This window comes from Rhineura floridana, chromosome 6 (assembly GCF_030035675.1).
Source record: "Rhineura floridana isolate rRhiFlo1 chromosome 6, rRhiFlo1.hap2, whole genome shotgun sequence".
Lineage (NCBI taxonomy): Eukaryota > Metazoa > Chordata > Lepidosauria > Squamata > Rhineuridae > Rhineura > Rhineura floridana.
Genome location: NC_084485.1, coordinates 101,567,281 through 102,522,102, shown reverse-complemented (window position 1 = coordinate 102,522,102; position 954,822 = coordinate 101,567,281). Strand labels below are relative to the sequence as shown.

The 954,822-nt window shown below is 41.2% G+C and overlaps 8 protein-coding genes, 2 long non-coding RNA genes and 1 pseudogene across 36 annotated transcripts; 2 read left to right on the top strand and 9 right to left on the bottom strand.

The window, feature by feature from the left end:
• Positions 1-73,914: 73,914 nt before the first annotated feature.
• Positions 73,915-167,270, bottom strand: LEPR (leptin receptor). The gene is made up of 19 exons (XM_061633350.1): positions 167,175-167,270; positions 144,583-144,641; positions 142,814-143,122; positions 140,763-140,886; positions 128,426-128,631; positions 118,582-118,727; positions 117,394-117,538; positions 112,995-113,288; positions 112,792-112,909; positions 99,545-99,744; positions 95,552-95,700; positions 95,129-95,288; positions 94,941-95,023; positions 88,277-88,493; positions 84,828-85,010; positions 82,200-82,295; positions 81,367-81,469; positions 79,825-79,900; positions 73,915-78,276 (listed from the first exon to the last, which is right to left on the bottom strand). The coding sequence occupies exons 2-19, from the start codon at positions 144,620-144,622 to the stop codon at positions 78,259-78,261; spliced, it is 2,667 nt and encodes an 888-aa protein (XP_061489334.1). The 5' UTR covers positions 144,623-144,641; positions 167,175-167,270; the 3' UTR covers positions 73,915-78,258.
• LOC133388166 (5S ribosomal RNA) lies at positions 161,910-162,028 on the bottom strand (annotated as a pseudogene).
• Positions 167,271-231,532: 64,262 nt separating the features above from the next.
• Positions 231,533-249,881, bottom strand: LEPROT (leptin receptor overlapping transcript). The gene is made up of 4 exons (XM_061633349.1): positions 249,651-249,881; positions 245,600-245,675; positions 244,769-244,955; positions 231,533-233,278 (listed from the first exon to the last, which is right to left on the bottom strand). The coding sequence occupies exons 1-4, from the start codon at positions 249,664-249,666 to the stop codon at positions 233,162-233,164; spliced, it is 396 nt and encodes a 131-aa protein (XP_061489333.1). The 5' UTR covers positions 249,667-249,881; the 3' UTR covers positions 231,533-233,161.
• LOC133387789 (uncharacterized) lies at positions 249,047-284,022 on the top strand. Of its 2 annotated transcripts, XR_009763569.1 has the most exons (4): positions 249,047-249,351; positions 249,987-250,246; positions 281,967-282,014; positions 282,521-284,022. It is a non-coding gene; the product is annotated as an uncharacterized LOC133387789 (long non-coding RNA). The 2 variants fall into 2 exon arrangements; XR_009763568.1 differs by having other exon boundaries at positions 249,047-250,246.
• On the bottom strand, positions 253,259-349,530 carry DNAJC6 (DnaJ heat shock protein family (Hsp40) member C6). Of its 7 annotated transcripts, XM_061633345.1 has the most exons (20): positions 349,326-349,530; positions 310,784-310,961; positions 300,898-301,048; positions 299,153-299,202; positions 298,888-299,036; positions 290,316-290,450; positions 288,696-288,829; positions 287,412-287,606; positions 283,246-283,363; positions 280,392-280,471; positions 276,999-277,192; positions 276,802-276,882; positions 275,852-276,298; positions 273,123-273,275; positions 272,229-272,300; positions 269,036-269,170; positions 261,189-261,455; positions 260,071-260,216; positions 256,529-256,705; positions 253,259-255,579 (listed from the first exon to the last, which is right to left on the bottom strand). In XM_061633345.1, the coding sequence occupies exons 2-20, from the start codon at positions 310,794-310,796 to the stop codon at positions 255,478-255,480; spliced, it is 2,799 nt and encodes a 932-aa protein (XP_061489329.1). In that variant the 5' UTR covers positions 310,797-310,961; positions 349,326-349,530; the 3' UTR covers positions 253,259-255,477. The 7 variants fall into 7 exon arrangements, with proteins under 7 accessions (XP_061489329.1, XP_061489328.1, XP_061489325.1 ...); XM_061633344.1 differs by lacking the exon at positions 310,784-310,961; XM_061633341.1 differs by lacking the exon at positions 349,326-349,530 and having other exon boundaries at positions 290,328-290,450; positions 310,784-311,036.
• Positions 349,531-362,712: 13,182 nt separating this feature from the next.
• On the bottom strand, positions 362,713-413,000 carry AK4 (adenylate kinase 4). Of its 3 annotated transcripts, none has more exons than XM_061633338.1 (6): positions 412,617-413,000; positions 411,635-411,789; positions 378,596-378,715; positions 371,792-371,964; positions 369,850-369,968; positions 362,713-363,340 (listed from the first exon to the last, which is right to left on the bottom strand). In XM_061633338.1, exons 2-6 carry the CDS (start codon positions 411,777-411,779, stop codon positions 363,226-363,228), a joined length of 672 nt encoding a protein of 223 aa, XP_061489322.1. In that variant the 5' UTR covers positions 411,780-411,789; positions 412,617-413,000; the 3' UTR covers positions 362,713-363,225. The 3 variants fall into 3 exon arrangements, with proteins under 3 accessions (XP_061489322.1, XP_061489323.1, XP_061489324.1); XM_061633339.1 differs by lacking the exon at positions 412,617-413,000 and adding an exon at positions 412,374-412,539; XM_061633340.1 differs by lacking the exon at positions 412,617-413,000 and adding an exon at positions 412,374-412,539 and having other exon boundaries at positions 411,635-411,785.
• Positions 413,001-413,048: 48 nt separating this feature from the next.
• On the top strand, positions 413,049-566,073 carry JAK1 (Janus kinase 1). 15 transcript variants are annotated; one of them, XM_061633329.1, is made up of 32 exons: positions 422,727-422,860; positions 423,391-423,524; positions 432,546-432,624; positions 433,678-433,742; positions 446,147-446,235; positions 446,627-446,699; positions 482,692-482,814; positions 491,023-491,166; positions 492,321-492,407; positions 519,652-519,850; positions 521,773-521,896; positions 531,944-532,097; positions 532,660-532,823; positions 534,851-535,184; positions 537,479-537,661; positions 539,003-539,160; positions 540,327-540,450; positions 541,135-541,324; positions 541,593-541,699; positions 543,078-543,218; positions 544,808-544,895; positions 545,134-545,261; positions 545,548-545,683; positions 549,108-549,259; positions 549,610-549,760; positions 552,540-552,634; positions 553,187-553,379; positions 559,678-559,802; positions 560,515-560,687; positions 561,006-561,123; positions 562,634-562,744; positions 564,105-566,073. In XM_061633329.1, the coding sequence occupies exons 10-32, from the start codon at positions 519,682-519,684 to the stop codon at positions 564,204-564,206; spliced, it is 3,420 nt and encodes a 1,139-aa protein (XP_061489313.1). In that variant the 5' UTR covers positions 422,727-422,860; positions 423,391-423,524; positions 432,546-432,624; positions 433,678-433,742; positions 446,147-446,235; positions 446,627-446,699; positions 482,692-482,814; positions 491,023-491,166; positions 492,321-492,407; positions 519,652-519,681; the 3' UTR covers positions 564,207-566,073. The 15 variants fall into 15 exon arrangements, with proteins under 15 accessions (XP_061489309.1, XP_061489310.1, XP_061489312.1 ...); XM_061633325.1 differs by lacking the exons at positions 422,727-422,860; positions 446,147-446,235; positions 446,627-446,699 and adding exons at positions 413,049-413,129; positions 413,394-413,500; XM_061633326.1 differs by lacking the exons at positions 446,147-446,235; positions 446,627-446,699 and adding an exon at positions 422,568-422,684 and having other exon boundaries at positions 422,780-422,860.
• Positions 566,074-572,666: 6,593 nt separating this feature from the next.
• RAVER2 (ribonucleoprotein, PTB binding 2) lies at positions 572,667-651,006 on the bottom strand. Of its 3 annotated transcripts, none has more exons than XM_061633318.1 (14): positions 650,217-651,005; positions 617,970-618,036; positions 614,865-615,334; positions 603,217-603,408; positions 598,640-598,766; positions 596,594-596,679; positions 593,963-594,061; positions 593,081-593,192; positions 587,813-588,078; positions 586,404-586,515; positions 585,502-585,647; positions 584,362-584,451; positions 575,333-575,458; positions 572,667-574,301 (listed from the first exon to the last, which is right to left on the bottom strand). In XM_061633318.1, the coding sequence occupies exons 1-14, from the start codon at positions 650,403-650,405 to the stop codon at positions 574,155-574,157; spliced, it is 2,229 nt and encodes a 742-aa protein (XP_061489302.1). In that variant the 5' UTR covers positions 650,406-651,005; the 3' UTR covers positions 572,667-574,154. The 3 variants fall into 3 exon arrangements, with proteins under 3 accessions (XP_061489302.1, XP_061489303.1, XP_061489304.1); XM_061633319.1 differs by having other exon boundaries at positions 596,594-596,676; XM_061633320.1 differs by lacking the exon at positions 593,963-594,061 and having other exon boundaries at positions 650,217-651,006.
• Positions 651,007-654,867: 3,861 nt separating this feature from the next.
• On the bottom strand, positions 654,868-833,205 carry CACHD1 (cache domain containing 1). The gene is made up of 27 exons (XM_061633316.1): positions 832,607-833,205; positions 761,058-761,120; positions 741,225-741,373; positions 729,859-729,965; positions 713,555-713,681; positions 710,805-710,949; positions 709,463-709,679; positions 706,160-706,309; positions 705,338-705,571; positions 698,357-698,506; positions 696,769-696,892; positions 693,643-693,760; positions 688,079-688,247; positions 684,783-684,925; positions 683,874-684,055; positions 682,355-682,465; positions 674,886-675,008; positions 672,492-672,591; positions 672,261-672,377; positions 670,551-670,711; positions 667,985-668,071; positions 666,257-666,373; positions 665,754-665,905; positions 665,144-665,305; positions 663,634-663,711; positions 662,932-663,033; positions 654,868-656,793 (listed from the first exon to the last, which is right to left on the bottom strand). The coding sequence occupies exons 1-27, from the start codon at positions 832,847-832,849 to the stop codon at positions 656,555-656,557; spliced, it is 3,870 nt and encodes a 1,289-aa protein (XP_061489300.1). The 5' UTR covers positions 832,850-833,205; the 3' UTR covers positions 654,868-656,554.
• Positions 833,206-891,528: 58,323 nt separating this feature from the next.
• On the bottom strand, positions 891,529-897,167 carry LOC133386744 (uncharacterized). The gene is made up of 3 exons (XR_009763261.1): positions 897,078-897,167; positions 895,148-895,258; positions 891,529-891,719 (listed from the first exon to the last, which is right to left on the bottom strand). It is a non-coding gene; the product is annotated as an uncharacterized LOC133386744 (long non-coding RNA).
• A 15,719-nt stretch (positions 897,168-912,886) lies between these two features.
• UBE2U (ubiquitin conjugating enzyme E2 U) lies at positions 912,887-944,294 on the bottom strand. 2 transcript variants are annotated; one of them, XM_061630502.1, is made up of 11 exons: positions 943,995-944,294; positions 943,766-943,903; positions 941,653-941,764; positions 939,167-939,259; positions 938,104-938,201; positions 936,377-936,503; positions 934,442-934,523; positions 928,657-928,745; positions 926,899-926,980; positions 918,597-918,694; positions 912,887-914,177 (listed from the first exon to the last, which is right to left on the bottom strand). In XM_061630502.1, the coding sequence occupies exons 2-11, from the start codon at positions 943,829-943,831 to the stop codon at positions 914,050-914,052; spliced, it is 975 nt and encodes a 324-aa protein (XP_061486486.1). In that variant the 5' UTR covers positions 943,832-943,903; positions 943,995-944,294; the 3' UTR covers positions 912,887-914,049. The 2 variants fall into 2 exon arrangements, with proteins under 2 accessions (XP_061486486.1, XP_061486487.1); XM_061630503.1 differs by having other exon boundaries at positions 912,889-914,177; positions 941,683-941,764.
• Positions 944,295-954,822: the final 10,528 nt, after the last annotated feature.

Below are 954,822 nucleotides of genomic sequence, written 5' to 3'. Positions count from 1 at the left end.
CACCACTTCTCGATACTGCTCTGGAACAGACAGCTCCAAGCGTAGATAGATCCCACACCGTACGTCCTGGCCAACAGGAACCGAAGAGAGCTTGAGAGGGGGAGGGATACTGAAAAGGCTGAAAGATTAGCCTCAGGGATCCATGGGGGCAGAAATAATCCTTTACTCACCTCACTCCAGCCCTGCTTAATGAGCAGCGGTGTACGGCTAAGGCAAAGGAAGTTATAAAATGGGGCCTACATGATAAGACATCATGATGCATTTTACACTGCTTTGAGAGATGTTTGTCTTAAAAAGTGGTATAGGAATGTCTTAAATAAATAATCAAATGTTTATATGTGTCCAAACTGATTTTTTGATTTAAATACAAATAAATAAAAGTATTGTCCAACACTTGAAACTCAAAGTTTCTTATTTACCCAAATAACTGCAGCAGCTTGGATTTGTTCAGCAGGCTTAACATATGGAGGCACATTGGCACGGCCATTTTTTGTCACAGGGAAATTGTTTTATGTGCACAAATGGTTTTAAACCAGATTAGCTGCCTGATATTGTCCCAAAAGGTCCTGTAGTTTTGTGTAGCGTGTGAAGATTCTTAATTGGATATTCTTTGTCCCATCATGCAGCTACAATTCCCAGGACTCCTTGGTGAGAAATCATGAAAGTTAAACTAATATGAGACTGAAACAGTAAATATATATTCCAGCTAACCATAAAAGGAGATGGGGCAAACTAACACTTGACCATAAAACAGAGAAATCCAACTTCCACCCACCCCGTAAACACTACTCTTATAAACCATTTCAGCAGTGGCAGGTAAAGAAAGAAAAAGAGGCCCTTTACACAACTGACAGGGCTTGAGTGGGCCTTCTGCATAGTACCACCAATGCCACCAGCACTTGGCTGCTTGGTAGTGCTGCAGCTGCCAATTACTTAACCCCTTCATCCTAGTTGGACTTACCTAGTGGAATGGGTGCCAGGGGCTGCCATGTTATATCTCCCAAAATGAGGCTGGAGCTGAGTAAGCACTCAGTACATAACTAAAAAGCTCTGACACTGCCAGGGAAGCTTGTTTGGGGAGAAGTAAGTGAGTGACTGTGGCTGCAGCACTGCTGGGATGGGAGTGGTGGTGGGCTCTGATAGCAATACTGTTTGGAGACCCAATAGTGGTGGTGACTGATGTAGGGTAAGCATCAATGGAGGCTGGTCCACTAGCATGAACATGACACTGCCCCACCAAGCTCACTCTGCCCTTAACCAGATACCACCTGTCTATCTTCCTACTTGCAACCAGTCCAGGGGGTAGAACTGCCTATCAGCTTCCTCTTCCTTTGTCTCAGTGTTGTGCCCTCAGCAGGGAGATGGCCAAAGCTACAATTAGTTGGTTCCACTTGTCATTGGTTCTGGTTCCACCTACTGCTGGCCTCCTTGCTTTCTGCCCTACCAGTACCAATGATCACCAGCCACCACTAATAAGCATCAGTCCTGTGGACCCTACTGGGGTGCACAGACACCTGGAAAATATTTTAAGAGGTCTGTGGATTGAGTATACTTGAGTATACAATGATGTAAGTAAAGCAAGGCAATGAAGGAAGGCAGGAGATCCTACAAAGGACTAGTGGTGGGGCTGGGGCTGTCGGTTTGTAACCTTGGTCCAAGAGGCAGTGGTGGCTACTGTCAGAGACCATTTTATTTCCTTGGCTTTTCAAAAGAGCTCAGTTTACCCGATTTTCACTTTTCAGGAGAAGGCTATGTAAACGAGCATAGAAATGGAAATAATACTAAAGATCCTTTCCCAGGCAGCAAAAAAAGTCATTACAATCATGGAATTCTTCAACATTTCCAAGTGTAACCTCTAAATCTTTCAAAAGACTAACAGTGCAATCCTATACACCTACCCAGAAGGAAGTCCCATTGAGTTTAACGGGGCTTACTCTAACTTAATGGGTATTGAACTGCAACTTAAACATTACCTTTTTGTTTTACTCATAATAATGCTCTGAACAGGAACAGATTTGTGAGACATATATGTGTTTATATGGAAAATGCATTTTATTTTCATAAACAGCTAACCATAAACCATTTATTTGTTAATTTTTTAATTAGGCTGTCTTTCATTCAGCAAACCTGCAGCCACAAGCCTTTTCAGCTTATACTGGCATGTTAGCTGAACGTCTTTTGGAAGTGGTATAAGTTTGGCCATCTTGATCACTGTAAAAATCAGTGCAAATGAACAATGGATAAATGCCAGAGATTCTAACATAAGAACCATCCAAGGATGAACTGCATCTGTTTCCTTGCCAAAGAAGCAATGCAGAGAGGTTAAAGTAACTTGCTGGGCCTACTGACAAGTGATGACATGTTTCCTTGCCAAAAAAGCCATCTGAATGTCAGTGTGAAATGGGAGACTCTTATGTATCCATAACTAATCAAATACAGAATACCTCCTAAAAGGTATTGAAATACCTGACATTTTGATGTGTTTTACTTCAGTCAATCCTTTTAACTGCTAATTAATTAATTAAATGTATATCCTGCCTTTCCTCTCAAAGTAGCTCAGGGCAGTGAACAATTCAAATTTAATTTCATAGGGCAGCATCACAAAATCCTTAATTGCTGGAAGCAAGTCCTTAATTGCTGGAAAGAAGAGGGAACTCAATCTACTATATGTTTTGGAAAGTTGTTTAATTGCAATGCATTTGCACAGCTCTTGAAATATTGTAACCAAACTTTGCATGATGGTTCCTGAGATCAAGGAGCAGAATTTAGTTTGTATTTAGATACAATTGGACACCATTCTGAATCTTATCAGGAGGTCCATTCCACACAACATAGGAAGCCGGTCTTTAGTTTAGTGGCATCTACCCTTTGGAATTCCCTCCCCTTAAATATCAGACAAGTGCCATCTCTGTTACCTTTTAGGTGCCTACTGAAGACCTTCCTCTTTCAACAAGCCTTTTAGGTAGAGACCTTATCCCAGTCTGCATCTGTGTTAGAATTGCTTTTTAATATGTTTTCAAAGCTTTTTTAAAAAGATGTTTTTAAAGTTTTTTTTTAAAAAAGATGTTTTGTTTTAATATGTTTTTAAGGATGTAATATGTTTTAAAGACTGTTTTTATGATGTTTTAGAGCTTTTTAGTGCTTTTGTTTGCTGCCCTGGGCTTCTACTGGGAGGAGGGTCGGGATATAAATATACTAAATAAATAAATAGTGTAATTGGACACCATTTTGAATCAAAATGGCAGATGGAACCTTTCAAAACAACACTAATTTTAACCACTGATTTCAAAACTACACTGATTTTTTTTGTTTCTTAGAATTCCCATGCAAAATCAGGTGTAAGGCTGCTAGTTTTGGGGGAAGAGGAGGGAGCCATTTGCATGCTTTCTTCCTTTTTTTGCTAACTTTTGCGGGTCCTCTGTCTTTGCCTCCCTAATTGTAGGAGCATAGTAGGGTTTGGTGTTACCATGTCGTCATCATCTCCATGACCCCACAATGTCATCTCCATGACATCATTGCAACATCACCAGGTTGTGATTGATGGGCACCATTGTCTGTAGTACAGAGCTCCTTAAGCTGTATGTTGTTGGCAGCACACCTTTTAGCCTTTCACTCATCCTAGAAACAGGCACCTAGTTTCTCTCATAAACCATGGATCAAATAAGAAAGACAGGGCAATGGACAGTGAAGTTTAACAAATAAAGTAGCAGGTCCCAAGTTCACGTTTTATAAATCTCTAAATTAAGCTGATAAGGAATACCCTGATGAAGACTGAAAAAGTTATGTCCATGTACATTGTCATAGATTCAGAAACACCAAGCAGGTAGGGTGATGACAATACCACTGCAGTAACTTGTCATCAAGGCACACAACACCTTTTCTTCCCCCAGTAAAGTTTAATTGGAAGCTATGAAGCAGACTATTGCTAATTTTTCCAAATTAATTAGGAACCCTGCTGTGGATTTTCAGATTATGCACATTAGTGAATAAACATGAATCATAATTACAATCCAGGAAGTCATGCTACCGAGAGCATGTTGTGCTCATCTGGGTTAGTGTCAATTAGTGTTGTTTATTGGAAAATGTGTGTATATTTTGATAAAGAGGCTACAGAGATTTTTATTTGTACAAATACTGGTTCTTTAATTTCTGGATTTTACTTGGTATCTTTTTTGTAGCATTTTTGCAACTAGTAACATGATTTTATTCTAATAAATATATAATATATCCTAGGGATGGAAAAATCTGTCAGTTTCGTTTTCTCAGTTTTTTTCTTAAATTCTGTTCACTTTTCTGTAGCAATCTGTGGATTTTTTTATCCTCATGAAAATTCATCAGCATTTTAGTCCAAATTTCTGCCAATAAACATGTTTTTGTATGCAGTTTTGACTAATGTACACATTTGCATGCAATCTCTCCTAACAGAATGCATTTTGGTATGTTATTTTCACTAATATATTTTTATGCATACTTCCCCCTAATATTTGTATTTTTGTAAACATTGCTTGGTTGGAGAACTGCATTCAGATAAGTGCGAATTTCAAAGAATTGCTGTTTTTCAGTTCTCATATTGTTTTGGAAAGTACAAATTTGCTTAATTCAGCTTTAAAAATGAACTGTTTAAATTTCTCCCCTGTCTCTGATATATCCATAAAGCCCAAGTAGGCTGAGTCCATTAAATCAGGCAGTACTGTGTACATTCCACCACACAATCTAGTAGTGGTGCAGAATCCTGAATCCTGACAATTCTGGCTTTCATAATAATACAAAAGTAAAATCCTAGCCATGAAGAAAAGCTTAAATACGTGTGGGCAATGCTAAGTGAGTCTCCAAAGCTAGATTGGAGTTCAACAGAATTTCTAGGGGATATAAGAACAAACAGCCAGTGATGCCGTTAGATAGTTTTTGACTCTGGACTTAATGGTCTTATGAGGAGGGTGGCCAGATGGGATTGCCACCACACAGGGAAATAGTGGTGATTTGAGACACAAAGATTGGGTAAACTGGACCACAATTATTCATTTATTCCAAAACAGATCTGCATAGGGGAACCAGATTTAACTATTAACCAAACTGTGGGTGAGCCAGCCCTACCATGGGTCAAGTATAGCCTCACTTCTACTACTTCCCTTAAGCCTGACCCTTGCAGTTGAATAGGGAGGCATTCCTGTTCCACCCCCTCCTGGGGTCACACAGTTCCAGGCCGGTCTTACAGGTTGGTGCCAAAGGTGCTTCCCATCCATGCCAACAAGTCCCATGGCCCTGAAGGCAAGTCTTGGGACTACACCCTTCCCCTTTAAAGATGCCTAAGTGTGCTTGCCAAACCTTAATTACCTCATAACTTGCTGTACCTGCCTGCCAATGTAGCCAAGTAACTTCTTTAATTACTATCCCCACTAAGTACACCCACAACCACCTCAGTACAGAGTAGGTGAAAAAACTGGCCAGCAAGGACAATCAACTATTGAGCAAAAAAACTCCTACTCGATCCCAAAATGTCAACCAGCAATGAAGCCAGAGGATGGACAGGGTGAGCTTATACAGCTCTGATGTCAGCCCCTCCCCTTCCTGGTGTTGTGTGCAGCCACATGCTGAAGACACTGCCAGGCCTCCCTCCATCCTCTGAGTGGCCACAAAAGCCACTCACTGCTGCAGCCATTTGGTTGAAGAAATGTGTGTTAGTTTGCTTACACAAAAATGTAATAAGCCAGCCATACTGTGTTTGCCCCCCCCCCGCGCTCATTCTGCTAAGTAGTGTGCTGGACCTTTAGCCCAAAGTCCTGTTCTGATGGCAGCACCGCAAACAACCCTGCTGGATCAAACCAGGAGTCCATCTAGACCAACATCCTGTTTCTGACAGAAACAGCACTTTGATCATTTTCATTGCCCTCTGCTGTGATTTTCTTGCTCTGTGATAGAGATGGGGGGGGGGCAGGCCTGCAAATATTCTAAATGTGACCACACCATAGATTTAAGGTATAATGATACTGGTTGTTTTATTTTAACTCCTTTTCTTAACAACCCCTTGCATGGAGTTTTCCTTTTTTACAGCTGCAATATGTGAGTGATATGGACGTCTTCAATTAGTCATCCACAATGACCAGAAAATCTATTTCCTAGTTAGTCACTGTCAGTTCAAACCCTCATTAGTTTATATATGTTATTAGAATGTTTTGCCCAAATATGCATTTCTTTCAACTTACTCATCTAAGACTGCAGTCCTAACCCACTTATGTGAGAATAAGACCCATTGAAATAAATTACTTATATGTAGACATGGTTAGGATTGCAGCTAAAATCCTTGAACCTCATTTTGTTGCCCATATATCCAGGTTATAATGATTATTTTGGAGCTCTTTGCATTCTTCTTGGGATTTCACCATCCTGACTAACTTGGGGATACCTTACTACTTTTTCCTGTTTCTGGATCATTTGTGAAAAAATTAAATATCACTGATCCCAGTACAGATGCTCAGAGAATTTCCATTACTCAGGAGTCTTTGGTAAGGAGCTTTGCCAATGTAATATCGACTACATCTCCTCCACCTACGTACGTGCTAATATTCTCAAAGGATTAGCAGAAAGTGTTTTTAAAGCAGGAATGATGAAACATGTGATAGAGCGAGTCTTGCTGAGAAAGAATCTTTATTGCTTCTGCATTCTGCATCACTACCAAAAAGTAGACATCAAATACACTGTCAAAAGAGGGGACACCCCAGAAAAGCGCTTCTGTTGAAGATCTTCATGTATAAAGCACATTGGGAGAAAGGAAACCCTCCAGGCAAGGGTGTTATTAAGCAGTAGCCCAGTGAGCCTGAGTTCTAGGCTACATCCACACCATAAATTTGAAGCACATGTCTCTCTCCACCAAAACATGGAAACTGTAGTTTGTTAAGGGTGCTGGGAATTGTAGCTCTGTGAGGGGCAACCTGCAATCCCAAGGATTATTTGGGGGACACCAAGTGTTTTAAATGTATGGTGTGGCTGTGACCCCAGGTCTTCTGTGCTGGGCCCTGGAGCATTTCCCCCTTTTCCTCTTTTTTAAACTTAATTTTTATGTATAAATATATTTCTATTTGAAATCAATTTGCTGTCAAGTACTCTAGGAAAATTAAGATGGGAGATGACTGGGACCTTATCAACACAGCTGTGCTGTAAGCAAAGTACAAAAGAAGAAAGAAGAAGAAAATGGTTCACTACTATCCCCTTTCTAGCTTCATAAATTGTTTTCTCTTTAAGACTTTTTATTGAAAAACTTTTTATTAAAAAACTACATTTCTATTTAACTAAGCTTTTAAATTAGTTGTGAGTCGTAGTGTAGTGACATATTCAGAAGTGCAGGGTCCCTTCATGTTAGTCATAGCCATGCCCCCCCCTTTTTTTTGCTGCTAGGTTGTGAATGAAATCCTTGTTAATGTATTTACCCACAACAAGAGACATCTCTAGGAGCCAATAAGCATGAAAGGAGAGTTAGCTACTGAGAAAAGTCTTGTCAGTGGCTGACTCACCTCCTTTCACCCTGATTTGCTCCAATTAGCAGGAAAGGACAAAGAAGCATGTTAGAAGACTCTTCTCAGTGGCTAATATGCTCCCCTTTCATGTTGATTGGCTCGTAGGATACTGGAAACATAGGGACCCTGCTGGGACACTGCTCTCAAAAAAGTAAGATGATTACACCCATGGTTGTGACTAGCATGTCTTTAAATTTAATGTATCGAGAGTCCCATTTTTCATCTTAATGCAATACACTTGTAAGAGCCCCTACCCCCTGCCATACGTATTGTGGCCAATAAGGATAAGAATTCTTCTTCCTCCTCCCCCATCTGTCTAGCCTCCAGTCTCAGTTAATTCAAGCTAAAAGGAATGCAGACCTCATCATATGTATGCTAATTTCACCTATAAATGGGATTATAGTTTACAGCAGAGAAGCTGAGATCTGCATCAAGTAAAGCCTGTTTGAGATTATAAAAGCCAAGATTGGAATTAACACTGATCCACTTTAAACTTGGTTACACCTATACTTTTTTTAAAAGTGTTAAACCTTCTCTAGCTTCAGTCCCCAAGGTACTTCAACTACAGCTTTTTCAACTACTTAGTGATAGCTGTTTTTAAGTCCTTCACAATTCCTTTTCAAGGTTAGCTTGAGTCTAGGTTTAACTGCAGTCCTACCCTTACTGAAAGGTAAATCCTCTTGATTACAGATTTATTCCAAGTAAACATGCATGGGATTGTGTTCTGTTAATTGGTCTTAATAGCTGCAGCAGAGGTGAAAGGCTGTAGGTCATTACAGAATGGTTCCAGGATCAGGTTTCAGTGTCCTCTGCATAGCACATTGTCCATCCAGTTGATGAGCAGAAGAATAAACTATAACAATACATGTGACTTAATTTACATCTGTCATATAGGTTACAGAATTTCAGCTTTTTGGGGACAGAATTTGAATTATCATTGCAGGATTTTGATTTTTTTAATTTAAATGGATTTAGAAATATCCATTTCTAATATGACACTCTCTTTGCTTTGTAATACTGTGTCTCTACCCACTACCCCCTCAGCAAAGCGACCTCAACTGCAGGATAATTGTAATGTTCCAGTGACAATTGTCATCAAATGTATGCATATAACAATCTTTGAGCAGATCAAAGAGGAAAAGGTAAAGGACTAGAATCCAGAATGGTACATAGATTTGCAGAAAAGCTGATGGAAGATGCAAAATTCTCTTGACGGTGGCAAGAACTGGAGCTGGCTACAGAGCTACAATTGGAACTGGCAAACAATTGTAAAGTAGAAGCAGAAATCTATGTGCAAACATATAGCTCAGTTTACAGATTTAGGTGAAAAGACTGCAGGATAGATAGTGATGGATTGTGTGAACAGATAAGACAGCTTCCTGTGGGGAAATCCTAAGAAAAGTCCAGGACCTTACTACTGAAAATTTACAGCCACATCCTACACATGATTACTTGAAAGTAAAAGTACAACTGTGTTCAACAAAGTTTACTCCTAAGTAAGGAAGGGTGAGAAATTCAACTAAATCAAACTGCATATTGGACTACCCCACAGTTCACAAGCTCATTATCTTTGTGGGCTGATTTTCTTTACTATGAGCTTCTGTGGCTTTTCCTGATACCAGATTTTAAAAAAACCAGTGGTGAATATAATGACATTATTATTGATGGAATCTTCAGTCTGAATTGTTGAAATGTGTATTCCTTTTAAATTCTTTGTCACTGAGTTGATGTTGGTAGCCATTAACATTCATTGTTTGATTCTTAACCTATTTCACCTTTGTATCCATTTTTTTAAAATCTCTGTGACTTTAGTCAGACTCACTGTTCTTTACAAGTCTGTTGCCTCAGGCAGGCAAAGGGCATCTTGCCACCAGCACATGAAAAAACTGACCAAGGTGTGGGGAGGGGAACAGGGAAGGAAGCAAAATAAGTTGGTTAACTTCAAACAGGCTAACCTTAAGGTCAAGAACTCAGTAGACAGCAGCATTCAAAGCTGGAAGATAAATTGGGTTCAATTTTCAACTTTCAAAATTACATCACATAGCTGAGCTGGAAAAAATCCAACTGTACATGCCTCATTTAATCGCGTGGGAGGGACTTTAGTTTCCTGTCCTTGGACAGACAATAATTCTAAAGCAAGATGCTTGCCTGATGGGCAATTACCTAGTTCATTTACTTTTGAATGTAAAAAAATTGCAGGCCATTATTGGGAAAAACAAAAACAATAACATTGTATTTCAGCAATGGACAAGGTTGAAACATGAAAAGCAGAAGATAACGAAGTGCTAATTACAACCGTCTGTAACCAGATGCCAGCTTGTCAAAATGACAATGAAACTGCAGACTACATCCCTATTTCTGAGTAAATTGCACATATTGCAATCTTAGGAAATTTGAGAAGCTTGGGCACCTTTCTATGTCATAGTGTTTCAGGGATTAGAATTGAAATTTGATAAACTTCTCATTCTATGCAATTATTAAAAATAATGAAGTGCTACCTTATATTACACCTGACCACCCCATGTGATTTATTGCTTATACGGCTGTTACTCCCCTAAATGTATACATCACTGTGGCACACTTAATGTGGCAAGAAGGACATGAAATTCTGGCTAAATTACATAAGAATAATTTAAGATTAGAGTTGGAAAGTGTACATGTTACACCTACAAATGTAGTTTAAAATACCATTCCATGTTCAGTTTTTCACTCCTAGCTATAATAGGAAGCTGGAACAACAGTCTCTGTATGAATTTAAGCATCATACAGTGAGCTTGCCTGTTTCTGCTCTATGTCATATCAGAATGTATTAATTTACACAGATATCTGTAAGTTCACCATGTGGCTTGATGTAAGTACATAAACTGAAAGACCTGGTTCAGATGATCATATCTTGGCTTAATAAACTATTTATTTGTTTGTTTGTTTGTTTTATATCCTGCCCTTTCTCCCAGTAGAAATATGAACTAGTCTAGTGCCCACTCAAACAGATATTTTTCTCCTCAGCATACCTTGGAAGTCTTCAGTTAACCATAGTTTCCTGCTATGCCCAAATTGGAAAACTATGGTTACCAGCTTCAAACTGTGGTTGAAGATCCTGGTAATTATAGTTTCCCAGTTCAGAAATAGTGAGAAACTATGGTTAACCAAAAACTTTCTGGCCTATTACAGGAAGGTGCAGTGCAAGGAAGAGCATGCAGGAAAAATCCTCACACATAAATCAGTTTGTTAAGTTGAGCTATGATCACCTGAACAGGGCCACAATGTCTTTTTTATTACCTAAAAGATGAAGGCAAGTCTGGTTCAAAAGAGCTAATTTCTTTTCTCAGATGTCTAAAAGGTTTCCAACATTTCAACTGGCCACTATAGGTAAACCTTTAACAAGTGCTGACTTGCACATATTAGCATGTACTAAAGGTTGCCTCCATGCTGTGAAAAGATTTACTAATTTCTGTAAACCATGATTTTTAAAGGCACAATAACAGGGCAGGATTTTTTCTGGTTAGCTGGCAACTCTGGCTGTGCTCCTTAAACTATATACACCAGAATGCTCCAATGGACTTCAAAAGGAAACTTCATATTGGCACTAGCAAGCTATTCCAAGGACTATACATTACTAGCAACCTTGAAACCAGTGTTGCTCGGGAATTTTAAGAAATCAGATTTGAAATCAGTGCAGTTTTGAAAGGTTCAATCTGCCATCTTGATTCAAAATGAAATCCAGTTGTATCCAAACATACACTAAACTATGTGCATTGATCTCAGAACCCCACACAAAATTTGGTTACAATATCTTAAGAGCTGTCCAAATACATAATGAAAGACAAACAACTTTGCAAACTATATAGCAGAAATTGGTAAATAGAATCACTGTTAGAGAGGAACCTTCGCACAGAAGATATTATGGAATATGAGCATACCCACCTCTAAATGATAGGGTAAAACTGCTTTAAAATAAGCGGTGCTGTTAGCAAGACTCTTCTGTAGACATGTGTTTCACATTCACATATTCTATTTGTGAGTTAGGATCTTTAGACATTGGCAATAGTGTGTTTTGGCAGTAACTTAGACACACACAGATCTTAAACATGGGGATATTTATCGAGCATATACACACAGAATCAAAATATATACATTTAACACTTCAGTGGGGAATAGCTCAGTACCATTAGATATCTATTGACATCAATGGGGATAGCTCAGTAACAATATGTGTGACGGAATTAGCTACATAAACCTAATCATAATTAAACTCACATACACACTTAGGGTTGCTAGTTCAGAAGCATCCCAAAACCTGAGCAGGCCCTACCGATGTCACAGGGGCAGGCCCTAGTGAAGTCATGGGGCGGGCCCTAGTGAAGTCATTAAGCATGATACATTAAGCATCAATCACAGTTGCTTGGAGCATACAATTTGTTAAAAATTCTTTGATTGGAATTAAGATAGCAATCTTAGCTAAAAGATGGAGTCTGGGTAGGGAACATTTAATCTAGCCTACTTGCTTTTGGCAAGAAGGGTTTAAGTGCCTTCAGGCCAGGCCAGTCACCAGAAGGCCATTGTAGGAAGAAAGGAGCCTAGTGTTATGGAGATGTTAGATGGGAGCATTCGGGAGTAAAGTTGGATGCCCTTGAAGGCTGCAATTCTAAACACACTTACTAAGGGACTAAGCCCCATGGAACTCAACAGGACTTACTTCTGAGCAGATATAGTTTGGATTGTGCTGTTGGCAAAGCTTGACTAGGGATCCTCTGCAAAGACACCCATATCAAAGCAGGGTTGGCAACCCCCTGCCTGGAATGCCCTGCCCTTATCATTTAATGTGACTGCTCCAAACGTCTTTACAGATTTGACCCTTCACTTCAGAAAGAGGTTTGAGAAATGAGTAAGAAGATTCTCTACCCTTTCTGTCTACCCTGTGTACTGCTATATACTCACTTTGACAGCCAACCCAAAGAGGTTTGAGAAATGACTAAGAGTAAGAAGATCCTCTATCCTTTTCTGTCTACCTTGTGGGCTGCTATAAACTCACTTGGACAGCCAACCCAATTCCAGTGAGTAATAATTGACAGAGAGAAAACACACATGGTTTGATCTACTTTCATAGGCAGCAGCTTGGGAACAATTGAAGCCACACTTCCAAATATGTGAATTCTCTTTTACCACTATTGGGCAAGAAACAAACTGTCATGCAACCAACAAGGTGCATCAGCAATGGGTTTTAGGGAGTTGAGCTGAGCGCATGCAACCGCTGCTGTTGCTTCTATGGATGTAAGGGAGTGAGGTTAAAGGTAAATGAAATGCAAATAGAAAAGAAAAAGAAAAGACAGTGATGATTTCCTAAATGCAATACCATACCAACCACAACAAGATTCCTATGAGTATGGCAGATTACTCAGCATCCCACAACCAGCCAGGATTCATAACTGAAAACCAAAACTAAAAAAATCCTAGCAGCCAGTCAGTTAATGCAGAATGCTGCAGCATGATTGCTGACATGAGTGAGATCCTATCACCACATAATACCTCTGCTCTCAAATCTGCATTGGTTGCTGATTTGCTACCAGGCCAAGTTCTTGGTGTGATTTCCAAGTTATGGGTGCCATATACCATCTACTCTTGTAAGAAATGAGTCCTGTAATGTGGCAGCACCTATTCTTTGGAACTCCTTGCCTATTGACATTAGGCAGACGCCTCTTTTCAGCACCTGCTAAAATCATTTTTGTTTAGGCAAGCATATCCAGGCATGTAGAAGCTATTGTGTTTTTAAATCTGTTTTTAACTCATTGTTGGTTTTATTATTTTGAATGTTTTTAAATACCTGTCTTTAACTGTTTTTGCCAATAATTTTGTTTTAATTCTTTCTGTAAACTGCTTTGAGATTTTTTACAATAAAGCAGTATATAACTGTTATAAATAAAATACATAAATAAATTTTGGAGTCACTGTGGACCTTGAGTCTCTTCCCACTTTTAGGAACAAAGGAATCTGCCTACTGAGGCCATTTGGTACCATCTAGCTCAGTACTGATGACATGGACTAGCATTGGCACTCCAGGATTCCAGGCAATAGTCTTTTCTAGAAATTGAATTCTGGACCTTTGCATGCAAAGCATATGTCCTACCAATGGGCTACAACCCTTCCCCTGTTTAAAAAAGTATCTTTTAACATTGTTCTTTTCAATTCACTCTTGAATGCACATCATACCTAGGGCAGATCCACACCATTCATTTAAAGCACATTCAACACCCATTTGCACATGAATCCCACCACAGAATCATGGGAATTGCAGTTTGTTAAGAGTGGTGAGAACTATAACTGTGAGGGGGAAACTACACTTCCCAGGATTCTTTAGAGGAAGGCATGTGCTTTAAGTGCGAGTTGGATGTGCTTTAAATTTATTGTGTGGATCTACTTAATAAATTTTGCCTGCATGTAAATTGTTTTAATTAATTCTTTCAAAATTGAAATGAGCTATAAGGTTTATTGGGTGGCCATGGGCTACTCACCATCTCTCAGCTGATCTGCCCCTCAGGGTGAAAACCATGGAGAACCATGACCACCCCAAGGAAGAAGGGCACACTTAAAATATAGAGGAAATATTGTACAACCATAGTGTGAAATCAGATACAGTATGAAGAAATATTTATATATGTTTATTATTTATACAACCTGTAAAGATATTTATAGTACAGTCCTGTTTCTTTACTCAGAAGCAAGTCCTAGTGTATTCAGTGGGGCTTACTCAAACAGGGAAATGTCCAGAGAACTGCAGCCCCAACTGATAAGGAACTCGTTCTTTTAACAAGCCTTTTAAGTTGAGACTTTATCCCAGTCTGTGTCTGTGTTGGAACTGCTTTTTAATATGTTTTTAAACCTTTTCTTTTTTTTTAAAAAAGTATGTTTTTAAAGCTTTTAAAAAATGTTTTTAAAGATATTTTGTTTAAATATATTTTAAAGTCTGTTTTTATGATTTTTAAAGTGTTTTTAATGTTTTGTTTGTTGCCCTGGGTTCCTACTGGAACGGCGAGATATAAATCAAATAATAAATAAATAAATAAATAATACACTTCATTCACCCAACCCAAAATTCAGAATCATGCCACTTTAAGCTGTTTTGTAACTGTGTATTCTTGTTTTATGGTTATTGGGTTTTAAAGGGATTTATTTCTTATTGTGAGCTGCCTTGGTTTCCAATCACCAACCCTACCTCACAGGGTTGTTGGAAAGAGTCCATACACACACCTGCAGGTGTAAAAACATACCCCATATAATAGTTTATTGTCAAACCAGTTGGTCATTGCAGAACATTTTTTTAAATCACAATTAGTTTCCTACATAATAAAAACTGTGATACCTAAGTAAGCCCTGCCTAACTGCTTTAAAAATAGGATTGGAGAGGAGGAGAAAGATTTACAACACAAACACAATTCTTTGCTATGTTCACTCAAAAGTCCCATTAATTTACAGCACAATCCTAACCATGTCTACTCAAAAGTAAGTCCTATTGAATTCAACGGGGTTTACTCCAGGGATGGGATTTACATGGGATGAGCATTGCTTTACTCCCAGAAAAGCAAGTATTGGATTTAATACTTTCATATTGCAAAGGTTTTCAAAGTACTGCCCTCTTCAACAGCCCAGGGTCTGACTCTTGCACACAAGAGGGGGAAAAACTGAAAGCCATATACTTACTTACTCAAACTGAAAATCTCATAACCACCATTTCTGACGTTGCAATAAGGTCTAGGCACTGCCTGGGTCAACAAATCACAACCCTGGCTTCACTTATTGGCTACAGTCCTGAAAGGGCGGGGTTAGAGTTACGAGCTGCTATAACAGATCTGTTAAACATAACAAAAACACAAAATAGGAACAAACATAAAACAAGTCAGTGTGTGGTATAAAAATCCAGCATAAAACAAAAAGCTAGCAAAACATCAATTAAAACCGCTACCACAGAGAAATCAAGATTTCAATATTATCAGTTTAGTGAGTCAATCATTTTATCTAAAGAGAGGAGTATCTGAGCATGTAAGAAATGTTTTTAGTACACTGATTCTCACATACCAGATCAGGGAAAGAGGAAACAGCCTTCTGTCATAAAGGCTTGAACTTGATGGAGATTTGAGTGCTGGCACCTTTTTTTAAAATAAATAAATAAATGCAGTGAATTTTAGAGACACGGCAAGCTGTGCTACTATTAGACAGGGCAGCTGCTCTAGTCCTATTGGTCTTAAGGGGAGGGATATGTTACATCCCCCCTGCATTGAATAGATAGATTGTCTTTGTGTATGTACGTGTGTGTGTGTGTGTGTGTCTATGTATACTCACACCACACACATCCATCCCTGGGAAGGAAATGAAGTAGGGTGCTTTTTGGCAGAAAGATGTCTGCCAGTCATTTTGAAGAGGAATATGTATTAAAAATACTTTTTACCCTTTTTTGAATTGCTGAACAGGAGCTCTGCCGGGCAACAGGGTGAGTAAGGCTGCATTCCAATGCAACTTTACATGGGAGTAAGCATCATTTAACAGGGTGGGAGCAGGGCCAAAAAATGCAAATACAGTAGGGCCCTGCTTTACGGTGCTTCGCTAATACAGTGGTCTCAATTAGACGCAATTAGACTAAAGCCCCACTCATACGGTGCTTGTTCCACTTCTACGGTGGTTTTCGGGCATCAATCACCAGTCTATTCAATTAGTTCCACTTTACAGCGGTTTTCACTTTACAGCGGGGGGGGCGGAATGTAACCCACCGTATGAGTGGGGCCCTACTGTACTAATACCTCAGTCTTTTCTACAGGGAGGTTTGCTTTTATATTTTGTATTTATTCAAGGGAGGGAGAGTTTGGTGGACTCAAACCTCTTTATTCCATCCTCCCATTGCAGACACTCCCACTGCATTCACCACTTAAGACACATACCCTGAGACACAGAGGGAAATGAGATGAAGGGCTGATTCTCCTTGCTGACTCAACCAGAAAGTATCTAGGTAAGGAGCAGAGCTCTATGTGTTGGTCAAGTGAGCACGTGCAGTTTTCTAAACTGCCTAGATTCTACATATGCACCAGACAGGCAGACTAAAATTCTTGATTTTCCTGGGACAGCTGCAGTGCACTGCATTGTCTAAGAACAATGGAAGGCAGGAGTAGGCTGATTTCTCACAAAACGGGCAGAAAACCGCCTCCACATTTTGCCTTGTATCTCTGGATCCACATGGGCTAGAGACTTGCTTTTTGTTTTAAATGAAAGTTGGGAATCCAGGCCACCTTATGGGCTACACAGGCACCAGGTGGCATGGCTATATTCCTGGTAAAACCTGACTAACCGAGCAATATCACAACCTTAGGATGGAGTGTCTCTCAGGTTTATAGGCTCATAGCCAGCCTGCCAACACTGCACTGGTAAACTTTGGCTCTTGATTACTTGGAAGATGCAGTGACTGCCGGTGTTTGCATAGCCTCTGCTCTGTGCCCTACACCAGAGAAATCATTCAAAAGGGGGGGACAGTGGGACAAATAGTTTTTGTTGTTTAATTCTAGTATTGCAATGGAGTTGGTGGGAAACACGGCTATTTAAATAAATAGACAAGCACACACAGGTCAAAATCCTCAACTGTAGAAAATGGAAATTAAAATTAGAAACTGAATGTTTCATTTCAGGCCTAATTTTAATTATTTGTTTTGGCAACATAAAAATATCATACAACACAAACTTTCTGTTCTCTTATATGCCAATGCATTTTCCTTAATAGGAAAAGACGTGAATATTTATAGTTTTACTGATGATATTTTCCTTTGTGGCACCATGAAATGGCAAGCCTGAGCCAGGAATTCCTTGTCATGCTCAGTCTGTAGTAATTTGAATTGAGTAAAATGCTATGATTTGAACTGTTTGTCTAAAATAAAAAAGATGGAAGTAGATGTCTGAAATGAACACAATGAGTCAGTACAAGTGGTGCCCTGCAGCAAAATCTTGCAGTGTATCCCTACTCCATATAAGGAGTGCGCCTGTTTAGGGCCCCAGATGGTCTCAAACAGGAGTCTTTAGGCTTCTCCAGAGGATGGGAAGTTTCCCTGCCAGCCTGGACTTTCAGATTGACTGGATGGCTTGTGGTATTGATGGCAAGTCTTGTGCATTCTGTTGGGATGAGAGATTGCACTCCAACTGTGGAATTTCCTCCCAGTAGAGGCATGGAGACATTGTTGTTGCTCTTCCCCTGACTAGTTAAGGCCTATCTTTTCTTCCTGACTTTAGGATGTGCAAATATATTGATTTCAATTTCTTTCCATTTCTCATTTTTCCAATATTAAATTGAATTCTCCACATTTCCACATCAGTTTGTGATTTTATCTTTTTTAAAGTCGTGAAAATACATTTTAGTGCAAATTTCTCCCAATATACTCATTTTTGCATGCAATTTCCCCTAATATAATGAATTTTTGTATGTATGTTATTTTCATTAATATATGCATTTATATGCACACTTTAGCCTAGTATATGCATTTTTGTACACATTACTTGGATGGAGATCTGTATTGCAAAATTTGGAGATGTGCAAATTTTGAAGGATTGCTATGTTTTAGTTCGCATAGTTTCAAAAAGGGAGAATTCAGTAAGTTTGCCTTTCAAATTTCTCAACCATCTCTACTTTAGGCTAGGCTGTTGTGTACTATATTGTTTTATTGCTCTAATGTATGGAACTGATTTTAATTTACCTTGGTCTATTGGTTATAGTATTTTACTATTGTTGTGCACTACTGTGGGGCCTCTGGTGAAAAGTGATTTATAAATTAAATACAAGTATGAGTTTTTTCCTTTCCCACTGCACCCTAGGAATATAGGAACATAGGAAGTTGTCTTATACTGAGTCAGACCACTGGTCTATCTAGTTCAGTATCATCTACACACACTGACGTGGCAGAGGCTTTCCAGAATTTCAGACAGGGAGTTTCTCCCAGCCCTACCTGGCGATGCTGGTGATTGAACCTGGGACCTTCTGCATGCAAGACAGATGCTCTATCACTGAGCTAAGGCCCTTCCCCCAACTGACATCCTGACATCTTCACCTGCTGCACTATATAGCTCTAGAGGACTCAGATGTCCAATAGGTATATAGTGGGGCTCTGTGTCTGGAGAATGGAAATGAGAGAAAGTGTTGCTCGCACTTCTCTCCTGCAAATAATGCAAACAGGGCAATTTTTTAAACATCACAGCATATGTATCCCTAGTCCCAACCCCCATTCCTGGATACTCATAATAGGTTGTTAGGGGCATGAGCAGCTCAATTCTTTCTATTCCATTGTCCTCCATTTTCCTTTGCGCAGCCCCTCATTCCTTCAACTGATACTGGTCATAATCATACATTTAAAGCACTCTTATACCACTTTAACAACCATGTTATTATTCCCCCAAAGTATTAACAACCATGTCAGTATTCCCCCAAAGAATACTGGGAATGTAGTTTGTTAAGGTTGCTAAATGCTGCTAGGAGGTCCCTCTGAGAATGTAGTGTTTTGTGCCTCACTTTCACCTGCTTTCAACCATCGTGTTGTATTCAACGTAGCGCTAAGGTTTGCAAGGTTTTTCCTTGCACAATGGAATGTTCTCCTGCTTCCCCCCCCATCTGTTCTGGGGGTTTCCGTAACCTTCTGGAGCAGATTTAGGATAGTGCTGGCTGAATGAGGGGAGGGGGGAGAGGGGAAGCACACTTATTTAATTGAATACCACCCATAGACTTAACTGATAGACTCACATAGTCTGCCCAACTTCTGGTCACTTTCGGCCCCCTTTTTCCCTCCCTGGGATAGAAGTTAGAACTGCTGCTTATAGAAAACAATGGAGAAATCCAGGGGGGTTTTCATATCTGTTAAGACACGTGTCTATTGGGAATCTGAGTAGTGTGTGAACCTGTCACCCAAGTGCCGCATTAAACACACCTCCTTGAGAGGAGGAGGATCTTTTGCTAGGGATAAAACAAGTGCTTTGCCCTAAAATATGCCTAAATAGTGTGTGTACAACCCCCCAAAATGCTGGTCCAAACCAGACTAAAGCAAAGCTTCTTTTATTGAGAGAAAAGAATAGCATTACAAAATTACTTGGTGTATGGCAGCATTAATCATTAATATCCTAACCCATTCATAACTTTAAACTAAGGAAATAAAAGGTCTCTATTGCTATAAGGAATGACAGGTAGCAGAAATTACCTATCCTAGGCCCAGGAGCTGGCAGTGATATACAGCTGAAGTGATGTGAAGGAGCTCTGTCCAAAAAGCAGGAAGGAATCTCTTTGCCTCAAGGTTTGCACCGAAACATAGACTCCCTTCCCGATCTTTGGCCTGCAGTCCTGCACTGTGTTCCTTGAGAGCGTGGTTACACATCTTGGAGCTCAGATTGCTGCCTTATGTCTCAAGCCCTGCTCTTAAATACACATTCCCTCTTACAAATCAACATTGAAAGGAGGGGTCTGGGTATGAGGTGATCTCATATTGTGTGTGTGTGTGTCTCTTGCTGACACTCAAAAAAACTATTTCTGCTTTCTAATGCTGTCTTTGAACAATGGGATTGTTCTGCTGAGCATGAGGGAAGCCTGCCAAGGAAGAAGATAACGTTTACTTCAGTTTCTCTTTGTTCTGTTAGTTGCCCACAGAATGGCCTTGTGTCTGTCCTCTTTCACAGTACTTCAGGAATGCACGAGTCAGAAAATGGGGTGTGGGGTGGGAATTATAGCACAGAACACTCCAGGTCCTTGCCGCCCCTTTGTCTCAAATGAACCAAAGTGGGGTCTAGCACGAGCACACATAACATATCTGTGAATAGGCAGCAATGTGTCTGTCTGTCCCCCTGCCACAAACAAAAAGTAGCTTCCCGTCTTCAGCATTCAATATGAACCTGGACAATAACTCCAGACAATGAAGTGAGGTACTCTGTATTTCTTATGTCTGTAAGCTCAGCTGGCTTCTATATTCCACAAGTTCTGGAAAGTCACAGGTCCTTGTCACGCCATTTTTGGTCTTGTAAAAATATAATTTTCTTTACAAACTTATATATAACTGCATACCTGCAGACTCCCTGGAGTATTTAGAAACTGTGTTACATAGTGGTAACGAGACAGGAAGTATAGTGGTAACGAGAGAGGAAGTTCTAGGCTTAATAGACAATATAAAAACTGACAAATCACCGGGCCCGGATGGCATCCACCCAAGAATTCTCAAAGAACTCAAATGTGAAATTGCTGATCTGTTAACTAAAATATGTAACTTGTCCCTCAGGTCCTCCTCCATGCCTGAGGACAGGAAAGTGGCAAATGTAACGCCAATCTTCAAAAAGGGATCCAGGGGGGATCCCGGAAATTACAGGCCAGTTTGCTTAACTTCTGTCCCTGGAAAACTGGTAGAAAGTATTATTAAAGCTAGATTAACTAAGCACATAGAAGAACAAGCCTTGCTGAAGCAGAGCTTCTGCAAGGGAAAGTCCTGTCTCAGTAACCTATTAGAATTCTTTGAGGGTGTCAACAAGCATATAGATAGAGGTGATCCAGTGGACATAGTGTACTTAGACTTTCAAAAACCTTTTGACAAGGTACCTCACCATAGACTTCTGGGAAGCTTAGCAGTCATGGAATAAGAGGAGAGGTCCTCTTGTGGATAAGGAATTGGTTAAGAAGCAGAAAGCAGAGAGTAGGAATAAACGGACAGTTCTCCCAATGGAGGGCTGTAGAAAGTGGAGTCCCTCAAGGATCGGTATTGGGACCTGTACTTTTCAACTTGTTCATTAACGACCTAGAGTTAGGAGTGAGCAGTGAAGTGGCCAGGTTTGCTGACGATACTAAATTGTTCAGGGTTGTTAAAACAAAAAGGGATTGCGAAGAGCTCCAAAAAGACCTCTCCAAACTGAGTGAATGGGCAGAAAAATGGCAAATGCAATTCAATATAAACAAGTGTAAAATTATGCATATTGGAGCAAAAAATCTTAATTTCACATATACGCTCATGGGGTCTGAACTGGCGGTGACCGACCAGGACAGAGACCTCGGGGTTGTAGTGGACAGCATGATGAAAATGTCAACCCAGTGTGCAGCAGCTGTGAAAAAGGCAAATTCCATACTAGGGATAATTAGGAAAGATATTGAAAATAAAACAGCCGATATCATAATGCCGTTGTATAAATCTATGGTGCGGCCGCATTTGGAATACTGTGTACAGTTCTGGTCGCCTCATCTCAAAAAGGATATTATAGAGTTGGAAAAGGTTCAGAAGAGGGCAACCAGAATGATCAAAGGGATGGACCAACTCCCTTATAAGGAAAGGTTGCAGCATTTGGGGCTTTTTAGTTTAGAGAAAAGGCGGGTCAGAGGAGACATGATAGAAGTGTATAAAATTATGCATGGCATTGAGAAAGTGGATAGAGAAAAGTTTTTCTCCCTGTCTCATAATACTAGAACTCGTGGACATTCAAAGAAGCTGAATGTTGGAAGATTCAGGACAGACAAAAGGAAGTACTTATATACTCAGCGCATAGTTAAACTATAGAATTTGCTCCCACAAGACGCAGTAATGGCCACCAGCTTGGACGGCTTTAAAAGAAGATTAGACAAATTCATGGAGGACAGGGCTATCAATGGCTACTAGCCATGATGGCTGTGCTCTGCCACTCTAGTCAGAGGCAGCATGCTTCTGAAAACCAGTTGCCGGAAGCCTCAGGAGGGGAGAGTGTTCTTGCACTCAGGTCCTGCTTGTGGGCTTCCCCCAGGCAACTGGTTGGCCACTGTGAGAACAGGATGCTGGACTAGATGGGCCACTGGCCTGATCCAGCAGGCTCTTCTTATGTTCTTATGATAGGCACTCAGTCACCTGTTAATTATTAGAGAGAATGATGCTAAGGATGTGGTATTTGACTGCAATCTACCTGCATCTTGTCTTATCTACATGGCAACTTTTTATGTTTGTGGGATGTAGTTATGGTGTAACCAATCAAGAGCATGGAAAGTACCTGTGAAAAATATCACTATTTTTAGTATGTCAGTCCTACACACATTTATCTGAGAGTCCCATTAAATGCTATGGAACTTACTTCTGAGTAAATATGCATTGCAACAGCATTAAATTTGTAATTAGTGCTGCTTGTGTATAAATAAGGTATCTTTCAATCTTACATTACAATGAGACTGATTTTAATTGTAATTTTTAAAAAAGTCATACTTAAAACTGAGAGGTTCTTAAAATTCTGGCTTCCATTTTGCTTCTATTTTGCAATATTTTTGATGGTAATGAATTCCAGAGGAGCAGCCATGTTACTCCACTGCAGCACAAATAGGTGTCCTTTGGCACCTTAAAGACCATCAATAAATTTGTTTTGTGCCTCAGAAGTCTTGATTGTTTTTGCAATACTTTTGGTATCTCATGCATGAAAGACATTGATTGTAGCCTAGGTAATTTCTTTTCTTTTTTAAAAACTGTTGATTTTGTTAACTGATTTCACCCCCACTAGAAGGAACACTTATACCAACTCTATTGAATTTGTAGCTCCACTGTAATGCAGTTATGGCCCTGCTAATGCAGCCTTGCAAGAACAGATGCTTGGACCAGGATAGCTTCAAGGGATTTTTAGAATGTTCTTTTAGACAGGCTCCAGCTATTGATGAAGTCTGAAAAATGTTAGTTGTCAGAGACTGAGCTACCAAAACAGGACATATCATATATTTGTAACCCTTAGGGTCTCTGTGTGTGGTTGTTGAGGGTGCAAAATTGGGGGAATCTGCAAGGTTGCTTAGGATCTCTGTCCACAGGCAAAACCCCTCGCCTTTTTCAGAAAAATAGGCTGGTAGGCTCCCGCAAACAAACAATACCCTGAAGGTGACATCGTGTCACATGCATAAGTCCATTGAGACATTGGACTTCCTAGCAGCACAGGGGAACAACCAAATGCTAATCCCAATTATGTGAGAAAGGAAAGCATTCTGACAGAAAAAGCACACACTTGGGATTTGGTCAGAAGAGAAAGAGCTAAGCCGTGAAAGGCTAGTGACTTGGACAAGTGGTGCTGGCAGGTCAAAACTTGGGGGCAGGAGTCCAGGGCCCTGCTCAGCAGAAAGAATAAAATGCAGCAGGGCCAACTTGACCACATTTTTGAAGCAAGTGAAGTACTACACATACAGGAGCCCCTGTAAGACCATAAAGTCTGCAATGAAAAATTACCTAACTACACCACTGAGTTGAGCACAAGAGGACTAGTCAACAAGCATCCAAACTAGGAAATGTGGTAGTAATGGGTAACTTCAACTACCCGGACATAGACTGGTTGCATATGTGTTCCAGTCATGACAAAGAAGCAAAATTTCTAGATATTCTAAATGACTATGCCCTAGACCAGTTGGTCATGGAACCGACCAGTGGGACGGCAACCCTGGACTTAATCCTCAGTGGGGACTGGGACCTGGTGCGAGATGTAAGTGTTGTCGAACCGATTGGGAGCAGTGACCATAGTGCTATTAAATTAAACATACATGTAAATGGCCAATTGCCAAGAAAATCCAACACGGTCACATTTGACTTCAAAAGAGGAAACTTTACAAAAATGAGGGGATTGGTAAAAAGAAAGCTGAAAAACAAAGTCCAGAGGGTTACATCATTTGAAAATGCTTGGAGGTTGTTTAAAAACACTATATTAGAAGCGCAAGTGGAGTGCATACCACAGATCAGAAAAGGTACCGCCAGGGCCAAGAAGATGCCAGCATGGTTAACGAGCAAAATCAAGGAAGCTCTTAGAGGCAAAAAGTCTTCCTTCAGAAAATGGAAGTCTTGTCCGAATGAGGAAAATAAAAAGGAACACAAACTCTGGCAAAAGAAATGCAAGAAGACAATAAGGGATACTAAAAAAGAATTTGAGGAGCACATTGCTAAGAACTTAAAAACCAACAACAAAAAAATCTATAAATACATTCAAAGCAGGAGACCCTCTAGGGAGGCAATTGAACCCTTGGATGATAAGGGAGTCAAAGGTGTACTAAAGAACGATAAGGAGATTGCAGAGAAGCTAAATGAATTCTTTGCATCTGTCTTCACAGTGGAAGATATAGGGCAGATCCCTGAACCTGAACTAACATTTGCAGGAAGGGATTCTGAGGAACTGAGACAAATAGTGGTAACGAGAGAGGAAGTTCTAGGCTTAATAGACAATATAAAAACTGACAAATCACCGGGCCCGGATGGCATCCACCCGAGATTCTCAAAGAACTCAAATGTGAAATTGCTGATCTGCTAACTAAAATATGTAACTTGTCCCTTGGGTCCTCCTCCGTGCCTGAGGACAGGAAAGTGGCAAATGTAACGCCAATCTTCAAAAAGGGACCCAGGGGGGATCCCGGAAATTACAGGCCAGTTTGCTTAACTTCTGTCCCTGGAAAACTGGTAGAAAGTATTATTAAAGCTAGATTAACTAAGCACATAGAAGAACAAGCCTTGCTGAAGCAGAGCCAGCATGGCTTCTGCAAGGGAAAGTCCTGTCTCAGTAACCTATTAGAATTCTTTGAGGGTATCAACAAGCATATAGATAGAGGTGATCCAGTGGACATAGTGTACTTAGACTTTCAAAAACCTTTTGACAAGGTACCTCACCAAAGACTTCTGGGGAGCTTAGCAGTCATGGAATAAGAGGAGAGGTCCTCTTGTGGATAAGGAATTGGTTAAGAAGCAGAAAGCAGAGAGGAGGAATAAACGGACAGTTCTCCCAATGGAGGGCTGTAGAAAGTGGAGTCCCTCAAGGATCGGTATTGGGACCTGTACTTTTCAACTTGTTCATTAATGACCTAGAATTAGGAGTGAGCAGTGAAGTGGCCAGGTTTGCTGACGATACTAAATTGTTCAGGGTTGTTAAAACAAAAAGGGATCGCAAAGAGCTCCAAAAAGACCTCTCCAAACTGAGTGAATGGGCGGAAAAATGGCAAATGCAATTCAATATAAACAAGTGTAAAATTATGCATATTGGAGCAAAAAATCTTAATTTCACATATACGCTCATGGGGTCTGAACTGGCGGTGACGACCAGGAGAGAGACCTCGGGGTTGTAGTGGACAGCACGATGAAAATGTCAACCCAGTGTGCGGCAGCTGTGAAAAAGGCAAATTCCATACTAGGGATAATTAGGAAAGATATTGAAAATAAAACAGCCGATATCATAATGCCGTTGTATAAATCTATGGTGCGGCCGCATTTGGAATACTGTGTACAGTTCTGGTCGCCTCATCTCAGAAAGGATATTATAGAGTTGGAAAAGGTTCAGAAGAGGGCAACCAGAATGATCAAGGGGATGGAGCGACTCCCGTACGAGGAAAGGTTGCAGCATTTGGGGCTTTTTAGTTTAGAGAAAAGGCGGGTCAGAGGAGACATGATAGAAGTGTATAAAATTATGCATGGCATTGAGAAAGTGGATAGAGAAAAGTTTTTCTCCCTCTCTCATAATAATAATAATAATAAATAATAATAAATTTTATTTGTTGGTCGCCTATCTGTCCAGGTTAGTGGACACTCTAGGCGACTTACAATAATAGAGAGCAGTACATAATACAAAATAAAATACAAGCAAACACAATCATAATCAATTTAAAACCAATTTCTATTTAAAACCTTATAAAATTAATCCTCCCCAATCCCATAGGCCCGCCTGAATAGCCAGGTTTTTAAGGCTTGGCGAAAACCCATCAGGGAGGGAGCATGTCGGAGATCAAAAGGAAGGGAATTCCAGAGGGTGGGGGCCACAATCGAAAATGCCCTCCCTCTGGTCTGCACCAGCCTAGCTGTTTTAACCGGTGGGACCGAGAGAAGGTCTTGTGAGGCTGATCTTGTCAGGTGGCATAATTGGTGATTCTGTAGGCGCTCCTTCAGATAGACTGGGCCGAAACTGTATAGGGTTTTAAAGGTCAGCACCAACACCTTGAATTGGGCCCGGTAAACAACTGGTAACCAGTGAAGATCTATTAACACTGGCGTGATATGGTCACGGCGACAGCTGTGCTTAATCAAGCGTGCCGCCGCATTCTGTACCAGCTGTAACTTCTGGACCGTGTTCAAGGGTAACCCCACGTAGAGCGCATTACAGTAGTCTAAGCGAGAGGAGACCAGGGCATGTATCACCCGTGGGAGCAGATGAACAGGAAGGTAGGGTCGCAGCCTCCGTATCAGATGTAACTGATACCAAGCTGCCCGACTCACTGCCAAGACCTGAGCCTCCATGGACAGCCTGGAGTCAAGAATGACCCTGAGGCTGCGGACCTGGTCCTTCAGGGGTAATCTCACCCCATTAAGCATCAGGTCCGTAATACCCAGCCTTCCTCTGTCTCCCACAAGCAACACCTCGGTCTTGTCGGGATTCAGCTTCAGCCTGTTCTCTCCCATCTATCCACTTACGGATTCCAGGCACTTGGACATGGTATCCGCAGCCAACTCTGGTGAGGACTTAAATGAAAGATAGAGCTGAGTGTCATCCGCATATTGGTGACACTTCAGCCCAAAACTCCTGATGATGGCCCCCAGCGGTTTCACATAGATGTTAAACAGCATGGGAGAGAGGATAGAGCCCTGTGGCACCCCACAATTAAGAGGCCAAGGGTCTGATACCTCATCTCCCAAAGCTACCCGTTGGTGCCTATCTGAGAGATAGGAATGGAACCACTGTAAAACAGTGCCCCCTATTCCTAATCCCCCTAGGCGATCCAACAGGATACCATGGTCAACGGTATCGAAAGCCGCTGAGAGATCTAGGAGGACGAGGAAGGTATATTCTCCCCTATCCAACGCCCTCCTCATATCATCCACCAGAGCGACCAAGGCTGTTTCAGTTCCATGTCCAGTCCTGAAACCCGATTGGAATGGATCTAAATAATCCGTTTCCTCCAAGTGTGTCTGTAACTGTCTGGCCACCACTCGCTCAATTACCTTGCCTAAGAATGGTAAATTAGAAACTGGGCGGAAGTTATTCAGCTCTTGGGGATCCAAGGAGGGTTTTTTTAAGATGGGCTTTATCACCGCCTCCTTGAGGGCTGATGGCATTGCACCCTCTTTCAAGGATGCATTTACCACTGCCTTGATCCCTTCGCTCAGTCTCTCTTTGCAACTCGTGACGAGCCACGAAGGGCAAGGATCAAGCAGACAGGTGGTTGGCTTCACAGTACTGAGCACCTTGTCCACTTCCTCAGAGGGAAGAGGCTGAAACTGATCCCACCGGACCGGACTGCAACTGGCCGACCCTGGCCTACTACCTGTATCCACGGCGAACGGAATCATGCTCTTCAGGTGCTCGATTTTACCAGCAAAGTGTTTAGCAAAAATGTCACAGGAAATTTTAGATTGCTCCATGGGTTCCTGAGCAACTGGACCGACCAGGCTTCGGACCACCTGGAACAATCTCCTGGGACAACACTCTGCTGACGCAATAGAGGCAGCAAAGAATTCCCTCTTTGTTGCCTTTGTTGCCACCTGGTAGGCAGCTATTGCCACTCTAACCAGTGTCTGATCGTCTTCAGTGCGAGATTTCCACCACCAGCGCTCAAGTCGTCTCACCTCCTGTCTCAGACCCCGCAACCGTGGTGTATACCAGGGTGCTGTCTGAGTTCTATTCAGGGGGAGAGGACGTTTCGGAGCCACCCTATCCAAAGCCCCAGTGATCTCCCTGTTCCACTCCATCACCAGGGCTTCGGCCGGGCATCCTTCAGTCAGCTCCAAATCACCCAGCGCATTCAGGAATCCCTGCGGTTCCGTCAGGCGTCTGGGGTGGACCATCCTAATAGGTCCTTGTCCCCTGCGGAGGGTGTGAGGCATCAAGAGATCTATATTCACCAGATAGTGATCTGACCATGACACAGGGTTAGAAGAAACAGCCCCCATTTTCAGAACACTTCCCTCCCCTCCCGAGACAAACACAAGGTCAATAGCATGACCGGCTACATGGGTTGGCCCAGTATTACTAAGGTGCAGATCCCAAGAAGTCATGGTTTCAATGAAATCCCGAGGGGCTCCCGTAAGGGCAGTCTTGGTGTGTACGTTGAAATCCCCTACAACCAATAGGTTGGGGGAAAGCAACCGCACGCTCGAGATTACCTCGAGCACCTCGGTCAGGGAGTCTGCTGTGCAGCGGGGTGGGCGGTACACAAGTAGAATCCCTAAACTGCCCTTTGGGCCCAACCTCCAGTGCATGTAATCAACAAACTTGGTCTCATGGAGAGGGGGTCTGGCGAAAACCAGAGATTCCCGATAGATGACTGCCGCTCCCCCTCCCCGCCTACCAATTCTCGGCTGCTGTGCGTATCGGAAACCGGCTGGACACATGACCTCAAGTATAGGAGCTGAGGCCTCATCCAGCCAGGTCTCCGTAATACATACCAGCTCTGCGTTCTCATCCAAGATCATGTCATGGATGAGTGCTGTTTTTTGTACCACAGACCTGGCATTACACAGCAGCAGTCGAAGATTGGATGGAGTACTGCATCCCCCAGTTATCTTCTGGTTGTGGACAGGTCCGGAACAAGGGATGGATATTATGCATCTATCCCTTGTTCCCCTATGCTGGCGTGGCCTGCCACTTGCGCCTCTCCAGGATCTGCCGCCCAGCCTTTCAATATCATGGCTCCCCACCCTTCTCACAGTATCCCCTCCCGGTCTACACATATCTCCCTCCCTGTTCGCCAGTCAGGCAGGCCCTTGCCCCTACCTCTCACCTCCCACTAGAACTCGTGGGCATTCAAAGAAGCAGAATGTTGGAAGATTCAGGACAGACAAAAGGAAGTACTTCTTTACTCAGCGCATAGTTAAACAATGGAATTTGCTCCCACAAAACGCAGTAATGGCCACCAGCCTGAAGATTAGACAAATTTATGGAGGACAGGGCTATCAATGGCTACTAGCCATGAAGGCTGTGCTCTGCCACCCTAGTCAGAGGCAGCATGCTTCTGAAAACCAGTTGCCGGAAGCCTCAGGAGGGGAGAGTGTTCTTGCACTCGGGTCCTGCTTGCGGGCTTCCCCCAGGCACCTGGTTGGCCACTGTGAGAACAGGATGCTGGACTAGATGGGCCACTGGCCTGATCCAGCAGGCTCTTCTTATGTTCTGAAGAGGAGGATGGTAGAAGTGTTCCTCTCCTTTTCTTAAGAAAGCTTCAGTGATTCCTGTTTATCAATTTAGAATCCTTATTTTAGTGCCTCAAAAGTCTTATGGTTGGTTCAGAACTCTCATGGTGGTGGTGGTCACTGACTACAGGCCTCCTTCCCCCCCCAGGCAGCAACAATTCCTTATTTACTGCCTTCATATGTAACATAGTTTTAAGGGATGTGGGATTCCCCCTTCTCTGCTTTCTCAGGTTTTCCCATTTTACATAAACAAATTGAGAAGGTAGAGAGAGGAAATATGGACCCTCCCTTGGATTCTGCTGTTATAGGACCTACAGGAGGCAGCAGGGTGGATGGGAACCATCAGCAGAATCCCCATTTGTCCTGGGTTGGGGTGACAAGAATGGTAAAGCAGTGGGAGGGAGCAAAAATGTAACCTTCTAGAACATTCTCCCATCCATGTGCTGGCTACATTGAGGAATTGCTACTGAATTAGTCCAAGCTAGTGCGGTACCACTGAAGACCTTTCTCTTTCAACATCCTTTGTAAGTCTTCATCTGTGTTGGAATTGTTTTAAATATGTTTTTAAGATTTTTTAAAATCTTGTTTAAATATGTTTTAAAGATTTAAAGATTTTTTTGAAAGATGTTTTGTTTTTAAGATGTTTTCTAGATGTCTGCTGCCCTGGGATCCTTCTGGGAGGATGTGCAGGATATGAATTTAATAAAGAAGAAGAAGAAACCCTGAATTCTCATATATTTGCCTATTTAATAAGGATACTGTACCTTGTATAAACAATTTTAGTTCTTGCACACATATGAAAATGATCTCCTATAGCCATATCCTGTAGGTTTTGGAGCCAGGGCTTTACTGAGCTCCTAGGAAAACTCCGAGTCTGAGTCAAGGCAAGAGAGCTGGGGCGAGGAGCAGAGGAACAAATCCCATCCCCCAAGCAATCTTTTGCAGGTTCCCACTTGTATTTTTAATGGCAACATTAAGCCAATATATAATTGCTTCAGTTGAAAAGAAGGTGAAAATACTTTCAAGGCAGCCATGGCTATTCAAATAAAGGGAGGAGGGAGGAGGAGGTTAGCAACAAACTGAATCCATGGTAGTGTTTGCTCCACATTTATCCATTATTTTCTGAAGTCATGACATATGGATAACTATGGTTTACAATTCTAGCTCAGTCAGATAAATCTGGATTTAAGATTTATATTCGTCCCCCATTCAGGCAAAATATCAAGCGCTGCTTACTTTAAAATGGACATCATTGCTTCCAATCTGCTCCTTGCAGCTGCAGTGGAAGAGGAGAAGGAAGCAGGGAGCAGCCATGTGCATGTAACACTAAGCCATGGGCTGGAGCAGGCCATTTTTACAGGTGGGAAGGGCTGGTCGTAACTTCAATCTATAGCTGCAAATGGAAGTCTCAAGTGTGCCTTATTTGTTGTGCAGGAGACATAAAAAGGCGCCAAATTTTGCCTCCAATGAAGATTTAGAGTACACTCTTAATTCTTCATTTGTAGCAGCCACACCCTGAACTTTCCCATGCCTGACTTTATAGTTGATGTTAGACACAGTAAAGGTGGATATGATATGGTAAAAATGGCTTTGTGGACCCACAGGCCAGAAGTCCCCCACCATTATGTTCAAACAAGAAAATAATGTGGTCTCACATTCCATCAGTGACAGGATGCAAGGAATCATCCTGGATGCAAACAGGAATCACATGGACTAAATGGCTGATCTTGTTTCTTCCCACTGCCAGTATTGCCAAATCAAACTGAACCCCGTGGAAGTTGCCCTTGTCCTAATGCAATGGTGACATAAGAATTAAAACTCTCTTTTACCCAAGGGGCTGTGAGGTGCTTCCAGATCGAACCTTTGTAGTGATGGACATGCTGATTCTTGGCAAGTATCAAGAAGAAGTATATGCTGGTCATGAATTCATATAGGCTCATTCTCTTTGAGAACCTTGGTTTGCATTAATGAACAATAGCTGTTTTATAGCTTGAGATTAATCATAACATAAATAATAATAATAATAAATAATGAAATTTAATTTATGTGTCGCCTATCTGGCCAATGGCCACTCTAGGCAACGTACATATAGTAAAATACAGCAAAATACAATACAATAAAATACAATATAACAATATAAATTATAAATTATAATAACAACAATACAGAGTAGGAGGCATTTTGATCATAAGAACATTAAGCCTCCCCAGACGTCCCAAAGGCCTGTTGAAAAAGCCAGGTCTTTAAGGCCTTGCGGAACATATTCAGGGAAGAGACGTGCCGAAGATCTTGTGGGAGGGAGTTCCAGAGGGTGGGGGCCGCCACTGAAAAGGCCCTCTCTCTAGTTCCCGCCAACTTAGCTGATTTGGTTGGCGGGACTGAGAGAAGGCCTTGTGTGGCTGATCTTGTCAGGTGGCATAATTGGTGGCGTTGTAGGCGCTCCTTTAGATAAACTGGGCTGAGACCGTATAGGGATTTAAAGGTTGATACCAACACCTTGAATAGGGCCCGGAAAACAACTGGAAGCCAGTGTAGATCGAACAACACTGGCGTGATGTGGTCCCGGCGACAACTGTTTGTAAGTAGTCGAGCCGCCGCATTTTGAATAAGTTGTAGTTTCCAGACCGTTTTCAAGGGTAACCCCACGTAGAGCGCATTACAGTAATCTAATCGAGAGGTGACCAGGGCATGTACTACCAGTGGGAGCTGATGAACAGGAAGGTAGGGTTGCAGCCTACGTATAAGGTGTAGTTGATACCAAGCTGCCCGGCTCACTGCCAAAATCTGACCCTCCATGGACAGCTTGGAATCAAGTACAACCCCGAGGCTGTGGACCTGGTCCTTCAGGGGTAAACTCACCCCATTGAACTTCAGGTCAACAGTTCCCAACCTTCTCTTGTCCCCCACGAGTAGTACCTCGGTCTTGTCGGGGTTCAGTTTCAGCCTATTCCTTCCCATCCATCCACTCACGGACTCCAGGCACTTGGACAAGGTCTCCACAGCCAACTCTGGTGAAGATTTAAACGAGAGATAGAGCTGAGTGTCATCTGCATATTGGTGACACTGCAACCCAAATCTCCTGATGATTGTCCCCAGCAGCTTCATATAGATGTTAAATAGCATGGGAGAGAGGATAGAACCCTGTGGCACACCACAATGTAGAGGCCAAGGGTCTGAAACCTCGTCCCCCAATGCCACCTGTTGGTACCTGTCAGAGAGAAAGGAACAGAACCACTGTAATACAGTGCCTCCTATTCCTAATCCCTCCAGGCGATATAAAAGGATACTGTGGTCAACAGTATCAAAAGCCGCTGAAAGGTCAAGGAGGACAAGAAAGGTGAATTCTCCCCTATCTAATGCCCTCCTCATATCATCTACCAGAGCGACCAAGGCTGTTTCAGTTCCATGTCCAGTCCTGAAGCCCGATTGGTATGGATCTAAGTAATCCATTTCATCCAAGTGTGTCGACAACTGATTAGCCACCACTTGCTCAATGACCTCTGTCGCTCAAGGACACACTGATTCTTATAACAAGTACATAAGACATATACCAGTAATTTTGTTCTGTCCTTTCCAAACCTCTCTTACAGAGTCCTTTTGTCGTGCATATTTGAAAAATAAACCAAGCTATTTAGCTCTTCTGTTGCCAACAACCACTAAAGTCTAGCAAAACAGTACAATCAACTATTTTGCCTTCAAAAGGTAAAGCATCTGTACTCAATGCAGAAGGGCCCAGGTGCAAACCCCACCATCTGCAGGTTGGGTTTGAAATGTCCCAATCTGAAACCCTGAAGAGCTGCTGCTAGTCAGTGTAGACAGTACTGAGCTAGGTGGATCAGTGGCCTGACTCAGCATAAGGCAGCTTTCCCTATTCCTAAATGTCTTCACAAAGGCATTCTGATGCCTTTTGAATAGCAGAGTACTTGAACTTGGCTGGTCTTTTGTAATAGCGTCTTGATATGGAAATTGAAAGCAGGTTAATGAGTCAGGCAGATCAAGGTACCCCAAGGAGCTGTTTTCTGCTCTAGGAAGACCATTACGGCAGTTGATGCAGAGGAGGCTGGGTAGGTGTTGATACGAAGCCGTTTACATTATAAGTGTGTGGGTTACAAAGCAAATGACTAATACAGACTGAGACTTCACAGGGCTGGTTATTAAAGAAATGCTACAGCTTTCTTTGTGTGCGTGTGTGCGCTTGCATGTGTGTATGTTTAGCAGCTCTCTTTCATATGACAGAGCAGAAGGTCTCAGGTTCAGCTCCCAGCATCTCCAAGTAGCGCTGGAGAAGTCCCCTGCCTGGAACTCTGAAGAGCCGCTGCCAATCAGTGTCAACAGCACTGAGATAGGTGGACCAAAGGCCTGACTCAGTAGAAGACAGATTTCTAGATTCCTAATAAGTTTCACAGACTATATTAATATTTCTCTACAGATGGGTGAAGGGCAAACATATGAGTGAATATGTATGAACCCTGGCCCAATTTGGAAGGTTCTTCACTCCATATTCAGCCAATTAAAGTTTGGCATGCCCACTACTTGCAACATGCTTCATACCTAATATTTACACTATTCTGATGAAGGGAACAGAATTGTCATACCCTAATAGCATGAGTTCTTCTTCTCTCTGTATTCTGTCTTTCTGTCACGCACATATTTTGTGCGAGCTTTACTTAACCATGTAAATATGAAATGCCAAATATACTACATTAAATAAACAGACCCGGGATGGAGAGTCTCTTGTTCATTACCATGCAAGGAACAACTTAGTTGTTTAGGCATGCGTTAGGGTAGTTATGTGTTGCCCCCACACCCGCCAAAGAAGACTCGTGAGACGTGGCATTGGTTTAAATGTTATATTTATTAAATATAACATAATCTGAATCCAAATTCAAACATACCCAATCATAATTAATAACTGCTTATAACCCCCGGGCAGGTGAGGAATCGCACTATTCTGGTAGGGATTGAATCCCCCCAGTCTCCTGGGCATGTATCACAGCTGGTAGCTGTGGGCTCTGATGCAAGGATATGGGCCAAGACTCCCTCCTTGCCCAGTGAACCTTGGGAGTGGTCTGCCATGCGCATCCTGGCCCTGCTGTACCCGCGTTCACCCCAATGCACATGACAATCCACAGGGACACCCACCAGTTATCTGCAGACCGAAGTCCTGCAAGATTCCTGAGGGGTGTCCTTACCCAAAATTGCCTCAGGATACCTCCCTCTCTCTCCATCAAATTCCTCACCTGCCCGAACTCAATGCCAAAACTGGCCATCACTGTCATGCCCGCCCGACCCTCAGGGTCCCGGGATCATGCATCAGGCTCAGACCCCCACCCTTAGGGAAATGAGACTGGAACCAAAAAGCTATTACTTCACCCTTACCAAGGCTGTGTACGCTCACCACAACCCTGCAAGGTAGAAGGTAGGCTGCCACCACCCCTGTATACTGGTCCACTCAGAGCCAGGGGATCTCTGAGCCCAGAAGGTATATAAAACCAAGGTCCTAACAGGCAAGAGTCACAGTTACACTCCTTGCCAGGCACCTCTGGTTTAACACTTAAAATCCAAGCTTTTAACTTCTTAACCCGCTTTGGTAGTGAGTGACTGAGATTGGGTCAAAACACTGAATTCAGAACCACCCCTTCTCTCAAATGAACACACCAGGTTAAATAGAAGTAGCTTTATTAAAATATATAAGTGCACATATCATATAGCAGCAAGTAATCCTTTAAGACCATTCACCCAACAGGGGTTTAGGTTCTTACAAGAGAATTCATACACACAACAAGAAAATAACAAACTAACTCACCTAACTACTTACATACGAGGTAGTTGGTTGCGTGGCACCTCTCCTAAGAGAGATGGATGTTCAACATAAAGCAATGGAACCAGACATAGGTTGCCTTCCCATAAGCAACCCCAGGAACCATAAGGCAGAAAAGGTTTGGAACTCTGGTGCCAGTCAGCATAAGCAGAGAACAGAGAACAAAGGCTATGGGTCCCTAGCCCTATACTTAAGGGAAAAGGATCCTAACGGTCCAAGATTAATTGACCAATCAGGAATTGACTGATGTAACTTTCTTCTCGATGTTTCTCACATTTTCGCGCCTTCAGGCCCCCCTCCCAACGGTGTTTTCCAACTGCATAGGCCAAGGATGACCTTGGGTGCCAGGCACTTGCTAATCAGCAAAGATAAACAGGTGCAGCTTGTTAAGGCTTCTTCTAACCGTCCTCAGCTGGAAAATGAAACTTAACTTTACAAATTGGCAAAGCTTGTCTTTTTCTAACTGTAACCATCTCCCAGAGTCCCTTACTGGAGCCAAAGTGTTGTCATCAGATTTTTAATAACTCATGACCATTACAGGTTCATGACAGTCACCACACCACTCCCGAAAGCCAAACGAATTATCCCCACAGTATGAAGTAGGCAAAATGTGAAGGGCTCCTAAAAGCGGGGCCCAACCAAAAAATTCCTACTTGGCCACACTGGCGACCGGCAAAGCCCATACTGCCATAGGGAGGGAGGGTGGGTGCGAACGAACACGAGGAGAAGTGTTAGGGAGGGGGAGCAGCATTAAATACTACCGCTCCCCTCCCCCTCCCATTGAGGCGTGACGTGGCCTCACCCTACTCCCTCACCCAATCGGGAGTAGACCTCCCGAGCCTTCTCACTCATATGGGGTGAAAGCAAACACGCCCCCACCTTAAGGTGGGAACGTCATTCTGCTTTGTAGAGGACAGCCCTCCATCCGAAGAGCTGTCCAGTCTAAATCCAGTTTAAAGATAAGGAACTCTAAGAAAGGAGACCAGAGGCCTTGAAGGTGCCCATCAACAGTTAGCATCAGGACAGCAAACTGAGCAGGTATACAAATCTTGTTGTATTTCTGTTTAAATTATAGAAATTATTTCTAAATTGGCATTTACACATTTACATTAGCACATGTAAATTTTATGCAGGTCTGTGTCCTCTTTTGCCCCCCCTTTTGATGATGCATTTCCTTTTCTTTCATAATGCATAAGTGCATGTGTACAGTTTTCCACTACAAAAATAACATAAAATACAACCTATTAAAAAAAGATTAATACTGAAATTCAACACACAATTTAGCATGCCTACCATTGATTTTAATCGGCTAAGGGAATACTTAACTCTGTGTTGGATTGTGCCTTACAGCGGCCTGACAGTTTTACTTACAATTCATTCAATAGCCCTTTTTTGAACAAATGAAAACTTTGAAAATGTATGAACAATTCCATAAAACATCACAGACTAACAATCTGTTCATACCATATCTAATCTTAAATTAGCTACATGATTGTAAAAAAAACAAAAAACTTCCAAGTAAGCACTCTTAGCACTGTAGCCCAAGAGGCACTGCCAACAGCATAACCACAGAAGGAAAGGATAGACTATGTATTCCATGGAAGATAACTTTTTAATGAAAACAGACCATTAAGGCTGTGCCCTGTACATACTTACTGGGAGTAAGCCACATTGGATTCTGAGCAGAAATGCATAGGATTGCGACATAACGTATTTACATATTCATGAGAAATATAAAGCTTAGTTTTCTCCAAGTGGTAAGCCTGTATTTCAACTCTACCAGTTCCATGGGGCTCCCATTCTCAAAAAGACCTCTAAAAAGAAAAGCAGCATGTTAGAAAGAAAGCTAGCTAAAAACCTTCACTCTGCCATTTTGTGTGTGCGTATATGTAGATATATGCAGGGATTTTCAAAAGATACAATTTGTTTGTGTGAAGGAACACTACGATATGTAAGGTCCCTACTGTAGTCTACAACCAAGGCATGTGTTTGTGATTTCGCTGATCAAGAAAAGCTGTGGTTATCCTTTGACCTCTCTCACACCAAGGCAGCAGGATTCCTAACATTGCAATCCAATATACATCTACTCAGAAATAAGTTAAATTTAATTTAATTGGGTTTATCCCCAGGTAAGTAGGTAGACCAGGAGCAGACTGCAGTACAGATCATGAACTGGTCATATAGAAAATCAGTGTAAAGCTAAAGAAGAAGAACAAAGTAATCATAATGCCTAAATGCTCCACGAGCTAGAGGGAGCCCCAGCTGACAAAGCGTCAAGGCGAGTTAAGCAGCAGAGCGAGTTCGGCAGCAGGGTGAGGAGGCCAGGGCCCCCCACTCTGCCCGTCTGTTCCCTGACCTCAACTGAACCGCAGTCTCCAACCCATTGACGTAATAAACCTTAAACAAAACTATGCAGGTAAGAAGCCAGCAGGGGTGTGAGGGCTTTCCAGTGTTTTGCACCGCCTGCAACATGTATGACTATCTGCCTGTTGGACAGAAGTCGTGGGTGTGCTCTCGGTGCAATGAGCTCCTGGCTCTCCGGGAACGACTTCATTTCCTTGAGGCCAAGGTGGCGGACCTGGAAAAGCTGAGAGAGGCAGAGAGGCGTGTGGAGGAGGCCTTCAGGGACGTTATAGCTGTGTCCCACTCCAACGATGATAGCTCTCCTGCTATCATGGACAACGATGGTCTCGGGGAAGGAGAGCATCCAGCTGAGGAAGAGGGAAACGATCCCTTAGAAGGGACCCATTCCTTGGGGGATGAGCAGCTATCCTCTCGTGCCGAGGATATATCTCCAGGGGGTGGAGGGATCCTTGTAGTGGGTGATTCAATCATTAGGAACATAGACAGTGGGGTGTGGGATGGGCGTGTAGACCGCAAGGTGTTTTGCCTGCCTGGTGCGAAGGTTGCGGATATCGCCCGTCGTTTAGATAGTTTGGTAGACAGTGCTGGGAAGGAGTCAGTGGTCGTGGTGCACGTTGGCACCAACGACATGGGGAAATGCAGCCGTGAGGTCCTGGAAGCAAAATTTAGGTTGCTAGGTAGGATGCTGAAAGCCAGGACCTCCAAGGTGGCTTTCTCTGAAATGCTACCAGTTCCACGCGCAGGACCAGCCAGACAGGCCCAGCTTCGCAGTCTCAATGCGTGGATGAGACGATGGTGTCGGGTGGAAGGATTTGGATTTGTTAGGCACTGGGGAACATTTTGGGACAAGCCGGGCCTGTACAAAAGGGACGGGCTCCACTTGAACCAGAATGGAACCAGACTGCTGGCACTTAAAATTAAAAAGGTGGCAGAGCAGCTTTTAAACTGACTGAGGGGGGAAACCCGACAGGAGCTGAGAAAGGTCCGGTTCGGAATAAACCTCCCCCCTGGGATAAAAACCAAAGAAATGATGAAATTTTAAAAGGGGTAGGCCTAGAAGTAGGCATTGTGAGAGCAGGGGCACAGGATATAAATTCAGAAGAGCAAAATTACTACAGGCCTAACCACAAGTGCCAAAGACACTTGAAGAGAGACACTGCTTACAAGTGCCTGTACGCTAATGCTAGGAGCCTCCGGACCAAGATGGGAGAACTGGAGTGCTTGGTCTTAGAGGAGAGCATTGATATATTGAGCATAACGGAGACCTGGTGGAATGGAGAAAACCAGTGGGATACGGGTATCCCTGGATATAAACTATATCGGAAAGACAGGGAAGGACGTATTGGTGGCGGAGTCGCTCTATACGTGAAAGAAGGCATTGAATCCAGCAAGCTCGAAACCCCAAAAGAGGCAGACTCCTCCACAGAATCGTTGTGGGTGGTGATACCATGCCCCAGGAGGGACTTAATACTGGGAACGATCTATCGTCCCCCTGATCAAAATGCTCAGGGAGACCTTGAGATGAGATATGAAATTGAGGAAGCATCCAAACTAGGAAATGTGGTAGTAATGGGTGACTTCAACTACCCGGACATAGACTGGCTGCATATGTGTTCCAGTCATGACAAAGAAGCAAAGTTTCTACATATTCTAAATGACTATTCCCTAGACCAGTTGGTCATGGAACCGACCAGAGGGACGGCAACCCTGGACTTAATCCTCAGTGGGGACTGGGACCTGGTGCGAGATGTAAGTGTTGTTGAACCGATTGGGAGCAGTGACCACAGTGCTACTAAATAAAACATACATGTAACTGGCCAATTGCCAAGAAAATCCAACATGGTCACATTTGACTTCAAAAGAGGAAACTTCACAAAAATGAGGGGATTGGTAAAAAGAAAGCTGAAAAACAAAGTCCAGAGGGTCGCATCACTCGAAAATGCTTGGAAGTTGTTTAAAAACACTATATTAGAAGCTCAACTGGAGTGCATACCGCAGATCAGAAAAGGTACCGCCAGGGCCAAGAAGATGCCAGCATTGTTAACGAGCAAAGTCAAGGAAGCTCTTAGAGGCAAAAAGTCTTCCTTCAGAAAATGGAAGTCTTGTCCGAATGAAGAAAATAAAAAAGAACACAAACTCTGGCAAAAGAAATGCAAGAAGACAATAAGGGATGCTAAAAAAGAATTTGAGGAGCACATCGCTAAGAACATATAAACCAACAACAAAAAATTCTATAAATACATTCAAAGCAGGAGACCATCTAGGGAGACGATTGGACCCTTGGATGATAAGGGAGTCAAAGGTGTACTAAAGAACGATAAGGAGATTGCAGAGAAGCTAAATGAATTCTTTGCATCTGTCTTCACAGTGGAAGATATAGGGCAGATCCCTGAACCTGAACTAACATTTGCAGGAAGGGATTCTGAGGAACTGAGACAAATAGTGGTAACGAGAGAGGAAGTTCTAAGCTTAATGGACAATATAAAAACTGACAAATCACCAGGCCCGGATGGCATCCACCCGAGAGTTCTCAAAGAACTCAAATGTGAAATTGCTGATCTGCTAACTAAAATATGTAACTTGTCCCTTGGGTCCTCCTCCGTGCCTGAGGACAGGAAAGTGGCAAATGTAACGCCAATCTTCAAAAAGGGATCCAGAGGGGATCCCGGAAATTACAGGCCAGTTAGCTTAACTTCTGTCCCTAGAAAACTGGTAGAAAGTATTATTAAAGCTAGTTTAACTAAGCACATAGAAGAACAAGCCTTGCTGAAGCAGAGCCAGCATGGCTTCTGCAAGGGAAAGTCCTGTCTCAGTAACCTATTAGAATTCTTTGAGGGTATCAACAAGCATATAGATAGAGGTGATCCAGTGGACATAGTGTACTTAGACTTTCAAAAAGCGTTTGACAAGGTACCTCACCAAAGGCTTCTGAGGAAGCTTAGCAGTCATGGAATAAGAGGAGAGGTCCTCTTGTGGATAAGGAATTGGTTAAGAAGCAGAAAGCAGAGAGTAGGAATAAACGGACAGTTCTCCCAATGGAGGGCTGTAGAAAGTGGAGTCCCTCAAGGATCGGTATTGGGACCTGTACTTTTCAACTTGTTCATTAATGACCTAGAATTAGGATTGACCAGTGAAGTGGCCAAGTTTGCTGATGACACTAAATTGTTCAGGGTTGTTAAAACAAAAAGGGATTGTGAAGAGCTCCAAAAAGACCTCTCCAAACTGAGTGAATGGGCGGAAAAATGGCAAATGCAATTCAATATAAACAAGTGTAAAATTATGTATATTGGAGCAAAAAATCTGAATTTCACATATACGCTCATGGGGTCTGAACTGGCGGTGACCGACCAGGAGAGAGACCTCGGGGCTGTAGTGGACAGCACGATGAAAATGTCGACCCAGTGTGCGGCAGCTGTGAAAAAGGCAAATTCCATGCTAGCGATAATTAGTAAAGGTATTGAAAATAAAACAGCCGATATCATAATGCCGTTGTATAAATCTATGGTGCGGCCGCATTTGGAATACTGTGTACAGTTCTGGTCGCCTCATCTCAAAAAGGATATTATAGAGTTGGAAAAGGTTCAGAAGAGGGCAACCAGAATGATCAAGGGGATGGAGCAACTCCCTTACGAGGAAAGGTTGCAGCATTTGGGGCTTTTTAGTTTAGAGAAAAGGTGGGTCAGAGGAGACATGATAGAAGTATATAAAATTATGCATGGCATTGAGAAAGTGGATAGAGAAAAGTTCTTCTCCCTCTCTCATAATACTAGAACTCGTGGACATTCAAAGAAGCTGAATGTTGGAAGATTCAGGACAGACAAAAGGAAGTACTTCTTTACTCAGCGCATAGTCAAACTATGGAATTTGCTCCCACAAGATGCAGTAATGGCCACCAGCTTGGATGGCTTTAAAAGAAGATTAGACAAATTCATGGAGGACAGGGCTATCAATGGCTACTAGCTGTGATGGCTGTGCTCTGCCACCCTAGTCAGAGGCAGCATGCTTCTGAAAACCAGTTGCTGGAAGCCTCAGGAGGGGAGAGTGTTCTTGCACTCGGGTCCTGCTTGCGGGCTTCCCCCAGGCACCTGGTTGGCCACTGTGAGAACAGGATGCTGGACTAGATGGGCCACTGGCCTGATCCAGCAGGCTCTTCTTATGTTCTTATGTTCTTATGTTCTAAATACAATTTAAATAACATCCCGGAAGAACATAAAGATCAAATAAGAATCAGGTTTGAGGCTTTAAACTTAGTTGACAGAGAACCAGAAGAATTATGGAGTGAAGTCAGAAACATTATCAGGGAAGAATGCAAAAAGACAATAGCTCTACTTAAAAAGAGAGAAAGACCTCAATGGATGACTGAAGAAACTCTTAAAATGGTTAAAGACAGAAGGACAGCAAAAGGAGACTTAGAAGACGGCTAGAACCCTAAATGCAACAATAGGGACAAACAGAACTATTAAAATAATTATCTAGTAATAGGACAGCAAAAAGGGAAGAACAAGAGCCCTGTTCCAAAAGATTAGAGAGAATAAAGGGAAATTTAAACCAAGAGTAGGGATATTGAATAAGCAACAGGGGAACACACTGACTGACCGAGATGAAATAAAAGGAAGATGATGATAGATTCATTCATGGAAGATGATAGATTCATTCATGGAGGAACTGTACGATGAAGAACCAGAAATTTTAGAATGTGAGGTGAAAGCTGCTCTTAAAATACTTGGAAGAAACAACCAGGAACAGATGGCATACCAATAGAGTTGCTACAAGCTACTGAGACTGAATCTGTCCAAATTTTCACAAAAAACTGTCAAGAAATATGGAAAACTAAACAATGGCCCACAGACTGGAAGCATTCAATATACATCCCAATTCCAAAGAAAGGGGATCCCAGGGAATGCAGTAATTATCAAACTATTGCCTTAATATCCTATGCAAGTAAAATAATGGTCAAGATTCTACAACAAAGGCTCTTACTATATATGGAGCAAAAAATGCCAGAGGTCCAAGCTGGATTTAGAAAAGGAAGAGGCATCAGAGATCATATGGCAAACATACGTTGGATAATGGAACGGAGCAATGAATTTCTGAAGAAAATCACCCTGTGCTTTATAGATTACAGCAAAGCCTTTGACTGTAGATCATGAAAACCTATGGAATGCTTTAAAAGAAATGGGGTGCCACAGCATCTGATTTTCCTGATGTGCAACCTATACTCTGGACAAAAGGCTACTATAAGGACAGAATATGGAGAAACCAACTAGTTCCCAATCAGAAAGGGTGTGAGACAGGGGTGTATTTTATCACCCTATTTATTTAATCTATATGCAGAACATATCATATGGAAAGTAGGATTGGACTAAGATGAAGGAGGTGGGAAAATTGGAGGGAGAAATATCAATAATTTAAGATATGCAGATGATACCATACTATTAGCGGAAACCAGTAATGATTTGAAACGAATGCTGATGAAAGTTAAAGAGGAAAGCACAAAAGCAGGACTACAGCTGAATGTCAAAAAGACTAAAATAATATCAACAGAAGATTTATGTAACTTTAAAGTTGGCAATGAGGACATTGAACTTGTCAAGGATTATATTGGTATTCCCAATCTCTATGTTTGGATGTGAAAGTTGGACAGTGAAAAAAGCGGATAAGAGAAAAATCAACTCATTTGAAATATGGTGTTGGAGGAGAGCTTTGCGCATACCATGGACTGCGAAAAAGTCAAATAATTGGGTGTTAGGACAAATTAAACCAGAACCGTCACTAGAAGCTAAAATGATGAAACTGAGGTTATAATACTTTGGACACATCATGAGAAGACCTGATTCACTAGAAAAGACAATAATGCTTGGAAAAACAGAAGGGAGTAGAAAAAGAGGAAGACCAAGCAAGAGATGGATTGATCCCATAAAGGAAGCCACAGACCTGAATTTATAAGATCTGAACAGGGTGGTTCATGACAGATGCTATTGGAGGTCACTGATTTATAGGGTCGTCAGTCATAATCGACTTGAAGGCACATAGAAACGACAACAAGTGGGTATAGGACTGCAGCCTTAATCAAGCAGTGCACATAGTTTCACACAGAGGCTGACTCTGTATTTATGTGCCGTATGTAAAAAAACCCAGATATTTCCATTAGCATCTAAATGTAATGGCTCTCCTGCCTCACTGAAGGCAAGCAGGAATTCAAACTCAGTTTAGCGTCCAGTAGATGGCAGGCTATGCCTTTGAGCATAGTCTGGGGAGGAGGGCGGGGAGAGATCCTTTTTTATTTGAAATTCAGAGGTGAGATGAATGCTATGGCAGATCAAAATTTTGCTTAAGTGACTCTCATATTGGAAACTTCCTATCATGCTTATTTAAAAAGAACAGTAAGCTCCAACTGAGATATAAAACATAGTATGCTTTTTGTCCTGACTGAGTAATGTGTCTGATGTCTGCTATTAATATGAGTCATGTCACGCAATTATGAAAATATCATAACTGCCTTAAATAACTTTAGAACAAATAAAAAAATGCCCCAAAGGCACAGCACATATGTCAAAGGTGAAAGTTAAAAAAAAACCACCATCAGCTTAGTACTTTTGTAGCCTTTGCAGTTGAACATAAGAACACAAGGGTCTTGCTGGATTGGACCAAAGGCCCATCTAGTCCAGATTCTGTTTACACTGTGGGCAAACAGATGCCCATGGGAAGTCCACAAGCAAGACATGAGCGCAAAAGCTCTCTCCTGTTTGTGTTCCTCAGCCGCTGGTATTCAGAGGCCAACATACAGCCCTTATAGTCCCTGATATTCTCCATGAATTTATCTGATCCCCTCTTAAAGCCATATAAATTGGTGGCTATCACTACATTATTGTAGAGGCAAATTCCATAATTTAACTATGTACTAAATCTGAACGATGTTCAGAGAATGCATTGAATCTAGCATGAGGCTAACTTCCTCAGTCAGATACTCACAATTGGCCTTCTGTTTTCTAGAGAGTGACATGTAAGTGCATCGCTGAAAAGACTGCGTGGAAATGTAAGGTACAACTTCATTGTATTTTCTTCCGGAGTTACAAAGAATCTCATTCAGTGAAACTGATCCCAACAAATTACAAGTGCAGGGCTAAAATGTATGATACAAATAGAAATGGTTGTGGAGGGTTTTCCCTTGCCACATTCTCTCTTGTTTTTTATTCATAGAGAATTGCTTCTATATTCCCACTTGGGCACTAAAGTGGCCAATGGGTGGAATAAGTTTCCATGCAGACACACTTTTTAAGGAACTTCCAAGACTCTAGGTAGGTAGTGTAGGTTAGTTTGAGCATGAATGATCATTTTGACCACAGATCCATAAATCATCCATTAATCACCCCAGTGTATCAACATGTACAATAGTTACCCAACAAGTCACAGTACAGACCCAAAACATGACTCTGTTGGCTCACTCATGCTATGCAATAAGATCCTTTGTTGAGACATCAGAGTGGAGCGAATGACTTGAGAGTTTGCTAACACAAAATTCTGGAGTTATTTCTCAGGATTTTTATCCTAGCAATCACTGCCTATACAAATTAAGAATCCTAGGCTGTTTTTGGAAAGAAGTCAGACACTCTACAGAGCTGGTTGTAAGCACATCTACAGCATTAATGTATCCTCATGCAAGTTTCATTTCAAACCTTACAAATAAGCATTGCCAGTCAATGTCTGAGTAATTGTGCATCTAACTGCACATCTTACCATTCCATGGTGGGATGAGAGCCTCAACAGGATCACCTTCTCTACCCAAAGCATGTGCAACATGTGTCTGGGGGAAGTTACACAGGGCTGGAATGCTGTAGTATCATATATCTCTGTGATTGAGAGGAGAAGTAGGCATAGCCAGGGATGGGATGGGCAGAGATGAAACAACAGATGCTTGCATTTGACCCCTATATTCAACTCCCCATGCCCCTTTGGTACTGTTGGGTGCTCTTCCATTGTCCCCAATAGTTTGCTAAATGCCGGGTTGATAATGTAGTAAGACCATGATTTAATTGTGGTTGAGGGTGCCAACCTAGCATGAATTACCAAGACCTGGGTGGGAGAGACGGATGGCCAGATCTTATCTAGCTCTGCCCCACTGAGTACTTGGTGCAGCACCAACCCAAGCTAGAAGGTCTGGGAACTGGGGTCCATGTGGTTCACCAGAGTTTGTTCTCTCTCACTGGGAAACTTCTCTGCCTTGGAGCAGGTCTAGAGGGCCTGTATCTGATGCTGGGTCTTAGAGACATACTCCAGATGCTGCTGGTATACCACCTATCCAGCTCCCCAACAGCCTCCCTGACCAAGCTGGCTAAGTTAGTCTTGAGCATGGTGTGGAGGGATCCCAGACAATAATTCTGGGGGACTTCAACATTCATACCAAGGCTGCTATTGGACTGGCTTGGGATTTCATAGCCTCCATGGCAACGTTAGGACAGAGCAGAACATACCCTTGACTTGGTCTTTGCTCCAGGTGGGGAGAGGTGTGTTCTAGATAGACTGGGGAGGCGTCTCTGTTGTCATGGTTGGACCACTTCCTGGTGATGTTTGGACTCAGCTATCCCTCTTTGCAAGGTGGGGAGCCAATTAAGTTTGCCCTCCCTCAGAGACTTACGGATCCTGATGGATTCCTGAATGCTCTGGGGGACTTTCCAGTGGACAGAGCATGTGATGCTGTTGGGGCTCTCATTTCACTATGGAATGGTTAGATGTGGACACCTATTTACACTCCTGAATGCTCTCGCCTGTGCAATGGAGCTCACAATGCCCCCTGGTATTCTAGGGAGTTGCATGCGATGAAACAAGCTGGACAACAGCTAGATCACTACTGAAAAAATCAGCTCTGGACCCAATAGATTGCAACAACTACCGCAAATCCTTCCTTTCTGAGGAAGGTGATTGAGAGGATCATGGCAGAGCAACTGCAGACATTCCTAGATGAGACTAATTATCTAGATCCATTGCAGTCTGGGTTCAGGCCTGCTTCAGGACTGAATCAGCCTTTGGCACCCTGATGGATGACATTTATAGAGAGAGGGATAGGGTGTGCAACCCTGCTCCTGCAGCTCGATCTCTCAGTGGCTTTCAATACCACTGAACATGGTATCCTTCTGGACCTACTCTGAAGGATTGGTATCAGTGGCACTGTGTTAATGGTGGTGCTGTTCCTATCTTCAGAGTTGTGTCAAGAGAGTAGCATGGAGAAAATGTTCTTCAGCCCCTTAGGGTTTATGCTCCTGGGGTGCCTCGGGGCACGACTCTGTCCCCAATACTATTCAATATCTGTATGAAACCATTGGGAGCAGTCATTAGGAGTTTTGGAGCAAGGTGTTATCAGCATACTGATGATATCCAACTCTATTTCTCTATTATATCTGAATCAGGAGGGGATGTGCAAGCCCTGGACCGGTGCCTGGATGCAATGGTGGACTGGATGAGGGTCAATAAACTGAGCCTGAATCCTGGAAAGATAGAGGCCTTGTAGGTGGGTGGTTCCTGTGTCTGGGAGATAGGTCAATTGCTTGTTGTAGATGGGTTTGCACTCTCTCTGAACTAGCAGGCATGCAAGTCTGGAAGTACTCCTTGATCCATTTCTGTCACTAGAGGTCCAAGTGAGCTCTGTGGCAGGAGTGCTTTTTACCAGCTCCGACTGGTGTGCCAGTTACAACAGTTCTTGGACCACAACAGCCTGACCACAGTGATCTATGCATTGGTAACCTCGATTACTGTAACACACTTTAAGTGGGGCCACTCTTGTAACTGGTCTGGAGAGTTCAAGTAGTGCAGAATGCAGGGGCCACGCTACTCATTAAAGCAGATTACTGGCAGCATGTCATTCCACTGCTGAAAGAGCTGCAATGTTTGCCAATTTGCTACTGAAAAAAAGCAGGGGGTGGCTAGCATCCAAAAGAGAAACCAAAAAAGGGGTCAAAGACCAAGATGCTGGAAAATAGGAACTTTTATTATAGATAAAACCCAACACGTTTCAGCCTATTATCTGCAGGCTTTCATCAGGGGCTATGGTAAATCAAACAAAAGGGACAAGTTAACTACACACATATAAAATCATACACACATACATAGTACATATAAGTCTTTAGGACAATCTGATACTCGCATAATGGCTTATAAGATTATAAGACCAGCAAATCGCTTTCTGTACTGTGTCAAAGTCAAATGTCTCAATGAGTAATGCAATTGGATTGTCTGTATATATACACAAGCAGTCCAAAGTGAAGTACAGGTGAATACAATAATGTTCCCTTATAAGCCATTATGTGAGTATCAGATTGTCCTAAAGACTTATATGTACTATGTATGTGTGTATGATTTTATATGTGTGTAGAGTTAACTTGTCCCTTTTGTTTGATTTACCATAGCCCCTGATGAAAGCCTGCAGATAATAGGCTGAAACGCGTTGGGTTTTATCTATAATAAAAGTTCCTATTTTCCAGCATCTTGGTCTTTGACCCCTTTTTTGGTTTCAATTTGCTACTGAGCCAGGTTCAAGGTACTTGTGCTACTTTACAAAGCCCTAAACAACTTGGGCCCAAAGTACTTTAAGGACCATCAGATTCATTATGCTCCACTTTGATCACTGAGATCTCCTGATGGGTAGGGTTGCCATATTGCCTAGTTAACCGGATTTTACCTGGATTCTAGCCATGCTAACCAGTGCCCATTTAGCCCATTAGTGGCCCAGATTTCCAGCTTTCTTTCTTTTCTTTTTTAAAAAAAGCAAGTCTATATCCCTTATGGATCCAGTGATACAAGGCAAAATGGGGTAGCAGTTTTCTGCCCATTTTGTGAGAAATCAGCCTATTCCCGCCTTCCATTGTTCTTAACCAATGAGTGACACCAAAGCTGCCCTGGGAAAATCAAGAATTTTAGTCTGCCTGTTTGCTGCATATGCAGAATCTAGTTTAGAAAACTCCACATGCTCACTTGATTAACGCATGCAGCTCCACCCCTTACCCATAGACTTTCTGGTTGAGTCAGCAAGGAGAAGCAGCCTTCATCTCAAATGCCTCTGTGTCTCTGGGTATGTGTCTTAAGTGGTGAATGCAATGGGAGAGTCTGCCTGCCATCATGGAGGATGGAATAAAGGGGTTTGAATCCACAAGATGCTCCTTCCTCTGAACAAATACAAGATATAAAAGCAAACCTCTCTGTAGAAAAGGCTGCGGTATTAGCCTTTGCATTTTTCAGCTCTGCCCCCATCCTGTTAAATGGTGCTTATTCCCAAGTAAAGTTGCATTGCAATGCAGCCTCGCTTACCCTGTTGCCCGGCAGAGCCTCTGTTCAGCAATTCAGAAAAGGCTAAAAAGTAATTTTTGATAGATATCCTTCTTCAAAATGACTGGCAGGCATCTCCCCACCAAAGATCACCCTATTTAATTTCCTCTCCAGGGATGGGTATGTGTGTATGTATGTGTGTTCATGTGTGTGTGTATATATATGTACACACATGTAAATATATACATATACACAGAGACTATATATATAAGACGACGGCTAAAGCACAAGTGGCAAAAGACATGCTGTGAGGCTGATCGGGCACAAGTAAAACATCATAACCATGCCTACTGTGTGGCGGTGAGGGCGGCAAAGAAGGCCCACTTCTCTGCCTCCATCGCATCCTCAAGCAGCCGTCTAGTGGAGCTTTTCCGTATTGTCAGGAGTCCGTTGACATCAACTTCAGGAAATGGAGACTTAGACCCTTCGGAGGTCCACAGAATTGTTTGCAAGGCACTTTGAGGGTAAAGTTGCTCCCTCCGTAGCAGTCTTGATGCCCCATCCACATCTACTGTAGTCCCCGATGAGGTGTCCAGTGCAATGTCTGCTGCAACTTCTTGGGAATGGTTTCCGTTGATGCGGCCTGATGATGTGGACAAGGTGCTTGTGATGATGCGGCCAGCAATGTGTCCTCTCGACCCTTGCCCTTCTTGGCTTATTAAAGCTTGCCAAGGGGGTCTGACTGAGTGGATCCAAGGTGTGGTCAATGCATCATTGCGGGAGGGAGTGGTTCCAGCCACCTTGAAAGAGGCTGTGATCCGAGCACTCCTGAAAAAGCCCACCCTGGACCCATTGGTTTGTGACAACTACTGACAGGTTGCAAATAGCCCCTTCTTAGGGAAGGTGATTGAGAGGGTTGTATCGCAGCAACTGCAAGTAATCTTGGATGAAACAGATTATCTTGACCCGTCCCAGTCTGGGTTCAGGCCTGGTTATGGGACTGAATCGGCCTTGGTCGCCCTGATGGATGACCTTTATCGGGAGAAGGACAGGGAAGTGCAACCCTGTTATTCTTACTTGATCTTTCAGTGGCTTTTGATACCATTAACCATGGTATCCTTCTGGGCCCACTTGGGGAGATGAGTATTGGAGGCACTGTTTTACAGTGGTTCCAATCCTATCTTCAAGGTCGCTCTCAGAGAATAGCATTGGGTGTTTGTATTTCGGGCCCCTGGCAGCTGTGCTGTGGGGTGCCGCAGGGTACCATCTTGTACTCCATGCTGTTTAACATCTATATGAAGCCCTTGGGAGCAGTCATCAGGAGCTTTGGGGAGAGGTGTCAGCAGTATGCTGATGATACCCAGCTCTATTTCTCCGTAACATTTGAATCGGGAGAGGCCGTGCAAGCCCTGGACTGCTGCCTGGACTCAGTGGTGGGCTGGATGAGGGACAATGAACTGACTGAATCCTAGCAAGATGGAGGCACTGTGGGTTGGTGGTTCCCAAGTTCGGATAATTGGTCAGTTGCCTGCTTTGGATGGGGTCGTACTCCCTCAGAAAAAGCAGGTCCGTAGTCTAGGAGTGCTCCTGGATCCATCTTTGTTGCTAGAGGCCCAGGTGACCTCAGTGGCTAGGAGTGCCTTTTACCAGCTTTGGCTGGTGAGACAGCTGCGGCCATTTCTGGACCAGGATAACCTGACCACTGTTGTCCACGCACTGGTAATCTCCAGGCTGGATTACTGTAATGCGCTCTATGTGGGGCTGCCCTTGAGGTTGGTCCGGAAGCTGCAGCTGGTGCAAAATGTGGCGGTGAGACTGCTCATTTGGATAGGGTATCACCAACATGTTACCCCCCGCTGCTGAAAGAATTGCACTGGCTGCCCATTTGCTACTGGGCCAAGTTCAAGGTTCTAGTTTTGGTGTATAAAGCCCTATACAGCTCGGGACCAGGATACCTGAAGGACCGTCTTACCCCTTATATACCCAGTCGATCACTGCGCTCTGCAGGTGAGGGCCTCCTGCAGATACCATCTTATCAGGAGGTTCGTTCTGCACAACATAGGAAACGGACCTTTAGTGTGGCGGCACCTACCCTGTGGAATTCCCTCCCCTTGAATATTAGGCAGGCGCCATCTCTGCTATCTTTTTGGCGCATTTTGAAGACTTTTCTCTTTCAACAGGCCTTTTGAGACCTATCCCAGTCTGCATCTGTGTTAGAATTGCTTAATATGTTTTTTAATAATGTTTTTAACCCTTTTTAAAAGTTGTTGTTTTTTTTAAATGTTTTTAACACTGTTTTGTTTTAATGTATTTTAAGATCTGTTTTTATGATGTTTTAAAGTGTTTTTAGTGCTTTGTTTGCTGCCCTGGGCTCCTGCTGGGAGGAAGGGCGGGATACAAATTAAATAATAAATAATATATATAAGAGCAATAAGAATGAAACACCTGCCCTGTTTAATGCCACCACAGCTTGCCAGGTCTCTAAAATGCACTGCCTTTAAAAAAAAAAAAAGAGGTGCCGGCACTCAAGTCGCCATCAAGTTCCAGCCTTTATCACAGAAAGCTGTGTTTCCCATCTCCCTGATCTAGTATGTGAGAATCAGTGTGCTAAAGACACTTCTCACATGCTCAGACACTACTGTTTTTAGATAAGATGATTGACTGAACTGTGATAATATTAAAATATGTATTTCTATCTGTCTTACATGTTGTAGTGGTGTGTTCATTTCACATTTCCTAATTGTTGGTACAGATAACCTCTCGGTCACAATATTGCTTTTAATTGATGCTTTGGTGCTTTTTGTTTTATGCTGGATTTTTATATTATTGCATTGACTTGCTTTGTTTGTTTCTATTTTGTGTTTTATTATGTTTTTATATTGATTGTGTGTTTTTATTGTTTTTGTTATGTTTGTAAGCTGCCCTGAGCACTGTTTTTAACAGTGGAAGGGCAGGATATAAATCCTCTTAATAAATAAATATTCCATAGTGCTGGAAACCAAAGTCTAGGCATTTAAGGCTGAAAATGTAAGCTTTTTAAAAAAAGATTCCTCACATTTTTATGGGGTTTTTAAACTGATTTATTTTTATATGTTGATATATTCTTATGAGTGTGTGGAATATATTTATTTAAATAAATAAATAACATTGCTTCTGAAATGTCTGAAGCTGATCTTAAACCACACTCCTTTTCACTGTTGTGTCATACATGAGTCACTGTGAACTCTGCCCTTTAGAACTAACCAGAGCTTGGAAAAGTTACTTTTTTAAACTACAACTCCCATCAGCCCCAGCCAACATGGCCACTGGATTGGGCTGATGGGAGTTGTAGTTCAAAAAAAGTAACTTTTCCAAGCTCTGGAACTAACCACGCTGCTATTGTTTAACATATATTTTTTGCCAAGAATTGATAAAGGGTCATGTCAAGAATCACTGATCTTGGCAGGGACTGACAATTCCCTCATGGCTCCTTTGAAATATCTCCTCACTCCTGGAAAATGTAAACAAACTAGAGATTAAAATGAGTTTGAGCTTAGTGTTCCAGGATAACCCAACTGCAGGCCCAGCACCAGAGGGCAGCCAGGTTGGACACTGGCCAAGGGCCCCTGTGCTAAGAGGGACCCTGCTGCTGGGGATGGGTAGATGTGGTTCCCACTCTGCGATCCATGCTAGCATTAGGTCATGGACCATACACCCTGCAACATGATGCAGGCATGGACTGCAGAACAGGAGCCACCCTCCCAGGTGACACCCTCCCCCTTGCCAGCATGGGCTTTAAATAGGCCGGGCCGCACCACTTCCTATACTGCCGCATTAGTGTGCCAACGTGCAGTGCTGCCACTGCCAATGGTCCACTGCAGTCTGGTGCGCAAGGGCTTTCTACAGTTTGGTGCTAGCCCTGCCCAACTGGGTCAATAGGCCTTCGAATCAATTCAAAATCTGGGTGTATCCGAGGGCAGAGAGGACATGTGCATACATACCACTACTAAGTGTACATTGTGATGGGAGTGGGAAAGAAACATGCACATACGCATAGACCCCTGCAATCCTTCCATCTCAAAAAAGCATGAAACAATCTCAGGAACTGTCCGTAATATACATATAAATGTACACTTGCCCCACTTCACACGTTACATCATAAACAGGGAGGTGGGCACACACACATTTGACTCCTGCCCTATTATTGCTCATGGCAAGATAATAAAAGACCTAATAGGGGACTTCTGATATGGGAGTCAGTGGAGCCAAATTTTAGCTGAGCTAACAGACTCTGTAAAGGGGTTCATACATGTTTATTGACTGATTAGCTTGATTTAGAAGTGTTTTTGTACTAGGACATGCATTTCTAGTAACAGGGTAAGAGACAATCACCTAGTTCTTTGTTAAGCATACCCAGAGAGAAAATAAAATACTTGCTGCTCACATAAATGTTTTAATGTTTTTAAAGCTTTTTAAAAAAAAAATTAAAGATGATTGCTTTAATATGTTTTTAATGGTTGTTGTGTTTTAATATATTTTGAAGTCTGTTTTTTTATGATTTTTAAAGTGTTTTTAGTGCTTTTGTTTGCTGCCCTGGGCTCCTACTGTGAGAAAGGGGGGGATATAAATAAAATCAAATAAATAAATAAACATTTCATTCCAGTGGCGTACCAAGGGCAGATGGTCCTGGGTGCAGGCAATAAGGGGGTGGCGGTGGCACACAACGGAGCGGCTCCCTTGGGGCTCTGGCGGCTCTTTTCAGCAGCAGAGCCGGGAACGCCTCCATGGTGGCCCCATGGCTGGCGGGCTATGTGGAAGGGGGCCAGTGGCACAGCTCACATCCTGCACCTGTGGTGCTGCGCTAGAGGCTCCTCCATGGCACCCCTCACCAAGCACAGCTCTGCGCTCCCTCTGGCAGCAGCACTTGCTGTTGCCCTCCTCCACCGCCTCCTTTTCTCCTTCCCTGCCTGCCCCAAGAGAGGCAGCCCACAGGCCAGCAGAGTGAGGTGAGGGCCGGGCTCCGTGCTGGGGCAGGGAGAGCGGGAACATGCCAGAGCCCTCCCTCCAGCCAGGCAGGTGCTTCGGCGGCCAGACTCATTCACCTCCTGCCTGTCTGCTCAGCAGTGCCCCCCGTCTGCCAGACAAGAGGGCTGTTGTGCTGCTCCCTGGCCCTGCTTGTGAGCATCCCTATGGGCATCTGGTTGGCCATGAGACAACAGCGGGGTAGGCTAGGTGGTGCTGCTGGCCTGATCTGGCTGCGGGACTCTTTCCCGCTCCCTGTAAGCAAGCGGGGTGACCTCAACAATGCGGCCACCACTCGCTGCCCTGCCCTCATCACCGTTTCCCTGGCACACCCCTAGCCTTGCCTGCTCGCAGCCGCTCCTCAGAGGGCTCCTCCTGCAGCTGCTGCAGCCTGCCTATACCAGCAGATACAGCGAGGGCCTCCCTCTCAGCTTCTGTGGAGCCCCCACAGCCAGCGGCAGTCTACTTCTGTGTCACATCTTGCCCAGGGGGAGGGGCTGGGGCCATTATTATTATTAGTTTCATTTCATGATTATTACTGAAAATAATTTTGTCGTATAGAGGAGGGAGTGTTAAAAAATGATCTGCTCCGGGTGTCAAATATGCTAGGTGCACCACTGTTTCATTCATAACAAAGCTCTGGGAAATTAAGACACTGCCAAACTAGAGTCCTCCTTCAAAGTGCCTATCGTTTGCTTTAGAACCAATTTTTTATTTCAAAGGCAATGGGTAATTTTAAGTGTAAATTCATTTCAGTGTCTTACCGGGGGAAAATATGGCTTAACCTTGGCCAGGGTTAATTCACAGGAATTGTTTTCAATGTCCAAGGCTTAGCATTAGAACTTACAAGGACAAAATATGTAGTCATCTGCACCTTGTTTTTGCTCACCTTTGAATGATCCAGAAAACCTTCACTCATATGAATTTAGATGACAGGACGCATAATGGCCAGGCAAAGTTGAGCTCTGTCACCTCTCAGTGTTACTAATTAAGCATTGTGGAAGATTCCATCGGGAGAGTTAAAAGTACACACTGAAGGAGATGGTTGAAGTAACCATGCCAACTAGTCTATCAACTGAGCTGGTGAGATACAGTTGTTTCTGACCCCAAAACATATAAATTGATTTTGCCTGGAGCCTGAAGCAAAACTCAGAAGCCTTTTGAGAAGGGCAAGGGCTGCCACAAATGCCTTCTACTAGGGTTGCCATATTTCAGTCCCACAAATATGGGCATGCTAATTTGCATATTATGCAAATTATTTGCCAATTATTCAAATGAAGTGTATTAATAGTTGCATTATCCAGGGTTTTTTTTACCTAGTAACTATCAACAAGAACTGAAGGAATATGTGAGAAATCTTTTTTAAAATGTACATTTTCAGCCTTGAATGCCTAGGCTCTAGTTTCCAACACTATGGAATATTTATTTATGTATTGAGAAGATTTATATCCTGCCCTTCCACTGTTAAAAACAGAGCTCAGGGCAGCTTACAAATGTAATAAAATCAATAAAAGTGTAACTTTTCAAGAAACGTTTGGGAACCTTTGGTATAAGGCATCTGCCTATGTTCCTATGCTGCTCTCACCCCTCATTTAGATGCCTGGGATGCACGCATGTGGACATACCTCTTTACAGCTGTGGACAGTGATTCTTAATTATTATTTATTTATTTATTCGACTTATTAGTCGCTTATCTGGCTGAATTGTCAGCCACTCTAAGCGATGTACAAAGCAGAACATGTAAACATCAAAACATTAAGCGACTAACAATAAAAACTAACAATAACGTAAAAGCAACAAGTTCCAAAAATAATAGGGCTTCTCTCTTGTATAGTCTGGAGGTGTAACTACCGATGGAGGTTCCTGGTGTAAGCATCGAACCAGTGTGGCAATAGTTCTTGTAAAGCAACATCCTCCCCGATCTTAACATCCAGCAACTCCAAGAAAGAGAGGGGCGGGATAACAGGCCCCTCGAAATCAAAACCAACAGGGCAGTTCTCAAGAAAGCCAAGGCAGAGGAGCCAGGGTGTAAACGCGACTGATAGCAGGCAAAACAAACAGAGGCCACATGGCAAAACGACAGCTGCCACAGGGGCACCTCCCACTCCTCAGAAGCCGAAAGATTATCACAGCAATGTCGTCTTCCAAGGTCAGGCCGCAACACCCGACCCGCCAGTCTCCGGCTCCCGCCTGCCTCTGCGTCCAGCCCAGCTCGGGGCTCTCCACCGTGAGAGGCGGCGGCTGATGTAGGTAAAGTCTCTGGGACATGCCGGTAGCTAGTGTCCAATTCAGGTCAAATAACAAGGGAGGCAGTATAGAAAGTATGGAAAGAAGGGAGGGGGGCTCCCCCATCTTTCCCATGCACTCCCAAACGTTGCAGCTTCCAGTGGGGGGGGGGAGAATTACTCCGTAAAAGCCATCTGTAGAAGAGCTCCGTTGACCATAGCTCCCTCGCCTGTAGCCATCTTCCACCTCAGGTCTAGGTCTCCAGATACAAGGTTGCATAGGTGTTTATGGGCGTGACCGTAAAATATTTTGTGAAGTTCAAGTTCTGTATGACATCATTTAGAAAATGTGCTTAGGATCCCACCAATGGCATTTCCAAATATGTACTTTCACACAGACTTTGGTTTTCTATAACACAGTGTTTGTCCAAACCTTCACACTTGGGGGTGCACTACTTGCACACCCCTTCCACAAGCACATCAAGGTTGGATACACATCTTAACCAAGACACAGACAATACGGCACTCAAAACAAAAACAAAAAAAGTGTGTTTTTGTTTTCTGAGGAGGAAGGTCTTCCTTGGGAAAGTCTTTTTATTATTATTATTATTTTATTTTATTATTATTTTATTTTATTATTAGTATTAGCATTATTTTTTATTAGCATTAGCATTAAAATACCACCTTTTCTCCAAGGAGCTCAAGGTGGAGTACACAGTTCTAGCCCTTCTCATTTAATGGCCACAACAACCCTGTGACAGGTTAGGCAGAAGGGCAACAACTGGCCCAGGATCACCCAGCAAACGTCATGGCTGAGTAGGGATTCAAACCCTAGTCTTCCAGGTCTTTGTCCAACACACACACACACACAATTTCAAAGAAAGCAAGACCTGCAGACAACAGGTGATCCGCTTACAGGTCTGAGCTCGCCAATTCCCTCCCCCCTCAATGATTGCTCTTTTGGAGAGGCAGGTGAACAGGCAGCAGCAGCAGCAAGAACCAACAGCAGGCTGAGGAGTCTCTAGGGTCTAGAATCTAAGGATTAGCAGTTGGAGGCCTCCCTTCTAGGATGTAGATCTTGGCAGGTGCCCAGCAATAGCAACCTCTGCTACCATCTCCACTGCTTGCCATGACCATGTAACCCAGGCCCATCCGAAGACATTTTGTTGCCTAAGGCAGAAGGGCAAATGGCACCCCCTCTTCTGCAACTCAAGGTGCACAATATCCAAGGGCAGCCGTGCCATTTTAGCACCTGAGGCACAAAATCCCAATAATACCTTTCTCAGTTTCCAGGCCTACTTTTAATTATTTGCAGGATTCAAGCATTAAAGAAAGAAGACTCTGCCTTCTTCAAAAGATAATCTGAACATCTTTTAAGTACAGACCTTATCCCAGTCTGCATCTGTGTCGAATTGCTTTTTAATATGTTTTTAAACCTTTTTTAAAAAAGATGTTTTTAAAGCTTTTAAAAATATTTTTAAAGATGTTTTAATATATTTTAAAGTCTGCTTTTATGGTGTTTTAAAGTGTTTTTAGTGCTTTTGTTTGCAGCCCTGGGCTGGGAGGAAGGGCAGGATATTAATCAAATAAAGTAATAAAAATACATAAAATAAACATCAAGGCCAAATGATTATTAACCAATACAGTTAGACTTTATTTGTTTTCTGTGCAATCTAAGAGTGCTGAAGATATTTGTAGTTTCTTATACAGAGAATGGTCTGTTGCTATAAAGCAATAGCAATCAGATTGTTAAAAAAAAATACTGGAAGTTAGTACCATCACTTAAATTTGTGTGTGTGTGTGTTATATATTAAAGCATTTAAGGTTTATATTTGTTGTTATTCTCTTTCTTTTCATTGCAATTCGAACCGTGAGTGGGAGATTTGCTGTTAAGACAGTCTGAACCCACCCACTCTTCCTGCAGATATAAGGATGATAGTTTAACCTTTAAAACTAGGTTGCCAGGTGACTTTGTTTGAAAAGAGGCAGTTTTTCTGTTTGTTTTAACTAGAGTACTAAAAAAAGGCTCACATTCCTCAAGCATGCAGCTTCTCATGCCACAGCTCTGCCTAGTAGGCAATGCCTGCCTGGCTTCTGTGAGCCCTAAAAGAGACAGAAGCTGTCCCTTTCCCTTTGGGAAGAAATTTTTAACTGAAGAGTACACAAAATATGACACTAATGCTTTGTGAGGTTGCATTTACTTCACTGTGCTGAAAACAAGTGGAGTGAATGTGATCTAATGAAAAACAAGGGCATTCTAATTCTATTGGAAAGCAAGGGGATGTCAGCACTCAATTAAGGACTTGAGAGGATTGGTATGGGGAGCTATTTTCTGTCTGAGGGATGCATTCCTTTGGGGGGCAACATTCCAGAGGCCACATGCCAGTGGGGCGAGAGCCAAAGAGGGCAGAGCAAGTAATGTGAATTTTACCTTTGTACACACTCACATCTCCATCTCCATGAAGCATTACCAGAATTAAAGGACACATTGCAGCCAGGCAAAAACACTCAAGGAGGGTACAAAGCAGAGCTGATGAGGGATGTGGCCTGGGGACAGTCTGAGGGCCAAATGGTGAGGGATGGAGGGCCGCATTAGCCTGAGGTTCTCCCACCCCGGCTCTAGAGTCAGGAATTTCATTGGCATTTAAGAAGATGTCAATGTTCTCTGGATTGCGCCCAATGTCTGATCTGTTGCCAGTGTGGTGTAGTGGTTAGAGTGTTGGACTATGGCCTGAGAGACTAGGGTTCAAATCCCCACTCAGCCATGAAGCTCACTTGGTATGCTTGGACCAGTCACGGCCTCTCAGGCTAACCTACCTCACAGGGTTGTTGCGGGGATTAAATGACAACCATGCACACCACCTTGAGCTCCTTGGAGAAAAGGTGGGATATAAAGGCAATAATAAGCAAAAAAAAATATAACTATTAGTCTATACTACCACAGGACTTTCTCATGGTACCAGTTAGAATAGGCAAATGTTTATTTTATCTTCTAGTCCTGCCCATCAATTTTGCTGGTAGCAAACAGCCTATCTTAGACGTGTCCGATAACTGCCACAAGAAAGACCCAGGGCCTGCAGGAGGAAGAGACCATCGCCCAAGGGAAGGAGAGGCTGCTGCTCTTGCTGCTGCTCTGCTGCTGCTGCTGCTGCTGCTGCCGCCGCCGTGGGACCACCACCTCCACCACCCTTCCCAGAGGGACTTCTGCCTGGCAGGACCAGGCCCCAGGTACCCAGCCAGCCAGGTCTGATTCTTACCACCTGTCCCTCTTTGGAGGGATACATAAGCCGGCTGGCTGAGGTGGCCTGGGAGACCCAGGGCCTGCAGGAGGAAGAGACCATCGCCCAAGGGAAGGAGAGGCTGCTGCTGCTGTGCTGCTCTTGCTGCTCTTGCTGCTGTGCTGCTCTTGCTGCTGTGCTGCTGTGCTGCTCTTGCTGCTGTGCTGCTCTTGCTGCTGTGCTGCTCTTGCTGCTGTGCTGCTCTTGCTGCTGTGCTGCTGTGCTGCTGTGCTGCTCTGCTGCTCTGCTGCTGTGCTGCTGTGCTGCTGTGCTGCTCTTGCTGCTGTGCTGCTGTGCTGCTGTGCTGCTGTGCTGCTGTGCTGCTGTGCTGCTGCTGCTGCTGCTGCTGCCGCCGCTGCCGCCGCTGCCGCCGTGGGACCACCACTTCCACCACCCTTCCCAGAGGGACTTCTGCCTGGCAAGACCAGGCCCCAGGCCTGATCCTGATCAGGGCGTGGACGTTTCTGTTGCTGCCGTTGGGCTGTCCTGGAATGCGAGACTGAAGTGCTGCTGTTGCCTCTTCTGAGGTGTATGCCACTGTTGCTGCTGTCATTATCACCAGGTTGGGGGTCATTGCTGTCTATCGTTCTTGGGTCCCATTACATCCGCTACTACGGATTATCGGCTGCTGAAGCTCCTCGGATGCTGCTGTGTTGTCTGAATGTATGAGTGGGTTGTATGAGTGAGTGTGTGATTGTGTGTATATGCCATGAGTTTTATTATTTATTTTATTTTTATTATGTGCCTGGGTGAGAGGACAGTGTTGTGGGAGGGAGGACCAAAGGGGGCCCCTATTAGTGTAGTGACGGGTAATGGGAGGTATGGCGCTGTGAGTAGGACATGCCAGTTAAGGGGAACTCGCCCCAGACAACTGGTGGCTGTGACGTGTTCTGGTCCTCCTCACACCCACAGGATTGCTGGTAGTTCTATCAGCCAACCCTCGGATCTCCAGTTGCTGCTTTTTAATGCCAGATCGGTAAATAATAAAACCTCCCTCATCCATGACCTAATTGTGGATGAGGTGGCCGATCTGGCATGTATTACCGAGACCTGGGTGAGCGATCTGGGAGGTATTAATCTCTCCCAGTTGTGCCCACCTGGGTATTCGGTTCAGCATCTGGGTAGATCCGAGGGTCGGGGAGGGGGAATCGCTGTGGTCTATAGAAGTTCCATCTCTCTTGTTAGGCACCCTATCCAGATGGCTAATGGTCTAGAGTGTCTGCACATAACGTTGGGTCAGCGAGACAGACTGGGAATTCTGTTGGTGTACCATCCACCCTGCTGCCCAACAGCCTCCCTAACTGAGCTGACAGAGGTGGTCTCGGATCTATTGTTGCGTTCCCCCCAACTTTTGGTATTGGGGGATCTCAACATTCATGCTGAGGCCGCTTTATCTGGAGCAGCTCAGGACTTCATGACCTCCATGACAGCCATGGGGCTGTCTCAATTTGTTACTGGCCCTACGCATGTGTTGGGGCACACTCTGGACTTGATTTTTGCCACTGGATTAGGGGATGGTGATCTGAGAGTGAGGGATTTTTCATCTATTCCTTTGTCATGGTCAGATCACCGCCTATTAAGGTTTAGACTCACACTGTTTTCTCCCCTCTGCAAGGGTGGAGGACCAATTAAGATGGTCCGTCCCCAGAGACTAATGAATCCTGAGGGTTTTCTGATGGCTCTAGGGAATTTTCCGGCTGATAGAATTGACGGTCCTGTCGAAACCCTGGCCATGCTGTGGAATACGGAAATGGCCCGGGCAGTTGACACGATCGCCCCGGTGCGCCCTCTCCGTTGCAGAGCTCAATTGGCTCCCTGGTTTACTCCGGAGCTAAGAGTGATGAAGCAAGAAAGGAGACGGCTTGAGTGCAAATGGAGGCGAACTCCCGACGGCTGTAATCATGCACTTGTGAGGGTCTCTACCAAACTCTATGTGAAGGCAGTGAGAGCAGCAAAGAAGCAATACTTTGCTGTCTCTATTCAGTCATCCCTTAACCGCCCAGCGGAACTTTATAAAGTTGTCCGGGGACTTTTACACTCTGGTCCCCAGGACGCAATAACACCATCAATTGCCCGCTGTAATGAGTTTGCGCGACACTTTCGTGATAAGATCATGAACATCCGCCGGGACCTTGACTCCATTATTGTAGCAGTTGATCCTAATGAGGTGTCCAGAGCACAGTCTTGTCCTGTTTTATTGGATGAGTTTCAGTTGGTACAGCTCGAGGATGTGGACAAGGTGCTTGGACAGGTGCGGGCGACCACTTCTGCTCTGGATCCTTGCCCCTCATGGCTAATAAAAGCTAGCAGGAATGGAACAGCCGGCTGGGCCAAGGAGGTGATTAATGCCTCTTTACGAGAGGGAGTGGTCCCACCCTGCCTGAAACAGGCGGTGGTGAGACCGCTCCTAAAAAAATCCTCCTTGGACCCTGATAATTTGGACAACTATAGGCCAATAGCAAATGTCCCATTCCCGGGCAAGGTTCTAGAGCGTGTGGTCGCTCGCCAACTCCAGGCTCTCTTGGATGAAACTGATTATCTAGACCCATTTCAATCGGGCTTTCGGCCGGGGTTTGGTACAGAAACGGCCTTGGTCACCCTGTATGATGACCTCTGTCGGGAGAAAGACAGAGGGAGTGTAACTCTGTTGGTTCTCCTTGATCTCTCAGCGGCGTTTGATACCATCGACCATGGTATCCTTCTGGAGCGACTTACGGATTTAGGAGTGGGAGGCACTGCTTGGCGGTGGCTCTGCTCCTATCTCGGGAATCGTCTCCAGAAGGTGATGCTGGGGGAACATTACTCGAGTCCCTGGGTACTCCAATATGGGGTCCCGCAGGGTTCAGTTCTGTCCCCCATGCTTTTTAATATCTATATGAAGCCGCTGGGTGAGGTCATCAGGAGTTTTGGAGTGCGTTTCCAGCAATATGCTGATGATACGCAGCTCTACTACTCCTTTTCATCTTCCTCAGGTGAGGCTGTTGATGTACTAGACCGCTGCCTGGCCGCGATAATGGGCTGGATGAGAGCTAATAAACTGAAACTCAATCCTAACAAGACTGAGATGCTGTTGGTGGGAGGACCCTCTGCCCAGATGGTTGACGTTCGACCTGTCCTAGATGGGGTTACACTCCCCCTAAAGGAACAGGTACATAGTTTGGGGGTCTTATTAGATCCGCTCCTGTCACTTGAGGCTCAGGTAGCCTCGGTGGCACGGAATGCATTCTACCAGCTCCGGCTGGTAGCCCAACTACGACCCTATCTGAGCAAGGAGCATCTTGCCTCAGTTATCCATGCTATGGTAACCTCTAGATTGGACTACTGTAATGCACTCTACGTGGGGCTACCTATGAAGACGGTTCGGAAACTTCAGCTAGTGCAAAATGCTGCGGCCAGAGTTCTCACTGGGACAAAGAAATTTGACCATATAACACCTGTCCTGGCGCAGCTGCACTGGCTACCGATATGTTTCCGGGCCAGATTCAAAGTGTTGGTTCTTACCTATAAAGCCCTAAACGGCATCGGACCGCAATACCTGATGGAGCGCCTCTCTCGCTATGTACCTACCCGTTCACTACGCTCGACGTCGAAGGCCCTTCTCCGGGTCCCAACCCATAAAGAGGCCCGGAGATCAACAACTAGATCTAGGGCCTTCTCGGTGGTGGCCCCCGAACTATGGAATGCCCTCCCAGACGAGATACGCCTGGCGCCTTATCTGTTATCTTTTCGGCGCCAGGTAAAAACTTACCTTTTCGCCCAGGCTTTTTAAATTTTGTAAATTTTTAAATATTTTAATCTAACATTTTAAACTTAATATGATCTTAATTTAAATCTCAATGGCAATTTTATTAATGTTTTATAATTGTACTATATATTTTTTTTCCCACACTTGCTCATATTTTAATTGTGATTTTATTTGTTGTACACCGCCCTGAGAGCTTTCTGCTATAGGGCGGTCTAGAAATGTAATTAAATAAATAAATAAAGTATAATCACAATGCCATTGGTGGACAGGGGATTAACCAGAAGGCATTTTGTCAGATGACAATATTCCTAGCAGACAACAGCAGTCTTAATATCATGGGAAAGGTCCTAGGTGACAGCTGTCAGTCTGAAAGAGAGGAACACATGGCAAGTATATGTAAATACATTCCACCCTATTCATAAGGTCACACATACTGTATGTAGCACTTCAAACCCTTTCTGTTGCACCCCCCTCCCCTGACATTGTGCCTCTTACCCTCATATTGTGGCCACTGAATTCCTTCACTGGCTCTCTTTCCCTTTTGCAACTCCCCGGGTGCTTTTTGTTCCAAAAGTTAAACAAAGATTCCACACAAAGAAGGGTACAAGGATGTTATAAAAATACAGCCTCAACAGTAAACATTTTATTCACAAAAATAAATACAAAAGTACTCTGGCAACTAATTTTGAGCATGACCTAACCGATACCCCAAAAACTAAGAAATCATAGTACAAAGCCCAGTTCAAGTCACAGTTTTGGCAGGAACAAAACCAAAAACATTTTCTACATACAAATACTGAGAATAGTCAGACAGAATGGTGTGAGAGGTTAAAAGACCATAATTCTACAGACATATGACATATAAAAAGCAACGTGGTACTTGTTACTTACACCACTCACAAGTGACAATTTGGAAAATAGAATGTATTAAATTAATCTATAGTATTCAGCTGCAAATGATCCGTAACTGTGAATAGGACATGTGAATTCAATATAACTTAGTTATCTTCTTGAAGATTAAGCAAGATTACTCATGGGTGTATGGTCCACCTGGATGCGTATTCAAGTGAAATCTGGATAAATAATTTAACACTCAACAAGACTTACAACCGTACTGCCAAAATGATAAGAATCAACCCTGTTTTGCACTTAGCAGTGGCTGAGGTATATTGATAGGAAGGCATTTCCTGAACAAAACTATAAACTCAGGTTTTTATGCACTTTAGACACAACTACCCAAAAGCATATGTAGAGCCTGTGAGCATGAGCCACTAATTCTGATGGGATGTTCTTTGTCAGACAGTCCATAGTAGCTCTGTAGCTAGCCTTCCTTGTTAGGTGGGGCAGACACATTCCTAAGTGGGGCATTTTGGGGGGGAGGTACATAGTGCCATTCAGTTCCCCTCACTGGTGGAGAAGATGTGAGGGCCAGGCCAAAGGGAGGGAAAAGCAGTGGCCTTCCCCCTCCTCCTCCATTGTTCTAACTTACACAATGGGCTATATAAAGGTAAAGTTAACAGAAAATTTAGTATGAACACCAGAACTGAATGACCAGCATATTTTTTTGTTTCATAAAAAAAAAAAGATGTTAAGGATACAGTGAAAAAGGAGATAGCAAAAGGTGTCAGCTTTCCTTAAAGGTCCCTCCTTCTAGGCTTGTTCCTGACATTTAGATTTTCCTTCTTGTTGGACAATCACGTGAAACTTTTTAATTGGTTGCTATGTAAAGAACTAACTAAACAATTGGAAACTAATTGTGGAAAGTCATTGGATTTTTTTAAACTGTTGCTGGGTTGATGTTTCTGCCTAAAAACCCTGAAAAGGCCTCATGCTGAGCTGCACATTTTGGGAAAATCAGAAATTAGGCCTGTGTTGCAGCCCAGGTGTCCAGCTAGCTAGCCAGCCAATTGTAGCATTCATAGCAGATTTTCTATTCCTCTAGGGCTGTTTTCATCTTTTACCATCAAGTACTCAAAACAAAGAAGAAAAAATAGCCACTGATTGTGAAGATAGTGAGTGCTTTAAAGAAGTAAAGGGTAACTTATGGCAGGTGTTTTTTTTTTAGATCACTTTAAGTTACCTCTTTATTTAACCCTATAGCAATATGCACCCAACCCTGCTCTACTCATCATAGTACTGCAGAATAAAGAAAGTCTTACTTCTTACTGCAGGCAAACAAACATGCTTCTTTAATTGCTGGTTTGGTAAAGAACATAATTAAAAATGAAAATGAAAAGCAGAGCAAAGGAAAGTCCAAGGGGTGGAGTCTTAACTCTAGCTCACAATACCAAGTTCTAATATTTAACTCTTAATTGGTCATGTTACTATACAGGCTGTTTTTTCCAGCATCACTTAAGTAATTATAGGGTGATTTTGATAATGAAAATCTATCTTCAGTCAGGGAAAGTCTTGAGTGAGCAGACATAGGGGGTCTCTTCCAGATGAGGCTTTTGTTGTGCACTTGCCCTGCCTCATTTACTGAATGTTTCAGATAGCCCTATCCTTACATTGCTCCTGTTGTTAAAACAAGCTATCATTCTTTGAATGGAGGTTCTCATTGTCTGTCATGTCACAAATTAAAAATATAATTTTCCTCCAAAAAATTCTAGGGGGCGGTGCACCCATTTGCCCCACCCTGGGTACAAGGCTGGTCCATATGTTACTCCTCCTTTACATCCCTCTTTTCCTTGAGTTTTTACACCATTGTATGGTAGCAAAAGGTTCTGCTAATTCAAGTTGTATAAGTTACATCACCCAGAATTAGTTAATACAGCTTGCTACATGACACCATAACCAGGATTGGGATTTACCTGGACAAATGTTGCAAGCTATGCACCATGTTCGTATAAATTGATTACTCCTCTTCTCTTATATATGTCTGATATGCAAAGTGAAGAATACATCTACAGCTGCAGGAGAGATCTATGTGATGTTGAAAGTACTGAAAAACTATTAACATACCCGTCTCCAAGTCCAGTTCTGAATGAAGTTAAATGAGCAGACTAAGAATCAAAGGGTAAACACAATCATTTCTAAGTTGCACAATCCGTAAACACCTGAATAGATGGAGTCAGGAGAGCCATGCTCACTGCATTTAGCACAGTGAGGCATTTAGCAAATTATAGAGTTAAGAGCTGGAAGAGACCATTTTGACAGCAACCGTTCTTCCCTCTAAGAAATGTAAGAAACACCACCCTATCAACTCTGCCACCAGAGCAATCCACAGTGTACCATAAGGAACAGTGATGTGCACAGTATAGGTGCTTGATGAGGAAATAGCTGCCATTGACTAAAACAAAAAACTTAAGCTATTAGCTATAGGTGAAGAAGGCACTCCTTCCCAAGACTATCACTGTGGCCTGTGTGAAAATTCCTTCCAAGCATAAATATGGTGATTAGCCAATCTTTGGGCATGGCCAAAACCCATGCTCTGAATCTTTCCAGATCCCTGATACTACTGTGTCAACTAGGGTTGCCAGATTCCTGGCCTGAGACTGATCCTGTACCTTTAGGAGAAGAGAAAGTCAGCCAAGTGCAGGTGTTCTTGCAACACTGTGATGGGAAAAACCACAAGGTGGAATTCATCCTTCCCCCTGCACAACTTTTAAAGATACAGAAGACCTCTTGGTTGCCAGGCCCGGGCTCCAAGAGGTCTTCAGTATCTTTCAAAGTTGTGCAGGGAGAAGGGAGAATTCCACCTTGTGGTTTTTCCCATTACAGTGTTGCAAGAACACCTGCACTTGGCTGACTTTCTCTTCTCCTAAAGATACAGGATCAGTCTCAGGACAGGAACCTGGCAACCCTAGTGTCAACTGAAGCATTGAGCTGTGTGATGAGTCCTGCAACTAGGAAATGCCAAAGCATGCTAAGACCATTGTGATTTAATTACTCAGGATTATGTTGGGGAGCAGGCCAATTTTGGTCACCTGAACACCTGCAATTGACATTATGGCATCATGATGCAACATGTGCTGCATATAAGAGAAATAAATACCAAAAACATGAGAGTATTGTGGAAGAAGGCAGCACACAAAGAGTGCAAATGACTGTTTTTGGGTCAGGGTGTTCTGAAAATCCTCTGCCTTTTTGGGCTGGGTCCTTATTATTATCTCTCATTCTTCCTGATTACCTAGATCTCAAACATTTTCCCTAACCTTAGCCAGAGAAAGTGGTGCTGTGGAGAAAATATCAGTAAAATTCTATTTAAAATTAGGACTGCAATTCAGGGTTGGGAGCATATATAAGGCCTCATATTCTATTCCTAGCATACCCTAGCTAAAAGAGTTTAATGTAACAGGCCAACAAAGGCTTTTGCTCAAAACCTAGAAAGTCACTGCCAGCCAGAATGGAAGATCCTGGCCTAGATGTATGAATGATTTGAAAGTATAAAGTGGACACTTCCATCATGATAGACTAGTGTAGAGACAACATTACTGTAATGCTTTAAATTACACACACACACACACACACACACAGTTTCTTCTATGTACAGATAAATACCACTCCCAGTGCAACTTGCTCAGTTATAGAGCTTCGGCACCTTTAACATTTTGTTCAGTCCAATATATTGCATTTTTCTATTAAATTGCCCCCCCTACAAAACTACTGTAAACCTTTCTAATTAATGAAGTTAAGAATAATCCAGAAGCACATCAATAGAGGACCTGCTCACAGATACACGTCTACACATACACCATTTAGAGTTCTTTTATAACAGTAAAGAATTTGGACAAAAAGTTGTGTACCTTACAGAAGACTAGACCAAATTTACCATAAGCATCAATAGCTGCACTTTACAAAGTAAATTTGGCTCTAACTACCTCATCTTAACTTTTACTTGGGACCTAGGAGAGGTTTTTATTGGTGACTTACATAAATTCTAGTTCTTACTGCAAATTTCCAGATATTATAGCTGTCTTTTCATATTGGTCCATGAAAGTAAGATGTATTCACCTATATTTGAACTGTTTATTAACCTGTCCTCTTGAATGCCCTGGGGCAAATCAGACTATTGAGGCTATATTCTTATTCACCCCTCCCTCACCCAGTTCTCCAAGCAATTTGAACACCAAGATCTTACAAGTCTCATGATAGTTCTCTGAAATGGAAATGGACTGCCTTCAAGTCAATCCCGACTTATGGCGACCCTATGAATAGGGTTTTCATGGTGAGCGGTATTCAGAGGTGACTTACCATTGCCTTTCTCTGAGAGGCAGTGACTGGCCCAAGGTCACCCAGAGAGCTTCATGGCTGCGTGGGGATTCAAACCCTGGTCTCCCAGGTCGTAGTCCAACATCTTAACCACTACATAAAGTCATGGAAATACCAGTTTTTTTCTAAGACAGCATCCCATGAATTGAAGAACCACAAAAGCAATTTTAAAATGTAAGAGTTGCCTAGGCTTCTAATCTTCAACAGTGAAGATTATTCCTAGCCATTGTTAGTGTTAGCTACGGTAATTACTAACAATTAGGGTGGGGCATAGATAGTGGATCTGGAATATGCAGATAGTGCCTCTTTTATAGAAGGTTTAGACAGATGAAATGCAAGACTGAATTTGTCCATTCTGAGATTTTAATAGTAATTCTAGATAGTATAGTATGCATGTACTTTGCCTGACTATGCACAATAAAACTAACAATAAAGTACTGAGAATGTAGGACATTTCTAATTGTTGGTTGCAGTTAAAAACATGAAGCTATTTTAAAAATGTGGTGAGTAAATACTAGTAGTTTAAAGCTATTTAAAGAGCAACAACTACCCTTTATTTTATATAGAATTTAGAAGCTGGACCTACATCCTCCTGATTTGGGTTTCAAAGTACCATAATTAGCTAAGCAGTATGAAAACACTGTAAGGCACAGAATTCAGAGGCACAGCAACGAGAAAAGTTAAGGTGCTAATAACGAGTAGGGCTATGGTAAAAAGAGCTGGGTGTTTCATGTTTTGCCATGCTTTTTCATAGTTGTAATCCTTCTGCTTACAAAACCAGTAGGAGATTTGCCATATGTTCAAATACTTGAAACTGACCACTGATAAATCCAATACACAGTTCCTTCAGGACTAATTTTGTTCCTTGTGCATTCATCAGACAGGTACCAATATGTGTTCAGCTTCAGAAACTATGCAAGAGCTTTTTGCAGTGCCTTGGAAAGATAAAGTTAAGCTGGATAGGGAAATGGTCAATTATTGCTTGTTTTTACTATAAATGGTATGTTTGCAGTGTGGCTTAATCCTATTACTAGAATCTTTGGAATGGACTGAATTAGCATTAAGTACAAATGGTGACTGGGTGGGGTAGCTAGTGTAAAAGCCAACTAATTTACTGAGTGTATTTTCATAGTGCTGTTATTTAAATGAGTTTCTCAGCTGTTTTGCTAAGTGAGAACACTCTTGTAGATGTGGAAAAACTGTGTTGTGCCACAACCAATGAAAGCTTTGAAAACCGCTGTTGATCTGGGATATTGTCTGGAGATCTGGACATTCATTAGACCAATTCATTCCACCAGAATCTATGGAAGGTCAACTTTGTTGACTCTGCCACATATAACATCATCTGAATACATAATGCACACCACACAATTAGCTCTAGATGTCTAAAAGTGCCCTTAGGAGGCATCCTAAACACTCTTGTTGGGAGTAAGCCCAAATGAACACAGGAGGTTGTATAAACAAGCATAGGCTCCAGCAGCACATTATTGATTTAGGATGGGATCCAAAAGAGCTAGAGAATCCCAGTCCAAATGCTCTCCCATGTTCATCTTTTTCTCTACAACTTTATGCTGTGTTAAAAGCTATTCCCAAATGTCCTTCAAGTTTCAGCAGTAGGTTATCAAGCAATACAGAGGTTGGAGGGGCCTGTGGAAGGGAAACATTTGAAATCGTTTCCATGGCTCTTTTGAGCTTGATTTTGCACTCTGAAGTCACTCCAAAATAGTTACAGTGACTTTCATAGATAAGGAATGGGTTTTAATGGCTCTTAAGTATACTATTTACTTTGTCCATAGCACCAGAGTTGAGTGATTCAAACCTGGATTCAAATCTCTTGTCAGCTGTGAAGCTCTGTGGGTGGCCTTGGGCAAGTCACAAAACTAATACACTTTTGGATTATGGGATTAGTTCTTTGGGAAAGAGCAGTGAATTATTTATTTGAAAGTTAGGAATCTAAGATTGTGATTTTGAGGTTGTTTTGATCTCACATTGGTTTAATGACAACTATAGTGCCTATCAAAAACCAAAGCTTACACTGGGGGAGAAATCCAGTTGACTTTTTATTCACTTTTTTCCATTTTATTTATTTATTTAAGTTATACCCCACCTTTCTTCCCAGAAGGAGCCCAGGGTTTGCATCGCTTGTATGATTTACACTAAGCTGTTCAAGGTTGTTGGTATTGCTTTAACATACTGGGTTGGATCAGTATGTTAAAGCTTTAGTGGTGCTTTAGTTCTATTGAAATCAATGGGATAAATTGGGAATAATTTTATTCCCATTGATTTCAACAGGACTAAAACATGACCAGCTTTCTTAATTCAACCCCAAGTGTTGCTTGTGTATTAATGTTATTTTGACATCAAATGCCTGTTTAGTGCATAATTATAACCTTTTGAATCTGAATACAACTTAGTTTTCAAAAACTGTAGTATTTAAAAATATAATAGAAAAATACTTCCGTAATTATAGAGTAGAAAAATGGATTTTGACTTTGAAATGGGTTTGTAATTTCATACTGTTGGCTGTAGTAACAGCTGAGCAAAATCCTGCTTTTTACATGTGCTTTTTTGAGGGGATACTTGAGGTGTAAGATGAAGAAGTAAACTTGCTTGTGATCACACAGAGAGTCCATTTTAGCTAGGAATAAATCACAGCATGCATTTAGCCTCTAGCTCTCTTCATCTTACAGTGTGACCACACTAACGTTTTCATATTGAACTTTTAAAAAGAGAGTTTTACTTTTAAGCAATGCTTCTTCACAATTTATGTACCAGTGTAATTGATTCTTTAGAAATATATTTTCAAGTTTATCAACTTACATGGACAAAATAGGTATGCATTAATGGTTTTAACAAGCCTCTAAGTCAATTCCATTGTTCCATTCCACCAAGTAATATCTAAATGCTGTAACAATTAATTTTGCCCGCCCTTTCTTAAGCAGATATGCCACTTTCCTACAATTATTTGCTGAACAGCTATACTGTAATTTGAACAAAACATCTGCCACTCATGTATCTGAAAATCTTGTACTATCTAAGGCTCCAATCCTAAACTCATTTACTAGGGAGTAAGTCCCATTGAACACATGGAGACTTACCTCTGAGCAAACATGCTTAGGCTTGCTTTGTCAATTTTCTATTGAATGTTTAAAGAAGGCATGCTGATGTTTTAAAACCAAGCGCTGAAGTTAGCAATGTCTACTCATTGTCACACCCACTTTAAAAAATGTGGATTGGAAACACTGTCCCTAGTAAACTAGTTGAATAGATGGAAAGCAGATTTGGAGAGCTTAGTCAGAGACTGTGCAGATACAAAAAGAGTATGGGTGATCATATATTCTTCAAGGGTCCCCTTCATGCAATATGGTCCCTATTGCATGAGTACAGGTATTGCACAAGCATATCCATGTCAATAGACTGGCTCTGATTCCTATGACAGAACAATTTTTGATACTGGTGTATAGGGTGGAGAGGTTAGATGACGGGCAGATGTCTGCACAATGCCAAATGTAGCTGTTTCAAGGCAGCACAACACACACACATAGCATTTTGTTTGTACTTTCTATTAAACTGTGGCTAGAAAATTATTGCCAGGTATGCTTTTGGAGGAGAGCTATCACTAGATGCTTTGTAGATACTGGATGGCAGAAAACAGCATTTTATTCATAAAAAGCTGCAACAATATGAGCACCAAGTACAAGTTCACTATGGAGGAAAGTACTTATTTTGGCACTCAAACCCATTTTTAAAATATCCCTACACTCAGTCCAATCAATAGAAGTCTGATATAGGTGGAAGTTTTAAGGGTCTCTCCACAAGATCAAGAAGTATCCAGCTCTCTTTTTATTCTCAATATTCCCACAAATCACCCATCCAGTGTCAATAACTCACTATTTATCCCCACATAATGAATGCTGTGTGTATGTACCTTATAGACAATAGATGAGTTTGCTGCTATCCCCTCCGAGTTTCTTAAAATAGGACTAAGGGAAAGCACACAACTCTAAGAAGCTTCTTAAAAATGGTAGGGAGAGCATGGGGTCATCTTGCTTTTTACATATTTAAATATAGCTCAATGAGCACTTTTGCACTAGCTTTGTATAGCAAGAGAGTCCATTCATGATTTTTTTTTAAAAAAAAAAGTTCTCTGAGTGACAGAGTCATGGAAGGGATGGAGAGGGGGGTTATTTCTTCTGAATTCAATACCACTGATAGCATCTAATAAATGGCCATGGCTTACCTTCAGCTACATTTCACACAAAGATAATAAGAGTTATCTGATGGGGTGGGGGACACATTTTACCAGGTACCAAATGTTGGTTAGAGGTTGTACCTGGGACAAATGCCATACCCTTGCAACAGAGATGCAGCATTGAGGAAAATATATGGACTGAGTTAAAAAATCAATAATGTCCTTTACTGTGCAAAATACAAATCTTGAAGAGAGAGAAAATAAGCCTCAATCAAGAATATATGTTGGCCGTAACACTTCAATTTTATCCTTAAGATGTGTAGCTGGAATGTGTCAGTAGGTAGTAGCTTAGGCTTTACCACTGGCTGTCTCATGCAGTTTAATTGTCATTGCCTGAAACTGTGGCATGTATGGCATGAATGCTTGGACAGGTGCTTCACACTTGTTGATGAAGGGATTTAGGTCAGAAGTTATCTCTTGAGGAAACCTCAGGCCTCGAACTAGAGCATTGGTGTGAAAGTGACAAGCCACATTTGAACTTTCTGTTAAAAATATATCATTTTCCCTTCTTTGGGGTGAGCTCATCCCTAAATAGAACATGCTTTTCTTTGGACTGTCTTCCTCAGTGAAAGTTCTATCCTGCTCTAATGGCTCTGAGAAGCCCTCAGATGAAACAACAGAGAGAGTTTTTCTGGGCAAGTCTTCATGGCAATCAGGCAATATCAGAAATGCTTGATTTCTCAATGCCCAAGAGCTGCTAGAGAAAGATGTTGGAACAAAAGACTCATTACCCAGAAAACCTTTTACAAACGAACTGCTTAGTTCATTTGGTGGCTCATAAAGCCCACTTGAGATGGAGCTGCTTACAATAGTTGCATATTTTATATTAGATTGTCCTGTCATTCCTCCACAGGTTTCAACATCATCAACATTCTCAGAGAGACTATTACTATTGAAATGGCCACTGGAGCAAGCTGAGTCATGCTCAAAGTCTTGAATGGTTGCAAGTGAGTCAACAGATAGTAAGTCTTGTTTGTCTTCATTTTTCATTGCTTTCTCAATACTGATATCTTCCAACACTATTTCTGACTCCAGCAGAAGAGGACCAAATGACAGTGCTTCAGGATGCTTGAGAAAGAGATGCTGAAAGGTTTCAGGCTAGAAGACAAGATACATTTTAATTCTCATTTATTAATTCATAGCTTATATCCAATAGAAAAGGGTAGGGAAAAGGAAACACAAACACTTTGCTTTCATTTTATTATTCTTAATTTGGCACCACTTTAAAAGCCTGAGCAATGTCACATTTTTTGAAACAAAATGAACTCATTTTTTGGGGGGGGGGAGCCAACTGACTGTATAGTATTCACATCTCATGAAGTTGTATGCTTTAAGTAGGATGAATATGCACAATAAAAGACAGAGATAATATGATTAAGGAGGTTTTGTGAGGAAATGTTTATACATTTAAATTTATGATACCATAGCAGTCTGTATAATACTGAAGTTCTTATTTTTCAGTTCAGCCTCTGATGAGCTTATATAATAAAGGAAAGAACAATTGTTCTGAGCCAGAGCTTTATATATATAACATTCTTGTCAATGAGGGCAAAATATGCATGCATCACATCAGCAACATAAATGTTGAAATCCTGGGTCTGGCTCCATATTTATTCTCTTGGAATAGATTAGATAGATTATTAGGAAAAGATAGATTATTAGGAAAAGGTTCCCATTCATGCCCACTCTGCAGTTGGGCAGCAAACCAGTTCAGCTGCCAGCCACAAAAGGGGAAGATCCCTTCACTTGCCCACCCACCTCCATAACACTGGCACAATAAGAACCTCCCCCCAACCCTGGTAACAAGGGGCTCAGAGTTTGTTAAAGCAATCGCTCTGAACCAGAGCTTTTCATACATAGGTTTTCATTCTTGTCAATTAGATTGAATTATGAAAATAGGTGAAAACAGGGAGTGCAAAGTACAACGGCACTTAAAATCCAACTGTTGACGAGTGAAATTGGCTGTGGGCAACAATTCCAGTCTCTGCAAATCAAAGACCATCCAAAGCCACCCAGCCTGGGGTAATTAAGGTTCACAAGTTTTGTAGCCCATGGTACACAGAAGAAACAATGCAGCCATATGTGCACCACTTACCTCTCCATTCCAACAGAAATAATTGATATACACATAATTGGTACAAACATTTGTCAAGAGTAGCCAACCTCCATCAACTTCAAGAATGTAGGCAAGTGCCCTACCAGATATCAATGATATCTGGTCAAGTTGCTATCTACTTTGATGAGAAGTTTTCTAATGTCTGTAATTCTGAAAGTCAGAATATTTTGACTTCTTGAAAAATCAAAACTCTTCCTGTAGATTTATATAACTGGTGGTACTAAGCTCCTCTCCGATCAGATTTTAGTAAAAATGTGGTGCCACTTTGCCTCCTTCCTGGCTACCCAGACTAAGGGCTAGTTCTAACATTGTGGGATAAAAATATGTATTTCAAATACATTGCTTTCTCCCTTACCCTGCTCCAGGAGGCAGTTCCATAAACTCAGTTAAGAGTATGATGCTGTTAAAGCATGACAGAAAAGAAACTAGCTTATAAATATATACAGCTATCAAATTGCAAATAATGATACCTGGAACAGGAGAAGAGAGAGTGCCTGTATATTACAGGGGACCCTTGGGAGCCATGGGGGCTCTCTGTGTTCTAGAGACACACTGGGGTCCTACGGAGTTCCTTTTAGAGGAAACAGGATGACCTAGTGTCAGGGACGGTTTGACTTTGCCACAACAGCTTTCTAATGCTGCTGTCTGATACTTAACCTACAGGATCAAATCAAGAATATAGCTTGCACAAATCAAGTAAGTCACACATTAACATGAATAAATATGAGTTAGAATATGAATGAATATGAGTTAGATGTTTAATTGGATTTGTTGCAAGTACTATTTCTTGGGAAAACATAACATTATGATTATAAAACAGTTAAATGCACAGGGTAAAATGAGTGTTTGCTGTAAATCATTTGCTCTTAGTTATATGCATATCATAGGAGTACCACGTAAATATTTTTTTTACAGCAATTTGTTTATGCCTGTGAAAAAGAACACAAATGGAGCATTCATAACTTCAGGGGCTGTCATATCAAATTTAATTTGGATTCAACTGCAAGATAATGAGAGATAGAAAATTATAGGCAAAATATAGTCTTAGATATAATTTTATTTGTATCTGCTATTTAAAAAAGTAATCCCACTGAATGATTCCAATAGACTCAATAGAATCTTGTTTCTCTCTCCTTTCCCTCTTCCTGTCTGCTCCCCCATCATGGTCTCCAAAACCCTAGTAATTAAGAATGGCTAAATGATAGGTGTGCAAAGACCTCCTACCCTCTGTAATACCCTGGGTGTGCTGCCTACATTCTTGCCTCTGCCTGCATTCCAAGAGGTGAGAATAGAAAGAGGCCTCCATTGAGTCCTATGTGCATCACTCTGGTGACAAGTGCTACACCTACACTAGGAGGGAGAACCCTGTTAGAGCGTCCAGTAATAAACTTTTTGTTCAGACATGTTCAATACATTTAGATGTTTCTTCTAAAACTACAATTCTATACTAGGTGCACTGAAATAAACAGAAATGGTGGAAAGATATGGAAAATCCTGTTGATTTTGGATCTCCCCCTTTGTTGTCAAGATGATATTGCTTTTTATATGATAATACCCTATTGATGTGGTTGAGTTAAAACATCAAAGAAAAAAGTGAATATATTGGACTAAGGAGCTAAATAGTAGTATCCCTAATCAGATATCATACAGTCAAGGAAATCAGAAGGTTTTAGCAATTATTTTTCATTTCAAAGACAATTTGGAAACAAATCTATCTATGAAATTAAATTAAAATGAATAGAGTAGATGTACACAGCTGAACAAGAATGTGGACCTTTACATATATCTTGTGTGACATTCAGTACTCTTGTGGACATGAACAGGGCACACTGCTGTCACAAAAAATATGTACTTCCATAATAGGGTTGCCAGATATCTCTCCTTCCTTTTTTAAAAGAAATGTCTCTTTATATTAAGACCACAGGCCCAACAGATTCTTATTAGCATACAGCTCCAGAGTGTGTTAATTTGTGAGATTTTGATTTGGAAGTTCTGTTCCTGTGGAAGTTCCTTTGCCATTCCTGGTGACAATCTCAAAGGTAGTAGAAAATTTAAGAGCCGTGATGTCAGAGGAACTGGGTAGTTTCTCACCAAGCAAACCAAAGAGAGAGTTTCTTCCTCAAAATAATTCCTTCAGATGTGGTTGCTTACTCCAAAGCTCATGACAATCTCTCCTTGCTTCTGGTTGCAATTTATATGAGATATGAATGGAACTAGGAAGATGGCAAAGTTGCACTCTAATTGACTGTGTGCTACTCATCCATCTATAACTCTATTGAGTATTTGCTTGCAAAACATCAGAATAATCATGTTCTAAGTGATCAGTACACTCCATTGTGAGCACCATGAAGTGCCCGTTCAACTACCAAAACACTTTTAAAAACCTTTATAAATCAATGGAAACTAGGCAAACATGGCAAAAAGAAAACCTTCTAGAAATTGATGTTTTTAAAACTATGACATCCTGGGCTTCTTTTGCTATTGTAGTAAACCAGGGATGGGAAATATCTGTCTTATGTTCAATATCCCATTAACCCCCATTAAGCCAGCTCTATACTACTGGTGCTCAGCCCATTCTCTAAGGTTCATGTCAGTGAAGGTTAATTAACACAAGCTTTCCAAGGTAAGTGATATAATGTGGCATACAGTGGCTGCATTCAGACATTACGCTCAACTATGGTTTACTAAGACACGAACAAGTTTAGCATCCTCTTGGACTCACATGCTAACCTAGTCCCCTCCTGGGTTTGCATTCTCCTGTGCGGCAGGAAGAAGTCTGGAAGTTTTCACTTTTGTTTAACCACAGGTTGTCATGTCTTTCAGATATGGAACTCAGGTGAACGCTAACTGTGGTTAGTTTAAGCAAGCCTGCTTCAGAAACCACCATTTGAAGTTAGCTTGTTTGAAGCTAAACTTAGTGTAACAAAAGTTGTTGGTCTGGCCAACATGACAAACTGTGATTAACCAAAAGTAGAAGTAAACGTTTCCGAACTTGTCTGCCCAGCCAGGTAAAAGGAAGAAAGATTAGGCTTGTTCCCATTTTATTAAGCCATGGTTTAGCATGATGTCCCAACACAGCTACTGTCTTCCTAACTTCTATTCTGATATGCTCCTTTTACACACAGCAACCCTCACCTGGTCTGAAATATGAATAGTGTTGTCAAAATTGTATACCATTAATTTAACTTTTGAATAAAATTATTTCCACCACTATTATGTATGAACAAGATCAGCAAATAATGAAATGATATGTAAGTAATTCTGTCTTCAGAATTCAAATAGATAATTCTTCTAACAACTCTGTATAGGAAGTCTGGGAGCTGTCACATTGGTTCAGCGGGCAGTGATCATGATTAGACTTCAAAGAATGTCCATTCTCTGTTTAAATGAAATGAAATAAAATTAAAAATAAAGATGAGAAAATAAATATTTCACTGGGAATGAAAACTAAAATAACTTATAATTTTTTAGAAAATAAGCAAAGCATTCTCCCTAGTCACTAGTAGGTTAATTGTGCCCATGTTAATCTTTAATGTTACATTTGTGATTCCAAGGTCAAATTATCGAATGGTAATGGACTGCCTTCAAGTCGATCCTGACTTATGGCTACCCTATGAATAGGATTTTCATGGTAAGCGGTATTCAGAGGGGGGTTACCATTGCCTCCCTCTGAGGCTAGTCCTCCCCAGCTGGCTAGGGCCTGCTCAGCTTGCCACAGCTGCACAAGCCAGCCCCTTCCTTGTCCACAATTGCCAGCTGAGGGGCAACTGTGCTCCTTGGGACTATGCAGCTTGCCCACGGCTAACCCTAACCCCTGAGCCACTCACTGTGGGGATGATCTTTACCTGGTCCTTTATACCCAGGAGACATGAGCAGGGATTTGAACTCACAGACTCTGGACTCTCAGCCAGGCTCTCCTCTATACCAGCTGTTTATCCAATGGTAAACATTGTCATTTAAGCTACAGGAGCTGCACTAGCTTGTGCCACCACAGAATTAGAGTGCAATTTACCAAGAAATGCACCAAAGTCCTACTGAAATTAATGAAATTGTGATTTGTGGAATGTATCTTTTCACTATGGGAAGGGTCATAGCTGAATCATAAGCACTTCCTTCATATTCAGAAGGTCCCAGGTTCAATCTTTGCATTTCCAGGTAGGAGTTGGAAAGATTCCAGTCTACAACCCTGGAGAGCTGCTGCCAATTAGTGTAGACCAGCCTTTCCCAAAATGGTTCTCTCCAGATGTTGCTAGACTACAACTCCTATCATCCCTGGCCATTGCCTATGATGGTTGGGTCTGATGAAGCCAAACAACATTTGGAAGGCACCAGGCTGGGGAAGGTTGGTGCAGACAGTACTGATCTAGAGGGACCAATGGTCTGACTCCCTCTGCTACAGCTTCCTATGCGCCAAGTGTCCAGTGCATGTAGAATGCTCTGTGCATGTGGGTACTTCATTATCTTCAAAGGAACAAGAAGTGCCATGCATATATTACTTTGAGCATAGGAGGTTGCTTCCTGTGATGAAGTGAAGGGGTCTATAAGGCCATCGAGTCCAACCCCCTGTGCAATGGATTCCTGCATTGAGCAGGGGGTTGGATTCGATAGCCTTATAGGTCCCGTCCAATTCTACTATTCTATTATTCTACGAAGACCTTAAAGGAGAATTGCTTTGCATGCACTGGAGTCTCCACCTCCCATAAAAGATCCCATTTTTCTTTGGATGTGTACCATTAGAACCCACTGGCACTATCTCACCAATTTAATGGTAGGCATTGGTTTTACTTTCCAGAACTCCACTTCATTCTAGTATTTAAAAGGTGCTTGCATGAGGGTAGGGGGCACATGCTAAAGTTTATTTTCAAACCAAATAAAGACCATAAAAACATTGAAAATATTAAAATGTATTAAAGTGAGCGTCCATACCTTTTGGAAGTTAACTTCTTGTGCCCAGGAACAATTCTTGGGGTTTGGAACATCATCCCAGAATAATTTCTTCATTCTGAAATTTCAGATAAGGTGTTGGTTTGGCACAATGAGTGCATAAAGAATATAATAGCATTTTACTCTGAAGACATATTTCACATTTGGGAATTTATTCTTATTTAACTGAAACCAGTTGCACAGTTGCTTTAAAAAATCTAATTGTAAAGACTACCTGCTTAAAATACTTGATTTAAGTATGTTGTCTAACAATCCGTGCTGCTACTTTCTGACCTTCACACTATTTGTCAGGCACTGAACTTACACTACAATTCACATACATAGGAGAGAGTGTCTTCTACTGTGTTTAAAAGAGTTGACTTACCATATAAATCTAACAAAAATTCAACAGGAACAGCAAGATTACCTATCTTTAGTGTAATAGAATAGCCCTTTTTGTTTGCAAAGCTAAACCCATAAATGTGCATGTATGTGCATGAGTATCAGTGAGCCTTGGACTTGCACATTCTCCCTCCGTTCTTCTCCTGCATACACATACGATTCTATAAAGCCTGAACTATCACATCCAGTCAAAGCTCATTCAGTCCAAATGGAATAGCTGCTTTGCCTGATCATGCCCATCAACCTGCATTGCAATAATGTCATCATGTTATATAATGCGGAATATACAGCTTATTGCTAAATTTACATTTATGGCTTTTCTGTTCTCAAATCTGAGCACATTTTATAACATCAATTTGTGAAACCATGACAGGCTGACCTCCAATTCTATGATGGGCATGCCTATATGCATCCATTCCTTAACAGTGGGTAATATCCAACGTAGTGCTATGTGAACATTCCATCAGCACTATGATTTCTGCTTGCACAACAGAATGTTCTCCCCCTCTCCTCCCCCTGCAAGTCTCCTAAAGTTGCTCTAGGGATTCCCCCAATCTTCTGGAGCAGATTTGGACAGGGTGAAGGGCATATGCGGGGGAAAGAGAAGGAGGAAAGTCCCACTGTGCTAGCAGAAATCCTTGTGCTGATGGGATGCATTAGCTGAATACTGCCCATACCACTAAAATGTAAGAGAAATTGCCAGTAGCAGATGCTAGGGGATTGCTTACTTGACATCCCCGCAGGTAGAGATATCAATGCTGCATACCAGGAGGAAAAGTGGGAGGGACAAGGTGATGGGAAGGTTGGCTCTATGCAAATGCACCGGTGAGCCAATACAGCCCTCCTGCCAATACATTTGCACAGTGTATCTTCCCACCACCTTGCCCCTCCCACTCTCCTTCCTGGTAAGCAGCAGCAACCCACCTGCCAGGAAGTCAGGTAAGCACCACAGTCCCACTCCGATGTCTGCTACTGGAAATTTCCTGTCCCTGGATTAATCTACAGTGCCTTATCTACAATTATTCTTCTCAAGCTAAAATTACTTCCTACATAAGAATCTTATAGATATAAATGATTACATTTGAGTTCAAAAGCTTTATCCATTTGATAAAAGATTCAATAAATCATATAAGAAAGCCTTACCTTTGGTGCAAGATCAGCAGACCACCAAGCAGCAAAAGAGAGCATGAAATAACTAGGGGTAGAATAACATAGAAGTTCACATAATTCTGTTTTTCAATTCCACCTGAAAAAAGAGTCAACAGTTTAAAAGTTATCACTATCACGACAAATACACAGACTTCAGAGAATCTTGCAATCTTTAACACACTTTCCTGGTGCCAGGCCTCATTTAACACAGAGAGACTTTCTTCTGATTAACCATGCACAGAATTGTACTGCATAAAAATTAAATATTTACAGTGTGATCAAAACACACATTGACTAGGAAGAAAGTGCCATTAAATTCAATGAGCCTTACTCCAAATTAAGTGAACGTAAGATTGCAGGCTTGGCTGTTTGTATCAATTCATCTGCCTAAATTTGATCCGTTATTCTAAAAGGTAAAACAAGACTTGTATTTAAGGAGTGGCATTCTGCTCATGCAGCAAGACTTCCCCTCCCTATTCTTTCTGTGACAGAATCTGTCTTTTTGCAAAATACAACTAGATAATCAACTGCTAATTATTTGAAACTATGCAATTCAGCAAAAATAATGAAATGCTCTTGTGTGCTTTAAATATAGAGATGGGTATGAGCTACTGATGATTAACATTATTTACTAAAAATTATTGTTTTTTCCTGGCATAATCAATATTCAAGATGGTCTGAATGCGATAAACCACAGGTGACTTGATGTCAATATGTTACATAGAATAAGATTCCCAATATATTTTCTACATTTTTCTGATTAAAAGTTAAGAGCAAGAATTTTCTATTTGAAGGCAAAGTGTAGTAAAAACACCAGAGTTGATCACCTTTGGAGAATCCATATGTCACTGAGGGCTTTGTCACTCCTTCAGGAATTATTGGATACAAACTAAATCTGTATTTCTCAATAAGAATGAAATTATCTGGAACAAAAATAATATATTTTTAATTCACACATACTAGTACTACCAAACAATTCCTAATCTATAAGATCAATACAGCAGCTTGGGCCAACTCTGAAAGTCTGGCACCTCCCCATCTTCTATCATTACCTTTAAGGCAAGGATGGGAACCTGTGGCCCTCCAGACACTTTTGGAGTCCAGCTTCCATCCAGCATGGCCAATGGTTTAGGGATGGTAGGACCAGTCATCCAGTAAGAACTGAAGGGCTAGCTTCCTCATCCCTGGTTTACTGTCACCCCAAAACAGTTATTAGAAATAATAAAAGCATAAAAAGTCACTATACATAATTCTCTGTAACCTCACATATCTCATAGAAAATTCAATTTCTGTTTATCAGTCTTTTCTTAAGAGTGATAATCTACAGTACACTTCAAAGATAAGTTGGGAAACTCCATTTCATACTTTTAATAGATTAAAATTATGTAATAAAACAAACTGGATTTAAAATTTTTTTTTATGTATTTGAAAGGACAGCTTTTCTTTACAAGCATAGGTAAGTACCTTCAGTCATACTTTGTTAATACCCAAATGCAAGGAACAGCTGGATTCAATTTGTTTTGAACAACAACCTTCATTTGGAATATAAATTTATTGAAGTATTTTCTTTCTCTAAAACGCACAACAGACTTTGTAATTTATTTATTTATTTTATTTATTTATTAAATTTATATACCGCTCGACTAGCAATAGCTCTCTGGGCGGTGAACATAAAATAGCATAAAAATACAATGAATAACAAAATAATACTAAAATACAATCAACAATCCAATACAATAAACATTTTTAAAATTAATTAATTATACTGGATTTATCCAGTATAAGGTCCTCCTTTCTCACACTTCAACCCCCAAGTCTTCCCCTCCTTTGCCCCACATCCTCTATCCATGTTGCACTCTTGTAACATTATAGAAACCCAGAAAGAACATAAAGAGAAATATAAAGAAAACTTACATTATAATTATAATTATAATTATATCCTCTTCAATAATATATGTAATTATATTTGCTTTGACAACAAAAATGCAGGTTCAAACTAGAAAGCAAGTGAGTTTTTCTGCAGCAGGGGTCCTTACTGGGATTAGAAACCACAATCATATACATGTCTAATCAGAAGTAAGTCCCACTGAATTCAGTACAACTTACTATTTGGTAAGTTGTGTTAGAACTGGGGGAGGGGAGGAAGAAGACTAGAAAAAGTAATCATTGAGACTGCAATTCTTTACTTCTGAGTAGACATGCATAAGATGGTACTATAACAGAATCTACCATTTAGCACAAGGATAGGCAAGGCAACCAGTATTCCACAGCTACATGAAAGCTCATTTGGACTCGTTTTGGAATCCTGGGAAAAAGAGTTTTCAATTAAATGCATGATAGTCGTTAGTCTTTATAGTTTTTCAGTAAATCTTTATGCATACTCATTATACCTCCCCTTTCTGAGCACTTTAATTCCTCATCCTTCCACCTGTTGTTTCAGCTTTGTTGAGTCTGTCAGATCTTGATTCTTTTTATAATTACATTATTTAATATTGTTGTAAAGCATCAATGTCAGGATGCAGGATTGGGGCCCTGAAGTTTCAGACAATGAGGAGAGGGAGGGGGTCATTTGGACAGAGTCGTGTGAAGGAGAAGCAGAAGAGGGGGAGGGAATCTCAGAGATAGAACTGTCTGGGACCAAGGACCTTAAATGTCCAACAGACACAGATACTTACCGTGAGCTTCCCACGCCTCCTCCCCCTCCGAGCTTGGAGGAGTTGGAGAAGGAGGGAGGGCAAGGAGGAATCCAACCCCCTCCTGATCCAGGAAAAAGCAAGGAGAAACAGCCAGATGGTTTAAGCACTGCCCCCCGCTTTCCCCCATACCTGAGTCAGATTTCTCAGAAGGGGAGGGGGCGGTGGCATCCCCTTCACCACGTACAAGGAGACAGCAAAAGAGGCGGCAAAAGAAGGGGGAGAGGCGGGGTGTGGATGAGGGCACTTTGAGGCGGAGTGAGAGAATTCGCGCTCGTTTGCCCCCTTCTTAAGGGACAGGGGGAGTAGTGGTTCCTTGTTCTGTCAACTCTCTTCTCTGTCGCAGGTTATGTTTAGTAGTTAAAGTTCATGAGACAACGTAGTCTTTGTCTGGATATCACTTTAATAAAAACTGATTTGCTTTCACCAACTGGTCTGGTTCCTGAGCCTCAACCTGGACACGACAATCAAATCCAAGACAGCAAATGTGATGTAGTGGTTAAAGTGTTGGACTGGGATCCGGGATACCAGGGTTCATTTCCCATTTGCCCATGAAGCTCACTTGGTGACCTTAGATCAGTCACTGTCTTTCAGGCTAACCTACCTTGCAGGGTTGTTATGAGGATAAAATTGGGAGGGAGAGAACCATGTTTGTAAGCCACCTTAAGCTCCTTGGAGGAAAGGTAGGATGTAAATGCAGCAAGCAAGCAAGCAAATAAATAAATAAATGGAATAGAAACACATCCTTCCAAATACACTCACCAAAAATGTGGTACTTTCTAACATTTGCAGGAGCCATAATCCATTTAATTTGCTTTTCTTCATTTAGGTTTGTCCATTCTACTACAAATGATGTAACTGTATAAGCCACAGGTGAAAGTGTCCAGGACACAATTACACAATTGCTGTTCACTGGGTAGGCACTGAGAGATTTCACAATGTTTACTGACAAAACAGTAAAAAATAAGATAACCATTATGTTGGTGATCACATATATTATCCCCTACAAGCTAGAAGAGAACTCATGAGATCCCACAGAAAAGGGGGGAGTACATTTCAGTTGTTTTTAGTTTGTAGATTAGAAATTTGTAAAGCTCCTAAGAAATGAAATTGGGACCATAGGCACTCACCATGAAGGTCCCTTCTTGTTTGGCATGGGGAGGCATCCATTGTGGGTTGCATCTCCCTCCCCATATTGCCCAGATGACAGAAAGCATGTGACCTAGGTTTTTTCCTTATCCTCTCCCCCTACTGGCTTCTCCTTCAGTGGTCCAGCTAATAGCACAAACTCATATGATTAAATAGGTAGAAGAGAAGGAAACAAAAACAGCAGAAAAAGGAACAGTGACCTGGCTCAAGTTTCGGTATATTTGATTTGAGCCTGATGTATATATAGTGTTGAGCATTCACCTGTGTGACTAGGATGTTATCTTGGATGCCTCTGCATGCCAAAAAAGAAGTAACCTTCTCGGTATGTACCCAATGTTCTGTTCTCCTGTTTGGCATGGGTGGCATCTGATGTGGGATGTGTAAGAACTGTGTAAAACCTTGGGTGTGTTAGGTGGTTGCCCTAGGAAGTAGGACATGCTGTCACACCCTCCTTAGAGGCATGGGTATCCACTTTTGTAGCTGAGGACCATGTGGACCATGTATCACCAAGATGGCACATTCGTGGACAGAGCAGCTGAAATAGCAAAGGAGACTGTAGATGTTGTGACTTGAAAGCTGGGATGAAACAGGCTATTATCCATTGCACCAGTGTAGAATTGGAGACTTTCTTCCCTCATAATGTAGGGCAGAAAGAAGCAAATAAGTTATCTGATAGTCTGAATCAATCTATTCTCTGTATGTAGGTTTTTAGTGCCCTTCTGACTATCTTGTGCTAAGTGTACTCCTGCAGGGATTTAGGTTTAGGACAAAGGTAGAAGAAAATTAACTCCTGAGACCAGTTGAAAACAGATTTGACTTTGGGTTATAATGGTGGGGTCTGTTCTTATCACCACTCTGTCCTTGAGGAACACAAATAGATGTTTTCTGAGACTCTCCTGGCTGAGTTAATAACTGGAAGGAAAGCCACTCTGAGAGATCGACAATATACTGGCACTGTTTTCTGTAGTTCAGAGGGACATTTCAGCAACACCCAGAGAACAATGTGAAACTGCCAGGAGGGAAACCACTGGGCCAGTGCTAGGCTTTTCAGGGATGCCCAAGGACTGTTTAAAGTGGAGGGTGAAATCCCAATAGTATGAAGCCTGATTTGGACAGAACCAGTGGCATTAGACTTGAGCTCTACTTGGAGAAGTCCAACAGTTGTTCTATGACCAGCCTCTTGTGATCTATCTTCTCCCTCCTATTCTATCTGAGGAAGGTCTTCCAGGATGTCTCATAGATTGTATTGGTAGACTTTGGGGGTGCCAATTTACAGTTTCTTTCAGGCAGTGCAACAAGAATCTCTGCTCAGTTTCCAGGTGGCCAACTAGAGCCACATTGTATCCGAGTGTCAGAACAGGGACTTTAAATAAGCCTTTGTGGTGATGTTGTCAGTTTATACAAGCAAAGCAACAGTCTGATGAGGGGCTGGAAGGTCTGAGGGCTAGACAGACATCATGAAGCTCCAGGTCGGGCCCGCTAGGTGGGCCCCTGGCCACAGGAATTCTATAGGCACAGATTCTGTTCCCAAACCTTGTGACAGTGGTGCTTCAGCTTTAGGAACAGCCACTCCCTTAGTTGGTAGAATGTAAGGTTCAGGGATTCAGAATCAGACTCCTCCAAGGAGTGGCCCTGGGATGGTAAAGGGCATTTTGACTTTGTTTGGGGCCTGTGAGATTTTCCCCTTTTACTTCTCTGAGAAGATGATGATGAACAAAAGCCTGTTCTGCTTTTGAAGATGTCTGGATTTTCTCTTAAATTGGAGTTCTTATGTACCAGAATAATTACCTCCTTAACTTTTTGTACTAAGTTCTTCTGGAAAAAGGAAGGACAGAACATCCAGAAGAAGGCAAGAAAACACAGGTAAAAACATTTTAGGAGGATTTGCAGGCAAAGAAAATGCCTGAAAAGGAGAAAAAAGGAGGAATCTAAATTCTGTTCTGGGCAAAGGCAGTGGCAAATTGAAGGAGGAGCCAGAGGTGGAGAGGATAAGGAAAAAACCTAGGATGCTTTCTTCTGGGCAGTGAGAGAAATACAGCCTACATAGTTTTACATTACAAGTTGAATGCTTCTAAGGAGCTACTCAGTTATCTAGAATGTATCAATATAAGAACATTTTATTTGATATGGAGATTATCAAATGTATTCTTCTTAAGAATCCATGTACATTAACCATTTCCTTTTTATGGACTAATATTAACTAATATTAACTCCATTTGATTTTACTTATCTGTTTGTCAGCAGTTTTCTATTGCAATTTTAAATTTGGCTAATTTTCACTATTAGGCGAAATATGCGATAAGCTTTTTTCTTTCATTAACTGGGGATGTTTATGTAAACTTGACTATAACATGTATTACTCCATCACCAAACAATGGTGAAAACATGTATGTATTCAAGGCTATTAAATGTTTTATTTAAGTGGAGGTAAGTCCCACTGAGATCAATGAAATATGCTTCCACGTGAATGACTAATGAGCCCTATTCATGCATTACTCACGTGTCGGGCATCGCTGTGATTACTTTGGAGTGAGGCCATGTTTCTAGACCCACCTCCAATCTCGCATTTCCTTCTTCAAATAAGTGTGTGTTGCCTGTAGCTGTCTGAAGTTAAAGCCCAACATACTGACGTCATGTGATTGGCAGCTGGGTTGCCCCACCTATCTGCCAAAATTGGCTCACAGAGTGGCCCTGAAGACAAAAAGATTCCCCACCCTGATATAGAGGCTTTGCAGGTGTCTTGATTGCATAGATCCCTTACATAGGAATAGGGTCTTGTGCATTGAGCAACAGAAATGCATGGTTGTTTGAGGAAGGAGACACGTCAGGGACAGGGCTAAAAGTGTAGTCCCACTCCAAGTAAACACACATGAACAGTCCCATATTCATGTTTCAATCAGAAAAAGAAGTATGAAATAAGAACATAATTGCCTCGTCACTTAAATTACTTATCTAAACACTGATACATTATATGAAATGAAAACACTTTTTTATTGTAAACTAGACCACTGAGTTACCAGATGTTAACAATTCTTGGAGCTATCTAAAAATGTTTCTCTTACCTGCACTCATTTGTTGTGACAGAGTTAAAATGAAATTCACAGAGGAAACTCCAATTGAGTTGACGGCTAGAACTCTAATGGCATGCACATCCTCTGTCCATGAAAATGTATAGGTAGTGTCATTTTCTACATAGTCAGACCAAGTAATGTTTTCTGAAGTATTATGCTCTACCACATAGTTTAGAACACTGCATAAGGAAAGATTCTTCATCAATGGCTGTAAGAAAAATCAGCATATATTGCATTTCATTGGGAGTTTGCACATTTTTTTAAAAAAAGAGTACTGAAGGGCAGGTATCCCATTTTTATGTTAGCAGGACTAAAAGCTAGATATGATAATGAATTACCGTATATTCCGGCGTATAAGATGACTTTTTAACCCTGGAAAATCTTCTCCAAAGTCGGGGGTCGTCTTATACGCTGGGTGTCGTCTTATTAGGGTTGCCATATTGCCTGGATAGCCGGGTTTTACCCGGATTCTAAGCATGCCACCCAGCACCCGGCTAACCCGTTAGGTGGCCCTGATTCTCAGCTTTCATTTAAAAAAAAAATTAAGTTTCTAGGTGGTGCGGTTCTCGAGATATATATAAAAACGTCAGGCACCCCCCCCCCGGTTAAATCTTTTTTTAAACTACTGTATAGCACTTCGTAGCTTTAACCCCGCCCGTTCAGGATTTCAGCCAATCAGTGAAGTGTTTGTTTGGTGGCAGTGTCTGCAAAACCTCATTCGAGGCCAGAAAATGGTGGTTTCCCCTCCTGTTTATCTGAAAATCTCATAAATTGGGTAGGTATATACATTTCAGTTTTTCCCCGTTGTGTGTAGGAGTCAGATCCTGGGCAGTGTTTTGAAAACCTTCCCAATAGTTGCTTTTGGGGGTAAAAACAGTGCTAATCCCATATGTCCACAGTAAATCCTATTGAATTCAGTAGGAATTACTTTTGAGTAGACATGATTATGAATGTGCTGAAAATCAATGGGACTTTGGAGTGAATGTAAAAAAGAATTGTGTTTGTGTTCTCTTTCTGCCCCCCCCCCCAGTCCTATTTTAAAGCAAGTAGGCAGGGCTTACTTAGGTATTGCAGTTTTTATTCTGTAGGAAACTAATACTGATTTTTTTAAAACTAATACTGATTTTTCTGCAATGACCAACTGGTTTGACAATAAACTGTTATATGGGCTGTATGTATTTATACATAAGAACATAAGAAAAGCCTGCTGGATCAGGCCAGTGGCCCATCTAGTCCAGCATCCTGTTCTCACAGTGGCCAACCAGGTGCCTGGGGGAAGCCCGCAAGCACGACCCGGGTGCAAGAACACTCTCCCCTCCTGAGGCTTCCGGCAACTGGTTTTCAGAAGCATGCTGCCTCTGACTAGGGTGGCAGAGCACAGCCATCATGGCTAGTAGCCATTGATAGCCCTGTCCTCCATGAATTTGTCTAATCTTCTTTTAAAGCCATCCAAGCTGGTGGCCATTACTGCATCTTGTGGGAGCAAATTCCATAGTTTAACTATGCGCTGAGTAAAGAAGTACTTCCCTTTGTCTGTCCTGAATCTTCCAACATTCAGCTTCTTTGAATGTCCACGAGTTCTAGTATTATGAGAGAGGGAGAAGAACTTTTCTCTATCCACTTTCTCAATGCCATGCATAATTTTATACACTTCTATCATGTCTCCTCTGACCCGCCTTTTCTCTAAACTAAAAAGCCCCAAATGCTGCAACCTTTCCTCGTAAGGGAGTCGCTCCATCCCCTTGATCATTCTGGTTGCCCTCTTCTGAACCTTTTCCAACTCTATAATATCCTTTTTGAGATGAGGCGACCAGAACTGTACACAGTATTCCAAATGCGGCCGCACCATAGATTTATACAACGGCATTATGATATCGGCTGTTTTATTTTCAATACCTTTCCTAATTATTGCTGGCATGGAATTTGCCTTTTTCACAGCTGCCGCACACTGGGTCGACATTTTCATCGTGCTGTCCACTACAACCCCGAGGTCTCTCTCCTGGTCGGTCACCGCCAGTTCAGACCCCATGAGCGTATATGTGAAATTCAGATTTTTTGCTCCAATATGCATAATTTTACACTTGTTTATATTGAATTGCATTTGCCATTTTTCCGCCCATTCACTCAGTTTGGAGAGGTCTTTTTGGAGCTCTTCACAATCCCTTTTTGTTTTAACAACCCTGAACAATTTAGTGTCGTCAGCAAACTTGGCCACTTCACTGCTCACTCCTAATTCTAGGTCATTAATGAACAAGTTGAAAAGTACAGGTCCCAATACCGATCCTTGAGGGACTCCACTTTCTACAGCCCTCCATTGGGAGAACTGTCCGTTGATTCCTACTCTCTGCTTTCTGCTTCTTAACCAATTCCTTATCCACAAGAGGACCTCTCCTCTTGTTCCATGACTGCTAAGCTTCCTCAGAAGCCTTTGGTGAGGTACCTTGTCAAACGCTTTTTGGAAGTCTAAGTACACTATGTCCACTGGATCACCTCTATCTATATGCTTGTTGACACTCTCAAAGAATTCTAATAGGTTACTGAGACAGGACTTTCCCTTGCAGAAGCCATGCTGGCTCTGCTTCAGCAAGGCTTGTTCTTCTATGTGCTTAGTTAATCTAGCTTTAATAATACTTTCTTTCTGAGCCCAGGACTTGGTCTTTCATGATGCCCGGTGTGTGTGTGTGGGGGGGAGCAGGAGAGTAGTCGATAAGACAGACATCCTGGCATTGATAATCGAATTAGCAAGGTATGTGTGGGGTTGTTGTACACTTCCAGGCTCAGTTTCATTTTGAGTATGGAGGTGGAACCTGTGTAGATGTGGTTATCAAAGGGAGAAGAAATACATCTGCAGTGTGTGCATGTGCGTGTATGGAGTCTTATGACTCAGAATTTTGGGTTGTGTGAATGAAGTTGCTTATCACTTGAGGTTGCATTTCTGTCCCTGTTTGAGTAAGCCCCACTGAATACACTGGGACTTGCTTCTGAATAAATAAACCTAGGATTGCACTATAAATATCTTTACAGTTTGTGTAAATAATAAATATATTTGATAGTTATGCTTATATAAATATTTCTTCATTTATCATATTTTTGGTTTTTGGTTAGGAATCCTGACTGGTTGTGAGATGCTTAGTTTTTTGCCTTATAGGAATCTTGTTGTGGTTGGTATGGTATTACATTTAGGAAAGTGTTACTGCCTTCTGTATTTTTTTTTCCTATTTGCATTTCACTTATCTTTAACCTCACTCCGTTACAGCCATAGAAGCAACAGCAGCATATGCAAGATAATTAACTCCCATTAGTGATAAGAACAAGAATTTATAATTATTATTTCAATTAAAACAAGAGGCTTATCAATACTTTGAAGAGGACCAGATATTTATTTTCTTTCTGAGCCCAGGACTGGGTCTTTCATGATGCCCGGTGTGTGTGTGTGTGGAGGGGGGAGCAGGAGAGTAGTCGATAAGACAGACATCCTGGCATTGATAATCGAATTAGCAAGGTATGTGTGGGGTTGTTGTACACTTCCAGGCTCAGTTTCATTTTGAGTATGGAGGTGGAACCTGTGTAGATGTGGTTATCAAAGGGAGAAGAAATTTTGAGTTAAGCAAAGCTCTGCTTTTATAAAACCTAAGAAACATACAGTACTTTGAATGTCTGAGTGCCTGCACCAGTGGAATACTAGAGGAACTTGTAAAACTTGCTGCAACAGTATTTAGAACTGAGCATGTGGTGTGAAAGACTCCTTTTCCTAACATTTTAGCTTGTTTTTCTCTGATTGTGTATTTTTATTGTTTTTACTATATTTGTAAGCTGTGCTGAGCTCTGTTTTTAACAGCAAAAGGGCAGGATATAAATTCTCTTAATCAATCAATAAATACTCCATAGTGTTGGAAACTAGAGTCTAGGCATTTAATGTTGCTTTAAAAAAAAAGATTTCTCACATCTTTCCCCAGTTTTTGGTGGTAATTCCTAGGCACAAAAACAAAACAACTGGACAATCCAAATATTAATATTTATCAGTTTATAAGTGACAGTTTTCCTGCTAAGTACCTGCATGTCATAAGCAGGGGTAGTCTTATACGGCGAGTATATCCCAAACTCTATATTTTAACTGGAAAAGTTGGGGGTCGTCTTATACGCCCAGTCGTCTTATACGCCGGAATATACGGTACTGTGAATCTGCCTATAACTATTGTGGACCATAACTTCTATTGCCTTCTATTGGAGCAACTCCCCTATGACGAAAGATTGCAGCATCTGGGGCTTTTTAGTGTAGAGAAAAGGCGAGTAAGCAGTGACATGATGGAAGTGTATAAAATTATGCATAGTGTGGAGAAAATGGATTGAAAAAAGTTTTTCTCTATCTCTCATAACGCTAGAACTTGTGTACATCCAATGAAGTTGAATGTTGGAAGATTCAGGATAAAATATTTCTTCACACAGCACGTAGTTAAACTACGGAATTTGCTCTCACAAGAGGCAGTGATGGCCACCAACTTGGATGGCTTTAAAAGAGGACTAGACAAAATCATGGAGGATAAGGCTATCAATGGCTACTAGCTATGATGTCTATGCTCTGCCTCCATAGCTGAAGGTGATATGCTTCTGAATACCAGTTGCTGGAAACTGCAGGAGGGGACAGTGCTCTCGTCTCCAGGTCCTGCACGCTGGCTGCATTGTGAAAAATGGTTGGCCATTGTGAAAAACTAGATGGGTCACTGCCCTGATCCACCAGGCTCTTCTTATGTTCTTATTACTTTTACATCCCAATATTATAAATTAAAAAATTGTCAACAGTTTGCTGGTTAAGCAATTTTGGGTTTTGAATTGCCAAACTTAGGTTTTGTAGTGTGAAATGTAGTGTAGTGTGAAGAAAATGTTAACGTGTTGAAGGAAATTTTACCAGTTCCATTGCTGAGGCCTAAGAAACCTCATTATAAATAGCCTGTGTGTACATCCCATTTACTTTGTGAATTAATATTTGTTATTCAGACACACCTAAATCATCCTCCCTTTTCATCTCGTTTGAAGATGATATTGACAAATGTAAGTAACCTGTGAATTGTCAAAGAAATGCCTGACATCCTGGCAGAGCATGCTGTAAGGGTGCTTGAAATGCTAATAATTCAATTTCCCCCTTTTAATAATAATTTATGAATAGCTGGTACATGCCAGGCCCTTGCTAGTTTTGTCCAATAGAGATTGGACCACGTCAAAAAGTAGATTCTCATTCTTGATGAGAAAATGTTTCTGTTTATTAAAAAGAGGGAGCCTGGAGATTTAAAAAAGGGCTCCTATTTGTAAGAGATCATTTTCCTGTGCCTGACTGAAAGCTTTCTCTTAGCCTGGGGGTAGGATGTGATCATCATGGGTTGATTTTCTTCTTCATGGCAACCTCTGGCCCACAGGCCTAATTAGGGCAGGCAAGGGTCCTAATCTGGCTCATGGGGCGGGCCATTTTCTCCAAGCCATGCCCATCTCCTCCAACCTATGCCCACCTCCTCCAACCTGATGTCATATATGCAAAGGAACAGTTGGGAACCTTAATTAATGTGCTGTCAATTGCTCCTTGGCAAGCAGGGCTTACAGTATATTCAGTACCTTTTAGATTTGGTGAAAAACACAAGCCTTGCTGGGATTGATTCCCAATTGGAAGTCCCAAGTGGAGCTGATGCTTGATGAAAGTGGGGCTTGCAGTCAGCACTGAACAGTTGATCACTGATGACTTCAAGCCCTGTTTGGATCAGCTGGGATTTTCCTTTGCAGCACAGCTTGAACTCAAGAAAAATGACCAGCCTGACCAGTCGAGGATGGGAGAGTTAACAATTTAGATAGTTGGGTTGAAAAGGATCTCCACCTGTGCTTGCATCCATCTTTAACGGGCTAAACATCTGCAATCAAGTGTGCTGGGACCTCCAAGTCAGACTATATCACAAGTCCAGTAGTGCAAACACTTGCACTGTTATTTCTAATCTTTCCTCATTCTTTTTGTACTTCTTCCTTTTCACTTTTAATGCCATTTAAACTCTGACGATGATATCCAATAGTGGCTGTCTGCTGATGGAAGATAATCTATTAGAGAATGGGGAGGGAGGCAATTGTTGGCATTCCCCACCTCTCAAGTACCATCTCCACCTCCCCCCCAAAAAAAATCTGCTCCAGAGGGTCTCTCATTCTTCTGCAGCAGACTTAGAAGGGAAGTGGGGAACTGCAGGGCAGAAAGCTGAAAACTTCCTCCCTCCCATCCTGTTGATGGATTCCTTTCTGTCAGTTGACTGTCACCTGATTTCCTTATAGAAATTCATTTTTTTAATTACTGTGTTTTGGAAGCATTCTCTCTAATATATTCACACTACTACTTTGGCCAATACTACCAGATATTATTCAGCTTTTTCCTTTTGGCTTTATTTAAAAGGTGTAGTGGCAGTTGTTTATGGGTTAAAAAGTTCTGGGGGGTGGGGGTGGTTGGTCCATCACAGAGCCCTATTGTAAACCTATGATTCACTGGCTTTGCTAAAAGAAATTACTTTACGAATGTGTTCTTCAAAATCAGCCAATATCTGCAACAGTCCTATCTTAAGACACATCCTGAACATTACAAAAATCTGAAATAGGTTTCAAATATCTCAGTCACCCTCTTCCATTTATTTACCTTCCAAAACAGAGTAACATTTTTTTGGTTCCTTATTGGATCTTCATTAATAGCTCTCCAGAATTCAGGTCCTCTTAAAGGAGCTGGGGGGAAAAATATCTTAAGAAGCTTTACATACATTCAGTAAAAACAAAAACAAAAAATAAAAAGCTGAAAATGTATAGCTAGTATGCTGGTAATACACTGACCTTTGATATCCTTAATAACCGTGTAGGCAGGTCTGCTCCAATCACTCCAGTAGCCTATTCCATCAATCACACAGCAGCGCACCTGAATAATGTATACTGCACAGGGATCCTGCACATCTATACTGGCAGAACTAACTGATACAGTGGAAACCTCTTGCATCTGTAACAAAATATTAAAAAAACAAAGATGTCTAAGTTAATAACAAATGAAATTATTTCTGAGTGAGAGATTGAGATTTTAAATAATATGCTAAGTGTTATTTAATCTAGTGAAAAGGGGCACATCACAAATGTTTATTTTGCCCCACAGACCAAATGCTACTAATATTAATGGAATCCACACACTTTTATGAACTAGTAGCAGAACACCAGTGTGTAAACTCTAGCGAAGCATGTGATAATTTGGATTAAGTCTGACCATACCTCCCAAGCAATTTCTGTTCCATTGACAGCATAACGAATCTGAAACTGAAGATCATTCTTTGGAAGTTCTGGGTTATTCCAGCTCATGTTCAGCAGCCCCACTTCCCTTGTGATTTCTGCTTTGACACTGGAGGGAGAAAACGGCTTCACTAGAAAGTTAAACAAAAGAAGTTTGCTGTTAAACAAAAACAAAAAACTAAATAAGGAGGGGCTGGTTGGCACCATCCTGGCTCATGTCTAGTCTGCTCTCCCAGCCAACGAGAGAGAGAGAGTGTGTTTTGCCTCCATCAGTTTGTTTGTACTGTTAAGATATCTGCCTACAAGCAAGAGAGTTTTTTGGGTTGATTGCAGTGAGTAGAATTGCTTGATTGCTGTATGAGGCACATAGCTGGGCTGTAAGTGTGGTCCAGAACCTGCCTTGCTATAAGAACAGGCTCTGCTGTTTGCAGCAGGGTTGACATCAAAGGGGGGTTACCTTCAGGGAGTTACAAGGGCAGGACCACTCCCATAGTAAGCTGGGATATGCAATTGTAGCCCAAGCACTGTAGGCAATGGGCCTATGACCCTTACCCAGAGTGAGATCCTGGGGAGCGCAAGTTTGGTTTGGTGGTATCCTTCCTAAGTCACAGAGAGGAGGAGGATTGTTGCAGTGGTATTACTATCTTTCATTGACAGTGTAGGATGCACCTACCACTGGGCCTTAGTTTGTTATCTGTATATAGTGATATTGGATTATGGTGCAAGGATGTGTCTGGGTGGGCAGCTAGCAAGAAGTGTGAAGATGTTGGTCTAATATAAGTGGTGATGGACAGGGGAAGAGTGGAGAGGGTGACCACAATCTGGGGTAGAAGCCTAGATGTTTGGTCCCTATTCCTTGTTTCAGCCCTTTCACTCCTCCAGAAGTTACTAGTGGCTTTTCTGTTGAGCTGTTTGGTACCGCTGTTATTGAATGTCAGGTCACTCCATAATAAGACTGTGCTTATTCACAACTTGATTGTGGATGAAGGGACTGACCTGGCATGTATTACCAAGACTTGGATGGGTGAGCTGGCTGGACTTGACCTAACTCAGCTGCTTCACCACCAGGCTAGTGATGGTGTAAGGGGGGTATTGCCATTGTCCATAGAAGCAACATCTCCTTCACCAGAAAACCTCTTGGTCATGGGATGGGTTTAGGGGGGGGTTACACCTGGTGTTGGGACAGAGAGACAGATTAGGGATGCTTCTGGTCTATCAACCAGCTTGCTACCCAGGGGGATCCCTGCCGAGGTGGTCTCTGGCACGGTGTTGGAAGACCCGAGGACAATCATCTTGGATGACTTCAATATCCATATGGAGGCTGCTGTTGGGTTGGCTTGAGACTTTATGGCCTTCATGATAACCATGGGGCAGTCTCAAATGGGCATCAGTCCAATACATCAGGCAGGGTAAACCCTTGATGTTGTCTATCCTTAGTGATGTGAGGGACAGTCTGAATGTAGGGGGGTGCAATACACTCCCTTCTCATGGTCAAACCATTATCTGGTGAAGTTTGCATTGGGGTCAGCAATTTCTCCCTGTAAGGGTGATGTGCCCATTTGGATTGACCACCCTCAGAGACCGATGGAACCTGGTGTGTTCCTAAATGCTCTGCAGGATTCTTCAAGCGAAGAAAGCTGATGATCACGTTGAAGCCCTAGTTTCACTATGGAATGGTGAGATGAAACAGGCAGTTAACTCAATCACTCTCAAGCATCCTCTCCGGTGCTGTGGAGCCCAAGAGGCTCCTTGGTATTCTGGGGGGTCTTCTGGCTATGAAGCAAGCTGGATGAAGACTAGAGCACAAGTGGTGGAAGCCCCTTGTTAGTGCACATAATTGTGCCTACCATGCAGCAGTGCAGGCTGCGAAGGTGGCTCATTTTGCAGCTTGCATTGCATTTTAAACTGTTGTTAATAATATTGTATTTTATATTGTAGTGACCTGCCCTGAGCAGGTACTACTAATAATAATAATAATAATAATAATAATAATAGTAGTAGTAATAATAATAATAATCCTCTAGTAGCCAGTTGGTGGTTATTTTGAATGGCCCAGAAGTTACTGACTCCTATTGTGGGGGACAGATCTCTGGAGCATTCGAGGACCTAGTGTGACCAATGGGCTACACATTCTGAGGATAAAGTCACTCAACTTCAGAGTGACCTTGACTCTGTGGTTATTGCAGTTCCAGATGAGTATCCAATGCCAGAGTCAGTGATATATTGTGGGACTGGTTTCAGCTTATGCAGTCAGCTAATATGGATCAGGTGTTAGCAGCTATATGCATTGGGAGAGTGTTTTTTGCCCCTATGGCAGTTACATTATGGGGTGCCACAGAGCACTATTTTATCCCCTATTTAATATTGATATGAAGCTGATGAGAGCAGTCAGGAGTTTGGGGGCAAGGTACCATCAGTAAGACATATAAACAAACTGGGACAGTGAAATCAGCAGGGCTTGACAAACAAAACTATAAAATGCCTGGATGAATAAATATGTTTTAACCAGGCACCAGAATGATTGCAGCACTGGCAATACTTCTATGAGGAGAGCATTCCACAAACATGGTGCCACCACAGAAGAGGCTCTCTCTTTTATCACCACATAAAGAACTCCCACTGGCAACTGAACCTGGAGAAGAACCTCTTCTGAAGATCTTAGGGCAGGTGATGTAGCGAGAGCCACTCCTTCATGCATATCATATCTATTTAGTAATTATGTTTTTCAATATCAGTTTAAAAAATCAAGAACAAGAATGGGAAAAATAGAACAGGAACAGCAGCTAGCTATTAATGAAGAGGAAAATAAAAAGGACTTCATTTGGTACCAGAAAAATCTTAGGCACCAGGTAAGCTTCACTGTGGAGGACATTCTATAACCAGGGTGCCATTTCAGAGTTATGAAAAATCTTTCTTTTCAATATGTTTGTAATTCTGAAATTTTAATCCACATGCGATCAGAAACACTTATTACACTAAGGTTGCTATAATCAAAGAATCAATAATCCATATTGTGTACAAATTATATATGGTGCTCCCTACTTATGTATATATTCAGCTGGAGACAAGATATAACAAGGAAAAGAAAAAAGGAAATGGTGGAAAATGGAAAGGGAGATGAGGAGTATTGAAAATGTAAGCCCTTATTTGAAATATCTGGTTATTGCATGCCCTGGCGATTCCTAATAGTTCAACATACACTTAATTTTCATTCAGTTTTAATAAAACCAGCTATCACTGGCTGTCACACAAAGTCACTAATGCGGACTGAATAATTTAAGTATCAAAAGGGGGAAAATGCTTGGAGAAGGGAAGGGGGGAGGAGAGAGAGATAAGAAGTTGGAGAGGGAGGCACAAAAGCATTTATGCATGAAGGCAACAAATTACATTTCCATAATTTACAGATTAAAGTCTGAATTACAGGAGAAAAACTGTGGGGTAGCTGGGATTCATCATACTGTATGCACCATGAAAGTGTAGGTAGGGTCCAGACTGTTTATTCTCCTTTTATGTTATATTACAGACACGAAAAGCTATTTACAAACTATTCTTCCTTGGCAATGTCATTTAGAACAAGCTGCTAATAAACTGGTTAGCATGTCCAAGTCTCTTGAGGAAGGCAATATACTTTAACCTGGAAGTACTAAAGCACTGTGGGGAATAGCTGTAGCTCAGTGGTAAAGCATCTGCTTTGCATACAGAAGGTCCCAGGTCCAATCACTGGCATCTCCAGGTAGGGCTGAAATATACCCCTGCCTGAAACCCTGGAGAGCCACTGCCGATCAGTACAGACAAAACTGAACTAGATGAACCAATGGTCTGACTCAGTATAAGGCAGCTTCCTATGTTCAAGTGTTCACTAACCGAGGGAAAAATATTGATCAGTAAAGGCAGCTATTTTTCTGAAATAGTTTTTTATACCCATGAAGTGTAAAATTAGTCAAGGATCTGTTCTCAGAAAATATTTTCACTTACCTACATCTTTTGGAAGGATGCACACTGGTGGAGACGTAACTGTCCCCAAAGAGTGCTTTATCTCTATCCACATTGTATATCCAGACAGAAGGTAAAAAGGTTGAAATATGCATTCGTAAGAATTATTCCTCTGTGATGGACATTCTTTTACCTCTGAATCTGAAGGCATACTAGGAGACTCTGAACAATACACATCACTCCTAAAAAAGACATCAAAGCACTATTTTCATTTTAGCAATGAGAATATACGCATCCTGAAAAGTATCATGAAGGAAGAGGCCACACAGATGATCTAAACAAGAACTTTACTATAACTAATTATACAGCCACGAGAGTGGCTGTATACTATAGTCAGTAGGGATTTTTTGCGTTCTACCATGTTAAATTAAAATACCCCCCACACCCCTTTCTGGTGCTTTGTATAGTCCCAACTCAAAACAAAAACTTACATGTCTTATACTGTTGGATTCAGAATCGCTTGCTCTACAACTCTGGAAGTTTTCTTGGTGATACACAACCCGCCCCACACAGAGAATCCACAGGTTAAAGTGAAAAACGGGAGAGAGAAAAACTAGAAGCCGTTTGGACTTTTTTCTTGAGAAATTGTCATAATCTGTTGTCGTTGATTATAATTGAGATGACTGTAAGGTATCCCTAATCAAATCCCTGAGCTTGCCCCAAACACAGTACTTCATCTGTAGTAGGTTTAAATTAAAAAAATGGCATGGTTTATTTTAATTAATTTATTAAAGAATGCATTACAGTGGATCATAACGTACCGCATGTGCAGAAGAGTTATTTCGTTTCACTCTCCCTTCCCCTTCCCCCCTCCCCTTCCCCTTCCAGTTACGTGGAGGAAGCAGGGGAAGTCTGCTCCTGTGATTGGTGGGCAACAGACATGTGACTCACACTGGCCTTCTGCTGAGCTTGCTCTGTGTGAGGAAGCATGCAAGAGACAGAGGGAGAGAAAATGGCCGATGGAGGGAGAAAGCAGCAGCAGAATGGAGGTGAGTGGGAAAGAGTCAAAAAATGGGGGGGGGGAGCTTTGAAGGACTCTGCAATTTTTTAAAAGTCTACTCAGAAGTAAGTCCCATTGAATGCAGTGGGGCTTACTCCCAGGTAAGTGGAGTGGAGGTTCTGTGTGCTAGCAATGAGCTTGAGGGAAGGAAGGAGGGAAATTGTCTACTTAGAAGTAAATCCCATTGAGTTCAGTGGGGCTTACTCCCAGGTAAGTGGAGCAGAGCTTCTGCATCCTTGCAATGATTTTGAAGGGAAGGAGGAAAATGTCTACTCAGAAGTAAATCACAATGAGTTCAGTGGGGCTTACTCCCAGGTAAGTAGAGTGCTACTTTGATTAAACCCTCCCCGTCCTCTTCCTTTCCCTGCCTCTTCCCTGGGTCAGTGTTGGACTATGACCTGGGAGAGCAGGGTTCGAATCCCCACACAGCCATGAAGCTGACTGGGTGACCTTGGGCCAGTCACTGTCTGTCAGCCTCAGAGGAAGGCAATGGTGAAACCACCTCTGAATACCTTTTACCATGAAAACCCTATTCAAAGGGTTGCCATAGGTGGGGATTGACTTGAAGGCAGTCCATTTCCATTTCCAAACATGATTGCATAGAAATAAATCCCATTGAACTCAAAAAGTATGCAAATGATCAAACCCACCCTCCCGTCTCCTCCCTCCTATCCCCTCCCTTTGCCCCTCCCTCCCCATCCCCTCCCAATCCCCTCCTTCCCCTTCCTCCTCCCCCTCCCCTTTTTAAATTTTTATTGTTATTTTTGTTACAAATATGTACATGTACCCATCTGTTCATGGAAAATAAATAAAAAGAATTAAAAAAAATAAAATGGCTACTCATGAAAAGTCAATGATTAAAAATACTGGAAGAGGTTCTGCATCACAAGACAGATGTGAATGCACAAACCTGGTGACAGATTCCTGCAGTATCCATATCTGTCTCACCAACAGACATGTGTACAAGCTTTTCCTACATTACTATTTTACATCACATACGTGATATGCCCCTCTTGACCCAGCCAAAGGTTTGGAGTCTGTTTGTAAATAGGTAGATGTGTCCAGCTCCCATTCAGTTTCACATTTGTAGTTCATCAATGCGCAGCTTTCTGACAATTTTGTCAGAAAAAAAGAATATGTTTTACAGTTTGATTTGTTGTTGTTATGTGCCTTCAAGTAGATTACGACTTATGGCGACCCTATGAATCAGCGACCTCCAAGACCATCTGTCATGAACCACCCTGTTCAGATCTTGTAAGGTCAGCTCTGTGGCTTCCTTTACAGAATCAATCCATCTCTTGTTTGGCCTTCCTCTTTTTCTACTCCCTGCTGTGCTTCCCAGCATTATTGGCTTTTCTAATGAATCAGGTCTTCTCATTATGTGTCCAAAGTATGATAACCTCCGTTTCTTCATTTTAGCTTCTAGTGATAGTTCTGGTTTAATTATTGGCCTTTTTAGCAGTCCATGGTATGCACAAAGCTTTCCTCCAGCACCACATTCAAATGAATTTATCTTATCCGCCTTTTTCACTGTCTACCTTTCACATCCATACACAGAGATCGGGAATATCATGGTCTGAATGATCCTGACTTTGGTGTTCAGTGATACATCTTTGCATTTGAGGACCTTTTCTAGTTCTCTCACAGCTGCCCTCCCCAGTCCTAGCCTTCTTCTGATTTCTTGACTATTGTCTCCATTTTGGTTAATGACTGTGCCGAGGTATTGATAATCCTTGACAAGTTCAATGTCCTCATTGTCCACTTTAAAGTTACATAATCTTCTGTTGTCATTACTTTAGTCTTTTTGACGTTCAGCTGTAGTCCTGCTTTTGTGCTTTCCTCTTTAACTTTCATCAGCATTCGTTTCAAATCATTACTGGTTTCTGCTAAGAGTATGGTATTGTCTGCATATCTTAGGTGTTTCTCCCTCCACTTTTCACACTTCCTTCATCTTGGTCCAATCCTGCTTTCTGTATGATATGTTCTGCATACAGATTAAACAAACAGAGTGATAAAATACACCCCTGTCTCACACCCTTTTCTATTGGGAACCAATCGGTTTCTCCATATTCTGTCCTTACAGTAGCCTCTTGTCCAGAGTATAGGTTGCGCATCAGGACAATCAGATGCTGTGGCACTCCATTTCTTGTAAAGCATTCCACAGTTTTTCATGATTTACACAGTCAAAGGCTTTGCTGTAGTCTATAAAGCACAGGGTGATTTTCTTCTGAAATTCCTTGCTACGTTCCATTATCCAACGTATGTTTGCGATATGATCTCTGGTGCCTCTTCCTTTTCTAAATCCAGCTTGGACATGTGGCATTTCTCGCTCCATATATAGTAAGAGCCTTTGTTGTAGAATCTTGAGCATTACTTTACTTGCATGGGATATTAAGGCAATAGTTTGATAATTATTGCATTCTCTGGGATCCCCTTTCTTTGGAATTGGGATATATATGGAATGCTTCCAGTCTGTGAGCCATTGTTTAGTTTTCTATATTTCTTGACAATTTTCTGTCAAAATTTGGACAGATTCAGTCTCAGTAGCTTGTAGCAATTCTATCGGTATGCCATCCGTTCCTGGTGATTTGTTTCTTCCAAGAATTTTAACAGCAGCTTTCACCTCATATTCTAAAATTTCTGGTTCTTTATCATATGGTTCTTCCGTGAATGAATCTGTCATCCTTGCATATCTTTTATAGAGTTCTTCAGTGTATTGATTCCATCTTCCTTTTATTTCATCTCGGTCAGTCAGTGTGTTCCCCTGTTGATTATTCAACATCCCTACTCGTGGTTTAAATTTCCCTTTCATTTTTCTAATCTTTTGGAATAGGGCTCCTGTTCTTCCCATTTTGTTGTCCTTTTCTATTTCTATACAATGATTATTGTAATAGTTTTCTTTGTCCCTACGTACTAGTCATTGTATAGTTGGATTTAGGGTTCTGACCGTGTTTCTATCGCCTTTTGCTTTTGCTTTCCTTCTCTCTTTAACCATTTTAAGAGTTTCTTCAGTCATCCATTGAGGTCTTTCTCTCTTTTTAACTAGAGGTACTATCTTTTTGCATTCTTCCCTGATCATGTCCCTGACTTCAGTCCATAGTTCTTCTGGTTCTCTGTCAACTAAATTTAAAGCCTCAAATCTGTTCCTTATTTGATCTTTATATTCTTCTGGGATGTTACTTAAATTGTATTTTGGCATTATGATTGCTTTGTTGTTGTTCTTTAGCTTTACTCTGATTTTCGATACGACCAGTTCCTGATCTGTACCGCAGTCTGCTCCTAGTCTTGTTTTTGCAGAAAGTATGGAACTTCTCCATCTTCTGTTTCCAATTATATAATCAATTTGATTCCAATATTGACCATCTGGTGATGTCTTTGTGTACAGTCGTCTTTTTGGTTGCTGAAAAAATGTGTTGGCAAGAAACAAATAATTGGCTTCACAGAATTCAATAAGTCTTTCTCCTGCTTCATTTCTGTCTCCTAAGCCCCATTTCCCCACAATTCCTAGTTCTTCTCTGTTCCCTACTTTTGCATTCCAGGCCCCCATGATTATCATCATATCTTGTTTTGATGTGTCATCAATTTCCTCCTGTACTTCTGCGTAAAATCTCTCCAATTCTTCTTCTGCGTTTGACGTTGGAGCGTAGACTTGGATGATGGTTATGTTAATATGTTTCCTGTTTAATCTCATTGATATCACTCACTCAGACCTTGCATTGTAGCTCCTAATTGCTTTTGCTACATCACTTCTCACTATTAAAGCAACCCCGTTTTTTCTTGATTTCTCATTTCCTGCGTAAAATATTTTGTAGCTGCCTGATTGAAAATGTCCCCTTCCTGTCCATTTTAATTCACTCACGCCAAGTATTGTAATGTTGATACACTCCATTTCTTGCTTGACAATTTCTAACTTTCCCTGGTTCATGCTTCTCACGTTCCATGTTCCTATTGTGTGCTTCGTACAACTCCGGACTCTCCTTTCGCATCTGTGCACATCAGCCTTTCGGCTTTGACCCAGATGCGTCATTAGTCACAGCGCTACTCGTACTTGTCCTTTGTTTTTCCCCAGTAGCTCAGTGAGTGCTTTCTGACCTGGGGATCTCATCTTCCAGCACTATTTCATGTTGCATTTTGGATACTCTGTTTGTAGGGTTTTCATAGTAAGACGTATTCAGAGGTGGTTTACCATTGCCCTCCTCTGAGTTTGGATGCATCTTAGTCTGGTGTCTCAGCTTTGACCATTCCACCATGGGTGCCCCTACTAGGAGTCTAGCCTCTTGGTCTAGACTCCTGATGGCATTGCTCTCAGCTTCTTCAACACTCTCAAACCCCCTCACCACGTAGATGAAGTCACTGGAATTCTTCCACTGAAAATGCACTGGATCTAAATTACATCCTGTTGGGGATATGAATGAATTCTTCTAGAAGCAGAGGCCCCAGACCATGTTAGAAAAATACTGTAAAGTAGGGATGGGCAATGTGAAGCCTTCCTGATGTTGTTGGACTTCAGTCCCATCAGCCTGAGCTAGCATCGTCAATGATATATATTTTTTATAAAATACAAATCAGCTTTACTATTCTCTCTCCCCTTGATTTTTTATAGAGTCTGGGGGCAGGGGAGACACTAGCTTTACCAATTCCACCACTCTGACTGGTGGTATAATCTTTTCATATGTGTGGGCAAATATTGAAAGAAGTCATTATTAATCTCATTTTGGAGGTGGGGAGCTAAGATTCAGAGAGGGAGAGTGATTTGCCCAACACTACCCAATCAGCCCATAGCTGAGCTCCACTTGAGCGTAGGAGCCTTGAGCAAAATCTAATACTCCTTTCCTCAGCAGAAAACCTTGATTAATTGAATATGAATCCCTCCTGTTCTATAATTTATTTATTTATTTATTTAATTACATTTCTAGACCGCCCTATAGCAGAAAGCTCTCAGGGCGGTGTACAACAAATAAAATCACAATTAAAATATGAGCAAGTGTGGAAAAAATATATATATATAGTACAATTATAAAACATTAATAAAATTGCCATTGAGATTTAAATTAAGATCATATTAAGTTTAAAATGTTAAATTAAAATATTTAAAAATTTACAAAATTTAAAAAGCCTGGGCGAAAAGGTAAGTTTTTACCTGGCGCCGAAAAGATAACAGAGAAGGCGCCAGGCGTATCTCGTCTGGGAGGGCATTCCATAGTTCAGGGGCCACCACCGAGAAGGCCCTAGATCTAGTTGTTGATCTCCGGGCCTCTTTATGGGTTGGGACCCGGAGAAGGGCCTTCGACGTCGAGCGTAGTGAACGGGTAGGTACATAGCGAGAGAGGCGCTCCATCAGGTATTGCGGTCCGATGCCGTTTAGGGCTTTATAGGTAAGAACCAACACTTTGAATCTGGCCCGGAAACATATCGGTAGCCAGTGCAGCTGCGCCAGGACAGGTGTTACATGGTCAAATTTCTTTGTCCCAGTGAGAACTCTGGCCGCAGCATTTTGCACTAGCTGAAGTTTCCGAACCGTCTTCATAGGTAGCCCCACGTAGAGTGCATTACAGTAGTCCAATCTAGAGGTTACCATAGCATGGATAACTGAGGCAAGATGCTCCTTGCTCAAATAGGGTCGTAGTTGGGCTACCAGCCGGAGCTGGTAGAATGCATTCCGTGCCACCGAGGCTACCTGAGCCTCAAGTGACAGGAGCGGATCTAATAAGACCCCCAAACTACGTACCTGTTCCTTTAGGGAGAGTGTAACCCCATCTAGGACAGGTCGAACATCAACCATCTGGGCAGAGGGTCCTCCCACCAACAGCATCTCAGTCTTGTTAGGATTGAGTTTCAGTTTATTAGCTCTCATAATGTGCTCAGAACTAGTTTTTCAGCCACTGAATAAACCTGAGAGTAGGTTAGACTGAGAGACCTGTCAAGAATGCTCAATGTGTTTCATAGCTAAATAAGGATTTGAACTGGGTTTCTCACATACAAGTCCAATACTATATAGGCACTGCACTGTACGCATTCATTTGTCATATCATGAGATTGTAAAACATGGTAACAGTATGCTGGTTGCAATGGATCTTTGTGAAAGTTTTGCAACCTGTGTTATAGTGAACTTCCTTAAATCAATGAAAATCAGTGAAACAGCATTCAAGAGCAACAGGGCTGCTTCTCACGTGCTTCCCAGCATGTGTTCTTGGGATGTAATATCATTGTAATTTGGATAAAGCCAGATGAGTGCATGACTGGGAGATACAGACACATCTGACAATATCAGACCTGCATTCTGATAATGCTTCAAGGCAGATATGCCAACACTGCCAGGTTTGTATTTTGATTGGCAGATTTACCTGGTGGCTTCCCAGCTAACTATGGCATAGAGCAGGCTGCATGCCTAAGAACTGAATGTGTAAGGACTGTCACTGTTAAACTCCATAATCTATTTCTAAATGTGCCACTATTTAAAACATGTTGACTCATGGGTAAGGATCCAAAGCCCTGTAAATTGTGTTCCACATCTTCTATCAGCATTCTCCTTCTGGTCTCAAAAGGTCATGGGCCATCCCTAGCATCACTCCAAGAGGCATGAGAGGTTGGTGCTGGACCCCCCCCCATGTACTTTATGTTTTGTACATGCACATAAACTTCTCTGGATGTGACCCTTCCATACCAAGCTTCATATTGGCCCTTGCTATTATGAAAGCACAGTTCCTCACTTCCTCAGAAGCAGGTTAGTAGTTGTCTAGACCTCCTTTGTCTCATACCCACATGCCTCTTTGTGAGCTCCTGGTTTAATCACCCCACTTTGGTAGCAAGTATACATTCTCCCTTAGAATGACCAACCTCATGCTTTGATAAACAGTAGTCTATTTCATACTGCTTGACTCTGGGTCAAAATATGCCCACTGTGCCCTGCAAGTGTTTTCATTCTACACAGCATGTTCACCCACATCTGATCAAATAACGACTATTACTCTGAAGGGCTGTGGCCACATTCCAACTAAAACTTCATGGCAAACCCATGCTCAGTGGCAAGTAGCAGATACAACCAAGCCCTGAGCTAGTATCAAAGAGAACTTGGCATTCAGTGAAATAACCTATACAACAAGGAACACAGCAGATAAATTGATATGGGTCTCTGGAATCCTGTTGTACACAGAGTTTGGCTTGCCATGAGAACCAAACCCAAATTCTCTTCCAAAAAGCCATGCTCTGTAACAAAAATTTGTTCTCATGGAAAACAAAGCATGAGCCCTGGTTCAGATGTCACGTCAAGCCAGACTCTGGCTTGTTTCTTACTGGCATAGCATAAACAAGGGAGGAGTGGAGTGAGATGAGTGTACACCAGCTTGCTGCTCATTCACATTATGTCATAGTTAAAACAAACTATGGTTTGATGTGATATCTTCTGAACCTTTTACCCACTAATGCCCATCAAGTATGCACCATTACTAATGAATGCCCCCAAGCCCCAAGTAAAAAAATTAGGACACACAAGCAGAACTCCAGGCAAGGCAATTTTATTCTGATATGTAGGCATTTTTTGTTTAATGCTTGGATACAATACACAGATCTTAAGCATATAGTTCAATGTAGTCCTTGTGCCTGATAGCTATCAGGCAACTCCTTAATGTTAGGTTTGATAATAGTAAATAGCTTGAGAAGATCAGCAACATCAAACTGCCATCCACCCATTTATCTCCACTTTAGAACCTAGGCAATAGTAGTCTTGGGATTGGGAGAGGAAAGAAGTGTGGGGAGTGGTTATTGTCTTCAAGGTGGAGTAATGCAACTGGGGAAGGGGGTTCAGACAGAGCATGGAGGAGAGTGTGGCAGGAAATAAGGCTCGGTGGGTGGGCATGTAGTTGTTCTCAGGTGGTGGAATGGAGAGATAGTACAGGAGGGGAAAGATGGAATATGAAATGGTCCATTCTGGAAGCTCATGCACACAAGAGAGAAACAGGAATGCCCCTTTTTATTTGAGCCCATTTGGCATTTTTGAGAACCTGTTTCTTCCTTCTGTTTGTTGCCATTGCAGCTCAAACACTCCACTGCTTTCTTTTTGGAAGCTCATCACACATACTTAGCCTCATTGAAAATGGATTGTTGCTGTTGTTTTGCCCCAAGTATGGTATTGGATTTTGTTTTCAGGGTGGTATGAGCAGTATACAACAACAAGAACAAGTCTCCTTTGCTGGATACCAGAAGTCAGTGCAAGAGGGGAGAAGGGGCTACCTGAAATTCTAAGAGCTCCAGATTGCTCCCTGATCCACTTAAGAATCACTGGTATAGTTATGACTGAGTAACTACATTAACTGTTTTGCCTACTAGTATAAATGCGCAAATGCCATATAATCTGCCTAGTGGCACAAAAGAATCTATGGGATTGCTCAGACTTGCGATTTATTCCTAAATATTCTATTTCACCAGCAAACTATAGTCGTGCAAGTGTGATAAAATTTGCCACTAGAGTTGCCTGATCAAACAGAGCATTATAGCAATACTCTGTCAGAAATATTCTATGTGGACAAATGAGTCTTCAGGTAACTTTGGGGGGCTGATTGATAAAAAGAAATGCACTGGAAGCATCTTCTAGCAGATTAGAATGACCCGCCTGTGGAGCATACAACTATCAAACAGGCAACCAGAAAAGGAAACTGCTTATTTAATTGGCCCCTCAGTGGCACATTTAGCTGTATTTCTCCTAGTAATGTCAGATAAAAGAATGCAGATTAAATCAGTACAATTTTCTCTGAACACTTAGCACACAATATACTATTTTTTTAAAAAAATGTTTTTTAAAAAAGATTCAACTTCCAGCTTCAACAGAATATCCAGTCAAGACTGACCTCATGTTGGAAAAGTATTATAGAATTTCAGCTGCAAAATTTCAAACAATTGATCAAAATTTCAAACAACTGATGCAAAGTGTAAAGAGCAAGTGATTTGCTTCACTTGCTGTATTGTCTCTTTCTGGACCACGTGCAGAGTTACAGTGATACAACATTATGGATATTAAAAGGCTATAGGCCAGTTCAGGCATAATCATAGAATCACAGTTGGAAGGGGCCTATAAGGCTATTGAGTCCAACCCCCTGCTCAATGCAGGGATCCAAATTAAAGCATACACGACAGGTGGCTGTCCAGGTGCCTCCTGAATGCCCCTAGTGTTGGAAAGCCCACCACCTCCCTAGGCAATTGGTTCCACTGTCGTACCACTCTAACAGTTAGGAAGTTTTTCCTGATGTTAGTCAAAATCTGGCTTCCTGTAACTTGAGTCCATTATTCTGTGTCCTGTACTCTAGGACAATTAAGAAGAGATCTTGGTCCTCCTCTGTGTGGCAACCTTTCAAGCACTTGAAGAGTGCTATCATATCTCCCCTCAGTTTTCTCTTCTCAAGGCTAAACATCCCCAGTTGTTTCAGTCTCTCCTCATAAAGCTTTGTTTCCAGCCCCCAAATCACCCTTGTTGCTCTCCTCTGAACCCATTCCATGGCTTAGCATTACATGAACAAGCCTAGATGAGCCTTTGGCTTACAGGAACATTTGAAGATGCCTTTTACTAAATAGGACCATTGGTCCATTTAACGCAGTATTGTCTACACCAACCTTCTTTGACCTTGAATTCCCAGATTTTGTTGGACTACAATTCTCATCATCTTTGACCATTGGCTAAGATGTCTGGGAATTATGTAGTTGTAGTCCAACAACATATAGGGACCCAAAGATGAAGAACTGATTGGCAGTGGTTCTCCAGAGTTTCAGTCAGGGGACATTGCCACCCTTCTGCATGCAAAGCCCCTCTCTTATCCGAGCATGGCTGTGAGAAACTCAGTATTAAACTAACCACAGGTCCGTGTTATGTCCAAGCTTGGATGATTGTGGTTAGTTTACACTATGGTTAGTGAAGAAGCCAGAATCATAAGCCTTCTTTCAACTACTCATAGTTTACATTTGTTCTCACTGATGAGATCAATTAGATTGGTGGGCATAATGGATAAGGCTTCTCAGTGATGGAGCCACGCTTCACAAATTCTATCTAACTAAAGTAGATATGGCCCCATCTAGGGTTGCCAGGTTCATGGCTTGAGACTTGGAGGCCGGGCCTGGCAACCAAGAGGTCTTCTGTATCTTTAAAAGTTGTGCAGGGGGAAGGGAGAATTCCACCTTGTGGTTTTTCTCATTACAGTGTTGCAAGAACACATGCACTTGGCTGACTTTCTCTTCTTCTAAAGATACAGGATCAGTCTCAGGCCATGAACCTGGCAACCCTAGCCCCATCACTTGTTTAGAACTGCCTTGAAGGTCAATATTATGTTGCTAGCATGATTTGGTGCTGAAATAATTTTAACCATTGTTATTCTGCTGGGTTGCATGTTATTGTTACTAGATACTGCTGTTTTTATTGATCTTTTGTTGTTAATTCCACCATGGTTTTATGTTGTCTTATGGGTAATGTTAAGTATTGATTACATTTATATGATGGAAATTGCCCTGTGAGGGTTTGACCTGAAAAGGCAGCATAAAAATGTTAAATAAATAAGCTAGTTTTCCCAAGTTCAGATGGAATGGTTAGGTATAGTTAGTTTAAAAGAATAAGTGAAAGCTTCCAGTCTTTTTCTCATGGCTTCGCAAGAAGTTCATGCAGGCTTGTTCATACAATGCTAAGTCATAGTTTTAGTATTATGCCAAATCTGGACGATTGTTTTTATCTCAAACATTTTTTCATATATATTTAAATAAGCAAACAATCTCAAAACGGAAGAAGGCATAAAATAAAATAAAAAATTTACCTTCCAGAGACAGCAGTCTTCAGCCTGATTTTTTTTGCACACAGAAACTGAATATGAAAATGCTCTTATAAAAAGCATGGCCATTAAAGGAGTCATAGGATATAATCATAAACAAATGCCAGCATGCAACTGATCATTAAAAATATATCAGGTTATAGCCCCAATCTAGCTAAAGTTCATTACATTCATATCCTGCTTTTTAACCTAAGTCCCTCAAATGGCTAACAAAATTACAAAAATACAATAAAACATAAAACTAGCTTTAAAATAAATCAGAAGTAGCAACAGCAGTAGCCATCATGTCCTTTAGCACTCTCAAAATAACTATTGTAATTTTTTTGCCTGTGAGGAGAGACAACTACTTACACATCACCTTCCATAGAGAATTCCAGAGGCATGCTATTAAGAGAAGGGCCAGAATATTGTTACCTGTAACGAGAGCTTGGAAAAGTTACTTTTTTTGAACTACAACTCCCATCAGCCCCAGCCAGCAAGGCCACTGGATTGGGCTGATGGGAGTTGCAGTTCAAAAAAGTAACTTTTCCAAGCTCTGCGGCTGTAACTGTGCTTCCTGAAAAGATAAGACAATAAACCAGGCCTCCTCATGGCACAAGGGGGAGAGTATATAGGTGGAGGTGTCCCTGTAAATAGCTGGGCCCAAGTCATTTTGGACTTTAAAGCTGAATGTCATCATTTTGAAGTGAACCCAAAACAAAATCAGTAACCAGTTCAACTCCTTCAGAATGAGTATTGTTGAAGACCTTCTGTCAGATTTCTTTAGGAGTCTAGCTGCTGCATTCTGGACCATGCAGGTTTCTGCACACTCTTCAAAAGACAAATCTATATGACTTAAGTCCCACTGAAAGCAATGAAAGAAGTTATTTGTGACTCACTTAAGTCTCATTGCTTTCAATAGGACTTAGTTACAAATAGTTTTAGCTGGATTAAACCCTTTGAGCAACCTCTGAACACAGAGCCAGAAATGCTCTATTAGGGAGCTGATCACTTGATATGGAGGGAAAGGGCATGGGAATGCCTGGACTCAGTCCCCTAATCCAAGCAGTGTCCAACTGGATAACGCCAATATACATTTAGAGTGGGTAAATTTGTTCATTAGCATCAGGAATGAAATCTTAAGTGATTCCCAAACCTAGGACCTTTGTGACATTAGGTGGGCATTCAGCCTGTACACTGTCAGAAAGGGAGCATAAGGGAAGAAAACAGCCAGACCTATAAGCCAATCTTCCTGACTCCATAAGACTTTCTAGCTCAGGCTTACTTCTTTAGTCTGAAAAAAAAGGGGCAGTCTCAATTCACTTAGGTCATGCCTCATGTTCAATTGAGGTTCTAGGTTCAACTGTATTTATTTCGTTTATACTTATCCATCTCCATTTTGAAAGTAGCATCTTTTCACAAAACATTAGATTAAAATGAACATATACCTGTAGTATCTTAACAGCAAACTGCTCTCCAAAAGCAGTGGGTCTGTGTTGGTGGACCATCTACAAGTCATTTTTTGCAAGTTGCCATATGTTTCACATGTGATGCTGATATTAACATCTATTTGAAAGATAACATTAATTAATATAAAATTTAAACAAAAAGGATTTACCAACATTTATTTAAAAACAAGCAGAAATCTTACCTATTATATATAATTCAGCATAACGATGATTACATTCCTTGTTTTCATTACAACAATATAAGGCATTAAAGAGGAAATTCCCTCCAGGTTTCATTGCATTTAAGTTGACAAGTGTAACTTTGCCAATGTAGTCATTCACAAGTGTGTATTGACTTCTAGGGATTTCTTTTGCTAAATTTAACCACCAGACTATCTTCTTGGATGAAATTACTTTATCTTTGGTTTTATAAATACAGTAAAAGGAAACATTTGTTCCAACACTTGCTAGGAATTTTGAAGGGAAATACATGACATCTGTTACAAAAACACAATAGAGACAAACATTATAAACCAGCAGAAAACAATTACACAGCAAAATATATACAGTGCAATAAACGTTCAAAAAATACACTTATTACAAATGATTTTCATTTACAATAGATAAAATGAGTATCCTTTTCTTATTAATTGCAGTGTTTAAAGTTATTATTTATACTACCTGTCGCTTACATTAAATCTAAATTATTTATACCAGCTTGATTATATTTTTTTAAAATGTATTTCAATGCCATCATGCATTTAAAAATGTCATGCTTTCATTTCAAAGATAATTCTAACCTTCTATAGACATTCTATAGAATTCTAACCTTCTAGAGATACAATGGACAAGTTCATCACAACTTGTTCATCTATTTCAATGGGTTACTCTGAGTAGGATTTAGTCAGATGCCACCCACATAACTGTAGCTTTTAGATTAAAATCAAGTATCTCAAGTGGCTTTCATGAATATGTATATAATATAAACTCTCAATTTGTGACTATAACAGAAACATGAGAAAATTGCAGTCAGTCATCCATTATGTGCATAGGTGTTTCCTGTTTAAAAATGTCAGGAACAATAGCTGCACTTATTTCAACACCACAGAGAGATTAAATAAACTTTTGCATTTGAGTTCAAAGTTGTGATGTCCAAGTCATGCAAGACTTTATAAAAACACACAAAACAAATAAATAAAATGTAAAAGAAACGTTTAGCTACAAGTGGAAAGTTCAGTCAATTTACGTATTCATTGAAAGCATAGGTTGTATAATAGGGACAAGATACAAGGAATAGCATATAAGTAACAGCATGTACTTGTACTGGAACAAGAGTCATACACGCAAGAAGGGCCTGGAGTGTTCCAGTAATGTATACTATGCTATAAATTAGAAACGATTATACCAGGTTAAGATATTCATAATACAGTACTGCTTTGCTGCCCACAAGCATGTACAGATAATTCTCCAAAAGGGGAAAATATCTCCTCCCAAATTGGAACTATGTTTTTGAAAAACAACATATAAACACAATGCAGATATAGGACATCACAGTATGGAAGCAAATGTGACAAATACCCACACACATTTTCAGGGAGCACATCACACTAAAAATAATTAATTGTAATGAGGCACAGGTGTCATTATTATCCTAATTCTTCAGTGGGTGACAAAGCCAAACCAAAGAATATCACAGATTGATCACTAATTGACAAAATACTATAATGAAGAATATTACTATAAAGAATGAGTTTGCTGTCCACTGCATGTGTAGTAACTCTCTACTAAAAGAAACAGACGTCCAGTGTAGTTCAGAGGGAGTTCCCATAACACAGGCTCTCTTCTAAAGCAACATATGCAGCTTTATCATTTTGTGGTAAGTACAGACTTCCTGGTTAAATATACGTCTGAACATAATACTAATTAAATGCATAAATAGATATCTATCTAATTCCAGCATTTTGTACTTCTGGTGTTAATGTACTGGGCTGAATACAAAACAGCCTCTTTGTTACCACTAACCAATAATGGCTTTATTGTTCTTCTATTGGTTTAACATGAACATAAACTATTGAGGAAATAGACCTATTTGAGTTCCCTGCAGGGAACTGAAATAGACCTATTTGAGTTCCCTGCAGGGAAAAAATTATCCCTACTAAAGTTGTTGTCATGCTCATCACAACATGATATGTGACCAGTAAAGCACCAGTACTATTGCTGAATATTAATATTTCATCTTATATATTAGAGATATAGCTATCATATATATTAGAGATATAGCTATCATTGACTACATTCAGTATCCCATCCATCCTGTATGCATAATCAGCAAGTGTTTCTTATAATCTACTGGCAAAGGCGTGTCAAGTGTTGAGATGTGGAAAGCCAATTGCTATAGGCAGAGCAAGAAGTGTGCCCAGGCCTACTTTTCAGTTCCTTGGTCTACCCCTGAACATCCAAATTGAACATAGCCTGAAGACCCTGAAAAGAAATTGAAAAATGTTTTCCCACTCTCAACACAGGAACTGTGTGGTCTTCTTCATCATACTTGAACCTGATGCCTAGTTTAGAGCAGGGGTTCTTAACCTGTGGTCCATGAATGCGCTTCAGGGAGTCTGTGAACCTGGTACAAAAAGAAAAATCAATTTCCAATGCAATTAAAAATATTTGTTTGTTTATTTATGGGAGTCCATAGCTTTCATTAGATTCTCAAAGGGGTCCACAGCCCAAAAAAGGTTAAGTACCACTGTTTTAGAGGATGGAAGCCTTCCTCAACCCTAAATATTTTCCTTTCCCTACAGAAAAAAGAAAAGAAAAATGACTTTCACACAAAACACACACACTGGTGTCTCTGTCAGTGAAAGTTGGACTATCCACTATCTGAGGAGTTAAACTGTCTCTGTTTCCATCACAATGTCTTCTCCAAAGACAGTGCTGTATTTTCACTATAGTAATGGATGGCAACTATTTGCCCATAGAAGGGAAAGTGAGTTTGCCCTCCTTCTGCTGAGTAGATCCTTCTGAAGCATCAGACTTGTGGGAGTCAGTCTATCTATAGGGAGGGGAGCCCCTTCCCATCTCCACAAAGAAAGTCTCCTTGTATCATTCTCCCAGTCCATATGGCCCTGTCTTGGGAGAAGTAGAATCAAAGTTTGGAGAGGAAAAAAACGGCAATACTTTCTGTACTTGTGCATAAAGCAGCTTTGAGATTTGCTGCAACCCTCTGGCTTGGACCTGTGGTGCCCCTTCCTCTTATGAGACCATTATCTGCACTTCCTAAATGATGACTTGCTCTCTCAGAGCCACTTCTTCAATTCTTTTATCCTCTGCAGGAACTCTTTCTTTGCATACTGCCTGAATAAGTTTAGGAACAAATGGGGAAGGAATGTCCAGGGCGTCTTTAAATCACTTTGCTCCTTGAACATAGATTGTTCTGTGGTCTCCTGATCCAGCAGGACCATGCAGTCCAGTCTGGTCTGATCAGGAAAATCCTAACCAGGAGCCACTGGGTTCACCAACAGCATCATTATGTTTTGAGTGATTTTCTACCACAGAAAGCAAACCTTTGTTGGCTTCTAACCGGCTTTCTTAACTTCCAGCTAGGAGTGATGAGACCAGCATGAAAACAAAGCTTCTCAGTGGACTCCTCGGAGCTTATGGTGTCTCAGCTTTCCTATTCATTAGACTCTAAGCACCAGCAATTCCCTAATTAGAGTGACAATGCAGTGAAAAGGGAAGTGTAATAAAAAGTCAAAACTGAAGAAAGCTTGACAATACTCCACATAACTGGCTTCTTCCCTCCAAAATAAGACCCACTCCTTGGTGAAGTTAAACAGCCCTGTTTTCTGATTAGAAGAAAGTCCTAACCCAGAAGTGGGCACTGCCCTCTGTAGGCCCAGGGAGAATATGTAACCATATTTACCATAGATATTATAGAAGAATGCCACTTGTAATGTTCATTATAGTTTCACATGTCCAATATATATATATATATGTTTAATTACTTCTGCTTGGAAAGAGCTCCTCACATTTCCCTATCTAAACTAAAATGCAACCATTGAAAGGCATGTTATTAGCAAGTCAGTGTGGGGTAGTGGTTAAGGTGTTGGACTATGACCTGGGAGATCAGGGTTCAAATGGCCACATAGCCATGAAGCTCACTGGGTGACCTTGGGCCAGTCACTGCCACTCAGCCTCATGAAAACCCTATTCATAGGGTCACCACAAGTCGGAATCGACTTGAAGGCAGTACATTTACATTTAAAGTATTATTAGAGAAATGATATTCTATGGAATCACAATTTCCTCCAGATCAAGCATCATGAAACTGTAATTGTACAGATCACACATTTTAGTACCTCATATTGTAATACCACTTGAAATTATTTCTTTTTAATGGCAAGTTCTTATATATATTCATTATATATATATATATATATATATATATATGTTTCATTATTATTTATTATACACATTATTCCTTATAAACACATATTCATGCATTATTAATAGAGATATATATTTCAAAACAGATAATTATCACATGCTAACATTCTTTGCCTTCCACACTGCTGAAGAATCAGATTTCCACTAAGGACAAACCTTGTAGATTCATTTTATAAGGTGTGCTCCAGTCGCTCCAAAGGCCTGGTCCATTACGTTTTTTGCATCGAACTTGAACTACATATGATGAATCAAATACCATATTGCTTATGATCAATGAAGTTTCCACCGTCATCTCAACCACCTATTGAATGTTAAAAACAACCATTAATGTCCCAAGATATAAATTAGAGTGTGGAAAGTTTTTTCTGGGTTTTCACAGCCAGATATAATGTGGACTTATTATGGCCAGAATACAAAGGAGTGTGTGCAGAGTCCTATACACACACCTACGGACTTTTCCAGACCTTTCAATTCAGCCCTCAAAGTAGCTTTTGGATTGATGTGCATGGGAAAATGTAGCTAGGATGGAATTGCCAGTTCTATTGTTTTCACATAGAAGTGGTTTCTGCTTGCACACATACCGTATCTATTTGATTTCTGCCCAAACTATGTTTTCTTCGCACAAGGGTTCAAAATGCATTTAGAGAGTGGGTTTTTATAAGCAGCTTGAACTGGGCCTGTGGTGTGTGGTCACATCAAAGATGACTTTTGCCTGAATCTCACTTTTAAAATAAATCTCATGCTTCAGTGTCCCTACAGCAGAAACCATTTTGGTGTAATCCAGCAAAAATTAGTTATGATTAAATTCCAGTGAAAGCAAATTTGTTTACTTTAATCACATTGATTTCAACAGCACTTTGGCCAGAGTGTTTACTTGACCATGCTGTAGTGTGGAACATTATTGTTTGTATTAATAAATAAAAAGTCTGTATCATTTTATTAGTATTCAGAAATATTTTTATATCTCGTCCTTTCCCTTTGCTTTATTTCTTCACTGACATACTCCCCGTCCCTTGGTTAAAATTATATCTGTAAATTCACTTTTTGCTTTCACATTATGGAACTGCCACCCCCTTTTTTCTCCTTCCTCTCTTTTTTTGTGTTGTATTAGTTGATTGTTAATACTTATGATTGTTGGAATTGTTTTCACTTTTCTTGTGAAAATGAAAAAGTTAAACATTTTTTAAGAGAAACCTTTTTATAGCATTACTGATTTTTTCAAAACTTCTCACAAATGAAATGTTCAGGGCTGTTTGATATTAAGAATTTCCCAGATCAGAGCTTAAAATTCATCTTAGACTTAATTACTTCATAAAAAGAACTTAAAAACAAGAAAACCCTCACCTGCCAGACATTCTTAGTGGAATTTGCAAAGCATTTTACTTCATACTGAAGTGGATATGAAACTGATGATGCAGTAGACCAAGAGATCTTTAAATGTCCTTTGTCTGTCAATTCCATATGCAGATGTAACGGAGGTTCAGGCTTTACTGTAAAACATTATAATCAACAATATTCTTTAAGCACGTTGGTTACTGTCAATAGCCACTGATGCTTGTGTTTTTATTGTATGCTCATTTTTCATGATATATGCATATTATATATTAGCATGCATACACACAACAATGCAAAACATCTTTTAAAATGGCACAATAACTGGAGCATGCTTTTCAACCTTACACAGCCTTGAGCTGTAAAGAATAACCTACTGTCCCAGTTCACTGAAATAATTTCAACATATTCATAAATGTTTTGCAGAACTGTGGTTGTGGTCTGGAAAAGCTGTGGAAGCAGATTGTTCAGTTTCCAGAAGAAGAAAAATAATAATTACAAATCCCTCTCATTCAGCATTTGAAGGTTTTAAAGAGAGAGTCCATAGTTGGGACGTAGCAATGAAAGGGAGCCCCAGCCTGGGATTGTGGTCGTGAGGTAACAAAAGCAAGGAGTTTCTTTCATAAGGAAGAGGGCAGTGCAATTGGATGACTAAACAATGTATATTTGTATGTGGTATTTCTAATTCTCTGGGGGATTAACAGAATTCCCTTAATCACATAACAACCCCTTTACTCCTAATTTTATAAGGAGAAGCAATGTGTTCAAAATCATCCAGTGATTGTACGGCTAGACTGAAATATGAATCTGGATATATCAGTTATTATTACATTTTTGTATACTGCCTTTCTGCCAAGGCATCCAAGGCAATGTAGATTTTTAAAATGTTAAAAGAAATAAATGTTGTAAAATGTAAAGTTAGCCCTGTGCATATGCAGGGGCTGAACAGTCTAACTGAATTAGACCCTGATGTTACCTTCACCTGCCTCGCTTACTCACTTCTTTACTACAGGGCAACTGGTGTCTGTTGGCCCTGGGGTGGGGTGGGGTAGGGAGGAGATATTCTGACTGGAGTAGGCCCTGATGTTATATGTTCAACATACTTGGCCACAATGGGATTTCCTAATCACCATTAAACAGTTTGAAATTTTTCTTTAGCTCACATGTAGTTAAAATAATTTAAATCTATTTCTATATAAAGAAATATTCATACTGAAATTCCTTCATCTACACTCAGTTGATCTACATGGGGTCAATCTTACTTATCTGCCATTAATACAATGCTCATTATCTGAAGACAAGAATAGTTTAACATTACAAGAATGAGCCAAGCCCCTCTCTTTGGCCACGGGGAGCTTTTGTTTCCATTTTGTTTCCAACCTGCTGTGTCAAACCAGGGTTAGGAAACAGGCTTATTTTCACTAACCTTAGTTAACAGTAACCACAGGTCAGCGTTTGGACAGCATACTAAACTGTAGTAAATCTAAAATGGAAAATGAAGTGTCCAATATCCTCTTAGTGGCCTCACCAGAGCAGAGAATTTTTTAGGTGGCTCTGGGCATCATGCCCTTGGGAGGGGGCATCATCACCACACCCCTTTTTCTGTCCCCCAACAACACACATAACTCAGCAAAGGGGGGGCAGACAAGGGTTGCCCTAAGTTGTAATCAACTTGAAGGCACATAACAACAACAAAACACAGACTTAGCAGAGGGTGCAAAGGGAAACAGACAAAGCCTGCATACATGACACAATCAGCGGGGGGACGACGACACACACATACACTCAGCAGCATTTTTGCTTCCCAAGACAGCACTGAGGTGTAGGGGTGTCCTCCTATACCTGTGCTGGCTTGAGGAGCAAAAATGCATCTTCCCTCCTCCCCCTCCCCCTCCTCCTCTTTCTCACCAGTTGCAACCAGTATATTTCTTTTTCTTCTTCTACAGTCTTTTTACAGTGAACCCCCTTTCTCCAGTGCTCAGACTTCCTTGGGACCAATGTGGAGCCCAGAGGTGCTCTGGGAAATTAAAGATGGCAGGTGCAACTGTTGCTTTCATTGCAACATCATGCTCATTGTAAAAAGTATTTTACCATCACTCGGGCCTCTGGGCCTTCTTGAGAGTGTTGCCAGATTAGGCTCAAGAGAATTTGCTGTGTAGAATGGTCTATGGGACTGTTTCTTTGCTGCTGTCTTAAGGCTGGTTTTTTTTTGTCTCTGTGTTGGTTAGCTTTATTTTGCTCAGTTATGTATTTGACAATGTGGTTTGTGAACTGCTCTGAGATTTTAAAAAAAATTACTCCTGGTATATAAATTGATTTAATAAATTAATAAATAATAAGCGAGACACTGGAGACTGCTAGGTATTGAAGATTGTCATTTGAGGGTCCCAGAACTGCACCCCAAGGTCCAGTACTATCAGAGGCTCTGCACCGGAAGAGAAGAGGGGATAGTACACAAGCCTTGGGGAGGCTAGGTTCATTCTCATAACACTAAAGCACGCACTAGCAGTGCTTCTGAATGCAGCGAATGTCACAGGATTTAAGTATCAGATATAATCCATTTGGAGTCAAGCCCACATGGTGCTACCTCCTCAGTGTCCACTATGGCTAATTTAACAAGCCAGGTTACACTCCTAATAAGCTAGTTGAAGACTCAAACATTTCAGAACTATGGAAAGAGCCATAAAGTCGAGTGCATTCATGTACTTTTTCAATGCCAATTATTTCTAAATCCAAAACAAACAAAAGAGCCACACATACAGTAAAATATACTTGATGGCAATATATTGCAATTTCTTATCTAGTATGATGAAAAGATTATGTAATTAAATGTTTTCCTTATCTGCTTTCCTAGCTTATCGCAAACGGTATGAGCTCCATAAATAAATACTTCCTTGGAATTTATTTTCCAACTTTCTACAAAATATTTAAGGCAGCTTACAGTTATGTATGCATGTATATATATATATATATATATATATATATATATATATACATACACACACACACACACACACAAACACATGCACAATAATTAACAGAGGGCATAAATCCAGTAAGAATCTTAAAAAACTGAAATAATTTTAAAAAGCAGTAGCAGCAAAATTTGCCTTATATGTAATTTCAAAACTCAGTAGATATTGCTTTTTAAGGTCCAAACTACACGTTAAGTTAAATGTGTGGTCATAACTTAATGCTTCTGTTAATTCTTTTTTAAAAAGTAACTGCCATACGGAAGCCATTTAAGACTGGAACCACAACAACTGATGAAAGGGGGCTTAACCCTTTCTGTACTGTGGTCCTGAAAAAAAATTGGCCCCCAGGAACTAATATCATCAATAGCAGATTACCCGCAAGGAACAGTAGCGGGTCCCACGGCTATGTTTTCATTAGGATCACGGCATGAGGGGGGTTAAATTCCTCTCCACGCTGTCTCAATTGTCCCTCCCCCAACTTTTTTTTTTAAACTCAAATCCGGATATGCAATCATGCATTTAACATAAGGTGCAGTTTGGCCCTTAGTCAATCTGACCTTGAATGAAAATTTCACAAGCAGGGTTTCTTAGGGCAAATCAACTCAGCCTATAAACTGAGTCTGAATCCTGACAAGATGGAGGTGGTGAGAGTGTTTATTATCATATTCTGGAAATAGCTCAGTTGCCTCTTCTGCATGGGCTTGCACTCCCTCTGAAGAAACATGTGCATATTCTGGGATACTGGACCTGTAAGTTGCCTCAGTGGCTAGGGGTGCCTTTTACCAGCTGTTGCAGTTACAACAGCTACAGCCATTCCTAGATAGGAAAAGCTTGGATATGGTGGCCCAGGCACTTGTGACCTCAAGATTAGATCACTGCAATGGACTCTATGTGGGTCTGCCCTTAAGGTAGGTCTGGAAGCTGCAGCTGGTGCAGAATTCAACAAAGGGCAGAGCAATCCAACTCAGGGGGAGGCAGCATAAGTTGTGCTGGAGTAAGAAAGCCGGGGTAAAGTTCCACTACATCCAATTGCCATTCAGGAGTCTGTGGGTTGGCTGAACGCCAGCTCAGCTGGGAGCTACATGCAGGGACCAGAAAGTAAAAGCCTGCTGTCCCAAATACCCCTACTGTGGAGTAACCCTCTGCATTGATTTCTATAGCAATTATTTTCTTAGACCAGCCTTTTTCCTGGCGTACCTTTTGCCTGGATTGGGACATGCAGGAGCACTCTGAACATGAGTTGGATATGGCCTAAGTCCCCTCACTTGGCCCCTCCCCTGACACTCCCCCAACATGCCTCTTTTTGGGTCTTATGCCTGCTGCACTTGCACCAGTCTGAGCTGAGCTGGCTGGGTCCTGGCTGAGCCATGCTGAGGGACTTACACCAGCAGAGCCCAGCCAGCTCAGCTGGAGATCCACTGCATCCAATTCCCCTCAGCCCAGTGTAAATGGAAGTTGGATTGTGCCCTAGGTTACTGACTTACCAACAGCATGTTAGACATCTGCTGCAGGAACTGCACTGGCTGCTAATATGCTACCAGGCTAAGTCCTGAAACAATCTGGGACCTGGTTACCTGAGGAACCACCTTACCTGCCCAATCTCTACAATCATCAGCAGAAACCCTCCTAGTGGTGTCATATGCTCCTGAGATCTGTTGATGGTTAACCTGGCCTCTGGAACACCAGCCCTCTGGAACTCCCTCCCTTTTTATATCAGAGCAATGCTTACAAGATTAGGCTTCTAATGCTTGCTCAGTATGTTTTTGTTCAGGCAGGCCTTTTCAGATGAGTGATTCCAACCTTAAGTACATTTCTTTTCTGATTTTTAGCTTTGTTTTATTTATTTTATGGTTCTAACCTTGTATATCACGTATTGTGAAATGATAAGCAGTTTGTAAACAGATCTAATAAATAATAATAAAATAAGAAGCTGCTATTAGGACTAAAGTGCAATTCAAACACTGACAACGCAATTCTGTACATGTCTATTCAAAACTAAGGCTGCGATCTTTACTTTAGAATAAGTCTCACTGAACCCAATGGAGCTTATGTCTGAGTAGACATGTGTTGGATTGCAGCCTTAGTCTCTTTGACTTCAATGGGAGTTACTCCCAGGAAGGGACAGAAAGGTCTGTTAATTTCAGTTCTCTCATTTTTCCAATCTTAAATTTAGTTTTCCACATTTCTCAGCAATTTGCTTTTGCCTCATAAAATTCATCAGCACTTAAGAGTGAATTTCTCCTAATAAATATATGTTAGTATGTAGTTTTGACTAATGTCTACATTTTTGCAAGCACATCTTCCTAATATAGTGCATTTTTGTATGCTATTTTCACTAATATATCAATTTTTATGCACACTTTCCCCTAATATATGCATTTTTGTAAACATTGGTTGGTTGGAGAATTGCATCACAAAATTCAGATGTGTGGAATTCAAAGGACAGCTGTGTTTCAGTTCTCTTATTGTTTCAGAAAGTGCAAATTTGATAGATTCACCTTTAAATGCAAACTGAATCAAATTTCTCCTCCATGCCTACTTTCAGTTAAGAGGATATAGGACTGCAGCCTTAACTGGATGCAGTCAATGGCTATGGTCCAGAGAACATATTGTGTATACCAGGGTCCAGGCCTTACACAGTATTTAATGTGAAATTAACTCCACCGAATGATATTTTTAATTCTGCTAGCTATACAGAGCAGTTTTAAAACAGGAGACCACTCAATGACATGATTTAAGTGAATCACTGTGTTTATATTCCTATAATCCCATCTCCTTTCAAAGCATTAACCTAATTTGTAACCAACATGAAATGCTTATTCTAAAAGGTTTCAATTAATTTACAAAAAATATACTAAGAAAAATGGGCTACTGAAATGTCCTTTTCATTATTGTAAGAATGTTAAAACACTAAACACTTCACAAAATGGTCAAATGTTTATAAGTAGCTACTTACTCATCTGGAAAGCAACAAAATATTAAATGCATCCGTCATCTGATTGTACCAATTGTCATGGCTGGACTGAACAGCAGAGGTAAAGCTTTCACATTTTAAAATGCTACAGTTCTAATTGAATTGGAACAATTAGGAGCCATGGGCTCCTACTGGGGAGAAAGGTGGGATATAAATCAAATAAATAAATAAAGTATCATGATGAAAAAACTATTAATAAGTAACCTTTTAGAACTACCTTGAGTCTCAACATCTTATGGATGTATTGGAAAACTTTTTTCTCTTTTCACTGAATGTTGGTAGCTAGAATTAAAACAGGTGCCAGGGACAGGAATTATCTTTTATATCTGTTTTTGATAAGGATTTTCCTCTCTATAATCCAGACAATTCATTAGAATCAGTTAATGCATATTGGACTTCCGGGAAGGGTGACTTAGCCTGTGCCTGCTTTTGAGACGGGCTCCTGCCTCAAAAGAAGCTTATTCAGATATATCAGTCAGTTTTTTCTTTTTTTTTTGACTGATTAAACTTCTCCCGGGTAGGGAGAAACGAAGAGATTAACCTCAAAGCCTATTTTTGTTGGGACGACCAGATCTCATTAATTTATGGGACGAGGTCCAGCCGACGAAGGTGGGACGGATTTTTAACAGCAAGCTCTATCTGATAAAGCGAACGTTCACCTTATCTTCTAAGAGAGAACGCACTAACAGGCAAGCACCCTTCTTTCTATATTTTTCTTTTACTTGACTTAAATTGTTGCTGTTTAAAAGAGATTTGCCAGATTGATCAGTTTTTGACATCTCACTGGGGAGCCATAACTTCTCTCTGCTACGCACTAATTAATAGCTTATCTCTGTTTTTGTTGCAAAAAGCTGTCCTGGATTTGCATTCTAAAGATATACACAGAAGAGGGATTTCTATTCCAGATTTTTATTTTGAAAAATATTATACTGTTTTGAGACTACTCTCTTTTTGGTCTATTTTATTTTGACGAATCTGTTTCTTGACGATTGCCATTAATTGTTTCGATCCTGGGAACTGCATTTTGTTTACTTAACTATTGGAGAGATAAGGCTGTCTGCTCTGTTTATACTGTGATGTCACCAAGTTTGGAGTATTAACCCAATTGTTGCTGAAATAAGAAGTGGTTTTCCTATATTTTTCTTTTAAAATGGCAATTAAGAAAGTGGCTGAAAATCTGGAAATAACTATGTTTCAGAAAATAATGGATGAGATTGAGATAATGAAAATTGAATTGAGTAAAATGAAGCAGGAGATTAAAGATATAAGGGTCCCTGTGAGAGAGGTGACCCTGGAAGGGGTCCCTGTGAGAGAGGAGACCCCGGAGATTGGAACAGGGGTCCCTGTGAGAGAGGTGACCCAGGAGACTGGAATAGGGGTCCCTGTGAGAGAGGAGATCCCGGAGATTGGAACCAACGTGGAACAGGAACAAGATTTGGAGTCTATGGACTTTAGAAATAAAATCTATTGTTTGGAACTCAATGTTATCTCTGAAGAAATGAATGAAGATTCTAGAGATAAAGTTATCAATGGCATGGATAATCTTCTGGACTGGAATGATGTGATGGAGCCCAATATAGAGAAAATCTATGGAATTAACTGCAGCCATGTGACAATGGAAAAACTTTTAAGAGATGACCCAGTGTATTTTGAAAAAAAGAACAGAGATATGATTTTACAGCAGTATTTCAGCAACCTATTCAGAATGGATGGCAAGAAAATATTTGGGATAGAGGTAATCCCCATCAGACTCTTACTATATGACTATGGCTTTGACAGCAAGATTATTATGGAATACTGATAATGGAAGATTGGATATTGAAATTACTGGACTTAACAAGACTACTCAAGATGGAAGATGGAAAATGGAACTAATAGAGATAATAGAACAATGGCTACTGAAATTATTGAACCTAACAGATTCTGATGTGATGGATTAATTGAAATGTTTATTTTGACTATGGTTATGACAATAAGATTATCATAATTAGTAATGAGATGGATTAATCGATATGCTTATCTGGAAAAAAAAATTGATAGATATATTTCTTAAAGAATTGAAACCTCTCTTTGACTTTTTGTGGAAAGAATAAAGTAATGTTTATGAGATTTGATGATTAAGTAAGATAACTACTGGAGGAAAGTGATTTTATAATATGACTTAAGAGACAGGATTGTTATATATTATAGACTTATAACTGATTTGATCTTTGACAAATGGGAAGTCAATATTTTACTCTTTATTTTTTATTTTTGTTTTTTTTTTTCTTTTTTTCTTTTTGTTTAACTATTTTTGATTTTGTTTTTTGTCTTTGAATGTTTTATGATTTTGTCTTGTATGTTTTATGAAAATCTGAATAAAAATTATTGAAAAAAAAAGAATCAGTTAATGCATATTGTGCTGTTAAGATGTGACAGTTCAACAATACCAATAAATAAATATGTCTTTGCATACAGTATGCATGATGGAATTTCATTGATTTCAAGCAGGGGGGAAATGCTGTTGAAGAAAAAATAATCAAATGACTGTTTTCTTCAACACAGTAATTTTGGCAATTTTCACCTGCTTTCAGATCAGAGCTTGGAAAAGTTACTTTTTTAAACTACAACTCCCATCAGCACCAGCCACCATGGCCACTGGATTGGGCTGATGGGAGTTGTAGTTCAAAAAAGTAACTTTTCCAAGCTCTGTTTCAGATCAATATTTACATGGGGGGAGCATTCAAAGCCCATTCTTAAATCTACACTGGCACGTTTCACGTTTAGGAAACAACTGCTTTTTTATGTGAAGCAGGTTCTGGGACCATTAGCTTTGACAGTGGCAGTTCTATGTGATTACAGTAAATTGCCGCAATCATGTAGAAAGAAAGGGATGGGATCCATCCAATTCTAAGAGAAAAAAGGCCCATATGTGAGGAACACAAGTGGGACTCTCTCTCTACTTGCAGATTCCCTGCACTTCCTCTCCCCCATGCATTCTTCTCCTCAGCTGAGCTCCAATACCAGAAATGACAGGAAATGTCATAAAAGCACTTGGGAAGGGGAGCTGAGGGGAGATAAGTGTGGGGAGGGTTCTGCACTATTTATCCACATGACCTCTTGCTTTTGAAATTGGGTCCCTGCTCCCCTTTTCTATGTGTTTGATACTTAAACACACAGAACTGCCATTGTCATATATAGTTTGGTCCAATACCACTCACAATCATGTTTTTAAAAAAAGATTAAGAAAGATTTTGCTAGCATGGTTAAAAACTACACAGGACAGCCCTTTTATACATCTTCCAAATTAATTTGTTATTTAAATTAGAAGCCCATGTAATTCATTCTTTCCATGGCAACCATACCACTAGCAAAACAGGCCTGCCAAAGGGATAAAAGTTCCTGTGCAAGAACTTCCTTACATCAGAAATGAGTATATGAATAAAGCATGCCATGACGTAATCATATCACATTGCTCTTCATTTCCTTTGTAGAGAAAATGGTGCCTTAACAAAAGTTGAAAATACTAAAATTCTGACTACTAAAAAACTTCCAGCACCAATTCTGCATGGTAAAAAAATTATGGTGTTATTGTTATGAATTACATCAACTTCAATAAAAATGTTGTTGGAATTACAACTGAGGATAGGATTTCAAGTATTTTAGGAAATTATATCACTTAATTGAATGACTGTATTTTGCTATATATCTAAAGTATGCTGGGAAATACAAAAAAACCTTGTAATATACAAATATTTCATACTACACTAGCTTACGTGTTTGTGTGTTGTCTTGAGGGTAGACATTTTGGTTGGAATTAAGTTCTAATATAGCCACAGTATATAGGATTGGACTCACGAATGTGGAAGCTCCCTCAGATTCCATGATTATTCTGATTTTACATTCAGGCCAATAAAATGAAACTTACCAATATCTATGGGCTTGACTGACATTAGTGGTGACCGAAGCAAGATTATCCCATTTGTGATCTTGAGCCACATAATGTAAATATGGTTGAGTTTTGCTGATGTTATCTGACATTCATATCTTTGGTCTTTTACAGCATTACAGTGAATGACTGTCACATTGTCCTTTAGTGAATTTGTTGAGGTACTTTCCAATGAGAAATCTGTTCTGAATTGGAATAGAAAATGAAATCCATCAATTGTTAATGGTTTTTAAAACAGCATGTCCACAGCACTTTACTAGATGTTCTTTTAAAATAGATTAATTATTTTAGATAGAAGCCAGGAAGGGGGGGGGAGAGAGAGAGACTGTGATGAAAATGTCAGAGCCCTACTTTCACCTCTGCAAAGATAAAACAGAAAGGCTGTGATCGTTTTCTTTAAAAATTGCAGTGCCTAGTCATATTATTCAAGCAAAAAAGCAATAGTCCTGGAATTAATGTCATTGTGACTTGAGTGAGTAGTTTTTACTTATGCAAACTTCTGAGGAGATAATTTAGCATTTTCTTAGAAGCAACCTTCAACTTGCATATAAATGTAACATTTTCTGAGTGTTCTGAGTGATTTCTCCATCCCCTTCTGGGTATGGCTCCACCCATAATCCAGCCTTAAAAGCTGGATATTCAGACAAATTTTACAGAGTTGGAGCCTTCAGCAGCATTACTACAGGGATGAAGGGATAGTCTTCCTGCACGAAAAAGGCTTGTTTGCTCATTTTACAAAGATTTTAAAATATACCAGAAAATGTTAACTTCAGTGTTGCAAAACAAGAACACATAAATGAAATATGCATTGAAAGGTAGTAAGAAAATAATTTTGAAACTGTGAGATTATACTCTGGAGCAAGTAGGTAAACTTGCACAATGTTGTTTTTTTAAAAAAATTAAGGCACATAAATACATTAATCCCCCATCTTATTAAAAAGTCAAAAACTTTTTAACACAATTACAAAACAAATGCTGGGGGTAGGGTTGGGAAATGGAGGAAACAGATGGGAGGATCTTATATCACAAGCTCTGGGCAAAAGGTACCCATAGCTACCATGTGAATAACAGCTTTTGTCTCCTTTCTTGGGAGGAGGATTTGTATTTTCCCAGTTTAGCCTGAATCACACACAGAACCCACAGAACAAGTCTGAACAAAGTACACAACAGGGTAAGGGACGAGTAAGTCTGCATTACAAGTATCAAAATGCCTCATCAATCTTAAAATGTTGCATCTGTTTTTAGCAGAAATTAGTTTCTACCCATTTATATTGAGACAACAGTATAGTTTCTATACAAACATACTTCAAAATTAGTCTCAAATATTCCCGTAACATTAATTTCACATTATTGACTTTGAAAATATGGTTCATGACTTGTTTTTGGATAATTTGCTTCCCCAATTCCATGGAGGAAGAGGAGGAGGAGAAAGCTAATTTAAACGCAATCACTGCTGCTATTGCTTTGGATCGGACTATGGAAAGTATTTGTTTTCTGGCTTTTTAGCATTCTGTTTTGTTCCTTCCGCAAAACTCAAGTAAGCCCAAAATATCTTCTTTGGCTGACCTCTCCAAACAAAAATTTTTAAGCATTTTTTAAAATATTGGAAAGCTCCCTTAAGGTGAAACAAAAATCTTCTTGAAATATGTACTATTTAACTGAGATACCCAAAACACTACAAGATGAAGTATGCACGTTTAATGAGTATTAAGGACATACCATAGAAAAATCAATCCTTAATTCAGTTATCAATAATAGTTATACAAGTGTGGCATCAATCTAACGTTAGACTAGCCGCCATCCAGAGAACTGCGTAATTAACTCCACAAACCAATAGTGTGGTTTTAACTTGCTTCACAAACAGCAGCCCAGCCCCACCACCCCATTTTTTGAAACACAGGTTTTATATCTAAATTAATTCATTAGCAAAGCTGAACACAATTTGAAATTTAAGCACATATGTGGCCTTAATAGGCTTTCTAGTTTAAACTTATGTCACCTGTGCTGAGCATTGGTGATAGAATAGCTACAAGCTGAAATAAAGAATCTCCCAATCTGCAGCAAACGTTGTAGGTATGCTTAATTACTGTGGCTAGGATCAGACCGTTTGTTGTTGTTTTGCTTTAGCAGTACCCACTAACAAGGGGACAGTCTGCTTCTGATTGATTGATTGAATTTATTTATATGCCACCCTTCCACAGTGAGCTGTCCCCAAAGCAGATTGCAACAAACATCCAAAATATCAAAATACAAATCATCGGGATAGGGGAGAGAAGTCAATTTACAAAATATAATTAATTCAAATAGGGCAAAAACAATTTAGCAAACAGAAAAAAATCAGTATGACAAAGGAAATAATCTCAACTTAAATAAGTAAGTACAAATATTGAACAGTTCAACTTTGGCTCTGGAAGTGTCAGGCCCAGGATGTGACTCAGGAACCAGACCAACGATTGTAGTTAATTCGTATTTTATTAGGGTAATGTCCAAACAAAGACTGCGTTTTCTCATGAATCAATACAGGGATACAGGTCCTGCGGCACTGGGAGAAAGTTGACAGAGCAAGGGACTTCTTCCCGCCTGTTCTTTAAGAAGGGGCCAAACGGGCGCGCAATCTTTCGCTCCTCCTTAACTGCCCCTCAGGTACTGCCCGCCTTCCCCCCCTTCTCTCCTGTCTTTTCAGCTGTCTGCGTGTGCGTGGTGAGGGGGGAAGCATCACCCCCTCCTCTTCTGAAGTTTCCGATTCCAGGATGGGGGATAGGGGAGGGGCTGATGGTAAACTGCCTCCCCGCTTTTCGGCTGTGAGCAGCCCTCCCTCTTTCCCCTCTTGCTCTGAGCCTGAAAGAGGGGGAGGCGTGAGAATGTCCAGGGAGGGCTCAGGCTCCCCGTTGCTAAGCGACCTTATCACTGGCAGTTCCTCTGTTTCGTCTTCGCTCCAAAGGGGGGAAGTTCCTCCCCCTTCCCTCTGCCATCCATCCGAATACTCTTCTCCCAACTCTCCGGGATCCAGCTCCCCGGGATTGGGACCCCAGCTCTGCCTTCCGACAGGAAGCTACCAAAGTGAAAACAAAGTTCCAGCTGCAGGCTCATTTTTGCTGCACATGTGGAACACTTCTTTGGATGCTGACCCATGAATCTAAGTGAAACAGAACATTCTGAAATTGGTGGAAAGGAAAGATAAGTAAATCTGAGTGAGAGCAAATACGAGACCTGCTCTTAAGCATAAGAGCCCTAACTAGGTATGATCAAAAACATGTTTCCGACAGTGGCCAACCAGATGCTTCTAGGGAGCCCACAGGCAGATTCTTGCATCATGGAACCTAAGGCAACGTGCATGCCATTCCCAGCCCTCTCCCACTGTCATTACTGAACAAATAGTATTCAGAGAAATGTTTTATCTAATCCTGGAAGTAGCATGCCGCTATCATGGCCAGCAATCCTCCAAGAATTTGTCTAATCACCTAAATGCAGAGAGACCCCATGAAAGCCCTATGCAAATACCCTTAGTTGGATCAGAGTGCTTGCCTACCTAAAACTGGCTATAGCAAACCTTCTATTCACCAGGGATTTTGGAGGCTTGAGAAGAAGAGCTGCAATAGTTCTCCATATGGTTGGCTCAATAGATCATACACTGGGGACAGCCACCACTACTGCTACCTCTGTTCTGCAGCCAGGGAGCACCAGCTCAAGTAGAGGGGTAGCTGTCCCTCTCTTCAGGTTGCAGCCTTTCAGAGCTGAAGGAAAGCTGTGTGCAAGTTCTTCCCTGCATTCTCCAGCTCTGAAACCATTACATGGGCTTATCGTGGAACCAGGAGATGAATGCACCAAGCTGTACTCAGCCCTTCTCTCTCTTTCCTCTTTGGCCCATGAAGCCATGGTAAAAGGCTTGTGCTAGGCTGAGAAAGGGAAAGCACTGATCTCAGAATGCTTCCTAGGACAATTTTGCTTCATGGTTGAAGGATCTGGAGAGGACTGTGCTAAAAGAACATGCAGTTCCCTCTTCTTTGAACCACAGGAGGTTTGAATGCTTTCACAGCCAAACTCCCAAGTCCAGTAGATGAGGTCTCAATATGGAAAATCACAAAGGCAGTGCATCCCCACCTAATATTATTTTGCTATAATTATATCCCACCTTTTGCCCCCACACCCGCAAATAAGACTCATGAGACAGAACTTGGTTTAAATATTATATTTATTAAAATATAACATGAGGAAGAATTATATAAAACCAATTAACCAAATCAGAAACTACAGGCAGGTGAGGAATCCAACTAATTCTGCTAGGGAAACATCCCTCCAGACAATTTGCATGTAACAGCAAATAGCAGTGGCTCCCCAGCCAAGGATATGGAATAACTCACTCACTCCTTGCTAGATGAGCCTTAGGTGTCGATCCCTCATGTGCAACGTGGCCGTGCTCTATTCGCGTTCATCCCAATGCATCTGGCAGTCCACAAGGGGCACCCTCCCAGTTCCCACCCAGAACCAAAGGCCTGGGAGCAAGAAAGAAATGAGGAGGATAGAGCGGTGGGGCACCCCCTTTTAAACCCTGCTCAAGCCTCTTCCTATAGACTGTGGGGTATCCTGTGGCCCTCCCTTACCCTTCCCTATCTGGAGCCACTTTCCTGAGTCATCTTTACAACAGGGAGGGGTGAGGGCAAACCCACCCCCACTTAAAAGTGAGAACTTTATTCTCAAAGTGGCATACATTTTTATTTTACCTCACATTGTTGTGTGGTAAAACATAAGATTACTGTGAGGGTTAGGCTGAAAGATAGTGAGCTTTATAGCCAAGTCTCCCAGTTCCACTCCAACATTCTAATCACTGAATCACACAGGTATTGGTTTTCTGAGGGAAACCAGGATTGGTTTTTAAAAAATAAAATCTAATATTTGATACTCAGCATATCTGCACATAGCAATCCATTTTAAACAAGAAATATAATAGTAGCATTAGCGTTCATAAGAAGACCAGTTCATAAATGATCTCCCTGTATAGAGTATGTATCTCTATGGAGAATGACCACTATCTTTATATTTGAAATATATGAATCTGACAAGTCCAAGAAAACATCAATAAAACAACTCTATAGCCTATCACAGAACAATGAACATTCCCAAAGATGAAGCCATTGATTTAGCATAGCCACATGGTGCTAATATAGAAACTGGTGAAGTAAAGTATCTTGTGCATTCACTTTCTGCCTGAAACTATGAACAGCAAAATCAAAATGTTGTGAAAGATTGATTGTTTGCAATATGTGAAGAAGAATTTACATTAAACCAATCAAGGCATGAAACATCTTAGAAATTAAGTCCAGTACTGCAATTTACTCATTTTTATTATTTATTTAGAAGATTATAAACCTCTTAATCAAAGAGCTCTGCAGATGGTGTACATCTACAATGTTGTAGATAAAACACAGCTAAAATCCACAAAACAATGGAAAACAAATATACACAAAACCATCATAATTAAAACACAGATAAACATCAGCAAAACTGTTTTAAAAATATAGGTAACTATATCTATACCTGGATAGGCTTGCTGAAATAGATGTGATTAATCTGGTGCAAATGTCATTCATTTTAGAACAGGGGAACCTATAGCCCTGCAGATGTTGTTGGACGACAACTTCCATCTTTCCTGACCTCTGGTCATACTGGTTGGTTGGGGCTGATGGGAGTTGGAGCCAAATCCGAACAACATTGAGGGCCAACGGTTCCCCACCCATTTTAAAACAATGCTCATGTTTAGGGTAGTTGTTATGTGCCTTCAAGTTGATTACGACTTATGGTGACCCTATGAATCAGCTACCCCCAATAGCATCTGTCATGAACCACCCTGTTCAGATCTTGTAAGTTTAGGTCTGTGGCTTCCTTTATGGAATCAATCCATCTCTTGTTTGGTCTTTCTCTTTTTCTACTCCCTTCTGTTTCTCCCAGCATTATTGTCTTTTCTAGTGAATCATGTCTTCTCATGATGTGTCCAAAGTATGATAACCTCAATTTCATCATTTTAGCTTCTAATTTTACTTTTGGTTTAATTTGTTCTAACACCCAATTATTTGTCTTTTTCGCAGTCCATGGTATGCACAAAGCTCTCATCCAACACCACATTTCAAACGAGTTGATTTTTCTCATATCCACCTTTTTTACTGTCTAACTTTCACATCCATACACAGAGATCAGGAATACCATGGTCTGAATGATCCTGACTTTAGTGTTCAGTGATACATCTTTGCATTTGAGGACCTTTTCTAGTTCTCTCATAGCTGCCCTCCCCCTTCCTAGCCTAATTTCTGGCTTTGCTGTAATCTATAAAGCACAGGGTGATTTTCTTCTGAAATTCCTTGGTCCGTTCCATTATCTAACATATGTTTGCGATATGATCTCTGGTACCTCTTCCTTTTCGAAATCCAGCTTGGACACCTGGCATTTCTCGCTCCATATATGGTAACAGCCTTTGTTATAGAATCTTGAGCATTACTTTACTTGCATGGGATATTAAGGCAATAGTTCCATAATTACTGCATTCCCTGTGATCCCTTTTCTTTGGAATTGGGATATATATTGAACGCTTCCAGTCTGTGGGCCATTGTTTAGTTTTCCATATTTCTTGACAAATATTTGTCTAAATTTGGACAGATTTAGTCTCAGTAACTTGTAGCAACTCTATTGGTATGCCATCTGTTCCTGGTGGTTTGTTTCTTCCGAGTATTTTAAGAGCAGATTTCACTTCACATTCTAAAATTTCTGGTCCTTCATCATACAGTTTCTCTGTGAATGAATCTGTCATCCTGGCATCCCTTTTATAGAGTTCTTCAGTGTATTGCTTCCATCTTCCTTTTATTTCATCTCGGTCAGTCAGTGTGTTCCCCTTTTGATTAATCAACATCCCTACTCTTGCTTTAAATTTCCCTTTCATTTCTCTTATCTTTTGGAATAGGACTCTTGTTCTACCTTTTTTTTGTCCTCTTCTATTTCTATACAGTAACTATTGTAATAGTTCTCTTTGTCCCTATGTACTAGTCGCTGGATTGTTGCATTCAGGCAGAGCTTGGAAAAGTTACTTTTTTGAACTACAACTCCCATCAGCCCCAGCAGCATGGCCACTGGATTGGGCTGATGGGAGTTATAGTTCAAAAAAGTAACTTTTCCAAGCTCTGCATTTAGGATTTTAACTGTGTTTCTATCTCCTTTTGCTTTTGCTTTCCTTCTTTCTTTAACCATTTTAAGAGTTTCGTCTGTCATCCATTGAGGACTCTCTCTCTTTTTAACTAGAGGTATTGCCTTTTTGCATTCTTCCCTGGTGTCCCTGACTTCACTCCATAGTTTTTCTGGTTTTCTATCAACTAAATTTAAAGCCTCAAATCTGTTCCTTATTAGATCTTTATATTTTTCTTGGATGCTATTTAAATTATATTTTAGCATTATGCTTGCTTTGTTGTTCTTCTTTAGCTTTACCCTGACTTTTTATATTACCAGTTCATGATCTGAACCACAGTCTGCTCCTGGTCTTGTTTCCGCAGAAAGTATGGAACTTCTCCCTCTTCTGTTACCAATTATATAATCAATTTGATTCCAATATTGACCATTTGGTGATGTCTTCGTGTACAGTCATCTTTTTGGTTGCTGAAAAAATGTGTTGGCAAGAAACAAATTACTGGCTTCACAGAATTCAGTAAGTCTTTCTCCTGCTTCATTTCTATCTCCTAAGCCCCATTTCACCACAATTTCTAGTTCTTCTCTATTCCCTACTTTTGCATTCCAGTTCCCCATGATTATCAGAACATATTGTTTTGGTGTGTAATCAATTTCTTCCTGTAAAATCTCTCCAATTCCTCTTCTTCTGTGTTTGCCGTTGGAGCGCAGACTTGGATGATGGTTATGTTAATATGTTTCCTGTTAAATCTCATTGATATCACTCACTCAGACCTTGTGTTGTAGCTCCTAATTGCTTTTGCTACATCACCTCACTATTAAAGCAACCCCATTTCTTCTTAATTTCTCATTTCCTGCATAAAATATTTTGTAGTTGCCTGATTCAAAATGTCCCATTCCCATCCATTTTAATTCACTCACACCAAGTATTGTAATGTTGATGCATTCCATTTCTTGCTTGACAATTTCTAACTTTCTCTGGTTCATGCTTCTCACATTCCATGTTCCTATTGTGTATGTCGTACAACTCCAGATTCTCCTTTTGCATCTGTGCGCATCAGCCTCCGGGCTTCCATTCGTCTTTGATGCTATGGTGTCATTAGTCACAGCACTACTCATACTTGTCATTTGTTCTTCCCCAGTAGCTCACTGAGTGCCATCTGACCTGGGGGTCTCATCTTCCAGCACTATCTCATGTTTCATTTTGGATACTCTGTTCATAGGGTATTCATAGTAAGAGGTATTCAGAGGTGGTTTACCGTTGCCTTCCTCTGAGTTTGGATGCATCTTAGTCTGGTGTCTCAGCTTTGACCATTCCACATTGGGTGACCCTCCTAGGAGTCTAGCCTCTTGGTCTAGACTCCTGATGGCATTGCTGTCAACTTCTTCAACACTCTCAAACCCCCTCACCACATTAAGGTGTGCATCCTAGAGGAGAGGTGTGCATTCTAGAGGGTAGTTAGCTTTTTATTTATTTTTATTTTTGCTACCTGCTATAACAAAATTGTACTGAAGAGAAATACATTTTTATTATATATTTTTTTAAAAAACGTAAGTAGGTTTTTCTGGTCATCCATGTCAGGTCCTTATTCTACACAAAATTTCCCAGTCCTCTCTGATCAAGGATTCTTCTAGTCATAAGGCATAACATAAACCACTTTCAAGTTCACTGTGCTGCAGTGTTGCAGCCCTGAACAGAAATACATGTGGGTGGGTGAATGAATGAACCAAAATGCCTTTGTGATTGTTGGAGAATTTCACCTGTTGATTATCTCATGTAAGCCATTTTATTTTATATATAAGATTATTCAAGAACATTTTTTACCTGCTTAGAAAGCAAGACACTAATTTGAAAATCATGAAGCATACTCTTACATGGAGAATTTCCTAGCTGAAACAAGTTCCATAAAGGCACTTAAAAAAAAACTACAACTAAGCTTCTTTCCATGGTGCTTTGGTTCAGTAAAGAACGTATCAGTAAATCAAGCAAATACCCTTACTGGAACAAACAAACCAGGTCCCCCTCTAAGAATGATATACTAACACTACTAATAATACTATTACCTCCCCTACTCTACTACTGTCAAAATCAGAGCAGCTATGTGTGCAGTAACACTAATATACAGGCGCTTTTGACACAGGTCAGCTGTGTGCCAGTGTGCTGTGAGATAGTCATATACAGCATGTATGACCACTTACAATTAAAGCAAACATGCCCTACATGACAGATGGCCTTCATCAATGGTACAGTCAGCAAGGTGCCAGAAGTACCTTCAACCCTGGGTTGGCCCATCTTAACCATTCCCAATTGAAAACTCAGACTTCTCTCTCGGTTCCTGCTACAAGGAATGTGATGTTATAGAGTAGACACAAGTGAAGTATTGCTGCCTTTTCTCCACTCTTGAGGGGGGGAAATCAAAATAAGGATAAGGGAATTCATTTTTTAAAAACTTCCACAAATATGCATTATGCAGATAAGTTCAGGCAATATAATAAAAGACTAGCATTTAGAATCCTCCAAATAATTCATTGAGTGTCCACAATATAGTGCAAAGAAGCCAAGGGCAATCTGGAGAAAAGGAACACAAGCTCACTAAGGGACAATCACAAACGTTATTGGTCTTTTTAAGCTATGCTTACAATTCACATACCATGAAGAACTAAAACCAGATACTGCAATGACAAATGCTCATAGCAATAAAGAATACTTTGCTTAGTTTTTCAACATGAATGGTTAGTTCCTGAAACTGGCATGAAACTGTAGAACTTTATTTTTAAAGTTGGAAAATCCATGTTTTTCTGGAGCAGACTTTGGATAAACAAAATGAAAAAAAAAATACTCCAAGAATTTGGCTTCCATTTACACTACACTACTTGGAAGTGGAAAGAGTGCATTGTTCCACTTGCCACTGTTTCCTTCTAGAATCATAAGAGAAACCAGCTGTGGTATTAATTGGTCATGGCTGCATTTTTAAAAAATTGAAACATGTGGTAGTATTTCATTATTGCCTATTTGTTTTAGACCGTTGCAAAAATATTGTAGTCCAGTATCCCAGCACAATATATGTGTGTGGGGGGGGGGGGTTAAGGGAAATTTTGAAATAACTAGGTAAAATGGACATCTAAATATCAGCCTTTCAATAGTTTATTCTCAACTACCTTAGAGAACAGGACAAGAAGAAATGTGTTCATATCACATAAAGGTAGACTGAGAGATGTGAAATCTTTTCTTAAGAAAAGGTCACCATCTGAATTGGTTGTTCAGGGATCTGTTCCACTGGAGGGACTTTGCAGAACAGTATCAACTTCCTCCCCCCACCCCCATGATCTTATCATATCAAACAAGAAAGGGAGAAGTTCATGAGCAGAGTTAGGAACTGCCTGGTGCTGCCTGATGGAAGACATTTTTAATGTTTCTGAGGGTACTTGTATAGCTGCATCCTGGCTATATGTGGCTGATTTGTAAACATTTCAGAGAGTAGATAGCAGAAATTATGAACAATTATTGAGCTCTTTGACCAGAGTGAATGCAACCATTCTGTTCAGTAGACTAATATCCCAACAAATTCTTGTACCAGAGCCAAATACTGGACTCATGACAGGCAACATTCAAGTACCAAAAAGAATTTTGAGAAGGAACTCTTACTATGTATTATTATTGTTGTTGTTGTTGTTGTTTATTCATCACTTTCCCCCCCAAATTTAAACTCATAGTGACTTACAACTGCAGCCTAATTCTACTACCAAACCCCAGGAAATAACCTTTGGCTTCCCTTGGTTTTGACAGTCTGATTTTAGAACCTTTGTTGGGGCATAAGAAAGTTGCTCTGTTTTCCTTTGTGTAGGTGTGTGCACCTAACTACAGCAACAAAGGGCATGCTGCATTCTATAGATGGGATACATGAGGTTCCAATCTTCTTGCTAATACTTTTGCAACCCAATTCTCTGCATGTTTACTCAAAAATAAGTTCCACTGACTTCACTGGGTCTAGGATTGCAGCCTTTGATAGAAAAAATCAGCCCACAAAAGTGTTCCCCAATAAAGTGATTGACAAGGCTGTAAAATATATTCCATATTTACAGAGAAGCCAATGCCTTCATAAAATATGATATCAGCCCAGAGCAACTAATATGGTTTTCTTATGATAGAAGACTGGGAAAGATGGGAATGTGCCAGATCCTCTGTTAAATGCTTTTCTCACTTCTTCAGTATAATGGGTTTATGTTAGAGGAGACTTGCTATACACTGTAACTATCATGAGTGACTTTTTTCCCCATATCCCCAGGCCTGAATTATCACAAAGTTGGAAGATCTTCAGGCTCTTCTTCATCTTAAGCCCTGTTGGTGCAAACAGTTTAAACCAGTACATGAAGTGGAACCATGGACTTGTACAAGTGTAAAAATTTGAAGATTCTGGAGGCTGTGTTAGTGTAACAAGAGATACTAATGCAGCATGGGTGTGCCAGTACAGGATTAGGAAGCAAAAAGGCTGTCTGATGTTGTGCTTGCAGCTGGGAAGAATGTGTTCCTTATACGAGTCCTAACAGAACTCATAAGGAAGTAATGCCATTCAGATTATAAGCAACATGCAGAGATCAATGCTATCATAAAAGTTAACCAAACACACATTTTATGGCTAAATTCTATATTTAACTCACTAGACACCAAGACATTTGAGCAAAACATCTATTCAAAAGGCAATAAAATTTTTAAACATCTCCAAAGAGATTGCTTAATGGGTGCCACTTCAAAACATGCCAATAATAACTGAGGAAATATACAGTATCTGATGTCAACATGATAAGGCAGGCTAAGTTCATATTTTATGGCCAAAAAGTGAAGTATTGCACAATAAGTATATTGACAGAAGAGATCTCTGACCTAAAGTAAAATGCACAGTTCCATAAAAGGACAAAGATAGAACAGGGGGAAATCCCAGTGTTAACCATTTACTTTTAAAGTTTGGAATATAGGCCCAATTGATAATCTACCATGCTCCCACACTTCACCTTCACAATTAGACAAAGACAGACAAAGGCTTGAAGGAAACTAAAACCTGTTACTATCTTAAATAATAGAAACATTTTGTTTGATAAAATCTTGTAATTCATAAGCCTTATAAATTGCACATTTGACATGCATTATACTTACAATACATATAACAGATTAGCAGAAAAGTCTTCATTCAGGTATGGTGACTTAGTAGACAATTCCACAATGCAAAAGAGCTCCTCTGTGTTTTCTTTAGACCAAAACTGGAGATTCCATATTGAATCTAAATGGAAAGTTTACACATTTTTCAAAACTTCCTTGTAAGCCAGGTGCCTCCAGACGTTGCTGAACTACAGTTCCCATCAGTTCCAGCAATGTGGCCAATGACCAGGGGGGATGGGAGCTGTAGTTTAGCAACATCTGTAGAGCCAAAGGTCCCCCACACCTGGTGTAAGCCAAAATAATTGAAACACTATATCACACTGCACTGGAGAGAATACATTTCCAAGGGAAATTCCAAAGTCAAGTGCTTTTAAATTATGGGGTTCTTAATTTTCTTACTGGTACTAATATTATACTCAAGCATCCACTTACATTTTCTGAGGTTGAAATTTATATGATCACTTTTATCCGACTAAAATATTTAATATAAAGTAAAATATTTAATATAAAGTTGGACAGAAGTGACATAATGTAAAAATCTGCTTTCTACATGAGCTTATACAGCTTTTTAAGTCACAATATATCAGGAACAATTAACTATGTAGGCCAGGGTTGGGCTTGAACTGGCACCCATGGTGCCTCAGAGCCAATTCACACAACTTTCTGAGCAAACTGTGCTGTAGAAAAAATGAAACCATAACAGCTCAAACATGTGGCAAGACATTCCTATGAAACACTCATTGAGCTCTCTCTGTGTTTATCAGCTTTTGATACCCTATTGTAATTCCCCAGGACAGAAACAGCAATTGGATCAGTGGGTGTCACTATCCTGACACCTCACTCCCAAAACAGCTACCATAGTTGTGACTGCGTGAATGGGCCTCTAACAGAAGCTTATTTAGTGGGTTATTCCCATATTTCCTACCCCTTTGATCATGGACTAATACTTTTTTTCATCTTAATTGCTCTGTGTTTCCTGCAACTCCTTTGAATTGCCTTTGTCCCCAGCAGAAGCTTGTGCTTGCTTACACCACCTTGTTTCTATTCTGCCGCTGTTTCCTATGACCTCCTAAACTAGATTTTAAACCAACTGTGGCTTGTCTTTGACAGCTTCTCTGGCCTATAACCTTGGCTGCCTTGCAAGACTCTGGTTCTGTGTGTGTGTGTTAAGATGATTTTGACTTTACAGGGAAAATAGTATTCAGATTGGTTCACATACTCCCCACTGTCTATGTCACCTGATGCTGGACATGATTTTGTTGATTTTGAGCCCAATTCAAAGTGCTATTTTTGTCCTTTAAGGCCCTTCACAACTTAGGATGAAAGTACCCCAAGGATCAACACTCTCTATTTCTACTGCTCACTTTGAGATTTGGTGGGTCACTACTTGGGAAAGAATCTTTTCAATGGTGACACCCTTGCTATATTAATGCCCTCACCACAGAAATCTACGTATCAGTACCAGGCAAAGGCCTTTTTTATTTTCCCAAGCCTTTTAGTCTAATTTATCTTTTCCATTAGCAACTACTGCTACTGCTGCTGCTGCTGCTGCTGCTACTACTACTACTACTACTATTATTATTATTATTATTATTTCTGCCCATCCTTCACTAGGTCCCAGAGCAGATTCCAGCAGTCTAAAATTCAGCATTAAATGCAATTAAAACAAATTACATTCACAAGAATAGGGTGGATCCTGAAAACATACCTCTCAAGTGCCAAAGGCCAGGATAAAGAGGTGTATCTTTAGCATTTGCCGAAAACTGTACAGTGAAGGTGCCAGGCGCACCTGAGCAAATTCCACAACTTAGGAGCTGCCACAGAAAATGCACTCTCCTGACCCTCCCCCAAACTTCTGAGGGCGGTGGAACTATCAAGAAGGCCCCTCTGTTGAACTTAACATCCGGGAGGGTCTGTTGATGTTGCATGCATTTTTAATTTTTTTCTTATTGTAAGCTGCCTTGAGAATGTAGGATATAGGGAAGCATATATTAATAAATATTATTAATGGTGGCAACAATAATAATTGTACCCTTTCCCAAACATACCTATTTCCTGAGATGTAAAGGCACCAGTTTTTGAATAAGCAAATGCCTTGGCTTCAATTTCTGCAATATATATAAAACAGTTAATATGTGTATCATTCCACTGGCAGCACAGGTAATGATCTTCAGTCACCAGTGTTGTGGCATTGGCTTCAATTGTCCCATATTCTTCATCTAAACCAGGACCATTTTGTGCAATTCCAGCAGGCAAATAAAAGTTAGAAGTTTTCTCTGTTGATACACATGGTAGCTGAAAGCTCTGTGGGGGAATCTGATATACCATGCAATAGGAAATTACCATTCGAAGAAAATCTGAAGGTACAGGGGGAAAAAAAAGATTAGTCTGAATAATTCCTATAAGGGAGAGCTACAGCATTTATCATCATAAGATAAAAAATACTGGCAAGATTATTGAACAAATACTTCCAAGGACATGAGTAAAATCAAATTTTACTCAAATAAAAAATATGCTTTGGGCCATCATTTTGGGCCATCATTTCACTTTTGGGTTTTGTTTTTTTTTCATTATTTTATTACTTGTCATTGTTTTTATCATTACATATATATAAAAAATTAGTCTTAGACCAAAACTTCATGACCTAGATTCACATGAATATAACAGAACCTCTATACACTGATATGAAGTAATTTTACAGCAGTTCCAGTCCCTCACAAACATTCCAAAGGCCTTATCTTTCATTGACAAATATATATTATAAAATATGGAACAGCACATTCATATTTCCCTATAAAATTTGTGACTAAATTCAGGAGTACAAAAATATGCAAAACTATACATAAGTGTCAATAACATAGTAGCCCTGTGCACATGAATGCCTCATGAAGGCTATCAATATATGAGGAAAGAACACTAATTAGCCCCAACCCCTACATTCCAGGCAATGAGTTGCTCCTCCCCTGGAGTCCAAATGTGCAACACTAACATCTACAGAAAGGGGGCCTTAACACACAGCTTCCATGTGATCTGGAACCTCCTGCACTATGAAATTACCTTCCCTCTGCTGTACATGAAGCATCATCCGTCTGCTTCAGACATCTTGTAAAGACATATCTTTTTGTGTAGGCTTTCCCTGACCCATAAGATTGGACCCTGTTATTACTGAATTTCTGTTTTAATCTGTTTTTATATTAGTTCTTTTTTTGTATCTGTTTTAGTATACCATTTTTATTATTTTTATGTTGCATTTTTACACACAGCTATGACATGTTTAATACAAAGCAGTGTAGAAATACTTTTAAACAAATAAATAACCATCACCACCCAATTTTCAGGATTCCAAATCATGTGGAAGCCTTCACACATATAGCTGAACACACAAAGGCTCCCTTTCCTGCAGGTGTGTCCATGGATAACATCATGAGGTTCTATTTGGTGCACACAACATTGGTGGTAGTTAACCAGCACAGTCCTACTTCCTTCTCACACACTGGTCAAATGCATGAGAGAAATGTATGAAAGGGCTAGTGGCTGTTAACATTAATATGGAAATGTTTAGAATTTAAATGTTGTTTTTATGTATGTTTTATAACTCCCTCCAACAAACAGTATCATGTTGTGAATGACAATATATTATATATTGTTCCCTGTTTTTTGAACATGCACCCATATATGTAATGATGTCATCTTCTGACACAGTGTGCACATGGAATATGGGGGAGGGGGTATATCTTGAAGCCACAGCTGTGATGGACTTGCTATACTGCTATAATGCCTGGAGCAATTTTATCACAAAGAATAACAGAAAACTTACTCAACTGCAGAAATCCAATCAAAACATTAGACCAGTTCATCTTGATCTAAACAGCAGATCTGGGGGGGAAACAATGAAAACAATACTGTCACACTTACATTTATATAAGAACAAAGAAGCTTCACAACACAGCAACCCTAGCTCCTACTGAAGGCTGTCTGAATGGAGCAGCCTTGGATGAGCTGGAACCAAATGCCCATTCCTTCCCCAACATTGCCCTGGATTGGAGACTGTACCCTTGCCAGTCTTGAGCTTCTGTAGGTAGTCCCCCCTACACACACTGAAAACAATGGAATGAATTTTAAAAAGGAAAAAAATTAATGTATCTCCCATGGAAAGTGAACCAGCAGTCCTTTGAAAGTGGCAGATTACCTGCCCCTGAACTCCTCCCCCACTCCACTGCCCATTTAGGATTGCTCTGTTTCTAAAAAATCACTTTGTTTCTAAAATTCACTTAGAAATCACTTTGTGGAAAAATAAACAAAACTATTTATTATTAATAATTATTTGATTTATATCCCGCCTTTCCTCCTAGCAGGAGCCCAGGGCGGCAAACAGAAATGCTAAAAACACTTTAAAACATCATAAAAAGACCTTAAAATACATTAAAACAAAACAATGTTAAAAACATTTTTTTAAAGCTTTAAAAACATCTTTAAAAACATTCTCAACAGGACTGCAGCATAAACTGAGAGGTTCTCATCCCACATCATGGTCCTGATCTGGCTCCCCATCTACCCACTATTTGTTTTTAAAAATCTGCCATATAAAAGCCAAACTATGTTTGGCTCAGGGTTCTATGGTTCAGCAGGCAGAATACTCATGTTACTTGACAAATTAGCTTTCTTCATGAACACTAGATATTAAGGTTTCTGGAAATTTTACTATTTTGGAAAATTTTGTGTCATAAAATTGCATAGACTTGTAATATCTAAATGTGCATCACAGGTTGAAGAGAAAGGTATATTTTGAATTTAAATGTCAAAAATTCTTTAGCCAAACATGCTGCCATGATCTACTCATTTGGCTTATTTTTGTGAGCCATAGTAGCATTTTTAACTAAAATTTAACAATTATACCTTTGCTTTCACTTAGTTTAAAACTATAGCATTATGCATGGTGTGCAGAAAGTGGACAGATACTATTTTTTCTCTCTCTCCTACACTAGTAAAAGTTTGGATCACCCAGTGAAATTAAATGACAGTTGACTGAAGAAAGTTAAAAGAAACTACTTCTTCCAGTGCTCTTCAACATTTTTATTAATGACTTGGATGAGGAGGTGCAGGGAATGATTATCAAATTTGCAGATGATACAAAATAGGGAGGGATAGCTAATACTCTGAAGGAAATAAACAAAATTCAAAGTGATCTTGATAGGCTGGAGCATTGGGCTAAAAACAACAGAATGAAATTTAACAGGGATGAGTGCACAGTTCTACATCCAGAAAAAAGAAACCAAGTGAACAGTTATAAGAGGGGGGATACTTGGCTCAGCAATATTACATGTGAGAAGGATCTTGGGATTGTTGTTGATCATAAGCTGTGTATGAGGCAACAGTGGGGTGCAGCTGCAAAAAAGGCAAATACTGCATTAACAGAAGTATAGTTTCTAAATCGTGTGAAGTGCTTGTTCCCCTCTATTCAGCCCTGGTTAGGCCTCATCTTGAATACTGTGTCCAGTTCTGGAAACTGCACTTTTAAAAAGATGCATACAATCTGGAGCAGGTTCAGAGGAAGGCAACAAGGATGATCAGGGGACAGGAAACAAAGCCCTAAGATGAGAGACTGAAAGAACTGAGCATATTTAGCCTTAAGAAGAGAAGACAATGGGGAAATATGATAGTACTCGTTAAGTACTTGAAAGGTTGCACACAGAGAAGGGCCAGGATCTCATCTCGGTCATCCCAAAGTGCAGGATATGGAATAATGGGTTCAAGTTGCAGGAAGCCAGATTTCGACTGAACATTAGGAAAAACCTCCTAACTGTTAGAGCAGTATGACAATGGAACCAATTACCTAGGGAGGTGGCGAGCTCTCCAACACTAGAAGTATTCAAGAGGCAGCTGGACAGCCACCTGTTGGGTATACTTTAAGTTGGATTCCTGCATTGAGCAAGGGGTTGGACTCGATGGGTTTATAGGCTCCTTCCAACTCTACTATTCTATGATTCTATTATTCACATACTACATAATTATTTTATGGAATTCACTGGCTTAGATGACTTTAAAAGGAATTATACAAATATTCACAGAGAAGAGTTCTACCAATGCTGAACTGCCATAATAGCTAACACAAATTCAGTGTTCTGTTTATTAAACTATGACCTCAGGGCAGGGTACAATAAAATAGAATACAATTTAAGCAATGACTCATTAAAATAGTTGAAATACAACAACAATGAATGCAGCAGACTACAAACCATCAGCTATCAGATCACACTCAAAAATCAAATCCCCCATAAAAGCTTGAGTGAATAGGAATGTTTTCAGCCAGCACCAAAAGATTTCCAATGTCAGTACCAACAGTACCTCAGGAGGAAAGGAGTTCTACAACCAAGACAAATAACATAAAACACACACACTGGGCAGGAACTAGATATGGCATCAGCAGAAGAAATTCTTGCAATGGCACTGTTCTGCAAACGGTTGTGCAAGAGCTGGTAGAAGACTTCACACAATGTGGACTTTCAGATTGCTTATCTCATACAAGGAACTTGTGCTTAGGCAAGAAAAGCCCTTCTGCTTGTGGAAAAGACTCACTTGCAGGAGGGCATTTCTGAATCTAACCCACTATATCTTAGGCTGTTTACTTCATTGTCTGGCAAGTAATTAATCAAGACGGTATCCTTTAAATTTACTTGGTTCCAAAAGTTCATTTGTTGCTCAAGGCAAATTGGAGACAAACCCCTTGTGTCTCTCACACAAGAACTCACCTCATGCTGGAAACTCTCTGGTCAATGCAGAAGCTTCCTTCTAAGTTTCTAGTCAACCTTAAGTAGGCAGAAGCAATCTCATAGGAAGGTGACTTGAGCCAGAGAAGATTTCTCACTACCCTTCATGCTGACCAAAGTCAGAAGTTTAAAGAAAGTACTGAATAATTAAGTGCATGTCACACATGATCTCACAGGAAGAAAATTTCCTTTCAAACACTCCAAATTGAATTAGCATTATGTCACTGACAGGGGATGGCCAGAATGGGGGAATGCACAGGTCAGAAGCAGACTTCAATTCACAAAGGGCATATGGATACACACATAGTCCCATTGTAATATTTTAGGATTATATGGGGAAGGCAGCCATTATTTTTCATGCATCATCACCCCCATCCCCACTTCACCTCTCTGCCAACTGCAGGTGGCAATAGGGATGCTCACAATGTGTTGTCTTTCATCCATAAAGGAAGCTCTGCTAACTTTAAAGTGGTATGTGTAGAAATCACAACCTGAATACCATTTTCAGCAGCATTTGAATAATGAATGCAAGAAGATCAGTCTTAATCAGATCCTGCCCCAACTGGGTGAACATAGAGGTCTGTAACATTATTTATGAAGGAATTTAAATTTAATATGATTCAGCCTCAGCATCATGAAGTCCAACACTTGAAATTAGGAAATTAAGCTGAAATTCATTATTAATATTCACAACAATTAAGCTAAAAATAAAATGAAAAGGGCTGTCCACTGTGCATTTTATTGTTTATAACATTAAAAAATTGAGAGAAAGGGGTTCTTTTCAGTTTTCTGGAGTTTCACTTGGACGTGGCAAGTCACAAACCTCTCATCAATCATGGCTGTCACTGACATATTGAAGACATTAGCACCAAGAGACCAAACAGGAAGCCAAGACACAGGCCAAAGAGATGTGTATTCTGTTATTTCTCTGAATCTGAGGAATGTCATTTGGTTACCAAACCAGATTTAATGTTTACTACTTTGAAGAAATGGAATCACTCAAAATACTTTATGGAATCAGCCATGCAATTTGAAAGAACAGGTAAAATCTGCAAAAACCTAACTGCACTGATCTACAGTGTATTATGTACAATCTCCACTTGATAATATGAATTACATAGCACATATTTCAAACTAGCCAGTTAGAATTTTGTATGTGCAAAATTCAGAACACTTTAATGTTGGGGTTCTCAGAAGGGGTAAGAAGTAAACAGTCAAAATCTGCACATTGCCAAACCTAAAGCAAACATATTGCAAGCATCTGTTTTGGTAGAATTAATAAAGCAGATGCCCTCTTTTTTCTCATTCATTGCTAGAATAAAAAATAGAGGACACAGAGATACAGAAAGTACCAGAAAATGAAAAGTACTATGCATAGTATACGTAAGATTCAGTGGATGAGATGTTCTCTTAAAAGTCACCATGAAACTTCTTGCTTCAAGGATATTGCAGTCAGAGTCTTCAAGGTCAATTTCAATTCAGTTGATTTGCTTAAAGTTGTCACAAAAACATAAAATAATACATTGTGAGTGGTGTTGATGATGTTTTGCAAAGTTTTAAGGTAACTTGAAGTATATGGCCTCTAGCACAAGACAAAGTATCCAACTATATTGGATTAGCTAATTTTATTTGCAAGTACCACATACATAGTTACTTAGTTTGACATGTAGCAGCAGGTTTTGTCGGTTACTCCTGCCAATAAACCTCCCAAGGATGTTAGCCAGAAATCAATTCCTTGGGGCTACATAAAGTACACAATACAATACATCATGTATAACATCCGTCACAGTTTCCTATCTACAACTGCAGAGGTGATGATCCACTTATTTTCATAAATGAGGATAAAAATGAAGTTCTATACAAGTGTTCCTCAGGTAACAGTCTGTAACATTTTGATTATGTCTGGAGAAGATCAATTTTACTAAAACAATACCTTTAAAACAAAATGCAGTGTTCTGGTTGTGTTCCATATTTGCTTATATAGCAACTACATAGAGCAGGGATGGACAATCTTTTTTCTGTTGAATGCCACATTCCTTCAATGATAATCTATCAGAGGCCATGTGTTGGTGGTGAATGATGGATGGAACCAGAGACATAAGTGTTCTGGATTTACCACTCTAGAATAATTAAGCCCCCTGCCTTGGAATGTTGAAGTTTCCCAGAACAATTGTCCTTGAGTTTTCCAGTGCTGGAGACCACCTTGGCCAACTCAGGCAGTGAGGCAGCTGGATAACAGGGTGGACAGTCCACCAACTGCATCCTTGTTCTGACCCAGCACCAGGTACAAGCATTCAAATCTGGCATCTGAATGGACAGGTGTCCTGGTGAGGAAGATAGTGGCAACACACACACAGAGCCCTCAAGCCTATGTTGATACTGTACGGAATACCCAGATGGGCACATCTATGTAACATCTATGTAACATCTATGCCACCCAATTCACCCACCAAGATCTTGATAATACACACAAGGTCAGCCCCCATCATTCACACATGGATGAGTGATATACTGGCATTTAAAAGCAAGACTCAAAGAATGATTGACAGAGCCTCTTAAATCTTGTTGAACAAGGAGGAGGACAGACAGCAGCTCTTAATTATTCAACTCTGGCCCATTTTTAATACAATAGGGCAATATAACTACTGTTCTGGGAAAACAAGTGAAACTGATTCCTTTCTGACTTTAGTGTGCTATGCACACACAATCCAAAAATGCAAGAAAGGGAGAGCTATCAAACAGGTGTTGTTCAGAACAGAAATCTGATCATGCTGTCTTCAGTGTTTTGGTGAAGGCTGGGAAAATATCTATGGACATTGCTGCCAGGGAGATGAATGATCCATCCCTATGTGTACTAATATTTGGAAGTAGGCTCCACTCCATTCATTCGGGCTTACTCTCAGGTAAACGTGCAAAGGATTACAGCCTTAATCATAGTCCTGAGCTAGAGAGAGGGGAGACTGCCTTCTGTGTCCAGCTACTTTCATACCCAAATAATTTAGATTTTATTAGAGATATGAATAATGTTCCAAAAAGTTTCCTGTGAGAGCTATGAAATATTCAAGAAACTAGCATTAGATTTCCTTATGCCTGCCAGAAGCAATCCTATACTCACATTATATAGTATATCTCAATCTGGATATATACCACTACTACACCAGCAGAACAGCCACCATAACCAGTGTATGCTTAGCTTTGGAAGCACAGGGAAAAAACAACCAGAAAATATAAAACAGTGTGGAAACAGCCGCCAAACTCACAGCATCCCCAGAAACACTATCAGATACACCAAGTCACACCCACACATAGCAGCAGCCAATGAAAAATAACACAATGGGAACACATCCCCAGCACACACACCTTGCACCACCATCTTCATAACATGCAAGATGACTGTGCAGTGCTCCCACTCCATCAGGTTGTGGCATAGCCAGCAACATCCCTGCTACTGTCAGTCCCCATGCATCCCTATAGCCAGGAGTTCAGATCTGCTTGTGATCCTGACAATCACTATTGTATGATCACATTGCATACAAAGATGAGGAAGAAGACACACAACACAATCCACACATAGCTCCCTGGATAGGGGGCCTATGAAGAGTACACAGAGCCCCCCTGAGATAAGGTTTCAAGACCTACCCACACTTTTCCCAAGCAGCCAAGGAGAGGTGGTCATGAAACCTAAGACGAACCACAGACAAACATACATGGGCAGCCTCCAGCAGCTCACTGCATAGGAAATATGGGTGGGAAGCAGGAGAGGTCATGTCTCCACTCAGCTTTTGCTATTACATACATGTTGGGACAAAAGAGAGGGATCTTCCAGGACTCAAACCCACGCTGCCAGCTCCACCAAGCAGCTCATCTAATCAAAGGGGAGCAACAATCAGACACATCACAGGGCATTTGTCTTTGTTCTAATGCAGTTCCTTTCAATCTGCTTATGAAGTGTTCTGTAATGAGAAAGATCACTAATGGTGAATAAATTGTTGGAAAGAGTTAGTTCACTAGTACCACTAGTTCCTCAGAGGGGACAGTTGGACACATTATCAGGTGCATTTTTATTTCACTTTTGGGTGAAATAATCAACAGCTATCATGCTTTTCTACAATTTTCTACAAATCTCACCAGTGCCACAACTTAGCCTCCATGTGCCCCCAGTTTCCTGTGGTCTTTCAGCTGCAGTGCTCTTCCTCAACAGGCTAGGGGCAGCTTTAATAGTGCTATTACCATGCTTCATGACCGGTCTTTGTTGGCAGTGTTGCCAAGGATACTGGGACAGAGGCTGTCAAAAATGTTACATTCTCTTCCATTATTTATGTGCTGAATAATTTTCCCTTAGTTAAATGACTGATTAAGAACAGGGACTTTGAAACCTCCTAATTTCAGGGACATGCAGCATTTTTTTCCAAACAAATCAGAAGAGAGAGACCCTCTGTAAAACCCCTGAATTTGACACAATCTAAGAGTAAAAAAAATTAAGATCTGTTTTGGGCTGGCACAAAAATATGTTGAGACTCACAAGGAAACCCACTCAAGAAGACAGGACCTTGGACAGCTCCAAGGGGCCCAGGTAAACCATTCACAGGAGATGCCATATCTGCAGGGAGCTAGAGCCAACTGAAGCCTTACGTAGGCTGACTAGACCTACAGTGTGAAAGGCTCTGCCTCAGGAGGAGCTAGCTGGCAGGTTAAAAGGTCCTTGCCCTTGGAAGTGGATGTCCTGTCAGTCTCATGGCTCCGAGGCCTCTTCTACATCTTCTCTCCTCTGCCACTCCTCCCCAAATTTCTCTGGAGGGTGAGGGTTCTTGTAGCACACACAGTAATAGTGGCGTTCTACTGGTCACTCAGACCATCGTTCTTGGGTCTGGTCAAGTTCAGCATGAGTCCTCCATGCCACCTCCCTACTCACCTGGTGTTTCTCTCCCAAGGGCTCTTTCTCCACTTTGACCCGGTCTGGTTCTAGCTTCATGCATGGAGACTAAGCAGGGCTAAAGGGAAGGGGCTTTTGAATAAGGTCATAGCCACCCTCTAGCCTCCAGTAATATTTCCACCAATAGGATCTACAAGCTTATGTAGAGAGTCTTCCAGAGATGGCACCAATATAAAGGGCTCATGGAAGGGGAATGTCCCATTCAGAGCGGGATCCATGAGGCTGACACACAGGTGCAATTAACTCTTGTTTTATTAAAGTAATGGATACATCAAAAGCAGTGTGCTTCATAAGAATCTCTACGCTAGCTCACTAGAATTCCCTAACTACACTCTAGACATGCTCTGCAACATGTGAAGGAAGTTCACTGAGCAGCTTAAACCGGAAAGCTGCAGTCTTAAGTAGGGAAAGTCTTTGATCATAATCTCTGACTCCTGCGCAAGTCCGACCTCTGTCCTGTCCGTTTCTCATAGTGCCGTGAGCGGGATGATGGGGGGCGTGCCTCCAGTGGCTCACCCGAAAGAACTGGCTCCTTAGCACCAGGCTCTAGGTCAGGGGGCGGAGACGCACTTGGAGGCTCCCTCAAGCCGGTCGATGAAGAGGGAGTTAATGCACACTCAGAGGCAACCTCCGACGGCTCCTCTGATATGTCTGGGGTGGCATGCTCTCTTCTTCGGATATCGCGCCATCTGTGGGAATTGACCCAAACTCAGCCCCACACTCCCTCCCAAGGTCTTGTTGAGACTCCACCACTCCTGCGTCTTCCGCGCCTTCTGGCAGCTGGGGAGTCTGAAGCTCATGTCTTCCCTCTCCCAAGCCCTCGTGGGTGAACAGAGGCTCAACAGGGAAGCAGACATCCCTGTGGTCCTAGAATTCCTGCAGGAGGGCCTAGTCTGGCCCTGGCCCCTATCACCTTAAATAGGCAAGCAGTGGCCTTGGGTAGTGTGCTTCCCCTGTAGAAGGTCACCATCTGAAAGGGCATCCCAAACCTAGGTGCTTTCTCCAGGTCTCCTCCACCATGTTATCTCCCCCAGTCACTCACAATTTCCCCTTCTAGGATCTTCCCCTGATCTTGAGGGCCCTGTCATATGCTCCCTTTGAATGCTTCCATTCTGTTCCCTTCAGGGATCTCGTCCTTAAGACCACCTTCCTGTCCTCCTCCATTTGTCTCCAACATGACAAAAAATCTTATAAAATAAAAGTATCAATAGTTGACAAGAAATGAGAACATGTCAGCACCCAAACTATCTTTAAAAATAAATATTCTATCAAGTATTGGAATGGAAATACTGAGGACAAATTCCAACAGGTCTTCATCACAATGCAAAGATGGGGGGGGGGGATATTTTTTAAAATAACAGATCAGCACATAGCATTTCATTAAACACCACCTGGAATTGGAAACTTGAGATTATAACATTTTAAAATCCAATCAATTCCTATGTTGAATTCCAAGATTAAAGGTGGTATCTCAGTTAAGTCATACTCAGAGTAGACCCACTGAAATCAATGGCCTTAAGAAACTTAAGCCCATTTATTTCAATAGTTCGACTCTGAGTATGTATGGCTAATGCTGTATTTTCCCTTATATCCTTAGTTTGTCAGAAATAAGCATTGGTTAAAATATGAAAAAATCTGCCAAGGATGAGTAAAGTAGTTCCACTCTATTTCAGAACCATCATGGAAGAAACAGCACTAACTGGATCTTTCAGCGATAGTATTTATTTCCCCCTTTAGGATGCACACCTTAACGTGGTGAGGGGGTTTGACAGTGTTGAAGAAGCTGAGAGCAATGCCATCAGGAGTCTAGACCAAGAGGCTAGACTCCTAGCAGAGGCACCCAAGGCAGAATGGTCAAACCTGAGACACCAGACTAAGATGCATCTGTTGAAATTCATTAAAAAATTATTTATTTATTTATTCATTTGAGTGTATTTATATGCCGCCTTTCCACAATGAGCTGTGCCCAAAGCGGCTTACAACAAACATTCAAAATACAAAACATTGATGCAGGGGAAAGAAGTCAGTTTACAAAGCAACCAATGCATTCAAAAAGGACAAAAACAATTTAGCAAACATTCAGTATTACGAAAGAAATAACCTAGACTTTAAAACATAAGTACAAAGCAAACAGAAAGCTAACAGACAATAGAGCTTCAGGTGCTCATCTTGCTGCACTTGAAGGAGCCTCAGCAGCCTGTCTTGAATACAGTTCAGAGCGGAAGGGTCCTCTCACCAGCTAGATGACTTACAGTTGGCTGCCTTTTATCTCCTCCAGAAGAGACCAACAGCAGCAATAGGGAAATGCTGAGGAGGGCAGTGATGACAAGCCCTCTTTCCCAGCCTCCTGGAAATTCCAACTGCTAGTGCAGATTTTATTGCTCCACAGTTCTTCATGTCCATTCTGCCGCTGCCTCTGTGTCCTCCAGCTCCTTTCTCCCTCCATTCTTCTCCAATACCATCCCATAGTTGACTCCATGCTGTTATCACCACAGGGGCATCTCTTTACTCCGGGCTCGCTCCTCGGCAGTGGCGGTGGCAGCTTCCCCTCCGGCTCCTGTTCCTCCTCTGCTTCCTCCAGCTGCGGCAGCGGCGGCAGCTTGGGCGGGCCCGGCGTGGGCCTCGAAGACCTCGCAGAACTGCTCGAGGCTGATGGCCTCCAGTCCAGCCTCCAGGGCAGCGTGGCACCGGGAGAGGAGCAGAAATTCTTATGGCCTTTTCCCATTCATGCAGCTCTGTTGAATATAATAAGTAAATTCCCTTACAGGTGATGTTATTTTTATCTAGTTATTTGGCAGCATCAGTTGAGGTCCCAACCTCTCCACGAACTTCCATCTGTGTAAGATGCAACATTTTGTACATTTAATTCACTCTAGAGGTGCTGTTATGCCTGAAAGTTTCATCCACTTATTCATCTTTCTGTGCCCAAAGTACAAAGCTTGTGGATTCAAAAGGAAAGGAAAAATCAATCCATTTTCAGCAAACTTGGACAGGATCCCATTTCTTACCTCCCGGATTAAAAAGCAGGGAAATTCACTCATAGGCAAAAAACTTTGCGGTTTAAGAATGTACCTATAGCCCACAGATATTTCTATCAAACTTTTAAAAGCAGGGAAATTGGGCAGCTATAGTGTACTGCCCTACAAATTGGTCAAAATGCAAACACCATTTGGGTTGGTCTTTCACAGTCCAATCCACTTGCTGTGTAGCTTGGAAGAATTTGGTAACATGTGCCTCTGAGCATATGGTGAGTGGTAGCAACACCTGAAATCAGCCCAAATAATAGAAAGAAGACATGTGCTGTGCTGATCTTGTTTTAGCAGGGAGGAAGCAACATTATTAAGACACTTGATATAGTTCAGATGGTCACTTTAAATATGTCTGATTTCCTTTGCATTTTAGTGAACTTTCCTATAGGAAATCATTTTCTTTTGTTTCTGTTTCTGTGAATATGTGAAGTACAGCAACAGTTTGCAAAAATGTACACTAAAAAAACTCCAAACATAATTGTGGAATTATGGCACTGACTTCTGCAGAATAGTCTCCAGTGGACCTCAGGAGAGTCTCAATTTGCACAAGATAAAACAGTGGGAGGTGAAATGTATTCTAGCAAAATTTTAGGTGTGCCAAATGTTTTAATTGACCGTGCCCACCTTGCCTTAAATAAAGTGGTTTAAACATAGCAGGCTGAAAACATGCATCCTCTTTTTTCCAACAGCTAGAGTAATTACTAAGGTAGCAACATATTGTAATCAGTCTGATTTTACATCAAACTGCAATTTCAGATTCAACTGTTAATGCACCAAAAATAGAAACAGAACATAACCTCCAATTTCAAACACAAAAGGCTGTCTTCACCATCATATGACATTGACCAATAAAAAGGTGTTGAGATTAATAAAAAGGGGAAATTGGAGTAAACAATTCTCATTTTTCACTCATATATGATTACACAGTTGCCACAACTTTACCAAGAGACAACTACTTTCATATAACGTTGTTATGTGCCTCCAAGTCGACTGCGACTTATGGCGACCCTATGAATCAGTGACCTCCAACAGCATCTGTCATGAACCACCCTGTTCAGATCTTGTAAGTTCAGGTCTGTGGCTTCCTTTATGGAATCAATCCATCTCTTCTTTGGCCTTCCTCTTTTTCTACTCCCTTCTGTTTTTCCAAGCATTATTATCTTTTCTAATGAATCATGTCTTCTCATTATGTGTCCAAAGTATGATAACCTCAGTTTCATCATTTTAGCTTCTAGTGATAGTTCTGGTTTAATTTGTTCTAACACCCAATTATTTGTCTTTTTCACAGTCCATGGTATCCGCAAAACTTTTCTCCAACACCACATTTCAAATGAGTTGATTTTTCTCTTATCCGCTTTTTTTCACTGTCCAACTTTCACATCCATACAAGTGGCCTCAAAACTTCCATAGTTGCTTCCTGTTGTCCAGTTTATTGAGCATTCATCTGGATTTGTTTCTACAATTTTGCGAGAGGTTATATGATGTCCATTCTTTTTTGAGCATTCATTTTTATTTGTTTGCAAGGTAAGTTTTACAGCACCAGGTCAAACAATGGTTACTCCACACTTTCCAGTGCATTCTCCATCACTTTCCTTACTGCAAAAAGTTCAGGTTTTGTTTTTTACTATTTTGAACTGGGTTCATTGCACAAGAGCATTAATTTCACGACCTGAATGTACTGATATGCACTTGAATCCCACCCACAAAATAGCAACTGTCTGGAAGTGCCCCACCTTATAGTAATTTGGAGAGTTGGTTCACATTTAACATCCAACTATGTTAGCATCAATGGGCCTTGTGCTCGGGGGGGCAGGGAAGACAGAAGACTTGAGCACTTCCTCTCCCACCTGGATGCTATGTCTTAATCTGTTACTTGGGCTTTTGTGTAAAGCACAGTTTATCATTACAGTAGGGCCCCACTTATACGGCAGGTTAGGGACCAGACCCCCGCCGTAAAGCGAAAACCGCTGAAAAGTAGAACATCGATCAGCTGTAGTGCGGGTAGCTCCAGCTGACAGCACTTGGACCCTGAAGCTCCCCCCGCAACAGCTGATCAATGGTCCGCTTTTCCATGCATCGCTCTACCCCTCCCACTTGCTCACCCTCGTTATGGTGGGGGAGTAGTGCTCCCTTCCGCAGCAATCTCCCTGCCATGGATCGCAGGGAGGGAGCTGCCCGCCCACCCATGCCTGTTCGCTCGCCCTCTGCCGCCTGCCTGGCTCATCCCCTCTTGTCCGCTTGCTTGCGAGCTCATCCTCCGCTGACTCCCTCGCTCGTCCCCCCTTTCCTGCTCGCCCTCCCCCTTGTCTGCTCGCTCACTCAGTAACACCACCTCCCTGGCTTGTGTCCTCCTTGCCCACTGGCTCACTTGCTCGCCCTCCGCTGGCTCCGTCGCTTGTCCCCCCTTGCCTGCTCACCCTCCCCCTGCCTGTTCACGCACTCGCTCGCTCTCTGCTGCCTCCCTTGCTCGTCCCCAGCTTGCCTGCTCACTCTCTCCCCTGCCTGTTCACATGCTCGCTCGCCCTCCAACGCCTCCCTCACTCATCCCCTCTTGCCCGCTTGCCCTCCCCCTACCTGTTCGAGCACTCGCTGGCTCTCCACCGCCTCCCTCACTCGTCCTCCCTTGCTGGCTCACTCTCCCCCTGCCTGTCTGCATGCTCGCTCACCCTCCACCACCTCCCTCGACAATAAAATGGCGCTGGACGCCCTTCTCAGACTCAGCTGCTGAGCGCATTGTCAGAGCTTGGAAACATTTCTTTTTTGAACTACAACTCCCATCAGCCCAACTGTAGTTTAAAAAAGGTACATTTCCAAGCTCTGACAATGCTCTCAGGGCGTCGGGCACCATCAATTTGTGCACTCAGCATCTCTCTTTTCCAAGCTCTTCGCATCATACCACAAAATCACCGCAAAAACGGAACAAGCACCAAACATATGGGACATGGACACAATTCAAAACCGCCACATTAGCAAAGCACCTAGAAGCGAAGCACCAGAATGTGGGACCCTACTGTACATATAACTACACAAGAAAACTGTGGTTTGTGTGATTCCTCCAAAATATGAGTAGAAATCATAGTTTGATCCTGATTTGCAATCCTGGTTTTGAGGGATTTTGCAGTCCACAGTTCATGCTAATAGCTGGTTGAGTGCAACATGTCTGGAATGATTTGGATTTCACATGGCCATCTTTGCATGTAGCGATAACCTTGGCTGAAAAAACCATACTGTGAATCAGCTGTATGCTGGTGCTCGCTTTGCTCCTCCCTTTGTGGGAGGGGAATAGATTAATAAACCTGGGATTACATCCAAACCCACGATTGTGATTTGTTTCTCCCTAACAAGACAGGATCACTACCCAGCTTTCAACAAAGATTTCTTGTTTGCTGACAAATCCAGTCTTGTGAGGAAGTATGTTTTTAATTTTTTATAGCAATAAGTTAGTACTTAAGCTTGTCAGGAAACATATAGATTACAAAATGAGAAATTTGATTCAAATAACTTATTTAAATTGATTTTTTTCTTAATGATTCAAATTCTGATTTGAATCAATGGGTGGTATTCAACTAAATAGTTGTGCTAGTGCAAGAATTAGTACTAGCACAATGAGATTTTCCCGCTCTCCTTGTCCTGCCTAGGCACTGCACCATTCCCAAATCTGTTTTAGAGCTGGAGTTCCCAAACTGTGGTCCACCAGCTTCATTCAGGTGGTCCATGGCATGTTTGTAAAAATACAATTAAAAATCATATAGCATCTAGCATAGTACATTACAACTGTTATAAGAAGGAGAAAAATAATCAAGTGATCCACCAAGACCCTCAGCAATTTCCAAGTGGTCTGTGGGGGAAAACTTTTGGGAACCACTGTTCTAGAGGGATGGGGAAAAGCCCAGAACAAATTTAGAAGGGTGCGGGGTAGGAGAGGGGAGAATGTTCCATTGCAGAAGCAGACTTCCTTGTAAAGATAGAATGATCTTCTTAATGCTACATTGAGTAAGTGAAGCCACCTGAACACATATCAATAATCAGCATATTAACTCTTACCAAGTGCTATTTTGATACTATTGGGTGATATTGAGTGAAGTAGTTCCACTAGCACAAGGACTGTTGACTGTGCAATGGAACTTCCCCTCCTTCCCCATTTCCCTCCTAAATCTGTTCTGGGGTTCCCCCAACCTTCCAGAGCAGATTTTGGGAGGGTACAGAAGGCACACAGGGAGAGAGAATAGAAGTTCAATTGCACAAGCAGAACTCCTTGCAGTAGCAGAAATATTTCATTGGTTCATTGGATACCATCCTATATATCTGGCAGCTCCTTACAGATTGTACTGGTGCCTAACAAAGACAATGAGTCATAGAGTAGAAGACTGTGTATCACATTTAAATATAAATATTTTAATTAGTTAGATTTTATGCAAAAAAAAAGCCCTCTGACAATATGGGCAAAGCCCTGTGACATCAGGGTTGCTATTTCAGATGGTCTAAAAAGAGCAGAGGTCAACCTCATTGCGAAACATATATATATAACTCCACAGATTGAAAAAGTAGGGCTGCCTGATTATCTAATTTCAGTATTATACAACCATGAGAGTGGCTGTACACTATAGCCAGCATGGATTTTTTGCATTCTGCAATGTTAAATGGAAAATACCCTCCCATGCCATTCTGCTGCTTTCCATAAGTTCATTTCAAAACAAAACCTTACAAAACCTATAGTCCTGAACTCAGAAACGCTTGCTTAACAACCCAAGTTTTCATGGCGATCCACAAAACAGTCAGAGAGAATCGAGAGTTTAAAGCGTAAAACAAGAGGAAAAAATCCAGACCCCTGTTGGACTTTTTTCTGTGAGTGGTCTCATAATTTGTTGAAATTAATTAAAAATCAGCCATGTTCACAGAGTGCCTGTAATCCTATTACTGTTTAAAAAATGCCTGGCTGATTTTTAATTAATTTTAAGAAATTTATCATTGAAGTCTATTATAATGTTGGGCATGCTCAGTAAGAACCAACCCTCAGTGTTCTAAAAGCCAGACTCACAGCTGTTTGGCTTGGCTAATCAAGGGGCCACACCCAAGCCAAACCATTCTTTCACTTTAGACAGTCATCACTTCCCCCAAACAAAATGTAGAAATGCTTAGAGGCACATGTTAATGCATTCTCTCAAGCTACACAGCAAGTGGATTGGACTGTGAAAGGCCAACCCAAATTGTGTTTGCACTTTTACAAATTTGTAGAGCGGTACAATATCTCAGAGAGGACATCAGGTCACCTGCTTTCCTGGTGCATTCACTATAGTTGCCCATTTCCCTGCTGTTTAAAGTTTCATGGAAATTTATGTTGGCTATAGATACATTCTTAAACCACAAGGGGTTTTTTTGCCTATTAGTGAATAGAAATTTCTGTTTCCAAGAAGTCAATGGAGCATGTAAAGGTTCCATTTTGGCATGCTTCTAGAATTGGTCTGACAACTATGAAAAAGCTCCTCACTTTCAGGTCATTTGCTTCCTTAACAAGCATCTTCTTTGGCTGAACAGAGAATACACAAAGTACAAAAAAAAAAAAAATCCCCTCACTATGTCATTCAACCACTACCCCTAAAGATACCACCTCCATTAAATTTCATTTAAATACAAAGAAATACAAATCACAGCTTTCAAGAAAGTATGCTTTTTAGAAAATAAAAATGTCTTATATTTGAATATATATAGCAAAGGGATTGCATATAAGGTAAGTTATATTTAGTTATTGTTGGAATAATTTGTCAAACACAGTCCTTCCCCAATTTTTGTTCACTCTGATATTGCAGATAGTCTGTCCCCAAGAAATAAGGATTTGTTTGCTGAAGATTCTATCACGAAGATAACTTTTTTTCTTTGAATTGCAGACCTCCATGTCATATAGAAAACTGCTTTGCAACTCCCCTTATTTTCGTAAGTGGTTTGGTATGTGACATAGGACAGGATTCTGTTATTTGAGAAACACAACTCAAAGCCTCCTTGTGTGTGCAGAACTAGCTACACTGTTCTTTAGCCAAATCTTGGTTTAACTCAAATTCAGTTTTGGTCCTGTCTGTAGCCCTCTTCAGGCATTCAAAGTGAACATGTAAAGAGGAGAGCAGTACTGCACATGCAAGCTCCACCCTCAACATCCTCTTGTGTGAATGTCTAAAGGAGGCTTCTAATTCTGTTCAGCTGAAAGTAGCCAGAAGCCACACAGAGACCTCCAATGTTATTATGTGATGCACTTAGAAGCCCCCTGAATATATTCCTGCTCAATTTACATGGATGTATTCTGTTGTTATATGCCTTCAAGTTGATAACGACTTATGGTGACCCTATGAATCTTTTTTGGATATATTTATAGGGTTTTCATTGTAAGAGGTATTCAGAGGTAGTTTACCACTGCCTTCCTCTAAGCCTACGGCACCCAATATTTCCAGGCGGTCTCCCATCCAAGAATTAACCAGGCCTGACCCTGCTTTGCTTCCGAGATCAGACGAGATTGGGCGTGTTTAGGGTAGTATGGCCATAATGGATGTATTTATGGTCATTATATTATTGATGTGAGCTTATGCTTGCTTTGTTGTTGTTGTTGTCGCTGGTAAAGTTGCTATAAAAATAATTTTTAAAAACATGGGACGGGGCACATGGGAAAGAAACAAATCCATGCACGCCTGCCTCCTCCCCACACATGTTGCCTGTTGTCTGGTAATATTTGTTAATATCACTTCCTCATTTTTATCCTAATTTTCTTAAATATTTACCCAAATGTTTACAAATTAACTCCCTACTGTAGAGAATTGCTACAGGAAGAAATCTTGTCTAGTCTTAATTTGTACTTGTAGGTACAGCAATCAGGATCCAAAGAGATATGAAACTAATGGAATAAAGCTTTAAAGATATTTTCTTATATAGCAGCCCCCCCATCATAATGCATGACAAAGTGCTTTGAAACTTAAGATTGTGATTGTATGAACACTTACCGTATATTCCGGCGTATAAGACGACTTTTTAACCCTGGAAAATCTTCTCCAAAGTCAGGGGTCGTCTTATACGCCGGGTGTCGTCTTATTAGGGTTGCCATATTGCCTGGATAGCCGGGTTTTACCTGGATTCTAAGCATGCCACCCGGCGCCCGGCTAGCCCCTTAGGTGGCCCGGATTCTCAGCTTTCATTTTAAAAAAAATTAAGTTTCTAGGTGGTGCGGTTCTCAGGATATATATAAAAACATCAGGCACCCCCCCCCGGTTAAATCTTTTTTTAAACTACTGTATAGCACTTCGTAGCTTTAACCCCGCCCGTTCAAGATTTCAGCCAATCAGTGAAGTGTTTGTTTGGTGGCAGTGTCTGCAAAACCTCATTGCGAGGCCAGAAAATGGTGGTTTCCCCTCCTGTTTATCTGAAAATCTCATAAATTGGGTAGGTATATACATTTCAGTTTTTCCCCCTGTTGTGTGTAGGAGTCAGATCCTGGGCAGTGTTTTGAAAACCTTCCCAATAGTTGCTTTTGGGGGTAAAAACAGTGCTAATCCCATATGTCCAGAGTAAATCCTATTGAATTCAGTAGGAATTACTTTTGAGTAGACATGATTATGAATGTGCTGAAAATCAATGGGACTTTGGAGTGAATGTAAAAAAGAATTGTGTTTGTGTTCTCTTTCTGCCCCCCCCCCAGTCCTATTTTAAAGCAAGTAGGCAGGGCTTACTTAGGTATTGCCGTTTTTATTCTGTAGGAAACTAATACTGATTTTTCTGCAATGACCAATTGGTTTGACAATAAACTATTATATGGGCTGTATGTATTTATACATCTGCAGTGTGTGCGTGTGTGTATGGAGTCTTTCCAACACCCCTGTGAGGTAGGGTTGGAAACCAAGGCAGCTCACAACAAGAAATAAAGCCATTTAAAATCCAATAACCATAAAAACAAGTATAAACAGTTGCAAAACAGTTGCAAAACAGTGTAAAGTGGCATGATTCGGAATTTTGGGTTGTGTGAATGAAGTTGCTTATCACTTGAGGTTGCATTTCTGTCCCTGTTTGAGTAAGCCCCATTGAATACGCTGGGACTTGCTTCTGAATAAATAAACCTAGGATTGCACTATAAATATCTTTACAGTTTGTGTAAATAATAAACATATTTGATAGTTATGCTTATATAAATATTTCTTCATTTATCATATTTTTGGTTTTTGGTTAGGAATCCTGACTGGTTGTGAGATGCTTAGTTTTTTGCCTTATAGGAATCTTGTTGTGGTTGGTATGGTATTACATTTAGGAAAGTGTTACTGCCTTCTGTATTTTTTTTTCCTATTTGCATTTCACTTATCTTTAACCTCACTCCGTTACAGCCATAGAAGCAACAGCAGCATATGCAAGATAATTAACTCCCATTAGTGATAAGAACAAGAATTTATAATTATTATTTCAATTAAAACAAGAGGCTTATCAATACTTTGAAGAGGACCAGATATTTATTTTCTTTCTGAGCCCAGGACTGGGTCTTTCATGATGCCCGGTGTGTGGGGGGGGGGGAGCAGGAGAGTAGTCGATAAGACAGACATCCTGGCATTGATAATCGAATTAGCAAGGTATGTGTGGGGTTGTTGTACACTTCCAGGCTCAGTTTCATTTTGAGTATGGAGGTGGAACCTGTGTAGATGTGGTTATCAAAGGGAGAAGAAATTTTGAGTTAAGCAAAGCTCTGCCTTTATAAAACCTAAGAAACATACAGTACTTTGAATGTCTGAGTGCCTGCACCAGTGGAATACTGGAGGAACTTGTAAAACCTGCTGCAACAGTATTTAGAACTGAGCATGTGGTGTGAAAGACTCCTTTTCCTAACATTTTGGCTTGTTTTTCTCTGATTGTGTATTTTTATTGTTTTTACTATATTTATAAGCTGTGCTGAGCTCTGTTTTTAACAGCAAAAGGGCAGGATATAAATTCTCTTAATCAATCAATAAATACTCCATAGTGTTGGAAACTAGAGTCTAGGCATTTAATGTTGCTTTTAAAAAAAAGATTTCTCACATCTTTCCCCAGTTTTTGGTGGTAATTCCTAGGCACAAAAACAACTGGACAATCCAAATATTAATATTTATAAGTTTATAAGTGACAGTTTTCCTGCTAAGTACCTGCATGTCATAAGCAGGGGTAGTCTTATACGGCGAGTATATCCCAAACTCTATATTTTAACTGGAAAAGTTGAGGGTCGTCTTATACGCCCAGTCGTCTTATACGCCGGAATATACGGTACCTGTAAATAAGCTGTTTTGGGCACAGTGGGACTTACTTCTGAGTAAACCTACATAACAGGACTTTCAATGGCAGTTTGTGATGTGGCATGGGGATAAGATATCCAAAGAAAATGAATTTTAAAAATCCACTGGACTAGCAGAAACCCCATGCATGACCTTTAGGAAGCTGCTTCGATCACAGGCTATATAAATAAGAATAAATACAAATGGCCAGATGAAAAGAGTGTTCTCTCTTCCTCTCATTACATGCACATATACACAAATCATGGTGCAATTTGCATTAAATTTCCAAAAGTAATTTTTGAACATTCAATATCTGAAATTGTGTTTGTTTATTATGCAAACCAAAGATCTTTATAACACGACTCTTTACTCTGTTCTGCGGTGCGCAAATCCCAAAAGGTTTAAAGATGAGCTAAACATTATTATATCAGGAAACAAAACAAATGCCAATGAAAACTAAATAGTCTCATTGCATAGCCCTTAATTATGCTAGTTTGAAATTCTTTCAACAGCCACTGCATCTTTACAAGACTATTAAAAAGTTAATACCAGCAACACAATGCTTGCATAATTATCTACACAATCTCAAGCAGGAGAATAGATAAATAGAAATACACTTCAAAACACTGTTCATATATTTTTTTAAAAGACAAAGAGATACATGTTAGTTTGTAAGGAACCCCCCCCTCTCGAATCTACCGTTGGACAACACCTTTATTAGGACCAACCAGTAGATTTTGACTGTACATATATCTCTTTAACATTTCCACCATTTTTAACCAACTTCCAGATCCAATTCCAATTGATGCAAAGACATTGACCACATCTGTTTATTACGTTTATATCCCATTCCCCCCCCCAATGAGCTCAAAGTGGCATACAATTATGGTTCTCCCCTTCCTGATTTTATCCTTACAACAACCCTGTAAAGTAGGTTAGGCTGAGAGACAGTGACTGGCCCAAGGTCACCCAAAGAGCTTCATGGCCAAGTGGGGATTTGAACCCTGGTCTCCCAGTCTGACATTCTAACCACTACACCACACTTCATGGTAAGCAATATGCCATGGCTTACTGTGAATGAACACTGTTGCCTTGCTCCTGTTTTGCTCTACCCTCCCTGGAGCCAGGAGGAAGAAACCATGAGCCTTGGCTTACCAGGATATATGGACCTTCTGGCTTGTTTCTCTCCAAAGAAATCACAATAGTAAGTCAAGGTTTGTTTTAAAGTGTTGTCCACATCTTAACATTATCAGTTTGGGACAGAAAGACAACCTGACACCAATTGTATGCTGCAGCCACTGCCAATGTGGTGCTTACTGGAATTTGGACTTGGACCAAGAATGCCTGGATGCAAATCCCCACTGAGCCATGATCAAACTTGCAGCAATGGCCTTGGACATGCTACTCCTATGTCCACCTTCCCTTGAAGCTTGTTGTGATGATAAAAATGAGATAGCCACACCTATGCCAGCAGGAGCTCCTTGGAGAAAGGCTAGAATGGAAACATGACAGATTAATATGTGTTTAGGTCTTCCAACCCCATTACAGAAACTAGGATAAGCATGATGTATTAAAATTCCGTTAGTGCCAGATTACTGGCCAAACTAAGAGAGTCCTCTGTTACAGCTCTAGTGAGCTTTTCAAAGGAAAATCTACCAGTGTTCATCACTAGGTTTTCTCTCATTTATTTTTCCAGGCCTTTTTGTTTTGTTTACCTATCAACCACTTTGTAGTCCTTGCCATTAAAACTTTTGAGCCACAAGACAAATAAGTCATTTAAAATGGCCAAACTGTGAAAGAGCTGAAAGCATCCTAGTCCTCCCTTGTCCAAACAACAAAAGGCACTTCTCTGATGTAGACTGAAGAGATCTAAAACATAACCTAGGAAACTGCAGGTTGATTATACTTGGAGCTGTTAAATGTCAGCTTAGAGCTGGGTCCTCCTGCACGATTTCCCTAAAACTGCTGTGCGTCCCATTTGATCGATGAGGACAGGGCTGAATGAAACAGGAATTTTCCTTCAGGATCTACAGTTTCCTCTGCTTCCATGCGCAAACTTCAGCAGGTTCTTTCTGAAGCATCATTCATGCAGTGCATTCTAACCCTGTTCACTCAGGAGTAAGTCTCCCTGGCTTCAACGAAAATTACTCTCTGGCAAGGCTGCAACCCCAAGCACCACTTACGCACCCGAAGCGAACTGAAACAGCCACCCCATCTACCCGACCAAAACACCAACACAATACTACTACAAGTAATAACTGAAGCTCCTGGGCGCTGGTGAGGGCTGTGGGGACGCTGGTGTGGCGCAAATTTGCGCCAACGAACGCTCGTACTCGCAGACGTAGTCCCTGCCAAAAGATCTTAGCCAGCCCGGACTCCGTCAGCCCGAAGGGAGCAGAAGAAAGGACATCACGTACCTTTGCTGTGGCGGTCAGCGGGACTCACGGCCGCTCTTTCCACGCCGGGGAGGGAAGTCGTAGACGGAGCTGACCCCTCCTCCTGCTCCTCTGTGGCGCGTCCTTTCCCCCAAAGCCCCACGCTCTTCACCCGGCTGGCAGTGAACCCATCGCTCCCCTTCCCCAGCCCCCCTCCGGCCTTTATCCCAGCCTGTCGGCTGGTCAGCTCAGCGTCGCTGTCGTCTCCAGAGAGAGCCTCGAGGCCGGCAGGCGCACGACACTTGCGAGGGCAACCAGCAGGCGGGAAATGCTGCAGCGCCTTGCTACCTGTGCGGCTACCAGCACTCGCTGCTGGGGGCGCGGGAAGCGCCGGCTGGCCGACGGCTGGCGCGAGCGTCACGTGGCGCTGGAGTCTCTTACCCGCGGCTCTGGGGCTATTCCGATTGGGTGACTTAGGAGCTCCTCCAACCCTTTTGCGTGCTGCCAGGTCCAGGAACCCAACTTACCCCTGCACCTGCCACCAGCCCTGACAGTCGCTTCAGTCCCTGACATCCCAGGCACAAAGGTCGCTGACCTTTCCTGCCCCCTGCGCCTTATGTACAAACTTGTATTAGTGGCCAAAGTTTATTAGTTGGAGAGCCGCCAGGGATCTGCCTTTAGCTTTTTTAAAATAGTTGTTTTTCAGCGATTAAATTAAGCAATACATATAACAAAAAGTTAACTCACAATACTTATTAGCATAAGAAAACGTGCATTGGCAGTCTGGTATTATTGTTGGGACCTGACAATTTCTTTTCTTAAAAATTTACCACTGGAGACAGCTATTCACTATAGATTCTCTACAGAAACACAGAGAGCCCCCCTTCTGTCCTCATGTTACCCCACACTACCTGTTCCATCGAAAAAACAATACCTGTGGTGAAAGTTTTTCCAGTTATAATGGACGTTGGTCAGCAATGTGTTGTTGTGATACAAAAGTCCTGAGTCATTTTAGATGTTTTCAAAACTAGGGAAGAATTAGTCATTATATGTATCATTCAAGGCATAGAGGACACATGATTCAGGAAGCTAGACAAGAACTTTATTGACTCTCTCCAGCAAGCATACAACAGGAAAGTTCTTGACTCCATGCAGATACAACTAAGTCGACTGTCATCTAGTGACTGAACTATATAATGACATTATCCACACAGTATGCTCAGCATTAGTAATCAGGCATGTTATTTCAGAATGATGGGCAACATTCAACAAGGTCTGAAGATCCCACTCTTAGCTGCATTGAAGGTGAATAAAAATTAATTTAAGATTAATTTTAAGCTTTTAAAATCCATAACTATAAGCAGTGTTACTAATACAGTTATAACATTCATAAATCCTCACACTGCAACTTGCTAGGAATGTGGAATAGAGGCATAGGGACATTATGGTGTCAAAAGAAGTGATAAATGTTACATTGTGAGGTATATGTATGGCTTGCATTTAGAAATTTGGAGATATTCCTTTACTATAGACTTTAATAATTTTGAAATGACCCCTTAGGGCAGGAGTGGGGAATTTCCCCCAAATCACACCCTCCTGTCCTCCTGCTGATGTCACTGGGTGGTGTCAGCAGGAGATGGGGTTTAATTCTGCTGGAATTACACCAATGCATTCCCTGTGGGGAAAGTGCTGGTGAAGCTGGTCCCTGCAGGCTGCAGCTAGCAGGACTGAATTCTCTGCTCATCAGCTGGTGAGCCAGCAGGACTGTACTCTACACTCAGTATCTGGTGAGCAGACAGTTCAGTTCTGTGGGGTGCTACTTTGCCAGCACGTTCTGTATGGGGAATGCATTGAGGAAGCAGACCCCTGCAGCCAGCAAGACTGCACTCACAGCTCACCCCTCCCCGATCCCACCGGTCAGCTTTGATAGGTGGGTGGGACCAGAGCTTGAAAGTAATTCATTACAAGTAATGTTACTTGTGATTCATTACTTTTTTGAGGAACGACTGGGTAATTCCTTTACATTTTGATTGTAATAGAACTAGGAGTAATTTTATTACTTTTGTGGAGTAATTGTAATGTTTCGAGCATTATTTTTGGGTATTACTTTGAGGGGGAGCAGGGGAAGTCTTCTGTTCCTCTGATTTGTGAATGAAAATCATGTGCCTCAAACTGGGCTTCTGTGCAGCGGCGCTTTCCCCTCAAGCTCTGTGGGTGGGCAGGAGGCGACGAGTGTGGAGGTGGACAGTGAGACAGGGTGGAGTGGAGAAAACAATTGTATAAAAAATTGGACTGTGGTGTAGAAGAATGAAGGGAAAAAGGAGCCGGAGGGCAAGAACATGGATAAAGGAGGAGAAGGAGGCAGCAGCAGAATGGAGATAAAGAATTGTGGAGATGAAAGATGACAACGTGTGTGTGTGTGTGTGTGTGTGAGAGAGAGAGAGAGAGAGAGAGAGAGAGAGAGAGAGAGAGAGAGAGAGAGAGAGAGAGTACTGTGTTTGCATTTGGCACACAAAGAGGCCTCCACCACCCTCTCTGGCTACTGTGTTGCATTTGCAGTATTTTAACTTTTTTGCATCTCAGGGGAAAATGTTTGCTTGGGTGAGTGTCCCTTAGTTGGTGGCAGGGCAGGGTCCTGGAGGTGATTAAGTGAGAGAGATCATGCTTGCTGGCTGGGGGGGGTGCACTTGGTTTGACGTGCAAAGATCTGAGTAGTGGCCTCTGCCTCCCTCTCCACCTCCCTTACCAGTGGAGAGACCACCATTGTTATCTTATGGATAAAAAGAATGATTCTACTACCTCTGTATGTGTGTGTTTATTTTTAATGTTGTTTTAGGCTACTTAGATGTGCAGCAGCCAAGGCCAGCACCTTGTAGGCATTTTTTAAAGTAACTGAAATGTAATTGTAATGATTACTTTTGAGAAAAAGTAAAGTAATCAGTTACTTTCAAAGCTATTATAATTGTAAAGGTAATTACTACTATTTTGGGCCATATAATTGTAACTGTAATTTATTTCTTTTTTAAAGTAATCTTCCAAGCTCTGGGTGGGACATCACATGATTGACATGTGGGTGTCTCCCACCCACATGTCAAAGTTGGCCCATGAGGTGGGTGAGACAAAGATCTGGCCCACTGGGCCTAAAAGTTCCCTACCCCTGTCTTGGAGGTAAAGCAGTTGCCTTAAGCTTAGTTTCACTGACCACTCTGTTACATTAGTGTAGTTTCACTTTCCATGCCCAGGCACAAACCAGAAAGTTATTTGCACTGGCTCTGATAAAATTCTCAACCATGGGCATCCACAGGATTTTTTGTAAGGGAGGACAAAGTAAATACTCCAAATAAATAAAAAAGTAAACAAGCATAACTGGCATCAACACACCCCTGCCACCATCTTGAGTAGTGGCAGTCATGTACACTGACAGTCTGGTGCCACCCTGACAACACTGGATTATTTTGCAGGACCTGTGTAACCACAATCTCTCAGCCACAGCCCTACCCCTGCAATACAGGTATAATAATGATGGTTCATCGGAACTGGAATTGCCAGGGTATTTTTTTTTAAGTGTTTAGAAACAGAAAACACCCTTTGGTGTGAAACAAGCAAGTGAGTTTGGGTGAGAAAGATAATGCTGCTACTTTTCTTTTTAGGCTGACACAGCTAAATTAAAATCCTGGGGATCTGTTTTTTTCCCCTTTGGACCAGCAATTGCTTCTCCAGGAAGGAAGACCAAAATAAAAGGTTTAAAAATGAACCAAGAACTTCCTTTTCTAACTTTCTCTTTGTGGTTGCCATGGTGCATGGGGCGAGGGGAGGTGACAATCTGGCCAACAAGATGACAGGTCACCCACTTATCAATCACTTGATGGAATCATGACTTCAAGTGAAACACAGAATTGGAGAACACTAAAAGCTTGTTGAGAGCCAGTGTGGTGTAGTGGTTAAGGTGTTGGACTATGACCTGGGAGACCAGGGTTCGAATCCCCACACAGCTATGATGCACACTGGGTGACCTTGGGCCAGTCACTGACTCTCAGCCTCAGAGAAAGGCAATGGTAAGCCACCTCTGAGTACCACTTACCATGAAAACCCTATTGACAGGGTCACCATAAGTCAGGATTGATTTGAAGGCAATCCATTTCCATTTTTCAGAAGCTTGTCAAACCCCAGCACCACCCATACTAGCTCCCTAAATCTAGACCACAAATTTAGATCGTGATGTTTTCCAGCTGTGTTTTTAGCCTTTCTCCCACAACTGTTTTCCAGATATTATTATGTAATTTTAGAGCTCTAATAGTTAAAAGTTTTGTAATTTTTTTTAGTTGCCAGTTTATAGCTGCTAGTCTTCTTTCACTCTCTCTGTGTCCTTTCTTTCTCAGAACTTTGTTATATCCTTTCAAGCTCAGTCATCTTCCTTTGTTTTCTTGTTTTAAGGTATGCAGGTCAGTTTGGGCTGCCATTGTTCAAGAAGGGTGTTAATAGAGAAGATCTATTCTATGAAGGTGGATAAAGAGTGAACACAAATCCTCTAGTAAAGACATACAGGTTGACAAGTTTCAACTATATAAATGCACTTCAGAAAGAAAAGAGAGAACAATAGTTTATTCTTTCCACTGAGGAGAGGCCAGAAACAATGGCTGCAATCGAAGCAAAACATTTTATACATGTGGAAATCATAGAATCATAGAATCATAGAATAGTAGAGTCGGAAGGGGCCTATAAGGCCATGGAGTCCAACCCCCTGCTCAATGCAGGAATCCAAATCAAAGCATTCCCGACAGATGGCTGTTCAGCTGCCTCTTCAATGCCTCCAGTGTCGGACAGCCCACTACCTCTCTAGGTAATTGGTTCCATTGTCATATGGCTCTAACAGTTAGGAGGTTTTTCCTGATGTCCAGTCAAAATCTGGGTTCCTGCAGCTTGAGCCCATTATTCCATATCCTGCACTCTGGGACGATCAAGAAGAGATCCCAGCCCTCCTCTATGTGACAACCTTTCATGTACTTGAAGAGTGCTATCATATCTCCCATCTTGGCAAATCTGTTTACTCAGATTAATGAATCGGGCATTATGCCCGAGGGATGGAAACAGAGCATTGTCATCCCCATATTTAAAAAAGGAGAGAGACAAGATCCTAAAAATTATCGGCCCATTAGTCTACTCAATGTAGGTGCCAAATTATATAGCAAATTTCTCCTGCTCAAGCTAGAGGAGTGGGAAGCTGACAACCTACTCATTCATCCAGAACAAGCGGGATTTCGGAAAGGGCAGAGCACTATCGATCATTGCGCCACTCTTCATTTTATAGCGAGACAGTCAATGATAGGCCCAACAAAACATCTTTATGCCGCCTTTATTGACCTGGCGGCAGCTTTTGACTCTATTGACAGAGACCGTTTATGGGCCAAGCTCGCTAACACCAATATAGACAAACGTCTTTTACACCTAATCAGAGAAATCTACTCTGACAATTTTCTCCGAATTAGAATGGGTAATAATTTGACGGAACCAATTAAGGCAAACAAGGCCCTATTTAATCTATACCTAAATGACATAGTTGTTGAACTGATGGGCCCAAAATTTTTTCCACCATCAATAGGTGGGAGAAAACTCTCAATCCTATTATTTGCGGATGACATGATCTCATGTCTCTTACTCCCATAGGCCTAAGGAGGCTTTTGTCTAAGCTCGACGATTTCTGTAAAAAAGAATCTCTACAGATCAACTACCATAAAACAAAGACAATGGTCTTTGGGAAAAGATCTACCAAACATAGGTGGGCCATAGGGGAGCATCCAATAACCCAATGTCGCTCGTTTAAGTATCTAGGGATTTTATTCCAAGATTCTCTCTCTTGGAAAGAACACATTGCAGCCGTTAAACTTACTGCTCTAAAATCCCTTGGGGCAATTCTTAGATTCTACAGAACTGAGGGGGGTCACCTGATTGCTCCTGCCCTAAAAATATTCCAGAATAAGGTTTTTTCACAGACTACTTATGGGGCTGCTATTTGGGGTTGGTCGATCCCCTTTTTTTCTTCATTAGAAGCTGTCCAAAACAACTTTTTAAGACGGCTCTTGAATTTACCTCCTGGCACCCCATCAGCACTGATGAGAGCAGAAGTGGGTTTACTTCCTGTCAGCGCCCGTATCCACGAATCTCTGCTAACATACTGGTCCTCCTTAACTAACGCAACTCCCAGGATAATAGTGAAGGCGTGCCATGAAATTGCTGTTAAGGACAGGTTTTAGAGCTCAAAACTGCGAATGATACAGCTCCATTATCATATCTCAAATCAGTCAAACTCCCTACCAGATAAGATCGAACTTTGTAATCAGATTCAAAAACATTGTATATGGATGGATAACCTAGCAATTTTGAATTCCAACTTTTCGCCATGGTTTGGATTATATAAAAAAGACCATTCCATTGCAAACTATCTTTTACTCCCCCTCCCGGTCCACTTACGACATGCCTTTACGTCTTTGAGATTTCAGACGATGCCAAATGCCTTTATGACTGGCCGTTATCTCCAGATTCCGAGAGATCAGAGGCTATGTGTATGCCATTCTCAAATGGTGGAAGATATCCTACATTATTTACTGGATTGCCCCCTTTATGCCCACCCAAGATCCCAGTTTCTCAACCCCCTTCCCAATCTCCAAGGGCCTGACTGGGTATCCCAAATTGTTTTTTATCTTTTGTCCGATACTGATTATAGGGTTACCTACAGGGTGGCTCACTTTGCCCTTGCGGCACAAAAATTGAGGGCTAAATATATTATTGATCAAGGCTTTTAAACATTATATAGACTCTTTCCATGTATGTATATTCAGTTTTACTATAGTTTTACTGTCTAAGGCTCTAAATTTTGTATAGGCTATTTTGATGAATGTTTTATTCTCCCTCTTCTTAACCTCCGATTAACTTGGTTTTACATGATTTTATGCTTATCTAATTTATATTTGTATGTTGTGATGGCCTATGGCCTGGCAATAAACTTTGACTATCTCCCCTCAGTCTTCTCTTCTCCAGGCTAAGCATGCCCAGTTCTTTCAGTCTCTCCTCATAGGCCTTTGTTTCCAGTCCCCTGATCATCTTTGTTGCTGTCCTCTGAACCCGTTCCAATTTGTCTGCATCCTTCTTGAAGTGCGGAGACCAGAACTGGACGCAGTATTCAAGATGAGGCCTAACCAGTGCTGAATAGAGGGGAACTAGTACTTCACACAATTTGGAAACTATACTTCTGTTAATGCAGCCTAATATAGCATTTGCCTTTTTTGTAGCCACATCACACTGTTGGCTCATATTCAGCTTGTGTTCAACGACAATTCCAAGATCCTTCTCACATGTCGTACTGCTGAGCCAAGTATCTCCCATCTTAGAACTGTGCATTTGGTTTCTTTTTCCTAAGTGTAGAACTTTGCATTTATCCCTGTTGAATTTCATTCTGTTGTTTTCAGCCCAATGCTCCAGCCTATCAAGGTCCCTTTGAATTTTGTTTCTGTCTTCCACGGTATTAGCTATGCCCCCCAATTTTGTATCATCTGCAAATCTGATAACATGCTTTGTATGTCCTCATCCAAGTCGTTAATAAAAATGTTAAAGAGCACTGGGCCCAGGACCGAGCCCTGTGGTACCCCACTCATTACTTCTGCCCAGTTTGAGATGGAATCATTGATAAGCACTCTTTGAGTACAATTCTGGAGCCAACTGTGGATCCATCTAATAGTTGTTCCATCCAGCCCACATTTAGCTAGCTTGCTAATCAGAATATCATGGGGCACTTTGTCAAAAGCTTCGCTGAAATCGTGATATATTATGTCCACAGCATTCCCACAGTCTACAAGGGAGGTTATCTGATCAAAAAATGAGATGAGATTAGTTTGGCAGGATTTGTCCTTCATAAATCCATGTTGGCTCCTAGTAATCACTACATTGCTTTCAAGGTGCTTACAGATTCACTGCTTTATAATCTGCTCCAGAATTTTTCCAGGGATTGATGTTAGGCTGACTGGTCTGTAGTTCCCCAGTTCCTCCTTCTTGCCCTTTTTGAAGATAGGGACAACATTAGCTCTCCTCCAGTCATCCGGCACTTCACCAGTCCTCCATGATTTCGCAAAGATAATAGAGAGCAGTTCTGAGAGTTCTTCAGCCAGTTCCTTCAATACTCTAGGATGCAGTTTATCAGGCCCTGCCGATTTGAACTCGTTCAAAGTGATTAGGTATTCCTTGACCATTTATCTATTAATCTCAAGCTCCAATCCTGACCCTTCTACTTTATGTTTCCCGGGAGGCTCATAGGCCCTTTTTTGGGAGAAGACTGAGCCAAAGTAGGAATTGAGCACTTCTGCCTTTTCTTTGTCATCTGTTATCATTTTGCCATCCTCATTGAGTAGCTGTGCCACCATTTCTTTTCTCTGTCTGTTACTATGGACATACCTGAAGAAAGCTTTTTTGTTGCTTTTAGCATCCCTCGCTAGCCTCAGCTCATTCTCAGCTTTAGCCTTCCTGACACCATCCCAGCAATTCTGTGATACCTGCCTGTACTCTTCCTTTGTGGCCTGGCCTTATTTCCACTTCCTGTATGTGTCCTTTTTTTGTTTTTGGGACATGTCTAAACTTTTTGTGAAGCCACATTTGCTTCTTCTGCTGTTCCCCCCGCCCCTTTTTTTCCTTATTGGAATTGCTTGCCTTTGCGCTTTTAGAATTTCCTTTTTTAGAAACTCCCACCCATCTTCGACTCCTTTTCTCACTAGGGTAGCTTGCCATGGAACTGTACTTACAATTCTTCTGAGTTTATTAAAATAAGCTTTCCTGAAGTCCAGGGTGCACATATGGCTACTCTCAGCTTTTGCTTCTGTTAAAATCAAGAATTCAAGTATGGTGTGGTCACTTTCTCCCAGAGTTCCCATAACTGCCACTTCATCCACCAAATCATCTCTATTGGTTAGAATCAATGATTGTGAATGTGTAGCAAGGCTTTTATTCTCTCTCTCTCCCCACCCCCAAATACCAACACTAACTCTAATCATCATCATCATCATCATTTTATTTGTATGCCGCCTTTCCACATAAAATTGTGCTCAAGGCGGCTTACAACAAGGTGAACAAAAATACATGTCAAAAACAATTGCAAAAACAATTTCCTAATAACAAAAAATAATAAAACAGTGACATAACAAATATAATAACCAAAAACAACTTTTCAACATTATGAACATAATAAAACAATTATTTAAAAACAAAAAAGTAACCATTAACACCCCAAACCCCTAAAGAAAACCATTTACTGTATCTCCTACAAAACTTCATTATTCAGAGGGGAGGCTTGTTTTGTATCAGCACATGTCTACTCAGAAGTACTTCTCACTGAGTTCACTGGGGCTTACTCCCAATAAATTGGTGATAGGATTGCAGTAATCCTATCCCTTTATTTGAGAGTAAGCCCCATTAAACTCAATGAGACTTATTGTTGAGTAGACAGCATATAGGATTGCACTGTAACTCTTCTATTTGGCCAACAGTTACAGCATTTTCTTTGAAGGCGCACTTCATGTTGCAATCACATTTGAAATATACAATGTACAATATGTACTACTGCAGATTTGCTGCTTTCCATAAGAGATGGTCAGGATTTTCTCCCTTTTCGTTTCTCTTCATTACAATGTCTTAGGTTGGGTTTCTGATTTCTCTTCTATTAGGTCTTTAAATCCCAACTTTTCCAGCGGTTCTTTGGACATAAGTTGCCTCTCCATTCTGCATTCTAAATATTCTTTTGATTCCTGTCTGCACAAAGCATTCTCAAACCTATTTTCCTTCAGACACTTCATGAATTTTTCTTTGAATGCTGTACATTCACCGAAATGATCCAAAGGGAAAGAGCCTTTGTCTAATTGCTGTGTCACATCACATAATTTATTCAAGTTTAAAAGCTGGTTGTAACATAATATATTGTGAGGTGGACCAGGGCAGGTTTGTTAAGTAATAACAGAAAAATAGGAGGAAAACTTGTATACATGCAACTAATGGCATGCTTCAAGCAAGCAGATTTGTAACTTCCTGACAGCTGAGATGGACAAGGAGCTGTGGAATTTTCTTTAATGAGAAAATGAATTGCATAACCAGAACTCTCCATCTACTATAAATCAGCAAAATTAGAATTCAGAAAGCAGACTCAAGGTCTTGTTGACAACATGGACACATAGAAGAATTTGATTATGTGAGGCCAGTGGGTAATACCTCTTGCCAGTGCCAGACACACATCCCTAGCTACCACATGTACAAGTTCTGTGCAGCCTGACCCTATTTATGTTCATTCAGAAGTAAGTCCCATTTATTTTAATGGAATTTTCTCCCAAGTAATCTTGCTTAGGATGCAGACCTCACATCTGATTTTTAATTATTCTCCAGCAACCAGAAACCAGCAATTACTAAATATTCCTAAAGAAGAAATTTGGTTCCACATTCTCAATATAAAATAAAAATCAGCCATGTTTGTAGAGTACCTGTAATCCTATTACTGACCTTGCCCCATATGCTGACCTTCATCTTCTGCAGTTTAAAAGTAAAAAATAAATAAATGCATGGCTGATGTTTAATTAAATTAAGAAATTTAACATTGGAATCTATGATAGTGCAGGAATGCTCAGTAAGAACCAACTGTCAGTGTTCTAAAAGCCTGACTAACAGCTGTTCGGCTTGGCTAATCGGGGCCATACCCACACCAGACATTTTTTCCACTTTAAGCAGTCATGGCTTCCCCCAAAGAATCCTGGGAAATGTAGATTGTGAAGAGTGGTGAGAGTTCTTAGGAGACTCCTATTCCCCTGACAGAGCTCCAGTGGCCAGAGTGGTTTAACAATCAACCTCTCTTCTGGTGATTTACTCCCATGCAATCATGCTTAGGATAGGTGAAACTGACCTAGTGAGGAAGAGAAGGTGGAGGGAGGGAGCAAGCATACAAATGACCTGTCTTTCCCCTCCCTCTCTCCCTTCCCTCCCTCTCTCCTCTCCATCTCTCCCCTCCTTTTCCCTCCCTCCCCTCCTTTTCCCTCCCTCCTTCCCCTCTCCTCCTCTTCCCCTCCTCCTCCCTTCTTCCTCCCCTCCCCACTCCAGCCTTCCCCCTCCCTCACATTAAATTTCAGCTATCCTAAGTATGATTGCACAGGAGTAAATCCCACTGAACTCGATTAGCATGCAAATGATCAAACCTGCCCTCTTCCTTCCCTGCCCCTCCCACCTGTTCCCATCCCCACCTTCTCTTCTCTACCCTTCCTCCTCCCTTCTCTCCTCTTCCCCTCCCTCCCCCTCCTCCACGGTCAGTTTCACCTATCTTAAGTATGATCCCATTGAACGCAATAAGTATGCAAATGATCAATCCATTCTCAGAAAATTTGCACAGGATCCCATTTATTTCTTCCCAGATTAAAAAGCAGATAAATTCACTAATAGGCAAAACCCTTGTGGTTTAAAGATTCTATCAAACTTTAAAAAGTAGAGAAATTGGACAGCTATAGCAAATGCACCAGGGGAGCAGGAGAACTGACCTCCTCTCTGAGATATTGTACTGCCCTACAAATTTGTAAAAATGCAAACACAATTTGGGTTGGTCTTTCACAGTCCAATCCACTTCCTGTATAGCTTGGAAGAATTTGGTAACATATGCCTCTGACAAACACACATTGACAAATATCTGTGCAGTAGGTTGTTGATATAGTAAGTGAATCCACTTCTGAAATTGTAAACCAAAATGAAAACATTTAATCACTTTCACTAAATAGACCCATTCCACTCTGTCAAGTGCCTGTTCTGCATCTAAATATAACTTGCACATTTTGCTTCATATATTTCTTCCTAGGAGAGCTAGAGATTAAAAAAAAAAATCACCAAAGCCACAGCCATTTGGGAAGTTACTGCTGGTGGCAGCTAGTATATGGCCCTGAAATAGTGTATTAGTGGAGCCGGGCAGGGACAAAGAGGGTGACATCATGGATTCGCTAGAACGGGACAACAGTGGTGTTTATCTTAAATAAACTCATTTTATTAAGAAAGTACATGTGGATAAGAAAACCTAATCATCTACACTAGCTGGATTCAAAAGGTGGGGGGAGAGAGAGTTGTGGAAAGAAGGAGGAGGAAGTGATTATAGCCCTGAGAATATCAGTCTAACCAATCAGAGGCATGCTTAAATTTGAGGAAAGTAAGAAGAGAATTAAAGCAGGGGCCCTTTCAACTCACTAACTATATCTATTGACCCTAATGGTCAATAGATTAAGAGGACACAGCAAGACAATGTATTGATTGAAATTAAATTTCTAACACCCCTTCTCATTGTTTGACACTTCAACTCATGACTCCCATCACTTCACAAATATCCTGAAAACACTCTCTGGGCAGTGGCTTGGTAAGAACATCTGCTACCATTTCTTCTGTTGGGCAGTACTTCAGCTCAATGAGCCCTTTCTGTTGCCAGTGGTACTAGGTATCAATGAGCTTTGTTTGTGGTGTTACCCTTTTTGAATGGGAGAGCAAAATAGAGTTTTTGTTGTCTTCATGCATTCTAGTTGTCAACCAAAGGCACCTTACTAAAACGAACATAAGTATAAAATGTTGAGCCTTTAGTCCTTTGTTGCTTACCTTCTTCCATCAAAATATGTTCTATGTTGTTTTTGCTTTTGTGATTACCCTATGTGAGCAATGGACTACCGCAATCAATTTTCCATAGAGTAGTTCAGGGATGGGGAACCTTTGGCCTTCCCTATGTTGCTGAAACACAACTCCCATCAGCCCCAGCAAGCATGGCAAATGGTGGGCCGAAGTTTTCCCACATCTGGGTTAGCTAGATCTTTTACATTTGTTTATTTTCTTAAAAGTTCCAGTCTCTTTTTTCCTTTGGCCTTTTAATTTTATTCTTAACAAAACCTTCTTAAATTTGGCCTTGGAGTTGAAGTGTATTGTGTGACCGGTTAAAGGGACTGTACCTTCTACACACCTAAACCAAGCAGCTTCTCCCTGCCTATCAAAACTACAAGGAAAATGAAAGCAAACAGTTCTTGTTCCTGTGGAGATAGGAGGGGCATGGAGGTTGCTATCTTGCCAAGGTTAAGAACTGGCTCATAGCTCTGGGCTTTCCCTTCCAGCCAGAGTCAGAGGTAAAAAGGAGGAGGGTGGTGGCAGACCACCGGACATGTTTCTTACACAACTGGCTTCATTCCTAAGGCAGTTATAGCAAGGGCAGAAGCAGAAGTACTAAAGACGCTGCTTTTTCCATTGTGATAGATTTGCAAGGTCCACACTTGTAGCTTCAAATCCACTGTTTTCCATTTACACTAATAGGCATTCTTCTGGTGTTGGTGTTCCTTGTGGCTCTGCCCTCTAATTTTACATGTTTATTCCCTCCAATTCAAGGATGAAGCCAGAAGAGTGCCTCGGTTTGAAATTGACAAGAAAAAATTAAACTGACTAGACCCCCTTCCCTGTCTCCACTGTCCCAGCCTGAGTGAAAGGTGGACGGGGGGGGGAGTGAGTGAAAAGGCAAAGGAGGCAGTGGCTGCGGCAGCTTTTGCAGGCAGCAGAAAGAGAGGGAGCAGGTGATAGGACATTAAAAGACAGCCCGCCCACTAAAAAAACATTGAAGCAAAATGCCTACAAGAAGGAGAACTGCGCAGCTGAGACAGTTTTTCCTTTCCTTTCAACATTATATTTGGATTGGGTTAATAGATTTAAAGGGGAAAACTGCATGATAGCTTCTGCTTGTCTGCAATGTCATGTGAACCATGCGAATTACAAGGGGATGCAAGTAGCACCAGACACACACTAAATCTCCTTGTGGATGAGCCCTATGTTTCACTGTTTGTTAAGGTACCATTTAATGTGACTGGAAGATGCCTGGTAGTTGCTAGGATCCAGACTGTTACTTTAGGAATCTGATGCTGAATCAGAGGTTTTGTTGCGTTCTGTGAAAGTGTATCAGCTTTTATGCAGTGCTTGCGTATTGGTAAAGAAACATGTTACAAGCAACCTAAGTCTTTACTCACTCACTTTTTTAAAGGAAATGGAACAGCATAGCACTGCTCCTAGACTTTTAAACATTAGAGGAAGTGGGAAGTGCTTAGATAATGTTTTCATAGCTTCTTTGAGACATGCACTATCAAATTAGTAACACCATACTCATTCATATTTCACATTAATTTTCCATTATATTTAAAAATGTATTTAATTAAAATACAGCTTAATTTACTGGCCAGACATATTCATAGTTCCATCTGCACAGCCAATAGACTTTCATTTTCTCAGCAATGACTTCAATTACTGCAGAAATACAACAAAGGTGCTTGGTTTCCAGTAAATCTAAGTACATATTAAAATGTACTTTTAATATCAGGGTAAAAGGTTTTCATACATTTCTTCCCCAGGGCAGTACAAATAAAATAAACAATTGCATTCTGAGATCTCCATTCCCCCTTCACACATTTTTCTCCCAACATTTAGTCATGAACTTGTTATCTTGAAAGAGCTGAAGCTTCTTCAGCTCAAGCACTGCTCCAAGCAGTCGCAAAACAAATAATCACCACGTATTAAAAGATGTTAGGCATCACTGCAATGCAATTGAGAAGTCTTCAATATATGACACTTATGGTTCATAACAGCCTGAAAACAAGAAATGCTTGGCTCTAAGTAAATGTTTGTTGGTGGAACAAGGTCACAGAGCACTTTGCATGACTTGGATCTAAAAATGTAGGATAAACATACTTGCATGCACTGAAATGATCAATTTTTTGCTGCAGTTTGAAGACTATTCAAATTCTTTAAGGAGTAGAGGTTCAAGATGCCTTTAATAATACTGAGACATGCTGAAATGATGCTGATGAAACTTTTTGCATCACTATAATTCCATGACAGGAAAAGCTTCATTTGTTAAATTTTCATAGGTCATTATAATACAATGTACAAGACAAGGGATCCAGAAAAAAAAGTTAGCAGTCCCAGTGTACATATATGATGTTATACCCCACCTTTTTCAGCAGAACATAAGGCAGCTAGAACTCCCAAGCAATCTCCCATTCAAGACTTGCTTAATATCACCAAGATTACTGCATTATGTGACTTCATAGCATAGTCCTAACTTATTGTGGCATATAACTGTATCTGTATTGAATTTGAAATTGTTTTTACATATGAAATTGTTTTCAATTGTTCGAATATATGAATTTTTTTAATATATGGCATTGCTTTTTAATTGTTTATTATTGATGTTTTTACTGTGAAATCACTTCAAGGTATTTTATGGGAAGTGATTAATACATGGCATCAAATAAATAAAGTGTTGACAGTTTTAACAGCAGAATTTCGGCCTCTCAGAGAGGTGTTATAGGAACAGGGCCAGAAAAAAAAAATTGGTAGCCCAAAACCATATTCCCTTCATGGCTCAGCAATGTGCACAGTTGGAAAAGTTTTAAAGTTTTAACGCCCTTTTCTATTATTCAGTGATTTAAATTGAATATTGAATGAGTATTTATTCAGATTTGTTTGCAGGAAGGTTTGATGTTGTGTGAAAGCAAGCGTTATTCCACATATTCCAGTGCATTTTCCTGTCACTTTCCTAATCACAGAAAATTTGATGGAAGGATGTTGGTTTGTTACACAAAACCTCCCAATCATCTATAATTGTGTGACCTGAATTTGCCAGTCTGTGATTGAATCTCAGCTGAAAAAAGTGACAGTCTGAAAGCCCCATGTCAACATTATCTAATCTCTATCTTTGAAAATGGTTTAACACCTTTCCAAAAAATGGTTTTACCATTTTAAAAGCTTTAGTCTCTTTAAAAATAAATTTAATGTCATGTAAACTCATATTTCCATAGATAAATCTTACTTTTTATTATAACACACTACTTTGGGTCTTTTCACACTCAGACTACCCATGGCTAAAATGCTTCTAGGCTACTGCCGGGAGGACGGGCAGGATATAAATAAAATAAAATAATAAATAAATAAATAAATTTGGCTCCCCATAAATATTGGTAGTCTTTAATAAGAGGATGTTAATTTCTAACAGCTCAGGCTGCATTCCTAGCCATGCCTACTCAGCAGCAAATCTCACTTAATTCGATGGGGCTTACTCCCAGTTAAATGGCATAAACTGTGGCAGCTGAGATTTTTAAATATGGGTACATGGGGTCTCTCTTGACAGTCAATAAAACGATCCAGGGTTGGGCTGGAGCTATGGAACCCTGCATTACAGTATATTTTCTTCCCTGTCTCAGTAGCTTGTAGCAATTCTACTGGTATGCCATCTACTCCTGGTGATTTGTTTCTTCCAAGTATTTTAAGAGCAGCTTTCACCTCACATTCTAAAATTTCTGGTTCTTCATCATATGGTTCCTCCATGAATGAATCTGTCATCCTGGCATCTCTTTTATAGAGTTCTTCAGTGTATTGCTTCCATCTTCCTTTTATTTCATCTCAGTCAGTCAGTGTGTTCCCCTGTTGATTATTCAACATCCCTACTCTTGGTTTAAATTTCCCTTTAATTTCTCTAATCTTTTGGAATAGGGCTCTTGTTCTACCCTTTTTGTTGTCCTCTTCTATTTCTATACAGTAACTATTGTAATAGTTCTGTTTGTCCCTATGTCTCTGTATTGTTGCATTTAGGGTTCTAACCGTCTTTCTATCTTCTTTTGCTTTTGCTTTCCTTTGTTCTTTAAGCATTTTAAGAGTTTCTTCAGTCATTCATTGAGGTCTTTTTCTCTTTTTAAGTAGAGGTATTGTTTTTTTGCATTCTTCCCTGATAATTCCCTGATAATTCTGCCTCCATCGCATCCTCAAGTAGTGGTCCAGTAGAGCTTTTCTGTATTGTCAGGAGTCTGTTGACATCAACTCCAGGAAATGGAGTTTTAGACCCTTTGGAGGCCCACTATGAATTGTCTGCAAGGCACTTTGAGGGTAAAGTTGCTCGCCTCCATAGCAGTCTTGATGCCCCATCCACATCTACTGTAGTCCCCAATGAGGTGTCTAGTGCCACGTCTGCTGCAACTTCTTGGGAACGGTTTCAGTTGATGCGGCCTGATGACGTAGACAAGGTGCTTGCAATAATGCTGCCAGCAACGTGTCTTCGGGACCCTTGCCCTTCTTGGCTTATTAAAGCTTGCCCAGGGGGTTTGACCAAGTGGATCCAGGGTGTGGTCAATGCATCATTGTGGGAGGGAGTGGTTCCAGGCGCCTTGAAAGAGGTGGTGATCTGAGCACTCCTGAAAAAGCCCACCCTGGACCCATTGGTTTGTGACAACTACCAACCGGTTGCAAAGACCCCCTTTTTAGGGAAGGTGATTGAGAGGGTTGTATCGCAGCAATTGCAAGTACTCCTGGATGCAACAGATTATCTTGACCCATCCCAGTCTGGGTTCAGGCCTGGTTATGGGACTGAATTGGCCTTGGTTGCCCTGATGGATGATCTTTATCGGGAGAAGAACAGGGGGAGTGTGACCCTGTTATTCTTATTTATTTATTTATTTTATTACATTTTTAGACCGCCCTATAGCAACAAGCTCTCAGGGCGGTGTTATTCTTATGTGATCTCTCAGCAGCTTTGATACCATTGACCATGGTATCCTTCTGGGCTGACTTGGTGAGATGGGTATTGGAGGCACTGTTTTACCGTGGTTCCGATCCTATCTCCAAGGTCATTCTCAGAGAATAGCACTTTCAGCCCCCTGGCAGTTGTGCTGTGGGGTGCTGCAGGGTACCATCTTGTCCCCCATGCTGTTTAACATCTATATGAAGCCCTTGGGAGTGGTCATCAGGAGATTTGGGGTGAGGTGTCAGTGGTATGCTGACAACACCCAGCTCTATTTCTCTGTAACATCTGAATTGGGATAGGCCGTGCAAGCACTGGAACGGTGCCAGGACTCAGTGGTGGGCTGGATGAAGGACAATAAACTGAATCTGAATCCTAGCAAGATGGAGGCACTGTGGGTTGGTTTGGATAATTGGTAGTTGCTTGCTTTGGATGGGGTCATACTCCCTCTGAAAGAGCATGTCCGTAGTCTGGGGGTGCTCCTGGATCCATCTTTGTCGATAGAGGCCCAGGTGACCTCCATGACTAGGAGTGCTTTTTACCAGCTTTGGCTGATAAGACAGCTGCAGCCGTTTCTGGACCGGGATAGCCTGACCACTGTTGTCCACGCACTGGTAGCCTCCAGGCTGGATTACCGTAATGCACTCTATGTGGGGCTGCCCTTGAGGTTGGTCCGGAAGTTGCTGCTGGTGCAAAATGTGGCAGCAAGACTACTCACTGGAGTAGGGTATCGCCAGCATGTCACCCCACTGCTGAAAGAATTGCACTGGCTGCCCATTTGCAACCAGGCCAAGTTCAAGGTTCTAGTTTTGGTGTACAAAGCCCTATACAGCTTGGGACCAGGATACCTGAAAGACCATCTTATCCCTTATATACCCAGTTGATCACTGCGCTCTGCAGGTGAGGTCCTCCTGCAGATACCATCTTATCAGGAGGTCCATTCCACACAACATAGGAAACGGACCTTTAGTGTAGCAGCACCTACCCTGTGGAATTCCCTCCCCTTAAATACTAGGCAGGCGCAATCTCTGTTATATTTTTGGCGCCTATTGAAGACTTTACTCTTTCAACAAGCCTTTTAAGTTCAGAACTATCCCAGTCTGTGTCTGTGTTGGAATAGCATTTTAATGTTTTTTTAAAAACTTCCCCCCCTAAACAATATATTTTTAACACTTTTTATTTAAGATGTTTTAAAAGCTTTTTTAAAAAAATGTTTTTAAAGTTGTTTTGTTTTAATGTATTTTAAAGTCTGTTTTTATGATATTTTAAAGTGTTTTTGGTGCTTTTGTTTGCCACCCTGGGCTCCTGCTCGGAGGAAGGGCAGGATATAGATAGATAGATGATAGATAGATGATAGATAGATAGATAGATAGATAGATAGATAGATAGATAGATAGATAGATAGATAGATAGATAGATAGATAGATAGATAGATAGATACATACATACATACATACATACATACATACATACATACATACATACATACATACATACATACATACATACATAATGTCTCTGACTTCACACCATAGTCGTTCTGGTTGTCTGTCAACTAAGTTTAAAGCCTCAAATCTGTTCCTTATTTGATCTTTATATTCTTCTGAGATGTTATAGATCTTTATAGATTAGAGCAAAGCCTTTGTGTAGATCATGAAAAACTATGGAATGCTTTAAAAGAAATGGGGGTGCCACAGCATTCGATTGTCCTGATGTGCAACCTATACTCTGGACAAGAGGCTACTGTAAGGACAGCATATGGAGAAACCGATTGATTCCCAATCGGAAAGGGTGTGAGACGGGTGTGTATTTTATCACCCTACCTGTTTAATCTATACACAGAACATATCATACGGAAAGCAGGAGTGGACCAAGATGAAGGAGGTGTGAAAACTGGAGGAAGAAATATCAATAATTTAAGATATGCAGATGATACCATACTACTAGCAGAAACCAGTAATGATTTGAAATGAATGCTGATGAAAGTTAAAGAGGAAAGCACAAAAGCAGGACTACAGCTGAACGTCAAGAAGACTAAAGTAATGATAACAGAAGATTTATGTAACTTTAAAGTTGACACCGAGGACATTGAACTTGTCAAGGATTATCAATACCGTCATTAACCAAAATGGAGACAATAGTCAAGAAATCATAAAGAGGCTAGGACTGGGGAAGGCAGCTATGAGAGAACTAGAAAAGGTCCTCAAATGCAAAGATGTATCACTGAACCCTAAAGTCAGGATCATTCAGACCATGGTATTCCCAATCTCTATGTATGGATGTGAAAGTTGGACAGAAAAATCAACTCATTTGAAATGTGGTGTTGGAGGAGCGTTTTGCGCATACCATGGACTGAGAAAAAGACAAATAATTGGGTGTTAGAACAAATTAAATCAGAACTATCACTAGAAGCTAAAATGATGAAACTGAGGTTATCAAACTTTGGACACATAATGAGAAGACATGATTCACTAGAAAAGACAATAATGCTGGGAAAAACAGAAGGGAGTAGAAAAAGAGGAAGGCCAAACAAGAGATGGATTGATTCCATAAAGGAAGCCACAGACCTGAACTTACAAGATCTGAACAAGGTGGTTCACGACAGGTGCTATTGGAGGTCACTGATTCATAGAGTTGCCGTACATCTTAATTGACTTGAAGGCACATAACAACAACAAAGACCCTGTAATTTGCACAACTGTGGTAGGTGAACATAACCATTTCTGAGCTGCCACAATTCAACTTTTTTCCACATGGCAAAACACTTTCCAAGAAGAAAGGGGGCAGGTCCATCTGGGCTCCTTACACCTCTGGGCTTAATCTCTTAGGGCCAAACTAGCCATAAGATTTATGACATCATTTGTCCTTACATGGCTAATTTTCATTTAACAAATAGCTGACATGGTGGAGACGGAGAGATCTGGACCATGCTATTGGAGGAGAGGCTTTAACCCTTTGCCTGTGCTGCTGTCCCAGTCAGAATCAGCCACACTGAAGGGTTGGGAGCTCCTTGTCCCCACCTCCACAAATCCCTTGGGAACAGAGCGGGATATGGTGTGGGGGGCTACAGATACAGGGATAGGTTGGTGGAAACTGATTCTCCCTCCCTTACTGAGCTGAAGAGCAATTTAGGCTTTAAGACATAATCTGTGTTTGCACATAATGCTAAACTGTGGTTGTTCAACAAACCATTAGTCATCTCACAGATGAGCAAAAAGCCACAATTTGTTTCTCCAAAGCTTGGTTTGTTTTCTAGCTGCTCTTGCCTCTGTAGCTTGGCAAGGGACTGCAGTACGGTGGCCAAACAAATATGGTTAAGGAAGACTGTTGGGTTTGGACATAACACCAAACCACAGTTAAATCACAGTCCATAAGGGAGGATTATTAAGACTGACCAGAAATTGTCTAGTACGCTGTGGTTAAAGGAGGTGTGTGGGGGAGTGTTCCAGTAGAGGTTTCACTACAGCATCTTTTAAACCAGCAGGGAGAGGCATTTATCATATGTCATGCCCGCCCGACCCTCAGGGTCCCGGGAACATGCATCAGGCTCAGACCCCCACCCTTAGGGAAATGAGACTGGAACCGAAAAGCTCTTACTTCACCCTTGCCAAGGCTGTGTACGCTCACAACAACCCTGCAAGGTAGAAGGTAGGCTGCCACCACCCCTGTATACTGGTCCACTCAGAGCCAGGGGATCTCTGAGCCCAGAAGGTATATAAAACCAAGGTCCTAAAAGGCAAGAGTCACAGTTACACTCCTTGCCAGGCACCTCTGGTTTAACACTTAAAATCCAAGCTTTTAACTTCTTAACCCTCTTTGGTAGTGAGTGACTGAGGTTGGGTCAAAACACTGAATTTAGAACCACCCCTTCTCTCAAATGAACACACCAGGTTAAATAGAAGTAGCTTTATTAAAATATATAAGTGCACATATCATATAGCAGCAAGTAATCCTTTAAGACCATTCACCCAACAGGGGTTTAGGTTCTTACAGAGAATTCATACACACAACAAGAAAATAATAAACTAGCTCACCTAACTACTTACATACGAGGTAGTTGGTTGCGTGGCACCTCTCCTAAGAGAGATGGATGTTCAACATAAAGCAATGGAACCAGACATAGGTTGCCTTCCCATAAGCAACCCCAGGAACCATAAGGCAGAAAAGGTTTGGAACTCTGGTGCCAGTCAGCATAGGCAGAAAACAGAGAACAAAGGCTGTGGGTCCCTAGCCCTATACTTAAGGGAAAAAGATCCTAACGGTCCAAGATTAATTGACCAATCAGGAATTGACTGATGTAACTTTCTTCTCGATGTTTCTCACATTTTCGCGCCTTCAGGCCCCCCTCCCAACGGTGTTTTCCAACTGCATAGGCCAAGGATGACCTTGGGTGCCAGGCACTGGCTAATCAACAAAGATAAACAGGTGCAGCTTGTTAAGGCTTCTTCTAACCGTCTTCAGCTGGGAAAATGAAACTTAACTTTGCAAAGTGGCAAGGCCTGTCCTTTCTGACTATAACCATCTCCCAGAGTCCCTTACTGGAACCAAAGTGTTGTCATCAGATTTCTAATAACTCATGACCATTACAGGTTCATGACACGCCCCTTTTTGGGAAGATGATGTCAGAACTCTAAATAGTTCTGCGTCATCGCCACAGCAACCAGGAATAAGGGAACAATCAGAAAAAAAAATTCCATCAACATTACAATACAGCATATAAAAAAGAAAAGAAAAAACAATTTAATACATTTTAAGCAAGTGAGCTACTTCTTGTCTTATGCCTTCTAATTAAGTTCAAAGTTACAACATAACAAACAATAAAGGAGAAAAAAAAAAGAAATAAGGGACCCCTAAAACACCCAAAAAAAAAAAGAAAACTTTATTATCAAAAAAAAAATAATAATAATAAAAAAAAATAGAATAAAAAATGGGGTGATCCAAAACTGGTCCAAGTTCAAAAAAGGTCATAAGCCGTAAAATCTTTAAAAAGTCCATAAAACATGTTAAAAGCGTAAAAGAGTAAAACAAGGTCTAAAAACGGTCCAGAGGTCATCAGAGCCAGAAAATCAGTCCGTGGAATAGGCATGAATCAAATGTCAGTCAACTGGAACAGGTAACCGAGATAAAGCATCTTCAGCAACCTCCACAGCAGGAGTGCAAGTCAAAACCAGGTATTTCCTAGAAATCGGGGACACTTGTAAGGGTGCCTTGGGGTGATCACGTGCATCCCCAAGCCGTTGACAAATATCACAGGACTTTACATATTCTTTAACAGTCTTAGCCACTAAGGGCCAATAAAATTGTTGGGTAACAAAAAACAAAGTCCGTTCCACACCTAGGTGCCCCGCAGTCACAGCATCATGGGCCAGCTGCAATACATCCCGGCGAAAAGATTTTGGCACGACTAATTGTCTGACTGGTTGCCAGTCCGTGAAATTCCCCCCAGGAACATGTTCTCGATAAAGCAAGCCTTTGTCCCAATAAAATCTCACTTTCACAGTCTCTGATAAGGCAGGAGGGCTTCTCCCGGCTTCTTCCCTGCAGTTTTGCAAACTCTCATCCTTCAATAAAGCTGCCCTAAAGGCTTGAGAGCTGGCTGCCGGTAATTTACATTCCTCTGTCTCCCCCACACTGGGTTGCAAGGAGTTTTTTTCCTGTTGTTCGGGCAGGCTCTCAGCTCTCCCCTCTGCAAAGTCACACACTTTAGCACAAGCCATAATTAAATGTTCATTAAGAGAATCAGATTTCTCCGCTTGTAACAAAACGGCCAAATTGGCTTCCTTTTTGCTTTTACAACTGTGGAGGCTTCCCTTCTTTATTAGAGCTGTCTTAGTTCTCTGAGAGCCAACAGGCGGCACTTTGCATTCCATCAGCCCCCCTCTCTGGGCTGCAAAGGCAAACTTTTTTTCCTGTGGTTCAGACAAGCGCACGGCCCGTTCCTTTGAAGCCTTGGCTTCTCTCCCACTACATTTCAAGGTGTCTAACAAAACTTGAGACTTAGCAAGGGCATCCCTCTCCGCCCTACGTTCAGTCTCTCTATGGTGCAGGAAGAGCAGGTCTGTTCCTATCAAAACGTCCCACAAACTATTGGTTGAATGAACTAGAACTCTATGGCGCCCAGTCCAATTCTTGTATGAAAGCACTAGCTCGGCCACACGAGCTTGCACGGCCCTGGGTCCATAAGCCGTGACAGTCACTTGTAAGTCAGGGACATATTGCTCTGGTTTCACCAAGTGTTCAGCAACACTGGAGAGCTCTGCGCCCGAATCTACCCGTCCCATGACCTGAATACAGTTAACATATATGGGTTCTGAAAACTGCGTTTGAACCCATTCCTTGCATTCCAATGAAAGAGGTTCTGGACAGTCCCTCCCTTGCAGCAAACCATCCTTTTCTTCTCCCTCTTGGCCCCCGGATATATTTTGTACAACACTCACCGACAGGGCTTTAACAACTGGTCCACGAGGGGTCTCAGGACGGTCTTGTGAATTTGGGGCAGAAAATACAAAATCCGATTCTGCTCCTTCATTCTCCTCGGCTGACGACCATGAAGAAAGTTCAGGAGGTTCCGCTCCAGGGGACGTTAAATCTCTCACGCGTGCAACTGGAGCAACCTTTGGGTTCTTCCTTCCAGCAGGATTGGGCTTAGACAAGGTTTTAGAACAGGAATTAGCCTTATGACCAATTTGCCCACATTTAAAGCAGATTATTTCTCCACGGGGCTTCTCTTGCAATGCAGCCTCGGGCCGGGCGGAAGGCACTTTGAAGTAGCCAGCAGGCCCCCCTTTCTCTTCCTTCGCCAGTTGCCCTGGTTTCTGCATACCTGCGGTCTCTCGCCTCAGCGGTTTCACAGGAACGTACTCCGGTCTCCGAAACAAAGTATACTTTTCTTCAGCTCTGTTTTTAAACATACGATCGGCTAGCATGCCTGCTTCAGTCAGAGAACGGGGCTGCTGGTCTCTGACCAGAGCCATCAAATCTCGAGGGAGGCGTCTGTAAAACAGTTCTTTTGCAAACAGATCTAAAACCTCCTCTCGGGTTACAGCCTCGGCAGTGTCAGCCCAACGTTCCACATTTCTGCCCATCCGTGCAGCAAAGGCTGAGAAGCTTTCCCGAGACTTCTTCTGGTCTGTTTCTAAATGCCGAAAACAATCCTCTGAAGTTAGCGCAAAGTGAGACTTGGCTACAGCATAAAAGTAGTCAAAATCATCGGCATACTCCAGTGGCAAGGAGTTCAACAGTTCTCTCAACTCGCCTTCAGCATTAATGCGTAAAGCACTCATCCAGTACTTTTTAGGCACACCTTGATCCCTACAAGAGTGAGCAAAAACTTGGAAGAAGGTAAAAATGTCATCTGTCTCACGAAAAGTCGGAAAGGATTTTTTATGGAGGTCTGGTCTTCCTCCTCGCGGTTGTTGCATCTCACGAGCAAAGCTTTCCCTACTCCGGCGATCTTCCTCCATAGCCTTGAACTGCAGGGACAACAGCTTCATTTGCTTAGCCAGGTAGCGCTGCATGCTCCTAGGCAGCTCTTCCTCATCCAAATCTGATTCCTCCTCATCTTCGCTATCCTCAGTTTGCTTAGACACGAACTCCTTTTCATCTACAGAAGGCTGAGGTATAAACGACAGAGCAGCAGCGCCTTCTTCCAGCTGAACAAGCTGACTAGGCAACGCAGTGTCTGCCAGGAGCACATCCTCGGCTCCATTCTTTTGAGATCTGGTTTTTATCTTTTGCGACATTCTGCACTAACCTTACTACCCAAAGTAACAAACAATTGTGTCAGAAGTCTCTTTAAAATTTACAACTTGCTGCAATGCACTTATCTCACACAGCGTGTTCACTTAAGAGCAGGAATGGCTTCGATCCCACCGCTGCCACCATGTCATGCCCGCCCGACCCTCAGGGTCCCGGGAACATGCATCAGGCTCAGACCCCCACCCTTAGGGAAATGAGACTGGAACCGAAAAGCTCTTACTTCACCCTTGCCAAGGCTGTGTACGCTCACAACAACCCTGCAAGGTAGAAGGTAGGCTGCCACCACCCCTGTATACTGGTCCACTCAGAGCCAGGGGATCTCTGAGCCCAGAAGGTATATAAAACCAAGGTCCTAAAAGGCAAGAGTCACAGTTACACTCCTTGCCAGGCACCTCTGGTTTAACACTTAAAATCCAAGCTTTTAACTTCTTAACCCTCTTTGGTAGTGAGTGACTGAGGTTGGGTCAAAACACTGAATTTAGAACCACCCCTTCTCTCAAATGAACACACCAGGTTAAATAGAAGTAGCTTTATTAAAATATATAAGTGCACATATCATATAGCAGCAAGTAATCCTTTAAGACCATTCACCCAACAGGGGTTTAGGTTCTTACAGAGAATTCATACACACAACAAGAAAATAATAAACTAGCTCACCTAACTACTTACATACGAGGTAGTTGGTTGCGTGGCACCTCTCCTAAGAGAGATGGATGTTCAACATAAAGCAATGGAACCAGACATAGGTTGCCTTCCCATAAGCAACCCCAGGAACCATAAGGCAGAAAAGGTTTGGAACTCTGGTGCCAGTCAGCATAGGCAGAAAACAGAGAACAAAGGCTGTGGGTCCCTAGCCCTATACTTAAGGGAAAAAGATCCTAACGGTCCAAGATTAATTGACCAATCAGGAATTGACTGATGTAACTTTCTTCTCGATGTTTCTCACATTTTCGCGCCTTCAGGCCCCCCTCCCAACGGTGTTTTCCAACTGCATAGGCCAAGGATGACCTTGGGTGCCAGGCACTGGCTAATCAACAAAGATAAACAGGTGCAGCTTGTTAAGGCTTCTTCTAACCGTCTTCAGCTGGGAAAATGAAACTTAACTTTGCAAAGTGGCAAGGCCTGTCCTTTCTGACTATAACCATCTCCCAGAGTCCCTTACTGGAACCAAAGTGTTGTCATCAGATTTCTAATAACTCATGACCATTACAGGTTCATGACACCCAACACCCACTGATATAAGCATATTTACTGAATCTCATTTTTTTGACACACAACACTCCCAGATTTAGAAGTGTATAGAAATAGTAGTTTAATACCTTTAATGGGACCAACTGAAACATCACAAAGTAGGGAGAAAATATTCAAGTTCGTTTGGCCATTGTTGAGGGGGGAAAGGAGGATGGAAAAAGCCCAGTATGCAGGTTGGATCTGCCCATTGTCATGTAGCCCAGTCCTATGCGTGTCCACTTGGGATTAAGTCCCATTTTGTTCCATGATATTTACTCCTGGGTAAGTGTACATACAATTATAGCCATTTTAGAAGAATTTGTTTGAAAATATAATCTGAAATCACACATAATATTAAATCAGGTCACAGCTTCCTGGTTGGCTATGTTTGTGGGACATATTCTGTAGACCCACTTTACTGGCTTTACAAAATATGGAGAAACAAATGCAAAAATATGAGCCACCAGAAATTAAAAGGAAACAGCCACACTTCCTCTCATCAATAAACATGATCTCTAAAATCATGAAGTGGATTACACTGCCTTTAAATATATTCTCTGTCTCTCTGCAGCTTCTGCTTTGAATGCACAATCAGCTCCTTTTGTTCCCTTGGCATCTTCTTAGGGTTTTAGGAACCAACATACATATCCTCAGGTATGCCACTATAGAATTCCAAGTTTGGTTTATTCAGTACTGGATATGACCACTAACAGAGCCAGAAGTAGGTTTTGACAGACATATCTAGCAGTGTGTTAATGAAGGCTGGATGGAAAACAACAAGGAAAATGAAACTTCTGGCAGAATAGATAAAAAATGTCAGCAGGACAATGATGAACTATAAAGCCACCAAGGAGCTTAACTGTGTGCAACCACTCTGCCCTATATGTGAAAATGGCCAAAAGCTTCAGTTGCTGAATGATATGAACATGCTGCAAAAATACATATTTAAAAATGAATTCATGCATTACATTTGCATTACATAGATATGATGCAAAAACCTCTAGGAATGATCAGTGCTAACAGAATTAGCCAATTGTCTGTGGCTCAAGTACAAAATAGGTTGACTTATAAACTGCAATATTTTCTCAGGTTTGTCTCATGTTTGTGTGTTATGAAAGAATAAATAATTGTGAGGGGAGGGGAAAGGGTATGTCTTGTCTTCAAGGAAAGAAATAATAGTAGTTGTAAGAACAGCAGTATCACACCCACAAAAAAAAAAAGAATATTGGTGCTTCTACTTGAAGGCACATAACAACAAAAATATGTGTATATTTGTTTCCGTTAGAATTGTAATGGGTATTGCTAGCAGATCAAATAAATACAGCATTTCATCACACCCTTTCCACTAGCCTCCCATCAACTGCAGCAATGGAAAACCAGTAAAAGCAGGCTATTAATTAACTAATTATATTTGTAAATAAAGTTGTAGAACTTAAGAGTGGTCTAACCTGGCTATGCAATGATTTTATCTGCCCTGGGCTATAAATAAAATAAATGGAATATAAATCAAATAATAAATAAATAAATCTGTGTACAATGTGACAGTGGTCGGATCCACTTTTTCAGAAAAATCCGCAGTTAGAGGATGGCAGTGATGGCTGGAAGAGCTGGAGGAACAGGTGAAGGCATTTGAATGTTTGTCCCTATAGGCACAAACCTCTGTGGCTCAGAGTGCTGTTATCCTCATAGGCTGCTTCACCAAATACAACCCTACTTGTTTACCGAGTTTAGTGATCCATGCCCTGGTAACCTCCCTTTACACAGCCATGAAGCCCACTGGGTGACCTTGGGCCAGTCATTGCCTCTCAGCCTCAGAGGAAGGCAATGGTAAACCACCTCTGAATAACACTTACCATGAAAACCCTATTCATAGGGTCGCCATAAGTCAGAATTGACTTGGAGGCAGTCCATTTTCCATTTTCAATGCATTGTATGTAGGAGATGCCTTTGAAAATAGTCCGGAAACTGCAGTTAGTACAGAATATGGTGAACTACAATAGAACTACCATACAGTAGGGCCCTGCTTTACGGCGTTCCGTGTTCTGGCGTTCCGCTGATGCGGCAGCTTTCAGTTAGGGGAAATTCCCCGTTTTAAAGCCGATTTTGAGCTTTTGCGGCATTTTGGCGTCATTTTCGCACAGCGCAACCCATTATAGTCAATGGGTTCCGCTTTATGGCAATTTCCGCTTTAGGGCGGGGGCCTGGTCCCTAACCCACCATATAAGCGGGGCCCTACTAAAAATACATATGGAAAAGGACTGTTATGTGCCACCCCAATCTCTGAGCCGTGCAAGACTTTCAGAGGTTCCTGCACTTACCCAAGGTTTGGTTTCCTTGCAAAGAAGGTAAGCGGAGACTGTAGTATCTTTTAGGAAAAATGACTTTTATTTACTCACATTCCAACCTGAGCTTGAGATGGAGGGGTTCAAAGCATTAGCAGTCCAATAGATCTTGCTTCTCCGTCAGGCTTGTAGGGAGACATCCCAAAGCCATGGTGCACGGAACAGGCCTCTATGTATCTCTCCAGTTCCCAGCTTCTCCAGACTAGCCTAAAAATACAAGCCTCTCTTTTGCCCCCGGAGGGGGGGGGTCTCCTGAAGAATTTCAATAACAATATAATCTCCCTGGCCCATTTGCCAGTTAATGGGCACTTGGAAGACCCATTAGCCCACCTGGCCACTCTATTAGATTAACAAAGAAAACTCATCTGACGAGTGGAGCACATTTTCAGCTGCAGAGCCCACCTCCAGGTGCAGGGTTCCAAATCAGAGGCTAGAAGGGGACTCATAGAAATCATCTATCTCATCCCCCAAACCCATAACAGTACAATACAATAATGAATATAAGAACATAAGAAGAGCCTGCTGTATCAGGCCAGTGGCCCATCTAGTCCAGCATCCTGTTCGCATAGTGGCCAACCAGATGCTTATGGGAAGCCTGCAAGCAGGATATGAGTGCAAGAGCACTCTACCCTCCTGTGGTTTCCAGCAACTGGTATTCAGAAACATACTGTCTCCAACCATGGAAGCAAAACATAGTCATCATGACTAGCAGCCATTGATAGCCTTATCCTCCATGAATTTGTCTAATCTTTTTTCAAAGCCATCCAAGTTGGTGGCCATCACTGGCTCTTGTTTAACTACATGCTCTATGAAGAGGTACTTTCTTTTGTCTGTCCTGAATCTTCCAACATTCAGCTTCATTGTATGTCCATGAATTCTAGTGTTATGAGAGAGGAAGAAAACATTTTCTCTATCCACTTTTTCTATGCCATGCATAATTTTACATACTTCCATCATGTCACCTCTGACTCACCTTTTCTCTAAAATAAAAGGGCCCCAATATTGTAATCTTTCCTTGTATAGGAGCCACTCCATTCCCTTGATCATTCTGGTTGTCCTTTTCTGAACCTCTTCCAACTCTACAATACCCTTTTTGAGGTGAGTGACACAATGAGAACTGCACACAGTATTCTAAATGCGGCCACGCTATAGATTTATACAATGGCATTATGATATCAGCAGTTTTATTTTCAATACCTTTCCTAATGATCCCTGTCATTAAATTTGCCATTTTTACAGCTGTTGCACACTGAATCAACATCTTAATTGAGCTATCCAGTACAACCCCAAGGTCTCATTCCTTAGCCTGGGGCTACAGTATCTGAAGGATGGTCTCTTCCTGTATCTACTGCCTGTGCTCTTAAGTCATCAACAGAGATCCTTCTCCAAGTATCCCACAAGCAGAGATACAGCAGAAGGCTGCAAGGGGAAGGCTCTTCTTAGTGGAACCCCCATGTCTATGGAATGACTTTCATAGAGAGGCCCACCTGGCAGTACTTTAATATTTTTCTAACTCTGAGCAAACTCCTTAAAAACTCGAAGACTTTTTAACTCTGTAGCTTTTAGAAATCAGCTGCTTTTAAATTCCTCCTTTTAAATCTCAATTTCTACAGTTTTTCAATGTGTTTTTGGCTTGTATTTTAAGGTTTTCTTGCTGATTGAAATGGTTTTTAGCTCCATTTTATACTTTTTAATGCAGTTTTTATATATGTTTTAAGGAATCTTTCAAAATGGAAGTCCATTATACGTTTCTTATATATTTTATATTTTTATATTAAAAAAAGAATTAATTGACTGCCTCTCTGTTCACCCCCACCCCTCATAGAACACCCAAACTACCTTGGAATTGTTGATAGAATCCTACATGAGTCACTGAGATCCCTCCTCTTGTCCTGAAAGGTGATCAAGAGAAACTAGCCAATGAATGAAAGGTTTGAATCATACCAATCAAAAAAGAGCAAATTGATACTACAATACTAACCCCACTTACCTTGGAGAAAGTGCCATTGAATTCAATAGGACTTCTGTGTAGATCTCATGAGGATTGCACTGTAAATAATGTTTTAAAAAACTTATACACGTGAGAGGAAATCTACTTTCTGCCTGTCTGCATGACAGACCGTCTACATTCTGCTTTCATTATTATACAGCCACGAGAGTGGCTGTATACTATAGCCAGCATGGATTTTTCACATTCCGCAATGTTAAATTGAAAATACCCCCTGCACGCCATTCTGATGCTTCCCATAAGCTCATTTCAAAACAAAACCTTACAAAACCTATAGTCCTGAACTCAGAAATGGTTGCTTAACAACCCTGTAAATTTTCATGGCAATACACAAAACAGTCAGAGAGAATAGAGATTTCAAAGTCCAAAAAGAGAGGGAAAAAACCCAGAGCCCTTTTGAACTTTTTTCTCTCAGAGTTCTCATAATCTGTTGAAATTCATTAAAAATCAGCCATGTTCACAGAGTACCTGTAATCCTGTTACCGACCCTGCCCCATACTCTGACCTTCATCTTCTGCAGTTTAAAAGTTTAAAAAATCCCTGGGTGATTTTTAATTAATTTAAGAAATTTTGGCTTGAACCGAATTATGTCAGGCATACTCAGTAAGAACCAACTGTCAGTGTTCTAAAAGCCAGACTCACAGCTTCTGGACTTGGCTAATTGGGGCTTCTATTCCCCTGAGAGAGCTCCAGTGGCCAGAGTGGTTTAACAGTCAGCCACTCTGACTGAAGGTCTGTGAGGTGAACAGGGCATCTCCTAGCAACTCTCAGCACCATTCACTAACTACACTTCCCAGGATTCTTTGAGAGAAGCCATGACTGTCCAAAGTGAAATAAAGGCCTGGTGTGGTTGTGGCCAGGGACAGCTTTGGTTTAAATTTCAATGGGAGGCTACATGTGTCTGCTGTAGAATAAAAAGGTGGGAGAAACGCTGGAAAGCAATGATACTGTTCACAGTGTTTTTCTTTTGGAAAGGAAAAGGGCTTCCCCTCCGCCCAGTACCTGCCCATCCAACCTGCTCCCCTCCCTCCCCTCCCCCAGGTCAGTGTTGGACTAGGACCTGGTAGACCAGGGTTCAAATCCCCACACAGCCATGAAGCTGACTGGGTGACCTTGGGGCAGTCACTGCCTCTCAGCCTCAGAGAAAGGCAATGGTAAAACCACCTCTGAATACCATTTACCATGAAAACCCTATTCAAAGGGTCGCCATAAGTTGGGATCAACTTGAAGGCAGCCCATTTCCATTTTCAAACATGATTGCACAGAAATAAATCCCACTGAACTCAAAAAGTATGCAAATGATCAAACCCACTCTCCCTTCTCCTCCCTCCTATCCCCTCCCTCTTGCCCCTTCCCTCCCACTTCCTTTGCCCCTCCCCCTTCCCCATCCCCTTCCAATCCCCTCCCCCTTCCCCTCCCCCTCCTCCTCCCCATGGTCAGTTTTACCTATCTTAAGCAAGATTGCACAGAAGTAAATACCATTGAACTCTATAAGCATGGAAATGATCAAACCTGCCCTCCCCTCCTCTCCCCCTTCCTTTCCCCCCCTCCAATATGCTCCTTCCCTCTCCCCCTCCTCCTCCCCCATGGTCAGTTTTTCCTATCCTAACCATGATTGCATAGGAGTAAATCTCATTGAACTCAATAAGCATGCAAATGTTCAGACCTGCTTTTCCCCTCCCCTCTTCCTTCTTCCTCCTCCCCTGCCCACTCCAGCCCTCCCACCCTAGTCAGTTTTACCTATCCTAAGCATGATTGCATGGGAGTAAATCACACTGAACTCAATAAACATGCAAATGATCAAACCCGTCCTTCTCCCCTCCCCCTCCTGCCTGCTCCCATCCCAGTCATCCCCTCTGCCTTTCCTACCCTCTTTCCTCCTCCTCCTTCCCCTCCCCATCCCCTGTGGTCAGTTTCACCTATCCTAAGCATGATTGCAGGGGAGTGAATCCCATTGATCTCAATAAGCATGCAAATGATCAATCCATTCTCAGCAAACTTGCACAGGATCCCATTTCTTACTTCCCGGTTTAAAAAGCAGAGAAATTCACTAATAGGCAAAAAACCTTTCGGTTTAAGAACGTATGTATAGCCAACAGATATTTCTATCAAACTTTAAAAAGCAGGGAAATTGGGCAGCTATAGTGAATGCACCAGGGGAGCAGGACACCTGACCTCCTCTCTGAGATATTGGACTGCCCTAGAAATTGGTCAAAATGCAAACACAATTTGGGTTGGTCTTTCACAGTCTAATCCACTTGCTGTGTTGCTTGGAAGAATTTGTCAACATGTGCCTCTGAGCATATGGTAAGTGGTGGCAACACCTGCAATCAGCCCAAATAATAGAAAGAAGACGTGCTGTGCTGATCTTCTTTTAGCAGGGAGAAAGCAACAACACTGACAGTTGATATAGTTCAAATGGTCACATTAAATATGTCTGATTTACTTTGCAATTTTAGTGAAGTTTCCTATAGGAAATCATTTTCTTTTGCTTCTATATGTGAAGTACAGCAACACTTTGCAAAATTTACACTAAAAAACACCAAACATAATTGTGCAATAATAGCACTGACTTCTGCAGAATAGTCTCCAGTGGACCTCAGGAGTGTCTCAATTTGCACAAGATAAAACAGTGGGAGGTGAAATATATTCTAGCAAAATGCTAGGTGTGCTCTATGTGTTTAATTGACCATGCCCACCTTGCCTTAAAAAAAGTGGTTTAAACATAGCAGGCTGAAAACATGCATCCTCTTTTTTCGAACAGCTAGAGTCGTTGCTGAAGTAGCAACATATTGGAATCAGTCTGATTTTACATCAAACTGCAGTTTCAGATTCAACTGTTAATGCACCCAAAATAGAAATAAGACATAACCTCCTATGTGAAACACAAAAGGCTGTCTTCACCATCATATGACAGTGACCAATAAAAAGGCTTTGAAATAAATAAAAATAAATTTGACACAGATTTCTAGGATGAATAATGAGGGAAATAACATTTTCTGGTTTAGATTCTCTGTAGAAACATTAGTAACACATGAAAGAAGCAAAGTAAGAACACCAACAAACATACAAAAATATAATTCTCCATCTTTGGAGATGGCAGGTGTTGCCACCACTCACCATATGCTCAGAGGCACATGTTACCAAATTATTCCAAGCTACACAGCAAGTGGATTGGACTGTGAAAGACCAACCCAAATGGTGTTTGCATTTTGACCAATTTGTAGGACAGTACAATATCTCAGAGAGGTCAGGTGTCCTCCTCCCCTGGTGCATTCATTATAGCTGCCCATTTTCTCTGCTTTTTAAAGTTTGATAGAAATATCTGTGGGCTATAGGTACATTCTTAAACCGCAAGGTTTTTTGCCTATTAGTGAATATATACATGATTACTATACAGGAAACTGAAGACTCTTGCATACCAGTGAAAGGAGATGGGTTGAAGCTGGATTAGTCAATATATGTCATTTTCATCACAATATATGCCATTTTCATCACAAAATTGATTCCCAGATTAGCATTTCCACTGACCTCTTGTCTATATTAAGGTTCAGTTTATGAGCAGCAATTCAGGACCTCCACAGCTTACCTGGGATCTGATGGAAAGACAAGGTAATGCTGGGTGTCATCAGCATATTGGTGGCAGCATACCCCACCATCTCTGGGCAACTTAGACCCTTCTTGCTTAAACAATTTTCGCCCAGTCTCCATTGAATCATTGAACGAGTAGTTGCCACTGAACTCCAGCGTTTTCTGGAGGAAATAGATCATTATGATCCATTCCAGTCTCGTTTCAGGCCCGGCCACGGGACTGAAACGGCCTTGGTTGCCCTGGTTGATGACCTTTGCAGAGAACTAGACAGGGGGAGTGTGTCCCTGTTGGTTCTTCTTGATCTCTCAGCGGCTTTTGATACCATTGGCCATGGTATCCTCTTGGACCGTCTCTCCAGGATGGGACTACGAGGCACTGTTTTGCAGTGGCTCCGCTCCTTCCTGGAGGGTAGGACACAGACAGTTTTACTCAGTGACTTCTGCTCGGACCCTTGGCCCCTAATGTGTGGGGTCCCACAGGGTTCGGTGCTGTCCCCGATGTTATTTAACATCTATATGAAGCTGCTGGGGGAGGTCATCCGGAGGTTTGGAGTTCGATATCACCAATATGCTGATGATACTCAGCTTCATTTCTCCTTTCCCCCGGACACTAAGGAAGCCGTCCGGCCCCTGAACCAATGCCTGACATCAGTGATGGACTGGATGAAGGTGAATAAGCTGAAATTAAATCCAGACAAAACAGAAGTGCTTCTAGTTAGTCGTGGGACAGATCTGGAAATTGGGAATGTACCAATGTTGGATGGGGTTACACTCCCCCTGAAGACTCAGGTTCGCAGTTTGGGTGTGCTTCTGGACTCGGCTTTCAACCTGGAGGCCCAGGTTTCGGCGGTCTCCAGGAGCGCTTTTGCCCAGCTAAGACTGGTTCGCCAACTGCGCCCGTTTCTGGAGATTTCCGACCTGACGAAGGTAACACATGCCTTAGTTACATCCCGGTTGGACTACTGCAACGCGCTCTATGTGGGATTACCTTTGAAAACAGCTCGGAAGCTTAAACTGGTTCAAAGAGCAGCAGCTAGAATGCTAACAGGAGCTAGCCTACGGGCCCATACAACGCCACTTCTACAACAATTGCACTGGCTGCCAGTTTGCTTCTGGGCTCAATTCAAGGTGCTGGTTTTAACTTTTAAAGCCTTACACGGCTTGGGCCCCCTCTATTTATCTAATCGCTTATCTTTTTATATACCTTCCCAACCCCTGAGATCCTCTGTGGATCCTCTTCTTATGATTCCTCCATTCTCCCAAGTTCATCAGATGGGAACCAGAACTAAAGCCTTTTCGGTGATTGCCCCTAAACTTTGGAATACTCTTCCGGTAGAGGTGCGACTGTCTCCCTCTCTTGTAGTATTTCGTCGTCAGGTTAAGACGTTTTTATTCCGTCAAGCATTTCATTTGTGATACATAGGTTGACTTTTAATTTTTGATTTATGCTTGGTATTAATTGTGTTTTTTAATTAATTATGTTTTTATTATGTTAATTTTTCTAACTTTTATATGTGATTGTTTCTTCTTTTCTTGTTTGCCGCTCTGAGTTCTTCGGAAATAGAGCGGGATATAAAAATATTAAATAAATAAATAAATAAACTTCTCAGAGCAGTTAAACATAGATGCTAAACAGCAAGGGAGAAAAGATGGGTCCTTGTGGAGCTATGCAATCTAAGGGCACATGGTAGAACAGTCATCTCCCAACATCACCTGCTGGGAATTGTAACAGAATAACTGGGAAATTAACTCCTAATCCTATCCCAGCAAAGCAGTTCAGAAATTTATTGAATGATTCTCAAAGGTCTATGAGAATAAATATGGACATACTTCCCCACCATTTCCCAGCACAAGTAGTATTCCAGGTTGTCTAAATCATTTTCAGTCCCAGCAGACTGAAATTATATAGATAATCATTCATTCTGAAATACCTGGAGCTAGGCCTCCAGTACCTGCTACTTTACCCAGAAATTTTATATTCTGGACTGTTTGATAGTTAAATGTATTAATATTATTTATTAAATGTATATCCCACTGTTCCTTCCAAAGGAGCACAGGGCAGCAATTGAATACTTTTATAAATAATTGTCTCACACCAACCTACAAAACTATAGGTAACATACCTTCATTTACTGAGTCATTTATAGCTTCCTCCTCCACCAAATAAGTGAATCCCCCACCCCATTCCACTGAACTTCACCCAACCCCCTGGCTAATCTAAAAACCCAGAAAGAAGGAAAACATGCAGTATCTGTGGTATATTTCTCCAATGATTCGATTTGTCTATGTCTCAAGGATATCCCTTTCATTCGGTTTTTCCAAAAAAGTTGGCAACCACCAACTTTCCTAAAATGATTGGTTTGGGCTATCCCTTTGGATGAAATCAAAATCAAATATCCTTTATGTAGTTTGCTACAATAGCCTGGACAATGATATGGAGACTGAAATTTGACAAGCATCTGAGTTTACTCTCTTTATCAAAGGACAACCTAGAGAAAGGACAGTTGCCAAAACATATGGAGGCACTAAAGTAGCTAATTAAGCTGCACAACATTGTGTAATAGAGGGACTGTGTGTGACACCAGCAGCACAGGGATCATTTTTCATGGATTTATCCCACAGTGCTGCAGAACTTTTGTAAGCCCAGAACCACATGCTGGCCTGCATCAACTGGCCACTTGCAGGCCTTTGCCCCCACACCCGCCAAAGAAGACTCGTGAGACGTGGCAATGGTTTAAATGTTATATTTATTAAATATAACATAATCTGAATCCAAATTCAAACATATCCAATCATAATTAATAACTGCTTATAACCCCCGGGCAGGTGAGGAATCGCACTATTCTGGCGGGGATTGAATCCCCCCAGTCTCCTGGGCATGTATCACAGCTGGTAGCTGTGGGCTCTGATGCAAGGATATGGGCCAAGACTCCCTCCTTGCCCAGTGAACCTTGGGAGTGGTCTGCCATGCGCATCCTGGCCCCGCTGTACCCACGTTCACCCCAATGCACATGACAATCCACAGGGGCACCCACCAGTTATCTGCAGACTGAAGTCCTGCAAGATTCCTGAGGGGTGTCCTTACCCAAAATTGCCTCAGGATACCTACCTCTCTCTCCATCAAATTCCTTATCTGCCCGAACTCAATGCCAAAACTAGCCGTCACCACACCACTCCCTGAAAGCCGAAAGAATTATCCCCACAGTATAAAGTAGGCAAAACGTGAAGGGCTCCTAAAAGCGGGGCCCAACCAAAAAATTCCTACTCGGCCCCACTGGCGACCGGCAAAGCCCATACTGCCATAGGGAGGGAGGGCAGGTGCGAACGAACACGAGGAGAAGAGTTAGGGAGGGGGAGCAGCATTAAATACTACCGCTCCCCTCCCCCTCCCATTGAGGCGTGACGTGGCCTCACCCTACTCCCTCACCCAATCGGGAGTAGACCTCCCGAGCCTTCTCACTCATATGGGGTGAAAGCAAACACACCCCCACCTTAAGGTGGGAACGTCATTCTTGGGAACTTCTGAATTGGCAGGATTCCCATGACTCCAGACTGCACCAGGGCCTTTGAAATGTGATGGACTCTGCAATCTGCATTTGTAGCTGGAGCTGATGCACTGTGTTGTCTGAGCTGCTTGAATGTCATGGTGATCCAATTTAGCTATCAGTTTGTAATATGATTTATTCTACATCAACAAAAATTGTTGATTTTTGTCTTATTTGAATTTATTGTTGGCTTTTGTAAACTTGCTTCTCTCTGCACCCCCAGCTTTGTATTTTGATATTTTGAATGCTCGTTGTGAGCCACTTTGGGCACAGCATGCTGTAGAAAGGTGGCATATAAATAAACTAAATCAATCAATCAATCACATGTATGTGTGTGTATCGGGGATGGGAAGGGAGTGTGTAGGTGTTTCCCAACTGATTAGCACCAAATGATTAGCCCTACCCACAAGGTGCCAGGTCTTTAAAACGTTACCATTGTATCGTGGGAGGAAACCATAGAAAAGCAGCTTCTGCAATGCTGTTGTAACATATGAAGGGCCCTTATTGTTCATTCTTAATGTGGAATTATCCCTTTTGCTAACCCTTATTCTGACTAATGTATTGTCCTGGTTTTTGTAGGAAAGTAAGTATGGTTCATATGCCACTTGATACAAATTTTAATGCAATAACGATATAAAAAACTGATTTAAGATATCCATGCTATACACAAAATGTGCTTAATGCTTAATGGGATGTACGTGCTGAATAGCAAGATGTCTCAGAGGGTGGAAAAGTGGAAGAGGAACAAATAAGCATGTAGTTATTTCATATATAATATGAAGAAATTACTCGTGTTTTAGCTTTGCCAATAAAAAAGTCTCTAGAACCTGACATTAATTAGTTGCTGGACCATTTAACAGAGTAGCAAATATAATTCAATTAAAGAGAATAAATGGCATTAGAAACTCCAGACAAAAAAGCCTGAGAACACTCCAATGCACTACTTTGCATTTTCCGTTCCTTTTTCCTCTAAATATATAACTTGTTCAGACCATATGGAAGATGTAAACAGACTTAGCGATGGCACAGAAAGAACGTGCTGGTCACAAAATGGCGATGGTGTAAAATGTGAGAGATGAAATAAAAAATTGACTCTCAACAGGTGCACCTAAAAATATTATCAGCTTTGGTGGAGATCAATGGCAATTCATAATACGCAAGGCAGCTGAAAGGAGGGAACTCACATGTATACATTAATGAGAGAGAGAGAGAGAGGGAGAGAGATTCACACACATATATGCAAAGATTTTCTCACATGCAGGCATGTACTCATAGGAACATAGGATGCTGTCTTAAACTGAGTCAGGCCATTGGTTCATCTAGCTCAGTATTATCTACACTGACTGACAAAGCTCAGCAGATTTTCCGCCCTACCTGGAGACCAAGCTAGAGATGTCAGGTACTTTTTAAATGTAAAGCATGTGGTCTACCAACTGAGCAAGGGCCAATTCCCACTTCCCACAGTGCCAGTGGCAGGTATGAGGGGCCCTAGGCAGGCTGCCTCCAGGGGCCCAGGGGGAAGGGGACAGGCAACAGAACTCAGCATGATGCTCAGGAAAGCAGAGAAGCAGCTAGCAAAGCAACTGCAGTAGCTGCTGTCATCTTTACTATCCCAGAATATCTCTGGGTTCCGAAGTACACTACACTGGGGCTCCGAGGCATTCTCGGATAATAAAGATTGTGGTGGCTGCAGAAGCTTCATGCATTCCTTCCGGACAGAGTCCCAGGAAAAAACTGTGGGGTTTTTTTGAGGGGGAGGAGTTGTTGTCAACCTTGATGGATCATTGAGGCCTGGGAACCACAGCATTTGCCTCACTGATTTCCCCAGAAGACATGCATTTCCACAAAATTTAAAGGGACAAAAAATGATGATATATGAACACTTGGCATTTGCAGCCAACATTTTGCATTTGGGTATCTATATCCAAAGATGAAACATGAGAAACAGCATACAGTTCTACACAGCCCGTTACAATATCACAATTGATGTAATACCCACTATGAACAACCTGATTTCTCTTGTATTGATCAGTTTTCTTAACCAAAAGGCCTTGCCACAAACATGTCAAACATAAGTCTGATTTGGCAATTTAGACAGACAGCAGTTCTCCTTGTAAATGTCACATGTAACATTACTCTAAACTCCATTTTGTCACATCTTATAAGATTTGGATTTATTTTGTTTATACATCACATAGTAATGAATCAAGTTGAACGTTAAACCTGCATACAAAATATGTTTTCTGTAATTAAAAAAAAGAAAAACCAGCTTTAAAATTACTAATTAAAAAACAGGGCTAGTGTCAGGTCAAGGGGATACTGGGCAAACTGCCCTAACCCATATAAATGAAGACAGTAGCAGCTGCTTCATCTACTTTGCTTAGCAGTTCTCTGCTAAGTGCTGGGTTGAGTGCAGAGACAAATGGTGACAGTAAAGCAGAGAAGCACTAAGCAAAGTGTCTACCATCATCTTATTACCCCAGAATGCCTCTGGGCACCAATGTAGTATACACTGCAAGGGGAAGTCAGAGGCATTCTGGGACAATAGATATGATGCCAACTGCTGTGGCCAATTCACTTGGGGCATCTCATCAAAATGTTGGGCAAAGTTGATGGCATCAGCCTAAATAAGTCCTCCAGGTATGAGGGTCAATAGCAGCTCATGAGAAAGGGTGGAGCCATGGAGCAACTATTTCTTGTGAATAAAAAAAATAAAAACTAACAGACAAAATGGCACTGTTACCAGGATTCTATTCATGCTAGGATTCATCAAGGATAAGCTACGGCACCTGTTTTCAAGGCCAAGCCCTGATATACACAACACAATGTGCCTCTTGAACATGTGGAAAGAGTATGTTGTCCTCCTTTGTCAGCTACAACTTATCCATCTATGCCTGCAACCCTCTTTGACTTTTGCAGTCTTTACAGGGCATATGATATGACTGTCACTCAGGGCTAAACCCTAACACCTACACCTCTCTTCATAGATACAAACCCCTTTGTCAGAAAGCTTTGCCAGAACAACATAGAGAACCCAGGATTTTCCCGTAAATATCCAATCAACCCCTTTTGAGTCGTTTCTCAGAAAGGTGCTTTCAAGTCACAACCCCCTGCTCTCCCAACAGACTACAGCTCCGTTCATAGTTCCCATATACATCTATATTGTGCCAGGGTTCAGCCTACAATGTGCTTTTAATAACAGGATTGAACCCAGAACGCTCTTCCACCGAAAAGCCTGATCTAGTTCTCTCCATCTCTCTTCTTTCCAGATGTTTCTGTCTTTCTCCCCAACACATGCATGGCCAAGGGTGGGCTTAATTTTTTTTAAAAATTAAAAGATAAAATTTTAAATACTGTCAGCTTCTGTGGTTATGTTCTTTTTTAATATTATGGATGTTTTATTGTATTTTATTGTTTCTATTTCCAGATTGGTTAAATTGGTTAAATTTTATCATTTACTCTGTGGGCGATGAATGTATCCTGTCAGTGCCAGGGTTACCACTAGGGCAAGAGGACTTCCCCCTCTCCTCCCCACGCATGTGCTGCTCTGACCAAATCTGCTTAGGAGAATTGGGGGAACCTCTAGAACAGATGTAGGGGGTATGCAGGGGGAGGAAAGGGGAGAGAGTCCTCTTGCATTAGCAGTAATCCTTGTGCTGACAGTAATTTTACTTAGCATTACGATGGATACAATCCATAGGGTGTTTGTTAGTATATTGTGATAGCTCTCTTGACAAAAAGCAGCATACAAATACTTGAATAAAATAAATCGCACATGAACATTACAAGATAAACTTCTAGCTAAGTGGCAATCCTGATGCATAGCCTAAAATTAATGCCAGTATTTTTCCGCTGTATGACCACAGCAGATCATTTTTAAAAACTGAACAGAAAAACAATTCATGGATGTTAAGTATACAATGCAGTTTAAAAGAGGGGATAAATTGATAATAATATATAAAAAGGGAGAGGGGGTAACAGTACCGGCAACACCAATTACAGTTATATATTACCAATGTTTACATAACTCTATAAAAATGCAAAGTTATTAAGAACTTCAATTAGTGACTAGTTTGACCAGGCCAGAAGTGTAACTGAGAGGCTGGTGGCTTCTGGGTACAAACATCCTTACTAAAGAAATTTAGGAATGGCCACCACATTTTATCAAATTTGTCAACTTTAATTATTCCTCGACTAAGTTTACTTTGTTGAATAAGCTTCTGTAATAAAGCCAACTCCCAAACCTTATGCCACCGCCTGTCCATAGTAAATAAAGAGTTATATTTCCAGTGGTGAGCAATTTCAATTCTTGCTGCGGCGAGAAGGAACAGAACTAGAGATTTATTGGACAATTGTCACATATTTTCAGGAAAGATAGAAAGCAACACTAGCTGGGGGTCTGGAGGTATAATCTGCATAAGTATATTAGAAATTTCCTGAAAGACCCTCTGCCAAAAAGCCTTTATCACAAGACACCCCCACCACATATGAAAGAAAGAGCCTACTTGGTGACATCCTCTCCAACTTGCCATAGTTTTGGTCAAGTTCATTCTGCAAAGTTTTATAGGAGTGAAGTACCACCGCATAATCACCTTTAGCATGGATTCACAAACTCTAGCTGAAATGGTACAAAAAGGAGGCTTCCACCACATTGCTGCTCAATCCTCCTCTTCAGTAATTACCCCGAGGTCCCCTTCCCACAGAGCTTTCAGGTTGTCTGTAGATCCCATAGAACCTGAGAGAAGGCCTATATATATAACTGAGATTGAACCTTTTAAGTTTCCAAGTGTCCCTTATGCAGAGACTTTCATAGAATGTAAGCTTATGTAATGGCCTTGATCGAGTAATAGTCTTATAGAATTGCTGTATCGGCATAATCTGAAACCAATTAGTTTTTACTTCCCCCAACTTTGTTTTAATTTGATCCATTCTCAGTGGATTGCCGTATTCAAATAAATCCACAAACCAGTATAATCCCTCCTCTTTCCATCCTCTAAACTGACCATATTTCAGTGGATCTCAAAACTGTGGATTTCCAAAAGGGGAGGTTCAGTGAGATCACTGGAGCTATCAATTGAACTAATCTCTTCCATATTCATAGAGATGTTAACAAAAACAGGTATTCAGTTCCCAACAGTAGCTTATTGGAAATAGTACAAAAAGGTAATTCTCTCCCATGAGGTGTACTCTCATCCACCTCCATTGTAACCCATTCCACTGATGTGCTGCCCCAAATTACATAGATTAGCTCCTTTAGATTGCAAGCATCATAGTAAAATCGCAGGTTGGGAATACCCAGGTCTCCCATACTTTGATGTCTATAACAGGTATTACTATTTGGCTTTGCTTTTTTTCCTCCAGGGATGAAATTATCTAGTAGCTTTTGCTAGTGTTTAAATTCCTTCAGGCTAATCCAAATAGGATGGGTCTGAAATAGATATAGGAATTTAGGCAGCAGCATCATTTTCACCACAGTGATTCGATCAAGCCATGAGAAGTTTAAGCTTTTCCATTTTTGTAAATCCTGTTTTGCTTGTTTCAGAAATGGAAAGAAGTTATGTTCTTTGACAAGGGTCTTTAGTAAGAACCATGCCAAGATAGACAATACTGCCATGTTGGAGAGCTCAGCCCACTTTTTGAGCAATCTCCTGTTGCAAGTCCAATGACATCATAATACACAATAATGCTGACTTAGAGAAGTTAACTTCTAGTCCAGAAATTTTCACAAAGCATTGTAGTAATTATGGAATGATCTGCCTGACGAGGTGCACCTGGCACCGTTATCTTTTTGGCATCAGGTCAAGACTTTCCTCTTCTCCCAGGCATTTTAGCATGTGCTTTTAAATTGCTTTTTTAAAAAATGTGTTTTTAAATTTGCATATTTGTTTTTAATGTTTTTAATTGTTGTAAACCGCCCAGAGAGCTTCCGCTATGGGGCAGTATACAAATGCAATAAATAAATAAATAATAGTAAGTGTTTTAATTCTAAAACTGCAACCAAGGGGTTACAGAAGGACATCATCTGAAAAAAGGCCAATAGTGTGGATCTGTCCCCTCACCTTCACACCTGTAATCATTGGATCATCTCTGATTGTATTGGCCAGAGTTTCAATTGCCAGAATAAACAACAGAAGAGACAAGGGGCAACCTTGTCGTGTGCCTCTGCTTAGAGCAAAGGAAGGGGAATCCACACCGACCCATATCACAGCTGAGGCTTCAGAATATATTTCTCAAGTCACATTCAGAAATCTGTTCCCAAATTGCATAAACTCTAACACTTTTGACATAAAAATCCATTCTACATGGTCAAATGCTTTGAGGATATCTAATGAAAATAGGGCGATTGGAACCTTCTTACTACTACCAAAGTGTATAACATCAAGTGCCCTATGTACTGCATGCACTATTTGTTGTTTAGGGACAAAACCTTTCTGATTTGCTTTCACATAGTCCCCCACCACCCTGCCCAGTCTCAATGCTAGTATTGCTGTTGAGATCTTTGCATCTTGATTAATCAGGGCGATAAGATTCAAGCATAGTATGACCTCTTCCCAGTTTTGCAATCACCACTAGCCTTGCAGTTTTCCATGAGGGACGCTGTCTCTCCCCTTCCATAATCAGATTAAATAGATTTGTGAGATGAGGAGCAAGGGTCTCTGCAAAGCTGTTATAAAACTATTATAAAAACTTTTTATAAAGCTTTTATAAAACTTCCAAGTCCATCTAGACCTGGAGCCTTTCCTCTTGAGGGATTTAATTATATCCAAAACCTCTTCCACTGAGATTCGGCTATTCATAAGGTTTTGGTGATCCTCCGATAATGGTTTAAGTTTAGCCTGTGACAGATAGTTGTGAATCTCTTGCAGATCTGGATTGTCTGAGCGGTATAATTGTTGGTAAAACTCCATAAATATCTGATTTATGTCTCTAGTAGAAAAACATAAACAGCCCTTCACATTAATCTCTTCCTTTACATGACAGATTCTGTTACAATCAACTTTTTACGTAATGCCCTTGCCAGCAACTTGAGCTTTTATTTTCAAACTCATAGTATGCTCTGTTCAGATAAGTCAATTGAACATTAATCTGATCTAAGTCTAGAGCAGAAAGCTTGCTGCGCTTTTGCACCAGTAGTCTATATAGATGAGTTTCCCCTCAAAGGTTATGTGCCTGTTCCAGTTCAGTTTTATCTTTAAACAGCTTCTTTCTAGCAAGATCTCTACAACATTTCAAGCGAGATGCGTTCTGGATACAGTGGCCCCCGACCACTGGCTTCAGAGCATCTCAAACTACTGTGGGATGGACCCCAACATCTGTATTATCAGCAAAGTATTGTATAATTGTCTCATGTAAACTATCTTTAATTTCTTGTTTCAACAACAGAGAAGAGGGCAATCTCCATGAGAAAGAAGGCGGAGGCACAGAACCTAAACAGATAACTGCCACAACAGGGGCATGGTCTGAAGCAGTAATATTGCTTATATAAGCATCTGCTATATTATCAGCTATCCCCTGAGTGATTAAAATATGATCTACACAGGAAAATGATTTATGCCTACTTGAAAAGAAGGTATAGTCCCTTACATTTGGGTGTAAGGAAAATGATTTATGCCTACTTGAAAAGAAGGTGTAGTCCCTTACATTGGGGTGTTTGTATCTCCCTACACAGGAAAATGATTTATGCCTACTTGAAAAGAAGGTGTAGTCCCTTACATTTGGGTGTTTGTGTCTCCACACATCCAGCAGATCAAAATCATCTAAAAGATCCTTAACCGTTGTGGTATTTCCAGGATCTTGTCTGGATCTATCACTATGATCTAACTGAGAGTCCAGCACATCATTTAAATCTCCACCCAGTATGATAGTTCCCTAGCTAAAGCTTTCCAGGGATTTTAATGTGTCTCATAAAAATTCTACTTGATGTAAATTAGGTCCATAAATTGAGCCTAAGCTAACATATTCCCCATCCAGAAGTCCTTTAATAAACACATAGCACCCCCTTGTATCTGCTAGTGTCCCATCCAGAGCCGGAAGGATGAGGCTGAAGCGTGGGTGCAAGTAAATCTCGTTTTATTATATTTATTATTTTATTTATTTATTATTTCAATTTATATACCGCCCTTAGCAGAATAGCTCTCAGGGCGGTGAACAAACAAGATAAAATACAATATATCATAATAAAAATCATAAAAACATATACAAACAAACAACAAAAAAACACTACAAAAACACAATACAATATTAGAGTAATGGATACATCAAAGGCATTGCGCTTCATAGAAAACCCTGCGATAACTCACTAGTATCCCTAACTACACTCTAGACATGCTCTGCAGCGTGTGAAGGAAGTTGACTCAACGACTCCCCACTGTAAGCGGCAAGCTTAAGAAGGGAACATTTTCGAACGTAATCTCTGACTCCTTCGTAATTCCTGTCTTTGCCCTGTCCGTTTCTCGCGGCGGCGGGAGCGAGGGGACAAGGGGCGTGTTTCCAACGGCTCATTGGAAAACACCTGCTCCTGAGCAACAGGCTCAAGATCAGGGGGCTGTGCCACACTGGTGTCCTCCTGGGAACTGCTTGGCAAGGGAGGAGCCGGCACTGTCTCTGGAGCTTCCCCCAACAAGTCTTCTGCATCAGCTGGGGGCAGCGCGCTCTGTTCTTCAGAGAGTGCGGTACCCGTGGGAACGGGCTGGTGTGCAGGCTGACCCCCTCCCACAAGGTCCTGCTGAGACTCAACAATTCCCAACTCTGCTTCCTCTGGCAGCAGAGGCGCCTGAAACTCATGACTGCAGTGGAGGGGCGCAGCGAGAGAACGTTGCAGAGAGCGGCCGGAGAGCAGAGAACGGCCACCCGGATTCGAGTTTGGTGCAAGCTGCCGGCGTTCTCTGGCCTGGCGCTGTGACGCTGCGTGGGCCGCTGCCGGGATGGCATTTTCCTGGCAGCCTTAGGACGTTTCTGCCTGGATAAGAACAGAGCTGCGGGCGTCGGACGGCAGGATTGCGGGTCACTGGCGGTAAGTGGCGGTGAGAGCGCCACAAGAGCCAGCCCCGACAGCGGTCCCGGCGGCAGTGGGAGGACGCCGAGGAGATTTGGCTTAGCGGCGACGAGGAGGTGCCGAGAAAGAGTAGAAGGAGCGGCTTGGTGGCGACGCGAGAGCTGCGGAGGTGCGGCGTCTAGGCCGAGAGGCCCTGGAGAGCTGGCAGTGAGCGGCGGTGAGAGCGCCACGAAAGCCAGGCCGAAAGCGGCCATGGTGGAGGGAAGACGCCGAGGAAGATTGGCCCAGCGGCGGCGAGGAGGTGACGAGGGAGATCGGCTTGGCGGCGCGGGAGACGCGGAGGTGCGGCGGCGAGGCCGAGAGGCCGTGATGAGCCTTAGAACGCCGGGAAGCGGCTGTGAGAGCGCTGCAAAGAAGGACTAACGGTCGGCGGCGGTGCTGTGTATGGATGAATGAATGTGAATGGGGTGATTTTATTTTGATTTAGTTTAGTTTTATTTAATTTAATTTAATTAAACTACAGCTGCTTTAGGGACGGAGGCAGGTCTCCGGACTAATACTATTTTATATTGTACTGTGTGTGGACTAATGTGGTATGAATGTTGTGTGATTGATTAAATTGTGGTATGAATGTCTTGAATGAATTATGCATATGCAGTCTTATGATTGGAAGAACTGACTAACCCTAGGGTTGTATACTGGACCTGATTTACCCATCTCTTAATATTTTTTACAACATCCTTGACCTTTATCATCTGGGCCTGTTGACTGGCAGAGGAGATAGGGGCATGTGTAAATCAAGGAGGGAAGAGGAGGGAAGGGTTGGGGGCCAAAGTATAACGAGATTGGGCGGCAGGCGCTGGAAGGGTGCTGGGGGCAGACCATGTCAACGCAGAGAAACAAGGGATAGATACATAATACCCATCCCTTGTTCCAGGTCTGTCCAGAACCAGAAGGAAGCTGGGGGACGCAGGATTCCTACTGACCTCCGGCTGCTGATGTGTAATGCCAGGTCTGTAGCACAAAAAACATATACCATCCATGATCTGATCCTGGATGAATGTGCAGACCTGGCATGTATTACGGAGACCTGGTTGGATGCAGCCTCAGCTCCTATTCTTGAGGCTATGTGCCCACCGGGTTTCTGTTACGCACAGCAGCCGAGGGTCGGAAGGCGGGGAGGGGGAGTGGCAGTTATTTATCGAGAGTTGCTGCTCTTTGCCAGACCTCCCCTTCGTGGGACTAGCTTTGTTGATTGTATGTACTGGAGGCTGGGCTCGAAGGGCAGTTTAGGGATTCTGCTCGTGTACCGCCCGCCCCGCTGCACGGCAGACTCCCCGGCCGAGGTGCTTGAGGTGATCTCAGACGTGCGAATGTTGTCCCCGGAGCTGTTAGTTCTGGGTGATTTTAACATACACGCTGAGACCACTCTCACCGGAGCTCCTCGGGATTTCCTGGAAACCATGGCTTCCTGGGAACTGCGCCTTAGTAATATTGAGCCCACCCATGTAGCCGGTCATACTCTTGACCTTATATTTGTCCCGGGGGGGGGAGGGTAGTGTGCTGAAGTTAGGGGCCAATTCTTTTACCCCTGTGTCATGGTCAGACCACTAACTGGTAAAGATGGATCTCTCGATGCCGCACGCCCTCCGCAGGGGAAAAGGTCCTATTAGAATGGTCCGTCCCAGGCGCCTGATGGATCCATATGGTTTCCTGACGGCGCTTGGGGAATTGGAACCTGCTGAAGGTCGCCCGGTTGAAGCCCTGGTGATGGAGTGGAACGAGAGGATCGCCGGGACGTTAGACCAAGTGGCTCCGAAATGTCCTCTCCCCCTGAACAGAACTCAAGTATCACCATGGTACACACCACGGTTGCGTACTTTGAGACAGGAGGTGAGACGACTTGAGCGTCGGTGGCGGAAGTCTCACTCCGAAGATGCTCGGACACAGGTTAGAGCAGCAATAGCTGCCTACCAAGTGGCAGTGAGCGCGGCAAAGAGGGAATTCTTTGCCGCCTCCATTGCATCAGCGGAGTGCTGTCCCAGGAGGTTGTTCCAAGTGGTCCGAAGCCTGGTCGGTCCAGTTGCTCAGGAACCCTTGGAACAGTCTAAGGCCTCCTGTGACAAATTGGCAAAGCACTTTGCTGACAAAATCGAGCACCTGAGGAGCTCGATTCCATGCGCCGTGGATACAGTGAGTGAGCTAGAGTTGACCAGTTGCAAACCGGTCAAATGGGATCGATTTCGGCCTCTCCCTTCTGAGGATGTGGACAAGGTGCTCTCATCTGTAAGGCCCACCACTTGTCTAAATGACCCTTGCCCATTGTGGCTCCTTATGAGCTGCAAAGAGAGATTGGGTGAGGGGATCAAGGCAATGGTTAATGCATCCCTCCAAGAGGGTGTTATGCCACTAGCCCTCAAGGAGGCTATTATTAAACCCATCTTAAAGAAGTCCTCCTTGGATCCCCAGATTCTAACCAACTTTCGCCCAATCTCGAACTTACCATTCTTGGGCAAGGTCATTGAGAGAGTGGTGGCAAATCAGTTGCAGACACACTTGGATGAAACGGATTATCTAGATCCATACCAATCGGGTTTCAGGACTGGACATGGAACTGAAACAGCCTTGGTCGCTCTGGTCGATGATATGAGGAGGGCATTGGATAGGGGAGAATTCACCTTCCTTGTCCTCCTGGATCTCTCAGCGGCTTTTGATACCATAGACCACGGTATCCTGTTAGATCGCCTGGAGAGTATGGGATTGGGAGGCACAGTCTTACAGTGGTTCCACTCCTTTCTCTCTGATAGGCGCCAACAGGTAGCATTGGGTGAGGAGGTTTCAGACCCTTGGCCTCTCAATTGCGGTGTGCCACAGGGCTCTATCCTCTCACCCATGCTATTTAACATCTATGTAAAGCCGCTGGGAGAGATCATCAGGAGATTTGGGCTGCAGTGTCACCAATATGCGGATGACACTCAGCTCTATCTCTCATTTAAATCTTCACCGGAGAGGGCTGTGGAGACCATGTCCAAGTGCCTGGAATCCGTGAGTGGATGGATGGGCAGGAACAGGCTGAAGCTGAACCCTGATAAGACCGAGGTACTACTTGTGGGAGACAAGGGAGGGTTAGGAGATGTTGACCTGGTGTTTGATGGAGTGAAGTTGCCCCTACAGGACCAGGTCCGCAGCCTCGGGGTTGTTCTTGATTCCAAGCTGTCCATGGAGGCTCAGATTTCGGCTGTGAGCCGGGCAGCTTGGTATCAATTACACCTTATACGTAGGCTGCAACCCTACCTCCCTGTTCAACAGCTCCCACTCGTGGTGCATGCCCTGGTCACCTCTCGATTGGACTACTGTAATGCGCTCTACGTGGGGTTACCCTTGAAAACGACCCGGAAATTACAACTTATACAGAATGCAGCGGCGCGCTTACTTACCAACAGCCGCCGCCGAGACCACATTACGCCAGTATTATTTGATCTACACTGGCTGCCGGTTATTTTCCGGGCCCGATTCAAGGTGTTGGTATTAACCTTTAAAACCCTATATGGTTTCGGCCCAGCTTACCTGAAAGAGCGCCTCCACCGCCACCAATTATGCCGCCCAACTAGATCAGCCACTCAAGGCCTTCTCGCAATCCCGCCAACCAAAACAGCTAGGTTGGTGGGTACTAGGGAAAGAGCCTTTTCTGTGGTGGCCCCCACTCTCTGGAACTCCCTCCCATGTGACCTTCGACATGCTCCTTCCCTAGAGGTATTCCGCAAGGCCCTGAAGATGTGGCTTTTCCAACAGGCCTTTGAGGTCCTTGGGAAGGGTAAATCTTTATGATTTTACCATCTATCATATGCTGCTAATATAAGTGCTTTTATATGTATTGATGACTGTCCAGTATTTTTATCTACTGTTATTAATATGACTGCATTTGATATCGTTGTATTGTTGTATTTTATCTCATTTTAATGTACGTCGCCTAGAGTGGCTAATTGCCAGATAGGCGACAAACAAATTAAATATTATTATTATTTATTATTATTATGCCTCCCCCCTCCCTGTCCATTCTGGGTTAGCTGAGGCTCAACAGCTAGGGAATCTTCACCCACTATAGGGCAATGTTTTGCCAATAAAATAGAAACATCCCTTGATTTTGATGAATCATAAGAACTATAAACATCACTCAACCAATTTCATCTAATTACATTTATGTGTGCTGCCCTCTGATGTGTCTCTTGCAAGAAAATTACATCAGGGTTTTCACCTTTCAAAACAGATGCCACACAAGCCTGCTTGTGCATCATGCCCAATCCTTTAACATTGTAAGCTAAAAATCTCAAATTAACCATTAGAGCTATAGGAAGAAGGCACATACTAGAATACTGCCCCTTAAGCTGCCATCTGTCGGAAGGCAGAGCTGGGGTCCCAATCCCAGGGAGCTGGATCCCGGAGAGTTGGGAGAAGAGTATTCGGATGGATGGCAGAGGGAAGGGGGAGGAACTTCCCCCCTTTGGAGCGAAGACGAAACAGAGGAACTGCCAGTGATAAGGTCGCTTAGCAACGGGGAGCCTGAGCCCTCCCTGGACATTCTCATGCTCCCCCTCTTTCAGGCTCAGAGCAAGAGGGGGAAGAGGGAGGGCTGCTCACAGCCAAAAAGCGGGGAGGCAGTTTACCATCAGCCCCTTCCCTATCCCCCATCCTGGAATCGGAAACTTCAGAAGAGGAGGGGGTGATGCTTCCCCCCTCACCGCGCACACGCAGACAGCTGAAAAGACAGGAGAGAAGGGGGGAAGGCGGGCAGTACCTGAGGGGCAGTTAAGGAGGAGCGAAAGATTGCGCGCCCGTTTGGCCCCTTCTTAAAGAACAGGCGGGAAGAAGTCCCTTGCTCTGTCAACTTTCTCCCAATGCCGCAGGACCTGTATCCCTGTATTGCTTCATGAGAAAACGCAGTCTTTGTTTGGACATTACCCTAATAAAACACGAATTAACTACAACCGCTGGTCTGGTTCCTGAGTCACATCCTGGGCCTGACACCATCTGTGAAAATACTGCATCCATGAGAAGAAAAAAACAAACTGTATCAAACTGTTGAGGAACAAAGGATAGTGAAGGTAATAAGAGAGAAGGGAGGGAAAACATAACAAATCTCTCCCCCTCCACACCAGCGGGTATAAAGACTTTCAAAAATGGCCTCAATAAAGGGGTAGTGTAATGCCCCCCTACCCACAGTGAAACTCCAGGGCTAGGCTGCATTGGAGTCAGAAAAAGTGATACCATTGCTAGAAAACACCTACACACCCCTCCTGATCCAAGTGAAACATACCAACTTCAATAAATAAAAACATCAGGATGGACTTCTATAATGCTCAGGTATTAAACGTAACACAAACGTTCAGGTACAACATTTGAATAAACCAAGAGATGCTTAAAGCAGGTTATAGGTAAGTTGTTTTCGCTGATGGGGTCAGGACTGGATGTTCTTTCTGCACCACATTGTCCCATTCTTTCTTCTCTTTGATGTTCTTAGCTTTCGCCTTGCCCTTTTAGGTTTCCCATTCTGATTGTCTATCCTTCCCATCTCCTCCTGCTATTTCCTTTGTCAACAGCTCCTCAGGGACTTCAAGATATAAATCAGATAATGACAATTTTGCCTCCTTCAACGAAGTCACTGAGAAGAATTTACTCTGATACCTGACCACTAACATGAAGGGGAACCCTCATCGGTACTGGATATTCGCCTTATGCAAAACCTCAATAACAATTTTAAAGCTTCATAGCCTTATCAGGGTGTCCATGCAAACATCTTGAAAGACTTGTATATCTGCAGCCCCGTATTTCAGCACTCTGTAATTTCTCAGGGCTTTATAGATTGCATCTTTAACAAATCTAACAACAAGGTCCAGTTCATTAATGCCAGTTTGAGAACTTGGGTCTGGGACCCAGTATACTTGTTCTGTATCTTGTGGGGACACCTCCACAGGTAGTTGCAGGTCTTTAAACCATTGAACTATAAAGTCCACAGTAACAGCCCCCTCCTCAGAAATAGGGATTCCTCTCATTCCAATATTTACTCTCAGGCTTTGTTCTCCTCTTCCACATTAATTGCAGCTCCTCAGTAGCCATTTTTAACTGCCTCAGCTTAGATTCCTGTTTCAAACTAAGATCCATAGCTTTATTAGCGGTGGTTGCCACATTTATCATCTGAGACTGTATATCCATTAGTTTATCATCTATTGGAGCAAGTGCCACTTACCAATCTAGTGCCAGCTCTTTTCACATGATTTTAAAGGATTCAGCCACTTCCCTTGAGTTTGACATATCAGTTGTTAATTTTTGCCCTTTCTAGGGTGAAGGCCACTATACGCCATGTCAATTTCTTCTGCACTGGAGCCCCCCAATTCTTCAGAAGGCTCTGCTTCAACCTGGATTGCTTTAGAAGCTTTTTTCTACTTTTTACTAGAACCAGATTGCATTCCCTTACCCATATCGATGAGTTATTTAAACCGCAGAAGTCTACGTCATCCTTTTGCAAACAATTATTTCCACTTGGGTACAGGAGTAACATATCTAAGCAGCCATTTTGCCAGATGGCAAGCCACGCCCCCCAGATCATTTGTTTTTATTTAAAATACAGATGCTCTTTTCTGCTTCAGTTACTTATGACTAGATTAATAAAAACACAATTAAAATAATAATTAAACCAAGCCTGTAGCTGGGGGTGAATAGGGGCACAGTCCTCCCAGAGCTGTGCTCCCCCACTCCAGATTTTTTTGGGAAACTGTCTCCTTTTTAATTTGTGACATGACAGACAATGACAACCTCCATTTAAAGCATAATAGCTTGTTTGAAGACCAGGAGCAATTTAAGAATAGGACCCCATAAAAAATTCAATGAAAAAAGCACGGTGACTGTACAACAAAAGCCTCAACTAGAAGAGTCCCACAAAATCTCCCAACTCAACACTTTCCCTGATGGAGGGTGGGTTTTTCATGATCACATATGATCCTATAATTACTTAAGCAATTCTGAAAAAACTGCCTGTATAGTAACACAATCCTTGAAGAGTTAAATATTACTTTGTATTATACAGCTATGAGAGTGGCTGTATACTATAGACAGCATGGATTTTTCACATTCTGCAGTGTTAAATTGAAAATACACCCCATGCCATTCTGCTGCTTCCCATAAGCACATTTCAAAACAAAACCTTACAAAAAAACTCAGAAACACTTGCTTAACAACCCTCTAAGTTTTCGTGGCAATACACAAAACCCTCAGAGAATCAAGAGTTCAAAGGAAAAAAATCCAGACCACTATTGGGTTTTTAATTTGTTGAAATTAATTAAAAATCAGCTATGCTCACAGAGTACCTGTAATCCTATTACTGACCTTTCCCCATGCTCTGACCTTCGTCTTCTGCAGTTTAAAAGTTTAAAAAATGCCTGGCTGATTTTTTAATTAATTTATTATAGTGTTGGGCATGCTCAGTAAGAGCTGTCAGCGTTCTAAAAGCCAGACTCATAGCTGTTTGGCTTGGCTAATCACGGGGCCACACCCAGGTCAGACCTTTATTTCACTTTAGACAGTCATGACTTCCCCCAGAGAATCCTAGGAAGTGTAGTTTGTGAAGGGTGCTGAGAGTTCTTAGGAGACTCCTATTCCCCTGACAAAGCTCCAGTGGCCAGAGTGGTTTAACAGTCAGCTCCTCTTCTGGGGATTGTAGCTCCTAGCAGTTTAAGAACGTACCTATGAAAAATAGAAATGGACTAACTTCAAGTCAATCCCAACTTACCACGACCCTATGGATAGAGTTTTCATGGTAAGCGTATTCAGAGGGGATTTACCATTGCCTCCCTCTGAGGCTAGTCCTCCCCAGCTGCCTAGGTCCTGCTCAGCTTGCCACAGCTGCACAAGCCAGCCCCTTCCTTGTCCCCAACTTGTCAGCTGGGGGGCAACTGGGCTCCTTGCGACTATGCAGCTTGCCCACGGCTGCACAGATGGCACAGCATGTAACCCCTGAGACACTCACCGTGGGGGTGATCTTTAGGTGGACCTTGACACCCAGGAGAAACGAGCAGGGATTTGAAATTGCAGACTCTGGACTCCCAGCCAGGCTCTCCTCCCCACAGCCAACAGATATTTCTATAGAACTTTTAAAAGCTGGGAAATTGGGCAGCTATGGGGAATGCATCAGAGGAGCAGGAGACCTGACCTTCTCTCTGAGATATTGTACTGCCCTACAAATTTGTAAAAATGCAAACACAATTTGGGTTGGTTTTTCATAGTCCAATCCACTTCCTGTGTAGCTTGGAAGAATTTGGTAACGTGCCTCTGAGCATATGGTGAGTACTGGCAACACCTGCTATCAGCCCAAATAACAGAAACAAGACGTGTGCTGTGCTGATCTTGTTTTATCAGGTAGGAAGCAACAATATTAAGACAGATGACATAGTTCAGATGGTCACTTTGAATATGTCTTTTACATTGCACTTTTTGTGAAGTTTCCTATGGTAAATCATTTTATTTTGCTTCTGTTTCTGGGAATATGTGAAGTACAGCAATACTTGGCAAATTTACACTAAAAAACTCCAAAAACAATTGTGGAATAATAACACTGACTATTCTGCAAAATAGTCTCCAGTGGACATGAGGAATGTCTCAGTTTGCACAAGATAAAACAGTGGGAGGTAAAATATATACTAGCAAATTTCTAGGTGTGCTCTATGTTTTTAATTGACCATGCCCACCTTTCCTTAAGTCAGCCTTTCCCAACTAGTAGGCCACCAGATGTTTTTGGACCACAACTCCCATCAGCCTCAGCCAGCATTGCCAATGGTCAGGAAAGATGGGAATTGTGGTCCAACAACATCTGGTGGCCCACTAGTTGGGAAAGGCTGCCTTAAGTGGTTTAGCCATAGGAGGCTGAAAACATGCATTTTAGGCAGGCCAAGTTTGCTTTTTCCAACAGTTAGTTTCATTGCTCAAGTAGTGACATATTCTAATCAGTCTAATTTTACATCAAAGTGCAGTCTCAGATTCAACTGTTAATGCGGCCAAAATAGAAATAGAGCATAGCCTCCAGTTTGAAACACAAAAGGCTGTCTTCACCATCATATGACATTGACCTATAAAAAGGCTTTGAAATTAATTAAAATAAATTTGACACAGATTTCTAGGATGAATAATGAGATAAATTTTTATCTGTGATTTTGTTCATTTATTGTATTATTGTATGTTGTACACCGCCCAGGGAGCCATTGGCTATGGGCGGTTTATAAATGAAATTAAATAAATAAATAATATAATTTTCTAGGTTAAATTCTCTGTAGAAACAGTAGTAACACAGAAAAGAAGCAAAGTAAGAAGAACATCAACAAACATAAAAAAATGTAATTCTCCATCTTTGGAGATGGCAGGTTGCCACCACTCACCATAAGCTTAGAGGCACATGTTACCAAATCCTTCCAAGCTATACAGGAAGTGGATTGGACTGTTAAAGACCAACCCAAATTGTGTTTGCATTTTTACAAATTTGTAGGGCAGTACAATATCTCAGAGAGGAGGTCAGGTCTCCTGTGCCCCTGGTGCGTTCACTATAGCTGCCCAATTTCCCTGCTTTTAAAAGTTCTATAGAAATATCTGTTGGCTGTGGGGAGGAGAGCCTGGCTGGGAGTCCAGAGTCTGCAATTTCAAATGTCTACTATGTTTTAATGAATGTATTCTAAAACGTTCCTTCAGTTATTATTTTAGGTTCAATCACATGCACACTTATCTGGAAAAAAGCCCCACTGACTACCATAGGACATCCTCCTGAGTAAACATGCATAGGATAGGGCTGTAAGGTTTTAAGAAGACAGTATAAATGAATGAATGATCCCTCTTGCTGAAACTTAAAAGTTTACAAAAAGCTGAGGAAAATGCTACAGAGTTAATGAAATTACCAAAAGTGCTACAGGGAAACACATATTGACTGTTCCTAATAATGAATTTAACTAGAGGGCTTCCTTATTATCTACACATTGCAAAAAAGATTTAGAGAAGAGAATAAAATTAGTTTCAGCAACTTATAATACCTCACCTTTCCTTAGTGGAGATGTGTACAACAAAATGTTCATTTTGCTATCAGAAGAACAAAACTAAAGCATGATTGTTGGTCTTTGTCCTTTATTTGCTTTAACAGTTTTTTTACAAAAAATAGACAACTTCCTGTTGGAGAACTAATCTGCAGACAACATTTGCTCTTCCCTCCATAGTAAGCAATTTGCTCTTGATATTAAAGTAAACATGAGACAACAAAAGTCAGAAACCATTGTTTATCATCTGCCAATACGTAGTAATAGATTATTTATGTGATATAGGAAACAAGGAGGTCCCTACGACTGATTCACCACATAAAATGCATCCTAAGGCCATGTCCCCTCACACCAATGCCCTCGCTCTGTCGTCTCCACACTCATCAGTCCTTCCCACATGTGCCTTCTTCCACAACATTCCTCAGAGCCAATCAGCATGAAAGGGGAGGGTGTTAGCTATGAGAAGAGTCTTCTCAGTGGCTAACTTACCTCCTTTCCCTTTGGTTGGCTCCAATCAGCAGGAAAGGACAAGAAAGCATATTAGAAGATTCTTCTCAGCGGACTTCCGGGAAGGGTGACTTAGCCTGTGCCTGCTTTTGAGACGGGCTCCTGCCTCAAAAGAAGCTTATTCAGATATATCAGTCAGATTTTTTCTTTTTTTGACTGATTAAACTTCTCCCGGGTAGGGAGAAACGAAGAGATTAACCTCAAAGCCTATTTTTGTTGGGACGACCAGATCTCATTAATTTATGGGACGAGGTCCAGCCGACGAAGGTGGGACGGATTTTTAACAACAAGCTCTATCTGATAAAGCGAACGTTCATCTTATCTTCTAAGAGAGAACGCACTAACAGGCAAGCACCCTTCTTTCTATATTTTTCTTTTACTTGACTTAAATTGTTGCTGTTTAAAAGAGATTTGCCAGATTGATCGGTTTTTGACATCTCACTGGGGAGCCATAACTTCTCTCTGCTACTCACTAATTAATAGCTTATCTCTGTTTTTGTTGCAAAAAGCTGTCCTGGATTTGCATTCTAAAGATATACACAGAAGAGGGATTTCTATTCCAGATTTTTATTTTGAAGAATATTATATTGTCTGAGACTACTCTCTTTTTGGTCTATTTTATTTTGACGAATCTGTTTCCTGACGACCGCCATTAATTGTTTCGATCCTGGGAACTGCATTTTGTTTACTTAAGCATGGAGAGATAAGGCTGTCTGCTCTGTTTATACTGTGATGTCACTAAGTTTGGAGTATTAACCCAATTGTTGCTGAAATAAGAAGTGGTTTTCCTATATTTTTCTTTTAAAATGGCAATTAAGAAAGTGGCTGAGAAGCTGGAAATAACTATGTTTCAGAAAATAATGGATGAGATTGAGATAACGAAACAAAACCTGCGACAGGGTTGTAAGGAGCTGAAAATTGAATTGAGTAAAATGAAGCAGGAGATTAAAGATATAGGGGTCCCTGTGAGAGAGGTGACCCTGGAAGGGGTCCCTGTGAGAGAGGAGACCCCGGAGATTGGAACAAACGTGGAACAGGAAAAAGATTTGGAGTCTATGGACTTTAGAAACAAAATCTATTGTTTGGAGACACAGGAGATTAAAGACATAGGGGTCCTTGTGAGAGAGGAGACCCTGGAGACTGGAACAGGGGTCCCTGTGAGAGAGGAGATCCCGGAGATTGGAACAAACGTGGAACAGGAACAAGATTTGGAGTCTATGGACTTTAGAAATAAAATCTATTGTTTGGAACTCAATGTTATCTCTGAAGAAATTAATGAAGATTCTAGAGATAAAGTTATCAATGGCATGGATAATCTTCTGGACTGGAATGATGTGATGGAGCCCAATATAGAGAAAATCTATGGAATTAACTGCAGCCATGTGACAATGGAAAAACTTTCAAGAGATGATCCAGTGTATTTTGAAAAAAAGAACAGAGATATGATTTTACAGCAGTATTTCAGCAACCTATTCAGAATGGATGGCAAGAAAATATTTGGGATAGAGGTAATTCCCATCAGACTCTTACTATATGACTATGGCTTTGACAGCAAGATTATTATGGAATACTGATAATGGAAGATTGGATACTGAAATTACTGGACTTAACAAGACTACTGAAGATGGAAGATGGAAAATGGAACTAATAGGGATAATAGAACAATGGCTACTGAAATTACTGAACCTAACAGATTCTGATGTGATGGATTAATTGAAATGTTTATTTTGACTATGGTTATGACAATAAGATTATCATAATTAGTAATGAGATGGATTAATCGATATGCTTATCTGGAAAAAAAAAATTGATAGATATATTTCTTAAAGAATTGAAACCTCTCTTTGACTTTTTGTGGAAAGAATAAAGTAATGTTTATGAGATTTGATGATTAAGTAAGATAACTACTGGAGGAAAGTGATTTTATAATATGACTTAAGAGACAGGATTGTTATATATTATAGACTTATAACTGATTTGATCTTTGACAAATGGGAAGTCAATATTTTACTCTTTATTTTTTATTTTTGTTTTTTTTTTCTTTTTTTCTTTTTGTTTAACTATTTTTGATTTTGTTTTTTGTCTTTGAATGTTTTATGATTTTGTCTTGTATGTTTTATGAAAATCTGAATAAAAATTATTGAAAAAAAAAAAAAAAAGATTCTTCTCAGCGGCCAACACACCCCTTTCATGCTGATTGGCTCATAGGACTCTGGAGACATAGGGACCCACTGGGGACCCTGCTCCCAGAAAAGTAAGGTGTCTAACACTCCCCGCAGGACACTGGATGACTATACTCCTGCTCATATGTCCCAAGCCGATCACTGAGATCATCTGGGGGAGTATTATTAGTGATCATCCATGAACCAGAAGCATGACTTATGTTAACACGAAGTTGTGCTTTCAGTTGTTGTGGGCCCAACTCTGTGGGATTCCCTCCTACTAGAAGTCAGACAGGCACCATCCCTGCTGAGTTCCGGACACCTGATTAAAACCATTTTATTTCAGGAGGCCTTTGCACCATGAATGCTTCTCAGATGTGTTTTTTTCTTTTACAAAAATTGACAAAACACCAATTTGCTGTTTTAAATTTCAGAGATTTTAATGTTTTGTGGTTTAATTTGTGCTTTAAATTTTGTACATTATATATTTTTATGGTTATAAACCACTTTGAGACCTATGTAGTGAAAAGTGGGATATAAACCTTTAAAATAAAATTATGTTTTCCTTGAGATGTCAGCTGTATCTTGCTAGGCTGATGGTGAAGATCACACAATATTGTTAATTCTCTCACACACAGACACAAACACATAATGATGATGCTGTTGTCTAATAATAGCAAGTATTCCCCAGAACCAAGAAAAATATACAAGTTGGCCACCTCTCTCTCTCTCACACACACACAGACAGACACACACACACACAGAGAGAGAGAGAGAGAGAGAGAGAGAGAGAGAGAGAGAGAGAGAGAACACAGACACACATATATTTCTTTCTCCCATACACAAACACTTTACATATACACAGCCACACATACCTCTGCCCCTCTGGCTAGCTCATTCAATGATTTCCTAGGCAATCTTTCTGTAGATTCTTTAAAATTTTCTCATTTATTATGTTAACTTCTTATTTAATATAAGGCAAGGCAGGCTTTTTAGATCCAGAACAAGAGGCTGTTTATTGATGAACAGGCCAATGCGTAACTACATAGGGAAATGAAAGTAACCACAAGAACAAGCTGAAGGATGGAATCCTAGCTCCAAACCATAACTGGAGATAGTGTTTAACTCTATCATCATTACCTATTAATACCTTTTTTCCTTCTCATGGTACATAATTTGGGTGAGGGGGCTTTGGTGCAGTAGTGTTGCCACATTTCAGATTTTACTTCACCAATGACCTAATAAAGTTTAAAGAGAGAACATGCCCAGAACCTCGATGCATAGTGCAAACATTTCCCAGAAACACTCTCTTTAGAAAAACAACAAATTGCGTGCCTATATAAACCCAATTGCTCACTGCATGCACTACCCTTCACTTTTTCTTCCTAACAAGAAATAGACTGCAATGAAAGAAGACATAATGCATATTGCATAGATCAAATAACATGTATAGCATTTGGTATTCCAGTAAATGGCCTCAGTTTGAAAACAAACTGGCATTTGACTACCTTTTTAAATGTTGTTCAATACAATCTGACTTTCATTTCTCAGTCTTGAAAACCTTGACCCCAAAACTAGCCACTCACATCTGATTTGATACACTGCTCTGTATCCATCAGGTAAACACATTTTTATAGCTACATCAACTTCAATAGTGCACTGTACTAAAACTGTTGATCCAGATTACAGATGCTATGGTGAAACCACAACAGACATTGACTCATTTTTCAGGTCAAGACAAAATTTAAAGTATTAATTCTTTCAAGATTATTTCTTCTGAAACATACTGAATTGAAGTATTATTTCAAGAATGATTTGCATTCAGCTGTCTTAGTTCTGACACTTAATAAGGCAATAGAAGGCAAATACTTTAGTGCAGTCTTTGCTACCCTTCTGCCCTCCAGCTGTTTTATGCTGGTTGGGAATTATGGAGGTTGTAATCCAAACCATCTGGAGGGCACTAGGTTGGCAAAGTCTGCATTAGTACAATCACAATCTACAACTGAATGTTCCAGACTATTTAGATCTTTAAGTAATTGTTACTCAAACATTTTTGAAGCTTTGCAATAATCAATTTCTGCATGACCATGACATTTTACAGGGAAAATATTTAGTGTATCTTGTGATATTTCTGTCTCCTTTTGCTCTACACCACCTGGAAATAGTCTTAACAACTGCTGATTCTCCTTCCTCTCAGACAGGAAATGCATATCCAAGGTTTAAGTCAAGTTACTTTTCTTGCTCTCTAGCATTTATGTCACAAAGGACATTTTAAAATAAGACATTCAGCTCAACTGATGTGTGCCCTCTCCAATGCTGTTACCATGTCCTGAAATGATGTATCTATGACATTCTATGAGGTTGCAGTTTTCTGGAATAGAGAACATTCCCTTACCAGAAAGGAGTAAACCTTCTGAGAGTGTGCAAATGTTATGTGTACAGGGTATGGAGAATTAGTAGCTGAGTCATATGAAGGGAAATTGTACTGGCTGTCATTGGCAACACAGCAGTAAGAGAAGAGCTTGATAGACTGGAACCCTCCACTACTCTAGGACTTTTTGCGGCACAAGGACCTAGTATATGTAGGTTCTAAACTATGATCAATGCCATATGTTCACATAATTCCAATTACTGAATGTTTTAATGTATTCAATAGAAATAATTTAACCAGTATCATTCTAAGTAGATCTTACCTAGCTAATGAGCAAGATAAAAATGGATTTTTGCATCAAGAGATGGGCATTAAAATATGTACCCTTTAAATGGGAAACTAGGTTTTTCAGAATGCTCTTACATAAGTGCTGTGGTTAAGATGAAATAACACAATCTTCATTTTGGTTTAAGGTTGTAAAGATTCTATTCAATGTGCACATACTTGTATATGTATCAGTGTGCAGCAGAATAATGCACTGCACAAATATTGCCTGAATCGACAGCCATACAGTACCTACATTATAACATTTTCAACATACCCTGTAATATTAATCTTCTCATCCTGTTCATTTCAGGAAACACTTGCACCATTTAAACAATCTTCCTACAAACAAGGTTTTTTTTAAAAAGGTATTTAATAGCACATTGATGATTAATTACAGTAACACATAGACAATGCTAACACGGAGTTTATTAAGGAGTCCCACATTTGTTCATCTCATTGCTTGTTGACTTGCATGAACGAAACCATCACAGATTAAATACCAAACAGAGAACTTTGACATTACTACTTATGCAAACACAATACTCAAACAAAATACTTTTCTATGAAAGGAGTTGAGAACATTCAACTGTGACCCAGCCAAGTGGTAAGCTATTGAGTGATGGTTTACTGAATGATATAAATGCAAGTGTGAATCAGTCTTAAGCAGCAGTGGATTGTGTGGTGGGAAGGTGAAACTCACCAGTCCTTCCAACAACTGAGTCAATGTTGGTTACTGGGGGAAAAGCGGGAGGGACAGTGTGGTGATTGGCATGGTGAAAATGCACCAGCAAGTGTGCTGGATTGGCTCTGCTGATGCATTTGCACTGTGTCAACCTCCCCACTGCTACTGGCCCTAGGAAACAGAGAAGTAATGGGGAAACAGTAAGATCTGAAAGCAGAATTCTACTTACCAATATCAGAAGAGAATCAAAGCTGCTTATAGTAGGAATTTATGGCCTAGCACAGTAGAGAACGTCAGGGTTAGGGTCAAACATGACCCACCAAGCCTATTTGGCCATCAGGATTCTCCCTAGACTGCACCTGTTCCTGTTCTGCAACCTCCTGGAGTGCTTTGCTTAGCTCCTAAATCCTTCAACTGTGGTAATGCTCTTGCATGGCGAGATGTGTTTGCAGGGTGGACGTATAGAAATTTCTGACTGTGAGTGGCTGGAATGTAGCCTACTTACTGTACAGAGGTCAGAGTCACATCTATTGCTCCATCCACTTTTGCCTCTGGCTCTGTCCACCACTGGTTGGGGGACCCTCTGGAACAGCAGGGGAGTTGATGCAGGGTGAGAGAAAAATCAGCAAAAATCATGCATGTGTTCCCACACTTTCTGTTGGCAGGAACCTCCACAGAATGAATTTACAGAAAGATCCCTTCTGTGAATGGAAGGACATCACTGGATCAAACCCAGAAGCAGTGCAGATTTAGGCAAACCAGTGAGACAGGAATTTTTTAGAATCACTATCATTTGGAAATGCTATAAGGAGCAACTTATTTTGTAAGCCCACATGACTGTATTAAGTGATGAAAGAAACTATGTACATTAAAAAAAGATAATGCCTATTTGGTAACTTCTTAACCTGGAGGAAACAAAGAAACCTTAAGTTACACCTTCACTTCATCTTAGAACAAAACTTCTTGTTGAGTCTAACTAGAACCTCTGTTGTGTTAAATGAACAGTTCTCAGGTTTCTCTTGTCAGAGTTGATAAGTGCCAAAGATTATATAAAGGGAACAACAAATACTTAAAATTTAAGCTTGTATCGTTTACTAGGCAACAATTGCTGTCCACATTCATAAAGCAATTATTCTGGCTTTTGATCTACTGTGCTTTAAACAAGTTTACCATATATAAGGTTAGTGCAATCCTCACTTTTAATTTGCTGTAAAATGAAAAGGGACAGAATAATTCAGAATACATAGCACAAAAAGTATAATTTTATTAAGCTTAAAAAATGTTACCATTCCCAAACGTATTCCAATACTGCACAATTTCAGTTCTGCAAATGACATAGATTACAAAGGTTACAAAAGTTCATATATGTTGTATATGAAACACAGAAAAGGCTAGTCAAGAAGGAACACAAAGCAACTGTTTTTCCAAATGAAATACATGTAGCATTGTTTTCATGCATTCTAGAATCCATAGTAATTTTAGAGTAAGGGCACCTTAGAGTGTTTACTGGCAAGTAATTTGTTAAATTTTTATGGTGCCACAAGACTCTGCTGTTTTTTCCATACAATGAGAATCACTAAAGTATTTATTTAGTTAGTTAGTTACTGAATTTATGTCCTGCCCTTCCTCCTGAAGAAGCCCAGGGCAGCAAAGTAAATGAATGGTCACCAACACTGTCAGGATGACAAGCTTGGAGCATATCAATATCAGGCTCATGGTAATTGTTACAGCCCTAGTAGTAAGTCATTTTCACACAGGAGTAATTTGAGTTTATACCTTAAAAAATATGAAATGAATCTTTATTGCTAAGAGCCATAGGCTACCACAACTGAAAAATAAAAAGTTTCATCAGTTTATTTCAGCTATAAAAGAATGTGTGTGTCCATTTTAAATAGAAAAGCAATGGTTTGATACCTGCTAGAACAGAGGTAGCAAAACATTTCCCCCCAGTTTTGGAGGGCCCTCTTCTTGTGTCTCTTGTCATGAGACATGAAATAAGACCAGAGGCTATAGATTGCCCATCCCTATGCTAGAAAGTTAACATTATCAGTTACCATTACAATTAATCCTAGTAAAATATCAGATTGAAAGGGCACCAGTGTGGTATTGAGAGTGAAAGTGAAAGACAGGCTTTCAAAATATTAGAAAAGAGATCAAAGCTAAATTTCTATTCCTTTCCAGTGCAGCATAATTTATAAGGCAACTTTACAGCACGTGTCTATCAGAGGTAAATCCCACTGTCTTCAATTGAGTAAACTGATGTTTGGTGTACTGCCAGGCAAATGTGCATAGGATTGCAGCTTTAATCTTTTTACCTCCAATTTTATCATATCTTAAACCACTTTTAAAATGAATTCTCCCAAACTTTAGGCAAAATAGTATAAAACTGTCAATGTGTGAGAGACATTTGCAGGATTATGTCCCATTTTCTCAATCATGCAGAGGGTCAAGAACAGGTTTTTTCTAAATCTAGGCATCCCACAACGAACTTTTTTAAACACTGTATTTTGAAGTACTATAAACACTGAGTAATTTAAGAGTCCAGTATTCTGGGTACTTTACAAACATCATTATTAAAATGTCTTTGTGTTATTTTCATGAAGAAAAGCTTACTACAGGCAATTATTTCAGCACTTTGGCAAAATGAAACTTTTTGTATTTTGTGTGCCCTCAATAACTTTTTTCTACACCTCAGTTAAAAAAAAAAGGAACAAATGTTAAGTGCTGAAAAGTAACTTCAAACCACTACAACTCCATCCAACTTGCAAGATAGTCCCAATTTGCAAATATGTAGGTTATATATACATATACAAGAACAATATTAAGCTATTTGTAAGCTATAAAGTGCAGATCCATATTATAGTGATGTCTACCACTGCTCCCAGGTAAAATCATCTCCTCTTCCAAAGAGAACAAAAAACCCTAAAACTGTAAGGAAAATTACTGCATTGCCAGCCAGCACAAGGCAACAAGCTCCCCACTTGATCTGAAATACAAAATTAAAAAGAAAGAAAAAAAGATTAACCATCTATCCACTGATAGAACATGCATGTTATTTTGAGCATTAGAGAGGTACAAAGAAATACAACATCAGGATGCTAAAAGCGCTTAAGATGAAATAGTAAATTTTGAGTACCAAGCAAACTAACGCATTCAAAATCATTACATAGCTAGTAGTCATTACAGAACTCATTAAATATTTTGCTAAAATGCAGTGACATACAAATACTTGATAAACATAGTAAAATTGCTCAAGAGAGCAATTAATGAAAAGCTTGTAAGATGTTCTTTGAGAATTTTTCAAACTCATCAACAATGGAAGGGAATAATCATTTAGAATAATTTATGGCAGTCAGCCCTGGTCTTCTCACAACAACAAATTAAGTCTCCAGCTATCAGTAGAGATATGAAGACCTGGAACCACCACCTCCACACACATATAAGGCATGGTATTTAACTAACTCTTTCCACTAGCACAAGGACTAGTGCTACTGCAACTAGTTCACCCCCTTTTCTCCCCCCTGCATGCCCTGTGCCATCCCCAAATCTGCTCTGGAAGGTTGCCCAGGACAGATTTTTTCTTTTGGGGGGGGGGAGCAGGGGGGGAGAGATCATCCCATCGCACAATGAAAAATCCTTGCACTGTCAGAACAATCTACTTAGCGCTATGTTGAATACAACCCAAGGTTTCTCTCTCCCACCCAGAATGGACTGAAATGTGGGGAAAGCTGAAAATATAAATATGAGATATTTTATCTTTTTAGATGAGTGAAATGCTTTAAAAAAAAACTCTCAAAATAGTATTTTACATAGAATTTATGTTGTTTAAATCCCTTAGAGCCAAAAAATAAAAATGTTAAGGGATTATTCCATTGTACTGCTCTGGATTACTAGCACTGCAACCCTACATATGTCTACTCAAAAGTAAGTCCTACAAGTTCAATAGCGCTTCCTCCCAGATAAGTGGGCCTAGGATTACAGCCTGAACCAGCAACACTCTGAGGACCTGGAACTGGAAAGCTACTTTCAAATGTTGGAAGTTGACACAACATATTTGGTCAACCTGGGAACATCGTGGCTCTGTAACATCAAAGGAAGGTAGAAAGGCCTTTGCACAACACAGCTACTAATCTCTGTTGCTTCTCACTTGCCTCAGATTTCTCACCTTGTGCATCAAGTGAAACAAGCTGATGCTGTTTGAAAACATACATGCTATTAAAGAAAAAGCAGACATGGGGCATTGAGAAGCATGTTTCATAAAGCAGTCCATTTTCTAAAGTCCATGAGAGTCCAAGTGAAAGTTCAGAATCAGAAGTTCTAAATCTTTCATACACCAGTTGTTGTTACAAAAACAAACAGATTATGCTAGCATGGTCAATGATACATTGGTTTGGTTCAAACATAATTCTCCCCTTCCGACTGTGGCATTTTGAGCCAGGAACAAGCTGTGTGTGCACTCTCCTTGTTTTATGCTTCACTTCAATATTTTCAAGTTTTATTAAACTAATGTTTCTAAGTGTGAGGGACACAGAAAACTGTAAAAGCCAGACATATTGAATTAAGGTATAGTAGGAAAGCACTTATGATTTAATCCCATTCCCACAAACCAGTTGGTTAGACTGGTATCACCACATTACAGTGTGATAATGCTTAGAGGGCTGGACTAGGACCTGGGAAATCCCGATTCAGCCATGAAGCTTGCTGGGTGAACTTGAGCCAGTCACAGTCTTTCAGCCTAACCTACCTGAAAAGGGTTGCTGTGAGGAAAATAAGCCACTTTGAGCTCCTTAGAAGAAAAGTGGAATATAAATGTAATAGTAAAATAAAATAAAGTAAACTAAATAACAGCCATTTATCTCCTGGGATGGAGCAGGATTAGATAAATAATGTAAATATTCTTCTTATTATTATTATTATTTGATTTATATCCTGCCCTCCCTCCCAGCAGGAGCCCAGGGCGGCAAACAAAAGCAGTAAAAACATTCAAACATCATAAAAACAAACTTTAAAACACATTAAAACAAAACATCTTCAAAAACTTTACTTAAAAAAAGCTATCAAAACATCTTCTAAGATTAAAAACATTTTTTAAAAGAAAGTTTAAGAACATATTAAAAAGTAATTCCAACACAGATGCAGACTGGGATAGGTCTCAACTTAAAAGGCTTGTTGAAAGAGGAAAGTCTTCAATAGGCGCCAAAAAGATAACACAGATGGCGCCTGCCTAATATTTAAGGGGAGGGAATTCCATAATGTAGGTGCCGCCACACTAAAGGTCTGTTTCCTATGTTGTGCGGAATGGACCTCCTGATAAGATGGTATCTGCAGGAGGCCCTCACCTGCAGAGCAAAGTGATCGACTGGGTATATAAGGGATAAGATGGTCTTTCGGGTATCCTTGTCCCAAGCTGTATAGGGCATTGTATGCCAAAACTAGAACCTTGAACTTGGCCCGGTAGCAAATGGGCAGCCAGTGCAATTCTTTAAGCAGCAGAGTGACATGTTGGCGATACCCTGCCCCAGCGAGCAGTCTCGTCGCCGCATTTTGCACCAGCTGCAGCTTCCAGACCAACCTCAAGGGCAGCCCCACATAGAGAGCATTACAGTAATCCAGCCTGGAGGTTACCAGTGTGTGGACAACAGTGATCAGGCTATCCCGGTCCAGAAACGGCTGCAGCTGTCTTACCAGCCAAAGCTGGTGAAAGGCACTCCTAGCTACTGAGGTCACCTGGGCCTCTAGCGACAAAGATGAATCCAGGAGCACCCCCAGACTACGGACCAGCTCTTTCAGAGGGAGTACGACCCTATCCAAAGCAGGCAACTGACCAATTATCCAAACTCGGGAACCACCAACCCACAGTGCCTCTGTCTTGCTAGGATTCAGACTCAGTTTATTGGCCCTCATCCAGCCCACCACCGAGTCCAGGCAGTGGTCCAGGGCTCACACGGCCGCTCCTGATTCAGATGTTACGGAGAAATAGAGCTGGGTATCATCAGCATACTGCTGACACCTCACCCCAAAGCTCCTGATGACTGCTCCCAAGGGCTTCATATAGATGTTAAACAGCATGGGGGACAAGATGGTACCCTGCAGCACCCCACAGCACAACTGCTAGGGGGCTGAAAGACAGTTACCCAATGCTATTATCTGAGAACGACCTTGGAGACAGGATCGGAACCACAGTAAAACAGAGCCTCCAATACCCATCTCAACAAGTTGGCCCAGAAGGATACCATGGTCAAAGGTATCAAAAGCCGCTGAGAGATCAAGTAAGAATAACAGGGTCGCACTCCCCCTGTCCTTCTTCCGATAAAGGTCATCTATCAGGGCGACCAAGGCCAATTCAGTCCCATAACCAGGACTGAACCCAGACTGGGATGGGTCAAGATAATCTGTTGCATCCAAGAGTACCTGCAATTGCTGCGCCACAACCCTCTCAATCACCATCCCTTAAAAGGAGATATTTGCGACCCGTTGGTAGTTGTCACAAACCAATGGGTCCAGGGTGGGTTTTTTAGGAGTGCTCGGATCACCACCTCTTTCAAGGCGCCTGGAACCACTCCCTCCCACAATGATGCATTGACCACACCCTGGATCCACTTGGTCAAACCCCCTGGGCAAGCTTTAATAAGCCAAGAAGGGCAAGGGTCCCGAAGACACGTTGCTGGCAGCATTATTGCAAGCACCTTGTCTACGTCATCAGGCCACATCAACTGAAACCGTTTCCAAGAAGTTGCAGTAGATGTTGTACTGGACACCTCACTGGGGACTACATTAGATGTGGATGGGGCATTAAGACTGCTACGGAGGCGAGCAACTTTACCCTCAAAGTGCCTTGCAGACAATTCATAGTGGGCCTCCAAAGGGTCTAAAACTCCATTTCCTGGAGTTGATGTCAACAGACTCCTGACAATACAGAAAAGCTCTACTGGACGGCTACTTGAGGATGCGATGGAGGCAGAGGAGTGGGCCTTCTTCACCGCCCTCACCACCACACAGTAGGCACAATTATGATGTTTTACTCGTGCCCGATCAGCCTCACAGCACATCTTTCGCCACTTGCGCTCTATATGTGCTAAATATGAGGTCAAGATAGCTAGTTCTGTCTACGGTTGCACTTGTAGTCTGATCTTCTGCTTCTTTATTGAGAAGCACATCCCAGTGAGTTCAATGAGGATGAGTCCCAGGAAAATGCACATAGGACTGCAGCATTACAGTGAATGATGAAGTGCTAATGATACAAACTTGATAGTAACATTCTTTAGCTCAGTATATAGATTTATTGCTACTTCTTAATTATTATATTATATGTGTTTATTTTCTGAGCTTTCTAAATATTCAAAGTTTTAATTTTTTTTAGAATGGTATTACTCCTACTGGTAGTAATGTTTTTATAGAAGCACCTCAAAAAGCTATAAACTGTATAGTGATTGCAGTAAACAAAATGAAGGTGTTAATATATGGGTTTATTCTTTGTTTCAGTTATAAGCCTGTTCTTAGCACAAAGTTGATTCTTTCCTTTTATTTATTAATATTTTCCCAATTAGTAAAAACTAAGATATACCTAAATATCCTGCACAGCAGTAACTTGCAACGCCATTTCTTACTTTGGCAATATTTGGAAATATTGGCTGCATTTAGACAGCAGTTTATTCCATTTTCCCGAAATTGCTTTACCTGATAATTTCTGCATTTTAGTTATCTTTTACACAACATAAAAGCCACTTCCGGAAATCTAGCAGAATATAGTGGATGCTTAGGGCTCATTTTCATATTAATTGCTTCCAGAAAAAAGCCATTAACCCAGAAAATCACTGGAGTAAATTGACAAAATTTGGGGTGGTATACCAGGATACAGTTCTTTTCTGTAGTTTTCATGGGGTAACCATGTGGGACAGAATTGTGCATGTGCGGAAAGGGAAACTCCCATGCCCAGCACTTCCAAGGATGCAGTTCCTGTCCCTCCTGCGAGTCCAACGCCAGAGCAGTTGGGAAGCAACTCCCTGATTGTGCCATCCATGGCTGCGCAGGAATCCCTGCCGGACACTTCAAATGCTTCTGAGTTCAGGACTATAGGTTTTCTAAGGTTTTGTTTTGAAAGGAGCTTATGGGAAGTAGCAGAATGTCATGGGGGGGGTTTCAATTTAACATTGCAGAATGCGAAAAATCCATGCTGGCTATAGTATACAGCAGCCACACTTGTGGTTGTATAAAAATGAACACAATATACCCTTTGTATAAATGCAGCCATTGTTTCAATGCAACTGAGGCTGCAAACCTATGCAGATCTGCTTGGGGGTAATGCTGAAATCTAAACACCTTTACTGCAGAGTAAGTCCCACTGAACTTAGGGCAGCTTATTTCAAAGGACTGCCCTGCACATCTCAGTTAATTCAGTGGGACAAAGCCAAGTAAACAAGCTTAAAGTCAAGCTGCATGACATTCATACTTTTACATTTCATATATAAGACATATAAATTATCACATAGAATTGTATTAGCTTATCCATTATTCGTTTTAGGTTCTATGAGTAATATTTCATTTTTATAAGAATTGTACAGATTTTATGTATTTCACTAAAAAACAAAAACCTATAGAAATGTTTTCCCCCATGATGTATTTACAGATTTTACATCTCCAGCCTTTCGCAAAACATCTGTTCATACGAGAAGGAATTAGAGCTCTCTCTAGTGGTAGGACTGTATTATTTATTCTTGTTTCATATTCTTCACAAAGAGAAATAGGCTAAACAGCAGAAGAAAGATGTAAAGTGCTACTACTGGAACATAAATGAATCAAAATCTTGGAAAGGAGAATTTTAGAGACAACAAATTTCATGAATCTCTACTAAGGCTTTGGAGTAAGGGAATCAGAAATAATATTGGTAATACAGAAATATGAGAAATACATAAATATTTATTTTATGTGGTCCTGTTCTGGTAACAAAATACAATGGCTTAATTGTTAAGGCAAAACTCAAGCTCACCAGCAACATAAAAGTATATTTCATTTAACCCACCCTATTGTGTTCTCAAAGTGAAAAAACAAACAGAACTATAATCAAGGGAGAAATGTAAATAGGGTGAAAAAAACATCATGAGTAGAAAGGAAGTTTTAAGTAGAGCAAGCAGGAGACTAGACTTAAAGAGGATTTCTCAGTGGATATAAGAAGCAAGACAGCCATCATGTCTGTGAGAAAAGGGAATGCTACATCATCAGGCATTCTCCTACCCAGTGCTGTTGCACTTATCCCATCCCCTCTCGCCACCGGCAACCACCATGAGGAGGAGAGAAAACACAGTCACTTGCTAGGGCAGCAATTCTAGTCAATTGATGCTGCAGTCAGTTACTGCTGCTGGCTGAGGTGACAAAGCAACAGACCTGAATACAGCAAAGACAACATCTGCACTATCTAATACAAGCACTGAGAAATAATTCAGAGGAGCCAAACATTAACGCATGTTAGAGTTCATATTCTTACAATAGTAATTGTTGTTATCAGTCATCTAAGCACATAGTAGTTCCTTCTGCCCTCCTACTCTCACTGGATTTAGAAAATTGGCAGGGCAGATAATTAAAAGCAGTATTATGTCTTACCATGCACATGCAAACACATATGTGCATGTAAAGGAGCTCTCTTCATCAAAGTCAAGTAATGCAATCCAGAAAGTGAGTGTTAACTATACCCATTATTGCCAGCTGTGCATTTCAACCCTTCTGGATTGCAGTTAGATAACATTTAGTGCAGAGATTATTGGGGGGGGGTATTCATCTGAAAAATCTTATTTTGAAATTTTTTTATAAAAAAAGACAATGATAAAGAATTCACACATTACAAGAAGATCACTAGAAAAGGCAACCAAAATTATTAAGAAGATGAAACAACTCCCCTATGAGGAAAGGTTGCAACATTTGGGGGTGACATAAAGAAGCGTATGAAATTATACATGGCATGGAGAAAGAAGTTAGAGAAAAAGTTCTCTCTCTCTCTCTCTCTCTCTCTCTCATAACACTAGAACTTGTGGACATCCAATGAAGCTGAAATGCTTCAACAGAAAGAAGAAGGTGCTTCTTCACACTTCACATGGTTAAATTATGGAATTTGCTTCCACAGGAGGCAGTGATGGCCAGCAACTTGGATGGCTTTAAAAAAAAGGATTACACAAATACATGGAGGATAAGGCCAACAATGGCTACTAGCCACAATGGCTATGCTTTGGCCCCATGGTTGGAGGCAGTATGCTTCTGAATACCAGTTGCTGGAAACTGCAGGAGGGGAGAGTGTTCTTTCATAGAACCGTACAGTTGAAAGGCCATCAAGTCCAACCCCCACTCACTCAGACCCTTCTTGTGGCTTCCCACAGCTTGAAGTCCCAAGGCAAAACATGTGCTATCCCCAACCTTCTGAATGGGGTTTCGCTAAATGCACTTAGAAGCTGTCTTCAGATCTTGGTGGTGAAGTCAGGAGCAGAGGGTTGGCAAGAGATGGGCTGCACCTCACGAGGACTGGGAAGAATCTCTTTGGCAGAAGTATGGCAGAAGTATGGCAAAACTCATCAAGAGGGCTTTAAACTAAAGCCTCTGGGGGATGGAGATGATAGCTTAACTACCGATCCAAAGACAGCGGGTTGTAAATGCAATGATTTGAAGGGTACAGCAGACACTGTGAGAGAGAAAGGGATGCACGGCAAAGCTCACGGTATATTAATGGAGGAATCCAATCGGGACAAAAGAGACTTCTGGTGTCTATATACCAACGCGCGGAGCTTGGGAAACAAGCAAGGGGAGCTTGAAGTCTTAGTGCATCAAGGCAAATATGACATCATAGGGATAACAGAAACTTGGTGGGATGACTCCCATGATTGGAATATAGCCATTCAAGGATATAAACTCTACAGAAAGAATAGAAGCAACAGAAAAGGAGGGGGAGTAGTGTTATACGTCAAAGACAAATACACCTCTATGGAAATCCAAGAGAGCGAACAAAGGGGTCTGGTAGAGACCATTTGGGTAAAAATAAATGGAGAAACAAATGAAACCGACATGGTAGTAGGTGTCTACTACAGACCCCCTGGCCAAGAAGAGGTGGTAGACGAGGCCTTTCTCAAACAAATCTCTGAAATCTCAAGGAGGCAAGAAGTAGTAGTGATGGGGGACTTCAACTACCCGGATATCTGCTGGGAGACAAACTCTGTGAAGCACAAAGCCTCCAACAAATTCCTGATGGGCCTTGCTGATAATTTCCTCTTTCAAAAAGTAGAAGAAGGAACAAGGGGATCGGCAATCCTGGACCTTATCTTAACTAACACGGATGAATTGGTCACGGGAATTAAAGCGGTCGGTACCTTGGGGGAAAGTGACCACGTAATGCTGGAATTCGGGATTCTGGGGAAAGCCAAAGAAGAATATAGTCAAACATGGACCTTGGATTTCAGGAAAACCGATTTTAGCAAGCTCAGGGAAATGATGGGTAGGATCCCGTGGCTAGATAGACTAAAGAAAAAAGGAGCCCAAGAAGTGTGGGAGTTCATGAAGAACGTATTACAAAAAGCGCAATCGCAAACAATTCCAAAGAGGAAGAAAAATGGAAGACATCGGAAAAAGCCAATGTGGCTACACGGAAGACTGGTGGAGGAGGTAAAAGTAAAAAAGAGCATGTATAAAGAATGGAAGGAAGGACGCATCACCAAGTACCGACGAGTGGCTCGGGCTTGCAGGAATAGCGTAAGGAAAGCTAAAACCCAGAATGAGCTGAGGCTGGCGAGGGAAGCGAGGAACAACAAAAAGGGTTTTTTCAGATATGATCCAAGCAAGAGAAAGACCAAGGAAACGGTGGGACTGCTGCTCAATGAGGATGGCAAAATGTTAACAGATAACAAGGAAAAAGCAGAACTGCTCAACGCCTATTTTGCCTCCGTTTTCTCCCAAAAAGGGAACAGTGTGCAACCTTGCATCGGTAGCAATCTCAGGAAGGGGTCGGGATTGCAGTTCAAGATTGATAAGGAGATAGTCAGGAAATACCTAGTTAACCTAAATGAGTTCAAATCTCCAGGGCCTGATGAACTGCATCCCAGAGTATTGAAGGAACTTGCAGATGTACTCTCAGAACCTCTTGCCATCATCTTTGAGAAATCATGGAGAACGGGAGAGGTGCCGGAGGATTGGAGACGGGCAAACGTCGTCCCGCTCTTTAAAAAGGGTAAAAAAGAAGATCCGGGGAATTACAGGCCGGTCAGTCTGACTTCAATACCGGGAAAGATATTAGAATGGATAATAAAAGAGTCCATTGGCAACTATCTAGATGACAATGCTGTGATTAGAAGGAGCCAGCATGGGTTTGTCAAGAAAAAATCCTGTCAAACTAATCTCATCTCTTTTTTTGATCGGGTCACTTGCTTAGTAGATGGTGGAAATGCTGTAGATGTCATCTATCTAGATTTCAGCAAGGCGTTTGACAAAGTCCCCCACGACCTTTTGATTAGCAAACTAGTCAAATGCGGACTACATGGAAATACTCTCAGGTGGATTCACAACTGGTTGGAAAACCGTACTTGAAGAATGGTCGTCGGTGGCTCTGCTTTGGACTGGAAGGAGGTCTCAAGTGGAGTGCCACAGGGTTCTGTCCTGGGGCCGATACTCTTCAACATTTTTATCAATGACTTAGATGATGGAGTGGAGGGAAGCCTTATGAAGTTTGCGGATGATACGAAACTGGGAGGGATAGCTAACACAATGGAAGACAGGAATAAAATCCAAAGGGACCTGGATAGACTAGAAAATTGGGCTGAAATTAATAAAATGACATTCAATAAAGACAAATGCAGGATTCTGCATTTAGGCCACAAAAACAAAATGCATGGGTACAGGATGGGAAATACCCGGCTTAGCAGTAGTGCGTGTGAGAAGGACCTTGGAATTGTAGTGGATCGCAAGTTGAACATGACCCAGCAGTGTGATGCTGCGGCAAAAAAGGCAAACGCGGTTTTGGGCTGCATAAACAGAGCTATAGTTTCCAGGTTGAGGGAAGTAATAGTCCCACTATATTCTGCATTAGTCAGGCCTCATTTGGAATACTGCGTTCAGTTCTGGGCGCCTCATCTTAAGAAAGATATAGACAAGTTAGAGTGGGTTCAGAAGAGGGCGACGAGGATGATAGCCGGTATGGAGAACAAGTCTTATGAGGAAAGGTTGAAGGAACTTGGCATGTTCAGTCTGGTGAAGAGAAGGCTGAGGGGTGACATGATTGCACTCTTTAAGTACCTGAAGGGCTGTCACATAGAGGAGGGTACAGATTTGTTCACTGCTGCCCCAAAGGGTAGGACTAGGTCTAATGGTTTTAAGTTGCAGGAGCGTAGATTCAGATTGGACATTAGAAGGAACTTCTTGACAGTAAGGGCAGTTCGGCAATGGAACCGACTGCCTAGGGAGGTGGTGGGATCCCCTTCGCTGGATGTCTTCAAGCAGAGGCTGGACAGCTATCTGCGGGAGATGCTCTAGCTGTGGATTTCCTGCTATGAGCAGGGGGTTGGACTCGATGGCCTACAAGGCCCCTTCCAACTCTATGATTCTATGATTCTATGACCTGCACACATGGGGATATTGAGAATGGGAGTGGGGGCATGCACACACACTCCCAGAGCCATCACAAATAAGGAAGTTAGCCATGGTGGTGTGTGGCTCACACTCAGCACTTCTCTTTATAACAATGTCTGAGGCAGCTACAGCCACAGCAATCACCCTTATTCCCAAAATCCCTGGGCCCTATCCCCAATGCATATATCAGGGTCTAAGCCCAAAGGTACTGAGATTAAGGAAGTCAGTGTTGGCAGCAGTTGTCTCACCCTGAGTTGTAATGGGAAGTGCAGAGCCAACTGGGGGGGCATTTGGCCTGGGTCTCAAGCTCAAAGGGAGCCTCATATTTAGACACTTGTTAATTTGGGGGCATTTGATAAGTTTAGCAACTGGTTTTATGCGCTTCGGGCTAAAATGTGACACATTCCCTCAACTTAGAGCAGCAAATTTACGCAAGTAAGAGATGTGATTTGGTAAAAGACAAAGGGTAGAAAAGCATTTGTTAAACAAAAATATATTTAAATTATGGGTCACTCTGTTTTGGTGCCTCCAGCAAGTGTTGGAGTAAAGCAGCTGCAGCTAACTTCTTTATTCTCAGTGCTACTGGGTCCAATTCCCCCAACTGAGAGGTTAGCAGTGGCACCCTCATCCAGTACTTCTGTTTACAGCAATGAACAATTTGTAAAAATGTAAACTTTTCTTTTCTTTTCGTTAAAGTGGACAGTGTCCCATTATGCCAGGTGCTGGTGCCAGGCCTGATCTATTGTGTACAAGTTAACTAGAAATTATTAGATCACCCATTTGTCAAGTGTCTATTTGCATGGTGATGTAGCATACACCAGAAAAACAGGACTTTGAAAGAGATAGACAAATCAACGTTTATTTTCTTGCAATAAAATCTTACCACTTCAACACGTGCAAGAATGATAGGAAATCCAAAGGCAGAAACGACAATTCCAGTTGTGAAGAAATATGCCAACTCCCTGCAGGCGCTACTTGCAGCATCTGTATCGTCGTTTATTCTTTTTGCAATGAAGTGAGGAATAGGACTTATAAAGTAAAATATCAAGACAAATAATGGCCAATAGACTCTGTAGAATGATAAACACAAAGGAAGAGAGAAGTTAAGGCAGTTTAAAATTAACTTTATGCACAGCCTATTATCTTCCTTTCAAATCATGACAGATAAGCACAGAACCATACACTCAATTATGTACATGGCAGCAATTCACTGAAACGTAAATAAGGTCCTAAACGTTTGTTCTTTGATCCACTTCAAGGTACCCAGTCTTGCATCCCAACTGCATTTTACTCTTCATTCTTTCTCCACTCCTTGCTTTCTGCAGTTTCATCTACTATCCCCATATGGCTTAGATTGTAATCTCTGAATCTTCTGCCAGTCTACTGCCCTGCATCGTCTCCATGTGACAAGGCAATTTCTTTTCCTCAACCCCTACTTGCGTAGCAAGGATTTGCCAAACTACCATAGCTTCATTTTCCTTCTCCACCGTCAGACTGCTCTCCCATACACTAACCCCATTGAAGTCTCTGATGTCGCTCATCCCACTCATCTCTCCCTTAGCCTTCTAATGTAGACTCAATTCAAACTAAAAAAATTAAAGCATGCAAGTTGCATTCCTAAACCGCTTGCTTAGAAATTTCATTCCAAATAAACATGCTTGCAACAAACAAGCGAATGGAATACTGACAAATCTCAAAATTAATACATTCTTACCCGTAACGTTCTAGGGCACACCCCAACATAAGAAACGTCAGGCCAATGACTCCAGTGAATGATAAGCCAACCAGGCCTACAGAAGCAGAAATAAAAAAAATGACATCACTAATCTTTTTAAAATTAATTTGTACAATCACTTTCGAATTACTATCATGTAATAAATTCTGTGTAGTTAAATTCTCAACTCACAATACATAGCCTCCATCTGTACTATACATTTAAAGCAGTGTCATAACACTTTAAACAGTCATGGCTTCCCCCCAAGCATACTGGAAACTGTAGTTTGTTACGGGTGCTGAGAGTTATTAGGAGACCCCTATTTCCCTCACAGAGCGAAGGTTCACACAGTGATTTACAATCAATCCCTCTTCCCAGGGAACTCTGGGAACTGTAACTCTGTGAGGAGAATAGGAGTCTTATAACCACTATTAGTACCCTTAACAAACTACAGTTCTCAGGATTCTTTGGGGGAAGACATGACTGTTTAAAGTGGTATGATACTTCTTTAAATAAATAGTGCAAAAGGGGCTTAAAGTAATCCAATATTGCAGTGAAATGCCTCCTAATGTGGAAGTTGTCCTATCTCAGAGGTGGGCCTAATTCAGGCTTGTTGGATTCACTTTATTTTTCCAAGACCCCCAAGATCTACCAATCAGTGCCAAGTTCAAAAGACATACAGTTGGAATTAAAGAACAAGGAGACCCTGAGCATATTCTAAAACTAGGAATTTGTTTCCAGTACCAGAACTGAATTGAGCTCCCAGTCATTTCAAATAAAAGTCCACTCCTGGCTAGTTTTCCTCATTTCAGCCAACAAATTTTGGTGGAAAAATCATTTTGTTGCTGCCAGGGCCGGTGCCAGAGGGTGGCCAGGTTGGGCCCTGGCCAAGGTCCCCTGTGGACCAAAGGAGCCCCTGAAGGGCCCCTCCTTAGGGTGGTGCTCCCATCTGTGATCTGCAGCAGCATCAGGTCCTGCAAACTGACCCTGCCGCGGATCGCAGAAAAGGAGCTCCCAGGCACCCCGCCAATACAGACAGCGCAGGCCTTTTTTCTTTCTTTTAAAGATGTTTTGCTTTAATATATTTTAAAGTCTGTTTTTATGATGTTTTAAAGTGTTTTAGCGCTTTTGTTTGCCACCCTGGGCTCCTATTGGGAGGAAGGGCAGGATATAAATCAAATAATAAATAAATGAAATAAATAAATAAATAACCCCACCTGCCCCACTACCTCTCCCATCAGTGTGAATGCCATGTGCACATGCCTGTCATCATCCAAGATGGTGGTGGGGGTTTCCCTAAGGGGATAATGCCCCCCACTGCATGCATGTCATTCACACAATACGAGAGGTAGGTGGGGTACATGGGTGGGCTTATTAGCTCCGTGCTGCCTGTATTCAGGAGAGTGTTGGGTAAGGTTGCCATATTCCATTTCCAAAAATCCAGGCAGGCTAATTTGCTAATTATGCAAATTAAGCGTATTAATGGTTGCATTGTCCAGTTGTTTTGGTTTTGGGCCTAGAAATTATCACCAAAAACTGGGAGAGGATGTGAGGAATCTTTTTTTTTTAACTTAAATGTTCAACCTTAAATGCCTACACTCTAGTTTCCAATACTTTAGAATATTTATTATTTATTGGATTTATAACCTGCCCTCAGGGCAGCTTACAAAAACAGTAAAAATACACAATCAGTCAATTAAAAGCAATATTGTGACTGAGAGATTGTCTTAGCAACAATTAAGAAATGTGAAATGAATGCTACAACCTGTAACAGATAGAAATCAAGATTTCAGTATGATCACTTCAGTCAATAATCTTATCTAATTAGTTTCAAAGCAATAATAATAATAATAATAAATTTAATTTCTTCGTCGCCTATCTGGCCAATGGCCACTCTAGGCGACTTACAAAATTGTTAAAATACAATAGAAAAATACAGTAATACAATATAAAACAATATATCTGCAGCAACAATATTAAAACTGGGCAGGAGGCATTACAGTTATAACAATTAACTCTCCCCGGATACCCCGAAGGCCTGCTGAAAGAGCCAGGTCTTTAAGGCTTTCCGAAACACATTTAGGGAAGAGGCGTGCCGGAGATCTTGTGGGAGGGAGTTCCAAAGAGTGGGGGCTTTCCAACACCAGACTATACTCCTGCATAAATTTGAAGTATCTGAAGACACTCAAGCTTATGCTTATGCTGAGCAGTAAATTGAAGATCAGCAAGTAAATAGAAATGATATATTCTATCTTCTATTTAATATACCACTAAAAAGAACAGAACCTTGGTGTGCAGCAAGGTTTGCCTGAACTTCAGACTATTTTGAGCGTACAATGTATATGGAGTCCAGCCAAAAATAGTAGGAGTAAAAATATTTATATACTGCTTTTTAAGAAAAAGTTCCCAAAGTGGTTTACATAGCAAAATATATGATGTTTGAAATTTGGCTGTATGCAAGAAGATAGCTACAAACCAATCTTTTCATTTCGAATTTTAAATAAAGGAAATTATCCCCAGTCCTTGTAAAAACAATAATTGGGCTTTGCATATAAGAAATAGTAATAAAGAAAATGGATCCTGTAAATATGTGCTGAGTGCATACTACAGCACTAAATTCTAAGCTTGCCTCTGTTAATTTGGCATTAGGAATAAGGGATTTTAGCCCTGCCAGGAGGCAGACATGTAGCACCAAAATATACCACATAGTAAGCAAATAACTTTTCCCAAGCTGGTGAGTATGGGGTGGATTGTTCCTTTCCTACTGGTCTTAAGGGGAGGGGGAAGGTTCCATCCCCCATTGCACTCAATATATATAGTGTGTGTGTGTATGTGTATGCGTGTGTGTGTATACATACATACACCCACACACACATCCATCCATCCCTAGGGAGGAAATGAAGTACATGATCTTTGGTGGGGAGATGCCTGCTAGTCATTATGAAGAATATATGTAAAAAATACTATTTAACCTTTTCTGAATTGCTGAACAGAGGCTCTGCCGGGCAACTGGATGAACGAGGCTGCATTCCAATGCAACTTTACTTGGGAGTAAGCACCTGGTGGGGGAAGGGCTGAAAAATTCAAATATGAATACTTCCGCCTTTTCTACAGAGAGGCTTGCTTTTCTATCTTGTATTTGTTCAGGGGAGGAAGCATTTGGATTCAAACCCCTTTATTCCATCCTCCATGATGGCAGGCAGACCCTCCCATTGCATTCACCACTTAAGACATACCCTGAGAGACAGAGACAATTGAGATGAAGGCAGCTTCTCTTTGCGGTGCACTTATTTTCTTGGTGACAAGAAACAGAGGTATAAGTCAAAAAGTTGATAAGAACTACATAATTTTGCTTTTGGTCCAATCAGAACACAGAAGAACAGAAGACGAGCCTGCTGGACCAGGTCAATCTAGCCCAGCATCCTGTTCTCACAGTGGCCAACCAGATGCCTATGGAAAGCCCACAAGCAGGACCTGAGTCTAAGAGCACTCTCTCCTCCTGCGGTTTCCAGGGTCGGCAATCAGGGGCATATCCCAAAGAAAGTCTGGTTTGGGTTGAAGGTGACCAAATACAAAGGAGGCCAGCGCTCCTGACCTTTTAATAGGTTTCAAGGAAAAGGAATATTCAGCAAAATCCGGTTTGCTCGTCTGCATATGACCTGGCAAAAGTTCCTGTTCTATGCAGTTGCTACAGAGAAAGGCGCCCTGCCCTCTTCGGCGCCTGGAAGCCTTGAGCTTCCGCACTTCCCCGGGTACGTCAGAGCAACTCAGAAAAGGCGTAGGGAAAGACACCGATACTAGCAAAGACAGAACGCAAACGTTTGCTTTCCAACAGATTGGCGGAAGGGAGGGACTTCAGATTCGGCTCCCTAGCCATGAAGCCTAAACATTTATAGGGCAACCGGTTGATGGCTAAGATGAGACGCTGGACTTTCGAGGAGAGGGGCGGGAATGCAGTAGCCATAGCGACGGCGGGACAAGGCAGAGAAAGGGCGACGGGAGGAAGAGAAGAGAAAGACCGTCCGTCGGAGGGAGAAAAACGGTCCAATACCTTTAATCCCCGCCATGTCCCCCTTCCTTTGTGGGGTGATTTTCGCTCTCCGGACTACGAAGCAGAGGAGGAGGAGAATGTGCTGCCTTCTTCCGCCTTCTGTTCACGTGGCCTTATCATAACCCTTCCCCTTCCCATAGGAAAAAAAGAAGCTGCCGTACACACTTTTTCAAAAAGACTCTTGTCACGTCAATGAAGCGCGTAGCTGGGCTCCAAAGTATTTGTGGCAGCCCCTCTCCGATGCTTCAGCGACCTGTTGTGATAATTAGGGTCAGTGAGGTGCTTTTTCCTGAGAAATTCCCCTCAAAATGTTGACTGTTCCGTTGCTTCTTTCAGCTGTTCAAACATCTGCTTGTAATTCATCTACCCGAATCACCCGTTCGGGTGGGTGCACAATTCCCAGCTCAGCGCAGGATTGTGAATTGGACAGTCTTGGGCGAATAACAGAGCACTTCTACATGCACCTCAGCGGATATAGCCCACTTTCGCTATCAAGCAAGAATAACTAACAGGTTGGACACACGTTCATTAATATGGCGCAAGCTCCGCGTGTTGCCCGTAAACTATCATGCCAGCGCCAACTAGGATATTACCAGGTAGGCCTGTAAATGGGGGGATGGGGTGCTGCCCCCTCAGGATTTTTTGTGTGTGTGACATTGTCTTTTTCATTTGTGACATGACAATAGCAACCTCCATTTAAAGCAGGATAGCTTGTGTTAAGAACAGGAGCAATGTAAGAATAGGACCCTTTGAAAAATTGAGTGAATAAGGAAGGGCAAGTGCACAACACAACAAAAGGCTTATCTGGAAGAGTCTCCAAAAGTCTGCTCACTCAAGACTTTTCCCTGCGGGAGGGTGGATGTTTCATGATCACAGTTGGCCTACAGTTACTTAAATGATACTGGGGGTGGGGGGAACAGCTTTTTTAGTAATATATGACCCTTAGCAGAGAGTTAAATATTAGACCTTTGTATTAGAGACTAGAGTTAGATTCCACCCCTTGGACTTTGTTTTGCTCTGCTTTTCATTTTCATCACCAAGCCAGCAATAAACATTTTTGTTTGCCTGCAGTAAGAAGTGTTGCTGGCTTGTTTATTCTGTAGTTATTAAAGTGAGTAGAGAGCAGGATTGGGTGCTTACTGCTAAAGGGTGAGATAAAGAGATAACTTAAAGTGATCTGAAAAAAATGGCTACCCTTTATTCTTTTAAAGCACTGACTATACTCACAATCGTAATGGCTATTTTCTTTTTCTTGATGGCAAAGGATGAAAACAGCCCTAGAGCAATAGAAATACTGTTGTGTATACTAGATAGGTAGCTGGCTGGACACCAAAAATGTAACTCAGGCCTAATGTCTGGTTTGTTTGTTTGTTTGTTTATTGCATTTATATACCACCCCATAGCCAAAGCTCTCTGGGTGGTTTACAACAATTAAGAACATTAAAAACAAACAATTTAAACCATTAAAACCCATAAAAACCAATAAGCAAGTTAAAAACGCATGTTATTCAAATGCTGTTAAAATTGCCTGGGAGAAGAGGAAAGTCGACCTGGCACCAAAAAGATAACAGGGTTGGCGCCAGGCGCACCTCGTCAGACAAATCATAATTTGGGGGCCACCACTGAGAAGGCCCTCTCCCTTGTTGCCAGCTTCCCTCCGAGTAGGCACCCGGAGGAGGACCTTTGATGTTGAGGGTAGTGTATGGGTAGGTTCATGTCAGGAGAGATGTTCCATCCAATATTGTGGTCCCAAGCTGTGTAAGGTTATAGGTTACAGGGCTTGAAGGGTGCTGCATTGCTATTGTCTAATTGCGTTATTTTTAACTGAGTTTGAATTATTTTAACTATGAATGGTTTTAATACTGTAAATAGATTAATTCTATTTTAATCTAGACTTTTGTATGTTTTTAATTATATGTGTTCTTTTATCTGGAAGCCGCTGTGAGTTCCAGTTTTGGAAAAAGGGCAGGGTAAAAATAATGATAATAAAAATAAATAATATAATATAGGTTAAAAACCAGCACCTTGAATCGGGCTTGGAAACATACAGGCAGCCAGTGCAAGCGGGCCAGAATCGGTTTTATATATTTTATATGTTCGAACTGTCTGGTCCCTGTTACCAATCTGACTGCTGCATTTTGCACAAGCTGCAGTTTCCGAACCGTCTTCAAAGGCAGCCCGACGTAGAGTGCATTGCAGTAATCTAGCTTGGAGGTTACCAGATCATGGACAACTGAAGCCAGGTTATTCCTGTCCAGATAGGGGCATAGGTGGGCCACCAACCGGAGTTGGTAGAAGGCACTCCATGCCACTGAGGCTACCTGAGCCTCAAGTGACAGAGATGATTCTAGGAGAACCCCCAATTTTCCCAATATGTACAGCGCAGCATGAGGCCTTTTCAGGGTTTCTGGACAGAATAATCAACCCAGCAACCAGTCAAAAAAAATCCAATTGCTTTTTCTTTGGTTTATGACTGTAATACATTTTATCGTATCGTAATCCAATTGCTTTCTACAATTAGTTTGTTTCCAATTGTTTAGTTAGTCCTTTATACAGGAGCCAATTAAAAAGCTTTCCCTTGATTGTCCAACAGAAAGGAAAATCTAAAGGCCAGGAACAAGACTAGAACAAGGGACTGTCAAAGAGGAGTTAACACATCCTATAGTATTTATTTTATCTTTGCCCTTCCCTAAATTTTCCCTTCCCCTGGCGTGGCCCTCACATCCTCTGCATTGGGGGAGGAACTGGCAAGCACTATGCGTCTGTCCCCCCAAATGCCCCACCTAGAAATCTGGCTGCCTCACTTAACAAGGAAGCCTGGTTACGGAGCTGTTACCAGCTTCTCCATCTTAAAAACTTAAAACTTCTATTTAATTTAGGCTGCAATCCTATACACATTACCTAGAGTTAAGTCAAATTGAAGTCAATAGGCCTTCTTTCACAGTAGACATGTATTAGTCTGGCCCTATTAATAAATCATCTTATTACTTTTCTGTTGAGTCCCCATGAACTCGACAAGTGCCAAAATGTTCATATGCACATACTATTACTTTAAGAACAGTGTGTTTGGTGGATATGCTGCTTTTTTGCTTGAGAAAGTCACGCATATATGGATTTGTGTAGATTGAGTTACCAGAAATGGAAATACTTTGTCTTCTTCCCCCACGCTTCTTCCTCCCTTTGATATTTAGAAGTAGTCTTCCACATTTAGAATATAGCTATGTGGCTGTTTTTAATCTCTGATAGTGCAACAGGCAGGGGTTTCCATTACTTAAATGTTAGTGTTAGCCTTGTCTGAATACCACTTCTTAGGGCCCTTCCCACAGAATTCAGTGGACTCACACCCTTGTAAGTAGTGTCTTTTACTTCAAGTCTGCAGCCTCAATATCATCAACATACTCTGTAATGTCATCCTTGAGGACTTCTCTCTCTGTGCAAAGGATAAAATACAACTAAAGTGGACTGAATTCTTTGAGATTTTTAATATATACAAATGTTTTTGACCAGTCAGTTCGTTGAATATACTGTCTATTTACAAAAAAAAAATTACAATAGGGTTTTTAGTCAAAACAGTAAACCTGAACATTGATAAGTTCTGTAATTACCAGGTATAACAAAAAAGAAAAGAAAAAAGTTTTGAGTTCAGTAGTTTTGATATATAGCAGGTCTCACTTTCACGCACCATAAAAACACTGCAGTTAGAGGTGGTTTTTAAGTTGAGTAAGGTTTCTTTTTACTGAACTAGATGAAGTTTAAATGGTATATTTTATTTTGTTAAAATTTGAGTTATCCAGGGCTTTTTAAAAACAATGTTTGATGTACAAAGCTAATGTCATTTTTGTAATTTCAAAAAATGATGCTACATTAATTGAATCCATTCATAAGCATAATTCACACTATATCTACAGAAGTGAATGTGGTATTAAAACAAGTCACAGGAACATGATTCACATTTCAAAATGTTTTTAATAGACAAGCACATACTTGATCAAAACATTTCATAATATGTTAATAAATAACATCCAGTTTGTTATAATTGTTCAAACATCTTAATGTCTTGTACATATAAAAAAGGAGAGCTTGGTGTTTTGTTTCACATTGGCAGTAAAATGGCAATAAATAATGGATGAACACAACAAAAAGATGCCCTTTTAATATAAAAATAAATGTAGGCTGGTTGACATGCTGTATCTGCAGAAAAGGGTTTCCCACTAGAAAGAAAACAAGAACAGAAAAATAGATTGTCTTAAAACACCAATATGACCAAGATTTTCACGTCACCTAGAAATCTTTCCTTGCATGTGGAAAACTTTCTGCCCAGCCTCTGCCAATCTACTAAGCAGATACAGATGACCTTTTTTTTTCTTCAGTGCAGTGACTTTTATAGCTACCTTGCAACATCTCCAGGAAATGGGCTATATAACAGGATCCAATGAGTGATGGACTCAAGTGCCACTATTCATTCAACGAACTGCAGATATTTAGTTTTCAAGAGAGATGTCTCATCAGAATTTATCAACATGATGGACCTGTGTAAACAACCCAGTTTCAAATGGCTGTTGCAAGTTGGCTTAATTATCAACTGTTTGGAGGGGAAGAGATTGCATAATATTCATCTACCCCATGCATGGCAGAGACTGGATTTCACTCAGGAAATGTCAATAAATGAAACTGCCATTACAAGTTTCTCTGCAAAAGGAGAAACTTTTCAAAGTGCTATATAAAATCAGTTTTGTAAGAAGATGGAGAGTACATATTTTTACCATCATAGATACCACCATGTGAATATAACATTATTGCTTACTGGGCCAATATAACTTTTGTAAGCACGTTTCCAATTTTTTTGCTTACCTCAGATCTGATAAAACTACATGAATTTATCAATTACCTACAGAGGTTCAGACGGTGAAGCTACATTGCAGTATCAGCTTGTGTTCATAAATGCTCTGGGAAAACTTTAGATATTTGATTGGGTTTAAATAATACAATTTGAATTGAGAATGTAACTTCACAATGCTGAAGAAGGCAAAGATTCACCTTTGTTTTAGAAGCAGGGTTTTAAGAATTTTCTTCAAATGGGAATTTTTAAAAAGCTTTTTCAAGCTATTAATTCACACCCTTACTTTTATATTAGTGAACCGCAATCAACCTTAGTGCTCTGGTGATTTGGGTGTTATCTTTAACTGGCTTCTGCGTGCATAAAAAATTAATAATAATGTAAAGACACTTCCCAAATTCTATGTTGGTGTAGAATGTCTAGTTATCTGCTTCTCTGAAACATGAAATACAGTACTATTCTTAAGGCAGCAGTAAGTTGCCAAAGACATAATCCAGTTTCCTAGCTGTCAGATTCAGAAAATGTACTACAAGAAATAACTGAAGGGACAAATTATCATAATAGTTCAGTGTATAGCAAATAACCACGTATGAACATTGTTGTTTTGTTTTGACAAAGTTTGTCCTCGATACAATCTTTCAAGACTAAGCCACATCCCTAGTGGCACAGGATCTATTTGGTTAATAGTGAGAGAGACCATTAGTTTCACCTCACTTGTTCCAAGACAAACAATCCCAATTTTCTAGAATGCATCTTCACCTACCCTGTTTATACCTGAAACAACACTATAAGATTACTCTCTAGAACTCCTCTCTTTGTATCTGTAATTCATGGCATACACAAGGAGCAGCCTCCATAAAGGTTTTAGTATTAGGACTAGTCTTATTATTTCCAAATTTCTAGCCAGATACCAATTCAGCTGTGAAAATCTTGTGGCAAGGAACTATATGAGCACTAGCACAGGTCTACAGCAATGTCTGAAGAAGTACACTAATACAAGGGCTTTTGGCCTTGGTTTTCAAATTCTGACCAGGCATCATTGAGCTCCATAAAAATCATCTTTGCATATTGTTCATATGGCTGCCCTGTAGCCTAGAAGAAAAAAAACAAGATACATCACAAACATATGAAAAGCTGCTTAAAGATGATACTGTTCACATAGAAGGTGGCTAAGAGTGTAGGTGTAATGTACACTTCTGACTTCTCGTAGAATAGCATGTGTGTTGGAAGGTTGGCATAATCCTTGAGTAAACCAACAATAGTTACTAGTCCTCAAATCATTGCTAGCCTACATCTCCATATCAACCTATTAGTTATTTGTGGGCTAAAAGAAACAGAGCCAACTTACTACAAAGCTTCTTTACCTAGTTGCTTAGAGACAATTCTTATTTATCCAAAGCAACAAGGCAAATGGCTATAAGCTTGATCTGTGCACACATATGTTTTGCAGTATTTACCCTGGGTAACTGGCTATGTTTTTATCATACAATTAATTGCTTCTAGTACATATTCACATATTTCTAGTAAATTATTTGTACTGTAATCTGCAGATAAGCTTACAACTACTACTAGGTCAACATAGTAGTTACCTATTGATATAGCTCTTAGGAACAATAAAGTAATGTTGCTCATCATGACTTCAAGCTTTATCCACACAATCTAAAACATGTTCACTTGTTAAAAGCTTTTTCTTATTTGACCCATCAGACTTTTATTCTTGGTCTGAGCATATCAATTTTATGAAGCACAGCTTTTATCTTAAAACTGTGTTGTGAAACTCAAATCAGAAACAATTAGCAAACATGCAAGGTCTTATTTTTTCATTCACTTGATTGAACCATATTGGAATTTTCAGACTATTTTTGAAATCCAGCTATGATCAACTTTCTCCCTTGCAAACTGCTATGCCAAAGGGTTCCCATATAATATAGTGACTATTCAGTGCATATCATTTTAAATTAGTAATGGTGAAAGTAATCAGGACTGGATCCAGCAGGAATCCATTAGGTAGGAGATTAATCTACAGTAAGCCATTACTTACTTTATCAGGATGAACAACAAGCACTGCTCTCCGGTAAACTTTCTTTACTTGCTCCGGAGTAACAAGATCTGCCATGCTCACAGGTTTCCATTTTGTTTCTCCTTCCCATAACACCGTGTGCATTGTGGACAACAAGGCTCTTATGTTTCTCTCCTTCCCTTCAATCCATTCAAGGATCTGTGAAAACAGATATAGTACTGAACCAAACTGAAAGATAACCTCTATGCTAGTTTGAATACACAAGTGTTCTTATTTGACTGGAACAGCTTATATGTTGCTTCTCCCTGATTTGCTTCAGATCTCAAAAACTAGAAGAGATATTATCAAATGGAAATGTCAAATGGTTATCTCCAGAAACATATATATAAAATTGCTTCTGGAAGTGGACAGTCAGCTAGTATTGATCTATTGTTCTCCAAATTAGAATCATACAGTTGGAGGGCTGAAATAAAGACTCAGGCAATACAACACACATAATAGAAGAATATTGCTTGGAACCTGGGTGAATCATAGGTCAAAGGGCCTAAAGATGCATATAGAATACACTTAGAAAAATATATATGCAGCTTTCCCCAACATTTGGGTCCCCCAGATGTTGCTAGACTACAACTCCCATCAGCCCCAGCCAGCATAGCCAATGATCAGGAATTTTGGGAACACCTAGGGACCCAAAGGTTGGGAAAGGCTGATATATTGGGTGACTACACACACATACACACACACACAAAATTTCCAAATTAACTTGTATAGTTACTGGGACATACCCTATTTAGTCCTTCATAAAGTTTTTAATGCTGCTAGCTGCTTACAAGAGAATTTATTTAATTCCAGTAGTTATCACAAAAACATATGAATGATTATCTGAGTATGGTGATAGTTGGAACCCATAGGGCACAGGAACAGAGTAGGAACTTCCTTCATTTGCCTTAGTGAGCTCAGCCTCCATCATCCCTAAAACAGCCATTTTGAAGGGAGGAAACTGGGTTTAGAGGCCCCTATTTGATCAAAGCCATTACTGGGAGAAGCAGGGCTAAGTGTTTCAGGTATGGAAAGAGACTGTGAAGGAATCCTGTTTGACTTAAGTTTTAATGGGTATTGTGTAACGTGTTCTGATGTTTGTATTGCAATGTATTTGATGTGGGAAGTTTTCTTAGTTTGTCGCATGGGGCCTTAACTGACAGATGTCAGTTTGAATTCTCCATGTGAAAAAGAAGGATAGAAGGTATGCGTATGTCAGTTGTGGGTGCAGGTTTAGAATTTTCAGTTAGACAGGATGATTCCAGTCCAAATGGAAAGAGATGATAAATGCCAAATTACTAAGGCTAGGGTTCTCCATGCCCATGATTCTTAATCTGGGACATGCAAAAGCCAAAGAGAACATTCTCCAATGGATCCGGGATGTTGATTTTCAAGGCCATCTGATGTTAGTCACCAAATTTAGATACAATGCAAGACCATTCTTACCTGCCCCTTACTTAAACACTCTGACTGTACCTAAATTCCAAAGAGCCTTTACATTGGCCAGGTTTAACACCTTGCCCTCGGCACTTCTGGAGGGCAGATATAAAAAAAACCCTATAATGAGAGACTATGCCCTTGTGGTGGTGGGGTGGTAGAAACGGTGGAACATGTGCTACTACATTGTCTATTCTATCGAGATCTTAGACTCCAGTTAATCATTCCAATCTTACAAAACATCCCCGGCAGTTATAAGGGTGTTGGTGAAGCGAAGGGACTTGGCTCTATAATTATATAGATCTTATATGGCTGGAGCTTATAAGACATGGGGTTCAGTGTCAGAATGGACATGCCTGAGTGGAATAAAAAGTGAGGAACATCTTGTAGTTAGAACATCAGCGGACCTCTAACAGCTCTGAGATTCAAAACAACAAGACAATGGGGGAAGGAAAGCAGTAACAACTGGTTCTGTGGTGAAAACCAGTTGAGACATTCTGGAACTTTTGTAATAAACACACACATCATTAGTGGTCGGGTTTACTGGAAGAAGGGGAGGATTTTTATTAAAATCAAGAGGTTGTACTTCAGGAGGTCTTAAATTGTAGCCAATCCGTTTATAATACCCAGTTTGAAACTTGATGAATATTGATAAATTTGATGGTTATTGAATATTATAAAAGTTCCCCGGAGGAAGTTCAGGGCCACTTATGTCTGTGTCTCCACACTGTTCTGCTGGGTGAACCAGGACTGGCAAACTGCTTCAGGAGTTGCAATTATATTTTTATTCAGCTTTGATGAAAAGAGTGAGTGACTTTTGTATGTGCTATTTGTCTTCAATATTACAATAAAAGCATCCTTGTTGTATGTTATTGTCTGGCTCTTTTCCATAGTTAAGTGTTAAAGGCTGTTAAGGAGGGAGGGAGGAATGAGTGACTCTTGGTGAAGTGGAGGCCAAGGTTGCTGGGGCCTCTGCGTCACCAAGTGGATTAAGGTCTAAAACACCTGTTAATTTGTGTCTGCCAAGTGCTCAAACTGTTCTAGAAAGCGTATCTGCCAACTTCTAACACTTGCATCCAAAACTGGAGGTGCTGGTTATTTGAGGGTCTACTCCTCTCATGTTCCTGAGTGACCAGCACTCTTTAGCACCCTTTCAACTGGCAGTGGCTGTCAAGGATTTCCTGCAGGGTTCTCTCCCAGCCCTACCTGGAGACGCTGGGGTTAAACCTGGGACCTTCCACACAAAACAGATGGTCTACCACTGAGTTATGGTCCTTCCCCATAGAACAAGTAATGCTTTTCTCTTCAGATAAGCTTGTGCGATTAATAATCTTGTAATAAACATAAATACCTTTGTTAAATATAACATCTTTATCTGACTGGCTTTGTACCACATCTGAACTCAGTTACCAGGTTATGAGTAAATTAAGGGTTCAGAGGGGATTAGTGAGACGGAGTGGTGGCAGCAGCATAGGTTTAGGAGAACCATTGGAGTGGGACATGGATTTTATTATAGCGTAAGTAAATACCCCCTTCCCTCCATAGAGGCTAACTGTGAGAATTGATGAGGGGAAGGAATTGGGGTCTAAGAAAGCATGCCTACACTTTTTTCCTAGTCCAGTCCTTGCTCCCCACCTACCCCCCTGCCACGATCAAACAGGCCAAGGGCTAGTGTTTGCATGCTGTCCTCTAGTGCCAGGGATGTATCCTAGGAGGCACAAGGAAAGAATGCATGTCAGCTTTCAACTGCACTGGGCATAGGAGAAGGAAGGCGAGGGAGTTGTTCCAATCCTTCTCTCACACTATTTTTCTGCGACATAAGGGAGTCCCTACCGTCAAAAGAGAATTCTCACCTACACCCCTATCCCCACCTTCTCAGATTTGTACCATCAGTGCCTTTGTGGGGATGCTGAAGTTTTCTAGAAAAAAAATACAGGCATGTAAAACACAAATCCAGACTAGGTCCTATTGGAGATCTTGATATCATGCTTACACCCTAAAACACCTCTGAAGTTTTAGATATTAAACTATTTCCCAAGCCAAAGTCCTCAGCAATTTGATAATTAAATCTGAAGCATGCCACTTACTTTTAACTTTTCAGGGTCCATCTCCTTGGCCATTTCTTCTTTCCTCATTTCTGCTATTGTTCTCGGTCCCTTTTTGTCTTTGTGAGCATTAAAGCCTTGGCCAGATAAGAGGTCCTCAAAATCAGCAGACGCTTTGGGTTTGGTGTCTTAATGACAAAGAAAAAGGGGGAAGAGAAATCCAAAGTGTTACAAGGAAGTGTTCTTATTTTCCAAATATATAAATGTCACACTACCCCAAAAACTTTATCAAAAGGTTATTATTCCATACAGTGCCCAAAACTATGTATTACGGACATGCCTGTATTTTTCCTCTGGCACAAACCACATGGAGAGGAAAGAGATTAACTATTCTCTTTCCCACACCATTGTTGTGAGCAAGATGACAGCCCTCCCCTCCCCCACACACACATTCACACACAGCTGCAGGTCACTCCAAAAACAGGCTCCAGTTGTGGGTTTCCCACATAATGCGCAGTTTGACACTTAACATGTAGCCCTTTCTAAAGCATCCATGGAGAAGCAGGATTCTCCATGTAAATTTCAGACATTTTGCTTGTCCATTTGGAGCTTGAAGGCACCCAGGAATTCAAAGTGAATACAATAGCATGGGAAGTAAGAGCTAGATGCCTTCTAATTATTTGCTCACAACATGTTAAGTTTGACTCCCATTAAGTTGAAGCAGAAAATGCTGCTGCTAAGATGTTCGTTGCAAACATTTTAGGATGAAGCTAAATATTATGACAGATATGGGACCACCACCAAATATGGCAGCCGTAGGTCTATTTCTCCTTCTCTTCCCAACAGCATCTAGTGCTTATGGTAGGATACAGTGTCTTCATGCTGTGGATTTACCCATCCTCATTCCACTCTGGCAGGAAAGATCAGAACATGACATCATATTTGAGAACAGTATTTTGCTGAACCTATTATTTTCAGCAGCAGCTCCATGTCCGCATCCACTCTTTGATTTAGAATGTCTAGATTAATTTCAGCCCACATAGCCTGTATTATAATTGACTGAATATATATTCAGCTTGGAAATACTCCACCTCTAGGCCTTCAAAACTATAGTATAACATCTGTTTTAGAAGATTCAAGAGATCAAAAATTTAATTTACCGGAACTGCCTGATCCTTTTCCACGGTCATTTTGGCCACCAGGCACTGCAGAAAAACTCACATTATAATTAGGCCTGTTCTGTGGAGAGGAATGTGACATGTTTTGTTGGGGTTTGGTCTGCGATTGTGGCCAGGAATACCCAGTGCCCTGTTGCCAGCTGTTGCCTCCCATTGGCTGGGGAGATGGTTTCTGCGGTGATCCCATAGGAGGAAATACTCCACCTATTCCTGTAGGTGTGCTGGGCTTGCTAGCGAAGGAAGGACAACCTGAAACATGAAGCAAAACAATGTTAATACTGCTATCTGTTTAACAGGACATCAGAATGGTAACTGGATGCTGTTCTGACCTCTAACATCATTAAGTGACCTTGCAAAAATTTACCTTTTAATACTGGAAGAATTATTTATGTGGTATTCAACTAAATTCTTGTACTGTTGCAAGGATTAATACTATTTTAATATTGTATTTTAGATTTGTAAGCTGTCTTGGAACCAATTGGTGAAGGGCAACAGCAGCAGCACAATGAGATTCTGCCCCCACACCATTCCCAAATTTGCTTCAGAGAACAGATTTAGAGGACACACATGGGGAGGAGAGGGGAGAACATTCCACTGTGCAAGGAGAAATCCTTTCGCTGATTAAATACTCACCTTAGTGTTATGATGAATACAATTCCATATATGAACTTTCTCTTCATTTCTCATTATATTCTTTATTATTATTAAAATAGCAACTTAAATAAGACTATAAGCTATCTGGTAATTTTCTTAGAATGATTCAAAGGACTGCATATCAACTTTGACCTGAGCATTGAGGCTTCCACCCATCCCTTCTATTCCTGAAGGTTGAAGAAGTGTTGCCAGTGCTTTTCTTTTTTTATTAAAAAAAGTGAAATACCAGGACTTAAGCCTTGATAAAAGTGCTGTGCCAGCAAAAAATGGTTGCCATGGGTAGCCAAAAAAGAGGTGCCAGCACTCCATACCAGTGAGTGCCATAATAAAAAGTACCTTGAGTGTTGAATGCTCCCAAAAAGCTCCCCCAAAACAACAAAAAATCTTGTCAATAATACCTCCAGATAAACTTGATGCACCATAGGTGAGCAGACAGAACTATATACAGTAGGGCCCCACTCATACGGCAGGTTACGTTCCAAACCCCCGCCAAAAAGCGAAACCCGCCTAAAAGCGGAACTCTGTCAACAAAATGGTGCCCAATGCCCAAAAACTGCTGTAAAAGTGGAACAAGCACCGTATGAGTGGGGCCTTACTCTAATTGAAAACCACTGTATTAGTAGAATGCCGAAAAGCGGGACCCTACTGTATGTATTATACAGCCACAAGAGTGGCTGTGTACTATAGCCAGCATGGATTTTTCACATTCTGCAATGTGAAATTGAAAATACCCCCCATGCCATTCTGATGCTTCCCATAACCTCATTTCAAAACAAAACCTTACAAAACGTATAGTCCTGAACTCAGAAACGCTTGCTTAACAACCCTCTCAATTTTCATGGTGATAAACAAAAAAGTTAGAAAGAATTGACAGTTCAAAGTCTAAAAAGAGAGAGAAAAAACCCAGACCCCTTTTGGACTTTTTTGGACAGTTTAAAAGTTTAAAAAATGCCTGGCTGATTTTTAATTAATTTAATACAGTTTGCATTGAACTGAATAATAATGTCAGGCATGCTCAGTAAGAACCAACTGTCAGGGTTCTAAAAGCCAGACACACAGCTGCTTGGCTTGCCTAATCAGGGGGCCACACCCGCACCAGATTTTGATATCATGTGAAACAGTCATGGCTTCCCTCAGAAAATCCTGGGAAATGTAGTTTGTGAAGGGTGCTGAGAGGAGACTGCTGTTCTCCTGACAGACGTCCAGTGGCCAGACTGGTTTAACAGTCAGCTGCTCTGATTGAAGGTCTGTGAGGGGAACAGGGCGTCTCCTAGCAACTCTCAGCACCCTTCACTAACTATACTTCTCAGGATTCTTTGGGAGAAGCTATGACTGTCTAAACTGAAATAAAGGTCTGGTGTGGATGTGGCCAGGGACAGCTTTGGTTTAAATTTGGGTGGGAGGCTACATGTGCCTGCTGTAGAATAAAAAGTTGGGGGAAACCCTGAAAAAATGATACTGTTCACAATGAACTTTGGAAAGGAAAAGGGCTTCCCCTCTGCCCAGTGTCCACCCACCCAATCTCCTCCCCTCCCCCTCCTCCTACCCTCCCTGCCTCTCCCCTAGTTCAGCATTGGACTACGACCTGGTAGACCAGGGTTCAACTCCCCACGCAGCCCTGAAGCTCACTGGGTGACCTTGGGCCAGTTACTGCCTCTCAGCCTCAGAGGAAGGCAATGGTAAAACCAACTCTGAATACCGTTTACCATGAAAACCCTATTCATATAGTTGCCTTAAGTCGGGATCAACTTGAAGGCAGTCCATTTCCACTTTCAAACATGATTGCACAGAAATAAATCCCATTGAACTCAAAAAGTATGCAACTGGTCAAACCCACCCTCCCTTCTCCTCCCTCCTATTCCCTCCCTCTTGCCCCTTCCCTCCCTCCCTCCCTCCCCCCTCCAATCCCCCCCTTTCCCATCCCCCTCCCCTTCCCCATGGTCAGTTTTACCTATCTTAAGCATGATTGCACAGGAGTAAATACCATTGAACTCAATACGCATGCAAATGATCAAACCTGCCCTCCCCTGCCCCTTACTTTGCCCCTCCCCCTCCAATCCCCTCCTTCCCCCTCCCTCGCTTTCTCCTTCCCTCTCCTCTCCCCTCCCCCTGCTCCTCCTCCATGGTCAGTTTTACCTATCCTAACCATGATTACATAGGAGTAAATCCCATTGAAATCAGTAAGCATGCCTGCCCACTCCAGCCATCCCTCCCTCCTCCCCCGTTCAGTTTTACCTATCCTAAGCATGTAAATCCCACTGAACTCAATAAACATGTAAATGATCAAACCTCTCCTTCTACTCCCCTCCCCCTCCCCACCATATATATGCTCAGAGGCACATGCTATCAAATTCTAGACAAATTCTTCCAAGCTACACAGGAAGTGGATTGGACTGTGAAAGACCAACCCAAATTGTGTTTGCATTTTGACAAATTTGTAGGGCGGTACAATATCTCACGAGGTCAGGTCTCCTGCTCCCCTGGTGTATTCACTATAGCTGCCCAATTTCCCTGCTTTTTAAAGTTTGATAGAAATATCTGTGGGCTATAGGTACATTCTTAAACTACAAGGTTTTTTGCCTATTAGTGAATATATTCTATACTGACTGAAGTTTTCTAATAAAATAAAATAAAAATAAAAATATTTAACAATTGTAATAGCATTGAATTTTATTTATATATTCCAATGAAGCAGAGGGGAACTAGAAAGGACACTGCTTATGTTGAAATTGCTGCACAGTAAATATGAAGTTCCTGGATGATTTGCTATGTGCCAGATTAAAGTTCATCTAGAATGTAAATACTGAATATCATTGCAAAATTCAAAACTTCACATTTCTGTATAAGTAAGATGAGACCATTCCCTGCACATCACATAAATACAGTAGAAAATTAGACTATTAAAGATTGCCCTAGTTTTTACTGTTTGTTCTTTTTCACTCAGGTCTTTATATCCTGCATATTCCAATTCTTTTCCTTAAAATTATGCCACCCCTTTGGTATTACATAATTTACAAAAGAAAAAAAATAGCCACAAGTTATTGCGCTGCATCACATCATGCATATTTCTGGTTTGATCCTGCAGAGCAGCAGAAAACCAGCAGAGGGGAGTGGGATACCTAATTTCAGAACCAATGTGACATTTAAGTACATGAAGCAGTAAATGGCAGGGGGGTAAAATTCAAGCTGTTATTGGTATGGTAGGAATTTGGGGCCAAGAAATGAAAAAGGGATGGGAAATCCATTTACAAAAAGGAGGAAGAAGAAGAAGCATTCCTTGAAAAAGGCACAGCAAACAAGGCAACTGGCTACATGTTACTCTCAGTTTTAATACATTTTCATCCTCCTCCCCAGCATTAACTACTTTGTTCCACAACTGTATTAAAATTGATTAACTTTTCACATAGTTGCAATGTTGTCAGTAACGAGAAGGAGGTTTATGGCTTTTAGGGTTCTGTCCTACATTTAGAGAATGTTCTGTGCAAGATCACGCATTGCATTATTCACATGACAGCCTGAATGTGTGAAAACATCTGTCTTGGACCTCGTGATCAAACAACTATAGACTGTTTGAAACTGGTAAAAAAAGGAAAATACTAGATTCCTTGGGAAAGTTCCTGCTGTGATCAATCTTACTAGATATCAGAGCATAAAGCTTGAATACCAAACTTTCACATGCATCGGCAGGCATGTACAAACTGGTGCAATAGCTCTCTTTAGCTTCCTATCCCATATTAAATGAGTCACATGTGCTCAAGTAGCACAAGAGATCTTCAAAACTGCTTTTCATGTTTTCTTTAACAAACTTCCTATTTTACTTACTGTTACTTGAAAATATGTGACTTTCTCCTGACAAACAGTAAGTGGTGAAATAAGAAAAATACAAATCAGTTCTGCACTTTCACTACCTGCCTTTTTAGTAGAAACAGCAAGATTCAGAAGTATCAGAGGGAAAAAAGGCTTACTGTAAAAATGAAAGGACAAGAACTATAGCCTTCAAGGGGTTAGAAGACATTATTTCTCACAGTTATATTGCTATACTGTTAGGGCCTGCTTGCAAGGCTGTATTGTATTCCTGTCTTATACTGGTGAGTATGGATTTTTACTATACTGCAGAGCTCTTCTTCCTATAAATGTTTACAGTCATGAAGAAGGATTATAGCTCAGTGGTAGAGCACTTGCTTTGCATGCAGAAGGACCCTAGTCCCCAGCATGTCCAGACAGGACTGGAAATCAGGTCCGGTGCCAACGGGTGGCCAGGTTGGGCACTGGCTGAGGGGCCCTGGGGCTAGGGCTGGACAGGTGTAGCTCCTGCTCCGCATGGATCACAGAATGGGAGCCACCGTCCCAGGCAATACCCCCACCACCAGCAGCTTCCCACATCACTGCCATGCCACCTTTGAGGGCCTGCCGCAGTCTGGTGCCAGCCTTGCTAGGAATGTTGCCTGCCTGAAACCCTGGAGAATTGCTGCCAGTCAGTGTAGACAATAGTGAGACAGATGGACCAACAATCTGATTTGGATCACATCCACACCATACGTTTAAAACACATGGCTTCCTCCAAAGAATCCTGTGGACTGTAGATCAGAGGTCAGCATTTGAAGGCATAGCTATACATCCTTCATTCCATTCCAAAATACAGTTCTTTCATCTGAACTGTGGTGGGATCAGGTACAGACAGATAGGTCCTTTTTAGACTTCATATTAAATGCAATATTTTTATTTATTTATTTCATTCCATTTCTATACCGCCCTTAGCCTATGGCTCTCTGGGCAGTTCACAGCAAGGAATAAAATACAATACAGTAAAATAAAAATCAGATAAAATCACTAAAAAACATACAGCTTGAGCATTTAACCACTTGGTATAAAATTAACTTAACAATAAACATTAAACATTGAGCATTAAAATGCCTGGGAGAATAAAAAGGTTTTAACCTGGCGCCGAAAAGATAGAAGAGTAGGCGCCAGGCGCACCTCATCAGAGAGACTGTTCCATAATTCGGGGGCCACCACTGAAAAGGCCCTGGATCTAGTAACAGCCCTCCGAGCTACCCTATGGGATGGGACTCGGAGGAGGGCCTTAGATGTTGAACGTAGTGAGCGGGTAGGTTCATAGCGGGAGAGTCGTTCCGCAAGGTATTGTGGTCCCGCACCGTGTAAGGCTTTATAAGTCAAAACTAGCACTTTGAATCTAGCCCGGAAACAAATAGGTAGCCAGTGCAAACGCGCCAGAACAGGTGTTATATGTGCGGACCGTCTGGTCCTCGTCAGCAGTCTGGCTGCTGCGTTTTGCACTAGCTGTAGTTTCCGAATTGTCTTCAAAGGCAGCCCCACGTAGAGTGCATTGCAGTAGTCCAATCTCAAGGTTACCAGAGCATGGACGACTGAGGCGAGGTCATCATTATCCAGATAGGGGCGTAGCTGGGCTACCAACCGAAGATGGTAGAACGCATTCCGTGCCACCGAGGCCACCTGAGCCTCAAGCGACAGGAATGGATCGAAAAGGACCCCCAAGCTACGAACCTGTTCCTTCAGGGGAGTGTAACCCCATCCAGAACAGGTTGAACATCCACCACCTGGGTCGAGAAGGCACCCACCAACAGCGTCTCAGTCTTGTCAGGATTGAGCTTCAGTTTGTTAGCTCTCATCCAGTCCATTATCGTGGCTAGGCAACGGTTCAGCACATTAACAGCCTCACCTGAAGAAGATGAAAAGGAGAAATAGAGTTGCATGTCATCAGCATACTGGTGACAACGCACTCCAAAGCTCCTGATGACCGCTCCCAGCGGCTTCATATAGATGTTAAAGAGCATAGGGGACAGGACCGATCCCTACGGGACTCCACAATGGAGAGTCCAGGGCATCGAGTAATGTTCCCCAAGCCCTACCTTCTGGAGACGATCCACCAAGTAGGAGCGGAGCCACCGCCAAGCGGTACCTCCAACTCCCAATTCCGAGAGTCTCTCCAGAAGGATACCATGGTCAATGGTATCAAAAGCAGCTGAGAGGTCAAGCAGAATCAACAGGGTTACACTCCCCCCGTTCCTCTCCCGACATAGGTCATCATACAGGACGACCAAGGCTGTTTCAGTGCCGAAACTGGGCCTAAAACCGGATTGAAATGGATCAAGATAATCGGTTTCATCCAAGAGTACCTGGAGCTGGTTGGCAACCACACGCTCTAGAACCTTGCCCAAAAATGGGATATTCGCAACCGGTCTGTAGTTGTTCAGATTATCTGGGTCCAAGGAAGGTTTCTTCAGGAGTGGTCTCACCACCGCCTCTTTCAGACAGCAGGGGACCACTCCCTCTCTCAAGGAGGCATTTATCACTTCCCTGGCCCAGCCGGCAGTTCCAACCCTGGCAGCTTTCACTAGCCAAGAGGGGCAAGGATCCAGTACGGAAGTGGTTGCACGCACCAGTCCAAGTACCTTATTGGCAGTCTAATCGACAGATGCTCTTGGAGGTCATTGATTCATAGGGTCGCCATAAATTGTAATGGACTTGAAGGCACATAACAAAAAATCAAACCACCAATCTATATTAATTTACCCACATAGACCTGGCATATCTTACTTTCTGGATCTTGTTGCAAACACATTTTAAAGCCCTTCTCTGCCTAATATACCCATCCTTACAATCTTTTTCAGACTACCTTCCCATTGCCCATAAAAAGATAAAACAAAAGTTGAGTAAAAGTTGAATGCAAGAAGCCAGATTTCAACTGAACATCAGAAAAAACGTCCTAACTGTTAGAGCCATATGACAATGGAACCAATTACCTAGAGAGATAGTGGGCTCTTCAACACTGGAGGTATTCAAGAGGCAGCTGGACAGCCATCTGTCAAGAATGCTTTGATTTGGATTCCTGCATTGAGCAGGGTATTGGACCTGATGGCCTTATAAGCCCCTTCCAACTCTACTATTCTATTATTCTATTTTTAATACAGCAACAACAATACTCTACAGGGCCAGCACATGCAGTTCCAACAGTATTTGCTTGCCTGCCATGCATGGGTTTGCAATGGCTATAGATTCTGTAGAAGCACAAAAGAAGTTAATTGAACCACAGAGCAATTCACTGATCCCCTTTCATTACCCTGTGTAAAATGCACATCTCATTATCCATGTTTTTGGCTACCCATACTAGTCAATTTTCATTTTAATCTAACCTGCTAGATTTGCACCAAGTGCCCCCAAGTCAGCAAAAGGATCCAGTGTTTGTGGCTTGACTTGATGTGTAGGAGTACTATGTAGTGACCCCGTAGGGCTGGTGGCAGCTGATTTGCTCCCCACATGTTGACCACCTAAGAAAAACAGAAAGCTTATAAAATGTCATTTAATAACCTCAGATCTAAAATAAATATAAATCTGCTGTATGTTATTAATTGGTCAGCTCAAAAAAAAAGACATCCCAGTAACATACTTGTAAAGTCTGTTTTTATGATATTTTAAAGTGTTTTTAGTGCCACCCTGGGCTCCTTCAAGGTGGGAGGGTGGGATATAAATCAAATAATAAATAATAAATAAGACAGAAATGATTTTACCATGTATAGGTTGCGCATCAGGACAATCAGATGCTGTAGCATCCCCATTTCTTTTAAAGCATTCCATAGTTTTTCATGATCTACACAATCAAAGACTTTGCTGTGCTCTATAAACACCAGGTGATTTCCTTCTGAAATTCCTTGGTCCATTCCATTATCCAACGTATGTTTGCCATATGATCTCTGGTGCCTCTGCCCTTTCTAAATCCAGCTTGGACCTCTGGCATTTCTCGCTCCACATATGGTAAAAGCCTTTGTTGTAGAATCTTGAGCATTACTTTACTTGCATGGGATATTAAGGCAATAGTTCAATAATTACTGCATTCCCTGGGATCCCCTTTCTGTGGAATTGGGATGTATATTGAACACTTCCAGTCTGTGGGCCATTGTTTAGTTTTCCATATTTGTTGACAATTTTTTGTCAAAATTTGGACAGATTCAGTCTCAATAGCTTGCAGCAACTCTATTGGTATGCCATCTGTTCCTGATGATTTGTTTCTTCCAAGTATTTTAAGAGGAGCTTTCACCTCACATTCTAAAATTTCTAGTTCTTCATCATACGGTTCCTCCATGAATCTGTCATCCTTGCATCTCTTTTATAGAGTTCTTAAGTGTATTGCTTCCATCTTCCTTCTATTTCATCTCGGTCAGTCAGTGTGTCCCCTGTTGATTATTCAACATCCCTACTCACGGTTTAAATTTACCTTTAATTTCTCTAATCTTTTGGAATAGGGCTCTTGTTCTACCCTTTTTGTTGTCCTCTTGTATTTCTATACAATAACTATTGTAATAGTTCTCCTTGTCCCTACATACTGGTCGCTGTATTGTTGCATTTAGAGTTCTAACCGTGTTTCTGTCTCCTTTTGCTTTCCTTCTCTCTTTAACCATTTTAAGAGTTTCTTCAGTCATCCATTGAGGTCTTTCTTTTTAAGGAGAGGTATTGTCTTTTTGCATCCTTCCCTCTGACTTCACTTCATAGTTCCTCTGGTTCTCTGTCAACTATGTTTAAAGCCTCAAATCTGTTCCTTATATTCTTCTGGGATGTTATTTAAATTGTATTTTGGCATTATGAGTGCTTTGTTGTTCTTCTTTAGCTTTACTCTGATTTTCGATATTACCAGTTCATGATCCGTACAGCAGTCTGCTCCTGGTCTTGTTTTTGCAGAAAGTATGGAACTTCTCCATCTTCTGCTTCCAATTATATAATCGATTTGATTCCCATATTGACCATTTGATGATGTCCACATGTACAGTTGTCTTTTCGGTTGCTCAAAGGATGTATTTGAAAGGAACAAATCATTGGCTTCACAGAATTCAATTAGTCTCCTGCTTCATTTCTATCTCCTAAGCCCCATTTCACCACAATTCCTAGTTCTGTGTTCCCTGCTTTTGCATTCCAGTCCCCCATGATTATCAGCACATCTTGTTTTGGTGTGTGATCAATTTCTTCCAGTACTTCTGCATAAAATCTCTCCAATTCCTCTTCTGCGTTTGCCATTGGACCGTAGACTTGGATGATGGTTATGTTAATAGGTTTCTCGTTAAATCTCATTGATATAACTCACTCAGACCTTGCCTTATAGCTCTGATTGCTTTTGCTACATCAGTTCTCACTATTAAAGCAACCCCGTTTCTTCTTAATTTCTCATTTCCTGCATAAAATATTTTGTAGTTGCCTGATTGAAAATGTCCTATTCCCGTCCATTTTAATTCACTCACGCCAAGTATTGTAATGTTGATACATTCCATTTCTTGCTTGACAATTTCTAACTTTCCCTGGTTAATGCTTCTCACATTCCATGTTCCTATTGTGTGCGTCGTACAACTCCGGACTCTCCTTTCGCATCTGTGTGCATCAGCCTCTAGGCTTCCTTTCGGCTTTGACCCAGCTGTGTCATTGGTCACAGTGCTTCTCATGCTTGTCCTTTGTTCTACCCCAGTAGCTCAGTGAGTGCCTTCTGACCTGGGGGGTCTCATCTTCCTACACTATCTTGGATTCTCTGTTCATAGGGTTTTTGTGGTAAGAGGTATTCAGAGGTGGTTTACCATTGCCTTCCTCTGAGTTTAGATGCATCTTAGTCTGGTGTCTCAGCTTTGACCATTCCGCCTTGGGTGCCCCTGCTAGGCACCCTATTTAGGCATGCACTATTTAGGCATGCACAAAGATAGTTGGAAATTTGGAATCTCTGTGTGCAATAATATTACATTTTGTTCAGACTTTTGAAACATCTTTGAGGAATTTTTGCTTAAAGCTTAGGCTTCTTTTTGCCTGCGTGTGAGATTTTGTTTCAGGAGGCCAAGCTAAATGTGGTATTAAACGCATCTTTGCATTGAATGTGCCTATTTTAAATGTAAATAGCAGCTTCTAGGGGAATGTGATGATTATCAGGATCACAATAGGTACAAGAAGGGGGAAGTTTAATCCACAGGGGAATTTCCTCCCAATGCAAACAGCAGCTACAGAGGATAGATGTTCATCAGGACAGCAGTAGGTGAGGAAAAGGTTAAATCACCCATTCCCCCAATGTGATTCCAATAATCATCAGTCACATTGGCTATTTGCATTTCTTAAAATGCATGTTAAATGCACAGACACAGCTAGTTTGGACTGAGTAGAGGTACAGTCTTCTTGGTAACTTTGATTAGCATGTTTTATGTTCAGATAAAAACAAATGAATTCGATCGGTTCATTTTAAATAACCATTAGAGGTATTTATTTGTGCAATTATCATCACACAGTCTACTTTATATTAAAATAAATCTATGTGAATACAGTTCATATAATCTTCAACAAGTTAAAAACTAGTTTCAGACAAACCTGATTTGCTAGGCCATTCCCAATCATCTGAAACATCTGGTTGAATGGAAACAGATGGTGTACTAGAAGAAGCTAAACAAGGAGACAATAGCCTATTAACACACATTGGTTTTCAAAATTAAAGGGAAAATCTTCCAATAATTGTTTTTATCTTCTGTTTTTCTATTTAACATCATCACTTAATGGACAGTGTTTTCGAGAAGATAAGCAAATATATGCACTTTTCACTATATTCATACTTTTGACAGAACACTGTGTACATTGGTTACTCATTTTATTAGAAATTTGTACAAGCAATTTTTTCAAGCCAGTTATCCAGAAATTAAGTATAGATGAAGCTTGAAGCCTGGGGGGAAATTCATATCCACTTATACTTCACTATACAGTTGGGGAAAGTTCTCATGCAGCCCTCAGAGAAACCTGTAGATAACTTCTTCCAGCATATTCCAAGCTTCTTTTGTAAGATAAAACCTACAATTCAAAATAGTATGGTTTTTGATGCCATATAACCTTATTCTATGTAGTTTGTTCAGAAGTAAGCACCACAGAGTTCAGGTGTTTGCTCCTATATACGTGTATATAAGACTGTAGAGTTAATTCTCTTTTTGTGGAGAAGTACACAGTCTGTACAGTCCAAGACATATCTGGATATCAAACAATTTCATATTATGTGAACTATTAGGAGCCTGTGGCTTGTTCCTGTTAACTTCAAAACATGAAAACCACATCTTACTACTCAACATCTGTGGCCTACAAACCATAGAAGAAACTGGAAGAGAAACTATTTTACTTTATTCTGTTTACAAATAATCTGCAAGTCTTGGAAGAGTTGGTTTCCACCATTAAATGTTTGTATTCAAAAACAAAAAGGCAGGCATTTGAAATCTTTCCTACCCATGTTAAAAGGGTCTCCTTGCACTGTAGGTGAAGGACTCCGTGCTCCTTGAAGGAATGGATCAGTGGTGGCACTTGATGAACCAAGAAAAGAGCCTAGAAGATCTGGTGCAGTTGTCTTAGGACTACTCCCAAATGGGTCAAAGGCAGTTGCTGCAAGAACATCATGTTTGTTTTATTAAACATGCATCCCATTTACCCCCAAATTCCACTCTTAGGCTATATTCTTTTTCTCCAGAGCAATCCCATATTGCTCCTAACTTTTCTGTACATAAAAATAGGATATATAGGGAGGAGATTACAGGCATGCTGTCAATTCAATAACTATGGATGACAAAGGCTCATATTGCCACTTCTGCATTTATCTTCCCTCTTTGGGGTGGGGAAGCAGGAAGGGGATGTAAACCGAGTGACAACCTCCTTTCACACATGCTTGAAACTGGGACTTTATAGGAGGATGTTTTAATTGTGACTCACCCACCCAAACAATCAAAACAAGAAACAACTCTTCATAATAACCAGAAGGCTTGCAACATCTAAGCTGGGCATGCCACCAAGATTATGCAACTTTTACAACTTTTACCCTCGCTTTGCATTAGGATCCCACCCCACTTCTGTTTTGCAGCTCTCATTTCTTTTGATTGTTTTATCCAGAATGTACATAAATTTCACTAGCTACACAACTTCTAGGAGTTTGTTCACATTTAGCTCCTTAGCATTTCAGTACTTTCTTCTCCTGTCTGCTTTCTGTGTTCACTTTTAACTAGGCTGTTTTCTAATATCTTCTAACTTTAGTTAAGAGGCTAGAAGATTTAAGGAACAATAATCTTGACAGAGAGAAAAAAAGCCTTTTAAAAGGATGTTGCCGGCTATGCACCTGCAAGGTGTTGTGGTGTCATGTTCGGATGTTCCATCAGCTCAAGGTGAACATGTCAACAATACTGGTACAAAGCAGTTTTTGTAAAGTATGTTAAGAGTCAGATTGAGTGGAAGAAAGCTTCACATAGGACCAAGAAATAGGAGGAGCTTTGCATCACCAGAAAATTAGGGATATGCACAATGGTACTGAACAAGCCCTAAAGGGCAGGGTAGCTGAAGGAAGAGAAACAGCGCAGGGGCAGGATAAGAAATGGGTAAAAATGTGGAAGATAACAGAGGCCTGGGGAAATGGTGGCTGGACACAGCAGAGAGTAAAGAAGAAAGGAAAAATGTCAAAAGGACAGAAGCGAGTCAGGGATGCTGGCCAAGACAATTTGAAAAAAGTCTGGGCAGGGTCTGAATTTCATGCATTGGATTAGGATTATGCAGGCATTATCTTTAATGGCATATCAGTAGCTGTTTAACCAGTTTTGGGGTTTGTTTTGTTTTTAAAGAAAGGACAGAATGATGTGATGAGTTTAATACAAATAATGATTCTTGTTGCAAACTTTTACATGGAAAAAAGAACCACATGACCTCCCCCCCCCCTGCCCAGTTGCCACTTGAGTGAAACAATAACAATCAATGATGCAGGCTGGTGGTGGTGGTGGTGAGGGGGAGTCACATGACTGCTGCCAGCATGTGCTAAACAAGAATAGCCATTTAGCATGCTGTCACAATCAAAGGTAAACTGGCAGTTGTGATTGCACGCTAAAAGCTCAGCATGTTCCAGTAGCAGTCACAACATGCCTTATCTCCTTGGCATACATTATGTGGCTGACACTGAATCAGGTAAACAATAGCAGGGCTGTTTGTCTGGTTAGGGGAATTCCACAGTTTTACACAAACCAAGTGACCAGAATGACTTCAGATAATCAAGGGTTTATAACTGACAGTACAAGGAATTCCTTGTTTCCATAAACAAAGGCTTGAGTTCTAGGCAGAATTATAGAATCATAGAATCATAGAGTTGGAAGGGGCCTTTCAGGCCATTGAGGTACTGCGATTGGAAGGAGGCTTACGGAAGGGAACTGTCTCATCCTCCCATTACCCCTACAGCTGTGTGCACCTACCAAAAAGGTTCTCTGGAGGGTAAGGAGACCTTCCTGAATAGTGTGGGATGGGACATCACCAGGGCTGCAAGGGAAGGGGGAATTGTCCCAAATCTGATAAGGAACGTTTCCTTTCAATCACATTTCTCAGAGCCGAGGCTTTGGTTGTTACACCAACTTAACAGTTATCGTCTCTGAATCTTGATTGCTCAGAAAAGCCCTTAAACAACCACAGAATCCTAATAAAGACAAATGCTCTTTTAGGAAAACTAAACTGTTTATTAGGTTTCTCATTTCTCCAGTCTTAAGTTCAGTTTCCTACTTTTCCACATCAGTTTCCCATTTGAAAAAAAGTCCTCATGAAAACTTGCCAGCATTTCTAACATACACATTTTTGCAAGCAATTCCCCCTGATATAATGTATTGCTGGGGGCTCCTAGTGGGAAAAAGGATGGGATATAAATTTAATTATGAAGAAGAAGAATATGCATTTTATGCACTTTCCTCTAATATACAGATTTTTGTACACATTTTGTCATCAGAACTGTATTGCAAAATTCAATGGAGTGCAAGTTTCAAAGGACATATTCCTTTCTATATTGTTTTCGGAAGTGTAAGTTGTTTACATTAAAATGTGAACTGAACTGTATTTCACACACACCCCATTCCTAGTCCACAGAGAATCCTATTTAGCAGTGACTGCTGAGAAATAAATTGGAAGTAACGAAAAAACCAAGGGCCACAATTAGGAGTTTTTACCTTCTCCAACTCTTGGGGACAAAGATGGTGATGCTGAAGCTGCAGACCGTCGTGGGGTGGATTGTGAAGATCCAGTGGCACTCACATGAAAGACATCCTCAACAGTTGTTTGTCCACCTTGGCTTGGTCCTCCAGAGTTACCAACTCCAAAGAGATCACTCAGCAAGTCTGAATTAGATGGGGGTGCTGCAGATGCTGCTTGGAAGTTCTTGCTCATAGGACTGCCATCCAAGCCTAAAAGGTCGACATCCTCTGGGGGTTGTGGGCCTGGTGGATCTTGATGCTTCTTACTGTGCTTTGGTGCCCCATGGATTTTGTCAGTGCTGGTGTTACTGTGCTGACTGGAGAGGGATAAGAGTTCATCATCTGACTGTTCACTTTCTTCATGTACCAGTGCCGCCCGATCCTCAGAACTGGGATGAGAGCTGCTTCTCTCTAGTTTTTGATCTAAGTGGTCCAAAATAGCTCAAGATTAGCTAGTAGTTCTGTTGATCCCCCAGTACAGGAATTATATACATATTTTTACACAAGCCACATGTGGAACCAAACACTCATCAGCAATTGCAACATTTACACTGAATCCAAGTTCTTTTAGTTAAACATACAGTGAAATATACAAAACTGAAAAAACACTGGTAGCACATTGATTTTCCAACGGACATATTATAGCCAACTGTAACAATGAGAACAAAATGAGCCTGGCATCAGAACTTAGCCACATCCCAAAAGTTCTGTAAAGTGTGATGAGCCCATTGAATACTATGCATGTGCACGCACTAGCCAATCATTCCTGTGAGTCAGGAAAATGCTTATATGCTGCCATGGGACTATGTGAACGCAATGTTCCCAAGCTCCTTGGAATCAGGCAATGAGATAAGGAATGAAAGAAAACTAATATGTGGATTATGAATTCTGAAACATATGTTACCCAAGCAGAAATCTTAATATACCTTGCCAGCTGAGGGATGACAAAAATGCACCTTGTCCAGCATTCTTAAGGTTATCTTGTGATGCATCTACAGAGCCTCTACCTATAACGTACAAAGAGTCAAAACATATGAAAGATGAGTGAAAGTGAAACTGAAACCTTGAAAGTGAAACCTTGGCATTTTCATTAAAGCCAAGACTGCTACACAAAACCTCTTACCTGCCAGGGCAAGGGTGTCCTGGTGTTCCTGATGCGATGAGAAAAGAATGCTTGGGTTGATATCTTTTGTTGTGAAGTTCTCCCATGGAGGAGTCAGGTCAGTCTGTCTGTCAGTAGAATCTATTTCTATCTCCAGTATGACATGAAAGAGCTGAGGATATTTATCTGACGAGTCACAGGCATCCAACTCAGGTCTAAACATTGACAGAAAGTTCTTCAAATTAAAATAAAACAGTCTGAAGATGACCTGTTAAAATCAAATCTTGAGCCTGAATGTGATAAACACAAAGAAGTTACTTGATATAACTGAAATAATAAAACTGACTTTGCATTACATATATAGAGTGTTGTATCCTAGTGGACAGGAACACCAATAAAAACTTCCCTTGGAGAAATTCAGTTAATGTTTTGGCTTCGTACTCAATATCTAAGTATCTGAAATCTCAGAAGAATTTTCTGGTCACAAAAGAGGAGGATGGCTTGGATTTGTAGTACCAGAAAACAGTTCAATTGGGTTCAAGAATTATTTCATAGTGATCCACAGAGAAAGGAGATATAATGTTCCTCTGTGAACATATAAAAGGAGAGTTAATTCACTTTTAACATTCTCCCCGATTAAAAGCTCAAGACATGTTGTGATGCAATAAATAGATTACAGAAAAAGGCTCCTTTCTGCAACTTCAGAAACCTTGAACCTGTCCCAACATGCTTAGAAGCCTTGGGCTAGGTGCAGCAGATGAAGTTCTGGCAATTACCACAGCTATCCCTGTTCTAGCCCATTTAGCAGCCCTGCTGCCATTGCCACCAACACTTACTTACTCATTCACCTGGGCAGTGTCTGCCTTCTTCAGACACAAGGCGAAACAAGAGAGTCATGGCTGAAAGGACTGGAATGGGGTTCTGTGGAAGCTTGACAACGGACAGAGCAGATCTCTGCTATAGCTATCACAAGCTTCTCTACATGCAAGAATTGCTTCACATGTTCCTGTATCAGTATGTAGTCATTAGTCACTGTAGTTTGTGTCTGGCTGGCTTACTTGAATCATCTAACCTACCTTCTTTGCAGGCACCTGGAGTAGTGCACTTTGGCTAGTCTCACTAACCACTTGCTTCTTAAACATTCAAGGTGATATGCATGACTTGTATGGATGATCCTGCCTTAGGACAGAAGTATAACCTTAGAGCTTGAGGGCCTCTTGGGTTACAGTTAAGTCCAGGGGAGAAAAAAATAAGAATTTCCCATAAGTGTTTTATCACAGCCCTAACTTCAAAAGCCCCTCTCTAGGATGCACACCTTAACGTGGTGAGGGGGTTTGAGTGTGTTGAAGAAGCTGAGAGCAAAGCAAAGCAAAGCTAGACTCCTAGCAGGGGCACCCAAGGCAGAATGGTCAAAGCTGAGACACCAGACTAAGATGCATCCAAACTCAGAGGAAGGCAATGGTAAACCACCTCTGAATATCTCTTACCACGAAAACCCTATGAACAGAGTATCCAAAATGCAACACGAGATAGTGCTGGAAAATGAGACCCCCAGGTCAGAAGGCACTCACCGAGCTACTGGGGAAGAACAAAGGACAAGTACGAGTAGCGCTGTGACCAATGACACAGCTGGGTCAAAGCCAAAAGGAAGCCCAGAGGCTGATGCACACAGATGCGAAAGGAGAGTCCGAAGTTGTACAATGCACACAATAGGAACATGGAATGTGAGAGATCATATCGCAAACATACGTTGGATAATGGAACGGACAAAGGAATTTCAGAAGAAAATCATCCTGTGCTTTATAGATTACACCAAAGCCTTTGACTGTGTAGATCATGAAAAACTATGGAATGCTTTAAAAGAAATGGGGGTGCCACAGCATCTGATTGTCCTGATGCGCAACCTATGCTCTGCAGAAGAGGCTACTGTTAGGACAGAATGTGGAGAAACCGATTGGTTCCCCATCGGAAAGGGTGTGAGACAGGGATGTACTTTATCACCCTATTTATTTAATCTGTACGCAGAACATATCATACGGAAAGCAGGATTGTACCAAGATGAAGGAGGTGTGAAAATTGGAGGGAGAAATATCAATAATTTAAGATATGCAGACCATACCATACTACTAGCAGAAACCAGTAATGATTTGAAACGAATGCTGATGAAAGTTAAAGAGGAAAGCACAAAAGCAGGACTACAGCTAAACATCAAAAAGACTAAAGTAATGACAACAGAAGATTTATGCAACTTTACAGTTGACAATGAGGGCACTGAACTTGTCAAGGATTATCAATACCTTGGCACAATCATTAACCAAAATGGAGACAATAATCAAGAAATCAGAAGAAGGCTAGGACTGGGGAGGGCAGCTGTGAGAGAACTAGAAAAGGTTCTCAAATGTAAAGATGTATCACTGAACACTAAAGTCAGGATCATTCAGACCATGGTATTTCCGATCTCTATGTATGGATGTGAAAGTTGGACAGTGAAAAAAGCGGATAAGACAAAAATCAACTCATTTGAAATCTGGTGTTGGAGAAGAGCTTTGCGCATACCATGGACTGCGAAAAAGACAAATAATTGGGTGTTAGAACAAATTAAACCAGAACTATCACTAGAAGCTAAAATGATGAAACTGAGGTTATCATACTTTGGACACATAATGAGAAGACATGATTCACTAGAAAAGACAATAATGCTGGGAAAAACAGAAGGCAGTAGAAAAAGAGGAAGAACAAACAAGAGATGGATTGATTCCATAAAGGAACCCGCAGACCTGAACTTACAAGATCTGAACAGGGTGGTTCATGACAGATGCTCTTGGAGGTCACTGATTCATAGGGTTGCCATAAGTCGTAGTAGACTTGGAGGCACATAACAACAACAACAACAACTTCAAAAGCATCCAATTTACTATTGGGAGAATTGAAGCATTTTCATGTGTGGAACGCATTTTCATGTATGGAACATTCACCAGCAAAAGTACACTATCTAGAAGGCAAGAATTTCCCAATTTATTTTAGAATATTCATTCATTAAGGAACATGATCTTGAGGCATTATAAGGTGGATCTATGACAACCAGGAAAGTATACACACTTCTCTGTGGATTGTGTTTCTGTGCCTTTGCAGGCCTTCAAAAGGAACTCGAATATAGCTGAAGTCATGGGATGAAATGGGAAACTTCTCTGTCTACGGTCCACACCTTTAGTGGAAGGGGTCTTAAAAGCAAGCATTGCTTTTGCACTGAATTGTATTAAGATAAATAGAAAGCTATATGTACTTCATTCAGCCAGACCCCTTAGATGTCTGTTAAAATAGGCATCTCTTCCTTATGTTCTCACAATCCATAAGCAGCTATGTACTTTACTAATCAGCACACAGTATCATCTCTAGTTGTTGCAGGATACTTACTTAGTAAATTTTAACATCGTTGTTCCCAGGGCTATGAATCCAGTGTGAAACTGAATCTGGAATATTTGTGTATTTGTCATCTAAAAGAAAATGTTAAAACCAAAATTTTGATATTAAAGAGCAAACAAACCACAAAACTAATCTTAGATTTATAGGATGCAGGAACTAGCCATTTAGTTCTACTTCACTAATGTTATTGCTATAGACAGTAAAAACAAGCCTTAAATTAGTTCTAATATTTTCTTGGCAGTTCAGAATTCCATACTAGCAAAATTTTCAGTGCAATACAATAAAATGTATTTTCTTTAAATTTGCTGCTAGAAGTGTCATCAGTTCTGAGTGCCGGAGCATCACTAGATGCATGAAATGCACAAAATGCACACCTGACACTATTCCATGTGTGCCTTGATTGTGTCAGGCTAGCAGGCATTGCCAACATGGCACCAGTGTGCCTGTCAGTACCTCTTATGTTTTAGTAAATATCCCCTCAAAAATCCACATTTGACAAGAGACTGTTTGTTCTTCCTGCTCTATTCATGTTTGCACTGGTTCGGTCTCTCCTACACTGAACACATCCCCTTAAATATAGTTACATTTTCTTGGACTCCAGGACTGGACACTCACCCTCCCATCCCTCCTGAACAGAGAAGATGTGCAAAGAGCTTCTCTCTGTGAGCAGCCATAGCTGTGGCTGATGTAGGTGCCTTTTTCACATTGATGGGGTGGACATGCTTGCACCATTTTGTGGTTGTGTCTCTTTTTCTGCTTTTTAAGATGCAACAAACATTTTGTGTTATGCCATGTCTCCATGGCAGACACAGTGTGACTGGCACCCATGGCACACTATCAAAAATCCAAATGTTCCCACCGACCCTAAAATTTGACAGCCCCTGGACTGAAAAACAATCCAACTCCCAATGCATCTCTCTGTATTGAACGGAAATGCTGAAATGGTACCCTTATTTTCTACCAACTTTTTTCCATTCCTCTGGACATGTTTTCAGAAACAGGAAGAACACAAAGTGCTGAATGGAGATATCCATGAATAAAGGATCCACTCACAAAACATGACTTTCCCTCCTCTTTATCACTGCATACCACCCAAAAAAACTGCTGGGAGGATGGGGAAACCCTCGGGAATGACACGGAATGTGATACTGCAGCTAGAGGGAGAAATTTGCAAAACTGGGCATGCCTCTTTGTGTCGGGATGAGTTTCTCTCAGTTTGTGATTTTATTTAAAAAAGCCTGCATGAAAATTCATCAGAATTTTAGTACTAATTTCTCCTAATACACACATGTTAATATGCAATTTCCCCATGTACACATTTTTGCAAAGCAATCTTCCATATAATAATGCATTTTTGTATATTATTTTCACTAATATATATGCACACTATGCCCCATATATGCATACTTGTACATTACTTGGCTGGATAACTGCATTGCAATATTCAGAAAAGTGTAAATTTCAAAGGGTGACTGTGTTTTAGTTCAAGTATTGTTCCCAGAAGTGTGAATTTTGTCTTTAAATACAAATGGAATCTAATTTCTCCCCATTCCTTCTTGTGTGTAGGTGTCTTCTGCTTGCAGAAACTTCCAATTCGACCCATGATCAGCCTATGTAAGCCATATTTTTGCCTCTCTTTTCTTTCAACTAGCTGACTTGCATTTCAAGGACAACAGAGGGTTTTTAAAAATTGCATATAAAAAGATCTACAAAAAAAGTGTCATGAGCATTTTTTTTGTCAGACCAGCACATCTGTTATTATGAGGCTTAAACAGTTATTTTGCCAATTCAGAATGATTCATTATAACAAAGTGTGAAAATGCTGCATTAAGATGAAGACATTCCACTTCAGACCAATGTTAGGAATATACAGTATGTATATATATATATATATATATATATATATATATACACACACGCACACTATGGATGCTAGAATCCTAAGGCTTCAGTGATTCTCACAGTGAAATGTTTTAGGAAGTGGAGGAAAGAAATAGGAACCCAGGAATTCCTCTTGCCCTGTTTGACTTATTGCTTACAGTGGTTACATATAAGGTAACAGCTGTTTTGTACAATAAGATATGTGAATGAGTCATAAAATATTCCCCTCTAATTTGCAGGTTGGCAAGCAGAAACCAGACATGAATGAAAGATATTGTTCATGGGATAGAATTATTTACAATACTGATTTACTATCTCTCCTCTTACAAGCAATGAAATGAATTCTGACTTAGTTCTGCATGATCCTTCCAGCCCTTTTGAAAAGGCATGGATCATACATAGTAATAATTTGTGTGTGAATACAGAAGGAAATAGCTTTGTGAAGATTCCAGTTTGTCCAATGAGAATGTTACAGAAAGGCCAACCCAAATGTCTGAACCACACTGCAGTCTAAAGTAGGATCAATACTCCTTCAGCTCTATTATTAGACAAAAACAAATTACCAAGCAGATTTCAGTAAGCAGCATTATTGCATCTCTTTGATTTCACTTCTATATCTCCTAGATTTTAAAGTTTTGGGGGTAGAACGCTTATTTACTGCAGAGAGGTGTGCTTAGATGAGGTGAAACAGGAGCAGCCCCAAGCAGTTTTTTTCAAGAAAAAATGAGAACTGTTTCCCTTGATAAAAAGACAATAATTTGAAACACATCAGGAACCTATTGTTCAGCTGGCTTTTCTTTTCTTTTCTTTTTTTTGGCTTCAACAGCTGTTTTTGATCCGCTCATAGTGCCTTAAGATTTTTACATCCCATTGTTATCTCGCTACAGTATTAAAGTATTTGGGGTCAGTCAGCTAACCTTCCCACATATTTAGCTTTACATTCAACAGACAGATCAAATCATACTTTAGCCTGAAGCCGTCCCCCAATGGTTGATCGCATATGGTAAACAGAAACCACCACATCACCATGGACAGTGACTCCTAATGGAATTACAACTTTTCCTTCTTGAACGCGGAATTCCCTAAAGAGAAGTAAAATAAAATAACACATGAGAAATCTCAAAGCAAAATTCACATTGAGCAAAACAATGTTGTGGAACCCAAATGTGGAACTCCGTCCAATAGAGTTACGGTTGTCCTACACACTATCTATTTTTAGCAGCCATATTAAAGTCACATTCACACCAGACATTTAATCCACCATTATTCCATTTTAAGCAGTCATGGCTTCCCCCAAAGAATTCTGGGAAGTGTAGTTTGTGAAGGATGCCGAGAGGTGACTCCCATTCTGCTCCCAGAGCTACAATTGCCAGAGTAGTTTAACAGTCAGTCCGTCTTCCCAGAGAACTCTGGAAATTTTAGCTCTGTGAAGGGAACAGGGCTCTCCTAACAACTCTCAGCACACTTCACAAACTACACTTTCCAAGATTCTTTTGGGAAAGCCATGATGCTGTGAAGTGGAATAACAGTAGAATAAATGTATGGTCTGAATGTAGTCTAAGATGCATTTATTTTCCCAGGCTTTTGGTTTTGACTAATGTAAGAGGATGGCTGCTGGATTGTCTCATTTTGGACTTCTTGGTATGTTGATGTTTTGTTCTGATATTTGTCGGCTTTGTAGCTCTTGTACTGATTTGTGAATTTTAATATATTGTTATGTACTGCCCTGGGAACCTTTGGATTTAAGGCTGGAATAAAAAATAAATAAAAAATAAATTTTAATAAACTCAAACGTTTCTCTTTATATTATGGGCCAGAATAAACATTGGAGTTCAGTATACTTTTTGCAATCCAAAAAGTTTTGTGCCAGTATTAGAATACAAATGCCATCCCGTTTAGACTACTGTAACGCGCTCTACATGGGGCTGCCTTTGAAGACTGTTCGGAAACTTAAACTGGTACAAAGAGCTGCAGCCAGAGTGTTAACAGGGGCTGGTTACAGGGACCATATAACTCCCTTGTTACAACAGCTCCACTGGCTGCCAGTTTGTTTCCGGTCACAATTCAAAGCTGGTTTTGACCTTTAAAGCCTTATACGGCCCAGGTCCAGGCTATTTGTCAGACTGTATCTCCCTATACGAGCCTGCCCGGGCCCTGAGATCTTCAGGAGAGGCCCTTCTCTCAGTCCCAACACCCTCGCAAGTGAGACTGGTGGGGACACGAGATAGGGCCTTCTCGGTGGCTGCTCCTAGGTTCTGGAACTCCCTTCCTAGGGAGGCACGAATGGCCCCCTCCTTGCCATCCTTCCATCAGCAAGTAAAGACTTTTTTATTCCGACAGGCTTTTGGGATAGAAGGTGTTTAGGATTGGGCTTTACAAGGCTTGTTTTATTGTTTTATATTATTATTTGTATTATTTTAAATTGTTTTTAGATTTTTAAGTGCCTTTTAAGGTTTTAAGGTTGTGCATAGTTTAATTGTATTTTAATTGTATGTTTTTCTATGTTTTTAACTACATGTAGTTCTATTTGTAAGCCGCCCTGAGTTCCAGTTTGGAAAAAGGGCAGGGTAAAAATAAAGTTTCAATCAATATAAAAAAAAATTCAGTTTTAATATCTATCCTAAATGGCAGAATAACATTCCATCTGAAACAGCAGAGGTTCTAGATGCGTTGGACCAATGTCTGGAGGCTTTGACAGGCTGGATGAGGACCAATAAACTATTGACTGAATCTTAATAAGTTGAAGGTACTGTGGGGAGGCAGTTCTCATGTCCAGAAGTTGGGGGACAACTTGTTCTAGAATGGGGTAGCACTCCCTTTGAAGGGGTAGGTCCTTAGCTTGTGGGTACTCTTTGACCTGCTGTTGTCATTAGAGGCCTAGGTGGACTCAGTAGCTAGGAATGCCTATTTCCAGCTCTGATCAGTTCACCAGTTACAGCCATTCCTGGACCAAGATAGTCTGGTATCAGTAACTCATGCTCTGGTGACTTCTCATTCGGATTAATGCAATGCACAGTATATAGAGCCACCCTTGAAAATTGTACAGAAGCTGCAGTCAGTGAAGAAAGCAGTTATCATGTTATTAACTAGGACAGGAAGATGGGAGAATGTACACAACCCCTTAAAGTAATGCACTGGCTGTCTGCATGTTACCAAACCTGATTCAAGATTTTGGTAATGGTCTATAAAGCCCCAAATGAGTCAGGGCCCGAGTATCTGCAGAAGAGCTTCCAGATGACTTGATCATTAAGATCATTCAGAGGATTCACGGCTATAGTACTCACAAATGGGCATTCAACTTTGGAACAATAACCTCTGAGAGTTATATCTATTCCCTTCCTTTTTGGGATTCAGACATCTGCTACAGCCATTTCTGTACCCAGGCCTTCTCAGTCTGATATGGTAATGGTGGCCCTGGATAGAATGTGTGGGTTTGTGTTTTAATTAATTACTTTATGAATATTTTTGTTCTGTATTTGTTTAATCATTGATGTAAATGAGTTATTTATACTTATTTATTTTTATTAAATTTATATCTTGCCTTTCCTTCCAGAAGGAGCCCAGGGTGGCAAACAAAAACACTTCAAAACATCTTAAAAACAAAAGACTTTAAAATATATTAAAACAAAACATCTTAAAAACATCTTTTAAAAAGCAACTTTAAAAACATCTTAAAAAGCAATTCCAGCACAGATGCAGACTGGGCTAAAGTTTCTACTTAAAAGGCTTGAAAGAGGAAAGTTGTACATCACCTTGAGCTTTGTTGGAGAAAGGGTGGTTCATAAACATAACCACCAACATGCTAAACTCACACAATTATTTTGTTACATTTCACACAGCAAATTCTGTGTAAGCCATATATGCCACTCATGTATTTCAGTCCATCTACATGTATGATGCTACATATAGTTTGAACATTATTCTATACACAGTGTGAAATAACAGGATTTTCAGCCATTTTGCTTTGAGTTTTCGCTGTAAAACATGGGTTGTAAAGTGGCTGCTTTTTGTTGCAAAGCAGGGATGGGGAATATGTGGCCCTCCAGAGGTTGCTGGACTATAATTCCCATTATCCCTCAAATTGTCTAAACTGGCTGGGGCTGATGGGAATTTGAGTCCAACAACACCTAGAAGGCCACAGGTTCTCCATTCCTGTTTTAAAGGGTCTTGGGCATAAGAGGGTGAAATGTTAGGATCTCCACACCTAACAGTGCTCTCAGTTGGGTGCTGCAGGAGGAAGGAGCTGGGAGAAGACCACAAAAGGGACTTAGAAGCTCACTGAAAAATACAAATGGATAAGTACAGGACTGGAGAGGGAAAGTCTAGAATAGGTATAGCTGGATTCATTTATCCCTGCTAATTTTTTATTTACTCTTCTGGGGAACTACTAACACTGTAAAGTTAGCTTTTCCCCTAGGTTTCCTCAAAAACTGTTTAACGTGTTGCCTTACTAAATCATAAAGTAAAAGCATAATTTGTTTTGGAAAATGTCAGTCTGAGGCCTTGTTATTCATCCCATGCATAAGTGCCATTCCACTCTACCCAATATAGGGAGTAGGTTGGGCCAGTTAGCAAGGAGGTGTTGGTTTGGCTGGATTGCTTGTCTTCCTTCCCTCTTGAAAAGTGCAGGCTACAACCCATGCCATCACACACAGATACACTATCTGAAAAAAGGCATCACATTTGAAGCAATCCATTCTCAACATCAAAATGTAAGGGGCAAAACACTATTCCTATTTAGGCATTCTGTCCCTGCAGATATCCAACATATGAAGGAGCTATCGAGAACATGGCCAACATGTATGCTGGCCACACTTACCAGCTGGTGTGTGATGATGATCATCAGTGTGAAGGGAGGGTGGCCCTACACACATACAGTTGTAAACGTGTTGGGCTCCCTTCATGGAGATGGGAATTCTGACTCACATCCAAGTGGTCACAGCTGTGTGGGTAAAGAGCTCCTTTAGACTGATGTTAATCACACATCAGCCAGAACGTGCAACTACCATGTTCACTGGCACTGGGGGCATCATTAACTTGTATGCCCTAGACAACTTATTCATGGGTACTGAAAGCATGACTAGGACTTTTGTTCCTGGAATATTCTTAAGTTAACACAGTGGCACTCACTTCATTCTTTCATATTCCTGGGAGGTTGTGAAGATTCTAGTTTCTCCAATAAGAATGTCACAGAAAGGCCGACAGCCATTTCTCTGCTTGTTGAAACAGGGCACTGGACTGAGGAGGACCGATTTGATAGTTAGCGGTTTGCAGTGAGGTTGAATAGGCTTGTCTGCAATTAAGTCACAAATATATCCTATGTACCTGCAATAAAAAATAATTAAGAAGAATCCATTTTAATTACTGCTTTGCATCCTTTAGCTCTATAAAGACAAACGTTAGGTTCTCAAGTTGCTACAAACTAATTTTTCAATAGCATGAAACAGGAATGCTAGGACTGTAATTTTTAAATGTAATCTTATTAGAGATCTCGAGGGTGGAAATCCTGTGAGGAGAAGGAAAGCATAAACAAAAGCATCTTCACAGACTTGATGCAGTTCCATCTGAAAGCTACAGAAGCATTTGGTTCCTATTCCCTGCCAACAGGACTACTTCCAAATCCAATGTTGTACCAACAGGCTATAAATTAATATAGTCTTAGGGCAGTATTCAACTAACATGTCCTGTTAGCACAAGAGTTTCCACTTGTGCAACTGGACTTCCTTCTGCTTCCCTCCCCTTGCATACACCCCATTCTTTCTCCAAATCTGCTCCAGAGAGTTGGGGAAACCCCAGAATAGATTTAGGGGGCATGTAGGGGGGAGAGGGGGAAGTTCCATTGTGCAAGCAAAAATCCTTGAGCTGATGGACCCTGCCTTAGCACTGTGTGGGATAAAAAAACCCTTAAGAATTTAGACTAGGGATCAAGACCTGTGGTCTTCCAGATGCTGCTGGACTACAACTCCCCATCTCTGGTATATATTCCACTGTTTCAAGATTTTAAACTCTTGTGGTTCTCAAAAATCTGGGCTTGAGATTACTAGAGACTGAACAGAAAACAGTGAGTAAATGTTTTTATTTCTAGTCATTCTGGAACAGTAACTTTCATGGGACCAAAATAACTCAGGAGTACATGGAATAGTTTTGGAATGCAGCCTTTGGAATCAAGGGGCCAAAGGCAATTATTAAAGTGGGATTGTTGAAGCTCTAGTTGAAAGTACTTATGCCAATCTGCCTTGAGCCAGTTATGCATTTTAATTACTTGATAACATGTATTCCCACTGATTTCAATGCATACCTAGCTTTGTGGGGAAGGGTGGAATTTACTAAAATCTGACTCCTGTATAAAGGAAATGGACAGTCACACTGCACACAATGAGACATTTGATCAGTCAGGAAACCAGTGTGCCATACCTTCTGTGGGATGGCCAGAGTACTATCCCAGGTCTCTTTGAATTTAACAACTGAATGGCATGAGCTGGATTAGAGAAGAGATGACAGAAACAGAACATTGCACTGACCAGGACTGCTGACGCTACACGACCATCCTGTCAAATAAAATGCAAGAGCATCTATCAGGAAAATTTTACCCTCTAATTAGACTTTTTCTACCTAATGCATGCAACACCATTTGAGCAAGATTATTTCAAGGTAGAAGCTTCATGGCTAAAAAGGAAGTATCGAGTACATATCGCGTAAATGTGTGCAGGATTAGATTATCAGTAATAAATGTATAGTGATGGTTGAAATATTTTTGAAAAGATGAGGAGTGTCAAAGGAATGTTATTTTTATATGGACTGAGTGTTTTGCAAACTCTCCATTTTTAAAAAAAACACAACCTAAACGTTTAATGCTAAATACAATAGCAATTGAGTGCAAATGCCACTAATGCCCCAAAGCACTATACAGATATAACCTATACTCAATCAATGACATCCATGCCATTTGTATGGCCATTCTTAGGCCTAATGCAGAGGCCATGAAAAACTGTTTCCATTATACCACTACTAAGATTTGCCAGTCTTACTGCATATTCCAGCCTCCATACCAGCACTGCATCTCCCTTGCAACTAGACTCTCCATGCAATTGAGCAGGCAGATGTGGCAAGAAGCTTCTCAACATTACAGATCCTGCATGCAGCAATGCCACAAGGAAATTGTTTTCATCAATCTCCACACAAGCTCTGCAACATTAATTAGCTTCCTGTTCAGTTGAGGTGTACTCAGAAAGATACTTCTATGTCACTGACAGGCTGAATTGGATCTTCCTTTTTCTTGCTCTTAGCTTTGTTGTTGGGGTACACAGAAGCAGAACATCAAGCATATTAATAAGACTGCAACTTTTAATCATTTAGATTTACTATTAAATAACCCCTAATTCATTGGGTCACACACACTTTATTGTACACCACTATGATATTTTGTGAGTGAGTTGGCGGTTTAGAAATACTCTTATAAATAAATATACAGATATATGCACACATGTAGATTGGTGGGTGTCAAGGTAGAAAAAGCATCTCCCCCTTTCTAAAAATAAAGTTTGCTGTTTTCTTCAAATCCATGCTTCAGTCAGTTAAGCACACATTCAGTTAATAAACTATGATTTATTTACGCTGGTGATAGCCCTACTTTTATTAGGGTTAGGTATGGCTGGGATGGAAGAAAGCAGTATGACTGCCCAATCCAGTCACTCCCCGCCCCCCGCACTTTTCATCACCGTCAGCATCTACAGCCAAAAGAACCCACAACAGCATTCAGAGACAAAGCTGAGGCTGTTACCAAGTTAGGTACATGGTGTTCTACAATTCTGCAGTTACAAAGGTTATCATTATACAAATCTGTATAAATACAGATTTAAATCAAACATCTCAATTTTAACTTGAGTTCCTTTTATATGTTGGTTGGTTGACACCTTCTCTCATCAAACAATTTATATCAAGGATGGATTTGTTTTTAAGTGTATTTTTCTCATTTCTCTATTCTAAAAGCAAGCTGTTTTGCGGTAAGACATTTCTGAAGAAGTGGTTACTTACTGCCTGACTTACCATACAGTGGATGACACAAACATTTTTGGGATTCTGCTGCAACCAGTTGTGCATGTTCTTGCATACAGCATAGAGGTTATGGAGACTGGGTGCTTGTCTAACTGGCCAACTACATTCAGATACCTAAAGTAGAGAGAACACAGAGAACACAGAGAACAAAAATTTGAAGTTTCATACTGATGATGATTTTCAATTCATCTTTTGTGGAAGAGAACAACAGTAATTAAACGATGCTATACCATTGCCACACTGGTGGACAAGCTTGCCCTTTAAGCATGTTTCTCAATCATTTAATCAAAGAGCTGCTAGCCAAACAAGTGAAATTCATTGCTTAGAAAGAAAGTCAAGTCAGGCTTGAGAAAACAAGGATTTAGAATTTCAGTTATGTATTTTTTCAACCCCATATGTTCTTTTCTGAACATTGCCTTAATCAATTTCTACAAAGTGTTAGGTGAATTTGACTAATAAAAACTATTTAAAATTCCAGTTTTTTCAGCTTCCTCTATGCAAACTCTTCTTAGGTCCATCATGTTAGAGCATGTTTAAGGCATATAATGTGGTTTTAAGGCTGCAGTATTTTAAACCACTTACAGCTTTAAAAGAAAAAGGGTTGTATCCAAGTCAGGGACATGGAACCTTTTAGTTACTAAGTCATACTCAGAATAGACTTACTTAAATCAATAGACTTGACTAACTTATTTCAAAGGTTTTTTTATACCTCGCCCATCCTCCAGAGCGGAGCACAGTTTGGCTTACAACACAAGATATAACATAAACAGTAAATATAAAATAAAATCATACATCGATTATGAAAACAGCAGCACTAAGCCTCAAGTTTATTTATTTCAATGTGTCTGCTATAACTATGACACCACTGGATACAGCCCTAAAAATATGTTGATTGATAAGTATATCATAAGACTAAAGAACTGAATCAAGCATATACAAGAAAAACAATCCTGATTTCCATTGTAGCTCTACACTGATGGCAATATTATGCACACACACACACCCCTCCATAATATGATGGATAGTAATTCCAAAGAACTATCAGAAACTGACAATTCGCATAAGGGGGATAGCCTCCTTTTCAAAAAGGCAAACCAGGAAAGGAGGAAAAGTTAAGATGGTCTAATCAGCTTCTAGGAGTGTTGGGCTAATTTAAGATGTTAATTTGGGATCAGCCAATGTTAACTTGATTTCCATAATCAGGTGGGCAGTGATAGTACTTTCTTTGAAGTTAAAGTTCACTTAACAAATAAGCAACAGGTACATAGGAAACTCTACTTAAGTTACATATAAGATACAGATGATAATCCTAAATGCACTACAGAGTAAGCTCTCTTTAACACAGCGGAACTCCCCACCCCCCGCCCCAAGTAAACATATACAGAATTACACAGAAGAGAGGCCTCACCAGTATTGTAGGCCAATAAAATAAGAGGAGGGTTAAATGTTTTGGCAACACAAATACAAGTGATAACCAGAGTAAAGTAAAGTATTTGTAATTATTTTAAAACCTTCATTCCTTAGGATTGCCATTGAGCTGGCCCCTGAAACAAGAATCCCTGTATATATGATTTGTCACTTTTTTAATTGGGCCACTGGTTGGATGTACACATTGCACTGGGTGGCATTCAATGCTAGTCCTACACAGAGTAGACTAGGGATGGAATCCTCTCCTTTTTTACATTTTGTTTTTAAGTGTGGCCCCCTAGTGGTTGTTAACAATCCAATTCCTTTTTCCTCCAATATAATTTCATTTTCTTTATCCATCCATCATCCATCCATCCATCCATCCATCTATCCATCTGCACTTTGCAGAGAATTATCGATATTATAATTGCTATTTATTCCCAAGTCTCTACTGGTATTGATCTGTAATAATAATCATCAAATCAAATTTTATTATGCGGTCATAGACCCAATATACAATTGATTTTACAGATAATAAAAACCATAGTTATAAAATATATATATATCAAACAGAGCTCATAGGTGTTAAACAAAAGATTGATTAGCTAAGAGGAGGGGATCTTCATACGAATCAGTTGGGCAGTGGAGATCAACTTGACAACAGATAGAGTTGTTGGTTTATCTAGGCCAGCCAAAAGGTGTTGCAGTAATACGGTTTTGGGCCTGCCGGGAAGGTTTTTAAAATAGGGTTTAAATATCTGAAGCATTCAGCGCAATAATAGGAGCAGACGAAGAAGACATGGGACAAAGATTCGATGTCTGCATTCTTGCAGGAGCATAAATGGAGTTCTAGGGGTGTGCCCTGGTAGCGGCCTACTAAGAGTATTGATCTGTATTCTGAACTCTGTAATTATTTCCTATCTACATTCCTTTTCAAGTGCATTGCAGAGCAAATTGAGCAGATAATCAAGTCAGTGTCTTCCCTCCTGCTGCTTACAATCAACACCCAGAGCTTGGAAAAGTTACTTTTTTGAACTACAACTCCCATCAGCCCAATCCAGTGGCTATGTTGGCTGGGGCTGATGGGAGTTGTAGTTCAAAAAAGTAACTTTTCCAAGCTCTGCCATTCCCCCTTACTGCTTTCTGTATGTCAGTTACAATCAATGTCAGTTGACATCAGTGAAAGGGAATACACATTTGAAGAGCTCACATAGAAAGTAGCTTGATAGAAGTATCACTCACACTATCGATTTCAAAACAATTTTTAAAAAAATGAATAGCGAAAAAAGAATGAATGAATTGGAAACCAGGCATAGAGAGTTACTACTTCAAAATTCTCTCCACAAAGATAGAGAATATCAGAAATAATAATTAATCTGATGGCAAATCCAATTATAGCAGAAATGGCGCCCATCAGACCATGGTATTCTCGATTTCTATGTATGGATGTGAAAGTTGGACAGTAAAAAAAGCGGGTAAGAGAAAAATCAACTCATTTGAAATGTGTTGGAGGAAAGCTTTGCGCATACCATGGACTGCGAAAAAGACAAATAATTGGGTGTTAGAACAAATTAAACCACAACTGTCACTAGAAGCTAAAATGATGAAACTGAGGTTATCATACTTTGGACACATCGTGAGAAGACCTGATTCACTAGAAAAGACAATAATGCTTGGAAAAACAGAAGGGAGTAGAAAAAGAGGAAGGCCAAACAAGAGATGGATTGATTCCATAAAGGAAGCCACAGACCTGAACTTACAAGATCTGAACAGGGTGGTTCATGACAGATGCTCTTGGAGGTTACTGATTCATAGGATCGCCGTAAGTCGTAATCGACTTGAAGGCACATAACAACAACAACAACTTAGGTTCATTAAGGTCTACTTAGCTGAATACAATCCATTGATTAAAAATGGATGAAGAAAGGGTTTTTCCATCACAATGCTATAGGATACAAAAAGCCAGGCCTCAAAGGAAGAGTTACTCTCCGTGCCTTTTCCTTCTACTGTGTTAAAATTAATGAGATTATATATGCTATTCACCTAAATTTTGGCCAGTCCTGCCATCTTAAGCTCTGCAATTACTATCAATGACCAATGAGCTGTAAACTAAATGCTTTACTGTAAGCTACCATCTGGCTATTAAGAAACCACCACATTTGGAAAAAGTTTCTATAGTTATGCACACAGCGACAGGCTTTAGGAGAAAACCATCTGCATCCATTTTTTCTACAGTAATGTAGAAAAAAACATACTGGCTTGGATCCTAAGTTTTGCTCCATTAATAGAAAGAGCTTCCATTCACAAGAGGAAAGTTCAGCTCATGAAGAATCCCTTATGTGAATGGAACTATCTGTATAGAGCAGGCTGTTTTGCTATAGAGCAGAAACTAAGCTGGTAAGCATTTGAGTATCTACAGCCTGTGCTTGCATTGCATTCAACAATTATTTGGAGATATAGTTGATTCAGCAGCCAACCCAGACAACAGGAACATTTTTTTAACAGAACGAAGGAATTAAAACCTATTTTAATCATGTTTTAACAATCCTACCACTTTAAAAAATACAATATATTTAACAAAAGTAAAGAGGTCTGCTAACCAAATAATGATATAATAGCAAAGAAACCTTTGGTGGCTAAGGACAATGGTTGCAATTTTATTTACATCCTACTGAAAGCCACAAGATTGAAGCAGCTTAATCTAATGCATGGGTTTAGATGATCAAGAACTGTCTTCTGTTATTTAGACACCACAGTGCAGGGGCCAACCATTCTGAAGCATTGCAGCAAAAGAACTGCTGTGATAACACTGCAGTAAAGCACATGCATTGAATGGGCACTTATCCAGAAAAAATGTTTTTTTAATAATTATAACACATGCACATACTTAAATTAACTCATTCTGCTGCTGAAATTCACATTACATTTCCTATATGCTTGGCCTTATAAGTATACACAAGTCCATAGCGTTTTGCCCAAAATATGTGACAAAATTTCATTCTGCACATGCTTAATTGCATGGTAGTACATCTCACTGATCTCAATGGAAGTTGTTGCCTTGGGCAACAACCTATTTTTTCCCTATGTTCCTATTTAAGATACCATATACACCAATGGCACTGTATAAAGAAGTTATAACAGCTTGTCTGGCAGACTATGCCGTTCTTTGGTTACAATAGTTCACATGTACTTCAATCTTGAAAGTACTATTACAGAGATTTCCATCTCTATATATTGTGCTTGGGGGTAAAATAGGTACAATTTCATGAGAACTTGGGGCACAGAATAAAAGGGTCTTGTTAATGACAACTACCCCAAAACAATACTGTCACTTTTGGGGGGGGCGAGGAGAAGGCTGATCAGCCCAGACCTGCAGCAGTGGGATTAACAGAGACAGATAAGAAATTAACCAAAAGAGGTAGTCAGGTCAACCTGCAGCAACTAGTTGACTCGGTGTTTTCTCCCCACCTGCCTCGGGAGTAGTTCAACATTCCAACTTCAAATTTTCTGACCATCCTCTGCAGTAGTGTGCACAGCTCCACAGATGGGAAAATATAACTAGCCTCAAGTTTTGCCATGGTCCCTTATATGGAAAGTTGAAAGGCAGGGCATGGAGCAGGAAACAAAGAGAGACAGACAAGAGCAGTCTACCATAGAGAAAGGAACCTTGGGGTACCCTCTTTCTGAACATGTTGCTCAGGCTCTACATACACTCTGAAGAAAGCTCAGTTACCTTGCACTCCATTTTTATGTATTTTCATTTACATACTTATTTCCCACTTTACTATGATAAACAATTTTCAAGGCATCTTACATTATGAGCATATAGAAAACTAAACCAAGCAGACAGCATCATATAAATATCAGCAAATGCAAAACATATCATGACAGACTGCAGCTAAAAAAATACCCGTCAGAATAAAACGGCTTAAAAGCAGACAAAGAAGAGGCTATCTGGGCCTCTTAAGGGGCTATTCCATAATTTAGGCACATTTTTCTTCCTGCCAACGTGGGTGAGCATAGTTCACCAATAGAGTATCTGTTTTGTAGGCAAGTTCAATCCCTGGCATCTACACATAGGGCTGAGAGTGTCCCCTGTCAAACCCTGGACAGCCGCTGCCTACCAGTATAGATAATACTGAACTAGATGGACCAATGGTCTGATTTTGAATAAGGCAGATTCCTATGATTCTATTGTAACAGAAGGGGAAGGCTAAGAGAGCCTGCTTATACCCTTCCTGGCTCCACTGCCTTTCAAGGTAGGCTAAGCATGTCCCAACGCTATCTGGTAACCTGCCACCACACCTCTTTTATGTTTCCTCTAACCTGTGGCAGGAGAGCTTTCTGGGGCTCTAGAGCAAATACTTAAATGGGGACTCTGAGATAGCATCCAGTTTACTTGTCACTCTCCAGTGAAAGAAACTTGCTTTTCTCCACCAAGATCCCACTCAGCTTACAAGGGGTGGAGAGCCAGCACCCAGTTCCCTGTCGCTCCCAGATATCATAGCAACCTGCTTTTCTCTGTCAACCCCAATCCTTTATCTCTATAGCATGAACCAAGTGACTGAGGCTTGGGATGGGGTGTTTAACAGCAGTCTCATGAGTTTGGCAATAATGTACACAAGATCACAACAGCCATAATATATAACATTTATGAATAATAAAGAAGATAAGGGAGGAGACAGAAAGATAAAAGAGAATATTGAAAATAAAGGAACCTGTTGGTTCAAATCTATTCTGATTTTACTACGTACAAAGAGGCATCTGGTCTCCTCATGAGTAATGCAGCATAGATGGTCAGTTGCAGGACTCTGATGGGCAGTGAGGGATAATGACTACATCACAGCAGTCATCTTTTAAAAAATATTTGACCAAGGGGCGTCTTGGCTATAGCCATTCAATCAGGAGTCATGCCACATTCCTCAGGTACAGGTTTGATACCTTTTGGGAGCAGAGAAAGATGGCTGCTCTGGTGTAAATTACTACCAGTTTTCCCTATCTGCTGAACAGTCTAATCAGTAAACTGTGGATTGGGAGACAGTGAAGTGCCTTCCTCCCCCAGAGATCAGGTCCTTTTGTCACACCTATGAGTGGTGTTGGAGAGGGCTACAAGGAGGGTATCAGAAACCAAATGTGTAACTGGATGCAGTCTAGAATGCATACTCTTAAGAGTATTTTAGTGATATGCTGTTAGTGTCTGTGAGGTAAAATTGCTTCAAACGTGCATATGAGGGAAAGCTCTTAGAAGGCAAAGACGACTTATCAAGCGAGTTTGAAAAATACAGCTGGTATCACAATTTCAGCCAATTTTTATCAGTATTATTTACTGACAAATATTGAAATGTTGGAAATAGTACGCTTACTACATTATTGTTTCATGCAGTGATACTAAAGATTCCATGGAATCACTTTAATGGGTCTGAAAGTCACTTTGACTATCAAACAAGTTCACAGTGAATGGATTCGTGGACTTTACTAGCCCTGTGAAAGTTCATTAAAATCTATCTCAGCCAAGTTTGCTTGCTGGCAGTCAGCAGAATGGATCCACTGGATGTTTGCCTCTTCTCTTTGTTTTCAGTTTACAAACCCAGGATAACAACTCGCATATTAGACTGATGTGATCATAACTTTCCTCTTCTGCACACAATAGGCTCATTGGCACTGAAATAGTAATTAAAGCATGTGAGCACATTGACTAACACACCTTAGGCCACAAACACGGACAAGTAATGAAGGAGAGATCATTGTACAGGAATACCCCACATTAACATACGCAATGGGTCCAGAGCGAGTACATAAACTGAAAATGTACTTAAAGTGAAGCACTACCTTTTTTCACTTGTGCCGCCACTGTGCCACCTCTCCTTCACAAGGAGTCTCAAAGCCCTGTGCTAAAGCCTCTGCTGCTGCGCTGCTGTGCCTCTCAACTGATCGCGATCGCGCCTCCCAGCTGATTCGCAGTCGTGAGGTTGCGTCTCTTTCCACCACCCCCCACTGAAAGAACAGGCCACAACCAAAGGTTAAGTGTCTGTTCTTGCGTATGTAAACAGGGGAATGGTGCTACTGTAAGTATGTCCGTACTCGTGAGTGTCCGTAAAGTGAAGGTCCGTATAGTGGGGTATTCCTGTATGTGACAGTCAGCAGCTTTCAGTGAAGAGAAACAGTGGCAGAAGCATCCTAATCCTTTAAAGAGTTTGACATTTGTGGGATCTCATAAGGCCTAAATGAAAATTCTATGCATGGAACTAACAACATAATTATATATTGTCCACAGGCATACACTCCTATCATCTTCAGACACAAAAATGGCTTTTACAAGATCTGATGCTAACTAGCCAAAATGGCAGTTTAGATTTCTCAAGATGGAATTTATATCCATCTCCGTCTTATTAGCTACCAGGCTAAGTTCAAGGATCTGGTTTTGGTGTTCAAAGCCCTATACGGCTTGGGACCAGGATACCTGAAAGATCATCTTACCCCTTATATACCCAATAGATAACTGCACTCTGCAAGTGAGGGCCTCCTGCAGATACCATCTTATCAGGATGTCTATTCCACACAACATAGGAAGCTGACCGTTAGTGTAGTGTAGTGGCACCTACCCTGTGGAATTCCCTCCCCTTAAATATTAGACAAGAGCCATCTCTGTTATCTTTTTGGTGCCTACTGAAGACCTTTCTCTTTCAACAAGCCTTTTAAGTGGAGACCTTATCCCAGTGTGCATCTGAATTGCTTTTCAAGAAGTTTTAAAAGCTTTTTTTTAAAGACTTTTTAAAGATTTTTGTTTTAATATGTTTATAAAGATGTTTTGTTTTAATATATTTTAATGTCTGTTTTATGTTTTATAGTGTTTTTCATGTTTTTGTTTGCTGCCTTGGGCTCCTACTGGAAGGAAGGGCAGGATATCAATTTAATAAATAGTAATAATAAATAATACTGTATGGCCTTCTCCATCCACCAAATGCTAACCTGGGTACCTATTTCACTGAGCTTCCTCTTTCAAAAGGCAACTGGACATGGAACTAGCTAGATCATTCCTTTTTATTCCATCAGTCATAAAAAATGACAGGGCTAGTGTTACAAACAGGACTGAATACCTTGCAATAGTCTAGGACACATCATTACACCAGCAAAAGTCACTTACTCTATTATGAAATCTGGTAGTACGATAAGACTTCGGTGACAAATTGAAAACTGTGTAGCGGTCAGGATGACTTGAATCCAAGAACGTTCGTACATTGTCAATATGATTCCTAAATCCCAGTTCAACTCCTTCACCAGGAAATGACATCACTATCAAGAAATGAAAAAGGTAAGTTTATATTCTAAACCGGAAGAGAGACAAGATAGGCATACTGCATTGCTACATGGAGCACTGTATTATTGTGTGAAGCAACTGACAAACTTACCAATAATTCTTGAGGTAATGTAAGAAATATCTAGTTCTCCCTTGGTGTAGCTATTTCAAGACGACAACAAGAACAGACAAGAAAATAGATGCTGGTTAATATATACATACATATATATATATTACATATACACCCCAAAATCTGAACAATGTTGTTGGGCTCCAGCTCCCATCATCCCCAGTCAGCATGTACAGTGGTCAGAGATTATGGAAGTTGTAGTCCAATAACATCTGGGGGGGGGCGCAGTTTCCCCATTCCTGAACTACACTTCAGGATTCAGTGTCTTTCACTCCCATGACTGTTAGAAATATTTAGAATGTCAAACTAATTCGTAATATCAGAAAGTACATAGTAAAAAAAAAGGCTCCAAATCTCATACTGTGTCCTTCTTTGCAGACAGCTCTCTATATAATGGCTGCTAAATAATTCCACTGTGTCTACTCAGCTAATAGTGAAGAGACTTCAGCTGATAGAAAGACCAGTAAGAGCAAGAAAATGATAGCTGCAGTGGCCACTTTGAACGTCAGGAAAGAAGCCAGCTCCTGAATTCAATATGGTCACCACTAGCTTGTATACTGAAGATATCACCCTTCAGAAAGATCCCATAATTTTCTTTTACACACTTCCAAGTTCTCCTACCCTTTCCAGGAAATGATAACTGTATGCATATACATTTTTCTTCCCTGTCTACAACTCACGGCCATCTAATGGAACTGGCAAACAGAAAGTTCAGGACAAACAAGAGGAAATACATCTTCACCCAGCACATGTATGTGTATGGTATGGAATTCACTTTCAAAAATGTTGCAGCAGCTGCTGTTTTATTTTAAAATGTTTTTAAAGGAGGATTAGACAAATTCATGGAGGATAAGTCTATCAGTGATTAGCCATGATGGCTAAATAGAACTGTTTGAAGTTCAGAAGCAGTGTACCACTGAATATCAGCAGATGGACAACCAAAGGGGAAAGCTATTCCCTTTGTGTCTTGCCTTTTTGGTTCCTGGAGTTTGGAAAACAAAATTGCTGAACTTCACGAGCCTTTGTGATGATCCAGCAGGGCTCTTCATATGTTATTAATTGAGGAAAGTACCTTAAGTCCAGAATAAATATTCATGGTTCCAGAAAACTGCAGGGAGCAGATACACTCTTAGAACTTCATGCTTCTACCAGGGGTGGGGAACATTTTTCAATCCAAGGGCCACATTCCATAGCATGCAACCTCCTGGGAGCTGAATGCCAGTGGTGGGCAGGGCAACAAATGTGACTCTTCCCTTTGTATAGTAGTCTACATTCCAGCCTCAGAAAAGCTAGAGGTTTCTACACACATACACACACACACCTATCTCCCCACTCAGGCAAGAAATAGGCATCAATTCAGTTCAAGAACACATTCAACTTTGGCAAAATCACTCAAGAAGTTTGTGGAGCAGAGCATGGGGAGAGTCCTAAGGGCCAGACAGACAGGGATGGAGGGCCATATTTGCCCTATAAACCAGAAGTTCTTCACCCTTACTGTACTATAATCATAATATTATTCAAACTTCAGGCTTCAATGTTTTGCTTTAGTGAATTTAGTCTAATTCATCTCAACCTTTTCCATTTCACTACTAAGATCTTACCAGGCTGCTAAATAATCCCTTTCTCCAAAGTCTACTAAAACCTGTTTGTTTCCATGTGACAGGGAAATAATTACTAAGATTACTATTTTGCTAGCACAGCTCTCCAGGGCTTTTGGTTCATAGTACCTTGCAACAGATTGCATAACTTTAGTGGAAGTGTCTTTTAGAGTGTCCTTCAAGTTATCCTTTAAGTTGCTGAAGAGTCTCCCTGCTCCTCCTTTCATCATGTCTAACAGGCCGCCCCCATAGTTAGACTCTACGTCAGGAGACGAGGCACCTTGAAAACAGAAAGCCAGACATAAGATCTCTCTCTCTCTCTCTCTCTCTCACACACACACACACACACACACACACACCACACACACACACAGAGAGAGAGAGCTTGGCAAGAAGCTTACCAAACACCAAAAGCACCAGATTTTAGGTCAACAGTAACAATGCAGCTGCTAATCAGAAGTAAACAAGCAAAGGTATAAATACCAACCATTTTGATTCCACTGACATTGTAAAAAACATGTATTCATCAGGAACACCAATCCTGCAACACATATCTATCAGGAAACACTGTATGGTTCTCTGTTCTATTACAGCTAGGCTGAGAACTGATGTAGTGGCTTGACAGGATCAGAGGTGAACATACCCGGAACAGATAGTGACCAGCAACAGGAAACAGGATGTCATAGCAAGGAACAGGTTTTGGAGAGCAACATCTATTACAGTTTGCTGCTCAGCATCAGGTACTGAGTTGAGAGAAAACCCTCATAGGCAGACACTGATGTGACAAAGTCTATCTGAATCATTATATCCCCAATGCATGGCTTGCTATCTACAGGGCTATCTGACTCAAGTGAAATTGCAAGGTATTTAAAGGAGTGGCTCTGTAGATCTGTAGCCATGGTACTTTTGAATGGCTTAGAATCTTAAGCAGATGATTATTATTTTAAATAAATAATCACATGGAAGAATAAAGACATACTATCAATTATGTCCATCTCTGACAAATGCTAACAGATTTTTATGTTTCCGTGTTTATTAGTCCATACTCCCTGGACAGACTAAGCCTGTGGCATCTTATATTTCCAGTATTTGAATATATTACCCATTTAAAGTGTTAGTGATAATGTTTAATGGAATTTCATTTTGAAATTCATACTCCCAGATGTATCCAGACATTGGATTCTTATCCTCTAAAACCCAGGGGTAGGTGAGTTCTGATGGCAAACACTGTGAAATCCAGACACACACATACAAAGAGAAAGCAAAACAATCTGAAGCTTTCTTTTAGCATTCTCACATAAGAATTCCATAGCTCTCTTCCACACTACTATGTCAATCTGCAGTTAGTTCTAGGGGAGCTATATAGTACATATCAAGTGACTGACCCCATCAGTATCCCCATTCATTCCAAGGGAGGAAAGAGATCCATATAAGTGAATGGACATGGATGCCTGGACTGGGGCATACGTGCATGCAGAAGCAGATAAAACTGTCTGTAACAATGCAGCTGCTAATTATGAATTAGCAAATAAGGTGCACATGTATGGAGCCTATTGGCATCAGCAGAGTATTCTCTCCTCTACTGGGCCACCCCTGTGCAGCCAGGTGTGCATGCCATTCATTCCAAGACAGGTTCTTCCACACTTCTTCTACAAGAACCCAAAAGCTAATAGTTGCTGCATTTCTGAACAGTAGCCTCTGCGTCAATGGTATGGGGAGCACAAGCCTATGAATGGTTGCAGGGAAGGTATGGAAATCCTGCCTTGGAATTAACATACTGGCCACAATACTGATCCTGGCAGCACAATGGCAATCTGGTAGGGGAATGAAGAGCTCTACTGACTCTAATAGGTCAAGTCTGCACAACACTGTATGCACTTGGTATTGCAGCTAAAGAAAACAAGAAAATTCCAAAGTGTTTTATGAACTAGTCAAGGGTATACTCGTCTGGGGTCCTGGGGGCGGGGGTTTAGACCCCTTATGTATTTGGGAACCAGGTCCCAGCAGGATCCCTATGTGTCCAGCACGCTATAAGCCAATCATCATGAAAGGGGAGTTAGCCACTGAGAACAGTCCCAAGGACTGTCAATTACAAGCAAGCCTTTATTCATTCCTACTTCAAAAAGCCAAGATAAGTTGTGGAGAGAGAGAATTCTGTAAATGCAGAAGAAGAGACAGCGAATCCTGATGACAGCATCCCATCTATATCATCAAGCAGTTTGGTAGCAGCAAGAGATAAACATAGACACTGAATTCAGTAATTCAAGCAATATCTCTGACAGTGAGAAAGGTCCAGTCAAATGGTGACAGTGACAGAGAGGCAGAAAGCAGTATTCAAGCCTGGCTCAACTATTCTATAGTTTCAGAAGGTTATATAATCTGGGGGGGGGCTGTGACATGAAGGGACCCTGCACTTCTGAATTTGCCCCTAAACTACTGGCTAGCAAAAAATACAAAGAGCCACTTAGGCATGCCTAGTGCAATTTGATCTTCTTTTCTCCCTTTGAACACAGCCCACAAACAATTATGTAGTACATCTATTCCAAACAATCAACTTAACTCTAACTTTTATGGCAAACTACTGCTAGTTTAGTTGTGAAAAAAGACTGGGATGTTTGGTATCAGGAATGCTTTATTAATTCAGTTGTCATCTTTGGAAGGATTTTTTAAAAAATGAAATGCAGCTGATTGTAATAACTGCTCCTGTTAATACCCTTATTGGCAGAATAAGTTATAATCCTACAGGATTTCACCAAATTTTTACCATAAAAATATGAAAGAAATTTTCCCTCTATCTCTTTCCCTTGACATCCTACTCACTGATCATCTACGGTTTCTGTGGACTAAAATATTTTCCTTATTTACATTTTCAAAGCATTATCTCACTAGCAAAAAGGAATGAAATGTATGCTTTAAACTGCCATTTAAACAACCATGATACAAAACAGTCAAAGACAATATAAAAACAGCTGATAATGTTGCAATTACAAAAGATGTGTGAGCGATCTGGTCATGCTTTTCAGTCCTCAGAAACAAAGAGGCTTATGACATGGACCCTTCTGTTTTTAAAAACGGGAGAAAAAGACAGAGCAGACATTGTCCAAGAGTTTGTTTTGTTCTGTTTTCACTAATGCAGAGATATCTCTTGGCTTATTGAATAATATAAAAAGAAAAAAGATTTTAACTTCTAGAAAAGCGAAGTTTTTGAAAAGTTAAACATACTTGAGACTACTTTGCTTACTTCAGCTGATCACTGCTAGCTTTTAAGTTTAGCATAACTAAGACAGAAATCCAGCTCCAAGGGTCTTATCTTCATTGACTTTTCCTGATCTGAAGGTATTTTGGACTAACTGAATAGTCAGTGTTTTATAAATGAATTTAGTGCTTCAGATCAAATAAAGGATGATTGTTCTCATAGTCTATCCTATGAAGGTGCACAAAGCAAACTTAAGTGATATTCTGCATTTCAAGGAGTCCCTCTTGTAAGGCTGGTGCTTAGCATCAGTAAAACAGGCGCAGAACTAACTACAGCCATTTGTTGGGTATGCTTTAAGTTGGAATCCTGCACTGAGAAGGGGGTTGGACTTGATGGCCTTATAAGCCCCTTCCAATTCTATTCTATGATTCTACAAGCTGGATGTCTCAGTTATTCTTCCTGAACTATGATCAAGCCCACAATTTTATGCAACTTTTCTTGAGAGCAAGTCACACTGGAAGGCAATGAAGTGCATGAGTAAACACACATCAGATCAGCCTGTACAGCATTCAATAGGGGTTGTTACATCATTCTAATTTTTTTATTCATCTAACCCAATTGATCAGGACCTCATCTAGTAATTATATTGAAATCATCACTGTCACCACACACAAAAACAAAACACACCATGGCAAAAAAAAAAAATCTGTTTATGATCATTATTGGAATCAATGGAAATGCTCAGTTTTCATATCTATTCAGAATGAGGAAAGTACTGCTGGTAAACACTGTATAATCTTGTACATATTGTCATTTGTCCTGTTATTCTAACTGAATTATTAATTTCTACTGAATTTTTAGTAAGGCCTGTAGAAGGCTTATTGCTAGAAGTAATAAACTAGTGTCTGGAAATATGTGTATATCTTTATCATAAGAAGAAAGATTATTGAATTTATATTAAGTACTAGAACTGGCATGCAATGCCTATAAATTTCACAGAGGAGCCCACAACAGACATTTCCAAAATGAGAATAGCTAAATGAATGAAAATAATGAAAATGTAGATAATCTCACATAATTGTTTAAGCATTAATGTTTGCAAGAACAAAACAAAATGCTTGAATGATGTGACAGTTTACAAGTCCTGCAAATGTTCCTTATTCACTGGCATGTATTAAGTATAAAGGGTCCTGGAGTTCATAATTGTAAAATCTTGATTTGGGAGCAGGAAAAAATTATTATCCCGGAGCAGGTTTTTCGTTTTTCTTATTTGTAGTTACAAGCATTAAGCTTTGTTACTGAGCAAGGACAGATGGAAACTGAACAATATGCACACACACACATACAATACAGAAGTGGTGTACAAGCTATCTCAGAACAAATGCAGCAACTTAAGCAACAACACCACACGGCTTCTATATTCAAGCATACATAGCTATCAGTTTTATGTAATACGCATCTTTTCATTACCCTGGCACACTGAATTTGATTATTTTGAAACATTCTAGCTGTGCAGCATATGTACAATAAATTCAAGGAGGCAAACACAACCATTCTTTGTTGATCCTATTAGATTTTTCAAAAGTCCCTTAATACCCATTGTTCATTAGCTAATGACCAGGCAGCTATAGGATCTGGTAAACGCTCATTGAACTGGTCTCCAGTTATTCTTTCCATTCTGGGCAGAGTTCCCATCTTGCCTTTCTGCTGTTTAACCTATAGCAGGGAGGGTAGATGAAGATACAAGACACCTGAAGGGAACAAACTTCCAGGTACTGGAAGGATCCTGCAGCAGACAAAGTCAGGGATGCTTTCCTCTTAGTAGGATCAAAATAGTTAAGACCATGGAAGCTACACAGGGGGAGTGGATATATGGGAATTTCTAGCCACAGCTGTTCCTCCCCTTTCTGCCTCGTACCTCAGCTGGTTAGTTCTAGGAAGAAATCAGGAAGCACCAAATTACACATAATGCTAGAATACATTTTAAAAATCCAACCCATCTGTGATTGGCTTTAGGTGTCAGTAGACCAGTGATGGGAAGGGGCTAGTTAAAACTCCCCCCATCTGCATTTTCATAAATAAAGCAAATGAGAAAAAGAAAACAGATGTGGGAAACGTTTGGCTCTCTGGATGTTGCTGAGCTAACAACTCCCATAATCCTTGGCCATTGGTCATGCTTGCAGGGGCTGATGAAGCTATAATCCAACATCTGAAGGACCAAAGGTTCCCCACACCTGCTGTGTACTATTAAAAACTATTTTATTTGCTGCTGTATTTTAATATTCTTAATTGTTTTGCCAATTGTTTTACCAACCAATACAGTATGTCAAGGATCAGAGGCAATGTGTCTCTGAATTCCAGTTGCTGGGGAACAACAACAGGAGTAGGTTATTGCCCTCATGTCCTGGTTGTGGGCTTCCTACAGTCGTCTGGTTGTCTACTGTGGGAAACAAGATGCTGGACCAGATAAGTCTTTGGTCTGATCCAGCAGGGCTCTTCTTCTGTTCATTATTAACAGCACTTGAATTTGCCATTTAGGATTTTGTAGTATTCGGGCAAACATATATTGAAAGAGATTTCTGTCATGTTTTCCATCATTACTCAGCCATGTCAAGAATGTGAAATACAGAAAATTTAATTAGCAACCGTGCACAATATTCAATGCCAGTCCTACTCAGAGTAGACTGTGGTTATTACACATGACTAACGTAGGTTCATTAATTGCAATGGGTCTATTCTGAGTAGGACTACAGATATTCTCCGAGGGCTAGTCTGGAATTGCTTTTTCTCAGAGGTCCAACAAAATCTGAACCTGGTCATCTTCTCTACAAAATACTGAAGATTTAAAAATAAAAGGAAACGCCTGTAAGCAGATATCCAGCAATGTAGAATAAATATGGGGTCATTTTAGGAGCATGTACACATTTTCATTTTTAAAGTCTCATTACCTGCCTTGGGTTCACAGGACATGTTAGAAGTCTTTAGACAAATCTATATTCAATTTCTTTTCATTCCCCTCTCCCCATTTATCAAGCTCCAACATCCTTGATTCCTATATTCTTTGCAAGCTTGGAATTTATAAATCTGAAGAATATGATTACACCAAGCCAAGACTGAGACATACATTCAATAATCAAAAACATTCTACCTTACAGACATATGTTTCCATAGATTTTGATACCCATGTGCAAAGCCCAGGAAGATAGTGGGCTGAGGGGAGGTAGTTAGGGTGGAGAAAGACTCTATCTTCCTTAATGCAGGAAACAAACTAATTTGTGGTTTTATACTTTTAGCCTTAGAACCGAAAGCATCAGATTTCAAACCTACAGATTCAGCATTTGAAGACTTTGCCCCTTGTGGGTTCCCTCTTTACCACTTAATTTCAATGGCAAGTGGTCTTGATCAAAATGAAGGCAGCTTGCCCACTTATTTCTGTTAAGTTTGCTAGGAGTCATTCAAGATAGTGCAGTCTCTAGCCAATCATCTTCTGTACAAAATTATTTTGCCATCTCATAAGAAGAGAGAATAAGACATTCAAAACCATGAGCTAGCTTTGTTGCATTTCTAATTATCACCATTAAACTGGAATTACTTGTTCTATATTGCACATTGAATAAAGACTACTGATCTTCCTTTTTATCTTTTTTCAGTGAAAACTTAATATGAACCAAATTTAGCAATGCATATTAATAACAACCATAAATATCAAAATAAACACAGAGTCTGTAACAGTGCTACCCTTTTTGGGTCATAGACTCCTTTGAGAAGCTGATGGAAGCTATGGAACCCATAAATAAATAAAGCTTATTTTTATTGCATTTTATTTTTATTTTTATTTTGCACCTGATTCACAGAGCCTCCTATGGCTGGTCTATAACAAGTCTTCAAACACCTTAAAAGCTGTTACAGAAGAGGACAAAGGCTCGTTCTCTGTTGCCCATGTGGGCAGGGTAAGATCTAATGAAATAAAGTTACAGGAGGGGAGATTTCTGTTGAATATTAGGAGAAATACCTTGGTGGTGAGAGCAGTCGGAGAATGAAATAACCTAGAGGGATTGTGGTCTCTTCTTCACTAGAGGTTTTCAAGCAGAGGCTGGACAATTATCTGCTGGTGATGCTCTAGCTCTGGAAATTGTGCATCAAATAAAGCCTTGGATTAAATGGCCTACAGCCCAGGTGTGGGGAACCTTTGGCCTTCTGGATGTTGCTGAACCACCACTCCCTTCATCCCTGGCCATTGCCAATGCTTGCTGGGGTTGATGGAAGCTGTAGTTCAGCAATATCTGGAGGGCCAAAGGTTCCTCAGCCCTGCTGTAGGCCCATTCCATAGGATTCTATGCATTCAGATTTCATGTGTTACTTTATTAATAGCTATAATCTCAATTGCAAACAGCCATATGCATATCAGTCCTGTTGACCTTTTTAATTTTTGGTGTATAAAATGGGCACACCTAAATATAAAAATGTGGACTTCAAGAGAAATTAAGTATTATTATTATTTCTTCCTTACTGAAGCAGCAGACCAATTCAAGACCTATACCTGGAAAGTTCAGAACAACTTATGACTCTGTATAGCCCTCACTTGTCCTCCCTTCTAATCGAAGGCAGCTAAAAGAGGAAAAAATAGAACCCAAAAGGGAAAGCCAGTGGGACAAACCAAAACACCTTTAAATACTGCTCTGATCAATAAAAGTTAGAAGAAAAGCCCCCTTTCCTCTGCAAGACCAAGTCATAATGTTCTTCGATCAAAGCTATTCAATTGTGGAATGGAATAGCTACAGACATCTGTTTGTAAAAACAAACAAATGCAGGAAAGATGGAATTTAGCCTTCCATGTATTACTCAATATAGATAAAAGATCATGTATGACTACACCAGCCTTCCCCAACCAGGCGTCTTCCAGATGTTTTGGACTACAGCTCGTATCAGCCCAAGCCAGCACAGACCACCATTAATGTCTTCTCAGTTCTTTGTGAAGAAAAAGCTTCTATGTGTTTTTGAAAAACAGCATTATTTCTTCTTCCCCCATTTTGAAATCTATATGGTATTTTATTTTTAAAAATGAAACAACTAAAATAAATTAAATAATTAGTATTGTTTGGACTCCCAAATGCATTTGTTGTTGTTATGTGCCTTCAAGTCGATTATGACTTATTGCAACCCTATGAATCAGTGACCTCCAACAGCATCTGTCATGAACCACCCTGTTCAGATCTTGTAAGGTCAGGTCTGCAGCTTCCTTTATGGAATCAATCCATCTCTTGTTTGGCCTTCCTCTTTTTCTACTCCCTGCTGTTTTTCCAAGCATTATTGTCTTTTCTAGTGAATCAGGTCTTCTCATTATGTGTCCAAAGTATGATAACCTCCGTTTCATCATTTTAGCTTCTAGTGACTTCTGATTTAATTTGTTCTAACACCCAATTATTTGTCTTTTTCGCAGTCCATGGTATGCGCAAAGCTCTTGTCCAGCACCACATTTCAAATGAGTTGATTTTTCTCTTATCTGCCTTTTTCACTGTCCAACTTTCACATCTATACATAGAGACTGCGAATACCATGGTCTGAATGATCCTGACTTTGGTGTACAGTGATACATCATTGCATTTGATGACCTTTTCATACCCTAAGGTTAAGAATGTTGATTATGTCTTATTCTCTTATATCATGTAAAGCATCTGGAATCCTCCTACTCTGAGTAAGCCAACTCTCGTAAGTGATGACCAACTCTCATGCACATAAATTGGGTGTGTGCTTATAGACTATCAGATTGTCAGTCTTACAGCTGTGCTTTGGGATTCAACTTAACTGGATATGAGAGTATTTTTTAAAAAACCGAGTGGTAGTGCATCACTTTGCGGAAACTGCTTATACATTTAAAAAAATGGACTCTCGAGGGAAAAGGAAACCAGCATCAGAACGAAGCAGAGCTATGGATAAAATTATTAGCAAACACTGCTAGTATCAATGACATTGCAAGACAAGTTTTTTTTTTAAAAAAAGAATACTTTATTCACGGTGTAAATAAAGTATTGTATCCTAATTTCTTTTTTTTAATGCCCCATATTAATAGATGTAGAGACAGTAAGTGCATGCTTAGTAGCTTTTACAGATAACAAAAGAACTCTTTTAGCTAAACCAGTCATGATAGTTATTTGTAGAAATAAATGAACAATTGTTTACTGGTCCATTTCCAAGACAACATCACCAATGATTCTATATTTAATTCTCAGATTATTTTGCCTGTTGTACAATAGCCCAGTGCACTTTTTCATTAAGACAATGGGGCCCTTAAGAATGTTCGTAAGCATGTTCACCATAAACTATACTAGCTACAAACCCTATACTTTCTGAAAAATACATTTTATTTTACCAGGGATTTCCCTTAGTCGATGATCATTTCTTTGTGTATCCTAATATGGCACGCCAGCAAAATAAACCTAAACAATCTCCCCCTTCATCTCTCTCCTACCCACTGCACACACCTCCTCAGAACAATACACAGACCTCAGCAGCTCCTCTGCATCTCTCCTCACGCCTTTCCCATCAATTAACCGAAAAGAGTGACAGCTGGGATACAAATGCTCATTAAGCGGCCATAAAAGCTCTTTAAATTTGCAACACAGGGCCCTCTAAGGTTTCCTCCCTTAGAAACTGGAGGATCTCCTGGACCACGTCCAGCCCTGCCTTCCCCACCACAAGAGCCCGCCTGGGCCTCTCGGATCTTGCCGGGAGAAAGGTGGGGCTGTAACAGGATCTCCCATCACCCGCAGCGCCTCCGTTCCCTCCCCGGCAAATCGCCAAAGAAGTTAGAGCCGCTACCTGAGCTGTCCATGGTGCTGCAGTCGAGCGGCTGGTGCTGCTGTCGTACTGGGCTCCTCGCCGCTGCCGCTGCTGCCACCACCGCGGGGATCACCCCTTGTTTGCTGCCGCTGCTGCTGCCGCCGCCGCTGACGGTTCGCTCCCGGCTGCCGCAGAAGTCACCGTTGCTGTCCACGAGCTGCAAAGATTCATAGCCATCATTGTTGGTCTTTTTCCGGTAGCTCCCGAGGAGGCTCATGGGCTAGTCAAACGCGGACTGGCATAAGAAGGAAGGAGGAGGGGAAAGAAAGGGAATCGCAAGTGCATAACCTTCCGCGAGAGGCGGAGACAGCCACACACCCAGAGAGGGGCTGCAGCCCCAGCAGGGCCTTCCTTGCGCGCTGGGTGTGTATGTGGGTGTATGCGCACGCGGCGGCAGCGGCACCACCAGCAGCAGCGGCCTCCCCGCCTCTCTGCCAGAAAGCGATTGGCGCAGCCTTTGCCAGGCACGCCTCGCCGGCTACAGACAAGAGCCGGGGCCTTTCGACGGGGAGCCCGGCGCTTTCTGGAGACGATGCCCGGAAGGAATCGAGGAGGCGCCTTAGCCTTGCCTCCTCCGTTGCCATGCGGCTTCTCCATCCTGTACAGAGCGGAGCGGTGGGACGTCACCCGCCATGGAAGGGGCATTCGAAATGGGGACGCAGGAAGAGGACATCATAGCCAACCCTACTGAACACACTCAGGATTAAAGCTTGAGAGCCTCACTTCCCAGAACGGTGGCGGAGTGAAGAAAGCAACTCCTCTGCTTTCAGTCGGTCGGCAGAAGTCATAGTACCAGCTATGACTGTCGTGGTCCACAAAACTGACGTTTCGCCAACTCTCTCCCACATCCACACACTGTCTCCAGTGGCGGCTGGTGGCTCCGATATCAGTGGGGCAGTGAATCCACTCCAGGTTTTCGTCCGAACTTTCAAGGAGCTGTGCAGGGTGCTGAAAGCACCGTGAAAGTTTGAACTATGACCCAGAATGGATTCACTGCCCCACTGACATCTAAGCTACCAGTCTCCACCGACTGTCTCTCCCAACCCCTCTCCATGCTGCATCCCCAACCCTTGACTCCAGCATTTTCTCAAGTACCAGTTCTCCCAGATTTTTGTTCGCTTCTTTTCACTGTTTTAGGAATGGACCCAAAAAAGAGAGATGAAAGGAAAGGAAGGAAAGAGCATATGCCACCCTTAGCATTTATAAGCAAGATAACTTAAGTTTAAAGCAAGATCAAAGTAGACAGGGACTTATCCAGCAATAGTATGGAGGGAGATGTGGGTGTTAAAACGCTGGAGGTCATGCATGGTTACTTAAAAGTAAGTTCCATTTAGTCCCATTTTTAAAATTATTTTCTGTATTTGGATAACTAGAGTATGTGTAGTTGAAGTCCTTGCTTTGGCCTCTGTTTCCGCTCCCTTCTTCTGTTGACCGCATTTTATTTTATTAGATTGTACACCTTTGGGGGCAGGGACTTGTTTTTGTTGTTTTATTTTATATACAGTGCCATGTGCATCTGATGGTAGTTTACTATTATTGTTGTTGTTATTATTGTTGTTGTTGTTGTTAATAATAATAATAAATTGGGGCTTACTCCCATGGAAGTGGGCATAGATTGCAGTCTAAAATGTGGCAATAAGTGGCCCATCTGCCATAAGAGAAAAGCAACAAAAACTTTGTACTAGTAGGAAGAGGTCCTACTTTGCAAAGAGTGAGAAGTTCTTTTGCATGCAATGATGTCATCTATCAAGAAACCTTTTCTGATAGCTGTAGGTACAGGCTGTCTGCTGACCATGCTACCTATGTCTGGGGCCAGTTTGATTATATCTTCACTACAGTTTTGTCAAACTACAAAGGCTGCAGTCCTAACCATATCTCCCTGAATCAGCATTTCCCAAGATTCAGTGCCAAGATGGTGGCTGATATAATGGAATCACTACAGGAAGAATTGTGTTGGGCATGACAGCTAGGGAGTTTACATGACATGGAGGTGGATAATTATGATCAGCCAGCACAACTGTGGCACATCAAAACATTCAAACAGCAACTGGTCACCAAGTCCACAATCACTAGGTTTATCATAACCTTAATGGTTCACCTGTTACTGCAGCAAATAAGAAGAATCAGCAGAAAAGTAATTATTTGAAGAAAAGCAAGAAGTGTTTGGCTCCACCTTGCCTGGCAGTATGCTCTGTCACTGAGAAGTTTTCTTCCTCTAACCCACAAAAATCCCAGCACCTGAAGCTGATCATGATTATTCAGTGATGTGAAAAAGGAATGGTGATGCTTTTCCGGCCAACGCAGAAACACAGTCATAGCCAGTATATGTAATATGAAGTATAGTTTCATATTTCTTACAGTTTCTCTAACTTGTGTTGTCCTAGTTGCATTATGCCCTCCACACAAATGGAGGGTAATCTTAATCTGTAGAACAAGGGAAGACAGCAGCGAAAACCAGTTATTTCAGTGCAAATTCATTAGAATCCCAATTAATCCTTTCTGGACTGCTGAACAAATCATGTCAGCCAGGGTATAGCACACAAGAAGTGCAATGAATATTATTAGCTGGTTAGAATGGATTAACAGTTACAGATTGATAGTATCATACAAAAAAGTCCTACTCAATTGCTACTCCCCATAGGTTTATTTTCAAAATTCTGTTTCTATACTCCACATAAGTTGCTAGATCAGTAACTGTGGTACTATGTATAATATTCATACATATTGTTATTATAGTCTACAGCAAAGACCCCCCCCCAAAAAAAACTATTGAAATGGACAATATTCTTACCAATATCTATGCAAACATATATAAGTTTAGGAAGTCAGTAAACATGGAAAAAGCATTCTGCCATGTGCCACCTTCAATGAATGCACATTGTTTGGTACAAGATGAGGCTGCACTTTCATCTAAATGCAACATTCTAAGTCTATACAAGAAATACAACTAAGAACTTTTTTCAGATAGTGTGGGTAACTGTAACACTATCTTTTTATGAGTGCAGCTCATTGAAGTACTTCAAGATCTGTATACATTACTAGGGCTTGTGTTCATTCTTAGGGCTTTCAATGAGTGACCTATATTTTACTGATTTATTTTGTTATGCTCTCTCTGCTTGTCTGAGCAGTAACAAGCTCTAGAGGTGCTGCATTCATCCAGGTTTCTTTTTCTTTTTTTGAAAGGAGAGATCACTGGAGACTTATTGGCATTTTGTGATTGAGCACAAGTGGAGGCACATCTTAACTGGCACCCCAAAATACTGTTGCTTACAAAGCTCTGCTCTCTGACTTGCTTAACAACTGCAATTTGTCCTTTGTTCCCTTCCAGATGCTTTCATCAGGGGTAGAGAACTGGACCTCGCCAGTGAGCTAGCTCCTTCCTTCCCCCATAGGCCAACTTTGACAGATGGGTGGCCCCACGCATTATTATGTCAAGTAACCAGTTCCAAGGGCTTGTTCTTTACACCCATCAGCTGACTGGTGCAAAGAGCCATCTCCTCTGAAATCCATTCGGAAGCAGTTTGTACTAAAACTGCTTACAAACAGACTTCAAAAGGAATGGCCCTCCCTGCCAATCAACTAGCCCTTTGAACTCCATTTGCAGGCCATTTATCTATTTATTTATTTACTGTATTTGTATACCGCCCCATAGCTGAAGCTCTCTGGGTGGTTTACAGTAACTAAAAACATTAAAAACAAATATACAAATTGAAAACACATTTTTTAAAAACAATTTAAAACACAATTTAAAAAATTTAAAACAATTTAAAAACACATGCTAAAATGCCTGGGAGAAGAGGAAAGTCTTGACCTGGCGCCAAATTAATAATAATGATGGTGCCAGGCGCACCTCATCAGGAAGATCATTCCATAATTTGGGGGCCACCACTGAGAAGGCCCTCTCCCTTGTTGCCACCCTCCGAGCTTCCCTTGGAGTAGGCACCCGGAGAAGGGCCTTAGATGTTCAGCGTAGTGTATGGGTGGGTTCATATCGGGAGAGGCGTTCCATCAGGTATTGTGGTCCCAAGCCGTGTAAGGCTTTATAGGTTAAAACCAGCACCTTAAATCGAGCTCGGAAACATACAGGCAGTCAATGCAAGCAGGCCAGAATTGGTTTTATATGGTCGGACCGTCTGGTCCCTGTTACCAGTCTTTGTATTTACACCACTTACAAACAACCCCACCCTGATGGAGAAACTCCCTAATGCAACCAATTGCAGTAGGGCTCCCTGTTAATGCTGATCAGCACTTAGAGGGAGCCCCACTTGCCAAAGAACAATCAGGAGTGCACTTTAAGGTCCCAACAATTTATCTGCAGCCACGTCTTTACTGGCCCTGCACCTGATGTCATATACGACATCAGGCATGGGGCAGATTGACATGGTTTGAGGGAAATAGCCTTCTGGCTAAAATTAGGACACCTGCTTGGACCAATGAGGGCCATGGGCTGAAGGTTCCCCACTGCTGATGAATGTATCATCCGCAGCTAGGGTCAGATAAAGGTCTGCTTTCACCCTATTCAGAAGAGTAAAGGAACATCCAGCTATCAAGAGCAATCAGCCAGGAATCTCCCTAGTAAAAGATTACCTGGCAGCTTTACCATCAGCTATTATGGGGGTCTCCAACATAAGGTGGTCAGATGGAAGACAGGAGAGGTTTCCTATACCTTGAACAGCTGCATGACAAGCTACTCCTGCTGAAATTCCTTCTTCCACAGAACTATTAAAGGTGCAGGAGTTCTACTTCTGGCCACCCTATTGCACTAGTCGTTCCGGATGCACAAACTTTTGTCCAGACCTGTCTCAGTCTTACAACAATACTTTCAGTAAAGGAGTTGGTTTTTCTTCTTTGGGGGAAAAAGGGGGATAAAACTATCCAAAGTTGCTTACAATTGTTTTAACATTCCTAAGGTTCTAATGAACTCGCTTAACTGAAGTGTAAATGAAATGCAGCCATATGATGTTCAAACAGGGAGATGCATGAGAACACTGGGCTCCTGCATCACTAACAGTCAGTTGAAAAACAGAATTTCAACAGATGTAGCTTTGTCATGCAAACTGCACTTGCTGAAATTCACTCTTCTATACATCTTCAATGCTTACGTAAAAATAACAATTCAGTTGCAGAGCAATGGCAAAACCAAAAACAGTTTAATCTGAGCCAGGACTCAGGCTAAAATCAAAGCACTTTCCTAGGAGTAACTCCCATTCAGTCCAGTGGGCCATACAGGGTTGTGCTCCACAACTCAAGACTCCATTTTCAGTCTGCACAGCATGTGATATAATAAGGGAGTGCCTTCAAGTGTGTGCATAGTAGCTTTCCTTGGTCACTGAACACCTGCTATCACACTTCCAGAATTAGGGTTTCCAGGCATGGTTCTCATTTAAAAAGAAATGAAACATCTACTCAGAGTTGAGTTTTGGGCTTCTTGTATATTCATTCAGTAATGAATAACAACTTATGACCAGATTACCTGAAAGACCGCCTGCCCCTGTACAAATCTGTACAATCGGATAGATCAACTAGGGAAATTCTACTCATGGCTCCACACCCTACAGACTATCAGAGGCAGAGACCCACAAACAGACATTGTCGTTGTTGTCCCTAAGAACGCTCTTCCCCCTCCCATGCGTGACACAGCAACCATCAGTTGCTTCAGACATCCTCTAAAGACTTACTTTTTTACCCAGGTTTTCACAGACAAATAAGATCTGACCCTAATATATGTACTCAAATCCCCAGAAGTTTTGCTTTATTTGCTTTTATATGCTTTTATGTGTTTTTAGTTCTGTTTTTATTGTTTATACTGTTTTGTATACTGGTTTAGTGATTCCAAAATTGATTGCATTTTTGTTTTTTTATATTGTATATTAAACAGCTTGTACAGGCTTATAAATAAATACAGTTAGATTCTATAAATGAGGCCTCTTCAAAGGATTTTGAATGGTTTAGGCTATGATTCCACACTGGCCTCAGTTTACTTCCATCAAGGATAAGGAATATCCCATTTTATATCAGTGATGTTGCCATGGCTCTGGGTAATCACCAACCATAACCACCCCAGCAAAATAGCCAGTCCAGAATAGTAGCAATCTCATCACTAGGAACAACAGCAGTAAATCCCGATATGAAGGCCTCTTCTTGTAAGACTGTTTAGCAGGTGGGCTCTTTGTCCTTGTAAAAACTTAACCCTTTCTGCCATCTTTTGTATTTAATGTGCAGTCAAAAAACTAGTTAAATGTGAAAAACTACTAGAGTTTTCCCATCATAAGCCATTCAGATACCCTCTAAGTAACACGCCCTCTGAAACGTATTGCTGGTGGAAAGTTCTAGGCCACCTACTCTTGGCATCCAGCAGACTATTATTCAGTCCCTCAAAATGTCAAGGGTTTCTTCACAAACTCTGTTTCTAATATTATCTGCATCCTGTCCAGTTTTGCTTCCCTTGTATTTTTCTTCATTGATTCACTGAATAAAGCAGTCTTTCCCTCTTTATTGATTATTCTCCCAAGCCTTTCATTTCAGCAGTAGCTATCAAGCAAGTCTGCATGCCGCTCTGTTATTCCTCTCCTCATTCAAGAGAATGTATGTGATTTCATAAAGAATGTATGAAGTGGGAGGGCAGGAGGAAAGATGGCAGGAGGAAATCAATGAGTTCTTCAACAATTGTTCAATGGAGCAATTTCTGGTTTACTGCAGAATTGTCAAGGTGTTTGGAAGATTGTACTAGTGTTAGACCTTCCCATAGAAATGAAATAAAAGACATAAACTTCCCAAGAGTTCTTGTCATGTGGAGCTGCTTTATAAAGAGTTTCCAGAGCCAAATTATTTTTACCCAACTTTTAAAGTGATCAGTATGAAACTATTACAATATGTAAAACATCAAAAACTAAGGCAGAGACGCTAAAACTGCATTATTATTTGGCCTTATTAGAATTCCAAGATAAATATGAAGGGGAAAATATGACAAAAACTGAACTGTTTTGTATACCTAAAGAAGAGTGGGGGGAATCATAACTCTTCTCAAGAGCCAGGGTAAATATCCAGGGCCCTCACCCCTATGCACTGTGGGTGTCAATAATAAGAAAAGATATGGTAATACCAATATAGATAGAAAATGCAACATAAAGCTACACATTACCTAAACCATGGTACCTTTACTATTGGCAGTCCATCAGTAGGCAAAACATCCTCTTAAGCACATTTTTGGAACCTGACTGTGAAGAAGAAACTGTTTGCTCATGAGGAGCCTGTGATGTTCCTGTATTAATGTATATATGGTAAGTGCTGTTTGTATAGAAGATACATGGTAAGTGGAATGAAAGAGGAGGGGGAGTAAATGAGCAGTAGAATGCTGGATGATTGGCTGAGTGTTTGGATGGCTGAGAGTATAAATGGAAGGATGACAGTTGAATCTGGGTGGACGTTGGTGGGTTTGAGAGGTGTTTGGTGGACGTTAGTGGGTTGTTTTGGTGGAGTTGGGAGGTGGGTGTGAGTTGGTGTATGTCAGGAGAGTGTGGAGAAAGAGGGAGGTGGAGTTCGGATTAGTAATAAGTCAAATATCACAGTAATAGATGAAACCATAAGCTTGTAGATCATTATCAAAGTTATCTTGTTATTAATGTTATTTAATAAATACTATTTTGGTTTACCGAAGGCCTGATCCTTGGCTGGGGTTTCACAGACCAGAAGGGAGGGTAAGGTAATGACCAAGGCTGAAGGGAAACAGTAACAAATGGTGGCAACGGTGAAGAGGAGAAGATAACATTATAAGTATCCAGAGCAACCCCAAGTTATGAGTTATCTGCATTGATACAAGGGGGTTGGGAACAGCATAGGCACGCAGTCACGAATGTAACCAGATAGAGAGACTCAGGCAAGGTCTCTGGGAACATTGGTTGTAGAACGTGACTGGTGGTGCTGCCTAGCAGGGGGATCTATTGAGATCTGTGCTAGAGCGGAGAGAGAAACCATAAAAAAGGACAGTCCGGACTGGTGGAGTCCCTGGTGGTGCCTAGTGAAAGGCAGTAGCCATGAGCAGGTAGGAACCTGACAGGGAGAGCCAGGGAAGGGCGTCACAGAGCCCAACAAATAATCAGCTGGTATGGCCTGCAGGTGGATAAGGCTGGAACTGATAAGACACCAAGATAGAGAGGCAGAATTCAAGCCTGGCTGGATTATTCTATGGTCTCAGAAGGGGGAATTGCTGTAACTGTTATGAAGGGACCCTGAACTTCTGAATTTGCCACTATACTACTGCTCCAATGTTAGTGGGTTAGTGAATCTATTCCCAGTTTTAGTCTGAAAGCACCTTGGACATATCCTTGAAAGGTCAGACTAAAACCTGGACCCCATTGACTTACATTTATTTATTTATTTGTTTATTTTATTTATATCTCTTCCTTCCAGTTAGGACCTCAGCGAGGCAACTAGAACCAGCAGCCTTCGCTGTTCAGGGTTCTTCCCATGCCACACTCCCTCTGCACAGGCCAAACTCTTCACCAGTCTTGCTTCACACCCTGCATGAGTGTTTTTGCCTTATTTATTTATTTATTTATTATATTTCTATACCGCCCAATAGCCGAAGCTCTCTGGGCGGTTTACAGCATAAAAACATCCAGTATACAATTAAAAACATATATCAAACACATTGAAACAATGTAACAAAATAACTAAACATAGTTAAACACATGGACACGACAGACACAATCCTAAAATGTTAAGTATAAAAATGTATTAAATCAGTTAAAATATGAAGCTGTTTAAGATGTTAATGTTAAAATTACTAAAATTAAGATTGTGAGTGATAGATGTAGGTGTTAAAAGTAGATATTAAAATATTAAAATACCTGGGAGAACAAGAAGGTTTTTACCTGGCGCCAAAAGGATAACAATGTTTGCGCCAGCCGTACCTCATCAGGGAGAGAATTCCATAATTCGGGGGCAACCACAGAGAAAGCCTGTTTCCTTGTTGTCACCTTCCGGGCTTCTCTCTGGGTGGGTCCCCGAAGGAGAGCCTTTGATGTTGAACGTAGTGTACAGGTAGGTTCATATCAGGAGAGGCGCTCCATCAGGTATTGTGGTCCCAAGCCGTGTAAGGCTTTATAAGTCAAAACCAGCACTTTGAATTGAGCCCGGAAGCGTATAGGCAGCCAGTGCAAGCGGGCCGGAATTGGTGTTATATGTTCACATCTCCGAGTTCCTGTTAACAATCTGGCCGCCGCGTTTTGCACGAGCTGCAGCTTCCGAACCGTCTTCAAAGGCAGCCCCACGTAGAGAGCATTGCAGTAGTCCAATTTTGAGGTTACCAGTGCATGGACAACTGAAGCAAGGTTTTTCCTGTCCAGATAGGGGCGTAGTTGGGCCACCAACTGAAGTTGATAGAAAGCACTCCGTGCCACCGAGGCAACCTGTTCCTCCAGTGACAGGGATGGTTCTAAAAGAACTCCCAAACTACGAACCTGCTCCTTCAGGGGGAGTGCAACCCCATCCAGGACAGGTTCTCCCATCTGGTCAGGAGAACCACCCACCAACAGCATCTCAGTCTTATCTGGATTGAGCTGAAATGTGTCCTTGAACTCTGATAATGCCTCTTCCTTCTCTGGATGGAGGATAGAGAGGGGTGTGTGAGTGTATGTAGAAACTAGCCTACGGTAGAAAAGAAAAATTTTGATTCATTGCTCTGTCTGCTTTTGCTTCTGGGCCCATCCTCCACTAGCATGTGGTCTCCAGAAGGTTGCCCATAAAAGTATGTGGCCCATGGCTGAAAAACGTTCCCTACCCCTGGCTTAATTGGCTCCTTTTCTTAACTCTCCCCTCACCTAGGTTTTGCCTTTATCTTCAAGCATTTTTACAACTGGTACAGCAAAGTCCACCAAGGACTCTTGTTCTTACAAAAATGACAAAGAATTATGTGCTATGTCAAAGAGTAACACATTCGTTATGGCATGAGCATACATAAGCTCATTCTTGCCAACTGGTTAGCCTTGGCAGTGTCATAGTTAAGCAACTACCAGCCACATTCTTCAACTGTATTCAGCTTATGTAATTGTTCAGTTACTTCAAGGGAATTGATTCTGGAACAGCTGGTTGTAGCTGAAGCATAGGGCAGCAATAGGTTGGTAAGATGCAAAGAGCAGGTGCTCTTATGCACAGCTGTGCAGCAAAAGATGCTATTGCAGCAGATCTGCTTTGGGCAAATGCATGAATAACAATGTGGGCCACAATTGCTGCTTCTATACTACTATGAAAGTACAGGAGCTCTGGCTTCATTTGCATTGGCCCACCCTAAGAAGGGGGAGCCTGCAAGCTTGTCATCCCCAAACATAAATGCAAGTGGCAGACTTGATAAATTTGGTACCAGACAGATGTACTAAATTTGCTGTCTGGTCTGAACAACATATTAGGTAGAGTTCACTACTGGATGAAAAATCTTACGCCATTAAAACTGTGGTATGCATTTTTTTCCAGAGAAGTGATGCCTCTGAAATTGATAGCAAAAGTGTTCTGGTGTTCTGCCCACAATATAGTCTCTCCATCATTATGGCCACTGTCTGTGATAATAAAAATGAAACACTGAGACAGTTTGAAAGGTAATTTGTACTGTAGTGCTCTATGGTATATCTATGTACTTGAATTTTCTTTTTTCTTAAATTGTTGAGATTGTGTCTGTTGTATACCTATGTATGTGGAATGTATAGGAACTATCCTGTGGTGTTCCACAGGGTTCCATCTTGTCCCCCATGCTATTTACATCTGTATGAAGACACTTGGAGTGGTCATCAGGAGATTAGGAGTGAGGTGACACCAACGTGCAGATGACATCCAGCTCTGCCTCTCTGTTCCATCTGAATCTGGACAGGCAGCTGAGGTGTCAGAGGCAGTTATGGGCTGGATGTGGGCCAATAAATTGAAGCTGAATCCTGAAAAGACAGACGTGTTATGTGTTCAGAGTTCTCATGGCTGGGAGGTGGCGAGTTGGCCTGTTCTAGATGGGGTTGCACTCCCCTGGAAGGAGCAGGTCTGTAGCTTGGAGGTACTTTTCACTGGAGGCTCAGGTGGCCTCAGTGGTTAGAAGTGCCTTTTCCCAGCTCTGGCTGTTTATCAGCTTCGGCCCTATTTGGCCACAGTACTGCATGCTCTGGAAACTTCCAGATTGGATTATTGCAATGCACTGCCCAAGGAGCTGCCCTTGAAGATGACTTGGAAACTTCAACTGTTCTAAAATGCAGGAGTCAGATTACTGGCTGGTGTTCCCTTTAGAATTCATATAACTCCTGTTTTAAAATGTGCATTTAAAATGTACACCTAATAAGCTTTTTAGTTTTCCCTTATTACCTCATTCTACTTTTCAGTGAAAATCTAAAGCTACATGTACAGCCCACAACTCTGGGGCTCTTGTAGTGGCTTTAATGGGACTAATCTACAATAAGCAAGTTATGTGGATTGCAATTAAACCAAAACATACTTGTTGATATATTTGAGAATTAGGGCACAATCCAACTGCTGTTTATGCCAGACTGAGGGGAACTGGATATGGTAGACCCCTGGCTGATCCAGCTGGGTCCTGCCTCAGCCAGGCTATGCTGGCTTAAGTCCCTCATCCCGCCTCAGCTGGAGATCCTCTGGAGAAGCCCAGCGCAGCATAAGGGGAGTGGGCGAAAGGCCTGAAAAAGAGGTGTTCCAGGGTTGTGTTGGGGGAGGGTCTGGGGGAGGGACTTACCCCATATCCAGGTTCCATTTAGTTCCTGGCACACCAGAAGGAAACATGTATTTTGTTTCCTTCCGCTGTGCCCTGCCTGCACAGCCACCATCCTGTGCTGTTCCACACTTGTAGGTTAAAATGTTATATGCATTTGTATTATGTTGTATATGGTGAGTTAGTATATCAGGATGATTAAGGTAAGTGGTGAGTGTAGGGGAATGAGTGAGAAGGAAGGTTGGTGCAAGCTGGTTTGTGATTGGCTGAGTGAATGGGGGTTGAGAGTTTTGTATTTGAGTATGTAGCAGTTGAACAGAAGTTGACTTGGAACGAAGAAGGTGGGAAGAGTGGTTGTAGTGGGTAGTTAGGCAGGACATTATTATTGTTGTTAATAGAGCAATTTAATGAGTGTACTTGTCGTGCCCGGGTTGGGACTCAAGAACAGAATCACTTGATGAAAGCAAATCAGTTTTTATTAGAGTAATTTCCAGACATAGGCTTCTCCGCCTCATGAACTCTTAACATGAACCAAAACCCACGACATGGAAGACAGTTGATAGAACAGAGTATCAAACATTCCCTGTCCCTTATCAAGGGGGTTTTCGGGTCCGGATTCTCTCGCTCCGCCTCAAACTGCCCACATCTATGCCCCTTCCCTCCTCTTTTCTTTGGCGCCTTTTTAATTGTCTTCAGGTGCGGGGTGATGGGGGGGCGACTGCCTCCTCCCCTTCTGATTCGGAAAGGATGGTAGGGAGTGGGGGGGTTGGCCCAACACTTCAGGCGATTTCTCTCTGCCCTTCTCTGCAAACGAAGGGCCTTGATCTCCCTCCTCCTCCCCCTCTGTCTGTAACTGCCTCACATTCCTAGGGGGGGAGTGCGTGGGAAACGAGTCTGTTGCCTGTTCAAGGTTTTCCCCCTCTATCTGGGAAGCCTCCTCCTCCCCTCCAGATGACTCAGCCCAGCTGCCCCCCTCTCCTAGCTCATTCTCAGAAGCATCAGAATCCCAACCATACATCCTGACATCATCCCCTTCTCCATGCCGTGCTCCCTCCCACCCTGTTGGTTTGGGGCGATGAGGGAATTTCTCATGAAAGTCTCTCACTAAAATGGGGGCGTGAACGTCTTCTGCTTTTTCCCAGGATCTGTCGGCTGGCCCATAATTCTTCCAATGAATTAGATATTGCAGCTGATTTCTCCTTCTCCTGGAGTCCAGGATCTGCTCCACTTCAAACTCTGTTTGTTCCCCCACCAATATCGGTGCCCCTGGAGATTCTATCGGCCTCAACTCACTGGGGGGGCGGCCTTCGTTAGCAAGGAACGATGGAATACTGGGTGCATTTTAAAAGTCTCTGGCAACTTTAAATGAAAAGCCACTGGATTTATCTGAGCCTGGATCTCGAAGGGTCCCACTCTCCTATCCTGCAGCTTCCTGCACTTACCCAGCATGTTAAAAAAGCGGGTTGACAGCCATACTTGATCGCCCACCTGGAGGGGGGCCCCCTCACACCGACGTTGATCAGCAACTCTTTTGTAATCCCTTTTGGCTTCGTCTAATTGTTGTTTCAACACTTGCTGTGCTGCCTGTAATTCCTGGAGGAAGTCCTCGGCCGCTGGCACAGGCCCGCCGCCTGAGCGGCTGGGAAAAGCTTTGGGATGAAATCCATAATTAGCAAAGAAGGGTGTTTGCCCAGTGCTGGTGTGCACGGAATTATTGTAGGCGAATTCTGCAACATGTAAATAGGAAATCCAGTCCGTTTGCTGGTAAGAGACGTAACAACGCAGGTACCTCTCTAAAACTGCGTTAAGTTTCTCAGTTTGCCCATCAGTCTGAGGGTGGTGAGAGGAGGAGAGCCTTAGCTCCGTTTTCAACTGCTTCCAAACAGCCTTCCAAAACTTAGCTGTGAACTGGGTGCCTCGATCCGAGACGAGGCTGTCTGGCAACCCATGCAATCTGTAAATCTCTTTGATGAACACCTTTGCCGTTTCTTTTGCGTCCAAGGCACCAGAGCAAGGGAGGAAGTGGGCCATTTTAGTTAATGAATCCACGATAACCAAAATAGCAGTCATTCCTTGTGATCGGTTATAAAATTCATGCAGAGGTCCTGCCACGGCCCCTTTGGAGTGGCTAAAGGTTCCAACAGCCCTGCAGGCCTTCCTGTGCTTGCCTTCGCCCTTAAGCACACGGTGCAGGATTTTACATAGTTCTCAACATGTCTGCGCATTTGAGGCCACCAAAAATCATTAGCTACATTTTGAATGGTTTTAAAAATGCCGAAGTGCCCAGCTGTGACATTGTCATGGCATTGACGCAATACTCTGAGTCTGAAGTCCCCTTTTGGCACATATCTGGCAGTTTTAAACCACAACAACCCATCCCTCCAGTGGAAACTTACTTCTGAGTCTGTGCTCTGCTCCATTTCCTGGATGTAATGTTGTATGTCTGGATCCCCCTGCTGGGCCCTCTTGAGCTCTTCTTCCCAGGACGGCTGACAGGCTCCTAACGTGAGTTTTTCCGGTGGGATGATGTGTTGGAGGGAGGTGTCAGACTTTTCGTCTTTGTATTGGGGTTGTCTGGATAGGGCATCCGCCCTCTGATTTTTGGTATGGGAGTGGTACGTTATTTTGAAGTTAAACCTGGTGAAAAACTGCGACCAGCGTATCCGTCTCTGGTTCAATTTCCGAGCGGTCTGCAGGCTCTCAAGGTTCTTATGATTGGATCGTACTTCTATCTGATGTCGAGCCCCCTCTAAATATTGCCTCCAGTTTTCGAATGCATCTTTAATAGCTAAAAGTTCCTTTTCCCACACAGTATAGTGTTTTTCAGCATCTTTGAGCTTTCGAGAGTAGTATGCACACAGGAGTAGTTCCTTCCCACCCCTGTCAGGCTGCAAGAGAAACCCCCCCCCCGATCGCCCGGTCCGAGGTGTCAGCTTCCACGACGAAAGGCCGGGTCGGGTCAGCAAAGCGTAGGATAGGTTCGGAGGCAAATTTCTCTTTCAGGTCTTCAAACGCTCTTGTTGCCTGGTCTGTCCATTGAAACTTCCTTTTTCCCCTTAAACAGTCTGTGAGGGGGGCGGTTAGTTTGGAGAAGTCCGGGATGAATTTCCTGTAGTAGTTGGCGAAGCCCAAGAAACGTTGCACGTCTTTCTTGGTGGTCGGTTGGCCCCAATCCAACACACAGCTCACCTTTCCGGGGTCCATCTCCACTCCCCCTGTATCCAAGGAAGTCCAGGGAAGACAGGTCAAAGCCACACTTTTCCAGCTTGGCATATAGGTGATTCTCTCTCAGCCTTCTCAGCACAGTTCTCACGTGTTGGTCATGCTCTGACTGGCTCCTTGAAAATATCAGGATGTCATCCAGATAACAAACCACGTACTGGTCCAAAAGGTCCCTAAACACTTCGTTCATGAACTTCTGGAACACTCCTGGGCTACCACTTAATCCAAATGGCATGACCAGGTACTCAAATTGACCATAAGAGGTGTTGAAACTCGTCTTCCATTCATGTCCCTCCTTCATTCGGACCAAATTATATGCCCCCCGCAAATCCAACTTCGTGAAAATCGTGGCCGAACGCAGTCGATCTAATAACTCTGGAATCAGGAGCAGGGGGTAGCTGTTCGGAATGGTAATTTGGTTGAGGGCGCGATAATCATTGCAAGGCCGTAATTCACCCCCCTTCTTTTTCACGAAGAGTAGGGGGGCTCCTGCAGGCGACTGCGAGGGACGAATAAATCCCCGCTTCAAGTTCTTTTCCAAAAATTCTTTTAGAGCTACTCTCTCTTGTTCTGTAAGGGAGTAGATTTTGCCTGCTGGAATGCTCGCTCCTGGCACCAAATCGATAGCGCAGTCATACGGCCGATGGGGGGGTAAAGTCTCAGCTTCAGTTTCACTAAACACATCCTCAAAGTCCAGGTATTTCGAGGGGAGGGTCACCTCCTTGACCTCCTGCACAGCTCCTGCTCGGTCTTTTATTGCTTTCTCTGGCTGACAATTTTCGTGGCAATACTGGGACGTAAACCACACAACTGCTTCTCTCCAGGCTATTTTTGGGTCATGCTTTATCAACCATGGCATTCCCAGAATCACCTCAAAATTAGACAGGTCCGATACACACAAGGAAATGAACTCTTCGTGCCCCGGGATTTCTAGCTTCAAATCCTCAGTGGCTCTAGTGACCCCCCCGGACTTTAGTGGTCTGCCATCTATCGTCTCCACTGATAAGGGGGCTTCTAGTTTCTGATGCGGGATGTGGTGGCGTTTGACTAGGGCGGTATCGATGAAGTTTGTAGAGGCTCCACTGTCGATCAATGCTGTTGAGTTGAACTGCACTCCTGTGGAAGTTGTAATCCTAATGGGTAATACCAGAACCCCTTTTAGGGGGGGATGAGTTAACGGAGGCCCTTTGCACAGCGCTGCCCCCAGTCCTCCGGCCTGCACTAGGACTGGGTGCTTCCGTTTCCCGACGACCCTGTTCTGTCTCATTTCAGTTCACAGTCCCTAGCTAGATGGCCTGGCTTGGAACAAATAAAGCAGAGACGTTCTCTGTGACGTCTGTCTCTTTCCTCCTCCGACAGCTTCGTCCGCGCCCCTCCAGAGCCATCCCCCGCGTTGCCTGACGTCCCGGGGGTCTAAGGGATTTTACTGTGGGATACTGAGGCTGAATATTTTTGCACCTCTTGTTTTCTCTCTAAACGTCTTCCTTCTAGTCAGTGATCAATTTGTAGGCACAGCTGGATTAGTCCAGACAAATCAGTTGGAGGTGCGACCCTGGCCAGCTCATCCAATATCTCAGCATTCAGTCCACTTCGGTACATAAACATCAGTGCTCAGTCATTGTATCCAGTCTCTTGAGATAAGATCTTAAAGGCATTGGTATATTCCAGCACAGCTCCTTTTCCCTGCTTCAGGGCACTCAATTGCCTAGCCACCGTCTCGGCTCTTTGGGGATCCTGAAACATTTTGGTCAGGGCTTGTATAAATCCTCCATACCTGCCCAGGATGGCATCCTTTCTGATTAGATAGGGGGTGACCCACTTGGCAGCTTCCCCTTCCAATAGACTGATCACAAAGGCCACTTTGGCAGCATCATTGGGGAATTCTGCATCCTTAATGTCCAGGTACATCTCACATTGGGCCACGAAAGTGGAGAGCTGGTCGCTCTGTCCCGCATACTTGGGTGGTAGTCCAATTGGGATCTTGGCCACGGCGGCTGCAGGGGCTGCCCGCATTCGATCTATTGTGGATTTCAGGCTCTGATTGTCCAATTTCAAGGTTCTCACCGTTGCTAACAGGCATTGAACGTCCGACTGTAGGTCTGCCACGCTCGACCTCAGCAGCTTCACTTCTTCCGTCTCAGAAGTGGGGTTTATCCCCCCAGCAACTTCCTTTTCTATCTTGTCACGTTCAAGTGGCAGGAGCAAGGAGGGTTGAGTAGTTGGTTCTATCAAACTGTCGTGCCCGGGTTGGGACTCAAGAACAGAATCACTTGATGAAAGCAAATCAGTTTTTATTAGAGTAATTTCCAGACATAGGCTTCTCCGCCTCATGAACTCTTAACATGAACCAAAACCCGCGACATGGAAGACAGTTGATAGAACAGAGTATCAAACATTCCCTGTCCCTTATCAAGGGGGCTTTCGGGCCCAGATTCTCTCGCTCCACCTCAAACTGCCCACATCTATGCCGCTTCCCTCCTCTTTTCTTTGGAGCCTTTTTAACTGTCTTCGGGTGCGGGGCGATGGGGGGGCGGCTACCTCCTCCCCTTCTGATTCGGAAAGGATGGTAGGGAGTGGGGGGGTTGGCCCAACACTTCAGGCGATTTCTCTCTGCCCTTCTCTGCAAACGAAGGGCCTTGGTCTCCCTCCTCCTCCCCCTCTGTCTGTAACTGCCTCACATTCCTAGGGGGGGAGTGTGTGGGAAACGAGTCTGTTGCCTGTTCAAGGTTTCCCCCCTCTATCTGAGAAGCCTCCTCCCCCCCTCCAGACGGCTCAGCCCAGCTGCCCCCCTCTCCTAGCTCATTCTCAGAAGCATCAGAATCCCAACCATACATCCTGACAGTACTTCATCCAGAAGTAAAGAAAGTTTATGTGTAACCACATGCTTAAGAACCTGAACACTAAGTATTTTTATTCATATTTAAATCTGTTATTCAATAAATCACTTTGGTTTAAAACACGTCTGGTTATTTAGCCAGCTGCTATAATAGATACAAGGATTGATATAAATATAAGCAAGGGTTGTGAAACTGTATCAAATGGTAGCAGCGAAATTACCTCAGAATACAGTAGCAGGTTGCAAACCCAGAGCCATGATCTTAAGAAAGGATATAAAGAGGCACAAGAGGTGAGGCTTGCCTGTAAAACCTGGTGGATATAGCAAGGGCTGAGGAAATAAAACAGAATTGCTATATAAAATTATTTTGGGGAGAAATAAATAATGTGCCCTCTCATCTGCTGCTACAGACAGGGAGGAGGTGATGGTGGGTGAACAAAGAGGTGAAGGCATGAGATTTTGCCCGCCAAGATGCCTCTGAGCAGCAGCTGGTTGTGGCACCCCCTTCCACCAGCTTCTCTCCCACTGGCCTCCAGCAAGATGGATTGCTCTGCCTGTTGATTTCAGTTAAATTTCATGGATTTAGTGAGATTTTTATTACACTGCTACAGCCCAATTAAAGTGGTTAGAGTGCTGGACTACGACCTGGGAGACCAGGGTTCAAATCTCCACACACTCATGAAGCTCACTGGGTGACCTTGGGCCAGTCACTGCCTCTCAGCCTCAGAGGAAGGCAGTGGTAAACCCCCTCTGAATACTGCTTACTGAATACTGCTATTCATAGGATTTCCAAGAGTCAGAATTGACTTAAAGGCAGTCCATTTCCATTTTCATACTCAGAATACATTTTTACATTGAATTTACTTAAACTTACACTAAGATAAGAGGCATATGATTAATCCAACTGAACATGATACAGCTTACATCTGAGTAAACATACTTAGGATTATATTGCAAACATATCTTTGTTAAAAGGCTTATTTATTTATGCTTGTAGTATTTTGCATCACATTTCCCTATTTTATTTATAAGGCACATAGTGAACTTAGCAAAAAAAGAAATTTCAGTCCACAACCTTCTAGATAATTTTTAGAGTGAAGCTGTGAGCTAGAACTTGGTTCTGAGAACCAAATGCAATTGTCACTTTAGAACAATAATCATGAGTTTCTATGAATATGAAGTGCTTCCTTGACAGCAAAATATTTGGTGCTCCAACATTAAAAGAATCCCAATGAAAGTTACACTGACAATCCATATGGTAAATTGGCTGAACAGGAGATGATGGCATATATGCAAAATGTTTGTCTTTGTTTCAAAATATATAAGTTAGTTTGTTGTATGTTCTTCATGATTACCCTTTTTACTTTTAATCTTCTCCTTGATGGCTTTGTTTTATAATTTATATATTCATATTCTAAATGTAAGGTATGGTCATGCACAATTCACCAAACTACTCTTGAATATATTTGTAGTGCACATCTTTAACTTCTTCCTTATTATTCCATGTATCCAATGAAAGGGAGAGAAGGGCTGCCAGTACAAGCATTTCATAAAATCAAAACGAATAAAGAATTTTTGAACCCACAAAAAGGCAAAACTCAAACAAGATAAACAATAGAAATGTTTTTACACGTTACAAGTATTAGCCTCAAAGAGGGGGAAAATGGAAGTAAGCATATTTATTATTATTATTATTATTATTAGCAGCAGCAGCAGCAGCAGCAGCATTTATTACCCACACTTCACCTAGAGCGGGTTACAACAATTTTGGACTTCCGGGAAGGGTGACTTTGCTTGTGCCTGCTTTTGAGACGGGCTCCCGCCTCAAAAGAAGCTTATTCAGATATAAATCAGTCAGAACATTTTTTTTTGACTGATGAAATTTCTCCCGGGCAGGGAGAAACGTAGAGATCAACCTCAAAAGCCTGTTTTTGTTGGGAGGACTGGATTTCATTAATTTATGAGAAAAGGTCCAGCCAGCAATGCCGGACGGACTTCCGAACAAGCTCTATCTGATTAATGTGATACGTTTATCTTTTCTTCAAAGAGAAAACAGACTAACAGGCAAGCACCCTTCTTTCTATTATTTTTTTTACTTGGTTTAAATTGTTGCAGCAAAAAGAGATTTGTCAAATGAATCAGCTTTAAAGAACTTCTGGGTGAGCTATAACTCTTCTCTGTTATTCACGAAATTAACAGCTTATCTCTGTTTCTATTGCAAAAAGCTGTCCTGGAAGTGCATTCTAAAGATATAAACAGAAGAGGGATTTCTATTCCGAGGAACATTATATTGTCTGGGACTATTCTCTTTTTGGTCTATTTTATTTTGACGAATCTGCTTCTTCACGACGCCACTAACTGTTTTGATGCTGGGAACTAAATTTGTTTTGTGTTCTTGAACATAGAGAGATAAGGCAGGCTGCTCTGTTTATACTGTGATGTCATCAAGCCTGGAATATTAACCCAATTGTTGCTGAAATAAGAAGTGGTTCTTCTTTATTTTTGTTTTGTTTTGTTTTCGTGGTTTTAAAAATGGCAACCAAGAAAGTGGCTGAGATTCTGGAAGTAATTATGTTTCAGAAAATAATGGATGAGATTGAGATAACGAAACAAACCCTGTGACGGGGCAGTAAGGAGCTGAAAATTGAACTGAGCAAAATGACGCAGGAACTTAAAGAAATAGGGGATCCTGTGAGAGAGGAGAATGAGATCAGAGATGAGAAAAGAAAAAATAAAGGGAAGATACAAGCCCTGGAGATTGGAACAAATGTGGAATTGGAAAAAGATCTGGAGTTTATGGATATTAGAAATAAAATCTACTGTTTGGAATTTAACGTTATCTCTGAAGAAATTAATGAAGATATTAGAGATAAAGTTATCAATGGCTTGGATAATCTTCTGGACTGGAATGACGTGATGGAGCTTGATATAGAGAAAATCTATGGAATTAACTGCAGCCATGTGACAATGGAAAAACTCTCAAGAGATGAGCCAGTGCATTTTGTAAAAAAGAAGAACAGAGATATGACTTTACAACAATATTTCAGCAACTTATTCAGAATGGATGGCAAGAAAATATTTGGGATAGAGGAAATTCCCATCAGACTCTTATTATATGACTATGGCTATGACAGCAAGATTATGATGGAATACTGATAATGGAAGATTGGACACTGAAATTACTGGACTTAACAGGACTATTGAAGATGGAAGATGGAATTAATAGGGATAATGGAATAATGGCTATTGAAATTATTGGACCTAACAGATTTTGATGAGATGGATTAATCGATATGTTTATTTGGACTATGGTTATGACAATAAGATTATTATTATTATTAACGAGATGGATTAATCGACATGTTTATTTGGAGAAAAATTGATAGATATATTTCTTAAAGAATTGAAACCTCTCTTTGACTTTTTGTGGAAAGAATAAAGTAATGTTTATGAGATTTGATGATTAATTAAGATAACTACTGGAGGAAAGTGATTTTATAATATAATTTAAGAGACAGGATTGTTATATATTGTAGACCTACAACTGATTTGATCTGCGACAAATGGGAAGTCAACATTTTATTTTTTTGTTTAATCATTTTTGTTTTGTTTTTTGTCTTTGAATGTTTTATGATTTTGTTTTGTATGTTTTATGAAAATTTGAATAAAAATTATTGTAAAAAAAAAAGAGCGGGTTACAACAATTTTGAAATATAGGTTTAAAAACAAAAACAACCTAACATCACAAAATAGGGTGGGTCCTGAAAGAATACATCTCAGGTATCAAAGGCCAGGGTAGAGAGTGCATCTTTAGGATTCTCCTATGTAAGACGCACCTTGATAGGGAGGGAGTTGCACAACTTAGAAGCTACAACTGAGAATGCCCTCTCCCAGGCCACCGTCCCCCAAGTATCCAAGGATGACAGAACCACCAAAAAGGGGCCCCTCTGGTGATCTCAACACCCGAAAGAGTCTGTAGGAAAGGAAGTGGTTTTTCAGATTTTTGAGACCTAAATACACTGAGATAATCAGCTTATGGAATGAATAAAGTTCATGACTGAAATACACTAATCATGAATTCCATTCAGAAACTAATATCTATGAGAGAATGAGGGGAAATTTGTTCAGTTCATTTTTTAATACAATCCTACCTAATTTGCACTCCCAGAAACAATGCATGAACTGAAAAACAGGTATCTGAAATTTGGATTAGTCCCAATTTTGCAATGTGGTTCACCAAATAAAAATCATATAAAAAGTGTATATTATTGAAAGCTGCAGACAAAAATACATTATATTAGGGGCAATTGCTGGGAGAAATGCATATATTGTGGGAAATTGTGTACAAAAATGTGTACACATTTACATGCAGCTTTTTAAAAAATGTAAACTTGTATGGAAATGTGGAAAACTGAAGATTTGAAACATGAGAAACAGAAACCAAAAGTGACAGATTTGCTCCAAGCTGATGTTAAACTGTTGTGTGGATATGCCCTAAAACAGTAGACACAGGATATACAGTAATTTGTAATGGAGATATATTGATGTATCACTAGCACTCTTGTAAGTGAACTGCTGGTTCTGATCAGGCCTCATTAAGTGAAACATATACTGGTAAATTACTTTGAAGATCAGCCTAATTTGACTTTCATAGAATGAAAAACATCATTAACACTTTTGCAGATATTCCTGCTTATGGCAACATAGAAATTGAAATAAACTGTACTTAACAAATCACTTAAGCTGACTTAGGCTGCAACACACTTACCTGGGATTCCCATTGAACTACTCAAGACTTATTTCTGAATAGAAATGTGTAGGATTGCACATGAGTTGCATATACGGCAATTCTAAACACTTTCTTAAATTAGGTTTCACTTATCAGTGTGGATTATAACACTCACATCATTCTAGTAATAATCCACACTGATAAGTGAAACCTTTACTCAGAAGCAAGTCCCACAGAGTTCAGTGGAATTAAGTCCCAAGTAAATGTGCAGAGAATTACAAGCTTGCTTCCCAAGCCTATGCAGAATTAGGCATGCCTAAACCCAATGATTTGATGCATTTGAGCACCCTTAACTCTGCAAAGGATCAGGTTATTTGGAGGATCAAGGCAATCACTGATTTGTAAAAAGGCTTTGTGGCACAACTGGATTCCTAAGTAAGGAATAATATGTTCCTGAAATACATATTTTAAAAGTGCTCTAAGTGATAGCCTTTGCCAGCAGTATACCAGTGTGACCACCACAGTCCTGAAACTATTCACTCCATGAATGTCAGTTTAACAAATAAGAGTTTTTAAGGACAATAGCCTCTGAACATAAGATAGAGAAAATGAATACTATATAACTAACCATCTACATTCAAATAACTTTGCTCAGTATATGGTATAACTGTGAAAAACTCACTGCATACCTGCAAACATTTCCTCTTCTGCCCAACTATTAAAGGTCAGAACCCCTTTCCAATTGGGCTTCCATTTGAAGAGTCCTAATTGTGCTACCTAAAAAAGCTACCAATGTCCTACATCTTAAATCTGAGTGAGACTGCACTCATGGATGATAACTTTACTATACTAGGCTCATGCATATTAATATTTTTCATATCAACATTACATTTTACTGTCTCCACTCTTGAATTCTTTCTTTCCAATTGCAGGAGATGTGACCGATTGCTTTTTTATCTAGGATGACCAGATGCAAAGGAGAATGCAGAAAAAATAATGGTGTAGAAATAGGAATAGTAACAGATCTAGCAGGATATTACCAGGATTCATCTTCAGCCAGTAGACTGAAGCTAAATCCTGCTAAGACAGAGACACTGTGTGTAAGTGGTTCCCAGGTCCAAAAACTGGGGAGTTTGCCTGTTACAGATGCCTGCTATTTTGAAGGAATAGGTACATGGCTCTTGGAACCATTTTTGCCCATGAAGGCCCAGGTGGCCTCTGTGGCAAAGAGTGCCTATCACCAGCTTTGTCTGGTGCATCAACAATATCATTTCCCGAAAAAGAGCTAATTTGGTCTCTGTGACACATGCACTGGTAACATCACATTTGAACTCTTGTAATGTGCTCTACATGTAGCTTCCCTGCAGCTGGTCTGGAGACTGCAGCTAGTGCAGAATGCCACAGCCTGGGTGATGAGTGGTGCTCCTTATCAGGCATATATTGCCATAGTACTGAAGAATCTGCACTGGCTATGTATTATCCACTAAACCAGTTTTAAGGTCCTGCTACTTACATATAAAGCTCTAAATAATTCTGGACAAGGTTAACTGACAAACCAACTTTCACTTCATTGCCTGGTAAGGGCATTAAGATCAGCAAATGGAACCCAGCTAGTTTTGCCACAGCTTAATGATTATGGGCTTGTGGTAACATCGAGGTGGGCTTTTCAGTGGTGGCACCAGTGTTATGGAATGCTCTCCCTGCTGAAGAGAGGCTCCATCAGCACTGACATTCTGCCAACGCTTGCAGACACATCTGTTTAGGCAAGCACCCTCCTAACTTGAGTTTCCTGTTGTAACTGTTTTGACTGTTACCATTTTTAACTGTACATTTTAATTATAGATGTTTCCAATGATCTGATGGAATTGTTTTATTGTGTATTTTAACCATGCATAGATTTTATAATTGCTTTTACATTTGTGAACCCCTTAGAGGCCATTTTGGTATATTTGTAATGTGCCTTCAAGTTGATTACGACATGGCAATTTATGAATCAGTGACCTCCAAGAGCATCTGTCATGAACCACCCTGTTCAGATCTTGTAAGTTCAGGTCTGTGGCTTCCTTTATGGAATCAATCCCTCTCTTGTTTGGCCTTCCTCTTTTTCTACTCCCCTCTGTAAGCACTATATAAATTAATAAATAATAATCTAGCCCATCACAGATGTAAAAATTAATGAGAGGAGCTGCACCAAACAAAATTCTCCTTTTCTATATAGCTACTAATGGCATTATTCCTTTCAACCTTGTGTGTGTGTTTATTGTACAAACATTGTTGGGAAGTAATCAATATTATTTTCAAATCTTTCTTATTACACTATTTATTTTTTAAAAAACAAGTTTCTAGACCACAATACTAAAACATTTTCACAATAGTGCCTTCCTACTCCTGTGTTGATCAAATCACTACATGCTAATGCATGTACACTTCTCTGAGAGTTATGGAGGAAAACAGATTAAATGAATTAAGAGGATGCTGTGTGCTGGACCTGACTGTAGTTTTCATGTAGTTAATTACTTTGATAGTTTACATCTAAATATACATCTCTAGTAAGAGAGACTAAGGAAGATAATCGTATTTTCAAGCGGGTGCTAGCATAATAATAATTACCAATCTATATTAGTACTATTTAGCTTGAACAAGAAAAGTTTTGGCCAATGGTGTCAAAAATCACTTTCAGATCAACATATCCTGCAAATAATTGCCCTTTCCTAAGACACACATATTTGTAAATTATATGGTTCAGCACAAACTAGTGAAGTTGCTTCCTTTTTTGTGCAGCCTGATTTTATGCATGTTTACAGAAGTACCATTTACTTCAATGACATTAAAGAAGTGTGACTAGGAGGTCAGCCTTATATCACAATCCTATTTAACTCAGAAGTAAACCCTACTGTGTCCATTGGGACTTACTCCCAGATAAATGAATGTCAGATTGCAGCCTTAAAAGTCAGTGAGGCTTATTTCCTTAAACATGCCCTATTTAGCCCTTATTTGAAGCACAGTGTCCAGTTCAGGGCACCACACTTTAACAGGGATATAGCAAATTGAAACAGATTAAGAGGACAACAATAAAGATCATCAGCAACATAGAAAACAAGTCCTATAAAGGAAAGACTGGAGGAATTAGATATATTTAGCCTGGAGAAGAAAAAACTGAATGAGAACATGATAGCAGCACTCCTCCAATACTTGAAGTTCACATAGGAGGGCAAAGAATTGCTCTCTGTTGCCCCAGATCTAAAATTATAGGAGAGTATATTCAGTCAGGAGAAGCTTCTTAAATGGTGAAATCAGTTAATCAACAAAATCAATTATTTAGGTCAGTCCACCCCACCTCAGTGCCAACACATGCTGGCTGGGGCTAATGAGATTTGTAGTCCCATAAGAATTTAGAACATAAGAAAAGCCTGCTGGATCAGGCCAATGGCCCATCTAATCCAGCATCCTGTTCACACAGTGGCCATCCAGTTGCCCATGGGAAACCCTCAAGCAAGACCTGAGTGCAAAGAGCACTGTCCCCTCCTGCAGTTTCCAGCAACTGGTATTTGGAAGCCTATGGAGCAGAGCAGAGCCATCAAGGCTAGTAGCCATTGATAGCCTTTTCCTCCCAAACGTCTGGAGGGCATGAGGTTGGGGCAAGCTGGCATAGGGGGTGGTAGGCTCTCCCTTACTGGAGGTTTTTAGTAGTTGGGGATGCCCTAGGTCTGGATTTCCTGCATCTTAGTAGTGTAGTGGCAAATTCAGAAGTGCAGAGTCCCTTCATGATAGTCAAGCCATGTCCCCTCCCAGTCATGCCCCTGCACAGCCACACCCCCTTCTAAGATTATACAACCATTTGAGCAGAGCTTATGCATTTTAGATGGAAACTAACCTAACCTCTGGTGTTGGCTGCTACACACACCACAGACACTCAGGTATATTCATTTGCATTTCACCTTACCATGCATGACACATACTGTATATACAGAGCCTCATTAAAATTTGAAACACCATCTTTCTCTCTCACACACACAGCCACACAATTTCTCCCCCACCCTTGAATGTGCATTTTCTCTTCCTTTCCTCTTACCCCTAACTACTCCTGGCTTTGGGCTGCAACAAAACCTGGAGGTTGGGCAGCAGAGTGAGAGATTCTTCAGCCCAAATTCTCCCCTCCCATACTTCCTTTTCAACTTTCCCTTGCTTGCTTACTCTCTGTCATCATTTCCACACTCCTCAGTCCTTCCTACAACAGACATTCGTAGGAGCCAATCAGCACGAAAGGGGAGTGTATTAGCTACTGAAAAGAGTCTTCTCAGTGGCTGACTCATCTCCTGTCACTCTTATTAACTCCAGTAAGCAGGAAAGGGTGTTGGAAATATAGGGATCTTGCTGGGACCCTGCTTCCAAAAGGGATCTAAGAAACCCCAGGACCCTGGAGAATTACACCCCTGCTGCATCGAGAAGGGGGTTGGATCAGATGGCCTATAAGGCCTCCTCACCAACTCTACGATTCTAAGCGTGTGCTGTTTGAGTGCTAATTCAGGCTTGCCTGGGATGTGGGAAATATCTTCCCTGCTGTATTTTGATCAGCACTATTCACATCACAAGTGGCCTTCTTATATAGTGTAAGTGTATTAGGTTCACTTATTTGGGGTAATATTATATAAAAACTTTGCAGGAATAAAAAAAATCCCTTCCAGAGACTCACACATCTTTGGAGTCCTTTTAGCAAAAGAAAACTCTATGCAAAAGGAGAAATAACATCTTCTTTATATATATATATATAAAACCATTACTTTCTATATAGCAGCCTGACTGAACTAATTGAGCACTCTGGTACTTCTCTTTAAGTGATTTTTTTTGTTCACATATACCACCCTCCTAAGAAGCAGGCGCATGAACTTTAGGCTGAATGTGATCTACAAATACACATGGGCACATACCCTTCAACATACTTTGCTCCCATCACTTCAATGAAATTTGTATCTCAGTCTTGTCAACACAACCATTTCTTATGTTGCTGCAACACAACCATCTCTTGGAAGTAAAAAATGTGAATGCCCTGTTGTTTTAGGGCAGCTGTTAGTGTGTGTAGGAATTGCATGTCCGGCTCTTTACAGGTGAACAGCGAGAGGAGTAAGAGATCCAAGCACAAACAGATAACTTGAATAAGAGTCCTTTACTATGGACATTAGGGACAGCAAAAACACAGAGCTCACAAGACTTTTCTCTTCAAAGCTACAAAACAGTCGTACAAGAACTTCTCCCCCCACAGAGCCTCTTTCGGTTTCTCTCCAGCCTTTTGTAGATAAGGATGGCCTCGCTGGGCACAGCTGCCTGCCAACGTCCTTGGTGCTCACCCTGGCTGGATTAACCCCATAATTACAGTTTGGCTCATCTACGCATGTGAGGCACACACACACATATCCAACAGCAGCTTCCCACGTTTATGTGTTATATCTGGATACAAACTATGTATGTATTGTATCTGTCAAGAATAGCAAATGTGCATTTGCACTGCCACTTTCCATGTCACAATACAGAGAAGTGTAGAAATACCTGTTGTTTTCCTGGCCACTGCTACCATCCATGTCACTAAATGGCAAATTAAATATATGTGTGCTCTTTTCATCTTGTGCAAGATATGTATATTTTGTACTTTAGTGACCATATTTGAATAAAAATATGGCCACCAAAAGGTCCAAGCTACCTTTCAGTGAATTTCACCACTTCTCATTGGCTTGTGCTGGCTGTGACTACCTATAAATACTTCCGAGTCACCTTCCAGTTCATGCCTGAGCACAGTGTTAAGTAAGAAAGGAGGCAACATGAAGGGACCACAGAGCCCCATCCACAGAGGATACAATGCTGCTGTCCCGCTTGCACAGTAGAGTTCTGCTTGTGTGATGGAACTTCTCTCTCCTCTCCTTTTCCCTGCATTCCCCCCACCTCAAAATCTGCTCCAGAGAGTTGGGGGACCTCTCTGCAGCAGATGTTAGGGGTACATGAGGAAAAGAGAGGAAGCAGAAGTCTCGTTGCATGAGTGGAACGCCACTCCTACAGTGTCAGATACAACCCTTTGAGACATGGAGTTTAGCAGCAACCAATTTATCTTTTAAGATGGAATTGGAATACCAACTTGGCTTCCAGATTTCTAACATGCTGTAGCCAAGTGGCACTCCCCATTCACCCTGCCCCAAATGTTGGAAAGGTGTGTGATTTTCATTGGGACTGGTGGGAGGGAGGAAGTGGTTACTGTTTCTCTCCTCACAACAACTCCCAATCAAGATAACCTTCCCCTGCAATTTAAAAGAATGAAACGAAGAAAAAGCAGATAGAAAGGCAATGCTATTTGGAAAAGGAAGGGTCAAAAAAATAGAGTTGATTTCTAGAGAGGAGATGCAGCCAATGTCCTTATCTACATGTAATTATAACATGAATATTTTAACAACTGCTGATCTTACTAAAATTTTGATACATTTTTAGGTTAACTTGTTTTTAACATTAGATTTTAATGAATACTTTTAATGAACACTTTATATTCAACGTAAACTGCTTAGAGATTATGGATGATTAAGCAGTATATAAAACCTGTTAAACAACAATAAACAAACAACACAAATCATTACAGCAATCTAAGAAATTTCTAGAGCAATCCATACTAGGGAAATTGTGCAGCTATTCCTTTGAGTTTTTTCCATTGTGCCCTTGTGGTTCGGGAGAGGTGGAGACAATTGCCCATGTGTAATTCTATTGTTCTTTTTATCATAATTTTAGAGCTATTGTTATTACTGTGATACTAACAAAAACTCCTGGCAGTTCCGACTTATTTTATCTGGAGTACTTGTTGTCTGACCGGAACCCCTGGGTCACAATGAAAGTGGCCAGCTTCCTTGCAGATTCTATTGAGTGTCGGAGAGTAAGGATTAAATATTTTTGTAATTTTAACCTCTAATATTTTTATGTTTTACAAGGAAATCTTTTATTGTGGTCTGCTTGCTTTTATTATGTAAAAGAGTTATATTGTTTTCCTTTTTTTCAATTTTGCACTTGTAGAATTCTGCATGGACTGGTCTTTCACCGTAATAAAATCAACCAACCAACAGTTCAATCAAGCTATTCCTTTGAGGTTTTTTCCTTTAAGTCATATCTTCTGAGTTCTCAAAAGAAGCAGCAGCTAAACAAGGAAAACATGAGAGGGATATGTGTTTTGTTCATGACATCAAGCAGATATCCTGTAAATGTGAGTAGAAGAACCTCTTCCACCATTTTTCCCCTTTCAGTGCCCCTCACTTCTCACTCCCATGCCATGCCACTGCTGTTGTGAAACCTGCCTTCTCTTTTGCTGCCTACTCCCACCCTGATGGTATGCAAATAAAGGATTGTGATGTGGTACTACAACTCCTCCAATGGGGGCTACATGATGACGCTTCTACATTTTTATTATATGTAGGCCATGACATCAGAAGCTCAGTAATGTAGGAGCCATCTGCCCCTCTGGGGTAGGGGCAGAGTTCTATAGGCAGGGAGCCACCACAGAGAAGTTCACCACATTGCATCACCACATAACTTATATCTCTGAAGGCATAATGTTTTTTATTTATTGAATTTATTTATTGAATTTATATCGCTCCCTTCATCCCAGAAGGAACCAAGAGCGGCAAACAAATGATAAAACACTAAAAACATCCTAAAAACAAAAATCTCTAAAACAGATTTAAAAATATATCTAAAAAAACCTTTACAAACAATTCCAGCACAGATGCAGACTGGGATAAGTTCTCTATTTAAAAGGCTTGTTGAAGGAGGTCTTCAGTAGGCGCCAAAAAGACATCAGAGATGGTGCCTTTAAGGGGAGGGAACAATTGTGTTATAAACAATTTGAGAATTGTGGCTTGCATCAATAGCCTTGTGCAGATGATGATACAGGGAGAATAAATGCACTGGGGATGAGGAAGTTGGGACCACAGGCATAGGCACCCATTCTCATGCCCATGAGCTTCGGCACAGAGCCTATGCAAATATAATTTGTGCACATGTAAGCTCTGTGTGCATGTTTGGATAAATGTGTGGAATTACAGTCCTGTACCCAAGGTGGAACAAATGGATGCACTGCCCCCTAGAGCTGTCCTTTGTTCTCCCTTGCGTTTTTTGGAAAATTATCTTAATTTGTGACATGACAGACAATGACAACCCCCATTTAAAGAATGGCAGCTTGTTTTAAAAACAGTAGTAATTTAAGAATAGGACCGTCTGAAAAATTCAATGAGTATGACGGGGGGGTGCACAACAAAAGCCTCATCTGGAAAAGCTCCCAAAGTCTGCTCACTCAAATCTTTCCCTGGGTGGGTTTTTCATGATCACGATCACATTATAATTACTTATGTGATCCTGAAAAAGCCAGTATAAGTAACATGTCCCATGAAGAATTAAATATTAGAACTTTGTAATATGGGCTGTGAGAGCCAGTGTGGCGTAGTGGTTAGTGTTGGACTAGGACCTGAGAGACCAGGGTTCGAATCCCCACACAGCCATGAAGCTCACTGGGTGACCTTGGGCCAGTCACTGTCTCTCAGCCTCAGAGGAAGGCAATGGTAAACCACCTCTGCATACCGTTTACCATGAAAACCCTATTCATAGGGTCACCATAAGTCGGAATCGACTTGAAGGCAGTACAGCTGTAATATGGGCTAAAGCTAGACTCCACCCTTGGACTTTCATTTGCTCTGCTTTTCCGTTTCAGTTGTGTTCTCTACACAGTTAGCAATAAAGAAGCATGGTTATTTGCCTACAGTAAGAAGTGTTTATTCTGCAGTTATTATTATGAGTAGAGGAGGACTGTGTACTTATTGGTGAAGGGTGAAATAACAAGATAACTTAAAACGATCTGGAAAAAAATATCTACTCTACGTTACTCTTTACTCTTTTAAAGCACTTGCTATATTCACAATCATAGTGGCTATTTTTTCTTCATTTTCTTTGAGAAAACAAGCTCCATACTAGTTTTTAAGTTCTTAGTTATAACAAACTATTTTGTTTGTTTTACACCTTTTGGTAATCCCTTTTTTATGAAACAAAAAATATGCCAGTCATTTAATTCCTTTACATAGCTTTACATAGGAGTGAGGGGAAAGGTTACTGCTTTCCCTTCCCGTGGTCTAGCTCTGCCCTCACATCCTCTCCACCAGTGAGGGGGCGGAGGGAAATTGGCTGGCATTATGTATCTCCCCCACCTTCCCAAATGCCCCACCTAGAAATGTGTCTGTCCCACCCAACAAGGAAGGCTGGCTGCAGGGCTAAGTGGAAGCCATGCATTCATTTCTCTAGATTGTTGCCTGCAGAGGGCTAATATGTATCTAGTCTACTATTGGATTAAGTCTGAAAACATTTTATTCATACAGTTTGGACTCATAGTTTGGACACAAGCCCAAACAAGACATGATGGCAGAAGATCAGTGTGTTTAAACCCAGATCTGCTGCCATCTCATAGAAAGCACAGGTGTGGGGAGGAACTGAATTCTTGTCTTTTACCACCCTACAATTATAACCCATCTCTCCCCAAGTACTGCAAAATCCAAAAGCTGGATTCACTTTTGATATTGGAACCTGGTTGTGGAAAAAAGTGATGTTGGGGGAATGGCTGTGTGCTTGTTTGTTTATTAAAGTATTGTATATACGTTTCATAAGGTACATCAAGGTGGCTTACAACATTCAAAGACATTATAACATTAAAAACAATAATAAAAGTTTAGAAGTAAACCTCAGGTCAACCATGAACAAAATTTGCTTTTAGAACTGGGTGTGCACCCATCTCTATCCACATAATTGTTGTGGCAGATGCAGTTTTGAGCACATGCATTTGCTGCCGTCAGTTTGTCTTTAAGAAGAGTATTTCTGCTGGGAGGAAGGGAGGGGTATAAATCAAATAATAAATAAATCAATTTGATATGATTGTTGATATGTTGATAATTTATTTTTAACATGAATCACCTCACATCACATGTGCTAGGATCCATTCTGAGATTACCTTAAAAGATATGGGATTCACTGCAGAGTGTGTTTCTCCCACATTCCATCAGTACACGAGGGCAACCATCCTTTTGTTCATAAAATGCCCTTTGTTTATACAGTGTATACCCTGTGCCAGCTAATGATTTTAAGCAAGCTGTTATAGCCTTAAGTTAATCAATATATATTCAATATGTATTTGTTAGCAAAGCCTGGAGGCTTGTATTCCCCTTTCAGGCCCCAGCATCTTTGGGTATGTCAGATCACCTCATAGCCACCTGCAGTCTAATCTAGGTGTTTTAATGAGAATATGAAGGCTTGCCCAGTATGATGCTGGGAATGTATCTTGTTAAGTGTAAAGGCATCAAAGGAGCCCAATTAGGCATAGGTTCAAGTATATGTTTATTAGTAGGCAGTTTATAGTTGGCTTGCCTAGTATGGTGTTGGAAAGCACCTTGTTAGATTTCAGAGAGTCCTGATAGGCATAGATTCAATGGATGGGTCGAAGGACGGTCAATGACACGAGTCAAGTAACGGTCAAAGAGAACTTTGCTTGTTAGTAAAGATGAAGATAAAGATGGTAGCCATATAGTTTGCCAAAAGAAGATGTCAAGGTGCTCCAAGAAAGATATTATAGTTTTTAGCAATTAGTCTGCTTTGAAGGTGTTCTGTGAAAAGGTCAGAACTGCCAATTATATGCAACATATGTTACTTCAAAGTGTATAATCTCATTAATCATGTATGTAACTCCATGTGTATGCCAATGATATGTGCCAAGATTTATACTATATAAGCATGATCTGTGCCCAGCATGAGTGTTCAGTCTCTGACGTCCGCTACTGCAGAACGGTGGGACTGATCCACTTTTATTGGGAATACTTGGCTGAATGCTGTAAGTTACTCAATAAATTTTAACTCTTTGTAAGCAAACCTCTTGTCTGCATTTCATCTCTGGTAATCCAAAACAACCCTGAAGGTATACATACAGTTACAGAGGAAATGGCATGCAGTCACTTCCTGCATAATTTTTAAAGTGTTTAAAGTGCATGACAGGCATGCAATGTAATGAAGCTGCTCCAAGTAACTTTACAGTGTTAAAATAAGAAAAAACAAGAAAAAAAGAGGCTACATTACACCAAACATTTAAAGCACATGACTGCCCCCAAAGAATCCTGGGAACTGTAGCTTAAGGGTAGTAGGAATTGCAGCTCCATGAGGGGGAAAATACAATTTCCAGGATTTGGGGGTGGGGGGAGGCATGTGCTTTAAAAGTATGGTATATACACAGCCAGGGTAGGCCCTCAGGTCACCTTGTAAGTACTTCCATGTGTGTGTTGTAAAGGTTAAATTGCACAGATTTTTTAGGATTTCCCCAGAATTTTCCTAAAAAATCCACACAGGAATGGGGTGTGATGTACTTTAAGATATTCACTTGTAAAACCACCAGGACAATACAGACTGGGATAGAGCTGTTTATTCCTAGGCTAAAAAGACTAATGGTCTACCTTGGCATAAGACAGTTCTTATGTTGCTAAGATTACAGCTCACCACTTCCTACAAAAAGTCAGTTTTGCAATGGCACATTGGACTCTGACATGGAGCGCTGAAGACACCAGTCACCATGTAAAAAATAATCACCTTGTAGAAGCTTCACTATGTTGGGCATCACTCCAAAACATATCTTTCTCACAATACATTATTCACTCTGGTAATTAATTTAAAACTGCACAGTGTTTTTTCATCCAAATATATTAAAATATGAAACAATATCTAGTGATGTATTTTAAATATAATGGCATTATTTTATATATTAATTAGATTCATATAACCACTGTACATCACTTTGGTGATCTCAGAAGGGTAACAGCCAACTTAAAACTATAACAAAATTAAAACAATTTACAATGAAACACAATATAAAACAATAGCCAGCAACAATTAGCAAACCTTACCCCAACAAAATACTAAAACATTTTTATAGTCACAGTTTCAACTCCTGGATTTGCTAAAGAGTTACAGAACTATACCCAACTTGAAGAAAAGCTAGGTTCGCACACTGATAGTGGAATCCTGTGCCTGTGTTACACAGAAATAAGTCACACTATGCTGAATGGAACTTACTCCCAAATAATATACTTGGATAGCAGCCTGAATTAGGACCTTCTGCATAGCTAGCCCAATTATTTGTTACCATAGCACATCATAGACATTGCAATGTGTAGCCCAAACAACCTGTAGCAATGAAAAAAAGTCTACCATGCCAGAGGTATCTTTAAAACAAGAAATGAGTTTATGTAATACAGCCAGATGGCTTGAAAATGTGAGTCATAGAATCCAGGGAAAGTGCCCCTTTGACACTATCCAGACAAATGAGTCATATGCAGGCATGGGGAAGAAACTCAATGCAGTTCATATTTAAAGGCAAATCTACAAAATTTGCACTTTCTGAAATAATATGTGAACCAAAACACAAGCATCCTTAAAAGGTTGTACTTCTGAGAATTTTGGAATGCAGTTCTCCAGCTAAGTAACCTGTACAAACAATGCATATATTACTTAAAATAACATTAAAAAGCATTATATTATGGGTAATTGATTTGCAAAAATATGTATATGAGGCAGAATTGCGTATAAAAGTCTATATTCTGAGAAATTCACACTAAAATGCTGATGAAGTTTCATGAGCACTTTAAAAAATCACAAACTGTGGAGAACTGAATTTAAGATTGGAAAAAAGAGAAACCTAGAGAAACCAAAATTGACAGATTTGCCCATCCCCAGCAGGAGAGTAGCTGTACAGGGTCTCGGGTGTGTGTGTGTTAGACCCTTTACTTTTTTGGGAGCAGGGTCCCAGTGTCTCCAGCATCCTGTGAGCCAATCAGCATGAAAGTGGAGTGTCTTAGCCACTGAGAATAATCCTCTAACATGCGTCCTTGACCTTTCCTGCTGATTGGAACCAATCAGAGTGAAAGGAAATGAGCCAGCCACTGAGAAGAGTTTTTCAGTAGTTCACACTCTCCCCTTTCATGCTTACTGGCTCCTGGGAACGTCTATTGTGGGAGAAGGCATTAACAAGGATCTCATTCTCAACCCCTCAGCAAAAAAAGGGGAGGGGTGTGGCTATGACTAACATGAAGGAACCCTGTACTTGAATTTGCCACTATACTACTGATCCCTAGTCACATGCTAGGTAGGGAGGTGAGTGACCCACCCACATGCCAACCAGTTTGGCCTAGAGTCAGAACATTTTCCTTTGTGTCCCCAAATAGAGCATTAAGGCCAGTTTATTCATTCAGTAGAAACAAGTAAGAAAGCTTTCCTGGGCTATACCACCATAGGAAGGAGAGCACATTTAAAAACAAAAACAAAATGTTTTTGCATGTTCAAAAGCTAACATGTAACAGAGAAAGATTCAAAACCTAACATTTTCCCTGATATGCTATTTTTCTGTATGTTCAGGGACGCTTTATTTCTTTGTTGGGGAGCCTTCAAATATGCCACTCCATCAGCGGCAAGAAGTAGTACAGTCCCAGAAAAACTTTACCATTTGATTCAGCTGAATGTACAAACTGTTCCTCATCTGTTCATTGGCCATGTTAATAATGTAATATTATGCAATATGTAATTTTATGGTACAAAGCTGCTGCCTCGAATGCATACGAGTAAACATATGCTGCAGTGTTTATAGAATTCAACTACGGCTGGAATTCAGTATATGTCTACTCAGACGTAAGCTCCATTGGGTTCAATGTGACTTACTCCCAGGTAAGTGTGTATTGGCTTAATACATTTAAATTTATTTATAAAGGTCTGGTTTGCCTTATATTCAAAACCATCTCTATAGTAGTCCTCAATACAATTACCTCTTCTATAATACTTAGTCACGCATTTAAAAATGAACTACGCCTTGGGTCCTAGTCTAAGAATAGATTTTGTCAGGGCCGGTTCTAAAAGGTGGCCAGGTGGGGCACTGGCCCAAGGGCCCTGGAGCTACAGGAGCCCCTGAGGGGCCCTCCACTCCCCTTCCATGATCTGCGGCACCAACCACCTGCCTGCCATTATCTTGCCTCACCTACCTGTCTCCTGTCTTTTACCATTGCCCTTAATTATTTTTTTTATTTTTTTTATTATTTAATTCAGTTTTTATACCGCCCATAGCAAGGCTCTCTGGGCGGTGTACATCAAATAAAAATATATATACATTCAATTTAAAACCACCTAATCACCAAATCAACAATTTAAACATGTAACAAAAGCAAGATTAACATAATAAACCCATATTAAATTCAAATCAAAAGTAATTCAAAGAAAAAGATGGAACATATAACTATCTTTACAACATTAAATTTAGTTGATGGCAGAGATGCGTGCACATAGCACGCACACGTGCCATCAACAAAGATGGAGGCGGAGGCTTCATCCCCTTAGGGAAACCGCAGCCGCCATCTTCATTAAGGGCAATGGTAAAAGACAGGAGACAGGTAGGTGGGGGCGTGGGGGCCCCCACACCTGCACTCGTACGCACACACCAAGGCCCAGGGCAAGCTGATGCCCAAGGGCCCCGGCATGCCTGGAGCCGGCCCTGGATTTTGTGATGGGTTAGAAAATCCATGGTGGTTTTTTTTTTTAATATGCCCAACTCCACTCAGAAAAGGGGGGTTGGTAGAGCTGACAAAATATAGGCTTGAAGCTTAGGCTGTCTCTAAGGATTAATCTGCAGCTGGGTGAAAGCCATATGTAGAACAGTTAGTTCAATCCGCAATTAAATGAGAGTGATTATGCTAGCATTGGCATGCAGTAAATAAAAAAAAAATACAGCCATGTGTTTCAAAGGCAAAACATGGTTCCTCTTTAAAGATTAAATAAATTCATAAATGCTGTGTATATCAGTTTAACATTTCTTGGATCAGAAAATAAACAGACACAGTCACAGCCAGCTAAATATAGCGTATCTTTACATTGAATTCAAGTTGCTATTGGTAGCAATAGCATCTAGACTGCATGAACTGACAGAAAGAGGCTGCATCTCTCAAATGAAGCTGCGACTGAAATACACAGCCCCCTCCCACCCTAAGGAGTATCGGAAGATGGAGGCCTCAACCCAGATTCAGCATTTAAAGCCGAAATGTTCACATCATTTTTGCTAGCTTAAGGAGATTTGTACATAACACTATAAATCAGAAACATTGTAAGAAAGGCCAAATACATCCAAAATTTGGGAATAACCTACCTATAACATCGAATACCAGTGGTAAAGTCATGCCACTGCATCAGCAACGTTTCTTCAAGCACTGGGTTTAACCAATCTCTTCACTCCTTTGAGCAGTCTTAGTTTTAATCATTCAGATATCAAAGCACAAATAATTTAACATAAATTTGAGATGATTTGTTGCTGAGATTTAATTTTTTTTCCCCCAAAGGAGAGAACTGTGTTCATTTTTAGGGTATCACTCTGATACAATTATGAAGGTCAACTTGATGTATATATCCTGAAATACAGGATGCTTTTAATATTTGTCTCCTCTTTTAAAATGAAACAGAGGTCTATTTACATGTTCTTGTTAATGTTTTAATTTGCAGCCATCCTATTATTCTTTACTTATATTAGTATCATCACATAACACTACATTAAATATTAAGGCTGTAATCCCATACACACTTACCTGGGAGTAAGCCCATTGAGTTGAATGGGGCTTGCTTTTGAGTAGACATGATTAAGATTGCACTAAATATAAATATTATATTGGTATTTGAAGAAAGCCTTGATAACAGTCATTGAGACATGCTACATTCACAAGTATGAACTAATGAATTTGGCATCCTAATTTGTGCTTCAATCAGCAAATGTTTTGACATAAGAGGGAGATTTCATGCAAAGTCTATCTCTCAGCATATTATACAACTGCATTCATTTTTAAACAAAGCTTGTTTGTATTCAAGATGCAGGGTGCAATTTTAATATGGTTACTCAGCAGAATAGATATGACTCAAGCATCATCTCTTTGTCATACTGTACATGTTCCTAGTTACAGGTTTTCCTTACCTTTATTTTCAGATTCTTTCATCCTCCCTTTTCTCTCCTTGCTGCAGCTCAGCAGGGAAAAAAATCTCAGCTGATTGCTGAAAGGCTGACTTTTGATTTGTCATTCACAGCCAGTCATAGGTCACTAAGGCTCCATACCTCAGTCCCGGAGACGTGATGTGGTGATTTGTATGAAAACGGTGTATAATGCTGGGCTATAGTTCAGATTATACAAAATCAGATGCAAGAAGACACAAAATATTTTATAAAATCTGGCATGGATCAGGATCTGGAGTCAAAAGCTTTTTTCCTCATTTCATTTGTGAGGCAAAGTTTGTTGTTAATCATCATAATCATCCAGACATATTTTTTTTGAAGAAGAAAACAGGGTGAAAGGAAAACTAAAAGGTGTTCTTTGTAGAACTATTATTTTTAATTCACACATCGTGCTGAGTTCTATCATGAAACCTGAAACCAGTGCAGTTCAGTAATCTGGATACTTTATTTCAATTTTTAGGCATTTCCTCCTGAGAATGTTACTATAACTTCCAGAGCATATTAAAATGCAATTTCTTCCTTGCAATAAATATCCAAACTATAAAAGAATACAAAATACAAAATAAACACAGAATAAAGTATACTGGGAGTAGAATAAATTATACTGATCTGGATTGTGTAAATCTGTAAGTAGTTTTGATGTTTTCTAGTATACAGATTGTTCATTTCTAAAATCCTATTATTCTTACCATAGTTTATTATGCTTTATATTATTTTTATGGAGCAATTTCTCCTGGCCTCCTATTTTAAAATTATGCTTTATATTATTTTTATGGAGTAATTTCTCCTGGCCTCCTATTTTGGTATAAGTTCCAATACAGCATTAGTTGTTTGATTGGTTGTTTTGAGAAAGCCAGTCATCACTTTTCACTCGGTTTTAATTTTATTTATTTATTTAGGTTTTAATATTATTGTTTGAGATATTTAATGCTCTAATGTAATTTGTATGTTTTTATGTTGTTCATCGCCCAGAGTGGCTGGATAACCAGCCAGATGGGCGACTAATAAATTAAACAAATAAATAAATACATAAAAATTTACAAACTTACATACCACTAGACTGTAAAAAAAAAAACCTTCTAAGCAGCTTGGAAAAAAATATCAATAAAAACAGTTTAGAACAATTAACAATTAAATGGTAATTGCAATCAATAGTGAGCTAAAGAGATTAAAACATGTCAGCATCTACATGTCTAGATATGCTTGCCTAAACAAGTGTTTTAAACAAGTGCAGAAAATAGTATAGCGAAAGCACTTGCCTGATGTCAATGGGCAAGGAGTTTGAAAGTGTAGGTGCTAACAGATTGATTTCTTGCAAGTGCAGAATGAATATTATATGACACCTGTAACAGTACCAGCTCTGGAGACTGAAGTGGTCAAGTGGTCATATAGGGTAGAATGATCCTGCAAGTATACTGGTCCCAAGCTGTTAAGGGCTTTATATACCAGTAGTAACACTTTGAACTTGGCCCAGTAACAAATCAGCAACCAGTACAAACCTCTGAGCAGAGGTGTTGTATATGCTGACAGGGTCTCACTCCCATCAGCAGTCTGGCTGCAGCATTCTGCATTAATTGCAGTTTCCAGATCAAGTATGAGGGAAGCCCCACATAGATTGCAACACAGTAATCCAATCTTTAAGTCACCAGTGCCTGAACCACTGTGGTCAACCTCTCCCAAACCAAGAACAGCTATTCTACTAGGTTCAGCTGGCAAAAGGCATTTCTAGACCCTGAGACTACCTGAGCCTTCAGTGACAAAGATGGACCAAGAATGTGTATCTGATCCTTCAGTGCAGATGGGCTCCATAAAATGTGAGTGAAAGAAGCATTTCATCCCACATTAAATGCCTAGTGTGGAAGCATCCATTTTTTATATAAATAGCATCATCTACATACCCAATGCTTTACAGAACTTACAGTCTAAAACACATTACATCTTTGAACACACAGGTCTAGCCTCATTTTACAGTGTATGAATACTTGCACGGATGTCATGTGTTGTTGTTCCAACAAAGTGTTTAAAACAGGAGGATGCACATTATGGTGAGCCCCAGTTTTTATTGATTTGTATCTCACCCACTTCTGTCAAGTAAGTCAGAGAGGCATGTATGTTCCATTGTCTCTTAAGTATGCTAACAACCACTGAAGTTCTGGGCTATGTTTGTGTGCCTGACCGAGATCAATCCATGGCTTGGAGAGGATTTGAACCAAAGTCTTGCTGGTCAGAGTCTGACACAATTGCCTGCAGCACACTATGGTTCTATGATAGACATATTGTGAGTTACTCTGAAGCCAGAGATTTTAGTAAATGGCTCTATGGATTTCATGTCAAAGCCAATGCATATGGGTCAAATCAACTGAACCTTTTGGGGACATAACAGTAGGACAGAGGGGTATAATGGCATAAGGAACAGGGATTCTTGACCCACCAGACAAAATGTACTATGGTGGGGTCTCCTACAGAGAATAAAATCTGGTATTCAGTGTCATATAGTGTTAGACATTTAGAATTAATAATCTAACCAAGATCTGTTTTACATAATAGCTGTGCAGAAATGTCTTTCCTCTAATCTATCACTTAGGACATATATAATCCTCTTCTTAAATGCCAGTTTCCAGCACATTACTTTGATTCCTTTTTTTTTGTATTTGTTGATTTGGATCCATGACTATAATGTATATCTCTTAGAACTAATAATTTGTTTTTCAACTCCCCCCCCCCCAAGTTTCACTCCCAGTGATTTAGGTCATAGGGCACAATCCAACATTGCAACAGGACTTCCTCTTCCTCTTCTCTGCCCATGCCCCCCAAATTTGCTCCAAAGGGTCTCCCCCTCCTGTGCTTAGGTCACAGGATTGGAAGGAGACGCAAGTTCAAGACCCAAAAACAGAATTGGGGGAATCCCTCCATTTGCCTTAGCTCAGTGGTAGTGCATGTAAATCAGTCCTGGCACTTCCAGTTAGAACTGGGGGAAGACTCTCGACTGAAACCCTGAAGAGCTCCTCCCAGTCAACATAGACCAGGGGTGAGCAGACAGCAGATTGGAATCTATTTGTAGATCTTTGCGGTAGATCAGCTAGAGTTCAACTACCAGCTGTTTAACAATAGCAAAAGCAAAAATTATTTATTCTACCTAAATAAAGCTGTTGAAATGAACAAAGCTAACCAAGAATTGTCTTGAGGTGAAAGACTAAGAGCTCAGTGCAGTTCTGGCACTGAATAAACTAATTACTAAGCTCAGAACATGATCAAGGACACCCAGGGTTTTGGGCTGTGGCGTTCTAGTACAAGCCTGAAATTTTCCCACCCTTGGGCAGACCTGTGTACTGCCTGCCCCTCCTTCCCTCTCACCTAGAAATGAATGCAGATTATAATTTTATCTTATATCTGAAATAATTTATGGGTGCTAATACCACGTGGCAAAAGGTCTATATATACCCATAGTTTCTTTTTTTTACATGTGCACATCATATGCACATTGAGTAAATTTCTTATGAAGATGTTAGGATTGCATATATTTCTCATCTTGAATGATATGAGATGTGAAAACACATTTGCCAACAAACCTGGTATTGCACTCTCCCACGTCTCCTCTCTAACAATAGTAATGCGTCAATGAAGGGAAAATATGTTTCACTCCTTGGCTACCTTATGCAAATAGAAATGCAACATCATGCCATATATGTCCATTAGTGCATACTACAGGAAAGAAAAGTATGAACTCAACATAGGACTGTAACCTAATGAAGAGTGGTACAGTCAAAGTTAGACAGATGTCCAGATGGAGAAGTTAACACAACAAGACAGATATAATTCAACAGCAACAAAAAGAGACACTTTTCAGGATATATGGTTTTGCTTCATAGCCTATGTAGCTCAAAAGGAACATGATTCAAGCCCACCAGTGACTCACACTTCCTTGTGGAAAGATGTTTTGAGATTACCTTTGACACCTTTATAGTTTTGCCAACTTATAGGACTATGTTTGTAACTGTGACTCTTATTTTTAAGTGTGAGAAGTAACACTTGAGAATGTAAATGTTTTTATTAACTTATGTGCTCTTTAAAGGAAATACAAGATTTTTAAGTTATAATCACCATCTTCTCTTTCTCTTCCTTTTTTTTACATATATACATAAAATTACAGTATTTTTTTTAAAAACACAGGACAGCTCTGTGTATTTTATTCTGCTTATTTCCTTCCTTATAGCAATGAGAAGTTTACAGTTTCTCTTACATTCTGAGATACCAAAAGTGTAGAAAACTGGACTTGGCTTTCATAATGCAGAGAAAAATGAAAGCCATCTTTACCATTTGCAAAACTGGGGTTCATCAACAAATATGGCTAATGGGATTGTCCACATTTGAGAAGCCACAAAATAAGTTGAAAATAACTTTATTTACAAATATCAAATGATAATACAGCTGTAGATTTGGGGGGGGAGGCTATCCAAAACAAAACAAAAGCCCACTTCCCTCAATTATGTTACATACAAAGACTGTTCCCTAGAACAATTGGCTAAGTGGGGAGACACACCCCACTCCCAACATGCCATCATTACAAAAACAGAACCATAACTTTAGAAAATACATCAGATTCACAGTAAAGTGCCAACATTATGAGGTGAAAATTGTGGTGCATTACAGAAGATGGGGATTCTGAGGAAAAATTAAAACTAAAACAACAGAGAACATAGTATCAGGGTAGCTTTTGAATGGAGTGCTTTTTAAAGTGTACCCAGAGCAGCAAAGAGAATGTATTTTGATCCTGAAATAATTTCTAAAGATGAATTCTAGAAAATTTATCTAGAAATATATAGTGCCTTGCGAAAGTAATTGGACCCCTGATTCTCTCATATTACTGAATTACAAATGGTACATTGTAATTTTGTTCTGTATGATATTTTATTTTAAAACACTGAAACTCAAATAAATTATTGTAAGGCGACATTGGTTTTATGTTGGGAAATGTAAGAAACATAAAAAACTGAAACATGTTGCTTGCATAAGTATCGAAACCCCACACATTATTCTTTGGTAGAGCCACCTTTTGCTGCAATAACAGCTTTAAGTCTTTTGGGGTAGGTATGTACCAGCTTTACACACAGTGTCAGAGGGATTTTGGCCCATTTTTCTTGGCAGATTCGCTCCAGGTCATTCACGTTGGTTGGATGTAGCTTGTGGACCACAATTTTCAAAGAGTGCCACAGGTTCTCAATGGGATTGAGATCAGAACTTTGACTGGGCCACTGTAGGACATTCACCTTTTTCTTGAGCCACTCGTGTTGCTTTGGCCTTGTGCTTGGGATGATTGTCTTGCTGAAAAGTGAATTTCCTCCCAAGCATCAGTTTTTTAGTAGACTGAAGCAAGTTCTCTTGCAGTATTTCCATGTATTCCTCCATCCATTTTTTCTTTAATTTTACCAAGATGTCCAGTCGCTGCTGCTAAGAAGCCTTTCCACAGCATGCTGCTGCCACCACCATACTTCACTGTAGGGATGGTTGTCTTGTTAGGTTTGCACCACACAGTGCTTTTGAGTTTTGCCCAGAAAGCGCTATCTTGGTCTCATCTGACCACAAAACCTTTTCCCACATGGCAGCTGGGCACTCTCATGCTTTCTGACAAACTCCAGACATGCTTCCAGATGGTACTTTTTGAGTAATGGCTTCTTTCTTGCCACCCTCCTACACGGACCAGTGTTACACATAGCTCTTGATATGGTTGCCTGGTGCACCATTACTCCACTCCCATCCACTGACCTTTGTAGCTCCTTTAAAGTGATTGTTGGCCTCTATGTGACTTCTCTCACAAGTCTCCTTCTTGTTTTGAGGGATGGCCTTTTCTTGGCAGTGCCTGGGTGGTGTGATACAGCTTCCACTTCCTGATTATTGATCCAACTGTGCTCACTGGGATATCCAAACACTTGGATATTATTTTGTACCCTTTCTCTAATCTATGCATTTGTATTACATTATCTCTCACTTCTGTAGAATGCTCTTTGGTCTTCATTTTCCTTCAGATCCACAGCCCGACCAATGATCCTTCAACAGTGGGGGTTTTATCCTGACAATATGACAGCAACTTTAATGGCTCACAGATGGGAGGCCAATGGTAAGGTAACTGTGTCCTCAATAGGGCAATTTCTTTCATCTGTGTAAACTGGGAGGTTCCACAGCACAGGGGTTGAATACTTATGCAAGCAACATGTTTCAGTTTTTTATGTTTCTTACAAACATTTCCCAACATAAAACCAATGTCACCTTACAATAATTTATTTTGAGTTTCAGTGTTTTAAAATAAAATATACAGAACGAAATTACAATGTACCATTTGTAATTCAGTAGTATGAGAGAATCAGGGGTCTGATTACTTTTGCAAGGCACTGCATTTTCATAGTTAGACCACTTTTCTTGCTATATGAATTTTGTTTTTAAAGCCCGTTAATTGGTTTTGCAAGTCAAATACTTCAGACGTGTGGGTCAAAAGAGCATTTCTGAGTTCCTCTGTCCACACATTGGGCTTCCCCAGTTTCATTTTCCAGCTGCAGCTCATCGTGCTGCCTTGTGGATGGTCCCCTGGCTTATTTATATAGGACTTTTAAAAATACACCTTACTAAACAAAAAAGGTATAAAAGCACAAACTAGTCCCTGCCCAAAGTGGCTTACAATTTTGTAATAAGCACAGAGAAAAGAAGGGAAAGGGGAGGAAAATCTATAATAGATTTCTACTGACAAATAGACTTTAAAAACAGAAGTGGAAGATCTCTCTACAGTGCTCTCCCATCACTCTAAAGTCATATAGCAAAATTGATTAAATATATAGTTATAAGCCTAAAATGGGAACACAGAAATAGATTAAATTAATAACCTAGACCAGAATTATATGCCTTTCTCTAGAGGTTCAGAAAAAATGGCACTATCTAAACTCAGTTTTCATTCTCTGCTTAGCTTATGGCATAGAAGAGTTCTAGAAACCCAGGTCACTTCCCAAAAACCTGTTTATTAAATATTAATTCCCATTTTGTTTTCAGGGAGGTTACAAGCATGGCAAGCAATTGTTATCACACACTTTCCAGTGCATTCCCCAGTCACTTTCCTTACTGCAAAAAGTCAGTTTTGTGTGTGGAAGAGGGCCAAATCCACTTTAATTAAGCAACCTGAATTTGCCAGTATATGATTAAATCCCACCCACAAAATAGGAACAATCTAGAAGTAGGTCCAGTCTCATGCTTAAGATCTTCTGCTCACATAGGCCAATTGCCATTAACAAGTAGGTGCACAAGCTGATGGCAGAGCAAGTAACCAAGGCTATGCTGCACTAAAATCCAGTGCTGCATGAGGGGAAGACAGCAGAGTGCAAGATTTCTTGGCCAATTTAAGGTGATTCCCCCCCTTCCACTGCAACCCAAAATGACACAATCAACAATGTTTGGTAGACCCTCCCAACTTTTTTTTAGGGGTACATGGGGCTGCAGAGGGAGAAGGGGAAGGTAAGGATCCATTGAACAAGCTTGTCTTCTGCTTGCACAATGCTGGATACTGCCCATGGTGAAGAAAAACATGAGAAAAATATAAGCTAGTCAAGGCATAAAGAAAGCTTTTTCAAAAAGCCCTTTTAAAGAAACAGACTTGCAATATAAATGGGGATGAATGTTCTCCCACCTGCCACAGGCTGAACCAGCAAAGAAGCTTTCCAGGCTCCTATACCCATCTGTCATCCTGTGACTGGGGTGCTTGGGGCTTGGGTGAAGAAAAGTCCACTCCATTGCCTGAGACACCTGCATGAGATGGTTTCCTGAAACAGCTTCTCCTAATCAGAGATCCTGGAAGCTAAGGTAGGAGAGGGCATTTGGCGACTCCTCCCTGTGGTTGCACCAGACTAAAAATGGATCTTCCTTTTATATGAAAAACAAAAATATAGCAGAAGTGCATTCCCATCACTGATGTTAAATTATTTGTTTAAACATACATTCATCACACAATTATGTACATCACATGGAAAACTATTTTTTAAAACCTCAGTGGGTTTTAAATCTTTTAACATTATGATAAAGTGTGACCACCTGAACTTTCCCTATATGGCGGATGGTCTCATCTATATCTGTCCCCCACCCCCGGTAGCTATAGTGAGAGATAATGGGATTTTTGTTAAAAACAAACTGTTTGGCCATACACTACATTAGCTTAAAATATTGCTCATCATAATAGCCAACTACAAGGAGTCTGAAACCCTTCTCAAACTTTTTGGAGGCTACCTGCATTAGATATTATGGAACTGTGGTGTTGGGGCTCCTCAGCACATGTGAAATGAAAGCCACAACACCTTTGGAAGGCCCGCCTTGATTTGCTGCACTTGGGGATGGGGGAGAAATTCAATTCAATTCACATTTAAAGGCAAACTTACCTAATGTGCACTTTCCAAAACAACATGCAAAACAAATCACGGCCATCCTTCAAAATTCACACATCTGAATTTTGCAATGCGGTTAGTTCTCCAGCTAAATAACATGTACAGAAATGCACACACTAAGGTAAGGCATGCATATATTAGTGAAAACATTCAAAAACACATTATTTTACAGAAAACTGCTTTGCAAGAATGTTTATATTAGGAAAACCTACATATAAATATGTTTATTAGGAGAAATTCTCACTAAAATTCTGATGAATTTTCATGAGAATTTTAATTTTAAAAAATTGCCAAATGATGTGCAAATGTGGAGAACCTAACCGAAGGCTGTAAATACAAGAAACTAATATTATTCAATCTCTACTTGCACTAAAATTTAACCTGATAAGTTTTTATGTCTGTAAGCTGTTTTGATGGCTTAGACTGCAATCCAATACACACATACCTGGGTGTAAGTCCCATTGAACCCAATGCAGCTTACTTCTGAGCAGACATGTAATGGATTGCACAATTAGTCTGTAAAGCAGGATAAAAAAATCAATCATACACTAGAGATAGAGTCCCCAATGTGGCATCAGTAAGCATCATAGCACCCTCAAACCATCCCTTGTTGCCTGCCCCTCCCAATATTTCATTTTTTAAAAAGTGAAAACTTTCTTGGTTGAACGTTGCCTCTTTTGTGGTAGGTAGCCTGCTTTTTTAACTGTGTTATACGTAGGTGTTTTGCCTGTTTGGAGAGATGGGTTCTGAATATCGTTAATATATCTTCTGAAAAATGGCTACTCAGTGGTAGCCACAACAGCTTATTCCCAAAAGTGCCCCAGGCCTAGAAAGGTTGGGGACTCCTGCATTAGAGAGTTATATGTATGATTTTATATAGTACAAAGGTCATAATAGTAGAGTAGTATGTCCAACAACCAACATGGTTGCAATATGCCTCCATCATAGTTGTGTGCATTACAGTTCTGGCATCTGCAGGATCAGTGGCTCTGGTGGCACTGAATGAACATACATAGCTCTGTATGAGCAGAGGTTTTCCTGTTCACTTTAACATTTGGGGACATTCCACTCTGATGGAGATATCAATGGACCATAACTCAACTGGTACAAAAGGATGGAAGGGACAACTGTGGCAGTGACTTGCTAGCCTGCCTTTGTATTCCTACCCACACACAAATGATAAGGAGTAGTTCACTAAATGGGGTAAAATGCTCAGACAAAGACAGCAAAATAGTGTCCTATGCATATCTGCTCAGAAGACAGACCCACGAAGTTCCCAGGTATGTATAGGAATGCAACCTAGTTCTCTCTGTAAATGCTGCTCTTGGGGAAAAAAAACAGAAAAAACAAGACTCTTGCTAAAGTGAAAACCAGCCTGCCTCTATGCTTAAGTGTACAGAAGAGAAATGAGAGCAAACAACAATTCCTGATGTTTTTACCGTGGTTAAGACATTGGAAAATATTATGCTTAGGCTGGGGCTTAGTGAGTTCACTTAGACAAACAGTTATTGAATTGCCAGTTTTTTCTGTGTAGCAAAAATTATATATCATACATGCATAAAATGGCATTAAGCTCTAATCTTGCACTGTTAAATTTGTGTTTAGTAGTTAATGCAGTAGCCCATTTTTAAGCACTGCTAAAGTTTTTTGTACAATAAACTAGCAAGTTAGTAAAAAAAGCTTGATCAGCATAATTTTATCATTAAACCAGCATGATTTAATGGGGGGGGATGATTAAGTACAATTCAGAATAATTTCCCCCCTAAATGCATTCCCCTCCTCTTTTATATAAAGTGAGGCAACCTGAGGACACACAGATCAAGTTACAGCTCCTTTCAAATATTACACATCACAATTACAGTTTTACTTCCAGTTTAGGGAAGCCATTGGATAAACTCTGGCTATTGCAAAACAAACAAAAAAAAAGGCTTCTAGACATATACAAAATGGGTTTTGTACTTTTAAGTAGTATGGGCAACTCACAAATATTTTTATTTCATCCATTTAAAAAGAAACTCATTTTTTAATTCAGGGGTAGGGCTGGATGCGACCTGCTACAGGACCTCGTCTAGCCTTCCGGTCTCTTCCAATCTTTGTTTTCCCCATTTTTGTGCTGCGTAGTGTGTAAAAGAAGCCCATTTTCACACCCTAAAGCATAAATGGGCAGCTCCTTGGGTTTCTGTACTGCACGCATTAAGGGGAACCCCTTCTTAACCAACTGTAAGCCTTTGTACTAGAGCAGGAGTAGCAAGCATGGTGCTCTCCAGATGATATTTGAGTACAACTGCATCAGCACCAGTCAGCATGGCTGAAGGCTATTCCTGTACTACAAAATGTGCTAGAGGAAAGGAAACTGAAAATTGGGGGTGGGAATCAGTGGATTGGATTCAGAGCAAGTTAAAGGTAAAGGTGTCCCCGCACTTACAGTGCGAGTCGTTTCCGACTCTTAGGGTGACGTCTTGCGACGTTTACTAGGCAGACCATATATATGGGGTGGGTTTGCCAGTTCCTTCCCCGGCCTTTCTTTACCCCCCAGCATATGCCGGGTACTCATTTTACCGACCACGGATGGATGGAAGGCTGAGTGGACCTCGACCCCTTTTACCGGAAATTCAACTTCCTCCTTCTGTTGGAATTGAGCTCCGGCCGTGAGCAGAGCTTCGGCTGCGTTACCGCTGCTTACCACTCTGCGCCACAGAGGATCAAGGACAGCAAGGAAGATCAAAGAGAGCAAGTTGAACTACACTTAAGTTCTATTGGTTTCAGTGGGGTACAAGTCAGTCATTATTAACTTGTCACACTGATTTCAATGGGACTTAAGTACTACTCAACTTGTTCTGGATCCAACCCAACAAGGAGGAGAATGAGGAAAAAAACCCATGTCTTCTTATAACTGAAGCACATTTGATTTGGATGGTTTGATCTATAACAGTTCTGGGGAACTTTGGGGTTCCTTGCCAGAGGTTCTATGGTGAGATCTATCATGGCAGACAGGCTTGTCTATCACTACTGATCTTCCCATGAAATGCTCTGTCTGAGGGAGGTATAAGGTATATTCTAGGGAGAAACCTCAATTTTGCATGAGACAACACCATGGCTCATGAGTGATGGCTGGCACCTGCATGTACTACAAGTACTGATCTATACCCTGAAAGCTTATAACCTAGACTCTTATGTTACGTCCAGGAAATCCTGCATCAAAGATGCAGGAATTCTTCAGCAGCAAAATCCATGAAGGAACTGGTTCTTTGAGGAAAGAAAAACAATTGCTCTAGAAAATGGAATGTTACTGTTGAGGTTTTGGTCCAAATTATTTGGCAGGAATCTCGTCGATGCTCAAGTCAGTTGCACACTTAGAAGTACATTTCAAGAGCAGTCCAACTGACCAGCCATCAAAGAACAGAGGCACAGTATACAATTTTGCTTCTATTCAGACCAGAGTGTTTGCCTAGCTTCAGTTTCGTAATAAACAGTATGAAGCAATGCACAAGAAAAGAGTACATTAGAACTGCAAGATGACATCTTAATTATTAAAACTGATAACTATGTGGACAAAGACAGACCAGACCTTACAACCTAGACACTGTTCTTCAACATTGTAGTCCAACAGCATCTAGGGACCCAACTCCCATCGTCCTTGGCCTTGGCTAAGATGGCTGGAGTTTATGGGAGTTGTAGTCCGACAACATTTGGGGACCCAAAGTTGAAAAAACAGTAACCTAGAGGAGAGGGGAGAACTGTGCTATAAAATATGCCAAACTCAGAGAGAGAAAGATCCTCAGTTAAAAACATTGAAAGTCAGACAATTAATCCATCTAGCTCAATACTGTCTACACTGACTGGCAGCAACTGTCCACAGTCTAAGACAGAGGTCTTTCCCATCCCTACTTGAGGAGATACCAGGAACTGAACCTGGAAAGTTTTGCACGCAAAGCTGATGCTCTAGCACTGAGGCTTTCCCCAAATATATATCACCCTCTAGAGAGGTGCTTAAAAAAAGATAGACTCACCAGTGAAACTAATAGTGTTTTTGAGTTTTGCACATGTAAACAAATATTTCCAACTAACTGTGCTTACATGAACAAGCCGAATATACAAATCATGGATATATGTCAGCAGCACTTTCTACAAAAGCGTTTTTCCTAACTTCTGTGGTTGTGGTAATTTGATGCTTACTGTGCTGCATACTGTCCTGGTTCATGTCACAATAAACTATAGTCTAAACAATGAAATGATATAGTTTATTTTATGTGAACACACAGGGTGCTAAGTGCATGCTGCTCAAATTCCAGGCATTTGACTCCTCCTTGCCACTGCTGCGAAACAAGCCATGGTCTGCCTTGTCATTATGTCTGAACTTGGGTTTATGGTTTGTTTCTGTGCAAACCAACTTCAAACCGTAACCAAGTTTTTTTCTTGGCTTACCACTTGTGGTCTGAAGGGACAAAAACATAAGCCTGAGTGTGGACAACACAACTAGCAGCAGAAACACCTGCTATTTCAGTGGTGTGCACCAATAAACTGCTCATTCATATTAAGCCATAGTTTGTTTTAACCACAGTTTAATGTGACTTCCAAACTGGGTGACTTTTGAAGCTATCGGTGATCACCTGGACAGGACATTATGTCTGACTGTACAGTCACTTGTCTGGGAGATAACTGGGACAATTATGAATATTAAAAAAGAGAATAGAATCTCACTGGCTTTTAACAGGTTGCAATATTGTATAATATGAAAGCTATAAAACTACTATCCAAGTAGTGCAACTTTTCTTAGATAAAAAATGGACCACCTTCATATCCTAGTCTACAGGATGGCCTAAATCCACATCATGAGTTAAAAACTAGTTCCACAAATATCACAGCAGCATTTTTATAATACATATTCTTAAATGTTGGTTTTCTCTGTGAACCAACATGTTTAAAAACAAACTTAATTTCCATTCTCCATTTATTAATATTCAAACACACATTTCATTATTTGACCTCTAAAAAATACATGTATATTCCACAGTGCTTGTTGCATTGCAGATGCATTTAGAGTAGTGCCTGTTTTTAAAATGTCACGGGGTGTTAGATCAAGGAAAACATTTCCCAACATTCATTAATTGGTACTTTGTATATATAGAAGAACTAGTTGTCACTGGATGGAACAGACAGCAAATTCTATAAACCTGCTAAGGCATATCTGGCTGTGCATAACCAGTTACGATTACTTGGAAGTCCATGCACAAGTACTTAATATGCTGAGAACTAGGATTCCATAGATAGTATTTTTCAAATATGATGATGTTCGTTATAGCTGTATTTCCACAGCTGTTCTCCAGTAAAATCAGGGAGAACAACTGCTTCCTAAAAAAGGCAGAGCACAGATACAGCACAACACACCACAAACTTTAACAAAAACCCAAAATTGACTATATTAACTGTTGTTGCTGTTTTGGAAATGGTTAGTTTGCTTCTTCTGCTTGGAGTGGAGGAATCTTGCAGGACACCAGAGAGTATACATAAGGCCATATTTTGTTCGTCTCTGTCCCAGAGAATGAGTGTAGGATCCCTCTGTTTCTGAAACACAGAGTTAAAAAAATTGTGTTAAGTAAATGAAGACTCTTAAAGAAAACCTGGTATTGCCATTTTAATTACAATGCAATTATCTCATTAAATAGTGTGGATTCATATTACCTTTTTTTAAAAGTCTGCATACTTGTTCACAAGTATTTATACTTGTGACCAAGAAAGGCAATATGTGAAGTATTCCACAAGGCATGGGCACTGATGGAATAAAAGATTAATAGGAGGTTTCTGTACAAGGTCATTTGAAATGGTTTTATTGAGCCAAGATCTTAGAAGTCGATTGTCCAGTGTAAACAAAAGACTTAGCACAAGCATAAGCATAAGCATACCTTACTGTTACATACAACAGTACTGTGGGGACAGACAGCTACTTACACCAATAGGATCTTTTTGAAAGCCATTGTGGCTAAACCATTGTAAAGTTATCACAAAGTCTCTCTCCACCTTACTTCATTTCTGTTCTCATGCTGGATAAGGACTTGGGAAACATTATTTGTATCACATTTCAGCCACAGGTTGAGATGTCTTTTAGACATCACAGCACCATAAGTCGTAGTCGACTTGAAGGCACATAACAACAACAAATAAGGCCATCGAGTCCAACTCCCTGCTCAATGCAGGAATCCAAGTTAAAGCATAACTGACAGGTGGCTGTCCAGCTGCCTTCTGAATTCCTCCAGTGTTGGAGAGCCTACCACTTCCCTAGGTAATTGGTTCCATTGCCATACCGCTCTAACAGTTAGAAAGTTTTTCCTGATGTTCAGCCAAAATCTGATTTCCTGCAGCTTGAGCCTATCATTCCGTGTCCTGCACTCTGGAATGATTGAGAAGAGATCCTGGCCTTCCCCTGTGTGACAACCTTTCAAGTACTTGAAGAGTGCTATCATATCTCCCCTGTCTTCTCTTCTCAAGGTTCCCAGGGACCTTGTCCTCTTCTGACTCCTCTCCCTGAGCTAACTCCTCTTGTGCCTGTGGTGCAACATGTAGTCCCAAGCATCTGGGGCCAAACAGAGTTGGGGAATGCTAGTCTAAGGAGAACCTCAGTGGCAAATCTGGGACAAATATTCTCTGCCTCCATGCTCCATCTGCAACATGTAATGGTTGTGAAGGAAGACAAAAGGAAGACTGCAAAGCACCAGGCATCTTAGAAGTCCCATATAAACACCCCCCATCAATAATATACCAAAAGCCAGTTACAAACAATATTATTTATCCTGCCCTTCCTCTTGAAGGAGCCCACCCCATTAAAATTGTATTTCCCCCTTATGTTTAACTCTATTAGTTTATTATACAGCCATGAGAATGGCTGTTGTATATACTATAGCCAGCATGGATTTTTTGCATTCTGCAAAATAAATTGAAAATATCCCCCATGCCATTCTGTTGCTTCCCATAAGCTCATTTCAAAACAAAATCTTGCAAAACTTATAGCCCTGAACTCAGAAACACTTGCTTAACAACCCTCTAAGTTTTCATGGCGATACACAAAACATTCAGAGAGAATTGAGAATTCTAAGTGTAAAATGAGGAAAAAGTCCAGACCCCTATTGGACTTTTTTCTGTCAGAGTTCTCATAATCTGTTGAAATTAATTAAAAATCAGCCATGTTCACAGAGTACCTGTAATCCTATTACTGAGCTTGCCCCATACTCTGACTTTCATTTTCTGCAGTTTAAAACTTTAAAAAATGCCTAGGTGATTTTTAATTAATTTAAGAAATTTTGGCTGGAACTCAATGATAATGTCGGGCATGCTCAGTAAGAACCAACTGTCAGTGTTCTAAAAGTCAGACTCACAGTTGTTTGGCTTGGTTAATCAGGGGGCCACACCCAGGCCAGACCTTTATTTCACTTTAGACAGTCATGGCTTCCCCCAAAGACTCCTGGGAAGTGTAGTTTGTGAAGGATGCTAAGTGGAGACTCCAGAGGTCAGGGTGGTCGAACACTCAGCCTCTCTTCTGGGGATTGTATCTTTGTACAGGGAATAGGTAAACTATGACTGCCTAAAATGAAATAAAAGTCTGGTGTGGATGTGGCCAAGGAACAGCTTTGGGTGGGAGACTGCATGTGCCTGCTATAGAATAAAAAGGCAGAGGAGACCCTGAAAAACAATGATACTATTCACAACGTTTTCCTTTTGGAAAGGAAAGGTGTTTTCCCTCTGCCCTGTGCCCGCCCACCCAATCTCCTCACCTCCCTCCCTACCCCTACTGTTCCTCCCCTTCTCTCCCCCTTCCCCCTCCTTCCTGCACCTCTCCCAGGTCAGTTTCACCTAACCTAAGCATGATTGTACAGGCGTAAATCCCACTGAACTCAAAAAGCATGCATATGATCAAACCTGCCCTTTCCTCCTCCTGCCTCTTCTTTCCTGCTTCCTTTGCCCCTCCTGCCCCTCCCCCTCCAATCCCCTCCCTCTTCTCCTCCTCCCCCATGGTCAATTTTACCTATTCTAAGCATGATTGCATGGGAGTAAATCCCATTGAACTCAGTAAGCATGCAAATGGTCAGACCTCCCTTTCCCCTCCCCCAGCTTCCTCTCTCCTCTCCTTCCACTCCCCTCCTTCCCCTCTCCTCTCTTCCTCTCTTCCTTCTTCCTCCTCCCCTGCTCACTCCAGCCCTCCCTTTTTCTTCTCATCCTCCCGTGGTCAGTTTCACCTATCCTAGGCATGATTGCACAGGAGTAAATCCCAATGAACTAAATAAGCATGCAAATGATCAAACCTGTTCCCCTCCTCCTCCTCCCCTCCCCCTGCTCCCCTTCCCCCTCCTTCCCTCCCCCTGCACTTCCCCCCCCTCTTCCCCATCCCTCCATGGCGAGTTTCATCTATCATTTGCATCAATGCAGGAGAGTAAATCTCATTGAACTTAGTAAGCATGCAAATGATCAATCCATTCTCAGCAAGCTTGCACAGGATCCCATTTCTTACCTCCCAGATTAAAAAGCAGAGAAAATCACTATTAGGCAAAAAAAAAATCTTGCGGTTTAAGAACGTACCTATAACCAACATTTAATATTTTTATCAAACTTTAAAAAGCATGGAAATTGGGCAGCTATAGTGAATGCACCAGGGGAGCAGGAGACCTGATCTCCTCTCTGAGATATTGTACTGCCCTACAAATTTGTAAAACTACAAACACAATTTGCGTTGGTTTTTCACAGTCCAATCCATTTACTGTGTAGCTTGGAAGAATTTGGTAACATTCCTCTGAGCATATGGTGAGTGGTGGCAACACCTGCAATCAGCCCAAATAATAGAAACAAGACATGTGCTGTGCTGATCATGTTGTAGCAGTGAAGAAGCAACAATATTATTATTATTATTTATTATTATTATTATTATTATTTATTAAATTTATATCTTGCCCTTCCTCCCAGAAGGAGCCCAGGGCGGCAATAAATATTAAAACAGTTGATAGAGTTCAGATAGTCACTTTAAATATGTTTGATTTACTTTGCAATTTTAGTGAAGTTTCCTATAGTAAATCATTTTCTTTTGCTTCTGTTTCTGTGAATATGTGAAGTGCAGCAACACTTTTCAACACTAAAAAAAAGCTCCAAAAACAATTGTGGAATAATGGTACTGACTGTTCTTCAGAATAGTTTCCAATGGACATGAGGAGTGTCTCAGTTTGCACAAGATAAAACAGTGGGAGGTGAAATATATTCTAGCAAAATTCTAGGTGTGCTCTATGTTTTTAATTGACCATGCCCACCTTTCCTTAAATGGAGTAGTTTAAGCATAGCAGGCTGAAAGCATGCATGTTGGGCAGGCCAAGTTTGTTTTTTCCAACAGCTAGAGTCATTGCTTAAGTAGTAACATATTCTAATACCCCACGGTTGCGAATTCTGAGGCGGGAGGTGAGACGGCTAGAGCGCCGGTGGCGGAAGTCTCGCTCTGATGACGATCGAACACATGTTAGAGCTGCGGCGGCAACCTATCATGTGGCAATAAGGGTAGCAAAAAGAGATTTTTATGCTGCCTCTATTGCATCTGCAGAGTGCTGTCCCAGGAGACTGTTCCAAGTGGTCCGGAGCCTGGTCGGTCCAGTTGCTCCGGAACCAATGGAACATGATAAGGTCACCTGTGACGAATTTGCAAAGCACTTCACGGAGAAAATCGATTGTATCAAAAGTGTTATTCCGTACGCTGTGGACACAGTGAGTGAGCCAGAGGTGACCAGTGCTGCTCTGGTGGTGTGGGATAGGTTCCAGCTTCTTCCTTCTGATGAAGTGGACAAGGTGCTTTCAACCTTAAAGCCAACCACCTGCTTACTTGATCCTTGCCCATCATGGCTCATTATGAGCTGTAAAGATAAACTGGGCGAGGGGATCAAGCTGGTGGTAAATGCTTCACTTGAACAGGGAGTAATGCCATCAGTGCTCAAGGAGGCAATAATAAAACCACTCTTAAAGAAGTCCTCCTTGGACCCTCGAGATTTGAATAACTTCCGCCCAGTTTCAAACTTGCCATTCTTAGGCAAGGCAATTGAGCGGGTGGTAGCAAAGCAGTTGCAAGCGCACTTGGAGGAAGCAGATTATCTGGATCCATTTCAATTGGGTTTCAGGCCTGGACATGGGACTGAAACAGCATTGGTCACCTTGGTAAATGATATGAGGAGGGCATGGGATAGGTGCGAAGGCACCTTCCTTGTCCTCCTCGATCTCTCAGCGGCTTTTGATACCGTTGACCACGGTATCCTCTTGGACCGCCTGGAGAGGTTAGGCGTGGGAGGCACTGTATTGCAGTGGTTCCACTCCTTCCTCTCTGGTAGGTACCAAAGAGTAGCATTGGAGGAGGAGGTTTCGGACCCTTGGCCTCTCACTTGTGGGGTGCCACAGGGTTCCATCCTCTCTCCGATGTTGTTTAACATCTATATTAAGCCACTGGGGGCGATCATCAGGAGATTTGGGCTGCAGTGTCATCAGTATGCGGATGACACACAGCTCTATCTCTCATTTAAATCTTCACCGAGGCTGGCTGTAGAAACCCTGTCCAAGTGCCTGGAGTCGGTGAGTGGCTGGATGGGGAGGAATAAGCTGAAACTGAATCCAGACAAAACCGAGGTACTGTTTGTGGGAGACAAGAGAAGGTTAGGGGATATAGACCTGGTGCTTAATGGGGTTTGTTTGCCCCTAAAAGACCAGGTCTGCAGCCTGGGGGTCATCCTTGATTCCCAGCTATCCATGGAGGCTCAGGTTTCGGCTGTGAGCCGGGCGGCGCTGTATCAACTCCATCTGATACGGAAGCTGCGCCCCTACCTTCCCAACCATCTGCTCCCACCAGTAGTACATGCCCTGGTCACCTCTCGCCTAGACTACTGTAATGCGCTCTACATGGGGTTACCCTTGAAAACGGTCCGGAAGTTGCAACTGGTACAGAATGCAGCGGCTCGTATGATCAAAGGCAGCCGCCGGCAGGATCATATCACTCCAGTGTTAAAGGAGTTGCACTGGATACCGGTTGCTTACCGAGCCCAATTGAAGGTGTTGGTTTTAACCTTTAAATCCCTCTACGGTTTTGGACCAGTCTATCTGAAGGAGCGCCTCCAGCATCGGCAGGGATGCCGCTCAACAAGATCAGCCTCAGAAGACCTTCTCTCGATCCCACCGGTTAAAACAGCTAGGCTGGTGAGGACCAGAGGGGGGGCCTTTTCAATAGTGGCCCCCACCCTATGGAATTCTCTCCCAAATGATCTCCGCCATGCCCCTTCTATGATGAGCTTCCGCCGGACTTTGAAGACTCGGCTTTTCCGGCAGGCCTTTGGAATGGGTTAAGTTTTACTGTTGGGTTCTTAAATTTTAATTTTTTAATGTTCAATGTATTTTATCTTGTACGTCGCCCAGAGTGGCTGGTCAACCAGCCAGATGGGCGACTAATAAATATAATATAATAATAATAATAATAAAAGAACAAGCCCAGGTGTTTTTCAGGGAATGTGTGCATGAAAAGGCCATGCCAGCTGTTATTTTCTTGCCTGCATATACAAAGCAACACACACATATATGCAGGTCTATAACATGTAGGTGGCATGTTATATATCCTGCATGGAAGTGCCTTGTATGTTGGGACTTTGTAAAAGGCATAGTGGTGGAAAAGGCTGTTGCTGCCCTTGGCTCCTTCTGGGAGGAAAGGCAGGAAATAAATGTAATAAATAAATAAATAATAATCCTCTACAGTGGCTTTGCAGGTTACAACAGGATTTTTTAAAAAAACTTAGCCATAGTACATATGAAATGTTAAAAGGTGGTGATCATCTTCCTAAACCAAAGGGTTTGGTTTCTTGTTTTGAACTTTCAGTCAGCACATCCAACTATAAACTGCACTGTTCAATTAGCCAAAGTTTAAAAATGTAATGGACTAATTAACACAGTTAATTAGATATTAACAGTTGGACAAATAAATTGCTTCCAAGTTAAATTTGAAAATTCTACTGCCATGCCACATACATTTTTGTACCACTTTAATTTAGTTTTATATAGAGTTTAGACTTTCAACTCACTTGTACAATTCAATTACCGGCTTTGCAGCATCTTTGTATTTTCTAAGCCTGGCAGCAACAGCTTCAGGTTTATCATCTTCCCGTTGAATTAATGGCTCACCAGTAACATCATCAACTCCCTGTTTAACAAGAGTGGGGTTATTTAGCATTACCATGAGGTGTGATTACTCTGCACCAAAGCAATAACTACAACAATGCCAGATGTTTTGCAAGTCTTCACAGCCATGGGTGGGGAAAGGAACTAGGGGCACAATCTAGCCAAACTCAAGCACTTTCAAGTCCAATTAATTTCAAAAGGGTGAATTAAGTACAGGCATAAATCTTCCACTGAAATCAGTAGGACTTCAGTTTGATGAGATCATGCCCTTGCTTCAGGGGAAAAAGTTACAAGCAGAGATTTTCAGAATGCTGTTTGTACCCAACACCACATTCCCAAGCTTGTACAGAAATCAAGCGATTCTAGACTATACACTGGGTAGAGCAGGGGTAGAGAAGCTTTTTGGCTCCACAGGCCAGATCCTTATCAGAATCTGCCTTGTGGGCCAAATGTGGCAGGTGGGAGGGGCTGCTCACCTTTCAATTACATGACATCATTATCATGTTGCATGATTGACTGTCAAAATCCCTTGTGCTTCACTTTCTAGTCTCTGAGATCAGGGACTTAAAAGGAAAGGGGGGAGACTTACAGAACCCTTTTTCATGTCTCCCTATGCTTTCCTTTTAAGTCCCTGAGATCAGCGACTTAAAGGGGGAAGGAGAAAAAACTTGCAAAAGCCACTGCAATGTCAGAGCTGCTGAGCAGGGATAAAATCCTGCTGCCTTGGCTGCATGATGTTGATCCCTGCTGGGAACAGGATTGCACAGCAAATGCAGGATTAAACCCTGTCCCTTCCTGCCCATCAGCTGATGTCATTAGTGTGGTTTGTGGCAAATGGCCTTGGAGGCCAAATGGGAGCCCTTGAAGGGTCATGATTGGCCTAGAGGCCAGAGGTTCCCCAACCCTGGCTAGAGTATATTTAACATACTGAGCCAGCAATGTTACTCTGATTGTCTAGGAAAATCTGAGTATCTGATCAGTTTGTCTGTTTTAAAGAAGCCACCGCCACCTCCTCCTTTGGGAGGAATGGTGGGATATAAATTTTAAAAATAAACAAATATAGTCATATGTTGCCAGATGACAACATTAAAATAAGTAGCCTGCAGCAGTCTTCTAGTTACATCTTTATGCCTTACATATTTATTTTCAGTATATTTATGTAAAATATTGTAATAGATTACATTTTTGGCTTTTGTATCACAACTTTCACCAAAAGATTAATACCAAATTTACCTCATGTTCTTAACCATTCTAAGAATTTCAGACTGCCAAATGTTCTACTGGTGTGCCAGAATATACACAGCCCTCCTTCAAAAAAAGCCACATCCAATGTAAGAAAAAAATGGGAACAAATGCCAAGCCAATGGATGGGTACTCAAAATACTTAATACTATTCAGTAGCTCCCAATATTATAGGCTAGTTGTCAATATGATTGAGTGTTACCACTGGGTTTGGTGTTGTCTTTTGTCAGGGAAGACCTCCCACGCACTGCTTCTCAAATACATAAATTCACATTCTATTTACCATTTGGCAAGCCAAGCTGTAGCTACAGCTTACTTGACACTCCGCTTGCCAAATGATGAATGGAAGGAATCATTTACATGTATGAGAAGCAGTGCACAGAACTATTTAATAATACTAAATAATTTTTGTGTGTGTACCCATTGGCTTGGCCTTTTCTTCCCCATTGGTTCAAAATATGCGACTTTTCTCCAACCATTTTGACAAAGGCTTTAGCCAGAAAACAAAAGCATTACGATAATTCATCATCTTTACTGATGGTGAAATTTTATTCCCCATGCTTTCCCTTGTCAAGTCGCATTGTCCTAGCAGGACTATCTTACATGTACATGAGGAGGGTTGAATTCCATATTATAAACTCTCCCGCTAGCTGGGTGAATCCAACGAGCACTTAGGCGGTCTTTTAGGGTCTCAAAAGGGATGTTCAAGCTTATCACTAAATCCAATTCACATATCATGTCAAGTGCTTCAGCTTGGCCCAATGTCCTCGGAAAACCTGTGAGTGAAAAGAATACAAAAAATAAATAAAGAACTCCATCACAAAAGTTTGCAGTGAGTTTTGAATTTATTATCACCACCGCACACTCATTTATAACTACAGACTTGAAAGAGCATTAGGATCTATTTAGGGAAACAACTACAATAGTCTGTATTCAGAACATCAGCTCTGGATGGACTGATATGACGGCTGCTTCCAATATCATAATATACTAGTATCAGGCTACTTAAACCACCACATGAGCTATTGCTGCTAAGTCAGTATAACACAATACTGAGTTAGATGGACCAGTGGTCCAACTCAGTAGATTAGTCAGAGTCTGACTAATCACCATAATTTTTCCCAGATCGGCCCCTCCCCCCAAGTGGCATTTTACTTTACTTTCCATCATAACGGTCAACTTATGTCAAATGGAAAGCACTGAGGTTGCAACAGAACAAATGGGTTTTTCTCTTTTTATAAATGCATAGTGCTGTCTCCTTCTACCAATAGCCCTGACTAGATCTATACATTTTCTTTTCAACAGTGAGAATCACTGTAAAAGAGAGAGAGATGTGTAAAGCTTTAGTTCATAAAGGAAACAACATGATCTTTCACAGAAGTACTGAAACCCATGTGCATCAGCTCCTGGGATTTTAAGCCCACACTGGTTTCTTTATATAGGAGAACAAGAACACTTCAGAATCTGCAACAACTTATTTCTCTCTCCAACTGCAGTATTTTAGCAAGGATACATTATTCAAGCAAGTAGCTATTTAAGTCTCATGCAAGCCACCTCTTTCCTATTACAGAGATATAGATCTGGAATGTTGTTCAAAAAAAGAAAAGGGAAGCGATACTGAATAAATCATAAGCATATTAAAATGAGAAAAACAGTGTTGGAATAAATTGTGGGTAAATTCCTGCTGAGAGCCTTCTCCGAGTTACAAGCAACTTTCCTGCACTTTAAACCAGATGTCTCGAAGCACCCATCCTGAATCCTGTTAGCCCAGCATTCCCCAACCTTCTGTTCCAAGATTTGTGGCCACACATCCCATCATCCTTTACCAATGGCCACGCTGGCTGGGGAAAATGGGAGCTGGTGTCCAACATCATCTGAAAAACCAAGGTTTAGGGATTACAGTAGCCTCACTTGTACTCAATGGTCTCTGCTGGTGTTCCATTAACCACCAATCAGAGACGTATGAACATCTGGCTTTATTAATAAAGGACCAGTATTCCTACTAATGGAAGGATCATGCTTTTCTAATGTCATAGTGTAAAATAATAGAAAGGGGGTGGGTTGAATGACAAAGATTCAAACTGTTCTATTAATGGCTGTACATCTTTGATATTGAACAAATTACATAACTGGATTCTGTTAAGATTAAAACAACAGGCAAAGATTAAAACAATACAGGTGTTGAAAAGTGTATTAAGTAAACATATGAGGGGGCTGCCAGAAGGGATGGGCAAGAATGTATATTCAGTTTGCATTTCAAAGCTAACTTATCAAATTGGCACTTTCCGACACAATATGAGAACCAAAACACAGCCGGCCTTCAAAATTCACACTTATTCAAATTTTGCGATGCAGTCCACCAACCAATGCTTACAAAAAATATAATGGGATAAAGGTGCATAAAAATGAATATTTGAGTGAAAATAATATGTAAAAATGCATTATGACAAGAAACAACTTGCAAAAATATGTATATGTGAACTGCCTACAAAATATGTCTATTGGAAGAATTCACACTAAAATGCTGGAGAATTTTAACTGTTGTTTTAAAAAATCACAGATTGTTGCAGAAATGTGAAAAACTGAATTTAAGATTGGAAAAAATGAGAAACAGAGAATTGAAACTCATAGATCTTTCCATCCCTAGCGGCAGGCATGAATGCTGTAGTTCCACCCCACCCAACAACTGCCATTCCAGGCATCTTTCAACTTGTCAAAAGGCCTTCTGAAGTGGGGAGCCTTCTGTACTAGTGAAGGTTTAAAAACCATGGGAGAGTTATTAGAGTTGGAATGGTGATGCCACATATACACCCCATCTCATGTTCAGGTAACCCACTCTTGAATGCCTGCATAGTCGTTTTTCTACTGCACCAAAGTGCACAGTAGCTATTTCCAGAATCTCTGATTTCAACCATTCTCCAGGTTAAAGAAATAAAATCTGAAATCTGTTAAACATATAGAACTCATGTTTCTTTTATCAGTTCCTGATGGCTAAAGGGGGGGGGAATGTTATGAACCTAGAGAGAGATTAAAAGTATTAGATTTTATAACCAAACATATTAATCACGTGTATTATATTGATAAGGGCATGTTGTTATTTTTCCATTCTACAAGACATGACCAGGTATTCTGTGCAATTTGGGGTCATGAATACAGAGCAATAGAGCTACGATTTGGAACAGGCCCTGCAGTTCAAAGGCAGGGAAGAGGCCCTTTCCACAATCTTTCCTATAAAGGAGTTTTCTTTTTTCCTACTTCCCCAAATACCTTTTCCTTTTATGTCATGTCTTTTAGATTATAAACCTCAGGGAAGGAACTGTCTTAACATTGACATTTCTAAGCCACTATGGGAGTCTCTCTTGGCTGAAGAGTGGAATAAAATGTTTTAAATAAACACAAGTACCTGAGGTGCCTTATTCCACCTCCAGCTAATGCAGTCTTTGCACTAGCTTTCCCCAACCTGTACCTCCAGATGTTTTAAAAGTAAAACTCCCAACATCCCTGATCATTGGCCATGCTGTTGCGGCTAAAGGAAACATCTGGGGGACATCTGATTGGGGGAAGTTCATTTACCTCAAATAGCAGCTGCCACAATTGCTATTGCTCTGCCTCTGTGGTCGGAAGCAGTATGCTTCTGTACACTAGGTGCTGTAGCCCACAGGAGGGGGGAGTGCTCTTGTGCTCCGGTCCTGTTCGTGGGCTTTCCAGAGGCATCTGGTTGGCTACTGTGAGAACAGGATGCTGGGCTACATGGGCCACTGGCCTGATTAAGCAGGGTCTTTTTATCGTTCCAAGGCAGAAAAGCCTTTCTGACTTTGCTACCCAAGATTCTTTAGTCAATGGCCCCTGGCCAGAAAAAAAGAGGCCCTCTTATCTGATCTGCCTACTTAGTTAGAAATCTCATTCCCCTTCTGTCCAGTTTACCCAGGACCATCATAGGGAACAGAGAATGTTGACTTGGGGCTGGGCTGAATAGAAAAAAGTGCAACATTTAATTTACAGGCCTAGTTGTTAATTTAGAAGGGATGGACAATCAAACTCCAAAGAACAGTTAATTCAGTTTTCATTTCTTGACAGATACACTCAGCAGGGAGGATGAGAAAACATTTCTTCCTGGCTGCCACTAACTACACACACCAGAGTAGGTCCACACCAACCCCATGCCCTACAGCTGTAATTTGTCAGATTGGCTGTATGCAACCAAGTTCTCAAACTCAAGCCTTTCCATGAAATGCCCATCTTAGGTGCTGTTCTCACTGAACAGCTCTTAAATATACATGGCAAAGGAATAGCTGTGTTCTCCTCTTCTCCAAGGAAGAACACTGCAATATGTAAGATTTTCCATGTGATGTCTCATACAGATGAAACCCCAATTCACACAATCAGCCACCCTTTTTTTCCTGGGAGGTGGGGAGGATCAACAGAGCATCTGCTTTGCATGCAGAAGGTCCCAGGCTCAATCTCTGGCATCTCCAAGTGAGGCTGGGAATGACCTCTGCCTGAAACCCTGAATAACTGCTGCCAGTCAGTGAAGACAATACTGATCTAGATGGGTCAGTATAAGGCAGTTTCCTATGCTTAGATAGCATACTTGTCTCATACTTATTACACAATGTGAAGAAGGGGGGCAACCCCCCCATTTTATACACCACAGATACTAGAGAGCTGCACAGGTAAATGTGTGAACTGTACCTCAAGAATTTCTGTTGCCTTCAGTTTGGGATATCTGACCAAGCAGATTTGTGAAATCCCTTAATAACTAGTATTTTGGGCCAAATACTTGCAACACTTGGGTGATTCAGGATGCTCTGAGCTACAGCCTCAAAATACCTAGAACGTGTTTTACTACAGTGCATGGCTATAGCAGAGTTGGAGGGTGGACTGAAGATGTTGGACAGCCTCATGTTAACTGAATGAAGCATGCACAAACATTCCCTACCATTATTTTCATTATTCCAAGGTATTCACCCGATTATTTCAAAAACTGGATGGTATTTGAGGAACAAAACAGCCTAGGACTGTGGCAATGCCCAAGGGAACTGAGCGTTTCCCCTGAACACACATGGAAGAAATCTCTCATGAGCAATGTTATAGTATTTATATTTACAGAAAATTAAATTCAAGCATGTATGGGCAAATGTTGGATCCCCCCCAAAGGATTTCTTATATCTTTAATTTCATTCTTTCTGCTTCAGTAGGAAGGTTGGGTTCAGAAATCAATCTAGTCATTTCACCCCGTCGTAACTTGTCATAGGCTCAAGTTTCATGAACGCACAGAAACTTGCCTTTTTAAAAGAAGGTCATCTTTGGATGAAGTATCTATTTTTAAAAAACAGTCTGCAAATTACCATAAATGAGGCATGGCTAGCAGTTGTTCATAGCACACGGATGAAATTGCTATAAGCAATTTATCTTGGTTCTGCACCATCCCTCCCACATACCAGTTGCTACTTGTCACACATCAGCAACACAGAGAGAGCACACTGTTTCCTATAACAGAAGGCAGACCGAGGACTCTCACAGCTTAGTTATATCCCTAAGCACTGGAGGGAGGCTGAAGGCAAGCAAGACGCCTATGTGCCATTTCTCACTGGGAAGGATGATGAAGCTATAATAATAATAATAAAATAAAATTTTATTTCTGAGTCGCCTATCTGGCCGAACCAACGACCACTCTAGGCGACGTACACCAATACAATAAAATACAATATAAAATAGATAAGACCATCATCATCTAACCCACTCTTCCAGTTAATAACACGTTAACAACTAACCCATCCCAGAAATCCCATAGGCCTGCCTGAATAGCCAGGTCTTCAAGGCTCGGCGGAAACCAATTAAGGAGGGGGCATGACGAAGATCAAACGGGAGGGAATTCCAGAGGGTGGGGGCCACAACTGAAAATGCCCTCTCTCTGGTCCATACCAACCTTGCTGTTTTAGTTGGTGGAACCGAGAGAAGGTCTTGTGTGGCTGATCTTGTCAGGCGGCATAATTGGTGATGCTGGAGGTGCTCCTTCAGATAAACTGGGCCGAAACCATATAGGGCTTTAAAGGTCAAGACCAACACCTTGAATTGGGCCCAGTAAACAATTTTGGGCCGGTAAACAAGCTAAAACTTGTATTTTTCAACCACTGCACAATTTCATGCCAGAAGGTCAAGACCATATTGAAACAACACAGAAAGCGCTACTGCTTTCCAGGCACAACGTGTTGGCACTTGCCTTTAAATTCCTTAATGGCTTGGGGCAGAGTTTCCTGAAAGACCATGTTCTCGAACGTAAGCCTGCCCAAACCTGTGCAGGAGGCTGCAGGGACAAAAGAGAACCCCTGCTACACCCCCTTATGCTAGTGGGCGATCCTACCCATTAAATATTAATAAAATCCCCACCTTATATGTTATAAAATATGTGCCTAGTGCTTTTGCACTCATTGGCCAGAGAACTGGAAGGTGAGAAATAATCTAACACAGGATGCTGACATAGCAGGGGTTGCCAACTTTTTTTGGCTAGTGGGCACATTTGGAATTTTGAGAATGTGCCGCAAGTGCCAGTCACAAAATGGCTCCCATGGGGGTGTGGCATAAGTACAAAATGGCTGCTGCATCTGAAAGAGCAGAAAAACACATCAAGCAATGTCCATTGTAGGAGAGGCTGAGCCAATACAAACAGGAGCAGAGCAGGAAAAGAAAACTGCCTCTCATGCACTGTGGATTTTTAAGGAGATATTTACCAAGATCTTTTGCGGGTACCTACTGGTGGGAGCAATGAGTCCTGTGGGCAACACACTAATATAGGATATCAAGTAGAAGGCATTATGTACCTCCCACAGTATTATCATCATCTTTCTTTTTCTGAAAGACTATTCCAGTCTTCTTGTATTAATATTTTTTGGGGGAAGGGAGAACCAGTTTTCTTTATGGAAAACAATTTGTGCTGACCTTGAACCAATATTAGTCAATTGCAGGATGCACTGCTCTAGGCACAGTCAATAATCTCCCAATTCCTTCACCAAAGGAACAGTTGAAGCAAGTAACTATACTTAGCCAAGCCACGATGGCTTGGACTGTAGTCACCTTTCTTCAGTCTCAATAATAAATGCATCATTGTGAGAGGAACCCATGTATTTTTCACCCTTTCAATTCAGGGTTCCGAATCATAGTTGCCAAAGGTTGAACTATGAATTCTCTGTCCTTAGAAGCTCTCAACATGTTTTCACTTGCCTGCCCATTCCACCACCAGTTGCTAAAAATATTGGAAAGGCTCAGTATAGTCTCTTGACTGTTTACATGTTGCATTACTTTTCCACAAATAGCATGTTATTTAAATCAAATTTAAAAGAGGCCGTAGAAGGAGAAGAGTACAAAATTGTTTCTCCAACTTAAAATAAATAAGTAAAAAGAACTTACCATCAAGTAACCAAGGCTGGGTCTGCATCTTTTCCAGTTCTGTTATCATTACACGTGTGAACACATGATCTGGCACCAAAAGGCCTCTCTCCAGAAACTGCTTTGCCAATATACCGACATCTGTTGGGGGCGGGGGAGGAGAAAGACACAAAAAATCCGTGATCATTCTGCTAGGATAGATATTATTTATTTATTAGATTTATATCCCGCCCTTCCTCCCAGTAGGAGCCCAGGATGGCAAACAAAAGCACTAAAAACACTCTTAAAACGTCATAAAAACAGGATTTAAAATATATCAAAACAAAACATCCTTACAAACATATTAAAACAAAGCATCTTTAAAAACATTTTTAAAAGTTTTAAAAACATATTAAAAAGCAATTCCAACACAGACACAGACTGGGATAAGGTCTCCACTTGAAAGGTTTGTTGAAAGAGGAAGGTCTTCAGTAGGCACAGAAAAGATAACAAAGATGGCGCCTGTCTAATATTTAAGGGAAGGAAATTCCAAAGGGGTGGTACCACAACACTAAAGGTCCTTTTCCTATGTTGTGCAGAACAGACCTTCTGATAAGATAAGGTAGAACCAGGGAAGGACGTCACAGCCCTCGCCTGCAGAGTGCAGTGATCGATTGGGTATATAAGCAATATATAAAGAGAGAGATAATGTTCTGTGTGGATTCTGATGGACTCATTTCCTTCTCCCTGAAGTGCTTCATCAATTCAGAAAAGAGAGGTACAAAACAGAATGCCTAAGGGAAGAGAAGAGAGACAAAGAAATCTATAATGTTTGGAACCCCCATTATCAGCTACCCCAAGCAATAGCCCCCAAACGTCTCTGCCCCTATTAACAACAAGGGAGAAAGCCAAAGGATGACTGACTGGGCACTCAGGTTTCCATGCCTTTTGAAATTGCCAGTCAGATAGCACTACACCTCTCATCTCATTAGCATAATGCCAAATCCCAATACTATCTGCCAAGTTAGAGGAATCATTAAGTTGCTAACGTCAAAATGGCATGGACTTCAGCTTCGCCATCTGACATCTGGCAGGCCAAAGGTCAATTCTGCAGCCTTAAGGGTGCTAACGGAGGTTCCCCATGTCCAATCTATCTTTCATATATATCTGCAGCCGTAAGGGAGGCAATTGCATGGATGCCAGGTTGAGAAGAGTGGCATTACAAGCATCATCAGAATATACCCTGGAATAAGAACCTAATGCTCAGCAAATAAACAGGAAAGGCATAATGCAGAAGTGGCTGTGGAAAGAAGATCCCAGGGAAGTATGGGTCGGGAACTGAAGGTCTAGGATGGGGAGTCCAACCTGTGGCCCTCCAGATGTTGTTGCATTACAAGTCCCATCATCCTTGACCATTGGCCATCCTGACTGAGGCTGATGAAAGCTAGAGTCCAACAACATCTGGAGGGCCACAGGTTGGCCACCCTGGTCTAGGAAGAGGAAGCAGGGGGACATAGAATACGGGCCACTTTCCTTGACAACCTCTTCCAGGATAAGATCTACAACCTCTAACTATACATCATAATTATTTCTTTGTTTATTAACATACCGAGCTATATTTCAAGTACAATCCAAGGCATGTTTAAGTAGAAGTATATCCCACAGCATTGAATGGGAATTACTCCTAGTAAATGCACTCAGAATTACAGCCTTCATTTCTAGGAGATGGGTTGCTATCTTTCCCCACAATTCTGATAAGGAAGATTCCAGTTAGAAGCTTTAGAGTGATGTTAACAAAAATAGAGGGGGGAGGGAGAAAAAAGGAAACAATGAGCAACAGGAAGCTTATCTGGTGGGGCAACTTACAAAACAAAATAAACGAAGCTTTTTTAAAAAAAACCAGGCATTCAGTAGTCTGAGTGTGTAACAACATGTATCTTTCATTTCATTTTTATTTTGAGCAAAAATGTGAACTAAACTTGAAAGAGTTGAGAACACTGATTTTTTCCTTTAAAATAAAAGCAAATTGAACACCAAACACTTTCCCCCTCATTTTGTACAAATGAAACAAACTGCTACTAGTACTCTAAAGAGCTTTTCAGTAAGCTATTCCTATCTGAACATTACTAAAGTAAAATTTGGAAGTTTTCTAGATCCTTGGCAGTACACAGAATGCATTTAAAAAGTTGCATTTTGATAGCTTATGTGGTGGTGACATCACAAGCTTTGCTTTTAATTGAAAAGCAATATTTAAAGCAAGATACAATTATAGTACATCTCTGAGTAGTTTTCCACAAAAGCAAGTATCCTGATTTATCCAAGACCCAAAGCAAGTATGTTATCATCTCAACTGCCTGTCAGAGGAATAGCAGCAGTCGGGCAGCTGGTAAAATGAGATTAGAGTTCAGAGAAGGAAACAAAACCAACAGATGCCCAGCCATCATTCTTGAGGACCTTTATTTTATTTTGCCTCAGTCTTCCATGCCAGGGCTTTTCAATGGAATATCTTTTCCCCATGACACTAAAACCTGTTATGTAACACATTATTAAGTAGGAGGCTACAAGAACCCCCCCCCCCAATCTCAGATCCACTTTTCCTTCCCTACCAGAAACTCTCTACTTATGGTGGGGCCCTTCCTTCTTAGGCAGGCCATTGGTCGCTCTAACTCAACATTATCTACATTAACTGGCAGTGGTTCCCTTGTTCCAGACAGGTGACACTTCCAGCCCTACCCGGAGATACCAGGGATTGAACCTGAGACTTCCGCATGCAAAGCAGAGGCTCTGCCATTGAGCTATGGTCCTGTCATCACATGTATGACAGGCTAAAATTCAACAGATATGTTCCTCCACTACAAGGTCTGTTGTATCTTTGCCTGTCATGCGGCTGTCAGAAAGAGCTGGTAAGTTTCTGTCCTTTCAAGAGCAAAGAATCCTACCTCCTGCTATTCTGGATGCATCTGTTAAGCATCTCCTGCTACATACTGGTCTCCTGAATTCCTATTAACAGTCACATACAATAGCAGTGCCAGTGGCTGACAGTTAAAAGGGGCTAGAGCTCCAAATGGAGAACATTAATAAATAAGGATGATAGGTAGAGTAGCGTGTACCCTAATCTCCTAGTGCTCTCGTTCATCTGACATATAGGTCACTAGAGCAGAAGCTACCTAGTTGCTTGAACCAGAACCAAGAGCAAGAGTGGGGGAGGTCCAGCACTCAAATGGGGCCCTTCATGCCCATCGCTCTGGCTCTTAGCGCACACACACACACATACTTTTGCCTAGCTGTAATGTGTCCTTGAACTCTGATAATGCCTTTTCTTGCCTGGATGGAGATAGAGGGGAGTATGTAAGTGTGCACAGAAACTAGCCTACTGTGCAAGTTTACATTTGTTGCTCTGCCCACTTTTGCCTCTGGCCCCACCCACCACTGGTATGTGGCCCTCAGAAGGTTGCCTGAAAGGGATGTGGCCCTAGGGCTGATAAAGCTTTCCTTTCCCCTGACGTAGAGATTACAAAGGTGGGATATGTTTATTTTATTTATTTATAAGCATATTTGTATATTGTTATTCATTTTAAAAAAAACACCAAAGTGGTTTACAACAAATAAAAACTGTCCAATAAAGACTATTAAAAATACAGTTTTTCAAAAAGGCCAACTATTGCCTCTGTTGCCTCTACTGAGCAACCATCTACCTTTTCCGCTAAGTGACAGCTGGGGAGAAACAGCTATTTTATCAGGCTGCAGAGCAGAGGAAGAGAAACCTTCTGCTAGGAGACCAGCTTCCTTTGGCCCTCCATCAACTATCACCTAGAACACTGTTCTTCAGTCTTGGGTCCTAGATGTTGTTCAACTAGAACTTCCATCATCCTTTGGCCATCGGCGAAGCTAAGGATGATGGGAGAGGTCCTACCAGCAACCATTCCAGGCTACCTGAACTGTTTCCATCCCATCTGGTCGTTATAAGGAAGGTAACTTAAGAACCCGTGTCTGAGCTTGACCTTTTCTTCCTTACTCCCTGCCCCTCTTTCCTTGTGTTACGCCTTGTAGAGTGTAAGCCTGAGAACAGGAACTGTCTCACCACTGATCCTTCTAAGCCATTCTGGAACTTCAATTAAAGAGGAGGTGAAAACGCTTTAAATAAATCATCTTATGTTCTGGAGTCTTCAGGTTTCCTGACTAGTTTCTCTCTTTATGGAAGGCTAACACAGAAACAGGTATAAGTTGACGGAGACTTCAGATAATATAGAAGGCGCTTTGTGAGTTGGGTCATTTTTGCAAGGAAAGCTATTAAATAAATACTAATAATAATAATCTTCATTAGTTTATTCAGAAGATTTCAATTCCAGAGAAATTAGCTATATATTTTTTTACAGTCCAAGCACATTTATCCCATGGTATTAAAATACAACTCAAGTAAGTTTTCAACAAGTTACATTTTAGCCATTCCATATACATTACAAGCCATTCAGTAATGTATACAGCATGTTCCATCTGTATTCAGATGCCTAAAGATGAAGTAACCTTTAAGTCAATTCAAAGTTCCTTTAGCAGACCCTATTTTACAAAGTTCAGGAAACAAATGTCATACCTACTGAGCAACACACCTTGACAACGCTTTTTGCTGTACAGTATCTTTAAATATTAACCCAAGAATGTAGTGGAAAAGTCCTCAGTTCTTTTAGTAGGTGAAAGACTACTTTTAGGGGAACAATTCTACGTTTTTCCTATATATTCTTTTATTAGTATATGACACAAGGAACGCTTTTCGGTTTCTTTACAACAATCGTTTCTACAACAGCAGCTAGAACAAACTCTAGCTAGCATTGCTGTTTGCTAAAGAACATAAGCTTTGATGTCAGAGACAATACATGCTATATGCTAGCCAGAAAAACTGAATTCAGCAGCTGTAAGCAGAGAAAGCTGTCAAGGGAAGTAGTTCAAACTCAAAACAGACAGGGCAGGAGACCGCAGGCTTTTTACTATGAATACATAGCACAAGGATATGAATCCAGCTCTATAGCCCTATATGGTTAATAGGAGAAAATCTCCATCAAGGCAGCTCTGAGGTTTGCTTGCCTGAACCTATAAAGTATTGGACGGTTATCAATTCCAATTACTATTCATCATAGCAACATTCAGAACTATAAAAGGAGAGAATATCATTGCTTAATTCAGCCTTTCCCAACCGGTGTGCCTCCAGATGTTGTTGGACCACAACTCCCATCAGCCTCAGCCATTGGCAATGCTGGCTGAGGCTGATGGGAGTTGTGGTCCAACAACATCTGGAAGCACACTGGTTGAGAAAAGCTGGAGCCTTAATGCATATACATAGAACACATTCACCATCTCCACTGAAAAGCATTGGCTTAGAGGTGGTATGCATGCTATCAGATCTCTAATGTCCGTTTCATACATGCAAACCTTCATTTGACACAGCTGTCAGCAAGTGGTATGCATACATCATGTGGTGATGCGCTAGTGAGACAAACTGGAGAGTCTGCTGGTGTACCATCTACTGTGGTGTTCAGATATCTTCCTCCTTGAGCTGGTAGAGGTGGTTTCTGGATGATGTTGGATAATCCCAGGATGTTAGTTCTAGAAAATTTCATTTTACCAGCCAAATAGCCTTGGCTGGGCTAACTTGGAACTTCATGACTACCACTGATAGCCACTGGGCTGTCTCAACACATCACTGGCCTAGCATATGAGGCAGGTCATACTCTAGATCTGTTTTTTTCCTCCTATCAAGTAGCTGGTTAATGATTCAGAGGAAGGATGATAGCTACCCTGCCTGTTTATTATTATTATTAGTATTAGTAGTAGTAGTAGTAGTATACCGCCCCATAGCTGAAGCTCTCTGGGTGGTTTACAACAATTAAAAACATTAAAAACAAATATACAGATTTAAAAACACTTAAAAAAAACAATTTAAAAACACATGCTAAAATGCCTGGGAGAAGAGGAAAGTCTTGACCTGGCACCAAAAAATAACAGTGTTGGCGCCAGATGCAACTTGTCAAAAAGATCATTCCATAATTTGGGAGCCACCACTGAGAAGGCCCTCTCCCTTGTTGCCACACTCCCAGCTTCCCTCAGAGTAGGCACCTGGAGGAGGACCTTTGATGTTGAGCGTAGTGTACAGGTGGGTTTGTGTCAGGAGAGGCGTTCCATCAGATATTGTGGTCCCAAGCCGCGTAAGGCTTTAGAGGTTAAAACCAGCACTTTGACTCGAGCTCAGAAACATACAGGCAGCCAATGCAAGTGGGCCAGAATCGGTTTTATATGTTTGAACTGTCTGGTCCCTGTTACCAATCTCGCCGCTGCATTTTGCACAAGCTGCAGTTTCCAAACCATCTTCAAAGGCAACCCCAGGACCGGTTCTAAAGGGCAGCCAGGTGGAGCACTGGCCCGAGGGCCCCTGGAGTTACAGGGTAAGAGGGGGCCCCTCAGTGGCCCCTCCGCTCCCCTTCTGCGGTCCATGGCGATCCGCGGCCTCCCCACACCCCCTACTTACCTGTCTCCTGCCTTTTAGTATTGCCCTTAATGAAGATGGCGGCCGCGGTTTTCCTCAGGTACTGAAGCCCCTGCCGCCATCTTAGTTGATGGCAAAGATGTGCATGCATAGCATGCACGCGTGCCATCAACAAAGATGGTGGCGGAGGCTTCATCCCCTTAGGGAAACCGCAGCCACCATCTTGGTTAATGGCAATAGTAAAAGACAGAAAACAGGTAGGTGGGGGTGTGGGAGGCCACGCTAGGAGAACCCCTAAGCTACGAACCTGCTCCTTCAGGGGGAGTGCAACCCCAGCCAGGCCAGGTTGAACATCCACCATCCGGTCAGAAAAACCACCCACTAGCAGCATCTCAGTCTTGTCTGGATTGAGCCTCAGTTTATTAGCCCTCATCCAGTCCATTGTCGCAGCCAGACACCGGTTCAGCACATTGACAGCCTCACCTGAAGAAGATGAAAAGGAGAAATAGAGCTGTGTGTCATCAGCATACTGATGGAAGCGCACTCCAAAGCTCCGGATGACCGCACCCAACGGTTTCATGTAGATGCTGAACAGCATGGGGGACAGAACTGACCCCTGTGGAACCCCATACTGGAGAGTCCAGGGTGCCAAGCAATGCTCCCCAAGCACCACCTTCTGGAGCCGACCCGCCAAGTAGGAGCAGAACCACTGCCATGCGGTACCTCCCACTCCCAACTCAGCCAGTCATCCCAGAAGGATACCACGGTTGATGGCATCGAAAGCCGCTGAGAGATCAAGGAGAATCAACAGAGTCACACTCCCCCTGTCTCTCTCCCAACAGAGGTCATCATACAGGGCAATCAAAGCTGTTTCCGTGCGAAAACCAGGCCTGAAACCCGACTGAAATGGATCAATCAGTCTCATCCAAGAATGTCTGGAGCTGACCTGCCACCACTCATTCAAGGACCTTGCCCAGGAATGGAAGATTTGCTACCAGCCTATAGTTAAGATTTTCTGGGTCCAAGGAGGGTCTCTTTAGGAGTGGTCTCACTACCGCCTCTTTCAGGCAGCCAGAGACCACCCCCTCTTGCAGAGAGGCATTAATCACTTCCCTGGCCCAGCCCGCTGTTCCATCCCTGCTAGCTTTTATTAGCCAAGAAGGGCAAGGATCCAGCACAGAAGTGGTTGCACAAACCTGTCCAAGCACCTTATCAATGTCTTCAAGCTGTACCAACTGAAACTCATCCAAGAAATTGGGACAAGGCTGTGCTCTGGATACCTTGATTGATTCACCTGCTATAACACTGGAGTCTAAGTCCTGGCGGATGCTAAAGATTTTATCCTGGAAGTGCCTAGCAAATTCATGACAGCAGGCCTCAGATGGGTCTACCATGTCCTTGGGGCCAGCATGTAATAGTCCCTGGACAATTCTGAAGAGCTCCACTGGGCGGCAGATTGATAACTTGAAAGTGGCAGCAAATTTTATTTTATTTTTGCTGCCCTCACTGCCCCTAAATACAGCTTACCATAGGCACTTACCAGTGACTAGGACTGGGTAGGGTAGCTGTGAGAGAACTAGAAAAGGTCCTCAAATGCAATGATGTATCACCGAACACTAAGTCAGGATCATTAATAATAATAATAATAATAATAATAAATTTAATTTTTGTGTCGCCTATCTGGCCGAAGCCACTCTAGGCGACGTACATATTAAAATTCAATAAAATACAATATAATTACAGAATAAAATACAATGCAGTCAACACTAATGCAGGCATAAAACTATGTAGGGCAATCAGTAAATAATTTTCACAGAAACAATAAACAATCACAGAAAAATTAGCCCACCCCGGAGATCCCAAAGGCCTGTCCAAAGAGCCAAGTTTTTAAGGCTCGGCGAAATGTATCCGGGGAAGGGGCATGGCGAAGATCAAATGGGAGGGAGTTCCAGAGAGTGGGGGCCGCCACTGAAAATGCCCTCTCTCTAGTCCCCACCAACCTAGCTGTTTTCGTTGGTGGGACGGAGAGAAGGCCCTGTGTGGCTGATCTAGTCGGGCGGCTTAATTGGTGGTACTGGAGGTGCTCCTTCAGGTAAACTGGGCCGAGACCGTATAGGGATTTAAAGGTTAACACCAAAACCTTGAATTGGGCCCGGAAAACAACTGGAAGCCAATGTAGATGAAATAACACTGGTGTGATGTGATCGCGGCGGCGGCTGTTTGTAAGCAACCGAGCCGCCGCATTCTGCACCAATTGTAGTTTCCGGACCGTTTTCAAGGGTAACCCCACGTAGAGCGCATTGCAGTAGTCTAATCGAGAGGTGACCAGGGCATGTACTACCAGTGGGAGCTGATGAATAGGGAGGTAGGGTTGCAGCCTCCGTATGAGGTGTAGTTTATACCAGGCTGCCCGGCTCACTGCCGAAATCTGCGCCTCCATGGACAGCTTGGAATCAAGAACAACCCCAAGGCTGTGGACCTGATCCTTCAGGGGTAAACTCACCCCATTAAGCCTCAGGTCAACAACACCCAACCTTCCCCTGTCACCCACAAGCAGCACCTCGGTCTTATCAGGATTAAGCTTCAGACCATGGTATTCCCAATCTCTATGTATGGATGTGAAAGTTGGACAGTGAAAAAGGCGGATAAGAGAAAAATCAACTCATTTGAAATGTAGTGCTGGAGCAGAGCTTTGCACATACCATGGACTGCGAAAAAGACAAATAATTGGGTGTTAGAACAAATCAAACCAGAACTGTCACTAGAAGCTACAATGATGAAACTGAGGTTATCATACTTTGGACACATAACGAGAAGACAGGATTCACTAGAAAAGCCCATAATGTTGGGGAAAACAGCAGGGAGTAGAAAAAGAGGAAGGCCAAACAAGAGATGGATTGATTCCATAAAGGAAGCCACAGACCTGAACTTACAAGATCTGAACAGGGTGGTTCATGACAGATGCTCTTGGAAGTCGCTGATTCATAGGGTCACCATAAGTCGTAATCGACTTGAAGGCACATAACAACAACAACAACAACAATTGCATCCACCAGGAGTTCGTCTCCATCTGCACTCAAGCCGTCTCCTATGTTGTTTCATCACTCTCAGCTCTGGGGTATACCATGGAGCCGTATGAGTTCTATACAGGAGAGGGTGCTCAGGAGCAATTGTGTCAACCGCCCGGGTCATTTCTGTATTCCACAGTTCAACCAGGGTTTCGACAGGAGTGCCAGCCCTATCAGCCGGAAAACTCCCCAGAGCCCTTTGGAAACCATCCAGATCCATTAGTCTCTGGGGGCGGGCCAACTTAATAGGTCCCCCACCCTTGCAAAAGGGAAAAGCTGCTGTAAGTCTAAACTTCAGTAAGCAATGGTCTGTCCATGACAAAGGGACTGATGTAAGGCCCCCCACATTCAGATCACCAACTCCATGTCCAGTTGCAAAAACCAAGTCTAGAGTATGCCCTGCTACATGTGTTGGGCCAATGGCATATTGGGACAGTCCCATGGCTGTCATGAAGACCATGAAATCCTGAACTGCCTCAGATAAGGTGGCCTCGGCATGGATGTTGATATCCCCCAGAACCAACAGTCTGGGGGATTTCAACAGTACACCCAAGACCACCTCAGTCAGCTCAGCTAGGGCATTTGTTGGGCAGCAGGGTGGGCAGTATACCAACAGAATCCCCAGTCTGTCCCTCTGACCCAACACAAGGTGCAAACACTCCAGACCAGTCGTCACATGGACAGGATGCTTGCAGAGGGAGATCAAGCTCCTATAGACCACAGCAACCTCCCTCCCCGACCCTCAGGTCTACCCGGATGCTGAACCAGGTACCCTGGCGGGCATAGCTGTGAGAGACTAACTCCTCCCTGCTCACCCACCCAGGTCTCCGTTATACATGCCAGATTGGCTGCCTCATCCACAATTAAATTGTGAATGAGGGATACCTTATCTATTGGTAAGGTCTGGACTGACAACAGCTGCATCTCCCTGCAGGAATAGAGGACCAGTTAGGATGCGCTATACACAGAGACTTATGGAATCTAGGGGATTCCTGAATGCTCCTGGGTATGGTGTTCATATTCCAGGTCCCATGGCTGGTGCCCCCATCTTGGAATGGTGCAGTGAAAAAGGCTATTAACACGGCCACTCCAGCACGGTGAACCCTGAATACCTCTATGCTATACCATTGAGCTGCCAGGGACAGATCAGTTTATGGTTAAAGTATATGCAGTGTAAGCCGTATATCAACTCTTCCAAGTGGCCATCATTTTTCATAGACACTGCTTTTTAACCAATACTTGTGCATCTGCAAAATGTAATTCTATGTACTAAACGAATGGAAGTTATTAATGATGTCTTTCTAAAAAAATTCAACCACATTTTTCTGCTGCAGAACAAAGCTGCTGGAAGTTAAACTGGTACCGTTCATTTGGATCACAGCTTGCCAAGTATTAGAAGAACTGCTGCCTGTTCATTTCTAAAACCAAGTTTACTGCTGGTGTTTGCCTTCAAAGCCTTAAATGGCTTGGGAGCCAGGTAACTGAAGGAGCAATGATTTCCACATCAGCCTGTCTGCACTTTAAGATTATCTGCCGATGCCCTTCTCCAAATGCCTTTTCCTTTGGAGATGAGGTGGCTATCAACTAGGGAGGAGGCTTTTTGGATGTGTTGCCCCAGTTTGCCCCCCCAAAGGATGCTCACCTGGCACCTTTTAGGAACCAGGTGGAAACTTTTAAAAATATGACACACCTGTGAGCTTGCATCTGCTGCTCATATCTCTGTTATTATTTTCAATTGCTATATTACTGTGAATCAGAATCAATTTTTTTGTGAAGATCACTCTTATAAGTATAAGCAAAATAAAATTTAGTCCAAGATCTGCCACCAACAAGGGTTGATATTCAGGACAATTTTGCGACATATGAAGCAGTTTCAAAATAGATCTGGGGCAAAAGCAGCTAAAAACCACTATGAACTAGTGATATAGGAAAGTTCCCTTTTTAATATGGAACTTAACACCAAGCCCTTTAGATGGAACAAGTAACTATGCCAAGCAAATGGAGAAAAGAGATCCACAAATCATTAACATTGCTAGTGATGAAAAGTATGCCAAAGTTTAGGAACTGAGAAATCATATCTTCATTGCTAGGACTGCTCTTAAATATACCTAATGGATATTTCTTTTCATGAGGTATCCTGAAAACATTTTTTTTCAAGAGAGCATAAAGTTGGATATAGCACATTCCAGGCCATCAGATTTATGACAAAAATGACACATCACGCTCATTTCACTGAGCTGCAAACGATGACTCACTGGTTAAAATAAATAGGATATTTTACTAAAGTCAGTTTAGATCAGATGAAGTGATTTGTGTGCACACAATTGTCACTGAAGAACAACTGTGATTTTTACTGAAGAGATTACTGCATATATACACATTGACAACCTCCTCACTTTTCATTGACAACCTCCATACGACCTTGATTAAGATTCTTGAATTTAACTAGAAAAACAGGTTATGCAACAAACTGTTGCAGATGACCTGTAATAACACCTTTCCATTTGCTTTTTAAAAAAAAAAAAAAAGCTTAACTAAAAGCTGATGCACTGTTGCTAGGACGAGCCTCTCCCCAATACAGTTGCTAGTGTTAGCTGGTTTGTACAACTCTGCATACACAGACTCAGGATTGGTTTTGAAACGTCAGTGTCTTTATTTGGGGTGGGATCTGTCTGCTTAGTTAAAGCATCCAAATGGTACCTTCATGCATGCGCACACGTACACACACATGAAAAGCCACGCAACAAAAATAAAGGATTCACAAATTATCATGCACCTTTTATTGTCATTAAAAAGGCACCTACTCCTTTTCATCATTGCCTAAAAGTAGCATAAAATGGAAACCATTCAATTCCATGCGAGAGAAGCCAAATGCACATTTTAAGAACTGACTTTGGGATCAAAGCACTCAGGAGCTGCAGGGTGGAGGAAGTGAACTATTCCTTAGCTGCTTTCTGGGCTTGATGGCAACAGACACTGTGCAGAAGCAGAGGACAGGAACAGGCATAAAAAAGCAGTTCTGGTCTCATCCATGGCTTGAATAGTAATTCATTAATAGACAAAAAACCTTGTGGTTTAAGAACATACCTATAGCCAACAGATATTTCTGTCAAACTTTAAAAAGCAGGGAAATTGGGCAGCCATAATCAATGCACCAGGAGAGCAAGAGACCCGACCTCCTCTCTGAGATATTGTACTGCCCTACAAATTTGTAAAAATGCAAACAGTTTGGGTTGGTGTTTCACAGTCCAATCCACTTCCTGTGTAGCTTGGAAGAATTTGGTAACTGAGGGTAACTCTCAGGGTGCTGAGAGTTGCTAGGAGATGCTCTGTTCCCCTCACAGAGCTTCAATCAGAGCAGCTGACTATAAAACCACTCTGGCCACTGGAACTCTGTCAGGGGAAAAGGAGTCTCAGTACCCTTCACAAACTGCACTTCCCAAGATTCTTTGGGGGAAGCCATGACTGTCTAAAGTGAAATAAAAATCTGGCTCCCTGATTGGGTAAGCCCAGCAGCTGCGAGTCTGGCTTTTAGAACACTGACAGATTATTCTTACTGAGCATGTCCGGGCTTATAATTGAGTTCAATGCTAAAATTCTTAAATTAATTAAAAATCAGCCAGGCATTTAAAAAAAACTTTTAATCTGCAGAAGATGAAGGTCAGAGTATGGGTCAAGGTCAGTAAAAGGATTATAGGTACTCTGTGAACATGCCTGATTTTTAATTAATTTCAACAAATTATGAGAACTCCTGACAGAAAAAAGTCCAAAAGGGTCTGGTTTTTCTCTTTTTATACTTTGAACTCTCAATTCTCTCTGACTGTTTTGTGTATCGCCATGAAAATTTAGAGAGTTGTTAAGCAAGTGTTTCTGAGGTCAGGACAATCAGTTTTCTAAGGTTTTGTTCTGAAACGAGTTTATGGGAATCATCAGAATGGCACAGGAGATATTTTTAATTTAACATTGTGGAAAGCGAAAAATCCATGCTGACTATAGTATACAGCCACTCTTGTGGCTGTATAATAGGAAGGTGAAAAATGAACACACTTCCTGCATGATTCAGCCACTTGTGTTGTGTGGCCAGAGTAAGGGTGGCATTAATGTCCACCCCCTGCCATTGGCTCAGCTGAGGGACCTAGCAATACCAACATGGTATTGGGTAAAGAAGGTATAATGATCAGAACTAATTTCACCATCCTAAGATTAAGAGTTACATACTTCAAAAGTTACATTCTATAAAATGGAAAATACAACATATCTGCTCTCCACCCATAAGGCCTTGAATCAAGGCTTCATATTCAAAGAGTATGCCTCTACAATTAACACGATAGCCGTGAATTAAAGCAATTTGTGGATGCACAATTCTTGGCGTTTCCCAGGCATGCTGGCACAGAGCAAGAGAGTCTTTCATCTAATCTAACCCCATACAAGGCCAACCCATGTTTTCTTGACCACTATGCCAAATAAATCTGAAATTCAGATAAGTAACATGAGTTATTTCTGCTGGTTATAAAAAGCAAGAGTTCTCATTTTATCAGCAATATGGGATTTCAAGAAAATTTTCCTATATAAATTAGGGTTATTACCTAATTTATAGCATTTTTTTTTACTTGTTATTTAGGTAACATGTTTATTTTACTTGTATTTAACACTTTTTAAAAAATAGCAATTGGTATTTATTCTTTCTTACTAATGAAGAGCCAGTGTGGTGTAGTGGTTAGAGCAGCCTTTCCCAACCAGTGAGCCTCCAGATGTTGTTGGACCACAACTCCGATCAGCCTCAACCAGCATTGCCAATGGTCAGGAAAGATAGGAGTTGTGGTCCAACAACATCTGGAGGCACACTGGTTGGGAAAGGCTGGGTTAGAGTGTTGGACTATGACCTGGGAGAGCAGGGTTCAAATCCCCACACAGCCATGAAGCTCACTGGGTGACCTTGGGCCAGTCACTGTCTCTCAGCCTCGGAGGAAGGCAATGGTAAACCCCCTCTGAATACCGCTTACCATGAAAACCCTATTCATAGGGTCGCCGTAAGTCGGATTTGAAGGCCGTCCATTTCCATTTTCACTAATGAACTTAGTGTTGTGTTTACACGGTTGAGTAAAGGAATGATCTATATACCTTTATTGTTATGGAATGAAGGATAATCCTTTAGCATAAGCAAATTTCTAGCAATCCTAAATCTCCCCTCAAAAATGTAACAGTTTTCTTCAGTAGGCATTAATAAGATTGTTTTTGTCCTTTTTTGTTTTCACCAACACATCTTACAGCTCAGTTCTATAAATGCCTCTTCAGAAATCCCTACGAGTTCAATGAGACCAACTGTTAGGTATACATAGGATTATAGCCCATGTATGTGTGTGATATGGCCCTTAAAATCACTACTACATGAGTTTAGAGGAACACCTACAAGGTTACCAAGGCTGCAATTTTACTTGTACATCCCATTCAACTTAAAAGTGGTACTTACTTCCAAGTACATGTACATAGGATTTCACCATAAAGCACAATTTAACAAGCCTTCTGCTCAAACAATCTGAGGGATTTTATATTAGAATCAGAATAAAAATACCATTTAATCTTGGACATTCTCAATCATTAATATGGATTAGAATTACCTCCATGGTTTGAATACTCTTTGAAGAATAATAAAGGATTTAGTTGTATCCATTCTTCCGAACGTTCTTAAATGAAATGGTCAGGATGTATTAAAGACTTACTATCTCATATTAAGGAAGTATTCCCATAGCATGAACATCTTTTCTCATCACTGGATTCAAACATGCAAACTGCCTCCATTGCAAATATGTTGCACCCAAGGTTATTAGCAAATTGTCCTCCTGGTTTTACTGCACTGCTCTTATTTTGGCCATTGAACCTAGTTCTAATTCTACAGACGTTTTTGCCTTATCTTTACATTCATGCAACTTTCCCAGATCTCTATTGTCATAGTGCAATACAGACAACCTTGAGCTCTTTTTAGCTGTTTTTATACACATATAATGAATGTTTGTGGGAAGGTCAGAAATGTAAAAAAAAATTGTGGCAGAGTGGAGGAGCTTTATTACATATACTAATGAAGCAGACAATGAAAACAAGGTTCCCAAGGCTTTCCCAAATTTATGGAATTTATAAAAGTGATCAAATAGTAACACCTGATTTATTTGCTTGTATATTAAGTGCAGGAAATTTTATTTTACATATCTGTTGTTTACCCCTTACTCTCAATGGATGTATGATTTATTTTTTCTGAAAATTAATACAATTATTTAAATTATAAATGTTTGTGGGTGGATTGCATTGGGGTGGCAGGATCAGCCACCAATGAATGTGCATTTGTTGTACTGACTAAGAAGCTCTCTCTCACACACACAAACACAAAACTGTACATGCAGAGAACCCTTGGGAAGCATGGAAAAGCTGAGGGTCTGAACACAGTGTTCAGAAGAGCCCACCACACATACAGATGCACGCTCGGGTTTTTACAGTCACTACAATGAATAGTACCCAAGTGTGTGGTTCATTGTACATGCATAAGATACCTGAAAGGGGGCTTTCCATCATATAGCTCTTGTACACTCTGTGGAGGAACAGAGGCAATTCTTCTACCAATAAAAGAAACGTTTTCACTTGCCAACTGCACTCTGCCCATTGTGCTCAAGGCCAAAATCCTCAAGATAAAACCCTCTAGTTTTCCTTGAAGGCGGCAAGAGCAGGCTACTGATTCAGCCATATGCTTCATTAACAAGGAAGCATGCATGTGTGCTGTAGTTAATTCAGCACTAACCACAGTAAATTATGCACCAAGATGGTTAGAGTTCAACTACCAAGACTAGCTTCTTCCAAAGCCCAAAGCTATGACAACAATCCTCTGTGCAATTCTGAAGCCATATGAACTTTAATGAGGCAAGAGCTCATTGCTTTTATCATGGCATTTTACATTTCATTGCCCTGAAGACACTTGCTAATGGTCCAGAACCAGATGGGATGGGGGAGAGGGGTCCCGGGCGTAAAAGACAAAATGTCATAGACGTAGCATACAGTGCTATAATTGTTTTATAAAACCATGTCTATTGTTATAACAGTGATCAGAACATATTTTAGTTTTTAAAATGCAGCTGTTTCTAAACTTGAAATTAAGCATCAACTTCCTAATGTGCCACGGTCTCCAGTAGCGTAGTGGCAAATTCAGAAGTGCAGGGTCCCTTCTAGTCACAGCAACACCACTTCCCACACCACACACACACACACACATTATTTTGCTGCATAGTTGAGAATGAGATCCTTGTAATGCCTTCTTCCGCAACAACAGACATCCTAATGAGCCAATAAGCATATAAGAAGGGAGTGTTAGCTACTGAAAAGAGTCCTCTCAGCAGCTAACTCACCTCTTTTCACTCCAATTGGCTCCAATCTGCAAGAAAAGACAAGGAAACATGTTAGGAGACTCTTATCAGTGGCCATCACAGTCCCCTTCCATGCTGACCGGCTCATAGGATGATGGAAGCTCCCAGAAAGGTAAGGGGTCTAAGACCCCCTGAGACTCTGGATGACTATACCCCTGAAGGTCTCGCAAGTAAAGACATGATGGCAGCCTGCCTAAATTAGTGAAAAGCGTTTAATATACATTTTTCAAAATTTACAGTCCCAAGTTGGAGCATTTAGTTGAAGTAGTGGGACATCTTTCCTACATCACATTTTCCCACAAAATACATAAATTGCTTCCCAAACCCTAAAAACAAGAGCCGGCAAAAGAGCAACATTTACTGAATTTCAGTTTACATTGAACTACAGAAATGCAACCATGTATACCGTATTGACACAGGTGACATTGTGAATGTTTTTAGATTACCCAGTTTACCTGGTCCCTGAAAGAACTCTATAGGGCTATAGCAAAGGAGTGTTGCATTAACCACAGATTTCCAACAGGACACACATACAGAAAAAAAGAAATACCGTACATTGGTTAAACCCTGACATTTTTGTTTGGTGAATCAGTTGCTATTAGCAAGGTGTTATTTTTACTGGATTTTAACTGAAGATAGGTGGCATACTTACAGTTACCATCACCTCTTCCAGTTTAAGAGCCAAAATGAGCATTAAGCAACCAAAGGAAGATATCTCTTTTCTTGAATGACAAAGAGATTATGGATAATCTGTGATAACGAAGGATTTGGGCTAATGAATTCAACATCAGGAGAAAGAAGGGTCTTCAACTTGTTCTCAATGTACAGGGCCGTGAGTGCCCTCATAAAATAAGTAAGAAAAAGAAGAAATGTTTTGAATGTGTAGGCCCAGCTAAAGTGTGAATCCATTTGTTTGACAGGTTTGTTAGGGACAGCACAGGAAAAATATCATTGAAAAAAAGAACCACCTTAACTGGATACATTTTGAAATACTACAACTGTCTGTGTATTAGATCTAGCCCTAGAGGTTTCAATGAAAAGCATGTTGGTGAGTTGTATTCCAGGAAGCCACCTGTGTGCCCCAGGAAGTTCATTTCATACCCATCTTCTCTTCTAAAACTGTACACATCCTAGCTGCCTGACAAATAATGATACTGATGGGATATTTCTATCTTGATATTTTCTCCTTGTAAGGAGTTTTCTTTGTGAATTTGAATACAAACTGACCTGATCCACACCTCCTGGACCAATATACAAGGTCAAAACACAGTTATCCTTGAGATTTCATAGTTCTTTGCAATTTGCAATGCTGAACAAAATACATATTTTAAAGTACGTACCTTCAGAAAAAGAAACTTTAAATGTGTATGTTGTGAGAAAACATATTCAAAAATAAAATTTCAGTGTGTATTTATAAATGAATTGTGCAGATTTTTGTGTGTGTTATATTTTATGGTTTTAATTTTTCTCATAGTTTAATTCTTTATTAATAATATACTCTGTATGTTTTAATGGTGTTGTTTTTAGTTGTAAGCTGCTCTGAGTCCTATTGGAAAAAGGGCGGGGTAGAAATAAAGTTTATTTTTATTTTTATTATTATTATAAATAATTCACAGATTAATGTGGAATAAAATGGATTTATGAATAAATGCATGTGAAAGTGACACAGACTGGAAATAGACTGAGCCATTCCTAACTAAACTTGAGAATATGTCTGGCTATGGAGTCCAGCGCAAAATGTGCCCAAAAGTTTTCGTTAGAAAAAGAGAATGAAACCATTCTCTTACAAAGGCCAGCTCAGCTATAACATTGTATGTTTAGATTCTTGTTTAATGTTACTGATCTGAAGAGGAGGGAATACTTGGGAATTGGAAAGAGTGTTGCACAAAATGGGGTGGGAGATTGATCAAACACTTGCCATTACAAGTATATCTTCCGAAGCCATCTCTTTAGGGTGGCCAGAGGAAACTATACTGGATATGAACTCTGAGATAAGTCCCAGAAATGGAATTTATAAATCAGAAGAACAAAAGAAGATCCTTCATGACCAAGGTGGTCAATCTCATTCAGCTAATCAGTTTATGACAAGACCCTCAGCTATAATGGATGCAATAAAAACATTTCAGGGCTGCTTTAAAAATAGTGATATAACATACATTCTTATATGCCAATATTTTGATTCCACCTTTCAGAGCTCTGTCTAATATAAATCAAGGCTACAGAAACTGTATTTATTTATTTATTTATTGTTTGATTTATATCCCGCCCTTCCTCCCAGCAGGGGCTCAGGGCAGCTCTCGCTCGCTCGCTCTCGCTCGCTCGCTCTCTCAAGTTAGAGCTAACAAAGGTTCATCCAAGTTTAGGGATAAAATTGCAAACAACAAAGCAGATGGAAAGGCAATAAAATACAGTAGGATTGGTTTTATAGAGAATCTCCGTTTGTTACATCAGGTGAATTACTGTTATAAAACCTACAGTTGGCTTAAGTTACAATTGTTTGGGTTTTGAAAGATCTCCATGATTAACAAGGATTTCATGCTTGGATTATGTTTCTTGTTTAATTAACTATTGCTGTTTATAGTGAGAGAGACTTGAAAGCATGGCAGATGATGAAAAATGTATATGGGCTGGAAAGAAATCAAGTGTAAGTTTAGTAGCATTGCAAAAGAGCAAGTAAAAAAGAAGGGAACTCTCTTAGAATATACACATATGCCTAGAAGCCTACACAGCAAGCGTTGTTTGGTCATTTGTTTCATATCTATGTTGTTTCATAAGTATGTTTCATATCTCTATGACATGATGCAGAGCAGCACTATATGCTTACAACCTTGGCTCATTGAAAAGGATTACAGAAAGCTATTAAATACAGTAGTAATCCCTGAAACAAGTTCTGAAGACATAGATACAAGATAAAATTAAGTCCTGATTTATCACCTGTAATTCAAGTGAAACAATTTGATCTTAGTAAGTAATAAGAGGATTTTGACTTATGGAAAATCCATACACAAGTTTATAAACCCATAGATCTGTTCCAGGATAGTAAGAAAAAAAGACTTTGATGAAGTAGTCTCAAGGAGATGAAAACTGTGGCAGCATCAGTCTGGTTTGTGGCCCCTTTCCCACCATGAATTATGGGACAAATTAGGATGTGGGAGAGCCTCAGACAAATCAAGAAGGTGGGAGAAGTGGGCATAGGAGCAGATAACACTATAAATCCAGTCAGTCAGTTTTATTGCCTAGCCATAGGCCATTGCAACATACAGAATCGCTGATCATTATATAAAACTACAGTTAAAACATTCTTTGGTAAATTTCAAGAGGTGTACAGGGCAAAACTTATCCCCTATGAATTACTCGACAATTGAGCCAGCTGTGCTGCACGGATCTTATGTGCAGCACAGGCAAAGAGAGCGACCCTGTGTGTGACCGCAGAATCTTTGTCTGCTAAAAGGAAGATGAAGATATCCTGCACAGACCTCCCCCGTATTAGAAATTCACCCAGAATTTTGGACCTCGGATGTGCATAAAGGGGGCATTCTAATAAGTAATGCGGGAGGTCCTCAACTGCCTTGGTCCCACAAATGCAAAATTGCTGGCTCCATGGGGTCTGGTTATAAGGGCCCTCCAGTACAGCATTCGGCATTGACTGGAACCGGAGTGCCGTGAAAGCTTGTCTAAGCATTGGTGACATGGAATGGGCCAGATAGTTTGCCCTTCGGTGGTCCTTTTTTATAGCCCCAAACCATCTAAAGGGTTTGGAGTTATTGATTGCTAGCCTATCTAACCAGTGACAGTGGGAAAAAATTGCCTCTTTCAGCCTTGTTCTATCATGGATACCAGAGGCCGGAGGTGAAATGTGGTACAAATGGTATATACCAAGGATTTTTCCACCCCAGAATTTGTCTCTGGAGGCCCGCTCGACGCATAATTTCAAAATGAGCTTAGACTGAGAGTTTTGGATTAACTCCCAAAAACTAAGCAATGCGCAATGGATATGAGCACTGACAGGAGAAGTGCCCGTCTCAGCTCGCAACAATGCCGCCGGCATGCCTATGGGCAAACGCAAAAGTTTTTTTAAAAAGCTGTTCTGGACCACCTCAAGACTGCGTAGAAGGGGACCCTCCAGGCCCCAAACCGGGGCGTCGTACAAGATCTGCGGTAAAACTTTGCTGTTATAAATTTTCAGTGCTGGGGGGATGAGATTACCACCTGTGGACCTGTAAAAGCTCAGGATGGCACCGCATGTTCTAAGAGCAGTAACTTTGGTGTGGTCAATATGTTTTTTCCATGCAAGATTATCCTGGAAAATTATGCCTAGGTATTTAAAGGAGCGGCATTGCTCAATTCGTTGGCCATCCATAGACCAAGTAAAATTTCTGTGCCTTTTACCGAAAACCATGACTTTAGTTTTGGCATGGTTTATCTGTAATTTTTCCTTTAAGCAAAAGGCACTGCATTTTGAAAGTAGTCTCTTTAACCCCATGCGTGTAATAGAAAGCAGGATCATGTCATCTGCGTACAGGAGGACCGAAACCTTCCTGTTCCCAACTGCTGGGGGGAGAAATTCTGGCCCCGTCAGCTCAGTGACTATATCATTAAGATAAAAATTAAAAAGTAAAGGGGCTAACAAGCATCCTTGTTTTACTCCCCTATTTGAGGCGATGGGATCTGAAAGCGAACCCGAGTAACCCACCCTCACTCTTGCTTTATTATCTGTGTACAATTCCCTAATAAAGAATAGAAGTCGTTTGTCGATGTTTGTGCTAGCTAACTTAGACCACAGCATTGATCTGTCGATGGAATCAAATGCCGCTGCCAAATCTATAAATGCAGCGTAGAGGTGTTTCGTGGGGCCTAGCACACATTGCCTTGCAATAGTGTAAAGAGTTAGGCAATGGTCAATCGTGCTTTGTCCTTTGCGGAAACCCGCTTGTTCAGGAAAGATGACATTATTGGCTGTCTCCCTCTCTTCCAATTTCACTAGGAGAAATTTAGCATATAGTTTGGCGGTGATGTCAAGGAGAGTGATGGGGGCGGTAGTTATTCAGGTCCTGCCTGTTCCCTTTCTTGTATATAGGGACAACGACACTCTGTTTCCAGCCCTCTGGGAAAATGCCAGTGTTGTTCAATTGTGTGAACAGCCGGGCTAGAATGGGGGCCCACCAAGCAGGAAAGTTTTTAAAAAGTTCGGGAGGCAGCATATCTTCCCCAGGTGCCTTGCTGTCCCGCAGAGTGGATATAAGTATTTTAACCTGCTCTACAGTTACTGGAGGCCAGGCAGGTAAAAAGGGCTCCAAAGAGCAGCAGGGAATTATAGTGGCTTCATTTGGGGGCGCATAAAGTTTGGTAAAATGGGCATGCCAAAGATCAGCCGAGATCAAATTAGGACTGAGGGGTCTTGACGTTCGCATCCCCCTGGCCACTATTTCCCAGAGCAAGCGCTCGTTTTTCCCTATGGCCGCCTGTGCTAGTTGCTGCCATTGAGATACAGCGTACTGTGCTTTTTTCTTTTTTAGCAAAAGCTTATAAGAAGCGTGCAGTGCCACTAGATGAGCTCGCGCAAAGTTATCAGGGTCTCTGATCGCGCGTCGTGCATAATTTGCAAGCTGTTTCCTGAAGCTTTTGCATTCAAGATCAAACCAAGTAGATCTTGAACGCCACAAAGCCACAGCTTGTCTACCCTGGGTCAGCATGGGTCTGAAAAAGGATGCGATAGACTGGTACAGCTCCAGTGCATCTAGTGCTGGGTCTGCCAAAGCACTATTAATGGAGAGAGGAAGATTAGAAGTCAGAAGGCTAGAGATGGAGGACTGCACAGAAGTGGACCAATGGACTCTCCGTTCTGATACTAGCGTTCCCTCTAAATTCGTGTGAACAACAGAGGGAATGGGGTGCTGGAGCTTTAAAAGCATTAAAAGGGGGAAATGATCATTGTAAATCCTACAGCATGGGTTCCCTAACTGTGCTCCATAAGCTTCACTCAGGAGGTCTGCAACATTTGTGGGTAAAGATGGTAGAGAGTATATCCATCACATTCAGTGTTCATATTGATTTATAATTGTATTTTTATTGCTTTGTTATTTTCTATATTATATTTTATTGTATTACCATTTGCGTTCTATGGAATTACAATCGCTACAACAAGCAGAAAAATTATTAAGTGGTCTGCCAAGACACTCGGCAATTGTGGTCCATGGGGGGTAAGTTTGGGAACCATTGCCCTATAGTATATGGACTGTGCCGTTTGGTTGTATAAAATTTCTCTATGTGATTCACTTGATTACCCATGTACTACTTATGTACTAGAATACATAATAGGTTTGGTAAGTAAAGAATGAAATTATTATGTATTCTGTTACATGGGTAGTACATGGTAATTCCTAATTCAGCTAGCTTTTGGTAGGTAGGTTTTACTTAGGTAGGCTTTGCTATCAGCAAGAAACATGGCTTTAGCAAGCCCATCATAGTCTGAAGTCAAGGATGTCTCTCGCCTGTCTGTCTAGTTGGGAATAGGAACATGGATGTTAGTTGAACAAGTTAAGTGCTTAGCCGCTTTACCAAGACTGGAGAGTGGCTACTTTGTTTCACAATACTGCTCTCATCCAATACTGAAAAAGAGATGTAATTATGCAAATCCTAACAGCCAAGTTTTTTAAAATGTTTTTTAAAAAGTTTTCTTTTAATATATTTTAAAGTCTGTTTTTATGATGTTTTAAAGTGTTTTTAGTACTTTTGTTTGCCTGGGCTCCTAGTTGGAGGAAGGGTGGGATATAAATCAAATAATAAATAAAATAAATCAAAATCTGGCCTTGCACAATGTTTTTGCCTGAGAGAGGACCACTCAGAACAAATAAACAAAACACAGTCAGATGCAACTGTATAATCAAGTCTTTTCATTAAGAAGCAAACCAAAATCTTTTTCTAGGTCATTGGCCTTTAGCCAAGGAAGGATTATCCTTGTGGCATAATACTTTGTCCTACAACTTTAAGCATTTTCTTTCCTATCCCAGTTTCAAGGTATTTAGACTAATGTCCTGTAAAAATAGCTGTCACTTTCTACTCCAAAAGAGCATAGAACTGTTAACAACCCAAGTTCTCCTGTTGGACACTGAATCTCTCGCGAATGTGAACAACACTTCTCTTTCAGTTAAAATACTGAATTACAGCGTTTTCCAATGTTTACCCAACTAGCAAAGGAGGACACAGTAATGGAGCAACACTGATACTGTGTCCATGCAAAGAGACAAACGCACATTCAAACTTGGTAAGAAAGTGACCATAAATCTATGACCCCCCCACACCTGTTACACTAGTAGCATTCTATCCCTTAATGTTAAGCAAGGGCGCAAAAGCCAATCTTTCAGCCACAAAAAATTCCATTCAAAACTTCACCAGAAACATTTCAACATTCATTTAAAAAATAAGAAAAACCCTGCAACTCAATATGAACATGCCACAGATACTCTTCAAACAGGATGGTGGATGCCTCAAACTAGGAGGGCTTCAAGCACTTACCAGGAAATTATTTGTGCAGTTTAATTCACTTTAGGTGCTCCATCACCCTAGCGCAGGAGTCGTCAACCTTTTTGGACCAGAGGGCACATTTCAAAATTTGAGAGGGTGCTGGGGGTACCAGTCACAAAATGACTGCCATGGGAGGCATAGCATAACAAAAATTTAGAGAGTAGTCATTGTATTTCCATACTAGAAAAAGCTTGACCTGTTGAATATCTGCCAGCCATGCAGCTGATGAAGGCATAAGAACCCTGTTCCCCCCCATGCCAACCCTACACCAAAGCCTAGGCTGCTCTCCTGTACCCATTTACCTGGATGTAAGGACCATTAAACGCAAATCAACTTACTTCTGAGTAAACATATATACCATTATACTATAAGTTAACTATACAGTGAATTCTTAATTCACTGGACTTTAGTTCCTGCAATGCAGGAGACATGCCTAAGCCTCTTTGCAAAGTTTTCACATTTGCCTTTTGCAGCAGGGGGATTATGTAACTTTCACCCACATACTGTATGGTAGTATTTGGAGAAAATAATTTCTAGGCACTACCTGATCTCAAGTGAACCCAGTATAGGAACATTCTGATTGCAAGGAAAAAAAGGCAAATTATGGAGATTCCAAGGACTAGGGAAAAAGATGGAAACAGGAAAACTATATTAAGAGGGAGGGGAAAACAGTAGCACTTTAGGACCCCAGGGGTTGCTACTGCCTGATGTCCAAACAACTCACTTATCAGTCACAGCACTGACTTCACTCGTTGGCTAACGTTGATGGGCAGGAGCAGCAAGGCTAGCTCATTTCACAGAAATTGCTTACAAGGGTACCTCCATGTTTTGTTCCATAACTTTCTTTCAAGGGTAGCTAGAAGCTTACTTTTTTAAAAAAAAAATTAAAGCTCAGATTCTGGCTACCTGCTGGGGGCACCACTGAAGGGCTTTGCTGGTGCCATGGGTGACAGGTTGGCGATCCCTAACCTTGTGCAACAAATCCACTTCAAGTAAGAAATGGACTTTTTGCAGTTAGGAAAGCGATAGGGAAATGCCTTAAAAATGTGGAATGAATGAATGAATAATAGAAGACATAAGCACCCCACAAGCAAATACAGGATGAATGCTCATTAGCAATATAACCGCCCCACAAACAAATCAGAACGAATGTTCAATAAAGACTAGATAGAATCTAACCTTCGTGTAAGCTTTGTACAAGCAAATCAAGATGAATGCTCAGTAAACAGGACACCTAAAGGATCCCAGTCTATAAATTAAACTATGGTGCCAGTTTATTATCATAACCCATTCTCCTTATGTATCAACTTTAAGCACTGTGTATATGCTCATCAAAGCAATGACAGTAACTAATTTAGGATAATAATAATAAATAAAATTTTATTTGTTAGTCGCCTATCTGTCCGAATTAACAGACACTCTAGGCGACTTACAGCAGGATAATAAAATACAATACACAATACAATAAAATACAATACACAATACAATAAAATACAACCACATTCATCAATTAAAACTAACATCAAAAACATCAGTTAATACATTACAAACTAATCTAGCTCGAAGTTCCTGTAGACCTGGCTATTCCTGTAGACCTGGCTCGGCGAAAACTCATCAGGGAGGAGGCATGTCGAAGATCGTAGGGGAGAGAATTCCAGAGGGTGGGAGCCACTACCGAGAACGCCCTCTCTCTGGTCCTCACCAGCCGAGCTGTTTTGGCCGGTGGGACCGAGAGGAGATCCTGCGTGGCTGATCTTGTGAGGCGGCTTAATTGGTGATACTGGAGGCGGTCCTTTAGATAAACCGGGCCGAAACCGTATAGGGTTTTAAAGGTCAATACCAACACCTTGAATTGGGCCCGGTAAACCACTGGTAGCCAGTGAAGATCTATCAACACCGGGGTGATATGTTCCCGGCGACGGCTATGCGTAATCAAGCGTGCCGCCGCATTCTGTACCAGCTGGAGTTTCCGGACCGTCTTCAAGGGTAACCCCACGTAGAGCGCATTACAATAGTCTAAGCGAGAGGAGACCAGGGCATGTATCACTCGTGGGAGTAGCTGTACAGGAAGGTAGGGTCGCAGCCTCTGTATCAGATGTAGTTGATACCAAGCTGCCCAGCTCACTGCCGAAACTTGAGCCTCCATGGACAGCTGGGAGTCAAGAATGACCCCTAGGCTGCAGACCTGGTCCTTCAGGGGTAATCTCACCCTGTTAAACACCAAGTCGATGTCTCCCAACCTTCTCTTATCACCCACGAGTAACACCTCGGTCTTATCGGGATTTAGCTTCAGCCTGTTCTCGCCCATCCATCCACTAACAGACTCCAGGCACTTGGACATGGTCTCCACACCCAACTCTGGTGAGGACTTAAATGAGAGATAGAGCTGAGTGTCATCCGCATATTGGTGACACTGCAGCCCAAAACTCCTGATGATGGCCCCCAGCGGCTTCACATAGATGTTAAACAGCATGGGGGATAAGATAGAACCCTGTGGCACTCCACAAGTAAGAGGCCAAGGGTCTGAAACCTCATCCCCCAATGCTACCCGTTGGTACCTGCCTGAGAGATAGGAATGGAACCACCGTAAAACAGTGCCCCCCATCCCCAATCCCTGTAGGCGGTTTAACAAGATACCGTGGTCAACGGTATCAAAAGCCGCTGAGAGATCCAGGAGGACGAAGAAGGTATATTCTCCCCTATCCAATGCCCTCCTCATATCATCTACCAGGGCGACCAAGGCTGTTTCAGTTCCATGTCCAGTCCTGAAGCCCGATTGGAATGGATCTAAAAAATCTGCTTCATCCAAATGCGTCTGTAGTTGTTTAGCCACCACTCGCTCTATCACCTTGCCTAAGAATGGTAAATTAGAAACTGGGCGAAAGTTCTTCAACTCTTGGGGATCCAAGGAGGGCTTTTTCAAGATGGGCCTTATCACTGCCTCCTTGAGGGCTGATGGCATTGCACCCTCTTCCAAGGATGCATTTACCACTGCCTTGATCCCTTCGCCCAGTTTCTCCTTGCAGCTCACAATGAGCCACGAGGGGCAAGGATCGAGCAGACAAGCGGTTGGCTTCACAGTAGAGAACACCTTGTCCACTTCCTCAGCGAGAAGAGGCTGAAACCGCTCCCATCGGACCGGAATGCAACTGGCCGATTCTGGCCCACTTCTTGTACCCATGGCGTGCGGAATCGTGCACTTCAGACGCTCGATTTTATCGGCAAAGTGCTTAGCAAATATGTCACAGGAGGCTTTAGAATGTTCCATGGGTTCCTGCGCAACTGGACCGACCAGGCTTCGGACCACTTGGAACAACCTCCTGGGACAACATTCTGCCGACGCAATAGAGACAGCAAAGAAATCCCTCTTTGCTGCCTTTGTTGCCACATGGTAGGCCGCTATTGCTACTCTAACCAGTGTCCGATTGTCTTCAGTGCGAGACTTCCGCCACCGGCGCTCTAGTCGTCTCGCCTCCTGTCTCAGACCTCGCAACCGAGGTGTGTACCAAGGTGCTGTCTGAGTTCTATTCAGGGGGAGAGGACGTTTCAGAGCCACTTGGTCTACCGCCCTGGTAATCTCCCTATTCCAATCCACTACCAGGGTTTCAACCGAGTGACCTTCCGACAGCTCCACATCTCCCAGCGCGTTCAGGAATCCCTTAGATTCCATCAGGCGTCTGGGGCGGACCATCTTAATAGGTCCTCGACCCCTGCGGAGGGTGAGTGGCATTGAGAGGCCTATATTTACCAGATAGTGGTCTGACCATGACACGGGGTTAGAAGAAACAGCCCCCATTTTCAGAGCACTACCCTCCCCTCCCGAGACAAACACAAGGTCAAGAGCATGACCGGCTACATGGGTGGGCCCTATATTACTAAGGTGCAGTTCCCAAGAAGTCATGGTTTCAATGAAATCCCGAGGATGAATTCAGAGGACAAAGCCACATACAATAGCTGCTTAGATGTTTGTAGTGTATCACTTGTAATAGCTATGCAGACGTGGTCACCTGCAGCCTCCAAATCACACAACTAAAACATGGTTCTTAACCTTTCACAGCTAACCAGATGATGAGCGACTACTTCTCCACTTTGTTATCAGTGCCACAGCATGACTCCCTGTCACCTTTATCCAGGCAGCTCCCCCAGAAAACAGGCTGGAAGAGATGGCAAATTACAGTCCTCTACAGGGAGGATTTTCTATGCTGAAATACTCTCAACATTTAAAATACAGTAGGATTATAAATGCACTACATGTATGAAGTTGCAGGCCACACTATTCCTGAGGTAGTTGCAGAAGGATCCAAGGTGTTGTAGTGAAACTCAAAAATATTTTACCCACTCTGTAAGATTCTGTCAGCAAGATGGTGGTCTGGAATCCACTGACATTATCTGCAGTCGATAGCCAATATTCACTAACAAAGTCCTGCAGAGCATGACCTCCTATCTATCATGAATGTACAATGGCCATATTCAGACAATCAAAGTTTGGCTTAATTTTATTTATTTATTTCTGCGATTTATTTATCGCCCATCTGGCTGGAAACCGAGCCACTCTGAGCGATGTACAAAGTCATAATATATAAGTGTCACAACATACCGGGCCCAATTCAAGGTGTTGGTATTGACCTTTAAAACCCTATACGGTTTCGGCCCGGTTTATCTAAAGGACCGCCTCCAGTATCACCAATTAAGCCACCTCACAAGATCAGCCACGCAGGATCTCCACTTGGTCCCACCGGCCAAAACAGCTCGGCAGGTGAGGACCAGAGAGAGGGCGTTCTTGGTAGTGGCTCCCACCCTCTGGAATAATAAGTTACACTTATTAAACCAATTAGTAAGTTAAAATATGAAAAAAGTCTTAGGTCTACACATACAGCCTCTTCATGCAATTGAGCACACAAGTCAGGAAGTTTTCCACAAACTATAGTTTACCATTTAATCTGAACCATGAAACTATGGTTCATGGTTCAGAACAAGTCACACATCATTGTACAAATGAAGCTAAATATGGAGACAAGGGGTAGGCATATATTTCTTATACATTTGATATATTATTTTTTTGACATAAATGTGGCCTTATTTTATATATGCTATGCTTTGTCACATTTATTATTCTGCTATGTTGTGCCCATTGAGTTGTTTATTGTTTGTTGATCGCCTCTTTGGGCTTCCCTCACAAAGGGTCATAATCAGTAAATGAAATCATGTAAGTTCTTCCTTGCTGCTGAATGATAGGGCACATCAGACCTTAAACTATTGCCATTATTGAATGAGGGTGGATCAGACTTCATACTGCAATTAGTGAATGACCAAAGATTCAAAGTTTCAAATGTGCATTTTTTTTCTCTCACAGTGGTGTCATAGCACACTGATCCAGGCCAGCAGTGGGGAACCTGTGGTCCTCCAAGATGTTCCTGAACTCCCATCAGCTCCAGCTTGCATGTCCAATGGGCAAGGATGATGGAAGTTGTAGGTAACAACATCTGGACGGCCACACGCTTCCCATCCCTGAGCTAGACAGTACATCTTTTTTTCCTGCAAACCTTTGTCTTGTTATAATTATAAGGCATGTATATATTGCTTCCTAAAGTAAATAAACAATTCACTTCAATATGAGACACTAGATATATTCCTGTATAAACTGGAAATTGTGGTTGGAATGCAGTGGTACAATTTGATCAGTAGAATAGCTAGTTGCGTCTCTTTTGGTTCATCTGCAATAACAATGTGCGGCAGGGAGGATGCCACTCTTGGTTCACTGTATATCCATAATGCCTCTGTATAAACAGCATGAGCCTTGCCAGTAACATTAATGTAAGAGGAGGGGAGCCAATTTTCTCAAATTTGCCTTTCCCCTCCAGGCTCCCATGTCACCTTGCACATTGTTCTGAACAGTTTCCCAAACCTATGGAACAGAATGCTGGGGATGCAAGATGAATTAGATAAGATCTCCTCCCCACCTCTTAACTGGGGGCATGGGGACAGGGACAAAGGATGTTGTCTTATACTGAGTCAGACCATTGGTCCGCCTAGCTCAGTAGTGCTGATACTAAGTGGTGGCAACTCTCCAGGATTTCAGACAGGGCCTCTCCCAGCTCTACTTGAAGTTGGCAAGGACTGAACCAGGGACCTTCTACATGCAAAGCAGATGCCCTGCTGCTGAGTTACAGCCCTGCCCGCTCTTACATTTGTGCAAGTGTCCACTGGATCAAAAGTCATTTCACAAGGGAAACAGCAGCACTGGATTCTACCCATATATTCATCACTAAAGTAAAACAGTAAAATAAAGTTACACTAAATTTAAGAGAACTATTTCTTCTTAACATAAAAAATAAGAAAAGATATCAGCTTGCTACTGTTTATTTCTTGCAAGAAACAATGAATATAAAGAAAAGCAGCTTCATGATTTTCCCTTTTGCTTTTCAGCCATATAGCAATTTATGTATAAGAGGACAAAATATTTTCAGCATTTAACAAATGTAAGACTACAAGGCTTAAAGAAGCAGCTGAGAGATATGTTGAACTAATTTCTTCAGTCCAATGGGCTTCAAGCCACCTATACCACAAAAACTCTGCTAGCTGAAATGCCCCATACACAGTAAGATATACTAAGTCCCATTGAAATAAATGGGAACTCAGCACATTAAATAGAGCACATACCAGGTGCAACTATGATTAGCAAGCCTGTCAAAATTGCTTATTCAGATCCAATATGAAGGCTATAAGCCTAAGCCCATTTACTCTGATATCAATGCAACTTGTTCCCAAGGATTGTTTTAGCATCAGGTTATATAATGACATACTTCTTTGATACAGCAAGATCTGTGGTATGATCCAGCCAAAGCTAAGCAAGCAGGTGTGCCACTCGTTTTAATGGGCATATTAAATGAGAGAGCTCATTTTTGTCCAACAAAAAAGGGGGAATATGGGGAAACGTTTACCCCAATTGCGAATAATTACTTATTCTTTCTCCAGTTTAAGCAGATGTGCACAGTTAGTGTAGCACAATGTGTGGATTGCATGCATCTGTCCACAATTTTCCAGAAAGTCATGCAATTGCACACCCACAGGACACATGCTTTACCTCCTCTCTTGATCGCCCCAACACATTCTTAGAAAATCCACAGGATTCAACTCCCTACACCGCCCAGATATACAGTATACAGAAGTTGAAATTCCACTGCACATTATATTCTATGAAACATAATGAGAAAGCAATCCAGGGCAAGGATCTTACAGGACAGCAGTAAACTATATTTTCTGTAAGTTCTTTATGCCATCTTCATAATATGCCATACAAATTAACAGCTGGCAGATATTTACATGTTTACTCACACGCCATTCCTCTGCACAATACAGGTAAATAATAAATATAATACATAAGCCCAAACAAAGTTGATAGTTGACATTTGAGCACAATTATTAATTCTGGATTCCACTGAAAAATGACATTTCAGCAGAGTGAAAGAAAAGAGAGAATTTTATAATATATTCCTGCACCAGGTCAGAAGCAGAAATGCAGATGGTTGCCATTGCTTCAGCACAAGGGTGGTGCCAGCATCTGATCTTATACTCTGCCCTGTGTGGCATGCTTTCTAAATCCTACAGTTTAAAGAGAACACTTCACATTTAGAAAGCTGTGCAAAATTATATTTCCACTTATCAGGACATTTGGCAAGATGCATTATTAACAAGGATCATCTGCACTATGTTTTTAAATAATCACTGATCAAATGGCAGCAATGGATAATGAAAAGGATAACTAAGAATTCCTATGACTAGGAAAGCCAAAAGTGTGCAATACTGACTGACACTTATACCACAGGACCAGAAAGACAGCACATGCATTAAGTTACAAACCACTAGGAACCTAAGTGCTTAAGAGTGTAATGCTGTCTAACAAGGCTGATTGCAACATGCACATTTTTGGAAACACATGTCACTATCCCTATTGGGTGCTATTGTGGAAACCTAACATAGCTTTAATTGCACAGCAGTCCCTAAAATAACAGCTCCCCACAAGCTTTGCATTTGGCTTGCCTTATGACTAACATAATAGGACTGATTATCAATTCCAATTATTTTCAGCAGGGGAGGATGAAACAGTGGTGTTGAAAACTTTCAGTCTTAACACTTTATGCATATGTATGAGTGAGTATAGATATAGGATTTAAGGCTTAATTAGATTAAAGGCAGGGCTTCCCCATAAACTCTCACAATACTGGGCAAAAGCTGCTCTCCCACACAACTGATTCTTAACTTTGCCCTGTGTTGCTATTGCAGTTTTTGCAGGACTCCATATGAGTGTGGAAATCAAGCTGCAATGTTCAACCATGGAGTAGTCCTCTCTAACTCAAAGTCAGTACTCCACAGCAAGGTGGTTGAAGAACGCAAGTTCAGATACACACACTCCCACCCCCACCGAAACAACATGCCAATCTGTTCCTTTCCTAGATGAACTGTATATGCAGTCGTTTTGCCCAAAGCTCAAAGAGCTGGAAGATACCTGCTGCAACTGATCTATTCCATTCCAGATGTACGTTTGCATGCAAGGAAACACATACTAGATCTCAAATAGAAGAGGTCTCTTTTGCTCTCTCCCACTTACCATTGTTTGCTCTGATGTTCTCCCTTAAGAACTGCCCACTGGAAAGATGCTGGAGACCAAAGCTCTTAGCAATCCTCTCGCACACTGTTCCTTTGCCAGAGCCTGGGGGGCCCAAGACGACAGCTCGCAGAAACTTGGAAGCCATTGTGTTCTATCTATGGAAAGAAGCATATTGTTAAAACCATTGTGTCCAGTAAAACCTGCAAAGCAAGCAGCCGCCCCCAGTAACACTCCACTTTAACAGAGACGTGCATGCTCTCCCACTTTTCCCGACTGCCCCTTATTTCACGTCGTAGCCCCGTATGGAAAAAAAGGACAGCCCAGATTTCAAATCGTTCCCACAGAAGCCCCGAGGAAGTTCCACAGCAATAATTTCTAATCACGTTGAGCTAGCAAAACTCTATTCCTCCCCACCCATCACTTCTGGAGACGAAGAAGGAATGTTCTCGGCACGACTGGGGCACACAGGGTCGGTGGGTGGGGAGCGAAGAACTGAATGGTGGTTTGCCAATGCCACTTTAGAATTCCTTCCTCGCAAAACGAGTTCAATGCCTCTGCAAAGTACAGGAAGGCATGAAATACTGCAAAAGATTGAAGCAGAGCTATGCTCGTGCACATTTCCTTTCGCACGGGGACAAGTCTCCCCAAATGCCTCTTAGTGCCAGAACTCAGCTCCGATTCCATGGAAATCAGAAACATAACTTCCTTTGGGCGGTTCAGAGTAAGATTTTAGACCTACCGTTCACCAAAGTACCAGGCAACCAGATATCCGCAAACACTAATTAGGCTTACAGAGATCCCTAGAAAAGTCCCAGAAAACTTTTAATGACTGATCAGAGAAGGGGGAGGGTAGAGATGCAACACGGTCCATTCTTCTATCTTAGTAGAAAAAACTGTTCACAAGAGTGACACACGCCCAGACTTAAACGACAACCCCTGCTGGGGAGGGGGTGGAAAGGAAAAATAAGAGAAGTCAACTCACCACTTCTTAGGAGTGTTATAACAGATGGGGCGGGAACACACACAAAAAAAGAAAATAAGCCCGCAAAATGGCGTTTTCAAAATGTTCAACTGATTGTTTCACATCCTATCTATCTATCCTTGCATCCAATGAAAAATAAAATATTACAATAATTCCCGTTTTCTGTCTCACAGCTCCGCCTGCGCCTTTAAGGGAAGAGAGCGAGACTCTTTGCGAATGCAAACTGCTGTTTTCAATTACTCAGCCCGTTCGCGCAAGCAGCAGCAGCAACAGCTACAGCACATCATTAGAGGAAAGAAATACCAGTTGTAGACAACAGTGAAGCAAGCTCTGCCTTCGCAGGAAGTACGGAATGTTGGGATTCGTAGTCCTGAATTGTATTTTGCCGCACTCCTTTTTGTGAATTCTGCATCTCAATTGGACTACGTATCCCGGCAGCCCAATAAAAATAGACTGTGTCCCACCCTCCTCCACCCACCTTACTGCCATAGGACTAGATGAATACGCTGGAATGTAGGTGCAGCTGGGCAATGTGTGATTTTTAAGATGTGGATTTTGATACGTAGGCGCTGTTTCATAATATTGCAAAGTGTTGGGAGGGAACTGTTAGCGTTGGAAATGTTCTTAATCGACAGCGAGTGGTCTACATGTTAATCATTTGGGTTGTAATGGATGTATGAAAACCATAGCAACTTTTCCTTTTTAAAAACTATTTGAAACCTGGAAATGTGTTCTACAGATACCGAGATATTTTTTTCCTTTGCTAATTTTTTTAAGGGTGGAAAACAGCAAACAAAATTGAAGGAAGCGGGTCCCTCTACTGGCGTCTAAATGAGAATGAGTAGGGACGAAAGATTTGCAGCAGGAATCGTGTTTACCCGGAAGTAAGTTCCCTTGATTTCTGATTGAGACTTGCTCCTAACCTATCATCGTGTGGTTTACATGGTATTTTTTTAAAAACAATCTGAGAAACAGACTTCTAACAAGACCGCTAATTCATAGTTTTGTAGCCTTTAAGGAGGAGACCGTACACGTAAAAAACAAGGTGGAGATTTTTAGGAACAGCTATAGTTTAAGAGGCGGACTCAGACATTTCTAGAAGTTCTCCCCCCTTTCCCGAAAATACGATGTCGCCCAGAGATCCTTAAAACAGATTTTTGTTTTACTTCGGTGGATAGAAACGTTACTTTTCTACAGCAACATTTTTTACATAAATGTCACTACTGATTTAACAGATATTATTCAGCGTTCAAAGTTTCTGCTGGAAACCAGAAGACTGTATCCTTCTGAGGGCGAACACCTCTATGATTTCCATTTTCTCTCCACTACCTCAGGGTACAGTCTGATACACACAATATACCAGGGTCCTTTCTTAAAGAAAAGTACAAACCCCAAGCACCGATGCAGCCATAATCTACCAACTTGGAGAAGTTCTGTCGGTCATTTTTACACCTGCTTTACCAGGGCCCTCACCTCCCAAATCAGGAAATACATGCAACCCGCTCCTCCCATGATAGATGCACTGCCCCTAAAATGACATCAAAAGTATGAACACAGCACCCCCTTATGCTAGATATATAAGAGCAGATATAATGTATTGCCTAGATGCATCTTTATACAGTCATTGGAGTACCACAAACTAGAAATCACTAATAATGGGGGAAATGCAAATCAAAAGTTTTAACCCTGGTAATATTTTAGATGCCGCATCAACAAAATTATTAAAGGCCGGAGTAAATAGAAACATTTAAGCAGTTTGCACAAACATCTACAAATTCCATATTAAGTGTCGCTCATAATAATTTACTTATCTTGAAGAAAGAAATTTAAGCTCATTTTATGTGGGAAACGTAACTATGCAGTCTGCAAGGCATTTAATTATATTGTTTCATTTAAAATGTAATTCTGTACCTATCTACTCAGAAGTAAGTCCCACTGAATTCAGAGGTGTTCACCTAGTAACTACACTTACTAGGGAGTAAGCTGCATTAGGTTCAGTGGTACTTGCTTCTCGGTAAACATGTTTAAAATTGCATTGATAGTTGATAATGGAAAAATACCAACAACCTAGCTGTAGTACTACATCTGTATGGGTGTGTGAAAGTTCATTCTACATTCTGTGACTATTACTGAGCATACTCAGTCCTCATTGGGCCGTTTGTCTTGGGGTTTGTTTTGTTGTGTTTTTGTTTTTTTTCCATTAGGTTGGTTCAGAGTGAGCAAGTTTGCTTTTTCAGTGGCCCAATTTTAACACAATCCTGTCAGTACTCACTAGCTGAGTTAACTATTAGAAAGTGTAATAAATTCCTGCATTAGGTGTAAAACTGCTGTTGATATCAAATGCTGAAGGTGTGCAGAGCAATCCTTTGGAGATCAGACGGAGATTCTTTTGCAGAGAAACCACTAATTCCTAAATCCTGTTTAGTTCACAGTGGCTAGCAAAGAAGTGGCGGACAGCATCTTGTTCCCTCTTCTTTTCCTGCTTTGGGGTGTATGTGACCAATCTCTCTTTGACCACAATGTGGCAGGGAAAATTAAGTATGCCAGGTCCAAGATTGGAATAGATTTTTACCAATTTGTGGGCATGTTTTGGAGGAAGGGAGGAAGGAGAGAGCTTTAGATCTAAGGCTCCTTCACTACATCTTAATAACCCTTTTTCTGCATCTGCCGCCATAAAATTGAGGGTGGCAGAGATTTCCACTGCTACAACAAGGAGTCTTCCAACTCTGGACCTCCTTCTCCAACTGTGGGCCTCCAACAATGGATAGGGAATTCAGTGGCATCCTACAGCCCCTCATCCACTCTTCCAGGGAGTATAGGATTAATCCCTAAATGGCACAAGAGTGGAATGAAGAATAATCTATCGTTGTAAATATATATAAATATATATATATCAACCTACCTAGAGAAAAAATGGTACCTAGATAAGTTTACCAGTTGTGACTTTGCTTCATTTTCTTCCTTTTTAAACAATAAATATCATTTTGTATATTAAATTCAAACACAGTACTTCTATTCTTAAATTCAAGCCTTTCTAAATTGATAATTTTAGTTCCAGTATTAGCCTTAATTTTTTTACTATTATTTCATCTTACTGCAAAGCTATTGTGGCTTCCTTTTTACCCCCTTAAATCTAATCACAAAACTATCATATCTCTGTTTGGCCATTGTACCAAAAGATTTTCTATCCATTCTTTCATGGATTAGATGGTATACTAGTCAATCTCCACATTTTTGTGAATGATAATCTGACAGCAGCCAACACATAAAAGACTTTTTCTGTATATTCTGGTTTCACCAATCCTTCATAATTTAGGAGGAAAAACACTAGGTAGAAGGTGATTTCATACCTAAAATGTTTTTTTCAATTTGCCCTTTAATTTTGTCAATACATTTGTTTCCAGCATGTATGAAAGAAATGTGCTCATTGTTTTTGACACTTCCAACATGTAGCTGAACCTTGTCTAAGGTGATATACCACCTATTCATCTTGAAGCAGTTTCCCCTTATGCCTATATTTAAAGAAAATCTTTTTTTTATATAATTTTTATTCAAATTTTTCCAAAAACAAACAAAACAAAGTCAAAAAAACATAACAATACAACAACAAAAAATGAAAATAAAATAGTTGACTTCCGATTTGTCACAGATCAGCTATAAGTATATAATATACATCAAACCTGTCCCTTAATATATACATACAGAATCCCTTTTCTCCATAGGCTGTCTTAATTAATCATCAAATCCCAGTATCATCATTTTATTTTGATCTTTCAACAAAAAGTCCAAGAGAGGCTTCCATTCCTTAAGAAATGTATCCGTCGATTTTTCTCTAAGTAAACATGTCAATTTATCCATTTCTACTAAGTCCATTAATTTCAATAGCCATTCTTCCATTGTTGGTGTTGATTCCATTTTCCACTTTTGTGCATATAATAATCTTGCTGCCGTAATCATATATAATATTATTCTTCCATATTTCTTTTCTATTTGCTTATCCATAAAACCCAATAAAAAAAATTCTGGTTTTGACTGAATATTTATCTTTAGAATTTTTTGCATCTTCCTACCTATCTGTGCCCAAAACAATTTTGCCTTTTTACATAACCACCACATATGATAAAATGATCCTTCTTGTTGTTTACATTTCCAACAAACATTAGAAACATTACTATACATTTTTGACAACTTTTCTGGAGTCATGTACCAACGGTACATCATTTTATAAAAAATTTCTTTAAGATTATAGCATAGTGTAAATTTCAAACCTTTTTTCCACATATTTTCCCATTGATCCATTTGTATATTATAACCAAAATTTTTTGCCCACTTTACCATACACTCTTTTACTTGTTCTTCCTCCATATCCATTTTCAATAAGAGTTTATACATTTTCGCAATTATATTTTCATCATTTGTACACAGTCCTATTTCAAAATCAGATTTACTTATTTCAAACCCATACATTTTCTTGTCCATTTTATATCTTTCTAACAATTGTAAATAGGCAAACCATTGAAAACTATATCCTTCCTTTGTCAGTTGTTCTCTCTCTTTCATTGTATATTCTCCATGTACATTTTCTAATAGTTCTTGATAAGTTAACCATTTCTCTTTTCCAGCCATTTCTCTTCTATAAAACGCTTCTTGACTTGAGACACATAATGGTATTTTCGAAAAAAACCTTGGTTTATATCTATTCCATATTTTCAACAGAGGACGTCTTATAAAATGATTGTTAAAGTCTACATTTACTTTTACTTTGTCATACCATAGATATCCATGCCATCCCCACTTCAAATTATGGCCCTCCAAATCCAATAGTCTTTTATTCCTCAATAAGATCCATTCCTTTATCCAGACTAGACAGCAGGCAGCAAAATAAAGTCTCAGATTTGGTAATCCCAGTCCTCCTCTTTCTTTGGCATCTTGTAGTAATTTAAATTTGACTCTTGGTTTTTTTCCTTGCCATACAAATTTAGAGATATCTTTTTGCCATTGTTTAAAAGGTAAATCAGAGGATATTACAGGTATTGTTTGAAACAAAAACATCATTCTCGGTAATACATTCATTTTTATCACAGATATTCTACCCATTAATGACAGTTGTAGTTTATCCCATTTTAGCAAGTCTTTCTTAATCTCTGTCCATAATTTTTCATAATTATTATGAAACAACTTTGATTTTTTATTTGTCATAATGATACCTAAATATTTCAACTTTTTCTCTATTGTAAAATCTGTCTTGTCCATTAACTCTTTCTGTTCCCTTAAAGTTAAATTTTTCACCAACATCTTTGGTTTTTGATTGTTGATCTTAAATCCTGCTAACGGTCCAAATTCTTTTAATTTGTCCATCAATACATTAATTCCTTCCAAAGGATTTTCTAGTACAATTATCAAATCATCAGCAAATGCTCTCAATTTATATTCTTCTTTTTTTATCTTTAATCCCGAAATTCTTTTATCTTGCCTTATATCTCTAAGCAGCACTTCTAAGACCAGAATAAATAAAAGAGGAGATAAAGGACATCCCTGTCTTGTACCCTTTTGTATTTCACATGAATCCGTTAAATCTCCGTTAACAATTATCTGAGCCTTCTGAGATGTATAAATCGATCTAATCCATTTTATAAAATTGTCTCCAAAATCCATTTGCTCCAAAACCTGAAACATAAATTTCCAATTCAAATTATCAAATGCTTTTTCAGCATCTAAAAAAATCAAAGCTGCTCGTTTATCATTTCGTTGTTCTAAATATTCCAAGACATTCAAGACATTCCTGATGTTGTCACGTAATTGTCTTTTAGGTAAAAACCCTGATTGATCTTCCTGAATAAATTGTTGCAATATTATTTTCAATCTTTCTGCCAAGATCATTGTAAAAATTTTATAGTCATTATTCAATAGAGATATTGGTCGATAATTTTTTGTTTTAGTTAAATCTTGCTCCTCTTTAGGTATTAATGTTATATTAGCATTTTTCCAACTATCCGGTATCTTTCCCTCTTGCAGAATAAGATTCATTGTAGACTGTAAAGGTAGTAAGAGTTCTTCCTCCAAACATTTATAATACATTGCAGATAACCCATCTGGTCCTGGTGCCTTTCCTAATTTAATTTTGTTTATAGCTTCAGATATCTCTCTTAACGTAATAGGGCCATTAATAGCTTGTCTCTGAAAGTCTGTAATTTTAGGCAAATTCTGTTTAGATATATACTCTTCTATTTTTTCAGATGGAATTTCCTGACATTTGTACAATGTTGAATAATATTGATGAAAAATCTTTTTAATTTTTACATTATCTGTCAACGTCTCATCTCCTTCTTGTATCTTTAAAATGATATTTTTTTGACGTTCTTTTCTTAATTTATATGCTAACCATTTCCCAGGTTTATTTGCAAATTCAAAAGTCCTTTGTTTAGCAAAATTTAGTTTTCTTTCAATTTCTCTAACTGTCAGCATTGATACTTGCTTCTGTAACATTTTGATTTGATTTACAATAGAAACTTTAGTTGGATTCTTTTTCAATTCTTCCTCTTTTTGTTTTATTTCTTTATTGCATTTTCTGTTGTTTCTTTTTTTTTAATTCAGAGTTACATTTAATAAGATATCCCCTCATAAATGCCTTACTTGTATCCCAAACGATATTTTCACTTGTTCCTTTATGTAAATTATGTTCAAAAAACTGCCTATATTTAAAGAAAATCTATGAACATTAGTTTTTTTCCCTGAGGTTAACCACAGGAACTGGGGCTGAGAACCTGTTTAGGATTTTCTATAAGATTTTTTTTGAAACTGTTTGGGTTTTACTTTGCATTACTGCTTAGGGAATCAAACTGACCTTGTCATAACTATGTTATTTATGTATGTATTTTTTGAAAGGCATTATGGGAGAACACTAGTGTCACAGGTTAGCAGCCTTTACTAAATCTTATTAGTAGTCATTGTAGTAGCTTGATACCCGAGAGTCCCCAAGCGACTTACACAAACTTTCCTGTGGCTGTGTGGGGGTGGTATTGTTATTGTTTTGTTTATTATGTTTTCTAGTGTGTTATTTCTTTTGTTTTAACATTGTGTAAGTTGCTAAGGGACCTTTGGGTATCAAGCAACATATAAATCTACTAATAGTAATAGATTTGGTGAAGGCTGATAACCCATGACACTACAGTGTTCTCCCATAATGCCTTTCAACAAATACATGCATAAATAACATTATTATTACAAGGACAGTTTGATTCCCAAAAACTGTTTCCCCCCGTTATTTATTTTACGTTCTTTATTTTGTTGATTTATTTATGGAAATACACAAAGCTTAAGGGAGAATATTAAAATGATATTTTATGTGTATATATGTATGTATGTACATGCACAGAGAGAGATTCCAGCACTTTCTCTACAAAAGGATGCCTCATAAAAAGGAAAGTTAATGTGAAGGCTGCTTTGAACATCCTATCACTTGAGCAGTGTATTTCTGCAGCACAACAAACCTGGCAAAAATCATATATGCTGTGAGATACTGAGAGGTCTGAGTGTCCTGTGGGTTATGCTGGTAGAATTTTGTGATTGCATGGAGTTGGGAACAGGTAAGGCAGTCTTTCACTAATGCAGGAATGGGGGGGCTTTTTCCACTTGAGGGCCGGATTTTCTTCTGGACAACCTTCTGGAGGCTGTCCGTGGGGGCATGGGGCCTTGGACAAAAGTGGCAGAGTAACTAATGTGAATTTTAGCTTTGTACTGTAGGCTAGTTTCTCTACACGTTTGCATTCTATGGCCTCCAGGCAAGCAAGAACCTTGAGGGCAGGGTCAATCAGGGGTGTGGCCTGGGAAAAGGAGTGTATGACCTTGCGAGAAGGGTATGCAGCTTGGAGAGAATCCTGAGGGCCGGATAGAAACCTAAAGGGCTTCATTGGGCCATTGGACCAGGGGTTGCTCATCCCTGCTTTAATGGAAAGTTTCCATTTTAAAAGTGCTGTTGACAGACACTGATACTGTATGCTGCCTGAAGTTTTGCCATTTTATTTATCTATGCTGCCTGAAGTTTTGTATTTTGTTTTATATAATATAAACATATTTTATATATTATTGTTCATTATTACTGTTAACAACTGTACCAATATCTAATGGTACCCCTAGATTTCACCTTCCCCTATATTTACCATGTTTTACAGGTAGAACTTAAAGCAATTTCTTACTCTTTTCTTGAAGCACTTTTTTGTTGTCTATTAACTTAACCACAACATTAAAGTAGATTGCTTATTAGGAGATAAGAAACTGATAAATCGGGATGGCCACCCTTTAGTTATTAGGACCCCTTTAGTTCTGCATATGAGGATGTTCGTAAGTGTTCTATTTCTGAAACCCCTGTAGAATTCTGCTATTAGCATCAGCGTATTTTTAAAATTTATAATATTTGTTGATCATCCCTCATATAAAATATCAGGGTAGTGTACAACAAAAGTTAAAGTTCAAAAAGCATAAAATACCATCAAAACAATACAGAATTATCACAAAAATGACTGACTCATTTGTAAAAAGTTTAAACAAGTGAATAGCCTGATTACTTACCTTGTCAGCACACTAGTTGCCTACAACAAAGTGTTTCTATTGGCCACACCTAGAAGGGCAATGGGTTGATCTGCCGATCAGTTGTGAAATCTTTCTGAAGCATTTTTTTAAAAAACACGCTCAAGCTGATCCCACCAGGTTTTACAGTAAAAAGGGGCAGAGTTTGACTAGGGTTGTGGGCACCCATTTTCAGAAAAGAGAGGTGGAGGTGCACTGGAAGCAGCAGAATAGCAAGTGTGTCTCTACCCTTAAAGTCTTCAAGAGATGTCTGAAGGTTGGCAGCAAGGATGCCTGTTGAATCTGTGCTGGAAATTCCATGCTAGTATTCCACAGCATGCACCCAGCAACACTAAGTCCCCGAGTCCTGTTAATCACACAGGATTGCTAAAATTAAGCTAGGTAATGATTTTTATCTGTTAGTTCATCTAGCACCATCAGTGTGCATGGTGCTTTACAGAATATAGGAGGACAGGTCCCTGCTTTAGGGGTTTACAGTAAAATTGTATGAATTGTCAAGGGTCCAAACAAGGTATGCCATTATGTTCTTTGGCATGATTATGGAAGAGATGCCTACCTATAAAAGTTCATGCCAAGTTAGTGCTGGCTTCACACATGCCTGGTTCACTAGTAGATGACTGCAGCATTGGTTGTTGATTTGCATCAAAAATTAAGCAACTACTGAGATAACCTTATCACTGCATCTGAATGCTTTCTCAATGGAGTTAATTCACACATTCAGCTCTGAGCATGAAAGAGTGATAATCAAATGAGAAGGTGCCACCCCCGTGTGTGTATATATGTGTGTGTGAAGTGGCCCTTTATCTCTAAAATGCCACAATAGTCTTGGTATCTTCAAATAAAGAGCATCTGCCAACCAGCGAGTGTTTATTACTGTACTCGAAATAGCAGCCGTTTTCTAAATCAAACAAAACCCAAGGGATGGCATTTAGAATCCTTAATACATTTTGGGGTAAAATTAAATGTCTCAGTGGTTCTTCAAGATGTCAAGTTACAGAAAGCCCTCCAGGGTGCGAACGATCAAGCAAAACCAGTTTTGTTTTGATACCATCTTAACTGTCAGTGACTCTATCATAATAAACGAGGGATGCGTGCCTGTGATGCTGTTATTAGGATACTTTCACCATCAGCTGATAAGTTGTGCAGGACAGCAGTAGTGCGCAACGCGTTTGCTGCCGCTCTGTCACCTGAGACTCTGGCTCGGATAAAAGGATCAAGACACTTTGTGTACACGTTCCTCAGAAGTTGTCTCCCTCCTTTTTGTTTTGCTCTTTTCTGGTCACGAGACCCGGAAGTTTGTATATCGTTCGCTCTCTGTGGTGCTTTTTTTAAAAAAAAATCACATGGCAGCGTGTGAGAGATATAATAAAAACAGAAAAATGGCGACAGTCACGTTGTGCCGAGTCTGCTGCGTCATTAGATAATCATGTAAAGATCGCTAAGAACAAAGAAAAAAAGGGGATAGAAAACGCGGCTGGAAAGGTGGGTGGGCAGAAGGCAGTGGCTTGCAGGAGCGCGGGGGGGGGGAGGCTGGGCTGAACTGAACGTTCACGGGCGGGTGTATGTTTATTCCCAAGCATTGCGACCAGGCATCCCAACTCGCGAGCCGCCCGCTGTCTCCATTCACCTTTAGGCAGTCCTGGCAAGCCCAGCTTGAGGTTGGTTGTTGGTGATTGTATTTTTCCGGGGGCCCGAGATGTTTCTCGAGGGTGGAGGTGGCGAAGGGGAGGAGTGGCGAGTGCGATTTGGGTCCCCTCCTTTCCCCCCTTTTTTTCTTAACATATGCGATCACCCGTAGCGGCACGCCGCTGGAGACGCTGGGTTTTGTTTACAAGCGTTGTGTCCTAACAGCTGGCTGCTGTGCTCTAACCATCGTGCGTTCCGATGGCAGGAGCACTTTCGCGATGGGAGTTAACGTTGTGGGTTTTTTCCCCGTTTTGTTTTTCCGAGGGAAGGGGAGATGAGAACTGGGAAGGGTTGGGTTAACCTGCTCCGTCGCTGCCCGATCCCTTTTACAGACTGGATGTTTATAATGAAGCAGGTTTGATCGGGGAGGGAGATCTCCTGCGTAGTGATTTTGGAGGTGGTGGAGGGGCGGGGGACGCTGAGAATGGGAGGCTTCTGCTCTGGAGGGCGTGTGTGTGCCTGTACGGCTTTTAAAACGTTGCGCACTATTATTTCCCTTCAGAATCCTGGCGCTGCTCCCTTCTAGTCAAGTGATTGTAAATATAGCCTCGATGTTGTTTACATGAAACATCCAGAGGGAGGAGCCTTGGAAGTAGAAGGAAGAGGAAGACGGAGGAGTCTCCAAGGCTGGCTGGGGTGAGTATCCCAAAAGGAGGAGCTATGGCTGGGGCTGTTGGAGGCTGTCAAGCTGCTGGGAAGCTGCTTGGTGGGCGCGCTGGTCAGTTTTGAGGCTCGCTCCTTATATAGTGCCTGACGGCTATCGCCTGGCTCACCGGCGTCCCCGTTGCTGTTAGGATACTCCAAACCTGCCCTGCTGGAGATTCCTGGGAGGCAAGGGCAAGCGAGCAGATTAAAATACCAGGACTCTGGCCTGCTCTATTGCAAACGGAACCTCCCTGCTTTTCATTCAGGGGAAGGGCTGTAGCTCAGCTGTAGGGCCCTTTGCATGGAGGAGGTCCCAGGTTCGAGCCCACAATCTCCCAGTAAGGCTTGGAGAGACCCCTGTCTGAAACCCTGGAGAGCACCTGCCAGTCAGGGGAGACAATACTGAGCTGGATGGACCAATGGCCTGATTTGGTATAAGGCAGCCCAGCACATTGATTGTTAATCTTTGTATTTTCAGCTGGTAAGGTAGGGACGGCCAGGACTGCCCTCCATCACAAGGCAAATCGCACTGGGCTGAAGATGCCCTGAAAGGGCAGCCGATGGTCAGTTACTCAGCGTAGTGTGTTTTGTTCTGTTTGTTTTATTGCAGGGCTTTGATTTTACACCAAAATGTCTAGGAAGGGGGCGGGCTTGGGAAGGTCATCTTTCCAATTATAGGGAGGGTTTCCAGTCCCTTTAAAAGTGAAAGAAGGTGCTGTTCTGCACCACATGCCCTACTCTGCCACTAGCCCCTTTGCACACCTTTCTCATCTGCCTGCTGGAGGGCTAAATGAATTCCTGCTTTTTAAGGCAGCCAGGATAGGAAATGGTGACAGAATGGAAAGGGCAGCATGGTTGTATCCTTGATAGCTTGTTGCTCCAGTTGCTTCAAAGGGCCATGCACAATCTCCTGCTTATCAGCTGACAACCCTAACTTTAGCGATCTTGTATTCTCTGACAAAGGGATTTGGCAAGGTGGAGCTTAACTCCATCAGTACTTTAGGGAGAAGTTGAAAGTTGCATCAGCCAAAATTCCCTCATCTACACAACTAGACCCCTTAATGTTTACCAGGCTGTGCCTAATGTAAGCGACTTATGCATGCATACGATATTTATCGTGATAAACAATAATCTGAGAGGGAGAAAGTGACTTGCCCAAGGCCATCTAGTGTTTTCATGGCTGAGCAGTTATCAAGACTTGTATATCTCCTGCCCCAAACCAGTGATGTATTACTGTGTTACATTGGCCCTGGAAGACTTGCCTTTTTATAAAAACAAAGGTATGCAGACTGATCCTAGTCATGTTTGTTCAGAAATAAATCTAATTGAGTTCATTGGGGCTTACCCCCTATTAAACATACAGGATTGTAACCTTAACCCCCATCTTGTTTTCAGTTCCTAGCAACCCATGTAAGCCCTGATAGCAAGACTAGAGTGCCTCTGAGCGTGAACAGAGTGCCTTTCCATCACCCACTGAGTGGTTACTATCACCAACTCTCACGTGGGAGTTTTTATTTCAAGGCTCAAACCCTCATATCCTTCATCCTAGAAATCTTTAAAATTAATGATACCTACTAGCTTTGGACATAGCCCCTCCCTAGGAAACTATTCTCACAAGAATCCAATGGGCATTTATTATTATTACTCTTTATTTTTCCTTTCTCTTGTTTGTTTGCTTATCTATCTATCTATTGATTGATTTGATGTATTAGTCGCTTGTTACCCGAAGGTCTCCAAGCAACTTACAACACTGTTAAAAACAAAAGTAAATATACCATACCATAAAAACAAAACAATAAAACAACCACCTCCACCTCCATACAGCTACATAAAGCTTTGGCATCACAACATCATCTCAGTCTGTCGTATGCCTGAGGGGCGGGGGAAGAGTCTTGGCAACAAAAATATGTAAAAGTGCCAGGCAGACCTTACTGGAGAGGGCATTTCATAGATGAGGAGCCACCACTGAAAAGGTCCTCTCCCTTGTCACCACCCTTTGAACCTCCCTCAGAGGGGGGAACTGGAGAAAGGCCTCATTTATTTTCTGTGTTGGAGTTTGTTTGGCTGTTCCTGAGCACTCGCATCACATGTCAACTGGCTTCTCGCCAGCCTAGCTTCAAGGTCTTCCTACTCACTCACCTATAATATTTGTTTATTTATTATTCTGTGCTGCTCCAGAGTTCAGGACTAGAACTGCTGGATAGAAATTGCAGGGAAACAGACCTCAGCTAAAGATTGGGAGTGGTAAGAGCTGTTTGGCAGTGGAACAGGCTGCCTCTGGAGGTGGTGGGCTCCCATGTATAAGCAAAGGCTGGGCAGCTATCTTGTGAGGAATGCTATAGTTGGATCTTGCATTGAACAGGGGACTGGACTTGATGATTCCAAAGGTCCCTTGCAATTCTGTGAGTTGAAACATTTTATATTGCCCAACATCTTTTTTATTTCAGAGCACTTTACAATAAATAATCATAAAAAGATGCAATAACAAAACTGAGTAAAAGCCTTGAAAAAAATAACTTCCTGCAGATTAAAATACCAGGATAAACAAAAACGTTTCTGCCTAGCACAAAAATGATTGTAAAGTTGCTGCCAGGCGGACTTCTCTAGGAAGGATGTTCTGTAACTGGGGTGCCACTACTGAAAATGCCCTGTCGCTGGCTGAAACACCTCTGATAAAGGAAGTTCCTGAGTGAGGGCTTCAGTGGAGGTTCTCAATACACCAATTGATAATGGGAAGGAGTGAAGATACTACCATCCCCATCTGTTTTTAAGTCCCACCTGCAGTTGGATCCTAGTTGGATCTTTTCTTTTATCATTTTTTATTATTATTATTATTATTATTATTATTATTATTAGTTTATTTATACCCCGCCTTTCAGCCAAAGGCCCTCAAGGCGGCTTACAAGAAAAATAAACACAGGTATAAAAATACAATAATGTACAATATAAACAATACAATATACAAGAATTAAATTAAACAGAAACAACATTATCATTATCGGCACCGCCAAGAAAGAGGAGGTGGTGTTAGCGGGGGTGGCAGTTCTCAGGAGGCAGAAGGGCAACAGGCATTTATTACAGCGAAGCTGTTTGCTGGTTCATTTATCATTTAAATTTATTAGTAAATGGGGCAGTTGTCTAGGACTAAGTTGATAAGAGCAAACAGAATACCTAGATAAACCATTTCCTTCTTGGTGACTGACTAGGGTTATATTTTAACAAAATATAGGGATGTTTGCTCTCTTTGGCCAATAAGTGACAAAGGTCCAGGTCTGTGACCTTGGTTCCATGATTGCAGCATATCTGAATTTTGATAGAACATAGGAAGCTGCCTTATACCAGGTCAGACAAACGGTCCATCTAGTTCAGTATTGTCTACCCTGACTGGCAGCAGCTCTCCAGGGTTTCAGGCAGGAGTCCTTCCCAGCCTTACGTGGAGAAGCAAAGGGTTGAACCTGCATGTAAAACAGATGTTCTACCGCGGAGCTACAGCACATCTGTATAAAACAGACATGACAGCTACTTTCTATAAATACAGGTAGCACTTCTCCTTCCCTTATTTTTAAGCACTAATAACAGTTTCAAAAGTGAATGTATCTTAAACTTCTCTGTGAACAAAATGTATCTCCCTTTCACTTGATAATGAGAAGAGGTGAGGATACTAACCTCACAATGCTAAGTGGGTCTACTCCATTGTAAGTCCTATTGAATTCAATGGTGCTTACTTCCAGGTAAGTGGGGCTAGGATTGCAACCTTAGTCTATTCCTTATCTCTCTGCCCTGCATAGGAGTTGTAAGATGAATACATCCATGATGTCAAGAAGATCTCTTCCATGGTCCTTATACAAGGGGACTGTTTAGAATGTTGCTGGTCTTACTTTTATTTGGGATTTTGTGTCTGAGGATTTTTGAAAGAAGTTGACTGGGCCATGGGGCTTCTAGGTTAAAAAGAAAAAAAGACAGGATTACATGCCTGTGAATCACGGCTAATGCATAACTAATATGGCATTTTGGGTCTGTGACCGCAGAAGTTTTCATTCAGGGTGAGTGAGGATTCTGCTGTCATATGCAGGGCTCCTGACCAACAGATGTCTAAAGAAAGGGTTGGTAGAAGGGCAAAAGAAGAATGGACTAAAAAAAGGCAGCCACAAACAAACCCTATTGAAAACCTACAAGAAGCCTTTTGCCAATTGATGGCACAGCTGAGATTTTATTTATGTTGTTCGTATGATTTGTGTGGACTGTCAGTGTTCATTTCCTCTCAAGACATAGGCAACAGTCATTTTAAGGCTGCAGTTCTATGAATGCATGGCTTGGACTGGCCTATGCCACATTGGTCTTCATCTGATAGAATGTAAGCCACAGCTGGGGCACAGCCTTACCTACAATGGGTTTCTCCAGTAACCATCCTCTAGGGAGAGAATGGGGGAAAGAAAATGAGAAAAAGGTGGTTCTAAATAAATAGAGCCACATAGACAGATAATAATAAATTAAAAACACTATATAAGTTAAAAATAAATAAAAATGGACCCATTGTTGAAGAGTGGGCCTAAAGATGAGCCCTAAGTCCAAAAGGTTTGGAGGCTGGTGCTTTAAAATATTCAAGTAAAGAAAACTTGGAAAGATAATATAGTGCAGAAGTCTGGCTCATTAAAGTTATTGGGCAATTGATTGGCTTTAATGACACTTAGGTTCTCAGCACTATGGCTTCTCTGTAGATATGCCTGTATTTCCATTCCTTTAGTAATTCATCAATTTCAAATATATAGATTTTCTTCTTTGTAGCACCTACAGCACTTCTGAGTTCTGCTCTTGTTCTGCTCTTGTTGTAATTACATACAGTGTGCACAGTCCCCTGGGAGCTTCTCCTGCTCAGACCTCATTGAAACACTCCACTAATTTCAATAGGCCTTGCACACAAGTTTCAAAGTGGATTGCACTTAACAGTCATGTTGATTAAAAATATTATTGCTAATCATGGTTGTGATGCAGCTCTTTCTAATAAATGTAAAAGGTGGGTAGTGTGAAGGCTGAGCAAACAGAGTGTTATGGGAAAAGGGGGGGAAATTAGCCATAAGCTGAACTTTGATTGTGGTTACAGGTTATACAATGAAAAACCCAGTATCTATCCAAAGCCATAGGTACTATCAATGGTACACTGTATAGTTTAAATCAGCCTCCTAAATAGTACCACAAGAGCTGGTATAGCCCAGTGGGGAGGACAGCCTGGCTGGGAGTCCAGAGTCTGTGAGTTCAAATCCCCGCTCGTGTCTCCTGGGTGTAAAGGGCCAGCTAAAGATCACCCCACAGTGAGTTGGCTCAGGGATTACGTCCCCTGCCACCTGTGCAGCTGTGGGCAAGCTGCATAGTCCCAAAGAGCCCAGTTGCCCCCCAGTTGACAATTGGGGACAAGGAAGGGGCTGGCTTGTGCAGCTGTGGCAAGCTGAGCAGGCCCTAGCCAGCTGGGGAGGACTAACCTCAGAGGGAGGCAATGGTAAACCCCCTCTGAATACCGCTTACCATGAACATCCTATTCATAGGGTAGCCATAAGTCAAGATCGACTTGAAGGCAGTCCATTTCCATTTTCAAATAGAACCACAAAAGTTTATAGTTTGCAAAACCAATTTTCTAGTCTGCTAAGAGGCTGGTAGCATGGAAATGCGGGCTACCAGCTTCTTAGCAGGCTAGTAAAATTGCTTTCTACCAAATGACCAAGAAATGGAATAATCTGTTTCCTCCTCTGCCAGCCTGCAGTTCCTGGTCACTTATTACTACTAAGTGAAAAGATAATATAAGGTTGCTTAAAGTTCAGCCAGAGGTGCATGCCAGTTGCTCAGAATCACAAATGGGGAGAGTGCTGTCGTGCTCAGGTTCTGCCTTTGGGCTTCCCATGGGCATCTGGTTGGTCACTCTTAAGAACAGGTTGTTAGACTTGATGGTTTGATCTGATCTAGCAGGGCTCTTCTTCTGATGTTATTTAAATTTCGTTAGGGAGGGACAAAGAAATTTAGATGAAGGAAGAAGTAAGATTCGCATCAAGATTTAGAAACTGGAAATTCAAATTAAATTGCAAAAAAACCCCAGGTTAAACAATTTGTTGTGGTTTACTTTTTAATACTTCATCAAAACTATAGCAGTGTTATCAACACTAATCAAACACTTGTGTTTAATTGGGAGCAAATGGTTTTGTTTTTGGCATACATGCCTTGTACATTAGCCCTTTTTAATTGTTTATCAAAATATTGTGTGGAACCAGTGATTTGGCTAGAAATGTAGGTGCTCCTGGTGACTTACACATGTGGTCTGCAACCTGAGAGGAAGGGAGGAATGAGCCCATCCCTAAATTAAATGTCTGACACATCTAGTTTAAAGGATCCCAGGAGGTAAGGAGTAGAAACATTTTTGCATGAGATTTAGAGAGCCAAAACTAGTCAGAGTAGGCACCTCTTAAGCTAAATGGATTGGTGATGTGACTAAGCATAAAGACAGCTCCCTATATCTCAATAGCTTTTTTAAAAAGCACCATTAACAATAGAAGTGTTTAAAGCTTACAAGAGAAAGTCAGATGTAAAGCTAAACTGTGGTTTAGCATTACATAAATGAGCCTTGGCCTCATGAGCTTCATTTTGCCCTCTGGTATGGCCAGAAGCCTTTTTTCCCCTTTCCACTTTGCTTAACTAACCACAGTTCAGGATTATTTTGAAATCCAGACAAACTGTAGTTAGCCTTAACACAGGAGTGGGAAACCTTTGCTGGCTGGGGTTGGTGGGAGGTGTGGTTCAGCAACATCTGGAGGGCCAGAGATTCCTGACTCCTGTCTTAAGTCAAATTAAAATAGTGGTTTATGAAGTCAGCTTGTTTCAATAAACTAGGCGTGGGGAGAGACTTCAAGGAAAGCTGGATGGATTTCAGGCCTGGGAGCTAAATGCAGCTTTCCAGGTTTCCCTATGCAGCCTCTCCCTGGCCATATCTCTCACAGACTCTGTTCTGTGCCCTCCTTGAACATGTTTGCATGATTGGAATGTGTTCTTGAACTGTAATAATGCCTCTTGCTTGCCTGGATGTGGGCAGGGGAGAGTGTAGAAACCTTGTATAGCTGGAATGGAGCCTTCTGCATGAAAGTAAGAGTCACATTTGTTGCCCGACCCACTTTTTGACTCCAACCCTGTTCACCACTGGCATGTGGCTCCCAGAAGTTTGCCCAGTAGGGAATGCATCACTTGGGTGGAAAAGGTTCCTCACCCTTGCAAATCACAGTTTAGGGTGTAGAGATAGCACTAATTATTTTATATAATTGTTTAACTATTAGTAGTTAGCTGCCCTGAGCTCCAGATTGGAGGAAGGGTGGGATATACGAATATAAGAATATAAACTGTGGTTAATTGAAAACAAACGTGAAAGTTTCCTTCTCATGGCAATGGCAGAGGAAGGGGGGGCAGTGCGTGGACTTGAGGCTCAGCCCATAATACTAATCCATAGTTTAACTGAATGACTCCATTGAAACTGAAGTACAAATAGCATCTTGGTGTCTGTTTGACTATCACATTTATAAGAACACATGAAGCAGCCTTATACCAAGTCAGGTTCTGAATGCATATCGTGTGCTACCAGTGAGCTGTAGCCCAAAGCTATAGTTCTCCCTCTAAAGAACTTAGGAGCATATATAGAGGTTACATCCCACATTGCTGGCACATTTGTGCTGTGAGGTACATTACCTCACCTCTTTGGCTGAAAATGAGCTTCATGGCTGAATGAAACTTTTATACTGGGCCTCCCATTTCCAATCCTTACTGCCCTATTGGGCATGTGTGGCCCTCCAGATGTTGTTGGACTACAAGTCCAGTCGGCCCTGACCATTGCTCATCCTAACTGAGGCTGATGGGAGTTGGAGTCCAACAACACCTGGAGGGCCACACATACCCGTCTTCTACCCAATTTAAAAGCCAGAGTTCCATTTCTAAGCTATGACTTGATAGCGATAATCTGATATTATGATTTTCAGATATAATTTTCAGTGATAAGTCAGTATCTTTTGAAGGTTCTTACATTCCAAAAGTATATCCTTTTCCAGAGAATCGTTTGCATGAATATGGTCACATTATTTTTTTTAAGAAATTGCACTTCTTTATATAATGCGGGAAGGGGAGAAGGTGACTCTTGCTGATTCTCCATTTCCCTGATGCCCCTTGTGCCTCCCCTCAAAATCGGTTCCCAGAGAGTTGGGGCCCCCTCTAGATCAGCATGAGATGTAGTGCAGAGAGCTGGGGAAGGAGAAAATGGCATAAGTGTACTCTGCCCCCCTTACTCTGGTGGGATTCTCCATTGGATCTTGGTCCCATCCGTGAATGGAAAGATTTCTTCCTTTTGTAGAAGTTTTAGTTTTGAGCCCAGCTATGGCTTCTTACAATTTTTCATCTGTAGCTGTTTTCTCCCGAACTTGTAAACCACCCTGTTCAAATTTTATAACAGATGCTACTGGAGGCCACTGATTAATAGGGTTGCCATAAGTCGTAATCAACTTGAAGGCACATAGCGCGGACATGCACACGAGCTGTTTTCTGGAGAAACTGTGTTGTTTTGGTTTGCCTCTTTACAGTTTCAGATCCTATTGTTTAGTTTGTTCTATAGAGTTAGTTGCACTTTGATTTTCCTTTTGAAAGAACAATGAAATGAACAATAAGGTTTTCCATTCCATTCTAAAAGGCTTTAAATAGCAAGATTCAGGACATTCACTTCTTCCCTTTAGTTGTATTGCTGGAACAAGAATATGATTTATTCACAGCAGTACTTTATATACGACAAGTACATATGCGTACTAGAAAATACGAAGCAGGGAAAGCAAGATGAAATCAATTGCCTAGCTCAGTTCAGTTTCAGAGCCTGTATTTCTTCACTTGAGGAAATTGATTAGCAGAGTACCGTGTTGTGAATTAAACCTTTCTGTGGACTCATTCAGATGTTAGTCTCACTCCCCTACCCTACTCTCAATGGCAATATTTTTTCCCCTATAGGTCTCAAGTAAGAATGCCTCTCTCCATCCTATTACTGAGCTTCTCCACCTTTTGGCAGCATCATATCTGAAAGTAACAGGTTTGTGTTAAGAGATTTGGATAAAATGTTGAGTGCCAATTATATTTACATATATCCTGCTTCAGCAAGGACAATCTGTACTTGGAAATTGCCTTCCTTGTACAACCTGCTCTTCCAGATGCTGGTCAGCAGAAACCCAAGGGTGCTGCACAAGAGGAGAAAACCCATACCCAACACCTGGAAAGTGTGCATTCAGTGCTGACCTTGGGGGGGTGGGGGACTGATTCCAGGCACTGCCTCTTTTCCCCAACAGGTGATCACTGTCTGAACTGAATATATTACCCATCTGTTTCGTGGTGAGGAGTACAGGAAATCCTCATGCCTAACATCTAGCAACTCATGCACAGATGTTAATACACACAAGGTTCTCTGGAAAAGGGCTGTGGTGTGTTACATGTCTGTCTTTTATACTGTCGTGGGGCTGTGTGAGAGGTACTCAGAAAATTTGGGTAACAAATCACTCCAGGTCCCAAATAACCAAGATCAAGTAGTTGGGTAGATGGAGCTTCATATTCCATTGTGTAAATATCTGTCTATTATTATGTAACATTTGTTTGTTATTTATTTTTAAAATGTTAAAAGTATTTTTCCAATAAGTTTTTCTGTCTCTTTATTGCCCTCTTGTGTTTAAAAAAGAAGCAGCAAGGGGTTTTTTTTAGCAATAATTCAGTATAGCAATTTCTCTGTACAATTGGTTGATGATTTGATAACTAGTTAAAACATAACTAGTATTAAAACTCAGGCATACCTGTGTGCAAGTGGTGGAGCAAGCAAGGTGGGGTTCATGTATCTTCTTTCAGGAACCACCCATTCTGGGTTCCAAAATGGTTTTTTAAATTTTATATTGTGTAAATCATGGCTTCATGTGAAAAGCTGCTTGAGAGAAGTGACATAATGAAGCCTAGCATGTGTACTTATCTAAGTGCACATTACTGCATCATGACCAACATTGTAGCTGGTTTCAGCAGAGCTGTGAGAGACAAACCAGGCCATCTTGTCCCTCTGTGTGAATGGCTCTTCAGTCACAGTGATGTTTTGCTTTTGTATCGGTAGGTGCCTTTTGATCGCAGTGAATCTCACCAGAACAACGTGGCTACCATTTTATCAATAAACGCTAAGTAAGCAAGTTGTTGTTTATATAAAAATACATTTAGTCATACAATGAACAATTAACTAGAGTGCCTGCAGCGTGGTGGATGAGTTACCAAATAAGTCAGATTCAGCAGTGACAATCCTGTTATAGCATTCAAGAGCCAAGCGTCAATGTTCACTGTGATCTTCATCTTTTTGAACATGCAGCTGGGGAGATGTGAAGCCTTTGACACTTGGAGTCATCTGCATCCAGTAAATGGAAGTATAGTTATTCCTAAGAATATGGATAGGCAATGACCGACAGGCTGCCCTGGCTCAGTTATCACTGTGCTGATGCTGTCTATACTAAAGGTACAGTACTGTGATAACTGAAGGATGGCAGCCATCTTAGCTTCACAGGAACTCAACAAGCAAAGATCAAAGAAGACTTTATTCTGTCCTGAAAAACTGGCTGCATTGTATTGATGAAAACCAAAGCCAGCATGTACCAAAGCTGGAAAACACATGTTAAAAACTTCTGATGCTTAAAATTTCACTTCAAGAAAAGATACTGCTCATGGATTGAGGGCATAATAAAATTTGAAACGAAAAATACACTTTTCTGTTGTAACTCATTTTTACTGTTTGGTGGTTCTATAAGTTATAGACATTAAAGTAAAAGTTGACAAATGTGTATGAAGATACTTGGCTGGGATGGATCTCTCTGAAATAAGAACATCTAACTTACCTGCACAGTTATCTTTTTTTTTTTCTTTTTTTTCTTTTCAATTAATTTTTATTCTAATTTTCAAAACCAAAATAATACAAAAAGAAAACAACACAAATCAATAACTAATACAATACAAAAAAAAACATATATATAAAAATGTTGACTTCCGATTTGTCATAGTTCAGCTATAAATCTATAATATATAACAAACCTATCTCTTAATAGATTATAAAATCACCTTCCTCCAGCGGTTATCTTAGTTGGTTTCAAATCTCATTAACATCATATCATTTTAATATTCCACAAAAAGTCAAAGAGAAGTTTCCAATCCTTGAGATATATGTCAATCAATTTTTTTTCTAAATAAACATGACAATTAATCCAACTCATCAAATCTACTGAGTCCAGTAGTTTCAAATCGCTCTTCTGTCATTATCCATATTGGGTCCATCTTCCATCTTTACGCACCCAAAATCTTGCTGTCATAGTCATATAATAAAAGTCTGATAGGAATTTCCTCCATCACAGATATTTTCTTACCATCAAATCCAAACGTAACACTGAAGTATTGTTTCAAAGCCGCATCTCTGCTCCTCTTTTCCACATGATACACTAGTACATTTCTTGAAGGTTTTTCCATTGACACAAAACAGGGATTAATTCTATTAACTTTCTCCATTTCAAGTTCCATCAAATCCTTCCAGTCCAGGAATTTTTTTGAACCGATAATATCTTTATCTCCAATCTCTTCAATTCCTTCAGAGACAGCGCTGTATTCCAAACTGTAATATTTTTCTCCAGGATCCGTCACAACCAGGAAATCCAAATCTTTTTTCATGTCCATATTTAAGCCAATCTCCATAGATTGAACCTTGCCTTTAATTTCTCTTTCATCCTTTTTTTGTTTTCCAGATCTATCTTTATTCTCCTTTCTCATAGAATCCTGAGTTTCTTTCAGCTCCTGTCTCATTTCATGAAATTCAGTTCTCCACGCTTGTCTATTATTTCTCAGTTCTTGTTTTATTGAGTTAATCCCATCCATTATTTTCTGAAGCATGTCTAGAAATAAAGTCCCTTCTTGTACATCCATGATCTTCTTAATTGCCATTCTTAAAACCAAAAGAACAAAACTCCTTCAATTTTCAATGTCCCAAGCAAAGAGCAGTTTATTTCTTTACCCAGTTACAAAGGAGTTAATCTTTCCAACCAACTAACGTCACACGCTAGACGGTCCTTATCTCTTAAATGTCCAGAAGTGCAAAAACAGCTTTTAGTTCACAGCGTTCAAATAACTAGTAGCAGAGAGAATGAGCAGATTCGTCAACAACAAAAAAAAAAGTAGATCAGAAAAAATAGTCCCTTATATATATTACACAAAAATCTTGTAAATCAAAAAGATTTCTTATCTCTCCCAATCAGAAAGCTCTCATCCGTTGTAATCTTTAAAACACAATTTTCCATGTCAGCTTTTTGCAATTAAAAAAAAAAAAGATAAGCTATTTATATTTTCTTCCCCCTTAGTTCCGTAAATAAAGAAGGAAAGTCTTAACCTAGATGAGGTATCTTAATTGCTGTTACTTTGACAAATCTCTTTAGCTATATAGATAAGAAAATGATAAATGTAGACTGGAGGTTTGCCTGCTAGTCCGTTAAAAAAAAACGGGTCACTTATCCAGCTGAGCTAGCATAAAATCCTCGCTCTGTCTGAACTGCTGGAAGACAGACAATTCTGACGAATTCCAGGCTCCAACAATCAAAACAAAACTATGTGGCAGATCTCACGCTTCTTCCTTATCCGGAAGAAATCATCCCCAGTCAGAAAAAACCCTTCTGACTGAATTTAAAACTGGATAAGTTTCATCCAAGATGGGAGCCCGTCTCAGAGGCAGCACAGGCGGAGGGATCCTCCTGGAAAGTCCACAGTTACCTTTTTAACAGTAAGGCACTTTTACTTTTAAGATGTTAGTGGTTTAACCACCTGAATCTGCTGAAATCCCCTCATCTATGCACAGGGTTAAGGACCCTAGTAAAATGCAACTGTGTCTTACAGCGTGGTTCTATTACACATTTTAAATTGTCTTTCAAAGATGATGGCTGCTTTTTGAAAGTTGTGACAACAAAGGGCCAGTGTGGTGTAGTGGTTAGAGTGTTGGACTGGGACCTGGGAGATAAGGGTTCAAATCTCCACTTGGCCATGAAACTTACTGGGTGACTTTGAGCCAGTCATTGGCTCCTAGCCTGACCAACCTCACAGGGCTGTTGTAACGATGGGAGGGGGGAGGACCATGTTTGTATCGCACCTTGAGCTGCTTGGGGGAAAGATGGGATACAAATGAAATAAATAAAAATAGCAATATGGTCTCTAGATATTTCATTGGAAAACTCAGACAATGTTACCAGTTGCGCAGTCACTGTTGGATAGTTTGTGGGGAGGGTGCATAAGATAATGTTTCCCAGCAAAATTGTCTAGAGCTATAAATTTCCTCTGACTGACTTAAGCATGGTTAGCTATTAAGTCAGCAGTAACATTAACCATGTGTAGGACTGCCTTAGATTCTACTTAACACAGGATGTGAAACCTTAGTTTAACGCTAGTTTCAGATCCTAAATTAAGCAGGAGACCTTACTTGCTTTTGCCGCCAATTTAATTTGTTAGTCATGGTTAAACCTGGTTGAAGGAATTTGTGCTTCTGAGCAAGGGGAAGGGAAAGTAGGATTACATGACCTGATCCTGACTATTTTAAGCAATTCTACATTCTCCAAGTTCCCAGAGTGGCTTACATTAGGTCAGTAACACAGAAGATTGTTTCTCCCTACAGGCTTATAATTTGAAAGACATGCCATAATAGGAAAAAGGAGTAAGGTATGGGGAGGAAAATGCTGGATTATTTTTTTTAAGCAAGCATGTGGGCACCAGTCCTTGAAATTACAAAATTATTATGATGACCAGATTTAAGGGACACTGTTCAGGGAAGGGAGGAGCCAAATGGAGCTGGCCTCAGCTGAGCCAATGGAATGGGCCCTGCTTCCCCTCCCGTATGCTGGAAGTGAAAACCATGATAAAGCAATTAGCTGTTGATGCCATTATATCCACACCAGCTGTTGGATATGCTGCTGCTGCTGGTGGTGCAATCCTATAAAAGCTTACTTGGAAGTTCCATTTTGTAGGATAAGTGTTTTCAGATGCAGCCTAAGCTTATTTAGTTGAGTAGGTAAATGATTCAGACAACATTGGTTATTATTAACAATCCCATATATTGATCTTTTATATTTCTAATTAAGCATATTGTTCATGGATGTTGAAGGAGGTCTGATTTTAAAGAACCTAGACAATTTTCACTAATGGTGTGGGATGATCAAAAAAACTTGTCACTGATATGCAGCTTAGCTGGCCTCCTTCCAGCAGAGAGGGAGCTAAATAAATAAATAAATCTCTCTTTGATTTAAGCATCACTTGTGAAAAGTTCAGTGCTTAGGGTTGCTGCAGTCTGCCAGAGCTTTACATCTCAAGGTAGGACAAAAGAAGTGGGAATAACTCCCTAAAAGTCATTTCTATCTCTGACATTTTTTATGTGTGTATTGTACCTGGCTTGCAAATACAACAGAAAACCAAAGATCAAGACTGTGGCATTTTGGTCATTAGCCTCACATCTGACTTTTATCAATAATTTTAATCCATATTTTATGTAAACTGCTTAGAGGTTTTTGTGATTAAGTGATATACAAACTCTGTTAACTAAATAAGTAAGCCTCAGATTTGGGAGGTTTCAGAGAGGTTTCCAATTATTACATGGAAGTTTTAAGCTATACAATGAATTACTATGTAAACTCTAGTCCATGTACACATAACCTGTCAAGTACTACCCAGTGCTGAGAAGTCAAGAGTTGCATAGAAGGGACAATGTTATTACAGGTGGGGGTTGCATCACAGAGCAGTAGCATCAGGAAAAAGTTGAATGTTTCGTAAGTGTCTAAGGCTGGAATGGGGAACCTGTGGGCCTCCAGAGGCCCTCCAGAGGTTATTGGACTCCAATTCCCATCAGATCCATCCAAAATGGCAAATAGTCAAGGAGTTGTAGTATGTGGAGAGTACCAGGTTGTGGAAGACTAATCTAACATTGTGTGTTTTATGGCTCGTTTAAGTCTTAAAAACACTCTGCATGGCTTTGGTTTTGGTTCACAATTAAACAGTAAAAAGTCCCTTATTGGTCTCAAGCTATTTGTCACTTACTGTTCACCCTCACCTGATAGACGTAGCATCCATTTTCAGAAAATTGAGTAGCTACTCAATTGATCAAGGAGCAAGTGTGTTCACACAGCAAGACAACCCAAAGCCATTCTATAATAGCAAGCAAGCAACAAGTATATTTGTCTTGTGATGCATGTAGAATGCACATTGTATTAAATTCCCTTACTTGAGTTTTGAAAATAGGTGTATGGAAGAAGTCAGAAGGTGACTTCATAATATTAATAATGGTCAGAAATGTTGACTGTTACAGTATTAAAGGATATGGGCATTGAGAACCAATTTACAGATGTGGGTTCCACTGCCAAATTCTTTGAGCAGTATGAACTTCAAAGAAGGTGTGGGGAGCTTTGCTTGGTAAGCAGTTCCTGATGAATAACTTTGAAAAGTGCCCAATTTGGGCAATAAAGCAGCCACTGAAGCAGGAAGCGTTTAATGCACTGTGCTTCCTGTTGCTGCTTCTCTTTGAAAACAAAACATGCGTATCTTGCCTTTGGGGATAATTATGTTCTGTTGCTGTTGGTTGAGTGAAATATAGTTTGTGCGTCCTACATGTCTAAACTCCCTTTTGAACACTGAAGAATAAGTATGAAAACAGCAAGTACTGCTTGCTCGCATTCCCTTCAGCATTTGTTAGAAGATCTGAAACTGCTCTTAAACTTTCTAAAATTGAAGCAATGTTGGAAGCAGCCCTTTAAAGTGCCTTGTTTGTTTCTGAAGCGACAGTGTTGAAAACTTAACACTAGAGGGTGCCAAAGTGTCTTGATTTTGAGGTTTGGCAAAATTTATAAACCTATGTTTTCTGTACAGGGAGAAATCTCAAGAATGCTTAACTTCAGCTTGGCTCCAGAGCTATACAGCTTCAGAAGGGGGGGGGAACCTGGTAGACTCCAGATGTTGCTGAACTCCCAGCTTCCATGATCCCTGACTGTTAGCTGTGTTGACTGGGGCTGATAGGAATTAGGGTCCCACAATATTTGGAGAGACACAGGTTCCCATCCCCTGGACTACAGTCTTCATTCCATGCACAGCTGAGGATTGAAAACAAATTACAGCATATCAATTTGGTGCACATTTTATAAAGATCACTGAAAAGAAAAAAATTGCTTGGGCAAATCACCCTAAATTTGCCTGAATCAGCCATGAGCACTGCTTCATAGGGGATAAAACCATTTGCAATCTAGTTTTAAAATGCATATTTGAACCTGTAATGAATGGATTTATTTGAAACAATAGCTATTCTGGTTAGTTCTTTGACTAGTGGTGCTGCCAACAAGTGACGCCCATCAGATAGTGGTTTGGTGTAGGGTCTCAGTGGCAGCTCCTTGATTATAAGAACATAAGAGCCATAAGACCCAGTGCCTGCAGGAAGAAGGAGAACATCGCCACCCAGGGAAGGAGAGCCTGCTGTTGCTGCTGCTGTTGGAACACCACCTCCACCACCCTTCCCAGTGGGACTGCTGCCTGGCAGACGTGCCTCCTGCAGGACCAGGTCCCAGGTACCCAGCCAGCTGTGACTAATTTCCATCACCTGTCCCTCTTTGGAGGGATACATAAGCCGGCTGGCTGAGGTGGCCTGGGTTGTTGTCTTTTGTTTTGTTTTTGTTTTGCTGCTTTTTTTTTCTTTTTCTTTTGGGTGCCATTGGTTTTAGCTATGGGTGGGTTCGGTTTAGTTTTATATTGTAGTTCTTGGGTTTTTATGTAGTTTGTATGTTGTATTTTACTTTATCTTGTACGCCGCCTAGAGTGGCCGCTTGTGCGGCCAGATAGGCGGCCTAGAAATAAAATTTATTATTATTATTATTACTGCATCAGGCCTGTCTAGTCCAGCATCCTGTTCTCACAGTGGCCAACCAGATGCCTATGGGAAGCCCACAAGCAGCACCTGAGTGCAATATTTCCGGAACTTCCAACTGATATTCAGTTGTTTCCCACATTGGTGGAGTTTAGACACTGCCTTAAGAGTTGTTATTTCACCAGTTGCTCCTGCTGAGAAAGTATATATATTATTTGCTGCTGCTTTTAAAAGCTGGCATGAATTTGTTGTAATTTTTATTGTTTTCGGTATAATTATATATGGCTTTAAGGAGTGTTGTTAGCTGCCTTAGATGCTGATGAGGAAGAGAGGGAGGACATTAAGAATAAATAGACAGATACTGTAGATAGCATGGGTGGACTTACAAGGACTATACTTCGAGAGAGTACCCGTTCCTTTTGTAGCTATTGTAGGTAAAGAAGAGACAAGAAGGAAGTATGTGGGGTTGAATTAGGCCACATTTTATTCATTACAGATCTGAGCAGAGCGTAGCCAAACATGGGAGCAACCATAACTCAACCTGACTTGGACAAGCCACCCTGCCCAGGGCAAGTGCACGATTTCATCATAATTCCTTACCTGAGCCCTGAGTAAGGAGACTTCCCAACCCCACTCCTAGCCCAGGGCCACACAACTCCTGGTGGGTGGCCCCAAATGTGTTCTGTTTCTTGCCCCTAAGCCTGCACAGCCTAGAGGGGCTGGCCTCTGGATACACCCCTCACCTCCAAAAATATTTAAGGGTGCTCACCTGCTCAGCTTACAACCCTTCCACCTCCCACAGTGTGACCAAATGAACCTTTTTAGCGACACCCACCACCTATGTCCTTACTCCCCCCCCATCATGCAGTACAGAGTAGCGGGGGGGGGGAGGATTGCCTGTAGAAGCCAATTTAAAGGCAAGCCAAAAAGGAAAAAAATCATGCTCAGCCCTTCAGCAACTGGCATCAAGCTAGGATAGCTGGGCAAGTCCCAGAACACAAAATGAGAGATGGGGCAGTGGACACATGCTTAAATAGCCAGCCAAGCCAGAAACACACACACAGGCTAGCAATAGCATGTGAGTAAATGCCACATCTTTCACGAGTGGCTTAGCATTATACAGGAAGAGGATTCTCTTAGGTACACCTTTTCTCACCATATTGCTACAGTCAAAGAAGAACACACACCTGCAGAATATCTGCTAACTATTCTAAAAGGTCTTTTAAGTTTGGTCATTTATATGGAGAGAGGAGGGATAATAAAGTTATGGAAAAAAGAGATGCTAAGTATTAATTAAAATGGGTCAGTGTAACAAGGGAGGGAGCTTTCAAAGTTATATTTTATGACTGGTCCAATGCTGATCTCCACAGCAGAAAAGTTATCTGATGAGATCAATAGGACTCACATGCTTAAAGGTGTACTACCATTCCATTGATTTCAATAGAGCCTTGGGAGCATAAGATACTTAATTATCTTTGCACGGGAAGAAAATAAGATCTAGGCCTACTGAATGGACAGACATAGGCTTCCAGAAAGTTTTCAAGCAGGATCAGAGAATCACAAAGTTGGAGTGGATTTGTAGGCTGTTTAGCCTGACCCTCTGCTCAATGTAGGGAACCCAGAGCTAGATCAGCCCCAATAATTGGCTACCCAGGATCTGTTGGAGAGTCAACTCACTCACCACCATCCCATAGACACCCAATGGTTCCATTTCAAATACCCTTACGTTTCTTCTAATGTTCAACCAAAATCTATTCACCTGTAACAGTCCTGTCCTCCTGGGCAGCAGAGAACAAGTCTTTGCCCTTTTCTCTCTGAGAGCTCTTCAGAGTGCTGTCATGTCCCCCTCCCCTTTAGTCTTCTCTTCCACAGGCTTCTGGTAGGAAGGGCAGGATATACATTTAATAAATACCCATTTCATTCAACCTTTCCTTACAGAACTTATTTCCCGTATTCCCAGCCATCTTTGTTGCCATCTTCTGAACTGTTCCAAATTATCTGTATCCTTTAAGTATGGTGCCCAGAACTGGACACAGTACTCCAGATGAAGTTTTGCTACTGTGGAAGCGGAACTTATTGACATGATTTGGGAATGTTCTATTAATGCAGTCTAAAATTGAATTAGCTTTTCTTTCTTTTTTGCCAGCTTCATCATGTTACTGCTCATTTTCAGCTTGTGATTCACTACACTCTCAAGATCCTTTTCATCTGTATATTTCAGTATCATTTTCCAACCAGCCATTCCACCCAATGGAATCATATAACCTGCATTTCACTAGCTTACTAACCAAAATATCATGGGGATCTTTGTCAAATTACATTCACAGCATTCCCACAGTCCACTTATTTAGTAACCCAATAATATTCTTGACAAATACTGCTTCTACCAATCACTGCTTACAAACTGACTCATAAGAACATATGAAAAGCCTGCTGGATTAGGTCAATGATCCATCTAGTCCAGCATCCTGTTTTCACAGAGGCCAACCTGTTTATGATCCTTTATGATCAGTTATGGTATCATTCTTGGTATCAAAGTCAGACTGACTAGGCTATAGTTTTCTAAATCCTTCTCCCCACCACCACATACACCTTTTGTGTGTGTGTGTGTGTGGAAGATCAGGACTTTTGTCAATTTCTGGTCCTATGGCACCTCACCCATTCTCCAGAATTTCTCAGTGATTATAGACAAAGATACCGAGAGTATACCAGCAACTTCCTTTAGTGCCCTGGGATGCAATTCATCTGGTCCTGACTCATTTAAGATAGGTATTTCCTGATCATATCAATCCTGAGCTGCAATCCTGATTCCTCATCAGTCATGTTACTTTTGCGATGTTGCCCATATTTCCATTTTTGGCAGAAGAAAGGAGCCCAAATAAGAGTTGAACATTTCAGATTTCTCTTTATCACCTCTTAACATTTCACCATCCTTACAATTTTCTTCCGCTTCCTTTAAATATACCTGAAAAGGCCCTTTTTGTTGCCCTTTCTCTCTCTCCCCAGCTGGCTTTGAGCTTTAAATTCCATGACACCGTTACTATATATATATATATATATATATATTAAGGCTACTCATCTGTACTCCTACCATTTCTTATACTTGGCCTTTTCTATTGTAGGCTGCAGCCACATTGGCTTTTTTTTAGCTGTGTCCCATTTTTTTTTTGTCAGAAATGTTTGGGATTGTGCCTTTCGTAACACCTGTTTTAGGAACTCCTGCCCATCTCAGGCTCCTTTCCCTGTTAGTATATCTAGCCATGGAATCTTACTTAGCATTTCTCGGACCTTATTAAAATCAGATCTCCTCATCCTTCCTCCTGCTTCTGCAAGAGGATGTTGTTCTGTAGTGCATATGAGGAATGTGTTGAGAGATTCCATGCTTAGCAGAGTTTGTCTACCAACAAAACATCAGGGCAGTTGAAGCCCCCCGTTACTTCTAACTTGCTTCGCTGAAACATCTGTAATTTGTTTCAGGAAGACTTTATCCACATCCTCTCTTTGGTGTGGCAGTGTGTAGTAGTAGACTCTGACCACAATGTTGTTTTATTTCTTGCTCTATTTATTTTTATCCAGCAACTGTCCACAGGCTACAGCACTCAGTCTCTTGATTTCTGTTCAGGTGTATGCACTTTTGACATAAAATGTTACTCCCCTCTCTTTCTGTTGCATGAAGGCAGTAGCTTCCAGTAACTGAAATTACTGTCTATTTTAGGTGGTTTTATTAAAGCAAAACCAAGATTTAGATCTGGACTTTGATCCATAGTGCAGTTAGTTGCTGCTTTGGGTGGATTTGTCTGTTGATTTCTGTTGTAAAATATACATCACACAAAAGTGACTCAGCCAAGTGTTCTTGGCTGAAGTTGCATGCTTACTTCTGGTTCTTGTCCCATCAAGAGAGACAAAAGGAACTATGAATGTGTGACAAAAATCCCTTTCTGGATTGAAAAGACTCTGAACATCTAATATTACAAACCATCTTCTTCATAGAAGACAGGCCACTTCTGTACAGCACCTTTAAGTATACACAATAAACCAAAAATCAATTTACAATCATTTATGCAGCCATAGAAATACCCTATTGCATGTTTTTTTTCTTTTTCAGCAGCTGAACACTTCCTTCCTGCTTCATATCCTGTGGAGTAAATAACTCAAGACAAGTTAGCTTGTTTCGGTGCTGAATTAAGACTTCTAGCTGCCATAAAAAGAGTTCTTCCTATTTCCCTCACTCCAGTATGACTGGAAAGAGTTTTGCCTTCATTTTGCTAGCAAGGCTCCTGTGCCTTTGACAGCTTCACAATAGGCAGATATGTCTCCTGTGTCTGGTTGCTTTTAAGCACATGGGCTTGTCCACATTTGAGCATTATTTAGCTGTTAACCTACTTTCCCCCCATTTGATCTATACCAGAGTAGTCCAGACCGGCAAATTGGAATTTGTATATGAGGAGCAACTTTGGTCTTTCCTGTTCATACCAGTAGGTGATACCTTTTTTATTTGTTGATTCTGTTATGCCAATTAAGTATCGACGGGGCACTCCTGCAGGTAGCTGGGCACACAATGTTTTTTAAAAAAAATTCCACCCAGGAAGTGCACAAAAGCACACAGTCAGGCAATTGCAATTTTACTTGTGCAGTTTTCTGGTTTTGTGCAAATCTGAGGTATCAGAATAATTTTTATATATACACGACTACACTCCTCTGTTCAGTTAGGAACACCGCTGGAAAACAAATTGAAACAACTAAATTCTCAGGACACACTTTTCAGATTGCTGCACAATATCTGTTTTTTAACATGGTTTAAGGTGGTTTGCTTGTGCAGTTTCCTAGTTTTGTGCAAATGTGTGAGAAAAAATAAGGCTATGCTCCTCCCTTCAGGAGTGCGCTTGAAATAGTTACGAGCACTGCTGGAAAAGAAATGAATGCATGGAGGATGTAGTGGGCATGGAAAGGGGCATAGCAGAAAGTGACAATCCACTCATCCAGAACATTGAAGCAAATCTTTGTGACCCTGACTGAATTTATTTATTTATTTATTTAATATATTTATAACCCACTCTATTTCAGAAGAATTCAGAGCGGCGAACAGAAACTACCGTATATACATACAATTAAAATAACATCATAAAAACATAGTTATATAATTAGTACAACAACAAATTAAAATTTCTAAAACAATCTAAACATTACAATTAAAAGCGTGACAAAATAAAAACATTTTGACCTGGCGGCGAAAAACTGCAAGACAGGAGGAGAAGCGTACCTCCATCGGTAGGGCATTCCAAAGTGTAGGGGCAACCACCGAAAAAGCTTTGTTTCTAGTACCCATCTGATGGATTTGGGAGAATGGAGGGATCATAAGACCAGGGTCCGCAGAGGATCTCAGGAGCCGAGAGGGTTCATAAAAGGAAATACGATTCGACAGATAAAGAGGGCCCAAGCCGTGTAAGGCTTTAAAAGTTAAAACTAGTACCTTGAAGTGAGCCCGGTAGCAGATTGGTAGCCAGTGTAGCTGTTGTAAGAGTGGGGTTGTATGGGCTCGTAGGTCAGCTCCTGTTAGCATTCTGGCAACTGCCCTTTGAACCAATTTAAGCTGACGGGCTGTTCTCAAGGGAAGTCCTGTATAGAGCGCATTGCAATAATCCCACCGGGATGTAACCAAGGCATGCGTTACTTTCGTTAGATCAGAAATCTCCAGAAATGGGCGCAGTTGGCGGACTGAAGCAGTTTGGAGCCTGATTTTCCCCAATTTATCAGATTATCTCATATCAGGTAAAACAGAATTTACACGGGAAACTTGTTGAGGTTGGTGTTGTTTGAGGGTAACATTATGTGGACTCTGCAAATTAAATGGGAATGGAAACAGCTGCAAACACACAGTAAACTCTGGTGTGGGCAAGCTCCATGGTGAAAATGTTTGTTCCAGTTGGCATTTTTAAATTGAGGCTTTCTAAATAATGTTTTTATTGTTACAGAAAACTGTTCTACATCTGTATTTTTGGTTGATTTAGTATTGTATTGTTTTAATCTATATTTTTCCACTGCCTTGAGTGTGCTTATGTGCAGAAAGGCAGGATATACATTTTGAAATAAATGCATTTATCAGGTATAGCTTTTCTCAGCCGTCACAATTTAATTGGGTGAAGCTTTTCCTTTCATGCAGCTCTTGAAAATGGAAATGGACTGCCTTCAAGTCGACCCCAACTTATGGCTACCCTATGAATAGGTATTTCATGGTAAGCGGTATTCAGAGGGGGTTTACCATTGCCTCCCTCTGAGGTTAGACCTCCCCAGCTGGCTAAGGCCTGCTCAGCTTGCCACAGCTGCACAAGCCAGCCCCTTCCTTGTCCGCAACTGCCAGCTGGGGGGCAACTGGACTGCTTGGGACTATGCAGCTTGCCCACAGCTGCACAGGTGGCAGGGGAAGTAACCCCTGAGCCACTCACTGTGGGGGTGATCTTTAGCTGGCCCTTTACACCCAGGAGACATGAGTGGGGATTTGAACTCACAGATTTTGGACTCCCAGCCAGGCTTTCCTCCCCACTGTGCTATACCAGCTGCTCTTAAAGGCACAGAAATTCTGCTGTCAGAAAGGTAATGCTGATTCTATCTGGAGTCAAACTATATTTGGGTCTATTAGTACAGCTTTATTTCTGCTAGAACACATCAGGACCAGCTAGGGTTGCCATTTCAGAAGCATTCCAAACCCTGAGATTTTGGGGGTGGGCCCTAGTGATGTCATAGGGGCAAGCCTGAGTGATGTCATTAAGCATAATATATTAAGAATCAACCACAGTTGCTTGAAGCATACAATTCAAACAAAAACATTTCTCTGATTGTAAATTAAGAAATCCTAGCGATAAAATGGAGGATTTAATCTAGCCTACCTGCTTCTGGCAAGAAGGGTTTAAGTGCCCTCAGGCCAGTCACCAGAAGGCTATTGAAGGAAGAAAGGAGCCTAGTGTTGTGGAGGTGTTAGATGGGAGCACTCAAGAGTAAATATGGATGCCCCGAAGGCTGCAATTCTATACACACTAAGCCCCATAGGATTTACTTCTGAGTAGATATGGTTTGGATTGTGCTGTTGGTAAAGCTTGACTAGGGATCCTCTGCAGATATATCCATATCCAAGCTGGGTTGGCAACCCCCTGCCTAGAACGCCTTGCCCTACCTTGTAACATGGCTGCTCCAAACTTCTTTACAGATTTGACCCTTCAGTTCAGAAAGAAGTCTGAGAAATTAGTAAGATTAAGAAGATTCTCTACCCTTTCTGTCTACCCTGTGGGCTGCTATAAATTCGCTTTGACAGCCAACCCAATTCCAGTGAGTAATAACTAGGGTTGCCAGGTTCAGAGCCTGAGACTGATCCTGTATCTTTAGGTGAAGAGAAAGCCAGCCAAGTGCAGGTGTTCTTGCAACAAGAACACCTGCACTTGGCTGACTTTCTCTTCTCCTAAAGATACAGGATTAGTCTCAGGCCCTGAACCTGGCAACCCTAGTAATAATTGACAGACAGAAAACACACACGGTTTGGTCTACCTTCACATACAGCAGCTTGGGAACAAAAATAATTACACATGAATTGTATGTGAATTCTCTTTTACCACTATTGGGCAAGAAACAAACTGTCATGCAACCAACAAGATACATCATCAGTGGGTTTAAGGGGGCTGAGCTGAGTGCATGGAACCACTGTTGTTACTTCTGTGGATGTAAGGGAGTGAGGTTAAAGGTAAATGAAATGCAAACAAAAAGAAAAAGACAGTGATTTCCTAAATGCAATACCATAACCAACCACAAAAAAATTCTATGAGTAAGGCAGAACACTCAGCATCCCACAACCAGTCAGGATTCCTAACCAAAAACCAAAACTAAAAAAATCCTGGCAGCCAGTCAGCCAAGGTCACAGAAATCCCCATGCAGCACAATCTGACCCAGGGGCTGCAGTTAGAGCAAAATGCTGTGGCACGATTGCTGACATGAGTGAGACCCTATCAGCACATAACTCTGCTCTGAAATCTGCTACCAGGCCAAGTTCAAGGTGTGTTTTCCATGTTACGGGTGCCACATAGTACTTGTTCTGCCCTTGTAAGAAATCAGTCCTTTAGCATGGCAGCAACTATACTTTGGAACGCTGTGCCTATTGACATTAGGCAGATGCCTTCATTGTACTCTTTTCACAGAATCATGTTAAGGGTGGTGGGAACTATAACTGAGAAACTACACTTCCCAGGATTCGTTAGGAGAAGTCATGTGCTTTAAATGAAGAAATATTTATATAAGCATGACTGTCAAATACGTTTATTATTTACACAAACTGTAAAGATATTTGTAGTGCAATCCTATGTTTGTTTACTCAGAAGCAAGTCCCACTGTATTCAATGGGGCTTACTCAAACAGGGAAGCATGCACAGAACTGCAACCTCAAGTAATAAGAAACTTCACTTACCCAACCCAAAATTCAGAATCATGCCACTTTAAGCTGTTTTGCAACTGTTTATACTTGTTTTTAAGGTTACTGGATTTTAAAGGGATTTATTTCTTCTTGTAAGCTCCCTTGGTTTCCAGTCACAAACCCTACCTTACAGAGGTTTTGGGAAAACACCCACCCACCTACACACGAGATGTAAAAATACATACACCCCTACTATAGTTTATTGTCAAAACCAGTTGGTCATTGCAGAACATTTAAAAAATAAAATAAAATCAGTATTTAGTTTCCTACATAGCAAAGCAGTGATACCTATGTAAGCCCTGCCTAATTGCTTTAAAAATAGAATTGGAGGGGAAGAGAGAGAATTACAACACAAAAACAATTATTTGTTATGTTCACTCAAAAGTCCCATTAATTTACAGCACAACCCTAACCATGTCTACACAAAAGTAAGTCCTATTGAATTCAATGGGGTTTGCTCCACTTATGTGGTATTAGCATTGCAGCTTTACTCCCAGAAAAGTGAGAATTGGGTTAAAGCTTCATATTGGGAAGGTTTCCAAAACCCTGCTCTCTTTAACAGCCCAGGAAAATTTAAACTTGTTTGATTCGTGCGCACAAGAGAGAAAAAGACTGAAAGCTATATACTTACTCAATTTATGAAACAACAGTTTTCACATCTTGTAATGTGGTCTTGGTACTGCCTGGAGATCAATACTTAATTGGTTACAAACCTGAAAGTGTGGGGTTAGAGCAGCCAGCTATGAGCTCATTTTACAGAAGTTGCTCGGGGGGCAGCAGCTGGTATATATCTTGAGAACCAGACCACCTAGAAACTTAATTTAAAAAAAATTGAAGCTGAGAGTCTGGCAATTAAGGTGACTTACCCAGTGACCCAGAGAAGACCCCAAAAACCCAGAGTCTCCAGGTAAAAAACTGAGGCCTGTCAACTCTAGGAGATAAAGAGTGGTGAACATCCAATTCGATATGTAGAAAAAGGGGGTCAACGACCAGAATGCTGAAGTACTTTATAGAAAACTGGTTTTATTGCGAGATTTTTTTCAAAAAAGCCCAAACTGGTTTTATTGCAGAATATTTTTCAAAGAAGCCCAACGTGTTTCAGCCTGTAATCACAGGCCTTCATCAGGGGATAATAAACTTTTTCAATGGTTAACCGAACAATTTTGGTCCTGTATTGCACCCTCCTCTATACAGGACCAAAATTGCTCGGTTAACCATTGAAAAAGTTTATTATCCCCTGATGAAGGCCTGTGATTACAGGCTGAAACACGTTGGGCTTCTTTGAAAAATATTCTGCAATAAAACCAGTTTGGGCTTTTTTGAAAAAAAATCTCGCAATAAAACCAGTTTTCTATAAAATACTTCAGCATTCTGGTCGTTGACCCCCTTTTTCTGACAACTCTAGGACCAACCCCTGGGACTTGGTTTGGATGCCAAGACTCAGCCCTGAAATATGCAAACTAAAGAAAGGAGGAGGATTTTTAGCAATAAGGTCCAGCACACCTGGGACTAGACAGTCATTCTGCTTTGTTCAAATTTGATGCAAGCTTGTCTCTTGGAGCAGGTGACAAAAATGTTGTTGGCAGATGAGGAAGAGGAAGAAGGAAGAACCCTGGCGTGAAGGACATCTGGGGGAGCTTTCACTCAAGCTCCTTATTGTATCTCAGAATTAATGCAGATGATCTGTTTTGAGGGTGATAAATTGTAACATCCTGAGCAGCAAGCTCAACACTTCAGGTGTGGACAATTTTTCCATTAGTACCCCTAGACTGTAGTCCTATGTATACTTCCCTAAAATCACCTGACTGACATCTGAGCGCACATGCATTGGATCAAGCTGTAGAATAGAATGGAATAGAATAGGTTTATTACGGTCATGGACCAGCATGAAAGTAAAAAATCACAAATCATCTTAAAAGCATTAATACAGCGTAAACATTTTACATAGTAAAATAAGCTCAGTTAAAAATAAATTCTCAAGTTTGTGTAGGTTGTTGGGTTAACAGTGCTCTTCTACATATAATAGCTGCAGCACAAAAACTCGCAACCTTGGATGAGACTTGGGGGGTTAAGTCAGATAGGAGATAGCTGACATAAAATGAGGCATCCCTGCCAGGGATTTTTTGTAAAATCAGACGAATAAGTGAATAACGAAGGTCGGAATAGAAGACACAATCCAGTAGGACATGGTTCACGGATTCAACTGCACCCGCCTCGCAGGGGCATACACACTCAGCAAATGGGATTTTTTGATATCTGCCGTCTAAGAGTGCAGACGGCAATACATTAAACTTGGCCAGTGTGAATGCTTTTCTAAATCTGGGGGTAGAAAGAGAAGCTAAGTAATGTGCAGGTGTAAAAGCCACTGTGTTGAATCTGAGATTGGGCTTAGCGGCAGCTAGGGCAAGATGGTTCTGGTAATCAATGTCTAAGATTCGTTGACGAATGGTCGTCTGCGCTTTTGAAAAGCCTAGCATAACCATAGCGGAGTAGGAGAATCCCAGACTTGTAAACTTAGTGGATAGGGCTTTCTTCCAACTTGACTGGAAAATGTCTGACAATACGAGTGGGGCCAGACCCACAGGTGAAAATAGTATTTTTAACCAGTATTTAGTCTTGAGGATCCATACACGGGCCTCTATTGAGGGGAGTCCTGCTTCAAGTCGTAAGAGAGTGTTGGGGACACAGGAAGGAGTGCCCAAGATAGACCTTAGGAATTTGGTTTGGATGGTTTCAAACGGTGTATATTTGCCATAGACACTTATCTGAGAGCCATATAGCAGTTGGGAGATAATTTTGGCCTCAAATACCTGTATTGCAGAAGGGACATGTTGGTCTCCTTTGGTGTGAAAAAAGGAAAGGAGAGCCTTTGAGTTCCTTTGCACATTGTCAACAGCAGTTTTTGTTTGAGGATGCCATGAGCCAGAAGAGTGAAAAATTATCCCTAGATACCTGTACGATGTTATTTGTGCTATTGGGAATTCATTTAAGTGCCAACGGTGCTTATTCTTCTTCCTGGAAAACGCTACTACCTTCGATTTATCGTGATTGGTAACTAACAACTCTTTATTGCAATAGTTGGCGAGCGCCCTCAAGAGACGTCGCAGACCAGTGGTTGATAGAGATACAAGTACTGTGTCGTCCGCGTAAAGAAGGATGGGCACGGGCCTGTTTGACAAAGTGGGTTGATGAGAAGGCACCATCACCAAACTATTGACTAGGGAGTTAATATAAAAATTTAACAAGGTGGGAGCTAGAATACATCCCTGTTTGACTCCCCTGAGAGTGGTAATGGGTCTAGACAGATTGCTGACATTGTTGTACCTTATACGTAGTTGGGTGTTATCATATAAACATCATATGAGAGTTAGCAAACGTCTGTCTATGTTGGTAGCCTCACATTTTTCCCAGAGCCTGGCTCTGGGTATGAGGTCGAAAGCTGACTTAAAGTCAATGAAGGTGGTATAAAGCGCCCCCCCAGGTTTAGCTGTATATTTTTTGATTAGATGTTGAAGAACAAGACTGTGGTCTATGGTTGAGCGTTCCGCTCTGAATCCGGCTTGTACCTCCGCCAGGATGTTTTCCTGTTCCAGCCAGTCATGTAGTTTTTCAAGTAGATGGTTATCATAGAGCTTACTAACGATGTTTAATAGGCTGATAAGTCTGTAATTGGCGGGATCTGCTCGGTTGCCTTTTTTGTAGAGTGGGATGATGATGGCTGGGCCCCAGTCCTCTGGGATACAAGCAGTACGATCGATGCTCGTAAATAGAGCTGCCAGAACCAGAGCCCACCACTCTATGTTAGTTTTGAAAGCTTCAGGGGGGATGTTGTCAGGCCCGGGGGCCTTACCTGGTCTCAGTTTTGCAATTAGATTGATAACTTCGCTAGCCAAAACTGGGGTCCAAACAGGGAGATCCTCCATGGCGTTGTCAGCAGGTTGAACTCGATTCTGTCCCTTTGCATAAATGTTATAGAAATGCAACTCCTATGCGTGCACCGGTATATGATAGACCAAGGAGGAAGAGGTTTTAGGCCATCCCCTGGCCACCAACCTCCAAAAGGTGGCTGAGTCTTTCGCCCTTGAGGCTTGAATTAGGGACTGCCAGAGTTGCGTCTGCACTAATCTCCCCCCCCCTTAATTAGTTGTTTGTATCTTTTCTTCAGCTCTAGACATTCAGTGGGTAGTACAGGTAGATTCATGTCTCTGTACGCCCTGTATTTCTGAATTAAGAGTCTTTTCAAGTCAATACATTCCTGGTCGAACCAGGGTTTAGATTTGTAAGGACCAGAATAAGGCCTTATCGAGCGCTTAAAAAACAAGCGCTTTTGTAAATCCTGGATCAGTTCTTGGAAGGCAGTGACCATGGGTTCCCCGGAAGTCGCTGTTATCAGGGTCTCCCGTTGTTGGATACAGCTAGCTAAACAATACGAACTATGGAATGGTCCCCCCGAGGAGGTGCGCCTGGCGCCGACACTATCATCTTTTCGGCGCCAGGTTAAAACCTTTCTCTTCTCTGAGGCATTTTAATTCCTGTTAATTGTAAATTATTATATTTTGATTTTAGACTGTACAGTTTTGTGTACAGTTTTGTGTTATTTTTATTGTATTTTTAATGTTCACCGCCCAGAGAGCTGTTGCTAGTTGGGCGGTATATAAGCTTAAATAAATAAATAAATAAATAAAATAGCTGAGAGTAGTATCCCATTTAGATCCTGCTCTATTTTGGGTGACCATCTGACATGTGTGGCTATGATAAAAGAGCTTTGAAAGGCAAACTTTTATTCCATATTTGCTCCCATCCCCCACCAAACAATTTCAGATTTAATACACCTTTAGGGTCGATTCTTTCGCAAACATAGGTGGGTTTTTCTTCTTTGTATCAACAGTGATCATCTGTGGTTTTTCTGTATATCTTTGGAATTCTGCTTGATCTTAAAATTGCTATATTAAGATGTTGCACTAGGTATGTGTCATGTTGATTAATTTAGGACATTATATTTATTTTATGGGCTTGTGGCTTCTAACGTTCTGATGCCCTTTGTTGATGGCTGCAGTGTTTTAAGAGTGTGGGCACTGAAAGATTTCAACTATATTCCAAGCGTATTTGGAACTCACATTTTTCCTTTTTTTTTATTAAAGATATTTGTATTTTTGAACCAAATGAAACCATAAAAACAAAGAAGGCTAGAAAGGGATGGCCCGTAGCTCAGTGATAAAGCATCGGCTTTGCATGCAAGAGGTCCCAAGTTCAGTCTTCACTATCTTCAGGTTGGGCTAAGACTCCTGCCTAAAATCCTGGAGGGCTGCTGCCAATCAGTGTAGAAAACACTGAGTTAGATGGACCAATTATCTGACTTCGTGTAAGGCAGCTTCCTATATTTCTATAGCACAATACATATCAAAACCAAGGCCGAACATTGTTATCAGATCTGAATGGTATGTGTGTAAGGTCCTTCCAGAAGTCTTTTTTTATTGTGCATTCTTGATTATTTGTGCTCATGATGGTGCTGAGGTCATAATATGTGATCCTGTTTTCAATAGTGTTTGCACCTGCAAAAATGGGGGGGGCAATCATACTGCTTTGTTTCTGCTTATGATGCCCCATAGTTTCCTGTTGAAATCCTACAACTTTTCATACCAAAAATGTTCCAAGGTTTGTTTGTTTTTGTCCTGCTTTTGTTGCACTGTAGTGCAAGAATGCCCTTCCAGACAGCAATAACACCATAACATTGGGTAAGCGTTGCAGAACAACTAATAAAGTAGAATGCTGTGTGTGGATGGTCCAGTATAAATCTACTATAATCATGTCAAGGGCATGTTGCAGAATACACCTGCAAAAAAACCCCACCTATCTGTAGGATAGAAAAATCTTCAGAAATCTTCAAAGGATTACAAGTTGTGAAAGGTATTGAACATGTTCAGCACTGGATTTTTGCTATCCTTTTTGAAATCCAAAGAATTCTATATTCATGTAGCATGTGAGTTACCTTAATCCCTGGCACAAATGCTACTGAACAAGCAATACCTTTGAATGCCAACAAGATTCATATAACCACAACAAGCACCATTCTATATTTAAATTACTTAGTTTCAATTATTGTATTTTAGGATGCTAATCCTTCCAAAGAGGCTTACAAGTAACATCAAAGTTCATTTTAAAAACCCACAATAAACAAAATCAACATATAATAAGCCATCAGGATTCTTCTCATGGAGCAGCTGGTGGTAGGTGGGGGAGGGGGAGAGTCCACCTGGAAGTGGAGTAAGTATCTGAGATCTTTACTTTTTTTGCATGCCTGCCTGCCTCGCTCTCCTGGGATCTTTCTCCGTGGGCAATTGATGGTAGTGGCCCTGTGAGGAGAGAACAAGGGGGACGATGGGTGATCCTGAACAACAGAAGCTCCCTATCAATAGCAAGTGATCCATGTTAAGTCATGGAGATAATGAATTAAATTATTGGTTTGCACAAATAATCTCTTAAGGAAAGAAGGTGTTTACATTTATTTCATATTCAGGTCTTTAGTTTACCATAAGCTGAGCATTCTTCAGAATGTATATTTCGACTGGAATCACATGTATAGATTAGGTCAGGCTTGGGAACTTAATGTTTCATGATGGAAGAAAGGTAGGATAAAAAAAAGCTGTAAATAATACTGTGACTCTCTGAACTGAGGCCATTTAGTGGTTGCTTTTTCAAACACTCTTGCTTCTAGTTTCTTTTTCCATGCACCTAAATAGCAGTTGGCCTTGTAAAATCATGTTGTCTTAAACAAGGCATCTTTTTGCTAGAGATGAAGGCTGCCATTATTATTTTTACCAGCTCCTCTTCTTTGCCTTTTAACTAACTGTAGCTTGATCTTCATACAGAAGCAAGTGATATGGCTTAACCCCCACTGCAAAAATCTTCAACTGATTTCTCTGATGATCACGCTGCTGTTAAAGGCATAGGGGCAGCTCAGGGCTGTTCTCTTCTCTCCCTCCCCCCCTTCCCCATTAGCAACCCTGTAACAGGGCCACTCTGCTGGATTTGTTCAAGCCTTCTCTGCTTTTTTTAGTTACTTAGTAGAGAGACTTCATGTTTCCTGAGAGGACCCTTGTTATATGGCTTGCTGTGTATTACATATGAGCTGCATTGCTGTGCTGCCCGCAGGCCTTTTTGCATTAAGACACACTTGCTGTGACCCCTATGTTTGCTCAGGGCTTGTCAGTACCACTAAGAGTCTGTCCATTACAGTGCATCCCACTTACAGCATTTCTGGAAGGATAAAGGAAGGTCAAGTGGTTTTCAATTGTCTTCTTCCCAGTGACCCTCTTGCTTTGCATGAAAACCCCATATTTCCTGCTTTCTGCCTTGAATGGAAATGGACTGCCTTCAAGTCAATTCCGACTTATGGCGACTCTATGAATAGGGTTTTCATGGTAAGCGGCATTCAGAGGGCGGTTACCATTGCCTTCCTCTGAGGCTGAGAGGCAGTGACTGGCCCAAGATCACCCAGTGAGCTTCATGGCTGTGTGGGGATGTGAACCCTGGTCTCCCAGGTCGTAGTACAACACCTTAACCACTTCACCATACTGGCTCTCCTTTCTGCCTTAATTAACTCTATAAGTAGACAGGAGGTGCTAAATAATTCAAAATGGGCAGAAGGGATGGAGGTGTTTAAACATTACGTTCTTTTAGCTTAAAAAACAAAATACAACAAGTCTATGTCCAGAACAGACTGTCTCACCTATGCCACAGACTTATATTATAACGAAAGTGGAACTCTTTTAATAATTCAGAATAGAGATTTAAATGAGCCACTGACAAGAGGAGATTAGACAGATTTTGTAAGAACTGTGCTAATGTCATTGGCCTGTACCTTACCTCACTTTTACCACAGGACTCTGCCAATTTGCAACTCACGTAATTTGCCTGGGAGGGGCCAGAGTAATCTGAAGTGCAAGCTTCTGGGGAGATGTGTAGGCATGGTATTGACATGTGCTAAAATGTTAACAATGCAGCCACTTTCCTGAGAGAGCTCAGATGAGTTGACTTGGCACTTCAGCACTCATGCAGTTCCCAGAGCTCAGCCTGTAATGATACCCCGGCCATCTCTATGATAGGAGGAGAGTACAGTATAATAGGCTGTTATGCACAACACAAAATAAAATCAGTTTTGTAGACTTTGGTATTCAGAGCAAAAAGAAAAGAAAAATACCGCCCAAGTGGCGGTAACGCAGCCGAAGCTCTGCTCACGGCCGGAGTTCGATTCCAACGGAAGGAGGAAGTCGAATCTCCGGTAAAAGTGGTCAAGGTCCACTCAGCCTTCCATCCATCCGTGGTCGGTAAAATGAGTACCCGGCATATGCTGGGGGGTAAAGAAAGGCTGGGGAAGGAACTGGCAATCCCACCCCATATATACAGTCTGCCTAGTAAACGTCGCAAGACGTCACCCTAAGAGTCGGAAACGACTTGCACTTAGAGTTGCCAGGTTGGAACCATCCAAAAACCTGAGAAAATGGGGGCGGGCCCTAGTGACATCATGGGGCAGGCCCTAGTGACATCATTAAGTGTGATACATTAAGTATCAACCACATTTGCTTGGAGCATACCATTAAAAAAAAATTCTCTGATTGGAGATTAAAATAGAAATCTTACCTAAAATAGGGTGTTCCTAGGTCCATCTGAAGTGACAAGGTCATTCTTTCTCACAAGCTTAGGGTGATGCAAAATGGAAATGGACTGCCTTCAAGTTGATCCCAGATAGGGTCTTCATGGTAAGCAGTATTCAGACAGAGGTGGTTTACTATTGCCTTCCTCTGAGTCTGAGAGGCAGTGACTGGCCCAAGGTCACCCAGGGAGCTTCATGGCTGTGTGAGGATTCATCATCATCATTTATTACTGTCTGGCCATAGGCCTCAAACAGGTCATACACTTAATGAGGTGAATCATTTTAAAATTCCAGTTGGGATCTTAAATATTATTGCTATAAAATAAATGGTACATTTTCTATCAGGTAAACATTTTTAAAATACAATTAAAATCATTGTTATTATGACAATCAGTATAGCAGCATGTATTATCTAGACAGTAAGTCCTAGTTCCTCTATACATTTCTTCCGTAATTTCTGTGCTGCTAGGACAAATAAAGCCACCCTGTATGTAATGCCTGGGTCCCTGTCTGAGAGAAGGAAGGAAATACGCGAGAGTAGGTCTACGGGCGCATGTGTCAGCGCCTCGTCCAGGAATTTTGACCGGGGGTGTTTGTATAGGGAGCATTCTAGCAAGTAGTGTGGAAGATCTTCCACCTCGGGAGCGTCACAGATGCACAGTCTTTGGGCACGGGGGGTCCCGTTATATCTGCCAGTCAAGTATGCCGAAGGCATTGATTGGTATCTCAAAGCTGTGAAGGCGTGACAAAGATTTACTGCTGTAAGAAAATATAAATAGTTCGCTTTGGTTTGATCTGATTTGAAAAGACTATACCATCGTGTGAAATTGGAATTTATTATAGTTAGCCTATCATGCCGGAGAAGAACCTCTGTGAAGCTGGTTTTGTTAGAAGGGTCTTGTAGGGCTTTAGGGTCTATGTGGTAAAGTTGGCAAATTTTTGTTAGTTGGGCAGACCAGAATTTGTCCGACCATACACTTACTGAGCTGATTTTCAAAATTTGCCTTGGGGAAGATTGCTTTATTCCGCTCATTATGTCTGAAAGGTGTTCCCACGCTGATTTCATTCGAGCTATTTTAGGTGGGAAGTAGATGTTTATGCATATAAGTGAACCAAACTTCTCATCAAATAGTCTTACAGGTAAGGCATATTGTGAATCACCGCAAGGTAGTATCTCGGACTCCAGCAGTAAATCCACCGAGATTAATGTAGTAAGGCCCCCGCTTGCTCTCCCTTTGTTTTTGTTTTTTGTTGCCGGTATGTTAAAAACTCGGTAGCCTCGGAGAAATGGTGCATCTTCTGCGGGAAGCCATGTTCCTTGTAAACATATGATCTTAAATTTTTGTAGGTATAATGACCATTCAGCGTCATGGGATTTGTTGTTCCATCCCATGATGTTCCATGAAAGAATCTGAAAGGGTCAATTGCTATTTGTTCCAGAGGTACTATCAAAACTAATATTTGAACCCACTTTCTGTTTCTTGGGCGACTTAAGGGGCGGCAGATTTGTTATCTCTTTATGCACATAGTTGGATGACGGTGGAGATATTCTCTCTGATTGGACTAAGTTCCACTCATTTCCGGCTCCAGTGGTACTGGATAACGGAGAGGGAACATTTGGCATTGGGAGCTGAATATGTGCATTCACCAGGCAAAATTTCATGAGGTCCAGTCTGGCGAGAATTGTAATTCTTTCATTGAACGGAAGTGCAGCAAAAGCTTCCAGGAGTGATATTTCATCCTCATCGAGAGGTTCCTGAGACCAGTATAGAGTTTGGTTCAACTCTTGTGCGGGTGAAGTCCTCGAGGTATCCAAATCTGATGTAATCGTTTTTGGAACCGTGGATTGCTCTGCGTGGTCCAAGAAAGTTGAATTCTCTGGTGTTTTGGATCTCATGTTATATGTCGGTAATGAGTAAATGAGTAAAGAGGACCTTACATCAGTGGTACATGCTCTGGTAACCTCACGTTTGGATTACTGTAATGCGCTTTACGTAGGGCTACCTTTGAAGACAGTTCGGAAGCTACAACTAGTGCAAAATGCGGCGGCCAGATTGCTGACAAGGACCAAGCGGTCCGAGCATATAACACCTGTTCTGGCCAGCTTGCACTGGTTGCCAATATGTTTCCGGGCTAGATTCAAAGTGTTGGTATTAACCTATAAAGCCTTATATGGTGCGGGACCACGATACCTTGCGGAACGCCTCTTCCGATATGAACCGGCCCGTGCACTACGTTCTGCTATGAAGGCCCTCCTCCGGGTTCCAACTCACAGGGAGGCCTGGAGGGTGATGACAAGATCTAGGGCCTTCTCAGTGGTGGCCCCCGAACTATGGAACAGGCTCCCCGAGGAAGTACGCCTGGCGCCGACTCTGCTCTCCTTCCGGCGCCAGGTCAAAACCTTCCTATTCTCTGAAGCATTTTAAGTTACACTGATTTACTTTTAAAAATGTTTATTGTATTGGATTGTTGATTGTATTTTAGTATTATTTTGTTATTCATTGTATTTTTATGCTATTTTATGTTCACCGCCCAGAGAGCTATTGCTAGTCGGGCGGTATATAAATTTAATAAATAAATAAATAAATTCTCTGGTGTTTTGGATCTCATGTTATATGTCGGGGATGGTAGAGAATTGAAAGTCTTTTTAACAAGCAAAGGTTGAGGAGTTGCCTTATTTTCAAAGTAACATTGAGCATAAACCCCCTGTCGAGCAAGTGAGGATCTTTTTTGCCAGAAATTTTTTGCCTTCCACAGTGTAGCAAACGAAATCACTGCCCTGGCATTAATTCCATTGTAATATAGGTATTTGACCCTTTTTATATCTTTCATGTGGAAATCGAATTGGTAACATTGTTGTAAAAACATTAGGAGGTGTTGTTTCCTTGCCGTTTGAAATTGCAAACCAGTTGGTTTAGGATAGTTGACAAGGACTATTTTACGTTGAATCCATCTCAGGTTCCATGTTTCTTGTTGGTATGCATGGTCATCAATTGGATGGTCATTTGAGGACTGCGGGCTTGTTCTTAGATTATTCGTCTCCTGAATGTCCATGTTGCCCTTTGTTAGAGTGGCTTTCTTTCTCTTGCCTGTTTTTCCTTTCGTATGTGATGTATTCTGATCCAGACTCTTGAATAACTTGTGAAAATTTAGTTTGTTCCCTTTCGCTGGCTTTATGTTTTTTATGTTCTTTGTTTTTTTCCTTTTTGGTGGGATTTTTGTTTTCATCCTTTTTCCTTTCAGTTGTTTTTTAGGAGCTAGTACTTTGTCTTCAGGAAGATGAACGTTCTTTGAGCTAATTACTGGTTTTTGCTGATGAGGAGCCAGAAGTTTTAAATGAAATTCCACTAGATCTGTTAATAGGCGATTACACTCAGTAAGGAATACTCTTATCTGTCCTAACTCGACATTTAACTTAGACAGGCTTGAGGGGTGTAAGTACTGTTGATCGTGTCTTTGTGCTGTGTGTTCTATGAAGGTCATGTTGCCATAGTCTTCGACTGAAGGTAATACATTAGCAGTCTTTTCAATGGGAGTGTCCCCCTCGAGGGATTTATTACCTTGAGCAGATAATTTGGCAAACTCCCAATCCTTTTGTTCGGCCATCTCCAGCTGTAACGCCAGGTTAGGAGTTGTTGGAGAGGCATCTTCCCATTCAATTAGATTTTTAGAGTCTATTGACCATTCATTTGGGCATAGGGGGATCCACCTCTTTGAGTGTTCCTTTTGGATGTTTAGAGTTGGCTGGAAGAATTGGGTTATTTTTTGCTGACTCCTTTCCTCTTTATTATCCTTAACTACAAGAGTTATAGTAGAGGGCTGCGGCTGTTCTGTTCCCTGAACATTTTGAGATGTTTGTGCTGCTTTAAATGGTGAGCTTGCTTCAAGCGCTTGTCGTGCCCTCCTTGTCAGTACCATTTGAGGTTTATTAGGTAGGTAAATAAGTAACTCTTCCGGAGTACGAAGTGTTCCCTTTGCTCTGATAAAGGAATTTCCTGGGCTCTGCTTCGTTTGTTTCTACTGTTTTCAACGAAGTATCGGCGACCAGGGGCTTAATCTGTTTTCCTGCTTGCTGTTATCTGCCGTTTAGCTGTTAACCTCCCTTTATTGATAGCATTCCTGCTGTACAGCTAGCTTTGAGGGAGTTTGGTCTTTGAAGTTTATGTTATTATAGCTTAGTTTTGTTAGTTTTGCTGGTAAATGAGGGAACACAGATGAGAAAAGGCAACTCACCCTTCGCCGGAACCGGAACTATCCGTGTGAGGATTCGAACTCTGGTCTGCCAGGTCACAGTTCAATGCCTTTAGGGAACATTTAATCTAGCTTACTTGCTTCTGGCAAGAAGGGTTTACGTGCCCTCAGGCCAGGCCATTATTAGAAGAAAGGAGCTTAGTGTTGCAGAAAAGAAGTGTCTCAGTCTTTCCTGGCCCATGGAGGGTTCTTGCCGTCTTGGGCACCGCAGAGGAAGAGGAAATTTTAAGAGAACGGCGAAAGATGTTATCTGGAAGTAGGGACTGAATCAACCAACCTTGGCTTCCTCTGCGTCATTCAGCTTTCCTCCACTTGCTAAGACTCAGGCCACATTCACACCAGACATTTAATCCACTATTATTCCACTTTAAACAGCCATGGCTTCCCTCAACAAATCCTGGGAAGTGTAGTTTGCAAAGGGTGCTGAAAGCTGTTAGAGGACTCCTGTTGCCCTAACAGAGCTACAATCACAGAAATCTCTGGGAAGAGAGGCTGTCTGTTGAATCACTATGGCAAACTGTAGCTCTGTGAGAACAGGGGTCTCCTACGTTGCTGTAACTTGAGCCCATTATTCCGTGTCCTGCACTCTGGGATAACCGAGAAGAGATCATGTACTGAGAATGCTTCATGGCTATCTTGGCTTGTGCTCCTCTATTGTAATCTGTGATTTTGCTAACAACAACAGCTGCAAAGTGAGTTTTTAATCTACATTTACTTAAGACATATGTTGTTCATTGGGTCAAGGCTGAGTAAACTGCTACATCAGACAATAATTTGCATTAATTAACTTATTTTGTAGAACCCAACCTTTCTTGTAGGCCTGTAGGAGTTTCATAGGCACTAATGCAGGGGCCTAGTGGGTAATCCAGCCCTGCACACAAGTATGCCACAATGCTGCTGGAGGAGCCCTGTTGGATCAGAGTAAAGGCCCTTCATATCAGAAGCTATATGGCTCTGTGTACCATTTGCTGGGAATCACAAGTGGGGACAGCGCTGCTGCACTCGGGTCCTGCTTGTGGGCTTCCCACAGGCATCTAGGTGGTCACTGTGCAAACAAGACACTGGACTAAATGGGCCTTGGCTGATCCAGCAGGGCTGTCCTTATGTTCTTCAAACCCAGCATCCAACCCTGGCCAGTCAAACGCATCCTGTAAGCTCACAACAGCAAGGCGATAGACCAGGGATTTCCAAACTCACCACCACCACTACTTGAACATTACTGTGGGTCTTGGCAGACCACTTAATGACTTTTTTGCCTGCTGAAGCAATTGAATGGTTTTTAATTGCATCAAGATGAAACATCTTATCAAAGATTATACAAAATAATAATAATCTTTTATAAAAGATAATAATGCTCGGGAAAATAGCAGGGAGTAGAAAAAGAGGAAGGCCAAACAAGACATGGATTGATTCCATAAAGGAAGCCATATGATTCCATAAAGGCATGCCTACCAAGTTCCTGCTGTGCGTGCTTCTTGGATGTTCTGGACCTCATCCCGGCTATCTACAGCAAGATAAAGGTGGAGGGACAGGCACATCAGCTCTGAGAATTGTTCAGCCCACAGCCGCCGCCCCTCTCTCTGAGGTTATTCAGCCCATCTCTCTCTCTCTGACTCCCCCTCTCTTTGAGTTTATTCAGCCCATCTCTCTCTCTGCCCCCCCTCTCTCTGAGGTTACTCAGCCCTCTCCCTGAGGTTGTTCAGCCCATATATATATATGGATGGCCTCTCCTATTGTCTTCACACAGAACGCCCAGCTCTACATTTCATTAACAAAAGAGCTGCTGTCTTTCTGGTCTTTCAAAAACAAACAAACATGGACTGGATTCTGAGATGTATGGATCCAGGGAAGATGAAGATGATGAAGATGGAAGTAGGTGTGCCTATCCTGAAGGGGATTAGTCTGCCTGTGAAAGAAGGGGTTGGTGTTAAACTGAGGGGTTGGTGTTAAACTGTCTCCTCCTGCAATCCAGGCATTTCAGAGAAGGAGTCTTTCCCAACCCTATCTGGTTATGCTAAGGATTGAACCTGGGACTGTCTACATGCAAAGTGGGTGCTCCACCAGGGAGCTATAGACCTTTCTGCTCCCTGCTGGGGGCTAGCAAAAGTGAGATGTTATGCCTGTACTCCGTGCTGTGCTGGGTGCAGAGAAAGGAATGGGTATAGTGTTTTGCGCATTGAATTTCATGCACTCCTCTGAGGTACCAGTCTCTCTCTCTTTCTCTCTCTGCGCGACGGCGTCCCACCGGCTCCTCCGTCCGAGAGGCCTCCCAGCCTTCTTACCCTGGGGCCGATTCCCCTCCTCCAGAACGGACGGGGTGCTCTGGTCGCCACTGGCCGGCAGTGACCGCGATGGGGCCCCCCAGGCAGACTGCTCAGCCCCATCGCGCCCGCTCCTGCCCAGCGGCGCCCACAGCATAAGGGGTGAAGCGGACACCCGGCCCACCCAGCGGCACCCACAGCATGAGCGGTGAAGCGGATGCCCGGCCTTTCCGGAGCACAGCATGAGGGGTGAAGCAGACGCCCGGCCTTTCCGGAGCATGGGAACTGGCTCCGGCCTGGGGCTAAGAAGGAGCCCACCCAGCCTCGCCTCCACTGACGCCACCTCTTCATGGCCAGGCGGCTCCACTCCAGCACCCTCACCTGATTCAGGCAGGGGCTGCTGCTCGGGGGGGCTGCAGGGGCGGTGGCTAGACCTTGCTCAACCACAGGAACAACTACGGCGGCGGCTCAAGTCCTCCTCCTGTCTCTCCAGTCCCTGCCTGCCTCACTGACAAAGGGCGAGAAGGCGGCCAGCCACAGCCTTCACGCATGCGTAAGTAAGTAAGTAAAATTTAATTTTTGTGTCGCCTATCTGGCCGAAGCCACTCTAGGCGACGTACACCTTGAAATTCAAAAAAATACAATATAAATACAGAATAAAATACAATGCAGTCAACAATATCCATTCTAAATAGCAGCAGTATAGAACAATGTAGGGCAATCAATAAACAATTTTAAACAATCATAAAAAAATTAGCCCACTCCGGAGATCCCGAAGGCCTGTCCAAAGAGCCAAGTTTTTAAGGCTCGGCGGAATGTATCCAGGGAAGGGGCATGGCGAAGATCAAACGGGAGGGAGTTCCAGAGAGTGGGGGCCGCCACTGAGAATGCCCTCTCTCTAGTCCCCGCCAACCTAGCTGTTTTTGTTGGTGGGACTGAGAGAAGGCCCTGCTTGGCTGATCTAGTCGGGCGGCTTAATTGGTGGTACTGGAGGTGCTCCTTCAGGTAAACTGGGCCGAGACCGTATAGGGATTTAAACGTTAACACCAACACCTTGAATTGGGCCCGGAAAACAACTGGAAGCCAATGTAGGTGAAATAACACTGGCGTGATGTGATCACGGCGGCGGCTGTTTGTAAGCAAACGAGCCGCCGCATTCTGCACCAGTTGTAGTTTCCGGACTGTTTTCAAGGGTAACCCCACGTAGAGCGCATTGCAGTAGTCTAATCGAGATTGGGGCATGTACCACCAGTGGGAGCTGATGAATGGGGAGGTAGGGTTGCAGCCTCCGTATGAGGTGTAGTTGATACCAAGCTGCCCGGCTCACTGCCGAAATCTGAGCCTCCATGGTCAGCTTGGAATCAAGAACAGCCCCGAGGCTGCGGACCTGATCTTTCAGGGGTAATCTCACCCCATTAAGCTTCAGGTCAACAACACCCAACCTTCCCCTGTCACCCACAAGCAGCACCTCGGTCTTATCAGGATTGAGCTTCAGCATGCATGCGTGGCTGAGGGGGACACTCAAAAGCCGGAGATCAACATCTTCAACGAAACTATGGCTGGAGACTGGAGATGGCCCCCTTTTGCCGGAGACTCCGGCAGAAAACTGGAGATGTGGCAACCCTACTCGCACTATAAGTGCGGGGACACCTTTACCTTTACTTTAAAGTTTTGACATAAGGGAAAAATGAATGCACATCAGGTAGAGGGGGTATTATAATTCAGTACAAAAGTGCTGTGGGTGCCAGTCATGAAATGGCTGCCACGTGGATGTGGCATAACACAAAATGTATGCGACATCTAACAGAGCAGAAAAAAAGAGAGGACCACAACATTGCGTAGACATATTCCCTCCCCCCTCAACAGAAAAACAGGCATCATCAGCCACCACCATGCTCTTTCACAAAGATAAACTTTTTGCACCTCTGCTCTGCTCAGAACAGAAGGGAGGGAGGGTGTCCAAAGTCCTAGCATCTAAGGAAATGTGGGCATGTTCAAGGGGAAAAGTTCAATGTAGGAGAGGCTGAGCCAGTACAAAACAGGAAATGAGCAGGAAGAGCAAACAATCTCTTGTGTGTTTCAATTTTTGAGGAGCTATTTACTGAGACCTTTCTTGGGCCCCACAGGAGGTACTGGAGGCACACTGTAATCTGCTCTGAGCGAGTGTGGTGGTGGCTGATGTAGGTGCCTTTTCTCCTCTACTGACGGGGGCCACGAGCTAGAGGGAGCCCCAGCTGACGAAGCGTCAAGGCCCCAGCTGACACAGCGTCAAGGCGAGTTAAGCAGCAGAGCGAGTTCGGCAGCAGGGTGAGGAGGCCAGGGCCCCCCACTCTGCCCGTCTGTTCCCTGACCTCAACTAAACCGCAGTCTCCAACCCATTGACGTAATAAACCTTAAACAAAACTATGCAGGTAAGAAGCCAGCAGGGGTGTGGGGACTTTCCAGTGTTTTGCACCGCCTGCAGCATGTACGACTATCTGCCTGTTGGACAGAAGTCGTGGGTGTGCTCTCGGTGCAATGAGCTCCTGGCTCTCCGGGAACGACTTCATTTCCTTGAGGCCAAGGTGGCGGACCTGGAAAAGCTGAGAGAGGCAGAGAGGTGTGTGGAGGAGGCCTTCAGGGACATTATAGCTGTGACCCACTCCAACGATGATAGCTCTCCTGCTATCATGGAGAACGATGGTCTCGGGGAAGGAGAGCATCCAGCTGAGGAAGAGGGAAACGATCCCTTAGAAGGGACCCATTCCTTGGGGGATGAGCAGCTATCCTCTCGTGCCGAGGATATATCTCCAGGGGGTGGAGGGATCCTTGTAGTGGGTGATTCGATCATTAGGAACATAGACAGTGGGGTGTGTGATGGGCGTGTAGACCGCAAGGTGTTTTGCCTGCCTGGTGCGAAGGTTGCGGATATCGCCCATCGTTTAGATAGTTTGGTAGACAGTGCTGGGAAGGAGTCAGTGGTCGTGGTGCACGTTGGCACCAACGACATGGGGAAATGCAGCCGTGAGGTCCTGGAAGCAAAATTTAGGTTGCTAGGTAGGATGCTGAAAGCCAGGACCTCCAAGGTGGCTTTCTCTGAAATGCTACCAGTTCCACGCGCAGGACCAGCCAGACAGGCCCAGCTTCGCAGTCTCAATGCGTGGATGAGACGATGGTGTCGGGTGGAAGGGTTCGGATTTGTTAGGCACTGGGGAACATTTTGGGACAAGCCGGGCCTGTACAAAAGGGACGGGCTCCACTTGAACCAGAATGGAACCAGACTGCTGGCACTTAAAATTAAAAAGGTAGCAGAGCAGCTTTTAAACTGACTGAGGGGGGAAACCCGACAGCAGCTGAGAAAGGTCCGGTTCGGAATAAACCTCCCCCCTGGGATAAAAACCAAAGAAATGATGAAATTTTAAAAGGGGTAGGCCTAGAAGTAGGCATTGTGAGAGCAGGGGCACAGGATATAAATTCAGAAGAGCAAAATTACCACAGGCCTAACCACAAGTGCCAAAGACACTTGAAGAGAGACACTGCTTACAAGTGCCTGTACGCTAATGCTAGGAGCCTGCGAACCAAGATGGGAGAACTGGAGTGCTTGGTCTTAGAGGAGAGCATAGATATAGTGAGCATAACGGAGACCTGGTGGAATGGAGAAAACCAGTGGGATACGGTTATCCCTGGATATAAACTATATCGGAAGGACAGGGAAGGACGTATTGGTGGCGGAGTCGCTCTATACGTGAAAGAAGGCATTGAATCCAGCAAGCTCGAAACCCCAAAAGAGGCAGACTCCTCCACAGAATCGTTGTGGGTGGTGATACCGTGCCCCAGGAGGGACTTAATACTGGGAACGATCTATCGTCCCCCTGATCAAAATGCTCAGGGAGACCTTGAGATGAGATATGAAATTGAGGAAGCATCCAAACTAGGAAATGTGGTAGTAATGGGTGACTTCAACTACCCGGACATAGACTGGCTGCATATGTGTTCCAGTCATGACAAAGAAGCAAAGTTTCTAGATATTCTAAATGACTATTCCCTAGACCAGTTGGTCATGGAACCCACCAGAGGGACGGCAACCCTGGACTTAATCCTCAGTGGGGACCGGGACCTGGTGCGAGATGTAAGTGTTGTTGAACCGATTGGGAGCAGTGACCACAGTGCTATTAAATTAAACATACATGTAACTGGCCAATTGCCAAGAAAATCCAACACGGTCACATTTGACTTCAAAAGAGGAAACGTCACAAAAATGAGGGGATTGGTAAAAAAGAAAGCTGAAAAACAAAGTCCAGAGGGTCACATCACTCGAAAATGCTTGGAAGTTGTTTAAAAACACTATATTAGAAGCTCAACTGGAGTGCATACTGCAGATCAGAAAAGGTACCACCAGGGCCAAGAAGATGCCAGCATGGTTAACGAGCAAAGTCAAGGAAGCTCTTAGAGGCAAAAAGTCTTCCTTCAGAAAATGGAAGTCTTGTCCGAATGAAGAAAATAAAAAAGAACACAAACTCTGGCAAAAGAAATGCAAGAAGACAATAAGGGATGCTAAAAAAGAATTTGAGGAGCACATTGCTAAGAACATAAAAACCAACAACAAAAAATTCTATAAATACATTCAAAGCAGGAGACCATCTAGGGAGACAATTGGACCCTTGGATGATAAGGGAGTCAAAGGTGTACTAAAGAACGATAAGGAGATTGCAGAGAAGCTAAATGAATTCTTTGCATCTGTCTTCACAGTGGAAGATATAGGGCAGATCCCTGAACCTGAACTAACATTTGCAGGAAGGGATTCTGAGGAACTGAGACAAATAGTGGTAACGAGAGAGGAAGTTCTAAGCTTAATGGACAATATAAAAACTGACAAATCACCGGGCCCGGATGGCATCCACCCGAGAGTTCTCAAAGAACTCAAAGGTGAAATTGCTGATCTGCTAACTAAAATATGTAACTTGTCCCTTGGGTCCTCCTCCATGCCTGAGGACTGGAAAGTGGCAAATGTAACGCCAATCTTCAAAAAGGGATCCAGAGGGGATCCCGGAAATTACAGGCCAGTTAGCTTAACTTCTGTCCCTGGAAAACTGGTAGAAAGTATAATTAAAGCTAGATTAACTAAGCACATAGAAGAACAAGCCTTGCTGAAGCAGAGCCAGCATGGCTTCTGCAAGGGAAAGTCCTGTCTCAGTAACCTATTAGAATTCTTTGAGAGTGTCAACAAGCATATAGATAGAGGTGATCCAGTGGACATAGTGTACTTAGACTTTCAAAAAGCGTTTGACAAGGTACCTCACCAAAGGCTTCTGAGGAAGCTTAGCAGTCATGGAATAAGAGGAGAGGTCCTCTTGTGGATAAGGAATTGGTTAAGAAGCAGAAAGCAGAGAGTAGGAATCAACGGACAGTTCTCCCAATGGAGGGCTGTAGAAAGTGGAGTCCCTCAAGGATCGGTATTGGGACCTGTACTTTTCAACTTGTTCATTAATGACCTAGAATTAGGAGTGAGCAGTGAAGTGGCCAAGTTTGCTGACGACACTAACTTGTTCAGGGTTGTTAAAACAAAAAGGGATTGTGAAGAGCTCCAAAAAGACCTCTCCAAACTGAGTGAATGGGCGGAAAAATGGCAAATGCAATTCAATATAAACAAGTGTAAAATTATGCATATTGGAGCAAAAAATCTTAATTTCACATATACGCTCATGGGGTCTGAACTGGCGGTGACCGACCAGGAGAGAGACCTTGGGGTTGTAGTGGACAGCACGATGAAAATGTCGACCCAGTGTGCGGCAGCTGTGAAAAAGGCAAATTCCATGCTAGCGATAATTAGGAAAGGTATTGAAAATAAAACAGCCGATATCATAATGCCGTTGTATAAATCTATGGTGCGGCCGCATTTGGAATACTGTGTACAGTTCTGGTCGCCTCATCTCAAAAAGGATATTATAGAGTTGGAAAAGGTTCAGAAGAGGGCAACCAGAATGATCAAGGGGATGGAGCGACTCCCTTACGAGGAAAGGTTGCAGCATTTGGGGCTTTTTAGTTTAGAGAAAAGGCGGGTCAGAGGAGACATGATAGAAGTGTATAAAATTATGCATGGCATTGAGAAAGTGGATAGAGAAAAGTTCTTCTCCCTCTCTCATAATACTAGAACTCGTGGACATTCAAAGAAGCTGAATGTTGGAAGATTCAGGACAGACAAAAGGAAGTACTACTTTACTCAGCGCATAGTTAAACTATGGAATTTGCTCCTACAAGATGCAGTAATGGCCACCAGCTTGGATGGCTTTAAAAGAAGATTAGACAAATTCATGGAGGACAGGGCTATCAATGGCTACTAGCCATGATGGCTGTGCTCTGCCACCCTAGTCAGAGGCAGCATGCTTCTGAAAACCAGTTGCTGGAAGCCTCAGGAGGGGAGAGTGTTCTTACACTCGGGTCCTGCTTGTGGGCTTCCCCCAGGCACCTGGTTGGCCACTGTGAGAACAGGATGCTGGACTAGATGGGCCACTGGCCTGATCCAGCAGGCTCTTCTTATGTTCTTATGTTCTTATGCCTCTCCTATTTTGTGGTCTTGTATCTTTTTCTACTCTTTTAGATATGGTAGCCATTTTGTGTTATGTCACACACCCCACTACAGCCATTTTGTGACTTGCATCCATGATACTTTCTCAAAATTTCAAAGGTGGACACTGGCCCCAAAAAGGTTGGGAATCCCAAGTCTACACTTTTCTGAATACTAAGGCAACCTGGCAATTGACAACCCTGTGACCTAGCCTCATTTAGGTCCATAGCTAAGAGTAGGCAGTACTCTTCTGTTTGCTCCAGATTCTCTCCATTAATATTTTCTTTGATAAGTGGAAATGATGGATTATATACAGCTAAGCTACACTCAGAGGAAAACCACAGAAATTAATGGACCCAAGTTAGTCATGTCCATTAATTGAAGTAGATCTCCACTGAATATGACTGTTGGCTACAATCCAGGCCACATTCACACCATCCATTTATTCCACTATTATTCTGGGAAGTGTAGTATGTGAAGGGTGCTGAGAGTTGTTAGGAGACTCCTATTCTCCTTAGAGATCTACAGCTGCCAGATTGGTTTAACGGTCAGTCCCTCTACCCAGAGATCTCTGAGAATTGGAGCTCTGTGAGGGGAATAGGGTCTCCTAACCAGTGGCATACAAAGGGCGAAATGGTGGGAGCGATCTGCCCCGGGTGCAGGCAATAAGGGGGTGGCAGCAAACAACAGAGCGGCTCCCTCCGGGCTCTGGTGGCTCTTTTCAGCAGCAGAGGCAGGAACACCTCTGTGGTGGCCCCATGGCTGGCTGGCTGGCTACAAGGAAGGGGGCCGGCAGCGCAGCTCACATCCCACACCTGTGGGGCTGCGCCAGAGGCTCCTCCATGGCGCCCCTCGCCAAGCGCAGCTCTGCGCTCCCTCCGTCAGCCACCAGCAGTGGCGCTTGCTGTTGCCCTCCGCCGTCTCCTCCTCCTCCCCTTCCCTGCCTGCCCCAAGAGAGGCAGCCCTCGGGCCAGCAGAGCGAGGCAAGCGCCGGGCACTGTGCCAGGGTGGGGAGAGTGGGAATGCACCAGGCCCCTCCCTCCGGCCAGGCAGGTCCTTCTGTGGCCAGACTCATTCACTGCCTGCCCACCTGTCTGCTCAGCAGTGCCCCCAGCTGCCAGATGAGAGGGCCGTTATGCTACTCCCCGGCCCTGCTTGTGAGTGTCCCTGTGGGCATCTGGTTGGCCATAAGACAACAACAGGGCAGGCTAGGTGGTGCCGCTGGCCTGATCCGGCTGCAGGGCTCTTTCATGCTCCCCTCAAGCAAGCAGGGCGACCTCGGCGGCACAGCCACCACTCGCCGCCCTGCCCTTGTCACCGTTTCCCCGGCAAAACCCTAGCCTCACCCGCTCACAGCTGCTCCTCAGAGGGCTCCTCCTGCACCCACTGCAGCCTGCCTGTACCAGCAGATACGGTGAGGGCCTCCCACTCTGCTTCTGTGGAGCCCCAACAGCCAGTGGCTGTCTACTTCTGTGTCACATGTGGCCTGGGGGGAGGAGCTGGGGCAATTATTATTATTCGTTTCATTTCATGATTATTACTGAAAATAATTTTGTCATATAGAGGATTCTGTCATTCCCCATAGACCAAGGGTACCTGACCTTTCTCTTAGAGAATACTACTACTTTAGATTTGGAGTAATTAATTGCAAGGAAGTTTTCTTTACAGTATTCCACAAAGCCACTCAGCAGTCTCTTAAGGCCCAGCCGTATTTGGGAAATTAAAACCGTATCATCTGCATAAAGCAGAATAAATACCTTTATATGCTCAATCTTAGGTGGATGGGATTGTGTTGTCCCCAAAACAGAGGGAAGATCAGCCAAATATAAATTAAATAGGGTAGGGGCAAGGACACTGTGATGCCCCTGTATTTTGATAACTGTAAATATGGTATGTGCAGGTTTATTAAAGTATACATGGTAAGTGGAATGAGTGAGAGGGGGGAGTACATGGGCTAGAATGCTGGAAAATGCTGGATGATGATTGGCTGAGCATTTGAGTGGCTGAAGGTATAAATGAGAGGGTGATGGTTGGTGGTCGGTTGGCTGTTGTGGGTTGGAGTTGGTTGTGGGTTGGATTATATTTGGCTGGTATTGAGGCAGATTATATATGACTAGAAACATAAAGAGGAACACAATATATGAAACCATATGCTTGTTAAATATACTTTAAGTAATCTTGTTATTTCCTAGTGTTTATAAATAAATATTATTCTTGGTTTACCAAAAGCCTGATCCTTGGCTGGGGCTTGCACAGATCAGAAGGGTGGGCAGGGTACAAGCAGGCCCCACTTATACGGCAGGTTCCATTCCAGACTGCCGCCATAAAGTGGAAATCGCCGTAAAGCGGAACCCATTGAGTATAATGGGGCGCGTCACACAAAAATAATGTGCAAAAATGCCGCAAAATGCCGCAAAAGCGCAAAAACGGCTTTAAAATGGGGAATTTCCCCTAATTGAAAGCCACCGCATTAGCGGAACGCCGGAATGCAAAGCGTCAGTAAGCAGGGCCCTACTGTATTTACCAAGGCGGAGAAACAGTATCAAATGGTGGCAGCGGTGAAGAGATAGTGTATCATCAAGTATCCAGGGCAACCCAGGGCTGTATGCTTTATTGGCACAAAGATACAGGGGGGGTGGCCTGCAAGTGCACCCAGACACAAAGTAACAATAAGCCAGAAGGGGACTAAGGCAAAGTCCTAAGGCAATATTGTGAAACAGGGAGTGGCTGGTGGTGCTGCCTAGCAGATGTATCTTGCGAGATCTGTGCTAGAGCCGGTGAGAGAACAAATAAAACCCAGGATCCTGACTGGAGAGACCTGACAGGTGGTGGTCTGAGGTGGGATCCTCACAGACACAACCTTGTCTGACACTACGTGAGGAGGTAATCTCCTTAGAGAAGTGACCTCGATAACTACAAAGTACCTGCACAGATGTCTTTTGGTACAGTAGGTGGATCAGGAACAGTAGCCTTTTCTCAATAGAAAGCTGTTCTAATTTACTCCACAGACGGTCACGAGAGATGGAATCGAAAGCAGATTTTAAGTCTGTGAAAAGTTTACCTCCTCTTGATTTAGAGTGTTTATACGCTAAGTGGGCCAGTACCAAACAATGGTCAAGGGTAGAGCATCCAGGTTTGAATCCTATCTGCTGTTCCTCCAAGATGTTATTATCACTTATCCACATTTTCAGTTTAAGGCCTAAAAAGCTGACGTACACCTTCCCTACTATAGATAGCAAGCTGATAGGTCAATAATTACTCGGATCGTCTTTGGGTCCCTTCTTATAGATAGGAACAATGAAGGCTTTCAGCCAAGCTGTGGGAATTATGCCAGATTTGTTTATTAAAGTAAAAAGGGAGGCCAACAATGGGGCCCACCACCTGATATTACTTTTCAACAGCTCCGAGGGAATGCCATCTGGTCCAGGAGCCTTGCCTGACTTTAGCTGAAGTAATAGTTCCTCAATAGTGTTAATATCGACAGGGGGCCAGTCGGGGATACCAGAGTGCAAATAGGGGGAAAGATTAGAATTAGATATATTAGTTTAGAGAAAAGGCGGGTCAGAGGAGACATGATAGAAGTGTATACAATTATGCACGGCATTGAGAAAGTGGATAGAGAAAAGTTCTTCTCCCTCTCTCATAATACGAGAACTCGTAGACATTCAAAGAAGCTGAATGTTGGAAGATTCAGGACAGACAAAAGGAAGTACTTCTTTACTCAGTGCATAGTTAAACTATGGAATTTGCTCCCACAAGATGCAGTAATGGCCACCAGCTTGGATGGCTTTAAAAGAAGATTAGACAAATTCATGGAGGACAGGGCTATCAATGGCTACTAGCCATGATGGCTGGGCTCTGCCACCCTAGTCAGAGGCAGCATGCTTCTGAAAACCAGTTGCCGGAAGCCTCAGGAGGGGAGAGTGTTCTTGCACTCGGGTCCTGCTTGCGGGCTTCCCTCAGGCACCTGGTTGGCCACTGTGAGAACAGGATGCTGGACTAGAGGGGCCACTGGCCTGATCCAGCAGGCTCTTCTTATGTTCTTATATTTGGATCATGGAAAACTGTACAAAAATAATCTTCCCAGATATTTGCTGGGATATGACAATCTGGACTTCCAATGTTGTCAGTTAAAGCTCTGGAGACAAGCTTCCAGAAAGATTTAGTGCTACGTGTAATAGATATTGCAATCAACATTTGCCATGAGTCTCTAATTGCCTCACTTTTTCCCCGATATAGAAGCTTCTTATATTCTTTCCTTAATGCATAATATGAGTTGGCACTCATTATTTGCTCGGTAACTGTGGTAGGCAGAGTGAATTCTTTTTCTGAGATTAACACATTCTCTGTCAAACCACTTATTTGTTCTGTCTGTAGGATGTTTTGTAGTGCCATCTGAAGTTTGGAGAGTAAGATACATATTCTGCATCACCTCCTCAAAAGCCATTATACCCTTTTTGGCAAACTGTCTGCTGTTATTTGTTCTAAAGCGTTTATTATATGGGGAAGATGAACAAAACTATTAAAGGCCTGTCCTGTTTTATTGGACCATTTGATCTTCTTAGAACTAACCATGGTGGATGGGCTGGAGGGTAAATGATGTGGCATGTTCAGCTCTAGCATACCTAGTATAGCAAGAGAAAGTTCCAGTGGCAGATGGTCGCTGTCAGAGTAATCTGCTACTCTGAAATTATAGCCCAGGGTTTTCAGGGCCTTGTGGATAAGAATATAATCAACCACACTCAAGCCCCTAGAAGAAACATAAGTAAACTCCCCCCAATCATCACCAGCACTGGAGCAATTTAGAATGCACAAGTCAGTATTAGAAACAAACTGGAACAAGCCTACTCCTGCAGGGTTTAAAAAGGTATCTTTTGAGTGGCGTAAATTGCCCTTAAGTTGACCCTTGCCTGCAGAGGGATGGGCACCAGAGGTGGAAACATCCACCAAATAGGTTCCTGTCCTTGCATTAAAATCACGATTATAGGGAGTGCATAAGAAAATTTGGCCATCCAATGTGCATAATGGCATTTGGCTTTTTGGCCAATTTAACATGGCGTTCTCCCTCCGGGCCATTGGGGGAAAATAGACATTGGGTAAGAGCAGGGTCAGCTGAACAGTCCTCATCTCCAAAATCAATGCCAACAAAGTAGAATCACAATTAGGGAGCTCAGTTATCTTGGCATCCAGGGAGGAAGAAACCAAGATACTCAGTCCCTGACTGGCCCTACCCTTGCCCTTATTAGGGAGTGCAGGCATACAGAAGGTCACAAACCCATTAGCGTAAATATGGTTGCAACACCATGTCTCTTGGAGCAGGATTCTGTCAAATTTGTTCAAATAAGCAAGGAAATTTAAATTGCTGCATTTAGATTTCCACCCAGCAATATTCCAAGAAAGAAGTTTTAGAGGAGTGGTGCCTCTCCCCTGTCGTGGTCAGTCTAGCTCTTCAATTATGTCCAGGCTGCCTCCAAAGTTCCCCAAAACACACCAGTTGGAAGATGGTGCACAGGGGATAGATGTTGAAGAGATAGGTCTGTATGTATTATTATTAGCATCTTGTAAGCCACTCTCATGTGGTTCCAAGCAGAGCTTGGAAAAGTTACTTTTTTGAACTACAACTCCCATCAGCCCCAGCCAGCATGGCCACTGGATTGGGCTGATGGGAGTTGTAGTTCAAACAAGTAACTTTTCCAAGCTCTGGTTCCAAGTATTGCAAAGCTATCCAGTCAGAGGTTTTTGCATTTTGATTTTTATAGTCTGCAGAGGCAGATTTTTTTCGTGCACTGTCACATTTGGTAGGTACCGGTGACTTGGGAAAAATCCCCAGATCTCCAGGCTTAAAAGAAATGCTGTTTTGGGACAGTTTAGATGGTTGCAATACCACAATTTCGGGGCTTAAAGCCATCCCTCCCTTTGTATTAAAATGTTGTAACTTGTATGTTGAGGGCATTCCCTGAAGTGTGTTGCAATCTGTTGTCTGGTTGGAGGCCTTTAAGGGGCTCAGAGAGATCTGTACAGATCTTTTCCAAGCTGAAGTGGTTTTTTCTCCATTTTTAGTGTTGGAAACAAGCGGGCAGGTATCATTTAATTTAGACTCAGTGTCCTGGTTGCACATATTTAGGAGTAGTTCTTTTAAGGAAGAGAGTTGCAACAAGATATCCTGCTGTTCCTGCCCTGGGAGGGCACCAAAGCTTCTAATTAACATTAGTTCTTCTAGTGCAAAGTTCCCAGGAGTGATACTATCATTACTCTCTGGGACCTCCCCAGCACTATTTATACCCCTAAAACTTCCTGAACCTGGAATTACTTCACCTGAGCAATGAGTTGGAATGAGAGTAGGGTCATTTAGCTCAATTAGCTTCCCAGTCAGTAGCTCCTTGTGCGTTGAGGTAGAGGTACATCTCTTTTCCTCCCTTAGGGTTCCCAGAGATGTAACGGGGGAATTATCCTTAAAGTGTCTCCTAACATCCATGCCTTTTCTTTTAAACACTTCTTTGGCAGAGTATATTTTAGCAGCTATGTTAGCTGATGCAAAAGTTACCATTGCTCGTGCTGATTTGTAATTATAATAAAGATATTCTATCTTCCGGATAGATTCTAAATCTGGGGAAATTGCAAGTGATGCTGATATAAACTTCACCAGGTGTGCTTTGCAGTAATGTTGTGCCAGCCAACCAATTGGTTTTGGATAGTTAATAAAAACCAAATTCTGTTTCATTAGCTGTAAGTGCCATTTTTTTGTTTATCAGAGTAGGTTTCTGTGAACGCTCTTGCTCCATATATTCCTTGGTAAGAGATGTTATCTTACTTGAAAGTTGGGAGATTGACCAAGGATCTTGTATTTCACCAGGCTCATCTACGATGTCATGTTGAAGGGGATCTTTTGACTGCTGAGTTAGGCATGCCCTTTTGTGTATACCCTTGTTCATTTTATTATCTTGCCTCTCAGGGTCAGGTACTTTCTGTCTCTTATACTCTGCTTCCAATAGCTTAAATTTATTAAAATTCATTTTGGAGCAGTTTTTAGTGCTAGCTATAGTTTTTATATTTTTGGTTTTCTTTTTAGGACTCATAGGGGCCTTAGTGTTTTTGCGCTTGATTTTCTTAGTGGCCATACCTGTGATATTTTTGCCACTCTTCCTACTACTGAGATTTTTTACTATTCTTTCCATGTTGGATTACTTGAGAAGAGGGCTCACTTACAGTTCTAGCACCATGGTCTATCTTGAGCTTTAACATCAAGTCCTTAATTTCTAATGAAGTTAAGGTTGGCTGACCTCCCCCCCTTAATTTATCTAGTATTAGATCTGTTAAGGTGGTCAATAACCCCTTACACTCTGAGAGGAAATTCTTAATCTGAGATATATCTTCTGTCCACCTCAAAGACTCCTAATCAGCTCAAGTTGGTTGTTGAATAAATTTGTTACCGTGTGGGAAACAGTATTCTTATCACCAGAGGGAAGTGGAAGCGTGCTTGGCTGTGAAGAGGGAGGGTCACAATCCTCCCTCATAAAGCCTCCAGAAGAAATTGGCATTTTGGGGCTCTGAAAAGTCACTTATAATGATTCATGTCAGCTATCCTGCTGTCTAAATATTGTGGGAGCATCAGCAGGAGCTAATTCTGCAGCCAAGCTATGCTTGCCTTCCCCCTGGGTTTCCCAATCCATAGTTTTCATTTTACATTGGGGGCCCAGAGACCAATCTAATATCTCTTCATCAGGTATTTCATCAGATGCCCTTGCCTGAGCACTTTCTTCTGAGTTAGAACAGAAAAAAGCTGTGATTTTGAGCTGATCGTGGGCTTTGGGTAACCCTTTCAGAGGGGGTCTGAGCAACCAATAGCTCTGCTGAGCCCTGCCTCGATATTAGTGGGATACAGGGGCAACCATATAGAGCATTAACCTCATAAAAGCCTTGAGCAGCCGTACATTAAAATCATACGTTAAAACCAAATGAACTAAGTGAAGCAGAAGAACAGCAAACAGGTAAATAGAAAACTTCAGGGAACTCAAAGGACTTCAGCAGAAATAAAATAAAAATAAAATAAATAAGATAATAATAATAAAAATAATAATAATAAGCACCCTACATCATTTGTAGGTCGTTACAGCGATAGAAAGCTGAACGACATTTAGTTGTCCTGTTCCCTCTAAGTAGCTCTGTGCTGCTCAATAAGGAATAAAACAGTTAAAGTGGCAGCACTTAGTTTCATATTTAAAATTTTATTTAAAATCTTCACCTGATAGACATTAAACAGAGACTAATTCCAGGCATGTCTTTCACTTGGTACTAGAAGGTTACCAACTAGAAGGTTTTGCACACAAGGCAGACAAGGCAATTCCCTGTTCCATGCACTCAAAACTCAGCATCCTCAGCATGCCTTGTATTATCAGTCTCAGCGTTCCAGCGTTCCAGGAAACTCCCTCCACACTCGGCTCTCTTCTTCTCCTTGTTTATGTTAGTGGCTTTATACTCTTATCAAGTTCTGCAGAGGCTGCTGTTGTTGCAACGATACCAGTATTCCTCCTCTTGTTTCCATTCCCCCAGGGAGGCTATCTGTTTGTGAAATCTCCAATGCCTCGACCTTTGCTGGAGCTCCTCACGTCACAGGGGGCGGTGCCTCATATTAAACCATGTTAAACCATTTCAAAGGCAAGGCAGAAGGTACAACGAGTCCCTTCAGCTTCTAAGCTGCAGATGCAGTAATGGCCACCAGCTTGGATGGCTTTAAAAGAAGATTAGACAAATTCATGGAGGACAGGGCTATCAATGGCTACTAGCCGTGATGGCTGTGCTCTACCACCCTAGTCAGAGGCAGCATGCTTCTGAAAACCAGTTGCCGGAAGCCTCAGGAGGGGAGAGTGTTCTTGCACTCGGGTCCTGCTTGCGGGCTTCCTCCAGGCATCTGGTTGGCCACTGTGAGAACAGGATGCTGGACTAGAAGGGCCACTGGCCTGATCCAGCAGGCTCTTCTTATGTTCTTAAGATTATTTAGAAATGCTGCTTCTCAGCTTCTCGTCCCAGTCTTATTAAGGGATATTTACATGTCCAGAGTCTCAGGCTGGTGGATTTGCTGCCGAGCAGGAAACGCCATCCGTGCTTCCACCCTTCCTAGTCGCAAATACTAATCATTCACCCCCTGCCCCTTAAATAAAAACTATGGTTTTAAAGAAAGTTTCTGGATCACACTTTATTTAATTTTTGCACGTACATATCTTCCCCTCATAACTCCATAACTACATTTTTAGCTGTAGATATGATTTGGTTCAGTGGCGTCACTAGCAGGGTGCGGGGAGTGCGGACCGTACCCGGGTGACACCATGAGGGGGGTGACACCCAGAGCCGCCCTGTCGCGGGGCAGGGCGCCTGCGCCGTTGCCCGGTGAAGGAGCCAAGAAGTGCTCCGGGTTGGCGTCGGAGCAGCCAACTCCTCCTCGGAGGCAGGCGGGCAGGCGGGCGAGACCGGGAGCAGCGTCGGCAGGGCGAGGGAGGCACACCGGCATCCCAGGCCTGCTTCTCCGGCTGGGTGCCCCTCCGGTGCGTGCCCTCCCAGGGGCATGGGTGGCTGGCCTTGTGCGCATGCACACTCAGCAGGACATTTGGGGGCTCGCCAAGGAGTTACCGCACCGGGTGACACCAACCCTAGTGACGTCACTGGTTTGGTTCTTCTACTGCTGAAGCTGTGACACAGGGGGGAAAGGACAGAGCCAAGGGGACCAGATATCCCCTCAAATATTTTTCATTGCCCCATCCTCAACAAGCATAGAAGGCAAATAATAATTGAATTACACTTTTCAATAGAATGGAAATAAAACAATTAAATCTTCACTGCCATTGAATAGGCCTTCAATACTCTTTGGTTTCCTGGAACAAATTATTTCAGCAGTGTCTGCTCCAATGGGGAATATCTTCTCTGGAGGCATAAAAATTGCAAGCAACTGTCATCCCAGCGTATACATCAGAGAGACTCCATTTTGGTCAGTTCTCTCAAAAGCTTCACATTCCTTACGGAATAGAAACTTCTGAGTAGCCATGTATTGCACCTTTAGGAACACTTTTTACCGGAACATTCTCATCTGGTCCTAAATGAACTTTATATATAAAAATTGGCCTGATGCTTCTGGTCTATTTACTAAGCCATTAAAGCAGGTTTTTCTCCTTTTAGGTAAAGCTGATTTACATCCTACTTGACTCGAGATGAATATTATTTCTGTACAGTTCTTCACTTAGCAGAATAAATTTGCACAAGTGAAATTACTAATAGTACTTAACATTTATTGGCAACTAATGGCCAACTAGGGACTGTATGGAACACGAAAACAACATGAAAAGCATAAAAAGCAAAGGTAGCTAAGGGGAGGAAATCCAAAATCCACAACTGAGCAGTATTAGGACCAACAAAGAAGTCACAAAAATTGTGACATGCTCTTGAGTTCTACAGAACTCTTTCTCAGGCAAGATGCTACAGAAAAGTAGGTGAAATGAAAAAACAAAAAAGAACAAAAATAGGCTGGATGTTGTAGCCAAGACGTCAGCTTGTAGATTCAGTTCCAAGATGGAGATTGCTGGCTGAATAAATTCCTCCCATTATGTTTTTTTTTAATTATTGTAGAGAAAAGAAACAGAAAATGTAACCAGAGAATATAGTCTCCCATGCTGTTTTTATGTTCCTAAAGGATCCCAACTACCAGAAAAGTCTGAAAAGCAGACATTTTGACACTAAGTGGTGGGCAGAGCAATCCTGTACTCCCATTATGCACACCAGACAGATGTCATTACGATGCCAGTGGAGCAGCTGCTGCATCCAATGTGTAGTCAGCACAGGTTGAGGAACAAAATGCAAAAATGATATAAAAGACACACACTCCAAGCAAAATTCTATCAAACAGGGATTGTGTCAGCCATAACACCCACATGCTACTCAGACGGAGCCACTGAGTTCACAATTATGGGGACTTGCCCTCAGATTACACTCCTGCCTGCATCATCCCCACAAGCCAGTGCCCCTTCTCCATCAGCCTGTGGCATAGCCTGCTTCAGCCAGTCCTGTCATCCCTACTGGCAGGGGTTCAGATCTCCCTTATGTTCCTCACAAGCACCAGTTTTGAGCAAAGTACACCAAGTAATACCAGAGCTTGGAAAAGTTACTTTTTTAAACTACAACTCCCATCAGCCCCAGCCAGCATGGCTACTGGATTGGGCTGATGGGAGTTGTAGTTCAAAAAAGTAACTTTTCCAAGCTCTGAAATACAAAGAGAGCATACACACAACACAGATAGTATTCACCTAACTCCCTAGGGCGGTACTCCTGTGGACAACCCATACAGCCCTCCTGGGATAAAGTTCAAGATCCTTTGAGATTTACCCAGGTTCAAGACTCTTTTGCCAAGCAGCCAAGAGTCAGGATATGCAAAAAGGGCATCCACAGGTATCCACTGATAGCATCAGCCTCCAATGGCTGGAAGAAGAACATGGCCCCTTCCCAGGGCAAGTAGGCAGCCGGGAGGGGGGGGCAGAGAAAATGGGATTTTTCCTTTCAATACAGTGCTCATAAAAGAAAAAAAAACGTTTTGTCAGTGTTGCCTCATTTTCCTTCCCAAAATGCCCTTGTGTCGGAAGGGCACAATATAAATCAAATAGTAAATAAATAAATAAATAAAATAACACCCACATGCCACTGAGACCTCCTGGCAATCCAGACACAACTTTTTTTGTGAGGGAAGCACCAGGTCAGGCAGTTATAGCAATCCCTCCCTGCCCCTTGTTTCTGCCACTGCTGTCCCCCACCATCTGCTACATTTGCTGAGGATGTGTGTGGCATATAATAGTGGGGAGGGGGAGAAGCTGTCAGGGTGGTGTTTGAGAGTTGGGAGGGCACCATGCTCAGGCTCTCCTCTAACCTGATGCTGGGCCTTTGACCAGCCACTGCAGTTTCCTGTCCACAATGGTACATATAATTGCTCTCATGTCTGAAGTTTACACTGTTATCTACCTGCCTCCAGCTACACTCCAAACTGCAACACTGGTCTTGACCTTTGTTTTCATTTCTAATTATATATAAGGCAGCAGCCATTCCATCAGGCTATAGGAGAGGGAAAGATGGGAATGCAAGTCCTCTCCATTGGCTCTGCTGAATGATCAGCAACTGTTTGGCTCCTCTGCTCCAAATCTTTCCATTCCAGTTGGTAAGTACTAGAACTCTATAACTAAGATCTGGTGCCTGAGCTTGCTTTTTTTCCTGGTCCCCCAGTCCATTTTCCTTCTGAGTTGTGTTTTCTGTTGTCTTAGATTAGGAGCCTGAGGCAGGGACTGTCCCTTTCATTTGATACTTGTAAGCTGCTTTGGGAGCCTTTTTTGGCTGATGACTGGGATAAAATGCCTAATGATGATGATTATGATAGCACAATACAACAGGGTGACTCAGGAAACAATGGCAGCGGCAGCATGCCCATGCGGAGTTGAAAGTCTCCTCTCTCTCTCTCTCTCTGTCTGTCTGTCTGTGTGTGTGTGTGTACACATATTCATATACACACCTACACACACAGATGCATTGCCACCCATCCAAAAGATGAAAAAGCCAATTGTTCATTTATTTCTGGGTAAATAAATACAGGCAAAGCAACTGTATTCCCTGGCCACATACAATGAAACAGAATAAAGAGTGATGGTACAACTAGATGCCGGTGGCTTTTCTTTTTTTAAACCTCTAACATGACTTTTTAAAGGAACAGATATAAAAAGTAAACATGATAACTTGTCTTTCTCTCAGAGAAAAAGCCAGAACATGGAGGGTCTCTCAAAATTAGGAATACAGGAAGCTGCCTCATACTGAGTCAGACCTCTGGTCCATCTAATTCAGTATTGTGTGCACTGACTGGCTCTTCAGGGTTTTAAGCAGGAGTCTTTTCCATTCCCAGCAGGAGATGCTAACAATTGAACTTGGGATATTTTGCATGCAACGTTACAGCATTTCCTCCAAATACAAATAATTTCAACCTCAAAGATACCAAATTATGTTTCTGCGGTACTGTAACCCACTCACTCGTTTAACTTCCTTCTTGCCAAGGACCAGTGTTAAAGTTCAAAGCAAAGACATTGTTTATGTTCAAAAAATCTTCAGGTGTTCTATGGTTCTTTTTGATTGACATAAAAATTATTCAGTTGAAAAGAAAAATCAAAGCAAACTTTACTTTTTGTGTCCCTTCCTCAGTTCACCGATCATCCCACACAGAAGGGCCTAAATCCAGCCCCACTGGTTTGACTTATGCAAGACTTGGAGCTCTGAAGTAATGCAATAATACAGAAGAAAGTAGTGTTAGCTCCAGGTTTCTTTGGGGGAGGGGATGTCTTGAGCCCCTTTCTTCCCACCTGCAATCACCCACTTCTTCTCCCTCTGGGCATAATTCCCATCATTTTCCAGAATGAAAAGGACAGTAAGTGAATAGGAGGCAGCAGACACTGCTCCTTCTGATCACTCCCATTGCTTGATAGCACCCTTACTTTCTCTTTCACCCTTACTCTTGGTCACAAAAGCAGAGCAGGCAGGCAAGTGAAAATGGTAAGAGGAGCAGCAATGGGGTTATTTATTTATTAATTAAATTTATTAGTCGCCCATGTGGCTGGCTGTCCAGCCACTCTGGGCGATGTACAAAATAAAAACATACAAATACATTAAAACATTAAAAATCTCAACAATAATAATAAAACCTAACCCACCCCAAAAGCCTGCCTGAAGAACCAAGTCTTCAAGGTCCGGTGGAAGCTCATCATAGAGGGGGCATGGCGGAGATCATTTGGTTATGGGATTTTGGCAGTCAGTCCCCTACTAAGGTGAGGGCTTTGGCAGATGACTGAGGATGGTTATCCTCAGTTCTGCCTCTACTGTTGGAGGCAGTATGTTCTGGACACCAGTTGCCGGGAATCCAAAGTGGGTAGCATGCTGTTGCATTCAGGATCTGCTTGTGAACTTCCCATGGGCATCTGATGGCCACTGGAAGCTGAACTATATGGGTCTCTGGCCTATCCAGCAAGTCTCTTCCTATGACAGCCAACAGGTAATCTGTCTACTTCTGTTTGGCTGGCACACTACCTACACTGCAATCTCTCTCCTTCTCACACGAGCACACATGTTCATGGATACCTGCCTCTAAGGTGCATTTGTTCCTATCATTTTTTCTTAAAAGAAGTTGCAATATGCAAGATGGGGTGTTGCTCCAGGCTGCAGCAGTGGTGTCACTTGTTAAGACCAAGATGGAGTGTGGTGGGGCAGTGGCAAGGATGGGGGTGTAGTGGATTGGCCATGGTGCTGGGCACAGAGGCACCCACATTTGTGCCTCCTGCCATCACCAACCTGGTGCTTCCTTCACCCTGCCCCGCCCTGCCCCGCCCCATCCTAGTTCCTTTGAGCAGCAACATCACCGCAGCCAGGAGGGCAGAGGAGCTGTGGTGCCCTGCTTCAAGCAACTCATATGCTTAAAAACATTTCCTTTAAGATAAAAGCATATAGATTTTAATATGTTCAACATGTAACTTACTTGATTGCATCAATAAACGTCAGAGTAGGTGAAGTCCGCCTCAAGAGAGAAAAATAATGTTTTTTTAAAAAAAACACATAATTTCCTAGATAGGTTCAAAGCCTGATTCAGTGGAACAGCTAACAGAAGCAACAGACTGGTAAAAGTTTAAAGGTGCTAAAAAGAGTTTGAGAAAGACATTGGGTTGTATTCAACTAAGTCCTACTCAGAGTAGATCAACTGAAATTAGTGAACCAAGTTAATCATGTCCATTAACTTCAATAGGTCTAGCATTGAATACCACCCACAGCTTTCTTTTATATGAAGTATACACCCATTGCCTCCTAGGTTCAAACAGGTTTTTCAACAATACAGAAATGTGCAAGCCTGTTTGTTAGAGGCAAATGTGAGGTACACACACTTCACAAGCAGCATTCTTTTAAAAATTCCCCTCAGCTTTTTGGGGAAAGCCAACAATCATCTGACTAAATCTTGGAATTAAAGACCAAGCATCAACTTACAGCACCTTTCTAGAGACACAACTTCAATGACATAATTTCCTTTGATGTAGACAAGACTGTTGAACGTTAGGTCAGAGAAATCTGTTACAAGTCAGTGACAAATTCTAATTACATTAATATCAAATTAAATCTTTATTATTACAGTCAAAAGACCAGCTACACATAAAATAACAACAACCAAGAAAAATCAAACTACACAGAGTTTGATATACAGAGATTGAATTTTTAAAATGTTTAAAAATATTTCTTTAAAAAGAACACTTAATGGACTATCACGTCACACATAACTTTCTCCAATGAATTGCAGCAGTTGTATATTTGGCAACTGCAAGAGTAACCTTGGGAGAAAAGTCCCCTAGCAAGTAATCTATATAAAATCTTTCTGATCTATCAGGTATTGACTTTAAAATGGGCACAAGTATTTGCTGTCTTAATTCATAATAAAAAGAACAACGAAAAAGGACATGTTCATTGGTCTCAATCTCATCAACTCCGCATGGGCATAGTCTTTCGGAATAAGGTATTTTGTTATATCTACCCATTAACAAAGCAGAGGGAAGTATATTTAACCTAACTAGCGTAAAGGCTCTCCTATATTTGGGTAATTCCAAAGTCGATAAATAAGTCATTAAAGTACAAAACTTAGAATTATGTCTTTGGTTTTTAATTTGCATTAAATGATGTTGAAAATCATTGTCACTAATACACTGTTTAATTGCTGTACTTGCTAAATCTAGGCCCATGTGTAAAATAGTGGAAAGAGAAAATCCTAATTTAGATACTTTATCAAGAACAGATTTAACCCAAAGGGAATGAAAGGAATCTAATAAACCATGCGGGGCCAATCCATTCGGATTGAATAACAATTTCAGCCACAGTAATATTTTCATTTTCCAAGCAAGAGATTCAATAGACTGAAGGCCAACTTCTAACCTCAATATAAAGCTAGGCACACAGGTGGGTACTCCAAGGATAGCTCTAAGAAATGAATTCTGAATGGATTCTAAGCTTGAAATATTCTCGCTTATGAATAGTTGAGCACCATAAAGTAGTTGTGGAATAACTTTTGCTACAAAAACTTTTATAATGGGTGAGACAAGTTGGCCTCCCTTGTTATAAAAAAATGATAGTAAAGCCTTAGTTGTTCGCTTTGCATTTAGCATTGAATATTTAAAGTGCATTTGCTGGGAACCAACTGATTGAAAAACGATTCCTAAGTATCTAAAGGTTTTAACCTGATCTATACAATAATTATTAATTCTCCAAACATGGTGTATTCTTCTCCTTGTAAATACAAGGACCTTTGTTTTCTCATAGTTTATTACAAGTTCTTCCTTCAAACAAAAAGAAGCAAATGCCTTCAGGAGTCTTTTCAATCCAATCGATGTTAGGGATAGGAGAACTATATCATCAGCATAAAGGAGACAGAATCTCGAAGAGCCAGCCAATTTCGGAGGATGAGAGGGAATAGCGGCAAGGCTTTCTACTACTGCATTAATATAAATATTAAACAATAGGGGCGCCAATATACAGCCTTGCTTTAGTCCTTTAAATGTAGGAATTGGATTTGTTAAATGCCCCTTATTATCACAACGAATTTGCAAATATGTGTTATCATAAAGGCCCTGTATGAGTAATAGTTGGCGCCTATCTATATTCAAGTCTGACAATTTCACCCATAATCTTGTTCTTGATATCAAATCGAATGCCGATTTGAGATCGATAAAGGCCGCATACATGACTCCTCTTTTTGCAACTATACTTGGTTACCAAGTGTTGCAAAACAAGGGCATGATCAAGAGTTGAACGTCCTAGACGAAACCCGGCTTGTTCTGGGGCCAAAATTTCATTTTGATTTATCCAATGTAATAATTTTTTATGAAGATAACTTGTATATAGTTTGCTTATTATATTAAGCAAACTTATTGGCCTATAATTAGCTGGGTCTAGAAGAGAGCCTTTCTTATAGAAGGGTACAATAATTGTATTAAAATCACATTTAAGCCAGAGGCCCAATGTGTCCTTATCTGATGACCCCAGTGATTTACAGCTTTTTATGGTAAGAACTACTCATTCTGATTTGAAAAATGATTAAAAAAAAAAGCTTTCCAAACTGCATAACATCATGAGTTTGACACAGTGTGCACCGAAGATGCTATTTGATTTGTGACAGCCTGAATTATGATTTTTTATAAACAGTGTATCTCCTCCACCCCACCCATTCCTGTTTTTTTTAAAAAAAGGAAGGTGGGAAATGAAAGTCTATCCCTTTTTTTCATATTTGAGAAATATGTGGAACATCTACCTTTTTCTTCATATCTCCAAGATCTAAAGCAGCATTGTGGCTAAGAGTATATGTGTTATAACCCATGAAGCCTCTGGCTCAAATTTTATTTCAAATGGAATATACAAATAATCCAAAGCTTCAAACAAAAACTTCCTCTGAACATCAGTGTGCAAGATTATTGCAATGGAATTAAACCTCAGTGACAAACTTCCCTCATTCTTCAAATTGTATTGCAAATGCCACCCCTCAAGACACATCCAATCTGTAATATTACACAAATCTATAGCAGAAAACCAACCATTTATGTAATGTTCTATAATAGTCTCTTCAGTGGTTCTATCAAAGATCAAAAGCAGTTCTGCAACTGCAGACCATACTTGAGGCTAGGCAAGTCTCCCTAAGAGAGCATTTCAAAGCTGGGATGCCAAAACAGGAAAGGCCCTTTGCAGGTGTCAACACTCAATTTACCTCAAATGGTGAAAGACCTCTGAGAAAGATTTTAATAAGTGAGCAGTCTTACTTATGAGAACCAGGAAAGCATTTCCCCTCTAGTAACGGAGTTTGATGGCAAAGGGACATCCTTGTCGCTGGGTAGCAGATTAGCCATGTTAGTCTGTTGCAGTAAAAAGAGTCTCATGGCACCTTAAAGACTAACAAATTTATTCCAGCATAAGCGATCATGGATGACAGTCCACTTCATGGTGTTATCCCGAGCATCTGATGAATGGATGAATTTTAGTCTTTAAGGGAAAGGGCTGTAGCTAAGTGGTAGAACATCTGCTTTGCATGTAGGTCACAGGTTCAATCCCTGGCTTCTGCAGGTCAGGCTGAGACTCCTGCCTGAAACCCTGGAGAGCTTCTATCAATACTGAGCTAGATGGACCAGTGGCCTGACTCAGTATTATGGCAGCTTCCTATGTTCCTAAGGTGCCCAGGACTCTGTCGATTTTTGCCGTTTGTACCGCAGAAGCTAACACTTTGTCTTCAGGACTATGCTACCCATCTCCAGACATTGTTGTAATAGGTATCTCTTGAGCAAGAGCTTACAGAGATTTCATCTCATTGTACCTTAGTATGCAACCTTTCTAGCCCAGATTTTGTCAGAAGTCAATTTTCTGTTTAGCACTTTTTTACATACCTTCAGGGTTCACTGTAGCTAATGCTATTTCCAGCTTTAATTACTGTGTGCTGGAAAACACATATTTGGACCAAACTCAAGAGTGTACTTAGTCAAAGTGCAAATCTTATAGCTGCCTTTCTTATTATGGAGGAAAGTGTGACTGGAAAGGCTTGAATCATGGAAAAACATTCAGTTCCATCAAGACCCCAGAACTGTTAGATTAGAAAGTCTTACACTAATCACAGGTACTTAAACTTCTGCCTTTGGATTCTGCTATGGTTCTCACTGTATTTTGAAGGAGGGAAGGCTGGCTATGGGTGTCAGCTGGAAAGTTATGTGACAGATATTAGGCTTTTGTTGAATTCCTTTACCATAATGTTCTGCCATAATGTACATATTGGGACCGTACTATAGCAATCTTGTGGAGCTGAACGAGTATGGATCTTATCGGTGCCTGAAGAGGAGACTGCCAGATATGTTGCCTTGAATTCCATAGGAAAAAGTGGAATAAAAATGAAGTTCAAGACAAACAATATATAAATGTATGAACCAAAGATTTTTTTTAAAAAAATATGAAGTATAATCCTGTCCATGCTGAGAAGTCTTATTGTATTCAATGGGTTTTATTCCTAGATAAGTACACAGCCTAAATCCACTCATGTCATAAAACTAGAGATTTATGATTCCAAGACAGGTTATAAAGTACAGCGAGTGAGAGAAGTTCACTTTATGTACAATGAAAATCAGCTTTCCCTGGGTTGCAGCAGGGATTGGTGTGCAATCACCCCAAAATTCTTGTATTGTTATATTAAATCCATTCTGTTTTCAGACCTGTTTTTCATTGAAATGTGAGAACATTTTATTATGGTTTTCATTTTGGTTTCTGCTTAAAAGTGATGCATGTTTAGGCAAGATGCTACCAGATGGAGGACTTAAACAGAAAACAGATTGTTCAGATATTATTTTTTGTGTGTGCATGTTTTACATGTTAGTTTTCACATATTCCCATTTTTTCTAATCATGGATAGCCCACCATTTGCTATCCACATCAGTGGAAGCTTGACAGAATGTATCTGGAGTGGGTTTTCCTTCCCGCCCTTCCCTCCCCTGCCTTCCACTGCCTTGTTCTGTTCTAGGCATGTGCACAGATATTTCTGTACCTATGCACAATCACCTTAAAAAAAATCCAGCTTGTATCAGGAAAATCCAGGAAATGTGCACGAGCAAATGTTGCCACCCATAGTTATGTTTCACAATGGGCTAAATGGAGGCTTGCACTTTTTGGGGGGGCAGGAGCAATATCTATTTCAATTTATTTGTGGGGGGTGGTGGAAGAAAATATACTATGGTCTTGTGCAAGAGTGAAAATTAACAATATAAAAGCCTAATGAACATACTGCAATTACAGTCTCTGAGGTAACCTCTTACATGAACTGTGTAAAAATCTTGAGAGAGCAGCTCCTCCTAACCTGGTTGTTGAAAGTGCAGTTTGCCTTTAGGAAGCACAATTGATTAAAAGAGGCGCGCTCATACTGTTTGGGCTGCCAGAACCAAAATGGCTAGTGGTGTGCTATTCAGTGGGTGGCCTCTAAATCACTACACCAAGCAAACCAGTCTCCCCCCCTCAAAAAAATTGTGATAATGAGCTCCCACATCTGCAGTGGCTGCAGATATATAATGGGTTGTTTCTATTTTCCGCAGTAGGAAAAAATCTGGATTCAATGTAAAGAAAAAAGAAAGAAAAAGAAGAATCGACTGGCATTTTGAGGAAGATGTTGTGTGGACACCTGAAAAAACCTTCCGTGCACTAGCAGCACCGATTCCACACTCTTTCTGAAATAATTCTTTTTGAAACTCTTTCTGAAATAATTAAATAAATAAGACTGCAATTCTGGGTCTTATCGTAGAAGTTCTTTCCTGCATAATTATTGCTATAACCTTTTTTTTTCCAGGAAGAGCCATGAGTAATGCTTCCCCTCCCCCGCCGTGGCGAGAATACGGCAGGCTTAGGTCTTCGTGAAAGGTCACCAGTAGCAGTGGATTGATCTTCTATCACGCTGCTGAAAAAGAGCAAAAGACTCAAAAGGAGGAAGAAAGTTAGTAGCACGCATGAAACCTGATCTATTCATCTCAAAACCAAATCGATACTTGATGGGAATTCCAGTATATTATATCCGAACCCAGCCAAGAGGATTCCATTTTCGGTAAAGCGCATTCCTCCCCCAGCCGTTCCCACCCACCTTCCACTTCCCGGCAGTTACGTGTCTCTGTATACGTAGCACTGGGAGCTGTAAAACTCCACCCCCTTCCTCATTGGGTTGCTGTGACTGCTGGGTCCTAGGATGCATCGAGTTTCCTTCCCTTGAGTTTTCATTGCTATCAGGCTTCACTTGTTTGCTGTGTTTAACAGCAAGAGAGAAGCGATCCGGCCGACTTTTCAGTCACACTCCGGCGGAACAAAGAGCTTGTAAGTGATGCACCAGCGCTGGCTAGCTGGTAAAGCCAAAATGCTGAGACAGACAAATACACACATTTCCCCAAATCTGAGGGGTTACTAGCAATAAACACGCATCCTGCATAACTAGCCCTATGAAACTGACTGAACCTTTCTTTTTAGCAAATATTAGACGACTCTTGAGGGCTATGTAACCTAGGTCAAAAAACGAGGAAGGCAAGAGAACAATTTGACAGGTATACAGCAGGTTCACGTTTGCTTTGCTAGGCTGTCCTTCAAGATGCAGACAGTGGATTAGTCAGGTTTAGCATGTCTGTCAATGGATGACTAGGGCAGGGGTTGCCAAACCAAGGCTTTCAGTTGTGCCCCTAGAATCTGAGCTTTCATTTAAAAAAAAAATCTCCAGCCCTTCTGCAAAGAAAGTGATGGAGCAAAACTTGCAGGCACCCTTGTAAGTGATTTCTGTAAAATGCACCTGCCTGGCTGCTCCTGCCCCTCAGTGTTATTAGCCAATGAGTGAAGTCAGAGCTGTGATTGATAAGTGAGTTGTTTGAACATCAGGCAATAGCAACCCCTGGGTCCTAAAGAGCTACTTCTTTCCCCTCACTTTTAGTGCATTTTTCCTGCTTCTGTCTTTTCCACCCTAGTTTGCCAGTCCTTTTCCATAGCAACTAGGATGCATCTTTCCTGTGCTGGGTCCCCATGAGATCAGGTAGTGCCTAGAAGTTATCTTCTGTAAATACGACTATACAATAAGTGTGGGTGAACGTGAAATAATCCTCTTATCTCCAAAAGGCAAATGTTGGCCATGTCTGCAGGATCTAAAGCCAGGAATTCTACTCAGAAGGAAGTCTCCTTGTGTTTAATGGGACTTGGTTCCAGGTAAGTGGGTTCCTGATGACAGTCTAGGCTTTGGTCTAGGGTTGCACTGGGGAAAAACAGGGTTCTTCTGCCTTTGACAGGTGCAGGGTAGCTGGCAGAAATTCAACAGGTCAAGCCTTTTCTTGTATGGAAATACAATTCTAGGAAAAGCTTCACCATGACTACTCACTAATTTTGTGTTATGTCACATCCCCATGACAGCCATTTAGTGACGGTGCCCAGCCCTGTCTTAAAATTTGAAACGTTCCCTCTGGTCCAAACAAGCTGGCAACCCCTGGTATAGAGCAGCCTGCCCCAATTTGGTGCCCTTCAGATATTGTTGGACCGACTCCCCTGAACCCCAGCCAGCATCGTCAATAGTCAGGGACAATGGGATTTGCAGTCCAGCAAACACCTGGAGGGCACCAGGATGGTGGAGGCTGAAATCAGGGAATTACAGGATTCCTAAACCACTCTCAAGGCCTGAACCTAGGCCTGGGCAGGACTAGGTAACATTCCTAATCCTCTCCTGCACATTCACCATAATGGTTGCTGTCTTTGGTTTGTAAAAGGTCTTTTATTCCATTTTGCATCTGTCAAGTTTCTGCCAGTCGTGTGCAGGAAAAGGAGGCCATCCAACACTGCTAAACAATTTCCCTGCTTCTTGTAGCTGGCTGCTGCTCAGTTTTCCCCTTCTTCCATCTCCAGCAAATCTCCCTCTCCCAGATCTCTCTCTCTCTCCCTCCCTCCCTCCCTTTGCTTTCACAGTTAAGATGTTAGACAGTGTAACATCTGAAACAAAAAAAATAACCATTAGCTGCATCTTCTCTGCTGTTTGTTCAATGAGGAGCTTGGAACCAGGAACCAAATTCAGTCTTGTGATTGAAACACAAAATGACCCTTGCTCTGGATCTGTAGACTGGGATTATTGTTGGACAGGGATAGAGATAGGAGGCAGCAAAAGGTTAGCTCTCATCTGTAATTTGGTGACAATGTTTTTGGTGAGATCAGCCCCATCCGTAACTCCCTCAACATCCATTCTTTATTTTACTCTAGCCTCTCAGTTCATTATCCTTTGGGACCCACTGCTAGGTGGAAAAGCAGAACATAAATATTAAAAATATATAAATACATAAAAATATAGACTGGCTTGTGCAATCCATATTACTCCATAATTTAGTTGCACATTTGGCTGCATGTGAGCTGGCTAAATTGGGTTCATTTTAGTGCATCCAGTATGAGATGTATCACTTCTGAAAGCAGTATGGTACTCCATAAATTTCTTACAGTGTGCATCAATGCTTAAATTTTTTACCTGGCAATATTAATCTTCTTTTTGCATTTTGCTTTTGAGTGACTTCTGCATGAAGTGATAGGTAGATGCTGCATCACTTTTTGTGTGTAATATAATCTAATATTATCTCATTATACCTTTATATTGTTCTCTCTCATTTCTTTGGGAACCTTCAGCTAATTAAGTATATAATCCTAATCCCACTTACCTGGGAGTAAACCCCATTAAATTGAGCAGGATTTACTTCTAGACATAAAGAATTTTGATATTTTGCTGCTTGAAATCTCTTCTTAAAAAATGTGCCTCCATATTTGTTGAAGAGTCTACAACTATCTCAGTTGACAGGATGATGAAATTATGAGCAATTCGTTTTTAGTCAGTTAACCTCTAGGGTTGTCTATTCTAGATCTGCTTTCTAGTTTTTTGCCACTCAAATGATGATTGATTTTGGAACAGTTCTATTAACTACACTGGGCCTAGGATTATTAGATAATTTCTCAAGATATGCCACATTGATAAGAATCTTTACAAATCTTTAACTCACCCATATAACAAAGGACCCCTCGCTGGTTCGTCACCTTGTAGTGGTGAGTGGGCTTGCATGTTCCAATGAACCCTGAGAGCGATGCCGCTGGGAGTCATGTACTCCCAGCAGGGTCACCCATGGCGGTAAGGTCAAGGGAGAGAAACCAGACAAAGAACGATCCAAGAAAGTCCTCAACGGCAGAACAGGCAGAGGATAACAATGTGTACATTACAATGGCTGTGAAGATGGATGAAGGATGCAGCAGATAAAAGACTTCCAATTGTCATGGTATCCCACGCCATTGGATCAAAGCCTTTTTCTGTCAAGATTGTGTGTTGATCGTCATGTGCCAATCTCCCCACATAAAACAAATTCATACACAGGCGTCTTCCAAGCAAATCCATCTGGAAACCTATGTCCTCACTGTGGGAGGCTGTGTGGATCCAGAATTGGCCTCCACAGTCACTTACAGACCCACTGTTAAAGACCTGATCTTGGAAGACAATCTTACTCGGCCACGAGTGATTGCCAATGAATGAATATTTATTTATTTATTGTATTTGTATACCGCCCCATAGCCGAAGCTCTCTGGGTGGTTTACAGCAACTAAAAACATCAAAAACAAACATACAAATTTAAAACACATCTTTTAAAAACAATTTAAAACACAATTTAAAAAATTTAAAACAATTAAAAAACACATGCTAAAATGCCTGGGAGAAGAGGAAAGTCTTGACCTGGCGCCAAAAAGATAACAGTGATGGCACCAGGCACACCTCTTCAGAAAGATCATTCCATAATTTGGGGACCACCAATGAGAAGGCCCTCTCCCTTGTTGCCACCCTCCAAGCTTCCCTCTGAGTAGGCACCCGGAGGAGGGCCTTAGATGTTGAGCGTAGTGTATGGGTGGATTCGTATCAGGAGAGGCGTTCCATCAGGTATTGTGGTCCCAAGCCGTGTAAGGCTTTATAGGTTAAAACCAGCACCTTGAATTGAGCTCGGAAACATACAGGCAGCCAACGCAAGCAGGCCAGAATTGGTTTTATATGTTTGAACCGTCTGGTCCCTTGTTACCAATCTGGCTGCTGCATTTTGCACAAGCTGCATTTTCCGAATAACAAAGTGGTGATATGTAACAGTAGGCGAACATGCTAACTATTTAAGATATGTAAGCAGTTAGTAATAAAGCAGAACAATCACTAGTTGCTCACTGTATTCCCAATAAACTGCACACAGTAAGGTTGCTTAACAGTACTATAATGTGTACTCAGAAGTAAATACAACTGACATACTCCCAAGTACATAGGTAATAGGACTGCAGGCTAAATGCCATTGAAATTAAAGGGCTTTAAGCACTCTGTGTGCAGTATTGCAGTTATTATTATTATATAAATTTATATGCCGCTTTTCTATATAAACATGCTCAAGGCAGCTCACAAGAGAACAAAAATGCAAACCACTCCATCAATAACAATCAAATACAAAATCATTTCAAAACATAACAATCCAACAAATAACTAATTTTGATTACATTGAATTTATAACATTTAATGTCAATACCTCATAAGAGCTATCTACAATTTCAGTGCTTGGCTCTTCTCCCCAAATGTTTGGCCCTCTGGGGCATGTGGCACTCAGCAGTCCATCACATGAGGACTGCAGTTGCTGGACAGGGATATGTGGGGCAAGGTGGGCCTTTAAATCTTGTATTTGACTTCTTTTCTATTCTTTGCCTCACCTTTTGCACAGGAGTCAGAGTTTATATATACATGTTCTTACATTCAGGTGTATCATAAGTCAAATATTTGATAGAGACAATCATATCATGGTCAAAGGGAAAGTTATACTTTTCCACAAGTTAAGGAGGATTGGGGATTTAGCAAGAAACAAGGGGAACTTAAATCTCATGATGCATTTTCCTAATATGAAAGAAATAATTAAATGAGTTAGGTTGTTTCCACTTATCTATAATGCCTAAAATGCTGTGTGTGCATGCATGCACATGCACCTGTGTGTCACATGCATGCAAACCATTGCCCTTACCTTTTTTCTTTTAAATATTAAATCCTGTACAGGGTTTTGCAAAAGGAACAGTTTCACAAAAGGAATTTACTCAGCAGAGAAATTATTGAGTTTATATGTCCATAATTATATCTATTCCCACAGAATACAAGGAAACTATGATTCATCAACAAGATTTGTGTTTTCTGCCTTCTTGTGATTTTCACATTCATGCATTTTGTTATACATTCTGTTATCTATGCACTGGCAATTTCCACTTTTTGGTTGAGGCTAAGAGGTTAAACTCATTTTGTGGCAACTAATATTTTTTGCAGCTGAGATGGCTAATGACTGGCCCACTTGAGGCTTTTGGAAGTCCAAAATAACTTGCTATGTGTTACATAGATATTTGTTCTGCAGGGACTTTGTGATCCGGTTAGCTCAGTTACTCTTTGGTGGCTGGGTGGTTCCGCATTTTTAGCAGGGAGTTGTACTACAGCTGGAATCCTATATATACTTGCTATTTTAGCTAATAATCGTCCAATGAATTGGGCTGCACACAACCTTTTGTCTTCAAATTCGTTGTTTCTATAAGGGTCTAGTTTGAGGACGCTTGCTATGTTAGAGCCACCTTGCTCAAATTGTTCAAATCTGGGTGGCAGGTCGCTGTTCGGACGTGCGAGACTCCCGCGAACCTTTATGTATACCACCTTGCATTTGAAGGGTGAATGTAAATAAAACAAATAGTCTCCATCTATACAAAAAGACGCTGTATGACTACAACTTACATAGTGATTGTGTAGCCGAGGACCATAAATATTAAAGATAACATTAAATGGTGATAATAGACATTGCAGTTCCCCACTATCGTAGTAGTCTGCCACCAGAAGATGAAGGGGGAAAAGAAGAACTCTGGTGACAACGCCACGCACATACACCCCTTTTGCGGAACGATACGTCACTTCAAAAACAAGAGCTGGATGTACGAAAGTGTAGCGAAGGCGGAGTAAAGTTTATCGTATTTAGTGCGCATGCGCCAGGTAATCCCCGGCGCATGCGTACTGGCTCAGTAGAACTGGCGTCTTCCTCAGACAGGTTTTGGCAAGAGGAGCGAAGGGGTTCGGGTGGCGCTTTGGTTGGGGGTGAGAGGCCGGCGGGTTCGTCAGCATCCTGCGTGGGTGGAAGCGGATCTGGAGCTGGGTTTACTCCAGTTCTGGGTCAGAGCCAGCGGCTGGAAAGTCCCTGTTCCCCCTTTCTCTCACTCGCCTCAGCCGCGACCCCCCCCCCCACGCTTTGACTGAAGTTGGAGAGGAAAGTATGCGGGACAAGGAGTGAAAGCGGGTTGGACTGAAGCCGTTTCTCCCCGCGAGGCGTCCATGGAGGCGGTGAGTGTGGGGGCGTCGAGGGCGGAGGACAAAAAATGGGCACTCTTCTTCCGTCGGGTGGTTCGCCTTAGACGCTGGGGTTTAATGGCGCTACTGGGGGGTGGAAGCACACTTTCAGATGGTGTCTTGTGTTATGTTCCTTACTTAAAACTGTGGCAGGCCAGCCCTACTGAATTTGGAGGCTCTCCTCTTTCCGCTGAGTGAGCTCCTGGACTTTCTGTCCCAAAGCCCTTCCCTGACAGTGCCTTTTTAAGGGAGGAGGGAGAGTGGCAGAAGGGGGAGGCTAGGTTAGGCTGGATTATTTTGGAAAAGGGAATATTTTAATCTTTCCTTCCTCTGGCAATTTGGGCAATGCCTTTGGTTCTCTCGTAGTGCATCTGCTTTGCATGAAGAAAGTCGCAGGTTCAAACCTTGGCTTCCTCCAGGTAGGATTGGCAAAGGCCCCTGTCTGAAACACTGGAGAGCTGCTGCCAGTCAGTGTAGACATCACTGAGCTAGATGGACCAACGGACTGACTAATTAGAAGACAGCTTCCTATGTTCCTTCAGAAGCCAAGAACGAACGTTGGCTGATCCTCTTCCCCCCCCCCCTGCACCTCAGGATAAGATATGGGGGAAGGAAAGGCCAGGTGTTTGATCAACTTGGTTCTGGGGATGTGTGCTAGATCAGAGTTTAGCAGAAAAAGGGAGGAAATAAAGCCGCTTCCTTCCCTTGTGTGTACCAAGTCAGTTCAAGTGTACAAATTGTCGTTGCACTTAAGTTACAAAAAGCCCGACCAGAAGTGGCTGTGGCTGACATCCTGTTTAAAATCGCACCAGGGGTGGTGTGTGTTCTACACACAGCTTGGTTTTAAAGACTTTTTTTTTAAAGAGTGAGTGTTAAATTCTTGTAGGTATCCAAATTGCATAAATGACCCTGTTGAAAGATGATCATTCCTTTAAAGCCAGAGGAATATAACTTGTAAAGTCATTGCATTTTGTTTGCTGTACAATTCAAAGATAAGGACTAATAATAATCTTGAATCATGGATGAAATGGCTTCTGAAGAAAGCTGTCACATTTAGGAAGTTCCCTGTTTACAGTTATGTGTTTGCTGGGGGGAGCGAGGAGAGAAAGGAAGCTGCCGTTCTAGGACAAATGGGGTGGGGAGGAAAGAGGAACAGATACAGGCACAATTTGTGTAGAAGCTGTTCTCTGCAGTACAGAAAAATCAGCTATGTAATAGTAGGCAAAATTCTAGATTTGGAAAACTTATCTAGGGTGGACTCAATCTGCAGTGTTGTATTTATATATCTTAGTCTTCAGACTGTAAATGGTAATAATATAAGTATAGAACATGGGACATTATTGCATACATGCTAAATTTGTGTAAAACATTGTGCATCAGATGAAATATGTATGGATGTTAATTAATGCTGATATTAGATAAAAATAGAATTGTTTTATGTGACCAAAACAGATTGAAACAAACTGTTAGGGTTTATGGTGGAACTATTCCAGCTCTTTAGGGTGATATAACCAGTTGTTACAATGTTAATGTCTGTAATGTTGACAGTTACATTTTGACAGACCCACATGTGCAGAGATGCCTCTTCTCTGTCAATATGAACAGCAACACCTACAGATGAAGTTATAATCATCTTCATCCTTTATTACCTGCCCTTCACCCAGAGGTCCCAAGGCGTGTTACAACAATTTTAAAATACGACATTAAAACCATTTTAAAACAACCTAAAATCCCAAAATAGCATGGGTCCTAAAAATACATGTCTTGAGTATCAAAGGCCAAGATAAAGAAGTGTGTCTTCAGTATTAGCCTAAAGCTGTACAGTGAAGTTGCCAGGCACACCTCAGTGGGGAGGGAGTTCCACAACTTAGGGGCCACTACAGAGAATTCCCTCTCCCAGGCCACCACTCCTGAACGTCTGAGGGTGGTGGAACTACCAAATGGACCCCCTCTGCAGATCTCAACATCCAAGGGGGTCTGTAGGGAAGGAGGTAGTCTTCCGGGTATTGGGACCTTAGTCATTTAAAGCTTTAAATGCTAGTGTGAGCAACTTGAATTGGGCCTGGAAACAAACTGGCAACCAATGTTTTAAAATGGGTTATATGAGATCTAAGGGGAACCCCAGCCAGTAATCTGCCTGCTGCATTTTGGACCAGTTGAAGTTTGCAAGTCATCTTCAAGGGCAGCCCCACGTAGAGGACATTGCAGTAATCCAGTCTGGAAGTTACCAGAGCATGGAGTACTGTGGCCAATTCATCTCTGTCCGAAAGGGGTTGAAGCTGGTGAACAAGCTGGAGCTGCAAAAAGACATTCCTAGCCACAGAGGCTATCTAAGCCTCCACTGACAATGTTGGATACCAACACTGTATCCCCAAGCTGCAAACCTGCAAAGTTGGGTAGTGCCACTTCATGCTGGATTTAAGTTCATCCATGATTGTTTTTGTGGCTTCACTATTATCATTTTAAAAATACCTGATATTGGCTTTTAATTTCCATGTATTAGGTTGTTTTAAAATTGTTTTAAAGTCATATTTTTAAATTGTTGTAACCTGCCCTGGGATATTTGGGTGAAGGGTGGGTAATAAATAATAACAATATGCATGTAACTTGGCATTTAAGATACTACTGAGTAAACTTTCATAGGATTATGTTTGTAAGTCCCACTGAGCAATAGGACTTCTTCCTGAGTATGTAGTTATGTTTGTGTATATATAGGATTAGGGGCTCCAGTCTAATCAGAATGTTTGGCTTGCCAGGTACAGGGAAGAGGAGTTAAAAAGGAACTATATTATGTTTTGTGTTGGCTATTGTGTATTTAAAATATTCTTATCCATCCCTAAATTTTGGAGGTGAGGTGGATAAAGATTCTAAATCAGTTTACAATAAGATTCATGGGATAAGAAATCAGGCTCTTTCTTTTTAAATTGAATTACTTGACAATTATTAGAGTTGTTAATTACCAAGATCATAGTTCTATACATATCTACCTCTAAGTCCTGTGCATATTTACTTGGAATTTGCTGTAAAAGTACTTTTTGTGTTTAATGTTTTAGATGGTTGTTATAATGTCTTGTGAATTGCCAATTATTAAAGTGTCTGTAATCTTTCACCAGTTGAAAAATGACTGTTAATTTTAATATATGAAATGCAGTGTGGGCATAAGTGAATTCACTTTGCCAGCATATGGAGAAAGGCTATGCATTTCTTTACCTTTAATGGGTACAGGAAATAGCACCTCTCTCGTTGAAGCTGTTGTGGATGTTATAACAATGCAGGAGATTCAGTAGATCTCTGGTATTGTGTGTCTGCTGGACCTTGGTCTACATTATGTGAATTTGTGTGTGAAAGACTGTATATAAAATATTCTGTCTTAAGAGTTTGGGTCATGTTTTAAGAGGAGCACAAGGTAATGAACAATTTTACAGTGGTAGACCAGAATATGGCTACATGTGAAATGTGAAACCCTATATTAGCTTAGCTTCTGTGCATTTTTATAGCAGTTCAGCCTTCTCAGGACTGTGCATGCATTTTTCTTCTATGTAATACACCAGTTGGTATTAACTGGACCTTCTACACTAGAATCTCTATTAGTAATTGGCTATCCATTAACGTGAAGGTATTACCACTCCCACCTCATATCCATATTACTACTTTGTTAGCTAAAAAATAAGCTGCTTCATTGGATACTTGAAATAACATTTGTACTGGTGAGGCAAGCAGAAGAAGATGCACTGAGTACACATGTACCCCAAATGCTTCTGTTCATAGGTCTTTTTCTGAATTGCATCCTATTATATATGTGCTTGTGTGAGGCTATACTTGTACCCAGAATTCCACTAGCTGTTTGGGATTTCTATATTGGTGAGTGTCTGTGGGGAGAAAAATGAACCAAAGCTCACAATTCAAAAGGGAAGTCATAGTATAAAAGAAACTGATGAAAACTAGCAGGATGATGAGAAGCAAAACTTAAACAAAATAAAATGGATCATAGAATACTGGTCTAGAGATGTACCTTAAGTTTAGAAGATATCTGCTGAATTTGAGTGGTTCTGACTCCTGTGTTTCCTGAAGAGAATACCCCATAAGATTGGACCCTATTATTAATATATTGTGTTACTGGTTTTTATGCTGTATCTCTCTTTTTATGATACTAGTTTATTTTTATGTTGTGTTTCTGTATACTGTGTAGAGGCTCTTAAATATTCAGCAGTGTAAAAATGCTTATATACTGTATAAATGCAGTAAACAAACATCAGAGTGAAAAAGACAATGGTCCTGAGAGACCATAGGTTAAAACAAGTAGTTTTTAGACTGGGTGCTGCAGGATTCCATCTTCTCTTCAAATCTAAATCACTTTTCCGCAGTCTGGTGCCTTCCACATGTTTGGACTACAACTCCTATAGCCCCTGACCATTGATTATGCTGGCTAAGGCTGATGGGAGTTGTAATCCATCAACATGTGGTTGGCACCTGGTTGGGGAAGGCTGATCCAGTAAAACTGCTGGGAGAAATCTTCTGAAGTTTAGGGCTGATGTATCACCAGTGTGTGGATGACACTCAGCTCTGCCCCTCACTTTCAGTTTGCATTTCTAGGGAGGCAGCAGCAATTGCAAATCAATGTCTGGCATCAGTTCAGAAGTGAATGAGTGATGAACAGGCTGAAACTTAATCAAGATGAGCCAGAGAAAGGATTGGGTGTGAAATCTGGGGGCATTCTTTGACATATTCTCCTTGGATATTCTGCTGCGAGAACCTCTTGTCAACTTGTTCCAGCTCTTTGAGAAAGGCAAGTTTGGCAGTTATCCCTGCCTATATTTTCAGGCCAGGAAACGACAGTTCTTACTAAATGGGACTTAGGGACAGACTGAGAACTTCACTTGGTTCAGATTGCTTTCTAGGGCTCAAAGATGCAGTCATATTGCTCTAATGTTGGCTCATCTACACTGCCTGACAATTTCTTACATCGATTTAAAGCTCCAAATGACTTGAGAGCAGGTTATCTTGGAGTCATCTGCCCAACAGAAAATCTTGGCATCTACTCTAAAAGCACTTCCAGGTTTTAGGGGCTATTCTCCTTCCCTTGGTGAAATCTTCAGAGAAGGCCAGGGGCTGCCATTTACCTAATAATAATAATAATAATTTAATTTGTGGGTCGCCTATCTGGCCAATGGCCACTCTAGGCGACGTACAATTTAACAACAATACATTACATCATAATAAAATACATCATAAAATACAATATAACAATAAAACAATAAAACAGTTCCAGTACAGAGTAGTAGGCTATTGGTCGTAAAAATTTAACCCTCCCTGTAAGTCCCAAAGGCCTGTCTGAAGAGCCAGGTCTTCAAAGCTTGGTGGAATACATTCAGGGAAGGGGCATGTCGAAGGTCATATGGGAGGGAGTTCCAGAGAGTGGGGGCCGCCACTGAAAATGCCCTCTCTCTTGTCCCCGCCAACCTAGCTGTTTTAGTTGGCGGGATTGAGAGAAGGTCCTGTGTGGCTGATCTTGTTGGGCGGCATGGTTGGTGGCGCTGGAGGCGCTCCATCAGATAAACTGGGCTGAGACCGTATAGGGATTTAAAGGTTAATACCAACACCTTGAATTGGGCCCGGAAAATAACTGGGAGCCAGTGTAGGTTGAACAACACTGGGGTGATGTGTTCCCGGCGGCGACAGTTTGTAAGTAGTCGAGCCGCAGCATTTTGTATAAGTTGTAATTTCCGGACCGTTTTCAAGGGTAACCCCACGTAGAGCGCATTACAGTAATCCAACCGAGAGGTGACCAGGGCATGTACCACCAGTGGGAGCTGATGAGCAGGAAGGTAGGGCTGCAGTCTACGAATGAGGTGTAATTGATACCAAACTGCCTGGCTCACTGCCGAAATCTGAGCCTCCGTGGACAGCTTGGAATCAAGAACAACCCCAAGGCTGCGGACCTGGTCCTTCAGGGGCAATTTCACCCCGTCGAACACCAGGTCAACATCTCCCAGCCTTCCCTTGTCTCCCACGAGTAGCACCTCAGTCTTAAATATAACTCTCAGCTATCTGATAAATTTATTTCTTTTTATCTTTAAAAGAAGGGTCTTGTGCCACTGAGAGTGGTGCAAGCCCCTCTCTGCCTATTCCATGTGCCTACACTTCCTTGAAGAGCTTCAGGACAACTCAACACTGTTGTGTCACTCCAAAAGCATTCCAGGAAGTGTGACTGGAGGTTTGGAAATCTGGGGTTGGGAACCTGTGGATCTCCAGATGTTGCTGGATTGCAACTGCTTCGTGCCTGACTATTGGCCTTGCCTGACTACTGGGGTCAATGTCCAACAACATCCAGAGGGCCTGAGGTTCTCCATTGCTGGTTTAAATTATAGTTATTTTAACAAACCAGGATAAAACCACTGTAATTGTAGTGCTGTATTAAGGCTTATGTTCTATAGTTAAATCGAATATTTTTTACATAAAACTAAAGTTGGTCAAATACATGTCTTAAAACTATATAGAGGTGAGACGACTAGAGCGCCGGTGGCGGAAATCGCGCTCTGAAGACGATCGGACACTGGTTAGAGCAGCAATAGCTGCCTACCAGGTGGTAACAGGGGCAACAAAGAAGGAATTCTTTGCTGCCTCTATTGCGTCTCCAGAGTGTTGTCCCAGGAGGTTGTTCCAAGTGGTCCGAAAGCTGGTCGGTCCAGTTGTTCAGGAACCCATGGAGCATTCTAAAGCCTCCTGTGACATATTTGCTAAACACTTTGCCGATAAAATTGAGCGCCTGAAGAGCATGATTCCGTGCGCCGTGGATACAGGAAGTGAGCCAGAGACGGCCAATTGAATTCCGGTATGCTGGGATCGGTTTCAGCCTGTCCCCTCTGAGGAAGTGGACAAGGTGCTTTCTACTGTGAAGCCAGCCACCTGCTTGTTGGATCCTTGCCCCTCGTGGCTCATTATGAGCTGCAAAGAGAGACTGAGCGGAGGGATCGAGGCAATAGTAAATGCATCCTTGGAAGAGGGTGCAATGCCATTGGCCTTCAAGGAGGCAGTCATAAAGCCCATCTTGAAAAAGCCCTCCTTGGATCCCCAAGAGTTGAATAACTTCCGCCCAGTCTCTAATTTACCATTCCTGGGCAAGGTGATTGAACGAGTGGTGGCCAAACAGTTACAAACACACTTGGATGAAGCAGATTATCTAGATCCATTCCAATCGGGCTTCAGGACTGAATATGGAACTGAAACAGCCTTGGTCGCCCTGGTGGATTATATGAGGAGGGTGCTGGATAGGGGAGAATCCACCTTCCTCGTCCTCCTGGATCTCTCAGCGGCTTTCGATACCGTTGACCACGGTATCCTTTTAGATCGCTTGGAGGGATTAGGAATAGGGGGCACTGTTTTACGGTGGTTCCGTTCCTATCTCCCAGAAAGGCACCAACGGGTGGCTTTAGGGGATGAGGTTTTAGACCCTTGGCCTCTCAATTGTGGAGTGCCACAGGGTTCTATCCTCTCCCCCATGCTATTCAACATCTATGTAAAGCCGCTGGGGGCCATCATCAGGAGATTCGGGCTGCGGTGTCACCAATATGCGGATGACACTCAGCTCTAAGTCCTCACCAGAGTTGGCTGTGGATACCATTTGCAAGTGCCTGGAATCCGTAAGTGGATGGATGGGAAGGAATAGGCTGAAGCTAAATCCCGACAAGACCGAGGTGTTGCTTGTGGGAGACAGGGGCAGGCTGGGGGACATAGACCTGGTGTTCATTGGGGTAAAATTGCCCCTAAAAGACCAGGTCCGCAGCCTCGGGGTCATTCTTGACTCCCAGCTGTCCATGGAGGCTCAGATCTCGGCAGTCAGCTGGGCAGCTTGGTATCAATTACATCTGATAAGGAGACTGCAACCCTACCTTCCTGCCTATCTGCTCCCACGGGTGATACATGCCCTGGTCTCCTCTCGCTTAGAATACTGTAATGCGCTCTACGTGGGGTTACCCTTGAAAACGGTCCGGAAATTATAACTGATACAGAATGTGGCGGCACGCTTAATTAAGAACAGCCGTCGCCGTGATCATATCACTCCGGTGTTAGTAGATCTACACTGGTTACCAGTTGTTTACCGGGCCCAATTCATGGTGTTGGTATTGACCTTCAAAGCCCTATACGGTTTCGGCCCAGTTTATCTGAAGGAGCGCCTCCAGCATCACCAATTATGCCGCCTGACAAGATCAGCCACGCAAGACCTTCTCTCGGTCCCACCAGTTAAGATAGCGAGGCTGGTGCGGACCAGAGAGCGGACATTTTTGATTGTGGCCCCCACCCTCTGGAATTCCCTTCCTTTTGACCTTCGCCATGCCCCTTCCCTGATAGGTTTCCGCCGGGCCTTGAAGACCTGGCTGTTCAGGCAGGCCTATGGGATCTCTGGGATGGGTTGCTTTTAATATTGGTATATTAATTATTGTTGGTGGTTTTCATTGGTTTTTATTGTATTTTATCATGTACATGTACGTCGCCTAGAGTGGCCGTTAATTCGGCCAGATAGGCGACTCACAAATAAAATTTTATTATTTTATTATTATACTTTAATATCTGATCAGTAAAGTGCTCTTTCAAACAAGCACTGAACATATTGGACCCTTTTGTACTATATCTGTGACTGAATAAATTCTGAGAGCAGTCTGGATAAAGCAATGTTTTCTTGATACCTATTGGATGCTCTGGCTGTCTTTTATTATTGGTATATTGTGCTAGGTATCACAACAGATCATAAAATGAGCCCCTGGTTGTGCTGCCAACGATGGAGCTACTTCAGATTTCACTTGTTGCTCACCTGTACTATGCTATGACAAGTGGAAATGAAAATACAAGGTTGCATACCAAATGTCATGTATATGTTAGGATAAATTGTGAAAATTATGTGACATGTGGTAGTTTCTCTACTCAAGGTAATTCTGTTCAGGAATTTTGCTCTCCTGAAACTGAAATGACTTACTCCAATTAGTTGCTGCTGGGGTTTGTTGCACTTCAATAGGATATTAATATGTAAAATATTTTCATTCACTTTTAGGAAAAGGTCAAATTCGTAGGGTACCAGGAGTAAATAAAATGTGCTTGCTGTCTGTCTGTATTTGAAAAGTTCACTCAGACTTGTGTTAACCAGGATGTTGTCCCTCCTAATTTGTCTCTTCCAGCAATTAATTGTACTGTAAGGAAGATAAACCTACAGGGATCCTCAACCTTTTTTGCGACGTGGACATTTTTGCAAATGGAAAACGGTTATGGCTATCACACACACAGCAACCAATTCTATTGGCTACATTAGAATGCATATTTTTATCTTAATTCATTGAGGAAGGGTGTGGGGGTGGCACTCTGTGGATGCATGTGTATCTATGGGCTCCACATGTGCAACCTCTGGTCTACATGTATAATACAGCTGCTATTCTCCTTTTTGCAGGAGGTAGGTTAAATTGAATTGAATCCTGGGGGTTATGAGATCCAGCACTTTGGATGGTTGGTGCACAGAAGTCATTTTTGGAGGTTACTCAGGAAGGATCCAGTGGAGGCCATACCTTGTTGTGCAAAATACATAATTTAGTTTGGTTATATAGCGCTATGCAGTTGCATAATTTCTGACTGGAGATGAACCGCTATGATAAGAAATTTAACTAAACATTAAGTACATACCTTCAGAATGTGTATAAATTATAGATACGTCTTTATTATACATGTATACTAAATTTTCATGGTGATACACAAAAAAGCCAGAGAGAATAGAGAGTTCAAAGTCTGAAAAGAGTGGAAAAAAACCCTGAGCCCTTTTGGACTTTTTTCTGTCAGAGTTCTCATAATCTGTTGAAATTCATTAAAAATCAGCCATATTCACAGAGTACCTGTAATCCTAATACTGACCTTGCCTCATCTTCTGACCTTCATTTTCTGCAGTTTAAAAGTTAAAAAAATGCCTGGCTGGTTTTTAATTTAAGAAAGTTTGGCTGCAACTCAATGATAATGTCGGGCATGCTAACTAAGAACCAACTGTCAGTGTTCTAAAAGCCAGTCTCACAGCTGCTTGGCTTGCCTAATCGGGGCCACACCCACACCAGACTTTGATTTCACTTGAGACAGTCATGGCTTCCCCCAAAGAATCCTGGGAAGTGTAGTTTGTGAAGGGTGCTGAGAGGAGACTCCTATTCTACTGACAGAGCTCCAGTGGCCAGACTAGTTTAACAGTCAGCCACTCTAATTGAAGGTCTGTGAGGGGAACAGGGCGTCTCCTAGCAACTCTCAGCACCCTTCACTAGCTACACATCCCAGGATTCTTTGAGAGAAGCCATGACTTTCTAAAGAGAAATAAAGGCCTGACGTGGATGTGGCCAGGAACAGCTTTGATTTAAATTTTGGGTGAGAGGCTACATGTGCCTGCTGTAGAAAAAAAAGGTGGGGAAAATGCTGAAAAGCAATGATACTGTTCACAATGTTTTCCTTTTAGAAATGAAAGGGGCTTCCCCTCTGCCCGGTGCTCACCCACCCAATCTCCTCCCCTCCTTGCCCCTCCCCCGGGTCAGTGTTGGACTACAACCTGGGAGACCAGGGTTCGAATCCCCACACAGCTATGAAGCTCACTGGGTGACCTTGGGCCAGTCACTGCCTCTCAGCCTCAGAGGAAGGCAATGGTGAACCCACCTCTAAATACTGTTTACCTTTCCTTCTCTACCCTCCTATCCTCTCCCTCTTGTCCCTTCCCTCCCCCTTCCTTTGTCCCTCCCTCCCAATCCCCATCCCCCTCTCCCTCGTCCCCCTCCCTTTCCTCCTCCCCATGGTCAGTTTTACCTATCTTAAGCATGATTGCACGGGAATAAATACCATTGAACTCTATAAGCATGCAAATGATCAAACATACCCTCCCCTCCCCCTTCCTTTGCCCCTCTCCAATCCACTCCTTCCCCTTCCCCCTCCTCCTCCCCCATGGTCAGTTTTACCTATCCTAACCATGATTGCATAGGAGTAAATCCCATTGAATGCAATAAGCATGCAAATTATCAGACCTGCCTTTCCCCTCCTTCCCTTCTCTCTCTTCCTCCTCCTCTCCCCTCTTCCTTCTTCCTCCTCCCCTGCCCACTCTAATCCTACCTCCTTCCCCCCCCAGGTCAGTTTTACCTATCGTAAGCATGATTGCACGGGAGTAAATCCCCCTGAACTCATTAAACATGCATGTTCTTCTCCCCTCCTGCTCCCATCTCCCTTCTCCCCTCTGCCCGTCCTCCCCTCCCTCCTCCTCCTCCTCTACTCCCCATCCCCTGTGGTCAGTTTCACCTATCCTAAGCATGATTGCAGGGGAGTGAACCCCACTGAACTCAATAAGCATGCAAATGATCAAACCATTCTCAGCAAATTTGCACAGGATCCCATTTCTTACCTCCCGGATTGAGTCAGTAGACTGAAGCTGAGTCCTGACAAAACAGAGGCACTATGGGAAGGTGGTTTTCAGGTCTTGGTAACTGGTATTCATTCTGTTCTGGATGAGTTCCACTCCCCCTGAAAGAGCAGGTAACAGTAGCCTAGAGAGTGCCTTTTTCCAGCTTTGGCTGGTTCACCAACTGTGATAATTCCTAGATAGGGATAGCCTAACACAGTGATCTGAGGTCTAGTAATCTTCCAGTTGGAATACTGTAATGTGCTATATGTAGAGCTGTCCTTAAAGAGAACCCAGAAGCTTCAGTCAGTGCAGAAATTGACAGCTAAAATTCTGATGGGTGGAGACATATTAAACTTATTTTGAAATGTCTTTTTTGTCTGCCTGTTTGCTCCGAGCACAATTTAAGGTGCTAATAGGAGAGAGGGCCTTCTCAATAGTGGCCCCCACCCTGTGGAATTCTCTCCCAAATGATCTACGCCATGCCCCGTCTATGATGAGCTTCCGCCGGACCTGGAAGACCTGGCTTTTCAGGCAGGCTTTTGGGGCGGGTTAGGTTCTTACAGTTTTTAAAAAATTTTAACTGTTTTATGTACTGTTTTTACCTTGTACGTCGCCCAGAGTGGCTGGACAACCAGCCAGATGGGCGACTAATAAATTTAAAAATAAATAAATAAATAAATAAATAATACTTACCTTAACGCCTTAAATGGCTTGGGGTGAAAATACCTGAAGCAGTGCCTCTTCTCTTATCAACCTGTCTTAAGATCTTCCACAGAGACCCTGCTCCAGAAACCCTCTTAATAGACATATGTTATGGTTCCTTTTCTGTTATGGTGCTCCAACATTGGAATGCCTTTGCCATGGAAGGACACCTCATGTCAACATTTCAAGCTTTTCAGTACAAGATGAAGATCTTTCTATTTGCCCAGGATGCATTTTAGGCTCTTAAAATTTAGACCTTTCCGTGTCTGTATTGTGAGTTTTATTTGCCACTTTTTTATTTGTTATGTATGTTAGTTTTAAATTGTATTTATATATTGTGTGAATTAGTTTTATTCACACTTTTGTACACTGTCTTGAAATCTTTTGGTGAGTGCCTGTGGAGAAAGATTTTAAATAAGCAGATCTCAGTCACCTTGCCCTTGTAGAAATAGAGCTTTTAGGAGATGTAATATTCTGGAGAGTTAGAGCTTTGGGCTTTCATCACAAAGTGACAGTAAAGTTGTTATTCTCCCTGTCCAAAATGAGTGCTTCAGAAATCATCAATTTCTTGCCCCTATATGACCTGCCTTACAGTTTTTATACCTTGATGTGGTACTTGAACCAAAAAGTTTGCCTACTCCTGCCCTTGCAGAAGGCTGCAGTTACATGATGAAGTGTATGGATAACTGGAATTTGATAGTGGTTTATTCTGAGTTTGAATATCTGGATCTTATCTTCATACCACTTCCCCCATCCCCAATGCTTTATAGGGCCTGCACCACTGTTCCCACTACCCAAGTTTATCCAAGACAGATGTGGTGAGATATCCAACTATTTTTGTTCCAAAATAGACATGTGGGCAGCTTCAATTTTCATAAAAGAAAGTGAGTGTTTAATCTACCTCCCACGCTATTTTTGTGATCCCATCCCATTAGAAAACCTGTAGGTATATTTTTATACCTGTATGATGTCTATATAGTGACACCCCCCCCCGTGCAATTAATACCACTGTGGGCAATGGTGGCTAGAGATTTAGAGCAGGGGGGAAAAACTTCAGGGAAAGGGTTAGACATTATTTTCCTTCACTGCTTTAATCAAAGAGATGTAAAGAGATGCACCATACAACTTCTTTAATATTTTTTTAGAGATGACATTGAAACATGGATTTTCTGTGTCACTTCTGTTTTTAATCGTGTTTCTATGTCCATACCTACCTTTTTTCTGTGATATCCTTGCAAGACATAGCATTGTTCATCCAAATGGCTACTGTGGGATAGCTTATCTCTTTCCAGGGTGCAGGGAGACAAAGGCTAAGATGGACTGAAGTTTGGGTTGTTTTTCTGGCTGTGTTCTCTTCTCTGGATCTTTGCACACTAGTACTTAAATGGGAAAGAATTTTTAAGTTTGTCTCAAAGTGAAATAGGAGACATGGAACTGCTGTGTGGGAGGAGAAGGAGTTCACTAAATTATGGAGAACATACCCTCTGTAATTATACAATGCTAAGAATGGCAGGTATAGGAGCCCCTTTTTCTTATCCTTTTGGCAGGGTTATGAAATGTTGTATAATTCTTTCAGTTGTTCATCTTATTCTTACTCTCCTGGAAGGCAAATTATCTTATTAGTCTTTATCCTCATATTTGTTAGTCCATACCATGTTCATTTTATTAGTTGCATTATTTTACATGGCGTCTCAACACAGCATTATTCTAATGAAATGCCTCCTCGCATTCCATTTTCTCTTCACTTCCTGAGTAAATTGCTATAACTTTCCCAAGCTTTCTTCTAATCTAGAAGAAAAGGAACTTGAGCCAGTATCTCTAGAATGATGCAACTTGTCTTGTGAGTGTAAGCTGTAAATCTTAAGAGAATGTATTAAGAGCTATTTTTCTTGAAAAGAAACCCCTTGCACCTGCCATGCTATGTAAAAATTTTTTGAAAATGAGGGGTGTCTAAAAACAGGTTGTTATGGCATTAATGTCAGCTGTTTCGCGGAGAGAGCCAGCATTTCGCTGAACCAGTTTAACGTCTTGTGAGGGAGCCCAAGTGTCTTTTGGATTCTGGCCATGAGTTGCCAGTTATCCTGGTAAGGAAAGAGAGGGGCTGTCCTGCCCAGAGCCTGAAACCCGAGATGGAGATGAGGCTTGATTTAATTCTCTTTTTATTAGAGTGATGCTTATGTCCAAAGCAGTGCGCTTCATGAACCTGTCTACTCTAGCTCACTACTTTCCCTAACTAAGCTACCTGGATAGTCTGTGCAGAGTGTGGGGAGAGTTGAATCAGCACTGGAGCCTGGGCGGGCACCTGCTTAACTAAGTAAGGTCTTCTCCTGTAACCAATGGCTCCTCCGAAGTTCTACCCTCTCAAAGACCCTTTTCTCACGCCGTCTCGCATGGGGTGAGGGGGGGAGCTTCCGCTGGCCCATTTGACAGCGGGGCTTTGATAGGCGATGGCTCAACCTCAGGAAGTGGGAAGCTGGTTGGCTGGGAAGCATTTGAAGTGCCAGGTGGGGATTCCTGTGGGGGCGTGGTTGGCGTGCGTGAGGGCTTGCTTCCCAATGGCTCAGGCAGGGGTTCACAGGCAGAGCGGGAACTGCCTCAGTGGGGGGCTGGCTGATGGAGTCTGCGGGCTGACTGTGCTCTCCCTTCCTTCAGTGCTCCCAGGGACCTTGTCCTCATCTAACTCCTCTCCCTGAGCTAACTCCTGGAGCGCCTGGGACGCAACAGGGGCTCTCAAAATTTATTCTGACCTGGGGATATTGTTGGGGAACATTGAATTTGAGTATATCCTAGCACACGAATCATGCACTTAAATACTTGAATGGCTATTGATTTAAGCCAGGGATGTGGAACCAGTGACCTGCCAGATGTTGTTGGACTACAGCTCTCATCATGCTTGGACCATTAGCCATTGTGCCTAGAGCTGATGGCAGCTTGTAGTCCAACTTCTGGAGGGTCACAGATTCCTCATCCACCATCTGAGCAAAAGACCCGAGACTGCTCTACACTAAAAAATAATAATATCTAACATAAGAAGTCACTTCCATGCTGGCAATTATTAATATTTTATTTATAGGATTTCATACCCACCCTTTACCATAAGGTCTCACGGTGAGTTACAGCAATACTGTATAATGAATTAACATAAGAACAGACTGTTGGATCAGGCTAGTAGGACCTGAGTATAAGAGTACTGTCCCATCCTGCAGTCTCCAGCAAGCATACTGCCTCTTACTGTGATGGCAGAGCATAGCCATCACGAATGGCTAGTAGCTTTATCCTCTATGAATTTGTATAATCCTCTTCTAAAACCATCCAAGTTGGTGGCCATTACTGCTTCCTGATGGAGCAAATTCTATAACTGTGTGCTGCGTGAAGAAGTACTTTCTTTTGTCTGACCTGAATCTTCCAACATTTAGCTTCATTGGATATCCCAAGTTGAAGTGTTGGGAGACGGAAAAAACAAATTTCTCCGTCATCTTTCTCCATTAAAACAAGCAAATCAAGTAAAACAGTTCCTTCAGTTATAAAAACAAGTAAAGCAATTCGAAATAAAAGCAGCACAGTATGAGTTAAGCAAAACAGAAGAGATGGGTCACACAAGAATACATTAACTGTCAAAGACTGGGTAAAGAGGTGCTGCTTCAGCATACAGCACCTCTGTGGGAAGTTGCACAATTTAGAGCTACCACAGAGATAACCCTTTCCTGGACTGCCATTCCGGGGCACTTCCGAGGGTGGTGGAACTTCCAAGAGAGCACCATTTCTTGGTATAATATTTCATTTTGTTACACATGGCTTCTGCAGTCAAATTTCTTATAACATCCATTTGAAATTGTGGCTTGGTTGTTTTAACTAGGATATATTAAGAGTCACTGGTGAATATATTTCACCTGGAAACCAACGTTACTGAAGATCAGAAAAATACTTCCAAATTTTCATTAGTTGTGTTCCTTTGGGCTGAAGATTAAAAATAAATTCCAATAGATTGGACCCGTATGGATCAGGACTTATTTTTCTCCCTCAGGCTGTAGTAGCAAATGATTTGCCTTCATGGACCTTGATAACCCCCTAAACATCTTCAGTCAGGCTGTTGCACAAAGAAAACCAATACTTAGAGAGATCTCACCCACTTGCGGGTGTTGAATTTATTCTTCCAGTGCTAGCATTAGACATTTTGCTCTGCACATCCTTTAAGTAGCTATTCATGAAAAGGCCAACAAGCACGAGAACCCAGCAAGTTCTGAGGGGTGAAAACGTGCCCATTCTCTGAAAAACTGATTCTTGCAGCGAGCCAGTGAGAGAGGGTAGATGAAGTGGAAGGCAATGAGCAGCAGCTTTGATGCTCAGCTATTCAGAATCTTGTTGGGTGTTGTGGAATCTGTTGCCTCCCAATCTGCTTGCTGCTCATGATTAATCTCTGTGTATACTTACATAGAGGGAGACTGGGCAGAGCAGTAACAGGAAATTGCTTAATACCCCATCCTTTCCTAGAATTGCTATTTGTGGCACATTAGAAACCCAGGTGCCACTGGTGTCAAGGAGTGCCTGTTTCAAGCTATGGCCATTCCTGGACCATGATAGCTTAGCCAATAGTTAACCATGCTCTAGTAACCTCACATTTAATTTATTATAATGCACACTACATGAGTCTACCTGTGACAGTCCAGAAGTTACAACTAGTGTTGAACACAGCTGCCACAGCTGCAATCAGTGATTCTGTTCAGATTTATATATAACACTGGTCTTGCACGAACTGCAGTGGCTGTCAGTATGCTAGCAGGCCCAGTTCAGCGTTTTGTTTCTAATTATAAAGCCCTGAGCAACTTAGGTCTCTAATACTTGAAGGAGTCCCTCTACCACAGCCTTTCCCAACCAGTGTGCCTCCAGATGTTGTTGGACCACAATTCCCATCAGCCTCAGCCAGCATTGCCAATGTCAAGTTAAGAACATAAGAATTCTGCTGGATCGAGCCAAAGGCCCATCTAGTCCAGCACTCTGTTCTCACAGTGGCCATCCAGATGCCCATTGGAAGCCTGCAAGCAGAACCTGAGTGTAGCAGTACTCACCAACTTGTGATTCCTAGCAACTAGTATTCAGAGGCCTAGTGCCTCCAACAGTGGAGATCTGCTGGAGAGGCCTTCCTTGCAGTCCTGATTTTTGGAGTATGAGTCAGTGGTATAGAGAAGGGCCTTCTTATTTGTGGTGTCCTGCCTGTGGAATTTCCTCTTCCTGGAGCAGCCTTTCCCAACTAGTGGGCCACCAGATGTTGGACCATAGTTCCCATCTTTCCTGACCATTGGCAATGCTGGCTGAGGCTGATGGGAGTTGTAGTTCAACAACATCCAGTGGCCCACCCGTTGGGAAAGGCTGCCCTAGAGGTATGGTTGTCTCCCTCCTTACTGAATTTTAGATGGGATGTGTAAAACACCTTTTCAATGAGGCATATAAGGCAGAACAATGCTGTCTGGCTTTTGATGATTTCTGTCTTTATCATTTTTTTAGCTTTTTAAAAATGTGGTTTTAAGGTGTGTATTGATAAAGTGGTGTTGGCTTTTATTATCTTGATTGTGATTGTGAGCTGCTCAGTCCTGAAAAGTGGGATAAACATGTTTTAAAATAAGCACTTTGGTTAGAGCAGGGTAGACATGATAAATTGGTTGATAACGCTTGCTCCCCATCCACAAATCTGGACACTGGGAAGTCAGGTTGTTACTATTCTGATTTACTAAGAAATATTTAGGTAACAGGATTCTCAGAGTTGTAAAGGAACTTGTTCCTCTTCTTGTCCATAGAAGTTAACAAAGGAATCCATTAATGTTTTCCTTCCCAATACATAAATAACCATAAAAGAATTTGTGATTTTAGTGGCTATCCTTGCAGACTTCTTCCAATAGCGAAATAGCTCCATTTGCCTTATATAGATATTATAAGGCTGTAAATTTTTCATGTTGGCCATAGATTTCTGTAAACCCTATCTAGTGCCCTAAAGCTGCCTTCCCACATTAATATTTTAAGATTAATATTAAATTCTGGATTACATATCATATTCTTTTCAGTAGCTAAATTAAGCTACCGCTTACTGGGAAACAATTACCATTAGAATATAAAGTTCTTGGATGTTTCTAACACACCTACTGCTTCAAGTAGAGGAAGATTTATTCTGTGGTGAAATGGAAATGGACTGCCTTCAAGTTGATCCCGACTCATGGCAACCCTATGAATAGGGTTTTCATGGTAAGCGGTACACAGAGGTGGTTTACCATTGCCTTCCTCTGTATTCTGTGGTATATCAAGTATATTCTGGGCTATTGTCACATCTTCCAAGGTGGTTGGACTTGTTTGAGGAAATGTGCCATTTACATTACGTGGAACCAACCCTAATATTTTAGAGCTGTGTTTTGATGTCAAGAAATCTTAGTCAATGGATTAAGCTTGTATATTTGTAAACCAATAACATTATAAATATTATAATCAGTGAACACAGGTGGTAAAATAGCTCTCTCCATGTTATGAGAGCCCTTAGCCTTGGGCCATCTGAGAGGAAGCTGCTTTTATTGCTGTGCCCTGGATGTATCAGAAAGGAACAGTGGCCTTGAAGAAAGATAACATAAAATTGTTCTCCCCAGACCACTCATGTAAAGGGTTGTAACTTGTTAACACATAGTACAAGATTTTGGACAAAGAACAGCAATGAGAACAAACAATGACAGACCAAGGGATACAGTAAGGTTTACACATATCCTAGCAGCAGATAGTAGAAAGAGCTGCTGTCTGCACTCCAATATTGGCAAAATGCCCCAGAGCAGTAGGGATGCTTAACTGCATATAAGCTCTTTTTTGTGGATCTTAAGGGTAAGTTTCAATTCCTTTCCTCTTCCATGATAAAGCAATATTTAGAAAAATTGTGGCCTTTATTTCATATGGAATAGCCAGGAACTTTAATTATTCAACACAGTTAACATGATGAAGACCTATTTTGGAAGATTTTGTCCCACTGACTAGATTCTGAAAGGCTGCTTTAAACAAACAAACAAAAATTCATCTACTGAATGCAAGTATACCAGGGCAGCTCTACAATAAGTACTTATCGACTGAACATTGATCTGTTTTGGCCCCCAGAAGATTATTGTAAAAGAATTGCATTCACTACTTTCTGTATTCCTGGAATAGTTACTATAATTGGAAACTAGAGTTAAGGGTTAAGTGTTGCATGAAAGCAGTTCTCAAAAGCAATAGTTTTGACTTAGGTTGAGGTTTTCGGGAAAGCTGTTACGTTTTACTTTTCCAATTTAAATTGGCGTTCCTTTTTGATAGTGTACTCAAATGTGTGTTTGTGGCATAATCAATTTTCAATTGTGTTGTTTCTTCATTAAATTCTTATTAAAGAGAAGTCTTCCTGTACTCTTCAGGAAAAATTCTTTTTGCCACGACACTACAGAATAATATAGTAATCTGCTAGTGTTATGTTTGAATGGTAATTGTGTAATAAAAGGAAAGATCCTGTAGCATGTTCTCAGTTTTATACTGTACAATTTATGGGTAGCTGGCAGGAGGAGTCACCATGTTATGTGTTTGTAAAGCAGGGGTAGATCGGATTGCAGCCCTCCAGGTCTCTATATCTGTCTCATGGGACTGTCCTTAAGCTACACTCCCTTTCCCAGGCCACACCCCTCATGATGTGGCTCCCACCCTCAAGTGCTTTTGCCTATGGCTGAAATGTAGCCTACAAAGATAAGACCATTACTCCACACACTCTTTCCTTTGACTCCACCAACTATTTGACGGCATTTGTTCATGAGCGAATGTGGCCCTTTGGCTGAAAAAGGTTCTTCATCCTTGTTGTAAAATGATAATATGACAGCTTTGGAACATCAGTAGACTTAGAGTTTTTGTAAAGCTGCTTTCAGCTCTGCATTTTAGCCATATTATACAGTAAGGCACTGCTTTTCGGCGGCCTGCTTTTCGGTGTTCCGCTAATACGGCGGTTTTCAATTAGAGTAAAGCCCCACTCATACTGCGCTTGTTCCGCCTTTACGGCATTTTTCAGGCATTGGGCACCATTTTATTAACAGAGTTCTGCTTTTTGGCGCGTTTCACTTTTAGGTGGGGGTCTGGAACGTAACCTGCCATATGAGTGGGGCCCTACTGTAGACAGAACAGAGATCTCCCCCCAAAATATAGCCATTCTAGTTTAGAACATTTACATATTTACAACATTTAGTTTTAGAACACTTATAAAACCCTGGTCTGGTAAACAGAAAAGTATCTTTGCCATTGTTTTTCGGTAGCAAATAATTTAGTGGATTGATACTATTTTTTTTCTTTGCTTTCATTCAGGGTTGAATAAATTCTGAATTGTTTTGAAGACACATCTTGGTATACATCCATATAAATTTTTGTCCATGTGTTAGTTTTAATGTAATTACAGCGTAGCAAATTAAAACTAAATCACACACGAGAAAAAATAATTTACGAGTCTAGTTTACTCCTTGCTTCCTTTTGGTCAACAGCATGTAGCATTGTGGTGTCTTAAAGACACAATGTGTTATAGCATAAGAATTTGTGAGCCAGAACTCACTTTGTCAGCTGCGTGAAATGGCACTTAGGTGTCCACTTATGTGCCACTTCATACAACCAACAAAGTGGACTCTGGCCAAGAGAAATATACTATGAGTACAGAGAGGGTTTTTTATTTTTTATAAAGTGAGATCACAAGGTCAAGCAAGAGAGAACAGTATGTATCACAGTACTATGCAGACTACAAATGAATACAGAATCTGGTCAAATGAATGCAAGAACTAATCTGCGTGGGTGACCCCCTCTAAACTAGAGATCACTGGTAATAAATAGGTGGAGCATTATAAGTTAATTTCTGTAGCGAGTTAGACAGTTCCAGTACTTGTTGAGTCCAAATTCAACAGTGTCAGGTTTGTGGTGCAGTATTCCCATTACTACTGGATTACTAGTTTGGTATTTATATCGACATGGCAGTGTCTTATTAATACCAGCTTGCACCATATTGTAGAACATCTAGGTGGATGGTTCAACAAACATAGACAAGAATCAGAGCATGAAGGGATAGACCAGGGGATACCATTTGACTGCTCACTAGCAACATGCTGAAATTGGTTGCTGCCCCTTCAGCAAGATCCTTGCATGGGTGTTGGGTCAAACAATAGCTAGAGGCACCTGTTCAGCTTTCAGCCCAATCATACATCCCCGTATTGCCTATAAAAGATTGGTGCAATGAGATGTCAGATATGTGACACCCACCTTTGGAGGACAGCACTATTTAATTTATTAAAATACTTTATAAAGAGCCATGTAGTGTCCCAGGCTATGGTCTGAAGGCACATGAGGCCAGCACCCTGCTGAAGCTAAGCGGGGTCAGGTCTGGTCAGTGCCTGGATGGGAGACCTCCTGGGAACCATATGTAAGCCGCCTTAGGTTTCTATCATGAAAAGAAAGGTGGGGTATAAATGTAATTAATAATAATGATGATGATGGTGGTGATGTCGTCTACTCATAGGAGACTGCATTAAACCATGCACTTGATTAAGCAAGTGTAGAGAGAGCAAGTGCTGAAGCTGTTTCAGATGATTATCTATGAAGTACACTAAAACCTTTTATCCCAGCTCCAAAATGGAATAGCTGATATTCATTACTATTAAAATCAAGGACGTAACTATGCACGTCAGCCCCAGGCAAAAATTTTCAAGTCTCCAAGTTGGACTGGATTCTTTGACAGTGTCTGCTTGGATACAAGATTTTCTTGCAACAAAGTTGACCTTTGTTTTGTTATCAGCGTCTTCACTTTTAGTGGTATTTTCTATGTTCCATTTTTCTCTCTGGAAATATTACACACCCCTGCACTTCAGCTGTAATATGAGAACAAAGCCAAAATGTAACTGTTTTGTGTGATGTTTTCTAATTGTCCCCTTCCATGTATGCAGTATATCAGTGTAAAAGAGGACTGTAAAGCTATGGCTTTCTGTGCAAAAATGAGAAGCTCCAAGAAAAATGAAGTGAATGCAGAAGCTCAAGAACAAGGACTGGAAATAGCATTCTATTTACAAGAGAAGCCTTCTCTTAGGTATACATGTGGCAAGTATACAGCAGAAGACATTTGCATTGAAGCTGCCCAGAAGTGCTGTGAGTTTTAGTAGTCTTCTGTATTTCTGTTTAACCTGAATGTCATTGCAAACAGTTTAGTGTGCTACAGGCTAGTCTCTGCAGAGGTATATGAGGCATAGACAGGAGAAAACCCTCAAATGAGTGTGTATTTCTCTTAAATCATAAGTTTTGGCTGTCAGAACACTGTATCTGTATAGGTGATTCTTTTGTGATAGCTTGGGTTGGTCTTCCCATATCTTGAGTTGGTCAGGAATTAATGATTTCACTATGTTATCCAGCTCTACAGGTGTAGGACAAGGCCCTTTTAGGATACTGCCATTATCATTAATAACTATGAATTGTGTCCAAAGTAGTACTTAGTCAGGGTCCTGCCTGCACAAGGATTTCTCCTTGTGGAATGGGATGTCTCCCTTGCGTCCCACTGCATCCCCTTAAATTTGTTGTAGGGGTTCTTCTAACCGTCCAGAGCAGATTTGGGGAGGGTGCAGGATGTGCACAGAGGGAGAAGAGTGGAGAAAGTCCCATTGCAGAAGCAGAAATTCTTGTACTGACAGGACGTTTCAGTTGGATACCTTTCAATATTTTAGCTTGGTCACTTTACACAAGCATCTCAAAGGGACTTATAGATATATGCAATACAACATATACAAAAACAAAACTATTAAAAGCAAAGCACAATATTAGGCAATCAAACCACAAAAGCAATATGTCCATCCTCTAACTTAGATCAAACCACTGTAGATAGCCCCCAGAGGGGGAAAAGAAAATACCACCAATTGCTGCAAATAAAACACTCAAATGCCTGCCATTCCATTCTCCTGGTTAAATAGAATAATAATTTTCTGAGGATTTTTTATATATGCTTCCTGACCTTAGACATCATTTTAGTTCTTTCCCTTTTCTGTTATAACTATTTATTTAATTTAATAGATATAATTCTCAGTTTTGTCTGAGCTTGTGTGGGTTCCATGTATAAATGTGATCCATTTCCCTGCATCCTTCCAAGAAGTTTTATTTAATATGTCCTGTTCCGTTTTACTAGGGGTTTGCACTGGCCATAAGATTTGGTTTGGACCATGCTTTAGAAAAGAAAAACATTTGATCTGAAGTTATTTCAAGGCTGTCCAATTTGGTTCAGGTTTGAAACCTGAATCCTGAAGCAGAAAAACAAAGCATCTTGAGTCCCCTGTTAACTATTGTGGAGAAATAAAAAAGACTTTTTTCCTTTTGACAGAAGTGTATGAAATTTGCAGACATATTAGTCTTTCCTAAGTGGAAAAAAGCCTTTCAAAATATAGACAAACACTAGGTTTTCTTGTGCTGGACATATTAACCCCCCTTCCAAAGAAACAGTTTATAACTTTGCTACTTATTTTTGCTGAAATGAGTGGAATTTATAGGCATGGCAGTTAATTTTGAGGGGATGAATCTTGCCAAATTTCAGAAGAATAGCTGCAGTGGTTTTTCTGCAAGGGCAATATTTACAATTTGAAATGATTAAAAGATTCATATCCCTTTTTTCTGTGGACAATTTATATGAAAACAGTTTCCACCTCTTTCTTATATGCTGACATGCAAACAGGGTTGAAGCATTTGATCTTTTCCAAACCTGTCCTTGCATGTCTCTAGTGCTGTGTATTTTTTTATATCAGACTGGCACACAATACTGGCTACTATTTGCATGCAAAGTATGATTAGTCCCATTTAGATCTAGGTGTCTTGTGCCCTGCTCAGTCCCCTATCACCTCCTACAGCCAAAACTGGACTTAACATTTTATTTAACAAATGTAAACAATAAACATTTCTTGTACACATTTACTGTTAAATAGAGCCACTTTTTAATGTTAAATAATTTGTTTAATGTTTTTAGACTTGTGCAAATATTTTGTATGCTTTTCCCCAAGATCTCTACTGAGTTGATCATCATTTTCTTTTAACAGCTATATCTCCATTGTGCCACAATCTGTTTGCACTCTTTGATGAAAACACAAAGCTGTGGTATGCACCAAATCATGTCTTCCAAATAGATGACAAAACTGTACTCCGAGTTCATTATCGCATGAGGTACATGGAATGTTATTTAGTAAGATTTTTATTGCAGTTTAAGTAATATCAAATAATTGTGTCTTTCTGTAGAATGTGATTTTTAATTTAGTTTACTTTAAAATGTAACCAGTCCTCATACTGTAGGCTTGGATATAGCTCTTTTCAAGAATCTGTCTGGAAGGCTTGAAAAAGGTTTCAGTTTTTACTGCTTATGATGCAAATGTGTATAATTTGCTGCTGTTTTCTGCTTTGAGTTTCCAGTGGCAGGGTTGAGAAAGAAGGTTGGCTATAAACTGAATGACTAAATAATGCATGTATATAAAGTCATAATTAAACATTTCATTGTAGTGTTACTAAAGAAGGGCCTGATTGGTTAAATTCCTATACACATACAGACTATAAGAAGTTAAATCTATATGACTAGTGGGTTTCTTAAAATGTGGTCTTCAGTGTAAAGTTAATTTTGGGTTTGCTTAACATATTTTTGAGCACTAAAACAATTATTCAATTTTACAGCATTTTTATAGCATGCAACATTATATTCTTTGAGCCTTGGTAGGGTGTTCCATTTAGCACAAAGAGACGTTAGCTACAGTCGAACAACAATAAAGTAAAAACAGATGTGAAAAAGAGGCCATTAATTTGGGTGCATGTTATTTCAGGGTTTTTTAAATGTCATTTAGAAAGGGTCTTATTTTCTGGCGATATTGAGAAGATAAATGGATAAGAAAGTAGTGGGTATATATCTGGTGACCTGAAGGAGATGTGGCCAGTCTTATCATTCCAAGACTCATGTGACATATTTTACCATAATCCTAAAATGCTGAGATTTTCCTGTTTTCTTTTGCAAATATAATGTTTCAGGGGTTTTCAGATACACAAATAGTTGTTAGTAAACTTTAGAGAGAGTACATGTGTGGGTTTTTTAAAAAAAGCAAGGAGTGGGAGGGTCTTATTTTATATTTTTAATTACTAAGCATATGTATTATACAGCCCATTCTAATTCAGTTAATCTATCATCAGAATCCTAGTTTATTTCATGTCATATTTCACAAAGCTTATGGCCGCCTAGTAAGTTCATGGTGCAGAGGTGAGGATTTGAACCATGAATTCCTGGTACACAATCCAATCTTATCTGTCATGCTCCAGTATATCTCCTTAGTTCTGCCAGAGGTTCATCTGAACGGGATGACACCACTTCTTTATCAGGGTGCTATTTTAAACTTATGTTACTTTCAGCATATTAGTGATGGTATTGTTACAGGAAAAGCTAAGAGAAGACTTCCTGTATGTTCTGTACGTAATATTTTTATAGTGTGTAGAATTTGACTCGCTATATTAAAATGTGAGTGAGTATATTTAATGACTATGTAAAAAGGGAAAGTGGCACAAGAATGATTGAGCTAAGCTAAATAGTATTATGCCAGGTATTAATTATCGTAAACTGGATTTTTTCAAGGTCAAAGATATGTCACTTAGGGTGCAATCTAACTTGATTTTCACTGGGCCGGGAGGAGTTGCATGAGGCAGATCCCCAGCTGAGTCGGCAGGGTCCTGTCGTCATAGGGCTCTGCCACCAGAAGCTCCCCATCCTGGCTGAGCCGTGGTGGGACCAGGATCCTGCCAGCACCGCTGAGGGTCTGCTAGGGACATGAGCCCGGTGGACAGAGAGCCAGTCAAAGCTGCTGGTAACCCCAAAAATGGGGCATTCTGGGGGGGCTGACATGAGATGCTAGTCCCCCTCAGAGAGCCCCCTGCATCCTGCTCCACACAAGAATTCTGGTGGCAGAAAGACCAGCGGAGAAAAATAATTACAATGATGGTCTATGGGGAGTGCTTACTCCCCAGTAGGCCTATTTGTGGGAGCCAGCTCTTCCCATCCAGCTCCCGCACACAACTACTGACAGAGCTTGTGTTCAGCTGCACCGGCAGTTCCCAAATGGCAAGTGGATGCCATGGAGCTGTCTGCCAGCTCTTCCTCCTCTGCTCCTCCTCCTGCCAGCTACCCATAAATTGGATTGCGCTGTTAGTTAAATGACTGGATGTCTATAGCAAGTGAAATACCTCCCTCTTTATTGGAAAAATTATCAATTTCAACTATCAAAAGTGTCAATCATACTTTTTAGAGCAGCAAAAATAAAATACTTATGTATCAGACTGATTGAACCCTACAATGAAATATGAGTTTAGAGCAAATTATGGTAGGTTCTTAAGTAGGCTGCTCAGAGGGAGCACAATGCCATATTCAAAAAAATTTAATAATTTAATTGGAATTGACAGTTTGGAAATTAAGCAGAAACTTTTACAATAAAACTACAAAGGTTCTCTATCAGATTACATAGGGATATGGTAAAATCTAAGTTTCTGAAGGCCTTTAAGAACAAATTACACAAGCATTTGGTCAACTGAATTTAAATGGATTCAATACCTGAGAAAGGGAAGACTGGCTGGAGGATCACTTAATGTCACTGTTTCTGACTTTGTTAAGCATGCCCATGGGTGGCTTAGTGTGCCTAGTCCTTTGAAATAATACAGTAGGGCCGCGCTTACCGGCGCTTCGCATTCCGGCGTTCTGCTATTGCGGCGGCGGGAAATTCCCAATTTTAAAGCCGTTTTTGCGATTTTGCGTCATTTTCACATCATTTTCGTGCGATGCGCCCCATTATAATCAATAGGGTTCTGCTTTACGGTGATTTCCGCTATACGGCGGGGGCCTGGTCCCTAACCCGCTGTGTAAGCAGGGCCCTACTGTAGCTTTGGGTAGGATTTCTTCTATCTGTTCTGTGGTCATATTGATTTTTTTTTTTTACAATAATTTTTATTCAGATTTTCATAAAACATACATAACAAAACCATAAAACATTCAAAGACAAAAAACAAAATCAAAAATAGTTAGACAAAAAAAAATAAAAAGTAAAATATTGACTTCCCATTTGTCACAGATCAAATCAGTTATAGGTCTACAATGTATAACAATCCTGTCTCTTAAATCATATTATAAAATCACTTTCCTCCAGTAGTTATCTTACTTAATCATCAAATCTCATAAACATTACTTTATTCTTTCCACAAAAAGTCAAAGAGAGGTTTCAATTCTTTAAGAAATATATCTATCAATTTTTCTCCAGAAAAGCATGTCGATTAATCCATCTCATTAATAATTATAATAATCTTATTGTCATAACCATAGTCAAAATAAACATTTCGATTAATCCATCTCATCAGAATCTGTTAGGTTCAATAATTTCAATAGCCATTATTCTATTATCCCTATTAGTTCCATCTTCCATCTTCCATCTTCAATAGTCTTGTTAAGTCCAGTAATTTCAGTGTCCAATCTTCCATTATCAGTATTCCGTAATAATCTTGCTGTCATAACCATAGAAATATTAACTTCCCATTTGTCACAGATCAAATCAGTTATAGGTCTACAATGTATAACAATCCTGTCTCTTAAATCATATTATAAAATCACTTTCCTCCAGTAGTTATCTTACTTAATCATCAAATCTCATAAACATTACTTTATTCTTTCCACAAAAAGTCAAAGAGAGGTTTCAATTCTTTAAGAAATATATCTATCAATTTTTCTCCAGATAAGCATGTCGATTAATCCATCTCATTAATAATTATAATAATCTTATTGTCATAACCATAGTCAAAATAAACATTTCGATTAATCCATCTCATCAGAATCTGTTAGGTTCAATAATTTCAATAGCCATTATTCTATTATCCCTATTAGTTCCATCTTCCATCTTCCATCTTCAATAGTCTTGTTAACTCCAGTAATTTCAGTGTCCAATCTTCCATTATCAGTATTCCGTAATAATCTTGCTGTCATAACCATAGTCATATAGTAAGAGTCTAATGGGAATTTCCTCTATCCCAAATATTTTCTTGCCATCCATTCTGAATAGGTTGCTGGAATACTGCAGTAAAATCATATCTCTGTTCTTTTTTACAAAATGTACTGGCTCATCTCTTGAAAGTTTTTCCCTTGTCACATGGCTGCAGTTAATTCCATAGGTTTTCTCTATATTAGGCTCCATCACATCATTCCAGTCCAGAAGATTGTCCATGCCATTGATAACTTTATCTCTAATATCTTCATTAATTTCTTCAGAGATAACATTGAATTCCAAACAGTAGATTTTATTTCTAAAATCCATAAATTCCAAATCTTTTTCCTGTTCCACGTTTGTTCCAGGCTCCAGGGTCTCCTCTCTCACAGGGACCCCTATTTCTTTAAACTCCTGGATCATTTTGCACAATTCAATTTTCAGCTCCTTACAACCCTGTCGCAGGGTTCGTTTCGTTATCTCAATCTCATCCATTATTTTCTGAAACCTAGTTACTTCCAGATTCTCAGCCACTTTCTTGATTGCCATTTTAAAAGAAAAATATAAGAGAACCACTTCTTATTTCAGCAACAATTGGGTTAATACTCCAAACTTGATGACATCACAGTATAAACAGAGCAGCCAGCCTTATCTCACTATGCTTAGGAAAACAAAATGTAGTTCCCAGGATCGAAACAATTAATGGCGTCGTCAGGAAACAGATTCGTCAAAATAAAATAAACCAAAAAGAGAGTAGTCTCAGACAATATAATATTCTTCAGAATAGAAATCAGGAATAGAAATCTCTCTTCTGTGTATATCTTTAGAATGCAAATCCAGGACAGCTTTTTGCAACAAAAACAGAGATAAGCTGTTAATTAGTGCATAGCAGAGAAGAGTTATAGCTCACCGGAAAGATGTCCAAAGCCGATCAATCTGGCAAATCTCCTTTTACTGCAACAGTTTAAGTCAAGTAAAAAAATATAGAAAGAAGGGTGCTTGCCTGTTAGTCCGTTCTCTCTCTAAAGAAAAGATGAACGTGTCGCTTTATCAGATAGAGCTTGTTGAAAATCCGTCCTCCTTTGTCGGCTGGACCACGTCTCATAAATCAATGAAATCTAGTCCTCCCAACAAAAATAGGCTTTGAGGTTAATCTCTTCGTTTCTCCCTGCCCGGGAGAAGTTTCATCAGTCAAAAAAAAAAGTTTTGACTGATTTATATCTGAATAAGCTTCTTTTGCGGCGGGAGCCCGTCCCAAAAGCAGGCACAGGCTAAGTCACCCTTCCCGGAAGTCCTGTTCTGTGGTCATATTGAGATGATCATATTTTAGCGTAATAATTAAGATATGAGTGAGTGTTGTGTCCCTGTATGTAGCTGCTTTACTCCTTTCACACAAATGAAGAGACTGGGAAGCTTTTTGTTAGTCGTAACTTATTGTTTTGGCTGACTGGAAAACTATGGTTAATAGCTTTGGAACAAACCAGGGTTTCAAGCCAACTTCAGACCGTGGCTTCATACTCTGGTTTGTTCCAAAGCTGTTAACCATAGCTTCCTGGTTCAGGCAAAATTATAAGTTATAGTAAATTAACCGAAGACTTCTCAATTTGTTCATTCTTGTACTGCACATGGGGGTAAAAGGCTCTTTCATATCTTGGATTACTAAACTGATTTATGATCAGCCAAATGCACTCTATCTCCATCTGCTATGCTTTGCAAGATTGGCAGTTTCCTGGAAATCTAATGTGAGACACGGAAATGCTTTGCAACAATTCAGCCCAATGTTGGACCTTTCAAATACTTTCGACATTTGAATGGTAACAAGTTAAAATAATAATAATAATAATAATAATAATTTAATTTGTGGGTCGCCTATCTGGCCAATGACCACTCTAGGCGACGTACAATTTAACAACAATACATTACATCATAATAAAATACATCATAAAATACAATATAACAATAAAACAATAAAACAGTTCCAGTACAGAGTAGTAGGCTATTGGTCGTAAAAATTTAACCCTCCCCGTAAGTCCCAAAGGCCTGTCTGAAGAGCCAGGTCTTCAAAGCTTGGCGGAATACATTCAGGGAAGGGGCATGTCGAAGGTCATACGGGAGGGAGTTCCAGAGAGTGGGGGCCGCCACTGAAAATGCCCTCTCTCTTGTCCCCACCAACCTAGCTGTTTTAGTTGGTGGGATTGAGAGAAGGTCCTGTGTGGCTGATCTTGTTGGGCGGCATGGTTGGTGGCGCTGGAGGCGCTCCATCAGATAAACTGGGCTGAGACCGTATAGGGATTTAAATGTTAATACCAACACCTTGAATTGGGCCCGGAAAATAACTGGGAGCCAGTGTAGGTCGAACAACACTGGGGTGATGTGTTCCCGGCGGCGACAGTTTGTAAGCAGTCGAGCCGCAGCATTCTGTATAAGTTGTAATTTCCGGACCGTTTTCAAGGGTAACCCCACGTAGAGCGCATTACAGTAATCCAACCGAGAGGTGACCAGGGCATGTACCACCAGTGGGAGCTGATGAGCAGGAAGGTAGGGCTGCAGTCTACGAATGAGGTGCAATTGATACCAAGCTGCCCAGCTCACTGCCGAAATCTGAGCCTCCATGGACAGCTTGGAATCAAGAACAACCCCAAGGCTGCGGACCTGGTCCTTCAGGGGCAGTTTCACCCCGTCGAACACCAGGTCAACATCTCCCAGCCTTCCCTTGTCTCCCACGAGTAGCACCTCAGTCTTATCAGGATTCAACTTCAGCCTGTTCCTTCCCATCCATCCACTCACGGATTCCAGGCACTTGGACATGGTCTCCACAGCAGACTCTGGTGAAGATTTAAATGAGAGATAGAGCTGAGTGTCATCCGCATATTGGTGACACTGCAGCCCAAATCTCCTGATGATTGTCCCCAGCGGCTTCATATAGATATTAAATAGCATGGGAGAGAGGATAGAGCCCTGTGGCACACCACAATTGAGAGGCCAAGGGTCTGAAACCTCCTCCCCCAATGCTACGTGTTGATGCCTGTCGGGAAGAAAGGAATGGAACCACCGTAGTACAGTGCCTCCTATTCCCGATTCCTCCAGGCGATGTAAAAGGATACTGTGGTCGACAGTATCAAAAGCCGCTGAGAGATTGAGGAGGACAAGAAAGGTGAATTCTCCCCTATCTAATACCCTCCTCATATCATCAACCAGAGCGACCAATGCTGTTTCAGTTCCATGTCCAGTCCTGAAACCCGATTGGTATGGATCCAAATAATCTGTTTCATCCAAGTGTGTCAACAACTGATTAGCCACCACTCGCTCAGTGATCTTGCCCAGGAATGGTAGATTCGAAATTGGGCGAAAGTTATTCAAAACTTGGGGATCCAAGGAGGACTTCTTTAAGATGGGCTTTACAATTGCCTCCTTGAGTGCTAATGGCATTACACCCTCCTCCAAGGATGCATTGACCACCGCCTTAATCCCCTCGCCCAATTTCTCTTTGCAGCTCACAAGGAGCCACGATGGGCAAGGATCAGTTAGACAGGTGGTAGGCTTCACAGTTGAGAGCACCTTGTCCACATCCTCAGAAGGAAGAGGTCGAAACCGATCCCATTTGACCGGATTGCAACTGGCCAACTCTGTTTCATTTACTGTGTCCACGGCGTACGGAATTGAGCTCCGTAAATGTTCGATTTTGTCGGCAAAGTGCTTTGCTAATTTGTCACAGGAGGCCTTAGACTGTTCCAAGGGTTCCTGAGCAACTGGACCGACCAGGCTTCGGACCACTTGGAACAACCTCCTGGGACAGCACTCTGCGGACGCAATAGAGGCAGCAAAGAACCTCTTCTTTTCTGCCTTTATTGCCACTTGGTAGGCAGTTACTGCTGCTCTAACCTGTGTCCGGGCATCTTCGGAACGGGATTTCCGCCACCGGCGTTCTAGTCGTCTCACCTCCTGTCTCAGATTTCGCAACCGTGGATGCTAACTGAGTTCTGTTCAGGGGGAGAGGACGTTTCGGCGCCATGCGGTCCAGAGCCCTGGTGATCCCCTCATTCCACTCCATCACCAGGGTATCGACCGTGCGGCCTTCAGCAGGTTCCAATTCCCCAAGTGCAGTCAGGAATCCTTCTGGATCCATTAGGCGTCTGGGGCGGACCATTCTAATAAGTCCTTTTCCCCTACGGAGGGTGTGTGGTATCGAGAAGTCTATATTTACCAGATAGTGGTCTGACCATGACACAGGGGTGGAAGAAGCCACCCCCAACTTCAGAACACTTCCCTCCCCTCCCAGGACAAATATAAGGTCGAGAGCATGACCGGCTACATGGGTGGGCCCAATATTACTAAGGTGCAGTTCCCAGGAAGCCATGGTTTCCAGGAAATCTCGAGGGGCTCCTACGAGAGTGGCCTCAGCATGTACATTGAAGTCCCCGAGAATTAACAGCTCTGGGGACAACGCACGTACAGCCGAGACCATCTCTAGCACCTCGGCCAGGGAGTCTGCTGTGCAGCGGGGTGGGCGGTACACAAGCAGGATCCCCAAACTGCCCTTCGGGCCCAATCTCCAGTACATGCAGTCAACAAACTTAGTCCTATGAAGAGGAGGTCTGGTAAAAACTAGAGACTCCCGATAGATGACTGCCACACCCCCTCCCCGCCTTCCCACCCTCGGTTGTTGTGCATAACGGAAACCCGGCGGACACATGGCCTCAAGAATGGGAGCTGAGGCCTCATCCAGCCAGGTCTCCGTAATACATGCCAGGTGTGCTTGCCCATCCAAGATTATATCATGGATATGCGATGTTTTTTGTACTACAGACCTGGCATTACACAACACCAATTGAAGGTCAGTAGGAATCCTGCATCCCCCAGTTGTCGTCTGGTTCTGAACAGACCCGGAACATGGGATGGGTATTACACATCTATCCCGTGTTCCCCTCATCTGGCATGGTCTGCCAACAGTACCATTCCAGCGTCTGCTGCCCACTCTTTCTATAGTTTGGCCCCTCACCCTCCCTGTCACATCCCCCCCTGACTTGCACATGCCTCTGTCCCTGTTCGCCAATCAGACAGGCCACCCACCCTAAAACAATAATGAGCCGGAGACCCGCCTCTAACACTCTGATACTGCTAAATTAAATTTAAATTAAAATTAAAAATCATTACAATTCCCCCACAACCACACATCCACACACCCATACATCCCCACAGTCAAAATCAGCCCAAAATCAACACAAGACATGCTTAGCTCTACTACTGAAATCAGTGGAACATTAGGTCTTAGCTTTGGCTGGATATTGCTTATTGTCTCTTAAGCATGAAGCAGTCTGCATCTCTTAGTAATTAATGCTTCAAGACTTAGTGTTATGGAATATTGTTTGTTCCTATAATGTAGTAAGATGGATTGATTCCATAAAGGAAGCCACAGACCTGAACTTACAAGATCTGAACAGGGTGATTCATGACAGATGCTCTTGGAGGTCACTGATTCATAGGGTCACCATAAGTCGTGGTCGACTTGGAGGCACTTAACAACAACAACAAATAATGTAGTAATGGACTTGAGATTTTGTAAAAACTGGAATGTCATGTGTAACTCATTGGGAAATAAAGTACATGAAACCAATAATGTGTGGGCATTCTAAAGTTGACATATTAGTATCACCAACAGAATTTTTCCTTTTCACTTATGTTTGAATATGTGAGCAGTCAAGCCCTTGACACCAGTGAAAGGAGGGCAATTTGTCAAAGCCTCCATGGGCAAAATAAATTTATCTCATGCCATAAAACGCTCATGTCCAGCTCCTAGAGGGCTGTGCATTTTTGAGGCGGCTCTACAATAGCAGAGCCAGATATATACCTTTACATTGAGCTATGGTGCATTAGTGGCAACATTAATGGCCTCCCAAGAGTAAATGGAGCTACCCAACCTAGTCCTTGTGTGGCCACTACAATGAATTGTGCAGGTGTCTTGAGGAAAGAGTTGCTAGGAGGAAATCATACCAAGAGAAAAAAAAACATGTTAAGTTTGTAAGGCCATCAGTGCTGGCTGTATAAATCTTAAGTTAGCAACCTTAATTGAATGGTCTTCAGCTAATTTTCATTTCTATAGTTGGAAGTTACATTTTTGAGCAAATTCTATTTTAGTTGGGTGGTTCCTTATTTTCCAGTTTTGCATTAAAAAGGTTAAAGTTTGCATATCAGATCCTTAAGTCCTTATCATTATTTTCTCAAGATTTTACTTTACTAACTGGCATGGGACAAATGAAAATGAGCCATCTGTCTGGAGACATTCTCCAAAGAAATCAAAGAGTGCTTACAAAAAGAAACAAATTCAAGAAGGAACACCTCTTCTTGATGCAAATTCACTAGAATATATATTTGCACAGGTAAGTGATCTCTAAGAGTAATTTTGTGTTTGGTATTATAGCCACATCTGCTTGCCTTATCTTTACTTCTTACTGTCATGATCATATTGATCTGATCACTTAACTGTTTTTCAAAAGATCCATATAAACTCCAAAGTACATAAAGTACATTTTTACACTGACTAAATGCTGAACAATGTTCTGTTTTTAATTTACTTGTTTTGATTATACATAGCTTTTCTGGACTCCTGCCTGGAGGAAGGGTGGGATATTAATTAATTAATTAATATTCAAAGCAATCTATGAATAGTACAAAATAAATAACAAATGTTAGGTTTACAAACTTTTTTGCATAATACATCCAGACCTGTTGAACTTCTCTTGATCTGTGGTGCATATGTAGCCTCATTCTCTTTTCTTATGTTCTGTGTTTTTTGTCAGGAAGAAGTGATGTTGTTTTTGCTGCTAAGTTATGTTATGAGGTTTTCACATGGAAAGCTCTGTTTCTTCATGGGTGTTTGATTGTTCAAATGATATAACTGTACCTGTAGCTAAAAACAGGTTTCTTCTACTTCTTAATTAGGGACAGAATGATTTGGTAAGATGCTTTGCACCTGTTCGGGATCCTAAAAATGATCAGGAAATTCATGAAATTGAAAACGAATGTCTGGGCATGGCTGTACTTGCAATCTCCCACTATGCAATAAAAAAAACTCTGAAGTTGCCAGATATTTCCAGAGACATCAGGTGAGTCAGGATATTTGTTTTTAAAAACCTTTATTTTTAAAATTTTATGAAGTTGAAGGCTTCATAGAACAAGTATGCCAAACCAGTTCCTGAACTTTTATTGATATGAATCATAATTACTTAAGTTGTTGCTGAACCAAAACATTTCAGTGATTAATTGCTGTAAACTGCCCAGAGAGCTTTAGCTATGGGGCGGTATATAAATGTAATAAATAAATAAATAATATGCTCTGGTATTTGTTGCCTTCTTCCCCAAGAATCCCTAGAAGCTTTCCTATGCAACTCTGCTCTGTTTTACTGTTTGCAAAGCAACATTGTATGTATTGCCTTGTCGTTATTGAACGACTATTCAAAGATAATAGCCTACTTAGAATTTGCTGATTTGGAAATATTCTGCCTGCTCTCAGCTGTACCAATCAGGTAGCACACTTCTGTATTTATTAGTGCTCTGCTCAGAAGCATTATGTTCCTTCTTTAGCTCCATTTATTTCACTCCCCCTTATAACTGTTGTCCAGAATACTATTTTCATTAACCTAGTCATAACAAATATGGTAGCAGTTGGCAAAGGTAAAATTGCTGACTTGAGATCTCCTTCATATCCTTGGTAGAGGAAAGATTTTCAGTGGTTGTTCCATCTGGGCCTTGAGCCGGCTGTGTGGAGGGGATGCTGCTTCCGGAGGCCTAGGTTTGCTGTGGCTTTGCTCCTGAGCACAGGAAATAAGCGTGTCAGCCAGATAAGCACATTACATGTAAAGGGTGGGGCGGGGTAGGGTAAGGGTCCCCATCTAGAGCAGAGGATACAGCCAGAGCTGAGGGCTGCCTTGCCATCTGAACGTATCACCTGTGGAAATGCTGCCCTAGTGCAGAAAGGGATCTGTCTTCAAGGTCACTCTGCAAATCAGAGGCCAAAGGTTGAGGAGAGGAGAGGAACTGGGCAGAATTTGGTTTTCTGTAATGAGGTGGCTCTTGGGGCCCTGAGTGGAGCTCCCCACTGCCTGCACCCTCCACCCCTCTGGCCCAGACACACACATACACACACGCGCGCGCACACACACACACACACACACACACACACACACACACACACACAGAGGTGCCCTCTGTTGGAGGCAGTGCTCTGGGTCTAGGCTGCCTTGCTGGGCTTTGTATGGTAAACATGTATAGAGCTGTACTGCCTCCAGAAGTGACAAAGGCCAAAGAGATGGATTGTACTTAGGTATTTAAGTTTAGATTATTTCTTTTGTGATATTGAATTTATTTTATGTTTGCTAAATTGTTTACTTTTGTCTTATTTGAATGTATTGCTATGTTTTGTAAACTGAATTCTCTCCCCTACCCCAGTGCTTTTATTTTGAGCATTTGTTGTAAGCCACTTTGGGCACAGGTCACTGTGGAAAGGTGGCATATAAATAAACCCAGTCAATAAATCAATCTGGGCTTGTGGTCCAGAAAGGCCATCAGTCTTTTGCTTGCATATATTGTGTAGAATGCAGCGGGTGACCGTGTTCCCTTCAGATCATGGAGAGTACACAAAGACCATCCACATGGCCTTACGTTACCCAGTTGATTGATGAACAGGCATTGTGGAACATCTGATGAGTAGTTGGAACTTCTTTTTCTGTGGAGATGTGAGGAATGCTGTGAGTGCACACAAACTATGGCTGAAGGGCACATGTCTGATTGGCGGTGTATGCCATGCACCAGTTCCACTTGCCAAAAATTGCCTCCTTCCCTGTTCTATAGATGGATGCCTTCTGTCAGTGGAGAGAACATCATTGGATATTACTGTTACATTTCAAGGATAGGTTTCTGAACAGGAAATATAATAAAATTGACCATATATTGTGTACTCATAAGCTTTCAAGCATGCTTTTTTGTTTATTTTTATCTGAAGATCTGTTTTTTGAAACTTTTTAAATTTTATATGTCTTAAATGAAATATCTCCTCTAGCAGCTTTAGGAAAAAATTAGGATATTGACAGGAACAAAGAAATTAATCTCTCTTCTCTTCCCAATCCCTTCCCAGCTATAAACGGTATATTCCTGAAACCTTGAGCAAGAACATTAGACAGAGGAACTTCTTAACCAGACTACGGATAAACAATGTTTTCAAGGATTTCCTTAAGGAATTTAACAAGAAGACCATTTGTGACAGCAGTGTTTCTCCACATGATCTGAAAGTGAAATACATGTCAACAATGGAAACATTAACAAAGCATTTTGGAGCAGAGATACTTGAGACTTCCTCATTGCTGATTTCATCAGAGAATGAGAAGAATTTGGATGACTCTGAGATCATCCCACATTATGAAGTGATGGTTACAGGCAATAATGGAATACAGTGGCGGCTGAAACCATATGTAGGTATCATGATGGACGTGAGTACTAGGAAGGTTAGCTCAAGTGTAACATTTTATTGGTTTTTAATATGTTTTATAAGATGGTGGTGTTTTAGAAGTTTCATTTAATATGGCTGTTTCTAGTGGTTGAAAGCATTTAATAAACTTAGAATGGGATGGGGAGGAGGGCAGGCTGTGCAGGAGAGCTTCCTGCTGAAAAATGTAAATTCTCTAAAGCAAGTGAGTGCAATTAGAGTTCACTATAGTGTCCTATTTTATCAGCAGCTGTTTACCTTGATACATTGGCCAGAAAATTGAGCTGAAAGTTGCCTATTAATGACAATGTAGTGACATATTAGCACATGTGGCTCTGTGTGGTAGTGCTTACATTTCAAGCATGTCTTCCATAGCACAGTATATGTCTATATATTACTCTATAGAGCTGATCCAGAAATCTTATGGCTCAAAAGGTTTATTTTGTTATGTGTGGAACAAACTCCTGCAGTGTATATTTAACTTTTCAACTTCTAAATTTTGTAAGTTGCTTGGAGACTTTTTATGTGTCAAGTGACTAAATTGAATTTATTATTATTGTCGGTCAGAATCGAACAAAGCAATTCAACTTGCACAAGGACTTCTAGCTGTGCAGTGGAACTTACCTGCCCCCTCCTCTCACAACCCCTACATCTTTCTGGGGTTTACCTCAACCCTCTGGAACAGATTTAGGGGTTGGGCAGGAAGAGGAGAGGGCAGGGAAGTTTCACGTGGCAGCTAAAAGTCCTTGAGCTAGTGGGACTGTTTGTTCAATTCTGCTCACTTTATGAATAATATCTATTTATTTAAAATATTTCTATCCCGCCCCTCTACCCTACAATAGGGCACTCAGGGCGGCTAAAATAAAATTGCACACATATATAATAAAATATACAATAAAAACACAAAACATTACAGTAAATTAAAATGCATAAAATGCTATTAAAATACATAAAATGCAATATGCATACACATACCAACATGCATACATGTTTATATGTGCATACACATATAAGAAAGTGAGAATAAAAGAACTTAAAAGATAAAAATAAAAGATAAAAAACTTAAAACAGTGTCAGGCTGACCTGTCAGTTCCAACCAAAGGCTCTCCGAAACAAAATAGTTTTTACAAATTTCCAGAAAACCATCAGGGAGGGAACAAAACGGGCTTCTTGTGGCAGGGAATTCCAAAGTCTGGGAGCCACAATTGAAAAGGCTCTCTCCCGCGTGCCTGTCAATCTAACTTCTTTCATTCCAGGCACGCAGAGGACACCAGAGGTAGATGATCTTAAATCCAGGCTAGGAACATACGGACATAAGCGGTCCCTTAAGTACACTGGTCCAAGGCCATTTAGGGCTTTAAAGGTCAAAACCATCACTTTGAATTGGACTCAGAAACAAATTGGGAGCCAGTGGAGTTGATAAAGCACAGGGAAGATATTTTCCCTGCGCTGTGCTCCAGTTAACATTCTGGCTGCTGCATTTTGGACCAACTGTAGTTTCCGAATCGTTTTCAAAGGCAGCCCCACGTAGAGTGCTTTACAGTAATCAAGCCTCGATGTCACCAATACATGTGTCACTGTGGCCAAGTCAGCTGCTTCCAGGAACGGACGCAACTGGTAGACTATTTTGAGATGGCCAAAAGCACCCCTGGCTATCGCAGCCACCTGATATTCCAGCAGCAGGGCAGGATCCCTATTATATAATATTTATACAGCACTGTTAATTTTGGAAACAGCAAAAATCTGGAATCTTATAGGTAAACCATCCAGGCTTTAAGATAATGAAAGTTGCTGCCAGTGAGTAGCTATGACTTTTTAAAAACTTATTTATAAACACTTTGCCCTGTTATGAGTGTTTTCCTAAGTAAGGTTTCACTAGAACAAGACCTTACAATATAAGGGTGTTCAAACAATGCACAGATCTTTTCAAGGACAGTACTTTTAAACTCTTTCTTTCTGTGGACTTGAAGAAAAGATCTTGGGCATGAGATGAACAAGAACTAATGAGTGTGCAGGTATGATGGTTTAAATTACAAACTGGCTCTTATCATGGTCCGGCACTAATTGGAAGTCTTATATTTCTAAAGCCTCATTTACTCTTACAAAATGATTGTAAACGCCCTTGTCTAGACCAAGATTATTGCCATGACTGATTTTGCTTTTATTACTCACTGTTCATGAAGAGTTCTGTGCAAACACACTGTACAAACACAGTTCCAGAACTGCAGGCTCAGGGTTCTGTCTCCCTGCTGCTAATCTACATGTATTTATGTCTCACAGGTTATCCAGAATGAGAAGGAAAAACATAAAACAAAGAGAAAAAGATCAGATGGCAAAGTCAAGAAAAATGAAGAAAAAAGTAAGAGAGAAGAATGGAATAGTTTTTGTTACTTTCCTGAAATAACTCACCTTGTGATCAAGGAGTCCACAGTCTGCATTTATAAGCAAGATAACAAAAGGATGGTAAGAGTTGTAGATCCCATTAAACATGTTCATATACTTTTTTGCACTCTGTGTTAATGATTCAAAAATTAGCACTTCTTGATTCTATACCCATAGTCACTTAACATGGAGTCCTAACTTCACACTGACTATGCACTGAAAGAATGGGGCAAGTCTACTCTTTGTATACCTGCAGTGTCAATCTGTATGTATATGTTAGACTTAACTGGTTTGGTCTATGAAGAGATGAGCTCTTTCCATTCATGGAATGTGGTGGTTCCCACTGGTGGAAGAGAGAGGAACGTCATTTTTGCCAAATTTGCTTTTCTTCCTCCTCCTCTCTGCCACCTCCTATGCTGTCCTGGAGGGTCCCACAACCCTCTGGAGCAGATTGGTGTCATTCATAGAGGGCTACAGCAGCATAAACTGCCTCCCCGCCCCCGGCAGAAGTGTTCAGTTAGTGGAGTTCAACTCAAGGCCACTCTGAATCCAACCCATAGTGTCTGTTTCCACACTGTCGTATGTGAGATGATTGCACACCTCTCTTCACTGTATGCACACAGTGGAAGCTGTCTTGAAGCTATAATCTGCCCTGCTTCCATGCACATATATTCATGGGGTTCATATTGTAAAAATTGTGCACTGCCTCTCATGTTAAATTATTGAGACAATTTTAACATGTCACAAGGCCCTTGCTCATCTCGCCGTTTTTGCTGCAGCCTTCTGAGCATTACTTCAGATTGGAATTATGTCCAGTTTTAACTGCCATCAAAGCATTACTGGAAAGTAAATGAGACTGGTATAGCTCACACATATCTGTATATTGTAATCCATACTATTGGTGTGAGGTGTTGCAAACGTACTGACAGCACTCCAACTGTATCTTATTAATCAAGGCACCAATCCTCTGCTGCAGATTGTATGAAGTCTATGCAATTGCTTCTGTGTAAACGTGGATAGGATCCAGCCTGTGTGCATCCAAGATCTGCTGTTTTTTCTACAGAACTAATGTTGGGAAGCTGTAACTGAGGTTCAGTAGATCTGAATCCAGAGAAGGCTGAAATAGGAAACTATCAAGCTCTAGAGACCGAGTTTGCTTTTTACTGGATGTTTAAATATCCTCCTTGGAGAGGGTCCTATGGACTTAAAGATGAGATCTTGGACATGGGATGTGCCTTCCAGATACCATTTCTCATATATATATACATTTATATATATATATACATATACATATATGTGTGTGTGTGTGTTTTTCTCAAACACTAGGCAAAATGCAAATAAAAATGGATTCTTAAATGCTGATTACTGTTGTCTCTTAATTGAAGTGGAATCATTCTTCATGAAATTACTTTTCTACTCTAGGAATTCAAGCTGTCTTCACAGGAGGAAGCTTTGTCATTTGCTGCTTTGGTAGATGGATACTTCAGGCTTACTGCAGATGCCCACCATTATCTGTGCACAGATGTCGCACCACCTTTAATAAAACACAACATTAAAAATGGCTGCCATGGCCCAATTTGGTTAGTTGATTTCCTTCAAACAATATGCTTTTTATAGTTTTCCTTATGTAAACAGCTTGATTTTTTTTCATAAATTTTACTTTGGTTTTAACTATTCTGCAGAGTCCAAAGTGAACTGTTGTTTTTTTAAAAAATAAGAAATATGAAGGAGGTGGTGATGTGGATATAATTTAAACAAACTGAAAACAGCTTCAGATTTTTTTCCCTTAAACTATTCTATGTCCATATTCAGTTTTACTGGTTAACCTAACAATATCATGAAAGCTCTAGAGAAGATATTTCTATGTGCATATGGGGCTTGTGCAGGGCCGGCTCCAGGTATGCGGGGGCCCTTGGGCATTAGCCTGCCCCGGGCCCCTCTGCTTCCCTTCCGCGATCCTGTGGATTGCAAGATGAGCTTCCGAACCGCCCGCCATCCCCAGCGCTTCACCTACCTTTCTCTGCTGTTCGCGCAGGGTTGCCATCAATAAAGATGGTGGCCGAGGTTTCCGTAAGGGACTGAAGCCTTTGTCGCCATCTTGGTTGAGAAAGGTAGGTGAAGTGCGGGGGATGGCGGGTGGCTCGGAAGCTCATCTTGCGATCCACAGGATCGTGGAAGGGGAGCGGAGGGCCCCTCGGGCCCCCCAGGGGCTCCCAGATCTGCGGGGCCCTTGGGCCAGTGCCCAACGTGGCCGCCCTTTGGAACCGGCCCTGGGCTTGTGAATAAGCATGGTGTTCTTGGTCATGGAAAGCTTCCCATCTGTGTAATAAAGATTTGTTCTCAGAATGATTCCTGTTACTTATTGGATAAAGTTGTGTTCTGGTGGGAACTATGTATGTATATCTAAATAAAAAAATGCCAGTGTCCCATTGTCTCTTCCTCCCCTTGAAACAGCTCGTCTCCTGGATAACTTCTTCAGTCTTAACGCTTTTTTAAAAAGTCACTGGCCAAAACTTGCATCTGTCCTCAAACTGCAATTTTTGAGAGCTCCAAAACTTTAAGGGTCATGAAAACTTCATATTTGGATTTCTCAGTCAAACTCACATTGAATTCATGATGGCCCCTGCTTGAAATGCATATAATGGGCATTTCTCATATTCTTAACATTTGGCTTAGTTTTGTTAAAAGACAGACTTACTTTCATGAGTCTGTTGAGTATAACTGTTAATTTCTGAACACTTTACAGCACAGATTATGCTATCAACAAGCTGAAGCAGGAAGGCAACGAGGAGGGGATGTATGTGCTGAGGTGGAGCTGTACAGACTTCAATAACATCCTTTTGACTGTTATATGTAATGAATACTCACAGGTATGGTAGAGTTGTCAGTTGTATGTCCAATACCTTTATCTCTAAAGATTGGGTGTTCATCTGTAGAAAATGGTTTTCAGGATTTAGGTTGATAAAGATCTTGCCTTTTGGTTTCAAAGTTCATACTTGTGAGAATCCAGCTTGACTCTTCCTTACTACTTAATTGTGAAATCCTGCAAAGTAGTAGTAGTTGAATCTGCTATAGCTTCCTGTGTCTGTAAATGGCAACTTTAAACAGAGTGTGGAGTATACTTATCTCAGCTATCTGGAAGGTATATTAATAGGGACAAGGAGTGGTTGATAAAATCATAATCCACATGTGGTTGGTTGTTATCTAGCCAGTTTGACTGAGACTTATATATAGTTTAAGTATTAGTCTGCAAATTTGGTGCCAAGCAGATCTGAAATCCTCATAGTACCTCTGCGATTGGCATGGCATTTTTACTGATCAACTTATGTTGGATGGCAAAGCTGTTGATGGCATTGTCTTCTGACTGAGAAAATACATGTGTTTTTTCTTTTCAATTTGTGAGGAATCATTCAGGGCTCCTTTACTGTGCCACAAGACAGGATTAAAATGCTTCAGTGAATGCTTTATAAACAAACCTGTAGTATGATTTCATTTCATTCGCTGGAATCTCCTCAGGAATACTTTTTTCCTCTACCTCCCTTTGTTCCCTGCAGCACATGCTAAACCCTATCAAACAGTACAAGAACTTCCAGATTGAAATGAAGAAAGATGGATGTCTCTTACATGGATCTGATAAGTTATTTCCATCTCTGAAGGAGTTGATGGACCATTTAAAAGGGCAGATGCTTAGGACAGACAATATAGTCTTCACACTCAAGAAATGCTGTCAACCAAAGCCAAGAGGTAGGGTCTTTAAGTTAGTATTCTGTAAAGACCTTAAAGATTCTGTGTGGAAAGGATGTTAACTTGTGTTTCTCATAGCCAAGTCCATATTTCAGTTTAGTTTCTGTGCTACCTGTGGTTTGAGCAGAGCAATGCTGAATATTATACTCTGCATATCTTTACTTACTGTAACATTATCCCAATGCCAACTAATGATTGCTGTTCTGAAAATCTCATACAAAGCTGGGCTGCAAATCTATATTAGAGAAAAAAAATTCTTTCTTTCCAGAAATCTCCAATTTGCTAGTGGCTACAAAGAAATCCCAAGAATGGCAGCCAGTCTGTCCTTTAGGTCAACTGAGCTTCCATCGAATCCTTAAAGAAGAGATAATACAAGTAAGTGGTTATGAAATATAAAACATTTCTTGCTTTCCTTATTATTCTTTGAGAAATATCGATAAGTATATCTAAGAAAATACAGCAAAACTCTGATCACCCTGCCCCCACAATCTGTTTAAGTAACTAACATTCAAATCTGTTTTTATTTATTTATTTATTATTTCATTTATATCCCGCCCTTCCTTCCAGCAGGAGCCCAGGGCGGCAAACAAAAGCACTAAAAACACTTTCAACATCATAAAAACAGACTTTAAAATACATTAAAACAAAACATCTTTAAAAACATTTTTTTAAAAAGCTTTCAAGACTTTTTTTAAAGGTTAAAAACATTGGTTTTTAAAAAAAGTTTTAAAAACATATTAAAAAGCAATTCCAACACAGGCACAGTCTGGGATAAGGTCTCAACTTAAAAGGCTTGTTGAAAGAGGAAGGTCTTCAATAGGCACTGAAAAGATAACAGAGATGGTGCATGTCTAATATTTAAGGGGAGGGAATTCCACAGGGTAGGTGCCGCCACACTAAAGGTCCATTTCCTATGTTGTGCAGAACAGACCTCCTGATAAGATGGTATCTGCAGGAGGTCCTCACCTGCAGAGTGCAGTGATCGACTGGGTATATAAGGGATATGACGGTCTTTCAGGTATCCTGGTCCCAAGCTGTATAGGGCTTTGTACACCAAAACTAGAACCTTGAACTATTTTGAATGTTCAAGTTATTATGCACCTCCAGTTTCTTCAGTAATAGGTTCATATCTGCCTTTTAAAAATCTTGCAAGTTACTATATGCACTGCTGTTAATTAGTCAAAGTATATTCTAATTTATTTTTGGAGTGGAAGTTATGAGCCAAGTTGTTTTTATGTGAGAGGTTACACAAATTGACTTGGTTTTTTAAGAATAAAGACTTTTAATATAGAAATCCATGTAACACAAAATTTTGTCAAGCATAGTATATAGAGTGACTTCACTGAAATTTCCCAACCGTTCTTGTGAATATACTTGGGTTTGAATGGCTAGTATGAAGGCTGTCCCATCAAATTGACTTGCAGTCTAAAAGAAGACAGCAACCTAACTGACGTTACTCTTTAGGATTTTGAAATAATTACATTGATATTGTGTTACTGTGAATAAGAAGCCAGTTATGGATTCATTAGGTGGAATTTCTAACTGCATCTCATTACATTGGACTTATTTGGTGTTAATGCAGAGGTCTGATCTCTTGCCTCTTAACTATCAAATGAACATGTTACAATTAATACCTCTTAATAATGAAAACCCAACATGGAAAGTAATACAGTGACTAATAGTGGTGCTTATGAGATGCTAAAACTAATGAGTAGGTTTGACACAATTTCTAACTACTGGATTTAATCTATAGGGTGAACACCTTGGGAGAGGAACAAGAACACAGATTTACTCTGGGATTCTTAGCTATAAGGATGATGAAAGTTATCAGGCTGAAAAAGAGATGAAAGTTCTCCTTAAAGTCCTGGACCCCAGCTACAGACACTTTTCTCTGGTTGGTTCCTCTTTGTTTCTCCTTATAAAATGACTGATGACATTGCTTCTGTGTTTTTTATATGCAGTCTTCTGTGTTGACATCTGGAATGCAGGACAACAAATATAAAGTATTCTCAATTTCCTTTGAAATTAGGGGAAATCACTTGGATAAAGTTTATCCAAATGTTCCTGAAGCTACATCTATACATAATCCCACTCCAAGACAAAATGTCCATTTTGGTGAGATGGAACTTTAAGGGACTATCTCTTGTTGCCACTTAGGAATGGAGCTTCCCAATTCTCTTTCAGTAACTTACGTACTTCCAGGTCGATGGGAAATCTATCTTTTTTGTCTAGAGAGGAGGTTGTATGTAAGATATGGGGTTTCTCATTTCCTATTTGTCATTGCTAGGTAGAAACAGATACTCCATTTTAATAGTACTCCTTTAATGCTACAGGCTCGCTGGGCTTCTTGAAGGTCACATCACCAGAGCACGTTGTTTAAGAAATATAGCAGGATGCTATCCTTTATAAGTCATCAAAACCTGGCAATTCTATGTTTCTTTCATCATTCTGGAAACGTTAAAAATGTTAATGGCTGCAGTACTGAAACAAATTTCATTATAGGCAGAATGAAAGGGGCCTTTTATTTTTGCTGTTGCCTCTTTTCATCTTCAAATTGACACCTGACTTGTGAAGTGACGGGAAAAATCTGCATCCCTCTTTGAGACAAGTAGAAGCTTCTCTTCTTGGATTAGATATGCACTTAAGACTATTCCTGTGCTCAACCAAAACTCTTACTATTCCTTTATGCCATCCCGCTTAGTTATTTCAAAGTTGGTTTCAAAATGTTTTGCAGAACTGCATGTCTAAGGCAGAATGTCCCATACATTTTGTTTTTATTCACATAAACGTTGTTTGAAATTGGGCTTTAAATTCAACTGGACTGCTTTATAACAATGAAAGTTTCTGCATTTTAGAACCAGCTCTATCCATTGGAGATAGACCCTGAACTTTATGTAGGTGTATTGCCCTTTCTGAGACTCTGCAGTATAGATGTCAGCACTTATTTCTCACATGTCATAAAACCTTGTGACAGTAGCCCAGAATTTTAGATTTCAAGTGGAAGTAAAACCTTCCATAGTTAGGCACCGGCAGTTCTAGTACGTACACAGTATGAGTCTGAAACATGAGTGGTATATAAATAAATAACAAATAATAAATAATATAATGTGTAAAGTTATCTTTTCTGTGTAGCTGTGAATGGACAAACATGTACTAAATGGCAATTGGATTATGCACACAACTTGGCTGTAGACAGTCCTATGAGGTTATTTGTGATTACCTAGACTACAGCCATATAAATTACTCCAAGGATCTTTCTGTAGTTGCAAGACCTTATACAAGAACTGTTATTAATCTGGGCTACTCTGTGAGGTGAATTTTGCGCATAGAATGCAGTAGTGTTAACATAAGCATACTGCTGAAATTATAGTTACTGCCTGGACTTTGGCTAACCATAGACTTTGACTGTTGCTTTGTCATTTCATAATATTGTTAATCTAAACGCTTTTCATTGTTACCCTGAAATGTGTGTATTTTTAATAGGCATTTTTTGAGACTGCAAGTATGATGCGGCAAATTTCCCACAAACACATTGTCCTCCTTCATGGAATTTGTGTCCGTGATGTAGAAAGTAAGTAAACTCTTTTGAGTATGGCTTTTAAAAAGAAGCAATAATTCAGATACTAGTCTTCAAATTTCCCTTCGCTTGTAACATTAACATAAAGAAATCATCTGGTGTATATGTTTCAAAATGAAACCTTCTGGAAAGATCGCTTTTTTGCAATTCCCTTCCCAGTAATAGCACATTGAAGAGTTAAGTACCTGTGCTCTTCCTACAGCGCTAATTTATTTTTCTGTTGTTGTTGCAGACATTATGGTGGAAGAGTTTGTTGAATTTGGACCTCTGGATCTCTTTATGCATCGCAAAAGCGATATGCTTACTACTCCTTGGAAATTCAAAGTAGCAAAACAACTAGCAAGTGCATTAAGCTATCTGGTAAGTTGTAAATGTTACCTACCAATTGCAATTCCTCCTCTAAGTATTCTATGTAACAAAAAGCAACTTGCATTGGCTATCCATTCTGAAAAGCCACTTGTATACACAGTGATACCCAGCTAAGCCAATCTCAGAGGAGGGGGAGGAAAGTTTTTGGTTTGTGAATTTCTATAGTATGTCATGAACTGTTTTAAGTATCCTTTCAGATTATTCAAAATGTTTTCAGTACATCTGGATGCTATTGTCAAAACTCACTTGATTTTATTACATTCTCTTACAAATGCAGGAGGACAAAGATTTAGTTCATGGAAATGTGTGCACAAAAAATATACTGTTGGCAAGGGAAGGAATTGACAATGAATATGGACCTTTCATAAAACTGAGTGACCCAGGGATTCCAATAACAGTGCTGTCCAGAGAAGGTATACTTTTAGAAAGTGTTTTTATCAGAATTGTAATGAAAAGATACTGGTAGAAAGTATTATTAAAGCTAGATTAACTAAGCACATAGAAGAACAAGCCTTGCTGAAGCAGAGCCAGCATGGCTTCTGCAAGGGAAAGTCCTGTCTCAGTAACCTATTAGAATTCTTTGAGAGTGTCAACAAGCATATAGATAGAGGTGATCCAGTGGACATAGTGTACTTAGACTTTCAAAAAGCGTTTGACAAGGTACCTCACCAAAGGCTTCTGAGGAAGCTTAGCAGTCATGGAATAAGAGGAGAGGTCCTCTTGTGGATAAGAAATTGGTTAAGAAGCAGAAAGCAGAGAGTAGGAATCAACGGACAGTTCTCCCAATGGAGGGCTGTAGAAAGTGGAGTCCCTCAAGGATCGGTATTGGGACCTGTACTTTTCAACTTGTTCATTAATGACCTAGAATTAGGAGTGAGCAGTGAAGTGGCCAAGTTTGCTGACGACACTAAATTGTTCAGGGTTGTTAAAACAAAAAGGGATTGCGAAGAGCTCCAAAAAGACCTCTCCAAACTGAGTGAATGGGCAGAAAAATGGCAAATGCAATTCAATATAAACAAGTGTAAAATTATGCATATTGGAGCAAAAAATCTTAATTTCACATATACGCTCATGGGGTCTGAACTGGCGGTGACCGACCAGGAGAGAGACCTTGGGGTTGTAGTGGACAGCACGATGAAAATGTCGACCCAGTGTGCGGCAGCTGTGAAAAAGGCAAATTCCATGCTAGCGATAATTAGGAAAGGTATTGAAAATAAAACAGCTGATATCATAATGCCGTTGTATAAATCTATGGTGCGGCCACATTTGGAATACTGTGTACAGTTCTGGTCGCCTCATCTCAAAAAGGATATTATAGAGTTGGAAAAGGTTCAGAAGAGGGCAACCAGAATGATCAAGGGGATGGAGCGACTCCCTTACGAGGAAAGGTTGCAGCATTTGGGGCTTTTTAGTTTAGAGAAAAGGCGGGTCAGAGGAGACATGATAGAAGTGTATAAAATTATGCATGGCATTGAGAAAGTGGATAGAGAAAAGTTCTTCTCCCTCTCTCATAATACTAGAACTCGTGGACATTCAAAGAAGCTGAATGTTGGAAGATTCAGGACAGACAAAAGGAAGTACTTCTTTACTCAGCGCATAGTTAAACTATGGAATTTGCTCCCACAAGATGCAGTAATGGCCACCAGCTTGGACGGCTTTAAAAGAAGATTAGACAAATTCATGGAGGACAGGGCTATCAATGGCTACTAGCCATGATGGCTGTGCTGTGCCACCCTAGTCAGAGGCAGCATGCTTCTGAAAACCAGTTGCCGGAAGCCTCAGGAGGGGAGAGTGTTCTTGCACTCGGGTCCTGCTTGCGGGCTTCCCCCAGGCACCTGGTTGGCCACTGTGAGAACAGGATGCTGGACTAGATGGGCCACTGGCCTGATCCAGCAGGCTCTTCTTATGTTCTTATGTTCTTATGTAGAATCTTACTTTTTATTACCTTGCTCCTGATTTTATGCATGTCTCTGTATTACCAGTGTGTTAACAGTGTGTACGTTGGCACCGGTTTTCTAAAGAGATGCATTAGGAATAGTTGGTATAGTCCATAGTTCACCCTGATTTGTGCCATTTTTAATAGTTGTAATTGAAAAATTAATATTAAAAGTACTAACTTGCCCACAACATGGTGATGTCCCTGCTTGTAGCACTTTGTTCTTCCCTTTTTGTGAATAAGAGAACAAGCAGACAAGCCAGGAAGTTTTGAATTAACAATAGTTTCTCATTTTGTCTGAAGCTATTTAACAATAGAAACTGTGGTTCTGAAACAATTAACCAGCCAGGATATGAAGCCAACTTCGGACTTCATATCCTGACTTGTTCCAAAGCAGTTAACCATAGCTTTCTGATTAAGTGAAATGAACTTCATTGGATGATGCCAACCTTTACAGTTATTTGAGGGGGGAAATGTCCTCTGTTGATCCATTTTATGAAATACAAGATGCTTAGACTTCACTCACAAAATTGGGGTAACTCTTGATGAGCTGCAGCCCTGAAATTTGGTATACATGTGTCCAAGGGACCAAAATTAGTAGGAAAAAAATGAAAAAGCAATACTTACACACCCATCGCTCAAAATGGGGGACCTAAAGGACACTTCAAAATGGGTAAGCCATTCATACATTAGCTAAAAAGCAGAAATTTGGTGTGTGTGTGTTATAGGTCAAAATACCTTGAATACTAGAAAAGTATGAAACAACAGAAAGTTTATTCCTAGAACCAAGGGGCAAGAAATGAATCTTCAAATGGATAAGGAACTTCAGGGCTGCCCAGAGATCTGAAATACAACACATACATAATCCATCATAATCAGATGCAAAAATGTTTCATTTCAAACTTTTAAAATCAAAGAGTCAAAATATGGGATATGAAGTTTACCTCCTAATAGGGCATCATTCCAGTATAGAGCATGCCAAGCTGCCATTGGATGAAATGTTGGGGTGTCTCTTCAGGCTTTGATGTGGGAGTGGGAGGCATTTCTAGCAGCATCCAGAAACATGGAGGAGGAGGAATTTTATAAACCTCCTTTTATGTCCCTGCTAATCATTCCTCATAAAAAGATGTTTCATCCCCAAATCTTACATTTATTTTTTTTCCAGAGCTGTGACAATCCTTTTTAAAATTGGGACAACTGGAACTGCACAATAAATTCTAAAATGTAGTTGAATCATGGGTTTATATAGTGCCACTTTATTTTTCAATCCCTTTCTAGTGGTTTCCAACACCCAAGTTTCCCTTTTTGGCTTCCTCAGGTGAGGGAGTTGACAATTTCAACGTACCTTTTTACCACAACCAAGATCTCTCTCATGGGTGGTCACAGAAAGTTCAATTTAATTAGCATATAGGTGAAGCAAAGAGATATTTTAATCCCACTGTGATAGCTTTGTGCTTTTTCAAATCTTGAAATTTTGTTGACCATTCACCTAGTTTGGAGAGGCTCTTTCATGAGCTTGTCACAATTTTATTGGGATTTCACCATGCTGAATAACTGACTGTCATCCATAGACTTGCCTGCATCACTGTCCACCCCCATCTCCAGAAAATATAGTTCCTGCTTCCACAAAAGACATTTTGAAGGGATGTCAGGATAATAACTATTTCTGAAGTCACACACATTCCATAACTGCTTCCAGAATATTACCTTCCATATATCTCCTCTCTTTAAATGGATACTTCTCTTATAGTTCTGTGCTTACATGTTTATAGTTCTTTAGTTAAGAGTGAGTCTCTTCAAAGTACACTTTTTCAAAATAAACTTTGAGAAGTAATATGTATTTAGGTACTTGATAGCACAACTCACTTCAAAATCCTTCCCACCTTTTTGCTTCATCTAAGAATGCGTCGAGCGTATCCCTTGGCTTGCACCAGAATGTGTAGAAGACTCAAAAAAATTAAGTGTGGCTGCAGATAAGTGGAGTTTTGGTACAACACTGTGGGAAATTTGCTACAATGGACAAGTACCACTTAAAGACAAGACATTAGCAGAGGTAAGGTTTGGGGAGTGGCTTCATGAAGATGCTCCTTTCTTTCCTATACTTTCCTTTTTGTATAAATGCATTTTTAGCATGCTCATAGAAATTTTGTAGGCGAGATGAAAGGGTCAGTTGAATGACATTTTTGTAGAGTGCAGTATAGTTTTAAGAACACAAGCCATGTTCTAAGTAAGCTAATCAAACCACAGTCAGGTTCTGATATTGCAAAAACCTCAGTTCACTGATAAAAGATCGCCTACAGAGGGTCTTTCCTGATGGAAGGAAGTCTCTGCTGAAATTTGAAATAAAAGGAAGCGGTTTCCTAGCTCTATGAATCTCACAGTTGTTCCCATCCCATTTTGCAGAAGGAGAGGTTTTATGAAGGCCATTTCACACTTCCAGTTCCATCCTGCAAGGAGCTAGCTGACCTGATGAAGCAGTGCATGCACTATGACCCTAGTCAGAGACCATTCTTTAGAGCGATTATGCGAGATATCAACAAGCTAGAAGAGCAAAGTAAGTAAAGTTTTTGCTTATTTCATAGTCCTCTGGAGGCAGGGAAGGGGGTTGCTGTTGAGAAAGTAAGTGGCTCTGTGATGGCTCTGTTCATTAAATTCTCTAGCTAGATACTGTTCTGAATTGCAGTTGTCATGGGTTATGTTAAAGCCGTTAAAGAAGCATCCTGTGTGAAGTAAGAGAAGACCAATCGAGCTCTGCCTCACCTGAATCCTAGTACTCCATTGGTTCCCCTCTGTATTTTCTTATGTTAGTGTTACAACCACAAAACTACTAGTCCTCCTATAGTGCTTGAGAGTCAGTGAGAGTCAGTGTGCGGTCTTGCCCACTCCTTGTGCAAGAATTCAAGGTTTATTTATTTATTTGTATACTGCTGTTTCATTAAATGCATCAAAGCCGTTTACAACAAGTTAAAAACAAAACAAACAACCATACAATAAAAACAAAGGTCAATTATTGCTAAATGGCATCTTCTTAATTACCTGCATAAGCCTGGTGGAACAGAAAGGTTTTGAGCAGGTATTTAAAATTAAAACTCTAAAAGGTCAGACCAGATGGCTGCTAACCTGTGTCCTCTGACATGTCCTCAGTTTCTGTTTGCCGGTTTTAACTCTCTCCATTCTTAAAGCAATTGTCCAACTTCTGGGAAGCTTTTCATTATTGGTATTGGGGCTAATAACGGGGAAATGAACACAAATGTTAATCTGTACATGAAACAGCACTTGCAGCAAGGTGGTGGTTCTGTCCAAATGCAAAGTAAATCCCATATTTTATTTATTATTTGATTTATATCCCGCCCTTACTCCCAGCAGGAGCTGAGGGCGGCAAACAAAAGCACTAAAAGCACTTTAAAACATGATAAAAACAGACTTTAAAATACATTAAAACAAAACAACTTTGAAAACATTTTTTAAAAAGCTTTGAAGACATCTTTAAAAAAAAAGGTTAAAAAAACATACTGTTAAAAAAAAAGGTTTAAAAACATTAAAAAGCAGTTCCAACACAGAAGCAGACTGGGATAGGTCTTAACTTTAAAGGCTTGTTGAAAGAGGAAGGTCTTCAATAGGCACCGAAAAGATAACAGAGATGGTGCCTGTCTAATATTTAAGGGGAGAGAATTCCACAGGGTAGGTGCCATTTCCTATGTTGTGTGAAATGGACCGCTGATAATATGGTATCTGCAGGAGCCCCTCACCTGCAGAGTGCAGTGATTTACTCGGTATATAAGGGATAAGGCGGTCTTTCAGGCATCCTGGTCCCAAGCTATATAGGACTTTGAACACCAAAGCTAGAACCTTCAACTTGGCCCGGTAGCAGATGGGCAGCCAGTGCAATTCTTTCAGCAGCGGGGTGACATGTTGGCGATACCCTGCCCCAGTGAGCAGTCTCGCCACTGCATTTTGCACCAGCTGCAGCTTCCGGACCAACCTCAAGGGCAGCCCCACATAGAGCTCATTACAGTAATCCAGCCTAGAGGTTACCAGTGCATGGACAACAGTGGTCAGGCTATCCTGGTTCAGAAATGGCCACAGCTTTCTTACCAGCCAAAGCTGGTAAAAGGTACTCCTAGCCACTGAGGTCACCTGGGCCTCTAGCGACAAAGATGAATCTAGGAGCAACCCCATACTACAAACATGCTCTTTCAGAAGGAGTACGACCTCATCCAAAGCAGGCAACTGACCAATTATCTTAACTTGGGAACCACGAACCCACAGCGCCTCTGTCTTGCTAGGATTCAGACTCAGTTTATTGGCCCTCATCCAGCCCACCACTGAGTCCAGGCAGCAGTCCAGGGCTTGCACGGCCTCTCCCAAATCAGATGTTACAGAGAAATAGAGCTGGGTATCATCAATGTACTGCTGACACCTTGCCCCAAATCTTCTGATGACCACTCCCAAGGGCTTCATATAGATGTTAAACAGCATGGGGGACAAGATGGTACCCTGTGGCATCCCAGAGCACAACTGCCAGGGGGCCAAAAGACAATCACCCAATGCTATTCTCTGAAAATGACCCTGGAGATAGGATTGGAACCACTGTAAAACAGTGCCTCTGATACCCATGTCACCAAGTCAGCCCAGAAGAATACCATGGTCAATGGTATCAAAAGCCATTGAGATATCAGGTAAGAGTAACAGGGTCACACTCCCCCTGTCCTTCTCCCAATAAAGGTCATCCATCAGGGTGACTAAGGCCAATTCAGTCCCATAACCAGGCCTGAACCCAGACTGGGATGGGTCAAGATAATCTATTTCATCCAAGAGTATTTGCAATTGCTGCGCCACAACCCTCTCAATCACCTTTCCTAAATCACCAGTCAGTAATTGTTGCAGACCAATGGGTCCAGGGTGGGCTTTTTCAGGAGCAGTTGGATCTCCGCCTCTTTCAGGATGGCTGGAACCACTCACGTCCCACAGTCATGCATTGACCACACCCTGGATCCGCTCTGTCAAGCTTTAATAAGCCAAGAAGGGCAAGTGTCGAGATGACATGTTGCTGACCACATCATCTCAAGCAGCTTGTCTACGTCATCAGGCTGCATCAACTGAAACCGTTCCCAAGAAGTTGCAGCAGACGTTGCACTGGGCACCTCATTGGGGACTACAGTAGATATGGATGGGGCATAAAAACTGCTACAGAGGCAAGCAACTTTACCCTCAAAGTGCCTTGCAAACAATTCACAGTGGGCCTCTGAAGCGTCTCAAATGTGTAAAAATAGTTTTGAAAATTCAATGTTAAAGTACTATTTGTGCTATACTAATATTCTTGCTTGTGTCAGATCCTGATATTGTCTCAGAGAAGAAGCCTAATGCAGAGATTGATCCTACCATTTTTGAAAAACGCTTCTTGAAGCGGATTCGTGACTTAGGCGAGGTACGTTTACTACTACTTTTGCTACTCAGATATATTGAAAAATTAGCACTAATAGGTGTAGTGGTTAAGGTGTTGGACTATGCAGGGTTCGAATCCCCCCATAGCCATGAAGCTCACTGGGTGACCTGGGGCCAGTCACTGCCTCTCAGCCTCATGAAAACCCTATTCATAGGGTCGCCATAAGTTGGAATCAACTTGAAGGTAGTATATTTATATTTAGCGAGCAAGGTGCTGTATGGAGCATAGAAAGACTGCTCTTCCTCCCCTTTTGTGCTTGTAGTAATAGTGTGCTGAAATACAGCGGCGAAGTTTATTTTTTTCCTTTTTCAACTTTGTGTTCCTTCTAGTTTTTGAAAGTATTTTCAGAGATGGAAATAGTATGCTGGAACCAGCCCTGTCTGCTTGTTTCTCTCTGCAATGTGATGGATTTGCCATATATTTTGTAGAGCAAGCTAAGCGTGGGGTATTCCCTTCTGTCAGAAAAGAAAAGCAGGTTTGTGGTAGCTGATCATAGTATGAATTGGCTGCTTTTTATTTTCACTTTGAAATTAGGGCCATTTTGGAAAAGTTGAGCTCTGCAGGTACGATCCTGAAGGTGATAATACAGGAGAACAAGTGGCAGTAAAGTCACTAAAACCTGATTGTGATGGGGACCATATTGCTGACCTAAAGAAAGAAATTGAAATTCTGAGGAAGCTTTATCATGAAAACATTGTAAAATACAAAGGAATCTGCACAGAAGATGGTAAGTCTTGACGTTCTGAATATGTTTTCAATTCTCCTTTTTGCTTTTAAATTGTTCCTTTATCACATTAAAGAAGAGCCCAGCTGCTCCTGTTAGCAGTATGATATGCCTCTGTCTTAATTCCATTCAAAACATGCTGATGTAACTATTTATTTATTTTTTATTTATTTAATTTAATTTATATACTGCCCTAAGCCCGAAGGCTCTCTGGGCGGTGTACATAAAAGGTAAAAGCAAGCACAATATATAAATACAATAAATACAATAACTCAAGAAACAAAAACACACAAACAATACGAAAACCAAACAACATCCAGAACAACATCCAGAATACAACATAGTAATAAAATACTGTAAAAATACACTTTAAAATGCCTGGGAGTATAAAAAGGTTTTCACCTGGTGCCGAAAAGATAGCAGCGTCGGCGCCAGGCGCACCTCATCGGAGACACCATTCCACAGTTCGGGAGCCACAACCGAAAAGGCCCTATTTCTAGTCACCATCCTCCGAGCTTCTTGATGGGATGGTACTCGGAGGAGGGCCTTAGATGTTGAGCGCAGTGTACGGGTAGTTTCATATTGGGAGAGGCGCTCCACCAGGTATTGCGGTCCCATGCCGTGTAAGGCTTTATAGGTCAAAACCAGCACTTTGAATCTAGCCCGGAAACAAATAGGAAGCCAGTGCAGACGGGCCAGAACAGGTGTTATATGAGTGGACCTTCTGGTCCGCGTCAACAATCTGGCCGCTGCATTCTGGACTAACTGTAGTTTCCGAACTATCTTCAAGGGCAGCCCAACGTAGAGCGCATTGCAGTAGTCCAATCTAGAAGTTACCAGAGCATGAACGACTGAGGCGAGGTCATCACTGTCCAGATAGGGACGTAGCTGGGCTACCAATTGGAGATGGTAGAAAGCATTCTGTGCCACTGAGGCTACCTGAGCCTCAAGAGACAGGGAAGGGTCGAAAAGAACTCCCAAGCTACGAACCTGTTCTTTCAAGGGGAGTGTAACCCCATCCAGAACAGGGTGAACATCCACCATCTGGGCAGAGAAGGCACTCACTAACAGCGTCTCGGTCTTGTCTGGATTAAGCTTCAGTCTGTTAGCTCCCATCCAATCCATTATCGCGGCCAGGCAACTAGTGATGAGTGAGCCTATTTTTCCATTGCTATTCATTTTTAAAAAGGAAAACAATATAAATTGTTTTGTATCCTGTCACAATGATAATTCTCCCTGTTGTCCCTTTCATAGTTTTCTTAAGTTGCAGCAATGGTAATGAGGGCTGGCACCAAGGTGTCTGTCAGGGCTGTGCACCAGATTCAGCCAAATCAGACCTATTCAATTTTGGGACTGTGACGGAGTCCGGCTCAGACAGTGATGGATTGTTGAGTTGGTTTGGATGACCCAGATCAAACGGGGGCTGTCAAGCTGGGGTGTCAGGCAGGAAGAAGAGGCAGCCGTCAGACAGAAAACCCATGAAAAGGCAAAGACTTAGTCCTGCGGCTCTCCTTCTTACCTGAGTGGGGCCCCACAAGATCAATGCCTTCACTCATCAGGTGTTGAGCTGAGGGAGTGATCCTGAGGGACATGGGTGCTGCTTTGCAGGTGGCTTTCCTGTAGGAAAGACGCTTGCAAACCAGCACCACACAGAATTGACCCCGTTCTTGGTCAGGAGCTGCGAAAGGAGATGTAATGTTTTTTTTCTCACCTCTTCCTGCCCTCCCCACTTATTTGGGAGTGGCTCCAAGGTGGGATGGGTGGTTCCTGGGTGGGCCTGATCCTCCCCCCGCCCTCTTGGAGCCACAGGGCAGATCGGGGGTCTGTGCACAGCCCTAGTTTGCATTGTTTTCAGAATTCTGCCACAACAGTGCCTGAATCTTCGCTTTCCCAGGCTCTTGGCATGGGCTGTTGTTGTGGCAGCATTTGGGGGAATTAATGGAAGACCTGGAGCAAGTTTTCCCCAATGCCTTTGCTATTGTGTACATTTTGAGAAAAGGGCATGGTGCAAGGGTTGCCACTAATCCCACAAGAAGACAAGTCTGAATTTAAGAGGCTTTCAGAGATGGGGAGGAAGCCAATTTGGTTGCTTATCTTGTGGCTCCTTTGATAGCTTTCAGTGGAAGCCTTGACAGGAGCAACCATAGCAATTGCCTAAGAGAGAATGTTAGAATGTGGGAGGTGAGAGAAGGAAGAACCTGGAGACTGATACCTTTCAGAGTGCTAGTTTGAAATTCAATGAAAATTTAGTTTTTATCGGACAAAATGCCATTTCTTTTTTAAACTTTACTTATTGTGTTTTGATGTGCTTTAGAACTCATCCTAAAGCTGCATACCTAGGCATCCCAATCCTATGTGCATAGGGTTGTAGTTCTATGAACCTAAAAATTATACAGCCACGAGAGATAGCCAGCATGGATTTTTCACATACCGCAATGTTAAATTGAAAATACCCCCATGCCATTCTGATGCTTCCCATAAGCTCATTTCAAAACAAGACCTTACAAAACCTGTAGTCCTGAACTCAGAAACGCTTAACAACCCTCTAAATTTTCAGCAATACACAAAACAGAGAGAATCGAGAGTTCAAAGTGTAAAAAGAGAGAGAGAAAAATCTGACCTCTTTTGGATTTTTTGTCAGAGTTCTCATAATCTGTTGAAATTCATTAAAAATCAGCCATGTTCACAGAGTACCTGTAATAGTATTACTGACCTTGTCCCATACTCGAAGGTCTTCTGCAGTTTAAAAGCTTAAAAAATGCCTAGCTGATTTTTAATTTAAGGAATTTAGCATTGAAGTCAATGATAAGCCCAGGCATGCTCAGTAACAACCGTCAGTGTTCTAAAAGCCAGACTCACAGCTGCTTGGCTTGGCTAATCAGGGGCCCACACCAGACCTTGATTTCACTTTAGACACTCATGGCTTCCCTCAAAGAATCCTGGGGTTGTAGTTTGTGAAGGGTGCTGAGAGTTGTTAGGAGACTGCTATTCCCCTGATGGAGCTCCAGCAGACAGAGTGGTTAAACAGTTAGCTGCTCTGATTGAAGCTCTGTGAGGGGAACAGGGCGTCTCCTAGCAACTCTCAGCATCCTTCACTAACTGCACTTCCTAGGATTCTTTGGGGGAAGCCATGACTGTCTAAAATGGAATAAAGGCCTAGTGTGAATGTGGACAGGGACAGCTTTGGTTTAAATTTGGGTGGGAGCCTCCACGTGCCTGCTGTAGAATAAAAAGTTGGGGGAAACCCTGAAAAACAATGATACTGTTCACTATGTTTTCCTTTTGGAAAGGAAAGGGGCTTTCCCTATGCCCACCCAGTCTCTTCCCACCCCCCTCCCTTCCCTTCCTCCCCTCTCTACCTCTTCCCCCTTCCTGCTCCTCTCCCAGGTCAGTTTCACCTATCCTAAGCATGATTGCACAGGAGTAAATCCCATTGAACTCAAAAAGCTTGCAAATGATCAAATCTGCCCTCTCCTCCTCCTCCATCCTATCCCTTCCCTGTCCCCCTCCCATTTCAATCCCCTCCTTCCCCCCTCCTCCTTCCCCCCTCCCCCCCTCCATGGTCAGTTTTACCTATCTTAAGCATAATTATTGCACGGGAATAAATCCCCTTGAACTCAATAAGCATGCAAATGATCAGACCTGCCCTCCTTTTTGCCCCTTCCCCTTCTAATATCATCCTTCCCCCCCCTTACCTTCCACTCTCCCCTTCCCCTCCTCCTCCCCCATGGTCAGTTTTAACTATTCTAACCATAATTTCACATGAGTAAATCCCATTGAACTCAATAAGCATGCAAATGATCTATCCATTCTCAGCAAACTTGCATGAGATCCCATTTCTTACCTCCCAGATTAAAAAACATAGATATTCACTCATAGTAAAAAAACAAAACCCATTGCTATTTAGGAATGTACCTATAGCCAACAGATACTTCTATCAAACTTTAAAAAGCACAGAAATTGGGCAGCTATAGTGAATGCACCAGGGGAGCAGGAGACCTGACCTCTCTGAGATGTTGTACTGCCCTACAAAGTTGTCAAAATGCAAACACAATTTGGGTTGGTCTTTCACAGTCCAATCCACTTCCTGTGTAGTTTGGAAAAATTTGGTAACATGGTTCTGAGCATATGGTGAGTGGTGGCAACACCTGCAATCAGCCCAAATAACAGCATGTGCTGAACTTGTTTTAGCAGGGAAGAAGCAACAATACTAAGACAGTTGATAGAATTCAGATCGTCACTTTAAATATGTTTGATTTACTTTGCCATTTTAATGAACTTTCCTATAGTAATTTTCTTTTGCTTCTGTTTCTGTGAATATGTGAAGAACAGCAACACTAAAAAAACCTCCAAAAATAATTGTGGAATAATGGCATTGACTATTCTGCAGAATAGTTTCCAGTGGTCATGAGGCATGTCTCAGTTTGCACAAGATAAAACAGTGGGAGGTGAAATATATTCTAGCAAAATTCTAGGTGTGCTCTATGTTTTTAATTAATCATGCCAATCTTTCCTTAAGTGGAGTGGTTTAATCATAGCAGGCAGAAAACATGCATGTTGGGCAGGCCAAGTTAGTTGTTTCCAGCAGCTAGATTCATTGCTTAAGTAGCAACATATTGTAATCAGTCTAATTTTACATCAAAGTGCAGTTTCAGATTCAACTGTTAATGCACCTGAAATGGAACATAACCTCCCGTTTGAAACACAGAAGGCTGTCTTTCCCATCATATGACATTGACCCAATAAAAAGGCTTTGAAATAAATAAAAATAATTTTAACACAGATTTCTAGGATGAGTAATTAGAGAAATATAATTTTCTAGGTTAGATTCTCTGTAGAAACAGTGGTAACACAGGAAAGAAGCAAAATAAGAACAACATACAAAAATGTAATTCTCCATCTTTGGAGATGGCAGGTGTTGCCACTGCTCACCATATGCTCAGAGGCACATGTTACCAAATTCTTCCAAACTACAGAGGAAGTGGATTGGACTGTGAAAGACCAACCCAAATCGTGTTTTCATTTTTACAAATTTGTAGGGCAGTCCAATATCTCAGGGAGGAGGTCAGGTCTCCTGCTCCCCTGGTGCATTCACTATAGCTGCCCAATTTCCCTGTTTTTTAAAGTTTAATAGAAATATCTGTTGGCTATAGGTATGTTATTAAACAGCAAGGATTTTTTGCCAATTAGTGAATAATTACATTAGGGTAGTAGCCAACAAAGTGGTTCCATTAGCTTACACAATGGAATTTCTCCTCCCTCTCCCTGTGTGCCTCTTGCACCCTTCACAAATCTGCTCTGGAGGATTGGAGGAACCCCCAGAACATATTTAGGGGGTTTGTGTGAGGAGAGGGAGAAGTTCCGTTGTGAAGTCCTTGCACTAGCAGTAGCCCTATGTTGGATGCCACCCATTGTTTTTTCTGGCAGCAATTAGTTGTGACAGTTGTTCACATAGTACGTGCACAAAGGCAGTAACCATGCTCTAGGTATCCATCCTCTGAATTATCCAGGATAATTATCAACAAAATATTACAACTAAAATTGTGAGACCACTTTATAAATTGCAGTGGAACTCCATTTTCCCTCCATAGTATGGTATCCACTACAGAAATATGTGCATAGCAGTTTCATGTCTGGTAACACACATGAAATGTCCACCTAGCAGCAGTAGTGTAGTGACAAATTCAGAAGTGCAGGATCCCTTCATGATAGTCATGCCACATTCCCTCACAGCCAAGCCCCCTCGCTCACTTGCTTCCTCTCCGTTGTCATCAGCACACTCCTCAGTTTTTCCCATGTGCATCTTCTCCCACAACAGCTTCCCTCGGAGCCAATCAGCATGATAGGGGAGTGTGTTAGCTATTGAATTCTCAGTGGCTGACTCACCTCCTTTCACTCTGATTGGCACCTATCAGCAGGAATGGACAAGGAAGCATGCTAGATGACTCTTCTCAGTGGCCAAAACACTCCCCTTTCATGCTGATTGGCTCATAGGATGCTGGAGACATTGGGACCCTGGTCTCAAAAAAGTAAAGGGTCTAAGACCTCCTGAGACCCTGGACCACTACACCTCTGCCTAGCAGCCGCAATTTGCTCTGGGTACATTTACTACGCATCACTTGAAAAAATGTGTATTGAACAAATAGGCACTGTCTTGTTTTTAGTCAGTGTGTGAATCATTCTGTAATGCCAAGGCAGCATAAAAATACTGGATGAAATGGTGCCAAGGAATATATTTAAAGCAACCAAAGGCATTGACTCTCAAAGTTGCTTGAGATAACTTTGGCTTTCTTGATCAAAGGTGGAAATGGAATTAAACTCATCATGGAGTTTCTTCCTTCTGGAAGCCTAAAGGAATATCTTCCCCGAAACAAGAATAAAATCAGTCTGAAACAACAATTGAAATATGCTGTACAAATCTGCAAGGTAAACTCTGGTCATATTTTAATATGTAGTTTAACAGTGTATGTCTTGATGTTTACTTATCATAATGTGATAAGCATTGAAATAGCTTTTTCAAATCATACCGCAGAAATGTGGAAAAAAGTTATCTTTTTGAAAAATATTTTATTTAAAATTTCTATCCCTGTTTAGGGCAAGCCCGTACACAAGGCCACTTAACAATAAAAATTTAAAAACAAACCATCTGAACAAACATAATAAATACATCAGATTAAAAACATAGAAGACAGCAATAATAAAATACTTGGGGGAATAAAGGCGAGTTTTCAGGGAGGAATGAATTCTATGCATCCTACTGTGTTTTTATGAGTGTATGAACTTGCTTTCTTATGAAAATAGACAATGTTGGCCTGCTCCTGTATTAAAATTAGCTTTGTTGCAAATTTCTCCTCTCTCTAAACTATTTGTTGCAAGGAGCCACAGATAAAGACAAGACTTTTCAGAAAGCATTTAAACAAAAATGAGCCTAAGCACTAGGGATTCTCCACACCTTCATGTGTTTTCATTCCAAAACTGAAACGTTGGTTTTCTAGAGCACTAATGCCAAAGAGCTAACTAGGGGTATAATTTCAGAGAAAATCCATAGAGGTTGTTGTGGTAGACAGCAAAATCATTAATGGTAAGAGAATGAAACAGACTTGAAACTTCTTTGTGTATATGTGTCTTCAACCATCAGGGAATGGACTATTTGGGGTCTCAACAGTATGTTCATCGAGACTTAGCAGCGAGGAATGTTCTAGTCGAAAATGAACAGAGAGTAAAGATTGGGGATTTCGGGCTAACAAAAGCAATTGAGACTGATAAGGAATACTACAAAGTCAACGATGAGCAAGACAGTCCTGTATTCTGGTAAGAGCTATAGTGACAATCTCATAAGTTTCTGCTGCAAGAGATACGATGATGTGTTAGCTGAAACTGAACCACATTTTATACTTCTCTGGATTCTTCTCATGCATAGAATAAGGTATCCTGGTCTAGTTCATATAAACTAGGTATCCTGTTATCAAACAGTAATAGGAAATATAACGATAGTAATCACTTGATCATGCAAGTTGGTCATAAGAAATGGTTCTTGTATTGCCTTTTTAGGATCATGATGTAAAGTGAGTTGTGAATTTTGTTCAGCAGTTCTACCAAAAATAAATGAAACCTTTTATATGTTTACAGGTATGCTCCTGAATGCTTACTACAGAGCAAATTCTACATTGCTTCAGATGTTTGGTCTTTTGGAGTGACCCTCTATGAACTACTGACCTATTGTGATTCTGAGTGCAGTCCAATGGCAGTAAGTAGCTGAGAAAGGAGATGTTACTTCCAGAGACAATTTAGTCTTTCCTCCCAAATAAGAATAGTAAAAGTGTCTATAAGTGGTTTTAAGCTCTCCCCCCCCGCAATCTTAAAAACTCCCAATTACATTGCACATACATGGATAACACTTCATTTAGGGGAATGTGAAAATAATTTTTTTAAAGAATCACTCATATTTAGGCTGGGATAAAATGAAAGGAGGAAAATTTTGAACCTTTTATCTGATGAAAATATTTCTTTATATAGCCAGCCTCATAATTCCTGTTTGAAACCGGTTCTTTAAGTTCTTAGGAGAAACCATTGCTTCTACTAGCTTGTTTAGGCACCTTAAATTTCAAATTGCAATATTAGTTGTCAAATAGTTCTTATAAAATTATGTCTGTAAATGAAAATATTAGTCAAGGGTTCATACGTTTGCAAATTAGTGCATTTCTTGGTTCTGAGCATGGAATTATGAAATTAAGGCTCCCCATTTGTAATGCACTACTACTTCCATCTATTTGAGATTTAAGTATAATCCATGAAAAAATCAGAGTTATAGGAAATAGCACGGTTGCATTTTTAATCTGAAGGCTACTGTAGTCTCTGCCTAACTTGCATGAGCCAGTGTGTTGGAATACTAGTGACCAGTTTCTTAGACATCTCCTCTTTGGGTTCCTTTGAAATTCTCCAAAGGGACAGGATAGGCTTCTGGTACTTTAAAGTAGTGCTTAGCTTGAACTAGAAGAGTGCATATTTGTTTTTATTTTTGTCTTAGGAGACAAAGAGATGCAACCCTCCCTGTGTTCTTCACTTTCGAGGATTGTACTTTTGAGGGGGGGGGGAGATATTACTCTTGTAATGATGTGAAACTCATAGAGTGGGTATTGTAGAGAAGGAGATGCATCCTCACTGCAATAGAAACTGGGCTGAACCTCCTAAGTCCCAGTTGCGCTTAAGTAGCTGAGGATAATCGAATGCTTCTTCACATTGTCCATTCATACTGCATTACTTTGAATAGGATGTGCGTTAGGATTGGCACCTGTCCCATGGGATGTGGTGCTGATAGTTTGTAAACATTCTGTTATTGCAGCAGGTCAACAAATAGCAGGTGAGGAAGCCTGAGCTCTTCCAGAATTGAAGCCTGAGCTCTGCCAATTTTCGCTTGCTCAGGTTGTAGCACTACTTTGGCATACTCGGTCTCTACATCAAAGTTAAGCTGCTTGCTTTTGTTTGCATTCTATTTATTGTAACCCTCTTCCCTGATACCCACATTCTTTCTCTCTCCTTTGGCCTATGTTCACCCCAACTCTTTTCCACATTGTTAGCTGATTTCCTACACCCCAATAATCCATGATTCTGCTACATACCTTGAGGCCCCTGCCATTAAGCAGGTATTGCTCCTCCTGTCTCGCTTGACCCATTTGAGTGCCTAGCCCATCTGTACAGGAACAACCACTCTTACTAATGGGGAAATTCTATTAAACATGTGTGTTCATAACTTACAGGAATTCTTGAAGATGATTGGCCCAACTCATGGCCAGATGACAGTCGCACGGCTTGTGCGCGTATTAGCAGATGGCAAACGTTTGCCACGCCCTGAAAATTGCCCAGAAGAGGTAAGACATTGTGAATTGGTCCAGTCATGTGTTGTCCTGTGTTGGGAAAATTCCCATAAGCTTGATATTTATGAGCTTTCACAGGAAAAAGCTCCTTTCTTCAGAATTGCCAATTTTGAAATGTTGATAATATCTTTTCAATTTACTTTCAACTGCTCCTCAGATCTCATCCATTTTTTCATTCATGTCTTCTATGCTAGTTGTATATAGGTCAACTAGGGCTATGCAGAAGTTCCCAAAGGCTGTTTTTATAGGCTCTCTTTCATTGATCTGCTGACCTATTATATATTTTTGTTAGCTGCATTGAGTTTTCTGTAACGAAAGAAAGAATATAAATATAAATGTTGTAAACTTATCAGCCACTGTAAACCTTGTTTTCATTTTGTAGAATTGTGTTGTACAGCTTATAATAAAAGCAACAAGTCTAGGGGCACAATTCGTAGGTCCCTGGAAGGGTATCCCAAGAGCCATGGGATACTCTGAACCTTCCTCTCTGTGGGCAGAGGGAAGTGCATGGGTGAAGAAAGCACTCCCCTAAAGGCTTCCTCCTTGTGGTTGCAGATACCTTCATAGCTTGCTCACCTCAGCTGTCAGTGATGCAGTGGTAGGTAGAGAAAGGGCTGTGTCAGGGGTGAAGCGAGGGAAGCTTTGGGACAACAGGATCCAGAGCCCTCTCATTCTGATTTAGGCCCCCAGTAAGGGAGAAAAAATATGGAACCCTGAGGCTCACATACATATTTTCCCTACCATACCCCCACCTTCTGTCCTACCTAACTCAAGCTAAGCAGCGCTTTGGATTTGGAGATTCTTCTGCTAGAGATTCCTTCTGCCCCACAGGATTGCTTGGTTAAATGCATTGAACTGAATACTTGGCAGAACAAGGAGTATTAAAATTGTAAGAGTCCAGTCTCCTTTATAGTTATGGAACTATATTTTGTTTACATGTTTGATTTTATTTTTGTAAGCCGCCCTGAGTGCCCTATTATAGGGTAGAAGGGCGGGATAGAAATGTTTTAAATAAATAAACTAAAACAGTAAAAATCAAAGTATGTGAGCCTACTTAAACATAGATAAAAGCTTTATTGTATGAAATGCTTGCCTCTGATTCATTTACCAAAACTAATTGGTCAAAAAGCAAAAATTTAAAGGATCTGTTTAACAAACTTTTTTTGGTTACATATTCAGATACTTCAGCAGCTTTGCACTTACTAACCCAGTTGTCTGATGCATGTTAATACGTCTAGCTCCAGTGAATATACTCCATTCCACACTGATTTAAAGGTCTGGATCTTATTTCTTTAATAACAAAAAGGTTAATATATTCTATGTCTAACCCACATCTACTTTTTTTGTTTACTAGGTTGACCAACTGATGAGGAAGTGTTGGGTACAAGACCCAGGTGAGCGGACAACCTTTCACAATCTGATTCAAGGATTTGAAGCACTTATCAAAAAAATGTAATCAAAGATATTTTATACTTGTCACTGAATGTTTGAAAATTATGTAAAGGCCTTTTATTATTAGTTGTTGTAACTTGGTAAAGTTATGTCTGAAATGGTTTCTTTTGTCCAAGAGTTTCCCTCTTTCAGTAGTAAACACATAATGAGAAGACATGATTCACTATAAAAGACAATAATGCTGGGGAAAACAGAAGGGAGTAGAAAAAGAGGAAGACCAAACAAAAGATGGATTGACTCCATAAAGGAAGCCACAGACCTGAATTTACAAGATCCGAACAGGGTGGTTCATGACACATGGTATTGGAGGTCACTGATTCATAGGGTCGCCATAAGTCATAATCAACCTGAAGGCACGTAACAACAAACTCAGACCAAGCAACAGTTTGGTTGGCCAAGCGCTTTTCCAGTCTGTATTTGTGTATTTCTTACAACACGTTCTACCAGTTAGGACCTGACTGGGGTCCCAGAAGAAACTTGTAGTTTGATATTGATGCTGGCCTAAATGCTTTGGAGAACAATAACCTTAAAAGAAGTTTTTAGAAATTTATTTGCCTGAATTGTGTTGGATTAAAAAGCAGATGATTGCAAAACAGTATCATGACGCAGTAATTAAGGTATAAAAATCTGATATTATGATTGCCTTTAAAAATGAAGTGTTAGATGAATTTGGCTGGAATCCAAAGAACTACACAATTATTTTCACAAACCCAAGGGGACTTTGGATCTGCATTCCTCAACTGTCAGCCCTCTTATGCCACATTACCAAGCTAATTTTGAACTGGCATTAACTGACAAAAGCAGTTTGTGTTACACTGTGGATTGCCCTTGCAAAAACCCAAAGTAACTCTTGGGATCCCAGCACTTTTTTCTCTTGATATATTTGTTACATTTGTTTTTAGCATTTTGTTAAAATCCAGACACCATTGGCATTTTGTACTGGAGCCTTCTAATCCATGGTCCAAAATTTCTAATACATTATAGAAGTCAAGACATCCTGATGTTCTCATATATTCTCTTTAGAAAGTTTTCCTTTTAAATTTGAGAACTTGCTATATAAGCCTGTTGTGTGGCATGCAATCCAAGATGTCTGAATTTGAAAGTTTCAGAATAGGGATACTACACAATGGCCAAGAGCCAGTGATTCTTCCCATTACATGTTTTTGACCTTACTCTTAAAATGCAGGATTTAATACTACTTGCCTGTATGCACTAAAAGGTTTGTCACCATGGTAGGATGCGGGTGGAACAGGAATAATCATTCAGGTAACAGATTGCCAAACTATAAATAACCAGAATAGTGGGTTTTTAGTAAGGCTGAGCTGCCCTCTAAAGCCATAAATGGTCTCCAGTAAGGTCAAATAGTACATGAATTTCAAGACACACTGTGTGAATGTGGATATTGCAAGAAACACAATATGCCATAAGCTTGGGGGGGGGTGTACATTACTTTGATCACTTACTTCCTTTATAGAAGGTGAATAAACAGCACCAGGGGAGGTGGAGAAACATACTGAATCCTCTCAACCGTGGTCTTTGAGTAGAAGGGAGAGTTCCATATACACGTCTCTGGGGCCACAATGCATGCATTACTATGTGTTCTTTTCCCTTACGCTGTGAATTTGCTAGTCTTTTACAGGTGAAAGAATAAGATGGGCATTGTTTGTAATAAAAGCTTTTTAGAAAAGAGTAGCCTTTAATTAAAGTCAAATACTGCTTTTGAGGAATTATTCAGAGTTTGCAATAATACAAAAATGTAACCCTGTATCAAAGTAGAAATACTATTCCTCAGAATTCAGTGCAGTTTAGAACCATCTTTCAATATTGCCTGTTTTTCCCTGTACTCTGTATGCACTTTGTTATTCTTTATAAAAAAAATAAAAATTTTATCTATGAATATTTGTTTTAAAAAGCATTACCTTCATATCTGAGATAACATTTGCTCATGGTGCAATGATGTAATTCCCCGCTCCAATGCTGCTGGCATTGTTATTTCTCTGTCGTACATTCACTGCCCTTTTTCTTCACAGCAGGTCCATTATCTCACAACTGCTTTACACAACAACTTCATATATGTGTTGGTTTTCAGATATGTAATACATGGCAACCTTTCACATGGGAGAATAAGAGCAAGTCTTGGTTTTCTATGTACCCAACTCCTTCCTCCCATTTAGTGTATGAGCAGCTCCACAAGTGTTCATTGTACATATGAATCTAACACAGATACAGGTGGAGCTGATCATTGCTCTGTAATTACTTGGTTTTTCCACACTATTACAAAAAAAAAGGACAGTTCTCACCTGAAAAGTGTAGTGTTGAACATATGGCACGGTTGGTTATGCTGCCCTCTTGTACCTGAAGACAGTAAACAGGTCTTTGTCCATTACACATCCTTCCATCTCCACTCCCATTTCATGACATGCTATGGGGTAGACAGATAACAAAACAAGAATAGCACAGGAAAAAAATACCAACCAAAACCTGCTATGGTACTCAACCAACATATGGACAACCTTGCAGCTGTGTCCCAGAGGGGTGAGGTCACGCCATATGTTCAACACCACTGAGAAACACCTTTCAGATGAGATCAATGGTTCCTTGTGCAGCAGGGTTGAACATATGGCATGGTGAGATTTACTAATGCTGAACCCTTACCGGCTGGGAATTACAACAGCTGCCACTAAATCTGTTGGAGGACTATCCTCTCAAAAGCTGCCTCTGCAGAAATATATTTGTCACTTTATAGTGTCTAACTACATATACATACCTAACAAAAGAGATGGATTTGCTGAAAAAAGCAGAAGTTGCTGCCCTGATGGAATGCGCAGAAATATGCATTGGAACAGATATTTTTAAGAACTCATAAGCTAGAGAAACATAGGCCTTTATCCATCTAGCTAATGCTTGAACTTGTTATTTTTCCTAAGGGTAAAACAAAACAGACTGCTTGCCCCAGTGGTTTGTTCTATTGATGTACACTTGAAGAGCTCTCATACCTAGCGAGTGTCGGGCTTTCTTTTACAGATGAGAGGGACAAAATGTGGACAGTATCGACTCTGGTTGACTGTGATAAAGTGTACTTTAAGCAAAAAGGATGATTTTCCAAAGGCTGAGTAGATGATGAAGCCAAAACCAAGGAAATTGCAGATGCTTGCCTTTTTAGCATAGCAGATCTGAAACCCATAACCAAACTCTGCTACAGAAACTCTTAACAGAATCTAAACTGTGGTTGCATATGGCTTCTCTATGTGGCTTGGTATATCTTGATAACTGAGGGTCTAACAAAAAGCCAAAAGAGTTCTTGTCACAGCCTCAGATGATCCAGAACATTTCAGGTTCCTCTGTTCAACCTCAAGCAGTGAGATGGAATCACTCTGGGTCCAGGAGGATTATGGGACCCTATGTCAGTAGATTTGGTTGTGTGAGGATGTGCCATGGCAGACTCAAAGGCAGCTGAAAAATCTCTGATAACCAAGGCCAGAATAGTGCCACCAGAATTTCCTGAACCTTTTCCATCTGAATTTGTTAAACTCTTGGCAGTAGATGTATTGGTAGAAAAGCATAAAGCAGTTCTTTTGGCCACAGGACTGACAACGCAGCTACCTTCTCTACCTCTGTGCATTGGTACTGTGAACAGAAGTGAATCTGTGACGGTTCAGTGGTGAAATCTGCTATCTGTTCCAGTATTGCCTGCACCTGAAGGAACACATTCATCCTTTGCTAGGTTGATCTTGCTGACAAGTCAGCCATTTGGCCTGCATGTTTGGGCTCTCCCTTCATATTAACTGTTAACTAGGGAACTCTGGTAAGACTCTCTCCAGTACATGAGAAGAGCTGTCTCACACTGCAGACTTCTGAATCTTTTCCCTTGTTTGTTGATATGCACTTTGACTGTTGTATTGTCTGTGCACTGAAATACATGATGTAGCTAGAATTGGTGGGCAAAGTGGTGCAGTGCAACTCTTGCCACTCTCAACTCTGACCAGTTCATACTGTGCCATGACTTGCTTCACGTCTAGCATCCTTGGATGCAACTGGCATCTGTTGTCCCAAGAGACCTCTCTAGATCTTTCAGTGTGTTGCCTTTGTGAGATTAGGTTCCCGGCACTGTCATCACAGAGAGATGAAGCCCTGGTGAAAATGGAATGTGTAGATAATGTTGGCAATGGCTGAAATGGCACAAGGGTCTGGTGCACTGTCTTGCCCATGGAATCAAGTGGATTGTTGACACTAGGAGCCCCACGATCTGTGTGAGCTGCATCAAGTCCACTGACTTCCTCTGTAAGACTTCCACTGTAGCTGCCTTTATCTTTTATATCCAGTCTGGAAAAAACAACATATTTTTCATATTTAGCAACCAACACAAACATTTGTGGTGGTTGCAGGTGGCTCTTGAAGTTCACTATGAAGCTACAGAACACTGGACATCTTTGGATGACCTCTGTTCTGTTGGGAATAGAAGGAGATTGTCCAGCTGTGGGTAAACATGGATACCCTCTCTCTGTGGGCAAAGCAGAAGAATCTGGGGATGGATAGGCATATGCAGATATGCCTCCTTTAGATGTAACACGGCAAGATGATCTGAAAACTGTAGAGCTTCCCTGATTGAAGACAGCATCTCCAGCCTGAAGTTTTGATAAAGGAGTTGTTTCAAACACGTGAGGTACAAAGCAGCTGTCCAGGAGCCATCCTTTGGTACCATGAAGAATATCGAACTGATACCAAAGAAGGGATCCCCTGATGGGACCTGTTCTATTACTGCTATGTGCAGAAGATACTGGATGGTTTCCAGAACAATGGACCTTTTCTCTAGTGAGCTTGAAGCTGATTCAGAGGTGTTGATTTCAGTTCTATCATCAATCCATGGTGAACTGAATTTGACCCAAATGTCTCCATAGATAGTCATCCAAGCTTGGTAGAATTGTTGCAGCCACCCCTCCCCCCAACAGGTGACTGGAGTCAGAACTGGGAAGAGCTGGTACCCTTTTACTTTGAGCATTGTTGGATCTGATCATCTGCCTGAAATCATGACCTGTACCAAGAGCTGGGCCTGGAGCCTCTTCCTTTTCCTTTAAAACAGAAGGGACAAAAGGACTGTTGGTGTTGAGTGAAGCATCTGAAAAACTGGTGATCAGCCCTCCTGGACAATCAGGTTTTACACTTCTCTAAGTGCATCCACTGTTCCTGGAGCACTGCTGCACCTTTAGATGTGGAAGGTGCAGGCTCAGGAGATCTATCATTGAGGTCCAGTGCAGCAAGATCTTGCAAAGGAACATAGTGTGCATCTTGAAAACACCTCTGAAATACCAGTTCTTCCATTTCTGTCCCATCACTCTATTCTCCCTCAAATTTTGGAACTAGAAAGAACAAGAGGCTCTAAAAATCACATTATTATCAAAGTGTTGTGCAGGATCTAGCAGCCTTGGGGGACCTGATCTCTAGGCACAGCATAAGGGTCAAGCAAGTCTCCCTCATCTGAATAGGAATAATAACTTAGATATGGTCTTGATTTGGAGTGGGCATACTTCCCCTTCTGCTTAGATTTTAGGCGAATGGTAGGCTGGGCAATAGTGACTGACCTGGACACAGTAGGCTGAATTACTGTTCCTGGCACAATAGAACCAAGCTAAGAGACAGTGACTGCAGTCATTATAGGGGCAACAGAAAAAACTTCTCAGTTGTCTGGATGTATTGCCCATTAAAGCCTGAATTATTTGCTGTAACATTGCCTCATTGAGTCTCTGACTGTAATGGATCAGATTGCTAAGACCAAGATATAGTAGACACATTAGTCACACTACGATTGAGTGGAGACTGTACTCTGTAAAAGAGGAACTGCACCTGAACATGAGATAGTTGAACCCTAGTAAATTCACTACTTGAGGAAAAAGTATACACATTAGTCCCCTGTACCTGCATTTCAGATGAACCTTCATCCTCAGAAAGCAACTCCAATACATGCCTGTTAGTGATTTTACGCGAGAAGGAGATTATCTGTCCTTACTGCTCAGCGCACTCTCCTGGGCATTCACCCATATACTGCACCTTCTTACTTTCTCTCAATACTGTTGGGAGTTATCATAAGATCTTCCTTCATCGATGTAGACAGAGAAGCAGCCATTATTGTGAAGAAAAAAAGACCGATTCTGTTGGATGAGGAACACCACAAACATTGCTGACAGTTCCTGCCAAAACTGCTGAGTTCATTGCACCTGCCATCTTGCTAAGTGCTCCAGTGCCTGCAGTAGTGAACAAAGTATGAGTGTAGCACTGAGACACCAACAACACCTGGTTTTGCAGCATGGTGGTTTTTTAAATTGTCTTCGCCACACAAGGGATCATGTGATCTTGTTCAGAAGAGCTGTTGAGTAAGCAAGTAAACTATCCACTTCTGCATCTGGACCATGGACACATGGGGGAAGGCAGACAGATGTAACAAAGTAATTTTTTTCTGTTTTAAAAAATCCTCAAACAGAGTAAACAAGGAATGAATAAAAACACACACAAGCAGAGGGAAACTAGAAGGAGAGGGAGAGCTATGATAAACACTACTGAGGTCTTCTTCTTGGTGATCACTTCTGACTAAGATTGTCTTCCAAAATAAAGTCTTTAACAAAGGATCTGTCTGAATCTGTATCCACCGCCAATGTACCAATCCATGACTAGAGGCTTCTGGATTTCAGTCCTGCCCCCGTTGCCATTTCCCGATCGCCATGGAACTTTTGTTATGGAAGACACCTGTGCATGAATTTGTTTCATGTGGGGAGATCGGCGCACCACAATCACACAATCTTGACAGAAAAAGGCTTTGATCCAATGGCATGGGTACCACGACAACTGGAAGTCCTTTATCTGCTGCAGCCTTCATCCGCCTTCACAGCCGTTGTAACATACACATTGTTATCCTCCGCCTGTTCTGCCGTTGAGGACATTCTTGGATCGTTCTTTGTCTGGTTCCTCTCCCTTGACCTTACTGCCATGGGTGACCCTGCTGGGAGTACAAGACTCCCAACGGCATCGCTCACACAGTTCATTGGAATGCTCAAGCCCACTCACCACTACAGCGAGGTATAGCCACACTAAAAACAAGTTGAACAAAGACCAAACACACTAACATACAGAAGCATTCTCTGTTACCTTTTAGGTGCCTACTGAAGACCTTCCTCTTTCAACAAGCCTTTTAAGTTGAGACCTTATCCCAGTCTGCATCTGTATTGGAATTGCTTTTTAATATGTTTTTAAACCTTTTTTTAAAAATAGATGTTTTTAAATCTTTTTAAAAAAATGTTTTTAAAGATGTTTTGTTTTAATATATTTTAAAGTCTGTTTTTATGATGTTTTAAAGTGTTCTTAGTGCTTTTGTTTGCTGGGCTGGGCTCCTACTGGGAGGAAGGGTAGGATATATATATTTATATATATATAAAATAAGAATTCTAAATGTACAAATGACAAGTGTTAAGAGAAGATAGTTGGGGAGTTGACCTACAGGATCTACTGCAGGCCAAGACAGGAAATGGACTAGAGATGGAGGGTTGTATAACAGACAGAGACCTGGGTTTTCAGGCACAAAAGGGCAGTATAACGCAACGTGCCATATGTTCACCACCCCTGGAGAAGTAGCAATTGCTTCTATACAGATCTGTTTCATGGTCATATGGATTGTAGATCACACTAAAGAAACTACACCTTTTATGGGGCCCAAGTACAGCCAGAAAAAGAAGAGTCATGGAAGACAGCTTCATGACAATGAGTGAGCACCAAGAGATGAAGGCACAAAAAGCCTGACTTAGCGTTATCTTGGCTTTCCTCCTTTTTCTCATTCAGCAGTAGCATAAAAATTCAGCTACAACTGCAAGCAGTGCTGGTAGCCACATTGCCACTGGAAATCTGGATGCTCATTGTAGAAATAGTAGCTGCATAGTACAGATTGATTTAGACCAACTGGTGGGTCTGTCTAGATCAAGGGTGGGGAACCTATAGTAGTTAGACTTTGACTCCAATTATCTCTGATTATTAGCTATGCTGGCTGGGGCTGATGGGAGTTGGGCGTCCACCATTAGCTGAAGGGCCACAGATTGTCCAGCCCTGATCCTAGAGCTTGATGGATTTTAGCAATATGCCCCTTTGATACTGCCATATATGCTTAAGAGAGCCAATGACTTGCTAAACAAAGAGTTAGTTCATGTTCTGGGGGTATAACTATGCAACTAGAACAATAAAAAAAGTGTCCAAGGGGTAGGCCTGTTAGCATAGTGCAACAAATATGAATCTTGTGTCATAATAAATGTTAGTCTTTAAAAGATGCCACAACATAATTTTTGATGGTAAAGGTGCTCAAGCTGGCACAAGTAATCCTGATACATTTATAGGAGACTGCCACAAAGATTCAACTCCCACCCTTTCCCAACTCCATAACTGGCCTTTGGCAAAGCAGCTTCATGAGCACAAGAGAAGTCATACCAGCTTTATTCTTCAGTATAGCTTGCCAGTTTATTTACTGAGAAATGGTTCAAAAATATACATTCAATGTGAATAATACTAAACACAGTTAAGAGAAGAAAAATCTTGTTATGTTACTTCTTAATAATGTAGATTAATTCTACAGAGCAGCCTCCTAATCCAGACGCTTATCAAAAGTCTCACTGAAATCAGTGAGACAGGTAAGTTGCAGCTAACTTCAAATTCCACTGGATTTCAATTGGGCTTAACTGGATCTCTCTTCATTGGGAGCAGAAGCTATGCTACCCTCATCCACCATACATGTGCATTTCTCTATAATCCTCAAGCAGGCCCTCTTATTGTAGATTTTATCATCACCATCAACTATGTTGGGCCTCGTCCATTTTAATTTGACTTAAGGAACAAGCTGCAAATGGGACTACTTTGGGGAAAGCTATGGAAAACAACTGTATTGGTAATTTCCAACACACTTTGATTCTAGACAACAGAAAAGTAGCCTTCTGCAAATAACCAATTTGAGTAAGAAATAAATTAAGAGTCAGCATGTAGCTAAAGTATTGCATGAGTACAGACATTCCATGCAGTTCCAGTGAACACAAATAACTGCCATGGCTACAAAGTGCAATAGAAGATACCAAAGAGTTTCCAAGGTGGCAGTGATTAATCAAGAGCAGTGTATAGAAATGGGGTGTGGGGCAAATATAATACAAAATCCAAGTCAGTAAGATATCAGTGCCTTTAGACAAGTTGGATACTAAATAGAAATTCACATTCATTTTTAAAATAACTGAGTAAATATTGCCCCTAAATTAATGGGAAAGGGACTTAACACTAAAAATACAAAGCTAATACTACTCTTTCTTTTTCATGGAAAATTTGTCATGCACATTTGTACTACCAGCATTACACTTCAACAATCATTTATTTCAATGAAGTATGTTGATATTTTCATACCATATTTCCACTTTAAAAGCTACAACTACATAAATAGCATGACTGCTACTGTTTTTAATCCAAAAAATATTTGGCTGTTTTAACTAGACTGGATTATACTCAACCTAACAGTTGTCTGGCTGTAATCCAATATGCAAGCCCCATTAAAATCAATAATAGGATATTGCTGTTGTCAAATATCATGAATACTTTGCAGCCAAGAATCTAAATCATCAAAGAAAAAAACACCAGCACAATTTTTTTCTTAAGACTACCTTTGCAAAATTTCCAGCAAGAAATTTACCTCTGCATTATTTTATTGCTTTGAGAGACATTCTCAACCTGAAAAGCTGCCGTTTCTTTAAGCTTAAAACAGACCTTAATTGTCATCCGTTGCATAGAAACTATTCAGGAGGATAACAGCCATTATATTAGTAGCTCCCCATACACAAATTTACTCATAGAAACTAATTTTTTATATAGTCTGGTTTTTTAATATCTACAAGACATAATAAACGTGAAATAAAAAGATGATATGAATAGCACAAAGATCAAGATATCAATAAACACGCTTTCGTTTAAGATACAATTCTGCACAATGTACTCCTGAGCCCTGAGTGTGTTGACCAACATATTCCACTGGGCCATCTTCTTGAGTGGTGGTGAGGTATGAAGAGCCCCGCTTCTCATTTCTTATTGGTGCCATCTAAGGATTATAAAAGTCCATTATTACAGCAATGAGCAGGCAGTTCTTGGAGAATGCTGAATTTTGCTTACTGTAAAAAACACTACACTGCTCTCCAAGTACAACTTACACTAGGGTCTAGTGATGTTAAAAAAAATAAGTGGACTAGGACCAGCTATAAGGCTGCTTGAAATATTTTCCAATAGCAGCAAAAAAAACACAAAGAGTGTGCCTTGACAAATTCTTAAGCAGCATTATATATTTTCTCAACACTTGGTGGCAGCACAAGACATCAACCTAGCAGCAGGTAGATGTCAGCTAGGGAAGTAGTATACAATAATACCTCAGTTAAAAAAGTAGATGTGTTCTTGGACGTTACTTCTTTAACAGAAATTTTGGTACTAGAGGTAGGAATAATATGGAAAGAATACGGATAGGTTCCTATGCCCGTTCATAGATGGTGGGGGCAGCTTCAAACAGGGACATTAACAGGTGCCTACCTGGCACCAACCCACTCTCCCTTCTTCCCCTCCCCTCCTCCTCTGAATTGTACTGGATCCCTCCCCACCCTGGGAGAAAGCAAGAGATCTCTTTAATGTAAAGCAAACACACAAGGTTGTCAGTTTCACCCTAGCAAAGCAAAGGCACAGGCTTATCAGTATTGACAACAAAGCAAAGACGCAGGCTGGCCAGTTTCACCTTAAAGCAAAGGTACAGGCTTGAAAGTTTATCCAGGGCAAATCAAATCTGGTCAGTTTCGCCTTTTAAAAAGCCTTCCTTAAAAGGAGATTTGTTCCTGGAGGATTCATTAACTGAGGTATTACTGTAGTGAACTTTTCAAAACCGGGCTCCTTGTGTTTCACAATATGCAGATAAATGAATATCAGCTATTTATTACACTTTTATCCTACTCCTCCATTGCATCTTACCAAGATTTGAAAAGCTATGTTTAAAAATGAGTGAGCCTTGATGTTAAAAGGCTACCCATCACTGATGTGTACTGTAGTTTGTACACTATTTCAGAACTAAGTGTGCTTACTCTTGTCTCTTACCTTTAGTGGGTTTTGAGGCACAAGAGGCAAAATGCCTGGATGGAAGGATCCTTGGGTAGCAGCATAATATGAAGGCATGACCTGTACATAGCTACTGTAGTCACCATAAACTCCACTATCAGATTCCTACATGAAGAAAACACAGAAAGGGGAACATGAGACTTTTACCTATTTATTTTCATATAAATATTTGTATACCATAATTTCATTTAAAAAATCACAGCAGTTTACTAAAATAGTACAATAAAAGTCACACAAAAATTAAAACAAACACCAGCTGACTGTTAACATATTTTTTTTTATCTTAATTGTGTGCATAAGCCTGGGAGGAAAGAAAAGTTTTCAGCAAACATTTGAAAGTTAATACAGAAGGCACCTGCTGAAATTCTGTTGGAAGAGCATTCCACAGGAGTGGGCCAATAACACTGAAGGCTCCATTTTGTGTTGATGTCAAATGAGTCTCACCAACTTGAGAGACAACCTCTGATGCTCCTACAGATGATCTCAGTGATCAGGCTGGTATTAACAGGTTCAGGCAGTCCTTAAGGTACTCTGGACCTAAGTTGTTCAAGAATTTGTAAATTAAAACCTTAAACCTGGCTTGGTAGTAGATGGGCAGCCAGTGCAGGTATTTTAAGAATGGTGTCACATGTTGGCGGTTATATGCCCACATCAGCAGTCCAGCCACCGTATTCTGCACCAGCTAGAATTTCCACACCAGGTCCAAGGGCAGCCCCACAGACAGCCCCAAATAAAGCACACTGCAGTAATCCAACCTCAAGGTTACCAAGTACATGGACTACAGTGGTCAGTGGCAGGGGGCTGAGGAGCACTCACACAGTGCTACTCTCTGAACACAACCCTGACGGTAAGAATGGGACCATCATAATGCAATGCCTCCAATACCCATCCCTTTGAGTCTCGGGCCTCAATAGATTCACTTGCTCTATCCACTGGAAAAAGATTGCCGAGCAGTCAGGAATCGTATCAGATTCCATCAGTCTTTGTAGGTGGATTATCCAAACTGGTCCCCCATCCCTGCAGGGGATAATTGACATGGCAAGTCCAAATCTCAGGAGGAATTCATCTGACCATGTTAATGTGGCGACATCCACCCAACCTATTTCCAGACCACCCCACTGCCTACATGGAGCAAAGAATAAATAGACAGTGTGTCCTGCTCTGTACATTAGACTGATGACCATTTGAGACAGGCCCATAGTTGCCATGCAAACTCTGAACTCCTGAGTTGTCCTCATTGTGAATGGTGAAGTAGCCCAAAACTACTGTTCTGGTTTCCTCCAACACCACACCCAACACAATCTCAGTCAGGAAGGCTGCTGAACAGCAGGGTGGACAGTACACCAACAGTATCCCTAACCTGTCTCTTTGGCCCACCACCAGATGCAGGCCCTCAAGTCTAGCTCCAAGAGATAGGAGATTCCCAGGGATAGGGAGAACACTCCTCCCAACCCCATTCCTTCAGTCACCTGATGTTGAGCCTAGTACCTGGATGGACAAAACTAAGTCACACTTGGTCCGCACAGCTCCTCCCCCCCCAAAGTCTTGGTGATACACACCACGATGGCCTGTTTGTTAATAAGTTATCACTGGCCAATGAGCCAAAACACTGAGACAGATTTCTGGGGAAAATGAATTGACAGAAAAAGAAGAGTATCAAAGTACTAAAAAGTAGTGTGGATTCCTAAAAGCGCAGCATCTCTAGAGATCTCCCTTTAGTGTTTTGTGTATTGCTGGGGGAGGGGGGAGGACACGGAGAAGCAGTTGAATATTGTTTTGCTTACACATCTGACTCAGAAATGTGGTCTGTACCAAACTGGAGATTTTTCACCTAAACACCAATTAAGTCAGCTAAAATTCATTCATTCTGTTTTTCAGATGCTGTAACCTTTGATACATGATGTTGAAATGCTTTTCTAAATTATAGGCATTTTGAGGTTGGTATTAAGATTGAGCCAGAGCACAATGAATGATTTCCTAGCTTTCCCAGTGCCCAGATCAACCAAGGAGAAGTCCGACTGATAAATCAGAGGTGTCTCAGGCAGCAAGGATTATGGCTCATAATCTTTTCAGGCTTTCCAGATAAGGTCAGTCTGGAATATATTTATTTATTTTCTACATTTATATCCTGCTCTTCCTCTGAGGAACTCAGGCATATATAATTTTTCTCCCTCACTCCACTTTAATGATCACAGTCAATCCTGTGAGATACATTAGGCTGTGCCCCAGTTCACACATAAAGCTAAGTCAAACCATGTTTTAGTGTGAAAGAACCATTGGTTCCCTACCTGAAGGATAGTTCTGTGTTGCTGGTCAGAAACTCATCAGCTTGTGTTATAGCTCCACCTTGTGGTCGCAGACAGGAAAGACAAGTTGAGGGAAGTAGGTCGCTCCCAGCATTCCTCAGTTCATGTCCTCACCAGTTGGAATAGGTCAAAGGAATAAACCACCATGAAATAGTGGAGGATGAAAACCTACTTTCCATAACTGAGGATTTCATGAGAACCTCAGGTAAACAGGCAAAACAGGCAAAGGACAGCCACAAGCGTGGGGCTGATGAGTTTCTGACCAGCAACACAGAACTACCCTTCAGGTAGGGAACCAATGGTTCTTTCTTGTGTTGCTGGTGAAACTCATCAGCTTGGGATGTTCTAAAGCTTCCCATGTAGGGAGAGTCATATGTAAAAATCTGTCCATCAAGCAGACAGAACCTGCTGTTGAACCCTTCAACCAAAGGCTGCCTCTGCCAAAGCATACCTATCAATTTTATAGTGTTTGGTGAATGAACTGGGCGATGCCTAAGTGGCCACTCTACAGATCTCCTCCAAAGGAGCATTGGCTGACAGCGTTGCAGAGGTGGCAGCAGCCCTTGTAGAATGGGCGGTAATTCTAGTTGGGATTGGCAATTTCTGTGACTCACAGTAAGTGCTATACATGCCCTAATCCACTTTGAGAGAGTAGGGGAGGTGACCCTCTTCTCCCAGGAAGCCAAGTGGAAGGAGATAAAAACAGAGTCCATTTGTCTGAGGGCTTTTGTTCTATTAATGTACACTTCTTTAATGGGACTCCTAATGTCAAGTGAATGCCATCCTCTTTCGAGGGGATGGGATAGATTTGGGCAAAAGATAGGAAGGATTAATTCTTGCTGTCTATGGAATCTAGAAAGTACTTTAGGGAGGAAAGAGGGGTCTGTGCGGAGGATCACTCTGTCTGAATGAAATGTACAGAGTTGCTTAGCTACTGTTGAAAAATGAAAACGAAATGGACTACCTTCAAGTTGATTCCGACTTATGGAGACCTTATGAAAAGGGTTTTCATGGTAAGCGATATTCAGAGAGGGCTTACCATTGCCTTCCTCTGAGGCTGAGAGGCAGTGACTGGCCCAAGGTCATCCAGTGAGCTTCATGGCTGTGTGGGGATTCGAAACTTGGTCTCCCAGGTTATAGTCCAACACCTTAACCACTACACCACACTGGCTTTAATTCTGAAATCCTACAGGTGGATATTAGTACCATGAGGAAAAGGACTTTCAGTGATAGAAGTCTAAGGGACACCCTACTGAGGGGCTCAAAGGGAGGTTTCTGTAATGCCCTGAGCACCTTATGAGGATCCCAAGATGGATATCAATGCACTGTAGGAGGACACTTAAGGGTCGCCCTTCTAAGGAATCTCTTCAATAGGGGGTGATGGGATATAGGAGATACTGAGGATAGGGAAGCTAGAGAGGATATAGCTTCAGCCTGCCTCTTCAGGGTGTTGGGCCAGAGGCCCTTTGCAAGACCAGCTTGGAGAAAGGCTAGAACGGTGGAAATCTTGGGGTTGTGTGCAGAAAAATCATTGGAAGAGCACCAGAATGTGAAGGTCTTCCATGTAGAAAAGTAAATGCAGATTGTAGAGAGATGCCTGGATGCTAAGATGGTGTCGATCAGGTCTGAATTGAGGCCAAGTGTTGTTAGACATCTCCGTTCAAGAGCCAGGCTATCAGCAGGAGCCAACTGGCATCCAGTTGATGTAGAGGGCCTTGTGACATCAGGACCAGACGTTGTGGCACCCTCCACTGAGGGGACACCGCCATGTCCAGAATATCTGAAATCCAAGGGCAGCGAGGCCAAAATGGTGCTGCAAGAATCACTGTGGCCTTTCCCTCCTTGATCTTGTGAAGAATTCAAGGCAGAATTAGGATTGGAGGGAAGGCGTATAGCAGTCCTGGAGGCCAAGGAGTCGATAGGGCATCCATTGCTTCCACTTTGGAACAGTGGAACCTGGAGAAGAACCTTTTGAGTTGATTATTCTCCTGGGAGGCAAAGAGGTCCATTAGCAGTTGCCTAGGCAAGATCTGATTTGACGAAATACTGTTCAGTTCTGCATCCATTATCCTGGATCTATCGTTTTGTGACTCAACCAGCTGGCTTAGATGTTTGAGGAGCCACTGATGTATTTGGCAGCTAGGGAAGGTAGATGGTGTTCTGCCCAGTTCAGGAGGAGGCAAGTCTCCGCCTGCAGCTCCATTGACCTCGTCCTCCCTTCCTTGCTGATGTGTGCTTTTACAGTATTATTCTCGGTTCTGATAAGAACATGGGAGACGTGGAGGCGAGGTATGAAGAACTGCAGGGCCGGACGTACTGCCCTGAGCTCGAGAAAGTTGATACTCTTCCTTGTTTCGGCTGGAGACCAGTGACCTTGGACGAAGTGGTCTTGGCTTCTGTGGTGATGGAAACCTGTGTCGGATCTCTGAAAGGACAGCCTTTCTGTAAATGTTGAAGGCTGGTCCACTAGGTCATTGCTTTCTGGAGGTATTGGGAAATACAAATCTGGATATGTTGTTTGGCAGCAATGGCATCCTGAAAGGGTAGGAGAGCCCATAGTAACTTGCGAGAATGGTGCTTGGCCCATGGTGCCACTTGTGAGGCTGACACCAGGAGGCCCAACACTCTTGCCCAAAACATAAGATTTGCATGTTTGGAGCATGATAGGAGTTGGGCCACTGCTCTGATGCTTTGAATTCTGTCGTAGGACACTGAAATTGTGCCCTCGGTGGTGTCCAGATAGGCCCCCAGATGAGTCAGAGTTTGAGTAGGATGTGACTTTTTTGAAAATTCAAAAGAAAGACATGGTCTTTGCAATCCAGTGTAATTTGTAGATATCGAAGGGCTCTCTGTCTGGATGGAGAGCGAATTAGTAAATTGTCCAGGTAAGGGTAAATATGGATGCCCTGGAGGTGGAGATGTGCCACCAGGGCAACCATGATCTTTGTAAATACCCTCGGGGCTGATGCCAACCCGAAAGGGAGGGCCTGAAACTGAAAGTGTTGGCCATTGTAGAAAAAACAGAAACTTCCGATGCTCTGGATAAATGGGTACATGAAGATAAGCCTCCCTCAGGTCTATTGATGTGAGGAAGTCTTGAGGATGTAGTGCCTCTCTGATGGAGACCAACGTTTCCATCCTGAACCTTCTGTATAGAACCCATTAGTTCAGGAATTTGAGGTCGAGGACAGCCCTCCAGGCATTTCGATCCTTCTTCGGGACCATGAAGAATATCAAGTAGACACCAAAGAAGGATTCGTCTGGAGGCACCCGCTCAATGGCCGCCATGGATAGCAAATAAAGGATAGCCTTCTGAACGATGTCCCTCTTCTCCTGAGAATTGGAAACTGTAGAAGGAAGAAATCAGGAGAGCGGTCAGGCACAGAGATTCAGTTTGTAGCCCTGAAGGATGGTGTTTAGAACCCATTTGTCAGTGGTTGAAGACTCCCAAGCTGGGGAAGAATGCTGTAGTCTGTCCCCAACTTCTGGAACTGTGGCATCATTGCGATTGCTGATTCCGTCCATCCTTACTGGAGGTGGAAGGCTTAGAATTTTGCTGGAAAAGTGGAGAGAAGCGGGGCCTGTTCCAGATTACCTCTGCTTGGTCTGGTGTTCTTATATCTTGATGGTGGACAGGAGCCACAAAAGGAATTACTCGACTGGTATGAAGAGTACTTGCGAGGAAAACGCCTATCATCTCTGTGTGAGGAAACCAAAACCTTCCTCTTATCCCGTGATTCTACCAGAATGTCTTTCAGTGCCTCTTCACCAAAGAGGTTTCCTCCTGTATAAGGAGCTGTGGAAAGATTGACTCTTGAGGTGCTGCCTGTGTCCCAATGCTTCAGCCATAAGGTCCTCCTGGTCACCACATCTGCTACAAGGGACTGAGCTGCAATTTGGGTGGTGGCATCTAGAGTGGCATCTGCTACATATGCCGCCGTTCTATAAATGTTCACCAGCATTTTGTGTAAGTAATCCAGGTCCTGCTTGGGATTTTCAGTTAAATCATCATGCCAAACTAAGGTTGCACGAGTGAAAACAGAAGCAGCACAAGATGCACGCATGGTCAAAGCTGCGGCTTCATGTGCTCTACGTATGGGATAATCTAAGAGCGTCTCATTAGGATCTTTGAGCTGTGCATCCCAATCTTTCGGCAATACATTTTTGGCCACAAGAGCTGAAATAAGGTGGTCAATGACTGGAGTTTTAAGCAAGTCAGTAAACTCAGCTTCCAAATTATAAAGCTTATTAGCTAAAGCAACAGCTTTTTTATACTGACGGGGAGTATTCCATTCAGCTTTAGTAATAGCCTTAAAGGAGTTTGGTACTGGAATACATTTGCCCGAGGCTTTTGGTTCAGGTAGCACCATCTTGCCTTTAGATTGGACTGGAGGTGGGACAGTAGGAGGAGAATTAAGTTCCAGAGTGGTCAGTACTCTGTGCAGCAGTGGAGCAAAGTACAAATCATGGAACAGGCAATGTGGGGTGTTCTTCCCCCATGGAGCCCTCACTCCATTCCCACCTCTGACCTGGAATCTATAAAAGGGTCAAGAGGATCTGCATTCATAGAAAGGGTGGCCTGGTCATCCCTGAGGGAGGTGACCCTGGGTGTACCCCTATTTAAAATAAAGGGGTTGGGAGAATTGGAGGTAGAGGCATGTTCTGTGAAGTATGGGCTTGCTTATAGTTAGAAAAATTAGCATGCGCCAGCAACTGTATAGGAGGCTTGAAGGTGTGTCAGGGTCTGCAGAATCAGGGTCTGATGCACACTGTGCTATGGTTCACAACAGCAGGAGTGGGAGGGCCAGCCCTTAACTCTGCTGATAATTCTCCCATTAAGGCTTCTTTAATTTGCCTCAGTATGTTGGCACTAAGTAGGAATTCTTGGCCAGCGGCATCAGAGCCCTGAGTATAGCATGGAGGCTGACTGACTTGGGATAAGGCGGGGGGGGGGGGTTGAGCTAGTGGGAGAAACTCTGGAAACCCCAGAAACCCTTCCTCTCCCAAGGTATGAGGAGATGGAGCCCACTGCTGATAAAGCTGATCCCCTTTATCGCCATGGCAGTGGGAAAGGCACCCTTCCCTTTTGTTGCTTCGTGGCCACAAGGTGCAGGAAAATACTTGCTGTTCACAGCGAGAGGCTGACTGCTCCTTGGTGCACTGCTTTTTGGCCCCCAGAGCTTCGTTTTGGCCATGGAGGGGCTACAGATGTCTGCACTTCTGCTTGGCCTTGCAGGCTGCAGGGAGCGTGAGAGCTCTAGATGCTTCTGGTAAAAGACACCATTTCACCGGTCCCACTGAGGTAAAGGAGGCAAGCGGAGTGCAACACACACACGCGACATGAAGGCACGATGGACTCAGGCCAAAAGAACTGGACTCAGGCTGAATTAATTTGTTGTTAACGAAGGGGAGATATGATGGCTTCATTCTCCCCTCCCCTCGCTGAAACAGTCTGAGATAGGATTAGAAAGCAGAGAAAGGAAAAAGGGGCGGGGAAAACAGAGAACTTTTTTTAAGGATGAAACAGTCACCAGAGCAGTATAGCAGGGAAGAGAGGGCTTTAAAGGCACAATAATAGATAATAATAAGAAAACCTGAAGTAAAAAGGGGAGCAAAGACAAAATGCGACCAGTTCAATGGAGGCAGGAAAGCGAACTGAAGAATGCTGGGAGGGTCCTACTTCCCTCAACGTGTCTTTCCTGCCTGTGACCACAAGGTGGAGCTATAATCCAAGCTGATGAGTTTCACCAACAACACAAGAATGAGTTTTCTGGAACTCCAGACAAACACAAGCCACAACCAATCCTGTTATGTGCTTTACTGCTCATTGTTTGTCTGGGGTGGGGGGAACAAACCATGAGCCCAGGTTGAACAAAATGCTAAGCTAAACCATGGCTTAGTCTTAGGTAGCACAACAACAGCAGGACTTGGAAAGGAGTACAGTGGCTGCAGTCTTTGCTCTGGGAACTGCATTAAGACATGATTTGGCTTAGCATTGTGTGTGAATTAGGCCAGTGACTGGCCCAAGGTTACCCAATGAGTTTAATGGATGATCTTCCTAGTCCTAGTCCTACTTTCTAACTATTACACTAGCAACTGGTGGTGGCTGTTAATAAATTCTTCTAGCTAACATTAAGACTGAAGAGGCTCAGAACAGTTTCTCTTTTTAGAACACAGATGGGAAACGTGGCCCATATTTGACTCAAAAGCCATCAACCCCAGCTAGTCCAACAACACTGGAGGGCCACAGGCTCCCTAATCCTGTTTTAGGGTGTTAGAAAGGCAGTGGAACTCCTTCTGCCCCACAAATATTTACTTGTGAACTTTTCTTACAACTGCTATAAACACAGAAGATGATCATAGTACAACTGACAAAGGCTACCCTAAGAATACTTAGATAATTTTCCTGCTAAAAGGAAAATTCAGGGTCCTACAGTTCACATTGTCTAGCCTATCATTTTTTCCCTTTAAGGAGGATAAACTCAAGTTTGCAAAAAGTTTTTGTAATTATTCAGTTAGTGCTTTAGTATTTCATGCATATGGATGTCCTTAAGATTCTGAAAGATGTTTATTGAAAGACCTTCAGGAAGATGATAATAAAAAGTGCTATGTAATGTGTTATTTGGTGGAATTGCAAAATCCACTCTTATTTATTGATACCATTGATATAGGCTGTTGGTTAAGCATACTGAATCATCTTACCTCTGAGCCATCATGCTCTACTTCTCCTACTCTAGCTTGTATGGTATGGTATGCCTGAGCATACTGTTGATACCATTGCTGGACTGAATCCTGCAAAAAGGAAGGCAATTTTTAATCTACCATCTTCTGTGATTTTACAGTATGATCAATAAGTTTATAACAAGGAACTAAAAGAGCATAAGCTTTGCAAAACAAATACATGTGTATGTTTTTGTGCTAATTTGAGCCAACCTGGCTCAGTCTAAACACAAGAGGCAGTAAGGTGGTGCTGTCTCTGCCAGATGTTTTAACACTGCCAGATTATTTTTATGATTAGGAGTATGTCTGTCGTATTTTGACAAGCATCCTCCTCCTCTAAATCTGGTTTGGTAGAACAAACTGCAACTTACACAGCTACAGGAGAAGTGGAACTCCATACTTAACTGGACTGGGCTCCTCCTAGTTTCTATAACTTTATATAATACTGTGCCAAGGATTTGTGGGAGACAGTTCAGAACTTAACATAAGAAAAGCCCTGGTGGATCAGGCCAAGGCCCATCTAGTCTTAGCATCTTGTTCTAACAGTGGCTAATGAGATGCCTATGGGAAGCATGCAAGCAAGACCTGAGTTCAACTATAGTTGCAATCACCTAAATTTCTCATGCTTTCTAAACTTCTCAAATGTGAAATTCTCTCTCTTGGCTGAATCTTGCAATCTGCTGTAATCCTCACAGTCTGCTAACAGACTGTGCCTTGTACAAACGTGATTCCAATTATCCCTCCCCAAATATAATGCACTGATTGTTTTCCTTTGATTGGGCATCTTTTTCAGTCATCAGATAGATAATTCTTGGGGACCAGGCCTGTGGTGCCAAATGGATGCAAGCCCAGGAGATTTCCTTTCCTGATGATTTACAGGTTTGGTTACATGTATGATAAGGTGAGGAAACATTTGTAGCCAACATTAAAGCAGGTTTTGAAAATGTCATCCAGATTTTTAAAAAGTCACACCTGTGGTAAGTGAGAATCGCCCCTTGGCTAACAGGCTATAAAGCCTTTATACATTCGGTGAGAATCTGGCCCCCATGCTTAATAACAAACTCTGAGCCAAATAAAACACATAGTCACCAGCTGCAATGAAACCACATGTAAGTCACATACCTGTGTGTAATCTTCATACTGTGGTGAATAGTTAAAATAGTTTTCTACTGCTTGTGGTGGTGTGGTTCCCTGAGCAGCTGCAGTGTCAACTGAGTGATTTGAAAGTCCAGCCTGCTGCTTAGTATTACTGGCCTTACTGGCAATTGCTGCTCAAAGTAAAAAAAATAAATATATTCTTACAGCATTTCATATAAGACAGAAAACGAGATTTGATCTGAAACACAGTGTGTACCATCATTCCACAGGACTCATAGCTTAAAAGGATAAAGCTTAAAATGAAAGAGGAAGGAGCGGTGTAAACAACATTATCGTCACCCTGATTGAAGCAGAATGCCAGTCAAATTTAAGTTCTCAGGAAATGGTGGTAGTACTACAGAATGGGGAAATTTACCCAACAATTGGCCTGTCCCATAGTTGATATAAGATCCTAGGCCTAGACTGGAGGAACAAAAATGGCTTCTAACATTAGTTCAACTTGGAACAGACATTTAAGTTTGTATAATCCCTCTCTATCTTCTCTGTCCTTTCACCGGTATTGTGCCTTCTGTACATTCATCTGTATCATCATGGAGCAACTACTCCAAGAATATGTCTAAGGAATGGGCTCCAGTCATTTTTTAAAAAAGATACCACTGGGGCTCATAGTTCTGCTACCATCTAATATCTGGTGAACTGATGGTACAGCACCAGGCCAGGCCAGCAGTCGAGGGGTGGTGGTAATGTTCACAGAAGTACCACCTCCTTTTCTGTAAACTTCTTAAAAGGAACGTTTTGGAGATATTTATTTTTAAATAATTTGAATCAAATACTATGGTTGCTAGTATTATTTGCAGCTATGGTAACAACACTCCCTTCTAGTGAAAAGCCATAGACAGTCCAATGGGCATCAGTTAGCTGCTTACCTGAAAGACACATAGAAGGCAACACACTTGCCAAGTTCAAGTAGGGATTGGTGCTAAGATGGATTTCTTTGGGGGGCTCTCCCAGCAGAGAGGTCTGATTTTTTGAAGAACTCTGAAAAACAAAGTAAAAAAGATGTTGACACCCCTAATCCAGGTCAAACATCAGAAACATTTCAAATATTGAAATTTATTTATTTATTTATTATTTGATTTATATCCCACCCTTCCTCCCAGCAGGAGGATCCCATTAGGGATTTTACTTCTGAAAAAGCATATGGGATTGCACTGTAAGTCCTATAGGTAGGAAACAGTGCAGCACCGTTGCAATGACAATCAACTGTTGGAGGCAGAGGGATGTGCTCATGTGCAAATGGAAGAGAGAAAATGGGCATGGGGAAGCTATTAGAAACAAACAAAAAAGTCCAAGGGTGATATCCAGTAGTGGAATCCTGATTGTGCAACTGACTTCCACATCCATAAATGGAACTTGCTCTTCCTTTCCTCCCACCTGCAGCACCCCATGTATCTACAAAATCTTCTCCTGTGGTTTGGGGGACACCAACAGAACAAATGGGGCAGTACAGGGGAAGAGAGCAAGAGGAAGTTCTGTCTCATTCCCTGGCACGCTGGATCTTGCCCCAACTCTGAATTTTTACGTTTCCACTTGTGTATGCATAAAGCATAAATTAATAAGCATTCATCACATTCCAGTAATTCTTTCTTGAAAATATAGACAACAGCAGAATCCAAGGTTCATGGGTCAGGATTGTAAAACATCTATTTATCCATGTATTTATTTCTAATCCAGGAATAAACTCTCTTCCCTCTTCATGCCACTGCAATAGGGGTAATCTCAAACACTCTTGCATGACTAAAACTCATTTAGATTAAAATTCTTGGTTAAGAAAGAAGTCTGTTACAAATTAACTGCAGTTAAGAGCAGCAATGTACTGTAATGCTCCACTATGGTTAATATAGGCAGGGGAATTCACCGCAATTAAGGGAAAGTGTGGATGGTCTCATGGCCAAACTATTCTTAATTGCAGTGTAGAAAGCCCCCGTAATTACATCTTCAATGGTCTCAATATGCTATTTTTAAATTTTGACAAAATATAATACATGTTTATATCATATAAGAAACACTGCTTATCTATACATCAGATTTTGCAACATAATAAAACCCTGCATAGAATAATTATAAATATAAAATATTCAGCTGGTGCATTTTGTTAAAGGGCACTATTGCTTCTTTCCTGTAGTTCAGAATAATAGGAACAGTTTTAAACTCCCTTCTGTAATTAAGAATGAGCAGCAATTAAAATATTACACCAAGTTATTATTTCCCATTGACTTTAACAAAAAAAACCCCTGAATGGAATTGCAATACTGAAACAGAATAGTCTTCTTACCCCCAAGCTTGCGTCAGTGCTCTTTGACTGGCCTTGTTGCTTGAGATGTCCTGCCCGTGGGTCTCCAGCAGTGACATTTGTTAAGCTCTGCAGATAACCCTGGGACCCTGAACCAGTGCCTTCTGTCAGTCCCACTGCAGTTGACAGCTTGTCCCGTGTGTTATTTTGTCTTGGCATTGCTTGCCCAGATACATGCTGATTTGGAAAGAATGGCAGCATGCCGATCCCTGTTGCAATTGGCGTTTGAGCTGCAGTCCGATTAGATACTGCACAGTCAACCATAAATGGAAAAAAGTAAGTTATATTTAGGAAAGAATTACAAGAACATTCTGCTCCTGCTGTTTATTATGTGAAAAGCACTGAGGAATCTATTTAATAATTGCAACAGAACAGACAATTTTGGTGGCGAGCAAGGAAATACAGAAACAAGTCTACCTAGCAGCTATCTTTAAATGAGGCAATTAAAGTTTTACTTGTATATCATACTCTTCCCATTTTATACACAAACCACACAATTAACTACAAAAAGATGCTGTTTCACTGCTGATAGCTGAGGTCTGAATGTTAGCAACAAACTGTTCTTTCAATGCCCATACCACAACAGCCACACTCTTTGGATACACAGCCATTTAATGTTGCCCAGTTATTAATTCATTAAATCTATACATTGCCTTCCTCCTCAAACAGGTAGATTACAGTTACAATTATCCATTTATATGTTCTAGGTTTTAACTCACCCTGCCCGAGGTGAGAGCATTGTTAAAATATGTGCATTTATTTTAAGCCTTTCATTCTGAATTGTCCAATGCTACAATCCTAAGAATTATCCAAGGATGCAATCCTAAACACATTTACCTAGGAGAAAATGTAGAATATAGTGGGACTTCTGAATAAAAAATGCACTGGATTGCACTGCATGTTATTTAAAAGTTAAAGTTATTGTTTGTGCTGTTACAGCTCAATAAAATAATCATACTAGTTAATATGGCCCAGCACTTCAAATAATCTTGCATGGCATGGCTTTACTTTGCCAGATTTATCTCAAAGCAGGGTATTGTGAGTAAGGGCTAGGGTGGCACAGAGCAAACATGGAAGGATGGCAATAGATCAACACAGATAGTCAGAAGGAACAGATGGCAAGCTGGACATAAGCTCTGAAGTCCTTACTGAAGGAAGCCTCACATATTTGGTTTGAGTCTTCAATAGGCATTACTAACACTGTTTTCAGAGTAACTATGATGGGCAATTTCCTTTCAGTTTAATTCTTATATTTGCACCAGATACCAGCCTTGAATTGAAATGGGGAGTGGTGGCCCCCCATTTATGAAATGCTATCCCAGAGGCTCATCTGGTACAAACAGCAACATATTTTTGGTGCCAGGCCAAGACTTATCTCTTCTCTCAGGCATTTCATTCTTAATACCCTTGCTGCTGCTGGATTTAAGTCTTAACTTTTTAATGGTGATTATGTTCACCCTACTAAGGGGATGGGGTTGGAATGGTTGTAGTAAGAATTTATTGCTTGATTATTTGTAGAGTTGCATTGTTAATTGTTTGCTGATTATCATGTTTCTAATTTTTATATATAATACTCTGTGTTTTAAATTTCTATTGTTTTTAGTGTAAGTTGCCTTGAGTGCCCTTGAATAAGGCAACCAGTAAGTGCAATTAATAAATTAAATAATACAGTCGGGAGGGCAACTGAATTTCAAAAGGAATGAAAGGTTTCAGGATTCAACATTCATCTGGTTGTTGAATTTTGCTTAAAAGAGTCAGTGTTCACTGGACATACCAGAAGACATTGTTCAAAGAAACAGATTGAAGATAGACTACCTCAGCCTTTCCCAGCCAGTGTGCCTCCAGATGTTGTTGGACCACAACTCCCATCAGCCTCAGCCAGCATTGCCAATGGTCAGGAAATATGGGAGTTGTGGTCCAACAACATCTGGAGGCACACTGGTTGGGAAAGGCTGGGCTACCTTATAAAACTGACCTCCCCTGTATTGGTACTTGCTAGCAATTAAGATGCTATTATTTGTGCAAAGAAAATTGCACAAGAAAAAGTAATTGGTTGTTCAGCATATTTTTTTTACCAAGTGTATGCAATCAAGCACCACTCTCAGTGTAGCACCCAAAGAGGCATTAATCAATATTAAATCATATGTTATTTCACGGGGAATAAGACCCGCAGATTAAAGAACCAGGAGGCCCCTTCATTTTGAACAGGAAATTAATTTCCAAGAAATTATGGCTGTTCAGGTCAGCTACGTTTCTGGACAGGAGATTCTTCCATTTGACTTTCATATACATGCAGGGCCACTGCCCAAACTCAGTAGCTGGCAATCTTCATCAGGGTGAAAGAGAGGATGGGACACAAATTTAATCAATCAGTTAATAACTTCATAAGCAAATTTCAGTCAATTAGCTAGATCAGAAGCAGCTAACATGAGGCTCTCCGGTTTTTGTTCAGCTTCAGCTTCCATCAATCACAGCCAGGAATTAGTCTGGGATTATAGGAGATGGAGTCCAGCAACATCTAGAGCAGTGGTTCTTAACCTTTTCCACTGCTAGCACCCCTTGGATTTCCAAAATATGCTGTCACACCCCCTGAAAAAATACAGTTCATTTTTCATTTTATTTTAATTTAATTTAAATGTGTGTTTTAGCCAAACTTAGCTAAGATAAATGAGTTTTCCAAAATCTTTGGTTGGGATTTGCACCCCTAGAAAAAGTGTCTTGCACCCCTGGAGGTGCGTGCACCCCAGGTTAAGAACCACTGATCTAGAGGGTCATATGTTAGCTCCTGCTGAGCTAGAGGGCTTCCCAAAAGAACTAGAGCACACAGTACAAAGGTCTGCCAGTTGCTACTCTGCACAATTGATGTGGTGTTGGTCATACTATGAAACTCTGTCCCTAGTGTCATTTCACCATAGCATTCATCCCTATTTCCAGTCATAACTGTTGTGCAGGTTTATTTAAAACCTACTAGGTGATACCTTGGGATGAGTACATTTCAGGGTGGATTCTAAGTATAGCTGATAATAGCCACACATTTAAAAAGGAAAGTAATATTTAAAAAGCCACTTCTATGCCAACATTTTACTATCATCATATCACAGTATGGAAGATTCAAATATTTTAAATTGTATATCTGTACATTTGAAAATAGTCTGCATAAGAAACAGCCATCTTTTTCATGGTGGCCGAAACCTAGATTCTACTTACGCCCAGCATAGCAATCATAATTTGAAAAAGCAGCTAAAACAAATGAATAGAACCAGACTACCGTAGGGCCCCGCTTATATGGCGGGTTAGGGACCAGGCCACCGCCATAAAGCGGAAATCGCCATAAAGCGGAACCCATTGACTATAATGGGTTGCGTCGCACGAAAATGCCGCAAAATGCCAAAAAACCGCAAAATCGGCTTTAAAACGGGGAATTTCCCCTAATTGAAAGCCACCGCATCAGCGGAACGCCATAAAGCGGAACGCCGTAAAGCGGGGCTCTACTGTACTACAAATCCCTCACAAGAATCAATGTTTTCTATCTTGATACAATGGAGACTCAGTATGGACAAAGATCATTAAGAGGCTTGTTATTCTGGACATGTTTGTTGTACAATATTCCCAAAACAGGATTTTGCTTTCAGATCTTAAGGCATATTAAAATGCAAAATCTTTCAAATTAATTTATACATATTTTACACTTTTATTGTTTTTATGGACTGAAAATGGAGTCTTGTACTTTAAAATGTCACAGTGAAAAATAAAAGAGGCTACCTTGGGCAAGAAAGCATTAGGAAGAGTCTTCAATAGTCAAGAAGGAGCATACAAAGCAAACTACTGTTCTTTATACGTATTTCAGGACAAAAAGTCTGAATTGTCAAAAGTATGGGTGCCCTATCCGCTAACAAGAGAAACATGGACTCCTTCAAGAACTACCCTCCTACACTGGCCATTCCAGCTCAGCATTATGTCGGCCCACCTCCTCTTTATTACAGAGGAAACAAATAGGACCTTCAATAAAATGTTGCAGAGTTCCTGCCAGCCATGCCTTCTTTCATGATATTATTTTCCATTCCAAGGCCCCAGTTCCTTGTCAGTCCGTTCCCCTCTTCCCAAAGCCCAAAGACACTCAGCATTCTGTTGCAACTGAATAGGCTCAGTTCTTATTCGACTGTTTTGCCCTCAGGTTTTTTCCCATTGTAAAGATATTTATTCTGCAAACAGGGGGATTTCCCTGAGCATGCTCCCTCTTGGTTTCTAAGAAGCCCTCTTTTGGCTACATAGTTATTGTAACTCCTCAGTTACAGCATCTGGGCTATAGTGTTCTATAAGCGTATAGGGCTTAAGTAAACTGTTCTAAAAAGTACACAGACTATATTTCTCAGGGGCCTTGCTGTCCTACTGCTGTCTAAGGTGTGAGGTTTGCATTTTGCTTCCTGTGTATTCCTAGCTCCTTTACTGCTTAATTTTCATCTGAATTAGCAATGAAATATAGGCACGTTCTCCATGATATGAAACCATTCTGTATAAGCTTGCATCTTGATGGGGGAATCTGCAAAATCACTAAGCAGACCACAATATACAGATTCAGAAAATGCATGGATATATGCCCATTGTTTCTGCTTACTTCATATGTTATTTAACTTTATCAAACAATAGAATTGCTGCCTCTGTATCAGTTATTTAAAAACAGCCATAGCAAACAGCCATAGCAGCAGTCATCAAAAAACTATCACACTCTTTTTCTAACACAGTTGCCAGAACAAGGTAAGATTATGCTATCTAAAAGGTATACCGCTCTTAATTATACATATATCATACAGTGCAGAAGTGAAAAACCTTTTTCAGTTTGAAAGTTACATTTCCTCATGGACATCTTTCCAGGTGCCAAATGCAGAAGTATGATGCTTACCTATGCACAATAGGCTACATTCCACAATAGGCTACATTCCAACTACACAAAGTCAGAAGTTTCTACATACACCCATAACTCACACAAGTTTCTCCATTCAGGCAAGCAAGAGCCATTTATACAGCTCAAGGATGCATTCCAGCCAGACAAAAGCACTTGTGGAAGGTGCGTAGCAGGGTCATTGAGGGGCATAGCCAGGAAACAGGGGGCATGGCCTGGAAAGCGTCCCGAGGGCCAGATAGTGATGCCTGGAGGGCCACATTCAGCCCCTGGCCTGAGGTTCCCCAAGTTAGAAGCACATTTTCAAAGTGGGTGTTTGTTGCTGTAACAGGAATCAAAACGCTACTTGCAATTGCGTGCTTCTCCATGGCTGGCTGTGTCTGTAGCCACTGGTGGTACAGTACCCATTCCTAACATTGTCTGTAGCAGCACTGCTGGAGGTTCTCCAAGTAAACCTGGTTTCTGCAAAGTACAGAAGTATTGTATATATTTTAAAAATGCCTTATTAAACTGTTCCACAGCTTTTCAAATGCAGATAATTTCTTTGACCATACTATTTGATAACAGAAGACCAAGAAAACAAGGAAATATTTACTATTATTATTTAAATTAAATGTATATCCCACCCTTCCTCCCAGAAGGAGCCCAAAGTGGCAAACAAACAATAAAACACTATAAAACATCAAAAACAAAACATCTTTAAAAACATCGTAAAAACAAAATATCTTTTTTAAAAATCTTAAAAACAAAACATCTTTTAAAGAAACCATTTAAAAATCTTTTAAAACTTCTTAAAATCAATTCCAGCATAGATGCACACTGAGATAAGACCTCTGCTTAAAAGGCTACTTGAAAGAGGAAAGTCTTCAGCAGGCACTGAAAAGACAACAGAGATGGTATCTGTTTAATATTTAAGGGGAGAGAATTCCAAAGGGTAAGTGCCACAACACTAAATGTCTGATTCCTATGTTGTGCAGAACGGACCTCTTGATGAAATGGTATCTGCATGAGGCCCTCATCTGCAGAGCACAGTGATTGACTGGGTATATAAGGGGTAAGACAATCTTTCAGGTATCCTGGGCTGGTCCCAAGCTGTAGGGGGCTTTATACACCAAAACCATGTATATATGTATAACAAGAAAACATGGTTTAGGAGGAAGACTTTTCCACTTTTTATTTAATACAGAATTATTGACTAAAAGGGAATTACTGCAGACTATCGTTCAACTCACACTATTTGTCTGAATACTCTCAATCTTCGCTAGCTGTGCCATCTGTAGATGGGAAAGGTTCTGTAGCAGCAAACTAGATGAATTTCCAAGAACTTGTCCCTGTCATTTGGGGGGGGGAAAGAAATTAGATATATATGAAACTGGCATTATTCAGCTATCTTAAAAATAAATACAGCAGGGGCCTGCTTTTCGGCAGCCTGCTTTTCGGCGTTCTGCTAATACGGCGGCTTTCAATTAGAGTAAGGCCCCACTCATACGGCGCTTGTACCGCTTTTACAGCATTTTTCAGGAGTTTTATTGATGGAATTCTGCTTTGCGGTGGGTTTCGCTTTTAGGTGGGGGCCTTCCCTTTTCACTGTGATCTGAAAAATGGCATTTCTGTTCCACTGCAAAGTATGAGTGGGGCCCTACTGTACAACGAAGAATTCATTTCTTATGTCTGTCGGCAATGAGGGGCATATTTTGATTCCCAAAGTTTCTTCCTTCATGAAGGTATTTGTAATTCTACAAATATCTGTCAATTTCTGGCACAAGTCACTACACATTGTTTAATTACAAATGGCCCTTTTATGTAGTGATCCTCTAGCCTTGTCCAAACAGCTACATAAGAAACAGGAATATATACCAGAGGCAGTTTGTTGATGACAGGCACATTTTGGACATCCTTTCACTGGAATGTTTGAATTCTACAAAGTACCCTTCCTTTAAAAATCCTCTGCATATTACATTACCAGAAAATGACACATAGTGTATTCCCATATGATCAGAAACCAAAAAGGGAAATACATTTCTGATTAGGAAAATAAAGTTGCATATCACCACCACCTATACACACATCCTAGTTTCAGTTTTCCATTGTTTATTTATGCAGGTTAAGAAGCATAAAAGCCTATGTTCTTAGGAAGATGGAAGTTGTTTAAAGATCACAAAACTAGCTACACCATATATTCAAAATCATATGCAACATAGCAGGAAAAAGAGCACTAAAATCAATATCTAAAATCCCAGTTTAAGGAAAGACACATTCAAAACATTATTAAACAAGCACATTAACTGCTTGTATCAATCCATAATCTTGTAAGAGTTTTTAAGTTACTTTATCATTCAGGATTCTCTCCATTATAAATGGAAGAACTATTCCAATATCTATTAACTTTTCTTATACATATTACCTAGAAAGCCCTTTAGCCATCGCTTTGCACCTCGAAGTATTTAATTTGCTGTTTTCCCTCAATGCTTGTTTAAAAAGATGATAGTGGACTTCCAAATCCTTCAAACAGAACTTTGTTGGAAAAAATTTGGAAGTAAATTTTTATTTAAGAAGCACAGATAAACCAAACTCCAACTGCTTCAGCCAATTACAGAAAAACACTGCACTCCAAAAAAGCTCCAGCAACCATATTAATCAGCAGTTAAGTATAAAAATAAATCTTTCAACAATGGTGTCACAAGTACAGTGCTAAAAATATAGATGATTGTATGACAATTAAATTCAGTTTTCTGGGTCAAGTTTAATGACTAATTAAAGCCAGAAGTCTTCCATTAAGCATAATCAGGGCATGACTTTGTTGCAAAGTAAAAGCACTACCTTGTTTGGTTGTGGTATACCTAATCCAAGGCAGCACTCAACCTTCATCAGTCAGACTTTGGCTACAGTCAACATGCCTTCCCTTTTCACTGTGATCTGAAAAATGGCATTTCTGTTCCACTGCAAAGTAGTTACATAACCAGAGAGAGAACACTAACAACATATATTGGGAGAAGAGTTACTTTTTAAAGATCCAAGTAGGCAACACGTTTCCAGTGATCTCTTCCAAGAGAAAAAAGCAGTTCCTTTGGGTATAAACCAGTGTCCTACATAATAAAGTTAAACGTTTGAAGAGCTAACACTTAAAACTTTAGCAGTTATACTTCCAAATGCAGAAGTGTGACTGGCCATCTGATCTGTCAAGTGTGATTCAAGATATTCCTGAATATCACTTTTACACCTATTTTCTCTCTGGTTTGGAATCACAGCACAGTGCAGAAAAGTGCAGCAAGGCTTATAACCTTTTGATTCATGTTGCCTTATACAAGATCTGTTATGAGAATAACGTTTAACATGTGCTTTGTTTTACCTGTTCAATGGGGAGATGCTGTATCTGCTTCCTAGTTTTCTCTTTACCCCCCTGAGATTTTAGAATAGCACATGCTATTAACATAGGTCAAATAATAAATCCCAAGATTTCATTCCAGATCAGACAGTCCAAAATGAGATCATGCACTGAATATTTACCTAACTATAAGATGCTTTATTTTAATAAGCCTTCTTTCCTTATGAATGCTGCCTAATGAAGATGCCAATATTATTTGGCTTTCTCTCTCTTTTTTCAAAAGTGCATTTTGGAAATAAGCAGTATCTTCTTGCATCATAAGATGATTTATCTTTCAGTGAAGAACTCCAGAAAATTCAAATGACAGGTCAACACTCCTCTATGGAAGTATGGATCCTACAATATCTTATTATTTTAGAAGTCAATTAAACCACTTTATATAGTATTGAAATTTTGCTTTAGTTGCAAGTGAACTCTCACTAAGCATGTTAACTTAAATTACTTCACCAATATATTTTGTATTAACTTATAAACATACCTGATGAACACTATTCAAATGCAAAAAGGCTGGGTTGATTGACGGGCTTACAAGGTGGGACATGTTCATGGGAGCTCCAAGAACTGCTTTGGAAAACACAAATAGATTGCTGTATACATTTTAAATCTACAGCATTTAATACCTATATATTAAAAGTATAAATAAATGCTATAACCGTAACAGTTTCCTTACAATTTTTATTTTCCAATAATTCTGCTAGATGTGTAAATAACTAGTCATCATTCACTCATAACTCTAAACCATGTTTTTGCTAGAATGAGCCCAAACAAAGCCTCCGGTTCCTTCCCTCCCTCCTGCAGTGTGCCTGGCAGAAGTTCTTTGCCAGTGTTCAGCTTAGAATCTTGGCTTGTATCTCTGATTTGTATCCATCACAAACTTTGGTTAACAAGCCAGTTTCATAACAGGTTTGAAGTTGGCTTATTTTTAAACTCACCAGTTTGCTTTAAACCAGATATCTGGTTCATATGACACAAGCTAGAATCAGTGAAAAGTGAAACTAAACATTTGTGTAGTCCTTCTCACAGAGAAGGAAGACAAGACAGAAGCACACAGGCTCAAGGCTCTGCCCAGGCTTGTCCCAGCTAACGCACAAAGCAGTAAACCATGGTTTAGCATGACATGCAAACTGGGCAAGTGAAATTTCTTCATATGCCTAACAGTTGCTTGTAATTCACATAGGATTTGTTTTTGTATTTGATAGCCTATAGGCAAAAATTACATATCCTCTTTGGTGCAAATTTTCTGACCCCCACTCAAACTGTTTTAACGGCAATACAAAGCCCTCCAACACAGACAACAATGATCTTTTCCTGACAGTTTTTGCCAGTTGGCTACAAAGAATAAAATACACACATTACAGAATGATAGAGAATTAGAGTTAACTTCTGCTGATGAAAGAATATGCAAGTTATCTACTCAGATATCACAGAATCTTCAAGGAATAGAACAAAATTTTCTTTTGGTTCTTAAGAATTGTATTTGGATGTAGTTGGATTTAAATATGTACCAACCATATCCGATATAAAGGAATGCACAGAGAAACTTTCTGAAGCAGAACAAGCGAACTCTGTATACTTTACCTGGATACAAATGAATTTTCACTTCAGCAGCAGCAGCACACATCACACCTTGTGGTTCTACACCAAAAGTTAATATACCAGTTATGGCTGCCAGTCTCATTCTTAATATTTAAATTTTATAAAACTGGTTTTGATATTTTTAAGATATTTTTAATTTGTTATCCCAATTAGAAATAATTATCTTGAAAGAGAGACACACACATTGCTTTTAAAGTTATGCTTGTACCTAAAAACACATTAAAACTGGAATTATTAACATAGAAATACAAGCCCTGCTGAAGAAGGAATCAGCTAACCTTTGTAGTTATTTAAGAGAGTCTAGAAGCATGTAGCCAGGGTGATATGGAAAACATTTGACTTCCAAAACATATTTTACATATTCCCTCACTTTGGCAATCACAGAGTAAGAGGAGGGTGGGTTCCGTTATAGATCACCAACTGGTTCAAGAACAGGAATCAGAGCACAGGAATAAACCAATAGTTCCATAAAGGAGTGAAGCAAGTGGTGGGGTCTTCCGAGGATATGTACTAGGACCAATGCAGGGATCACCAGTAATTATGTTAGACATCTACGTAAACTCGTTTCTCATTTCGCAGAACTGAATTCTAAGGGCCAATTAGAAATGACAGCTGCACATTCATACATTTAAAATGGATTTGCCATAATAATGTAAAAAATAAGAGAACTGATTTAAGGAGCAAAAGGGGTACAAATTATCAACACAGGGAAATCTGAAGATAAATTTAGTTAATATTATACTGTATTATTAGTTAAATTAATACATTTTTGTGACTTCAAACAAAGATGATTTGGGGTTGATAATACAAATATTAATGGACTGAAATGGATACATGTGTATACTTGCTCTGATTCTCTCCCCTCCCCAAAACTGAAGCCATGATGGAGACTCCTTCTCACTCCACAGTATATATATTAAAAGCTTACCAAGATTATTAGAACATCCATGTAACTGGGGTTGCAACAACATTTGTAACATTGCTGGGGTATTTAAGCTTTTCATAACCTGTACTGCATTTGGCTCTGGAAGCAAACCTTTTCTGTTGTTCCTCATCTTGAATTAAGGAGAAATAGGGGGAAAACATTAGATCACCACCAAGAAAGAAGAAAGTTCATTCAATAAAGCAGAGTTGCTTGCCTGCCACTGTTGAACTTAAAGTAGCTTCTCAGGCACACATGGGACTGAGCACATTGAGGCCACATTTTGGAACCTTTTGTAGCTCTGATAGAGAGCAGAAGTGCTCTCACTCTTCCTTTCAACCATGGAGACTGCAGTTACTGCACATGTAATTACCTTATTAAGGGTAGGGATCTGTGACTGCAAAGAGGATCACTTCATACACATTTACAAGAAACAATCTTATTTTTTACTTTGTGGCTTCCGTGCAGTCTCAAGAAACAGTAAGATCAGAAAGCAGTCATAGTTATATGCACTGTTAAAGTTGATAAAATTGTAAACTCAGGTAGTCTTTTACAATTTGGGCCTCAAGTAGAGATGTAAAATTTCTGGAAATTTTGAAGCCATGGGAAAAAAACTGTTTCCCCCCGTTTTTTCCCCCCAGAAAAAAATGGAAATTTTCAGAGAAATTTAAAAAATGCATTACTAGCACTTTTTAGAGATTGAAAGTCACTTTGTTACTTCAGGAACATCAAATGTAATTATGTACAAGTTGGTTTGGCATAAAATTATCACATTTGGTATATTAAAAGTACATTTTATTCAAACAATTATTACAAATTGAATTTACTTTTTAAATTTTTTACTTTTTTTGGTAACAAATGGATCTACAAGATCCTGAACATAAGGAATCTCTTTTGTTTTGCCCGTTTATGAGGAGCAGGCAAAAAACAATTTTAAAAAACAGAAGAAACCATCAACATTAATAACAAAGAAAATTATTTATGTCTCCACTAGTCCTCCATGGTGACAAGCAGACATAAAGCATCCGTTCCCATAAAAAGAACTGAGAAAAAGGGAGGGACCAAGATTCAATGAAACATTTTATTCATCATCCTAAAAGAAAACATTTCATAATCCATTTTTTCATTTTTTCCCCATTTTTCCAATTTTTCAGAAGCAAAAAAGGCTTCAGAAGAGAACGGGGGGGGCACCTTTTCCCCCCTGAATTTTTCTTGTTTTTCCCCAGGCCTTCACATCTCTAGCCTCAAGTATGCTAGTCACTCAAAACTGGTCTAAGAAAATATTGAACCAAAAGCAAACCTACCTACAAAACATCACAATGAAAATATTCTTAAATATTTCACTAGTAGTACTCTGTTTTATTTTTATTTACAATATTGTTTATGGAAAAAAACTATGTATTTCAAATCACTCAGTCAGTCATAACTTTCCATATCTGCCAGCCCCACTGATACAGGCACTTTTTAATGTTTCCTTCCATATCACTGTATTGTACTGTGCTTTTCTGACTTAATTCAGCACTTTTCAACAGGACCCATTTTACATTTATTCCTTAACATAGGGCGTAGCCTTACATCAAGGCAAACCATCTAGCTCAGTATTATCTACTTTGACTGACAGTGATTCTCCACGGTTTTAGGCAGCCCTATCTGAAGTTGCTGGGGATTAACCCTTGGGACCATTTGATATTCAGTCATCTGAACCTAAACATTCAATTCCAAAACAATGAGGAACAGTATATGTGTATTAGGCACAGTTTCATTAGCACCAATTCACATACACTTTCTTGACCCTTCCTCCACCCAAACTGTGTATATTTGATGTCAAAAGGAATCTAATCTGGTTGACAGTTCAAGCAAACAAGTGGCAAACATCTGTCCAATACCTCCCCTTTTCTGGAATGAAGACTAAAGCTGGATTTTACTGGGAGATTTAACTATAGAATATCCTTTACCAGACGTGACCATTGGCATGGACTTGAATTGCAGTCTAACACACTTGTTCTCTGCAACGGGCTGTCATCCCTGACAGTCAGAAGAGGTGCCAGGTTCAGATCAAGGTCTTGAACCTGACTGCCAGTATGAAAAGGTTCCAGTCTGAGAACAGGAGCTGGTAAAGCCATAGTTCCTTTTTCTTTGGTGCATATTTTCCTGTTCTATTAACATTGCATTTTATGTTGAAGGTGCCAAGGTTTGTATGTGTATAACTTGCTAATGAGTTCTTAACTGTTATATTGATTTCTGGTTCTTTCTAATACTAACTGTTCCAGCAAAATATAGCTGTCATGAAAGGCTTGATCTCTCCTTGTGAGTAAACTGTGAAGTCATTTATGCCTGTTTCCAGTGGGTCACAGTAACAGAGATCCAACAACACAGAAAGTAAAATCTCAGTGACATGTTTCTCAGCATGTCACTATCATCTTCCAATCAAAAATAAAATATTATTTTTCTCATTTTGATGTATTCTTGGGCTTACCTTCAGTGGGTTTATATACAACCTAGAATGGACTTCTGCTGTTGTTTGTTTTCATCGTGCTGTCATCTGGGACGTTGACAATATGCAAGGTTTTTGCACAAAGTTCCAGTATTTGGATGCCAATGTTTCTTACCCTATATGGCATCTTGCTCCTCTTATTTATAAAACCGTGTTCAACTCAACTCCCACTACCTATTGCTTACATGGAACTTTTCATTCTTCCATTTGATTGCCATGCCATACTGGCTACTGCCAGGAAGTTCAAAACTGGGTGAAAGAGGAATGCACATGTGTCCTAAAGCACTTTAGAAACCGCTGCTATAGATGCAGTTGAATTCACTCATTCATGTTACAGGAAGCCAGGTTTCAACTGAACATCAGGAAAAACTTCTTAACTGTTAGAGCAATATGACAATGGAACCAATTACCTAGGGAGGTGGTGGGCTCTCCAACACTGGAGATCTTCAAAAGGCAGCTGGACAGCCATCTTTCGAGTATGTTTTAATTTGGATTCCTGCATTGAGCAGGGTGTTGGACTTGGGCTTATAGGTCCCTTCCAACTCTACGATTCTATGAGATCTAAATTTGCACACAGAATTGACAACTTCCAGTAACACCTTCACATCCAACTTTCTGAGAAATAATGTCATATAACACACAAAGCATGAAAGCTTAACTCCTCACCAAGAATAAAATTAAGCCAACTTCATTATCTTGAAATTGCTGAATGACATTTACTTCTATTCTTTTAATCAGTAATATGCCTACTAACATTGCCTCCTTTTAAAATGGCATAGCTCACTTTTATCGAAACAAACCTTCCCAAAATTGCTTAACCAAAGTACTCCAAAGCTTCAGACAAAAGCTTAATTACCATTCCTATGGTCTGTGTGTTCTTAAATAGTGAAATAATTCTTAAATAGAGGTAAACTAGGTAGCCAGTCTAATCCAGCAAGGAGATTGTTCTCAGGATACATTCAGGTGCTTTTGGCTCACATTTCAGGAGTGATTTTATTGGCTTGTAGTTCAAGAAAATTTGGCAAGAACTACCATTTTGTGTGTGAATAAAACAAACCTGATACACAAACAAGACAAGAAATAAAGCTTGGGAAAGCCACAGTGCTGTTTAGAAAATCAATATCCATGACAGAACAGTTATCTCAGAGGCCCAGTTCACACGTAACACTAAGCCAAACAATGACTTAGTAAGAATGACCAAGTACGTGAGTACCCAAGAAGAAAATCATGGTCACTTTGCTCCTACCCCAATTGCTGCTGTGCTACGAGTAATGTAACAGCAAATTCAGAAGTGCAGGGTCCCTTTATATTAGTCAGAGCCAGGCCACCTACGCCCTTTTTTGGTGCTGAGTTGAGAATGAGATCCTTGTTAATGTCTTCTCCCACAACAACAGACATCCCTAGGAGCGAATCAGCATGAAGGAGAGAGTTAGCTACCGTGAAGAGTCTTCTCAGTGGTTGACTCACCTCCTTTCACTCTGATAGGTTTCAATCTGCAGGAAAGCACGTTAGAAGACTCTTCTCAGTGGCTAACACAGTCCCCTCTCACGCTGATTGGCTTGTAGGATCCTGGAATCATAGGGACCCTGCTGAGACCCAGCTCCCAAAAAGAGTAAGGGATCTAAGATGGCCTGAGACAGCACACGACTACACCCCTGCATGTTACTCGGAACCAAGTCACGGTTTGGCTTAGGATTACATACAAACCCTGGCTCATTCTCAACAAAATATGAGCTGTAACCAAGGTATGTTCTTGGTTTCTGGCTCATGGTTTGTTTCAGGGAGATAAACCATGAGGCTGGGTTCAAACATAACACAAAGCCAAACCATGGCTTAGCTTTGGGTAACGTGGCAGCAGCAAAACCAAGGAAGGAACAAAGCAGCTGTGATTTTTTTCCCTGGGTACCCACACACTTGTTCATTCTCGCTAACCCATAGCTTCACTTAGCATTATGTACAAATGTGGCCACTCTTCGCCTATCATACCCAAAGATATAATAATCTTATTAATATATCATTCAGTTTTGTATGTATATTATCTAAATGCATTTTTCACATCTTTTTCTTTTGGTGGTGGAAGGTGTCTTACCATGCGTTGTGCTGCTATTAATGTAGCAAGAGTTCCACGCCCTGGAGCTCCAGGAGCACAGTAAGATACATGCACTTTCTTCTCTTTGATAGCCAAGCCATCTGTGGCTTGCTGTACTTCCTCTGCCTGCTCTGCTGTTTCATACTCAATAACTGCAAAGCCACCAACTGAGCTATCTTCATCCTGAGCAAGCTGAAAGGACAGTTCACAACACAATGAAAAAAGTGCATGCTTTCTCTAACTGTTTTCAAACATCATTATATTCTACCTCAAATATAAACTGCCTGCGAAAAATATTAAGCATTTTCAAGACCAAATTAACATTACAGATCACTCCTCCTTCAAGCTAAATTTAATACACAAATATTTTACAGATGACAGTCATGCACCACTGGACTTGAATTACTACTGCCCTGCCACCTAATCTTATGAAGAACATGAGCTATGAAATAAATTTGACAGTTTATTTTATGGAGCATTAAGGGTCAGAATTAAACTGGGAAATAGTATGAAATCATGGTCACATTTTTCCTTACATTTCTTTCCTGTGATAAGGAATACTAACTATTTTCATATACAGTTTTATTGATCAAGTTTTGTCTTTTAAGAACAATTGCAATTGTGACATCTATGAAATTCAGTGAAATCCTAGTTGATGAGTATATATTTCGTTTTACCTCAGTTATTGGCTGAGACACAGAAAACCATTTGCTTTGCACATGTGCAAGGGTTAGCTTTTAGCTTCTTTAGAGGATTGCAGCAGTCTCCCCAACACACACCAGCAGCTGCTTTTTAAACATCCAGGTTACAAAAGTGGTTTGCATTTTCACTGAGGCGAGAGTTTTGCTGCACTAAAGAAGGACACAAGGATTTGGCCAGAAGGGAGAATTTGGCATGTGTACCCTTCTGGAACATCACCAATAACTTAAGGCTTATCTCTGTAGCCTTTACTACACATACGTATTCCCTAGGACAGCCTTTCTCAACTAGTGGGCCACCAGATGTTGCTGGACTACAACTCCCATCAGCCCCAGCATTCCTGACCATTGGCCATACTTGCTGGGGCTGATGGGAGTTGTAGTCCAGCAACATCTGATGGCCCACTAGTCAGGAAAGGCTGCCCTAGGAAGACGTGGATGGCGTTGGTTTGATGTAATTATCTCATCAACTAGTGAAAAGAAGGGATTGCTTGTTGGATACCATGCTCCAACAAGTGTCACAGAACTTAGTAACAGAATCAACATATTTTACAATAGAGTGTGAAATAAAATGAAACTGGCTATTTTTATATCGATGTTGAAAGTCCTCAGTTGACCACATCTTACTAATTTACTTGTAGCCCATTTTCAGAAGGTCTAAAATGATTTTGTATCTACTCAGGTAACCCTCACAGGAAACACAGAGCTCATCAGGACTTATTTCATGCCAACTGAAAGCTTTTGCCCTTTGATGCAGCAGCTGCTCATTCTGTTTTATGGAATCACTCTGGAACAATATAAAAATATACTAGGTATAATCCACCTGTGCAAATCCTATCAAAATTCATTGAAGATTCCCAGAAAACAATGCCAACCACAGTATCTTAAAATATATCCATAAGCCACACACTGATGGAAAGGATCCAATAAAAAATAACATCTCCATATCTCTTTAGACAATAATATTGTGACAGGCCAAATGGATAGGAAGGAGTGTAGATTTTTTCAAAATTACATATAAACAAAATTGGAGTAAGGTTTAGAGAAAAAGTAACATCTATGACTAAACAGTCTACAGCGGAAGCAGTCTAAAACAAATATATTTCCAGTATATTTGAAGAGAAGGTAAGATAATTAGTTTAAAGAAAGGGATGAGGAAGGAAGGAAAACCTTAAATATCTCTCTCAGCACACTGGGAAGAAGTATGAACATATGCAACAGTTGTGTAATGGAGGCTGGTCTGCTAGGGCTCCTGGGCCACAGCCCTCCCAATGAGAATGTCAAGCATTTTTTAATAAAATTGCCCCCCAAATTGCAAAGTTACACACTCTTTTATGTCCCACGCACATTTTATATTTTCTTTTAATTTACAGAGGTTTATGAAGGCATTTATGTCAATCTCCTCTTCTGTGGTCAATCACCTCTCTGCACCACTCAGCCAATCCTAATCCAAAAGTGTAGCTATGGCAAAGAGGTCCCACCATGGAGTGCCTGCTCATCAGCCTTACCAGGAATGCTTGTACTCCATCTGCTGTTACGAGGCTTATCCAGCACAGCCAGTATAGCAGATCACAGAGGAGACAGGCCTAAATCAGGCCTGCTTCCAGAACAACACTATGTGGTAGCTTTAGCTTGGTTTTGAGCATGCTCAGATCTGTTTCCCTGAAGACCAGATCTCTTCATAGGTAGCTGGAGAAGAAACAGTATTTCCTACTTTGAGGAGCTTTTTTTGTTTAGTTTGGTATTTTTTGTGATCTTGCTAGCAAGCAAGCATGCAAGCAACAGTGAATCTTTTTCTAAAATAAATATTTTTTTACTTAATTATTTTGCATTTATTTTTGTGAACTGGGAGGAAAAATTGAGGATGGCTAGTTTGCTTTTTGATGAGTTTTGTCAGTAATTTCCAAAATGAAACATTTGGGCTTTGTGCCTGTATGGATATGATCCTTCCCCAAACCTGGAAGATCTAATCTCAGACGTAACAGAGGCTGATTATGATAAGTCTGATTAGCATGGTGTTTTCTGCACACTAGCAGAGATTATTACTTCACGTTTTCAGGACTAAGCCATGAATTGCAATATGTTCTGCTGTGCTCTGATGTGCCCTGGCTCAAGTGAAAGATTTTATCATCTGTTGGTTGGAATACCTTTATCTCTAAATTAAAAGTTTAAATTAAATATTTTGGATAATGAAAAGTTAAATTGATTTTTTGAAGGAGGAAAAATGCATGCAACTGGAAGCAAGTTTGAAAGTTTGTGTGTGAGTGTGTGGTTTTGGCAATGGATGTGTAGGTGCAATCAATATGTAACCCATGCAGTGTTAAAAAAGAATGATAAATACAGCATGCCTGTGTTTGCTGGCATTGGGTGTGGCTATTACCCTCCCCCTCTGTTTCTAGAACCAGCTATTGGAGCATGCTCAGTAAGTAACCTTCAGGGCGGGTTGGCTTCTCTGAGAAGATTCCAGCAGACCAGCTCAACTCAAAAAGAGGATGGGAAGGCCAGCAAACTCTGTGTTATTCACAGGCCTGCTTTAATTGTTTTTAGGTATGTGTTGGGACCAAAATATTACTTAAGGGTAAAAATATGATTTGTGGGAATGGTTAGATATTGTTTTAGTGGGATTAATGCAGATTTTACTATCATAATTTTGATAGTCATAATTTTATGATACTGTAAAATATGTATCTCCCTAAATTTAAAGGTGTAGTTAAGCATTGTTAAGTATATACTTGAATAATGTATGGAAAGAGAAGATTCCAGCAGACCAGCCCAACTCAAGAAGAGGAAGCTGCTCCAGAGGGGATGGGAAGGCCAGCAAACTCTGTGTTATTCACAGGCCTGCTTTAATTGATTTTAGGAGCCGAGCAGCAACAAAAGATTTTGCCACCTGCACAAGAAAATAACAGCAAATCTAAAGGACCGTGAACTCATTGTTTGTTTTGGGATTTTCTTCTTGTTCTTCTTTGCATCTTATTAGTTGTTAAAAAAAAAAGAATTGTAATTTCTTTACTGCTATGAAGGAATAGCAGCCAGATTGTTAATAGTACTAAGAGTATTATTATCTGTTCTGATAATATATGAGAACCATTTTTCTTTAATATATATATTTAATTTTGATCCTTGTTTTTTTACTGCAACTATGGATGGGAATGGACCATTGGTCTCACCTGAAGGGTGATTTTCCTATGAGTACGGACATCACAGCGGGTATTAGCTCCACCTATCGTGCGAAGGCAAGAATGTCTTTGAAGTCAAGACTAGGGGCGTCAGGCCCCTCCCACTCTCCAGTTCATTCGCAGCAAGTCTAAGGAGAAATATCTAAAAATACAAGAACAAGGCCAACAGACCTGGCAGCAGGAAAATAACACAATAGTACCATGCATAGTAACATGACTCCAACATAGCGGTATAACAGAACTAGAAGTCTTGACTTCACTCTTAAATTTAAATATAATAGCGTAACAGTAATATATAACACATTAGAAAATATATAGTCATCCTCCAACTGGGAGGGCCGTGATGTCCGTACTCATAGGAAAATCACCCTTCAGGTGAGACCAATGGTCCATTTTCCCTATGAGTCCGGCCATCACAGCGGGATGTACCAGAGCAGCCCATACAGGGTGGGACCACATGCTAGTCCTGATTAAGAACCTGTTGCAACACTCATCTGCCAAAAGAAGCGTCAGCAGAGGCATAGCGATCAATTTTATAATGCCTTATAAACGAGTGTGGGGTAGACCAGACTGCAGCCCTACAAATATCGGCAACAGGAGCATTAGTGGCAAAAGCAGCCGAAGTGGCAGCTGACCTGGTAGAATAAGCCGTTATACTAGCTGGAACTGACAGCTTCAGAGACTCATAAGCTAAAGTGATACATGCCCTTAACCAACGGGATAAGGTAGAATTGGATACTTTATGTCCCATAGACCTTGGATGAAAGGATACAGAGACTCCGTTCGTCGAATCTCTTGGGTCCTAGACAGGTAGGTCTTGAGAGCCCTCCGGACATCTAACGAATGCCAAGCCTTCTCGAGAGGATGGGTAGGATTCGGACAAAAGGAAGGCAAAACAATGTCCTGGTTGCAATGAAAAACCGAATCAACCTTGGGACGGAAGGAAGGATCAGTCTTCAGCACAACCGAGTCCTTATGGAAGACGTAGAGGTGTCGAGCAGAAGACAATGCGCCCAACTCCGAAACACGTCTGGCAGATGTGATTGCGATCAGGAACAAGACCATGAAGGACAGCATACGGAGGGGCACAGTCCTGATGGGTTCAAACGGAGGGCGTTGCAAGGCCTGCAGAACTTTCGGCAAACTCCATGAGGGAAACCGATGGACAACAGCCGGAGAGCGTAGGGCGACTCCCCTCAAAAAACGTTTGATGAATGGATGTGAGGAAATAGGAGCTCCAGTAGAGGACACTGAGAGAATGGACGACAGAGTAGATGCATGTCGGCGTAGAGTGTTGGGTCTAAGTCCCATCATGAAGCCGCTATGGAGATATTGCAGCACCTGTTGCATGGTGGCCTGGGAGGGATCGTGGTGGTGGAACTGGCACCACTTGGAGAAAGCCACCCAAGTATGTTGATAAATACGAGTGGTAGATGGTCTTCTCGAGGCCAAAATAATATCAATCACAGCGTCAGACAGGCCAGCTAACCTCAAGTGTCCCCGTTCAAATGCCACGCTGTTAGATTGAGCCAAGTAGGGTCCTGGTGCCATACTGGACCCTGGGATAGGAGGTCTGGCCTGACTGGAAGTGTCCAAGGCTCCATCATTGGTATTGCCAGAAGATCTGAGAACCACGGTCGGCGTGGCCAAAATGGTGCTATCAGAACCAGCTGTGCCCTCTCGGTTCGCGCCTTCCTCAAGGTTTTGGTTAACAATGGTATTGGAGGAAAGACGTACAAGAGACCGTCTGGCCACGGTATTGTCAGAGCATCTATTGCTTCCGCTGTTGAATCCAGGTATCGGGCAAAGTACCTGGGAAGTTGGCAATTGCGACTGGAGGCAAACAGGTCGATTGAGCATTCGCCGAACCGACTCTGAAGACGATGGAAAATGGCTGGGTGAAGTTTCCATTCCCCCAGAAAAACCTGTTGTCTGATGAGCCAGTCTGCTGTCACATTCCAAATCCCTCTGAGATGTTCTCCTTTCAGGGATTGTAGATGATGATCTGCCCAGACAAAGATGAGGGAGGCTAGGTCCTGCAGAGGACGAGACCTGGTGCCCCCGTCTGTTCAAATGTGATTTTACACACGTGTTGTCCACATGGTCCAAAGGTAACAGAGACTGAAAATGAAGTAGAGCTAAATGTACAGCCTTTAGCTCCAGCCAGTTGATGCTTTGAGTCTGCTCTGTGGTGGACCAAACCCCCTGAACGTACTGGGAGTTGCAGTGGGCTCCCCAGCCGATGAGACTGGCATCTGTGGTTACAACAGTTCTGTGTGGTTCTCTGAACGGCATGCCCTTGGAGAGGTGTTGGGACCTCGTCCACCAGCGGAATGATAGGCGCAGCGCGGGGATCAAGTGAACTTTGCGATGGTTGGAGCTGGCAATGTCCTGTTGAAAGGGCAATAGAATCCATTGAAGATGCCGAGTGTGGGCTCGAGCCCATGGCACAATATGGATTGTAGAAATGAACATTCCGAGCGCCCTGGCTAGAAGCATGACATCTGCTGATGTTTGTTGCATCAGGGACCTTGCGATGCTTGTGATGGCAGTGATGCAATCTGGAACCAGGAATACCATTGCCTGCAGGGTGTCCAACATTGCCCCTAGATGTAGTAGGCGTTGAGTTGGTTGGAGATGGCTTTTGTCGAAGTTGACAAGCCAGCCGTAGGTCTCTGCCCTGGAAGTGTCAGTTCCAGGAGCCCCTGAATGAATTGGGGTCATAGGATCTGAAGTTGCGGCCTCGTCCTGGCCGCGTTCCTCGAAAGGGCTGGTTAGTACGGAAGGAAGGAGATCGCCTGAAAGGCCTGTGGTCGATGTTCTGGACAGTGGCCAGAACCGGTTTGTGGGCGTCTTTGGGATCAACCAGCACTGCCTTTAGAGCTTCCTCGCCGAAGAGTAACGATCCGGAGTAAGGAGCCCTGGACAGATTCATTCTGGCCGCCCTGGACAGATTCATTCTGGCCGCCCTGGACAGATTCATTCTGGCCGCTGAATCAGCTTGCCAGTGGCGAAGCCAGAGGGTCCGTCGAGCGACTATCTGAGCCGTCATGGCTCGTGCCCCCAATTGAGTGGTATCCAAGGTGGCATTGGCCACAAAAGCTGCTGTCTTACGCAACTTTACCAGTGACTGTCTGAGGGCAACAGGATCGGGGCTAGTGTCCTCTAGAAGATCATCTAGCCACATCATAGCTGCTCTGGAGAAAATGGAGGCTGAAGCGGAGGCACGCATGGAGAGGGCAGTGGCCTCATGATTTTTGCGGAGGGCGAAGTCTATTCGTCGCTCAGTAGTGTCCTTTAGTTGGGATTCCCCTTCCCTGGGCAAGAGAGAAGGTGAAACGAGGCGAGCGATTGGTTCATCTATGCCAGGGACGTCTAACTTGGTGGCAAAGTCCGGAGCTAGGGCGTAAAACCTGTCAGCCAGGTTCTTGAAGCGGCGAGAATGGAATGGGTGAGCCCATTCTTCAGAGGCCAATTTGGCAATCGGGTCCGGCACCGGAAGGTAATGTTCAGTAGGTGCAGGGGATTTGAGAACCTTGGCCCCTTTGATGGCTGGGGTGGAGGAAGTTGAAGGCGCAGTCTGGAGACCAAGGGTATTAACTACCCTGCGTGCCAGGGGCTGATAGTCTGAGGCATTAAACAAGCGATACGATGTATCCTCCTCATGATCTGAATATTCGCTCCAATCATCACCTTCAACGTGGTCAGTGAAGGATGATTCCTCCGCATACGAGGCTTCGTCAAAAACTCTGCCTCTGGCTACATCAAAGGGGTTAGGTGAACAGGAAGGATGAGTTTCATGACACGCACGTTGGTCCATGTTGAGTTGGGGTATGGCAGGAACTTGTGGTGGTGACTGCATTTGGGTGAAAAATGCCAGCATGGCTTGAAGTTGGAAGAGGAAATCAGGGGATGGCAGCAGCCCAGTTGTGGTAGATGTTTGTGCCTGAGTGGCTATTGGAGCAGATGTTTGGGACGGTAAAACGGAGGGAGGCTGGTTGGGCGAAGGCTGAGTGTGGAAGCCAGCAAAATCTTCCTCGTCAGAGGAAGCAGCAGGGGAATGAAGTATGTCGCTTATGTGTGCCTGAGTTGCTGTGGTAGTGGTGGGGGTTGGCACAGAGGCATAGCGTGGCCGCTTTGGTTTGCTATGGCTTGAAAGATGTTTTGTCTTAGCCATTGCTTTAACATGCTTAGGCTTAGTCGCCTTAGAGTGTTGCGGCTGGGCTGTTTGTGACATGCCTGGCTGATCTGGCATCATATTGGCTGCTTGCGACATGCCTGGCTGTTCTGCCATCTTATATTAACTTGGGTGCAGTACACGGCCACAGAGGGGGCAGGATGTAAAGACCCGAACTGGCACAGTGTACGACCACAGAGGGGGTAGAATACACTGGCAGATGGCTAAGTGCACGGCCACAGAGGGGGCAGGATGCACTGTGGTATCAGCGTTAAAATAATATAGGCTGTGTAATATAGGCTGTATATTAGGCTTGGTACACGGCCACAGAGGGGGCAGGATGTACAAAATATAGTTCAGATTAGTGCTGTAGGCTGGATTTCAGGCGTGGTACATGGCCACAGAGGGGGCAGGATGTACTGAATATAATTCAGATTTATTAGAAGTCAGGCACTGATATTAAAGCTCCAGCCTTGATGATACTGAATATAATTCAAATTTAGTACAAGTCAGCCACTGATATAAAGCTCCAGCCTTGATAATACTGAATATAATTCAGATTTAGTACAAGTCAGCCACTGATATTAAAGTTCCAGCCTTGATAATACTGAATATAATTCAGATTTAGTACAACTCAGGCACAGATATTAAAGCTCCAGCCTTGATAATACTGAATATAATACAGATTTAGTACAAGTTAGCCATTGATATTAAAGCTCCAGCCTTGATGAAACTGAATATACTTCAAATTTAGTACAAGTCAGCCACTGATATTAAAGCTCCAGCCTTGATAATACTGAATATAATTCAGATTAAGTACAAGTCAGCTCCAGCCTTGATAATACTGAATATAGTTCAGATTTAGTACAAGTCAGCCACTGATATTAAAGCTCCAGCCTTGATAATACTGAATATAATTCAGATTTAGTACAAGTCAGCCACTGATATTAAAGCTCCAGCCTTGATAATACTGAATATAATTCAGATTTAGTACAAGTCAGCCACTGATATTAAAGCTCCAGCCTTGATAATACTGAATATAATTCAGAATTAGTACAAGTCAGCCACTGATATTAAAGCTCCAGCCTTGATAATACTGAATATAATTCAGATTTAGTACAAGTCAGCCACTGATATTAAAGCTCCAGCCTTGATAATACTGAATATAATTCAGATTTAGTACAAGGCAGCCACTGATATTAAAGCTCCAGCCTTGATAATACTGAATATAATTCAGATTTAGTACAAGGCAGCCACTGATATTAAAGCTCCAACCTTGATGGTACTGAATATAATTCAAATTTAGTACAAGTCAGCCACTGTAAATTTGTGTGTAAGGAAGCCCTGTAAGTCTGTCTACAACACACATACAACACACATACAGATAACTTGCAGGGAAGGTATCCGTTGGTTAATAAAGGGGTAACAAAAAAGGCGGGAAATTTGAATTCAACAAAAATGGCGCCCGGAAAAAAGAGCGGGAAAAAATGATCCGAAAATGGCGGAGGGGGAAGAAGCAATGGCGGCCGACTGGTAACGAACTGGGGGAAGGGCTGCCCAGCACAGTCTCACAGGGGGAGGCGCGGGGTCGATAGTCGCACTTGCGGCTCTAAAAAACCCCAAAAGGAGACTGCCAAGAGACGCCTGTGTCGGGAAAGGCAGCAGGAGGGAAGCCGCTGTCGCCGCCGAGTAAAGGGCTCTCCGCGGCGAAATTAAAGTCACGGAGAGAGAGGGAGAAAGAGAGGGCAGGAAGCCGCAGCCGCAAGCTCCCACCTGGGAGAGAACCGCAGCCGCGGTCTCTCCAAGAGCTCCTAAGAGCGCTGCTTGAGACAGCCCAGCAGAGGGAAAAAATAGAGCCGCGAGCTCCCGATGGATGCAACAGAGCCAGGGGGAAGCTCAAAAGCGGACAAAAACGAAGAGAACCGCAGCCGCGGTCTCTGAGGGAACCCTCAAACAAGCCTCAAACAAGTAAGGGAAATAAGCTTAAATAAAAAGCGGACAGAAACGAAGAGAACCGCAGCCGCGGTCTCTGAGGGGACCCTCAAACAAGTAAGAAAGATAAGGTGAAATAAAGGCTCAAAAAATAAAAGGCTTAAAATTGGCCAAGAAACGTAGAGAATTGCAGCCGCAGTCTCTGAGGGAACCCTCAAACTTAAATGGAAAGTTAAACACAAACAGGGAAAGGAAGGACTTCAAACAAATACGCGAAACTTAGCTAAAAGCTACTTGCTACGCTTAAGATCCAATCTTGTTCGTACGAAGGCAAGAATGAACTGGAGAGTGGGAGGGGCCTGACGCCCCTAGTCTTGACTTCAAAGACATTCTTGCCTTCGCACGATAGGTGGAGCTAATACCCGCTGTGATGGCCGGACTCATAGGGAAAATCACACTGTCAGAAAAGACGGATCCCGCCCACTTCTACTTAATGTAGTGATATTTGTGGGTTACAAATACATGAATTCAAAAAATTATGTCATGTGGTATGGCTTAATTTTTAATAAGAAGAGTGGAGCTAATCTTGTCTGAAAATCATACTTGGCCTCTTATATGGAAGTGCTTCCATTGTCCATAGATGTGCAGAGAATTATATATATATATTTGAGGAGAATGTCGTTCTCTGCACATGTGTAATGGCACACTTTCCTAAATAAGTACCGCAGAAGTCATATTGTGATGATAACAACAAATTTTTAAATTGCAGCCCTACCAAGTCAAAAGATTACCAGCCACCATTGCAGTCTTGTACAGAGTTGGACGATTGTTCTATCTAGCTCAGTACGTTGACAATGAATCTGGTACCTTCTCCATGCAAACATATACTCTACAACTGAGCTGTCATTCCTCTCCAATTCTATAAATAGGCAGTATGAAATTGTCTATTATTATTTGCCTTCTTCAAAAAAGATATTATTTTCTTCCCTATCTTTTCCAACATCTGAAGAGATAGGCATATTAGTCTATTGAAACAAAAACTACACAGTCTTCTAGTGTCTTAAAGGCTACCAGACTTCATATGGCAGAAGCTTTCATTAATTACGAGTCCACTTCATCAGACACATCAAGTGCTATCCTCAATTGGTAGGTGGTCATTACTGGTGTACAGTAATAACTTCTAATTTCAGATTTTGTTCTAAACTATCAGAAATCTTTATTATATCTTCTCCAGATTCCTGCATTGAGCAGGGGGTTGGACTCAATGGCCTTATAGGCCCCTTCCAACTCTGCTACTCTATTTCTTGCCCCTCAAAAAACACAATAGACCCTAGATTTATAAGTGAAGTTTTAATTTTTTCCCTAAAGCTGGTTCCTTGAACACCAGTTCTGTTAGTATTGAAGATAACTAAACTATTCAGGACAGTGGCCCAGATGGCCTTTACATAATTTCCAGACAACTAATGCAGGCCAACTATAGATAAATCTAATAAAACCTTTATACTACTCCTGGACCTGTCACAAATCTACTATAATCGTTCACTAGCCTGAATATATTAAGTTGCAAATCAAACAAAGGAAAATCCATGCAGATAGTGTGTTCAAGGCACACAGTCTAAAGAAACAGAACTTTGGCTTTCAAAGACATGCATTTCTACATACCTGGTAAAACACAGGTTTATATTTAGATGAAAAATTATGCATCAGATTCTCTGCATCAGTGTAGTCTATAGGGAGGTTTTCCAAACAAAGGCACTTTGAATGTATGAGTTCTGGAGTTAACTGATTAACATCCATCCACTGGGCGAAAAGGACATTTCCACCTAGCCGTTTCCCTAAAAGGTCCAACCTAGCTTTAGCTGCAGAATCCTTTTTCATGTATTCCACAAAACCATAGCCCTTTGAATATCCAGTGACTTCACTATAAATCAAGAAGTGTCTTTCAACATTGCCATAAGGCCGCACCAACTCTTCAAACTCTTGTAATGTATAGGAGGTAGGCAAGTTGGTAATGCAGAGTAGGGCATCAGTTGGCTGAAGATGTACTGATATTTCTTTTCCTCGAAGGGAGTACTGGTGAAATAATTGTATTGCATTCTGAGCTTGCTCTCCATTCAATAAAGTAACAAAAGCTGAAAGATAGCAAAACCAGTAACATATTTACATACTTTACCACAATTCATCTTCAGCTACAATGTTAGTTTGATGGATGAGTCTTGGAGAAAGAAAAGCACAAGAATTTATTACAAAATGGGCGGCTGACTTTTGTGATGCCCCAAGACAAAAAATCAGATGCTATTGCTTATATTTTTCTGAATTCTGGATCAAAGTAAGGATTTAGAATTCATGATTATAATTCTCTTAATTCATCAAAATGTGGATGTTCTATTTGCAAACAGTCACATCCACACCATACATTTAAAGCACATGACTTCCCCTGAAGAATCATGAGAACTGTACTTTGTTAAAGGTGCTAGGTAACTGAAGTTCCCAGGTTTCTTTGGGGGAAGAATGTGTGCTTTAAAAGTATGGTGACCTATGTTGCTGGATTTTCCTATAACTCCCATTTTAAAATCCCAGGCCTTTTGTAAGAGTTCCTGGAAGATGTTTTACAGGAGATGGCTGGGGCAGGGAGCCTCTTGAATGAATGCCATATTGTTTATAATTCATTGTGCCACCATCCTAAACCAATCACATAAATAGTTCTTAGTTTTATAATACGCTGATTCTATATTGTACAATCACAGTACAAGCCATGCTTACTTAAAAAGAGAACATTATTTAATATGTGTGGGCACACTTTAAAGATTAGTAGTAGTGTAGCTAATAGCTCAAGCCTAACACAACTGTGAAATTTTAAATAAAAACTAAGTAACATGGAATTCACCTATTAATTTCTATACCTATTGTTTTCACCCATGTTTTTTGTCAAAAATTGTCATGATGTGGCTCTGGGGTGACTGTGCTGCCTCATACACTGTAACCTTTTAAAGTTATTGTGGACATATATTTCAATAGAGCCTTTTCCTGAAATTCAATTCCAGGAAGCTCCGGTTGCAAGATTATGGTTTAAAACAGAAAACATCTTTTATTCTAGATTGCCTATTAATCATCTGCTTCTACTGAACACCAAAGCTCAAGCAGAAATGAAACTGGGTGGTAAGATGATACCACTGTGAATCAGGAATGCTAACATTTTCTTTCAAGCCTGAACAATCAGAGGTTACTCTATCATTAAGTATAAGAGGTTTGCTAAATAAATTATAAACATAGTCACACTTTTAAAAAAAGCAGGTTTAACTTATTTATTACATTTATACCCTGACCTTTTTTTCATCCTAGAAACCCAAGGCAGTTTACATATGGGTTCCCACGCAATCTCCCATCCAGGCACTGACCAGACCTGACCCTGCTTAGCTTCAGTAGGGTGCTGGTCTTGTGTGCCTTTAGACCATAGCCTGGGACCAGGAATTATAAGCTGAGTACGTTGTATACAAATTAAACACATACACAGACAAGAGCATGGTTTTGTCTAAATGTCACTGTATCATTAAGACTTTGGTCTAGATCAGAGGTTCCCAAACTGTAGTCTGTTCTGTGCTGGTGGTCCACGGCATGTCTGAAGAATGGTGGGAGCAGCAGCTGCTCCATCATTCTAAGGCTTTGCGAGGTGGAACTCGTTTGCTAGCCTCGGGGGAGGAAGGCTGCAGAACAATCCACATTCCCCTCTCTTCTAAATCTATTTCATTTTGGAGGTGCAGATAACTAGATGTGAAAAGTCCCCTGTAATCGTGGAATGGTAGCAACGGCTGCCCAACCCTCCAGCCCTATCTGCAGTAAGTGCAGAAGACCAGGTAGTCTGTCTCTCCAAGGCTGAGGTTCATTCTGGTAGCCCTTCCTGCTCTTTCTTCTAGTGTTTGTCCTTGTGCACCAAAGGTCTGGTAGTCACCAAGTCAGTTAAACAAGCAAGGGCCTGACAAACAGCACTCTTCCTGTCCTAACACAAGATTCCCCTCTTAAGCTCTCCACACTTACTTTTCCTTTCTCCCTGTTTACGGCAAAAAGGGTGTAAGTCAAACTCTGTTTTAAGAGCTTGTTTTCCCTCTGCCAGGCTCAGGCTGCCTAAGCCAGCAGTAGCCCCGCTTCTGAACTGAGTTTGGAACAGGGGTAACCGACACCAGTTTAACTTAAGCTGGTATACGTTTTGCTGATTTCCTGTACTTAGTATTGCTCTGTTACGAACATTTAAAATAGAGGTTGACTCACACCACCCTTTTTGCCTGGGTAAGTTCTGTGGGGTTGGTAGGTCGCATGAGTAAGCCAAAAGAGGTTTGGGATAGATGTGAATCTCTCCTTGTCCCATCATGCCTTTTTGGGGGGATGTACACTGGCAAAGGTTCTGTTGGCTGAACCCCAGAGGGACTTACACCAGCATATCCCCTAGGACAGCCTTTCCCATCCTTTGGGCTCCCAAACGTTGCTGGACTACAGTTCCCATAATTCCTGACCATTGGTTAGGAAGGCTGGGGCTGATGGGAGCTGTAGTCCTGCAACATCTGGGGACCCAAAGGTTGGGTAAGTCTGCCCTAGAATGAAGGAATTATGCCAGCTAAGCTCAGCTGTCCCAGGACAGTCCAAGATCCACCTATTCCAACACACTCGCCTTGGGTTTGGGTTATGCTGTTAACTAGTTATTCATCTATTAACAATATATACAGATTATATACATTTATATCAAATCATGTATCCTTTGTTCCTGGTTCTTACCTGTTCTTTTATTTTTGTCCACATAACAATATTTCAATTCAAAGTCTTTTAATAAATCATGGATTTCCTGGAGGGCAAAAACAAAACAAAACAGGCAATGTATCAGATAGCAACTCAGTACACTGAACATTTTCATGTTGATGTTAAGGCATGAAAAGAGTTCCAAATAAAGAAGTACTCCACAGACGAGCTGGTGAACAAACATTAATTAGGAAGGAATATGACTGAGCAGCGAACTCTGCCCTTTGAAAAGCAGAGTTCTTAAAATAGTTACTTTTTGCATTATGACAAAAGCTGCCAGAGTGGCACACTGAGCTGCCAGATAAAGATTATACTGCTAATAATGCAATTCAAAGGCATTTTTTCTGTATAACAAAACTCATTCTTGCAATAATATCTCTTACTGAGATAGCTTTGTTCTTTATAGAAATGCAACATCACAAATAGTATCTTAGATCCAAACTTCAACAGACACATTTTCATGAAAGATGTGGCATTAAACACTGTGCCAATTAGTGTTAGCAACGTATATGCTACCAGTATTTTATTATGTGTTTCTACAACACATCAAGCCTGAAACTATGCATTTCACCATTACAAACAAGGCCACAGAGAAGTATAATTTGAGAACAGAATTATTTTTAGCATCTCAGTGAACTTATACTTTTCATATAATGCATGCTCCCTCCTCTATAATTAGGCAATTCTTAGCAAACCCCCATGGAATGCAGTAACTAACACCTGTTTCACAGGTGCTAAATGCTTCTCTTTTTTCCAAGGGATTTTGCATCCTCTTCCTCTTGTGTATTGAAAAGAAAGGAAGGAACTGCCCATTAATTTATCAGAAAAGTAAAACATTCGAGTGGTATAGGGCTGGACTCCTCTCTAAATACCAGTTTTATATTTCTCATGTACTTACTGACCCAAAGTTTCAACAATTCTACTACATATTTATATAATGAGGCATTGCAGCAATTTGATGTCAATGCCTGCCCATATATTTTATATTCAGTCTGTGATTTATTATCTTGCACTTGGTACTGGGTTTAGACATAAAACAACTAGGGAGAGGATACAATGAATATAGCTACCATAATCAGACTGGTAAAATCAAGGAAGTTCCAAAAGGGATTGTTCCATAAATTTTCCTCAGTAGACAAGAATAGGCTTGTTCCATAGTTAATGGTTGACTGTAAATGTACCAATCTGGGCTGTTTTGCTCCTCCCTGCAATTCCACAGGGGAAACAAAACCACAGTTCCTGACTTAATATTATATCTGAACCAGGGATTGTGGTTTGTTTCGCTCCCAACAAACCATAATCTGTAGTCAAGGTTTGTTTCACTGTGATGTATGAATTAGCTCAATATGTAGATAGATTTTTTTCCCGGTAATAAAGGGAACAGAGTTCACAGAAACTTTTACTTCAGGAAGAGATCTTTATAGCTGCAAGGAACAGGGGCTGCACACCTTGTCCATAAGGATATTCTAGAAGAGCAAGAAAAGATGAGAAAGGGTAGTGACTGAACAGCAATAGCGAAAGCCCACAAAACAGGATGAGATGCAAATATCTTATTATAAAAAGAACTATGTCTACTTCAGTGATATAAAAAGCATTACCACTACCACCACCACTACCAACACCCTCTTCCCCTGCCCCAAATTTGACTGATCTGGCACCAGAGCCTGAATGTGCAAATGATGCTTGTTACTTATCGTGGAATGGACAAGAGAATTCTTTCCTTGTAAGCTGTCCTCTGGGCCTTACTCTCCTCACATTTTGCTTGGTTTGTAGCAAGAGACAGAGCGTTGCCTGCAAGGACTTACTCCCTGAGCTAGCTTCGCTCCTTAAGATACAGCCAGCCCCAGAATACAACAGTAACTGCACAAAGTTTCTATGAAGAGATTACATTTTAAGGTACAAATAAAAGTGTTATTTCCCTGTTTGCTGGTCACATTCAAATATGTTGGACTACGACCTGGGAGACCAGTGTTTGAATCCCGACACAGCCATGAAGCTGACTGGGCGACCTTGGCCCAGTCACTGCCTCTCAGCCTCAGAGGAAGGCAATGGTAAAACCCTCTCAGAATACCGCTTACCATGAAAACCCTATTCATAGGGTCACCATAAGTCAGAATTGGCTTGAAGGCAGTCCATTTCCATTTCTAAGAGCCAAACTGCACATTACATTAAAATGTTTTCAACTAATGTGCAACTGGCTATGCCTCTTTCTTTATAAAGGCCATGTAGCATGGCCTCTCAATCTAGGTAAAGACTGTTGTGCAAGAGGAGGGTCTAATCCTATTCTGCTGGGTCATTTCCTGCTAAAAATCACCTCTGAAACTGCTACTTGTCTTGCAAATAGCACCTTTGGAACAAAAAGCAGTTTTGTATGGTGACTTTCAGTATGACTGCGCAGGGGGTGGTTGCCCCTCTCCCTTGTGTCACAATCAAAATCCGGATCTGCCCTAGTAGCTTTAGCTGGATCAGCTCCTAGTAGCTTTAGCTTACCTGTGATCCTCCAGATGTTATTGGACTTCAGCTTCCATCAGCCCCAGACAATGCATGTATGGGCAATGGGAGTTGGAGTTTGACAACATCTGCAAGCCCACAGGTTAGCCACCCCATTCTAAAGAAAGAGACTGGCCAGTTTTATTTATTTGATTTTTTGCCCACACTGCCTCTGAAAGGGCAAACAATGAAATGGTAAAAAAAATTCAAAACTATCAAATAGCTTCACAGCTAAAGAATTTTAAGGTTGCCAGGAACAATATTTTTCAACCATCAAATGCCTGGGTGGTTTTAAAATTCCAACTAAACGTTTATAATTGGGGGTAACAGATGCACCCACTTGGGAGGGTTTTCCATAAGCAGGGGGCCACTACCAAGAAGGCCCTGTCATGGGTCAGTGCCAGCACATTACTTAAAAACATTTTTAATGCAATGTGTAGTTTCACCCTAAGCAAGACTGAATCGGCCTTGGTCATCCTGATGGATGACCTTTATCGGGAAGACAGGGGGCGTGAGACCCTGTTATTCTTACTTGATCTCTCAGAGGCTTTTGATACCACTGACCATGGTATCCTTCTGGGCTGACTTGTTGAGATGGGTATTGGAGGCACTGTTTTTACAGTGGTTTCAATCCTATCTCCAAGGTCGTTTTCAGAGAATAGCATTGGGTGACTGTTTTTTGGCCCCCTGGAGGTGGTGCTGTGGGGTGCCGCAGGGTACCATCTTGTCCCCCATGCTGTTTAACATCTTTATGAAGCCCTTGGGAGTGGTTATCAGGAGATTTGGGGCAAGGTGTCAACAGTATGCTGACGATACCCAGCTCTATTTCTCCGTAACATCTGAATCAGGAGAGGCCGTGCAAGCCCTTGACTGCTGCCTGGACTCGGTGGTGGGCTAGATGAGGGCCAATAAACTGAGTTTGAATCCTAGCAAGAGGGAGGCACTGTGGGTTGGTGGTTCCCAAGTTCAGATAATTGGTCAGTTGCCTGCTTTAGATGAGGTCATACTCCCTCTGAAAGAGCATGTCCGTAGTCTGGGGGTGCTCCTGGATCCATCTTTGTCACTAGAAGCCCAGGTGACCTCCATGGCCAGGAGTGCCTTTTACCAGCTTCGGCTGATAAGACAGCTGTGGCCGTTTCTGGACCAGGATAGCCTGACCACTGTTGTCCAAGCACTGGTGACCTCCAGGTTGGATTACTATAATGCTCTCTATCTGGGGCTGCCCTTGAGGTTGGTCCATAATTTATTTATTTTATTTATTTTATCCAGCTTATATCCCGCCCGACTAGCAAACAGCTCTCTGGGCGGCAAACATAGAAACATATACAATAATAAAATTACAAGATCAATATAACAAATATAAAAGTACATCATCTAAAATACCAATTACAACATTTACATAAATAACTTAGATTAAAATGCCTCAGAGAAGAGAAAGGTTTTAACCTGGCGCTGAAAAGATAATAGTGTCGGCACCAGGCGTACCTCCTTGGGGAGACTATTCCACAATTCGGGGGCCACCACTGAGAAGGCCCTAGATCTTGTTACTACCCTCCGGGCCTCCCTATGGGTCGGGACCTGGAGGAGGGCCTTCGTAGTAGACCGTAGTGTACGAGCTGGTTCATAACGGGAGAGGCATTCCTGCAGGTATCATGGTCCCGCGCCGTATAAGGCTTTATAGGTTAATACCAACACTTTGAATCTGTCCTGGTAGCATATTGGAAGCCAGTGCAGGCGAGCCAGAACAGGTGTTATATGCTCAGACCGCTTAGTTCTTGTTAGCAGTCTGGCTGCACTAGCTGTAGCTTCCGAACTGTCTTCAGAGGTAGCCCTACGTAGAGCGTGTTGCAGTAGTCCAAACATGAGGTTACCAGAGCATGAACCACTGATGTAAGGTCCTCCTTACTCAGATAGGGACGTAGCTGGGCTACCAACCGAAGTTGGTAGAACACATTCCGTGCCACCGAGGCTACATGGGCCTCGAGTGATAGGGAAGAGTCTAAAACGACTCCCAAACTACGAACCTGATCCTTTAGGGGGAGTGTAACCCCGTCCAGGACAGGGTATGTATCCACCATCTGACCAGAGAAACCATCCACCAGCAGCATCTCAGTCTTATCAGGATTGAGTCTCAGTTTGTTAGTTCTCATCCAGTCCATTGTCGCATCCAGACAACGGTTCAGCACATTGACCGCCTCACCTGAAGAAGATGAAAAGGAGAAGTAGAGCTGCGTGTCATCAGCGTACTGATGACAACGCACTCCAAAACTCCGGATGACCGCACCCAACGGCTTCATATAGATATTAAAAAGCATGGGAGACAAGACCGAACCCTGCTGGACCCCATATTGGAGAACCCATGGGGTCGAGCAATGTTCCCCAAGTATTATCTTCTGGAGACGGCCCACCACGTAGGAGCGGAACCACTGCCAAGCAGTGCCTCCAACACCCAACTCCGCAAGTCTCTCCAGAAGGATACCATGGTCGATGGTATCAAAAGCCGCTGAGAGATGAAGGAGAATCAACAGAGTTACACTCCCTCTGTCTCTCTCCCGATATAGGTCATCACACAGGGCGACCAAGGCCGTCTCAGTGCCAAAACCAGGTCTGAAACCCAACTGAAGTGGATCTAGATAATCGGTTTCATCCAATAGCGCCTGGAGCTGGTCAGCAACCACTCGTTCCAAGACCTTACCCAAGAATGGAACATTTGCCACTGGTCTATAGTTGTTAAAGTCCTCTGGGTCCAAGGAAGGTTTTTTCAGGAGTGGTCTCACCGCCGCTTCTTTCAGACAGCCAGGGACCACTCCCTCTCGTAAAGAGGCATTTATCACTTCCTTGGCCCAGCCAGCTGTTCCATCCTTGCTAGTTTTTATAAGCCAAGAGGGGCAAGGATCAAGTACCGAAGTGGTTGCACGTACCTGTCCAAGCACCTTGTCCACGTCCTCGAACTGAACCGACTGAAACTCATCCAACAAAACATGACTAGACTGTGCTCCAGACACCTCATTAGGACTAACTGTCATAAAATGGGAATCTAGGTCCCGACGAATGCGTAAGATCTTATGCTGGAAGTGCTTAGCAAACTCATTACAGCGGGCTACCGATGTATCTACCATGTCCTGTGGGCCAGGGTGGAGTAGCCCTCGGACAACTCTAAAAAGCTCCGCTGGGCGGGAGAGAGATGACTTAATAGTGGCTGCGAAATGTTGTTTCTTCGCCACCCTCACCGCACCTACATACCGCTTGGTAGAAGCACAAACCAGCGCATAATTGCATTCGTCGGGAGTTCGTCTCCAACTCCGCTCAAGCCGTCTCCTATCTTGCTTCATCGCTCTTAGCTCCGGAGTATACCAAGGAGCTGTATGAGCTCTACAAAGGAGAGGGCGCGCAGGAGCGATCGTGTCCACTGCCCGGGTCATCTCTGCATTCCACAGATTAGCCAGGGCTTCGACAGGAGCGCCAGTCCTATCAGCCGGAAAATCCCCCAGAGCCCTTTGAAAACCATCAGGATTCATTAGTCTCCGGGGGCGGACCATTTTAATAGGTCCCCCACCCTTGCAGAGGGAAAAGGCCACTGAAAGTCTAAACTTCAGCAAGCAGTGATCTGACCATGACAAAGGGAGAGATGTAAGACTCCCCACATCCAGATTACTATCCCCATGTCCAGTAGTAAAAACAAGGTCGAGAGTATGCCCCGATGTATGTGTTGGGCCACTAACATGTTGAGACAGCCCCATGGTTGTCATGGCGTCCATGAAGTCCTGAGCCGCCCCAGACAAAGAAGCCTCGGCATGGATGTTGACATCCCCCAGTACTAATAGTCTGGGGGATCTCAACAATACCTCCGAGACCACTTCCGTCAGCTCAGTTAGGGAGGCCATTGGGCAGCAAGGTGGACGGTACACCAAAAGGATTCCCAGTCTGTCCCTCTGGCCCAACACAAGGTGCAAACACTCCAGACCCGTAAGTTAAGCTGGTGCAAAATGCGGCGGCAAGACTGCTCACTGGGGCAGGGTATCACCAACATGTCACCCCACTGCTGAAAGAATTGCACTGGCTGCCCATTTAATACCAGGCCAAGTTCAAGGTTCTAGTTTTGGTGTACAAAGCCCTATACAGCTTGGGACCAGGATACCTGGAAGACCGTCTTATCCCTTATATGCCCAGTCAATCACTGCGCTCTGCAGGTGAGGTCCTCCTGCAGATACCATCTTATCAGGAGGTCCGTTCCGCACAACATAGGAAACGGACCTTTAGTGTGGCGACACCTACCCTGTGGAATTCCCTCCCCTTAAATATTAGGCAGGCACCATCTCTGTTATCTTTTCAGCACCTACTGAAGACTTTCCTTTTTCAACAAGCCTTTTAAGTTGAGACCTATCCCAGTCTGCGTCTGGGTTGGAATTGCTTTTTAATATGTTCTTCTTTTAAAAATGTTTTTAATTTTAGATGTTTTGAAAGCTTTTTTTAAGTAACATTTTTGAAGATGTTTTGTTTTAATGTGTTTTACAGTTTGTTTTTATGATGTTTTAATGTTTTTGATGCTTTTGTTTGCCGCCCTGGGCTCCTGCTGGGAGGAAGGGCGGGATATAAATTTAATAATAATATTAAGCACTTCAGACACTAACTCACACATACACTCTACCTTGTAGGGATCTAAAGAAACTCAGTTTGTTATAAAAACATCTTTCCACTCTAAAAGAGCACAGTCCCACCTTGCCAACCTGCTAATTCAATATACATAGTTTAGTGGGTAATGGGATTGGATCTCAGTAGCATCAAGTGTATACTTTTTAGTCAAATTGAATACTAGTCTCTTATTTCACCGGTTAACAGCTGTCAAATGCCGCATTAATAAAACATGATGATGCTCCTCAGACTATCTACACACACTGATAGTATGTTATTACTGCTACTCAGCAATCTGATACACCTGCCTTATGGTGGGTTTATGCACGAAAACAAAATGGTGACCAGAACAGAGATTCTAACTGCTTTCTATGAGTGGAAAGTACACTTGTTTGAGGTCTTATATAATCCTTATCACTAAATAACCTGCATCAAAAGGGGAGAAATCGCAAGTACAGAACCACCTTTTTTCTGCAAAGTATATCTAATGATTAACAGAAGGTATGGAAGCAAGCGTGCCCAAAATTCACACAAGTACCTTCAACATTTGTCAGCACACATCATTCTCCTAGGAATAGTCCATCAAATAAAAACTCACATCTATATATAAAAAAGTTTTTAAAATGTTTCACAGACTAAACTGACCTGCTAAACCTATCTTTATTTTTCATTTTTTATTTTTATGCTGCCTTTCTACATCACTGCACTCAAGGCAGTTTACAACCATAGAAATGACAAAAATATACAAAGGTAATCATACGATCATCCTATAATGCTACAAAATATAAAGTAATACAAAATAAGCTTAAACAACAAATGTTACAAAAATACACAATAATACATATACAACTGTAGCACCAATACAGATTACTATTAAATAAACCCCATCTCAATGAATTTATATTCATTAATAGGCACAAAACCCTTGCAGTTTATGAACGTATTTATAGCCAACACATATTTCTATCAAACTTTAAAAAGTAGGGAAATAGGGCACCTATAGTGAATGCACCAGGGGAACAGGGGACCTGACCTCCTCACTCAGATATTATACTGCCCTACAAATTTGTAAAAATGCAAACACAATTTGGGTTGGTCTCTCACAGTCCAATCCACTTCCAGTGCAGCTTGGAAGAATTTGGTAACATGTGCCTCTGAGCATATGGTGAGTGGTGGCAGCACCTGCTATCTCCAAAGATGTAGAATTACATTTTTGTATTTTTGTTGGTGTTCCTTTTACGTTGCTTCTTTCCTCTTACTACTGTTTCTACAGAGAATCTAACCCAGAAAATTATATTTCTTTCATTTTTCATCCTAGAAATCTGCAAAGCTTTTTTATTGGTCAATGTCATATGATGGTGAAGACAGCCTTTTGTGTTTCAAATTGGAAGTTATGTTCTATTTCTATTTTGGGAGCATTAACAATTGAATCTGAAACTGCAGTCTGACGTAAAATTAGACTGATAACCATATGTTGCTACTTAAGCAGTGAAAAACAAACTTGGCCTGCCCAAGATACATGTTTTCAGTCTGCTATGCTTAAACCACTTAAGGAAAGGTGGGCATAGTCAATTAAAAACATAAAGCGCACCTAGAAATTTGCTAGAATATATTTTACCTCCCACTGTTTTATCTTGTGCAAACTGAGACACTCCTCATGTCCACTGGAGACTATTCTGCAGAATAGTCAGTGCCATTATTCCACAATTGTTTTTGGAGTTTTTTTAGTGTAAATTTTGCAAAGTATGTACTTCACATATTCACAGAAACAGAAGCAAAAGAAAATGATATACTATAGGAAACATCACTAAAATTGAAAAGTAGATCAAACATATTTAAAGTGACTATCTGAACTATATCAACAGTCTTACTAATGTTGCTTCCTCCCTGATAAAACAAGATCAGCACAGCACATGCCTTGTTTGTTATTTGGGCTGATTGCACCATGTGCTCAAAGGCACGTTACCAAATTTTTCCAAGCTACACAGGAAGTGGACTGGACTGTGAAAGACCAACCCAAATTCTGTTTGCATTTTTCATGTTTCTGATTATATTCACAATTGGAAACCATCTTTTTTTTTATATACAAGAGATATATAAAGCAGGAATTAAAGGACGTCTTCTTCCTCAATTATATTTTGGTACACAATACATCTCCTCTGGTACATCTCACTCAAGAGGGGTCGGAATAGTGTTAGCAAACCATATAGATTTTAAATTACATAAAGTTCTAAAAGATAAAGATGGCAGATTTATTTTTATTTCTGGTCACTTAGATAATCGTCAAGTGACCTTAGCTTCAATATACTCGCCAAATTTCTGGCCAAAGGAGTTTTATAATTAGAACAATGAAAAGACTTATTAAGTTTGCAACTGGGGATATTATTGTGGGGGAAGATTTAAATGCAGTTTGTAATGTAGATCTGGACAACAGTACGGTTAAATCTTTGGGTTCATTTCAAGGGAAAAGTGGAATAGTGGATATTTTATCCCGGTTTAATTTGATAGATGCTTGGCGTAAAGTGAATATAGGGATTAAAGATTTTACATATTTCTCTCCCCATTTTTACTCCTTTTCCACTTACCTTAACATTATCAGTTACTCAAGCTAATATTCTTCCCAGGATTGTGTCAGATCATGCTGCGGTTGAGGTTCTTATTAAGATGTCCACAGATAACTCTTTTAGTACCTCTTGGAGACTTGATCCTTTTTTATTGAAGGATCGATTGGCATCCCAAGCTTTGGCTGGAGCCCTCAAGGACTACTTTTCTTTTAATATTACTCCAGAGGTACACTTTAATACAATATGGGATGCAATGAAACCAACTGTTAGGGGGCATTGTATCGCAGACGGGGTAAAACGTAAAAAAAGAGTGGATCCGATTAAACTACAATTATTGGAAGAGATCAAATCCCTGCAACATCATCACAAAAGCACGAATTCCAAACAAGTTTATACCAAATTATGTAGAAAACATAAAGAATTAGAAGCATTGAACTCTACCAAAATAGCCAAATCATTATGGTTTATAAAGCAAAAATATTATGAATCTAGCAATAAAAGTTCCAAGTTACTTGCAGGTGCATTATGTTATCAACATCAAATCTCACAAATTCCAGTAATTTATATGGAAGAAGAGAAGCATACTTATGACCCCAAAGTCATTAATATTACATTTGCTAAATATAATAAGGAATTATATAAATCTACGCCTAAGAAAGAAAATTCTGTTACAGATTACCTTCAAAGTTTCCAACCTCAATACTTAACAGAAGACCAAATAGTAAGTCTCAACTCACCTATAACAACGGAAGAAGTGGCTATAGCTATTACAAAATTAAAACAAAATAAAGCCCAGACGGGTTTGGTAGTTCTTTTTATAGTAAAACCAAATAAGGACAGGAGAAAACTGGAATCATATCGGCCTATAAATTTACTAAACCAAGATCAAAAATTATTTACTTCCATAGTAGTGTCGGAAGGCAGAGCTGGGGTCCCAATCCCGGGGAGCTGGATCCCGGAGAGTTGGGAGAAGAGTATTCGGATGGATGGCAGAGGGAAGGGGGAGGAACTTCCCCCCTTTGGAGTGAAGACGAAACAGAGGAACTGCCAGTGATAAGGTCATTTAGCAACGGGGAGCCTGAGCCCTCCCTGGACATTCTCACGCCTCCCCCTCTTTCAGGCTCAGAGCAAGAGGGGGAAGAGGGAGGGCTGCTCACAGCCGAAAAGCGGGGAGGCAGTTTACCATCAGCCCCTCCCCTATCCCCCATCCTGGAATCGGAAACTTCAGAAGAGGAGGGGGTGATGCTTCCCCCCTCACCGCGCACACGCAGACAGCTGAAAAGACAGGAGAGAAGGGGGGAAGGCGGGCAGTACCTGAGGGGCAGTTAAGGAGGAGCGAAAGATTGCACGCCCGTTTGGACCTTTCTTAAAGAACAGGCAGGAAGAAGTCCCTTGCTCTGTCAACTTTCTCCCAATGCCGCAGGACCTGTATCCCTGTATTGATTCATGAGAAAACGCAGTCTTTGTTTGGACATTACCCTAATAAAACACGAATTAACTACAATTGTTGGTCTGGTTCCTGAGTCACATCCTGGGCCTGACAGCTTGACAGAGCCACCTAAATCACCCTCAACGCTCTCTTCACTTGACTGGGACAAGATGTCAAAGGGAGCAGCGGGGGGGACGAACCCCACTTCTGAGACGGAAGAAGTGGAACTCCTGAGGACTAAGGTAGCTGATTTGCAGATGGATGTTCAAGCCCTGCTAGCAGCAGTCAAGGCGCTGAAGACGGATAATCAAACCTTGAAGGCCACGATAGACCAGATGCGAACAGCCCCTCCAGCTGCCGTAGTAAAGGTTCCCATTGGATTGCCCCCAAAATATGCGGGACAAAGTGATCAGTTGGCAACCTTTGTGGCTCAATGTGAGTTATATCTGGATGTCAGGCACACGGAATTTCCAGACGATGGGGCTAAAGTAGCTTTCGTGATTAGCCTCCTGGAGGGAGAAGCTGCAAAATGGGTGACTCCGAATCTCGTGAGAAAGGATACTGTCTTAGGAAGGTACAGAGGATTTATACAGGAGATGACCGAGATGTTTCAAGACCCGCAAAGGGCTGAAACAGTAGCGCGGCAACTAGGCGCTCTGAAGCAAGCTAAAGGGACTGTTTCCGAGTACACTAACGCTTTTAAAATTCTGTCCCAGGAAACTGGTTACAATGACGCCGCCCTGATGTTTATGTACCGGAGTGGATTAAATGCTGAAATCCTGGATGAGTTGGCCAGGACCTCCCCCCCCCCGCTGACCTACCAGGGCTCATCCGGCTATGCCTACAGATAGATCACCGGATGGAAGGAAGGCGCCTGGAAAGGAAGCAGGAGGTCCCGAGATACTCAGCCTCGGCATCCCGCAACAAGACCCTTCCCACTACAGGGATGGCAGGTAATGCAACTGAGGGACAGGGAGGGGCTAGGCCAAGACTGTCAGAAGAAGAAAAGGAAAGACGACGCCAGGAACATTTATGCTTTTATTGTTCAAAGCCGGGCCATGTGGCCAGAGACTGTGGACTGAAAGGGGGGAAAGCCGAGCCGTCGGGAAACTAGAACACCCAGTCCACGTGCAGGCCGGTGGACTGGGGGCAGCGTTGTATAAAGGCCCCCCAACGATCCAACCTCCCTCAAAGGGGGTGTTGGTCTTGCCTATTTGGATTACAACTTCCAGAGGAGTGGTGTTTAATTCCACTGCCTTAATTGACAGTGGAGCCTCCACAAATTTTATTGATGCAAAGTTAGTCAAGCGTCATGGAATTTCCCGGTGGGAACTGGACGCTCCCCTAGCTGTGGAGACTATCGATGGGAGACCCCTGAAGTCAGGAGGGGTGACACAAGCCACGGAGGAAGTGAAACTTCAAATCCCTGGGCACGAAGAGTTCATTTCGCTATACGTGTCAGATCTCTCGAACTTTGAGGTGATTCTGGGAATGCCCTGGCTAGCAAAGCGTGAACCCAAAATAAGTTGGAAGGAGGCGGTGGTGTGGTTCACCTCACAGTATTGCCAGGAGAACTGTCAACCTGAAGGAATCAAGAACACCTTAGCGGGGGCAGTGCAAGAGATCGAGCAAGTGACCCTGCCGCCAAAGTATGAAGAATTCAAAGATGTGTTTGATGAAAAAGAGGCAGAGACTTTACCCCCCCACCGCCCTTACGACTGTGCGATTGATCTAGTGCCAGGAGCCAGCATCCCATCAGGGAGAATCTACTCTCTCACAGAGAATGAGAGGGAGGCCCTGAAGGAATTCCTGGATAAAAACCTGAGGCGAGGATTCATACGCCCCTCACAATCCCCTGCTGGAGCACCACTATTGTTTGTGAAAAAGAAGGGGGGGAACTCAGACCCTGTAATGACTATCGCGCATTGAACCAGATCACCATCCCCAACAGCTACCCGCTGCCCCTGATCTCAGAGTTGCTGGACCGACTGCGCTCTGCAAAAATCTTCACGAAGTTGGATTTGAGAGGAGCGTACAATCTGATCAGAATGAAGGAGGGAGATGAATGGAAAACAGGATTCTTGACCGCTTACGGACAGTATGAATACCTGGTCATGCCGTTTGGGCTTTGTGGAAGTCCAGGAATTTTTCAAAAATTCATGAACGACGTGTTTAGAGACTTGTTGGACACGTATGTAATCTGTTACTTAGATGATATCCTGGTGTTCTCAAAGAACCAGGAAGACCACGACCAGCATGTGAAGACGGTGTTGAAGAGACTGAGAAAAAATCACCTGTATGCTAAATTAGAGAAATGTGGATTTGACCTCAAGTCTCTAGACTTCCTTGGATATCGAATCTCAGCGGAAGGCGTGGAGATGGACCCAGGGAAAGTAAGCTGCATATTGGACTGGGGCCAACCTGTCACCAAAAAGGATGTACAATGGTTTTTGGGGTTTGCCAATTATTACAGAAAGTTCATTCCAGGGTTTTCCAAATTAACAGCTCCTCTGACTGACTGTTTAAGGGGGAAGAAGAAGTTTCAATGGACAGAGAACGCCACCGAGGCCTTTGAGGAGCTGAAGAGAAGGTTTGCTACTGAGCCCATTCTGCGCTTTGCTGATCCGAACCGCCCTTTCGTAGTGGAAGCAGATGCTTCAGATTTTGCCATCGGGGGGGTCCTGCTACAATTAGACCAAGAAGGGAAGGAGCTGCACCCCTGTGCGTACTTCTCTCGGAAGTTAAAGCCTGCAGAGAAGAACTACACAGTTTGGGAGAAGGAGCTGCTGGCCATCAAGGACTCTTTTGAAAACTGGAGACAATACCTAGAGGGGACCTCTCATCGAATTGAAGTGCACTCCGACCACAAGAATCTTGAAAGCCTCCAAACAGCCAGAAAGCTGAACCAGAGACAGATAAGATGGTCCCAGTTCTTCACTAGGTTTAACTTCCAGATTACTTACCATGCCCAAGCCAAAAACCAGAGAGCGGATGCCTTATCCAGACAGCCACAATACAAAGAAAGTGAATCCGAGGACCAGCCTCAGTACGTAATCCCGCCAGAGAAATTAACGTTGGGAGTATGCCAGCCTTCATGGGAAGAGGAACTCAAAAAGGCACAACAAGAAGATGCAGACATGCTAAAATATCAGCAGGAGACGGGACAAGGTCAAGACTCAGAAGTAACCTTTCACTGGAGAAATGGACTGTTATGGTTCAAAACCGCCAGATATGTGCCAGAAGGGGAATTAAGGCTCAGAATCCTATGCCAGTGTCATGATTCCATCACAGCGGGACACTTTGGGATTTACAAGACCATTCAGAACGTGGCCAAGGACTTCTGGTGGCCTAAAATGCGTCGGGATATTGAGAGTTATGTAAAGTCCTGCTCTGTCTGTCTGCGGACAAAAACACAAACAGGGACACCAGCAGGACTGTTACAACCGTTGCCTGTCCCACACGAACCCTGGAAGGACCTATCCATGGATTTTATAACTGATCTACCCAAGTCCCAAGGAATGACAGCCATCTTAGTAGTGGTGGAACTACTTACCAAAATGGCACACTTTCTTCCTTGTGCAGGGGCCTTAGAGGCTAAAGAAACAGCCAAGTTATTCATAAAAGAAGTCTACCGGCTGCATGGATTGCCAAACAGCGTAGTCTCAGACCGAGGAACTCAGTTCACAGCCAAATTTTGGAGAGCAATGTGGAAACAGTTGCAGACGGAATTAAAACTCTCCTCCGCCCATCACCCCCAGACAGATGGGCAGACGGAACGCTTGAACGCCATTTTGGAAAGATATTTACGAAGTTATGTGTCCTATCAACAGACTGACTGGGTATCATATTTGCATTTTGCAGAGTTCACCTACAACAATTCTCTGCGCTCCAGCACTCAACAAACCCCGTTCTTCGCTAATTATGGATTCCATCCTAAAGTCTTTCCAAGCAGCTCAGAAGGAATGCTGGTACCGGCAGCTGAGAACTTCCTTAAGGAATTGCAAGCGGCGCAACAGACACTGAAACAGCAGTTAAACGAAGCCAAAACGGAGTACAAGCGAGTTGCTGACCTGCACAGGAAGGAGGGCCCGCCCCCTTCAACCGGGAGACCAGGTATGGCTGTCCACCCACTTCCTCCAGATGCCGGGCAAATGTAGAAAATTACAAGACAAGAGGGTGGGTCCTTTCGAAATAGAAACTCAAATCAATCCCGTGGCGTACCGACTGAAGCTGCCTGACACGTTTAAAATACATCCTGTGTTCCATCGATCCCTCTTAACGAAAGCCGCCCCTCCCAGTGAGTTACGGCCGGAGGAACCTCCCGGAGCTCCACTCCTGGTAAATGAGCAGCTTGAATTTGAAGTTGAGGAGATCTTAGATTCCAGGATCAGATGCCACAAGCTGCAGTACTTGATTCACTGGAAAGGCTATGGGGTGGCTGACAGATCGTGGGAAGATGCAGCTGATGTGCATGCTCCAGAATTGGAAAAACTTTTCCATCAACGTTTTCCCCACCGTCCTAAGCCAGACAAGGGGAGGGGGGCACAGCCTGGGAGGGGGGATGGTGTCGGAAGGCAGAGCTGGGGTCCCAATCCCGGGGAGCTGGATCCCGGAGAGTTGGGAGAAGAGTATTCGGATGGATGGCAGAGGGAAGGGGGAGGAACTTCCCCCCTTTGGAGCGAAGACGAAACAGAGGAACTGCCAGTGATAAGGTCGCTTAGCAACGGGGAGCCTGAGCCCTCCCTGGACATTCTCACGCCTCCCCCTCTTTCAGGCTCAGAGCAAGAGGGGGAAGAGGGAGGGCTGCTCACAGCCGAAAAGCGGGGAGGCAGTTTACCATCAGCCCCTCCCCTATCCCCCATCCTGGAATCGGAAACTTCAGAAGAGGAGGGGGTGATGCTTCCCCCCTCACCGCGCACATGCAGACAGCTGAAAAGACAGGAGAGAAGGGGGGGAAGGCGGGCAGTACCTGAGGGGCAGTTAAGGAGGAGCGAAAGATTGCGCGCCCGTTTGGCCCCTTCTTAAAGAACAGGCGGGAAGAAGTCCCTTGCTCTGTCAACTTTCTCCCAATGCCGCAGGACCTGTATCCCTGTATTGATTCATGAAAAAACGCAGTCTTTGTTTGGACATTACCCTAATAAAACACGAATTAACTACAATTGTTGGTCTGGTTCCTGAGTCACATCCTGGGCCTGACAAGTAGTGACCCGTCTTGCTACTATGATTTCAAACATAATCCAGACAGGCTTTATTACATATCCGATCCTATCAGATGGCTTTTGAATGTAATTCACCATGCAATAATAAATAAAAATGACCTGGGAGTTCTTTTGTTAGACATTTTCAAGGCATTTGATTGCTTGAGGTGGGACTATTTAATTAAAGTTTTAAAAAGATTTAAACTGGGTGAGACCTTTATATCAATAATATCATGTTTATACGCCCCCACTAAGGCCATGATTAGGACTGGTAAATTGGACTCAACCCCAATTACTATAGAAAGAGGAACTAAACAAGGGTGTCCCCTCTCTCCTTTATTGTTTGCCCTATCCCTGGAACCATTAGCTGTGCGTTTATGCAGTAACAATGATGTAATTGGGTACCAGGGAGTGGGAAATGAACATTTAATTAATATGTACACTGATGACGTGTTTCTAATGTTGGGGGATCCAAAATCAGCCGCACAACCTCTTAAAGAAGTGTTAGAGGTTGCAGAGCTCCAAATCAATTATAATAAATCATCAGGTATGTTTTTTCATACGCTACCTGATCATCAACTAGGAACTTGTAAAATTTTGGAAATACCAATCTGTAATACTTCATTTCATTATTTGGGAGTGCAAATACCTAAAAAATTTTTTGATTATTTCGACTTAATTATCTCCCATTGATAAGTAAACTTAAAAGATATATAAAACGATGGTCCAGACTTAATCTCTCCATATTAGGAAGAATAGCCTCTATACGTATGAACATAATCCCGAGATTTCTGTATCTCTTTCAAGTTCTTCCCATTTTCCTTCAGCCAAAACAGATTAATAAGTGGCAAGATATACTAAACAGATTTGTGTTTTGAAAGAAAAAACCTCGGTTAGCTAAAAAATTATATTACACGCACACAGATGAAGGGGGATGGGACGTCCTAATCTTCAGATTTATTATTCAGCTTTTCAACTTTGTCAACTAAGTTTTATAATTATGAGAGCTAATAAAACCTGAATTCAATTAGAGGATTATATGTTACATTCCAGACCATTGTGGTCATTACCATTTACAAATTTACAACATTCCTTTTTACGCTATATATGCAATCCGTTTACAAAAGCTACATTGTTAATTTGAAAAAAAATGGCAATCAAAAATTTCATCAATATATTCTGCATTAATTCCATTACAGTCTCATCCTAGTATTAAAGATGAGGCACTTAAGAAATGTATTGCAAAATGGGAACAGTTTGGATACTTTAGGCTTAAAGATTTTTTTTATACAGGATTGCCCAATTACATTGGACCAGCTCAGAGCAAACATACCGAACTTAAATGTGGGATGGCTTCATATACTTCAATTGACTTATATTCTTAAAGATCCTGATACTAGAAAATATGCTACTCATCCACTTACTGGATTCGAACATACTATGTTATCATTGGGATTGGGAGGTAAAGGCATTGTGTCTGCGTTCTATAAAATATTATTAGAATCACAAATGGGCTTAAATTTCAGTGGACACAAGATTTAGGTTTTGATTTAAATAATATGGAATGGAAAAATACTTGTTCGTCCAAATATAATAAATCCATATCAGCTACCCACAAAGAAATTAATCTTAAAGTAATACATAGATGGTATTTAACTCCAACTCATTTGTCTTATATATTATCTAATAGGAACCCACTTTGTTGGCGTGGAAGTTCTAATAAAGGCACATACTTTCACTCCTGGTGGACATGCCCTAAAATTGTCCCATTTTGGAATTTAGTGCATAAGGAACTTAGAAATATTATAAAAGAAAACATTATTATTCCAGAATTATTTCTTTTATTATTGTTTAAAGATGAAAATGCTAAATTGAAATCTAAACGTTTTATCTCTAAATTATTAATGGCAGGTCGTCAAACGGTGGCACAAAATTGGAAATTATTAGAAAACTTGGATAAAATGACATGGTATAGAAATATATGGAATTTGGCTTTATTAGATAAAATTACTTATAATCTTCATTTTTTACAAGATAAGACTAAATCTGATGTATACATTGTTACATGGTGGCCATTTATTGAATATACAAATAAGTATGGATTACATTATCATCTTTCATCCACAGCCAGATCCATTTGGTTCTCTTAACCTATGATAAATCTTTCATTGCTAACCAATCTGCAAATATTGAACTGTGTATTAAATGGTGTATCCATAAATCTACTATATCTTTCTTCCAACGTATTGAGAAAATGTTGTATATTCTTTATTTGTATATATATTCATCCTCAGTGACCCGAGGTTAGGACTGTTGTTTTTGTTTTGAATGTTGTTGTTGTTCTTTTTATTTTGTTAGTATATTTTCCATTTTCAATATACATATATACATACATATACACATACATATACACATACATATACACATATACACATATACATATACACATATATACATATACATATATATACACATATACATATACATATATATATATATATATACATATACATATATATATATACATATACATATATATATATATACATATACATATATACATATATATATATACACATATATATATATACACATATACATATATATATATATATATATATATATACATATATATATATATATATATATACACATATATATATATATATACACACACACACACACACACATATATATATATATATATATATATATATATATATATATAAAATGTAAGGCAGTACAATATCTCAGAGTGGAGGTCAGGTCTCCTGCTCCCCTGGTACATTCACTATAGCTACACAGTTTCCCTGCTTCTTAAAGTTTGATAGAAATATCTGTTGGCTATTGGTACATTCTTAAACTGCAAGGTTTTTCCCCCCCTATTAGTGACTCTATCTGTTTTTTAATCCGGGAAATAAGAAATGGGATCCTGTGCAAGTTTGCTGAGAATGGATTGATCATTTGCATGCTTAGATTTACTCCCCTGCAATCATGCTTGAAATGGAAATGGACTGCCTTCAAGTCGATCCTGACTTATGGTAACCCTATAAATAGGGTTTTCATGGTACGCGGTATTTAGGATAGGTAAAACTGACCAGGGGGGAGGAGGAGGGGGAGAAGGCAGCTCAGGGGGAGAGGAGGAGGAAGGGCAGAGAGGGATGGGAGGAGAAGGGGAGGTTTGATAATTTGTATGCTTATTGAGTTAAGTGGAATTTACTCCCATGCAATCATGCTTAGGATAGGTGAAATTGACCATGGGGGGAGGAGGAGGAAGAAGAGGGAGGGCTGAGGTAGGCAGGGAAGGAGGAAGAAGGGAGGGAAGGAAGAAGGGAGAGGATGGGAAGGAGGAAAAAGGCTGGTCTGATCATTTGCATGCTTATTGAGTTCAATGGGATTTACTCCTATACACATGCTTAGAATAGGTAAAACTGAATGAGGGGGAGGGGCAGGGGATAGGAGAGGAAAGGAGAAAGGGAGGGGGAAACTGGAAAGGGAGGGGGAGAAGAGGGTGAAGGAAGGGAGAGGGAAGGGGCAAAAGTGAGGGAGGAGGAGGGGGGAGGAGGAGGGAAGGGCAGGTTTGATCATTTGCATGCTTTTTGGGTTCATTGGGATTTACTCCTGTATAAACATGCTCAAGATCCTACAAAAAGGCTCTTACCATATATGGAGCGAGAAGTGCCAGATGTCCAAGCTGGATTTAGAAAGGGAAGAGGTACCAGAGATCATATCACAAACATTCATTGGATAATGGAACAGACCAAGGAATTTCAGAAGGATATCACCTTATGCTTTATGGATTACAGCAAAGCCTTTGACTGTGTAGATCATGAAAAACTATGGAATGCTTTAAAAGAAATGGGCATACCACAGCTTCCGATTGTCATGATGCACAACCTATACTCTGGACAAGAGGCTACTGTAAGGACAGAATATGGAGAAACAATTGGTTCCCAATTGAAAAAGGTGTGAGACAGGGGTGTATTTTATCACCCTATTTGTTTAATCTATACGCAGAACATATCATACGGAAACCGGGATTGGACCAAGATGAAGGAGGTGTGAAAATTGGAGGGAGAAATATCAATAATTTAAGATATGCAGACGATACCATACTCTAGCAGAAACCAGTAATGATTTGAAACAAATGCTATTGAAAGTTAAAGAGGAAAGAACAAAAGCAGGACTACAGCTGAACATCAAAAAGACTAAAGTAATGACCAGAAGATTTATGTAACTTTAAAGTTGACAATGAGGACACTGAACTTGTCAAGCATTATCAATACCTTGGCACAGTCATTAACAAAAATGGAGACAATAGTCAAGAAATTAGAAGAAGGCTAGAACTGGGGACAGCAGCTATGAGAGAACTAGAAAAGGTCCTCGAATGCAAAGATGTATCACTGAACACTAAAGTCAGGATCATTCAAACCATGGTATTCCCAATCTCTATGTATGGATGTGTAAGTTGGACAATGAAAAACATGGATAAGAGAAAAATCAACTCATTTGAAATGTGGCGTTGGAGGAGAGTTTTGCGCATACCATGGACTGTGAAAAAGACAAATTGGGTGTTAGAACAAATTAAACCACAACTATCGCTAGAAGCTAAAATGATAAAACTGAGGTTATCATACTTTGGACTCATCACGAGAAGACCTGATTCACTACAAAAGATAATAATGCTGGGAAAAACAGCAGGGAGTAGAAAAAGAGGAAGGCCAAACAAGAGATGGATTGATTCCATAAAGCAGCCTTTCCCAACCAGTGTGCCTCCAGATGTTGGACCACAACTCCCATCTTCCTGACCATTGGCAATGCTGGCTGAGGCTGATGGGAGTTGTGGTCCAACAATATCTGGAGGCACACTGGTTGGGAAAGGCTGCCATAAAGGAAGCCACAGACCTGAACTTACAAGATCTGAACAGGGTGGTTCATGACAGATGCTATTGGAGGTCGCTGATTGATAGGGTTACCATAAGTCGAAATCGACTTGAAGGCACATAACAAAACATGCTTAGGATAGGTGAAACTGACTTGGGGGAGGGGCAGGAAGGGGGAGGAGGAGGAAGGGGAGTAAGGAGAAGGGGAGAGGAGGTTGGGTAGGTGGGCACTGGGAAGAAGGAAAGCACCTTTCCTTTCCAAAAGGAAAACATTGTGAACAGTATCGTTGTTTTCAGGGTTTTCCCCACTCTTTTATTCTATAGTAGGCACATGTAAGCCAAATTTAAAGGTCCATGTGATGCGTCCTTCCCTGGCTCTCCCTGTCAGGTTCCTACCTGCTCGTGGTTACTGCCTGTCTCTAGGCACCACCAGGGACTCCACCAGTCCGGACCGCACTCTCTTATGGTTTACCTATCCGCTCTAGCACAGATCTCAACAGATCCCCCTGCTAGGCAACCACCAGTAACGTCCCAATACTAGTATTCCCAGAGACTCTGAATACTGGTATTGTTATTCTCTTCACCGCTGCCACCATTTGTTACAGTTCCCCTTCAGCCTTGGTCATTACCTTACCCTCCCTTCTGGTCTGTGAAACTCCAGCCAAGGATCAGGCCTTTGGTAAACCAAATTAAGTATTTATTACAGATAACAAAGCTAACAAGATTAACAAGATTTCTTCTTAAGGCACATAAGCATATGGTTTTACTCAATACTAATCCGAACTCCACCCCCCTCCTTCTTCACTCTCTCCTGGCAAACAACTCTCTCAAACCCCACCAAGCAATCCACTCTTTCTCTTCTCCCCCCTATTCCACAATTTACCACCTCACATTCACCCAGATTTACCTGTCATCCTTTCATTTATACTGTCAGCCATTTTAAACATTCAGCCAATCATCAAGCATTCTATTGCCCATTCACTCCCCCTCCTCTTTCACTACTTACCATGTATACTCTAAACAACCAGCACTTACCATATATACACTAATATATGTTGGTCAGTGAAGCATGCTGTGAGACTCACAGACAGGGTTTTTAGCAGAGAGAGTGAAACCTGAAGCAGAAGGGTTAAGCTGTGAGAACAGAGCGCCAGTTTGCCAAGGTCAGCAGCTGGCTGGGAAGCCTGATAAGGTGGGATGCTTGGAAAAACTCAGTGTGGGGGAAAAGTTGTCTGTGAAGAGAACTGTGTCTAATGTCTTTGCCTAGTAAAGACTCTTACAAGAAACTTGCCTGGCCTGTCTTATTTACTGTTCTATGCGACTCTTGGATTCTTCCTTGTATGATCTATACACGCACACTCGCCAACAATATATAGGAGCATCACAGTCCACACCAGACCATTATTTCCCTTTAGACAGTCATAGGTTCTCCCAAAGAATCCTGGAAAATGCAGTTTGTGAAGGGTGCTGAGTTGCTAGGAGAGGCCCTATTCCCCTCATAGAGCTACAATCCCCAGAATAGAGGTTGACTGTTAAACCACTCTGGCCACTGGAGTTCTGCCAGGGGAATAGGAGTCTCCTAACAACTCTCAACATCTTTCACAAACTACACTTCCCAGGATTCTTTGGGGGAAGCCATGACTGTCTAAAGGGAAATAAAGGTCAGGCCTGGGTGTGGCCCCTGATTAGCCAAGCCAAGTAGCTGTAAGTCTGGCTTTTAGAACACTGACAATCAGTTCTTACTGAGCATGCCAGACATAATAGACTTCAATGCTAAATTTCTTAAATTAATTAAAAGTCAGCCATGCATTTTTTAACTTTTAAACTGCAGAAGATGAAGGTCAGAGTATGCAGCATGGTCAATAATAGGATTACAGGTTCTCTGTGAACATGGCTGATTTTTAATTAATTCCAGCAAATTACAAGACCACTGACAAAAAAGTCCAACAGGGGTCTGGATTTTTTTTTCTCGTGTTACACTTTGAACTCTCGATTCTCTCTGAGTGTTTTGTGTATCACAATGAAAACTTAGAGGGTTGTTAAGCAAGTCTTTCTGAGTTTAGGACTATAGGTTTTGTAAGGTTTTGTTTTGAAATGTGCTTATGGGAAGCAACAGAATGGCATGGGGGATATTTTCAATTTAAGATTGCAGAATGAGAAAAATCCATGCTGGCTATAGTATACAGCCAATAATGTAACTTATTGTGCTTTCTGTCATTTAAACAATGGTCTTGTTTGCAGGACACAGTAAATCAAACTTGTAGCTGCTTTGCTCCTCCCCAGTCCTTTTTACTACCATACCACACTGAGATAAGCCAGCATGTTGTCTGAACCCGGGCTTGCGGTTAAGTTATCTCCTCACTAACCATGAGCTGTAGCCAAAAACAAACCTTGGGTTCAGCTGTTAGTTAGTGAGGGGAAAGTTCAACCACGAGCTGAGGTTTGAATGACATGCTAAGCCAAATCTTGGCTCAGCTCAGTGTGGTATGGAGCAAAAACGGCCTGAGGAAGAAAAAAGTGGCTGCAAGCTTCTCTCTGGGAGCCTGTGCAGGAGCCATACTTACTGTGTTATGCAAACCAGGTCAGTGTTGTCCAGTGGGGGTGGGGAACCTGTGACTCATTGGCCTAATTCGGCCAGGCAGAGGTTCCAGCTTGGCCCATGAGGCCCCTTTTCCTCAAATCCCACCTACCTGTGGGGCAGAAAGAAATGTGGCTGCCAATGTACAATTGGGAGCCTTAAAGTGTGTTTCCAATTGTGGCTGGCAAGGGAGGCTGATTGGCACAGACAGCAAGCCTGCTGGGATTGGCTGCGCTACTGAGTTCTCCATGGGGAATTTGGTGGCGCAGCTGAGCCCTGCCCAAAGCAAGGTATGGGGAATCCAGTGGGCTTGAAGTCACTGCCTGCCAGCTGATCAGCAGTGATTCCAAGCCAGGTGGATTGGCTGTGCAATTTGAGTTCCCCACTAGAAACTCGGGTGTGCAACCAATCCCTACAGAAAGCAAGCTTGGAGTCACCACCTAACAGCTGATAGGTGGTAATTTCAAGCCTCACTTAGCTTTGATTTTCTTTTGTAACATGGTTTGCCAGGAAAAATTGGTCACCCGATATCATAGTGACATCAGGTGACTGACACTGCCTGTGTCAATCTGATATCACTATGATATCATTATTATGGACGACGCAAAGTGACCCACCATGGTTGTGGGAACACCAGATCTGATCCGCTGGCCGGATGCAGTTCTCCACCCTTGTTGTGCAACCTGGCATTGTTAGCACGCTTATAAATAGGGCTGCCAGAGTCTCCTGATCTGTAAATTGCAAGTGTTGTCTCAACAGCTCCAAATCAGAGAGAGAGAGAACATTCAGGAATGCTATCTTCCAAAAGTATTACATATGGTCTATGGGCAACCAAATTATTTATTATTGTTGTATATGTATACAACTATTCTTCCAAGGAGTTCAGGCACAGTATTATTTATTTATTCATTTATTACATTTATATACCGCTTATATTTAAATATAATTCTAAGCAGTGTACAACACAAGTCAAACATCTTAAAACAGCAGGTACAAAAACACTACAACTGATAAAATACAATTAACTGAACAAAACACTATTTGAACAAAGTAGGTTGATGGGATTACTATTCCTATCATCCCTGACAATTGGTCATGGGTCTGATGGGAGATGAAGTCCAACAACATCTGGATAGTCACAGGCTAGTCACCCATGCTATAGATGGAACATCCAGATTCACTCTGAACACCATAGCCAGGGACTGTTGTCTAATATGACCTTTTTGGGGAGATGAGGAACAGACTGCTACCCACTCACAGCTACTCTAACATCCTAGATTTCTTCATTGTTTTTATGGATAGTCTCACTTCTGCCCCAGGAGGAAGTGTGGGGGGAAAGGGTCTAAATGAACCAGAAGCTGGGTAGACTATACATGTTTATCAGTAAATAATTTTATTCAAAGGAGTTACAACACAGAATGTTAGATTATTTCAAGAATGGGCAAGAGGAACATGGAGAGATGTTAGACTCAAGCATCTTATCATAAGTATTATGAAGAAGAGTGTTAATCTAAGCTTTGAGGTTAAAAACAAACAGCACTTTCAAGTGGGGTTCAACCAGTGCACTTTCTCTAAAGGATCTGATTCAGAGCTTGGGAGTACTCCTAGATCTATCACTGTCACTGAAGGCATAGGTGGCCTGCATGGCGCAGAGTACATTTCACCAGTTTAGGCTGCAGCCCTGTCTGGATGAAGATAACAATCTTGCTGATGAATTCTACACTAGCAGACAGGAGGTTAACTGAGACCAGGCCTTTTGAACATATTATGCTAGTAGTCACTCACTTGAACTGGCTGCCAATGCATTTCTGACCCAATTCAAGGTGCTGGTTTTAATCTATAAAGCCTTACATGGCTTGGGACTCCAATACCAACATCTCTTCCCGTATGAGTCTACTTACGCCTTAAATTATTCCACAGAGGGTTTCCCCAGATTGCCCTCTGCATCAGAAATTCAGATGGTAGTGAAGGGGGGGGCTTTCAGCACTGGCCTTAGAATTAGAGAATTCTCTTCCCAGGGAAGCTCACCTTGTGTCAACTATACAATCTTTTTGGCATTGATGTGAAGACCAAGATTTTTCAGTCATTTAAATTTTTTTACTAATCTCCACAGAGTTTTTTAAAACAGTTTTTAGGGTTCTAGAGTTTATTTATTTATTTATTTATTGCACTTGTATACCGCTCCATAGCAGAAGCTCTCTGGGCAGTTTACAGCAATCAAAAACATTAAAACAAATATACAATTTAAAACACATATTTTAAAAACAATTTAAAACACAATTTAAAAATTTAAAACAATATAAAAACAATTTAAAACGCATGCTAAAATGCCTGGGAGAAGAGGAAAGTCTTGACCTGGCACTGAAAAGATAACAGTGTTGGCGCCAGGTGCACCTCGTCACAAAAATCATTCTATAATTTGGGGGCCACCATTGAGAAGGCCTCTCCCTTGTTGCCACCCTCCGAGCTTCACTTGGAGTAGGCACCCGGAGCAGGGCCTTTGATCTTGAACGTAGTGTACAGGTGGGTTCGTATCGGGAGAGGCGTTCCATCAGGTATTCTGGTCCCAAGCCGTGTAAGGTTTTATAGGTCAAAACCAGCACCTTGAATTGAGCTCGGAAACATACAGGCAGCCAATGCAAGCGGGCCAGAATTGGCTTTATATGTTCAGACCGTCTGGTCCCTGTTACCAATCTGGCTGCTGCATTTTGCATAAGCTGCAGTTTCCGAACCGTCTTCAAAGGCAGCCCCACATAGAGTGCATTGCAATAATCTAATTTGGAGGTTACCAGAGCATGGACAACTGAAGCCAGGTTATCCCTGTCCAGATAGGGATGTAATTGGGCCACCAACCGAAGTTGGTAGAAGGCACTCCGTGCCACCGAGGCTACCTGAGCCTCAAGTGACAGAGATGGTTCTAGGAGAACCCCCAAGCTACGAACCTGCTCCTTCAGGGGGAGTGCAACTCCATCCAGAACAGGTTGGACATCCACCATCTGGTCAGAAGAACCACCCACTAGCAGCATCTCAGTCTTGTCTGGATTGAGCCTCAGTTTATTAGCCCTCATCCAGTCTATTGTTGCAGCCAGGCACCGGTTCAGCACATTGACAGCCTCACCTGAAGCAAATGAAAAGGAGAAATAGAGCTGCGTGTCATCAGCATACTGATGGCAATGCACTTCAAAGCTCTGGATGACCGCACCCAATGGTTTCATGTAGATGTTGAACAGCATGGGGGACAGAACTGACCCCTGCGGAACCCCATACTGGAGAGTCCAGGGTGCCGAGCAATGTTCCCCAAGCACCACCTTCTGGAGGCGACCTGCCAAGTAGGAGCGGAACCACCGCAATGCAGTACCTCCCACTCCCAACTCATCTAGTCTCCCCAGAAGGATACCATGGTCGATGTTATCTTCTTCTCAGATTATTTTTGTTGTTTATTGGGGTTGCTTTTTATTGTGTATAAAAGAGGGGTTTGGCTGTTTAATGTTTTTGAGATGTAACTAAGTATTCTATATTTTGTATTTTATAATTGTGTTTTTGTAAGGCACCTAGGAATTCTAGCACAGGTGACACACAAATCCAGTGACAACTGAAAAAGGCTGGCTAATGGGCCAATTAAACAAAAACACGTCAGGAAAAGTAGGAACAAATGTTATTAGCTTATAAAGAATGAACCCCAAAACATCAGAAACTGAACCTATAGTTCCCTAAAGCAAAATTGCATCAAAGTACAGTTGAATCCTATATATTTATCTGAAGCCTCACTGATCCCGATGGAACTTATGTGTCTAAGGCTACAAGCCATGTACAGACACCCCACCTACTATGAGAAGTTTGCATGTGAATTTCCTTACTGGATCAGGAACTATGCATGTAGATTAGATGCACTGATGCACATCCAGAGACAAATCATCTCATGCAAACTTTGTTCTGTCTTGAAATGTGGATTTCCGCATGCATATAGCTATCAACTGTCTGAAGCCAGCACCTTCTCATAATATCTTGTTGTGCTTGACTATCTCAGGATTCAAGCAGTGGCTTATAATTCCATGCATAATCCAATGCACATATCAAGTTAAAAATATAGTAAAAAGCACCAAAACAGCACCCTTCAAAACAACAGATGAAATGGAACAGTCTATTTCTTTCAAATCATCATCTAAATTATTATTGTTTTGATGGTGCAATATTTCCAAAAACACCATGTATTTACTCATATCCATGTGTAATCCAATATTCTTATGGATATCCAAAGGAAAGCAACTTTGATAAAGAATGACCTCAGAGCATACTCAGATAGTTTGGTGAACAAAAATAACATCTTGGCAATGAAATCCTGTTTTGGTCCTACTGCTATTTTCTTTTACAATGATATTTGGATTAGAATATACATGTCCTAAAATTTCTTTTCAGCACAGCAACTTGACTCCCGTTACTCCCGTGCTACAGAAACCTACAAAACCTGTAGGATGTAGTGGAAGAAGTATGGGGACTATAGCCAGCAACTCTGTGATCTTAAAATCTGAATTGTATACTGATGTTCACATTGAGTTGAGTTGTTCTATTTTTAATGCCTCCCCATCCATGCAAAGGAGAAAATAGGAACACAATAGGTTTTAAGTATCTCTCTCTTCATAAATATTTCACAACAAATTAGAGCAGTGGTTCCCAACCTGCGGGTCATGATCCCTGGGGCCCTCAAAGTAATCTGGGGGGGGGGCGCAAACAGTAAAGAAATGATTTTTTTTTTAAAGTCTTCACTCCCTGGATGCTGTCTGCTCCCCACTGCCGCTGCAGATGACACCTCCCCCTTGCTCCAAAGAAGAGGGGAGGACTTTTGCTGAAGCAGCAGAGTCTTTCAGGCACACCCGAGGGCATGCGTCTGCCTATAAAACATGTGACAGATGCTGAAGGAAGCTGACGGCGGAGCTACCAGGAAGAAGACAGTTTTACTATTGCAGACTCCTGTCTCCTCGCACTGCCACTGCCGCTGCTGCCCCTGCTCAAAATGAGAGGAGAGGGATTTTTGTGAAGCAAAAAGGAGCAAGCCTGCAAGGAAAGACTGCTTTCCCCCTTCCTTCCTGGCAGCCAGGCTGCCTGCCTTTCTTGGCTCCTGCTTCCCTGCCACTTCCTTTTAAAAATTATTCTTATTTGTGAGGCCACCCACAACTTGCATTTGGCTCAGATGGACCTAAGGAGCAGTGAGGAAGCTCAGGACTTGCTCACCCCCCATTTCTGAGACTGTGTGTGCCAGCATCCCCCCTTTCTTCCACCTACACTCCGCCCCCCATCTCTCTCTCCAAGACGCTGCGGCAGTTGAGAGCTTCCCCCCTCCCATGTGCCCAAATGCATGCATGCCTGCAGTTGCTTGCAGGAGGGGCAAGTGTGTTTGTGTGTGTGCATGCACTGATCTGTCTTCTGCTCCATTCCCATTCCCCAAGTGCACGCTAACCAAGTCATCAGTTCTGATTATCATCCCAAGGCCTAAAAGCACTAACCCTCCTTCCTTAATCTATCCACCCTGTTGTCTGCAGTGCACAATCTAGCATCCCCATCACCACCACATTGCTGCTTCTTGGTTATTATTATTATTATTATTTTGAAAACTCAGCAGGTTGGCTGAGGCTAGGATCCTGGTACTGCAGCAGAAATGTATTTATTTAATTATAATTGCATTTATATCCAACCTTTCCTCCAAGGAACTCAAGGTGGTACACATGGCGCATTTCCATTTCCATTTTATCCTTATACCAATCCTGTGAGGCAGATCAGGCTGAGAGACTGTGACAGGTCCAAGGTAACCCAGTAGGCTTCATGGCTGAGTGGGGATTTGAACCTGGGTCTTAGTCCAACACTGGCATTGAGAAACAGTACATCTTCAGACTATATGTGTGGGTGGGGAGGGGGATACTAATTTGATTGGACCCTTGCATTAAAAAAAGGTAACACCTTCCTGCAAATAAAAGATCAGCACATCAGGGAATTTCTAATAAGTTCATGATTCTGGGTTTCTGTCTGCAGGGAGTTTTTAACGGAAAGAGACCTATACAAGACCTATACTCTTCTTTACCTTTGTCCTGGAGATCTTGCTTAATTTTTAAACTTTTAAGGAAAGGATTGTGTTAGTTCTGTTCAAGACAATGGCTTAGATCCAAAGATTTGCTCAACTAGTTCTGTACTCCTAAAAGGGCTTTGGGCTTATGTTTCTCAGCACCACTCCTCCCATAATCACCTCTGAAACTGGAGAGGCTTTCAAAAGTCATTTCTGATGTAGCACAAGAATTTGCAAGTGATTATGTGAATCCTGTAAAATGCCTACAAGTGATTATTGGATAAGCATGTCCAGTGTAACCCCCATACACCATTTCTAAAGTTACAGATAAAACAAGGCTTGTTAACAGTCAGCCACCTGGTCGCCTGTGGAGACTAATAACATGTTCCAGGTGACCAGCCAGACAACTAAGTTTAGGTAAATTTGAGGAGATTGAACCAGGAGTGACCATTATAGGTATAAGCAGCCAGGGTAATAGAAACGTTTGTGGGTTAGCAATTTGTGGACATTTGCAGGGCTAGACAAAACATTATTCCCAGACTTATTTCCGACAACTTTAACATTTGCTTAGAATACCCTAGATGAGTGAATCTGAAAAAACTTGAGATGGTGTCAGTGACAGTAAAAGACATACAAAGCAATAAATTAATTGGGGAGGATGAGAACATGCAAGATGCATTTCCAAGGGCAAAATGAGATACAGGCACCAGGGGTGTAGTTGTCCAGGGTCTCAGGAGGTCTTAGACCCTTTACTTTTTTTGGAAGCAGTGTCCCAGCAGGGTTCCTAGATCTCCAGCATCTTATGAGCAAATCGGCATGAAAGGGGAATGTGTTAGCCACTGAGCAGAGTCTTCTAACATGCTTCCTTGTCCTTTCCTGTTGATTGGAATCAATCAGAGTGAAAGGAGGCAAGTCGGTCACTAAGAAGACTCTTCTCAGTAGCTAACAACACTCACCGTCCACACTTATTGGTTCATAGTGGCTTCTGTTGTTGTGGGAGATGGCATTAACAAAGATCTCATTCTCAACCCAGCAGTAAAAAAAAAAAAGGATGGGAGGCGGCGTGGCTGTGACTATCATGAAGGGACCCTGCACTTCTGAATTTGCTACTACACTACTGACAGGCAGGATGTTGAACAAAAATTGCAACTGCTTTCCAAACAGAAGCAACATCCATTTTCCTTTGCTTCTTTGCTATTATTCTGCCTTCCTTTTACCTTCTTTTACCCAAGGATGCTGACTGCTGGTTTCATGCCACAAAGTAGAGGGTATAATCCCAACAAGACAGAGCAACACGAAAAATTAATAATAAAAGAGGTTTTTATTATTTTCCTCAATAAACCTCATTTACAGAAAAGGGAAAGACAACTCTACATGTTTCAAAAAATAGTAAGAGTTGGAAGGAGCCTATAAGACCATCAGGTCCAACCCCCTACTCAGGGCAGGAATCCAAGTTAAGCATTCCCAATAGGTGGCCATCCAGCTGCCTCTTGAATACCTCCAGTGTTGGAGAACCCACCAACTCTAATAGCTGTAAATCGCCCAGAGAGCTTCGGCTATGGGGCGGTATATAAATGTAATTAATAAATAAACTCCCCAGGTACATTGTAATTGGTTCCATGGCTGTACAGCTCTAACAGCTTGGAAGTGTTTCCTGATGTTCAGCTGAAATCTAGTTTCATTGCTGTTAAAACTAGAAATGAGTGCTTATTTGTCATGCCCCAGTCCCTTATCTCCAGTAATACCACCAGCCACCTTCTCCTAAAACTTTCTGCCCTGTGCTCCTTCTGAGAGTCAATCAATCAGTCAATCAATCAATCTTTCAAGGCTAAGGTTTCTGCATTTGTTCCTCTTAATCCCATTATGAAGATATTCCCACCTATCTCAGGTCTACTGAATACTAATGCTAGTGACTCCAGTAAGCAAGTATCACCCCCAAAGTTTGGAGTCTTATTCTTCCTTCAACAGTTTTTTTTTTAATCCCTACCACCCTTCTTCCAGGACGGACGGACGGACGGACGGTCGGTGGGTGGGTGGGGTGTGCCCATATATGTCTCCCTCCCAGCTCACCTGCCTACATTATTCCTGATAGATATCAATCATCCCTTCTCCACCTAGCCTCTGGACCCCGGGCCAACCTCTCTCCCCATACGGGCAGGGCTCCCTTCTCTCCTACAGTAGGGCTGCTTGCGTGACCAACTCTTCTCAACCCTTCAGGTCTTTCCCTTCGCTCTTCCCACAACTGCAGGCAGTTAAGTTTATGCTGGCTACCACCTTCTCTCCTGGACTTCAGCCCTGGGGAGGAGGCCGGGGTCGTTGCTCGTCCTCATCCTCAACCCTCCCTTGAACTGCACCTCCCCTGCTGCCCCAGGCGGGGAGGAAAGCGTTTTTACCCACCTGGCTGCTGCTCTCGGCGGGCAGGTTCCTCAGCAAGATCTTGCGCCTATTGCTCAGTTCCCGTCTTGTGCTGTGGAGCCTGCTGGCGATCTCTTCAGGAGAGAGAGGGCGAGGAGTCACTCCCGCCCCCGCGACGGACTCCCCCAGAGTCGAGGGCAGCTCTGTGCTGGACCTCGACGTTGCCGCCATCTTGCCGGCCCAGACGCGAACGCAACTCTCACACCGCCCGGGGGTGGGTGGAGAGAGCGAGAGGGGAAAGAGAGTCAGTTGGGGCGGGCTGGGGCTGGGGCGGGGGGAAGCCTGCAGAGAACAGAGCGCAGCACCACCGCGAGCGCAAGAACAAGACACCGTGAATACGAAGAGAGAAAAGGAAGGTCTCGCCCGCCCCCTTTCTCCTCACACACCACCCCATATGCCCCCTCGCCAATAAAGTGCATCATTGCACTTCTGACCCCTCTCCTTCACGTCAGAATCTGAAGGAACAGACAGAGGGTTTTTAAAAAGAAAAGAAAAACCACAATACCCTTTCTTGCTACGTTGCCTCGAAAGGGGGATAAGGAGTAAAGGGGCGCCTGCCTTTTTTTTGGAACGTCTGCCTTTTTTGGAACTTCTCTTTTTGAAGCTGAGCTTGTAACCCCAACTATCAGGGCTAGTAGTCTTTTCCTTTTAGTAATACTAATAAAATAAATAAATAATAGCCGGTTTCTGCCTTCGACAGCTGCGTGTGAGACAGAGAAAAGAGACCGCGGGAGAGCAATTGAAAGCCAGTGGCAAATCACCAGCAATCGAGATGCCGCGGTAGAGAAAGCTTTGCCCGTTGTGTCGCGCGCAGCTCGCAAAAGTAGGAAAGGAGAGAGCTGGCAACCTTAAATGAGTTAGACTGAAGTCATATACACATATTTATCTGGAAATAAGTCTCATTGAACTCAAAAAGACTTCCTTCGCAGAAGGCAGGCACAAGACGTTCATGCTTGACCAGAACAGTAGTGTTACACTGGCACTTTAAAAGTCGTTTCTCCTGTGAGAAACCAGAGAGCTTCTGGAATTCATCACAGGAAGGGCGGAGGATTAAAGCAACAAAACTTTACTTGCCGTTAGGGATTTATTTATTTATTACTTTTTTTTTTTGCTTTGTGCCTGTTTTACAATGGAAGGAGTTGCATGAGGTCTAAAGAGGTTTCTGGACACACTAATTTAACCACGTTTAGGAGCCTCTAGGGGTAAAATGTAAAATACATATTGCATTTTGTAAACCTAGAGCCTTTGTTATTGTTTAATAAGTGTTTTTAGATATTGTTAACGTTTTCGTTTGTTTTTTTTAAATGGCATTGTTTTGCTATTTTGTTTGCTGCCCTGGGCACTTTTGGGAGGAAGGACAAGGATATAACTTTAATAAAATAAATAAATATTGTTGGTTTTTTAATGGCTATGTTAGTTAACCAAAAAATTATCTAAAATATCTGTTAATTAGTATAGGTAATATCAGGCAAGCAAGAAGAAAACAAACTGACCCAGAATATAAGCACACAGAGAGTATAATAGCTAGTGAAGTCCTGCTCAATTTCAACAGCCAGTCTGACAATAGGATGAAAATAAAAGCAACAGATGCAGTCAGAAAGAATTCCTTTGGGCAGAGCAATGCCCAGCTCTCCCACCTAAGCTGGCCTTCCGCCATCCAGCACTGGCCATCTAGTGCCAGGATGCCTGCAGAACGTAAGCAGTAAAAGGTCCCAAAAGGCTGCATCCTGGGGGCAGGGCTCAGCCGGTCCAGGGTCTCATTCCTGTCACACAACAGCACTGGACACCTCCAAGCTGGCACAGTGGTCTTACTGCCCCATCTTCTGTCCCAGCTGCTCCACAAGGCAGGGCTATGGATGTGGTGATGGGTCTACTACTCTGTAAAGCCTGGTGGGGTGTGCCCTAATTTCTTCTGTTTTATGGCCTAAAATTCAAACGAAGCGGTTTTGGAGTAAAACCAACACAAGGTTAAGATCTATTCACTGTACAAATCAAGATTTTTCCCACCCTTCTGTGAAGTTTTTCATGGAAGGTAATAGCTAAAATTAATGTTTATACCTTGAGTAAAGGATTTCCTTATAGCATAGGCCCTATATGAAATGCAGTTGTTAGGAGTATTTCCTGGAAAATCATTACATCTGACTCCTTCAGTTAAAGGTTGCTGAATCTGTCATACTGGAATTGCTATAAATAAACCTGATTGTATTGCCCAGGCCTGGCATCAAGTACAGTGAAATCTATAACATCCCATCATAGACTGGCTCCACACTTAATTATCCTTCACTTTCTACAGTTACAAATTGTATTTGGGCTGTATTTTTATATTTCTAATTTCAACTCATTTAACTTCACTAAACATTACTACACATCAGTTAAGACTGATACAAATTCACAGGCTTTTGTTGGACAAACTGGATCAATTAATGGTCTGGTCCTATGATTGACTATATGAGCAAATAACTATTTAGAATCAGCAAAATTACTGTAATAAGGAACAAAGGGAGTTCCCATATGTTGAGTCAGTCCAATTGTCTATCTAGCTCAGTATCGTCTATACTGACTGGCAGCAGCTCTCAAGGATTTCTGACGGGTCTCTCTCAGCCCTATCTGGAGATTTCAGAGATTGAACCATGGACGTTCTGCATGCAAAGCAGATGCTCTAACAGTGAGCTACAGTGTTGCACTGAAATGACTGGCTAATTCAGGATACGAATACACTGTAGTTTAGTTGGTGGTGATGCTGCGGCAGCAAGTGTGTCAAATATGGTGTAACTATCTCATGCAAAGTTGTATAAAACAGATTAAGACAGAGAGAGAACAGAACTGGTCTCCATTTTGCTATGTGAAGACCTAACGTAATTTTGCCAATGTCAGCACATCTCATGCCCCAAATATTTGTTAGTTATCTTTTGTAATGAGGCTGCAGGTGACAATCAGCATAGCAGAAAAAACTCTCAAGGGCAGTACACCCATTGGTAACTCAGCAATGTTTAGGGCTGAAGTATCATACATTTCTGTTTATGCTACCTTTCTCTCTTTTACTATATTTGTGGAAAAGTCAAAAGGGTTTGAAATATTACCTCCTCAATTCCTCCATTTATTTATTTATTGGATTTATATTCCACCCTTCCTCCCAGTAGGAGCCCGGGGCGGCAAATAAAAGCACTAAAAACACTTTAAAACATCATAAAAACAGACTTTAAAATATATTAAAAACAAAACATCCTTAAAAACATATTAAAACAAAACATCTTTAAAAACATTTTTTTTAAAAAGCCTTTTTTAAAAAAGCTTCAAAAACATATATCTAATACCCTGGAAGGCAGAAACAAAATTCAAAGAGATCTTGATAGGCTGGAGCATTGGGCGGAAAACACCAGAATGAAATTTAATAGGGATAAGTGCAAACTTCTACACCTAGGAAAAAGAAACCAAATGCACAGTTATAAGATGGGGGATACATGGCTCAGCAATACTACCTGCGAGAAGGATCTTGGAATTGTTGTTGATCACAGACTTAATATGAGCCAACAGAGTGATATGGCTGCAAAAAAGGCACACACTATTTTAGGCTGCGTTAAGAGAAACATATAGTATCCAAATTGCGTGAAGTATTAGTTTCCCTGTATTCCCACTAGTTCGGCCTCATCTTGAGTACCATGTCCAATTCTGGACACCGCACTTTAAGAAGGATGCAAACAAACTGGAACAGGTTCAGAGGAGGGCAACAAGGATGATCATAGGATTGGAAGCAAAGTCCTATGAAGAGAAACTGAAAGAACTGGGCACGTTTAGCCTTGAGAAGAGAAGACTGAGGGGAGATATAGTAACACTCTTCAAGTACTTCAAAGGTTGCCAGATAGAAGAGGGCCAGGATCTCTTCTCAATACCCCCCGAGTGCATGACACGGAATAATGCTGGGAGGGCAGGATATAAATCAAATAATAAATAAAATAATGGGCTCAAGTTGCAGGAAGCCAGATTTTGACTGAACATCAGGAAAAACCCTGTTAGAGCAGTACAACAATGGAACCAAATACCTACAGTGGTGGTGGGCTTTCCAACAGTGGAGGCATTCAAGAGGCAGTTGGACAGTCACCTGCTGGGTATGCTTTAAGCTGGATTCCTGCACTGGACAGCTGGTTGGACTTGATGGCCTTATAGGTCCCTTCCAATTCTACTGTTCTAAGATTATATGAATTGGCAGATGTGCGTGAACAAATAGCAAATATAAGCAACCTTTTTTTAGATATGGGGGAGATGCTTCATACTCTTAATTTTTTTTTCAAATTTTCTAAGTGATATCAAAAGCCACCTGCATCAGTTTTCCAATCTCTCTTCCACGAAGACCACATCCTGTGCACACAGAGGTTCCTGCTATGTACAGAGATTATGCCCCTACTGATATTAGAAAATAGTGGCTCTCCATATGCACTCCTCAATGGTGTTTCACAAAGTGTCTTTGAGTTTGAACAATGAGATGTAAAAGTGACACCTGGGGAAAAACAACCTAACTGAAGAATTTGCAGTCTACTTTTGGATTGAAACGAGAATTTGTTGAAACAAAGTTATGTTCAGTTCTGTCAAAAGTAACTCATAGATCCATACTTTATATAGTTTATTCCACTAGAGGTTGTAATTTTATACATAGTATAAAGGGGATCCTGATAGCACACGCATACTTACTTTACCATACTGTTTAAGAACCATTTTTACATAAGTATTAAGCACCCTATCATTAAAACAATATCAAGATCTTTTTAAAAAAACTACATATAAATGGATGTTTATCATATGCACAGTGCAAGAATGTTTTCATATTTGAATCACAATAAAAAACACTGCAATTTAAAACTAATTGAAAATTATGATGCCCCTTGTGTTACCAGTCAGATGACATCAATCCTTGTGAGAATGACTAAAGTGGTATTAAATTTCAGATAAAGATGAACAGAGGGCAAAATAAACCTTTCAGAATAGCCAAAACTTTACAAAGCATTCCCTTTACCTCCTAATAGGCTCTTATTTATTGTTGTGAAAAGGGGACAGAACAAAAGATTATTGGGTGGAATCCAACTGCCCCTGTACTCAGAGAAGGGCTTCTGAGCCAGCACGCACCTGTCCTAACAGAAGAGAAGAGCAATGCCCCCCAATCTCCCCTTCTGCCACCTTCCACCCTGTTCTAGAGGGTTTCTCAACTCTGAGCCAATTTTCAGGGAACACTAGGGCGGGGGGGGAGGAAGAGATTAGCAAAAATAGTATCCTTTGTTTTTCTCCAAGTGGAGGCATCCAATTGGAACGTCAGCTCTGCCATGAACACAAGGTCATCAACTGAATCCCACCCAATATTATTCTGTTTAGTTCACCAGTCATGAATAGTGTTTAAACACTGCATTACAACATTGAAGGTAATCTTGCTCAGGTCTGGGATTGAACAGGATGGAGTGTGGGGAGAGGGGCAGGATTCCTCAGTGCTTTAGCCAGGAGGCTTAGTATCCTCCTCCCCACATTAAAATATATATTTATATATAAAAATACTGTATTATAAACCATCTTCAAAGTGTACAAAATGACCATGGAAACCAAACCTCAATCATGTAAACAAATCAGCACACAATTTCTTCATATTCCCTTTATAGCATGGTGGAGGAGGGAGTGAATATCCCATTCACAGGAGATGACAAGTCTTCTTGAAAAGAACCACAATTTCACCAACACAAATAAAACATAGGTTGCATTCAGGGAGTGTGTCTAATGCTTTTTATCTCCCTCTCTTTCCTCTCCCTCAGAGTTCATGAATGTTTTGAGTTCAATAAATAGTACAAAAATAATCCTTTATTTAAAAATCTTGAGACACACTGTCCCAGGTCCCATACAGCAATTTGTAAGTGAAATGAATTTTTTTTAAAAAGGCTCAACAAATGGAAACCTCGTGGCAATGTCTATTTCTGGATCTGGCACTTTCTTCGTTTCTGGCTGCAAAGATTTCTGTTCTTCCAGTTAAGGAAATAAATCCTCTCCTTTGTCTGAGCACACTCTTTCCTTGGCTCAGATTAACAGGGTTCAAAAGGCTCAGTTTACTGTGTAAACCTTTCTTCCTGTGTTTGGAGGCTGAACATGCCTACGATTCCATTTTATTGAATGTTATGGCAGGTTCATTCATCATGCTAATTTCTCTTCCAGTTCAGAGTCAACCTTACATTTTAGAAATGAAAAGTTTTCATGTGAAATGAGTCCCATGAAGTTAGTCAAAACCATGCCTCATAATGGCACAGACATAAGTCTGCTCTTAGCTGCATTTCCCCCAAAGTCAGAGGTCGTTAGCATTCCGCATCTACAGTATGAACTGTGACAGCAGCCTGTAAGTGGTGACTGTGATGAAGTGCTGGATGATGCAACCTGTAGTGGTGGAACTTGTGACTCAAGAGTGCAGCAGTCTGAGGAGGGGTATCCAGATCTAAATCTTCATCATGATTGCCCACATCTACGCCAGCTGATAATGGGTCATTATTGCAGGGAGGGTTTTCACTGTCTTCCTGAGGACTCATAGTACTGTAGCCTGGAAAATAAAGCCACATTGGCAAAAAGTGATGACTGTGAAGGAAAAAGCTCAGAAATACAAGAAAAAAGAAATATCACATAGCAATGCTAAATGTCATGTAGGTGTTAGAATATTCTGGTTTTAAAATGGCTCCCTTTCCTTCAGATTTTATCTTCGACTGATTTTTACCTCCTTAAAGGTTTGCACTGAAGCTTCTGTTTTCCCACAGAATGTTTTCATACATGATTTGAATTATGATTCAAAAGGGCAACTTTGAAGTTATACTGCTGTAACTCCTTTGTCTGAGGTGGTCAACAGATGACACTAATTTAAGTTGCTCAGGGAAGTATCTCATACAAATCAAATCAATTGATAGCTAGTTCTTAATTGAATATAAATTTACACATGCACAAATGATGCTGAATGCAAACAGCATAAAAACAAATAAAAATCTACACAATATTTGGTGTTCTTATTTCCAGAACCATAGCACAATCAACTTCAGCAAAAAACATTACTTAAATGTATATTGGTTCAAGCTATGTTACCTTTAATCTTTTCAAGTAGTTAAAACAAAATTATATACGTAACGTTTATCATAAAAAGAGTGTTATAGTAAGCTCCTGTTTCAACGTCTGTCATGTTAAATATTTTAAGTGTATCAGCAGTGCATTAATTTCCTGCACTGACATGGATTTCCAATGTCTCTGCTCAGATTTTTTCTACTTTCAGATTTGTCAGCTTGCAAATAGGTTAATCCATATTTCCTAGAATGTTTCATATGACAATTAGATTAATTGCATCTATAATAGAACACCTGAGACATCAAGCTGTATTTACACCTGTATTTAATTAATTAAATTATTTATATATATCCCGCCCTTTTCCCCAGTAGGAGCCCAGGACAGTATTCCTTGGCAGAGGTGTCATCTGCTGTCACCCTGAGTAGAACCTGTCAGTTTTGTATGTCAGAGTGGCCTGAACAGTGTTGGATAGAACTGGTGACTTAAACTTGTCACCAGCACCATTAAAACCAACAGTTTGAGGGTATATTCCAGCCAATTTGTCTGGCTGCACTTTAGGGAGCTTTTGAAGTCCAGCTACAAAGAGAAAATACCATAAAGATGATAAAATAAAATAAAAAGTGAGCATCATCCAATAATATTGCCACCATAATATGTATGGAAAATATGTATGCTCTATACATATACAAAACCACAACAAATAGTTTTTCAATAAAAATATACGTTAAAAAGTCTTACTACAAAAAGGGATGCAATGTATGCCAACTTGTTAGAAGTCTGCAGATACTGCATTGCAAAATTTCACTGAAGTGTACAATACATTACAAATAAACCTTAACTGAATTACATTTTATATAAATCTGCAAAACAGCAAAAAAAATTTAGGTAGCATACAGCATTTCCCTATCAACGTTTTGCAATTACCTAGATCTATGAGAAACAGAATAATATGCTCAACATGTTAGAGTTCAGTAGCATCATGGTCTACCCTGTTGCTAATCAGCTCTTTTTTAAAAAAGAGCCATTTCTAGCTAAGCCAATCAGGAACTATCAACTTGTGACAGTCCTGAGGGCCACAGAGAGGGCCCTGGAGGTCTGGTTTTCCATCCGTTTTATGGTGTCAAAACTGTAGGTGACAACCCTCACCTTTCTGACATTTATTTGAAACATTAGGTGGATGTGTCTTCCTGCTCTTGGCTGTGCTTATTGTTGTGCAACATATCAATTCCTCAAGTTGTTCTAGACCTCCTTAATGCTGCCTCGGTCCTCTTCAAATGTAATATATTCTCAGAATTTTTAGATATTTTTGTTATAAGAAAATAGGCCCCTCCATTATATATAAAATTCAGCATACTTCTTTGGAACCATTTTACACATACTGGGCTATGAAATGCATGTTTTAGTGGGGTTATCTTTAGAAAAGCTAGTAAACACTATATACTGCCTGGAGTAACGATTTACAGAAATCAGTTTTGAAGGTGGACACTCTCTAATCTTGTGCCAGACTCTCTAATTTAAAGGAAACAGGAGAAAGGGGAGCATTTGCCATGGAGATGTCCCAGGATCTATTTCAGAGTAGCAAATAGGATGAGAAACAGAGATGAAATGTTTACAATCATAAAACAAGGCATCCCAGTTGGACGCACCCAAAGTCAGTAACTACAGTTCAAAGTCCTTGACTACTTTATGTTGCTTCTGGAAACAGACTTTCTGCGTTTCCTTTCCTTCTAATCTCACTATTTACTCCCCACCCCAAAATCTGTGTATATACAATGCCTTGCAAAAGTAATCAGACCCCTGAATTATATTACTGAATTACAAATGGTACATTGTAATTTCATTATTTTGTTCAGTATGATATTTTATTTTAAAACACTGGTGCCAACACTTTTATCTTTTCAGCGCAAGGTCAAGACTTCCTCTTCTCCCAGGCATTTTAGCATGTATTTTAAATCGTTTTTTTTAATTGTGTTTTAAATTGTTTTTAAAAGATGCGTATTTAAATTTGTTTTTAATGTTTTTAGTTATTGTAAACTGCCAAGAGAGCTTTGGCTATGGGGTGGTATATAAATATAATAAATAAATAAATAAACTCAAAATCAATTATTGTAAGGTGACATTGGTTTTAAGGTGGGAAATGTTTGTAAGAAACATAAAAAAACTGAAATATGTTGCTTGCATAAATATTCAACCCCTGTGTTGTGGAAGTTCCCAGTTTACACAGACGAAAGAAATTGCCCTATTGAGGACACAATTACTTTACCATTGGCCTCCACCTGTGAACCATTAAAGTTGCTGTCATTTTGTCAGGATAAAAACCCCACTGTTGAAGGATCATTGGTCGGGCTGTGGATCTGAAGGAAAATGAAGACCAAAGAGCATTCTACAGAAGTGATAATGTAATGCAAATGCATAGATTAGGAAAAGGGTACAAAATAATATCCAAGTGTTTGGATATCCCACTGACCACTGTTGGATCAATAATCAGGAAGCAGAAGCTGCATCACACCACCCAGGCACTGCCAAGAAAAGTCTGTCCCTCAAAACTCTGCTCGAACAAGAAGGAAACTTGTGAGAGAAGTCACAGAAAGGCCAATAATCACTTTGAAGGAGCTACAGAGTTCAGTGGCTGGGAGCGGAGTAATGGTGCACCAGTGAACCATATCAACAGTTCTGCATAACACTGGCCTATATGGGAGGGTGGCAAGAAAGAAGCCATTACTCCAAAAGTACTATCTGAAAGCACATCTGGAGTTTGCTAGAAAGCATGAGAGTGCCCCAGCTGCCATGTGGGAAAAGGTTTTGTGGTCAGATGAGACCAAGATAGAGCTTTTTGGCCAAAAATCAAAGCATTATGTGTGGCGCAAACCTAACACTGCCCATGCCTCAAGACACACCATCCCTACAGTGAAGTATGGTGGTGGCAGAATCATGCTGTGGGGATGCTTCTCATCAGCAGGGATCAAAGAAATAATGGATGGAGCAAAATACAGGGAAATACTGCAAGAGAACCTGCTTCAGTCCACTGAAAAACTGAAGCTTGGGAGGAAATTCACTTTTCAGCAGGACAATGATCCCAAGCACAAGGCCAAAGCAACACTGGAGTGGCTCAAGAACAAAAAGGTGAATGTTCTACAGTGGCCCAGTCAAAGTCCTGATCTCAGTCCCACTGAGAATCTGTGGCGCTCTTTGAAAATTGCAGTCCACAAGCTATATCCAACCAACCTGAACGACCTGGAGTGAATCTTTCAAGAAGAATGGGCCAAAATCCCTTTGACACTGTATGCAAAGCTGGTACATACCTACCCCAAAAGACTTAAAACTATTATTGCAGCAAAAGGTGGCTCTACCAAATATTAATGTGTGGGGGTTGAATACTTATGCAAGCAACATGTTTCAGTTTTTATGTTTCTTACAAACATTTCCCAACACAAAACTAACATCACCTTACAATAATTGATTTTGAGTTTCAGTGTTTCAAAATAAAATATCACACAGAACGCAATTACAATGTACCATTTGTAATTCAGTAATATGAAAGCATTGGTCAGGGGTTTGATTACTTTTGTAAGGCACTGTATAAACCTGTAACTCAGGATAACACTTTATGCATCTGAAGTTGATTGTAGTCCACAAACATTTATGTCAAAATAAGTTTGTTAGTCTTTAAGATGCCTCTAACACTGTTACCCCTCTAGAAAGTGTTACCTAAAAACTGTGAATATAATAAAGATGTTTGCAGATACACTTCTAAGGAAGCCAGAATCATCTGCAGTTCTCTGATGAATGTATACTTGTAAGCACCCTGGAAAGCTCTCAGTATGTGGCACTGGGAACCAAGTGAAATACAGAAGCACTTTTGTAGTACAGTCCTCTAATATGCTGGTATTGCCACAGAATACACATTGGGATTAGCATTATACTAGCTACAGATGGCCACCTTAAAGATGTCAAATGTACCACACAGGCTTACATTTTTTTGCTTTTTATTTTTAATTGTTCCAATGAACAAAACAGAACAACACATTCTATATTTGAAGAATGCATTAAAATATGTATGCCTAACTAGTGTGGTACTGCCATATTTCCTCTTTCACATTCTGTTAAAATGTACCGCATTCTTTTGGCAACTTCTCCATTGCCATCTTTGCCGCTTTTTGTCTCTCTGACCCACAAATATCTAGCAACAGCCTATTGTTGCAAGCAAAGAATTACGATATAGAAACATAGGAAGCTGCCTCATACTGAGTCAGACCATTCTAACTCAGTACTTGGCCACAATGACTGGCAGTGACTCTCCAGGATTTCAGACAGGGCGTTTCTCCCAGCCCTACCTGGAGATCCTTGGGATTGAACCTGGGACCTTCTGCATACAAGGCAGATACTCTGTCACAGAGCTATGGCCCTTCTTTGAGACAGATATCTTTACTTTTGCTTGATGGTGGGTACCTTAGAGATAATTTAAAAGTGGAAGCACTTTTCTTCTCCCATGACTGCACTACCTTGACATTTGAATGAGGGAATTACTGACTTCGCTTCCTAGGTTAGATTTCTTCCTGAAACACCTACTTTCTGGGTAGATACAAGCAAATGTCCCCCAGGTGTATTCTGAGACAGTACAGACATATGAGAGGGCTGGACTACATGACTGCCTTATGTTTTAATCAGCTCTCAGTTTCACGTACGGTGGGTGGAGATGTTGTCATCTAGAAACATACAAGGACGCCAAGAAATCAAATACAAACAGTCCTCTCCCTGTCCCCACATTTAGCAACATAATATATCTGTATTTATAGTAAAAGTGACATGAAGATACAGCTGACAATCCTGGCAGAAACACTCACTAAACTTACATTAATCCTCTTAATGGGCTCATCAACTTGATATAGGTTTGAAGACTTAGAAGCAGCTGCTCACTCTTACTAGCTATTTGTCATAGGTCAATTATGTGGCAAAAATCATTGCCCAGTGAAAATGGAAATGTCAGAAAATCCCAAATGCTATTAAAACAAACATCTTTCCCATCAGTACCGTATATGGTTATATAGAATCATATTTTCTTGTGTGTCACATACCCTCTGCTCAATTATAATGCACAACAGTAAGCGACCACAGTATTCAATGTTTTAAAAAATTCTAACCCAGGTTAAATTTAACCCAGCAACCAGAAGGAGGCCCTTGTTACACACTGCTAGAAATTAAAAGCTGTTCATGTCATTAATTTCAAATGACACAAAATAAGCAATACAAACTCTAGCGTTTCTTCTGTTTTCTGAAGAATTTGAAAGACATCTGGATTGGCTATAGTGGAAAATGGGGAATGTGAAATTAGTCATGTTCTGCCTCTTGGAATGTTGAGAAATTATGTAACAATTTCTCAACACTGGTATTATCCATGATTAAAATACTGAGTACACAAACGTAAACTAAAGGATTCATGTCGGAACATCACTCTGACAAAAATAGATTCAACGCTGGATAAAGTCTTGTCCTGGAATGGAAAATGTCAAAATTGTTTTTAAGCATGAAGAAATAAGCAGCAGCATTGGGAACACTCTCTTTGATAATGCTTCCAAGTGGCAGAAGTAAGAAGAGTGTGCAATGTAAATGTCAGCAACTTCCAAGATCTTACCATGATCACTTTCTGTTCCTGACCGTCCCCAATAACGGCGTCTACGTTCAGGGCTGTGTGCATGGCGCTCAATAACTGCTGCTATAAACCGAGTGTTACTGACTAGGTGTGAACAGAAATAAGGGAGAAAAGGGCAAGGTTAACACTGAGCCTAAACTACAGCAGATATTTCAATCCCTTGAAAGTTAACTAGTCATTTAGATTTTGGGAGCTGACTTAGTATATGACAACATACCTATTGTCAGCGTGGGCATAGAGATCAGCAAGTCAAAATCAACTGCAGTTAATGAATTATTTGAAATAGGGCTACAATTGTATTTGCCAGTTTGTATGAGGTTTTCAGAAGAAGGGAGGAAGGCAGGAGGTGATATGATACAATGGACAGAATGTTGGCCTGGCCTCAAATCACTGTTCAGTCACTAACTCAGTGGTTGGCTTTTGGGCAAGTTAATAATTTTCTATTGTTGTTTCCAATCTGTAAACAGGCAAATATTGCAGTCTCACTCACAGGGTTGATGTCAGGATGAATGGGAACCAGAAACTGTAGTGCACTTTGCCCTCTTGAAATGGTTACAGAGGTGATAAACGCTATATTGGCAGTACAAAGGTGGCAGCGGGTGCGGGGGGGGGAAGGGAAGAGTACTGAACCTCTCCCTATGCCCTTCTCCACCTGTAACTACAGTGTAACTGCTTAATACTTACTGATTCCTCTGTCTTCATGACTGTCATCATCCCTCTCATCCCTATCATTCTCGAGGTTGGACATGCGGACTGACATTTCTACACACCATTACAAACAGAAAAATGCAACTGTTAAAGGGGAAAATGTTGCATTAGTCTGTAAAAGCACAAAGCTTTGGAAAAAGCGTGATGCCTCTCTTTTGGGGACCAGATATCTGAGGCCCAGAAATCGTATAGCAAACCATTTTATTATTTTTGTTGAAACTATCAACAGCAAGTACCAAAAGAGTAGGTATCAATATTGAAAACAAGGGTGCAAACTTTCTACCTCTTGTCTTCCTTTCTTGAGCCATTCCAACAACAGTTAGTCACAAAATATGGGTGACTTATTTTGTCTTAATACCACGCAATTCCTTCTAACTTGCATGTTGCAGCAGTTTTTTAAAATTTCTATTGAGCTAGAACTCATGAAACTCCAATTTTTCAACAAGTGTGCCCTTTAAGAATATTTGTATTACTGTGCTCACAGGGTCAATTGGGAGTGTGCTAACAACCATCTATATTTGTTAGATAATGAGCTTCCTATTTTCAGCAAGCTCTGACTATGCCTTGAAGTTTTTCTTGGCAACTCTTTAAGTCCTATATGCGCTTGCCCAGTGTTAGCAGAATGGCACTCAACGCCCAGAGTACACAGTCTAGATCAGTTTTAGAAAATGATATAATAAAATAAGCACTGTTGGTCATACTACAAAGAAAATAGAACTGCCATAACAATGAACACTATTTTTTGTTTCTGGAATAGAAGAATAGTACAGAAGGGCCCCACTCATACAGCTGGTTATGTTTGAGACCCCCAACTACAAGCGAAACCTGCCAAAAAGCGGAACTCCGTCAATAAATGGCGCCCAAAAAATGCAGTACAAGCAGAACAAGCACCGTATGAGTGGGGCCTTACTCTATTTTTAGCTGCCATATTAGCGGAACACCAAAAAGCAGGCTGCTGAAAAGCTGGGCTCTACTGTACCTAGAAAATATATTTTATCTTCTGTCAACTGGAACAGAAGAAAATGTGTCCAAAAAAAAAAACAACTTTGGAAGAAAGAGGCACTGAAAATATTATAACATAATGCATGCACATTTATGCTGAAATAAATCACATACAGAATGGCCACAATTCGAGATAAGAATCTAGAATCATAGACTCTAAGAGGAGAAATCGTATTTGCATTGCAAGATCCTAGAAGGACGTGCTTTATGATGTTTTAAAGTAAGAACAGTGAGGCTTTAAAGTCTGTATCCAGCAGAGGGCAGTGGTGCCTATTTTATATTAAAACACATAAGTGAAGTGAACATTCTAAGATATATGATTACAAATAAACCTTATCAGAAACAGGTTGAGAGAACCCTCAAGGTAAGTTATTTCAGCTGCTGCAGCCAGAAGCTGTTTGAACAATTTGCATATTCAGGAACTCCCCACACCCCCATCCTTCACAAAATAGTGAGGGTTTGGGGGAGATTCTTTAGTACTTGCCTTGTGCTGCAAGTGGGGACATGTGCTGGTGGCTTCTGCGGTGGATCTGGTGACGATAGGCATAGACTGCCAGAACTAGCACCATTATACATCCCATAATACCTCCTGCTACAGGACCAACTGGAGCACTTTTTATCATATTTAGAGCTATCACCTCATCTCCTAAATTTCAGAGGGGGAAGAAAATAAAAGCTTATGTAAGTGCTTTGCAAGACGTTCAAATCACCTAAAACATAAATTAGAGGCATGAAACAAAGCTACAACAATTATAATCCTGATCACACAGAAATACTCCTAAAAGCAAAATCAAAACATAACAGTTTTTAAAGGGGCACATTGTAAGAATACAAATCAGTTCAACATTCCATGTAACACACAAACAATATACTGGGAGACTGGTATAAATGGACACAAAAAACCTGTTTTAAGCTGGCATACCAACAAGAGCATTTCATCTAGCAATGTACAATGGCTGGAAATGCTGTTTTTGGTTACATGCTGCTGCGTTGGCATCTATAAAAACACTGCCACCCAAGAATGCAGTCTGACTTTAGGCCAGATTTGAATGCATTAAATACATTAAAGTATCCACAATAGTAACCACCCTTACCAATGGTTCCCATGTCATCCACATAAGGGCTTTTGGCACCCACAATACCACCAAAGCATTCTTTCTGAGGAGCGCAGTAGGATCTATCTAGATGGGTCTTCCCATCACTGTCCACCATGCACCACTCACAATCTAAAACACCAAAACAATCCCTGGAAGACAAAGACATTGCAATTATAATTATTAGAACTCTGCCTCAAATCTTGTAAAACACACTACTAAAACCAATCTGAAATTTTCCCATGTTAAGGGCTTCTTTTCCTTACAAGTGATACAAGATCATTTTGTTCTTGTTGCATCTTAGATGATGTTTGTACAACACCACCTTCCATTATTTCCCAATCTCATTGTTTTTAAGTCTAGTACAGTTTTCAGTAATCATTTGCCGTTACAATACTAGGGGTGTTTTATTCTAGGTTCACTTCATCACTACACAATAAAGACAAATCATGCTTGCTTGTTGATTTAAAAAAAATAAAAAGGGAAAAGCCCATATAATCTACCTGCTCTCCATCCTTTGATTACACCGTGTATTAATACATTGAGGAAGAGCATCTTGTAGACTGGGATCAACTGCAGTAAATGTCATGGGCTCCTGATGGACTTCACAACTAGGATTCCTGTGTTTTGGAAGAGCAAAGGGAAAATTAAGTCACTAAGAGTTTCAAAAAGTGCTATGTTAAATAAAGGTGAGAAAATGATTTCTTTAAAACATATTATATGCTGTGCAACTGTTATAATAATAAAAATAATAAAATTTTATTTGTTAGTCGCCTATCTGTCCAAACTAACAGACACTCTAGGCGACGTACAATAGTATAAAATACAATATACAAATCAAAAACCACAATCATCAATTAATCTAAAACCATCCTTCAATTAATACAACATAAAAACTAATCCACCCCAGAAATCCTATAGGCCCGCCTGAATAGCCAGGTCTTTAAGGCTCGGCGAAAACCTATCAGGGAGGAGGCATGTCGGAGGTCAAAAGGAAGTGAATTCCAGAGGGTGGGGGCCACAATTGAAAATGCCCTCTCTCTGGTCCGCACCAGCCTAGCTGTTTTGACTGGTGGGACCGAGAGAAGATCTTTTGAGGCTGATCTTGTCTGGCAGCATAATTGGTGATACTGGAGGCGTTCCTTCAGATAAACTGGGCCGAAACCGTGTAGGGTTTTAAAGGTCAACACCAACACCTTGAATTGGGCCCGGTAAACAACTGGTAACCAGTGTAGGTCTACCAACACTGGAGTGATATGATCCCGGCAATGACTATGCTTTATCAAGCGTGCCGCTGCATTCTGTACCAGCTGCAATTTCCGGACCGTTTTCAAGGGTAACCCCACGTAGAGCGCATTACAGTAGTCTAAGCGAGAGGAGACCAGGGCATGTATCACTCGTGGGAGCAGATGCACAGGAAGGTAGGGTCGCAGCCTCTGTATCAGATGTAATTGATACCAAGCTGCCCGGCTCACTGCCAAGACCTGAGCCTCCATGGACAGCTGGGAGTCAAGAATGACCCCTAGGCTGCGGACCTGGTCCTTTAGGGGTAATCTTACCCCATTAAGCATCAAGTCTAAATCTCCCAACCTTCCCTTGTCACCCACAAGCAACACCTCGGTCTTGTCGGGGTTCAGCTTCAGCCTGTTCTCTCCCATCCATCCACTTACGGACTCCAGGCACTTGGACAAGGTATTCACAGCCAACTCTGGTGAGGACTTAAATGAGAGACAGAGCTGAGTGTCATCCGCATATTGGTGACACTGCAGCCCAAAACTCCTGATGATAGCTTCCAGCGGTTTCACATAGATGTTGAATAGCACAATTGAGAGGCCAAGGGTCTGAAACCTCATCCCCCAATGCCACCCGTTGATGCCTGTCTGAGAGATAGGAACGGAACCACCATAAAACAGTGCCCCCTATTCCCAGTCCCTCTAGGCGGTTTAAAAGGATACCGTGGTTAACGGTATCGAAAGCCGCTGAGAGATCCAGGAGGACGAGGAATGTGTATTCTCCCCTATCCAACGCCCTCCTCATATCATCCACCAGAGCGACCAAGGCTGTTTCAGTTCCATGTCCAGTCCTGAAGCCTGATTGGAAAGGATCTAAGTAATCCGTTTCATCCAAGTGTGTCTGTAACTGTTTGGCCACCTGTTAGCAGGGGAAATACTATCCGTGCACATGTGTTATGAACTTCAATGAAAAATTATTATTATGCAAGTTCTACTCACCTGCTTTCTGCATTGGTAAGATTGCCGGTACATTCATTGACCTCTAGAGGGCACTCACAAGGACATTCACATTCATTCTGTTCCATTCTTTAGGAAGAAAAGAAAGAACAAATGATACTCCTTATTAGGACCACAACATTTATTTCTAATTGTCCTTTCTCTTATGCTGGGCCGTGATACAATTTTGGGCCTAGGCAAGATCTCTCTCACACACACTTTAACTCCTAAAGTTCACTTGGACAAAGATGCCATACAGTATATCTCATTCTTTCAGTGCAGCTATGTAGTGCTGAGTGTATTGCCAATGCAACTGCTGTAAGAAGAGCCCTGCTGGCCCAGATCAAAAGCCTATCTAGTCCAGCATCCGGTTTCCCACAGTGGCCAACCAGATGCCCACAAGCAGGACATGACAGCAACAGACCTCTCCTGCTGTTGTTTCCATGGACTGGTATTCAGAGTCTGCCTCTGATTCTAGAGGAAGCATGGAGCCATCTTGACTATTAACCATATCCTCCATGAATTTGCCAAATTTCTTTTTAAAGCCATCCAAGCGGGCGGCCATCAGTACATCTGGTGGTAGCAAATTCCATACTTTTATTGCGTGTAATATGAAGAAGTATTTCCTTTTATCTGTCCTGAATCTCCCGCCAACCAGCTTCATTAGATGACACCGGGTTCTAGTATGAGAGATAAAACTTTAGAAAGCTTCTTTACTGAAAAAAAAGGGGGAGGGATATTATTGAAGCTTCCACAACATGCATAGTTTTTTAAAACTTCAATATCCCCTCTTATTTGCCTCTTTTCCAAATGAGCTTAAAATATTTTAGCCTTTCCTTGGAGTTAATAACCTGTGGTCCATGGATGAGCTTCTGGGGGTCCATGAACCAGGTACAAAAAAGAATCCACTTCCAATGCAATAAATCAAATTGCATGAAAAACTTTGAGTGTGCTAGGGGAGCTGTTTTAGCCCTTTGATTATTTTGGTTGCCTTTTCTGCAGGTTTCCAGTTCTCCAGTATAATTTTTGAGTTGTGGCAATCAGAACTGTACACAGTATTCCAAGTGTAGTTTCACCATAGATTATAGATAGGCTACAAGTATGTATGAGATAAATGATCAATTGTCTGCTTTGGATGGGGTTGTGCTCCCTCTGAAAGAGCAGCTTCATAGTCTGGGGGTGCTCCTGGATCCATCTTTGTTGCTAGAGGCCCAGATGACTTCAGTGTCTAGGAATGCCTTTTATCAGCTTCAGCTGGTCAGTTATAGCTGTTTCTGGACTGGGATAGCCTGACCTTGTTGCCAATGCACTGGTAACCTTCAGGCTTAATTACTGCAATGCATTCTAAGTGGGGCTGCCCTTGAGGTTGGTTCAGAAGCTGCACCAAGTACAAACTGCAGCCATTCAACTGCTCACTGCAGCAGGAGATCCCAACATATCCCATTGCTGAAAGAAATACACTGGCTGTCAATTACCAGGCTAAGTTAAAGGTCCTGATTTTGCTGTATAAAGCCCTATACAGCTTGGGACCAGGATACCTAAAAGATCATCTAACCCCTTATAATCCAGTTGATCACTGCTCCCTGCAGGTGAGGGCCTCCTGCAGGTACCATCTCATCAGGAGGTCCATTCTGCACAACATAGGAATTGGGCCCTTAATGTTGTGGCACTTACCCTGTGGAATTCCCTGCCCTTAAATTTTAGATAGGCACCATCTCTGCTGTCTTTCTGGCATCAACTGAAGACCTTCCTCTTTCAACAAGCCTTTTAAGTAGATATCTTTATCCCAGGCCATATTAGAATTGTTTTAAAGATGTTTTGTTTTTAAGATGTCTTAATTGTTCTATCACTTGCTTGCTGCCCTGGGCTCCTTTTGGGAGGAAGGGCGGTATATATATATATAAATAAATAGCCAGCCAGCCAGCCTGAAGAATACTACTGAAAGAACCTGAATACTGAGATGGTTTCAGGGAGAGACAAGAACCCCTAGCAACTAAGGAAGCTACACTGATGCAAGGACCAAACTCTGCTTCGTACAAAAGGCAAATCCTTTTGTTCTGTATTGCTAAAAGACCTCTGATGTGATGGGCCAGTGGCTATCTGACCAGCAGGCTTGCCTCCTCCTTTCTAGCCACCTCCTTTCATTCTGCAGCTGGGAATACAGCTTCACAGTGAGCAAGACCAGGTGTAGCTTTCTGTGGTCAAGCAGGTGCAGCAGTACAGATGCCATCACTTCTTATAGACACTGTTTGAGGGAATAGCAGCAATAGCTGCTGCTGTGGAGGAAAGAGGGAGACTCTACTATGCACCAGTGACCAGGTAACTATGGATGTTTTCACCAGTGTTTCAACAGATTCCCCCAAACATGGGGCACTTAGATATAAGGTACATGGCAAATGACAAGCATACAAAGGTTTTACATAAACAACATTTAATATATGCCTATGCATTTAATACTTTGTTCCTTCAGTGACTGTAAAAAGAATGCACATTATCTGAAGCTGTGAAATGTCTCCATTTTAAATAAGTACAATGCGATCATCGTACTTCGCTTCAAAATTTCTCTTACCTGTGACAGTTCAGACATAGCCTATCTACCATACTGCATGCACAGAAGGCAAGCGAGTCACATGTTTCATTTACTATTCCAACAAAGGCATTGGTTCCTGGTATTCTTGTCAGCCTGTATTTAGAACAGTGGCTGCCATGCACAAGATTTGTCAGATCACCCTGGGGGAGAAAAAATACACATCAGACGTATGGCAGGGAACATGTTTCCAGGTGAAGCAAAGTGTTCCTTGTACCACAAATGTTTTTGAAACAAACACCAAAAAACCCTCACACTGCAATTAAACTTACAATGTCCCTCTATTTAAGCTTTGTAGTTCTCATTACCAGCAAAGAAAAAAATCCACCAATTTACATGTCACAAAGGACTAGAGGGGAATGTTAAGGGATGCACTTCCCCTAGATTTCCTTACTCACCAATATTGTACCAGTTAGTAAAGCATCTCTACCCTGAATGCTGGGGGTGACATCCTTGACCTCTTACAGAAAGGTTAAACAGGAAATGGAAACAGAACCCACATTATCCAAATATTTTTCTGGATATTGTATTGTTAAGTGTTTTTTTAAAACCTTAAGTTGATTTTTTTTTTAGTGAACTAAGTTTATATATCAACCTTTTCCCAGATATTATAAATGGCTTAAATAAAAAAAAAATCTCTGTTCAGCACCAAATGTGTCATCAGAATCCACCAAGCATCTCCCAATTAGTTCATATTCATTTTAATCATTTTTAAAAGGGTTATTATAAGCAAAACCAAATAATGCAGGGAGGCTAGTTACTACTGGACCTGGTGAGGCAATCAAAGGGGACCACCAGAGGCAGGACCAATTTGTTCTGGTTTTCTCCCTATCCTCCTCCCTTGCAAAGATACTGTGGGCACTCGAACAATGCAGTAAGCACAATTACTTTGTATCTCACTCTTCCTTGAGTTTCAACTCCGCCCCCACCCTCTGGAGAAAAGGGTGAAAAGTGGGACCTGCTTGCCATAGTGATGTTTGTGATTGACTGTGCTGTCCATAGCTCTCACTGGCCAGCAAAGAGTATGGACAAAAAAGACTCTGAATTATAGGAAAATTATTAATATAACTGGTTGTGGGAGGGGGACACACCTTCTGGGCTACAACTTTGGATTTGGGGATACAGAAAAAGTACTAGTAGGGTTCTGCTCCATCTTTCCCTGATGACTATCTTCCTTTGGTTTTTGTTGTTGTTGTTGTTTTGTTTGCATTTTAAGTTTATTTGAAATGTTGATGTGAAGCTATTGGAACATTTAAATCAAATTCTGAAATAATCCCTTTGATTTTCCAATTAACATTTTATAGATGTTTCTTAATGTCTGCCTCTGTGTTCTCTCTCCCCCCATTTTCAGATTTCCTTTCCCTACTGTTATCATACAGATTTTAACATGCAAAATGTTTGAGCTTTTTTATCCCCCATCCCAAAAACTATGTGAGACAAATTATTACACTTCCCATTTTGTAGATAGTGAGCTGTGGCTGAGATACAATGGCCTGCCTAAGTTCCTCCTTAACAGTCCATGGCAGTCAAGATATTTGAATGTGTCTCCTCAACCTATATCCTCAGAATGGATTGGTCTGTATTACATATAATATTTCAAACAGTCTATCTATGGTATTTTACTATATTAATGTGTCCAGCTGTAAGAAAAAGAACAGCCAAACAAAAACAAACACCCCCTCCCCCACATACCGTTAGGCTGGTATTAAATTTATAAAACCTCTGGACTGTTCTGTCACTGAAACTGTTACAAAGGTTTTTCTTCACAAAGTTTGGATGGTTGAGAATGTCATTTGCCACCAGAGGTTCCTACAAACAAAAGGTGACAATTTTGACATTTATTTTATTTCACAAAATATCAGCAGCACATTTATGCTGTTAGCACTTACATCTATAAATAAAAGTACAATTACTTAGCCAAACCTTGTGTGTAATGTGTTGTTGTTCTACTGGAGCATGGCCTTTGGGATCAATAAGAGTAGGGTGGGCCACAAGATATCCTCTGTCCTCCATAACAAAGCACCTGCTCAACAGGGTAAAATAAAATGAAACCTAGGTCAGAACACCTGTACAAGTACACTGGGTAGGCTGTGTGTTGTGTTCAATTCTGCACAAACAGCTGTGGAGAAAAATATAAATCACAAAATTTAGTGCTAGATGCATCCTGTACAGCTCCATTTCTTTACTGAAGCAGAGTTTGTGGCTGAAAAGCTTAAAAATATGCAGTGCAATGTATGTGGCAGAAGAGTTAGGAAAATCTCTGAAGCCATTGGCAGTTCAGCTGGTTTTCAAATGTGGATTGAGGGCCCACATAGCTAACTAGCACAAGCAAAATAAACACAAATGAGCTTAATATGCGTAATATGTACAGGTCACAGAATTCTACTTTGTAGTGGAATTTGGATTGTTATGGTACAGAGTTTTAACTTTTCAAGACCAAAATGCACACAGCTCTACTTGCTGAAAATTTTAGGGACTAATTTGCATTTTTGGGGCTGCTTATTTATTCATTTGCCATACCTACAACTTCAACATCTCACAACTTTGGGGTGCAAGATCTGCATGTCAGACTCACACCTAACCTTTTAGGTCAGAGGTGGGGAACCTCTGGCCCATGGGCCAAACATGGCCCACTTGGGGTTCAAATTTGACTCATGAAGCTGTTTTCCCAAAACCACACTCACCTGCCCTGCACCTGATATTGTATGTGACATCACCTACCCCTGCACAATTGGAAGTCTTAAAGTGCACTCCCAACTGGCCAGGGAAAGCAGGCGTCAGTTCTACCATCCAACACCTAATGGATGATATAGCTGAAGCATACTGCACAGGGAACTCACTTGCTCAGCCAATGTCTGCAGAAAGCAGGTAAAGCTGAAGCCTCAAGAGCTCTTTGCAAGCTTTGTAGTCCCAACTTCAGGACTTAAAGCACCTAACATTATTGGCCCACAAGGCTAGATCTGATAAGGATCTGGCCCATGGAGCCAAAAAGGTTCCCCAACCCATTTTAGATATTATATATAAACACTGAGATTGGGTGTACACATGATATGCACCCAATTATACACTTAACACATGGAGGAAAAGTAATATTTAAAGGAGTTCTCTTCAGTTTCCATGACTGCAGCTCTTTGGCTGATTTATTCATGTAAGCTGCCCAAAAGCTTTTTGAATCCTGTCCTTTCAATTACAGAAATACAGCCAAGGAACTTTAGGGTGAAAGCCCACCAGTAGATTTGGGGGGAAAGTCCAGTGGGTACAATCCTCCAAGCAATTATCAGGAGTGGGCCAGAGGCAGCAGGTCTGGAGAGAGTCAGGAGTCAGGAACTGGGAGTCATGACCTGAGGACAATCAGGATTCAAAGGCAACCAGGGAGCAGAGTTGCAGAACAACTCAGGAGTCAAAACCAAAAAGTAATTAGGATTGGAGGGCAAACCTGAAGGCAGGGCTGGAGAACAAGCCAAGATATGAATGAGCTTTCTATGTGCGCATACAGACCCTTTGTGCATGGGACCCAGGAAATCTTCCATTAACAATAATTTCCTGTTTCATCCAAAACAACAAACTATGGTTAAAAGCTTCAGAACAAGACAGGATATTAAGCTATGGTTTGGATTAATATTTTTGCTTGATATGAAGCAATTAACAAATAGTTCCCCGGAATGGATGAAGCAGGAAACGACAACTGACTGAAGTCTTCCTGGCTGGCTTGCTGGCTCACATGAAGAGGGCAACAAAGGACATATGCATGTGCCCAAATGGCTCGTTTCTATCTCAGGTAATTAAGCAGATACAATAGTCTAAAAGCAGCCTGTATCTGTCTCTTGTTGGAAAGCTGCTGTGTGTAAAGGGTTATTTTAATCTAAATCTAAAACATCTTAATCTAAAATAACCTGCCAAAAATCAAATAGTGGGAGAGTTACATCTTGACATAAGAAGCTGCCAAACCCCAAAAAATCTTCAGTTAAATAGTTTCCTGTTTTTTCAGAACTTGGAGACTATGGTCAACAAACCAACAATATTAAACCACAATCTGAAGATGGTTTAAAATCATATATTAGATAACATTGTTAGTGATTTATAAAAGTGTTTGCCACTGCAAACCTGTTAATCTCTATCCTGCTTCTACAGATTATAAATGTTACTTTTTGGCAATTCAACAGTTACAATCTTCATAAATTCAATATAGTTTTGCTTCTAGGTTCTAAAGTTCTGCACAGATTTGACAATGGTAATGAATTTAGATTACAATGCGTTTTTTTTTTTTTTTAAATCTATGGAACAGAATTTTAAAAGATGCAACTAACACAGGTTTACCTTATTTTATCGCCCCCATCTTGGTTACAAACTGGTAGCAGATCCATTAGAACCTTGTAGAAATACCTCAGAGTAAAATCGATGCCCATCACAGCAACAGAATGGCCTGAAGACATTTGTGAACTACAATGATAAAGAAGTGTGGCCAGGTCTTGAGAGACATGTTATCAAGAAAATATCCAAAACATTTTATATTTTATAGTGATCAAAAGAAGTGTCAAGTGAAATACAAACTATATATTTTGATCAGTGAGGTTATCAGCCTGCTCTGTGACCTCATAAATTACAAACTATGAACCTTGGCCTCTCACCAGATCATAGAAGCAAGTGTTTGTATCTGTAATAATCTCAAATTATTCCCCCTCAGAGTCTTAGACGAATTCCAATTGGCTAGGTGAAAGACTTAACAGAAAAAGCAACTAATGTACTATCTTAGCTTAACACACATGTGCTGGTAAACTTTTTTATTCTATGCAGTATTATAAGATTCAATAATAACTTACATATCAGGGTGGGGAAGGAATACATTTATGACCGATGTGACTAAAGTTTCTTTGTTTTTGCCCCTTTCCTTCCAATTATGTAAGAAAGCATTACCATATATGAGAAAGCCATGAGGAACTTGAAAATTTTCTTGAAAATTGTGGATTAGAATCTCTTTGGTTCATATCTGATCAAAGCTCTTTTTATGACCTAGGCAAATTAAAATTTTGCACCTCCCATCTCTTCTACCTTAGCATGTGCTAAACAGCATAACAGCAACATACATGACCAGAAGTTAAGCATGGTACTATTTTTATTGTGAATTTCAGGATCTTAACAAACATAATGTTGTGTTCCATATACACTAATCCAGACTAAAATTCCTGGGCACCATCACTAACATAAATCAGGTCCCCCCCATCACCTATAAATATATATTTAAAAAGTGGATAAAATGCAAGTAAAGTATAAAAGTTAGTTGAGATGTATTTTAATGGGACTTTCCAGAAGATTCTGATTGCAAAATCATATTAATTTATATGTTCACAAAAACTTGTGCTCTTGCTGGACAGACAGTTAGGAAATACAGCCAGGTGCAATTAACTTAAATGAAATTTTCTAGCAAGAGGGGGCCATACCTAAAAGTTAAAGAGGAACCATAATTTCGATTCCTTATGGCAACTAAGTGCAGAGGGGAAGGCAGTAACACTTAAATTTCACTGTAATTTGACCTGTATTTTTTGGCAGTATACTAGGAACTGGAGTATTCTGCTTTTCAGCATTTTTTGTATCTCTTTGTATTTTCTCCTAATGAAAATACAGCAAACCCATTGTGTTAAAGTAGCAAGGACACATAACAACCAGTCATTTTTTAATATTATTGCTGGTTTTCATTAAAATAAAGCAGTGCTAGATCAATTTTTTAAAATCCTGAACTGTAAACAAACAAAAAATAAAACAAATCCCTTGGCTTATCAGAGCCTGCAGGTCCCCTGAAGCATTACAGCAGTTGCAGAAATACTTCTGCCTTCAGTGGGTAGAAGCTGTTTAAAGGATCAGATTCCTTTCAGCTTCTGGGGAACTCCATGGCCTTCAGACCTTCTGCTGATTAAAATTCTTCACAGCTTTTCACTTATTCTTCCATCATGAGAAAGGGAATATGAATTCCCTGTAAAGATGCTAAAATTCCAAGAAGCTGAAAGGTCATTTTTTTCTATTGGAGTTTTCTTCTAATTCCCATTTGAAAGCCTATAAAAGGTATAAAATGAATATGGACACAGCACGCACTCACCCCAATCTAGGTCAGTAAACTTGGATTTAAGCCTAAAATCAGTTTACACTAAAGTGTTCTAACTTAACTAGTTTATGGATAAATTGTATCTTCTGAAAAGATTGTCTTGTGAAACCTGTATTATTATTCTTTCTTGTAGGAAAACTGTAGAAAGAGTAAGTGCTGGATACAATAGTTACTTCACATGTTTTTATTGTTAAAAATCTTTGAAATCAGTCTCTTTAGAGCAAAACAACCATTTCAGAAAGTATCATTTTTCCACAAACCAGTTTTGCTGGAACATTTGCATTTAAGCAGATTTCATGTTACAGTGTAAACTTGGTGAAATACCATGCCCCAAATGATCTGGCCCTAACCTACCTGAATGAAACCAAGTGGTCTTTGTAATTGAGAATAAAGCCACATATAAAAATTAATATGGAGAGAAGCAGCCTGTCAACAAACACCTGTCCCAAAGGGACCACTCCATCTATGACCTCTTGATCTTTGTGTTAAGCAGAAACCTGTATGAAGCACGCTGAGAATATGAAATTTATATCCACAGGGATTTATTACTGAACAGATTGCATATACATTTTCGTTTCTTCGTCCTCTATGGTGACACAGATTTCTGCCTGTTAAGGCACAGTCAGCATCTTTTTCGACCAGGCAGGCATGTCATGCCATGCTAACTGTGTTGCTATTCATTCCTGCCCCCTTTTAAAAACAGGCTACAGGCACACTTCAGCACGGGTGCAGGATGGAACAAGTTTCACCTAACTTCAGCTATACCCACTGTCCATGTGACAAGTCTGTAATATTATTATTACATTTCTAACCCACCTTTTCTCCAAAAACTTAGGGTGGTGTACATGGTTTCTCATTCCCATTTTATCTTCGTAACAACTCTGTGAGCTTAAAACTTTTAATGTTTGTTGCAGTCTGCACTTTTTGTGAGATATTTACTTCTCTTCTGACCTCACTATTTACAACCTTGTCCAAAAACCTATGTGCATATATACCTGGTAACTGAGGATAATAACTCAAGCATCTGATGAAGTGGTCTCTAAGCCACAAAGGTTTATGCAATAATAAATGAGTTATTTCTTAAGGTGCTGTAAGACTCTTCGTTTTTTATCCCATGATGTAGGATGAGAGGCGGTGAATGGTCCAAGGTGACCCAGGCAGTTAAGCCAGGATCATCCTCGTTTGAGACTCTAGAGCAGCCTTTCCCAACCAGTGAGCCTCCAGATGTTGTTGGACCACAACTCCCATCAGCCTCAGCCAGCATTGCCAATGGTCAGGAAAGATGGGAATTGTGGTCCAACAACATCTGGAGGCACACTGGTTGGGAAAGGCTGCTCTAGAGAGTCAGTGTGGCATTGTGGTTAGATATCCACTTCTATGTGATAACACTGGGGGGAAATAGGACTCCAATTCTAGCCCAGGATCAAGTTGTCCTCTTAGTGGTCTGAGAAGGAAAGTACCAACTGGGCCACCAACCAGCAACATGTTGCACAAATCCTCTACCTCCACAGCAGAAATGCATACATAATCACATTAGTGTTTAAAGCCCTAAACCACTTAGGTCCCAAATATGTGAAAGACCGCCTCTGTCCCTACAGACTTGAGATCAGCAGAGAGGGCCCTTTTGGTAGTTTTGCCACCTCAGCAGTTCAAGTGGTGGTGGTCCATGAGAGGGCATTCTCTGTGGTAGCCCCTAAGTTGTGGAACTGTCTCCCCACAGAGGTGTGTCTGACAACTTCTCTGTACATTTTTGGCAAATGCTGAAGATGCACCTCTTTACCCCGGCCTCTGACGTATATTCCTTAGATGTATATTCTTAGGACCCACCCTATTTTTTGTGATGTTGTGATTCTAGGTTGTTTTAAAACTGTTTTTTAAATTATGAATTTTAATTCTGTTGTAACCCACCCTGGGACATTTCGGTGAAGGGCAGGTAATACATTGTAACAATAACAATAATGACCATAAACTACAAGTGAGAAACACTGTGCAAAAAATTAAAAAATAAATAAAAATTCAGTAAAATAAATCCCTGCTTGTGTGGACATACCCTAGGTTAATTCAGTGTATCTTTTAGCATTCCACTTCTTATATTACCTGCTGTCAATCTGACTATAAGCCCTCTCATTCTCCTCATCCAATGTGCCAATTATTCTCTTTTCCGATGTTAACCCCCTCCTCCAACTATGAGGAGGTTTTTCTTTTTAATGGAATCTGGAAATTCTTACATTACCAGAAAAAAATCTCTAAGCCAAGTAAAATAAAATACTCGAGGACAGTATGTGTTAGCTGGGCACAGTCATGATAATTTAAACTGGAGAGAGAGCGCATGGATGCTTGGTATGTGTTGTGTGTATGTGTTAAAGCTTAAAAGATGCAGAAGGAGCAAGAGCTGCTGTGAATAAATGATAATATCTTACCCATACAAGGAGGTCTGCTGATACCCCTATTTTACTCTACAGCTCAAGACTACGTATTGTTGCCTTAGCAACTGACACATCAAAGGGCCATAAAACACAGCCTTTGAGAACCTATACTGGCATATTCTCACAACAATATTTAGAAGGGGAAAACATCTTTCTCCCTTTCCTCTGATATCAGGTAACATTTTTCCACCTGTACTATTCTGCTGCAAGTGTGTGTGTGTGTTTGTGTATACATAGGAATTAAATATAGAGAGGCATTAATGACATTCTTAACAACACGCTTGTAGCTAGGTCAGATGTTCACAACAAGCCTTAAACAGGCAAAATTAAATGCTCTCTTTGAAGGTTCTGGTTCAAGCTTCTAGTTGGTATTACCACCACATTAGAGGCCACATGAGTGGTGTGGAAAGTTCCCACACAAGCTCTCACCTTTCATGGGGGCTATTTGTGCTAGTATAGGAAGTGATGATAATTATAACAATTCTATTTATATCCTACCCAGCGAGATCAGGGAGGCATACATGGACCTCACAGTAACACTATGAGGTAGGTTAGGCAGGGAGAAAGAGAGACCCAAGATTGCCCAGTGAACGTAACATAAGAACATAAGAAGAGTCCTGATGGATCAGACTTTGACAGCTTTATCCTACATAAGTTTGTCTAATCTCCTTTTAAAGCCATCCAAGTTCATGGCCATCACTACATCTTGTGGAAGCAATTTCCACAGTTAAACTATGCACTGTGTGAAGAAATATTATCTTTTGTCTGTCCTGAATCTTGCAACATTCTTCATTGGATGTCCCTGGGTTCTAAAATTAATTTTATATGAGACAGGAGGGGAAACGTCTCCCTATTCACTTTTTCCAAACCATTCACAGCCTTATATATCTCCATCATGTCCATCCTTACTCTCCCTTTTTCTAAACTAAAAAGGCCCAAATGTTACAGCCTTTTCCCATAGCCCCATGATAATTTTCATTGCCCTTATCTAAACCTTTTCCATCTCTTCTTGTTGTTATGTGCCTCCAAGTCGATTACAACTTATGGCGACCCTATGAATCAGCAACCTCCAAGAGCAGCTGTCATGAGCCACCCTGTTCAGATCTTGTAAGGTCAGCTCTGTGGCTTCCTTTATAGAATCAATCCATCTCTTGTTTGGCCTTCCTCTTTTTCTACTCCCTGCTGTGCTTCCCAGCATTATTGGCTTTTCTAGTGAATCATGTCTTCTCATTATGCGTCCAAAGCATGATAACCTCCGTTTCATCATCTTAGCTTCTAGTTGACAGTTCTGGTTTAATTTGTTCTAACACCCAATTATTGGACTTTTTCGCAGTCCATGGTATGCGCAAACTCTCCTCCAACACCACATATCAAATGAGTTGATTTTTCTCTTATCCACTTTTTTCACTGTCCAACTTTCACATCCATACATAGAGATCGGAAATACCATGGTCTGAATGATCCTGACTTTAGTGTTCAGTGATACATCTTTGCATATGAGGACCTTTTCTAGTTCTCTCATAGCTGCCCTCCCCAGTCCTAGCCTTCTTCTGATTTCTTGACTATTGTCTCCATTTTGGTTAATGATTGTGCCAAGGTATTGATAATCCTTGACAAGTTCAATGTCCTCACTGTCAACTGTAAAGTTACATAAATCTTCTGTTGTCATTACTTTAGTCTTTTGGGCGTTCAGCTGTAGTCCTGCTTTTGTGCTTTCCTCTTTAACTTTTATCAGCATTCGTTTCAAATCATTACTGGTTTCTGCTAGTAGTATGGTATCGTCTACATATCTTAAATTACTGATATTTCTCCCTCCAATTTCCACAACTCTTTCATCTTGGTCCAATCCCGCTTTCCGTGTGATATGTTCTGCATATAAATTAAACATCCATCTCTACAGAACTCTTTCTTTGAGGTAAGGTGACCAGAACTGTGCACATTATTTCAAGTGTGGTTGCACCATAGATTTGTATAATGGCATTATATTTGCAGTTTTATTTTTAACCCCTTTCCTAATAATCCCAAACATGGAATTTGCTATTTTCTCAGCTGCTGCATACTGAGTCAGAATCTTCATAAAGCTATTCAATACTACCCAAAGGTCTTGTTCATGGTCAATCATCACCAGTTCAGACCTATTAGCATACTAGGGGGGGCTCTGCCTTCCGGCTCACCCCGCTCGCCAACCCCACCCCAACTTCCCCTGCCAATCCCAATCCCCTTGCCAACCATCTTGCCCTGCCTGTTCCTCCACTGCCACCCCAGATGAACAGCACCCCAGATGAACAGCACCCCAGATGAACAGTGCCCAGCGCACTGGCTAGGTCACAGCATGGCTAGGTCGCAGCCTGGCTTCCCACCCCCTGCCCAGGCTGCCACTGCCCCCCACCACTGCCTCCCCTGGGAAGGAAAGGGTTACTCCTTTCCTTTTTCCATCATCTGCTGGGTTGGATAGCAGGCTTCCCACCCCCCACCCCCAGGAAATCTTCCTAAAGAATACAGCTGAGGAGAGAGACTGCTGCATGTGTGTGTGTCTACGGGTTGTATTCAATGCTAGTCCTATTCAGAAGAGATCCAGTGGAGTTAATAGACAAGACAAACTTAAGTTCATTAATTTCAGTAGGTCTACTGAGAGTAAGACTTAAGTGAATAACTTATATGGATGGGTGCCTACCTGTGTCTTGGCCACGCCCACAACTGACATGCAACCCCTGAAGGGATGGTCAAGGGGAAATATGGTCCTCAGGCCAAAAAAGGTTCCCTAACTTTGCTCTGTCCCATTATTTTAGGATGACATTTGTTGTGCCCCTCAATCTCTGCATTTGAGAAACAACAATCCAGCTTTCTCAGAAGAGGTCAGAGTCTGTTCATACTTTTCTGAGTGAAGCTGAACATTAACTCAGCATTCAAAAGTCAGTCACCTGCAGGTGTATGTAGTAGAATATGAACACAAAAAATAAAATAGCTCAATAAAAGTAAAATTAGAAGAACATACCACATTGACATCTAGCTTCCACTATCTCTTCAATTAACAGCTAGCTTCACTTTCTCTTACACTATATAAACTTGGCTAAACAAAACTCTTAACAGCCTATGGTTTTAGATGCCATCAAAATACCCCTCTGTATTGTTTAGTTCACTGGAACTAAAACTTGTATATTTAGCTTCTCCTTCCAGAATTAGAATCTGAGGTTTTTATATAAAATATTGGCCAATTTCAGTTGTAGATCAAGACAGTTAGTCACAACCAAAAACAAATTTACCTTGAAGAATGAACTGTATGACTGATGGTAACCACATATCCAGCTCCTCCAACATCTAAGTAGGGCCCAGTGAAAGTAATTAATCCCGGATTTGCCACAGCATGGAGGTACCTAACAGAAGGAAAAAGAAGCAATTTGAATGTAATGACATAGTTTTATATGGCAAAAATGAATGGGCTGTATCCAACACTGCAGCCCTGCTGGCACAATGGACATCTGCATGCGCAATTGAACTTTCTTTTCCGACTCCTCCGGCCCCGTGTGCCCTCAAAATCAGCTCCAGAGGGTTGGGGGATCCTCCACAGCAGATTTTTAATGGCATGCTGGGGAGGGTGGAGGAGAGGAAACGGAAGTCCTGTTGCAGAATTGGATACAACCCAGCATTGCAAAATATTTGCAAAACCTTAGGAACACTATTTACCTGCACAAGCAAACCATGTGCAAAGTGAATTTAGCTCGTGTATTAAGAATGTTGATTATATTTTATAACTATAGGATAAACATCCCAGAAATAAAGTAAATGTATGTTTTCATTTCAGAGATTTGCACCTAAATCAACTGCTGCACTCAAAAGATACAAGTTATTTACTGTTTAAATAAACCTTTCTGTGATATATCTTGCTGCAGGGAAAGCTCTTTAGGCCCTGCTCCTCAGTTTTGAAATATACTGTAGGACTATTTAATTTAATTAAAACAGGGTTACTAGAGCAAGCTTAAGACAGATGATTGTTGGTGATGGGGGAGAGTGCAAATATTTGAGTTATGGAAGAGAAGGATAGCTGAGAAATGGTTATCTTAATTCTCCTGTACTTTGGTCACTCAGCAGATTAAAAAAAGAGGAAGATGTCTGCCAACAGACTTGACAGAAGTGACTGACAGTGTGAGTAGCTTCAGGGGGAAACCCTGAATTCGGTATATAAAGTAGTTTCTGGCTTGATTTGCAACCCCCACCTGGCTGGTTTATTTCAACAGAGTATATGGAATGCAACACGTTTAGGAGTTTCCTTATGTTTATCTCATTTACTGTATACAAAACATTTTCTTAAATCATGTTTGTTCATAATTAATAGACTACTGTTAAACTAGCATAATCTTATGTGATATTACAGCATAGGAAATCTTCAGAACCAGGAAAACTGCTGCATGCAACAGTGTGTCAAGATTGCCACAAGAATCTAAAACTCATAATGAGAACCACATGAGGTAAGTTCTGAAAGGATTTTACAAGGAACGTGGATTTTAGTAACCATATGTAGATGTTTTTGTTATTCATTGCTGTACAGAAGGGTAAGAACCAGAAGCTATCTTTGAAAAAGCAAGCATCCAATACAATTTCCATCACCAATTTAAAATATTAAATACATCAATGCATACTATTTCACTAGGAAATATCTGCCTGTTTAGTCAGTGAAGGCTTTCTATAAATCCTACACAAAATATTCTCTCTCATGCAAAATTATCAACCTAGAAGGTTTTCTTAAACCTTTCATAATGAGTATAATGGGATCCTAAAACTCACCATTGTCTCCTAGTGGGATCAAATGCTTTGTCCATGAGGGAACCAGGATAAATTCTGAGCACCCCATTGGGCGTTGCTATGTAACGGCGGACAATGTAACTGTTCAAGCTACTCATTTCCATTTGTGTCATCCATTCATCTGTGACGTGACTGGTAGCCATTACTTCATTTCTGACAGAGAACTGCAAAACAAAGACAGACCTAGCAGGGTTCCTTTAAGACTTGTCTGAAAAGATAATAAGCTGCTTGCAGGGTTTCCTAAAGACTCATCAGAGATAATCTAAACCCAATTACTTGTTTAAAATCTTCTCACACCAGATGGACCCAGCAAATTTCAAGAAATAAAAAACAAACAAAATAGAAACCTTTATACTAATGAAATGCTGTTGCTATTTTTGTACTTTATGTTTTACTTTCGGTAGATCTAAATATTGTCCTCACTTTTGTATATGCTATTGTTCACACTCGTGATCTGATAAACTTTTCTATTGTTTATTTTACTTGGAGACTCTTAAACTGTTACACAGCATAATCTTAATCACTATTTTTGGAAATCTAATTCATAATCCAACTAGCTGAGAATTTTTGTTTTTGTTTTTTTGATGAGTTAACATTGTTCTTTCTAGCCTTGCCAAGAAACAGTCTTACTCCACATGTGCAAAGTTAATTCATTCCTTGTGCTGCTAAGTATGAAGTACCCCTGGCACTGAGAAAAGTGCAAAAACTGTAACCAAACCAGCTATTTCACCTAGCAAAAAACCAAGGGACACAGCCAAAGACTCATCAGAGATAATCTAAATTGCTTCTTGAAAATCTGAAGCCAGAACATTTCAAGGAATGTCTCAGCAAGACTATCATGATAACAAGGAAGATAAAGGGACAAAATTAAGAACATTTAAAATGACATACTTTCAGGCCAGGGTTGGCAATGAGGCGTGTATTGTCACTAAGATATGCCGTGTAATGCTCCACCATCCTCTTAGTCTCAGGCTGGCTCAGATGCTCGTAAGGAGAAGAGAAACTACCAGCAGACAGCATTACTGTAGGGCTTTCTGGAAAGACAACATATGTATAAATATCAGAAAATATTACCTGAACCCAGCCATATGAAAACTCAGTGGTCTTGTTGCTACAAGAAGCATAATGAAGCAACCCGACAATGAAAATATGAGAACAATGTATGCCCTGGCCTAAAACAAGTTTCTCAAACATCAGTGTTGATGTGTATGTGGCCACCAGGGGGTACTGTTGCAACAACAGTATATCACTGAACCATTGTTTTCTTCCCCTTCCTCATTTGTAAGGAAAGAGGAGCCTGGAACGTAGGATAGAAACACCTGTTATGCTGAAGGATGCCACTTCAGAATGGAAATTTTAGTACCTAGGAGAGAGACAGAGGGGTCTTAGTGTCCTGCGGCCTTGTTGGCATTAAGGGGTGCACGAAAAGGTGAGACGGACTTTAGCTAATGTTTCAGGGTACCCAGTAGACAACCTGTTTCAACTTGCGGCATGGTCAGCCCACACACACTTCCTGAAGTATCCACTCATGGCAAGCTGGTGTATCTAAAGGGCAGGCAGGTTTCTCAGACTACCTGCCAAGTCGGCATAGGCCACATTAAAACTGTAATGGGCATAGGCTGGAAAGAGTTGCAGAAAGAGGTCCTCAGGCGCTTGACAATGTTATTTTTCAGTGTATACTTTGGAGTTAATATGATAGAAAATAAAAGCAAAACTGTTGAGAACATTTCTTCTACATCCATTAAAGCATTTTGTAGACCTTCCCAAATAAACAACAATAATCATGAAGAAAAAACTATCTTCACTAATTGTTTTTAAACAATCATTTTAAATATGCAATTTATTTATTTATTATTAATTACACTTTGATACCGCCCCATAGCCGAAGCTCTCTGGGCGGTTTACAACATAAAAGCAATATACCATCACAATTAGTACAATTGATAGTAAAAGAAAACGAATATGTCACATTTTAAATAAACATAACTGAACAATAAATTGCAGCAATATGCATATCTTCAAAAACAAAATATAACAATTATAAAAATATCTAGACAAAAATAAAAGAAAACCATACATCACATAAAACATAAACCAAACAATAAATCTCAAACAATATACATTTCATCAAAAAAAGAACAAAAAAGAATAAAGAGTAACAATTGTAAAATATGTCTAATAACAGTTATAAAATATGTCTCAAACAAAGTTCTCTGCTGTCCTGTTGTAGTCAGTGGTATGTAGTAGTATGTAGTAAGTAGCTGACTAGACTGCCTACTTTAACTTGTAAAGGTCTAGTCTGCAAGAAAGAAGCCATTTTTCAGAGAGAACTGCATGGTAGAAGCTTTATGAGTCTTTAAAGGGAGCATATTCATTTTTGTAGGGGGCAACATGTAATAAAGCGAAAAGCTGTTTGCACAAGGAATTGAATCTGAATAGAAATGTCAAAATACATTGTGAAAAATATTTTGTATAAAAATAATTGTTTATTCTTTCTGTAAGTTCATTTTTCTACAGCAGAGAAAATTTGTACAATGAATGTGACCGATTTTAACACGCAAAAATGTTCAGGTTTTAAAAGTAAGTAAGAAAAGGATGTTCAACTGAATTCAGAAGTTTTCTATGTTTTTTATAGTGTCTAAACTCACCAATTAAAACTATTTCAAAGTATATTCTCTCCAGAGTTCTAACTTCTGGCTTCTTTCAGAGGGATTGATGGTATTAAATATTTATAGCTGGGAATAAAATCTGCATAATTCCAAAGTCAACAGGATACAGCATGACTGGCAAGAACTTCAATGTTTTCATGTTATTGCTAATGATTTATTTGACAGTCAGGAGAATCAAGCTCAGCTTTGAAAAGTATAACAACTACTCATACCCAACCTTTCTGATGAAATGTAAATTATGCAGCTACCTGATTTTGGTATACTTATTTCACAAGGTGGGCTTTTTTTTTTTAATGAAGCTGACAATCTCAAGACACGTCACTCAGTAGCATCCAACTATGGTGCTGTCTGGCTCATTACATAGGAGAATATGGAGAACAGCTGAAAGAAAACAGTACACTGCAGTAGCAGAAAGGGCAGACAGGCAGACATTTGCTCTATCATTATGCATTAAGAGTACCAAAGACTATGATGGACTGAGACAGGCAACTCGACTGAAAACAGAGGCTATCAGGGACTTGCCAAATAGTGGAACTGGAAAGGTGAAACAGTTAGGAACATAGGAAGCTGTCTTATACCAAATCAGACTACTGAGTTACACTGACTGGCAGCAACTATGCAAGGTTGCAGGCAGGGTAGATGCTAGAGAATGAATCTGAGCCCTTTGACATATGCTCTACCACTGGGGCTACACTTGCTCTGCACTAGAGTCTTTTTTGTTTGGCATCACTTTTGATACTATGAAAAAGAACCTTTTTTGTGTCCTTCCAAACTGCCACCCTGAATATTTGGTTTATTTTTCATCCAGTCACTGGACATTGAGCAGGAAGTGAAAAGGTCCCCAAAGGCTGCCTTTCAGGATCCATGACTGCAGCATCTCAGCTAATCCACAGGGTACTTGCAGGGAAGCTCATGATATTTGGGAACTGTGCAATCTCAGTTTGTCTGGCCAAGCTTAAGGAAGCTTTATTAGCCAGACTGAGCATGGAAAAGCTCCTTTTAAATACTATCTATATGCTTCTCCCAGCCCATGTGACTGGTTAACAGTCCTGTACAAAGTGACATGGGTTAGTTGAGGTCTCAGACTATGTAAGAGGAAGTCAGCCTAAGATTTAGGTTAGATGGGTAGGGGAACAGCCCAAAGCTTGATCAAAGGAGGTCAGCGATTGAGACCTTTGTCCTCAAGGCCCTGGAGTTTCCCTGAGCTGTGCCCTGTGGGTGTGCTAAGGAACTGCAAAATTCCTTGGAGTTTTAATAATCATCCTTTGGTGGCTTTTGCTGGGATTGGTGTCCAGGACTTGAACAAACAGCAAAGAACCACTGTCTTTTCTTTCATTGAACATACAATCTCCAAAGCAAAAATAGTTACACAAAAAAATCAGCTTAACTCTATCTAATGATTGGGTAAATGTCAAAAAGAGTTATCCTGACTAATTGGGATTCGCATAACTTAGCATAACTATTTCAGCTAACAGCGATGGATTGGTGAATGGATGGATTTCAGAAAAAAAGCTTTACCTAAGGTTGCCAGTTGTTTGAAATGCAGACAAGCATTAGGCTGACCCAAGAGATCTAGTCGATGATAAAGTAGCTTGCTACTGGGTACTGTGTTGAGATTTTTAAGTTGTCTAACAGGTATTTCTGGCTGTATCACAACAATACACAAAATGAAGGACGTATCTTGAACCTATACAAAGAACAATCACAAGTTAATAAGGAAAGCATTCCTGTTAAAATGAAAAGGCAGATTTGACTGTTTGGGGTTGTTTTCTTTAATTCTCTATAATTAAAAAAAACTGAAAAGATACATCATTAGAATACACATAGAAATCTTAATATCTGGTACATCTTGGGACATGTGTGGATGGTGATTAATAAATAAGACCACCACCACCACCAATAATATTTTGGATCAGGTCTCCTAAATATGTAACTATTGGGCTATGCAAAATAAATTATTTAAGTAAGTTGCTCAACTTGTAAAAGTTTTCATGTTTTTTTAAAAAACAGAATGGCTGTGAGAACAACTATTGAACAGTTCAACAGTTTAGTGACGTGAACTACTGTGGGAAAACTACACAGGAGCCCTGTGTTCACAAAGATAGTCCCAAGAATTCACTCAGCTGCAACAGTTCAGTAATAGGTCAGAATATCTGCTCCAAAAGATAGTTCTGTACACTCTATATGAGAGTATAATCCATCTTTTCTCTGCTCCTCATAGTGAAGGCTGACAAGTTGTCAGAACAGCTCTGTGCTGCAATATGGAGAAAGTACAAGATATAAAAACATGAAATAAATATTACTCCTATTGTCTTAACTATTTAGTATCTTGTTGTTTGATTCAGTGCAAAATGTTTTCAGGGTTGCAGCTGCTTCACATCATATTTGTAAGATCATATCTGGATAGATTATTTTGCTGATTTTGCACATTTTCTAAAGATTACCATGCCAATAAATCCTAGGAAAAGTAGCAACTAAGCTGCAAGATAGTCCAAGTAACATAATGACTTCTTAATATAAAGTGTGGGGAACCTTTGGCCCTCCAGATGTTGCAGAACAACAACCTCAACAGCCCTAGCAAGCACGGCCAACGGCCAGGGATGATGGGAGTTGTGGTTCTGCAACATCTGGAGGGCAAAAGGTTCCCCACACCTGCAATACAGCAAAAGAATATCCAGGAGCACTCATATACTCATCTGCTAGATCAGTGTTCTTGAATCTTGTGTCCCCAAATGTTGGATTACAACTCCCATCATTCCCAGCCATCTTAGCCAATGGTCAGGGATGGTGGGAATTGTAGTCTAACAACATCTGGGGGCCCAAGGTTGAAGAACACATGTAGACAATGATACACATAACTTTTTACATTTGTCAGAGCAAAATTTCCAGACTGTAAGCTTAAACATGCTTACTAGGAAGTAACCCCAGTGAACACAGTAACAGTAAATCATGGTTTGTCTAGCTTAACTGTTGTTTGATGCAGAGGCACCTATATGCATTGCTGGACACTGAAGAAAACCTGGTTGCCAATGTGATTGTGTTGCATGACATCTGCAAGGTGAGGGGCAACTTTCTCCTGGAGAAATACCCCAGCCTCCTTCACATGCTGAGTGACAAGAAGGATGTGTTGCCTGCACCAGATGTTGTCTCACCTGGTGAACCCTTTAGTTTGAAGCAGACAACCTTCCAACAGACACAGACCATCATAAGCATTATATTGTAGCACTATAGGCCAATTCATTTGGGACTATTACCTCCACACACCCATGACCTAGAGATAGTTCCTGTACACACATGCTAAAAAGCCACTCTAATTATCCATTTCATGCACAACTGTTTTTGACACAACTTTTCATGACCCTGCTAGAATGTGACCAACTATGTTTTGATGTGATAGAGATGCGGTTGTCTGAGGATACAAACAGGTCCATGGAAAAAGTTCATTTTACAGAGTTTACAGCTGTGGAATTGTGTGCTAATTTGCAGGCTAGAGGTTCTTTCTGGAGGCAGAATTGGGATAAGAGGTATCTGGCCTTACTGGGCGATCAGTAAAGTTGGGGGAGGGAGAATTTTCCTTGGAGTTGGTGCTGGACAGTGGTCCAGTGGAGATGTTTCACATATCTCATCACCTCTGACCAGCTATAACCTTTCTATGCTACTAGCTATGGATCTGCTAGCAAATTTCATAAAAGGCCATGGGACTGCAGGCAGTAGAGGGTTCTTCAAGAGGGTGAGGAGGAATGGATTAAGAAAGAATGGCCAGAAAGGCATATGGGAAAGTAGGTTAGTTTCACTTTCCCAAAATCCTGGCTTGTTGTTAGGTATAAACCAGAGGTCATGTTTCAAAACATAACCTATGGTTTAAAGTTGGCTTGCTTTGAAACTGACAAGTGTTTATTTTAAACCACAATGTGGGAAAGTGAAACCAACAAAGTCTTTCTACTGCTCTGATAGTGCCAGCCCTATCATTAGGCAGACCCTTGCCCTTCTTGGCTTATTAAAGCTTGCCGAAGGGGTTTGACTGAGTGGACCCAAGGTGGGGTCACTATGGGAGGGAGTGGTTCCAGCTGCCCTGAAAGAGGTTGTGATCCGACCGCTCCTGAAAAAGCCCACCCTGGACCCATTGGTTTGTGACAACTACTGCTCCTTCACAAATACCCCCTTTTTAGGGAAGGTGATCGAGAGGGTTGTGGCGCAGCAATTGCAAGTACTTTTGAATGAAACAGATTATCCTGACCCATCCCAGTCTGGGTTCAGGCCTGGTTATGGGACTTAATCGGCTTTCGTCACCCTGATGGATGACCTCTACCAGCAGAAGAACAGGGGGCGTGAGACCCTGTTATTGTTACATGATCTCTTGGCGGTTTTTGATACCATTGTCCATGGTATCCTTCTGGGCCGACTTGCTGAGATGGGTATTGGAGGCACTGTTTCACAGTGGTTCCGATCCTATCTCCAGGGTCGTTTTCAGAGAATAGCACTGGGTGATTGTCTTTCGGCCCCCTGGCAGTTGTGCTGTGAGGTGCCGCAGGGTACCATCTTGTCCCCAATGCTGTTTCACATCTATATGAAGCCCTTGGGAGCAGTCATCAGGAGATTTGGGGCAACATGTCAGCAGTACACTGACAATACCCAGCTCTATTTCTCTGTAACATCTGAATCGGGAGAGGCTGTGCAAGCCCTGGACTGCTGCCTGGACTCAGTGGTGGGCTGGATGAGGGTCAATAAACTGACTCTGAATTCTAGCAAGATGGAGGCACTGTGGGTTGGTGGTTCCCGAGTTCAGACAATTGGTCAGTTGCCTGCTTTGGATGGGATTTTACTCCCTCTGGAAGAGCAGGTCCGTAGTCTGGGTGCGCTCCTGGATCCATCTTTGTTGCTAGAGACCCAGGTGACCTCAATGGCTAGGAGTGCCTTTTACCAGCTTCAGCTAGTAAGACAGCTGTGGCCATTTCTGGACTAGGATAGCCTGACCACTGTTGTCCATGCACTGCTAACCTCCAGGCTGGATTACTGTAATGTGCTCTTTGTGTGGTTGCCCTTGAGGTTGGTTTGGAAGCTGCAGCTGGTGCAAAATGAGGCGGTAAGACTGCTCACTGGGGCACATGTCACTCCGTTGCTGAATGAATTGCACTGGCTACCTATTAGCTACCAGTCTAAGTTCAAGGTGTTGGTTTTGGTATACAAAGCCCTATACAGCTTGAGATCAGGATACCCAAAAGACCATCTTACCCCTTATATACCTAGTGAGGGCCCCCTGTAGATACCATCTTATCAGGAGGTCCGTATCGCACAACATAGGAAGTGAACCTTTAGTGTAGTAGCACCTACCCTTTGGAATTCCCTCCCCTTAAATATTAGACAGGTGCCATTTCTGTTATCTTTTTGGTGCTTACTGAAGACCCTCCTCTTTCAAAAAGGCTTTTAAGTAGAGAACTTATCCCAGTCTGTGTTGGAATTACTTTTTAATGCATTTTTAAAGCTTTTTTAAAAAAGACATTTTTAAAGCTTTTTTTAAAAAGATGTTTTGTTTTAATATATTTTAAAGTTGTTTTTATGATGTTTTAGATTGTTTTTAGTGCTTTTATTTGCCGCCTTGGGCTCCTACTGGGAGGAAGGGTGGAATATCAAATAAATAAATAAATAAATAATAGAGTAAAGTGGCTGCCACAGGCAGCTGATTTTGGGATTCATGAAAGAGCAGCAAATTGTTAGTTATTCAATTTATTTTTATTTTAGTTTTGCTTCCAGAGAGAGGCACTTGAAGTATGTTCTGTTTCAGGTGCCAAAATATTGATAGCCTTTGATACTACAGATCTTGATTTGGAAGACAGGCACCATTTGCTACTCAACCTCAGGCAGCAAAATGTCTTGGGTCAGTCCTGAGGGGGAAGTATGTGAGCCTGAGGCTTTGCTCAGGCTTGTTCCAGCTCTTGCACATAATACTAAACAAAGGTTTAGTGTTATGTGTAAATGCAGACATAGGTTACAATCCAGTAGACTAGTATAATAACAATTCTTTGGTCTTATTTGTATACTGTTATTTCATTAAAAAAACACCCATCAAAGCAGGTTTACAACCAAAACAAACCCCCAAACAGTAAAAACCATAATAATACAGTAAAAACAAAGGTCAACTATTGTAAAAAGACAACTTAATTGCCTGCATATGCCTGGCAGAACAGAAAGGTTTTCAGCAGACGTTTAAAGGTTAACATAGAAGGTGTTTGCTGAAATAAATAAATAAATGGTAACATGTCCATTGGAATCCAAACCACACCTGCAAATGGACAACTTCAAAAATGCTCACTCTCAGCAAGCTGAGCTTATGAAGAAACAATAGACTACACTTTAACCTTTGTTCATCTGTAGGCGTGACTTTACCTGTTCCACACCAGATGTCACATATGACATCAGATGTGGAACAAGTTGGTGTGGTTTAGGAAAAACATCCTCGTGAGTCAAATTAAGACCCCTGCCAGGCCTAATTAAACATGCCATCACTGTTCTATATAATCCAGTATTCTAAAAAGTCTTTTATATATGAAGAATTTTTTTTCTTCATAGTTGGAAGGAATTAGGAACACTGGGTTCCATAATACTGTTTTGCCGCAGCACTAACGCCCATGCCCACAAGTTAGAAAATGAGAAGTATTTACATATATGTCTTCTCTCAAATCATAACAGATCTGGGCTTGGCATTTTCATATCTAAGGGTCAACTGAAATATTCAAAACTGTGTGCGGTACAATCTTATAATGTAACTATGCCACCTATCATAAGACATTTCATCACAGCAGTGTACTGTGCCAATTTCAGAAAGTTGGAAGGAAACTTCACTCTTAAACAGGCACATACATAAATCCTTTCAGTGTTATTATTTACATAGTGCTTACCAATTTACCAGGGATAGAACCTTCAACCTTGAGAACCTCTAAACTTATACGCTGATACTCTATGGCCCAGAGGCCAGACTCCAAATTCTTGGAATTATTAAGAAAAGAGTACCTGTTCTTTTGTAATTAAAATTCTCCTTCAGCTGCACTACATTAGCATACCTTAAAGCAAGCTCTGTCACTTACCATTTTCCAGGCATAACTCACATTGTAGGCATCTTTCCCAATTTCACGCAGTTTGTTTACATGCCAAGACAGTGAGGAGTTCACCGGGACCGTAATAAGCTGACTGCCTAGAGGGAGGCTGAGTTGGCAACAAACAATATCCATCACTTATTAAGCAGGGGAAAAACCTTCAGTGTTTCTGTTTACTTTAAAATGAGATTGCTTAAGAAAGGGCTGTATGGAATTTGTTCTTAATTAAAGTGAAAGTGGAGGGCTTTGCTACATCGTATTTACCAGTTTGTAGTCAAACCCATCCAATGTTGCTGGTTGTGGTCTTACAACTCTGATCAGACAGACTGGTTACAGATAAGAGATTTCAGTCATAGTATCAGCAGCAGCATGAGATCACCAAAGGCACTGGTTGTGTATAGCAGCAGAGGTACAATTAGCTACTTGTCTGCTCAGCAGGGAAAATAACAATACTTCCTGTCAACTGGAGAATGAATATTTGCTACGACCAGAAACAGCACCATGCAACACCTCCCAGTCCAAATTAAGACCAAAGCATCCCTCTCTGTGCATCAACGCACATGGCTAATGTCATGAACCCTGAAGGATGGGAGTTTTCCTTCACCCCAGCCACTCTCAATATCTAGAAAGGCTGTGGTGATAGCATTGCATTAATTTCCCTAGCTATAAAGAATGTTGGGATCGTATTTTGCTGCATCTCCCAGGCTTAAAGTTCCAGGGGAGACATTTGTAGCAGCAGTCTACAAGGGCCCAGAAAGGATGGTGCACTGGTACTGACAGAAAGGCAGAAAGAATGGTATCCTGGTACTTGGAAAAAGTCATTAAGAAGAAGCAAGAGAAAACCAAACATTGGGTAGCTAATGTATAAACCCTATTTGCAAAATATTTTAACCCTATTTGCAAGGGTGCATAAATTGCCCAGCCCTCTACAGTCGATGTGTTTTGATATCCTAGCATTTTTTTTTCAAAGTAATTGATCGTCTCTATCTCTGTTGTAAATCATGTGGTTCCTTTATCAGTCTATGTGGCAGAACACAGAACCAAAGGTGCAGGATGACATACAGCAATAAAAAATAGTTGATTTCTTTGTTTATGTGTTTGCAGCCTCAAGTCTATGTTATTTTATAAGTAAACAAACAAACAAAAATTAAGAAGGATAACATTTATGCATGTATTTTAGAGTCAAAGCTTCATCAGGACAAGCTTCTAACATCTTCAGAACTGTTTCAAGATACCCAAAACTTAGTGCCTAAAGATCAGGGATCTAATACATCTCCTGCAGGAGGGGCTGTTCCATGCAACCATGGTAAGGAATTACAAGGATCTAAGAGGAAGAGCCTTTAAAGACAACCTTAAGAGGCATACGGCCTCATTTTGTAATACGTTTCTGAGGTAAATAGGTTTCCAGGCCATGAATTGCTTTAAAGGCCAAACAAGCAGCTTTCTGGCCCCCCAAATTATCAGCTGCCAGTGCAATTGGTGCAGGACTGGTGATACCTTTTCTTGCCTACATACACCAAAGTAGGCTGTGGCATGCAGCACTATCTGTGAATTCTAGTTCATCTTCCAAGAGCAGCATTACAAGACTCAATTGCCAAGGTTATGAAAGCATGCCTAGCTGCTGTGTGATCCTGGAACTGTTCACAGGGTAGGGTGCAGTTTAGTGGTAGAGCATCTGCTTTGCATGCAGAAGGTTCCAGGTTCAATCCCTGGGATCTGCAGGTAACATCTCCCTTATGAAACCTTGGAGAGTTGTTGTCAGTCAGAGTAGACAATGCTCAGCTAGATGGAACTATGGTCTGCCTCAGTTAAAGGTAGTTTCCTATATTCCTGACAATTATTATCCGAACACCGTATTTATCAATCATTTGTATTATTTTTTCTAAAACAATTTAAAAATCTCCTAGAGCACTTTTTTAAAACCTGTGTAAATATATATTTGCTCTGTTTTTTTTTTTTATAAAAGCAAAAGGAAAAAAAAAGATCCCAGGCCACTGAACACTACTCTTATTCTCTAAACTATAAATGCACGGTAAGGAAGCCTACCTTAACCTTACAGGGGTGGTGTGGAGATCATAGTTTACTAGACCACTTCGAAGATGAACAATCAATATGGAGGCCAATCATTTAACACAGAGATTGGAATTGTGACAATTTGACCATTGTCAAATATGAGTGGTATATCAAAGAAAATACACTAAAGATAATGTAAACGAAGATAACTTGGTAGTCCAGGTTTAAAGGTTAATTGCTAGCGCCAGACTTGAAAATATATGAGCAGCAATAATCTGGAGAAGCTAAAGAAGCCTGAAAATCTGACATAATTAGTATTGTGAGACATCAGTAGCAGAGCCTAATGCTCACAAGTGTCTCTTTCTGCATCATATCTTGTCCCACGGAACAGATTTTAAGCTATTTTTTCCAGCGTCTCTTTCTGTTTTTTTTTGTATATCCACAAGTAAAGCCAAGGAACTGTGAAGAAAGATGACAGATAGTAGCTCCTTCTATATGGTCCTGATGTCACTAGTGATGTTTCCTCACTAAATTCAATAGTCTTATATCATGCCTTTTATGGCTATGGTGAAATCAGTGTTTTGACTCTTGGCATCTCAGCACTAAAGACAGTTTAAACTGGGCCAAGTTCAGAGGGAAAAGTCTGTAAAAATATTAATGACAGAATGGGGTTAGGATTGATGGCCACATTGATTTAAGAGTCAAGATTTCATGATTAGGTATTCAACTCTGCGAGACATGTTCCTAGGCAAAATGGAAGAAAGTAATATTATGTTCTGGGCAATCCAACGTTCTCCTGAGTAAGCCTTCCTGAAATGTAGGGAAACTACTCATGTGCTGTTCCCATTAATTTCAATGGCACTTTTGCAGTAAGAGAATGGATTGTATCCCTAATCTAAACTATGTTAACTGAAATTATTGGCATGATTCAAAAGCATGAGAATTTCCTATTGGATGTATGGAGAATTTGCTCATTAAAAAAACAGTAAGACTAACACATGAATCGTAACTGCTAAATAGTATCCATTAAATACAATGACACTTCCTGTGAATATTAAGCATGCATACAGCAAGTTTGTATGAAGCATTAACTCAAAGTCTTACCTAAGGATGTTCTGTCGAACTAGTTCAAATTTTGGAATATTCTCATAATGTATTATATCTGTGTGAAGCGGTGGTTCAGAAAGCAAGTAGGGTCTGGTAAGGGAAGGGTGCATAAGGGTATAACCTAAAAATGAAAAAGGGTGTTGGCATATACGTTGTTTATCATCTACAGCACACATCATATATTTGAAGGATATAATAATTTCCATGTTAAGGTTAATATGTACCACTATGCAATTATAAAATCTTCACATAATATTAAATAAATTTTAAAAAAGCAACCCAAAATTTTGAAGTGCCAATAGGTAATTTATGGGCATACAAAAACTAAATTAAGATTATATGATTCAGAATAACACAGATCTGATTATTGGCACAGCAATCCTAATTACAGGATTAGAATCAGGATCCTGTTAAATATTATTAAATTTTGTGCCTACTGAAGACCTTCCTGTTTCAACAAGCCTTTTAAATAAAAACCTTTATCCCAGTCTGCATCTGTTTTGGAACTGTTTTGAAGATGTTTTTGTTGTTTTATTGCTTGTTTGCCACTTGAGCTCCTTTGGGAGGAAGGACAGAATATAAATTTAATAAATAATATAGAAAGCCAGTGTAAGTTACTCCATTCCAAACTCTGTTCAGGAGGTATATGGAGGAATTTTAATTACATTGCGCTTTTTGCCTGGCTTAAGTTCCACTGGGTTGCTAGGTCATGTGACCAAGCTGACAAGGGTTTGGAATAGGTGTACGTCTCTCTTTGCCTCTCCCACCCCTTTATTGATTGATTGATTGATTGTTTGTTTGTTTGATTGATTGATTGGATTTATTAGTCGCCCATCTGGGAGGATGTCCAACCACTCTGGGCGACGTACAATCAGAAGTATAAAATTACAATGAACAATAGACATAAAGACATTAATACATTAAAATCACCACCAATAACTGCAGAGCCCACAGAACCTAATTTTAAGTTGTTCTGAGTTTATGGCTAACTTTAACTTATTTAAACTGTATACCTGTTGTACCTTGCTTGGAAAAGGCAGGATATATTTAAATACATAGAAGTATTGAGAAAATCCATTTGAAATCCACTTTACCCATCCCATCTTGAGCGGCTCAGAGACAAAGATTTGATGAACTTCTTCTGGTTCTTACCCTGGTAGACACTGTTCGGGTTGCTGACAGTGGGGATGCTTTTGGGCTCTCCAGCAGAGCTCTCCTCATCAGAGAAGGTGCTGGAGGGGCAATCCAGCGTCTCTGCCTTGTCCACAGCCTGCCTGATGCGCTGAGGGATGTCATGGTGCTCTGTGCTGCCTTCAAAGTGAGCCACTGTGAAAGGGGGGTTGTTCTCACCATATCTGCAGCTTACTTCAAATGGATCGACCCAAATGGTAATTTGGGAATTTATGCTGTCGTAAATTACGCTGATTCATTTTTGGCTCAGCCAGGGTAAATGAGGGTAAATGACTGAGTCCCAGCTCAGCTGGGAAAGCCCAAGATCCACCAAATCTAAACTTTCTCATTACAGTAAATCTTGAGTTTGGATTGGGTTGTAAAACAGGAAGTATTTTGAGTGCCTTGAAATTACCTTTATTATCTGTTAGAAATGTGTAGGAAGCCAAAGAATCTTGGTAATAAGTAACATCTTCCAAAATGTAGGCCAGGTTAACATCTACTCCAACAATTCCTAGTAGCAAGTTTCCAAAATAACAAGGTTTGCTTACAGTCATTATCAGACCTGTTAACAATGAGAAAAAGCATACATATAGTTAGCAATAGGGAACATTCTAGCACCCATGCATGGGGACAGAAAAGCAATTTGAGGCCTACCCCACTTTATGCAGTGGAACTTACTTTCAAAAAGTCATCCATAGGATTGCAGTCTTAATTACTTGGGCGGGAGGAGGCACTTTTAGAGGAAGGTGTGGGATCCAAATAATAACAACCACCACCATAACAACAAAAATTTAAATGGCCACTTCCATTAGCCATTGCATCAAACACTCCAGATTAGTTTCCAAATCACTACAGTAGGGCTCCGCTTCCTGGCACCCTGCTTTTCGGCGTTCCGTTAATATGGCGCCAGCGGGGCAATCAGCTGGAAGGGGGGCTGGAGCTCCCTGCACTCCAGATGATCACGCTGGAGGAGGGGAAGATCAGCTGTAGCGTGCTCCAGCTGATCTTCTCCTCTTCTGGCACAATCAGACTGCCCCGCTTGAGCTGATAGCACCGGAGGAGGGGAAGATCATCTGTAGCGTGCTACAACTGATCTTATCCTCCTCAGCGGTGGCCAGACTCCCTCACTCCAGCTGATCGCGCTGGAGGAGGGAAAGATCAGCTGTAGCATGCTACAGTTGATCTTCTCCTCTTCTGGCACAATCAGACTCCCGTTGGAGCTGATCGTGCCCAAGGAGGGGAAGATCTGATCTTCTCCTCCTCTGCTCCGATCAGCGGGTTAGGTTCCAGACCCCTGCGCTATAGCTGATCTGCTTTTCGGTGGTTTTCACTTTCCGGCAGGGGTCTGGAACCTAACCTGCCATATGAGTGGAGCCCTACTGTACATTAATAATACTGTGAAGATAGCATAGTGGTACCATGAGAACCTATGCTGTTAACATAAACAGGCAGTTGTATCGGGCTTGGTGGAATGAGGGACACCGAGAAGACATTCTAAAGTAATACATATTTATATATGACCATCTCTATGGGTGGTATTCATTGTTAGTCCTACTCAGAGTAGACCCACTGAAGTTAATAGAAGTGACTAACTTAGATTCATTAATTTCAGTAGGTTTACTCTGAGTAGGACTTAGATGAATACAACCTTGTGAGTGGCGCTCTTCAACATATGGGAGGGCAGGTGCCAGATGAGGACCTTGCAACCTACGATTTGGTACAGGGAAAACAAGAGAGAAACAGGTAAGCCCCAAACATATATGCAGTTGTTTGTTTCACATGCTGAGCTTAGTTACAGGGTGAGTTACAGCAGGGCATGAGCACCAGGGCAAGATTGTGGCAAGGTTTCATAAAAAAAGGTGGGCTTTGAGGGGGGATTTGGAGGAATTAAGAGAGGTGGCCTTGCACAGGTGGTCTGGGAGGCAAGTCCAAGCATGGAGGGCAGCAAGGGAGAAAGGACATAGTCTTTTGGATGGGGAAGGGAAATCTCAATTAATAATATGATTTCAGTCAGTCAGTTACAATAGCATATAACTGTATATGAATAACTAATTGTTCTGAAGCAGGGAAAACGTTTTTTCTCATGTTTAGATGCTGCCTGCAGATCCTATCTTAGGGGAGGCATTTGTTCATGTGTGGGACAGAAGGGAACAGCTCCTTATATTAAAAATAATTAAACTATTTAATTAAACAATCTGGCTCCTGATTAATTAAGGTACCTTTTTAATTGATTAAAATCAATTCATCTAACTAACTAACACACTAAATGCTATAGCTTTTTTCAAAAGGAATTTTAGCATATTATCAGCAATATTAGTGTAACCTATGTGCCCAATATTAGGGGAAAGGAGGGGGAGGGAATAAAAAATGGAAATTACAACTGTGAAGCAGCATAAAGAGGACAGACTAGCCCCATAGACTAAGCTATGCTGATAATTATGCATAACAATAGGGTAAAAGAAAGCTTTACATTTCTAAAGAGGAGGGAGGCAATTTTTCTGCCCAGTATAACTGGATCAAAGAGAAATGCATGAATGTTTTCAAACACTGAAAGATGGACATGATTAGTTTTTATGGTAATTTGAGGAATTGTGTCCAGTAAATCCAAATCAAAGTTGGATACTGCAAAGGAGCAGCATCCTAAAAAAAGAAAAGAAAAAAGGATTTGCAGTGTAAATGCATATTTAGTTCCTTTGAATAGTCTCATAACATTATGCAAGTTTAGTGCACTATTCCTTCCTTTGCTATCTAGGGTAGCATGAAGACTTGATGATACACTTCCCAAAATGATGCTAGCACAAACTCCAAATAATAAATAGCACTATGCATATGTGGGATTAGAAGAGTTTAGGAAGAGATTAGAAATAGTAATGCACAATTATATTTATGTATTTATTTATATCCCACTTTTCCCCCACACATATCAAGGCAGTGTACATAGGATTCCCAGAGTGTCTCTTATTCAGGCACAGAACACACTCAGATCTGCCTAATTTCACGAAGATCACTACTGCACATCTCTATGCCTTAGAAAATTAGTGGGTTTTTTAACATTACTTTTAACCATTTAAGAAAGATTTCCCATAATATGACACTTCCATGTAATTTAAACACAAATTATGTACTGTATAGCATTGTGCACGTCTAGAGCCAGCACCCAGCATGCTTGGGCAAATGCCAGGTGCCCAATAGGGCCCACCAGTTTTGCTGCAGCTGCCACAGTAGTGATTGTGCTTCAACGAGGTGGTGGCAGTAACTGGAGTATACTGGGGGGAGTGAGCATCATTCAGATGATAGTTGCAGCAAGTAGGGTACACAGACCAGAACTCCACTCAGCACTACCTCCACACAGCTGCCCCCAGTACTGACTGGTCACAGTACTGACTAGGAGGCACAGGGGTGCCAACTGCATTTTCTGGCCCCACCCCAGCATGAGCTAGTTCACACACAACACTAAGCCAAACCATGGCTTAGTGTGGATGTGTGAGCTCCCAGAGAGGGGACTGCGATTGCTTGGCTCCGACTCCGGTAGTACTCCTCCTGCACTATGAGGCGCTAACATCTCCACAGATCGAGCTCTACATTCCACATTTACGCTGATTCAGTTCTCATCATGTGGTTATGTATGACTTAATAGCAGAATAAGGATGAAGAAGATGTGCATAAATACATATGTGGATGTGCATCCCATTGAGAAACAGTACAATTTGGATGGATGAATGACATCCACATTAAGATATGCATCCAAATACAGGTGTTACTCATCTATATTGCTTTACTTTCAGTGGGATACACATTCAGATGTGCTTGCCATACACATTATACTGCAACCAATCAGCCATTCAGGACTTTGTGAGAAATGGGGATACAATTCTTGTCATTGGTAATTGTCAAGATCTGATTCAACAAATGGCATATAATTTTGAAAGCTTGAGAGCCTTTGCTAGTGATGAGATGTCTGAAAAATGGATTATTTAATTCACCTTTCTCACAAAAAGCCATACTCAGTTGATTGGTAGTTGCACAGCATTTCCAAATGATTGAGATTAAGTTCTTTCGCTCAGGAGTGACTCCAGACATCATGATTACTCTCTCAAAGTATATTAAACAATGAACCTTACAGAAGAGATCTCTCACAACAGGATACAACCCTTGCAAGTTGGGCCTAATTGTTTATAATGTTTATATCCTGCATTTCCAAGGCCTGAGGAGGCTTCAATCAATCAATCAATCAGCAGCAACCCAGGATCATAGGGCAGCCACAGACCTTTGAGAAGAAATACATTTTATATGTTCTCTGAAAAGATGTAAGACAAGAGCAGTTCCAAAAATCTCATCAGAGAGGCAGCCTTAAAAACAATTATGATAAAAACCTTGATATTCACCAAAGATATCCTCACCTTCTGGGATGTTAGCACATGAAGCAGGGACTGCACTGCAGGAAAAAAAGGCAGTGATAGGGCCTGTATGTGTGGGAAATGTGCTCTTAGGTATGTGAGGTCCAAACCACGAGGAACAACCAGTGCAATTTCTGCAGAATAGGTGGTACACGTTCCTGTCCTCCAAACTCTGCCAGAAGGAAAGCAGCAGAATCCTGCTCTACTTAAAGCTTCTGAGATCTTAGACAAGATCTCCCTTCCAGCCTCTCAAGGATATATTTTACAGCCAGCTTAAGCCTCAAATTAGCATCTATTCTGTTTCATACACATGAAAAATATTAACTTCATCATGGGTGGGGAGAGTTCCCATTATATCACAATTGCATACTGAGATTCAATGTCATTTTACACTCTAATATACCATTTCTGCTGTTTATGAAAACCAAAACATCTGGTGAGCTACGTGGCAGAGTTAGGGCAGGGACGAATGGTACACCCAACAGCTGAGGTGGGGAAGCTTGCTTTGCGGGGGTCTGGGGCAAATTGCCCCAGTCCCCACCCCCCAGGCAGCCCAACAGCTTTGCAGTGTCATCGAGTTGTATGGCTTATGCAGGATTGCAAAAAAAAAAAAGCAGTGTAACAGACACCTCAACTCCCAGGGTTTTCCCCAGCTATGCCTATGCAAAGGGCCCAGAGCAAGCCACCTTTTATTTGCTGCTCTGCTTTCAGTGCACTCCTGCTCCAGTTCTAGGATCCCAATGAAGTCTTTGTCATGTGGTGTGGGTGGCTTTCAAAGGATGACCTCATGGAAATGTAGGCTACATGGAGTTGTAGGCCTATATTCTTTACTCTGTTGAGCACACACACAAAATGGCTCTTGCTACAAGCTCCCTCAGCTATCACGGGTTTTGCTTTTAATATTTTTGTTGTGTAGCAGTTCCTATCTCTTGGCAAGCTTTTCAAATTTTAGAATATATATTACTTTTATTTTTAAAAATAACAAGGAAAAGGTATATATAAAAAAGGTTTCCATCTGACCTCTTACAGCTTATGGCTTAATTTTTTTATTATTTATATAGTGCTTATACTGTTTATAGTATTTGAAGTACTAAGTGCTCGTTAATGTTGTCTTATAGTAAAGCTGTGTTCCACTTTTTTTTTTACCTAATGCAAGTGACACGAAAGTGGAAACAGAAGGCTAATTGAAGGAAGATCATTTTTGTAGTTAGTACCCAAACAACCTGTAGTACCTTGAGAAGAAAAAGGTTAGACACTTGCTTTTTGCCACCTTAGCTCACTGCAGATAGCATAGTCAAAACACACAGCCACTGAGCTCAGTTTGGCTCCCCCTCCTCAGCTAAACTTGACGCCCCCCTCAGCTCAGCACCCTGGGCCACCACCCAGCTCACCCATTCCTAAGGCCAGCCCCAGCTGATACTATCCAGAAGCTCTAGGCTTTCAATCTGATCAGAAGGAAAAACTATCCCCAACTATCACAGGAATGCCCTCTTCCTACAATTCCTGCATGGGTTACTTCCATGTTTTCTGGACTGAATTTTAGCCTGTCCACTTGATCACAGCCTCCAAACACTGGTCTAGAACTAAGACAGCTGTTTCTGGTTGCTCAGATAAACAGAAGATAGAGCTTAGTATCATCAGCATATTGACGACAACCAACACCAAAGCTCCAGATGATCTTTCCCAACAACTTCATATTAAACAGCAGCAATCATGAATCTGAACCCCATGGAACTCCACATGTAAAGCTCCAGTGGGCATGAGCTAGCATCACCAATGATGGTCTAAAAAGTACATTCTGAGAGAAAAGAATGGAACCACTCAAATCCAGTTCTACTACTAGCTATTAATGCAGAATTATGTGGTCTAAAAAACTCTATTTCAAACGTCACTGAGAGGTCCAAAAGTATCTGTCAACATCCAAACTGCAGTTAGGAAGGCATGGATGGCAACCACTGAAGCTGTCTCATTTCCATAACCAGACTAAAGTCTAACAGAACTCTAATGACTACTTTTGTTACAGAATTGCCACTCGGCATTATGTTTGTGAAGAAGCAAGCAAAATGGCTGCTTAAACTCCTTTCCTGCTCATCATTTTTCTGCTGCAGATCATCTCCACGCCACAAGCCAATATTGTTCCCCATAGATTTCAAGACATGTGTTTACACTTAAAAACATGTGTCTGGAATTCCGGGAGGGGGGGGAATGCTGCTGGTGGTGGTAGAGACAGAGAGCTGCAATTCAAGAGTGGCAGCCACTTCTCCAATGAAAATGGCCTCCTCATGATATAACTTTTCTACAACAAAAGAACAGCCAGAATTCTATTAGACCTTTGGAAATGTGCTGCGACTCGAACAAGAGAAACAATTTTTGATATTGGCCCAGTTCACATCTCATTGTAAACAATAGTGAATGGCTTACCATTGCTGCAGATATTGCATCTGCTTCAGTTCTCCCCTAGTGCAAGAGGGAGCAACAAACCATAATCCAGTTGGTGGATTGTTCCACTCAAGCAAATGATTGGTAAGCCAAGAACCAAACTTGGCTTCACGTTGTGGTTTGTCTGGAACGAAACAAACCACAGTCCCCAGACTGAACATAAGGCTAAGCCAGGCATTGTGGTTTGTTGCTCCTATTTACACTGGGAAGGAGTGAAAAAGGAGCCACAGTAATCCATTAACTATCGCTATGGTGTACTGGGACATGAGAATGCAGTCACTGTTAACCTAAGTACATCACCATATTTGCATATCATGTCATATTGCCCCAATTTTCCACATAAATCTCCTGCACTGTAGACCAACAATTTTTGGTGGAGAACTTCCGTGAATGTGCCTCCTAATTTCATACTTTCCTAAGGGACAAACATGCAAAAATGCCACCTATTAAGCTTGTTGCAAACTTAATTATACACAGTAACATAGTAAATATAGTAATTATAAACCTTGCCATTTTTAAAAAAAGCATCTTCACTTTCAGGTATCTAAAGCACTTACCATCTCCCATTTCATCCGAAAAAGGCAAACTGAACACTGCTTCATCTATCATGTGGTTTGGGAGATTTGTGTAAAACCGACCAACTGTTGTTTCCAAATTGCTCAGCTGGTTCAGGACCATCATGCTCCCTTTTATCACAGGTAAGACAGCTCGGTCAGGCACTCCATACTTTGCTGAGTTTTGCTCTGCCAGATCTCGGAGAAATGCTAATTCTTTTAAACCTGTCACTCCCTCTGCAAAATAAATTATACCGCAGAATGAGACTTAAGTCCACAGTTTACGAAGTGATTTTGAAACTTCATGAATGCCCAAATGTAGAAATCTTTATAAACAGTAATAAGTCTAGTGACCTTCACCATGTGTGGGGAACCTGTGGCCCTCCAGATGTTGCTAGACTCCAGTTTTCACCCTCCCTGATCACTGACCATGCTGGCTGAGGCTGATAGCAGTTGAAGCCCAACAACCTGGAGGACCACAAGTTCCTCATCTATGTTTTAGAATAGGGGTAACTGTGTATTTGGACATGCATAGCAAACACTGGCATGCTCACATGCCATGTCAGAGAGAATCTGTGCTTCTACAGACCAGGGGTAGGGAACCTGTGGCTAGACAACAAGTCCCATCATCCCTGACCATTAGCCATGTTGGAGTTGGAGTCCAACAGCATCTAGAGGGCCACAGGTTCCCACCTCCAACCTACATGAAATATAATTTACTAATATAGGCATCTAAGATATCAGATCTAGCATTTCCTTTTTAATAGTGAAAAAAATCACATCCCAAAGACAGATTAATTTTTTGTTAAGGTAACTACTCCTTACCATTCATAAGAGCATACGTAAGGATCATTACGGAGTTGTTAAGAAAACTATTTTCTTCATTGATGACACGGAGTGTGGTCTTTTTACCATCTTCTGATGAATCCCTTGTTGTTACTCCAGCTGACAAGTAAATTATGACCACATCTGTATCTAAGAGGAAATATATGATGAAAGCTGTTAGATTAGAACATGTGTTACAATATGCTACATATCTGCAACATTGGATTCCAAGCATTAATTCTCTTTGCAGCAAATGAAAATAAAAAAATCATCACTGCAATTATGGGTAGACTGAGAATATAAAGAGCTCCTTCTCATACTATAGATCCTTCAAGGCTCCATCCTAGTCAGGATCTAACATTTGCCTCACCTCCAAATAAAACAAACTTCTTAACCAAACAAAGTTACGTTTACCTGAACAGGATGTGTATATGCTGGCCAGGAGACTATAATCTCTGATCCCTAAATCTGCAACAATATATAGAGTTCTGTCCAACTAACTTCCTCTCACTGAAATTAATGGACCTAAGCTAGTAACACTGGATACAACCCATAGGAACTCATTCACCCTTTTCTATATTGGGACTGGACCAGGTTAAAAAAAGGCTTAAAGCATCTGAGCATGGCCAGGTAAGCTAGGGAAGGAGGTAGGTTCACTCTCCTTCACACACTAATTTTGAGATAAAAAGTAGATTCCCATCCATACTTTATAGGTGAATGGGCATAATAAACACACAGACATATCTAATCTGGCACTTCAGATGAAGGCAGCAGAAAATATTTTTAAAAGCAGAAGTAAAAACTGAATTTTGGTAATAATCCCTTTCAACCCAGCACTTTCAACACAACCTCATCCCCAAAAATTTTAAGCTACAGGAAGAATGACATCTAAAGCAGAGAATTTTCTATCCAACAGCAACAGATATCACTGCAATTTCCTTCCAAACCAACAGGCAGACAGTAAATTACAGAAGTGAATTATTCAATGGATCAATGCCTGAAAACAGTGACTTAGGGGAACATTATTGATATCGGTCACTTTGTTCACAATGGGTTGCTCAAACATCACTCTTCTACTGTTAAAGAGTGCAGAGCTATAGTCTAATATTTATTTACAACTCTATAGCCCAAGCTACAAACTGTTCTTCCTTTCAATTTTAGAATATTTTCCTATTACACTCTTAACAGACTGTAGTACAAGTTACTCAAGTGTTTTTAATCCTTTGGCCATAAATTTTCTGTAGTCAACAGACAGTTATTTCACCTGACTATTGCCACTTATTTCATTTTTTATCCTAGGTTACTGAATTGCAGTAACAGCTGTATAAGGATTTATCATTTATGAAAGCATTGTGAAATCCCTAGAAATGAAAGTTGCTGTAGGAACTTAAATTAGAGGTGGCCGCTGTTTTAGAGACTGGCATTTAGAGACAAACATCCATATTTTCAGTATCACTCTTATCTCTCAAACCGAATATGCCTCAATAATGTTTTGCATGACAAATCTTCAAAAAAATATTGTGTGGCTCCTGTGACATGCATGCAGAACCTGCTGGAAGAGCAGGATGTTAAAAAACCTCACAACATACCAGAATAATAATGTTTCTGCTAGAAATGAAAACAGGCAAGAAGATTGTTTACAAGGAAATGGAAGTACTTCGCATGTCCCTCTTTGTGCTGTTGTTTGTGCACAATATACAATACCTCTGCTTTGAAGGATAGCATGTGCTCCCAGTGCCCATTTTAGAAAGAAACAAAAACAATACATGAAGCCATAGTTGAAAAGGGGTTTCCAACAAGAATAGAAAACATGCCTGTGATCTTGACTCAACAAGGAAAAATGCTAAAGTCATGATGGATGATTTAATTAGTGTTGAAACACTAAACACAGAAAAAGACCCAAATAAATGTTTGTTAATGGGTGTGAGGCCCAATACTTCATCCAACTGCATTGTACATAGTTTTATACAGACCTATGCATTGTGCTCATATTTATTGTCCCACCAGTAGATGAGACTGATGCTTCAGCAACCATTTAGGTTATGTACTGTATACTTGTTTAGCGCTTTTAACTATAAGGATAGGGTTTTCATATTCCTTCTATCTTACCTTCTCTTCTTATTAAACTAGATTGCCTACCTATTTATATGAACTATTGTGTACATGCAGGATTGTGTATACAGCAAATCTAAGAGGGTGTGTGTGACAGCCGTTACCATCAATATACATAATGAGTTTTGGGCTTCAAGCATGCCACAACAACTGCCTGATTTATATCAGACTGTGATGGCATGCTGAAAGCCAATCCATGCAGAGCTCAAATTGGTAGATGAATGACCTACCTCAGCATGCACTGCTAGGGCTGGAACTCAGTGCAGGGTGAGTGCTTTTTAGCAGCAGCTGCACACAAATGGTGCTTAATTTCTTCATTAAGCTATGTCAGGGGCCGAGGCTGTCTGGAAACGGGGTTGAGGCTGTCTGGAAACAACACCTTCCAATATGAAAGCCCTTCCTACTAATTTCTATTGCATAGTTGCTCAATGGTAAGGGAAATGCACCCTGCACCTGCTCAGGAACATTTTCATGAATTCTTACTTCACTCATTTCAGGACTGAGCACTGATTCTGTACACAGACACCAGGACTGAGTCCAGGTATACTCTGGCACAGATCAAACTCTCTAGTGTTGTACAATGTAGCCATCATTTTTACTAGATTAAAATTCATCCTAGGAAATACATTTGATTTTACTTTGAACATAGTATTTTGTCTGAGGTGATAGTTGTTGTTTGGTTTGTGGCAGGCAGTGTGCTATCTTGATTTAACCTGCAACACAAATGCCCTATGCCTTAGGCAGTGACCCACACTATGTTGTTGTCCTTGTATTACTACTGGCAGTCTTCCATCCAGATACTCATGAGGCACAGATTAGCCTCAAAATGGAACTACATCCAATTCATTCTCTGGGTCCTTCTATGACTATGGTTGAAAACTCACTTCTAGTAATTTGGACATTAGTTAAACCAACAAAGGTACCATCTTATTTGCTCTATGAACTTCTTCTGTGGGAACTATATAGCTAACATGACCTTGCAATTACTAAGAGATGCGAAGGGGAAGAATAAAGACAGTGAAAATCTACTTTGCCTACTGTCATTTCAGGTAATAATCTGAGTACTTCAGAATGTTACAACCTCCTAGCTCCTGCTAAAAGGATATATTTAAATAAAAAAAGGGAAAATGCAAGAAAGAAAGATGTAAGGGTAAGAAAAGAAAAGCCATTAATATTGCATAACAGACTTACTTGCTTGGAGTTTTGTGCTATTGTTTGTATTTCGTAACAGTTGAAATGCTTTTTGAAATCCTGCTGCATGCTGGGTAGGGCTGTCAGATGACTTTATATTGCTAACAAAGGTGGACATTTTCCTTTTTGTCTCACTGGTGGCAGGAGACAGAAATGTTTTATAGCACTGATCCAAGGAACAGGTTCTTACTGTGTCTGCCACAGTTAACACGGAAATCTTAAAAGAGAAATAATATATATTATTCCCAGGCTATGGTCTGAAGGCACATAAACCCAGCTCCCTGCTGAAGCTAAGCAGGATCAGGTCTGGTCACTGCCTGGATGGGAGCCACCTTGGAACCATATGTAAGCCGCCTTGGGTTTCAACCATAAAAAGAAAGGCGGGGAATAAATAAATAATAATAAATAAATATATTGGATTACTCTACCATTAGCTTTCTTTCTTTCTTATTTATTAGATTTATATCCCACCCTTTCTCCCAGTAGAAGCCCAGGGCAGCATTATAGCACACACTATGAGAAACCAACAAAAAAGTCTAGGTGGATTTAAAATTCAATTGTTTAAGAAAAGATCACATGAGATATAAATCTGTCATATTTGAAAACAGCTAGAATTATGAAATTTTGGGCTTTGTTTTGCCAAGGAAGTATAACAGTTCCTGCTCCTACGTAAACATTTACAATAATATTCCAAAATGTTGAATCTGGAATCATCACTCAGTTTCTAGACTATTGGCAATGGGTATTAGGACAATAGCAGTATATGTTTTTAGGAGAAAGGGATGTCCATACTTGGAAATATGAGACAACAGGAAGGGATAGGATCCTAACAAAATTGCACTTAGAGTCTCCTGAAAAAACCATTTGGGAACCACCTCTCTTGCAGTAGTCACAGAAGTAAGTTTTACAGAGGACAGATCTCCCACCCACCAACAATATATGCCAGCATGGGTCCACGTATATGAAAGCTGTAGTACACAACCCCTCCCCCTCAGATAGTCACCTGAGAAGCTCAGTGTAACATGTACAATAATTGTTTCATCCTCTTCTTCCTTTGTAAAAAATGATGGGCCTCAGAAGAGGTCAGAGAACGGTTTGAAGCTCAGCATAACAGGGAGAACAATCTTCCCAAACTTCTTCCTCCCAAGCGTGTGGCTCAAGGCAATGCACCAGCACCAGGCTTCAGAGGCATTCTAAGCACCTCTGAAGTCAGCATGACAGGAAGAACAGTTGCCCTCTATCCTTCTCCTGAAAGGAATGTAGGGCAGACATACTGGGCCTCCAAAGCAAAAATGAATAATTAAAACTGTAATGATTTACTTATCTGACAGCATTAACTCACTTTATCATGTTCATCTATTGAGTTCAGGATAACCTGGGCTGCATCCTTAGCAATTTGGAGTTGTGTCTCTGTCACTGAAGCCCCATGGTCCACAATCACAACTATGTGCTTAGACTGAGGTCTAACTGTAGAGACGTAGACCGGCCTGAAATTGAGGAAGCAGTTAGGAAGTTGCACTGCAATTTCTAAAGATCATTTATGGTTCTGAAAGAAAATGGCACGAAACTAGGAGAGAATATTGTTTTGGTATTGTAAATACTGTGCAAAGAAGTCCAGAAGGCACAATACAAGAGAGTTGATAAACATTGATAGGAAAAGGTTTTGAGAGCTCATAGGGATGCTGTGTTTATTTCTTTTATGTACTCATTTTTGGCTTAGAAAATCCCAGATTGGTCGCTGACTTGTTTGGTAGCCTTGGGCAAAATGCTGTCTCTCTCTGCCCCATTTCCCCATTTATAAGCACTGGAATAATAGTGATCTACCTGATGGGATTTTTGAGAGGTCAAACCAAGATAAATTGCAAGCATTAAAAGTATGGTAGCTTCCCCAGAGAGTATGCTGTGCAACAGGGTGATTGGTACACTAACAGTGTCCAGAGTCTAATTCTTGAATACATGACAAACTATTGGATTTATTATACCGGGTTATCTGAGTAAGCCTTAGGTATCCAATTTTAAATTCATCATTTAGTAATAGTACTAATTACAGTGCTTATATCATGCACAACCTGTTGCAACAAAGAAACTCTCTTTTGCAGTGAAAGCATAAGGTTTGACCTGGTGTACATCTATATTAGCTGATGCAGTGATAGCTAAGGAGGTGGAGAAATTAGTATAGTACAGCATAACTGCTAGTTACCTAGCATGTAAAAAAAATCTGCAACCCATGTAAAATTGCATTAATGCATTAGGCTTGGGTTTATCATCACCAAAGGCCCTTGCCATAATAGTCTTTCCTATTAATGTGCTGGAATGTAATTAATATAGGTCAATGTTCTGCAAGGCTTTCTTACCTGTGTATGCTATAAAAATAAAGCTTTGTCAGGTCTATTAAGAGCACAGAGGATTTGCATATTGAGAAGGGCTTAACTAAATGGTGGTGGTTGTTTTTCCCCAAGTTTGGAAATCTTGAGTAATGTTGACTAAGGAAATTAAAAAAGACAAAACAGGAACATACACACCCTGCTCTACTTCTCTGTTTGTCTAGACCAAAGACTCTCTGGCATAAACAAAAGATCTTTGGATCTAAATATTACTATGTCAAAACCTCCCACAGAATTCTTATCACAGGAAAAAGGAATGCAGGAGAATATTCTATAGGCACTGAATTAAAAAATTTGACATAATCAGCTCTTAATATTAAAAACAATCCATAGCTATACACTGACACAGCATTAATATGTAGGACTTTGCATCTTACACACATATTTTGGACATCAACTAACATGCAAAGTAAATACTGACAAACATCACCACTGCTCTCAAATGACAGCAATAAATATGCCACAATCTTATATGTAGTTTAGTCAGTGATACTACTGAAGGAACTCTGAAAATTATAGTTCTATGAGTGGGCCAAATTATCTAACAGAGGATTTTTATTGCATGCATAGAACTACAATTCCCAGAGTTTCTGGGAGAAAGCCATAAAAAGAGAGACCAATTTGAATGAAATTTGTAACCATGGCAAAAATACAATGCCAAAGGGAAAGAAAAACAGGGAGAGCCTTTATGCACATAACCAAATAACATGTATATGGTTGAATGCCAACATTTTCATCTGATAAGTTAAGCACTCTGCCCCTCATCCAGATAATGCTAGTGTCCAGAGCACACACTTGGGGCATGTGGAAACCCTTATAGTGCTATGCATATGCTTATGTATTTGTTACTGTTCTGCCCAGTGTTATCTGTTATACCCCTGTACCTTGAACAGAAAGGAACCTGATACCACATGCAGATATTTTTTGCTAGATCAGGGCATTTGACTGTTGATATTGCTGCTGATATACAGTTCTTATTCTCCAAATTGTCTTCAAACCCTTGCAGCATCTGCAATTGAATACTTCATTCATTCATCTTAATTGAACAATGGAATCCCACTTGCCACACCTTTCTGGTTTGACAGCAGCCCATTAAACTTCAGCTATATACCAATTCCATAGTGTGAGAGTGTTATATGTAGCAAGGAGAACAGCATCTTCTCTGGAAAGCTTTTTCAGTCCTCTTTATTTTAGTGCTTCTTGGCAAAACCTCTATTAATATTTTAGGGTGTGTTTTTCCCCCCAAGGTGAAATTTCAATGAACAACTTTTAGGAATGATTCAAAAGACCAAACTATTATGTCAGCACCAGATTAAATATACCAATGCATAGCTCAGCGCACTGTGAAGTAGTCATATAATAGCTTCACCATGCACCCACTGTGCCACTTAATTCCAGATTTTCAGTTCGACTGCAGAGCAGCAGTGGGCTGAACAGTGGCACACTGAATGTCGGGACCTGGGCCACTGAGGGAACAGCCACTTAGATCCAGTTAATCCTTATTTCCATCATTCCTATTTGGCTGTATGAAATGAACACAGGATAACATTGCACTGAAATGAAAATGGTTACAATATTATATTCCTACGTAAACTATTCGTATTTGTAAAATATTTATATTGAAGGACAATATTACACATTAATTAAATAAAATTATCCTTGATACTTTTTCTATCCAGACTTTTACAAGAATTCAGTAAAACTGTACCTGCTGCGGTGTTCATAACTGCCCTTACATCGAAATTTGTGAGCTGGAAACACAGTAAAAATGCCTTCTTCTGAACTAAAGTACTGCCATTTAATTCCTGGGTTGGACTTCAGATTATCAGCAAGAACTATTAAAAAGGGGGAGGGAAATGAATGAATGTTATAATAAGCAGAAGACAACTTTAAAATAATAGTTTAAAAATAGTTTATTTAAACTAACAATATGACTGAAACAAAAACATCTAACAGATTATTTATTTTACAAATATATACTTATATGAATGTCCACTATCAACACCATACTGTATTTTCTCCTTCTTCAGGAAGATGTTTTAGCACCCCTCCTAAAAACAAGACATGTTTGACATCTAACTCTTCAGGCAAATTTAGGCAAAGCTACCTAGCTCCCACTAACACCTCTAGTCACATGCCACCGACAACTCTGCCATTCATCCCCTAACAGGGACGAATTGGTCACGGGAATTAAAGCGGTCAGTACCTTGGGGGAAAGTGACCACGTAATGCTGGAATTCGTGATTCTGGGGAAAGCCAAAGAAGAATATAGTCAAACATGGACCTTGGATTTCAGGAAAGCCGATTTTAGCAAGCTCAGGGAAATGATGGGTAGGATCCTGTGGCTAGATAGACTAAAGAAAAAAGGAGCCCAAGAAGCGTGGGAGTTCATGAAGAACGTATTACAAAAAGCGCAATCGCAAACAATTCCAAAGAGGAAGAAAAACGGAAGACATCGGAAAAAGCCAATGTGGCTACACTGAAGACTGGTGCAGGAGGTAAAAGTAAAAAAGAGCATGTATAAAGAATGGAAGGAAGGACGCATCACCAAGGAAGAGTACCGATGAGCGGCTCCGGCTTGCAGGAATAGCGTAAGGAAAGCTAAAACCCAGAATGAGCTGAGGCTGGCGAGGGAAGCGAGGAACAACAAAAAGGGTTTTTTCAGATATGATCGAAGCAAGAGAAAGACCAAGGAAACGGTGGGACTGCTGCTCGATGAGGATGGCAAAATGTTGACAGATAACGAGGAAAACGCAGAACTGCTCAACACCTATTTTGCCTCCGTTTTCTCCCAAAAAGGGAACAGTGTGCAACCTTGCATCGGTAGCAATCTCAGGAAGGGGTCGGGATTGCAGTTCGAGATTGATAAGGAGATAGTCAGGAAATACCTAGTTAACCTAAATGAGTTCAAATCTCCAGAGCCTGATGAACTGCATCCCAGAGTATTGAAGGAACTTGCGGATGTACTCTCGGAACCTCTTGCCATCATCTTTGAGAAATCCTGGAGAACGGGAGAGGTGCCGGAGGATTGGAGATGGGCAAACGTCGTCCCGCTCTTTAAAAAGGGTAAAAAAGAAGATCGGGGAATTACAGGCCGGTCAGTCTGACTTCAATACCGGGAAAGATATTAGAACAGATAATAAAAGAGTCCATTGGCAACTATCTAGATGACAATGCTGTGATTAGTAGGAGACAGCATGGGTTTGTCAAGAAAAAATCCTGTCAAACTAATCTCATCTCTTTTTTTGATCGGGTCACTAGCTTAGTAGATGGTGGAAATGCTGTAGATGTCATCTATCTAGATTTCAGCAAAGCGTTTGACAAAGTCCCCCATGACCTTTTGATTAGCAAACTGGTCAAATGCAAACTACATGGAAATACTGTCAGGTGGATTCACAACTGGTTGGAAAACCGTACTCAAAGAGTGGTCTTCGGTGGCTCTGCTTCGGACTGGAAGGAGGTTTCGAGTGGAGTGCCACAGGGTTCTGTCCTGGGGCCAATACTCTTCAACATTTTTATCACATTTACACAATGGAAGACAGGAATAAAATCCAAAGGGACCTGGATAGACTAGAAAATTGGGCTGAAATTAATAAAATGAAATTCAATAAAGACAAATGCAGGATTCTGCATTTAGGCCACAAAAACAAAATGCACGGGTACAGGATGGGAAATACCCGGCTTAGCAGTAGTGCGTGTGAGAAGGACCTTGGAATTGTAGTGGATCGCAAGTTGAACATTACCCAGCAGTGTGATGCTGTGGCAAAAAAGGCAAACGCGGTTTTGGGCTACATAAACAGAGCTATAGTTTCCAGGTCGAGGGAAGTAATAGTCCCACTATATTCTGCATTAGTCAGGCCTCATCTGGAATACTGCGTTCAGTTCTGGGCGCCTCATTTTAAGAAAGATATAGACAAGTTAGAGCGGGTTCAGAAGAGGGCAACGAGGATGATAGCCGGTATGGAGAACAAGTCTTATGAGGAAAGGTTGAAGAAACTTGGCATGTTCAGTCTGGTGAAGAGAAGGCTGAGGGGTGACATGATTACACTCTTTAAGTACCTGAAGGGCTGTCACATAGAGGAGGGTGCAGATTTGTTCTCTGCTGCCCCAGAGGGTAGGACTAGGTCTAATGGTTTTAAGTTGCAGGAGCATAGATTCAGATTAGACATTAGAAGGAACTTCTTGACAATAAGGGCAGTTCGGCAATGGAACCGACTGCCTAGGGAGGTGGTGGGATCCCCTTCGCTGGATGTCTTCAAGCAGAGGCTGGACAGCTATCTGCGGGAGATGCTCTAGCTGTGGATTTCCTGCTGTGAGCAGGGGGTTGGACTCGATGGCCTACAAGGCCCCTTCCAACTCTATGATTCTATGATTCTATGTGTAGACAGACCAACAGGATGACCATCCCAGGAATTTTCTCAGATCTATGGTACTGGTTGAGAGGTAGTAGCTGCAGAACCGTTTGCCATTTCTGATTTTTGTTATTTTAATATTGCTTTTTAAAATATTTGGTTTATATTGTTATTCTATATATTTTATTTATTTATTTGTTTGTTTATTTATTTATTATTCAATTTATATCCCGCCCTTCCTTCCAGCAGGAGCCAAGGGAAGCAAACAGAAACGCTAAAAACACTCTAAAACATCATAAAAAGACCTTAAAATACATTAAAACAAAACAATGTTAAAAACATTTTTTAAAAAGCTTTAGAAACATCTTTTTAAAAAAGGGTTAAAAAACATATCATTAAAGAAAATATTAAAAGCAAATTCTAACACAGACGCAGACTGGGATAGGTCTCAACTTAAAAGGCTTGTTGAAAGAGGAAAGTCTTCAAAAGGCGCCGAAAAGATAGCAGAGATGGCGCCTGCCTAATATTCAAGGGGAGGGAATTCCACTGGGTAGGTGCCGCCACACTAAAGGTCCATTTCCTATATTGTGCAGAACGAACCTCTTGATAAGATGGTCTCTGCAGGAGGCCCTCAACTGCAGAGCGCAGTGATCGACTGGGTATATAAGGGGTAAGATGGTCTTTCAGGTATCCTGGCCCCAAGCTGTATAGGGCTTTGTACACCAAAACTATAACCTTGAACTTGGCCCGGTGAGTGGACAACAGTGGTCAGGCTATATATTTAGTATACATTTTGTCATGTACTGGCCAGGGAATGTTTGGACTGAGGGGTGTAATATAATATAATATAAAACTTTTCTGAAATAAAAAGCCTAGATGGGCTGTATACAGTCGTATACATCACAGGATGTATATAACCATGAAGCTGTGCTACACTAATATGTGAAACATTAGAACTTTACAAACATTTCAAGTCAAATAACTGAAAACAAATGCGTAAGTCAGTGGGAATCATATCTAAGGAAGTATTCTTTGGTCAGTTCCCCAAATGCTTTTCAGAATGCCACCCACCATTATACATTACTTAAAATGTAATGCCTGAGCCACATATACCTATGAAATGTACAGGTTTAATAGAACTTTAGTCCAGGTAGGACCATAGACCTTTGTGCTTTCAATAAATTACATACATATACAGGCTGTGACACTGCATTCTGAATAATTCAAGATGATGAACCACCACCTATCTATCCCTGAAGATGTTTGGGTGCCCAGTAGAGGCTGGTGAATGGTGCCACAGCCATGCTTTGGGGTGTGTGGGGGGGGGCAAAGGTGCTGCATAACTGAAAAGGGAAAAAAGAAGGAAACTTTTTGCTCCTGTCTTTAGAGTAAGGAAGCAAGCCCTGCTTTCAGCTAAGAAACAGAACCAAAACTGGGAAGTGGAACAAAAGGTGTGAGCTTTGTTTTGGCCTTGCCTTGCTGCTAGAAGAGAAGCTGGCCCATTCCAACCTACTGAGCAGAAGCAAATGGTGACTCTAAACTTAACATACCTTTTTCATTAACAGTTCTAAACTATTGATACTATAAATAACTCTGAGAATAACCTGCCTGCTCCCGTCTCCCGGACAAGAACAAATGTGTTCATTTGAACAGAGAGTATCTGATTCCTTGTGTCTCAGTGCTGCTGCTGCTGCTGCTGCCCCCCCCAAGTAACAACTCCAGGAAATAGTCAGCTATGTGGGGCAGCTTAGAAGTAGGGAGTTGATTGTACATGAAGGGGATCATAAGATTATGCCATCAGGAATCATTTAAATAAATTCTGGGAAACAATGAGATTTTAAGGTCCTGGGTACTCCCACAGCATGAGAACTGTCACTGCTGACTGTTATTGAATTTCTCTTGCTGAAAATTAGGTAGATTCTGGCACTTTTGAATACAATCATATTCTCTAATATGAAAATTAAATGCCCCCGTGTTGACAGAAATGTGGCCATGTATAAGTAAGTGGGAGGTGTCAGCACGCTTAGCAAAGCCCCGAGGTTTACAAAAATGGGGGGGGAATCCTTTTTAAAAAATGTATCATATGCTGAAAGCATGAATCACCCCCACCCCCATAGCCCAATGAGCATGTTCAGGAATCACAGAAAGTTTCATGTTAGTTAGGAAGAGGAAAAAATGGAAAACCATGGGAGGGGAGTGAGGAAATGAATGGGATTTCCTGAGTCCCTAATAACTTGTAGTATGGGGCAGGAGTGGGAAACCTGAAGCTCTTCAGATGTTGTAGGACTGGAATTCCTTTGATCCCTGACCATGCTGGCTAGAAGTGATGGGAGTTGGAGTCCAACAATATCTGGAGGGACACAAGTTCCCCATCCTGGTACAGAGAAAAGCATGGCTGGCTGACACATTGAACAGGAGCACTCTCCTGATGTGTGTGGGGGTGTGTGGGTGTTGGGGGAGAGGTTCTGAGGATATTCTCGACATTTTGTTGCTGATCCCATTTGTTCTAACTATTCCCGTCCCTCCCAGTTCATGAAAGACTCACTTTAACTACCCCATGATAAAGTGGGACTCCACCATAAACTCTACTTGTTTTACACCCCAGAGTTCGTAATGGGGGTTGGACTCGGTGGCCTTATAGGCCCTTTCCAACTCTACTATTCTATGAATATCATTTGAAGGCTATGTTCACAACAATATTTATTTTCATTGTATGATGTCTGCCCTTCTTTTCCTTCCTCTACCACATTTTAATAGTGATCATGCTTGTTCATTCCTTGAAGACAAATCTTTCTCCAAAATTCCTTGAACAGGGCTTACATTCCTCTTCTTTAAACAGCACTCAGGAGTGCTGTTCCTACTTCACCAACTTCGAGAAACTGAGCAACTCATGATTGTGTGCTTCAGCTTCAAATGATCTGCAGATATTAAATGTTCTTTCTTATACAGAAGAAAAAGTCTTAATAGTAGATAAAAATGTATTGTATGAAGAAAATAGCACTAATACTATATAGAGTGATGCCAGGACTCCCCACCAGCACCTCACTCAAAGCACCTTCACAAATACACTCTGCACAGATGGGGCAGGATTGTTCTCATCTTACAAATATGGAGCTAAATGTAGTAACTTATCCAAAAGCTCTAAGTGAGGGAAGCAGCCAAGCAAGTAATATAAGCCTTGGGGAATTCGCTCCTAGCTCCAAGTTCAAGTTACCGGACTATACTCACTCACACTCCTAGACTCTGCTTTCTTAATTATTCAAATAGACAGCTTTTCAAGAGCAGCTTTTGAATTTATGGAGTGAGACTTGAAATTTTAAGGTAATATTTAAGCTTGGAAAAGAAACACCTGTTAGATACATTTTACCAAATAAGTCAGAACACCAGCTCTATGTCAGTTTCTTTTGTTAAATTAAATTTAAAACAAAAACAAGACTAGGAGTGAAACAGAAAAATTGCAATATACCCCTGATAAGGCTGTTCCCAGCTAAACAAACAATAGTTTCCAACACAAAATTTATATTACTGAATAGATATAAGAAATGTGTGCCTCTAACACAAATATCTCAAAAGAATCTTTGGAATTCCAGGTACCAGTTTTCAAAATGCAAATATTAAAATAGAAAACCATAAATACCATGATCTAGAGATAAACACATGAACATGCTCACAGTTGCCATTGTCAGCTCTGAAAGCAGTGATTATCTGTTGAGTAGTGGGTGGGCACTGCATTCTGTTAAAGCCAGTACAGGCATACCCTGCTTAACGTCACTTCACTTAACGTCGCCTCGCTATAACGTACATGCTCCATACGCCACCATACCCTGTTTAACGTACGCATGCGTCGCAATTACAGACACTTAATGGCATGACGCCGCTGCCATCTAGTGGCGATTGCAGTGCAGTACATGCATAGATAATGGCTTCACTTTAAGTACATTTTCACTTTACATACACACTCCGGTCCCATTGCGTATGTTAAAGTGGGATATGCCTGTACTTACCACTATCTGACCAGACTGGCAGTCTGATACCAGTCCAATAATGGGCAACCACACATGTAATCCTGACTGCTATATGAGAACAACAGGTGCCCCACATACAGAAGCATATCTCAATCATACAATTCCAGGGTAGAAAGAAATCTTGCTTTGTGATGGCATCATGTAACTAAATCTGCATAACTACATGACATCATCATCATCATTATATTTATTACTCACTTCACCAGAAGTTTACAGCTGTCTAAAATTCAGTATTAAAAGCAATTAAAACAAATTACATTAACAAGAATAGGGCGGATCTTGAAAAAAAAATACATGTCAAATGCCAAGGTAAATAGGTACATCTTTAGCATTTGCCAAAAACTGTACAGTGAAGGTGCCAGGCACACCTCTGTGAGAGGAAATTCCACATCTTAGGGGCTTCCACTGAGAATGCCTTCTCCTGCCCTCTCCAGAACTTCAGAGGGTGGTGGAACTACCAAAAGGGCCCCCTCTGCTGATATTAACACCTGACAGGGTCTGTAGAGAAGGAGGCGGTCTCTCAGATACTTGGGGCCTTAGTTGTTTAGAGCTTTAAACACTAGCGTGAGCACCTTAAGAAATGCCCAGAAATGAACTGGCAACCAATGCAGTTGTTTTAGAACAGAGGTTATATGAGCTCTAAAAGCAACCCCAGCCAGTAATCTGGCCACGGCATTTTGGGACACTTGAAGTTTCCAAGTCGCTGCACGGTGTTGCAATAATCCAATCTGGAAGTTACTGGAGCATGGAGTACTGTGGCCATGTTATCTCTGTCCAAAAGGGGCTGGAGCTGGCGAACCATCTGGAGCTGGAAATAGGCATTCCTAGCCACTGATGCCACCTGGGCCCCAAGTGACAATGTTGGATCCAGGAGCACCCCTAAGCTACAAATCTGCTCCTTCCAGGGGAGTGCAACCCCATCCAGAACAGGTTATCTTCCCATCTCCTGGACATGAGAACCTGAAACACATCATGAAGCTTTCAAGCTGATTATGTACAAGCCTGCTTGTGTGCTCATGCATGTTACCTATGCTGAATTATGTCTTATAGGCATATTAATATAGGATATAATTATTTTCTGCTTTTGCAACTACTATTAACTACTAAGAAACATAAAATATCAAGTCTTATTTTTGTAAGTAGCTGCCATCTCAGATCAAAGCAGCTGGCAGCAGTGCCCAGGCACCTTACTCTCTGGACCATTACAGAGAGAACTGCTGGCCTGATCCTTATTGCTTTGCAGCACAACTCTTGATAGCAACTGGAAAGTATACTACAGCTTGACAGCCCAGCTGGATCAGGTGATCTGGGGGATCAAAAGGAGCTCTGCTGGCCTTACATAACTGCTCGCACAGGGTTAGCTCCCAACTCTAATAAACTCGTCTACCAGAATAATTGCTCTGCTGAGCCCTAAAAGGTAAAGGTGTCCCCGCACTTATAGTGCGAGTCGTTTCCGACTCTTAGAGTGACGTCTTGCGACATTTACAAGGCAGACCGTATATATGGGGTGGGATTGCCAGTTCCTTCCCCGGGCTTTCTTTACCCCCCAGCATATGCCGGGTAGTCATTTTACCGACCACGGATGGATGGAAGGCTGAGTGGACCTCGACCCCTTTTACTGGAGATTCGACTTCCTCCTTCAGTTGGAATCGAACTCTGGCCGTGAGCAGAGCTTTATCTTGCAGCCTTGCCTAAAAGCTATTGCACCAGCTTCCTAGATGCCAGGCCAGGCCAGGCCAGCCAGCTAGCCAGGCACCAGCCCTGACCATTAAATGCATAAACACAATTTTTGCTCTGGACATTCTCCCAACACACTACAATTATTATTAAGAATGAGTCAATGAAAATTAGGGAAGAACCTAATCCAATATCACTGCTATTCCACTTCAGCAACGGAGGTGGGCAGAGAACCAGTGCAGTCAGGTGTAACATAGACTGCAGGCATTAGATTATTAAGAGATTAAATTGGAACCCTCTCCCCCCCCCAATGGACCAGTTTTGCTGGATTTACATGCAGCTCTTCTACTGCATTGCAATCAAAAACTTGAAATTCACAAGACAACTGTTTTCTCTTAAAACTACTTATTCGGTACAAGTCAACAACAAAGTTTCATTTTAAATTAAGTTTGAACATTTATTTATTGTTTTTACCAAGTCAGCAAAACTGATTGAGCCTTGTGCTATAATGGACAACAATGCAACTGAACTGTAAATATATTGTGCTTGCAGACCGTTAGCCTTCAAGCTGTGATGTAGGTATAAAAAAACCCAATATCCACAGCACAAAACCCACATAATCACCATTTGATTTACAAAAGAAGGTAAGTGTAGTCAAAGCAGCAGCAAGAAAAAATATTTCAATCTTGTGAAATGATCACATGCAATTATATGGGAATTTTACAAAGTGAAATTGTTGTTACCACTACTAGTACAGGGGTCAATTTTTTTATTCACATTTTTTATTACCTGAGATTTAACAGTACAATAAAACAATTTGCATTACAAAACATTTGGTTCAGATTAAAGATTTAACTCATACCTTCCTCCAACCCTTGCTCAGAGAGAATTTTAGATACCCTTTAAGTGAGCTTCTTGCCTTCCTAAGCCCATTCCCCAGGAAAGGGCATAACGCACAGTTGACTAAACTGACAAAAATAGGAACAGAGAGGTAACAGAGAATTATCTATTTTTTAGTTTCCAGCAGAGCATTGCCATATTATATGGAATGTGAAAAGGGTGCTTGATCTCCTTGCTTTCCTTAAGGCACTCAACTTTGGTTCTCATGATATGACATTTAAAGTAACTGTTATATAATGACATGTTTGAAGATTAATTAGTTAATGATTCCAATATGCTTTATATTTTGCAAGTATTATTCATAAGTGCTAAATGTTATCATTTTCACATTCCCTTTGATGTTTTACAAGACTCCCTACACAATGGGCTTGCCTTCTGTTATGTCCTTCATACCTTTAAGGTAATTTGTAATCAGCAAGAACTAGTAGCACTTTCGTATAGGATTTTGCAACCTTGAATCTTTCTTCCATGAATCTACAGCACTGCACCAAAGCCATGCATTGTCAGCATTCATCTCTGAAATATTCACAAAAATTCTTCTACCTAAAGTCTGTTAGACATCCTGCATTTAAACGGGTGACCTCAGCCTTTTTCGTAATGCAAGATTCAACCCTGAATGAAGAGAGCGCTACTGAGTATGAGCAAAAAAAATTCCCCCACAAGTGGGAAAAAAAGAACTTTTAAGGTGCCACACAACTCTTAGCAGTTTTAATTCTACATAAGCTTTTGTGTATAAGCTTAACTTTATCAGATGCATGAATGATCCTCACTTGGCAGCTATAAAAATACATACAGGTAAATATGTGGAAATATGAACAGACGAGACAAAAAGTCATGAAAACCAGGATTGCAAATTCTAGGTGCTCCCAAGTTCAGAAGTGAGAGCACTTCTAAGTTCTCCACATCAAGTTTTTCAGTACGCGTTTTTTAATATTTCACTGCAGCTCTGTAGAACTGGCACCACAGCTTCCGTGTGGCATGTTAATTTTGTCTGGCAAAGTTAATTGGTCATTTTTCTAGGATATTAGTACATTCTTCCATCTCTTTCATTCTTCCATCTCTCTCTCTCTTTTATGTAATTAAAAATACAGTAAAATTATATTTTGCATATGTACTCTTTATTATATACTATACATTATACATTTATACATGCATATTACAGTATAGGGTTGTATACACAAAACCATGTATACTGTACTTTATTGGCGATTTAAGGAATTTTCAAAGGTCATTTTGATTATACACGATTTTCATCTTACATACTGACTTTAGAACTGAGCCCCTGCATAGGGTTGTCAGGTCAGAAGCAACCCAAATCCTGAGATTTCAGGGGCGGGCCCTAGTGATGTCACGGGGCAGGCTGCAGCGATGTCACAGGGTGGGCCCTAGTGATGTCATAGGGGCAGGCCCAACTGATATCAGGGGGGAAAGTCCTAGTGATGTCACAGGGGCGGGCCCTAGTGATGTAATTAAGCACAATACATTAAGCATTAACCACAGTTGCTTGGAGCATACAATTCAGACAAAACACTCCTCTGATTGAAAATTAAGATAGAAATCTTAGCTGAAAGATGGAGCCTAAAAGATGGTAGGGAACATTTAATCTAGCCTACTTGCTTTTGGCAAGAAGGGTTTAAGGGCCCTCAGAAGGCCACTGTAGGAAGAAAGGACCCTAGTGTTGTGGAGATGTTAGATGGGAGCACTCGGGAGTAAAGAATTGCCCCTGAAGGCTGCAATTCTACACCCCATAGAACTCAACAGGACTTACTTCTGAGTAGATATGGTTTGGTTTGTGCTATTGGTAAAGTTTGACTAGGGAACCTCTGCAAAAATATCCATATCCAAACAGGGTTGGCAACCCCCTGCCTGCAACGCCCTGCCCCTACCTTTTAATGCGGCTGCTCCAAACTTCTTTACAGATTTGACCCTTCACTTCAGAACGAGGTCTGCGAAATGAGTAAGAATAAGAAGATTCTCTACCCTTTTCTCTCAGTCCTGTGGGCTGCTATAAACTCACTTTGACAGCCAACCAAATTCCAGTGAGTAATAACTGACAGAGAGAAAAAACACATGGTTTGGTCTACCTTCGCAGACAGCAGCTTGGGAACAACAGCGATTGCAGCCACAACTCCCAGTATGTGAATTCTCTTTTACCACTATTGTGCAAGAAACAAACCGTCATGCAAACAACAAGGTGCATCCTCAGTGGGTTTAAGGGGGTTGAGCTGAGCGCATGAAACCACTGTTCTTGCTTCTATGGATGTAAGTGAGTGAGGTTAAATGTAAATGAAATGCAAATAGAAAAAGAAAAAGACAGTAATGATTTCCTAAATGTAATACCATACCAACCACAACGAAATTCCTATGACTAAGGCAGAAAACTCAGCATCCCATAACCATTCAGGATTCCTAACCAAAAACCAAAACTAAAAAAATCCTGGCAGCCAGTCAGCCAAGGTCACAGAAATCCCCATGCAGCACAACCTGACTCAGGGGCTGCATTTAGTGCAGATTGTTGTGGAACAATTGCTGACATGAGTGAGACCCTATCAGCACATAATACCTCTGCTCTGAAATCTGCACTGGTTGCCAATTTGCTACAAGGCCAAGTTCAAGGTGTGCTTTCCATGTTACGGGTTCCACATAGTACCTGTTCTGCTCTTGTAAGAAATCAGTCCTTTAGTGTGGCAGCACCTATACTTTGGAACTCCCTGCCTATTGACATTAGGCAGACACCTTCATTGTACTCTTTTCAGCACCTACTACTGAAAAGTCTACCCAGGCAGGTAGAAGCTGCTTTGTTTTTGATCTGTTTTTAACTCATTGTTGGTTTTACTATTTTGTTGGTTTTACTATTTTGAATACCTGTCTTTAACTGTTTTTGCCAATAATTTTATCATTTTAATTCCTTCTGTAAACTGCTTTGAGATTTTTTACAATAAAGCGGTATATAAATATTGTAAATAAAATAAATAAATTTTGGAGTCACTGTGGCCCTTGAGTCTCTTTCCACTTTTAGGAACAAAGGAATCTACCTTATACCGACTCAGGACATTTGGTAGCATCTAGCTCAATACTGATCACATGGACTAGCATTGGCTCTCTTTCCTGGAAATTTCCTGGAAATTGAATTTTGGACCTTTGCATGGAAAGCATATGCCCTGCCACTGAGCTACAGCCTTTCCCCTGTTTAAAAAGGTATATTTTAAAATTGTTCTTCTCAATTCATGAATGAATGCACATCACACCTAGGGCAGATCTATACTATTCATTTAACATTAAACACACATTTGAATACATGAATCCCACCACAGAATCATGGGAATTGTAGTTTGTTAAGGGTGGTGGGAACAACAACTGTGAGGGGAAAATGACATTTCCCAGGATTCTTAAGTCATGTGCTTTAAATGCGAGGAGGATGTGCTTTAATGTATTGTGTGGATCTACTTAATGAACTTTGCCTGCATGTAAATCATTTTAATTAATTTTTTTAAATGAAAATGAGCTTACTCAAGTTTACTGGGTGACCACGGGCTACTCACCATCTCTCAGCTTAATCTACCCCTCAGGATGAAAACAACAGAGGGGAACCATGACCACCCCAAGGAAGAAGGCACACTTAAAATGTATGAAGAAATATTTATATAAGCATGACTGTCAAACATATTTATTATTTACACAACCTATAAAGATATTTTTAGTGCAATCCTATGATTGTTCACTCAGAAGCAAGTCCCAATGTATTTAATGGGGCTTACTCAAACAGGGAAGCGCACATAGAACTGCAGCCACAAGTGATAAGGAACTTCACTCACCCAACCCAAAATTCAGAATCATGCCACTTTAAGCTGTTTTGCAACTGTTTATACTTGTTTTTATGGTTATTAGATTTTAAAAGGATTTATTTCTTGTTGTGAGCTGCCTCAGTTTCCAATCACCACCCCTACCTCACAGGGTTGTTGGGAAGACTCCATATACACACACACACACTGGAGACGTAAAAATACATAGACTCCATATAATAGATTATTGTCAAAACCAGTTGGTTACTGCAGAACATTTAAAAAAAAACAGTATTAGTTTCCTACATAATAAAAGCAGTGATATCTTAAGCCCTGCCTAATTGCTTTTAAAAATAGGATTTTTTGCTATGCTTTAAAAATAGGATTCTTTGCTATGTTCACTCAAAAGTCCCATTAATTTACAACACAATCCTAATCATGTCTACTCAATAGTAAGTCCTATTGAATGCAATGGGGTTTACTCTGGGTATGTGGGATTAGCATTGAAGCTTTACTCCCAGAAAAGCAAGTATTGGAGTAAAGCTTCATATTGGGAAGGTTTTCAAAACACTGCCATCTTCAACAGCCCAGAAAAATTTAAACTTGTTTGACTCCTGCACAAAAGAGAAAAAATGACTTTTAGTACTACTGAAAGCTATATACTTACTCAATTTATGAGATTTTCAGATAAACAGGAAAAAACAACAGTTTCTACCTTTGCAATGGGGTCTGGTACTGCCTGGAGGCCAAGAAATCCCTTGTCAATCACAACCCTGACTTCACTTATTGGCTACAAACCTGAAAGGGCGGGGTGAGAGCAGCCAGCTAAGAGATCATTTCACAGAAGTTGTGGGGGGAGGGGGGTTGATGTTTTGGTATATATCCCGTGAACCAGACCACCTAGAAACTTATTTTTTTTAAATGAAAGCTGAGACTGGAGATTAAGGTGACTCACCTGGAGACCCAGAGAGGACCCCAAAATCCGAAGTCTCTGAGTGAAAACCAAACATCTGGCAACCCTACCCCTGCATAAGATGTGACTCCACTGTACTGAGCATGTGTTGCTAATAATATGTTTGTTGTTGCTGAACCAATACCCTGAGGAGATACTTGTTATGTATTACTGAAAAGATTTACATGAAGGGACAGTATTGCTGTGCTCTGAAAATCTATTGGGCACCAGAAACAGGAGAACTATCTGCTTGTTTAACCTTAAAGCTACGATATCTTCAATGGCTGCCATCATAGCAACCCTCATATAGGAACGTAGCATAAAATTACAACTAAAAAGCTCAGCAGAATTTTATACTGACACCAGTTAGCTTGTGATTCTTGAACTAAAAAGCTTGACAAATGTGGCTTTAAGCTGAAAGGCAGTTACCTTCCAACACCTTTTGTCAGTCTCTTGTGAGCATGGAACTTGTTCCCAAACTGGTTTTGCTATAGACATGAGAGGGTATTAAAGTACAAGGAAGCATTTTAGAGATTAAAAGGCTTGGAATGAGGAAAAACAGAGCCCCAAAAGTACATCTCTTAGGGATTGTAGCAAGGAAGAAAGTAAGACATCTCAGTGGGGAATTATTGCAGCTTTAGTGGATGGAAAATAAAAGCACACCTGAAGGGAGAAAAAGCTTATTTTTTCAGCTGTAGTAGTCTGTGCTTATCTCACAGAAGATTGTATGCTGTGGTCATAAAAATACGCACAGAGTTATGGCAAAATTGGCAGCTCTCCCTAGGGGAAGCAGAATGAACTAACAAGCTGAAGAAAAAGAACTTTCTGAAGATGAAGATAAGGAAGAAAGGATATTGGGGCTGCAATCAACTATGCAAACCTGTTTAAATTTCAGGAACAATCTGTCTATTTGGATAGAAACCACATTATTCAAGATTTTCTACAGACTAATCCCTTAAAAAAACAGATCATTAATGATGAGTAGTTTTATCATGTTTTACCTTAATTTCCTGAAGATTTTACTGTGTTTTTTTCAGGAAGTGTAAAGGAACATATGGCAAATATCAATACACATAAACATTAAGTTCCTGTGAGATACTCCCTCCCCATATATAGAAAAATCAACATCATCATGTTTTATAATTCAGATATGTTATGCTGCAATTCTCTAAAGAAAATTTAGGGCCTAAATTATAAAAAAAAACCTGGCCAGATGTTTTTTTAAAGCAGTATATTCACCTATAACATTTCTGATTAAAGCTTTAACATTCTTAAAATAATAACTAATTCATTGTAAATAGAAACCCACATTGCCCACAGGGATAAATCAGACAGCCAGAAAAAGAAAACCCACATTTGCCTTTTATGTTCATTAACATCCAAACAACTTCTCAACTCAAAGCTGCAGTGTAGCATGGATTTTGTGGGACAACTGAAAAGCACTTCAAAATGTGTATGAGCTATCCTAGGATTCCTCTTCCCACTTTCTACCATATTAGATCAACAACAGGAGAACCAGATACATCTAATATGGCATCAATAGCAGAGTCAGCTCTGGATTGAGAACACATATTCAGCAACAGTTAAACCACTGATATCACACTCTCTCACACACACACACACATTGTTACTTTGTACTCTGCATCTGAGTGCACATTTCCCATAAACTTGCTTATACACCGTAGTCTTTGACCTCTATACCCCTCAATCTGTCCCCTGATTAATCTTTCATTTCAGGGGAACGGGGTAGGTAAAGTCAAACCAGAATCACTGCAGGCTCTTAAAAAGATCATTGTATATATTTGTTAGTTGACAAAAAAAAGTGCTTTCCCGACTTTTTTAAACATCAAAGAAGCATTAACTGAAGGTTGAATCTCTAGTGAAAAGTCTTACAGCCTTAGATAGTAACCACATCTTCAGCTTTAAAATGTGCCAAGCAAATGGGTCAGTTCTCAAGACAAAAACTTCATGGCCCATAAAAAAAATGAAATATTTCAGGGCACCTCCTTACAAACATGCTTATTGCAAAAGAACCTGAACATTAGGTGAATTCAAAGATCAAAGAGGCACTTTGTAATGTCCCTACTGAGAACTGACATTACTGATGTCAGGGCAGGTGGCTATACAGAAAACAAATGGAATTTGCTGTAAACCACAATTAATTTTAAATGGAATAAATAAGTAGGAAATAATCTTTGTTGTTCAGTTCTGCAATTTAAAAATACTGCAAACAGTTTCAAATAAAACTTGGTTGCTATGGCATTTGATGCTAATTCTTTGTAGCAAGATGCAGGAACTTACACACCAAAAAATGCATTACTTACCAGAGTTTAAATCACGGCCAGGATTGAACGCTCTGCTATTCACAGTGGTAGACAGTCTATCACAGCTAATGGTCCTAGACACATTAGTGTTAAAATTTCCATCAAACCTAAAATGAATACAATAACAAAGTCAATGTCACATGTGTTATTTCTGTTTTAAGGGCTCTTTTTTGAACGAGTATTAAGGGAAGACCATTTTACCTTTGTCATTGCCACTACCTATGAGTAGAGGGAAAGCCAGTCATTTTCACATTCAAATGGTAAGACAGTTCAAACAGTAAAGAAAACAAACAAATGGAAAATTCAACCAAATCTTAAATGTGATTCCTGCATTTCCTTGGGGAGGAGGCGAGAGAGTTATGTACATAGCAACCCAAAGAGAAACATAAAAGGGCCCCATTAGAGGGCACCCGGTTGATTTCCCGGGAAGGCTTTAAAGATACAGAAGGTTCCCGGTTCAATCCCTGGCATCTGCAAGGGCAGAGCTGTAAACCAGGAAGAAAGAAGAGTCAGCCAGATGTTTTTTCCTAGGATTGCTAAATTGTGAACTAAGTGCTTGATGTTCACAATCATCCACTCCGACAGGCTTGGAGAGACCCCGTGTGGAGTCACAACAAACATGTGCACCTGGGAGAGGCTGAGGTTGGACTTCTCCCGCCACCACCACCACTCCTCCTCCTCTTACTGCTGCTGCTGGCCGCCCAACTAGCCGGTGCAGATGGGGACACCAGCGAATAAGATTTGGAGGGGGCCCCTCGGAGGCAGGTCCTCCTGGCCACAGGACCAGTCACTGGAACTATGCAGACAAGGCAGACTGGGCCTCTGATTTTCCCTATTGTGGGGGTCACATGCAGTCCCCCATCAACATCAATACGACAGCCACCCTCTTTAGCCCCCAGCTAAAGCCTGTCCTGCTCTCTGATCACAACCTGCCTCCTGGAGAGATGCTCCGTCTTCAGAAGAATGGACGCACAGGCCCACTGAGGCTTGCGTCCTGGAGCCTCACAGCCGTCAGGCGCTCCCACTGCCCCCCGGGGAGGAAGGAGAGGCAAGAGAAATGGTGGCAAGTCACACCAGGGGAGCGATAACCTTTTACCTGCTTGTCGCCCTCCTCCATGGTCAACATAATTTCAGTTTTATGACACTTTCATAGAGCTGGGAGGAAGGCTTAAGGGCTTGCCTTGGTGAATTCTGACTTTTATACTGTGTTTATGTATATGTTTATGTATATGGATACTGTTTATGTATTTTGCTTTGTAAATTAATTTGATATTTTTTAATTGTTGTAAACCGCCCAGAGAGCTTCGGCTATGGGGCGGTATACAAATCCAATAAATAAATAAATATTCTATTGTAAACTGCTGAAATCTTTTAAATAAGCAGTCTATAAATGGAAATAATAATAATAATAACTATTTGAGAGTTCTGTCACTACCCACTAAAATGTATGAATCAACATTTTAAGAAACTGATGAACTGTAATAAGCAAATTCTATGATATATCCTTGTTTTAAGTGAACAAGGTATAAACATTCCAAAGCATAGCATTTAGCAAATAAAGGTCTCTACTCCATAATGCTTGATTAAAAAGTATGAGGAAAAAACTCATTGGAGAGAAGGGGCCAAAAGGAGAGGACTCCATATTGCCTTTCTAATGCATGGAAGATTGGATTATGTGGGTTAATCCCCCCCCAAAATTTTATTGTTACTTCCCAAGCTATTATCAGTTGCAGGCCTAGGGAGGGGGGCATGGCAGTGGAGTAGGAAGTACAGGGGTAATTATGAAGACTACATATAATCCAACTTTATATAAATTGCCAGTTCAGTAAACTGGCAAGGAAATCTAGTTCTGAGCCATAGTTAGGGGGTTAGTTTTTCATAGGGTTATCATGCCATTACAGTAACTTATGAACTGGGTCAGAAATAGATGCAGTCATACTGTTAGGTATTTTATATTCTGCACATGTTACATGGTACCTAAGTTAACAGGAACATCCAAACGAATCAATTTCTGTTCAAGTCTAAATTATAAACATATAAACAGGTCTGTTTATATCTTACATTCCTTGTTTCAAATAAAATTACAAGGATGAAGAACGAAATCTATTGTATTGTACAGTATTCCATAAGAAAGGAAATTTAAGAAAATCAGTCTCATTTCATGCTAGTCATGTTTACTCAGAAGTAAGTCCCACTGAGTTCATGTCTTACCTATGTAGACGTTCCCTATTATTTAAAAAGGAAAAGGCACATACGGAGTTCTTATTGTACATGCCAAAAGTGACCTTGTAAAGGAAAATAGAGGATGTGCTTATTGGAGTTGCTGCATCCAACACCTCCATTAATATTTGAACCAGCTAATATTAATGCTTCCAACAACTATTCCAAGCAATTACCAATGTTATAATTTTATTTTTAATCCTTAAAATGTACACAATAGTAGCACTCAAAATAACACCTGACTTTTTCTTAATGATTAAGGTATATGTTGCAAAAAATGTAAAATGAACTCTTGATCTCCTTGTGTTGTTTAAGTAGCGCCACCATCTTTTCCAAACAAAAGAAAGTAGATTAATCGTACAATTTTCAAAACATGGCCTTTGATAACAATTCTAAAACATATTTGTAACAAATCCCCAAACAGCCCTGGAAAAATGTTTTTGGTGGTAAATAGTTTCTGCAAATGATCAAATTGTGATCTTAACTTTAGCTTCAAGACAAAGTGTAACATCCATTCTCACCACCCACCCCTCTTCTTTTCCCCTTACTTTTTCTGTATTATATGAAAACCCTTCCTTCTGGATTCACTTTAATGAACAACTGATCGAAACTGCATCCCGAGGGAGAAAACAGAACTGTGACTCCCACTTTGATCTCTTCCCCATGGAGAAATTCACTCCCTGCCTAGCTTGCAAGATGTTCATTTGATTGACGTTTGCTCTGATGTACAAACTGCTTTGAACTTCAGACATTTAATTCCCATCAGGCAGCAGTCTTTTTTATTCTCCTTCAACAGGATTTACAAGCAGAAGATCAGCAAATGTAGAAGATAAAATAAATTTGCAGAAGCTTTGAATCTTACTTCAAAACAAGTTTTCAAGTAAGCTCCAATTGGATTCCATTCAGCCTCTATGCACAAAGTAAATCAACTTCTATGTAGTTTCAGTTTTGGAAAATGAAAAAGAGAGAGAGAATGTGTATATAAAAATGACACTCATAAGCTTGTGTCTAGTTACTGTATTCAAGACCTACCCTTCTTTTTCTCTTCTTTGTTTAAATTCCAATAAAGGTGTTTTTCCCCTCTTTGGTAAAATAACAAATTAATTCAAAATCAAATGTTTTCTTTAAAATGCTAGAATTGTTTTTAATAACAAGTCATGTAAGTAATATTTTACTTGCACACTGCATGACTTAAATTAATATTAAAGTAAACAGGGTTTTTTAAAAAAAGATACAGGGATAAATAATGGATGTCTAATTCAGAAAACACTTAAGCACATACCTGTTTTGAAGGCATTCAGGCACAGTAAACCATTATTCATTTGACTAACCTGGAGACTATACAACATGTTTGGATGAAACACATTCTGTTTATATGGTGTTACATTGACGTGAGAGGAACTAAGTAAGGCTGCTTAAATATGTATTTATTTTTAATAGTAAGAATAACTAGAAGACTCAGACAGAGGTTCTGATATTAAGGGGTTCTGTTTTATTGTCAGAGCACCTAAGTATACCATGAACCAATTAATCTAATTCACCATAGCAACTTGGGTTGGAAATAATAATTCTGTAATGCATGCCCTGATAGATTCTTTCCAGCCTGTCCCATATTCACATTCACCAAACAAATTAAATGCTAATTTCTAATAAGTAGGAATCACAAAAAAGAAAGCATCCTAAAGTGCAGAACAAGAAGGAGAAATGTGTCTCAAAGATGCCAAAACGAGGAAATGTTTTATTATGCCTAATGTGTTTCAGCATGACTATCTTTAACAAGGGCTTATTCTCTTACTTCTTTGCAAACTTGTTCAAGAAACCTCTGTTACAAAAGAACTGGAGGAATCTCTGCCATACAAGTTCTTCTGTAACAGGTTTTTTCTTGATCAAATTTGCAAAGAAGTAAAAGACCTTGATAAAGGCATTGGGCATACAATAAAACATTTCCTCATTCTGGCATCTTTGAGACACTTTTCTCTATAATTTCTAATTAGTGCCTAATAAAATGTTTGTATAATATACATACTCCAAGACTTACAAGACTCAGTCCTTCTAAATCTCTACAGCCATCTTTGCATACTGCTGAAATTCCATTAGGCTGAGTCGAATCCAGTTTAGTACTCTTGAAAATGCAACTCCACCAGCAATGTGGAAAAAACAGAATGGGAATCCCCCTTATCTCAAAACTTAACAGCCCTTGAGAAGGCATGTAAATAGGCTGTGATAAAGCTGAACTGCAATAGCAAATATTTAAGCAGCTATTTTAAAAAGGCAAGCCAGACCACTTCTGAAGCAATGATCGCATTCATGAAGTAAATGATCTTCAAAAATAGCTCTGTAGGTTTACCCATGTAAATATTACACTAATGAATCTAAGGGAGACTTGTCAAGTAATATGTTGCAGTGATAAGAATTTCTCCAATGTACTTTTTCACAAACTGAAAAAGAAAAGAATTCCTTCCTTAACACTTTTAAAATATTGTAATAAAGATAATGATAATGATAATAAATGTTATTAAAATGGCACAGAAAACAAATCCATGTAATGCTGAGTTCAGTCAACATGATTAACCATGGTTTACCATGATAGGGAAAAGTCTGTGAAAATCTGGGGCTTGTGTGCTTCCCCCTCCCTCCAGTGAAGCAGGCCCATCAGAAGTGTTTGCTTCCAGTTTTGATTAACTGCAGTTTAGCCTTCTGTCTGAACTCTAAATGGTGGGTAATCTTAAATATGGTTTACTGAAACAAGCCAGCTTCATGTCCCATGGTTCGAAGGTGGCTTGTTTCAAACAAACCAGTTAAGATCAGTGGAGTTTAGTCCACTGGGGCTACTAAGGCACAGTTCTCTCAATAAGAATGTCAAGCAATTTAAACAAAAAACAAAAAACATGTCATGCACCAGTGCCACCAACCTGGCACTCTGTGCAGTCCCAGGACTCAACGTCGCACCCAGGGCAATTGATCCTGGCAAAATATCTCCCCTGGTCAGGGTTAAGTAATCCAACAACAACCCTGCAAGGTAGGTAGACTGCCACCACCCCTTAAACTGGTTAACCACTTTGAGTCGAGGGGAAACCCAGAGCCCAGAAATAAACCTGCCAGGGATTCCAAAGGACAAGAGCCAGAAGGGCACTCCTTGTCCTGAAGCCTCAGGCAAACCAAATACACGGTAGTCTGTGGTCAGTGGCCAAGGTACAAGATTCAGAGCCAAATTCCCCCTGCAGTGAACACACACTGGTAAATAAGAAATAGCTTTACTGAATAAAATGTAAGTGCACAATTATTAGCAGCAAAATGGTTCAGTCACAAAAACAAAACAAGAAAACTAACTAACCCTATTCTCTACTTACAGAAGAGGTAGTTGTTGTAAAGTCCCACGTCTCCTCAGAGATGCACAGCTTGGGTAGTAGATGCCAGTGGAACCCACACAAGTACCCACCTATAGGCAAGATGGAACCCAGGGTAACAAAAGGCTAAAGATTTCCCTCCTACACTTATGGAAAAGACCCTAGTAACAGTCCAGAACTAATTAGCCAATCAGGAGGCTTTCTCATGATGTAATACTTCTTCTAGTCTTTGCGCCTAACTGGCACGTACGCCCACCATTCCCAGGCCCGGCCTGTTTTAAGTGTAGTGGTTAGAGTATTGGACTAAGACCTGGAAGACCAGAGTTCAAATCCCTACTCAGCCATGAAGTTAACTGGGTGATCTTGGACCACTCAGTCTTTCAGCCTAAGCTACCTCACAGGGTTGTTGTGAGAACAAAATAGAGAAGGAGGATAACCACATATACCACCTTGAACTCCTTGGAGTAAAGGTAGGATATAAATGTAGTTGATTTATTTTTATTTTACTACTACTACTACTACTACTACTACTATTAAGGTGACAGGGACCACACCTGAGTAAAAAAATTGCAGTTACCACATCCTAGGGCCACCTGGTTAACTCTCCTCTCTGTTAATTGTTATCTGCCATGAGGCGAACGAGTCCCAAGAGCACATGGTTGGCTGCATATTTGCAAGCATCCTGTCCAGGCCATTGGGACGCATCAACTAAAACTGAAAAGAGTCAGACGGGATCGAAGACACCATAACAACAGCATCAAAATCAGTGTGGAGGACAGCCTCACAAAAGTCAGAGTGGATCCCCTGACAGTTCAAGTACCAAAGTTGGTGTCAGCAGGCTATGGACCACTAATGAGTTCTGCCAAATGGCTGCTTAAGGACACTGTGATGTTTCAGTTTTCGTGGTTTGTTAAAATCAGTTAAATGGGTAAAGTTTGAAAAGGGTCTATATTAGAGTATAGAGAATATAGAGTAAATGTGGTATGGAGAGAGCAGGAGGGGAAATGAGTGGGTTAGAATGTTGAAGAATGCTCAACATTGGCATGGTCAATAGTCAAGGATGATGACAGCTGGAGGGCACCATGTTGGCTACCCCTGCTCATATTGCGGAGCGTAACATTGACAAAAGTCCCCAAGGCTCAGCCATGCTGGACCCTGGCTATATTCAGCTTAAGGCTAGCATAAAAAGACACCACAATGACTAAAGCAGCCCTCTAAATCCTTACAAATCCACCCATCTGCCTATGCTGGCACCACCCATGCCTATGTCACATGCTCTCTTTAACACAGCTCTCTTTCCAGCTGGTAATGCAGCTGAGTGCAGTACTGCTTTTCCCTGCCTGGAAAGTATACCACAGTATTTTCTGCCTTCCTTATGTAGCCCTATAAAACTCTTTCTAGCTTGGACAAAAAGCTGGGCTTTTATTCTCTAGAGTGGAAAGTGCAGCATATAGTTATCCCATTTGACCGCTTCAGCTTTAAGGAGCTGGAAGAGGGAGCTGGACAACTGGAAAGACAATGGAACCTTAACTGTACTAAGTCTTTTTGCTCTTTTTGACTCTGTGAAAAAGTGCTGGAGTTGCTTGCCCAATGCTATGTGAAACAAAGGAATGTAGTGTGGTAAAGACTAGCTTTAAAAGCTTCATCTTCACACATTTATTGATTTGGAACTCATGGCTTATTCCCGCACAGTGTTGTGAGTTGCCCACTCACAACCTGAACATATTCAGTGATCAATGCACAGCCATTGCCGCCCGGGGCTCCTACTGGGAGGAAGGGCGGGATATAAGGTAAAGGTGTCCCCGCACTTGTAGTGCGAGTCGTTTCCGATTCTTAGGGTGACGTCTCAAATAATTAATAAACAAACAAACAAACAAACAAATGCTTCCAGTATACATGCTTAAATAGTAGCTCCTATAAAGAACATACCCCTACTATTTCTAGCTTGGCTCAAAATAGGCTGGGCAAAGTGAGGTTGGTAAGGGCAGGGAATGATCTCAGAATTACTTTTATAGTGCAGTTCTATTAAAAATTAAAAGCTAGACAAATAATGGATTTATCACTAATCTATAACAGTATTCCAACAAATGCTATATCAATGTAATTCATGAAGTCTTAAGCTACTAAACAGAAGTCTCGTTTTCATATGACCATACAAAAGCCATCTGTTTTTAGCAAACTTGCTTGCAAACACAGACAGATATTCACTGAGGCTCTTGATAATTATTTGCAAGATACAATTGCAATGAGGGTTGCATTCTCATCTCTCTTAGTAAAGGAAGTAAACAAATATAAAGATTGTTTTCTGTAAGTTCTGTAACTCTAGATATCCTATTTCATATAATGCGTTTTCATTATCTGTTTACATAAATGTATGTGGGTTAATTAATCTTGATCAGCCAACCAAAGAACTTTACATAGAACGCTAAAATGCACAGTCTTTTCAACTTTAGGCTGGTAATATTGTTTTAAAGCAGCATTAATTATGTTTGTCAAACTGCTCTCTATGACACCTTAGTTCATTTTCCTTCTGTAATAATCTACTATCAATAAGCTTTTTGAAATTTTTACAGCATACTAGCAAAATTCCATGGCACTGAGTTCCAAAATAAAATCGAAGAACCATGCTGGAAATAGGTACACTTTCAGGTATTTGCTGAAATCTGACCTGATAATGTCTTTATATTACTATCCATACCAAAGATGGTGTTTAGCCCATACTATTTATCAGAGCTTGGAAGATTACTATTAAAAAGGAATAAATTAAAGTTACTGTTACATGGCCCCAAAAAGGAACAAGTTACTATTACAATTACAATTGTTCTGCAAGGAATTGATTACTTTACTGTTACTCAAAAGTAATCAGTACAATTACACTTAAGTTACTTAAAAAAACTAGAGTTCCTACAAGGTGCTGGCCTTGGCTGCTGTATACCTAACTAGCCTAAAACAACATTAAAAATAAACACACACACACACACAGGGTAGTAGATTTTTTTAATCCATAAAATCAACAGAATGGAATAACAGAATCTTACATCCACCTCCCAACTTCAACTGCGATGCCATGTGAAGTGCCCCCCATCACTTCCCTATCCTGCAAGAACCCCCCAGTCAGAATGCAAGGAAGCAGGCCGATAGCACAATTAAAAGAGATCCTCTTTCCATAATTTTTGCTCACTGCATAACCCTGCCTGGGCCAATCATTCAGCCTCCTCCACAGTCACTTACAGACCCACTGTTAAAGACTTTGTCTTGGAAGACAATCTTACTCGGCCACGAGTGATCGCCAATGATGATGAATGATGAATGAATGATGGATGGGAAGGAATAAGCTGAGGCTGAACCCTGACAAAACTGAGGTACTGTTCGTGGGAGACAAGGGAGGGTTGGGGGATGTTGACCTGGTCCTCAATGGGGTACAATTGCCCCTGAAAGACCAGGACTGCAGCCTGGGGGTCATTCTTGACTCCCAGCTGTCCATGGAGGCTCAGGTCTCGGCTGTGAGCCAGGCGGCACTGTATCAACTCCATCTGATACGAAGACTGCGCCCCTACCTTCCCAACCATCTGCTCCCATCAGTGGTACATGCCCTCGTCTCCTCTTGCCTAGACTACTGTAATGTGCTCTATGTGGGGTTACCCTTGAAAATGGTACAGAAGCTGCAACTGGTACAGAATACGGCGGCTCTCCTGATTAAAGGCAGCCGCCAGCGAGATCACATCACTCCAGTGCTGAAGGAGTTGCACTGGTTGCCAGTTATTTTCCGGGCCCAATTCAATGTGTTGGTTTTGACCTTTAAAACCCTATACGGTCTCGGCCCAGTTTATCTGAAAGAGCGCCTCCAGCCTCATCAAGGATGCTGCGAAACAAGATCAGCCTCAAAAGGCCTCCTCTCTATCCCACCAGTTAAAACAGCTAGACTGGTGAGAACTAGGGAGAAGGCTTTTTCTATTGTGGCTCCCACTCTGTGGAATTCCCTCCCAAATGATCTCCATGCCCCTGCTATGATGAGCTTCCGCCGGGCCTTGAAGACCTGGCTCTTCAGACAGGCTTTTGGGGTGGGTTAGGTTTTTTATATTGTTGAGATTTTAATGTTTTAATGTATTTGCATGTTTTTATTCTGTACGTCGCCCAGAGTGGCTGGACAACCAGCCAGATGGGCGACTAATAAATAAATAAATGTGAGAATAAAATTGGGGGGGGGGAGCCACGTACAATGAACTGAGGTAAGATTTGAAGATGATGATTATGATAATAAATATGCAGCATTTCAACTTAATTCTGTATGAGAAGCATTCCATGCCAAACTTGGAAGACTAAGGAGGAGGTATAAAATGTAACAAAAATATTAATAATAATGGTAATTAATTAATTCTTCACAAGTCTCTATGCCCTATTACAATATTGCCTATAGTGGGGGGAGCATGGATGGGTTGAAATGGGTTTGCATTGGAACTTGGGAAGGAACGATATGGAATAAACCAGGGTCAGCTCCAGGTTTCTGGCACACAGGCTATCGGCGGGGCCCTTGGCCTTGCCCTTTCCTCCTCAAACTATACTCCTCCCTCTTGGCTCCACCTTTTTCAACTAAAACACATTTTGATCAATATGGCAACCCCCTACTCTCTCTCAACCAGTACAAACATAGTATTCACTCACTCACTCACACACACACACTCAAAACCGTCATTGTCGTCTCTCATCTCCACAGTTCTTCTTTCTTTCTGCTGCTGCCTCCATCTCCTCATTCATTCATGCCCTTTCTCCCTCCACTCCAGGTCCTTTCTCCCTCCACTCAATTCTTCTCCACCAATGTCCATTTTTTAAACATTTTTTTCCTCTCCAATCCACCCCCCCACCTCTTCCCTTGTCACTTCCTAAACACCCACAGAGCACAAGGGAAGAGCAATGCTCGCAGAAGCCAAGTTTGAGGCAAATGATTTTCACCCACAAATCAGAGGAGCAGCAGACTTCCCTTGCCCCCCCCGTAATGCCCATGAGTAACAATGGAAACATTACAATTACAGCTCAAAAATAATAAAATGACTCCTTGTTTTCTTACAATCAAAATGTAAAGAAATTGCCCACTCATTCCTCAAAAAAGTAATAAATTACAAGTAATTCGTTTTTCCTAATGAATTACTTCCAAGCTCTGCTATTTATACTATGTCAGAAGCAGAAAACAGCTTGGATCCGGGCAAATCCATGCCAAAGAGACTTGGAGGATAAGCTTATAGCAGGAATGGGGAACCTCAGGCCTGGTGAACATTTGCAGACTTTGAGGCTTCTCTATCTGGCCCTTGGGACTCTCTCCGGGCCCCAACCCTCCCCACCCACACTCCTTCTCTCCAGACCCTGCTTTGTACCCTCACCACCCTTGCTCTACAGCCCCCCTTGAGTGTTTCTGCTTGGCTAGAATGTATCCTTGAACTCCGATAATGCTTTTTGCTTGCCTGGATGGAGGGCAAAGAGGGATTGAGAGCGTGTACAAGCCTACTGAATATATGTGAAATTAGCATTCCACCCACTTTTGTTTCTGTCTCCATCCACCACTGGCATGAGGCCCCCAGACAGTTGCCTAGAAGGGAATGCAGCCCTTGGGATAAAGAAGGTTCTCCACCTCTGGCTTGTAGGATTGCCCACAATTCCTATGGGATGAGCATTCAACTTGGGACCATTTCAAATGGCCTGTTCCTCCAAGCCCTTACTCCATGCCCCAAGACCAGATCAAGATGTCTCCAGAGAAATGGGCCATTACTAAGGCAACTCTCCTTTGGGATCCTTTTGAATACTTACTCCATCATAGATGGTGGAATGGTGCAGCAGTCTTGAATTGCAGTCAGAGGTGATGTCAAATGAGCAGTGTATGAAGCTTCCACTACATGCTTGTTTCGATTTACCACATCCAAGTAACGGTTAAATTTTTCCCGAATTTTTTTTGCTAGCTAGAAAATTTAAAGAAAAAAAATCAAAGTTGTTTTTCAGTATGCATATGTTATATACTTGTTATGATAGCCATAATTATATACTTTATTATATAATAATAAAGAAACCCTCAAAGAAAGCATCCAAGTTTCCAAAGTATGTTGACAACAAATGCTTCTTTATTTTCATTTAATGCACAGAATACAAACAGTTTAAAGACAAATGGTCACATTTATGAAAAAGTTGAAATAAAATTATTAAACTATAAAATGCAAGAAATCTATATCAAATGCTGTATGTATTGACTCAAATAGCATTTGATATACATTTATTGCATTTCCTAGACTTTTCATTTTTAAGGAGGGAAAACCACTTGCATATTTTATCATTCAGCATAATTCAGCCAGATCCCCCACTATAACCAGATCAAACCTAATACTAATCACATATCATGGTAATAGATTCTACTGATACTAATGGAACTAAACTTCCGATTAATACATCTACAACTGGATAATTGATTCTGATCAATGTAGTATGTGAGGATGGTGCAGCTCTCACTTACCTCTAACACCACATATGTCCCACAGCAAAACAGTGGTTAGTTACCCTGTAATATTCCAGTACCATCATTAAATTTGACAGAGATACGGTTACATCAATGTAGTTTGTGTTTCCCAAGTTGTGATCCATGGACCACCAGTGGTCCGCAAGCTTCATTCAGATGATCCGCAGCATATCTGTATTAAATATTCATATTGATTTTTAATTGTCTTTTTACTGCTTCTTTTATTTCTTATATTGTATTTTAATTGTATTACCATTTGAATTCTAATGGAATGCAAATTATAATACAATAAAATGCAGTATAAGAAATAAAAGAAGCAATAAAAAGCCAATTAAAAATCACACAGCATCTAGCACAGTGCATTACACAATTGTTAAAACAGTGAAAACTCATTAAGAGGTCCACTATGACTATTAGCAATTTTCAAATAGTGGGGAGGGGGAATGTGGAAACCAGTGGTCTAGAACATAATTCTAGTATCATATTAACTGTTATGAAACAATTTAGAAATATAACAGAGTTATATTCTAGGGGACCACAAACCAGATGTAAAGGTTTTCAGTATTTCTTTACCATACATATTGAAAACCTACATATAATGTAGTTTTGCAGTGCTCAGAATGCAGTACTATCATCTTGCTTCTAAAACTGTTTTAACCAAAAGCCATACGGCTATAGCAAGATGAAGTTACTGATCTATAACACATTATAACACTAAGTGTATTTTCCAGGTTTTACTGGTGATCAGTGATTTGAACTGGAGCACCACTAACCTATGCTAAGCTCATACATAACATCCATTACTGTTAGTTCACACAGAGTAGCATGATCATCATAGGTGGCATAGCTACTCTTGTGTCAAAATGGAAACAGTAGCTCTTTACCCCTACAACAGCATGTGCCTCATCTTTAAGCAGCTTCCTTTTACACATCCTTTTTTATACGGAGCTACATTTGTGAGTAACCTGTTAAAGACAAAAACTAGTCTTCAAAAATGTAACAAGAGATGTATGTTTATGCGCACGCACACACACACACACACATATATATGAGGTTTCTTCAAAATTCTTAAAAAGCTCCCTATAGCTTGCAGCCTAAATGAAGAGAATAATACTTTAACAATTCACAGCAAAATGTTTAATAACACATTTTAATGCATTCTGCCTTCAGAGCAGGGCTGTGGAGTCGGAAGCAATTTTGTGTGGAGTCGGAATCGGTAGAAATGTACCGACTCCGACTCCTTCATAAATGGCAAATGTATATTAACTAGTAATAACAAATTTACTGTAGTAAAATGGTAGCACAAGGCATTTCATCACCACCACGTGAATCCAGAGCTTGGAAAAGTTACTTTTTTGAACTACAACTCCCACGAGCCCAATCCCTGGGGCGATGGGAGTTGTAGTTTTAAAAAGTAACTTTTCCAAGCTCTGGATTCACGTGGTGGTGATGAAATGCCTTGTGCTACCATTTTACTACAGTAAATATGTTATTACTAGTTAATATACATTTGCCATTTATGAAGGAGTCGGACAGTAGAAAAATAGAGGAGTCGGAGTCGAAGGTCTGGCGTACCAACTCCACAGCCCTGCTTCAGAGGCAGATAAAGTTCTTTAATTAGTAATGTCTAACTGATTGCCTTTCAACACCTTCCAGGCACCTCTTTTACGCGCGCGCACACACACACACACACACACACAAAAGGAACAACCTGAAAACAACTCAATTTGTGTACAATATGTAAATGGTCTGTTCGTTAGTCTCTGATACTGACAAATGTCCTTCCTAATGATTAACAGCAGATCATTTCATCATGATTTACTTCCTTATGTGAATAATGAAGCCTATGCTGATAAGAGCAGTGACTTTGCCTCAATTGTTCCCATCAAATACTACAGCTCAATTACAGGTCTCCAGGGAACATCATTTTTAACAGAATGTTGTTCAAATGAAATGGCTTGTAGAGTTATACCTAATTTGTATTGTAGGATGATTTATTACTAACACACCAGAGGACTGCTAATCATCCCAACTAAGCTATGAATCTAACAACGTTAAATTGGTCTCAATTGACACATAATATATAGCTGATGCTGAGTAGGATCTCTGTTTTTCCCCACACAAACCAATCTTTTTGCTGACTTTTTTTCTTTATTTTATGAAATATAAAGCGAAAATATTCCATTCTCTTATTTTTATTGGAAAATACCAGTATACAAATCAAACTTCTAAAATTCAAGTGTCACAAAAGCTACTGAATCAATATTTTTCTCAGTGTGGAAAAACATTGCATATATATATTAGATCTGGTTGATAACATTAAATTGGCTTCCGTATCACAGAAATTGGTTAACCCTTCTGAGAATACAAATCATGTGACCTTTACTAGAACAAGCCAAGCAAAATAATATTACTCAAACAGATGGAACAGCATATGACTGGTGCAACACTTCATCCAAAGCTCTGAACTACTCAGGCAACCTTTGAAATAGCAGAGGGGTGGCCACCTTTGGCTCTTGCCCACCAAACAAAAGTGGTTCCCATCCTATTCTATTCTCCTCTCTTCCCCCCAAAATTATAATTTATGACAGAGTCCTGCCAAGATGGCTGCTACCCCTTGCACCTGTTTGCTTATTATTTATACCAATGTGTAAAAAAGCACTTCAGATGCTGCTAGTTCTATTAACAATGTTTCATCATAACATCAGTGAATCTGTTTCTGCAGAAACAGCTTATTCATTTGCATATTCCCCATGAGCTTTAAAAGCTCCTTTTAATGCTAAACTCTCTCTGATGTTTTATCCTCCTCCCCCCCCGCTCCTTGCCTCCTCACTGGTCGAGAATGAAAAAATGCTTTAGAATATGCTTTCTTAATGCCAGCTGTGAATTTTTAATGTTATAGAACTGTATTCAGAATATGCATAAATTAAGCCAACACTTACATAATGATACCTGATATAGTAAGAGTTAGAACTGCATGATTCCAAAAAGAAAATTTCACTATTTGTTAATTCAAAAGAGCAGACCTTTGACAGTTGCAAAGAATTTATCACAATAGTTAAACATACTCTTTCACATTCTTGTATCACACACTACACGAGTCTATTGAACTGGTTTGTCATTCTGAAAGCCAAAATGACTATATCCTCTATCGTCATTCATAGCTTCCTAAATGGTTTGATATTGCTAGCAATTGTCCTATATCATTTAAACTAGAGAGTTTGTTACAATCACAGCAATTCTATTATATCCTCTCAAGAAACTATTTTGTATGTTCCATTGCCAAGCTGTATCTGATATCATCTCTTAACTCATAGTTGGATTTAGGAAGTGGCCTCATCCCCTATCTGATGACAGGTTGAATTACAAACAGCAGATCTATGGGAATGCCTGCTATCTATCAGCTGTTTCTTTCCATATGATACAATGCTAACACCTTCCTTAGAGCTATAGTTAAGCCTACGATGGTGGCTTGTTTATACAACAGTGACACTTCCTGACCCTTCTCACAAGCAGACTTAAACAAGTTGCTGCATGTAAAATGGCTAAGAACTACTTCTGAAATATCTATCGAAGAGGTTGCCCCTCTCAGTTATCTCTCCTAACATATCCTAGCAAATCTTCAACAAACAGATGAACTTGTGCATTTTTTTTTAATGGGACTGCATAATTAACAATGTCCTACAGAATAACTTTGTACCAAGGAGATATAATTCTCTGCAGCTTACATCAACTGAAGGCCATCTGAAACTATGAGAATGTATCAAGCTGCAATGCAGCAAGAACAAGTCCACTTGCTCCTAAGTATTAACTACTGGTCCTTAACACAAGCAAAAAAAAATATGTTTCTTTATCACTGAAGGAGAAAAATGTCACAAAATGAACTCAATGAGTTAACAGTCTGTCTAGGCAAGAAGAATGCCCAAACCTACTTTGTATATACTTCTGATGTTTGTCTGGTATTATGAAAACATTCAAAACATTTTTCTTCAGTATGTATTTTCTGACAAAGATCATGGAGGGGTGTCGTTATTAAGACACGATCGTTTCTCAAAACATGTTCTACAAAATTGATTTGCCATCTTCAATTTGCTGTCAATTTTTTTAATTTTTTTCTGAGCATTTCCCTAAAATACACTTGTTACATCTCAAGGATCATGCCTGGTATTTTTAACATTTTCTATATCCATCTTCACTATAAAATTTGCAAAGAGTCAATGGCATTCAGTCATGTCCTTTGTTCCTGATATACACTGAAAATATTTGTAACTATTTTCTGCCTTTCTGTCAAACTCATTTCAAACTTTCCTGCCAGAAATGTCTGGATCTGCAATCATGGCAACACTTTCAAACAAGTTGTTTAAAAGGTACCATTGATACTCACTTGAAGGGTGTTTGTGAGGGGGCACTAGGACACCGCCAAGTGGGTTGTTATCCACCAATAGCCTGAAGACAGGAAAAATGTCATTGCTCCAAATTGCTTCTGCGTAGCCCCTCCCTTGTAGCTTCAGTTCGCCTTACATAGAAGAGATCAGCCAGCCAAGGGTGGGCCTTGGTATTGTCCTAGGGTATCCTGAGAAACACCTTTCAGGTGAGTACCAACAGTACCTTCTTGAGTGGGTACTAGGATACCACCAAGTGGGATGTTCTGAAGTCGACACTTCTTATTCCGAGTAGGACTGGCTGACTAGGAATAACCTCTTGGAGTACACACCTACCAGAGGCGGCCTCCATGGGGGCATATATGTCCATCTTATAATGCATCATGAAGGAACAAGGATGGGGTCATGTTGCTACCTGGCAGACCTCTTGTAGTGGGGCATTTGTAGCACATACTGCTACTGATCTAGTCAACTGAGCCAATATACCTGCTGCAGGTGTTTTGGGGAGGGGGGGTTGACATGTACATCAGGAAGGCCAGAGTGGCTGACTGAAGTTCTGACCCATAGAGAATGGGTGAAAAGAAACGAACAAGGACTTGGCAAATTGATCCAGTTCTTGCCACGTACACCTTTAGTGCCCTACAAACGTTTAGAGAGTGGCATGGATCAACGTTAGGAGTACTAATTCTTATTGTCTGTGAAAAACTGAGTTAACTTGGGTACAAAGGTTGGGCCTGTCCATAATATCACTCAATCCATATGCACAAGTTCTTCAAAATGGGAGGATCTCTGAAATTGTCAATGTGACTCCATAAGAAAGGCTTAGAGGCAATATCAAGGCTCTATTTAAATAATAATGATGATCATAATAATGGCAATAATAATAATGCCTCCTTTGTTTATACTGCAGACATGAAACTTCTGATTACGAGTCTCATGATCCTAGAGATGTAGCAATACGGCTTAAGTGTGATTCTGTTTCCTGGGCACCAGCAAGGGAAATGCCCTCAGAATATGCCCCCTTCATTTAGGGCCTGTCCCTCAGGACCCAAGAACTGATTCTAAAATCAGACCTAGATGATGGGCTTTGTATTTTCCTATCGAAGTCTGAGAATCAGACTAATTCCCTAATGGCTATATTTATGTCAGCTGTGAGAATCAAGAACCCTGTACCCAAACCAACAGGATAGGCATTTTTATTACCACAAATATTCACAGTTTAGCTTCTAGCCCAATTATGATTTCTGACTGCAGCTTAGCTGCTCTGAAGAAAACAGAAGCTGCACAGGATACCGCTACTGGTGAAGAAAGAGAGTAGCTCCTCTAAGAAGCATTTGACAGTAGGAGCTTCAGGGAGAGCTGAAAACGTTTGGTTCCTGTGTGTGTCCATACCGAGGCTAGGCCTAACTCCTGAAGTTAAGTTTGGTCCCTTATTTAGCCCTGAATGAAGTTATAAAGGGAGTTCCCATCTTTCTGTCTAATGTCTGTCTAGCCCAGCCTTTCCCAACCAGTGTGCCTCCAGATGTTGTTGGACCACAACTCCCATCAGCCTCAGCCAGCATTGCCAATGGTCAGGAAAGATGGGAATTGTGGTCCAACAACATCTGGAGGCACACTGGTTGGGAAAGGCTGGTCTAGCCTGTCTATGGCACCAACTGGAGCTAGTCCCCTAGGTAGCCTCAGACCTCCTGTTTGCATACACCTATGCGAAGTCAAGATGGAGTCTACGACTGCTGACAGGTATCCCTGTCCTCAACACCTAACCACAGCCAAGCTGGATGTGGCATGTATGGTGACAATGGCAGCCTTAGGGAGGGTACACAGAGTCAATCCCTCCTGGGCCAATTAAGGTGCCATGAGGGCAAATGGTACTATCTTAGAGGTCTTTGTGAATCTCCTTCATGGTAAGGGAAGAAGGAGGGAGTGCAAGAGTAGACCTATGGATAAGTCACATTGAGATAAGCCATTTCCTCCCTCCTAGGCACCTGGACCGGGAATAACAGCTTAATCTTTATTTTATTTATTTATTTATTTATTTTATTATGAGATTTGTTAGTTGCCCATCTGGCTGGTTGGCCAGCCACTCTGGGCGACGTACAAGATAAAACAGTACATAAAACAATTAAAAATTTAAAAAACACAGTAAAAACTAACCCTTCCCAAAAGCCTGTCTAAAAAGCCAGGTCTTCAGGGTCCAGCGGAGGCTCATTATAGATGGGGCATGGCGTAGATCATTTGGGAGAAGATTCCATAGGGTGGGGGCCACTATTGAGAAGGCCCTCTCTCGAGTCCTCACCAGTCTAGCTGTTTTGACTGGTGGGATCCAGAGAAGGTCCTCTGAGGCTGATCTTGTTGAGCGGCATCCCTGTCGATGCTGGAGGCGCTCCTTCAGATAAGTTGGGCCACAACCATATAGGGTTTTAAAGGTTAAGACCAACACCTTGAATTGGGCTCGGTACACAACTGGTAACCAATGCAACTCCTTCAACGCAGGAGTGATGTGATCTCTACGGCGGCTGCCTGCAATCAGACGTGCCGCTGCATTCTGCACCAGCTGTAACTTCCGAACCGTTTTCAAGGGTAACCCCACGTAGAGCACATTACAATAGTCTAGGCGAGTGGTGATCAGGGCATGTACCACCGGTGGGAGCAGATGATTGGGAAGGTAGGGGCATAGCCTCCATATTAGATGGAGTTGATACAGAGCTGCCCGGCTCACAGCCGAAACTTGAGCCTCCATGGACAGCTGGGAGTCAAGAATGACCCCCAGGCTACGGACCTGGTCTTTCAGGGGCAATCGTACCCCGTTAATCTTGGTTGTACGGCATACAGATCTACTGATGGGATATCTGGATATGTGTAAGAGACTGAAGACTTGCTTGTTGAGAGTTCTCCCCCTTGATCATATCTGAAGATTTTTCAGATAAATCTAGCAGCAGACTGATTCTTCTTTATGTGTTGTGAGGACCAACAAGAGGGAGCAGCGTCTGAGGGAGAATCAGGTCATTCTGTTGTCTAGCTCATTGAAGATAAGCAGTGCTTTATGCAATTCCACCTGCCCTGTATCGTGAGCTTCTGCTAGTGAGTTTCCCAGTCCTGTAGGTTGGCAGACATCATTACTGTTGTACAGATACAATCTTTCAATGGGAGGCCCTTTGTCAGGTGGTTCCAACGCAACCACCATGAGGGGGAATGGCGAAACTGATGTGAGGTGGAACTGAGTTTGTAAGTGCTGTGGGGAATATATGTTCTTGCAAGGGAAACAGGACACTGAAGAATTCTGGAACATAACCCAGCCTTGGTCCTAGATCTATGCCCTACTTGATCATGTCCAGCAGTTGAATGGAAGGTGTCAGAAGCTCCTGTGGGGGTGTGCATGATGTCCTCTAAATGTACCAGGTTGTTAGTGGGCCAAAGTGGTTTTTTAGTACATTATTAGTAATTTGTGGCCCACCAGATGCTGCAAGTTTGATTGCTGGCTCTTCTGTGCTTCATAAGAGCAGTGGAGAACCTATCAGGATATCATCCAGGTGGGAATAGAGTTTCATGCCCTGGAAATGCAGATGCACCACTAGGGCTTCCATGATTCTGAATGGCTTGTCCACAAATAGGTAACATGTGCTGTTCAAAGTTGTAATGAGATAAATTTAATATGCTTTGGGAACTGGCTCATGGCAGTATAAACCTTAAAGTCTATGGATATCAAGAATTCCCCTAACATACATCCTGAATGTTTCTCAGAGCTTCCATATGGCGCTTCCTGTATCTTGGAAATTTGATGAGGAAGAAAGATTAAGATTGCCCTCGAATCTCTGCCCCTTGAGTGCAGCCAATAAATTATAGATTTGGATGAGTTAAAAACTGTCATACGGGATGTGTGTGCATTGTAATCTAAGCCTTTTTATTAAGGAGTCTGTAACCTGTATGTATTGTTGTCAGTTTGTCTTTAAGGACCAATTGCTGTGGCTGACCTTTGTCTTATAACTGATTGGCATGAGAAACAATGTTTAGACTGCATGGGCTGAGCTGATGCATCTTGCTGGATTTTAATGGTTGCTGGTCACATGGATCTTATTCTATTTCAGACAGATCTGAAAGATCTGAAGTCCCTGAGCCTAAAGGATGAACCTCTGGTAAAGTGAACAACCTTAGGCTTTGGTTTAGGTTCCTCAAATAGCCCAAAGATGGCATTGTGTTCTACACCAATTCTCAAAAAGGCAGTGCCATCTATCCAGAGCTTCGCTGCCCTGAAGAATGGAAGCTCTACAGGATGCTCAGAGTGCCAGTGCCAGTGCCAATGCTTCACACAGACACTTGACTGTGAAGCCCAACTTGTGCTCCATAACATCCCAGAGCTGACTTTCTCTGTCTTTGGACAGGAAACGTTTTGACACCAAAGCCAAAACAGATGAGTCAACTGCTGGTGCCCTCAGCTCTTCCATCATCATCATCATCATCATCATCATCATCATCATCATCCCAGTCGGTAATATTTGATGGCATACGACAAAGATTGTAAGGAGCCTGCCATTCAGATTTGGACAATTTCTTTAACAGGTTTAGCACCCTCACTACTTTCTCTGTTGGCTTGGGATTCATCAAGACTGTTGTCACCCCTGATGAGGTGAAAGGTGTAGGTTCAGGAGCAGTTTTCCTTCAATTCTAGGACTATCATAGCCTTAGTCAGGAATAGCATAAAACGGATAACCTGGAACTGGGATAGTTGGGCTCTACCTGGCTCCTTAGAACATTATGTTTGTCCAGAGACACTGCGGTTAAAAAAGTACATGGGAAGGCACTGGTAGAGACTGGACATTATTTGTTGTCATTTGAGGCTCAACAGATATACTAGAAATTGCCCTATTATTTTTTATCCAATCTGTTGAATCTCAGACAAAAAGGCCTTTCAGTTGTCTAATAATAATCAACATAGGAGTGTGGGTTTTTTTATATACCATGCTACCACCAGAGGTGGCAACAGAGGGAATGGCAGAGCATGAGGAAGTGTGGAGAGCAGGACCTTCTCATGGGGAGACATTACTCAGATTGAAAAGCTGGCCCCAGGATGAGGCTTTAAAGGACAAGGTGGAGATGCAGTGTCTCCCTGAGTCACCCAACCATGTGACTGTAATGCTGTGTAGGTGCTACACCCGGTAGTATAATTCAGACTGCTTCTCCTTCAGCAGACATGCTGCCTTGGTGGTGCAGAAGGTAAAAGCCTAGCCATCATGAGTTTCATTTTCAAGACCCTTTACATGGATTCAGAGAGTTTATCAACATGAACATTGAAATCACTGAGAAAGAACATGAGAATGTTATCAGAGAAGAAAGCAACTCCTGCATATCAAGATCTGATATGAAAGCTAAGAGGAACTAGGGAGTGTCATACACATTATATCAGCAATCCTTACAAACCAGTCTGTAGGACAGGGCAGCATTATTGTCCCCATATTTAAAAAGGAAGGGTCTGAGGCCAGTCTGTGAGTTCAAAACTGAGATAAAATCTTAATTTGGCCAACCAGGTCTTACCACTGCATGCCCACAGTTCTACAAAATAGTGTTAGCTATATGGGAGAAATGGAAGTCAGTATGAAAAGCATCTTAGCTGGAGTCTAAGTTAAAATGATTTTCATGAAGGATGTTGAAGATGGATATTAATTACATAGTTCTGCTGCTGTTATTTATTTTGAAAAGTAGGATTAACTTTCCTGACCCCAAGTCCTTCTCACCTCATCTCAGTCTGCGTCTGTGTTAGAATTGCTTTTTAATATGTTTTTTAAAAAACCTTTTTTTAAACATGTTTTAACCCCTTTTTTTAAGATGTCTTTAAAGCTTTTTAAAAAATGTTTTTAAAGTTGTTTTGTTTTAATGTTTTTAGTGCTTTTGTTTGCCGCCCTGAGCTTCTGATGGGGGGAAGGGTGGGATATAAATTAAATAATAAATAAATAAATAATAAAATAAATCATATCATAGTCCACCCAAAACAAAATGTATCACATTCACTTCAGGAACTGAAAATGGCGGAGGTGCAACAGCTACGGACGAGGAAGCTCCACCACTGACGGCTTTTATGGGGTAATTTTCTATATAAATTCCCCTTGCCGGAGGCTACAACATACTGGAAATACGGGGCAGCCTCCCCCCTCTTTATGCCGTCTCCCTCGTACCTTACTAGGATGCAGCTTGGTGCTTTCGTCTGCGCCGGGCTACTGCCGCCGCTGCAGTCACGCCGAGCCGGGCTGGAGCTGGAGCTGGGCTGGGGCTGTGGCCTTTCGGCAGGTCTGATGCCGCGGCCTGTCCCTGGGAGCACCATGCTGTTGCGATGATCTTTCGGTGAATGCTGAGGGCGGGGGAGCGCCCCTGCAGCCGCCACTATCTTACCATCTGACCTCTGTCTGCTTGCCCTTAATATCGACAGCGTTTACATCTTAATGCCTTTGTTTTTGGCTTCTGAAGAGAACTTCCCTGTTAGTCGCGACTTTAAGGGGTTTGTTTGCTGCGCCCCACCCCCCGCTGAATGTACTGGATGTTGGATGCTGAGATCAAGAGGGGGTGTTGTTTTTCGGTCTTGCATATGGACTATCACCCACACCAGTCTTTGTGCAAGGGTGGGAAGACTCACATCACGAGTTTCCATCTGAAGGCGCACATTTTGGACTATACAGATGAGAAGCCTTATTGTAACTGAATTAGTTTTTATGTTATTGTTTAGCTTTCTTGCTTAGTGTTTGGTGTTTTTGATGTTTTATATGTTTTTTGCTTTGTACGTCGCTCAGAGTGGCTGGGTAGCCAGCCAGATGAGCGACTAAGAAATCGAATAAATAAATAAATTTTATAAAATGTTGCCAATAAAATTTTCCTTCCATCTCTCAAGCTTTGTTTTGTATTCTCTATGCAGCAGAAACATGATGTCTCAGATAATTTTTCTATTACTCGGTAAGCCCTCCCAGTTATTCCTTACATTTCTCTCACAATTTTCATATAAGGACTGGATTTTTCTCTCTACTATTTAGAGGGGAGAACTTCTATAGAAATACTCTTCCAAATCAGACAACTCTAAATTTTGGAGAATACATTTTCAGGTTTTACATTTAGAACACTCTTTATTAAAATTTTAAATAATCATTTTCACTTAAAACCAACAGCTGTATTTTTTCACTTGCTTGGTTTGTAGAAAATCAGTACATTTTCTACATTATAAAAGCATTATAATGAACCAGTAACCTTCCAGAAACACTCTCAGCTGATAAATTGGCAACAAATGCTTTTAGAATGTCAGTTAAGAAGTTAATGAACAACAACAAGAGGAATGGCTGATGGAGGATTAGGTTTGCTTATAATTTGTCTGAATTTGTTTTAATATGATCCATTTGTATATATTACCCTTACTCATATATCTCTAGTATTCGCAACATTAGCGCTAAAGAACTTAGTTATTATTAAAACAGAAGTGCTCACTTACTCTTTTGCTCTTTTCAATCCTGAGCTTTTATCCATAGTAGTTATATTCTATGGGGGCCTCATCTATCTTCTCTGACAGCTAAGTATTCATCACAATACTTAAAATGTTTAGACATTTATTTATATCTTGTTAAGAGTTAATGTATGCATCTACAGCTGTGGTGTAAGCAATACCTATTGGAGGCTTTACCAGAACCCCCACCACCACTCCCTTCTTCTAAAATCCATTGTGTAATTTAACCCATATGATTTTAAGTGGTGTTCAGACCACCCAGAAAATGGTAGTGAAAGGCTTTATCCTTCAAATAAAGCCATCAAGACTGTCTTTGAAAGAATCAATATGGTTCCAGAAGGCCTAGATTTTACAGTTACTTGGACAATAAATCCTTTTAGCACTCAAATTCACACAAAGTTTTTAACATAAAGGTTGTCTTGACTACAATGTGCAGTCTGGATTGCAGATCGATAAAAGTATATCAAGACATTTAGTAATATTCATGCTCACAGCAGACTCTGTTTATTTATTTATTTATTTATCTTATGTATTTTTATAATGCCCTTCAATCAAATATCAGATACCTAGGCTGTATATTATGTGACACTGTGTCACTATACAAAAGTTGACAACAATCCTGGGGTTATTCTTTATAGCAGCTGGACTCTGTCTCCATATAACTCATAAGATTTTAAGTGGTGTTTCATGTCCCCTGAATTTCCACTATTTACAACTACTAGTAATAACCTTGTCTTCCCCAGAACTAGTGTCAGAAATTAGACATGAAGGAACAGATTAATAGTCTGGTGGAGCTCCTGGAACCAGGTTTGTTACTGGAGGCCCAGGTGGCCTCAGCGGATAGGAAAGCCTATTACCAACTTAGGCTAGAATGTCAGCTGTGACTGTTACTGGACTGGGATAGCTTGACCACAGTAGCCCAATAATCTTGGCACTGGTTAAATTCAAAATTAGATTATGACAATGCACTATGTGAAGCTTCCCCTGCAACTGGTCTAGAAACTGCAGTTAGCAATTAATACTGCAGCATTCTGCACTGAGAGAGCGATATCCTATCAGCATATTATAGCTCTGCTCAAAGTTCTGCATTGGCTGCCGATTTGCTACTGGGCCAAGTTCAAAGTTTTACTATTAGTATATTAAGTTTACCTGAAGGATCACCTTGCCCATACGTGCCTACTCAACCACTTTGATCTGCCGAACTTGTACTTTTACAAGTGCCATAGAACTTTCATTCATATCTGTGAGGAGTCAGTCCTTCAGTGTGGCAGTACGTATGCTTTAGAACTCTCCGCCTATTAACTTTAGGCAAGCACCATTGCCATACTGACTCCTTTCTCTTATGCCTGCTCATTCTAGATTCACATGAGAGGAGTTGTGTTTGCAATGGAATTAAACAATCCTTAAACTTACTTTTAAAAAGAAATAACTTTCTTGTACCCCACACCAATTGCTACCAACCGAATTTATGTATAGTTAACTTTAATGACTATTCATACTATCATGCAGATAAATTCTTATAAAACATTCTGAATACGTTCTATTGCCATTTTTAATCTTGACTGTAAACTCTTAAGGAACAAAAAAGGTAGAAAGACAAACTAAATTAGCTGTACTTAATTCTCACTGAAATCAATTGGACTTAAGTCATGTCTAACTTTTCCGTTCATTTCAATGGGACACAAGTTCAACTAACTTAGAGGGCAACCCTATACACTTGAGATACCCTAACTGAAGCCCTATTAAGATATGGTGGAAAACACATTATGCCAGTAGAACCAAGTTGCACTGGCAGAAATTAAGTTGCACCAGTGCAACTGAAACAATACACTGACCCATCAGTATGCCAGCATATACGCCAGTGCCATTCTGCTGATACAACATCAAAATCAGGTTGGAGAGGTGGATGGGACATGAACAGGATGGAGGAGTGAATCCTACACTGCTTCAAGATGTGTTTTTGGTATATTTTTAAATCTGATTTTCCAGATGAACCTATTAATCTCCTCTTTTCACACTTCAACTACTGTTTTCTTCATAACATTAGGATGGCTAAAGAACAGTAAAGGGGATGATTTATTTCCAGTCTAATTCATGCTTCTAGTTATAAGAACATTAAAATTTAATCTGGAATAACACACACACAGATTACCTTTTAAAAGCAAGAAAATACACCTACCATCTATTATCTTTGTACAATTGACTGACTGATAAATAAACTGGATTAACAGAAAACCTACTCAAAAGGGCGAAACCAAACATAATTGCTTGCAATTAGGGAATTCTTCTGCTTCCCAGCAACCTAGTTTGTAAATATCTCACCTAAAAGTATCCTTTAATGAGCTTTGTACATCATCCTTTGAAGTTTATAGCATTAGTCACTTTTTAACGACAGTGTTCTTGAATGGAATGACAACTGCTCTCATGATAATTTAAGTCAGCCTTCCCAAACTCAGAGGTCTCCAGATGTTTTGGACTATACCTCCAATCAGCTCCAGTCAGCACAGGCTGATTTAAGAACGTACCACAGCCAAGCCAGCTCAATTTCTCCAAGATAAGTGAATCACAGAAGGCAATCAACACTGACAGTTGTTTTCCATTAGCTTTTTCATATGAACATCTGTGATTTGCCAAGTAGGCCTCAAAACATTTCTCCTACCATCATCTATGGGTTCTCTGTTCAGAATCTCCCAGCTACTGGGCTATGCAAGTGGCTGATTATTAAGACTGGAATGGCAGTCTTTCCTTTTCTGTGTGACTCTGGTATTTTCCTTTGCAAAAGAGTGGTTGTTTGCTGGCTGCAGCTGTTTAGGCTGCCAGGGGATTTGGTCTCCTATTTTAGAGAGCCCCCGTAGCCTCACAGCATGGCTACAGGAGTATATTGCTATACCCATAGCATTACCTGTTCCAGAAGAGGCAATGTGGGCTCCTCCTGATTCTGTGCTTGTGGCTTGTGTGCAGGAGAAGTGTTTGTGCCGTCACCACATGTTGATTGGTGCCTTCAACACATGGGAAACAAGCAGGTGTTACTGGGAGTGATGCTGTATTTGATAGGTGGTGACAGAATTGCTAGGGACCTTTTAGAATGGTCTTCACAGTTGCTACATTGCATCTCTCCCCACCCACCCCCGCAGCTATTGTGTTTTTAGGCTGCTGCACAAAGACACAGGATCCCAACTAATTACATCGTTATAAGCTCCAGACAGTGGCTGCCATCTTAGCTAGACCACAGGACTGCCTTGCACATGTAACAAAAAATAAAGCCCTATCCTATTACAAAAATGGGGTATACACAGAACCTTTATGTTTGCCAAAGGCCCATTAAGAAGTGTAAAAATCAATTGTGCAGAAAGCAGAAAATCACTGATAGGTTCTCTGACTCTTTCACAAAGGAAATTCAACACAGTGCAGTTTTGGGTCTGGGACAACAAAAGGAGCAAGCTGGTAGCCAGTAAAAAGATGTTACCCATAGCCAAGCAGTCCTTCAAGAATATACTAATTATCTTGATACTCTTTCTGACATGATTATCAGTTAACATGTTATCAGTTATCATAGCTCAGTTGATAAACCTGTTGATTAAGATAAGTCGTGAACATTCATGTGACATGGTATTATCCACTGCCCCTCTTGAGAGAAAGTATGAGATGGGTTCAAATCACAAGAAAAAAGATTTAGACTAAATAACAGGAAGAACATCCAGATGGCATGAGCTATACAACAATAACAGACTGCCTTGAGAAATGATGGACTCTACTTCACAAGAGGTTTCAGCTGAGACTGGAAAGCCACTTATTCATAATGGTGTGGTAGTGGATTTGAGCAGGATTTGACCAGGAGCAGAGGATTGAACTAGATGATCTTTGTGGTACCTTCCAATTCTATGAGGACAAGCTCATTGATAGTAGCAAATTGGTGATACAGTACTTGCAATTACTGTGCAATAATCATAATAATGTCAACTGTCCCTGGTAGTTTCTTATTTCAAGTTCTAAAATTTGGTCAGCCAACTGCCACACATAGCAGGAAGCACTGTTCAACAAGACTCCAGCAATGGCACAGAAAGCACTCCCACTTACACTGCCTGTCAGCCTATTTAGAAATCACCCATTTGTGATTTAAAAGATAGTCTCCCTTCAAAGAGGTTGTGGCAGATTAATCCCATTTATAGTACAATTCTACGTTCTATAAATTTTACAGTACAATTTATAGTATGCGGAAGTAAGTCTCAGAAAATTCGGTCATCTCAGGTAAGTGGGCATACAAATATAACACCTCAAAACCCCTGTGAAGTTGGTTCGGTCAAGTTAGTCCACCCAGTAAATACTCGATTTGAACCCTAATCTCCCCAAGTTAGCACGGTACTACTAGACCTTATTGGCTATCACTAAATTTAATTCTGTACTGAAGTCTGCATAGAACAACAGAGTTTTTTGGTGCTACAAAGACTAAGACATTTTTGCACCATGAGCTTGTGTGGATCAAAACTCACTTCTCTAGATACATGGTACTATCCTCAGTTGATGTCCATGTGCATATGCATACACACAAAAGAGGGTAGAGGGGGATATTATTTCAAAGTGAGACCAGAATGCAAGCAATGCACAGAATAGTTGCATCCTATTACTATGCAGAGCACAAATGCGAATGCAATCCAGTCAAGACAGTAAAAGATACTGAGTGGGTGTGACTCATTCTCAACTGGTAATGATTGACAAAACAAGATGAACAGTGTACACAAACACCTAACTAGGGAGAATTGCTTTCTGGAGAAACGTAGCCACTCCCAGTCTCTATTCAGCTCAAGTCTGATAGCATCAAATCTTCAAATGAATTCCAACACAGCTGCTTCATACCAGTCTCCCTTTTGAAGGAGTATGACAGCTTTCCTGTCTGTTATTGAATGACCATGGAGATGTGTATGTTCCCCCACTGATTTCCATTTTTTAAGTTGTATTTGTTTATTATATTTTGAGGAGAGTCTGGTTTGCCTAAAAATGACTTGGCCACAGTACTCCATGTCCTGGTAACTTCCATATTGGATTATTGCAATGTGCTTTACGTGTAGCTGCTCTTGAAGACAACTTGGAAACTTCAACTGTTCCAAATGCAGCAGCCAGATTACTGGCTGGGGTTCTCTTTAGATCTCATATAATCCCTTCAGATCTCATATAATTAGAACAGCTGCATTGATTGCCAGTTTGTTTCTGGGCTCAATTCAAGATGCTCACACTAGGCAGCCTTGTCCAACCTTTGGGCCACAGATGTTGCCGGACTGCAACTCCCATCAGCCCCAGCCAGCATGGCCAATGGTCAGGAATTATGGGAACTGTAGTCCAGCAACATCTGTGGCCCAAAGGTTGGACAAGGCTGGTTTAAAGCCATAAATGACTTAGGTTCCAAATATCTGAAAGGCCACCTCCTTCCCTACAGACCCTCTTGGGTGTTGAGATCAGCAGGGTGGGCCCTTTCGGTAATTCCACAATCCTCAGAATTTTGGAAGGGGGCAGGAGAGTGTATTCTCTTGTGATGGAACTCTCTCCCCACTGAGGTGCGTCTGGCAACTTCATTGTACAGTTTCAGGAGAATGCTGAAGATACACCTCTTTAGCCTGGCCTTTGACACTTGGGACATATTTTTTCAGGACCCACCCTATTTGGGGTTTTTAAGTGGTTTTATTTGTTTTTAATGCTGCATTTCAAAATTGTTGTAACCCATCCTAGGTCCTTTGGGTGAAGGGCAGATAATAAATGTTGATGATGATGATGGAAATGGCAAAAGAGCACTACTGACACATGACGGCTTCTCAGTAAACCCAAATCTCTACTCAGGCATGAAGTCATTGGGCCAGGCACTCTATCTCAGCCTAACCTACTTCACAGGGTTGTGGTGACGAGGATAAAATGGGGACAGGAAGAACCACATTCACAGTCCTGAGCTCCTTAGAGAAACGGAAGGGTTGGATAAAACATACTAAATAAATATTCCATTTACATTTCCAGTAAAATATGAGGTGAGATAATGATTCATTTGTGTTAGTTTGAAAATAAAAACCTAATATGGAAAGAAGGGTGCTTGCTTTAGAATAAGACTCTAGTCTATTTCAGACCCAAATGAGAATACAGTAACTGATAGCATCTTGTTGCTAGTGTATTTCCCATGCTTGCCCCACAACATCATGGAAAGATAGATCAACTCTATATTCCCTTTTAAGAACACTTCACTTCTCTTCAGATTAATGTACAAGAGAGATTTCTTATGGGGAAAGGAGGGAATGGGTAGTTGCCAGGAGATGCATTGGGTTTTCCTTCTCCATTCTTTCCCCCATAGCCATATACACATAACATAAGCCAGTGGCTTTCTCTCTGTGTTCTGAGGAACTCTGGGGTAACAGAGAAGCTGGGCAGAGTTCATCAATGAGAAGATCAATCTTGGAAGACAACCCTCCTTCAACATTAGGTTTTCTAGGGAAACTCAGTTCACATAGATTGATGCGCAAGTCCAAGAGGCCTAGCCAGTGTGCCATATAAAATGACTGTGTGCCCTAGAATAAACCCTAGTATACTTTGGAACATACAGGGGGAAAGTTTAAATCCTTTCTATCAGCATTTCAGAAAGTAGAGTGCCAAACAACCTCCTTGCCAGTTCGAATCAGTGCAGTATAGAAGGCCATGTAACCCGCCCCTTGTGTTTATCATCAGCACTGGGGATAATTGGTGCAGTTGCTGCTTCTTTTTGTTTCTTCTGCAGGCTTTTTGCTTCCAAATGGTCCTTCTCTGTGGGCCCACATGGCCCTGCTCATTCCATCATCCTTTGATCTACTTTCCCCCCAAGCAGAGGACAAGCCAAGTGCTTCCAGATGAACTGCCTTTGTTTTGTTTTGTCTTATTTACACTTCAGGAGGTTTGAATGCTGTTTTCTTGACTCAGAGAAACTTTACCACAGAATCCTAGCATTCATAAGCAGCCATCCACAGGTATCAAAGGGAAGAGAAATGTAGAATGACAGAGTCAACTCCAATTATCTTTGTAAAAAATCATGCAACTCATCAAATAGTAAGCAGTGTTGAAATCTGCCTATGCCAAAATATATTAAACTTCAACTCTTACTACATACAAGCATTTGAAACAAGAACCCGAACATGGACAAGTGAAGAAAGCAAATTCACACATAATAGAAACCAGCTATTTCACATTTAGAATTTTAGGGTGAAATTTGTAAAAATGTTAGATTGCTACTATAGTGTTGCTACCATAACATTAATCAGGAAAATAATTCTTACCTGCTGAACTTCACTTTCTCCATTTGAGATTTTTTCTGTGTACACAAAGGAATTGAATATCCGCTGTAATGAAGTTAAGAAAGACTGCTTAGACACATTGGCACAATAGTAATGATTAAGCACATTCAGGCAAAAAAGCTATCTACAGAACTGGCAATATAAAATACAAGACTGAAAATTAAAAGAATTATGATAATAGAGACTGAAAAACAACACCGGGTTTCATTATGAACACATATGCTTCCATAATTAAATTAAACAGATGTTTGTGTGTTGTGGGAAAATATAGGATATTGCAACCAGAGTGCCTGCCATTGAATCCACGTGGTATGAATTTAAAATGCTATGCTTCACATTTGAAACCTGGTTTCCCCCCATATATAGTAATTGTTTACATATACCATGCAGTAAATCCAATGCAGCTCTTTCAAAAAAAAAAATTCAAGTTCTTTTTTTCATATTCTAAATTTCATGAGGAGTCTATCTAGATTTCACTTACACTCAACTGGTTTTGTTTTGGGGCTCTGTGGGAAAGGGAGTAGCTCCCTTTTCCCACTGTGAACATACACACTGATGAAGGCAAATGCACAGAAAAAGTGAAATCTCCATACACCCATACACAAAGCTAACTTACACTACTCACACACACACAAGCACACAAACAAGCTCTGCCTGCTCCTTCCCTACTGCTCTCTGCTTTCTCATTCTCCACTCAAGTCCTGCTGCTCTTCTCCCTTTCACACATGTGGGTCACCAGTAGCGAGGAAGCCAAGAGGTATGGTGGAGAATCCTTACCTATAAAGCAATCAGCCTGCCTTGCACTGGGTTGGTGAGAGGAAGCCTATCCATCCCTTCAGACAAACTGAGAGAGCCCCCTGAGAGGCCAAAATCTGCTCAATCTATCCCAGCCCCGAAAACTCTTAAAGTGTTTGGCTTGGGTGGAAAGGAGACAGTGCATTGCTTCCATTCAGTCAATGCCATCAAGAGCCTTCAATAACCTTCTCACAGGTTGTGATAGGCTTTTTCCCAAAGTAATGGGAAGGGAATCTTGAACGCAGTGGATGTACAGTATGTGACAAACCATAATTCTGCTGAGGCCAATCCGTCCTTCCTCCCCATATGATGGGGAGGGAAACTGGATCTGGCCAGTGGGACAGATCTCTAATTCTCTACCCCCTACAGGTGGGTGGGAATGTCCACCTGTCAATCACCTGACATCAAGTGATTGATGCCTGTCAATATTTAAAGGAGGCTGCTGTGACCACCGATCAGCTGATTGATGGCTACAGCAACTTCCTCTGAAGAAGTATTTTGAGCACCAATAGGCAGACTGGTGCTGGGAGCACACCTTCAAAGGAGGTTGCTGTAACAAGTGATCAGCTATTTAGTAGTTACAGGGAGCCCCTTGGAAGTCCATTTGGAGAATGCAGTTTAGAGTCCAAAGGAAGTATTTTTCCCTCTGCAGATGTCTGTCCACATAGATTGATCAAAATAGCAAAGACATATGTTGAAAGCGAAAGTCGACAAATCACATAAACCAGAATTTTAATATTCATATAAGTAATGAAGCATAGGCAAAGAACTGTATTTGTATCACTGCTTTACATAATACATATGAATATGTATGTGTGAATTTTAGAAGAAAAAACAGATTACCTCCACTGGAAAAAAAATTATTATTTATTTATTATTTAATTTATTTTATATTCCGCCCTTCCTCCCAGCAGGAGCCCAGGGCGGCTTTTTCCAGCTCACTTTCTACACTCAAGCTGATAGTGTTGCTGGGATGTCTGAATTTAATTTCTTTTCATTTTCTAAGCCCATATTTCTATTGCTAACATACCAATATCATGTAACTAAATACCCCTACAATTCCTATCCAAAAGGCTACAAATCAATAGTCAGGTGGAGGGTGTTATTTATATATCCTAATTTTTCCAAGTTTTAGATATACTGTGAACCTGGTTTAAAATGAAATCGAGGCCCAGTTCATACATAACACTAACTAAGCCAAACCATAGCTTAGCATGAACAAGCAAATATGCAAGTTCCTGAAGTGAAGACCATGGCCACTGCACTCTCCTCTAGTTCTGCCACACCACCTGAAGCAAAGGCATGGTTTGGCTTAGCTTTGCATATACAGTGCCTTGCAAAAGTACTCTGACCCCTAACCAATGCTCTCATTTTACTGAATTATAAATGGTACATTGTAATTTCATTCTGTATGGTATTTTATTTTGAAACACTAAAACTCAAAATCAATTATTGCAAGGTGACATTGGTTTTATGTTGGGAAATGTTTGTAAGAAATATAAAAAACTGAAACATCTTGCTTGCATAAGTATTCAACCCCCACACATTAATATTTGGTAGTGCTTTGAGTTTTGGCCAAAAAGCTCTTTCTTGGTCTCATCTGACCACACAACCTTTTCCCATGTGGCAGCTGGGGCACTCTCATGCTTTCTGGCAAACTCCAGACGTGCTTTCAGATGGTACTTTTAGAGTAACGGCTTCTTTCTTGCCACCCTCCCATACAGGCCAGTGTTATCCAGAGCTCTTGATATGGTTGACTGGTGCACCATTACTCCACTCCCAGCTACTGAATTCTGTAGCTCCTTCAAAAGTATTGTTGGCCTCTTTGTGGCTTCTCTCACAAGTCTTGTTTGAGTACTGAGTTTTTTTTTTTTTTTATTATTATTATTATTATTATTATTATTATTATTATTATTATTATTATTATTATTTATTCCATTTGTATCCCGCCCTTCCTCCCAGCAGGAGCCCAGGGTGGCAAACAAAGCACTAAAACACTTTAAAACATCATAAAAACAGATCTTAAAATACATTAAAACAAAACAGCATTAAAAACATTTTAAAAAAAACCTTTAAAAGGGTTAAAAACATTATTAAAAAACATATTAAACAATTCTGACACAGATGCAGACTGGGATAGGTCTCAACTTAAAAGGCTTGTTGAAAGAGGAAAGTCTTCAAAAGGTGTCGAAAAGATAGCAGAGATGGCGCCTGCCTAATATTCAAAGGGAGGGAATTCCACAGGATAGGTGCCGCCACACTAAAGATCTGTTTCCTATATTGTGAAGAACGAACCTCCTGATAAGATGGTATCTGCAGGAGGCCCTCACCAACAGAGCGCAGTGATCGACTGGGCATATAAGGGGTAAGACGGTCCTTCAGGTATCCTGGTCCTGAGCTGTATAGGTCTTTGTACGCCAAAACTAGAACCTTGAACTTGGCCCGGTAGCAAATGGGCAGCCAGTGCAATTCTTTCAGCAGCGAGGTGACATGTTGGCAATACCCTGCTCCAGTGAGCAGTCTCGCCACCGCATTTTGCACCAGCTGCAGCTCCCGGACCAACCTCAAGGGCAGCCCCATATAGAGAACATTACAGTAATCCAGCCAGTATTGATGGACGGCCTTTTCTTGACAGTGCCTGGGTGGTGTGATGCAGCTGCCACTTCATGATTATTGATCCAACTGTACTCACTGGGATATCCAAACACTTGGATATTATTTTGTACCCTTTTCCTAATCTATGCATTTGTATTACATTATCTCTCACTTCTGTAGAATGCTCTTTGGTCTTCATTTTCCTTCAGATCCACAGCCCGACCAATGATCCTTCAACAGTGGGGGTTTTATCCTGACAATATGACAGCAAATTTAATGGCTCACAGATGGAGGCCAATGGTAAGGTAACTGTCCTCAATAGGGCAATTTCTTTTAATTGTGTAAACTGGGAGCTTCCACAGCGCAGGGGTTGAATACTTATGCCAGCAACATGTTTCACTTTTTATGTTTCTTACAAACATTTCCCAACATAAAACCAATGTCACCTTACAATAACAGATTCTGAGTTTCAGTGTTTTAAAATAAGATATCATACAGAACGAAATTACAATGTACCATTTGTAATACAGTAAATTAGAGCATTGGTCAGGGGTCTGAGTACTTTTGCAAGACACTGTAAATCCAAGCTCATGGTGTCTCTTACTGCATGTTTGTTCCTTTGTGCTAATCTATGGTTTGGCTTAGCCTTGCTTGTGAATCAGGTTTGAATGGGAAAAAAGCATATTAAAGTTTACACGCATCTTTTAAACCTACTGCCCTCTATTACACATACTGAATTAAACCCTGCTTTCCTACTCACAAAAAAGGTCTTGAGTGAAAATATTTGACTTCTGATGCCAAGCAAGATACAATACCTCATGTATTATATAACATTCATTATTGTGCCGAATTACAAATATTCAGAACTATCAATTCAATAAAGCAGCATAAATATTTATTTTCTGTGTCATGGAGAACTAGTTATTCAAAGAGCAAGTGGAAAGCATGCTTAACCAAGACTGTGGCCCTGTCTTAAAAAAAAAAAAAAGTGAGACGGCACGTGTACAGAGAAAGCCAAACCTGAACTACTTTAATTTTACAATACCCCTACCTCCTACCCCAGCCTGTAAGCTAGGTATGGGGAACCTGTGGCCCTCCAGATGTTGTTGGACTCCAACTTCCATCAGTCCCAGACAGCATGTCTAATTTTCAAGAACTGTGGAAGCTAGAGTCCAGCAACATATGAACGGCTAAAGGCTCCTCATCTCTGCTTTAGGCAGCTATAATTATGTGGCATAAAAGGTATCTATGCCACATGGTCAGAGGTTTTAGATTATGATTTTGATGTCATAAAAACTTCATTTACTTGCAAACTAATATGTTTTAACTGTTATAGCAACCATATAATATGCACTCTTGCTCAGGTAATAAATGAATTACAAAAAGGGAAACTCAAATCAACAGTTTAAATTATGATTAAACTCTTTACTTAAAAAAAAACTTAAATCACAGGCATGTTGCTTACCTTTCCAAACATCTTTTCAAAGAATGACTTTATTGTAAAAGATAAAAATATATGGCTGACTATATTGTGACAACAGATTGCACATTGCATTATATTGATTTAGCTGTCCAGTTTAGTTCTCTGACCTCTACTTTGTATGTAGTGCTTTACTGTTGAGCCAAGGATGCAACCAGCTTATCTCAACTACATTTAGCATCCAATCAAATAAAGATATAAACAGCAGATTGGCAGGTCAAATTCTTTCCTCAGCAGTTCTATTGCCATTATTTAGAGAAGATATAATATAACCATAATCATACAAAATACTGTGAAATAATCTTAGGTTTTGTTCCACTGAGCTTATGACTGTCACTTTCCCTTATTCCTTTCCCTCTTGGGGACTTCAGGAATTTAAGAAATTTGACCTCTTAATTCTAAGGCCACCCCTGGAGAGGGCAGCAGTAAATCTTCTGAGTTACAAGTCCCAGTGAGCCTACAAGGATTAAAAAGGCAAAATACAACTATTATGAAAAGGCCCAACACTGAAACTTCCTCTCATTCTACACTTTTATTAAAAGCTCTGATCCGTTTCTAAGCCTACAAACATCTCTCCTATTCCACCCAATTCAGAGGAGAAGCTAATTTAACATCAGAAGAAAATACATTAAAGGTGTCGTTTTGATGCAAAATGAACTGCATTTTCTTTTCCACTCAGAAATCGCTGAATATCTGGATATCAAAGGAAACAAGGAAATGTTAGCTATCACTGTCACTGAGGTTTCTAACTATAATATGAAGCTGGCCTAACATGAGCGTCTACAGATCTATGAGCAGCATTAAAAATAATAAGTACAGTTATGGGCAAAAGATAATAATTTCCCATTTGGTTACTTAGTTTTATGTTTTTAAGTAAGAGTTCTTATTTGTTTTAATGGAAAAATTTACTATAAAATACTCCTCTACTTTTTGCTTAGTATCTTAAATTTTGCTGCATAACTGTAGCATCTTGGTACTGTGAACATGGAAAAGTTCTGTCTCCTCTCCCCATGATACCTGTAATTAAATGAAGAAAAAATTATGTGATTGCAAGCAAAGCAATTAAGAGTTATATGGATAACGGACTGCAATCCTGCATGTGTTTGCAATACTTTTATTATTTATGATTTATTTATTTATTCTATTATATATAAATATAGATTGATTAAATTTATATGGCTTATGTGTATTTATCTATACATGACATACGCCACAAATTGCCATCATCATTCCATTTTAATAAATGAATGGCATATACAAGTTCATGTATACACCTGGTTCATATGTTGTTTTCTTCATGTGTTAGAATCCAACAGTTAAAAACTGCCAGATTTATTTATGTATTTATCTGAAGTATTTATAACCTACTCTTTATTGAGTATTTTCAATCCCGGTGTGGAGAACAATGAAATTAAGTAATAATATATGGGGAAAAGGGAAAAAACAATATACAAAACTTACAAAATCCATAAAAGCAGGTCCAATAAATTATGAACAAATTAACAGCTCCACCACAAAGCTAAACTACAATTAGAATTTCCAGTTTAATCAAATACCTAGATACAGAGAACACTTACTTGACCAAGCAACCAAATGGTCTTAGGAACAGTTCCCACCCACCTCTCCACTCCCAATCCACTTCCCCTCCATCTCTCACACAAAGAGGGCCCAATTCTGTGTCAACAGACTCTCGCTTTGTGGCTTTGGAGCAACTTAACACCTTTTACTCCCACTCTCCAACCCATACAGGTTCTCACCTTGAGAGTTTGAGTGGCACACTGTGAAACAGCCTAGCAATATGGTAACCAATTGTACCATAATATGTTTTATCAACCTGTGAACCAGGCTAGCACCATTGCAACTAATTGTTAACATAGTATGCTGTCTACATGAACTGATCTATGTTCCAAGGTTTTTTTGTTGACATTTAAAGCCCTAAACACCTTTGGACCAGGATATCTAGCAGACTGCCTTCCCCAATACAGACCAAGATGATCTTTAAAATATTCTGGGTAATTCTTGGGTAATTAATGAGGTGAAGTCAGTAGTGTTCTTTAAACTCCACTTAAAAACTTGTATGTTTATGCAAGTTTGCCCAGACTCTGATTTTTCATGTTTAATTATCTGTTCTAAACTGGACTGTAGCAGCAATGATAAGGGGGTGGGGTCAGCCCTTCTATTGTCCAAAACTAAATATACTACACACACAGAGCCCTGCAGCAGAAACAATAAAACACTTTTTTCCACTATAGGGCAAAACACTTGCCCTCCCAACTACAGTTGAAATGAGCAACCTTTTACCACCCGGTTTGGTCCTTCCATAAGCAAATCAAGTCAAGATAGGACCTGTCTCTGTGCTAGCACTGCACCTTGGAACATGCTCTCCAAAGAGGTCTTTCTATCATTTTGGCACTAAGGACTGTCCTATTCTTTTTGGCTGTGCACTAATTAGTTTTGATGCTTGTTATGACTGCTTTAATTACATTTAATTGAACTGTTATTTTATTTTATTGACTGGTTTAAATTTTGTTTCATTGTTTGGGGGAAAAAGGATAAAAACATTGAAGAGCAATTAAAGGTACTACTTAGAGCCCTTATTCTCACATACACTTGCATGACCGTTTTGATGGAAGAAAAAAGCTTGCCAAGGAATCTAGAAGAGGGGATGAAAGGCAGTATCTTAATAGGACCCCAGCTAGAATTAGGAAGAGATTTTCTCAATGATTTATGTCAATCAAATCCATGTCAAAATATTCTAAAAGGGGGAAGATCAAATTCTTATTGTCAGAACAGATTATGCAAATATTAAAGGCTGTTCTAATAGGCTCTTTTTTAAAGAACTGGAGCTGGCAGAGCCTCTATGTAGTCAAATGTGCTTTACTTTTTAATTTTTAATTTATAGAAGTCAATGAGTGAGATTGCTCAAAGCTATGCTCACATTGAAAGCTCTAAACCAAGACCATAAAAAAGGAGTGAAGCCCCAAGAGGGACACTATATTTCTAGACATAACCTCTTAGAAACCTCTATTTATCCTGAGTAAAGAAGAGCTGGAAAATTACCAAAAATGTCATCAAGGTACTTTTTTAAAGCCAAAGAAGGGAGGGGGAAAGCAAGAAAATTAGTTCCACATGTTAAAACGGTTCAGCATTTAGTCTATGTAATTTGACTAATGTTATACCCATGACAATGTGCATGGCAATCTTAGAGAAAACTAAAATTGATGTTATGCAACCTCAAAATATAAAGCAGATGGTGGAAAGAAATCTCCATACATACACTATTATTTTTCTTCATCTTAAGTCTGGGAGCACGGGACAAGGGCAATTTATTATGAGCTATAATAAAATAGTAATAATTCTCCAGTAGATTCTTGTATTCTCAGCAGAGGTCAAGAGCAGAATGACTTAAGAAACAAATGGATCCAAATATGCAATATGAAATGGTGCAGAGTCCAAATGCTTTAATTGTAAAAGACAGAAGTGTATATGTTTCTGGTAGAAAAGTAGTTTTAAAATATTTGCTTGAATAAAACAAATTGGCATAAATTAGAAAATAGCAAATGCATCTTAATATTCTGAGTAGAGCCTAGGAGAAAAATGGACAATGGCTGCATTCTCACATAATGTAAAGCCAAACTATGGCTTAGCATGAAAATGCTGGGTTCTAGGGAGGAGACTGCAGCCCCTTTGCTTCTCCCTGTTCCTTTTAGCTCAGCACAGCGTGGCAGCTTAGCCAAGCTTTGGCTTAGTTCAGGTGTGGGGAACCAAACGTGCCTTCCAAATGTTGCTGAACTACAACTTCCGTCATTCCCTGCCACTGGCCATGCTTGCTGGGGCTGATGTGAGTTGTAGTTTAGCAACAACTGATGAGCCAAAGGTTCCCCACACCTGACACAGCATGTCATCCAAACCTAAGCTTCCTCCTTTGAAGCCACGACCTGTAGCCAAGGTTTGTTCCTTTCTCCCTTCTTAGTTCTTCCCAGGGGAACTAGCTGAAGGCTCCAGGGCTCAGAAGGACCCCTCACTGGCCTCATCTGGCTGCAGTGTCACTCACTGCCCTCCTCAGTATGCCCCTGGATGACCATTTTATTAGTGGCCATTCACCATCTTTTTTACCCAAAATACAATGACCCAGCACCTAGATCTATAAAATCCAACTTTCAGATCTAAGTTATTCTAGATCTATACAATCTATAGATTTCATAGATCTATAGGATGGGGCATCGTATTTTGGGTAAATTAAGATTGCAGGTGGCCACTATAAATGGAAACCAAGCTTCACTCCCATTCAAAAACAGCATCACCTCCTCCCACTGCTAAAATGTCATCCAGGGGGATTACAGAGAGGATGGTAAGTGACATTGCAAGCAGAAGAAATAATGTTGTGTGGTCATGGCTCCTTTGTCCTTACATAATGTGTTTGCTTATTGATGGTGAGCACAAAGGGAGGCTAGCCAAGCTGCTCAGCCACCTCAGTGGCCACCACCAGTGAGGCAAACTGAGGAAGAAAAAAGCTCAGTTACATGCTAGGTAGGGAAGCACGTCATCTCCACCACAATGAAATGAAGCCCCACTTACCTGCACAGCATGGATAAGCGGGGCATAGTTGCGAGGAGAGAGCAATGCTGCCGCGGCCATCTTCATTAAGGGCAACGTCGTGTGTCGCAGCGTTATGTGTGCATGACGTGCGGCAGGGAGGGGAGGGGCCATGGGCCTATTTAAGGCCAGGCCACCCCTCCTACCTCCTCTTTCAACGAGCGATGAGAGGACGATGAGGGACATAGCAGAGAAAGCTGCAGGACAGTCAGCGTTGGTTGGGCCTATTAGGCCTAATTGGTTACCCCCAGAGGTGGTTTTGGGAGCCCCAACAGCTGTGGGTGGTAGCGTTGCGGTGTGGCTGCGACTGGGGCAGGCCTCGTAAAGGGGCCTGACCAGTGGGCCTCGTAGTGGGGCCTAGCAGCGGCACGTCCGATACCCCCCCCCACCTAGCAGTTGTGGAGGGGTTGATTGAGGCTTTTTATTGAGCAGTGCGACGTTAGCGCTGCTGCTGGTTAAAAGAAAGACACAGGAAGTTTAAAAATAAATGAGACTATACTGGGTATACAAGAAATTGTGTCTAATCCTTCTAGTTTAAGTTCCCTCTGAGCACTCTCCCCCCAACAGGTTCAGCTTAGCCCCCCCTGATGATATACACAGGTTGGTTCTTTATTATATTATTACAGGGTGGATGCATGATGTGATGGCAGAGCCCTTTCATGAGGCTTATGACTTCTTGCTAGGCCCAGGCATAGGTACAACTTCTTCCTAGGCCCGGGCATGTATGAGGTTTGAAGTACTTAATTATATGATTATTATACTACATACTAGTATATTGGTGGGGCCTAGTGAGCCTTTTTAGCCTTTGGGCCTTTCATAGTTATATGATAATAAGGGCGGAGATAACAGTTTGCTAGAAAATGTCTAAATCGCTGTATCTTAAGTGAGCGATCCTTTTGCATTCCAAGTGTTAATTTCAGGCTGTTTGTTTACTCTGAGACAGAAGAGGCATTTACCTGAATTTAGTTAGGAATGGAAAGTTTAGCAGATGGTAATCATATTGATTGGGGAATAGGAATAAAGAGGAAAGCCCAATTTGCCTAATAGAGATCCCTCATATTACAGGATCTTAGACTCTTATTGACATAGGGCTGCCTTTTAAGGTCCAGGCAGACTCTTCCCCCCTTTACTGAGGATTGTGGCACCAACAACAAAACATCATTACCTGAAATTACATTTTAGTTAGGACTTCTGATATCATTACCTGGAATTACATATAGCGTGCAACTGTTGCATTGGCTCATCTATTTAGATATGTGTTGGAAAACCTGCTATAGTGCAGCCACATATTGGTGACAGCAACACATCCTCAGCATCTGCTGCTCTTGGATTTATGATATCATTTACTAGAAAGGGATATAGGATGTTAATTTTGCATTTTGGACATCTATTATGATAGGTGTTTGGAGGCCTACAAGGGGGAGGCCGCTGCAGTCAGCCAAATATGGGTGGCAGCGCCTTATCTCCAGTATCTGTGCTTTGGGGAACTGGGTTAGCTGCACTAAAATGGTGGCTGGGAAAGTGTGCTTACTCATAAATTATTTCCTTTCTTTATGTGAAACAGGGAAATATGAGGCCAGTGGCCCTCACAGCAGTGAGGAGAAGCACCCAGCAGTAGCTGCTCAAGGAAAGCGTTCCTCCCCTGTTAAGCTCGAGGTACTGGGACCTCGCTTGCAGACTGCCCAGTTCCTGGGGAGGTTTGTTTTGTTATGGGGTTTTCTTTCAGTTTCTGGATCCCATATTGTAGTCTCAGGGCTTGCCTTAAGGGACTGCACTCTTAAATTTGACTTGGGCATAGACGCAATGGCAATCAGTAATGGCTTCCTACCAGTTAGTTAATGCACTGCCTATGGGAAAGTATGACATCTAATCTGTTTTTTCATCTACTGTGGGGATACAAGGGGATTTATAGCTGCTGGGTTTTTGCCTTTTCAGTCAATTCTATGAGGTAGAGCATTACATATAGGCTGCTCTATTCTCGCATGGAGCGCTTCAGCTCCTTCCTTGAAGGGGCTGTTGGGATGAGAGGGTAATAAAAAAAAAATTTGGATGCATGTTAACACCTGATGTCACAGATTATGGAATGGCTATGTAACTGGTTCATCTTAATGGCTGTGTCAATGGACCATCCTGCCCGGTGTTAACCTTCCTGGGCATACCACCTAATTCACCACCAATCATACTCATGTGGTCAGTCAGTAAGGGTTTCATGACAGTTAGGCCAAGAAAGTGTTTCTTGTCTGCCCTCCAGGTATTAGAGGTCTTTTCCGGTGGTTTATGAGGTCGTAGCAGGGCTTCCACAGCCTTACTACAGGTTCAGGTTTGTGGCTGTATAATAATTTAATGCTTGTTGTGATCAAATATTGATCAAGAAATTAGAGCCAAACTGCAGGTTACATTTTATATTCTGGCCCAAATCATTTGGTCTAGTTTTCCCACACTCCTGGGGAAGAACTAACTAACTTGCTGTAGAATTACGTGACATAGCTCAGGGCTAGAGGCTCTGAACTGCAGGCTGAAGGTCCATAGCATCTCTAGGTAGGGCTGGGAGGTAGAACTGGAAGTCCGTGGATGCATCGGGGTTTTGTGCTGGCTGCAGGCTTGGACTTATAGGCAGTGAGGCTTGGGAACTCTCCCGTCCATTTTAGGTAGGGTTATGGCCCTTGTCTGTCCCTTTGTTCTCTAGTGCCCAGATTTTAATGTTTTCTTTGGGGGCATGGTAAGATAAACTCAGGTGGAGCGGTTCAGCTGTGCTGTGCAACTGCACATTGGGAGATTGGGGAGCAGAGTCAAAGATGGCCATAAGCCGGTCTGTCGCCCCAGCATGCTCAACAGCTATCAGAATGCAGGAGGGGTTTTTCCCAGGACTTCTGGGCCAGCAAGGGCTATGCACCAGAGTGGCCTATTCAGTGAGTCACCTGCTGGGATTGCCTAGTGAATGGCTGGAGACTGGGCCTCTCAGTCCAAGCACTTCGAGGTAAAGGCTGATGATTTTCCCACTTATTCCAGGGACTTCAGAGTCCGCCGTATGTTAGCTGGGTGGGCTAGAGAACACCCTGCCACCCTCGATCCCCGTTGCCCTTTCTTACGGGACATTTTATTGAGTATGGTGGGCCAGTGAAAAACAGTATGCTCCTCAAGCTATGAAGCCAGACTATTCCAGGCGGCAGCCCTTATACTAGTTTTTGGAGCTTTTAGGATAGGTGAGGTGGTGGCCGGATCCAAGGGAGATTTGTCTCGACGGGCCCTCCAGCAATCAGATGTCTCCATGTAAGGGAGTTGTACCTGTATAACATTGATGGACCGGCAATGTTGCTGGACAGTGATAGAGCAGCTGCGCACCCTATCCTGGGCTTACAGTTAGGCCTCAGTCAATGGGCTGAAGTGTGGCGGCTTGGCTGGCGAGGAATATTTTGGGACGGGCTCCTACCCACTTTGTCCCAGCTTGGTTCAGTGCAGACATCTCTGCATGTGGTGGTCATTCCCAACTCAGTATTTGAGGCAAGGCCCTCAGGTGGCAGGCATGTGCAGACATGCAGTTCGGGACGCAACAATGGCCTCGGTTACCTAAGGGCATGGTCCTCAGTTTGGCAGGCATGTGCGGACATGCAGTTCAGGAGGCAACGGAAGGGCATGGCCCTCAGTTTGGCAGGCATGTGCGGACATGCAGTTCAGGAGGCAACGGAAGGGCATGGCCCTCAGTTTGGCAGGCATGTGCGGACATGCAGTTCAGGAGGCAACGATGGCCTCCGTTACTTAAGGGCATGGTCCTCAGTTTGGCAGGCATGTGCGGACATGCAGTTGGTGAGGCAACGGAAGGGCATGGCCCTCAGTTTGGCAGGCATGTGCAGACATGCAGTTCAGGAGGCAACGGAAGGGCATGGCCCTCAGTTTGGCAGGCATGTGTGGACATGCAGTTCAGGAGGCAACGATGGCCTCAGTTACTTAAGGTCATGGCCCTCAGTTTGGCAGGCATGTGCGGACATGCAGTTGGTGAGGCAACGGAAGGGCATGGCCCTCAGTTTGGCAGGCATGTGCAGACATGCAGTTCAGGAGGCAACGGAAGGGCATGGCCCTCAGTTTGGCAGGCATGTGTGGACATGCAGTTCAGGAGGCAACGATGGCCTCAGTTACTTAAGGTCATGGCCCTCAGTTGCAACGAAAGGGCATGGCCCTCAGTTTGGCAGGCATGCATGGCATGCAGTTAATAAGGCAATGTCGGCCTTGGGTACGTCTGCTTTGGTCAGACATACTCTCGTGAAGGGTTTGGCGTGGTGTCTGGAGCCCGATAGGGATGGACCAAGCGCAAAAGAAGGTCAACCGGCAAATTCGGTTGGCTATTCTGGGGCGGGGGTGGTGGTTATTTCACACCCTGCATTCAGCATTGGATGGGTGAACTGTACAGGGCCGATGGCGTTCACGTGTCTGATGCAGGTAACGTCTTTTTGGCAGACCTGCAGAGGTGTCTGCGAGAGGAGCTTCTCGGCAGTGGGTAAAAGGGGACTAAATAGAGATTTGTCCCCTTTTTGTGGCGGGAAGGTGCGGACAGGGAAATAGGTAAGGACAGCTCGGTGGCCCCCTTAGGCACCTTTGGAGGTGATTGACGGTTCCAGAGGCCTGTCTGTCAGAGCTTTGCGGCTTGAGGGCAGGATATGGGCTGCTTTTGGGGCCAACAACTCATCCACCCGAGGGTTGTGTGGCCCCAGGGGGTGGTGACCTGAGAAGGCCCCCCTACTCACCTACTGGGTGTGGCTGGTGGAAGGGGTAAGCAGATGGGGCTTGCCCTTGTCCCAAGCGGGGGCTGGTCGCCTGTGAGCTGTATGGCAAGATGCTTGCTTATAGATAGTTCCGCACCTAGGTTTCCCTCTGCAGGTCACTTTAAAAGGTGTTTTTGTATAGTTTAATAAAGTGGCCCTTGTTCAACCCAAGCTGATGTGTCCTTGTCTTATTTCGCCCCTTCACTCGCAAACAGAAACTCCTGGGTGCTAGTGTCTTCTCTGCATGTTACAGCACTAGCCAAGAAAGATGAGTTGTAGGTTAACTCAGTTTGTTTCTGTTCCTATACATAAGTCAGTCCTTACATTTCATCATATGAGAAGCCATTCTACTACAATTGGGGGCTTCTGTTTTGCCCTTCATGAGTTTTTATTAAAAGGCAAAAAACAGGAAAACACTACCAGAATCAAACAGGAATGTTAGTCTCAGAAGGATTATGTCCATGCCAAGAGTTTCATTTCATTCTTGGTGCTGTGCTTCTCTGCTTTACAGATCTATCAATCACATGACAGCCCTAATGGCATGGACTATTCCAGCTAAGCCTGTGTAACTTCATACTGCAGCCAAAAAAAAAAAGCATCTAATGCATGTGATGTTGTGAGCACCATAAATCTGATCAGCAGAGGCAAGACTAGAATGATATAGTTTTTACAACCTGGTAGTGCGAGAGTATATTGTTTTTATTTTTTATGTAAATAAAATGGGAATTACCCTGGAAATACGTAATGAAGGGAGATAAATAAAGTCATTCCACCATTAAGTCAATATTGCTAAAAGTGGCATACTAAACAAATAAAATATAAATAAAGCCTCACTGAAAATAAAAACTCAGAAGGAATCCACAAACAGAGCAATGCTAACATTGGATTCAATCCAGCAAAGTTTTACAGTTCTAAGCTTCAGCACTATATATGTATTGGAATAAAGCAAAACAATAATGAATACCTAGTAGGCTGCTTATGCAGATGTATACGGCCTGAGACGTAGGGTAGGCACAAAATACTGGTCTCTGCACTTAAAGGTCACTGCAGCACACGAAAAATGACACCGCAGATTTACAAAATTGGCAATTGCTATGTAGACATCTCAGAGTCAACCCAGAATGGTTGTGCTATTGCACACCTTTGGAATACACGCATCTCATTCTTCCCACTTTTTTCTTGAAAAAACAAAACAAATAACAAAATAACAAATTCATGGTTGCACACCCTGAACGCTTAACAGTAAAACCTGACATTTTTGTAATTTAGCTTTAAAAAGAAGAACTCTTATTTCCACCATTTTTAGAGGGGAAGTAGTGTCAGTCTGCTGCAAAAAGAACAATGAAGAGCCTTGTGGCACCTTTAAGACTATCAAATTTATTATGGCATAAGCTTCATGGACTACAGATGCATGGGATGTTACCTAAGGTAAAGAATCAACCAAAATAAAATTGTTACTTTTCACACAAGTAATATCCTCATGAAGCTATGGGGAGAGTTTGTCTCCATTCATGTTTTCAAAAATACACTAATCTTTAACATGTGGTCAAAATTCCTGTGGTTTAGTACTGAAAGTGAAATATCACGTTTTATTTCAAAAACAGTATATTTAATTGCTCATCCTAATTCTTCCATTGCTCATAGAATAATTGAATATATCTCACAAAATAACCGGAAAGCAGAAATCCAGTCTATTTTACAGCAGTAGTTCCCCCCTCCCCAACAACAAATATTACTGTTAGTTCTGGAGATTTTAACAGCTAATACACCCAAGGCCACAAATTGAAGAAATGCAAAACTGCGTCCCAATCCAAGAAAATGTGTCCTGTTTCCTCACCTGCCCCACTAACACTGCAATCCTATATATGTCTACTCAGAACTAAGTGCTAGGACTTAGTTCCCCCAGGTAAGCGTATGTGGGATTATAGCCTAAGGAGCATAAACTACCCACTTGCAAGAAAAGTGGTACTGTTTACAAAGGTATTTCATCTAAGGTTTGTTTTTTTTTTAAAAAGAATTTCTGACCCAGACTGCAGATTGTATGAAACCTAGAACCTTGATGGGAAGACATATTTTAAAACTTATAAATTAAGAAGTGAAAGCCTAGGTCTATTTCCAGTAATTATCAATTATATCCAACGGCTTTCTCTCTGTCAGCTACCTTAAATTACATGAGAACTGCTGCTTTGGACAAATCAGCACAATTAAACAATTTCTATCAGGGATTGCAAAAATGTGTATATCCCTTGTCACTTTGCCTGTCTGATGAACTGAAATAACAAAAAATATAAAGTTTAAAAGTCCATAGTGAAAGCACACTAATTTCCTCAAACATAATGAAATTTACTTCCAAATACTACACTTCTATATTAATTTTATTATTTAAGATATGCCTATGCCAATTATGGGTGCAATGCCTTCTTAAGAAAAAAAAATTGAATTCCCAGCATACAGTGACACCAACACTCAGTGCACTCAGTGCACTAGAGAAGAGCATGATTTCCTTATACTCATTCATATTTAATTTTTGAGGATGGTTCACTGCACATTAAATATTTATCAGTCAGAAGGTTTTTGCAATTGCAATGCTAAAATGTCACCCTTCCTCTCAAAATAGTTTCCACAAGATTATCTTTAAGTCTCTTATTTTTGCCATCACTCAATATAAGTTATCCCTCTTAACTCCAAAGTTAATTGCATGGAAATGTAGTAAGAATAAACATTTCTTAGAGGAAAGCCAATTTTACAAGTAACAGTAATCTGATATGTGTATACTCAGAAGTAAGCCCCAATGAACTCAATGGGATTTGCTTCCAGGTAAATGTGTATAGGACTGGAGCCTTATCCTTGTCCTTATTCCACCAGTCTTTTTATCACTTAATTGCCTCATTCATCTCCTCCTAAGGAAAAAAATCATTTTAATTAATAAATTATACAAACATTTAGTAGCAATAATTCTGTTAAAACACTATTAATATAAAACATTCATCAATTTTTCTCCTCCACATTGACCTGACATAAGAACAATGAAAAGTATACCTGTGACTGATGTGCTTCACATGCCAGCTTGTGACAAAGTCGTCTAAATCTAACTGAAACAGGTATGACAGTGGCCAAAGGTAAATTTTCCACACAGTGTTTGAGTTGGCTCATTCATGAGTTAGTACAGCAGCAGTGCACGCAATGAGGCCATCAATCACTGGCACATAAATATGCAAATGGACAAATCATGTGGTAACTGCATTTACACATGACAGGGAATTCATGGAACACTTGCACAAGCAAGCATTTTTCCCATGGTCCCCCATGTCCGTATTCAGTCTTAAAATGGCAATATGGGCCTCCCCCACACTCAGGCTGTAATGAAACATAAAATTAAATGAATAGTTAATGACTGTAGCATCCTAAGCTGTTCTTGGCAAACTGAAGAAAAACAGTTAAGTAAAATTAAACTAAAACCAGAATTTTATCCTCTATTGCATATCTCCATTGCTTTTTATGTTGGTACTAGAATTCTCTGACATCCGGGTAGCTCCCTCTGTTCTGCATTTAAAGGCTCCTTAACTCACCTATTTGCTGTGGCTTTTCTGGATTGATGCATCTTTGTTCCCACCAACTCACTTTCCACGTCTCAGTTAAATTGCAAGCAACAGGGCCTGCCTTGTTGTTTTAGAAGCGGGGGGGGGGGGCACTGGAATTTGAGAACTGAGTTTTTCAAAAGCAGGCTGAAGGCTATGTTCCTCATCATTGCTTGGTGTGGTTTCACTAATGGATTCCTTATCTATGGAAAGTCAGCAGCTGGAATGTTTTATGATCTTTTTTAATTGAGTTCCAATTGTGCCTGTGGTGCTCTTCTTTGGTAAAGCTGTGACCTCTTGTGTTTTAAAATAACAATGGACAATGTGCTAGACTTAACAAGAACCTCCAAACCAGAATCGGGGGTAGTGGCAGTTCTATATTATTGTTGTTGTTCTAACACAGAGAAAAAGGATCTGAATATGATTCAGAGCAGAATACTAATATTTTAATATAGGAATCCAAGACATGCAAGGAAAAGTATTCAAGGTATAAAGTATTCAAGCTTCCAAAAGTGAGAGATGTGTTAAATACATGCCTGAAAGATTCAGAAGAGACTCTTGCCACCATTGCTTAATGAGAAGAAGGAAAGAACTGCTTTGCTTGCTATGATCCAGGAACCCACAGCAATAACCATACCCCTTCCACAGCAGTTACAAATCTCAAGATCTAATTGGGTTGGAAACATGACCACAAACATGCCCTTATTAGTGACAGACAGCAAATTGATCCCCAAAGACGCAGAAGCATAAAAAAGATTCAATAACACCACCTCTACACTAATGGAGAGAGGCAGAGAGTTTGTTGCCTGTCATGGCAGAAGCTGAACCAGATGCAGTACACCTCACGAAACATGTGCAAATGGAGAAAGTGGTGCTATAGCCCTCCAAAGAGAGAACAGGATCAATGTGGAATATGAGGAACTCTGAGGGACAACCTGCTAAGATTCTTGTTCGAGTATAGGGCCAGAGCCAGGCATGACTGGACCCTTGGGCACCAGCCTGCCCTGGGCCCTCAGTGACATAGTCCAACACACACACACATACAGACAGTGCAAGGCTAATAAGCCCACATGCATGCCTCACCTACCTCTTGTGTCATGTGAATGACGTGCGCGTACCGCGCATGCCTGCCGTCAACCAAGATGTTGCTGGGGCATCAGCCCTTTAAGGAAGCCCCTGCCACCATCTTGGGTGATGGCAGGCAGGCATGCATTTACACAGATGGGAGATGACGGGGCATATCTGTAACGGGGGGTGCTTGAGAGCTTCCTCTCTGCGATCCATGGCAGGGTTGGGTTGCAGGACCTGACACTACAGCAGATCACAAAATGGGAATGTCACCTTCCCATTCTAAGGTGGGGCCCTTCAGGGGGCCCTCTGGGCCAGAGAGGCCCTTGGCTAGGACCCAACCTGGCCACTTTCTAGCGCCAGCCTTGTTCGAGTGGTCCCCAATTCAGGCACATGGGCTCTTGCAACATAGTGCCTAGTTTACTAGGGCTTACTTTATTTCAGTGCTCACTCAAACTAATCTCCAGCAGGTTTTCAAAGCCAAAACGTGTGAAAAGGGTACATTAAGCATAAATGAAAACACACTTAGACAGATACGTGTGTGTTTATTTTATCACTTGAATATCTACGGAATCACCTCGTATGCTGTCAAACTGGAAACCATTCAAAATTTGTCTGAGGTCATTCTTGAACCTCCCACGTGGCACTCCCACTGTCATATTGAGATTTTGAGGTTGGGTGCCCCCCCCATACTGTCCAGTTCATACTGCCTTGCTTCTGTAATGGTTCAAACTACAGCATATGCCAGACAGAAGGTTGCCCAAAAAATGTTATTTGGAGAAAGTTTCTAATAAATCTGTACAATGCTGGGCCAACAAATGCAAAACCCTTATAATCAAATATGGACTGATTGTTGATATCCTCAAGGTTGCTATCCTTATAGCTGCAAAGCAGCGCATTAAAAATAAAAATATACAAAGTTACAGAGTGGAACCTTCTGTTAGCTAGATGTCACCTCAAAACTACGACATTCTTATCATTTCATTATACTGTGAAATATGATTACGGTTCTTCCACATTTTTTTAATCAGTTGATGTATTGAGGAATGCATTTATAGTTTTGCGATTTCAAATTATGCCCACAGCATATTTGGATGGGAGATATGTCAGAACACCTGTAAATCACTGTGCAACTGCAGCCAGGGACAGGTGGAAAATATTGTTCATTATATTCTGTATTTCCCCCCTGTATAATTTTCCTGGGGTCAGATTTCTCAAAAGAATTCTCTAGAGAGTTACCTTTTTGAATAATAGGAAGTAAATCTGTTATTTGTTGATGAATAGGGATAAATACACTACATATAAGATTTCTATGTTCACCTTAGCAGCTGAACAGATCAGACAGAATTTCACTGTACAACATGGGGTTCCATGTGCTGGGAACCATGTGTGCTAAAATGTACTTCTATGCCATTTCTAGTTTTGTGATGACCAATGGTTTCTAACAAATACATTTGACTGACTGGGTGGTATTCAACTAAGTCATGTCCATTGACTTCACTGGGTCTACTCCGAGTATTGAATTGAATACCACTCACTGAATTTTACTGACACCACACATCAAGAATTATAGGGATGGCCTTCAAGATCAGTGATTGCTATTTCAGACAGATGCTTAAGCTCAAGTCTTTTTTTTTTTAATGATTTTATCCAATTGGTGCCTTTGCACAAGTGCAAGGTCTATTGAATCCAATGACTAATGGAAAAGGAGTCTTTTTTAATTAATACTCCTTCCACTATAACTTCCAACACACCCTGAAAATCTGTTTTGAAGGACTGGGGAACCCTCCTGAACAGGGTGAAAAGTGGCAAAAATTCTGTGTCGTCCCTTGTTAGTGGACGCTTCCGCTGGGGCAAAAGCATAAGGAACACCAATTGGATTCTACTCATAGAAATGAAACACTTGTAATTATCTATTTACTTGAGTAGACTCATAGGAAGCATCCTGAAGTCAGCGATGCCAACTGGCATTCACTTTGTGCCAGATGCAAATTTGTATCATCTTTTGCATGTGGGATAGAGGGCTCAAAATAAATGATGGGCCATACAAGTAATAAGATGCCAGCAGGGGACACTTCTGGACTAGAAAAAGCTTAACCTGTTTCTCTCCAACACATAACTGTTGAATACACAACAGACTTGTTCTCCCCCAATGGCAACCCTAAACCTCATGCAAAAAAACTCAAGTTTCATGATCTGTAAACCAGTTATGTTATTACAGTTCTTTCCGATCTAAGGTGGGCAATGCTACATTCAGTGCAAGACCAGATCTGGTAAGGAATCTTGCCCCCACATCTGCCTCATCATGTCAAAGCAAAAAGCCTCCAGGTCAATGCTGATTGGAATTTGGTACCAGGTACCTTCGTACATTTAGAGATTAGCATTTTCCCCTGCCTTGCCAGTCTGATAAGAAGCAATTGCTTTAGCTGCTGTGCTGTAGATTGAAGAAAAAATCTAAAAACATCTTTAAAAACTGCAATATTTTTTAGTTTTCTTGGCACACAATTTTTTGTTTAATTAAGAAAAAATAGAAACTCTATCTATGCCATGATTAGTCTTATAAAACTTATTGTGTATTTCACCTCATCACTTTTTGAGAGTGATGTCTGACAGATTATTAATCAAATCTCTTACCATCCACAATAACAGAAAACATTAAACAACATTTTAAATGGCACAATTAATTTATTCTTCATTTATTTACATGAGAGCTTTGTTTCTTGGCCCACATTTCTCAGCACTGGATATCCCTAGCCCTAGCAAAAATTGCAGCTGAAATTATTTTGGCTATGGAATCCTAGCCATGAAATCCACAGGGAATATCATTATTGCACCGACTTCTGCTTACATAACAGGACTTGCTTTCCTCTCTCCCCTCCCCACAGCCCCCATGCTCCCCAATCTGCTCCAGAAGGTCTCCCAATCATCCACAGCATATTGAGGGGTGCGAGATGGAAGGAGGAATGAAGGCGAGGATATTAAGTTCCATTGTGTGAGCAGAGGTCTGTTTTGCTCATGAGTGAACAACACTCGATGTCATCCAATACTAGTGGCACTAGACATAGCACTGCACTATCATGATTTATTTATATACCACTTTTCTGCCAAGGCACCAAAAGTGGCTTGCTTATTTATTTATTTATTTATTTATATCCCGCCCTTCCTCCCAACAGGAGCCGGCCGGGTGGCAAACAAAAGCACTAAAAACACTTTAAAACATCATAAAAACAAACAAAATACATTAAAACAAAACAACTTTAAAAATATTTTTAAAAGCTTTAAAGACATCTTTTTAAAAGGGTTAAAACATTGTTTTTTTAAAAAGTTTAAAAAAACATTAATTTTATACAATTTACAATTTTAAAATACTAAAACAAACAATATGAAATGTAGAGTCCTCACAGGCTGACTGAGGGCTGATGGCACAAGCTCCATGGCCTGGACATCTCAGCTTCTGTCTTTCCTTAGGATACATAGGTCTTAAGTAGCCTCAAGGAAGGTAGAGGAGGGGCTGCCCCAGCAGTTCTTTCAGACTATTAATGGTTCCTTTCCTATCAGGAGCCAATGGTATGTGTATGCATGTAAGGGTATCCTTTACAGACGTAAGGTGAGCAAGAAAATAATGTATTGCCTGGATGTAAGTTGCACCAGCATGCATGTTGCAACGTGGTTTAGTTGTCACTGTATATGTGTATCTGGATAGTGTTGGGTTGGTGTAAATATAATCTGTATGTTTCCATTTTTTTAAAAAGTCTGTACAGTGATATTATTTGCCGCGGACAAGTTTAGCAGTCATTTTGTGATTGTGTGCTGTCTTTTAACCATTTTCTTTGTTTCATTGCTGTTGCAGGGACTGATGAAGTTTTTCAGATATGGTGCTGTTCATATGGTGGAGTCCACTAAGACTGGTACAAGCTACCAGAACACTTCCGGGCTAGGAAAGGGGACTTAACACCATTAGTACTTCCCAGAATTTCCTCTTTTATGAAGCCAGGACCTGCTTGGAGGAGCGATGAGGGAGCTTGCTGTTAACCATCTATCCTGGTGAGAAGACCCTGTCCCCAAGATCACACACCATAATTAATACAAGGCTGCAATGGGCCCTTGGAGGACAGCAAGAATATCACTAGTCACAAAGGTTAGGCTGAAATTAATACTTAAGTGTGAATTGGCTAGTGAATTATATTGTTTCATTATGCTATGATATAGTTTCACTTAGCATGTCATCCGAAACAAGACTCATGGCTAAATTCTCTCCTTGCTAACCACAAGCTGTAGCCAAGTTTGTTCTTAACCACGAGACCAGTTTGGACAACACAGTAAGCCAAAGGTTGCCTTAGCTTTACCCAGGTAATCCACACAAAAGTTTTACAAAGCCATAGTTTTGTGAGAAGCAGGTCAATGTCTCTAATTCCAAAGCGCAAGCATTAAATGGCCAGTATCTTTCCATTTTTCAATTCACTGTTTCAAAAACTCTTGACAGGGAGAATTAAATTGCTGCCCACAAATTTACATTGGAGAATAATTACAAATGAAAGAGCTCAAGTGATAAATTGCTGTGAAGGCAATTCACGGGCAGCCACCATCTCTCTATGATTCTTTATTCTTTTATGTTCTTTAACTGATCTGACAAGGCAGAGGGCTTAATTTTATCATGGCTGTAGTACACAGAATGTTCATATTAAGGGATCTTTTCCCAACTATCAGAGAGCAGACAGGAAATGCCTTGGGGTAAGTAGGGCAGTCATAGGGAACAGAGTCCTCTCTCTCTCTCTCTCTCTCTCTCTCTCTCTCTCTCACTCACTCACACACACACACACACACACCCCTCTCTCGCTCTTCAGATCATTCTCTTTTTTTATTCTGTCACATTTCCCTTTTTCTGAGCATTCTGGTCAGAATCCCCAATTAAAAAAGAGGAGTTTCAATAAAATATATTACTAACATAATAAAGAGTTTCTAGCTGCTGGAGTGTAAAAATAAAAATTGAAAAATATCCTCACAGTTCTCCCTTTGTTCATTTTTTTAAAAATCTCATACAGGTCATTCATGCTTAAAGTATGAATGTGTGAAACACAGAACTATATTAACACCGTTTCTGCAAACCTAATAGATATAGCTCCCACTGTTTCACCAATGAGACAATTATTCTAAAAGAATTAAAAACAACAACATTTTACCAAAGTTTCAAGACTGGCCTCAAAACTGGACTTTGTATAAACTGTGCCATAGTCATTTTTTTATACCCTGTTTACTGTTGAAGAAATATAACAGAACAAGTACTGGTGGCAGTTTTCATTATAGCTGTATACTGATACACTTGAGGTGTTTTCAACAGGGGAAATCATAAGTACATCTCCTTCGAAGTTAGGTTCAGTGCACTTACTTACGTAAACGTGTTCCAGTTTAGAAAGTCTATTTGAAATGTGTAAACTTTGTGTGCTAAATTTATGCTAAATCATAGCTGTAAGGCAGTGTTTTCTACTGACAGTGTTAAAATGTCCAAAGCCTGGAATCTCTTGGCATTAATTGGAATTTGCAATAATAGCATTAGCTAACAAAATCAAAATATCCAGAGAAAATAACACCAAGGAGTTAGGAAAATTCTACATATGTTATGAATCATGAGGTGGTGACCCTCACAGTAAACTATATATATATAAAAAGAAGGGAATGCTAGCCAAATTCCTCACAGTTATTCTACAGATGTCCATTACAGTATCCAATCATAATTCTAAAGGTGTTAGTAATTGCAGAGCTACTGTATTTGATCACTGCAGTGGTCACCAGTTGCATATGTTTAGTGATAACTAAACATCTTCAGGAGTGTTTGTGTCTAATTTCTGTCTATTTGCAGCCCAAAAGCCATGATTCATACTGTAGAAGTGGTTGATCTTGTACAGTATACAAGTTGGTTTACATCTCATACAGCAAGCTGTCCTTTCATGTAGACAAAGAATAAAGAGCACTATATCTTATCTTTAAAGTATGAAAAATCAGAGCAAAACCTTTAGAATCTTTTTCAAAGCCCAGGCTGAATTTGCATGACAGTTTAGGAATTATGAGGACTTGGAATGAGGTATAGAATAATTTCCAGATGGTGTCCTATTTTGCATTTATTTTTCAGCTTGCCATTGTCCTGGAAGCTTTGATTTGATCCAAAAGTTTCAGTAATTCAATCACTTGCCAACCCCACTTCAAAATAAGAGCTGTTTCTTTTTCTTCCTCTGTTTGTCCTTCTCTTAACACACAACAACAACAAAAGAAAAAGAAAAGTCACAACCCATACTCTATACATATTTTCAGAGAAGGGATCAGTGACAAAGGCTCTCCCCTCCCCAAATTATATCATATTTACTTTGAGTTTGTTCTTGAAGAACAAACCAACATGAAATTCAGTCAGAAAGACTGGCCTTTAATATTCCACTATGGAAGGAAGGAAGCCACATACATTGATTATATGTTTCATATCCCAAATTTTTCTTCAAGTCACCAAGGCACACAAGTGCCAAATCCATAATTTGTATTTAAACAAAAATATAACACATTCATTAACTGTTAAATAAACAGTGCTAATTGCAAAGTAGTGCTGGGCTTTGCCAGTCACCATACTGGGGCTGAGTAGAAATTTTTTGGTGGGATTCTGATTTCAGCTCCGTCGCGTTTTGCCTACTTCATGCTGCGGGGATTTGATTCATTTGGCTTTCGGAGTGGTGAGGTCAGCTCGCCTTACTGGCATGGAGTTTGGGCAGGTGACGAAGACGGAGAGGTAAACAACAGGTATACTGAGGCATTATTGGATGAAGGGCACCTTTTAGGGAACCACCACTGCTTGCTGCATGGGGGGGAACCTGAGGGGTGCCCTCATGACCTGACTTGCGTATTGGGACACGATGTGGAGGTGGAGTGCACACCCAAGGCTCATCCAGCAATCAGGGACAGAATTGCATCCCCATCCTTGCCTGAGGAGCCACAGACAATGGCATGCCCAGGGGATTGGAGTGATTCTGCCCTACCAGATAAGAGGTTAGTCCTCACCTGTCCGAGCAGTTTGAATTTGGTTTGAATTTGTTTGATCTGGCTTAATTTGCTCATTTCGGTCAATTTGGCTGTAGTTCCTCCAAAGGAGGTTTGTTACATTTGAATAAATATAATATTACACCAATATTATGTCTCTGAGTCTTCTTGCGGGTGTGGTGGCAAAGGATAACACATTCATTAACTGTTAAATAAACAGTGCTAATTGCAAAGTAGTGCTAATAAAAAAGTCCAGGAAATTGAATACATATATTAAAATTAATGAAGGTGGTTAGATATAATAATGTCAAAGAGAAGAAAGGGGGGACTTTAAAGGTAATAGGGGGGAAATAGCACAATGGTAGTGAAACTGAATAAGCAATGATGAAACACAGTTGCCTACTGCAGTTCCATACAGAGAATTGAAAACTGTTTCTTGGCTTTAAATTAATGTTTTTGTATTCCAATTAAATGCAGATAAAAAGTTAGTTATCCAAATATTTTAACTCAATCTACATTTCTACTTGATTTCTGATATTTTGGTAGTAGATATTATTACCCATCAGCCCTAAAAGTCAAACCTCATGCAGGTGTAAATCTTATAAAAATTTGGTTGTTCTTAAATCTATGAAATCCTTAGCAATAGGGTCAAGCTGATAAAACAGATGACAACTATGTATGTGAGAGCAGAATATGTATCAATAATGCTAAAGAACAGATGATATTCAGTTGTCTCTTAATCCTGGAAGAAATGCATGATGGAAACCTTTGTAACCCAGGGCCATAAATCTTAAAACACATTAATTCAAAAAGATGCTCATAGAGAGATGCAAAACATTGTGTACTAAGGTGAAAGTTTTTCTCTGGGGAAAAAAGATCTACATACTGAAGCAAACTGAAGTATTAATCTGAATCTATATCCAAGTTCTCCTTTAGGTTTTCTACAGCTGTGATCCCCAGCACAATTATGTATAAATAAGTACCCCACTGAAATAATTTTGAAATGCTTCCAAGTTATTCAAGATACTGGCATCATTATCCTTCTTTAAATAATAGAGTTCCCCTAAATAGTATAAAGCTACTTTGTGGTTTTAAAGAAAAGTTTACATAAATGTCTTGAATAAATAATACAGGATCCTACTTTTTATTTTTAGGAACAGTGAGCATGTTGACACCACCCAGGGTTGAGGGAAGATAGCGTAAATACATTCACTACTGGAAGAGATCAGACATGCCTACCACTTAATATAAAGAAGTTCCAGAAAGTGTGATATCAATGATCCTGACACAGGAAAGCTTTATAGTCCATCTCTGAGAACTACTGGAGCACTTACTTGTAAAGAGACCATGTTATTTGTGGGAAGTAGCCACTGATATCCAGACCTGAATATGGTTCAAGGAGAGAGCTGCCTTGGATGGAGGCATATAGTTAATACCTCTATAATTAGAGGAACCAGCTGTGAAATCTCTTTCAATACAACAGGATGCTGATTTCTCTCTTTTATGAGCTCCTTTGATGAACCTCTCCAAAAGTGAAGGAAACCAACTCCTAAAAGCCCTGAGAGGTATTCATTGTTGGTTCTACTCAGAGTAGACCCCATGAAGTTAATAGACATGACTAAATGAAGTTCATCAGTTTCAATGTGTCTACTCTGAGTAGACTTAGCGGAATACAACCCCATGTCTACATCTAGACTGAGCGGAGAGGTCTTTGGACCAGTATGAGTTAAGTTCTCCTAGTTCTGTACTATGAATCTGTGAGAACAGGTTCTACAGAACTCTTCTACAACTCTCAGGTCTTGCTGTAGACCTGGAGCAAGAGTTGCACGAGTGAGATCTGCATCAGTAAGATCTTAACAGTTGCTCTCTGAGTGAGATGGAACACAGGGAGACAAAGATGGAGAATTTGAAACTTTGACTAAGGAACCTGCATTCAGCTGCACTGACCTAATCTGGACAACTTGGACATCAATTATGTAATCCCACTCTGAGCAGGGGTGGGCGTGATCACGGACTGAGAATCTTGAAACTTGCTCTAACAGGATAGGCTTGAGTACCAGGGGTCCTAGAGACGAAAAACAGGAGTCCTGAAGGGCAAAACTAGGAAAGCTATTCCTGTGACGGTGCATTCATTTTGTGTGTCTTTCTGATGTTCTGTCTCCTGCCAAGTCCCTTGTGAACTGAGAGAAGAATGCCTTCATCATCTCACTGCTGCTTGTTTGTTGTACCACTGCAAGCCATCACTGGAACTCTGCCTAGCAATGAAGGGCAGGGGAAGGAGTCCTGTTTGGGTCACTTCAATCTCGTATGTACAAGGATCACATGATGGGTGAGGACATTTGCTGTGTCTCCCAATTTAAACTGTAGAACCTCCTTTAACAGGTTAATATTAAACACTATTTTGTACTGTATCATTTGACATCTCTTGGCTTTTCCCCTTCTGAATGCTGCATTTGATCACTTCCTTAACAAAATATAAACATTTTTATTATAAAAAGAAAAATGCAAAAGATTTACTTAAATAAGGTACAACAAACAAAAACCCAGAATCCAACGTTTATACATGCTCACTTTTTCTGCCTTATAATGAATAAAATAATTCACACTGATTAATCTATATATAATCTATTAATATATAATAGATGGTATTATCCTTCAATACATTGAAAGACCAAATTTTGATTCAGGAAGCAACTAATACTTTCTAGAGATTCAATAAATGGATTCCAATTTATAAAATCATCTTGTTCTTTGTGTCCTTTGTTCTTTAAAAAAAGTATAATTGTTGCCACAAATACAAATTCCCAGACTTTTTCTAGCCACTCATCTGTCATCAGTGTTGTGATTTTTTAAAAAAAGAATAATATTCTTGACACTACTACCATATAAAATGTTAGATACTTATGTCCCTGTTCTACTGAACCATGCATACGATATTATTGTTTTGGTCATATTTTTAAAAAACGATGTGCTCTTTTTCAGATATTTTCCATTTCCATTGGGTTATTCTTCTCTATATATTATGCCCACATAATAATAAATTCTTTTAATTGTGCAGAATATATGTAACAAATTTTAAAAACAAATTATAAATTCTTGATAAAGATTGTCCTTATTTTCTTATAATTAAATTCTCAAAATCTATTATTTCTATTATCTTCTCATTAACTAAGATACTAATTTATTAAAGATTTTGTTTGGAAATTTGGGATTTTCTTGGTTCAGACCATTCTTGACATTTGAATATTCAGCCATCGTATCCTGGTGTTATTAACAGATTTATCCACCCAACCCATTACATTTGAGCATAAAAAGAATTTTAGTAGCAAAATCCTATGCCTGTTTACTCATAAGTAAGTCCCACTGTGTTCGATGACGACCCTTCTCTCTAGTAAGTGTGTTTAGGATTGCAGACTATATCTACTTTAAGAGGAGTGTGATCTAATCTACTCAAATTAGAAGGTTACCACTGCTTATAAGGGATTCCAATCACACTCCATCACTGACCATGCACATACAGATTTCTTCAATGTACAATCTGTCCCATTTATTTCAAAGGAGGAAGCAGATTCACATCTGAGCATCCCATATGACAAGGACAGTGTACATACAATACTCTATATTGCAACATTCATCTGCTTTGGAGTTATGCTGCAGAAATCTATAAATGTCCAGTATTTTAGAAAAATGCTGAAAACATGAGACTATTTCAATACAAAAATCCATTCTGTCCTCAGCAATAGGTATGATTCATATGCACAACTAAAGACAGTGTTGATTGACAGACAGACTTTGTGCTCTTATGAGTAATGCCACAATCTAAAAATGTATAAAATGCTCTCTTTGAAAACCCTGGGGAAACACTGTCCTTCGCAACTGATGGCATGACATTCTTTCCTCTTGCTGTGCAAGGCTTGTTTGGCTTTTATGCAGTTTCACTCCAAAGTACGTCAGTCAGCATATTAACAGCCTCTTTGCTGTACCTTAGCTTTCGTTACAAATAAATAAAAATAGTGAAATTGTAGAACACACATGCTTAATACATTCTACATTTTGAGAATCTGGAGTGTCAACTAGCGCTATTCTTGATAGAACAATAGACAGAAGTCAGGGGTTGGAACTTCTTACTCAATTATATATGAAAATGTCAAAAAGGTTGCAATGGAAAACTAATACTCTATTTTTTTCTTAAGCAAAATTTAAAAAAGGGAAAGATGGCGACATGGCAAATAGTCCATGAGACCCAGATTTCTCGAAAGGCTGATGACGTGCTGCTGCATTTGATGTTCAGAGGTATACAAAGTCCCACCATACCACAGTTTAGCTCTGCCTTGAATTGATAGTAAATAATGTGTATTTTTTTCCAAAATGGCAATGTTCCAGGTATCCTTATAGAAAAAGTTTCCCATGTTTGAGTAATTGAAAGATGAGCAGCAAATAAAAGACACATTATAAGATCTTTAAATAAAATATCAAAATCAAAATCATCAAAAATCAAAAGGAGGGCCAACTGGGTTAACATTTGAATGGGAGCATTAATAATTTTAGATATTTCTTCAAAAACATCAGTTCAGAAAGGTTTTATATGGGAACATTCCCATCACAGATGAAAATAAATACCATGGGCCCCACATCCTCTCCAGCGTTATCGAGAAAGACCATAAGTAATGCATGAAAGCTGGACCAAGGTCCTCTTCCATTGATGAGAGAGTTTTTGTGTGGCAAATACGGATTTATATGATTTTTTAAACCATAAATTTGACCACTGACTGTCTTCAAATTGAACCCCGAAGTCCTCTTCCCACAATGTTTTCAACCCTGATAAAAGTCCTGTAGTATCAGCTCCCAGTAGAGGTCTGCAACCAAACCCTTACCAAATTCTGAATTAAAAAATATATTCTAATCTTGTAAGGGATTTAGTGGCCTGTACATGAATACTGGAATTCAACAGCAAATGTGTAATTTGATGCATGTAACCAATTAATGCCCAGGCCCTCCAGATCCACCTGCTATAGCTCACATGAAACCAGTCTACCATTGGTATAAAAAGCATGCAAACAAGAATAACCTTTGACTTCACATTGTGCTAATATCTGCTGAAACGAGGAATCACTGACTACCGGGTGAAACTGAAGGGACACAAAGGGGATTTTGGTCCTTACAGGTTCTAAGCATAATACTCCCTTTTTTTCTACTTGAATTCACCACTGGGCAGCGTTTCCCTATCATCTCTTCTGCCATTCTTTCCATGTGCTTTAAAAATAATACTCGTAAGCCAGCAATATTTGCAATTAAAACATCTGTTAACTACTTTGACTGGCCCCAAAGCACTAAGTGCCTCAGAAACCCCTGAACTGTTAGAAGACTTAAAGGCTTCTGAACAACACATTAAGCCAGTGATATGTCTTTTTAGAACCTAAGGGACAAGTCTCAACCAGATATGGAAGGACTCGGAGCAGAGCAGAATGGTGAACTCGAGCATCCATGATTTATTGTGTATTGTTTGACTGTATTGGGAGGAGTGTTTCTTTTTTGAAAATTCAATAATACACTATTAATTTAAAAATCCTCATGAAATATACAATTATATTTAATACAATTAAAATTATAGAGAAGCTATAATGCAGAAAAGATTTAAAAAATTCCCCACAGTTGGAAGGACTTCGCTAGAATAAATTTTATTTTCAAAGAATTACGTATGAACCAGAGATCCTGTCTTGTCATTACATACAAACCAGACATTGTGGTTTAAACCAAACTCTGGCTGATCCAAAACAAGCCAACTTCAAACTGTGGGTTATGAAGCTGGCTTGTTTAACTAACCAGAGTTTTAAATCACTATCTCCTGGTTCATACATAAGAACAATCAAGGATTCTTTGAAAGTTAAAACTAAATTCTGGCACAGTCCTCCTCCCAGCCTCCCAGGAGGAGGAGAGGGGAGGGAGAGTGGAAGAGCCTGAGGCTTCGCTCAGGCTTCTTTCAGCTTCTGCACCCAATGCCAAATCCTGATTTAGTGTTACGAGTTAACACAGACAGTGTTGAATCCTGACAATGTCCATGTTTAAGGGTGGGTATGGGAGGTCTGAGTAAAACTATCCAGGTTCTGGAAATTGGAAAAGAATACTGAAATATTAGGAAACTTATATCTCGCCCTTCCTCCAAAAAGGAACCACAAATCTGAACCAAAATCTTCTAACTTCTCTACCACACAGATACTCTGTAAAAACTATGGAAAGATTTTGCTAGTGCAATTCTGGTACATCACTTCAGATGGCCTATATTCCCATACTGAGAAGACTGCAAGCCTCTGTTCATACGTTAATTCTGTGATAAGATTAAATGGGTCCAAAACTCTCTTGTTGAATGGAACCTAGATGAAAAGGAGAAAAACATTTGGCTTTTGGCATTTGACATGTCAGTATCTATGCTATATAAGGAGAACACAATCAAAAGAGATGGGGAAATGTCATTATATAATGGACTGTATTTACCCTGTTAGAAGGATATTGTACAGTGAATCATGTTCTCATACTGAAAGTGTTTCCCGAGTGCTGCTCACCACTGAACTTATCGAGCATAGCACAGTTTTCTGTGCCGTGCAGAGGATCAATGCAAGACACAACATACATAAACCTCCTTTGAATTCTGCAAACCAATGAAGTTCTCATATACAGAAGCACAGACTAGAGTTAGCCATGGAAGCATAACCAATTGAAATGCAGCGCCCCAACCATTTGGTTACTCTTTGTTCACAGAAATTATACAAGTAATTACGAAAAAATTCAATGGCTGCTACATCCTATCAGTATAGGGTATCAAGCCCGTTGGAATAAACAGAATTTTACGCTCTTTTGTGTTAAACATTAAAGAAAATGTTGCTCGGTTGCAGAGCTCCTTTTGCCAGATGTCAAGCATTGAGGCTTGTGCCATTTTTACCGTGAAAATATAAAACTACCGACAAGGTTTGGGTATAGTGACATCTGGCAACTTTAGAGCCAAGTGTAAGTCTGGCTTATTGCTCAATACTATAAGCTGTTGTGCTCTAGTTTTGAAATTGCTATCAAAATGTGATGGCAGGGGAACTGAAAATTCTGGTATTTGATAAATAATTCCACTTAGAAAGGGTATAAATTACCTTGCAGAAAAAGGTAAAAGAGGGGATTTTCCATAGGAAGTGGGCCATCACTGTGGGAAATAGTTCCACCTATCGTGCGAAGGCAAGAATGTTTTTGAAGTCAAGACTAGGGACGTCATGCCCCTCCCACTCTCCAGTTCATTCTTGCCTTCGTACGAACAAGATTGGAATTTTCATAGCATTTAACTAAGTCTCGTATTTGTCTTTAAATCCTTTCTCTTTTTCTGTTTGTGTTTAGCCTCTGAGGGTTCCCTCAGGGACCGTGGCTGCGGCTTCCTCACCCTTCCCTCAGAGCTATTCAATCTATTTTTATTTACTTGACTGGGGGCTCCCTCTGAGACCGCGGCTGCGGCTCTCTTCGTTTTGGCAGTTTCTAGCCCCCCCCGCTCAGTTGTCTCTTTAGCCAGGGGGCTCCCTCAAGGACCGCGGCTGCGGTTCTCCCCTTTTGATCGCTTCTGATCCTGATCGCTGTTAACCTCTCCCCCCCCGATCGGTTGCCGCGGCTGCGGCTTATCCGATCTCAGCGGGAGCTTGCAGCTGCGGCTCCCGCCGTTAACCCTCTGCCTCAGATCGCCCTCGCAACGTGGCTTAAATCCCACTGAGGGCTTTACAGACCGCGACGGCGGCTCTCTCTGCGGTGGCTGCCGTTTTTCCCCTACTTGTTTTCTCCGGGGATTTTTTGGAGCCGCTACTGCGGTTTTTGGCGAGATCGGCTGGGCAGCCCTTCCTCCAGTTCGCCTCCGACGGCCGCCATTGCTTCTTCCCTCTCTGCCATTTTTTCCCGCTCCTTTTTTCCGGGCGCCATTTTTTTCTTCTTTCAGAATTTGAATTTCCCGCCCTTTTTGTTCCCCTTATTATCGGATACCTCCCCTACAGACTATCTATCCGTACGTTTGTGTATATGTGCTGCTGACTTATTTACACACAACTGATTTACACACTTTACTGTGGCTGTAATCATAGTGGCTGAATTATATTATCAAGGCTGGAGCTCCAATCCTAGTGGGCTGGATTGTATTATCAAGGCTGGAGCTTTAATCCTAGTGGCTGGATTACATTATCAAGGCTGGAGTTTTAATCCTAGTGGCTGGATTACATTATCAAGGCTGGAGCTTTAATCCTAGTGGCTGGATTACATTATCAAGGCTGGAGCTTTAATCCTAGTGGCTGGATTACATTATCAAGGCTGGAGCTTTAATATCAGTGGCTGAATTGTATTAAATCTGATTTACATTACATATCCTGCCCCCTATGGGGCCATGAACAAGCCAAAAACCCAGCCTACAGCACTAATCTGAGTGTGCCTACTCTAAACAGCCTATATTATATTAACGCTGATACTTCTGTGCATTCTGCCCCCTCTGTGGCAGTGCATTCGCCATCTGCCAGTGTATCCTACCCCCTCCGTGGTAGTACGCTGTGCCAGTTCGGGTCTTTACATCCTGCCCCCTCCGTGGCAGTGTACTGCACCCAGGTTCATATAAGATGGCAGAACAGCCAGGCATGTCACCATCAACACACATGGTGCCAGATCAGCCAGACATGCCACAATCAGCCAAGCCACAACATACTAACACGTCTAAGACCAGACATGCCAAAGCACTGGCTAAGACAAAACATCTTTCCAGCCATAGTAAACCAAAGCGCCCTCGTTATGTCTCTGTGCCAACAACTACCACAGCACAGACACACATAAGTGATATTTTCCATTCTTCTGCTACGGCCTCTGACGAGGAAGAGTTTGTTGGCTTTCCCCCTCACGGTTCGCCTAACGAACCTACCTCTGGCTTACCGCCTCAGACATCTGTTCCAATAGCCCACCAGGCACATACATCTCACACATCTGGTCTGCAGCTGTCTCCTGATTTCCTCTCCCAACTCCAAGCCATGCTGGCTTATTTCACACGAATGCAGTCACTACCACAGGTTCCTGCCATACCCCCAACTCAACATGGACCAACGTGCGTTCCATGCTGCTCATCCTTCCTGTTCACCAGATCCCTTTGATGTAGCCAGAGGCAGATGTACGGACGAAGCCTCGTATGCGGAGGAGTTAACTTTCACTGACCATGTTGAAGGAGACGACTGGAGCGACTATTCAGATCATGAGGAGGATACATCGTATCGCTTGTTCAATACCTCAGATTACCAACCGCTCGCACGTAGGGTACTTCACACCCTTGGTCTCCAGACTGCGCCTTCAACTTCGTCCGCTCCAGCTCTCAAAGGGACCAAGGTCCTCAAATCCCCTGCACCTACTGAACACTACATCCCGGTGCCGGACCCAATTGCCAAATTAACTTCCGAAGAATGGGCCCACCCACTCAAAGCTCGACGCTTCAAGAACATGGCTGACAGACTTTACGCCCTAGCCCCAGACTTCGCCACCAAGTTAGAGGTCCCTGGCATAGATGAACCGATCGCTCGCCTCGTTTCACGATCTATCTTGCCCAGGGAAGGGGAATCCCACCTAAAAGATACTACTGAGCGTCGAATAGACTTCGCCCTCCGCAAGAACCACGAGGCCACTGCCCTAGCCATGCGTGCCTCCGCCTCAGCCTCCATCTTCTCCAGAGCATCTATGATGTGGCTGGATGACCTTCTAGAGGATGATAACCCTGATCCTGTCGCCTTCAAAAGAGCACTATTGAAATTACGTAAGACAGCAGCCTTTGTGGCCGATGCCACTTTGGATGCCACCCAATTAGGGGCACGAGCCATGACGACTCAAATAGTCGCTCGTCGTACCCTCTGGCTTCGCCACTGGCAAGCTGATTCAGCGGCCAGATTGAACCTATCCAAGGCTCCTTACTCCGGATCTCTACTCTTCAGCGAGGAAGCTCTAAAGGCAGTTCTGGTTGATCCAAAAGATGCCCATAAACCGGTTCTAGCCACAGCAAAGAACATCGACCACAGGCCCTTCAGGCGATTTCCCTCCTTTCGTTCTAACCAGCTTTTTCGAGGAACGCGGCCAGGAGGACGAGGCCGCGATTTCAGACCCTATGATTCCAACGCATTCAGGGGTTCCTGGAACCGACGCTTCCAGGGCAGAGGTCAGTACCAAGGGCGCAGGGGCAACTCATCGTCCTCATATAGGGGAGGTCCTCGCCTACACAAGTAGTATTAACGCCATCCCCATAGGTGGCAGATTACTTAATTTTGGAGATCGATGGCTGCGCCTTACTACGGTCTCCTGGATCAGGGACCTCTTCACTTATGGCTATACCATAGAGTTCTGGGCAACCCCATCAGACAGATTCCACCCGTCTCCTTGCCCAAGGGCACCAGCCAGGCACAACATCATGCAGACAGCTATACATCACCTCTTGCACATAGCGGCAATAGAGCCAGTTCCCACAACTGAGAGATCGGAAGGGGTGTACTCCCTCCTATTTGCTGTGCCAAAACGAGATTTATCTTGGAGGGCGGTATTGGATCTCAAGTTTGTCAACCGTTTTCTAACATACCGCAAGTTCAAAATGGAATCTCTCCATTCCATTACCGAGAGTCTGCATGAAGGAGACTTCCTGGCTTCTATCGACCTTAAGGAAGCGTATCTCCATGTACCCATTTGCATAGCCCACAGAAAGTTTCTTCGGTTTGCTTTTGGCCACCAACATTTTCAATATAGAGCGATGCCTTTTGGCCTCTCCTCTGCTCCAAGAGTATTTTCCAAGGTGCTACTCATCCTAGTGGCTTACCTTCGGACCCAAGGGGTTCATATCTACCCATATTTGGATGATCTGCTCATACGGGCCAAGTCTGAAGAGCTGGCTCATCATCATTTAATGATCACCCTCAATGTTTTGCAGACCTACGGCTGGCTTGTCAACTTTGACAAAAGCCATCTCCAACCAACCCAACGCCTACTACATCTTGGGGCAATGTTGGACACCCTGCAGGCAATGGTCTTCTTGGCTCCAGATCGCATCACTGCCATCACAAGCATCGCAAGGTCCCTGATGCAACAAACATCCGCAGACGTCATGCTTCTCGCCAGAGCGCTCGGGATGTTTATCTCCACAATCCACATTGTGCCCTGGGCTCGAGCTCACACTCGGCCCCTTCAGTGGACTCTGTTGCCTTTTCAAAAAGACATTGCCAGCTCCAACCATCGCAAAGTTCGTTTGAGCCCCGCTCTGCGCCTCTCCTTCCGCTGGTGGACCAAGGTTCAACACCTCTCCAAGGGCACGTCGTTCAGAGAACCCCGCAGAACCGTCGTGACCACAGACGCCAGCCTCATAGGTTGGGGAGCCCACTGCAACTCCCAGTACGTTCAGGGGGTTTGGCCCAACGCAGAGCAATCTCGAAGCATCAACTGGCTGGAACTAAAGGCTGTCCACTTGGCTCTATGTCATTTTCAGTCTCTGTTCCCTTTGCATCATGTGCTCATTCGAACAGACAACACGTGTGTAAAATCACATTTGAACAGACAGGGGGGCACCAGGTCTCGTCCTCTGCAGGACTTAGCCTCCCTCATCTTTGTCTGGGCAGAACAACATCTACAATCCCTGAAAGCAGAGCACCTCAGAGGGATTTGGAATGTGACAGCAGACTGGCTCAGCAGACAACAGGTCTTCCCGGGAGAATGGAAACTTCATCCAGCCATTTTCCATCGTCTCCAGTGTCGGTTCGGCGCCCTCTCAGTCGACCTGTTTGCTTCCAGTCACAATTGCCAGCTTCCAAGGTACTTTGCTCGATACCTGGACTCAACAGCAGAAGCAGTGGATGCTCTGACAACACCGTGGCCAGACGGTCTATTGTACGCCTTTCCTCCCATACCATTGTTAGCCAAAACCTTGAGGAAGGTGCGAACCGAAAGGGCACAGCTGGTTCTGATAGCACCATTTTGGCCACGCCAACCGTGGTTCTCAGATCTTCTGGCAATGTCAATGATGGATCCTTGGACACTTCCAGTAATGCCAGACCTCCTATCCCAGGGCCCAGTACTGCACCAGGACCCTACTTGGCTCAATCTAACAGCGTGGCGTTTGAACGGAGACACTTGAGGTCAGCTGGACTGTCTGACGCTGTGATTGATATTATTTTGGCCTCGAGAAGACCATCTACCACTCGCATTTATCAACATACCTGGGTGGCTTTCTCCAAGTGGTGTCAGTCCCACCACCACGATCCATCCCAGGCCAATGTGCACCAGGTGCTCCAATTTCTCCATAGTGGCTTTATGATGGGACTTCGACCCAACACTCTACGTCGACATGCGTCTACTCTGTCATCCATTCTCTCAGTGTCCTCTCCTGGAGATCATATTTCCTCACATCCGTTCATCAAACGTTTTTTGAGGGGAGTCGCCCTACGTTCTCCGGCTGTTGTCCATCGGTTCCCCTCATGGAGTTTGCCGAAAGTCCTGCAGGCTTTGCAATGCCCTCCATTTGAACCCATCAGGACTGTGCCCCTACGCATACTGTCCTTCAAGGTCCTGTTTCTGATTGCAATCACATCTGCCAGACGCGTTTCGGAGTTGGGCGCATTGTCTTCTGCTAGACACCTCTGCGTCTTCCATAAGGACTCTGTTGTGCTGAAGACTGACCCTTCCTTTCGTCCCAAGGTCGATTCAGTTTTTCATTGCAACCAGGACATTTTGTTGCCTTCCTTTTGCCCGGATCCTACCCATCCTCTTGAAAAGGCTTGGCATTCGTTAGATGTCCGGAGGGCTCTCAAGACCTACCTGTCTAGGACCCAAGAGATTCGACGAACGGAGTCTCTGTTTGTATCCTTTCATCCAAGGTCTATGGGGCATAAAGTATCCAATCCTACCTTATCCCGTTGGTTAAGGGCATGCATTACCTTAGCATATGAGTCCCTGAAGCTGCCAGTTCCTGCTAGTATAACAGCTCATTCTACTAGGTCAGCTGCCACTTCGGCTGCTTTTGCTACTAATGCTCCTGTTGCCGATATTTGTAGGGCCGCAGTCTGGTCTTCCCCACACTCGTTTATAAGACATTATAAAATTGATCGTTATGCCTCTGCTGATGTTTCTTTTGGCAGACGAGTGTTGCAACAGGTTCTTAATGAGGATTAACATGTGGGTGGTCCCTCCCTATATGGGTTGCTTTGGTACATCCCACAGTGATGGCCCACTTCCTATGGAAAATGTACCATTGGTCTCACCTGAAAGGTGATTTTCATAGGAAGGGGCCATCACGACCCTCCCAGTTGGAGGATGACTAGCGATTTTATCAATGGGTTACATGTTATTGTTTCCATATTATATTTAAATGTAAGAGTGAAGTCAAGACTTTTAGTTCTGTTATGTTATGAAGTTATGTTAGAGTCATGTTGTTATGCATGTGACTATTATGTTATTTTCCTGGCGGGCCTGTTGGCCTTGTTCTTGTATTTTTAGATATCTCTTTTAGACTCGCTACGAATGAACTGGAGAGTGGGAGGGGCATGACGTCCCTAGTCTTGACTTCAAAAACATTCTTGCCTTCGCACGATAGGTGGAACTATTTCCCACAGTGATGGCCCCTTCCTATGAAAATCACCTTTCAGGTGAGACCAATGGTACATTTTTAAACTTTAAAAATTAAGAATCTTTCATCTCTTCACATTGTTCAGTTATGTTTCATAACTGGTGCCTTCCAAAAGGTGTATATGGTTAACTGGTAGATTGCCACTGGAGACTTCACCGAACTCTTCCCAGGTAACTGCAAGTGTTAACTGAAGCACAGCATACCATTGCTAAGCCTTATTTTATTTACTCATTTATTAAATTTATATCCCGCCCTTCCTCCTTGAAGACAACAGAGCTGAACTAAACACCAATGCCTTCTGTTCTACAGATGGGCAACACAAACAGTCCAGTTGCTATCCAACGGATGTACCAACTCAAGCTCATAACATTTGTTAGAACTTGTTTGACTATCAGGTACCACATAACAGACATGCAAACAAGAGTGTAGTGGCAAATTCTTCATGTTAGTCACAACCATCCCCCCCCTTCTTTTTGCTGCTGGGTTGAGAATGAGATCCTTGCTATGGCTTTCTCCCACAGCAACATATATTCCTAGAAGCCAATATGCATGAAATGGGAGGGTATTAGCTGCTAAGAAGAGTCTTCTCAGTGGCTGACTCATCTGCTTTCACTCTCATTGGCTCCAGTCAGCAGGAAAGGGCAAGGAAGCATGTTAGATGACTCTTCTCAGTGGCTAACAAACTTCCCTTTCACGCTGATTGTCTCACAGGATGATGGAGACATAGGGATCCTGCTGGAACCCTGCTCCCCAAAAAGGAAGGGGTCTAAGATCACCCAAGACCCTCTGCATGTAAAGCAAACGTCACAGAAATGCAGTTTTTGAAGATCTTTAATTTGAAGATCATTGCATGCTAGTGATTACTGTATTATGCCATTGCCAATACACTCTTGCTTACCTGAGGAAGTCAGCAAAATTTGGATAAAATTATACTGCCAAAATGATGCTAAAATGGTTTCATGGCTTGAAGTGCCACATGAAGTGTTACAAGGTTTTCCAACATATGACGTTAGATGTGTGGCACCTGGGTGTTCTTCCAAAATAACACCCAGTAGCCTCACATCCAACATCACATATGACATCAGGTGTTAGGTAGCTAAACGTGGCTGAAAAGAAACAATCAGGAGCCTTAAAATATGTTCCCCAGCTGTTCCTTGGTTAGCGATGCTTGCTGTTAGTTCCAGTCAGCTGATTAGCTCTGATCAGGAACTCCATAGTGCAGTCGATCTCTGCCCAAAGTGGGACTTCTTGTTAATACTTATCAAAGCTGGAGCAAACCCAGCTGGAATCAATTACATTTTAGTAGTAGTAGTAGCAACCACATGGATAAAGAAAAACACTTCACGTGATGTCATTATTTCAGGCGATTGACAAGTGGGCAATTCTGACTACCTGTCCAAAGAGCCCATTGGATTGGGAAAGGTCTGAATCCAGCCCACCAGCCAGATCAGTTCCCCAACCCTAGAACTTTGTCTCTTTTCACCACCATTTGCCTCAGTTAGTTCAGGTACAAGGATCCCCTCCCCCATCTTCTGCAGTGAAGAGATGTACGAATAATTCATTCAATACATCAGAAGCAGGACTGCAAAGGTTCAGCTGCTTCCCCAGCTGGAATCCTGCTTCTAATATATTTAAAAGAATTTGTTGTTGATCTTTATATTTTTAGCAACATGCTCCTCAGTTTTGTTTTTCATCCCTTATGTCTGCTTGCACTTCTTTTGCCAAAGTTTCAAGGTTTGTTTCTTTTTGTTCTCCTCATTTGGGACAAGACTTCCACTTTCTGAAGGAAGCCTTTTTGCCCCTAAGAGCTTCCTTGACTCTGCTTATTAACAATGGTGTTATCCTCTTGGCCTTAGTGGTACTTTTCCCAATCTGCTGCATACATTCCAGCTGAACTTCTATTATTTTGGTTTTTAATAACCTGCAAGGATTCTGAAGAGATTTGCCTCACTTGACTTTACCTTTCATCTTCCTTTTTACCAATTCTCTCATTATGGAGAAAAGTTTCCCTTTTTGAAGTAAAATGTGACTGTGTTGGAGTTTCTTGGCAATTGTCCACTTACATATACGATGGATTTTTAAAATAGTTATTTGTGCATTTTCAATAGTAAATACAAATTGTCGTACTCAAAAGAACCCATTACTCCCCTCCCCCTCTCCTGATAGATTCCATGTGGATATACCATTCACAAAGAGAGACGTTTTTGATGTACAGAGCAATACAACCTCCAGTACACCCTTTCCTGTCCTACCTATAGTTATCTCTAGATTTTAAAAGTGAGTTTAAAATAATACCTATACACAGTCTCAGAGCATTTTGGGGTTTTTTAAATCAGGTTTGGTAAACCCTGAGTTTGACTCTTGCTCTACCATATCAGGAGCATAGAAGAAGTTGTAAAGCATGGAATGGCAGTGTAAGGAAAAGAGAAATTGTGCTTAATCGTGTCTGAAATCATACACATGGCTCTCTAAAGGGGGCAGGACAAAGAGCATGAAGCCCAGGGTCTGCCCCTCCTTATCCTGGTAAGCTATAGGATAGGGCATTTTCTGAAGTGTTACCTTACCTACTTTACTATCTGCTCCTGAAGATTTAGGTGATAAATGGATGGGGGATGGACCATAATATAAACTCTGAAGCTACTTCTCTGCTTTCTTTAAAAAGGCACAAAGACTTTTTTTTGCAAAATATCCTAGCCATTGAACATGTAGCGTTTTTGCACTAATTTTGAGTATCATTAAACCATAACAGCTATTATGCTGTCAGTATTGATGAAGCATGTGTTTCTAGAGTATATAGGTTTAACCCCTCTCGCTGGATCAAATTTTAAGGTTGTTTCTTTGGGATTTTTTTATATCATGAGTTGTTTTGCATTTTTTAAATAGATAAATGAATACAAAAACAAAATTTAATGAAACGTGGACCTGAAAGCAACAAGACATTGTTTCACTGCCCAGATGGAACAGGCACCCACAGAGATGAAGGCATTTCTTCCCAATTGCAGTAATATGGGAGAGATTTCTATTCTTCTTGCAAGCTCTGCACATGTACAGTTCAATGTGCGAGGATTCAACCATCCTAAACAATAGCTACTTAACACTGTTTCTCCTTGGTAGCTGCATTAGGCTGAACTTAAGAGAAGGTTGGCTAACATTTTGGCCTAGAGGCCACACTGACGGGCAGCCATGCCGCTGATGACCACATAGCAGGTACCACATGGCAGGCTAAGTGCACACACAGATTTATCCACAGTGCCAAGACAGCCTTTCAGAGAGTAACAGATAATAATAATAATAATAATAATAATAATAATAATAATAATAATAATAATAATTTTAATTTATAAGTCGCCTATCTGGCCAATGGCCACTCTAGGCAACGTACAACTCAGTTAAAAATACATCATAATAAATACAGTACAACAATAAAACAGTAAAACAGTGACAGTTCAGAGTAGCAGGCAATTAGTCAAAAAGATTAACCCTCCCCAGAAGTCCCGAAGGCCTGTCTGAAAAGCCAGGTCTTCCAAGGCCTGGCGGAATACATTCAGGGAAGGGGCATGCCGAAGATCATATGGGAGGGAGTTCCAGAGAGTGGGGGCCGCCACTGAGATTGTGTCCTCCCTACTTTATTACAATTGAAAGGAGTATCTCCTGTCAAGAGGCAGCAGTAGCCACACCCCACTGCAGCTCTGCTATGTGGGCAGGGGAGAGAAAGAAGAGATGCAGTTTCTTGTTCTTGGGAGATTGTTTCCTGAAGAGGAGGAAACACAGTCTCTTGATCTTCAGAGAACAATGGAGCTCAACATTGCCCCATCTCCCTGTTCATCAGATTGGGAAAGATCTACATCCTCATCACTATGCTGATCCAGGTCCAGGGTTGGAACATCTCTGTTCATGTCAGCACAAGGAAGCTCATCAGTGCCACCTCCTCTTTGGTTAAATTAATAAAAAAATACACACCAACACAGCAGCCAAGTTGTTGGAGGGGAGGGAACCAAAAATTGCTTGCGGGGGGGGGGGCAGATACAAGCTGCAGACCACAAGTCAGCCACCTCTGCTCTATATACCAAAGTACTATCCCAGCGAGAAGCCACAAAAGTTGGAACTGGGAATCTCCAGAACTTTTTTGGCTGTTCCTTGTTGTGAATTACTGTAGATCCTGTTACCTGATGAGAATAAGGCTGTGAGCACACTAGTCGCCTACAGCAAAGCATTTCTATTGGACACATCTGGACGGGAAAGGGGCTGATCTGCTAATCAGTTGTGAAATCTCTTTGAAGCTGATTTTTTTTTTAAAAAAAATGCACTCAAGCTGATCCCTCCAGATTTTACAGTAAAAAAGGGCAGGGTTTCACTAGTGTCATGTGCCCCCTTTTTAAAAAAAGAAAGGTGGAGATGCACTGGAACCAGCAGAACAATAAGTATGTCTCTACCCTTAGATTTATTAGAAGACACAATGCTTAGTCCCTCAAGGAAATATTTATCAACAGCACTGAAAAGCCAATACTCCCAAGGCTCATGTGTTCAATGCCTGAACCCTACATTTCTACCGACTCCAACTCCACCCAAAATTGCTCCCGACTCCGAATCCACAGCCCTGGTAATGCCGGTGCCACAACACTAAAGGTCTGCTTCCTATGTTGTGAAGAGCAGACCTCCTGATAAGATGGTATCTGCAGGAGGCCCTCACTTGCAGAGCGCAGTGATCGACTGGGTATATAAGGGGTAAGACAATCTTATCCTGGTCCTAAACTGCGTAGGGCTTTGTACACCAAAACTAGAACCTTGAACTTGGCCCAGTAGCTAATGGGCAGCCAGCGCAATTCTTTCAGCAACAGAGTAACATGTTGGCAATACCCTGCCTCATTGAGCAGTTGCGCCACTGCATTTTGCACCAGCTGCAGCTTCCAGAACAACCTCAGGGGCACCCACATGAAGCACATTACAGTAATCCAGCCTGGAGGTTACCAGTGCATGGACAACAGTGGTCAGGCTATCCCAGTCCAGAAAAGGCCAAAGCTGGTAAAAGGCACTCCTAGTCACTGAGGTCATCTGGGCTTCTAGCAACAAAGATGGATCCAGGAGCACCTCCAGGCTAGGAACCTGTTCTTTCAGAGGAAGTATGACCCCATGCAAAGCAGGCAATTGACCAATTATCCAAATTCAGGAACCACCAAACCACAGCACCTCCAGCTTGCTAGTATTCAGACTCAATTTATTGACCCTCATCCAACCTATCACCAAGTCCAGGCACCACTCCAGGGCTTGCACAGCCTCTCCCAATTCAGATATTACAGAGAAATAGAGCTGGGTATCATCAGCACACTGCTGACACCTTGCCCCAAATATCTTGATGACCACTCCCAAGGGCTTCATACAGATGTTAAACAGCATTGGGACAAGATTATACCCTGCAGCACTTACAGCACAACTGGCAGGGGGCCAAAAGACAATCACTCAATGTTATTCTTTGAAAATGACCCTGGAGATAGGATCAAAACCACTTAAAACATTGCCAATATCCATCTCACCAAGTCAGCTCAGAAGGATACTATGCCCAATGGTATCAAAAGCCACTGAGAGAGCAACTAAGAATAACAGGGTCGTACTCCCCCTGTCCTTCTCCCGAGAATGGTCATCCATCAGGATGACCAAGGCCAATTCAGTCCCATAACCAGGCCTGAACCCAGATTGGAATGGATCAAGATACACTCTTTGTAGACCATGTCAACTGAATAATTCAAGCACTTGGTAAAACAATACAGGCAGGCCCCGCTTATACAGCAGGTTCTGTTCCGGACCCCCGCCGTAAAGCGGAAATCACCGTAAAGTGGAACCCCACTGAGTATAATGGGGCGCGTCGCATGAAAATGACACGAAAATGCCGCAAAAGCAGCAAAATCGGCTTTAAAACAGGGAATGAAAGCCGCCGCATTAGCGGAACGCCAGGAAGCAAAGCTCCAGTAAGTGGGGCCCTACTGTATGTGTTTTACTTGGAAAAACAGTTTGTATCATCTTTACACTTGACAGAACACATGTGTTTATTCCTCTTCCCCCATATCCATTAAAGAAAAGATGTTTGAAGTAGACCTAAGGAATTTTTATATCTCTTATGTTTGGATCCTTGCTTTCCAAATATTATTTCACATTAGTATTACTAATGGTTTCAGAATTAACAGTTTTTCACAAATAGCATGAACTTTGGTATTTCACCTAGGTTGCAGAGAATATAAACGATATTCATTTCTTGAAGCAAATAATCACATATTTGCAATTGTAGATGTGTCCCCCTTAAAGCAACAGGGTTCTGAATAGTTTTCACAAATTTAAGTGAAAACATGTGCAGCATGTTGTAGAATTAAGCCTACTGGACAGATGGAGCATCGGTTAAACCAGATGGATGAACAATAGCTAGCTTGTTTTGCTTGGAATGAGGAACATGATGGGTACTGGTTAGACCTGATGGATCCACAACAGCAAGTCAGTCTATGATTTCAATGGGAAACTGTACTGAGCACTAGTTAGACTAGATGGATTAAAAAAAAAACAAAGACAAGACAACTTTATGGCAAGTTAGATTAACTGTATTGAATACAGTAAAATATGTGGTTTACTGCCAACTGTAAATTATAGGTTTACAACTAATTTACAAGAATAAGAAATTCATATTTTTCTGTTTGCCAGACTTCTGTTAAATTAGATATAAATTACTGTATATTATGTGTGGTAATGTGATGTTTATACACTGTAATTTAGGATAAAAAAATTAAAAGAAAACACTTAAAATGAACAATAGCTAAGTGGCCTCTATTTCAGTAGAAAACATGATGAATACTAGTTAGATCAAATCCATGCACAATTGTTGGCTTTTGACATTAGGATCCAAATAAACATTCAAAATAATTATTTAGAGAACTTGAACTTTATGAAAATTGCATATGATCTTATACGTGTCATGAACATGCAACATCACCTTTCCATGCGAAATAAAGAGAAAGGCCTCACACATCCCTACAAATAAGACAGAAGTTCAGGTTCAGAAGTTCCATAAATATGACTAAATAACATGGTGAACACCATAGCCTTCATTTGGTCAAGTATATATACTCTTGTTATTGACATATTATAAATACAGTGAACTTGCTTTTGGGCATGAACAGGCATCTGTGTTTTACTCAAAATCAAAATTCATAAAAAGTTGGAAATTGGTTAAGAAGACTTAAAATACATACAGTACAGTAGAGCATTTGGATAGGAAAATCCTATTAAAGTGCTTTATGATGAGAGATTTAGGATGCAATCCAAAACCCAATCTGCTGCTAGGGGTGACACTCTGGGGGTGGGAAGGGACTGAGCCAGCCCCAAACCAGCTGGACTCCTCTCACTTGATATCACCAGGCTCAATTGCTATGCCAACTCCAGATTCATGTAGTCCAGAGAAGGCTTTTTCCTGCCACCACCTTCCACCATAGCCAGCACAAGTGACACAGCTACAGATACAGCAACGGCTATACTTCTCTGACGCACCTCACCATTGCCTGGCTTGGGTTTGGATTGCTCTGTCAGTTATCACTGAAAATAGGAATATACTTTTTTTTAAAAAGTAGCCTTGTGCATTCAGAGGTGACAGGTTTTTTGTTTGTTTTTTTGCATGCTCTAGGCTCTGTTAGGTCACTTTGTCTTTGGGATGTTGTAACTGAGGATTATAAATATCTATAAAAACATGGCTGTTCCACTTTTGCTCTATCTTATTTTTTACATTAAATATCTCCCACTTTCAGCTATCCAATTAGTTTCTCACTATCAAAAGACAGCTTTAGCCTTTCATCTTCTTGAAAACTGGATACGACTGAAGGGTGTCATGGAAACTGTATTGCAGGTCATTTCCTGTTTCAATTGTTTTGCAACACAGTAAATAAATAAAATACACTGATTGTATGACATGGAAACAAATGGATAATTGTTATTCCATCCTACAGTGTGAACAAAAAACAAAACAGAAATAATTTGCCTTTTTTCCAGGATAACACATTGTGATATGTAGATAAAATATTACGTAAGAGGATTTTAAATATATAAACTCTTATTATAAACCTTATGGGTTAATACTGTGACTGTAAAATCAGCTTAGCATAGAGTGGTATATTATAACATTATTATTAAATGGAATCATGTTTCATTTATGAATCACTTCCCATAAAACATCCTAATGCAATTTAATAATAAAAGCAACAATAAAAACATATACAAATACAATTTAAATCCAATGCAGACAAAAAGTGGAATAAAAATCTCCACTAAAAAAGGTTGCTGGAATAAGAGGGCACCAAAGACAGTAAAGACAGCGCGTGTCTGACATGGAACTAGAGGAAATTCCAAAGAGTAGGTGCCACCACACTAAACCTCCAATTCCTACATTGTAGAGAATGAACTTCCTGATGAGATGGTATCTGCAGGAAGCCCTCTTCTGGAAGCCCACTTCCTGCAGACTGCGATGATTTATCTGGTATACAAGAAGTGAAACTTATATTTTAGGTACCCTGATTCCTTTAGGTACCCCTGGTTTCTTGTATATAAGAACCAGCATCTTGATCTTAGTTCAATAGCTAACTGGCAGCAAGTGCAAGTCTTTCAGCAGCAGTATAGCATGATGGTGATTTTCTGCCCCAATGAGCATTTTGCACCAGCTTCAGCTTCTGGGCCAACTGCAGAGGGAGCTCCACATAGAATGTATTGCTGTAGTCCAATGTGGAGGTTACCAGCACATGAACAACAATGGCTAGGTTGTCTTGGTCAGAAATTGCTGTAGTCATATTACTGGCTGAAGCTGGTAAAAAAAAAACACCTAGCCATGTCCAATATGTTCAATATATGCTTCAAGCTAGCAGCATACTCAGAAGGTTTGCCTATGATAAATCTTGCTCTAACAAGTAGATTATCTAGACTGAATCATCATAACCAGGGCTGGCACCAGGCATTACTGGGCCCTTGGGCACCAGCCTGCCCAGGCACACGGCTCCTGCCTGTTCCACCTACCTCTCTCCTGTCTTCTACTGCTGTGTGCACTGCACACACAGGGCTACCATCAACCCAGATGGTGGTAGGGGCATTAGCCCCTTAAAGAAGCCTCTGCCGCCATCTTGGCTGATGGCAGCCCTGCGCACGCAGCACACGCAGCAGCAGAAGACAGGAGAATGAAGTAGGTGGAGTGAGCGAATGGGCAGATGGCCTGGAAGCTCCCTCCCTGTGATCTGCAGCAGAGACTCTGCCACGCATTGCGGCAGGGAAGCACTACTCCCCCACCTGTACGAGGGGCCCTTCAGGGGCCCTCGACCAGGGCCTGACCTGGCCGCCCTTTGGCACCAGTCCTGATCATAACCACAGCAAATCATAAATTAACAGCATCTGTTTAAATGAGAAAGACAAAAAAAAATCATGAGTAAGCAGCAAGACTTTGGTGCCTCATACTGGAATGCTAAGCACTAGCAATGGGTAATTCTCAGCCTCCCAAAAAGCAAATTTATCTGGCCCCAAAAAGCCCAACCAATTTTTGTGGTGGCAGCAAATAAACACAGCACCGGAGTGAGCAGAGAAGTTTAATCCCAACAAGGACCCGGGTAGGGATACAACTTTACTTCTCCCATCACCAGATCAATCATTTGATGAAGAGTCTGGAGGTGATAACCCTCCCTCCTCTGCTGAATTACACAGAATAGCAAGGGGGGAAGAGCTGTGTACCCTGTGTGTGCTTGAATGAATGAATGAATCTTTATTTTTACCCCGCCCTTTTTCCAAAACTGGAACTCAGGGCGGCTTACAAATAAAAACTACACATAGGTAAAAAAACATACAAAAATATACAATTAAAATAGAATTAAACTATTCATGAGATTAAAACCATGAAACATACACTTAAGATACTAAGACAAATTAAAACATTAAGAATAGGACCATAGAACAATACAACAGACCTTATGAGGCCCTATCTTAAACATCTTCTAGTCCAAAAGCCTGTCGGAATAAAAAAGTCTTTGCCTGCCGACGGAAGGATAGCAAGGAAGGGGCCATTCGTGCTTCCCTAGGAAGAGAGTTCCAGAACCTAGGGGCAGCCACCGAGAAGGCCCTATCTCGCGTCCCCACAAATCGCGCTTGCGAAGGTTGTCTGTGTGTACACATATGATATGTTCAATATGTCTGACGTGTGTATGAGCAACAGTGTAGGATGGCCTCACCCACTGTTGGCCATATCCACTGATGGCCCTCAGAGGACTGGCCAACGATGAATGTGCCCTCAGGCTAAGAAAAGTTAGCCACCCCTGCTATACGCACTTACCTGGGGTTAGTTCACTGACAGAAACCAACACATTCCTCAGCTAATTCAACTAAACAAAGGGTTAAAAGGCAAACGCATTGTAGAGATCTCTTATAACGGGTGGGAACCTTTTCTGGCCAAAGGGCCAGATCCATCTCCCTCAAGCTGCAGCAAGCCAAAGGTGACTGGTGGGTGCAGCTGCCCACTGTCAATCACCTGACATCATAGTGCCATCAAGTGATGCACCCCTTTGAAGCCCGATTTTCAGGACTTCAAAGTGAACTTGAAAGTGTGCTCCTATCTGCCCAGGATGGGAGCGCACCTTCAAACACTCCCCCTCCACACTATTATAGGGAAAGGGATAATGTTTGAAACAATCTAAAAATGCTGACCTGGGCTCCTTCTGGGAGAAAGGGCAGGACAGAAGTTTAATAAATAATAAATAAAATCATAATCATAATAACAGATAAGTACCAACTTACAGCATGCTATCACTTAAGAAGATGCAAAAATATATCAGGACTTGAGAGTAAAACATGTACTTATTTGCCTAAGAAGAAAAGTTATTCTGCATTTTTTTAATAAAACCAAACTACTTTGTCTCTTTATTATCCTTTAGATAACATCATTTATTACAAATCTTGTAGAACTAACACATCTTGTGAAACCAACAAACAGCTCTGCCATTGCTTAATGGAGCAAGGAATATTTATAACCATATTATCGTTACTATTTTGGACCAAAATATATATTTCCCAGACAAAAGCTATAAACTGTAAATTGTTCTTTTAAGCAATATATTGTTAGAGTATCAGGCAACAGGCAAAAAAGGCACCTGTCACTAGCAGGATCTGAAGCAATGCATAGTCTGGATCTTATATCTATGGCAAGATATCAAAATCTGAATGGAATAAGAAAAGCTCACTTTCACTTCACAGTCAGTATGCAAATGCAAAAGCTCCATTTTGCAAGATGAATGAAGAGTATTAAATGCTCACATCACAAATGCCAATACTAATTCTCTACCAATTCCCTTCCCCCATCCTCATCTCTCTCCCCCCCCTCCAATTATTCTCCATTCAAGCTTAAAATTAGAAGGGTTTTTTTCCCCTTTGTTCTGTTTTTGATCAGAGTCAGAGGGACTTGGGGAGCTCCACAGGAACTGCAGGGAGATCCAGTAACGGACAATAGCTTCCATCCATAAAGCATTCTTTCATCCGGGCAGTACATCTATTAAAAGCATCTCTTTTATATGAGCACATTTTATGGAGAGATTATGAAGCATAAACTCACACACTAATTCATCCACATGGTCAAGATTTTAATTTTTACACAAAGGGTGGGGAATGCAAGGCTTTATGATGAGTATACAGAAATGGAGCTGTTTACTTTTTACAGCATTTCGTTGGTCCCAAATGTATTTATTTATTTATTAGAGTTATATCCCACCCTTCCTCTCAGTAGGAGCCCAAGGCGGCAATGTATTACAGACACATTCAAAATCCCAGTTGCCCAATGCCCTCAAGTGACTATGCTCTACTAGCATGATCAAACATTTATTAGAACTTCACCTTTGGTGTGAGGTTTTTTTTTTTAAGTAATTCCTCACTTAGGCTGCAATCCCCCACACAGCGACCTCAGAGTGAGTCCCAGTGAACTAACAGGTACATCATTGGATGCACGTTTGTGAATTTAACACATTTGTGCAAAACATTGGGGGGGGAAAGAATAGAATTTATTCCAAATGCCAAATCTTGATGAAGAAATAAATGAATAAAAGTATGGATAAGTAACATATAATAACATAAACGTGTGTTGTATGATGTGTTCTCTTGTAAAACACGGATCACAGGGTCCGTTGTACTCACACCCCTAACACCCCTCCAATAATCCTTTTTATTGTGCATTCATGATGATTTGTGCTCCTGGAGTTACGCGCATCCCACTTTCAATACTGTTTGCACATGCAAAAATGTTTTGGGGCAAACATACTGTTTCATTTCCAGGTGGTGCATGCCTCGTAGCTTTCTACTGAAGTCCTGTAACGTTTCATATCACAAATGTTCTGGTGAGTGTTTTTTTGCCCCACTTTTGAGGCACAATAGCACAGGAGTGTATCTCCAGATGGCCATAATGTAGGAATATTGAGGAAACATCGCAGAACAACTAATAAAGAGGAATGACTATAGACAATCCAGTATAAATCCACCACTAGCACACTATTATTGCATCAATGACACATTGCAGAATACACTAAAAAAACCAAAAACACAAAGCTGGAGGGGGCCCTTGAGTACTTCAGTATGCTCCCCAGCTCATTTTAAGATGCTGCTTATAACCTTTTAAAGCTCTAAGTCAAGAGTGGGGAACCAATGGCTGCCCAAAGGCAGTTTGACTCCATCCCTGAGCATTAGCCACGATGGATGGGGACAATGGGAGTTGAAGTTGAAAACATCTGGAGGGCCACAGGTTCCCCACCCTGCTCTTCTTTATGTTTTGCATCATCAACAATAATATGCAAGTCATGTATTTTCTTAACTTTGATTGTAAAGATGCAGAAAAGTACTTATGGGTTGGTGTCAATAAATCAATAACCACCATAAGAAGCCTTAAGAGCCTGCTGGATCAGGCCAACAGCCCATCTAGTTCAGCACCCTGTTCTCACAGTGGCCAACCAGGTGCCTGTGGGAAACCCACAAGGACCTGAGCACAAGAGCTCTCTCCCCTCCTGCAGTTTTCAGCAACTGGTATTCGGAAGCATGCTGCCTCCGAATGTGGGGTCAGAGCATAGCCATCAGGGCTATTACCCACTGATATCCTTTTCTTCCATGAATTTGTATAATCCTCTTTTAATCCATCCAAGTTGGTGGCCATCACTGCCTCTTGTGGGAGCGAATTGCCAAGTTTTACTATGCACTGTGCAAAGAAGTACTTTCTTTTGTCCATCCTGAATCTTCCAACATTCCGCTTCATTGGATATCCACAAGTTTTAGTGTTATCACAGAGGGAGAAAAGCTTTTTTCTCTCCACTTTCTTCATGCCAAGTATAATTTTATTCTCTTCTGTCAGGTCACCTCTGACTTATCTTTCCTCGAAACTAAAAAGCCCCAAATGCTGCAACCTTTCCTCATTGGAGAGTCACTCCAACCCCTTGATAATTTTGGTTCCTTTTCTGAATCGTTTCCAGCTCTACAACATCTATTTTGAAGTGAGATGACCAGAACTGAACACAGAATTCCAAATATGGCCACACCATAGATTTCTATAACGGCATTACAATATCGGCAGCTTTATTTTCAGTACAGTGCCTTGAAAAAGTAATCAGACCCCTGACCAATGCTCTCATATTATTACTGAATTACAAATGGTATGCTGTAATTTCGTTCTCTATATTTTATTTTGAAACACTGAAACTCAAAATCAATGATTGTAAGGCGACATTGGTTTTATGTTGGGAAATGTTTGTAAGAAATATAAAAAACTGAAACATGTTGCTTGCATAAGTATTCAATCCCTGTGCTGTGGAAGCTCCCAGGTTTACACAGATGAAGGAAATTTCCCTATCAAAGACAGCCTCCATCTGTGAACCATTAAAGTTGCTGTCACATTGTCAGGATAAAAACCCCACTGTTGAAGGATCATTGGTCAGGCTGTGGATCAGAAGGAAAATGAAGACCAAAGAGCATTCTACAGAAGTGATAATGTAATACAAATGCATAGATTAGGAAAAGGGTACAAAATAATATCCTATGTTTGGATATCCCAGTGAGCACAGACAGATCAACAATCAGGAAGTAGAAGCTGCATCACACCACCCAGGCACTGCCAAGAAAGGGCGTCCCTCAAAACTGGCTGGATTAAACAAGAAGAAGACTTGTGAGAGAAGTCACAGAGAGGCCAACAATCACTTTGAAGGAGATAGAGTTCAGTGGCTGGGACTGCAGTAATGGTTCACTAGTCAACCATATCAAGAGCTCTGCATAACAGTGGCCTGTATGGGAGGGTGGCAAGAAAGAAGCCGTTACTCAAAAAGTACCATCTGAAAATATGTCTGGAGTTTGCCAGAAAGCATGAGAGTGCCCCAGCTGCCATGTGGGAAAAGGTTTTGTGGTCAGATGAGACCAAGATAGAGCTTTTTGGCCAAAAATCAAAGCATTATGTGTGGTGCAAACCTAACACTGTCCATGCCTCAAGACGCACCATCCCTACAGTGAAGTATGGTGGTGGCAGCATCATGCTATGGGGATGCTTCTCATCAGCAGGGATCAAAGGAAGAATGGATGGAGCAAAATACAGGGAAATACTGCAAGAGAACCTGCTTCAGTCCACTAAAAAACTGAAGCTTGGGAGGAAATTCCTTTTTCAGCAGGACAATGATCCCAAGCACAAGGTCAAAGCAACACCGGTTTAGCTCAAGAACAAAAAGGTGAATGTCCTACAGTGGCCCAGTCAAAGTCCTGATCTCAGTCCCACTGAGAATCTGTGGCGCTCTTTGAAAATTGCAGTCCACAAGCTATATCCAACCAACCTGAACGACCTGGAGTGAATCTTTCAAGAAGAATGGGCCAAAATCCCTTTGACACTGTATGCAAAGCTAGTACATACCTACCCCAAAAGACTTAAAGCTGTTATTGCAGCAAAAGGTGGCTCTACCAAATATTAATGTGTGGGGGTTGAATACTTACCCAAGCAACATGTTTCCATTTTTTATGTTTCTTACAAACATAAAAACCAATGTCATCTAACAATAATTGATTTGAGTTTCAGTGTTTCATAGAATCATAGAATAGTAGAGTTGGAAGCGGCCTATAAGGCCATCAAGTCCAACCCCCTGCTCAATTTATTTCAAAATAAAATATAATGCAGAACAAAATTACAAAGTACCACCTGTAATTCAGTAATATGAGAGCATTGGTCAGGGGTTTGATTACTTTTGCAAGGCACTGTATCTTTTCTAATGATCCCTATCATGGAATTCGCCTTGCTGCACATAGGGTTAACATCTTCAAGCTATCCACCACAACCCTAAGGTCTCATTCCAGGCCAGTCTCTGACAGTTCAGATCCCATGAGCATATATGTGAAATTATGCTTTTTTGCTCCAATATACATAACTTTACCCTTGTTTGCACTGAATTGCATTTGCCATTTTACCGCCCACTCACTAAGTGTGGAGAGGTCCTTTTGGAGCTCTTTGCAATCCCTTTATGTTTTAACAACCCTGAACGATTTAGTATCATCAGCAAAATTGGCCATCTCCTGCTCACATCTAACTCTAGATCATTTATGACCAAGTTAAAAAGCACAGGTCCCAATACCGTTCCTTGGGACTTGGGAGAATAGTTTATTCCTACTCTCAGCTTCCTGCTGCTTAACCAATTCTTGATCTGCAAGAGGACCTCTCCTCATTCCATGACTGCTAAGCTTTCTCAGGAGTCTTTGGTGAGATACCTCATCAAAAGCTTTTTGGAAGTCCAAGTGCACTGTGTCAACCAGATCACCTCTATCTATCTGATTGTTGACACTCTCAAAGAACTCTAATAGGTATGTGAAACAGGACTTACCCTTGCAGACGCTATGCTAGTCCTGCTTCAGAAAGGCTCACTCTTCTATATGTTTGGTTATTTTATCTTTAACACTACTTTTTACCAGTTTCATTAAGCTAACTGTTCTGTGATTTCCAGGATCTTCCCTGGATCCCTTTTTAAAGATTGGTGTTACATTGGCCATTTTCCAGGTATGGAGGCAGATCTGAGGGACAAGTTACATATCTTTGTTAGAAGATCAGCAATCTCATATTTGAGTTCTTTGATAACTCTTTGATAGATGCCATCCAACTCTGGTGATTTGTCAATTTTTATTTTGTTTATTAAGCATAGAACATCATCTCTTGTCAACAAGTTATTTTTCATCTCGTATTTGAATGACTGAAACTCCAAACAACATGGTTGATGGTCATAAGTTGAACACACACAAGAAGAAACTATACAAAGAGAGCAATAAGGGAAACAAAAAATTAAATTATTTTTGCCTGGTAGCTATTAAACAAGGGGAAACCATTAGTATTAATTTTTGACAAATCTTTTCCTTGACTACTGTTTGCCTTTGTTTGACTTTATATGTTGTCATCTTACTTCTAATTGAGAAGAGCTCACTTCAAAATCATTTTTCCCTGAAACTTCAATGCAACCTCTTTTTTTCTTGGTGTCTGCTATTTAAAAGCATGGCACTATTTAAGGTGAAACCCTCTACATATACATTATGAATTATTCATACACTCATTCATTCATTCATACATACACACACACTTCATTGTCTGGGTTCCAAAACCCATTAACTGTTGTATGCATGTATGTATGTATGTGTGTATGTATTATTTATATCCTGCCCTTCCTCCCAGCAGGAGCCCAGGGTGACAAACAAAAGGACTGAAAACACTTTAAAACATCATAAAAATAGACTTTAAAATACATTAAAACAAAACATCTTAAAAATAGCTTTAAAACATCTTTGTATCACAATAAATAAATAATTGTATTACAATAAAAACAGTCAACAATCAATACCAAGTTGCAAACAAAGCATTCACTCAAAATGTGATTAAGATTTTCCTCTTTATGATTTTGTATGTTGATCCAAACATAAAATGGTGTTTTTAAAAAATTAAAATGTAAAAAGTAAATATAGATATTGGTAGTCACTTCCTTACTATACTTCTTAAGCATTTTTTCCAATATACCAATACAAGCCTCGGTTATACTTCAAAACTTGATTAAACAAACTAGAAAGGGTTATATAAATAGACAGTTTTGCAAAACAAAGGGAAAGTAAAGTATCATTCAAGCACTTCACTGTATGGCTGTGCAAACACTATTTATAAATAAACATAACTGTATCATCAGTTATAAAAACCAATTTACTTCTTTGCTATGGACGCTACTTGGCAAACAATAAAATAGTTCAGAAAATTACATTTATTCTGACAAAACAGAATCACGTTTCAGTTACCAGCCTATTCAACTGGGTTGGGGAAAGGGGCCAGTTCATCAGTTAATGCCCCTTCTCTCTGGAAGACAGAGATTAGCGGTCTAAAGAAGTGATGACCATTAAAAATAGAGACGAGTGAACAAGAGGTAAAGCATTTCCTCCGGCTTTGTTTTAGTTAAGATTATGGTTACATTTTGCAATTTTATTATTGTTTTTATACATTTCACAGTTTATGATACTTGGTCAGTGCTCAACAGAATTATTCAACCTTTTCTGATCTGGAACCCACCACTAATCCCTACCTGCAGCCTTACCACCTTTCTCCTCCTCCTCCTCCATCTTTCTCCTTCTCTTAAATATGCACACGCAAGGCAAAGTGGCAGTAGCACCATGTGTGTGAACTTCAGTGTTGTGGCAAGGTCACACAACTGAAGACCAATGCCCTAGAGAATAGGCTACAGCTAAGACTATTTTCTTCCTCTAATGTTTCTTAAGCAAGAAGAGGAGAAATTTTGGAAGGGGGGTGGTATAGAAATTTTATCTGACTATCAAGTATGATAAGAAGCTGAGGGAAGGAAAGCATGCATTACTAGAAATGTATGAGAAATTGCCGCTAACTAAGAGATCAAGGGATTTTTACCCCCACCTTCTTTTACAATGCTTCAATAGTAAGCAGTGATAGTCTGTGAGATTCACTGCCACAAGATGTGGCGTGGTACTGGCCACTAGAGGGTTAGACTGACAAATTCATGGAGAACAGGTCTAGCAATGGCTGTTAATCTTGAGAACTCTATAAAACCTCCATGTTCAGAGACAGCCTACCACTGAATGCCAGCTGCAACAGGAGAGCAACAGGGGAAGAGTGCTGTTACCTTCATGCCCCAGTTTTAGACTTCCCAGAAGCATCTGGTGTACCACATTGGAAAACAAGATGCTGGACTAGATGGAGCTCTGGCCTGATCCAACATGGCTGGATTACTTTGGGGGCCTGGTATCTGATCCAGCAGGGTTCTTATAGTTTTAGATGACCAGAGGAGGCATCTAAGCTGTTCAAGCAATACCCTTCACTCAGAACTTTGTCACTGCATGTTATATTATTTGCTACTAAGGCTCACTGAGACTGATAGGGCCACAACAATAATTTTGCTGCATCAGATGTGGGGAACCGCCGGCCATTCAGATATTACTGAACTACAACTTTCATCGGCCCTTGCAAACATGGCAATGGCCAGGGCTGATGGGAATTGCAGTTCAGCAATATCTTGCAGGCCAAATGTCCCCAACTTATGCTGTAAGTAGCGCATGCTATTTCCAGTTGACTAAATTAAAGTTTTATTTTTTTTAAAAAGTGGCAGAAGCTAGCTAGCTAACATATACTGTACTTAATTTTGTGTGCTTCCTTAACATACATCTTATCAGTCCTGCCACAGCTGAAGTGATTCTAAAAGTGCTTTATGGCATATTTGGATTTTCTTCCAGTTAATAATTCCCACTTTCTCTTTTCCCCGACATGACTGGCAAGGTTCTTCAGCACAGCAGTAAAATGGGACAGCTAATTATCTACAAATCCACCTTGCTGCACCACATTTGGCAACTTCTATCTGCACAGGACAGCTGCATTCTCTGTGTTTGAAGTGAAATGTCAGTCTCTGCTAATGCAACAAGACTTACATCACTAATGATGCCTTGACGCTTTGAAGAAACAACTAAAGCCTAATTAAAAATTCAGATTTGTTCTCCTAAGCATGGCAATATTAACTGCTGTTCCACTAGGGCCTTGTTATATCTTTCCAAAATGTTTCGATAAAAAAAAAGGAGCAGAAAAGAAATATGGTGAAAAAACGCTGTAGTCCTGAGCATTCATAGAGCCTCTTAAGACTGTTATGATTGGAACCATACCAACACAAAATCATGTAAAACAGATGAGATTTTACTTCGCTGCCTTCCACTCCAATTACAATAGCGTACACCATTTTTGAAGGGGAAATGGCCCCATACAGCATTTATCCGCTTCAACATTTAAAAAAAAAATTGTTTCAGGTTCTGACAGATATTTAAATAATCTACCTTAACCAGAAGCTTAAGAATAAGAAAAAACATATGAGCTGTTAATCTGGTCCACTTTAGTTCAAGCTAGATGCTTATAATTAATGTAATCTAAGTAAACATTACATTGTTATAATGTAAAGCCTTAATTTTAAAGGTTTAGGTTTAAGATTTTTTATTGTCATCATTTGTTGTTTGCTGCCCTGGGCTTCGTTTGCAAGAAAGGACAGGATATAAATTTAATAAATAAATAAATTTAGGTGATAAATATTAATTTGATCAATTGTTGAAATAAAGGTTTTACAATTTAATCCTCTGTGTTTCTATTCAAATGCAAGTCCCATTGAGTTCAATGAGATTTACTTCCAGGTGGGACTGCCTTCAAATCTATCCCCACTTATGGCTACCTTATGAATAAAGTTTTCATGGTAAGTGATATTCAGAGGCGATTTACCATTGCCTCCCTCTGAGCCTGATCCTCCCCAGCTGGCTAGGGCCTGCTCAGATTGCCACAGCTGCACAAGCCAGCCCCTTCCTTGTCCGCAACTGCCAGCTGGGGGGCAACTGGACTCCTTGGGATTATGCAGCTTGCCCATGGCTGCACAGGTGGCAGGGCATGTAACCCCTGAGCCACTCACTGTGGGGGTGATCTTCAGCTGGCCCTTTACATCCAGGAGACACAAGCGGGGATTTGAACTCACAGACTCTGGACTCCCAGCCAGGTAAGTGGGCATAAAACTGTAGCCTTGGATTGTAGCCTTAATTAGATAGATGCATTTCTTGTTGGCAGTCATTGTTAACATTCAGAATTGTATATATTCAATTTAATTTATTGTGCGGTCACAGACCCAATAAGACAAATCATCAGATAAAAAAGAACCGTCTATAAAACATTTAAAATATACAGTAAAATATAAATATGACTTTAAAATGGAACATTACAGTTTAAAAAAGAGGACCATCTTACGTATTCTTTGAACTGAAAAAAGGAACTTAGCTACTAGCTCTGTGGTCACCTTGCTGGTATCAGCCAAAAGATGTTTCAAATATTGTGTGTATATATATATATATATATATATATATATATATATATATATATATATTTAACAGGGTAAAACTGTGGATGTAAGGGCATGATCTAGCCCATAGTAGTTACTACCTATAATAAACTACAGTGGTCCTGATCAGCTGAAATATCTGTTCACATACATATTCTGCCAGTTCTTTATATTAAAACAGTCTGGGAATATTTGCTTCCTGGTTCCTGTACTTCTTTGCTCCCCTAAATATACTTAATACTTGGGAGGTTACATCTATCCCAGACCAAGTTATTTTCTCAATTTCTTTGCAGTTAAAAAACTGAAAATATCAAAAAATAGTCCTTGCATGTCTTCAGTGCACATGGCATATCAAAATATCAGTAAGGGCTCCATCACATATTATGCTACCTGATAGTTATGCAAATTCCAATCATGTCTCTCCTCTAAAAGTGTACCAGTTCTTACTCGTTGGCCACACTGTAGGACACTATAGGAAGAAAAGGCAGGGTCTCATGTTCGAAGAACTGTTTGATATCAAGATTTAAAACCACCATGCGTCAGTAACATCTGTCTTCAGATACTTCAGAGTAGTGTTTTTATTGATATTCTTCTTGGCAGACATACTAAACAGATGCAATTTTTTTTCCATGTGGTGTAAATAAGGTACCACTTTTGTTAACTAGTTGTTCCTCAAAAGGAATTACAAACATTCTACCCATTCTCTCCATATAAACAAGATCTTGAGCAGTTTCCATGAATGGATTGCCAAACTCCCTGAAGCTATCCTTCCATGCACATTGAATATAAACTTAACTCTAATTATATAAAGTATCAGTATTAAAGGCACCTCTACCAGGCCGCTAGTCCACTATCACCTTTGATAATGTCATGATTTCATTCATGTACTTGGCAGTTACTGAGAAGAGGCAATTTGTTGAGTGCACTATGGATATCTAGTAATATCATATCCATTTCCTCCAGTTCCTTTAGATGGACCAATCTGAGTAGCAATAATTGTCTGGAAAAAATGGAAATGGACTGCCTTCAAGTCAATTCCGATTTATAGCGACCCTATGAATAGGGTTTTCATGGTAAGTGGTAGAAGGAGGGGAGAAGGACAGGTTTGACCATTTGCATACTTATTGAATTCAGTGGAATTTACTCCCATGTAAACATGCTTAGGATAGGCAAAACTGACTAGGGGGAGGGACGGCTGGAGTGGGCAGGGAAGGGAGAAGAAGGAAGAGGGGAGAGGAGGGAAAGGAAGGAGGAAGGGAGAGGAGACGGGAAGGAGGGGAAAGCCAGGCCTAATCATTTGCATGCTTATTGAGTCCAATGGGATTTACTCCTATGTAATCATGGTTAAGATAGGTAAAACTGACCATGGGGAAGGAGCAGGTAGAGGAGGAGAGGGGAGGAGAAAGGGAGGGGAGAGGGGAGCAGAAGGACAGGGAGGGGGAAGTAGGGGATTGGAGGGGAGGGGCAAAGGAATGGGCAGGGGAGGGCAGGTTTGATCATTTGCAAGCTTATTGACTTCAGTGGTATTTACTCCTGTGCAATCATGCTTAAGACAGGTAAAACTGCCCATGGGGAGGAGGAGGGGGAGGGGATATGAAGGAGGAGAAGGGAGGGTGGATTTGATCAGTTGCATACATTTTGAGTTCAATTTATTTCTGTGCAGTCATGTTTGAAAATGGAAATGTACTGCCTTCATGTCGATCCCGACTTATGGCCACTCTATGAATAGGGTTTTCATGGTAAACTGTATTCAGAGGTGGTTTTACCATTGTCTTCCTCTGAGGCTGAGAGGCAGTGACTGGCCCAAGGTCACCCAGTGAGCTTCGTGGCTATGTGGGGATCTGAAACCTGGTCTCCCAGGTCATAGTCCAGCACCTTAACTACTACACCACACTGGCTCTCTAGGAGACAAAAAAATAGGGTCATTTCTTTGATTGTCACAATACAGAAACTAATAGCCTTATTTAAAGAAACAGACAAAAAGCTTCAGGCATCTCATCCAGTGCATGAACATAGGACACCCTTGGGTCATGTGGAATGTCACAACTGTAACTCCATTCTCACACTGTCTCCTTTATATGCTTCATTCAAAAAGTTGGCAATGTATCACAGCAGCTAGCTAGTGACTTCCTTTGGTGGCATGCATTACATTTAAATGACATTTGGAACTACCAAATTTCAGCACTCAAAATGACACCTTCAAAACCACTTCCTTTCATCCACTGACCAACAACTTGAAGAACATTCTGCTTCACATGAAAAGCACCACACTAAGAAATTTACTTTCCCTATACAAGTCAGATCAATTCGGTTTTATTTGCCTGGATATACAGTGGACGATCCACTGCCATGACTAAAACTCGAGTTCTATTTAAAACAGATCTTAACTCAAGATACGTAAAGATCGGTCTACAGGTGTAGGTTGTTCCTGAATGTCATCTCTCAGAGCAGATTCTCTGACCATCTTAAAACAGTTGGATGTTTTTATTGTTTTCTTCCATTTCAGAAAGTATGACATCAACTAACACATGTGAAAAAGACACTAAACAATAACATATTCACTTTAACTATATGTTTACATTCAAGAATAGATTGATTAAAGAGGAAGAAACATGTTTATATTAATGTATAAATAGGATATGGAAAGGTTTAAATTCAGTTCAAACCAACTACAACCGATATGTACAATCTTGCAAAATTGGACGTTTTTATAACAGCCTATGGCCCCTAACTTTGAGAGCTTGTTTATTACATGAAATGTGGTGTGCATTTTTTGGATTCTAACTAGTGGCCACAGTTTGCACAAAAGCAGTTGGAGGACTCTATCAAAAGAATAGGTTTTCATTACTGAATTCCTACATTGTTCAAAAGTCAAAAAATACTCCTAAAAATTTATTGAGCTTCTCTTTTTATCTTTTACCTTCCTCACCATAGGAACAAAATTAGATTATTAAGACATAATATCATACATGAAGAAAATCATTAAATGCTTTAAAAATATAATTCACTTGCATTGCTTCCTAAAATTCATCACAAATGGCTTCAAGGTTCTGTACTGTTTGAGAACAAAATACCATCCTTATAAATAAATCCACAAAACTTACTATTGTGCAAAAAAAAAAAATACTAGCCTGCTAGCAAGGAGGAGGGGTGGAGAATAATGTTCCTCCTGCAGCTGCCTGACACATATCTATGCTGGACACAGAGGAGGGAGTTTTCATTCTCTAGCAGATTGCCTGTTGGATGCAGAGGAAGGAAAGAGCACTCCATTTCTCCTCTGCCAGCCAACTCGCTCACCTGCATGGAATTCCTTGTCATCTATGGCATAAACACAAGTACACAACACTGTGACCACAATGAAAAGGTCCTGTTCCACCCCTTTCTCAGTGATCTGTGGAGGCTAAATGGAATCTCTCTTACTATTCTTAAAAGGATAGGCTGGCACATAGGAAAATAGATGTTTCAGCCAAAACGAGTCACTTACTCAAGAAAACATCTGATGACATAATTCCCATCAGCTGACTTGCAGATCCATGCTTATCACTTGAGTTCCCTATATGAGCTCTTTGATACTAAAATTGTCTCGTGTAAGATTTGCAATTGCTTGTGAACAGACCTCTACCTAATGCTCAGTCAATGTGCATATGCAACTCATATAAATAAATAAACAGTTCTCCCCACCTTTTTATATTGCAAATATTTATCTTGATATATCCAAGGGTATATATATCCATCTTTACTTTTTGATTATATTGCTAATAGTTTTGTCTATTACAGTGGATAGCCACCCACACATCAATGGCAATCAGAATCCTCTAGTTGGCTGAGTTGCTGGAGGCATAAGTCTTGTATATGCTGTAAAGCAGGCCATTGTAATATGGGCCCCAGTGACACCAGCTTAAACATTTATATACAGCCAAAACAATTACAGTGTTTCCGTCAAACTTAGGGCTAATTAATATTTTAAAATTTGTTACACATAATTTGAGCTGGGATCCTTTGTCAGTTGTTCTAACAGTCACATTTATTTGATCACTTTCCACCATCGTGTCATAAGCCACAGACAAAGCCTGGCTGTCTGGTAAAACTAGAATAATTTGACTTTTATACAAATGGTTTAATTCTCTGTAGGAAAAGTTATGCCAATAGATAATTTAGCCCAAAGCACTGCCAAAGACACAAAGAAAAGCAGCAGGAAGGGGGATTTTTCTCCCTCTCATATTTCCTTTAGCTTCAACAATCTTCCAAGTGTGTATATAATACAACAAATAGCAAGCCAGAAGCCTTTAGACCAGCGTGGCCAGAGAATGCCTATGCACCTTTAGTAGCAGTACTGAAGAGGAAACATCTGCAGGCCTTGCTTGCAGGTTCAGCTATACCTGTTAAAGTTCCCTCTACTGCACAACTATAAAAAAGTCTTTTTTCCATCTACCCACCCTACTTTAGACCAGAGGTAGGTGCTGTTCAACTCCAACTCTTTTCAATTCCAGCCAGCATGAGCAATGGTCAGGTATGATAGAAGTTAGCTCAGCAACTTCTGGAGGATATCACATTGGCCACCCCTGCTTTAGCCGGAAGTATAATTAATTTATGTGATCCTTGAAATCAGGCTCATTCACTATTATACAAGCACTTCTGTGTTAAAATGTCTTGGGAATTTTTCTACTTGACAACAGAGCTCTTCATATGCTAAACCTTCAGCCAGCACAATGCCTCGTCCAATTACTAGGTACTCCCAAAGTGATCCACTGACCCTTGCATATTTTAAGCCTGTTGTTGCTTTATTAAATACAAAACATGAGGAGGTATAGTGCTACACAGATCCAAGAAACCACTTTGATCTTTCCCTCTCAGATCTGGGCTATGCCACACCAGAAACTCATCAAGAGCTGGAATGATGCACTGACGTCCTATTGTAGTTTATGGTATTTGGTGACAAGAGTACAATGAAGCTGTGGGTTGGATCCAGAATTGCCTCTCCATTAATGGAAGGTATTAGGTTCCACAAGAGGCTCCAACTTTAGGAAAGTGGCATGACAGTGATTTCTGCAAAGTCCTCCTTCCCCATGCAGCCCCCAGCACTCTCTCACACACAGTTGCGGATGGTGCCCCAACCTCCTAGAGCAGATTTTCAGGAGTGCAGGGGGCTGCAGGAGGAGAAACTGATGAAAATAACTCTCCCCTCCCCCCTCATCCACTCACAGAATTATTGTCCAATTTGGGGGTTCTGTTCTGCGCCAATTCTGGATCCAGCTCAGTATTTGTGGATACAATGGAGCAACTGTGATATTTATATACTGAAGGCTTTAAAATGCCATCAAATAAGCGCCCAATACAATCCACAGAACTGAACACCACTATGTGTTGCATTGCATACACACCAGCTATCACTGTCAGTATTACTTTCTGCTATTTCTTCAGATGACTCCCAAAACAGGAGACATCTGAAGAGTCTTTAGAAGAAGTGGATCTTTGCTGTCAGAATAGACTTCACTCCATTTCCTCTAATGTCCTTCTCAGTACAGAGACTTGCTTACACTGAAAAAAGTGCATAGTACCAGAACAGCAGCACAAACTTGGTAATGGACATTGTTTCAATTTGAACAATTAGCATTGTGCCAAAAGTGTCTCCCACATTGTTTTCTACCATTATTTATCAATTAGAGAGGAAAAAAATTGCATTCGTAAATTTATCACGAGAGAACATTTCAGTACAATTCTCATGGGTTGTGGGGATGTGCAGGGTTTTTTCATATTTACTTTACTTTTGAAGTGACTGAGAAGTGTTTGTAGTATCTTTTCTTTCATTCTACTCATTTCACTAGTGGCCTGCACTCTGCAACCTTCCTGGGTGCCCATACTTCAATTAGTGCCAAGAGAAAAACATCATGTGATAACTCCTCCCATGGGCTTTTTTGGATCAGGAAGTACAGGCAGCCAAAAAGCCTGCAAAGTGCTAGAAAAATATTTACTGGAAAGCACTCACATACTGTTGGAAGTGGACCAGCAGGAACCATTCAATTTGTCTTAAGGGTTAATTCTGTTCTCAGTGTTAGCCAACTATCCAAGGGGGAGAGTGCTGCATAGCAATTTTGCCAGGGTGCATGATCCCCCATGAGATAGCACATGTTCCAATTGGCTGTGTAGTTCTGAGGAAGATTACCTCTGCTTGTTTGGTTGTGTCTTCCTGCTACGTACAAGGCCTGAACTGAAAGACAAAATCTCTCTGTTCATTTCTCATCACATTATACACTGGCTTTTGTTCAGTTTTGTCCATAAAGTGTTAGCAGGACTTTTCTCTCTGGACTTCCGTTTGTGTAATTTAAGTTATTTGCTAACACATACTACCCTCGTCCACAATAAAGCAAGCTCAAAACCCTGTACCTAACTGAAATTTTAAAGAAACTCTAAAGTGCCCTGAGAATGAGGCAAAAGGACTGAAGCCTCTTTTGTAGAAAGCTTTTGAGAAATTGAAGGGCTGATTTCAGCATGGCACTAGTTATAATACAGCAACATGCCATCTATCCTTTCACATTTTGTCATTTACACTTGTTAGGCATGAGGAAAAAAGTCACATCTCCAAATACTAGAAAATGTACAGTGGATACATGATGAGGGATGTACTGAATGATCTTTGGAACAATCCAGTTATTGCATAGGAAATGCAGATAACAGTCTCCCAAGTTTTTTTATTTTCAGGAGATGGCCAGTTTTGATTGGAGGAATGGGAGGGAGGGGCTCCTTTGGTTCCTTTCCAAGCAGAAATGGAGGGGGGGCTCCTCTGGTTATTTTCCACTCAAAAATGAAGTGGGTGACAATTACCTTTCTATCCAATGACGGTGTGGGAGAGCAGCTGTTAAGCAAACAATAACCACAATGTAAATGGAAGCCCAATCCTACCATTCTTTCTATCAAGATGGAAACTTCTCACAGCCGATTTTCATAAAAACCGAAACACTGAGAGACATATTATACATATCTCCCATGTAGCATCTAGTTTGTTCCTTACCACAGGACCATATAGAGATTAATCACCAATGATAGTAATTTCATATCCTCTGATACCAATTGAAACACAACATTTTTCAGAGGAGACCATTCACAATTATAACTGTTAGTCGCAAGTGTAAAATAAGTACGTATTTGGTGATCAAGTGATGCACATGCATGAATCAGCCCATTCTTCTTCAAAGAGTTCACAAATAGCAAAGCCTAACAACCTGATCCTATACGTATTTACTCAGAAACCAGTCTCACTGGGTTCAATGAGTCTTACTTCCAGCTAAGTGTACACAAGGTTACATTCTAACTCTAGTAAGATTATTTCATTGGTCCATCAAGAAACAAATCCCCCAATACCAATATCACTTCAATTAAAGTAGGATGTTATAATCGGAACTTCACAGTTATTCCAATTTGTTAGACACAAGCAAACAGTTCAGAACCAGCCTAGTACAGCCTGACAGAGGAATAGCAAAATATCTTCGAACCAGCAGTGCAATTGTATTACAGGGCAAATATCCACATACCAGATATAACACTGAAACTTAGAATATTACTTTGTACCTAATTTTTATTCAGAGTAGGTCCATTGAAATTAATAGACAAAATCATATCTATTAATTTCAATAGGTCTGCTCTCAGTATGGCTAACTTTGGATGCAATCCTAGGTATATTATATAACATTTATCATTCATAAACCACCGTGCACAACTTTTAGAAACCAAGTTAAAAAAAGCATCAACTGTTTTCATTTAAATACGTGTGAAAATGCTACTGATTTAAACTGAACTTAATCTCCCAATTACTAATGAGATGAGTATCAAAATGAAGAATCCTTCAGACATTTTGTGTAACGTTCACACCATGCAAATGTAATATTCATACCACAAATTTGCTGATTTTTTAACTTACTTTTATCAAATATATAACACAAGTTACCTAAAAGTAGCAATACAACCCTATTATCAGTGCACTAAGTGCAGATCAATACATCTCTCTGTATTAAAAAACAACAACCACATTTCAGTTAAAAATTAATACTTCTGTGTGCCATAATAAATTTAAAAAGCACTTGTATTCGCATCTTGCTGTTTAGGGCAATGTATTCCTGCTACTGCCCTCACTCTCTGTGCAACAGATGTGTATTTTTTTCACCACTATACACAGCTGCACATCTCCCTCTATTTTCACCTCTACACACAGAAGCATGCCTCTATATCAGACACATTTTGGAAAGAATTTGTTGCATTTATATAAGACCTTCAAATCAAACATTTCATATTATTAGATATTAGAACTGTACAAATTAATTAAACACAAAAGAGAGAATCATTATCAGCAGCCTGCTATAATCGAGGAACAGCAGAAAAATAATGCTGTAGGGGATTCAGAGGCTCCTAACAAAAGTTATGTATCTTATAATATCTTATTTATTATTTATTTATTATTATTATTATTTATTAAATTTATATCCCGCCCTGCTCTCTATTATACACATACCACCCATTACAGGATCTTCTGCGGGTGACTGTTCCTTTGATTCTTCTTCTCACCTTTCCAGCTGCTCCTTCAATGCCAGATTTAGAGGTGTTGCTTCATCCATTCTCCTTTTGTGGAGGATTTTTTGGACCACTGGGGGGGGGGGCTGCTCCCTCATACACTCTTTGTGGACAATCTTAATTAATTCCCGTAGATTCAAATGTACCCAAGGCAATATCTCAATGCCCTTTCACAAACCGTTCCAATACTTCATCTAACTACCAATAAAAACTTTCACAACATAGCCAAACTAAAATGGGGAATAAAAAATATGTTATGTCTTTTAAATCAACTGCGGTGCAGATAGCCACTTCCATTCTCTCATCATTGGTTTCAGAAACTTGGGAGTGGCTACACACTTTCCTATTTTCACCCTATTCTGGTTGCGCCACCTCCTTCCACTTCTTTAAGTTATACAGTGATGATATTCCAAACGCCATGATGTGAACTGTTTCAAGTCTAGAATAATCTGTCTTGATTCTTCCAACCTCTTCTCTCCCTTACTGAATGGTCCAGGAGAACATTTCATTCTTCTTCATCTCACTGGACTGTTTTTCCCCCACATCTGAAATGTCTACATCAGTTTTTACTATTGCAACTTGAAATCTGGTCCTAATTTATTTCTACTTTCCCTATAGCACTATTCTATCTTCTCTAGGCTTTGTTCTTGTCATTCCCTTTATCTCTTTTAGCTGGGCTGTGATTTTAGGCTTTTTTCCCTGCTGTCTCCACTGCTAGTAACAGATTCACAATTAGGATACATAAAGGTCCTTCACTGTTCTCCCAAATCTTCTATTTTCTTTTTGATACATTCCTAATTACAGTGAACTTCTGATGATGCTAACAGGACGGCAGCGTGATCCTATCAACTTTATGGCTACAGATATTCAAGGTAACAAACATGTTTGACTACCTATGGTTAAATTAAACACAAAAGTCAACAAATTATTTTTTTACTCTACTAACTTCACAAATCACTGCAAAACAAGTAACTTTTTTCACCATGACATATTAAAATCTCTATCTCTATTGTATCAATAGCAGCTTGCTTCACACTTTCCAATTAACAATAACATGCTATATTTAGCATTGGCATCAGACATTTTTCTTGAATCCATCAAACCTTTAAAAGCTACAATTCCTAATGACAGATACTTAATCATCCAATATGCTAAAGAATTAACATGAAAAATAATGTGTACACATTTTATGTGCCCTGATAAAAAACACTTCACACTGATGTACAATTATACATGTGCCATTAAGGGAAAAGTTCATAAAATGAAGGAATCCATTTTAACTATATACAGTAGAACAGTAACATTTTCCTTTAACGTAAACACAGAGGTCTCTTAGGGAGGGAAATGTGCCATCAGCTCTTGTGGGAGAAGGCAAGTGACTTCTGAATTCTCCATAGTTCAGTATATCAATAATTTACTACTCTCTACCTTGTTAAGTGTAGTCATTTTAATGCATGGCTTCTTACAATAAAGTAGGGGAAGAGAAACAATGACAAAGCCCAAGCCCTAGAAGGGAGCTGAAATAATAATATTTCAAAATATAGTAGAAAGGAGCCAGTTTGAAGAAGATAAAGGGCCATTTGGGCACAGACCCCTGCTGCTTTCATGGAAGGTCTCCTTTTCAATCTGGGAGGCTTTAAAAACTGCCTTTGCCACTGACCATACCTCGCTTTTGCTGTGTGTTTGGGGATCCAATTTCACCTTTTGTCAAGGGAGGCTGCCGTTGGTTGCTGGAACACAGCTACTAGCCTCCTTTACAGAAAGCACAATAGTCAAACTGTCATTAATATGCAACCACAAAGGCAGAGACAGACTATAATTACTAATCATCTCGCTCTTTCTGAACAGAGCAAATTATTCTCAGCCAGGAAATGAGTTTTGGGAATTAAATAATAAACTTTTTAAGCTGATTTTTTTTAATTTCAAAAAATAAATTACTCCTGTCCTCTGTGCATTTCCATTTATTTATCTGATATATTTCTCTCTCTCCCCCCATTGTTGTTGGATTAAAAACTGTGGGTGGGATGAGGAGGTTTTTAAATGTCAGATAGATATTCAAAGATCTGAACCAAGATGCTCTCCACCCACCCACCCCCCTTGTCCCCAGCAAAATTGTTAAGCAATTTGGCAACTTGAAGAGAAAATGTTAATAACAATTTTAGGATACTTGGGAGTAAGATCCACTGAACTCAACGTGACTTATTTCTAAGCAAACATGTATAGGATCTTACTGTTAATGCCTTCTCTTTTTAAACAAAACTTTGTCACTAAAATAAGTACCAAGAGAAAGCAGTTCTCATCAAAATCAAATCTTATCCTACTTGTTTCCAACCTTTAGCTACTAATAACTACCCTAGAGTGAAGAGGCTGCAAACATTCTAACTGCTCAAATCTGGCAAGATTATATTTGTCAGAGAGAATGATTTCCATAACTACCTCAAAAATCAAGCAGGTCTTGGGAAGGGGAGGGGAGGGGAAAGATAAAAAGTATGTAGAATACCCAGTTCCAAGCCTCCTCCTCCAGTATCTCTGCCCAGGGGGCAACAGCCTGAAACGAGGAGATCATGTTTCAACATTCATCGATGCTCTTCTACCCAAGGATTCAGGAGCTTGCTCTGATCAAAAGTCAGCAAATGGTGAGAAAGCACAGGCTCTTTCTTCCTAGAAACACCCCCCTGCCCACATAACAGTGGTGAGGGCCAGCGTGGTGCCCCATGTCGTAGATCTGGTGGAGGACCCCACTAAGAGGGTTAAACTTTGGCTCCCTGCAACTTGAGGGCAGGGATGCAACTTTCAATCAAAATGTTAAGTAACAAAAAGGCCGAGGATCTAAACAAGCAGCAGCGCACTGGTGTAGAAAGGCAAGGGAAGAAAAGGTAGAATTTGAAAGTAGAGAGGAGAGAGGAGTAAGCGGCAGAAAACCAGGAAGAAAAGGATGAAGGGAAATGAAAGAAAACCAGGAAGAAGGAAAATAAACTGAGAGAAGGGGGAAGGAAGAGAACTTAGGAGACTGAAGGAAAAAGAGAGCGGAAGAGAGGAGCAGCTTACCTGCATGGTGACAACCCCTAGCTCCTCAGTGGCCAATTTCCTCATCTGTGTGGCTAAAACTTGCGCTTCATCCAAAATGGAAAACTCCGAGTCGGAGGCGCCAAGTCTCCAGAAAAGCGCCATGTAGACAACCCACAGGGACCGCCGGCCAGCGCTGCCCCTTCTCCAGGAGGGAGTCGAGCCGCCGGAGGAGCAGCGAGGTGGTCTGGCGGCCTCCTCAAGTTCTACCGGCCTGCTCGCCATGATGCTGAGGGCGACTTTTGCAGCGCCCTGGCGGGGACGGTGGCTACCACCGTGCGTAGAGCGCGGCGCTCAAACTTTCCCGAGCGCCTCCCAAACTTCGGTGTGGGATTGCAGGAGGGGAAGGAGGAGGAGGAGATGGACGCTACGCCCCAGGGCTGTGGAGAGAAGCAGCCAACGCCTCCATGCAGGGGCCGCCGAGCGTACGGACCTTTCCTTTAGCGGACCTTCTGCCGCCTGAGTGGGTCAGCCGAGCGGCCGATTCCTCCCCAACCCAGCCGCTTAGCTCGTCTGCGCTCCAGCTCCGGGGACACTGGGAGCCCTGCCTCGACTGCCGACTGAAAACAGCGGTGGCTGAGTGAGAGGCAAACTACGGAACAGAAAAAGGAGCCAGGAGAGGCAGGGCCAGGATTGGAGTCACAGAGGGAGAAAGGGAGGTGTCTGGTGCCACCAAGCTGCGTGTAGGCTCTTGTGCACAACAATGAGTCGATTCGAATGCAGAGTCCGGGAGAGCCTCACGCGCTCCCCTCCCAAGACATTCAGTAACTTCCCAGCAAATCTATCCAACCCATCTCATCACCAGGGCGGCTTGTGGCAGAGCTTCTCCACAAGCGCAGAGCTCACCTGCTGGACTGCGAGAATCAGCTGCCTTTCACATCTTCTACCCACTGTTAAGAAACTTTAAAAATAAATTAATCCCCCATTCTTTGTTCGTGTGTGTTTACCTGCAAACGTAAGAGATTACTTCATGCATCTTTGGATTCCGCATCTTCCTAACACTAGGAAGGACTCTAAAAATATTGTGTTGCTATCTACTTCGCAACTGCATACATGCCATCTGTGCCTATTCAGTAAGTCTTGCGCCTGGTTGCTGTGTTAAATTAACATAACATTCCAAAAGAGAAAAGAACAAAGGGCTACCCATACACACACAGAGACACAGCAGTAGCTGCAACAGTTAGCCGTTTTATTCATTCTGCCCTAGGTTGAGGTAGTCTGACCAGCACACACATAACTTGGTAGATATCAGGCACAGATTGAGGCAGCTATCTCAGGAGCTGATTCTGGGTGCCATACAAGCACAGGAAATTGTCGGTTACTTAATTCATTTTTGTTGATTTTTTACTGCCGGAGAGGGAAGAGACACTTGTGGGATTTTTTTGCTTCTGTCCTGCCTTGGGCATTATGCACTGTTTGTGGGTTGCTGGGGAGGGGGTGGAATTTGCTGCTCTGCCTCAGGTGGCAAAATGTCTTAGCAAGTCATCACAACTGCAAAAAAAGCAGTTGATGTGCCATGAGAGGGGTACAGAAAAGGCCTCAACTCCCTATGCTAGAGTTATGCTGAAGGATAGACTGGGGGTTCCCAGACGGTAGTCTATAAACTTCATTCAGGTGGTCCACAGCATGTCTGCACTTGTGGTTGAAGACGGGACACATCCATCACATGAAATATTCATATTGTTCTTAATTGTGTTTCTCTTGCTGTTTTTATTTCTTATACTGCATTTCATTGTTTTACAATTTGAATTCTATGGAATTCAAATTGTACTACAATCAAGGACAATGTATAAGAGATGAAAGAAGCAAGAAAAATATTTTAGAAAATTGTACAGCAGCACCTAGCACCACTACAACAGGCAGAAAAATCATGATGCAGTCTGCCAAGACACTCAGTAATTTTTAAGTGGTCTACAGGGGGGAAAGTTTGCGAACCACTGGGATAGACTTAAAATTCTGGGTATCCAGCCTGGAGATGGAAAATGAGGCTCCCCATGGTAACATTAAAAAGATCACTGAAGTATATATGATGGTTATTTTGATAGACAGCTGTTGCTTGAATAACCACTGAAGGTTATATGATACTTATTTTGATGGAAAGATGTTGTTTGTGTGTAAGGATGATAATTCCAACCAAAACTGGGAGAGGAAGTTACCAGTCTTCACTTATTCATCTCATGTTCAGAATGGAAATCAATGCAGCAAATTTTATCAGTATTTGCTGTTATTGCTGCTTGCAGTCTGCAAACCATATGTAATTATGTTTCTCCCCCTCCATTTGCATTGCACTTCCTTTCCACGTAAATGAATGGGGTGGAATAAGAAAATGACAGTGTAATTTATGTAATTATACAGCCACAAGAGTGGCTGTATACTACAGCCAGCATGGATTTTTTGCATTCCGCCATGTTAAATTGAAAATACCCCCATGCCATTCTGATGCTTCCCATAAGCTCATTTCAAAACAAAATCTTACAAAACTTATAGTCCTGAACTCAGAAACACTTGCTTCACAACCCTCTAAATTTCCACGGTCAGAGAGAATCGAGAGTTCAAAGTGTAAAAAGAGAGAGAAAAACCCCAGACCCCTTTTGGACTTTTTTCTGTCACAGTTCTCATAATTTGTTGGAATTAATTAAAAATCAGCCATGTTCACAGAATACCTGTAATCCTTTTACTGACCTTGCCCCACACTCCATCTTCTGCAGTTTAAAAGTTAAAAAAATGCCTGGCTGAATTTTAATTAATTTAAGAAATTTTACATGGAACTCAATGATAACTTCGGGCATGCTCAGTAAGTGTTCTAAAAACCAGACTCACAGCTGCTGGACTTGCCTAATCGGGGGCTCACCCACACCAGATCTCACGTTAGACAGTCATGGCTTCCTCCAAAGAATCCTAGGAAGTGTAGTTCGTGAAGGGAGCTGAGATGAGTCTCTTATTCCCCTGACAGAGCTCCAGTGGCCAGAGTGGTTTAACAGTCAGCTGGTCTGACTGAAGTTCTGTGAGAGGAACAGGGCATCTCCTAGCACCTCTCAGCACCCTTCACTAACTACACTTCCCAGGATTCGTTGACAGAAGCCATGTCTGTCTAAAGTGAAATAAAGGCCTGGTGTGGATGTGACCAGGGACAGCTTAGGTTTAAATTTGGGTGTGAGGCTACATGTGCCTGCTGTAGAATAAAAAGATGGGGGAAATGCTGAAAAGCAATTATACTGTTCACAATGTTTTCTTTTTGGAAAGGAAAGAGGCTTCCCCTCTGCCCAGTGCCCACCCACCCGATCTCCTCCCTTTCCCCTTCCCTCCTTGTCCCTCCCCTAAGTAAGTTTCACCTATCCTAAACAGGATTGCACTGAAATAAATCCCATTAAACTTAAAAAGTATGCAAATAATGCAACCCATCCTCCCTCTTCCTCCCTCTTGCCCCTTCCCTCCCCCTTCCTTTGCACCCTCACTATCCCCCACCCCCTCCAATCTCCTCCTCACCCCTCCTCCCCTTCTCCCCCTCCTCCCCCCATCGTCAGTTTTACCTATCTTAAGCATGAATGCACGGGAGTAAATCACATTGTACTCAATAAGCATGCAAATTATCAAACCAGCCCTCCCCCTTCCTTTGCCCCTCCCCTTCCAATCCCCTCCTTACTCCTTCCACTCCTTCTGCTCCCCTCCCCTCTCCCTTTCTCCTTCCCTCTCCTCTCCCCTCCCTCTTCTTCTCCCCCATGATCAGTTTTATCTATCCTGGCCATGATTGCATGGGAGTAAATCCCATTGCACTCAATAAGCACGCAAATGATCAGACCTGCCTTTCCCCTCCTTCCCCTCTCCTCTCCCTTTCTCCTCTCCTCCCCTGCCCACTCCTGTCCTCCCTCCCTCCCTCATGGCCAGTGTTACCTAAGCATGATTGCAGGGGAGTAAATCCCACTGAACTCAATAAGCATGCAAATGATCCATTCTCAGCAAACTTGCACAGGATCCCATTTCTTACCTCCCAGATTTAAAAGCAGGGAAATTCACTAATAGGCAAAAAACCTTGCGGTATAAGAACATACCTATAGCCAACAGATATTTCTATCAACCGTTTAAAAGAAGGGAAATTGGGCAGCTATAGTGAATGCACCAGGGGAGCAGGAAACCTGACCTCCTCTTTGAGATATTGTATTGCCCTACACATTTGTAAAAATGCAAACACAATCTGAGTTGGTCTTTCACTTCCTGTGTAGCTTGGAAGAATTTGGTAACATGCTTGTGAACATATGGCGAGCAACACCTGCAGTCAGTCCAAATAATAGAAACTAAACATGTACTGTGCTGATCTTGTTTTAGGGAGGAAGCAACAATATGAAGATACAGTTGATATAGTTCAGATTGTCACTTTAAATATGTTTGATTTACTATGCAATTTTAGTTAAGTTTCCTATAGTAAATCATTTTCTTTTGCTTCTGTTTCTGTGAATATGTGAAGCACAGCAACACTTTGCAAAATATACACTAAACAAAAACAATTGTGGAATAGCACTGACTATTCTGCAGAGTAGTCTCCAGTGGACATTAGGAGTGTCTCAGTTTGCACAAGATAAAACAGTGGGAGCTGAAATATATTCTAGCAAATTTCTAGGTGTGCTCTATATTTTTAATTGACCATGTCCACCTTTCCTTAAATTAAGTGGTTTAAACATAGCAGGCTGAAAACATGCATGTTGGGCAGGCCAGGTTTGTTTTTTCCAACAGCTAGGGCCATTGCTTAAGTAGCAACATATTGTAATCAGTCTGATTTTACATCATACTGCAGTTTCAGATTCGACTGTTAATGCACGCAAAATAGAAATAGAACATTACCTCCAATTTGAAACACAAAAGGCTGTCTTCGCCATCATATGAAAATTCCTATTAAAAGGCTTTGAAATTAATAAAAATAAATTTGACACCAAATTCTAGGATGAATAATGAGGGAAATAAAATTGTCTATATTAGATTCTCTGTAGAAACAATAGTAACACAGGAAAGAAGCAAAGTAAGAAGAACACCAACAAACATACAAAAATGTAATTCTCCATCTTTGGAGATGGCAGGTGTTGCCACCACTCACCATATGCTCAGAGGCACATGTTACCAAATTCTTCCAAGCTACACAGCAAGTGGATTGGACTGTGAAAGACCAGCCCAAATTGTGTTTGCATTTTGACAAATTTGTAGGGCAGTACAATATCTCAGAGAGGAGGTCAGGTCTCCTGCTGCCCTGGTGCCTTCACTAGAGCTGCCCAATTCCCCTGCTTTTTAAAGTTTGATAGAAATATCTGTTGGCTGTAGGTACATTCTTAAATCGCAAGGTTTTTTGCCTATTAGTGAATTAACTATGTAATTTATATATCACCACAGTGGACAGCCAGATTAATAATGTAGTTTTGGGCAGAATATTAACTGCAGTGGAATGGAAACAGTGCTTCATGCAATGAATACAGAGCAGAATGGAAAACTGCCTTCTTACATCCCTTCTTGTGCGCTGGTGGTTAAGGGCTGATCCTGGGAACCAAGCCCCTTTTCTTTCATACTGGGTCTAGATCTCCTCTACTTTCCCCCCTTTTAAACAATGTTTTTTAAAACTTTGCTTTTTTTAAAAGTGTGACTAGGTACACTACAAAATTCAGTGTGATGGTGAGACCCTACCCATCTGGCATATTAATTTGCCCAGAGGCACTTGTTATAGTTTTAATATGTATTTAAGCAGCAAATTGGTGGTGGGGTGGAGGAAGGCCCAGTCTACATAGTGTATCAGTTCCAGAAAATCCTGTTAGCATCCCATATCCCTGTCAGACAGGGTGTTGTTTTTTTCACTCTGAAAGTCAGCTCATACATATTAATATGCAAATTCTGTGCATGTTTGTGCACCCTGAGCAACATCTCTGTTACACAGAAGTGGTGAGCCCCAATGTGGTGCAGTATATAGACTTGAAAAATTGGGTGTGAAAAACACAGCTCCAAGGAAACTGGATGTCCTTAGGTAGTTCAGTACAGGTGTGCTCATGGATAATGAATATGTGGAGATTGAGGGTTGTATTAAATGTAGCGCTAAGGCAAACATTCTGTTAGTGCAAGAATTTCTCCTTGTGCAACAGAACTTTCCTCCCTCCATGCTCCCTTTAAATCTGTTCTGGGAGTTCTCCTAACTCCCCAGAGCAGATTTGGAGACAGTGCGGGCTGCACATGGGGAAAGGAGAGAGGGGAAGTCCCATTGCACTAGTAGTAATTCTTGCTCTAGCGCTATTATTGACTTGAATACCACTCAGATGTAGGATCTTATTCATAGGCCTAATCCCACATGCTAGTGATGTATTAACACCTTAAGGTCCACTACCTGGAAATAAACTGTACTGAACTCAGTGGAAGTTAAGTTATAAGTAGATAGGATTACTACGTAAATCAGAACTGGGACACCTGTGGAACTCCAGATGTTGCTGGACTACAATTCCCATCGTCACTAACTGCTGGCCTTGCAAGAGTTGCCAGGTCTCCTGTTTTCACTGGAAATTCCAGTTGCATGGGATCCTCTCCGAATATCTGGGTGAATCACCCCCGTCTCTAGACTCTTAGCTTTTTTTAAAAAAAAATTAAGTTCCTAGTTAGTCTAGTTGAAGAGATGTACAGCAAATGCCAGCTCCTACCCCGCAACCTCTGTTAAATGAGCTAGTGGTTATAGTTCCCACCACCCTTAACAAACTACAGATCCCATGATTCCGTGGTGGGATTCATGTGCTTCAAATTTATGTTGAATGTGCTTTAAATGCATGGTGTGGATCTGCCCTAGGTATGCTGTGCATTCATTAGTGAATTAAAAAGATAATTTTTAAAAGATAATTTTTAAACAGGGGAATGGCTGTAGCTTAGTGGCAGGGCATTTGCTTTGCATGCAAAGGTCCAAAATTCAATATCTGGAAAAGACTATTGCCTGGGATCCTGGAGATCCAATCCTAGTCCATCAGTCATCAATACTTAGCTAGATGATACTAAATGTCATGAGTCGGCATAAGGCAGATTCCTTTTTTCCTCAAAGAGGAAAGAAACCCAAGGGCCACAGCAATTCAAAATTTATTTATGTATTTAATTTACAACATTTATATACCGCTTAATTGTAAAAAAAACAAACCTAAAGCAGTTTACAGAAAAAATTAAAACAATAAAATTATTGGCAAAAACAGTTAGGCAGGTGTTTAAAAACATTAAAAATAGTAAAACCAACAATCATTTAAAAACAGAGAAAAACTTAATAGCTTCCACATGCTTGTGTAAGCTTGCCTAATCAAAAATGCTTTTAGCAGGTGCCAAAAAGAGTACAAGGAAAGGGCCTGGCTAATGTCAATAGGCAGGAGTTACAAGCATAGGTGCTGCCACACTAAAGAATCAATTTCTTACAAGAGCAGAACAACTACTAAGTGGCACCCATAACATGGAAAGCACACCTTGAACCTGGCCTGGTAGCAAATCAGCAACCAGTGCAGATTTCAGAGCAGAGGTATTATGTGCTGACAGGGTCTCATTCATGTCAGCAACTATGCTGCAGTATTCTGCATTAACTGCAGCCCCCAGGTCTGGTTGTGATGCATGGGGATTTCTGTGACCTTGGCTGACTGGCTGCGAGTTTTGGTTTTTGGTTAGGAACCCTGACTGGTTGTGAGATGCTGTGTTTTCTGCCTTACTCATAGGAATCTTATGGTTGGTATGGTATTGCATTTAGGAAATCATCACTGCCTTTTGTTTTTGTTTTTCTATTTGCATTTCATTTACCTCTGACCTTACTCCCTTATATCCATAGAAGCAGAGCTTGGAAAAGTTACTTTTTTAAAACTACAACTCCCATCAGCCCCAGCCAGCATGGCCACTGGATTGGGCTGATGGGAGTTGTAGTTCAAAAAAGTAACGTTTTCCAAGCTCTGCATAGAAGCAACAATAGTGGTTCCATGTGCTCATCTCAACCTCCTTAAACCCACTGAAGATGCACCTTGTTGGTTGCATGATAGTTTTTTTTTTGCCCAATAGTAGTAAAAGAGAAATCATATACTGGGAAGTGTGGCTTTAATTGCTGTTGTTCCCAAGCTACTGCCTGTGAAGGCAGGTAGACCAAACCAAAATTTTCTTTGTCAATTATTACTCTTTGGAATTGGGTTGGCTGTCTAAGTGAGTTTATAGCAGCCCACAGGGGAGACAGGATAGGGTAAAGAGTCTTCTTACTCTTACTCGTTTCTCCAACCTCTCTCTGCAATGAAGGGTCAAGTCTGTAAAGACGTTTGGGCAGCCATGTTAAAAGGCAGAGGCAGGGCATTTCAGGCAGGGGGTTGCCAACCCTGTTATGATATGGATATCTTTGCAGAGGATCACTAATCAAGCCTTACCAACAGCACAGTCCTAACTATATCTACTCAGAAGTATGTCCTGTGGAGTTCTATGGGGCTTAGTCCCTTAGTTAGTGCGTTTAGAATTGCAGCCTTCAGGGGCAACCATCTTTACTCCTGAGTGCTCCCATCTCATAACACTAGGCTCCCTTCTTCCTACAATGGCCTCCTGGTGACTGGCCGGGCTTGAGGGCACTTAAACCCTTCTTGCCAGAAGCAAGTAGGCTAGATTAAATGTTCCCTATCCAGGTTCCCTAAGCAGGTAAGAAGGAATGATCCCATCACTTCAACTGGACCTGGGAACACCCTCTTTTAGCTAAGGTTTCAGATAAATGTTTTTGTTTGAATAGTATGCTCCAAGCAACTGTGGTTGAGTCTTAATGTATCATGCTTAATTACAACACTAGGGCTCATCCCCATGACATCAGGGTTTGGGATGCCTCTGACTTGACACTAGGCCATGCTGACTGGGTCTGATGTGGGTTGAAGCCCAGCAACATGTAAAGAGCCTCAGTGGTCTTCAATATACATAGCCTGAAGCTATAAGAATGACAAACACACCTTTATCTTTTTAAAACTACCTCTGCTCTATGTTCATAAAGAATACCCTATATATTCATACTGGAAACTGCACTGGGATGTTTAATATTCTGAAAGCATATTTTATTTTTGTTCCACATATTTTCAGAAGAGACAGCCTACTCTTGAGAAAAAATTTCAAAGCACCAGAAAAAAAATACAAGAGTATGTGTAAAAGTCTAACTGATTTAGCAACAAATAGTGACAGCTTCTATCCTGGGATATGCAACTTAAAAGAGAGAGAATATGAGAGGTCAAAAATTCTAGGGGGGGGGGGAAATGTCTTTGACATCCAAATGGTAAGCACTCTCCCGGGAAGTCAGAAAATAATTTGCAGTAATGGAAAGTAATCCCTTTAACCCTTTAGTGAGTATCTACACAGTGCAATTATAAATATTGGAAGTCATAAATAACCCCGACAAAGGTAGTGTTTATATAAAACAAGTTTGGCAGCAATTACACAGCAAGAATAAGAATAGAGGTCCCCAGTAGCTCTTCTGAATGTAAGAAGTTTAGTAAATATTATGTACTAATCATAATTATTAATACTTTATTGTGTCTTCTGGTCTTCAGAAACCCTGTGTGGTTTTGTGTTTTGGGGCAACCCTCTTGAAGTTGGCTTAGGGTCACCTTATTTAAACATGTTTCACACTTTATATAACATTCTGGTTAAAATCAATTCCTCACTTACCAAGTTTTAGTTTATATTTGGGCTTCCATCCAGTTAAAGTTAGTTATGACTACATCTCATTGAAAGCCATCTTTATTTTTCCCCCCCACTGGTTTCGATGAGAATATAATCACAACTAATTTAGCTGGATTGGGGCCGGTGTCTGTAACATAGGAAAGGACAGGGAAATGAGAAGAAACCTGTCTGTAGCTGTGTATTTGAGAACATTCTTTCCATGAAACAACATATATTTATTTCTAATGCAAACCACAGTGTTATGTAATTTCTAAGTATGTGGGATTTTGGCATATCTGTGGTAACCTTTAGTACAATTATGGGCTGAAAGACTGGTCAGGTTAGAAGCATCTCTACAGAACCCCTGACATTATTTCCTCTAAAACAACTTGGTGGGTTTTTTTTAATAATCTTTATTAAAGAAAGGAAAAATGACAGGAAAAAAAGCAGAGAGGAGAGGGTTTTTTTACAGATACAGCTAGTTCATCTTGTGCATATATAATAAATAATAAATAATAGTAATGATATAAGAAAAAAAGCATATTGCCAAAAGCATATAGTTACTTATATTAAGTCAAAGCAGAGAAAATAATGTGTATGGATACTTATTCTTCTGATACATTTGGTTCCAAACAATAATAAAAATTGCCCAGTTTTCCATATACTTATTTATTTGTAATTTTTTCTCTTGAATAATATGTTACTTTTATCAAATTGATGATGTCCCAGATTCTTTTAAACCAGTCAAGAATTGATGGTGCTCTAGATTGCTTCCAAAATTTTGCAGTTTCAGTTTTTGCTAATGTTAATAGAGTTGCTATAACTTCCAAGTCTGTATCAATAACGTCTTTCACATAATTTAGTAAAATAATATGTGGTACATGAGGAAATATATATCCAGTTATTTAATGTATGTGTTTTAGTATATTGTCCAAATATTTTTGTATTTTTGAACATTGCCAACAATATGTAGACAGTCAGCCTTGTTATGGTTGCATCTCCAGCATTTGTCAGTGTTTTTTTTATGTGGTGTGAGATAGCACTGATATTGAACTGATTTTCTTTTCAATCTGTAGATGTAGCCTTTGAGGGATTTTTGTCCATATCCATGTCCATTTATGCACTTCAATCTCTTGCTGTCAATCTTTGTTAAAAAATTTAATAAAAGTTTTCTTAAATTTTTTTGCTTATATGATTACTTTACAGATATTTCCTATCAGATTTTTATTTGTGCCAATGGATATCAGATATTCAAATTTACTTTTTTCCTTTAATGAGCCATATTTTCTCAAGACTAAAAAAAGCTTCACAATATTGGAATAGTTGTAGTTGATAATTCAGCCTATTTGCAATTTCATTATAAGTCTTAACACCTGTTTCTGATAGTAACTCTTGTATTCTGTCCATATTTGAAGATTGCCATTGGGTTAAATCACCAAGCATACCTTGCTTATGGGATATAAACTCATTATAAAAAGGTGATGTGAATGGTGACAACCCAGGCGAAAGTTTTATTTTTGTTTTTATTTATACCAAATAGATAATGTTGTATGACCTGACGGGATTTTCTCTATTTTTTCAACCCATTGTTATTCTTGATACCATAAAATTTCTTTTACATGTCATAGTTGTATCAAACCTTCAAATTTTGTTTTAGAATCATAACTTATCCATTATTTCATCATGCCAGTTTGGCTGCATAATAGTAATCTGTTATATTAGGTAACCCCATCCCTCCTTGTTCAGTTGGTTTATACAGAACATCAGCTGCTATTCGTGGAGGCTTTTTGTGCCGCACAAAATCCTGTATTATCTTGCTCCATGATTTTAAGGTATTTATTGAGACTTATAATGGTATACCTGTACTGATAAATAAAAAAGCAGTTTAGGCAATATGTTCATCTTTGCAACTGCTGTTTGTCCCTTCCAAGAGATTAGTATTAGTAATTTAGACCAGGTTCTTATTTTAATCTCAACTTCTCAAAGGCGATTGTCAAAAATGATTTTAACTAAACATGATAAACCCGAGTAATCTTGATTCCTAAATATTTAATTGGTTTGACTAGCCATGGTACGTTCATCTGTAAAGCTGCTTCTCTTTTCTCTTGTTCCTCTAAACCAATGCCTATGATTACTTTATAGATTTTTCCTATCAGATTTTTATTTGTGCCAATGGATATCAGATATTCAAATTTACTTTTTTCCCTTAAAAATTACTTCTTTCCCTTAATGAGCCATATTTTCTCAAATTATTTTATCAAATAAATCAGAATTATTTGTGTTGACTTTATAACCTGATATTTGTCCATATTATCTTAATATTGTTCTTAGATTTTTTCAGGATATTGAAAGATTTGCTAGTGTTAAGGCTATGTCATCTGCGTATAACAAGATTTTTACTTGATGTAATCAGTGTATGATCCCCCAAATTCCTGGATTTTCTCTAACTGAGATGACTAACAGTTCTATAGCAAGAGTAAACAATAGTGGGAACAATAGACATCCTTGCCTCGTTCCCCGCTATAATTTAAATTGATTTGATAATGCACCATTGGTTGACATTTGTTCTATGAGTTGATCATATATCAATTTAATCCAATTCCTGAAATTAGGTCCTATATTAAACGTATACATGACTTCAAATAAATAGGGCCATTCAATCCCATCAAAGGCTTTCTCAGTGTCTAAAAATAAAAATGCAGCCTTTATGTTTTCGTCTTGTGTTTTCTTAATTAAATGTATTAATCTTTTGATATTTGTAATCTGTTTTTAATCAAGCTAGTTTAATCTATATGAATATAATTTATCAATATTTTGTTTAGTCTCTCTGCTATGGCCACTGTCCAAATTTTTGAATCTTGATTTAATCGAGATATTGGTCTATATGACTCTGGAATTGTTGGATCCTTATTTGGTTTAGGGATTACTACAATTTTTGCCATATTCCAAGAATTTGGGAGATAACCCAATCTTATAGATTCATGAATTGTCTGTAATAGTGGGGCTGTCAATTCTTCCAGAAAGATCTTATAGTATTCAGCTGAAAGTCTATCTGGCCCAGTTGCTTTACCATTTTAAAGTTTTTAAATTATAATTCCTATCTCAGATATTGTAAAGGGTGCATCTAATTTTTCAAAATCACTTCTAATGCGTTTTGGTATTTTCAAACTCCTTTAAAAAATCATTGGTTTTATCTTGTTCTGGTTTATCTGTTGTGTATAATGAATGAATGAATAAGTTTATTTCGGTCAAAGACCAGCAAGTACAAAATAATTAGGTCATAGTCATAAAATGCATGTTTACAAAAAAACAACTTCTAGTTTTTCATAATATTTTTACAATTGGTTTGCTATCGTTTCTGCACTGGTTGCTTCTAAATTATAATGTCTTGTTTTTTATGTGACATTTTCTTTCTGTTATTTTGCTATAATTCTAGCTAGTAAATTTGATGATTTGTTACCAAATTCATTTTTCTCTCTCAGATTAGAGATTCTTGAAGTTGTTTGTTTATAGTTTCCAAGTGATTTTTCATGCTTGTTAGTAATTAATGAATTTGTGGCATGGGATTTGCTTTATGCTGTTGTTCTATCATTTCCAGTTCTTTTAAAAAATATTATTGTGCAAACATTTTCCTTTTATGTTTTATAAATTATTTAATAAGTATACCTCTAGTATAGGCCTTACTAGTATCCTAAATAGTAGGCCAGTCTACATCTGGGGTAGTATTAAAACGAGAATGCTTCCCTAAATTCTCACTTATTACCTGAAGTATTCCCTGATTTTTTAAGAAGTGTTTAACCTCCATTGTTTATGTCTATATCTTTTCATGCAAACACTATTGGTGAGTGATCTGCAAAGGCCATGGGTCTAATTTGTATTGGTTGTCTTCTTTTAAAGAAATAAATTTGGAAGAATATTTTAGCTCTGATAGAAGCAATTCAGTTCCGTCATGCAGCCTCTCTAGGAACACTGGATTATTTTCACTAGGAATAGAGAACCTATAACCCACCAGACATTGTTAAACACTAACTCCCATCATCCCTGACCATTGACCATGCTGCCTGAGACTGATGGGAGGGCCACAGGAATGTCACAGGTTCCCCATCTCTCACTTACACTTCTTATTCTTGTCTGTGGATTGTTTAGGATCATGATGTTGCTCCTTGTTTATTGGAGGTCTCTAGAGCACCATCAAATTATAGCTTGGGGGGATCAGTTTCAGTTGCTGCACCCCAAGGATGTGGACAGGACACTTGTGGCAGTGAGGCCAGCTATGTGCCCTCTTGATCCCTGACTGTCATGGTTGGTAAAATCTAGTAGAAAGGGACTGATTGGACAGGTTCAAGGAGTAGTCAATGCCTCACTTCAGGAGAGAGTTATGCCCACTGCCTTGAGATAAGTGGTGATGCAACCACTCTTGAAGAGGTCTTCCCTGGATCCAGAGGTTTTAGAAAACTACAATCATGTCTCTAATATTCCCTTCATGGGCAAGGTGATTGAGAGGATGGTGGCTGGACAGCTGCAGGCATGTCTAGAGGAAGCAGATTATCTAGATCCATTCTAGTCTGGCTTCTGGACTTGGTGGCCCTGGCTGATTACCTTTATCAGGAGAGAGAGACGGGGTAATGTGACCCTGTTGGTTTTCCTTGATCTCTCATCAGCTTTTGACTCCATTAACCATGGTGTTCTCCTGAACTGATTGAAGGAAATGGGACTTGGAGATGGTATATTGCAATGGTTCTGCTTCTGCCTGCAAGGCTGCTACCAGAAAGAAGTACCAGGAGACTGTTGCTTAGCTTTGGGACTATGGGGTCCCACAAGGGTCCATTCTGTCTCCTATTTTTTAACATCTACATGAAGCCATTGGGAACTGTTATGTGGGGATTTGGAGCACAGCGTCTTCTCCATTCCTTCTGAATCAGTAGACTGTGAAGGTGTTAGACAGGTATCTGGAGGCAGCATTGGGCTGGATGGGGCCAAGAAACTGAGGCTGAATCCTGATAAGACCAAAGTACTGTGGGTGGGTGGTTCCCGTCTGGAAATTAGTTGTTTTCCTTTTACTTGTTAAATGGTGTCATTTATGTTTGCCGCCCTGGACTCCTTCAGAAGGAAGGGTGGGATATAAATTCAATAAGCAATAACTTGGGCCAGAGAGCAAATCGAACTGAATGGTTTTTCCACTTACTCGCTCGAGGCGACGCCAAGCGACAAAGGGGGCTGGCCTAAAGGTGGCCTCATTGTACTGGTTGCCACAAACTTATGCGTCACCTTTAACAGACTAATCCCTCTTCCTGGGCTAGCTATGTTGCTACTTCTTGGATCCAGTCGGGCTAGACTTGTACTTATAAATGTCTACCTGCCTCCATGTCGTCAAGAAAACATGGTAAAAGCCATCAGCCAGAAGCTAGAGCGCTATATCACCAATTTGACCTCGCTATTTCCTGAAGCAGTGGTGCTGATTGCTGGCGATTTCAGTGCCAGAATAGGCTTGAACGATAGGGCTTTATATGCCTATTTTCATGAAATTCCCCCACTTGCAGACGAAGCGCTCAATCTACCAGTTAGACAATCCAAAGATTCAGGATGCAACTATGCCGGTTACTGTCTGCTCCAAATGCTACACAGTTTGAATCTGGCTATGGTGGATGGCGATTGAAGCGGTGAGTTCACCTACCTCTCTGGATCGGGAGCATCTGTCATAGATTTTCTCATTATATCTTCTGATCTTCTGAGTGGATTATATAGTTGTACTGTTGGCAATCGCACGGAGAGTGACCACCTCCCACTGATCTTATCCCTCTGCTGTGACAATGTGTTCCCTCGTGCTGACTGGCTCCCAGCTGTGGAACCAGATTATCCGATAAGAACTGCTCGTGTCAAATGGTCAACTAAAATAGAGAAGAACATAAAAGGAACACTAAACTCAGCTAGATGTCTTCGCCAGCGTGAGACTATCCTGACTGCTACCTTTGGGGAAACTCTACTCGCGACGTACCAAGATCTGATCGCGGATCTCCAAAAATGTTTAATTCCCAAGCTTGTGACAAGGCCACGTACCCTATTATACAACTCCAAACCCTGGTACGATCGAGAATGCCTCAACCTCAATTTCCTAATCGTGAAATACAGAGCTTATAGAGACAAAGACCTCTCCATACTGCCTACCGAATGCCTAGCATTGAAGAAGAGTTACAAACTACTGATCAAGGCAAAAAAAAGATTGGCTCAGACTCAGCACTGGCAATCTCTAATCCAGGCCTCAAGGGCCAAAGATGTGGCCTCCTTCTGGCGGATTGTGGCCAGGGGCTGGCCCAAATAGCCCTCCAGCCTGGACTACTATATCTCTGTGCAATCCTGGGAAATGTACTTTTATAATACTTACTCAAGGGGTCAGAACCGAACCCAATATGTAGCGAATTCACTAAATGACTTCCCCGACTGGCCTCCAGTTTCTGTAAAGGAAGTCTCTTCACTAATCACAAAGCTGAAACCGGGCAAGTCACCAGGGCCCGATAACATCCCCCCTGAAATATTCAAATCTAACATTGAGTGGTGGGCTCCAGTTCTGGCAGCCCTTTTCATGAGTATCAACTGCACTGCCTGCTTCCCCGAAGACTGGGGTTTAGCTACTATTATCCCAATCCACAAAAAAGGCACCCAATCCGATCCAGCTGACTACAGAACAATCAGCTTACTAAACATCGTCAGTAAATTATATGCCACTCACTTACTGGAAAAATTACAAAGCTGGCTGGATCAGGAAAACATCTTGGTGGAGGAACAGGCCTGATTCAGAGTGGAGCACTCCACCATGGATCATGTATTGGTTCTCCAACACCTGGTGGAAAAATACTCATCTAAAAAGGGGGGGGTCCCTTTACACGGCCTTTATAGACTTCAAGACTGCCTTTGATCTCATCCCCAGGGACAAGCTCTGGGAAAAATTTGAGACCAAAACATTGACAGATGTCTTTTAGCCCTCATACGATGCCTCTATGTAAACACCAAATTACGCATTAGATGCAACAACGCTGGTCACCTGACCAAGCCAATTCCCATCTATAAGGGCATTAAGCAGGGCTGCATCCTAGCCCCTACCCTATTCAACTTTTACATAAATTCCCTGGTCGGATCCCTGGCGCAGGTCTCATCCCATCCCCCCACTCTCGCGAACAAACCCCTGTTTATACTACTCTACGCGGACGACGCAGTGCTTATCTCATTATCAAGCCCTGGCCTGCGATGACTGCTGCAGGCACTTGCAGACCACTGCTCCAAGGAACTACTAGTTATCAACCAGGTCAAGACGAAGGTACTAGTGTTCACCAGGAAAAAGGTGAAACACAGTTGGTACCTCAATGGACTTCCAATTGAACAGATTTCCTCATATCGGTAACTGAGAGTGACCTTCCACTCTTCTGGAGCATGGCACCTTCATGCCAAGAATGCCATCATCAACGTGCAGAGGAACTCGAAGGCGCTCCTTTCATTTTTCTATACCAAGGGAGGGCAACGCGTTCCTTCTGCTATACAAGTCTTTGTGGTGAAAGTCATTCCCCAAATGTTATATGGCTCCCAGGCAATGGTCTACTCCAAATCCTCTTCCTTCGAACCTGTTCAAACTAAATTTTTGAGATCCATATTGGGTATTCCATCATGTGTGTCCAACAACATCTTGCGTCTCGAAGCTGGACTACCTACAATAGAGGCTCGTATATGGATGCTTAAGGCTAGGTTTTGGCTAAAACTGTGGTTTTCCCCTGTGGGACTGGCCCCCCTTTTGCTCTCAGATCTATATCAATCTAACACTAATTAGGAAAACACTAATTAGGAAATTCTCAAGTCTAGGTTTCTCCCTCCCTGCCATCTGCCTGTTAGGCCTCTCCAAAGTGAGGCAGGTTATCCACCAACATATCCTAGACGTAGAACTCCAGAATCACCGCTCCCTGGTAGTGACCGACCTTGGCTCTTTTCTTATCACTGGGGCTTTTGCTCCTGCGCATTATCTAAGCTCTCTTTCCACGGCTCAGAAAGGCATTTACGCTGGCGAAGTTTAATGTACTTCCGTCAGCACTTCTAGATGGCAGATACCATAAGATTCCTTTAGCTGAGCGCCTATGCCCTTGTGGTGCGGGCGTAGTAGAAACCGCAGGCCATGTACTTTTAGCTTGTCCTTTTTATCATGATATTCGTCTTTTAACCATAACTCCGATTATTCAAACAATTCCGGGCAGGAACCCCGCATTTTATGCCAGCTATCTTTTATCGGACCAAAACCCCCAAATTACAAACAGGGTCGCGAGTTTCTGTGCCGCAGCAATTTTCCATCATAGAGCATTGCTAGCCCAACTGTCTGCATAGACTTGACCATTGATCTTTTAGCTACTCTTAGTCCTTGTACACTAAATGCTTGTTGTTTTAATCTGTCTTGTATCAACTTTGTATTTTGATGCTTTGTACTGGTCTCTGACCGTAAGAATAAATTCTATTCTATTCTAATAAGCAGTAACAGGAGGAGGAGGAGGAGAAACAGAAACAACTTGTTGGAGACTGTTCAAATAGCTTTTTACTTTTCACAGACATTAGCTGGAGAGGCAGCAACTGTTCCTCATATTCACTATCTTGTTATGCTTCCACAGTCAGTTTCTTTATACCCTATTGTGAAGAGTGTATCTTTCCTGTACCTTGCACTGAAGACCTTTAAAATTCTGCTGCATTGTAGATTGGTAGAGTGGGATCTTCTTGTAGATCTCTAGGTGATTTGAAGTAGACCAATGAGGAATTCTGACTTCAAGCTGTTTAGCCATAACAATAACAAAGTGAACAGATACACCCCTAATCAGCAATAGGGTGTTATGAGGAGTGAATTTTTGTGTAGAAGGACTGTGAGCACAGTTTAGTTCTGGTTCTCAAAACGATACCTGGACTAATAATTTTCTGATTCTGAGTGTATGTCTTTTGCACCTGGTTCTGGCTGGTGGATCTCGGGCATCTAATAAAACAAACCCAAAAAAGATCCCACAAGCTCACCCCTGCAGTACAGTTTAAGACATGGTCCCTGTTTTCTTATAGCACCCCAGGTGTGTAGTGTATGCTTCCAGCTGTGAGAACATTTAAAATGCCAGGAGGAGCTACTACATTTTTAAACTATTACTCATGTAATTAATTAAATATATAGCTATGAAACACAAACTTCAATAGCAGAACAAAATAGTTTATTTCCTTAGGATTAATTCTGTCACTGAAATTCCAGAACCTATTAAAAGAAATCCATGTCTCATGGAAAGTTGTGTATTGCCTCCTGTTTTTATGTACACTGTTTTTCATCTAACTCTCTTTTTATCTTTTAATTATACTGACCTATCTAATAGGAATTGTAGTGAGTTGTAATTTGAACAGAAACCATCAACATGAAGTTCTGTAAACATACTACAGCTGCAGTCCTCTGCATTGTAACCTGGGAGTAAGCCCCACTAAACACAGTGGGGCTTACATCTGAGAAATCGTACATAAGATTGAACTGTAAAGTGCCAGATAAATGCAGTGTAGTGGTAGTGTTATTAATGCCTACATTTATACTACACAGGGTCCCTGGGACAAAAGTTTGGTCCTGAGTGTAGAATTCCACACAATGTTCAGGAAGAAGTATCAAAGAAGACAACAAGCTCTTAGAAGGTAGCACTGCCTGGCAGCTCAACTGGAAAGAATAAGACAGTGAGAAATAAAAACATGAGACAAGCCCTGACGGATCAGACCAAAGGTCCATCTAGTCCAGCATCCTGTTCTCAGGATGAAAAAAAGGTTGATGCTAGCAGGAGTGAGGCACACTATCTGGATTCTGCTTCAAGCAGCGAAATATCTTGGGATGACCCTGTATGTAGGGGTGAAGGGGAGATCTTCAAATATTGTCTAATGTTTTTCATTCCCATTTATTTTAATTGGGTCTTTTTGGGGAAAAGAATGGAAGATGTGTGGGAGCCCTGCCTTGCGATGCTTTCCTTGTAGATTATGTGCATAGGAGGACTTCTCCTTGCAGCCCTATTTGCTGGTGTGGCATTGAAATCTACAATGGGTGTCTGTGTTGGAGTCCTATGGCAAAGTACTTGTAAGCATTTTGAGAAAACAAATGTTATTCATCTACTGGTTATTTATTTTTGTTCTCATTAACTGTTTGGTGTCTGTTGTATTTGTTTAACACACTCTTGCTTTGCTAAGCCTTCACCAAAACCCCCAGGTGTGTATCCCTAGTTCTTGTAGGCATGGGCATACAGTGATGTAGCCACATGCCATGGATATTGATCTATAAGATCTGTGTTCTAGTGGGCCCTGGTTGTGTTCTGTGATGGGTTAAGAGTTTGCTGGAATCCTATCCTCTATTAGGGCAGCAGGCAGGGATACAGCTGAGACATAAGAATCATTTTAGGGTTCTTTATTAATTTAGTAACACTTACACCACCTTTCTTTGGCATAATGTTGTGTAACATATCACTACAGCAGAACAGGTTCACTATGCCAGCATAGTGCATAGTGGGATTTAGGAGTGATCCTATCCTCAGCCAGCAGATGTAACTCAGGATTGCGCTGTAAGCAGCTTTGTGCCAGGAAAAATTGAAACATTATTCCTTCTCTTCAAGATAGAATTGCCATTCCATGAGATCCAGACTATTCCCTGCATGGAACATACTACTTCTAAAAATAGGGGAGATCTTATATCTGTATGTACAGCGATATTCCATTAACAATGAATGCAAGTGTATATGGCACCCCCTTGACTCTCTTTGGTTAATTCTTTCTATTAACAATTCAATTTATTATTGCCACAATATTAAAAACGCAATATGTATTTCAACAGATTTCTGAACTGCATAATACTGAGTCTTTTAGTCTTAATTAAAATAACGAAGAGTTGCAAAGGTGGATAGATAAATTCCCAGCTGGTTTTCTTTTCCTTTTCCCACAAATAGAATAATCAGTCCTGCTCTACAGTTCAGATTCTTACCACAGATTTTTAGTTTCACTAGCTAATGAGAACATGAACTGATTATTTCTCATTTAAACATATCCATCCTTATTAAAGGGGAATGGAAATGCAGCTTTCAGATGCTATATATAGAAGCATCTATATATTTAGATAGTAACAGAGGCACAGTTCAAGGATGAATTTGAATTGGTAAGGGCCATAGGCCAGTAGTTATAGCATCTGCTTCACATGCAGAAGGTCCCAGGCATCTCCAGGCAGGTCTGGGAATGTCCCCTGCCTAAAACCCTGGCAAATGCCAGTCAGCGTAGACAGTATTGAACTAGATGGACCAATGATCTGACTCAGTATAAGACAGCTTCATATTAAATTAAATTAAACATACATTAAATACTATTACATTAAACATACATGTAAAAACATACATGTAAATGGCCAATTGCCAAGAAAATCCAACACGGTCACATTTGACTTCAAAAGAGGAAACTTCACAAAAATGAGGGGACTGGTAAAAAGAAAACTGAAAAACAAAGTCCAGAGGGTCACATCACTCGAAAATGCTTGGAAGTTGTTTAAAAACACTATATTAGAAGCGCAACTGGAGTGCATACCACAGATCAGAAAAGGTACCGCCAGGGCCAAGAAGATGCCAGCATGGTTAACGAGCAAAGTCAAGGAAGCTGTTAGAGGCAAAAAGTCTTCCTTCAGAAAATGGAAGTCTTGTCTGAATGAAGAAAATAAAAAGGAACACAAACTCTGGCAAAAGAAATGCAAGAAGACAATAAGGGATGCTAAAAAAGAATTTGAGCAGCACATTGCTAAGAACATAAAAACCAACAACAAAAAATTCTATAAATACATTCAAAGCAGGAGACCATCTAGGGAGGCGATTGAACCCTTAGATGATAAGGGAGTCAAAGGTGTACTAAAGAACGATAAGGAGATTGCAGAGAAGCTAAATGAATTTTTTGCATCTGTCGTCACAGTGGAAGATATAGGGCACATCCCTGAACCTGAACTAACATTTGCAGGAAGGGATTGTGAGGAACTGAGACAAATAGTGGTAACAAGAGAGGAAGTTCTAGGCTTAATGGACAATATCAAAACTGACAAATCACCGGGCCCGGATGGCATCCACCCGGGAGTTCTCAAAGAACTCAAATGTGAAATTGCTGATCTGCTAACTAAAATATGTAACTTGTCCCTCGGGTCCTCCTCCGTGACGGAGGACTGGAAAGTGGCAAATGTAACGCCAGTCTTCAAAAAGGGATCCAGGGGGGATCCCGGAAATTACAGGCCAGTTAGCTTAACTTCTGTCCCTGGAAAACTGGTAGAAAGTATTATTAAAGCTAGATTAACTAAGCACATAGAAGAACAAGCCTTGCTGAAGCAGAGCCAGCATGGCTTCTGCAAGGGAAAGTCCTGTCTCAGTAACCTATTAGAATTCTTTGAGAGTGTCAACAAGCATATAGATAGAGGTGATCCAGTGGACATAGTGTACTTAGACTTTCAAAAAGCTTTTGACAAGGTACCTCACTAAAGACTTCTGAGGAAGCTTAGCAGTCATGGAATAAGAGGAGAGGTCCTCTTGTGGATAAGTGATTGGTTAAGAAGCAGAAAGCAAAGAGGAGGAATAAATGGACAGTTCTCCCAATGGAGGGCTGTAGAAAGTGGAGTCCCTCAAGGATCGGTATTGGGACCTGTACTTTTCAACTTGTTCATTAATGACCTAGAGTTAGGAGTGAGCAGTGAAGTGGCCAAATTTGCTGATGATACTAAATTGTTCAGGGTTGTTAAAACAAAAAGGGATTGTGAAGAGCTCCAAAAAGACCTCTCCAAACTGAGTGAATGGGCAGAAAAATGGCAAATGCAATTCAATATAAATAAGTGTAAAATTATGCATATTGGAGCAAAAAAAATCTAAATTTCACATATACGCTCATGGGGTCTGAACTGGTGGTGACCAACCAGGAGAAAGACCTCGGGGTTGTAGTGGACAGCACGATGAAAATGTCGACCCAGTGTGTGGCAGCTGTGAAAAAGGCAAATTCCATGCTAGCGATAATTAGGAAAGGAATTGAAAATAAAACAGCCAATATCATAATGCCGTTGTATAAACCTCTGGTGCGGCCGCATTTGGAATACTGTGTACAGTTCTGGTCGCCTCATCTCAAAAGGATATTATAGAGCTGGAAAAGGTTCAGAAGAGGGTGACCAGAATGATCAAGGGGATGGAGCGACTCCCTTACGAGGAAAGGTTGCAGCATTTGGGGCTTTTTAGTTTAGAGAAAAGGCGGGTCAGAGAAGACATGATAGAAGCGTATAAAATTATGCATGGCATTGAGAAAGTGGATAGAGAAAAGTTTTTCTCCCTCTCTCATAATACTAGAACCCGTGGACATTCAAAGAAGCTGAATGTTGGAAGATTCGGGACAGACAAAAGGAAGTACTTCTTTACTCAGCGCATAGTTAAACTATGGAATTTGCTCCCACAAGCCGCAGTAATGGCCACCAGCTTGGATGGCTTTAAAAGAAGATTAGACAAATTCATGGATGACAGGGCTATCAAAGGCTACTAGCCATGATGGCTGTGCTGTGCCACCCTAGTCAGAGGCAGCATGCTTCTGAAAACCAGTTGCCGGAAGCCTCAGGAGGGGAGAGTGTTCTTGCACTCGGGTCCTGCTTGCGGGCTTCCCCCAGGCATCTGGTTGGCCACTGTGAGAACAGGATGCTGGACTAGATGGGCCACTGGCCTGATCCAGCAAGCTCTTCTTATGTTCTTATATGTTCCTGTGATGTCACCTAATTCATAGCTACAATGAAGGGTAAGGAAAGGGACATGTAAGCTGTAAAATAGGAGGTGTTTATGGCTGCAGTCCTGTACCCATTTACCTGGAAGTAAGAACCATTGTGCTCAGTGGGACTTACTTCTGAGTAGACATGTATAGGATTGCACTGTAAATCTATAACTATAGATTGGAATTCAAATGCAAAGATGTATCACTGAACACTAAAGTCAGGATCATTCTGACCATGGTATTCCCAATGTCTATGTATGGATGTGAAAGTTGGACAGTGAAAAAAGCAGGTAAGAGAAAAATCAACTCATTTGATATGTGGTGTTGGAGGAGAGCTTTGCGCATACTATGGACTGAGAAAAAGACAAATAATTGGGTGTTAGAACAAATTTAAAAAGCTAAAATGATGACACTGAGGTTATCATACTTTGGACACATCATGAGAAGACCTGATTCACTAGGAAAGACAATAATGCTGGGAAAAACAGAAGGGAGTAGAAAAAGAGGAAGGCCAAACAAGAGATGGATTGATTCCATAAAGGAAGCCACAGACCTGAACTTACAAGATCTGAACAGGGCGGTTCATGACATATGCTTTTGGAGGTCACTGATTCATAGGGTCGCCATAAGTCATAATTGACTTGAAGGCACACAACCACCACCACAAATAGATTGGAAAGCATCAGGAACCACAAGACTGAAGACAGATATAACATAGAACGGTGGGGTTAGATTTAATATTTTCCAGTGATACATAAATATCCTTTTTTTAAAAAAAAGTGCGGAACTGCTCTGGGGATTAGGAAAGGGTGTTCTTGGCAATATCACAGGGAGCTGGCCATTTAACATCAGGCACAGCTAGCTTCCACTTCTAACTTGCAAAACCAATATCCCCTCTCCCTGGAGTTCAACTGTGGGAAGCAATAGAGCAGTTGAGTTCTAGAGGGATGAAAAAAAGTTTTGAAAGTTAGAAGCAGAGCTTGGTTGCGCCTGATGCTAATTTTTTGGTTCCCTGAATCCCCAGAGCAGTTTTGCACTTTAAAAAGATTTAATGTTTTACATTAGGTTTATGATGTGCCCGTAGTACCTCTGGATTTACAGGGCAAGGCCTGAAGGCACGTGAGCCCACTAGCTAGCTGAACTAATCAGGTCTGGGTCTAGGTCATGGTCTAGGCTTGGATGAGTGACCTCGGGGAAGCAGATCTATGCAAATTTGAGTTGCATGATGGAATAAAGATGGGACATAAGCATAAGAAAGGAAATAAATGTGTGTGGTTTTTGAGTACCAGGATCTCCATATCCCCTACCCTGGCTTCATGGCTGCTGGCATTAACACATCAAGTGCAGCCTGGGAGAAGACTTTCTTTGTGAACTCCCTCCCCCAAAAGGTACATTTAGCATCCTCATTGTACTGCTTTCACCTATGCTAAAGATGCACCTCTTTACTTTGGCCTATGACAATCAAGGTTTTTTGTTTTGTGGGACTTACTGTTGAATTTGTACTGTCCCATTTTGAATGGCTCTATGTGTTTTATAATTGCAATGGGATTTTTATATATATATATAATTGTACGTTCTATTGTTGTAACCCACCCTAGGAACTCATGGTGAATGGCAGGCAAGAAAACTTATAAACACCTATACATTGTGTCCCCTTCTAAATGTCCTTATAATGTCCTTTTTGCTGGCAGTTCTTTTAGATTTCATAGATTTATTTGCCAGTAAAGTCTACTATAAATATAATTTTTTTCTTTTTACTATGCAACCAGAAAAGATCAATGGGCTATTTGCCCTGATGACTATGTTGTACCTCCAGTGTCAGAGGTAGCATGCCTCTGAATATCTGTTGCTGGGAACTGCAGGTGGGGAGAGCGTTGTTAAACCCAGCTCTTGCTTTTGGGCTTTCCATAGGCATCTGGTTGGCCATTGTAAGAACAGGAAGCTGGACTAGAGGGGTCACTGGCCTGATCCAGCAGGGCTCATCTTAAAGACTCCAACTAGTCCAATAATCAAAAGCTACATTTAGAATTGCTAGACTTTAGCCATTTCAAGAAATCAGGCTCTTCTTTTATGGTATAGCTATAAAAGCGCCTTTTAAATTTGATTGAGATGTGCAGCTTAAGGTTGTCAGATCTCCAGTTTTTGCCTGGAGACACTGGGTTTTTGGGGTCCTCTCCCGGTCTCCAGGTGAGTCACCTTAGTCTCCAGACTCTCAGCTTTCTTTTAAGAAAAATTAAATTTCTAGGTGGTCTGGTTCATAAGATATACACCAAAAGTCAGCTGCCCCTCCCACAACTTCTGTTAAATGAGCTCATAGCATGCAAAGGTCCAAAATTCAATCTCTGCAAAAGACTATTGCTTGGAATCCTGGAGAGCCAATGCTCATCTATGTCATCAGTACTGAGCTAGATGGTACCAAATGGCCTGCCTGAGTTGTTATAAGGCAGATTCCTTTGTTCCTAAAAGTGGAAAGAGACCCAAGGGCCACAGTGACTCCGAAATTTATTCATGTATTTTATTTACAACATTTATATACTGCTTATTGAAAAAAAAATCTTAAAGCAGTTTACAGAAGAAATTAAAATAATGTCCTTCTGGTGATTGGCCTGGCCTGAGGGCACTTAAATCCTTCTTGCCAGAAGCAAGTAGCCTAGATTAAATGTTCCCTACCCAGGCTCCATCTTTTAGCTAAGATTTCTATCTTAATTTCCAACCAGAGAAATGCTTTTGTTTGAATTGTATGCTCCAAGCAACTGTGGTTGATGCTTAATGTATCATGCTTCATGACATCACTCAGACCCACCTCTGTGACATCACTTGGGCATGCCCGCATTTCATCATTAGGGTCTGCCCCGGAATCTCAGGGTTTGGGTGCTTCTGACCTGGCAACCCTAGTGTAGCTATATATCTCTTCCTGCTGCAAATAAGGGAAAGAGAATGATGGTGGAACAAAACCTTGAAAGAAAATATATCAGCATATCCTTTAGCTTAGTACTGAGTACAGTAGGGCCCCGTTTACCGGCGCTTTGCTTCCTGGCATTCCGCTAATGCGGCGGCTTTAATTCCCCTTTTTAAAGCCGATTTTTGCTATTTTGCGTCATTTTTGCGTTATTTTTGCGCAACGAGCCCCATTATAATCAATAGGGTTCCGCTTTACGGCGATTTCCGCTTTACAGAAGGGGTCTGGAATGGAACCTGCCATATAAGCGGGGCCCGCCTGTATGAATTACAATTGGGTTAAAGATTCTGGACGAAATACAACAAAATGGAGGAAGCCATCAATTCTTTATGTATTATCTGTACAATATTTTTGGCTGATGTATTAAGTGGCAACAACATAGTATGTGTTACCTTAAAATGTGTTGAACATTATGAATCAAAGGGTTAAACAAACTTAAGTGGTACTGATTTAAACCTGTTTAACTCTTCTAAAGTTGATGGGACTTAAAATTGTTTATTTTTGAAGGTTCCACATCATTTAAAAGATGCTCCGCATCTTTGAAAACATTTCATATTTATCCCAATTCCAACTTAAATGCTACCAAAAAAACAACAGCACTGTAGGACTTAGGTTGAATGACAAGCAAAACAAAACTGATATTAGAAGTGTATTAGTACCTTCCTTCTCTCTCTAAATCACCACATTGTCTCAACTATTGGTTCCATAAACATAAGCAGGAGCAAGCCCTAGCACCCTGCACAGATCAGGTGTACAGAATAACGTTATCAGGTTAAAAAATAGTCACTGCAGATTTGTGTTAACAACACCAGTGAGGGGCACACTTTCCCACATCTTTCTCTAGCTACAAATTTAATCTTGGTGCTGCACCAGACTAGCACAGAGTTCAGAAAAACATGAGCAACAATAACAATGACCTACCTGACAACATTCTCCAATAGAAGTTTAGAGTGGGTTGGCTGATGAAAGAATGTCACCATCATACCATTCTACCCACTCTAAAAAGATGTATTGGATTCCACTAGACATGATGACCACAGTTCAGTTCACCAGTAATAATTCACACAAAAGTTATATTTTCTGAGTCAGTAAGACTAAAAGAAAATAAACTATTTGTTTCTAAGTAACTGAAAGTTGGACCACATTGGTCCAGGTTTTAGATCAATTTCTTCCTTGTGCACACAAAGTACAAAACTGTAACATAATACATATATATAAAATTGAGTGGTTGCAAAGAACCATTTATATGGGTCTAAGACTCCTGGAGGCAAGATGGGATGTAAATAAGAAGCAAAGACCTTGGCACCTAATTAACTCGAATAGAGTTATCTTTAGAATTTGATGAAGAAAAGTACAGAAAATATGGTCCAGATCATCTCATATTCCTTTCTAGTGGAATCCATGGAATTCTTTGCCATTTTATGACTAATCAATATATTGTGTAATAGCATTAACAGAGAACAGAATCAAAGTAAAAACAGATGGGATAACAGAATTCTTAAAGAGAAAGTTTATAGAAGGAATAGAGACAACAGGGCAGGTGGAAGCATGCCAAGTTTAAGACACTGTGGGTCTGAAGTTTGAAAGAATGTCATACAATATAAAGTTTGGCAAGCAGGGAAGAAATTGTTTGGATTAAAATAAAGAGCAAAGGAATGATGATAGGAAACTATTACGAGACCATCTAGCTCAGATAAAAAGACATCCAAAGTATTTATAAAGATAAGGGGAACTACTAAGAGTTCAAGATAAGCAACAGGCAACTTCTACATTTGGGCCGGGGTTGCAATAAGCTACGATGTTTTCTTTCATTTCTCTGGTTTCCTATGTAATATTTTCCAGCCTTTCTACAATGCCAGTTACGCAAGCTTGGCAGTATTTTAAGGTTATAAAGATAGCCTGGCCCATCAAAAATAAAATGTTCCATTTTCCATGTTTTAGAAAGAAATATAAGAAAGTACACCAATGATCTGGTCTTGCTCGGTTTGCCTGCTTCAGACAGATGTATATAGACACCTGACAATTCCAAACCGCCGCCCCGCCAATTATGGAGTTACTTCATCACGATACAGCCTTAAGGCTCTCCTGCACAACTCTGGCCTAATACCAAGATTAATGACAGACCTTAAAAGAAAATGCCCGGTGTGTTAGAGAAGACGCCCTGGATCAGTTATGAAGACACCAGCTTTTCTCCACTTTTGGTCCTGTTTAAGTTATTGTTCATATGATGGATCTTAGCTCAGTTGTAGAGCACCTGCTTTGCATGCAGGTCTCAACTGGTGCCACTTGGTATACTGTAAAAAATTGTATTATATCATGTTGCAGAACAATCTGAGGCAGAGCACATCCCTTGTGGTGCTTGGATGTTAACTTCCTATGGGCAGCTGGTTGGCCACTGTGAGAACAGGATGCTGGATTAGATCCAGCAGGTTATTCTGTGCACCCAGGGTTTCTGGTTTTGTTGTGTCCTCTATAGGTCTTCTGTGATGAGATCTTCTGGATAGAAAAGAAGAAAAGTGATACTTCAAGGAAGGGAAACTATTGCAGGCATTACATTACCCTGCAACCAAGCACAAACTGCACCCTATCCTGTTGGCTACTATAGAATGCTTGTTTCAATCCTAATTTCAGTGGTGCAAGGGAGGGGGAAGGAGACCATGTGGACACCAGAGGATGCCACTGTGGGCACATGTGTGCCTATGGGTGGCACACTGGCATTTCCTAATCTAAGTACTGCATCACACTGATGCTCAGAGCTAGGCTTTCACTTTCAAAGCACTGAGAGAAATTGTGGTGGTACCTTCTCTGCAGTCTTCCATACGGTGGAAGACTGGTGATGTTGCCTTTATAAGCTTTTCTTTGTTGCCCACATCCATTGATGATAAATCTATGGGAAAGGTCAGAAGGAAATAAAAATGAGTACCACCCCTTCTTCAAACAAGATACTTCCCAAACAAGTCTCCTGAAATCAGAGACCTCCTCCTCCTTACCCAGTTCTCACTGGCCTCCCAATGATTCCCCTTTGCACAATACATGTTTCCTCTCCTGAACTACTAGAGCCACTCATTTCCATCTCCTGGTCCTCGGCCCTCTCAAAGATGATGTTTATTTTGTTCTCCTTTTTGGAGGCCAAGGGATGGATTCTACAGTGCCTGAAGCATTTTTGTAACATATTTAATATCCTTTTCAACCTAGGACAGAATTGGAAGGAAGTGAGAAACTGGGGTTGTTATCATGTCTTCATGCACTGAATCGTAGGCACCTGAAGCATCCAGTCTTGACATTAATTTCCCATCATGAGCCTCTTGTGGAGAGTGCAGCAAGGAGTTAGGCCCTCTGAGGTCATCTTGTTGAAAGACCAAAACCAAAGGAGGTGGCCTTCTTGTAATCAAGCCATTTCACTTGAAGCATTTAAACTGGCTCTGAGCATCATCCTTTGAGAATATTGCAGCCATGAGTGGGGAGTAGGGTTGCCAGGTCGGAACCATCCAAAAACCTGAGAAAATGGGGGCAGGCCCTAGTGACGTCATGGGGCGGGCCCTAGTGATGTCATGGGGCGGGTCCTAGTGACGTCATTAAATATGATACATTGTATCAACCACAGTTGCTTGGAGCATACCATGCAAAAAAAAATTCTCTGATTGGAGATTAAAATAGAAATCTTACCTAAAACAGGGTGTTCCTAGGTTCATCTGAAGTGACAAGGTCATTCTTTCTTACAAGCTTAGGGTGATGCAAAATGGAAATGGACTGCCTTCAAGTTGATCCCAGATAGGGTCTTCATGGTAAGCAGTATTCAGACAGAGGTGGTTTACTATTGCCTTCCTCTGAGTCTGAGAGGCAGTGACTGGCCCAAGGTCACCCAGTGAGCTTCATGGCTGTGTGGAGATTCAAACCCTGGTCTGCCAGGTCACAGTTCAACACCTTTAGGGAACATTTAATCTAGCTTACTTGCTTCTGGCAAGAAGGGTTTACGTGCCCTCAGGCCAGGCCATTATTGGAAGAAAGGAGCTTAGTGTTGCAGAGATGTTAGATGGGAGCACAGATGGATGCCCCTGAAGGCAGCAACTGTAAACATGCTCATTAAGGAACTAAGCCCCATAGAACTCAATAGGACTTACTTCTGAGTAGATATGGTTGCAGCCATGTTAAACAAATTAAACCAGAACTATCACTAGAAGCTAAAATGATGAAACTGAGGTTATCATACTTTGGACACATCATGAGAAGACATGATTCACTAGAAAAGACAGTAATGCTGGGAAAAACAGAAGAGAGTAGAAAAAGAGAAAGACCAAATAAGAGATGGATTGATTCCATAAAGGAAGCCACAGACCTGAACTTACGAGATCTGAACAGGGTGGTTCATGACATATGCTCTTGGAGGTCGCTGATTCATAGGGTCACCATAAGTCATGATAGACTTGAAGGCACATAACAACCACAGCCTTATCCTCAGTGAATTTGCCTAATCCTCTCTGAAAGCCATCCAAGTTGGTGGCCATCATTGCCTCTTGTGGGAGTGAATTCCATTGTTGAATGATGTGCTGTCAGGAGTGGGCAGAAGGTAGATCTGATTCTACCAGTAGCTGTCCAGAGGATGGGCAGAGTAGATCATCAAGGACTCTCAACTGTTTAACATTAGCAACAATGTCAACAACAACAAAAATTCCCCACAAAATGAATTTGCTGAAATTAAGGTAGCTAAACTAGGTGTAGATTTTTGTGCAAAAGGACTGTGGGCTGAGTTCAGTTCAGTTCTGGTATAAAAACCAATTCCTAGTCTCCGTATATGCTCAGAGGCAACCTGTTCTTTAATTCTAACTGTATGCTATTTTGCACCAGGCTCTGGTTGGCAGATCTTGGGGTTCTAGTCAAAAACACAAAGTAGATCTGACAAGACTGAGGTCCCTCCAGGTATTTGAAAAGAGCCATTGTGTCCCCCTCCTCTAGTAAAACATACTCCATTCCTTCAATGTTTAAAGGACTGGCTATCCATTTTCATTGCCTTCCTCTGAACCCGTTTCAATTTACCTATTTCCTTCTTAAAGCACACTGCCCAGAACTGGCCACAGATCTGCAGAGGAGGTCTCCGATTACTGTGGAACAAAGTGGCACAATGACTTCCCATGGCTTGGAAACTTATAGTCCTGCATCATAACACAACTGCAGAATAATTGCATTTGCCTTCTTTGCGGCAGCATCACACTGCTGAGCTGACTCAAGCTCAGCTTGTGGTGGAAATAAAACAATCACCCTGCTGGGTCAGACTGAGAGCCCACCCAGTCCAGCATCAGAATCAAAGAATTTTAGGGAGGGGGGAGTAGAGAACCATCCTGCATCCCACAGGAACCAGCCAGCTGGCTCCTGCAAAAACCACACGCCAAGCAAACAGCCTCGCCCTGTGGCTTGTACCCAAAGCTTGGCCACACAGTGAGTAGACTGCCCTTGCGTGTGGAGGCTTCCCTTCCAGCCAGCCATTTCACCCAGAGGTAGCCTTTAGCCCCACCCACGGCCAGGTTCTCTTTCCCTCTCCTTCGCTTGTCAGATGAGAAAGAGAAAAGAGAATAAAAATAAGGACGAGGAGAGGAGGGGGGAACCGAGTCCCCCGCCTGCGCCTGGACTAGATCCAGAGCCAGCTTGGAAGGAAAACTGCAGCGTGGTGAAAGGGTAAAAAGAGCCGCCTCCTTCCGCGCAGTGCCGGGATTTTGGGCCCGGCCTCAGCCCGCCCGCCGGCCCCTCACTCACCACTCTGCTCCCCGAGGAAGACCAGCTTGAATTTCTGCAGTGGGTTGCCAAAGTCGCCACCCGCCAACATGATCAGGAGTCAGGACGACGAGGACGGGAAAGCCGGAGGAGGAGAAGGAAGGAGCCGCCCGGCTGCCTCTCTCTGCTCTGGGGAGAGAGAGAAGGAATGAGGGGTGGAAGGAGGGGGGAAGGTGGAGAGGTCACAGCCGGGGGGGTTCGACCCCCTCTTTCGCTTTCCCCCCCTCACGGAGCGAGTGGGGGGTGGGGAGGGAGCAGAGCACACCCCCAAAAAAGGGAGCGGCAGAAGAGAGCGCCGGCGGAGACTGAGGGGGAGACTGCTGAGCTCCATCACGGCCACTCCCGCCCAGCGGCGCCCACAGCATGAGGATTGAAGCGGGCATCCTTTCCGGAGGAGGGGAACCAGCTCCGGGGCTAAGAAGGAGCCGGCCCAGCCTGGCCTCCACTGCCACCGCCTCTTCATGGCTGCTGCTGAGGTTGCCAGGCTGCTCGGACGCTGTCTCGGGAGCGGTTGCAAGGAGATGGCGTCTGAGCGGCCTGGCAGCCTCAGCAGGAGCCGTGAAGACGCGGTGGCAGTGGAGGCCAGGCCAGGCCGGGCCGGCTCCTTCTTGGCCCCGGAGCCGGTTCCCCTCCTCCGGAAAGGACGCCTGCTTCACTCCTCATGCTGTGGGCACCGCTGGGCAAGAGTGGCCGCGATGGAGCTCAGCAGTGGCGGCGGCGGCTGTCTGTTGCTCTGTCTGCTCACTGGGAAAAGGCGGGCGGGCGGGAAGACACTGCTTCCTCCTCCTGCACCTGCGCCTGCCTGGGAAAAGGCGGGTGGGTGGGAAGAGCCTTCAGCAGCATATGCATGCATGAATCATGCATGCGTGGCTGGGGGAGGCACTTCAAAACCGGAGATCTACCTATTTAGTGTAAATATGGCCGGAGGCCAGAGACGGCCCCCTTTTGCCGGAGACTCCGGCAGAAAACCAGAGATCTGGCAACCCTAGTGGGGAGGGATAGTCTCAAGTCCCAAGTCTTCACAGATGGGGAGAGAAACAGAATAAAGAAACTACCAAGAAATCCTGCTTACATTGTCAAAGATCCTCTTTGTCCTCTCTCCCCCTCCCTCCCTATCGCCTTACTCCCCGCAAGGAATTGAACTTGCCAAAGTTCCCAGGAAAGTCATCCAGCTGGGAGATGTGTGACAATGGAGGATATGTCAACCTTTACCAACCGTGCTCAACATTGTTCCTCTTTATATTAGTTTTTATAGCTTTCAATGTAGTCAGCCATTTTAATTTTTTTTAAAAAAAATTCTATACCACCCTCCATTCAGTGGATTGCATTGCAGTGTCTAGTCATAAGAATATAATATAAATCCTCTCCCCCTCCAATCATTCACTACAGATGTTACAAAAATCTTCCACTGATGGATTGCATACTAGTATTTATTTATTCATTTATTACAATTCTGTCCCACCTTTCCTCCCAAAAGGAGCCCAGGGTGGCAAACAACAAATGATAAAACACTTTTGAAACATCTGCAAATAGTAGGGCTGTGCACCGGATTTGGCCAGGGCCCAAGCCAAATTGGACCTATCTGGAGGGTTTGAGGCCTTGGCCGATTCAGATAGCCATGGATAGCTACAGGTTGGATTGGGAGACCCAGAGTGACAAGGCTGTCAGGGGGTGGGGTATGAGGCAGATAGAAGCAGCAGTAATCAGAGGAACAATCAGTGAAAAGGCCAAGACCAAGAAGGTAGGCCTCCATCCTGCGGCTCTTCTTCCTGAGTGTTGCCCCAGAAAGGAGGGCTAGAGTTGGCAGGAGAGGAGAAAGATGGAAGAGAGGAAGGGAGGAAGGAGGAGCAGGGAACAGGAGAGGGGAAAAGGGGAGGGGAAGGAGATAGGGGAAGGAGAGGAGGGAGAGGGGGAAGGGAAAGGCAGATCTGATCATTTGCATGCTTATTGAGTTTAATTGTGTTTACTCCTGCGCAATCATGCTTAGGATAGGTAAAACTGACCATGGGGGAGGAGGAGGAAGAGGGGGAGGGAATTGGGAGGGGAGGGAGGAGTGAAGTAAGGGTGAGGGGATACGAGGGAGGAGGAGGGGGGGAGAGCAGGTTTGATCATTTGCATGCTTTTTGAGTTCAGTGGGATTTACTCCCGTGTAATCATGCTTAGGATAGGTAAAACTGACCTGGGGGAAGGGCAGGGAGGGAGAGGAGAGGGAAGAGGGAAAGAAGGGGAGGAAGGATAGGGGTAGGAAGAAGGAGGGGAGAGGGAGAGGGAGGGGAGGCAATTGGGTGTTGGGTGCTGGGCAGAGGGGAAGTCCCTTTCCTTTCCACAAGGAAAACATTGTGATCAGTATAATTTTTTTCAGGGTTTCCCCACCTTTTTATTCTATAGCAGGCATATGTAGTCTCCCACCCAAATTTAAACCAAAGCTGTCACTGGCCACATCCACACCAAACCTTTATGTCACTTTAGACAGTCATGGCTTCCCCCAAAGAATCCTGGGAAGTGTAGTTTGTGAAGGGTGCTGAGAGTTGCTAGGAGTTGCCCTATTCCCTTCACAGAACTACAATTGCCAGAAGAGGGGTTGACAAACCACTCTGGCCAGTGGAGCTCTGTCAAGGGAACAGGAGTCTCCTAGCAACTCTCAGCACCCTTCACAAACTACACTTCTCAGGATTGTTTGGGGGAAGATGACTGTCTAAAGTGAAATAAAGGTCTGGTGTGGGTATGGGTGTGGCCCCCTGATTAGCCAAGCCAAACAGTGGTGAGTCTGGCTGTTAGAACACTGCCAGTTGGTTCTTACTGAGCATGCCCATGTTTGTCATTGACTTCAATGTTAAATTTCTTAATTGAAAATCAGCCAGGCATTTTTAAACTTTTAAACTGCAGAAGATGAAGGTCAGAGTATGGGGCAAGGTCAGTAATAGGATTACAGGTTGTCTGCGAACATGGCTGATTGTTTATTAATTTCAACAAATTATGAGACCACTGACAGAAAAAAGTTCAACACGGGTCTGGATTTCCCCCCTCTTGTTTTACACTTCGAGCTCATGTTTTTCTCTTGAGTGTTTTGTGTATCGCTATGAAAACTTAGGGGGTTGTTAAGCAAGCGTTTCTGAGTTTAGGACTGTAAGTTTTGAAATGAGCTTATGGGAAGCAACAGAATGGCATGGGGGGCATTTTCAATTTAACATTGCGGAATGTGCAAAATCCATGCTGGCTATAGTATACAGCCACTCTCATAGCTGTATAATTATAAAATATGACTAATAACTTTTCAAAGCGAAAACCCCACAGTTGACTCTATTGATAGTAAATTGTACTAGACTGCAAATTCAAAGTAACATAACTGTACATTATGCAGCCACAAGAGTGGCTGTATACTATAGCCAGCGTGGATTTTTCATATTCCGCAATGTTAAATTGAAAATATCCCCCATGCCATTCTGATACTTCCCATAAGCTCATTTCAAAACAAAACCTTACAAAACCTATAGTCCTGAACTCAGAAACGCTTGCTTAACAACCCTCTAAATTTTCATGGCGATACAGAAAACAGTCAGAAAGAATAGAGAATTCACAGTCTAAAAAGAGAGAAAAAAACCACTGAGCCCTTTTGGATTTTTTTTCTGTCAGAGTTCTCATAATCTATTGAAATTCATTAAAAATCAGCCATGTTCACAGAGTACCTGGAATCCTATTACTCACCTTGTCCCATATTCCAACTTTCATCTTCTGCAGTTTAAAAAATGCTTGGCTGATTTTTAATTAATTTAAGAAATTTTGGCTGGAACTCAATGATAATGTCAGGCATGCTGAGTAAGAACCAACTGTCAGTGTTCTAAAAGCCAGACTCACAGCTGCTTGGCCTGCCTAATCAGGGGGCCACATCCACACCAGACTGATTTTATTTGAGACAGTCATGGCTTCCCCCAAAGGATCCTGGGAAGTGTAGTTTCTAAAGGGCGCTGAGAGGAGACTCCTATTCCCCTGACAGAGCTCCAGTGGCCAGACTGGTTTAACAGTCAGCCACTCTAATTGAAGGTCTGTGAGGGAACAGAGTGTCTCCTAGCAACTCTCAGCACCCTTCACTAACTACACTTCCCAGGATTCTTTGAAAGAAACCATGACTGTCCAAAGGGAAATAAAGGCCTGGTGTGGATGTGGCCAGGGACAGGTTTGATTTAAATTTGGGTGGGAGGCTATATGTGCCTGCTGTAGAATAAAAAGGTGAGGGAAACACTGAAAAGCAATTATACTGTTCACAATGTTTTCCTTTTGGAAAGGAAAGGGACTTCCCCTCTGTCCAGTACCCACCCACCCAATCTCCTCCCCTCCCTGCTCCTCTCCCTGTTACTGTTGGACTATGACCTGGGAGACCAGGGTTCGAATCCCCACACAGCCATGAAGCTCACTGGGTGACCTTGGGCCAGTCATTGCCTCTCAGCCTCAGAGGAAGGCAATGGTAGAACCACCTCTGAATACTGTTTACCATGAAAACCCTATTCATAGGATCACCATAAGTCGGGATCGACTTGAAGGCAGTCCATTTCCAAACATGACTGCACAGAAATAAATCCCATTGAACTCAAAAAGTATGCAAATGATCAAACCCACCCTCCCTTCTCCTCCCTCCTATCCCCTCATTCTTTCCCCTTTCCTCCCCCTTCCTTTGCCCCTCCCTCCCCATCCCCATCCCCTTCCAATCCCCTCCTCCCCCTTCCCCCTTCTTCCGCTCCCCTTCCTCCTCCCCATGGTCAGTTTTACCTATCTTACGCATGATTGCACAGGAGTAAATACCATTGAACTATATAAGCGTGCAAATGATTGTTCTCAAACTGCAATGTTTTTTGCCTATTAGTGAATTCAGATTAGTAGAGAATGGAAAGCTCTGCTCTGGGTTCCAACAATTAGACAAGATGTATGAGCACCTAAGGCAAAGTTTCCTAGATCTGTCACTGAAACAATGGATTTCAGTGACTTCTCTAGAGATGCTCACCAAGCAATGTCACTGCTTAGCTTTTAATACCAAGTTAAGATATATATGTTCTCCACTACTTTTTGAAATGCCGCTCCCTTGGATATTTCTTTTTGCTTAAGTGCTTTTCATAATTTATGCTTTTAGATTGTTTTAGTTTGTTGTATTTTTGCACAATGCCTTGGGCATTTTAATGGAAAGGTACCACTATAGGCTCATCACTAGGATAGCAGCATGCAAGGGGTAGATATGTATGGGCTATGTGATGGAAAATATAGGGTTGTATACTCATATCTAAGTTCATTTATTTCAAGGGGGTCTCTTCTTAGTATGACTTAGGAATGGGTTATATCTGTCATAATTTCTGCATTTCATAGCAAGATCATTAATTTTGAATGCACAACTTGGAATTTAATGTGTTACTATACTCAACGTGGACTGGAAAATTGAAATTTGAATCAGGCCAGCTAATCATAGTTGACTAGCACTGAAACAGGTTTACCTTTGGAGAAAAAAACCCTAGCATTTCAAACTGAATTTTACTTTAGAAGCTAACGGAGAGAGGCTGAAACCTACTGTCTTGCTACATGGGAGTGGGGAAATTTCAGCGGGGCAGTATTCCCATTCTTTGAATACATGTCCTAATTTTCAGGAACATCCCTAATCCGAATCTGCATTGTGTCCCTAATTGTTCCTGCAATCTATTGGACTTTCTTCCGAGTTGATGGACATAATAATTTACACATGGTCTAACAGGATTCTGAGCAGGATAGCATTGCATATATTAGTTCATGTGACATTTCTGTGGATGCTTTGAACTGAAAATGAGTTGGAAAGGATAGCTATGATTTCTTACCTTATCTAAGAGTTAGAGCCATATATTCTTGATTTTTTTCCTTGGGGTTTTTCAACTATAAACCCCTTTAGCACTAATCCTCCACAATCAACTGGAAGCAGATTTATTTCATGCATTTCTACAATGCTTTTAGGGTACATTGCTCTTGTAAGGCAGCTTACAATATATATATATGTATATATATATATTCAAAATACAACTTGTCTATAAAAATATAACTTCAAAGTTTAAAATGATCAGTAGTTCTCAACACAATACATTACCTATAGTCCAGAATAAAAATAGAAAATAACAGTTGTAAGTTAAAAGCCTGTAGCAGTTATTTCATTAGTTAAATGTTGACCATCATTAAAAAATATTTTCAGAGCTCTTTTAAAAACCAGCAATGAATTATGTGGCCATGTGTAACTATCCAGGGAAGAAACCTGTTGACTTTCAGATAATGTTGGACTCCATCCAGGATGTCCAATGGCCATGGACGATGGCAGTTGTAGTCTAGCAGCATCATTAAGGCCTTTGGACTCGTCAACATAATAACTCTAACAGGCAGATTCAAAAGCAGTGCTTCATTTAAAACGATAATACCACACGGCCCTTAACAGAATGTTATATTTCCTGTAACAATCCCCACAATGCCCATCTTCTTGGGCAAAACATCAGTACATTTACTTAGAATTAAGCCCCATTTAGTTCTAAATTACCAAAGGTATCCCTGCTGGGTGTTTTTGAAAGTAGCTTCTGCTTCTTCCAGCCACCAACAATATTGGAATCAACCATTTTATTCATTGTTTCCTGAACTGCTACCCTCCTGACCACTGGCATTATTTAAATTGGTCTTTCAATTAGTCCGTTCCTTTTTGCAACCAAAGTAATAGCATTTGCTCACTCATTTAAAAAAATATCTTCAGAACCTGCCCAAGGCATTTTGCTGCCTGAGGTAGAGAAGCAAATGGTGTTCCTCTCCTTCAAGTCATGGCACACAGGAGTCAATGTTATTCAAGTTATTTCAGCACCTTTAGGAGAAAGCAGTTCTCTCCTTCTATGGAAATAAAAAAATCAATCAATGAATAGCAATTTGCTGCCCTTCCATCACAACCAAAATCAGCTGCCTGAAGCAGCCACCTCAGTCTGTCTAACAGTAGGGCCAGCCCTACATAAGAACATAAGAAGAGTCCTGCTGGATCAGGCCAAAAACCCATCTAGTCCAGCATCTTTCTTACAGTGACCAACCAGATGTTGCAAGCGGAAGCCTGTGAGAAGGACCTAAGTGCAACTGGTATTAAGAGGTGACAGTGGGGATAGAACATAGCCATTGTAACTAGTTACCAGTGATAGCTCTGAATATCTTAGTGCACTTATGCTACAGTAGAAAAAATGAAATGGGATTAAGGTAAAACTCTACCTATGGGGAGTCGCAGCAGGACATGGTAATGGCAGTGTGACCAAGAAATCCGGACCAAACAATGCAGACAGCAAGGCATTAACAGCGGCATGATTAACTGCATCATGTTACTCATCATATCAAGTGCATCAATAGAGTTTTGCCTGTCCACAAGCTAGTTGTATTATAAGAAAAATTAGCACAGGATTTAAAGGATAACAGAAAACCCTAAAATGTAACAGTTTGGCAGCCACAGTGCCTGGATTCTTTGTAATACTTGACAGAATAAATTATGGCCAATCTAGAGAAAACATTTAGTGTGGAAGCAGCCTTAGTTCCACAAAAGCCAGCTGTTTATCATTTGATCACATCTTGTGATATCATTAAAAAGTCCTTTATGTTGTCTTTGAGAAAATCTGAAGAATGTGTTGAATTATTCTTTTTAAAACCAAGCTAGATAATGTGGGAGTGGAGGAATGACCCACATGTATTACAAGAACCGTTATCTTTCAAGACAAAGGATACTATTTGCAGGAAGACTGTGAATGCAACTAAACAGAATTAGCAGGCTGTCAAAATCTTCAAGCATGGGAATTGTCATGACAAGACAAGTCGTTTACTGATAAGAAAACTTATCCACTTCAGAAGTTGCATCATGTTGGTAACCATGTAGAAGTTGGTAACCACGGAGGCTTATAAAGTACGGTCTTGTTACATAATCTTGCCATTCTTTCTCCATTTCACACAAAGCAGAATGAAACAAATTGAAAGATGCACTGTGAAGGTGTTAAGGCAATAATAAAGTTTTTAAAAAATAATATATGCATGCATTTGCAACAGAAAAGAAAGTTAAATTTTTAAGTTCTGGATTCATTGCAATACTTTCCCCAACACTATAAAATAAATGTGGTAGTGGAATAAATATTATATTGCTAACGTTTATGCTCTCATTCTTTACATATATCCTCTACCACTGGTCACCTGCACACAATACTGTATTAAGTAATTTGTTGAAGTCAATTTGTATAGTAGCTGTTGCTATTTTATGCTATCTTCTGTTCTTTTAGCTTACATTGAGTTCATTCTGTACTGATGTTTTAATTGGTTTTAGAAATGTGTACTGATGTGTTTTATATGTTGTATACCGACCGCCCTGTGACTGCATGATGAATAGTAGTATAGAAATATCTAAATAAATAAAATATATATGTGAGTTATCAACACAGGTAAAACCTGGTTGTACCTATGAATTTATCTATCCACTGTACTCCACATTTCAAGTGGAAATATGTTTTCCTCTTTTCTGTAAAATGTAAAGAGAGAAAAACTATGGGCTGTATCCAACACTGCAGCTCTACACCCTCAAAATCTGTTCTGGAAGATTTGGGAACCCTCCAGAGCAGATGTGGGGGACATGCAGCAGGAGGAGATGAAACAGAAGTCCCGTTATGACAGTGGTCCTATGTGCACGGGACATTGAATACAACCCTATGGCTTTGATTTTGGTGGATCACATCCTTGTCTTCCTGACTTCAGCAATTTACAGAGCAATCCAAACTAAAGAAAGCCAGCATAATTTATGCCAGGGTAAATTATGCCAGTGTAATTTACCCCTATTCCAAACTCCGTTCAGGAGCAGGGCTATTGTTGGTTGAGCTTGTCCAAGCCTGGCAGATGGAAACCAATTCTTTAAAATAGAGTTTGACTGACACTAGCCTTTTTGCCACCTTTCCTGTTGGGTCACTAGGTCACATGACTGAGCTGAATTTGGAACTGAGGGTAAATCTCAGTCTGCCCCGCACCACCCCTGCCGCTCCCTTGGAACACCCCTTTCTGGGACTTACTGGCTGAGCTGGGATGAGGGACTTAAGCCAGTGTAGCCCTGGCTGAGCTTAGGCTCAGCCGTAGATCCACCTTTTCCAAATTTTGCTCATCCTGATGTATCTTGGGTCTGGATTGCTCCCTAAATGTAAAACTGCTTAACATTAGTTAGATCAGATCCAAATACCTTTTCAATATTACTTTACTTGGCAGTTGACAGAAGAACAGAAAATTAGGAGAACAAGTAGCAACATCTTATAGATGGCTGAAAATCATTCAGCACACATTTCTCCAATTTTTTCTTGGACAGCTGCCACTTTCAGATTTTAGACATTTCACAATAGGCTGTTCTTTCCTTTCCCCCTCTTCCTGTTTCAGCAGAAACAGACCTCCACCAGTCTTGTCAGACAGAACATGTGCTTAACTGATTTCACATAATTAAATTTAAGTGTAAAAAAGTCAGTGTCATAATATCCCGCCGACAGACCAGATTCAGAATTCTTGGGACTTAGAGGTACAGTTGGTTCAATCACATTTCCGATATTTGGGGGTAAATACCTCTAAAAATCCTAAAAGAAATCATTCCAAGTTAATTACACTCCCCCCATGGAAACAATCAAGACAAAATTTAGTAAATGGTCAAATATGAATATGTCACTATCTAGTAGAATAGTGGTGATTAAAATGATGGTGATCCCAAAATTTATGTACCTATTTTATGTCCTCCTGACGCAGATTAAAAAAAAAAGAGTATATTATTTTGGCAGTTGAAATTAAAGTCATAAAGACCAAGGATGGCAATAGATATAGGGGTACTAAAGATGGAGGCTAGAGGGTCCCAACTTGTTTTTGTACTACAAAGCTTTTCAGATACGCCACCTGATTTCCTTTATGGACCTTCAAACTGATAATCATTGGGTTCATATAGAACAATATTTGTTGAAACAACATAACCCAAAGAGCCTAAGCTATATTAAACAGGAAGTAAGAAAAGGGGCCAAAAATATAGAAACAAATATGACTCTGATATTCATGGTTTGGCAATATAGAAAAGAATTCTTTTTGCCAGATTTTTTTCCACTAATTCCAATTTGCAATCACGTGGAATGTTACAGAGCAGACAGGGAGTTAGATGATAAAATCCTTATTGATAATAATATATTTAAGTTATTATTAGATTATTACATTAATGTTCAGCTACTGGCTGCTGTGACAATAGATAGGGCCTTCTCAGTGGTTGTACCGCTATGGTCCTATGAATCACAGATGACCCCCTGTTTGGTTATCTTTCACTGGCTGGTAAAGACATTTTGATTTTGGTCTGCTAGTATCTGCTGCAAAAGTAAAGCTTTATCTGTGGTCTCTGTCTTTGTTGCACTGCTATTGTGTGTTACACTCAAAGCTAGCGTGTAAGTTCCAAGTTAAAACTACAGGGTAACTTGCACTTTAAAAAGCTTCTGTTTCATTTCCCACTTCCTTTATTTCCAAAAAGGTTGTGGGGTGGTTAGGTGAAAAAAGGACTCAGCTAAAAGTTTCAACTTTCAACAGTATAAAACCAGGTAAAAGCTAGCTTCAATTTTAAATTTTTTAAAAAGGAATCTTCCACAGAGTTAACTCATGACACTTATCAGCTTATCTGCGAGGGATGTGCAGAGTGCAGTTCACTCACTCCATTGTCTGCTTACTACTTAATCACTCCTCATTCCCAGGGTCTAAACTGACCTAAATCCTTCCTAAGAGTTCTTAAAGAACTTAAAAGTGAAATTGCTGATCTTCTAACAAAAATTGTAACTTGTCCCTAATATCAGCCTCCATACTCGGGACTGTAGAGTGGCCAATGTAGCACCAATTTTTATAAAGGGTTCCAGGGGAGATCCTGGAAACTGTAGGCTGTTTAGCTTAATGCCTGATCTTGGAAAACTGGTAGAAAGCATTTTTAAAGATAGAATTATCAAGCTTGGGAACTCCATACAAGGGACAGGTGGGTGGGACAGCCCACTGGTCAATCATGTAATGTGATTGACAAGTTGGCTGCCCTGCCCACTGGTCAAAGTTGATCCACAAAGTGGACCTATACAGGAGCCCCACAGCTAAACAGGTTCCTTCTGCAAGGGTAGTCCTGTCTCACTAACCTATTAGAGTTCTTTGAGATTGCCAACAAGCACAAGAAGTAGTCAACACTGTGTACTTAGACTTCCAAAAAGCTTCTGGCAAAGTACCTTACCAATGACTCCTGAATAAGTGTAGCAAATATGGAATAAAAAGAGAGATCCTCCTACAGGTCAGAAACTGGTTAAGAAACTGATGAAGAAACAAAAAGGAGAGAGTATGAATGAACAGACAGTTCTCCCAATAGAGGGATGTAAAAAGCAGAGTAACCCAAGATTTGGGACCTGTACTATTTAACTTGTTGATAAATGAGGTAGAGTTAAGGGTGAGCAATGAGGTAGCCAAGTTTGCTGATGACACCCAAGTGCTCGGGGTAGTTAAAACATAAATGGATTGCAAGGAGCTGTAAAAGGATACCTCCAGATTGGGTGAATGGGCAGCAAAATGGCAAATGCAATTCAATATAAGCAAGTGTAAAGTGCTGCACACTAGAACAAAAAAACCCTAATTTTGCACATATGCTTATGGGGGCTGGTGGTGACTGCAGGAATGAGACATTGGGGTCATGGTGGATAGGCTGATGAAGTTGTCAACCCAGTGTGCAGCAGCTGTTTAAAAAGGCCAATCCCATACTGGGAATCATTAGGAAAAGGACTGAAAAATAAAACTGCCAATATTATAATGCAATTATACAAATATATATTGTAACCGCACTTGGAAAACTGTGTACATTTCTGATCACTTCCCCCCCCCCCATAATGCTGGGACTTGGGGTCATCCAATGAAGCTGAATGTTGGAAAATGCTTCACACAGCACATTTTTAAACTATGGGATTTGCTCCCACACAAGAGGTAGTGGTGGCTATGAACTTGGATGGCTTTAAAAGAGGATTTGGCAAATTATACCAGCTTCTTGGAACTGCAAGTGGGGAGAGCACAGTTGCACTCAGTTCCTGTCTGTGGGTTCCCCATGGGAATCTGGCTGGCTACTATGAGAATAGAGTAGGGGACTAGATGGGCTCTTGATTTGATCCAGAACAGAGTGTGGAACTAGATAGCCCCTTGCTCTGATCCAGCAGGGCTCTTATTATGTTCTTATTGTATTTTAATGTATATTTTATTGAATTTCACAACATTGTGGTTTTAAATTGTTGCAGGCTGCTCTGAGTAGTGCATTGGCACTAGAAAAGTGGGATAGAAATCTCTAAATAAAAATTAAAAAAATATTGTGCAGTTTGATATCCCCCTCCATTTTTTCCAGTCCCAGCAAAAACTGCATCCTATTGAGCCACTACATATAGCTGATGAATTGTGTTTGTCTTGGTGGGACTGAGGTTTATACAAGAAAGATGTAAAATATCTGTTCATTTTTCTATGAGAAGAACACTTAGACAAGATAAGACAGATTGTTAAAGGTGGCAGGATGGATTCTTCCTGCTGTGATTACCCAAGCAAATTTTACCACTACAACTTCCCTTGCTTAATGCTTATTCAAATGCCTGCTGAAAGATCCGTTCTGCATATAAATTCTTCCTTAACCTGGTGACATTAACTGCTGTTGACTGATATGGGAGTGTCAAACAGCAGCTGTGCCCCACCCTAAATTAGGTGATATGTGACAGTACTGGTAGACATTTTATAACACTCCTTTATCTGTCCAATCTCACAGGTGGGGTATATTATATGCTTCAATTAGCTGGCATTCATAAAATATTGCTTTCCAATGAAAGATGCTATAGAAATGCAAATCTTACTCATTGTAAAAATACTTGCTGATCTCATGGCAGATTCAACAACTAGAAATAATGTAAAAATAAATAAATAAATAAATAAAACGACAGGCTTTTATTTAAAGACGTTATAAATGCTAAGAAAGATAAAAAGAGGCAGTGTCATTTGTCTTTACAATTTCTGTCCTTTATTACTGGCTCATACTCTTAGACCACAGCCTTCCCTGACCCACATGCAGCTTCCAGGGATACTGAGCATAGGAGCACAGGAGAATTTCATTTTTCTAGATGCTAGATCTATATATGATCAAGAACTATATTTCCTATATTTTAATTTATCTAGACTTGGGGTGCTTTGGTCACTAATGATAAATTAAGCTGCTCTAAGAACGTGGAGTCACACCCACCTACCATGGCGTAGGGCTCAAACCAGTTTTGGTCTAAAGCTCCAATGGGGAGCCTGTGTCCCTCCAGATGTTGCTGTCCCCACCATACCGGACCATGCTGTTTGGGGCTGAAGAGAGTTGGAGTCCAAATACATCTGGAAGGTCACAGGTTCTCCATCCCTGATCTAGACAGAAACAATTGAGCAGCCATTGTTTAGAGTGACTAGGGTGAGAGAACTAATTTTAGGGAATGAGGTTGCTGTTGCTAAGATCCTAACTCTGTCTGCCTATGTGTGTTTGCTTCTGTGCCCTTGTAATATCTGTATATTTGTAAATTAGATTATAACAAACATGTAAGTCTCCAGATTTCTCTGCTCCAAGGGTTACTCTGAATCCCCCAGAACTCAGCAAGTGGGATTAATAGAACAGTATCTCTCATGCTGCTGCTTAAATACCATCAGAAGCGGTGACTGATTCTACATGAAAGTAATAAGGACACATTCTACGTGAGTTTTTTTTAGAAATCTTGCAGAAAGATGGTGAAGATGACTGCAGGGTGGTTGTTTTTCCTGATTTTACCAGGTATCTACTTTCATTTCTTGTTTGTGCCCACTACTTCCTCATCTTGTAGTTATATCTTCAATCTTTGCGAGAGGGTCTGAGAATATTAAAGCAATATTATATACTAGAACAAGTGTTCCATAGATATAGAATACGTGTAGAATTCATATAGAGAACTAATGCAGATTTCATATGACTCTTCTCCATGGTTTTCAATCTTGGGTCCCCTGATGTTCTTGGACTACAACTTGGTCAAGGGATCATGGGAGTTGCAGTCCTCCAATGTCTAGAGATCTACAGTTGAAGAACACTATTATACACAATGGCATGTAGTATTAAGATGAATAAGATTTGTTGCACTGGCAAATAAACATGGGGCGGTCACCCCTGAATTGGATACTCATTCCTGTCAAATTGGCTATCCATGCCTTGTTAGCACTGGCTCCTAGGACTGTAGAATCCGAACATCAGTATCAGGACCTTGCTTTCTTTAACAACAAAAAGTACTATAAAGATAAATTATACCTGATAAAAATTGTAATGGTTTTATTATCTTACAAACTTCCTTCTTAGGAAATGCAAATAAACTAATTTATAGAAATGGAAAACCTTACAGCCATTGCCATGTTGGTCCCATCAAACAAGAAATTAAAAATAGGCACTACTGTATGAAAATTGGGACAGATTTAAAGGCATAGAGCTAGCATGAGAGTTCAAATGGCAGTTGTCCCTGTGTGAGAGAGAGTTAGGGTGGTCACGTGACTTATTTTACAGAAGACATTATATGAAGGACTTTCAATTCATGTCCAGTTTAAAGATGAAGAAGCATAAGAAAGGAGTACAGTAGCCTTGAAGATGCCTACCAGCACTTAGCTCCTGGATAGCAGACTCAGCAGGCACAGAAGTCATTTGGTCATATTTAATTATAGTACTTATTTCTACATTTGTATCTATACATATAAATTGGCATATGCAAATCTTATGCATCCTATTTTCAGGTGCTGTGATTTCTCTTTTTGGGGAGAATGTGTAGTCATCCTAGTCTGACTTGCCTCAGGCAAATGAGAGAATGTACAAGATGACATGGGTGACAACAGTGTTGGCCTCCAGAATGTGGTTTGGCATGTGCTTTAACCTGGCACTGATCTTACCTAGCTTTATGAATAGCAACCTAATTCTTTTGAAAAGAAGGAAGAGCTATAAAGGTGGTTAAGAAAAAAAAATTAGAGACAGTTGGTCTTACTAAACCAGTTGAAACACGAATGCAGAAGACTAAATGCAGATGTGCACCCCCTCTGCTGGCCTCCTCTTGATACGCACGTTTGTTGTTATTATGTGCCTTCAAGTTGATTACAACCTTATGAATCAGCGGCCTCCAATAGCATCCGTTATAAACCACCCTGTTCAGATCTTGTAAGTTCAGGTCTATGGCTTCCTGATATGCACATTAGCAACTTTAAAAAAAAAAAAGATGCAAAGAAGAACAAAGGCTCTTTTTCCAAGTGCATGATGAGCAACGAATGAGGATGTGGTAATGAGACATCCTATTAAACTCAGATGGAGCTTCATCTATTTTTTCTTTTAAAAAGTACAATACTGGCATCATCAGCGTGGGTTTTTTTAAAAGACAAAAAGTGGATGGTGTAAGTATGAGTAGTTCAGCTGTAATCCCAACAGTCTACCTATGATCAAGTAACTAAGCCTCTCCACTCCATTTATGTTTTAATAGGGAAAAGAGGCAAAGCCATAACAATCATTTTAGGGGCATTGTGAGAAGGTGCATTACAGGACAAGGCTGCACAAAACAATAGTTTCCTGTCAAACTATATGGGTTTATCTGAGAATATGTCAATGTACAAACGTTAAAAAGGATCCTCTCCAAAAACCAGCCTGAGATCAATGTCACAATAGGATTTAAGAGCTCAGCAGACGGGAGGAGCGGATATGTCTCAAACGATTAAACATCCGCCCCCTCAGCATGTGGAACTCTCAATACCTTCCTAAGTGAATGTGATTTCTCCTAGCAGTCTTCTTTGCACAGGGAAATTAATGTTAAAAGTAAACTTACTGGGTTGTATCCAACTATGTCATCCTCAGTGTGGATCCAGTAGAAATCAATTGACTTAAGTGAGTCAAGTCCATTGATTTCAGTGGGTGTATTTTGAGTATTTTAGTTGAATACAACCCACCATATCCCCCTGTCAGGCTCCCACCCGTGGCTACCACCAGGGAGAAACATAGTTTTTATTTTTCTTTAGCTCACCCTAGCACAGATCTCACAAGATCCCACTGCTAGGCAGCACCACCAGCCATTCCCTGTAAACAATACTGCTAGAGACTTTGCCTTAGTCCCCTTCTGGCTTTTTGTTACTTTGTGTCCAGGTGCACTTGCAGGCCACAACCCCCCTGTATCTTTGTGCCAATAAAGCATACAGCCCTGGGTTGCCCTGGATACTTGATGATACACTGTATCTTCACCACTGCCACCATTTGATACTGTTTCTCCGCCTTGGTAAATACCCTGCCCACCCTTCTGGTCTGAAAGCCCCAGCCAAGGATCAGGCTTTTGGTAAACCAATAGAATATTTATTTATAAACACCAGGAAATAACAAGATTATGTAAGGTATGTTTAACAAGTGTGTGGTTTCATATAGTGTCACTCTTTATGTTTCTGGTCATATATATATTGCCTAAATATCAGCCAAATATAACCCAACCCACAACCAACTCCAATCCACACTCCACAACCAACCAACCTCCTCAACAACTCTTCCCAGACTCAACTGTCATCCTCTCATTTATACCTTCAGCCATTCAAACACTCAGCCAATCATCATACAGCATTCTCCAGCATTCTAGCCCATGTACTCCCTCCTCTCACTCAGTCACTTACCATATATCGCTTAATAAACCCGCACTTACCATATTTACAGATATTAAAATACACGGACATCACAAGGGCCTCAGATGAAGATTTTATCAGGCAGGCAGGCTCATACAGGAGTAGACAGATCTTCAAATGTGCTCATCATAAACAATAAATAGTTTTAAAGGCCATCACGAGCGCTTTGAATTGGGCCCAGGAACAGATTGGAAGTCAGTGCCATTGTTTCCGTATGAGAGTCACATGTTCCCCATATGCAGCTCCAGTTCGCAATCTGGCCACCACACTCTTGAACAATTGTAATCTTGGGGCACTCTTCATAGGCAGCCCTACACAGAGTAGTCCAGACATGATGAAACTCAGAATGCCTTCATCTTGGAGCCAGGTTTCTTTTGGGTCTTGATATTGCCCCAGATATAAGGTAAGTCTTAAAGCAAATAGAAGCAATTTGGAGGGTATTCCACTTGGCTGAAAAGTTCAGTCACCCAGTGTATATAAATTCTAAGGCAGTTGGAACATTTGGGGTGTGGCAGGAGACTGATGGATAGGAGGAAGCACGTGACCAAATGAAGTGAGGGTGGGGGGGAGAAATGAAGTGAGGGTGCAGCGGTGAAAAGGCAGGTAGACACCTAACCTGGGCACATATCATGGGTGGATCTCAATAGACAGCCTGAGTAAACAAAGCAGTGCCGAGCTGGAGAACAACCAGGCACATAGCCACAGATAATCATATCTATATGACCAGTGGGGTGGGCAGGCAGGGGGAGAGAGAGGGAAATGAGTGCAAATCATGGCCTTCTCTGAAACCGTCCAAAACAATAGCTGAGTGTCACCATAAAAGCTATGGGGGCAGCCCTCCCTTTCCTCTAATAGGAGCACTCCACTTATTGACTAGTTGGGAAAAGAGTGCCTTTGAGCCTATGCAAAGTGTTGTTTCACCAAAAGGTTGCCACAGGTATCCCTGTTAATCTTTGGTCAGGAAACAGGCCTTTTTCTTGGGGCTTCCAGGCAGTTTTGAGCCCTGTCTGTTTATATTTATTACAATATATTTGTATCTCACTCTTCTATATATGATCTCAAAGGTTGCTAAAAGTTCATAAAGCCACTATAACATATAGGCATCAGCATTATAAAAACAAGAAGAATTAAATATACATAAAAATAAACTCATAAATGAATCAGTGAAAATTAAAACACAAGAACCTGCTGAAACATTGTGCGTCTCAATTGCCCATCTAAATGCATGAAGCAAAGAAGCCAAGGGGATCTCATTAGAGAGGGCAGGACACAGTTTATGTGCTCCCACAGAAAAACCCGTCTCTCATGTTCACTCACCATACCTCATGGTAATAGGACATATACAGGGCCTTTGAAGCCAATTTTGAAGGATGAGCATGTTCATAAGGAAGACGTCAGTTCACAAAGTATATTAATCCATTAAGGCAGGGATGTAGAAACCTTTTCAGACTAAGGACTACATTTCTTCATGGACAACCTTCTGAGGGCCACGTGCCAGTGGTGGGCAAGGCCACAGGCAAACACTGAGTGGGGCTAGAGGTACAAGTGGGCAGAGCATGAGATGCAATTCCTCCCTTTGTGCAGTAGGCTTCAGTTCAGGCACACGAAAGCCAGTCAGCTCTCTTCATCTTCCATCCAGGCAAGCAAGAGGCATTATCGCAATTCAAGGACACATTGCAGTCAAACAAAAACTCTTGAGGACGGCATGGATGAGGGCCAGGGCAGGACATCACCTGGGTAGTTAGTGTGGCCTGGTGAGAGACCCGAGGGCCACAAACAGAGGCCTGGAAGGTTGCATTTGGCCTCAGGACTCGAGGGTCACCACCCCTGCTTTAAGGTCTTTAAAGGTTAAACTTGGGCTGGTGTCAGCACTAGGTAATTTTGGGCAGCTGACAGAGCCACACAGTCCTGGAACTAGGGGAAGGTCCATATCTCAGGAGCGGAGCATCTGACGGTCCCAGGTTCAATCTCTGGCATCTCCAGGTAGGGCTGGGAATGTCTGAAATCCCGGAGAACTGCTGCCAGTCAGTGTAGACAATACTGAGTTAGATGGAGCAAATGGTGTGACTCTTTAGAAGGCAGCTTCTTATATTCCTATGTCCTATCAGGCTGATACCAGCCTTGAGCCCCACTTACTTTTTGAGCCACCATCTAGCCACCACTTTCATTTATCCACAATGCTCCCAACCTAGCTTCACTTTGGGCATTATGGGAAATTGTAAGGATGACTCGATCAACACTGCTTGGAGTGCTGCCACCCCATGGCCATGTAAGCCCAGCAGGGATGACTCGCAGAGTAGGGGGCCCACCAGATGATGCTTTGCCCAGGCCCCTATTAAACCTGAAGTCACCCCTGAGGTTAAATGTCAGCATTTTGAATTGAGCTGAGAAATCAACAGGGATTATGTAAAATAGGTTATATATGATCAGATCTGTCCAAGCTCCAGTTAAAACCCTGGCAGCTGTATTTTTGAACCCAGTGAAGTTTCTGGACAGTCTTCAAAGGCAGCCTCACATGGCAGCCTGGCCTAGATGTATTATTCCCCTCTTCTGTATTACAGTAATTGCTGAGTCTGAGTAACAGTTTCACTGGGGCTGCTTTCACACTGCACTTTATTCCGTTATTCTGATGATTTCTTACTTGGTAATTTGCGCCTTATATTTGATCTGACACACAAGCTAGCTCCAGAATTCTAGTGGAATGTAGTGGAAGTTTAGCACTAATTTCCATGATAAATGATACCAGAAATAATCCATTAGTGAGGCTGGGAACCTGGAAGATTGCAGGAGTTTTTCGCTAGCTGCAGTCGCTCATGTGATAGGCCTCCCAGCTTCTACATGCCAGGATAGGCTTGCCTAAACAAGAATGTTTTTAGCAGGTGCTGAAAAGAATACAATGAAAGTGTCTGCCTAATGTCAATAGGCAGGGAGTTCCAAAGTGTAGGTGCTGCCACACTAAAGGACTGATTTCTTACAACAGCAGAACAAGTACTATGTGGCACCCGTAGCATGGAAAGCACATCTTGAACTTGACCTGGTAGCAAATTGGCAACCAGTGCAGATTTTGGAGCAGAGGTATTATGGGCTGATAGCATCTCACTCTTGTCAGCAATCGTACCACACCATTCTGCACTAACTTCAGCCCCTGGGTCAGGTTGTGCTGCATGGGATTTCTGTGACCTTGGAAGACTAGCTGCCAGGAGTTTTTTAGTTTTGGTTTTTGGTTAGGAATCCTGACTGGTTGTGGGATGCTGTTTTCTGCCTTACTCATAGGAATTTTGTTGTTGTCTTTTATTTTTATTTTTCTGTTTGCATTTAATTTCCCTTTAACCATACTCCCTTACATCTATAGAAGCAACAACAGTGGTTCCATGCTCTCAGCTCAACCCCCTTAAACCCACGGATGATGCACCTTGTTGTTTGCATGACAGTTTGTTTCTTGCCCAATAGTGTTAAAAGAGAATTCACATATTTGGAAGTGTGGCTGCAATTGTTGTTCCCAAGCTGCTGTCTGTGAAGGTACATCAAAGCACATGTTTTCTCTCTGTCAGTTATTACTCACTGGAATTGGGTTGGCTGTCAAAGTGAGTTTATAGCAGCCCACAAGGTAGACAGAAAAGGGCAGAGAATCTTTTACTCTTATTCATTTCTCAGACCTCTTTCAGAAGTGAAGGGTCAAATCTGTGAAGATGTTTTGAGCAGCCATGTTGAAAGGTACAGGCAGGACATTGCAGGCAGGGGGTTGCCAACCCTGCTTGGATATGGATATCTTTGCAGAGGATCCCTAGTCAAGCTTTACCAACAGCACAATTCAAACCATATCTACTCAGAAGTATGTCCTGTTGAGTTCTATGGGGCCTAGTAAGTGTATTTAGAATTGCAGCCTTCAGGGGCATGCATCTTTACTCCTCAGTACTCCCATCTAACATTTCCACAACACTAGGCTCCTTTCTTCCTACAATGGCCTTCTGGTGACTGGCTTGTCTTGGGGGCACTTAAACCCTTCTTGCCAGAATCAAGTAGGCTAGATTCAATGTTCCTTACCCAGGCTCTCTCTTTCAGCTAAGATTTCTATTTTAATTTCCAATCGGAGAAATGTTTTTGTTTGAATTGCTTGCTCCAAGCAACTGTGGTTGATGCTTAAGGTATCATGCTTAATCACATCACTTGGGTCCGCCCCTGTGACATCACTTGGGCCTGGCCCATGACATCACTAGGGCCCACGCTTGAAATCTCAGGCTTTGGGATGCTCCTGACCTGGCAACCCTAAATCAAGGTGGTTGTGTGAGGAGCCAAAGAAAATCATATTTGGGCGTGGGTGGGCTCTATGTATTTATACCAGTGACCTTTTACTGTGTTGGAGCAAGTGTGGAGGGCCAATCATATCTGCAGCATGAAATGAAGCAGTGATTGATAGGTGATATAGTTTAGTGATAGGTAGAGCACACACTTTGCATGTAAAACGTCCTTACTTCAATCCCTGGCATCTCCATGTAGGTCTAGGAGAGACTCCTAATTAAAAAACAACACCTGGATATCCGCTGCCTGTCAGTGTAGAAAACACTTAGCTAAATGGACTAATGAGGCCGATTCTTATCTTCAAATATGTTCTGGTAGGCGGTAGCTGAGTTATTACATTCATGCTGGATTTATCTGCATTGAGATTAGCCACATGTCCCATCTCCTGGTTGCCAGGTTTCCCTGTATTTTTAAATTTACACTTCACAGAATTGGCCCCATAAGATCATCTGTTGGGGCTGCTCCATTGGCTTCAGAGGCTCAGCCGGCCACCCAGGACTCCAGAAGGAGGGAGGAGCGCCCACAAACACAAAGAGAAATCCTGCTTTAATTAGAGCAGGCTGGGCTGTTGCTTCTGGCATGTCTTGCCAATAGGGCTGCCGACCAACCAGACAAAAAACAATTGGCCAGGCTGGATTCTTTTGCTTTCGGTCAGTTGGCAGACAAGCAATGGACAGCTGCCTCCCCTCATACACACACTTTTGCCCCTCTCTCCCCATCTTTTCATCCATTTTTGAAAGTTCCAGATTTAGATAAATAAGACTGCAATGTACACACTTACCTGGGTGAGTAAGGGATATTCAACCCCACGGAACATACTTCAGAGTAGACAGGCACAGGATTGCATTGTAAATTTTTGTGCTGGGCCCTGCCCCTAAATCCACTAGAAGTCACTTTTTATATTATTGTAAAACAGCAGTGGGGAATCTGTGGCCCTCCAGATGTTGCTGACTCCAACTCCCATCAGTCACAGTCACTGTGGCCAATTGTCAGGAATGTGTCTGGAAACAAGGTGGTAAAAATATTGCTTTAAATTAACTTCTTGGGTGCAACTTGGGTCTACCATAACCTGCTCAGGTTCCATCCCTGGATCCAACCTACTGGATATTTTCCAGGATTCGCCCAACTACCAGATTTTTTTTTTAATGCAAGCATTAGTATTTACTATGTAGGGAGGGAAATTAAGACAAGACCATGCTGGGAACTCTAGTGCAAGGTGCTCTCTCTTCTCCCTCCAAGAAATAATGGCTTTGAGGCTGCAGATGTGGCAAGAAGGATGCCCTGGCCTCTGATCTTGAACAAAAGACTAAGGGCCACAGTGGTGGCTGTACCAGTCTTATCTGTAATACTATCCAAGCAAGACCACCAGTAATGGAAAATCAGCTTGGAAATAAATGCTTGTTTACAGCTCACCATGTTGCTCCATCACTGTCAAGCTCTCTGTTCATTATCTTTTCCTCCATACACCTTTCCATGGGTGTCTTGTTTTTTTAGTTTAGCCTGCAGGTCAGGTTTGTATCTATTTTTTTTAAATTTATGTGAGAAATTTTGAGACATAATATCCTGAAGAGACCCTCCCTGGACCCAGAAAATCTTAATAATTATAGGCCGGTAGCAAATGTTCCATTCCTGGGAAAGGTCCTTGAGTGAGGGTGGCAGGCCAGCTCCAGACACTCTTGGATGAGACCAATTATCTGGATCCATTTCAGTCGGGTTTCAGGCCTGATTTTGGCACAGAAACAGCCTTGGTCACCCTGTTTGATGACCTCTGTCAGGAGAGAGACAGGGGGAGTGTGACTCTGTTGATTCTCCTTGATCTCTCAGCGGCTTTCAATACCATCGACCATGGTATCCTTCTGGGACGACTGGCTGAGTTGGGAGTGGGAGGGATTGCATGGCAGTGGTTCCGCTCCTACTTGGCAGGTCGGCTCCAGAAGGTGGTGCTTGGGCAACATTGCTCGGCACCCTGGACTCTCCAGTATGGGGTTCTGCAGGGGTCAGTTTTGTCCCCCATGCTGTTCAACATCTACATGAAACCGTTGGGTGTGGTCATTCAGAGCTTTGACTGATGATGACATGCAGCTCTATTTCTCCTTTTCATCTTCTTCAGGTGAGGCTGTCAATGTGTTGAACCGGTGCCTGACTGCGACAGTGAACTGGATGAGGGCTAATAAACTGAGGCTCAATCCAGAAAAGACTGAGATGCTGCTAGTGGGTGGTTCTTCTGACCGGATGGTGGATGTCCAACCTGTCCTGGATGGGGTTGCACTCCCCCTCAAGGAGCAGGTTCGTAGCTTGGGGGTTCTCCTAGAACCATCTCTGTCACTTGAGGCTCAGGTAGCCTCGGTGGCACGGAGTGCCTTCTACCAACTTCGGTTGGTGGCCCAACTACGTCTCTATCTGGACAGGGATAACCTGGCTTCAGTTGTCCATGCTCTGGTAACCTCCAAGTTAGATTACTGCAATGCACTCTACGTGGGGCTGCCTTTGAAGACGGTTCGGAAACTGCAGCTTGTGCAAAATGCAGTGGCCAGATTGGTAACAGGGACCAGACAGTTCAAACATATAAAACCGATTCTGGCTCGCTTGCATTGGCTGCCTGTATGTTTCCAAGCTCGATTCAAGGTGCTGGTTTTAACCTCTAAAGCCTTACATGGCTTAGGACCACAATACCTGATGGAATGCCTCTCCTGACATGAACCCACCTGTACACTACGCTCAACATACAAGGCCCTCCTCCGGGTGCCAACTCGAAGGGAAGCTGGGAGTCTGGCAACAAGGGAGAGGGCCTTCTCAGTGGTGCCCCCCAAATTATGGAATGATGATTCTGACGAAGTGCGCCTGGTGCCAACACTGTTATCCTTTTGGCTCCAGGTCAAAACTTTCCTCTTCTCCCAGGCATTTTAGCATGTGTTTTTAAATTGTTTTTAAAAAATTTTAAATTGTGTTTTTAAATGGTTTTTTGTGTTTTAAAAATTTGTATATTTGTTTTTATTGTTTTTAATTGCTGTAAACTGCCCAGAGAGCTTCGGCTGTGGGGGGGTATATAAATGTAATGAATAAATAAATAAATGAATAAATAATATATCTGAAAAGCAGAATAAAATAGTCAAACAAGCAAAACAAATAGCAGGACTTGCCAGTGAGCCATATCGGGTATGGGACTTCTTCCTTATCCTCTTAAGAACTATTAAAAGTTCTCCAGTTTTCTAGTTGCTGACTGGGGCCTAATCTGTCAGTGCAAGTCTGCATCGTCTGATCTGGAAATCCCCTTTCCCAGTGTGTCAGATGTGGTGTGGGAAATGTACTTTGCTCCTGCTCAGAGGCACTCTTTTTTAGTGGGACAAAAAAGGGGCAAGGGTATAGCTAGTGGGAAACCACTGACAAGTTTGTGCCATTGATATTTACAATATCTGAAGCTTTTAAAAAAAATGTCGAAGTAATCTCAGAAAAGAGGCAAGTTTGTTGTACGTTGAAAAGAAATAGCCCTTTGGTGTATCCATTGGTCCTTCAACAACATTGCTAATTGGATGAAATATATTGTGGCACAGTGGTTAGAGAGTCAGTGTGTAGTGGTTAGAGTGCTGGACTACGATTTGGGAGACCCAGGTTCAAATCCCCACTCAGCCATGAAGTTTACTAGGTGACCTTGGGCCAGTCATAGTCTCTCAGTCTAACCTTCCTCACAGGGTTGTTGTGGGGATTAAACTATGGAGGGAGGAGAACCATGTATGCCCTCTTGGAGGAAAGGTGGAATATAAACATAATAATAAATAATTTTTAAAAACATGGCAAAAGATGAAATATCTTTCTTCAGTATTGTAGAAGACATGGTCTTTCACCTAATAATTGTTATGGGTTGTTATTGTCATCTTGTTGAATAATGAAGCAATTAACTAATATATATGTAAATACAGTTTTGACTTGAGGAAGATAATTGAATATATTTGCGTATGAATTTGCCTATGGATTTTGATGGAAGGGTCTCTGTTTCCTTGGTTGAAGTTTGTTTCTTTGTTTGGCTTTCTGCTTTTGAAGCGTGTATTTTGCTGTATATTAATAAATAAAAATATGGCAAATCCTTTTTCTAAATATCTTCTAATTAGATAGTATAGAATGTCTACTGCTCTCCTTAGAGAGAGTGGTATCTGATGTTACTACATGAATCCTGAAGCCCTCAGCAGAGTCTCCATAGTACACTTACACAAATAAGATATGTCTTATAATACAATGTTCCATGATTATGATATTATTGAGGCCATGTTAGGCTTCATTGGACCCATCTGTTATGAACCAATGGACAATATTCCCTTCCACATACTGTTCTCTGACCAAGGAATTGCACACTTCCCACCAGGCAGAATATAACACAGAGAGAGAGGAAGAGAGAGAGAAAGATTCATCACAGCTATAATGCATTAAGATGGAATTAATTAGCTCTCCTTCTTCAAAGTATAACAGTATCAGTGCCACACATGTCAACCATGATTATATCTGTGGGATGCAATTATGGATGCTGAAATTTATAGTTGACATGAAATCAGATGGCAGCTCTCAATGTGGCCTTGCCTAATTCTCAGACCTGATACAGCCTCCTTTCTAGCGTACCTCAGGACTTGATCTGTGCTCATTTTATACATATATTATACAAAATCATCAGCAGTGGTACAGGTAACTTTAGACTTAATGGTCTGGGGGGGGCGGAGAAAGAAGGGTCCTTTTTGGATAATACAGTGCTTCACTTTAAGATGTGGTATGCTAGCCCCTGCTGCATTTGGGGACCCTTCTGCTGATTCTGCTGAATGGGGCCCTGTATATCTGCCCTAAAGTCCTGCCCTGACAGCTCCATGGAACTCAATGCTACTGGCTATTTCTAGCCTCTGAGTGGCCTTCATGAACTTTCTTCCAACTGTGGGAAAGGAGAAAGGGACCTCCCTGACCTGCATGTAAACTGGGGTCATGGTCTCCTGTGGTATATTTCCTCCATCCTATAATCCTGCCTCCACACATATGCCTCTTCTGTTAACCTGCCCTCTTGGTGAGAGACTAATAGTAGCAAGATTTTAGCCAGCTACTTTTTTATTTTTAGCATTTCAGACAGCTCTTACAGCTATAAATATACATAGAAGCGATACAAGAACCAGTATACTGCTTAAAGATACAATACAATCCCATGATGCAACAGCAACTTTGACTGCTATTTTGTTGAGGACGTGCAAGTAAGAGGTTTGGTAAAACTGCATAATTATCCTTCAAGCTGTGGAAGGATGGATGGGATTTTACTTTGTGCACAGCCTTTAATAATTATCCAACATTAAATCTTATTTGAGTCAATTTCCAGCACTGCAAGGGACTTTAGGCATTTTGTGCTGTAAGGAGGAATTGTTTCAATTTGGCATCAATCATTTGTTGGCCTCCATAATTTTATGTCTTTACAAAGGCAGAAATGAGTTCCACACAAAGGTTTATTATGGAATCAGTGTTGCTCATACACTGAAGTTTTTCACACTGTTCATCATCATCATCATCATCAAATTTTTAAAAAAGGTTTTTAATGTTTTGTTTTAAGGTATTTGAAGGTCTGTTTTTATGATGTTTTAAAGTGTTTCTAGCATTTTTGTTTGCCACCCTGGGCTCCTGCTGGGAGGAAGGGCAGGATATAAATCAAATAATAAATAAATAAAATACCAGCCCATAGTTTTTCCAAAACATTTAATCCAATTTCCCCTGTATAATCCATAGTCACTGCTGTTGTGGAAGCTTGCTAGCACTTTCTGGACCACTGGACATGGTACTGAAACAGCCTTGGTCGCTCTGGTAGATGATATGAGGAGGGCATTAGACAGGGGAGAATTCACCTTTCTTGTCCTCCTGGATCTCTCAGCGGCTTCTGATACCGTCGACCACGGTATCCTGTTAGATCACCTGGGGGGATTAGGAATAGGAGGCACTGTTTTACAGTGGTTCCGTTCCTTTCTCTCTGACAGGCATCAACAGGTAGCATTGGGAGATGAGGTTTCAGACCCTTGGCCCCTCACTTGTGGAGTACCACAGAGTTCTATCCTCTCTCCCATGCTATTTAACATCTATGTAAAACCGCTGGGAGCTATCATCAGGGGTTTTGGGCTGCGGTGTCACCAATATGCTGATGACACGCAGCTCTATCTCTCCTTTAAATCTTCACCGGAGTTGGCTGTAGAGACCTTGTCCAAGTGCCTGGAATCCGTGAGTGGGTGGATGGGAAGAAACAGGCTGAAGCTCAATCCTGATAAGACCGAGGTGCTACTTGTGGGTGACAGGGGAAGGTTGGGTGTTGCTGACCTGAATCTTAATGGGGTAAAATTGCCCCTGAAGGATCAGGTCCGCAGCCTCGGGGTTGTTCTTGATTCCAAGCTGTCCATGGAGGCTCAGATTTCGGCAGTGAGCCGGGCAGCTTGGTATCAACTGCACCTCATACGGAGGTTGCAACCCTACCTTCCTATTCATCAGCTCCCACTGGTGGTACATGCCCTGGTCACCTCTCGATTAGACTACTGCAATGCGCTCTATGTGGGGTTACCCTTGGAAACGGTCCGGAAACTACAACTGGTGCAGAATGCGGCGGCATGCCTGCTTACAAACAGCCGCCGCCGTGATCACATCACGCCGGTGTTATTTCATCTACATTGGCTTCCAGTTGTTTTCCGGGCCCAATTCAAGGTGTTGGTCTTAACCTTTAAATCCCTATACGGTCTCGGCCCAGTTTACCTGAAGGAGCACCTCCAGTACCACCAACTAAGCCGCCCAACCAGATCAGCCACACAGGGCCTTCTCTCCGTCCCACCAACGAAAACAGCTAGGTTGGTGGGGACTAGAGAGAGGGCATTCTCAGTGGCGGCCCCCACTCTCTGGAACTCCCTCCCGTTCGATCTTCGCCATGCCCCTTCCCTAGATACATTTCGCCGAGCCTTAAAAACATGGCTCTTTGGACAGACCTTTGGGGTCCCCGGGGTGGGCTAATTTCTTTATATTGTTTTAAAATTGTCTATTGATGGCCCTGTACTGCCGCTGTTCAAAATGGTTATTGTTGACTGCGCTGTATTTTATTATGTATTGTATTATTATGTATTGTTGAATTTAATGTTGTACGTCGCCTAGAGTGGTTTCGGCCAGATAGGCGACTCAAAAATTAAATTTATTATTATTATTATTATTTCTTTTTTGGTAGATGGTCTGTCACCTGTATGGTGATATTTCAGTAGGTGGTTCCTATTGCCACACCCCTCCTTCTGTTTGCTCTTCACCTGAGCAGAACCTAGCCATTTTGTTTCTGGCAGCCCAAACAATATGAGTTCTATTTCCACTAATTGCCACATGCCGTAGCAGTGGAGGCTGGCCCATTATGGCAAAAGGGGCAGTGCCCCACCATTCTCAGTCTGCCCTTACCCAGTCCCCAACTGCCTGCCTTCTTACTTATATCCTGTCTAGGGGACGTCTCTGGCTATCAGATTCCTTCTTCTTAGTCTCAATGTTGCCCCTTTTGGAACTCAGGAAGGAGGAGGATAGGGACAAAACAAGAATTAGTTGTCTCTTCCTGTCATTGGCTCTGGCTCCAATTGGCCTCCCTGGCTTTTGCCCCACGATTTCTAATTGTCACCAGCTACCACTGTTTCTTTAGCCACATCCCAGTTTGAATAATCCCATTTGGAGAAGCTGCTCTCTCACGATCTCAAGATGTGTGGAGGAATAACTTGGAAAGTATAATCATAGTCAAGAAGAATTTAACCCTCATGCAGAAATGTGGGGCATTTTTTGGCCCCAGGTGCACTTTTCATTGTGCAGCTTACACATAAGTAGACCTACAGGGATGTCCTCCTAGGACATTGTCACAAATCTTAATCTGTACAATGTCTGTAAATTTCAGCCAGTTACCACTTACTGTTATGCTCAGAATAGGTAAAGTGACCTGAGGGCCCGTAGGGGAGGGGGAAGGAGGAGGGAAGGGAGGGAAGGGGAGGAATAGGGAGAAGGGGAGGAAGGATAGGGGTAGGGAGGAAGTGGACGGGAGAGAGGAGAGGGGGTAGGGGGAGAGGGGAGGAGATTGGGTGGGTGGGCACTGGGCAGAGGGAAAGGCCCTTTCCTTTCCAAAAGGAAAACGTTAACAGTATCATTATTTTTCAGGGTTATCTCACTTTTTTATTCTACAGCAGACGCATGTAGTCTCCCACTCAAATTTAAACCAAACCTGTCCCTGGCCACATCCATACCAGACATTTATTTCACTTCAAACTATCATGGCTTTCCCCAAAGAAGCATGAAAAGTGTAGTTTGTGAAGGGTGCTGAGAGTTGTTAGGAGACCTCACAGAGCTATAATCACCAGAAGAGGGGTTGACTGTTAAAACACTGTGGCCCATGGGGCTCTGTCATGGGAATAGGAGTCTCCTAACAACTCTCAGTACCCTTTACAAACTACACTTCCCAGGATTCTTTGGGGGAAGCCATGACTGTTTAAAGTGGAATAAATGTCTGGCATGGGTGTGGACCCCAATTAGCCAAGCCAAACCATGGTTAGCCTGGCTTTTAGAACACTGACAGTTGGTTCTTTCTCAGCATACCTGTGCTATCATAAACTATCATAAATGTAAAATTTCTTAAATTAATTAAAAATCAGCATGCATTTTTTTTTTACTTTTAAACTGCAAAAGATGAAGGTCAGGTTATGGGGCAAGTTCAGTAATAGGATTATAGGTTCTTTGTGAGCATGGCTGATTTTTATTTAATTTCAACAAATTACGAGAGCACTGACAGAAAAACATCCAACAGGGGTCTGGATTACTCTTGTTTTAGACTTTGAACTCTGAATTATCTCTGAGTGTTTTGTGTATCACCATGAAAATTTAGACGGTTGTTAAGCAAGTGTTTCTGAGTTCAGGACTGTAAGTTTTGTAAGGCTTTGTTCTGAAATGAGCTTATAGGAAGCATCAGAATAACATGGGGAGTATTTTCAATTTAACATGGCGGAATGTGAAAAATCCATGCTGGCTATAGAATACAGTCACTCTTGTGTCTGTATAATGCTGTGATCCTATACAGTATTTTAATACCAAATTATATATTCAAACTGAAATGACAGAGGAATGAAGTTGTGTCATTGAATTGCATTATAATGCCTCATGATCATTCAGAACTAATGAAGCCTCCAGGAGTCCTATATGATAAATTTAAGTTTTTAGTTGAGGTCCCAAATAATTTAGTTAGGTAGTTCATTACATTTCTTAGACTCCTATTTCTAAAAAAAGATTCAAGGCATTTTACAAGAGATTAAAACATACAGAAATTAAGAACAAGGCAATGACCTTAAAATCATTCTGACCTTTTTCAGCAGCAATCGACCAACAATTCTTACTTCATGAATGTTGGGTGGCACCTAAGATATCCATTCGCCAAGCACATCCATGAGAGCTTGTGTGCCAGAGTGGTAGATCTGCCAATGACATATATCAACCAAAGTCACTTTTTAGCCACAGTTCTCCTTGACTGATCTTTGACAAGTGAAGACTGCTGCCTATGGCCACAGGAGGCCCAAGACATTTTGTTGTCTGAGACGTTTTGCTGCTAACTCTGATCCTCCTTGCCCCCTCAGATCAATAAGGAGAACAAACAATCCAGACCACTATGCTATCTGTCTTCTCTTTCCATGGAGGCAGGACGAAGGAGGACCAGCCAGTCAGGACTGCCACGTCCCTCCTTTCATTTGCCACCTGAGGTGGATATCTCACTTTGCCTTATGCAGGGCTGTAGGGGGTACACATATAGTGGGCCCTAAGCCCAAGATGGAGGCATAGACTCTTAGTTTTCTCTCTTTTTTTACTTTTTAAACTTTTAAAACTTTTTTTAAAAAGTAAGTCAATGGGACATCCATTAAAAAAGCTCGAAACCAAAATGTGGAGACTGTATTCTAAGGCAGATACAGAGAAGTTGTTGCTAAAGATGCTTAATCACTGTTTCTTAGCAATCAGAGGAAGAAATTCTGACTACTCCCTAGAGATATGAAGGACCAGAGAAAAGTGGGAAAATTCAGGAAAATAACTCCCCCCCAGGTTGTTCTGGTTTCTCCCCCCAATTTTTTCAGAAAAAAACCCAGAAAGCTTTAGGGAAAAATGAAACAACAGCATTTGTTCTGGTTCCATGTCCTGCAAAACAAAACATCATCAGCTTTTAAGAACATTGTGATCTGTTCCATGGAACCAGATATAATCTGGAATGCAAAATGTCTGTTGTGCTTTGTGGAGCTACTTTGTCTTGGAATATGGAAACATTATCCAGAATAAGAGATTTCTGGCAATCTTATTCAGCACTATTTAGGATTACTTCTTGAGCCTAGCTTCACTTCCCCAATTTATAATATTAATTTAAAATGTGATGCAAGTTTTCTTGGAAAACTAAAAGAAGCAATAAATGATGTACTCATAGAATTTATGCAGACAAATCAAGCAATGTGTACCACAGTTGGATTATCCCCTTATCACAATACTGATACAAGCTGTTAATACTGTTAGAACTATAGCTTGTGGGAAGCCACAGGATGGTAGATGGGGAAGAGGAATGCAGCTCATGCAGCTCCAGGACTTTTTCAGAGCAGAAGTTATGACATCATCTGCCAGAGGTCAGAGTGGTATGCATGGGTATGGGGCACCCCATTTTCTCCTGACCCCCAATGTGGTGTCTTTCAGATATTTTGGACTGCAAGTTCCATCAGCTCCAACAGTATGGCCCGTGGTCAAGGATGATGGAACTGTAGCCTGAAACATCCGGGGGGCACCAGGTTGAGGAAGGATGTGCATCTACTGCTGCTCTTTGGGTGGGTGTGCGTGTACAATATATACTACATATATTGCATGTGCGCAAACACACACACAAACACACACGCCCCTAGCTGCCTGCATTTTTTTTAATTTTCCCTGAGGGCATGTCTATGGACTCTCCCTGGAGGTGTGGCCATGGGGCCTGTCATGAAAACCTCCTGGCACTTCAACATTTACTGTACACCTCTGGCGAAGCAGGTTTGCATGCTCTACTACAGCAATGTGGGAAAGGGAGGGGTACATCTGCAAATACTTGGACCCACCTCATGACACATGTCCCAGTGCTACAATTAAAGGATGCACGGCACATGTGGAGGTGCCTGTCTCCCTTACACAGAGTGACACTGGTAGAACCCCAAATACCATGTATTGTAAAGTGACTCTGAGCGGAGAGATGAGCTCAGATAAGCTTTCCTCAAAAGTCTAATTTAACCTCACCTCTGTAGGATGAGTGGTGGTGCCCCCTCTCCATTTTCTGCTGCTGCTTGCTGAAGGCTTGAGCTGTTTATCCTGCAGCCATTGGGACTGCTGCAGACAGCCTTTCTTCCTCTTGTGAAAAGTTAATCATTTAATAATAACCCTGGCAGAGTTCGGCAGAGCTCTTCGTTTGCCAGCAGCTCTCTTCTCTTCCACACTCCTTCCCACCCTGCTGTGACACTTCAGACAAAGCAGCTGGCCTTTATTACTCGTTGAATCAAATGTTTGTGAGAAGTGGCACAGAAACGTCTCATTTGCTTGCTTCTCTCTCTCCTTTTCGCCCCATTTTCCTTTAAGAGTAGTTCTTATATAAAAGTAGCTTTAGATCACTGTGATGAAAGGTGCTATTAAGTGAAAATTAATCTGAATGGAACGTATAATGAATGCAAACCTTACACTGCCCTCCTGTCCTGCCCCACAAAAAAGCTGGCCCTTTTACATAGGAGCACATCAACAACAGAAGGAAGATCACTTCCAAGCCACGCTCAAATCAGAAGCCCGGAGACACATAGTTCCTAGAGGAAGATATGTGCTTGTTGCAATAGAGACAGATACTAAGACGCTAGCTGTGGAATTTAGCTGAAGCTTTCACCAGAACGTCAATAGGATGCTAATTAGAAGTTAGTTCTTGATTTAAGACATGTACACTGGCTGATGTTTGCTCCTTTCATCATACCTACAGTGCTCTTAGCGTGGGCATTTATATATTTCTGTGCATCATGGGGGAGGAAGGTAAAAGAGGAAATAGATTTGCATCACATTATAATGTATATGTATTTAGAAATCATTACTATAAGCTGAAAAACACAAGTCACCATAACAGGAAAGACTATGACTTGGAGACCTGTGCGCCTGCTCAGTCTGCTGTCCAAGTGATAACTGTTGATGGGCAACTTCAAGGTCCCTGCTCTTCTGTCTTATTGCTCTGCATATTTGGACTAGACAGCCCTCTGGATAGAGGATTCCTTCAAATACAGGACCATCCTCGGATAGCCCTTCAGATTAGCGCACTATCATCTGAACAGTAAGATTTGGCCATCCCAAATGTCATGTCTAGCTTTGTTCACATAACTGGGGATAGGCATTCTATAATACATAGATCTAACATAGGTGAAGGCACAGCTTAAACAATAGACAAAGCCCATGGCTGGTTCACCAGAACGTCAGGTTAGACAGCCAGCCCCTCTGATTACAGACCAAAGTACTCCTCTCTCTTTCTTAGTCTCTCTTCTCACAGAGACCCATAGATTACATCAGCTGTGAGGAGGGAAGGTGTGCCCCCTTTCTCTGAGCCTGGTGGTTTTTTATTTGACTATTCAGAACATTCTAAAATGATTCTGTATCGAAAAAACAACTGTCTAACATTTAGCTCCTATGGAAACATAACATGGGGTCTCCTTAAGAAAAGGATTTGTCTGGCAGCTTTGTCACCCAGGCTGTCAAAGAACATTTGCAGGCATTCTGTTCCCATTAACCTTTTTCTGTCACAGCCCCCAAACTAATTGCCACTCCATATACATGGGTGCAGGAGGGAGAAGAGGTGTTGTAAGCAGCAGGGGTCAAATGGCATTGGAATGCAAGTAGTACACTCTGAGACCGTTCAAGTTAATTCAGGTCAATTCAAAATAAACACAGTAGCAATTCACAAGCTGGGAGGTTTTCACTTGAGCTGCATACATATTTCCAGTGGAGATCCCACTGCCTCCCCCCTCCCCCCCCACATCATCTTCAAGATCAGGAGAAACAGTATACACTGGCAACATTGACTGGTAGTGACATCTCCCCGTCTCCTCCCCAAGTGCTCTTAGTTGATTCTGTTTTTGAAAGGGGAGGGAGTGGGGACAGAGGTACATTTAATTGAAAACGGCATGTTAAAATGTGGGCTGACCCCTGGACCACAAGGAAGGAAGAAGCCTGAGGACCACATCAACTCTTGAAATAGTGACATGTCAGTCAATCCACTTCATGGTGAATCAAGCTAGATGTTGGACTTACCTCTGGAAAACCTGCTATAGAAGTCCATGTGTATGTCACTTTAAAAAATGAGTACATTTTTTATTTATTTACGATGTATCTCATAGAAAGATTTAAGTGTATATTATGAACACTGCTAATTGCCTCTCTTATAACTGATAATAGTGTGGCAGGCATTTTGTATGCTATAAGTATAAGCATTAGGCGGCATTCCATTAAATTCTTTGTAATCTTATTCACTGAACTCAGAATCCATTGATCGATCCTTGTTCTCAGATTACCATTTGGATGGAACAGCCAGTTAGATCTCTTTTTATCAGCGTTTCTTCACAGGTTTGGTGTTTTGCTTATATTTAGGGGAAAATGAACATTTATATCCAGCTGTACTTTGGCTGTGCCTTTCATACCGTATCTTCCAAATGTTTCTGTTTAATAGGAATTTTAGAGTTTATTAGCTAGGTACTATTAATTTCCTAGCTATAGGTCATGGGTTTTGTATTTTGCATTATCTCCTTATGTGTATGGAGTAACTACTATGTACCGTATGCATACAGAATGTGACACTGGAGTTTAATTGCCAACTGTATCAGTTCTTGCTGGCTTCACACTCTGAGTGACTTGAGAAGAGGATCTCATTTATTTTACTAGTGTGTACTGGGGGCATATTTGAATTTAAATATGTTAAGCATTGGGATAGTGATATGTTGTATGATAGTAAAATATTTTATTACTTCTAAAGAAGAATGTGTGCATGCTGACATGGAAAACTAAGGTTGCTATGTCTCCAGTTTTTGCCCAGAGACTCCAGTTTGGGGGGGTCCTCTCCAGGTCTCCTGGCGAGTCATCTTAATCTCAGGACTCTTGGCTTTCATTTTTTTACAAAAATTTAAGTTTCTAAGTGGTCTGGTTCAAAAGATATAAACCAAAATGTCACCCCCCCAAACTTCTGTTAGTACCAGCTGCTCTAATTCCCACCCTTTCAGGCTTTTAGCCAATAAGTGAAGTCAGGGTTGTGATTGACAAGATTTGTTGCCCCCCCCCCCGGCAAGAGCTAAACCCCATTTCAAGTTCTGAGAACCATTTCCTTTTCCTGCTTGTATCACATCAGGAATTCAGTAAATATATAGTTTTCAGCAGCATAAAGAGTACTTTCTCTGTACAAGATTGGGACTTGCTTCTGAGTAAACATCCATAGGATTGCATTACAACAGAAGATCACAGCAGGATCTTTGTAGGCATACACAACAAACAATTTTTAGTAATGATAATAAAAGTACACATGCAAGTTTTTTAATTGCAAAAATTGCATATTATATATTTTATTTTTCAAATAATTTTTGAACAGATTTTTTTTATGTGTACATGCTGCAGTGTTATACTTTTCTAATTACGAAGTCAAACAAGTTTAAATTTTACTGGACTGTTGAAAAGGGCAGTTTATTTGCCTTATTCATAACCTATTTTGAAAATCTTCCCAATATGAAGCTTTTCTGAAAGTAAAGTTGCAATACTAATTCCACATACCTAGGATTTAACCCTATTGAATTCAGTAGGACGTAATTTTGAGTAGACATGGTTAGGATTGTGCTGAAAACCAATGGGACTTCTCAGTGAACATAAAAAAGAATTGTTGTAAATCTTTCCCCCTCCAGTCCTTGTTTTTTTAAGCAGTTAGGTAGGCCTTACGAGGTGCCACTGCTTTTATTTGGCAGGAACTAATACTTAAAAAAAAAATGTTCTGCAGTGGCCAACTGATTTTGACAATAAACTATTATATGGGGTGTATGTATTTTTACATCTCCAGTGTGTGTGTATATGAAATATTTCCAACAACCCTATGAAGTAGGGTTGGAAACCAAGGCAGCTCACAACAAGAAATAAAGATATTTAACAACTTAAAGTGGCATAATTCTGAATTTTGGATTGGCTGAGTGAAGTTTCTTATCACTGAATTGCAGCCCTGTGCATGCTTCCCTGTCTGCATAAGCTCCATTGAATACATTGGGATTTGCTTCTGAGTAATGCATAGGATTGCACATATTTACAGGTTGTGTAAATAATAAACATATTTCACATTCAGGTACCATCTTGTCCCCCATGCTGTTTAACATCTATATGAAACCCTTGGGAGCAGTCATCAGGAGCTTTGGGGCGAGGTGTCAGCAGTATGCTGATGATACCCAGCTCTATTTTTCCGTAACATCTGAATCGGGAGAGGCCATGCAAGCCCTCAACTGCTGCCTGGACTCGGTGGTGGGCTGGATGAGGGCCAATAAACTGAGTCTGAATCCTAGCAAGACGAAGATGTTGTGGGTTGGTAGTTCCCAAGTTCGGATAATTGGTCAGTTGCCTGCTCTGGATGGGGTCGTACTCCCTCTGAAAGAGCAGGTCCATAGCCTGGGGGTGCTCCTGGATACATCTTTGTCGCTAGAGGCCCAGGTGACCCCAGTGGCTAGGAGTGCTTCTTACCAGATTCGGCTGGTGAGACAGCTGCGGCGGTTTCTGGGCTGGGATAGCCTGACCACTGTTGTCCACGCACTGGTAACCTCTAGGCTGGATTACTGTAATGCGCTCTATGTGGGGCTGCCCTTGAGGTTGGTCCGGAAGCTGCAGCTGGTGCAAAATGTGGCAGCGAAACTGCTCACTGGAGCAGGGTATAACCAACATGTCACTCCGCTGGTGAAAGAATTCCACTGGCTGCCCATTTGCTACCGGGCCAAGTTCAAGGTTCTAGTTTTGGCATACAAAGCCTTATACAGCTCAGAACCAGGATACCTGAAAGACCATCTTACCCCTTATATCCCCAGTCGATCACTGCACTCTGCAGGTGAGGGCCTCCTGCAGATACCATCTTATCAGGAGGTTCGTTCTGCACAATATAGGAAATGGACCTTTAGTGTGGCGGCACCTACCCAGTGGAATTCCCTCCCATTGAATATTAGGCAGGCACCATCTCTGCTATCTTTTTGGCTCCTTTTGAAGACTTTCCTCTTTCAACAAGCCTTTTAAGTTGAGACCTATCCCTGTCTGCATCTGTGTCAGAATTCTTTAATATGTTTTTTTAATAATGTTTTTAACCCCTTTTTAAGGTTGCTTTTAAAAAATGTTTTTAATGCTGTTTTGTTTTAATGTATTTTAAGATCTATTTTTATGAAGTTCTAAAGTGTTTTAGTGCTTTGTTTGCTGTCCTGGGCTCCTGCTGGGAGGAAGGGCAGGATACAAATTGAATTAAAAAAAAAGAAATATTTCTTCATACTGTGTCTTGATATGCATCTGATTTCACATTATGGTTGTAAATTATTATTTCCTCTACATTTTAAGTGTACCTTTCTTCCTTGGAGTGCTCATGGTCCCCCTTGTTATTTTCACTCTGAGGGGCAGATTAGGCTGAGAGATGGTGCGTAGCCCATTGTCACCCAGTAAACTTTGTAGCTTATTTCCATTTTAAAATGTAATTAAAATTATTTCTATGCAGGCAGTTTATGAAGTAAGGCAGATCCACACAATACATTTAAAGCACATCCAACTTGCAATTAAAGTGCATGACTTCTCCCAAAGAATCCTGGGAAGTGTAGTTTCCCCCTCACAGTTAGAGTTCCTACAACCATAACAAACTAGAGTTCCCATGATTCTGTGGTGGGATTTATGTACTTCAAATGTATGTTGAATGTGCTTTAAACGCATGGTGTGGATCTGCCCCAGTATGCTGTGCATTCATTAGTGAATTGAAAATAATGTTAAAATATACTTTTTTAAACAGGGGAAGGGCTGTAGCTCAGTTGCAGGGCATATGCTTCGCATGCAAAGGTCCAAAATTCAATCTCTGGAAGAGACTATTGCCTGGAATCCTGGACAGCCAGTGCTAGTCCATGTCATCAGTACTGAGCTAGATGGTACCAAATGGCCAGAGTTGGTATAAGGCAGAGTCCTTTGTGCCTAAAAGAGGAAAGAGTCCCAAGGGCCACAGTGACTCCAAAATTTATTTATGTATTTTATTTACAACATTTATGTACCGCTTTATTGTAAAAAAAATCCCTCAAAGCAGTTCATAGAAGGAATCAAAACAATAAAATTATTGGCAAAACCAGTTAAAGACAGGTATTTAAAAACATTCAAAATAATAAAACCAACAATGAGTTAAAATGGATGTAAAACAATAGTTTCTACATGCCTGGGTAGGCTTGCCTTTTAAAGGTGCTTTTAAGGCTTTAAAAACTTTTTAAAGGTGCCAAAATGAGTACAATGAAGGCACCTGCCTAATATCAATAGGAAGGGAGTTCCAAAGCATAGATGCTACCACACTAAAGGATCAATTTCTTATAAGAACAGAGCAAGTACTATGTGGCACCCGTAGCATGGAAAACACACCTTGAACTTGGCCTGGTAGCAAATCGGCAACCAGTGCAGTTTTCAGAGCAGAGGTATTATGGGCTGATAGAATCTCACTCATGTCAGCAATCATACCACAGCATTCTGCACTAACTGCAGCCCCTGGGACAGGTTGTGCTGCAAGGGGATTTCTGTGCCTTTGGCTGACTGGCTGCCAGGATCTTTTTTGTTTGGGTTAGTAACCCTGACTGGTTGTGAGATGCTGAGTTTTCTGTCTTACTCATAGGAATCTTGTTGTGGTTGGTGTGGTATTGCAATTAGGAAATCATCACTGTCTATTTCTTTTTCTATTTGCATTTCATTTACCTCTGACCTTACTCCCTTACATCCATAGAAGCAACAATAGTGGTTCCATGTAATCAGCTCAACCCCCTTCAAGCCACTGATGATGCACCTTGTTATTTGCGTGATGGTTTGTTTCTTGTCCAATAGTGGCAAAAGAGAATCCACATACTGGGAAGTGTGGCTTCAATTGCTGTTGTTCCCAATCTACTGCCTGTGAAGGTAGACCAAACCAGGTGAGTTTTGTCGCTGTCAATTATTACTCACTGGAATTTGTTTGGCTGTCCAAGAGAGTTTATAGCAGCCGACAGAGTAGGCAGGAAAGGGTAGAGAATCTTCTTCTTACTGATTTCTCAAACCTCTCTCTGCAGTGAAGGGTCAGGACTATAATAAGTTTGGAGCAGCCAAGGCAGGCAGGCATTTCAATCAAGGGGCTGCCAACCCTGCTTTCATATGGATATCGTTGCAGAGGATCCCTAGTCAAGCCTTACCAACAGCACAATCCTAACAATATTTACTCAGAAGTAAGTCCTATTGAGTTCTATGGGGTTTAGTCCCTTAGTAAGTGTGTTTAGAATTGCAGCCTTCAGGGGCATCCATCTTTACTCCTTAGTGCTCCCATCTGTCATCTCCACAACACTAGGCTTTTTTCCTACAGTGGCCTTCTGGTGACTGGCCTTGCCTGAGGACACTTAAACCCTTCTTACCAGAAGCAGGTAGGCTAGATTAAATAGTCCTTACCCAGGCTCTCTAAGCAGGTGAGAAGAAATGATCCTGCGACTTCAGCTGGACCTGGAAACACCCTCATTTAGACTTCTATCTTAATTTCCAGTCAGATTTTTTTTGTTTGAGTGGTATGCTCCAAGTAACTGTGGTTGATGCTTAATGTATCATGCTTAATGATATCACTAGGGCCTGCCCCATGATATCACTAGGGCCCACTCCTATGATATCACTAGGGCACACCCCCATGGCATCACTAGGGCCCGCCCTGAAATCTCGGGGTTTGGGATGCTTCTGACCTGGCAACCCTAGACACACACATGTTATAATGAACTAGGGATTCCCCTACAAATCTAATGAGGAGCAATATCTGTTGCAATTAATGCTGTGAGTTCCCATCTTTGTTTCCAGTGCCTTCAGTCAAAGGAAACCAACACAGGGCACACACACCATCAAAGAAGCCCTAAATTTTAGGCCCTAAACTATGAGTGTACCAAATTTCATGGAAATTGCTTACATTTTTGGCTTGCTCAGTATCACACCATGAACCTATGTTTACTTAACTTAAAATATGTGTACTTCATACACAACACATCCCAAACAGCCAATTTGCTTCCCACGTTTTTGTAAGGGTGCTTTTATACTAATGAAACTTGATTCCATAACTTCAGTGTCAGATGCCTATAACTGTCGACACTGTCCTTGACAGACACCTGGTCTGTTCATTACAATGTTGCAATGTCGTTGTCATGAAAGAATCAGAGGCATGCAAGAGATCCACTGTTCACATATATCATATACTGTAACAAATATAACACAGAGGATGTAACTTAACACCTATTCATTTATCAGTGTTGCCCTACAACAGGGGTAGCGATAGTAGCGCCCTCCAGATTTGCTATCATTTCTGACCATTGGCCATGGTGGGTGGAGCTCTTGGGAATTGGAGTGAAGGATCTGGAGGGCTACCCCTGCCCAAAGTGTTTAATCCCAATAACTGATTAGAGGAGCATTTCCTTGTTTCTCTTAGGTAATACTTCACTATCAGATAACTATCCAAGCCACACTTTATCTTAGGAATGTGAGGGCAACAAGTGCCCAACTTCCATAGGTGTATTAGTAGAATCATGTGTGCATATACAATGAGTCATATATGTGCTGAGCTTGGGTTTGATTATGAGTAGTTTTAAAGTAGTTAAAATTAAGTTATATTTACAGAACAATTCCAACCATATTTACATAGAAGTCCCAGTGAGTTAATGGAGACTTACTTCCTACACAGAATTATCATGTGTAGCTCCTTTTTTTTTTTAGGAAAAAAACTTTCCAAATCAACTGTTAAAACACAGACCAGTTCATACCAAAAACACATGGAAATTTGTGCAGGTTAGGTGCATTAGAATAGTAGAAATTATTATCCCATCTTCATTCAGGTGAATCGCAGGTTTTATAGTTTTTGCTAACTGGCAGGAAAACAATTGTCAGCATCTCTTCAGCCATATGGGAAATGGACTCAAAAATACTATTTGTTATTTTCAACATCTACACATAGCAAAACAGATTTCCAATCTACCCTTGTTTAACTTTTAACATGCACTTGCACTTCTCTTCAGTTTAATGTCAACAGTCTACTCTTAGAAATTTTAAGCAGTGTGTCAACCCAAACCAGTAGGGGATACTATATGAGCAAGAATGACTACAATGACACTTGGGCAAGATCTGCCACACATTACTCTTGTGTAGGTATAGCATAAATTACCTAGCAAGAAGAGAACAATTGCAGCAGTACCATTAGGAATTCTAGTTCAGTTATTTCAAACTGACATTGCAGATTAATAAATGTAGTTCAGCCTGTCTTCAGGCAACGTGGGGAAACCTGTACCATGGAAATGGGCCTTTGCCATTATAAAGATAGATGGAAACTATTATGTAGGTTAAACATTTACTGAACAACATTTGCTGTGAAGATGCTCAACTTTTTTACTTTTTATGAGCTTTTTACAAATGACAATGGAAATGGACTGCCTTCAGGTCAATCCCATTGAGTTCAATGAGATTTACTTTCAGGTGGGACTGCCTTCAAGTTGATCCCAACTTTTGGCTACCCTATGAATAGGGTTTTCATGGTAAGCATTATTCGGAGGAGATTTACCATTGCCTCCCTCTGAGGCTGGTCCTCCCCAGCTGGCTAGGGCCTGCTCAGCTTGCCACAGTTGCCCAAGCCAGCCCCTTTCTTGTCCGCAACTGCCAGCTGGGGGGCAACTGGGCTCATTGGGACTATGCAGCTTGCCCACGACTGCACAGGTGGCAGGGCACATAACCCCTGAGCCACTCACTGTGGGGGTGACCTTTGACACCCTGGACACACAAGCAGGGATTCGAACTCGCACGCTCTGGACTCCCAGCCAGGCTCTCCTCCCCACTGTGCTATATCAGCACTGTGATGAATTTCACAAATTCATCACAGAGGAAGAGTTGTATCACAGTAGTTAATTCTTATATGTATATTGCTATATACTATTTCTTTGTAAAAAAAAAAAATAGGGTCAAAATACTCCTCATAAACCTCCAAGGGTTCCCTTTTTTTCCTTAACACCTTCATATTCTGCCTTTGACATGGACATGGACTGCCTTCAAGTCGATCCCAACTTATGGCGACCCTATGAATAGGGTTTTCATGGTAAGCAGTATTCAGAGGTGGTTTACCATTGCCTTCCTCTGAGGCTGAGAGGCAGTGACTGGCCCAAGGTCACCCAGTGAGCTTCATGGCTGTGTGGGGATTCAAACCCTGGTCTCCCAGGTCGTAGTCCAATACCTTAACCACTACACCACACTGGCTCTCTTTTAGCTCTCTTTATCTTGTACTGGATCTAGTTTTGATGACCAATGAGCCAGTGACAGGTCAGAGCCCAATTACTACCTGCCACATTGCCCTGCATGTGTGCACTTCCAAACACCCTCTGCATTCCACGACACTATCTGACCAAGGTACTTGGGTTTTCTTAAACAAACCTACCAGTATTCCCCTTCCATCTTCATTAGTCACATCTTGTCACGTTGTTATAATCCTCACAGTATGCCTTTTCTCATCAGGTCATGATTATCATGTCAAAACAGAAACACTCTCATAAATATAGAGTTGGGGAGGGAAGATCAAAGTAAGAGGCTCTGTGCCTGTTAGATCTCATATGGAGTCTGCAGTAATCTTGGAACACAACTACTGACACTTTTTTCAAATGGTGCTGTGCTGAACTGTATTCTCTAGTTTTTGAAAGTTTTCTTCCCCTGTAAAGGAAGGTTCCATTTTTCTGCCTCATTCTCAAGGCACTTGAGAATTTATTTCGAATTTGTTGGTGTGTAGATTTCAGATTTTAACTTACCTCATTGTTTTAAGCTGTTTTGTTGGGCTGTTTTGATGGCTTTTTATTGTACATGTTAATTATGGATGTTTAATGTTTTGATGAAATTGTTTTATTGTTTTGAGGATTTTTTTATTGTTTATTGTAATTATGTGTGGCCATATTTTATATCTGGTTTATACTTGTAAACCACTTAGAATCTGTTTTGGCAAGTAAGTTGTATATAAATAAATCATCATCATTCCCACTGCAAAGTGGCCAAGGGTATATGTATTTTCTTTTCCAGTAAACATTTCTCCAGGAGTCTGCAGCCTCTCTGGCTGCCCAGGCTTCCTGAACTAAGTCCCATGGGCAGTAGTGCAGTGGCAAATTCAGAAGTGCAGGATGCCTTCATAATAGCCACAGCCATGCCCCTCCCCCCTTTTGCTGCTGCGTTGAGAATGAAACCCTTAATGCCTTTTCCCACAACAACAGAAGTCCCTAGGAGCCAATAAACATGAAAGGGGAGAGTGTAAGCTACTGAAAAGAGTCTTCTCAGTGGCTAACTCACCTCCTTTCACTCTGATTGGCTCCAATCAGCAGGAAAGGACAAGGAGGCATGTTAGAATACTCTAGCTAACACACTCCCCTTTCATACTGATTGGCCCATAGGATGCTGGAGATATAGGGCCCTGCTGGGACCCTGCTCCCCAAAATGTAATTGGTCTAAGACCCCCCAAGATCCTGGACGACTACACCACTGCCTATGGGAGGAGTTACCTCATGTCTTCCCTGAGCTTTAACTGACATGTGGGCAACTGGGAAGGCTACAGGATGCAGATGATTTGGAGGATAAAAGAAAGGGCACTCACAAACATCCTTTGGCCACCTAAAAAATAAGATAAGCACAACAAAAACCCTGCACCCCAACAATGGGAATTTCACCAACGTTTTCTCTCTGATAATTTTGAAATGCAGTGCATTTTCTCACTAATTGATGGACCAAAAGATGCAGGAAATTTTTTCAACACAGCACTAGTTTCAACCTCCACATATTTAGCTGGGGACCTGAGGCTACAGTCTAACACAGCTGGATGTTAAGCCCATTGACTGCAATAGGTTCAAATATGCCTCTTTACTATGTTAATGTAGTGGGACCTATTTTTCTCCTTATGGCATCTGCGGTTTACACAAAGGTAAATTGTCATGTTGAGTAATCCCTAATGTATGAGGGCGCAATCCAACTTGCATTTATGCTGGGCTGAGGGGACTTGGATCTGGCGGATCTCAAGCTGAGCCCTTGCTTAGCTGGGCTCTGCTGGTGTAAGTCCCTCAGCCTGGCTCAGCCGAGGCCCAGCCAGCTCAACTGAGACTGGCACAAGTGGAGCCATAATCCAGTGTAAGGCCTGGAAAAGGGGTGTGTTGAGGGAGGGGCCAAGGTGAGGGACTTAGGCCACATCCAGCTTGTTTGCAGTGCTTCTGCAGATCCTAATCCAGGCAAAGAAAAAGTCAGTCTAAGAAAATAATTGCAATAGAAGGTAATGGAGAGGGGTTACGTCCCGGTAGGGTTATTTGGGAGAGCAGGCCTTTTCTTTCTGGGCTTGCACGCAGCTCCTGGCTGAACCAGCATTTAGCCAACTCAGAGGCTCCTGAACAGCAACTGGATGCGATGGAACTTTACGCCAGCTTCCCCTGAGTTGGATTGCTCTGCCTGTCTGTTTTCCCCATATACTTCCTGAGATGCTGAAATTAAGGGAAGTTTTATCACTGACTTCAGTGGTGTCAGAATTGCATTTAGAGGGGGAAAAGGAACCACTAAGATTTAACACTATATGCCCTTTTCTATGAATAATATTCACAGAATATTCTTCAAACATTTTTACAAAAAAAATGTTCTGAGGTCTTTCCTTTGCAAATTTCACCCTATTGAACAAAACATCCTCTTCCATGAAAAGATGCACTATATTGTGTTCAAAAAGATTAAAAAAAAAACCTTCTAAAAGGCAGGAAAACGCTCCTGATAACTTGCTTCAAATCAAGCAGCTACAAAGTAATGGCACAGCAAGGGTTTATTTCACAAGAGGACTCAAAAAGCTGTGAATGTGGCAGTGATACAGTGCCTTCTAGAGGACATTCAGCTCAAGAACACTATACTGCAACCCAATTATCATTCCAATGAAGATATAAGCTCAGAAAAGTGATATTAATAGTCTTGCACTGGTTTCCTCCATGAAGGGAAATTTGGATTTCTTAGTATTATTTATCCATAAGTAATCTCGCATCCAGCTGCATACCAATTTGTTTTGTTACATGATTAAGGCATAGGGCCTTGTAAGGGTCATAACACAGTGAACGCCCATTTTCTAAGTAATGGTGAAACTTATAATGACCATTTCTTTTAAAGCATGAAAAGCCAGGGCCTGCTTGAGAGGGACTCCACATCACTGATTCCCACGCTTCCTGCAGAAGCGCCTGAACTCTGAGGTGCTGCGGATGCCAGCTCCCTGCTGATTATGAGGGGGAAGAGAACCAGCTGCTGACTCAGCATAATCGGCAGACCCAAACACGGGGAGCCTGAGAGACCCTGAGGCAGATAAAGACAGCGCCAGATGCCAAGGAAGCTGGAGCCAGGGCCTGTGAGGAGGGTGAGAGGGACTCCCCATCACTGACTCCCTCCTCCCTGTAGAAGCGCCGGGACTCTGAGCCCATCATAGGGACCCCACCACCTTCCTGCTCATTAAGAGGGGGAAGAGAACCACCTGTGATTTGCTGCTGACTCAGCGCAACCGGCAGTTGCCTTGCCTCCATGAGGTCTTCTGTATCTTAAAAAGTTGTGCAGGGGGAAAGGAGAATTCCACCTTGTGGTTTTTCCCATTACAGTGTTGCAAGAACACCTGCACTTGGCTGACTGTCTCCTAAAGATACAGGATCAGTCTCAGGCCCTGAGCCTGGCAACCCTAGAGAAACGTGGGACTACAGAATATGGGTTCAGTCCATGGTATCCATGCACTTTAATATAGCACTGTCAGTGCTGGCTGCAGCATAGCAGCAGTCATGAATTAGGATTTCCCCAATCAAATATAACTTATTTATTTATTTATTTATTATTTGATTTATATCCCACCTTTCCTCGCAGCAGGAGCTCAGGGTGGCAACATACCATCTCCCTTCACATAGAAAACATGTAATTAAAAAAACAATAGCACATCAGTTATAGAATCATAGAAGAGTTGGAAGGGGCCTATAAGGCTATCAAGTCCAACTCCCTACTCAATGCAGGAATTTAATTAAAGATATACCCGACAGGTGGCTGTCCAGCTCCCTTTTGAATGCCTCCAGTGTTGGAGAGCCCACCACCTCCCTAGGTAATTGGTTCCATTGTTGTACCTCTCTAACAGTTAGGAAGTTTTTCCTGATGTTCAGCTGAAATCTGGCTTCCTGTAACTTGAGCCCATTATTCTGTGTCCTGAACTCTGTGATGATCGAAAAGAGATCCTAGCCCTCCTCTGTGACAACCTTTCATGTACTTGAAGAGTGCTATCATATCTTCCCTCAGTCTTCTCTTCTCAAGGTTAAACATGCACAGTTCTTTCATTCTTTCCTCATGTAACTTTGTTTCCAGTCCCTTGATCATCATTGTTGCCTGCCTCTGAACCTGTTCCAGTTTTTCTGCATCCTTCTTAAAGTGTGGTCTAACTGCAACTGCCAATGTCAACTGATACAGTGTGAATCACTTATGGACTGATTCTGTGTAGAGCTATGGATGCCCAACTCTTTCTAGGAACAGGCATGAAACTTCATCAACTGGAGGGGATATGAGAATGATGAAATTAGCAAAATATCAGCATCCACCATAGCATTTGCTAATCCTCTTTCCCGTACTAAGGCCAAGTAAGCTGCAATTAACTTACTCTTCTCACATGCATATTGCTGGGTTTCATTTGGCAGAGCTGCTACTTGCCTGTAATTGGTTGAAGAACTTTTAAAAACAAAGAATATATTCTAAATGGTCTCAGATGTGCATGTGGAGCCCTGCTCAGCTTGACACTTTGTTCTTCCCACGTCCATATCCTGCCTGTGTCCCGTCTTTAAGCCTCATGATCCCAGAACTCGTTAAAAAAAAAGGCCTGCAGTAAATCTATGCCTATAAAAATGCACAGAACGGAAAAGCCTGGTTCTGCTCATCGACTTAATGATCATTAGTTGAAAGCCAACTTATGATTAAGAACTCCTGATATCTCTGCTACTTTGAATTGAGAAAACGGTGACAATACTACCTTTAAAACTTGTAACTAACAGCCTGCTCTTCAGGGTAATTATTCCAGCAGAAGCTGCACTCAGGTAAACAGTTCCTGCATTGGACAAAGCAGTAGGATGATCAGAAGCCCTAGCAAGCTGTCATTTTGAAAATATAATGTATTTATAGTGCAGTAGTTTCTAGTAATCCTGGCTGAGATCACAGCCCACCCATACAAGCACAAGCACATGGTGAGAGAGAGACTGTCCTGCCAAAGGATAGCTGCCCATAGGAAGGGGAACAGAACTCAAAAGCTTTCTACCACCCTAGTAGTTGGGAGGGAATGGGATGACCATGTACATCCAGTCATCGTCACCCCTGCTCTGTATAGGAAACACAAGGGTGGCAGAAGTGCCTGTGAACAACCTGACTCAGAGTACACTGTTCTCTCCCATTAGAAAGCAGGGGGTGAGGAAGAAGTGGCATATGCATATCCCTACGAATCAAAGGTGACACATTCTGCTGTGACATTTTGTTTCTATATGGACATTCTGTTTCTATATGGTCCCTTCTGTACCACTCCCTATATATGCATATGTGTGTAAGTGTATGTATATGTATATATATTATGTATTTTAATTGCATTTTATGTATTTCAATTTATTTTAATGTTTTTGTGATTTTTATTGTGTACAATTTTATTATGTACGTGCTTGATTTTATTGTAAGCTGCCCTGAGTGCCCTATTATAGGGTAGAAGGGTGGGATAGAAATATTTAAAATAAATAAATAAATAAATAAATTTCAGGGGACTTCTTGCCCACTAGTAGTCAACAATGTATTCCTGTCATTCCCAAAGACATGTATACTGTGATGCCTGTCACCATCCCACTCTTCTGTCTCCTTTCCTATGTTTATCAAGTTACCCAGTGATCTCATACACTAACAGATCTGGGCATCAGATCTGGAGGTGAAAGTAGGAAAAGGGCTGTGCCTCAGAATAAATAAGTTATAGGAGGGCAGGAAACAGACATGATAAGAGCTATGACCTTCCTAACCAACAGTAGAGTCAGGAATAGCTAGAAAGTCACTAGTATATAAGAAAACATGTAGACAAAAGTACAATGGAGGACGCGTGGATATCCTTGGTCATATTCTCAACCTACTGAGGAAAAACAGTAGCAAAGATGAAATTGTTTGTCTTACATATTAAAATAACATTCCTTCTTCATTTGTGATCATTATTATATATGTAGGTTTTTATATGGATGATACTACAAAAATAATCAATAAGACTTAACCCATGGCTGACATGGCTGGAAGGTATTATTGCTACACACTTTATTATTTATGCATCAAAAGATTATTGTACCTGAAAAGTGACTCGTATACTCCAAGCTGGGGTCTCCAGCTTGCTCAACAACTCTGCCATTTCTGCCTCTTGTTCTTGGCATTCCCACAACATCTGTATGATGCTCTCTCTCTTATTTCCTTCACATATCTCTGCTTCCATTTGTTTCCCCTTTTCTGTTGTTTCTCTTGTGTTGATTTAAATATTGTAAGCCCTCCAGAGCAAGGGCGTGATGTTTTATACTTTGTAAAGCACCCTGTACATATATAGTGCTTATATATATAATACATAACAACAATACACTGGTGTTGAAATGTATACACTTCATTTGTGTTCGTTATTTATAATGAGTGACTTTGAATAAAGCCAATCAAGTTTTATCTGAACCACCAAGAAACTCCATCTATCAGTGTGCCTGCAGGCACTCTTTCATAAGGAGAGAACCCTGGGGGCTATGATTCAAGCAGTCTGTGGATGTTAGACAATGAAAACACACCACCTTTCTAATAATCACCTTCTTATTGAACTGTATAAGGGCAAGGGGTTCTCCTGGCTAATCCCTGAACATTTGATCCTACTGCAAACAAGAATTACTTTGCTTAAGCTTGATTACATTAGTGACCATAGCTCAGACCCATTTTATTTGATCAGATCAAGACTTGTAGACCACATTACTAGATCTTCCACTTCCTTCTCCCATTGCTCCTCATCTTGGCTTCTATCTTGCTTCTTAGAGTCCACAGCAGAAGTCCTCTGGGATCCAGATGCTTCCATAGTGGGAATTATGCAAAAGGAAACAAGAACAGATGAACCAAAAATTATTTTGTAAAACTTGTAAGTAAATAGGAGCATGGAACATTCATTTTTGAGGCATTTTTGAAACCAAGTGGTATGTTAACACATGCACTATTTAATTTTTCTTACATATATTTTTATATTTTTAAGAACTCAGACTTTTTTTAATACATTAAGAATTCTGTAGTTAAGTGACCTTTTATGATGGATGTTACATGGACAATTTGAGAAGTAGTATGTATTGTGTGCCACCCCAATCTCCAAGCCATGAGAGATCGCCAAGGGTCCCTGAGCTTGCTCTGGGTTTGGTTTCTTTGGAAAGAAGGTCAGTGAAGACTGTGGTGTCTTTATAAAATATGGTTTATTTATTTACAGACATTCCAATCTGAGCTTAAGAGGGAAGGGTTTGAAGCATCAGAAGTCCAATACATCTTTCTTTTCCATCAGGCTTACAGGAGGCATCCTAAAGCCATGATGCAGGGAACCAGCCTCTCTGCCTGTCTCCAGTTCCCAACCTTTCCTCCCACTCAACTAAAAACACAAACCTCTCTTTTGGCCTGGGGGGGGGCTCTCCTTAAGAGTTTCAATAACAACAAGATCTCCTTGGCCCATAAGCCAGTTAATGGGCACTTAGCATACCCATTAGCCCACCTGCCCACTCTATTAGATTAACAAAAGAGATGCATCTGACCAGCGGAGCAGGTCTCTCACCTCTAGGTGCAGGGTTCCAAATCAGAGGCTAGAAGGGGCACATAGAAATAATCTATCTCAACCCCCAAACCCATAACAGTATATAACTATTTGTGTATGGGAATATAACTTAAGATGGTAGAACATTATATTTTGGTTAATATTTATTGTATTTGTTTTGTTTATGCAAAGGTCCCTCAGGAACAGCGTATGCTCAAACTGTTTACATGTTGCAGTTTAAAGAAAAAATTTAAGGCATTTTTTTAAAAATCTGTCTACCGTGTAGATATTACAGAAAGGAAACTGAAAATCTTTATGCTACAGTAGATATGATTAAAAGGGAAGTTCAATAACATCTCCCATATATCGAAAATGCACTCACAGGGAAGATTGAGGTTCACCTTTGCCACTCACGCAAGGACAAGAGGCAGTGCAGAAGCAATGATTTAAGCTGAGTATTAGTTTTGCATTTCTGGGCAATAGACCCAATTGCCTAGAGAGAATTTGCAATCATCCTCTGGAGGTGTTAAGGGGAAGAATGCTAAGCATTCGTCAAAGATGGATCATTAAGTTTGGGGAACTCTCCTCAGTCAGACAGATCAATCTTCTCGCTAATTGCATACTGTTCCAACCAGGCTGTGAGCTTTCCAAGCATTAAGCCACACCTGGAAAGCCTCCATTCCAAGCCCTTGGTGCACTCCAGAGAGCAATAGGAATGGCACTATCTATGGCTGTGCAGGGACAGTTTGGTGCAAAATAGAAGGGTTTTGCTCCAACTCCCATACGGCACACTTTTACATGAAGACACGAAGACAGAAGACCGTTAACACCTATATCATTTTTCATTCATCTAAACTGGATTATGTGATTTTCAACAGTGAAAAGATATAGCTATATATTTTATATAGTATGTTATATTCTCAGTATAGCTTTAAATACATCAGCAAGAGTCCCAACTATTTCAGGAAAAGTTCGTTATTTCTGTTGCCTAAATAAGTCGCTTCAGAGAAAGCCAAACACAAAAGAGAAACAGCAATTAACTGAAGCATACTGGCATTCAACAGCAGACTTGCCCAGTAACACCATGTCTGGATTACTGCAATAAGTTCCCCATAGGGCTGTTTATAAAGCATACTCAGAAACTAGTCTACACTTAGTTTAGAATGCTGCTGTCAGGCTGTTAACAGGGGTAGCATACAGAAAATATGAGACTCCCTTTTGAAATGGCAACATTGGTTTCCAATTTCCAGGCCCAATTCAAAATAGAGATGGAAAATTTCGGTACTCTCTGTTTCTCATTTTCCAGTCTCAAATTCAGTTCACATTTCTGCAGCAATTCGTGATGGTGACATGAAAATTCTCCAGCATTTTAGTACAAATTTCTCCTAATGAACATATTTTTGTAGACAATTTTGACTAATATACACATTTCTGCAAGCAATTTCTCATCATATAATGAATTTTGTATGTTATTTTCAGTTGTATTATACAGCCACAAGAGTGGCTATATACTATAGCCAGCGTGGATTTTTCACATTCCGCAATGTTAAATTGAAAATACCCCCATGCCATTCTGATGCTCCTATAAGCTCATTTCAAAACAAAACCTTACAAAACTTATAGTCCTGAACTCAGAAACGCTTGCTTAACAACCCTCTCAAATTTCATGGCAATACACAAAACAGAGAGAATGGAGAGTTCAAAGTCTAAAAAGAGAGAAAAACCCCCCAGAGCCCTTTTGGACTTTTCCCCCTGAGAGTTCTCATAATCTGTTGAAATTCATTAAAAATCAGCCATGTTCACAGAGTACCTGGAATCCGAATACTGACCTTGCCCCATACTCTGACCTTCATCTTCTGCAGTTTAAAGGTTAAAAAAATACCTGGCTGATTTTTAATTAATTTAAGAAATTTTGGCTGGAAGCCAATGATAAGGGCGGGTATGCTCAGTAAGAACCAACTGTCAGCGTTCTAAATTCACACTTATTCAAATTTTGCAATGCAGTTCACCAACCAAACAATGTTGACTAAAAATACACATATTAGGATTAAGTGTCCATAACAATGAATATTCCTAATAGGCAAAAAACATTGCAATTTAAGAATGTACCTACAGCCCACAGATATTTCTATCAAACCTTAAAAAACAGGGAAATTGGGCAGCTATAGTGAATGCACCAGGGGAGCAGGAGACCTGACCTCCTGTCTGAGATATTGGACTGCCCTACAAATTGGTCAAAATGCAAACACCATTTGGGTTGGTCTTTCACAGTCCAATCCGCTTCCTGTGTAGCTTGGAAGAATTTGGTAACATGTGCCTCTGAGCATATGGTGAGTTGACCGAACTTATGGCGACCCTTTGAATAGGGTTTTCATGGTAAATGGTATGCAGAGGTGGTTTTACCATTGCCTTCCTCTGAGGCTGAGAGGCAGTGACTGACCCAAGGTCACCCAGTCAGCTTCATGGCTGTGTGGGGATTCGAACCCTGGTCTCCCAGGTCATAGTCCAACACTGACCCGGGGGAGGAGGAGGGGAGAAATTGGGTGGGTGGGCACTGGACAGAGGGGAAGCCCCTTTCTTTTCCAAAAGGAAAACATTGTGAACAGTATCATTGCTTTTCAGCGTTTCCCTCACCTTTTTATTCTACAGCAGGCACATATAGCCTCCCACCCAAATTTAAACCAAAGCTGTCCCTGGCCACATCCACACCAGGCCTTTATTTCCCTTTGAGCAGTCATGACTTCTCTCAAAGAATCGTGGGAAGTGTAGTTAGTGAAGGGTGCTGAGAGTTGCTAGGAGATGCCCTGTTCCCCTCACAGACCTTCAATCAGAGTGGCTGACTGTTAAACCACTCTGGCCACTGGAGCTCTGTCAGTGCAATAGGAGTCTCCTCTCAGCACCCTTCACAAACTATACTTCCCAGGATTCTCTGAGGGAAGCCATGACTGTCTCACATGAAATCAAAGTCTGGTGTGGGTGTGGCCCCCTGATTAGCCAAGCCCAGCAGCTGTGAGTCTGGCTTTTAGAACACTGACAGTTGGTTCTTACTGAGCATGCCCGACACTATCATTCAGTTCAATGCAAAATTTCTTAAATTAATTAAAAATCAGCCAGGCATTTTTTAAACTTTTAAACTGCAGAAGATGGTCAGAGTATGGGGTAAGGTCAGTATTAGGATTCCAGGTACTCTGTGAACATGGCTGATTTTTAATGAATTTCAACAGATTATGAGAACTCTGATAGGAAAAAGTCCAAAAGGGCTCTGGGGTTTTTTCCTCTCTTTTTAGACTTTGAACTCTCTATTTTCTCTCACTGTTTTGTGTATCGCTATTAAAATTTAGAGGGTTGTTAAGCAAGCGTTTCTGAGTTCAAGACTGTACATTTTGTAAGATTTTGTTTTGAAATGAGCTTATGGGAAGCATCAGAATGGCATGGGGGGTATTTTCAATTTAACATTGCGGAATGTGAAAAATCCACGCTGGCTATAGTATACAGCCACTTTTGTGGCTGTATAATTAACATTCCTAGGACTTCTCCAAGAAGATAGGCATAGTGTAGGGTTACATTTCCCCATATACAAAATGTTGCAATTGGAGGGCTGGGAAAATGCAATCTTCCAACAAAAGAAGCACAGTCTTCAAGGAATATGTGAAGACACATTTATTATTTAAAAAACAACAGATCTGAAAATACATAAGTACCTGGAGTTGGGCTTGGGATATGATGAGTAGTTATGTGGCTTTCTAACAATCTTTCTTTCTTTTGGGTTTTGATAAATTCAGAGATTAAATGTCGATGTCTGAAATGAAAAACAGCCCCAAGAAAATAAACACTATAGAACATAACTTGGGAAATGCCCAGAAACATGATTTACTATAATATCAGAATTAAAGCCTTAGATGGCTGATGGGTTTTCAGTTAAGTCTTATCTACAGCGAATGACTTTAAGGTTAGGGCTCCAGAATATTTCAAAATTAATTCTTATCTGAAGAAAGTAGTTTAGCAGAAAACAACTGGGGAGAGATTGCACTACTTAAGGCACGTGGCAGCAGCCTTCTCCTCTTCCCCCACTACTGTCACCCCTGCCCCCAGTCCTCCTCTTCCCCCCACCTCGCTATGGTCATCTGCTCCACTTCTCTTGTCTTACTTTGTTTGTTTTGCCACCATGTTAGCGGCAGAACCACGTGCAGTCTCTCCCCTCCTCCCTGCCTCACTCTGAGGAAGGGCCAAGGGGTCCTTTCTAAAAGCAAGGCCCTTCCACCACCATGACTTTGCTGCTGAGATTCTACTTAGACTCACAAGGCAAACAAGCCAAGGACCTGGAGGAGGCACCCATTAGCCATTGCTTGAGACAAGTGTGGGCTTTTCTCCCCCTTGGGGGGGATTTGCTCTGCAAGAAACTTAACATTTTACCCAACATTCAGCAAGATAGCAAAGCAAGTTATTATCTGTTAAACACAAAAGAGACCCTTTGAGTAGGGTTGGCAGGATGACCTACATTCCCAAGCATGCCCTTATGGACTCTTGTGGCTCATAGTAAGTGTGCCTCAGCATATTGCATGTTCTCACCCAAAACAACAAACACAGATCTGATTTTTATTGTTCTGAAAAAATGATGCAAAATTCAAAAAAGTTATATAAGCAGTGTCAATTTGGAACCATTTAAAAAGTAATGAAAGGTTTTCTGTTATACCGACTGTAGTCGTTCACATCAGAATCCATCAATAGAGCATTATTATTATTGTTCATATTTGTCAGTCACTTTATACAAAACAAAATGTGTTGAAGCAACTTAACATGACAAAATACAATTAAAAGCAATTTAAAACCAGAAAAAAATGAAAATACATAAGATGCTTATCCAATAATCTTACTATATAATATCTTTCTAAGTATCACGCTACCCATGAACAGTTCTGCACAGGCACGCCTGTGCACAAGGGTTCACAAGTAGTGTGATGCTGCGAGGCAGGGCGGCAGCAGTAGCAGTGACAAACAGGGCTATGGAGTCGGAGTCGTGGAGTCGGAAGCAATTTTGGGTGGAGTCGGAGTCGGTAGAAATGTACTGACTCTGACTTCAAAATAAAATTAATTTAAATGCAGAAATGTGGTACATTATATAAATAGTACTATTTTGGACAAGCCTTATTGACTGCTGCAGTAGTATAATGTCACGGACCAGAAAATGTTGGCAAAGCAGGCAGATACAGTGGAACAAGTGTTTAGGGCCCGTCTAGCTGAGAGATGCCGGAGATCCATGATCAAATCTCCTAAGGTCTTTTTCAAAACTTAAAAGTAGACTGGTGGTGGAGACGGCATGAATTGGATTTGGACTTTAGTACTGGAGGAGGAAGTGTTAACTCCTTTCCCCTTCCCTTTTTCTCAAAGAAAATTGTCCCCTCCAAACACTGCTATTAATACTTGGGGGTGGGGACTACATAAGGGGGAAAGGGTTGCACCTCCTCTTTCTCTATTCTATGGCTTTGATCCAATTCAGGTCCTTCTCCTTCCTGTGGCTGCCTTTATTTTATGAAAACTACATTAGAAAATCCAATCACAGATCTCCCGGGTCATGTGCAGTTTGATTCTAAGAAGCAAATAAGATTAATTGTCCAAGCTCACATGAATTTTTGCCTACCAATGCAATACTGCCACAATGAAAGGAAATTTAAATAGATAATAGATGCTTAGCCCCACTCCATCCTGGAAACTTGTTCACCCTTTTTTATATTAGAAAACATGACTAGGTACTCTCCAGTGCTGGAGAGAGAGAACGGCACACATCTTTCCAAGGAAACACATTAAAAAAAGCAAGCAAGAAGCTAAATATTTGCATGGCTGCCAAAGGGATTGGTTAACCTTGAATTTTCTTTTCTTTTAAATGGACCACATAAACACTATAGTGCAAATCTTTACAGATTCCCCCCCTCCAGTTTTTTAAACATTAAATAGTATTGTTCAGGCATAACAAAGGGACTGAGCCTTGTGACACTGCAAAACAGATGTATATGACAATTGCAAATGTTTACACACGCTAAGTTTACATAATTTGGCTTGAATGGATGCTAGTGAGAGAAAATTTGGTTTGTCCAGGATGATTTGTGGTTTCCTTGCTGTCATAACTTAAATTCTACTTCCTGACAAAGCATAACGTGGAAGGAAATCAACCCAAAGGTCCTTTGATCTCCCAAAAGATGAACAGTCTGTATAAGCCCTTGATTGGTCCCCTCCCATACGCTGCCCAGAAAGGACAAAAAAACTCTTTCAATTAAATGTAAATTTAATTTGGTTAAATGTATTCTTCTTTCAGCCACATGGGGGCATAAATGGTTTAGATTTCTAAAAAAAAATTGCAGGGGGAGATGCTTAAGATATACTTAAATGTCTTCACTGATCATCAAATCCCTTTGCCCTCTCTCATGTTGTTTATTGAATCAGAAGCTTACTTTCCAATGCACACTTCCAATAATTTGTCTTCACATGCAACTTTCTCATTGTTATTTGCCACGGCTGTATTGTACAGACAGTTTCAAACTACAGTGCCTGGGGCACATGGATAAATCAAAAGTAACTCCACAAAATTTAAGAGTTACTTCTGTGCAACAAGAAAGAATTTAGTTTAACTTTCTAATCACTAGGAAGATGGGAGAGGGAAAAAGATTTAAAGTCAGGGTCGTAGTTTCTGTTAACATTCCAATATATATGTTCATTGTCGCTATTCAAGTTTGGAGTTTTCATGTCTACGCTAGGAGTTTAAAATGGAAAATGTCATGCAATTTTATAAAACTGCTAACAAAATTACCATCAACATGAAGAGAAGCAGGAGAGTCTGTATACTGCAGGGTGTTTATTTTTCCATTGTTTCTGTAATCTATGTGGAGAAACAAATACCCCCCCCCCCACATACCATGTGAAGGTAGAACCATCCAGAGTCAGGAGGCACAGCTGGAAGTGGCCAAAAACTGCCCTTTGCCCCAAACACTGGTGATTGCAATGTCCAGACAGCTTTGAATTTTGCCTTGTCCCTTCCTCACAGTGTCCCCAGTTGGAGCTAGCTTACTTTGTCTCATAGCATTCTAGTGGCAGTCAATAAATATGACCCCACACCTCTCTATATACTGCTTGTTCATGCTATGACAATGGAGGGTGGGAACTGGCTTTTATATACATGATGCCTCCTTATGGAAAATCCAGTTGTCTATCATAGGAGTGTCTAAATCTGCCAAAGCTGCTCATGATGGGGAACATCAATTGGTGCACCTGCAGAACACCAAAACGCATGACAACATACTGTGTTCCAGTGACATTACCCAGACATCGCAGGAGATGTGCCAGAAAGAACAAGTGTTTAGGTTCAGTCAGTGACTGACTGCACGTAAATGGAATGGGTATGTAGCATTTTGCTGCATACTGTTGCTTACTGGGTCAACTGGGTCTTACTGGGTTGCTTACTGGGTTATGAGAGACCTGATGCCAAAAAGAGCTTTTATAAGTGATGGCTGAGTATTTCTTTAAAGCTTTTTATCTTCAAACAACTTTTCAGGCAGAATTCATAAGAGCTCTGTAAATATCAGAAGCTTACAGACATTCATCAACAGAGAGCAGTTCAGTAATAAGCATTGCCCTAAGTACTTTATGAAGCATCGGAGTGTGAAATCGGATAGCCACTTAACATGTGTTTATCAGCTTAAAACATCCCCCACGGCAACTGTAATTGCACTTAGAGATAGTCATCTATAGGCTCTAGCTATTTGATGCGCTGAATGGTATTCTCATCCACCCCCACCCCCAACAGCTATGGAAAATCCATCGAGGTAACACCCAGCTCACAGTGCCTCCAGAAGTTACAGCCGGCAGACGATTGGCTATTCACATGTTACAAGCTGCTACAGGCAAAGTTTGTAGTGGCCCTCACAAAATAAGTGGTTACCATTCTCACCACGGTTTGTAGGAACAAATACTACATAAAAGGAAATAGCCTCATAATCAATCTTAAAATGTTTTATAAATTCAGCTTTAATCATTGTGATTAAATTATATCTAGTATGTAGCTCAGTGGTTCCCAGACGTTTTTTCTGCACAGACCACTTGAAAATGGCTGAGAGCCTGGGTGGATTGCTTAATTATTTTTCTGCCTGTTGTAGCAATTGTAATGTATGCTGCTGGATATTTTAAATTGTATTTGTATTGCTTCTTTCATTTCTTATATTGTATTTTATTGCATTACAATCTGAATACCTTGGGATTCAAATTGTAAGTGTTCTTCACAGATACACCGCAGAGCACCTGAATGAAGCCCATGGGCCACAGCTTGTAGCTGAAATTATTACCATCACTCTTGCTCTTATCCTATGTTAAAAATGAAAGTGGAACTGTTAAAACATGTATTGTTTCCCACAGAGGAAATACTACAAGACAGATCACTTTAAATTCAAATCCAGTACCACATACATGAATATATTTTTGGGCAAATACACATTCACATTTCTGCATGTTAAGCTGTGATCTTAATTGTCAGTGGAGTGGCTTCATATTTAAAAAAAAACACATTTCTAACATATTATATACAGAAAATATTATATAAAATCAATATATTAACATTAGAAATGTGTTTGAGTGCTTTATCCTGAGCAGAGCTTGGTTACAAGCCTGTACTGAATTATGACTTTTAAGCACCTAACTCAAGATACCTGTGATAAATCTATGCTCGTGGTGAAGTGATCAGACATCCAGTGCCAGCTCGACATTTTCCTGGCTGAAGTGGAGCCCAAATGTCACCTCCCTGCAAAAGCCAACATTCTAAAAAATCTTGCTGCACCCTGCAGACACCAGTCTCTGCCTACTGCTATGCACTGCTGCATGACAGAGCCAGCCCTGGAGACATTTCAGTACAAGCAAAACTGTTTTGCTGCAGTCCTTATCTTCACACAATAGTTGGGCAAATCGGTCCTTTGCCAACCAAACAAAGCACTGGATAAAAAGAAGTGATTTAAAAGTCTCTGTCTCCTACCACCAGGAGGCAGTGAGAGGTGGCCATTTCACTCAGATGAATTCAAAGGGGGGGGATCATAGCAAGTTTCTTTCATGTTCTTTATGAAGTTAACATGAGAAATCTTCTCTGATTCACAGCAAAAGCTGCTGTCTCAAACAGCTCCAGCTTGTTCATGCTACATTGGACAGATGGGTCAAAAAGGACTTTGCCAATTTTTTGGAATGTTTTCTTGGGTCACGTACGATGCAGTGGCGCTACATAATGAAGCAATTATCAACTGCATAACACACAAAGAACGTCTGTTAAGGGAAATAAAACAAGGAAGTTGTGTCAAAGAAAAATTAACCCTATATTCTATGAGTTTATTCAGAAAGAAAAATAAACTCATTTAGTTGGCTTTCATTCAATATGAACCTCAAATTAAATATTCATAGGTTTTCTATGAGCTTGTGGGCAAAACTATCTGGTGAAATGCCTTTCCCTGCCACATATATAAACATATGTATGAAATAATTAGTTGCAGTCTTCTTTAGTATGTTTCAAAAGCAAATGAAATATATAGTGAGAGTCAGGTAAAATAGATTATTCCATATGGCTATAATCGCATAACCGTTAGGCGTTATAATCAAACTGACTGGTTATTTGCTCTGGGGTCAGAGGGACAGGGTTGTGCAGGCACACACACACTCCTCTGTTCCCAAAATGGGATGGAATTATTGGTTATGGTAAAGATGAGGAAAGCACTCCCCATGCAGCATCAGGACCAGCCCCTTTCTACATATTCTGCCATGTGTGTACCGAAAAAGACAGCAAAAAAGAAGTAGCAGCTAAAAGTGGGCTGGTTAAAATGCTGGAGAAGTCACAGGCAGCCAACTCTCTTGACCAGCACTTATGTCACCAATGAGACCAATTGTGAAATCTTTTGCATTTCATCAATCTGATCCTGTGTCAAACTATTATGTTCCTTGTGGGTAGCAAAAGGCTAGAAATCTTGCCCTTCTTCACTATGGGGTGGAGACAAAGAAGCATGAGGAATAGTGGTTAGAGACAGAAAAGAAGAAGGAATTATTATATGTAAGAAAGGAGGGCCAGGGTGGATGAGAGGTAGAACAGCTGACAACTTATTTCTCACGTACTTGGCTTTTTGAAGGCAACAAAACAGTACTATCCATTTAGCCCTCCAGTTCATGACAAGTCCTTTTCTATAGATGCAGTGAGCTAAAGGAATGCTGAATTGAGCTACAGCAATACATAAAAGCATGCTCATTTGGAGAGCTGGAGGGACAGGTGTGGGCCTCCTACAACCTGATAGTCCTCCTGCTGGATCATACAAAAGGCCTATCTAGACCAGCATTCTCTTCTCTCAGTGTCCAACTAGATGCCTACTGGAAACGCACAGCCAGTACATGAACACAATAGTTCTCTTTCATTCATGATCTCCAGGAACTGGTATTCATACTGCCTCTGATACTGGAGGAAATATATAGCGACCATGATTAGCAGCTGTTAATAGCTGTATCCTCCATGAATTTGTCTAATCTCCTTTTAAAGCTCATAACTGTCAAGTGCTAGAATGAAGCCTCTATTCTTCCTCACTGAATATTTTGGTGAAACACCCGGGGCTGATAAAGAGAGGTGTGTGCCCAGAATAGAACCTGGGATTATTAATCCTTCATCCCTGACAACAGATATTGCTGAGGGTGATGGGAGTTGTACTCCAATAACACCTGGAGGACACTACATTGGCTACCTTTCATCAAGAAGTTCTCCAAAGAATTAAGGTTCAGAATCAGTTCAGTAGCTTGAACTTTCTTGGAGAATTTTCAGGAAAAGCTGGTTTGTTTTCAGTAAACTCTCTCCTTGCTCATAATGTCAGTGATTGTGCACTGATGAGCCTTATCATATGCCATATGCCCCTTGGTAATTGTACTCCCCAGAACCAGCATGCAACCTGGAAATTCAAACCTCCTCTCCCAACCCCAAACATACCCAGGAAGAAGAAAACGTTCTATATCTGCTTGGGAGAGAGTAACCACACATCTGTATAAAAGGTGAAGAGAACTGTCCCCAAACTGAGTTGAAACTGTAGTTTTAGGGGTTTTTTCCCATTTTTTATTATTGTTAAAAAGTACTTCAATTTTCAGTTAGTTTTCACCTGCCCTTCGACATTAAGAGCCCTACCCTTGTCCCATCTACAGACTAACTATGGTGACCTGGACTAGTGAAAGAGTTTACAGAGAGTAGTTATAAGGAGACCCAGCCAAAACTTTGCTCATTTGTGTTGAGGAGCTTCCTCAAGCTCAGCCAGGCAAGCTCAAGGACTGCCGACGTCCCTTGCTTCCAAGGCTCTGGAGCTGCCTTGAGCAGCTAAGGGAATGCACAGTTCACTGCGGCCTTACAAATCAGCCTTTGGCAGTTTTTGCACAACGGTTTTTGAACTCCAATTAGCACCTAGGACTGGGATAAAACTATAGATGAAATTTTGAACAGCAGTTACAAATGTACTGCTTGTGCATATGCATACTCTCCTTTTATATTTCAACTCAGAGAAGACATCTCAGGGAAATAATGCTCATTCATAATACATCTGAGCATTATAATCTAGACAAAGGTATTCTGAACCTTGTATTCTGAACAAGGTCCATATGAACTTTTGGGAGCCCCTGCCTCAAACACCTTAAAAATGCCTTTTAAAAAACAACAACATAAGGTGTTAAATCATAATTGTCACAAAAGAGACAGAGCCTGTGAAAGAAAATGTTTGGAACCTGAACAAGTACAACAACTGGGCTTGTTGCAGATGGAGACCTTCTATTATTATTGTTGTTGTTGCTATAGGATTCTGTGTGATTTGACAGTGGCTTTATGATGAAAGGCATACATTTTGATCTATTATTGAGTTTCAAGCTGACATTTTGCACATATATCACCAAAACACCAAGAGCTTAAATTTGCCATCATACTTTACTGCTTCTAGGTGTGTATGTTTTGAATTTTTAGAAAATACGTACATATTTTCATCCCATTCTCCTTTGTCCACATTTCCTGCCATCCATTCATAGCGGTTTCCTATGAAGTCTGGGTCTTCAAACACTAGAAAGATAATTGCAAATAGTTTTAGTAGAAGAATGATTGTGTTTACTGAAAACATTAAGTATGAAAGCAACACATCTGTGAACTGTTTGTACCTTTCAGCACTGTATGAAAGTTGATGGAAAGCTTTTAAAAAACTTCAGTGAGCAATATGTATCCTATATAGAACCCTATATACAAAGGCAAATTTAAGATTTACTTCATGGGCTCTTCTCTGGGTGCTTCTGCCAGGTAGGTAGGTAGCAACCAGGGAAAGAGGACCTTCTCAGAGGTTTTGTCCCACTTATAGAATGTCCTTCCTTGGCAAGTAATAGAGCAACCAATCCTTTATTATTCAGGAGACACATTATAACTTTTTCATTCACAGAGACTTTTCAGTGACTTTTATGCCTCATTATTATACTGCTGCTATTTTAAATTCTAACTTAGTGTTAGAATTATTCTTTGTCTCTGTTTTTAGTTTCAAAGATCTAATTTTTTATCCCCCCACCCATACCAGCAGGAGTGGGGGACTGGCAAACTGATGTAGCCTGGGCCCCCTCCTGCTTGTCTCACTGCCCACCCACAAGAGTGATGGAAGCTGTGATCCCAGAGTAATGGAAGTTCCTGTGCAGCTCTTCCTCTCTACCCTGCTTCACCCTAAAGAAGGGCAAAGGGAGCCTGGGAGAGTGTCTGCTTAAACTTAGCATAACGTAAATAACTTAGGCACAATCCAACTCATATTTCCGCTGGGGCTGAGGGAGTTGGATGCAGTGGACTCCTGGCTGAGCTGGCAGGTTCCCAGCGCCACCAGCAGAAGCCCCTGGGTCTGCCCAGCCTGGTGGACGGAGAGCGTGTGGAAGCCTGCAGTAGCCCCCAAAATGGGGTGTTTACATGAGATCCTCCTCACATTTGGAGCCCTCTCCTGGATCCCAATCTGTCTGAAATGTCTGCTGGGCAAAAGACCGATGCAGTAAAAACATTTCCATGCTGGCCTACGGGGAGCACTTACTCTCCGGAAGGCCTGTTTATGGGAGCCGGCTTCTTCCTTAACGCTCATGCATACAGCTCCTAATGGAGCTGGCGCTCAGTCATGCTGGTGGCTCCTCCTCCGCCAGTTCCCCTCCACTGCCCCCCCCACCATTTGGATTGCTCTGTCAGGCAGGCAAGGGGTGACAGTGACAGCAGTGAGAGGGAGAGAAGGAGGGGGGCAGCAGTAGAGGCGGAAGAGAGGGGGCAGGGTGACAGCCGCTGTTTGCCTCAGGTGGCACAATCTCTTCTAGCACTCTTGCTGCTAGCCATCATGTCAGCATTTCAAGAGCTCTTGTCAGGTAAAAAAACATTAATCTTTGATAAATTGTTCAAGTGTTACTGGCATACACACAACCTTAAAAAGAAAAGGAGGTAACTTTATTAATCCGCAACAAAAAAAACCCCAAACAAATCCATAAGTTACCATATTGTAATACCTATATTAGGCCTAACCAAAACCTCACAAAGTCACGAGCCAGCTTTCATCCAATAATCTCCTCAGCGCACAACATTAACTCTGGAAGTGTATTTTGCTTGATTTGAAACTGCAGCTGCCATACTGTGAGGTGATGAAAATGAGCCCTTACACTTATTCAAAATCTAGCACAAGATCAGAATCAGGCATGCTATCTTTAATTGTTGCTAAACCAAAAGCATCAGCTTACCTGTGGTTTTAAAATCTTCAGCTGTTTTTGATGTAGCAATTTTAAACCATGTACAAAAATAATTTTCATAAGATATGGCTGTAATTTTTCTGAAAAAAAAATACATTTGGAACAAAGGATGAGTTTTCAGGGGAGATTATGCAAGTTTTCTGGCAGAATGTTCTACAAAGCAGCAAAATCAGCATGAAAAAGAAAGAAATCTAAGGGCCACATTACTTGCTTTCCACACAAAGGCAAAGAGTATGGTTTTAAGGCAATACAGTAAGAGCTTACACATTTGCCCTTTGAGAGAGCAGATTGGTTCTTTCCCAAATCCTTTTCCATGAATCTCTTAGTTATAAACAAAGGTGCTTCCCCCTTTATAAAACAAGCACACTAAATTTAAAGAATCTCCTCATAAAGAGCTGATGTGACTTTCTTATGGCAGCAGCAGCAACAACAAAAGAATCAAGTATTTAAAAATCCGTATTATAGATGTGTCTGTCAGAGTAAGTTCACCTCAGAACCCAACACTTTTTTCTCTTTGACTTCTCCTCTGTATGAGACTCACAAACCTCAGAATGCGTCAGGCTGATGGCAATGTAGACTTGTGGTGGCATTATTTATATATTTATTTGCAAGATAGTAACATCTGTGGACAATTTGATTCATACTACTGTTTCTCAATATGATCCTGTCCACAGAATGGATCACGTAAAGAAAGTAAAACAACTTATTTACATCTGTGATCTGATGGTTTCTAAGATCTAACACAATAAATGCTGCATTCTTCTTATATCAGAAACAATGGTAAGGACATATTTTGAACCACAGAATCAGAGTTGGAAGGGATCTTGGAGGTCATCTACTCCAGCCACCTGATAAATGCAGTTTCTGCAATGCAGGATGCAATTAAACCTTCCCTGATAGATGGCTGTCTAACTTCTGTCCAGAAAAGGAGCCCACGTGAAGTGGATATTGTCATGAGATCAGGGCCAGCCCTATCATTAGGCAAACTGAGGCAATTAACTCTCAAAGAGCGGGCACAGGAGGGGAAAGTTAGCACCCTTGGGCCTACCACTTGTCTCTGCTGGCCTAACTGCCCTGACATAATACACAGAAAAAGTCACTACCCAAATCTGCAAAAAAAATATATGAAAAGTACGGTGGCATGCAGCTGAAATGAAAACTAGCAAAAGTATAAAAACAAGCATAATCACAGATAAATATAGTGGGAGGCCCAAAACATGGGACCTGAAACAATATGTAATGATGTGTGACGGTGCAAAATACTGCCAGTGACTATAGTAACATGAAAAAATATACAATGATACAATGGTGCTTAACACACACACCCCCGCGTACTGGGTTAAAAGTAAACAACCGGAGTGGTGCTGGAAGTGGAGTGACCAGGACTCCTGGGTTCTGGGAAAGGGAGCCGCAGGAGTTGATGAGCTACAGTAGGGATGGGGGAAGCACCAATGATCCGAACCCACATCTTGGAGGGAAAGGCTTTTGTGTGGAATTATGCTGATGTGCGGAAGATGCAAGAGGAGTATCGTATTGTCGGCAAGCTGGTTGGAGCTTTGGCTCGGAAGCAGCAACATAATATCTTTGTATTATTGTGTCATTTTCCATTGCCTGTCATCATGGTATATTTTGCTAGTTTTCATTTCAGCTGCATGCCACAGTGCTTTTCATTTTTCTTTCCAAATTTGGGTAGTGACTTTTTCTGTGTATTTTGTGGTGGCACTAGGAACCCCCTCCTTTTGGTTGGCAGCGGCCTAACTGCCCCAGCCATTCCTTGGCCAATTGGTGAGGCTCTCCACCTCTCCCTTCCTGCGAAAGGCCAAGGGGATCCTTCTACAGAGTGAAGAATTCTGGGTAGAGTGGCGGTGAGACTGTCTGTGCTACCACTGTGGGCTGCTACAGTGGCAAAAATGGTGGCTAAAATTAGGGGGCAAAGTTTAAAGTGACTGGAACTGTATGTTTCCCTTTCTAACTGTAGGCATAATTTTTAGCCCCAGAAAAGCATGGTGGTGCACAGGGAGTCTCATGGCCACTCTGGCCAGAATCCCTTGTTGTGAGGAGACATTCGCTTGGTCCTTCCTAGAATGAGGCAGGAGGTTGAGGCGGTTGGCCTTGTTGTTGTTGGTGGTGCTGCTTCTAATGGAACTGCAAGATGGAGGAGGAGGAGCTGGAGCCATAAGGGAAAGAAAGAAGAAGTTAGTTAAGGGGGAGAGAGAGGAAGGGCCACAGCCCTGGAGAGGAGGGTGGTGGTGGTGGTGTCAGTGACGCAGGTGATGCAACCTCTCCTGTTGGCACTGGATGGGATACCTTCTTACAAGAACAAAATTTTAACTGTAACCTGCCTTGAGATCTTTGGATGTTGGACATGGTAATAAAATTGTGAAACCAACTGCACAGAGGTGTTATTGCAGGGGTTGCCAATCCATCGCCTATGGGTGCCATGGTACCCATAAAGGCCTTTAATGGCACCCCAACACATAGCCCAGAATCTGAGGTTTCATTTAAAACAAAAAGTAAGTCTGTAGCCCTCCTAGAAAGCTTTGGAGCAAAATGTGCAGGTACCTTTCTAAGTGATTTCCATGAAATGAGCCAGCCTGACGTCTCCTGCCTGTCAGTGTTAGCAAATGAGTGAAGTCAGAGCTGTGACTGATTGGACACCAGGCAACAGGAATCCTTGGGGCCTAAAGAGCTGCTGTTTCCCCCTCCCTTTAGTGCACTTTTCCTACATCTTTTTTTCCCTAGTCCTTGGAATCTCCATAGTTTGCCCTTCTTTTTCCCCTAGCAACCATGATACATCTTGCCTGTGCTGAGTTCACCTGGAATTCTTTTCTGCAAATACTACTACACAATAAGTGTGGGTGAAGGTTAAATAATCCCCCTTCCCCAAAAGGTAAATGTGAAAACTTTGCAAAGAAGCAAATCAATGTTCAATCAATCAATGTTAGCAGCAGCTGATTGTGTGGGTCTTTCATATACTCCACCTCCCAGTAAGTTTCTGATTCCATTGCTGGGACCTGCACAATGGACCTTCATCCATGCGGATGAGTAATTTAAATACTATCCCTGCTATGCAGGAGCCACTCACAGAAAAGTGGCTCTTATATGGCTAGAGTTACATTTAAAGATCCCCACAATTTTACTGAGACTCACATTGAAAGCTTTCCCCCTCTCCCTCTGATAAAGAAACTCCTTTGGGAGGAAGAGCAGGATATAAATTTAATAATAAATAAATAAAATAAAAATAAAATCACAAACATACACACAAATAGGACTGGTGATGCCTTCTCATAGAAATTCAAAAGCAAGGTACACTCGCCACTGTACAGAAGAAAAAAGTATAGTTGTGTCCTTTAATCAAACAGGTAAGAGCTGGGGGGTGGACACTTTCCTTCCTTTCTGTGCAAGTGAAGAAAAAAGAATGGGCTTTCTCCCCTTGGAAAACTAATCTGGAGCCTCCTTTGTCTAGGAGAGGGGAAAACTATGAGAAAGCAGGCGACATAGTATGCAGCCTTTGTGCAGCTAGCCCTCAGGGCTCTCAGCCTTATGCATTGTTTTGTTCATGTTGGACATGCTTCAGTAAAATAGGCCTATCAATGAATCACCATAATTGAGTAATTAAAAATAAAAGCACCAACATAATTTTATAAATAAGCCAAAGACAGAAAGAGAGACACACATATGAGCTCCAAAAAGCCCTCTGGCCTTACTGCTATCACAAATATTTCAGCAGGCATCAACAAACTCAGGAGGAAGGAAACTAGCAACGTACTATCTTATAAAATGACAAGGATCTTGAGCACAATGGCCATCATTATTCTTGGTTTATTTGATGTTCTTGCCCTGCTCTTTCCTTCTCTTTTGCTTCTGCTGTCCTGTAAGATGTTAGCAGCTGCTCTTCAAAGACTTTATACTTTTCCCTTTATTTAAAGCTGTGAGAAATAGTTCAACTCTGAACCCTTCTTTTGCTATTAACAGCAACGATACCACCTCTTTACTTTCCTAGTATCTTCAACTCTACAGCTTTTCACCCTTCCAGTCACCCTAATGCTTTCCTACCATAACCAAGTGCTGTAGGTCAAATCTTTCAAATTCTGAAATACAGGAAAGCTGTGCCAGGGGCTCTGCAGATCTGTGTGGATTCTAAGGCAAACCTTACCTAAAAGAGCTGCACTTGTGCTGTATTCCTACAAGTATATTAGGTTCTGTTATGTGGGGAAAGGACTATAGGAATGATAATGTTGTTGAATGGTTAAGGACAATGACAGTGCCAAGATTTGGCATACCACACAATTCAAGCTTTTGAACAGGGGCAAGCTTCCTTATAGTTATGTGGGTATGTGCATAGATAGGGATGTATGATTATTCAACTTATTCCATTATTTACTCCTGAAGGCTTTCTGGAAACTTGAATTACTGCACAATGCAGCTGCTAGGTTACTAACTTGTACCGGCTGTATGATCATATCTTGCCAGTTCTCAAACAGTGAAAATGGCTGGTCTAAGCGCAATTGAAAGTGCTGGTGACTACCTATAAAGCCCTAAATAGCTTGGGGCCTAGGTACCTGAAAGATCATTTTTAATGACATGAGCCTGTCCAAAGTGTGCAGGTGTCCTTGGAATCTTTTTTCCATGTTCCAACATCTGATGTTAGGCAGGTGGTGACCAGAGATAGACAACCTTTTTGGTCACAGTACCTCATCTATAGAATGTCTGGGCACTGCAACATATAGGACCTGTTTGCATGAAATACTGAACCATGGTTTAGCACTACATGCACAAGCCTCAGACTCAAGTACTCCCCCCATTCCAGGTGGCCAGGAGAGGATTAAACTAGAACTTATGTACAAACCAGGAATTTTGGTTTAAAACAAACGCTAGTTTGTTACACAAGCTAGTTTTATAAGCCATTATTTGAAGCTGCCTTGTTTTGCAAGTGACAAGAGTTTATTTTAAACCACAATTTCTGGTTCGTATGTAGTGATAAGCCATGAATTATGGAATGGAATACTGAAACCTGTTTTCCCCCCCTCCTCCAAGCCACACTGTAGGAGGAGAGAGGGAGAGCGCCTGAGGATGAGCTTACATAGGCTCATGCATGTAACACCAAATCATGGTTTAGCCACTATGCCCAAACCCATCCATAGCGAACACTGTTTTTAATTATGGTTTTGTCCATTTTGCTAAATATCTATGGTTTATTTAATGCTTCTTCTGCTATTTCATCTTTTAGTGGTTTTCTATCTTTATTATTTCTATCATTTTACTTTTTCCACCAAGATTTTTTTCTGAAGGGTAGCTTAATATTTTTGCTACTACTACTACAACGATGATGACGACGACTACTACTACTACTACTACTAATTTATATCCCACCCTTCCTCCCAGTAGGAGTCCATGGCGGCAAAGAAAAACACTAAAACATCACAAAAACAGACATTAAAATATATTAAAACAAAACATCTTTAAAAACATATTAAAACAAAACTTATTTAAAAACATCTTTTTTAGAAAAAGCTTTAAAAACATCTTAAAAGCAATTCCAACACTGATGCAGACTGAGATAAGGTCTCTACTTAAAAGGCTTGTTGAAAGAGGAAGGTCTTAGGCGCCAAAAAGATAACAGAGATGGCGCCTGTCTAATATTGAAGGGGATATTTAATCAACTAGCCAGGTATATACTAAATGAGTTAATTTATATAGTTACCATAATTTGAATGGTTATAAAACTTGAGGTTCTTTGTGGCCTATTTACAGCACAGTAATAATAATTTATTACCTTGTTTGGACAGGAATGCATGTTTCGGATTTATGGAAAAACTTGAGTGACAAGGCAGATCTTCCCAAACTGCTCGGAATAGCTACAAAAAGAGCAACTTTTTAAAATATGTGCCTTGCTTATCGTTAATGGTCTGCTGCACATTTACAATCATATCATGCCACCTGAATGGCACACTAATAACCAGTTCAGATGCTGGTTGAGCCCCATGCATAGGGGTGGCAGTGGCCTCAGAACCTGGCCAAGACTGCATGGATGTAATGGTTCTGGGAGGTGGACATGCACCTTCCATGTTTTCCATGTTTGCACCATCACAGCAGCTTGAAGAAAGTACTGCAATGATCATTCAAACTGCAGTGGCCAACTATCTGCCCATTATGTACACACACTAGTACATGCAACTAGTGCCTGTTTTGATCCCGTCTGGCTTTTGAGACTGCCCCACATTTAGTGCCATCTCACAGGCAATTGCATCGGGTCAGTGAGGATCTGAACTGGTTCTAAGCAGTCTGAACAATCCAATTCACATCACATGTACAGAAATAAAACAATTACCTGACCCAGGAAGCACAGTGTACACTGGTAATGATACAGCTACCCCATGTCATCCCCACCCCTCCAGTCATAAACACTTTAACCTGAAAAAGTCAGCCCCATCAACTTCATTTGGATTTATTTATTTTCACACCTTCATGGGAAGGCTTGCCTCTTCCTTTGAGAAAGCACATTCAGAGGAAATGTTGCTGTAACAAATCTATAAGCCTTTGCCTTCACCATGTGGGTTGAGGGTCAGAGTGTAGTAATGAGGTACTCCAAAGAGGACATAATTTCCCAGGAAACTCTGCTTGCAACAGAAGCAGGTATTCCGAAAAGAGTAGTAATAGGAGCCTATAAGCTAGGTAGGAAGACAATATCCAGAGCCTGACTATTCACAGAAGGCAACACCAACACAACAGACAAATGCTTCCCTAAGGACTGAAAAATTCTACGAGTCAAACACGACCTCAAAGAACGAATGCGCACATAAGGTCTTGCCATATAAAGACCAGAGCACCCTGGTGGTGGCAGGGCTGTGGAGTCAGAGTTGGAGTCGTGGAGTCGGAGTCAGAAGCAATTTTGGGTGGAGTCGGAGTCGGAAGCAATTTTGGGTGGAGTCGGAGTCGGTAGAAATGTACTGACTCCGACTTCAAAATAAAATTAATATTTTAATATTAATATTAATTTATTAATATCAATACATTAATATACATTTGCCATTTATGAAGGAGTCAGAGTCGGAGTCAGACAGTAGAAAAATTAATATACATTTGCCATTTATGAAGGAGTCGGACAGTAGAAAAATAGAGGAGTTGGAGTCGAAGGTTTGACATACCGACTCCACAGCCCTGGTTGGTGGTCCAATTTATGGGTGTGGTCCAGAACTATGCATATTCCAATGTAATATAATTCAGGCATGTCTCTGATCTGTTCAGATGAGATCAGAAAACATGGAAGGTTCAGAGAACATCCCAGTTCCAATCTCAATATTTACTTGGGCTCAAACCACAATATAAAATAGTAGCAAAACGGCAGTACTGCTGTGTGCTTACTTCTCACTGTGGGTGATGCCATTGGGTAAATATGGCATCTGAAGAAATCACTGGTGTAACCACCCTAACTTGCTTTAATATCAGTGTTACTCTTGCCTCATTTTCTAGCTCATGACCTCGGCATCACCTTTGAACACCGCCTGGCAAATATGCTTTGTGAGATCACAGACCTGCTTAGAGAGCCCATACTCAAGTTACATTGCCAATCACACTAATTAAAATTTACTGCTGTGTGTAAAATAGTGGTTTTTCTAAGAAAGCCATTTAAAGGGTTTCTTCTAAAACTCCTCATGGTGCTCAAAGAATATATTTATGACTAAAAGCATAAAGCATGGAGGTTTATTACCTTCTAGGTGCTGGCTAGTTTTGACACACTCTATAACTCTTTCTCTATACAGTGGATAATTGTTCAACAGCATTTTAGCTGCCTCTGGGTTCACTGCGTCTTTCAAAACTGGATTAGACAGCAAAACCTGTGAGAAGATACATGTGCGTACCAGTTTGTAGAGCTTTATCAATCACCAGAACCTACAGAAAGTAAAACTGTTTTCATGCATGTAAAGTAAGTTACAAACACAATCCAAATGGCTTCTTTGGAAGACATGGGGGACACATCCTGCTCTATGTGTGTACGCAGAAATAAAGGGATGTGGTCGGTTTACATCTCCCTCCTTTCTCCTCTGTTCTCCTTAACTGCCACCGGATTGCCAGGGCTGAGTGGCAGACAAGGAGAATGCGTGGAGGAGGGAGAAGTGAATCAGATTAATGCATTACTTCTTTGCTCTTGAACCAGTTCACAGGAAGCCAATTACCCAGCCTCCACTCCCTTACTGCAGTGAGTGGTGCAGGCCCCACCATGCACAATGCTTCCTTTTACTCCTAGTTCAAGTGCATATGTGTGTGGGGCCTTGGATGCTGCATACCCCAGTGGCCCTTAGGTTGCCATGCAAAAGCCTCAAGCCTTGCTTGTGGCATGGCAGGAGCCTCTGCACTTAAACGGGCTGCACAGAGACTTGGCATTTCTTTCCCCACAGCTTTTTCTCAAGGTTCACCCAACAGTGCTCAGCTTGGTGTCCTTGAACAGTACCAAAGAAATGCAGGCACATTTTGTCACAGGGCACTCAAAAATGTATGATGATAAAAAGTTAGTCATGTGGATTATACTGCCAACACTGGTTCCCTCTAAACATACTGGTCTTCTGAACCAGAGTGACTGAAACAGTCTAAACATCTGAAAGAGAGAGCTGGGAAAAACTGAAATTGGACTATCCATCTTCTTCAGTGAAGCACTGTCAGGAACAAGTTCATCATTCATATCCAAATAAAATTCATATCAAAATTAAGAACTGTCGCTACTACTACAGCTTTCACAGATGGTTTATTTCTGTTTTTATTTTACTGCTTTTAACAACAGTTTTGTCAAAACTGTATCAAACCAGACTAATAAAGAGTAAGGGAGCATATGAACAAAATGAGGTGAAAATATGAACACAATGAAAATGTGAACTTAGTTTCACATTTCATACCTTAGTTGAAAAATGGAGTCAAAGAAACAAGTCTGTAGCAAACTGTTGTTCATATTACATCCAAAGCAACAACAACTTCTTTCCCATCAATTGAAACAGATTTCCTTTCATTCTGAGTTCCATGTTCTGACTATGAAAATTGATGGCAAATTCCTATGGGGCTAAGTGAAGCAGATATATGAATAACTGTTGTTGCTTCACACAAATACAATTTAGGTTTGAAGCCAAAGGACTGAGAAAATAATTATGTGAAACGGGGGGGGGTATACTTTCCCCCCTTTCGCTCCCCTCCCCTACTATATGGCAATCTGATTTTGAATATTTTGAAATTGAGGCAAGCTTCCAAAACAGTTTGCAACATATGGAGGGGGGGGAACAGCTATTTAAGGAAAGAAAGAAAAAGTAACAACTTCACTGGACTCATGTAAGCCTCTTGCATGAACCCAAGTAGCTGTTTGGAACCTGGCAATGCATATATAAACCTAATCCTAATTCTTTCATTAACAAATGAAAAGTAAGATAAATAATTGCACAGCTCATTCTTTACCTGGATACTAAGTAGGATACTAGTCATCGTAAAGTTGGTGTTCCACATGGTAGGATCATCTAGAAAATCCACACAAGGTTTCCCAGACTGTGGGTCCACTTGGATGGGGGACAAAATAGTTAATGTTCAAAATGGAGATTCATATCACTTGTATGCCAATTAGACAGTTGAACTGCTCCTACCTACAAACTTTAGCTGGTGGAGGTGGTGGGGGAATGGAGCAGAACCTCTGATACTGAAAGACATGCATAAAAATCCATATGGGAAGAAGGCCATTCTTAAGCTATCAATGTCCCAAGCCATTAAGTGCTTTAAAAATAAGACCCATTACCTAATATTGAGCCTGTAAACATAGAAGACCTTGCAGTGCTTTTTTTGCACCAACTGAAGTTTCTCGATGCTTTTCAAGGGCAGCACCATGTAGAGTGCTTTACAGTAGACAAGTCTAGAGGTTATTAGATCATGAACTGTAGTGGCCAGGTCTGACCTGGAGGAAAAGACACAGCTGGAGTACCGAAGCTGATAAAGGACACAGCTAGTCATTGCTGCCAGTTGAGGCCCTAAGAACTGGGGCAGGATCAATGAAGACCCCAAAGCTGTGAAACTGAGTCTTCAGCAGTACTGTAGCTGTGTGCAAAACAATCTGTACGCCTATTTCTGGATCAGGCAGACTACCAACCAACAATACTTCTGTCTCATTTGGATGGTGTACATGTTCACAAGAGTTTTCTACACTGGACATTCAGCTATCAAGTAGAAAGTTATTAGAAAGCTACAACTGGTGTAATGACTACAGCTGGCTTTGTCTTCATCTGTGAAGTTTGCCCTCAGCCTAGCCCACCTCACAGGGTTGTTGTGAGGCTAAAAATGCAGCTCTACGCTCCTTAGAAAAAATTAACAAGTAAATAGATTCCTACCCTTGTTAGTGTTAGTTAGCTGCTCAAACATGCTCTGAAGTGCAACCACTCTCTGAAATATAGGAGCAAAACTGGGTTGAGGTCACCCAGCCTGTGCTACAAAGCAATCCCCATAGGAGGGACACCACCTTAAATGCCATCCTTACCATTGGGATGGAAAGGAATAGTGTTGAAAGTGACACTTGGAGGGACTCTGTTGTAGTCTTCAGTGTACCTCAATGACAGTTGGAGTTCAGCTCCTAATACAGAAAAACAAGGATTTTCATGACAGATAAGCACATAGGTAGCCTAAAAAGATATGCGTTTACTGGGAAATAAGTCCTGCTGAATTTAATAGGGCTTACTTCCAAGTAAGTGTGCATTAACATCCCTTCAGATATTTATAGCTAGGGTTGCTACTTTGCAGTGCCAGATACCGGATGCATACCTTTCATTCCCCTGGCGCAGTGGGAGACAAGGCAGCCGCAGCTCCTCCCACCCATTCTCTTCATGGTCTTGTTGCCCACTCCTTCACTCAGTTGCTGTGGTGAACAGGACTTCAAATGTGCCACACAACAAGTATGGGAGGAAAGCAAATTGACAGGACCAGGAAGGAAATGGGCAGAAGGAGCCTAAGGTCCATCAGGGGATTTAAAGGGGTGTATACAGTGCCTGGGTTGCAATGTAACAATGACCCTACATATACCTCTATGACAGCCCCCTCCAATCTGGTGTCCATCAGACGTTTTGGACTACAACTCCCATCAGTCCCAGCCACCATGGGCAATGGTGCAAAGTGATGGGAATTGTAGCCCAAAATATCTAGAGTGGATCAGGTTGGGGATGGCTGGTCTACGGTTTTGATGGGTACCTCTGAATTAGCAAATAGAGATGCAGGCCAGAACTGATTATGTTAAAAGTTCATATACTATTTTACATAGAGGTAAAAATGTATTAAAATCTATGCTTTGATATTTCATAATTGTAAATAGCTACTTTTGAACATTTGCAAAACCGTCAATACAAGTGCAGTCATTTCAAAAGGTTACTGAAATTTTCCCCCCTTCTAGTGATTCAGTTTATCACATGAAACATTTCGGCATGGTGACATCTCATTTCAAAGTTTTAGCAAAATTAAGATTGAACTTGCAATGTAATATATGAAAGCACAGGAGGAGCTATATCCACATACCTGCATTGAATTGTGGGCCTCATTCAGTATAGTGGGAATTGCTATATAGTACAGATCTCAGTTGGAAGAGGAATACAGAAATGATAAAGATCCTGCATAGATAGAATACTCCTGCCACTTCAGCAGCTACCTCAAAATACTGACAGCATCAATAGAATAGGAACTGTTGGAGTAACTTGCTTCAGGATTCACTCCCAACTTACTTTACACTGTGGTGGGAAATTTTCAGAACCGCCACACCCTGTCTGGCTTGATCTGAGCCTCTCAGCAACCCTACATAAAGAAGCAGGAAGAGGTGGACAGCAGGCTGGTCAGACACTGTCTGGGCTGTGTTCCTTCTCTTGTTTTCTACTGTGGTCTTGGATTATTTCTTGGGATCCTGACTTGCCTCAGTTCTGTTTGTTTTTATTCGTTTTTCCTTATTCTGAGTTGCACTCATGTCTTTGATGACTCTCCCTCAGCCTACACAGATTTTGTTGCTTTGAGGGGGGCAACTGTGCCAAAGAAACATTTGGTATGACATCTGAAAGTCAATTTGCTCTGTGTATGCTGTAGGATTTATGTCTGAGCCACCCTGACTGCAGTCTGCTAGCTTACAGCCTATGTTACTCAAAAATATATCTGGTCTTATGCCAATTATTATTCATCCTGTTGGAGCATTGTATCTAAACCATGTTGAGAGGCTGCATAAGCACAAGGTACCGGAGTGTGAGACAAATCATCAGAACACAGAGATGTAATATTTCTTCCTGCCTCTTCAGACACTGCCTCTGGGAGGTTTAAGAAACATTACATTTCTTCTAACACAACTACTTCCCACAACTATTAGGGAAGGGCCATAGCTTGGAGGTGGAGCATTTGCTTTGCATGCAGAAGGTCCCATGTTTAGTCCTTGGCATCTCCAGGTAGGGCTGGGAATGTCTCTTCCCTGAAACCTTGGAGAACTGTGTCAGTGCAGACAATACTGAGCTAGATGGGACCACTGGTCTGACTCAGTTGAAGGCAGCTCCTTATGTTCCTTACTTGTGGTGAATTCACTGGCACTACTCACATGGTTAAGAACTGCTACCTTAGGAATTTTTATGTCCAATGATACACATATATGCTTCATTTCTCTATTGAAATGTACTATATGACATAATAAAGTTGTGTGCACTAAATATTATCGTGCGATTTGTTCACTGGGGTTATAGGTCAGTCAGATGTCTTAAACAAAAATAGATAATACTTTACTCCTAAATTGACTTCAATGGGCCGCGTCGTGCAAAAATGACGCAAAAACGGTGAAAAACGGCGCAAAAGGGGAAAAAAACCCTTTAAAATTGAAAATGAAAAGCGCTGCATCAGAGAAACACCTTAAAGCGGAACGTCGTAATGCGGGGCCCTACTGTATATGTAAAGGATTATATATTTGGCAAGCAATAATAATGGTAGATTAAAAATACCACATTCACACTGTACCACAAAATGTCGAGGAAACTGGATGGCTACCTTCCCATAGAGAATCCTTCAGTCCTTCAATTTCAGCTACCCATTCCATCAAGCTGTCTGCCACAGGAGCAATAGAAATGCCCTAAGAAAAGAAAAACAGCCTCATTCAGACTTAATGAGAACTCCTCTTTTCTTCTTTGTTATGCACTAGAGGAAAACATAAGCTTTTGCTTTTAAACTAACCACAGCTCCCTGTGATTTTTGAGCTGCGGTTTGATTAGATCATGGCTAGTGAGAACAAGCCAGGCCCTGAAACCAAAGTCTGATCCTGGCTTATTCTCACTAACCATAGTTTAAACAAACCACAGTTCCTGGGGCTCAAACATCATCAAGAACTTTAGTCAGTCCAAAATTAAACCAAAAGCTTTCATTCACCTTTCCTGGTACACGAAAGAGGACGGGACGAGGTGGAGAGAGTGTGTAACCGCAACATTTGGGCAAGCTTCATTCATTTAGAGGGAATACCAAAAGGCCCATGCAGTAGTTAAAAATTGACATGCAAGTCTTTGGCTTTCATGTGGCTGAAATGTAGCCTACAATACAAAGGTAAAAGTCACATCCATATAGGCCACTTTTGCATCTGTTCCCACCCACCACTGCCATGGACCCATTGGAAAGTTGCCTACAAGGAAATGCAGCCCTCAGCTGAAAAAGGTTCCCCTCCTCTGTACTGGAAGTTGGCCCCCATCATGGTAGTGTTTTGCTGCAAAAGCCTGCACCAGTAAGACTTCATGTCTGCCTGACATGAAGTTTTGAAACATGGCAACCTTACCGTTAGGAGATGGAGAGAAGGATGGGCTGATGGTCTCTTATATACCATACTAAGCACTATAGCAGAACAACTTTTGAGGCTGTAGTAAACTAGCTCCTGGTACTTCAAAACACATGAGAAAGAAAACTGGGTCTTTTTCGGAAAAAGGGAGGGGGGAGATAGAGGCTTAGGGCAGAGACACACTTGTGGTTGTGCTGGCTTCAGTGTGTCTCCAGCTCTGTTTTCTGAAATCGGAGACACATGACACTAGTCAAACTGTGCCCCCTTTTACTCCAAAACCTGGGGAAATGCAGCTCCAGTGTATTTCTCAGTGAAATCAGCTTGAAGCTGAAATCAAAACTGTTCAGTAGATCAACTCACCGCTACTCCATGGTTTTTCCAATGAAAAAGTTTTGCTGTAGGTTGGAGAGAGATAGTGATTGGCCCAATGCTTTGCCATGGGCGGTCCTAAAAGGTCTGAGATCAGCAGCAGGGAAAGGAGATGTGTCCAGCCATGGGCAAAAACATTTTAAACATGTTTTAAACCAAAGGTAGAGAACATGGTCTGGCTGCTTTTGAAGTAGCTAGAGTGTCTGCAGCCTTAGATCCTAACTTAACTTCTGGAGGCAGGAGCACCTCATGTATAGAGTTCTGCTCATGGGATGCTCCTGCATGCAGAAGGGGGGAGATGACTTTCACTATCTCCCCTTTCTCCTAGAGCCCTGTTGCCCCTTAAAAATCTGTTCTAGAGACGGCTGTATAGTATACTTATTTGTACTATGAAAAATAGGAATAAAATTATTAAAAAAGAAAAAATGTGATCTGGAGGGTTGGGGGCTCTTTGGAGGAGCGTGTGAGGCAGTACAGGGGGGAGGTGAGATCAGCAAAAAATGCCACTTTACTTGATACTCCAGCGGGAGCCTATGCTGGATCCCTCTCCCTTCCACACATGGAAGGATCCTTTCCATTCACAGAGGATTAGTTAAGATCCATGTAACATACAGTTTTAATCATCTGGTTTCAAAATTAATGCATAATTCATATATTGCCTCCCATCTTTTTTCTTAAAAAAATTAAGGTAATAATCCTCTCTGCCTCATCATTGTTATTTAAAATATTTCTAGTGCACTTCTTCATCCAGTTAGAGGCTGTACATGGTACCATGTGAAATATATATATAAATTCTCTCTATATATGGTACAGTAGAGAAGAGACATTCCAGCTCTGTAATGTTCCTAAGTCATAATGACAGGGAGGGTTATAATGACAACGAATACAATGTTAGCAATTTTGACCCCTGAAAACAAATGGGGGGGGTCTGATTGTACTCACGAAGATCCTGGCTTTTTCATATTCCACAAACTCTCTTTCCAGCAACAAGTAAGCTCTTGAGTGCATCACACTGGCACGTATGTGTTCTCGTAGTTTCAAGGGAAATGAAGTGGGTTTCAAACAGAATAAGAATTTGTCCTGAAGACCACAGAAATAAAGAGTTAGAACGTTACGGCCTTTCAAACTGAATTGACTTGGGATTTGCAAATAATGGTAAATAGAAAATTACCCCGGCAGGGCAATCCTGAAGCAGAGAATCTGAAACACAGCAAAGGAAACTCTCCAGGCTTTTATGTAGTCACAATTGAGGGACGGACAGCACAACGAAAAGGACAACCATGACCCATTGCTTATTTTTAGATAGCAGGGAAGCGACAGGCACGGAAAGCATCCATAGTAAGGAGAACGTACAACAGCAGAACAAGAACTAGGCCACACTTTTTGTACGCAATGTAACCTAGCAACAGCAGCTTGTCTTTCGTCTGAGATGCTGCTTGGTTCATTAGTGCTTCCCCAACCAATCCGTACAGGTCTGTTTGCTTTTTTTCCCTTCCTCCAATCAGAGGCAGCCTTTTATCCAGATCTTGTAACGGCAGTTCTTACCTTCTGTCGGAATCAGATTACAGAAGAGCTCACAGGAAGCGCTTAGAAACGGTGTCTATAAATGCAATGGAGCACAGAGCTAAAATGGAGCTTTTAAGCACCCCATCCCATTCTTTTACCAATCCCCTCACCCATCTTCCCCTGTAGCCTGCTGTAGGAAACAACTATAGCACAACTTCCAGCAGCAGCAGCAGCAAGAGGGGCCAAGGTAGTCGACTGGTTAAGGGTCAGAGCATCAAGACCAGACTTGAAGTGCATATTAGCAGAGCACCCTGATGGAAAAGTTCCACATGATGTCAAAATGTGAATGGGTCAAAGGGGAACTTGCCCATTATGGCTTTTCCACACATCGATGATCTGAGGAACACATGGTCAAGTTGCTCCATGCTTTATATATTTTTGCACATCTATAAAAGAGAAATAGAAACAACATTCCTCTCCATTCTGTTGTGGCTTATTGAACATGGAGGGTGGTGTGTGCAAGAAAATGTGAATGTGGGTTATGTGCATGAGAGTGTTTTAAGTGTGTTGCATATTTTTGCCTTGATCTGTTTAGAGATGCATGTGAGAACGTAGATATGTTTATTCCTGTGTTGTGGCAGAGGGCCACTGCATGCACAAATATGTTTTTGGCATGGTTCACTGGCCAATTTAAAGTTTGTGAATTGTAGTCTTTCCCCAATTTGCAGATGCTCCCACATTTCATCCTTGCTATGCTTTTTTTCTTAGTAGTTTATTTATTGTAGTTTCTGTTGTAGTCTAATGTTGAATGAAGTGTTTGGATTCAAGTGTGTCATCTTTACCCTAAAGGGGATGTAGTATTAGTCATAAAACAAGATAAAACTATTCCTGTAAGACTTGCTTCTTTAGATCATTCTGTTGGCCATTAATTAAAGTAATTAAAGTCAGTCTTTGCCAGTAATATTGCAAAAATATGTTCTCAACATCACAGCCTTTCTGCTTTAAAAGCATTTTTGCAAAAGCAACACCAAGATGTAGCTTTGATGCTTCACTTCCATGGGGCTGTGATCAAATATATTTACAATTTTCAGATAAGGAAAAAGGATCCAAATTCTGAACCTAAATTGTATAACAGCTAGATTCTGGCTATGAAATACTTTGGGGAGAGGTATGTACAGATTGCAGCTATGCACATGGGGGAGTGGGAGGAGAAGAAGGCCAGCAATTCTACAAGCTGGTGGTATTATTGCGAAGTCCAAAAATGTGATGTTGTCACAAGGTCTAGGCAAATATAGTGCTCCTGAGACTACCCCTGCAACAAATCTTTTGCTGATATCCCCACCTGTATTGCCCAGGTCTAGTCTTTATTTCTATATCTTATGGCAATTAAATTCCCAGATCTTTCCACATCAGGAACAAGATCTTGCAGGCTGTTCTGTGGTAGAGAAGCTCTTTAGAAAGCAAGAAAGAGAGGAGAAATGAAAATGAATTAAAAACATTTATGGACACCTAATATTTCAAACATTCCACAGTTGCTGTTCAGTGGAGTCTCTTAGGTTTCAAACAGGAGTGTAAGTTGGTTTGTTGGATTCCTCTGACTTAGAGGCCCCTTGTTAATTCATACTCAGGCACACAGTTATCTCACATATATATGGATTGTAGTTGGACTTACTAATCCTTAGTAGGGGAGTGTGTGGAGGAGGTTTTTGTTTCAGAGATTGCATTTGTTTTCTTTGTCTTCAACGCGTTTCCTTTGTTGAAATTGCATTCATTCTGAGTTTCCTTCATGGGCTCATTTTGTTTTCCAGTATGCCTTTGGGATTTTCGCCTTTCACCCTTTAAATGTTTTTCAACCTTCTGCTACAGAACTGGAGCAGACATGGGTCACCACCATCTCCCCCGGCCCCAGAATGTTTTGATGCAACATCATTCCATGGCATTTTCAGTAAAAAATAAATAAAATGGTGGCCACCTGTGGGGAATGCAATATTTTTTGCAGCAACCACCATTCCATTTCACCTAATAACCGGCAGAGATGTGTAAGTCCCTAGCCCAAGAAGTGCTGAATGAGGCTTCCATTCTTTCATGTTTGTTTCTCTGAGCATTGGGATGAATGTGAATTGGACCAACTGGGACCCAAGTTGTTTAGTTTTCCATTAATCTCAAAACAAATGCAATCCCATAGTCCTTAGGGATACCCTTCAACTGTAGTCTGTCAGAACTGAAATACTGCTTCTCAGGCTACTACCAAAAATAATTAGCACTATTGGGATGGGCAGTTTCACTCAGAAAAATAATCAGTATGAAATCAGTTGTCTCACTGTGGATACAAAGATTCTTTTAATAATTCAAGGTTGTTCTTTTCAGAGACCATTTGTTTTTAGTATTTTCGACTACCTTGGCAATGTAAATGTTTTTACTCTTTCAAAATCAAACAAGAAAAAATATGATTAGATATATCGGCTGTATCATCTCTCATTAAAAAAATACAAAGTTATAAAAATTATTGCAGAAAATTGCAGCTGCCCTATTACGGAATCAAGAGGTTTGTAGGTCCACAGAGGGACTGGGATTGTGATGATCCTTGGTGACTGGAGATCCAGCCAGAAGGCAGACCTCTTCTGAGAACCAATGGATATGGTTTGTATGAATAAGAGCTGTATGACTGGTCTCCAAAATTATTACATGTTCTTGATATAGCAGTGTTTTGCATTTGCAGTGTAACATAATTTGTCTGCTTTATATCCTGTTGATGGAAGAAAATAGTCAGAAAGGAGGGATGAATGTGTACACAGGATTTTTTCTCTTGTTCTGGGCATTACACATATATTCTAAATATACTCCCAAAATACTGAATTTGTTCGTTGGTTGTGGCACCTCCTTGAAGAGGCTCATTAACCAGCCTGCAGAGTTGAAATGATTGATAAAACTAGAATCCCACTGAGCTAAGCAATTAAAAATTAGCATTTATATGACCCTTTAGAGCAGGGTAGTGTTACGAGGCAGGGCCATGGAGCCTGCTAAACTACAATTCCCACCCCACACCCACACCTAATGGTATGGCTGGTTATGCTTTCCCACGAGGTTTTGTGCGAAGAGTAACAAGGGCAGAATTTAAGATACAAAACTAAAGCTACAGCATAAATGTTCTGCATAATTGTTATCTTGTCCTTTGGCAAATTTCCCTCACCCACAGTGAATCCCATTGTTTGTTAGGAGCCTTAGTTTTCAGGGTCAGTTAGAGATACACACACACATACACAACATCACCAGACTTTCATACCCTCCTTGGCAGGAGGGGGAGAGAGGAAAAAGTATTTTAAAACCGAGGCTTGAAGATAGAAAGGGAGGAGAGGAAGAAAGAGGAAGGGGGGCTGAGGAACATCAGAGCTCCAACACACGTGTACTACGCTCTCAAGGAACGCATCAAGGACTGCAGGGACAGAACCGGGGAGACTGGGTCTCGGTGCAAAACCTTGAGACCAAGAGATTCCTTCCTGGTTTTGGATCAGAGCTCTTCCACATAGCTTCAGCTGTATTCAACCGCCCATTCCGGGCATAGGATAGGTAATCTCTCCTACCTTTCACCTCTTATAGTAATAGGGTCCTTTGATTTCTTTAGTTTAAAGTTATGAATGGGTTAGGATATTAATGATTAATGCTGCCATGCACCCAAGTAATTCTGTAATGCTTTCCTACTCTTTCTCTCAATAAAATCAAGCTTTGCTTTATTTTGGTTTGGACCTGCATTTCTTGGGTTAAATATATACACCATTTAAGCACATTTCAGGGCAAAGCGCTTGTTTTATCCCTAGCAAAAGATCCCCTCCTCTCAAGGAGGTGTGTTTCATGGGACATGAGGGTGGCAAATGCACACACTCAGGTTCCCAAGAGCACGTGTCGTAACAGTAGTCAGTGATACCCTTCAGAAATGATTGAACTCCAGCTCTTATTTTTCTCACTCAGCACAGTCAAAGATTAGGGATAGTGGGAGTTATAGTCCAACAACATCTGGAGTGCACCTCAGCTATCCCTGCTTTAGGCTACAGTCCAAATCTCCAATCTGTCATGTTGGGAGTAGTGGTGGATGGCATGGAAGTTTCTGTCCACCTGGCCCTAAACACAGCTGTACTGGCCTCCAACACAGAGGTTCCTGGTCTAGCTGCCAAAATGTTGTCAGAAGAACCACTGGTAAGATTCCCATTGGCAGTAGCCTGCAGAAAGCCTCAAAGAAAGGGGAATGGCTGGATCAGCCCAGGATTCACTGGATCTTAAGCCGGCCCCACTGATGAGATTTTAACCAGGGATTTTCCAGTTCATAGTTCAGTTGATTAGTCAGCACACTGACCAGTTAAGAGATATATTTCCTAGATTTTTCACTGGCAGGAGCTGAGCTATTCAAAGGAATGAAGAATGGACTGCCTTCAAGTCAATTCCAATTTATGAGGACCCTATGAATAGGGTTTTCATGGTAAGGGGTATTCAGAGGGGGTTTACCATTGCCTTCCTCTGAGGCTGAGAGGCAGTGACTGGCCCAAGGTCACCCAGTGAGTTTTCATTTTGTTACTGAAGTTGCTGCTAGTGAGCATGCTGTTCATTAGTTCTCATGACTTTTGGAATAGACTGTTCAATATAGGTCATGTTTGGATGCAGTACTAAGCCATAAGTCATGGTTAGGGAAAGCAATCTGTGCATGAGCTGCATGCAGCTTGAGCGCTCCTATTTTTTCTTCCCCCTGGTGAGCAAACAAACCATGTAAGTGGCTGGTTTAGGATTATATCTGACCCAGTGCTAATGGATTTGTTTCTCCCAAACAAGCCACAACTGGGAAGCCAAGAATAAACCTTGGCTTCAGATTGTGGTTTGTTTGGAGTGAAACAAACCACAAGCGCTGGGCCAGATGTAATGTTAAGCCAGCCACTCTGTGGTTTGTTTGCACTCTGGAAAAAAGGGGAAAGCAAAGTAGGAGAGTTCAGGCTGAAAGCACCAGCACAAAGTTTGTGCAGAGAATAATTTGTTTCACGGTGGCTTAGTGTTGCATCTGAATGTGGCCATAGTGCATGGCTGGAACTGTGTAGGCCGGCAAAACTGGGTATGTGCGTCACAGCTCCTGGGTCGGCAAGAGATTTGGTCAATGAATGTGCAAGTCTTAACTGGGTCCATGCATGCAATGATAAAACCATATTTTGTTTGTTTATCAGGGCTGATACTCCTGCACTATTCACAGACCTCTCTTGTTTTTGTCAAATATTTATTTTCAAACCTGAACAGTGATTCTCAGTTTCAACCATGAAGCTCAATTTCCAAAAAGTGTTCCTCCTTAGTATCTTTGTGAAAGATAAGGAATCTATTAAACTGTTTGAGGCAATGGTTAAATTACCTGCTTTTTTCCTGTTCATAAACATTATTAGACAGGATTTTGTCAATGAACTCATTTTTCTGAGAGTTATGTTATCTGTCAAGCTTCATAAGGTATAATAGTTTTAAATACGATAGTCTCTTTGAAGAAAGCTAAAATGATTATTTTAAAATGTGAATGTTTGTGACATTCTTCTTCCAGATGTCCATGATGCAGAAACCTTATTTGCATCTCAGTTTGCAAAATGCTGATTCTTTGGCAAAGGTTATTTTTTCCACATTATCCAATAGATAATGTTCAACAGTTTTCCTTTTTATATTATCTCCCCCATGAATTTCCATTGCTGTTTTAAAGTTTATTTAAAAAAACCCTGTACCTTGTGTGTGAAGCCAAAGATTTGATACTTGGCACTAACAAAGTTTTCATTCATGGAGGACAACTGGCTTTCCTATATTTTACATCTTATAGAAAAGTACAATTTTCTTAACATTCTTCACAAAAATTATGATAATGTAAACATCCAAAAACATTGGAAGTGCATGCATTCATCTGATTTTTAAATTCTGACAAATTTTCTTATTATTTTTGAGTTAATTACCAGACCATGGTTTTCACAACCAATCTCCTAAAACTATAATTAAACATGCAAATAATTTGTGTAAGATGCTTAAACCATCAGCAAATTAAAATCTAAGTAATTTGGCTTGTCATTCAGAATACATATCATGACAGCTTTTGATATATTTAGCAATAGTGACTACAATTATATTTTTTAAATGAGTTCAAGGGTGATTTTGACTTGTTTTCCCTCAAACAAGGAGTGTCTTCACCTCATTGCATGGCAAATAATTTTGAGAAGAATTTCAAAGTAGTTGGTAGTGTCATGATGGTCAACAGTACACAGAAAAACATCAAATAGCTCGCTTGGTGAGCCAAAGTATCTCTTTAGATCTGGGGGCTGTTTTGGGATAGATGAGGGCAAACAAGCTTAAACTTAATTCTGCTAAAGGGGAGATGCTGTGGATTGAGAACCAGGCCAGTCTGGGTGAAGATGTATTTCTGGTCCACAGTGTAGTTGTGCTCCTCCTAAAGGAACAAGTTTGCAGCTTGGAAGTGCTCGTGGATTAGACACTAATGCATTAGGAAGAACGCTAACTTTGCAATGGTGCCCAGAAGCACTATCTTAAACTGGAATGCCAATCAATCAATAAAATAAATAAATAATAAGCTCTATCCACATGTCAGGCCTGGCTACAGTTTTGTCCAAACATGATTACTGTAATGTAATGTGTTCTATGTGTGACAGTTCCAAACAAGTGACACAGAATACAGCTGTGCAAATGCTAGTGGGGGCCAGGAGGACTGAACGTGGTATACCAGTCTTACACAAACACAACTGGTTACCAGTGCATTTATGAGCTCAATTCAAGCCTACACTTTTTGGGCCAGCTTATATAAAGGACAACTGTCACTTGTATGATCCTGCTCATTTATTAAAATCAGCTATAGGAGCCCTTCTTGACTGCTCACAGGCATGTTCAATTAGGTAGGTGAGCACACAAGGGGTAGGGTTTTTCTCAGTAATAGCCGTGCAGTTGTGGATCTGCTTCCTACAGAAGACCCCTTCAGTACAGGCCTTCAAACATGCCTTGAAGGCTCATCGTTCCAGTGTGCCTTTCTGTAGTTAATAATGCTTTTATGCTGTTAAGATGTGGAGCTGCTTTATGATTGTTGATTTCCCCCCCTTTTATCATTCAAATGGATCTCAAATGGATAATCTTTGATGACTATGTTGTAATAGATGAAATATAAATATTTTAAATAAATAAAAATAGATTCTGGCCTGTGTTAACAAAATTACAGTGGGCAAAAGTCTAAGAAATCCAATTGCAGATAGTTTTTGCATTCCAGTTATATGTCAAACAAGACAGGTTCTTGTTTGTATTTATGAATATTAAATTTCCCCAATTCCTACAATATTTGTCTAAAAGTGTAATTTGAAATGTGACATCAAAGAAAAATCAACGCAGTAAAATGAGTGTTCATGTGTGTGTATGTGCATTGAATAAAGTATCTATACTGATTTTTGAAGAATGCAAGCCTGTGTCAGTTTATATATTTATGTGTGCCCCCATAACCCTTTCTACTATCATTATGCAGTTTAATAGAATTTATTGGAGCAGATCTAGTTTTAACAAATCACAGAGAGACATTGAAACCTGCTAAATGGAAACAATTGTCTTAATAAGCTTTAAGTATCCTCCCCAGAGAAGCACTTTTGAATCAATCACGTCATACATTTTCTGCGCTTGTTAAAACTTGGCTTTTCTGGCTCTCTTCTGCTATTGTTTATCTTGGTGGTTTTGCTCCTGCTGCTTCCTTTGTTTCATTTTATTTATTTATTTATTAGATTTATATCCCACCCTTCCTCCCAGTAGGAGCCCAGGGAGGCAAACAGAAGTACTGAAAGCACTCTAAAAGATCATAAAAACAAATTTTAAAATATATTACAGCAAAATGTCCTTAAAAACATATTAAAACAAAACATCTTTAAAAACATATTTTTCAAAAAGCTTTAAAATATATTAAAAAGCAGTTCCAACAGATGCAGACTGGGATAAGGTCTCTTCTTAAAATGCTTGTTGAAAGAGGAAGGTCTTCAGTAGGCACTGAAAAGATAACAGAGATAGCAGTTGTCTAATATTTAAGGGGAGAGAATTCCAAACAGTAGGTGCCGCCACACTAAAGGTCCGTTTTCTATGTTGTGCAGAACGGACTTTGTGATAAGATGGTATCTGCAGGAGGCCCTCACTGCAGAGCGCAGTGATCAACTGGGTATATAAGGGGTAAGATGGTCTTTCAGGTATCCTGGTTCCAAGCTGTATAGGGCTTTGTATACCAAAACCAGAACCTTGAACTTAGCCCTGTAGCTAATAGGTAGCCAGTGCAATTCATTCTGCAGCGGGGTGACATGTTGGCAATACCTTGCACCAGTGAGCAGTCTTGCCACCACATTTTATACCAGCTGCAGCTTCCAGACCAACCTCAGGGGCAGCTCCACATAGAGCGCAATACAGTAATCCAGCCTGGAGGTTACCAGTGCATGGACAACAGTGGTCAGACTATCCCAGTCCTGTTTTGTTGTTTTGAATCTTCACTATTAGCTGCTTCTAGCTCTGTTGTTGAGGGAAAGTGGGTTATACATTTTTAATACAAACAGAAACAAATAATTTATCTGTAGATGGTGAGTGCATTAAATTTTGATGAAAGATAAAAATGGTGCTATTTGACTATTGTGGACCAATCCTATGAAGCAGGAAAGCTTCTAAATAGTGTAATTATGAGGAACCTGTGGCTCTCCAAATGCTGTAGACTACTGTACAACTCCCATAATCTCTAACCACTACACATGATGACTACGGCCAGCAGAAATTGAAGTCCAACAGCATCTGGAGGGCCACAGATTCCCCATCTCTGAAGTAGGGGCTGTGATGTTCCTATATATTAGTGTATATATGGTAAGTGCTGGTTGTTTAGCGTATACATGGTGGAGTGAAAGAGGGGGAGTGAATGGGCAGTAGAATGCGAGATGATTGGCTGAGTGTTTAAAATGGCTGAATGTATAAAAGGAAGAGTGAGAGTGGAATAGGGGGGGAGAAGAGAAAGAGTGGATTGCTTGGTGGGGTTTGAGAGAGTTGTTTGCCAGGAGAGAGTGAAGAAGGAGGGGGGTGGAGTTCAGATTAGTATTGAGTAAAACCATATGCTTATGTGCCTTAAGAAGAAATCTTGTTAATCTTGTTAGCTGTGTTATCTGTAATAAATACTTAATTTGGTTTACCAAAGGCCTGATCCTTGGCTGGGGTTTCACAGACCAGAAGGGAGGGTAAGGTAATGACCAAGGCTGAAGGGGAACTGTAACAAATGGTGGCAGCGGTGAAGAGAATAACAATACCAGTATTCAGAGTCTCTGGGAATACTAGTATTGGGACGTTACTGGTGGTTGCCTAGCAGGGGGATCTGTTGAGATCTGTGCTAGAGCGGGGAGAGAAACCATAAGAGAGTGCGGTCCGGACTGGTGGAGTCCCTGGTGGTGCCTAGAGACAGGCAGTAACCACGAGCAGGTAGGAACCTGACAGGGAGAGCCAGGGAAGGACGCATCACATGTGGTGGCAGTAGCGGTGGGATACGAACAACAGAGAATCCAGATACGAATACTAGAGAATCCAGAACAGTGGTGTGGCAAACAGAAATAACAAAACAAGATTTCTTGTGAGAGTGACTGGCAAAGAGTGTGTGGCAAAGAGTGAGTGAACTCAAACACCATGGCTGAATACATAAAAATGAAAAGAGAGGAGCTGGTGGAGAAGTGCATAACATTCAATTTACCTCACAAGGGTAAAGGGGTAGATGAATTGAGGGTAGCACTTATAGGATTTGCTACTGCCCAGCAAAAACAACCTGTCAGGGAAGAGACCCCAGAAGGATATTTAAGCAATCCCGCTTATATAGAGTACTTGAGAGAGAAGTTAAGATTGGAGGCTGAGGAAAAAGACAAGCAGAGGGAGTTGGAAGCTGAGAGATTGAAGATGGAAGCTGAGAGATTGAGGATGGAAGGTGCAGAGAAGGAAACACAGAGGGAGTTGGAAATTGAGAGAATGAGATTGGGGTTTGAGGAGAGGGAGAAGCAACGAGCATTGGATGCTGAATTACAAGTAGAAAAGTTAAAATTTGATAGAGAGAAATTTCACTCTGAGGAGACAAGGAAAGACAGAGATGGAGCAAAAATAAAAATTACTCCAAAGGACTTTGCTGTCTATGAGCCTGGTCAAGATCCTCAAATTTACCTCAGCACCTTTGAAAAAGCAGCTCAGTTGTGGGGGCTACCTGAAGATAAATACATGCAGTATTTATCAAACCTGATTAACGGGGAATTGGCTGAGGTATACCAATATTTCCCCTCAGACAGGCCCGTCACCTATGCTGAATTCAAAGAAGCAGTGTTTAAAAGATTCAGACTGGGGCCGGATTATTTTAGAAAGCTTTTCAGAAACTGCCAGATACAGACAGGGAGGTCTTTTGTGGAACTGGGAGCAAAGTTGATGGATATATTTGGAAAGTGGATGAGTAGTGCCAA

Excerpts from the sequence above, each read along its gene's own strand:
- LEPR (XM_061633350.1), bottom strand. The coding sequence starts at position 144,622 with ATGAACTGGTCTAATGTTTTGATTGGATTTCTGCAGTTGA. Across the intron at positions 112,910-112,994 it reads TGCTGAATTATATATAATAG|ATGTTAATATCAGCATCACA; the intron begins GTAAGATTTCTG and ends TCTTTCAAATAG. Across the intron at positions 82,296-84,827 it reads TAGAAAGTACCACATTTTTG|ATAATTTCATTCTTATTGAG; the intron begins GTGAGTGTATTT and ends TTTTTGTTCCAG.
- LEPROT (XM_061633349.1), bottom strand. Across the intron at positions 244,956-245,599 it reads TGTGCCCTAGAACGTTACGG|AGTCTATTGGCCATTATTTG; the intron begins GTAAGAATGTAT and ends ATCATTCTACAG. Across the intron at positions 233,279-244,768 it reads TTCTTGCACGTGTTGAAGTG|ATCAAGTGGGGAGCTTGTTG; the intron begins GTAAGATTTTAT and ends TTTGTATTTCAG.
- DNAJC6 (XM_061633341.1), bottom strand. The coding sequence starts at position 311,021 with ATGAGCCTCCTCGGGAGCTACCGGAAAAAGACCAACAATGATGGCTAT. Across the intron at positions 290,451-298,887 it reads CTACCAGATTTCATAATAGA|GTATCTGAATGTAGTTGGCC; the intron begins GTAAGTGACTTT and ends TCTCTACTTTAG. Across the intron at positions 256,706-260,070 it reads TGGACCCTGAAAAGTTAAAA|ATCCTTGAATGGATTGAAGG; the intron begins GTAAGTGGCATG and ends CTGTTTTCACAG.
- AK4 (XM_061633338.1), bottom strand. The coding sequence starts at position 411,779 with ATGGCTTCCAAGTTTCTGCGAGCTGTCGTCTTGGGCCCCCCAGGCTCT. Across the intron at positions 378,716-411,634 it reads GAACATCAGAGCAAACAATG|ATGTCGGTATATTGGCAAAG; the intron begins GTAAGTGGGAGA and ends CGCCCCCAACAG. Across the intron at positions 363,341-369,849 it reads CCGGTAATTGAATTGTACAA|AAACAGAGGGATCCTACACT; the intron begins GTGAGTTGAAAG and ends TCTGTGTTTCAG.
- JAK1 (XM_061633321.1), top strand. The coding sequence starts at position 497,979 with ATGAAGAAAGTCGCAGGTTCAAACCTTGGCTTCCTCCAG. Across the intron at positions 535,185-537,478 it reads AGTGGCGGCTGAAACCATAT|GTTATCCAGAATGAGAAGGA; the intron begins GTAGGTATCATG and ends TATGTCTCACAG. Across the intron at positions 549,761-552,539 it reads CAACAAGCTAGAAGAGCAAA|ATCCTGATATTGTCTCAGAG; the intron begins GTAAGTAAAGTT and ends TGCTTGTGTCAG.
- RAVER2 (XM_061633318.1), bottom strand. The coding sequence starts at position 650,405 with ATGGCGGCAACGTCGAGGTCCAGCACAGAGCTGCCCTCGACTCTGGGG. Across the intron at positions 603,409-614,864 it reads ATAAACCTGTGTTTTACCAG|CTTGCTCAGGATGAAGATAG; the intron begins GTATGTAGAAAT and ends CTGTCCTTTCAG. Across the intron at positions 574,302-575,332 it reads TGCCTCAAAACCCACTAAAG|ATGGCACCAATAAGAAATGA; the intron begins GTAAGAGACAAG and ends TATAATCCTTAG.
- CACHD1 (XM_061633316.1), bottom strand. The coding sequence starts at position 832,849 with ATGGCGAGCAGGCCGGTAGAACTTGAGGAGGCCGCCAGACCACCTCGC. Across the intron at positions 672,378-672,491 it reads AACAACACATTACACACAAG|GAACCTCTGGTGGCAAATGA; the intron begins GTTTGGCTAAGT and ends TTTTGTTTGTAG. Across the intron at positions 668,072-670,550 it reads CTATGTCTGAACTGTCACAG|AATGGAACAGAATGAATGTG; the intron begins GTAAGAGAAATT and ends TTCTTCCTAAAG.
- UBE2U (XM_061630502.1), bottom strand. The coding sequence starts at position 943,831 with ATGCACTCAAGAGCTTACTTGTTGCTGGAAAGAGAGTTTGTGGAATAT. Across the intron at positions 941,765-943,765 it reads ATGAAAAAGCCAGGATCTTC|GGCATTTCTATTGCTCCTGT; the intron begins GTGAGTACAATC and ends TTCTTTTCTTAG. Across the intron at positions 926,981-928,656 it reads TGAAGATTTTAAAACCACAG|TGTTTGAAGACCCAGACTTC; the intron begins GTAAGCTGATGC and ends TTATCTTTCTAG.